This window comes from Triturus cristatus, chromosome 1_1 (assembly GCF_964204655.1).
Source record: "Triturus cristatus chromosome 1_1, aTriCri1.1, whole genome shotgun sequence".
In the NCBI taxonomy this organism is placed as follows: Eukaryota; Metazoa; Chordata; class Amphibia; order Caudata; family Salamandridae; genus Triturus; species Triturus cristatus.
In genome coordinates this window covers 1,302,098,480-1,303,251,912 of record NC_140579.1, presented here as the reverse complement: position 1 = coordinate 1,303,251,912, position 1,153,433 = coordinate 1,302,098,480, and the positions used below count along the sequence as shown (strand labels likewise).

The 1,153,433-nt window shown below is 46.7% G+C and overlaps 2 protein-coding genes and 2 pseudogenes across 2 annotated transcripts; 2 read left to right on the top strand and 2 right to left on the bottom strand.

The window, feature by feature from the left end:
- Positions 1-257,351: 257,351 nt before the first annotated feature.
- LOC146871999 (tyrosine-protein phosphatase non-receptor type 22-like) lies at positions 257,352-796,870 on the bottom strand (the record flags this gene model as incomplete). Its single annotated transcript, XM_085650221.1, has 13 exons — positions 257,352-257,585; positions 415,894-416,033; positions 417,530-417,556; positions 427,344-427,650; positions 427,788-428,037; positions 441,487-441,563; positions 496,600-496,692; positions 558,883-558,960; positions 581,089-581,155; positions 697,422-697,564; positions 794,505-794,564; positions 794,680-794,751; positions 796,829-796,870. Coding segments are annotated over 13 exons (1,590 nt in total), but the record flags the coding sequence as incomplete, so codon positions are not given.
- On the bottom strand, positions 587,916-592,355 carry LOC146872001 (uncharacterized). Its single transcript, XM_085599807.1, has 4 exons — positions 590,723-592,355; positions 590,539-590,618; positions 588,507-588,810; positions 587,916-588,190 (listed from the first exon to the last, which is right to left on the bottom strand). Exons 1-4 carry the CDS (start codon positions 592,329-592,331, stop codon positions 588,072-588,074), a joined length of 2,112 nt encoding a protein of 703 aa, XP_085455933.1. The 5' UTR covers positions 592,332-592,355; the 3' UTR covers positions 587,916-588,071.
- On the top strand, positions 601,956-604,410 carry LOC146872000 (uncharacterized; annotated as a pseudogene).
- Positions 796,871-952,486: 155,616 nt separating the features above from the next.
- LOC146871998 (endogenous retrovirus group V member 2 Env polyprotein-like) lies at positions 952,487-986,076 on the top strand (annotated as a pseudogene).
- Positions 986,077-1,153,433: the final 167,357 nt, after the last annotated feature.

The window sequence follows — 1,153,433 nt, the reverse complement described above, 5'->3', positions numbered from 1 at the left end:
TGGACCAAGAACTCTCACTCGCTTTTAAACGAGCTGCTATTCCCGGTAATAAGTTTGCCACATATTTATCCACAAAAAGATGGCGACCCGTATCATCCGTAAGTGACTGACCACTGAAATCATGAAATGTCTCCTCAAAGCGCGTAAAGAAATCTGAGACTGATTCATCAATCTTCTGCTTACACGATGCTAACATATTCCAGTCAATCTTTTTAGGGGGAATAATCGTTTTCAGCTTAGTCAAAATAGCAGCAGGAAGATCTAAAATAATCCGCGGTGGTTTTTGCGCGGGTTTTCTCTCCTTAACCTCATCCTCAATCTCGGACCACCTAGCCTTAAAAGCGGGAACATCATCCACCTTCCGCACAGATCTCCACATATCCGGTGGTAATATGAGCCCAAAAAACAAGTCTATATCTGCTAAAGTCATAGTACAAGAATTCAAGGCCCCCTCGACCTCTTCATAAAAGGCCGCTGGATTCTTGCGGGGGTCAGGCAATGCATTCTTCAATGCCATAACATCAGCCCTATGCCAGGGAGTATAGACCCAGTTATACACAAAATATCCCTTAGCATCGGCGGAAGTAATATCTGAACTAGTTCCCGCTCCTTTAGGAGGAACATACAAAGGTGCCGCCTCTCGCATCGGTTTAGCATGCACTAGTTCGCTCTTATCTGAGTGGGAGGTAGATGGTTGATCATCGCCGATACGTGGATCCGACTGCTCCTCCTCCCCTGCCTTTAGGCGCGCTCTCTCTTTAAGGTCACTCGCCGCGTCCCGCAATGTAAACAGTCGCCGGACCGCATCAGGTGCCTTAGAGGGAGAAAAAACACCGTTACGCAATGCTTTAGCATCTAATACTACATCATCAGGCTCAAAAACTTCCGAATATTTCCGAAAGGCAGTAATCACTTCATCAGAAAAGGTTTCAAGAAAATACAACTTCTCTCTATCCCGCCACTTTTCCAAAGAGTCCAACAATTCAGCAAGGGATAACTTGCCCTTAAGTGCACAAAGAGAAATTTTCCGAAGCTCACTCATACGCTCGACTGACAACATAGACCACGTGTCTACCTTATCCGAAACCAATCCAGACTCCTGTGATCTCGGGGCGGACGCGCCAACATAAGGGGGCGGAGAACGATCTAATAAATAAAAATCATCTTCAAGATTAGTAAGGACAGGATAAAGTAGCTGGCGGACAGCATATTGACCCGAGACTTGCAACCTACGCTCTTTCTCTTGTCTCTCCGCCAGTTCTCTTTCCTCCCGACGCTTTGCTTCCTGTGCTCGCACATGATCATTTTTCCGTTGCTCTTTATCAAACAGCGCTTTCTCATGTTTCTCTCGCTCACGCACTTCCTTCACCCATAACCGTACACATTCAAACATGTCTTGCCGAGCACGCCGTTTACACATACACTGTTCCACATCCTCAATCTTACGCATATCAAACGATCCATACAAAGGCCATCGTAACTCAGGATCCTTTTTGGTGTATCTCCTCCACACTGTGCTGTACATTATAGAGGAAAGACCATGCTTCACATACATATCCCTATTAGGAGTCCCCTATGGGGGGGCTGGAGCAGATTCCTCAAGATTTAACCGGTTTCCAAAGCAGCAGCACCACTTACGGAGTGCGCTAAAAGCAGGCATGCTAAAAAATAATGCAAAATATGCAGTATTATCAAAAAATGGCACTTAAACTTTGCGCCGTTCAGATTTAAACAACTCCGGAGAAATATCTCCACATTACCTGCCTATATGTGTTGCAACGCATATATTCTCACAGTAATCAATACAAAATATGACCGGATATCACAAATCAAACTCAAATAGCCAACCCAGGCATCAAAACTCGGAGCAAGTACCGTACAACGGTTCTTACCAATCAAGAGTGTCCAGGTTCCAACTGCCAAGTTCCAAAATTCGCCCAAACGGCTGTCACGGCTAACCGACAGAAGAGGTCTCAGTCGAGGACCGGCGCCACCCAGAAGGTCAGCTCGGAAGGGAAGGAAGAAAACCTCGGGATGCCAGGACTAAAACGCCACTGGCAGTGATCACATCCCCGGCAAAATTCCTCACCTTCGTCACGACCAGTCCTTCGAGCATCCGAGTCGCCGATGAGCCCCACGTGACGGGCGCCAATTGATGAATACAGGCCCCAGCTAGGCCCGCAGAGTACAAGGGTTCGCTCTCCTGTAACAAAAACTAGAAGGAAGTTGGCACGGAAACTGCAAAGTACAAAGACAGAGTTTATTAACCCTTAAGGGTGGTCCTACAACCTATACAACACTCTTCAGTATTGCATACAGTAGCACACAGAACTTGCATACACAGTCCCCTTTTATACACAACAGAGGGGCTCATAAGTGGGTGGATACAGCATGAAGCAGAATTCATTACCTTTTATGGTTATTTTCGATACAGAACCAATATGTGGGCGGAGTTAACACTGTCCTTAAGCCCGTGAAAACATGGTCAAGCAAGGACTAACTGATAACAGATGTGGTCAAGTCTGGGCATGCGCCAGACGGACAAAGGAGCTATTTATAGACTGTTACTAGGCAGATTACAAGAACAACTAGCGAAAAGGTAGGACTCTTCTCGTGTTGAGCACGTGGAGACACGACAATACAAGATGGAGTCCGGACATTAGTCAACATAAGACAAGAAACATGTTTTAACTGGAGAGAATTCATGTCTTTAGTGAATGCTTAATCATATCGCTGTTTTAGTTTTCAACACCTGGATATTGGAGAAAAGGTATTTGCGAAACTTGTCTTAAATAGACTAAATACCTGGGTCAACGAGTGTGCAATAATACCTGTAGAACAGGGAGGGTTCAGAAAAGGACACTCTACAATTGACCATTGCTTCTCCCTATGGGCATTGGCAAGGAAGTCAACGGAACAGAACGGAAAGCTCTGTTGCTGCTTCGTTGACTTCCGCGCCGCCTTTGATTCAGTGGACCGGGAATGTCTCTGGGAACTATTAATTAATAAAAACATCCCAAAAGATCTGCTGATCATATTAAAAGAACTACATAGAGGCACCTGGGCCCAAGTAATTAGGGATACGGAGGGGTCACTAACACCAAAAATACCTATTGAAAATGGCCTAAGACAGGGCTGTGTACTGGCCCCCCAGCTATTCTCCATATTTCTATCTGACCTACCTGAGGGCTTAGAAGTGGAGGGCAGTGCCAGCCCCAGGATGAATGGTAAAAAGGTACCGTGTCTTTTATATGCGGATGACCTGGTAATAGTAGACCAGACGGAAATAGGCCTTCAAAGGAAGTTGAAATTTTTTAAGGAATACTGTGAAAAGAAATTTTTAACGGTAAATCTAGATAAGACGAAAATTTTATGCTTCGGGAAAAAAGCGAACAAGTTTAATTGGTTTTTAGGTGATCTTAAATTAGAATCTGTAAATGAATACCGCTACCTAGGTGTGTGGTTCGATAAAACATTAAACTGGCACACACACCTAGAAGCCCAAAAAGCAAAGGCACTAACAACAATTGCCGGGCTAAAAATGTTTAACCGTGACTATGGGGATATGTCCCATCGTCCTTTATTAAAGGCTTTCAATGCAATGATATCATCACAAGTACTCTACGGTGCAGAAATCATTTTTTTGAGTGGTAAAGATGTCTGGGACCTGAAGGAAGGAAAATGCTTGAAAAACCTTTTATCACTGCCCCCATCAGCAATGATACAAGCACTAAGATTAGAAATAGGAACAATGGCGTGGGGAGTACAAGTACAAGTAGCAGCGATTAGATTTTGGAAACTCCTGGAGAATGATAATGGACAAAAAATTGCATATTGGTGCCGTAACGAGATTCAACAAAGTAATTTAAGTTGGGCAAAAAGGTGTAGTAAGAAAGTGGTACAGGCCGCAGAGAATACAAAAGTGGTCCTATGCCGAGCGTTACTCAAGATAGAATGCACAAAAAAAGAGCTAAAGTATAATGGTCAAGAAGCATCTAAAAGGGCAGACAAGGAATACCTTAGTAAGAAAAAATCAGTAAAGTTTATGATGAACTCCTGGGTAAAGGAAAATTGGTTCCCTTATTTGGATATATTACCAAACCCATGGTATAGACAGGAGATCCTAAGGTTCCGTATTGGGATTAACCCATGGATAATAAATAAAGGAATTAAAAATAAAATGCTCGATCCCAAAGGGTGCTGTAAATGTAATCTGGGAACAAAAGTAGACTCAGTGCATATTCTATTGGATTGTTTAACTATCCTAGAGCAACGCAAACTTTGGCTACGTCTAATATTTGTAAAATATGGCATAAGAAACCGGGCACAAGCGATCGATGTTATTACAGAAATGCCCAACATAGAAATTGCAATCGCCTTGGGGAAGTTCATAAAGGCAGTACAGAGTTTTATACTAAATTAGAACTGATATTTTAGAATTTTAAAATGAAAATCTTTATATCTTTATATCTTGTCTAGAACCGGTTTTATAATTCCGTAGGAAATAGACCCAACAATATAGAAGTGAATCTTATTTATTAACTGACATGTATATAGGTCGAGAGGAGTTTAATCTGGTTTTAACTTGGTCTGAATATCTAATTGGAAAAACTGATTATGAGATTGATGTGAATTATTTTTAAATTATACTAACTGTTTTGTATTGTTTAAAGATTATGATCTAATAAACATATCTTTGATTGATTGATTGATTGACTATTTGTTTTGAATCTATAGTCATTCTACATGCAACACAATTTTGGCATCTATAATGTCCTGACACAGGTGGTAAACTCAAAAGTCCCCTAAGGTCTTTTCTTTGGGGGTCAATAGTTCTTGCTGCTCGTACCAAGTGTTGTCTGATATTTCTACCTTTCCTGAATGCAAACAATGGCTTCGAAATATGGAAATTGTCCACACTGGCGCTTGTGACAGTCTGCCACAAGGTGGCGGTGTCTGGCTAATTTACAGATAATCACAGCAACAATTAATTATTAATACAATATACATTAAAAATTACGTTTACCTGCCGCCTAAGCCATTCCTATAGATGAGTCCTGAAATAGTCCGAATTGTCACACTTGTAGGAGTGTGATGGTTAGGTTGTGTTGTTACTATCACTGGCAGCGGCAATGTGTGGCGCAAGGTGTAGTGGCCTGCTGACGAGAGCGCTGGTACTTATTTTGTTTACATATTAAGCACTGGCTAACACCTCATAAGTAATGACTGGGAAAATGTACCTTTGCATGTTCTTATTTCATACATTTTCAAGGCAATCAATGAAAGAACATTTTCCCACTAGAAGTAAAATTATGTTTTCTTACTGTTTGTGTGCGCAAACACTCTCTTATGGTGTTGCATGATTTCTACGCCATCCTTACTGCCTTGAAAATATACGCACATAATAGTCTGCAAGTTAATACAAACACAAATCTGCAAAATAACATAACAGGAGTGATGGGCGGGATGAAGGAGCTTGAACTGAAACCAATTTAACCTATATATTCCTTTCACCAACGCGAGACTTCATTCTTGCAGATTTTGAAGATAGTTTTGTGCGTGTTGTATGGTACATTCGCAAATGCAGTTTGCAGGCTCACTTTTTTCATACTAGGAAGAATGTTTGGTATAGACTGGTGGTCCATTAGTTGAGAGACTCATTTATCCTACAAGGATGCCAAAGCACACAAACGCTTTCTTCATTTTTTTTTTAATAATAATCAAAAATCTGTTTTTTCTTAGCCTTGGTTGCTTCCAACTTATTCTTGAAACCAGGAGAACACATATTTCGTAGTGTACACCTAACCACAGTTCTTTCAGAAGACTTGCTCTTCTCACATCCATTACTGACATCGGTGTAGTTTCACCAAACCACTAGGTTGGCGACCTAACATCATCCGCCCTTTCATCCGTATGAGGTAATATCAGGGAACATTCGACCCTGCTGACGGGCCAGCGTACGTTTTCATAAACAATTTCTGCTGGAAAATTGTATTTGCAACGTGCTTAAACATTGATCGATCCCAGACAGCTGTTAAATATAGGAAAGCCATTGACTCACATAATTTGAACAGCTCATTAGTTATGTTGATTAATTCACGTGTTGTTAAGCAGGTTAAAGCGACTGCAAATAATTACGCAGCAGTGGAAATTACTGTCGCTGTTTGCCCGTAATAGTGTTTCTGTCCACTTACTGTAAATTCTATATAATAACGTTTGCAACTGGGACTTGCAATTGACAAGGGCGCCATTTTACAGAATATGGCCGTATTAAGTGCCTTAGTTAGGCAGCAAGCTATGTTCCCGAGAATACCAAACATTTCTAGAAGTGGCCATCAGAGTGGAACATCAACAGCACTTTAGAAAGTATGACAGAACAATTCATTCTGAAGCAGCGGTTTCAAAAATATGAGCTAAAAGTCGTAGAATCCTGAAATAGTTCCTAGGGGTAGGTGATAAAGTAATATTCAGCCTTAATTCTCAGAATGGAGTGCATCTGTAAGACCTACGCGCACAGCAGTTACTGTGTATCCTGCAGATGAAATAGTGGTTTTCTGATGCATCAGCTGAATGCTAATGGAGACCATGCGCAAAAACCTCCACGTGTCTGTGCCAGGTGGGACCAGAGACTTGAGGGATGTCTTATTTGGTTACCGAGAGTCTAGAATCTAATTGCAAAGGCGTCCAAATGGGTTGCTCGAAAAGCAAATAGGGATTACATTTGCAATCTTTGGTGCCCTTTATATGCCATTTCTTGTGGCTGGCATTTACGTGTACATGTTAAGGTGCCTTGAAGCTTTGGTGATATCTTCCGATTAACAAATACCCCAAAATAAATAAAATATAGTAAATAGCAGACTCAGCAGCAAATGGGGTGATTTACACTGGGATTTGCCCTTGGCAATTTACGTTGCCTTTTTAAATTAGACCGCGTCGCACCTTGGTGCACAATAGCCAAAATAGTCATCTGAGGTTCAACAATCCCATTTATTCCCGTTTGCCCTGCTCTATATTCACCATGGATGGAACAAGAGGTATTTATAAGCACTAGTAGGTCCTCCCAAAGGCAACTTGTCACATGGAAAATACCATCCCTTCTTATTTGGCTACATGTTGGACTCCAATTGTAGCACTTCAGAGTCACTATTATGTTCAGTGCCATTTGTGGACAGATTTGTCACGTCAACTTTGCAGAAGTGTGAAACTATTTCTAAAAAGTTCCCTGCTGGGGAGAATTTGTACGGGACTCTAAGTTAAAAATGTGTTGGGGATAGTGACTAATCATTCATTTATTATTCCTGCCTTCCTTACACATGCTTTAAAAGTTGTCAGTGCCAGGAGTTGGAATGCAGCAATATCACTCTAGATGCCCCATACCCAGGTACATGGCAATTAGGAGTTATATTTCCAGTGAAAGTAGATTGAGGGGATAGGGTAAATCCTTCAGTTGTGCACCAGTAAATCAAAATAGGGTGTATTTATTTATAGGGGCACTTTCATACCCCACAGATGTGCTCCAGTTGGAGTTCACCATGTATCAAAAAAACTATCTCATGGTGGAGAGGAGTGTTGGTGCCTGCCACTTTTAACGGGTGAGGCTTTCCCTCCTTTTCAATGCAATGCCACCTCACCTAAATGAGGCAGACAATTCATAATTGATGCATATGTCTTAGATGAAACCTCGCCATCTAGAGTCAACTCCTTGGATATGTTTAAACTTCAGAAGCATCAGCATGCTGAGTTTCTCACCAGGACTGGACCATCCTATCTTGCTGTGTCCTGTCACTCCCCAAGGATGCAACCAAGTCTGCGTCAATGGAGAAGTCCTGCTTCTGTGATCGTCTTAGAAGATTGGACCTGCACTGCAATGGAGAGGAGCAGTCTACATTGGAAGACTCAACTTCAGGACCTTAACTGAGGATGATTTGTAAAAATGAGTCTGTTTTGGAGTCAGTCAGGTCACCAAAGACATGCGAAAGACATCTGTTTCATATGAGAGTCAAGGGCGTGCTTGGACCATCGACAGACTGCCCCTTGTCATGAAGCTGTCTCATTCTTCCCTCTCTCACTTCGTGGGAGCCCAGCTCTCTCTGTTTCTAGCCTAAGAAGGACACAAGGTCCACTTACCCCTGAAGTTTGGAGTCTGACGTGTTTTCTGAGGATGGTCCTCTTAATTCTGAAATTATTTGAATTATCTGCCTATAATGTCTGATTCCTGAGATATTGGGGTTTAAACGTTCTGCAGGACCCTTGGCCTATACGCCAGTTTATATTTGCTGCTGGAACCATTGACTATTACTGATACCTGAACATTTTGGAAAAAAACGGCCAAGTATGAGATTTGAGCTTCAAGTGTTTTGTATTCTGGCAGCTTAACTAGGGTACTAAGACCATTCCTAACGCCAGTAGTTGGGTTTGTAGACCAGAGGGAAATGTTGAAGGCCTCCCTCCCAAATTGCTTCTTTTGTTATCTTGCCGTGACAGAGTGATCCTTGATGCCTCTGTTAACTAAGCAGTGAAACTTAGACACAGTGTCCCATTTCTTTTTTCAGTTCTTTTCATGAGTTGGGAATCTCATTTCACTTTTGGGTGGGTTAATGTGTGTTGTGACAGAATCACTAGGTATGAATCACTAGGTATGGTGCAAAACTGACGCATAAAGGTTTCTGAAGATTGTTGCAGCCTAGTAATTTCTGTCCGATTGACTTCCATGGCCCGTAGACTACTGTGTTATATATATTCACTGAAAAAATACAAAGTTTAAAGTAAGGTTATAGTTAGGAATTGAAATAACACCTTACTTTACATTAAGAAAAGCTTATAAACTCATTGAAAAAATCAAAGGTTAAAGGGACGTTATATTGAGGTGAAAGTGTCAGTTAAACATACCATTTGAAACTAACAAAACCCCTGAAATTCACCAGTTATAGTTATATTGAGTAACTATATAACCTGTGCCCTGAAGTAACAATATCACACCACTGCTATAGACAGTCTTGTCATCAATGATGTCATTTCACATGTTGCAGTGATGTTATCAATGATTTCATAGAAAATGTCATGAGTGATGTAATAATGGGAGGTTACTAGCTGTGTATTGCGAGAGTGCAAGTTATAGTTACTTTAGGGCATGAGTTATAGTTCAGTGCTTTTTTCTGTGAAATTTTCAAGTTCTTTTTAATGTAAAGTACCATGTTATTACAATTCCTCTTTTCAGTGACTATATATATATGTACATATATATATATTCACTGAAAAAACCATAGGTTTCAGGGGCGTTATAGTTAGCTGGACATTTCCCTCGTACAAAACCCTAGAAATTCCCCTGTTATAGTTGGTTCAGCTAACTATAACTCGCGCCCCCGCAATGCACTGCTGATGACGTCACATATTACATCACTCATGACATGGTCAGTGACATCACTGATAACATCACTGATGACATCTCAAATGACATCACTGATGACATCACTGATGACATCATCCATTGAGTATGTGTTTCTGAACAGTTTTATTATGTTTAATATATATAGGGACAGGCCTGTTGAAAAATAAGTGGGTGTACAAGTGTGTGAATGGATGATTTTCTAGGTGCGTAACTGACTCTATAAGTGAGTTATTAAATGTATCTTACTGCAGACTAGTGACTAAACTGTGTGAATGTCTGTATGTGTCTGTGTGTTGGTGTATAAGTGGCTGCATGGTTTTTTGAATAGCTATATGAGTGTCTATATGGGTTATTGATTGGTTGTCTGAGTATCTGTATGGGTGCCTGAGTGTTTGTGTGGGTAGGGTGTGTGTGACTCTGTGACTAGATGTGTGAGTGGGTGATTCAGTGGGTGCATGTTTTTAAGAGTGTATCCTTGATGGACTGTATGGTTGGGTGAGTGTATGTATAGGTGTGTTAGTGATTGAATGTATATCTCAGTGGTACATGTGTGAGTAACTACATATGTGAAAGGCAGTATATATGTGTGTAAGAGTACATAAGTGGGTATATGTGAGAGTGTGTGATTGTGAGAGTGGCTGTATGGATGAGTGTGTGCTTGTATCAGTGATTGTATAAGAGCGTAAGAATGTGGTACTATTTTTATGAGTAAGTGAACTTATGTTTGTATAACTGCATAGGTGAGTAAATGGGAGTGTGATTAATTATTTGCATGACTGACTAGGTGTGTGAGTATGTCCATGGATGATTGGCGGTGTCTGAGTGTCTATATAGGTATATAAATGCATATGATAGACCTGTATTGAGTGACTGTAAGTATGAGTGACTCTACAGGTGAGTGAGTGGAGGTGTGTGTGGACCTAAGAGTCAATGAGTGTGTATGTAGTTATTGGTATTGGAGTATCTATGGTTTTGAGAATGGAAGTCTGAAATTTTGAGTCGGTGTATCAAAGGTTATATTAGGGTGTGAGAAGATGCATTATTTTATCACATGGATGACATCATCAGTGATGTCATCAGTGATGTCATTTGAGATGTCATCAGTGATGTCATCAGTGATGTCACTGACCATGTCATGAGTGATGTAATATGTGACATCATCAGCAGTGCATTGCGGGGGCGTGAGTTATAGTTAGCTGAACTGACTATAACAGGGGAATTTCTAGGGTTTTGTATGAGGGAAATGTCCAGCTAACTATAACGCCCCTGAAACCTATGGTTTTTTCAGTGAATTTCTAAGGTTTTTTAAATGCCAATTCCTAACTATAACGCCCCTGAAACATTTGGTTTTTTCAGTGAATTTCAAAGGTTTTTTAAATGCCAATTCCTAACTATAACGTGCATGAAACCTATGGTTTTTTCAGTGAATTTCAAAGGTTTTTAAATGCTAATTCCTAGCTATAACAGGCCTGAAACCTATGTTTTTTTCAGTGAATATCAAAGGTTTTTGAAATGCTAATTCCTATCTATAACTTATCTCTGAAGATATCATGTTTAATGATTTTGATTGGATTTCTATATTTTTCAAATTCAGTGTGTCATTTCATTAATTACATTTTTGTTAAAATACTTTTTTATCACCATTTTTAAATGTATTTTTTCAATTAATTCTTTTAAAAATTAAAAAATATTATTTGAACTTAATGGGTTTTTCAAACATATTTTGTTATATTTTTCAAAATATTTTTTTAACTATATGTGCAAAACTTTATTTTATATATTTTTTTCAATATTTTTGGATCCGCGCACCCTAAGCGCACCGTTCTCGATCCCTACGCGATAGCATCCGCGCATGGTATGCGTTGGGTACGTGGTTACTGCGCGATTTCAAGGTGACCGGTACGCGACTCCTAGCCTATACGCGACACGTTTGATGCACGTAACGCGACGTTTATGCGCTTCCGCGATGCGTCATCTGCGTCTATGACGCGGTAGGTCCGCGGATCCCGCGAAAAATGTAACATTTAAAAAAACATATTTATATATTGCATGTGAATATTAATTGAAGACAAACTCTAAACTAGTCTTAAAACTAATATATTTTGACATCTAATCCTATATTTCTTTTTAATTCAATTTTGCGGATGCGCGCTGGGTGCGTGCTGCGTAAGCGCACGGTGCGCGGATCCCATGTGACCTGCAAAAAAAGAGATTTGATTGGTTCATTACACTTCCTGTTCTAACTACTGAAAGACCCCACCCATTTCAATCATTCTTCTTTGAGCTTCTTTGGAGAACCACCTCTTTGGAGAGAAGAACATTTTTTAGAGTAAGTTTACACTTAGCTCTAATTTTTTTCAACCATAAATGGCTACAGGGAAGCAGGCATCACCTGCATCACCTCAAACCTCAAACCTCTGAGGATGAATTTTTGCCGGAGTTACCACACAAAGAACGTTTCTCTTCAGTGGTATGGACATTTTTTACTTTTCCCGAGGGGCAGAATAAAACCAATGCCACCTTGGTCACATGCAAGATTTGCAAAAGAGTCCTATCCAGAGGGGATCCTAACAAGAAATACTCTTGCGGCACGGCAAGTATGATGAAGCACATGAGGACCCTTCATCCAAACAATCTTGCAAAAGAAGAGTGCCGACGGATGAGAAACACTCCTGCTCCTGCGCCATCCACCTCATCGCAGCTGAGCACATTAAGAGTGCATCCATCAGACCAAACCTTGGACATCCGTCCTCAATTTCAATTTTTAAAAGTGCTCTGCACTAAGCGCAATAAGACTTTGTGCTATGGCGAGCAGTCGATCGATCTGATCTGCCGCCGCCAAGAAAGTCATATTTGCTAGTTTAAAAAAAAATGTTTTATTGCACCCTGAAGGTCATTCTTTGGTTTCTCCTGTTTTTTTTTGTTGTTTTTGTTTCAGAAAAACCAAAAAAATCACAAAATTGTTCAGAAACCCCCCCAAAAAATATAAAAAGAGCTACATTTCTTTGTTAGTGTGTGAAAGTTTACATGAATGTATGTTTAGTACGTAATTGACTGAATGAATGCATTAGTAGCGTATGGTGAATGTATAAGTGCAGAACTATAAGGAAGTGCTGCAGCATCACACAGTAACCTCTTTAGCTGCAGTGTGCTGTAGTACTTCCGAAGCACAGGAATGCAATATATGTACATAAATATGTTGCAAATCTATGCTTCTGTCTGCACGGCTGCTTAAACTGCAGCCATGTGGTGACACAGGCACCCTTGCACAATAGTGCAAGGATATCTGTGTCATGTGCTGTTTGTTTTTCTACAGGAAGACACACCTTCCTGTACAAAAACAATGAGAAAATGCATTTTTCTCCTTCAATGTATGCTGAACATTTCAGCATGCATTGAAGATATAAAAATGTGGAGAAATTAAAACAATTCTCTTTGTTGTGCTTTCCTACACTTGTAGAATGGTGCACCATTCACACACATATCGAGATTTATGATTTCTGATAAATCTAGACATGTGTCTTGTTCTATGAGTATTAAGTGCAATCATGCACAACAACACTTATAGAACACCCTTTCAACACAAAGTGGTCTAAATGATGAGGTTGTATTTACATGGAGTATAAAAAGTGCACAGAGTGCCTTTTCCTCTCTTTGTAAATATAAAAGAGTGTCTTGCACAATAACTATGTTCCAAAAAGTGACATATTTCCGTTTTTAAATTTCCTTGCGAATGATAAAAGTAAGCACAGAGTTTTGTCTGCAAAGATGTTCAAAGAAGAATGATTGAAATGATTGCGGTCCTTCAACAGCTAAAAACGTGAACTATTATGAACCCCTCAAATCTCTTTTTTTGCAGGTCACATGATATCAGATTATGGTCAGATTTCAAAACTACATAAACAGAGTGTTTTTAGAAACGTGTTTCAACTTTGTAGCTTCTTGCAGGCCTCTTCATTCTGCATATTGAGACTTAGTTAAACTTACCTTCACAGTAATAGGAATAAAAAATGGTATTCATTTTTTGCTGTTTTTCATTCAAATACAAATTGTTAAAAATTGCTTATTTTAAAATTTGGATCTGTGAAAGAAAAAAAAAATTATACCATATAATAATACATTTTTTACAACACAACATAATTTCCACAAAGTAATTTGTTTGCCTTTTTTGCAGTTCTCAGAATATATTGAATTTCACTAGAAATAGTGATTTCAATGGTACTCATCACTTAACAGCGGGCAAAAAAAAAACAATCAGAAAGATTGTTAAAAATAAACCCAACATAGTATTCTCAGTAAAATACCAGAAAATACAAATCATACATATATGAAATGCTTACAGATTACAACATTTTATAACTTTAACTTATAAAAACTGTAAATGTTGCCGCATTAAAATAATCACCGAATAAATGACCACCAAAAAGACCATAATTCAAAAATATACCTTTCCTTGAGGCCAAATGGTATTTTTGCACTTCTTCTTTATGTAAATTGTCCAATGGTAGCCCTATTAAATTATAATAATAAATTCCTCAGAGTGAATTATCTTCCTAAAACTTCGGCTTTAAAAATATTAGGTAGCAATTTTGTAATTCCCTAGGCAAACGTTGTTTGAAAACCAGCTGGGCATCATTATAAAGTGTCCAGCCTTTGTCACATTTTAGATAGGTAGTGTAATGTCCAGATGTGGTGGAAGGACCATCATGGAAAATTATTGCAATTGCTACAAAAGTCCTTCCTGATATTGATACTTGTGTTGCTACAAACTGCTTTATTAAAGTATCCAATTTTCTTCCATCAGCTGTACAACGTTGCATCATTAAAATTATGTATTTTCCATATTTTGTTAAGAATAATGTGGATAACATTTCTGATTTTAATTGGCTACACTCCATGTTTTGAATTGTACCTTTCACTAATTTATTGAAAGACACTGATTTACAGTCTGGTAATGTTAAATACAGAAATCTCTCAGTGTCTACATTGGTGCTACATGTATACATGCAATTTTCACAATAATGTTCCCATTTGTAAGAAAGGCCAAAAATATTTTCTATTTCTACACCTTCATTTTCAAAAATTGTAAGCATAAACATTAAAAATTCCTGAGCATCTTGTTGGATATTTTGTGTAAATTGTGTAGAACCAGAACACACATCCAAAAGATTACGAACATCTGAAACAGATTGTATTTTACTTCTATCTGTTGTCAATTTTTCATAAACAGAATGCAACAGAGAACAAAATCTTTTTCCTGATTCTGCATAATTTGTGCTTGCAAACCTTCCAGATATAAAACAACATTGACCACTACATTAGCATAGCAGTTGACACCAGAACTATTTTCAAACTGATAACCAACAATCTCTTCAACAGTGTCCAATTTCTTTTTACCTGCAATCGCTACATTATCTTGCTCTTTTCCCTTCTTGACATCTTCAGTACAGATATTCTCTAACCTTCTTTTTCGACAAACCACGCGCTTTTCAAATACAGGATATTGACCTAAATTTGGAGCATACACCCTTCTTAACCTATTATACTCTTTTACACAGTTTGCATCTGCAGTAACCTTTGTCTCATCAAAATCAATCAAAAACAAACCAGATAATGTTCTAACTCGCGACACAGCAACATATGTCATACCCTCTTTAACCCCTTCGGTGCTCATGACGGAACGGTTCCGTCATGAGCCACGGTTGAGCTGTGCTCATGACGGAACCGTTCCGTCATGACCCCGCCCGCGCAAGATTCCGTCAGCACAGCGGCGGAATCTGCGCAGCATGGAAGGGGTTAAATACAGTAGATCCAATGTTCACCAATGCACTGTCTACACTTAACCCTTGAGATTTATGAATAGTCACTTCATATGTCAGAGAAAATGGAAATTGTTTCCTATGGACATATAAATCTTTAACAAGAAAAACGAACTGAACAACGACCAATTTCTTTAACTTCATCAATCTGATCAAATGTAATTTTTAAAAATTCAATTCCTTCTTTTTTCTGATAATTCACAAAATCCACCACTTTACCCATTGCACCATTAACTAAACCTCTCTCTACATCCAAATTACGCCTTAAAATTACCCGACAGTTTACACACATATACAGTGTCTTTTCCAAACCATCAGTTTTAGATATTTTTTTTTCTAAACAATCTAGTTTTGATCTCAACTTACCCGTCAAAATAATAGTGATTCCTTCATGTAATATTTTATCAATGGCTTCCATTTTAACAATTTCTTCATTTTCCAATTTTAATAATTCTTCGTTAAATATTGAACACTCACGCAGTGTCGGCATTAAGCAAATCACTGACTTATTTTTAGCAATTTCCACGTACACTTTTGCAGCAACTGCATTTTCATTTGGAAAGACATTGCAAAGTAATCGACTCTCCAAAGCTTCTTTCCCTTTTTTTGAAAGAATTCCAATTCTTATATCTTGAAGAATACTTCCATATTCAGCATCATTTGCCTGTCGCATATTTGTTGTCAGTTCTTTGTATTCAAAATTACTCCAAATGTTCACATTACCAACACTGCCAAGAGACTTTCTGGTATCTTCATGGGCAAGTTTTTTAAATACCGGTTGTCCTTTTACCGGTGTCAGTTGCAGTAGATCTCCAAAAACTATGACGTGCTTCCCTCCAAATAACACGTCATACTCTGTTTTAAGAATTTGCTGCATTCTTAAATGCACAAAGGCAAGCATCAAGTTTGAAACCATGCTCACCTCATCAATAATGAGAAGTTTCATTTTCTTCAGCACTCTTGAAACTTCACAACAAGCTTCTCCAGATAGCTTGTGGTATTCCAATTTGTTCTCATGCTCTACTGGCAGCATTGGTAAACGATGTAAAGTAATTCCTTTAATGTTATGTGCTGCCAACCCAGTTGGAGTAGTGACAACACAAGACAAATGCGACTCAGTTGTTTTTTGCAGATAACTTGTAATTACTTTAATTAAGAAACTCTTTCCTGTTCCAGCTTGACCACTCACATACATTCGGATAGGTTGAAATGATGTACATGAGCACACTCTCTTTTCATGAAGTAATCCATGGTCAATCTGCTCTTTCACTTGCTGATATATTTGTTTCTGTTCAACATTTAGTTGCTCTTCCAAGTTTCCTAACTGTATTGCATCTTCTTGTGCTTGATACATTGCTGTTTCCACCTCATTCATTGCAATCGCTGCTTCATTTTCAACAATTGGTTGTCCTAGTGGATCTTGACTCAGTGCAGCAGAACTTTGACTGTCTTGAGAACTGTCTCTAGCAAACTCAGCTGCAATTGTAGCTTCTTGATCAATTTCATCATTCAACATTTTCACATAATTTGCGATAGCACTGCATTGTATGTTATCTTTACAAGCATTAAATGAATCTTCATAGCTGGGAAAATCTCCAAGTAATTCCAGTTCAGAACGCCATGGTTTGAACATTTGCAAAAGGGCTAAATAGTAAAATGCCCTTTTGTCAACAGTGTCCCAACTCAGTTTTCTGTGATTAATTAAATTTCCTTTCCTTTGTTTCACCAGACATCCTTCAGAACCAATCACTCCATATTTTCCATCGTTGATGTTCTCTGTAATATTCCGTTTAAAAGTGTAGTTTTGCAGCACTTCATAGAGACACATGTTCTCAAGATGATGACTTCTCTTTGGATAGTATGTGTCCAAAATATTGGTTTTCAAAATATCTGTACTTTCAGGGTCATTTTCTGCTAAATATTCAATTTCTTGAACAGATTTCAGTACCCGATTTTGCATTCCTGCAAGACCTAGACTCACCCAAATGATTCTTCTACTTTTGGAATATAGACTTGCAGATGATAACCGATCTGAACATTCATTTGCTCCAATTTCACAATGCGATAACATCTTCAAACTGAAACTGTATAATTTCTTACTTAGAGTCTTCTCGTGAGAAATCTCTTCCCACATTTCTTTCAATTCAGTCTTTTCTGATTTAGTAATGTAAGACGTTACATATCGAGCAACAGCAATGGAATTGTCCGCAACATACTGAATATCCATGTTAGCGTTCCACATGGATAAAATAACTGGATAGTAGTCATTTATGTATTTCGATTCTTCGCTTCCTCTTAAGTTGTAGGTGTTTTTCGGAGACTTTCTTGTGATGGTATGTCGTACAGCTGACATAAAACTGTTCACTCTTCCTTTGGCTAATACAGGACGTGGAAATCCAAAACGACATTTGGTATAGAACTTATCCTTTGACTTGTACTTTCGTTGACAGTATTTTCCACACCTGTGGCTTTGAAATCGTAAGACTTGTTGTTTTAAGTTTTTCTCTTCTCTGCTATTTGGAAGAGCACATGTAGCATAATCTTCAATGAAAGACAAAACAGTTTCATCTGAATCTGTTCCAAATTTGGGGGCGTCCTTGACCCATAACAACATATGTATGTGAGGAGCAACTCTTGCTTGATACTCCTTTCTCCAAAAGAAATCCACAACTTCTCCAAGAGGAGGATTCTTTTTATTGCAGATGAAAGACATCATAGCTTCAAATCTATGATTGAAATATCTGCATACATTGACAGGATCCAAAGAGCTCAATTCTCCAGGTGTCTTGTATTCAATATTTTTTATATTGCAATATGCCTCTCGAAGAAATTCAAGTAAATCATCCCAAGCGTACTCAGCTATAGCTTAGGGTAAGAAACCACGTAGGAGTTCCCAAGTTTCGTAGCATACATTTCAGTTCTCCATGTCGACGGTACCAATATTCATTAGTCCCACGCTGACATGCCATCAAATTAATCAACTGAGATTCTAAATGATCATCTCTCTGATGCACTTTATCCATAAAATCCTTTGCAGTTACATTTTGCAGATGCATTCCAGTTTTTAAAATGTGATTTACTGCATATGAAAGTCCAGACAAGTCACTTTCAAACAGAAGATGAAACATATAAGGGATACATTGTCGAAATCTTGGATCTTCTGCATATAATCTTGTTGTCCGATATTCAGATGCAGGAATCTGCACAGGATGTTCATCATATCGTCCACCTTTTCCTGTTGGAAACAACTGCGGGCAACAACGAGCTTCCAAGCTCTCTTCCCATACACTCATGGGACTTCCTGTTGCTTTTTTCATTTGAAACAACTCAATTGTATTCCCCATCACCTCTTTGGAATGAAGTGGATGTACACTGCAATGTTCATAGATCTCTTCACATCTGGACATGTCCACTTTTTCAATTTGTCCACTTAATGTTTCACTATCTTCTGCTAAATCTATTTCTTCTTCTCCAACAAACACATTTCTATAGTACTCATTATTTTTTAACAGATACAATGATGCCTTTTGCACTTTTCTAACATCCACTAACTCTTGCCAGATTTTCTTATTCTTAGTAGGAACACCATTAAGTAGAATGACTAGTGGCTCATTTTCTGCATGATCTACACCAATAGTTTCAAAATTTTTCCTTAAATCTAATGGTAAATACACAACTCTTCCTTTCAATCCTCTTTGCAACTCTGATGGAGGTAATTTACTTGTTTTGGGCTCCATACGAACAATAGCCTGAAACGGGTGAACACATTGTATCAGAATAGACTCATACGTATTTAAATCAATCAGCTCTGGAGGAATAGCAACCAACTCTAGATTATTATGAACAGCTCTAGCAGGCATTTTATTCTCATCTAATTTATTATAACAATATTTGCAAATATGCTGCTCACATCCCAAATCAAAACAATCCTCTACCAACAAATAAATTGCAAATTCCATCCACTTATCATTATCTTCTATTTCACTTTTTAAATACAGATTGACACCCCTAGTCTGATTTTTATAGTGATTTCGCCGACAACAAATACAAGAAACATTTGGTCTTTCACCTGAAATTACCTTAAACTTTGTGATTTCATCCTAAAATTTTTCTGTAATTACAGGTTCTACATTGTCTTCAACATTTTGTTCTACTAATGTGTCAGTTTCTTCACTCTCTTGCTGAGGCCCAAAGTAACAAAACTCAATATCCTCACAAACCTGCTTCACAACTGAAACTGACCCACGTAAAAGAGCACTGTTCAACTCACTTAACTTTAGTGCTGGACTTTTTGCATAATACAACCTTCTCACTAACTTCCGCATTTGAGTATGATGTACTGCCAGCATTCTGAAATGGTGAAAAACACTTTCACAAACTTTCCTAGAAAGACAAGCCAGAGAATGACCTTGCAAACCAGTATGTTTTCTCACTCTGCAAGGGTCTAGTCCTTGCAACAGCATAATCTTTTGTTTTACACTTTTTTTAGTATAGACTCGTAAAAAACGACATAATTTTTCAATAGATTCCTGTCGTACACTACAACCACTACTGCAATCCCAAGTGTACACAGGGTTTTTAGCACGTCTCCCTAAAACTTCATCAGCTATCACTTCTTCTGCATTTCTTTCAACCATTTTCTCTTTCTCCATTGGACAACCATCACTAACCTCATAACCTCTACCACTGGTGTCAACTGCATACAATAATTTTTCACTTAGTGAATAACTCTCTTCATTAAAAAAAGGCTCTGAACTAGAACTGTGTTTCCATTCTCCCAAAAAAACATCACAACATTTTTTTTTATTAATAACTCTTTTCCTCCTACTTTTGGCCTTCATTACAAATATTGGTTTATCTAGTGATCGAATTCTGTTTAACAGTAAAATAAACAGTTTCCTTTTTACTTCAAAAGCCTTTTCCACAATGCTTTCAATATGCTTCTTCTTTTTATAAAATAAAGCTCTCTTTTTATTTTTCTTCACATCTTTCAGCAAATTATGCACTACTCTCTTGTAAAATATTTTTTTGCGTAATTCCTTATACTGATTTTGTCTTCTTTTGCTATACTTTATCTCCTTTGACTGAACATTTGCTTTTCTACTTTTCCTCTTATTTTGATTTTTTTTCTGAAGTTGCAGCATTCTCTACATTCTGTTTGCTCCTACAAACATTTTTAATAAATTGCTTCGTGATCTTACCAGAATTTGTTTTCCTTTTAGCCACATTATCTTGTTCATTCAATACTTGTGGTTGATGTTTCTTCAAATAATCCTCCTGTCTCTGTTCTTTTCTTTTTCTTTTTTTCTGGCATAATTTCTCGATTTTAATGTTGAAAAACAGTATCTGCAAAAAAAAATCACAAATAAATTTATATTAATAACTTTCAAATTTACAGTATTCCATTACTGTACAAACACATTTTATATAAAAACTGACTAAGAAACTATAGCCCTGAACCACAAGTGTGACGATGATTAAAACACTACATACATAGTGCATTCTACTTTGAAGCAGTTCATGCCCTAAAGCCTACATCACTAAAAGACTACATGCTAAGTGACTGAATGATTACACTACTAAAAGAAGACACACTGGGTGAGTACCAGGGTGTTTGCTAGAAGTATATGAATACTAACTGGGGAATTGAAGGTGCGAAAGACAACTGTGTAGCTGATTAGAGAACTGAATGCATACTGGATACGCATTTAAAGTAGTCCATGTGCTAAGGCCCGGCTCACTGCATGAGTACTTCGGTACTGACTGAATGATTAGACTACAGCAAGGAGACTGCCTGGATGAATTTATAAGTGGTTGGGTTTTCACACAGGGAATGGATTAGTACTTGGTACTGAATGGGTCACTAGAAGAGTGCAAAAGGAGTGACAGGATGTTTGCTGGACTATATGGATACTGACTAGGGAATTGAAAGTGTAAAAGACAAGTCTGTAGGTGGTTAAAAAACTGCATGCGTAGTGCATAGGGGTTTGAAGCAGTACATGTGCTAAGGCCTGGCTCAGTGCATGAAAACTTAGACAGTGACTGAATCATTACAGTACTGTAAACAGAGTGTCTTAGTGAATTTATAAATGTTTGCGTTTTGGCACAGTGAATGGATTACTACATAGTGCTGAATGGGTCACTAGAAGACTGCAAAGAGACTGACAGGGTGTTTCCTAGAAGTGTATGGATACTGACTAGGGAACTGAAGGTGTGAAAACAACTGTGTGGGTGGTTAGAGAACTACATGCATACTGCATAGACATTTGAAGCAGTCTATTTGGTAATGAATGGTTCACAACATAAGTACTTAGAAACTGACTAAATCATCAGACTACTTCTAGGACAGTGCCTGGGTAAAATTTTTAAATTTTCAGCTCTGGTGCAGTGAAGACAATACTACATGGTACTGCACTTTAGTGTCAAATCATGACTCATTTTATCAACACATAAGCAAAGACTGGCTTCTAATGCTACTAAAAGTTGACAACATGACAGGTTTTATAACAGTTATCTGTCAGCAAATACACGATGTTACCAAACGCTTCTCTCACAGTGGTTCCCAAATGCACACAGACTCACAGTGTGATTCTAGACACGCACCACTATCCCTAGGAGTTTACCAAAACTCAGTCATACACTGGAAGTGTTAAGGGAACTGCACACAATCTACATATTTCACGACTACACTTTACTGTCAATACCTGACTCAGTTAATGAAAGCATAAGCCATAACTGTCTTCTAATGCTACTAAAACTTGAGAACATGACATGTTTTAAAACAGTTATCTGTCAGCAAATACACTATGTTACCAAACGCTTCTCTCACAGTGGTTCCCAAATGTACACAGACTCACAGTGTGATTCTAGACAAGCACCACTATCCCTAGGAGTTTACCAAAACTCATTCACTACAGTGGAAGAGATAAGGGAACTGCACACAATCTACATATTTCACGACTGCACTTTAGTGTCAATGCCAGACTCATTTAATCAACACATAAGCAAAGACTGGCTTCTAATGCTACTAAAGCTTGAGAACATGACATGTTTTAAAACAGTTATCTGTCAGCAAAAACACAATGTTACCGAACGCTTCTCTCACAGTGGTTCCCAAATGTACCCAGACTCACAGTGTGATTCTAGACAAGCACCACTATCCCTAGGAGTTTACCAAAACTCATTCACTACACTGGAAGTGGTAAGGGAACTGCGCACAATCTACATATTTCACGACTACACTTTACTGTCAATACCTAAATCATTTAATGGAAGCATAAGCCATAACTGTCTTCTAATGCTACTAAAACTTGAGAACATGACATGTTTTAAAACAGTTATCTGTCAGCAAATACACGATGTTACCAAACGCTTCTCTCACAGTGGTTCCCAAATGTACACAGACTCACAGTGTGATTCTAGACAAGCACCACTATCCCTAGGAGTTTACCAAAACTCATTCACTACAGTGCAAGTGGTAAGGGAACTGCACACAATCTACATATTTCACGACTGCACTTTAGTGTCAATGCCTGACTCATTTAATCAACGCATGACTGGCTTCTAATACTACTAAAACTTGACAACATGACAGGATTTAAAATAGTTATCTGTCAGCAAATAAACAATGTAACCATATGCTTCTCTCACATTGGTTCCCAAATGCACACAGACTCACAGTATGATTCTAGACAACAACCACTATCCCTACGAGTTTACCAAACCTTATTTACTACAGTGCAAGTGGTAAGGGAACTGCACACAATCTACATATTTCACGACTGCACTTTAGTGTCAATGCCTGACTCATTTAATCAACACATAAGTAAAGACTGGCTTCTAATGCTACTAAAACTTGACAACATGACAGGTTTTAAAACAGTTATCTGTCAGCAAATACACGATGTTACCAAACGCTTCTCTCACAGTGGTTCCCAAATGCAAACAGACTCACACTGTGATTCTAGACAAGCACCACTATCCCTAGGACTTTACCAAAACTCATTCACTACAGTGCAAGTGGTAAGGGAACTGCACAAAATCTACATATTTCACGACTGCACTTTACTGTCAATACCTAACTCATTTAATGAAAGCATAAGCAATGACTGGCTTCTAATGCTACTAAAACTTCACAGCATGACATGTTTTAAAACAGTTATCTATCAGCAAATACACGATGTTACCAAACGCTTCTCTCACAGTGGTTCCCAAATGTACACAGACTCACAGTGTGATTCTAGACAAGCACCACTATCCCTAAGAGTTGACCAAAACTCATTCACTACAGTGGAAGAGATAAGGGAACTGCACACAATCTACATATTTCATGACTGTACTTTAGTGTCAATGCCGGACTCATTCAATCAACGCATAAGCAAAGACTGGCTTCTAATGCTACTAAAACTTGAGAACATGACATGTTTTAAAACAGTTATCTGTCAGCAAATACACGATGTTACCAAACGCTTCTCTCACAGTGGTTCCCAAATGTACACAGACTCACAGTGTGATTCTAGACAAGCACCACTATCCCTAGGAGTTTACCAAAACTCATTCACTACAGTGCAAGTGGTAAGGGAACTGCACACAATCTACATATTTCACCACTGCACTTTAGTGTCAATGCCTGACTCATTTAATCAACGCATGACTGGCTTCTAATACTACTAAAACTTGACAACATGACAGGATTTAAAATAGTTATCTGTCAGCAAATAAACAATGTAACCATATGCTTCTCTCACATTGGTTCCCAAATGCACACAGACTCACAGTATGATTCTAGACAACAACCACTATCCCTACGAGTTTACCAAACCTTATTTACTACTATGGAAGTGGTAAGAGAACTGCACACAATGTGCATATTTCAAAAGTGCACTTTTGTATCATTGCCTGACTCATTTAATCAACGCATAAGCAAACACTGGCTTCTCATGCTACTAAAACTTGACAACATGACAGGTTTTAAAAGAGTTATCTGTCCGCAAATACAACATATTACTAAATGCTTCTCTTACAGTGGTTCCCAAAGGCACACAGGCTCTCTGTGTGATTCTAGACAAACAACACTATCCCTTGCACTATACCAAAACACATTTCTTCATCTACAAGGAGTACTACATTTTACTGCAGAAACATAACTCATTTCACAAATTCATAAACAATGACTGGTTTCTAATTCTACCAAAATTTAAAAACTGCATAGTTATCTGTCTACAAACACATGAAAAAACCACATCCTTATCACAAAATGGTTTCTACATGCACACACACTGTCAATAAGATTGTAGAGAAAAAAAGTACTCCCTACACTTTAGCAGAAGAAATACATTAGTCTGATTAAAATAAAATTAGTCTACATACATCCCATCACAATGAAATAACTCACCTTTCAAGATGTTTTGTAGATTAAGAAGTATATCAGTCACACACCAGATATCAGTCACACACCAGATTTTCTTATACAGAATCTCTGCACTGTGCACCTGTCAGCAGAACCAAAGAATGGCAAAGTTTCCCTCTCATTTTCCACACAACTACATGTAAACATCAAATCACATTCCTTCCCACATAAATTCAAAAGCAAACACACATTTCTATTGGTTAAACATTTCAACCCTTTCCGAATGACATAAACTTCAACCCTTCCCCCAATCTGCCTTCTGCCCGTTACCATAGAAACAGGTCATGGAACACTGTACTGAGGACACAGGTCACAAGTTCAGCACACACAATGTTGCTAATAAAAACAGCAAGTGTGCTTGACTTCTCAACATATCAGTTTATCATATATAATGTTCCTTCCAATCAGTTTTTGTTAACCAATAAGAATCATGCGTTTGAAAAACAGAAATATACACCCTACCTTTCAGTGTAGAAGGTTGACAAACAACCAATGATTTCTTGTCTTTTTTCAAAATTGCATCTTAGCCACCATTTTAGAAACATCTTACTTTCCAAACTGCCATTTCATTTACAGAGAACATCTGAGTGCATCCAGACCTCCTTACAAGATGCTTACAGTGTGGATTGTGGGACACAGCTACATTTTCTGGCGCCAAAGGTATGCAGAAAACAAAGGCATTCACAAAGACCTAGGTTTGCCAAATGTAGGCATTAAATGGATTGGACAGAGAGGGTTAAAGTGGCACCAATTGATGCCATTGGTGAAATCCTTCATGCAAATCCAACACCCTGACCTCATAATAGTGCACTATGGTGGCAATGACCTAGGCACTTTGACTGGGGTAGGTCTGGAAATGCTTATGAGGGACACCTTTGCAGAACTGATTTCACTTTTCCCTAAAACTGCCTTTGTGTACTCTAACATATGCCAAAGGCAGAAATGGAACTGGTCCGATCATTTTTGACCACAGATTGAGAAAGCTAGGAAACATGTGAATAAATCTGTTTCTGCTTTTCTCCGAGACTACAGAATGGGGTCCATTTACAATAACAATCTGCGCTTTCATATGCAAGAGATGTATAGGAGAGATGGAGTACACTTTACTGATGAAGGAAACAGAGTCTTCCTCAACAACTTTAGACTCTGTATAGGTACTTACTTATACGTACCAAAAACTCTCAATGAACACAACGGCTCTTTTTAGAGCCACTCAAGAACAAAACACTTAAGCTTAATCTTTATCTCCCAACAATTTCATTTTTTTTCCCTTGGATCCGCGAACCCACCGCGTGAGGATCCGTGCATCCAACGCGATAGGATGCGCGCACCGTACGCGCATTTCGCCGTTTTTATTTTTTTTTAAAAAGGGGGGCCCCAGTGGTCCTTCTGGGACCCCCTAAGCACCTCTAGAGGGTCAGAGTATTTCCACTCTGCCCCCTTTATATGTTTTACACACTTATTCCCCTTGCTTCTTCAGCCTCGCTTCTACCGTGGCAGAAAATGGCCGCCAACAGTTCCTGGTTTCGAATGTAGAGAGACACTCGACAGCCAATTAGCATTCAGCGCGCGATGGGGAGGGTGCGCGCTCGGTTCGGGGAGGGTGCGCTTACGGTGCCGGTACGGTCCGCGGATCCTCCCCGGCCATAGATATCACTAACTTTTTTACCTTAATTTTCTCAGGAACTACTGAACAGATTCACACCATATATGCAAAAGGCACGAGTCCAACCTCTTTGCCAAATTTGGTGTCATTCCGTTCAGCGGTTCGGGCTGTAGCTGCGACAACAGATCCTATGGGAAATTGCATGGGGAAAACGCGTTTTGGGACCCCCCTTTTTTCTCGGCCCCCACTTGACGGATCACCACGAAACTTTCAGGGTAGGAGCGCAGCGGAGCTGGCCAAAAGTTTGGAAAATTTCGCGAGGATTCGTCAACCGGTGCCAAAGATATTCCCAATAGAATGTTGCGGATTTCCTATGGAAAATAGGTCCTAACTATAACTCTCTACTGGCGACCGCCAGTAGATAATATATGTATATATATATATATATATATATATATATATATATATATATATATATATATATATATATATATATATATATATATATATATATACACACATAAAAAACCAAAGGTTAAAGTAACGTTACAGTAAGGTGTGATAGAAAGAGCTATTTTTGTTTTTTTTAAAACCTTAGAAATTCACTGAAATAAACAAAGATTAAAGTGATGTTATAGTTAGGTGAATATCTCAGTGACAACATTAATGTTTTGAGCTAAATAAACACAGACATTTACCAGTTCTATATATTGCAGAGCTAACTATAACTTGCACCCGCCATGGATTGCTTATGACCTCACATATTACATCAATCATGACACGTTCAATTACATCATTTATGACATTACTGATCACTTCTCAAATTACATCTTTTATGACATCATAGATGACATCATCCAATTAGTTTGTTAGTTTGTTTTATAGTTTACATAACAGCGGGTAACTACCATATTACTTCTCTACATAGTTTTGTACAGCCTGTGTCCAGCTAATGGGTGCATGTGTTTATACAAAATTAATGCATCATAGGTGTGTAGAGGTGTTATACATATTCGGGGACATCGTAACCGGCAGCAGAGGTTACTGAACTTCACCTCCCAGATGCCCCTGCCTGTCGACCGCTGTGACGCGGTATAGCTCGCCGGGAGGCGCTAAATCAATCAGCAGCCACCCTCAGTGCGGGACATCGTAACCGGCAGCAGAGGGGGTTTCATTTAGACATCGCCGCCGTGAGGGCAACGGCCAGCGCTGAACTTCACCTCCCAGACCCTCCTGCCTGTCGACCGCTATGATGCGGTAGAGCGCGCCTGTAGGCGCTAAATCAATCAGCAGCCTCCCGCAGCGCGGGACATCGTAACTGGCAGCAGAGGGGGTTTCATTTCAACATCACTGCCGTGAGGGCAACATCCAGCGCTGAACTTCACCTCCCAGATGCCCCTGCCTGTCGACCGCTGTGGTGCGGTAGAGCGTGCCTGGAGGCGGTAAATCAATCAGCAGCCTCCCGCATCGCGGAACATCGTAACCAACAGCAGATGGGGTTTCATTTCGACATCGCCGCTGTGAGGGCAACTGTCAGCGCTGAACTTCACCTCCCAGACGCCCCTGCCTGTCGACCACTGTGATGCGGTAGAGCGCGCCTGGAGGCACTAAATCAATCAGCAGCTTCCCGCAGCCCGTCATTGCCAGGAGGAGGCAGGGTAGGGCCCCCCTCTTTCGTTTTCTGTCTAGTATATGCCAATCCGGAGGATTACAAGTCTAACATGGTACTGACTAGTGTCAATTGACATTTAGTTCCCGCATTCCCCGTATTGTGGTAATAATTGATATTCTGGCCTAAAAGCTGTCATAGACTTATTGTGCAGATTTTTCTCTTTTTCTTTCTTCTATTAACAAGTGATGGGGAAAAGAAAGATGATGGAAGGGGAGGCAGGGGGGGTGAGGGCGGTAAAATTCGAAAGGGGAAAAAGGCTAGGAAGACACTCAAAAATGCAGCAAGTAATTGTGTTTTAGATCGCATTGATACACTCATAGAGGAATGTGAGGACTTATTGGTGAGTGAGCGAAAAAAGCTTATGAGGGACAATCCCCTGACATGTATGGACCACCCTGCTTGAAAGAGCCCAGATAGCTGCCCCGTGATCCCTAACATGTTTCTTAAGTCTAAAAAGGGTCCTAAGGATAGCAAGGGTAAGAGTCAAACAAGCCCAATTAGGGCATTAACTTCAGCTGATATTATTACAAATTCATTGGAAACTGATAGTATCCAGCCGATAATAATTGACCCTATCATTAATTGCACTAATAGATTTGATATTTTGTCTGATTCTCAGGAGGTGGGCAGTGCCCAGAGTATTGAAGGGCTAGTGTCTGCAAATATAGATCAGGTTGAAAACCAGGTAGTGACACATATCTCAGATACTCATGAGGTTATTCGGGCAGTCCATTAGTTACAGACTGAATTGGGGTCCCTGAAAACCATGATGACGAACCTAATTTCTATGGTTAAACTTTTGATGCAGGGAAAGACAGCCAGCAATGACTGCCCAAACTATAGATCAAACACTACCTGTACCTTGCCACCAGCCCAGGTAAAGCCATCTATCACTCGAGCTATCGAAATATTGAGTAAAGTAGTCCCCCCACATAGTGCAGTGGCCAAGCAGAGTATCTCTTCTACAACGATCCCTGCTGGAAATACTGTAGCAACTTCTACTAGAACCATAAGTAGTTCCATGCTTAATAGCGCAACAAGTAAGCAGGGGCAGCTACAGCTGAGTAGGACCCTGAATACCAGCACGCCATCAACTAGGCTGAGTCCAAATCATGAAGTGAGGGTGGCTGGTACATTTACTAAGTCTGTTAATAGTCGAAACATTTTCATGGTAAATGTCCCGAAATTGGGACAAAATAAAACAGAAAGTCCAGACTCATTGACTAACAAGGTGATACACTGGATGCGGCATGTAAGGGGCTGTCGCTCAGTAATAAGGGAGGATATTCTGAAAGTGAGTAGCCTTATTTCTCCTACTAATCCACTGGATTGCATTGAGCTAACTATGCAGAGTGAAGCTTTAGTTGAAAATCTTTTGACACTCGAATTTAGAACCTGCTCCCCTGACCATTCGACTATTCAGTTTAGGCAGTCTCCCCCTGCTGATAATTTTAATAATCTTCACGCATGGCAGGTAACTAGAATAGGTTATTCTACTTTTGAACGTAATGACACATGACAGGTAAACATAATAGGCAGTTCTACTCTTGAATGTAATGATTGACTGCCTGGGGTGCTCATAACATGTGCTGACAGTGGAGTAGACCAATCCTCATCTGGGGAGAGTGATCTTAAATTGTTGTGGTCCTGTAGTACCCAAGGCGGGTTGATTGAGGTTGTCCAAAATATAATTCCAAATGCATTAGCAAGTGTGGCTGGAAAAAGGGGCAGCAACCCTCGTATAGAGTTTTGCCTGGACCCTATACCCAACAATAATGATACTAAAAGGGACACTCTGTTATCATGGAACATTGCAGGAATTGGCTCTAAAATACTTTCTCCAGACTGGGTTGCCTTTATTGACCTCTTTGATATCTGCTGCTTCCACGAAACGTGGTTGTTAACTGCGCAACATCGGGAAGGCTTTTTAACTTATCATGTACCGGCAGTCAAAGGGGCAAAAGGGCGCCCCTCGGGGGCCCTAACCATATGGGTCCGGCAATCTTTAGGCATTAGTAGTAACAAACTTCCTACTAATAACAATGATATCCAGGCATTAGGATTAAATTTGGGTTCTTTAGGTAAAGTTGATATTTTTAATATCTATGCAAGGGGAACAAGAGGGGGTAGATCTCAAGTTATAGTGGCTTTAGATGAACTCCTCGATTTCCATTCCTCAGAAAGTAAAATAGTCATAGTAGGTGATTTTAATACAACATTTGAACCACTTGTCGGGGAGGACTGGCCCCTCACTGAAGAGGAAGATGCCGAGTGGGGAGTCTCAAAGCTAGAGATTGCTCTCTTGTAGGAGAGTAGGATCTGCACTTATGTTGCCCCCCCTTTTTTTCTGATGTTAACACTGGTTTCTGGCTATAGTCTGGCTGGGTCCCTGCTAATCAGTGCCCCAGTCTCTCTGTTCTCTCTAAACAACTTGGAGTGCATATTAGATGTACTAGTGATTGGATACTGTGGTACCTTATGATCCCCTAGTATATGGTACCTTAGGTACCAAGGGCGTAGGTACTTTTCAGGCCTACCAGGGGCATGTATTATGCCACCCCTGGGAAACAGATTAAATCTGACACCACAGGCCTGCTACTGCAGCCTGGGTGAGGTAGTGTTAGCACTCCTCACAGAGGTATAGGTTCCTATATCTCACCATACACACACATATCAGTCACCCCTAAGGCAGGCCCTATCAATCCTGAGGGCAGGGTGCTTGGTTTACAATATGAGGGGGTGCCTCTGCCTGAGCAGGGCCCCTCTGCAGCTGGCAGAGTCTATTCTCTGTCGCTGTTTGTGGATGCGGTTAAACTATATACTCTTAAGTGCATTATACCCTCCTGGTAAATGCTAACTTTGGAACGACTGCATCAAAACATGTCGTGTTTGGTGTCAAACAACCTGGAATCATACCCCCACACCAGTAACTGGTGTGGGAGTATGATCCCACCCTTCTAGAGGGGACGACATGTACCTACTGTGGAAACACGGTAGAAATCTGAAAGAGCCCTGGCATCCCAAAATGGATGCCACCAGCACAGACACTGGGCTGCACCTCCGGCTGCTGACTGAAACTCGCTGTGGAAGAGGCCCAACAATAGGCATCCTGTCACAGGGTGGTGTCACCACCTTCCAGACAGGATTTAGTGTATTGGGGCTGGGTGGGTGCACTATTAGAGTGCTTTGAAGTCCTGCACTGGGGGAGCAGTAGGCTCCTCTGTGCATATGCCAGCTCAATCCGGTTCAGGGTCTACCTGCCCCTGCTCTGGCGCAAAACTGGACAAAGGGAAGTGGGTGTAACCACCCACTCCCCTGACCCTCCCAGAGGAGTGGTCATAGAGCTAGTCCCTCCCTTTCCTTTAGTATAAGATAGGGAAACCTTGCCATTGCAAATCAGATATCCCCGGACGACGCTCTACAAGAAGAATCCTGGCCCTTCGATGTTCCACTACCTTTGGAAGATGGAAGAATCTCCCTTGGAGTCAAGGAGTGACTCCCCTGCTTGGCAGGCACGAAAAACTTGAATCAATGGTTGCAAACTTTCCCGCTCCCGCCAGAGTCCGAAGTCCCTGCAGCCCCGGAAGTGGATTTTCTGACTTCTTGACGGCCATTGGGAGTCCCCAGAGCTGAGGGGAGTGGACCCCACGAATGACGAGGAACCGCAATACCCAGGTACCGTGCACAATTGTCGAGTGCAACCCCTTCACGACGTTCTACGAACTTGTGCATTGGACCCTATGTGGTCCAAGCCTCCAGCAGGATTTCCCACGAAAATCAGAGGCCTACCTCGTCCCGAGTGACCGTGGGCTCCTGTGAAGTGAATCCTCACGAGGCGTCTTTGCGATCCCTTGCTGGCTGGCTTGAGGGTCTTCTAAAGACTTCTTCATCAAACCAAAGAGCTCCCCTGGTTGCTCCATGCCTGCCCTGACTTACCTTTGCTGGGTGAGTCCCTCAGACCTTGCTGGTCTGCACCGCTGACTTTCTTCAATTTCCACGAGACTTGCTGTTGCCAAGGTTTGTTGGCTCCAATGCGGTTGCCGACACCTCAGTAAGCTGCAGACTTCGTGGGACACTCTGAATCCAGCTCCTGGCCATCGTCGACGCCTCCTGGAACTCGTGGCTGAAGAGTCAAAACACCCTTGATCACCTGAAATCACCTGACTTCCGTGGGCATCCATCTTCCTGGCCCCGGGTCACTGGCAAGTGACTGTGAACACTGTCCCTTCTGCTTTCAGGTCTTCTTCATCTTGAATCCAGCCTTGGATTCCACTGGACACTTCTTCAGTCTTCACAAGCAGCAAAACGTCTTCGGCTTCCATAGGAAACGACGACGCGACCCGACACCAAAAGACACCTATGCACCCGGCTTCCCTGGGTGAGGTAACTCGTGCACTACGGTGCTTCTGTGGGTGTTGGCCCTCGAACTGCTTACCTTGTAAGGGACTTGCTTGTAGACTTCCTAGAAGTACCCTAAAACTTTCAAAATCCAACCGCGACTTGCTCCATTGAAACCAATAGGGAACCTGCGGCTGTGTCCCCACACTGCACGCGTCTCTCGTGGGTCTTTTACTTACCTGCCTTGGGTGGATTAGTGAAGCCCCAGCGATTCTACAGGCCCTAGGCCTAGTCCCCTTGCAAGTCGACTTTCCTAAACCTCTGTTTTAGTATATGGTCTGGTACGCCCCTAGGGCCCCAGCCATATTTGTGCTTAACTTATTGTGAAACGTTGATATTTGCATATGTTCCTGCCTTCTAATCTCATAAAGAGATTAGTAGAGTGGGTCTAGAAATAAATACATATATATTTGATATATATACCTGTGTGGTGTCCTTTCATTTGGTAATTCAAGAGATTATAAGGTAAAACAAGCTGCTTTACATTCCTCTGAGACTTAGCCTGAAGGCTGCTCTCCACAGCTACCACTAGGATAGCTTTCTTTAAAAGGGTGTCTTAAACCTATCTACCATAAGAGTCAAATTGGACTGGTGCAAGGTGGCCACTATAACTAGTGACCAACATATGCCAGGCCATCTTCTCACATTGGTGGGCAGCGTGTGGGATTCCAGCTTGCCATTGTTTTACCAGAAAATCTCTATTTGAATTACTAACTGAAAACCACTAAAGGTACTCAAGGTACATATAAAGTAAAGCTTAGTATCAATAAGTTCTACTGAACTTAGAGCTGTTTGTGAAGGGATAGCACACCCCTGCTACAGCTCGAGCTAGGATCAGTAGGCCACAAACTAGTGTAGGTAGTACAACACTGCACAACACTAGAATTTCCTCAGGGGATGGAGCCAGTGGGTCCACCCAGCCTCAGTATAAGGACATGACTTTCTTTCACCTGAAAGCCATGTGTGTTGCAAGACACCTGAAGCAAGTACAGAGTCCCTCCACACTACACCTGATAGATCTGCAGACAGCAGATGATCTTAGACTAGCTCTAGGAGCTAGCAGATCTGGATCAGGGGGTGGGTCAGCCATAGTCTCTGGGTCAGATGATGAAAATCAAGATGACCTGGAGTCTGTGATTGAAGGGCCAGACCCAAAAGGATCTGAAAAGGACAGTGGAAGAGAGGCCTTGGTCCCTTTCAAGGGAATCTGACCAATCATATCACTCTGGCAGAGAATCTGTCCAGCAGAGGAACTCATACTTTAATAGAAGAGAGACCTCCTTTGACAGGATGTACAAACTGCTGCAGTATGAGGAAGCCAGAGTAGCCCTCAAGGCCAAGCAGTTGGCATTAGACAAAGAAGCCTTTGAGCTACAGAGAGCTGCTTATATAAGAGAGGAGTTGGAACCCCCTGGTGGCAGCAACAGTGTCCCTAGAGGTAGAGAATATATTCCAGACCATAGGAATCTGTCCAAGGTTGTTCCTCCCTACCAGAGTGGGGATGATATCCACAAATGGATAACTGCTATGGAGAGGGCCTGTAGAGTACAACAGGTCCCCCAGAAGCAGTGGGCAGCAATCTTGTGGCTCTCCTTTTCTGATAAAGGTAGAGACAAGCTCCTCCCTGTTAGAGAAGAGGATGCTGATGATTATGAAGTCCTGAAGAGTGCATTAATAGATGGGGTTGGCTTAACCACTGAACAGTACAGGTTGAAGTTCAGAGACACCCAGAAAGCACAGACTCAGGACTGGACTGACTTTGTTGATTGTGCAACCAAGGCTCTGGAGGGTTGGCCGGTTGGTAGTAGAGTAACTGATTTTAAGGGATTGTATGATCTTATGATGAGAGAACAGATCCTTAATAATTGCCAAAACCAGTTGTTGCATCAGTACCTGGTGGACTCTGATCTGACCTCTCTCCAAGAATTGGGAAAGAAGGTAGACAAATGGGTCAGAACCAGGGTGAGGCAGAAAACCCAGAACCAAGGGGATGACACCAAGAAGCAAGATCCCAAAGGTTCAGAGAAAGGTGGGGATAAGTCAAAAGACCAGAAGTCTTCACAAGGGCCCCAAAAATCTGCATCTGGTGGGGATTCACAGTCTACAAAGGGAAAAGGCCAAAAGAAGCCCTGGTGCAAATTCTGTAAACAGAAAGGGCATTGGACTTCTGATTGTACCAAGTCCAAAGACCAAACCACCACCACTCCTGCCCCTAAGGCAACTGTTCCCCCTAGTGCAGCTACTGGTGGAGGTGGTAATTAGAATAAGGATGTAGTAGGGTTGACCCTGGGTTCTGAAGTGGACTCTGGCCTAGTCAGAGTGCCCACTCAGGCATTGCTGGTTAGTGAGGGAGACATTGATATGTCCTTCCTAGTGAGCCCCAGTAATCTGGGCAAATACAAACAGCAGCCTGTAATAAATAAATGGCAAACAGGCTTTGGCATTCAGGGACACAGGTGCTAGTGTCACCATGGTGGCAGAGGATCTGGTGGACTCTGAGCAGATCATCCTGGGTGAAATGTACCAGGTTACCAATGCAAGCAATGTCAGGACCAACCATAGTCTGGCAGTTGTGAATTTCTCCTGGGGAGGGGTAACTGGCCTCAAGAAGGTAGTAGTCAGTGCAGACCTCCCTGTCGAATGTCTATTGGGCAATGATCTGGAGACTTCAGCCTGGTCTGAAGTAGAGTTATGGACTCATGCTGAGATGTTGGGCATACCTGCAGAGGTATTTGCTGTGACCAGGTCACAGGCCAAAATGCATAAAGCTGAACCAGCTCTGGATCCTGAAAATATGGACCAGATACTACCCAAGAGGAGGAGCAGTAGGGTTAAGGCAGTGCCTTCCCCTCTGTCTCAGATCTCAGATTCCCCTCCTGAGGGAAGAGAAGCAGATCCTGAAGAAGGAACTGACCCAGAGGGACTTGAGCCTGATCAGGTTGAGTTCTTGGGGGCAGGGGGACCTTCCAGGGAAGATCTGAGTAAGGAGCAACAGTGCTGCCCCTCTCTTGAACCCCTCAGACAGCAGGCTGCAGCTGAGGCTGTTGGGAGTGCTAGTGGGTCCCATAAAGTTTATTTGGATGAGGGACTCCTATATTCTGAGGCTAGAGATCCTACCCCTGGAGCCACCAGGAGGTTGGTAATACCTCAGAAGTTTAGGGGGTTCCTCTTGACCCTAGCACATGATATCCCTTTGGCAGGACAATTGGGCCAAAACAAGACCTGGGACAGGCTGTTCCACATTGTCATTGGCCACACATGTCAGAGGACACAAAGGAGGTTTGTCACTCCTGTGTCACTTGCCAAGCCAGTGGCAAGTCAGGGGGCACAACAAAAGCCCCCCTGATACCACTACCTGTGGTGGGGGTACCCTTTGAAAGGGTAGGGATTGACATTGTTGGTCCCCTTGACCCACCAACAGCATCTGGGCACAGGTTTATCCTGGTGGCAGTGGATCATGCCACTAGGTACCCAGAAGCAATTCCCCTCAGGACCACCACAGCCCCTGTGGTGGCAAGAGCCCTCATTGGAGTTTTTTCCAGAGTGGATTTCCCTAAGGAGGTTATATCTGACAGAGGGACCAACTTCATGTCAGGGTGTCTAAAAGCAATGTGGAAGGAGTGTGGTGTAAACTACAAGTTCACTACTCCCTATCACCCACAATTGCAATGGGTTAGTTGAAAGGTTCAACAAAACGCTAAAGGGAATGATTTAAGGCCTCCCAGAAAAGCTTAGGCGAAAATGGGACCTTTTACTTCCCTGCCTTCTGTTTGCATACAGGGAGGTCCCATAGAAGGGGGTTGGCTACAGCCCTTTTGAACTTCTGTTTGGGCACCCTGTAAGGGGTCTATTATGTTTGGTGAAGGAGGGCTGGAAGTTACCTCTCAAATCTCCCAAACAGGATGTGATGGACTATGTCCTTGGTCTCCGCTCCAGGATGGCTGAATACATGAAGAAGGCATCCAAAAACCTGGAGGCAAGCCAAGAACTACAAAAAGCTTGGCATGACCAAAAGGCTGTGCTGACTGTATACCAGCCAGGACAGAAAGTGTGGGTGTTGGAGCCTGTGGCCCCAGCAGCTCTCCAAGAAAAGTGGAGTGGCCCCCATACAATTGTTGAGCAAAAGGGAGAAGTCACCTACTTGATGAATCTTGGAACTCCCAGGAGACCCCTTAGGGTGCTCCATGACAACAGATTGAAACCATATGTTGACAGGGCTGACATGGGCTTGCTCATGGCAACTGATGGGGAACAGGAGGAGGAGAGTGACCCTCTCCCTGACCTGCTCTCACAGAACCCTGATGATGGGTCAGTAGATGGTGTTGCTTTGGCAAGCAGCCTCACTGACCATCAGCAAACTGAATGCAGACAAGTTCTGCAGCAGTTTAGACATATGTTTAGCCTGATCCCTAGTCAGACTTCCTGGTGCACCCATGAGGTGGACACTGGAGACAGTCTGCCTGTCAAGAGTAAAATCTACAGGCAACCTGACCATGTCAGGGACTGTATCAGGACTGAAGTCTAGAAAATGTTGGAAGTAGGAGTGATTGAGCCTTCAGATAGCCCTTGGGCTAGTCCAGTAGTCCTTGTGCCTAAACCTCATACCCAGGGTGGTAAGAAAGAAATGAGGTTTTGTGTAGACTACGGAGGCCTCAATGCAGTCACCAGGACTGACGCCTATCCAATTCCCAGGGCAGATGAGCTCATTGATAGTTTGGCCTCAGCCAAATATCTGAGTACATTTGACCTAACAGCTGGCTACTGGCAAATCAAGTTAGCTGATGATGCCAAGGCCAAAACAGCATTTTCAACCCCTGGTGGGCACTATCACTTTGTGGTAATGCCCTTTGGTTTGAAGAATGCACCTGCCACTTTTCAGAGGTTGGTGAACAAAGTTCTGACAGGTATGGAAACTTATTGCTCAGCTTATCTAGATGATATTGCTGTCTTTAGTTCCACCTGGCAGGATCACCTAGTCCACCTCAGAAATGTTTTGGAGGCCCTGCAAAAAGCAGGCCTCACTATCAAGGCCACTAAGAGCCAGATAGGGCAGAGTCAAGTTGTGTACCTGGGCCACCTTGTAGGTGGAGGCCAGGTTCAAACTTTGCAGAGCAAAAATCCAAACCATCATGGAATGGGTAGCTCCAACCACCCAGACACAGGTGAGAGCCTTTTTAGGCCTGACTGGGTATTATAGGAGGTTTGTTAAGGGATATGGATCTATAGTGACCCCCTTAAATGATCTTACCTCTAAGAAAATGCAAAAAAAGGTTCAGTGGACAGCTAGCTGTCAAAAGGCATTTGATGACCTGAAGCAGGCCATGTGCACTGCCCTCATCTTACAGAGTCCAGACTACACAAAAAAGTTCATTGTCCAAACAGATGCTTCTGAGCTGGGTGTGGGAGCTGTACTGTCTCAACTGAATGATGAAGGTCAAGACCAGCCAGTAGTTTTTATATGCAGAAGACTGACTACTGTGGAAACGCGGTAGAAATCTGAAAGAGCCCTGGCATCACAAAATGGATGCCACCAGCACAGACACTGGGCTGCCCTTCTGCTGCTGACTGAAACTCGCAGTGGAGGAGGCCCAACAATAGGCATCCTGTCACAGGGAGGTGTCACCACCTTCCAGACAGGATTTAGTGTATTGGGTCTGGGTGGGTGCACTCTTAGAGTGCTTTGAAGTCCTGCACTGGGGGAGCAGTAGGCTCCTCTGTGCATATGCCAGCTCAAACCGGTTAAGGGGCTACCTGCCCCTGCTCTGGCACGAAACTGGACAAAGGGAAGTGGGTGTAACTACCCACTCCCCTGACCCTCCCAGAGGAGTGGTCATAGTGCTAGTCCCTCCCTTTCCTTTAGTATAAGATAGGGAAACCTTGCCATTGCAAATCAGATCTCCCTGGACGATGCTCTACAAGAAGAATCCTGGCCCTTCGATGTTCCACTACCTTTGGAAGACAGAAGAATCTCCCTTGGAGTCAAGGAGTGACTCCCCTGCTTGGCAGGCACCAAAAACTTGAATCAACGGTCGCAAACTTTCCCGCTCCCTCCGGAGTCCGAAGTCCCTGCAGCCCCGGAAGTGGATTTCCTGACTTCTCGACGGCCATTGGGAGTCTCCAGCAGAGCTGAGGCGAGTGGACCCCACGAGTGATGAGGAACCGCAATACCCGGGTACCATGCACTATTGTCGAATGCAACCCCTTGACAATGTTCTATGAACTTGTGCATTGGACACCGTATGTTCCAAGCCTCCAGCAGGATTTCCCACGAAAATCAGAGGCCTACCTCATCCCGAGTGACCGTGGGCTCCTGTGAAGCGAATCCTCACATGGCGTCTTTGCGATCCCTTGCCAGCTGGCTTGAGGGTCCTCTGAAGTCTTCTTCATCAAACCAAAGGGCTCCTCTGGTTGCTCCTGGCCTGCCCTGACTTACCCTTGCTTGGTGAGTCCCTCAGACCTTGCTGGTCTGCACCGCTGACTTTCCTTGATTTCCACGAGAATTGCTGTTGCCAAGGCTTGTTGGCTCCAATCCGGTTGCTGACACCTCAGTAAGCTGCAGACTTTATGGGATACTCCGCATCCAGCTCCTGGCTGTCGTCGATGCCTCCTGGACTTTGTGGCTGAAGAGTCAAAACACCCTTGATCACCTGAAATCACCCGACTTCCGTGGGCATCCATCTTCCTGGCCCCGGGTCACTGGCAAGTGACTGTGAACACTGTCCCTTCTGCTTTCAGGTCTTCTTTATCTTGAATCCAGCCTTGGATTCCACCGGACACTTCTTCAGTCTTCACAAGCAGCAAAACTTCTTCGGCTTCCATAGGAAACGACGACGCGACCCGACACCAAAAGACACCTATGCACCCGGCTTCGCTGGGTGAGGTAACTCGTGCACTCCAGTGCTCCTGTGGGTGTTGGCCCTCGAACTGCTTACCTTGTAAGTGACTTGCTTGTAGACTTCCTAGAAGTACCCTAAAACTTTAAAAATCCAACCGCGACTTGCTCCATTGAAACCAATAGGGAACCCGCGGCTATGTTGCCACACTGCACGCGTCTCTCGTGGGTCTTTTACTTACCTGCCTCAGGTGGATTAGTGAAGCCCCAGCGATTCTACAGGCCCTAGGCCTTGTCCCCTTGCAAGTCGACTTTCCTAAACCTCTTTTTTAGTATATGGTCTGGTACACCCCTAGGGCCCCAGCCATATTTGTGCTTAACTTATTGTGAAACGTTGATATTTGCATATGTTCCTGACTTCTAATCTCATAAAGAGATTAGTAGAGTGTGTCTAGAAATAAATACATATATATTTGGTATATATACCTGTGTGGTGTCGTTTCATTTGGTAATTCAAGAGATTATAAGGTAAAACAAGCTGCTTTACATTCCTCTGAGACTTAGCCTGAAGGCTGCTCTCCACACCTATCACTAGGATAGCTTTCTTTAAAAGGTTGTCTTAAACCTATCTACCATAAGAGTCAAATTGGACTGGTGCAAGGTGGCCACTATAACTAGTGACCAGCATATGCCAGGTCAACTTCTCACAGAAATGGACTGAGCTGGTAGTTCAGATAAACTCTGCCTGTTTAGAGAATGGGCTTAGGGCATTAAACGGTGGGACACCTCTAGATAAGTCAGGGCTTAATACATTCAACAACGGGTTTAGTAAAAGTAGGATTGACTATATACTTGTCAACCTGAATCTCTGGCACATAACTGAACAAGCGATTGCCAGAGAGGCTGAATTACACTCCTACGATGTGTTCCCTACAAATAATATGAGAAGACTTAAGTGGTCGAGTGTAGTTGAAGACCCTCAGGCCTTGGACAAAATAGCTAAGGAGGTTGACCACGCTCTAGTAATGCTGAATAGCACAAATCTCAATAATATCAGTCTGGAGAATGTCACCCAGTACCATGATAGCCTTTTTCTACTCTTGAGATCTTATTTTTTTAAAGCACACAAGATAAAGTTGACAACTCGTCAGAATACAAGTCGGTGGTACAATAGTGACTGCCGGCAGACAAGAGCCCTCCTAGGGAAGGCCATTAAAGGGGGGGATCTAGCCACAGTACGTGCTGCTAGACAGACATACAAAAACTCTATGGCCAAAGCTAAACGTTCCTGGGATGAAAAGAGATGGCAGGATTTGAAAGAGGCCAGTAATAAGAAGGATACCAAGCACTTCTGGGCCATTATTAAGTGGGAAAGAGATTGCATTCCTTATTCCCCAATTAATCACGTTTCCCAGGAAGAGTGGGTAACACACTTTGGACCACAATACGCATGTAGCTCTTGGAGTCTACAGAGGGTGAGACAAACTGTGTATTTTTTGTAGATGAGGCTTTCACTATTAATGATGTTGAGGTAGCCCTTTGTGCAGTCGTTGGAGGGAGAGACCCCGGTCAAGATGGTATCCCCGCTGACGTGTTTTTACACAACAAAGTCAGATGGGGAAAATACATCTTACTACTGGTTAACGCAATTGCGCGAGGAGCTCCCATACCGGACTCCTGGAAAGGGGCTGAAATAATCCCTGTGTATAAGAAAGGTGATAAATCCTTGCCGGGGAATTATCGTCCCATTAGTCTGATTGACAGGGGAGATTAATTCTTAATAAGATCGATGACTGGGTTGACGAGCACAGTATATTATCACCTCTGCAAGCTGGTTTTCGTGCCTATACAAGCACTATTGACCAGGTGGTTTGTTTTGTTTTATTATACTGGAAGGTGGTTGTTCTGAGCAAAGGCAGCATGTATGCTGCCTTTGTGGACCTAAAATCGGCCTTTGATCTTGTTCCCTTCTCTAGGCTATGGACGACCCTTCAAGATTTAGGTCTATCCGCTGAACTCTTAACACTCCTGAAGAGATTGCGTGAGGGCAACTATGCAACAATACGCTGGGGCTCACAGGGCCAGGTGACTGATTCTTTCCCGGTTGAGCGTGGGGTGCGTCAGGGATGTGTCATGACCCGGCATTATTTACTGTTCTCATAAATGGGATAGTTGATTGTATGGCAAGAGTCAATACAGATGCTCCGGTTTTGGCAGGGATTAACAAATTTTAATTTCGGCAAATTTTAATCTTTGCCGATGACACTCTGATAATTTCGAAGACCCCGAGTGGGTTCCAAAGAGCTCTGAAAGTATTTGAGGAGTTTTGCTCCGCTTGGGGACTCAAAGTCAACGTGTCAAAAATGAAACTCATGACATTTAATCAACATAAAGTTTTTAAAGGTGGCATTTTAATGAACAAGTTAGGGATTTTACATACCTAGGGGTGAATATTCAGAATGATTTAAAGTGGAACCACCAGATTGACATGGCCATCCTGAAACATCGGCAGTTGTCAGGGGCTCTACGCCTTGAGCACAATAGGTCTTTGACGACACCTATTAGACCAGTGCTCCAAGTTTACGACGCTAAAGTGGTAAGCTCTGCATTGTATGGCGTAGAACTTAGGGGGTTAGAGAACTTGTCGAAACTAAGTTTATCTAAAAATAAGTTCCTGAGAGGCATTACCAATCTCCCACAAAGTATACCGCTTTGTCCGCTGTTCCATGATCTTGGGAGTAAACCTCTCCAGGATATTGCAAAGCTACGCACTGTGTTATACTGGCGTAGATTGTGGACAACACCGGAATTTAAACAATATGCTGAAGGTTTCATGGATATTATAAAAGATGATACCTTTCATAAAATTAGTTGGTTGTGTGGTGTGAAAGAAATCTTAGTTAAAATTGGAATGTCGACACTTTGGGACGAACCCACTACAGCGTGCTTTCCAACTAAGAAGGTTTTAAAAGAGAAATATTGGGAGATGGTTATTTTAAGTGTCTTTAGTGCCAGTGAAGCATCCTCCTTAACAAGTAAATTCTTGGAATTTAAACCCATCTCGACCTATGAACCATATTGGGATACTGTCACTAAACCTTTAGATAGGAAGCTTTATTTTCAGCTGAGAGAGGGTTCGTTGCCACTAAGGTCTTTTACTTCAAAGTGGACTAAACTTGATGAGAGTAAGTGTCTTTGCTGCTCGGCCCCCAACGAATCTGTTGCGCACATGTTATTTGCCGGCCCAGCCTACGAAAATCCTCGTAGAGTTTGGCTAAGGCCCGTATGTAAGCATTTGGGGACAAGATGTAGTCTGGCAGCTGAAAGAATATTGCGTACGAATATTTCATCCCTCATATCCGTAGCAGTTGCCAAATACCTAGGATGGTTGTGGATAATTAGGGCAAAGTCCATCATTATTTAAAAATGTGCCTTGCTAAACTGTATTAAACTGTGTTAATATATTTTTATCCTCATGAGTTTTAAAAATATGTCCTGTCAAACAGTGTTTTTTATATTCATTGGGTTTTAGCCAATTTGTTTATGAGCTTTGTTTATAAATTATTTTACGCTATGAAATGATTGTGTTAAGTCAGACAAACTGTGAATACAGAGTTTTGTTTCGGAAAGTATGAATCATGGGGACATATAAAGTGTAACTATTGTCCAAATAGGCTTTTATATATAATTGAATTACACTTTCATTATAAATATTATAATTTTTATGTGCTTTTTATGACGATGTGTCGAATAAAGCTGGTTTGGATTGGATTGGTTATACATATTTGTATTGAAGAATAATTCTGTGTGCAGGTGATAGTTGACAATGTGTGTCCAGTATGTTCCAAACAAGATTTTTGGTTCAGCAGAAAACCTTTCCAACAGGGCAAATATTCTCTGTACTACATACTAAGTATTGTAAGCAGCCTTGAGTTATTAGATAAAATTATCTCAGCATGACCATTTCTACATAAAATGGGAGAATGTGTACATCAGGTACTAACCTATATACATGTGCTTGATTTACTTCAGAAGATGGGCTATCTGTAAAGTTTTCTCAACTATATGAAGGCTGAAGGTAGTATGATCTTTAGCACCTTCAGATTTTGGTTATTTTAAGTGGATAGTCTTTCTTTGAACATGTTTTGCATTGAGTGTACACTGTTCTTAGTAGATACTTATTATTAATGTGTATTTTTCATGAGAGTTTCACTGTCTGCTAACAGTGTGGTACAGAGTAAACTCTCTCCATAGAGAAGCACTGTTTACAGTACCCACTTTTCTAGTCATATCAACTTAATTTGTCAATTAAGGTTCGGTGACTGTTAAGGGTTTGATACAGATAAAGGCTGTCCACAGTAGGGCATTAGTTATTTAAGAGAAGTTGAGTATCTGGAAGAACATGGTTTTCTCTGAACAGTTGTATACAGATTGAACACAGTGTGCAGTAGGAATTTCCCTTCTATCTGTGATTGATAGTCAACATGAACTTGGCTATCCACACAGTGTATAGTTTACGGTCAATGCTACAGGTAACACAAGCTTGGGCCATATAATCGGGTAGTATATATGATGGCATTAATGATGCTTCATAATATTATGATCTATTTTGTTCTTACTTTCAGACCTCTAACGCCTTCCTGGGCCCCAGGAACCCCATTGCCCAGGACCAAAATCTACCGGCAGGTGGGTGTGCAGTCCCCGAGAGTGGTTAGGACTCCAGGACCCCATCACCTGGGGTCAGACTTTTTTAAAAGGGGAGGGGAGCCACACAACTAGCTTCCTGCCAATTTTGTGTCATTCCATTCATCATTTATATCGAAAATGACTCTGAAAAAAGTCTATGGGAAACACATGTGGATTTTGTTTTTTGGGACCCACTTTTTTCTCCGCCACCACTTGACAGATCGCCCCAAAAGGTTCCATGCCCAAACGTGTCAAAAAGTAGTGCTGTTTTGGAAAGTTTCAAGAAGATTCATCTAGCGGTGCCAAAGTTGCTAGCAAAACAAAAAAGGCATTTCCTATGGTAATGCTGACCTAACTATAACTACCCACTGGCGATCACCACTGGTATATATATATATATATATATATATATATATATATATGTTCACTGAAAAAACCATAGGTTTCAGGGGCGTTATAGTTAGCTGAACATTTCCCTCGTACAAAACCCTAGAAATTCCCCCGTTATAGTTAGTTCAGCTAACTATAACTCGCGCCCCCGCAATGCACTGCTGATGACGTCACATATTAAATCACTCATGACATGGTCAGTGACATCACTGATGACATCTCAAATGACATCACTGATGACATCACTGATGACGTCATCCAGTGAGTCTGTGTTTCTGTAAAGTTTAAATATGTTTAATATATATAGGGAAAGGCCTATGGAAGAATGAGTGGGTGTATAAGTGTGTGAATGGATGATTTAGTAGGTGCGTGACTGACTCTATAAGTGAGTCATTAAACGTATCTTACTGCAGACTTGTGACTAAACTGTGTGAATGTCTGTATCTGTCTGTCTGTTGGTGTATAAGTGGCTGCATGGTTTTGTGAATAGCTATATGAGTGTCTATATGGGTTATTGATTGGTTGTCTGAGTATCTGTATGGGTGCCTGGGTGTTTGTGTGTGTGGGGTGTGTGTGACTCTGCGCATAGATGTGTGAGTGGGTGATTCTCTGGGTGCATGGTTTTAAGAGTGCATCTGTGATGGACTGTATGGTTGGGTGAGTGTATGTATGGATGTGTTAGTGATTGAATGTATATCTCAGTGGTACATGTGTGAGTAACTACATATGTGTAAGGCAGTATATATGTGTGTAAGAGTATATAACTGGCTATATGTGAGAGTGTGTGATTGTGAGAGTGGCTGTATGGATGAGTGTGTGCTTGCATCAGTAATTGTATAAGAGCGTAAGAATGTGGTAGTATTTTTATGAGTAAGTGAACTTGTGTGAGCATAACTGGATAGATGAGTAAATGGGAGTGTGATTAATTATTTGCATGACTGACTAGGTGTGTGAGTACCTCTATGGATGATTGGTGGTCTGTGAGTGTCTATATAGGTATATAAATTCATATGATAGTCCTGTACTGAGTGACTGTAAGTATGAGTGACTGTACAGGTGAATGTGTGGATGTGTGTATAGATCTAAGAGTCAATGAGTGGGTATGTAGTTATTGGTATTATAGTATCTATGGTTTTGAGAATGTACGTCTGAAATTTTCATTGGGTATATCAAAGGGTGTGAGAAGATGCACTAATTTATCACATGGATGACGTCATCAGTGATGTCATCAGTGATGTCATTTGAGATGTCATCAGTGATGTCATCAGTGATGTCACTGACCATGTCATGAGTGATGTAATATGTGACGTCATCAGCAGTGCATTGCGGGGGCGCGAGTTATAGTTAGCTGACCTAACTATAATGGGGGAATTTCTAGGGTTTTGTATGCGGGAAATGTCCAGCTAACTATAAAGCCCCTGAAACCTATGGTTTTTTCAGTGAATTTCTAAGGTTTTTTAAATGCCAATTCCTAACTATAACGCTCCTGAAACCTATGGTTTTTTCAGTGAATTTCAAAGGTTTTTTAAATGCCAATTCCTAACTATAACGTGCATGAAACCTATGGTTTTTTCAGTGAATTTTAAAGGTTTTTTAAATGCTAATTCCTATCTATAACTTATCTCTAAAGATATCACGTTTAATGATTTTCATTGGATTTCTATATTTTTCAATTTCAGTGTGTCAATTTCATTAATTATCTTTTTAAAAAATACTTTTTTATCACCATTTTTTTAACTTATTTTTTTCAATTAATTCTTTTTAAAATTAAAAAATATTATTTGTTTTTATTGGGTTTTTTAAAAATATTTTTTTATATTTTTAAAAATATTTTTTAAACTATATTTTCAAAACTTCTTTTTTTCTTTCTCCATTTTTTTGGGATCCGCGCACCCTATGCGCACCGTTCTCGATCCCTACGTGAAAGCATCTGCGCACGGTATGCGTTGGGTACGTGTTTGATGCGCGATTGCAATGCGACCGGTACGCGACTCCAAGCCTATACGCGACACGTACGATGTACGTTACGCAACGCTCACGCGCTTCCGCGATGTGTCATATGCGTGTATGACGCGGTGGGTGCGCGGATCCCGCGAAATATTTAACATTTAAAAAAACATATATATATGTATTTCATGTGAATATTAATTGAAGACAAACTCTAAACTACTCTTAAAAGTAATATATTTTTACATCTAATCCTATATTCCTTTTAAATTGAATTTCGCGGATGCGCGCTGGGTGCGTGCTGTGTAAGCGCAGGGTGCGGGGATCCCATGTGACCTGCAAAAAAAGAGATTTGATTGGTTCATTACAGTTCCTGTTCTAACTATTGAAAGACCCCAACCATTTCAATCATTCTTCTTTGACCTTCTTTGGAAGAGCATCTCTTTGCAGAGAAGAAGCTTTTTTGACTAACTTTTTACTTAGCTCAAACTTTTTTCACAACAAATAATGGCTTCAGGGCAGCAGGCATCTCCTGCATCTCCTCATACATCATGGAAGAGCCACCACGCCAACCACGTTTTTCATCTGTGGTGTGGACATATTTTACCTATCCTGAGGGGCGAACGAAGACCAATGCCACCTTGGTGACGTGCAAGATCTGCCAGAGAGTGCTGCCTCGAGGGGATCCTAACAAAAAATACTCATGCAGAACAGCTAGCATGATGAAACACCTAAGGACCATTCATACGCTAAATCTTGCTCGGGAGGAATGCCGAAGGATGAGAGTCGCTCCTGCTCCTTCCGACTCATCGCAGCCGAGCACTTCAAGAGTGCATCCTTCAGCACAAAATGTGGACATCCATCCACAATTTCAATTTTTGAAAGTGGTCTGCGTTAAATGCAATGCGACTTTACACTACGGGGAGCAGTCTATCGATCTGATCTGCCGTAGGCAAGAAAGTCACCATTGCTAGTTTTTTTTTTTTCCTGAAGTTCATTGTTTTGTTCCTCCTGTTCTGTTTTTTCCATTTTTTTTCCAGAAAAAACAAAAAAAAATAAGAATTGTTCAGAAAACTAAAAAAAAAATATAAAAGAAGAAAGAAGAAAAAAAAAGTTCTTCTAAGAACTAACTTTCCTGATTTAAAAAAAAGAGCTATATTTCTTTGTCATGTGTGAAAGTTTAGATGAATGTATGTGTAGTACGTAATTGACTGAATGAATGCATTAGTAGCGTATGGGGAATGTATACGTGCAGAACTATGAGGAAGTGCTGCCGCATCACACAGTAACCTATTTAACTGCAGTGTGCTGTAGTACTTCCGTAGCACAGGGATGCAACATATGTACATAAATATGTTGCAAATCTATGCTTCTCTCTGCACGGCTGCTTTAAAATGCAGCCATGTGGTGACACAGGCACCCTTGCACCATAGTGCAAGGACATCTGTGTCATGTGCTGTTTGTTTTTGTGCAGGAAGACACACCTTCCTGCACAAAAACAATCAGTAAAGGCATTTTTCTCCTTCAATGTATGCTGAACATTTTAGCATGCATTGAAGATATAAAAATGTGGAGAAATGAAAACAATTCTCCTTGTTGTGCTTTCCTACACCAATTTTAGAATGGTGCAGCATTCACACACATATCGAGATTTATGATTTCTGATAAATCTAGAGATGTGTCTTGTTCTATGAGTATTCAGTGCAATCATGCACAACAACACTTATAGAACACCCTTTCAACTCAAAGTGGTGTGTATGATGAGGTTGTATTTACATGGAGTAGAAAAAGTGCACAGTGTGCCTTTTCCTCTTTTTGTAAATATGAAATAGTGTCTTGTGCAATAACTATGTTACAAAAAGTGACATATTTCTGTTTTTAAAATTGCTTGCGAATGATAGAAGTAAGCACAGAGTTTTGTCAAAGATGTTCAAAGAAGAATGATTGAAATGATTGCGGTCCTTCAATGGGTACAATGGGAAATATTATGAACTCCTCAAATCTCTTTTTTTGCAGGTCACATGATATCCGATTATGGTCAGATTTCAAAACTACATAGGTATAAACAGAGTGTTTTTAAAAACGTGTTTAAACTTTGTAGCTTCTTGCAGATCTCTCCAGTCTGCATATTGATACTTAGTTAAATTTACCTTCACAGTAATAGAAATAAAAAATGGTATACATTTTTTTCAGATTTTCTTTGCAATTTAAATTGATGTAAATTGCTTATTTTAAAATTAGGATCTGTGAAAGAAAACATAGTTATCACATGTAATAATACATTTTTTACAACAGAGCATAATTTCCACAAAGTAATTTGTTTGCATTTTTTGCTGTTCTCAGAATATATTGAATTTCACTAGAAATAGTGATTTCAGTCGTACTCATCACTTAACAGCGGGCAAAAAAAAAACAATCAGAAAGATTGTTAAAAAAACCCAACATGCTATTCTCAGTAAAATACCAGAAAATACAAATCACACATATATGAAATGCTTACGGCTAACAACATTTTATAACTTTAACTTATAAAAACTGTAAATGTTGCCGCTTTAAAATATTCACTGAATCAATGACCACCAAAAAGTCCATAATTAAAACATATACCTTTCCTTGAGGCCAAATGGTATTTTTGCACTCCTTTTTTAATGTAAATTGTCCAATGGTAGTCCTATTAAATTCTAATAATAATAATAACAAAAGTCCTTCCTGATATTGATAGTTGTGCTGCTACAAATTGCTTTATAAAGTATCCAATTTTCTTCCGTTAGCTGTACAACGTTGCATCATTAAAATGATGTATTTGCCATATTTTGTTAAAAATAATGTGGATAACATTTCTGATTTACATTGGCTACACTCCATGTTTTGATTTGCACCTTTAACTGATTTATTAAAAGACACTGATTTACAGTCTGGTAATGTTAAATACAGAAATCTCTCAGTGTCTACATTGGTGCTACATGTATACATGCAATTTTCACAATAATGTTCCCATTTGTAAGAAAGGCCAAAAATATTTTCTATTTCTACACCTTCATTTTCAAAAATGGTAAGCATATACATTAAAAATTCCTGAGCATCTTGATGGATATTTTGTGAAAATTGTGTAGAACCAGAACACACATCCAAAAGATTATGAACATCTGACACAGATTGTATTTTACTTGTATCTGTTGTCAACTTTTCATAAACAGAATGCAACAGAGAACAAAATCTTTTTTGCAGACTCTGCACAATTTGTTCTTGCAAACCTTCAAGATAAAAAACAACATTGACCACTACATTGGCATAGCAGTTGACACCTGAACTGTTTTCAAACTGGTAACCAACAATCTCTTCAACAGTGTCCAATTTCTTTTTACTTGCAATCACAACATTATTTTGTTCTTTTTCCTTCTCGACACCTTCAGAGCAGATATTCTCAAACCTTCTTTTTCGACCAACCACACGCTTTTCAAATACAGGATATTGACCTTAATTTGGAGCATACACCCTTCTTAACCTATTATACTCTTTTACACAGTTTGCATCCGCAGTAACCTTTGTCTCATCAAAATCAATCAAAATCAAACCAGATAATGTTCTGACTCGCGACAAAGCAACATATGCCATACCCTCTTTAAATACGGTAGATCCAATGTTCTCCAAAGCACTGTCTAGACTTAATCCTTGAGATTTATGAATAGTCACTGCATATGCCAGAGAAAATGGAAATTGTTTCCTACGGACATATAAATCTTTAACAAGCAAAAACGAACTGAAGAAGAACCAATTTCTTTAACTTCTTCAAAATTCAATTCCTTCTTTTTTCTGATAATTAACAAAATCCACCACGTTACCCATTGCGCCATTAACTAAACCTTTCTCTACATCCAAATTATGCCTTAAAATTACCCAACAGTTTACACACGCATATAGTGTCTTTTCTAAACCAGCTGTTTTAGATATTTTTTTTTCAAAACAATCCAGTTTTTTTTTCAACTTTTCCATCAAAATAATAGTGATTCCTTCATGCTGTATTTTATCGATGGCTTCCATTTTTACAATTTCTTCATTTTCCAGTTTCAATAGTTCTTCGTTGAATATGGTACACTCACGCAGTGTTGGCATTAAGCAAATCACTGATTTATTTTGAGGAATTTTCATGTACACTTTTGCAGGAACTGCATTTTCATTTGGAAACACATTGCAAAATAATCGACTCTCCAAAGCTTGTTTGCCTTGTTTTGAAAGTATTCCAATTCTTATATCTTGAAGAATACTTCCATATTCAGCATCATTTGCCTGTCGCATATTTGTTGTCAGTTCTTTGTATTCAAAATTACTCCAAATGTTCACATTACCAACACTGCCAAGAGACTTTCTGGTATCTTCATGGGCCAGTTTTTTAAATATCGGTTGTCCTTTTACCGGTGTCAGTTGCAGTAGATCTCCAAAAACTATGACGTGTTTTCCTCCAAATAACACGTCATACTCTGTTTTAAGAATTTGCTGCATTCTTAAATGCACAAAGGCAAGCATCAAGTTTGAAACCATGCTCACCTCATCAATAATGAGAAGTTTCATTTTGAAACTTCACAACAAGCTTCTCCAGATAGCTTGTGGTATTCCAATTTGTTCTCATGCTCTACTGGCAGCATTAGTAAACGATGTAAAGTAATTCCTTTAATGTTATGTGCTGCCAACCCAGTTGGAGCAGTGACAACACAAGCCAAATGCTACTCAGTTGTTTACTGCAGATAACTTGTAATTACTTTAATTAAGAAACTTTTTCCTGTTCCAGCTTGACCACTCACATACATTCGGATAGGTTGAAATGATGTACATGAGCGCCCTCTCTTTTCATGAAGTAATCCATGGTCAATCTGCTCTTTCACTTGCTGATATATTTGTTTCTGTTCAACATTTAGTTGTTCTTCCAAGTTTTCTAACTGTATTACATCTTCTTGAGCTTGATACATTGCTGTTTCCACCTCATTCATTGTAATTGCTGCTTCATTTTCAACAATTGGTTGTCCTAGTGTATCTTGACTCAGTAAAGCAGAACTTTGACTATCTTGAGAACTGTCTCTAGCAATCTCAGCTGCAATTATAGCTTCTTGATCAATTTCATCATTCAACATTTTCACATAATTTGCAAAAGCACTGCATTGTATGCTATCTTTAGAAGCATTAAATGAATCTTCATAGCTGTGAAAATCTCCAAGTAATTCCAGTTCTGAACGCCATGGTTTGAACATTTGCAAAAGGGCTAAATAGTAAAATTCCCTTTTGTCAGCAGTGTCGCAACTCAGTTTCCTGTGATTAATTAAATTTCCTTTCCTTTGTTTCACCAGACATCCTTCGGAACCAATCACTGCATATTTTCCATCGTTGATGTTCTCTGTAGTATTCCGTTTAAAAGTGTAGTTTTGCAGCACATCACAGAGACACATGTTCTCAAGATGATGACTTCTATTTGGGTAGTATGTGTCTAACATATTCGTTTTCAAAATATCTGTACTTTCTGGTTCTTTTTCTGCTCAATATTCAATTTCTTGAACAGATTTCAGTACCCGATTTCGCATTCCTGCAAGACCTTGACTCACTCAAATGATTCTTCTACCTTTGGAATATAGACTTGCAGATGATAACCGATCTGAACATTCATATGCTCCAATTTCACAATGTGATAACATCTTCAAATTGAAACTGTATAATTTCTTACTTAGAGTCTTCTCGTGAGAAATCTCTTCCCACATTTCTTTCAATTCAGTCTTTTCTGATTTAGTAATGTAGGACGTTACATATCGAGCAGCAGACTGGAATTGTCCGCAACATACTGAATATCCATGTTAGCGTTCCACATGGATAAAATAACTGGATTGTATTCATTTATGTATTTTGATTCTTCGGTTCTTCTTAAGTTGTAGGTATTTTTCGGAGACTTTCTTGTGATGGTATGTCGCATAGCTGACATAAAACTGTTCACTCTTCCTTTGGATAATACTGGACGTGGAAATCCAAAACAACATTTAGTATAGAACTTATCCTTTGACTTGTACTTTCGTCAACAGTATTTTCCACACCTGTGGCTTTGGAATCGTAAGACTTGTTGTTTTAAGTTTTTATCTTCTCTGCTATTGGGTACAGCACATGTAGCATAATCTTCAATGAAAGACAATACAGTTTCATCTGAATCTGTTCCAAATTTGGGGGCATCCTTGATCCATAACAACATATGTATATGAGGAGCACCTCTTGCTTGATACTCCTTTCTCCAAAAGAAATCCACAACTTCGACAAGAGGAGGATTCTTTTTATTGCAGATGAAAGACATCATAGCTTCAAATCTATGATTGAAATATATGCATACATTGACAGGATCCAAAGAGCACAATTCTCCAGGTGTCTTGTATTCAATATTTTTTATATTGGAATTTGCCTCTCGAAGAAATTCAAGTAAATCATCCCAAGCATACTCAGCACAGCTTAGTGTAACAAACCCTGTAGGAGTTCCCAAGTTTCGTAGCATGCATTTCAGTTCTCCATGTCGACGGTACCAATATTCATTAGTCCCACGCTGAAATGCCATCAGATTAATCAACTGAGATTCTAAATGATCATCTCTCTGATGCACTTTATCCGTAAAATCCTTTTGCACTTTTCTAACATCCACTAACTCTTGCCAGATTTTCTTATTCTTAGTAGGAACACCATTAACTAGAATGACTAGTGGCTCATTTTCTGCATGGTCTACACCAATAGTTTCAATATTTTTTATATTGGAATTTGCCTCTCGAAGAAATTCCAGTAAATCATCCCAAGCATACTCAGCACAGCTTAGTGTAACAAACCCTGTAGGAGTTCCCAAGTTTCGTAGCATGCATTTCAGTTCTCCATGTCGACGGTACCAATATTCATTAGTCCCACGCTGAAATGCCATCAGATTAATCAACTGAGATTCTAAATGATCATCTCTCTGATGCACTTTATCCATAAAATCCTTTGCAGTTACATTTTGATGATGCATTCCAGTTTTTAAATTGTGATTTACTGCATATGAAAGTCCAGACAAGTCATTTTCAAACAGAAGAAGAAACATATAAGGGATACATTGTCGAAATCTTGGATCTTCTGCATATAATCTTGTTGTCCGATATTCAGATGCAGGAATCTGCACAGGACGTTCATCATATCGTTCACCTTTTCCTGTTGGAAACAACTGCGGGAAACAACGAGCTTCCAAGCTCTCTTCCCATACACTCATGGGACTTCCTGTTGCTTTTTTCATTTGAAACAACTCAATCGTATTCCCCATCACCTCTTTGGAATGAAGTGGATGTACACTGTAATGTTCATAGATTTCTTCACATCTGGACATGTGCACTTTTTCTATTTGTCCACTTAATGTTTCAGTATCTTCTGCTAAATCTATTTCTTCTTCTCCAACAAACACATTTCTTTAGTACTCATTATTTTTTAACAGATACAATGACGCCTTTTGCACTTTTCTAACATCCACTAACTCTTGCCAGATTTTCTTATTCTTAGTAGGAACACCATTAACTAGAATGACTAGTGGCTCATTTTCTGCATGGTCTACACCAATAGTTTCAATATTTTTCCTTAAATCTAACGGTAAATACACCTCTCTTCCTTTTAATCCTCGTTGCAACTCTGATGGAGGTAATTTACCTGTTTTAGTCCATACGAACAATAGCCTGAAACGGGTGAACACATTGAATGAGAATAGACTCATACGTATTTAAATCTATCAGCTCTGGAGGAATAGCAACCAACTCTAGATTATTATGAACAGCTCTAGCAGGCATTTTATTCTCATCTAATTTGTTATAACAATATTTGCAAATACGCTGCTCAGATCCCAAATTAAAACAATCCTCTACCAACAAATAAGTTGCAAATTCCATCCACTTATCATTATCTTCTATTTCACTTTTTAAATACAGATTGACACCCCTAGTCTGAGTTTTTATATTGACTTCGCCGACAACAAATACAAGAAACATTTGGTCTTTCACCTGAAATGACCTTAAACTTTGTGATTTCATCCTCAAATTTTTTTGTAATTACGGGTTCTACATTGTCTTCAACATTTTGTTCTACTAATGTGTCAGTTTCTGCACTCTCTTGCTGAGGACCAAAGTAACAAAACTCAATATCATCACAAACCTTCTTCACATCTGATACTGACCCACTCAAAAGAGCACTGTTCAACTCATTTAACTTTAGTGCTGGATTTTTTGCATAATACAATCTTCTCACTAACTTCCGCATTTGAGTATGATGTACTGCCAGCATCCTGAAATGGTGAAAAACAGTTTGACAAACTTTCCTAGAAAGACAAGCCAGAGTGTGACCTTGCAAAAAGGTATTTTTTCTCACTCTGCAAGGGTCTAGTCCTTGCAACACCTTAATCTTTTGTTTAACACTTTTTTTAGTATATGCTCGTAAAAAACGACATAATTTTTTAATAGATTCCTGTCGTACACTGCAAATACTACTGCAATCCCAAGTGTACACAGGGTGTTTAGGACGTCTCCCTAAAACTTCATCAGCTATCACTTCTTCTACATTTCTTTCAACCATTTTCTCTTTCTCAATTGGACAACCATCTCTAACCTCATAACCTCTACCACTGGTGTCAACCGCATACAATAACTTTTCACTCTGTAAATAACTCTCTTCATTAAAAAAAGGCTCTGAACTGGAACTGTGTTTCCATTCTCCCAAAAAAACATCACCAATTTTTTTTTTATTAATTACTCTTTTCCTCCTACTTTTGGCCTTCATTACATGGTTTGGTTTATCTAGTGATCGAATTCTGTTTAATACTAAAATGAATAGTTTCCTTTTTACTTCAAAAGCCTTTTCAACAATGTTTTCAATATGCTTCTTCTTTTTATAAAATAGAGCTCTCTTTTTATATTTCTTCACATCTTTCAGCAAATTATGCACTACTCTCTTGTAAAATATTTTTTAGCGTAATTCCTTATACTGATTTTGCGTTCTTTTACCATACTTTGTCTCCTTTGACTGACCATTTGCTTTTTTGCTTTTCCTCTTATTTTGAATTTTTTTCTTAGTTGAAGCATTCTCAGTAGTTCCAGCATTCTGTACATTCTGTTTGGTCCTACAAATTTTTTTAATAAATTGCTTTGTGATCTTACCAGAAGATTTTTTCCTTTTAGCCACATTATCTTGTACATTCAATACTTGTGGTTGATGTCTCTTCAAGTAATCCTGTCTCTGTTCTTTTCTTTTTCTTTTTTTTTCTGGCATGATTTCTCTATTTTAACGTTGAAAAACAGTATCTGTAAACAAAAATGACAAAAAATGTATATTAATAACTTACAAATTTATACTACTCTATTACTGTAGAAACACATTTTATATAAATACTGACTAAAAAACTATAGTCCTGAAGCACAAGTGTAACAATGGTTAAAACACTACATGCATAGTGCATACTACTTTGGAGCAGTTCATGCCCTAAAGCCTGCCTCACTAAAAGACTACATGCTAACTGACTGAATGATTACAGTACTATAAGGAGAGACACTGGGTGAGTGACAGGGTATTTGCTAGAAGTGTATGGATACTGACTTGGATATTGATGGTGTAAAAGACAAGTGTGTAGGTGGTTAGAGGACAGCATGCATAGTGGATAGGGGTTTGAAGCACTCCTTGTGCTATGGCCTGACTCACTGCATGAGTACTTGGGTACTGACTGAATGATTAGAGTACTGCAAGGAGAGTGCCTGGGTGAATTTATAAGTGTTTGGGTTTTGGCACAGTGAATAGATTAGTACATGGTGCTGAATGGGTCTGTGGAGGAGTGCAACGGGAGTGATAAGGTGTTTGCTAGAATGTATCTATACTGACTGGGGAATTGAAGGTGTGAAAGACAAGTGTGAAGGTGGTTAGAGAACTGCATGCATAGTGCATAGGCATTTGAAACAGTCCATGTGCTAAGGCCTGCCTCACTCCATTACTACATAGGTACTGACTGAATGATTAGACTATTGCAAGAAGCGTACCTGGGTAAATTTATAGGTGTTTCAGTTTTGGCACAGTGAATGCATTACTACATGGTGCTGAATAAGTCACTGGAACAGTGCAAGGGGAGTGACAGAATGTTTGCTGGAAGTACATAGATACTGACTGGGGAATTGAAGCTGTTAAAGAAAAGTGTATAGTATGTTAGAAGACTGCATGCATACTGCACAGACATTTGAAGCAGTCTAAGTGGTAATGCATGGTTCACAACATGAGTACCTGGAAACTGACTAAATCATTAGACTACTGCTAGGAGAGTGCCTGGGTAAAACTTTAAAATTTTCAGTTTTGGCGCAGTGAAGAGAATAGTACATGGTACTGAATCAGTCACTGGATGAGTGAAAGATGAGTGACAGGATGTTTATTCAAATATATAGATACTGACTAGTTAATTAAAAAACTGAAAGACAAGTGTGTAGGTGACTAGAAGCCTGCATGCATACTGTGAAGGGTTTTAAAGCAGTCCATGTTGTAAGGCCTGGCTCGCACCATGAGTACTTGGATACTGACTGAATGATTAAAGTACTGCAAAGAGAGTGCCTGGGTGAATTTATAAGTGTTTGGGTTTTGGCGCAGCGAATGGATTAGTACATGGTGCTGAATGAGTCACTAGAGGAGTGCAAGGGGAGACACAGAGGTGCCAATTACGATCCGGTAAAAAAACATTCCCGTACGACTCGTATCCGGTCCTTTTACCGTACGAATCGTACAAGTGCCGTACAAACTGGCAATCACGATTCGCATGGTAAAAAGTCCATACGAACCGCCTTGGGAATTATTCCCCACACGTCCTCGGGTCGGAAAATGTATCCGACACGTCCTCGGACGATTTACCGTACAAACGTGAAAAGCGAAGTCCGACCGGGGAATCACGATCCGTCCCGGGCGTCCGAATGTACAACCGTATGGTTAAAAGACCGTCCGCACCGAACTCCAATAGCAACCATGGAGACGTCCAAACAGGTGCCCGGTACGCGCCGTACCCCCCCCAGCCCCCGCATGTACGCGCCGTACCCCCCCCAGCCCCCGCATGTACGCGCCATACCCCCCCAGCCCCCGCATGTACGCGCCGTACCCCCCCAGCCCCCGCATGTACGCGCCGTACCCCCCCAGCCCCCGCATGTACGCGCCGTACCCCCCGTGTATGTACACCCGAGTACGTGTCGAACCCCCCGTGTATGTACACCCGAGTACGTGTCGAACCCCCCCATGTATGTACACCCGAGTATGCGTCGAACCCCCCCGTGTATGTACACCCGTGTACGTTCGAGTGTACATACACGGGGGGGTTCGACACGTACACGAGTGTACATACACGGGGGGGTTCGACACGTACTCGGGTGTACATACACGGGTGGGGGTACGACTCGAACGTACATGGGTGTACATACACGGGGGGGGGTTCGACACGTACATGGGTGTACATACACGGGGGGGTTCGACACGTACTCGGGTGTACATACACGGGTGGGGGTACGACTCGAACGTACACGGGTGTACATACACGGGGGGGTTCGACACGTACACGAGTGTACATACACGGGGGGGTTCGACACGTACTTGGGTGTACATACACGGGTGGGGGTACGACTCGAACGTACACAGGTGTACATACATGGGGGGGTTCGACACGTACTCGGGTGTACATACACGGGGGGGTACGGCGCGTACATGCGGGGGCTGGGGGGGTACGGCACGTACATGCGGGGGCTGGGGGGGTACGGCGCGTACATGCAGGGGCTGGGGGGGTACGGCGTGTACATGCGGGGGCTGGGGGTGGTACGGCGCGTACATGCGGGGGCTGGGGGGGGTACGGCGCTTACCGGGCCACCTACTCTGGTCGTTTCGCGCCGTACTTCGCTTTTCCGGCACTTTTTGGGTGCCGTAAAAATATTGACGTCCGGACTGCTGTCGGTTCGAATCGTAATTCCTGGGTCGTGAAACGCGGCCTGAGAGCGTCCCGACGTCACGTCGGCGCATTCCCCGGATCCCATTTGTATGTATCTTTTCGTCGGTCGGTGTTTTGTACGACTCGTACGGAAATGGTGTTTCCGTGCGAATCGTACTTGCATGTTTGTAAAGTTTTACGACCGGGTACGAGTCGGACGGAAAAAAGCCTCCGTCTGACGGTTCGTACCCGGTTTTTGCCGGATCGTAATCGGCACCAGAGTGTTTGCTGGAAGTTTATGTATACTGACTGGGGTATTGAAGTTGTGAAAGACAAGTGTGTAGGTGGTTAGAGGACTGCATGCATAGTGTATAGGCGTTTGAAGCAGTCCATGTGCTAAGGCCTGGCACAGTGCATGAGTACTTGGGTACTGACTGAATGATTAGAGTACTGCAAGGAGAGTGCCTGGTTCAAATGCTTCTCTCACAATGGTTGCCCAAATGCACACAGACTCACAGTGTGCTTCTAGACAAGCAACACTATCCCTAGGAGTTTACCAAAACTCATTCACTACTGTGGAAGGGGTAAGGGGACTGCACACAATCTATACATTTCAGTACTGCACTTTAGTGTCAAAGCCTGACTCATTTAATCAAAGCATAAGCAAAAACTGCCTTCTAATGCTACTGAAACTTGACAACAAGACAGGTTTTAAAACAGTTATCTGTCAGCAAATACACGATGTTACCGAATGCTTCTCTCACAATCCTTACCCGAATGCACACAGACTCACAGTGTGATTCTAGACAAGCAACACTATCCCTAGCAGGTTATCAAAACTCATTCGCTACTGTGGAAGGGGTAAGGGGACTGCACACAATCTACACATTTCAGTACTGCACTTTAGTGTCAAAGCCTGACTCATTTAATCAAAGCATAAGCAAAACTTGCCTTCTAATGCTACTAAAACTTGACAACATGACAGGTTTTAAAACAGTTATCTGTCAGCAAATACATGATGTTACCAAATGCTTCTCTCACAGTGGTTCCCAAATGCACACAGACTCACTGTGTGATTCTAGACAAACAACACTATCCCTTTCACTATACCAAAACACATTTCTTCATCTAGAAGGAGTACTACATTTTAGTGTAGAAACATGACTCATTTTGCAAATTCATAAAGAATCACTGATTTCTAATTGTACCAAAATATAAAAACAGCACAGTTATCTCCCTGCAAACACATGAAAAACACAAATGCTTATCACAAAATGTTTTCTACATGCACACACACACTGTCAATAAGATTGTAGACAAAAGAATACTCCCTGCACTTTAGCAGCTGAAATACATTAGTATGATTAAAATCATAATATGCCACATACACCTCCTCTCAATTAAATAACTCACCTTTCAAGTTGTTTTGTAGATTAAGAAGTATATCAGTCACACACCAGATTTTCTTATACAGAATCTCTGCACTGTGCACCTGTCAGCAAAACCAAAGAATGGCAAAGTTTCCCTCTCATTTTCCACACATATACATGTAAACATCAAATCACATTCCTTACCACATGAATTCAAAAGCAAACACACATTTCTATTGGTAAAACATTTCAACCCTTTCCAAATGACATAACTTTGAACCCTCCCCCCAATCTGCCTTCTGCCTGTTACCATAGAAACAGGTCATGGAACACTGTACTGAGCACACAGGTCACAAGTTCAGCACTCAATGTTGCTAATCAAAACAGCAAGTGTGCTTGACTTTTCAACATATCAGCTTATCATATATAATGTTCCTTTCAATCAGTTTTTGTTAACCAATAAGAATCATGCGTTTAAAAAACAGAAACATGCACCCTACCTTTCAGTGTAAAAGGTTGTCAAACAACCAATGATTTCTTGTCTTTTTTCAAAACTGCATCTTAGCCACCATTTTAGAAAAATCTTACTTTGCAAACTGCCATTTCATTTACAGAGACCATCTGAGTGCATCCAGACCTCCCTTCAAGATGCTTTCAGTGTGGATTGTGGGACACAGCTATATTTTCTGGAGCCAAAGGTATGCAGAAAACAAAGGCATTCACAAAGACCTAGGTTTGCCAAATGTAGACATTAAATGGATTGGACAGAGAGGGTTAAAGTGGCACCAATTGATGCCATTGGTCAAATCCTTCATGCATATCCAACACCCTGACCTCATATTAGTGCACTGTGGTGGCAATGACCTAGGCACTTTGACTGGGGTAGGTATGGAAATGCTTATGAAGGACACCTTTGCAGATCTGATTTCACTTTTCCCCAAAACTGCCTTTGTGTATTCTAACATATGCCAAAGGCAGAAATGGAACTGGTCCAATCATTTTTGTCCACAAATTGAGAAAGCTAGGAAACATGTGAATAAATCTGTTTCTGCTTTTCTCCGAGACTATAGAATGGGGTCCATTTTCAATAACAATCTGCGCTTTCATATGCAAGAGATGTATAGGAGAGATGGAGTACACTTTACTGATGAAGGAAACAGAGTCTTCCTCAACAACTTTAGACTCTGTATAGGTACTTACTTATAAGTACTAAAAACTCTCAATGAACAAAACGGCTCTTTTTAGAGCCACTCAACAACAAAACACTTAAGCTTGATGTTTAAAAATCAATTTCAATTTTTTTTCCCTTGGATCCGCACACCCAACGTGTTAGGAACCGTGCACCCAACGCGATACAATGCGCGCACTCTGCGCGCATTTTGCCGTTTAAAAAAACAAAAAAAGGGGGCCCCAGGGGATCCATCTGGGACCCCCTAAGCAGCTCTAGAGGGTCAGAGTATTTCCACTCTGCCCCCTTTATATGTTGTACACACTTATTCCCCTTCAGCCTCGCTTCTACTGAGGCACAAAATGGCTGCCAACAGTTTCTGGTTTTGAATGTAGAGAGACACTCGACAGCCAATTAGCATTCATTATGCAAAAGGCACGAGTCTGAACTGAGGACTACCTCTTTGCCAAATTTGGTGCAATTACGTTCAGCAGTTCGGGCTGTAGCTGCGTCAACAGGTCCTATGGGAAATTGCTTGGGGAAAATGTGTTTTGGGACCCTCCTTTTTTCTCAGCACCCGCTTGACGAATCACCACGAAACTTTCAGGATAGGAGCGGACCGGAGCTGGCCAAAAGTTTGGAAAATTTCGCGAAGATTCGTCAACCGGCGCCTGACTTATTGGGAATAGAAAGTAATACACATACATAGTAGGTAATACACATACATATATATATAAATGCATAGGCATATATATGCATATATATATATGTGCATATGTGTGCGTGTAGAGAGAGGTAGAGAGAGGTGTAGAGGTAGAGGTGTAGAGGTAGAGGTGTAGAGGTAGAGGTGTAGAGGTAGAGCGGTAGAGGTAGAGAGGTAGAGAGTAGTAGAGAGAGAGGTAGAGAGAGGTAGAGAGGTAGAGAGTAGAGAGTGAGTAATAGAGAGTAGAGAGTGAGTAGTAGAGAGTAGTAGAGAGTAGTTAAGAGAGAGTAGCAGAGAGTGATTAGTAGAAAGTAGTAAAGTGAGTAGTAGAGAGTGAGTAGTAGAGAGTAGTAGAGAGTGAGTATTAGAGCGTGAGTAGTAGAGAGTGAGTAGTAGAGTGAGTAGTAGAGAGTAGTAGAGAGTGAGTAGTAGAGGGTGAGTAGTAGAGAGTGAGTAGTAGAGAGTAGTAGAGAGTGAGTAGCAGAGAGAGTATTGGAGAGTAGTAGAGAGTGAGTAGTAGAGTGAGTAGTAGAGAGTAGTAGAGAGAGAGAGTAGTAGAGAGCGAGTAGTAGAGAGTAGTAGAGAGTGAGTAGTAGAGAGTGAGTAGTAGAGTGAGTAGTAGAGAGTGAGTAGTGGAGAGTAGTAGAGAGTAGTAGAGAGAGTGAGTAGTAGAGAGTACTAGAGAGTAGTAGAGAGTGAGTAGTAGAGAGTGAGTAGTAGAGAGTAGTAGAGTGAGTAGTAGAGAGAGTATTGGAGAGTAGTAGAGAGTGAGTAGTAGAGTGAGTAGTAGAGAGTAGTAGAGAGAGAGAGTAGTAGAGAGTGAGTAGTAGAGGGTGAGTAGTAGAGGGTGAGTAGTAGAGAGTGAGTAGTAGAGAGTGAGTAGTAGAGAGTAGTAGAGAGTGAGTAGCAGAGAGAGTATTGGAGAGTAGTAGAGAGTGAGTAGTAGAGTGAGTAGTAGAGAGTAGTAGAGAGAGAGTAGTAGAGAGTGAGTAGTAGAGAGTGAGTAGTAGAGAGTGAGTAGTAGAGTGAGTAGTAGAGAGTGAGTAGTAGAGAGTAGTAGAGAGTAGTAGAGAGAGTGAGTAGTAGAGAGTACAAGAGAGTAGTAGAGAGTGAGTAGTAGAGAGTGAGTAGTAGAGAGTAGTAGAGTGAGTAGTAGAGAGTGAGTAGTAGAGAGTGAGTAGTAGAGAGTAGTAGAGAGTGAGTATTAGAGAGTGAGTAGTAGAGAGTGAGTAGTAGAGTGAGTAGTAGAGAGTAGTAGAGTGTGAGTAGTAGAGAGTAGTAGAGAGTGAGTAGCAGAGAGAGTATTAGAGAGTAGTAGAGAGTGAGTAGTAGAGAGTAGTAGAGAGAGAGAGTGTAGTAGAGAGTGAGTAGTAGAGAGTAGTAGAGAGTAGTAGAGAGAGTGAGTAGTAGATAGTAGTAGAGAGTAGTAGAGAGTGAGTAGTAGAGAGTAGTAAAGAGAGAGTAGTAGAGAGTGAGTAGTAGAGAGTAGTAGAGAGTGAGTAGTAGAGAGTAGTAGAGTAGTAGAGAGTGAGTAGTAGAGAGTAGTAGAGAGTGAGTAGTAGAGTGAGTACTAGAGAGTAGTAGAGAGCGAATAGTAGAGAGCAAGTAGTAGAGATTGTATAGTAGAGAGTGAGTAGTAGAGAGTAGTAGAGAGTGAATAGTAGAGAGAGTAGTAGAGAGTGAGAAGTAGAGAGAGTAAGAGAGAGTGGTAGAGTAGTAGAGAGTGAGTAGTAGAGTGAGTAGTAGAGAGTAGTTGAGAGCGAGTAGTAGAGAGTGAGTAGTGGAGCGTGAGCAGTAGAGAGTAGTAGAGAGTGAGTAGTAGAGAGTGAGTAATAGAGAGTAGTAGAGAGTAGTAGAAAGTGAGTAGTAGAGAGAGAGTAGTAGAGAGAGAGAGTAGTAGAGAGTGAGTAGTAGAGTAGTAGAGAGTGAGTGGTAGAGAGTAGTAGAGAGTAGTAGAGTGAGTAGTAGAGAATAGTAGAGAGTGAGTAGTAGAGAGAGTAGTAGAGAGTAGTAGAGTAGTAGAGAGTGAGTAGTAGAGAGTGAGTAGTAGAGAGTGAGTAGTAGAGAGAGTAGTAGAGAGTAGTAGAGTAGTAGAGAGTAAGTAGTAGAGAGTGAGTAGTAGAGAGTAGTAGAGAGCAAGTAGTAGAGAGTGAGTAGTGGAGAGTGAGTAGTAGAGAGTAGTAGAGAGCGAGTAGTAGAGAGTGAGAAGTAGAGTGAATAGTAGAGATTGAGTAGTAGAGATTGAGTAGTAGAGTGAGAGTAGAAGAGAGTGAGTGGTAGAGAGTAGTAGAGAGTAGTAGAGTGAATAGTAGAGAGTAGTAGAGAGTGAGAAGTAGAGAGTGAATAGTAGAGTGTAGTAGAGAGAGAGTAGTAGACAGTAGTAGCGAGTGAGTAGTAGAGAGTGCGTAGTAGAGAGTGAGTAGTAGAGAGTAATAGAGAGTGAGTAGTAGAGAGAGTTTAGTAGAGAGTAGTAGAGAGTGAGTAGTAGAGTATTAGAGAGTAAGTGGTAGAGAGTAGTAGATAGTAGAGTGAGTAGTAGAGAGTAGTAGAGAGTGAATAGTAGAGAGTGAATAGTAGAGAGTAGTAGAGAGAGAGTAGTAGAGAGAGTAGTAGAGAGTGAGTAGTAGAGAGTAGTAGAGAGTGAGTAGTAGAGAGTGAGTAGTAGAGAGTAGTAGAGAGTGAGTAGTAGAGAGTGAGTAGTAGAGAGAGAGTAGTAGAGAGTAGTAGATAGTAGTCAGTCAGTGTCAGTCAGTGTCAGTCAGTCAGTGTCAGTCAGTCAGTGTCAGTCAATCAGTGTCCGTCAGTCAGTCAGTGTCAGTCAATCAGTGTCAGTCAGTCAGTGTCAGTCAGTCAGTGTCAGTGTCAGTGACAGTGAGTCAGTGTCAGTCACTCAGTCAGTGTCAGTCAGTCAGTGTCAGTCAATCAGTGTCCGTCAGTCAGTCAGTGTCAGTCAATCAGTGTCAGTCAGTGTCAGTCAGTCAATGTCAGTCAATCAGTGTCAGTCATTGTCAGTCAGTCAGTTTCAGTCAATCAGTGTCAGTGTCAGTCAGAGTCAGTGTCAGTCAGTCAGTGTCAGTCAGTCAGTGTCAGCTAGAGCAGCTCTGCTGACCTGGTTCTCTGGCTCTAAAGCAGCTTTGCTGACCTGGTTCTCTCCTTCTAAAGCAGCTCTCCTGACCTGGTTTCTCTGGCTCTACAGCAGGTCTGCTGACCTGGTTCTCAGGCTCTAGAGCAGCTCTGCTGACCTAATTCTTAGGCTACAGAGCAGCACTGCTGATCTGGTTCTCTGGCTCTACAACAGCTCTGCTGACCTTGTTCTCTGGCTCCAAAGCAGCTCTGCTGACCTGGTTCTTTGGCTCTAAAGCAGTTCTGCTGACATGGTTCTCTGGCTCTAGAGCAGCTCTACTGACCTGGTTCTCTCTCTCTAGAGCTGCTCTGCTGACCTGGTTCTCTCCCTATTAAGCAGCTCTGCTGACCTTGTTTCTCTGGCTCTACTGCAGCTCTGCTGACCTTGTTCTCTGGCTCTAGAGCAGCTCTGCTGACCTAATTCTTAGGCTCTAGAGCAGATCTGCTGACCTGGTTCTCTGGCTCTACAACAGCTCTGTTGACCTGGTTCTCTGGCTCTAAAGCAGCTCTGCTGACCCAGTTCTATGGCTCTAAAGCAGTTCTGCTGACCTGGTTCTCTGGCTCTAGAGCAGCTCTGCTGACCTGGTCCCTTGGCTCTAAAGCAGCTCTGCTGACCTGGTTCTCTCCCTCTAAAGCAGCTCTGCTGACCTGGTTCTCTCGCTCTAAAGCAGCTCTGCTGGGCTGATTTCTCTGGCTCTACAGCAGCTCTGCTGACCTGGTTCTCTGGCTCTAGAGCAGCTCTGCTGACCCGGTTCTTAGGCTCTAGAGCAGCTCTGCTGACCTGGTTCTATGGCTCAAAGCAGCTCTGCTGACCTGGTTCTCTGGTTCTAGAGCAGCTCTGCTGACCTGGTTCTCTGGCTCTAAAGCAGCTCTGCTGACCTGGTTCTCTCCCTCTAAATCAGCTCTACTGACCTGGTTCTCTGCCTCTAGAGCAGCTCTGCTGACCTGGTTTCTCTGGCTCTAGAGCAGCTCTGCTGACCTGGTTCTCTGGCTCTAAAGCATCTCTGCTGACCTGGTTCTCTGCCTCTAGAGCTGCTCTGCTGACCTGGTTCTCTGGCTCTAAAGCAGCTCTGCTGACCTGGTTCTCTGGCTCTAGAGCAGCTCTGCTGACCTGGTTCTCTGGCTCTAAAGCAGCTCTGCTGACCTGGTTCTCTCCCTCTAAAGCAGCTCTGCTGACCTGGTTTCTCTGGCTCTACAGCAGCTCTGCTGACCTGGTTCTCGGCCTCTAGAGCAGCTCTGCTGACCTGGGTCTCTGGCTCTAGAGCAGCTCTGCTGACCTGGGTCTCTGGTTCTAGAGCAGCTCTGCTGACCTGCTTCTTAGGCTCTAGAGAAGCTCTGCTGACCTGGTTCTCTGGCTCTACAATGGCTCTGCTGACCTGGTTTCTCTGGCTCTACAGCAGCTCTGCTGACCTGGGTCTCTGCACTCATGATGCACACACCCAACTTCGCGAAAATATATTTAAAAATAATATAAGTCTATTATAAGTAAAAATATATTATTTTTATGAATATCTTAGATAATCTCTTGCCCTAATATGTATATTAAAGACACATACATATCATTTTGGAACATAAATCTTTTTTGCGGGAGTCGCGCACACTGCGCACCCCAGCACGTATAGGACGTCACGCGGGACCCGCACAAGCATCTCGTACCGTAATGCGCATGTGTCGCGAATGCGCGGGAGCAGGAGTCGCAGACTGGTCACATACCAATTGCGCACATCACGTAATATTAAATGTATATGATGTAACTAAAAAACATGCAGCCATCGCACACCGTACGCGAATCCATCACGACTTTCCTAAAATGGCGGCTAGAATGCGCGCACTCACCGTGATGTGTACGCTTTGAGTGCGCGACTCCGAAAACAAAATTGAATTTTTTTTTTAAAGAAAATAATATAAATATATTTAAAAAAAAGGAAAACAAGAAAATTTATCAATATTTCAGTTTGAATTAAAAAAAAAAATTTTGTTGCACTTTTCAGAAAAATATATAATGTTATTTAATGAATAAAATATTTATAAATAAACAGTTAAAAAACTGTCGAAAATCAGTACCAAAAAATAGGTATAACTACTATCACACTTAAAAATTAGCATTTAAAAAACCTTTGAAATTCACTGAAAAAAAACATAGGTTTCAGAGACGTTATAGTTAGAAATTAGCATTTAAAAAAGCTTTGAAATTCACTGAAAAAACCATAGGTTTCAGAGACGTTATAGTTAGAAATTAGCATTAAAAAAACATTAGAAATTCACAGAAAAAAACATAGGTTTCAGGGGTATTATAGTTAGCTGGCCATTTCACTCGAACAAAACCATAGAAGTTCCTCCGTTATAATTAGTTCTGCTAACTATAACTCGCGCGCCCGCAATGCACTGCTGATGATGTCACTGTGAGAAAGTGCCATCTTTCTTGCATGGTATCCCCCCACTTTTTGCTGAAATGCTGAATGTACTTTGACTGAGTGTGCCCTGGACTCCTGCCAATCAGGTGCCCAGGGCCTATGTTCCTTCCTTAAACAAAAACCTCAAAACCAAATTGGCAAACCCTGGCCACATGTCAGCCCCTGGTAAATGGTACCCTAGCTACCCAGGGCCTTGTGACCAGGGAAGGCCTCTATTGTGCCACCCTTAGAGGCCCTGTACCCTAACACCCACACACTGCCCTGGCAGGCTGAGTGTCTGGGTACAAGACAAAACAGAGAGTCGACATGGCACACATCCCTGTGTGCCATGCCCACAAACTACACTGCCCTGGCATACATCAGCCACCCCTCTAGCTGGGTGCCCTATGCCAGTGGTGTGGGCACAGAGGCAGGAGCCCTGTGCCCCTACAGTACCCAGGTCAATTCCTGGGCCCTGTAAGTGCAATGCTGCCATTTAAGAGTACATGGTGCTGGGAGCTTGTCAAACACGAACTCCACAGCACCATAATGGCAGCACTGAAGCCTGAGAAGTTTGGTATCAAACTGCTCAGCACATTAAATCCACACTGATGCCAGTGTGGGATTTAATGTACCAAGCACCACAGAGGGCATCTTAGAGAGGCCCCCTGAATCCTAACCCACAATCCACGTCTGTTCTGAGGCTGCCTAGGCTGCCACACAGCAGACATGTTGCTGGACCCCTGGGTAGGAGAGCCCCTGCTCTCCTGGGCCTGCAACAATGCACATCCTGGGCGAGGTGCTAAATCTCCTCCCCCAGGATGGGCAGGGGGAAGCTTCAAAGGCATGCCGCCTCTGTGAGCTTCCCCAGGCCACTACAACCCCCCACTCTGGCAGGAAGCTTGGCCGGAAACCCCAAATAAGGACAGGGGATGTGCCAGCCTGCCAACCCCACCCCTCAGGTGGGGGAGGCGAGGTGAAGCACATCCCCGGGCTCTCGCCATCTTGAAGATGGGAAGCCCTACCCAATCAGGACTAGGCTACTGCACCCCTCCCACAGGAGAGAGACAGGATAGGGGGTGTACTCACCCCAGGACAGGGACCCATTGGTCCCTGCCCTTCACCTACCTATAACGCCCCTAAATCTAGTATTTAGGGGCACCCTGAACCTTCCTTCCCCAGATTCCAGTTTCCAAAATCCGAAGAAGAGCTAGAAGAAAGAAGACCTGCCCTGCAGCTGCTAAGAAGAGGAAGACACCAACTGCTTTGGCCCCAGCCCGACCGGCCTGACGACCCTCGAAGCTGCTCCTGCTCCAACCCGGCATCTCTTGTGGCCAGCAACCTCACAAACCCCAGAGGACCTGGATACCTTTTGACTCTAAGCCCCTGGGACTCCCATGAGTAGAGGCTCTACTCAAAATCTACTTCTAATCCCTGGCAGCAGCCCGGAACCGCGAACCCAGCACACTCTGCACCAGCCAAGCCTGGCCTGTGCCGGAGTGAACAAAGACCACGAGGACGACCCCACGGCGACTGTGGCCCTGAGTCCGGCACCATAGGACCTCCCTCGACACTCCTGAAGAAGCCTGCAGCCTCAGAACAAGGTGCCCCCCCAACCGCGATCAACAGAGAGTAAGATTTCCCGACACCAAAAGGCACCCCTGCACCCGGCGCCCAGCGGCCCCCTGTGCCCAATCCCGGGTTACCTACCTATCCTCCAACTACCCAACTTACCTCTCGAAGTGGTGGTGGCACCTGAAGAATCCTCGTCCCCGAGCTTGCAGTCTTTTTCTAAACCGGAGATTTCCTATTGAAATCAATTGAGCGCCCGAAGGCTCAAAAGCACCCTGCACCCAGCCGCCCGAGTGGCCCTGGCAGTGCAACCTCTACACCTATCTACTTCCCCACTTGCCCTGAGTAAGTGACCAGGAGCCCAGCTCCCACAGCCGCGTGGCCTGCTAGTCAGCAGCCACCAACCAAGCCCCCCCTATCCCTCATAGGATAACATTGGGCCTAACTCTCTCTGCACCCGGCTGCCCTAGTGCCGCTTGGGGTGAACCAACTGTACCTACCTGACCCTGGGGGACCCCTGAGTCTATGCCCAGAACCTCAACTCTGCCAGTCGAGTACTTACCTTTAAACCGATAACTCAATTTTCTTCCTAGGGTAACATTGACTGGCTTTTTCCTGAAATTTCTTCTAAGTGTGGACTTTTCAAATCTTAAAATATTCACCAAAAATCAGCCGAGTAACGAAAATGAAAATACTCACCTGCTCTTAGGTGAGCTCCCAGTGCTGGATCTTGGTGCCCAGCACTGACTCTGAAAAATACTTACAACTGTACTTACCAGTACAATTTTCTCCCATAGGAAATCATTGACTGTTTTTCTGTGAAATTTCTTCTAAGTGTCAATTTCTGCAAAGTTTAAATATTCTTTAAAAATCGTATAACTTCTGAAAACGTAATTGCTTACCTGTTTTGGATAAAGGTCCCAGTACTGAGTCTAGGTACCCAGTATTGGATTACAAAAGTAACGAGAACATACTATACCTGCAACTTGAATTTTCTTCCATAGGGAATCATTGACTGTTTTCTATGAAATATTTTATGTGTCACCTTTTAAAATAGCAAAATATTGTCTAAAAATCATCACAGTAATTAAGTCGACTTTCATCACTTGATTCTAAGTACTGACCCAGGACTGAATCTAGGATCCTGTCCTGGAATTCCAAAAGTAATCCTAAAAGTAATCTGTGGCAAATAACTTGAAACTTCCATTGAACTCAATGCATTATTGTGTTTAAAATAGTGTTGCCTATTGCAACCACTTGTAACTGTTTACAAAAGTCAATTGCATATTGCAAAAGTATTTATATAAAGCATCTCATTCTGAGAAAGTATAGTTTAATTTCAATTGTTGGTTCTAAAATAAAACAAGCATATATTTTTTATATATAAACCATTGGCCTAGAGTTCAGTTATTGAGTGTGTGAGACCATTTGCTGACTGAGTGTGTACAACAAATGCTTTACACTGTCCTCTGATACTGCCTTACTGCTCGACCAAGCTACCACTTTAGAGAGTAAGGTTATATCTAACTTTAGCCTCTGCCAAACCTCTGGGGACTGTGGACTCTGTACACCCTGTACCTATTTGGGAACAGTATATACAGAGCCACTTTCTCACAGTCACATATTGCATCATTCATGACATGGTCAGTGACATCACTGATGACATCTCAAATGACATCACTGATGACATCACTGATGACATCATCCAGTGAATGTGGTTTAGTTGGAAATTTAAATATGTTTTATATATATACCAAACTCTTTGTTTGGTGTACTATATATTCACCAAAAAAAAACAAAGGTTACAGTGACATTATGGTTAGGAATATGGAAGACAAAAACTCTTAGAAATTCACTGAAAAACGAATGGTTACAGAAACATTTTAGTTGGGCTCAGGGTTCACTTGTACAAGACCATAGAAATTTCAGCAGTCATAGTTAGCCTAGTTAACTATAACTCGTGCCCCCACAATGCGCTGTTTGTGACCTCACATATTACATCACTCATGACATGGTCAGTGACATCACTGATGACATATTAAATGACAGACAGGGGCATGAGCTACAGTTTAAAAATGGGGAGGGGGGCCTGCGCAGCCCACCTTCCTGGGCCAAAATTGCTGCCGGGGACCCCATCCCCGTGCCCTGGGCATTTCATTAGGGACTGTGGTGGAATCCTGAAGGCCCCCGCGGACCCTGCTGGCTCCCCACCTCCTGCCCCATTTGGGCTCAGGGAGGGTCCATGTGCCCCCCTCTCCCAATATAAATATGTTTGGTCCCTGGAGATGGGGTCCCGAGGGCCTCCTAAGGCTCAGGGAGGGGTGCACGCACCCTCTCCCCAATAATTTCTGTGTGGTCCCAGGGTATGCGGTTCCTGGAACCCATTTAGGCTCCTCAAAAAGGGGGGCCACCTGCCCCCCTCCCCGAATATTAATATGTTTGGCCCGGAGGCAAGGATTCGCACATGACTCACAGTACACAGGCCGGGTCCTTTTATTACTAGTACTGAAATTGCATTTCTTAAGCGACCATGAAATGACTACGGCATCCCATGACTCATGCCTAAGACACCACCACCTTTTACTAAGAGTCTAATATCGCGTTAACCTAAATCCATACACTTTTTTGTGTTGCTCTTCATCTCCCAATCTTGAGCAATAAAGACAGTTATCTTTGTTTCCTCAACGTAAATCGAACATCTGAGCCATGCATTGCTTAAGCATTGCATTTTCTAACTAACATCTAACTCCTTCCTCCCAAACCCACACACCTGAATATTGATGAATGTACCCTATAATCAAAACGTGCAAATAACGTTTTCAAGTATTTTGCCTCTAAAAATTGAACCGCTAAATACTATATCAAAACTGTACCAGCACCCACAGCCTTTTTCTCCCGAATGTGTATTATAAGAAGTTGTGAAAATGTACACTCTTTTCTTACAGGTACAGATACCTCGGATTTGACCTCCAATTTATCAAGGTGGTAAACACCCACCTAACTGATAAGAGTCACAAAGCACTCTATGAAACCCCGGTCCTGACGAAAGCCTCTAGAGGATCCAAGAGGCTGAAACATGTTGACCAACACCAGTGCGTCAGACCAGTAACTTGGTCTACAAGCGCACGACTGCGTTTTTAATTTCTCAGGTCACTCCTTTTCAATAAAATCCATGTGAGTTGTGACACTAGGAATTTTAGTTCACCTTACTAGAATCCAAAATACACCCTTTTTTCATTTCTGACCACTACTGACAAACCAGTTGGTCTCCCTCCGGGCGGAGGACAGCATATTGACTAAGAAAAGACCCAATGATCATGCTGTTACAGTACACCTTGGCGGAGAACCAAGATATACCGCCCTTCCACCTGTGTACATATATGAGGGTTTTTTAAGACGGTCCCCACGCAATTAAAGACCCTGGTTACACAGGACAAGTGGTCCATTTTCCCCCCATTTTTGATGTTTCGCTCTAACCATTGGAAGCCGAATGGATCACAGCTTCTCTTTCCCTCCCCCTTGATATTTTGAATGGCTCAGAGGTATGCAATCCCTGGAGCCTCTTAAGGCTCAGGGAGGGTGGTTACTTGCTCCCTCCCCTATAATTAGTGTTTGGCCCTGGTGGATGGCGTCCCTGGGACCCATTTGGCCTCTGGGTGGGAAAGTGTGCCCCCTTCTCCTAATATAAATATGTTTGATCCCTAGGGATGGGGTCCCCGGGGCCAATAGTGACTTGGGGAGGGGGGCGCGGAACCTGCCTCCCCTAGCGGGAGCTGGCTGGCCACAAGGCCTGGCTGTGCTGTTGTGGCAGTAACCATTGACTGGGAGAAGCTCAGATAACCTGTAGGTATATTGACACCGGCCAGTGGTTGCAAGTGGGGATCACAGCACTCATTTATGGACCGGTACTTATATTCGGACATTCACCGAGTGCAAGAGGAAGAAAAAGCACAAAGCGGAAAGGAGGAAGAGAAAGACAGTTAAACCGTCACAAAGCGACAAAGCAGGAATCTGCAGGAGTCAGATGAAGGAGCAGGGAGTGGATGGTAGTGGATTAAAGAGGCATGAGGTGCATTAAGTATTTCCGCAGCTTGACTTTTCAGCGTTCCAGCAGTTAATTGCACTTTGTGTCCTGGCTCTCATTCTTTTACAAATAGGCAGCAGCGGCTCCTCTGCTAAGGCGGAGTAGCGTCGCCACACTGCTTTTCAGCAGTGCAAAAAAGGAAAACTAAAATAATAACCTGATGTTATTATCATTTTATTTTTCAGCTTGAGCCAGGTTAGGGCGGCACAGGGTTGGGCTGTCAGAGCAGGAGGTGGAGGAAACATGTGCACTTAAGTGCGCATGTTGGTTTGGTCGGACGTCTTGGGCCGGCCAAACAGTCATGGGAACTTAGCATGTTCTCCACCTGGCAGTATTGCATAGCCTAGCTGGAGAACATGCAAAAGCTCCCACTCCCTGTTAGACCACTGCACCAGGCCTCTCAAACCAATCACGATGCTGTATGTCATGCCGGTGTGCTTCCTGCTTCCCGGAGTCAGGAAGAGAAACAGAGGTAAGTGTTATCTAATTTTTTTCGCCCCACCTTGTCACCCCTGTTCTTTACCCACTGCTACTGCAAATTAGGAGCTGGCACCAGTTCATCAAGTCATACTTTTCACTCAAAAACTCGCAATTCTGAAATGAATAATTTGCACCAGCACTAGACATGAACAACGTATTAAATGTTTATTTTAATCTTGCAAGACTCATACCTTGACTTCATTTTGAAAATACCACCTCAGCTGGTTGTTTGAAGTCTTCTCGTGGCCCTATCATGGCAGTACTCAATTCTAATAATTAGGAGGGAGAGAATTTTATGACTACAAATACAAATTGGCAGGTATTATAGTGCAAAGCACATTATATACTATTGCTAGAAATTCATGACAGTGCAGTGTTTAATTTACACAATCTTTTTATTGCACATTTTTTTGACATAGCCTTTTTGCTGACTGAACGGTGCGGCATGACAATCATTATAAGTCTGCCCTTGTTGCAGCAAGTGAGCAACACTCAAGAGAGATGATTAATGATCCGAATTAACGTGGAAGACGAATATTTCAGTACTCTGTAATTTCATATTTTATAATTATAAATCTTTCACTGTGGCTCGACATGAAAAACAAAGTATTCATTATGAGAAATTAAACCACACACAATATGCGGAGTACATAACTGTGTGTGCTTTGTGCGTAGGCATGAGTGCATGCTTGCATTGTTCTCTGCACATTCTGCTCTAAAAGGGTTCAGGGATCAGGACTATGGAGCATTTTTGCACCAATTGCAAAGTGCATTCTTGCGCCCGGCACCTTCTACTGCAGATCACATGAGACCTTTGAAACACTCAGAAAAGATGACGGTTCAAGTGTTTCTTAAATTCTTAGAGTTTCCATGTGTGAAAGTTGTTCTGGTGTCTAGTTCAATCCTGTAGCGAACCATGCTGTGGGGATTTGATCCTTAATTTGGGTAGAGTGAAGAAAGGAACACATTCTGGAATGACCACACGAAACATGTAGGATCTTCTCCTCCCAGGCTGCTGTTTCCGATGTTGAAGCGGGCTCTTATACTACAGTGCGGGGCTCAGCATATCCTCTCTTAGATCTTCATTTACGTTTGTTTACTATATGCTCTTCAAGTAACTTCGAAGACGGTTTCTTTCTTCTGACGCGGCTGTGTACTGTGGCCTCGTTCATGTCAGCATAGTCAGATGTAGATATATGGACAATGTTCCTCTGACAAGCTGCTCAGCAAAAGGGATACATTTCTGAGAGAAGCTTGATTTAAACTTCCCATGATGCAGGTGGACTTCTGGGTCCTTTCGGTTTTGAAAAACGGGTTCCAAACCCTAAAGATTGAAAACAAAAGAAGAGATACAGTGTTTGGTATGGTGATGTGCAATTAAGAGAAAAGAGGCGCAGTAGGAAAGCCAGGACTTAAATTCTGGGCTAGTCTCAATATCAGCAATTTAGGGGGGTCATTATTATCTTGGCAGGTGGCCTGCCACTTCTGGTGTGGATCTCTTGTCTTCTGTGTGCTCACCAGTGCAGCGGTTACACAGAGGGCAGAGGAGTTTGCAGTGTGGGTGCCAGGTTGTTCGGGCTCACTTTGCAAGCTTTTTTGTTTTTCAGAAACAAACACCTGAAGCAGGGGTCTGTTTCTGCAAAACAACATTCAAATGGCTATGACATGCTGAAATTATTCGCTCAGCACGTCAGGGTCATTTGTATTGTTTCCTTTTCCTGATTGCTAGGCTTCATGTGGTGATCCTGAACAGGAAAAATATACGTTGGAAGGCCCATCCTAAACAGAGTGGATCTTGTGATTGACCAATGGCCAGGTGGTGGATTGTATGTAAGTCAAAGGTTTCCGAGGGAAGAGACAGATGAGGCTCCACAGCTGGAAATTTGATGCACCACCCACCTATAAGTAGCATCAGTGAACCACAGGGATGTCAGTGCCAAACTCTAAATGAGGCAGTTAGGGCTAGATGTATGAATCATTTTTGTGTTCGCAAATGGCCGGATTCGCAGAATCAGGCTTGTTGCGACTTTTTCTGATGTACAAAGCCAAATTGCGATTCGGTAACTTGTCCCTTCCTAATACCAAATCACATTGGTATGCACAAATGTTTTGCAACCAAAATGTGGTCACGAAACATTCGCAATTTAACCCCGACTCAAAGTTGGAAGTAACCCATTCGCAACTGGGAAAGGCCCCCTAAGGGACCGCTTCCCCTTTGAGAATGGTTGGAAAAATAATTTATGAGAGCAGGCAGTTGTCCATGAGACCACTGCCTATTCTTAAAAAATAAAACTTCAAAGTTGTATTTTCTTCTTTTTGAACGCAGCCCATTTTCCTTTATGGAAAATGATTTTTTTTTAAAGTTGCTTTATTCAAAAGCAATCACAAACATGGTAAACTGCCAATCCCAGCAGGCCACTATCCCTGTGATGGCAGCAAATGACAGTGGGGCGTAAATTGTGACCCAACCTCATTAATATACATAAGGAGGGTCTATTTTCGACCCACTCCAAATCACTACATGAAACTCTATGAGTTTCATACATAAGGAATAGCTATTTCCTAATTGCGATTCACAAACAAATCACAATTAGGTAATCACTATTCCTATTTTCGTACCACGAGCCCTTAGTGACTACACCACCCCCCCCCTGGGATGGTAATTGGCTAACATAGTATCAATATGTTACTCCCACTAGGCTCAAATGATACAAAAAATGAATAGTCAAAAAAAGAATGGAGCTATTATTTGGGTGTCAGATTTAGGTCAAAAAAGTAATTATGATTTATTGAATGTCAGCAATAGGCTAAAATCACTAGTTTGACAATCATTTTTGTAGTAATTTATTGTTCGATTTTGTCTGTGTAAATTAATACTTCTCTTCATGAAGGGAAAGTGACTAAGATCTGCATCTGCATGGACTGCAGAAATATTACTTTGCTCCCTGCTTTTTCCAAAACCATGGAACAAAAACCTTGCTAATTGGCTGTCATTTTGGGATCCTATTTGTTAAATATGCGTCTAAAATTTCTATGTCCCTTGCGTTCTTAGATTGAACACATACACAATTGAATATACTTTATCTATGCACTGCAGGACGTCGATAGCCAAATAATTTGTTGATTTGTGAAATATATGGATTCGGCAACAATTTCTTGCACTATGCAATCTGTACTGAAGGGTAATGCCACTAAACTGGCTATTGACTGACTGGCAGCCAAAGATCTGGTCCAATTTTTAAATAAATCCAGTCCTTTTTTCTAGATCGATTTGGATCGGGTATTCTGGTTCGGAAGAGTAGGGAAATTTTGTTTAAAAAAGTATGATTACCTGGCTATTACAAAGTTTTAAAACATATTTTAAGAATTAACATAGAGGTGCGAGGTCTATGGTGTGACCCTCATGCAAAGGGACACTATCTTTTAGATTAAAACAAGTTGTCGTATTTAGTGGTTTTATCATTTTAAATAAATGTAACATTGTTTTTATTGGAGGAGAACATGGCGGCCGTGAGCTAAGCGGTCGCTTGCCGTGCCGGAAGCCTCTCCTGCCTCGATGTGCCTTGATGTAGTCGCGGAATAACGCTGTGCATACTTAGGGGATTATGGCCGTGCTTGTGTATTACTGCGCTACTTATGTTTAAAAATTGAACACTTACATGCCGGTTGTTGGTTATGTGTGTCGGTGCCTCGGCGGACTTGCCGCGCTGCCTCTTCGCTGCATCGGAGCTGAGGAGGAGCTGGAGGTCTGATGCGCGCTGGCTGGTTCGCGTTGGAAGGCATCGGGCTGCTTCCTGGTGCGCGACTGGTAGAGACAGCACCTGTCGGGCGGCGGGAGCCGCCGTTTTCACGCTGGACGAGGAGGCAGTGCTGCAACATGCCGCTGCTGAGGAAAGTTTTGCAGCAGAGCTTGGAGAGGCGGCGGTGACGGTTTCGGGGAGGGCAGCAGTGCCGGGCACAAGGTAACTTAGTGCACCCCTCAGTGGGAGAGCCCCCAGGCCATCGTACTTTACCATACTGCCTCAGAAGGAAGGGCAGGGGCAAGGGTAAGGAGGTCGGGCAGTTAGAGACTGTGGTTGGGGGGAAAATCGAAATAAATAATTCTGGTAACCCGGGCAAAACAGGTAGACCAAATAAAATAACATCAATTAAAATAAAATCACAGGCCAAACAAGAAATTAAGGAGGGTAGTGCCTTAAAAAATATCACAAAAGGGTCTTCTGGTAATGTACAGCTATTTGAGGGGGGGTCAGCGAAAAAATTTGATGAGAAAACCGATGAAAGCCTCCCCCCGTCAAACATATAAGGGTAAAGGCCCAAACGACACCAAAAGAAAAGGCCTCTTTTTGGGCGCTAAAGTTAAGGTGACCCCCTCATTGAGGTCATACTTTAAGGTTTTACCTCTAGTTCTGGACGTGGTAGGACAGGGTGAAGCACTCAGAATAAATAGTGTACGGCTCGATCCTCCCTTTAACATGGCAGCTGAAAGCCCTCAGTCGGAGCCTTGTCCTCAATTAAGAATCAGTGCGGACATTCCACAAATCTCTGCCCTGCCCCAGACTTCTTCCATTGCTTTAGAGCCACAACCGCAGCCACAGCTACAGTTACAGCCGCGGAGTAACTTGCAGGATGGGCAAGAACTAGAGACATTAGCATCCTCTAAACGTAATGAGATTTCAAATTTGAAAATTCTTCCTGTAGGCGGAAGAGAGGAAGCTGTTGTGGCCCATGGAAGGTTGGAATATAGATGTGGGGGCAGGGGCAGGGGGAAGCAATGATCTCTCTTCAGGCACTGGGCTGGAGTTCTTATTCCTCATCATGGCATCTGATATTAAAAAGGGCTTCGCAACGTCGGAGGCAAATCAGGGGGACATTAGGCTTTTTTGCGAAACCTTAGAAAAAAAGCTAGATATTTTGAACTCCAGGACGGGAGCTCTAGAAAACTCGGTAGAAGAGCTTAAGACAGAACTGGGAGCAACTAAAGATGACATTACCCTACTTAGAAAAGAGGAAACTGCACTCGGAGACCGAGTGGAGTAGCTGGAAAACTACTCCAGGCACAACAATTTGCGCCTCTTGAAGGTGCCAGAGGGGAAAGAAGGCGAGGACTTAAAATCCTTTATTGTAGCCCTCATCAAAGAAGTGGTGCAGATTGACACATCAGAAGAGGAACTGAGGCAAGATATCCAGAGGGTACATAGGGACCCCTATAGGAAAAATCCAAATCGCACCAAGCCAAGGAAGATTCTTATTAACTTTCTCACTTTTGAAATAAAAGGAAAAAATCCTAATGGCGGCTCTTAAATTAAAATCTTTGAAATCAAGAGACTTCATCTTTGAGATTAGGTCTGATCTCTCGCGTGCCACTCTGGATCGTCAGTGGGAGTTGGGGAGGAGAATGGAAGACTTCAGGAAATTGGGGGCAGTGGTCCAACTCAAGTTTCCAGCTCAACTGAGGATCATGCTGAATAATAAGATGCACAATGTAAGAACAGTGCAGGAGGCAGACGACCTGCTAGATAGCTTTAAATAAGTTCCCCTCATACTATGGTGAATTACGCATAGTAGGTAGTCACCCACCATAAGTTAAGTAGTGTCTCTTTATGGTCAAGTATTTGCTGAAATGTTATGAACTAAATCCTATATTTGATAAGTATATATATACAAGCACCGTCACAAAACAATTTTAAATAAATAAATAAAAAAAATAATACATATAATAAATAAATATTAAACTGAAAGGCAGAGAAGAGGCTACTGGCCGGCAAAACCTGGAGACTCCAGGTAAATATTGGTTGGGTTCTCTAAGGGGGGTGGGGTAGGCGTAAGGGGTGAGGTGGAGGTGGCACTGGGGAGGGAGCAGAGGGGTAAAATAAAAATAAAAGAAATCCTCATTAGAATTTTAGCCCCACTATGTTCTTCTTTGTTAGCTTTTTATAGCTGTAGGTTAATAGTAGGCCCTGTACAGGATGGGGTAGGTTTAAAACTGCGGTCCTTTTAGGTTGCCATGAAAACTATGCAATGCCTATCATGGAACATAAATGGCTTCAGAGTTAGATGCAGAAGAGAAAGAATATTGCAATATTTGAGAGATTCACCAGCACAAATAATTATTCTGCAGGAAACCCACTTATTGAAATATGCTGTAAGCTTAGGTGGGCGGAACACTGTCTCTGTTCTGGTCAGCTATCTAATGTTAGGGGGGTTGCTATATTAATCAAGAAACAAGCAAATGTTATAGTTCAAGACACGAAGACAGACTCCAGTGGCAGATGGCTCATAGCAAGGATCTTAGTAGATAACACCCCTTTCACGATAGTCGGATATTACGGTCCTAATCAGGACGACCCCTCAACATTAAAAACTATTTTTTCACATCTATCAGAATTCCCTGATAAAATGATTTTTGCTGGGGATTTTAATATAGTTTTAAATCCGCAATGGGACATATCACCAAATAGTAGAGCTAATATTCCGTCTAAATCTAGAGCCTTTCTAAAATCTATGATGAAGCAAAATGCTTTAATTGATATCTGGAGTGAGAGGTCTGGTACCCAATTGGGAGTGCCTTTCTATAATAAAAAATATAGACACAAATCCAGGATAGACTATATCTTAATCAGTAATGATTTGAGAAGTAATATCAAAGATATAGACTACCTGACTCCTCACCTTTCGGATCATGCAGCTGTTTGGATGGAATGGGATCTAATAAGGAAACCCCAACAAAGAGTTTGGTCTTTTGATCGAACTATTCTTTTAGATATAGAGAGTATTACTTTTCTATCCCAAGAAATTAAATCTTTCACAGATATTAATATTGGCTCTGCCGATATCATAGTTGTGTGGGACACTCTAAAAGCCTTTTTGAGGGGACTGGCTACAAACAGAACCTCATATAAAAATAGAAAGTATAGGGAAGAAATTTCACAATTAGAGGATCAAATGAAAGAGGTAGAAAAGGATATAATCCAAGAAGTAGATCAGGAGCTAATTCAAAATTCTATTGATAAGCTAGAATCTCTCAAAGTATGTCTAGAAAGTATAGTTCAGGCGAGGATTTCCAGCAGATGGGTGGTCAGTAAACTAGCACATTTTGAATATGGTGAAGGGGCTGGCAGATTATTAGCCTGGAAGGCTAAATCTGATAGGGTGCGAAATCTGATCAAGGAGATACAAGATGTAGACTCTAATACAATAACAACTAATGAGGATAAAATAGGAGATGCTTTCCACACGTATTTTAAGGGACTATATGATGAAGATAACTGTATAGACAAAACTGCAGCTACAGACTGGTTAAGTTCAATTCATCTTCCAGTTTTGGAATTTGCAAAGAGGCAAAATCTAGAGGCAGAAATTTCGCAGCAGGAAGTTAGGAAGGCTCTCTCAGCTTGTAAAACTGGCAAAGCAGCAGGGCCGGATGGTCTTTCTGTGGAAGTCTATAAATCAGAGGGAATAGTCATAATTCCATATATGACCACACTTTTGGCCCAAAGTTTTGTCGAACTATAAAAATTCTATATAGTGATCCGTCTGCAAGGCTGGTAGTTAATGGTAACCTGACAAAGCCTTTTAGTATTAAGAGAGGAACATGACAGGGCTGCCCTCTCTCTCCCCTTCTTCTCGATCTGTGTATAGAGCCATTTGCTCAGAGTATTAGGGAGGAACAAACTATAGTACCATTCAAGAGCGGCTCATGGGAGAGAAAGGTAGCCCTGTATGCAGATGACATTTTAATCTTGTCATCCGATTTCATCATTTCCTCAAGTCATTAGGCTGGCAGAGGACTTCGGCAGAGTGTCGGGCTATGAAGTTAATGCTGGAAAAACAGAAATTATAATGTGGAACCTGCCAAGGGGTCCCCACCAAACTAAGGACGATATGAGGTACTTGGGGGTCAAAATTGTCTCCAATATCGAGGAGATAGCAAAGGTGAATCTTTCAAATATTCTTAAAGAGAGCCAAAATCAAATGAAATCTTGGGCTCATCTCCCCTTAACCATCTTGGGTAGAGTAAATTTGATAAAAATGGTTATTTTACCAAAAGTAACTTTTCTCTTCAACACTATGCCATTACATTTCGACAAGCAACTTATTGACAAATTTCAGCAGACTATAAACTCATTCGTATGGGCCTACAAGGCAACCAGGATCTCTTGGAAAAAACTTAGACGAAGAAGAGAAAAGCGTGGTCTCACATTCCCGGATATCCAGTATTATGCGTGGGCATTTCAATTAACCTATTCAAGAATGCTGTTAAAACACCCAGATGATTCGGATAGGGGGAAAATGTTTATAGCAATGCTTGACCAATCGGGGCACCCGCAAGAAGGCTTCCTCTTCAAATACGGAGATAAAAAATTCTTCAAGAAAGTCAGGTTGAAGATTCTAAGGGGAGCAGCCCAATTCTGGGCCAGAATAAAAGCATTAACGGGACTGGAGTATTATTCAAGATTAGCCCCGTGGTGGGACAGCCCAGGGTCTCCTAGTTGCCTTAAAGATGTGCTGGTCATACCATTAAAAACAGCAGGCTTAACAACATGGGGAGACTTAACTGAAGATGGCTCTTTACTGCCTTGGGCAACTCTAAATGATAAAATCGAAGGTGGTATGTTAAGATTTAAATACATACAGCTAAAAAGTTGGTCCCAGAATCACAAAAAGCCTATCGGTTTGGGTAATGATCTTGAAGAACTCCTGGTCAAAAAGCCAGCTGGCAAGAAGGAGGGAGCCTTTTTTTATTGGGCAATTGAGGGTGCAATACATGGAGATTTCAGATTAGCCGGTGAATTATGGGATGAGCTGATTGTGGATGGGGATAATATTGATTTATGGCAGATTTCATACAATATCCTGATTTCCGTTGTGAAGCCAGCTTGGCTGAGGAGAAATCATTACTTCACAACGCATAGAGCTTATTTGTCCCCGGCCAGACTCTCCAAGATGTCTAATGATCCACCAGCAAGATGTAAAAAATGCAATAAGGAAAGTGTACCAGGCACACATATGTTCTGGTCTTGTCCGGACATTTTTGAATTGTGGCAAAAGGTGTCTTCCACTCTGTCTTCTATTTTAGAACAGCCAGTTCACATCACCCTTAGCCTAATAATCTTTGATATTCAAATGGAAATCACTGGACACTCTAGGAGCTTTCTTTTCTTTGCAATTCTGCTGGCTAGATGAGAAATATGCAAAAAATGGGCAGAGGCTTCGCCTCCCATATATTTAGAATGGCTTTCATCAGTATATAAAACATCGATAATGGATTTAGCTAGACTAAAAAATAGTAAAAAGAAAGCAACTTGGGACTGTTTATTAAAATGGCATCCAGCACATACAGCAGAATAAATAACCTATCATTCCTTTTCATATACTTTGTCCTATGATTAGGCCTCGCGGAAATCTCCTTGACCGAGATGGCCGGATCCCCCTCCGTATCATTGGGTCAACAGGTAATAGTGTTCGGAGGTGGATTCCGTCCACAACTCTGGTCTCTGGTTTTATTAAAATCGGAAGGGAGCATGACCACCCTCTTACAAACAGCAAGAGGTTAGCAACAGGTCGGACGCAGATGAACCACTGGTAGGTTGGCGAAAGGGCAATACTCCTAATTTAAGAAACCTAGCTCTCCATAGTGAGTAACAGTGGAGTCCTGCAGATTACCAGTTTGCTGGGGTCAGAGGCTAATGAGGAAAAAAAAACAACAAAAAAAAACACATTGTTTTAATTAAGTGAACAAATAAAAATAATTAAGCATTGTATGTAATTCACACACCATAAGGTTCTCCGCTTTAAAAAAAGTATGCTGCAGAGAGAAGGCATTCTGTTTTTTAGGCCCAGAGCTTTGGAATGCATCCCGCTTCACTGATTGATTGACGAATACTTTGTACTGAGCAAACAACTGAAATGCTTTCTTTTCTGTTAACCTTTTATTTGACTTGCCTGTTGGTTATGTCAAGAGGAGTTCTAGCACCAGAATGCCTTTGGGGACAGTGCGCTTCAGAAATATATACATAAGTACATTTTCAACCTTGAATGTTAAGAAATCAAATGTATAATATAATACAACAAGGGGTGTAGTAAAGGGGTAGTCATGTTGTAGCGTTATCACTACAGTATTGTTTTGAAATTACTGATACAAGGTTATACAGTGCATCATAAACATAGGCAGCCTTGCCAAATTGTTAAGAGAACTAGAAAAGTAACAGATCCCCACTGTCCATACTATTTTTTGGCTGAAACACAAAGGGGCCGATTCCGATGGCCGGTCGGACAGCTGTCCGTAGCCTTACCCTGCGACCGACACGTACCCGGAGCCGGTCCGTCCTGTAGAGTAAGTACGATGAGCATAACTGCCAAAAATACGACCGACATGTAGGCTGTGAATCAAGACCCATTCTCCGTCTGAGCTGTAACTCCTAAAGAGGAACCGTGTCGCCCGGAAGCAGTATCCATAGCAGTTTCCGGCATGACAAGTACGATGCGTACTTCCTACGCGTCGGACTGGTCGGCACGTACGGCACGTCATAGCATCCGGAAAACAAGCATATCAGCTACGATTCGCACCACAAATCAATACACGGCTACGAGACGGACCAGGTTGCAGCGGGTACGAGACAGAGCAACAAGCAGCGTGTACGACACTAACACATCATGAATCCCATTGCGCAGGTCATACCAGTACTCTACATCTATGACCGGCTCAGGAACCGACGCCGACGGTGCAGGCGGTAAGTCAGACACCTACCACATAAACAAATGACACGTACCCACAAAATGGCACACACACACAGGGGATCCACATCCTGGCCACTAACAACAGCCCACCATAGGGGTTGCATGGCCAGCACCACTAACACCCCCACCCATAGAGGGCCTGTTGCCCATCACTACTGCCACCCCCACCCATAGGGACTATGTTGCCCATCACCCCTGCCACCCCCACTCACAGGGGACCTGTTGCTCATCACTACTGCCACCCCCACCCATAGGGACTATGTTGCCCATCACCCCTGCCACCCCCACTCACAGGGGACCTGTTGCTCATCACTACTGCCACCCCCACCCATAGGGACTATGTTGCCCATCACCACTGCCACCCCCACTCACAGTGGACCTGTTGTCCATCACCCCTGCCACCCCCACTCACAGGGGACCTGTTGCCCATCACTACTGCCACTCCCACCCATAGGGTCTATGTTGCCCATCACCCCTGCCACCCCCACACACAGGGCTTATGTTGCCCATCACCCCTGACACCCCCACTCACAGGAGACCTGTTGCCCATCATCCCTGCCACCCCCAGCCATAGGGCTTATGTTGACCATCACCCCTGCCACCCCCACTCACAGGGGACCTGTTGCCCATCACTACTCTCACCACCCCCATAGGGACTATGTTGCCCATCACCCCTGCCACCCACACCCATAGTACTTATGTTGCCCATCACCCCTGCCGCCCCCACTCACAGGGCTTATGTTGCCCATCACCCCTGACACCCCCACTCACAGGGGACCTGTTGCCCATCACCCCTCCACCCCCACTCACAGGGGACCTGTTGCCCATCACTACTCTCACCCCCACCCATAGGGCTTATGTTGCCCATTACCCCTGCCACCCTCACTCACAGGGCTTATGTTACCCATCACCCCTTCCACCCCCACTCAAAGGGGACCTGTTGCCCATCACCCCTGCCACCCCCAGCCATAGGGCTTATGTTGCCCATCACCCCTGCCACCCACACTCACAGGGGACCTGTTTCCCATCACTACTGCCACCCCCACCCATAGGGACTATGTTGCCCATCACCCCTGCCACCCACACTCACAGGGCTTATGTTGCCCATCACCCCTGCCTGACACCCCCACTCACAGGGGACCTGTTGCCCATCACCCCTGCCACCCCCAGCCATAGGGCTTATGTTGCCCATCACCCCTGCCACCCCCAATCACAGGGGACCTGTTGCCATCACTACTCTCACCCCCGCCCATAGGGACTATGTTGCCCATCACCCCTGCCACCCACACCCATAGTGCTTATGTTGCCCATCACCCCTGCCACCCCCACTCACAGGGCTTATGTTGCCCATCACCCCTGACACCCCCACTCACAGGGGACCTGTTGCCCATCACCCCTGACACCCCCACTCACAGGGGACCTGTTGCCCATCACTACTCTCACCCCCACCCATAGGGACTATGTTGCCCATCACCCCTGCCACCTACACGCATAGTGCCTATGTTGCCCATCACCCCTGCCACCCCCACTCACAGGGCTTATGTTGCCCATCACCTCTGACACCCCCACTCACAGGGGACCTGTTGCCCATCACCCCTGCCACCCCCACACACAGGGGACCTGTTGCCCATCACTACTGCCACCCCCAGCCATAGGGCTTATGTTGCCCATCACACCTGCCACCCCCACTCACAGGGGACATGTTGCCGATCACTACTCTCACCCCCACCTATAGGGCTTATGTTGCCCATCACCCCTGCCACCCCCACTCACAGGGCTTATGTTACCTATCACCCCTGACACCCCCACTCAAAGGGGACCTGTTGCCCATCACCCCTGCCACCCCCAGCCATAGGGCTTATGTTGCTCATCACCCCTGTCACCCCCACTCACCGGGGACCTGTTTCCTATCACTACTGCCACCCCCACCCATAGGGACTATGTTGCCCATCACCCCTGCCACCCCCACTCACAGGGCTTATGTTGCCCATCACCCCTGCCTGACACCCCCACTCACAGGGGACCTGTTGCCCATCACCCCTGCCACCCCCACTCACAGGGCTTATGTTGCCCATCACCCCTGCCTGCCACCCCAATCACAGGGGACCTGTTGCCATCACTACTCTCACCCCCACCCATAGGGACTATGTTGCCCATCACCCCTGCCACCCACACCCATAGTGCTTATGTTGCCCATCACCCCTGCCACCCCCACTCACAGGGCTTATGTTGCCCATCACCCCTGACACCCCCACTCACAGGGGACCTGTTGCCCATCACTACTCTCACCCCCACCCATAGGGACTATGTTGCCCATCACCCCTGCCACCCCCACTCACAGGGCTTATGTTGCCCATCACCCCTGACACCCCCACTCACAGGGGACCTGTTGCCCATCACTACTGCCACCCCCAGCCATAGGGCTTATGTTGCCCATCACTCCTGCCACCCCCACTCACAGGGGACCTGTTGCCCATCACTACTCTCACCCCCACCCATAGGGACTATGTTGCCCATCACCCCTGCCACCCAAACCCATAGTGCTTATGTTGCCCATCACCCCTGCCACCCCCACTCACAGGGTTTATGTTGCCCATCACCCCTGACACCCCTACTCACAGGGGACCTGTTGCCCATCACCCCTGCCACCCCCAGCCATAGGGCTTATGTTTCCCATCACCCCTGCGACCCACACCCATAGGGGACCTGTTGCCCATCACCCCTGCCACCCACACCCATAGGGGACCTGTTGCCCATCACCCCTGCCACCCCCACTCACAGGGCTTATGTTGCCCATCACCCCTGCCTGACACCCCCACTCACAGGGGACCTGTTGCCCATCACCCCTGCCACCCCCAGCCATAGGGCTTATGTTGCCCATCACCCCTGCCACCAACAATCACAGGGGACCTGTTGCCATCACTACTCTCACCCCCACCCATAGGGACTATGTTGCCCATCACCCCTGCCACCCACACCCATAGTGCTTATGTTGCCCATCACCCCTGCCACCCCCACTCACAGGGCTTATGTTGCCCATCACCCCTGACACCCCCACTCACAGGGGACCTGTTGCCCATCACTACTCTCACCCCCACCCATAGGGACTATGTTGCCCATCACCCCTGCCACCCCCACTCACAGGGCTTATGTTGCCCATCACCCCTGACACCCCCACTCACAGGGGACCTGTTGCCCATCACTACTGCCACCCCCAGCCATAGGGCTTATGTTGCCCATCACCCCTGCCACCCCCACTCACAGGGGACCTGTTGCCCATCACTACTCTCACCCCCACCCATAGGGACTATGTTGCCCATCACCCCTGCCACCCAAACCCATAGTGCTTATGTTGCCCATCACCCCTGCCACCCCCACTCACAGGGTTTATGTTGCCCATCACCCCTGACACCCCTACTCACAGGGGACCTGTTGCCCATCACCCCTGCCACCCCCAGCCATAGGGCTTATGTTGCCCATCACCCCTGCGACCCACACCCATAGGGGACCTGTTGCCCATCACCCCTGCCACCCACACCCATAGGGGACCTGTTGCCCATCACCCCTGCCACCCCCACTCACATGGGACCTGTTGCCCATCACCCCTGCCACCCACAGCCATAGGATGGGTGATGCGCAACACATCCAGCATACGCAAACATCAGGTATGTCCGCAAAATACATCCCCCATGACATCATGACAACAGTGTGTAGTCTGTGACAAATGCCCACAACAGTGATTATGGCTACGAACATACAATGTAAGTAACAGCACATGTGTGACCAACACATGAGTGTGACATACGCAAGGCAAGCATCACCATAGCACTGTGGCAATGTAAAAAGAACACCCCCTCACTGTGTAGAGCAGAAGTTAAGTGGGGGCTCACAAAATGCAGCAGATGTGGAGCATTGTGGTGATGGGGACCAAACCCCCCTCATCACAGTGACCAAAAGGTAAGTGTCATCATGGTCAAAGCTGCAAATAACAAACAGCATGTATGATCCCTGCTCCCAACACATCAAACACTTCTGGAGAAAACTAGTGGTTGTGTCCCATACACACAGAGATGTGGTGAGGCTAACAGTGCTGTGAAAACATAACACTCTCAGCCATGTGCAGACAAGCACCACACATGGGGGCTGACAATGCATACAGTGTACAATGACACAACAGCAGAAGTGACCATCACCAAGCATGCACACATCTCGAAAATAGACACACCAATCAAAACAACATGTGTAGAGTGTAGGTGTCAGCTCACAAACTCACATTCCATGCCAGCAATGGCACCCAACAACCAGGATGAATGTGCACAATGATGTGAAATGACTCACAGGGACAGCAGGCAAAATCACAGAAACAGCATCCAGACAAAGGCCCACAACAGCAATATCAATGCACTGCTGGTGCAGATGCACAAACAGGCAAACTCACACTGCACATCAGACACAACATGTGTGTGTGTGTCACAGTATCCCCAGGGAACTACACAACACATGAGGGGGGCTGAACCACAGTGACACAGATGTGAACACAGTGCCATACAAAAGTAAACCATCATTGGGACACCCTCAGTGGGCAATCAGGCATTGGGAGATGAGAGGGAGCACAACAGACACATGTGACACAAGCTGGAATCAACACCAACTAACACAGTAAGAGACTGACACACAACACCACTACCCCCAGGGACCAGACAGTAGGGTGACACAAGCATGCATGACACCTCCACTGTGATGACAAAGGCAGATGTCGTACAAACTGGGAAACCCAGACATGTGTCCTGTGCCACAAACGTACATCACACATACAGAAACACAAATCACTCAGCATGGCCCCTCATCCATGGACAAACGTGAGCTAGGGGACAACCCATGCAAACATTCACATCAGTCCACCATCAACACCACACACCTGAACTGCAACAATGTGTATCTGTGAAGTCCACATGGACAGGTGACATTGCACATGCACCCATGACAAACACAGGAATGTTGCCAGGAACTAAGGTGCATACACACATCACACAAGGACCGTTTACAACCCAGGGGAATGACAGACACACTGCACAGTATGGCCATGACCTCAAAGCTCATGTAACCTTCAGAATCCCTGCCACAGTCCCAAGACTATGCAGATGCCAAGGAGGAACACAAGGCACCCATGCTGACACCTGCCAGCATCGCTGCCGTGAACCCGACAAGTGGGAGCAGTCACACACACATACAAATGTCTCAATCACTGAAAACTACCACCTAGGGACAACTACATGATATTGTGAACAAACAAGTGCCTTGAGGAACCCTGACTGTGTCCCATCTGTGTCTGACAACATCATCACCACTCAGAACCGACAAATCCCAATGATGATACACCAATTAACAGTAGTGTGTCATGCACCCACACATCTGGTAGCCCATTGGAAAAGTAGTGGGATGAACCCAGTACCACTCAGCAAGCATCAACAACAGGAACATATCAAGGGAACCCTGTCTGTGTATGAACAGGGATGTGGAAACACACACATGGACATACAACACACACCATGGGCCCAGGCCATGTCACTGGACAACACACTAACTTGAGGGGACACAACTCCTGTGGGAGCCCAGCTGTGCCAAACATATTCACCGCAAGTCCCACCCATGTCTGCAGAACACTTGGTCAGTCAGCCATCAGTTACCACACAATGAAGGCTCCGGTCATAACAGCCTGGGTACGGGAGTCTCCCCTAAGTCAGCTGCACATACCCAAAACATATGTCTAGCAAGTTGCACAGAGGACCCAGTTGCTCCTATTACAATGATGCACACACCTGTAGGGCCAGTAGTGATGAGAACGAAGTATGTGGAAGTGACAATTTGGACAATGGGAAGCACATCACATGTGCAGGGGTGCAAGCCAGAGATGTGACCATGCCAATGAAATGCTCACAGAGAGATGTACACAAATAGTTGATCCAGACACACCCAGGTAGCTGCAAAGGATGACATGGATACCCACCAGAATAGGATACATATCTCATGGACCACAGGGAGTACCTCACATCAACACATCAGTATGCAACATTGTAAACCAAGCATTACAGGTGCAAGGGCATGTAAAACAGCATCAACATGATGTACAGCTAAATCAAGTTCACAGGGACAAAGAAAAAAGCTTTATTCAGCATATGAAAAGCGAAACGTCTATTCCAACAAATGTCCAAATGGCAAGGAGTGAACTAGACTGACAAATTCAGTATATGAAATGCTAAACGTCTGTGCAACCAAAAGCCCAATGGCCAGTCCATGTCAAAATGCCAAGGAGTGAACTAGAGCGACAACTGTCACACCTTGCTTGCCTGCACTGCTAAGGACCGGGGTCATCCCCTCGGAGGGGCATACATGAGGGCAGGCCAGGCACCGCTGGGACAGGATCAGGGCGCAGCAGAAGGAGGCAGTGAAGAGGTGGGGGATGCAGGCGAGACACTTGCAACTGCAGTGGAGCTGACTGAAGTGGTGGGTGCTCTCACAACTGTGGGGCACATGTCAGATGGGGTGGGTGCCGGCGCACAACTCCAGTGGGCAGGTCAGATGGAGTGGATTGGTTCACCACTGCAGTGCCCAAATCAGACGGGGTGGTCGTGGACTCCAAAGCAGTGCCTACATCCATGGGAGCGGAATGGGGGACAGGTGAGGTCAGCAGGGCAGGGGGGGGGCACGGTCCCAACATCAGTGGCACCAACTGTCTGACCAGGTGTGGAGGAGCAAGTGCTAGGGGGGGTGGCCTTAGCATTTTGGGGATGGTGTATCTGTGAGTGGGGGAACCCGGGGCAGGGAGTGGCGGGGGAACCTCTGGAGTGGTGGCCTGGTGGATGGAGGACGGAGACTTTGCCTTGGAGCTGCGTGGTGGCGGGGGGGGGGGTCTTGCTCTTCTTGCGCTGGGGGGACATGCGGGTGGGCGTCTCGGTCTGACTGTGCCTGGGGGAGGGTGTTCGGGTGTGAGGGGCACTCCCTTCTGTGTGTGGGGACTTCCTCTTCCCCTTGTAATCAGGATCTGCTGGGTCGGTGGGGAAGAGGCCAAGGTCACAGAGGAAGAGCTTCTGGGGGGATGGAGTTGCAGGTGAGGCAAGGGAAGGGGGCTGGGAGGGAGAGGTCTCGGAGGACTGTGGAGTGGCTGTGGATGACTGTGTGTGTGTCAGCAAACCAGCCCCTGTGAGTGTGGAATCAGTCCCCTGCGCTGGCTTGTGTGCACGTCTAGCCCTTGGTTTGGGGGTTTCTGTGCTTGGGACAGGTAGGCTGCTAGGAATCGTGGGTGGTGCAGGGATAGGAGGGGTGTGGGACTGTTGGAGGAGGGACACTGCTGCCGTCAGGGAGGAGGCCACGGACTGGTTGGTCCTCTGTAGGGCAGACATGCCCGAGGAAATGCCCTCCATGAATGACACCAGTTGTGTCAACAGACCTGTGTGTGCATGGAGGACCTTCAGCATCGACGTCTGCCCTACATGGATCTGTCGAAGTAAGTCCACAGACTCCTCACTCAGGGCAGCAGGGGACACAGGGGCAGGGGATGCGGTGCCTGGCACAAAGGAGACATGCTCACGAACACGGGAGCCCACAGGGACCTCTGGGATGGGAGCCGATGGGAGGGTGGTGGTGGTGGTGGCGGTGGCGGAGACAGCCTCACTAGCTGGTGTTTGGTGGCTGCTGACACCTGCCTCCACAGGGGAATCATCCTCAGAGCTGCTGTGGCCTTCAGCTGGGGGGATGGTGCTGACGACTCCTCTGTGTGGCTCAACTTGCCTTCCATGCCACTGGGTCCACCTGACTCCTCTCCTTCTGTCCCTGTAAGGCTCTGTGGCTCCTCCTGGTCCGTGGAGCTGTCCCCTCCTGTGGCCGTGGATGTATCTGGATAGGAATAGGAAGTAACAGAACAACATCAGTCACCTGCACCAACTACACACACCACAGTGAGTACATCACATCACAGGGCAAGCCCTGGCATCATCAGCTGAACACAGCTCAAAGTGCAAACACTGTTTAGGATGAGACAAATGTCATTCTCAACATCAACCATGCACACATATCCCTCCTTGACTTTCACACATATGTCCGTTGCATGTTGGATGCTAACACACCAACGTGCCAACATGCACCACCCACACATTAGTTGCACATGCAAGTGAACATGTAGGAGTATGCCATTAGACACACAGCACATCTCTTGCGACTGACTCAGTTCAGGCGTCCGGATGAAGGGATGGGCAGAGACTCATTTGACATGCTTGGGATGCATGCCAGCAACACACACTATGATGTACTCATGTCCTGATGGGCAAGGCCACAATGGGGTGCATGGTGCACACTTGAACACAACGCACGTTCACTCATAGCAAGTTCAATGCCATGGCACTGGGATGCCCTGAAAGTCAGTCAACACTGTCTCCTGTCACAGGGGCAGGGCATCCAGACAACAACAATATGCACTGACTCACAATCCTAGCTCAGGGGTAAATCTGACTCTGCAGATGACTGGCGCACTTGCCCATCCCATGCAAACAACATATCCAGGGCCCAGAAGACCCCACATCATGCAAATCATTCATATGAGTCTCAGCAAACACAAATCCATGTACGTTAACACATCACAGTCTGCCATGCATATAACCCAGCTGCATGAGGGACACAGTTGCATACACCATTGTGCGCTGTCAGATGATCACACACCTATATGTAACACAGGTTTTGTCTCCCACAGTCACATTGCAGATGTCATGCTGACCCTCTGAATCATGGACACCCCAGTTGTACGTAGCAACAAGCCACACCCTAATGACACAGAGGCACACACCTGAGGGCACATGTCACTAAGCACAACCTGCAATTTCATACACAGGAGTGGGATTACAGAGTGTTTCTGAATGCCTTTGAGGGGTCATGACTGGGCAGGACTAAGTGAAACAGTGTATTGCCCCGGACAGTAGTCAGGTGGCTAAGCAATTGTGACATACTTGATATACATACTCCTGATGTCCAAAAATTGGAGTCCCCTGGTGCATGGTTTTGTTTTGAATACCCCAGAAACATGTTGCGAGTCAGACCAGCAATTGGTACACATCTCAAGGGCACACACAGTTCACATGTCAGATCTCAGGCATTGTGTAAACAATTGACCCACCCATGAAACACACATCAGAGTCACGGGAACTGATGCTGACTGGTACCTGAAACATAGCTGACTGCAGGGACACAGTGCCCTAGTGACACAAGCAACAGACTGTAGGGGCCACACCTGTAGAACAGATGAGGAGGGTGCATCACACAAATGAGGGACCTGATTTTGGGACTACAAAACCTATGTAATGTGGAAGTGAGACCAGGACAAAAGACTGCTATTTGCATGTCAGACATAGTACACAGATCAGGCATGGACTTACGCCCGCCGGCTGCTGTCTGGCCTTCAGCTGCCTATCCAGGTCCGGGAAGACCACCACCAGTATCCGGAGCATGTGGGGAGTCAGGGTCCGGTATCTGCCCCTCCTGCATGGAGGTGACAGCTTCAGCTGGACTCTAGCTATCCTCCGGGTCCAGCCACGAAGGTCCTGCCACCTCTTCTGGCAGTTGCGGATCCGGCGCTTGTAGACCCCCACAGAACGAACAGCCCGGGCGATGGTCAGCCAGATCTTCTGCTTCTGGTGGGCATCAACCTGTGAGGATGACAAAGTGAAAAGTACATTAACACACATGCCCCAGATTTGTGCAGCACACTATTGGATATACATGTCATCATCACAAAGGGAAATAAATTACACAGGTAGTGCAACCATGGGGAATGAAAACTCGCATGCATGTCTGACATGTTAACAATGCCTGGATAGTTTAAGCTTGCAATAATGCACTTTAGCAGCATGAAAACTATTTGTTACATGTACCTACACACTTTGGTGGATGAAAGTAGTCAGTGAGAATGCTTGCCACTTGTGTACACACTGCTAGTACTGCTAGTCAGACAACATGCATAATTAGGAAGGCAGTGGACAGCACACTCACCTGCTCCCCTGGTGTCCCATAGAGCTTTCTGAACTCTGGAAGAAGCCCGTCCAGCAGGGCCTGGTTCTCCTCCTCGGTGAAGGCCGGGGTCCTCTCCAGTGTACGTGCCATAGCAGGAGCCAGAGGATGCATAGACAGCAGCAGTGGTAGCAGGGATGTGGTCCAGTAGCATGTAGTGCAGGCAAGTGAGCTCCCTGGGGGCCAGCCAGCCTTATATCTGTGCTGCAGAGGCAGACTCTGTGCCATGTGTCCCAAGTGATAGGCCCAACACGGTTGCATCCTATGAATCTGGCCAATCCATTAAAAAGTACAACTCGTACATGCCTTCCGCATCGTTCAAATCTTCACCTTCATGGAACACTTGAAATTGCAACATTGTTGCAGGCATCCAACTGAATTTCCAGTGCACAACTCGTACAAGTTTTGAATCCGCATCCGTCTCCATTACAGTCCTGAGCCAATGGGTGCGCCCGGCTCGTTCAACTGACTGTACAACGTGTATTTTGAATATACACATGCACCCATCTGCATACGATTCAATGGCCAAGGCATACGCCTGTCTCGGACCATGCCTGTCCGACGCGTATGCATGATAGTCACCCGCGTCGGACCTCATTGTATGCAGTGACAATGCGTACGCACGGCTCGGTCATGACCCGTGCAATGCGTACGCATTGTCACCCGCGTCGGACCTCATTGTATGCAATGACAAGGCGTACGCATGGCTCGGTCATGACCCGTGCAATGCGTACACATTGTCACCCGCGTCGGACCTCATTGTATGCAATGACAATGCGTACGCACGGCTCGGTCATGAACCGTGCAATGCGTACGCATTGTCACCCGCGTCGGACCTCGTTGGATTCAATGACAAGGCGTACGCACGGCTCGGTCATGACCCGTGCAATGCGTACGCATTGTCACCCGCGTTAGACCTCATTGTATGCAATGACAATGCGTACGCATGGCTCGGTCATGACCCGTGCAATGCGTACTCATTGTCACCCGCGTTGGACCTCATTAGTGTGACTATTAGACGGATGCAACACACATATACTGGCCATGGACACCTGCACACACCTGCCACACTATAGCATTGGTCACACAGTGTCCCATGGCATGTGAGGCTGCATTCCCTGGGTGTTTGAGGGGGCCACAGCTGTTTTTTTGTCTGGCACTTTGTGCAGCCACTCCCAGGCTGTGCACGTGTACATGGGGGCAGAGTCCTTTGTGTGTTGTGCACATTAGCACTATGATGTGCAATTGGACAGTAATGGGCATGAGTGAAGGCCACAGTGTCAGGTTGGATATGTTTAAGACATGTCACATACACCCTGAGTCCTGGGGGCGATGGCATGTATGTCACAGTGAGACCAGTAGCCCCAATACTGATGTGCACCCACAGTCTGTGTGCATGTTGTGTCTCAGATGTGTCTGATCACGTTACCAATGGGTGACAGTCTCCACATCCATGTGGTATATGCATCAACCTTGATGAGGTGTGTGTCTAAGAGACGTACATGTAGGGGCGGCAGGAACAACAGAGGCCACTACCTGTGGGACTTACGCTTGTCTTGAGGTGTGTACGTGCTATGCCATGTCCATTGCTGTGTTGATGTGGCAATACAGGGAGCCTGGATTTCTGCATGGCAAAGATCTGTGATGCCTTGGAGACATGAGTCCTCATTTGTCACTGGGGTGGGTATTTTGAACGTTGCAGCAGCACATAGGTTGGGTGACACAGCCAGATGATTAGCCCATTGCACTACATGGCACTCATGTGGACATGTGGAATTGAGATGTGAGGTGGTGGTCTTGTAGGTGACATATGTGTCCATGACCAACAGCACACACCTCAGTACATTGTGTAATGTCATGAACTAGCATGTGATAGTGATCGTGGTCATAGCCACATGGGTGGATGTACTGACAATCTTCCTTTGTGCATCTCTGTACTGCAGGGCACCAGCTGTCCATCGGCCGTTCCCAGACCTTGCAATCATGCAGGAACGCGACAGCATCAGACGGTACTGCTTCACCAGGCCACTGATTGAGGAGGTGGTGGAGCAGTTGGTGCCACATCTGCTACCTGGCCGGACATACCCTACAGCACTGACCCCAGAGGTGAAGGTGATGGCAGCCCTGCACTTCTTTGCTACCGGTACCTTCCAGTACACTGTGGCTACTGCTGGTGGTATATCGTAAACAATGTTTAGTCGGGTGCTACGCGATGTCTTGGAGGGGATGTTGCAATTCCTCGACCTGTATATCAAGTTCCCAAGCCAAGATGAACTCCCTGAAATTAAGGATGCCTTTGATACACTGGGGAGGATGCCAAACGTCATTGGATCCATTGACGGGACACATGTTGCCCTGATACCACCACAGGCACATGAGCAGGCATACCGGAACAGGAAGCACTACCATTCGATCAATGCTCTGGTGGTCTGTCTTGCTGACATGTTGATCACACATGTGTGTGCACGGTTCCCTGGTTCGGCGCACGATGCCTACATTATGAGGAGTAGTCACATTGCAACGCTGATGTCACAGATTCCAGCTCAGCGTGCCTGGCTTGTCGGTGTGTACTGATTGTTTCTCATTGTGTGTGTTTGTCAGTGTTGTATTCCGCACTCCCACAAAACTCAGCTACTTGTTCATTTTTGTGTGTGTAGGTGACTCTGGATACCCCAAAATGCTATGGTTGCTGACACCCCTCAGGAACCCTGTGACACCAGCCGAGCTGCGCTACAATGAGGCACATGGTCGGAGCAGGAGGGTGACTGAGCGGACATTCGGCCTCCTGACAAGCCGCTTTCGCTGCCTGGACAAGACCGGAGGGGCCCTCCCATATGAGCCTGCAAAGGTGTGCAAAATAATACTGGTCTGCTGCATGCTACACAACATGGCGGTGCGGAAGGAGGTGCCTCTCATCCAGAATGACGATGACGACGACCAACGTCCGGCACCTATGGAGGATCCCGGCCTGGGCCAAGATGCCAGTGATGATGAAGATGATGGTGACGTCCGCTCCCAGCTCATCAACAACTTCTTCACCTGAATGTGAGTTTCCAGGGTTGTTATGTCAATCTATGGAGGTAGCCTGGAATGTGTTGAGCCAGCTCTGTTGCTGTCTGAGTGTGTCTGTGTGCCACTTGACTGAATGTGTGCTGTGATGTGTCCATTCAGGTGGTGTGTACTCCACAATAGGGTAGTACTGCTAACTGGTGTTTGTGTAGGTGTTTTGCAACATGTTTTGTGCATGTGTATTGCATTTCTCTCCTGTTCGTCTGTGCTTTTGACTGTATCTTGTCTGTCCTTCCCAGGGTCCTTTGCCTGTTGTGTGGTCAACACTGACCCCCAATGCCCAGAAGCCAACACCAGTGTGGAAGTTGACAATTCCCATCAACTGATGTACCACACATCCCTGGACTTCCATTCTCCAACACATTGTGAGTGTGTGTCCACTGTTACGTAGAATTACCATGCAACTATTGTGGAATAAACGTGTTGCTGATGTGTAATGAACCTGTGCTATGCTTTGTTATGTGCGTTGTCTGTCTTCCCACATCTGAGTGACATCTGCTTACCTCACCTGAGGACTTGTTGTCACTGACTGTGCTTGGTGTTGTGTCTGTGAATGCCAATGTGTTTCAGGTCAACATCATTGTGTGGGATGAGTAACATGGCCATGGTGAGTATGTTTTGTGTTGCCATAGTGGTGTGTCTCCCTCACATGTGTCACATCCCCATGACTCACCTTACGTTGATCACATTGTTGCAATATTTGGCATGCACTGTGTTGTGTAGCAGATCGACTTTGCCATGAACATGACAAGTTGGAATCACAACAGAGGCAAGTATGGTGTACTGGTGAGTTTATTTACAAACATGTGTGAGTGAAGTGCACAGGATGGTGGGTGCTGTACAGTGGTTTGGGAATACAAAGTTCACATTGGAGTTGGAAGTGCTGGTAGATGAAATGTCCAGAGTAAAGTCCACAGTCGTCTGCTACATTGGCCCAACATGAACCCTCCATGTAATGTGGGTGAGTTGTGTGCGATTGGACAAGGTGAATGGGTTGCGCACAAAGAACATTGCCCAGAACAGTTTGGGGGCCCTGGGGGATGTGCTGGGACATCTGCCTCACACATTTCCTTCTTCAGACGACCCCCCTTCTTCCGGGGGGGGATCCTCATGTGCATGCCTCTGCGGTGCAGGGGACTCTCCGCCAGAGTCCTCCTCCCTCCCTGTGGCACTGGCAAATGGTGTTGCGACAGATGTTATGGGCACACAGGTGGGTGTGGACAGGTGAGGCATTGTAGTATGTCCCGATGCACCGCAGTAAGGGCATCCCACTTTGCCTCCATGCGGGTATGGTGGGCGACCTGCTCGTGTTGCATGTCCTTGAGGATCCCCACTACCTGGCCAAAACCTCCGGTGCTATCCTGGTACGCATCAAAGATGCGTGCCAGTTGAGGGTCATCATGCAGTCCAGACCCCTCGGCAAGGCGTGCCCTGTGCCTCCCACCCCTCCCAGCACCCCTCTCCACACGGGCAGGACCAGCGGCGGTACGCACAGGTGACACTGAGACCCCTTGGATGGTGTTGCTGGTGGTGTTGGCTGTAGCTTCCGGGGGGTCCTGTGTCCCTGTGCTGTGGGTGTTGATTGTCCTTGGTCTGTCCGTGTTGGCGGGGGTGACCTGTCGGTGTCCAGATGCTGGAGGCGTGGGTACAGGGGGGGCAGATGTTGCTGCTGCTGGTGCTGCATGATGGCTCACACCGGAGGGGCCAGGTTGGTCGTCGTCATCCGAAGAGGACAGTGAGAGAGTCAGACCAGAGAGCTCAGTGTCCACCAGAGTCTAGGTATCCTCGTCATTTGGCACTGGGTGCCCAGCACGACCTGTGTTTGGAAGAGACACACAATGTGATTTATGTTTCTACATGCATCATTGGTTCACAAACATGACATTTTCTACTTTTCAAACAGATGCCTGTCTGTACACTGCTTTTTCCCAGCTTGTCACAGACAGAGTTTGATCTTGTTTTTGGCCATTTGCCAGCATGGCCTTCTGCTCCCCACAACAGAGCCCAGTGTCAGATATCTTGTCAGTCCCTTCCCACTCCCTGTGGGGCGAGTATGGTTCAGGTTGATCTTGCAGGGCCATGTGGGTGGGTATAGGATGTCTGAGACTGCGAGTCCCATCATACTCTTGGCTACACCCCCCTTCCCAGCATGCCCATGCTTCCTCCCTATTGACTCTGCTTCCCTGTGAGGGGGTGTGACATCAATGGCTAGATGGCTGACTGTGAAATCCTGGTATTTGTTTGGCTACCAGTCCCAGCATGGCCTTGTGCTCCCCACAACAGAGCCCAGTGTCAGACATCTTGTCAGTCCCTTCCCACTCCCTGTGGGGCGAGTATGGTTCAGGATGATCTTGCAGGGCCATGTGGGTGGGTGTAGGTTATCTGTGACTGTGAGTCCCATCATACTCTTGGCTACACCCCCCTTTCCAGCATGCCCATGCTTCCTCCCTATTGACTCTGCTTCCCTGTGAGGGGGTGTGACATCAATGGCAAGATGGCTGACTGTGAAATTCTGGTGTTTGTTTGGCTACAAGTCCCAAGTGAGCCCCTGTGCTTCACACAGCAGCACCCAGTACGGGGTATCTTTTGCTGATATTTCAATGAGGTGTGTGTCAATGCATTGTACCCGGTGAGTTGTGTGGAGTTTGTGTTGGGGGGGTGTCTCCCCATGCTGAGTAGTATGGTCAGGGCTGTCAGTCCTCCTTCCCATCATGAAACGTGCTTCCATTGTAGGGCGTGCAAGTTGTCTTTCAGGATGTCAGTCAGTGGTGTCCTGCTTCTGATTTGCACACAAGCCCTAGCAGGGCCTTGTGCTCCCCACAGCAGGAGCCAGTGTCAGCCATCTTGTCAGTCATTTTCCACTCCCTGTGATGTGGGCATGTTTCAGAGGGGTCTTGATGGGCCAATCAGGAGGGGGGGCATTATCTGTGACTACAGGCCCCATCATGCTTTTGTCTACACTCACTTCACCTGCATCCCCACTATTCCTTCCTGACAGTCAGCTGCACTGTGAGGTGGTGTGTTTGTGATGACAAACTGTCTGACTGGGTGTATTTGGCTTAGTGCCACTGGCTTGCTCTATTTGTTTGTAGGTTGGCGCATGTCATGACACAGTCCCCAGTCACTATGAGATGGCAGTTATTGTGTTTGTGTGACTGGCATACACATCTTGGGTTGATTATCTATTGGTTAGTGTAGCTTTGCTTGCGGTGCATGGTTTCACTGTCCCCTTGCCACACAATCTTGGTTATGTTGTTTGTGTACTCACCAGGCTCTGGGATGTCTGTTAGGCCATGGACGCTCTCTGGTGGTAGGATGTCCCACACCTTCTCCTCCCAGGTCCTGAAGTAGACTGGTTTGGCAGGAGGGCCACCGCCGGTGCGCTGACTCAGGGCGTGATCTTTCTCGATGAGTTTCTTGACCCTCCTGCGCACGTCATAACACCGGTTCTGGATACCGTCCTTTGTGCGCAACGTTGGTGCTTGTGCGTTCACCTTGTCCACAATCCTCGCCCACATCTTGGTTTTCTGTGAGATGGGGGTCCTTTGAACCAATGTACCAAACAAATGTGGCTCTACTCTGATGATCTCGTCTACCAGCACTTCTAACTCACTATCTGTGAACTTTGGATTCTTCTTTGGAGGCATGGTGATGGGTGGTGGTGGTGGGGGATGTGTGTGTGAGGGTGCAAGTGATGTTGGTTTGGTGTTGGTTTTGCTGTGTGTATGTGTGTGTGCTTTTGTATGAGGTGCTGATGGTGTGTGAGTTGTGTTATGGGTGAGTTGTGAGTGTGTCTGTGGTTGCTGTGTACTGGTGTTTGCTGCTGGCTGTGTCTCCTGTTTGCAAGGGATGATGGTAGTGATTGTAGTCCATTATATAGTTGGAGTTGTGGGTGTGTCTTTGTCCCATGTTTTTTTGGGGGGGTATTTATTGGCTTAGTCATTGCTTGTTTGGTCCTTTTTTTGTGTTTTTTCCTTTGTGTTTTGTAGGCATGAAGGAGACGTTCATGTGACGGAAACGGATGCTGCTGTTGTCTCGTGCGGGCTTCTCCGCCTCGTTCATGCTGCCTGTCTTCTGTGTTTGGTACGCGTCGTTCGCGGCGGTCTTTATTGCTTGTGTGCCGGGTTGTCTGTGCGTGTCAGTCGTGCGGCTTGATCTCCGTGCGAGTTGGTCTGGTTTTACACGCATTGCATCGTACTGCGCTAATCGTACATCACGGGTACGGGTCGGTCAGGTTCATTCCGGGTTCGTGTCGTTCAGTGAAAATCGAGTCGGTTTTCCGGCCGGATCACTATTTTCCCTCCGGCTCGGTCGTACGGCTTGTATTCCGTACGTGTCTGTTGTAATTCGCTCGCGTTGCATCATACTGCACGGGTCGTACGGCGTTGGTCCGTGTCGGTCGGTATTCGGTCCGGGTCCGTGTCGGTCAGTTAGTTTTGCGGCCGGAATCGGAATTGGCCCCAAAGTGTAGAACTATTGCCTTGAAAGCCATGCACTGTCCTCTGGTGCAAACAAGAACACAGTTTTGAGGAACTCTGTACCACCCACTAGTCACTGTATGGCCATACCAATAGCTACATGTCATTGATCATCAAATCCAAATTCTAGTATCCCACCAGATACCCAAGATTGGCAGCCAACAATCTCTTTGCAATTTGCCCAGAATTAAGCACAACATATTTGGGGGTGGAACCGCTTACATACAAATCTCTCATTTGGACCCATCTCTACCTACATCTACCACTACAAGACAATTTACTATGATTCTACAAAGTCAGAAAATCTCTGTTTTATTCTGTCTGCAACCCCGCTTTCTAATAAGAGAAAATGACTGAACCACAGGCTCTATTGACCTCCTGTAATGAAAATCCTTCCTTATATCTCTTGAAACACTCAGACGCAGCTAATAAATAGCATGAATAAATACAAAACCTGAATTGCATTTAGGATTCTGTACATAACAGCGGTAGTGCACGTGACACCACATGCACATTGACTCCTAATGACAACACAAGAGTGATAGCGCATTACCTTAGACCACATAAACACCACAGTTCCTACCCTACTAATCTATTTGTTAGATTTGGCAAGCAGCTTTAGCATTTTTTTTTGCCATATCCATAACACAAAAACATGACACAGACCAATATACAGAAAGGGGTTGTGGGTCAGCCGCCTTCAGCGATTGCCTTATTTGGATGAGCCCCTTTCAATCATTGACTTATTTGTAGGGCCATCCCTTCCTGGATCAGCCCCTGGCATTTCGCAGATGTATACATTTTTTCCGCTTAAATTTTTGCATTGGTGATTGCTTAGTAGTCATTGAAAGAGAATCAGATATTTCACTCCAACCCAGATGAAGTTCACTTTGAGAGTGGAGAAGGTGCTATCGCCTCATGCATTCCGGGCCCCACCCTTGTGTTTCTAAGAGATTCACTACTCTTAAGGAACAGGAGTCCTGTCTGCTGGCAGGCCGCTCCCCACAAGCAACCAACCAAAATTAAGGAAAAATGCTTAATTCTTTTTAAATACCATATTTTCATTCCGTTTGTTAATTATTTTTTTTAATTTTTTTATTTTTTTTGAAACCGTTTATTGCAATCTCAAATAGTTACAGGTATGGGCCTACAACCGTCTGGCCGGCCGCTAGAGTGGCAGAAGCATATGACGTATATACAGAAAAATCTCTTGGCGGTGCAAAAAGGTAAATCAGGAGATATCAGTAGTGCAGGCCACATAACTCCAAACCCACAATACGGTTTCCTTTTGTCGAAACACAACAACACAAAAAAACCACACCCGCAAGGCAACCCGCAATCCCAAGTGACAGCACGCGCTCCTTAAGTGGGGGACCCCAACCAATCGCCAAACTCTGAAGAGGGGAATGAGAACAGATCAGGGACTGGGGAACCACGTGCCCGTGGCTGGGGGAGGGGGTCGGCTAGGGGGACGGAGCTGGTGAGGCAGCCGGCAGCAGTGGCGGCTCGCAAATACCCCCGCGATAGGCGTTCCAGGGGCCCCAGATTTTCACCCACGCCCCAGGCTTACCCCTCGCAACATACACCACCTTTTCACGAAACATACACCAATCCATGTGTTCTTTCCAGGCCGACACCGCCGGGGGCCTCTGGGATCCCCACAATTGAGCAATGTCACGCTTGGCTATCATGTATCCCAGAGTCACCCACCGCGTCTGCGGAACCGAGTAGTCAGTTGGCTCCCACACATTCAGCAAGCATCTCCTCGCTTCAGGCAACAGCGCGACACGCGTAACCACTCGCAGGACCTCGTGCACACCACGCCAGAATCGCTCCACCTTTGGGCATTCCCACAGAATATGCAAGAAAGTTGCCAAAGCACCACAGCCACGCTTACACAGTCCATCCTCAGCAAAGCCCATACGTAGAAGCCTTGGCCCCGTCACGTAAACCCGGTGGAGGATCTTAAGCTGGACGAAGCGAAGGCGAGCCGGGATGGCCACCTCCTTCGGAGAGGCCACCGCGGAAGTCCAGTCCTCGTCGTCCAATTCCAGCCCATCGGCAACCCAGGCCTCGCGGAGGCCAGTCAGCAGGCCCGATCGGTCGTTGATCAGTTTTTTATATATAAGGGAGATCGTGCTGTCTGGGACATGGCCATCCAGCACTCTGTCCTCCAGGGGGGAAGACTCCGGAATGGACGCGACATCCGGGAAGACGGAGCCCAGCGCGTGGCGGACTTGTAAGTACCGAAAGTACTCACTGCCTTGCAACTGAAACTCCGTCTGCAGCGTCTCGAAAGTTTTGAATCCCCCCCTCGTCCAGAGATCTCCCACTGTGCTGATGCCGATCGTGTCCCACTTCTCGAAGCCCTTCGAGGTCCACAGGGAGCCCAACCTCGCAGACGCATATAGCGGTGATGCCCTGGTCAAACGGTCCTTCCACCCCATAGCTGCGTTAGCCGCGTGCCATACACGCACTATGACACGCGTCGGTCCCGTCAGGCGAGGGTCCGGCGCGCCAGAGTAGAGCGCTCGATTGTAGTCGCCACCGGGCAGGAGCATCTTGTCCATTTCAAATGCCGGGTTCAGGGCGGGCCCGTAAAGGCCATGATTAATCGCAGCTAGCTGGGAGGCCCAGTAATACCGTTTAATATCCGGGAGGGCAACCCCCCCGTCGTACCACGGGAGCGTCAATTTAGCCAAGGCAATACGTGGCCTCCCGTCCCAGAACAGGCGACGCTGCAAACTCTCCACCTCACGGAAGTAGCGCGCCGGGACCAAGTCCATAGTGTTCTGGAGAGCGTACAGAAAGCGCGGCAACGACATCATCTTAAACAAGGCCGCTCGGCCGAGCGGCGAAAGCGGCAGACGCCGCCAACGCACCACGTCCTCCTTCAAGCGCTGGAGGGGGGGGCAGCAAATTCCGCTCGTAGCGGGCCTCCGGGTCCAGAGTAATATATATACCCAGGTACCGAAACCCCTGGGAGGCAATCTGGATCGGACAGTCCCGTGGTAGGACCGGAGCCTCCCCGGCAAGCACATATACACAGGATTTCGCCCAGTTGATGACGAGGCCTGAGTTGCGACCGAATGAGCGCAAAACATCAACTAGGACGATCAGTGATTTACGCGGGGAGGCAAGATATAGAAGGATATCATCAGCGTAGAGGGACACACGGTCCTCATGCTCGGGGGTCCAGCGGAGACCACGGATGGAAGGGTGCCACCGCAGCCACTCCGCCAGGGGCTCCAGGGCCAATGCAAACAGGAGAGGCGACAGGGGGCAACCCTGTCGCGTGCCCCGTCCCAGTGCGAATGGGGCCGAGACTCGTCCATTCACCACCACCTGCGCCAATGGGCCGGAATACAACAACTTGACCCAGCTGATGAAGCCCGGTCCGAAGCCAAACTTCGCCAGCATCGCCCAAATGTATGGCCACTCGAGCGTATCAAACGCCATGGTGGCGTCCAAGGACGCCAAGATGGCCGGTTCCCGCACGAACGGGACACGCGCGAGCACCCCGTGCAAGCGTCGCAGATTAAGGGCCGTGTTGCGATGGGGTATGAAGCCGGACTGGTCTTGGTGGACCAAATCGCCCACCACGCCGACCAGCCGGTTGGCCAGCACCTTGGCGAGGATTTTGGGCTCCGCGTTCAAGAGCGAGATAGGCCTATAGGATGTGACCCGCTCACGGGGTCTCCCCTCCTTGTGGATCACCACGATCGTGGCCAGACGCTGGTCCGGCGGAAGGGAACCCCGCGAGCGGGCCGCCAGGAACATCGCGCGCAGGTGGGGCGCCAGTACATCCGGTCGCAGCTTATACAGCTCGATAGGGATGCCATTGGGGCCCATGGCCTTGCCAGATGCGACCGAGCGGATAGCAAGGGCAATTTCGTCCGAGGTGGGAGGAGCGTCCAGCGAATCCCTGTCCTCTACCGAAAGGGAGGGCAGCGCGATGTCCCGAAGCAGGGCATGGGAATCCTCCTCCGAGCAGGGAGAAACCGGGGAATACACCTCGCGGAAATAATCCGCGAAGCAGGAGACAATGGCGTCCGGCTCGGTGACACACACACCATCCATCCTCTCGATCAACGGAACCACACGACTCGCTCTCTCCTTTTTGTCCAACCACGCAATCAATTTACCAGCCTTATCACCCACATCATACAGTCGCCCCTGTTGCTCTCTACTGAGGCCCCTGGCCGCCTCCGTGACGAGGGCCCTATAGGCCGCCTGCTTGAGGTGTAGAACATGCAATGTGGCATCCGTCACCCCGCTCCCCAGGTCACCCTCTAGTTCAGTAATTTCGGCCTCCACCCGGGTTACCTCCTCCCGCTCGCGCCTCCGGGCATGGGAGATAAAGGAGAGGGCCTCCCCTCTGAGAACTACCTTAAAAGCCTCCCACAGGGAGATAGCCGAAGGGACAGACCCCACATTCTCCTCAAAGTACCGCTGCAAGGATTTGATCAATTCGGCTCGAATAGTGGGGTCGCGCAGGTACCAGGCATTGATTGGGGCTACCCTGCCCTCCCCCCTCGGGAAGACATCAAAGTGCAACAGTAGTGGGGAGTGATCTGAAATACCCCGCGCCAAATGGCGCACCTCTCCCACTCTCCCAGCATAGGCCGCAGGGACAAGGACATAATCAAGCCGCGAGAGGCTACCATGGGCACCCGAGTGGAAGGTGTATTGCAGCTGCGCGGGATGCTTTAGTCGCCAGCAATCCACCAATCCTAGTGTATCTAAAAGGCCGGACAGCCACGCCTGTGCCCGGGGGAGGTCCCTGGGGGGATGACGATCCATAGACCCAGAAGCCACCGCATTGAAGTCCCCCCCAACTACCAGAAGCCCACCCGGGAGGTCAAGGAGGAGGCGCCCCAGGTCCGCAAACGTGGTAGATTGCAACCCCGGCGGAACGTACACTGATACAAAAACGACCACTCTGCCCTCCATTCTACCCACCAAGACAGTGTAACGTCCCCTCTCATCATGGCGCACCTCATCAATCTCCAATGGGAGCGAGTTCTTAATCATGATGCCCACCCCCCGCGAGCCCGAAGTGAAGCCCGAATGGGCCACCAAGCGATAGCCTCCCCGATTCATGGCATGAAAGGAATTGCCTATAAGGTGTGTCTCCTGCAGGAAGACCACATCTGGTGAAATTCGTTTCAGATACTGCAGGACCACACCACGCTTAATCCTATCCCCCAGTCCGTTAACGTTCCATGATAACACAGTCAAATCCCTACCCCCCATCATACATGGAAGCCATCAGTCGTCCCCCAAAGAGCATCTCGAAAACAACAATACAGTAAAGGGTTCGCCTTGCGGTGCAAACAAACAACACTCCACCCCCGCCCACCCATCCCAACAGAACTCCCCCCTCCCTGCACCCCTGCATGAGCCCAGACAGCCCCCCCAAAGTGCAGTGTGCCTGTCGCCCCATAGACGAAAAACTAACTAGTCCCCCAGAGGAGGAGGGAAAGCCCCCAATGGACCCCGTACGACCTCCATAGGAGGGGAACATAAACGATCAGTGAATGGTAACCGGAATGTTGTCCAGAGCAAGGCCTACTATTCACCCCTCAGTTCTGATCCGGCGAGCCCTCCCCGCCAACCGCACCCCCCCCCACCCCCCCGGCCCGATCCCCAGGCAGAGTATCCAACCAGTCCCCAGCCGCCTCGGGACGGTCAAAAAAATGCGTGCGACCATCCACCTCCACCCTCAGCTTAGCTGGAAAAAGCATTGAGTACTTAAGGTTCAGGTCCCGTAGGCGACGTTTAACTCCGAGAAAACTCAGTCTCTGCTTTTGGACCGTCGGAGTAAAGTCAGGGTAGAAATTCACGTCCATATTATCGAGCTTGACCGGTCCCTGTAGCCTGGAAGTCTGCAGGATAGCGTCTCTGTCCCGAAAGTTAAAAATCCGGGCAATGAGAGGCCGCGGCGGGGCTCCGGCCTTAGGTCTTCCGCCGGGGACCCTGTGAGCACGTTCCACCGCAAAAAGCTTACTCAGCCCCCGGGGCTGGAGACGGGTGAGGATCAGGTCTTCCACAAACAAATCTGCCGCCTCCTCCTCCCGTCCCTCCGGCACCCCGACAATGCGAACGTTGTTCCTCCGGGCCCGACCCTCGGAGTCCTCCAATCGACGGTCCATCAGGGCGCTCGCCTGGCCAAGCCGGTGCACCTCCTTTTGAAGGGCCGCCACGTCTGTAGTGAGACTCGAGGTAGTGTGGGCCAGGGAATCGACCCGGTCATTTGTTTTAGACAAGTCGGCTCTCACCAGGCCCACATCCACCAGGGCCGAGTCTATCTTCTGCGCCAGAGTATCAAAGCGCTGGTCCACCGAGGCCTTCATCTCGGCAATGGCGCCCATGACGTCCCGGAGGGTCAGATCCGCGGGCTGAGCAGACGCCTCAGTCGGGCCCGCGGGGGATGTACGCGGTGCCTCTGGAGATCCCTTCTGGAGGGTGTAGCGGTCCATGCTGTTAGACTGATGTGCCGGGCCACGGCGGGTCGATTTCACCTTTGCCCGGTCGCCATCTTGCTTTGTGGACATGTCGCACTCCCAAAGTCGTGCCAATCTCCTCGAAAGGGCCGATAAACCAGTTCACGGGTTCCGGGGGGGGTGACCACTGGACCGCAGGACAACTCACAGCCGGCGGGTCAGCCGGCGTTTGTTAATTTTTAACCGATTTTTTATTCCTAAGATATTTACAACTATCAGCAAATTAAAATAAGATTTTTAAACAATGCCTTAAATTTTATATGAATCCTTGGGAACCCACATAGAGAAGCCAAGTGCAACTGCAGAGCAATAAACAAGTTACCCTTACTCAGACTGCCCCAACCATCGCCAAAGCCAATCTGAAGTGTATGCTTCTCAATTGCAGATCAGCTGCAAGACACGCAGTAGACCTCGCAAACCTTATCCTTGCACAGGACAACAGGATCCTGACCTCCTAATCCTGGCCGAAACATGACTAAATGCTTACTCTGTACCTTTCCTTGACATACTTGTCCCTCAAGCTATGACATCACTAGATTAGATAGATCTAGCCGACCAGGTGGAGGCATTGCATGTATTCACAGTAATTGCTCCTCAGCCAGTCTCATTCCCCTATTCTGTCTTCATGCGAATATCTTTGCATCGATATAGATTGCAATAACAGATCATTATGCAAACTACACACGATTTACCATCTACCTGGAGATAACCTTTCCTCCTTAGAACAAATTATGGATATCATCACAACTAACGCTGATCAACACAGTACTCAAATCTTCTTCGGAGACTTCAACTTCCATTGGAATGATTTGAATGTCCCGGCAGTTAACAGTCTTAAAATCTTTCTTTTTGACCTCAACCTGGCACAAATATGTGACAGCCCCTCACATAACTAAGGAACGACACAAGAACTTGTCATTGCGAAGTATAACACTATTCACCTGGAATCTATCCCAGTTGTGACTAGTCTGACCACTTCCACATTACTTTCCTCATCGCTGAACCCCTGAAAATAAACATGCCTCAAATAATAAAGCACAAGATATAGAAAAAAGCACAAAAAATATCAACATTATGGAATTGACATCCCTCAGTAATAACATCCTATCGACTCCTGGAGACATGTCAAATGTGCAAGTTCTCACAAACCACTACACTAGCTCATGAAAACTATTCTAGATTCATTGGCACCCCTAGTGCTAAAAAGATTATCCTCCAAAGACTCTAAACCATGGTACAATGATAGCCTTAATGCAGAAAGATGTTACTTGAGACTAGCTGAATGAAAATGGAGATCTGCACCCTCCTTCAAACACCTCAAACATTTGAGATCACTCAGGAATACATGTTACAAAAGTATCAGAAACTCAAAATATAATTTCTTCAATAACCAGCTTGACCAAGGCAGAAATCAGCCCAAAAAACTATTTGAGCTTGCCAAACTGCAATAGTATGGCCCACCCATCTCTTCCCCAGCTGATCTAATCCACTACCTAATTGTGAATTTGTTGCCTCCTTCTTCCTTGAGAAGACTGAACACATTAGTTCTGACCTGCAGAAGGCTGTTGGGCATGGTCCTCTTTTACACCACCCCAGCCTGCCCACCTCCATGACGGGGGTGGGCAGGCTGGGGTGGGGGTGATCAGGCTTTCTGGGGCACATCCTCAAAAACAATGCAACATGGAACTCTTTAAATATCTTTGAGTGATCAGTTATTCTCAAAATCCTATCAAATTTGAAACCCTCAAACCACTTCAATGACCCTCTTCTCCCCAGCATCTTCAAAGAGCTCAAAGTGTTGTTACTTCCACTCTGGATCAAGATCATAAAGGCCTCTCTATGTCAAGGCACAATCCCTGATTGCCCAAAGTCTGGCAGGTCACCCCAATCCTAAAACAAAACAACGGCAAACCAAACTAACTAAAATAACTTTTGCCCCTTCTCCAATATTCCAACTCTAGCAAAGCTACTTGAAAATTGTGCACGTCCAACTATGTAATCACATTGAAAAATTCCATCTTCTTGACCGATTCCAATCATGTTTCCGTCCGATGCATAGCACTGAATTGGCCCTTACAAACATAATGGATGATATGCTGTAAATGTTGGATCATAATGAATCATACGTTTTAATCCTTCTTGACCTATCTTTCGTGTTCGATTTGGTTAAGCATGACTCCCTACTAGATCTATCGGAACATAGGATGGGAATCTCAGTTTCCGTCCTAAACTTGTTCACCTCTTTTCTCTATAACAGAATGGAAAAAGTCAAGGTAAATAAGTCCCTGTCTAAGACAGATCCTGTCACATTAGGGGAACCTCAGGACTGCTCCCTCTCACCCACTATCTTTAACTTACTCACGGAACCACTAATAGAGGTGCTAAGTCCATCCTACATCAACTATCACATGTACATCGATGCTATCCGACTTTACCTGAAAGTTTCATGCCCCGATGACATCAGATCCCTCAACACCACTTGACAAAACACCCACAACTGGCAAACAAGCAACTATCTCAAACTTAACACACTCAAAACTGAATTCCTCCTAAAAGCCCCACCTACTTTATAAAACACCCAAAACTGGCTAACAAGCAACTATCTCAAACCTAACACACTCAAAACTGAATAGCCTCCTAATAACCTCACCACTCTCCCATCATTAAAGAATGGATGACGCATAACAGCCTTCAAATGCTCAACACAAGTTATTGATTCAGCAAGATCACTGGAATAACTCTTGATAAGAACCTTGATATGCAGAAATACATTTGTGCTGCCACTGAAGGAACAAACCACCAAATGAACACCTTAAGAAAATTAAAATCCTTCCTCCCCTGCAATGACTTCAAGTCTGTTGTCCAAGCCCTAATGATTCCCAAGTTGGACTAAGGAAGTGCTACCCACTGCGGTTTGCCTAGATCCAAAACAGCCCAATTAAGGGCTTTCCTTAGATCTGCAGCAACGCTCATCACAGGATCAAAAAAATGAATCACATCACCTCTGATTTGAAATCCCTCAACTGGCTCCCCTATGAAGCAAGAATTCAACTGAAAATTGTTTGCATGACCCACAAAGCTCTACACCTCAATACCCCAAGTTACATTGCTCAGAAACTTGAACTCTCGGGAGGCGCTAGGTCTTCTAAAAGCTCCAGCACTCTTTTACTGAAACCTCAGAGATTCCTTAAAAAAATAACTATAACAGAGCCTTCTCTGACATTGCCTGAGAATCTGGAACTCTCTCCCAGCGTAATTTAGGATAAACCCATCAATTATATGCTTCAAGAAAGGAGTTAAACTATTACTCATGGACAAATTTATGCCTTAGACCCTAGTAACTCCCTTTATGAGCAGGCTATGACTCATCACCCACAACTCATGATGACTGCTAGCTTGCCTCACTATTGATCTCTGTGTGGTAACACTGATTTGGCACCACCCTTATTTGGGATGCTGACGGATTGATCCTGTACTGTTCGTGATTATGATATTATGCTTGTTGTGTGCTGTTATGGCTTTTGCCATTTCTGACCTAGCTAGCCTAACACCTAGATGTTACCTCCCACAGCTGGGGTGTTGCCTTAGCCTGTAATGCTCCAGATTGTCACACTAATTTTGCTACTTGCCAGCTTGCTATTATCTTGTCTGATTTATTGCACATAACATTGAAAGGTCACCACCCTCATCTGGAGGTTGTTGTATCTTGTATTGCTGTAATTATTGCCATTTTTGACATGGTTCATTGCATAACTATATCCTTTCTAACATTTATAAAGCACTCTGATACCCGAGAGGGTCTTGTTCACGCTACATAAAACAAATAAATAAAAATAAATAGATTAAGAAGAAAAGACTGCAAATTATATGGTTTCATGCAGATATTATGCAAAATGAATTTCTTAGATCCACTACATCCACATAATTATATTTGCAAGATGACCATGCTGTACAACCTTAGGAATTTTTTAAGTATCTGTTCCTTTTCTGTCTGTCTATGATGGAGCAAAGATAGCACAGATAGCACATCTTGGTGTCACCTAACAGCTTCGTCCCTTTAAGAATTTCGGCTTCAGCTTCTGTTTGAGTGTAGGCTTGTTCAATTTCTACGACACTGTCTGATCCGATTTGGACTGGACGTTAACAACAGAGTGGCGTGTATCCCGACTCGTTCTACTACGGCATGCAAGGAGTGACTCACACCTCCTGAGAATACCGCCACCCTCCTGAGGCTCAGCCGGGAGATAGATTTAGATTTTGTTTTGCTCATTTGCACATTGAATTTTAAAACTGTTGAAATTGTTTTAACAATACTTGCACCTACCTGACTAACCCCTGCCTGAAAGCGTCCCCAGCAGCTGTTCAGCGCTGAGAGGGAGAGAGAGCAGGAGGCTTGTCAGGCGCCATTAACCTCGCGGAGGCGAAGGCCACGCCCCCTTACCTCCCCATAACAATGTGCATTTACCGGAAGCGCAGCGGACGAGCGCAGCGGGCGCGACGATTGCGCGCCGAAGGCGCGCATAAGGCAAGCTCGTCTGCGCTCGTCCGCGCCGAGTCCGTGCCCAGGGCCAGCACCCCTGCTTCACGGCTCTCGGCCCCCATTCCCCTTAGCGTAGACACCCTCCATAGCCTCAGGGGCACCACCAACAGATTGTGTCAGCATAGCTACCAAGCAGACAATTTACCATCTGTCTGCCCCAAATGCCACTCACGCCTTAAACCGAAAGTGTCATCTGAACTGCTATATGACTTCCGCATGTTCCTACTGAACTGCCGCTCCCTCCCAAAACACAAAGAGGAGATTGCGCTTCTTCTCGAAGAACATACGCCAGATATATTATTTTTAACAGAAACCTGGCTTTCCCCTGGCGCGGAGCCAGCGGTTATAGACGCCCTCCCACCAGGTTTCCTAATTTCACGGCTAGACCGCCCAGAAGGTAGAGGAGGAGGCCTAGCGATAATCCACAAACAGCAACTCCACTGTCGAATGGTTCCTGAAACCATTCTGGACTGTGAAAGTCTCTCTTTTAATATTGAACTAACACCTAACAAATGCCTTTCTGGCTCCCTTATTTACCGCCCCCCAGGCCCCCCTAAGCAGTTTCACGTCAGCCTCCCTTCAAGCGTGGCCGAGCGCTTATATGCCACGTCCAACTTCATCCTGCTAGGAGACTTTAATTTTCATTTCGAGTCAACAGCAGATCTCACGGCGGCAATCTTAACAGATGACCTTGCGGCCCTACGACTCACTCAACGAGTCATATCCCCCACTCATGAAAAAGGCCATTTGCTGGACCCGGTCTTCAGCAACTGTCATGACCTTCTAACCAGCTCTCCTATTCCCTTGCCCTGGACGGATCACTTCCTTATTCCCATTAGTTGGTCCGCGCCCAAACCCCCTGAACCCCTACCCACTACGAGAATCATGAGAGCTTGGTCTCGCTTAGCAGTCGACAACTGGACTAGTAAACTCACAGAGAATCCACCCCTGATTGGAGATAAACCTGGCATAGCAAACCAAGCATATACCAACTGGATTACTAACTCGCTTGACGTCGTTCTCCCTAAAAAGGAAATTACGTTCAAACGCTCGCATAAAACAGCTCCATGGTATACAGATGTTCTCAGAGAGAAGAAGCGTCTCTGCAGGAAATCAGAAAGGCACTGGCGCTCTGACTACTCCGCAGTCAAAAGAACCCTATATCGCGAAAGCATCAGTGAATACAAATCACTGATAAAAGCAGCCCAGGCCACATATTTCTCAGAGAAAATCCGGCATGCCAAATCTAGACCTAAAGAAATCTTCCAGATCATTAAACAACTATCCAAACAATCGCCATGTCTGCAGGCGGATAAGCCATCCTCCCATTGTAACAATGTTGCCGAATTCTTTCATCAGAAAATCAGCTCCATCTATTCTGCTTTCTCCCCGGAAAATTCCACCCTCTCAGTCACTCCCCCTCTTCCCACAGTCTCCCCGCCCAGCCCACACCTACCTATGTTAAACCACTTCCCCCTTCTGGACTTAGCATCTCTCGAGCCCTTAGCACGGAAAGTAAAATCCGGGTCTCCGAATGACCCAGCCCCTCCAGATATAATAATGGCTGCCGCACACACGACTCTTCCCATCATAAGGGAGGTCTTAAATACCTCCATCTCCTCCGGTATGGTCCCAATAGCGTGGAAGCGGGCTACGGTCAGAGCCCTGCTGAAAAAGCCTAACCTGGACTCCGCCGACCTGAGCAATTATCGCCCCATATCACTGCTCCCATGGCTAAGCAAGATCCTGGGGAAACATATAAACCAACAACTAATAAACTTCCTAGAAGCTCATCATCTACTGGACCCAACTCAAACAGGCTTTAGACCGAAACACGGGACCGAGACCGCTCTCCTCATGGTCACCGAAGAAGCTAGACATATTCTGGATCAGGGAGGATCAGTGGCAGTGATCCTCCTTGACCTCAGCGCGGCCTTTGATACGGTCAGCCACAACACCCTGCTGTATCGTATGTCCCAGGTCGGCATTAAGGACAAAGCCTGGTCCTGGTTCCAGTCATTCTTAGAGGATAGGTCCTTCCGCGTGTTTGACGGTGAGTCTGTCTCCACTAGCAGGCCCCTGAAATGTGGAGTCCCCCAGGGTTCCTCTCTAAGCCCTGCACTCTTTAACCTGTACATGAGGCCACTGGCGGATGTCGTCCGTCCTTTTGGGATTAAGATCATCTCCTACGCGGACGACACACAGCTAGTGGTCTCCCTGACGCAGGTTGCCAATTCTTCAACACAGGGCTGGCTTAGAGAGTGCCTGGAGGAAGTGAAAACCTGGATGTCCCGCTCATCTTTAAAATTAAATGGAGACAAAACCGAGCTGATGCTCCTCGGGCCCCCAGACCTCAGTCTCCCCACCTCCATGTGGCCACCTAGTCTGGGCCCTCCACCTACCCCTAAAAATAGCATCAAGAGCCTCGGAGTCTGGCTTGACAGATCTCTGTCCTTTAGTACGCAGGCCAAAAAACTCTCAGCAACTTGCTTCGGCATCATGAGGATGCTGAGGAGAATCCTCCCTCTCCTTCCTATGGAGGCCAGACAAACAGCTGTCCAAGGTCTAATCCAGTCGCGCCTCGATTTTAATAATGTACTTTACCTCGGGGCCCCGGAATACACTCTGAGCAGGCTTCAGATGGCCCAGAACTGCGCAGCCCGCATCCTACTCAACATTCCTCGCAGACAGTCAGCTAGGGCCGGACTGATAACCCTTCACTGGCTTCCAGTGCGCCAGAGAGTTATGTTCAAGGCCATGTGCATAGCTCATCAGTCCTTCTGGAACACTGGCCCCAGTATCACTCAAGATCTAATAACCCACTACATACCCAACAGAAGTCTACGCTCGAGTCAGACCTTCCGGGCAATAGTTCCCAGGATAAAGAGATCCAGATCCGGAGGCAGGTCTTTCTCACATAACGCCGCGAGGGCCTGGAACGCCCTTCCGCTGCATCTTAGAGCCAACCCTAACCTTCTAGCCTTCCGTAAACAGCTGAAAACCTTTTTATTTCACCTAATCTAACCTACCCCCCCTTCTCCCCACGGGTGCCTCAGTCTGGTCTTACGGTATTCTTAGCGCTTGGACGCCTCCGGGCAGCAATTCGCGCTCTACAAATGCACATCCAATCCAATCCAATCCAACCTGCCAATGGAGGGAACTGAAAGGAGTTGTTTAAACCATTCGCCCGTTTCACCTGCATGTATTGGATGAATGGTATTAAAAGGAGGAAGAGGAACTCATCCTCACATATAGGACAAAACGGTGGCAGCCACTACATACTTAGAGTTTGATATTGTGGAGAGAATTTCACTATTTATGCTGGTGAGTAGGGGGACAGTTGCTCAAATTTTCATACACAGTTGGAATTTTTTTAATGTTAGAAATCTGTTTTGTTAATTACATTTCAATAGTATAGGAATTTACAACGATCCCGATATCATGTGTTTTTCTTTCAATTAATTTGAACTTTTAATCTAACAATACTTTGTAATCTCCAACTATTATTTTTGTTTTTTACATTTTAAGTATGGACTATCAAATTGAGATTTTCAAAATGCTGAACACTTGAGTTAGGGCTGCTGGCAACTATCGAATGGATACAGACAATTTAGCTCCCCAAGAATTATATTCCGTTTCGTTACAGTGTCCCTCATAGCACTACTTAAAAGAAGTGCTGGGCATACCAAAAAATTAAAAAGGCTGTTCTCACACACCACCTGGTGTCATGCTTCATCATAGGAGATCCCTCGCTCTCCAAAAACCCTGTTTGATGGAGAGCGGGCCTACACCTGAAGACAGGGAGGCACTTCTAATTTTTTTAGGGGGGGCCAAATCAAGAGTGAGTTTAAAAACCAATGCAGCATCCTAGATTACATTTATTCATCAGACACATTACTTGGTATTAAAAATTGAGAATGTGGGGATTAGGCCACTCCTTCCCCCCACATGTAGGTGTACGGCGAGGGACGCACCTTGAGGCAAATGTGACGACAGGTGTCCCTAAACCCTTCTTCCATGGGGCATTTAAGACCATACTTTGGGGTATCTATGAACCAAGTTTTAGTGTAGAGGTAGACACAGGTCACCCTAACAACAAGACAACGTTTGTTCATCCTGAAGAATGTCGCAGACTCAGTAGAGCCATAGGCAGAAACATGTCGACGACAGTAACTGTGGTGATGGGGTAATAGTTCCCCTAATCCGCACATTCTGTGCATTCCCCATGTTCTGGCTAACCCAATTTCTTACATTACCCTGTTACCTACTTTCTGATGTTCTGTATATGTTTGCTCGTTGTTAGGAGAGGTTTTAGCCCTCATTGGCCCAGTAAACTTTATAGACTGTTTACAGTATGGCGTTATGTGTTTAGTACTCACACATACTATACAGCTGAATAAAAGACAGCGGTGCATTAGAACCCTTCTGCTCCTTTTTCTTGTGGATAGGAGGAGTCATGTCATGCATCACCCATTCAGCCAATTCTGACTATTTCGCCATTACTCTGACTGCTATGTTTATTGAGCTCTTAATTACCATAGTAAAAATTAAAATATAAGTGTTCATGCAACATGCTCTTGACAAAATAATCTAGGACTGGCTGAACATATTACAAATGTCATGGGACCAGGCTAGGAGTCAGACCGATCAATTGTTACACAGTGTTAGGTGTTAACACTCTGCGTGTCTGTGGGTACGTAGCAACGACTGAAACACTAACTTTCAAAAAATGCACACATACACACAGCAGGGTTTATAGAAGCAGAAAATCAGGCTTTATAGTTAGCCCTTCCGCCTCACTGGGGATATCCTGCATCAGAAATTGGACCTTGATAGTAATTCTGGTGGTGCACTTGGCAGATCTGACGGGAATGGGCGGGTCTTCCACTGCCCTGTGTGGAAGTAGGGATGCACAGAGAAATCAAAGAAGGAACTTTATTTGTGAAGACAAAGGGAACCCACGTCCAGACCTGGCAACTACTAGAAAGCTTTCACCACTTACCACTCTCGTCAAACTGAGCCCTATGGAACCATTGGTAGGCAACTTAAAGATCAACATTCTCAATGCAAGTAGTGCTCTATTGGCACATCACATTCTACCTTACGAAACCAAACAAAAATCACACACAAAAAATAATATCTGAAACAAAAACAGATAAGTTGTTAATGCATATAAAAGTCCTTAAATCTCTTAGGTAGGTTAACCTTTTGCACTGTGAGTTAAGTAATTACTGTCAGACTTTGTAGTTGATGAATCTGTATGTGCAGCATCAGTAACATTCAATGCTGAACCTAACTCTGAAGTGAAAGAAGATTCCACCAATGGAGCATCATTTCACAAGTGTGGATCCACAAAGAAGCAGCAAGCTGTTTTGAAAAATCCTTACTTCCAGCAACACCAAGTTTAGAGTTCAGTAAAATGCTCGCCTGTTGAGAAGACAATTTCACCAATTGTAGCCTGCTCCACCACCCTTTTCCATCAGTCATGACAGCTCCTATAGAAACCTTGACAAATCTTGATGGGGAGATAACGTGGAATTCCCCCTTTTTACTTTTTAAGGTTTCTTCACAAGCAACAAATCTACTATGTTTAAAATCACCTCTTTGACATTATACTTCTTGTTAAAACACTCTTTAGAATAACATTGCCTAGGTTGAACTCTGTCCAAACCCTTGTTGCACAACTCAACCTCATTCAAAGTAGCAGACACATTACACTTCAACCAATCTGTGCAAAGGGAAGATCTTAGATTTCTTCTCTTTAATAGCTTACAAGGAGAAACTCCTGTGGTACTATGTGGTGTTATCAAGTAAACCCCATACCTTTTGCTGCAAGAAATCCTCCACATCGACACCAATTGTCAAGGCAATCTGAATTTCTTCTTTCAAAAACCTATTCATTCTTTCCACCAGACCATTAGAGGTAGGACAATACAAAGCTAAGATGATGATACCAATTCTAAGACATGGCGCAAACCAATTAACTGTTTCACCGATAGAGAGGCAAAATGTGTCCCATTATCAGTGAGAAGTGATGGAGCAGCCTTTTTTCTGGAGAATTCTCTTAAAAAATGTATCCGCCAAAACTAACAAGTTTTTTTTGTTCCTAAGGCGACATGTCGAGTGTCCCACAAAATCCAGAGCAACCTAATCCCCGGGCTTTTCAGGTAAAGGAACAACATGCAGAGGTGATTCAAAAGTCTTCCAATGCGTATCAAAATGAAGACACATGTTAAAAGAGTTAACCCATTTAACCACCCGAGCATCCACCGAATGCCACCAGTAGTACTGTTTTAGATTCTTACATGTGCCACGGATGCCTAAAAGTCCCTTGTGTGCTAAACTAATTAGCATTGCATGAATAGCGGTTGGGGGAATGCACAAATCCTGACACTTAAGACAATCCTTCACAATTGACAATTCTTTATAAACCTTGGCAAAAGGTTTAACCCCAGCATCCAAATTCCTCTTATGAGGTCAACCATTTCTGATAAACCCCATCACTTTCTTCAAGTCCTGATCTGATTCTAGAGCTTGTCACCACTCCGTTTTGAATATCACTCCTTTGTCCTCCATCATGTCATTCACTAAAGCCACAACATGGTCTACATCCTCCTCTTGATTAGCTGTAACTTAAGTCTCTGAAGGCATCGTAGATAAACAATCAGCCCTACTGTTTCTACCTCCTGGAATATATTTGATGGTAAACAAAAACTCCTGGAGACGTACTAATAAGCTAACTAACTTGAATGATGCTTTGCCAGTGCCATTACCATTCAAGTAAATCAAAGGCTGCTGATCCTTATAAATGTCAAATTCTGCACCCTCAAAAAGGGTCTGAATTTCTCCACAGCACACTAGCACACAAGACCCTCACACTCTATCATAGTTGGTTTCAGGCTGTTGTAAGCAATGAGAAGCAAAAGCCGCAGTCTGTTTCATTGCATCCACAGAACTGCCACCAAACTAATTTGACTTGCAACCAACATCACAAAACATTTTTTTCTAAATCAAATGAAGCCAGAGCAGAAGTTATCAATGCTTTGATTTTTGAAAAAGCATTACTAGCTGCTTCATTCCAGATGAACTTGACACCTTTTAAAACCACAAAGCAGTTGAACAATAAAAGCATATTCTTCTATAAATCTAGAATAGTACTCGCTTAATCCCAAAAAGAAAAGCAGCCTCAATAGTCTGTGTAGCGTTCTACCCAGCCTGAGTACATGCATAGAATCATGTCACGCACAGAGCTTGGCATTACACGTCTTTGTTCCTCAGTGTGTAACCGTTATCTGAACATTCTACATCCAGAATTCTATCACCCACACTCACGCACTTACCTCACTGTTCTCTGGAGTCCATCAGGAACCAAAAGAATCCTGACATCTCTAACTCACAAGACAATACACCTCCCCTTTGTTAAATAAAAAGTACAAATAATGCATATACATCACACCTCTTCAATAAGTTGTTATGGTGCTCAAATCAGTCACCCAGATCTGGTCATGTGAGGTTGCGGAGACACTAGGGAAGTGTCCATGACTAGCACTGGTGATAGAGACATTGGTGCAGTGGTTGGGCTCCCTGTATTCCAAGGTGGATAAATCTCACTTCTGACATCTGAAGTTGGTTAATGTCGAGGCAGCTGCTTGAAATGCAAAGAATCTCACGTAATGGACTTTCTAGGACGGTGAGCAGTCACCATTTAGTAGTCACTGCCCTCAGTGGGTCAGCATCAGACTTGCATTTTAATTTCTACTTGACAATAACTTGGTCTCCTCTTTTGAACACAGTGCTCCGAGCACAGCGGCGTCTGTCTGCATAGGTCTTAAATTTTGTGTTTGTGAGACAAATCAGTGGTGCGAAGTTTATCAATGTCAATAGATCTCACAGTGGATCATTATGGCAATTTGGTTCCAATGGCTCTCCTAAACATTAAGGTGACATGGCTTTTTCCCATGGTAGAATGGGGAGTTGACCTGTATGCATGAAGCATAGACTGAAGAACTCATTTGAGTTCAAGCTTTTCCAGCGCAGAACGCTGAACGGTCTTCTTGAGGGTGCTTATAAATCTCTCAACACCACAATTTGCGTGTGGCCAAAGAAGTGTGCTTTTCTGATGCTTGACATTTAGATGAGTGAGAAAATCTTTCAATTCTAGACTATTGAAAGGCGGACCATTGTCAAATTTCAAAATCGAAGCAACAACCCATGTTGGAAAAATATTTTCTAATCTCTTGATGACTTTCATGAGTAGTTGACAACAGGTCTTCCACAAGGGGAAAACAGGAATATTCATCAACAATCGTTAGTCGATGATGCCCATTGTCAAGGGATCTAAAGAAATCATTCACAATCTTCTCACCTACATGTCTTGTAAGATCAGACATGTTTAGCGGATGCGGGGACGTTTTTGGAATACAAGCACTTACACAAATGACATGCCCCCAACTCTTTTTCAACATTTCCATCAAGACAAGGGAATCACACTCGGTCCCATAGATCTTGTTTAGTAGCAACAACTCCATGATGTCCCTCCTGGGCCAATTCAATAACTCAGACTCTCTGGTATGACAATTATCGCCCCTTGTAAGATGATGCCATGAGGGGTAATGGAAAGTTCTTCTTTCAAATTTTTTATTTTCTGGTATTCTAGGTCATCATGAAGAAGTCGAGTATGTTTTCTCCACGATTGATGTGTAATATGGCATTGAGTATTAGAAAATCTCTGTCAGTGCTCGTGGCAGTAATGATTTGTTCCACCGATATGGCAGCCATGGGCACTGGATTTTACGGTGAAGTTAACGTAAGCATCAGTCTCGTTATTGCCATGACACTGTATTGGCACACATGAGAAGTAGGTTTTGATCTTTTCCTGAATGATGCACCATCATGTAATCATATATCTACAATTGCAACCCCCACCTCACAATGGGAAGGGGCATTTAGGCTTCAGGAAATAGTGAGCAATGCTTGGTGGTCAGTGACAACTGTGAAATGCTTTCCATACAGGAACACATGAATGTGCACACCACAGAGTTCCTTTCTTTTTCAGGTTGTGAATAGGCATGTTCTGTTGATGATAAACTCCAGCTAGCATAAGCCATAATGTGTCTTCGGGCATTTGGATGTCCAGTGTGCTGGGGAAGAATGGTACCCATCCCCACTGGGCTTGCATCAACAACAATTTCGGATCAAAGTATACAGTTTCAGTGGTTTTCTCAATTGCATGTATGATTTTCTTGAAACTTTGTTCATATTCACATGACCATCGAAATGGAACATTTCGTATCGTCTAGTCTCTCAATGGGGCACTTACAGTGCCAAAGTCACATATATACTTTGAACAGCAACTGGACATACCAAGGAAGGATCACAGCATAGTTTTATCTTGTGGGGGAGAAGCGGATGGCAAGGCTTATACATTATTTGGATCCAAAATCATTCCCCCATCAGAAAAGTATGACCGAAGAACTTGAGTTTGGTTTTATGAAACTCACACTTTGCCGCAATTTTACGACACACTTGTGTAAGAGCTTTATCGTGTTCCTTTCATGTGGCCCTAAAAACTAGTATGTCATTACTGTCATTGAAAGCATTTTTGACTGGCTGTATTATGCTCAATAACAAAGGGGGGATTAAGGGCTTTTGGAGAGGTCCAGCATACAGTGCCCAAGCTTCAATTCACAAAAAGGAGTATGCTGTTCCTCAAGGGTTAGAATGGTAAGAAAAAGAGAGATATATAAGAGAATGCATACCGAAAGGATAGTTTTACCCGTCACCTCCAACCAGTGAGGTGGGTCCTAAGGGGAATTCCCTATTTCGGAACTAGGGCCCTCACACACCCAGCCAGCTAGGTGTCATGCTTCATCATTGGGCCTGCTCCTCGTTGGGTTGGCGCTGCAATCCCCAACGGGCTCCCAATGAGGGGCTCTTTGGCGGAGATCTTTTGTTCCTTGCCAATTGGTGAGGTGTGAGTGAGGGGCCTAGAAAGTGTAGGTGTGTGTGAAGGGTGAAAGTTAAAACAGGTTAGGTAACCTTTATAATTTTATTTAACTCTGGTTCCTACCTGATTAAAAGAAAAAGGAGAGGCGGTTTTGTCTGACATAATGAATCAGAACAAAGTGACACTCTACTCCAATGGGTCAACATGTTTCTTGCCTTGACAGCCCTACCGGGTCTATGGCAATTCATCAGGACCAATCGTATAATGTGAGACTACCTACACACCGTGGTATATGTGAAAAAACTACCTACCACTTAATGTATTGCTGCCGGTTGAATACCCTTAAGTGTGTTCAACTTAATCTAAAAGCCGCGCCTCAACAGTATCCGGCGGGCTAGGTCACCAGCGGGTTCAGCATCCACTTAATGTATTGCTGCCGGTTGAATACCCTTAAGTGTGTTCAACTTAATCTAAAAGCCGCGCCTCAACAGTATCCGGCGGGCTAGGACACCAGCGGGTTCAGCATCCTTAGGAGTCACTACCAAGCATCTGTGGGTGAAGCTTGATGTGGAGGCCTCGTACGATCCTGCAAGACTCTTGTGAGAGTCGCATGGGACTTTACAGTGACCCTGCCATGCGAACTTTGTTCGATTTCGCAAATGTCCTACCGATTTTCCAGTGATCCAAAATTACGCACGCAGCAGCGCTTTTAGGGCCAGACGTCAGACGACACAAATCACATCCTGAAATAGCTCTGCAGATGATGACACTCCGGATCTCAGCCTTTTAATATCTAAATAAACCAACATGAGTCGAAAAGGTAGTAATGTACCTGCAATTTTCTTCCTGTTCAAGTTGGTGCTACTCTTTCTTCAAATCAGGGTGGAAAAAGGCTTTAGCTTCAATCAGCTGCATAATCATGTCAGCATTGTGTGGACTTGGATGTCGCTCTCTTCCAATCAGCTTGTTCGCTTGGAGCATATCAACGCAGATGCGCACGGCTCTTCCACTATCCTTCCTTAGCACTACAACTATGGGGTGATACCCATGGCGTAGGACCAGTGGATTGCTCAATGATGTCATGCTTTATTAGAGTCTCCAGTTCTTTCTCAACAGCCTCTTGTAAAGGAAATGCAATGCGATGATGTCGTTGAGTAACAGGATGGATGTCCTCATTTAGGTGAAGTTGCCCTCTCATGGTCATAAGCCTGCCTAGTCCATGGAACAAGGATGGAAATTGATTTAATATCTCATGTAATTGTAGTTTACAGAAATCATAAACATGCACTCGATGACCTACTTGCAGGACATGAATTGGTGCTTGTTCGTTTGTCTTTTTATGCTTCACAGTTTCTATGAATGAACCTTGACTTTGAAGTGGCGTCGAAGTTGCCCACCTATACACTTTGGTTTTCGACGTGGTTAAACAGGGCACTGGAGACAGTTCATTGTATTTTTCTGCTGACAATGTTTATCGACGTGCCACTGTCTATAAAAAAAGGTATGGCGCACCCATTCACTTTCAGTGGACTTTTGGGACAGTGTCCAAATGAATTTCACACTTCCACTTGCCGACCTAACTTTCACCGGCATTCTTCCTTGCAAGAAATTATTCCTACATGCGCACATTGTCCAGCGGTCAACATTGACATTGCACTGTCATCTTCCTCATTGTCACTTGTCAAAGATGAATCTTTAGATGAGGAATTTGATCACAATCTATGTCGTTCAGTTTCTACCTGCCTCAACTGATGTTGCCACTTGGCCTTGTTGGCGTGGTTGGAACATCTCTAGAATTTTCTGGCATCCATTTTGTTTTCTTGACATGACACACTTGTTCTTGCCTCAATTTTGTTTTCTTAAAGTGACACACTTGATCTTTCCCTTGCTTTGCAAACCGTTTCAAAATGGTTCTCTTTCCCGCAGCCTTTGCTTATTTGTCCAATGGCGGGACATTTACCTTCATGTGGAATGGAAAATCCACATTGGAAACACAACTTCTTTGTCTTTAAAATTATCCCTTTGTGTCCCTCAGCTTTATGTCTCTGCTTGCTTGTCACATTCATGACTGACTCAATTTGGGCTCCTGAAGGAATCAGAAAGGCAACCATCTAAGACTAACCATTAGTCGAATAGCTTCTTCTTCACTAAACTTATTGAATCATCAATATTTGATAAGCATATCAATACTTTCTACAAATTTGATTGTTTCAGCAACTTCTGTCTTTCTTGACTGAAAATATATCTTTCGTAGTAGACATTTGGCATTGGATAGAATTCGGTGTTTAGGACCTCTTTGATTTGATGGTACGTCACTTCACCACCTTATGGTATTTTCTTTATCACTTCCTTTACTCCTTCAACTGCCAAATTCTTTAGATATTTAATGATGTTTTTGTCATTTGTTTCTTCCAGTACATCCATTAAATCATCAAACGTTTCAATCCAGACAGTCCATCTTGCGCCAATAGTTTGTTTCTTGGCTGTATCCAGCTGTACTTGCACCGTTCATACAATATCTAAGTCCTTGCAACATGCTTGCTTCAGGGTCGTTATGCCCAACCTGAACTTGTATGGCTTCTTTTCGTGCTGCCATTGGAGCCTTTCAACTTCCTCAAGACTTTCGAGTCGTGCTGAACGCACCCAGCCCCTTCTGTGGTGTCTGCTTCAGGGTTCAATTGCTCCGTATTCACAACCCTTTGGCTTCTGCTTGGTTTGCTTTGCCTAAACACTGTGGTATAATGTAGTATAATGACATTCTTTAATTTCAGTAAGCACCACAATACTCTCTATACCTGATTTCCACTGCCTTTAATTTTTTTCTGTGTCTGACTATTTTCTCTGCTAGCGCTTCCTTGCACTTGACTGTCATCGCTTTTAGTGCTTCTCTGTACCTGGTTGTCACTGCCTTTAGAATGAATGTTCTGTATAACTTCTGGCTCTGGGCCACGTTATGGCACAGTATCTCTTGTCGCGACTTTACCAGCAAATTTCTAGCCGACCACAAACAAACCTTCTATATGGCCTTCACTTTCTTCACAGGCCTTGCACTGGCTGGAGTAGCTCTTTGACTCCACGTATGCCAACGGCCGAGTTTCACTTTAACTGAGACACACACAACATGCACGAGCAGCATTCTGGCCCACGGCAAACTGTGCGAGAGAGCACTCTTGGTTCTTCAGGTTGTGAGGTTTATGTAATCCCATTTCTGGTTGCCAGTTGTAGTATCCTCCCCAGCAGAGGTACATGCAAAGGATCACAAAGGATCACACCACACATGGAGCTTGGTATTACACGTCTTTATTTCTCAGCATGTAACCATTATCTGAATGTTCTACATCCAGAATTCTATCACCAATGCACTCACATCACTGTTTTACGGAACCAAAATGGTCCTGTCATCTTTAACTCACGAGACACTACAGCCTGCACAAGAGAAAACTTTCATTCGATTCCCACAATAGTGACGTGATGACCCAAATAATCCAACTCTTGTACCAAGAATTTACATTTATCACTCCTCAGCATCCTTAAACATTTGTAGGACTCTTTCCAAAATTTAATAGTGTTAATGAACATTTTCAGCAAAAATCTAAACATCATCCTGGAAGGCCTGCATGCCAGACACTCCCTCCAGGATAATGTCCATGAATCTCTGAAACACGCTGGTAGCAGAAGCTAGGCTAAAAGGGGGATGCAGAAATTTGGACGCACAAAAGGTGTCACAAAGGTGGTCAGACCCTGGAACTCCTCCACAAGGGAATCTCGTGATAGGCCAACCTTAAATCAATGATCAGAAGAATTTGGCTTGTTTAAGTTAGCCAACAATTCATGCATCTTGTTCAATGTTTGAAGATACGCACACAAACGCATTTCTCCAAAAAATGTTTGCACAAGAGCAATCAGGCTCACTCATTCTGCTGACTCTATTGCCTTAATGACTCCTTCCGACACCAATTTCTGTAACAATGTTTTTAGATCATCTCTATCACTTAACGGGACTGGTCTGACTTTGTGAACAACTGGCACTGCATTGGATTTCAACTTAAATTTATGCTCAAACTTTTTGATGGAGCCAGTGCTGTTACTGAAAACATCTGCACATTTTTGGATAATATCAGTGATAACTGCCACTGAACCAGAGTCAGTTGCAGACAAATTCCATCAGTCCCTTCAAGTGGAGTGTCAACAAGAGAAAGAGGCGCATTAGCTAGCATTTTACTCAATTAAAACTTGGCCAAAAATGTGTCAACTGCCTCCACAGGTGTTTCAGAACCAAGAATCAACATCAGACCCAACTTTGCCAAAACTTGTTACCCAACCAAGGGGCTCATTATGATCCGCCATAATAACGGTGATGGAACCGCCCACCAGACGTGCGGCGGTCCCACCAGTGCAATTAGGCCTGCTGGCTGCAGCACTGTCTGCAATGGTAACAGAGCATGCACAGCATTTCCCTGCACCACGTGGCAGGCACCATGTGGTGCATGGAACTGCAGGGGGGTACCATGGGTATCCCCCCAGTGCACACCCCCCGCCCCCTCCACAAAGGGGGCCCGCAATTGGTCCCCAAAGCCAATCCCCGCCAGCCTTTCCATGGAGGCATGGCCGCCAAGGAAAGGCCTGTCCAATTTCCTGATCCTAATATGGCGGACGGTGCCCTGCTCCACCCGGCAGGCAATCGTAACGATTGCCACCGGCGGAAAAGCGGTGGACGGACTTTGCGTCCGCCGCGATACCCACCGCCTAATTTGGCAGTGGGTCAATCTCATTATGATGACGGGGCAGTTCGCCACCGCCGGGCTAGCCTTGGCGATCCTCCTGCCATCATAATGAGCCACCAAGTTCCTACCCTTCAATTCAACATACACCTTGGTAACTATAATTCTCCCCAGACATATGATAGAGTCAAGAAAGCACCTCAACACATCAATATCTTTTCCCCCAAAAGCCTTGGGGTGCACAACAGGTTTCTGAAGAAGAAAATCCTTATTCCAATGTTGATAAATGCAAACATCTGATAAAATTGTGATGGGGCAATTCAGCCATCAGGTTGAGGGAGATTTTACCAACGGGACCTCACACCATGTTCCTTTAACATGACTGCTCACACTGTTAATGACACAATCAGTTGAACAAGAGCTAGTGTGAACAGAAAGATGTATTTTGGATAAATCATTGGTACAATCATCGACTTCAACATCCACACTATTAATTTTAAAAGATGGCTTACCACCCTTACAAAGAGCCTGAATGTGGCCAACCTTTTTACATCTGCTACAACTTTTGTCCATAGACGGACAATTAACATAGTTCCCAAAATGGGATTTTGGACCACATGTATAAACAATAGGTTGACTTTTTTTTAGGCACATTCTTAATGGACTTGTCTTTCAAAGATAAGGCATTGACAGGTTTTTCTTTAGCGCACAAATAGACATTAACATATGAGCTATTTGAATATTCTAAAGCCATGCGTTTGCTGGAGACCATAGAACGTTTGATGGCCTTTGTGACATCAATCACTTCCAGAAGTGTGGGATCTCTACAACTCAGCAATTGCTCCTGTATCTTCTTGGAATAGCAAGCAAAACCAAACTGGCCTCCAATGTAAGTGTCTAGCCAATCACCAAAGTCATACATTTAAGCCAAGAACCTGAAAGCAGAAATAAATTCCTCAATGCTTTCTTCAGCCGATTACTTCCTTCTGAAGAATTTAAATCTTTCAAGAAGTACCCTAGTATCACCTTCAACTCCAGGTGCTGCCAAGACGTGTAAAATATTAAATACCTGTTTCCCTTCTTGGCCCAAATGATTTCATTATAAAGCTGCTTTTCTTGCTGGTTCAGATTTTGTGGTGTCAATGGGCAATAAATAATTTTTGAAGATGCAGAATCACTGTTTCAAGGAAATAGGCAGTTTACCTGGATTCTGTAATAAATGAAGCAATTTGAACAGGATACTGATGAGTAGCCATGATGATGGAGAGAAATGTAGTGCCCCAGCAGTGTAAAGAAAAGTTATGAAAGGTAAATGAATATAGTAACAATATCAAATAGTATCTGAAGTTTCCAGTAATTGAGAAGAAAGTAGCCAATCCAGAAGAAAGATTACTGAAGGACAAGTAAGTAAGTAGTAGATGATTTATTTGTTGATTAATTAAAATCATTACAAAGGGAAAAATAGAATAAAAAAAAATTGTAAATATCCACAGCAACATTAAACAAAACATATACATATACAAATACAATGAGATTTACTTACAGCACCAAAACTAAAGTGCCTTATAATAGCAGCAAAAGTAAACAATTTTAACAATATGCCAATAAGAATTAGCCACAGAGACAACGTGCATTACAATTTCAACTCCAGAACTAAAGTGCCATTATGCTAGCAGCAAAAAGTTGCAGCATTTCAAGGGGTAAACTACAACATTAAAATAACAAATACAAACAACAACAATTACACATAATCAAAATAAGTCTAAAATACATTAATAGCCCAATACTCCCAAAAGACACTTAAAAACATTGTATCGTTACCCTTTTTCTATTAACTTTCATAACTAGTATTTCTTTTACTTAGAATGTCTGCTTTACAAAGTTTCTTTTCAGCCATAAAAACAAACTTACCAAATTGGTAATTAATATGAATGTCAACACCACTTAGACATAAAATAATTGCAGTCCTACATGATCTAACCCCCAATTCCTTAAAAATAGGCTTCAAAATGGTCTTCCTATCTTCTAACAAATTTGGGCATAGAGTTACTATATGCAATAAGGTTTCGTCACACAGCCCACATAGCCTACAAATACTCGATGGCCATTTATTCTCCCATTTTGGGGTTCCATCTTTAGTTGGATATATCCCAAATCTTAATAACATGAATTTATTTTTTATCAAAGGTTTTTAATGAAAGAGCAAATACGGTTGTGGCAACAATTTGCCAAAATAATAAACTATTGACCATAAATGATTTTTTCGCCTTAATTCATCTTTGTCTGTTATAGAAGACAGTAAGGCTGCTGTTTGGTTAATTGATTTTTTATAGACCATTTTGCTCCTCACTTCATCTACTAAGTTTGGGCATTCAAAATTGCATAAAAACACTCATTTAAATAAACTTGCCAGCTACTCGAATATTCACCTTTCGAAATCTCAAGCCAGCACAAATTAGCTAGCGAGCCCTCTTTAGATCGAGATAGTGACAGTAAAGACTTTAAATATGTAGATTGTCTGGCCAATAACTGTTTTTGTATACCGAATTCGAGTCTTATATTAGCACGACTAATATATCTGGTAACCCTAAAACAGATTTATACGTCCTTACTTCTATATCATCGAGCAGTTTCGCATCCTTGCCCCGAAAGATAGTAGAACCGTAGTCCAAAGATGGAATTAACTTTGCTCTCATGACCTTCAGCAAGTGATCGTAATTAGGACATACTAACTTATCCCTCAGGACAAGTAGATCCATGTTTGAATATAGATGCTGGCAAAATTAGCAGTATCTCATGTGGTTAGAGGCAAAGCAATAGAGAAGCCCAAATTAAGATGGCCACCACTGAGAGAGCGACGAAGAAAGCATGTTCCTGGCAATAACCTGATCCAAATGGCTGCTCTGTTGCATATCACGTGATGCGTAGGCCTGAACCAATAGATTTGAAATGTGAGGCATAGCAGGCAAATAGGCAGCTCACCTCAGTTACAGTTTGCTGGGCTGTCACTGCTCTCCAAAATTGTGCGGGGAGGCCCCACAACCATACAGCACCCTCTCACATCAGGCAAGGTGAGGAGGAAAGCAGCCAGGCCAAATGGAGCATAAGGAAAGCAGCTGGTATGGCAAAAAACCTCCCTGTACTGCGAAAATGCAGAGGGTGAGAAAGAAGCAGGCTGCACCAGCGTGGACTACCATGGCGAATCCTCCCCATCGCCAAATGTGGAAGTAGGGACACACACAGGAATTGAGGAAGGAACTTGAGTTTATTTGTGAAGAAAATGGGAGCCCATGTCCAGAGCTGTCAACTCCAAGGAAGCTCTCATCAACTGCCGCTCTCAGTTGACTGAGCCCCAGGGAATGTCAGCCATGCACATGGAACCACCGTTAAGCAACTTAACAACATTCTCAGTGTGAGACAATTAATTCTCTATTGTTACACAATGCTGTAGAGGGCACCAATGGCATGCCCTGAAAATAAGCTGAGCAACAGATGGCCTGCTGGTTCAGTTGGTTGACTACTTATTGGTGCACTAGTTCTAGGATTAACAACAATGAGGTCTTTAGACTCACCTGATAGTCTAAGCTTCGTCATAAGATTCCTTTATTCTGTGAGTTTTCTTACAGTTAGCAGTGTCTCTAACTACTTGTTATATTTGGGGGTTGATTCCGATCCTGTATTTTTTTTTTCCGTACGACTCGTATCTGTAGTTTTTTCCCATACGAATCGTACAAGTCACGTCCGACCCGTGAAGTACGATTCGTACGGGAAAAAGTACATACGGATCGGCCCGATCCATACGAATCGTAGCGGGAAAAGTTGTACGAGACAGACCCGGACACTTTTCCGTACAAATCGTAAAAATACAGTCCGAGCGTACAAGTACGATCCGGACCGGCTTTCCGATTTACGATTCGTACGGAAAACGTCCCGTGCACGGGGAATGACTTGTACATATGCAATGTCGGTGTACGCACCGTACATACGCAATGTTGTTGTACGCACCAATGTTGTATTACGCACCGTACATACGCAATGGCGGTGTACGCACTGTACATACGCAATGTTGTTGTACGCACCAATGTCGGTGTACGCACCGTACATAGCAATGTCGGTGTACGCACCGTACATACGCAATGGCGGTGTACGCACCGTACATAGGAATGTCGGTGTACGCACTGTACATAGCAATGTCGGTGTACGCACCGTACATACGCAATGGCGGTGTATGCACCGTACATACGCAATGGCGGTGTACGCACCGTACATAGCAATCGCGGTGTACGCACCGTACATAGCGATGATGGTGTATGCACCGTACATACGCAATGGCGGTGTACCCACCGTACATACACAACGCATGGGGGTGTGTGCCTGAACGACTCGTACCCCTGTACCGTACTGAACCACGGACACTGTAAAAAAGCACAAGGAGGGTCTATTCGACTCGCACAACACCACAAAAGACGTCTACAGTGCACACAAAATGGAAATGACTGACCTGGACACATCCAAACAGGCAAACAGAGGGGCAAACTCACAACCACCCCTTATAACACACCCACCAAAAATTCAAAATGAGGCACACCCACAAATGGACCAATAAAAAGGGCCCACACACACAAACCATGAGCCTTTGCAACAGACTCGCTGCAGCTAGAGAGCACACACCAACAAGTGCACACATCCACCTTAACATATACACCTTCACACAACCTCCTTCACGCATACCCCCTCTTCACATTCAGACCCACACCGTCACATTCACACCCACACACCGACAACCATCCACACCCTCACCCCACGCCATGCCCACAGACAAGAATCCAAAGTTCACAAGGGAGGAGCTGGAGATCTTTGTCAATGAAGTCATCAGAGTCGAGCCACAGCTGTTTGGAACATTGGTCAGACAGACCAGCATAGCTGAAAAATCACGCCTGTGGCAGAGGATCGTCAATAGGGTGAATGATGTTGCACCCATCAGAAGGACCAGGAATGAATGCCAAGCCAGGTGGTACGATCTGCGGAGGGCGGTAAAGCGCAAAATGAATGATGACTACGCCCAGAGCAACATCACTGGAGGTGGTGGGCCCCGTAGACCAGTGCATTTCCATCCCTGGGAGGAGAAGGTGATGGCCCTGCTTCCGCCGGTGGGAGTACATGGACTGCAAGGAGTTCCAGAGCCTGGTGAGTACACAAACAACTTAGGTAACATGGGGGTAATGGCTTCCACACCCCAACTACACCAAATGCACGCAACTACCCCCAAGCCCTCACCGGCCAGAACCACAGTCAAAAATAACGCTAATGCCACTAACATGTGTATGCCCCATTGAGAAAGCAAGGCCATGCTATGTCCCATGCTACACGAAGCAGCAACCCAAGAATGGATGTCCGGTATGCTGGGAGGGTGGGTGGCACAAAACACATTGTTGAACTCCAAATCAGACACAATTGCCCTCATCCCATATGGCCCAGGTACATACCCATGCACCATGCGCAATGCACAGGGATTGGGAAAGTACTGACAAGATAGCTCACACTCGGCCCGGGTGTAGGCAGCACAAGGCCCTCCTGTGACCAGTGCAAACACAAACACCAAGACAACAAGGTCAGATATCTAGGACAGGAACTCACACTCACTGTCATGGCAGCATGCTCCATGGGGGGACAGATACATCACCTGGGAGCCCCAGTGCCAAATCACACTACACCCACCAGCATGCCCTGTCACACACACCCCTTACACAAGCAGACACCCCGGGACAGGCAATGGATTTACCCACTGTCACAATGGACATGTAACACAACAACACCAATTCATAGCCGAAGAAGCATCCAAGCCAAAAATCTACATGTCAAAGACTCAGGAGAACATATCAATCTGTCCCCCGCAACATACCCATCCACAAGTGAACATTGAGGAGAATGCTAGGCACATACAACTACCTGGAGGAACAATGCCAACTTGAATGTGGATTAAACAAGCATGATGAATGACACAGCATTACAATTGTCTGTCTCTCACACACAGGGCAACGTGATGAATCTACCACCAACAATGGGGGTGAAGATTCACAGTCCCTGACCCGGGAGGAACCTGATCCCACCGGCAGCGACGCCTCTCAACACTCCGCGGATGACCCATACCGACCTGGACCCTCTGGTGTCCAAGCCCCTGCAGAACCTGGTTCATGACCATCTCTGCCAACCACCACCCCCATTCCTGCCACATCCCAGGAGACACCGTGGAGCCCTGCCCGCAGTGAACAACTGAGCCAGTCTGACCAGGAGGGACAAGGAGCGCCGGGCACCCAGGAGGAGGCAGACAACACCGCCACTGCCATCCCTCAGGGGTCCCGTAGACCCGATGTGCCCACTACGGCAGGCCAGGCTCATGTGGGCAGGGGTGGTGGGAGTGGAGGCAGGCGGAGGCGAGAACCTGACCAGCCAGCTGAAGGGACCGGTATGTCACACATACACAACATCATGGATGCATACCGGCGTGACACCAGGGAGTTCAGCCAGGTAGTGGTGACCCTCACAGAGATCAAGAACCAGCAGGCCGAGCAACACGCCAGTCAACAAGAACACCAAGGACGGATGGAGGCAAGACTAGTTGAGCTCCTGGCGGTGCAAAGGGACATAAGCCATTCACTCCGTCGGATCGCCAACAACATAGGCAACCCTCCCTGTGCCACCAGGCGAAGACCACCACCAGCCACAGGGAGGGAGGAGGAGGAGGATTCGTCCGACGGAGCGTCCCAAGCATCATCAAGGCCTGCATCTGAGAGTCCCCCTAGGAAGGTGGGTCGTCCACGGAAAAGACCGTGAGAGGCAGCGGCACATCCACATCTCCCAGGTCACCTGGCCTGGCACCTGGTCTTCATGTGCGACAGCATCACCTCATTGACTGACATCATCTGCCACATGGACCTGCTGGTCACAGTCTGACTAATGATGCCAAGCACTGTGGTCTGGACTCTGATGACTTCAAATGGCAAGGATCCCATCTCCCCCTGTGAACTTTGGATTCTATGGTCCCTGCATTGCACCTTTTTCAGTGCACAAATCACGCCACAGAGCTATAATTAAATAATTAACACGTGAAACTTCATGTTGCAGTCATTTAGCATGAGTCCACAACATACGTGTGGGGATATGTCAAAGTATGCCTGAGTGTGGAACTAACTCCAGCCATCCATACACTTGGATCTGAGTCCGATCGAGGACACACATGTGTCAATGTATCACCAAATACAGACATGGAGCCCAATCCTCACCCGTGATGGCCTCAAGCTGCTGAGGGGGGCTTGCAATACTGCTCAGACAGACCAATTTGGAAGAGTATCATGAAGGTGTAGAGGTCATGGGTCATGTGGAGGTGCCCGGGGAGGGAGTCCCAGGTCTGTTTTGCGAGGTGGGAGAACTATCTACTGCATGCAATTTTTATGTGGATGTGATGAATGGTGGCCAGGGCAAGGTGGGCTGCATGGAATTGGGGCAACGGGGTGTTGGATGACAGACGTACAAGGTTTGTTTTGGGTCTGGGGTTGTGGACTGCCTCCTGAGTGTGGTTGAGGAGTCTGAAGGTGATCTTGCAGCCGACAGTGAGCAATTGTAGCTATCTCAGGTGGACGGTGATGTGGCTGGGGCTGGGGATGTTGAAGATGAGGTGTGCGGATGCACCCTGGATGTGGAAAAGTTCTCCTGCAGTTTTGCTGTTGTTTTATATGTAGAGGCCGGTGCTGTAGTTGAGCCGGCTGGTGTCATGGACCTGGGGGACGGTCTGTCTTGCCTTGTAGGGGATCTATCTGTGGATCATTTGCAGCTTGCGGAGGGTGTTGCAGCATGAGGTACAGATGGTGGTGAGTTGCATGGTAATTGTGAGCGATGCGTCCATGATGAACACCAGCTTGCGTGCGTGGCCACTGGGTGCTGGTGCGGTGCCCAGACCAGTGGGACACAAGGAGTTGACCCAGCCGTAAGGGGACAATCCTCACATGATGACCTCAGTCCTGTCCAAGTCCAGCCTCAGGTGGCTGATGTTCAGCCATTCGTCAACGGATCTCAGTTAATCCTGAAATTGATCACTCCTGCGCTAGCGCTCTCGGTGATAGCACCATTTGTGTTCTGCTGTATGTGTTTTAAAAAAAGAAGGAAAATCGTTTTTATACCTGCAAATTTGCTGTTGCTAGTGAGACCTGATTTGTGCACTGACTCCCCGGTCCACCGCAGCTATTCGGGCTGATTGATGTGGAGGGAGAACAGGGCGATCCTACTTCCTGGTATTGCCATTATTCGGTGGCCATCTTAGTGGGGTGACGCTCTAGTGTTCCTTGAGCCCTGACTATTTAGGCTCCCAGCGCCGACACGCTCGAGTTAATCCTGAAATTGATCACTCCTGCGCTAGCGCTCTCGGTGATAGCACCATTTGTGTTCTGCTGTATGTGTTTTAAAAAAAGAAGGAAGATCATTTTTATACTTGCAAATTTGCTGTTGCTAGTGAGACCTGATTTGTGCACTGACTCCCCGGTCCACCGCAGCTATTCGGGCTCATTGATGTGGAGGGAGAACAGGGCGATCCTACTTCCTGGTATTGCCATTATTCGGCGGCCATCTTAGTGGGGTGACGCTCTAGTGTTCCTTGAGCCTAATCTATATCAACTCCCATTGTACCGCGCAGCGGCACGCGCAGCGGTAGCGCCCTAGACGCCCCGAAGAGGCGCCAAAGAGAAGCCAGTCTGCACCAGTCCGCGTCCAGACGCTTCCAGCTTCCGGTCCTAGCCGTTAACATGGTGGGAAACTTCCTTTCATATAGTACCTCCTCACTGTACGCACTGCGTCCTACCTGCAACCCATTATGCACACACTCAGTCCTTCCTACAAATTCGAAGGCCCACTGTAAAACATGTGATTGGGGCATTCTTACCCCAAATACAGGGAAACATTCCTTCAAGCAGAAATGGAGGATGTTCCTCCTCAATTGCCGATCCCTGCCGAAACACTATGCTGAGCTGGCCATGTTGATAGAGGAGCTCAATCCTGATGTCCTCTTCTTAACAGAGACATGGCTTCAGCTAGAAACTGATCCTGCAACAGTTTGGGCCATCCCCCAAGGTTATACTCTTAAACGATTGGATCGCAAGACTGGCAGAGGTGGAGGGTTGGCCATTATCTATAGGGACAACTTTAGATGCCGGGTCACTCCCTCCTCCACGCCAGCGTGCGAGAACTTACATTTCACTCTTGAGTTCTCCCCTTCCACCACTTTCTCTGGTATTTTAGTCTATCGACCACCTGGCACCCTTAACAACTTCATCACCTAACATGATGGATATAGTTGCCAGCCTAGTGCTCACCTCGGCAAATTTCACCCTGCTGGGTGATCTGAACTTACACCTAGACGATCCGCTTGACTCAATAGCCAACAGTTTTCGAACTAACCTTCAGTCCATTGACCTGTCCCAGAAAGGTTTTCAATCAACGCACATCAAGGGGCATCTTCTAGATCACATTTATAGTAATCTAGATAGCCTAACCGTCGAGGCTCCTTGGACCGATCACTTTTTAGTACCCTTTACATGGTCCACATGCACTCCCCCCACTTTACGAATTCACAATAAGCATTGGGGAAGAAAATGGGCCTCTCTCCCACTTCCCAAGTGGAAACTAGCTCTCACAGAACATCTTCCCCCGAAGGTGGCCAATCCCAATACAGCCACTGTCAATTTTGATAACTGGATTTCCAGTTCCCTTGACCTAGTCCTGCCAAAGGAACCCCTGCACTTAATAAGCAGAGCTAAAGTTGCTCCCTGGTACTCCCCGGTTCTTAGGACTATGAAACAATCCTGTCGCAAATTAGAGAGAGCCTGGAGACAAGAATACTCACAATCAAAGAAAGCTGAGTACAGAGCCGCAATAAAGCTCTACAAAAAACAAATAAAATCTGCACAAGCCCATTTCTATGAAGCCAAAATCAATCTAGCTGCAAACTCCCCTAAAGAAATCTTTAAAATAGCCAAATCTTTAATCTCCCCCCTCCTCCTGAGCGTCTGTCATCTGACGGCGCGCAAACCCGTTGTAATAATTTAGCCACCTTCTTCTCTCAGAAGATCCAGGCCATTTATTCTTCATTTTCTACTGGCAATGGTGACACGATGTGCACCACCACTACAGATTCTGACCTCTTGGTTCCCAGCTCACTGAACAAATTCCCCCTCCTAGATCCCGTCACTTTAGATAGAATGCTTCTTAATGTCACCTCGGGATCTCCTAATGACCCAGCACCTCCGCAGACTCTCAATAAGGTGATGGATGTCATCCGCCCAGTCATCTTGGATGTCCTTAATGCCTCCATCTCCTCTAAATCTGTCCCAGTACCCTGGAAGTGTGCGATGGTTAGGGCCCTTTTGAAAAAGCCCACCTTGGACCAGAACAACTTGGCCAACTTTCGCCCTATCTCCTTACTGCCCTGGATGAGCAAACTGCTTGAAAGGCACATCAATAATATCTTAGTAGACTACTTAGAATCAAGTAATCTGCTATGTGCCTCTCAGACAGGTTTCCGCCCTCAGCATGGAACTGAAACTGCTCTCCTAGCGGTGACGGAAGAAACTAGATCGGTGCTAGATCGGGGAGGAAAAGCAGCCATCATATTACTCGACCTCAGTGCCGCGTTCGACACTGTTAACCATGCCACACTATTACATCGTTTGAAAGGCGTGGGCGTGTCGGGCGCGGCCCTGGAATGGCTGACCTCCTTCCTGGACGAGCATTTCTTCCAGGTGTTTGAGGGTGAGGTAGTCTCCCCTAAGCAACCACTTAGCTGTGGGGTTCCCCAGGGCTCGTGCCTGAGCCCCACGCTTTTTAATGTCTATATGCGACCTCTAGCGGAGATAGTCCAGTCTTTTGGTGTGCGTATTGTCACCTACGCGGACGACACCCAACTGGTGGTCTCTCTGGACCACACCGAGGAGTCGTCCAAAACTGGGCCTCTGTCTAGAGGCCGTTGCTAAGTGGATGCAGTCCTCCTGTCTCAACCTTAATGGGGAGAAGACGGAGATTATGTTATTGGGCAACTCTCCCCCGTCCACGCTGGCTTCCATTTGGCCCACTTGCCTCGGTGCTCCTCCTCCTCCTAAACCTCAGATAAAGAGCCTTGGAATCTGGCTCGATAAAGCGCTGGACTTTTCGATCCAGGCTACCAAAACCGCCTCTACGTGCGTCGGTCTAATGAAAATGCTCCGTAAAGTCCTCCCTCTGCTTCCTTTGCAGGCGAGGAGAATCATGGTTCAGGCCCTGATACTCTCCCGCCTGGACTATGGAAATGCTCTATACCTAGGTGCTCGGGCATCAGTGACCAATAGGCTTCAAATCACACAAAACTGTGCCGCTCGATTACTATTTAACATCCCCCGTTGGCAGTCAGCTAAGAAAGCTCTAAAAGAACTGCACTGGCTCCCAATGGCCGCCAGAGCTCAGTTTAAGGCTATGTGCATTGTGCACAAATCCTTCCATCGTACAGGCCCTGCCATTCTGTTCCCCTTAGTTATGCCTTACGCTCCATCTAGAGCCCTTCGCTCTGGTTCACTGCACGTCGCAATTACAACAAAAATCAACAAAGCCCGATGGGGTGGCCGTTCCTTCTCCCATACCGCCGCGAGACTCTGGAATTCCCTCCCCTTAGCTCTCAGAGAAAATAATAACCGGTTGGCATTTAGGAAGGCTTTGAAAACCCACCTTATCGCAAAAGTGTGTTAGTCTCACCCTGCGGCCCGCCACAGTGATCAATTAAAGCGCTGCGAGGCCTCCGGGTAGTTACGCGCTATATAAATATAATTTTTCATTTCATTTCATGCCTTCTTGAAGTTTGGATCTGGCAATGGCTGGCTCTTTGGTGAGTTTTAGGAGCAGCTGAGTGTCAATGGCATACGAGATGATGATGAGGTTGTGTGCGGATGTGATGGTGGAGAGGGGGGTCATGGAGACATTGAAGATTGTCACGCTGAGAGAAGAGCCCTGAGGCATGTGCCACATGACCCCAGTGTACTACATGCTGCAGGATGGAGGCAGACTCCCTGTGCCTTGCTGGTGAGCTACTTTCTGATTTAATCCTGGGCCCTCCTCTGGATACCAGTGTTGGAGATGTGTGAGCTGACAGTGTGTTAGCACATGGTGTACAATGCCGTTGAGAGGTCAAGGGCGGTGGGCTCACCATTGTTGAGCAGGGCAAAGTTGCAGTTGGTGGTGGCAATGATGACGGTTGCAGTGGTGTGATTACTGTGGAAGATGGTCTGGTGCCGGTTGCCTGGAGCTGGTTGCGTGGAGGAAATTTGTCAGTTGCTTGTTGAGTGTCTTCCTGATGACATTTGCTGGGTAGGGAAGCAGGGTGATGTACCAGGAGATCCTGCGGTACTGCCGTCCGTTGTTTAAGAAGGGCCTGGGTCTCTGCATGCCTCCAGCACCCATGGAATGTGGCTAACTCAAAGGAGACATTCATGACGCGCTGGACGTGGGCCTTAAGGATGGGAAATGATGTGGTTGAGATGTGTGGGAAGGGGCCTGATGGAGAGCCAGAGTGGATGGTGCACATGAGCCAGGTGGTGTACTGGCTGCTGACAGGAGTCCAGAACCTGAGGGGGTTTGTCCTGCGGATAATAGTGCTGTCTGCCTCTGTGTGCCAAGGCTGTTGTGTATGGCCATGAGCTAGCAGTGGTACAAAGTTGCAAGGGATGTGATCTGCCTTGCAAGGGTGGGGTGTCTTGGATGGAGATCTGCTGTCAGTTCACTCACAATGCTGATGAGCTCCTTGTTGTCGTGTGTTTTGGTGTCTCGGCACTATCTGAAGGATCTCCACTTGTCCTTGCTGATGATATGGTGATGTCTGTGTGTGGTCTTTTCCAGGCCTGTAAGGTAAATGATGGCTATTTGTGTTGCAAGGTTTGCACAAGAGTCCGGCTAGGTCTGTAGGAGTCCAGTAGGTCTGCCTTGTCCCAGGTGCCTTAACTGTTGTTGTGCTTCACAGGAAAGTCTGTCAATGTGGCAAGATTGTTGGATCAGTTGCTGATCCAGTGCGTGAGGTTTCAGGGTGTCGCGGTGGTGTTGTTTTGAGTGTCCCACACAGCTTGTCTGTGGTGACTTACATCAAGCATCTTTGGGGGATCGTTAGCGGGGTGTGGGGCAGTGTGTTGCTTGTCGGAGACGTCGAATACAATGTTGATGGACCAATGATGGATGGTGGTGTGGTTCTCCTCCAGCCAGAAGTTACTGGCCCCCAGCCACATGTAGCCTGTGGAGGTGAGGGCGTGCGTGCAGATATACGTGTTGATGGCTTAGCGCAATTGTGGATGTAGGCCTGGAGATCTGTAGATGAGTGTTACTCTGAGGGTTGCCAGGGAGTTGCTGCAAACCCGGATTTGTGACTCTGAGGGGGTACTTGTGAATAAATTGCAATTCATCCTCTGGGATTGTTGGTGCCGTCCCTGCGGGTGATCTTGTATCCGTCTGAGATGGCAATGAAGAAGTCGTGTGCTGAGGATGCTTATGTCCAGGTTACTGTCATGAAGGTGATGTGTGGGGCTGTTGTGTTGAGGAGGTAACAGAGTCCAATGGCGTGCTGGTGGACGGAGCGGGTGTGGAGTAGGAGGCACATGACCTGGTTGTTCTGACAGGGTCTGTTAGGCTGGGCAGCGCTGTGTAGGCAGTTGGAGTTGCACACTCAGCATGCGAAGGTGTCGTGTGTGCGCTTAGGGGTTGCCTGATAGCAGGCGGATGATTGTCTGGAGGACATTGCTTGGAGGTTGGCTGCAGCATGAGCCTGTTATGTGACGTGGGTCATGCAAAGACCAGAGGCTCGTGCACTGTGCACGTTGCAGGCGCAGACGGTCCTGCCTTTGGCACGGTGTTGGGGCAACAGTGGCACAGACAAGCTGCTGGCTGCATTAAGAATGGGTGGAGGGGGAAAGGGAGGAGCATTTTGGGGGCGTGTGGGTTGCAGAATCAGAACACTCGGTGGGGCGGTGCCGCAGGTGAGGCAGCAGCAGGCGGTGAGAAACTAGGCAAAAAGTAGCACACAAAGACAAGGAGGTCAGAAAGGCACAGTGCAGCAGGTGTATGTAAAGGAAGGAATGTCAGGTTACTCATGGGTCACTACGAGAAAATGTATGAACAATCACCAAAAATGACGGCCACAGGGTCAGGCAACAAAATGCGGAGCTGCGCACAGGAGACACACCATCAGCATGTGTTCACGTCCCGTTGTGGGGAGCAACCTGCACAAATACATACACAACCAGGGACTACATGCACAATAGATATTATTAGCCATGAAGAACTGCATGCATGTTGCTGAAGTACACATACACATATGCTCAATATTTGACAAGTATGCCATAGATGACGCATGCAAACTGGCAAGAGATCTGCAGTGACAGAGATGAGGCACTTAGGATTGTGCTGAACACCTTTATTCCACATACACACACAAAGGGAAATGCATCCATGTGAACAGACTCACAGTTCAGTTGACAGAACATGTGGGACATACGCTGGACCCCCCCTTCACGGCACGGATGAAGTCAATCCCAATGAACTTGATATACACAAATGGGGCCGCTCCTATCCGAATGACCTAAAGAAAAGCTAGGTAGTGTTATGTGACTGTGGACATCTCACTAAAAATTACGGACTGGCCTCACACACCACCTGGTGTCATGCTTCATCATCGGCCAGTCCTCGCCCTCTAAAAACTTGGTTTGATAGAGGGCGGGCATACACCTGACGACAGGGATTCACTTCTAACTAAGTGGGGCCCAAAGTGAATAAGTGAGATTAAAAGCCATTATAGTAACCTCATTCTCTATTTAATGGTTACGGAAACTATATGGTCTATAAAAACAGGTGTACGGCGCAATTGGGAGAAATTATTATCCCCTCGCCGTGTAGTCATTGGTCTGGAAGTGGGTCGACATGTTTCTGCCTAATGTCAACAGAGGTACTCGGCATTCATCAGGACCTAAGTATATTACCAAGAAACGGGCTCCACTCTTACCAATATATTGGTTAAATGGAATCATCGGTGGAGAGACCAAAGTCACTCTCCACTGTGTATCTATGGGTCAGAAAAGTACCCTGTAGAAAAAAAGAAGAAGAAGGAAATATAAAATAACACAAACTCAGCAACCTATAGGTTATGGGGTCATTCTTGAAAAATCAGAACAGGCGCAACTGTACCTTATCTAATGTGCGCATAGTGCAAGTGTAAAACACGTGACTGGCATACGTGAATACACAAGTGAGAACACACACGGGGAACACAAGTACTCCCCAATTCTTACCTACAGCCTAAACTCCATGTACTCCATGGGAGGGGGAGTAAAGGAGAACCCCTATAGTCAAACTCTGAAATGGCAAAAAAGAAAAACTAATTTAGGCAGTATATTAAAGCCAAACAATGTTAAAATTGGGGAGGGGGGCATGATGTAATACACCATACCCTACTCAACACGCATCCCACTCTCATTCAACCAGAAAGCTGCATCTTACTTCATCAAGGTGCGTTTTCCTCGGGATCACCTAGCTGTGTACCACACTCCTCCCCGGTGACAAGTAAGTGGGGGAAGAGCTCTCTGTTAAATAGCCGTCTCAATTGATAAATTAATGGGAGGTGCCCGATAGTAGCGTGATTACGAGACCCAGTGATGTGATCCGGTGTCCCATTCACTCTCAGTGTTGGAACTGCCTGGCTCGGCCTGTCTTCCGGAAGAAAGAACGTCATAACGTGTGGCGTTACGGAGCAATATGCAAAGATACCCTGAGGAAACATTGCCCAAAGCATCCAAATAGTTTCAAAGGCGGTGTCTAATTACTGGGATCAGAAATAGCTCGATGCGCGTTTAAAGTAGGGAGCGGCAACACCGTATCGTGTGTGCTAAAAGACACTAACGTCACCACCGGGGGAAGGGCAAAAACCGGAAGACTACGTCCCGAGCGCTGGAGGGAGCGGAAGTCAGGCACAGTGCCGAGAGTAAGCCTCATAAAACATTGTTTACTCAGCTGACAGGGGCATCTCGAGTTAAAATTACATACGGGGATGCCATGTATTTCATATATTAAAATGCACATGGAGTAATGTAAGACAGTTGTTTCAATGTCAACATATAAATAACTTGCAATAGCTGGGGAGATACTCTATATCCAAAAGAGGCTACTACTATCTTAATGTGAAGGAGCCACCCTGACATTTGAGTTCATGATGTATTTCTCAGGTAAACATTACATACGAAAAAGACCATGTGTACCATAAATAAAAGTACACATAGAGTGATATGAAAGAGTAATTTCAATGTCTACGTATGAACTGCTTGTAAAGGCTGGGGAGACACTATGTTAAAAAGAGGCCACTACGATCTCAGTGTACAGGGGCCACCCTGACATATGTGATCTTGAAATAGAGGCGCCACCCCAAACAAACAGGGGGTATGTTAATCATACACCCACACAAGGGAGAAAACCACTGTGGAGTATCTGGTATATGTTGTGTGGGGAATATGGAACAAATGTTCTAGTTGTTATTAATTCCCATCCTGATATGTCAGGTAATTACCTTCCCACCTGAAGCCAAGGAATCGCGTCGTTCAAGCCAACGTCCCATGTACGTAAGCGGAACACCCAACGTTGTTCCCTTGGAAAGAGTGCTTGGGTTATGTCAGTCTTTCTTTTTTGCATAACCTCTAAAACCACCCATTTGATGTCAGTGTCTTTGTGGTTTGCCTCATGGAAGTGTTTAGTTAATTTAGTATTGGATCTGCCGCATCGGATATTACTGCGGTGTTCGTTGACTCTAGTTTTTATTTTTCTAGTAGTCATACCCACGTATCTAAGGTTGCATGGGCATGTCAGCAAATAGACCACCCCCTCGGTGTTACAGTTGCTAAAACTCTTTAGCCTCCAAGGGTTCCCAGTCCCAATGTCCACTTCTTTTGTTGTGTATGTCTGTGAACACGCTACACAATTCCCGCACGGGAAATGACCATAAGGTTTCGGTTGGCTCCAAAGTGTCCCTTGATCAGTAGTTTCATTCTGATGTACCTGTGCCTGGACCAGATCATCCCGTAGGCTCTTGCTACCTTTAAATGCAAAAAGTGGGGTTTCCCACTTTTGATCAGAACTGTTCAGAATAGACCATTTTTTCTTGATGATATTTTGAATCCGATTTGATACAGGAGTGTAGGTGGTTACACAAACAATCCTGTTACTTTTCTCTTTATTAGTAGTTTCCAGGAGACTCTCTCGATGATTATTCCTAGCCCTCTTTTTTGCTCTCCTAACCATAGTTGTAGGGTAATTCCGGTCCACCAGTTTCCTCTCTAGTTGATTGGCTTGTTCATTGTAAGTACTCATATCAGAACAGTTCCTACGTATCCGGAGGAATTGTCCGACAGGTAGATTCTGTCGCAGTGCTTTAGGGTGGAAACTTTCGTAGAGCAGTAAGCTGTTTTTGTCAGTTGGTTTATTATGTACTTTGGTGTGAATCCCATCTGAACTCATAGAAATCACCAGATCAAGAAAGATAACTTGCTTACTGTCAATGGAGTATGTGAATTTCAGATGTTCAACTTTGGAATTTACCCAGTGTGTGAAAAGGATAGCTTCTTCCATTGTGCCACGCCAGATGATAAGAATGTCATCTATGTAGCGTTTCCAGGTTTTGAGTTGTGTTGAATAGGGGTTGTTCTGATTAAAGATGCAATCCTCTTCGAATTGGTGTACATATAAACATGCCATGCTTGGCGCGAAAGTGCTCCCCATGGAGGTACCGGAGATCTGGTGGTAGACTGTACCTTCAAAATCAAAGAAATTCTCAGTAAGGGCAATTTCTGCACATTCTAAGATAAAAGGTATCGGAGTAATGTACGACCATTCCATATTCAACAGAATATGTTCGATTACATCCAGGGTACGTCTCTGCGGAATGCTGGTATACAGCGCCTCAATATCCATGGTAATGAATATATCTTCAGTGTCGTTTATCTCAAGATCCTGTAGGTGGCACAGGACATCTTTTGTATCACGTAGATATGATTGTGATTTCTGGACAATAGGTTTCAAGAACCAATCACAAAATTGTGATAGGGGTTCAAGCAGAGAACCTATCCCGGACACGATGGGTCTACCAGGAGGTGGAGTTTTGCCCTTGTGAATTTTGGGCAAGATATAAAATCTGGGAGTTCGAGGAGTATCATTAATCAAAAATTCTGCTTCCTGTTTCGTTATCCAATTGTTAGTGACTGCCTCATGTACCATGATCCCAATCTGATTCTTGAGGCGGTTGGTAGGGTCACTAACATAGATCTCGTAACTATTGGAGTCACTCAATAGTCTGTTGCATTCATTCCGGTACATTTCCAGGTTCATGAGTACAATAGCACCACCTTTGTCAGCTGGTTTAATTACCAGTTCTTTGTTGTTTTTCAAGGATAGAAGTGCATTCCTTTCATCTTTTATCAAGTTTTGATAACCTTTGGTTTTCTGGAAGTCAATCTTGTCCACCTCATTCAGTACTGCCTGTTCAAATGCCTGGATGTTACATGATACTTCTTGTGAAGGTGGCGAGAAACTGGATTTTTTCCTCAATCCTGTATTAGTTTTAGAATCGTAGTCATCTTGATGATCACCAAAGAAATCCCTAAGTTTTATTTTTCTAAAGAACTGGGCCAGTTCTGTGTGGAGGCGGAAGGGGTCATTATTGGGCGTTGGTACAAATCCTAAACCCTTTGATAGAACAGATTCCTCATCCTGTGTAATTATATGATCACTCAGATTTACAATATTACTCAGTCTTTGCTCGTTGAGGGGCCGTTGCCCTTGCCCATACTCCGGGTCACCGCCCCTGTCATAATCGGTGTTTGGTCGTCCCATTGGATTCTCGTGTTTCTTCTTTGTTTTTGTCTTCCTCTGCCCCTGCCACGGCCTCGGGATAAAAAAGGCTGTGGTCCTGGAGGAAATCCAAATCCTTGGGGGTAGAAGGGTTGTTGCCAGAAACCGAAAGGGGGCATCGGTGGTGCATACATAGGGTGATGTGGATTCTGATATTGTCTCCCAAATTGTCTACCCGTATTCTCATCTCCGCTACTTTCCGAACTGCTCCTATCTTTGCCTGAGCTGAATGTCCAGTTCTGTGGAGTGGGTCTGGGTCGTTGTTTTCGTGTTATTTTTGATTGTTGTATTTGTTGTGGCTGATCATATTATTCATCTGTCGTGTAAGGATAAACTGTGTCTCTATTGAATTTTTGTACATCCTTTTGCAATTTAGTAATTTTACATTGGGTTAAATATTCTCGGTATTCTGATTGATCATTATTAATTTCCTCCAGTTTTTTCTTGTAGACAGTAATCTGAACAAGTGTTTTTAGTCGGCTTTCACTTTGTTGTATCTCTACTAGTAGGGCATCTGCCAGTTGTCTAGCTGTGTTAATTATAAGGACCAGCCAGTCCTTCGTGCATTTCCATGCAATACCGGACCAGTTGATGCGAAACTCTTTATTATCTAAAAAGAGTCTTGGTTCATTGGTCACCACTAAACCTCTAGGAGCTGTATTCTTCCTTAGATATTCGGTCATAAAAGCTCCATGAAGGGCTGTCCTAACCTGATGTTTCTTCTTAGCTGTAAGAGCTTCCCAGTCGTCTGAATTCTTCAGTGTTTGGGTTACTACAGTCTCCGCCAGAAGGGATGGAGTTCTCAAAATCTCAGCATAATTTTCTTCTCCAAACGCCAGTTCAGATTCCATGTTTGATATAGGGTGTCAGTAGGTAAAAGGAACACTTGTATGAGGAACACTCAATGTAGTGAGTCCTAGGTTATCAACTAGACTTGCTTAGTGTAACCTTTATGTAATATTATTAATGTGAATACAAACAAACAAAAAAATGCCCTGAACTATGTTCCCACAGCCGTTGGCTGTACCACTGTCAATGCACACTTACCCCAGGTTCGCTGGGGGAGGGAACTAGAGGCTGATTGGGGCAATAGGAGACGGCCTGCCTCCAACACAACTTGATATACACAAATGGGGCCGCTCCTATCCGAATGACCTAAAGAAAAGCTGGGTAGTGTTATGTGACTGTGGACATCTCACTAAAAATTACGGACTGGCCTCACACACCACCTGGTGTCATGCTTCATCATCGGCCAGTCCTCGCCCTCTAAAAACTTGGTTTGATAGAGGGCGGGCATACACCTGACGACAGGGATTCACTTCTAACTAAGTGGGGCCCAAAGTGAATAAGTGAGATTAAAAGCCATTATAGTAACCTCATTCTCTATTTAATGGTTACGGAAACTATATGGTCTATAAAAACAGGTGTACGGCGCAATTGGGAGAAATTATTATCCCCTCGCCGTGTAGTCATTGGTCTGGAAGTGGGTCGACATGTTTCTGCCTAATGTCAACAGAGGTACTCGGCATTCATCAGGACCTAAGTATATTACCAAGAAACGGGCTCCACTCTTACCAATATAATGGTTAAATGGAATCATCGGTGGAGAGACCAAAGTCACTCTCCACTGTGTATCTATGGGTCAGAAAAGTACCCTGTAGAAAAAAAGAAGAAGAAGGAAATATAAAATAACACAAACTCAGCAACCTATAGGTTATGGGGTCATTCTTGAAAAATCAGAACAGGCGCAACTGTACCTTATCTAATGTGCGCATAGTGCAAGTGTAAAACACGTGACTGGCATACGTGAATACACAAGTGAGAACACACACGGGGAACACAAGTACTCCCCAATTCTTACCTACAGCCTAAACTCCATGTACTCCATGGGAGGGGGAGTAAAGGAGAACCCCTATAGTCAAACTCTGAAATGGCAAAAAAGAAAAACTAATTTAGGCAGTATATTAAAGCCAAACAATGTTAAAATTGGGGAGGGGGGCATGATGTAATACACCATACCCTACGCAACACGAATCCCAATGAACTGGCACACAAGTTAAGGGGATGAGCCAAACACATCCTGCTGCACACGGAGAGGCTGCAATTCCCCATAGAACCTGTTGTTGTGATGTTCCACACTATGTCCACCCGTAGCATCCGCAATGTTTCAGAGGCAAGGTTTACACACATTGATGCCTTCATCAGACGCCACACTCCACTACAGATGACTGTCAAGAAGGGTGACTATGATGTCATGGGAGTGATGCTACATGTTATATGCTCCATGGTGAGAAGACATGTATGCATGGTACCACGAATGCACAGAAGCAGGCCCACACATTCCCAACCCGTACCACCACCAAAAAGCCTTGCTGCAATCCTTACCCAAACTGACATTTGCACATGTCCATGCATGTTACGCTGATTCAGGACACGTTGCAATCCTCATGAGAATAGCAGGAGAACAATGATGACACAAGCAGACAACAGGCGCAAAAACCTGGGAATGACAGACACACAAGAAGTCACCTAAAACAATTCTCGCCGCACATGGACATTTACAAAACATGAACAATGTTGGACACATGTAAATTTCAAAGAAAGTCTCCCTGCAAAACTGTGTGGCATGACATCATCACTAGAGTGACACATCAGAACACACATCAAAGTCACTTTGCATTCAGTCAGCTGGACACACACATTGCAACACATGCCACTCAATGCAACAAGATTGCACACTCATACCCAGTGACTTACCATTATGAGAAGAAGTTGCGTATGAGCTGACTCCGGATATCATCCTCCTCCTCCTCATCACTAGCCTCATGAGCAAGCCCTTGATCCTCCACGGTTGGATGTTCCTGCTCATCCGGATCCAGGATGAGTGGCACTGCCTTCTCAACTGCCATATTGTGCAGCATGCAGCACACAAGGAAGATTCGGCAGACCTTCTCCGGGGCATAAGGGAGGGACCCGCCTGTCTTGTCCAGGCACCGGAATCGGCTCTTCAGGAGTCCAAACGTCCTCTTAATCACTCACCTGGTCTGCCCGTGTGCATTGTTGTACCGGTGATCTGCAGCTGCTCTTCGGTTGCAGAGAGGTGTCAGCAGCCATGGCATGTTGGGATAGCCAGAGTCCCCTACATGTAAACATCATGTAAAAAAGTGTGTCAGGAGATGCCGTAAGAGCCAAACATACCGCAACACACAAGACAAACAGAGTACACCCACCAACAAGACATGCTCGTTCGTTGTGCAGCCGCAGCATCATTTGTGGCACCCTCATACGCCTCATGATGTAGGCATCGTGTGCTGATCCTGGAAAACGTGCACAGACATGGCAAATCAGCATGTTAGCAAGACACACCACAAGGGCATTTATTGAGTGGTAATGTTTTCTATTGCGATAGGCTTGTTCCTGTGCCTGTGGTGGTACCAAAGCCGCATGTGTACCATCAATGGACCCAATTACATGGGGCATCTCTCCCAGGGCATAGAAATCACCCTTGACATCTGTCAACTCCTCAGGAGTAGGAAATTGGATGAACTCATCAAGGTGCTCCAATATGGCTGCTAAAACATCACGCAGGACACGGCTGAACATTGTCTGTGACATGCCACCAACATCAGCTATGGTGAATTGAAACGTACCTGTGGCAAAAAAATGTAGGGCTGCCATCACCTTCATCTTGGGGGTCAGTGCAGTAGGATACCTGTGTCGCGGTTGAAGGTGTGGTGCCAGCTTGTCTGTCAAGTCCTCAATCAACTTGTGAGTGAATCTGTAACGGCGGATGCAGGCACGTTCCCTCATGGCACCCAAGTCTGGCATTGTTCTTGGGACAGGCTGTGCCCTGCAAGACATTGTTTGGAAGAATGAAGATTGAGAGTCTGCCAATAATAATGTCAATGAACATAGCACATGCTACACTGCTAATACACATCAGGTAACTATGGAGTCGGGTGTGTGCAATACATACAGGACACATATGCCAGCTTGCTAGCACTCCTACAAAAAGCCAGAAACACCTGTTGATTGTCAAGTCTACATGACATGCCCTGAAATGAGCTGGTGGCCAGTCTGAGTGAAGAGACACACACCGGAGTGAGACACAACCACATAGCTGCATTGGAAGGATGTCATCTCATCCACACAGCTGACTGCAAGGCACACGCACAGGTCACATGGAATGTCAAATGTACATATCAAACACATTGCGATGAAGGGGTACACGTGACAAGAGAAAGACACAGCTATTGAGACAATGCAGACATGTATGACTGGGAAAATATGATGTCCGATGCACACAGACCCTACAGCGGTGGAAATCCAGATGTGGCATGGTGTGCGTAGATGTGTTCCATGCCCATCTCCACACAGACCCATGTTGGATGCACCAACAGCAGATGCAGTTGACGGAACGCTGACATCAAGCTCATGGGAACACATGACCCACACCTGACATAGTCACAAAGGGGCACACTGATCGTGACATGTCAGTTGATAGAGTGTCCCTGTCCCTGGCATCAGGAGACAGGTGCGGGTGTTGATGACTGCCATCCCACTGCTGCTGTGCATGACACAGTTGGACTACAGACACACATGTGGCAAGTGTCAAGGTGATGTGTGCCACATAGTGCCCCATCACACATGACATGTGTAAACAGGTCATCACACATCAATTGTGCAACTAGATGAGATGACCTGTGCAATATCACTGGCTGCCACACCTAGGGCCTGCACATGACAGTATGCAATGACAAGTACTTGATGGACATCCTTGTGCGACTCGTAGGCCTCCATTCTTGGCATGTGTGTGCCTGTATTACCATTGTAAGCGTGTGAAATGCGTACCTCTACATGAGAACTAGTGCGTACTCGTACGTGTCAAACGCAATATACTACTAGTGCGTACCCGTACGTGTGAACTAGTGCGTACCCGTACGTGTCAAATGCACTATACTACTAGTGCGTACCCATACGTGTGAACTAGTGCATACACGTACGTGTCAAAAGCACTTTACTACTAGTGCGTACCCGTACGTGTGAACTAGTGCGTACCCGTACGTGTCAAACACACTATACTACTAGTGCGTACCCGTACGTGTGAACTAGTGTGTACACGTACGTGTCAAACGCACTTTACTACTAGTGCGTTCCCGTACGTGTGAACTAGTGCATACCCGTACGTGTCAAACACACTATACTACTAGTGCGTACCCGTACGTGTGAACTAGTGCGTACACGTACGTGTCAAACGCACTTTACTACTAGTGCATACCCGTACGTGTGTACTAGTGCGTACCCGTACGTGTGAACCAGTGCGTACCCGTACGTGTGAACTAGTGCGTACACGTACGTGTCAAACGCACTTTAGTACTAGTGCGTACCCGTACGTGTCAAATGCACTATACTACTAGTGCGTAACCGTACGTGTGAACTAGTGCTTACCCATACGTGTCAAACGCACTATACAACTAGTGCGTACCCATACGTGTGAACTAGTGCGTACACGTACGTGTCAAACGCACTTTACTACTAGTGAGTACCTGTACGTGTGAGCTAGTGCGTACCCGTATGTGTCAAACGCACTATACTACTAGTACGTACCCGTATGTGTGAACTAGTGCGTACACGTACGTGTCAAACGCACTTTACTACTAGTGCGTACCTGTACGTGTGTACTAGTGCGTACCCGTATGTGTGAACTATTGCGTACCCGTACGTGTGAACTAGTGCATACATGTACGTGCCAAACACACTTTAGTACTAGTGCATACCCGTACGTGTCAAACGCACTATACTACTAGTGTGTACCCGTACGTGTGAACTAGTGCGTACACGTACGTGTCAAATGCACTTTACTACTAGTGCGTACCCGTACGTGTGAACTAGTGCGTACACGTACATGTCAAATGCACTTTACTACTAGTGCGTACCCGTACGTGTGTACTAGTGCGTACCCGTATGTGTGAACTAGTGCGTACCCGTACGTGTGAACTAGTGCATACATGTACGTGTCAAACACACTTTAGTACTAGTGCGTACCCGTACGTGTCAAACGCACTATACTACTAGTGTGTACCCGTACGTGTGAACTAGTGCGTACACGTACGTGTCAAACGCACTTTACTACTAGTGCGTACCCGTACGTGTGAACTAGTGCGTACGCGTATGTGTCAAACGCACTTTACTACTAGTGTGTACCCTTACGTGTGAACTAGTGCGTACACGTATGTGTCAAACGCACTTTACTACTAGTGCGTACCGTACGTGTGAACTAGTGCGTACACGTACGTGTCAAACGCACTTTACTACTAGTGCATACCCGTACGTGTGAACTAGTGCATACTCGTATGTGTCAAATGCACTATACTACTAGTGCATACCGTATGTGTGTACTAGTGCATACACGTACGTGTCAAACGCACTTTACTACTAGTGCGTACCCGTACGTGTGTACTAGTGCATACCCGTACATGTGAACTAGTGCGTACACGTACGTGTCAAACGCACTTTACTACTAGTGTGTACCCGTACGTGTGAACCAATGCGTACACGTACATGTCAAACGCACTTTAGTACTAGTGCGTACCCGTACGTGTCAAACGCACTATACTACTAGTGCGTACCCGTATGTGTGAACTAGTGCGTACCCATACGTGTCAAACGCACTATACTACTAGTGCGTACCCATACGTGTGAACTAGTGCGTACACGTACGTGTCAAAAGCACTTTACTACTAGTGCGTACCTGTACGTGTGAACTAGTGCGTACGCGTATGTGTCAAACGCACTTTACTACTAGTGTGTACCCTTACGTGTGAACTAGTGCGTACACGTATGTGTGTACTAGTGCATACCCGTACATGTGAACTAGTGCATACATGTACGTGTCAAACGCACTTTACTACTAGCGCGTACATGTACGTGTGAACTAGTGCGTACACGTACATGTCAAACGCACTTTAGTACTAGTGCGTACCCGTACGTGTCAAACGCACTATACTACTAGTGCGTACCCGTACATGTGAACTAGTGCGTACCCATACGTGTCAAACGTACTATACTACTAGTGTGTACCCGTACGTGTGAACTAGTGCGTACACGTACGTGTGAAACGCACTTTACTACTAGTGCGTACCCGTACGTGTGAACTAGTGCGTACGCGTATGTGTCAAACGCACTTTACTACTAGTGTGTACCCTTACGTGTGAACTGGTGCGTACACGTACGTGTCAAACGCACTTTACTACTAGTGCGTACCGTACGTGTGAACTAGTGCGTACACGTACGTGTCAAACGCACTTTACTACTAGTGCGTACCCGTGCGTGTGAACTAGTGCGTACCCGTACGTGTCAAATGCACTATACTACTAGTGCATACCGTACGTGTGAACTAGTGCATACACGTACGTGTCAAATGCACTTTACTACTAGTGCGTACCCGTACGTGTGTACTAGTGCATACCTGTACATGTGAACTAGTGCATACACGTACGTGTCAAACGCACTTTACTACTAGTGCGTACCCGTACGTGTGAACAAGTGCGTACACGTACATGTCAAATGCACTTTAGTACTAGTGCGTACCCGTACGTGTCAAACACACTATACAACTAGTGCGCACCCGTAAGTGTGAACTAGTGCGTACCCATACGTGTCAAACGCACTATACTACTAGTGCGTACCCATACGTGTGAACTAGTGCGTACACGTACGTGTCAAATGCACTTAACTACTAGTGAGTACCCTTACGTGTGAGCTAGTGCGTACCCATACGTGTCAAACGCACTATACTACTAGTACGTACCCGTATATGTGAACTAGTGCATACACGTACGTGTCAAACGCACTTTACTACTAGTGCGTACCCGTACGTGTGTACTAGTGCGTACCCGTATGTGTGAACTAGTGCGTACCCGTACGTGTGAACTAGTGCATACATGTACGTGTCAAACACACTTTAGTACTAGTGTGTACCCGTACGTGTCAAACGCACTATACTACTAGTGTGTGCCCATACATGTGAACTAGTGCGTACACGTACGTGTCAAACGCACTTTACTACTAGTGCGTACCCATACGTGTGAACTAGTGCGTACGCGTATGTGTGAAACGCACTTTACTACTAGTGTGTATCCTTACGTGTGAACTAGTGCGTACAGGTACGTGTCAAACGCACTTTACTACTAGTGCGTACCCATACGTGTGAACTAGTGCATACCCGTACGTGTCAAATGCACTATACTACTAGTGCATACCGTACGTGTGAACTAGTGCATACACGTACGTGTCAAATGCACTTTACTACTAGTGCGTACCCGTACGTGTGTACTAGTGCATACCTGTACATGTGAACTAGTGCGTACACGTACGTGTCAAACGCACTTTACTACTAGTGCGTACCCGTACGTGTGAACAAGTGCGTACACGTACATGCCAAACGCACTTTAGTACTAGTGCGTACCCGTACGTGTCAAACGCACTATACTACTAGTGCGTACCCGTACATGTGAACTAGTGCGTACCCATACATGTCAAACGCACTATACTACTAGTGCGTACCCATATGTGTGAACTAGTGCGTACACGTACGTGTCAAACGCACTTAACTACTAGTGAGTACCCTTACGTGTGAGCTAGTGCGTACCTGTACGTGTCAAACGCACTATACTACTAGTACGTACCCGTATATGTGAACTAGTGCGTACACGTACGTGTCAAACGCACTTTACTACTAGTGCGTACCCGTACGTGTGTACTAGTGCGTACCCGTATGTGTGAACTAGTGCGTACCCGTACGTGTGAACTAGTGCATACATGTACATGTCAAACACACTTTAGTACTAGTGTGTACCCGTACGTGTCAAACGCACTATACTACTAGTGTGTACCCATACATGTGAACTAGTGCGTACATGTACGTGTCAAACGCACTTTACTACTAGTGCGTACCCGTACGTGTGAACTAGTGCGTACGCGTATGTGTGAAACGCACTTTACTACTAGTGTGTATCCTTACGTGTGAACTAGTGCGTACACGTACGTGTCAAACGCACTTTACTACTAGTGCGTACCCGTACGTGTCAAACGCACTATACTACTGGTGCGTACCCGTAGGTGTCAAACGCACGGTACAACTGGTGCCGTAGGGGTACATGTGAAACGCACCGTACCTGTGTGTGGATTTCAAATTTGCATAGGGGACACATAAGGGACAAGTATTTGGCCCTAAATGCATGCTGGTTGTCATGGAGACAGAGTTTTCAGTTGAAAAGTGTCGATCATGTGTCCTGGAACAGTCAGTTGGCCACAAAATACAATGTTGCAAAGTGGTTGTTGACTTGACATGATGCTCAAAATTTGAACGATGCAAATGCTGTCATTGGTATATGTTTAAAGTCATTGGTGTATGTTTAAAGGGATTGGAGTAAACGTAGGATGCGAATGAGTCTGACCAATCACTATGTACTCCTCTAAATGAATGCCCCTCAGCAAGACAGATATAAGGCAGCCAGAACCCATGAGAGGGCACTTGCCTGCACAACTTTCCAGTCGACCACACTGCTGCTGTCTCTGCTTCCTCTGGACCATGTCACGTACTGTGGAGAGGGCCCAGCCATTCACCCAGGAGGAGAATGACGCCTTGCTGGACGTCCTCCTCCCACAGTACACCAAGCTGTTTGGGAGACCAGGGGAGCAGGTGAGTGCTGAGTCCACTAACTTTGCCTATGCACCTGTTGTGTGACTGTCAATATTGTGTCCAGGTGGGACAGACATGCAATCTTGTTTAGAGTGGGGGGGGGACATGCTGATGTCTCTCATGCAGAGCATGATGTAGTTCCTGTGTGCACTCCTCACTTGCATTGTGCTTACTGTGTCTTTCACTGCATAGTGCATGACACTTTCAGCCTGGCAAATCCTTGGTGGCATTTTTTCCTATTGTCCTGAGGTGATTCAGTGGTCCCCCCGGTGTGACAGGTGACTGTACCCACAGATGTGTATGAGTTGAGTGGACCTGTGGTGAGAGTGTCCAAATGATGTGTAATACCTCATGGACATTGATGTGTGTGAATGTTCCTTGTCATGTGGGTGAGTGTCTATGTGAAGTGTTGCACCACAGCTGCATGGAGGAGGCAACAGATCAACCCATCTGATGTGACAAGTAAGCCGTGCTGTGTGTCTGACTTGCAGAGCTAGCATGACACCTGTGACACCCCACTGGCAAGTGGCACATGTGCAGAGTGAGGGTTGTATCCGCTGTTGTCAATGACAGGCGAGTGATCTGTGCTTGGGTGTGTCTGTCTAGTATGCTGATGGTGCCTCAGTGGAGTGGGACATGTGACTGCTTGGCACGTGCTGGCCATCAGCCTGCTGTTGCATGTGCTGCACAGTGTGTGGCATGATCAGTGAGTGTGTCGCACCCCTCATGCCAACCTGTTGTCTTTCAATGCCATGTAGTGCATTGGGGCTTGCACACAGGCCAATTTCTTATTGTGTATGATGTAATTCCTATCTGCATCCTATGCCCTGTTCAACATTTCAATGATGTTCAAATGTGTGTCTCTGGGACATGGAGCAGGTGTATTGATGTTGTGTCACTTTGTCATCCTGACAGGTAACTGCCTACGAGAAGGGGGTGATCTGGAAAAACATCGTCAGGGCCGTGAGATCTGAGGGGGAGCGTAGTCGGCAGCTGCCACAGGTCCGCAAGAGGTGGCAGGACATCTGGTGCTGGACCCGACGGATCGCCCGGGTCCAGCTGGGGCTTGACAGTCCTCGCCCCCATGGCGGCCGCCGGCACCTGACCCCCCACATGAGACGTGTCCTGGCGGTGGTATTCCCTGAGCTCGATAGGCAGTTACAGGAGAGACTGCAGCAAGGAGGGGGTAGGTACATGGCTGTTTGTCGTGTTATGTGTCGGCAGCTTTTGGAAGTGCTCTGTAGCCTGGATACACTACCAGAGTTTATATGTGCAGTGCATTTTCTGTTCCCCAATGTCACCTGGTGCTCTTTTTCATCCCTTCCCCTCCTTGACATGTGTCCCCTGGTCTGTGAGTAATCACATTTGCACATGGTCATCTAGGGTGCCAGTAAATCTAAGTGCACATTGCTTTCTGCATCATGTGGGAGGGTGGTCTGTGACTTGTGTTGGTACCTTGCCATGACCTGTTCACTATGTTGGGGGTCCATATTTGTTGTCACTGATGATGATTCTCAACATAGGAGTGTGAGCTTTCAACTGAACACCCTTGCAGCATGCATGACCAATGTTGTGGCCTCAGACATGATGTGCATGAGTGGGAGATATGCATATTGCCATGACGGTTGAACATGGTACAGTCAGCTCATTCCAGGACCACGGAGCAGTGTGCCCACTACAGTCCCCTGAGACACCCTGGCCTCCTAATCATGTGTGTCATCCAACACTGTGCACATTCTCTGTGTGTTCAGCATAGGTCTGCCTCTGTGGCATTGTTCCCTGGCCTAGTTAGTATTTTGCAAATGTGTGCTACATGTGTCCACTGGAAAGGGATACACCATTTTGCTTGTGCATACTCACACTGGGCAGTGCCTGTGTGGCTATTCACAACAATCTGTTGATGGTTGTTTGTCACAAATATGTGTTGCCAGCCCCACGAGCTGATTTTGTGTAAATGAAGCTATTTTTCCAGCACAGTTATTGTAACCCTGAAAAAGAGGTGTCACTTCTTGATCTGTATCAATCACATTGACTCAGATATGGGGTGGGGTGTGCGGGAGAGGCATACATGTGCAACCCTGATTTTTCATTGCCAGGTCTGACTTGTGTGTGAGACTTGGCTGAACAAAGAATCACTGTGCAGTGCCCCTGTGATGCTGGCCAGTGCTTAATGTTCGTGCTTTGCAGCCTGTGTCAGTTTTTTTAAAACATGATTCCTGCTCATACATTTTTTGCACCTGTGTGTGGTTCAGATGCAACGCAGTTTGGACTTTGTGTGCTGACCTCTGTGTATACATTCTGGCTTGCCATGAGGGTGTCCCCACAGTGCAGCTAGGCTTTTTTTCAACCCAATTGCAGGCCCATTAGCTTATGCATTGTCCTGGGTGTGGACATGTGTGCCACTCAAGATGACAGGCAGTAGGTCATCTGTGTAGCCAACTGTGCAATCAGGTGACGGATGGCCATGTGACAACTGACATAATTCAAGTTGTTACTCTAAAGAAGCCACTGTTAGAATTAAATGGTGTTGCAGATTCTCCATATACATGTTCCCACAGTGCTCTTGATTTTGTGAGACTCCTTTGTTGAGGGTGATACAAACTGACGAGTCTCAAGACATCAAGACCTCCGTGGGCCCATGTATATGTACTTTCTGCAACACCATTTATTTCTAACAGTGGCTTCTTAGAAAAGGTGCCAGCTTCTTCAATGACAGTGTAAATGTACTTTTGTGTGCACTGCCTTGTGCAACATATTTCATGCAGGCACATGAGTGTTCTTTTCACAAAATGGCGAATTGGCACATTCAAAACATGTAGATTGTGTAAAGTATTGTGAGTCCCAAGGTAGCAAAATTTTTTCGTTTTGTGTTCCAAAGTACTTACAGGTCTCTGAGTGTGGTGACACCTTGAGTATTGAGGTGTGTCAGTTTACGTTGGGTGCACCACTACTGTTTCTTTCAGGGTAAACAAGAGGTGGCATGACTTCATTGTATTGCTGTGCTCACCGGATCACAGACACTAGCTTCTCATTGTATTTCTCATTCAAGTTGTGGCCTTTTGTGTTCTTTTTTTCCTGGTGTCCAAGTGGCATAGTGGGTCTACCAACTGGGCAGTACAGGGCTTACATATGTGCGGAGTTATCTAGCTGTTACTCATGATGCATTGCCTGATATGCACTGTGACCAATTGTCTTGTGCTCATGTGTCAGATGTATACAGGTGACTGATGCTTTTCGGTTTGTTCCCCTTGCCCACAGCATCATCATCCGCAACCGAGGGAGACACCTGCATGGACCTGGAGGAGGGACCCAGCGACAGTGCCACCAGTGCTGTGGATTCAGAAGGACCCAGTGGCACGGAGGGCGAGGGGAGTCAGTCGGAGGTCCTGTCTGGAGGCGAGAGCAGGTACGACACCGACGGGTCCGAGGCTGACCTCCTTGAGGAGGCGGAGGCTGCAACACCAACTAGCAGCATCCCCACATCTGTCCCCGCCTCCTCCATTACCATCTCCGCCCTCCCAGTTGCACCCGTCCCTTCTGTCCGTGCAGAGTCCCACCATGTCTCTTTCGGCCCAGGCACCGCACCCCCTGCCCCTGTCACCCCTGCTGCCTTCAGTGAAGAGTCTGTGGACATACTGCGGCAGTTGCAAGTTGGGCAGGCATCGGTGCTGAATGTCCTCCATGGACACACTCAACTGCTCACACAGATGGTGTCGTTCATGGAGGGCATGTCAGCAACGATGTCTGACCAACGCAGGTTTCTGCGGTCCATGGACGCAGCAGTATCTCTCCTGCAGCGCTCCGTCCCCCCTCTACCCCGGACCCATCCACACTGCCCTCTCCCATGCCTGCCCAACGCACACCCAGACAGTCACGGGCACACACCCTACCAGACACATCCAGCACACCCCCAAGTAAGGCACAGCGCACACCTCCTGGCACGCACACTCAGGGGGATGTAGGCACACCCACAGGGTCTGGGGGCAGACGACATACACGCAGCCACAGTCGCAGTCTGCAGTCCTCACAACCCTGTTCCTCCAAGACCACTCCCCTTAGCTCCCCTGCCAAACTCTCACCCAAGGAGATCTATATGGGTGGCCTGGACCTCGCCCCCACTGAGCCACCACCCCACAAGCGGGCGAGGAAGTCCCCGGGCATGGGAGTTGAGTCCCCCACCATGTCCACCCCTCCCCCAAGAGCGCTGCACCCCATCCCTCACCCACCACACCCTCTGTTGACCCTGGGGAATCCTCAGGTGCAGGGGTTCGGATGGAGGCACTGGCAGCGCTGTGCAGCGCTGAGCTCGCCTCCACCTTCGGCGCTGCCCCACCCCCTGTGGTGGAGACTTTCCCCCTGCACCCGCAACACCTACCCTTCCCCCTACTGTCCCTGTGGTGCCTGGTACTGCCACAGATGATGCCCCCCCCAGTCGACAAACCTTGAGGTTCCTTTGTGCAGGCAAGGTAGGGGTGGACGCGGCCCCCTACGTCCACCCTTGGACTTGAGAAATGGACTGGCCATTGGCCTTTGTACATAGTCTCTTTTTTGTTTTTTTGTTTTTTGGTGCTGAATAAAGCCTTTTCTTTTACTTTCAACACTATTGCATTTCAGGTACTTGATGTTGGTGATGAGGCTCCTGGAGTTGGTGTTCTGGTAATGTGTTAGGGTTCTGAGAAATGTTTTTGTATGATGGTCATGAGGTGGACCATGGTATCTGTGTGCCATCACAATGTCTCTGCAAAGAATCATTGGTAGTGTGTGTTCATTTTGTTTTGCGACATTGTCCCAAGGAGTGTTCCTTCCTCTGTGGCACCTGACATCTTCCCTGCAAACAGTTGCACAATTGTTGTGCTGACCTGTGTCAACATTTCCTTTGTTGGTTAAGGATACCTTCAACAATGGCCATGCCTGCTCACCGATGTCTCCTGCTGAATCGTCTGTGCCATCCTTGCTAGTCACTGTACTTATGTTTTGGTTATGTAGGAATTCCTTCAGGGACAAATTGGCCCTTTTCAGCACTATGCATGTGTGTAATCACGGCCTACCACACCAATGGTACTTGTTATGCAGGGTATTTGGGGACCAGACTCACAATTGTGGGCATTGTATCTAGTGGAATAGAACCCTATTGCTTTCATGAGAGACAACATCTTGGTGGCTGGACCAGCACCTGAACATTCCTGTCACTCCTGGGATGTGCGTGACAGTGTGTGTTCCCTTTGGCTATCTTAGTTTTGTATGCAGTTACATGACTATACAGTCTGTTGGCATGAAATCAGGGTGTGTATTGTGTTGCATCCGCCATGGGTGGGTATGCATGTGTTATATGTCCTCACACCCACATGTGGTGTGTCATGCAGTGTGTGAAAGACATCCATCCTCTTGGGAGTGGGACACTGCTGTCAGTGATGTGTTGTAATAGCACTAAAATCATAGTCCAAAGTTAGGGATGCGTCCATACCACCATGTAGGTGTGGTCATCTGATAATTATGTACATCCCCCCATATCTCTGTCCACTGCTGGGAGTCCTCTGCACCCACCCCTCATATCTCTGTCCACTGCTAGGAGTCCTCTGCACCCACCCCCATATCTCTGTCCACTGCTGGGAGTCATATGCACCCACCCCTCATATGTCTGGACACTGCTGGGAGTCCTCTGCACCCACCCCTCATATTGCAGGCCACTGCTGGGAGTCATATGCACCCACCCCTCATATGTCTGGACACTGCTGGGAGTCATCTGCACCCACCCCTCATATTGCAGGCCACTGCTGGGAGTCATATGCACCCACCCCTCATATGTCTGGACAGCGCTGGGAGTCCTCTGCACCCACCCCCATATCTCTGTCCACTGCTGGGAGTCATATGCACCCACCCCTCATATGTCTGGACACTGCTGGGAGTCCTCTGCACCCACCCCTCATATTGCAGGCCACTGCTGGGAGTCCTCTGCACCCACCCCCATATATCTGTCCACTGCTGGGAGTCATATGCACCCACCCCTCATATGTCTGGACATATCTGGGAGTCCTCTGCACCCACCCCTCATATTGCAGGCCACTGCTGGGAGTCATATGCACCCACCCCTAATATGTCTGGACACTGCTTGGAGTCCTCTGCACCCACCCCCATATCTCTGTCCACTGCTGGTAGTCCTCTGCACCCACCCCTCATATGTCTGGACACTGCTGGGAGTCATATGCACCCACCCCTCATATGTCTGGACACTGCTGGTAGTCCTCTGCACCCACCCCCATATCTCTGTCCACTGCTGGTAGTCATATGCAGCCACCCCTCATATGTCTGGACACTGCTGGTAGTCATATGCAGCCACCCCTCATATGTCTGGACACTGCTGGGAGTCCTCTGCACCCACCCCTCATATTGCAGGCCACTGCTGGGAGTCATATGCACCCACCCCTCATATGTCTGGACACTGCTGGTAGTCATATGTACCCACCCCTCATATTGCAGGCCACTGCTGGTAGTCATATGCACCCACCCCTCATATGTCTGGACACTGCTGGGAGTCCTCTGCACCCACCCCCATATCTCTGTCCACTGCTGGGAGTCATATGCACCCACCCCTCCTATGTCTGGACACTGCTGGGAGTCCTCTGCACCCACCCCTCATATTGCAGGCCACTTCTGGGAGTCATATGCACCCACCCCTCATATGTCTGGACACTGCTGGGAGTCCTCTGCACCCACCCCTCATATTGCAGGCCACTGCTGGGAGTCCTCTGCACCCACCCCCATATCTCTGTCCACTGCTGGGAGTCATATGCACCCACCCCTCATATTGCAGGTCACTGCTGGGAGTCATATGCACCCACCCCTCATATGTCTGGACACTGCTGGGAGTCCTCTGCACCCACCCCTCATATTGCAGGCCACTGCTGGGAGTCCTCTGCACCCACCCCCATATCTCTGTCCACTGCTGGGAGTCATATGCACCCACCCCTCATATGCCTGGACATATCTGGGAGTCCTCTGCACCCACCCCTCATATTGCAGGCCACTGCTGGGAGTCATATGCACCCACCCCTAATATGTCTGGACACTGCTTGGAGTCCTCTGCACCCACCCCCATATCTCTGTCCACTGCTGGTAGTCCTCTGCACCCACCCCTCATATGTCTGGACACTGCTGGGAGTCATATGCACCCACCCCTCATATGTCTGGACACTGCTGGTAGTCCTCTGCACCCACCCCCATATCTCTGTCCATTGCTGGTAGTCATATGCAGCCACCCCTCATATGTCTGGACACTGCTGGTAGTCATATGCACACACCCCTCATATGTCTGGACTCTGCTGGGAGTCCTCTGCACCCACCCACGCACCCCATTGGAGCAGTACACTGCTGGCCTGGACCTACACACACACCAATATGAAGGTAACATGCTGGGCCAGTCCTCTAAGCCCACATTCCTGGCGTGTGTATGCCTCATATCCCAAATGTACTGGTGCCGTAACGGGGTACGTGTGACATGCACCGTACCCACGCCTTAATTGCGTGTGTACGGTCCGTATCACAGTTCTACTGTGCCGTAGGGGTACTTGTGGTACGCACCGTACCCATGCATTCATTGCGTGTGTACGGTCCGTATCACTGTTCTACTGTGCCGTAGGGGTACGTGTGGTACGCACCGTACCCACGCATTCATTGCGTGTGTACGGTCCGTATCACTGTTCTACTGTGCTGTAGGGGTACGTGTGGTACGCACCGTACCCACGCATTCATTGCGTGTGTACGGTCCGTATCACTGTTCTACTTTGCCGTTGGGGTACGTGTGGTATGCACCGTACCCACGCATTCATTGCGTGTGTACGGTCCGTATCTCTGTTCTACTGTGCCGTAGGGGTACGTGCGGTACGCACTGTACCCACGCATTCATTGCGTGTGTACGGTCCCTATTACTGTTCTTATGTTGCCGTAGGGGTACGTGTGCAACGCACCGTACACATCCACTTCCGTTGTTGCGGTACGCAGGGCTTGCTGGACACGCCCCACCAAGTGACCAGACCCTGGTGGTAATGTATGGCCTCCATATTATAGGTTTGGATTTGGTATGGGGTTTGTTTCCTGCCCCTCACCCCCACCCTGGCCCCTGGGTGTTGTTCCCACCTTCTGCGGTGTGTGCGTCGGGTGCGGTGCACCAGGTCATAGGCCAAGAGGACCGGGATTACACGTACGACGGGGTTCTTGGCGTGTACGTCGCGTACCGGGGCTCCGTTGCGTAGCGGTTCGCGTCAAACTCTGCTTTTCCGGCTGTGTTTGACTCCCGTAAAAAAAGAGCCGTGCCGAGTGATGTAGGGACGAATCGTACTTGCTGGGCCGGAAACCGCTGCCTGAATCAGTCCGGACATTGCGTACAGGCTGTTTCGGATCAGAATCGTAGTTTTTTTTTACCAGTACGGTCTCTTGTACGATTCATACGGAAATAGGCTTTCTGTACGAATCGTACTTCCTAGGTTGTAGGGACAGTTTACCGGGTACGAGTCGCATGGAGAAAACGCTCCGTATGACGATTCGTACGGCGTTTTTCCAGGATTGAAATCGGCCCCTTGGTGGCTGTTTTCATTATCCTTTTGTGACTGTCACTTCAGGGATCCAACTTTAGACTTGGCTTTCCATTATGGTGTAGGTACTTTATCAAACAGCATTTTCTGCCAGCATCCCTAATAGATGGGATTTTCTTCTTTGTTTGCTTTACTGTTACTAATCTGTAAGATCCAAAGAGGCAGCTGTAAGGATCACGCAGAGGCAGGTTGTAGAGGAGAACTTCAAGTTTTATTCCTAGTAAGAAGAAACCCATCCAGGTCCCAGCCAGCACAGCTCCCTTGCACATTTGAAACAACACATTCTATAACCTGGGATACCAACACCCAGTATAGGTTCTTAGGTTACCATGACACTATGACATCAGAAGCAGGACAGGCTTCAGATGCCACATAAGCATTATTACGTCTTTTAATCGTCTGGCATCTCTGGGGCTAAGGCATTCAGAAAGGGTGTTCTGGGACACCAGTACCTATTATTTGAGAAAAATTGCAACCACTATCTAATATATGGCAGCCAAGTGGGGTGTGATCCAATATCCACAGGAAAAATGTGTTGCTTCTCTGCTATGGTTCAAGGTGATTTTTATGAGGGACCCTCACTGTTTCACCTTCTCCACTCAGGCGGTTCTTGTATTAAAATCTCATTAAGCATTTTAAAAAATGTGGTGAAAAGGATGGCACACCTGCTCTGGCCCCTGGATTTTTAGGTCCAGCTATGATCAGTTTTAGCTGTTGGCCAGAGCTTATCTTAGCACAATTCAAAAACTTGGATACAGAGAGGGGCTTTGAATCAGCACCTTCAATTATTGGCTTGTTTGGGTCAGCCTGCTTCTGCCAGCATTAGCTTTGAAGTTTCTGTGGGAGTGGTTTGGAAGAAGTTCTGCACTAGCACAGTTGCTGAAAGCTAGAAAGCTACCCGTGATGGGACCCAGGGATGCACAGACAGAATATCGAGTTCTGAATATCGAAGTGGCAGAATATCGAATTGTGAATATCGAAGTGGCATAATATCGACTGCAAGAATATCGTTGACCAGAATATGAACTTGAAGGTAAGAAATATAGTTTTCTGTAATATCGAAGTCAGTGTTAAAAGTATGTGATCTAATTTTTTCATATAAGTATAGCTTTTTTTAATGTATGTGTGAAATTTTTAGAAGTGATTAATTTTATGTTAATTAAATTTTGCATATTTTAGTTCTGTAGCGAGTTATGGGTTTATAGGGGAATAGGATGGGAAGAAATGTAATTATAATATAGTACTTATTTTTATTTGTTAGTACTTATAGTAATTGTTTTATTAATTAATTATTAATTGGTGATTATTTTTTATTAATTAAATAATTAATAATAATGTTAATTTAGTTTTTCTTTTAGGAGCGGGTTGTGGGTTTATATGTAAATAGGGTGAGAAGTAATTTAAATAAAATAAAGTAATTAATAATATATATATTTTTTTTTAAATTAGTTATTAATTGGTTATCAAATTGTATTAATTATTCAATTGATCATTATGTTAATTGTGGGGGTTTTTTAGGAGCAGGTTGTGGATTTATAGAGGAATAGGGTGGGAAGTAATTTAATTATAACAAAGTGATTATTTATTTATTTATTTATTTATTTATTAGTATTTATAATGTTTTTTATAAATTAATAATTTGGTGATCAATTTATTATGAATTAATTAATTAATTGATAATTATGTTAATTGTGTTATTTTTTACAGAAGCGGGTTGTAGGTTTATAGGGAAATAGGGTGGGAAGTAATTTAATTTGAATAAAGTAATTAATAATTTGTATTTATTAGTATTTATTTTATATTTTGATTTTATAGTGTTGTTTGTGGTAATTCATTTATTTAATTATTAATTGTTTTTTAATAATTGATTAATTAATTGGTAAATATGTTAATTGTGTCAATTATGTAGGAGTTGTTTGTGCATTATAGTGGAATATGGTATGAAGTAATTTATTTAGAAAACATAAAAAACTAATTAAATATAGTTATCTGGAGTGAGTATAGTAATTTTTACACCTCCGCTATCCAACACTTTCCCTACTGTTGCTCTCACTGGAGTGGGAATAGTCATTTTTACCATTTGCTACCCAACAATTTCCCTACTGTTGCACTCACTGGAATGGGAATAGTAATTTATTTTCCTTCGCTATCCAACACTTTCCCTACTATTGCACTCACTGGAGAGGCCATAGTAATTGTTACCCCTATGCTAGCCAACACTTTCTCTACTGTTGCACTCTCTGGAGCGGGAATAGTAATTTTTACACATACGCTATCCAACACTTTCCCTACTGTTGCACTCTCTGGAGTGGAAATGGTAATTTTTAACCCAACTCTATCCAACACTTTCCCTACTGTTGCAGTAATTGCAGTGGGAATAGTACATTTTTTGTATGCATATATATATATATTCACAGAAAAAACCATAGGTTTCAGGGGTGTTAAAGTTAGCTGGACTTTTCACTTGTACAAAACCATTGAAATTCCCCCGTTATAGTTAGTTCATCTAACTATAACTCGCGCGCCCGCAATGCACTGCTGATGACGTCACATATTACATCACTCATGACATGGTCAGTGACATCACTCATGACATCAATGATGACATCTCAAATGACATCACTGATGACATCATCCAGTGAATGTGTGTTTTTCTGAAAATTAAATATGTTTTATATATGTATATCTCTAGGTCGATGGAAGAATAAATGGGTATATAAGTATCTAAATGGATGATTTGTTTTTGAAAAATTGATTGTGTAACTGACTGATTAAGTGTATCATAGTGAATACATGGCTTAGTGAGTAATGTTTAAATATGTAAATATCTGTATCAGTCTCTCACTTTGTGTATAAGTGGCTGCATGGGTTGGTGAGTAGCTACATGGGTGTCTATATAGGTTATTAGTTGGTTTTTTGAGTATCAGTCTGAGTGTCTGCATGGTTCGGTGGGGGTATTATGTAGTGCATAGTTGCATGAATGAGTGACTCACGGTTTGTATGTGTTGAAGACAGCATGTGTGCAGGACTGTATGGGTGGATGAGTGTGTGTATGGGTGTGTTAGTGAGTGAATGACTGTCTCAATAGTGTCTTTATGAGTAACTACATATGTTTTAAACTAGTATATGTGACTATTGGTGTATATAAGTGAGTATATGTGAGAGTGAGAGATTGAAAGAGTTCCTGCATGAATACGTATGTGTTTCTATAAGTGATTGTTTAAAAGACTAAGTATGTGTAAGTTTCCGTAGAAGTAAGTGTGGTGCTGTGTGTATAACTGTATATGCAAGTAAATGTATGTTTGATTCTTTATTAGCATGAGTGACTATGTGTTTGAGTAACTCTATGGATGAGTGGCATTGTGTAACAGGATGTATAGGTGTATGAGTAGATATGATGAGTGAGTACATGTATGAGTGACTGTATAGGACTGTTGGTGAATGAGTGGATGTGTCTGTGGATCTTAGAATTACTGAAGAGGTTGTTGTAACTGGTATTGGTATGTCCATTGTTTTGAAAATTGTAGTCTCTATTTTTGAATGTGTGTATCAAAGGTTATATTAGGGTGAGAGGAGGTCTGCCACTCTATCACAAGGATGATGTCATCAGTGATGTCATCAGTGATGTCATTTGAGATGTCATCAGTGATGTCATGAGTGATGTCACTGACCATGTCATGAGTGATGTAATATGTGACGTCATTAGCAGTGCATTGCGGGCGCGCGAGTTATAGTTAGCTGAACTAACTATAACGGTGGAATTTCAATGGTTTTGTACAAGTGAAAAGTCCAGCTAACTATAACACCCCTGAAACCTATGGTTTTTTTCAGTGAATTTCTGAGGTTTTTTAAATGCTAATTCCTAACTATAACGTGCCTGAAACCTATGGTTTTTTCTGTGAATTTCAAAGGTTTTTTAAATGCTAATTTCTAACTATGCCGACAGAGATAGGACATGTGAAGAAAGAAGAAAAAATGCACAGAAAGAAAAAAAAGAAGTGCAGAAAGAAGCAACAGAAGTCCTCAAAGACAAAGAAAAGTGCAGGGAGAAGGATAACGTGCAGAAAGAACAAAAAGAAGAGCAGAAAGAAGCCTTGTTGCAAAATCATCCTGTACCCTCAACTTTTTCAGACGGATACTGGTGGTAACTGAGTCTGACTAACCAGTCCTAGAGCCAGTGCTATGTTAAAAGACACTTAGAATACAGTGAAAACACCTACATACCCTAGGGAACATTATGCGTTGGGGTCCCCCTGTGATTAGCATGACCTCCTCTGTAAGCCCCTAGTATACAATAGGGCAGGGGGATTAAAACTACCTCTTAAACAGGCCACAGGGCGTTTTTGCACACGTTAACTCAGGCCCCGTCCCCTCCCTTCACCACTGTGTAAACACGCCCTGTGTCCGTTTTTAGTTGGGAGATTAAGTTCATTTGAATCCTGAGGGTCCCTAGGGTCCAACTAGCCCACTAGGTACCTCCAGTAAGTGCCACAGAGCTGCGTTGCAGAGAGGTGTAAAAAGTGGCACGGCCTGGACCACCTCTCTGCAATGCAGCTCAGTGGCGCTTACTGGAAGCACTTGGTGGGCTACTTAGCCCCCAGGGGCCCTCAGTATTGAAGGGAAATTATATCCCCAATTTAAAACGTGCCATAGTGCGTGTTTGCACACGTCACATCAGGCCCTGTCCCCTCCCTTCACCACTGTGTAAATACGCCCTGTGGCTGGTCTAAGTTGAGAGATTAAGTCCCCTTGAATCCTAAGGGTCCCTAAGGTCAAACTAGACCACTAGGTACCTCTAGTAAGCGCCACAGAGCTGCGTTGCAGAGAGGTGTAAAAAGGGGCTTGGCCTCAGAACACCTGTCTGCAGCGCAGCTCCCTGGCGCATACTGGAGATGCCTGTTGGGCTAGTTGGCCCTCAGGGACCCTCAGTATTGAAGAGGAATTAATTCCCCAACTTACAACTCGCCAGGGGGCGCGTTTGCAGAGTGCTGCAAGGAGGGGGGCGTCGCCTCCGGCACGATGCCAGTCTTTTATTTATTTTAATTTTTTAAGAAGGGGGGCTGTGTGGTTCCCCTTCTTATTCTAATTTATTGGCCCTGATGACCCCATCCCCCAGGGCCTGTCTCCTAATTATACTTTTTTGACCCCAATCCCCAGGGCCGGCCACTGTTTTTTATTATTTTAAAAATATATATATTTATAGACACACCTAGGACATGCTGGACAAACCGTACATACCTATCACCATGACGATTTGCGTGATATTCATTAAAAGGCGACTATGCATACAATGAATCCACGTGGAATGTATTTACACCACTAGTGAAGCTCTGACATGTCTGATGCCCTACTGTGCCTAATCCCGGTAGACACCCTTGTCGTTTATTTATACAAACATGGGTAGCTATTGACGGGCACATTTAATACACATGCACACCAAGCCATTCAAAGGGGATTCGACAAAAATTCGACCAAAACTATGCAAGAAACCCCCCTCACGGTTAATAAAACACACATCCACTGACGGATGGTAATACTTTTTATTTTACTCTCTGGAAAGGGGACAAACATCACTTGAGAGTCACAGCGCGCTCCTAGCAGAGCCCAATGCTGTGTTACACCCACCATTGCCTGCTGAGTGCCACACACCTCTGTGTTGTATTCCACTTGCTAGTGCATATGCTATGACACTCTCTAGCCCATGTGCACTGTAACACCACCCCGTGAATATGTCATGCCACACTTGTCTTCGCACGGGTTATATTGCCCCATCTAACGTGCCTTCCTCGATGCCTATGTTATAATGCACAGTGCTATGCCATACATATTACAATCTGGGATCCATATCTTTGTCACAGTGCATATGCAACGTTACACTCCCCAGCACATATTTTATATTACAACTTTAGAGACTAGTTAGGTTACACAACACTGCCCTGTGCATATTACACTCCAAGGTGCATATCGCATAGCACGCGCTAGTGCCTGTGCTATCTCGCGCTCTCCAATGAATCTGTCATTGCGCACAATGTATTGCATATTATATTTCACGCCCGGTTCATCTTATATCACACTTTTTGGTGCATAGTTTATACCATACACTATATCTAGTTTTCATTTTCAATAGTGCTCTCAGGACTATGTTCTATATAACACTGTGTTCACCTACCCTTTTCACGGGCATTACATTTTGCGATAGGGGGTGGAGGGTCAGGGGGTGTTTCTACCAAGTGAGCCCGGAGTCACAGTCACAAACGTCCTCTTCTTCCTGAATAAAAGTGAGATTATGCTACATACTTGTTCATATTTTAAGTAGTTCGCACAGACACACGTTTTAAAAACAATAAAGTTCCTAATATCCGCCTTCTCTGAACAGTTAGCTTGCTGCCCCATCCCCCTCCTCCCTATCCTCTGTTGTGTGAATCCATGGACTAGCCTCCTCCCTCCTGCCATGCATGGTCTGATGTGCTGCCACTGCCCTCAATTTAGTATGATGTACCAGTCCACTCCTCCTGCCCTCCATTGCCCAATTCTATGTCCCATCATTGACCTCCTGCTTAAACTCTGTGCTTAGCTTGCTGCCCCTATTCTCCTTCCCCCTGCCCTCCGATGTCTTTGTGCATGCCCCTACTCCATCCTTTTTGCCCACCATGTTCAATGGACCTGCCACTCCTATCTACTCTGAGTGTTCTGTTGAGCTGCCACTCCCCTCCCACCTGCCTAGCATTGTCAGATGACTGTAACCTGTCCCTGCCACCTCCACCCCGCCTGTCCACATGCCATGCCCCTATCCTCTTCCTCCTGTCCACATGGTCCATTGTACTGCCACACCCTTCTGCCCTCCCTGGTCTGTTGTTCTGCAACTGCTCCTCCTGCCTGCCCCGTGCAGTCTGTTGTGAGGCCTCTTCCCCTGAACTTTCTTGTCTGTGCACAGGTCCTGACCCTCCCTTCTATCCTCCATCGTCCTTTGTGCATGCCCCTGCACCCTCCTTCTTGCCCATCATAGCCATTGTGCTGCCACTAACCCTCCCACTTGCCATGCATGGTCTTGTGTGCTGCCATGGCCCCTCCCACCTTCCATGTGTGGTCAGTTAGCTGCCTCTGACCCCCTCCCACCTTCCCTCCATGGTCTGTGTGTATGCCATCACAGTCTCACTGTTGCTCTTCATGGTGTGTCTTGCTTCTAGTGCCCATCCTGCCTGACCTCCATGGCTATCTTGCTGCTCCTGTCCTGCCCCCTTGCCCCCAGCCCTCTGTTTACATGTGCAGACCCCTACTCCCTCCCTCCTGGCTTGTCTGTTCCATTGTAATGCCCCTGATCCGTCCCTCCTGCCCTTTATGGTCTGTTATGCTGCAGCTTTCTCTCCTGTCTGTCCATTATGGTCAGCTAGCTACCATTGCCTCTTGCCCCTCTGTTCTCTGTTGTCCATGTGCATGGTCCTGTCCCCTCCTTCTTGCTTTCTATGGATTGTTGTGCTGCACTCCCGTCCCGCATGCCCTGTGTGGTGTATTGTGCTGCTGCAAACCCTGATGCCTGCCCTGCAGGGTCAGTTTGGTGCACCTCTCCATGTCCCTCCTGTCCTCTGTTATCCAAGTCCATGTCCCTACCCCATTTCCTTCCATGATCCAATGTATCATACTTGCGAACAGTTTGAACTTGGTAAGAGGGAGATTTTGAAAAAAATCTGGGGTATTGATTTTCCCCTTTGAGTTACATTGAAAAAGAGGAGATTGTAGACAGGAGTCAGATCAAATAAAGCCCATTTGAGCTTAAAAACATTGGACATTTCCTGGCTGAATCGGGTCTGTTGGCATGTATGGTTGTACTACCATTGCCTCTTCCTTCTGCCCACAATGGTCTATTACATTGCCACAGCCTCTCTTGCAAGTCCTGTATTGTTGGTTTGTTGCCCCTGCCCTCCATAGTCTGTTGTGCTGCCACGGCCCTTCCTGCCTGCTCAGTGTGGTTAAATTGTTGCCTTTGCACCCTCCTACCTGCCTTCAATTTTCAGAGTCCGTTCCCCTGGCCTCTGCCTCTCAACAGTATCCTAATGAACAACTAGATTGCTAACATTCTATATTTATTACAAAAGTGTGGAACGCCTGACTGCATCTTGATGTAATCAAAACTGTAATACCTAGAGCATTTCCTTTAGAAATTACATATATGAGAGGGTCTTATTGGCATCAAAATTATGGTTAGTGCTCTAAAAGACTAAAATAAGGACATATTTTCTGAGTTTTCAAATAGCGACAAAGCACTTTTAAATTATTTGTTATCTTTATGTTTTTTTATCCAGTTGACCACTTGATTAAATGTTGCACTTAGGGGAGAGGATGTGGTGTTACTTCCAGAACTGCAGACTTTGCAACTGGGGACCAGGTTGGAGTTTCTGCTTCAGCTCGACATTCTGTGATTCTGGTCAAATCACTTAGTCTCCCCATGTCTACAACCAAAATGAATTTGTTCTTGTGTGATGTAACCAATGCTCATGTAAAGCACTCCAATATCTGACAAGTCTGCACTATATAACACTGCAAAAACACAAAATAATAAGTGTTTTGCACACTTCTGTCATTGGGCTATATTTGGGCTACATCTGGGTGATTTTGGGCTACATTTGGGCTCTTTTGTCTCCGGTGGCCATTTTGGGAGATTTATTTGTTATGAAGTTTCCTAATTTCCTCATGTACTGCAGTCTCCTCAGTAGGAAATGCTTTCAGTTTTTTACTTTGATTCCATCATGAAGGTATTCAGATATGTCACACATTTGCCATAAATTCTGAATGTTAGCACTCTAGTTGCTCATTAGATCACTGTAGTAAAACTACTGTTCACCATGGAAGTCTGCTCCTGGTATTAAAAGTGCATGTTTCAGTCTGCATGTCAGAATTTTTTAATGAAATAGAAGAGGATTTGAGAAGTCACTCAAAATGTGCCCTCATTTTCTTTCTTCAGCATTAATCATAATTTCTATGGCAAAATGAACCCCCTCATTGTGTTCCTTTTTAAATTAAATGTTTTAAGTGTTACCAGTTTATTCCAATCAAGATGGCTTCAGGTGTGCCATACTTTTGTCATAATGAAGACAGTAAGCGCTCTAGTTGTTTTTAAGAACACTCTGGGACATTCTGTCATTGGGCTATACTTGGGCTACATCTGGGTGATATTTGGGCTATATTTGGGCTCTTTTGTCTCTGGTGGCCATCTTGGGAGACTTATTTGTTATGAAGTTTCCTGATTTCCTCATTTACTGCAGTCTCCTCAGTAGGAAATACTTTCAGTTTTTTACTTTGATTCCATCAAGAAGGCATTCAGATGTGTCACACATTTGCCATAAATTCAGAATGTTAGCACTCTTTTTGCTCATTAGATCACTGTAGTAAAGCTACTGCTCACCAGGGAAAACTGCTGCTGGTATTGAAAGTGCATGTTTCAGTCTGCATGTCAGAATTGTTTAATGAAATAGAAGAGGATTTGAGAAGTCACTCAAAATGTGCCCTAATTTTTCTTTCTGCAGCACTAATCATACTTTTTATGGAAAAATGACCCCCTCATTTTGTTCCTTTTTAATTAAATGTTTTAAGATTTACCACTTTAATCCAAGCAAGATGGCTTCAGATGTGCCATACGTTTATCATAAGTAGGACTGTTAGCGCTCTAGTTGTTCTTTGGAACACTCTAGGAAGCTGCAGTAGAACACAAAGGAATCAACTGACAGTCTCTGCCTTTGTTGGATGTACATGTTTTACTGAGAATGTCAGACTTCATTCTCACATGACTGAGAAAGATAATGTGAATTTACAGAAAATATGCTCTCAGTTTAGCTTATAGATCACCTTCCAAACCTCTGTGGGAAAAGCATGAGAAAATATTTTTCTCTCAATCATGATATCCCAGCAGAAGGCTTTTTCACATGGTGAAATCACCTTAGAACATACCACAATTCCTAAAATGAGTATGGTACCATCAACAAATGATTTATAATGTAACTAAATTCTTAAAACCTTCTATTAACTGCAATGATTTTTAATGAGGTGCTATCATGTATATTGGTCCCAAGATGGCTGCCAACACTTCTTGGATGAAGTGCTGACAGCCAATCAGATCTCAGGATGAGATGTGTGGTCAGGCTCCGTCCACATATATATATGATTTTACTTTTGATTTTCTCAGGAACTACTGAACAGATTGACACCAGACCTGCAAAAGGCACTTCCCTGACCTGAGGACTACCTCTCTGCCAAATTTCAAGTAATTCTGTTCAGCCGTTCGGGCTGTACCTTGGACTAAAGGTCCCTATGTAAAAATGCATGGGGAAAACGTGTTTTGGGACCCCCCTTTTTTCTCGGCCCCCGCTTGACGAATCACCCCGAGACTTTCAGGGTAGGAGCGGAGCGGAGCGCCCCACCTATTTTGAAAATTTTGCGAGGATTCGTCAACCGGCGCCAAAGTTATTCCAAATAGAATGTTGCGGATTTCCTATGGAAACACGGTCCTAACTATAAAATATCTACTGGCGACCGCCAGTAGATAATATATATATATATATTCAGTGAAAAAACCAAAGGTTTCACACATGTTATAGTTAGCTGGACATTTCACTCGTAAAAAACCAATGAAATTCCCCCGTTATAGTTAGTTCAGCTAACTATAACTCGCGCACCCGCAATGCACTGCTGATGACGTCACATATTACATCACTCATGACATGGTCACTGACATCACTCATGACATCACTGATGACATCTCAAATGACATCACTGATGACATCATCCAGTGAATGTGTGTTTTTCTGAAAATTAAATATGTTTTATATATGTATATCTCAAGGTCAATGGAAGAATAAATGGGTATATAAGTGTCTAAATGGATGCTTTGTTTTTGAAAAATGTATTGTGTTACTGACTGATTAAGTGTATCATAGTGAATACATGGCTTACTGAGTAATGTTTAAATATGAAAATATCTGTATCAGTCTCTCACTTTGTGTAGAAGTGGCTGCATGGGTTGGTGAGTAGCTTCATGGGTGTCTATATAGGTTATTAGTTGTTTTTTTGAGTATCAGTCTGAGTGTCTGTATGGTTCGGTGGGGGGTATTATGTAGTGCATAGGTGCATGAATGAGTGATTCACTCTTTGTATGTGTTGAAGACAGCATGTGTGCAGGACTGTATGGGTGGATGAGTGTGTGATTGGTTGTGTTAGTGAGTGAATGACTGTCTCAATAGTGTCTTTATGAGTAACTACATATGTTTTAAACTAGTATATGTGACTATTGCTGTATATAAGTGAGTATATGTGAGAGTGAGAGATTGAAAGAGTTCCTGTATGAATAAGTATGTGTTTCTATAAGTGATTGTTTATAAGACTAAGTATGTGTAAGTTTCCGTAGAAGTAAGTGTGGTGGTGTGTGTATAACTGTATAAGCTAATAAATGTATGTTTGTTTCTTTATTAGCATGAGTGAGTATGTGTGAGTAACTCTATGGATGAGTGGCATTGTGTAACAGGATGTATAGGTGTATGAGTACATATGATGAGTGAGTGCATGTATGAGTGACTGTATAGGACTGTTGGTGAATGAGTGGATGTGTATGTGGTTCTTAGAATTACTTAAGAGGTTCTTGTAACTGGTATTGGTATGTCCATTGTTTTGAAAATTTCAGTCTCTATTTTTGAATGTGTGTATCAAAGGTTATATTAGGGGAAGAGGAGGTCTGCCACTCTATCACAAGGATGATGTCATCAGTGATGTCATCAGTGATGTCATTTGAGATGTCATCAGTGATGTCATGAGTGATGTCAGTGACCATGTCATGAGTGATGTAATATGTGACGTCATCAGCAGTGCATTGCGGGCGCGCGAGTTATAGTTAGCTGAACTAACTATAACGGGGGAATTTCATTGGTTTTTTACGAGTGAAATGTCCAGCTAACTATAACATGTGTGAAACCTTTGGTTTTTTCACTGAATTTGCAAGGTTTTTTAAATGCTAATTCCTAACTATAACATGTGTGAAACCTATGGTTTTTTCAGTGAATTTGCAAGGTTTTTTAAATGCTAATTTCTAACTATAACGTGTGTGAAACCCATGGTTTTTTCAGTGAATTTGTATGGTTTTTTAAATGCTAATTCTTAGCTATAACATATGTGATTCCCATATTTTTTTTTATTGATTTTTTTTTTTTTTTTATAAATTCTTATATTAAATGTGTTTTTTTAAAAAAAAAACATTTTTTTTTTAAACTTTTTATTCTCTTAAAACACTATGTTTTTTTTCTTTAAAATCTGCAATATTTCAAGATTTTTTTTTTTTTATTTAACAAACAGGTAAGATATATTAGTATAACTTTGAAAATATTATTATTATTTTTTTTTTTAGTGCGCGTACGGTAAGCGTACGGTTTACGCAATGTCCGTAATTTATCTACGCTGTTTGCGTATAGTTACGCAATTTGCTTAGCCGCGCGTACTGCGCGTGGGGCGCGTACGCGTGTACGCTACACGCGCACGTTACGTGGAAGTGTTGGGGAGTGACTGTTATGCGCATGCGCGCGAGCGCGTGTCTTTTTTACGCGCATGCGTACTTTTGCCGTAAGCGCACCGTAAGCGCACCGTAAGCGTACGGTTGGTCATGTGATCATGAAACACAACTTTTGATTGGTTGAAACTACTTTCAGTTCTAGAACTCTCCTACACCACACCCATTCCCCTCATTTCTGCTTGTGATCCCTTAGGAGAAGGAGCTGGGTTGTCTTTGTGATACGATGGCAGAACAGCAGAGCCCTTCTGAGAGTGAGGCTAGCAGCACTACCTTGAGGCAGAGAGCGAGGAAACAAAAGACCTCTTTCATATGGGAGTATTTTTCTTTTCCAGAGGGCCAGCAAAAGGTAAATGCACCCTTAGTGACTTGTAAGCTGTGTGGCCGTGTACTTTCAAGAGGGAATCCCGACAGGAAGTATTCCTTCGGGAATCACACCATGATGAGACACCTTAAGGATGTACACAGAAGGACACATGCTCGACTTACTGAAGGTAACCCTTCAGTAAATCAACCAAGCACATCCACAGCAGCTCAGCCTGGACCATCATCTGCAGTGCCGAGTCCTTCTTCTGCAGGTCAGGTGAGCCCTTCATCTGTGGGGGGAGCATCTCCTTTTTCTTCTCCTCAGGAAATTAACCCTCGGTTTCTGAGGGTTGAAATACGGTGCGCCACTTGTCATGATCTAATTTGTTATAGGGAGACCAGTATTTCCCTAGTGAACAATAAAATAGATCAGCACACTTGTCGTACCGTCTAATATTCCCATTCTTTCTTTCCTCTGTCCCTGCATGAACACAACGGCTCTTTTAAGAGCCAACCTTACCTTTCATCTATTTTTTATATATGTTTTTAAAACATTTTTTTTTTTTTTTTACCGTACGCGTACGGTACGCGTAATTATTATTTTTTTTTAAAAAAAACACTAAAAATCAATTATCACATTACAAGGTCCTTGAGAGACTACAATGAAAAACTGAAAATGTGATTGTGGAGAAGTGGAAAAAAGGGACCATGATATTTTTGACTTACCATACCCACTCAATAAAAATATTTCTTCATTTAAATTTTTTTATAATTGCTTTAAAAATGGTTCTAGTTTTCGAAAATTATCTATCTCAATCTGAAAAAAAAGAAAAAAGTATTAATATTTAATAAAACATTTTATAATATAGTACACATATTTACATATTTTCTAAAAAAAAAATTGCCTTTTTTTTGCTGTTTTCAGAATATATTGCATTTCACTATAAATTGAGAAAGCAATTGCATTCATCATTTAACAGCGGGCAAAAAAAAAATAACAATCTCAAAGATTGTATAAAAAAAGCCCAGAATCTCTTTTAAATTAAACATAACATTATAGAAATGCATAATATTCTAAAAAAATAACAACTAATGTCAATACTTATTTCTTTAAAATACCGTCTGATATTTTTGTTTCAGAAGTATAATCCCAAAAATATATCTCAAATAACTCCACTTTTACAGACTGACACATTATGAATCCACTTTTCAGATTCTTAAAAAAGCACATGTCCAAACTGCTTTTTCAGACCAGCACCATGTGTAACCTGGTTGACTGCCTACACTCCAGCAAGGGCAACCAGCCTTAGTGATGCTGAATGTATTTGCATTACTGACTGAAACCTCAAACCCCACTCGCTTGTGAATACTGTGCATGATTCCACAGGGTAAGCAGCTGGGTGTGTGCTAAGAGTCTGCTTCTGCACCAAAAAATGGCTCCCCCTTTCCATCTAATGCAACTGTGAAATCACCAGAGCAATACGCAATAAATCTCTGCCTGTAATTCCTATATGCACACAGAGTCACGTTTTCACATTAGTCACAAAACGAAATTTCTTTGCCAATTTGAAAGCACACTTACTACTCTTTTTTTTGGAAGTGTTGGGGAGTGACTGTTATGCGCATGCGCGCGAGCGCGTGTCTTTTTTACGCGCATGCGTACTTTTGCCGTAAGCGCACCGTAAGCGCACCGTAAGCGTACGGTTGGTCATGTGATCATGAAACACAACTTTTGATTGGTTGAAACTACTTTCAGTTCTAGAACTCTCCTACACCACACCCATTCCCCTCATTTCTGCTTGTGATCCCTTAGGAGAAGGAGCTGGGTTGTCTTTGTGATACGATGGCAGAACAGCAGAGCCCTTCTGAGAGTGAGGCTAGCAGCACTACCTTGAGGCAGAGAGCGAGGAAACAAAAGACCTCTTTCATATGGGAGTATTTTTCTTTTCCAGAGGGCCAGCAAAAGGTAAATGCACCCTTAGTGACTTATAAGCTGTGTGGCCGTGTACTTTCAAGAGGGAATCCCGACAGGAAGTATTCCTTCGGGAATCACACCATGATGAGACACCTTAAGGATGTACACAGAAGGACACATGCTCGACTTACTGAAGGTAACCCTTCAGTAAATCAACCAAGCACATCCACAGCAGCTCAGCCTGGACCATCATCTGCAGTGCCGAGTCCTTCTTCTGCAGGTCAGGTGAGCCCTTCATCTGTGGGGGGAGCATCTCCTTTTTCTTCTCCTCAGGAAATTAACCCTCGGTTTCTGAGGGTTGAAATACGGTGCGCCACTTGTCATGATCTAATTTGTGATAGGGAGACCAGTATTTCCCTAGTGAACAATAAAATAGATCAGCACACTTGTCGTACCGTCTAATATTCCCATTCTTTCTTTCCTCTGTCCCTGCATGAACACAACGGCTCTTTTAAGAGCCAACCTTACCTTTCATCTATTTTTTATATATGTTTTTAAAACTTTTTTTTGTTTTTTTTTTACCGTACGCGTACGGTACGCGTAATTATTATTTTTTTTTAAAAAAACACTAAAAATCAATTATCACATTACAAGGTCCTTGAGAGACTACAATGAAAAACTGAAAATGTGATTGTGGAGAAGTGGAAAAAAGGGACCATGATATTTTTGACTTACCATACCCACTCAAAAAAATATTTATTAATTTAAATTTTTTTATAATTGCTTTAAAAATGGTTCTAGTTTTCGAAAATTATCTATCTCAATCTGAAAAAAAAGAAAGAAGTATTAATATTTAATAAAACATTTTATAATACAGTACACATATTTACATATTTTTCTAAAAAAAAAATTGGCTTTTTTTTGCTGTTTTCAGAATATATTGCATTTCACTATAAATTGAGAAAGCAATTGCATTCATCATTTAACAGCGGGCAAAAAAAAAATAACAATCTCAAAGATTGTATAAAAAAAGCCCAGAATCTCTTTTAAATTAAACATAACATTATAGAAATGCATAATATTCTAAAAAAATAACAACTAATATCAATACTTATTTCTTTAAAATACCGTCTGATATTTTTGTTTCAGAAGTATAATCCCAAAAATATATCTCAAATAACTCCACTTTTACAGACTGACACATTATGAATCCACTTTTCAGATTCTTAAAAAAGCACATGTCCAAACTGCTTTTTCAGACCAGCACCATGTGTAACCTGGTTGACTGCCTACACTCCAGCAAGGGCAACCAGCCTTAGTGATGCTGAATGTATTTGCATTACTGACTGAAACCTCAAACCCCTCTCGCTTGTGAATACTGTGCATGATTCCACAGGGTAAGCAGCTGGGTGTGTGCTAAGAGTCTGCTTCTGCACCAAAAAATGGCTCCCCCTTTCCATCTAATGCAACTGTGAAATCACCAGAGCAATACGCAATAAATCTCTGCCTGTAATTCCTATATGCACACAGAGTCATGTTTTCACATTAGTCACAAAACGAAATTTCTTTGCCAATTTGAAAGCACACTTACTACTCTTTTTTTTGGCAAGTGATAAACACTTTTACAGACTGACACATTATGAATCCACTTTTCAGATTCTTAAAAAAGCACATGTCCAAACTGCTTTTTCAGACCAGCACCATGTGTAACCTGGTTGACTGCCTACACTCCAGCAAGGGCAACCAGCCTTAGTGATGCTGAATGTATTTGCATTACTGACTGAAAGCTCAAACCCCACTCGCTTGTGAATACTGTGCATGATTCCACAGGGTAAGCAGCTAGGTGTGTGCTAAGAGTCTGCTTCTCCACCAAAAAATGGCTCCCCCTTTCCATCTAATGCAACTGTGAAATCACCAGAGCAATACACAATAAATCTCTGCCTGTAATTCCTATATGCACACAGAGTCATGTTTTCACATTAGTCACAAAACGAAATTTCTTTGCCATTTTGAAAGCACACTTACTACTCTTTTTTTTTGCAAGTGATAAACACTTTTACAGACTGACACATTATGAATCCACTTTTCAGATTCTTAAAAAAGCACATGTCCAAACTGCTTTTTCAGACCAGCACCATGTGTAACCTGGTTGACTGCCTACACTCCAGCAAGGGCAACCAGCCTTAGTGATGCTGAATGTATTTGCATTACTGACTGAAACCTCAAACCCCACTCGCTTGTGAATACTGTGCATGATTCCACAGGGTAAGCAGCTGGGTGTGTGCTAAGAGTCTGCTTCTGCACCAAAAAATGGCTCCCCCTTTCCATCTAATGCAACTGTGAAATCACCAGAGCAATACGCAATAAATCTCTGCCTGTAATTCCTATATGCACACAGAGTCATGTTTTCACATTAGTCACAAAACGAAATTTCTTTGCCAATTTGAAAGCACACTTACTACTCTTTTTTTTGGCAAGTGATAAACACTTTTACAGACTGACACATTATGAATCCACTTTTCAGATTCTTAAAAAAGCACATGTCCAAACTGCTTTTTCAGACCAGCACCATGTGTAACCTGGTTGACTGCCTACACTCCAGCAAGGGCAACCAGCCTTAGTGATGCTGAATGTATTTGCATTACTGACTGAAACCTCAAACCCCACTCGCTTGTGAATACTGTGCATGATTCCACAGGGTAAGCAGCTGGGTGTGTGCTAAGAGTCTGCTTCTGCACCAAAAAATGGCTCCCCCTTTCCATTTAATGCAACTGTGAAATCACCAGAGCAATACGCAATAAATCTCTGCCTGTAATTCCTATATGCACACAGAGTCATGTTTTCACATTAGTCACAAAACGAAATTTCTTTGCCAATTTGAAAGCGCACTTACTACTCTTTTTTTTGGCAAGTGATAAACACTTTTACAGACTGACACATTATGAATCCACTTTTCAGATTCTTAAAAAAACACATGTCCAAACTGCTTTTTCAGACCAGCACCATGTGTAACCTGGTTGTCTGCCTACACTCCAACAAGGGCAACCAGCCTTAGTGATGCTGAATGTATTTGCATTTCTGACTGAAACCTCAAACCCTTAAAGTATTCTTTATTTTTACCAGTACACCTTAATTTATGGTGAAAACATAGTCCATATTATTTTACATGTTCTTCACATTTAAATTTCTCCCAAAACAGAAAATAATAAACACAACTTCAACAAAAGGAATCCCATTTCTATTATTCATTTCTTAATTTACCATATACATCCCCTCTCAAACTCTAAACTCACCTTTAAAATTAGTTATTTGTGAAAGAAATGTGGCACTCAAACAGCAGATTATCAGAGCCAGGATCTCTGTTCTTTACACCTCTCTCCTCTCAGCAGAACCAGATAATGGCAAACGTTCCCTCTCTTTTTCCACACATATACATGTTAGTTTCAAATCTCAGTGCTTCCCCCTTTTTTTCAAATGTAATCACACATTTCTATTGGTTGAAAACCAACCCTTTTCCAAAAGTACCCTTCCCCCAACTTGACTTCTGCCTAGTACCCTTCCCCCAACTTGACTTCTGCCTGCTACCATAGCAACAGCTCATGGAACACTGCTGTGTGGCGTTAGGTCAGAAGTTCACCAAACAATGTTTCAATTCCACAGAGCAAGAGTGCTTGACTTTTCAAACCTAACAGCCAATCCATAGTACTGTTCTTTGGTAATACATTTTTCTGTACCAATACAAAACATGCTTCTATTAATTTACACATACAGCCTAGTTTTTATTCTAGAATGGTATGAAACAGCCAATCAGTTCTTTTTTTTATGAAAAAAATATGTATGCCTCCATTTCCAAACTGTCTTTCTTTTCATATTGCCATTCTACTGAAAGACACCTCCTGAGTGCATCCAGTTCTCCTTTGAAGATGTTCACAGTGTGGATTGTAGTGCACAGCTATGTCTTCTGGAGTGAAAAGTATGCAGAGAAAACAGATATGGTGAGAGACCTTGCTTTGCCAAATGTAGACATTAAATGTATTGGTCAGAGAGGGTTAAAGTGGCACCAATTGATGCCATTGGTGAAATCCTTCATGCACATCCAACACCCTGACCTCATAATAGTGCACTGTGGTGGCAATGACCTAGGCACTTTGACTGGGGTAGGTCTGGAAATGCTTATGAAGGACACCTTTGCACAACTGTTTTCACTTTTCCCTAAAACTGCCTTTGTGTTTTCTAACATATGCCAAAGGCAAAAATGGAACTGGTCCAATCATTTCTGTCCGCAGATTGACAAAGCAAGAAAGCACGTCAACAAATCTGTTTCTGCTTTCCTCCGTGACTATGGTATGGGTTCCATTTACCACAACAACTTGCGTTACGACATGCAAGACATTTATAGAGGAGATGGTGTGCACTTCAATGATGAAGGGAACAGAGTCTTCCTCTTGAACCTTAGACTCTGCATCGGTACTTACTTGTAGGTACCACTAAAAAATCATTTCATAAACACAACGGCTCTTTTTAGAGACCCCTAATATCTAAACACTTAAATCTGAATTTCATTTCTTTTTTTATTTTTTTTTTCTACCGTACGCTTACGGTAAGCTTACCGTACGCGTACCCCGCGATTTTTTTTAAAATCAATAAATGTTGTCTTTGTACTTTTCTGTCCTTCTTTGACCCCCTTACAAATGTTAGGGGGTCTGTAACTCTCCTCCTTGCCCCCTTTTCAAGATATCACTCTTTTTTTTTCTGAGTGAAACACACGAAATGGCGGCCGCCGCTTCCTGGTTTCGACCGATTCGAATGTTTACTAAGATCTAAGAGCCAATCAGAATCGCGCTCGCGCACGCCACCGTACGCGTACGGCAAGCGTACCGTAAGCGCACCGTAAGCTGGCTCAGATATATATATTTATTTAAAGGATATTTTCTCAGAATCTACTGAACAGATTTACACCAAACCTACAAAAGGCACTTCCTTGAACTGAGGACTACCTCTCTGCCAAATTTCAAGTAATTCTGTTCAGCCGTTCGGGCTGTAGCTGTGTCTAAAGGTCCTATGGAAAAATGCATGGGAAAAATGCGTTTTGGGACCCCCCTTTTATCTCAGCCCCCGCTTGACGAATCCCCCCGAGACTTTCAGGGTAGGAGCGGAGCGTAGCGCGCCATCTATTTTGAAAATTTCGCGAGGATTCGTCGACCGGCGCCAAAGTTATTCAAAATAGAATGTTGCAGATTTCCTATGGAAACGTGGTCCTAACTATAACTACCTACTGGCGACCGCCAGTAGGTAATATATATATATATATATATATCAAGCTCCTTACTTTCCAGTAAATTAGGGCCAGCACTCACGTTGGGTATAAACTTTTACGGTTTATTCACGAGACTCAAAGTAACAACAAACGCGTTTCGGCGTCAGCCTTCGTCAGTGTCGACGAGCGCCGTTCCCGTGGTAACTTAAATTCAAACCAAATACATGTAATGGACAAAGGACTACTGCTCAATTTCGAGCGCCATCTTGTAACATGTTATTCTTCACACGTATTGCTTCAAAATAATAGTAATTCAGCCCGATGTAATGGTCTGGTCAAAATATATCATAATTCATTCAAAACCACGATTAATAAGTAAGTCGCTTCACAAGCCGTGAGTCATAGCGCGTAAATTCAATAACATAATTACATCCTAGATGGAATCGCGCTATTTTCCTCCACCACCAGTACATGATTAATGGCAAAAACATTTCCATTGGGATAGATCTAACACATGGCATGGAATCTATCTCAGACTTTAGTTAGTGGTACATTAAAATTATATGTTACAATCATTTTCTATAGAGAACTGATTAACGCCCTGAATGGGCTTGCATTCAGAGTTCAAGCTTCCTCTTTAAATAAGTTTATGTACATATAATGCCCGTGATCAGTCTATCGCATGTAGTGTCAATCTTAATTCTTAATCATCTGATGTCAACATATCGCCCTGTATAGGCATTCTGTAGTGGTTTTGATTAACATCATTACTTTGTAATATGACCAGATCTATTACCGTCCAATAGTCGCATGCAAAATTACACAGAGTGTGGGCCACCAATTTCTATTCACCTTACAAATGAACTGCAAGTTCTTCCCCGCCATTAAGACCACCCGGATACTTTGTTTGTAGGTCTATAATATAGCGGGATTCCAATCTCCTTAGACTCCTCTCTCTATCACCTCCCCTGATGCTCTTCGGGACATGATCTAGACAGAAAAATTGCAACAAAGATCTATTGCTATTGGGCTTCTTCGCAAAATGTCGTGCAACCGGATAGTTAGTGTCTACACTAGTTATTGCCCTTTGGTGTTCTAAAATCCTCATTTTCACAGGATTGATTGTGCTCCCGACATATCTTAAACTGCACGGACATACCAGGCAGTAAACCACATATGGGGTGCTACATGTCATGAATTTATTTATCTTTCGCTGTTTTAATTCATTCGAAATTTTGTATGTTGTGACTCGTTTGCTCGTGGCACAAGCTCTACATTTGCCACAGGGAAAGGAGCCATGTAACCTCTGTAAACCTGTGTCGGGTTTCTTCATTTCCAAGTGGCTTTCTACTAGCTCATCTTTCAGAGATCTAGCTCTACTGAAGCTGATACTTGGTTTTATAGGTAGATCCCTGCCAATGACCGTGTCAGATCTCAGAATTTTCCAGTTACTCTGTAAAATGCGTCTGATATCAGATGCCGCATTCGAGTAGCCGGTGATCATGCGAAATCTGTTCTCAACATCTGTGTTATTCGTTCGTACTTTCTCCTGAAACAAGAGCTCGGACCTTGCTTTTTGGGCTACCTTACTTTCAGCCCTTCTTAGAATATCCGTAGGATACCCCCTTGCTCTGAAACGTTTTAGGCTCTCTGACGCTGCCATCTTATAGTCCTCATCTCGTGAGCTGTTCCGTTTGATTCGAAGTAATTCCCCATAGGGGATACTTCGAATCAAACTAGCGGGGTGACTGCTCTTTCTATGTAGTATAGAGTTCCCTGCGGTTCTCTTTCTATAGAGTGCAGTGTGCAATGTACTGTCCTCCACAAATACTCGCAGGTCTAAGAATGACACTTCCGTGGTACTCATTTCCCCAGTGAATCTAAGATTTAGTTCATTGGTGTTCAGTGAGGAGACATACTTCTCAGCTGACTCTCTCGACCCTCTCCATATGATGAAGAGGTCGTCAATGTACCTTCTCCAACAGATTACATTGTCAACGCCCCCTTCACTGGTTTCTGCCCAGGCCACCTGCTTCTCCCACCAGCCCACGAATAAATTCGCGTAACTGGGGGCGAAGCAGGTGCCCATCGCAGTCCCCTGTATCTGCCTGTATCTCTGTTCCTGAAATAAAAAGATATTATTGTTCAGACAGAATAGTATAAACTCAATGATCATTTCATTGTGATCCAAAAACTTAATTGACCGCCCTTTCAAAAAATATTCCACCGCTGTTACTCCATCCATATGTCTTATGCTTGTGTATAAGCTGGATATGTCCAAGGTTATCATCATAAAATCCGATTCCCAAGTGATTCCTTGAATTTGGCTTAAAAAATCTTTCGTATCACGAGTATATGATGTTAACTGTGATACTAATGGGGCCAAAAAATAGTCCACATATCTCGATAGGTTCTCTGTCAGGGCCCCTAACGATGAGACTATTGGTCTGCCCGGGGGATTCGTGTTGTCCTTGTGTATCTTTGGGAGGTGGTAAAAGGTCGGGATCCGTGGATGTTTATTCGATAGGAAGTTGACTTCATCTGTTGACAAGATGCCTTTATTGTGCCATTTGTTAATCATTTTTTCAAATGCCTCTATGCTGTTCAGGTAGTCTCTTTCGCTGACCGGTATGTAACTCTCACGATCATTCAACTGTTTTAAGGCCTCCCTACAGTAGTTGTCCTTCGTTTGTAAGACAATATTGCCCCCTTTATCCGAAGGTTTCACGATAATTTCCGTGTCATTTTTCAAATCCCGAATTGCCATTTTCTGATTGTATGTCAGATTCCATCTCTTCATTTTGGGCTTTTGTGTTCTCAGTAGAACGAGGTGTTTTTGCCATTAATCATGTACTGGTGGTGGAGGAAAATAGCGCGATTCCATCTAGGATGTAATTATGTTATTGAATTTACGCGCTATGACTCACGGCTTGTGAAGCGACTTACTTATTAATCGTGGTTTTGAATGAATTATGATATATTTTGACCAGACCATTACATCGGGCTGAATTACTATTATTTTGAAGCAATACGTGTGAAGAATAACATGTTACAAGATGGCGCTCGAAATTGAGCAGTAGTCCTTTGTCCATTACATGTATTTGGTTTGAATTTAAGTTACCACGGGAACGGCGCTCGTCGACACTGACGAAGGCTGACGCCGAAACGCGTTTGTTGTTACTTTGAGTCTCGTGAATAAACCGTAAAAGTTTATACCCAACGTGAGTGCTGGCCCTAATTTACTGGAAAGTAAGGAGCTTGATATTTAGCGGTCTGCCACCGCTGGACCGGGCACCCGCTCACGAGTGCGGCAGCAGGCAAAACCTACGGAGCAGTGATATATATATATATATATATTTATTTTATAGTTCATTTTCATATATTTATAATATTTTAAAATAAATTAGTTATTAGTTTATTAATTATTTTAAAGAAAATATACATTTATATATTACATTTTATATATGAACGTTTAAATTAAATATATATTCAAATGTATATTATATCTAAGTTTTTTCTTAGTTAATTTTATAATATAGTTGTTTTAACAGTCTTTTTTTATATTAAAAAAATCCGATATTTTTTACATCTACATATATTTTTCGATATTTTTGTTATTTACATTTTAAAGATAGGATGTCGATATTTTGACGATCGATAATTTTACATCGATATTTTTGTCTTCTATATTTTTGCCTTCGATATTATGTCAGTGATTCAACACAGGAGCACCATTGTCGGAACAGGGGTTTGATTACTCTCAAAATGGCTGTTGGATTGGGTGCTGCTAAAATGTTATTACGTTCCACACTCTGGGAGGCACTCAAGTTTTCCCAAAAAACATGTACGATGGGCGCCATGTTCCCTGAAAACGATGCTCATCTGCTGGCAGTCTAGTCCTTGCAAACATCCGACTGGTATTGTGTCCAGCAAATAAGCGCATAGATTAACAATTAGAATGCGCACGTCTAAGGCAGGCTGTTAGAAATGGCATCTCTGGTTGGCTAAGGTTTGCGCCAAAGCCAGGCAGAGACCACCACTCTAGTCAGAGCAAGGGAGTTACACGCCAAAGATAACCCCTGCTCACCCCCTTGGTAGCTTGGCACGAGCAGTCAGGCTTATCCCGGAGGCAATGTGTAAAGCATTTGCGCAACCCACACAGCAGCAACATAATAGGCACACCACAAAAGGAACTCCACACAAGGTTCTATCAAAAATAGCCTTTGTATTATCATAAAACGCATTAGAATAGTAATCACACAATATACACTGTGCCGCCTGGCACTGGGCAATATTTACAGGGGATTATATGCACATGACAGGGCCAATTGGGCCATTGTCAGAACCATCACTTAGTAAAGATAGTAAATGTAGAACATGTAATAAGCATAGAACACAACCAGTAATTACTGGCAAATACTGTAATCAGCATCATCCTGTAACACAAATCATATTATGCACAGTATCACATTAGGCATGAAATATATTCTGCGCCAACCTCATAAGCCTAAACATATTAGACCATAACCTCCTAAGCATAACTCACGTTAGGAAATAATCTCACTAGCATAAACCATAGTAGGCAAATAACCTCATACCTAAACCACAGTAGAGAATAATTCAAACAAAAACACAGTATGCAAAACCTCCTAAGCATAAAACCACATTAGAGGCATAAATTAGGGTGTGTAAATCATAGCATCAATCACATTTCCTAGAACCACATAAATCACATTAGCGCCTGGCGCCCTACAAACCTAATAGTCCCCCTGACCAACTGGCCTTTTCAAAGGAGCTCAAATGCCCAGTGTCCAAAATGTCAGGGCACGCTGCCATTGCAGCAGAATCCAAGGTGCGCCATCGCGCTGGGGCTAAGGAGTGCACCTCACTCCTATCTCTGAAAACCTGCCCTCAAAGAACTGTGGCCTAAACGTGGCAGGTGGCACTAAGTGCTGCACAGCTGTGGGTCCAATAAAGACCTGGGCTCTCACTGTGCCCTCTGAACAGTATGCAACACGTTGCAGCTGCCCTCTATCTGGCGGGGCAGCTGTGAATAATCAAATAGGCCCAGGCACTACTGTGCCCTCGGGGCCTCACTGGGGCTCTCCAAATAACATGCCCCCATCGTTGCAGTTGCCCACTGTCAAGTGGGGCAACTGTGACCATCTCTGTGAGGAGGCCCGGCACCACGGTGCCCTCTGGCCCCCACGGGGCTTTAAACACATGCTCCCATCGTTGGGGTGGCCTGCTCCCTAGCGGAACCACCCAGGCACCGACAGTGTGCCTCGAAATGCCCCCAATCAAGAAATGCCTCGTGGGAGTGGCCCGCAGCCAGGCGGGGCCGCTCAGGTACTACTCATGTGCACCTGGAGCCCCCACTGGGGTTCCTAATTCAACAAATGCTGCCTCTTGATCGGCCCCACTCACCGGGCTATGCAGGGGAGGCTCTCCTTCCGCTGGACTTTCACCCGTGCTGCGGGTGCAGGCACCGACATGGTGCCTCGGGCCCCCTCCGCCTCCCTCCTCACGGGCTGCAGGCTCCTCTGGGCAGCGCGGCAACACGGGGGCTCTCCCTTCGCCACGGGAGCCCCGCTGAACCGCCGCAACACTCCATCTACGTTCCAGTGACCTCGTGGGCGCGGGGCTTCCCTCCGGGAGGCGGAAGTCCCGCCCCACGCCAGGCATTGCGCTGCCTGACTTCCTGCCCGGGCCAGCGGCAGTGATTTTCTTGGAAGTAGAACGCGAGGTGGGCACCCGCTTCAGTTAAACAAAAAGCAGAAGCGGGGTGGGCACCTACCATTAGTATAAAGATAATTTGCGCCATAAAGTGGTGTGGGCACCTACGAAGCAGCAGGTGAATGCGGGTTGGGCACCCGCTCAATCCCAGCAATCTCGGGGGAATCCCTACGCTGAGGATTCCCCCGAGATGGCATATTGCCTCAGGGCAATATGCAGCTCGGCGCTGCAAAGCTCCAGGGCTCCTCCAGGAGCCAAATTTCAGCGCTCTCAGGGCGCAAAAGGCAGCAAAAGTCCTGGAGGTCCTGGATGATGAAAGAAAAGTGCTCATGGGCAGTAGAAGCAGCCCAAAAAGTCCTTTGATATGAAGGGGCAATGCAGGGCCCAGGGAGGCAAGCCCCCATGGCAGCCCCCCCTGGGCCCCAGCAGCAGCTCGCCCCGGCAGGAATCAGGAACCAAGACTGAACATTTTCATGGGGTCACAGCCCTATATTTATACTACATAATCCTTTGTCTGCAGTGCAGGGCATGGGGGAACCAGATGCAGCTGGTTCAGGGGGGAATTGGAGCACTTTGTTTTGCAAGCTCCTCTTCCCCTTTGTCAGGTGGGGGCTAGGTGATCTGCCACAATAAATCTGCGCACACCATTGCACAGCATTTATTCACACAATTTCGTACATTCCAGACTTGACCACACTGCTCCTCTCATAACAGGAATTACCACTGACACACACTGATCAGGGAATCCCCAATGCATTCCTATGGGAGGGCAGGCCAACCTTACAAATGTAACACAGAGAGGGCACACACTTTACACTGGACCACAGTGCTAAGGTGCCCAGAGGCCTAAAACCACCAATACCATGTCAGAGAAAAGGCAAAAAGTTTAGGGGTGAACCTGCCAAAAAGGGCCAAGTCCAACACAGGCACATATTCAGTTGAGTACACAACAAACTCCAGGTTACATCACACTGGAGTCAATTGGCATTAAATGCAAATAACAAGGACCCCCTGCAGGTACATCAGATTCTTAGGGCAGGGTAACAATGCATATAAGGGTAAATCCCTAGGCAGTCAAAAGGTCAAGGAACAATCAGTGACTCATATCAAGAACACACATGATATATTGAATTCAGTGTGAACTACATTATTTTAAAATTTCCATATTTTTATTATTGTCATATTAAAAACATTTGTAAACATGTGTAAGCCAAACAATTGGTGTTAAACGTAATAAACACAATATTTAAAATGACAACACTAAAGCAATACCAAATGACAGACTACATTGAATTCATAAATAGATATAGTGAAAAAATATATATAATTTGATATAACAAAAACAAAGACAAAAGTAACAAGACAGTGGCTGTGAAATGGATCTTCTACGCGCGTTTTAGCGCACGTTGCGCCTTCATCAGTTTCTGTTGAATGATCAAGATTTAGACTTTGTAAAAACAACCGTCATAAAGGGCTAAAAACCAAGATTAACCCTGCACCTGAGAAGTACTTTATGTGTGAATATGATAGTGCATCATGTTTAAACAACAGAACAACATATAGGTAGATAGCTTCCCAAGTGGCTCCCACACTAGCCAGAGACCTGGAACACAAGATTTCTATCCATTCCAGCAACTGCAGTTGACAGTCCTACTGGCTCAGCATCAGCATTGTTGGAGGGATGGGTGGAAACAGAAGCGAGAAGGCCATATGGAGTTAATAGTGGAGCTTTATTAGTCAAGAGAACGTCCGTGGTATACAGGTTGTTGAGTCCCAGAAGTGTTTCTACAGAGTGCTTTGTCTGCGCTTAAACAAGAAAAAGGGCGTTTCTTCACGTTTTCCTCTCCTCTGTTTCTTCTCAGGTGTGCCGTTCTGGAAGACGGGATCCCGGGAGGCGCCTTATGCCGCAGCTCTCCTGAGTTGCGGCGGCTCCCTCACTTACTCCGGGGACCCCCACATGTCAGGGGCTTCTCTGGCCTCGTCGTCTTTGGCAGCGGTATCGTCCTGGTTGTCAGTCTCCTCGGGTTACCACTGGCCTAACAATTTCTGTTCTGAAGTAGGCATCATGATAAGAACCATGTCACCCACCTCTAGGGTACGGGCCTTTGCTTTTTTATCATATTGCTGTTTTTGGGTGGATTGGGCTTTTTCCAGGTTGTTTCTAACGATCTCCCTTACTTGATTAAGGTGGGTTCGAAAACTGGAGACTTACTCTAGAAGTGATTATGAGACGTCTTTCTCTTCTTCCCATTCCTCTCTGGCCATATCCAGGAGGGTCCTGGGCTATCTCCCATACAGTAATTCGAAAAGGGAGTAACCTAAGCTTTTCTGTTGCCCACAGCGAATGGCAAACAAAGCCTGGGGGAGCATATCCTCCCATTTCCTTGCTTCTAGGTTCAGTAACTTCTTTAAAGTGATCTTAAGCGTGGAATTGTTCTGTTCCACCAAACCATCTGTTTGGGGGTGGTATGCCGCTGTGCGGATTTGTTTGATCTTAAGCTGTCGGCATACTTGTCGCATTAACCACGAGGTAAAGGACGTTCCTTGGTCTGTGATAATCTTTTTCGGAAAACCCACCCGTGAAAAGATGTTGATCATAGCTTTAGCTACTTGTGTTGTGTTGGGGTGTCGGAGGGCTACAGCTTCGGGAAATCTCGTAGCGTAATCTACTAGGACTAACACATAGCGATATCCACTACGGGAGCGAAGGAGGGGACCGAGTATGTCCATACCCACCCTAGAAAAAGGCTCATCTATGACAGGCATGGGTCTTCGGGGACACTCCCTACAATATCTGCAGATTTGTTGGAAGATTCCTGGCCAGTAGAATCTGTCTAGGATGGCTTTCTCAGTTTTCTCGGCCCCAAAGTGCCCCCCTAAGAGATGACTATGTGCTAAAAATAGGACTTTTTCCCAAAAGGGCTGGGGTGCTAAAAACTGGTTGGGCATGGTTTTCCCTCCCTTTCGGTACAACAAGCCTTTTTGTATAAAAAACTGGGGACCTACGAGGTGGGGGTCTACCTGACTTACGGCTTGCCGCCATGCTTCTTGAAGAGTAGGATCTTCTCGCTGGGCAGAATGGAAACCTTGATCATGATTCAATAGTTCATGGCTCGTGTTGGTTAAGACCAGTGAGGTCCAGTTTTTCTTTTCTTTCCTTCTCTGTTTTCGACTTTTCCGATCTTTGCCTATGTTCAGATCAGGGTCTGGGTCTTGGGAAAAAGGGGCAGTTTTCCTCCATTCAGCACCTTCCTTCCATGTCTCTTGGAGGAGCTCGTCAATTTGAGGGTAATCGTTTCCTAGGACCAGTGGCTCAGGTAACTTTGGGATCAGCCCTACCCTCAGGGGGACCGGAGGGTCAGAGGTTTGGTGTTGGACAGTCATGTCGGTTACGGGTACGGTTTGCTGTCTCCATGAACACACTGTATGTGCACAACCCCTGTTGTCTGAGGAACACCCCCTGGGACCTCTTGGGGTCGCATAACGCTTTGTAAGCATCCCGTGTCAACCAAGGCGTTCCTTGGTTCTCCATTGACCAGTACTCTTCGATGGAAGGGGGGGGTTTCTCCCACCGGATAACAGTAAAGGGCTCGGGCATATCCCACCTGCATGGGCTCTTCTTTTTGTGGGCAGGAGCGGGCAATGTGACCGAAAGCACCACAGTGAAAGCATTGGGGATCCAATGCGAGGGATGGTCGCTGTGGTGTATGTACAGGTCCAGGAACCAAAGTCACTGTTTCCGGTTTTCGGGGATTAGGGTGAGTCTTGGTGGGTCTCGTTGGCGCTCCCCAGAAGATTTCCATGAAGATTCATCTCTTCCCCTGTGTAGTTCCTGGGCCCGGCTAAAAGCCGTTGCAATGTCTACTGCTCTGTCCAGAGTAAGGCCTGCATGTTGTCTAACCCATCTTTGTATGGGCGGGTGTAACGATTGCAGAAACTGTTCCAGACAGATTTTCTCTACTATTTCCTCTTTGGAGGAAGTCAATGGCTTGAGCCATCTCTCTACCATATCTTTTACCCTGAAATAATAAAGGGATCTTGGGGTTTCCTGTGGCCCTTCCTTGATCTGGCGTAGCTTGATCCTATATGTCTCCTCGTCTATGCCCATACGTTCTAGGATGCTTCGTTTCACGTCAGGATAGGGGGTGGTACCAAGAGGATTGGCCGCCTCATAAGCTGTTTGCAATTCTCCTGTCAGAAGAGGGCCTAGATATTGTCCCCATTTATCAATCAATCAGTGAATTTGCAAAGCGCGCTACTTACCCGTGAGGGTCTCAAGGCGCTGAGGTGCTGCTACTGCTCGAAGAGCCAGGTTTTGAGGAGCCTTCTGAAGGTGAGCAGGTCCTGTGTCTGCCGTAGATGGGTGGGGAGGGTGTTCCAGGTTTTTGCAGCGAGGAAGGAGAACGATCTGCCGCCGGAGGTTGTTCGTTGGATGTGCGGGATGGCGGCAAGGGCGAGGCTGGCAGAGCGGAGCTGGCAGGCGGGGGTGTAGAAGTTGAGTCTGTCGTTCAGGTATGCTGGTCCGGTGTTGTGGAGTGCTTTGTGTGCGTGGGTGAGGAGTTTGAAGGTGATCCTCTTGTTGATGGGGAGCCAGTGCAGGTCTCTGAGGTGGGGGGAGATGTGGCTGCGGCTGGGGACGTTGGGGATCAGTCGGGCTGAGGCATTCAGAATGCGTTGTAGTCGTCGCAGGTGTTTGGCCGGGATTCCTGCGTAGAGTGCATTGCCGTAGTCTTGCCTGCTGCTGACGAGGGCTTGGGTCACTGTTCTTCTTGTTTTGGTCGGGATCCACTTGTAGATCCTGCGAAGCATGCGGAAGGTGTTGTAGCAGAAGGAGGAGATGGCGTTGACCTGCTTTGACATGGAGAGGGAGGAGTCGAGGATGAATCCTAGGTTGTGTGCGTGGTTCGTGGGTGTTGGAGCTGCTCCCAGTGCGGTCGGCCACCAGGAGTCGTCCCAAGCAGAGGGGGTGGAACCTAGGATGAGGACCTCCGTCTTGTCCGAGTTCAGTTTCAGGCGGCTGTTCCTCATCCACTCGGCGACGGCCTTCATTCCCTCATGGAGGTTGGTCCTGGTGGTGTGCGGGTCCTTGGTGAGGGAGAGGATGAGCTGGGTGTCGTCGACATAGGAGATGATGTTCAGGTTGTGCTGGCGGGCCACTTGTGTGAGGGGGGCTATGTAGACATTGAACAGGGTCGGGCTGAGGGATGAGCCCTGGGGTACGCCGCAGATGATGTCGGGGGCTTCGGTTCGGAAGGGCGGGAGGCGGACTCTCTGGGTTCTGCCGGAGAGGAAGGACGTGGTCCAGTCCAGGGCCTTCTTCTGGATTCCGGCTTCTTGGAGGCGTGTTCTTAGTGTGCGGTGGCAGACCGTGTCGAAAGCGGCAGACAGGTCCAGGAGGATGAGGGCTGAGGTTTCGCCGTTGTCTAGCTGGCGCCTGATGTCGTCAGTGGCGGCGATAAGGGCGGTCTCGGTGCTGTGGTTGCGTCTGAATCCGGACTGGGATGGGTCTAGGATGCTGTTGTCCTCGAGGTGGCGGGTCATCTGCATGTTGGCGATTTTCTCTATTACCTTCGCCGGGAAGGGGAGCAGGGAGATGGGCGGAAGTTCTTGAGGTCTTTGGTGTCTGCCTTGGGTTTCTTGAGGAGGGTGTTTATTTCGGCGTGCTTCCAGCTTTCAGGGAAGGGCGCTGTGTCGAAGGAGATGTTGATGATCTTTCGCAAATGGGGTGCGATGGTTGCGTCAGCTTTGTTGAAAACGTGGTGTGGGCAGGGGTCTGATGAAGCTCCTGAGTGGATGGAGTTCATGACCTTGCATGTCTCTTCGTCGTTGACGTGGGACCAGGAGGTCAGCTGGTTGGTGCAGGTGGTGTTTGGGGTGTGGTCTGTTGCGGTCGGGCAGATGAGGAGTTGAAGCTGTCGTGGATGTCAGCGATCTTGCGATGGAAGAAGGTGGCCAGTGAGTCGCACAGATCCTGTGATGGCGGGATGTCGTTGGTGTTTGCGCTGGGGTTGGAGAGTTCCTTCACTATGTTGAAAAGTTCTTTGCTGTTGTGTGCGTTGTTATCCAGTCGGGCTTTGAAGGACGATCTCTTGGCTGTTCTGATGAGGTTGTGATGTCTGCGGGTGGCGGCCTTGTGGGCTGCATGGCTGTCTGGTGCGCGGTCGTGGAGCTATTTCTTCTCCAGCTTCCGGCATGTTCGTTTGGAGATCTGGAGTTCTTCGGTGAACCAGGCGGCTTTCTTGCCGCGGTGGTTGATGGAGGGTTTCTTGATCGGGGCGAGGGTGTTGGCTCAGTCGTTGATCCACTGTCTGAAGTTTCGGGTGGCGGCGTCTGTGTCGGTGGGGTCGGTGGGTGGATTCTGGGTGAGGGTGGAGGTCAGCTGGTCTTCAGTAACTTTGCTCCAGCAGCGGCGAGGCAGCTGTTGGGTGCGGTGGTGCGTGGTTGGTTTCTTGAAGGTGAAGTGGATGCATCGGTGGTCAGTCCAGTGGAGTTCGGTGGTGTGGTTGAAGGTGACGTGGGTGCTTGTGGAGAAGACGGGGTCGAGCGTGGGGCCGGCGGCGTGGCTGGGTTCAGTGACGAGTTGTCGGAGGCCGAGGTTGGTGAGGTTGTCGATCAGGGCGGTGGAGTTGGTGTCGTTGTTGCTCTCGAGGTGGAAGTTCAGGTCCCCGAGGAGGATGTAGTCTGTGGAGGTGAGTGCGTGGGTGCTGGCGAGGTCGGCGGTGGACTCGCTGAACTGAGCCCGGGGTCCAGGGGGTCTGTAGATGAGTGTTCCTCTGAGGGTGGTGTTGGGGTCAGTGTGGATCCGGAAGTGAAGGTGTTCGGTGGAGTTGAGGGAGTCATCTGCGAGGGTGTGGACCTGGAGGGTGGATTTGTGGACGATGGCTAATCCTCCTCCCATCCCATTGGTGCGGTCTCTGCGGGAGATCTTGTAGCCGTCCGGGATGGCTATGGCGATGTCAGGTGCTGAGGAGTCATTCCACCAGGTCTCAGTCAGGAAGGCAACGTCTGGGGCGGTGGTGTTGAGCAGGTCCCAGAGCTCGACGGCGTGCTTTCGCACGGAGCGGGTGTTGAGGAGTATGCAAATAAGGTGGTTGGGTCCATTCCTTGGGGTTTTGGTGGTTCTGTCACCAGTGAAGTTGCAGGTGTGGCAGGAGAAGGGTCCGTGGGTGCGTTTCAGGGTGGCCTGGAAGCAGCGGTGGTCTCGGCCGGTGTTGAGAGCGTGGAGAGTGTTGGCGTCGTATCGGGTTCTGGTGTTGTGGCGTGTGCGGGGTCCAGGGGTTCTAGCGCTGGGAGCGGTCCCTGCGCGTCCGGGCAGCAGCCGCCATATAAGGCGTGGAGGGAGGGAGCAGCTGGGAGGCGGGAGCGGGACGGCGAGGGGGCGTGGCCGCGGGGGACAGCGGCGGGAAACAACAGGTCACAGAGAGCAAAAAAGGGGGGGAGGGGGTGGGCAGGTGGACTACAATTGGTAAAATACAGGAGCAGACTGAAAACAAAATACAAACAGGCAGGAGGGAGAAAAACAGAAAATCAAACCACAGTCAGAATGGTGATCCTGGGCACAGGAGGATCGAACCCAAACTAAGAGCGGCAGCAGCGGGGTGGCCGCGCACAGGTGGTGCTGTTCGGCGGCAGGGGAGAGACCCGTCCCTTAAGCAGGGCCAGAGTTCACCTCTACCGTCGGGCAGCGGCCGCCTTATGAGGCATGGAAGGAGGGGGAGCAGCTGGGAAGTGGGAGCGGGGCGTTGAGGGGGCGTGGCCGCGGGGGACAGCGGGCTTCTCTGGTCTTGTTGTCTTTGGCAGCGGTGTTGTCCGGGGCAGGGTCCTGGTTGTCAGTCTCCTCGGGTACTGCTCCGACTCCCCCAAACTCCTTCTCGTCACCGGTTTTCTTCCCCTTGGCATTTTCCTCACTATCCACTGCAGCCTTTCTCGCATCTTCCTTCTTTCCCGAAGCCTCTTCCGGGTTGTCGACCGTCTTTGCTGTCTCTGTCTCCTTTCTCCTCCTCTCCTTGTTGGGGATTGGCTCTTGCGGCTCACGTGTTTGGCCAGGGGTTGGTCCACCCACAGGCTTGATGATTCAACAGTCAACAGTCCTTCATTAGTGTTGGTTTTTCTTTCCAGGGCTCGTCGTCGGCCTCGGAATCCAGGGCGTACGGACCCCATGGCAGAGGAGCAGGAGGTAAGTTGGGGATTCTGGGAGGCATCTGCGGTGGGTCCTCAGAAGCATGATGCTTGGAACACATTTTCCCCAAAGCAATCCAGTGGTCGTCAAACAAGATCCACGATGTAGCTGCCGCTACGCAACATTAATACTCACTCTCTTCCAGGATAGAGTGAGTTGGCTTTAGTGCACATAAGACTTCCATGGTGTACAGGATAACCAAAGGCAAGGCAACAGCTAGCAGTGGAAAGTAGTAAGTGGTTGTTAGGGCACTTATTTAGAACGCACTGGAGGACCGATTAACTGTCTGAAAAATGTGAAGAAGATATTCGTTGAGACATGATCTCTTTGTAGAAGGACCTTTCTTGTGTTTCTCTGCTTTAAAATAATGAGGCCTTGATGTGCCTTTACCTGTAACTATTGTAAAATAATGTTGCCTTGATGTGCCTTTACCTGCAACTATTGCTTTGGGAGAGTATATAGGAGCTGTCTTGCTGCTCAGTTTATTTATGCAATGCAAGTCGTTTACTTTTCAGTATGTGATACCAGAGTTTTAAAAAAAGTTTTTCTGTGATTCTGTTATATTATATAAAGGTTTGTAAGGCGTGACATATCAGAACAACTGGACAATGTTGACCTTGTGTCACAAGCAGTATTGAGTATCTTTCAACTACTTAAACCTACCTTGACTGAAACATACATCTCACTTCACTAAAGTTACGTACTGGTTTCTCTCTCTGCTCTTACGCCCACAAAAAACATGTCCAACTCTGCCAATCTAAAGAAAACAAGCATTTCCAATGCTAATATGTCTAGCTTATAACTGAAAATGCAAGCCAAAGCTATTAGCTTTGCAAATGCTAGTTACCCATAGAATGGAAAGAGCACACTGAAGAAATGTCAACAAATATGAATCATTCCAACCAAGAGAATTATTAGATTGAGTGATCAATGCTAGTAGGCCTTTGCTACATGGCATTAACCACATTTGAAACATAATTCCCAGGACACTTTGCAGCACAGGGCTGCTGCAAATAGAGAGTTCTTGTTTTAGTACCAGTGTGTAATAAAGAGGAACAATTTCTGCAACTCAACCTGCCGGGACTGTGCCTGCAAAAATGGGACAGTTGGCAACTATGCGTTAACCAACATACCAACTCCATCTTATACTTATAGGTGTCAGTTAAATCAGATGAGTTTAAAGTGTTTTCTTATAAAAAGAATAATAAACTTAATAAATAAGTAAATTGAACTTACAGAAGTTTAGAAAAGAACTTGACTGATTTGATTGTGAAAAGTCATTTTGTTTGACCGCTGAAGGTGCATTACAGAGTCCTAAAACAAGAACCCATGTAAGAATATAGGGAGCATTAGTTCAATCAAATATTACCTTTGTTTGTATGTGGCTTCATTGTTTCAAATTAAATGGACCTACGATTTAATCTAACCCTTCTTTCTTTTCCTGCATAGAAAATTTAACCCAATGCATACAAACTGGTGTAAGGTTATTTGCTGCCTTAGCCAAGGAGAGATTTTGTTCCCCCTCCTTAAGCATGGTGGCCCACACTTGCTGCCATACACTAGTGCCTCCCAAGGCAGCTGCCTGGTGTAGCCTTGCTATATAATCAACCACAACAGCCTATTTTAAAAAAGGCAATATGTTACATGGGTGTGTATACTACTAACCATTCGTCTATTAATATTTCTTAACACAAAAGAGATACAGTTTTCCCTTCCCTGGGTAAGTTACCTTAAGACTAATCCAATACTTTTAGAATCCTACATTTCACATTGACGGTATACAAATCAACGTATTAACTAGCCCTGTATATTCCTAGGTGATTAACTATGGTACCTGTGAAAATACCTGTAGATCTCTCTACTCTGTTTAGAAAAATACATAATAAAAATAGCATCATTCTGAAATAGTGTTCTCTCATTACCATGAAACATGAGTTGTGGAGAATTCAACAAATCCTTTTGCATTTTATATCAGAGGTTGAAAGTTTTAAATATAGCAGAGATATTCACTGTGTCTTTTCAATTGTTCAGGTGTCTGGTTTATTTCATAATGTAATATAACATATTTTATTGACTCAGTATTATGGTTGGATCTTTTCTTAATACAAAACTTCTTAATCATGTAATAAATTTAACAGTCAAATAACTACTGTGCTATTAGCAATATTTAACATTTGAAATGTGTTTCTTCAGATCTAATAGACCATCGGACGCGGATATTGAGAAAGTGGAATGTAGTCAGGTAGAATATCTTCTGTAAAAGAGAACAAATTCCAGCTGACTTTGGAAGAACAGGTTCCTGCCATTCAGGGATTTGTTCCTTCTAATATTCCCATGCATGTATTTCATGTTTATGGTCTTCACTCCATCTGAAATGTGCAGCTGGGTCTCTACTGAACAACACAAGAACCATTCTTGCCAGCATTCATTGTAGATTCTGTCTTGTACCTCATTTGTTTGAGCTTCTTTTTCACAGTGCATTGCTTCTCTCTAGGATCCGTGTGGAATGGGTGTAGGAAGTTCACACAAACTGAGTTCATTTGATGAGAACTGGGTTTTGTTTTATTCAGTGTTTGCTCCACGTAGCTTGTTCTCTTTTGGTGGTTTTGGCTTAGAAGATCCCACCCAAACAACTTTTCAAATACATTATGGATGAAACTTTTAGTAACTGTGAGGGAAGATCTGACAATTACAGCTTGTTTTGCGGACTGAAAACCGAAACCTCTATATATTATTTGAAGCCTTTTCACCTCATCCACCTTTTCCATGAAAGATAATTTGCAACAGGTAGTCAGCTAATAGTTTGGTAATAATTCAGGGCCTCTTGTGAAAACAACATTATTTATTATGGTGAGATACTGACATTCCCAGAGATATAATTCTATGCAGATTCGATTTGGTCAGTTACACGTGTTTGAGTTTGGTGATATGAGGTATGGGTTACCAGTTGAGACACACTTCCACCTTTCAAGCAACACCGTCAAGACTATAATTCATATTATATTTAATTGCAGGATTCCATTTTCAAGCCAAATATATAGATATTTATTACTCTGATTATATAAATTATATCTGTTTGGTTATATTCACCCATTATGATGACATTCACACATAGACCACAGGCTTCCTCCTCGTCGCTGCCACTGCTAAGTTTGGTGTTAGGGGTGAGGCTAGGAACAAATCGTTAAAGGAACTCTAAGTGCATAGTTTGCTTTATTAATTGTAGCTACTTCCCCTCCCATTAGCAAATCAGCAGCAAGTAGAAGGCTGTTGAGGGGCTAGGTAAGGGACAAGGAGATACCCGTGTGTGTAATATCACTTCTGCTACTTCTGCCATTGTTAACGGACTTTGATAGCAACAATGCAGTAGGGTCAGTTGCACTGGTGCCAGGGATCTCAGGCACCTACCAAATGATGGGGTTAAGGGGCAGTTTTTCTTGCTCACGTTTGGCAACGGAAAAAAGTGAAAACACATTTAGTTAGTGGAATATGCTAAGAGACCAACATGCAAGTTTAGAATTAGAACAACTGATGGGGGGAGAGAGATGACTTTTTAATAATTTCTTGAAAGAGAAAAGGTTACGTTGGGTTATTAGTTGTGACAGAAGCTGTGTTAAAGGTTGGTAGCATCTCCTCTGAATGATTGATTGATTTAGGGCTGGAGAATGTTTGTATTTCAGGGTTTTGAGATTCAATCATTCTTTACTCCTGACGAGAGGCAGCAGCTTGGCAAGGTAAAGTGAACTTTGCAGATGGGAAATCTTATACGTCAGATGACAATTTGATACTGGCCTCCATTGGAAGCCAGGTAACTCTTAAATCTGGTGTGATGTGGTAGATGTCTCTTTCCCTGAGATGAGTCAGACCATGTATTAATTATTGTCAGAGTAAGAGATGACATGAGGATGTTAGCCAGAACGGCATCGCCAAATTCCAGGAGGGTTATAATTAGGGCGGGAACATTGGTTTTAGTTGGTTTCAGTCAACAAGTCTTCATTATCTGGTGGGGATCCACGAAAAAATCGGCATATTCAGCAAGATTTTTGATGGGAAATGAGAGCATGTTGGGCACGGTGTTGTCAGTGAGAAAAATCTCAGCACAGTCTTCATTGTATTCTATGAGAAGGTAGGGGCATCCTGGTTGGGTCTCTAATGAATCACTGAACTATGAACTAAGCTCTTTAAATCAGCGACTTCCACACCTAAGCACATAAACTTGTGAGGAACTCAGTTCCTTACACTGTGTTTCCAACACAGGGATTCAGATTCTCTCACCTTAACTCCATCATATCTAAGCATGAGCCTGCGGCCTTGTGTTTATTTCCATACGCAGAACTTCTGCTTGGAATAGAGAAACAGGACATGAAATGGCTATGGAATAGAGGCATCTCGTCCATTGGAGTTTAAGGGAACAAATGCTTTTGTTCGTTTACTTGCTTAACACCTATTGGTAACATATTTTTATTTCCCTGATATTTTAGTTTTAAGTGAGCAACACAAGTGACAAGGTAGATCTTCTAGCGGCACTCATGTGCTAGCCTTCTCATGCAGGTAATCACTTATTATTTATACTGTTAATGTTGCTGACATCTCAGGCAGACATTAATAGAATTGACATAGCATACGTGTGTGTGTGCGTGTGTGTACACATGCACATGTATGTGCATATATTTCCATAATATTTGACAACATTTAGCAAGGCTTTTAATAAATAGAATTTACTAACCCTTGCTAGGGTTGCAATTTCAACCTTTTGTTTCCAGGGCTTAGTTAGTGCCGGTGGCTGCCAACGGTGGGCACTGCCACCCAATATAGGGTACTGGGATTTATTTTTCATCATCAGACTTTCAACGGAGCTGAGGAAATTCGATTTTCGATCTCGCTTATATTCAGCCACCATTTTGTGTTCCACCGCCATTTTGTGTTGCCCTCACTCAGGCAGCACAATGAACTAAGTTTTTTGTGCTGATCTCACTGCGACGTGTCAAAATAACCTCCTGCCTCTGTTTACAAGACTGATGTCAGGGACTGGCTGAGTCCACTAATCCCCGTCTGGTCCGACTGATCCCTGTTTCAACTATCTGTTGGTTTGCACCATTCTTTCCTGACTTTATCTTATCTTCTGGCCTTCGCTATTCTCTACTTGTATTCTCTCGTTTCACAACTGTCCTCCAAAGCATATAAATGTGTCCTGCCACCTGCAAGATGAGTTGTAGACACAACCACTGATTAACTTGTGGGGAGGGGTGACAAAAACAGTTGTAAGAGAGGTTTATTTGGGTTACTTGATATCTTGTTTTCAAACTGTTCTCATTGGTTATATCTTGTTTTCAAACTTTTCCCATTGGCTAAACATGTATGCATTGGGTGTGTTCTTGGTGAATCTATGTGCTATAAAAGATTGTGCGCCATGGAGTAAAGTGGCAGTCTCCTAAGAACATACCGGGTGTACTTCTGGGACAACTGTACTTAGCTGCAGCTAATAAACCTGATCTTCTACGCTCAACAGATGGTCCAGTGTCTCTGTTCAACAAAGCAGGTGAACTCAGGAGATTAAGGCGTACCCTGCGCCACCAGGCCTAATTCAGCCTGGTTCTTCAAATGGTGCCCTCTGTGAGGCGGCTTCAGAGGTAGCGGTTTTGCCTGAAGGTCGTGAGGAACCCCGCAAGAAAATTCTGGAGGAATCGCGAACCACGTCAAGCGACCCCTGCATGTCAAAGTGGCCCGAAGGTCTTTTTCAGCACGGTTTCTCCTTCCTGACGGCTGCTGACGACTGCTGCCCTGACTGCCGCCTTGCTTTGGCCCCCTTTTTGGTGATGTATGGTATCGTGAGACGTTAGACGGGCCTCTGTTGGCGTAAGAAGACTCTTAGTTAAGTATTGGTGGGTAGCTCCCACTATTTTGTTTGATTTGGGTCTGTGATTCGGCTATTGAAAAAGCCGAAGCTGAGGGGTAAGTACAGTTTGTGCTATATTATTTGATTTAACCCCTTGATGTTTGTGAACAGTCCAGTGAAATAACGATGCCTGGTCTGAGTAAGTTTAGAAAGTTTTGTTGTTTTGGTTGTGAAAGGGATTCCCGGCTGGAGGACTCTTGTCCAATTCCTCCGGTTGGAACTCCCACTTATGAGCTTTATTCTAAACATGGTGTTGGCCCCATTGCCTTTAATGAGGCATGGATCCGATACACGAAGAACGATGGTGTTCTGCAGTGGCCACATAATGGTAGCTTTGAGCCTGACATATTAGATAATTTGGAAGCAATTTTGTTTATAAGAAAAGCCCGGCCAGCAATGTTTGACTCTTTCCGTCTCTGGCGCAAGGAAGCCAAACAGAGAGAAATTAAACAGGCAAAAAGAGATAAGAAAACACAAAGTATGACGATTATACAGGCTGCCCAGCAGTTTAAAGATAATGAGATTAATCAAGAAATGGAAATTTCAGAGAGACAGCATCGTATGGCGATAGATAAATGCTATCCAGTGTTGCCTATTTCCCCTTCTGATAAAAGTAAGGATCCGGAGCAAGATCCTTTGATGTATCACTTATTGAGATTGCCTCCTCCCTATGTACAAGGTGCTAATGCACCCCCATTGTTGCAACCAGTTCAGCCATTAGTTGCGCCTCTGCCTGCTCCGGCTCTTCCGTATTTGCCCCTTCCGGTAGTGCCACCCCACCTCTTCCGCCACCGACTTCTTTGCCTTCGTCTCCTGAACATCAATCTCCTTTGCCTTCGGCTCCCTTTATAACTGTTAATTCTTCTGTTAGTTCACCTAATACCTTGTCCCCTGTCCTTATGTCTAATTCTCCCACTGTGCGCAAACGAATCACAGATACTGTCTCTGATTTTCTGTCTCCTTTCTTTGAGACTCTTAATATGTCTCCGGTTTTTCCCCGAAGACAGTCTCGTAGTCAGCTTCCAGCTTCCGACGAACGGGTAATATTGGACTCTCTCGCTCGCAAATGGATCGAGAAGGGTCCCCAGTATAGTGTGAATGATATCATGGCCACCTTTCACCAGTGGGAAGCGCCCACGCAGAGATATGTTTTTAATGTTATGTGTGACACTCTTGTTAAAGGATGGGAGGATATGGATTTGGGTTCGGTTCCTCAGGGTTTGTTAGATGTTCAGGGTAATTTCGATAAGGGACTCATTGTGGGTTCTAAGATTAAGGACGCCGTAAATACACTTGTCACTTTTAGGTCCCTATTTTCCTCGCAGACTTTTTTTGATTCCGACCCTGCTGTTAGGCTGACATCCAAACATTATCCCATGAGAGAGGTTCCTCCAGTGTGGAGAGAAGCGGTTGCAGCAGCAGGTGCTAATCCAGCTGTTCCCACACACTTCCAGCGTATATGGGTACATGCCCCCTGGAAAAGATCTGAAGTTTTAGCTCTTAAACAGTCTCTACCAGATCCCCGTAAAAACCCTGCTGGTTATTATAAAGAGTTGTCCCAGACTGTTGATGCCTGTATTATGAATTTAGCCGATATTGATATGTTGATGGGAAATGTAGTCCCACAAGCATTATGGGCTCGGATTCGTAGACAGGATCACGCCCAAGCATTAGGTGGTGATTGGGCTGCTATAATTGCCGTGGATAGAGCTCAAGTGGGTGGCGCTAAGCCTGATGTTTTGATTTCAGAACTCCCTGGTAGGATTATTACTTTAATGAAAACGATGATGCCCGCCTTGCGAGTTAATTGGGATAAACCAACTGCGTGTAAGCAGAAGAAAGAGGAGAGTGTCTCTGATTTCTTCACTCGTTTTGAGGAGACGCTTATTGATCACAGTGGTCAGGATATGACTACGGAGGGTGGACAGCGATTATTTGTAGATAAATTCGTATTTAATTTGCTTCCCGAGCTGTCACATAAGTTGAAAGACTCTGAAAGTTCATGGGCTGTTTCCTCTTCTGCTCAGATATTGGCTACTGCTCAATATTATGAGAACAGGGATAAAGAGGAAAAAGACAAGCAAGAGAAAAAGACTAAAGAATTAAAAACGAAGGTTCTTCTGCAACAGGCTTATCCTCCTCGTCCTGCTCAGCGCCAGTTTCAACAGCCTCCACAGTTTCAGAGGGTGTATCAAAAGCCTGAGCCTTTTATTTCGCGACCTTAATTAGGTCCTAACCAATGTGCCTATTGTAGAGAGGAGGGTCATTTCAAGAATAGTTGCCCGGTTTTATTACAGCGTAATGGAGGACTATCTGCTCCATGAGGTCGTGGTATTTATCAATTAGCGCCCAGGGGTAGAGGTCGAGGTGCGTTGACCTTAGAACAGCGTTCCCTTCCCCCTCCAAATTCTACGATCTACTTTGATCAACAAAATACTCAGTCTATCCAGCATTACAATGATGATTATCATGTTGAAGGTGAAAATGAAAGCCTTCACACTAACTAGGACAGCCATAGACAAAGTGAGGGAGTTGTATCGATTCCAGTAGAGCAGAGTGGACCTTATGTTAATGTCACCACAATGGGTGCTTCAGAGCCATTTCTTTTAGATACTGGTGCGATGAGAAGTTCTATCATTCACTCTAAACTCCCTGGGGCACCTTTGTCTGGCTCAACGAATGTATCAGTAGGATTTTCTGGCGCCCCAGTTCGTAACCCGGTCTCTAGCCCTCTGCCTATTTCAATTGGCCCTTATGATTTGGAAGCTCCTCTTCTTTTAACAACTGGTTGCGGCGAGAATCTGTTGGGTTTGGATTTATTGAAAAGATTGCATGCAACGATATATTGTTCTCCTTCTGGTGTGCATCTTACTTTGGGGCAGAAATTGACTTCTTCAATGTATTTGTCTAAAGATCAATTCCCACCTGAATTGCTCTCTCTTCCTGCAACGCTCTGGGCTACGGGTCCAAATGATGTTGGTTGTCTTGAGATCCCGCCTTATGTTGTTACTCTCAAGCCCAATGCTAAATTGCCACGCATTCCTCAATACAGAATTTCCAATGAAGGTGAAAGAGCGCTTTTGGATATCATTTATGATTTGATTCAGAAGGGTGTAATTGAGGAAACAAGAGGAAATGTATGCAATAGTCCTATTCTTCCTGTTCTTAAACGCACTGATCCTTCTCAGCCTCCTGTTTATCGTTTTGTGATTGATCTTCGGGAGGTCAATAAACAGTTTCCTGTTGTTCCAGATATCACTGCCCTGTTAACTATGATACCTGCCTCAGCGGCTTGGTTTTCTGTTATTGATCTGAAAAATGCTTTCTTCAGCATTCCCATTGCCAAAGAGAGTAGGGATATTTTTAGTTTCTCTCTAGGAGGCCGAAGTTTCCGGTTCAAGCGCGCACCCCAAGGCTATTGTGAAAGCCCCTCCATTTATAGTCAAGCTCTGAAATGTCAGCTTGATGCTTTTCCTTTGCCCCCAGGTGCTACTCTTATTCAATATATGGATGAGTTGTTGATTGCTGCTGATTCAGAGGATGTCTGCAAAAATGTGACTGTTGCACTGTTACGTCACTTGTCTGATCTTAACCATAAGGTTTCGCCTTCTAAACTACAATATGTCAGTTGAGAGGTTACCTATTTGGGTCATCTCTTATCAAAGGAGGTAAGGTGATTCCCCAGAACGAATTCAAGCCATTGCGCAAATGTCTGTGCCATCCACACAAAGAGAGGTGCGTGCCTTTCTGGGCATTACCTCTTATTGTAGGCAATGGATTCCAAATTTTTCTTTGTTGGCCAAGCCTTTGTTAGCACTCACTTTGAAAGACACACCCCAACACCTTCCTTGGACTGACGAATGTCAAAAGAGTTTTACTGATTTACGTGCTGCTCAGTGTTCTGCTCCTGTGTTGGGTACTCCAGATTACAGTAAGCCCTTCACGCTCTATGTCCATGAAAGAGAGGGTTGTGCGTTGTCAGTCTTAACACAACGATTTGGAGACAAACAGCGGCCATGTGCCTATTTTTCAGCTACATTAGACCCAGTAGCCAAGGCATTGCCTAGTTGTCTTAAAGCTACAGCAGCAGCAGCGATTTCTATTCGTCAGTCTGCTGGAGTGGTGCTAGATAATACTCTCATTGTTATGGTACCACATGCAGTGGATACCTTGCTAAATAGGACAAAAACACAACATCTTACAAGTGCTCGATTGTCTGGATATGAGCTGACGCTCTTGGCTAGTCATGTGTACATCAAACGATGTAATATTTTAAATCCAGCCACACTGTTACCTCTTCCAGAAGAGAAAGATATTCAGGAACAACATGATTGTTTTCTCCGTACTGAGGAGGAGACAAAATGCAGGATTGATTTGAAAGATACGCCGTTAGTGGATCCAGATGGGATCCTATGGGTGGATGGGTATTGTTTCAAACTCCCAAATGGCGAGACAACTTCAGCTTATGCTGTTACCACCTTGTATACAATTGTGGAGACAGCACGCATCAGATATAATTCAGCTCAGGCGGCTGAACTGATAGCTTTGACCAGAGCATGTGTGTTATCTAAAGGAAAGAGAGTGAATGTATATACCAACAGCCAGTATGCGTTCGGTGTGGCGCATAGCTTCGGTCGTTTGTGGAAGGAAAGAGGATTCCTTACCTCCCACGGTACTAAAATACAGCATGGTCAATTGGTAACTGATCTTCTTGAGTCACTTGCTTTGCCTACCCAGATAGCAATTGTGAAATGTAGTGCGCATAAGAAGATTACTGATGATGTTGGTCGCGGAAATGCTTTTGCGGACGAGGTAGCAAAAAGGACAGCCAGAGATGCTACAAGTCGCATGTATGTTGCGGGCCCTGCGAATTGGGTCAGGGAAAGAGGGATGTGTGAGGACACAATAGAAAGTGTGAGATCGATTCAGGGAGATGCTATAGAGAAAGAGTTGAGAAAGTGGAAAGAGAGTACAGGAATGTTAGACGCAACAGGATGTTGGATAGAATTGTCAGAACACCAGCGTTGGTTGTTACCAGATGCCTATGTACTGCCTGTAGTTACTCTGGCGCATGGTCCAGCCCACATCAGTGCGAAAGGAATATGTAAACTTCTGGCTCCAGTGTGGCTGAACGAAGGGATTCCAAAATGTGCAGATAATGTGGTGAAGCATTGTATCATTTGCTTGATGTACAATCCGGGAAAGGGAACCCCAACTCCGGCAGGTCATTTTGCTCCCCCAGCATATCCTTTTGAGGTGTTGCAAATCGACCATATTCACATGGATCAATGTAACAATCTTAAATATGTTCTGGTGGTGGTATGTGCCTTTTCCAGATGGATAGAGGCTTACCCCCTGAAAAACAACACTGCTTTGTCCACTGCCAAGGTTCTTCTAAAAGAGTTCTTCCCTAGGTTTGGTTTGCCGCGCATTGTCTGGAGTGACAATGGAAGTGAATTTGTAGGCCAAATTATGCAAAAGGTGTGTACCGGTCTTGGCATAAGGCAAAAGTTCCATGCGGCAAATCATCCTCAGTCAGCAGGTTTGGTAGAGTGCTATAACGGCACTCTCAAACTTAAGCTTGCAAAAGTACAAGCCAGCACAGGTCTTAGTTGGCCCGATGCTTTACCTTTGGCTCCCCTGTCCACTAGAACAGCTGTACATTCTCGTTTGGGACTCAGCCCATACAAGGTTGTTTTCGGGCGCCCAGCTAATGTATGGGGAGTCCCTCGCCCTAAAACGTACTCTGACATACAGTATCCAATGCTGATTGACTATTTACATGACCTCACCACTAAATTACGTGTTCTTCACCAACAGGTTCAAAACGCTTTACCAGAAGCCGAAGCCTCCACAGACCCAGGTCATTCTATCCAACCTGGAGACTGGGTCTGAGTGAAAAAATTTCAGAGGACAAAGAATTTGGAATCTCGCTGGAGGCCACCTTGACAAGTCCTCCTGACAACTCGCACAGCAGTAAAAGTCAAAGGGAAAAAGAACTGGATCCACGGCGTGCACTGCAAGAAAGTGCCCTTGCCCTTGCCTTTTGATCAGTGGGTTCGTAAAGGTATAGGTGATTCTGAAGGAGAAAAAGTCCCCCGATTCATACCTTTCAGTAGTGCACACCTGGATGGAACTCGATCGGAGAAAGAAGATGACGACATTCTACAGGAAGCCATACCTTCCCATCTCCGATTAAACACTACAGAGCCATAGACCCTATTTCAAGACCAAACTGTACCAACAAGGACTAGATACAATTTAAAACCTAGATTGGTCAAGGACACCTGAGATTTTCATCTCTTCTGCTACATTTTATCATCTGTCCAAGTTGCAGGGTCACGGTAGGAGTCTTGGTTTGTGACCTGTATAGTGGCTAGGCCCCCAGGACTTGCAGTGTCATAGGACGGCTAATAATCACAGCCAAGTGAGTAAGGAAGATTGCCGTGAGCAACAATTTTAGAGGATGGATGTTAAATTAGGAAAGAAGGATAATAAGGAAGAGATGAGAAAGAAATATTGTAAAATATTGTACAGTCGATGTGGCGTAACATTGTGTGTTTTTATGTTTTTGTGTATCTTATTGGCTTGTGTAGGTTGGGTTATTCATGCTACGCAGCAAAAAGTTGTCCCTAATTCTATCTCTTTGCCTCTTCATTCTACTATCTCCTCACATCAATTATATACACTTCCCCAACATGAACTAATCAGGAGAACAGAATATTTGAATAATTCATTAATCCAATTGTTGCACCATCACCAATTGGTAGTCAACACAACCGACTGTTGGGTGTGTGGACCTATGCCTCATACCACAGATAAAGGGATGCCATGTTTAGTCCTTCCATTTTCTTATGAAGGTTCCGCTTGGGCTTATTTTGTAATATTTTCAAATGCATATCAGAGCCGATTTAGACGTCCAGTTGGTTCCTATGATAGTAAGCCAGATTTTAGTCATAATTCTCTGATAAAGGGAATGGTAGGTATGACTAAAATTGTGGAGAATAATAAGGTTCCTGTTGATGAGAGACAATCATATATTAATTGGAACGTGACTCATTACATTACTAGCTTTACAGATAAAACTAAACAGGAAAAATCTCCAGGAATTTGGACTGTCCCTCATCAAGGTAATTTCTGTTTACAAATGAATGGCCAAACTACTGACACTGGACAAAGAAAAAGCTTTTGTTCCCATACATACATCTACACGTCTCAAAATTCACCGCCATTAGTGCCATCCCAGGGCACATATTTTGTCTGCCACGATAGAGCTTACACGTGGCTACCAACGGATTTTTCAGGAAAATGCTATATAGCTTTTCTTCTCCCTTCTACATACACTGCTCCTTCAGGCCATCATAGAAACAGATATGGCAGAGGGATTATTGATTCTAAAGACACGGCAGGACAAGAGGGAAGTGATTTCCTCAAAGGATTTCTTCCTTTTTGGGGCACAATGGCCAACAGCAGAAACATGAGACAGCTGGTTCGTGTTGTTGAGACTACCATAGATGTCACTGTAGGAGCCTTGAGTAATCTCACAGCTGAACTTCAGGCGGACCGTCTCATGACTTTGCAGAACCGGATTGCACTAGATGTTATTCTTGCAGATCGTGGTGGAGTCTGTAAATTGATCGGATCTAGCTGTTGTATTTATATACCTGACGACGCCCCTACGGTATACCAAGCAATTTCCAAATTACATATGATCTCCGAATCGATCCATCAAGACGAAGGAGATTGGTCTTTATTGGGATGTTTTTGGGGATTACTGTCTAAATAGGGATGGAAGGCACTAACCTTCCTTGGAGTGGTTTTGGCCATAATTTTTTTCCTGTTGTCTCTGTATGCAGTGTGGCCCCGCCATCTGCGGTCTTTGTGCCACTCTGTGTGTCCCAAGACCTAAGTCACAGAAAACAGAGAACATTAAAATGATGTTGCAGCAACAGCTTGACGACCTCATGGCTATTGACATTGATTCAGATTAACGGGAATCTGTGATGTTTTGCCTGAGTTATGGCAAAAGGAGGGTCTGTGGAAATTCGATTTTCAATCTCGCTTATATTCAGCCACCATTTTGTGTTCCACCGCTATTTTGTGCTGCCCTCACTCAGGCAGCACAATGAACGAAGTTTTTTCTGCTGATCTCACTGCGACGTGTCAAAATAACCTCCTGCCTCTGTTTACAAGACTGATGTCAGGGACTGGCTGAGTCCATTAATTCCCGTCTAGTCCGACTGATCCCTGTTTCAACTATCTGTTGGTTTGCACCATTCTTTCCTGACTTTATCCTATCTTCTGGCCTTCGCTATTCTCTACTTGTATTCTCTCGTTTCACAACTGTCCTCCAAAGCATACAAATGTGTCCTGCCACCTGCAAGATGAGTTGTAGACACAACCACTGATTAACTTGTGGGGAGGGGTGACAAAAACAGTTGTAAGAGAGGTTTATTTGGGTTACTTGATATCTTGTTTTCAAACTTTTCTCATTGGTTATATCTTGTTTTCAAACTTTTCCCATTGGCTAAACATGTATGCATTGGGTGTGTTCTTGGTGAATCTATGTGCTATAAAAGATTGTGCGCCATGGAGTAAAGTGGCAGTCTCCTAAGAACATACCGGGTGTACTTCTGGGACAACTGTACTTAGCTGCAACTAATAAACCTGATCTTCTACGCCCAACAGAGTGCCCTGTGTCTCTGTTCAACAAAGCAGGTGATCTCAGGAGATTAAGGCGTACCCTGCGCCGCCAGGCCTAATTCAGCCTGGTTCTTCAGAGCAAGAGATAGAAACATATAAATGAATTAAGAAAATGAAACGGAAGGAAAACAGGTATGAAACAGAGATGAAAAAAACCTGCATGAGTGATATTAAGGGACAAGAGGTTTAGGGTGGTGGAACAAAGAAGCATAAAGTGGATTTAAGATTAGTCGACATTAGGCAATCTAGGCATTCACCTCTTGCACCTATTTTTGTTGTTGTTGAAATTAAGGACTGTTTTGTTTCCCTTTCTGCATTAACTCCCACAAATTCATAGTACATATTCTTAGTAGCAGAAGCCAAGTGATACATCATGAGCGGGTGTAGTAGTTTTCAGAGTACTGGTCAAGTAAATGTCATGGTTATAGTTAAAGATATTTTTTCTCCATATAGATACAAAAGCACTCTATACATATTTTTTATTTTTTAATTGTGTATTTAAACACAAATTTAATTTTTTTACCTTTTTTCAAAGTTCGTAACACTTTCAAGCTCTAGAAAATAAAAGACATGTTTAGTTCGTCAATAATTGTATCTAACACATTTCATGCCCACCCCACTCCTCATTTGAGGGAATTCTCTCAGCTGCATTCTTTCTTTCAGTCTGTTCCCCTCAACATTCCTACTGGCCTCCTAAAGTAAGTCTTTACTCGGCCTAACACTTGTTGATCCCATCGAATATATCACTTAGTATCTCTTTTGTTTTCAGGCCACATTCTGAAATTAGAATAATTAATAATTAATGTGTGTTTCTTTTAATATTTTTGTTGAATTAAATAAAGGGGCAAATTTCTTTGACGTAAAACACTGAAAATAGAATCCTGTAACATCTCCGATATCGGAGAGCATTGTAACATAACAGGTCCTCTCAGCTATTGGCATATGTTTGTTTCCCTCCTCACTGTAATTTCCCCTGGACACCACCAGGAACATGAAGAACAAGTGGGGACAGGGAAAATGGGCAAAAGAAAATGGTAATATGATGGCAGCATTTCCTGTTGCAAAATTAAGCTCCATAATATTTCTATCATAGCACTTGAAACGCTCAATTTGCCTCATTCATGGGATTCTAATTATGATTTCAGATATATTCATTTAATTGTCAGTTTTAACGAGCTATTAATTTTACAGGAATCGGTCATGTAACCCTATTCTGAGTGGACTTTTGTTCAGCCCTCTCCTCTCCATAAATTAATTTCAGCTTCTGGATGCTTGCTGCACAGCCAATGTTCCTAAAATTATCTAAATTATTGTTTTACCAAAAGCACCCCATTTTGCTTAGCTTCCACACATTCTTCAACACTCTGTCCCTGCAGCAAAAACATATGAGCAGATCAGACCATGTGAAAAAACAGAGACCTTTTCTATTTCAGGAAATCATAACCTGGGGCATTGCTAGGACGCCGCACAAGACGGGCGCCTAGGCGTGAGGCTCCGCTCCTCACCATGACTGTAGATGATATATTTGCGGTCTTCAGCTACATTCGATGAGTAAACCTGATGTTCCTGAAAGAGGAAGTGGCCGGTATCCTGGAGACACTTCACCCTGCATGAATGCCTTCTTTCTTCTTCTCAAATGAGTGGATTGCGCCACTTGGACCGTGACAACTGCCATTTTGATTTTTATCACGTCGGTAGAGTTTCGCTCAGAGAGTCCCTGGCAGCAATGTTTAAACTGCGCAACATTGAGTCTTAGCTTCTAATTTCTTGGATGCCCTCACAATTTACTTTGGTTACTGTTTCTTCCATTAATTGTTTAGCTTATCTCTTTGGCTTCTCACAATAATATGGCTATTTATGAATTATATGAGAAACAAGGTCTTTGCCTCAGCATATCCAGGATGAGATGTCATAGCTCAGCGTATCATTAACAGGGCTTTTGTCCCTTTTATCCCATTCTTAGTTGGATGTTAGATTTTTATTCTATGGGCAGAATTAAGAAATTAATATTTTCCAGGAAGAATAACTCTGTTAAGATATTAGACTCAGGACTGTCAGCTGGAGAGTCTTTGATAGAGGGGCCCAATTCTTCTTTAGAAATGGAACATTCTGCTTCCTCTCGCTCTGTGATTGCTGCTATTAATTCATTGAAGTCAGACTCATCCTCTACTACTTATAAATTGATCAAACAAGACCCCCCTTCTCCAGATAAGAACTCCACTCCTGTTTCTTTAGAAACTGTGTTAGAAGAAATTAGAGCCCTAAGACCCTTCATTGAGGATACTAATACATAGATTCAAACCCTTGATGATAAATGGTCATCTATTGTATCTAGACTAACATTGGTGGATCAACGTTTCAGTGATGTTTAAGATGAAATAACTAAAATTGCAGCCTTCGAGAAAGATATCCTCATGTTGCAAAAACACTCAGAGGATCTTGAGAACAGAAACAGGTGTAATAATTTACGAATCTATGGTCTTCCTGAGGGCATTGAAGGCAAGAATCCTGTGACCTTCTTTACCTAATTTCTGGCAAAACATCTCGAATCACCTTCCACACCATACTGAACATCCAACGATCATGCCGACTAGGTCCTAGTTTATCTTTTTCAAACAGCTCCTGTTAAATCTTATGGAACAATTATTTTGCTTTTGGAGTTTATGGATCTCTTGAAAATCCTAAATGCAGCAAAGTCTAAGAAACAACTTATGTGGTCCAGTTTTAAGTTATTTATTTCACCGGATGTCTCCTCAGTCACAGCTAACCGGAGAAAAGACTTTCTTAATCTCCATTCGGCGCTACGTGCCGTGGGAACTCAAAATGGCTTGTTTCACCCCTGTATCTTCAAAGTTACATACAAGAATAAGAGTATTTCATATGATGATCCAGCCAAGCTTAGAAACTTTATTCACTCTCATTCAACTCACTCAATAGACACAGTAGGCCCGTTCTCATGTTGAGACCTTCAGTAATGTTTTAATACAGTCCTAACTAATATAATTCTTTCCACAGGTTGTTACTTATTGGCCGTTGTCTTCTTTTTGCTCACTCTCTTTCCTCTTTATATTCTTTTTCAGTTGATTAAGAATTTGTTTGTTTCCCTTTTTCCTATGTCCATAGCCATTTTGTAGATGTGTGGAGATTGTGCAATCCTTCCTTAAAATAGTTCTCATTTTACTCCCCTCTGTCTGGCACTTTCATACGATTACATCACAGCAAGTCCCTTTCACAAAACCTTATCAATTCTACTATTGAGCTCATTGTTATTTCTGATCATGCCCCAGTTGTGGCTTTTATGGTGTTAACCCCAGCACATCCCAAATCCAGTAGATAAAAGTTTAATTTATTACATATAGCCTCATCTCTTTCTTACCCGTTTGCTGATGTAGCTATTGATGCAGAAAAAGCATTTAATAGAGTCGACTGGTCTTTGTTACTTAAATCTCTTGCTTCGCATGGATTTGGACCTAATATTATCTCTCTTATTTCTCTCTTGTATAAGGTACCCACAGCTTATGTATTGGTTAATGGACAAATCTCCCAGTATTTTCCTTTACAAAGAGGTGTTCAGCAGGGTTGCCCTCTATCTCCACTCTTGTTTTCAACCTCAAACCTTTTTTGTCTAGAATTTACAATAACAATTTAATAACAGGATTTCAGTATGAAGATAAACACTTGAAACTCTCAGCATATGCAGATGACATTCTTCTTTTCTTATCCGATCCTGATAGGTCAATTCCTGCCTTACTTCTTGAAATTTCTCAATTTTCCATAGTAGTAGGCTATAAAATAAATTCAGACAAAACAGAGTTATTGTCTCTTGTCAAATTCTGCCTTAGACACTTGGGGGCAGATGTACGACCCACCAATTTGCGACTTGCAAATTGCGTTGCATTTGCGACTCGCAATTTGTGACTCGCAAATTGGGATGTATAACAGTGTCTCAGACACTGTTTGCGGTTCCTAATGGGATCGCAAATTGCATGTCTCAAGAATATTAATGAGGCAGGCGCAATTTACCACCATATTAGGAATGGCTAGCACTCCAAGGGATGGTTGCAGACCACCACGTCTGGGACTGCTTTTAAAAAAAGCAATCTTTTTTTTTTTTTTTTAAAGCATCCCATTTTCCTTAGAGGAAAACATGATGCAATTAAAAAAGAAAAATACACTTTTCAGTTACATTTTTTTAAGGGCAGGCAGTGGGGCCTGGGACCACTGCCTGCTCTTAAAAATAGTTTCGCACATACTCACAAAGGGGAAGGGGTCCCCACTGGCGAGTGGTAAACTGCTAGTGTTTTGCGGCCGCAACACAATTGTACATGGCATGGTGACACCCCTTCCTAATAGTGGAAGTCGCAAATGCTATTTTGCAAGTCAGTGATTTTCAAAATAGCATTTGTACATGCCATCACCCTTTTTTGCAGTCGCAAACGGGAGGATCTCCCAGTTGCGGCCACAAAAAGTGTCGTACATCTGGCCCTTATTTATTTAACTGGTTTTCATTGGAATATTTCAAAATTGAATACTTTGGTATTTGACTCACCAACTCGATTAAAGAATTGGTCTATTTAAATATGAAAGACGGAATAAATAGAATTGATAAATGAATCTCTTCCTAGAACCCATTATTCCTTTCCTGGTGGGTTTGTCTTGACTCTACTAAGATGATGATCTCACCTTTTTAATTGTACATCTTATCCATGATCCCAGTTTACAATCCATGTACGTAAACATTTTTTTTTGATTCTTTGCTTTCTTCTTTTCTTAGGCATAAGAAAAAGTCTAGAATTTCCCTTCCACATCTTAAAAAGGTTTATGAAGAACATGGGGCGCATTTTCAAGATTTTTAGGCCTATCATAAAGCTTTTCCTTTGTGACAAGCCTCGAAAGCGCTTTTTGCGTTTCCACGTCTTCCACTCCTTTGTGGTTTGATATTGAGCAAGCCTTACTTGCACTCTTAGAGAAATTCTCTCTTTTTTCTTCTAAAAATGTCACTACATCTTTACCTTTATTCAATCACACTTATAATATACTAAAACCCCATTTCCCAAACCAGCCAATCTTCTTGTGATTCTTTCTTTCAATCTCCCTTATCACCGTAAAACATAGGTCCCTATATTGGAAATCTTGGAGGCAATATGGATTCACCACTTATTTAATGGTTCTAATCCTTACTCCTTTCCTCAATTTTGAGCAACTTTCCAGTGTCCTCAATCGTTGTGGCATAAAGTCACAATTTTTATTGATATAATTTTGGAAACTCTTCTTTCACTCCCTTCCAATCCTACACCTTGTCTTCCCCTCTAATCAGAGTACTAGGTTCCACTCCTAGAGCTTCTCCTATTTATACATTTTTTCTCTCCCCAGATATGTCCAGGGTTAAAACTAAAATAGAATCTAATCCGGAGATGATTTGGGATGTGATTGCCCAGTCTCCTTCTGGAATAACATTTGGTCCAGAGTCTTTGAAATTTCAAGAATGGCTACAACTACCTAATTATTGTTCTTGCTATATCACAGAATATATTATACCCAGGCTTCTATCACAAAATTCTCTAGCACTACTAATAGCACTTGTTGGTCTTGCTGTAATTTGAATGGGAACCTAATGCACCTTCTTTTGTATGCCCCCCACTGCCTCTTTTTGGAAAAAGACGTTTGGTCACAAATTACAACAATTTTTTAAATGCTATGTACTATGCCTCCGATATAGCTTTTTCTATGTAGCCTACATGATTTTGCCATGTTAAATGTTATTAAGAATGGACTGTTTGACCTCATGTTAGTTTTAGCTATTCAGCAAGTTATACTCAATTGGAAATGCTCCTCTAATATTGCATTTAAAGCTCGGTGATATCATGTTTGTCACTATCATAGGTTAGATACAGCTTTTGCTTCACTTTGTATGCCACATTTATACAGAATTGTATTGAATACCTTTAACAAACTTTTTAGACAAAATAGCTGTGCAAAATACTAATTCTATGCTTTCTGAGAATGTTAAACCTCCATGAACTTTTATTTTCTCTGTTTAGTCTTAATCCATTTTTCTTATCATTTGTACTCTTCTTAAAATGCATTCTTCTTACTAATTTTGATATCGATCTTCATTCTTCTCTCTTGTACTCTCTCTCTTTTTCTCTCTCTTTCCTTCTTCCCTGATGATAATTGTAAAATGTAGACAACTTTAGTATTGTTTCAAGTTTACTACTCTTGTTGGCTTAGTTTATATTCTGTTGCACTTATTTTTTCTTCTATATGCCTTTATTCTAAATAAAACTAAACTATTCTAAAATTAAACGTAAACATAAACAAGGAATCATAACCTCCAGAGTGTGGCTGTCTAGTAGTATGCGTTTTCTTATCTGGACTGGATGGAGTTTCAAATCTGATTACAGTGCTTAGAGGTAACTGAGTTTATGAGTGAGTAAGACATTGAGAAATGTCCATCGAAATTACTTTATGAAGAAGGGCGTGGAAACAAACAGAATGGGCGCACCCAGGTGGAGTGGAGTTCCTATGACATTTCTCTCAAGCTTATTCAGGTGGGTGGTGCAGCTGTAATTTAACCCGAATAAGAATGCAAATGAGTTTTAAGAAAAGGTTTCTGTGGGGTAATCAAGGCTCACGGGAGAGAAGGTTTGACAGAGAATTTGAAATCTATTAAGTATATGTCATAACTTGTCCAGGAATTGTTGTTTAAAGAGGTTTCTGACAAAAGGATAGCTGGCCCATTTTACAAGTGCTCTTTAGAGTATTTAGTGATTTCCCCTTTAAGTATACTGTCTAATAAAATGGTTGGAGAGTTTAATATGATTCATCATTGGTCATGGCCTGAGGGGTAGTCTGTGAATTACTTAATTGGTAGAGAGGAACGACAGTAGAATTTACATCTGTGGATGAACCAATAAGACTGATGAGGCTATATGGTGCTGGGGCAGAGCTAGGGAAGTGTTACTTTAAATCTGCTTTTAGGTTACTATCAATTCATCCTACAGATTTGTCATTGTTGGGCATTCAGCTTGAAGGTCAAATGTTTCTGGACAAGGTAATTCCGATTAGTTGTACCATTTCATGTAAACTCTGAAACTTACAGTACATCTGTGCAGTGGTGTTTTGTGGCATGTTCAGGTTATTAGTTAGTTACTATTTGGATAACTTTTTCTTTTTCAGTAGTCAGGGGATCAAATTCTGTGAGAAAGCTTTGGCATATTGTTAGATTCCATTCAAATGAGTTGGGGGTTCTTTTGGCTCCAGAGAAAATAGAAGGTTCAGCCACAACTTCCACGTTCGTAGGCATTGAGTTCGACACACTGGCCATGGAGGCAAGGTTTCCTGAGGCAAACGTAAAGAAATTGATTCTATTGTTGGAAGAAGCGATGTTGGCAAGAAAAATTGAGTTATGTAAAATTAAACGGCTGCTGGGATATTTGAATTTTTACTTGGAGAGTTGTCAGAGCAGGGAGGACTTTTTGAAAAAAGCTTGGTTTCGTAACTGCAGAGCAGCAGCTTACACATCACAGGGTGAGGTTTTCAGTGACAGTAAGGGCTAATTTAAGACTGTGGGTGTGCTTTGAGAGGCAGTGTAATGGTGTCACCATGTGGCCCTTGGACGGTGACCTACTTTGACAGGTAAAAATGTTTTTGCATTAACAGGTATTGATGGCTTTGGCCTCTTTTAGGATGGCAGGCGGTTATCTGAGAGATAGCAGAGGTAATGATTTCAAGAAGAGCAAAGGATCACATTTCTGGAATCTTTCCCTTTGCAAGTGGACTGATGTTATGAGAACAAACAAACAGTAGTCACACTGGTGACTGGTCAGAAGGTGAAGGGCACATGGTTTACATTTCATGCTTGATTGCTTGTAGTACAACATTGTTTTTATGGCTAGGCATATGCCAAGAGTGAACAGTAACATAGCTGATGCTTTGTCTCATTCACAGGTGCGGCGATTCTTTGGACTGCAACGTATATATAGAAGACCACAGTTCCTTCAGAGGTTTGGTCTCAAGGAGAATGATAGTGTTGCCATTGGTTGAGAGTTCAGCATACTGTCAGACTTGGGATTAGTTGTGTCAAGGCCGTGGTAAGGCATGGGTGTAACATACCACGGATTATGTCAGGGATGGACAATGTGGTTAGGTTTATTATGTCCATGATTGGCAAGAATATGGCTGTAATTACTCTAGAAGGTATGCTACTTTAAATTGCATTTTATGAGAATTATCTCTGGGATTATGAGCCTTCACTGGATGAATTGGGGAGAATGATTTTGATGGATGGGCTAAAGAGACTGGTTCAGTGAGGCAACCAAGGAGACTGATAACTGCAGATTAGTTGGTTGGCATGCTGGATGATTGGGAGAAATGTGTGTTTCTGGGTATGATGCGACGCTGTTTCACGTATGTATGATGTTCTTTTGGGAGTCTTTAGGATGTCTGGGTTGTTAAGTGGAAGAAGGAAAAAGAGTATTTGTTTATCAGAGGTGTTTCTACTGGGAGGGATTTTGAAATTGTGTCTATGGCAGTCCAGAACTGATAGAAAAGTGAAAGGCTAGTGGATTAAACCACGTGAGGTGAAAGGGAAATTGTTCCCAGTGGATGCTTGCGTAAGATTCATGGAGCAAAGAGCTACTCAAGGACAGTTGGTTGGCTTTGATGGGGTAGGTAAAACAACATTTTGTATACCTCCTCTAATGTGCATGTCACTAATTACGTAATCATTCTAAAAATGTATTTAAGTAACATGTTTGCAGTGAAAATGTATTAATCAACTTTTGCGCCTTGATAAACACGAGATACACGTGGGACTAAATTGCTAATTGCATGGCAGAATAATTAATTAATTAACTATGGTACGCAAACTAATCTTAGATTGTGGTGAAATAGTAGAATTGCATGATTTATGTTGCTTTGTGATTGTCTGTGCTTTAAATTCATTAAATGGTAAGTATTATTGCTTTAAATGTTGCCACAGCTAGGAAACTACTAATATATAATGGGATTAGTGTGGGTTTAAACATTAGCATCTTCATTTCTATATTTTAATTACTGCTATGTCTATTTTTGCTTAAGTTGCCATTCAGGCCTACTAGGCCGCAGTACCCAAGATGGCGTTCTCTGAAGCAGATGCCACCATGTGAGCGCGATGATTTCTGCGCATGCCCGGATGGCTCTGGAGATCACCAAGTAACCTGAACTTCTGACACCGCGTTCCCTACCAAGGACAGGAATTGGAATTGACTGCCAGCCAAATACATGACTATGTGGGAACAGCGGAAAGGACAATACAGAACCTGTGAAATGATGACTTCTTTTCCTTGAAGTGCTACATTCGCTGCTCTCACCTGGGAGCCTGCAAGAAACGTAACAATTTGCGTCTTCCCATGCCAAGTCATCATGAAGAACCGGGTTTTCGCTGAGAAAACTTTCAATAATCTACAGATAACCCCGAATTGTCCAATCAGAACATTTTCTCTGCCCCTAAATGTTGCCGTGTTAGTATGAAGTAAGGGGGAAAAAGGGTATAAGAAGCCATCATCCACCATTGGGTGTCGTCTATTGGGTTGATCATTCGTGGCGTTGGGTTGCACGGAGCTGGTATTGATCCGTTGGTTTGCTTTGGGTTTATTTGCCATTTGGGAGAAGAGTTTGCTGTGCATCCTATATTTCGGCCTGAAGGTTTGATCCTTTGCTGTGGGTCAGACAGCCTGTCCAGGGAGTTTAACCTGAGAATGCGGGGAACTCTCTATTTGATCTGAGACCCTCATCGCTTGCTAATCGGTAACTGACTAATTGCATTTTTCCCAATTAATGATTATTTTTCTAAATGTTTGATTGCTCTTTAATAAAACTAAAAATGTAAATTATGAGCTGTAGTTAATAAATGCAAATGTAAGAAGTTTTATTGATTAGATAAATAACAATTGAAATAATAAGAAAATGAGTTTGTGGTTCTTTAATTAATTACAGAAAATACCTAATGTTTCCTTGGCTTTAATTGTGAGTTAGCGGGTTCTAAGTCACCATCAACCAGTCCAACTAATTGGTCCATCGACCAAGTGGTGGAGTGCCTTGATGTTAAGGTCAGGATTCTGAAGATGTATATGTAGAAGGTGTATATAATGTAAATACAAAATAATCCTGATGGGTAATAAGGTACCCACATGTTTAACACCTTATTCTCCTGAATACAGATTCGAGTGAGTTTGGTTGAATGACGAGTGTGTTAGTGTTATGGGCCCCACCAATGAATGAGTGTATGAATGAGCTGTTGGGAATAAGAATCTGTGACATAAGGAGAATATGCAAATCTTGTGTTTGGCGCTGAATCATATTTCTTGGTAGCAGATTGATGGTTATTATTGTATTGGTTTGGTAATTATCGATTTATGTTTAACACGTTATGTTGAGTATTGGGAAATTTCTGTATGAATGTGTGTAAATGGTATAGTAATAGGTTCTCTTGTGAAACTCTGGTCTTAATTCTCAGGAGCATTGTAGTCTCCACATGTGTTTTATCCCCAGAGAAACAGATTTACCTTTTGCTTGATAGAAGGGTAAGGTAGAGGGAAGTTCTACTTTATCGGCGTAATGGAAAATTCTGTGGTAGGGTAGAGGTAAGCGCTGCCTATTGGAAAGACAGAATTCTTGCATAAATGATTAAAAGCTATCTCTTTGGTTTAGTGAAATGGGCAATGGAGATGTTTTATGTTGTTACTAACAGGTTTTGATTCAAGAAAACGTAAGAAAAGTTTGCCGAAAAAGTTTGTAAAGGAGGGATCAGCAAGAGCAGAAGTAGTGAGGGAGGCTGATGTCAGAAAGACCGCCCTGGGATTGGTCAGCTACAGACAGACGAAGCGTTCACTGATTAGTGCGTTAGTGTGAAACGCGCTGGGAGTGGAGAATTACCAGAGTGACGTAGACGTACAGGATTGGCGCGTTAGTGTGAGTCGCGCTGGGAGTGGAGAATTACCAGAGTGACGTAGATGTACAGGATTGGTGCGTGAGTGTGAGTCGCGCTGGGATTGCTCAGAATACGGAGAAGCCGTAGAGAGGGAATTTGCGAAGCTTAAGTTGATTAAGAACTTTTGAAAATAAAAATGATGTACTACGATCCACCTGAGAAGGAGAAAAAATCATGGTTTGGAAAAATCAAAGGCCTATTTAAAAAGGATAAGCCAATTGTAACTAGGGAAGGACAGATACTTCCTCCACTGAAAACGCCTGCACCTTTTATGGTAGTGAAATATGGTTATCATACATGTATTTGGTTGGAGAATTGGGCAAAGTATATCAAAGATGATGGAGTGTTAGCATTTCCGGAAAATGGTTCATTTAGTTTGGCAGTGCTACGCAAATTAAGAGATAGAATGATGAGATTAGAACCGAAACCCAGACCTACCCAATCCGAGGCTTTGACTGAATGGGAAGAAGAGATGTATGAAAGGGAAAGGCATCGGAGTGGGAGAAGATATAATTATATATTTGGTAGACATTGTATTCAAGAAAGTCATGATGACAGAATGAGAAGATGGCGAAATGCAAGCATGACGGATGGTATGTTTCCTTTGAGAAATAACACAGGGTCAGAAGGCTACAGATATGGAGTGAGTGAATCAGAGGATGAAGTGCTGGAGGACATGTTCTATAAAAAAAAAACTCCATATTAACAGGATTCTGCGTTGATGACGCCAAGTGCACCACCACAAGAGACTGTAACGAATAAAAAATTTTAACAAATGCCGAATACATTTGGGAAAAATAATCCATTTAAACATGTGGAAATGTCACAGACAGTAAGAATTGAAAACGAAAAATCTGCAAGAATTAGCTAGAACTACACTGGAATTAACTGAAAAGATTAGAGAGTTAACAAAGAATATGGAAGCAGTGACTGTGCCTGTAACTAGAGGACCGCTGATACCTGTTTTTGATAAACAAAAGGATAGTGAGCATTGTTTAACGGTCCCATATAATGGCAGTATGCAAAAGAAGAAAGAAAGGAGTAGTTCAGGAGAAAATTAGTGGAAGGTTACTACAGGAATATCAGGATTAAGTACCCCTATAAAATGTAACTGTAAATCAAAGTCCAGCAAGTAAAACACCTATGGCAACAGAATCAGCGACTGAGACCCCAGAGGGAATGTCAGATAAAATGAGAATAGCGACAACCCCTGTAGGACCAACATCTGAAGAATTAAGTGATTGGTTAAGGAGTTTACAGAAAAAGGATACAGAACCGCAACCTTTAGATGTGGCAAAGTTAAAAGTGACTTTAGAAGAATTAATTGTAGGAACAATTCCAACTGAAAAATTTAAAGCATATCAAGATGAGGAACTAATGTTTTTATGTAGAGCAAGGACTTTAATGAAAAGCTAGAAGAGACAGCGAGTGAAATGGGAATAGATTTTGAGAAAATCAGGTCATTGCAGAAGCCATACAGGGTAGATTTTTCTGAAAAGGTTATTGAAAATTTGAATACTGCGGGGAGATTGACCCAAATTAAAGAATTAATTGCGTTATTAAGAAAATGGGGTGATGTGGATCGATAGAAAAGTAGATGGTTTAGAAGGAGAGAGGAAACCACAGATAAGGCCTCTCTAGCTTTCCCAATGAGAGAAAAAGAGAAAGTAGTAAAAGAATGTCCCATGAGAGAAATTCCTGGAGGAGGATATGTACATGTTCCATGGACTAGACAGGATATTTTGTCATTTACAAATGATTTCCCGAGGTTGAGAGAAAAAACATTTGAATGGTACAGACAGGTAGATAGATTTGTCAAACTTTCAAAAGTAGTGTGGATAGATCTGAATGGTCTTTTTTAATATAACTGTGCCTGCAGATTATGGGCAGAATGTAAGATTACAATAGATTGGCCAACACAAGAGTATTCTATGGATAGGAGCCCCAGATCCAGAAGTAATGAAAAAATATGATCAGGTTATTACTTTTCTGAAAAGTAAAGTACCTCCGAAAGAAACTGATTGGGTAAAGATTGACAGAACTCACCAGGAGGCTAAAGAATCAGTGCATGCATATTACGAAAGATTACTGTTGGCTTTTAAACAATACAGTGGAGATGAAAAATTGAGTGAAAAGGATTTGAGTCATTTTGTTTACAGATTTGTTTATGGTTTAAGACCTGAAGTTAGTGAAATGATTAAACAGCATACAGTAGATTGGCAAAACAAAAAGATAGACGAGATGTTGCGACATGCAAAATATTTTAGTGATGAAATTGAAGTCAAACAGCGTAAGTTGAAAGAAAAGGCAAGGTGGGCCCAGGTCAAGGTAGCGGAACGACAAGAAGCCCAGTTAATTGAACAAGCGAATGGAATAGGGCAAGCAAGACCAAAATCTAATATTGGGAAAGAAAAAGGACAGATCAGCATAGATGAAGCTAAAAAGAAATGGCCATGTCATAAGTGCGGAAAATTAGGGCATTGGAAATCCGAGTGTAAATTACCACCAAAAGCTAATGGTGATAATTCATCATTAAATCCACAGGTGCAGAATGAGGTGAGTTGCCAACCGCCGTGACAGCAGCAGGTTGTTTCCCAACAGTATCAGGTGCCAAAGCCACCTTTTCTGCAGAACGTAAATCCTCAAAGATACAGTAATGAGACAGGATTCTACAACGAAGAACAGGTAACAAAGCTACCACGCGCTGGTGCCATTTCGCAGTATTGGCTGCAACGCGATGAGAGTGAGTTAGAAGAGAGTTATTGACGGTGCCTAGGAGAGGAAGAGGAGTGCGTACTTGGCGCAACTCTAGAGGTAGACCAGACAGGGCCCTTTGTAGATGGAAAGGTGAATGAAGTAAACATTACTTTCCTAGTGGATACTGGTGCTACTCGTTCAACTGTTGGATCAGCTGAAGTGAAAAATCTTCCTCTCTCGGGTGAAACAATCCAAGTAGTAGGAGATTCAAATAAACAGATAAAAGCTTATCTTACTGATCCGGTGAAGGTTAGAATAGGGAAATTCACTGATATGCATCGTGTTGTAGTTTGCGACACTGTAAATCTGTTAGGGAGGGATTTACTGTGCAAAATGAATTGCACCATTTTTTGTACACCTGATGGTATAGCCTTTGAAACTCCAAACGAAGATGTACTGTATAGAATGACAATGGCAAACTTAGAACCTGAAATTACCGAAGAATTTGTTGTATTTGATCCGGAAGGATTGCCTCAAGAGTTAAAAGAAACAGTGAAAACAGAAGTGTGGGATTTCACAGGAGAAGATGTTGGATTAATGAAAAGAGTAGATCCTGTGAAGAAAACTGTAAAAGAAGGAGTAAATTACCCGAATATTCCTCAGTATAAATTGACACCTGAAATAATTGCAGGAGTAACCCCTGTAAGAGGCAGAATGATTGATCAAGGAATTCTGAGAGATAATGAGCAGTCCATGTAACTCTCTGATCATGGGTTTGAAAAAGCCAAATGGGACCTTTAGGATAGTACAGGATTTGACAAAGGTGAATAAAATTGTTGTTCCTTGCTCTCCCATTGTGCCAAACCCCTCAGTAATTCTATATCAGATTCCACATGATGCAGAATGGTACACAGTCATTGACTTGTGTCATGCCTTCTTTTCTATTCCATTGCACCCTGATAGCCAACAAATTTTTGCGTTCCGGTTCGGTGAGCGTATTTTGGCATGGTGCTGTATCCCTCAAGGGTATACAGAGAGTCCTTCTATATTTAATCAGATTCTAAGGAAGTCACTGGAAGATTTAAAAATGCCAGAAAGTACAGTGCTTGTTCAATACATGGCTGACCTATTAGTGGCATCGAAGACGCGAGAAGCACGCGTGGTTGACACAGTTGCATTGTTAAATCATTTGGCAGATGGAGGACTTAAAGTATCACCATCAAAATTGCAGTTTTGTCAGAAAGAAGTACAATACTTAGGTCATAAGATTGAAAAAGGCCTGAGAAAAGTAACAATGGACAGAATTAAAATAATCAAAGGAATGAGAGCCCCAATGACACAGAGAGAAGTTAGAATGTTTATTGGAATGGTGGGATATTGTCGACAGGGGATCAGCAATTTCTCGCTGATCGCAAAACCATTAGTACGCCTGACAAAGAGTGACGTGAAAGATCCCCTTGAGCTGAATAAAGAAGAGATAAAATCTTTTAAACAATTGAGAGACAGCTTGTGTGAAGCACCGGCTCTTGAATTGCCTGGTTATGAAAAAGAATTTGAGCTCTTTTGCAGTGAGAGAGATGGATGTGCTCTTTCCGTATGAGTACAGAGACATGGAAGATTGAGACGTCCGATTGCTTATTTTTCAGCTGTATTAGATCCAGTAGCTGTAGCATTGCCTGGATGTTTGAAAGCAGTGGCTGCCACCTGTAAGAGTTTGGAACAAAGTGAAGGAATTGTAATGGGATACCCTGTGAGAGTGTTTGTTCCCACGATGTGGCGATACTTTTGACAAGGAGTAAAACCCAGTTCATGACGCATAGTCGTCTAAAGAAATATGAAAAGGTGAGTTTGGGTGCTACAAATGTGTCTTGTAAGATGCACTAATGTGAACCCATCAACATTACTACCTGATGCTGTGAATGCAGAGGTGAAAGATGAAGTTGATCATGATTGGTTGGAAGTGATTGATTTTTGCACCAAACCGCTTCCGGACATAAAAGATGTGCCTCTGAAAGAGAGTGACTATGTGATGTTTGTGGATGGATCGTGCCTAAGAACTGGAGAAGGGATTTTGAGTGCTGTATATGCTGTGTACACTGTAGCGACTGTGTTGGAAGCATCTTGTTTGAAAGGAGTACGATCTGCTCAAGTTACCGAGTTGTTTGAACTAATTAGAGCATGCAAGTTGTGAAAGAATTTGCGAGTCACTGTGGTTACTGACAGCCAGTATGGGTTTGGAGTGGTGCATGATTTGGGGCAAATTTGGTTCCAAAGAGGTTTCTTGACGTCAAGTGGAACTCCAATTAGAAATGCAGAGATAGTTGGAAAATTACTTGAGGTGATACAGCTGCCTAAACAGATCGCTGTTATAAAATGTAGCAAACACAGAAAAGGAACTTATTATGTGTCAGCAGGCAATTAATTTGCCAATGATCTAGCGCAATATTGTGCATGAAATCAAACTTCCTTAAACCGTAACAAGGAAAAGGAAATGGATTTATGTCCCTTGCTTTTTACTAACACTGAAAGTACATGGGATGAAGTTAGACAGTTACAGGAAGAGGCAGTGGAAGAGGAGAAGAAACAGTGGATAAAATCAGGATGTACACAAAGAGAGTAGACAGAGTTTGGGTTTACAGAGATGGAAGACCAGTAATGCCTGATAGCATGATCTCTGCCATGGCACGGATGTACCATGGGCAGGCCCACATAGGCAGAGATGCTATGTTTAGACTTTTTAAGCAAACTTGGTATAATGCAAAGTTTTGGCTTATAGCTGAGAGCCTTTGCCAAAGATGTCTCATATGCCAGCAATTCAATCCAGGAAGGAAAACTGTAGTGAGCCTGGGAACCATAGGATGGGAGGGAGGCCCTTTCACTCGTATGCAGCTTGATTTAATTGGAACGCCTTCATGCAACAGGCTAAGATATGTACTGGTGATTGTCTGTCTGTTTTCTCGTTGGGTTGAGGCTTACCCGACCAGAAGGAATGATGGAGTTACTGTAGCGAAACTCTTACTGAGAGAGTTCATTCCTAGATTTGGTTTTCAAGTAATGATTGAAACAGATAGAGGGACACATTTTCAGAATGAAATTATACAATTGGTTTGTGAATAATTGAATGTACAACAAAAATTGCATTGTGCCTACCGACCAGAGGCTTCTGGAGTGGTAGAACAGGTGAATGGCACCATAAAGAACCGATTGGGAAAAATGTGTTTGGCCACAGGTCTAAAATGGCCAGATGTCTTGCCTCTGGTCCTGATAAGCCTTAGATCAATTCCTGATAGGAAAACGGGTCTGAGCCAACCATGAAATTATTATGGGTAGAGCAATGAGACATGTTTTCATTCCTGTCAACAAATTGCTGCCTATATATGATGACTTCGTCTTGGATTATTGCAAAGGATTGGCTGATATGGTACATTCTGTGTTTCATCAGATTGGACCACATGCGACCACTCATGAAAAGAAGCCAGCTCATGACTTGAGTACTGGAGATTGGGTCCGCACAAAGGTACACTGAAGAAGAAATTGTCTGGTTTCTCGCTGGGGATGACCACAACAAGTGATTCTGACAACAACTGCTGTGAAGTGTGCAGGGGTGAAGATCGGGATTCATGCCAGTCACACTCTTCGAGTCCCAAATCCAGAAGATCAATCTGAAGATGAACAACGAGAAGTATCAGATACTAGTTTCGAATCAGAATCGGAAGAAACGAGAACAAGACGGAACCCAGAAACAGGGGAAGAGGGTCCAAGTAAAATTGTTGGACAAGAAAATATACCACTGAGAAGACGACTTGAAATTCCTGATACAAGCTCTGAATCTGAGACAGAACCAGTGGGAATACAAGAAAGAACAGATCAGGATACTAGAAGAACTGAACAAGTAATCTTTGAAAAAGAAATCCAGAGTACAAGCACAAGAGAAATTCCCCCCGAAATCATAGAGATAGAAGGTGAGGAATTAGATACAGAGAGTGAGGGTGAAGTAATTGCGGAAGAACCCCGAGGAGGTGTAGGGACACAACACACAAAGGTAGAAAAAGGGACAGATAGTCAGCAGGAAGATTGTGTGGAAGAAACATGAGGAGGGATAGATACAGACAGTGAACCTGAAATATTGAGGATAAAATCCAAAGAAGGTGAAATCCAGACGGAGACAGAATCAGAAGAAAGTGAAACAGAGAGTAAAGGTGGAAGAATTTTGAGGAAAAGAGCTTGGAAAACAGAGCGAGAAAGGAAAGGAACTAAATTGAAAAGGCCTTTGAAAGAAGATATTTGGCCCAACAAAATCAAAAGGTTGAGATACCGACTTACCAGAATAAAGCCTGATAATGCTGAACAAGTGAATGAAGTGTCTAGTCAAGAGAAACAAAAGGACACAGATCAGAAGCACTTGCAAAGCACAAAGAGGATAAAGAAACCAAACCCAAAGTACAAGTCACCGGAATGGACATGTGTGGCACTTCCTGATATACAAGAGGAAGCTGATAGCCAAGAAAGTCTTACAGTGACTATGCAAGAGGTGGACAAAGAAGAAGAAGATTCGGAAATCCTGAGAGTTATCTTGTCTGACACTAGAGAAGAAACGGATGATCAGGAAATTCTGAACAAGGACTGTGAACCTATAAGATAAGGACGATTCACACATGGATTGAGTGACAAAAAGAAATCAAAAGGAATTAAAACCCGGACAAGACACATGACCTGAAAAGAACCCAGTAGGCAACTAAAGCCTTAGGTTTAGACAAAGGTAAATCGTTGAACAAAGAGGCTAAGTCAAAATACACTGATCATTACCAAGATGGCAAACAATGAGAATAGAAATCCAACATGTGGATTTCTCCGAAGATGCTGTAAAATGTGTTTTTGTTGTACAGGATTATTAATGCTTGTGTGGATTATATTGGCAATAACAATTTCATTTAGAGTAACATTTAAAGATATAGGTGGACACACAGCAAATTGAACTAATGATGTAAAGGCAGATGACAGTCATGTCACAAAATTGGTAGATAGAACAGAATTTCACAAAGATAAGTCTATAAATATTTTTTCTAACAATGTCTTTTCAAAATTGTTGTGCGAATATGTAAAGACAATGGATGTTAGAGACGGCTACATATGTATGCAGTTACCTGCATCTGTATCAGAAGGTGTCACTTATCATCACCTTCCTTTGACATATGGGATAACTTGTAGTGTTTTAGCCAGTGTGTTTTATAAAACAGGAAAATTAGAATACTATTACACTGATATAGATAATATTTTCTGACAAATTCTTCTAGTTCCAGAATTAAACAGGGTGGAGCCTGGTAAAACTCTTGGTGAATTCTTCCTAGAGAAAAGAGAATTAACTTTAGAAGAAGTGTTTAAGAATAACCTTACTATAGTTTAAGAAAAGAAGAGAAAACTTTCCTGAATATGGTAGAGGAGAGGAGAATTAAAATGCAAAAGAAGGTGACTGGTGAAAAGATGGAAACAACATTTTGGGATGTTGGAAAGAAAAATCATTTGAAGAGAGAAACAAACCCATCAATGGCTTTAGATTGGCCCCAGAAAGAGAAGTTATGCATAAGTAGATAATACTGTATATGATAATTATTTTGTAGGAGCAAGTGAGTGCCATGATTTATACAGAATCATAGGAGGATGGGGATTTAAAGGAGGAAAAGATCCAGTATTCCCTGGAATATGTTACATTTGTGGGAATAGAGCTTATTATAGGTTGCCAGACCATTGGTACGGGACTTGTTATGTAGGCCTGGTCTTTCCAAAAATATTTCATGTGGAAAGGGGAAATGACAGATTGCATGATATTGGTAGAACACTAACACGTAGAAGAAGGGAGAGTTGGTCAGAAATTATTGGGGATATCTTTGGAGCACTGATACCAGTAATTGGAATATCTCTGAATGCACATAAAATTTGAAAATTGTCTACAGTTGTGGATCGTTTATCAACAAGCACAGCTGGAGGGTTCTTAAAGGTAAATACCTAAATGTTTGCCATGAGAGCTATGGTAATGCAAAATCGACTTGCCCTTGACATTTTATTGCCAAAAGAGGGAGGAGTCTGTGGAATGTTGAAAGTACAACATTGCTGTACTTATAATCCTGACGAAAGTCAGAACCTAAAGAAATATATTTAAACCATAACTGATTTGCATGAAGAAATTGTTCCAATGGAGGTTGAAGGTGTATGGGAGAAACTTTGTAAGGGTTTTTCCACTATTAAGAGTCTATTAACAAAACTAGGTAGCTCCTTTGTGGGAAAAATAGTGATACCTGTGACCTTTGTGATTATTTTAGTGTTAATATTGAGATTAGGGTGTTTGTGCATAAAAAGAAGAAAAATACAAAAGAAGATCAAAAGAGAAAACAAGAAAAAGAAAGATAAATAAATAAGAGAAGGAGAGATAGAAGAAATAGAATTAGAAGAGTTGCAATATAATGTGTACAAGAAAACAAAAGAAAACAGTATGGAGAACACTATGATTTAAACTAACAAATGCAAGTGGAACTGAATAAAACCCTTTCCGTAGCTAAATTTAGTGACATTAGTGAGTAGTGGTGATGTTTAAAATCACCAAAGGGGGGATTGATGGAGCAGGTAAAACAAAATTTTGTATACCTCCTCTAATTTGCATGTAACTAATTACGTAATCATTCTAAAAATGTATTTAAGTAACATGTTTGCAGTGAAAATGTATTAATCAACTTTTGCGCTTTGATAAACACGAGATACAAGTGGGACTAAATTGCTAATTGCATGGCAGAATAATTAATTAACTATGGTACGCAAACTAATCTTAGATTGTGGTGAAATAGTAGAATTGCATGATTTATGTTGCTTTGTGATTGTTTGTGCTTTAAATTCATTAAATGGTAAGTATTATTGCTTTAAATGTTGCCACAGCTAGGAAAATACTAATATATAATGGGATTGGTGTGGGTTTAAACATTAGCATCTTCATTTCTATATTTTAATTACTGTTATGTCTATTTTTGCTTAAGTTGGCATTCGGGGCTACTAGGCCGCAGTACACAAGATGGCGTTTTCTGAAGCAGATGCCACCATGTGAGCTCGATGATTTCTGCCCATGCCCGGATGGCTCTGGAGATCACGAAGTAACCTGAACATCTGACACCGCGCTCCCTACCAAGGACAGAAATTGGAATTGACTGCCAGCCAAATACATGACTATATGGGAACAGCGGAAAGGGCAATACAGAACCTGTGAAATGATGATTTATTTTCCTTGAAGTGCTACATTCGCTTCTCTCGCCTGGGAGCCTGAAAGAAACGTAACAATTTGCGCCTTCCCATGCCAAGTCATCATGAAGAACCAGGTTTTCACTGAGAAAACTTTCAATAACCTCCAGATATTCAAGAATTGTCCAATCAGAACATTTTGTCTGCCCCTAAATGTTGCCGTGTTAGTATGAAGTAAAGGGGAAAAAGGGTATAAGAAGCCATCATCCGCCATTGGGTGTCGTCTATTGGGTTGATCATTCGTGGCGTTGGGTTGCACGGAGCTGGTATTGATCCCTTGGTTTGCTTTGGGTTTATTTGCCATTTGGGAGAAGAGTTTGCTGTGCATTCTATATTTCGGCTTGATGGTTTGATCCTTTGCTGTGGGTCAGACAGCCTGTCTAGAGAGTTTTACCTGAGAATGCGGGGAACTCTCTCTTTGATCTGAGACCATCATCGCTTGCTAATTGGTAACTGACTAATTGCATTTTTCCTAATTAATGATTATTTTTCTAAATGTTTGATTACTCTTTAATAAAACTAAAAATGTATATTGAGAGCTGTAGTTAATAAATGCAAACATAAGAAGTTTTATTGATTAGATAAATAACAATTGAAATAATAAGAAAATGAGTTTGTGGTTCTTTAATTGATTACAGAAAATACCAAATGTTTCCTAGGCTTTAATTGTGATTTAGCGTGTTCTAAGTCACCATCAACCAGTTCAACTAATTGGTCCATCGACCAAGTGGTGGAGTGCCTTGATGTTAAGGTCAGGATTCTGAAGATGTACATGTAGAAGGTGTATGTATGTATGTCATGTTATTTTTACGTGATTTCTCTATTAAGTGCCTTTTCCCAAGTTGTCATGGTTTGCTCCCAACAGGAGAGCAAAAAAACATGAAATCTCCCCTTTTATTGCCTTTTACTTTAGGTAACATCGTTTCAAATTGGCTCGTTCTCTAGTTACCGTCTTTTTATTTTCAAGTTGTAAGACCCAATACTGTATTTGGGCATAACATAGTCTTTCTTTTTTGGTAAGCCAAATTCCACTATACACTGAATAAAAAATGTAATTGCCCCATATTCAAATGTTTGATATCATCTTCCCTCCTCCTACCCTGCTCTTGCGAAAACTCACCATCGTTCCTTGCTGGAGTGAATGCAGGATTGTAATAAATTAGAGACTATGGGGAGTGGAATGTCGTCAGCTCTCTCTCTTTCACTATTTGTCCCATATATTCAGGGTTGTAGCTGCTGGTGTGCTCAAATATACATTAAGTGGTCTCTGCTCTTGCCATAGTCAAAATATATCCCATATTGAGATGGCTGTACTTGCGTGCGGTGCTCCCTGATTCTGCTCTAGACCGTGGCATAATCGCCTTAAGCTGAGATGCTTCATAATACTGCCTTAGGCCAAGAAACACGTAGCAAACATCTGTTTAGCTTTATTCCAGATAAAGTTTGCTCTCTGCTTTTGCATTTGTTCTAAGGTGTTATTCACAGGCATGTGCAGTGCTTGGAAAAGATAAAGAAGCCTGGGAAAGATATTCATTTTTACAACATTTTTTCTTCCCGGCAGGGGAATATAAAGTGGTGACCATCTTGTCAAGTCTTCGTTTATTTACTCTGCCATTGGAGGGTAATTGGCATTGAAGATTTTTGTATGTAAGGAGTTATTTTAATTCCCATCTATTTGATGTATCCTGTCTTCCATTTAAATATAGGTTAAGCCCTATAGTTCACCATCATTATCTGTTGACTGGTTGAGAATTTCAGGTTTTTTCAAGTTCATCTTTTATCCCTCTACTGTTTTGAGCTCTGCCAGCTGGTGGACCACTGCAGGTAGGGAGCTTTCTAGAAAACATAATGTAAGAAGGACATAATTTCATTATTAAGATGATTTTATACTCATTCGGCCCAAGTGAAGGGTGTGCCCTGTATTCCACCTTAACTTCCCACAGTTCATTTTCCAAATTTTTAAATATCTCCAGTCCCCTTAATCTCCGCTGATGAGCCACAGAAGATATACATTTACCGCCATCATCGGCTTGGCTTTGAAGGTGTACCATAGCAATGCACTCAAGATGGTGTTCTCTGAAGCAGATGCAACCATGTGAGCGAGATGATTTCTGCGCATGCCCGGATGGCTCTGGAGATCACCAAGTAACCTGAACTTCTGACACCGCGTTCCCTACCAAGGACAGGAATTGGAATTGACTGTCAGCCAAATACATGACTATGTGGGAACAGCGGAAAGGACAATACAGAACCTGTGAAATAATGACTTCTTTTCCTTGAAGTGCTACATTCACTGCTCTCGCCTGGGAGCCTGAAAGAAACTTAACAATTTGCGTCTTCCCATGCCAAGTCATCATGAAGAACCGGGTTTTCGCTGAGAAAACTTTCAATAAGCTACAGATAACCCCGAATTGTCCAATCAGAACATTTTTTCTGCCCCTAAAAGTTGCCGTGTTAGTATGAAGTAAGGGGGAAAAAGGTTAACAGAAGCATCATCCGCAATTGGGTGTCATCTATTAGGTTGATCATTCGTGGCGTTGGGTTGCACAGAGCTGGTATTGATCCGTTGGTTTGCTTTGGGTTTATTTGCCATTTGGGAGAAGAGTTTGCTGTGCATCCTATATTTCGGCCTGATGGTTTGATCCTTTGCTGTGGGTCAGACAGCCTGTCCAGGGAGTTTTAACTGAGAATGCGGGGAACTCTCTATTTGATCTGAGACCATCATCGCTTGCTAATTGGTAACTGACTAATTGCATTTTTCCTAATTAATGATTATTTTTCTAAATGTTTGATTACTTTTTAATAAAACTAAAAATGTATATTATGAGCTGTAGTTAATAAATGCAAATGTAAGAAGTTTTATTGATTAGATAAATAACAATGGATATAATAAGAAAATGAGTTTGTGGTTCTTTAATTAATTACAGAAAATACCAAGCGTTTCCTAGGCTTTAATTGTGATTTAACGGGTTCTAAGTCACCATCAACCAGTCCAACTAATTGGTCCATCGACCAAGTGGTGGAGTGCCTTGATGTTAAGGTCAGGATTCTGAAGATGTATATGTAGAAGGTGTATATAATGTAAATGCAAAATAATCCTGATAGGTAATAAGGTACCCACATGTCCATCGCCTTATTCTCCTGAGTACAGATTCGAGTGACTTTGGTTGAATGATGAATGTGTTGGTGTTATGGGCCCCACCAATGAATGACTGTATGAATGAGCTGTTGGGAATAAGAATCTGTGACATAAGGAGAATATACAAATCTTGTTGTCCGCGCTGCATCAGCTTCCATGTGGCCAGGAGCATGCTGATGGCTTTCCCGTTATTAGCAGTTATGAGAACAGTGATGACTTCCTTGGGCCTGGCAGCAAATAAACAGAGCAGTTTGGAACTCATTCCCATAGGATAGGAGCAGCTATGGAAGAAAGTAGGCTATGCAAGCATAAACAGGTTGGGGAGGTGGTTCTCAAACTGCTATAAGAGCTACATAAGACTAATTGATTTATGTTTGTAATGATCTAATTGGTGTTTGTTTGTTTTTTCTTTTAGGTTCTGTTGCTGGGTCATGGTCTGCTGTTGTGACAGGTTGGATTTTTGTTCACTTGCTTGTAATGTGAGCAGTCAAATAAGCAGAAGGGCACCCATTTAGAAAATCTTTGGGTCTGAGAATTGATACTTTTACAGTTATGGTAGATAAAAAGTGATATAAGATGGAGGCAGTTGTTGCCCTGGTTGACTGAGCTAGCACAGTGCACAACCTTTCCTGATTGATTGTTTCTACACAAAGAAGAGAATGTCTTGGTTCAACTCTCTGATTTATCACTGCTGAAGGTGACTAAGAAAGGTTGAGAGTACATTCATTGAGACTTGGATCAAGTTAGTGAACATGAAAGGTATGTGTGGTGGGGTGCATTGAAACTCAGTGTTAAAGAGAAGGCAAGACAGAACATAATTAGGGAAAGGTGGGCTTTCTGAAAGACACACAAAATAGGTGTGGTACGGTACATTAGTATCATGCATGAGGAGGTTCAGTTGTTTAGTTTCGATTTCTTGCATCTCTCCTTCTTGGGCATTGAGCAGTATCTAGTGGAGCTACGATAATTTTATCTAGAAGTTTGGCAGTTAAACATTGGTGTTGAATCGGACTACAGACAAGGCTGTTTGAGTCACAGCCCTATGCTGAAACTAATGGGGGAAGGGCAGGAAAACACCCATTATGGGTTTTCCAGGCTGCTGGGAAAAAAATGTTGATGCAATATTAAGGAAGGTTAGGAGTGTTGATGGGCATACGTTTGCAGCTCACGGGCAAGGAGGCTATGAAGGGGACACGCAAACAGTAACATCAAGAAAGGGGCCTAAAAGATGTGGAAAGGCAAGTGTGGGACACTCGGAATGCAATAGGTGGACATGTTTGGAAAGGAGGGCAGCCTGAGGGATGTTGCTTCTGCGTGGTTGATGGTGTTGAAAAACATTGGGTAGGTTTAAGGGTGGTTGGCCTAGGGCACATTTGATGTATTAGTGAGACCAGGGTGTTGTTAATTTTATTGTAGTTGCAAACTAGCTGATGAACCTGTCCTATTAAAGCTGCCTTTAACTCTCACAATGGTTAGCCTGTGTATTTTCTGTGCTGTCTCACCTGAACATATTTAAATACTCACCCACAGGATGATGCACATGGTTCCACAGAACCAGTCACACAAAAACAAATACACAAACAGTGCTGAAATATAGACCTAGCACGGTTACACATGTGAAACCAAGCGGTATGGCAAGGATGGTATAGGCCCTAATGCAAGAAATGGTTTCAGTAGTAAAAGACAGTCCTATTATAGGGTACGGTGGGCTCCTCGCAGTGATTGGCTAAGTGGCCACAGCACCTGCTACACTAATGATATTAACGCACCTGGTAGCCGCAGAACATTTTTTACATATACATTTCATTTGGTGTACGCAGCATGTATGATTGTGTAATGGAACTCTAATGAAACCACGTACTTTGGCAAAATATCCAAAGAGAACCATACAAAGCCCCAACTTTGCACACATTCAGACACAGCCAGAAAGAAATGCATATACACAGAAACTGTCGCAGCTTGAGTAGATGTGGTACAGAAACATAAAATATGTGGTCCGTTATTATGCGGCAAACGATATCACATACAAAGACAGAAAACCAGAAAGGACAAAAGGCCTGTAATTCAATACTGTTTCATCTGCATATTCCAGAGTTGTCTACCATAGATCAGATGAATGACATATTCTTTGGGTAGTCAGTGATTGTATAAATGAGTTCCTTTTAGATTCGATGTATGTTAAATTATATTATGGGGATATCGTGAAAATCCCAATAACCTTTCTAACCCTTCTGATGTATTTCAAGAATTGTTCGCTAAAAGTTCACTTTTCGTAAATACATTTTTAAAAATCCATTCTCATTTTTAATTGTTTTCTCCCCATATATTTCACTTTTTCTCTTTATTTGTTTACCTTTTTTAGCGTCATTTTGTTTTAACAGCAGTTTCCGTTTTTCTTGCTCATTGTGGTAATACATTTTGCACCCACTATGAACTAATACTTTACGTAAAGCTCTTTTTTAGGTCGAGCTTTAGTGGCAGCGTGCATGAGCTGCTCGCTCTGCGAGGCATGCAGTAGTAGAGTATGGGGAGACAAGCTGCCCTCACTCTCCGCCCATATTTTTCATTGGCTTCTGTCTTTGTCCTTTGTAAATTCTGTCATCTGATTGATTATGAGGCTTGTTAGTCCCACCTTACTATGCCATGTCGTCATTTGAACGCTCCTATTGGCCCCTTTACTTCGAGTGTTACACTGTACGGACCTGTTATTTAGAGCACTATTTTCCCCCTCCCCCGTGCCTTCTCGCACCCCCGCCCAAACTCTGCCCTCCCACCCCCACTCACGCTGTCCATGCCTCCTCGCCCCCTAGCCTCCCCTCCCCTCCCCCAGCCCGCCCGCACAATGCTATAGGTCTCGCGTAAATGCGAGTCCTATTGCATTGCAAATGCTTGTTTTAATTTACACCTGTATCGCACATGTGTTTTCTTTTAGGTTCTCGGATTTGAATATTAACTCTCAGTTAAATTTTTAGGGCCCTTTAGGGTCGTCCTGATTCCCTGTTGTTTCATAGTTTTCTTGGCTCCTAGTGCTGTGTTCAACGGGCTAAAAACGACACTGGCTGATCACACTCTCACTGGCAGATGTGTGACCATCTTAACTATACAGCTGCAGGTTCAGTGGCACTGGGGTTCAATGCATGCCAAGTAAGGCTTTCTTTTACTGCCAAGTTATTAGTGCTTCCCATCTCAAACACAGAATTGTTTTGTCAAGATTCTTTTTATTGAGTTATTAATATTCATCAGTCAACAGGCACAGACTTTTAACTAAATATCCCCTTACCCATACCTGAGTAGGTTCCCATATAGTAGTAGTCTCACAATAAGTAACTTTATCACCTTCAAAATGCATCGTTCATACATTCCCATCACTTTCCAGTGTGGTGGACACAAATGTTTGATATTCCACTGTTAAGCACATCTTGCAGTGGTCTCAATTTGCTCTCAAAGTAAACTCCGGAATCCTTCAGCGTGTGCCTCAAATGTTCCGGGGTCAGCAGAAATTACCACAGTTTGTGGTACCATTGTCCAAATTGGGGGAGTCTCTTTAGCTTTCCAGTTAAAAGCAAAGGCTAATTTTGCAACTTCAAAACATTATAAAACCGAATTGAATTTCTGTCTACTCATGCCTTTGTATCCAGGAGGACTTAGGCCTAGAATCAAAACTGCTGGGTCATCAGACATGGGGTAACCCTGGAAATGATGAACATTTCTCCCAAACTCTTTCCAAAATAGCTTTGCTGCTGGACAGACCTACCATATGTGGAGAGTTGTGCCTTGTGCATATGGGTAAATGCAGCTCAAAAGGTGTAGTAACATCCACACTTCCCTTAGTAATGAATTTCATTTCTTTGTTCTTGATACTTACTGAACATTTATGTATGTCATTTCTCTATTAAGTACCTTTTCCCAAGTTGTCATGGGAGACCATCTAAATTCCTGGCTTGCTCCTAACAGGAGAGCAAAAAACCATGAAATCTCCCCTTTTAATGCCTTTTACTTTAGGTAACATTGTTTCAAATTGGCCCGTTCTCTAGTTACCGTCTTTTTATTTTCAAGTTGTAGGACCCAATACTGTATTTGGGCATAACATAGTCTTTCTTTTTTGGTAAGCCAAATTCCACTATACACTGAATAGAAAATGTAATTGCCCCATATTCAAACGTTTGATATCATCTTCCCTCCTCCTACCCTGCTCTTGCGAAACTCACCATCGTTCCTTGCTGGAGTGAATGCAGGATTGTAATAAATTAGAGACTATGGGGAGTGGAATGTCGTCAGCTCTCTCTCTTTCACTATTTGTCCCATATATTCAGGGTTGTAGCTGCTGGTGTGCTCAAATATACATTAAGTGGTCTCTGCTCTTGCCATAGTCAAAATATATCCCATATTGAGATGGCTGTACTTGCGTGCGGTGCTCCCTGATTCTGCTCTAGACCGTGGCATAATCGCCTTAAGCTGAGATGCTTCATAATACTGCCTTAGGCCAAGAAACACGTAGCAAACATCTGTTTAGCTTTATTCCAGATAAAGTTTGCTCTCTGCTTTTGCATTTGTTCTAAGGTGTTATTCACAGGCATGTGCAGTGCTTGGAAAAGATAAAGAAGCCTGGGAAAGATATTCATTTTTACAACATTTTTCTTCCCGGCAGGGGAATATAAAGTGGTGACCATCTTGTCAAGTCTTGATTTATTTACTCTGCCATTGGAGGGTAATTGACATTGAAGATTTTTGTATGTTAGGAATTATTTTAATTCCTATCTATTTGATGTATCCTGTCTTCCATTTAAATATAGGTTAAGCCCTATAGTCCACCATCATTATCTGTTGACTGGTTGAGAATTTCAGGTTTTTTCAAGTTCATCTTTTATCCGTCTACTGTTTTGAACTCTGCCAGCTGGTGGACCACTGCAGGTAGGGAGCTTTCTAGAAAACATAATGTAAGAAGGACATAATTTAATTATTAAGATGATCTTACACTCATTCGGCCCAAGTGAAGGGTGAGCCCTGTATTCCACCTTAACTTCCCACAGTTCATTTTCCAATTTTTTAAATATTTCCAGTCCCCTTAATCTCCGCTGATGAGCCACAGTAGATATATATTTACCGCCATCACCGGCTTGGCTTTGAAGGTGTACCATACCAATGTGCTCAAGACAACTCTATTGTCATTTATAAGCAAAAACGTTCCTCTCTGAAGAGTCTACCTCTCAAAAGTGATGGGTGCATTTTCTGCAGTATGGGTTTCTTGTCCCTCTCTGTATGTATATGCCGGAAATGTCCATTTTTACAGGGTGCATGTAGCAGGGATCAGTTGGTCAGACCTCTACACCCATTAGCTAACTTGACTGAGTGATAGCATTCTGCCCTTTCACAAGGAGCACAGCCACACACACAGAGTAGTTTGCGTATGTGTCCAGAACTACTATGGCAATGAGTGCTTTTTAAAACCAAAACATAGTTTTGTATTAGGTTGATAAGTGCTCGGCAGCTTCCGCAACAATAACATTTTGCAATAACCATGACAAAACAAGCATTGAGAAAACCAAAAGGCCGATAACCAACAGAAGACCAATTGGCTTTGCCAATGCGGACTTGAGGTAACTGAGAGCTCTGATCTAGAGTTGTAAGAAAATCAGTGTTAATATGAATGAATAATAATGTTGCACCATCCTCAAATACAGGGTAGCAGACACCTAGCCGAGATTTAACTTAGGCTTTTTCAGGAAACATGTAGGGGGTGGAAGTTGTGATGATTCCATTCCTATATGACCCCTAGAGGTTTGGCTGCTGGGTGTTCTGGGAGTCGGTAGTCTGCAAAATCATTATAAGGATAAGGTGGTGGTTGAGATATAAGCGAATGCAACAGGGCCCATAGGGAGAAACTTAAATTGCTCTTTGAAGATGCTACAAGATTAGCGCATTTGCATGGGGCTTGAAATGAACTTTCTCATTGTCCTTTCCCCCTTTGGTTTTTGGGAATAGGGCATTTTTGTATCCCTTAAGTTAGCTAGTTCTGTGCTACCAATTACTCAATGTGTGGTAGGCTTGATTATGGTCTCAGAGAGGCTCTCATATTAGCAGGAGAGGTTAATATGCCTGCGTGGTTGGTATTAGTTTAATGCAGGTGAGTGGTTAGGGGTTAATAGTAGTGTAATGATAGTAAGTGAGCTCCTCTGTTCAGGAGCCGTGAAGCCACAGGCGGTCTAGCTTTGTTGACCAACCAAACATTCAGTACACTGATTAGTGCATCAGCTGTGGCGTTACCCTCTTTCACCAAATGGCACTGTTGCATACCTAGGGGGTGGGGTGAAAATAACTGGAGCGCTGATACAGGTTTTGAGGCAAGACTATTAGTGCCAGATGTACGACAGTTTTTTGCGGTCGGAGAGGGGCATTTTGCCCTTTTGCGACCGCAAAAAACGGTAGCACAATGTACCAACCCTATTTTGCGAGTCGCTAATGTAATAGCGACTCGCAAAATAGGGTTAGCGACTCGCTATTAGGAAGGGGCGTTCCAAGGGCGTCGCTTCCTATAAGCGACTCTTAACCCTATGTAAGCATGTTTTGCGTTCGCAAAACACTCGCAGTTTACCACCCTCTTCAAGAGGGTGGTAAACCATTCGCAAACGGGAATACATGCACACACAAATTTTCTAAGAGCAGGCAGTGGTCCCAGGGACCACTATCTGCCCTTAAAAAAATGAAACAAAAAGTTTCATTTCTTTTTTTTCGAAAATGCATCCCGTTTTCCTTTAAGTAAAACGGGCTGCATTAAAAAAAACTGCTTTAATAAAAAAGCAGTCCCAGACATGGTGGTCTGCTGACCCCAGCAGGCCACCATCCCTGGGAGTGCCAGCCATTCCCAATGGGGTCGCAAATTGCGACAGCCTCATGAATAATAATGAGGCAGGCAATTTGCGACGCCATTGGGAATCTCTAACAGTGTCTGAGACAGTTTTTAACAGTGCTGTTAAGAGGGGCATCCCCTCACTATTCCAGTTTCTATTTGCCACCCATTTTATAAAAAAATATTCAAAACTGTTTTAGGGCCACACTCCTCCTGGTGTGAGCTATTTGTATATTATGCGTGTACTATTTAGTGTTTTTTTTTTTAATAAACTCTCATCGTATGAATTATGTGAAATAATAAAAAGGTTGTGGCCCATGCTTCCAAAGGGTACGTTTCTAAACATGCTGTGGTGGATCTCAGGAATGTTGGGAGGTTGGGGGGGGCTTGGCTAGCCCCCGACGAAGATGGCGGCTGGTCCGTAGTTCTCTGGCGCTGACGGGAGCGGAGACGGCGCGGACGCAACATTTTCTGCAGGCATGGGCTCAGAAATTGGAGGACTAACCTTCTGACCTCTTGAGGCGCTGAGGGAACTGCCTATAATACCGTTTGGTGACCTGCCGGCGATTCTACTCGTCATTTGAGTTGCGGCGCGGCTGTTATACGCTCGCGTCCGCCATTTTAAGTGCTCCCGCAGACGGAGGCTTTCTTCTCCTCAGCGCGCTAAACGCAGCATTCTGGCAGCCGCTTGCAGCATTGGAAATGATTTCTCTGCCCCTTTTAACGTGACACTTGAATTCACAACCCCTCTTCTATACAGGTTTTAATTCGACTTGAGGAATCCAAGGTCGTCATTTTATCAGTCTCTGTGGACAACTTCACCGCATGTGTTTTGCTCCACCCTTTTATGAAATGGCCCTTATCTATTTCTCTCAGTTGTACTAAATGTGACTGCCTCTTTATGCTGACATTGTATTTTTTACAAGCACTTATGTCATTCTACAAGAAATGAGAAGCATATTCATGGCATGTCTTTGCTGACAACTCTTTGCGGCATATAACAGATTCTATATAATTCATATCTATCCCCTTTGACCACCTCAAATCCTTGGTGTCTATTTATAACATTGTGGCTGTTTTTTGAATCTGCACCTGATCTTATGCATCTTTATGCATATGTGTGTTTTTATATTACATTAATGGACTAGGTTTTGAGCTGTTACAAGGTGCGTTACTATTGTTATTGTTTTTAATAAAACTTTATTCTAATTTATGGGTAGAGTAACTAAAGGTTTCTCTCAGGCTAAATCTTCCACTCGAAGATTTTTAGTACGCACTAGCTCACGTTATAGCTGCTTATCCATGGATGACTCAACCAACACCTCACCTAAAGGTGCATCAACTTCTACTACTTCTTCAGCTCCTGGTGCTACTAAAGCGCCGAGTAAACGACTGAAGAAAGATCCTCCGTCGCCTCCTAAACAACCTACTTCAGTCACAATGGACCCTTGCTAGGAGAAATCAGGGCCTTGCGTCCATTTGTTGAAGAGACTAATTCTAAACTACAGCTTCTCTCTGATAGATGGTCAAATGTGGAAGAACGTGTTATTGCATTGGAATACAATGTCGATTCCTTAAATTCTTCTACTTCCAAAGTTGATTCCTTATGTTCTCAGATGTCAACGTTACACAAACAAATTGAAAATTTGGAAAACAGAAGCAGGAGAAATAATCTTCGCATTTATGGTTTGCCTGAAGGAACTTTACAACATTCATCCCAAAGCTTCTCAAGTTACCGGAAGGCACTCTTCTTAACATCCAGAGAGCTCATCGGTTGGGCCCGGCATCATCATCTTCGACGACCTCTTCTTCGGGAAGAAAGCCAAGAGGAGTGATCTTATATTTTCTAGAATACACTGACTTGCTCAAAATTTTATCTGCGGTCAGGGCAATGAATCGTATTACCTGGTCAGGGACCTCTTTATTTTTCTCTCAAGACTACGCCAAGTCAACTGCAGATCGCCGCAAAGAGTTTCTAGCATTAAGGCCGCAACTCCGTTCCATAGGTGCACGATATGGCCTCTTTCATCCTTGCTTATTTAAAGTGACCATCAATAACAAAACTAACACTTATGAGGATCCACTAAAGCTCAAAAGTTTCCTCTACTCCTACCACGCTGACTCTATGGATACTTCTTCATCAAACGTCAAATAAGCATTTTCTGTTTCTGACATGTATTTATCCTAACTACAAGCTTTATTTCTGATGTTGATTTGCTTGCAGGTTGATAATCAGTAAACATAGCAAACTTATATTAACCTCTCTTTTCCACTTATCTGATTGATCTCCTTTTTCTCCTCACAGATATTTTCGTGTTATTCCTCTCCATATGTTCCAGCGTCCGTTGGTTCTGTTATCCTCTCCGTCTTCCCGTGTGGGCTTTGGACACGTCATTGTTCCGTGTGGCCTCACATCCCTTCACCCTTCGTATGTTCTGGATTGTATGTAAGTCCTTGCTCTTATACAGTCTTCTTTTCTCTCCTATCATGTTCTTTTTCTTTTATCTTTATATCATTCTGAACGTTTTGCCTTACTCCATTTTCACTTTAACATTTTTGCCTGTTTCACATTACTCTTCAACATTTAAAACTCTATCTATTTATTGTACCTCTCTTTTTCTTTTTTCTTTTCTATCTCAGTTGAATTATTTCTTATACGGTTGGTTCGTTATTTGGCACAGTATAACTCGTTCAAGGTTTTGTTTTAATCGGTGTTTAGTACTTGTATACAGTCTTAGTTTATGCCCTTAACCCCTTCGCTGCCAGGCCTTTTCCCCTCCTGTGCCACGCCCTTTTTTGGCTATTTGGGGTAGTGCGCGCTGAGGCCCCTGTAACTTTTTGACCACATAAGGTATCCACGCCAAATTTGCGTCCTTTTCTTCCAACATCATGGGGATTCTGAAGGTACTCAGGGTTTGTGGATTCCCCTGGAGGGGTCACAGAAATGAGCCAAAATACAGCAAAATTTAGTTTTTGGGGGGGAAAATGGGAAAAACGGGTTGCAAATGAAATCTTCTGAGTTTTTCCCTGCAAATGTTATCAAAAAGGGTTTGTGGGGCTGAAATCACCATTTTCCCAGCTTTTAGGGGATACCAGACTTTTGTCAGAAACCCAAAATTTTTTACACAGTTTTGCCATTTTTCTGGGACATAGCCTATTTTTGCTATTTTTTGTGCTTTCGACCTCCTTCCAGTTAATGGTAGAAATGGGTACAAAAGCAATAATGGATCCTGGAAAGCTATACATTTTAGAGAAGTAGACAAAATTCTGAATTCAGCAAGGGGTCATTTGTGTAGATCCATCAAGGTTTTTTTATAGAAACTAACAGTTAAATATAGGATAAATTGAAAATTTATCCCATATCCAAAACGTAGTGCGCCTCAACAGCCAAGGGTCCTAAACGTAGTGCGCCTCACTACGTTGTGGTCCCTTGCCTGTCGTGGGTACTTGGGCCTCCCACACGAGTGAGGCACCGTTTTTATCGGGAGACCCGGGGGAACGCTGGGTGGTAGGAAATTTGTGTCAGCCCAGTGATGCCACAACTTTCCCACACAAAAATGTGTGAAAAAGGTGATTCTTTCAGCTAAATTTGAGGTTTGCAGGGCATTCTGGGTAAGGAAACGTTGAGGGATCCACGCAAGCCATACCTCCCTGGAATCCCCCGGGTGTCTAGTTTTCAGAAATGTATGGGTTTGGTAGGTTTCCCTAGGTGGCCGCAGAGCACCGGGCCAAAAACCCAAGTGACTCCCCTTGCAAAACCAGGTCATTTTGAGATAGGCAATTTTCATGTCGCCTCACTACGTTGTGGGCCCTTGCCTGTCGCGGGTACTTGGGCCTCCACACGAGTGAGGCACCGTTTTTATCGGGAGACCCGGGGGAATGCTGGGTGGTAGGAAATTTATGTCAGCCCGGTGATGCCACAACTTTCCCACACAAAAATGTGTGAAAAAGTGATTTATTCAGCTAAATTTGAGGTTTGCAGGGCATTCTGGGTAAGGAAACATTGAGGGATCCACGCAAGCCATACCTCCCTGGAATCCCCCGGGTGTCTAGTTTTCAGAAATGTATGGGTTTGGTAGGTTTCCATAGGTGGCCGCCGAGCACCGGGCCAAAAACCCAAGTGACTCCCCTTGCAAAACCAGGTCATTTTGAGATAGGCAATTTTCATGTCGCCTCACTACGTTGTGGGCCCTTGCCTGTCGCGGGTACTTGGGCCTCCACACGAGTGAGGCACCGTTTTTATCGGGAGACCCGGGGGAACGCTGGGTGGTAGGAAATTTGTGTCAGCCCGGTGATGCCACAACTTTCCCACACAAAAATGTGTGAAAAAAGTGATTTTTTCAGCTAAATTTGAGGTTTGCAGGGCATTCTGGGTAATGAAACGTTGGGGGATCCACGCAAGCCATTCCTCCCTGGAATTCCCCAGGTGTCTAGTTTTCAGAAATGTGTGGGTTTGGTAGGTTTCCCTAGATGGCCGCCGAGCACCGGGCCAAAAACCCAAGTGATCCCCCTTGCAAAACCAGGTCGTTTTGAGATAGGCAATTTTCATGTCGCCTCACTACGTTGTGGGCCCTTGCCTGTCGCGGGTACTTGGGCCTCCCACACGAGTGAGGCACCGTTTTTATCGGGAGACCCGGGGGAACACTGGGTGGTAGGAAATTTGTGTCAGCCCGGTGATGCCACAACTTTCCCACACAAAAATTTGTGAAAAAGGTGATTTTTACAGCTAAATTTGAGGTTTGCAGGGCATTCTGGGTAAGGAAACATTGAGGGATCCACGCAAGCCATACCTCCCTGGAATCCCCCGGGTGTCTAGTTTTCAGAAATGTATGGGTTTGGTAGGTTTCCCTAGGTGGCCGCCGAGCACCGGGCCAAAAACCCAAGTGACTCCCCTTGCAAAACCAGGTCATTTTGAGATAGGCAATTTTCATGTCGCCTCACTACGTTGTGGGCCCTTGCCTGTCGCGGGTACTTGGGCCTCCACACGAGTGAGGCACCGTTTTTATCGGGAGACCCGGGGGAACGCTGGGTGGTAGGAAATTTGTGTCAGCCCGGTGATGCCACAACTTTCCCACACAAAAATGTGTGAAAAAAGTGATTTTTTCAGCTAAATTTGAGGTTTGCAGGGCATTCTGGGTAATGAAACGTTGGGGGATCCACGCAAGCCATTCCTCCCTGGAATTCCCCAGGTGTCTAGTTTTCAGAAATGTGTGGGTTTGGTAGGTTTCCCTAGATGGCCGCCGAGCACCGGGCCAAAAACCCAAGTGATCCCCCTTGCAAAACCAGGTCGTTTTGAGATAGGCAATTTTCATGTCGCCTCACTACGTTGTGGGCCCTTGCCTGTCGCGGGTACTTGGGCCTCCCACACGAGTGAGGCACCGTTTTTATCGGGAGACCCGGGGGAACACTGGGTGGTAGGAAATTTGTGTCAGCCCGGTGATGCCACAACTTTCCCACCCAAAAATTTGTGAAAAAGGTGATTTTTACAGCTAAATTTGAGGTTTGTAGGGCATTCTGGGTAAGGAAACGTTGGAGGATCCACGGAAGCCATACCTCCCTGGAATCCCCCGGGTGTCTAGTTTTCAGAAATGTGTGGGTTTGGTAGGTTTCCCTAGATAGCCGTCAAGCCCGGTGCCAAAAACTCATGGGACACCCTTTGCAAAACCACGCAAGTGAGGTACCATTTTTCTCGGAAGACTTTGGGGAACGCGGGGTGGGTGGAATTTTGTGGACCCACGCAGATTCCAGAACTTTCCACCACAGAAATGTGAGGATTTTTTTTTATTTTGGACACATTTTTAGGTTTGCAGTGGATTCTGGGTAACAGAACCTGGTGAGAGCCAGTCAAGTCACCCCATCCTGGATTCCCCTCGGTGTCTAGTTTTAAAAAATGTACAGGTTTGCTAGGTTTGCCTACGTGCCAACTGCGCTAGGGCCCAAAATCCACAGGTATGCACATTGCTAAAAAAAAGCCGGAGCCCAGCAGTGGGCTTTCTGCCGCCCTGGGGGGGAATCGGGGAAGGGGGTTTCATCCCGATATGCCCCTAAAGGGGCAGAAAGACTGTGGCTATTTTTTGTGGGAGTGGGGGCATTGGTATGACCATTTTGGGCAGCCCCCACCCCCACGCATAAAGAAAGCCTGCGTACTCGCTGGCGCCTTGTGGGCTTTCTGTCCCCCCAAGGGGCAGATCAGGGGCCGCTGCCACCAACTACCCTCCCAGGGGGGCGGAAAGACTGGAGTTTTTCTGGGGGTGGGGTGGGGGTATTGTCATGCCCATTTTGGGGAGCCCCTACCCCTACACTAATAAACCAAAAAAATCCATGGTTTCTAGTGGGCTTTCTGCGCCCCCCAGGGGGAGCCAGATTGGGGGCTACAGCTCCCATCTGCCTCCTGGGGGGCAGAAAGACTGTCATTTTTGTGGGGAGGGAGGGTGGGGGCATTGGCATGCCCGTTTCGGGCAGCCCACACCCTAAAAACAATTGCGCAAAAGAAATACCTGGTGGATAGTGGGCTTTCTGCCCCTCTGGGGGGGGCAGATTCGGGGCTGCTGCCCCATCTGCCCCCCAGGGGGGGGCAGAAAGGCTGTAATGGTGGCAGAGGGTGGGGGCATTGGCGTGCCCATTTCGGGCAGCCTCCACCCTAAAAACAATTGCGCAAAAGAAATACCAGGCTGTAATGGTGGCGGGCGGTGGGGGCATTGGCGTGCCCGTTTCGGGCAGCCTCCACCCTAAATAAAATCCATCACCCTAAAGAAAATTGCGCAAAAAAATCCCTAGCGTCAAGTGAGCTTTCCGCCCCCCCCTAAGGAGCAGATTAGGGGCCAATGCCCCATCTGCCCCCCAGGGGGGGTAGAAAGGCTGTAATGATGGCGGGTGGGTGGGGGCATTGGCGTGCCCATTGCGGGCAGCCCCCACCCTAAAAAAAACCTAAAAACTAATCCCTGGTATTTAGTGGGCTTCCTGCCCCCCCAATGGGGCAGATTAGGGGCCAATTTCCCATCTGCCCCCCGGGGGGGCAGAAAGGCTGTAGTAATTGGGGGGTGGGGGCATGGGCCTGCCCGTTTTGGGCAGCCCCCACCTCTATTTATTTTTATTTTTTTATTCCCTGGTGTCTAGTGGGCTTTTTGCCCCCCCGGGGGGCAGATTGGGGGCCGATGCCCCATCTGCCACCCAGGGGGGGCAGAAAGGCTGTAATGGTGGCGGGTGGGTGGGGGCATTGGCGTGCCCGTTGCGGGCAGCCCCCACCCTAAAAAAAACCTAAAAACTAATCCCTGGTATTTAGTTGGCTTTCTGCCCCCCGAAGGGGCAGATTTGGGGCCTATGCCCCATCTGCCCCCCGCAGAAAGACTGTAGTAATTGGGGGGGGCATGGGCCTGCCCATTTTGGGCAGCCCCCACCCCTATTTTTTTTTTTGTTTTAATTCCCTGGTGTCTAGTGGGCTTTTTACCCCCTGGGGGTGCAGATTGGGGCTAATGCCCCCATCTGCCCCCCAGGGGGGGGCAAAAAGACTAAATGGTGCCAACGTCAGTTGGGGGGAGCAAAGGCCCTTGCCCAAGGGGCCACTCCCCCCTCCCTGGTGTCTAGTGGGTGGATCCCTGCTTGGGGATCGCCCTCCTGTGGTGCTCACCAAGTAGGGATCCACTGGGGAGGGGTACCATTGGAAAGGGGAGATTCTCCCCTTTCCAACGATACCTCTCCCGTCTTTCTACGTGCTCAGGGGGCCTCTTGGCTCATTTCAGTTTCACTTTCACTGTAATGAGGGATTCCCCAGGGAATGCCTCATGACGAGCTGGACTCGTCATGGGCACAGCGTGACTGTGCTCCATGACGAGTCCAGCTCATCATGGGCACACAAGGGGTTAAAATGTGTCTTGTGGAATGTCAGAGGTTTGCATTCACCTATTAAGCGACAGAATTTTGACCCATTTAGCTAAATTGGGAACTGATATTGCATGTTTACAAGAATCTCATTTGACGGCTGAAGAATCTGCAAAACTTAAAAGAGGATGGGTGGGGGAGGTCCTTTTTTCCCCAGGTGATGGTAAACGCAATGGAGTCATCATTCTCTTTCGTAAGTCCCTTTCTTTTAAAATATTGTCGGAATGTGCAGATGCAGTTGGTAGGTGGATATTTGTTAAATTCGTAGTAGATGATGCTCCAATCTCTTTGTTGAATATTTATGCGCCCACGATGGGCGATTCTTCTTTTTGGACTTCCCTAGCCCAACAAATCACACAACATTTCGATGATAATTTTATCCTTGCAGGAGATTGCAGTGAAATAATTGATCCTTTTCTTGATTGAAGTTCGTCAATCCCCTTTGTCCCTCACAAATCTCATAAACTTTTTACACAAACAATTAAGCAACACAAACTTATAGATGCTTGGAGACTTTGTAATCCTACATTGAGGGAATACTCTTATTACTCCCCGACACATCATACTCAGTCACGACTAGATTATTTTTTTATATCCCATAATATATCTCAATCATTAGTGGCAGCAGACATTGGCTCTATCTTAATCTCTGACCAATGCCCCTGTCATTATTCATCTTGATGTTTTGTTGAAACCTAACCTGTCTCGAAAGTGGCGTTTTAACAACGCCCTACTTTTAGATTCGGTATTTACGTCCTCCTTTGTTTCTTTTTTTAATGAATATTTCCTTCTCAACCAATCAGATACTATACCTTTTCATGTGGTGTGGGATGCCTTTAAAGCATCAGCCAGAGATTTTGTTATTAGATTTGTCTCAAGAAAACGAAAAAAGGCGCAACAAGTCACCAATGCCCTATTATCCCAAATAAAGAGATTGGAGCACTCTTATTATTCTTCTAAATCAAAAGTATGTTTGTCTGAGCTTATGAAGGCCAAATTCCAATTTAACCAAGATACAACTAATAATGCCTCTAATTATTTATTGAAGTCTAGTGCAAAATTTTATGGTGGCCAAAACAAAGCTGGTAAACTACTTGCTAACTATTTAAAGGTCAAACACAACAAACTTAATATAGAATCTATTTTTGATAGAAATCACACATTGAAGTTCAAAGATGATGATATCCTTAATGAATTTCTCCAGTTTTATAAAACATTATATACATCTGAAACTCTCTCTTCGGATCATTCCATTTCTCAATTTCTGTCTAAAATTCAACGCACACCCACCACACGTCCAGATCTTTCACTTTTAGAAACTGACCTTACGCAGAAAGAGCTTTTCACTGCCTTAAAAACACTACCTTTTTCATACACTTGAGTGGTTTGGTTTTGGTCCAAAAATCATTGCTCTGATATCTATTTTGTATTCTAACCCGAGAGCGGCTGTATGCGCAAACGGCGGTGTCTCTTCTTATTTTCAACCTGGCAGGGGTGTTCGACAAGGCTGTCCACTTTCTCTGTTTCTTTTTAATCTTGCTTTAGAACCTTTTCTATTGAGAATTCGTCAAAATGACAACATTCATGGTTTCACCTTCAAAGAGACTAACGTCAAAATGGCAGCTTATGCTGATGATGTCCTTCTGTTTCTTTCGCAACCTCAGCTCTCCCTTCCCGCCTTTTTAGAAGAAGTTGATTCCTTTGCACATGTTTCTGGGTATAAATTAAACAAGGATAAATGCGAAATGTTGCCTCTCATCAAATATACTTTTAAAGCTGACTTTGTTACTTCGGGTTTCACATGGAGTCCCCAATACATTAAGTATTTAGGTTTACACTTTACTTCTTCCATATCAGGAACCATATCACGATGTATGGATAATTGCACACAAAGATTGCTCTCCTTAACAGCGAAATGGCATCCGCTGTACTTGTCTTGGTGGGGCCGCCTAGATAGCATAAAGATGATGCTTTCACCTATAGTTTTATAAACAGTTTCTAATATTCCACTCTCTATTCCCTTAAAATATTTTTAAAAATGTAACTCTATTTTATCCTCCTTTTTATGGAGTAACAAGAAATCGCGCATGTCTTTATCAAAATTGATTCGCCCAAAATCAGAGGGTGGTGTGAACTTCCCTGATTTCCCTACTTATCATAAATCCTTCTTATTACATCAGGCTTCGAGATGGCTCTCTAAATCCTATATCAATTGTCCTCTTTGGGTCACGCTTGAGCAGTCCTTCATTTCCCCATTTTCATTCCAAGAATATCTGTCTTTCACGCATAAACCCCAGTCTGTGTCCACTCCTATAATTAAACATACATCTAAGATTATACCATCTCTCACCTCTTTGACCCCTCCCGATTGGACTTCCTTTCTCAATCTTACTATATGGCATAATGTCTATATTTTAATAAATAATAAACCTATATTTTCGAAATCTTGGAGACAACGAGGTCTGATTTGGGTGCATCAATTATATGTTCAAGATGAGATTATGTCCTTTGCACTCGCCAGTAGCTCTTTTGACCTGCCTGCATCTTTTAGCTTTAAATACTCCCTCCTGATACAAGCTATTCAAATTGCCCGCACACAATGCACAGCTTCCCACCACTTTACTCCGCCTGCGTCTGTTCATGCAGATAAAATCCGGTTTCTCCTCCTTCATGGCTTTAGGGCTTCTGCTATATATAAACGTTTACATAGCTCACCTATTCCAAGAGCGAAAACCAAGGTAGAACTATCCTGGGAAAAAGATCTCGAACTCTCTTGGTCCGTTGCGTTTTGGGACAGAATCTGGTTTAAATTTAGGAAGTCCTCTAGGGCTGCAAGTACCGTACAGACACTCTTTTTTATATATAATAGGCTCCTGCTCTCTCCACTCACTCTCAATACAAGACATGTTGACCTTTCAGATGAACGTTGGACTTGCTCTTCACCACATGCTGATTTACATCACCTACTCTTCACATGCAAATCTGTTCATAGTTTTTGGGAAAAAGTATGGTCTCAAATTAATTAGATTTTTGAGTCTTCTCATCATTTCTCTGTATCACATATCTTCTTGGGAAGTCTATCCCCTATTTGGGAGAACTGTAAATCTAATGTAAAGATAATAGACTTATTGTTAGCAGTTGCTTTTCAAAAAATAACTAAGAATTGGAAGGATTTTACTAAACTATCGTATCAAGCATGGTGGTATGCTGTTTGCCACAATCATAGATTAGATACAACATATGTGTACCGATGCACATGGCATCAAAACGCTTAGATTTATGGACGCCTGTCACACTCTTTATTGATGCTAGTGCCCGACAATCTCTGTCTCTTACTCCTTTCCAACAAGAAGTGACTAAACCTCCATGACTTCCTCCATGTTGATATTATATGGTTTAATTATATTCAATCTGTAATTGATATATTAGCATTGAGTATAATTATCTCTTTTTGCACCAATTTTCATTTCATGTGATGTTGTTATCTGACTACACTATGTTTATTGGACTTACATCCATATCATTTGTACTTTATCAAAATTGAATTGCTTCATTGTATGTAATATCTTCATTTTTATTAACATTGTACTTACTGCTTTAATGTATTCATTTATCTCAATAAACTTATTTTGAACTGTAGGAATGTTGGGAGGCACAGAGGACGTCACTTCACACAACCTCTTCACAATAAACTATCCTACAGTTAAGATCTTCACCAATGATATTCCCTTTTTCCTATTTGTACTATAAAGCAGGTTACCTTGCACCTCGTGAAGCACTTCTTTGCTTGGTTTGCGGCACTTGTTCCAGGAGATCCATGTCCGGGTGAAGTTGCAGCTGCATTATTACTTTCTCCTTGAGGTATCTGCAGGTCTGGTAATGAAAAGTGACATATTTTAGAATAGAGGGTAACGCAGGAGCTGCGGAACGCACACCATGGCCTTGATACTCCAGCCTTAGGCTACCAGAACTTAGAGCCCTGGGGCGAGCACAGACCAGGCTTCTGACAGTTTCAAGTTCCACCAAAATAGCTTTTCATCTGCTCAAAGGCACAGTATTAGCATTTAGTTTTGATCAAAAGAAGTAGAAACGTGTTGTAAGTGTATGTCCACTCACTGGCACTACCACCTGCCTATGAGAAACAAAATGAACTCATGCCATTGTTTGTATGCAAATCAGAATTTCATTGTTCATCACAGATGTCTCTAATTGAAAATGGCCTCTGCAATTTTTGGAATAAAGGGCAATAAAAGATCTCTCAATTATCAAGATTCAGGTTCCTTGTTAAAGCTGGGGAAGTTTCATGAACAGAGAAATGGAAATGAAACCTACTTAACTCAAAGAAGGTCTATGCCATTTCTATTTTCAGAATTCTAATTTATCAGTCATTTAATCTTCAATCTTCACTTATCTTTAGCTTTGACGACTCCAGCGGTAAAAGGAACCACCAACCTCCCTCCGACTTTTTAACCCACAACAATTTGTGACTTTTCAAACCTTACTGAAGGTCGTTCTCTAGATTTAGCCACCACAACGCAAAGATTGATCATCTGTGGGAACTGTGGGCCAGAGGTGCTATCATACTGCTTGCAAAAGGTGGGCGCAAACTGTGCACTGACTGTTTGCGATCAAAATTGTATTTTGCGAAGCAGCCTATGTACTATTTGGTTGCTTTGAACAATTACCAGTTGCGGGGATCGCAGAATGACTTGCATAACGAATAGTAATGTGGCGATTTCTGACCCCTGTGGTTGTCTAGAAACACGGATGGAGGCCTGCAGAGGGGCAGCAAATCACCATCTCTGTGTTTGCATTTTCAAAGGAAAAACATATATTTTTTTTAAATTGCCATTTGGGAAAACATCAGGGGAAGCAGGCAGTGGTCCCCTGAACATTTTATTTGGTGACGCTGTTCAGAATGAGCCAGTTCACAAGACTACGGCATGATCGGTGAAACCCCTGCTCCTAACTTTCCCTTAATAGGTAAGATAATCACAAAAGCTACGCACAGCCAACTGCAGCAATTCACGTCCCTTCTCACCCACTAGAACTAAGTTAATGATGCTCCTGATCCAGGCACAGGACAGACACTGGCATGGTCAAAGTCCTGTGCCAGTTATTTTGTTCTGAGAGCCAGGTGAGCTCTTGGTGAATGCTGGTGGGACTGCTAGAAGATGTCAGCATCCTGAGCTACAGGATAGTCCTTGACATCCTACCTAACCGATGGAGATTGTTAACACTGTCCTGTATTAGTGCCCCTTGACCTTCTACGGACATGACTCACATGCACTAGGCCAAGTCTGGCTCTGTAGTGTTCCACTAAAGACGTGCCCTCTTTGCGGCATCCCACGGTTCAACCAATGGTGCCATCCATCTGATAAGGATGCATGAATCACTGGTAGAGCTAATACTGAGACTTGTTGATCCTATCTCTATCCTAGGTCAAAAACAACCGGCTGCCTAAGTAAACATAAAGGCTGTGTAAACAGCAAGGCGAGACAGAGCGACAATGCATTTCATCATACTCACCCCTACCAGGACATAATTTATGATCATCTGTATAACCATTCATTAAACCAACCAACACCTCTGCTAAAATACACTACCCATATTCAACAAAGAGAGGCCAAAATTGCAGTTTTCTATTTCTACAAGGAGGAAGTGCATAGACTAGTGATACATGCACTTTACATCTCCAGCCTGGGCTACAAATTCCCATTGTTCTTCATGTGATCCAATAGGAAATAGCACAACTGTTTAAGCACAACAAAAAAGATAACCACTCACGGTCCTCTGGATCGGGGATCAAGAATGAGTCTGGGGTCCTTTCAGGAACTTCCTCCGCCACTGACTCTAAGCGGGGTCTTTCAGGAACTTCCTCAGCCAGCAGGAAGGACTCCAATGTCCTTTCAGGAAGAGGAGGGGGGGGGAGGAGAAGAGTCTCTCTGTTATTGTAGCACTGCAAAGGAAGGAAAGATAAGAAACATCAAACTCCCATCTGAAGTGGAAAAAAGCTTTGCTGCATTTCGGTTTGCACAAGTATCTGCTTCTTGCTTCAGTTTTTTTCTCCCCTAGTCTGCATACATTACATTCATACAAATTTTTTCCTGAGATGTTTATTGTAGGCAAAATATGTTCGTTGGTAGAGACAAGGAAGCCTGCTTTTCTCAAGCAGAAATACAGTCCTGATTCGCTCTGTTAGGTGAGATGGACAGTGTGTGAGTCCTCCAGTAGGTTCTTGGGCTTGATTTTCCAAACAGGCCTAACATTCCCTGGCTCCTTTTCAACCACTGAGCCGTTAGGAAGAGAAGGCCCATGCAGTAGGTTTTGGCAGCCCTTCCATCGATGCATTGCAGTTCAATGAGGAAGAACGTGTCACCGTCAATGAAGCCCAGCCCTGTGCAGCTCCCCATGACCTGTAATGGCCTGGTCCTCCTCCCTGTGGCAGGACTTGAGACAGTTGAGCATGTTTGCCCTCATGTGATGCCCACAGGTATCTTGAAAGATGCATGCAGGAGAGCTTCATGGCATGTCGTGCACAAAACCTGGGTACCACCCATGGACATTTCCAGTACAAAGCAAATGGAAATCCACGGAAGGATGCAATGTTCAGCACTATCCTGCATGCCTAGCACAGGGGTACCTACACCCCTCTTGAAAGATATTGAAACTGACCAAACAATTCAAAATTGTGAGTACATGTTCCAAAGTATACCTAAGTGAAGATCTCCCCATTAAGCTCTAACGGACTGACTAATTAAGGAGGGAGTATTCGATTGTTTGGGGGGCGTGTGCGACAGTTAATGTGCCCCAAAGACACGTCCTCTTTCAAACCCTCAATTAAATAAAATAGGCAGCCATTAGTCACAGTTTGCCCAAGTCCAAGTTAAAAACATTACCAGTTTCTATAACTTGTAATCGATTTTACTAATTGTCCTCTACAGAGCCTTAAGAATACAGTGTCATTGTGTTGTTTTTAATAGATGTAATGCATTAGAACAATGCACTGAATGAAGTTTAAAATTTCTAGAAGTAACATTTAGTGGATGTTCACTGTATGCTTATATCAGAATTGAGGATGAAGGGCCCTCCCTCGCATTTACTCAGATTTTCGACAATATGCGTCACTGTATGAAAAGTACTACATTTTAGAGTATTCCTTCGAAAAGGTAAGGCTGGGGGTTGCCTAATTAAAAAAGCATTAGTAAAGTCAGTAGGACGGGTTTTAATGTAATAATGCCTGAAAACGCAGGCGTGCACCAACTATTTATGCCACGTCTTTGTGGAGCCTACTTCATTCTGTGCCATGCATGTCTCAGTGTAGAGCCACAGTGTTATTGGGTTTTTAGGGACCCTGTGTAATTGCTGAATATTTCTTCTCAATATATGGATCTCTCTTAATATCTGGATCTCTGAGTCAAAACATTTCTAATTCATATGGAGCATACGTGTAGCACTTTTTGGGCCTTTTTTGGAAGGTGATCTGATATCGAGAAACAGTTGTGACTATTGTTAAGATAATAAATGACATATTGTGGGTTTAGAAAAGAGGTCAAGAACTTAGAAGGGTCATGTTAAATGATCCCACATTTGACTATACATTTATTCTGCACGCAGAACGAATTCTGACTTTCAATTTATTCACTTAAAAATGTCAACACTTGCTGATGATGGTCGCTTTTGTGGGGTACTTCTATACACAAATGCCACAACCAAGTTCAAGTGGCAAAAAATAGCTATTTTTGAGCGTCCATTGAGATGGTTCAGAAGATAATTATAGTAACTCAAATATTACACTGTCTCATTCATCATGTTGGCACTCTGTGAATCTGGATTCTGGCATAAACCATCTTCAAGCTACCTCTTGTGCGGTAGAACCAGAATTTGACAACCTAATCCTAAAGCCTCAAGACCAAAAACATGGATTCTCCATAATAGACTTCAAATAGAGAATTTATCTTGTTTGTTGTTCTTGGCAAATGACAGCAATTCTGTCTTGTTTGGGTTGAACTTCAGGGAGGCCCTGGGCTTCCAGGTCTGGAGGCAGAGTTTGAGGTCTTGGATCTCTGAAGCAGAGGAGACTTTCACTTAGAGTGGTGCATCATCTGCTTTGTGGTCCGCCTTCTGACTGTTGATAGCTGGGTTACTAGTGACAATCATTTGGGCTGGATCCAGTTAACTGGGCTGTCAAACCTCTGCACCCTGGTCATTACAGGTATGCCTCCTTCTAGAAGACATACAGTTCTTCAATTGTAAAAATATTAATATTATTGCCCAAATATTTTGGCGGCACAACTTTTCATTTTACTGCTGATAAAGACGCACTTAGAGTGACAGATACATGCTCCATCAGTTGACAAGGACATTCTCCATTCTCCAAGCGTTTGTTCCTGGATGTTTCATGCGTCCATGCAGCTGTTAACTTTGAGGTTTATCTCCAATTAAAAAGATGTTGCTTAGCATACCACCACTATAGAGAGAGGGAAGATGAGTGTAGCAGCCTACATGAACACCCTTCTAGATAGCCCACCAACAAGTTACCTCACTAGTGTAATGGGACGCTGGGAACGTAGTCTACTGTTTCGCTTTGGAGATGGTACAATAAAATATTTATTGTGCTTCCCGCAGGGCTTTCAAATGAATCTTAATTCAATGCGGTGTCCCTGTGATGGGAGATCAGGCCAATCCATGCTGCATCTCACATTTTTCAGTGAGTTTTACACTATGTACACAAAGCATGTTTTGATCTCGCTTATTAAACGGCACAACATTAGTGATTTTAGGGTAGCCTTTCATCTCTTGTTCCAACTTGCTGATGATGAGGTAATTACCCATGTAGGCGCTCTCTTGAGAAAGGCTGTGTGGGCTCGCACCTCCATGCCCACTGAATAAGGTTGCACAACTGATTATGATGTACTATATTGATCATTGCTGCTAAGGTTCTGGATTTTAATTGTCTGTTTTTATTAACTGTATTTATACCTCTCTGTGTGCATATTTGTGCTTTTATGGATACTTTGTGCACCCAAATACAGAGATAATTTATTCACACCAGCACTTGGGATCTCTTGCATCAGCTGCTGCGCCTATGCAAGTGACTATGTGCCATGAGAGCAAGCACCAACACCTGCCGTCTTTCATAACAATACCATTAAAGAGTCACTATAATCACTTTGGAAGTCCATTTTTATTATTTCATTAAAAGGACAGCTGCACTGTTGAGAAAAGCCACTAAGCGGTCCATCCACTGGCACCACCTGCATGTTCCCATGGCCCTACTATTTGTGTCTGTATCGTTAATGAGGGCAACAAAAGACCAAACCGGCCTGCGAAATGCATAGCTGTGCTAGTGTCCATATCCCACCATGCCCGCCTGGCTGCGACTGTTAGTCTGCTCTTGCTGTCACTGCTATGGCGCCCCCAGATGCTCTGATTCATTGGGGACTAAAGGCTTGGCCACAAGCGGCACCACGTTTGACACAAACTAGGTGAGGGCTACCAGGGAAAGACAGGCATGAGCGTATTTGGCTTATTCCAGCTAAGCCCATCTTTGAAGATATACGCTAGTGGAAGGTGACCATGGGACGGACAGTGCTGAGGCCGATTCTGAAGGAAGTCTCTCTCCATTATGAATCACATGGAATACAATGCGATGAACGGTGTCACCGTGTGTGTCACCGTGTAGCATCATTTCAGTGCTAATAAAATTAACAAAAGGATGATTAAGAATTCCGTTTGTGTCCCTTTTACGACCACTGTTGCTGTCCCCAAAAGTGAGTACACTAGCACACATTTGACCTGATGAGAAGAGGATATTTTGTATAGTTGGCACACTCAAGAGAGTATGCCAACAGTTTATCACCTCAACTGAGAGAAGATGATGGGTTATTGCTTGGGGTAGCCTCCTACACTATGGACTGTGATGAAGAAGAGATCGAGGCGGCGATGTTCCAGTCGTCCTATTGCTTACTTATACATTTCTTTGCTCCGAGTGCAAGACTTTGCACCTTTTTTGGTTCCCGGTCTCCTCAAGTTAGAGCCTCTTATCAGGGGATTGCTTGCTTGATAGTCTAAACAGAATCTGCGAATGCAACTTCTGTGAAGAACCTTTTCTTTCCTTAGAGGCAAGTGAGAGTTGCCTTTCTCTCGATAGAGGACCCACCTTACAGAATGTGGTTTTTGAGCAGTGGGGCAGAATGCCCTACGCTCCTGGAATTTTAAGGTGGGTGGTAGGGTTTAGGAGCGGGGGTTTTTATGGAATTGCTTGGGGGTGCGGAGGTGGGGTTTTCATGAAGTCATGTGAGTTAGGGTTATGGTGCCATTTTAGATTTGATGGTGGACAAAGCACGTCAGTTTTATAGGTTCTGTACAGTGCCAGTCGATTGGACCTGCTTGCTGGCAAGGCCCTGCTGCAGGCAGAAGAGCACAGGGCAGAGTAGAGTGGGAGTAACTGTCATGGTATACTCCTTGCCGATCCGCAAATATCAGAGAGACGGGTTGAGTGCCATGCGCGCATTGGGCACTGTGGCGAGCCGGCCGGCGTGGGCCGCGATGCCTGCTGCGCTGGGCAGGAGGTCACAGTGGGCAACCTGTGGAGCTCGACGGGCAAGGGTGCCTCTGGGGCTGCAGCTACTGTTGCGTGGTCAGGGGATGTGGGGAGAGGTGTGAGCCGCAGTGCAGGCGGCTGTTACCACTGATGTGACATGGGGGCAGAGGGGTTGCATCGCGTAGAGGTTTGCACCCAATTAAGCAGCCCTTAACTTTTCGGAGGATGTCTGTTGGGGAGGGCAGCATGGAGAGCCCACAATATGGGTGCTGATGAGCGCTTCAGGAGCCACTGAATAGGTGCAGCCGAAGAGTGTAGTGATGCTTCCTGCCCGCACGGGGATCCTGAGTCATGTGGTTGGGGTGGCTGGGGCCAGTGAGTTCCAGGGTCTGATTCTTAATTTATCTAGCCGGCGGAGGCAGGTCCTGTCTGTGGCTCAGGGAAGGGACAGAGAACTGGCTCCCAGGCGAGTTTTTGAAGGGGAAGGGGAGCATTTGGTGCCTGGCAGGCAAGATGTGAGGCAGGAAGGAGGAGAGAGGGGGCAGGTGCCCATGACACTTTTAATGTTGTGCACCTAGTTAATTTGCAAACAGCAGTGACTCCTGGGGTCCATGTTAGTTTTGAGGACATGGTGAATGGGAGCAGGGACAGCCAGCTTGTGGTTATGGAGACAGGGGTATCTCAGCGGTTTCTTACTCAGAAGAGGATAGGGGGGTTGTCTCATGGGGAAACAGGGTCTTGGATTCCACCTGGTTTGATGGCAAGGTTAATGACATGGTTGGGGTGCGGGGCTTCCCATGATGGAGGTCCTGGCAGGTGGGTGTGGTGTTATGATGGGCAGCGGAGAGTCAGGGCAAGCAGCTCGGAGCTAGTGTAGCATCAGCCAGCGGTTTGTGGTAGGGCTCTCAGCGGAAGAGGCGTCGGAGCAACTGGGAAGGCTTACTGTGGTTCTGCCAGCCCGAAGGCAGAGTGCGTGACAGTGTGGATGGCTTTGGGACTTCAGTGGACCGATCGATGGAGCGTCAAGGATTGGGCAGTGCGCCCATCTTCCCCCACTTTTATTTCTCCCAAAATTTGTTTGATGTGCAGATTGTGATGGTGGCTTGGAGATGCAGGAGTGATGGGGTCCAGTGCTGATTATTGGTGTGTGTGTGAGGATACTGAATGGGAGCTCGATTTTGGAGAGGATGAGTTGGAGGAAGGGAAAATTGATGAAAGTGAGAATCCATGGTGGGAAGCACCTTAAGAGGTGTATCGGGGCCAGGATGAAGCTAACTGGAAGAGTAGTTTTGTTTGGTGTCTTGCAGCCTGATGTGGATAAGGTGGTCAGTCAGAAGAAGACAAGATTGGTGTCAGATTGGAAACTTTTAGGACAAACGGAGCGAGTTGCACTACAGAGTGCAGCGCGCTCACAGGAGCTCACACAAGGAATTTTTAAAATCGCTGATTATTAGTGTATTTGTTGTGTATTGTTGCCGCTTTTAGGCTTTTAACTAAGAATCCACTTACTTGCACCACATTTGTAAATTCACCGTGTTTGGAGCGGGTCCTTCTCCCGACAGACAGCACTGCGGCGGACATCTTGGCTTGGGGGGGCGGCCTAGAGAAGCTGCGCACGGTCTAGTCGTCGCAAGGACGCTAGACCGGTATTTAAACGGGGCAAACTAGGTGGCCTGTGATTGGAAACTTTTAGGACAAACGGAGCGAGTTGCACTACAGAGTGCAGCGCGCTCACAGGAGCTCACACAAGGAATTTTTAAAATCGCTGATTATTAGTGTATTTGTTGTGTATTGTTGCCGCTTTTAGGCTTTTAACTAAGAATCCACTTACTTGCACCACATTTGTAAATTCACCGTGTTTGGAGCGGGTCCTTCTCCCGACAGACAGCACTGCGGCGGACATCTTGGCTTGGGGGGGCGGCCTAGAGAAGCTGCGCACGGTCTAGTCGTCGCAAGGACGCTAGACCGGTATTTAAAACGGGCCATGCTGACGCGCAGCGGGCACGCGCTGCGGGCACGCCGGAGCATCGCCGGAGTCACGCCAGAGTCCAGCCCGTCTGCGCCCGTCTGCGCCCGTCTGCGCCCGTCTGCGCCCGTCTGCGCCCGTCCGCGCACAGGCGGGCGCAGGGGCTGGGACGGCTGGCCATCGTCGCACTTACTCCTCAGAAATGCTTAAATCTTTGAATAGAGGCGAGCCCATGTTGGACAAAGCAGTCCTGCTGTTGCTTAAAAAGTACAGTATCTCTCGGAATGTTGGGGTTACACCTGCCTTGAATAAATGTTCCACGTTAAAAATAGCGAGCCTTAATACCCGCTCGTTGCACTGCCATCATCTGGAGGTATATAATATGCTTCAGGATAGTGACATCGATGTCCTGACTCTTTCAGAGACCTGGACAGATGAGAACTCGTTACCGGATATCATCGCCGCTGTACCAAGCGGATATGATATAATGTGGCATAACCGCCCAGGGGGCTCACGGGGGGGTGGAGTAGCTATTTTGTATAGGAAGACCATGACGGTTGAAAAAATACTAACTGAGACGATTGACTTAGCCGATCTTCTTGGGGTAAAGGTCACAGTAAACAATGTGTGTTGGGTGATCTTGTCTGTTTATCGTCCGCCGAAGGCAACCCCTACCTTCTTTGACTTATTCTGTCCTATTATATCTGACCTTAGGTCAAGATATATAAAAATCTTGGTTACAGGGGATTTTAATCTACATTGGGATAAGCCCACCTGGGATTCACCTATGCGCCAGTTAGACACATTAATGTCCGCATTGGACTTCACACAGATTGTGGATACCCCAACCCATGAAAAAGGGCACATTCTTGACCTTATGTGGACCACCGATGCCACTCTAACATTTAGTGAGGCAGCGCCCTGTGTCTGGTCGGATCACTGTTTGGTCTCGTGTGAGGTCCCCCTCAGCAATGGGGCGGTTCATAACTCACATAGCTTCAGGAAAACCCGGAAATGGATTGAAGTCAATCTGAGAGCCCTGACTGAGGCACATCTGGAACCCCCCCAGGTTTTAGAGCCAGATTGTAATTTGGACCGAGACCACTCTGATCTAACAAGATGTTTGATTCGGGCCATCGATCAGATAGCGCCAGTGAAAACACAGCAAATCAAGGGCTCTGGGAAAGCTCCCTGGTTTACTCCGCTCTTAAGGGAAACCAAAACCAAGCTAAGGAGATTAGAAAGGCTGTGGAGGAAATCCAAGCAGGATACTGATAGGGATACCTATAAGGCCTTTCTCCACCAATATAAAAAACTTATGATTCAAGCTAAAGCGGACTATCTTGAGTCGCGCCTAAGCAAGGCCACTAATATCCAGAAAGAAACCTTTAAAATCTTGGCTGAGCTGAGTAAGAAGCCGGATAATGTTAAGCCCCCTTTTGATTGTAATACCTTCCAGACCTATTTCCTGGAGAAGGTGAAGATCATTGTCCAGGAGATAGAGAATATGGCGGCAACAGGGACTGCAATTGCCTTAACATCTAATAAGGCGAGCGACTGTTCTCTTACAATGTTCCCACAGATGGATACATTAATCTTGGAACAACTGATGTGTAAAATTAAATCTGGCTCTCCAGCTGATCCTTGTCCACCTGAGATCTTTCGCATTGCGCGTCCCTTATTGGAGGAATACATCATCTCTCTCCTTAATAGATCGCTAGACATGGGATACCTGCCGAGTGAACTTAAGGAGGCGCGGGTAAGACCCTTATTGAAAAAGCTGGGGTCAGATCCCGCTGTGTTGAAGAACTACAGACCCATCTCCCAGCTGCCCTTTCTCTCAAAAATCCTTGAGCAACATGTTCTTCAGTCCCTGTCCTGCTATCTGGAATCTCACCATCTACTCCACGATAGACAGGCAGGTTTTCGAGCACATCACAGCACCGAGTTGGTGATGCTCTCGGTGCTGGACGAACTAAGAGGTAGGGCTGACTGTAAGAAAGCGAGCGCCCTGATTTTATTAGATCTATCAGCGGCGTTCGATACTGTCAGCCACACCCTGCTCTTGGACAGATTGAAGAGCTTTGGGATTAAGGGCTCGGCGCTGCAGTGGTTGGAATCCTTCCTTACAGGCAGGACTCAAAGGATACAACTGGGGGATGAAACATCTGAGGTCGGGGTTTTAGAGTGTGGAGTACCGCAGGGGTCGGCCCTGTCCCCTCTTCTATTCAACCTATACCTGCAACCCCTGATCGCTGCGCTGGCTGCGATGGACTGTAAAGTCTTCAACTATGCGGACGATACGCAGTTGCTGCTAAGTATAAATGACACCTCGGCCGCACAACTCCAATCCCAGAACATCCTGAGGTTCACGGTACGATGGATGACAGATAACCTTTTAAAAGTCAATCCTGACAAAACTGAGATCTTGGTTATACCATCCACCCTCTCACCTTGGAGTGACCTCTACTGGCCCATGGAGTTGGGCTCGGCCCCAAAACCAAGCCTGGCTGTAAAAAGCTTGGGGATTCGGTTGGACGCTGACCTATCGATGGCGCCTCAGATCGCGTCGGTGGTAGGCAGCTGTACTAATATCATCCGGCAACTGCGGAAGTTATCCCCTATCCTTTCAGAGCCCATGATGCGCTCAATAGTAACTGCCACTATCATTTCCAGAATTGACTATGGGAATGCCCTCTATCTTGGCCTACCGAAAACCCTTACTAATAGGCTTCAGATTCTAATGAATGATGCTGCCCGACTGATTTTTAGACTCCCTAGGAGGTCTAGAGCCACTCCTCTACTACAAAACCTACATTGGCTTCCAATAAAAGAGAGAGTGGAATTCAAGAGTCTGTGTATAGCCCATAAGGTCATCTACGGTAAGGCTCCGGCCTATATCAAGGAGCGCCTACAACTGTACTGCCCGACGAGATCACTTCGGTCCTCGGACCTGCAGTTGTTGACTTGCTCTCGGTACAGGCTAGTGACGAAGGGAGGCAGAGCCTTCTCGGTATTGGTTCCCCAGCTGTGGAACAACTTGCCTGGAGGGCTACGTGAGGAAGGAAACCTCTTAAAATTTCGAAAGAGCCTGAAAACGCTACTGTTCAGGAGAAGCCTGAGCATGGCTTAATCCAATGCGATCTTTTGTTCTGACCTGTTGTGTTATTGTCCTATTCCATCTTTCCGGGCGCTTAGAGGCCTGCAGGTGATTAGGCGCGGTATAAAATTAAAATAACAATAACAATAACAATAACAGTCAGAAGAAGACAAGATTGGTGTCAGGACAGACAGATTCGGTGCGGGCCACGACCCTGAAGCCAGGTAGGCATTTGTCATGGCAGGCGCTGCAACAAAAAAGGAATGGAAGTGGGAGTGCAGGCGGTGGGGACTGTGACTCAGGCGCCAGGGGAAAGTGGCCCTTGTTTAGTAAAAGGTAGGTATATACAGGAACAATGGACAGGTATTGAAGTGAGTGAGAAAACACAGGATTCTCAGGTTTCCATGGTTGGGGGCGGCATGGGGTCAGAAGACAAGAAGCAAAGTAAGCAAGTGAAGTCCAAGAAATTGCCTTAAATGGGTATTACAAAGTTATGGGGGCGCATTTAATAATGGCAACTAAGGAGCGTATTTGGAAGAGAGAATACTGTTCAAGCTTTTACACAGGGAGGTTTGGGCCAAAGAAGGCTCCAAAGAGGAAGATTAGTAGCTGTCTCCCAGACACAGGGTCCCAGTTAACATAGAAAACTGAACAGCAGCTTTTCTGATCCATGCCAATGTTTACTGCGAGAAGTTCGCAGAAAGGTGTGTGACACCGTTTAAGTACTTGGATGTGGTTAGGAAGGCACAGGCCACTTTCGAGGGTTGGGCCTGGGTGAGGTACGATGAGGAGTTCAGGGCTTGTCTCGCGGATGAGGAGGATGGTGTTTGGGGCCAGTTGGACAGTGATTTGTTTTTACAGACCATGATTCCGGAGCGGCCAGCCCCATTGACTTATATGGCGAGCGGCGCGCCAGTCATTTACAAGCCATTTCGAGAGCATCCTACCCCAGAGGGGTGGGTGCTGCAGGCCAGGGGAAGGTGGGGAGTGGAGGCGCTTGCTGGTCCTTTAACAGGGAACAATGTGTGCTAGAGCACTGCAAATATCAGCACAAATGCTCCTAGTGTGGTGGTAAGCATATGCGTTTTCAATTAGGACCTCAAGGGGTGGCAACCAGCAAGCAGGGGGTGAATACCAGTCAGTGGTCCGGGCGGGGATGGTAGGAGGGGCAGGAGTGGGCAGAATCCCATGGGAAAAGGCACATATGTCAGTTAACCCCTTCGGTGCTCATGACGGAATGGTTCCGTCATGACCCACGGTTGAGCTGTGCTCATGACGGAACCATTCCGTCATGACCACACCCGCGCAAGATTCCGTCAGCACAGCGGCGGAATCTGCGCAGCATCGAAGGGGTTAAAGTGGATTGGTTGAGCTATTGACTCGGTTTGCTGGGCTCCGATCAGGAGAAGGATTTGTTGTTACCTGGTTTTCTGTTTGGTTTCCGTTTGTGCTACGGGGTCTCAGGGTGAGGCAATAGGCGGATAACTTATGGTCTGTAAAGGGGCATGAGGAGCTGGTGTAGAGCAAGTTGATGAAGGAGGTGCAGGATGGAAGGCCCTTTAACACATTGGCCTCTGGAAAGTTTGAGAGTGTCACTGATTGACAAAGTCCCCAAGAAGGGCGAGTTTCATTTGATTCACCATTTTTCCTGGCTGGAGGGTTTATCTGTAATGATTTTATTTCAGAGGAGTGTAGCACGGTACATTATGCATTAGTAGATACAGCAGTTCAACTGGTTAATGCAGCGGAACAGGGGGCATTGATGGCCAAATGCAACGTGAAGTCACCTTTTCAGTTGTTTCCTGTTTACCCTGAGGATTATGAATAGTTGGGGAAACAGTTTGGCGGGCAATTTTTTGTTGCAAGGTTTTGCCTATGGGTTGTTCTGTGTCCTGCTTGTTGTTTCAGTACTTTCTTGCAGAAGATTTTTACATACAGTGCAGGGAAGGAGGTCATGACCTACTATCTTGATGGTGGGAGTTCTGCAGTACAGGGATTGCCAGGACAATTTGAGCTCGTTTCAGGAGTTGATGGTGGATGTTGGTGTACCTTTGGCACCGGGGAAGACAGTAGGACCGGTACGGGTGCTTCCAGTTTTGGGCATTGAATTTGATTCTCTAAAAAAGGAAATTAGATTACCCAAGGATAAGAAGCACCGTTTTAATGAACTGCTGGACATGATGTTGGGATAATCAAAGGTACAGGTGAAGGACATACAGGTCCTGTTTGGGCACTTGAATTTTGCTTGTAGGACAGTGAGAGCAGGGAGGACCTTCTGCAGGAGACTGAGATGGGCTCTAGTGGGTACATCCCTCCCACACCAAAGGGTGTGCCTCAAAGTAGGGGTAAAGGAGGATTTGCATTTCTGGAGAACCTTTCTTTGTGAATTCAACAGGCGGCCATGGGTTTGGCATTTTTTGGCAAGGCCGGTGGTGTGTGGACGAATGGCCAGAAGTGTGGAAAAAAGGGGTCAGAGTATCGCATTTTTTGAATTTTTCCCATTAGTGGTTGTAGTGTGCCTGCTGTGACAAGAATTTGGCAATAAGACGGTTGCTGCATGTTTTTTTTAGGGGTGTTTGAAAACAGATGTCATATACAAAGAATGACATTCACCTGGAATCAGCAGTGAGATTGCTGATGCTCTTTCTCGTTTTTAGTGGACGAGGTTCCGTGGACTTGTACCATGGGCCGACAAGAAGACGGCGATGCCACATCACTTGTGGGCTGTGTGAGAGAGCGCGTGATGCAGCGTATCCTCGGGTCTTTGTCGGACTGTACTTGTAAGACGTATGTGCTGGCTTAGGAGGAGTTTATGCAGTCAGGGGCTCTATGACGTGGTGGCACAGACGGAGGCCGAGCTTGTTGCAATGACATGGTGCATTTCATTTTGTCTTTGATTGGAAAACATTTGTCAGCAGTTACCATAGCTGGTAAGTTGGGAGAGGTGGCTTTCTCAGAGAAACTGTTTTGTGGTTATGAATCGTCGGCGGGGAGATGGGTAAGTGTATTCTGGAGGGTTGGGCGAGGGAGAGGGGCACAAGGGTGCGAGTGCAGAGTACTATTACTCTGGACATTTTGAAGCAAGTGATTGACCTGTTGCGGTTTGCAGGGATGTTTGGAAGGCTGTACGTATTTCTGTGATTAAGGTGAGGTTGTTCTTTGGTTCATTCAGGGTTACGGAAATGGTCGGCACTAAAGTACAGGAGGGGATCTGGCTGGAGCCGTAGAGGTGTGGATTACAGAGTCAAAAACTGACCAATCGGTCAGGGGCAACTGCATCACCATGAGAAAGTATATAAATGCGCAGGTTTATCCTCGGGATTGGTGGATCACATTGACAAGGCAGGGAGAGGGCCATGGTGCGGTTTTTCGTCATAAGGATGGGGTGCGCTTCTCTGCACTGCAGGTATTTGGGGTATTACAAAAAGCACTGATGATTCTGGGTTATGGTGCCTGCGCAGCGGCTCAACTGCAGGAGATCAAGCTTTGGACCGGTTAGGTCTAAATGTTATGCTATTTGTGATTGGGTTGAAATTTCACGAAGTGCTTTAATCGTGATTCTTTTCTGCTAGGTTGTGTTGCGGGCCCTGGCAGAGGCATGTAGAGGTGTGGATCTGTGGCCACTCCTTCGTGAAGTGGGCAGTGAGGCACGCTGATATCAGAAAAGGAGGTATTGCAGATAAATGGGATGTGGGCTGGCACAACCGAAGTTTTCATGGAATTGATACTAAAACAGGTTTGAAGGGGTGATACAAAACCTTGGCCGACTGACGGAGTTCAGCAGAAAGGCAACGGAGAGTTCAGGAAATGTTGCAAATTGGAAGGCATGTTTTTGGGGGAACATTCTGATATCCGGAATGAGATGGTGGAATTCTTTCATCCTGATGGGTGCATCTGTCCATCTTTGGCCTTAAATGTAGCTGATGCAGGTCAGGAATGTTTTAGCTGAAATGTTACATCTGCCGGTGGGGATGTAAATCCAACAGGGGGAGTGGGTGAAAAACGTAGGGTTTTACTGGCGCCGGTTTGGTACGCAACTTTAGACATTAATGCATAGAAACGTAGGCCATGTTGATACCCAGTTGAAGCTTGGGAAGCAGGAGTTTATGAATGGAAAGGGATGGCAACAGTGTTGTATGCACGAGGTTTGGATGCAGAGCGTTTTAGCGAGGAGAGTGGTAATTGAACCTTGCTTGGGTTTGTGGGAAGTGTTGGCTTAGGGGAGCCCGAGCGGATTTTTGGATAGTTATTAAACTGTGTACTGGGGTAAAACTGTTTTAGTATGAAAGGCACAGAGCCAAGGTTGTTTTTTTGAGGTTTGTGCACCTGTTTCATTAAAGCGACCTTTTCTGTACTATCAAGTAGTCAGTCATTCTTAGATATCCCATCCCGCCAGATAAGTACTGTGACAATGAAGATTTACCATAAGTAATTTAAGCATTTCTTTTTAAGTTGACTGCAGAAATTATAAACATTCAAACAATTGCTCCGTTTTTTAAAAAAAGGGTTTTGGGTTCGGATCTCTTTAATCAATATGTAACGTAAAATTATTTGCAAGCAAAATATAAGTGACATTTGTTTGCAATGGATATCGGAGAGATGTATTTATATTATGGAGCAAAGATCTTTTTGTGACAAAAAAATCCGTTTGCCAGAAGCATAGAAACCATAGTCATGCCGATTGTCAATGTCAGTTTCCATCATCACGTCACGTCGTCCCTTCAAGTATTTACATTTGACAATGATTTCATCCTGAAGCTCCAGGAAATTTTGGTCGAATGCAAACCTTTGCCTGATACTGCTGGTGTAACTGAGATGCTCCTGGACATTTCCGAATTTGCTCACCAAGAAAACTTTTTATGAATCAGGCGCACTGCCTGCCTAATGAAAAGAAATATGGGGCTTATTTACAAGCCTCTTGCGCCATCAGTACTTCACTTTTTCCCACATTAAAAGTGACTCACGGTGGCGCAAGGGGCTTGTAAATAAGCTCCTTTTTATCTTTACCTGAGGCTCATATTCAGAAGTTCTTAACTTTAAATGTGAAGCGGAAAAATAATGTATCCTTACTTACATAGCCCTAAGCATATGTAATATATTTTCATAAATTGAGATAGTTAAGCAAGAGTCTACATTTTAAGAACATTAATTAGTATGATCCACTTTCACGAACAATTCGTCAGTATTCTTGGTGCTGTTTAGAGGCATTATCGAACTGAGTAAAAACATCTTCATTTACAACGCTCAGAAATGGCAATATTACCGAATTAAACGCTTTGTAGTAATACCGTTATCATTGTTTTCGAAAGCATTGCCCTTTTGTTTACAATTCTTTTACAATTTTACTATCTTGTGGTTAAATAAAGTATTTTTATAAATAGTCCTGTTTAGGTCTAGCGTAACATTATATGTAGACTGTACGTACTAGTAGGGGCTTTTAGCAAGTGCTCTTATCCACTGGTCCATTACTAGATCATTCACATGAGTCTTCTGCTCACCACAGCATGGAGCAGTGGGTCAACCCACTTCAACCATTGGCTATCTTCACTGTGAGCACAAGGAAAACATCCACTTGCAAAATAGTGCCAAAGACTATTAAGGCAATGAGTGTTTTTGAGGCCAAAAATATATATTTGTTTCTAGGCAATGCTTTATTTGACTGACAAGGGCCCGACAGCTTCCCCAACAGTAAGGTTTTGCCGGAACCAAGACAAACAGAACACGCACTGCCAAAGGTAAACGGTTGGAGGCCAATGACAGACATATTGGCTTTGCCAATGCTTTGCTTTCCTGTGCTGTCCCTAATTTGGTATATTCAGTATATTCAGTCCGGGTGACAAGCAATAGGAGGCCTGATTTTGCATCTTAAAAAACAATTTGATACGGAACAAAGGTTACAGTAGATTATCCCACCACGGCTGGATATGCTTCAGCAATTCCATTCTTCTTTAATCTGGTGTATTTCAAGCCTCAATCTTACAATGGCCATTGGTGCCAGCTGTTCTGTGGTGTGCATTCACCGAGTATAAAGTCAGTGCCCATGCAGTAGCAGCTGGCCCTGCCTTCACTTGTATGGAGTGACCACAAGGGAGGGATCCTGAACTTCCACCAACCCTCCAGACACCTGAATTCTGCCTCCCTCGCTCACGCTTCCTGCATCCACCAAAGCTACAGTGGAGGATGATCCTTCTCTTACCTCGTCGCCAAGTGCTGGAACGACCTCACCATGCTCCTTCGAACGTCATCCTCTCTCCCGGAATTCAGAAGGGCACTCAAGACCTGGCTCTTTGACTGATCCAAGCCAGAACATGCTGTTCTCTGTCCTCCCCCGCTGCCTGTACTTGCTCTGTGCCCGTTTTTTCCCTCTGTTCCCCTCGCTGTCCCCGTGTCTCTCTGCCCGGTTTTCCCTCTGTTCCCCTTGCCGCCCCCGTGTCTCTCTGACCGTTTTGCTTTCTGTTGCCCCGGTAACCCTGTGCCCGTTGTGCCCATTTTGCCTTCTGTTCCTTTCACTGCCCCCGTATTTCTGTAACCTTCTTTGACTTCTGTAAACACTCGTTGTCCCCTAATTTTGTGCCTTTTTGCCTTCTGAGCCCTTTGTCGTCCCCTGTGGCCCCGCCCCCCTGACTGCCCATTCGCTGCTCCCACCACCCAGCTGCTCCTCCCTCCCACCTCCCCATATATGCCGGACCTGCGCAGGTGCACAGCGGGCGCGCTGCTGGCGCGCCGAAGGCGCACCTAAGGCAAGCCCGTCTGCGCCCATCCGCGCCTGGACTGCGCCCAGTGCCAGAGCGCCAGGTCGCCACACGCGCCACAAGGAACGCAGCCACTACGATGCCAGCACTCTGCATGCTCTCAACTGCAGATGGACCCACACCTGCTTCAAGGCCACCCCGAAACGCACACATGGTCCCTTTACCTGCCGGAACTGCATCTACACCAGCCTCAGAGCCGAAGAACCACCCGCCAAAAAAGACCTCAACCATCTCTGATGCATACTTCTGAACACCCGCTCCGCACACAAACACGCCGTCAAGCTCTGGGACCTGCTCGACACAACATCCCCGGACGTCGCCTTCCTGACAGAGACGTGGATGAACGACTCCTCTGCACCCGACATCGCCATAGCCATCCCAGACGGCTACAAGATCACCCGCAGAGACCGCACCAACGGAGTCGGAGGAGAAATCGCCATCGTCCACAAGAACAGCATCAGGGTCTCGACTAGCACCGACGACACTCTCAGCACCGCCGAACACATGCACTTCCAGATCCACACAGACCCCAACTCCACCCTCAGAGGCACCCTCGTCTACCGACCCACCGGACCTCGCCCCCAGTTCAGCGACTCCATCGCCGACTTCATCAGCACGCACGCTCTGATCTCCACCGACTACATCCTCCTCGGAGACCTGAACTTTCACTTTGAGAACAACGACGACAGCAACACAACAACCCTGATCGATAACCTCGCCAACCTCGGACTGAAGTAACTCGTCACTACGCCCACCCACTCCGCCGGCCACACACTCGACCCCGTCTTCTCCTCAAGCCCGCACGTCTCCTTTAACCACACCACCGAACTCCTCTGGACAGACCACTGCTGCATCCACTTCACCTTCCAGAAACCCACCACACACCACCGCACCCAACAGATCCCCCGCCGCTGCTGGAGCAAAATCACCGAAGATCAACTTCATGCAAACCTCGCTCTCAGCCCACCCACCGTACCCTCCAACACCGACGACGCTGCCCACAGCCTCAGACGCTGGATCAAGGACTGCGCCAACACCCTTGCCCCGCTGAAGAAACCCCCCTACAGAGATACCAGCAAGAGGGCCAGCTGGTTCACCCTAGAACTCCTAGCCTCCAAGCAAGCTTGCGGAAGCTAGAGAAGAAACGGCACAGTGAACAGACCCCGGACCGCCACGCAGCACACAAGGACGCCATCCGCAACCACCCCCACCTCATCAAGGCTGCCAAGAGGACCTCCTTCAAAGACCGCCTCGACAACAACGCACATGACAGCAAGGAGCTCTTCAACATCGTGAAGGAACTCCCCAACCCCAGCTCCAACACCAACGACATCCCGCCGTCGCAAGCCCTGTGCGACTCCCTCTCCACTTTCTTCCACTGCAAGATAGCAGACATCCACGACAGCTTCAACACCCAGACAGCCCCAACAGACAGCAACACAACAGACTCTCCTCACATCATCGACTATGACCCCCTGCTAGCCTGGGCCAGCGTGAGCATCGATGACACCATCAAGACCATGAGAACAATCCACTCCGGCTCTCCGTCAGACCCATTCCCGCACCACGTCTTCAACAAAGCAAGCAGCTCCATCGCACCCCACCTGCGCAATGTCATCAACCTCTCTCTCGAGACCGCGACCTTCCCAGAGAGCTGGAAACACGCCGAGATAAACGCTCTACTCAAAAAACCCAAGGCAGACCCAAGAGACCTCAAGAACTTCCGGCCCATCTCTCTGCTCCTGTTCCCGGCCAAGGTCATCGAGAAGATCGTCAACAGACAGCTAACCCGATACCTCGAGGAAAACAGAATCCTGGACCCCTCCCAGTCAGGGTTCCGCAGCAACCACAGCACCGAGACCGCCCTCATCGCCGCCACCGACGACATCAGGACCCTGCTGGACAATAGTGAGACCGCAGCACTCATCCTCCTAGACCTCTGCCACCTTCGACACCGTCAGCCACCGCACACTACGCACACGCCTCCACGCCACAGGGATCCGAGACAAGGCTCTGGAATGGACCACATCCTTCCTCTCAGGCGTAACCCAGAGCGTCCGCCTCCCCCCATTCCGATCCAAAGCCTCCGAGATCATCTGCGGCGTACCCCAGGGATCCTCCCTCAGCCCCACACTGTTCAACATCTACATGACCCCGCTTGCACATGTCGCCCGACAGCACGACCTCAACATAATCTCTTACGCCGATGACACTCAACTGATCCTCTCCCTCACCAAGGACCCCATCACCGCCAAAGCCAACCTCCACGAAGGAATGAAGGCCGTCGCTGACTGGATGTAGATCAGCCGCCTGAAGCAGAACTCGGACAAGATGGAGGTCCTCATCCTCGGCCCCAACCCTTCAGCCTGGGATGACTCCTGGTGGCCGATGGCACTGGAGACAGCCCCGACACCCACAGACCACGCACGCAACCTGGAAATCATCCTAGACTCAACGCTCTCAATGACCAAGCAAGTCAACGCCGTCTATTCCTCCTGCTTCAACACCCTCCGCATGCTCCGCAAGATCTACAAATGGATCCCAACAGATACAAGAAAGACAGTCACCCAGGCCCTCGTCAGCAGCAGACTCGACTACGGAAACGACCTCTACGCAGGAGCCCCGAACAAGTTCATCAAATGACTGCAACGCATCCAAAACGCCTCGGCACGACTGATCCTCGACGTACCACGCCACAGCCACATCACCCCCCACCTCAGAAACCTGCACTGGCTCCCCGTCAACAAGAGGATATCCTTCAAGCTCCTCATCCATGCACACAAGGCACTCCACAAGACCGTCCCTGCCTACCTCAACAGACGTCTCTCCTTCAACATCCCCAACCGCCAGCTACGCTCCGCCGACCTCTCACTAGCCACCCTCCCGCGCATCCGAAGAACTACCACCGGTGGGAGATCCTACTCCCACCTCGCCGCCAAAACATGGAACACCCTCCCACTGAGCCTACAACAGACCCAAGACCTGCTGACCTTCAGGACAACACTCAAGACCTGGCTGTTCGATCAGTAGCAGCCCCCCCCCCCAGCGCCTTGAGACCCTCGCGGGTATGTAGTGCGCTTTACAAATGACTGATTGATTGATGGATTGATTGATTGAGAACCTAGTGCCTCAAAACTCTTGTGTAGGAGAGTAGGATCTGCACTTATGTTGCCCCCACTTTTTTTCTGATGTATACACTGGTTTCTGGCTATAGTCAGGCTGGGTCCCTGCTAATCAGGGCCCCAGTCTCTCTGCTCTCTCTAAACGACTTGGAGTGCATATTAGATGCACTAGTGATTGGTTACTGTGGTGCCTTATGAGCCCCTAGTATATGGTACCTTAGGTACCAAGGGCATAGGTACTTTACAGGCCTACCAGGGGCTGAAGCATGTATTATGCCACCCCTGGGAAGCAGACTAAATCAGACACCTCAGGTCTGCTACTGCAGCCTGGGTGAGGTAGTGTTAGCACTCCTCACTGAGGTATAGGTTCCTATATCTCACCATACACACACATATAAACCTATCAGTTACCCCTATGGCAGGCCCTATCAATCCTGAGGGCAGGTTGCTTGGTTTACAATGTGAGGGGGTGCCTCTGCCTGAGCAGGGCCCCTCTGCAGCTGGCAGGGTCAATTCCCTGTGGCTGTTTGTGGATGCGGTTAAACCATATACTCTTAAGTGCATTATAACATCCCGGTTAATGCTAACTTTGGAATGAGTGCATCAAAACATGTCGTGTTTGGTGTCAAACATCTTGGAATCATACCCCACATCAGTCCATGATGTGGGAGTATGATCCCACCCTTCTAGAGGGGATGACATGTACTCACTGTAGTAAAACGACAGAAATCTGAAAGAGCCCTGGCATCACAAAATGGATGCCACCAGCACAGACACTGGGCTTCCCTCCTGCTGCTGACTGAAACTCACAGTGGAGGAGGCCCAACAAAAGGCATCCTGTCACCACCTTCCAGACAGGATTTAGTGTATTGGAGCTGGGTGGGTGCACTCTTAGAGTGCTTTAAAGTCCTGTACTGGGGGAGCAGTAGGCTCCTCTGTGCATATGCCAGCTCAAACCGGTTCAGGGGCTACCAGCCCCTGCTCTGGTGCGAAACTGGACAAAGGGGAGTGGGTGTAACCATCCACCTCCCTGACCCTCCTAGAGGAGTGGTCATAGAGCTAGTCCCTCCCTTTCTTTCACTATAAGATAGGTACACCTTGCCATTGCAAGTTAGATAACCCTGGACGACGCTTTACAAGAACAATCCTGGCCCTTCGACGTTCCACTACCTTTGGAAGACAGAAGAATCTCCCTTGGAGTCAAGGAGTGACTCCCCTGCTTGGCAGGCACCAAAACTTGAAACAATGGTTGCAAACTTTCCCACTCCCGCCGGAGTCCGAAGTCCCTGAGACCCCAGAAGCAGATTTCCTGACATCTCGTTGGCCATTTTGAGTCCACAGCGAAGCTGTGGCGTGTGGACTCCACGAGTGACGAGGAACTGCAATACCTGGGAACCGTGCATTATTGTCAAGTGCAACCCTTTCACGACGTTCAACGAACTTGTGCTTTGGACCAATTGTGGCCCAAGCCTTCAGCAGATTTTGCAGCAAAAATCAGAGGCCTACCATATCCTGAGTGACCGTGGGCTCCTGTGAAGCATTTCCTCAAGAGGCATCCTTGCGATCCCTTGCCCATTGACTAGCGGGTACCCCGAAGACTTTCTTCTCAACTCAAAGGGCTCCTCTGGTTGCTCCAGACCTGCCCTCATTTACCATTGCAAGGTGAGTCCCTCAGACCTTGCTGGTTTGCACCATCGACTTTCTTCACTCTACACAAGACTTGCTTTTGCCAAGGCTTGTTGGCTCCAATCCGGTTGTCGACACTGCCATCACCTGCAGACATCATGGGACACTCTGAATCCAGCTGCTGGTCTTCTTGGATCCCTCCTGGACCTCGTGAGCAAAGAGTCAAACCACCATCGACGACCTGGAATCACCCGACAACTGTGGGCATCCATCTTCCTGGCCCGGGTCACTGGCAAGTGACTGTGAACACTGTCCCTTCAATTTTCAGGTCTTCTACATCCAGAATCCAGCCTTGGATTCGACCGGACACTTCTTCAGTCGACGCAAGCAGCAAGTCTTCTTTGGTCTCCATAGAAAACAGCGACGCGACCCGACACCAAAAGACACCTATGCACCCGGCTTCCCTGGGTCAGGTAACTCGAGCACTCAGGTACCCTAGTGTGTGTTGGCCCTCGAATTACTTACCTTGTAAGTGGCTTGCTTGTAGACTTCCTCGAAGTACCCTAAAACTTTAAAATCAAACCGCGACTTGCTCCATTGTAATCAATAGGGGAACCTGCGTCTGTGTTCACACACTGCACGCATCTCCCGTGGGCCTGTTACTTACCTGCTCACACAGCAGTCTTGAAGCCCAAGCGATTCTACAGGCCCTAGGCCTTGTCATTTTGCAAGTCGACTTTCCTAACCCATTTTTTTAGTATATGGTCTGGTACGCCCCTAGGGCCCCAGTCATATTTGTGCTTAACTTATTGTGAAACGTTGATATTTGAATGTGTTCCTGGCTTCTAATATCATAAAGAGATTAGTAGAGTGTGTTTAGAAATAAATACATATATATTTGATATATCTACCTGTGTAGTGCCCTTTCATTTGGTAATTCAAGAGATTATAAGGTAAAACAAGCTGCTTTACATTCCTCTGAGACTTAGCCTGAAGGCTGCTCTCCACAGCTGCCACTAGGATAGCTTTCTTAAAAGGTTGTCTTAAACCTATCTACCATAAGAGTTGAATTGGACTGGTGCAAGGTGGCCACTATAACTAGTGACCAGCATATGCCAGGCCAGAAAATCTCTATTTGAATTACTAACTGAAAACCACTTAAGGTACTCAAGGTACGTATAAAGTCAAGCTTAGTATCAATAAGTTCTACTGAACTTAGAGCTGTTTGTGAAGGGATAGCACACCCTTGCTACAGCTCAAGCTAGGATCAGTAGGCCACAAACTAGTGTAGGTAGTACAACACTGCACAACACTAGAATTTCCTCAAGGGATGGAGCCAGTGGGTCCACCCAGCCTCAGTACAAGGACATGACCTACTTTGACTTGAAGGCCATGTGTGTTGCAAGACACCTGAAGCAAGGACAGAGTCCCTCCACACAACACCTGATAAATTTGCTTACTGCAGATGATCTCAGACTGGCTCTAGGAGCTGGTGGATCTGGATCAGGGGGAGGGTCAGCCATAGTCTCTGGGTCTGATGATGAAAATCAAGATGACCTGGAGTCTGTGATTGAAGGGCCAGACCCACAAGGGTCTGCAATGGACAGGGGAATTCTCCTTAAGAAGCTTGGAGAAGTGAAGAGAGGCCTAGGTCCCCTTCAAGGGAATCTAACCACTCATATCACTCTGGCAGAGAATCTGTCCAGCAGAGGAACTCATACTTCCATAGAGAGACCTCCTCTGAAAGAATGTACAAGATGCTCCAGTATGAGGAAGCTAGGCTTGCCCTCAGAACCAAGCAATTGGCCTTAGATAGAGAAGCCTTTGAGCTCCAGAGAGCTTCTAGAAAAGAGGGGTTAGATACCCCTGGCGGCAGCAACAGTGTCCCTAGAGGTAGAGATTACATTCCAGACCATAGGAACCTGTCCAAGGCTGTTCCTCCCTAGCAGAGTGGGGATGATATCCACAAATGGATAACTGCTATGGAGAGGGCCTGTAAAGTTCAACAGGTCCCCCAGAAACAGTGGGCAGCAATCTTGTGGGTCTCATTTTTTGATAAAGGGAGAGACAAGCTCCTCACTGTTAGAGAAGAGGATGCTGATGATTATGAATCCCTGAAGAGTGCATTAATAGATGGGTTTGGCTTAACCACTGAACAGTACAGGTTGAAGTTCAGAGACACCCAGAAAGCACAGACTCAGGACTGGACTGACTTTGTTGATTGTGCAACCAAGGCTCTAGAAGGTTGGCTGGTTGGTAGTAGAGTTACTGATTTTAAGGGATTGTATAATCTTATCATGAGAGAACAGATCCTTAATAATTGCCAAAACCAGTTGTTGCATCAGTACCTGGTGGACTCTGATTTGACGTCTCCCCAAGAATTGGGAAAGAAGGCAGACAAATGGGTCAGAACCAGGGTGAGGCAGAAAACCCAGAACCAAGGGGGTGACACCAAGAAGCATGATCCTAAAGGCTCTGAGAAAGGTGGGGATAAGGCAAAACACCAGAAGTCTTCACAAGGGCCCCAAAAATCTGCATCTGGTGGGGATTCACAGTCTACAAAGGGAAAAGGCCAAAAGAAGCCCTGGTGAAAATTCTGTAAACAGAAAGGGCACTAGACTTCTGATTGTACCAAGTCCAAAGACCAAACCACCACCACTCAAGCCCCTAAGGCAACTGTTCCCCCTAGTACAAGTACTGGTGGAGGTGGTAATCAGAATAAGGGTGTAGTAGGGTTGACCCTGGGTTCTGATGTGGACTCTGGCCTAGTCAGAGTACCAACACAGGCAATGCTAGTTTGTGAGGGAGACCTTGATATGTCCTTCCTAGTGAGCCCCAGTAATCTGGGCAAGTACAAACAGCAGCCTATCATAAATGGCAAACAGGCTTTGGCATTCAGAGACACAGGTGCTAGTGTCACCATGGTGGCAGAGGATCTAGTGGACCCTGCACAGATCATTCTGGGTGAAATGTACCAGGTAACCAATGCAAGCAATGTCAGGACCAACCATAGCCTGGCAGTTGTGAATTTCTCCTGGGGAGGGGTAACTGGCCTCAAAAAGGTAGTAGTCAGTGCAGACCTCCCTGTCGAATGTTTGTTGGGCAATGATCTGGAGACTTCAGCCTGGTCTGAAGTAGAGTTATGGACTCATGCTGAGATGTTGGGCATACCTGCAGAGGTATTTGCTGTGACCAGGTCACAGGCCAAGATGCATACAACTGAACCAGCTCTGGATCCTGAAACTATGGACCAGATGCTACCCAAGAGGAGGAGCAGTAGGGTTAAGGCTGTGCTTTCCCCTCTGTCTCAGACCTCAGAATCACCTCCTGAGGGAGGAGAAGCAGATCCTGAAGAAGAAACTGCCCCAGAGGGACTTGAGCCTGATCAGGTTGAGTTCTTGGGGGCAGGGGGACCTTCCAGGGAAGATCTGAGTAAGGAGCAACAGTGCTGCCCCTCTCTTGAACCCCTCAGACAGCAGGCTGCTGCAGAGGCTGCTGGGAGTGCTTGTGGGTCCCATAAGGTTTATTGGGATGAAGGACTCCTATATTCTGAGGCTAGAGATCCTACCCCTGGAGCCACCAGGAGGTTGGTAATACCTCAGAAGTTTAGGGGTACCGCTTGACCCTAGCACATGACATCCCATTGGCAGGACACTTGGGCCAAAACAAGACCTGGGACAGGCTTGTCCCTCATTTTCACTGGCCACACATGTCAGAGGACACCAAGGAGTTTTGTCGCTCCTGTGTCACTTGCCAAGCCAGTGGCAAGTCAGGTGGCACAACAAATGCCCCCCTGATACTACTACCTGTGGTGGGGGTTCCCTTTGAAAGGGTAGGGATTGACATTGTTGGTCCCCTTGACCCTCCAACAGCATCTGGGCACAGGTTTATCCTGGTGGTAGTGGATCATGCCACCAGGTACCCAGAAGCTATTCCCCTCAGGACCACAACAGCCCCTTTGGTGGCAAGAGCCCTCATTGGAGTTTTCTCCAGAGTGGGTTTCCCTAAGGAGGTTATATCTGACAGAGGTACAAACTTTATGTCAGGATATCTGAAAGCAATGTGGAAGGAGTGTGGTGGCAACTACAAACTCACTACTCCCTATCACCCACAATGCAATGGGCTTGTTGAGAGATTCAACAAAACCCTAAAGGGAATGATTAAAGGCCTCCCAGAAAAGCGTAGGCGAAAATGGGACCTTTTACTCCCCTGCCTTCTGTTTGCATACAGGGAGGTCCCACAGAAGGGGGTTGGCTACAGCCCTTTTGAACTTCTGTTTGGGCACCCTGTCAGAGGCCCATTATGTTTGGTGAAGGAGGGCTGGGAGTTACCTCTCAAACCTCCCAAACAGGATGTGATGGACTAGGTACTTGGTCTCCGCTCCAGGATGGCAGAGTACATGAAGAAGGCAACAAAAAACCCTGAGGCTAGCCAAGAATTACAAAACTCTTGGCATGACCAAAAGGCTGTCCTGACTGTTTACCAGCCAGGCCAGAAAGTGTGGGTGTTGGAGCTTGCGGCCCCAGCAGCCCTCCAGGACAAATGGAGTGGCCCCCATACAATTGTTGAGAAAAAGGGAGAAGTCACCTACTTGGTGGATCTTCGAACTCCCCGGAGCCCCCTTAGGGTGCTCCATGTCAACAGATTAAAGCCATATGTGGACAGGGCTGACATGGGCTTGCTCATGGCAACTGATGAGGACCAGGAGGAGGAGTGACCCTCTCCCTGACCGACTCTCACAGAACCCTGATGATGGGTCAGTTGATGGTGTTGCTTTGGCAAGCAGCCTCACTGAGCATCAACAAACTGAATGAAGACAAGTTCTGCAACAGTTCAGACATATGTTTAGCCTGACCCCAAGTCAGACTTCCTGGTGCACCCATGAGGTTGACACTGGAGACAGTCTGCCTGTAAAGAGTAAAATCTACAGGCAACCTGACCATGTCAGGGACTGTATCAGGACTGAAGTCCAGAAAATGTTGGAATTAGGAGTTATTGAGCCTTCAGATAGCCCTTGGGCTAGTCCAGTAGTCCTAGTGCCAAAACCTCACACCCAGGGTGGTAAGAAAGAGATGAGGTTTTGTGTAGACTACAGAGGCCTCAATGCAGTCACCAGGACTGACGCCTACCCAATTCCAAGGGCAGATGAGCTCATTGATACTTTGGCCTCAGCCAAATATCTGAGCACATTTGACCTAACAGCTGGCTACTGGCAAATCAAGTTAGCTGATGATGCCAAGGCCAAAACTGCATTTTCAACCCCTGGTGTGCACTATCACTTTGTGGTCATGCCCTTTGGTTTGAAAAATGCACCTGCCACTTTTCAGAGGTTGGTGAATAAAGTTCTGACTGGTATGGAAACTTATTGCGCAGCTTATCTAGATGATATTGCTGTCTTTAGTTCCACCTGGCAGGATCACCTGGTCCACCTCAGAAATGTTTTGGAGGCCCTGCAGAAAGCAGGCCTCACTATCAAGGCCACTAAGTGCCAGATAGGGCAGAGTCAGGTTGTGTGCCTGGGCCACCTTGTGGGGGGAGGTCAGGTTCAACCCTTGCAGAGCAAGATCCAGACCATAATGGACTGGGTAGCTCCAACAACCCAGACACAGGTTAGAGCCTTTTTAGGCCTGACTGGGTACTATAGGAGGTTTGTTAAGGGATATGGATCTATAGTGACCCCCTTAAATGATCTTACCTCTAAGAAAATGCCAAAGAAGGTTCAGTGGACAGCTAGCTGTCAAAAGGCATTTGATGACCTCAAGCAGGCAATGTGTACTGCCCCCATCTTGCAGAGTCCAGACTACCAAAAGAAGTTCATTGTCCAAAGAGATGCTTCAGAGCTGGTTGTTGGAGCTGTACTGTCTCAACTAAATGATGAAGGTCAAGACCAGCCAGTAGCTTTCATAAGCAGAAGGCTGACCCCTAGAGAGTAACGTTGGTCAGCTATAGTGAGGGAGGCCTTTGCTGTGGTGTGGGCCCTGAAGAAGCTGAGCCCATACTTGTTTGGCACTCACTTCATAGTTCAGACTGACCACAGGCCCCTCCTATGGCTCAAACAGATGAAAGGTGAAAATCCTAAACTGCTCAGGTGGTCCATTTCCCTACAGGGGATGGACTATACAGTGGAACATAGGCCTGGGACCCAACATGCCAATGCAGATGGACTCTCAAGGTATTTCCACTTAGAACATGAAGACTCAACTGGTCAAGGTTAGTTTAATGTCCCTGCGTGTGGGGGGGTTGTGTAGGAGAGTAGAATCTGCACTTATGTTGCCCCCACTTTTTTCTGATGTATACACTGGTTTCTGGCTATAGTCAGGCTGGGTCCCTGCTAATCAGGGCCCCAGTCTCTCTGTTCTCTCTAAACGACTTGGAGTGCATATTAGATGGACTAGTGATTGGTTACTGTGGTGCCTTATGAGCCCCTAGTATATGGTACCTTAGGTACCAAGGGCATGGGTACTTTACAGGCCTACCAGGGGCTGAAGCATGTATTATGCCACCCCTGGGAAGCAGACTAAATCTGACACCTCAGGCCTGCTGCTGCAGCCTGGGTGAGCTAGTGTTAGCACTCCTTACTGAGGTATAGGTTCCTATATCTCACCATACACACACATATAAACCTATCAGTCACCCCTATGGCAGGCCCTATCAATCCTGAGGGCAGGGTGCTTGGTTTACAATGTGAGGGGGTTCCTCAGCCTGAGCAGGGCCCCTCTGCAGCTGGCAGGGTCTATTCCCTGTGGCTGTTTGTGGATCCGGTTAAACCATATACTCTTAAGTGCATTAAACCTCCCGGTTAATGCTAACTTTGGAATGACTGCATCAAAACATGTCATGTTTGGTGTCAAACATCTTGGAATCATACCCCCACATCAGTCCATGATGTGGGAGTATGATCCCACCCTTCTAGAGGGGATGTCATGTACCCACTGTAGTAAAACAACAGAAATCTGAATGAGCCCTGGCATCACAAAATGGATGCCACCAGCACTGGGCTGCCCTCCTGCTGCTGACTGAAACTCAAAGTGGAGGAGGCCCAACAAAAGGCATCCTGTCACCACCTTCCAGACAGGATTTAGTGTATTGGAGCTGGGTGGATGCACTCTTAGAGTGCTTTGAAGTCCTGCACTGGGGGAGCAGTAGGCTCCTCTGTGCATATGCCAGCTCAAACCGGTTCAGGGGCTACCAGCCCCTGCTCTGGCGGGAAACTGGACAAAGGGGAGTGGGTGTAACCATCCACCCCCCTGACCCTCCTAGAGGAGTGGTCATAGAGCTAGTCCCTCCCTTTCTTTCACTATAAGATAGGTACACCTTGCCATTGCAAGTTAGATAACCCTGGACGATGCTTTACAAGAAGAATCCTGGCCCTTCGACGTTCCACTACCTTTGGAACACAGAAGGATCTCCCTTGGAGTCAAGGAGTGACTTCCCTGCTTGGCAGGCACCAAAACATGAAACAATGGTTGAAAACTTTCCCGCTCCCGCCGGAGTCCAAAGTCCCTGTGACCCCAGAAGCAGATTTTCTGACCTCTCATTGGCCATTTTGAGTCTCCAGTGAAGCTGTGGTGTCTAGACCCCACGAGTGATGAGAAACTGCAATACCTGGGAACTGTGCACTATTGTCAAGTGCAACCCCTTCACGACGTTCAATGAACTTGTGCTTTAGTCCATTTGTTGCCCAAGCCTCCAGCAAGTTTTGCAGCAAAAATCAGAGGCCTACCGTGTCCCGAGTGACCGTGGGCTCCTGTGAAGCATTTCCTCAAGAGGCGTCTTTGCGATCCCTTGCCTGTTGGCTAGCTGGTCCTCCGAAGACTTTCTTCTCAACTCAAAGGGCTCCTCTAGTTGCTCCAGGCCTGCCCTCACTTACCTTCACTGGGTGAGTCCCTCAGACCTTGCTGATTTGCACCATCGACGTTCTTCACTCTACACAAGACTTGCTTTTGCCAAGGCTTGTTGGCTCCAATCCAGTTGCCGACACCGCCATCAGCTGCAGATTTTGAGAGACACTCTGAAACCAGCTGCTGGTCATCTTCGATCCCTCCTGGACCTCATGAGCGAAGAGTCAAACCACCATCGACGACCTGGAATCACCCGACATCCGTGGGCATCCATCTTCCTGGCCCCGGGTCACTGGCAAGTGACTGTGAACACTGTCCCTTCAATTTTCAGGTCTTCTACATCCAGAATCCAGCCTTGAATTAGACCGGACACTTCTTCAGTCGACGCAAGCAGCAAGTCTTCTTTGGTCTCCATAGAAAACAGCGACGCGACGCGACCCGACACCAAAAGACACCTATGCACCCGGCTTCCCTGGGTGAGGTAACTCGTGCACGCCGGTGCCCTAGTGTGTGTTGGCCCTCAAATTACTTACCTTGTAAGTGGCTTGCTTGTAGACTTCCTGGAAGTACCCTAAAACTTAAAATATCAAACCGCGACTTGCTCCATTGTAATCAATAGGGAACCCGCGTCTGTGTTCACACACTGCACGCGTCTCCCATGGGCCTGTTACTTACCTGCTAACACTGCAGTCTTGAAGCCCAAGCGATTCTACAGGCCCTAGGCCTTGTCATTTTGCAAGTCGACTTTCCTAACCCATTTTTTTAGTATATGGTCTGGTACGCCCCTAGGGCCCCAGCTATATTTGTGCTTAACTTATTGTGAAACGTTGATATTTGAATGTGTACCTGGCTTCTAATCTCATAAAGAGATTAGTGGAGTGTGTCTAGAAATAAATACATATATATTTGATATATCTACCTGTGTGGTGCCCTTTCATTTGGTAATTCAAGAGATTAGAAGGTAAAAAAAGCTGCTTTACATTCCTCTGAGACTTAGCCTGAAGGCTGCTCTCCACAGCTACCACTAGGATAGCTTTCTTTAAAAGGTTGTCTTAAACCTATCTACCATAAGAGTCGAATTGGACTGGTGCAAGGTGGCCACTATAACTAGTGACCAGCATACGCCAGGCCACCTTCTCACACCTTGCGGGTGATTAGAAGCACTCTACAAATCAGAGTTCATTGATTGATTGAGGGTTTGCCCATTACCATAGTCACATCCCTGAGTGGCCTCAGGGAACTGTTTTGCCATGTTGATTTCTGCTAAAGAATGGCACCATGGGATAGTTTGTAATAAAACACCCAGGGAGTGCTGCAAAAGTGCTTGGGGTCACCCCTGGGAACTCTTATCCCATTGCTTAGGCAGTGGCCAGATGTTTCCCCCACCCACAGGCTGGCACTGGGCATATATGAGGCACCCCCAGAACCTTCCTCAGATCACTACTGGACCTGTGGAAGAACAGATGTTGACTCAGCCTGTTTTCTGTGACCTTGAAGACTGGACCTGCTTTCCCTCATGTACCTAGGACAAAGACGTGGACTCAAGGGTCATAAGGCTGACCTCCTGTTTGGGCTAAAAGAACACAGTAAGCTCCAAGAGGCTTTTTCCTACAATCCCAGCTGGCCCTGCTCGAGTGTGTCTTGACCCCCCAAATTCCATCCCCAATGTCCTGGACCCTTGGCTGCAGTCAAAGTGTTCTCCTCCTGAGGTTTCCTGACGCCTAGGATGTAGAAACATTTCCCGAACATTTTGTTCTGTGAACCGACATGGGGCTTGGACCTGCCAAGCTAATCTGGCGAATGTGCATTGCTGCTGGGCCAAAAATTCAGGTTGCCGCTACGCTCTTCTTTGCAGCAGCAAATCCGATTCACCGGGACCTCCCGGAGAAGGTGTTCTGCCTCTTGGAGCCCTCTTTGTCTACAGCCTGCAGCCTTGCCCCACTGGAAGAATCCAAGCTGCATAAAAATTACTAACTCCTACGTGGACATCTTCACTGGACGAAGGTGCAAAAAGTATCTGGCCAGCGAGGAACATACTCTGGATGTTCTCCCACTCGTTGCATTTCCGACAAAAGACAAAGGCTTCATTGACACCTTGCCCTTCGGCCACAACCTGCTGTTTTGCCCCTCTGAGAATTTCTGACTTTCATTTCAGAGACTAATTTCGAAGGTAAAACTTTTCACAGGGATGAACCTGGTCTCTGTATCTCACCTGCACTCCATCGTGTTTGGCCTTAAAACTTACCCTTGTCCAATCGGCCTTAAACCTTACCCGTGTCCCAGTTAATCTCAAACGTCGGAATAGAGCTCTGGTACTTGGACCGCAATCTTCGATATTCTTAAGGATTAGGACTTGGGTCTTATACTTAATACAAATTTACTGACCGTGGAATACTGAAGAATTGATTATTGATCCTAAAGTTCCAGAACCCTGGCCTTTTACAATAAGTTTTTGTCCTATTCAAGCGACTACTTTATTCTCGGACACATAAAGACATATTCGCCCTGATGAAGTTCCATTAGGAACGAAACGCGTTGGCTGATGTCCAAGATTTTAAATTGAAAAAACATTAAAGAGTATATTTTGGAATACATACGAAGTAACCTGACTTTATCCTGGTGCACCGTCCCTTTCTTCCATATGAACCTGGTCTCTGTATCTCACCTGCACTCCATCGTGTTTGGCCTTAAAACTTACCCTTGTCAAGTCGGCCTTAAACCTTACCCGTGTCCCAGTTAATCTCAACCAGATGACTGCAGTTAGCAGTTAATGCTTTTTGGCTCCATTTTGAACCTTACATTTTTAAAATTCATTAACCCTGTTCTTCCTATTGGATTTTTGTCAATTTGATGTCCTTTAATGTATTCAATTATTCTCTATTTTTTCAATTGCTTTGGGATTTTTCTTGTGTTGTGTTTTTATTTCATTACTGTTTGGGTTCTGCATAAATATTTTACACATTGCACTTAAGCTTGCCTACAAGAGGGTTAAGCACAGGTTTAATAATGGACTTTTGTGGTTCACTGTGACAAGGATTTTTATTATTACCTGAAGTAGGTTTTCTCCCCACTTAGATCATACACCTGTCCTAAAGGTTTCTTCTATTTCATAGATTCACTTGATTCTCTGCTACTTTTTATTTGACAACTGCTTTTTCGTACAGGAGGTGTCTGCTAATGTTGTAGAGGCATAACTCAGGGCCCGCATCTCCTGCTATGCTGTGGTTTACTGGGGTGCCGGTCTTGAGGGGCCTCCCTCAACAACCTATCACCTTTGCAAGAAATGTGTCTAAGGATGTGAAAAAGGGGTCTTTCCATGTTCTTCGCAAGGGGCCCACACACGTTTGATTACCTCTCCAATCTTGGTAATCATTTAAAAAAAAAAAAAAGCCTAAATGACCTTTTGACAATTAATCCCTACCATGAACTCATTAAAATATGATGTTATGTAAATTATTAACCTCTTAAGAAGTACCTTTTAATTATATTCATCAGAGACCCTCCAGCATTGAGTAATTCACTAAAACATTGCAAATTCGTCACTTTTATGAAAAACCCAAACAACCCTGCAATATTTACAATATGCTGCCTATTTCAATATTTTAAACAAATAAGGGTGAACCCAAGGATACATAAGGAGCAAGGGTAGTAAAAGCTATAAGGAACCAGGGTCCCTATGAGCTGAAAATTAGTAATTAATAGTCTGGGAATATAACAATAATGCCCAGGAATCATACAATGAATTCTTATAAAAATTACTTTATTTGCATGGGAAAGTAAAAAACACAGGGCACACCTAAACAGGTAACAAACAAACAAACAGGCAAAAAGGTTTTGTGATCACAGAAAATACATCACATCAAAAAGTCACTTCTCTTGTCAAAACACTCTTGTACACAAGAAACAATTTTACATAGTCAGGTCAGAGTGATATAGTTGATGATGTTTCAATCCCAGGTTGACTCCGGCAGACCACACCACACTTGGAGACTGTTTCTACCCCACCGTTGTACCGCCATGGTTGCTACTAAAGCAATTTACCGGGCACACCCCAGTCCTCCAACTCACCCTGCTGCCACGATTAAAGTTAATCCCAGTAGAACTGGCTCTGCTTTACTGCTGCTCGACTCGGGTTCTGGATACATTATTTGAGATTCCTCACGGTTCCTGCCACCCCTAATTACCTCGCTGTATTTACCCCTTAGGAGACTCAGCTTCTTGAAACAGACGGTTGGGCATCAGGCATTGTCCCCCTTCATGTAGATATGCTTGTTTTCATGGTCCATATTAATGCTAGGTTCTATTTTGCATTGACTCATTCTTATTCCGAATTATGCTTCCAGGCAAACATTGTATTGTCCTGATGATGGTCTCATATGTATGGTGGATCGAAATGTTATTGACTATATCACTCTGACCCGCTATGTAAGATTATTTCTTGGGTACAAGAGTGTTGGTTTTGAAAAGAAAAGTGACTTTTTGATGTGACGTATTTACTGTGGACAAATAACCTTTTTGCATGTTTGTTTGTTTATTACCTTTTCAGGTGCACACTGTAGGGGTGCACACTCCTAGAAATAATTTTTACTTTCCAATACGAATAAACTAATTTTAATAAGAATTCATTGTATGATTTTTGGGTATTATTATTATGTTCCCAAATTATTAGTTACTGATATTCAGTTCTTGGGGACCCTTGTTTCTTATAGCATTATTTTATTAACCCTCGCAGTTGCCATAGGGCCTCATAAAAGGACTGTGCATGCAGCAGGCAGGAGAGGTGTTGACTTTGCGTCGGAGGTGATGCTTTCTTCGTCTCCTGCCTGCTAAGAATTAAGACATGACACCACGATGATCAAAGGTTGTTCCAGGGGTGCCTGCTTTCCTCACACAAGCTTAGAGCTTGCTTCTGGAAGAGCACTACAACTGTACTGCGGACTTGGTCTCACCACTACAAACATTTCACATTGTCCAGCCAGAAAGGTGCACTGTTTTTCAGTCATGTCCCTCAAGTGTAATGCTCTACAATCTGCGTTGCTCTTAAGTAGCTTGATGTGTTTGTTTATATTATGGAGATATTCTAGTGCTCTCCCCCTCACTTCCTAATTAATTGCAGTTTATGACTCATAGAGACTTGGAGCCTGTGCCTGCCTTTCACACACACAGACTAGTCTTTCAGTCCTCACACAGCATTGGGCTCATGCACATTTCACAATGTGCAGAAAACTATTGCCAATTAATGCTGATGTATAAGTGAATGGTTGTATTGAGATGAAGGATACTGCCTATACGGTTTGGTGATATGGGAGTGCGAGTGAAGGGAAACTGCCCAAAAATATGGAGGACACCTGTAACATCCACTGTGTGTGTATTTTTTACTAAAGTGTGTCATAGCTGTGCATTGGAAACACCAGTCACTGGAAAGTGACGTTGCTATTCCCCTGGAGCAAAAGTGGAATTGGCCTTTAATTTCCAAAATAAAACACACTTTTCCAGATGTTCTTGACTAAACAGCAAACAATAATATCTCCAGAGGTGTGCTATAGAAAACCACCATGAGGTTGGTTACTGACTTGAGAAAGGAATTGAATGTCAGAGCCAGATTTTTTGTCAATCTTCAATGAGGCCTGCCTCTACCACATATCATGGGCATCTAGCCAGTAGCCTCATGTGTCAGGCAGGAGCCATACTGGTAGCTACATAGGAGAGTGCAAGCTCCACTTTTTAATGCTTGCACGGTTCGGCAAAAGGTACCCCTAAGAACCACTCAGGGAAGAGGGTGAACTAATTCCTCCTGTGGGTCTTCACTGGGGCCTTGCTGGGACTTGCGGGATTAAGTGTAAATATGATAATTTTTCCAAACATCAGATACAAATTCAGACCTAGAAATCCTTTTAATTTAAATATGAAAGAAATGCATATAACAGACTTTGGGCTTCATCTAGGGCCAGGTGTGTACCTATCTGGTCGCAAAGTATTGATCCCAAACTGTGAACAGTATTTTTTCGACTAGTAAAGATTTTTAAGAACTATCTATGTAATTTAAAAAACCGAATTGTTGTGGCTCGGAATCCAAACTACCTCATGAATATCAATGAAGTAGGTCACAAATTTTGAATCACTATGATTGGATGACATCACAGGGATGGTGGCCTAATGGGGCCAGCAGACCACCATGCCTGCAATGGTATTTCAAGAAGGTAAACTTCTTTTATAAATACTTCCCTTTTGTGAATGAATTAACACAACATCTTTGGGGTTCCTATGGTTTATGACTACTATTTCAGTCCTAATCCATTGATACATATGGATAGGTATTGCTATATGGAAGAGAGTTGGTAAAAAGGTATTAACTCCTAAAAATGGTTTAGTACATTGCCATTGGTGCTTTTTTCAAAATCTTCCTTTATATAGTTATTACGAGGTAAGGGCGTTCAATATGGGGAGTATATACATGGGAAAGTATTTAATATGCCAAAGAAAAACACATTTTGCAAATAATGGACACATGCCTCACTACATAAAAAGAAGAAATGGCTAAAAAATGGTGTGCCAATATACGCAGACCACATCAACACTTGCCGTACACAGCTCACTCACAATTATACATTCTTATGCTGTTGCATCAAACACACAAAAGTTGATGGGGGAATGCTTGCAATTTATTTAACGACTGATTCGGGGTAGCATTCCAAACCATCGCTCTTATGCCTCCCATGCCACCTCCGAATAGACTCAGAAATATGCAAATCAGCCTTGCTCCTGCTCCAATAGGAACAGTCCAGCCCAAACTGCCAAGCCAGGTTCTCTCTGAATCGGAATACAAGCAGGCCTAGGTAAGTTTCGCCCTAGATGGGGGCTCTTCAGTTGGGTGCAGCAGTCAGTGCTTAATTTGAGCCACTGGCACTTTATTGTCAATCGCAGCTCTTAAAGCAGCCTGCCACATGGTGGCGCTGTTTGTATAATTTTGTGAAGAACACAACAACAGTTGTGTAATAATTAAATATACATTAAAATCACTAATAACTGTGAACCAGAGGTAAGAGAATAGCATGGGTGGCATGTGTTAGAAATGGCATTTCTGGTTGGCTAGGGCTTGCGCCAAAGCCAGGCAGAAACCACCGCTCTAGTCAGGGCTGGGGAGTTACACGCCAAAGATAACCCCTGCTCACCCCCTTGGTAGCTTGGCACGAGCAGTCAGGCTTATCCCGGAGGCAATGTGTAAAGCGTTTGCGCGCGCACCCAGCAACAACACCCAAGGCCCACCACAAAGGAAACTCCACACAAGGTATTATATAAAAATAGCCTTTGTATTATACCAAAACACATTAGATAAAAACACACACTTTACAATGTGCCAACAGGCACGGGCAGAATTTACAGGGGATATGTACAAGACAGGGCCACCTGGACCACTGTCAGGAATCAGCACTTTTAGAACTAGCACGTTGTAGAAATATCACTTTTAGAACATAGCACATATAATCACTGTAGCACTAATTAGAAAATGTAGCGCACAACCAGTAACCACTGGTAACAGGTAAGTACCACCTACGCAACCCTAACCACCTTAGGAGAATATTGCGCAGGAAACCAGGACCTCACTAGCACCACCTGTACTAGGAGAAAAACAACCACCTAAGTTTCACAATACCTGTAGGGGTATAAGCACATTACACATGATGCATCACAACACATTCAGAGGTGTAAACACAAGGCACATGACGCATAAAAACACATTCAGAGGTGCAGGAAAACACAATTGCGCCCAACTCATATAAGTCACCACTTGTGACTGTCCATAGGCCAACTGGCCTTGTTGGGGCTAGGACGCCCTGTCCAGCAGAGTCAGGGCAAGGTAGGAACCACTGAGCACATCAGCATAACCTATACCAGGAAAAACCCTCTCCTACGCATAGGCACAGCTAGAAAGAAACATAGCATAAAGGCATTGCGCGGGCGCAAAAGTACATATATAAAAATCACCAGGTACCCTAGGGGAGGGCACAACCCAGGAAAACGGTCCCCAGGCCAACTGGCCTCTCACGGGCGCAGAAATGCCCAATATCCAGCAAAGTCAGGGCTAGACTGCGCAGGCGGCGCAAGCCAGAGCGTAAAGGGCACAGCCTAAACGTTGCAGCTGCCCACTAAGTGCTGGGCAGCTGGGAAAATGAGCGTGGGCACCACTGTGCCTGTAAATCGAATATGGCATACGTTGGAGCCTCTCTGGGCTCTGAAACTAATATGCCCCCTTGGAGCCTCGTGGGCTCGAGAAGAATGATGTCCCCCAAAACGTTGGAGTCCTGCTCAGGGACTCGAGAGAATAATGTCCCCCAAAACGTTTGAGTCCTGCTCAGGGACTCGAGAGAATAATGCCCCCGTAGTTGGAGTCCCTCTGGACTCAGCACAGTGAAATGCTGCCTCTTTGTTGGAGCGCACTAGCGCTCTTAAGCAACCAATGCCCCCGCACGATGGAGCCCTCTAGGCTCGAAAGTAATGTGCCCCAAACCGTTGGAGCGCCACTAGCGCTCTAAGATACTCAGGCCCCTCCGGGGGTGAAGGGGCGCTCTCTTCAATGTTGCCCCCGTCGGAGCGACCCGCAACGGCGGCGCTGCTGTGGAGGACAGGGGGGCAGAGACCACAACCACGTGGAGTCCCGCTTACCTGGGGCTCCCGGTTGTCTCCGCGCGGTCTCCTCAGCATACAGGGCTCTCGGACCACCCGGAGCCCTGCGTGCGTCGCGCTGTTTTCCTCCTGCGTGTCCGGGCCACAGGCAGGCGGGGTAGGCTCCTGGCCTCTGCTGCAGCACGTCCCCGTGTGGGGTGAGCTCCCGCCGGGGTCTTCGGATGCGGCGCTTCTTCTCCGTCGATGATCCCAGGAGCGCGGGGTAGGCTCCCGTCCGCTTCCTGGTTAAGCCCTGCCCACGTCCCAACAAAGGCTGCCTGACTTCCTGGGTTTCTCCGGCCGTAAGAGGGTTAGGCTCCCTCGTTATGAGAAATATACGGCGGGGTGGACACCCGCCGTGAGATGCAAACCAATAAGCGGGGTGGGCACCCGCCAACGAGCACAACAATGCGGGGTGGGCACCCGCTATGAATCCAGGGCAAAGCGGGGGAATCCCTACGTCGGGGTTCCCTCCTAGGTTATCGTAGCGCCGCGCTGCTGGCCACAGATGCAGGCGCTTCTCAGCAAATTAGTATAGCGCTCCCCAGGCGCTTTGAGCAAGGTCCAGCAACAGAGTCCTGGCAAAGTTTAGGAAGGTAGGCAGGGGGCAAGGCTGGGCCAGGGGCCAGCTCACTGGGCCCTCCAGGCAGGAAGGCAGTCCCAAGTGGCGGTTCCTCCTGGCCTCCAGCAGCAGCAGCCCCCCTCAGATAGGATCCTGGAAGAGAACATTTTACTTGGGGTCACAGCCCCATTTTATACACAGGTTCACCTTTGTCTCAAGGTGCAGGGAAGGGGTGAACCAGTTACAACTGGTTCCTGAGCACTTTGTTTTGCTCAGCCCCTCTCCCTATTCAGAGAGCAGGCCAGGGTCATCAGTCGCACCACAGGAGGCAGAGCCAGCATTGTGTGGGGAAAGCCCAGCCCTATTCAGGCCCTTGGTGTACTCCTCCCACCCATCTGGCTGCTGATCTCCCTATTCACCACTGGGTGACTCATCCTGACTCTGGGGATTCCCTAGCCCATCACATGACCTCAGCCAGCCAATCACGCGACAGGAAGTCACTGCACATTTATGCCAGCGTCTAGAAGTGGCACTTCCATACTAGCTACATGGACACCGCACACATCATCGCGCAGCATTTCATCACACGAGTCCGCACATACCAAACTCGTACCTGCACTCCCCACGCATCAGGAACTACCAGGACACATACATTCCCCCATGCATTCCTATGGGAGGGCAGGCCAACCTCACTACACGCATGCACTTTACCCTGGGACACAGCGGTAAAGTGCGCAGAAACCAAAAATCACTACCACCAGGTCACCAGTAAAAGCAAAAAGTTTAGGGGTGAACCTGCCAGAAGGGCCAAGTCCAACAGCATGCATTAGTTGTTTTAACGTATATTTAAAGTCTGAATTGCCACACTTGTGTGAGTGTGAAGGTTAGATGTAATGGTACTGACATTGGCAGCGCTGCCTTCGGGCAATTGATGGTGCACGCTGCAGTGGCCTCCTGACAAGGACCCTGGCACTTATTTATTTACAAAGTAAGTACTGGTGCCGCTTGGTTCCAGTGACACAGTGAGCAAGGGAACTACGTCTAGACACACCCTTGGCCACGTAGGCCGGTACATCAGACACACAAAAGGTGATCAGAGAAATACTTATATAATGAATACCCACCAGCAATCGCTCAGGGTAGCATTCCAGACCATTGTTCTTTTGCCCACCATGCAACCTCAAATTAGAATCAGCCATATGCAAATTAGTCTTGGTCCTGCTCTGGTAGGAACAGTCAAGCCCAGACGGCCAGGCCAGGTCCTCTCTGAACCGGAGCACAAGCAACCCAGGATCGGTTTTGCCCTAATTGGGGTTCATCAGTCTGGTGCAGCTTGGTTCTAGTGGTATGGTGAACATGGGAACCACATCGGGCATAGCCATGTCCACATAGGGCAGTACATCAAACACACAAAAGGTGATAGAAGAAATGCTTGCAGTATGTCTAACCACTGGCAATCACTCGAGATACCATTTCAACCCATTGTTCAAATTAATGCAGTAACTTCAGGTGGCTTTTTCATGTTGTGGGTTCTCCAAAAAATCCTCCTGTACATTCAGTTTGACATACAGAAGACGGTAATGATGGCCCTCATCGCATCCAAAATGGATTACTGTAATGCTCTTTACCTTGGCACCTCCAAATACCTGATGAACAAATCGCAGTCTCTACAGAATTCTCTAGCAAGAAGACTTCAGAAAATTCCCAATTTTACACCAGTTTCTCATCTATTGCATGGTTTTCACTGGTTGCCAGTGGAAAAGAGGATCTTTTTTAAGGCGTTGTGCCTTAAGCACAAGGCTCTTCACAACACAGGCCCGTCTTATTTCCAAGTTCGGTTCTCATGGTACATGCCTAGCAGAAATTTTAGATCTAGTTCTGCGTTTATGGTCATGGTCCCAAAAATTAAAAGAGTAAACTGGGGTGGCAGAAAGCTGGCTTATTAGGGGGAAAAGCTATGGAACTCCCTTCCCCTTGCTCTCCGTTCACAACCGACACTGCAGCTATTCAGAAAGCAGCTAAAGACCTGGCTCTTTCCACTTTAATTAACTGAATCACCCAGGTTTTTCCCCCCATCCCGCAGCACCTTTTTCGGCCTTGATCTGCTCAGCGCTAAGCCCCCTTCGGGTAATGCGCGCTCTATAAAATTATTTCATTTATTCATTCATTTTGCCAACCATGCCACCTCAGATTAGACTCAGCCATATGCAATTCAGTCTTGGTCCCACTGGAATAGGAACAGTGCAGCCCCAAATGGCCATGCAAGGTCTCTTCTCTAAACCCAAAAACATTCAACCCAAGACCGGTTTCACTTTAGTTGGAGCTCTTCAGTTGGGTGCAGCTTGATTCCAGTGGCACAGTGAGCAAGGGACCCACGTCTGTGCATACCCTTGTCCAATTAGGGCTGTACATCAAATACACAAAAGGTGATGGAAGGAATGCTTGAAATATGTTTAACCATGGGCAATCGCTCAGGGTAGCAATCCAATCCATCGTTGTTTTGAATCCATGCTACCTCAGATTAGACTCAGCCATATGCAAATCAATGTTGGTCCTGTTCCTATGGGAGACAGTCCAGTCGGAACTTACCATCAGATGTTGGGGTACACAGCTGAATCAGGACCGAATGGCACACACCTCCTTTTGTAGGACTTTCTCCATCGTAATGATGGCTGCTACATGCGTTGAATCTACATATAATTTGTTCTAATGGTGAAACCTTTACAAAACAAATTTATAAACTTTCAGCATCAACACTAACTCATTAATATTTATGAGAGGAAAGTGGTCAACCACAATGTTCTGATTTGTACTGCAAAGATCGGCATGGAATCTAAGTCTTCCATCTGCCTTTTGAGGGATGACCACTGGAGGCAATCAACTATTCATTTATTTAGTGTATTTGTTAGGAGCTAATGTTTATGAAATGGGTCTTGGTGCTATTTACTTCATGGCTAAAAAAGGGACAAATTAGATACGCTTCATTCATTTACATGACAGGGTACAGCTATGTTTTCAGAGCGTTTCTGTCATTTGAAAGAGAGGCAATACACCTTACTGTGACTGGAAATGCATCCCAGTTCCTTGCAGCAGCTACTGAGGTTCCTCTGCCACCGCTGGTTGTACCTTTAAATTTCGGCATAGTGTGTCAGACAGCAAGCCGTGAACGCAGTTGATATTTATGTCAGTATAATAGAAATCATTGCGCTGAGGGGAGGGATCAAGCAGGGCACTTATGAATATGATAGAGAGAATAAAAGGAATCTGTGGAGCACCCAATGAAGGAGAAGTTAGAGCATATGATAAAGAGTGTGATTTTTATTTTTTATTTAAGAACAGTTCTAGCTGCTTAGTTTGGTGTGAGCTGCAGTTTTCTTTTTGCTAACTTAGGTATGTCAATATAAACTGCATTGAAGTAAGCCAGTCTTGAGCCTATAGCATCCCCCACTGATTTTATTCATTCTCTCCTTGCCTATCTCATTAGCATTCCTTTCACCTTATATATGACAATTATGGGTACTCATTTCAACCTCAACCTGTGCTTGACCGGAGCTACACTTTCTTTTAATACTATTTTGTGTACACAACCACTCAAAAGGCCTAGTTATTTTATGAACACATCATTTGCATCCCTTTTATTCTCCTGCAAGATGGAGTATTCTATTATTATGACTTGATCTGGAACCCAGGATTGATTATGAAGGGAGAAAATATTGGTGCACCCATCTCACAATTGTGGTTCCAATCTCAGCCACATACACTATTCCCTTGATTTCTGTTTTACTAAAGACTACACTGGACCATAAATACAATATCTATGTCGTCTTCTTGGTATTCTCCAGACCAAATGTTTAGGGTCCAACATCCCCTTGTCTACGTTCTTTGAAACACTTCCCTGTGAATGATGATGTACATCGAGCCCGAGTCTATCTTACCAAAACATGGCTTTCAGCCTCCTTTTCCTACCTACTGTTTCACCAGAAATACTGACACTCAACACTCTTTTCACCTTCTCCTGCTGAGAGCACATCCACTCTCCCTTTATTATCCTCTTTCCCACAAACCAGTGTGAAGTGCCTTCTACCAACACACCCTGTGCACTCCTCATTAATCACAAAGCAACTATTTTACTCTGGGCCATGACAATTACTTCGATGTCTGTTATATTGATTACCAATGCTCCTCATCACCCTGCTCAACTTTTGGTCACTACCCTCTCTTCTCCCACTTGTACTGATTGTGCACTGGAAGCAAGTGCCACTTCCTTAACTACATTCACATCACTCAATTTTCTCTGAAACTGAGACCTCTCACCCTTATCTGTTAATCTTTTCCACCTTCGTCCGCCCATAATCAGACCCGCTCAACAAATTTGACTATGGCTATATTTCATCTTTGAGGTCTGCATTTCTCGATGCCCATGTCATTTCTTGCATCTTTTTGCTGAGACAGTAGACTATAAATTGGTTGACAATAAGTTCTCCAATCTTTCCTCCAACTTGAGATTTCACTAGCAATTCTTCATGTTGTCTACAGATCTCCAATTTTTAGTACAAGGTGAGTTTTCATTATAATTGTTTTTTTCCTTTATGTGTTAAGTCCTCTTTGCTTAGCTTTAATTACCACTGGTCTTTTTTACCCTCTTTCTACTGAAGGATGTAGTTTGTTGTTCCAGTACAAGCTTTGCGGTTTCTGCTTTCACTGTTTATTGTTTGTAAATGTTTAGTTCTCTAATCTTGTTCCTATGAGGTTTCCTCTCCCGGGTTACACGTTCTCCTCACTGGGTGTGGCGCAGCTAGAATGTTTCAGCTTTCCTGTCATTCTTCAGTGGTAAGTGTTCTGCCGCACTTTCTCTTGACATAGGGTCAGAGTCTTTTTAGTGCTAAAGCGTCCATTGTGCAGTCACGTGCTGCCTCGCACCTACTTGTGGCTGCAATTGGGGATGTCTCAAGCTAGACCACTGTTTGTATAATCACCTGAAGCTTAACCCCATACACTAGCTCTTGATCATATGCGTGGGATCTGAAACCATATATTTGCTCACTAATTTAATTCATTTTGCTAATTAATCTGCTCATGACAGAATACATTGTTCTGTCCTTGAAATGATGGGATCACTTTGAAATGTTCAGGACACAGGGGCACATGTATCAAAATCTCCATTTGCGATTCTCAAATAGCGATTTTTTGAGAATCGCTATTTGAGAATTGCAAAACGGGATGTATCTAAAAATTCGCACAAATTTTGCGAATTCTTAAAATTCCTTAATTGCGATTAGCAAATTGCGAAATCGCAATTAAGGAATACCTTCCCATTCATTCCTACGGGCCAGGAGGCCCATTGCAATGAATGGGAAGTCTTTCTCAAATTGCGAATCGCAATTTGCTAATCGCAAATTGAGAATAATTTCAAAGGTGCAAGGGTGTCATGATGACACCCTGATGCACCCCTGAAATTAGCACTTGAAGTTGGTGGTAATTTGCGATTTCTTAAGGAGAAATCGCACAACTTGGGTGCGTGTTACATAGAATTTAAGGAATCGCAATTTGCGATTTCTTAAATGCTTACGCAATATTAAGAAATCGCAAAATTAGCGATTCCTTAAGAATGCGATGCTGAAATGCCTCATACATCTCATTTTGCGATTTTGTATCCGCAAACGCTGTTTTTTGCGATCCGCAGCGTTTGCGAATACAAAATCGTTTGATACATATGCCCCACAGTTCGGTACCATTCACCACCGGTGTGTGAACCGAGTCTTCTCAATGCTGCTAGTTATGTGTCATGTAATTGTCATTAAAATGTAGCAAGTTCGTCACAGACCACAGAGATGGTGGAAAAAGTGACGCTGGACAACCCAAGCATCGTTCTTCAGTCCAACTAATTCTCCAACTAAACTGTGTGAAATCCCACATCTAGAGAATTTTTTTTATGAGGCAATATTCCAGGATGCCTTAATGGCATAACATTAGCCCTCATTCCAGGCCCAGAATCCTGGAACTGTGTGGTGCAGGGGAAGAATTACTAGCCAGAATCAGTGATTTTGGCCACGTAATTTCAGCCCTAAGTCCTAAACTATTCATAATCACCCACTGTGGCATTTTAGCAGTATAATTAGCTGTATAATTGCTATTTGATTTGAATAAAAAAATTCTAAAGTGCACAATTGCCAAAGGGCGTCTTGGTGCTGGCATAATCTGAGACCACCTGGTAGCAAATAAAAAACATTGAGAATTATAACCGAAGTGAAACAGCCAAGTTTTCAACTGCTTACGAAAATAAAGAAAACTGGCTTGACTTTTAAGATGCAAGAGCAATCTATTCCAAAGATTGCAGGTTGTGTAAACAAACCTCCACCCCAAAACCAAGTGGCTGAGGCCACCATGACTGGTTCCAGAACGAAACACCTTCACCAAAATGGAGGACCTCAGTTTTTTGAGAATTCAGCTTTAAGCAGTTCCCACTAATTCAGCCGACAATGGGTGTCATGCACCTATTAAACCGCATCTGCAACCTCCGCCACATTACTGGAGATTGACACAACGATCTAAGTGCTGTCAGCGTAGGCTGCTGTGGCAAATCTGAATGAGTGGAAACTTTGCTAACGGAGCCACATAAATATTAAACAGCATATGGCTGGGAGATGACCCTGGGGGACCCCACAAGGCAGGGAAAAAGATTTCTGATCAAACTTCCAATGGCCACCTTTTGTTCTCGACCTTCTAAAAATGATGAGAGAAGATCAAAAGCTGATATGGAAATCCCAATATTGGCCAACCGCTTTAAAAGGCTGAGCATATCGAAGGCCACAGAGAGGTCCAAAATGACCACTGCGGCCTTCCCACCATTATCCATGGTAGCCCTACTCTCTTCTGAGACTGCGACCAGAGCAGTGTCAGTACTGTGTCCTGAACTGAAGCCTCATTCAATATTTTATTTGTCTCTAAGTGTCCTGTCAGAATTTTATTGAGATGTGTCTCAATAACGTTTGCTGGCAATGGTAATCATGATATAGGTCAATATATATTCTCTATCATAAGAACCAGCGCCGGCTCTTTCAATAGTGGGAGGACTGAAGCCTTCTTCTAGTCTTCCAGTCATCTACCTCCTTTTTTCAAAACTGTAACAACCTTGCTTTTTCCATCTTCCCCTTATAGTACCAGGTAGCACAGAAGCTCTCATAGTGATTCGTGTTTTCATTCAGTTGCACACATGGCTGGACTGAGACTCAAAAAAAGCCCAGGAAAATGTTGTCAGACCAGGCCCCAAACTCTGTGTAGTGAGCGAGCCTGACTAATGGGGGGGGGGGGGGGAGGGGGAGGGGGGGGGGGCATTTGGATGGTTCTCCCACAAGGAAATGTTTGAAAAAATAGCAAAAATGGTGAGTTTTACAAAACAGTTTTTATTATAGAATCTTGTCCAATGAATGGAGATTGGAGACATGGTTGCATAGCTCAATGAATGAATCAATAGTTGGATGAATAAAGAGTAGGTGAGTGAATTAATTCAAGAATGGATGACAATGACTAAAGATATTTAGCTACGTAGAGAAAATGGTCTTAGTACTGTGACCAAGAATGGGGGATCAGGTTTTCATTTTAGCTTCTGCATTAAAACATCACCGTCCCTAAACTCTACAACCACCAATCATTAATAAAAATGCATAGCTGATATAATTTACTGAAAACCCTCTGAGGCTGCAGGCGTACTCCATCTAGGCACTCCAGACAACCCTGAAGTTAGAACCAGTGCACCGAGACTGCCCACAAAGAGACCGCACCATTGACATGCACTCATTATGTAAATGCCCAACAGATAACACTGCATTGGTAGCTTACCTTGAGCAGAACTTCTCCTTATCTCCTACTGTATCTTTCTCCTCTTCTGCACCCACCAGCCCTGCAGGCTTCTGAAGGAAAATTCCTGTACTTAGAAGGCATGATAGAAATGAAGGTAAATCGCCCTAGTTAGGATCCTTCTTGGTGCAAGCAATTAAGAAGGCCCCGCACCCTTGCTTTCAGTAGCCAACAAGCCTGCCTAGAGGGTGTGGGGTGGGATGTGTGCGTGTGATTTGTCACACCCTTCCAAGATAGGCTGCTTTATGACCAGCCAGTAGAGGTGGGCGGCCTACCAAAGGCTTGAATCTGGCTGGTTCCATATGCCTTGCTCTGCCACAGCTCATGATGCTCCGGGAACCTCAAGCCAAAATCAAGCAGAACCTTCATGAAGACTCATTATGCAAATCTCCCCCCACTAGGCCTACAGAAGAAGTGCTGCCCAGTGCTGGGTTGTGATCTTTTAACCGATTGGAAATATGCTGAGTACCCCTGGAGGGCTGTAAAAGTGTTCTTATGCCAATTATTTTTTTCAGTTGTTGTGAATTCAGGACATTTATATCCCTGAAGCACGTTCAAGGGACTATGGAGGTCTTGAGGATCTAAACTAACTGCCCCACCCCTGAGGCATCGGCGGCTCCTCTGCTGTGCCAGTGGATTATCGACCCCCCCCCCCCCAAGCAGCCTCAAAACTTTCAAAAAGCTGAAATTAAGTGGGTTTATTATCATTTTATTTTTCCTTCCCAGGCTGAGGGCCTAATCGGTGACAGGCTGCAGGAGGAGTGGTGCGTACTGTTGTCAGTTTGCATGTCGTTTTGGCCAGCCATCTTAGGATGGCCAAACCGACATGTGCACTGAGATGTCTTGAACCCGAGCTATTTTGGGTTAGAGACTGCAGACACAGGCTCCCAGTCTCTCTGGGAGCACAAATCCAGGGCACAGTTACTACTTTTCCTTCATCATCACAGGAGAGCACCTTGAAGTACATCAGTTCAGGTTGCCTGCAGTATAAAACATCAAACAGAAAGAAACTATTATGAATTTTGCAGCCTCTTTATAATATATGTACGGGAACTGTGTTACGCTGGTTAAATTCCAATAAATGTTAGTGGCGCAGCTCGTGGTTAGGCTCTTAGAGCCCACCAGCAGCCCCCTCATTCTCCGTCCCCACTCTCCCTGTGGCAGGTGAGAGCCCTGAGGGCAGAGGGCAGTGCTGCCCCTGGCTCTGCTGCAACGCTGGAGGCAAGTAAATGCAAAAGCAAATGGTTTTAAAACGAGCATGGTCTTACTCGGAAAGCTTTAAAACCACTGGCTTTACATTTTTGGAGTGAGGGGCCTGGGGAAATGCCTGGTGCCCGATAGGACTAGTCCAGACCTAGTTTTAATCACTTCTGAGACAAATGTGCCCAGAAACACCAGATTGGGCACTCCAAGCAAAATCAATTGAGGAAAAATGTAGGCAGAAGTTTCACAACATGTTTTCTCTTTCACAACGATTACAATATTTACTCCTAAGAACCCAGTAGCATAATTTTTCGACAATTATTAAGTTGTTGAAAATGAAGTTGGATATTTGGATATTGGCTGTCTCAGATACCTTTCTGACACCAAAGTATGTCTTTCAGAATTATCTATAGTGTGCATTTTTTCATTTTATAACACGTTTTTCATTGGTATAACATTTGGGACATTGGTCTATACTTATTATTGCGATCACCTACTAAATTTGTATTATGGAATAATTATGCAATTTTTTGATTCAATGCTGGTCCTTTCATAGGTTAGCTCCCCACTTTGACGTTTGTAAAACGATGGGGTTGATGTCATTTTAAAACCCTTGTTTTATTTTACTAAATTCATTACGATGTAGGGCCATTTACTTCACTGGCTGTCTAGATGAGGTAAAGTAAGGAAAGTTATGCAAAAGGTGTCAATAGGAGTATAAATTGCTCAAGAACACGCCTTCATGCCAGAAGATATTTTTTCTTAAGTGAAACATAATGAAAACATGTTTAAAATCCTTTATTGCAAGTGTAATGCAAACATTCATGATATATAATCCCAGTTGCTAGGTTTTCAATGCACATATATATTGCTGAACAGATCCTACACAATGCACACTTTGCACACATTTTCGTTGTGATTCAAAAAAACAATGTGCATTTGTGCATATCCGCAATATGGGCATATCAAGCAGTTCGGAGTAGAAACATTGATCTTGCTGTATCACTCGAATAGAGAAATGAGTTACCACTTGGAGAAATTTCGTACGAAAGAGCTGCTTGTCTAAACGGTTTATGGAAATTGAGAAAGATTCATGTAAATTTACACGTACCTAGTAACGACAGTTTTCAATATTTAACATGTAAAATATTCTGTAGGATATACATGTTTTTAGCTATGTAATTGTAACAGAGAAAATAAGTTGATAAAAGAGAACGCTTAATTTCCATCCAAGGATGTGGAGATCCCTACGGATCTCCTGGATTCCAATGGCATCTGTGATGTGTCTGGTTACATAGACAGAGATGGTATCCAACATCCCGCTGTGAGCATGCATAATCCACGTGACCTGATAAATCTGAATATAAATTCTGTGCAGGTCAAAACACACACGATGATGGACGGAATGTTGCGCATTGGCAAAACATTCACCCCCAGTCACAGATCTGGGTTTAATCCAAGTTATTTTGCTCACCACGCCACCCCAGTTCAGACATGGCCATATGCAAATCAGTCTTGACCCTGTGCCTCATGGGAACAGTCCAGCCCGAACTGCCAAGCCATGTCTTCCCTGGACCGGAATCAAGCATCCTAGGACCGGTTTCGGGGTTTCACCCCTCTTCAGCCAGGATAGCTTGACTCCAGTGGCGTAGTGAGCACGGGACCCATGTCTGGGCATACCCTTCCCACATAGGGCAAACAGCAAAACACACAAGATGATGGACGTAATGTTGCACATCGGCAAAACATTCACCGCCAGTAGGTAATATATATATATATATATACATATATTACCTACTGGCGGTCGCCAGTAGGTAGTTATAGTTAGGACCACGTTTCCATAGGAAAACCTCAACATTCTATTTTGAATAACTTTGGCGCCGGTCGACGAATCCTCGCGAATTTCTCAAAATAGGTGGGGCGCTACGCTCCGCTCCTACCCTGAAAGTCTCGGGGGGATTCGTCAAGCGGGGGCTGAGATAAAAGGGGGGTCCCAAAACGCGTTTTTCCCATGCATTTTTCCATAGGACCTTTAGAACGAGCTACAGCCCGAACGGCTGAACAGAATTACTAGAAATTTGGCAGAGAGGTAGTCCCTAGGTCAAGGAAGTGCCTTTTGTAGGTTTGGGGTAAATCTGTTCAGTAGATTCTGAGAAAATAGCCTTTAAATCAATATATATATCTGAGCCCGCTTACGGTACGCTTACGGTACGCTTACCGTACGCTTACCGTAAGCTTACGGTGGCGTGCGCGAGCGCGATTCTGATTGGCTCTTAGATCTTAGTAAACATTCGAATCGGCCGAAACCAGGAAGCGGCGTCCGCCATTTTGTCTCTCGCACTGAGTGTTGTTTATCAAACATGATGGCCAAAAACATGTTACGGGGCTGTTTTGACAACTCCCTCCCACATAGTCATGTTGAGGGAGTCCCCAAACATCCCCCAAGAGCAAAAACGGTTTTATTTTTTTTTCGGCAATTTCGCGGGGTACGCTTACCGTACGCTTACCGTACGCTTACCGTAAGCTTACCGTACGCTTACGGTAAAAAAATAAAAATAAAAAAAACACTATCCACACTTACCCCACCCCCTGTGCTTTTGGTGGCCGCAGGCCACCAAATGTGCAGGGCTTATTAATAGAGAAAAAAAACGTAATTTTGGCAACATGAAATTATAAAATCGAAATAAAAAAAACACTATCCACATTGACCTCACCCCCTGTGCTTTTGGTGGCCGAAGGCCACCAAATGTACAGGGCTTATTAAAGTTGATAAAAACCGTGCACGGAACGAACTGCGTTAAGTGGGCACGCACGCCACAAATGGCGTAAAGTAACTTAGCATTTAAAAAACCGTACAAATTCACTGAAAAAACCATAGGTTTCACACACGTTATAGTTAGGAAATAGCATTTAAAAAACCTTGCTAATTCACTGAAAAAACCATAGGTTTCACACATGTTATAGTTAGCTGGACATTTTACTGATAAAAAACCAATGAAATTCCCCCGTTATAGTTACTGTAGGCAACTATAACTCACGCGACCGTAATCCTCTGCTGATGACATATGTGTCTTTATGAAAAAAAAATATTTGTAATATATGTATAGCTAAAATTTAATGGAAGAAGATATGGGCAAATAAGTGTCTAAATACAGTATTAGCATCAGCAGAGGATTGCGGTCGCGTGAGTTATAGTTGCCTACAGTAACTATAACGGGGGAATTTCATTAGTTTTTTATCAGTAAAATGTCCAGCTAACTATAACATGTGTGAAACCTATGGTTTTTTCAGTGAATATATATATATATATATATATATATATATATATATATATATATATATGTATGTATATATATATATATATATATATATATATATATATATTACCTACTGGCGGTCGCCAGTAGGTAGATATAGTTAGGACCCTGTTTCCATAGGAAATCCGCAACATTCTATTTGGAATAACTTTGGCGCCGGTCGACGAATCCTCGCGAAATTTTCAAAATAGATGGGGCGCTACGCTCCGCTCCTACCCTGAAAGTCTCGGGGGGATTCGTCAAGCAGGGGTCGAGAAAAAAGGGGGGTCCCAAAACGCGTTTTCCCCATGCATTTTTCCATAGGACCTTTAGACACAGCTACAGCCCGAACGGCTGAACAGAATTACTTGAAATTTGGCAGAGAGGTAGCCATAAGGTCAAGGAAGTGCCTTTTGCAGGTCTGGTGTAAATCTGTTCAGTATTTCCTGAGAAAATAGCATTTAAAAGCATATATATATGTGGGCGGAGCCTAACCACACATCTCATCCTGAGATCTGATTGGCTGTCAGCACTTCATCCAAGAAGTGTTGGCAGCCATCTTGGGACCAATATACATGATAGCACCTCATTAAAAAGCATTGCAGTTAATAGAAGGTTTTAAGACTTTAGTTACATTATAAATCATTTGTTGATGGTACCATACTCATTTTAGGAATTGTGGTATGTTCTAAGGTGATTTCACCATGTGAAAAAGCCTTCTGCTGGGATATCATGATTGAGAGAAAAATATTTTCTCATGCTTTTACCACAGAGGTTTGGAAGGTGATCTATAGGCTAAACTGAGAGCTTATTTTCTGTAAATTCACATTATCTTTCTCAGTCATGTGAGAATGAAGTCTGACATTCTCAGTAAAACATGTACATCCAACAAGGGCAGAGACTGTCAGTTGATTCCTTTGTGTTCTACTGCAGCTTCCCAGAGTGTTCCAAAGAACTACTAGAGCGCTAACAGTCCTACTTATGATAAACGTATGGCACAACTTAAGCCATCTTGCTTGGATTAAAGTGGTAACTCTTAAAACATTTAATTTAAAAAGGAACAAAATGAGGGGGTTCATTTTTCCATAAAAAGTATGATTAGTGCTGCAGAAAGAAAAATTAGGGCACATTTTGAGTGACTTCTCAAATCCTCTTCTATTTCATTAAAAAATTCTGACATGCAGACTGAAACATGCACTTTCAATACCAGCAGCAGTTTTCCCTGGTGAGCAGTAGCTTTACTACAGTGATCTAATGAGCAAAAAGAGTGCTAACATTCTGAATTTATGGCAAATGTGTGACACATCTGAATGCCTTCTTGATGGAATCAAAGTAAAAAACTGAAAGTATTTCCTACTGAGGAGACTGCAGTAAATGAGGAAATTAGGAAACTTCATAACAAATAAGTCTCCCAAGATGGCCACCAGAGACAAAAGAGCCCAAATGTAGCCCAAATATCACCCAGATGTAGCCCAAGTATAGCCCAATGACAGAATGTCCCAGAATGTTCTTAAAAACAACTAGAGCGCTTACTGTCTTCATTATGACAAAAGTAAGGCACACCTGAAGCCATCTTGATTGGAATAAACTGGTAACACTTAAAACATTTAATTTAAAAAGGAACACAATGAGGAGGTTCATTTTGCCATAGAAATTAGGATTAATGCTGAAGAAAGAAAATGAGGGCACATTTTGAGTGACTTCTCAAATCCTCTTCTATTTCATTAAAAAATTCTGACATGCAGACTGAAACATGCACTTTTAATACCAGGAGCAGACTTCCATGGTGCAGTAGTTTTACTACAGTGATCTAATGAGCAACTAGAGTGCTAACATTCAGAATTTATGGCAAATGTGTGACATATCTGAATACCTTCATGATGGAATCAAAGTAAAAAACTGAAAGCATTTCCTACTGAGGAGACTGCAGTACATGAGGAAATTAGGAAACTTCATAACAAATAAATCTCCCAAGATGGCCACCGGAGACAAAAGAGCCCAAATGTAGCCCAAAATCACCCAGATGTAGCCCAAATATAGCCCAATGACAGAAGTGTGCAAAACACTTATTATTTTGTGTTTTTGCAGTGTTATATAGTGCAGACTTGTCAGGTATTGGAGTGCTTTACATGAGCATTGGTTACATCACACAAGAACAAATTCATTTTGGTTGTAGACATGGGGAGACTAAGTGATTTGACCAGAATCACAGATTGTCGAGCTGAAGCAGAAACTTCAACCTGGTTCCCCAGTTGCAAAGTCTGCAGTTCTGGAAGTAACACCACATCCTCTCCCCTAAGTGCAACATTTAATCAAGTGGTCAACTGGATAAAAAAACATAAAGATAACAAATAATTTAAAAGTGCTTTGTCGCTATTTGAAAACTCAGAAAATATGTCCTTATTTTAGTCTTTTAGAGCACTAACCATAATTTTGATGCCAATAAGACCCTCTCATATATGTAATTTCTAAAGGAAATGCTCTAGGTATTACAGTTTTGATTACATCAAGATGATGTCAGGCGTTCCACACTTTTGTAATAAATATAGAATGTTAGCAATCTAGTTGTTCATTAGGATACTGTTGAGAGGCAGAGGCCAGGGGCACGGACTCTGAAAATTGAAGGCAGGTAGGAGGGTGCAAAGGCAACAATTTAACCACACTGAGCAGGCAGGAAGTGCCGTGGAAGCACAACAGACTATTGAGGGCAGTGGAAAGGGGGGCAGGGGCAACAAACCAACAATACAGGACTTGCAAGAGAGGCTGTTGGAGGGAAGATCTATTACGGGTCAAGGAAGCTAGGGGCGGTCCCCAGATCCCCGGGAGCCACCACAGAACTGAGCAGGAGAGTGAGTCAGGGACAAAAGGGGCACCTTAATTTGAGCCGGGGTGCCTAGGAACGCTTGCTCCAAAAATGAAGAAAGCAGACATATGAGACATGGAATTGGAGGCAGAATACAATGGCAGTTTAATGAGAAGATGCAACTTCAAAGAAACCGCAGAATAGAGACATAAAGTACAAAATACAGAATCCAGATAATCATACAGCTGTCATAATATTCTCTGTATCTCAATTAATGCACTGACAGAGAGAGAGAGAAAACACATCTATAAATGCATCATGAGAAACAAGTTACACCAAGGAAAATGTTACCTAGGAACACTCACGTTTACTCTTAGAGCAAGCATTCCTGCAATTACAATACAAAATCTTTTAAATGCAAAAGTAAAGAGAACAATGGTTAAACATAACATGACATTTCATATAGGTAAAATAGAATAAGATACTTCAAGCAAAGCAGAGCAAGACATTTTAAGCAAAGGAAGACAAGAGCTCCCAGCTCTTGGGGAAAACCTGCACTGCCTGTTAACCTACATACAGACGGCGAGGTAGTCCGTCGATATCTGTGGGTGCTCCCTTTTTATATCATTTTGTGGGCTCCTTTGCACGCTACATCTACCTACGTATGCTACCCAAAAGCTTCGTCTGCAGATTTTACCAGACATTTCGTTATTTTCTTACTTAATGCTGACAATGGACTGGGTGAAAAGGTCAGTCTCTCAGGCCAATCGCTTATCGTAAGTTCCATAGAGCAAGCAGAAAATAATGGGTATTGTACGGGAATTCAATATATTCATGTATAAAATCTCCTCAGTTCTCCTAACTTGACGCTCTGCGGTTGCCACTTCCTTAAAAGCGGGAAACCTGCCCAGGAAGCAAGTACCAGTCCAGGATGCAGCCTACTGTATGTCGACAGCTTCAGGGGGATGTTGAACTTTGATACCGAGCACGGAGCACTCGGGTAGGGTGGGGGCTACTAGTTTGGATCAGAAGGCCTCGCAGACCTGCCTTCAGACTGCTATACACTAAAATTGCAGAGCTATGGTCAATTTAACAAAGAGGCCTACATATTGAACAGAAGGGCCTACACAGGGGTTTTATGCTGGCTGAGTGGTAAGGATGTCTCAGGATAATTATATAGCAACACAGGACCCGCTGGTCAATTTAATACGGCCTACAAATGCAGCTGGCAGGGCAAGGACAAGGGTCTCATACTTCAGGTGTGGACAGAACGGGCCAGGGGCCCCCTGTGATACAAAATCTACCCTCCTTCAAGGCTGTGGCAATGTAATAGACCATTGTGGGCAGAAGGAAGAGGCAATGGTAGTACAACCATACATGCCAACAGACCCGATTCAGCCAGGAAACGTCCAATGTTTTTAAGCTCAAATGGGCTTTATTTGATCTGTCTCCTGTCTACAATATCCTCTTTTTCAATGTAACTCAAAGGGGAAAATCAATACCCCAGTTTTTTTTCAAAATCTCCCTCTTACCAAGTTCAAAATGTTCGCAAGTATGGTACATTGGATCATGGAAGGAAATGGGATAGGGACATGGACTTGGATAACAGAGGACAGGAGGGACATGGAGAGGTGCACCAAACTGACCCTGAAGGGCAGGCATCAGGGTTTGCAGCAGCACAATACACCACACAGGGCATGCAGGACGGGAGTGCAGCACAACAATCCATAGAAAGCAAGAGGGAGGGGACAGGACCATGCACATGGACAACAGAGAACAGAGGGGCAAGAGGCAATGGTAGCTAGCTGACCATAATGGACAGACAGGAGAGAAAGCTGCAGTATAACAGACCATAAAGGGCAGGAGGGACGGATCAGGGGCATTACAATGGAACAGACAAGCCAGGAGGGAGGGAGTAGGGCTGGGGGCAAGGGGGCAGGGCAGGAGCAGCAAGATAGCCATGGAGGTCAGGCAGGATGGGCACTAGAAGCAAGACACACCATGAAGAGCAACAGTGAGACTGTGATGGCATACACACAGACCATGGAGGGAAGGTGGGAGGGGGTCAGGGGCAGCTAACTGACCACACAGGGAAGGTGGGAGGGGCCATGGCAGCACAGAAGACCATGCATGGCAAGTGGGAGGGTTAGTGGCAGCACAATGGCTATGATGGGCAAGAAGGAGGGTGGAGGGGCATGCACAAAGGACGATGGAGGATAGAAGGAAGGGTCAGGACCTGTGCACAGACAAGAAAGTTCAGGGGAAGGGACCTCACAACAGACCACACGGGGCAGGCAGGAGGAGCAGTTGCAGCACAACAGACCAGGGAGGGCAGAAGGGTGTGGCAGTACAATGGACCATGTAGGACAGGAGGAAGAGGATAGGGGCATGGCATGTGGACAGGCAGGGTGGAGGTGGCAGGGACAGGTTACAGTCATCTGACAATGCTAGGCAGGTGGGAGGGGAGTGGCAGCTCAACAGAACACTCAGAGTAGATAGGAGTGGCAGGTCCATGGGACATGGTGGGCAAAAAGGATGGAGCAGGGGCATGCACAAAGACATCGGAGGGCAGGGGGAAGGAGAATAGGGGCAGCAAGCTAAGCACAGAGTTTAAGCAGGAGGTCAATGATGGGGCATAGAATTGGGCAATGGAGGGCAGGAGGAGTGGACTGGTACATCATACTAAATTGAGGGCAGTGGCAGCACATCAGACCATGCATGGCAGGAGGGAGGAGGCTAGTCCATGGATTCACACAACAGAGGATAGGGAGGAAGGGGATGGGGCAGCAAGCTAACTGTTCAGAGAAGGCGGGTATTAGGAACTTTATTGTTTTTAAAACATTGTGTCTGTGCGAACTACTTAAAATATGAACAAGTATGCAGCATAATCTCACTTTTATTCAGGAAGAAGAGGACGTTTGTGACTGTGACTCCGGGCTCACTTGGCAGAAACACCCCCTGACCCTCCACCCCCTATCGCAAAATGTAATGCCCGTGAAAAGGGTAGGTGAACACAGTGTTATATAGAACATAGTCCTGAGAGCACGATTGAAAATGAAAACTAGATATAGTGTATGGTATAAACTATGCACCAAAAAGTGTGATATAAGATGAACCGGGCGTGAAATATAATATGCAATACATTGTGCGCAATGACAGATTCATGGGAGAGCGCGAGATAGCACAGGCACTAGCGCGTGCTATGCGATATGCGCCTTGGAGTGTAATATGCACAGGGCAGTGTTGTGTAACCTAACTAGTCTCTAAAGTTGTAATATAAAATATGTGCTGGGGAGTGTAACGTTGCATATGCACTGTGACAAAGATATGGATCCCAGATTGTAATATGTATGGCATAGCACTGTGCGTTATAACATAGGCATCGAGAAAGGCACGTTAGATGGGGCAATATAACCCGTGCGAAGACAAGTGTGGCATGACATATTCACGGGGTGGTGTTACAGTGCACATGGGCTAGAGAGTGTCATAGCATATGCACTAGCTAGTGGAATACAACACAGAGGTGTGTGGCACTCGGCAGGCAATGGTGGGTGTAACACAGCATTGGGGTCTGTCAGGAGCACGCTGTGACTCTCAAGTGATGTTCGTCCCCTTTCCAGAGAGTAAAATAAAAAGTATTACACATCCGGCAGTGGATGTGTGTTTTATTAACCGTGAGGGGGGTTTCTTGCATAGTTTTGGTCGAATTTTTGTCGAATCCCCTTTGAATGGCTTGGTGTGCATGTGTATTAAATGTGCCCGTCAATAGCTACCCATGTTTGTATAAATAAACGACAAGGGTGTCTACCAGGATTAGGCACGGTAGGGCATCAGACATGTCAGAGCTTCACTAGTGGTGTAAATACATTCCACGTGGATTCATTGCATGCATAGTCGCCTTTTAATGAATATCACGCAAATCGTCATGGTGATAGGTACGTACGGTTTGTCCAGCATGTCCTAGGTGTGTCTATAAATATATATTTTTTTAAAATAATAAAAAACAGTGGCCGGCCCTGGGGATTGGGGTCAAAAAAATATAATTAGGAGACTGGCCCTGGGGGATGGGGTCATCAGGGCCAATAAATTAGAATAAGAAGGGGAACCAAACAGCCCCCCTTCTTAAAAAACTAAAATAAATAAAAGACTGGCATCGTGCCGGAGGCCATGCCCCCTCCGTGCAGCACTCTGCAAACGCGCCCCCAACAGGCATCTCCAGTATGCGCCAGGGAGCTGCGCTGCAGCCAGGTGTTCTGAGGCCAAGCCCCTTTTTACACCTCTCTGCAACGCAGCTCTGTGGCGCTTACTGGAGGTACCTAGTGGTCTAGTTTGACCCTAGGGACCCTTAGGATTCAGGGGGACTTAATCTCTCAACTTAGAACAGCCACAGGGCGCGTTTACACAGTGGTGAAGGGAGGGGACGGGGCCTGAGGTGACGTGTGCAAACACGCACTATGGCACGTTTTAAATTGGGGATATAATTTCCCTTCAATACTGAGGGCCCCTGGGGGCTAACTAGCCCACCAAGTGCTTCCAGTAAGCGCCACTGAGCTGCATTGCAGAGAGGTGGTCCAGGCCGTGCCACTTTTTACACCTCTCTGCAACGCAGCTCTGTGGCACTTACTGGAGGTACCTAGTGGGCTAGTTGGACCCTAGGGACCCTCAGGATTCAAATGAACTTAATCTCCCAACTAAAAATGGACACAGGGCGTGTTTACACAGTGGTGAAGGGAGGGGACGAGGCCTGAGTTAACGTGTGCAAAAACGCCCTGTGGCCTGTTTTAAGAGGTAGTTTTAATCCCCATGCCCTATTATACACTAGGGGCTTACAGAGGAGGTCATGCTAATCACAGGGGGACCCCAACGCATAATGTTCCCTAGTGTATGTAGGTGTTTTCACTGTATTCTAAGTGTCTTTTAACATAGCACTGGCTCTAGGACTGGTTAGTCAGACTCAGTTACCACCAGTATCCGTCTGAAAAAGTTGAGGGTACAGGATGATTTTGCAACAAGGCTTCTTTCTGCTCTTCTTTTTGTTCTTTCTGCACGTTATCCTTCTTCCTGCACTTATCTTCGTATTTGAGGACTTCTGTTGCTTCTTTCTGCACTTCTTTTGTTTCTTTCTGTGCATTTTTTCTTCTTTCTTCACATGTCCTATCTCTGTAGGCATAGTTAGAAATTAGCATTTAAAAAACCTTTGAAATTCACAGAAAAAAACCATAGGTTTCAGGCACGTTATAGTTAGGAATTAGCATTTAAAAAACCTCAGAAATTCACTGAAAAAACCACAGGTTTCAGGGGTGTTATAGTTAGCTGGACTTTTCACTTGTACAAAACCAATGAAATTCCCCCGTTATAGTTAGTTCAGCTAACTATAACTCGCGCGCCCGCAATGCACTGCTGATGACGTCACATATTACATCACTCATGACATGGTCAGTGACATCACTCATGACATCACTGATGACATCTCAAATGACATCACTGATGACATCACTGATGACATCATCCTTGTGATAGAGTGGCAGACCTCCTCTTCCCCTAATATAACCTTTGATACACACATTCAAAAATAGAAATTAAAATTTTAAAAACAATGGACATACCAATACCAGTTACAACAACCTATACAGTAATTCTAAGATCCACATACACATCCACTCATTCACCAACAGTCCTATACAGTCACTCATACATGTACTCACTCATCATATGTACTCATACACCTATACATCCTGTTACACAATGCCACTCATCCATAGAGGTACTCACACACATAGTCACTCATGCTAATAAAGAATCAAACATACATTTACTTGCATATACAGTTATACACACACCACCACACTTACTTCTACGGAAACTTACACATACTTAGTCTTTTAAACAATCACTTATAGAAACACATACTTATTCATATAGGAACTCTTTCAATCTCTCACTGTCACATATACTCGCTTATATACACCAATAGTCACATATACTAGTTGAAAACATATGTAGTTACTCATAAAGACACTATTGAGACAGTCATTCACTCACTAACACACCCATACACTCACTCATCCACCCATAGAGTCCTGCACACATGCTGTCTTCAACACATACAAAGAGTGAGTCATTCATTCATGCACCTATGCACTACGTAATACCCCCACCGAACCATGCAGACACTCAGACTGATACTCATAAAACCAACTAATAACCTATATAAACACCCACGTAGCTACTCACCAACCCATGCAGCCACTTATACACAAAGTGAGAGACTGATACAGATATTTACATATTTAAACATTACTCACTAAGCCATGTATTCACTATGAAACACTTAATCAGTCAGTTACACAATCAATTTTTCAAAAACAAATCATCCATTTAGACACTTATATACCCATTTATTCTTCCATCGACCTTGAGATATACATATATAAAACATATTTAATTTTCAGAAACACACACATTCACTGGATGATGTCATCAGTGATGTCATCAGTGATGTCATTTGAGATGTCATCAGTGATGTCATGAGTGATGTCACTGACCATGTCATGAGTGATGTAATATGTGACGTCATCAGCAGTGCATTGCGGGCGCGCGAGTTATAGTTAGCTGAACTAACTATAACGGGGGAATTTCATTGGTTTTGTACAAGTGAAAAGTCCAGCTAACTATAACACCCCTGAAACCTATGGTTTTTTCAGTGAATTTCTGAGGTTTTTTAAATGCTAATTCCTAACTATAACGTGCCTGAAACCTATGGTTTTTTCTGTGAATATATATATATTCACTGAAAAAACCAAAGGTTTAGGGGCGTTATAGTTAGGAATTGGCATTTAAAAAACCTTAGAAATTCACTGAAAAAACCATAGGTTTCAGGGGCGTTATAGTTAGCTGGACATTTCTCTCGTACAAAACGCTAGAAATTCCCCTGTTATAGTTAGTTCAGCTAACTATAACTCGCGCCCCCGCAATGCACTGCTGATGACATCACATATTACATCACTCATGACATGGTCAGTGACATCACTGATGACATCACTGATGACATCTCAAATGACATCACTGATGACATCACTGATGACATCATCCAGTGAGTATGTGTTTCTGTACAGTTTTAATATGTTTAATATATATAGGGAAAGGTCTGTTGAAGAATGAGTGGGTGTACAAGTGTGTGAATGGATGATTTTCTAGGTTCTATAAGTGAGTCATTAAATGTATCTTACTGCAGACTAGTGACTAAACTGTGTGAATGTCTGTATGTGTCTGTGTGTTGGTGTATAAGTGTCTGCATGGTTTTGTGAATAGCTATATGAGTGTCTATATGGGTTATTGATTGGTTGTCTGAGTATCTGTATGGGTGCCTGAGTGTTTGTGTGGGTAGGGTGTGTGTGACTCTATGCATAGATGTGTGAGTGGGTGATTCAATGGGTGCATGGTTTTAAGAGTGCATCTGTGATGGACTGTATGGTTGGGTGAGTGTATGTATGGGTGTGTTAGGGATTGAATGTATATCTCAGTGGTACATGTGTGACTAAATACATATGTGAAAGGCAGTATATATGTGTAAGAGTATATAAGTGGGTATATGTGAGAGTGTGTGATTGTGAGAGTGGCTGTATGGATGAGTGTGTGTTTGTATCAATGATTGTATAAGAGCGTAAGAATGTGGTACTATTTTTATGAGTTAGTGATCTTGAGTGTGTTTAACTGTATAGATGAGTAAATTGGACTGTGTTTAATTATTGGCACGACTGACTAGGTGTGTCAGTACCAAAATGGATGATTGGCAGTGTGTGAGTGTCTATATAGGTGTATAAATGCATATTATAGTCTTGTACGGAGTGACTGTAAGTATGAGTGAATGTACAGGTAAGTGAGTGGAGGTATATGTAGACCTAAGAGTCAATGAGTGGGTATGCAGTTATTGGTATTGAAGTATCTATGGTTTTGAGAATGGCCGTCTGAAATTTTGATTCGGTGTATCAAAGGTTATATTAGGGTGTGAGAAGATGCACTAATTTATCACATGGATGATGTCATCAGTGATGTCATCAGTGATGTCATTTGAGATGTCATCAGTGATGTCATCAGTGATGTCACTGACCATATCATGAGTGATGTAATATGTGACGTCATCAGCAGTGCATTGTGGGGGCGCGAGTTATAGTTAGCTGAACTAACTATAACAGGAGAATTTCTAGGGTTTTGTACGAGGGAAATGTCCAGCTAACAATAACGCCCCTGAAACCTGTGGTTTTTTCAGTGAATTTCTAAGGTTTTTTAAATGCCAATTCCTAATTATAACGCCCCTGAAACCTTTGGTTTTTTCAGTGAATTTCAAAGGTTTTTTAAATGCCAATTCCTAACTATAATGTGCATGAAACCTATGGTTTTTTCAGCGAATTTCAAAGGTTTTTTAAATGCTAATTCCTATCTATAACTTATCTCTAAAGATATCATGTTTAATGATTTTGATTGGATTTCTATATTTTTCAAATTCAGTGTGTCAATTTCAATAATTATGTTTTTTTTAAAATACTTTTTATCACCATTTTTTAAATTAATTTTTTTAATTAATTCTTTTAAAAATTAAAAAATATTTATTTTTTTATATTTTTAAAAATATTTTTTTAAATATATGTTCAAAACTTTATTTTATATATATTTTTTGCAATGTTTTTGGATCCGCGCACCCTATGCGCACCGTTCTCGATCCCTACGCGTTAGCATCCGTGCATGGTATGCGTTGGGTACGTGTTTAGTGCGCGATCGCAATGTGACCGGTACGCGACTCCCAGCCTATACGTGACACGTTTGATGTACGTAACGCGACGTTTACTCGCTTCCGCGATGCGTCATCTGCGTCTATGACGCGGTAGGTGCGCAGATCCCGCAAAATATTTAACATTTAAAAAAACATATATATATGTATTTCATGTGAATATTAATTGAAGACAAACTCTAAACTAGTCTTAAAACTAATATATTTTTACATCTCATCCTATAATTTTTTTTAATTCAATTTCGCGGATGCCCGCTGGGTGAGTGCTGCCTATGCGCAGGGTGCGCGGATCCCATGTGACCTGCAAAAAAAGAGATTTGATTGGTTCATTACACTTCCTCTTCTAACTATTGAAAGATCCCATCCAATTCAATCATTATTCTTTGACCTTCTTTGGAGGAGCATCTCTTTGCAGAGAAGAAGATTTTTTTAGACTAAGTTTACACTTAGCTCTAACTTTTTTCAACTAAAAAGGCTTCAGGGCAGCAGGCACCACTTGCTACTCCTCATAAATCTGAGGATGAATTTTTGGAGGAGGCACCACGCAAAGAACATTTTTCTTCAGTGGTGTGGAAATTTTTTACTTTTCCCGAGGTGCAGAATAAGACCAATGCCACCTTGGTCACATGCAAGATTTGCAAAAGAGTGCTGTCGCGAGGGGATCCTAACAAGAAATACTCGTGCGGCACGGCTAGTACGATGAAGCACATAAGGACCCTTCATCCAAACAATCTTGCACGAGAAGAGTGCAAACGGATGAGAAACACTCCTGCTCCTGCGCCTTCCATCTCATCGCAGCTGAGCACTTCAAGAGTGCATCCATCAGCCCAAAATGTGGACATCCGTCCTCAATTTCAATATTTAAAAGTGCTCTGCACTAAGTGCAATGCGACTTTGTGCTACAGTGAGCAGTCGATCGATCTGATCTGCCGCCGGCAAGAAAGTCACATTTGCTAGTTTTTATTTTTTTATTTTTTTTATTGTTCCCTGAAGTTCATTGTTTGGTTCCTCCTGTTTTGTTTTTAGGTTTTTGTTTTGCAGAAAAACCCCAAAAATTTAAAGATTGTTCAGAAAACCCCCAATAAAATATAAAAGAAGAAAGAAGAAAAAAAAAGTTCTTGTAAGAACTAACTTTCCTGGTTTAAAAAAAGAGCTACATTTCTTTGTTAGTGTGTGAAAGCTTAGATGAATGTATGTGTAGTACGTAATTGACTGAATGAATGCATTAGTAGCGTATGGTGAATGTATACGTGCAGAACTATGAGGAAGTGCTGCCGCATTACACAGTAACATATTTAACTGCAGTGTGCTGTAGTACTTCCGTAGCACAGGGATGCAACATATGTACATAAATATGTTGCAAATCTATGCTTCTCTCTGCACGGCTGCTTTAAAATGCAGCCATGTGGTGACACAGGCACCCTTGCACCATAGTGCAAGGACATCTGTGTCATGTGCTGTTTGTTTTTGTGCAGGAAGACACACCTTCCTGCACAAAAACAATCAGTAAAGGCATTTTTCTCCTTCTATGTATGCTGAGCATGCATTGAAGATATAAAAATGTGGAGAAATGAAAACAATTCTCCTTGTTGTGGTTTCCTACACCAATTTTAGAATGGTGCAGCATTCACACACATATCGAGATTTATGATTTCTGACAAATCTAGACATGTGTCTTGTTCTATGAGTATTCAGTGCAATCATGCACAACAACACTTATAGAACACCCTTTCAACGCAAACTGGTGTGCATAATGAGGTTGTATTTACATGGAGTATAACAAGTGCACAGAGTGCCTTTTCCTCTCTTTGTAAATATGAAAGAGTGTCTTGCGCAATAACTATGTCACAAAAAGTGACATATTTCCAGTTTAAAAATTCCTTGCAAAGGATAGAAGGTAAGCACAGAGTTTTGTCTGCAAAGATGTTCAAAGAAGAATGATTGAAATGATTGCGGTCCTTCAATAGCTACAATGGGAAATATTATGAACCCCTCAAATCTCTTTTTTTGCAGGCCACATGATATCCGATTATAGTCAGATTTCAAAACTACATAGGTATAAACAGAGTGTTTTTAGAAACGTGTTTCAACTTTGTAGCTTCTTGCAGACCTCCTCATTCTGCATATTGAGACTTAGTTAAACTTACCTTCACAGTGATAGCAATAAAAAATGGTATACATTTTTTTCAGATTTTCATTGCAATCTAAATTCTTATAAATTGCTTATTTTTAAATTTGGATCTGTGAAAGAAAAGGAAAAAAAAATTATAACATGTAATTATACATTTTTTACAACACAGCATAATTTCCACAAAGTAATTTGTTTGTCTTTTTTGCTGTTCTCAGAATATATTGAATTTCACTAAAAATAAGAATTTCAATCGTACTCATCACTTAACAGCGGGCAAAAAAAAAACAATCAGAAAGATTGTTAACTCCTTCGCTGCTAGGCCTTTTCCCCTCCTGTGCTAAGCCTTTTTTTGGGCTATTTGGGGTAGTGCGCGCTTAGGCCCCTGTAACTTTTTGACCACATTAGGTATCCACGCCAAATTTGCGTCCTTTTCTTCCAACATCATGGGGATTCTAAAGGTACCCAGGGAATGTGGATTCTCCTAGAGGGTTCCCAGAAATTAGTCAAAATACAGCAACATTTTGTTTTCTTTGTGAAAAATTGGAAAAACGGGCTGCAAATGAAAGCGTCTGGGTTTTTCTCTGCAAATGGTATCAAAAAAGGGTTTGTGGGGCTGAAATCACCATTTCTCCAGCTTTTAGGGAATGACAGAATTTTGTCAGAAAACCAACATTTTTTACACAGTTTTGGCATTTTTCTGGGACATACCCTATTTTTGCTATTTTTTGTGCTTTCAACCTCCTTCCAGTTAATGGTAGAAATGGGTACAAATGCAATAATGGATCCTGGAAAGCTATACATTTTTGAAAAGTAGACAAAATACTGAATTCAGCAAGGGGTCATTTGTGTAGATCCATCAAGGTTTCTTTATAGAAACTACCAGTTAAATATAGGAAAAATTAATTTTGTTTTTTGAAAAAAGCAGCCTTTTGTGTCAACGTTTTCACCTGTAACTTCTTCTAATTATGACATCTCTTTGAAAGCAATGTACCATTACATCCGCTGGACCTTCCTGGTTGTGGGGATATATAGGACTTGTAGGTTCACCAAGAGCCCAACGAACCCAGAGTAAAAAACTGAGCAGCATTTTGTAATGGTTTTTTATTATGTTCCGGGGATATATCAATTATTGTGGGAAAATGTATAAATGGAAAAATCGGTATGAAAGACACCTATGTATTTCTGAAATGGGAACAAATTACAGAGTTTAGAAACAGTGCATATTTTCGAAATTGGTAATACTCATACTAGCATGAGAATTATTTGTCATTTTTCAAAATGACTTTTTTTTTACACAATGTCTTTCATTTGGAAGGGAGAAATGCATCAAAAATCAATAGGTAATAACAGTTGCTTTACAAATCTGAACTACCCTAAGTCTCCCGATAAAAATGGTACCTCACTTGTGTGGGTAGGCATAGTGCCCAGGACAGGAAGTGGCTCAAAACCTAACGTGAACACACCACATTTTCACAATGAAAATTTACACATTTTTTGCGAAGAGTCTAGCTGTAGTTTTTTAACCCTAGCTCTGCCGGCACCTTGTGAAACCTAGCAAACCTATACATTTTTAAAAACAAGACACCCAGGGGAATCCAGGATGGGGTGACTTGACTGCCTCCCACCATGATCTGTTACCCAGAATCCCTTGCAAACCTAAACAATTTACCAAAAAAAATCAAATTTTCCCCACATTTCTGTGGTGGAAAGTTCTGGAATCTGCGTGGATACACAAATTTCCACCCACCCCGCGTTCCCCAAAGTCCTACGAGAAAAATGGTACCTCACTTGTGCGGGTCGGCCTAGTGCCCGCGACAGGAAACGGCGCAAAACGCAACGTGGTCACACCTCAATTTTGCAGTGAAAAATGACCCTTTTTTTGCAAAGTGCCTAGCTGTAGTTTTTGAACCCTAGCTCTGCCGGCACCTAGGGAAACCTAGCATACCTATTTATTTTTGAAAACTAGACACCCAGGGACATCCAGTATGGGGTGGCTTGAGTGCCTCCCACCAGGGTCTGTTACCCAGAATCCCTTTCAAACCTAAAAAATTGACAAAAAAAACACATTTTCCCCACATTTCTGTGATGGAAAGTTCTGGAATCTGCAAGGATCCACAAATTTCCACCCACCCCGCGTTCTCCAAAGTCCTACGAGAAAAATGGTACCTCACTTGTGCAGGTCGGCCTAGTGCCCGCGACAGGAAACGGCGCAAAACGCAACGTGGTCACACCTCAATTTTGCAGTGAAAAATGACCCTTTTTTGGCAAAGTGACTAGCTGTAGTTTTGAACCCTAGCTCTGCCGGCACCTAGGGAAACCTAGCAAACCTATATATTTTTTAAAACTAGACACCCAGGGGAATCCAGGATGGGGTGACTTGACTGCCTCCCACCAGGTTCTGTTACCCAGAATCCCTTGAAAACCTAAAAAACTGTAAAAAAAAACACATTTTCCCCACATTTCTATGATGGAAAGTTCTGGAATCTGCGTGGATACACAAATTTCCACCCACCCCGCGTTCCCCAAAGTCCTACGAGAAAAATGGTAACTCACTTGTGCGGGTCGGACTAGTACCCACGACAGGAAACGGCGCAAAACGCAACGTGGTCACACCTTAATTTTGCAGTGAAAAATGACCCTTTTTTTTGGCAAAGTGACTAGCTGTAGTTGTTGAACCCTAGCTCTGCCGGCACCTAGGGAAACCTAGCAAACCTATATATTTTTGAAAACTAGACACCCAGGGGAATCCAGGATGGGGTGACTTGACTGCCTCCCACCAGGTTCTGTTACCCAGAATCCCTTGCAAACCTAAAAAATTGTCCCAAAAAACACATTTTCCCCACATTTCTATGATGGAAAGTTCTGGAATCTGCGTAGATCCACAAATTTCCACCCACCCCGCGTTCCCCAAAGTCCTACGAGGAAAATGGTACCTCACCTGTGCGGGTCGGCCTAGTGCCCGCGACAGGAAACGGCGCAAAACGCAACGTGGTCACACCTCAATTTTGCAGTGACAAATTACCCATTTTTGGCAAAGTGACTAGCTGTAGTTTTTTAACCCTAGCTCTGCCGGCACCTAGGGAAACCTAGAAAACCTATATATTTTTGAAAACTAGACATCCAGGGGAATCCAGGATGGGGTGACTTGACTGCCTCCCACCAGGGTCTGTTACCCAGAATCCCTTGCAAACCTAAACAATTGTCAAAAAAACCACATTTTCCCCACATTTCTATGATGGAAAGTTCTGGAATCTGCGTGGATCCACAAATTTCCACCCACCCCGCATTCCCCAAAGTCCTACAAGAAAAATGGTACCTCACTTGTGCGGGTCGGCATAGTGCCCGCGACAGGAAACGGTGCAAAACGCAACGTGGTCACACCTCAATTTTGCAGTGAAAAATGAACTTTTCTGTGCAAAGTGCCTAGCTGTAGTTGTTGAACCCTAGTTCTGCCATCACATAGGGAAACCTACCAAACCCATACATTTCTGAAAACTAGACACCCGGCGCCTTCCAGGGAGGTATGGCTTGCGTGGATCCCCCAACGTTTCCTTACCCAGAATCTCCTGCAAACCTCAATTGTATCTGAAAAAATCACTTTTTTCACACATTTTGGTGTGGGAAAGTTGTGGTATCACCGGGCTCACACAAATTTACCACCACCCAGCGTTCCCCCAGGTCTCCCGGTAAAAATGGTGCTTCACTTGTGTGGGAGGCCCAAGTACCCGCGACAGGCAAGGGCCCAAAACAAAGTGAGGCGGCATCAAAATGGCCTATCGCAAAACCACCTGGTTTTGCAAGGGGGGTCACTTGGGTTTTTGGCCTGGTGCTCGGCGGCCATCTAGGGAAACCTACCAAACCCATACATTTCTGAAAACTAGACACCCGGCGGCATCCGGGGAGGTATGGCTTGTGTGGATCCCCCAACGTTTCCTTACCCAGAATCTCCTGCAAACCTCAATTTTAGCTGAAACAATCACTTTTTTTACACATTTTGGTGTGGGAAAGTTGTGGCATCACCGGGCTCACACAAATTTACCACCACCCAGCATTCCCCCAGGTCTCCCGGTACAAATGATGCCTCACTTGTGCGGGAGGCCCAAGTACCCGCGGCAGGCAAGGGCCCAAAACGTAGTGAGGCGACATCAAAATGGCCTATCGCAAAAGCACCTGGTTTTGCAAGGGGGGTCACTTGGGTTTTTGGCCCGGTGCTCGACGGCCATCTAGGCAAACCTACCAAACCCATACATTTCTGAAAGCTAGACACCCGGCTGCTTCCAGGAAGGTATGGCTTGCGTGGATCCCCCAAGGTTTCCTTACCCAGAATCCCCTGCAAACCTCAATTTTAGCTCAAAAATCACTTTTTTCACACATTTTGGTGTGGGAAAGTTGTGGCATCACTGGGCTCACACAAATTTACCACCACCCAGCGTTCCCCCAGGTCTCCCAGTAAAAATGGTGCCACACTTGTGTGGGAGGCCCAAGTACCCGCGGCAGGCAAGGGCTCAAAACGTTGTGAGGCCAAATCAACATTGCCTATCAAAAAAATGTTTGGCCCTTGCCTGTCGCGGGTACTTGGGCCTCCCACACAAGTGAGGCACCATTTTTACCGGGAGACCTGGGGGAAGGCTGGGTGGTGGTAAATTTGTGTGAGCCCAGTGATGCCACAACTTTCCCACACCAAAATGTGTGAAAAAAGTGAATTTTTTCAGCTAAAATTGAGGTTTGCAGGGGATTCTGGATAAGGAAACGTTGGGGGATCCACGCAGGCCATACCTCCCCGGAAGCCACCAGGTGTCTAGTTTTCAGAAATGTATGGGTTTGGTAGGTTTCCCTAGATGGCCGCCGAGCACCGGGCCAAAAACCCAAGTGACCCACCTTGCAAAACCAGGTGGTTTTGCGATAGGCCATTTTGATGTCGCCTCACTACGTTTTGGGCCCTTGCCTGCCGCGGGTACTTGGGCCTCCCAAACAAGTGAGGCACCATTTTTACCGGGAGACCTGGGGGAACGCTGGGTGGTGGTAAATTTGTGTGAGCCCGGTGATGCCACAACTTTCCCACACCAAAATGTGTGAAAAAAGTGATTTTTTCAGCTAAAATTGAGGTTTGCAGGGTAAGGAAACTTTGGGGGATCCACTCAAGCCATACCTCCCTGGAAGCCGCCGGATGTCTAGTTTTCAGAAATGTATGGGTTTGGTAGGTTTCCCAAGATGGCCGCCAGGAACCGGGCCAAAAACGCAGGTGACACCCCTTGCAAAACCAGATTGTTTAGACATAATAAATTGTTTGTTTCTACAGCGTGAGAATTTTGGAACAATATTGCAATGGAAATGTGACAGGCATTTTGAGGTTTGCAGGACATTGGGGATAAAATAACTTTTTGAATTCACAAGAGAGACATCACCATGAACTCCCATGGGTTTACGACAATATCTACAGTTGGTGGGTTATTATTACATGGAAAGTACACCTTGGCAGAGAAACTAAAGACAAAGATTCCTGCACAACCATCTATTCCTCAAACACACACACATACTGGTTGGATTTGGCACAAGGGTGAGTCATGGATCAGTGTATTAAATTTTATTAACAAGAGATTTCACAAAAATGAAATGCACTGTCAATAATTAAATGCACAAAAAAACCAAACCAATGACTCGCAGCTCGTGAGTTGTAAAGCCACGTCAAGGCACCAACCACTTTACAGGCCATTCACACACCTTTCATACGTGATACACACAAGACCATTCGCACCACCAGGCTCAAAAACAACACATTACAAAATTCACAAAAAGGGACAAGGTACACCCTGCTTCAGAAAGTCAAATATTACTGCACAGCCATCAAATCCTCAAGCACACACACATACTGGTTGGATTTGGCACGAGGGTGAGTGATGGTTCAGTATATACAATTGTATTAGCAAGTGATCTCACAAAAATGAAATGCACTGTTAATGATTGAAAGGGCCAGAAACTGAACCATTGACTCACAGCTCGTGAGCTGTAAAGCCACGACAAGGCACCAACCTCTTTACAGGCCATTCATACACCTTTCATACGTGTGAGACATACAAAACCATTCACACCGCCAGCCGCGGGCCCATCACATAACAAAGCTCACACCAGCACACAGCGCCATTCAAGGGCCCATCACTTTCACACGCCCATATTCCAGACACAGCAACTACACAAGCTGATGGATTGCGTGGAGTGGCACCCAGCTAGCAGTGTGTGTAGTGACCAGCAGCAAGTCACTACTCACACACAGCCAGCCGAGCGCCAGTCCACGCACACCGCTAGCCGAGCGCCAGTCCACGCACACCGCTAGCCAAACACCAGTCCACTCACAACGCTAGCCAAGCGCCAGTCCAGGCACACCGCCAGCTTATCGCCAGTCCAGGCACACCGGCAGCCAATCGCCAATCCACGCAAACCGCCAGCCAAGCTCCAGTCCACGCACACCACCAGCCAAGCGCCAGTCCACGCACACCGCCAGTCCACGCACACTGCCAGCCAAGTACCAGTCCACGCACACCGCCAGCCAGGCACCATTCCACGCACACCGCCAACCAAGTGCCAGTCCACACACACCAACAGCCAAGCGCCAGCCTACACACACCGCCATCACATTTAGGATTTTTTTAGACAAAAATAAAAACACAAACAAATCGCAAATAGATACAAATCTACAAACACAAAATCAGAAACTAAATAATACATTGCACTAACGCCAACCTTGAAACAGAATCAAAATTTCCAAAGAATACAGACCAGGCAGTTCACTTTACCACTCATGAATGCTCCCAAAAATTATTTTGTGTGTGGTACGCTCTAAAACAAGCAGGGACACACAGCCCAGGTTTAGAAGGACAGTCAGGGCAGTACATACGAATCTCCTTCCGCGTACCTCTTCGCCAACAGACTCTACATCTCCTACTGGGAAAATCTTTTGAGGGTGTGGGAGGAATGTGATCAGGAAAGTGGCAATCTCTCAATCTAGCAACATCCTCCACCACTCCAACTCTAGGAACACTTGCCTGTTCCACTACAACAAGGCTGCCTATTACAGACTCCTGAAACTTAGCAAAAGTCATCTTTGACTCAGGGCAAGAATCCTGGAACACAACAAAAGCATTAAAGGTTGCCAAGTGGAAAAGATGGATAGCCAACTTCTTGTACCAAATGTAAGCCTTACGAAGAGCAGCGTAAGGTTCCAACCTCTGATCTACTCTGTCAACACCACCCATGTGCCTATTATAGTCTAAAATGCACACAAGTTTGCGCGCTTCGGCGACCTGACCCCAAACAGTCACAGGTGCAGTGCTTTCATCATGGATGGTAGTCAGCATGTAGACATCTCTCCTGTCTGAAAACTTCACAGCAAGAAGCTCCTCGCAACGCAACGCACTGCACTGTCCCCGCACAAGCTTTTGACAAACAAGTTATTTTGGGAAACCTTTACGGTTAGAGCGGATTGTGCCACAAGCAACAGTGTCCACTTTGGCCAATTCCCTGAACAACCGTACACCAGTGTAGAAGTTATCTACATATAAATGGTGGCCTTTGTTAAAAAAACCTCTACCAAGTTCCCAAACAATTTTCTCAGTCACTCCAAAAATGGACGGACAACCAGGGGGGTTAATCCTGGATTCATTACCGGTGTATACCCTGAAATTAGAGACATATCCAGTCCTACTGTCACACAGCATATACAGCTTAATTCCATAGCGTGCCCTCTTACTAGGAATGTATTGCCTAAAAACCAAGCGGCCCTTGAACAACACCAAAGACTCATCCACTGCAATTTCTTTCCCAGGAGCATAGATCTCAGAAAATCGATCAACAAAGTGATCAAGGACAGGCCTAATCTTAAAAAGATGGTCACACTCAGGGTGATCTCGTGGCAACGCTTAACCCATTATCAACAAAATGCATCATCCGAAGCAGAAGCAAATATCTGTCACGACTCATGACTGCCGGAAAAATAGCAGTTGCCATCAAGGGACTAGTAGACCAATATGAAGACATTGATGGCTTCCTTAGCAAGCCCATCAAAAAAGTTAAACCCAAGAACTTCTTCATCTCTTCAAGATTTGTGGGAGTCCACCGGGTAGCTCTAGAGTGTGGCTTAAGACTGGCACTGTTGTCCCTCAAAAACTGTTTGGCATACAAATTAGTCTGCTCAACAATCTCTGCCAAAAACACATCGTCCATAAACAACTGAAAAAAATGTATCGGCAAAAAGTTTTCAGTATTCACTCTACACCCTGGAACACCAGTAAAGTCTGGCAATGCCGGCTGCACCATGCCAGGGACAACCCAGAGGTCATCACTTTCAAAGGGAAGCCTTTCAGCCCCAGCCTGCAGCCCAGATGCCTCTTGCCGCACTACACCAACGGGAAGCCTTGCAGCTGCAGGCTGCAGCCCAGAAGCCTCTTGCCGCACTACACCAACGGGAAGCCTTGCAGCCCCAGGCTGCAGCCCAGATGCCGCTTGCCGCACTATCGGCACATCAGTCTCCTCCTCTAACACAGGCACTTCATCCGCACTAAGAGTATCTTCATCATCCTGAGGAAATATGAATTTTGTGATCAGTTATGTCCCCTATCGTAGACCCCAACGGCTCCATGTACATGCTATAAGTACATGTATGTTCCCTCCTGCTCCAGTTTTGAAGACGCAAATATATGTGCGTCCACCGTCAACATGTCCTCTTTCAGATCCGCCATGAATGGGTCAGATATTCCATTCCTAAGTATGAAAGGCCACCGACTTTATGTGGTTCACTTTCCACATTTTACAGATTCAGGCGAGTAGGCCCTGAATTCTGTCATCAAGCCTTTTCCTGCCTTCTGCCTCTGAAAGCTCCAGTCTGAGCCTGCATCTGTATCCATGAACTTTGTCCTACTCCCTGCGCGGCTAACGGTGCCTGATCCAGCCTATCGCCTGCCAAAAACTGTATTTCACCTTCAAGATTATCTCCTCCGCTACTCATCCGATGCATTCCTGTCTAGCAGTTTAGGTAAACATTCCTCCAGCTACCGTGCAAAGGGCCAGGCCTCGCTGTCCTCATGCAAGTAATTCATAGCCCCGTTACCATGGAATATTCCTACCCCCTCGCATCTAGTGTAGACACTTAGACGCTTGTACACGCACTAACAGTCAGTATAGAATAGATTCTATCCTAGAGACCTTTCCTTTTGGATAACACAGTTCTTTAAACATAGGATATTAGATATGATTTGGGATTAGGTTGACATGACCCCCAGACTTCTGTCTCCACATGTAGAGCTAAATGTCAAGTCCCCTTCACCCTCTAGTCGCACGTCAATCACACGTCATGCGGCTGCGCGCGCATCTCTGCCAAATATTTCTGCTGACATTGCAGGATTCTTCTGTGGATCCACCCACTTGTGACATCATGTTTAATGACGTATTTTAGTTACACCCATGTATACGCCTCTATTAGTTACGTATGCACAGTTTATCTGTATTATCAGCTGTTACGCCTCTTGCATCTGTTTCACTGTAATGCATTTTCTATAAAACTGCTTATCTGTCAATAATATATGCCCTTCCTTCCTGAACTTTCGTGGTGATGGAATAGAATGCCTACAATTCGAATTGTATTCCTTTGTATAGGAATAAAGCCTTTTAAAACCTCTAATACCACGGATTCTGCCTCTTATTTTTACTGAGTTATTCTCACTAAGACTTTACCGCATAAAAAATAGTACCGGTAACGAAATATTTACCACATAAATTGGCGCCCGAATAGGGACACTTTCTCATCTCACGCGCCGGCGGTGCGTTGCAGGCCCGGTCTCCTGCCACAGCTGAACGGACAAAAACGCGTACCTGCAGGATTTCCTGTATCTCCCTCCGGCCAAGCGGGAGCGACTGAGGCTGCGATCAACACCCAGACGAGGCGGTGAGAAGTGCGAAGTATCCCGACCAGAGCCTAGCTGAGAGAGCAAGATCCGAGGTATACAGAGGCCCACCAGGTTCCGAAGTTCCGAGTCCAGTCGAGTCGAGTCCAGTCCGGTCCAGTTTCAGTTCCGTTCCGAGGCCTTCCGTTCCGAGCTACCCGGTGAGTACCATTACCGGGGAGGCATTTAACGTGCACATAGTCTGTGCACGTTAAATGCAAGACGGGTTTGGGTACACAAGTCCGGTCTGCACTGTTTCAGCAGTGTATCTGTACTGTTTAGCAGTATATATAGTATGTCTTGCATATGAATAAATATTATCTAGTGTCAGTATTATGTCAGTAACTAGTTTTCTATTAGTTATCATTGTTCGTTAAAACTGTTAAATGTTAAATGTTTTAATACGTTCTATACATTGTGGTGTGAATGACTGTTCATTATTGTGTTCATCGTATAAAGTGTGTTCTAAGAAACAAGATCTAAAAATGCCGCTCTTTTCGAAACTAAGACAGATCAAAACTAGAAAAGGTGTACTCGAAGAAGCTGTTCCCATTCCACCTAGGGATACTCCAGGATACTTTATGTATCATAAGCATGGTCTAGATGCCGTATTATTTCTTGATTTATGGGTGGACTACACCAAAGAATTACCAGAGAGTCAGAGATGGCCCGCAACGGGGACCTGGGATGCAGATTGCATCATGAGAGTAGAAGAAGAATTATGGAAAAAGAAAGCCAGACAGTCACAGAAAGATGCCATTGAATTATGGCGTAAAGAATCATACCGACGTACAGAAAAAGCACTCAGACAGGACGAGAAAGGTAGAGAGAATTCAAACAAAACTCGAGAAAATCTATTACTTGAGGAAGGTACCCGAGTAAACTCAGAACAAATAGATAGACAAAGAAACACTCTTATGAATGGTATGTATCCTCTTCTGGCCGAAGGGTTACCTAAGGCTACCCCGGAAATACCAAAAGATTTAACTCCTCCATTACTCCCGATAAAAGCACATCCCAAAACACATCCCAAAACAGCAAAGGACGTTTTCCTTTCCTCCTATTTAGATGACGTAGCTCCCGAGTATGCTAATGCCATACCGCACATACCGCTTGCCGATGGTGTTCAACACCAAGAGCATCCGTCTGTACCCCCGCAATTACAAACTCCTACACAAGTTCCCACAGGTCCGTCCGTTTCTACAGTTTTTCCCGCATCTACAATCTCTATCCTACGTCCAACGAATCCTTTCGTGCCTAGCACCTCAGATGGTGCTACAGGAGGTACGACAGACATGTTTGCCACCCCGCCGCGAAATAAACAGACCCTTAGAGATTTAGCACTCCAACGTACACCCCAATTAGCGACATCCGACATGTTTAAAGAACAGCTTGTGGATTGTAGATACGACCCAGTACCAGGTAGACAGGATAAATTGCTCATATCATCACTACGTATAAGACGAGCTACATTATATTTAATGACAATACCAGGAATGGGTGAACACCTAGACGAAATATATCGCTTTGTCCAAACAGGGCGAGGTCCAGAAAGTATTAACGAAGCTATGGAATATCAGAAAGTGGATGTCCAAAGACAACTACTACGTTTTTTCATAAATTGTGTAATTAGGAATCAAGACAGGCCCGGGGCAGATCACGATACCATGCAAAGACTTGTCAAATGGGGTCAGAACATATCAGAAGAGAAACACGATAGACAGGCGTGTATAATCGCCATGAGTCGAAAGATCCGCAAGGAAGTAGAACGAATACATAAAGAAAGACGAGAAACAGACAGAGTAGAATCAGAAGAGGAGGAGGAGCAAGAATCAGAACAAGTCGAAACAATAGCTTATGTAGGTAGAGGAAGACCCCATAATAATACTAGAGACTTTAACGACCCGATACGTCCAATACGTCCAGAATATAATAGACATTTTCCAAACCCTATGTTAAATACAAAATCCCCCGAACACCTATTCCAAGCCGTTGATAAATTACTCCGAGATCGAAGAGGGTACCATATGCTCGATTCCATGGACGGACAAGAATTAGCTAGGTCAGCAGTACAATGGGCTGACAGTCCCAGCGACTACAATGATGATGTACTTGCACACACGTTTCTGAATCTTGACCCATACGAACAGCGTTTAGCTAGTATATACATGATTCAACACCTCCTTATATTATATAAAAGCCAACACTCCGATCCAGGGCCCTTACCTGACATATTGACAGAACTGCTCACGAATATATGGAGAGGGTCAAGTACTGATTTGATTAAAGAAATTCTAGAATTCCGAAACCAATATTTAAATTTCGTATGCCCAGAACACGTTCCAGTTCCCATCATGGGAAGAAAAATGTATCACATAGATAGACAGAACCCGTTACGCGAAGTACACCCAATCAGAGGTGACGGTAATAACTTTACACGCGTGTTTGTGTACACGCCTATAACTAAACTAGAATTATTGGAAATGAAGAAAGTAGTACCCAGCCATGACAAGGACCCAGCAGGTTTCCACCGCGAGATAAAAGACATGTTACTCATGGGAGAGTATACCTACCCCGATATTATGAAAATATTAAAAGTCCTATTACCCGCCGGTGTTTATGAGAAACTCAAAGAAAAGGAATGGGAGGTGGGAGACCAAAAGATAGATTGGACAGCATTAGAGAACGAAGAGAAGGCCCGAGCTGCAGGATCAGGACTTGGGGAAAAGACTACAGCACTAGCAGGACTACTAGTGCAGGTACTGCCACGTTTATTAACTACGAAAAAGGAAGACTGGGGTGCAATCTCAGCCTGTAAACAAAAACAAGATGAAGACACTAGTGATTTCTATTCCCGATTTGAAAAATGTTTTGGTATAAATAGTGGCATAAAAGCGAGTAGTGAATCATATCCACATCTGTTCGTGACAAAATTAGTTGAAAATTCTCTGTTACAAGTTAAGAATAGAGTATTGAAATTCGAAAGTACCTGGCAAGGTAACACCCCATCACAGATGTTACAGATGTTACAATATCATCACAATAGAATTAGAGAAGAACAAGAACACGAACAAAGACGTATGAAAGATACAAAAATGAAAATGCTTGTTGCTCAATCAGTTCCAGCCGATGGTCATCATAAAGGTGATTCCGCAGGTCCTACGAAAGGGACATGCAACTATTGTAAACAACCAGGTCATTATATACACGATTGTCCAGTCCTGAAACATAATATTGCTACAGGTAGAACTCAGGAGAGACCACGGCCACCTAGACAGGATCAGAATCAACAACAAATCCCTCAGCATACACAACCTAGGTTAGCTCCGCAACAACTAACTCCGCAACAGGCAGCTCCACAACAGATTGTAGCACCACCACAAGTGCAGCCTATTGCTGCAACACAAGCGACAACACAACAGATGTATCAGTATGCACAAGCAGATTATCCCGATTATCAGCGATATACATGACATAGTCTAGAGAGGGAAGTTGGCTTACCCCTTTTTGAGGTTCCTGTAGACCAAGAGGGACCTTATGTACATAGTGAACTATTAGGGGAAGACAGAAAGTTTTTACTTGATACAGGGGCAAGCAGAACAACTATAAGACGCAGTGAAGTTCCAGGGGCACCCCTCTCAGGCTCACAGAATATTTCCCTTGGATTCTCAGGAAAACCTATAATAAATGACACAGATAGTCTCAGATCCCTCGAAGCTCAGTAAGTCTGAATAAGTGTAGGTACAGACGGTGTAGTAGGAGATTTTAATATGCTTCTGGACTAAATCCACATCTAGACCAGCAGTGATTTCACCAAAAATGAGAGAGAGTACGCATCAGTTAATAAAGAACTTGGGTCTGGTGGACATCTGGAAGTTAAAGGTGGGTGGGAAAAAAGAGTATACTTTTCATAACGAAAAATATTCTCACTCCTCTAGAACTGACTTCTTCTTAACGGATGTAAAATTAAATAGGAATATTAGAACAGTAACACATCAACCAATACATCTATCAGTCCATGCTGCAGTAAAATTAGAGATTTTCTTGGATAATTTCTCCCTCCCAGACTTGATGGACCCTAGATAGAACTCTCCTAGGGGAGCCGGATGTTGTGAATTCCTTGAAAGCCAATACTGTAAAACATTTTAAGCTAAATGAGCCGTCGGCCCCAATACATATTGTATGGGATGCATATAAAGCCTACATTTGTGGAAGATTAATTTGTTTTGCAGAGTACAAAAGAAAAGAGGGCAAGAACAGACTTATACAATATGAATTGAGAATTAAGGAAATCCAGGATGAGCTAACAAAGTGTGTGCAGGCCACTACAATTGTGGTACTTCACAGTAAACTAAGGGAGGCTAAGGAAACTCTATTAGAATATTTGGAGGGGAGCGTGCAGAAGAGGTGGAATGCTAGCAAGTTGGCACATTATGAATATGGAGAAGGGTGTGGAAGTTGTTAGCCTGGAAGGCAAGGCAAGACAATATTAGGAACGAAATTAAGGAGGTAGTAAATAGTGTGACTAAAGGGCGATGTACGGAAGATCTGATGATTGGGGAGGCCCTTCCTGGGCTTCTTATAAGATTTATACACTGATGATACAATAGCTACACTAACAGAAATCAGGGAGTGGATACAACAGGATAATCTAGTCTGGGTATAGATCAGCAAGTATCTCTTAATCAGGAAATCACCATATTGGATATAGATAAGATCATTGAAACCATACAAAACGGGAAAGCACCAGGCTCGGATGGTCTTCTAAACGAGTTGTACAAGTTTTTAAGAGAGGAACTCACATCTTGCCATAAATAGTTATTGAATAAGATTTATATGGAACACCTTCCCTATCTCCCTTCATGGAAGAAGACAATTATAACGCTAATACTCAAACCTGATAAAGATCCAAAAAATTGTGAGGCATTTAGACCAATATCGTTGCTTAACTCGGATTATAAAATGTATACCCAAATACTCGCCAAAAGGCTGGGCAATATTTTAGGTGATATCATACACGAGAACCAAAAATGCTTCATGAAGGGAAGACCGCTCTCAGAGCTAACCCATGATTTGGTTTGTGCGATTGATGTGGCTCTGGTCTCAGGAACCCCCTTAACTATAATAATGGTGGACGCTGCCAAGGCTTTCAACAGAATTAGCTGGCCCTATTCATATGAAGTAATGGACCAAAATGGATTAGGTGGGAATTTTCTTAGGGCAATTAAAAGTATTTACCACGCACCTATGGCAAGGATATTGGTCAATGGCTTACTAACTGCATGCTTTCACATAAATAGATGTACAAGGCAAGGTTTCCCTGTTTTGCCGCTGTTATTTAATTGATCCATAGAGCCACTGGCTAGATGAATAAGAGCAGAACAAATCATTTTACTCTTTCACTATTTAGAATGGACTAAAAAAGAAGCCCTGTATGCGAACTATTTGATAATCTACACAAACGATTCCAAAATATCTCTGCCTTTAATAATGGAGGTAGCAGACAACTTTGGGAAAACTTTGGGATACTTAGTTGATGAGGATAAGACTGTGATTATATCCTGGAATGGTCCATCGGATAATCTTTTGAGAAAAGCAGAAATTAGATATTTGGGAATCAGTGTGGTTAAGGATCTGGATGAAATGGCACACATCAACTTTAATAGACTTATGATATAAACCAAAAAACTTCTGCACTGGTGGGTACCTCTCCAGATTTCCATTCTAGGAAGAACCAACATAGTAAAAATTATGATTCTTCCAAAATTCAATTTCATTTTTAACACCCTTCCTTTACACTTTAAACCAGGATAAATAAAAATAATTACAGGGAGAACCTAGTAGCTTTTTTTGGAGGAATAAGAGTAAAAGATTTGCATGGAAAAAACTTCAGAAAAAAAAGGTAGATGGTGGAATAGTGCTCCCGGATTTCCAACTCTACTACTGGGCTTTCTCCTTGAAAAATGTAAGGAGATTGTTGATGGACATCCAGGACACTCCAGCACACCTTAAGGTTCTAACAAAAAATCTCAGAGGAAGGCAATTATTTTCTATTTAAATTTGGTCACCCGAAATACTTTAAAAAGATCAAATTTAAAGTCTTAATTGCAGCATGTAAAGTATGGTTTCAAATTAAAAGAATTCTGGGAATCCCATCCTATAGTGGCAGGGCCCCAATTTGGATATCTCCAGGGACTCCTCTGTGTCTGCAAGATAGTTTAGAAGTCCCACTGCTCACTGCGGGTATAGTAAGGTGGGGCCAGCTAGCTGAGCAAGGTTCTTTGATATCATGGGACTCTCTATGGGGAAGCACAGAGCATAAGCTGTCCAGATTCAAACACTATCAATTAGCAAGCAGGTCTTGAACTCGGTCGAACTTGGGGATGGAAACTGAAATCGAGGATGAACTACAGAGTAATCAGACATATAAGAAGGAGATATCTAAGTGGTACTGGGCCGTGGTATAGAGAAAGGATAGCCCCACGACTCTACCAGAGGAGAACTGGAAGCTGGAAATGCCGGCCTGTGACATCTTACACCTATGGTAAGTATCCATGTCTACAATTTGGTCATCAGTGAAGTTTGCACCACTCAGAAGGAATCATTTATTCACACTATACATGGCGTACTGGTCACCTAAGACGCTTTTAATGCTGGGTGGAGTTAAAAGGAGGTACTGTCCGAAGTGTGCACTAGAGAATGCGGACGATGTCCATCTCTTCTGGCAGTGTCCAGCTATCCAGTCTTTTTGGCAAGAAGTGGGGGAAGTATTGACCAGAATCTCGGGGGTGAACATGAGGTAAGCCTTGCATTGATAATCTTTTGAATACTGGATGGAGGTGGTGTTCGTCTGGGGAAGCTCAGAGCTCAGTTGATTTTTACATTAGTGATTATTGCACGAAGAGAAATTTGCATAAACTGGGTTTCAGAATTACATCCTACTTGTGAAGGTTAGAAATCCTCCGCTAGACATATTTCTAGGCTTGATTGTCATCTGGGTCGGCAGAGAGGGAAGAAATATGGGTGGCCTTTTTTCTTAAATGACACTTAAAGTTACGTATAGCAGAGGGGAGGGGCTGTAGGCTAGGCAATCACACATTGAAGAAGTCCAAGGATTAAGACACATTTTAACAGTTGTTGAGGCTAGCGGTGGGAACTACTGAATTTCCTTTCCAACCACTGGTTAAAGAAGGCTGACTAAAAAGAGTACATAACTATGTGGCCGCGTCTTCCGCCGCTTCCAAACCATTCCTATATTGTGGCTCCTGCCTTTGTCGCATATGAGGACTAAAAAAAAAGAAAGAAAACAAAGGATGGTTAGAAAAGTTTTTTGAAGATAAGAGGGTGAGTTGATCCTTGGGGGAGGAACTGCGCTTTGAGGACTGAGGTCAGCAATCAAAATCTTATACCTGCTTTCGGTGATCGTGGTAACTTTCGTACATAGCTCTGCTGTAACAACTGCATTCTCCGAGGCAGTGTTTGCATCGATTAAGACCTCTGGAGTCCACACAGACCACACATAAATGTTATGGTGACTATAAACTGCACATGTGATTGTGTGTCCTGAATTAACATTAGCTGGACATATTCTAATGTATTATGTTGATATAATAATGTAAGAAGGCCTTAATTTGGTGGAAAGGCATGGATAAGTCTGAAACTTAACAAGGGTGATTAGAATTACAAGAATTGCTGTATTGCTGTTGGTCCCGGGACTGCAAAGCATACACTGCTGTTTGTCGGTAGAGATTGGTGTATGAAAAAACATAACATGTGGGAGTGAATAACAGATGCTTAATGCTCCCCAACTCAATGGTACTCATCGGTCTCAGAAGGCTGAGAAGTTCCATTGGGATTAGAACCTGAGACCATTAGGGTCGACCAGAGATTGCAGGTGTGAATGCATTATCCACTGAGCCACCAGACACACACAAGTTGGTTTAAACTCTACTGGCAACTCTGCCTAATCAGGTGGTGTTACACAACATTACACCCTAACAATAGCACTCAGCTCAGACAAAACTACAAACCGGAAATTATCAGACAGCTTGCAGGTGAGCTTTATAAGATACATTGGGCAATCCCTAGGATCCATCAATTTGTACTTAAGGATGGGTTTGTCTCTCAGGGATAATTCTCAAGCTCCTCATTGGCAGGCAGTGGTCGGGCTATATGAACCCGAGGGACGCAATCCTGCAGGACTGCTGCTCATAGAAGGTCATAAATACCCACCACCGAAGGTGGATCTCTTATTAAGATGACTTATGCCTGAAGGAAGAATACAATAGACCTGCCAACTAAAACAACAATTACACCATGTGTGAATAGGCGTGGCCACGTGCCAACAAGTACCTAAGAGGCACTTTTGTCCCGGTCCACCCCAAACCCCCTCCTCAAAAACAAAGAGTGTGCTGAGTCTGGTGCCAATGTCCTGGGGTGTTGTACAGCCTTAATGGATGTTGGTAATCCAAAGCATCCAAAAGAGGTGGAACCCCTATATAAAGTGGTTTTCAACGCGTTTTTCCTGCCACCCGGAGATATCGGCTTCTCACCGGGTGACGTGCGAAGGAAGCCGATATCATGTGTCACACAGTGGCACCATGTGAGTTGGCAGGTCTAATACAGTTACAAAATGAAGCTGGCACCTAAAATGGATGCTGGGCTAGCTAGAGCACAAACTGGAACCTGCAGAAGAAAGGCAGTAGAACATCTGCGATCAAAGACGGGCAGATGTCCCTACAATGACCTACACCATTGAAAAGATTACTTCTGCTGGGCTCTCATAGGAGCTTCAAATTAGCAGGCCACTCATCCACAAACTCCAATGACAGGCCACTTCCATTCAGCAAGGGAACTCCTAAGAGTGAGTGGAACAACAGCACTGTATGCCGCTAGCGGGTGGAATACTCAAATATACTCTGCGTCACTGTGTCAGTTACGGGATGTCAGTGGGTCTCTGCTGATACCTGTCACAAGTGAGCACACGCACAAGAAATAGAAATGTTTGTAAAAAAACACACACACAGCCAAAACAACACATACAAGGCCCTTCACGTTTTGGGAAAAAGAAAAGCGGTCAGCAGGGTCTCTCCACCCATGTTTCTCTGAAAACAATATGTGCGCGTGGTGTATAACTGGTATGAAAACTCCTTATTCATGAGTTCTACAAGGACTAGACAGGGGCGTTTGGTGTTTGTAGTGTAGAGTAGTTGTATACTCTGCTTGACTATTATTGCACAATATGCACCCTACTGCTGGAAGCGCCTCGTACAGATAGCGAAGCTACAGTACACATAGTGTTGGGGTATACTTTATTTAATACGTTATTCATTCTACACTTTGAAGTGCTTCACATAGAGAGCAAAGCTACAGTACAATTAGTGTTGGGGTATACTTTATTCAGCTATTGTCGCACATATGCACCCTACAGCTAGAAGCGCCTCGTACAGAGAGCAAAGCCACAGTACTTTGTGTTGCGGTATCCTTTTTTTCGGCTATTGTGGCACATTATGCACCCTACAGCTAGAAGCGCCTCGTACAGAGAGCAAAGCTACAGTACTTTGTGTTGCATTATCCTATATACGGCTATTGTGGCACATTATGCACCCTACTGCTAGAAGTACCTCGCACAGAGAGCAAAGCCACAATACTTTGTGTTGCATTATCCTATATACGGCTATTGTTGCACATTATGCACCCTACAGCTAGAAGCGCCTCGCACAGAGAGCAAAGCCACAGTACTTTGTGTTGTGGTATCCTTTTTTTCGGCTATTGTGGCACATTATGCACCCTACAGCTAGAAGCGCTTTGCAGAGAGCAAAGCTACAGTACTTTGTGTTGCTTTATCCTTTATTCGGCTATTGTGGCACATTATGCACCCTACAGCTAGAAGCGCTTCGCACAGAGAGCAAAGCTACAGTAGTTAGTGGTGCGGTATCCTTTATTTGGCTATTGTTGCACATTATGCACCAGACAGCTAGAAGCGCTTCGCACAGAGAGCAAAGCTATAGTACTTTGTGTTGCATTATCCTTTATACGGCTATTGTGGCACATTATTCACCCTACTGCTAGAAGTGCCTCGCAGAGAGAGCAAAGCCACAGTACTTAGTGTTGCAGTATCCTTTATTCGGCTATTGTTGCACATTATGCACCCTACAGCTAGAAGCGCTTTACACAGAGAGCAAAGCTACAGTAGTTAGTGTTGCGGTATCCTTTATTTGGCTAATGTTACACATTATGCACCCTACAGCTAGAAGCGCTTCGCACAAAGAGCAAAGCTACAGTACCCTGCCTCCCCCCGGTTTATGCTGTTTGAAGGAACAACACTTCACAGAGTGCCATTCAGCATACACAGAGGCTGCAGTAGTGGGCCTTACTCCAGCATCAAGGACCCTCCAGCACGATGAGTCATTCCCGCTCCTTTTAGCTGTGCGTAACTACCTGGTTGCCAAGCACAGCTGCAGGAAGGCTGATGTATGAAGACTCAGTCTGAATTAGACGTAAGCACCTGCCTTGGCAACAGGAGACTGCACCACACAGAAGAGTGAGGAGAAACATGGAGGTGACCTGCATAGCTGACACCATTGGTTTCCTCAGATTGGGCGTGCGCTACCTGTGACTTGATTCTGGGGTGGAATCAGTCGAAATGGGTGTTCAGTGGTGTGTGGATTATGCAGGAAGTATATATTATGTATTTCACATAAGAGGGAGACTGACACCAGGACATAGATCTCTCAATTGTCCATATCTCATTGGGACCAGATATATGGCTTATTTCTCTAAAGTTTAGTGCCTAGAGGTAATTCAGCACATTCAGGGCACTATATAAAAAAAAGAATAGTGCTCGGATGTACACAACAAAGAGGAGATATTACAAAGTTCGAATCGCATTTCTTGCGGCTGGACTTTGTTCAGTTTGCTGTTGCACCTTTGAGCTTCTAAAATAAAATTAGACGTTAATTTGTAGCTTAATTTCTTTTCCATTTAGGAGGAATGTCAGGCTTTAATTACTCGTGAGGTTCTCCGACTCACTGGATATGGATTATAAAAACACCCACATGTAATGCCGGTGCGTGTCAGCAGGGTTCACCGTGTGTGTTGAATGCTTGTGCTATCAAGTTCTCTTTCGGTTTTAGTGACCGGCGCTGCTGTACCCAGAGAATATTTGATTGAACCAGCAATGAAGGAAACGATCCATGTTTCCTGGATTTGTACCTGTCCTCTGCAGGTTCTGTGAGCACAGATCTCTGAGTCTGGTGCATCAACCTACCAAGCTGCCTCACAATCATGTGTTCTCTGGTTTGCCCTGGCTTATCTGGCAGCGAATCCATAACCAGGTCTCCACTGAACTTTGAAACATTGTTTTTCAGTAACCTTGTTTACCACTAAACCCCTTTTTAAACGTTGGCGCTTTGGTTGAAATATTAAAGGCAGCATTGTATGCGAAACGTGCCAACCTCCGTTGTGCTCTGGAAACCCTGCTCAGCATCGGCTCTACAACACCCACGCCCCCTCCCCCCGATTTCTCTCTCCCATTTTGCCAGAGAGATGTTTCCAGCAAAATGTGAGCTCATTTCCAGAACCGGGGTTAATTTTGAGTGCTGGGCCAGCTTGAGTACATAGGTGGCTGCACCGTTAGTAGGAGGGACTTTGTCACATTGATCAAGACAAAAGGAATGACTCCTGAAAACAGAGCTGCAAAGCCCTTGAAGATTTTTGAGGCTTTTTATTAAAAGACTGATGAGGAGCAGATGTGAAGTGAGATTTGCACAATTTAAGAAAGACTGAGAATGATCACTCCCTCAAACTGAAAAAACCGGGTGGCATTATGGACTCATTCATTCATCCAGTTTATTCATTCCATGTTTGCACTCACTCATCTGCTCACTCACCCATTCATGTTATGTTATGTTATATTACGAGGACTGTAAAGCGCATCGCTGCCCCAGCAACAGGCCTCCCAGCGCTAATCCCAAGACTGACAGAGAACAGAAAAGCAGTGGGGGAGGGAAGAGACTAATTTGGAAAGAAAAGTGTCTTTATAGCTTTCCGGAAAGATCCATGATCCTGGATGCTTCTAATGTTGACCGGAAGGGCGTTCCAGATTCTGGGTGCAAGGGCACGGAAGGAGCAACCTTCGGCCCGTGCACTTCTGACACGGGGGACACATGCTAGGTGTTGGTCAGAGGAGCGCAGCTGACAGCTCGGAATGACGGGAGTGAGGAGATCGGCTAGTATGTCGGGGGCATGAACATTTAAGATTCTGTGAGAAATACACAGGACTTTGAAATTGATTCTCTTCTCCGCTGGGAGCCAATGGTGCCTACATAGGAGATTAGCGGCTTAGTAGGATTTAGGTAGGCCAAAGAACATCTGAGCAGCGGTGTTTTGTGCCCTTTGCAGGCAGTGAATCCCTGCTTTGTTGCCACCTAGATACAGAGAGTTTGAATAGTCAAGTCTCGAAAGTATGGTGTACTGGATGATGACCTTGCGGGTGTTGGCATCGAAGAATCCAAGCAGTGGCTTAAGTCCACGTAAGAAACCAAAACAAACACCGGCTACTGACTTTGTCTGCGCCTGATAAGTTAGGGCGGAATCAACCCAAACCGCCAGATTTTTTACGGTCTGTTTGGGCATGGGAGGGGTTCCTAGAGCGGCAGACCACCAGCGATCACTCCATAGGTGGGTGTTTCTACCCAAGAGAAGAGTCTCTGATTTATTAGTATTCAGCTGTAAGCAGGTCGTTTAGAAACGTGGCCACATCTTGATCGGAGTTATTGGATACTGCGATCACAAGCTGCATGTCATCAGCATAGGAGACCACAGTTAGTCCCCTACCTTTTACTACAGCTGCTAACGGTTGAATGTTCATATTAAATAAGATAGGGCTAAAGGCAGAGCTCTGTGGCACCCCATAGTGCACCGGATGAGACTGAGAACTGAAGGGGGAAGGGCTAATCACTTGGAAGGATCTCTCATCTAGGAAGGGTGAGAGCAAATTCAAGGCCGCCCCTCTGATACCAATATTTTGTAAGCGCTGCAGAAGAAACAGATGAGACATAGTGTCAAATGCAGCGCCCAGATCGAGAAGGATCAGAGCTGAAGTGTGTCCCTCATCCAGGGAGCTCCTGAGACGTTCGGTGACTGCTCAAAGGGCATATTCAGTGCTATGGTGTGGTCGAAACCCATTCTATGAGGGGTCCAAATATTCATTAGCTTCTATATATGTGGTAAGGATGGAGTTAATATAGGATTCAGTGATTTTAGATATCAGAGGGAGAAGAAAAATGGGTTGGAAATTTTCAGGCTTGGAGTCACCCGAGGCAGATTTTTTGAGTAGGGGGATCACCTTGGCATGTTTCCATGCGATAGGAATTACTGCAGAGGACATAGACAGGCTGATTAAGTCGCAGAAGTGGGGTAGGAGCTGGGGTAGGATTTTTTTTTAGCTGATCTGGTTTGAGAGGGTCAGCTAGGGATCCTGATTTTATTTTATTACAAATGGTTGACATAGCTTCCTGGGAGAGTGTGGGGAAGACAGAAAGAGAAGAAATGGCGAGGTTAGTAGGAACTGTGAGGCCAGTGCTGTTCATGATGGGGGGGGTGGGGTGGGGTTTGTAGATGTCCTCGACCTTCTTAACAAAGAAAGAGGCGAGTACCCCACATTGATGGTTGGAGGTAATGGTAGATTTATTGGATTGATCTGAGGTTTTAAGATCTTTTAGCATGGTAAAAATGCATTTTGCTGGATTGATGCTATTTTAAATTTTATCTGCAAAGTAATTAACTCTAGATTTCCGAATGAATTTGTGGTATTCCTTGATGGCTGCACGATATTGCATTTTGAGGACCGGGTCATAGTGCCGCCTCCAAGCCCGTTCAAGAGCCTTACAGTTTTTCCTAGCCTGGGTCCGAGTCTCATTAAACCACGGGCAGGATTGCGTGCTCTGGCTAAAGGGCGGTTTGGCCAGAATGCATTCATCAAAGCTATGCATAAGCCAATCAGACAAAGCGTTGTTAGCCGTTTCAATGTTCTGAGAGAGATGTGGTTTCTGATTTAGGAGAAGGTCTTGAAACTGGCCATCATCTAGCTTGTGCCAAGGACGTTTTAAGATGGGCTTCCGAGGGGCACCCTGAGGGGGGCCTACACCATGTAACGTCATTGAAATAAGGTGGTGGTCAGCCCAGCTCATGGTTGACTGGTTTTTAGGGTGCATAAGTTGGTGAAGACTGGATCTAAGAGATGCCCTGCAGAGTGTGTGCTACCGGGGACGATCCCCTTGTCTTGACTGTGTTCAAGGTGTATGTTGTGGTCACCCACAATATTGAAATAAGCAGTCCTGGTTGCCAATGTGCCAACCAGATTGGTTAGAGCTTCCCTGAAATTTTTTCATGGACCTGGAGGGCGATAAATCAGTAACACCGAAAGAGTGAAGTTGCAATTGGGGTGATTTTAAACAATGCGCTTTCGCAGTCCACAATTATTTCTTTGGTAAGGAAGCAGGTGTAGCAAGTTTTAAAAGTTTTTGCAATGCCTTCTCCCGACCCATTTTATTCTGTTTTTTAACAGGATAATCCTGGGGCAGAGCCAATGTTGGCTAAGCTTCTGTGCTTGCTGTAAGCCAAGTCTCAGTTAGGAAGAGTATGTCAGGTACCTCATCCTGTATTAGGTCGAACACGTTAGTGTAGTGTTTTACAAGTGAGCGACAGTTTAAACCGAGAATCTCAAGGGTGGGAAAGGATGGTGGTGTAATGATCGCATCTGCCTTAGTTCTGAAACCGCAGTGCTTGCAGCATAGGGGGCATTCCGCTGGAACCCACTTCTGGTTGGTGCATTGATTGGTCAGTATTCTAATGAGGAGTAGCTCTTTGAGCGAGTAAGACCCCCTGTGGGAACCTAAACAGGCAGCGTGCCTGGCGTCTGGCGTCGTCCAGGCATGGACAGGCACAGATGGGCTTGCCTTTGGCGCGCCAGCAGTGCGACCGCGCTTTTGCCGGCATAAAGTAGCTGCGGGGACACAATAGGCTCCTCCCGGTCTTGCTCCTGATTGGCTGAGAGATAGCCAATCAGCACACTGCCAGGCCGTAATGGAAAGCGGACTAGCAGTCAGACAAAGCAATAACATTTGTACAAAGTAAGTAAAAGTAGTTAAAAATGATTGCGGTGAACAGCGCGGTAGCGGCAGGTCAAATTCAGGCTGAACAACAATGCACAAAGTAAGTAAAAGTAGTTAAAAAGTTGGTGGTGAACAGTGCAGTAGCGCCAGGTCAGATTCAAACAGAACAAAATCATACATACACTCAATTATCAATTTATCAACTCATTCATCCATCCACGCTTTCACTCATTCATAAAGCCATCCAGCCTTACATTTACTTATTCACTCATCCACGCAGTCACCCCTTCGTTCATCCATCCATCAAGTGACCATTCCATCCAATCATCCACCTATTGACACGTTCTTGCAGTCACCACTCCACAAAACCATGTACACAAGCATACCAATGAATAAGAAAGCACAGTCACATACAAAGCCAAACACGTGAGCTTTGTCAATGTGTGTTCTATCATGGAAGCAGAGGTCCAGATGTTCTGCACTGAAAGTGAAATTTACCTGAATAGAAATGCTTAAAGTGTCGATAATTTGTCTACATTCTTTTTTGTCTAAAAGCAAATTTTTTTTTTATTTATTCAAACCACAGCACAAATAAATATTGATTGCGACATAATTAGTCTATATTCATACTTTTCCTTCCTGAGATGAGTCCTTAAGAGCTTCGAGTTGGTCGCCTCGAAGGAATAACTGTGGCAAAGAATAACGCGCTGGTGAGCATGGGGTTGTGTTGTGTGGCCAGCGGGGTGGATGAGCGGTCCAAACAGCGGCCTTCTCTGTGACGTGGATGGACAAATATAAAGCAACAAGTGCAACTAAGGTGGCAACTACGAGGGCCTGTCCCCACTTCAATACATGACCGGTGGGAGTGAAAAATACAGATTCCAAGAAAAGTGACACTGAATGAGTTAATAAAACGTAGTGAGCAGCGAACAGAGGAAGAGAGGTTGTGTCCTAGGTACCAGCCTACAAATCCTATGACTGGACACAAAAGTGTAGGAATGAATAGAAGCGGCAAAGAAGCCGGTGGGGAAGTAAGTTACTTTCTTGATAAATCTCACCTGTGTAGCACCTGATCCTCCGGGGACTCGCAAGACAAGGGATGGTCGACAGCATGAAAAACAGAAGGGTACGTTTCCTTGTGGGGACAAACTCTTGATTGCTTCTTATGTGCTTCACATGGGCCTGGTGTTATTGCTTTGGTGCAATCCAAAACAAGGGTTCTTCGCTAAGAACCGTCATCATAACATCAATGAATGCTCTACAGGACATTATCGTGAGATACTTTCTCACCACCCAAGTAATGCACCCTACGGCAAGTGCACCTAGTGAAGTCAAGGGCTTTTGTCTCGAACGTGGTACCACCACATTACTAATTCCTTGCATCAGTGGGTTGGAAAACTCCTTTTAAGGGATTAGTTTTGAAATTCTTGTGTGGATCAGGGGTCTTTGCCTCATGCACTTGCTAAGCATTGTCGGTCGATAGTAAAGGTAAGCGAGCCAAGCAAGGCTACGATCGGGTTTGGGCTGAAAGACTGACCCTTAGTCATCCCTTGACCCACGGGGACTTGGGAGAAAGACTGACTCCTGCTCATCCCTTGTCCCATGGGGACCTGTGACAAAGACTGACTCCTTCTCATCCCTTGTCCCATGGGGACCTGCGACAAAGACTGACCCTTACTCGCCTCTTGTCCCATGGGGACCTGCGGCAAAGACTGACCCTTAGTCATCCCTTGACCCACGGGGAATTGCGAGGAAGACTGACTCCTGCTCATCCCTTGTCCCATGGGGACCTGCCAGAAAGACTGACTCCTGCTCATCCCTTGACCCATGGGGACCTACGAGAAAGACTGACTCCTGCTCATCCCTTGTCCCATGGGGACCTGCGACAAAGACTGACCCTTACTCGCCTCTTGTCCCATGGGGACCTGCTAGAAAGACTGACTCCTGCTCATCCCTTGACCTATGGGGACCTACGAAAAGACTAACTCCTACTCATCCGTGACCCATGGGGACCTGCGATAAAGACTGACCCTTACTCGCCTCTTGTCCCATGGGGACCTGCGGCAAAGACTGACCCTTAGTCATCCCTTGACCAATGGGGAATTGTGAGAAAGACTGACTCCTGCTCATCCCTTGTCCCATGGGGACCTGCTAGAAAGACTGACTCCTATTCATCCCTTGACCCATGGGGACCTATGAAAAAGACTGACTCCTACTCATCCGTGACCCATGGGGACCTGCGATAAAGACTGACCCTTACTCGCCTCTTGTCCCATGGGGACCTGCGGCAAAGACTGACCCTTAGTCATCCCTTGACCCACGGGGAGTTGCGAGGAAGACTGACTCCTGCTCATCCCTTGTCCCATGGGGACCTACGAGAAAGACTGACTCCTGCTCATCCCTTGTCCCATGGGGACCTGCGACAAAGACTGACCCTTACTCGCCTCTTGTCCCATGGGGACCTGCTAGAAAGACTGACTCCTACTCATCCCTTGACATATGGGGACCTACAAAAAGACTGACTCCTACTCATCCGTGACCCATGGGGACCTGCGATAAAGACTGACCCTTACTCGCCTCTTGTCCCATGGGGACCTGCGGCAAAGACTGACCCTTAGTCATCCGTTGACCCATGGGGAATTGTGAGAAAGACTGACTCCTGCTCATCCCTTGTCCCATGGGGACCTGCTAGAAAGGCTGACTCCTATTCATCCCTTGACCCATGGGGACCTATGAAAAAGACTGACTTCTACTCATCCTTGACCCATGGGGACCTGTGACAAAGACTGACCCTTAGTCATCCCTTGTCAATTGGAACGTGTAAGCCAAAACAGTACAGAGGAAAGCATGCTATACAATACCTTTTCCCCTCACTATTGCATGCTGAACACTACGCATCGTTCTCTGTGAAATAATATTGTAAATTGGACCTGAAGCGGCATCTTAATAAGCTATTAATTTGCTTTCTTCATTAAATGCTTCTGTTGAGCAATGAGGACCCTGCTGAAACATATATGTGGATTGCTATCAAATAACAGTTTATGAGCAATGTGTCATATTTTACATGTTGTATATTGTTATATCTTCATTTTTGCAAGCTCAACGAGCCTTATGGTTTTCATCAGCCTATCCAAACCGTCATGCGTACTGAACTGTCTCCAACCCGAGCTGCGTTGCCGGGTTGTAGACAGCAGGCACAGGCTCCCAGTCTACCCGTGAGTGCAAAATCAGAACGTTCTGGCCAATCCTGATGATGCTCTCAGCATGAGAGCAGCGTCAGAGTGTTGGGGTTGGCTGTAGGGGATTCTGGGAGCCTGTGCCTGCAGTCCACGGAGCCAGAGAGGAATGTCGGAGGAGCAGGTAAGTTATTACTTTTTTATTTGTTTTGTTTGGTTGTCTGTCATCTCCGGACCCCTGCTCCCTCCTCCAGCTACTTTGCAAAGACACCGTCCGCTACTGAATTGATGTGGTATGAGATTTAATCCCCCTACTCTCATGACTTTATAAAGGCCTCCCTAGGCAAATTGCACATTAGATATGAGAATGGCATAATGGTTAAAACCCCACCGATGAGCATCCCCTGTGACTACGTTCACTTTGAAGGGAAAAGCCACTTGAGATATGATAGTGTAGGCAGCCAGGAATCTATTCTGGTAACTTTTTTCTTTGTCACCAGCACGGACAGTATTGTAACCAGTGTGTCATAGGCCCTAGTGCAAGGAAGAAATGGACACCCTGGCTGCTGTTTGAGTTATAAAATGCAACAGTAATCAGGATTCAGTGAACCCTTCAGGCCTCTGGTCCTCAGTGCTACTGCACCTGCTGCCCGAATGGAAGTGACATCTCTAAGCACAATCCTGAACACCAGATGAAATCAATCTGTGGAATCAAAAAGCCATTTAGTGGCGTAGGGGTGGGCGGAATTTGCGTAGTCGTGTTACGCAAAGTTCTGCGAAACGGTAAAATATCTCCACGAGCTACGCAGAATTCCGCGAGCACGCGGAATTGCTTGTTCTGCCCGTTCGCAATGCGTTTTTTCTGTTTGCGAACGCAGTTTGCGTGCTCGGGGGGAAATATCTCGTGAACTTGCCCATGCGGTCGCCAATGGGCGTGGCCATCTTTTTTCACTTGTCCCACCCGCTCGCGATGCGTGTTTCCTGTTCGCGAACCCGGATGTCCGATGGCGCGTCCGAATGACATGTTCGTGATCGCACACTCTTGTGAGATCGCGCGGCCGGCTAGCAAAATCTCGTGGGGCATGCAAACGGATAGGAAAACTTGTTGGCAAATGCAGGGATCCCAGTAAGTCGCTCCAGTGCGTGCGAACCCGCATTTTGAAAGCGCGACCAAGGAAAGAATTGCACTATGCCGCGGATCGCGCAATTTTCGTCAATTCCGCATTTTCTCCGCGGAACGCGGAATTGCCGGAATTCCGCGAGCGGTGCAGAATTTACCGCACAGGCCTAGCATTACAGAGGACAAATTTAAGATCCAACCGGTTGGGATCAGTAATTATGTTTTTCGCTCCTCACTGATAGGTGTTTCCTGGCTGCATCGGACATGAAAAAAGACTTAACATCCTTTACCCTAGCTGGGTAATGCAGGAGCAGCCCGTACAGGTAAGAGCGGTGGGGCCAGGTGGGGGGGGGGATTCGACAGACGATGAGGAGGGAAAATTACATAATTAATTTTCCCTCGCCGTCACCTGTCGAATCCCCCTCCCCCCCATCCGGCCACACCAGGCCCCACCGCTCGTACCTGCACGGGGGCCGCTCCTCGGGTAATGTCCTTCCTCTGATGGTCCCTACTTCCTTGGGCCAACGGAGGACGTTTTCCAATGACAGAGCCAACAGGGCTTAAAGGAAATGGTGTAAGAAAATAAACTTCAATGTAGTTGTGCGTCACACGTTCTCCTTCACTAGTCTTTAAAGCTCTATAGGAACAAGCTCTATTTCTGTTAAAGACTGGCCCTACTGAGACCTGGGAGCTACAGCCTATGACGTGAACTGTGGTTTGCCTGTTTATATCTAGATCTGTGCCCAACATACTGGGCTGACACATATTTGTTCTCAAGTATGGAGGGTGGCATGTGCCTCACTGCTTCCGTAATTCAGATGAGTCTCTTATCATTTCACTGCTTTTCATCTACTCTTTCCACATAGCTTCCCCTTTTTGATACTTTTTTATTGTGTAACATTTGACAGTGTTTGTCATTTCCGTTTGTTTTTACATCGAGGAAGGGGTTCTTTTGCTTTCTGTCGTGGTGGATTCGCTTCTACAAAAACTAAGGTAGGATGAAGATGCTCTTCTCTTTGTCTGGGAAGAAGTACAAGTGCACCATCTCACCACCGAGGATACACAGGCTTCTTGAGATCACCTGGGGCACCTACAGTGCCTTGTGCTGGTTGTACCTGGGTACCCAGGGACTGCCACCCCCATGACAGCCTTGGAATGCCTTCAGAAGGCCTGTGTCCCATATTCAGGTAGAGCCCCAGCTCAGGTATCAGGCACACCTGCCACCTTCCCTTGCATGTGTTGTGGTCCAACCAGACAAGCACATGGTGGCTGGAGAGCACCCTGCAGCCAAAGGCGGGTTTTACCACACCGGGCACTAGGCCTGTGCCCGTGGAAGAGCTGGTGATGATAGCTACGAGTTAAGGCATGAGAGACTGCTCATTCTGGCCTGACACTGGAGCAGGGAGTGAACAAAATGTTCCTACTCCAAAGTAGGACTGAGAGCAGTACTGTGTATCCCTGTATCATCCAGAGGCGAGTGGGGCTTTCCAACCATCTCTCCAGACCTGAGACCCGCTGAACGAGAGCCCATGCCGGTGACAAGGGCTTTGGGACTCCAGGGACAGGCGAGCGGGGGCCTCTTAGAAGCATTGACTCTGTGGATGGAGGCTCCGTGGGTGAACAGGTGTTCGGAGGTATGCTGAAAACTCCATTAACAGCCCTGCACTCACTAAAGCAAGACAAAAAGTAAACAAACCCACGCCCAGCACACAAAAGCTGAGGAGCCCTACATTATTGATTCTTGAAGAAAGGGAGCTGCTGGGTTGGCTTGTACCGGCTTGTGTTCTCTGCAGTATGGGTGGAAGGGCTCTCTCTGTTACCGGCAAAGGGGTGGAGGTAAGGCTGGACTGGCCATACTGGGCACCGGGCATTTCATCAGCAGGCAGGAAGGGTGGGTGCTAGTTTTGTTCTTGGGGGCTGCTTTTTTTGCTGAACTTGGGGGCACTGTATTTTGCAAATTGTTATGGGTTTAAAACAGCCGCGGCCAATCGGGCAGTGGGGCGGGGTGGGGTGGATTTTGAGAGACAACAACAAGGGAAAATTAATTTTCCCTTGTGTCCGACTCTCGAAATCCCACTCAGCCGGCCCCACTGCTCTTACCTGCAGCGGCCGTGGCTGGTTTAAAAGCACCTGCTGCAGAGTTCCTTTTATATCCAGCAGATTTCAGGCAACAACAAAAATGTCAAGATAACTGTTGAATAATGTTCCTGCTAGAGAGGGATCAGAGTTTTGTCTAGTGACAGTTTTGACTCATCTAAAGTAGCACAGAGGCTTCCCATGCCTGCTGCAAAGAACGTGTGCCATACCGATCACAGAGCTGGATTTTATTTGGACAGCTCAGTGGGTACTGCTTTTGTCATAAAGAGCCCTTTGTTACTTGCAGTTGATAAATTACAATCGTAATATAGCACAGTGAGCTATGAACTGCCATCAAAGAGCTGCAAGCAAACTGCATGATACAGGTTAGAAAGTTATGTTTTTACCAGCTTTTCATTATTCTGAAGTTGCTAAAAGCTAGAAATTGATTATTATTAGTAAAGCCAACCCTAACCATGGTGTTATCTTTTGAATCATGAGTTTGTGCTTCTCCAGACTAAGCACTCTTAATAAATGCCTACCAGTATGGATGGCATTTGAATCCTACACCGTGTAGTCACCTTTGTCTTTTGTAATTTTCTATATACTGATTTACACATTTATTCATTATCTCTTTATGTGTGTATGATGTAAAAGTACTCCCACACTCTACACTGGTATGAGAGGCTCTATAAAACAAATGAAATTCATGTGAGAGAGGGGCTATGGAGAGATGAATGGCACTGTTGGAAAGTGATAGTGAGGAAGTTTGTGGATGAGGTGGCCATGGTGGGGGGCATACTGCTGCACTGAGTGCCAGCAGCGCTAAAGCCGGACCTGCTGTGCCACTTGTTGGGGTGGAGAATGCTAACATACCTTAAAATGGTCTTTCGTTATGTTATCTTCTTGGCTGTGCTTAACAGTGAATGTGTGCACGTGTTAGATTTAAATTCATGGTTCATGTTTCACATCTTATTTTTGGGGTTCTCCATAAGAACGTCTGCGCGTATAACTGGGTAACGTGGTGCACTGTAAAGTCATAATTTACTATGCTTTAAAGCTAATACAATTGAATTTATAATGACAAATGTGTTGTAGAATGCTCCATTTTTGCCATTTTCCCCAAATTTCTTGGAAGGAAATCCCCTCGATACCCTCCTTGTATAGGCCAGGCTCTATCGCTTGCTATGCACCATATGGGAGCTGCTCTGACAAAATTTGCCAGGGTTGCTTTGGGTTCTGAGTCTGGCCCTAGGCCAGAGGACGCTGGTGAGTGCCCTCTTGCAGGTTCTAGTGGAGCTCTTTGGGAATCTGTAGTGGACATTGTTCATTGCTGGCCTCCATTGTGTGTCCACTTCTGCAGGAAGTTTGCACTCACAACACCGTAGTTTTTGACCTTCACCATGCAATGCAAAAGTACTTCAGTATCTCTGCAATGACCTTGATCACTTATTTGGCTCACTAGGAACCACTGCAGAGACAACTCCTTAGCAATTGTCACTACCGGTGCTGTATGCCACTGATGTCAAATCTGAAAAGGTGCTTTAGCTGGTCAGTCACTCAAAAAGTCTTTCAAAATGTGGAAGAATTACAAAGAATAAAACATTGTACTGGTCCACTGACTCAAACAAATGGGCTTGTTACCTTCAAGTGACACAACCAAAACTCATTTTAACTGGCAATAAAATCAAGCTGAAGAGCAGGTACTGGGCACCAAATGTTATAAAGGAGTTTGTATCTAAGTAATGGATACAACAGAAGAGCTTGTAACTGGTCAATGGCCACCAACTCAAACAAAAGTCGTTCGAAGCATCCTCCAACTCAAAATAAGTGATCTCGTATCTCTACACCAGTCCTTTCCAAACTTTTTAGAACCATGACCCACTTGTTGGAACTACAAACTTTTGCGACCCACTTAACTTTAATGGACATGAGGTGGGCTATTTTTTTAAAGTAACTAAAGCATTGTGTGGTAGCACTGTCATGTATAGACAGTTCATTTTCTATTGAGATGGCCACTTAATTTGCACAGATTCAGGATTACATTTTAAAATATGTGCTTTTTTTGCTTTCCTAACTGCTGAATGTGTATAGTTAATTTCCATTTTCTTGCGCGTTATAAAAAAATTACATCCTACAGCCTTACCTTCCACACTCCCTGTACCCCAGCAAGATTCACGTAATTGATTTTACTTTTCTTTCTCTGACTGCAAAGTGGGAGGCATTTGTAAACACCAATCCCCATGCTAAATATTAAGCAGCAATTTGTCAGAACCTGACATTGGGCCTCTGTGTTTGAAGCACAGTAAATGTGACAAGATAAATTCTTAATTTAAAGGCATCTTTATTTATTGCTTGGACTTATGTGACCGTCAAAAAAACAGTTCGCTACCCGCAATTTGGAAAACACTGCTGTACACCAAACACAAAAACCTTGTGTACTGAAAAAATCAAAAGGCCTCAAACCAGACCCCACCTGAAGCAAACAGCAAAGCAATCATCCACCAGCTCCAACAAACAACTATAAAGCTCGGCATCTGCTCAAACAACCGGACAGATTATTGACCACCAGCTCAGGCCTTAACACCAGTCACCACCCTCTGGAAGATGTCTATCAGATCCCGCACTGCATCAGTAATCCTGTAAGTTACACATGAAGTCTACACAAGAGCCAAGTGCCTCGCCTGTGTTAAGGTTATGGTTCTGTTTAGTTGGATTCATGCTTATGTTGCATTACACTGCGTGTCTTTTATTGAGTGATAATGTACCCGATGGCTTCCTGGTGCTTTGGTAATGGATTGGTTCGTAGTTACTTTGCACTTCTTCCATCATTCCGAAAGAGTCAGATCTTCAAGGACTTTTGTAAAATCAGATGATTAATGATCAGCCTCAACCCAGGGGCGTAGCTTTGGGGCGGGGGTGGTTGGGATATTATACTCCCCCCCCCCCACATTAATGGATTTTCAGATTAAACATTGGGTACACGTGCTTCCAGTCGGATATGGTAAGGTGTCTGTTGGATTTTACCTGGGATTTTAGCAGAAACACACAAACACGCTCACAATCTCATGTCTGTTTTAAAAGCCCTGAAAAAAGTTTATTTTTACTACATATTGTGTTTCTCTGATTTAGTACCAGGGCCGAACTGGCCGTAGCGGGCACCGGGCAATCCTCCGGTGGGCCGCATGGATGTGGGCCGGTTTTGGGCTCCTGGGGGCCGTTTTTGTTACAGGGCCGTTTTTGCAGCATGGCTGCAAAATCAGCCCTGTAACAAAATCGGCCGAAAACCGGCCCTGGCAACCTGGCAAAGAGCTCGATGGCACCCCTAACCCCCGGGGAGGGGGGGGGGGGGAGGGCGATGACTTTGCCAGGGCCGGTTGTGGTTCCCAGTCCGGCCCTGTTTAGTACTTCTATTAATCAGCATTCCTTTCCCTTTCCACTGCCTCTTAAGCCCCTCTCATGCGCCCAGCTTGTCATATAATGTATCTTGACATCATATCCCAGCATGATGGTCAGGAAATCTGATGTCCACCCCCTTTCCCATTCTTACTGACCAAGCTACGCCCCTGCCTCAACCAGACAGTAAATCAAGTCCCACAAGGCAGAGGCATGAACTGAAAAAGCCCCTCTTTCAACACAGTACCACTTGCTGGTAGGAACACTTAGAAAACGAGGGCCTCATTGCAGGTTGACTGTAGGCATAACACTCCGAGCAAACAAAAGTCGTCTACTTGCTACTGAAATGATGAGACCCTTGAATGCAGAAGGTTATCCCGTTCCTTGGGTGCTTGCAGGACTACACAACAGCTGGTGTATGTGGTGTTGAGAAAACCTAACATCCCTGCACAGTGGTAGAAGCATATACATTTCTAACATAATTAGGGTTCCATTCCAAGTTGCCCTGACTGACTGGCTATGTGTTCAGGTCCAGAAAATCTGGTCCACCAAGCCAGGAGCTTGATGATTTCAGCCATGGAGACATTCACAAAACTGCGTGGAGGGGTGTAGTGGCTGTGCCTAGCCTCGTCCACCCACATGCTTCAACATGGGGGGAGTAGAGGTGAGCGAGCCAACAAACAGGAGGAGCCGAGCTGAGGGCCTGGCCGGGCTCCAAGAGCCCGTGCACGAGTCGAGCCCTGAAAATGATTGGCACGTAAACTGTGCAACAAACATCATATGCAAATATGATAAAGGCTCTTAGAAATTCACAAAAGTCCCTTCTTTAACATGCAGAAGTGTTTAAACGTAATACATCAGATTATATCACTGCATTGAGGCATTTGTTAAAAGCGACAGTTTTTAACCATGTCTCCTCTTCCCCCACCATGACAACAACGCCATTAGTGAATTAAAAGGCAGGTCAGTTGTCACACGCCCCCTTGTGGCCTACATTCTTACATGGAGCAGCATTATAGTCTATTTAAATCAGATACAGGACATGTGCTTTTATAGCACACACCATAAATGCGTGTTTTAAAGTGCTCTCAAATGCAATAAGAGAACAAAGGAAGCAGGGTGAAATAAAAGGTTTGTCTAGGATCAATCACACAGTTTGGTCAAGAGAGGAAGCTGGGAAACTTCCTAGTTTTTTAGTTTTTTATTAATTTCATATTGGGCCATTGAACCACTGGGTCGGAAGTTATCCTTCTTCAGTGTTGCATCACATGCTAATGTTTTTCCTTTAACTGTTGGCTGATTAGATTAGAGTGTGGGCGGCAGGCAGAAGCCATGCTTAAAGCTCGGCACATTTTGGGCTTGAGGGTCCAATATGACTGTGAGCTGAGCACGTACCAGGCTTTTAGTGGCTCGCCCACCTCTGGGGGGAGCAGAGGATGATCACCCTGCTGAAGGAAAGGGAAAAGGAACCTGTCCCACCGCCCCTTCCTAACTTCCCCTCACCCATAATTAATGACGTAACACAACCTCTTCCACTTACGATCGGTCCATTGACACGTACTACAGATCTATTGCTTACTAAATCATGTCCAGAAAACTTGTTAGGTATAAAAACATTGAAAGCTCTAGGAGCTATAATATGTTGTTCTCCGGAAGGAGTACGACTATTTTTACGTGACTTTAAAGGTCACTATGTGTCCAGAGACATGGATCACCGACTGCAGAATTTACCTACACATTTATGGGCACAAGGCCCCACTGATGTTGGTTGCATGAATATTACACCATATCGTGTCACACTAAAAACAGGAGTAATACTACCACGAATGCGACAATACAAGTTACCACCCGATGCTGTTGTGGCTTTGCTGCAAATCATTGACGAGCTCATTGCACAAGGAGTGGTTGTCGAAAACGACTCCAATGTATGTAATTCCCCGATAATTCCGATTCTTAAAAGAACGGATCCAAAGGCACCACCAGTATATCGATTAGTTATTGATCTGCGCGAATTAAATAAATGTATTGTACCACAATACCCCGTGGTCCCAGATATCTCTTCATTACTAACAGCTATTGACTCAGAAGCAACGTTCTTCACTGTAATTGATCTCAAGAATGCTTTCTTTAGTGTCCCAATCGATCCGGAAAGTCAATATTTGTTCGGATTCAGTTTAAATGGACGAAGTTTTAAATTCACACGCGCACCTCAAGGATTTACAGAAAGCCCCAGCATCTATAGCCAAGCACTGAAACGAGAACTTGACAGTATCCACATGCCAGTTAACACTGCCTTGCTTCAATATGTCGATGATCTGCTGATCACCGCCCGAAGCGAACCTGAATGTGAAACAGCGTCACTGACGGTTTTGAAATTTCTGGCCGACAAGGGGCACAAGGTGTCCCCTTCTAAGCTGCAATTCTGTGTCCAGCGAGTTGTTTACCTTGGGCACTCGCTGTCCAAGGAGGGAAGGCAGCTTACACCCGACCGTATCCAGTTAATCGCTAACATGCCACCACCCAAGACACAAAAGGAGGTACGGGCATTCATAGGCCTCACTTCGTACTGTAGGCAGTGGATCCCTCAATATGCATTTCTAGCAAAACCACTCATCCAGTTGACAACACAGGAGGCAGCCACATCGACTGTCCTCCCTTGGACTCAAGAACATACACACGCCTTTGAAAGTTTAAAGAAAGCTTTATGCCAAGCACCTGTTTTAGCAACACCATGTTACAGTAAACAGTTTACACTCTTTGTTACAGAACGCGAAGGTACTGCCTTGTCAGTACTCACTCAGGAACAAGCAGGATCACACAAACCATGTGCTTATTTCTCTAGTACATTAGATCCAGTAGCTCAGGCTCTTCCTGCGTGCCTGAAATCGGTGGCAGCAACAGCTTTAGCAATCAGACAAAGCGATGCCATAGTGTTAGGACATCAATTGACAGTACAAGTACCACATGCAGTAGAGGTTCTCTTGAACCGCACACAAACACAACACTTGACTATAGCGAGACTCACCGGTTACGAACTGACATTGTTTCAGCCACACATAGAAATCAGACGTTGCAATACGTTAAATCCTGCCACACTGTTACCAGTGGGCGGAACAGATCCATTGGCACATGATTGTGTCGAAGTCATTACTATCACGACGAAACCCAGACAAGACTTGACAGATATCCCTTTGTCAGATCCAGACTTGACATTGTATGTAGATGGGTCATGTATGAGAACAAGTACAGGAGAGTTAGTGGCTGCTTACGCAGTCACAACAGACACTGAAGTCATTGAAACAAATCGTATTAACACTTTGTCAGCTCAAGCAGCAGAGCTCATCGCTCTGACACAAGCCTGTATTCAAGCCAAAAATAAGAAAGTCAACATATACACAGATTCACGTTATGCATTCGGAGTCGTCCATGACTTCGGCGTACTGTGGCGAGAGAGAGGTTATTTAACTTCTCACGGTGCCCACATCCAACACGGACCCCTCATTCAAGCCCTATTAGACGCAATTCATCTACCTACTGCAATATCGATTATGAAATGCAAAGCCCATACAAAAGTTACCGATATCATTTCTCAGGGTAATGACCTAGCTGACAGAACAGCTAAACAGACTGCTCAGAATCAGACTCTCACAACTGACATGACAAAGACAATAGTTCCGACGCCAACACATTGCATGACAGTTAAGGATCCCGCCCTTGATGTAATTGACATACAGACACATGCTACACCAGAAGAAATAAAGAAATGGACTGAATTAGGAGGGATCCAAACGGATCAAGGATGGATGACGAAGGAAAAATCTATATGGTTTCTTCCCGACTCTATGGTTCAAGTCATCATTAACACAATACATAGTCCAGCGCACCTAGGAGAAAAAGCTATGCTAGACAGCATTCAACACATTTGGTTCAACAAGCACTTGCGAGCAGCAGTTAAACAAAAAGTTCGTACCTGTATGATATGTTGTCAGTTTAATCCAGGTAAAAGCATCCCCGTAGAGCAGGGTGGATTTCAACCTCCCGATCATGCTTTTGAAGTCCTCCAGATGGATTATATCCAGATGGAACGATGTCGAGGATTCAAATATGTTCTCGTAGTTGTCTGTGCTCTTTCCCGTTGGACAGAAGCATACCCGGTTTCAGATTACACTGCTCCGACTACTGCCAAACAGTTAGTTCGAGAATTCTTCCCACGGTACGGTTTACCACGTGTTGTCTACTCAGATAACGGCCAGCCGTTCTCATCCGAACTAATGAAACACGTTTCCCTTTTGTTAGGCTACCAATGGAAATTCCACTGTGTCCGGCATCCCAAGGCCGCAGGTCTCGTGGAACGCCATAATCAAACTCTGAAAATTAGATTGTCCAAAATATGTAGGGAAAAAGGTGTCGACTGGATAGTAGCCTTACCAGTTGCGCTCCTTTACATGAGAATGGTAGCACATTCTCGAACTGGGCTATCCCCGTACGAGGTGATCTTCGGTAGACCACCAAATATGTGGGGGACGCCTATACCTCGCAAAATAACTGATGTTGACTGTAATATGCTGACAGATTACCTGGCTTCCTTGATGTCTGCACTACAATCTTGTCGTTCACAGGTAACCGCAGCTTTTCCCGATAATACTGAGGTGAAGCCCCATGACGTGGTTCCTGGTGACCTGGTTTTGGTCAGGAATTTCGACCGGAAGACCCAACTGGATCCTAGGTGGAAGTCGCCTAAGTTGGTTCTACTGACTACAAGGACTGCCGTGAAGATTGAGGGTCGCAAAGGGTGGTTGCACTCGAGTCATATCAAGAAATTTTATGGACTACCATCCAGTGTGAATACTCAACACTGTATTCCCTCACAGACAGACTCAAAGCTCCCCTTGGTTGAGAAATCAAAACCAGAACTTTATAAACTAAAATTGAGGTCTAGCAAGTCAGACAATTTGATTGTTTAAGTCCTCTCCAAGGTGAATCGGTTGAATTTGTTTCTGACATGTATCCTCTAGACCGGAATAGAGAAAGAAATCAGCGAATGCAGCTGAAAAAGCATGCGTATTGTAAATCACTTCGTAGTCACTGCACAGTAACATTATTAATTTTGTTTTTTCTAAGTCTTCTGATCATTATTTTTAGCATACTATTGCATATGTATTACCCTATTCTTAAGCGTGCTTACAATGTAACTGCAGAACATTCTTTTAGCGAATTACCTCCGCATGAGTTGTCATATAGATTTGCGCTGCGCAACAACACATTCATTAGTATGTTACATCATTCCCATCAGACCAGCAATGCCACAAATTGTTGGATATGTGGCCGACTCCCTCCCTATCAAAACTATAAGGGAGTTTTGCCCCTCTTTCCATATCCGTTCACACACAATGGCTCCTGTGGAGCATGGTTTAGTTTGATTAATTTCCTAGATTCAAATTCCGCAGTTTATCAAGACAACTGGGTATGGGGAAACCTGAACCTAGTTTTGCTTAAAGTCTGCTACCCTAACAAGGAGGGACTTCCCAAAAGAACAGGAACTGATCTAGAAAATGAAGTATATGGATTAGGTAATTTTACACTTAACCTCATGATCCTGAACGTTGAATCTGAAGCTACACCAATCTTGTCCGCCATGTCAGTATTCCCAGTAAAAGGGGAATTATGTATAAGCAAGAATGGTTCCATACACATGGGCCATAGTAAATGCACCACTGTAATAAAATTCAGTGATCAAGGCAAGTCTACATTTAGAGCTTCCCATCATTCCTACTTCATATGTGGCCAGACCGCATATATATGTCTACCTCTAGATTGGGATGGTACTTGTTACATAGCATTCCTTCTGCCACCTGTTTTCCTAGCTCCTCCTGATTATCATAGAAATACCCATTTAGTACACAATAGACAACAGAGAGATCTCCCAATTGTCGATTACACTGAAACAGCATGGGAAAAATACACAGATTTCAATAAAGGATTCTTCCCCTATATAGGTACAGTCACTAATAGTAAGCTGATACGTAGATTAACCAGAACCCTTGAAGCAGTAGTGAACGAGACTATTTCCGCCTTAGGCAATTTAACAGAAGAGCAGTCTGCTATGCGGATTGTTGTGCTTCAAAATCGTCTTGTCCTTGACGTCATCCTGGCCGATAGGGGCGGAGCTTGTAGGGTCATCGGATCAAGTTGTTGCATTTTCATACCAGAAAATTCGCCGTCAGTATATAAAGCCATAACCCGCCTTCATAAGATTATAAGCCAGATACACCAGAGTCCAGGCACCTGGACATGGTCCGGTTGGTTCTGGGGCGTGTTGTCAGCCTGGGGATGGAGAATCCTATCCTTCCTAGGTATTGGCTTTCTCATACTATTCAGTTGCTGTTTATGTCTACAATGTGGGCCAGCGATTTGTGGTCTGTGTGCCACATGGTGTATCCCACATCCAAGTTTTCGTTCAAGATCCCGGAAGAAGAAAGAAGAACAAATGATGCTATATGAACAGATCGATGGATTGATGAAGATCGATATCTCCTGAGGGTCCGTAGGGGACAAGGAGGGAATGAGGAAATATGAATTTTGTGATCAGTTATGTCCCCTATCGTAGACCCCAACGGCTCCATGTACATGCTATAAGTACATGTATGTTCCCTCCTGCTCCAGTTTTGAAGACGCAAATATATGTGCGTCCACCGTCAACATGTCCTCTTTCAGATCCGCCATGAATGGGTCAGATATTCCATTCCTAAGTATGAAAGGCCACCGACTTTATGTGGTTCACTTTCCACATTTTACAGATTCAGGCGAGTAGGCCCTGAATTCTGTCATCAAGCCTTTTCCTGCCTTCTGCCTCTGAAAGCTCCAGTCTGAGCCTGCATCTGTATCCATGAACTTTGTCCTACTCCCTGCGCGGCTAACGGTGCCTGATCCAGCCTATCGCCTGCCAAAAACTGTATTTCACCTTCAAGATTATCTCCTCCGCTACTCATCCGATGCATTCCTGTCTAGCAGTTTAGGTAAACATTCCTCCAGCTACCGTGCAAAGGGCCAGGCCTCGCTGTCCTCATGCAAGTAATTCATAGCCCCGTTACCATGGAATATTCCTACCCCCTCGCATCTAGTGTAGACACTTAGACGCTTGTACACGCACTAACAGTCAGTATAGAATAGATTCTATCCTAGAGACCTTTCCTTTTGGATAACACAGTTCTTTAAACATAGGATATTAGATATGATTTGGGATTAGGTTGACATGACCCCCAGACTTCTGTCTCCACATGTAGAGCTAAATGTCAAGTCCCCTTCACCCTCTAGTCGCACGTCAATCACACGTCATGCGGCTGCGCGCGCATCTCTGCCAAATATTTCTGCTGACATTGCAGGATTCTTCTGTGGATCCACCCACTTGTGACATCATGTTTAATGACGTATTTTAGTTACACCCATGTATACGCCTCTATTAGTTACGTATGCACAGTTTATCTGTATTATCAGCTGTTACGCCTCTTGCATCTGTTTCACTGTAATGCATTTTCTATAAAACTGCTTATCTGTCAATAATATATGCCCTTCCTTCCTGAACTTTCGTGGTGATGGAATAGAATGCCTACAATTCGAATTGTATTCCTTTGTATAGGAATAAAGCCTTTTAAAACCTCTAATACCACGGATTCTGCCTCTTATTTTTACTGAGTTATTCTCACTAAGACTTTACCGCATAAAAAATAGTACCGGTAACGAAATATTTACCACAATCCGATGACTCCATATGGAGAGAAAACTCACTGCCAGAATCGTCCCCTGCCTCATCTGCCTCAGATGCAGAGTCAGTCTCTGAACCATGGTCAGAGGAAGACTCAAAAAGCAAACCAACAACCTGCTGAGCAGTAATCCTGCGGCTAGCCATTATACTTAGTAAGATAGAAGACTGCACAAACAAGTCAACAACAACCAACAATGTGCAAACCAAGTAAGTAAAGAAATGTGTACCTTTATCACAAAGATCAATATACTCAAAAACTATAGAATTCACTTACAAGAGACAGCTAAAACCAACGATATCCAACTAGAAAGAAGAAAAAAAAAAAAAAGTTACTCACAAGACAACAAAATACACATCAAGCACAAATGCAAACAATTTTTGACACTCAAAAACCAAACATACTGCTATTACTACACCATTTGCAAAAAACAATTCATGCAGAGAAATCAAACTCATTTACATTGTACAAAAAAAAGTCTCTTACCAAACTACACAAACAGCAGAACCACCAGTAACGAAACCGCAAACAAAAAAGTTAAAAAAAAACCCATTACAATTGGAATTCATAAAAAAATATAACAATAAACATAATAACATGCTATGTTACTTCCCAAATGGTCAATCGGGTTGTGTGCCAGGTGGGTCAGAAAACAGCAGGAAAAATAAAAACAGGCTAATCTGTCCCGGGGTGGGGGGGAAGGGGGGGTGGATGAATACATATTATAAAAAAAATTGCCCCCTGGAAGCGACCCTTGCCCAAGGGGTCACTTCCATTTTTATTTAAACTAATTCCCTGGTGTCTAGTGGGGGTTTCTGCCTCCCCTGGGGGCAGAAAGGGCAAAAAAGGGGCCGATCTGCCCCCGGGTGGGGGGGGGGGGGGCAGAATTCCCAATACAAAAAGAAATGGCCCCCGGAAGTGACCCTTGGCCAAGGGGTCACTTCCATCATATTTTTCAAATGTTCCCTGGTGTCTAGTGGGGTTTTCTGCCTCCCCTGGGGGCAGAAAGGGCAAAAAAAGGGGCTGATCTGTCCCCGGGGGAGGGCAGAATTCCCAATTAAAAAAAAAATGGCCCCCGGAAGTGACCCTTGCCCAAGGGGTCACTTCCATCATATTTTTAACATTTTCCCTGTTGTCTAGTGGGGGTTTCTGCAGAAAAGCCCACAAAACAAGGCGATCTGCCCCCAGGGAAGGCAGAGTATCACTAAAATAATACTGTCCCCCCCGGGAAGCGACCCTTGCCCAAGGGGTCGCTTCCCATTCGAAGCACAAATAAATCCCTGGGTCTAGTGGGCTTTTCTGCCCCCCCTAGGACCAGAAACGGCTAAATAAAAGCCCGATCTGCCCCCATGGGGGGCAGAAAAGTCTTAATTTCCATTTGGCCCCCAAGGCAGCGACCCTTGCCCAAGGGGTCGCTTCCCATTCAAAGCACTAATACATCCCTGGGTCTAGTGGGCTTTTCTGCCCCCCACAGGACAAGAAACGGCTAACAAAAAGCCCGATCTGCCCCCATGGGGGGCATAAAAGTCTGAATTGTAAATTGCCCCCCCAGGAAGTGACCCTTGCCCAAAGGGTCGCTTCCTTTGCGCACAAAAAAACATCCCTGGTGTCTAGTGGGGCATTCCTGCTCCACCATCGCGACGCTGTGCGCGATCGTGTAGCAGGAATGCCCAGCATTGAGACATCAAGGGAGAGGAAATACTCTTTCCTCTCCCCCGATGCCTCAAGGCATCCTAAAATGGCCCTCCCGCCCCACCGGAGGCAACACACCTACCCCCTTCGCTGGACGCGCTGGAAAGAAATGAATTCTAGCGCGTCCAACGCTTCCTGATGACGTCGGCGCGCGCTGTGCGTGCTGATGTCATGGGGAAGCGTGGGGGGACTCAGGGGTGGCAGCGGAAACTCTTCCACTGCCATCCCCCTCTGTGGGGGCAAGATCGATGCCCCAGGGGGAGAGCGCCAACGCTTCCCCCAGGGGCTGTGCTCATGACAGAGCGGTTCCGTCATAAGCACAGCCCAACCGATGCTCATGACGGAACCGCTCCGTCATGAGCATCGAAGGGGTTAAAAAAAAACCAACATGCTATTCTCAGCAAAATACCACAAGATACAAATCACAGATATATAAAATGCTTACAGCTAACAAAATTTTATAAGTTTAACTTAAAAAAACTGTAAATGTTGTCGCTTTAAAATATTCACCGAATCTAAGGATTAATTTTTGGAGGAGGCACCATGCCCACAACGTTTTTCTTCAGTGCTGTGGAAATTTTTTACTTTTCCCGAGGAGCAATCAATGCCACCTTGGTCACGTGCAAGATTTGCAAAAAAAATTCTGTTGCGAGGGGATCCTAACAAGAAATACTTGTACGGCACGGCAAGTATGATGAAACACCGAAGGACCCTTCATCCAAACAATCTTGCACGAGAAGAGTGCAAACGGATGAGAAACACTCCTGTTCTGTATCTGTAAAAAAGAATCACAAATAAATGTATATTAATAACTTTCAAATTTATATACTATTCCATTACTGTACAAACACATTTTATATAAAAACTGACTAAGAAACTATAGCCCTGAACCACAAGTGTGACAATGGTTAAAACACTACATGCATAGTGCATACTACTTTGAAGCATTTCATGCCCTAAAGCCTACCTCACTAAAAGACTACATGCTAACTGACTGAATGATTACAGTACTATAAGGAGACACACTGGGTGAGTAACAGGGTGTTTGCTAGAAGTGTATGAATACTGACTGGGGAATTGAAGGTGTGAAAGACAACTGTGTAGGTGGTTAGAGGCCTGCATGCATAGTGAATAGGCATTTGAAGCAGTCTATGTGCTAAGGCCTGGCTCACTGCATGAGTACTTGGGAACTGACAAATGATTAGAGTACAGCAAAGAGAGTGCCTGGGTGAACTTATAAGTGGTTGGCTTTTGGCACAGTGAATGGATTAGTACTTGGTACTGAATGGGTCACTAGAGGAGTGCAAAGGGAGTGACAGGATGTTTGCTGGACTGAATGGATACTGACTAGGGAATTGAAGATGTGAAAGACAAGTGTATAGTATGTTAGAAGACTGCATGCATACTGCATAGACATTTGAAGCAGTCTATGTGGTAATGTATGGTTCACAACATGAGTACTTGGAAACTGACTAAATCATCAGACTACTGCTAGGACAGTGCCTGGGTAAAACTTTCAAATTTTCAGTTCTGGCACAGTGAAGAGAATAGTACATGGTACTGCACTTTAGTGTCAAACCCTGACTAATTTTATTGATGCATAAGCAAAGAATAGCTTCTAAAGCTACTAAAACTTGACAACATGACCGGTTTTAAAACAGTACACGATGTTACCAAATGCTTCTATTACAATCCTTACCCAAATGTACACAGACTCACAGTGTGATTTTAGACAAGCAACACTATCCTAGGAGTTTACCAAAACTCATTCACTAGTCTAGAAGAGGTCTGCATGCATAGTGAATAGGCATTTGAAGCAGTCTATGTGCTAAGGCCTGGCTCACTGCATGAGTACTTGGGAACTGACAAATGATTAGAGTACAGCAAAGAGAGTGCCTGGGTGAACTTATAAGTGGTTGGCTTTTGGCACAGTGAATGGATTAGTACTTGGTACTGAATGGGTCACTAGAGGAGTGCAAAGGGAGTGACAGGATGTTTGCTGGACTGAATGGATACTGACTAGGGAATTGAAGATGTGAAAGACAAGTGTATAGTATGTTAGAAGACTGCATGCATACTGCATAGACATTTGAAGCAGTCTATGTGGTAATGTATGGTTCACAACATGAGTACTTGGAAACTGACTAAATCATCAGACTACTGCTAGGACAGTGCCTGGGTAAAACTTTCTACATATTTAAGTACAGCACATTAGTGTCAAAGCATGACTTATTTTATTAATGCATAAGCAAAGACTGGCTTCTAAAGCTACTAAAACTTGACAACATGACCGGTTTTAAAACAGTTATCTGTCAGCAAATACACAATGTTACCAAATGCTTTTATCACAATCCTTACCCAAATGCACACAGACTCACAGTGGGATTTTAGACAAGCAACACTATCCTAGGAGTTTACCAAAACTCATTCACTAGTCTAGAAGAGGTAAGGGTACTGCACACAATCTACATATTTAAGTACAGCACATTAGTGTCAAAGCATGACTCATTTAATCAACGCATAAGCAAAGACTGGCTTCTAATACTACTAAAACTTGACAACATGACAGGTTGTAAAAGAGTTATCTGCCAGAAAATACACGATGTTACCAAATGCTTCTCTCACAGTGGTTCCCAAATGCACACAGACTCACAGTGTGATTCTACACAACAACCACTATACCTAGGAGTTTACCAAAAATCATTCACTACTGTGGAAGTGATAAGGGAACTGCACACAATCTACATATTTCAGGACTGCACTTTTGTGTCAAAGCCTGACTCATTTAATCAAAGCATAAGCAAAAACTAGCTCCTAATGCTACTAAAACTTGACAACAAGACAGGTTTTAAAACAATTATCTGTCAGCACATACACGATGTTACCAAATGCTTCTCTCACAGTGGTTCCAAAATGCACACAGACTCACAGTGTGATTCTAGACAAGCAACACTATCCCTAGCAGCTTACCAAAACTCATTCACTACTGTGTAAGGGGTAAGGAGACTACACACAATCTACATATTAAAGTACAGCACATTAGTGCCAAAGCATGAATCATTTTATCAATGCATAAGCAAAGACTGGCTTCTAATGCTACTAAAACTTGACAACATGACAGGTTTTAAAACAGTTATCTGTCACCAAATACACAATGTTACCAAATGCTTCTCTCACAGTGGTTCCCAAATGCACACAGACTCACAGTGTGATTCTAGACAACAACCACTATACCTTGGAGTTTACCAAAAATCATTCACTACTGTGGAAGTGGTAAGGGAACTGCACACAATCTACATATTTCAGGACTGCACTTTTGTGTCAAAGCCTAACTCATTTAATCAACGCATAAGCAAAGACTGGCTTCCAATGATACTAAAACTTGACAACATGACAGGTTTTAAAAGTTATCTGTCAGCAAATACACGATGTTACCAAATGCTTCTCGCACAGTGGTTCCCAAATGCACACATACTCACTGTGTGATTCTAGACAAACAACACTATCCCTTGCACTATACCAAAACACATTTCTTCATCTAGAAGGAGTACTACATTTTAGTGTAGAAACATAACTCATTTCACAAATTCATAAACACTGACTGGTTTCTAATTCTACCAAAATATAAAAACAGCGCAGTTATCTGTCTGCAAACACATGAAAAACACAAATGCTTATCACAGAATGGTTTCTACATGCACACACACTGTCAATAAGATTGTAGAGAAAAAAGTACTCCCTACACTTTAGCAGGAGAAATACATTAGTCTGATTAAATAGACTACATACATCCCCTCACAATCAAATAACTCACCTTTCAAATTGTTTTGTAGATTAAGAAGTATATCAGTCACACACCAGATTTTCTTTTACAGAATCTCTGCACTGTGCACCTCTCAGCAAAAACAAAGAATGGAAAAGTTTCCCTTTCCTTTTCCACACATATACATGTAAACATCAAATCCCAATCCTTCACACATAAATTCAAAAGCAAACACACATTTCTATTGGTTAAATATTTCAACCCTTTCCAAATGAAATACATTTCAACCCTTCCCCCAATCTGCCTTCTGCCTGTTACCATAGAAACAGGTCATGGAACACTGCACTGAGCACACAGGTCACAAGTTCAGCACACAATGTTGCTAAACAAGACAGCAAGTGTGCTTGACTTTTTAACATATCAGCTTATCATATATAATGTTCCTTACAATCAGTTTTTGTTAACCAATAAGAATCATGCCTTTAAAAAACAGAAATATACACCCTACCTTTCAGTGTAGTAAGTTGTCCTACAACCAATGATTTCTTGTCTTTCTTCAAAAAAAAATTTCTTGGATCCGCGCACCCAACGCGAGAGGATCCTTGCACCAAACGCGGTAGGATGCGCGCACCGTGCGCGCACCGTGCGCGCATTTCGACGTTTTTTTTTTTAAATGGGGCCCCAGGGGGTCCTTCTGGGACCCCCTAAGCACCTCTAGAGGGTCAGAGTATTTCCACTCTGCCCCCTTTATATGTTTCACACACTTATTCCCCTTGCTTCTTCAGCCTCGCTTCTACCGAGGCAGAAAATGGCCGCCAACAGTTCCTGGTTTTGAATGTAGACAGACATTCGACAGCCAATTAGCATTCAGCGCGCGATCGGGAGGGTGCGCGCTCGGTTCGGGGAGGGTGCGTTTACGGTGCGGGTAGGGTCCGCGGAGCCTCCCCGGCCATAGATATATATGTACTTTTAACTCTAATTTTCTCAGGAACTACTAAACGGATTCACACCATTTATGCAAAAGGCACGAGTCTGAACTGAGGACAACCTCTTTGCCAAACTTGGTGTCATTCCGTTCAGCGGTTCGGGCTGTAGCTGCGACAACAGATCCTATGGGAAATTGCATGGGAAAAACGCGTTTTGGGACCCCCCTTTTTTCTCGGCCCGCGCTTGACGAATCACCACAAAACTTTCAGGGTAGGAGCGGAGCGGAGCTGGCCAAAAGTTTGGAAAATTTCGCGAGGATTCATCGACCGGCACCAGACTTATTGGGAATAGAATGTTGCGGATTTCCTATGGAAAATAGGTCCTAACTATAACTATCTACTGGCGACCGCCAGTAGATAATATATATAATATATATATATATATATATTACCTACTGGCGGTCACCAATAGGTAGTTATAATTAGGACCTAGTTTCCAAAGGAAAAGCATTTTTTGTTTTCCCAATAACTTTGGCGTCGGTTGGCGAATCTTCGCTAAATTTTCAAAACTAGTGACCCGCTCCGGTCAGCTCCTGTCTTGAAAGTTTTGGGGTGGTTCACCAAGCAGGGGCTGAGAAAAAAGGGGAGTACCAAAACGCTTTTTCCCGATGTTATTTTCCATAGAAATCTTTAGACACGGCTACAGCCTGAACTGCTGAACGGAATTACACCAAATTTGGCAAAAAGGTAGCCCTTGGTTTAGAGAGAAATGATGTAAATTCGTTCAGTAGTTCCAGAGAAATTCAAAAAATAAAAGGTGGATAATCAATTTTCCATAGGAAACTTTAGCCAAGGATACAGCCCGAACTGCTGAATGGAATTACACCAAATTTGGCAAAAAGGTGGGGCTTGGTTTAGAAATCAAACTTTTTTTTAAATGGTGTAAATCTGTTCAGTAGTTGCTAAGAAATTCACCAATAAAAGTTTCGATATCTAGGGCAGGGGTGGATTCGCGAACCCTCCCATCCACGAGCTTTACTGTGATTGGCTGCCAACGCTCCAAACCTGGAAGTGTTGGCAGCCATTTTGTGACTCGGATACTGAGTCACAAGAAAAAGGAGGAATAAGGATGAAAAACAAGAAAAGGGGCAGGGTACAGACACCCTGACCCCCTAGGCCTGCTGAGGGGGTTTCCCAGGGACACCCTGGGCCAAAGAAAGCATTATTATTTTTTTTTTTTGATGAAAAAAAATAAAAAGACAAAGTGCGGGCTTCTGTGCTTCGTTATTTTTAAGCCCACGGGTGGGCCAGGTCCCGGGGGCATGCTGAAAATGTGTAGCAGGGGCCTCCTGGGGCTTGTTTTATAATGTGTGGGGGGCCTCTAAGGTCCCGCCAAGCCCCAGGACTTTTCTAAAATATTCACGGGGGGACACACGGCCCCCCCGCTGCCCCGGGACTCTTTTAAAAAGGGCTGGCTCCTGCAGTGTCCCGGGGTGCCCACCCCGGGACACTGCTGTGGATTTTGGAAGCGAGAGCAGGTTTCCTGCTCTCACTTCCAAAATCCAGAACAGATTGCTTTTCCACACGGGGAACTGCATGTTAGCAGTTCCCCGTGTGGAAAAGCAATGCCAGCTCTCGCAGGAGACGGGGAGCCGGCGGGACTGTGGGGGCATTGGGGCTCCCCCCCGGGCCCTAAGCATGAGGTCAGGTACCGGGGGATGGGATCCCCGGGGCCCAAAATGGCCCGGGAGGGGGGTGGCAGTCCGCCCTCCTCCGTTTTTTTTCTTTTTTTAAAAAAAAAGTATATTTGGGCAATCCCCGGGGCTGGGGTACCCGGTGTGAATGTAAATTAATGTAAGTAGACGTTTTAAAAAAAAAAATTACATTGGAGTCAGCGTGGCCCCTAGTGTGAACGTGATGGGTGCGCGGCACTCAGCGCGGCCCCCTGGTTGTGAACGCGATGGGTGCGCAGCGCCCAACTCGGCCCCCCTGGTGTGAACGCGATGGGTGCGCAGCGCTCAGCGCGGCCCCCTGGTGTGAACACTATGGGTGCGCAGCTCCACTTTTTCTTACAAAAATAAAAATGTCTCAAATGTCATTTGAGATGTCATCAGTGATGTCACTGACCAAGTCATGAATGATGTAGTATGTGACGTCAGTAGTGCATTACGGGGGCGTGAGTTAGAGATAGCTGAACTAACCATAATGCCGGAATTTCTATGGTTTTGAAATGTCCAACTAACTATAATGTTCCTGAAACCTATGTTTTTTTCAGTGAATTTCTATGGTTTTTTAAATGCTAATTTCTAACTATAATGTGCCTGAAACCTATGGTTTTTTCAGTGAATTTCAAAGGTTTTTTAAATGCTAATTTCTAATTTTAGCATCCCTGAAACCTATGTTTTTTTCAGTGAATTTCAAAAGCTTTTTAAATGCTAATTTCTAACTATAACGTCCCTGAAACCTTGGTTTATTCAGTGAATATATATATATATTATCTACTGGCAGTCGCCAGTAGGTAGTTATAGTTAGGACCTATTTTCCATAGGAAATCTGCAACATTCTATTTAGAATAACGTTGGCGCAGATTGACGAATCTTCGCGAAATTTTCCAAACTTTTGGCCAGCTGCGGTCCGCTCCTATCCTAAAAATTTCACGGTGATTCATCAAGCGGGGGCCGAGAAAAAAGGGGGTTCCCAAAACACGTTTTCCCCATGCATTTTTCCATAGGACCTGTTGACGCAGCTACAGCCCGAACTGCTGAACGGAATAACACCAAATTTGGCAAAGAGGTAGTCCTCAGTTCAGACTTGTGCCTTTTGCTTAAATGGTGTAAATCCGTTTAGTAGTTCCTGAGAAAATTAGAGTTAAAAAGATAGATATATCTGGGCGGAGCCTAACCACACATCTCATCGTGAGATCTGATTGGCTGTCAGTACTTCATCCAAGAAGTGTTGGCAGCCATCTTGGGACCAATATACATGATAGCACCTCAATAAAAAGAATTGCAGTTAATAGAAGGTTTTAAGACTTTAGTTACATTTTAAATCATTTGTTGATGGTACCATACTCATTTTAGGAATTGTGGTGTGTTCTAAGGTGATTTTACCATGTGAAAAAGCCTTCTGCTGTGATATCATGAATCATGTTTGAGAGAAAACTATTTTCTCATGCTTTTCCCACAGAGGTTTGGAAGGTGATCTATAAGCTAAACTGAGAGCATATTGTTGTGATCTATGAAGATAGACACATGGAGCCAAGAGGTATTATTAAGTCTTCTTTATTCAGTCTCCAGTACAGGTCACATCTGTCTTTACTCCAGCCAGCCTAGTGTGGTACCAGCCCTACCAGGAGCAGCCTGCCTATCTGCTCAGCCCATCTCTATCTCCCAACACTCACCCACTCAGACACCCAGGCATTCCATGCATCACAGGCACACCAACATTCCATGACCATCTCACGCTCTGGCTGAGCAGCTAGAGGCAGCAGGGCTGGAGTACATGTTATACAATTAAGGGGTCGATTCTGATCCTGGATAAACCGGGTACGACCCGTTGGACGGAGCGTTTTCTCCGTCCGCCTCGTACCCGGTTGAAATACCTTACAAATATGCAAGTACAATTCGTACGCAGACACCATCTGCGTACGAATCGTAAAAAACACCGACCGAACAAAAAATACCCACAATTCCGATCCGGGACACCACGGACGTGACGTCCAGACGGAGTCAGGCAGCGTTTTACGAACCAGCAAGTACGATTCGTACCGACGTCACTCCGCACGGACAATATTTTACGGGAGCCAAAAACTGTCGGGAAATCAGGACGACGTGCACAAGGAGCACCTGTACGTGACGGACAGCCATGGACCCAAACCTACGTGTCATCCCGGCCCTCATTGCAGTCCACCTGGTGTACAGGAACCGACGCAGACACCGCAGAAGGTCAGAACAACACCCAGGGGCAAATGGGGGGGGCAGGGGCAGGAAACATAACCCCCACCAAAGTCATAAATCAAACATGCCCTGTACATACCTGACCCCCAGGGCCTGGTCACTTCGGGGGTGGGGGCGTCTCCACCAAGGCCTGCGTCTGCCACAACGGAAGTCAACATGGACGCGAACCGGCAACACAACAATTGTGGTACGCACCGTACCCACGTCGTAAGAGCGTGGGTACGGGTCGTACCATGCCCACCCCAACGTCACCCCAACAATGGCAGTACGGCCCATACCCACGTCCCAAAGGCATGGGTACGAGCCGTACCGCCATTCTTGGGGTGACGTAGGGGTGGGCGTGGTACGACCCTTACCCATGCTATTAAGGCGTGGGTACGGTGCGTACCCCTATGACACCACAACAATGGTGGTACGGCCCGTACCCAGGCCCCCAGAGCGTGGGTACGGCCCGTACCACACGTACCCCTACGTCACCGCCACAATGGTGGTACGGGCCGTACCCACGTCCCACAGGCATGGGTACGGCCCGTACCACCATTGCAGTGGCGATGTAGGGGTACGCTTGGTACGGGCCAGCAGTGCCCAGACACAGGAGGGGTGGGTGCCTATCACTCCCAGCAGTACCCAGACACAGGAGGGGTGTGTGCAGAGTCCTCCCAGCAGTGCCCAGACACAGGAGGGGTTAGTGCAGAGTCCTCCCAGCAGTGCCCAGACATAGGAGGGGTGTGTGCAGAGTCCTCCCAGCAGTGCCCAGACATAGGAGGGGTGTGTGCAGAGTCCTCCCTTCAGTGCCCAGACACAGGAGGGGTGGGTGCAGAGTCCTCCCAGCAGTGCCCAGACATAGGAGGGGTGTGTGCAGAGTCCTCCCAGCAGTGCCCAGACACAGGAGGGGTGGGTGCCTATCACTCCAAGCAGTGCCCAGACACAGGAGGGGTGTGTGCAGAGTCCTCCCAGCAGTGCCCAGACACAGGAGGGGTGGGTGCAGAGTCCTCCCAGCAGTGCCCAGACATAGGAGGGGTGTGTGCAGAGTCCTCCCAGCAGTGCCCAGACATAGGAGGGGTGTGTGCAGAGTCCTCCCAGCAGTGCCCAGACATAGGAGGGGTGGGTGCAGAGTCCTCCCAGCAGTGCCCAGACATAGGAGGGGTGGGTGCAGAGTCCTCCCAGCAGTGCCCAGACATAGGAGGGGTGTGCAGAGTCCTCCCAGCAGTGCCCAGACATAGGAGGGGTGTGTGCAGAGTCCTCCCAGCAGTGCCCAGAAATAGGAGGGGTGTGTGCAGAGTCCTCCCAGCAGTGCCCAGACACAGGAGGGGTGGGTGCCTCTCACTCCCAGCAGTGCCCAGACACAGGAGGGGTGTGTGCAGAGTCCTCCCAGCAGTGCCCAGACAGAGGAGGGGTGGGTGCAGAGTCCTCCCAGCAGTGCCCAGACATAGGAGGGGTGTGTGCAGGGTCCTCCCAGCAGTGCCCAGACATAGGAGGGGTGTGTGCAGAATCCTCTCAGCAGTGCCCAGACACAGGAGGGGTGGGTGCAGAGTCCTCCCAGCAGTGCCCAGACATAGGAGGGGTGTGTGCAGAGTCCTCCCAGCAGTGCCCAGACACAGGAGGGGTGGGTGCCTATCACTCCCAGCAGTGCCCAGACACAGGAGGGGTGTGTGCAGAGTCCTCCCAGCAGTGCCCAGACACAGGAGGGGTGGGTCCAGAGTCCTCCCAGCAGTGCCCAGACATAGGACGGGTGTGTGCAGAGTCCTCCCAGCAGTGCCCAGACATAGGAGGGGTGTGTGCAGAGTCCTCCCAGCAGTGCCCAGACACAGGAGGGGTGGGTGCAGAGTCCTCCCAGCATTGCTCAGACATAGGAGGGGTGTGTGCGTGCAGAGTCCTCCCAGCAGTGCCCAGAGATAGGAGGGGTGGGTGCAGAGTCCTCCCAGCAGTGCCCAGACATAGGAGGGGTGGGTGCAGAGTCCTTCCAGCAGTGCCCAGACATAGGAGGGGTGGGTGCAGAGTCCTCCCAGCAGTGCCCAGACATAGGAGGGGTGGGTGCCTATCACTCCCAGCAGTGCCCAGACACAGGAGGGGTGTGTGCAGAGTCCTCCCAGCAGTGCCCAGACACAGGAGGGGTGGGTGCAGAGTACTCCCAGCAGTGCCCAGACATAGGAGGGGTGGGTGCCTATCACTCCCAGCAGTGCCCAGACACAAGAGGTGTGGGTGCAGAGTCCTCCCAGCAGTGCCTAGACACAGGAGGGGTGGGTGCCTATCACTCCCAGCAGTGCACAGACACAGGAGGGGTGTGTGCAGAGTCCTCACAGCAGTGCCCAGACACAGGAGGGGTGGGTGCAGAGTCCTCCCAGCAGTGCCCAGACATAGGAGGAGTGTGTGCAGAGTCCTCCCAGCAGTGCCCAGACATAGGAGGGGTGGGTGCAGAGTCCTCCCTGCAGTGCCCAGACATAGGAGGGGTGGGTGCAGAGTCCTTCCAGCAGTGCCCAGACATAGGAGGGGTGGGTGCCGATCACTCCCAGCAGTGCCCAGACACAAGAGGGGTGGGTGCAGAGTCCCCCCAGCAGTGCCCAGACATAGGAGGGGTGGGTGCCTATCACTCCCAGCAGTGCCCAGACATATGACACATGCATACCCACCCCTGGTGCTGGCAGCACAATACACACAATGAGAGCATGCAACAAGACTGTATACTCATGTGCCACCCTACTAAATTAAGAGACCCAAAGGGAACACACACTGGCACGCACATTCCAGGACTGATAGGAATGTACAGGTGCTGGGGCAGCCATAAGTTGGTGCCTCCCATGGAAGGAAAAGGGTGGAGTACCCACAGATACAATGCCCACAATTGTCAGTCAGGTGACCAAAGACCCTGCAGAACACGTAACACATGTGTGCGAGGCTGGGAGTACACACATGCATAGGGCGTAGAAGGGGACATGTCCACATGAAGTCATGTCAATATACTCCATACACTAGTACAGTGACCACCAAGGATGCCACAAATGATGCAGGTGGAGACATTGCTGAGCAGGCATGGCCAAAGTTGAAGGGATCCGTCACACATCCAGGATATATAGACACAGCTCAGCACAACAATTGGGAAACAGCCTGCAGGGAAGATGTCAGGGTCCACAAATGAAGGAACACACCTTGGGACAATATCACCATACAGTAAGAGCACACGTGATCAAAGATTATTTGCAGAGCCCATGTGATGGCACACAGATACCAGGGTCCACCCCATGAGCAGCACACTACAACATTTCCCATACACCTAACACATTATCACCACCCCAAATCATGGAGCAGCACCACCAACAGCAAGTCCAGGAAAGCATAAGTGTGCTAAAGAAAAACAAAATGCTTTATTCAGCATTCAAAATAAATTGTTTTAAATGTCCACTATTTACAAGGCCCATGGGCCAGGCCATCAGCAAAGTCCTGGGGGGGGTACACATTGGGACGTGTTCACATGTCCATTTCATCCACAGAAGGGGGGGCATCATGTGGGGGGGAAGGAGCAGGCACCGCAGGGACAGGAGGGGCAAGGGTAGGTGTTGTGGGTGCAGGGACGGACGACTCCACCACAGGGGGTGGGGCAGCGCCAAAGGTGGATTCTAGCACGGCGCTACACACTACTGCCAGGTCGCCCAGCGTCTCCCCTGCACCCGAAAGAACCACAGGCCCCAAGGAGGGGGGGGGGTTGGAGGGATGGGTTGCAGCACTCCCGGGGGGGGGTGTGGACAGGGAGGGACTCCACTCCCGTGGCCGGGCACTGCCTCCACCGCTTGCGGGGTGGTGTCACACTGGGGCTGAGGGACACAGTGGGCACCAAGGACTCATTCGGTGACAGTTGGCCAGGAGAGCTAAGGGGAGTGGTTTTGGAGGAAGTGGGTCTTGAGGAATGTGGACTCCCACTCTGGCTGCGTGGCTGCCCCCAGACCCAGTGGGTGTGCCTACTTCCCCCTGTGTGTGCATGACTGGAGGAGTGCGCTTTGCCTTCCCTGCTGGTGTGCTGCCTGTGTCTGGTGGGGTGCGTGCATGGGGACGTCTGGGTGTGCATGGGACAGGCATGGGAGTAGGAAGTGTGGATGGTGCTGGGGTAGGGGGGAGACGGAGCGCTGCTGGAGATCCACTGCTGCAGTCAGTGAGGAGTCTATGGACTTCAGCAACATCCATTGATCAGACATCGCTGCTGACATGCCCTCCAAGTACGACACCATCTGTGTCAGCAGTCTGGTGTGTTCATGGAGGACAGTAAGCATCGATGCCTGACCAACCTGCAACTGCCGCTGAATGTCCACAGACTCGGCATTGACGGCAGCAGGGGAGACAGGGGCAGGGGCAGGGGGTGCGGTGCCTGGCACGAAGGAGACCTGTTGGCGCATAGCACGGTGGGAAGGGACTCGAGCAGGTGGGAGGCGGGTGATGGGAATGGAGGGGGCAGCGACATATGGAGTGCTGCTCTCAGCTCTGGGAGCAGCGCCCGCCCTCTCAGCGAGCTCAGCCTCAGACCCGTCAGCGTCATAGTCGGTGGTGGGACTGGACAGGTCCTCCGCTGCACTCCCCTCTGCCTCCGTGCCACTCGCTGAGACAGACTCGCCAGCAATGATGGCACCGCTGCTGGATCCCTCCTCAATTTCCGTGCCAGTGTCTCCCTCGGTTTCCCCCGACGATGCTGTGGGCAAGGTGAAGAGACAGGAAATAATCAGACACCTCTATACATATGACACATGATTCAAAACTACATAGGTCACAGTGCATAGCATGAAAAGCAACATGAGTAACATCTACAATACTACGCGCATATGTAGGCCCTGCACCACACAGTTGGTTGACCCACCATGCCACTGAGACACAATGGAGAGCATGACACAACAGCAAAGAACTTGATATCAAATTAGACAGAGGAGCAAGTCTCTGGGGACAGTTGAGTACAGCATCTGGACGCCACACCGTAGCCAAAAAAGGGATGAGCAGGAAAGATGTCTTGTAACTTTTGGCACATGATGCTGAGCAAATACATAAAACCCTGTCCAACATGACTGGCTCACTGCATGTTGAGTGTGTGTCCAGACAATCATCACACACAGGCCAGACCTGGCAAGGACACATACGGTTTGGACATGTAGGCCTTTCGCGCACAAACCCCCCCCTACCTGAGTCCATGTGAGTGACACAGAGGAAGTAGTTACACCTCTTACTCAGGGATTTCCAAAATGCCCTTCAATAAATCCTGAATGTACACGAACTAACCCTTGTGCGCCTGTCCACACATAAAATTGACAAACAACCATCATCAGATAGTTGTACCAAAGCACACTGGCACCGGCCACTGTGAGTATGCACAAGCCAACTTGGGTCACCCTGTACAGTGGACACATGTAGCACACTTTACGTATATACACATTAGGCCAGGGTACAATGCCACAGAGCCCAACCTATGCTGAAGACACAGTGAATGTCCACATTGTTGGATGACACACATGATACCTTGGAAAAGGTGCCCCAGGGGACTGTAGTGGCCACACTCCTCCATGGTCCGGGATGGATATGACTGCAACAGAGGCAAACGTCCCTGCACTATGCATATCTCACACTCATGCACATCATGTCTGAGGCCACAACATTGGTCATGCATGCTGTAAGGCAGTACACTTTTCAGACACACTCCTATGTCGGGACTCAGCATCAGTGCCAACTAACATGGACCCCACATTGACTGAACTGGCCAGGGCACAGGCAAGGTCCCAACACATGTTACACACCACCCCCACACATGATGCTGCAAGCATTGCGCACTTGGATTAACTGGCAGCCTAGATGACCTTGTGCAAGAGTGACTACACACAGACCAGGGAACACGTGTCAAGGAGGGGAAGGGAGGAAGAACAGCACCGGTTTACTTTGGGGAACAGGATATGTACTGCACATATGAACCCTGGCAGTGTATCCATGCAACTGCGCACTTCCAAAAGCTGGTGACACACAACAAACACACATGTACCTACCCCCTTCCTGCTGCTGCTTGTCCGCTAGGCGCCTATCCAAGTCAGGGAAGACCACCGCCAGCACACGCTTCACCTGGTAGGTCAGGCGCCGGCGCCCACGGTTCTTGTGGCTCTCAGGTGAGTCCCCCATTAGGACCCGGGCGATCCTCCTGGTCCAGCACCGGATAGCCTGCCTGGGGCAGGCGCCACCTCCGACCCTCCACCGACCTCACGGCCCTGACGGCTCTCCTCCAGATCTCCCCCTTGGCATCGACGCCTACCTGTGAGGATGACAAAGTGAGACAACATCAATACACCTGCTACATGTCACAGAGACACACATGTGAACAATTTGGCTGGTTTGAACAGGGCATAGTATGCAGCAAAATCATTGCACCTTCATCATAGGGACATTATCCTCTGGGGAAGGCCAAATGCACGACGTGGCATTGAAAGTACACAGGTGGAATGAGGAGTGCAACACAATCACTGATCCCGGCTCACACTGTGCATCACAAGCTACACCACAATTATGTACAGCACATCAAAGCAGTCACATGCCCCAGGCCACTGGCGCAACCTCAGCAGGGTACACAGACACACACAGGCACAGGACGATCACCTGCCATTGGCAAATGCGGGTACAAACATCTCTCTGCACATGTGGTACTAGACCGGGGGGTGTCACAGGTGTGGGGCAGGCTCAGCACGTCAGACACACAGCAGTGCTCCCTGCTCACATCAGATGGGTAGGGTATATGCATCCCTCATGCAGCTGGGGTGCAACACTCCACATAGACACTCACCCACATGACAGGGGACTTACACACACACCAATGTCCAGGGGACGAACACATAATTTGGACACTCTCACCACAGGTACACTCAACTCACACACATCTGTGGGTACAGTCACCTGTCTCCCTGGGTGGAACACCGAATCACATCAGGACTGTAGAAACAACATTCCCAAGAGGATTAGCAAGGCTGAATGTGGCATGCACCATGCAGTGCTTGTCACAGTGAGCACTATGCAAGTGAGGAGTGCAGACATGCACTACAGCATGCTCTGCATGAGAGACATGAGGCATTCCCCCCCCTGGGACCCACTCTAAAGAACATTGCATGTCTGTCACACCTGGACACAATGCCAGAAGTGACAGTCACTAAAAAGGGGCACAGTCTAAGCTAATGGAGTCAGCACTCACCTGCTCCCCTGGTCTCCCATACAGGCAAGGGTACTGTGGGAGGATCACATCCAGCAGGGCCTGGTTCTCCTCCTGTGTGAATGGCTGGGCCCTCTCCACAGACCTGGACATGGTGCCAGAGGAATCACGAGCAGCAGCAGTGGTGTGGAATGAAAGGTTGTGCAGGCAAGTGCTCTCTCATGGGGCCTGGCTGCCTTATATTTGCCTTGCTGGCCTGTACCATTTACAGGAGTACAGAGTGATTGGTCAATCTCATTTGCATCCTACGTTTCCACCAATCCTTTTAAACCTACCCCAGTGGGTGCCTTTGCATGTTATAAAAAATGAGCATGATGTCAAGTCAAAAACCACTTTGCAACTTTGTATATTGTCTCCAACCGACTTCTGCTGGCCACCTGAATAAAAAATTTGAACTTGAAACTGGGTCTCCATGACAACCAGCATGCATTTAGGCCCTTATAATTGTCCCTCATGTGTCCCCTATGTAATTTCACTATACACACACAGGTACGGAGCATTCCACGCCCCTAGGGCACCACTACTCCAGTGATACGGTCCGTACACGCGTGTGTAGGGTCCGTATCACTATGGTAGTGCAGCCGTAGGCGTACGCCATAGTGATACGGTCTGTACACGCGTGTGTAGGGTCCGTACCACTATGGTAGTGTTGCTGTACGCGTACGCCATGGTGATACGGTCTGTACACGCGTGTGTAGGGTCCGTACCACTATGGTAGTGTTGCCGTACGCGTACGCCATGGTGATACGGTCCGTACATGCGTGTGTAGGGTCCGTACCACTATGGTAGTGTTGCCGTACGCGTACGCCATGGTGATACGGTCCGTACACGCGTGCGTAGGGTCCGTACCACTATGGTAGTGTTGCCGTACGCGTACGCCATGATACGGACCTTACACACGCGTGTACGGACCGTATCACTATGGCGTACGCCTACGGCGACACAACCATAGTGGTACGGACCCTACACACGCGTGTACGGACCGTATCAGCATGGCGTACGCCTACGGCGACACAACCATAGTGGTACGGACCCTACACACGTGTGTACGGACCGTATCAGCATGGCGTATGCCTACGGCGACACAACCATGGTGATAAGGACCCTACACACGCGTGTACGGACCGTATCAGCATGGCGTACGCCTACGGCGACACAACCATGGTGATAAGGACCCTACACACACGTGTACGGACCGTATCAGCATGGCGTACGCGTACGGCAACACTACCATAGTGGTACGGACCCTACACACGCGTGTATGGACCGTATCACCATGGCGTACGCGTACGGCAACACTACCATAGTGGTACAGACCCTACACACGCGTGTACGGACCGTATCAGCATGGCGTACGCCTACACAACCATGGTGATAAGGACCCTACACACGCGTGTACGGACCGTATCAGCATGGCGTACGCCTACGGCGACACAACCATGGTGATAAGGACCCTACACACGCCCTCAGAGCGTGTGTACGGTGCGTTTCACACCTTACACTGGTGACAGGCGGCACACAGAAAGGAATTAAGCTGTCATACTTGGCCGAGGCTGGACATCAAGTCATTGTCAGTGCAGTCCTACATGTCTCGGGCCTAGGTGTGTCAGGCTGTGATGTGGCACAAATCTCCTCATGTTTGAACCCAGTAGATGTGTGATGAGCTGTGTACACATGTCATGTGTCAAGCTGCACTATGTGCCACACATCCCCTTCACACCTTTGTCATGTGTGCATGTAGTACAGACTTGTGGAGCACTGCGTCACTGGCATGGCACAGTCGCCAACACCCGCAACTGTCCCCTGATGCCAGGTACATGGATAATGACACCTGACATGTGACTACCGGCTTTGCACAATGTGAGTATGTCATGTGTGTGTCATGTGTTCCCATAAGCTTGCTGTTGGTGTACCGTCTAATGCATCAGCAGTTGCAGCATCCAGCATGTGCATGTGTGTGGATGGGCATGGCACACTATTATGCACACCAGGACACATGAGGAATCAGACGTAACGTGTGTATGTATGCATCGAACATGGACTTGCGAGACAAGGACATCTCTGCGTAGTTTCAATATCTGTGTGATCAGTTTTGACATGTACCCCTTAATGGCAAGGTGTGTGGTCTGTCCTTTTTTCAGGGACATGTGACCTGTGCCTCTAGTGTACCGCAATCTGTCTGTATGATAAACATCCTTCTCCTGCACACATGTGGATGTCTGTCACTCCTGTAATGCGTCTGCCTGTTCACTTACACTGGCCCACAGCTAGTCTCATGCCATGTCATGTTGAGCTTGTGAATCCACGTTTGTAGATGGCTCTTGGTAGGAGTGTCACCTGCCTGGCATACGTGTCCAGGATATATTGCACAGACCTGACTCTGCATGTAGCATATGTGTATTGGCTGTTCAACATGTGCTCAGTAAATTGACAGTGTTGTTGTACTGTACTCACTCTTCGTTGTCCCTTCCGAATTACTGCAGGGCTCCGCCTCTCCCCCGACCAATCCCAGACTTGGCTGCCCTGAGGGAATGTGACTGTATATGCCGCTACCGCTTCACCCAACGGTTGATTCTGAACTTGACAGCAAGGCTGGCACCACACCTCCAACCGCTACACAGGTATCCTACTGCACTGACACCCAAGATGAAGGTGATGGCAGCCCTACATTTCTTTGCCACGGGTACGTTCCAACATACCATTGCTCATGTGGGTGCATGTCCCAGACCATGTTCAGCCGTGTCCTGCATGATTTTTTAGAGGCCATGTTGCTTCACCTGGATGAGTTTATACATTTCCCAACTCCTGAGCAGTTGACAGGTGTCAAGGGTGACTTCTATGCCCTGGGAGGGATGCCCCATGTCATTGGGTCTATTGATGGGACACATGTGGCTTTGGTACCACCACAGGCACAGGAGGTAGCCTATAGGAACAGGAAACATTACCACTCCATTAATGCCCTTGTGGTGTGTCTTGCTAACATGGTGATTTCCCATGTCTGTGCTCGTTTTCCAGGATCTGCACACGATGCCTACATCATGAGGCGTAGCAGGGTGCCTGAAATGATGCTGCAGCTGCGCAACGAACGAGCATGTCTTGTTGGTGGGTATACTCTGTTACTCCTGTATTTAGCGTCATCTTTCTGTCTTACTGCTTCTCCTGACCCACTTCTGTCCATGATGTTTCCATGTAGGAGACTCTGGCTATCCCAACATGCCATGGCTGATCACACCTCTCCGCAACCCCAGAACGGCTGCCGATCACCGGTACAACAACGCCCATGGGCAGACCAGGCGAGTGATAGAGATGACCTTTGGCCTCCTGAAGAGCCGCTTCCAGTGCCTCGACAAGACCGGCGGCGCACTCCCATATGCACCGGTGAAGGTCTGCAAAATCTTCCTCGTGTGCTGCATGCTGCACATCATGGCAGTGAAGAAAGCTGTGCCACTCATCCTGGGTCCAGATGAGCAGGAACATCCACCCGTGGAGGACGAGGGGCTTGGTGACAAGGCAAGTGATGTTGAGGAGGAGGAAGAGGACATCCAGAGTCGGCTCATACGCAACTTCTTTGCTTAGTGGTGAGTTGCAGTGTCTGAGTGTGCACGCATTGAGCCTTGTGTGGCATGTGTTGCAATGTGTGGGTCCATCTGCATGTCTGGCAAGTGAGTCAGAGGTGTGTTTGGATGTGTCACTCGAGTGATGGTGTAATAACAGTATGTCTTACCTGAGACACTATTTTCACCTAGCATGTTGCCAACCTTATACGTGTCGAGTACATGCCCATGCATGCGGATGTGCTTCTTTTGGCTCACTTCTTGTGTGTCTTTCATCCCCAGGTATTTGCGCATGCTGTCTGCTGGTGGCATTGTTGTGCTCCTGCTATTCCTCATGAATACAGCAACGTGTGCTGAATCAGCGTAACATGCACGGACATGTCGAGAAATCACCTTAGGGTAAGGGATGCACCACGGGTTTTTGGGTGTGCTATGTGTTTGGAATGTGTGTGCACTGCTCCTGTTCATGTTTGGTTACTTCGCATACATGTAGAATCACCATGGGTCACATGAAATGGAGCTGGATTCACCTGAATTGATAGTCACACTTGGTGACAGTCATCTGTAATGTGATTGTGGATTGTGATGAAGGCATCAATGTGTGTAACACTGCCCTCGGAAACATACGGGATGCACCGGGTTGACATAGTGTGGGACATCCCCATTAGTGGTTCAATGGTGAATTGCAGCCTCTCCGTGAGCAGCACGGGGTGTTTTCCTCAAACCTGTCACTTGTGGGCCAGTTCTATGGGTTTCCTGCATCTGTGGTGCAAGGGGGGTGCCAGTGTAGGTTTGACATGTTCATCCACATGACCTGTGCATCTGTTAATATAGATGCATTTGCCTTCCGGCGAACATGACTAATAAAGGTGTCCCTCAGCCTCCAAGGTGCCTCATCTCTGTCAATGCAGGTCTCTTGCCACTGTGCATGCGGCATGTCTGGCATAGTTGTCACAGATTGTGCATATGAGTCTATGTGTAGAGTAGCAAGATGCAAGCTGTTTGTCAGGGATTATGATATGTATTGTGCACGATGTACATGGCTGTGTAGGTATTTTGCCATCTCTGTCCCCACAACGGCCACTTTGCTGCATGTGCATCCATTGTCTGTGTGTGTGCCATGTTGAACCAGACACTCCTCCCTTCTCATACACCTTTTGCAGTAGTCCTTTCTGACATGCTTGTGTTAGTGTGCAACTTGTGGCATGGTTTCCAGGACATGGCGACTGCTGCTGCAGGCCCTGCAGCATAGGCACACAGAGTTTCTAGATTTGCCCTCACACACACGCCTCTAAGACGCACCCCCCTTCCTCCCTCCACCCATTCATTTTAGTGTAATCTGCTTCTGTGTGACACAGTTGCGGTGGCAAAGGCTGGACCGTCTGCACATGCTACGTGCACATTGCACGTGCCTCATGTCCTTGCATGTGCCACATCACGCTACACCATGGTGTTGAGGCCACCCACCAAGCAATGTCCATCCAATACATCTGTTGCATGCACTGAGGCATGCACTCATCGCCCACACGACACCTTTGCATAATGAGTGTGCAACTCCAACTGCCTACAGAGCGCTGGCACGCCTTCCAGGCCCTGTCACACCAACCAGATCATGTCCCTCCTACTCCCCACCGGCTCTGTACCCCAACATGGCCATGTGAGTGGTACTCCAGGCCTCTGCATGTAGTATGGTGTCGTTGTGGGACACATGGCACAGGTATCGTGTCAGTCTACAATGTGTCCAGGATACCCCTCTACACCATGACATGCGCACTGCATCTCATCATCATCTGGTGTCCCATTGACAGGCAGGTGCTCCTCACCCTCCCCAAAGACGCAGTCCTTGCCAGTTCCCATATTGAAGGATGCATGGTATCCATTGGCAGATGGCAGCACGTTGGCCACCTGATGCTGGACTTGTACACGACTGAGGTGTTCATCTGCGGATTGTCCCCTTACAGCTGGGTCAACTGCTTGTGTCCCACCCGCAAGGGCCCTGCACAGGCACACAGTGTCCACGCACATGAGCTGGTGTGCATCATGGAATGCTTGCTCACATGTGCTATGCTGATCACCAGCATCTGTACCTCAGGCCTCAGAACACTCTGCATTATGCACAAGGTCCACTGTTCGATCCACCTCAAGGCAAGACAGGCCATCCCCAGGTCAACTTCGACATCCATGTCCAATCCTACCCTGCACTCTAGGGAGAAGTACCTTACAACTCCCATGACACTTGTCCACATCCAGGGTGCATCTGCACAGCTCTGCTTCAACATCCGGCAACCCAGCCACATCACCGTCCAACAGGGATAGCGGCAAGGGATCACTGTCATCTGCGAGATGACCTTCACAATCCACGTCCACACTCAGGATGCAGCCCACGACCACGCCCCCAACACAACCATGTGGCACTGTCATCCAAGACCCCATTGTGCCATTTCCATGCATCCAACCTTGGCCTGGCCACCATTCTCCACATCCACCTGACTCCTGCTTGCAGGACATAGTTCTCCCACCTGGCTACACATACCTGGGACTCCCACCCCAGGACACTCCACATGATCCCTGACCTCTGCACATGACTGTTGCTCTTCGAAATAGGTCTGTCCGCACAGTTGTGCAGGCACCCCCTCAGCTGGTTGGGCCCATCACGGGTGAGTATGGTGCTCCATGTCTGTATTGGATGATACATTGTGACCCATGTGTGTCCTGTGCCAGACTCAGACCCCAGGGTATGCATGGTTGGAGTTACTTCAGAACTCAGGCATGGTTTGACTTGCCAACACACACATGTAATGTAATAATGCTAAATGACGGCATCATCTCGTGATTTCTAAGATTTTTATTGGTGGTGGGGTACGTGTTTGGGGGGATGCAATTAGGTGCTGTACCGGGGGTATAGAATCCAAAGTTCACAGGGGGAGATGGTATCCTTGCCATTGAAAGTCATCAGAGTCCATGCCACAGTCTTTGTCAACATTGGTCAGACAGTGACCAGCAAGTCCATGTGGCAGAGAATGTCATTGGATGAGGTGCTGCTGTTGCGCCAGGGGGCCAGGTGCCAGGCCAGGTGACCTGGGAGATGGTGATGGTCCGCTGACTCTCACGGTCTTTTGCGTGGACGACCCACCTTCCTCCGGGGACTCTCAGATGCAGGCCTTGACGATGCTGGGGACGCTCCGTCAGATGAATCCTCCTCCTCCTCCCTCCCTGTGTCTGGTGCTGGTCTACGCCTGATGGCACAGGGAGGGTTTGCCAGGCTTTGGCCGATCTGATGGAGTGATTGGCTCACGTCCCTGTGCACCGCCAGGAGCTCAGCCAGTCTTGCCTCCATCCGTCCTTGGTGTTGTTGATGACTGGCATGATGCTCGACCTGCAGGTTCTTGATCTCATCGAGGGTCCCCTGCATCCCGGAAAGTCTGGCCACGACCTGGTCCATGCCTCTGGTGTCACGCCGGTATGAGTCCAGGATGTTGCGGATGTGTGACATAACCGGTTCCTCAGCTGCCTGGTCAAGCTCGCGCCTCCGCCGTCCTCCACTCCCACCACCCCTGCCCACTTGTGCCTGGCCTGCCCTTGTGGGCACGTCGGGTCTCCGGGACCCCTGAGGGATGGCATTTGCGGGGTCGCCTGCCTCCTCCTGGGTGCCCGGGGTCCCTCGTCCCTCCTGGTCAGACTGGCTGCGTTGTGTGCGAGCAGGGCTCCTGTGTGTCTCCTGGGATGTGGCAGGAATGGGGGTGGTGGTTGGCACAGTTGTACCTGACGCAGGTGCTGCAGGGGCTTGGGCACCAGAGGGGCCTGGTTGGTCGGGGTCATCCACGGTGTGGTGAGAGTCGTCGCTGCCGGTGGGATCATCGCCACATGGTGCCTGGTCCTGTGTGTCTTCCCCCCCAGTGTTGGGGGGAGATCGACGACGTTGCCCTGTGTGTGAGAGACAGACAATGTTAATGGTGTTACAAGCGTCATCCATGTTTCATACATATGCAAGTTGGCACGTTTGCTCTGGGTAGTTGGATATGTCTAGCATTCCTCTCACAGTGCACTTGTGGATGGGTATGTTGCGGGGGTCAGATTGATATGTACTCCTGGTTATTTGGCCTGTCTAATGAGTGTTAGGATGCTTATTTGGCTATGGATTGGTCTTGTTGTGTCACATATCCATTGTGGGAGTGGCAATTTGCGTTGGCTGCCCCGGGGGTGTGTGCTTGTGTAAGGGGGTTGTGTGTGTGACCGGGCATGCTGTTGGGTGTGGTGTGATTTGTCATTGGGTCTACCAGGTGATGTGTCTATCCCCTCATGGTGCCTGCTGGCATGACAGTGGTCGCAGGTTTGCCTTGTGCTGTCTACAGCAGGGCCAAGTGTCATCTACCTTGTCTCTACTTGGCAAGTCCATGTGCATTGTGCATGGTGCATGGGTATGTCCCTTGGCCACGGCTGTCAACACTTTTCCTATGTGTGACACACTCTTTGTTGTTGCATCAGTTTTGAACGCAGTGAGCAGTGTAGCAAGCGTGCGTAGCGAGCGCTGCAGAACCGACTTACCTGTTGCACTGTACACGGCCAAATGTAGCTTTGTCATGTCTATTGGAGAATGCAGGTAGGAAACTTATGCATTTGTGACTGGGTTCTAACAAACACAGTGAGTGGGTATACTGGGTGTGAGGTTAGGTTTGTGCCTGCAGCGAGGATCGACTCGTGCACAGTTTGACACATCGGCCAGTGCTTTCCAAACGAATGAGGGGTGTTTCACGCACTGCCAGACCTTGTCAACATGCACACAGTCCACCTGCTGATGAGCGGACATGCCCACACCACTCAAGGGTGATTTTGTCTCCCTCTGTCTCTCTCTCTCCCTCCCTCTGTCACCCTCCTCCCTCCCTCTGTCTGTCACCCTCTGTCGCCCTCTGTCTCCCTCCCTCTCTCTCGCTCTCCCTCCCTCTGTCTGTCTCCCTCTGTCGCCCTCTGTGTCCCTCCCTCTCTCTCCCTCTCCCTCCGTCTGTCTGTCGCCCTCTGTCGCCCTCTGTCACCCTCCCTCTCTCTCCCTCTCCCTCCCTCTGTCTGTCTCCCTCTGTCACCGTCTGTCTCCCTCCCTCTCTCTCCCTCTCCCTCCGTCTGTCTGCCACCCTCTGTCGCCCTCTGTCTCCCTCTGTCGCCCTCTGTCTCCCTCCCTCTCTCTCCCTCTCCCTCCCTCTGTCTGTCTCCCTCTATCGCCCTCTGTCTGCCTCCCTCTCTCTCCCTCTCCCTCCCTCTGTCTGTCTCCCTCTGTCGCCCTCTGTCTCCCTCCCTCCCTCCCTCTCCCTCTCCCTCTGTCTGTCTGTCTCCCTCTGTCGCCCTCTGTCTCCCTCCCTCCCTCTCCCTCTCCCTCCGTCTGTCTGTCTCCCTCTGTCGCCCTCTGTCTGCCTCCCTCTCTCTCCCTCTCCCTCCCTCTGTCTGTCTCCCTCTGTCGCCCTCTGTCTCCCTCCCTCTCTCTCCCTCTCCATCCGTCTGTCTGTCGCCCTCTATCGCCCTCTGTCTGCCTCCCTCTCTCTCCCTCTCCCTCTCCCTCCCTCTGTCTGTCTCCCTCTGTCTCCCTCCCTCCCTCTCCCTCTCCCTCTGTCTGTCTGTCTCCCTCTGTCGCCCTCTGTCTCCCTCCCTCCCTCTCCCTCTCCCTCTGTCTGTCTGTCTCCCTCTGTCGCCCTCTGTCTGCCTCCCTCTCTCTCCCTCTCCCTCCCTCTGTCTGTCTCCCTCTGTCGCCCTCTGTCACCCTCCCTCTCTCTCCCTCTCCATCCGTCTGTCTGTCGCCCTCTGTCGCCCTCTGTTGCCCTCCCTCCCTCTCCCTCCCTCTGTCTGTCACCCTCTGTCACCTCAGCCCAGCTTCCTGGGCACACACACTTAGCAGGTCTTTCAAAGGCCATTGGCTTGCTGATGTGGCTTTGTATAGAATCTACCGGACCCCATTGGGCAGAGTGTCTCAGAGTCTGTGCTGCAGCGGTGGTGTGTGCTGACACTCTTTCACAGTGTTGCCTCTTCATTCGCTGCTGTTATGTGCGAATTGGGCCTTCATACCCATGTCATTCAGCGACACGGACGCCATTTGCAGGCGACACAGTACAGTGTCGGGACACACTGTTTGTATAGCTGTGCCCTAGGCCATATGGGCTGAGGGCATTGGTGTCTGCTTCTGAGATGCACAATGTGATTTTGGAGGCCCCCCCGCCAGTCATCACGGACATCCTGTCTTGTGTTGGTGTTTTGTGTGGCCTGTGACTTGGCATGGCCTTGCTTGGTGCATGGGGCATGGAGCCGATAGTGGCATGTGCATGTTGTTGGAATGTGGTTGCGTCCGGTGATGGCTTTGGGGTAGTTGCGTGCATTATTGGGAGTTGGGTTGTGGATGCGGTTCCCCCATGTGGGGTGATTTGTTTGTGTACTCACCAGGTTCGGCGAGTCCTTCTAGTCCGTGTACTCCCACCGGCGGCAGCGTGCGCATCACCTTCTCCTCCCAGGGATGGTAGTGTACCGGTCTGCGGGGCGGCCCACCTCCAGTGATGTTGGCCTGGTTGTGTTCGTCGGTCATTTTGCGGCGGACCGTCCTCCGCAGATCATACCACCTGGCTTGGCATTCATGCCTGGTCCTTCGGATGGGCGCAACAGCATTCACCCTCTCGATGATCCTCTGCCACATGGCTGATTTTTCTGATACGCTGGTCTGTCTGACCAATGTTCCAAAGAGCTGTGGCTCGACTCTGATGATTTCGTTGACAAGGATCTCCAGCTCCGCTGTTGTGAACTTTGGATTCTTGTCTGTGGGCATGGTGTGGGGTGTGGGTGTGGATGGTTGTGGGTGTGTGTGTGTGGTTGTGAAGGTGTGTGTGTGAATGTGATGAGGGGGTGTTTGTGACGGTGGTTGTGTGAAGGTGTGCAAGTGTAAGGTGTAGTAATGGCTCAAGTCTGGTGCTGTGGGTTGTCTGTGGGGTCTGGCAGCAGTGGGTCTGTTGCAAAGGCTCATGGTTTGTGTGTGTGGGCCCTTTTTATTGGTCCATTTGTGGGTGTGGCTGTGTTTGAACTTTGGGTGGGTGTGTTATAAGGGGTGGTTGTGTTTTGGGCCTCTGTTTACCTGTTTGGCTGTTGCAGGTCAGTGTATTGGGTGTCTTTGGGCTTGTTGGACGTGTTTTGTGGTGTTGTGCCATTCGAATTGACTCTCCTTGTGGTGTTTTGCAGTGTCCTGGTTCAGTACGTGTGCTTTTCGCGTCTGTGCGGTGCGTATATCGGCCATGTGGTTGTACAGTGCTCACATTTGCTATGGCTTGGTACGACTCGTACATGCGCACGGCTGGGTGAGGGTGCTGGTGTAGGGGCCTCGGGTAGGGTGTGTACAGGCACGGGCAGGGTGTGGGGGCCTGGGAGTACATGCCGTACATACGTGAACCCAGGGTACGATGCGTACATGGGGGGCTGGGGGTACGGCGCATACATACTGGGTGCTGGAGGTACGGTGTGTGCCCCCACCCCCGTATGGACGGTGCATACCCCCACCTGTGTATGGACGGTGCATACCCCCAGCCCCCGTATGTAAGCACCGTCCCCCACCACATGCCCCCAGCCCCCGTATGTACGCGAGTACCCCCAGCCTCTGTATGTACGCACCGTACACCCAGCCCCCCCTTGTATGTACGCGCCGTACCCCCAGCCCCCCTATGGACGGTGCGTACCCCCACCCCCCCTAGGTACGGAGCATACCTCCCCTAGGTACAGAGCGTACCACCACCCCGTAGGTACGCTGTGGACCCCCAGCGCTAAGCGCTGGGGGTCTGCACCGTACATAGGGGGGGTACGCTCCGTACCTAGGGGGGGGTACGCTCCGTACCTACGGGGTGGGGTGGGGGTATGGCGTGGACATGGGGGGGAGCTGGGGTACGGCGTGTATGTTGGGGGGGTGCTGGGGGGGTGTTCGGCACGTATGCGGGCAACTATTTGGATGTCTCCATAGTTGCTATGGGAGCTCGCACCGTACGGTGTTTTTTCCATACGGTTGTGCATTCGGACGGACGGGACGGATCGTACTTGCGCGCTCGGACATCAGTTTCCCGATTTGTAGGTAAAAATGTCCGGGGACGTGTCGGACACTTTTTCCGACCTGAGGACGTGTCGGAGTATTTTCCCAATGCGATTCGTATGGATTTTTTAACATACGAATCGTACTTGCCAGTTTGTACGGGACTTGTACGATTCGTACGGTAAAAAAAACGGATACGATTCGTACGGGGGAAATTTTTAACGGATCGGATTCGGCCCCTAAGTAGGGTATTACATTATCCCTTTTTCTTCAAAGAAAACGACAAATGAAAGTAATATAACACCCAGCAAGAACTATAAACAAGAAAAATTAATAATGGTACAAGTCTCTTGGATGTAGAAATAAAGTCAAAACATCGCAGGAGAAAGAACCAATAAAGCAAGAAAGGATGGATAAGATACATACATTTGAACAGCAATATCCCCCATCCCCCCTAAAAAGAGATAATATAACATTTTGCAGCGTAAGCAAAAGCGTAACATTACAAGCAATACATTTCGTAGCATTTTTTATCATACACTGTGATCTAATGTTCTATAACGCAAAGGGTAAAAGAGCCCACAACACCAATGCCCAAAAGCATAACATAGAGAAGCGCTAAAGGTAGAATACCCTGCAACTACAATCCCAAGAATAAAGAAAACAAAAAGTAAATGGGTCGTCACCCATAAAAACACCCGTAAAGGGATGTACTATTGTACTGCGCGCAACTGTAAAAGGGATACAAACCCACATCCAACCCTGCGTAAGGGTTAACCTAGGTACATATGTATGGGAACTAACCCACGTACAAGCCCCTTGGAGGGGTTAACTACCTCGTGTAGGAGTAACAAACAATGAAACATAAGTGGCAAACTAGCCCACAACCATCCCTCGTGTATGGGAACAATGTGATGACCACCCACAAGAAATAAATGAAGAACCATCCTCAAAAATAAATGTAAACCTGTGGCATCACGACATCAACTATACTGTTGAAGAAAATTACAAAAACTAACCTCTAAGAGATAAGAACTCTATAGGTTTATACACAGCACACTAGGCGAAGTTGCGAAGATAATGACATAAATCAACACTGTGAACATTTAGATAGGTAAGCAGTACCATAAGTCATAGGTTATAAACCACACTGTAGTCAAAATTAATGGAGTACGTTCTTGTGTGTGGAAAACGAAAAACCCCCAAAAATTTGTTGATGCAGACTAATACACAGACAGATGACATAACTTGCCAGAAATACGGCACAGAATACTTATAGTCAGCCAGTCTATGACAGCACATATTAAGCACACTTTTGAAAAAGAAATTGAGTTCAAATACAATGGTAGCTGAGACGTGAAGTTACCGCTGAAAATGTCACAAAGTAGATTAGAAATACAACTTGTTATTTAAAAGGAAGAATCCATTCAGCTTTGAAATTGTAAAAACAGAACCTTCCAAAGAAATGCTGCACAGATGAGATGATAATCTATTTCCTTCTCAGAGCGCCACAAACTTGTGTCCAAATGCTTCTCAGCTGATCAGTGTAATTATTTCCCTCTTGAAGAAAGCTTTCTGTGCAAACAATCTTTTAATGCACTCACACGCAGCGTTGTGAAGCGTTAAATAGCATTCCAGAAAGAACTCAGAGGACTGATGATTGAATGAAACACGAACACCGTGGTTGGCAGATGGAAGCTGTGTGGACGGCAAATCTGCAGCATACAGGAACCACCAAATTGAAAAGGCAATAGCGCCGCCAACAACAAGATGGCGGCACGTTTTCAGACGGAGAGCCGGATGGCTAACAGGACGTCTGAGCATACTCGGCATGGAAGCAAGCAGCATAACACGGGTAACTTGTCCCCAGCGTCACAAAGATCCACGGAGGCATTATGGGTGGAAGTAAGACTGCGCGCGGGATGGAGACAGCACGCGCCTTCATTTTCAAATCACAAGAAGGCAGTTGAACTGCCAAACATCCAGGGGGCTGCGAGTCAAAATTAATGAAAATTGACTTACTTGAACAAGAAAAAAAAAATTGCTATTGAACGTCACCTCACAATTGGCCTCCAAACAAGCTCGTAAACAATAAAAGCTTCATACTCAAAAATGTACACAGCTGCCCCTGTGCTAGCGAAAACAAGTGCAATACCCCGTGTGGGAATATCTATTCCAATGTAGACAGGACCTAATGTGTACACAGAGTGCCCAAAGGCATTGAGCTGGCACCTTGCCTCTCTAGCAGACATCCAGAGGTTGACAGAATTGAAGCAGGTCCATTGCCTCTCCAAACAATCTGCTGCACAGTAGTACATTTAACAAAAAATGTAGTCACTTTCATTGAAAATCCATGACTCTCACAATGGTCATAAGTCCTTAATGGAGCATTCCATGAATGATCTATGCCCAATTCAAGCAGTGTAGCGCTAGTAGGTACTAACAGTGCTTCAGATTCCAACATGCTGAAAATGTCCCAAAGCACCAAAGATTCTCCATCTGTGCACCAATGCTGTTTTTTCTGACCTCTTATTGACGAGGAATCACAAATTGTGCCATTATCTTAAAAACACTGTAGACTCTGTAGAGCGCTGTGGCTGGAACACCAACAACTGGCTGTAGAGAAGCTACCCATCCAACTCACCAAACCTTTTTGAAGGTAACACCGTGGCTGGAACACCAGATGTGGCTGTAGTGCAACTACTCCACCAACTCACTGTAATCCTTTATGTGGCAAATGTTGTGGCTGGAACACCAAATGCGGTTGTAGTTGAACTACTCCTCCAACTCACTGTAGCTTTATAAATCCATTTGAGTATTTCCAGGCTGAAGAGTCAGTGGGTGATGACATTGTCCGGTGGGACTGTCCGTTGGTAAGGACACTGGTGGGGCTGGCACTGGCTTGCCTGAAATTACTTTGTTTCTGTGCTTTACCAAGAGTCTCAAGGGTCCAAGTCTGCTCGTCGCCAAAATTATGTTGTGATCTATGAAGATAGACACCTGGAGCCAAGAGGTATTATTAAGTCTTCTTTAGTCAGTCTCCAGTACAGGTCACATCTGTCTTTACTCCAGCCAGCCTAGTGTGGTACCAGCCCCACCAGGAGCAGCCTGCCTAGCTGCTCAGCCCATCTCTAACTCCCAACACTCATCCACTCAGACACCCAGGCTTTCCATGCATCACAGGCACACCAACATTCCATGACCAACTCACACTCTGGCTGAGCAGCTAGAGGCAGCAGGGCTGGAGTACATGTTATACAATTAAGTAGGGTATAACACATATTTTCTGTAAATTCACATTATCTTTCTCAGTCATGTGAGAATGAAGTCTGACATTCTCAGTAAAACATGTACATCCAACAAGGGCAGAGACTGTCAGTTGATTCCTTTGTGTTCTACTGCAGCTTCCCAGAGTGTCCTAAAGAACAACTAGAGTGCTAACAGTCCTCCTTATGACAAACGTATTGCACACCTGAAGCCATCTTGATTGGAATAAAGTGGTAACTCTGAAAACATTTAATTTAAAAAGGAACAAAATGAGGGGGTTCATTTTGCCATAGAAAGTATGATTAGTGCTGCAGAAAGAAAAATTAGGGCACATTTATTTTGAGTGACTTTTCAAATCCTCTTCTATTTCATAAAAAAATTCTGACATGCAGACTGAAACATGCACTTTCAATAGCAGCAGCAGACTTCCCTGGTGAACAGCAGCTTCACTACAGTGATCTAATAAGCAACTAGAGTGCTAACATTCTGAATTTATGGCTAATGTGTGACACATCTGAATGCCTTCTTGATGGAATCAAAGTAAAAAACTGAAAGTATTTCCTACTGAGGAGACTGTAGTAAATGAGGAAATTAGGAAACTTCATAACAAATAAGTCTCCCAAAATGGCCACCAGAGACAAAAGAGCCCAAATGTAGCACAAATATCACCCAGATGTAGCCCAAGTATAGCCCAATGACAGAATGTCCCAGAGTGTTCTAACAAACAACCAGAGCGCTAACAGTCTTACTTATGACAAAAGTATGGCACACCTGAAGCCATCTTGATTGGAATAAAGTGGTAACACTTAAAACATTTAATTTACAAAAGAACAAAATGAGGGGGTTCATTTTACCATAGAAATTATGATTAGTGCTGCAGAAAGAAAAATTAGGGCACATTTTGACTTCTCAAATCCTCTTCTATTTCATAAAAAAATTCTGACATGCAGACTGAAACATGCACGTTGAATACCAGCAGCAGATTCCCTGGTGAGCAGTAGCTTTACTACAGTGATCTAATGAGCAACTAGAGTGCTAACATTCAGAATTGATGGCAAATGTGTGACACAGCTGAATGTCTTCTTGATGGAACCAAAGTAAAAAAACTGAAAGTATTTCCTACTGAGGATACTGCAGTAAATGGGGAAATTAGGAAACTTCATAATAAATAAATCTCCCAAGATGGCCACCAGAGACAAAAGAGCCCAAATGTAGCCCAAATATCACCCAGATGTAGCCCAAGTATAGCCCAATGACAGAATGTCCCAGAGTGTTCTAAAGAAACATCTAGAGCGCTAACAGTCTTACTTATGACAAAAGTATGGCACACCTGAAGCCATCTTGATTGGAATAAAGTGGTAACACTTAAAACATTTAATTTACAAAGCAACAAAATGAGGGGCTTCATTTTGCCATAGAAATTATGATTAGTGCTGCAGAAAGAAAAATTAGGGCACATTTTGAATTCTCAAATCCTCTTCTATTTCATAAAAAAATTCTGATATGCAGACTGAAACATGCACTTTGAATACCAGCAGCAGACTTCCCTGGTGAGCAGTAGCTTTACTACAGTGATCTAATGAACAACTAGAGTGCTAACATTCAGAATTCATGGCAAATGTGTGACACATCTGAATGCCTTCTTGATGGAACCACAGAAAAAAACTGTAAGTATTTCCTACTGAGGAGACTGCAGTAAACGAGGAAATTAGGAAACTTCATAACAAATAAATCTTCCAAGATGGCCACCAGAGACAAAAGAGCCCAAATGTAGCCCAAATATCACCCAGATGTAGCCCAAGTATAGCCCAATGACAGAATGTCCCAGAGTGTTCTTAAGAACAACTAGAGCGCTTACTTTCTTACTTATGGCAAAAGTATGGCACACCTGAAGCCATCTTGATTGGAATAAACTGGTAACACTTAAAACATTTAATTTAAAAAAGAACACAATGAGGGGGCTCATTTTGCCATAGAAATTATGATTAGTGCTGAAGAAAGAAAAATTAGGGCACATTTTGAGTGACTTCTCAAATCCTCTTCTATTTCATTAAAAAATTATGATATGCAGACTGAAACATGCACTTTTAATACCAGCAGAAGACTTCCGTGGTGAGCAGTAGCTTTACTACAGTGATCTAATGAGCAACTAGAGTGCTAACATTCAGAATTTATGGCAAATGTGTGACATATCTGAATACCTTCTTGATGGAATCAAAGTAAAAAACTGAAAGCATTTCCTACTGAGGAGACTGCAGTAAATGAGGAAATTAGGAAACTTCATAACAAATAAATCTCCCAAGATGGCCACCAGAGACAAAAGAGCCCAAATGCAGCACAAATATCACCCAGATGTAGCCCACATGTAGCCCAATGACAGAAGTGTGCAAAACACTTATTTTTTGTGTATTTGCAGTTTTATATAGCGCAGACTTGTCAGGTACTGGAGTGCTTTACATGAGCATTGGTCACATCACACAAGATCAAATTCATTTTGGTTGTAGACATGGGGAGATTAAGTGATTTGACCAGAATCACAGAATGTTGAGCTGAAGCAGAAACTCCAACCTGGTTCCCCAGTTGCAAAGTCTGCAGCTCTGGAAGTAACACCACATCCTCTCCCCTAAGTGCAACATTTAATCAAGTCGTCAACTGGATAAAAAAACATAAAGATTACAAATAATTTAAAAGTTCTTTGTCGCTATTTGAAAACTCAGAAAATATGTCCTCATTTTAATTTTTTTAGAGCACTAACCATAATTTTGATGCAAATTAGACCCTCTCATATATGTAATTTCTAAAGGAAATGCTCTAGGTATTACAGTTTTGATTACATCAAGATGACGTCAGGCGTTCCACACTTTTGTAATAAATATAGAATGTTAGCAATCTAGTTGTTCATTGGGATACTGTTGAGAGGCAGAGGCCAGGGGCACGGACTCTGAAAATTGAAGGCAGGTTGGAGAGTGCAGAGGCAACAATTTGACCACACTGGGCAGGCAGGAAGGGCAGTGGCAGCACAACAGACTATGGAGGGCAGTGGAAAGGGGGGCAAGGGCAACAAACCAACAATACAGGACTGGCAAGAGAGGCTGTGGCAATATAATGGACCATTGTGGGCAGAAGGAAGAGGCAGTGGTAGTACAACCATACATGCCAACAGACCCGTTTCAGCCAGGAAACGTCCAATGTTTTTAAGCTCAAATGGGCTATATTTGATCTGTCTCCTGTCTACAATCTCCTCTTTTTCAATGTAACTCAAAGGGGAAAATCAATACCCCAGTTTTTTTTCAAAATCTCCCTCTTACCAAGTTCAAAATGTTCGCAAGTATGGTACATTGGATCATGGTAGGCAGGAGATATTGGGGTAGGGACATGGACTCGGATAACAGAGGACAGGAGGGACATGGAGAGGTGCACCAAACTGACCCTACAGGGCAGGCATCGGGGTTTGCAGCAGCACAATACATCACACAGGGCATGCGGGACAGGAGTGCAGCACAACAATCCATAGAAAGCAATAGGGAGGGGACAGGACCATGCACATGGACAACAGAGAACAGAGGGGAAAGAGGCAATGGTAGCTAGCTGACCATAATGGACAGACAGGAGAGAAAGCTGCAGCATAAAGGGCAGGAGGGACAGATCAGGGGCATTACAATGGAACAGACAAGCCAGGAGGGAGGGAATATGGGTCTGCACATGGAAACAGAGGGCTGGGGGCAAGGGGGCAGGGCAGGAGCAGCAAGATGACCATGGAGGTCAGGCAGGATGGGCACTAGAAACAAGACACACCATGGAGAGCAACAATGAGACTATGATGGCATACACAGAAACCATGGAGGGAAGGTGGGAGGGGGTCAGGGGCAGCTAGCTGACGACACAGGGAAGGTGGGAGGGGCCATGGCAGCACAGAAGACCATGCATGGCATGCGGGAGGGTTAGTGGCAGCACAATGGCTATGATGGGCAAGAAGGAGGGTGCAGGGGCATGCACAAAGGACCATGGAGGATAGAAGGGAGGGTCAGGACCTGGGCACAGACAAGAGAGTTCAGGGGAAGGGGCCTCACAACAGACCGCGCGGGGCGGGCAGGAGGAGCAGTTGCAGCACAACAGACCAGGGAGGGCAGAAGGGTGTGGCAGTAAAATGGACCATGGAGGACAGGAGGAAGGGCATACGTGCACGGCATGTGGACAGGCAGGGTGGAGGTGGCAGGGACAGGTTACAGTCATCTGACAATGCTAGGCAGGTGGGAGGGGAGTGGCAGCTCAACAGAACACTCAGAGTAGATAGGAGTGGCAGGTCCATGGAACATGATGGGCAAAAAGGATGGAGCAGGGGCATGCACAAAGACATCGGAGAGCAGGAGGAAGGAGAAAAGGGGCAGCAAGCTAAGCACAGAGGCTAAGCAGGAGGTCAATGATGGGCCATAGAATTGGGCAATGGAGGGCAGGAGGAGTGGACTGGTACATCATGCTAAATGGAGGGCAGTGGCAGCACATCAGACCATGCATGGCAGGAGGGAGGAGGCTAGTCCATGGATTCAGACAACAGAGGATAGGGAGGAGGTGGATGGGGCAGCAAGCTAACTGTTCAGAGAAGGCGGGTATTAGGAACTTTATTGTTTTTAAAATGTGTGTCTGTGCGAACTACTTAAAATATGAACAAGTATGCAGCATAATCTCACTTTTATTCAGGAAGAAGAGGATGTTTGTGACTGTGACTCCGGGCTCACTTGGCAGAAACACCCCCTGACCCTCCACACCCCATCGCAAAATGTAATGCCCGTGAAAAGGGTAGGTGGACGCAGTGTTATATAGAACATAGTCCTGAGAGCACGATTGAAAATGAAAACTAGATATAGTATATGGTATAAACTATGCACCAAAAAGTGTGATATAAGATGAACCGGGGCGTGAAATATAATATGCAATACATTGTGCGCAATGACAGATTCATTGGAGAGCGCGAGATAGCACAGGCACTAGCGCGTGCTATGCGATATGCGCCTTGGATTGTAATATGCACAGGGCAGTGTTGTGTAACCTAACTACTCTCTAAAGTTGTAATATAAAATATGTGCTGGGGAATGTAACGTTGCATATGCACAGTGACATAGATATGGATCCCAGATTATTATATGTATGGCATAGCGCTGTGCGTTATAACATATGCATCGAAGAAGGCACGTTAGATGGGGCAATATAACCCGTGCGAAGGCAAGTGTGGCATGACACATTCACGGGTTGGTGTTACAGTGCACATGGGCTAGAGAGTGTCATAGCATACGCACTAGCTGGTGCAATACAACACAGAGGTGTGTGGCACTCGGCGGGCACTGGTGGGTGTAACACAGCATTGGGCTCAGCCAGGAGCACGCTGTGACTCTCAAGTGAGGTTTGTCTCCTTTCCAGAGAGTAACATAAAAAGTATTACACATCCGGCGGTGGATGTGTGTTTTATTAACCGTGAGGGGGGTTTCTTGCATAGTTTGGTTGAATTTTTGTCGAATCCCCTTTGAATGGCTTGGTGTGCGTGTGTATTGAATGTGCTCGTCAATAGCTACCCAAGTTTGTATAAATAAATGACAAGGGTGTCTACTTGGAGAGTACCCACCAGCGGGGGTGCCGGGATTAGGCACGGTAGGGCGTCAGACACGTCTGAGCTTCACTAGCGGTGTAAATACATTCCACGTGGATTCATTGTATGCATAGTCGCCTTTTAATGAATATCACGCAAATCGTCATGGTGAAATGTACATACGGTTTGTCCAGCATGTCCTAGGTGTTTCTATAAATATATATATTTTAAAAATAATAAAAAACAAAGGCCGGCCCGGGTGATGGGGTCCCCGGGGCCATAAGTGGCCTGAGGAGGGGGGCAACGCAGCCCCCTCCTAAAGAATAAAAAAAAAAAAAGGCCATGACTCGGGGGTTGGGGTCCCCGGGGCCGATTGAGGCCTTGGGAGGGGGGCCACGCGGCCCCCTTCCAAATTAATTTTTTTCAACAAAAAAATTAGGGTGCAGACCCTGGGGGATGGGGTCCCCAGGGCCAATAAATTAGAAAAAGAAGGGGGGCCACACAGCCCTCCTTCTTAAAAAAATAAAATAAATAAAAGACCGGCATCGCGTTTGCGTTTGCAGAGTGCTGCAAGGAGGGGGGAGGCCACACCCCCTCCTTGCAGCACTCTGCAAACGCGCCCCCTGGCCAGTTGTAAGTTGGGGAATTAATTCCCCTTCAATACTGAGGGTCCCTGATGGCCAACTAGCACAACAGGTATCTCCAGTATGCGTCAGGGAGCTGCGTTGCAGACAGGTGATCTGAGGCCACGCCCCTTTTTACACCTCTATGCAACGCACCTCTGTGGCGCTTACTGGAGGTACCTAGTTGGCTAGTTTGACCCTAGGGACCCTTAGGATTCAAGGGGACTTAATCTCTCAACTTAGAACGGCCACAGGGCGCGTTTACACAGTGGTGAAGGGAGGGGACGGGGCCTGAGGTGACGTGTGCAAACACGTTCTGTGGTGCGTTTCAAGTTGGGGAAATAATTCCCTTTCAATCCTGAGGGACCCTGGGGGCCAACTAGCCCACCAGGTGCTTCCAGTAAGCGCCACTGCTCTGCGTTGCAGAGAGGTGGTGCAGGCCGTGTCCCTCTTTACACCTCTCTGCAATGGCGCTTACTGGACGTACCTAGTGGGCTATTTTGCCCCTAGGGACCCTCAGGTTTCAAAGGGACTTAATCTCCCAATTTAAAACGGCCACAGGGCGTGTTTACACAGTGGGGAAGGGAGGGGACGGGGCTTTGATGTGACGTGTGCAAACACGGCCTATGGCGCGTTTTAAGTTCGGGAAATAATTCCCCTTCAATCCTGAGGACCCCTGGGGGCTAACTGGACCACCAGATGCTTCCAGTAAGCGCCACTGAGCTGCGTTGCAGAGAGGTGGTCCAGGCCGTGCCACTTTTTAAACCTCTCTGCAACGCAGCTCTGTGGCGCTTACTGGAGGTACCTAGTGGGCTAGTTGGACCCTAGGGACCCTAGGGACCCTCAGGATTCAAATGAACTTAATCTCCCAACTAAAAAAGGCCACAGGGCGTGTTTACACAGTGGTGAAGGGAGGGGACGGGGCCTGAGTTAACGTGTGCAAACACGCCCTGTGGCGCATTTTAAGTTGGGGAAATAATTCCCCTTCAATCCTGAGGGACCCTGGGGGCCAACTAGTCCAACAGGTATCTCCAGTGTGCGCCAGGGAGCTGCGTTGCAGACAGGTGTTCTGAGGCCACGCCCCTTTTTACACCTCTTTGCAACGCACCTCTGTGGCGCTTACTGGAGGTACCTAGTGGGCTAGTTTGACCCTAGGGACCCTTAGGATTCAAGGGGACTTAATCTCTCAACTTAGAACGGCCACAGGGCGCGTTTACACAGTGGTGAAGGGAGGGGACGGGGCCTGAGGTGACGTGTGCAAACACGCCCTGTGGCGCGTTTTAAGTTGGGGAAATAATTCCCTTTCAATCCTGAGGGACCCTGGGGGCCAACTAGCCCACCAGGTGCTTCCAGTAAGCGCCACTACTCAGCGTTGCAGAGAGGTGGTGCAGGCCGTGCCCCTTTTTACAATTCCCTGCAATGGCACTTACTGGACGTACCTAGTGGGCTATTTTGCCCCTAGGGACCCTCAGGATTCAAATGAACTTAATCTCCCAACTAAAAACGGCCACAGGGCGTGTTTACACAGTGGTGAAGGGAGGGGACGGGGCCTGAGTTAACGTGTGCAAACACGCCCTGTGGCGCATTTTAAGTTGTGGAAATAATTCCCCTTCAATCCTGAGGGACCCTGGGGGCCAACTAGCCCACCAAGTGCTTCCAGTAAGCGCCACTGCGCTGCGTTGCAGAGAGGTGGTCTAGGCCGTGCCCCTTTTTACATCTCTCTGCAACGCAGCTCTGTGCCGCTTACTGGAGGTACCTAGTGGTCTAGTTGGACCCTAGGGACCCTCAGGATTCAAGGGGCCTTAATCTCCGAACTTAAAACGGCCACAGAGTGTGTTTACACAGTGGGGAAGGGAGGGGACGGGGCCTGAGGTGACGTGTGCAAACACGCCCTGTGACGCGTTTTAAGAGGTAGTTTTAATCCACTGCCCTATTATATACTAGGGGCTTACAGAGGAGGTCATGCTAATCACAGGGGGACCCCAACGCATAGTGTTCTGAGTGTCTTTTAACATAGCACTGGCTCTAGGACTGGTTAGTCAGACTCAGTTACCACCAGTATCCGTCTGAAAAAGTTGAGGGTACAGGATGATTTTGCAACAAGGCTTCTTTCTGCTCTTCTGTTTGTTCTTTCTGCACGTTATCCTTCTTCCTGCACTTTTCTTCGTCTTTGAGGACTTCTGTTGCTTCTTTCTGCATTTCTTTTTTTTCTTTCTGTGCGTTTTTTCTTCTTTCTTCACATGTCCTATCCCTGTAGGCATAGTTAGAAATTAGCATTTAAAAAACCTTTGAAATTCACTGAAAAAACCATAGGTTTCAGGCACGTTATAGTTAGGAATTAGCATTTAAAAAACCTTAAAAATTCACGGAAAAAACATAGGTTTCAGGGGCGGTATAGTTAGCTGGACTCGTAAAAAACCAATGAAATTCCCCCGTTATAGTTAGTTCAGCGCGCGCGCCCGCAATCCACTGCTGATGACGTCACATATTACATCACTCATGACATGGTCAGTGACATCACTCATGACATCACTGATGACATCTCAAATGACATCACTGATGACATCACTGATGACATCATCCAGTGAATATGTGTCTTTCTGAAAAATAAATATTTTTTATATATGTATATCTAAAGGTTAATGGAAGAAAAAATGGGTAAATAAGTGTCTCAATGGATGTTTTTTTGTGTAAAATTAATTGTATAACTGACTTATTAACAGTATCTTAGTGAATACAAGTATTAGTGAGTAATGTTTAAATATTTAAATATCTGTATCAGTGTCTCACTTTGTGGATAAGTGGCTGCATGGGTTGGTGAGTAGCTACATGAGTGTGTATATGGGTTATTAATTCGTTTTTAGAGTATCAGTATGAGTGTCTGTATGGTTCAGTGGGGGATGTTACTTAGCGTATGGACGCATGAATGAGTGACTCACTGTTTGTATGTATTTTGAAGACAGTATGTGAGCAGGACAGAATGGGTGGATGAGTGTGTGTATGGGTGAGTAAGAGAGTGAATGACTGTCTCAATAGTGTCTTTATGAGTAAGTCCATATGTTTTGAACTAGTATATGTGAGTATTGATGTATATAAGTGAGGATATATGAGAGTGAGAGATTGGAAGAGATCCTGTATAAATAAGTATGTGTTTCTATAAGTGATTGTTTTAGAAAGTATGTGTACGTTTCTGTAGAAGTAATAGCTGTACATGCAAGTAAATGGATGTTTATTTGCATGTGCCAGTATGTGTGTGAGTAACTCTATGTATGAGTGTAGGTGTGTAACAGGATGTATAGGTGTATGAGTACATATGATGACTGAGTACATTTATGAGTGACTATATAGAAGTGTTGATGAATGAGTGGATGCGTATGTAGATTTTTGAATTACTGAATAGGTTGTTCTAACTGGTATTGGTATCTCTATAGTTTTCAAAACTTTAGTTTGTATTTTTCAATGTGTGTATCAAAGTTTATATTAGGATAAGAGGAGGTCTGCCACTCTTACACAAGGATGATGTCAAGTGATGTCATCAGTGATGTCATTTGAGATGTCATCAGTGATGTCATGAGTGATGTCACTGACCATGTCATGAGTGATGTAATATGTGACGTCATCAGCAGTGGATTGCGGGCGCGCGAGTTATAGTTAGCTGAACTAACTATAACGGGGGAATTTCATTGGTTTTTTACAAGTGAAATGTCCAGGTAACTATAACATGTGTGAAACCTATGGTTTTTTCAGTGAATTTGCAAGGTTTTTTAAATGCTAATTCCTAACTATAACGTGTGTGAAACCTATGGTTTTTTTAGTGAATTTGCAAGGTTTTTTAAATGCTAATTCCTAACTATAACGTGTGTGAAACCTATGGTTTTTTAAGTGAATTTGCAAGGTTTTTAAAATGCTAATTTATGAATGTATTATTATATTTTTTAAATATTTATTTTACAATAAGCTACCTATATATATAGTTATAGATTAACTTTATCCTGTAATATGGAATGGCTCAGTTTTTTTTTTTTTTATAATTTGGATAGAGTTGAACAGCATAGTTAATATCTTCTATAAACGTATAAACACTTTTAATTTTTTATTTTTTTTTAAAAGTGTTTTTGACCGTGTTTTGCGCACGGTGCGCGCACGGTGCACGCATGCGTACGTGCTCCGTGTGCGCATGCATACGTGCTCCACGTGCGCATACGTACGTCGTGCGTGCTCCGTACGCGCATGCATGTGTGCTCCGTACGCGCATGCGTGCGTGCTCCGTGCACGCATGCGCGCCTGCTCCGTACGCGCATGCGCGCGTACGCGCATGCGCGTGTGCTCCGTGTGCGTAAGCGCATGCACGCGTGCTCCGTACGCGCATGTGTGTGTTCTCCGTGCGCGCACGGTGCGCGCACGGCAAGTCATGTGATTTAGAAACAACACTTTTCATTGGTTTATAGTAGTTTCAGGTCATGTGATTAAGAAACAACACTTTTCATTGGTTTATAGTAGTTTCAGTTCCAGAAACTTCCAACACCACACCCACTCCCCTCATTATTACTTCTGATTCCCTGGGAGAAGGAGCTGAGCAGCTTTTCCAGTACTCCAGTATTTGAGAATGGCAGAGCAGCAGTCATCTTCTGGGAGTGAGCAGGAGACCCTTGTGCCACAGAGACAGAGGAAACAGAAAAACTCTTTCATATGGCAATTTTTCACTTTTCCAGAGGGGCAGAAGAAAGTGAATGCTCCAAAAGTCACCTGCACTCTTTGTGATCGTGTCTTATCAAGAGGAGATCCTAAAAAGAAATACTCTTTTAGTATCTTCACTATGATCAGGCACGTTAGAGATGTACATCCTGTGGCTTATGCTCGAGCTGCTAGAGAAAACCCTCCAGCCGCTCAGCCGAGCACATCCGCAGCAGCTCAGCCGAGCACATCATCAGCAGCACAGCCGAGCACTTCATCTGCGGCGGCAGCTTCACCTGCTTCTGTTCCTCTGGATATACACCCTCTGTTTAAGAGGGTGCATATACGGTGCAATGCGTGCAATGCTCTTCTCTCTTATGGGGACACCAGCATTCCCCTAATAGAGAGCAAGATACAGCAGCACACGTGCGGCACCCTATAATTTTTGCCATTTTTTTGTTCCTCTGTCCCTCAATTATCACACCGGCTCTTTTTAGTGCCACCTAACATCTAACCACTTAAATTTGATTTTTAATTCTATTTTTTTAATGATTTTTTTTCCGCCGTACGCGCACCGTGCGCACACCTCGCGACGGTGCGCGCACCGTGCGCACACCCCGCAATTTTTTTAAAAATAAATAAATGTTTTTTTCACCCTTCATGGTCCTTCAGGGACCCCCTGACAAAAGCTAGGGGGTCAGGAACTCTGTACCCTGACCCCTTTTCACGTTCTCCACCTTTCTTTTTTACTGTCACACACAAAATGGCGGCCAACACTTCCTGATTTCTACCGATTTGAATGTTGACTGACATGAATCCACCAATCAGAATTACGCTCGCGCACGTCACCGTGCGCGGCTATAGATATTTATGTGCTTTTAACTGCAATTTTCTCAGGAACTACTGAACAGATTGACACCATATATGCAAAAGGCACATCCCTGACCTGAGGACTACCTCTTTGCCAAATTTCAAGTAATTCTGTTCAGCCGTTCGGGCTGTACCTTCGACTAAAGGTCCTATGGAAAAATGCATGGGGAAAACGAGTTTTGGGACCCCCCTTTTTTCTCAGCCCACGCTTGACGAATCACCCCGAGACTTCCAGGGTAGGAGCTGAGTGGAGCGCCCCATTAGTTTCGAAAATTTCACAAGGATCTGTCAACCAGCGCCAAAGTTGTTCAAAATAGAATTTTCAGATTTCCTATGGAAACACGGTCCTAACTATAGCTATCTACTGGCAACCGCCAGTAGATAATATATATATATATATATATATATATTCACTGAAAAAACCATAGGTTTCACACACGTTATAGTTAGGAATTAGCATTTAAAAAACCTTGCAAATTCACTTAAAAAACCATAGGTTTCACACATGTTATAGTTAGCTGGGCATTTCCCTCATAAAAAACCAATGAAATTGCTCCGTTATAGTTAGTGCAGGCAACTATAACTCACGCGACCGCAATCCGCTGCTGATGACGTCAGATATTACATCACTGTATTTAGACACTTATTTACCCATGTCTTCTTCCATTCATCTTTAGCTATACATATATTCATTTTTTTTTTTTTCAGAAAGACACATATGTCATCAGTGATGTAATATCTGACGTCATCAGCAGCGGATTGCGGTCGCGTGAGTTATAGTTGCCTGCACTAACTATAACGGGGCAATTTCATTGGTTTTTTATGAGGGAAATGCCCAGCTAACTATAACATGTGTGAAACCTATGGTTTTTTAAGTGAATTTGCAAGGTTTTTTAAATGCTAATTCCTAACTATAACGTGTGTGAAACCTATGGTTTTTTCAGTGAATTTGTACGGTTTTTTAAATGCTAAGTTATGTATTTATTAATATATTTTTTTAAACAAAACTTTTTCACGGCGCGCGCACGGTGCGCTTCGCGCACGGTGCGCTTCGCGCACCGTGCGCGCACGGTGGGCACGCGGTGCGCTTTGCGCACCGCGCGCCCACTTTGCGCAGTTTGTGCCGTGCGCGCACGGAGCGCTTCGTGCACCGTGTGCGCGAAGTGGGCACTCGGTGCTCTTCGCGCACCGTGCGCCCACTTTACGCAGTTCGTGCCGTGCGCGCTCGGAGCGCTTCGCCCCAAGGGCCAAATACATTTTTTTTTTTTTCAAAAAATCGTGGAGTGCGCGCACGCTGCGCGAACTTCGCAGATTTTTTTCCGTTTGGGTGGTGCGCGAAAAAAAAATAAAAAAAAATTTGGCCCTTGGGGGTCCTTCAGGGACCCCCTGACCACGGCTAGGGGGTGAGGAACTGTCCACCCTGCCCCCTTTTCACGTTCTCCACATTTGTTTTTCACCCCCTCAGAGTGCGAGAGACAAAATGGCGGCCGACACTTCCTGGTTTCGACCGATTCGAATGTTTACTAAGATCTAACAACCAATCAGAATTGCGCTCGCGCACGGCAAGGTGCGCGCACCCAGCGCGCACGCTGCGCGCGTACAGATATATATATTGATTTAAATGCTATTTTCTCTGGAAATACTGAACAGATTTACACCAAACCTGCAAAAGGCACTTCATGGACCTTATGGCTACCTCTCTGCCAAATTTCACGTAATTCTGTTCAGCCATTCGGGCTGTAGCTGCGACTAAAGTCCCTATGGAAAAATCCATGGGGAAAACGCGTTTTGGGACCCCCCCTTTTTCTCGTCCCCTGCTTGACGAATCACCCCGAGACTTTCAGGGTAGGAGCGGAGCGGAGCGCCCCATTAGTTTTGAAAATTTCGCGAGGATTCGTCAATCAGCGCCAAAGTTATTCAAAATAGAATTTTGAGATTTCCTGTGGAAACTCGGTCCTAACTATAACTATCTACTGGCGACCGCCAGTAGATAATATATATATATATATATATATATATATATATATATATATATATATATATATATATATATATATATTACCTTCTGGCGGTCGCCAGTAGGTAGTTATAGTTAGGACCCTGTTTCCATAGGAAAACCGCAACATTCTATTTGGAATAACTTTGGCGCCGGTCGACGAATCCTCGCGAAATTTTCAAAACTAATGGGGCGCTACGCTCCGCTCCTACCCTGAAAGTCTCGGGGGGATTCGTCAAGCGGGGGCTGAGAAAAAAGGGGGGTCCCAAAACGCGTTTTTCCCATGCATTTTTCCATAGGACCTTTAGACACAGCTACAGCCCGAACGGCTGAACAGAGTTACTTGAAATTTGGCAGAGAGGTAGTCTACAGGTCAAGGAAGTGCCTTTTGTAGGTCTGGTGTAAATCTGTTCAGTAGTTCCTGAGAAAATAGCATTTAAATCAATATATATATCTGTGGCAGCTTACGGTGCGCTTACCGTGCGCTCACGGTAAGCTTACCGTACGCGTACGGTGCCGTGCGCGAGCGCGATTCTGATTGGCTGTTAGATCTTAGTAAACATTCAAATCGGTCGAACCCAGGAAGCGGTGGCCGCCATTTTCTCTCTCGCACTCTGAGGGGGGGAGGAAAAACAAAGGTGGAAAACATTTAAAGGGGCTGGTTAGACAGCTCCTAACCACCTAGCCTTGATTAAGGTGTCCCTAAAGAACCCCCAAGGCAAAAAATTAAAAAAAAATTATCCACATTTTCCCTCACCTCGTGTGCAAATGTTGCCCGCAGGTCACCATTTGTGCATGGCATATCAATGCGAAAGAACATTTAATATTTAACATTTCACAACGATGCGCATAATATGTCCTCCGTGTGCGGACAGTGCGCGAAGCGTATCGTGCGTACATGGCCCATCCAGCGTAACGTGGGCACGCGGTGCGCGTAGCGCACCGCGTGCCCACCGTGCGTGCACGGCACTAACTGCGTAAAGTGGGCGCGCGGTGCGCGAAGCGCACCGTGTGCTCACTGTGCGCGCACGGTGCGCGAAGCGCACCGTGCGCGCACGGAACGAACTGCGTTAAGTGGGCGCGCATGCCACGAACGGCGTAAAGTAACTTAGCATTTAAAAAACCGTACAAATTCACTGAAAAAACCATAGGTTTCACACACGTTATAGTTAGGAATTAGCATTTAAAAAACCTTGCAAATTCAATGAAAAAACCATAGGTTTCACACATGTTATAGTTAGCTGGACATTTTACTCATAAAAAACCAATGAAATTCCCCCATTATAGTTAGTGCAGGCAACTATAACTCACGCGACCGCAATCCTCTGCTGATGACATATGTGTCTTTATGAAAAAAAAATATTTGTAATATATGTATAGCTAAAATTTAATGGAAGAAGACATGGGCAAATAAGTGTCTAAATACAGTATTAGCATCAGCAGAGGATTGCGGTCGCGTGAGTTATAGTTGCCTGCACTAACTATAACGGGGGAATTTCATTGGTTTTTTATGAGTAAAATGTCCAGCTAACTATAACACGTGTGAAACCTATGGTTTTTTCATTGAATATATATATACATATATATACATAAATATATATATCAACACAGTTCTCCCCACACAGAAGGAAGGTGAGCCGCACTCGTAACTTGCTGAATTTCAATTTAATGCAATACTTGTAAAAACAGCATGGCAGTCCTGACGCGTTTCAGCCTAACATAGACCTTTATCAAAGGTAAGCCTGCACCTCACATGCCGCTTGTACCCACAGCCAAATGTCCGCATTTGAAATTACAACCTCCGGTGGCTTATTTTTATATTGCATTCTGGGGCATGTGGTTCCAACCGGCAGTATCTTTCTGATTCCCTCCAGTGGGCGGTGCTTTTTGTGCTGTTTCAATGGATCACTCTGCTTAATTAATTATTCGTAGATATCAGCATTCGTTACCCCGCATCCGATCCCATTTTCAAGGCTGGAACGGGTCCAATACCGAAGCCGGTCTTCGGCGGCACCTCATTGCCCTGATACGTTTTCACGAGCAACAAATCCGGTGCAGGGTGGGCAATATTGGCGCTCTTGTTGGTGGTGCGTCGCTCCTCGGCAGGACCAAGCCGACAACATGTCAACACAGTTCTCCCCACACAGAAGGAAGGTGAGCCGCACTCGTAACTTGCTGAATTTCAATTTAATTCAATACTTGTAAAAACAGCATGGCAGTCCTGACGCGTTTCAGTCTAACATAGACCTTTCTCAAAGGTAAGCCTGCACCTCACATGCCACTTGTACCCACAGCCAAATGTCCGCATTTGAAATTACAACCTCCGGTGGCTTATTCTTATATTGCATTCTGGGGCATGTGGTTCCAACCGGCAGTATCTTTCTGATTCCCTCCAGTGGGCGGTGCTTTTTGTGCTGATTCAATGGATCACTCTGCTTAATTAATTATTCGCAGATATCAGCATTCGTTACCCCGCATCCGAGCCCATTTTCAAGGCTGGAACGGGTCCAATACCGAAGCCGGTCTTCGGTGGCACCTCATTGCCCTGATACGTTTTCACGCGCAACAAATCCGGTCCAGGGTGGGCAATATTGGCGCTCTTGTTGGTGGTGCGTCGCTCCTCGGCAGGACCAAGCCGACAACATGTCAACACAGTTCTCCCCACACAGAAGGAAGGTGAGCCGCACTCGTAACTTGCTGAATTTCAATTTAATTCAATACTTGTAAAAACAGCATGGCAGTCCTGACGTGTTTCAGTCTAACATTGACCTCTATCAAAGGTAAGCCTGCACCTCACATGCCGCTTGTACCCACAGCCAAATGTCCGCATTTGAAATTACAACCTCCGGTGGCTTATTTTTATATTGCATTCTGGGGCATGTGGTTCCAACCGGCAGTATCTTTCTGATTCCCTCCAGTGGGCGGTGCTTTTTGTGCTGTTTCAATGGATCACTCTGCTTAATTAATTATTCGTAGATATCAGCATTCGTTACCCCGCATCCAAGCCCATTTTCAAGGCTGGAACGGGTCCAATACCGAAGCCGGTCTTCGGCGGCACCTCATCGCCCTGATACGTTTTCACGAGCAACAAATCCGGTCCAGGGTGGGCAATATTGGTGCTCTTGTTGGTGGTGCGTCGCTCCTCGGCAGGACCAAGCCGACAACATGTCAACACAGTTCTCCCCACACAGAAGGAAGGTGAGCCGCATTCGTAACTTGCTGAATTTCAATTTAATTCAATACTTGTAAAAACAGCATGGCAGTCCTGACGTGTTTCAGTCTAACATAGACCTTTATCAAAGGTAAGCCTGCACCTCACATGCCGCTTGTACCCACAGCCAAATGTCCGCATTTGAAATTACAACCTACGGTGGCTTATTTTTATATTGCATTCTGGGGCATGTGGTTCCAACCGGCAGTATCTTTCTGATTCCCTCCAGTGGGCGGTGCTTTTTGTGCTGTTTCAATGGATCACTCTGCTTAATTAATTATTCGTAGATATCAGCATTCATTACCCCGCATCCAAGCCCATTTTCAAGGCTGGAACGGGTCCAATACCGAAGCCGGTCTTCGGCGGCACCTCATTGCCCTGATGCGTTTTCACGAGCAACAAATCCGGTCCAGGGTGGGCAATATTGGCGCTCTTGTTGGTGGTGCGTCGCTCCTCGGCAGGACCAAGCCGACAACATGTCAACACAGTTCTCCCCACACAGAAGGAAGGTGAACCGCACTCGTAACTTGCTGAATTTCAATTTAATTCAATACTTGTAAAAACAGCATGGCAAAGAAAATCCTTTATTGCTCGCTACGCGTTTCGACAACTCAAAGTCTTTATCACACGAACGGAATGGCAACTTAGGCGTCCATAAGTAAACAAAGAAAGGGACAGAGGACTACATTGAATTCATTTCAAAATCTGTCCCAAAATATCGGCCATCTTGTAACATTCGAATAAAGCTTGTAAATATAAGCACATTATAGTCCTTTTGCATTTAACCAATAAAATTATAACAAATGCAGACTTATTCACATAACATAAAGATGTAACATAAATAATTAATATTTATATGACACTAGTGGCTGAAACATCGACATTTTAAAGTGCAATTGGGCAATTAATAAATGTCATATTATGCAATTTTTTTACGAAATTTTCAATCATATTTGCACGAGAGCATGTAAGTACTCAATTATGTTATCCATTATAAATAGTAATATAACTGTACATGAAGTCACCATCAGCAGGACAGTCGGATAGACTAGGGTGAAGGTGATTAATTGTGACATTGTATTGCCAGCACATTACAAACAATAGAACAATGCACATGTTCCGTATTTGCATTTTGCCCAGACCACATTTCCCCCAATTGTAAAGTTGTTTACATCTCCTTCCATTTTTCATTGACAGGGACCTCTTTTTCACAGTCCTGTAAATTGTCCCCTTGTTGCTGCACTTTATTGAACAAATAACGGGTGTCAATTGGGTACATGTGTAGCTCCAAGAAATGCATGCATTACTCTTGCGAATGCATTTCGCAACCTTTGTGAATACTTAAAAAGCTACTGTTGTGGGGCTGTGAACCAAATGTGCATTTTGTGTCATTTGTATGACTATGGCAATACTCATTGGTATGCGCACTTTTGAACACACATATGGAAATAACATGGGCCGTTCCTATGAATGTGGAGTCTGCATTACACCTTCACGGGGGACATACGTACATGGACTACATGTCAACATTGTGACTTTTGCTGAATAGAATTCTACATTACACTCTGAAGAATCTTTTTCAATCGGCCTCAGTAACTATATGAGAGATGTCACAAAACACCAACTTTTAAATGTCAATATAGGTATCGAAATGAATCTGTCATGATATTGTCTTTCAACTTCAAAGGCACTGTGTGAAATTCTCGCACACTGATTGCATCAACATGGTAAGCGTATGTTAATGTATCAAACATAGGTACAGAGCAGCACAGGAGGATTAAGATATGTAAGATTATTAAAAATGACAAGACCAACAAAGTGCCAGCAGATGAGAGTCATTTCACAGACCTCCTGGTTTTGTAAAATAACTGCGCTTCTGTCTGATAATTGCTCAAACGCTCCAGAGGACATTTTTCTGTAAAATTCCCTTAAACAACCAAAACGAGAATAATCCTATCTGAAAATTGACTTGAAAATTCACAAACTGTCACTGACCACTTAGATCACAATAGAATGTGTTAATAAAAAAGTATTAAAATCGTCACGATGTTAATTAAGTATTGCATTTACCTTACTCCTTGACTTGAATTTTGTGGAGTCAGCAAATGTATTTGGCTGGGAAGCCCCACTCCATTCCATCGATGTTCCAAATTTTAACCTCACAGAGGCTGGTGCTGGGCTTATAAGAGGCGCTGTTTTGGGTGGCTGCTCTACAGAAAGAGTAAATTCCACTTTATCATTTTGTTTTTCAGATTGAAATCTACAGGATTACCTGGTCGAAGGATGTGCCCTGGGTTTATTCAGCCGCAAATGCTAGAAACCTGAAGACCATTTTCAGTCCCAAGCAAACATTTAGCTTGTGTGGTCCTGAACAAACCATCATATCTCTCTGTGCCTAAGTATTTTCTAAAATTATATAATTTGTGAAATCTTTTGAGTATCATCAATGTTTAATTATCGTCACATCCAGCAGTACAGCTTGGTAAAATGACTATCTTTAATGGAAGATGTAATTGTTGTAAATTTTTAGTGCTGACAGCATGTGATGTAGTTCTGTTTATTCAAGAGTCCACTGTACTTTCTGTTCTGGATTTTAATGGTGGTCTCTTGAGACATGTCTGTTCCAGAGTTCACAGTGGTGTCAACGGTCTTGATAGAATGTGGAAATGTGGGCGCTTAGAAGGAATGCTGGAGAACGCCTTGCCATTTGAGTGTGAGATAGGCCGGACATTATTTGTGTCTGTGATTGTGTATAAAATTGGCATGACAATGCCCCTGACTAGGCAGAGGGTTATCTTCGGAGTTGATTAGTTGGTGGTAGGGTGGGTACTAGTTATAGCCAAGTGCAAAAAAGGCTGAGTTAGAATTTGGATGCGATACTAGAATCCCTGACAAACAATCCTCATTGCATGGGACTCTGGTACAGACGAGAAGCCCACATCTTGAGCCTTGATTGCACTGCACAGTGTAGTGGGCGGCTCCTCCTTCTAATTACTGTTTATTTTCATGAATAAGTGTGCCGAGGGCTACTCTGCTTGTTAATGACATGCTCTCCTTTTCATAGAGCGGCAGGCAAGTCTCTTTTAGCAAAAATGAGGGAGAGGAATTTTGATGATGGGTATCACCCAAGGCGTCTAGATGTTTTAAAAACTGCTTTTTAGAAAAACCAATCAACTAAGGGCAAAATGCTCGAAATTTAACTGGTGGACAAACGTTTAAATGCTGCAGCTGTACTCCCCATTATAGGCCCTCTACACTGCCCTTGTGTTCACTGGAGGTGTCAACATTCCAGTGTTTTAATATAGCCTTAGAGCCGATGTAGCGGTCTCTACCGGCCATTAAAGGCCTGATCCAGCATTAAAGGCCTGAGCCAAAGGCAAGGGCCTTAAACAAGGGAGCATGCCTTTACTAGCGGTAGGGCGTGCTACAGAAGGCTCTAAGGCTATTAGAACATTCCGTCACTAGAGGGCAGAATGTTCTCAATTTGCAAAACAAAGGCCTCATGGAGTCCGAGAGGGTAGAAATCCCCTTGGGCTCCGTGAGGCCTTTGTTCACAGCAACAGCTGTGAACAAACATTGGAGTGTTGATGCTCCAGGCTTCCCTCAGTCATCAGAAGCCCGGAGCACTTCATTGTCTTCAATGGAGTGCTCAACATTCCAGTGTTCTAATCAAGTATTATTACTCATTGTTCATTGCAGCCTGTACTGATGATCCTAACTGAAGACCAGAACCCTTAACGAGTGAGAGGAAAATTAACTGAGATTGACATATAACAGCTTGTAATCGAACAAACACACAGGGAAGCTTTTTCTCCATGTTTCACGTTCTCACAGAAAGTACAACACAAACAAGTGTAGTTAATGCCAGTACCCTAAGCATTCTGGCCGAGGCAAATCTCAGCGTTCTATTCAGCATGCGATCATTGACATCCCGCTTTTTTTCTCACATAGCCTGATGCTTAACTGAGTCACCAAGAAGCACCACAATGTGTGATACTCTGATGATGAACGAGAGGCTACTATTAGGATGCGTGTGGTCAGCAGTGTTTTTTTGCCGTGGAGGTCCACTACTCTGCTTGTGTGGTATCTTGTAAAAGTACATTCAGAGAGAAGGGCTGCTGGTGTTGAGGTGTCATTTGGACTGGTACCCGGTCTCAATGATGTTAACAAGGTGCAGGTTAGGGGAGTAATGAGAGTCAAAAGGGTCAGTCATTCAGGAAGATAGATTGTAGATCTAAAGGACTTTCCTTAAGCAGAAAGATATGTGAAACCGTTCAGAGTCGTGATGCCTGCTAGAAGCAGGTGTTTGACTTTTGTTTAGATGAGGTGTTAGTTGAGATTGGTGCTAAATGGATTGTTTAGGTTGATAGAAATATGGAGAGGGGGCAGAAGGATGTGAGAATGAAAAATGAGGTGCAGGTACGAGTAGAACAGGGAGTATTGTGAGTGGTCATGGAAGCCTGCATCTTTATGGAGAAGCAGGCAGAGAAAGATGAAGGTAGTACTTATTGGCAGTAACATGATGTGAGATGGTGTCCACACATTTGTTCTGCGAGCGCCTAGTGTGGCGCGCAAAGGACGTGGATAATGCTAGCGGAACACAACTTTGAACATATATGAGGAAATGGGGAAGCCTTGTTAGAGCAGCTATGGCTGGAGGTGTGAATGCCTTGTGTTAAAACAGTGAGACAAAGTTATGTATAATTGTGTACACCCTACTGATAATAGCAGTATGCATATACACATAGCCGTAATATTTGCTATAGACTTTAGGTGTGCTTACATACTATGGCAATCTGACTGGAACATGGTAGGAAAGTATTGAAATTAGCAGCACAGATGGACAATGATGAGCAATATGACAGCTGTTTGGTTCTCCCACACACTGCGTGCAGGCGCGGTTCGTCCATCGGGGCGTAGCCCCCCCACCCGCAGCTCCCTCAGCGTCTTTGAACTTAAGTAATCAGTTTACTTAAGTTCAAAGACATCGAGGGAGAACTGACAATCATGTCAGTCAGCATGACGTCGGACCGCCCACCCCCTTCAGAGTCTGAATGGGGTGGGCGGTCCGGCGTCATGTTGACTGACATGATTGTCAGACCAGGGGCAACAGGCAGCAGCACAAGACCGCATGAGTGGGGAATATGGGCAAATGTTTCCGCCGTGCCCAGTCATGCGCACTAATGTCTGCTCTGGCTGGCGCATGCCCATTAAACCTCGGTCTCCTAATGGGCAGGCGGGCGAGTAGTAACCCCTAAGCAAATCCTGGCGCTGCTGGCAACACCAGGATTGGCTGAGAGGGGTTGCCAGTCCACTCCAGTCAGTGCCGTTCGTGAAGGCGCCAAGGGGAGCAGAGGTGGCACGGACCGGCTGTGAGGTAAGTTTTCCGGTTTTTTATATTTAATTCCCCGGCCCCCACCCCCGCGTGACCCCCCCGCGCGAGCCACGAATGAGCACTATACTAACTAAGCCAGTACAAGCTGCCATTGGTTAGATAGCTCTGGTGGCTCGGCGCATGCTGCAGACCTCTATGTTTCACAGCTTTGAATCCGGCTAGACCGTCCTTGTTTTGAATTATTTCAAGATTAGTAACTTAGCTGCTCTTGCTGAGGTGGGGGAGGGGAGGGGGGCAGGTTCACGAGCATCCTTTACATTTTTGTAAATCCAGTGGGTTTTCTTTAGACATTGGGTAAAGGTTCCTGGTGCCGTGAAAGAACACGGGTAAATGATGAGGTGAAGGTGGTACACTCTAGATGTATTTTCCCTTCTAAATGTGGCCAGGCCCTGCTTTCAGGAGCCCAAGCTGCTGTGTAAACTTGAGACCTGCATCCTTTGTAGCTGCATGAGAGAGGCGAGAGTGTTCTGTCGGTCCGGATGCCTTCGCGCCATCACGCACGCAGCCCTCGTGCACGGCCACATATAACAAAGGCTGGCGTTCCTTGCCATGTGTCGTGTGACTGCAGCACGTGGCAGGTCTGACAAACTTTGCAAGTGAGTGAGACTGGGCTAAATGTATGTTAATGTTACAGTGGAGTTGTAGAGCACATGTATCTATCACCACGAGAGAGGCCTCTAGGTGCTGCAGGACAGTTAACTATCCGCAGGAACAAAGCCTCGTAAACAAGCAAATGGTCTTTTAAAGACCTGTGAAGTACTCAAGTGCGGCTGAGTGCCCGGGCTGCCACACATGGGAGAGACTGAAGTCCTTTGAGCCCAATGGGCGTTGCACACCTGACTGGTAGACAGAAAGCTCTTAGGCGCTGTCCTTGTTCTGATGCTGTGAGTTGGATTGAACAACAGAGTCTGTGCTCACTGGTAGCTGACAGAGCCTGCTGGGACTCACAGGGGCCTCATCAAGCCTGCCATTTATTTACAAGCAAAAATCTGCAGGGCTGCCCTGGGCCCACGCAGGGGGCCCTCCTAAGAGGGTGGCCCCCTTAGTGCCACAGGATGGCACACGATGAGTCAGCCTCCCAGTGTTTGGGACCCTCGTGGGTCCCCCATGCCCACGTCACTTCCGGGCAAGAGGGGTGGGGGGAGAGGTACATATACCTCTCCCGCCCACTGGTCGCCCTCTTTTTTATTCTGCCTGGACGTCGTTCGGTCGTTGGTTTGGCGTCGGTCCCCTTCCCCGGTGTTTTGACCGCTTGGTCCCGGTGAGTGCAGGGGTATTGCCTGCCCCCTCCCTCAAGTCTTTCTTCGGTGTGTTACTGTGTGTGGGGGGGCAGTCGTGCGCCATGGTGGGTGACCCGGGGCCCCGTGTGCTGTGGTGTTCGGTTTTTTGTCGGCGGGTGGTGCCTTGTCGGACTGGGTGTGTTCCTTGTCTCTTTGGGGCAGTGGGGGCATTCCCTGCTGCCCGACTGCGTTTGTGCCTGTGGGGGAGACTAATTGTGGGGTTCATCACGGGGAGCGTTGGCTGTTGCTAGGTGACTTGCTGTGGCGATGGCTCCTCCAGGGTTGGGGAGTTGCACGAAGCCCGGAGTTGGTGGCAACTGAGGTTTTGGCTGCATGGGCAGGGAGACTGAACTGACCCGGAGCTATGGGGCACAGTTTGGAGTCTGGGAGGCCCCAGTTCACCCATGCACGGCTCGCCTGTCTGCCCGCGGAGTTCATGTGGGGGCCGAGGTGCGGCTTGGGTTGCCAACCGGGGGGGGGGGTAGGTGAGCCAGGTACTGAGCGGGGTGTCTGCCACCCCCCTCCCCCCTTGTGGCGATTGGTGTTCCAGCGGCGCAGCTTGTGGCACGCGGTGGTGTGGCGTTGTGTGCCTTGGGAATACTTCAGTAAATGCTGGCTTGTGACTGGCACGCCGTTTGGTTCGGCATGGCCGCGCCGTCCTGTGCTGGTCTGGCGTCGGTTTTGTTGGTGAGTGTGTGGGCATTGTCGCCCCCCCACCACTTTCCGGGTCTTTCAACGTCTGTTAGTGGCTCTGACCGCGTGTGGGAGCCTGGTCGTACTGGGAGTGCTTGTTATGGTCCGGAATTTGACGAGGCGGATATTGTGATGTATTTGTGCTTTGAGGTATGTACCGAACTACAGGCCTGTCCTAATGGTGTGCCCCTTTTATGCTATGGACGAGTTTGAGGATAGTGGTTACTGAACGAAGTCTTTGGCAGTAGCGGGGCTCTGTCTGTCCTCTCGGCCTGGTCGGGCACGGCCTTCTGGCGTGGCTCGGGTAGTGAGTGGCGGTCGCGGAGCAAGAGTTTGGGTGATGTCTGAGTGCTCCATAGATCGGTCGGTCGGCAAGTGGCGGGCCAGGAAGGACCTTTGCCCTGGCAGACTGTCAAGCTTCCTTGTGGTTGGAGGACTGGGGGTGGAGGGTGTCCAGGTTTCAGATTGGAGCCAACAAGCATTGGCAAAAGCAAGTCTTGTGTAGAGTGAAGAAAGTCGATGGTGCAGACCAGCAAGGTCTGAGGGACTCACCCAGCGAGGGTGAGTGAGGGCAGGCCTGGAGCAACCAGGGGAGCACTTTTAGTTGATAAGAAAGTCTTCGGGGGACCCACTAGCCAATGGACAAGTGATCGTGAAGACGCCTCTTGAGAAAATGCTTCACATGGGCCCACGGTCACTCGGGACGTGGTAGGCATCTGATTTTTGCTGCTAAACCTGCTGGAGGCTTGGGCCACAAATGGTCCAAAGCACAAGTTCGTAGAATGTCGTGAAGGGGTTGCACTCGACAATAGTGCCCGGTTCCCAGGTATTGCAGTTCCTCATCACTCGTGGGGTTCAGACACCACAGCTTCACTGGGGACTCAAAATGGCCAACGAGAGGTCAGGAAATCCACTTCTGGGGTTGCAGGGGCTTCGGACTCCGGCGGGAGCGGGAAAGTTTGCAACCGTTGTTTCAAGTTTTGGTGCCTGCCTAGCAGGGGAGTCACTCCTTGACTCCAAGGAATATTCTTCTGTCTTCCAAAGGTAGTGGAACATCGAAGTGCCAGGATTCTTCTTGTAAAGTGTCATCCAGGGGTTATCTAACTTGCAATGGCAAGGTGTACCTATCTTATAGTGAAAGAAAGGGAGGGACTAGCTCTATGACCACTCCTCTAGGAGGGTCAGGGGGGTGGATGGTTACACCCACTCCCCTTTGTCCAGTTTCGCGTCAGAGCAGGGGCTGGTAGCCCCTGAACCGGTTTGAGCTGGCATATGCACAGAGGAGCCTACTGCTCCCCCAGTGCAGGACTTTAAAGCACTCTAAGAGTGCACCCACCCAGCTCCAATACACTAAATCCTGTCTGGAATGTTGTGACACCTCCCAGTGACAGGATGCCTATTGTTGGGCTTCCTCCACTGCGAGTTTCGGTCAGCAGCAGGAGGGCAGCCCAGTGTCTGTGCTGGTGGCATTCATTTTGTGATGCCAGGGCTCTTTCAGATTTCTACCGTGTTACCACAGTAGGCACATGTCGTCCCCTCTAGAAGGGTGGGATCATGTTCTCACATCATGGACTGATTTGGGGAATGATTCCAAGTTGTTTGACACCAAACATGACATGTTTTGATGCAGTCATTCCAAAGTTAGCATTAACCGGGAGGTTATAATGCACTTAAGAGTATATGGTTTACCGCATCCACAAACAGCCACAGGGAATAGACCCTGCCAGCTGCAGAGGGGCCCTGCTCAGGCAGAGGCACCCCCTCACATTGTAAACCAAGCACCCTGCCCTCAGGATTGATAGGGCCTGCCATAGGGGTGGCTGATAGGTTTATATGTGTGTGTATGGTGAGATATAGGAACCTATATCTCTGTGAGGAGTGCTAACACTACCTCACCCAGGCTGCAGTAGCAGGCCTGATGTGTCAGATTTAGTCTGCTTCCCAGGGGTGGCATAATACATGCTTCAGCCCCTGGTAGGCCTGTAAAGTACCTATGCCCTTGGTACCTAAGGTACCATATACTAGGGGCTCATAAGGCACCACAGTAACCAATCACTAGTGCATCTAAAATGCACTCCAAGTCGTTTAGAGAGCACAGAGAGACTGGGGCCCTGATTAGCAGGGACCCAGCCTGACTATAGCCAGAAACCAGTGTATACATCAGAAAAAAAGTGGGGGCAACATAAGTGCAGATCCTACTCTCATACACACAACTTCTAGTTCGAATCTCAGGCATGATTATTATGGCAGGCAAGGCGGGTCCTGACAGTCGCTTTTGCAGTCATTCCTTTAGCAGTTTGCTTCCAGTACACAGTCGGGAGGCTCCAGTACACACAACTTCTAGTTCGAATCTCAGAACTGCCTTGGGATGTACCACAGTGGTCTTAGGCGGCCATGGGGATGATTCTAAAAAGTAAAAGATTACATAGTAGTGTGTTGTGTCCAGCCTCTTCCTAGCCTCTTCCTTGCTAATAGACTGTTGTGCACTGAGGCGAAAAGTCAGACGTCTCGAGGGCATCTCTGGCTTGGAATGTCATACTGCCTTGCGGGGACCGTCTCTTAGCACGCTTCCTTTCTGAATCTAGGCCTGTACCCCGAACTCGTGTTGGAGGGGCTTTATTACACAGTGTGCTCTGTTTCCAGTGGGGATACGTCAGGCCTGTTTTGGGTCCATACACTTTTAAGAGAAATGATTTTGAGGCGCTTGGTGACGGGAGCAGAGGGGGTGTGCATCAAGTGCCTGGTTTGGGCCGGTGGTTTCCAGTGCTCGGCACCAGTACTTAATTCTTGGCCCCGGGGCCTGTGACGATCTGCCACGTTGTGGCCCTGTCTGCCAGGTTTGGACATGAGCACAACAACAGCTGTTCATTGGTTTAATATACATTGACGACCACTAGTGCATTCCACCCAAGCCAATTTTGTGGCTTTGGTGTCTGGTATGGTATGAATTGTCACGCTTGTAGGAGTGCGATTGTTAGTAGTTATGTTGTTGCTGTCATTGGCGGCGCTCGCGGGGGGGCAATGGATGGTGCACTCTGCCTTGTCCGCTTGACGAGAGCCCTGGCACTTGTAGTTTTACAAATTGACCACTGTGTGCTGCGCTTCCCCTCGGCTGGTGCTGCCCTCAGGTTTGCGAGCAGCTTGATTCCGTGCCATCCGGTGGCCAGGCACAGGTGTTTTTCTTGGATCGCTTTTGACAGCGGGGGGGGGGGGGGCTCCAGGATTGCCTCGCCTTGGTCGTGTTTCACAGATCAAGGGAGGAGATCGAACAGTGACATGTGAGACGTCTATGTGTTGGGATTGCCGATCCGGTTGGCGCGTGTCTCATGTGTGGTGTAGTGCTGGCGAATGCTGATTCTGATTTTGCGCAACATTGGACGTTTTTGGGTTGGGGTTGCTGTGAACTTGTGTATTGCACTGCCTTCAGTTTGCGTGGCGGTGCGTCCGCCTTGGCTGGAACAGGACTGGGTGCCCATCAGTTTGTGGGAATAAGGGTGCAAAACTATTTTGTACTGCTAGGGTGCCATAAGTGTGAAGGCCACCTGGGGGCAGTGTTTCTCGCTTTGGCTGAACATAAACGAATATTGTTTTCAGTCACTAAGACCGATCAGGGGTAGTGTACTACATAACCTCGTAAGCAAGTTGGGAATGGTTTCTCATACCCCCCTACATGGCTGTGCGACGGGGCATATTTAACTGAAGCGGTGGAATACACAGTCAATTCAATGAAATCATTATTACTTGGGGCCCAACTCTAACAGTCAGTAATGTGCACAAGGCATACAGCACGGTGGGACGGGGTACCATCTTGATTGCAAGGGACCTGCTTTTCTGCGTTGTGCTTTCTAACGCTGATTGTTGCGAATAGGGAAGTATGCCTGTTACCCTTCTTCACTATTGGTTTGCGTTGCATTTCCCAGTTTATGTACGACTTAGGCCACATCCCACGAGTGAAGGGTATATGCACAGATAAGTCGAGCATAACTGATCCTGTAGAGGGATCCTGGTAGCAGGTTCAGAACCTGGTAGGTACACTCAGCAACTCATCCTTCAGAAGTCGACAATTCAAGTGCCATTCTGTTGAGTGGCTACGTTACCCTGCGCCAAGTTATCAATTTACTAATACCGATAATGGGCATGGATCCATCCTTCTCAGCGAGGTAGACCTAAGAAGTTTGATATGTCCTCTGACTTTGATGAGCGATTCATTCATTGCTGTTTGTTAAGAATTTACACAACTGCTAAACAGGAGGAAATAACATTTAGAGACAATCTTGGGTAACACAGTGCATCAAATCAGCAACCCAGCGTTGCAATTGTTCACAGGAAGGGCCTGTTGTTCTGTGTCAGTCAATTTTAATTGAGAGGCGGTCACACCTGGCACTGCATATGTCACGTCAGTTTGGAGCCAGTTGCTCAGAGCCAGGTGTAAGTCTTGGGATAACGTGACAGGTGCTCAGGTAAGGTTCCTTGATACCTTCAGCTTGGGTATGTGCTAGATAGAACAGTGAGGGGGCTCCAATGGCACTTTGCATTTATTTGATCAAGGTGAGCGTTAAGCAAGCAGTTTGAGCATCAGTAGGTTGGGTGGGCACGTCCGCTTCTGGCGTAGTGGCTTTTGACTCCTGATGTGACTCCTTGAGTCCATAGTCCTGCTTGCGGTAGACAAGGGCATGATTATTATGGCAGGCAAGGCAGGTCCTGACAGGTGCTTTTGCAGTCATTCCTTTAGCAGTTTGCTTCCAGTACACAGTCGGGAGGCTCCAGTACACACAACTTCTAGTTCGAATCTCAGAACTGCCTTGATATGTTTGTCTTATGGTGACCACAGTGGTCTTAGGCGGTCATGGGGATGATTCTAAAAAGGAAAAAAGTACATAGTAGTGTGTTGTGTCCAGCCTCTTCCTAGCCTCTTCCTTGCTAATGGACTGTTGTGCACTGAGGCGAAAAGTCAGACATCTCGAGGGCATCTCTGGCTTGGAATGTCATACTGCCTTGCGGAGACTGTCTCTTAACACGTTTCCTTTCTGAATCTAGGCCTGTACCCCGAACTCGTGTCGGAGGGGCTTTATTACACAGTGTGCTCTGTTTCCAGTGGGGATACGTCAGGCCTGTTTTGGGTCCATACACTTTTAAGAGAAATGATTGTGAGGCGCTTGGTGACGGGAGCAGAGGGGGTGTGCATCCAGTGCCTGGTTTGGTTTCGTAGGCAGAGGCTGAGGCGCTCCTATGATAGTCGGCTTGCTCGCTATCGACATAACACTTATCCTCAACATTTACGCCCTACCAATTTCAAATGTCACAAGCCGCCCCTGCATAAGCACTGATATCCAGTTAGAAGCAGTGCGCGTGCGGACAGAGGGGGTTTATTAAACAGAAAAGACTAAGGCTACAGGCCTCTTGTACTAAGGTCGTGTTGCACAGTAGCATTTTTTGCGCACCAAGTGCTCTGCGGCCTGCCTTGAGTTTTGCTCTGCAACTGATGAACAAATCAGTGCTAGCGCAAGACTGTCATTAATTGCAAGGAGTTGTTACACAACCCCCTGCCTAATGTGTATTAACGAGGCAGGAGTTTCTGTGGTCCCTTGCCAATGGCTGCTAATTAAGGTATTGAGTCCTTCCTGGGCATCGGGCCGCCATTCGCGGCCCAACCGATATTGACATGTTTTTAAAGCGGCCCTTGCCTGTTCCGGAAACAGGGGCTGTCTGTGAATGACACTGGAGGAGAATGGAGCAGTCCCCTGGACTGCTGTTTGTCCCCCAGCCCAAAGGCCAACCTGCAGAATGTGGGAGCTGTCCGGGGCACAGCTTCCACTTTGGGAATGGACACCACTGGTCAGTGGCTTGTGACTGCAGCTGCAGTTACACACTAAAAACAAATCCCATCGTGATTCAGAAGGAGGAAGGGCAAGTCTCTTTCCTGTCCAAATGCAAGGGGTTTCCAAGTGTACTTAAGGAGTCTAGAAGGCCTTTCTGACTAGCAAACATTGCATTTATTTTGTCAATTCGGGACATTTTGAGTAAAATGTACTAAGGTTGTTGCTGTGAAGACCTTACATGATCATTAATTCAGACCGTTAGTGTATTAGATTGAACAAACTGAGGTAAAATATGTCAATTACAGCAACAAGGTGAATGAATAAATAACTTACACTGTGATGAACTCTCCATTCTGTCCAACTGCACTACACAGGCAAACTGGGGTGAGGCATCCAGTATTGCCATCTCTGTTTCTTCTGCTGCCCGGATAGGTAAAGCAACACAAGGGATGGGGTCAAGAGTCCTCTGGAGTGGGCCCCTAGGTGCAATTTCAGAAAATGTTGCTTCAACACAAAAATGAGCAAACCTCGGTGACCCTGGATCTGAAGAGGACGTTGGTGAGAGGTATGGGTCTTCCGTTAGGCGAACGTACTGGGGGCTGGGATCAACGTTCTGATAACAGAATAGGCCGTCGCCTGGCTTGTTAGAAGAATTCCATTGGGCGGACATCAAGATGGAGTGCAGCTTCCGACTTACAACTTCTTGATTCAAAGGGAGTGGATTTGGCCCGGACTAGTGGTGCCTTCATGTCACGGCTTTTGCCACCGGCACTCTACATAGCCTAGATTGTCCAGTTCCATACTTTGATGTCTCTGTAGGTGCCCGTCAGTCAATGGATTTGTGTACTTCCTTTGCCATGTAGTACTGCACTCTCTGTCACTATTCAACTCAGATTTTGGCTTCTGAGCCAGGTCAAAGTCCAGGAAAGGGTTTGTTTTCACCGCCACGGCACCAGAATCAGATGGCAGAATGCTTTCTTGCACACTGGCTGTAATATGTTCGTAGATTACTTTGTCTTGTGGTAAACTACAGAAGTAAGATATAATAATAATTAGCAAAACCTAACACAAATTAGGAATACAAAGGGTGCTGATATAGTTTGCGTTCACGCTGAATAAACAAGGGAAAGCATTTGTAGAGTCCTTCCTCTACCAGCAACTTCCCCCTAGCATGTCGGTCTTATGAATGTAAAATTATGAAGTTTCAAAAACCACCAAAAAAGGAAAAACACGTGAAAGTGAACACTACTGCTTCTAACTGGTGTATTTACCAATTTAAATCAACATACCCATGTGTTACATTTAAAAAATAACAGTGTAAGATTTCTACGGTGAGTGCCGGATCAAAACAAGATCCTCTTTTCAAACATCAACTTGCAATGTTGATCAAAGAAATACTCTTGGGCCTCCTCCTATTGATTTAGAAAATCATGTCTGGAAGGGAAAAGAGTGTATTTTGGATCTTAGTGGAATTGCTAATTTTGCCTCACTGGTTCTGTGAGGCAAGGTACGTTTGTTGGTACTAATCTGAGCATGTGCCTCCTCATATGCAGTAAGGGCCTGATCACAAACCTTTTTTAGAGCTAAAGATCACCTAAAACAATAAAAAGGTGCCTCTCGGGCTGTACATCTGGAGACCTACTTTGTCAAGTGGAAATATCTGCCTTCCTAACCAATTTTTCGGCTTCAGGATGTCTAGGAAAGGAGTGGAAAAGAGGCTAGGGACAGAAGTCCCTGCATGGCTGGTGAACCTATGTCAACCTACACATGCTCAACATTTTCAGTCCTGCCCTGTGTTTCTCCAGAGTGAAATCAGCGATCTGTGTGTCCATGAAACATGCCATATGTCTTTTTGGCCTTCTTATCTCCACGTGTCTCTGCTGGCCATATATTACACTCAATGTGTGTCACCACTAATCGTTGACGTTGTCTACTGTCCTCTCATATCATGCTGTGACAGCTAATTATAGTTCCAAGACACAGGCAACGTACCTATACTGCTGGGGAGAAGGCAGCCAGGAAGCCCATCACTGTAAAATCCATTCAGTACCCCAAAATCCTCCTCTTCGCCAATAATGCGTGGATAGTGTTCTCTGTGCTCTGTGCGTGGCTTGTAAGGCACCAGGTGATTGTGCGCAATGTTGAATGGTACCCTACGAGTGGTGTATGCCTGCACAACAAGGCACTTCCTCTTAAGGTCGTCTTTGACCTTCACTGTAGACATAGTACTCTTCATGCTTTTGCTAACCATGGGAACAGCGCTAGTCAACCTGTAGATGTCGGACTGGCAGGGGAATAAACATCGATTTCTTTGCTATCCTGATAGTATGGCTCACTATCCAAGTTCTTTATTTGAAGTACTGCTCTTCTCTAAAAAGCACAACTAACTGTTCAATTCATTTTGCTAAGTTGAGCAAGTCTGCATGTTCTAACTTGCCACAAGCTGCACACCACTGGCCCTGATGTGGATCTAAACTATCCAAATAACAATACCCAACATTTCAGTGCCCTAAGGCTGGGTGCCACACTGAAGGCCAAATGTGGCGTGCATCCTTTGGAAAAAAAAGTTGAAAATAAATTATTCAGCTGGTATTTTTCTGATAAATGTTAATATTTTATTTAGCTTATTCATCTGTTCTCCTTATCTAGTTTCTCCAAAATAGATATACTATAATTATTCGTAAATCCAAGTGCATTAATTCGTACTCCAGTGCATCTGAGTGAACACGTACATATACCTTTCCTTCGAAATAGGAAACATTACTTTTAAATAAAGCTGCAACATTTTCGGATGAACAACAAGCCCAGAATAGTTACGTACTAATCACAGACACTTCTGTGGCCGTGACCATAGACGGAACACTAGGAAGAAATATGAACCATATGGAATACTTACACTCGAAGAAATCCAACCAATGCCTACATGCTTCAAAGCTCATACAATATCACAAATTCCAACAGATACTAAGAGGTGTAAGGATCTCTCAAAAATCTGCATAATCTAAGCGAAATGATATGTTGATAACAAGTGGAATGGAATTTTGAATAGTACTGGACCTCATTCTATTAACAATTGAGGAATTATAAAAAAACTTCTTATAAAACTGGAAACTTAAATTGAAGAAAAAGTATTGGAGGACATTAATATGAAGAATGATAAATATATAAAGGACATCAAAGAATGGAAAATGAATACATTCAGAAGAGACAATTCTGACCACTGAGGAGTATATCTGGCAGGTACATATGCAGGCAGAGAATCTTAACTAAAGGGGAATTGCAATTCACTGAGGAGTCAAGTAATTTCGATGGTAGTAGATAGACTATATACAAAGGCAGACAACAAGATCAAAATACAGGGAACTCACAATCAAAAAGATTACATTCAGAACCAGGGCCACTCCGGTCAGAGAATATAACCAGGGACCTCAAGAGAGGATGATTAAGATAAACCATATACAGTGGGAACAAACATGGTAACACTGAGCACCAAAAGCTTTTTTAAGGGGAGTAAATAAACTAAAGGTAACAAACATACCAGGAGAAGGTATAGAAAAAATAAAGCTGTGGAGCTAGACAAGAGCCTTGTGATTAATATTTATCAACTTAAACTATCCAGATTGAATATTCAGCAAAGAAAAATGGAACATATAAAAATACAACTACAGTTTCAAATCAGTTTTTTTCTAATTCATGAGACAGTTGAGATTAAAACACTTTTGGCCACATTGGATGCAGCTCTTGCCAAAACATCATCAGAAATAGTTGAATTTCAATAAAGAAATTAAGATTTAATGCACCAGTCAGTCTTAAAATCGTATATGCATTTAAGGAACTGGCACTCAAGGAAATTAACACGATTGACTATCAAGCTGACAAAAGAAGGGGAAATGTCAAGCCCCAACCACAACATTGAGATAAAGGTAGCGGAGAAAGGTGGCATGATGGTTCCGATGGATGCCAACCTTTACCAAGAGAAATTGGAACAGTACCTTTGTGACGTATCTACATATTTAAGAAACTGGATTATGATCCAACCAAAGAATGAGAATGAATACCAAAAAGCATTCTAGGTAAACCGATAGATATGGACAGCATGTCGTAAAATACTAAACACTTTCTACAGGTGGAACATCCGGCAATTCTGTACATTTACTGCTTCCAAAGAGACATAAAGGTCTGTTTAACACATCCATGCTGCATCCAATTGTCTCAGTTTTTAACCCACTATACCAACCAATTGGGAAATTCCTTGATTGTTTTCTACAACCTATTTTAAAGGCTATATCATTTTAAGTAAAAAAATACTATAGATTTCCTTAGAAAATTTTAGACAGTACCGATGTACATTCTCCTTATATGTTGATCCTGCTCTCAGACACGTTGGCAGCAGAAGCTTGGGCCTTATTAAACCAGCCACTAGAAGGTACCTCAACAATTTTCTAATAGGAACTTTTACACTTCCCATTGTACCAGACATGTTTTCATAATAACGAAAACCTTTTCTTGCAGTTCACTGGAACATTTATGGGTTTTGGGCCAACACGGACATATGATAATATTTTTATATTTGAAATATGCCAAGAAAGTATACTTTCAAAGGAAGGCTGGACAACCGGGATTACACCGTACGTCGAGTACATTGACAATGTTTTTCTACTGTTGTTAAAATTGAAGAAGAAATTGTTTATGAGAATTGAGGGAGTGAACCATCTACACACTAATATAATGTTCACATTCGAAATAAATGAAACAACTATTGGATTTCCTTGAAGTAAAAGTGACTAGGAGTAAATAAAATAGGTACCAAAGTTGTTTACGAAAAGCACCAATCATGATAAAATGTTAAACATTTAGTTGTTTCAGCCATGGCAGTTTAAACAGAATTTGCCTTCCCAACTCATCTAAAAGGAATGGATCACCACAAATCAGGAAGATTTTGAGGAGGAGAAAACAAAATTTAAGATAACATTCATGAACCATAGATATACACGAGAAACTGGAGAAAAAGCATAATTGAGAACAGACTCTGTGAATGAAACACGCTCTTTTGTGCAATACCCCCAAAACACATAAAGCACACAGCACAGCAAAAAGGTCCAAAGAATTAAGTTACAACTTTGAAAAATCATTGAAGCAGATAAGGATTTTAAAAAAGCTCTTTGAAGGTCTCATGTGTTATCTTAGCCAATAAATAGAAACATGAAAGAAATAATTGTGAAAAAATAAAATTACTAACCACTACACACCAACTAAAGGAACAATGCCTTGTTCAAACTGTTATAACTGTAATATTATCAACAAAGAAGAAATAATATCTCACCCCTCTACCAGGGCGAAACTAAAAAATACAATGAACCTGGGATTCTTCATCTACAAGTCATATTGCATGTACTTGCTGAAATGCCCTTCTGATATGGGTTATGTTGGCAAAACGGAGAGAAAGTTTAAAACAATAGTACTTGAACATAAAAGTACAATAAGGGCTAAGAGTGTCAAGTCAGATCTTACAGTATGTTTCAATGTTTTAAGTCATTGAGGTGGTTCCATAAATGAAATATGGAGATGTTAGATAAAGGGGATTGGCACAAAGGGAGATATTTTAAATCAACAACTTGACCACCATCTTCCTGGTATGTCCAAATGACAACATGGAAGTGAATTACTATTTATAAAGATCTATAACTTTTTGAAGCTCTCTTGAACAGGAATCCGAGAACTTGGATATGGTATAGAACCTAATTTTGATTAATTTACTTGAACATATTATATGCACACACGGCTTGGAGTTCACTAAAGATGGTGTTTAAAACTATAAACAATACAGGTGAATGTACATGGTGGAGACTTTGCCTCTGAGAAAGAGGTGTGATGAAATAATAACATATATTGTGAAAGGAGAAAAAGCAAATGTATGTTGTATCTACGCCTCAAGAAACCCACCAATTACTATACAAGTGCTAGCACAATGAAATTATCACGTGGAAGATGCCCTCTGATGTTTAGAGGTTAATTGTGGTAGCGCACTAGTACTTTTCCATGCTAGCAAAGAGTTCCAGTGACTTAACATCACAGATGATTGACAGAGGAAGCAGGATCAAACGCTGTGTAAGGAGGATTGGCTATGACCAGGGAGAGAACCTGGACAGCTGTTAGTTCTAAATATAGGGAAAGGAGGGAACACATGCACTCTTCAGTTGAAATGTCTGTTTTTGGTACAACAAATTATGACTATGCATGGGTGTACCACATGTTCACAGGTAATAAGAGCTATGAATGAGCAGTGATAAGGATGGCGAGATGAAATTAAAGGGCTGTCTTTAATTTGTGGAGCTCGGCAGCAGATGCAGATTTCATAAATGAATTTGATTCAGTTGGAAATCCATGAAATAGCAGTTGTTGATTCCAGAAATTAATTTAATTCAGTTGGAAATACATGATGTATATAGGGGAGTTGAAAAAGTTGATTGCAGTAGTGATGCAAACTACGTACTGGACAGAGATGAAATGAGATTGTGCCTTTTACACCTAAGACTCATGATTTCAACTTGAAACATGCTGTGAAGAGGTGAAGTTTTGTTACTAGAACTGTACGTATGCAATTTATCAGATGAATAGAAGTATGATAGCATCAGTGACAGGATCAATACAAACAATAACGTTTGTGACACATTCTAACGTTATGTTTTGTAAGCATTTTACCACAATGTGATTGTTTTTCTGATCGTTATTAAGCTTATTCCCCTGAAAAACAGTATGTTTGATCAAAATGCATTGAGACATGAACTAATGCACTTGGATTTGAAAATAACATGTTCGCTTCTACCACAGAAGTAACAATGTATGAATTATTTATTTTCAATGTTTTCTAAAGGACACAAGCCTTGCTTTGTCCTTCTCTGTGTTGCCAGTCATATGACACTCAAATGTTGTCTATGGTTATTTAGATTATTACATATGTCTCCCACACTTTGGGTTTTGCCTTTGATGGAGTCTGAGTGCAAACTACAGTCAATTACTTGTTCTTACCAGACATCTTCTGCCTGTGATCAAGGTAAGTATAGATTTAGTAGTCTTAGCTCCACATCTAAGTACCTTGAAGGTATATTATCACTATATTATCAAGATATATATATGTGAAGTTAGGAATAGAACGGCGAAGGTAAAATTACCTATTTATGCTCAACTTGATAAGTAGTAGTTGATATCCTCAAGTTGATATTTTTGGCAGGACAATATTGAAAATGTAACATTGTAGTAAAGCACCCCATGTATCGTTGAAGATTGTATGGCAGTGTGTATGTGCCCCCCCCAGGCTCAAGTGTGTACAGAGGTGTTCTCTCCTGCAGCTAGGTTTACGGTAGTGACCCATGACCTGTAGCCAGTAGCCATGATTCCGGTACCCTCTGAATTATGTCTCTAGCCCTTATATTTCAAGAGATGTACTGATTTGGATTTATGGTTGTATCCTAACCTTATATTCAAGGTTCTCAGTTCTAACTTGTGAACCTACAGGCTCGAGGCTGCCCTTCCTCTTATGGATTCCTTCCTAACCTGATATCGTTACTGTGACCTGCTATTTTCGAAAAAGAAGTCCTTTGTATCATTTACCTAACGGAATACAATTTGGGTGTTTATCCGGATCCAGCTACAAACATTTTAGTGTGATGAATTGTGATTTCCAAGACCAGTTTTGATCTTAGGTGGTGTTCCCTGAACATTGCCCCACTATAAATTCTGACTACTGGATCCATTGTAGGTTTGTTGATTGGACACTAAAACTGTTGTCAATTGCCACAATGGTATTGTAACGTTTCCATTTACATTGGTAGACTTGTGATCATTTTGAATGGTGGGTTTTGGAGTTTTATGCCATTTTGCTTAATACTCAGCCACATTTCTAAAACACAGTGAAATGTACAACCTTGCTCCCAAGCCACTGAAACACTAAAGAGGGAGCAGAAGGATCATAATCTTGATACATTATAGTAGTCTGTCTGCTATCATTTCTCCACTGACTGGCTTACATAAAAACAAGTTCATGACATCCGCTGAAGACAGCATATACTTTTCCCATAGGGCAGCTTTAGCCATAGGAACCTCTGCTATTTTAGCATAGCACGTTTCTACACACCAACCTAAATTTTGGATTTGTAGCTTGGCTGCAATGGTTTGTGATGTTAGTAATGTTAACTACCCTACTGCCTCATATTATGTAGCTGGGTCTGGACACTGAATTTGGTTAGAGAGATATAAAGTAGTTGAGTTCTAAACTCAGTGAACCTTTTTGATTATGCCTTGACTGCTTGAGCCACTAGTCTTAGAGGGCCATGTGAAAGAGGGAGTAACCTGGTTGTCTACCTGGGACAATAATAGTGACCTACAGTACCCACCACACAAACTGCCCATTAATTACTGGCTACGCAAAGTGCCTAACCGGTGGCCTTTCAAACATTTTGGAAATTCCAACAATGATATATTTGCAAGACTTTTGTTTCCAAGGTGGAACGATGATAGGGGTCTCCCTCTGTTTCACCTGTTCCACCAAGCTTTAAACTGATGAATTAAATGACATATTCAATTGATAAGTGAAAAACCTTCGGGTGTATGGTTAGGACTTTAAGGTGCATTCCTGAAAATCATGAGGTGTACATTTCTAGTGCTTAAACCTTTAAGAAAGGTTTCTGTGAAGAACACTGAAAGTATAAGACAAGGGGTACACTTTTATTTGTGACTCATGCATGATGGGAGCAATTCACAAAGAAAGTAGTAAACCTGCACCTGTGAGATTACTTGTATGAACAGGTGCACATTTACAGATTTTTTTGAATTGATAAACTGTCCCAGTGGCACGCCTGGAAAGCTGTACAAGGGGAAGGTTTCCAGACATACTGCTGGGAATTTCTTATGACATATTGATAGGGCTCTCAAGTCCCCAATGCATAAATCTATATAGTGTACATTTACGGACTAGGGAAATGGAGCCCAACGTGCAAATACATATTATTTTCTTTTTTCTACTTCCTAATAGAAAAAGAATCCTTATGGAGAAACCTCTTCTCCAACTTCCCCTCAATGTTTGGAGGCAAACTGGTCCCCTTCCCTTCTGGAAAGTGGAACTAAACCAGCCCTTTACTGGAGTAAATCTCTGACCATTCGTATGGTAGGAAACAGTCAGATTGGAGATTGTGAATGCTCACGAATGCTCACAAATGCTCAAATTAGTGAGTGTTCCCAAATCTATAAGTCTATACCTGCCTTGTTCCCACCACTTCTCACCCCTTGCGTGCGAGTTATTATTGCATATTTCCCTGCAGTCGTGGAGGAAAAATACATTATATACGTTGAAATATATTGTGAGAAATCAATATTTATAGCTATAACGATTTCCAATGGGAATTCACAGACATTTTGATGGTATACAGGTTTACTGCTATATATTTACTACATAAAAACATTTTTGAATTGCCCCATGTGTGCTTCCAGATACAAAAACGAGGTAATGCTTAACGCTTTAGTACTCTGTGCTCTTTACCACTGCTAACCAGTGCTAAAGTGCTTGTCCTCTCCCCTTTAAACATGGTAAAATTGGCGTACACCCAACTAGCACATTTAGTTTACTTAAATGTCTCTCATAACGCAATATATATGTACCCTGGGCCTGTGAATTAAGTGATACTAGTGGGGCTGCAGCACTTATTGTTCCCCCACCTAAGCAGCTCTCTAAAACCTGTCTTAGGCTGCCATTGCAGCCTGTTTGTGCAATTTTACACTGCTATTTTGAGCTGGCAAAATACCCTTTTTGCCAGGCTTAAACATTCCTTTTTAATAAATATAAGTCACCCCTAAATCAGGCTCTAAACAGCCCATAGGGCAGGGTGAGGTGTATTTAAAAAGTTGTACATGTACTTTTACGTTTGACATATTCTGGTAGTGAAAAACTCTCAAATTCATTTTTTACTATTGCAAGCCCTACCTCGCCCTTAGGATAACATTGGGTTACCCTATTTAATGTAAGGTGGATTTGTTGAGTACTGCTTGTCACCTGTAAGGGTATCCAGGCTCTGAGTAGTTGAGAGTAGACATGTGGTGAGGCAGGGCCTCCGTACAGGCATTCTCGGTGGTCCCACAAGAAGTCTAATTGAAAAGCCAGGTCTTTAGCTTCCTGGGGACTTCAAGAAGTGAGGTGGAGGCCCTGATGTGTTGGGGAGGTCATTCCAAGATTTGGTGGCTTGATAGGAGAATGATCGACCTCCTAGTCTGCTTCTGCGGATACGGGGTGTGTATGTGCGAGTGATGCTGAGCGAAGTAGTCTGGTTGGGTTGAAGGAAGTGAAGCCGGAGATTGATGTATTTCGTATTGTGTAGTGACTTGAATGTGTGTGTGCGAAGTTTGAACTGGCAGCCCTTTTGGATAGGGAGCCAGTAGAGTAGAGCTCTCTGAGGAGTGTTGTGGTATCGTCAAGGGTGGTTGAGGAGGAGTTGCCCGGCAGCACTTTGGATGCTTTGAAGTCTGTGAAGAGCTCGTGTTGGAATGCCGGTGTAGAGTGAGTTACCATAGTCCAATCTACTTGTGATTATGGCCTATGAGATGATACATCTGATGTCCAGTGGGAGCCACTTGAAGATTTTACGTAATATGCGGAGGATATGAAAGCATGAGGAAGTGAAGGCGTTGACCTGGGACTTCAGGACTTATTATGTTTAATAAGTGATAACTTTTATTTGGGAGCAAGAAGGAATATCATGTTTGGTGTCTAAAGAATTGTAATTTAAAAACCCTCTTTAATGGTTAAGTCACAAAAAGCGCTCAAATTAGGAGAACGCAAATGGAGTTTTACACTGAGAAAATTGAATCTGCTAAAAATACCCCAAAAAACATCTTTAGTATGGTCAAACAACTTACTTCCTTAGAGGGCATCACAGCAGTATTGCCTGCATCTGTAGACTACTGTAATAAAGTAGCTGTGTTTTTCTTGGGAAAGATAGAGAAAATATATGCTGCCTTCCCTGAAACCAGCAGAAATTATATCTCTGCTCCACCAAAAATTGAAACATCGGGTGAGGGAAGCTTTACTTTTCATCCTCCAGAGGAAAGTGATGTACTACAACTCAGTAGTCAAATCAGGTTCTCCCTTGGACACTATTACTCCAAATATGCTACTGCTAGGGAAGGAAGCTATCGCACCAGTGCTCACTAATCTGCTGAAGGTGTCTTTCAGCTCAGGGCAGGTTCCAAGTAACTGGAAACACGCAATGGTGGTGCCATTACTAAAGAAACCATCTTTAGATCCGGCGCTCCCAGAAAATCTTAGACCAGTATCTCTGCTTCCTTTCTTTGCAAAAATTGCAGAGAAATTTCTAAATATCCAATTGACTAAGTTCATGGAAGAAAAACAGGTTCTCCACGAAACTCAGTCTTCCTTCAGGGCGCTTCACAGCACTGAATCGCCCTTACTACTGGCTTCTGAGCCACTAAAAATAGCAGTGGATGAGGGAAGGATGGCAGCACTGATTTTGCTGGATTTGAGTGCGGCGTTCGATGCGGTCTCCCACAGCCTTCTCTTGGAGCGTCTGTGGGAGGCTGGTGTCAGAGGTAACACATGGGAATGGATCGAGCGTTTCCTACAGAATAGATCCTTCCAGGTCTTACAACGTACTTTTAAGTCCGAGCTATGTCCTCTGTCTCAAGGGGTACCACAGTGCTCTGCCCTCAGTCCAACTTTATTTATGGTGTATATGCGCCGACTGGCAAATACTGTATTGAAACATTTGGTGAAACTGGTGTCATATGCGGATGACACTCAGTTGATTGTCACAATGGAGCAAAAGAATGCAGAGGCTGCGCCTAAATTCAAAGCCTGCCTGAGTGATCTTGTAAACTCGGTGAAGTTCAGCTGCCTGCAATTAAATGCAGGCAAGATGGAGGTGATGGTGGTTAGAAAACAGCCCTCCATCTGGTCACACCTGTGGTGGCCGGAGGAACTAGGACCAACCCCGACTCCCAAGTCTAAGATATAAATATTGGGAGTCTGGTTTGACAACATCTTATCGTTTGTAGAGCAGATATCAGCTGTGGCAGGAGCATACTTTGGCATTCTAAGAATGCTTTGCAAAATCTTTGACATTCTACTATTAGGTGCTAAAAAGACCATTGTGCAAGCCCTGCTTAGTAGCTCGTCTGAACTACTGCAACGTCCTCTATTTAGGGGTCACAAAAAGTAACTTTTATATTCTACATTGGTGGGAGCAGCCTTGAGGGAGCTACACCTGCTACCAGTACAGGCCAGAATTACTTTCAAAGCTCTGTGTTTCTGCCACAGGATTTTCAATGACAAAGGGCCAAGATACCTGCGCCCGCTTTTTCTTGCTTACAGACCTACCCGGAATCTAGGGACCATGAGCACTGCTAAGTTGGTAGTGCCAAAAGTTCAAAAGGCAGGGTTGGGAGGTAGATCCTTAAGCTTTCTCGCAGCAAAAGCCTGGAATAACCTATCTATGGAAGTGAGGATGCATCCATCTGAAGCAATGTTTTGTAAAAAACTTCAAACTTTTTCAGTCATCCCCTAGGGATTGGTGTTCAGCTCTCCTGTTGCGAATTGACCGCTTATGCTAGGACCAGTGGTTCCTTGGGGGGTAGGGCTCTGTTGTCATGGACTGAGATGTCTCTAGCGCAGGGACACTCCGTTAGAGTAACCATGCACTCTATAAACTTTAATCTAATCTAATCTAATTCGGAAAATTACACTCTTAGCAAGTTCTAACCATTTTGTTCCTGCAGCCTGTGTACTGGGTCACATGACTAGGTGTTGTTTGCTATTGGCCTTTGTGTATCCCTCCCAGAGATTATCACAGTAGAGGGTCTGAGTGTTGGCAGAATGGGCCATCCTGATTTGATGGGGCTGGAGGTGTCACTTACCACACTTGCACTTCAAAGACACCGCTCGGCTTACACACAAAGGACTTCACACAAGCCTATTGTTCCTTCAGACAAAGTAGGACTAGGGCATTGTGGTGGGAAATTCCAGGCACTTATGTGGGGGCTAGTGGGAACTCCATAAGCTTCTCCGACTTCAGAAGGGGCAGCAGGAGTAAATATGGGACCCTCAGACCCACTCTTAATTGCACTGCTGGACCTGTGTATACTACAGAAGAAGGACTACCCTGACGCCAGACCTCAACCCTGATGCTTGAGGCCTGGCCTACTGTCTGAGAAGGAAGACTGGACTTGTGTCCTTCAAGTGACTCCAAAGGTCAGCTGACTGACCTCCTGTTCTGAGCTAAAGGTACACAACAAGCTCCAAAGGACTCTCTGCAACTGCCCCGCTGACCTGCTGCACGGGACCTGCCTGGACCTGGCTGGACCTGCAACTGGACCTGCCTGAACTCTGCTAGCCTCTGCTGCAGTGAGCGCCTGATCCCCAAGAGATGCCTCTCAGGTTTTGAACACTTGATGAGGCTTTGATTGAGCTACTCCTAGAAGAAAAGGACAGGTCCTGAAGTTCTGGGCTCTTCTTGATGGTGAACAGGCCTGTTCCCGCCAAGATCTTGCTGCCTGTGCTGAATGGCAACGTGAAGCTCCGGTGGATCCAACTCTTTGCACTACAACAGGCAACACAAGATCTTCACTCTGAGATACAGCATTGACAGCCCATGGTGATCGCCAACGTGAAGCTCCGCAATGACCATCCGCAATGCCCTACAGGACCTTCATGCTGCAGGGTCAAGCATCTTGGCCTGCTCTTTGAGCAACAGCGATGACCATCCACGCCCTCTCCTTGCTCCTTGTGGCTTCTTCCACCGCAAACTGGACTTTATGCGCAGGACTTTAGAAAGTAACTTTTTCAGCAGGACTAACTTGGTCCTTTTATCTGGCCCACGCTTTATTGTGGTCAGCCTGAACTTGTAACTTTCACCCTGTCTCGCACGGCCAGAAAACCGTGAGCTCCGTTTTGTGCTTTTTAGACACTACACGTACTTTAAATCTTTAAAACTGCTTATCTCCGGTTCTACTGACTGGATTTTTGTCAAATAATTTATTCATTTTTGCTTTTTCATTCTAAATTTATATGGGACTTTTCTGGTGTTGCATTTTCACTATATTGCTGTTTGTGTGCTTCTGAAATACTTTACACATTGACTTTGAGTTAAACGTCACTGCTTTTTGTGCCAAACTACCAGAAGGTTAAGTTAGTGACTGTAGGAGTTTGGCTGTTGCTTGAAAAGGGCTCACACCCCACTTAATCAACAATCCAATTTCTCACAGACACATATTCTGTCCTGCTCGTTTTTTGTTTTTTTTTGTGTGTAAATACTTGTGAATAGTGTTAAAATGAAGTGCGCCAAATGCCATGCCAACTCAACACGTTGCTAGAGACGATGTACAGGAACCAATACCATGAATGTGACTCAACAAGTTAAAACCTTACATTTTACAGTGCATGTTATGTTTAAGCCCCATCCACTAAGATCCTTACCTAAGGGGAGTCATCGGGACTTCAATATCAGTTGCTGATGAGAACGAATGTGGAGCTCTTGTATGAGTTATATCCATCTGTGGAAACACAATGCAATTTTGATAAAAATGTAAATTGTTGGGGTCTGGTAAATTAAATTACAAAATCATTACGTAGGACAAAGTGACAAAATTAGTTTTTTATTTCAGTACTTTAGGTTCATTTGATCGGTACCAGCTGTGCAGTTCGATTTTGAGCTCAATGGAACACTGGCTGTCAAACGAATAGGATGCATGGATCCTTCAAGATGACTGAATGAGTACATATTCACTGCTGGCATCTTGTGTGATCTGCAGCCCATATGTCTGAGTCCAGGCAAGACCCTCTTAGCCTTCCATTCTTCTACAGGTGGTATCTTGACTACCATGAAACTTTGTAATAGTAACACCATGTATTTACAGCTCTTAGAAATGCATAAGTGCAGTATAAAGAGCTGATTAAAAAAGATAAACTTGACTCGGTAGACTTAGTAGTATTACACGTATTCAGGCATCCACTTACCATGAGTCTAAAAGGGCCAGAAATGGGGGAGGGATTTACAGCACCCTGTAAATACTGACACTCCGGTGTGCGGTATTAACTGGGTGTGCACTGTAATCCACAGATGGAGGCACGTGGCTGACACCAATTTTCTGGGAAAATTCACAAAATGTAGGTGGGATAATGTTTTGAGGGGTGGGTGCATGGCCTGGGTTCCCCTCAAAGAAACCATGGTTGGGCAAAGACCCCCGCTATAAAACAGTTAACAATATTTTAGACACAAGTGCATCCTAAATTCTGTTCCCTTTATTCAGAACATATAGTCTGAAGAATGATCTGAGCTTCACACGTATGTTTGGGGCGACTTTAGAACGGCTCAAAACACACTGGCTGGAATATGATTACCAACGCTTCATTTAAAAAAGCCTTGCAAAGCCAATATGGCAAGATTTATGTTGGCAAACATATGCAATAGGTTTTGAAAGTGGATAGTTCATACAAAGGCCAGTTATTCTTGTGACTATATTGGTGCCTGGGCCTACTGTGAAACCTTTAACCTACTGCAGTGCTGGGATATACAGCAAAGCTAAAAAAAAAACTGAAACAGGAGAAGGCCACAGCTAAATGCAACAATTGCCAGTTACTCGGCCATAACCCTAAATGCTATAATTCAACACTTCATAAACAAGCATTGGTGATGCATCGGTTTTGCCTAGTGATGTAAATCTGCTAATTTAATTTAAAGTATCATGCAGGCAAAAAGCGGTAAAACTTTACGAAAAAATACGTTGGGGCGAAGGAAAGAGCTCCCTGACAAGTTTCATTGAAAAGGAAAGATTAATTGCGCTATATAAATCTGTTAATTTAATTTAAAGTATCAGGCAAGACAAAAAAGCAGAAAGAGGCAAAACTTTGTGAAAAAAGAGTTCCACTAATAGTTCCACAATAGCGGATGTTAACAGTATTTTGGCTGTGGGAAGCACATGAATCACTGAAAAGCAGGAAAGCAAGGGGCCCCTTTCAGATGTATATTAAAAAAAAATGATTTCACAAGGATAAACTAAAAATGGCATAAGGATAATTGTGTTAAATAAGCAATTACAAAGGTATGTTCCTTTGGGAAAAAAATGTTTAAAAAAGCGAGATATACCACAACCTGGGGAAATAGGTGGGAGTGCCATAACCCATATCTTGGAAAAAGGACTTACAGTGCAGAGCAAGGCACAGGAGGAAAAGGAAGAGTGAGTCCAAGTCAGCAGAAAGGAAGACGGAAAAGAAAGACATTTGTGCACCTTGAAAACACTCTGGCCTCTGAAAAAGGCATGGGTGCAGTATTGTAACATACTGCATCAACACAGAGCACTTTAATACCACTGATGTATGCAGTGGCGTAACTTACAGTGATGAGATCCCCTGAGAAATGTAAAGAGGGGCCACTGAGTCTCGCATTTATCATAGATATTCATTGGCCATACGCGGAATGGGGTCTCTATGAAGGGTTGGGGGGCCCCTGAAGTGTTTGAGGGCCCCCTTCTCCACAAGGGCAGCAGGGACCTCTGTTGTGCCCTTGGATGAGTATGAAGCTGGAAATGGGTCAAATGTAGTATTAATTTACCCACTGTAGTAAATAAAATAAAAAATATTATAAACATGAGTGTATCGTAATAGTTGCACTGCTTCATAAGCAAAGAGTGCCACACCAACAAATCAGCGAGGCTACATGGATAGAAAACAGAGTTGTACAGGATAAAAGCACAATGGAACACAAAGGTGCCGATTACGATCCGGCAAAAACCGGGTACGAACCGTCGGTCGGAGCGTTTTCTCCGTCCGACTCGTACCCGGTCGTAAAACTTCACAAACATGGAATTACGATTCGCACGGAAACACCATTTCCGTACGAATCGTAAAAAACACCGACCGACGAAAATATACATACGAATGTGCTCCGGGAATGCTGCGACGTGACGTCGGGACGCTGTCAGGCAGCGTTTCACGACCCAGGAACCACGATTCGAACCGACAGCAGTCCGGACGGCAATATTTTCACGGCACCCAAAAAGTGCCGGAAAAGCGAAGTACGTCGCGAAACGACCAGAGTAGGTGGCCCGGTATGCGCCATACCCCCCCACAGCCCCCGTACGTACGTGCTGACCCCCCCCAGCCCCCGTATGTATGCGCCGACCCCCCCCAGCCCCCCCCAGCCCCCGTATGTACGCGCCGATCCCCCCCAGCCCCGTACGTTCGAGTCGTACCCCCCCGTGTTTGTACACCCGTGTACGTGTCGGACCCCCCGTGTATGTACACCCGTGTACGTGTCGAACCCCCCGTGTATGTACACCCGTGTACGTGTCGAACCCCCGTGTATGTACACCCGTGTACATGTTGAACCCCCCTGTGTATATACACCCGTGTACGTGTCGAACCCCCACGTGTATGTACACCCGTGTACGTGTCGAACCCCCCCGTGTATGTACACCCGTGTACGTGTCGAACCCCCCCGTGGGGGTACGACTCGAACGTACACGGGTGTACATACACGGGTGGGGGTATGACTCGAACGTACACGGGTGTACATACACGGGGGGGTTCGACACGTACACGGGTGTACATACACGGGGGGTACGACTCGAACGTACGGGGGCTGGGGGGGTCGGTGTGTACGTACGGGGGCTGGGGGGTCGGCGCGTACGTACGGGGGCTGGGGGGGTCGGCGCGTACGTACGGGGGCTGGGGGGGTCGGCGCGTACGTACAGATGCTGGGGGGGGCGGCGCGTATGCGGGCACATGTCTCCATGGTTGCTATGGGAGTTCGGTGCGGACGGTGTTTTTTCCATACGGTTGTAACATCGGACGCACGGGATGGATCGTAATTCCTCGGTCGGACTTCACTTTTCACATTTGTACGGTAAATCGTCCGTGGATGTGTCGGACACATTTTCCGACCCGAGGACGTGTGGGGAATACTTCCCAATGCGATTCGTATGGACTTTTTACCATGCGAATCGTAATTGGCAGTTTGTACGGCACTTGTGCGATTCGTACGGTAAAAAGACCGGATACGAGTCGTACGGGGAATTTTTTTACCGGATCGTGATCGGCACCAAAATGTAAAAAGGGAAGAAAATAGAGCATATGCTAAGAGTCATAAAAGAGAAAACAACAGAAAAACAAATGGGAAAAAAGGAAAAGTAATAAAACATGTGAGTTATAAACACTCTCTACCTTGAGAAGGCATGGTAAAGTCATGTAAGAGGCCAAGGGCCATATGTAGGTAGGCCAGAAATACCGATTCCTAAATACCGAATTTTACCGATTCGGTATTTAGAAATCGGTATTTGCTATGTACCAAATAGTTCGGTAAAATTACCGAATCGGTAAAATTCGGTAAATGAATACCGAATCCACAATACCGACCGGAGTTTCGAATCGGTATTTACCGAATCGGTAAATACCGAATTGGTATTTACCGATTCGGTAAATACCGAATCGGTATTTACCGAATCGGAAATTCAAATACACATCATTTGAGGAATCAGCCAATCCTGTGCAAACCCAACCCCACCCAACCAGGAAGTGGCCACACCCAGGCAGGTGCACACAATCAGCAGACTCTGGAGAGGCTGGGAGTGCAGAGGAGAGGAACAGAGCCAGTGCCTGATTCAGCACAAGAAACTGACACAATGGCCAGCCCGGACACAGAGGAAGAGAAAACTTAAAGAGAAAACTTAAATTCAGCCAAAAGGAACTGCAGGTACTTGTGGAGGAGGTGGTAAAGCAGGACCATAAGCTGTTCGGAAAACAGTCACTGCAAGTGGCTGAATCGGAGACAAGGAAGATCTGGCTGGGAATCCAGGCGCAGGTGAATTCCATGGGAGTGACCCCCCGGGACATTGATGTCCTCAAGAAGCGATGGTACGACATCCGTATCATCACAAAGAGGAAGATGGTGGAACTGAAGAAAGAGGCCAGCCGGACAGGAGGAGGAAGGAACAGGGCACCTGCCCTGACAGAACTTGAGGAGCTCGTGGAGTCTACAATTGAGCCTGAAAGTGTCGTGGGGATTGGGGATGCAGACAGCTCTGCCAGAGCCGCCACAAAACAAGGTAAGACGCATGCACAGCATTGTGCCTCCCCTACCCCTATCCCAAATCCCCAATTGGGCAATGAGAATCCCACTCCGGTACAGGTGTTAGTGCATACCAGCAATGCATTATGGGAGATGTAGTCTGTGAAACCCCAAACATGACAAAAATTGCGCAGAACAACTAGGCATGTTACACACATTAGCGATAAGCAGGCATAGGACAATGAGAGAGTGTTACAGAAATTTATTATGATGATAGCAATGCAGGGCTGCAGGTACACTGAGCTGATGTTGAATTTCTGTCCACAGCGATACTTCGCGCAGGACTGCACAGGAGAAGGGAGAGAGGGCACCCCGGAAGGACAGCTCAGAGAAGACCACCACGAGTTCTGGCCAGACAACAGCACCACAGCCAGCCGCACCACCACAGCCAGCCACGCCACCACATCCAGCATCGCCACTCCAGCTGGCCTCACCCGCATCGACACCACCTGCATTGTTCAGGTCCAGGAGGTGTGCTGTTGCAAGATTACATGTCTCAGAGTCCTCAGCAGAAGACTCGAGGGCTGCGGAAACATCCACTGTGCCACTGGATGGTTGCCATGCCGGTGTGCACTCCGCCTCTGAGGGAGCACACGCAGGTGCCAGATGTCACCGCAGGGCTCGGGTGCGCAGTCCACCTCCACAGGGTGAGAGCCATGGGGTGTTCTTAGGGCTGGAGGCCACCATGGTCAAGGTCCAGCACCTACAAGGAAAGGCAATCTTGTCAGTCCAGCGCCAAATGAAGGGCCTCAATGACACAATGGGAAATATTGACAGGGGCATAAGCGCAATGGCTGAGGGCATGAGGGAGATGGCTGCGGGCATGCGGGACATGTCCCAGTCCGTCATGCTGCTGTGCACGAAGATGGATGAGGACAGAGCTGCACGGCACAGGGAGAGGCAAAAGAAAGATCACCACACAAGGGCAGTGAACCGCCTGGCAACTGCCACTTCGCTGCTCTGCAGGCGCTCCGTGGCAATGCAGGAGGGGCTTGCGAACTTCAGCAATGACGTGTCAAGGGGGATGGTGAGGGTCACCAGTGCACTTGAGGTGCTGATAACAAGCCAGTCGGCGACAACTGGTGCTGTGGATGCTGGGGACAGCGAACACACCACCAGTGGGAGCAGCATTACCCCCCCTGTCACATACACACGGAGGAGCAACAGACGGCATGGGGCTGCCACTGGTACCACAGCCAGTGAGGAGACTCAATCCCTGGCATCCCGCACTATAGTGTGTGGTCGCAGATACTGATGCTGCACACAATTGCAGGACACAGTTGGGTGAAGTAACCCTTGACTTCAAACTCTTGTTTTCACATGATTGATAGGGCCATTTTTGGCGTTGTGTTGTGGCGTAGTGCCGCATGATTAAAACTACGTCATGGCATACAACTACTGGCTGTGTCCCCTTACTTACTTAGAAATAGTTGCATGTGATTTCTGCCCGTCTCTCTCTCCCATCTGTTGCCACTCCTGCTGCGTTGGGCTCTGGCTGTGCAGACTCATCGTCATTGTCCTCAAAATCTGTTATTTCCACCTCTGTACCTGTCTTCGTGGCAAGGTTGTGCAGCATTGCACAAGTGGCAATGATCTTGCAGCAGATGATGGGTGTGTACTGGCGTGCGCCTCCGCTTTTGTGGAGGCAGCGGAACCTGCTTTTCAATAGTCCAACCGTGCGCTCCACCACGTTGCGTGTTGATTTGTGTGCCACATTATATCGTCTTTCACTCAGGGTTGATGGGTGTAGGTAGGGAGTGAGGATGAATGACCGCACGGCATATGCACTATCGCCTAGGTGAGTAAGAGAGTAGCATTAGTCACATGCCTCAATACACATTCATTTGCGATAAGTATTAGGGAGTGTCACAGTGATTTACCTAGCAGGTATCCTTCTCCAAATTCTCTGGCAACCAGTCATGTGTAGATCCTACTGTTCTGGAAGATGAAGGAGTCGTGGGTGCTCCCAGGGAACTTAGCTACGATATCAGTGATTATGTTGCCTGCATCGCAGATTACCTGCACATTTATGGAGTGGGTGGACTTTCTGTTCCTGTAGATGTGCTCAGTGGCTGCTGGTGGGCAGATTGGAATATGTGTGCCATCAATACAGCCTATAACATGCGGGAAGTGTGCCATCTGGTAAAAGTCTGTCTTTGTTTTCTGCAGTTCAGCCTGTGTGTTTGGGAAGCTGATGTAGTGTTGCATTCTCTGCATCACGGCATCCAGGAACTTCCTGAAGAAACGGGACAGGCAACTCTGGGATACCCCGCCTACCACAGCTATCACCCCCTGGTAACTGCCAGATGCCAGTAGATGTAGGCTACAGAGCACCTGCACATGTGGTGGTATGGCATGCGCCCTTGTTGTTGGCTGGTCCAGGAGTGGGTGCAGGTCCCTTATCAGGTCCATGAGGGTTTGGGGGTGTAGCCTGTACCTTTCATGTATCTCAGCCTCAGTCTGTTGGAAGAGTGTGATGCGCTGTCTGTAAATGCGTTCCTCCCGTCTCCAAATCCTCAGACCTGCTGCCTGTAGACGTAGGCGCCTTGCAATCACATACAGAGCGGCCATGGTGTTCACGCTGTTGCATTTTGGGATTGCTTATATGCACTGTGGCTGTTTACCACCTGATTTCATTCTATGTTAATTACCGACTCTTAAATACCGAATTTCATGGAATTTGTAAATACCGAATTTACCTACATCTCTTGTATCGTTTTACCATTTCATATTTACCGAATCGGTAAATATGAATTCGGTAATTATGAATCGGTATATTTGGATTCGGTAAAGATGAATGGGTATTTACCGATTCATATTTACCGACTCCTTCTTTTTGGACTCCTACATTTCAATTGCCTAAATACCGGTCGGTAACTGGATATTTACCGAATTTCGTCCGTTACCGACCGGTATTTAGCTACCTACATATGGCCCCTAGTGCATTATACTACTCCACTCCGAATTGTAAAGAAATATTTTGTGTTGTTTCAATCAAGATTAGATGGATTAATGCAATCCAATGGAGCAGATTTGTCCAAAGTCTTTTATCTGTTAGCAAATCAGCATTTCTTTCAGGTTAAAACTTACTTAAATTGCTGTTTCTCTTTTTTGTTTCCGTGCCCTGACTGACCTATCTTCTCCCACGGGATATTTTTATCTAATGTTTCTATTATGTGCATTCGGCCGGGCAATTCACTTAACCTCCTCGCGCCAAATAAAAAATAAAAAAATAAAAAGAATGTGACCTTGTGTAATGTAACGCATAGCAATAGAGCTTTGCAAAGCAGCATGGGCATATATCAAAGAGAAAAGGGGGCAATAATTCTCTGTTCTTTTTCAAACTGATATCTATATTTCGTTAAAAGATATCGGTATTTTCAGGCGAACGGTGGAGGGTGCACTTGTTGAGGGCCCACGCAGCCTCCAACGCCCATCAGCACAACCACACATCCACCGGCTACGCCGTGCAGGTGGTATGGAGAAGCCACATTCCCCTATTCTAACCCAAGGCCCTAGAGCACCATGTGGCCCTGGAGAGGCGTCTGGAGCCTGCTTCCATCATTCAGGCCAGAGACCTAGCACAACGTGTGGTCCAAGAGAGGTCCTGCATTTTGAACCTACCCACCTTTACAATGCCAGGAGGCATGGGGCCAGAGGGCAGCCCTCATCCTCGACTCTGATGCCTCTGAAGAAAACTTACCAGCATGAGTACCACAACCATCTACAATGGGCTTCAGCACAAGGAAACGTCTGTTAGTCCTCCTCACTCACTTCTGTGGTAGGGGCCCAATGAGAAACCCCAGCAACACCCACGAATGCACACCAAAAACGGGCCCCAACTGTGAGGAAAGTTCTTACACCCCACTCTAGCCGGCCCTTTAAGGCGCCACCAATATCCATGAATGGAAGTTTAGGCCACCACAGGCCAGGGGGAGCACACGCCTGTTACGCAGCCAGCGAGAGCAGCACACCCGCACAAACCAGTCAGTGCACTAACACCCTTCAGTGAGCTGGTGTACCCACCAACCCATTCACAGCCACTCCATGGAAATTCGAGCACAACTCAACTAAGTCTGCAGATCAGTGACATTAAGAAGCCTCATTCTTCACCAGCCAGGTATCAGCCTTGGGAAAATTCTCATTTTGTCCAATTCCATAACCGATCATTTGCACGTGCAGCGGAAATGGAAATGGCCCTCACATCCGGCCTGGCCGACACCCAGTGAAGTAAAAAACCCTATGATCAAGACAGAAGCAGTGGGCACATTAGAACGCAGTCTGCCATAAGACATGCATGTCCAATTGACCGTAATAGTGGATCACAATGCAGAAACTTCAGGCTGGAATTTCACCTACCAGGCAGCTGCCCCATGCAGGAAAAGACATGCTGCAACTAAGGAAAACCTATCCATTTCACAACAGTCTGCTAGAGCAGACCGAAAACCTGTGGGCCAGACAAGACTACACCCACAAGGGTGGGCATACACCTTACACTTGAAGTTATTGAACAAGGGGTCTGACCTCCCGCTCTGCCTGGGCGCAAGACCACCAGGAGATGAGCATCTCGGAAGACAAAGACATATTCCTCATATCCTACACGGCTCACATGAAGCATAGCCTGAGACTACAACTGATGAGCGAAGTACTCATATCAGGAACAACAGTCAAGGCCTTCATCGACACAGGGGCGTCAGTGAATGTGATAAGTGACATGCAGTATGCCGACCTGAAGCCAATGCCAGTCCTTTTACCCATAAAAATGAAATTTCATGTATGGGGGCCAGGAACTGCTCCTGCTGTTATCGGTGGTGCATTTCATGATATGGAATGGAGAAAAAGAAACACCTGCCAAGTTCCACATTGTCAGGGGAGGATCCAAGAATTTCCTAGGTTGCCACATGGCCTAGGATCTAGGTTTACTATTTTTCACATGGCCTGTCCAAGCCATCCAAGTGGACCACATCATAGCCCAATTTCTGAACCTTTACCGAGGACAAGGGTGTCTAAAGGGGCAACCAGTGGAGCTACACATCGATAAGTCAGTGAAGCCCTTGGCCCTCCAGCACCGCAAGGTGCCTTTTCATCTACACACATTGGTGGAACAAGAACTGGAGATACTTGAGAAACTCGAAGTCATTGCAAAGGTAGCGGGCCCTACCCCACAGATGTCTCTGATGCTTATAGTGGAAAAAACACATCAGCCAGGCAAGTTCCTGCTATGCATTGACATGCACCTGCCAAACAAGGCAATACAATGGGAGAGGCACATCACTCCCATTTTGGATGATATCATTGCTGACTTAAATGGGGCCATATGGTTTTCGAAGCTTGACTGTAATAATGCAGGATATCATTGGCTGCAACTGGAAAGTGTGCCCTTACAACGACCTAGGCACAGTGGACCTGGGGCCACAAAGAAGCTGACGCATGCAAGAGTATCAAAAGGCTCTGCTCAACAACCAGAACCAGGCAACAGAACTGATTGTGGATGCAAGCCCTGGGTCCCTTGGAGCAGTTCTTACTCAAAAAGGGAACCAGGTTGATAGGCTCTGAATTGCAATTGCCAGCTGACCACGGAGACCCTCCATGCCCAAATTAAGAGAGTGGCCCTGGCGATCAAATAAGGTTGTGGCCATTTCCACCTATACCTGTGCAGACGCTTATTCTGAGTAGTCACCGACCATCAGCCACTGGTCTCCCTGTTCTGAGAGACAGCACCACACTCCCCCTCGGATCAAATGATGGGCTGTGCAGGTACAACAATACCAGTTCACTGTTGTCTACAAACCAGGAGCAAGGAACCCGGTGGAATTCCTGTCACACCATCCCATGACTCACGGGAAAGAGACATAATTCGACAGCTCCCAGACTGAAAAATACATAAGACTAGCGAGCCAAGGCGCATGCCCAAAGGCCAGCTAGGCAACGGCTGAAGATGAGGTGCTCCAATAAGTCATTTCCACCCTCTGTGAATGGACGTGGAGAACAACCCTGAAGGACACCAACCAGTGGATGAGCACTGACAAAAACATACTATCACAGTTATGGCGGGTTATAAATTAACTGAACCCTGCCCCTGACAGGTTGCTACAACATTGCACTGCATCATCGAGCATCCTCACTATTCTAATGAGTGGTAGAGCAGGGACATCAAAAACAAAAGCCCCCCTGAGAGGGAAAGTATGTTTCACTAAATTTGAAGAAGCTGTTGACAACCTAGTAAAGCAGTGCCTCGCATTCCAACTAATGAGCCTCCCAGTCACCACCGAAGAAAACTGATTTTACCGCGGTCAAAGGTCAGCCTCAACTTTGGCAGCTTTCCGGATGGGCGCCTCACAATGGTGATGCTGGATGGCTACTCGAAATATTCAGTGGTGGAAAAGACAGAGTTGATGGCATTCACCAAGGTCGGCCCCTTACTTGAAAATGACTTCCCCTTTTCGGCATCCTAGTAGAGATAAGGACGGATAATGGACCCCGGTTTCAGAAGTCCGACCTTTAAGTATTCCTACGGCAACTTGGCATCAGAAACCGGAAACTAACAACACAATGTCATGAAGCCAGCAGGGATGTTGATCGCTTTATTCGCGCTCCAAGCAATACGCTGCATGTTGCAATAGATGAGAGGTCGGACCCAGCCACCAGCCACCATTGGTTCCTCAGGGCACTCCTGAGTACCCCACATTGCATGACACAATGCTCCCTGTGGCCCATGATGTTGAGAGGTGAAAGACGTGACACAATTCCCACCGGCATTGGCTGGGAGGCATCAACCTATGACTGGAGGGTACGCAAGAATAGAGGCAGCAAAATAATGACAAAGCAAGCCAAAAGAGGAGAGCCAGCATCTCACAGCTAGCCCTTGACGACCAAGTGCTAATCCGACATCAACGCCCAGGGTGAAAGTTTCAGACACCATATGAGAGAGGGCAATGGACAGTCACCCCGATAAAAAGCATCATGGTTAAAGCCTGTTGCAGAGATGAAACAGCCACCAGGGATGTGTCATAGTTCAAAAAGGTTTATAATAAAAAAAAAATGGATCACTTGTACCTGTTATCCAGGGTGGTTTTTCAACTGTTCCTTAAAAAACCCTCATTCACGTTTTAGGTGGTTCGAGTGGCGGTATATCTTGATTCTCCGCCTAAATAACGTGACAGCATCATCATTGGGTTTAGTTTATGCTTCCTCCACCCGGAGGGAACCACTGGATATTTGCAGTAGTGATCAGAGATAGAAATTGGATTAAGTGCTCGTGTGCAGTGAATCAGTGTGGTTTAAAAAAGGATATTTCTCATGCTACCTGGACTAGAAATTTTTATTGTTGTCTGGTGCATGGGAAAAGAATAAAAATGGGAGGAAGTTGTGCAGAACGGGCATTTAATGTGTCCGTTGTACAATCAATCCAAAGAGTGGGTCGACATGTTTCAGCTCCTCATATGCCCCGCAGGGTCGGGTGAGCTTTCATCAGGACCTAAGGGTGTATAGTGATGATCAGAGAGGGGTATTACCCACTATCTGAGTGAGGAGTTCAGATGTGAATTTGTTGAGCTCCTGAATGAAGGTTATTACCTGTAGGGTGGAAAAAAGGGGCAAAAGTAGAGTATACCAAAGTCCTTACTAAGTAAGTTAGAGTTAAAAACCAATGATGAGATGTGCTAGATTGAAGCATCAAATGGCAAATCTTTATATACAGTAAAAAATGCAAGTGGTGTTCGAACACACAGCTAATCAACACATAGGGACAAAAAAGCAAGTATAAATGGCAGATCTTTTCTTTGATATCTGTATACATATTTGCAGAAGTATGTAACTGGTCTTACTTCGAACGTCTTCAGGAAGGTATATATGTTCCCTTATGGTATCATTACACAATTGGTTAGTAATGAAGTGGCTTATTGTAAGGTTGTTCTAAAGGGAAGATACAAGGGATGCCTCTAGGGTGGGCTGACTATGTTGTCGATGCGCGCTGTTTTCAGGCCAAAACCTAATTCACATTGATCAATGTCAAGCGTATTTCAACAATATTCAATCTAGTTGTAAGCGCAGTTTAAACAATGTGGCATGGAAACCTCTGCTCGCAAGGAAGCGAAAATAAATATAAAAAGTATATATATACTGGGTTGTACATGGTGATATTATAACATGGGTTAACTGTGCTATTAGTAGTACTCGCTTTTATCATGCCGGTCGTCACTACTGCTCGGTTAGGCAATGCGGTACACTCTGGAGGAAGCGAGTCATAATTAAGTTTGAGAGAAGCTCTTTGTTAGTGCCGTTTGTGTATACTAAAAGCATCATGTTGTATGCTAGTGATTATAAATACAAACCAACAGAGTATAATATGTTATATTATTCGTATACCTTAAAGCGCTCCACTTTGGGGCTTCAACGGTAGAGTTTGAGCGCAGTTGAGCTAGGTTAGGAAAAGAAGGGGGGAGGTGGGTGGAACAAGGAGGGAACAATAGAGACAAAGTTCAAAATTGAGGCATTCAATGTTAGAGTAACGTTACGTGTCTTCTGTTTGCGGCTTCTTCATACCGAATTTTCGCTAAACACGACTTGTGCTGACGCTGTCTTCCTGTTTGGAGACAGCCCGGTTCAGCTAGTCTTTAAAAAAATTCATGTGGAGTGAAGAAAGACTGCCGATTTTAGAAATGCCTCCAAAGGTTTATTTTGCACGAGATCACAATTATGAGTTTTTTTAAAAATGTTGTAATTTTTTAAAAGGTTATTTTTATTCATAAGTTTGACTGGGTACAAATAGTAGTCTCTTTGCTCTAAAGATTTAGTATATATGCTACAGAGGTTGGTAATGTCTCTAAATTATCCTTTTAAGGAGTATTCGTAAGGACATGTCCAAAGGCAGCTAGGGTTATATATCTTCATGAACTGCATTGGTTATAAATTAGTTATGCCCTCAAGAGAAACGACTATTTGAGAAGGAACAAAGATGGGTGCATCGTCTGAAAACGAACCTAACAGGCCTGAATGATGATATCACTTGGCTAAGCGTACTTTGAACTTTCAACCAGTGGAGCTTATGAAGACAAACAACACTTGCTGCCCTCTGAAAGGATTCAACATCCATAGCTGGCTTAGGGCATAACTAATTTATAACCAATGCAGTTCATGAAGATATATAACCCTAGCTGCCTTTGGACATGTCCTAACAAATACTCCTTAAAAGGATAATTTAGAGACATTACCAACCTCTGTAGCATATATACTAAATCTTTAGCGCAAAGAGACTACTATTTGTACCCAGTCAAACTTACGAATAAAAATAACCTTTTAAAAAATTACAACATTTTTAAAAAAAACTCATAATTGTGATCTCGTGCAAAATACACCTTTGGAGGCATTTCTAAAATCGGCAGTCTTTCTTCACTCCACATGAATTTTTTTAAAGACTAGCTGAACCATCTCCAAACAGGAAGACAGCGTCAGCACAAGTCGTGTTTAGCGAAAATTTGGTATGAAGAAACCGCATACAGAAGACACGTAACGTTACTCTAACATTGAATGCCTCAATTTTTAACTTTGTCTCTATTGTTCCCTCCTTGTTCCACCCACCTCCCCCCCTTCTTTTCCTAACCTAGCTCAACTGCGCCCAAACTCTCCCTTTGAAGCCCCAAAGTGGAGCGCTTTAAGCTATACGAATAATATAACGTATTATACCTTGTTGGTTTGTATTTATAATCACTAACATACAACATGATGCTTTTAGTATACACAAACGGCACTAAGAAAGAGCTTCTCTCAAACTTAATTATGACTCGCTTCCTCCAGAGTGTACCGCATTGCCTAACCAAGCAGTAGTGACGACCGGCATGATAAAAGCGAGTACTACTAATAGCACAGTTAACCCATGTTGGAATATCACCATGTACAACCCAGTATATATGTACTTTTTATATTTAATTTCACTTCCTTGCGTGCAGAGGTTTCCATGCCACATTGTTTAAACTGCGCTTACAACTAGATTGAATATTCTTGAAATACGCTTGACATTGATCAATGTGAATTAGGTTTTGGCCTGAAAACAGTGCGCATCGACAACATAGTCAGCCCACCCTAGAGGCTTCCCTTGTATCTTCCCTTTAGAACAACCTTACAATAAGCCACTTCATTACTAACCAATTGTGTAATGATACCATAAGGGAACATATATACCTTCCTGAAGACGTTCGAAGTAAGACCAGTTACATACTTCTGCAAATATGTATACAGATATCAAAGAAAAGATCTGCCATTTATACTTGCTTTTTTGTCCCTATGTGTTGATTAGCTGTGTGTTCGAACACCACTTGCATTTTTTACTGTATATAAAGATTTGCCATTTGATGCTTCAATCTAGCACATCTCATCATTGGTTTTTAACTCTAACTTACTTAGTAAGGACTTTGGTATACTCTACTTTTGTCCCTTTTTTCCACCCTACAGGTAATAACCTTCATTCAGGAGCTCAACGAATTCACATCTGAACTCCTCACTCAGATAGTGGGTAATACCCCTCTCTGATCATCACTATACACCCTTAGGTCCTGATGAAAGCTCACCCGACCCTGCGGGGCATATGAGGAGCTGAAACATGTCGACCCACTCTTTGGATTGATTGTACAACGGACACATTAAATGCCCGTTCTGCACAACTTCCTCCCATTTTTATTCTTTTCCCACGCACCAGACAACAATAACAATTTCTAGTCCAGGTAGCATGAGGAATATCCTTTTTTAAACCACACTGATTCACTGCACACGAGCACTTAATCCAATTTCTATCTCTGATCACTACTGCAAATATCCAGTGGTTCCCTCCGGGTGGAGGAAGCATAAACTAAACCCAATGATGATGCTGTCACGTTATTTAGGCGGAGAATCAAGATATACCGCCACTCGAACCACCTAAAATGTGAATGAGGGTTTTTTAAGGAACAGTTGAAAAACCACCCTGGATAACAGGTACAAGTGATCCATTCTTTTTTGATTATAAACTATAAGACTGGAAGGTGAATGGATCACGCCTCCTTCTATCTCCCTCACAATTGATTGATTATATAGTTCAGAAAGGGTCATGACACCACCAGTAGGAGAACACTAGGCAGCAGAAAATTATGCAGACACAAATCTTTGCGAATATAGAGTGGCCACCCCATGCAGCCCTGTAATGATGCCAAACAATACTGACTTCTGTACCAGCAACCAGGATGAAGTTCCCACTAATGGGCCGATCCCCCAGGAGACTCAGGAGGCATCGAGGGCTACCCGAAGCCACCGATACGCCCTCGGTCCTTCTCAAACCTAGCCGGAAGCTTGGAGTTTGTGTGCCTCACTTAAACAAATCATAAGACGCCTTAAGGACGGGCTAATGTTAAAGGAGATGATGTGAGCCAACCGGCCCACATCGTTAACCCCGAGCCTCATGACCACCTACACAACCCCACTGCTGGGCGCTCCCACGGGTTATAAATAAACAGGATTGAGACCGCTTGTGGCTAATCCTACGAATAAAGTATGTGGTAGATGCACACCTTGTAGTAGAACATATAGTGCATACACCAACTAGTAACAAAGTTCTGCGTGCAGCCGGGGTATCGTTGGCTGATCCCCAAAGTAGGACAAAGACGTATTTGAAGGCGTTATCCAGACAGGTAACGTCCCCCAGTTGCACAGCGTACCTCCAGATGAGGTAATTGATCCAATAAATCAAAGTAAGATCGCTTAGGTCTGAGTAATTTTAATTTTCAATGTGACTTCATAATCAAGGTTTCCGATTAATAACAAAGGAAACGTGATTCACAACATAGTAGATGAGTAAATTCCATATATGCACATCAGTGGGAACAGACACAATGCATTTCGGGCAAAGCCCTTCATCAGGAGGATTTAATCTAAAAAATGAAACCGTAAACAGTGAGTACCATCAGATGAAGATGAGTCTATAACAAGATGAGCTTGTTGTGAAACATGCTAAATGTGCACACTAGAGGTAAAAGCCGTGTTCTAAGTGGGGTAACAAGCTCATAAAGAAAAGAGGAGAATAAAAAATTTGAACAACACTGTATCAGGTAAAAAGTGTGAAGATTTAAGATCAGCTGAACCCATGTGTAATGATTCAAAAAGAAGTGAAATATGCCCATACTCTCGGGTAACCGTGTTAAAAAACAATGATGAATTTAGCAGTGTGTCAAGGAGGGCTTCATGCAGTTATCTGAACTGTGTCTGGTTGTAAACTAAAAAAAACATGAGGTTCGGCAAAAGGGACGGTGAAATCAACATGGTGTCAGGTGAGGCTTTTTGCGGTGGTGTAAGCAATGAGTGTAACAAGACTAAAAAACGGGTTGTTCAACAATGTTGTTGCTGTAACAATACGGAAAACGGATTGATTGACAAGGTAAGGCAACCACATTGAAAATTAAAATTACTCAGACCTAAGCGATCTTACTTTGATTTATTGGATCAATTACCTCATCTGGAGGTACGCTGTGCAACTGGGGGACGTTACGTGTCTGGATAACGCCTTCAAATAAGTCTTAATCCTAGAATACAACATAGAGCATCTGGTTTCCTGCTGAGCAGTGACTTAGGCCTTTAGCGACCACTATCAGATGAGATCAGCAGCCCACTTCCCACCCGCCTCCGTGTTGTTTATTCTCTTCCCACCCCGTGTTACAAATTCCCCTTCCCAACTCACCTTGTGTTGCTTATTGCTCTCCTGCCATCCGTGTTGCTTATTCCCTTCTCACCTCCTCATTGTTCCTGTTGCTTTTTGCCCTTCCCCCAAACACCATGAGGAAAGAAAAGTGCTATGACATGGCCACGTCATAATGTTTTTTTACCCTCCTGATGACTACCACCCACCTTCTCGTTGTCCACCTCTACCTGATTGGAAAGCCAATAGCTCGCCCATAGGCAAGACCTATTGGCTTTGCCAATGCTTGTTAAAAACTACCCAATTGTAGCATACCCATCAAAAAGAAAGAATCATTGGTATATAGCATAATGCCTTACACTTAACAACCATTGCCAAATCTCATCAGTCTCAATGGCAGCATTGTGTGAGCAACGGTATTGGTCTTGCCAGTGCCGTAGGCTTTTAAAATGTGACACCATTGGCAAAACCAATGGAGATAACTGGACACTCTAAAAGTTTCAAAAACATTGTTTTCTATACTTTCAAAATGGCCGCTGCATGGTGTAACTCCACATACATCATATTGTCATGCTGCATTACTCAACGTGGTGACCATTTTGAAATTATTGAAAACAGAGGAGTAGATTTATTAATATATCATGGAATGCAGTGCAGCAAACGAGGTTGCTGTGCTGCATTACATGTACATGAGAGGGAGAAAGTAGGACAGCACCACATCTATTAAGATATGGTGCTTCTGCTTTATTCCCTGGTGCTACCGCATAATCAGTCTGTCTAGCACCACGCACATACCTTTGCGCCATAGTGCAATGGATTCTGCATGATGTCTAGCACCGGATTTGTATTAGTGTCGTTCCAGGTCAAAATACCATGCTTAGACAGCCTTTAAAACGTATCACACTTTGGATATGAGCTGTGCAATGCAGCACACATTCAAAGTCAGAAATGTTTGGACCAATAAAAACATTTCTGTTTTTTAACACCTGTCTCAAAGAGGTGCCACTTTTTGGCGCAAAGGCCTGTCTACTATTGTTGGTAGATAGGGCTCAGCTTAAAAAACCATGGGTGGTTGCATGGGACCGCCCCCTTGATGCCAAATAAATGAAAGCAGCACATACCACTGCTTCGCATAACTTTCAAGTAACTTTTGGCCAGGAAAGTAAATTCAAAATATACATTTGTGACACAAATTCAGGGCAAATCTGACCCAAAGTTTTCTATACTTGGAAGAAGGCCACAGGATTGTGTTAGGAATTTGTATTATGTCATTGTATCACACAATTCAGCAGCCATTTCGAAATTATAGAAATCAATACTTTCTGTACTTTTATGATGGCTGCCACATATATGCCAACATACCTGATTCAGAGAGGCTCCCGATTTGTTAAGCAAAAAATGACTTTATTTCACCTGTCTCCTGCATGAAAAGGCCTCTGATTCGATGTACTTACATCAGGAAAATGCATTCCCCTGATTTTTTGTCCAAATACACCACTTGTAAAATGTTGGCATGTATGCTGCTGCGTTAGGTATTGCAGTGTGATGATGCAATGCATTAGTCGTCTTAAAAGTATGGTAAACATCATTTACTATTAAAATAGCCCTTGTGTTGCGTGATGCCAGGGGATAAAATCCTGTAATGAAGCAGCCATCTTAAAAGTATATACAACAATATGTTATGTTATGTTATTAAAGTTTATAAAGCGCACGATTACCTTACGGTGTCCTGGCGCTGAGCACTGATAACCTTACACTGAGAGAACTAAAACTGAGAGAAAAACCATGTTTTAAGATTTTTCCTGAAAAAACCGAGATCAGAGGCATTTCTCAGCTTAAAGGGAAGTTCGTTCCAGATTTTTGAAGCTCCATAAACAAAACTCCTTCCTCCCCAGTTAACCTTTTTAATGCAGGAAGTTTTCACTAGCTTAGCCCCGGCAGATCTAAGCATTCGGCCGGGGGTGTACCAGGAAAACTTATCTGTGAAAAACTTGGGTCCATTCCCGTTCAAGGCTCTGAACACTATGCACGCTGCTTTAAAACGAACTCTCAGATGGATGGGAAGCCAGTGTAGTTTCTTCAAATCTCCTTTGACGGACACATTCCTGGGCGTCTGGGTCAGGAGCCCGACCGCGGCATTTTGAATGACCTGTAACCTATTTTGATGTTGAAGTTGCAGATTGACATAAAGGCCATTGCAATAGTCAAGACGCGATAATATGAGAGCAGTCAGATCCCAAGATAGGGGTGGAGGGAGAAGTAAAGAGGAGTTACTTGCAAAGGCAAACACAATAGGTCTCACCTTTTGGATGCCAAAGCAGACCTATTTTCTTTGCTAATGTTTTTGCAGGTAGTTTTCGACATTGGCGAAAAGACGAAAAAAACGCTCGAAGAAAAAAGAGAGATGAACAGCACGCGTTTTCACGCAAGACCGTGTATAAATCAAGATGCTGCGATTGCATAATGTAATGATCAGTGCTTAATTTCAGCCAGTGGTTGCAAGTGGGGCCCACTAGCACTCATTTACGGGGACAGGCATTATTATTCCTTTGAATCAGAGCAAGAAAGAGAAAAACACAATAAGGAGAAAGGAGGAGGAAGAGAGCGATGGAAAATAATTGAAAAATGGAGAAAGCAGGTATCAAAAAGAACATGCAAGCATGAGGTAACGAGGCAGGGAGTGTCTGGCGGTGGATTGAAGAGGCATGAGGTGGAATCATAACTACGCAGCGTTGGTATTCATTCGGGACCATGATCTTTAGTGGACTACTGAGCAAGGCCTTAGGCCCCGGCACCATCAATTTGCAAACTAAGCGATGGCGTGCGGGTGCGCATGTGTCACCACATTTGTGCACGCATTTGGCAGACGCCGTGCCATCAAGTTTTTTTCATTTGCTGATTTGGCATGGTGGATGCCAATCTTGAAGTGGAAAATACAAAAAATAAGTTTCATTTGTGTGAAAGCGCATTTTGAGCAAATGGCCCTGCAAAAAAAATAGCAGCTCCAGGGACATTAAAAAAGTTTTCAAAAGTATGTTTTCAAACAAAAAAACAGCTAAGGGGAGTGGAATCGTGAGGGGAGAGCAACAGGAAGTGTAGAATATCAGGAGCAACAGAGGAGATCAAAGCTGTGGGAAGGAGGAGCTGAAATTGAAAATTCAAAAGCAAAGTAAAAGACTGGCATTTAGGAGCAGGAGAGGCACCAGACTTGATGGAGAGGGGAAGGAAGGAGGAACACAGAGGGGCCGATTCCGATACCCGGTCGGACAGTTGTCCATAGCCTTACCGTGCGACCGACACGTCCCCGGAGCCGGTCTGTCCTGTAGAGTAAGTACGATGTGCATAACTGCCAAAAACACGACCGACACGTAGGCTGTGATTCAAGCTCCATTCTCCGTCTGAGCTGTAACTCCTAACGCTGAACCGAGTCGGCCGGAAGCAGTATCCATAGCAGTTTCTGGCATGACAAGTACGATGCGTACTTCCTACGCGCCGGATGGGTCGCCACGTACGGGACGTCACAGCATCCGGACAACAAGCATATCAGCTACAATTCGCGCCTCAACTCAATCCACGGCTACGAGACGGACCAGCTTGCAGCGGGTACGAGACGGAGCAACAAGCAGCGTGTACGACACAAACACATCATGAATCCCATCGCGCAGGTCATACCAGTACTCTACATCTATGACCGGCTCAGGAACCGACGCCGACGGCGCAGGCGGTAAGTCAGACACCTACCACATAAACAAACGACACGTACCCGCAAAATGGCACACACACAGGGGATCCACATCCTGGCCACTAACAACAGCCCACCATAGGGGTTGCATGGCCAGCACCACCAACACCCCCAGCCATAGGGCTTATGTTGCCCATCACCCCTGCCACCCACACCCATAGGGGACCTGTTGCCCATCACTACTGCCACCCCTACCCATAGGGGACCTGTTGCCCATCACTACTGCCACCCCCAGCCATAGGACTTATGTTGCCCATCACTACTGCCATCCCCAGCCATAGGGCTTATGTTGCACATCACTACTGCCACCACCAACCATAGGGCTTATGTTGCCCATCACTACTGCCACCCCCAACCATAGGAACTATGTTGCCCATCACTACTGCCACCCCCACCCATAGGGACTATGTTGCCCATCACTACTGCCACACCCAGCCATAGGGCTTATGTTGCCCATCACTACTGCCACCCACACCCATAGGGGACCTGTTGCCCATCACTACTGCCACACACACCCATAGGGGACCTGTTGCCCATCACTACTGCCACCCCCACCCTTAGGGACTATGTTGCCCATCACCCCTGCCACCCACACCCATAGGGGACCTGTTGCCCATCACTACTGCCACCCCCAGCCATAGGGCTTATGTTGCCCATCACCCCTGCCGCCCACACCCATAGGGGACCTGTTGCCCATCACTACTGCCACCCCTACCCATAGGGGACCTGTTGCCCATCACTACTGCCACCCCCAGCCGCAGGGCTTATGTTGCCCATCACTACTGCCACCCCCAGCCATAGGGACTATGTTGCCCATCACTACTGCCACCCCCACCCATAGGGACTATGTTGCCCATCACTCCTGCCACCCCCACCCATAGGGGACCTGTTGCCCATCACTACTGCCACCCCCAGCCATAGGGCTTATGTTGCCCATCACTACTGCCACCCACACCCATAGGGGACCTGTTTCCCATCACTACTGCCACACAAACCCATAGGGGACTTGTTGCCCATCACTACTGCCACCCCCACCCATAGGGACTATGTTGCCCATCACCCCTGCCACCCCCAGCCATAGGGCTTATGTTGCCCATCACTACTGCCACCCACAGCCATAGGGGACCTGTTGCCCATCACTACTGCCACCCCTACCCATAGGGGACATGTTGCCCATCACTACTGCCACCCCCAGCCATAGAGCTTATGTTGCCCATCACCGCTGCCACTCCCACCCATAGGGGACCTGTTGCCCATCACTACTGCCACCCCCAGCCATAGGGCTTATGTTGCCCATCACCCCTGCCACCCACACCCATAGGGGACCTGTTGCCCATCACTACTGCCACCCCTACCCATAGGGGACCTGTTGCCCATCACTACTGCCACCCCCAGCCATAGGGCTTATGTTGCCCATCACCCCTGCCACCCCCACCCATAGGGCTTATGTTGCCCATCACTACTGCCACCCCCAGCCATAGGGCTTATGTTGCCCATCTCTACTGCCACCCACACCCATATGGGACCTGTTGCCCATCACTACTGCCACCCCCAGCCATAGGATGGGTGATGCGCAACACATGCAGCATACACCAACATCAGGTATGTCAGCAAAATACATCCCCCCTAACATTATGACAACAGTGTGTAGTCTGTGACAAATGCCCACAACAGTGATTATGACTTCCAACATACAATGTAACTAACAACACATGTGTGATCAACACATGAGTGTGACATACACAAGGTAAGCATCACTATAACACTGGGGCAATGTAAAAAGAACACCCTCTTTCTGTGTAGAACAGAAGTTAAGTGTGGGCTTCCAAAATGTAGCAGATGTTGAGCATTGTGGTGATGGGGACTAAACCCCCCCTCATCACAGTGACCAAAAGGTAAGCGTCATCATGGTCAAAGCTGCAAATAACAAACAGCATGTATGATCCCTGCTCCCAACACATTAAACACTTCTGGGGCAAACTAGTGGTTGTGTCCCATTCGCACAGAGATGTGGTGAGGCTAACAGTGCTGTGAAAACATAACACACTCTTGGTCATGTGCAGACAAGCACCACACATGGGGGCTGACAATGCATACAGTGTACAATGACACAAGAGCAGAAGTGACCATCACCAAGCATGCACACATCTTGAAAATAGACACACTAATCAAAACAACATGTATAGACTGTAGGTGTCAGCTCACACACACACATTCCATGCCAGCAATGGCACCTAACAACCCGGATGAATGTGCACAATGATGTGATATGACTCACAGGGACAGCAGGCAAAATCACAGAAACAGCATCCAGACAAAGGCCCACAACAGCAATACCAATGCACTGGTGCAGATGCACAAACACAAACAGGCAACCTCACACTGCACATCTGACACAGCATGTGTGTGTGTGTCACAGTATCCCCAGGCAACTGCACAACACATGAGGGGGGCTGAACCACAGTGACACAGATGTGGACACAGTGCCACACAAAAGTAAATCATTGGGACACCCTCAGTGGTCAATCAGGCATTGGGAGATGAGAGGGAGCACAAAAGACACATGTGACACAAGCTGAAATTAACACAAACTTACACAGCAAGAGACTGACACACAACACCACTACCCCCAGGGACCAGACATTGGGGTGACACAAGCATGCAGGACAACTCCACTGTGATGACAAAGGCAGATGGCGTACAAACTGGGAAACCCAGACATGTGTCCTGTGCCACAAACGTACATCACACATACACAAACACAAATCGCTCAGCATGACCCCTCATCCATGGACAAACGGGAGCTAGGGGACCATCCATGCAAACATTTACATCAGTCCACCCTCAACACCACACACCCTGAACTGCAACAATGTGTATCTGTGAAGCCCACATGGACAGGTGACATTGCACATGCACCCATGACAAACACAGGAATGTTGGGAGGAGGAACACATCACACAAGGACCGTTTACAACCCTGGGGAATGACAGACATACTGCACAGTATGCGGTACATGGCCATGACCTCAAAGCTCACGTAACCTTCAGAATCCCTGCCACAGTCCCAGGACAATGCAGAAGCCAAGGAGAACCACAAGGCACACATGCTGACACCTGCCAGCATCGCAGCCATGAACCCGACAAGTGGGAGCAGTCACACACACATACAAATGTCTCAATCACTGCAAGGTACCACCTAGGGACAACTACATGATTTAGCAAATAAACAGGTGCCTTGGGGAACCCTGGCTGTGTCTGACAACATCATCACCACTCAGAACTGACAAATCCCACTGATGATACACCAATTAACAGTAGTGTGTCATGCACCCACACATCTGGTAGCACATTGGAAAAGTAGTGGGATGAACCCAGTACCACTCAGCAAGCATCAACAACAGGAACATATCAAGGGAACACTGTCTGTGTATGAACAGGGATGTGGACACACACACATGCTCATACAACACACACCATGGGCCCAGGCCATGTCACTGGACAACACACTTTCTTGAGGGGACCCATCTCCTGTGGAACCCCAGCTGTGCCAAATATATTCCCCGCACGTCTCACTCATGTCTGCAGAACACTTGGTCAGTCAGCCATCAGTTACCACACAATGAAGGCTCTGGTCACAACAGCCTGCACATACCCAAAACATATGTCTAGCAAGTTGCACAGAGGACTCAGTTGCTCCCATACCAATGATGCCCACACCTGTAGGTCCAGTGTTGAGGAGCACAAAGTCTGTTGAAGTGACAAACTGGACAATGGGAAGCACATCATATGTGCAGGGGTGCAAGCCAGAGATGTGACCATGCAAATGAAATGCTCACAGAGATTTCCACAAATAGTTGATCCTGACACACCCATGTAGCTGCAAAGGATGACATGGATACCCACCAGAATAGGATACATATCTCATGGACCACAGGGAAAACCTCACAGCAACACATCAGTATTCAACATTGGAAACCAAGCATCACAGGTGCAAGGGCATGTTAAACATAATCAACATAATGTACAGCTAAATCAAATTCACAGGGATAAAGAAAAAAGCTTTATTCAGCATATTAAAAGTTAAACGTCTGTTCAAACAAAAGGCCAATGGCCAGTCCATGTCCAAATGCCAAGGAGTGAAGTAGAGTGACAACTGTCACACCTTGCTTGCCTGCACTGCTAAGGACCGGGGTCATCCCCTCGGAGAGGCATACATGGGGGCAGGCCAGGCACCGCAGGGACAGGATCAGGGCGCAACAGAAGGAGGCAGTGAAGGGGTGGTGGATGTGGGCGAGACACTTGCAACTGCAGTGGAGCTGACTGAAGTGGTGGGTGCTGTCACAACTGTGGTGCACAAGTCAGATGGGGTGGGTGCTGGCACAACTGCAGTGGGCAGGTCAGATGGAGTGGATTGGGTCACCAGTGCAGTGCCCAAGTCAGACGGGGTGGTCGTGGACTCCAATGCAGTGCCTACATCCATGGGAGCGGAATGAGGGGCAGGTGAGGTCGGCAGGGCAGGGGGGACACGGTCCCCACATCAGTGGCACTAACAGTCTGACCAGGTGTGGAGGAGCAAGTGCCAGGGGGGGAGGGCCTTAGCATTTTGGGAATGGTGTATCTGTGTGTGGGGGAACCCGGGGCAGGGAGTGGCGGGGGAACCTCGGGAGTGGTGGCCTGGGAGATGGAGGACGGAGACTTTGCCTTGGGGCTGCATGTTGACGGGGGGTCTTGCTCGTCTTGCGCCAGGGGAACTTGCGGGTGTGGGTCTCTGTCTGAGTGCGCCTGGGGGAGGGTGTCCAGGTGTGAGGGGCACTCCCCTCGGTGTGTGGGGACTTCTTCTTCCCCTTGTAATCAGGATCTGCTGGGTCGGTGGGGAAGAGGCCAAGGTCACAGAGAAAGAGCTTCTGGGGAGATGGGGTTGCAGGTGATGCAAGGGAAGGGGGCTGGGAGGGAGAGATCTCGGAGGACTGCAGAGTGGTTGTGGATGACTGTGAGTGTGTCTTCAGTCCCCTGCGCTTGCTTGTGTGCACGTCTAGACCTTGGTTTGGGTGTTTGTGTGCTTGGGACAGGTAGGCTGCTAGGAATTGTGGGTGGTGTAGGGGTAGGAGGGGTGTGGGACTGTTGGAGGAGGGACACTGCTGCCATCAGGTAGGAGGCCACGGACTGGTTGGTCCTCTGTAGGGCAGATATGCCCGAGGAAATGCCCTCCATGAATGACACCAGTTGTGTCAACAGACCATGGAAGACCTTCAGCATCGACGCCTGCCCTACATGGATCTGTCGAAGTAAGTCCACAGACTCCTCACTCAGGGCAGCAGGGGACACAGGGGCAGGGGGTGCGGTGCCGGGTACGAAGGAGACATACTCACGAACACGGGAGCCCACAGGGACCTCTGGGATGGGAGCGGATGGGAGGGTGGTGGTGGGGTGGCGGTGGCGGGGACAGCCTCACTAGCTGGGGTATGGTGGCTGCTGACACCCGCCTCCACAAGGGAGTCATCCTCAGAGCTGCTGTGGCCCTCAGCTGGGGGGGATGGTGTTGACGACTCCTCTGTGTGGCTCCACTCGCCATCCATGCCACTGGGTCCACCCGACTCCTCTCCTTCTGTTCCTGTAAGGCTTTGTGGCTCCTCCTGGTCCATGGAGCTGTCCCCTCCTGTGGCCGTGGATGTATCTGGATAGGAATAGGAAGTAAGAGAACAACATCAGTCACCTGCACCGACTGCACACACCACAGTGAGTACATCACATCACAGGGCAAGCCCTGGCATCATCAGCTGAACACAGCTCAAACTGCCAACACTGTTTAGGATAAGACAATTGTCATTCTCAACATCAGCCATGGCACACATATCCCTCCTTGACTTGCACACATATGTCGGTTGCATGTTGGAGATAACACCCCAATGTGCCAACATGCACCACCCACACATTGGTTGTACATGCAAGTGAACATGGAGGAGTATGTCACTATACACACAGCACATCTCTGGCTACTGAATCAGTACAGGTGTCCGGATGAAGGGTTGGGCAGAGACTCATTTCACATGTTTGTTATGCATGCCAGCAACACACACTATGATGTCCTCATGTCCTGATGGGCAATGCCACAATGGTGTTCATGGTGCACACTTGAACACAATGCAGGATCACCCATAGCAAGTTAAATGCCATGGCACTGGGATGCCCTGAAAGTCAGTCAACACTGTCTCCTGTCACAACAACAATATGCACTGACTCACAATCCTAGCTCAGGGGTAAAGCTAACTCTGCAGATGACCGGCGCACTTGCCCATCCCATGCAAACAACATGTCCAGGAGCCAGAAGACCCCACATCATGCCAATCAGACAACTGAGTCTCTACAAACACATATCCCTGTACATTAACACGTCACAGTCTGCCATGCATGTAACCCAGCTGCCTGAAGGACACAGTTGCATACACCATTGTGCGCTGTCTGATGATCACACACCTATATGTCACACTGGTCTTGTCTCTCAAAGTCACATCTCAGATGTCATGCTGACCCTCTGAATCATGGACACCCCAGTTGTACGTAACAACAAGCCACACCCTAATGACACAGAGGCACACACCTGAGGGCACATGTCACTAAGCACAACCTGCAATTTCATACACAGGAGTGAGATTACAGAGTGTTTCTAAATGCCCTTGAGGAGGCATGACTGGCAAGGTCTATGTGAAACAGTGCTTGGCCCTAGACAGTAGTCAGGTGGCTAAGCAAGCGTGATATACTCGATATACATGCTCCTGAAGCCCAAAAATTGGAGTCCCCTGCTGCATGGGTTTGTTTGGAATACCCCAGCCACATGTTGCGAGTCAGACCAGCAATTGGAACACATCTCAAGGGCACACACATATCACATGTCAGATCTCAGGCATTGTGTAAACAATTGACCCACCCATGAAACACACAACAGAGTCACGGGAACAGATGCTGACCGGTAGATGAAGCATAGCTTACTTCAGGGACACAGTGCCCTAGTGACACAAGCAACAAATTGTAGGGGCCACACCTGTGGAACAGATGAGGAGGGTGCATCACACAATTGGGGGACATGAGTATTGGACAACAAGACCTACGTAATGTGGAAGTGTGACCCGGCCAAAAGACTGCTATTAGCATGTCAGACATAGTACACAGATCAGGCATGGACTTACCTCCTTCCTGCTGCTGTCTGGCCTTCAGCTGCCTATCCAGGTCCGGGAAGACCACCGCCAGTATCTGGAGCATGTGGGGAGTCAGGGTCCGGTGTCCGCCCCTCCTGCGTGGAGGTGACAGCTTCAGCTGGTCTCTAGCTATCCTCCGGGTCCAGCCACGAAGGTCCTGCCACCTCTTCTGGCAGTTGCGGATCCGGCGCTTGTAGACCCCCACCGAACGAACAGCCCGGGCGATGGTCAGCCAGATCTGCTTCTGGTGGGCATCAACCTGTGAGGATGACAAAGTAAAAAGTACATTAACACACATGCCCTAGATTTGTGCAGCACACATTTGGATATACATGTCATCATCACAAAGGGAAATGAATTACACAGGTAGTGCAACCATGGGGAAGGACAAATCACCTGCATGTCTGACATGTTAACAATGCCTGGATAGTGTAAGCTTGCACTAATGCACTTTAGCAGCAGGAAATCTATTCAGTACATGCACCTACACACTTTGGGGGATGAAAGTAGTCAGTGAGACTGCTTGCCACTGGTGTACACACTGCTAGTCCTGCTAGTCAGACAACATGCATAATTAGGAAGGCAGTAAACTGCACACTCACCTGCTCCCTTGGTTTCCCATAGAGCGTGCTGTACTGTGGAAGGAGCCCGTCCAGCAGGGCCTGGTTCTCCTCCTCAGTGAAGGCTGGGGCCCTCTCCAGAGTACGTGCCATAGCAAGAGCCAGAGGATGCAGAGACAGCAGCAGTGGTAGAAGGGATGTGGTCCAGTAGCCTGTAGTGCAGGCAAGTGAGCTCCCTGGGGGCCAGCCAGCCTTATATCTGTGCTGCAGAGGCAGACTCTGTGCCATGTGTCCCAAGTGATAGATCCAACACGGTTGCATTCTATGAATCTGGCCAGTCCATTTAAATGTACCACTCGTACACGCCTTCCGCACCGTTCAAATCTTCACCTTCATGGAACACTTGAAATTGCAACATTGTTGTAGGCATCCAACTGAATTTCCAGTGCACAACTCGTACAAGTTTGGAATCCGCATCTGTCTCCATGACAGTCCAGAGCCAATGGGTGCGCCCGGTTCGTTCAACTTACTGTACAACGCGTATTTTGAATATACACATGCACCTGTCTCCATACCTTTCAATGGCCAAGGCGTACGCCTGTCTCGGACCATGCCTGTCCGACGCGTATGCATGATAGTCACCCGCGTCGGACCTCATTGTATTCAATGACAAAGCGTACGCACAGCTCGGACATGACCCGTGCAATGCGTACGCATTGTCACCCGTGTCGGAACTCATTGCATTCAATGACAAAGCGTACGCACGGCTCGGACATGACCCGTGCAATGCGTATGCATTGTCACCCGCGTCGGACCTCATTCCATTCAATGACAAAGCGTACGCACGGCTCGGACATGACCCGTGCAATGAGTACGCATTGTCACCCACGTCGGACCTCATTGCATTCAAAGACAAAGCGTACGCACGGCTCGGACATGACCCGTGCAATGCGTACGCATTGGCACCCGCGTCGGACCTCATTGCATTCAATGACAAAGTGTACGCACGGCTCGGTCATGACCCGTGCAATGCGTACGCATTGTCACCCACGTCAGACCTCATTGCATTCAATGACAAAGCGTACGCACGGCTCGGACATGACCCGTGCAATGCGTACGCATTGTCACCCGCGTCGGACATCATTGGTGTGACTATTATACAGATGCAGCACACATTTACTGGCCAGGGACACCTGTGCACACTTACCACACTACAGCATTGGCCACACAGTGTCCCATGGCATGTAAGGCTGCATTCCCTGGGTGTTTGTGGGGGGCCACATCTAGTTTTTGGCTGGCACTTTGTGCAGCCACTCCCAGGCTGTGCACGTGTACATGGGGGCAGAATCCTTTGTGTGTTGTGCACATTACCACTGTGATGTGCAATTGTACAGTAATGGGCATGAGTCACGGACACAGTGTCAGGTTGGATATGTATAGGACAAGTCACTTACACCCTGAGTCCTGGGGGTGATGGCATGTATGTCACAGTGAGACTGTAGCCACAGTACTGATGTGCACCCACAGTCTGTGTGCATGTTGTGTCTCAGATGTGTCTGATCAAATGTGCCCAATGGGTGACAGTCTCCACATCCATGTGGTATATGCATCACCCTTGATGGGGTGTGTGTCTAAGAGACGTACATGTAGGGCTGGCAGGAACAACAGTGGCCACTACCTGTGGGACTTACGCTTGCCTTGTGGTGTGTACGTGATATGCCATGTCCATTGCTGTGTCGATGTGGCAATACAGGGACCCTGGGTTTCTGCATGGCAAAGATCTGTGATGCCTGGGAGACATGAGGCCTCACTTGTCACTGTGGTGTGTGTTTGGAACGTTGCAGCAGCACATAGGTTGGGTGACTTAGCCAGATGATTGGCCATTGCACTACATGGGACTCATGTGGACATGTGGAATTGAGATGTGAGATGGTGGTCATGTAGGTGACATATGTGTCCATGCCCAACAGCACACACCTCAGTACATTGTGTAATGTCATGATCTAGCATGTGATATTAATCATGGTCATGGCCACATGGGTGGATGAACTGACAATCTTCCTTTGTGCATCTCTGTACTGCAGGACACCAGCTGTCCATCGGCCGTTCCCAGACCTTGCAACCATGCAGGAACGCGACTGCATCAGACGGTACCGCTTCACCAGGCCACTGATTGCGGAGTTGGCTGAGCAGTTGGCGCCACATCTGCTACCTGGCCTGACATACCCTACAGCACTGACCCCAGAGGTGAAGGTGATGGCAGCCCTGCACTTCTTTGCTACTGGTACCTTCCAGTACACTGTGGCTACTGCTGGTGGGATGTCGCAAACGATGTTTAGTCGGGTGCTACGCGATGTCTTGGAGGGGATGTTGCATTTCCTAGACCTGTATATCAAGTTCCCGAGCCCAGCTGAACTCCCTGAAATAAAGGATGCCTTTTATACACTGGGGAGGATGCCGAACGTCATTGGATCTATTGTTGGGACACATGTTGCCCTGATAGCACCACAGGCACATGAGCAGGCATACCGTAACAGGAAGCACTACCATTCTATCAATGCTCTGGTGGTCTGTCTTGCTGACATGTCGATCACACATGTGTGTGCACGGCTTCCTGGCTCTGCACACGATGCCTACATTATGAGGAGTAGTCGCATTGCAACGCTGATGTCACAGATGCCACAGATGCCAGCTCAGCGTGCCTGGATTGTCGGTGTGTACTGACTGTTTATAATTGTGTGTGTTTGTCAATGTTGTATTCCGCACTCCTACAAAACTCAACTACTTTTGTGTGTGTAGGTGACTCTGGATACCCCAACATTCAGTGGTTGCTGACACCCCTCAGGAACTCTGTGACACCAGCCGAGCACATGGTCGGAGCAGGAGGGTGATTGAGCGGACATTCGGCCTCCTGAAAAGCCGCTTTCGCTGCCTGGACAAGACCGGAGGGGCCCTCCCATATGAGCCTGCAAAGGTGTGCAAAATAATCCTTGTCTGCTGCATGCTACACAACATGGCAGTGCGGAAGGAGGTGCCACTCATCCAGGATGACGATGATGATGGCCAAGCTCCGGCACCTGTGGAGGATCCCGGCCTGGGCCAAGATGCCAGGGATGATGAGGATGAGGGTGACGTCCGCTCACAGCTCATCAACAACTTCTTCACCTGAATCTGAGTTTCCAGGGTTGTTATGTGAATGTATGGAGGTAGCCTGGAATGTGTTGTGCCAGCTCTGTTGCTGTCTGAGAGTGTCTGTGTGCCGCTTGATTGGATGCGTGCTGTGATGTGTTCATTCAGGTTGTGTGTACTCCACAATAGGGTGGCACTGCTAACTAGTGTTTGTGTAGGTGTCTTGCAACATGTTTTGTGCATGTGTATTGCATGGTAAACAGACATAATATCGAATAAAAAATATCGCCAGGACAGAATATCGAGTTTTTAATATAGAATGGACAGAATATCGAATTGCCAAAATATAGTGGTGAAGAATATCGAAAATCAGGTAAGAAATATCGATTTAAATAATATAGAAGTAAGTAATATCGACAGTCATAATATAGTTGTTATAAATATCGAATTTTTTTATAGTGTTTTAAGTGTTAGTATATGTGTTAAAAGTATGTATTAATTTTGGAATGTATGTTTGAATATTTTTAAAGTAATGAATTTTATATTATTTAATTTTTGTGTAATTTAATTCCGTAGCGGGTTGTGGGTTTATAGGGGATTAGGGTGGGAAGTAATTTAATTATAGTACATTATGGTGCCCATTCCGATCCGGGTAAAAAAATTTCACGTACGATTCGTACAAGTACCGTACAAACTGCGAAGTACGATTTGTACGTGAAAAATACATACGAATTGTGTCGGGAAAATGGTCGGAGTGGGAGCCGGAAATTTTTACGTCCGAATAGCGTCGGGAAAAGTGTCCGATAGGGAGCCGGACATTTTTACGTGCAAATCGTAAAACAGAAGTCCGAGCGCGCAAGTACGATCCGTACCGCCCGTCCGAATACACAACCGCATGTAAAAGGCACCGTACGGAGCGAACGCTGTAGCACACATGTACACGGCTAAACTTGTGCCCGGATACGAGTCGTACAGCCCCCCTCACCCCGCACATGTCAGCACCGTACCCCCGTATGTCAGCACCGTACCCCCCTCCGCACCATACCCCAACACCATAGCACAGCCCCGCACCTGTATGCGCCGCACCCCAGGCCCGTCTCTCAGCCCCGCACCTGTACGCCCCGTACCCCAGCCCCCCACCTGTACATGCCGCACCCCAGGCCCGTCTCCCAGCCCCGTCCGTACCTGTACGCACCGTACCCCAACACCATAGCCCAGCCCCGTACCTGTACGCACCGTACCTAAACACCATAGCCCAGCCCCGTACCTGTACGCACTTGACCCCAACACCATAGCACATCCCCGCACCAGTACGCACCATACCCCAACACCGTAGCACAGCCCCGCACCTGTACTCACCGTACCCCAACACCGTAGCACAGCCCCACACCTGTACGCACCGTACCCCAACACCCTAGATGATCCCCGCACCTGTACGCACCGTACTCCAACACCGTAGCACATCCCCGCACCAGTACGCACCATACCCCAACACCCTAGCACATCCCCGCACCGGTACGCACCGTACCCCAACACCGTAGCACAGCCACGCACATGTACGCACCGTACCCCAACACCGTACCCCAGCACCCTCACCCAGTATCGCGTATGTACGGACCTTACCTACGCGAAAAATACTCGTACAGAACCAGGACACTGTAAAACAGCACAAGGAGGGTCAATTTGACTCGCACAACACCACAAAACACGTCTACATGACAAAATACATCTCCATGATGGACCTGGCACATCCAAACAGGCAAACAGAGGCCCTAAATCACAACCACCTCTTATAACACACCCACCACAAATTCAAACCCAGCCACACCCACAAATGGACCAATAAAAAGGGCCCACACACACAACCCATGAGCCTTTGCAACAGACCCACTGCTGACAGACTGCACAGACAAACAACTGCACCTTACTTACACCTTAACTACACCTTCACTTACACACCTTCACACAACCTCATTCACAAACACCCCCTCTTCACATTCACACACACACCGTCACATTCACACCCACACACCCACAACCATCCACACCCCACACCATGCCCACAGACAAGAATCCAAAGTTCACAAGGGCGGAGCTGGACCCCCTCGTCAACGAAGTCATCAGAGTTGAGCCACAGCTGTTTGGAACATTGGTCAGACAGACCAGCATAGCCTAAATAAAAAGCCTGTGGCAGAGGATTGTCGATAAGGTGAATGCTGTTGCGCCCATCCCAAGGACCAGGCATGAATGCCAAGCCAGGTGGTACGATCTGTGCAGGGCAGTCAAGAGGAAAATGAACGAGGAATATGCCCAGAGTAACATCACTGGAGGCGGGCTGCCCCGCAGACCCGTACATTGCCATCCCTGGGAGGAGAAGGTGATGGCCATGCTTCCACCGGTGGGAGTACACGGAGTCGAAGGAGTCGCAGAGCCTGGTGAGTACACAAACAACTCACGTAACATGGGGGAAATGCCATCCACACCACAAATACACAAAATGCACGCAACTTCCCACAAGCCCTCACCGCACACAACCACACTCAAAAACCATGCTCATGCCACTAACGTCTCCATGCCCCATTCACAAATAAAGGCAATGCCATGTCCCAGGCCACACCAACCACAAACCCAAGACTGGATGTCCGGGATGCTGGGAGGTTGGGGCTCACACAACACACTGTGCGACTCAGAAGCAGACACCAATGCCCTCAGCCCATATGGCCTAGGTACATACCCATGCACCATGCCCAATGCACAGGGACTGGCAAAGTACTGACAAGGTAGCTGACACTTGGCCCTGCTGTATGCAGCACAAGGCCCTCCTGTGACCACTGTACACTCAAACACCAACTACACAAGCTCAGATATCTAGCACAGGCACTCAAACTCACTGTCATGCCAGCATGCACCATGAGGGGACAGACACATCACCTGGGAGACCCAATGACAAATCACACTACACCCAACAGCAGGCCCGGTCACACACCCCCCTCACACAAGCACACACCCCCGGGGCAGGCAACGGATTAACCCACTCTCACAATGGACATGTGACACAACAAGACCAATCCATCGCCAGATAAGCATCCGAGCCAAAAATCGACTCGTCAAACACTCAGGAGAACATACCAATCTGTCCCCCGCAACATACCCATCCCCAAGTGTACATTGAGAGGAATGCTAGGCACATCCAACTACCTGTGACAACTTGAATATGTATGAAACATGGATGTGGCATGAAACAGCATTAACATTGTCTCTCTCTCACACACAGGGCAACGTCATCGACCTCCCCCCAACAATGGGGGGGAACAATCACAGCCCCAGGCTCAGCGTGAAGATGATCCCACCGGCAGCAACGACTCTCAACACTCCGTGGATGACCCCGACCAACCTGGCCCCTCTGGTGCCCAAGCCCCTGCAGCACCTGCGTCAGGTACATCTGTGCCAACCCCCACTCCCATTCCTGCCACATCCCAGGAGACACCCAGGAGCCCTGCTCGCACTGAACAACAGAGCCAGTCTGACCAGGAGGGACAAGGTTCTCCGGTCACCCAGGAGGAGGCAGACAACCCTGCAAATGCCATCCCTCAGGGGTCCCGTAGACTCGATGTGCCCACAACGGCAGGCTTGGCTCGTGTGGGCAGGGGTATCAGCCAGGTAGTGTTGAGCCTCACAGAAATGAAGGGGACCCTCGACGAGAGGAAGAACCTGCAGGCCGAGCAACATGCCAGTCAACAACAACACCAAGGACGGATGGAGGCAAGACTGGCTGAGCTCCTGGCGGTGCAAACGGACATGAGCCGTTCACTCCGTCGGATCGCCGACAACATGGGCAACCCTCCCTGTGCCACCAGGTGAAGACCACCACCAGCCACAGGGAGGGAGGAGGAGGAGGATTCGTCTGACGGAGCATCACAAGCATCGTCAAGGCCTGCATCTGAGGGTCCCCCCAGGAAGGTGGGTCGTCCACGGAAGAGACCGTGAGAGTCAGCGGACCATCCACATCTCCCAGGTCACCTGGCCTGGCACCTGGCCCTCTGGCGCAACAGCAGCACCTCATCCAATGACATTCTCTGCCACATGGACTTGCTGGTCACAGTCTGACCAATGATGACCAACACTGTGGTCTGGACTCTGATGACTCCAACTGACAAGGATGCCATCTCCACCTGTGAACTCTGGATTCTATGCACCCGGTAGAGCACCTTAGTACATCTACCAAAAGACTTACCCCACCAAAAATAAAAAAAATTTTTTTTCATGAGATGTTGCTGTTATTTGGCATTAGTCCACAACATATGTGTGTGTAAATGTCAAACTATGCCTGAGTGTTGAACTAACTCCAGCCATCCATACCCTGGGATCTGAGTCTGGTACAGGACACACATGGGTCACAATTTATCAGTCAATGCAGACATGAAGCACAATACTCACCTGTGATGGCCTCAAGCTGCTGAGGGGTTGCTTGCAATACTGTGCGGACAGATCTATTTGGAAGAGTATCATTAAGGCGTAGAGGTCATACCTCATTTGGAGGTTCCCAGGGAGGGAGTCCCAGGTATGTGTTCCCAGGTGGGAGAACTATGTCCTGCATGCTGGAGTACGGTGGATCTGAAGAATGGTGGCCAGGTCAAGGTTGGATGCACGGAGATGGCACTACGGGGTCACGGAGGACAGTGGTACAAGGTTGGTGTTGGGTTGGGGTTGTGGCCTGCCTCCTGAGTGTGGGTGGGGAGTCTGAAGGTCATCCTGCAGCACACAGTGATCCATTGCAGCTATCTCTGCTGGACGGTGATGTGGCTGGGGCGCGGGATGTTGCAGCTGAGGTGTGCAGATGCAGCCTGGATGTGGACAAGTGTCCTGGGAGTTTGGATGTGGCTGCCCCGTAGAGGGCAGGGCAGTATTTGACACGGATGTTGTCGTGGACCTGGGGGATGGTCCGTCTTTCCTTGGAGTGGATCTATCTGGAGATCATGTGCATAATGCAGAGGGTGTTGCAGTCTGAGGCACAGATGCTGGTGATTACCATGGCAAATGTGAGCAAGCAATCCATGATGCACACCATCTTGTGTGCATGGACACTGGGTGCTTGTGCGGGGCTTCTGCGGGCGGGACACAAGCAGTTGACCCAGCTGTAAGGGGACAATCCTCAGATGTTGACCTCAGTCCTGTACAAGTCCAGCCTCAGGTGGCTGCTGTTCTGCCATTCATCAATGGATCTCACGCAATCTAGAATATTGGAACTGGCAATGTCTGCGTCCTTGGTGAGGGTGAGGAGCACCTGGCTGTCAATGGCATACGAGTTGATGATGAGGTTGTGTGCGCATGTGATTGTAGAGAGGGGGGTCCTGGACACATTGTAGATTGACACGCTGAGAGATGATACCTGTGCCATGTGCCTCACAACGACAGCATACTACATGCAGAAGCCTAGAGTCCCACTCCCATGGCCTTGCCGGGGTACAGAGCCGGTGGGGAGTAGGAGGGACATGACCTGGTGGGTGTGACAGGGCCTGGAAGGCATGGCAGCGCTGTGTAGGCAGTCGGAGTTGCACACTCATCATGCAAAGGTGTTGTGTGTGCGCTGAGTGTATGCCTGAGAGCTGGCGGCAGATGTGTGGATGGACATTGCTTGGAGGGTGGCTGCAACATCAGACTGTAGTGTGATGTGGGTCATGCAAGGACATGAGGCTCGTGCAATGTGCACGTTGTATGTGCAGACGGTCCAGCCTTTGGCACCGCGTGGCCGCAACTGTGGCACAGACAAGCTGATGACAGCCAAATGAATGGGTTGATGGAGGAAGGGAGGAGCATCTTTGATGTGTGTGTGTTGCCAAATCAGGAAACTTCATGTGCCCTTGCTGCAGTGGCTGCAACACAACAGCAGGCGGCATGTCCTGGGAACTATGCCACAATTTCCACACAGAGACTAGGATGTCAGAAAGGACTACTGCAACAGGTGTATGTCAAGGAAGGAGTGACCGGTTTTCAATGGCACACCCAGAGACAAAGGATGCACAATCCCCAAAGATGACTGACACCGGATCATGAAACTGAAGGCCAAGCTGCGCACAGGAAACACACCCCAGAAGGTGTTGAAGGCCCGTTGTGGGGACCAACATACCAAAACACATACACAGCCATGGACTTCATGCACAATAGAGAATCAAATACATGTAGAACAGCATGCAGGTTGCTAATCTACACATAGACTCATATGCACAATCCTTGACAACCATGCCAGAGATGGCGCATGCACAGTGGCAAGAGACCTGCATTGACAGAGATGAAGCACCTTGGAGGCTGAGGAACACCTTTATTACTCAGGCTCACACCTATGGAAATGCATCAATATTAACAGACTCACAGGTCTTTTGGATTAACATGTGGGACCTACACTGGACACCCCCTTCGCACCACAGATGCTGTAAATCAATGGGAGTGGCACACAAGTGAAGGGGGTGAGCCAAACATCCCCTGCTGCACATGGAGAGGCTGCAATTCCCCATTGAGCCTCTTATGGGGATGTCCCGCAATATGTCCACCCGTAGCCTCCCGTATGTTTCCGAGGGAAGTTGTACACACATTGATGCCTTCATCAAAAACCACAATCCCATAACAGATGACTGTCACGAAGTGTGACTATCAATTCATGTGAGTCATGCTACATGTCATGTGCCCCATGGTGAGTCAACATGTATGCATAGTAACAAAACCTGCACAGGAGCAGTGCCCACACATTACAAACAACTACCACACCCAAAATGCCTTGCTGCAATCCTTACCCAAAGGAGAATTTTCACCATGTCCGTGCATGTAACGCTGATTCAGCACACGTTGCATTACTCATGAGGAATAGCAGGAGCACAACGATGCCACGAGCAGACAGCATGCGCAACTACCTGGCGATGAGAGACACACAAAAAAGTCAGGAAAAACATAGTCATCCGCATGCATGGTCATGTACTCTACATGAATAAGGCTGACACCATGCTAGTTGTCAATTGAGTGTGTCAGCTAAAATGTGTGGAATGACATCAGCACTCCTTGTGCGAGTCAGACACCTCCATTCCTTTCCTGTGCGCCTCCTATCACCAGTGTAAGATGTGAAACACACTGTACACACGCTCTGAGGGCGTATCACTATATGGGGTTTGGGTAGGAGTACGCGTGTGTGTACGGACCGTACACACGTACGTGTACACACTGGTCCTATCCCTATGGGAGTGTCGCCGTAGGCGTACGCCATGGAGATATGGCCCGTACACGCGTGTGTAGGGCCTGTAGCACTATGGTAGTGTTGGCGTAGGCATACGCCATAGTGCTACGGGCCGTACCCGCGTGTGTACGGCCCGTAGCACTATGGTAGTGTTGGCGTAGGCGTACGCCATAGTGCTACGGGCCGTACACACGCGGGTATGGCCCATAGCACTATGGCGTACGCCTACGCCAACACTACCATAGTGCTACGGGCCGTATACACGCGGGTATGGCCCGTAGCACTATGGCGTACGCCTACGCCAACACTACCATAGTGCTACGGGCCGTATACACGCGGGTATGGCCCGTAGCACTATGGTAGTGTTGGCGTAGGTGTACGCCATAGTGCTACGGGCCGTACCCGTGTGTGTACGGCCCGTAGCACTATGGCGTACGCCTACACAAACACTACCATAGTGCTACGGGCCGTACACACGCGGGTACGGGCCATATCACTGGAGTAGTGGTGCCCTAGGGGTACGTGTGAAACTCACCGTACCTGTGTGGGGATTTGAAAATTACAATGGGGACACATAAGGGACAAGTATTAGGGCCTACATGCATGCTGGTTGTCATGGATACCCAGTTTAAAGATCACATTTTTCCATCATGTGGCCTGGAAAAAGCAGTTGGCCACATTATACATTGTTGCAAAGTGGTTGTTGACTTGACATGATGCTGCAAATTTGAAAAAATGCTAATGCTGTCACTGGTGTATGTTTAAAGGGATTGGAGGAAACGTAGGATGCAAATGAGTCTGACCAATCACTCTGTACTCCTGTTACTGGAATAGGCCAGCAAGGCAGATATAAGTCAGCCAGAACCCATGAGAGGGCACTTGCCTGCACAACCTTTGATTCAACACCACTGCTGCTGCTTGTGATTCCTCTGGCACCATGTCACGGACTGTGGAGAGGGCCCAGCCATTCACACAGGAAGAGAATGAGGCGTTGCTGGACGTCATCCTCCCACAGTTCCCCAGCCTGTATGGGAGACCAGGGGAGCAGGTGAGTGCTGACTCCGCTACCTTTGACTGTGCCCCTTCTTTTTGTGACTGGCACTTCTGGCATTGTGTCCAGGTGTGACAGACATGATATGTGGTTTAGAGTGGGTCCCAGGGGGGGGAATGGCTCATGTCTGTCATGCAGAGCATGATGTGGTTCATGTGTGCACTCCTCACTTGCATTGTGCTTACTGTGACATTCACTGCATGCTGCATGGCACATTCAGCATAGCTAATCCTCTTGGCCCTTCTTGTTCTATAGTCCTGAGGTGATTCAGTGTTCCCCCCGTGTGACAGGTGACTGTACCCACAGATGTGTGTGAGTTGAGTTGAGCTGTGGTGAGAGTGTCCAAATGATCTGGACATTGATGTGTGTGAATGTTCCTTGTCATGTGGGTGAGTGTCTATGTGGAGTGTTGCACCACAGCTGCATGGAGGAGGCAAAGGTGCTATTATTTTGCAGCATACTATGCCCTGTTCAACAAATCAAATATGTTCTAATGTGTGTCTCTGTGACATGGAGCAGGTGTAGTGATCTATTCTCACTTTGGCATCCTCACAGGTAACCGCCTACGAGAAGGGGAAGATATGGAAGCGTCCGTCAGGGCCGTGATCTCCGTGGAGGGTCGCAGTCGGCGCCTGGCACAGGTGAGGAAACGCTGGCAGGACATCCGGTGCTGGACCAGGAGGATCGCCCGGGTCCTGCTGGGGGACTCACCAGAAGGCAAGAACCGCGGGCGCCGGCACCTGACCCACCAAATAAAGCGTGTCCTGGCGGTGGTCTTCCCTGACATGGATAGGCGGTTACAGGCGAAGCAGCAGCAGCAAGGGGGTAGGTACATGTGTGTTTGTTGTGTGTCACCAGCTTTGGGAAGTGCTCAGTCGCATGAATACACTGCCAGGGTTAATATGTGCATTGCATTTTCTGTTCCCCAAAGTCATCCGCTGCTGTTCTTCCTCCTTTCCCCTCCTTGACATGTGTTCCCTGGTCTGTGTGTAATCACTATTGCACATGGTCATCTAGGCTGGCAGTTAATCCAAGTGCACATTGCTGTCTGCATCATGTGGGGGTGGGGTCGGAGACATGTGTTGTTACCTTGCCTGTGCCCTGTCCTGTTCAGTCATTTGGGGGTCCATATCAGTTGGCACTGATGCTGAGTCTCAACATAGGAGTGTGAGTGTTCAAATGAACAGACTTGCAGCATGCATGACCGATGTTGTGGCCTCAGACATGATGTGCATGAGTGGGAGATATGCATAGTGCCGGGACGGCAGCTCATGTTACAGTCAGATAATTCCAGGACCATGGAGCAGTGTGCCCACTACAGTACCCTAAGACACCCTTGCCTCGGTATAATGTGTGTCATACCAACACTGTGCCCATTCTCAATGTGTTCAGCATAGTTTTGCCTCTGTGGCATTGTTCCCTGGCCTCATTTGTATTTATCTAAAGTGTGCTACATCTGCCCATTGTACAGGCTGACCCCATTTTGCTTCTGCATCCTCACACTGGCCAGTGCCTGTGTGTCTATGTACAACAACCTGTTGAGGTTTTTTGTCACAAATATGTGTTGGCAGCCTCACGAGGTGATGTGGAGTACATTTAGGATTTCCCGATGCACTTTTTATTAAACCCAGATTGAGAGGTGTCACTTCTTGAACTGTCTCAATCACATTGTCTCAGGTATGGGGTGTTTTTGCGGGCAAGGACTGCATGTCCAAACCTTATGTCTCCTTGCCAGGTCTGACCAGTGTGTGATGATTGTCTGGACAGGCACTCAACGTGCAGTGACCCAGGCATGTTGTGCAGAGTGTCATGTTTGTGCTTTTCAGCATGTGTCACAAGTTAAAAAACATGTTTCCTGCTCATCCATTATTGGCACGGGTGTGTGCTCCAGATGCTATGTGGTTTGGTCTGTGTGTGCTGACATCTGTGTGGACATTCTTCGTTCACATCAGGGTGTCTCCTCAGTGCAGGTGCTCCTTATTCCAACACAATTTCAGGGCCATTTGCTAATGCATTGTCCTGTGTCTGGACATGTGTGCCACTCCACATGACAGGTAGTGTGTCAGATGTGTTGCCAACTGTGTCATCATGGTACGGATGGCCATGTGACAGGTGGCATGTTTTAAGTTGTTATTCAAGAAGTCATGTGCCCTGGCACTCACTACACTTGTCAACATGTCCCAATAGTTTATATGCTTCACTTTGATTTTTGTGAAGGACAATGATGTGCCTGCATGGCAGATGTCTCCCAAGGGAGTGCACAAGTACCACTTTTGCACTTTTGTGGAAGACGCTGGCACAATTAGAACATGGGTACATTTCTGTCCAAAATGTTTTTTGGAATTATACATATCCATGTTCTCACAGTGTGTTAGCATTTGGGTTAGTCCTTGGTTGTTGCTGATGCCAACTTACCGGTGTCAAGTCATCACGACCACCGGGGTGCCATGTATATGTACTTCCTGATACCACATTTCTTCTTAACATTGGCTTCTTGGCATTAGGCGGCCAGCTCATACAATGACTGTGTAAATGTAGTTTTGTGTGCACCTCCTTGTGTGACTTCTGATATTCATGCACATGTGTGTTCTGTTCCACAGGTGGGACATTCACACATTCCAAATATGTCAATTGTGTAAAGTTTTGTGCTTCCCAATGGATCAGATAGTATTACTTGTGCTTTTCTCCAATACTCACAGGTCTATGAGTGTGGGGACCCCTTCAGCATTGGCGTCTGTTATTTGCAATTGGGTGCACCAATACTATTTCGTTCACAGTGACCAGGAGGTGGCATGCCGTCATGGTCTGCCTGTGCTCCACTGTTCACAGACACTAGCTTCTCTGTATAATTGTATATCCAGTTATTTGCTGTGGTGTCCTGATTTTCATTATTTCAGGGGGCATGTTGGGTGAACCAACTGGGGAGTGCAGGGCTTACATATGTGCTAGGTATTCTAGATGTTCCTCATGATGCTTTTCATGATATGCACTGTGACCTATTTAGTTTGGACTCATGTGTCAGATGTACACAGGTGACTGATTATTTCCTGTCTCTTCACCTTGCCCACAGCATCATCGGGGGACATCGAGGGAGACACCTGCATGGATGTGGAGGAGGGATCCAGCACCAGTGCCACCACTCCTGGCGAGTTGGCAGCATCAAGTGGCACGGAGGGCGAGGGGAGTGCGGCAGAGGACCTGGGTAGTACCACCACCAACTACGACGCAGACGGGTCCGAGGCTGAACTCCCTGAGGGGGCGGAGGTTGCTCCAACAGCTGGCAGCAGCACTACAACTGTCACCGCCCCCTCCATTACCATCACCGCCCTCCCAGTTGCTCGGGTCCCTTCTGTCCGTGTAGGGCAACAACGTGTCTCCTTCGTGCCAGGCACCGCACCCCCTGCCCCTGTCTCCCCTGCTGCCCTCACTGCCGAGTCCGTGGACATTCAGCGGCAGTTGCAGGTTGGGCAGACATCGATCCTGACTGTCCTCCATGGCCACACCAGACTGCTGACACAGATGGTGTCGTACATGGAGGACATGTCATCAGCGATGTCTGACCAACGGATGTTTGCTGAGGTCCATGGACTCGTCACTGACGGCAGCAGTGAGTCTCCTGCAGCGCTTCGTCCCCCCACCTACCCCTGCGCCATCCACACTACCCACTCCCATTCCTGTCCCAAGCACACACACACCTTCCCAGGCAGGCACCACACCAGACACAGGCAGCACACCAACAGGGAAGGGCAAGCGCACACCTCCTGTCACGCACACTCGGGGTGAAGAAGGCACACCCACTGGGTCTAGGGCACACAGGCAGACACGCAGCCACAGTGGGAGTCCGCATGCCTCACTCCCCAGTCCCTCCAATGTCACTCCCCTCGGCTCCCCTGCCCCACAGTCTGAGAAGGAGACCTACTTGGCTGTGCTGGGCCTCAGCCCCACTGTTTCACCTGTGCGCAAATGGGCAAGGCACTCCACGGGTAGGGGAGTTGAGTCCCCCCCTGTCCACCACATCCCCCAGTAGCACTGCAACCCATCCCTCCGACCCCCCCCCTCCTTGGGGCCTGTGGTTCCTTCGGGTGCAGGGGAGACACTGGACGAGCTTGCGGACGAGTGCAGCGCAATACTGACCTCCACCTTTGGCGCTGCACCACCCCCTGTGGTGGAGTCGTCCGTCCCTGCACCCCCAACACCTGCCCTACCCCCTCCTGTCCCTGCGGTGCCTGGTCCTTCTCCACATGATGCCCCACCCCAGTCGATCAACCAGAGGTATCTAATGTGCAGGCAAGCTAGGGGAGACGCGTGGCCATGTGTCCCCCCCCCCCAGGACTTCGTGTCTGGACTGGCCTATGGCCTTTGTAAATAGTGTCCTTTTCTACTTTTTGTTTTCATGCTGAATAAAGCATTTTGTTTTTACTTAGCACACGATTGCTTTTCAGGTATTGATGTTGGTGCTGATGCTCCATGAGTTGGGGTGGTGATCATGTGTTGGTTATCTGGGAAATGTAGTAGTCTGCTGCTCATGGGGTGGACCCTGCAATGCAAGGTCTCTGCAATGATTCTTTGGTCGTGTATGCTCTTTGTGTTTTGAGACATTGTCCCAAGGAATGTTCCTTCCTCTGTAGCACCTGACATCTTCCCTGCAGGGAGTTGCACCATTGTTGTGCTGACCTGTGTCTACATTCCCTTGGTGGCTGATGGATCCCTTCAACTATGTCCATGCCTGCTCAGCAATGTGTCCGGCTGCATCGTCTGTGCCATCCTCGGTAGTCACTGTACTTGTGTATAGAGTATGTTGCCATGCCTCCATGGGGAAATGGTCCCTTTTCCACACTATGCATGTGTGTACTCCGAGCCTAGCACACATATGGTACTTGTTCTGCAGGGTATTTGGTCACCTGACTGACAATTGTGGGCATTGTATCTGTGGGAAGTCCACCCTATTCCTTCCATGGGAGACAACAACTTGGTGGCTGTGCCAGCACCTGTACATTCCTATCAGTCCTGGAATGTGTGTGACAGTGTGTGTTCCCTTTGGCTCTCTTAGTTTAGTGGGTTTCACATAACTATACAGTCTTGTGACATGATCTCAGTGTGTGTATTGTGCTGCAACCGCCAGGGGTGGGTATGCATGTGTAATTTGTCATCGCACCCACATGTGGTGTGTCATGCAGTGGGGGAATGACATCCATCCTCATGGGAGTGGGACACTGCTGTCTGTGATGTGTTGATATGGCACTCTCAACATAGTCGCACATTGGGGATGCGTTCATGGACCCATGGAGTTGTGGTCATCTGAGGATGATGCACCCACCCCTCATATGTCTGGCCACTGCTGGGAGTCCTCTGCACCCACCCCTCATATGTCTGGGCACTGCTGGGAGGCCTCTGCACCCACCCCTCATATGTCTGGGCACTGCTGGGAGTGATTGGCACCCACCCCTCATATGTCTAGGCACTGCTGGGAGTGATATGCACCCACCCCTCATATGTCTGGGCACTGCTGGGAGGCCTCTGCACCCACCCCTCATATGTCTGGGCACTGCTGGGAGGCCTCTGCACCCACTCCTCATATGTCTGGGCACTGCTGGGAGTGAAATGCACCCACCCCTCCTCATATGTCTGAGCACTACTGGGAGGCCTCTGCACCCACCCCTCATATGTCTGGGCACTGCTGGGAGTGATATGCACCCACCCCTCATATGTCTGGGCACTGCTGGGAGGCCTCTGCACCCACCCCTCATATGTCTGGGCACTACTGGGAGGCCTCTGCACCCACCCCTCAAATGTCTGGGCACTGCTGGGAGTGATTGGCACCCACCCCTCATATGTCTGGGCACTGCTGGGAGTGATATTCACCCACCCCTCATATGTCTGGGCACTGCTGGGAGGCCTCTGCACCCACCCCTCATATGTCTGGGCACTGCTGGGAGGCCTCTGCACCCACCCCTCACCCACCCCTCATATGTCTGGGCACTACTGGGAGGCCTCTGCACCCACCCTCATATGTCTGGGCACTACTGGGAGGCCTCTGCACCCAACCCGCATATGTCTGGGCACTGCTGGGAGTAATTGGCACCCACCCCTCATATGTCTGGGCACTGCTGGGAGTGATTGGCACCCACCCCTCATATGTCTGGGCACTGCTGGGAGTGATATGCACCCACCCCTCATATGTCTGGGCACTGCTGGGAGGCCTCTGCACCCACCCCTCATATGTCTGGGCACTGCTGGGAGGCCTCTGCACCCACTCCTCATATGTCTGGGCACTGCTGGGAGTGATATGCACCCACCCCTCCTCATATGTCTGGGCACTACTGGGAGGCCTCTGCACCCACCCCTCATATGTCTGGGCACTGCTGGGAGGCCTCTGCACCCACCCCTCATATGTCTGGGCACTGCTGGGAGTGATTGGCACCCACCCCCATGTCTCTGTCCACTGCTGGGAGTCCTCTGCAGCCACTCACCCACCATCCCACCCGCCCCCTTGGTGCAGTACACTGCTGTCCTGTGCATACACACACACCAATATACTGCTTATATGCTGCACCAGGCCCTATGCCAACATTCGTGGCGTGTGTACGCCGTGTATCCATTCTGTACTGGTGCCGTAGGGGTACGGGTGGGACGGACCCTAACCCCGCATTCATAGGGTGTACGGGCCGTACCCACGCTCTGAGGGCGTGGGTACGGCGCATACCACCATTGGAGTGGTGATGGAGGTGTACGTGCCGTACCCACGCCCTCAGAGCGTGGGTACGGCCTGTAACACCATTGGAGTGGTGATGGAGGGGTACGCGCCGTACCCACGCCCTCAGAGCGTGGGTACAGCCCGTACCACCATTGGAGTGGTGATGGAGGGGTACGCGCCGTACCCACGCCGTCAGAGCGTGGGTACTGCCCGTACCACCATTGTTGTGGTGATGGAGGTGTACGTGCCGTACCCACACTGTGGGGGCGTGGGTACGGCCCGTACCACCATTGGAGTGGTGATGGAGGTGTACGCGCCGTACCCACGCTCTGAGGGCATGGGTACGGCGCGTACCCCTCCATCACCACTCCAATGGTGGTACGGGGCGTACCCACACTCTGAGGGCGTGGGTACGGCGCCTACCCCTCCATCACCATTTAATTAAATTTTATTTATCCATTTTTGGTATTGAAAATTAATTGGTTGTGAATTAATTATTAATAGGTAATTAATAAAAAAATATTGGTATTTATAATTAATTATTTATTAAATATTGTGTGATTGGTAATTAATTTTAATATTTTTTTTGGTATTAATATATATTTTTATTAAATAAAATATTAAATTATTTTCCCTACTATTGCACTCACTGGAGTGGGAATAGTAATTTTTACCCCTACACTATCCAACGCTTTCCCTACTATTGCACTCACTGGAGTGGGAATAATCATTTTTACCCCTACGGTATCCAACGCTTACCCTACAGTTGCACTCAATGGAGTGGGAATAGTAAATTTTACCGTCCCGCTATCCAACGCTTTCCCCACTGTTGCAATCTCTGGAGTGGGAATAGTAATTTTTACCCCTACGCTATCCAACGCTTTCCCTACTGTTGCACTCTTTGGAGTGGGAATAGTAATTTTTACCCCTACGCTATCTGACGTTTTCCCTACTGTTGCACTCACTCGAGTGGGAATAGTAAATTTTGCCCTCCCACTATCCAACGCTTTCCCTACTGTTGCACTCTCTGGAGTGGGAATAGTAGTTTTTACCACTACGCTATCCAACGCTTTCCCTACTGTTGCACTCTCCGGAGTGGGAATAGTAATTTTTACCCCTACGCTATCCAACGCTTTCCCTACTGTTGCACTCTCTGGAGTGGGAATAGTAATTTTTAGCCCTACTCTATCCAATGCTTTCCTTACTGTTGCACTCTTTGGAGTGGGAATAGTAATTTTTACCCCTAGGCTATCCAACGCTTTCCCTACTGTTGCACTCACTGGAGTGGGAATAGTACATTTTACCCTCTCGCTATCCAACGCTTTCCCTACTGTTGCACTCTCTGGAGTGTGAATATTAATTTTTACCCCTACGCTATCCAATGCTTTCCCTATTATTGCACTGTCTGGAGTGGGAATACTAATTTTTACCCTCCCGCTATCCAACGCTTTCCCTACTATTGCACTTACTGGAGTGGTAATAGTAAATTTTACCCGCCCGCTATCCTACGCAAAAAATATTGCATATTTTTAATTAATATTACATTAATATATATGTATATATTTTTTTTTTTACTTACAATAATTATTTATTACTTTTAAAGTAATTTAAGTATTTTTAAGTATGTTTCAGTTAATTATATGTATTATTTCATTAATTTTACATTCATTTTAAGACATTTAAAAAATTCGATATTTTGACTAACTATATTTTTTACAACGATATTTTGGATTCTATATTTTTGTACTCACCTGTTTGGAGATAGGGCTTCGATATTTTGGCATTCTATATTTTTACTTTGATATTTTGGCAATTCGATATTCTCCTTTCTCGATATTTCGTCAGTGATCCGTATTGCATTTCTCTCCTGTTCTTCTGTGCTTTTGACTGTGTCTTGTGTCTGTCCTTCCCAGGGCACTTTGCCTGTTGTTTGGTCAATACTGGCCCCCAACACACAGAAGCCAACACCAGTGTGGAAGTTGACAATTCCTATCAACTGTTGTACCACACATTCCTGGACTTCCATTCTCCAACACATTGGGAGCGTGTGTCCACTGTTACGTAGAATTACTGTGCAACTATTGTGGAATAAACGTGTTGCTGATGTGTAATGAACCTGTCCTACGTTTTCTCATGTGCGTTGTCTGTCTTCCCACATCTGAGTGACATTTGCTTACCTCACCTGTGGACTTGTTACCACTGACTGGGGTTGGTGTTGTGTCTGTGCATGCCAATGCGTTTCAGGTCAACATCATTGTGTATGATGAGTAACATGGCCATGGTGAGTATGTTTTGTGTTGCCATAGTGGTGTGTCTCCCTCACATGTGTCACATCACCATGACTCACCTTACGTTGGTTACATTGTTGCAGTATTTGGCATGCACTGTGTTGTGTAGCAGATCGACATCTCCCTGAGCATGACAAGTTGGAATCACAACAGAGACAAGTATGGTGTACTGGTGAGTTTATTTACAAACATGTGTGAGGGAATTGCACACGATGGTGGGTGCTGTACATTGGTTTGGGAATCCAAAGTTCACATTGGAGTTGGAAGTGCTGGTAGATGAAATGTCCAGAGTAAAGTCCACAATCATCTGCTACATTGGCCCAACATGAACCCTCCATGTCATGTGGGCGAGTTGTGTGCGATTGGACAAGGTGAACGGGTTGCGCACAAAGGACATTGTCCAGAACAGGTTTAGAGGCCCTGGGGTATGTGCTGGTTCATCTGCCTCTCACATGTCCTTCCTCAGACGACCCCTCTTCTTCCGGGGAGAGATCCTCATGTGCAGGCCTCTGCGGTGCAGGGGACTCTCCGCCAGAGTCCTCCTCCCTCCCTGTGGCGCTGGCAGATGGTGTTGCGACAGCTGTTGTGGCCACACAGGGGGGTGTGGACAGGTTGGTGTTGATCTGGCAGAGGCATTGGAGTATGTCCCGATGCACCGCAGTAATGTCATCCCACTTGGCCTCCATGCGGGCATGGTGGGCGACCTGCTTGTGTTGCATGTCCTTGAGGATCCCCACTACCTGGCCAAATCCTCCGGTGCTATCCTGGTACACATCTAAGATGCGTGCCAGGTGGGGGTCATCATGTAGTCCAGACCCCTCTGCAAGGCGCGCCCTGTGCCTCCCACCCCTCCCAGCACCCCTCTCCACACGGGCAGGACCAGCAGCGGAACGCACAGGTGAGACTGGGACCCCTTGGGTGGTGTTGCTGGTAGTGTTTGCTGTAGCTTCCGGGGGGTCCTCTGTCCCTGTGCTGTGGGTGTTGATTGGCCATGGTCTGTCTGTGTTGGCGGGGGTGCCCTGTCGGTGTCCAGATGCTGGAGGCGTGGGTACAGGGGGTGCAGATGTTGATGCTGCTGGTGCTGTATGATGGCTCACACCGAAGGGGCCAGGTTGGTCGTCGTCATCCGAAGAGGACAGAGAGAGAGTCAGACCAGAGAGCTCAGTGTCCGCCAGAGTCTGGGACTGGGTATCCTCATCATTTGGTGCTGGGTGCCCAGCACCACCTGTGTTTGGAAGAGACACACAATGTGAGTTATGTTTCTACATGCATCGATGGTTCACAAACATGACATTTTCTACTTTTTGAACAGATGCCTGAATGTACACTGCTTTTTCCCTTCTTGTCACAGACAGAGTTTGATATGTTTTTGGCCAATTGCCAGCATGGCCTTGTGCTCCCCACGACAGAGCCCAGTGTCAGACATCTTGTCAGTCCCTTCCCACTCCCTGTGAGGCGAGTATGGTTTAGTGTGAGCTTGCTGGGCTCTGTGGGTGGGTGTAGATTGTCTGTGACTGCGACTCCCATCAAACTCTTGGCTACACCCCTTCCCAGCATGCCCATACTTCCTCCCTCTTGACTCTGCTTCCCTGTGAGGGGGTGTGACAGCAATGGCAAGATGGCTGACTGTGTAGTCCTGGTGTTTGTTGTTGGCCATTTGCCAGCATGGCCTTGTGCTCCCCATAACAGAGCCCAGTGTCAGACATCTTGTCAGTCCCTTCGCACTCCCTGTGACGCGAGTATGGTTCAGTGTGAGCTTGCTGGGCTATGTGGGTGGGTGTAGATTGTCTGTGACTGCGACTCCCATCAAACTCTTGGCTACACCCCTTCCCAGCATGCCCATACTTCCTCCCTCTTGACTCTGCTTCCCTGTGAGGGGGTGCGACATCAATGGCAAGATGGCTGACTGTGAAATCCTGGTGTTTGTTTGGCTACCAGTCCCAGCATGGCCTTGTGCTTCACACAGCAGCACCCAGTACAGGGTATCTTTTGCTGATATTGCAATGAGGTGTGTGCCAATGCATTGTACCCGGTGAGTTGTGTGGAGTTTGTGTTGAGGGGTGTGTGTCTCCACATGCTGGTAAGTATGGTCAGGGCTGTCAGTCCTCCTTCCCATCATGAAACGTGCTTCCATTGTAGGGCGTGCAAGTTGTCTTTCAGGATGTCAGTCAGTGGTGTCCTGCTTCTGATTGGCACACAAGCCCTAGCAGGGCCTTGTGCTCCCCACAGCAGGACCCAGTGTCAGCCATCTTGTCAGTCATTTTCCACTCCCTGTGATGTGGGCATGTTTCAGGGAGGTCTTGATGGGCCAATCAGGACGGGGAGCATTATCTGTGACTACAGGCCCCATCATGCTTTTGGTTACACTCACTTCACCTGCATCCCCACTATTCCTTCCTGACAGTCAGCTGCACTGTGAGGTGGTGTGTTTGTGGTGGCAAACTGTCTGGCAGGGTCTATTTGGCTTTGTGCCACTGGCTTGCTCTATTTGGTTGTGGGTTGGTGCATGTCATGACACAGTTCCCAGTCACTATGAGATGGCAGGTATTGTGTTTGTCTGACTGGCATACACATCGTGGTATGATTATCTATTGGTTAGTGTAGCTTTGCTTGTGGTGCATGGTTTTACTGTCCCATTGCCACACAATCTTGGGTATGTTGTTTGTGTACTCACCAGGCTCTCGGATGTCTGTTAGGCCATGGACGCTCTCTGGTGGTAGGATGTCCCGCACCTTCTCCTCCCAGGTCCTGAAGTAGACTGGTTTGGCAGGAGGGCCACCGCCGGTGCACTGATTCAGGGCGATGAGTTTCTTGACCCTCCTGCGCACATCATACCACCTGTTCTGGATATCGTCCTTTGTGTGCCTTGCTGGTGCTTGAGCGTTCACCTTGTCGACAATCCTCGCCCACATCTTGGTTTTCTGTGAGATGGGGGTCCTTTGGACCAATGTACCAAAGAAATGTGGCTCTACTTTGATGATCTCGTCTACCAGCACTTCTAACTCACTATCTGTGAACTTTGGATTCTTCTTTGGGGGCATGGTGATGGGTGGTGGTGGTGAGGGATGTGTGTATGAGGGTGCAAGTGAGGGTGGTTTTGTGTTGGTTTTGCTGGGTGTATGTGTGTGTGCTTTTGTATGAGGTGCTGATGGTGTGTAAGTTGTGTGATGGGTGAGTTATGAGTGTGTCTGTGGTTGCTGTGTACTGGTGTTTGCTGCTGGCTGTGTCACCTGTTTGCAAGGGATGATGGTAGTGATTGTAGTCCTTTATATAGTTGGAGTTGTGGGTGTGTCTTTGTCCCACGTTTTTTCCTTTGGTATTTATTGGCTTTGTCATTGCTTGTTTGGTCCTTTTTTGTCTTTTTTCCTTTGGGTTTTGTAGGCATGAAGGAGACGTTCATGTGACGGAAACGGACGCTGCTGTTGTCTCGTGCGGGCTTCTCCGCCTCATTCACGCTGCCTATCTTCTGTGTTTGGTACGCATCGGTTGTGGCGGTCTCTATTGCTTGTGTGCCGGGTTGCCTGTGCGTGTCGGTCATGCGGCTTGGTCTCCGTGCGAGTCGGTCTGGTTTTACACGCATTGCATCGTACTGCGCTAATCGTACATCACGGGTACGGGTCGGTCGGGTTCATTCCGGGTTCGTGTCTGTCGGTGAAAATCGCGTCGGTTTTCCGGCCGGATCACTATTTTCCCTACGGCTCGGTCGTACGGCTTGTATTCCGTACGTGTCGGTTGTAATTCACTCACGTTGCATCGTACGGCGCTGGTCTGTGTCGGTCGGTATTCGGCCCGGGTCCGTGTTGGTTGGTTCGTTTTGCAGCCGGAATCGGAATCGGCCCCAGAGTGTGCAGGAGATTTGAGTGGCGAAACACAAGGGAGAGAGCATGGCAGGGAGTGTTGAAAGAAAAAGGAAAGTGTTTCTCTGAATGTGAGCATCAAATTGACACAGGTCATGCAGTCAAAAGGTTGGTAAAGACATTATGCTCCAAGGAAGGGACAAACAGAAGAGGAAGAAGGAAAAATAGAAATAAAAAGCAATCAAATGAGATTGATAAGAAAGGCAACCAATAATAAGCAATGACATAGCCCAAAGCCTACTATCTGTATTGCCATTGTCCACAATAGGTCTTTGACAGCAGACTGCTAAAAGCAGCCTGTAGTTGACAGCTGAAAAGGGGAAACAGAGAGGTACAGGAAAGTGCAGCGACTCAACAAGGGTGGCATCTAGAGAAACGCAAAGCAACAGCAGCAGGGATTGTGGGAGAGGAGTGTATGTCTGGTTGAGGGGTGGGGCAAGGTCAAGCATGCAAGTACACTCTAAAGAAAAAGGACACGCATTCCCACTGAGTGGTAAACAACAACTGCAGTGGCAGGATGCAATTTATCAAAAGCAAGGATAAAGAAGCTATGCCCATGGGTGGAACAAACACAGTATGGGAAGAAAAGCCATTCAGTAAACAGCAAGCAACCGAGATTGACTTAAAAAGCCATTTAATTATGAGCAAAGGCTGATAAAAACCCAACTCCGTGTAGTATTGTATACATTGTTGGAGCTGCCTGTAGGGAGCACGAAGCAGGCCCCCTGCAGTCCCTTCGACATGGGGGCCCCAACCCCTCAGGGGGCACCTTAACCTTTAGAGTGCCCCATTAATCCCAAGACCAATGGATATCTGTGAGATGTGGGAGATTCAGTGCCCCTCATCACATTCTGCAGGGGAGGCCCATCATTCTGCCTTACTCCACTGGTAGAGAGGTGTCGAAAAGCATTTTTTAATGTACATAGTTCTAGTACTGGAGCATTACAGACAAAATAGCAGTAGAACAATGTCACATGCAACGTCTCCATAATTCTGTATGTAAGTAACTCAGGGAGAGAAAAAACATGTATAAATATGACTATCAGAAAATCCTACCAGACCATGTTTGTTTCAACGTGTTTTAGCTTCATGAAATGAAAATAGGTTTTTGTAGGGCACATGTTTGCCGTGGCGTCTTAGCGCTTGCTGCCATTAAATTAAATTAAAACGGAGAGAAACTTAAGACATCGAGGGGATACATGTGAATAACCAAGTCTTTAATCCCTTTCTAAACTGTAGCAAATCATTATGCATTCTAAGATGCAAAGGCATAGTATTCCAAAACTTAGGGGCCAGATACCGGAAACTTCTGCCACCCCACTTCAGCATCCTTACTCTTGGAACCACAAGCAGGTGAGCCGACGCAGAGCGTAAACTTCTCAGTGGAGTGTTAGGCTTGCAGTATTGGCCTATCTGCAAAGGTCCCATCCCATGCAGACTCTTATGTAGCACACACATTGATTTAAATTGGATCCTAGCGGATATGGGTAACCAATGTAGTTGTTCTCGAGTAATTTGGCTAATGGAACTAAATTTAGGTAGATCCAGTAGTAGCCGGGCCGCCACATTCTGCAGGGTCTGGAGTTTTTGGATCACACTTTTTTTTGCTCCAATATAGAGTGAATTACAATAATCAGTTTTTGACAGAATCAATGCCGTAACAACCATTTTCCTCAAGGACATGGGAATTAAAGGAAGAATTTTCCTAAGAATTTTAAGAGTATAAAAACAGGAAGTGGTAATACTATTTACCTGGTCAGGTAAGGAAAGATGGTCGTCAATCAGGACTCCAAGATTGTTTACCTTCTTTACAGGCTGGGGGCATGGTCTTGCTGTCGCGGGCCACCAATTTAAGTTCCAAAGTGACGTATCCCCTCCAAACGTAACTACTGCCGTCTTCCCGGTATTCAATTTTAAACAATTATTCTGCATCCATACGTTCAAAGCCTTCACAAGTCATTGGTTATTACAATATTGTGCAATGATTCCCCCCCCACACCCCCACCCCGGCTCCTGAACATTGGAACATGAACAATGTACTGATACTGAGGATAAACTCACACGCTCACCTCTTCACCTGCAGGTCCTGATGATGAAGCAATCTTGTCGAGATGAGTTTTGAAAAGCTGGATTACTGCATTGTGGACTAGGTCGTATTGTTCCTGCAACATTAGAATGACAGGTCATGAAAATAGTAAAATCATCGATGAGCGGCACTATGGGCGTGTCCACGCAGCAATCACGAACCCCTTATTGTCAATGTGAGGGCGCTGATGTCACACAAATGGCAATTTCTGTCTACAATGACAGACTGCTCGACTGGACTGCACTCGTGCATGCGTGCGCTCTGATTTAATATACTTTGAAAAGATCCCGCGGATACTTGCACCCTCCCAGCCAAAGGTAGGGACAGATATTTACTGCCTCCTATATCATCTCTACCATGGTTCGCCCACCTTATCCTTCTTAAAGCAGCGATGCGTCTGTCTCTAATACCATGCGCAGGAGTGCCTACGTCTTTGATAAGAAGGCCCACTCCTGCCACAAACATTTCCTAAAAATTCACCAATCTACATTTCAATCTGTTGTCCGCCTAATAATCTGATAATAATTACTTTAATAATAATGTTGAAACTATTTAAACAATATTTTTCCATAATCAAAAATGTTTGCAGAGCCTTAACTTTATTGCCCAAATCCTATTTTAGTTTTCCCCGTTTCAACATGAATTCTATCACAGTCATCTCAGTGCTCTAATAGATACATTTGTGTGTTAAAGCATAATTCCCCTAAAATATGATCAAAAAGGCATATGTTTACCAGCAATTCAAGTAATTTGTAATTTAGCATAGCTCTTTATTTTCAAAATATATCTAGCATTCTCGTCCACATTAATCCTTATCGTCCTTTCATTTTCCCATATGCCCCTTCCAGGTAAATGTTCAGCCATTCTACCCGACTCTCACAGGCTCAGGCCTCAGGCAGAGTAGTCAACCCCAGGTCGAGTAGATTTTCCAGGCTCGCTCCTCTCAGGGTGCTATCCTCAGAGAGCTTGTGTAGCACTACATCAAGAGTATTAATATCGACCTAGAAAAATATCTCATCCACTTCAGTGCCTAATAATACATTGTCAAGGTAAGCATATATTTACTATTCTGGATTCCAAATCTTTGCATTCTACTCACCTCTCAATATAGAGGTTAAAGCGTTGGGTGCACAGACATAATATCGAGTTTTTTACTTCAACCTACATAAATATCGAGTTTTAAATATCGAAGGGACAGAATATCGGCATCAAGAATATCGGTGACAAGAATATCGACCTGAAGGTAAGAAATATCGTTTTTGTTAATATCGAAGTAAGTAATATCGATAGCAAAAATATCGATATTAATAATATCGATGTTTATGTTAGTGTTATGTATTTTAGTATGCATTTTATATGTATGTCTTCCACAAGTTTTGTTATGTTTTGTATTTTTTTTAAATATATGTATTAAATGTTTAGAAGTTTGTAATTTTTTTTAAAGTAAATTTTGCGTTTTAGTGCTGTAACGGGTTGTGAGTTTATAGAGGAATAGGGTGGGAAATAATTTAATTATAGTAAATGAAATCATAATTTTTAGAAATTATGAATTATTTTTAATTACATTTTGCATTTTAGCTCCGTAGCGGGTTGTGGGTTTATAGGGGCGTAGGGTGGGAAGTAATTTAATTGTAATTAAGTAATGATTAATTTTTATTTATGGGGATCGATAATTAATTCATTGTTAAGTAATTATTAATTGGTAATTAATTTTAATTAATTGATTAATTGATAATTATATTAATTGTGTTAATTTTTTATTGGAGCGGGTTGTGGGTTTATAGTGGAATAGGGTGGGAAGTAAATTAATTATAATAAATTAATTAATCATTTTTATTTTTGGTATTGATAATTAATTTATTGTTTATTAATTATTAATTGGCAATTAATTTTTATTAATTGATAAATATATTAATTGTGTTAATTTAGTTTAGGAGAGGGTTGTGTGTTTACAGGGGAATAGGGTGGGAAGTAATTTTTTATAATTAAGTAATTATTAATTAATATTTATTGGTATTATAATTAATTTATTGTTAATTAATTATTAATTGCTAATTATTTTGTATTAACTATTATTTATTGGTATTGATAAATAATGTATTGTTAATTAATCATTAATTGGTAATTAATTTTTATTAATTGATTAATTGATAATTATATTAGTTGTGTTAATTTTTATGCGGAGCGGGTTGAGGGTTTATTGAGGAATAGGGTGGGAAGTAATTTAACATTATTAAAATAATTATTAATTTTATTTTATTGGCAATTATAATTCATTGATTGTTAATGTATTATTAATTCATTATTTAATAAAAAAAAAATATTTAATTGATAAGTATGTTATTTTTAACCCCTACGCTAGCCAACACTTTCCCTATTGTTGCACTCTCTGGAGTGGGAATAGTCATTTTTACACCTCCGCTATCCAACACTTTCCCGACTGTTGCACTCTCTGGAGTTGGAATAGCTATTATAACCCCTACGCTATCCAACACTTTCTCTACTGTTGCACTCACTGGAGTTGGAATATTAATTTTTACCCCTACGCTATCCAACACTTTCCCTACTGTTGCACTCACTGGAGTGAGAACAGTAATTTTTACCCCTACTCTATCCAACACTTTCCCTACTGTTGCAATGATTGGAGTGGGAATAGTAATGCTAACCTCTTCGCTATCCAACACTTTCCCTACTGTTGTACTCACTGGAGTGGGAATAGTCATTTTAAACCCCTACGCTATCCAACACTTTCTCTACTGTTGCACTCTCTGGAGGGGGAATAGTTATTTTTACCCCTACGCTAGCCAACACTTTCCCTACTGTTGCACTCACTGGAGTGGGAATAGTACTTTTTACCCCTACGCTATCCAACACTTTCCCTACTGTTGCACTCACTGGAGTGGGAATTTTAATTTTAACCCTTTTGCTATCCAACACTTTCCCTACTATTGCACTCTCTGGAGTTGGAATAGTTATTTTTACCCCTGCGCTATCCAACACTTTCCCTACTGTTGCACTCTCTGGCGTTGGAATATTAATTTTATTCCTTCTGCTATCCAATATTTTGCTGTATTGTTTTAGTTAATGTTGTGTATAATTTATTTTAAAAAGATTAAAAATATTGTAGTTTTTTAATTTGTTATATATATTTTTTATATTTTTATTTATATTATTTTTGTATGTGTATATATGTATTTATAATTTATAAAATGTTTTTAACAATTTCTAAGTTATAAAAAATTATTATTATATGATTATTATTAAGTATACATATTATATTTTATATGTATATGTTTAATTTATTTTAACATTATGGGGTCGATTCCAATCCTGTATTTTTTTTTTCCGTACGACTCGTATCCGTAATTTTTTCCGTACGAATCGTACAAGTCCCGTCCGACCCGTGAAGTACGATTCGTACGGGAAAAATACATACGGATCGGCCCGATCCGTACGAATCGGATCGGGAAAAGTTGTACAAGACGGACCCGGACACTTTGCGGTACGAATCGTAAAAATACAGTCCGACCGTACAAGTACAATCCGGACCGGCTTTCCGATTTACGAATCATACAGAAAATGTCCCGTACACGAGGAATGACTTTACCCGCTACGAAGCAAACTTTGTACGACTCGTATCCCGGGAAAAGTTGTTCCCGGGGTACGAGTCGTACAGGGGTACGAGTCGTACATACAAGTCGTACAGGGGTATGAGTCGTACATACTAGTCGTACAGGGGTACGAGTCGTACAGGTCCCCCCATGCATATGTACGCACCTTACAACAACATGTATGTACGCACCGTCTGTACATACACAACGCATGGGGTGTATGCCTGAATGACTCGTACCCCTGTATTGTACCCCTGTACGGCTCATACCCCTGTATGCTTGTACCCCTGTACGACTCGTATGTACGACTCCTACCCCTGTATGACTCCTACCCCTGTACGGCTCGTACCCCTGTACACTCGTACCCCTGTACGACTCGTATGTACGACACGTACCCCTGTATGACTCGTACCCCTGTACGGCTTGTACCCCTGTACGACTCGTACCCCTGTACGACTCGTACCCCTGTACGACTCATATGTACGTGTACCCCTGTACGGCTCGTACCCCTGTATGACTCGTACCCCTGTATGAATCGTATGTACGACTCATACCCCTGTACGGCTTGTACCCCTGTGAGACACGTACCCCTGTACGACTCGTACCCCTGTACGATTCATATGTACGGCTCGTACCCCTGTACGACTCGTACCCCTGGGAACGTGTCGAAGTACGACTCGTACCGCGGAGAACATCACGTATGACCTTTTACGGCTGTTTTTGGCTCCCGTAAGAAAAGAGCCATACAGAGTGCTGTAGGGACGAATCGTACTTGCTGGGCTGGAAACCGCTGCTTAAATACGTCCGGACGTCACGTACAGGCTGTTCCGGATCCGAATCGTTGTTTTTTTTTACCCGTACGGTCTTTTGTACGATTCGTACGGAAAGAGGCTTTCTGTACGAATCGTACTTCCTAGGTTGTAAGGAAAGTTTACCGGGTACGAGTCGTACAGAGAAAACGCTCCGTACAAGGATTCGTACAGCCTTTTTCCAGGATTGGAATCGGCCCCTATATCTATTAGTTATGATTTTTTAAATTTTTTAAATATTTGTAACGATATTTTAGACATCGATATTTTTTTCTCTCGATATTTTTGTACTTACCATGATGTAGATAGGATGTCAATATTCTTGACTTCGATATTTTTGTCACGATATTTTTGTACCTTGATATTGTGGTAGTCGATATTTTGTCAGTGATTCAAAGCGTTGTAGTGTGTGCAATATTTGTATATACAATATAGTGCATCTGATACAGTAAGGGACTACCCTCAGAGTGGTGCAGATCTTACACTGGTTCAGCTTCAGATAGCAGAGCTATTTCTAAGGTTACAATGGCCGTACAAGGTTTGACATCAGACAGCAGAATATCCATCATGTTATGGAGGATGTACAGTCTTGGGTACCCTGTCTTCGTCCCACAGCCTTTTATTTTTCACTCCCACTTAAGCAGTTTGTTATGGATATGCTTATGTACATATAGGGGCCGATTCCGATCCTGTATTTTTTTTATCCCGTACGACTCGTATCCGTATTTTTTTCCGTACGAATCGTACAAGTCACGTCCGACCCGTGAAGTACGATTCGTACGGCAAAAAGTACATATGGATCAGCCCTATCCGTACGAATCAGATTGGGAAAAGTTGTACGACACGTACCCGGACACTTTTCCGTACGAATCGTAAAAATGCAGTCCGACCGTACTAGTACGATCCGGACCGGCTTTCCGATTTACGATTTGTACGGAAAACGTCCGTCCCGTACACGGGGAATGACTTGTACATATGCAATGTCTGTGTGCGCACCGTACATAAGCGATGGCGGTGTACGCACCGTACATAGCAATGGGGTTGTACGCACCGTACATAGCGATGGGGGTGTTCGCACCGTACATAAGCGATGGCGGAGTACGCACTGTACATAGCAATGGGGTTGTACGCACCGTACATAGCAATGGGGGTGTACGCACCGTACATAGCAATGGGGTTGTACGCACCGTACATAGCAATGGGGGTGTACGCACCGTACATAGCAATGGGGGTGTACGCACCGTACATAAGCGATGGCGGCGTACGCACAGTACATAGCAATGGGGGTGTACACACCGTACATAGTGATGGGGGTGTTCGCACCGTACATAAGCGATGGCAGGGTATGCACCGTACATAGCAATGGCGGTGTACGCACCGTACATAAGCGATGGCGGTGTATGCACCGTACATAGCGATGGGGGTGTTTGCACCGTACATAAGCGATGGCGGGTTACGCACCGTACATAGCAATGGCGATGTACGCACCGTACATAAGCGATGGCGGTGTACGCACCATACATAGCAATGGAGGTGTACGCACCGTACATAGCGATAGGGGTGTTCGCACCGTACATAAGCGATGGCGGGGTACGCACCGTACATAGCAATGGCGGTGTACGCACCGTACATAAGCGATGGCGGTGTACGTACCGTACATAGCAATGGCGGTGTACGCACTGTACAGAAGCGATGGCGGTGTACGCACCGTACAGTAGCAATGTCGGTGTACGCACCGTACATAAGCGATGGCAGTGTACGCACTGTATATAGCAATGGGGTTGTACGCACCGTACATAGCAATGGGCGTGTACGCACCGTACATAGCGATGGGGGTGTTCGCACCGTACATAAGTGATGGCGGTGTACGCACCGTACATAGCAATGGGGTTGTATGCACCGTACATAGCAATGGGGGTGTACGCACCGTACATAGCAATGGGGTTGTACGCACAGTACATAGCAATGGGGGTGTACGCACCGTACATAGCAATGGGGGTGTACGCACCGTACATAAGCGATGGCGGTGTACACACCGTACATAGCAATGGGGGTGTACGCACCATACATAGCGATAGGGGTGTTCGCACCATACATAAGCGAGGGCGGGGTACGCACCGTACATAGCAATGGCGGTGTACGCACCGTACATAAGCGATGGCGGTGTACGCACCGTACATAGCGATGGGGGTGTTCGCACCGTACATAAGGGATGGCGGGGTACGCACCGTACATAGCAATGGCGGTGTACGCACCGTACATAAGCGATGGCGGTGTACGCACCGTACATAGCAATGGGGGTGTACGCACCGTACATAGCGATGGGGGTGTTCGCACCGTACATAAGCAATGGCGGGGTATGCACTGTACATAGTAATGGTGGTGTACGCACCGTACATAAGCGATGGCGGTGTACGCACCGTACATAGCAATGGCGGTGTACGCACCGTACATAAGCGATGGCGGTGTACGCACCGTACATAGCAATGGGGATGCACGCACCGTACATAGCAATGGGGGTGTTCGCACCGTACATAGCAATGGCGGTGTACGCAGCGTACATAGCAATGGCGGTGTACGCACTGTACATACACAACGCATGGGGGTGCGTGTCTGTACGACTCGTACCCCTGTACCGTACTGAACCACGGACACTGTAAAACAGCACAAGGAGGGTCTATTCGACTCGCACAACACCACAAAACACGTCTACACTGCACAAAAAATGTAAAGGACTGACCTGGACACATCCAAACAGGCAAACAGAGGGGTAAACTCACAACCACCCCTTATAACACACCCACCAAAAATTCAAACTGAGCCACACTCACAAATGGACCAATAAAAAGGGCCCACACACAAACCATGAGCCTTTGCAACAGACTCACTGCAGCTACAGAGCACAACAACAACAGCACTTATCCACCTTAACATACACCTTCACACAAACTCCTTCACACATACCCCTCTACACATTCACACCCACACCGTCACATTCAGACCCACACACCCACAACCATCCACACCCTCACCCTACACCATGCCCACAGACAAGAATCCAAAGTTCACAAGGGAGGAGCTGGAGATCCTTGTCAATGAAGTCATCAGAGTCGAGCCACAGCTGTTTGGAACATTGGTCAGACAGACCAGCATAGCTGAAAAATCACGCCTGTGGCAGAGGATTGTCGATAGGGTGAATGCTGTTGCACCCATCAGAAGGACCAGGAATGAATGCCAAGCCAGGTGGTATGATCTGCGGAGGGCGGTCAAGCGCAAAATGAATGAGGACTACACCCAGAGCAACATCACTGGAGGTGGTGCGCCCCGGAGACCAGTACATTACCATCCCTGGGAGGAGAAGGTGATGGCCATGCTTCCGCCGGTGGGAGTACATGGACTCCAAGGAGTTGCAGAGCCTGGTGAGTACACAAACAACTTACGTAACATGGGGGTAATGGCATCCACACCCCAACTACACCAAATGCACGCAACTACCCCCAAGCCATCACTGGCCAGAACCACAGTCAAAAACTACGCTAATGCCAATAACATGTGTATGCCCCATTGAGAAAGCAAGGCCATGCTATGTCCCATGCTACAGGAAGCACCAACCCAAGAATGGATGTCCGGTATGCTGGGAGGGTGGGTGGCACAAAACGCATGTTTGAATCATAAATCAGACACAATTGCCCTCATCCCACATGACCTAGCTACATACCCATGCACCATGCACAATGCCCAGGGATTGGGAAAGTACTGACAAGATAGCTCACACTTGGCCCTGGTGTAGGCAGCAGAAGGCCATCCTGTGACCAGTGCAAACACAAACACCAAGACAACAAGGTCAGATATCTAGGACAGGAACTCACACTCACTGTCATGGCAGCATGCTCCATGGGGGGACAGCTACATCACCTGGGAGCCCAGGGCCAAATCACACTACACCCACCAGCAGGCCCTGTCACACACACACCTTACACAAGCAGACACCACCAGGACAGGCAATGGATTTATCCACTGTCACAATGGACATGCAACACAACAACACCAATACATAGCCGAAGAAGCATCCAAGCCACAAATCGACATGTCAAAGACTCAGGAGAACATATCAAACTGTCCCCCGCAACATACCCATCCACAAGTGAACATTGAGGAGAATGCTGGGCACATACAACTACCTGGAGGAACAGTGCCAACTTGAATGTGTATGAAAGATGCATGTTGCATGAAACAGCATTAACATTGTCTGTCTCTCACACACAGGGCAACGTGATGAATATCCCCCCAATAATGGGGGGGAAGAATCACAGTCACAGGCACTGGAGGAACCTGATCCCACCGGCAGCGACGCCTCTCAACACTCCGCGGATGACCCCTACCGACATGGACCCTCTGGTGTCCAAGCCCCTGCAGAACCTGGTTCAGGAACATCTGTGCCAACCACCACCCCCATTCCTGCTACATCACAGGAGACACAGAGGAGCCCTGCCCACAGTGAACAACTGAGCCAGTCTGGCCAGGAAGGACAAGGTGCCGCGGGCACCCAGGAGGAGGCAGACAACACTGACACTGCCATCCCTCAGGGATCCCGTAGACCTGATGTGCCCACAACGGCAGGCCAGGCTTGTGTGGGCAGGGGTGGTGGGAGTGGAGGACGGCAGAGGCGAGAACCTGACCAGCCAGCTGAAGGGACCGGTATGTCACACATCCACAACATCATGGAGGCATACCGGCGTGACACCAGGGAGTTCAGCCAGGTAGTGGTGACCCTCACAGAGATCAAGAACCAGCAGGCCGAGCAACACGCCAGTCAACAAGAACACCGAGGACGGATGGAGGCAAGACTGGCTGAGTTCCTGGTGGTGCAAAGGGACATAAGCCATTCACTCCGTAGGATCGCCGACAACATGGCCAACCCTCCCTGTGCCACCAGGCGCAGACCACCACCAGCCACAGGGAGGGAGGAGGAGGAGGATTCGTCCGACAGAGCGTCCCAAGCATCGTCAAAGCCTGCCTCTGAGGGTCCCCGAGGAAAGTGGGTCGTCCACGGAAAAGACCATGAGAGGCAGAGGCCCATCCACATCTCCCAGGTCACCTGGCCTGGCACCTGGCCTTCATGTGCGACAGCATCACCTCATTGACTGACATAATCTGCCACATGGACTTGCTGGTCACAGTCTGACCAATGATGCCAAACACTGTGGTCTGGACTCTGATGACTTCAAATGCCAAGGATCCCATCTCCCCCTGTGAACTTTGGATTCTATGGTCCCTGCATAGCACCTTTTTCTGTGCACAAATCACGCCCTAGAGATATAAATAAAAAATTAAGACATGAAATTTTATGTTGCAGTCATTTAGCATGAGTCCACAACATACGTGTGGGGATGTGTCGAAGTATGCCTGAGTGTGGAACAAACACCAGCCATCCATACACTTGGATCTGAGTCCGGTCGAGGACACACATGGGTCCCAATGTTTCACAAAATACAGACATGGAGCCCAATACTCACCCGTGATGGCCTCAAGCTGCTGAGGGGGTGCTTGCAATACTGCTCAGACAGACCAATTTGGAAGAGTATCATGAAGGTGTAGAGGTCATGGGTCATCTTGATGTGCCCGGGGAGGGTGTCCCAGGTCTGTTTGGCGAGGTGGGAGAACTATCTCCTGCATTCAGTTTTTATGTGGATGTGATGAATGGTGGCCAGGGCAAGGTGGGCTGCATGGAGTTGGGTCAACAGGGTGTTGGATGACAGACATCCAAGGTTGGTGTTGGGTCTGGGGTTGTGGACTGCCTCCTGAGTGTGGTTGAGGAGTCTGAAGGTGATACTGCAGCACACAGTGAGCCATTGTACCTATCTCAGGTGGACGGTGATGTGGCTGGGGCGGGGGATGTTGCAGATGAGGTGTGCGGATGCACCCTGGATGTAGACAACTTCTCCTGCAGTTTTGCTGTTGTGCTCTGTAGAGGCCGGTGCTGTAGTTGAGCCGGCTGGTGTCATGGACCAGGGGGACGGTCTGTCTTGCCTTGGAGTGGATCCATCTGTGGGTCATTTGCAGCATGTGGAGGGTGTTGCAGTATGAGGTACAGATGGTGGTGAGTTGCATGGTAATTGTGATCGATGGGTCCATGATGAACACCAGCTTGCGTGCGTGGCCACTGGGTGCTGGTGCGGTGCACAGACCAGTGGGACACAAGGAGTTGACCCAGCTGTAAGCGGACAATCCTCAGATGATGACCTCTGTCCTGTCCAAGTCCAGCCTCAGGTGGCTGATGTTCAGTCATTCCTCAACAGATCTCATGCCTTCTTGAAGTTTGGATCTGGCAATGGCTGGGTCTTTGGTGAGTTTGAGGAGCAGCTGGGTGTCAATGGCATACGAGATGATGATGAGGTCGTGTGCGCATGTGATGGTGGAGAGGGGGGTCATGTAGACATTGAAGATCGTCACGCTGAGATAAGAGCCCTGTGGCATGGGCCAGATGACCCCAGTGTACTACATTTTGCAGGGTGGAGGCAGACTCCCTGGGCCTTGCTGGTGAGCGACTTTCTGATTTAACCCTGGGCCCTCCTCTGGATACCAGTGTTGGAGATGTGTGAGCTGACAGTGTGGTAGCACATGGTGTAGAATGCCTTTGAGAGGTCAAGGGTGGTGGCCTCACCATTGTCGAGCATGGCAAAGTTGTCATTGGTGGTGGCAATGCTGAAGGTTGCAGTGGTGTGATTACTGTGGAAGATGGTCTGGTGCCGGTTGCCTGGAGATGGTTGCATGGAGGTAAATTGTCTTTGGCTTGTTGAGTGTCTTCCTGATGACATTTGCTGGGTAGGGAAGCAGGGTGATGTACCAGGAGATCCTGCGGTACTGCCGTCCGTTGTTTAAGAAGGGCCTGGGTCTCTGCATGCCTCCTGCACCCATGGAATGTGGCAAACTCAAAGGAGACATTCAGGACGCGCTGGACGTGGGCTTCAAGGATGTGGAATGATGTGGTTTCGATGTTGTGTGGGAAGGTACCTGATGGAGAGCCAGAGTGTATGTTGCACATGAGCCAGGTTGTGTCATTGCTGCTGATGGGAGTCCATAACCTGATGGGGGTTTGTCCTGCAGATAATAGTGCTGTCTGCCTCTGGGTGCCAAGGGTGTCATTTATGCCCATGAGCTTGCAGTGGTACAAAGTTGCAAGGGATGTGATCTGCCTTGCAAGGGTGGGGTGTCTTGGATGGAGATCTGCTGTCAGTTCACTCACAATGCTGATGAGCTCCTTGATGTCGTGTGTTTGGGTGTCTCGGCACTATCTGAAGGATCTCCACTTGTCCTTGCTGATGATATGGTGATGGCTGTGTGTGGTGTTTACCAGGGCTGTAAGGCAAATGATGACTCTTTGTGTTGCAAGGTTTGCACAAGAGTCCGGCTAAGTCTGTAGGAGTCCAGTAGGTCTGCCTTGTCCCAGGTGCCTTAACTGTTGTTCTGCTTCACAGGAAAGTCCGTCAATGTGGCAAGATTGTTGGATCAGTTGCTGATCCAGTGCGTGAGGTTGCAGGGTGTGGCGGGGTTGTTGTTTTGAGTGTCCAATACAGCTTGTCTGTGGTGACTTACATCAAGCATCTTTGGGGGATCGGTAGCGGGGTGTGGGGCAGTGTGTTTCTTGTCGGAGACGTGGATTCAAATGTTGATGGACCAATGATGGATGGTGGTGTGGCTCCCCTCCAGCAAGAAGTTACTGGCCCCCAGCCACATGTAGCCCGTGGAGGTGAGGGCGTGCGTACAGATGTACGTGTTGATGGCTTAGCGGAATAGTGGATGTAGGCCTGCAGATATGTAGAGTGTAACACTGAGGGTTGCCATGGAGTTGCAGCAAACCTGGATTTGTGACTCTGAGGGTGTACTTGTGAATAAATAGCAATTCATCCCCCGGGATTGGTGTTGCCGTCCCTGCGGGTGATTGTATTTGTCTGAGATGGCAATGAAGACGTCATGTGCTGAGGATGCTTTTGTCCAGGTTACTGTCATGAAGGTGATGTGTGGGGCTGTTGTGTTGAGGAGGTAACAGAGTCCAATGGCATGCTGGTGGACGGAGCGGGTGTGGGGCAGGAGGCACATTACCTGGTTGTTCAGACAGGGTCTTGTAGGCTGGGCAGCACTGTGTAGGCAGTTGGAGTAGCACACTCAGCATGTGAAGGTGTCATGTGTGTGCTTAGGGGTTGCCTGATAGCAGGAGGATGATTGTCATGGTGACATTGCTTGGAGAGTGGCTGCAGCATGAGCCTGTTGTGTGACGTGGGTCATGCAAAGACTAGAGGGTCGTGCACTGTGCATGTTGCAGGCTCAGACGTTCCTGCCTTTGGCACAGCGCTGGGGCTACAGTGGCACAGAAAAGCTGCCGCCTGCATTTCAAATGGGAGGAGGGGGAAGGGCAGAGCATTTTTGAGGCATGGGGGTTGCAGAATCAGGGCACTCGGTGGGGCGGTGCCGCAGGTGAGGCAGCAGCAGGCGGAAGGGGTTAGAAATTAGGCAAAAAGTAGCACACAAAGACAAGGTCTGAAAGGCACAGTGCAACAGGTGTATGTAAAGGAAGGAGCGTCAGGTTACTCATGGGTCACTACGAGAAAATGTATGAACAATCACCATAAATTACAGCCACTGGATCAGGCAACAAAATGCGGAGATGCGCAAAGGAGACACACCATCAGCAGGCGTTCACGTCCCGTTGTGGGGAGCAACCTGCCCAAATACATACCCAACCAGGTATTTCATGCACAACAGAGATCATTAGCCATAAAGCACTGCATGCATGTTGACAAAGTACACATACACACAGATGCTCAATCTTTGACTATTATGCCATAGATGACGCATGCAAACTGTCAAGAGAGCTGCAGTGACAGAGATGAGGCACTTTGGATTGTGCTGAACACCTTTATTCCACATACACACACAAAGGGATATGCATCCATATTAACAGACTCACAGGTCAGTTGACAGAACATGTGGGACATACGCTGGACACCCCCTTCACAACAAGGATGATGTAAATCCCAATGAACTGGCACACAAGTTAAGGGGATGAGCCAAACACATCCTGCTGCACACAGAGAGGCTGCAATTCCCCATGGAGCCTGTTGTTGTGATGTCCCCCACTATGTCCACCCATAGCATCTGCAATGTTTCAGAGGCAAGGTTTACACACATTGATGCCTTCATCAGACGCCACACTCCACTACAGATGACTGTCAAGAAGGGTGACTATCATGTCATGGGAGTGATGCTACATGTTATATGCTCCATGGTGAGAAGACATGTATGCATGGTACCACAACATGCACAGAATCAGTCCCCACACATTCCAAACCCGTACCACTACAAAAAATCCTTGCTGCAAACCTTACCAAGACTGACCTTTCCACACGTCCGTGCATGGAACGCTGATTCAGCACACGTTGCAATCCTCATGAGGAATAGCAGGAGGACAACAATGACACGAGCAGACAACAGGCGCAAAATACCTGGGGATGACAGACACACAAGAAGTCACCTAAAACAATTATCACCGCACACATGGACACTTACCAAACATGAACTATGTTTGACACATGTAAATTGCAAAGAAAGTCTCTCCGCAAAACTGTGTGGCATGACATCCTCACTCGAGTGACACATCAGAACACACATCCAAGTCACTTTGCATTCAGTCAGCTGGACACACACATTGCAACACATGCCACTCAATGCTACAAGCTTGCACACTCATATCCAGTGACTCACCATTATGAGAAGAAGTTGCGTATGAGCTGACTCCGGATATCATCCTCCTCCTCCTCCTCATCACTAGCCTCGTGAGCCAGCCCTTGATCCTCCACAGGTGGATGTTCCTGCTCATCCGGATCCAGGATGAGTGGCCCTACCTTCTCAACTGCCATGTTGTGCAGCATGCAGCACACAAGGAAGGTTCGGCAGACCTTCTCCGGGGCATAAGGGAGGGACCCGCCTGTCTTGTCCAGGCACCGGAATCGGCTCTTCAGGAGGCCAAACGTCCTCTCAATCACTCGCCTGGTCTGTCCGTGTGCATTGTTGTACCTGTGATCTGCAGCTGTTCTTGGGTTGCGGAGAGGTGTCTTTAGCCATGGCATGTTGAGATAGCCAGAGTCCCCTACATGGAAACATCATGTAAAAAAGTGGGTCAGGAGATGCCGTAAGAGCCAAAGATACCGCAACACACAGGACAAACAGAGTATACCCACCAACAAGACATGCTCGTTTGTTGTGCAGCCGCAGCATCGATTGTGGCACCCTGCTACGCCTCATGATATAGGCATCGTGTGCTGATCCTGGAAAACGTGCACAGACATGGCAAATCAGTATGTTAGCAAGACACACCACAAGGGCATTTATCGAGTGGTAATGTTTTCTATTGCGATAGGCTTGTTCCTGTGCCTGTGGTGGTTCCAAAGCCACATGTGTACCATCAATGGACCCAATGACATGGGGCATCCCTCCCAGGGCATAGAAATCACCCTTGACATCTGTCAACTCCTCAGGAGTAGGAAATGTGATGAATTCATCAAGGTGCTCCAACATGGCTGCTAAAACATCACGCAGGACACGGCTGAACATTGTCTGTGACATGCCACCAACATCAGCTATGGTGAATTGAAACGTACCTGTGGCAAAAAAATGTAGGGCTGCCATCACCTTCATCTTTGGTGTCAGCGCAGTAGGATACCTGTGTCGCGGTTGGAGGTGTGGTGCCAGCCTGTCGGTCAAGTCCTCAATCAGTTTTTGAGTGAATCTGTAACTTCAGATGCAGGCACGTTCCCTCTTGGCACCCAAGTCTGGCATTGGTCTTGGTCTTGGGACAGGCGGTTCCCTGCAAGACATTGTTTGTAAGAATGAAGATTGAGAGTCTGCCAATATCAATGTCAATGAACATATGAACATAGCACATGCTACACTGCTAATATCACAGGTAACTATGGAGTCGGTGTGTGCAATACATACAGGACACATATGCCAGCTTGCTGGCACTCCTACAAAAAGCCAGATACACCTGTTGATTGTCAAGTCAACATGACATGCCCTGAAATTATTTGGGGGCCAGTCTGAGTGAAGAGCCACAGATATCACCGGAGTGACACACAACCACATAGCTGCATTGGAAGGATGTCATCTCATCCAGACAGCTGACTGAAAGGCCCACGCACAGGTCACATGGAATGTCAAATGTACATATCAAACACAGTGCGATGAAGGGGTACACGTGACAACACAAAGACACAGCCATTGAGACAACGCAGACATGTATGACTGGGAAAATATGATGTCCGATGCACACAGACCCTACAGCCGTGTGAATCCACATGTGGCATGGTGTGCGTTGATGTGTTCCATGCCCATCTCCACACAGACCCCTGTTGGATGCACCAACAGCAGATGCAGTTGACGGGACACTGACATCAAGCTCATGGGAACACATGACACATACCTGACATAGTCCCAAAGGGGCACGCTGATCGTGACAGGTCAGTTGATAGAGTGTCTCTGTCCCTGGCATCAGGAGACAGGTGCGGGTGTTGATGACTGTGTCATCCCACTGCTGCTGTGCATGACACAGTTGGACTACAGACACACATGTGGCAAGTGTCAAGGTGATGTGTGCCACATAGTGCCCCATCACACATGACATGTGTCCACAGGTCATCACACATCAATTGTGCAACTAGATGAGATGACCTGGGCAATATCACTGGCTAACACACCTAGGGCCTGCACATGAAAGTATGCAATGACAAGTACTTGATGGACATCCTTGTGCGACTGGTAGCCCTCCATTCCTGGCATGTGTACGCCTGTATTACCATTGTAAGCGTGTGAAATGCATACCCGTACGGGTACGCACTAGTAGTACACGTACGTGTACTACAAGTGCGTACCCGTAAGGGGATCGCAATAGTGGTACACGTACGTGTACTACTAGTGCGTACCCGTAAGGGGATCGCACTAGTAGTACACGTACCTGTACGCACTAGTAGTACACGTACGTGTACTACTAGTGCGTTCCCGTAAGGGGATCGCACTAGTAGTACACTACTAGTGCGATCCCCTTACGGGTACGCACTAGTAGAACACGTACGTGTACTACTAGTGCGTACAGGTACGTGTACTAGTAGTACACGTACGTGTACCACTATTGCGATCCCCTTACGGGTACGCACTTGTAGTACACGTACGTGTACTACTAGTGCGTACCCGTAAGGGGATCGCAATAGTAGTACACATATGTGTACTACTATTGCGATCCCCTTACAGGTACGCACTAGTAGTACACGTACGTGTACTACTAGTGTGTACAGGTACGTGTACTACTAATGCGATCCCCTTACAGGTACACACTAGTAGTACACATACATGTACTACTAGTGCGATCCCCTTAAGGGGATCGCACTAGTAGTACACGTACGTGTACTACTAGTGCGTACCCGTAAGGGGATCGCACTAGTAGTACACGTACGTGTACTAGTAGTGCGTACACGTACGGGTCAAACGCACTGTACAACAGGTGCCGTAGGGGTACGTGTGAAACGCACAGTACCTGTGTGTGGATTTCAAAATTACATAGGGGACACATAAGGGACAAGTGTTAGGCCATAAATGCATGCTGGTTGTCATGGATACCGAGTTTTCAGTTGGAATTTGTCCATCAGGTGTCCTGGAAAAGTCAGTTGGCCACAAAATACAATGTTGCAAAGTGGTTGTTGACTTGACATGATGCTCAAATTTTGAACGATGCAAATGCTGTCACTGGTGTATGTTTAAAGAGATTGGAGTAAACGTACGATGCAAATGATTCAGACCAATCACTATGTACTCCTCAAAATGAATGCCCCTCATCAAGACAGATATAAGGCAGCCAGAACCCATGAGAGGGCACTTGCCTGCACAACTCAAGAGTCGACAACACTGCTGCTGTCTCTGCTTCCTCTGGCCATGTCACTTGCTGTGGAGAGGGCCCAGCCATTCACCTTGGAGGAGAATGAGGCCTTGCTGGACGTCTTCCTCCCACAGTACACCAGCCTGTATGGGAGACCAGGGGAGCAGGTGAGTGCTGACTCCACTACCTTTACCTATGCACCTGTTGTGTGACAGTCAATATAGTGTCCAGGTGGGACACACATGCAATGTTGTTTAGAGTGTGTCCCGGGGGGGGGTCATGCTTATGGCTCTCATGCAGAGCATGATGTAGTTCCTGTGTGCATTCCTCACTTGCATAGTGCTTACAGTGACTTTCACTGCATAGTGCATGATACATTCAGCCTGGCAAATCCTTGGTGGCTTTTCTTCCTGTTGTCCTGAGGTGATTCAGTGGTCCCCCCGGTGTAACAGGTGACTGTACCCACAGATGTGTATGAGTTGAGTGGACCTGTGGTGAGAATATCCAAATGATGTATACGGCCTTGTGGACATTGATGTGTGTGAATGTTCCTTGTCATGTGTCATTGTGAGTGTCTTTGTGAAGTGTTGCACCACAGCTGCATGGTGGAGGCAACAGATCTACCCATCTGATGTGACAAGTAAGCCGTGCTCTGTGTCTGACTTGCAGAGCTAGCACGACACCTGTGACTCCCCACTGGCAAATGGCACATGTGCAGAGTGAGGGTTGTATCCGCTGTTGTCAATGACAGGCGAGTGATCTGTGCCTGGGTGTGTCTGTCTAGTCTGCTGAGGGTGCCTCAGTGGAGTGGGACATGTGACTGCTTGGCACGTGGTGGCTATCAGCCTGCTGTTGCATGTGCTGCACAGTGTGTGGCATGATCAGTGAGTGTGTTGCACCCCTCATGCAACCTGTTGACTTTCAATGCCATGTATTGCATTGGCGCTTGCACACAGGGCTATTTCTTGTTGTGAATGAGGCAATTGATGTCAGCATGCTATGCCATGTTCAACATTTCAAAGATGTTCTAATGTGTGTCTCTGGGACATGGAGCAGGTGTATTGATAATGTGTCACTTTGTCATCCTGAAAGGTAACTGCCTACGAGAAGGGGGTGATCTGGAACAACGTCGCCAGGGCCGTGAGAACTGCGGGGGAGCGTAGTCGGCAGCTGCCACAGGTCCGCAAGAGGTGGCAGGACATCCGGTGCTGGACCCGGCGGACCGCCCGGGTCCAGCTGGGGCTCGACCCTCCTCGCCCCCATGGCGGCTGCCGACGCCTGACCCCCCACATGAGACGTGTCCTGGCGGTGGTCTTCCCTGACCACGATAGGCAGTTACAGGAGAGACTGCAGCAAGGAGGGGGTAGGTAAATGGCTTTTGGTCGTGTTATGTGTTGCCTGCTTTTGAAAGTGCTCATTCGCATGAATACACTCCCAGAGTTGATATGTGCAGTGCATTTTCTGTTCCCCATTGTCACCTGGGGCTCTTTTTCATCCCTTCCCCTCCTTGACATGTGTCCCCTGGTCTGTGTGTAATCACATTTGCACATGGTCATCTAGGGTGCCCGTGAATCTAAGTGCACATAGCTTTCTGCATCATGTTGGAGGGTGGTCTGTGACTTGTGTTGGTACCTTGCCTGTGCCATGACCTGTTCACTATGTTGGGGGTCCATATTTGTTGTCACTGATGATGATTTTCAACATAGGAGTGTGAGCTTTCAACTGAACCCCCTTGCAGCATGCATGACCAATGTTGTGGCCTCAGGCATGATGTGCATGAGTGGGAGATATGCATAGTGCCATGACGGTTGAACATGGTTCAGTCAGCTCATTCCAGGACCACGGAGCAGTGTGCCCACTACAGTCCCCTGAGACACCCTGGCCTCCTAATCATGTGTGTCATCCAACACTGTGCACATTCACTGTGGGTTCAGCATAGGTCTGCCTCTGTGGCATTGTTACCTGGCCTAGTTTGTATTTTTCAAATGTGTGCTACATGTGTCCACTGGACAGGGATACACCATTTTGCTTGTTCATACTCACACTGGGCAGTGCCTGTGTGGCTATTCACAACAATCTGTTGATGGTTGTTTGTCACAAATATGTGTTGCCAGCCCCATGAGGTGATGTTGTGTCAATGAAGCAAGTTTTCAAGCACAGTTATTGTAACCCTGAATAAGAGGTGTCACTTCTTGATCTGTATCAGTCACATTGACTCAGGTATGAGGGGGGGGTGCGGGAGGGGCATACATGTGCAACCCTGATTTTTCATTGCCAGGTCTGACTTGTGTGTGAGAATTGGCTGTACAGAAAATCAACGTGGAGTGCCCCTGTGACGGTGGCCAGTACTTAATGTTCGTGCTTTGCAGCCTGTGACAGTTTTTTACAAACATATATCGTGCTCATACCTTTTTGGCACCTGTGTGTGTTTCAGATGCAACGCAGTTTTGACTTTGTGTGCTGACATCTGTGTGTACATTCTGGCTTGCCATGAGGGTGTCCCCACAGTACAGCTAGGCTTTTTTTCAAACCAATTGTAGGCCCATTAGCTTATGCATTGTCCTGGGTGTGGACATGTGTGCCACTCCAGATGACAAGCAGTAGGTCATATGTGTAGCCAACTGTGTAATCAGGTGACGGATAGCCATGTGACAAATTACATAATTCAAGTCGTTACTGTAAATAAATTGTACCTTGGCAGTCACAGCACTTGTCAACAGTTCTTCATGTTTTAAATGTGGTAATTTGATGATTTGTGTTCAGAACAATGATGTGCCTGCATGAAAGATATCTCCTGAGGAAGTGCACACCAAGCGGCATTTCCACTTTCATTGAACACACTGGCACCTTTTCAAAGAAGCCACTGTTAGAATTAATTGGTTTTGCAGATTCTCCATATACATGTTCCCACTGAGGTCTGGATTTTGTGAGACTCCTTTGTTGTTGGTGATACGAACTAACGAGTGTCAAGACATCAAGACCTCCGTGGGCACATGTATATGTACTTTCTGCAACACCATTTATTTCTAACTGTGGCTTCTTAGAAAAGGTGTCAGCTTTTTCAATGACAGGGTAAATGTAATTTTGTGTGCACTGCCTTGTGCGACATATTTCATCCAGGCACGTGAGTGTTCTTTTCACGAGATGGCGAATTTCCACATTCAAAACATGTCGATTGTGTAAAGTATTGTGAGTCCCAAGGTAACCACATTTTTTTGTTTTGTGTTCCAAAGTACTTACAGGTCTCTGAGTGTGGTGACACCTTGAGTATTGAGGTGTGTTAGTTTACCTTGGGTGCACCACTACTTTTTCTTTCAGGGTAAACAAGAGGTGGCATGACTTCATTGTATTGCTGTGCTCACCGGTTCACAGACACTAGCTTCTCAGTGTATTTCTCATTCAAGTTGTGGCCTGGTGTGTTCTTTTTTTCATGGTGTCCAAGTGGCATAGTGGGTCTACCAACTGGGCAGTACAGGGCATACATATGTGCAGAGTAATGTAGCTGTTACTCATGATGCATTGCCGGATATGCACTGTGACCAATTGTTTTGTGCTCATGTGTCAGATGTATACAGGTGACTGATGCATTTTGGTTTCTTATCCTTGCCCACAGCATCATCAACCGAAAACGAGGGAGACACCTGCATGGACCTGGAAGAGGGACCCAGTGACAGTGCCGCGAGTGCTGTGGAGTCAGCAGGAGCCAGTGGCACGGAGGGCGAGGGGAGTCAGTTGGATGACCTGTCTGGAGGCGAGAGCAGCTACGACGCCGACGGGTCTGAGGCTGAACTCCCTGAGGAGGCGGAGGCGGAGGCTGCAACACCAACTGGCAGCATACCCACATCTGTCCCCGCCTCCTCCATTCCCATCTCCGCCCTCCCAGTTGCTCCCGTCCCTCCTGTCCGTGCAGCGTCCCACCATGTCTCCTTCGTGCCAGGCACCGCACCCCCTGCCCCTGTCACCCCTGCTGCCCTCAGTGAAGAGTCTGTGGACATACTGCGGGAGTTGCAGGTGGGCAGGCATCGATGCTGAATGTCCTCCATGACCACACTAGATTGCTCACACAGGTGGTGTCGTTCATGGAGGGCATGTCAGCAATGATGTCTGACCAACGCAGGATTCTGCGGTCCATGGACTCTTCACTGACGGCAGCAGTTACTGCCCTGCAGCGCTCCTTCCCCCCCTACCCCGGACTCACCCACACTGCCCTCTCCCATGCCTGCCCAACGCACACCCAGACAGTCACGGGCACGCACCCCAACAGACACATCCAGCACACCCACAAGTAAGGCACAGCGCACACATCCTGGCACGCACACTCAGGGGGATGTAGGCACACCCACAGGGCCTGGGGGAAGACGACAGACGTGCAGCCACAGTCATAGTCCGCAGTCCTCACAACCCAGTTCCTCCAAAACCATTCCCCTTAGCTCCCCTGCCAAACTGTCACCCAAGGACAGCTACATGGCTGGTCTGGCCCTCAGCCCCACTGTGACACCACCCCACAAGCGTGCGAGGTAGTCCCCGGGCAGGGGAGTTGAGTCCCTCCCCCATGTCCACCCCCTCCCCAAAGAGCGCTGCACCCCATCCCTCGGCCACCACAACCTCCGTTGGCCCGGGGGTATCTTCAGGTGCAGGGGTTAGGATGGAGGCCCTAGCAGAAGTGTGCAGCGCTGTGTTCACCTCCACCTTTGGTGCTGCCCCACCCCCTGTGGTGGAGACGTCCACCCCTGCACCCACCACACCTACCCAACCCCCTCCTGTCCCTGCGGTTCCTGGTCCTGCCACAGATGATGCCCCCCCCCCCCCGGTCGACAAACCTTGAGGTTCGTTTGTGCAGGCAAGGTAGGGGTGGACGCGGTCCCCTACGTCCACCCTTGGACTTGAGAAATGGACTGGCTATTGGCCTTTGAACATAGTCTTATTAATTTATTATTTTTCTGTGCTGAATAAAGCCTTTTCTTTTACTTTCAACACTATTGCATTTCAGGTACTTGATGTTGGTGATGAGGCTCATGAAGTTGGTGTTCTGGTAATGTGTTAAGGTTCTGAGCTATGTTTTTGTATGATGGTCATGAGGTGGACCATGGTATCTGTGTGCCATCACAATGTCTGTGCAAATAATCATTGGTAGTGTGTGTTCACTTCCTTTGGAGACATTGTCCCAAGGAGTGTTCCTTCCTCTGTGGCACCTGACATCGCCCCTGCAAACAGTTGCACAATTGTTTTGCTGACATGTGTCCACATTTCCTTTGTTGGTGACGGATCCCTTCAACAATGGCCATCCTTGCTAGTCACTGTACTTGTGTTTTGGGTATGTAGGAATGGCATCAGGGACAAATTGTCCCTTTTCAGCACTATGCATGTGTGTAATCACGGCCTAACACACAAATGGTACGTGTTATGCAGGGTATTTGGGCACCTGACTCACAATTGTGGGCATTGTATCTACTGGCTTTGAACCCTATTCCTTCCATGAGAGACAACATCTTGGTGTCTGGACCAGCACCTGGACATTCCTATCAGTCCTGGGATGTGGGTGACAGTGTGTGTTCCTTTTGGCTATCTTAGTTTTGTATACAGTTACATGACTATACAGTCTGTTGGCATGAAATCAGGGTGTGTATTGTGCTGCATCCGCCATGGGTGGGTATGCATGTGGTATATGTCCTCACACCCACATGTGGTGTGTCATGCAGTGTGTGAAAGACATCCATCCTCCTGGGAGTGTGACATTGCTGGGAGTCCTCTGCACCCACCCCTCATATGTCTGTCCACTGCTGGTAGTGATATGCACCCACCCCTCATATCTCTGTCCACTGCTGGGAGTCAAATGCACCCACCCCCATATGTCTGGACACTGCTGGTAGTGATATGCACCCACCCCCATATGTCTGGACACTGCTGGGAGTCATATGCACCCACCCCTCATATCTCTGTCCACTGCTGGGAGTCAAATGCACCCACCCCCATATGTCTGGACACTGCTGGTAGTGATATGCACCCACCCCTCATATCTCTGTCCACTGCTGGGAGTCATATGCACCCAACCCCATATGTCTGGACACTGCTGGTAGTGATATGCATCCACCCCCACATGTCTGGACATTGCTGGGAGTCCTCTGCACCCACCCCTCATATGTCTGTCCACTGCTGGTAGTGATATGCACCCACCCCCATATGTCTGGACACTGCTGGTAGTGATATGCACCCACCCCTCATATCTCTGTCCACTGCTGGGAGTCATATGCACCCACCCCCATATGTCTGGACACTGCTGGGAGTGATATGCACCCACCCCTCATATCTCTGTCCACTGCTGGGAGTCATATGCACCCACCCCCATATGTCTGGACACTGCTGGTAGTGATATGCACCCACCCCTCATATCTCTGTCCACTGCTGGGAGTCATATGCACCCACCCCCATATGTCTGGACACTGCTGGTAGTGATATGCACCCACAACCATATGTCTGGACACTGCTGGTAGTGATATGCACCCACCCCTCATATCTCTGTCCACTGCTGGGAGTCATATGCACCCACCCCCATATGTCTGGACACTGCTGATAGTGATATGCACCCACCCCTCATATCTCTGTCCACTGTTGGTAGTCATATGCACCCACCCCCATATGTCTGGACACTGCTGGGAGTCATATGCACCCACCCCATATGTCTGGACACTGCTGGTAGTGATATGCACCCACCCCCATATGTCTGGACACTGCTGGTAGTGATATGCACCCACCCCTCATATTTCTGTCCACTGCTGGTAGTGATATGCACCCACCCCCATATGTCTGGACACTGCTGGTAGTGATATGCACCCACCCCTCATATCTCTGTTCACTGCTGGGAGTCATATGCACCCACCCCCATATGTCTGGACACTGCTGGTAGTGATATGCACCCACCCCATATATCTCTGTCCACTGCTGGGAGTCATATGCACCCACCCCTCATATCTCTGTCCACTGCTGGGAGTCATATGCACCCACCCCTCATATCTCTGTCCACTGCTGGTAGTGATATGCACCCACCCCCATATGTCTAGACACTGCTGGTAGTGATATGCACCCACCCCCATATGTCTGGACACTGCTGGTAGTGAGATGCACCTACCCCTCATATCTCTGTCCACTGCTGGGACTCATATGCACCCACCCCCATATGTCGGGACACTGCTGGTAGTGATATGCACCCACCCCCATATGTCTGGACACTGCTGGTAGTGATATGCACCCACCCCCATATGTCTAGACACTGCTGGTAGTGATATGCACCCACCCCTCATATCTCTGTCCACTGCTGGGAGTCATATGCACCCACTCCTCATATCTCTGTCCACTGCTGGGAGTCATATGCACCCACCCCTCATATCTTTGTCCACTGCTGGTAGTGATATGCACCCACCCCCATATGTCTGGACACTGCTGGTAGTTATATGCACCCACCCCCATATGTCTGGAAACTGCTGGTAGTGATATGCACCCACCCATCATATCTCTGTCCACTGCTGGGAGTCATATGCACCCACCCCCATATGTCTGGATACTGCTGGTAGTGATATGCACCCACCCCTCATATCTCTGTCCACTGCTGGGAGTCATATGCACCCACCCCTCATATCTCTGTCCACTTCTGGGAGTCATATGCACCCACCCCTCATATCTCTATCCACTGCTGGTAGTGATATGCACCCACCCCCATATGTCTGGACACTGCTGGGAGTCATATGCACCCACCCCCATATGTCTGGACACTGCTGGTAGTGATATGCACCCACCCCCATATGTCTGGACACTGCTGGTAGTGATATGCACCCACCCCCATATGTCTGGACACTGCTGGTAGTGATATGCACCCACCCCTCATATCTCTGTCCACTGCTGGGAGTCATGTGCACCCACCCCCATATGTCTGGACACTGCTGGTAGTGATATGCACCCACCCCCATATGTCTTGAGGTTCTTTTAATTTCGACTCCATTTTACATTCACCGCCATTTTGTGTTGCCTTTACACAGGCTGCTCGATTCACAAAGTGTCTCTGCCCCTTGGACTGCAACGTGTCAAAAACCCCCTCCGTCCTTGTCTTGAAACCCATCTCAGACACCAGCCGGCCTAAACTAATCCTTGTCTGGACTACCTAATCTCTATATCAACTATCTGTTAGCCTTTAGTATTTTTCTCATGCCGTATCTTATCTTCTGGCCTTCGCTATTCTCTACTTGTATTCTCTCATTTCACAACTGTCCTCCAAAGCATACAAATGTCCTGCCACCTGCAAGTTGAGTTGTAGGCCCAACCCCTGATTAACTTTGTGGGGAGGGGTGACAAAAACAGTTGCAAGAGAGGTTTATTTGGGTTACTTGATATCTTGTTTTCAAACTTTTCTCATTGGTTATATCTTGTTTTCAAACTCTTCCCATTGGCTAAACATGTATGCATTGGGTGTGTTTTTGGTGAATCTATGTGCTATAAAAGATTGTGCGCCATGGAGTAAGTCTCCTAAGAACATACCAGGTGTACTTCTGGGACAACTGTACTTAGCTGCAGCTAATAAACCTGATCTTCTACGCTCAACAGAGTGTCCTGTGTCTCTGTTCAACAAAGCAGGTGAACTCAGGAGATTAAGGCGTACCCTGCGCTGCCAGGCCTAATTCAGCCTGGTTCTTCAAATGGTGCCCTCTGTGAGGCGGCTTCAGAGGTAGCGGTTTTGCCTGAAGGTCGTGAGGAACCCCGCAAGAAAATTCTGGAGGAATCGCAAACCACGTCAAGCGACCCCTGCATGTCAAAGTGGTCCGAAGGTCTTTTTCAGCGTGGTTTCTCCTTCCTGACGGCTGCTGGCTGCTGCCCTGACTGCCGCCTTGCTTTGGCCCTTTTTGGTGATGTATGGTAATGCGAGACGTTAGACGGGCCTCTGTTGGCGTAAGAAGACTCTTAGTTAAGTATTGGTGGGTAGCTCCCACTATTTTGTTTGATTTGGGTCTTTGATTCGGCTATTGCCGAAGCCGAGGGGTGAGTACAGTTTGTGCTATATTATTTGATTTAACGCCTTGATGTTTGTGAACAGTCCAGTGAAATAACGATGCCTGGTCTGACTAAGTTTAGAAAGTTTTGTTGTTTTGGTTGTGAAAGGGATTCCCGGCTGGAGGACTCTTGTCCAATTCCTCCGGTTCGAATTCCCACTTATGAGCTTTATTCTAAACATGGTGTTGGCCCCATTGCCTTTAATGAGGCATGGATCCAATACACGAAGCTTTGAGCCTGACATATTAGATAATTTGGAAGCAATTTTGTTTAAGAAAAGCCCGGCCGGCAATGTTTGACTCTTTCCGCCTTTGGCGCAAGGAAGCCAAACAGAAAGAAATAAGACAAGCAAAAAGAGATAGGAAGGAAAAGGGCATGACTGTTATACAGGCTGCCCAGCAGTTTAAAGATAATGAGAATGATTATACAATTGAGGTTTTAAATAGACAACATCGTATGGCAGGACATATAGCAGTCCATTGGGCTGGTTTTTTTTGCAGTCTTTTGGAACACTATTAAGAAGCGTTTCTTGTAAATATGACTTGCAACTAGTATTTACAAATGGTTTGGTTTAAGTACAGTCTGTGGGCTGTCCTTTGTTTCTGTCTTAAGTGTTGATCTGTGGGTTAAAATGTGTGTTTCTGTGGGTTAAATGTATGTGTCCTGAGTGTTTGACCCCTTTCTGTTTATGTCTGAAATGAGCTCAATGTGTGTTTGTGGTTTTTCTTGATGTTTTCAGTCTGTTAAGCAAAATGTCAGTTAACTAATATAAAGTAGAAATTAAATAAAAATCCGGAAATGAACCATGTGAAATGCTAAATAGCTATATGTTGCTATATAATTTATAGAGTAAGCAATTATGCACATGTACAAACTGTTAAATGCCTAAAAAATAAAATTAAAATTCACATTCACTAGGAATACAATGGCCTCAAAAACGAAATTGTGTGTTTTGTAGAAAAATGAACTTATAGTATTTTTTACTTACATACATTGTATTAGATATTAACAGGCAAACACTTCAGCTGAAGTACATTTTTGCTGAACTCAAACGCAACACGCATTGCGTGCTCATGTTACAACACTGAGAGACAAGCTTTTGTCGCTAAGCAAGCAGCTCTAATAGACAGGAATGTTTACTCAGCCAGGACTTCGCCCTCAGTTAAACACGGGTGAAACTTTGCATTTCAAAATGTTGTTTTAAAAAGGTTCCAAAACTAAGGTTCATTATTTTGTATTACAGGAAGACATTTCAATGAAGGGTTTCATCTCTTTAAGCATTTTTATACAAATATTCTTGGTTCTAATGTTAAAATAATTGTTCTGTTAAAAAAAAAAAAAAGAAGTGGCGCAAAAATGTGTCATGTTTTAAATTAGGTTTCTGTGCTTAATGAATGCATCTAAAATGAAAGGCAAAGGATGCAGCTTGCTTTTATATGTGAAATTATCAAAAATGATTGGGTTTATCAAAAATAATTATTAATTATGAAAAATAATGATTAAAAATAAGTGCTTCTAAATTCGTTTTTTACTATTTATAAAGCTTAATGCTCATACTGTGACCTCCTAGCATTATAATTTAATTTAAGTTGTGTTGTACTGCATAGTGAGGACATTTGTATATGGAATTTCACTTGGCGCAGGCTTAAAAAACTCATATTTCTAAAGGATTTGCAAGAGATATGTCTAATATCCAATATCTGCAATCTGTAAAGAACATTCTGAGGATGATTAATATGTAGCACAATTATAGGATATTTATTTTTAAGTGCCCCAAATATCAAAGTCGAAATTGGGTAAAATAAACTATTTTAACAGCATTCTTGCCCTTTACAATAGCTTTAAAGTGCCTTAGGCTTCAGTAAATGCATATATTTAGGTATAATACAAATTTGCAGGTTGTTCCCATTTGGGGTTGCTTTTAATGTCTCAGTGAGCCAATGTGCCCAGTGCAGAGGTTTGTGTTTAATATCAAGATTGAAGGTTCTAACTCTAGCTGGACCTACTGAGACGTTCATTCATTTAAGGTTGATGAACTGAGTACCGTTGCATAGGGTAGTAACAAACATTTGTTCTAAAACTAGTATGTTATGTTATTATGTTCTGTGAGTTATTCACAGTAAATGTTTTAATAATTTAAGAATAGAAATAAATTGTAGCCCCTAAAAGAAGTAATATATATAACATTTGTTTTTAAAAAGGGTTCAATTATTGCAGGTTAGGAAGAGTTAGGAAGGTTTTTTTGTCTGTGACAAGCTTCAGGGCTGAGGAGCGCAGAGCGCGAGGCAGATTTTGACCTCGAGGTCAGTAAGGTGGGAGTTAGAAGTGAGTGTAAACAGATGGAGAAACCATTGCTTGGAAAAGCTTCTCTGACAAGAAGACATTAATGCTTGCACACTATAGGAACCTTGAAAAGTGGTGGGGGCCAGAAGTGCTCGCAGTGGCTGGTTCGCGCTGAGGTGCTATTTTTAGCTTTTCTGATAAGATAGGGCAGCCGAGAATCGTTACAGAGCCTTGTCTGTTCCCATATTGTTCACAAAAAAAAAAAGGGTGCTGAGAAGAAAATGATACATTGGTATTTCTGCTTTTGAAAAATAAGGTCCACGTAGTTGCCTTCATTTAACAAATGTGGCATTAGCCTCAGACAAAAAAGAAGATGAAGCTCTTTCTTAGAATTTTGTGGGCTACATGCCTAGGTAAAAACGATCAGCCAATTAAGATTCATTTTTCACAGGAGGAATTGTGGCGCAAGGGAACACAGAGGTGCCGATCACGATCCGGCAAAAAAATTCCCCGTACGACTCGTATCCGGTCTTTTTACCGTACGAATCGTACAAGTGCCGTACAAACTGCCAATTACGATTCGCATGGGAAAAAGTCCATACGAATCGCATTGGGAATTATTCCCCACACGTCCTCGGGTCGGAAAATGTGTCCGACACGTCCACGGACGATTTACCGTACAAATGTGAAAAGTGAAGTCCGACCGCGGAATTACGATCCATCCCGTGCGTCCGATGTGGCAACCGTATGGAAAAACCACCGTCCGCACCGAACTCCCATAGCAACCATAGAGACATGTGCCCGCATACGCGCCGAACACCCCCCCCAGCCCTCGTATGTATGCGCCGACCCCCCCCCAGCCCCCGTATGTTCGAGTCGAACCCCCCCCAGCCCCCGTATGTTCGAGTCGAACTCCCCCAGCCCCCGTATGTTCGAGTCGAACCCCCCACCCAGCCCCCGTACGTTCGAGTCGAACCCCCCCAGCCCCCGTACGTTCGAGTCGAACCCCCCCAGCCCCCGTACGTTCGAGTCGAACCCCCACCCAGCCCCCGTACGTATGTGTCGAACCCCCCGTGTATGTACACCCGTGTACGTGTCGAACCCCCGTGTATGTACACCCGTGTACGTGTCGAACCCCCCGTGTATGTACACCTGTGTATGTGTCGAACCCCCCATGTATGTACACCCATGTACGTGTCGAACCCCCCGTGTACGTACACCCGTGTACGTGTTGAACCCCCGTGTATGTACACCCGTGTACGTTCGAGTCGTACCCCACCCGTGTATGTACGGTGCGTACCCCCAGCGCATAGGGGGTACGCACCGTACATACACGGGTGGGGGTACGACTCGAACGTACACAGGTGTACATACACGGGGGGTTCGACACGTACACAGGTGTACATATACGGGGGTTCGACACGTACACGGGTGTACATACACGGGGGGGTTCGACACGTACACGGGTGTACATACACGGGGGGTTCGACACGTACGTACGGGAGCTGGGTGGGGGGTTCGACTTGAATGTATGGGGGCTGGGGGGGTTCGACTCGAACATACGGGGGCTGGGTGGGGGGTTCGACTCGAACGTACGGGGGCTGGGTGGGGGGTTCGACTCGAACGTACGGGGGCTGGGGGGGTTCGACTCGAATGTACGGGGGCTAGGGGGGGTTTGACTCGAACGTACGGGGGCTGGGGGGGGTCGGCGCGTACCGGGCCACCTACTCTGGTCGTTTCGCGCCGTACTTCGCTTTTCCGGCACTTTTTGGGTGCCGTGAAAATATTGCCGTCCGGACTGCTGTCGGTTCGAATCGTACTTCCTGGGTCGTGAAACGCTGCCTGACAGCGTCCCGACATCACGTCGCAGCATTCCCGGATCACATTCGTACGTATATTTTCGTCGGTCGGTGTTTTTTACGATTCGTACGGAAATGGTGTTTCCGTGCGAATCGTAATTCCATGTTTGTAAAGTTTTACAACCGGGTACGAGTCGGACGGAGAAAACGCTCCGACCGACGGTTCGTACCCGGTTTTTATTGGATCGTAATCGGCACCAGAGTGTCTGTGAAAATGTTTTCCTTTTAGACAGTTAAAATTAAGGTGGCTTAACATGCTTACATGTTTTAGTCTTTGCAAAGTTGACAAGATGGTTACAGTTAAGTACCACTAGGTTTGTATTTTTTTATTTTTTTGTGTTTTGTTAATGTGTGTTATGTTTTGTCTCCTGATTAAAAGTTATAGTTGATATTTTTGTGTGGTATGTGAAGTGTTTTTCTTTTGTGTGTTGTGTATTTTTTTGCTTCTGTCCACAGATCATTCATGAATTGTTCTGGGTGGTTCGAGGGCTGACAAGACTACAGTTGGACATGTGAGTTGGTTTGACGAAGATGTCAATGAGCGCCCTGAATGGCTATAGGCAGGAAATCAGGGTGATAGAAGACTTGAAAGGACTGAGAATGTTACAGTAGGTGAAGAGGAGTAGTGAAAAAGCAGGGGTTAACAGCCAACGAAACAGCGATGGTCCATATCATGAGGTGGTGGAACGAGTGTTCCATATGTCCCTGTGGGACCTAATCAATGAGCAAATTGCAAAAAGGAGGGTGCTGCCAGCTGTGTATTGAAACAGATGTGTTTTTGCATAACTTCTTTGGAAAGAAATGTTTGTGTTTATTTTTGTGCATTTTGTCTTTCTATGGATTGTTCCTGCTGGTCCTGTGTGTCAGAAGCGACACAGTCAGTTGTTTTGACAGCTGGTCACCAGCTGTCAAAAGAGGGAAGTAAGGAAATTGATTATTATTTTCGAGCCTGACAAATTAAGCAGGCCAGAATATTAGTTGCTGGGTTGCAGGTTCATTGTGCATAAAGTGCATGACATAGTGTTGTGCGTCACCGTTCATTTACATATTATATTGAAATTTGTCTATGCTTTCTGTGCTTGGTATACAGCAAGTATACCTGATGGCTTGGCATGTGTGTTTTTATTTTATGCAAGTTTTTGTTTGTTTTTGCGTTGTGTTTACGCTTTTGCTTTTAATACTGTTACAAGCTCCCCTGTGTTGTGAGGGGATGGTCATGACGATGCCCATCGCTACGCAACAGTTGGTTTGACTTGTTCTGGTTACTAAATTTCACAGATATGATATTTCATGCTGTGAATATGACCAACAACACTTCACCAGTGCATGTCTATTTGGCTATAATGGTATTGAAGGAAAATAAAAAGAGATATACAGGATCAAAGTGTGTCACCTGCAGTTAGTCACGTTACTGCCCCCTTCCCTTAAGGAACAGGCAGCCCTAGATTTATGTATCCTGATTGGACGTAAGGATAAATTATAGATCTGTGACTCTTGAACATGGTGACCTAATTTCTATATTACATTAGTCAGTTTTGTTCTGCTTCCTAAGTAGTGTATGGCTTTGTTCCTTAAAGGAAACCAGGTTTCATTTTTCCCTGAAGAAGGAACTGGAACATTAGCTGAGATTACCGTATATGGTGTAGCGGCCAGCGGTAGAGTTAAAATTTGTGTACTATTTTGACTTTTGTGTATCACCCATACTCTTGGTATTGTGTCACAAACTTTACTATCACCCGAGTAATTTCTTGTTCTTCCTATAGATTTTTCTTTTGCCACTTCTCCCCTGATTGATGTTGCATGTGCCTAGTTATTGGGGATTTTAGCTGTGTCCTAGTCCCATTTCCCTTTTCCGTGTTCCTTTCACCAGTCAGCCCTTTTATTATTGTTGGAGTATTGGTCAGGTTTACACTTCCAGACTGCAGTAATGTACCAGGGACCCCCATATTATGTATAATTCCCTTTTTGTATGACCAGACTGGTTTTCAAGAATTTTCTTTAGGCCTACTTCAATGTTTTCCAGTCTGACTGTCAGGGTAGTGATGGACTGGTTAACTGATTCAATACTATAGTAAGACAAGTTTTCCACCTCAATAGGAGATACCTTACATTAATTTTTTTGAACATGATAGAATTCCCATGTAAATATCTACCCTTAGATGGCAGAGGATAATGAAGGGTACCCAATTGAAATGAAAGGCGGAAGTCTTGGCCCTACAGTCCCAGCACCCAGAAAGTAGCAAGGCTGGACATCAATGGTATCTCCAAAGCATCGTACTTGCTCCATCAGACGGCGTTGGACATCACAAAACCAGAGTTTCAGTGTAAAAGAGCGAAAGAGAAGGATCCCTGTTGTTGATGGCAGGGATGGTTTGAGGCTTCAGTTTTCTACCTGTCATGTGCTGTTAACCTCTGACTGTGTGCAGTCCCTTGAGCCCCTTGGCCTGAGTTTTGGCCACACACCCTCTTTTCTTTGCTCCAACGGAAGGGCAGTACACCGGAGGATCCAAGATTGGCAAAAGGCACTACATTGTGGTACCCATGATGAAAGGAAAAATTAAATGAAAGAGCAGCCCGAGCATCCTCTGACACTGAATAGCAAGTGTTGGAGCCTGAAAGTGTTGCTGAGCGTGAAAGTCTGTTGCTCTTTCCAATTAATAGTACTTGGGTCTGCACGAGATGATCTGTGCCCATGACCAATGAAGAGCACAATATCTGTAGTGCCTGCCACAGAGGAAATATATTGGTGCACTGCCTTGAGACAGTGAGACTTTCGAGTGAGCTGTGAGTGTTTGCCAGGAGGGCACTCCAACGGATACTGAGAAGCACTATTTTCATGGAAGGCCTGAATGAAGAGGCCCAATGCGAAAGAAAACAACAGAAGCAGATTTGATGGACGATAGAAGCCTACCAGAGAGGCTTAGAACGGACTTTGGGCATAGTTATGGTTGCACAAGCGGTTCCCATGCAATTGTTAGGAGACTGATTCTTATTGTTTTGCTGGCATTGTTTTAGAGTAGTATTCTGTTTAGTAAAAGCAGAATGAAGTCTATCCTCTGTTGAAGAGTATCCCCATTTCACCTGAGAGCATTGATAAGGATCGCCACTGTTTCACCTGAGTATACAATAGTCACTGAAATGCATAAGAGCCCTGAAAAGGTTCGCTAAATAAATTTAGGATTTGCTTTTACCTAGGGTTGTGAAAAAATGATAATCCTGTTTGTAATAATGGTCATTACTTTCTACTGCTATCTGAATGTTAATTATGACCCGATGCTTTGTTCTCTTTGTATCCCTGTTGATAGCTTACATATACCTGCTTAAATGAAATTTGTAGAATGGAAAATGCTCACCTAGCAATGAATTAGGATTTGCCTGTGTAATGGCAAAAGGAGGGTCTGAGGTTCTTTAATTTCGACTCGATTTTACATTCACCGCCATTTTGTGTTGCCTTTACACAGGCTGCTCGATTCACAAAGTGTCTCTGCCCCTTGGACTGCAACGTGTCAAAAAACCCCTCCGTCCTTGTCTTGAAACCCATCTCAGACACCGGCCGGCCTAAACTAATCCTTGCCTGGACTAGCTAATCTCTATATCAACTATCTGTTAGCCTTTAGTATTTTTCTCATGCCGTATCTTATCTTCTGGCCTTCGCTATTCTCTACTTGTATTCTCTCATTTCACAACTGTCCTCCAAAGCATACAAATGTCCTGCCACCTGCAAGTTGAGTTGTAGGCCCAACCCCTGATTAACTTTGTTGTAAGAGAGGTTTATTTAGGTTACTTGATATCTTGTTTTCAAACTTTTCTCATTGGTTATATCTTGTTTTCAAACTCTTCCCATTGGCTAAACATGTATGCATTGGGTGTGTTCTTGGTGAATCTATGTGCTATAAAAGATTGTGCGCCATGGAGTAAAGTGGCAGTCTCCTAAGAACATACCAGGTGTACTTCTGGGACAACTGTACTTAGCTGCAGCTAATAAACCTGATCTTCTACGCTCAACAGAGTGTCCTGTGTCTCTGTTCAACAAAGCAGGTGAACTCAGGAGATTAAGGCATACCCTGCACCGCCATGCCTAATTCAGCCTGGTTCTTCAGTCTGGACACTGCTGGCAGTGATATGCACCCACCCCCATATGTCTGGACACTGCTGGTAGTGATATGCACCCACCCCCATATGTCTGGACACTGCTGGGAGTCATATGCACCCACCCACGCACCCCCTTGGAGCTGTACACTGCTGGCCTGGACCTATACACACACCAATATAATGTTGACATGCTGGGCCAGTCCTCTAAGCCCACATTCATGGCATGTGTATGCCTCGTATCCAAAAAGTACTGATGCCGTAGGAGTACGTGTGGTACGTACCGTACCCACGCATGAATGCGTGGGTACGGTCCGTACCACTGTTGTAATGGTGCCGTAGGGGTACGTGTGGTATTCACCATACCCACGCATTCATGCGTGGGTACAGTCCGTACCACTGTTGTAATGGTGCCGTAGGGGTACATGTGATATGCACCGTACCCACGCATGAATGCGTGGGTACGGTCCATACCACTGTTGTGATGGTGCCGTAGGGGTACGTGTGGTACGCACCGTACCCACGCATGAATGCGTGGGTACGGTCCGTACCTGAGTTGTAATGGTGCCGTAGGGGTACGTGTGGTATGCACCGTACCCACGCATTCATGCATGGGTACGGTCCGTACCACTGTTGTGAGGGTGCCGTAGGGGTACATGTGGTATACACCGTACCCACGCATGAATGCGTGGGTACCGTCCGTACCACTGTTGTAATGGTGCCGTAGGGGTACATGTGGTACGCACCGTACCCACGCATTCATGCATGGGTACGGTCCGTACCTGAGTTGTAATGGTGCCGTAGGGGTATGTGTGGTACGTACCGTACCCACGCATTCATGCGTGGGTACGGTCCGTACCACTGTTGTAATGGTGCCGTAGGGGTACGTGTGGTACGCACCGTACCCACGCTTTCATGCGTGGGTACGGTCCGTACCACTGTTGTAATGGTGCCGTAGGGGTACGTGTGGTATGCACCGTACATGTCCACTTCCATTGTTGCGGTATGCAGGGGTTGCTGGACAAGCCCCCCCAAATGACTAGAGCCTGGTGGTAATGTATGGCCGACATATTATAAGTTTTGGTTTGTGTATGGGGTATGTTTCCTGCCCCTCACCCCCCCTGGCCCCTGGGTGTTGTTCTCACCTTCTGCGGCGTGTGCGTCGGGTGCGGTGCACCAGGTCGTAGGCCAAGAGGACCGGGATGACACGTACGATGGGGTTCATGGCGTGTATGTCGCGTACCGGGGCTCCGTTGCGTAGCGGTTCACGTCGTACTCTGCTTTTCCAGCTGTGTTTGACTACCGAAAAAAAAGGGCCGTACGGAGTGACGTAGGGACGATTCGTACTTGCTGGGCCGGAAACCGCTGCCTGAATACGTCCGGACGTCGCGTACAAGCTGTTCCGGATCAGAATCGTAGGTATTTTTTCCACGTACGGTCTTTTGTATGATTCGTACGGAAATCGGCTTTCTGCACGAATCGTATTTCCTAGATTGTAGGGACAGTTTACCGGGTGCGAGTCGTTTGGAGAAAACGCTCCATACGACGATTCGTAGGTCCTTTTTACAGGATCGGAATCGACCCCATAATATGGCTTACAGACCTATCAACCTTCAAATAAAACTCACTGTGTGAGAGGAGTCAACCAGGCAAACAGGCAACCAGGCTGGGCCTGGGGAGGGGACGAGCCTTGAACCCACTGCCTCCCTAGCTATGGAAGCGCTTATGTGGGAGTGTGGCAATTAGGTAGGAGGGGGGCTTTGGGCAGGTCACTGCCCGCGAGCCAGTGAACCCCACATAAAAAAACAAACTGAGCTTTCCAAGGGTGCAGCTGATGTCCTGGAGAGGTATTAAAGCCCCAATGGATTTAGCTGAGCTTAGCCTTACACATAGGGGTCGATTCCGATCCTTTATATTTTTTTCCCGTACGACTAGTATCTGTATTTTTTTGCGTACGAATCGTACAAGTCACGTCCGACCCGTGAAGTACGATTCGTACGGGAAAAAGTACATACGGATCGTCCTGATCCGTACGAATCATAGCAGGAAAAGTTGTACGAGACGGACCCGGACACTTTTCCGTACAAATCGTAAAAATACAGTCCGACCGTACTAGTACGATCCGGACCGGCTTTCCGATTTACGATTTGTACGGAAAACATCCCGTACACGGGGAATGACTTGTACATATACAATGCCGGTGTTCGCACCGTACATACGCAATGTTGTTGTACGCACCAATGTTGTATTACGCACCGTACATACGCAATGGCGGCGTACGCACCGTACATACGCAATGTTGGTGTACGCACCGTACATAGCAATGTCAGTGTATGCACCGTACATACGCAATGGCAGTGTACGCACTGTACATAGCAATGGCGGTGTACGCACCATAAATTGCAATGGCGGTGTACGCACCGTACATACGCAATGGCGGTGTACTCACCGTACATAGTAATGGTGGTGTACGCACCGTACATATGCAATGGCGGTGTACACACCATACATAGCAATGTCCGTGTACCCACCGTACATACACAATGCATGGGGGTGTGTGCCTGTACGACTCGTACCCCTGTACCGTACTGAACCACGGACACTGTAAAACAGCACAAGAAGGGTCTATTCGACTTGCACAACACCACAAAACACGTCTACAGTGCACAAGAAATGGAAATGACTGACCTGGACACATCCAAACAGGCAAACAGAGGGGCAAACTCACAACCACCCCTTATAACAAACCCACCAAAAATTCAAACTGAGGCCCACCCACAAATGGACCAATAAAAAGGGCCCACACACAGAAACCATGAGCCTTTGCAACAGACTCACTGCAGCTAGAGAGCACACACCAACAACTGCACCCATCCACCTTAACATATACACCTTCACACAACCTCCTTCACACATACCCCCTCTTCACATTCACACCCACACCGTCACATTCAGACCCACACACCCACAACCATCCACACCCTCACCTCACACCATGCCCACAGACAAGTATCCAAAGTTCACAAGGGAGGAGCTGGAGATCCTTGTCAATGAAGTCATCAGAGTCGAGCCACAGCTGTTTGGAACATTGGTCAGACAGACCAGCATAGCCGAAAAATCACGCCTGTGGCAGAGGATCGTCGATAGGGTGAATGCTGTTGCACCCATCAGAAGGACCAGGAATGAATGCCAAGCCAGGTGGTACGATCTGTGGAGGGCGGTCAAGCGCAAAATGAATGATGACTACGCCCAGAGCAACATCACTGGAGGTGGTGCGCCCCGCAGACCAGTACATTTCCATCCCTGGGAGCAGAAGGTGATGGCCCTGCTTCCGCCGGTGGGAGTACATGGACTGCAAGGAATTCCAGAGCCTGGTGAGTACACAAACAACTTAGGTAACATGGGGGTAATGACATCCACACCCCAACTACACCAAATGCACACAACTACCCCCAAGCCCTCACCGGCCAGAACCACAGTCAAAAATAACCCTAATGCCACTAACAAGTGTATGCTCCATTGAGAAAGCAAGGCCATGCTATGTCCCATGCTACACGAAGCAGCAACCCAAGAATGGATGTCCGGTATGCTGGGAAGGTGGGTGGCACAAAACACATAGTTGAACTCCAAATCAGACACAATTGCCCTCATCCATATGGCCCAGGTACATACCCATGCACCATGCGCAATGCACAGGGATTGGGAAAGTACTGACAAGATAGCTCACACTCGGCCCGGGTGTAGGCATCACAAGGCCCTCCTGTGACCAGTGCAAGCACAAACACCAAGACAACAAGGTCAGATATATAGGACAGGAACTCACACTCACAGTCATGGCAGCATGATCCATGGGGGGACAGCTACAGCACCTGGGAGCCCATCTGCCAAATCACACTACACCCACCAGCAGGCCCTGTCACACACACCCCTTACACAAGCAGACACCCCCGGGACAGGCAATGGATTTACCCAGTGTCACAATGGACATGTAACACAACAAGACCAATACATAGCCGAAGAAGCATCCAAGCCAAAAATCTACATGTCAAAGACTCAGGAGAACATATCAATCTGTCCCCTGCAACATACCCATCCACAAGTGAACATTGAGGAGAATGCTAGGTACATACAACTACCTGGAGGAACAGTGCCAACATGAATGTGTATGATACATGCATGTTGCATGAAACAGCATTAACAATGTCTGTCTCTCACACACAGGGCAACGTGATGAATCTACCCCCAACAATGGGGGTGAAGATTCACAGTACCTGGCCCGGGAGGAACCTGACCCCACCGGCAGCGAAGCCTCTCAACACTCCACGGATGACGCGACCGACCTGTACCCTCTGGTGTCTAAGCCCCTGCAGAACCTGGTTCAGGACCATCTGTGCCAACCACCACCCCCATTCCTGTCACATCCCAGGAGACACCGAGGAGCCCTGCCCGCAGTGAACAACTGAGCCAGTCTGACCAGGAGGGACACGGAGCGCCGGGCACCCAGGAGGAGGCAGACAAAACCGCACTGCCATCCCTCAGGGGTTCCGTAGACCCAATGTGCCCACTACGGCAGGCCAGGCTCATGTGGGTAGGGGTGGTGGGAGTGGAGGCAGGCGGAGGCGAGAACCTGACCAGCCAGCTGAAGGGACCGGTATGTCACACATACACAACATCATGGAGGCATACCGGCGTGACACCAGGGAGTTCAGCCTGGGAAGTGGTGACCCTCACAGAGATCAAGAACCAGCAGGCCGAGCAATGCGCCAGTCAACAAGAACACCAAGGACGGATGGAGGTAAGACTGGCTGAGCTCCTGGTGAGGCAAAGGGACATAAGCAATTCACTCCGTCGGATCGCTGACAACATGGGCAACCCTCCTTTTGCCACCAGGCGAAGACCACCACCAGCCACAGGGAGGGAGGAGGAGGAGGATTTGTCCGACGGAGTGTCCCAAGCATCATCAAGGCCTGCATCTGAGGGTCCCCCGAGGAAGTTGGGTCATCCACGGAAAAGACCGTGAGAGGCAGCGGCACATCCACATCTCCCAGGTCACCTGGCCTGGCACCTGGCCTTCATGTGCGACAGCATCACCTCATTGACTAACATCATCTGCCACATGGACCTGCTGGTCACAGTCTGACTAATGATGCCAAACACTGTGGTCTGGACTTTGATGACTTCAAATGGCAAGGATCCCATCTCCCTCTGTAAACTTTGGATTCTATGGTCCCTGCATTGCACCTTTTTCAGTGCACAAATCACGCCACAGAGCTATAATTAAATAATTAATACGTGAAATGTTATGTTGCAGTCATTTAGCATGAGTCCACAACATACGTGTGGGGATATGTCAAAGTATGCCTGAGTGTGGAACTAACTCCAGCCATCCATACACTTGGATCTGAGTCCGGTCGAGGACACACATGTGTCTCAATGTATCACCAAATACAGACATGGAGCCCAATACTCACCCGTGATGGCCTCAAGCTGCTGAGGGGGGGGCTTGCAATACTGCTCAGACAGACCAATTTGGAAGAGTATCATGAAGGTGTAGAGGTCATGGGTCATGTTGATGTGCCCGGGGAGGGAGTCCCAGGTCTGTGTGGCGAGGTGGGAGAACTATCTTCTGCATGCATGCAGTGTTTATGTGGATGTGATCAATGGTGGCCAGGGCAAGGTGGGCTGCACGGAGTTGGGCTAACGGGGTGTTGGATGACAAACGTCCAAGGTTTATTTTGGGTCTGGGGTTGTGGACTGCCTCCTGAGTGTGGTTGAGGAGTCTGAAGGTGATCCTGCAGCAGAGAGTGAGCCATTCTAGCTATTTCAGGTGGACGGTGATGTGGCTGGGGCTGGGGATGTTGAAGATGAGGTGTGCGGATGCACCCTGGATGTGGACAAGTTCTCCTGCAGTTTTGCTGTTGTTCTACGAAGAGGCATGTGCCGTGGACCTGGGGGACGGTCTGTCTTGCCTTGTAGTGGATCTATCTGTGGATCATTTGCAGCATGCGGAGGGTGTTGCAGCATGATGTACAGATGGTGGTGAGTTGCATGGTAATTATGAGCGATGGGTCCATGAGGAACACCAGCTTGCTTGCGTGGCCACTGGGTGCTGGTGCCCAGACCAGTGGGACACAAGGAGTTGACCCAGCCGTAAGGGGACAATCCTCAGATGATGACCTCAGTCCTGTCCAAGTCCAGCCTCAGGTGGCTGATGTTCAGCCATTCGTCAACGGATCTCATGCCTTCTTGAAGTTTGGATCTGGCAGTGGCTGGCTCTTTGGTGAGTTTGAGAAGCAGCTGGGTGTCAATGGCATAGGAGATGATGATGAGGTTGTGTGCGCATGTGATGGTGGAGAGGGGGGTCATGGAGACATTGAAGATCGTCATGCTGAGAGAAGAGCCCTGGGGCATGTGCCACATGACCCCAGTGTACTACATGCTGCAGGGTGGAGGCCGACACCCTGGCCCTTGCTGGTGAGCTACTTTCTGATTTAATCCTGGGCCCTCCTCTGGATACCAGTGTTGGAGATGTGTGAGCTGACAGTGTGGTAGCACATGGTGTACAATGCCGTTGAGAGGTCAAGGGGGGTGGGCTCACCATTGTTGAGCAGGGCAAAGTTGTCGTTGGCGGTGGCAATGATGACGGTTGCAGTGCTGTGATTACTGTGGAATATGGTCTGGTGCTGGTTGCCTGGAGCAGGTTGCGTGGAGGAAATTTGTCAGTTGCTCGTTGAGTGTCTTCCGGATGACATTTGCTGGGTAGGGAAACAGGGTGATGTACCAGGAGATCCTGCGGTACTGCCGTCCGTTGTTTAAGAAGGGTCTGGGTCTCTGCATGCCTCCAGCACCCATGGAATGTGGCTAACTCAAAGGAGACATTCATGACGCGCTGGACGTGGGCTTCAAGGATGGGGAATGATGTGTTTGAGATGTTGTGTGGGAAGGGGCCTGATGGAGAGCCAGAGTGGATGGTGCACATGACCCAGGTGGTGTACTTGCTGCTGACGGGAGTCCAGAACCTGAGGGGGGTTTGTCCTGCGGATAATAGTGCTGTCTGCCTCTGTGTGCCAAGGCTGTTGTGTATGGCCATGAGCTAGCAGTGGTACAAAGTTGCAAGGGATGTGATCTGCCTTGCAAGGGTGGGGTGTCTTGGATGGAGATCTGCTGTTACTTCACTCACAATGCTGATGAGCTCCTTGATGTCGTGTGTTTTGGTGTCTCAGCACTATCTGAAGGATCTCCACTTGTCCTTGCTGATGATATGGTGATGTCTGTGTGTGGTCTTTTCCAGGCCTGTAAGGTAAATGATGGCTCTTTGTGTTGCAAGGTTTGCACAAGAGTCCAGCTAGGTCTGTAGGAGTCCAGTAGGTCTGCCTTGTCCCAGGTGCCTTAATTGTTGTTGTGCTTCACAGGAAAGTCCGTCAATGTGGCAAGATTGTTGGATCAGTTGCTGACCCAGTGCGTGAGGTTTCAGGGTGTTGCGTTGGTGTTGTTTTGAGTGTCCCACACAGCTTGTCTGTGGTGACTTACATCAAGCATCTTTAGGGGATCGTTAGCAGGGTGTGGGGCAGTGTGTTGCTTGTCGGAGACGTCGATTACAATGTTGATGGACCAATGATGGATGGTGGTGGGGTTCTCCTCCAGCCAGAAGTTACTGGCCCCCAGCCACATGTAGCCTGTGGAGGTGAGGGCGTACGTGCAGATGTACGTGTTGATGGCTTAGCGCAATTGTGGATGTAGGCCTCGAGATCTGTAGATGAGTGTTACTCTGAGGGTTGCCAGGGAGTTGCTGCAAACCCGGATTTGTGACTCTGAGGGTGTACTTGTGAATAAATTGCAATTCATCCTCCGGGATTGTTGGTGCCGTTCCTGCGGGTGATCTTGTATCCGTCTGAGATGGCAATGAAGAAGTCGTGTGCTGAGGATGCTTATGTCCAGGTTACTGTCATGAAGGTGATGTGTGGGGCTGTTGTGTTGAGGAGGTAACAGAATCCAATGGCGTGCTGGTGGACGGAGCGGGTGTGGAGTAGGAGGCACATGACCTGGTTGTTCTGACAGGGTCTGGTAGGCTGGGCTGCACTGTGTAGGCAGTTGGAGTTGCACACTCAGCATGCGAAGGTGTCGTGTGTGCGCTTAGGGGTTGCCTGATAGCAGGCGGATGATTGTCTGGAGGACATTGCTTGGAGGTTGGCTGCAGCATGAGCCTGTTGTGTGACGTGGGTCATGCAAAGACCAGAGGATCGTGCACTGTGCACGTTGCAGCCGCAGACGGTCCTGCCTTTGGCACGGCGTTGGCGCAACAGTGGCACAGACAAGCTGCTGGCTGCATTAAGAATGGGTGGAGGGGGGAAGGGAGGAGCCTTTTGGTGGTGTGTGGGTTGCAGAATCAGGGCACTCGGCGGGGCGGTGCCGCAGGTGAGGCAGCAGCAGGCGGAAGGGGTGAGAAGCTAGGCAAAAAGTAGCACACAAAGACAAGGAGGTCAGAAAGGCACAGTGCTACAGGTGTATGTAAAGGAAGGAGTGTCAGGTAACTCATGGGTCACTACGAGAAAATGTATGACCAATCACCAAAAATGACGGTCACAGGGTCATGCAACAAAATGCGGAGCTGCGCACAGGAGACACACCATCAGCATGTGTTCACGTCCCGTTGTGGGGAGCAACCTGCAAAAATACATACACAACCAGGGACTTCATGCACAATAGATATTATTAGCCATGAAGAACTGCATGCATGTTGCCGAAGTACACATACACATATGCTCAATATTTGACAAGTATGCCATAGATGACACATGCAAACTGGCAAGAGAGCTGCAGTGACAGAGATGAGGCACTTAGGATTGTGCTGAACACCTTTATTCCACATACACACACAAAGGGAAATGCATCCATGTGAACAGACTCACAGGTCAGTTGACAGAACATGTGGGACATACTCTGGACCCCCCCTTCACGACACGGTACACGTGTACAGATGTAACCACACGCGGGGAGAATCAGGCTGTGACTCATAGATGTACTCGTCATGAGATTCACATCGGCTTAACTTGGATCTACGTACTTTTCTGGATAAAACTTCCTCCTACACTCTCTTCATTGATTACTTCCGGACCGATCGATTGTTAGGACCCACTGGGTCGGAATTACAACCAGGCTTGAGGTCTGATGTATTCAACGTAGAAGGAGAAGCCCTGAAGAAGTCAGGGGTTTTTGTGCCCCATGACGAAACACGTGTTGGCTGGCTGGAATATCTGAACTCGTCCTAAACAGAAGGACTGAATATACATCTTTACCTTGTGGTCCCTCCTTTTCTTCAGATGCTTATTTGTATGGATCTGTCTTGAAACAAATGCTATTACGCATCTTACACAGAATTTAACGTGTGCACAGATTGTGATTTGTTTGTACAGTGGGCCGTGGCCCACCACCAGAGGGTTTAGGGGTTTTATCCCTCTCCTGTGGCACCGTTTCAGATATATTTCTAGTTAACACTATACGTATCAACGTAAATAAAGAGAGCGCCCTGAAACAACCTGACAGAACAAATAACACCCCCCTTTTTGTAAATTACGACACGGATGATGTCAATCCCAATGAACTGGCACACAAGTTAAGGGGATGAGCCAAACACATCCTGCTGCACACAAAGAGGCTGCAATTCCCCATAGAGCCTGTTGTTGTGATGTCCCACACTATGTCCACCCGTAGCATCCGCAATGTTTCAGAGGCAAGGTTTACACACATTGATGCCTTCATCAGACGCCACATCCACTACAGATGACTGTCAAGAAGGGTGACTATCATGTCATGGGAGTGATGCTACATGTTATATGCTCCATGGTGAGAAGACATGTATGCATGGTACCACAACATGCACAGAAGCAGTCCCACACATTCCCAACCCGTACCACCACCAAAAAGCCTTGCTGCAATCCTTACCCAAGCTGAAATTTCCACATGTCCATGCATGTAACGCTGATTCAGCACACGTTGCACTCCTCATGAGGAATGGCAGGAGGACAACGATGACACGAGCAGACAACATGCGCAAAAACCTGGGAATGACAGACACACAAGAAGTCACCTAAGACAATTGTTGCCGCACACATGGACATTTACAAAACATGAACAATGTTGGACACATGTAAATTTCAAAGAAAGTCTCTCCGCAAAACTGTGTGGCATGACATCATCACTCGAGTGACACATCAGAACACACATCAAAGTCACTTTGCATTCAGTCAGCTGGACACACACATTGCAACACATGCCACTCAATGCTACAAGCTTGCACACTCATACCCAGTGACTCACCATTATGAGAAGAAGTTGCGTATGAGCTGACTCCGGATATCATCCTCCTCCTCTTCCTCATCACTAGCCTCGTGAGCAAGCCCTTGATCCTCCACGGGTGGATGTTTCTGCTCATCTGGATCCAGGATGAGTGGCACTGCCTTCTCAACTGCCATGTTGTGCAGCATGCAGCACACAAGGATGATTCGGCAGACCTTCTCCGGGGCATAAGGGAGGGACCCGCCTGTTTTGTCCAGGCACCGTAATAGGCTCTTCAGGAGTCCAAACGTCCTCTCAATCAATCGCCTGGTCTGCCCGTGTGCATTGTTGTACCGGTGATCTGCAGCTGTTCTTGGGTTGCGGAGAGGTGTCAGCAGCCATGGCATGTTGGGATAGCCAGAGTCCCCTACATGGAAACATCATGTAAAAAAGTGGGTCAGGAGATGCCGTAAGAGCCAAAGATACCGCAACACACGGGACAAACAGAGTATACCCACCAACAAGACATGTTCGTTCGTTGTTTCAGCTGCAGCATCATTTGTGGCACCATGCTACGCCTCATGATGTAGGCATCGTGTGCTGATCCTGGAAAACGTGCACAGACATGGCAAATCAGCATGTTAGCAAGACACACCAGAAGGGCATTTATCAAGTGGTAATGTTTTCTATTGCGATAGGCTTGTTCCTGTGCCTGTGGTGGTACATAAGCCACATGTGTACCTTCAATGTACCCAATTACAGGGGGCATCCATCCCAGGGCATAGAAATCACCCTTGACATCTGTCAACTCCTCAGGAGTAGGAAATGTGATGAATTCATCAAGGTGCTCCAACATGGCTGCTAAAACATCACGTAGGACACGGCTGAACATTGTCTGTGACATGCCACCAACATCAGCTATGGTGAATTGAAACGTACCTGTGGCAAACAAAATTTAGGGCTGCCATCACCTTCATCTTGGGGGTCAGTGCAGTAGGATACCTGTGTTGCAGGTGTGGTGCCAGCTTGTCTGTCAAGTCCTCAATCAACTTGCGAGTGAATCTGTAACGGCGGATGCAGGCATGTTCCCTCATGGCACCCAAGTCTGGCATTGTTCTTGGGACAGGCTGTGCCCTGCAAGACATTGTTTGTAAGAATGAAGATTGAGAGTCTGCCAATATCAATGTCAATGAACATAGCACATGCTACACTGCTAATGCACATCAGGTAACTATGGAGTCAGGTGTGTGCAATACATACAGGACACATATGCCAGCTTGCTGGCACTCCTACAAAAAGCCAGATGCACCTGTTGATTGTCAAGTCTACATGACATGCCCTGAAATGAGTTGGTGGCCAGTCTGAGTGAAGCGCCACAGATATCACCGGAGTGACACACAACCACATAACTGCATTGGAAGGATGTCATCTCATCCACACAGCTGACTGCAAGGCACACACACAGGTCACATGGAATGTCAAATGTACATATCAAACACATTGCGATGAAGGGGTACACGTGACAAGAGAAATACACAGCCATTGAGACAACGCAGACATGTATGACTGGGAAAATATGATGTCCGATGCACACAGACCCTACAGCGGTGGGAATCCACATGTGGCATGGTGTGCGTAGATGTGTTCCATGCCCATCTCCACACAGACCCATGTTGGATGCACCAACAGCAGATGCAGTTGACGGAACACTGACATCAAGCTCATGGGAACACATGACACACACCTGACAAAGTCAGAAAGGGGCACGCTGATCATGACATGTCAGTTGATAGAGTGTCCCTGTCCCTGGCATCATTAGACAGGTGCAGGTGTTGATGACTGTGCCATCCCAATGCTGCTGTGCATGACACAGTTGGACTACAGACATACATGTGGCAAGTGTCAAGGTGATGTGTGCCACTTAGTGCTCCATCACACATGACATGTGTCCACAGGTCATCACATATCAATTGTGCAACTAGATGAGATGACTTGTGCAATATCACTGGCTGCCACACCTTGGGGCTGCACATGACCGTATGCAATGACAACTACTTGATGGACATCCTTTTGCGACTCGTAGCCCTCCATTCCTGGCATGTGTGCGCCTGTATTACCATTGTAAGCGTGTGAAATGCATACCCGTACGTGTGAACTAGTGCGTACCCGTACGTGTCAAATGCACTGTACTACTAGTGCGTACCTGTATGTGTGAACTAGTGCGTACCCGTACGTGTCAAATGCACTGTACTACTAGTGTGTACCCGTATGTGTCAAAAGCACTTTACTACTAGTGCGTACCCATACGTGTGAACTAGTGCATACCCGTACGTGTCAAACGCACTTTACTACTAGTGCGTACCCGTACGTGTGAACTAGTGCGTACCCGTATGTGTCAAACACAATGTACTACTAGTGCATACCCGTACGTGTCAAACGCACTTTACCACTAGTGCGTACCCGTACGTGACAAACGCACTGTACTACTAGTGCATACATGTACGTGTCAAACGCACTTTACTACTAGTGCGTACCCGTACGTGTGAACTAGTGCATACCCGAACGTGTCAAACGCACTGTACTACTAGTGCGTACCCGGACGTGTCAAACTCACTTTACTACTAGTGCGTACCCGTACGTGTGAACTAGTGCGTACCCGTACGTGTCCAACGCACCGTACACCCGCTATCATCGCGTGTGTACGCTTCGTTTCACCATTGTACTTGTGCCGTAGGGGTACGTGTGAAACGCACCGTACACCCGCTATCATCGCGTGTGTACGCTTCGTTTCACCATTGTACTTGTGCCGTAGGGGTACGTGTGAAACGCACCGTACACCCGCTATCATCGCGTGTGTACGCTTCGTTTCACCGTTGTACTTGTGCCGTAGGGGTACGTGTGAAACGCACCGTACACCCGCTATCATCGCGTGTGTACGCTTCGTTTCACCGTTGTACTTGTGCTGTAGGGATACGTGTGAAACGCACCGTACACCCTCTATCATCGCGTGTGTAAGCTTCGTTTCACCATTGTACTTGTGCCATAGGGGTACGTGTGAAACGCACCGTACACCCGCTATCATTGCGTGTGTACGCTTTGTTTCACCTTTGTACTTGTGCCGTAGGGATACATGTGAAACGCACCGTACACCCGCTATCATCGCGTGTGTACGCTTCGTTTCACCATTGTACTTGTGCCGTACAGGTACGTGTGGTACGCACCGTACCCACGCATTCATTGCGTGTGTACGGTCCGTATCACAATTCTACTGTGACATAGGGGTACGTGTGGTACGCACCGTACCCACGCATTCATTGCGTGAGTACGGTCCGTATCACTGTTCTACTTTGCCGTAGGGGTACGTGTGGTATGCACCGTACCCACGCATTCATTGCGTGTGTACTGTCCGTATGACTGTTCTACTGATGCCGTAGGGGTACGTGTGCAACCCACAGTACACGTTCACTTCCGTTGCTGCGGTACGCAGGGTATGCTGGCTACGCCCCCCCAAGTGACCAGACCCTGGCGGTAATGTATGGCCTCCATATTATAGATTTGACTTTGAGTATGGGGTTTGTTTCCTGCCCCTCACCCCCCCTGGCCCCTGGGTGTTGTTCTCACCTTCTGCGGCATGTGCGTCGGGTGCGGTGCACCAGGTCGTAGGCCAAGAGGACCGGGATGACACGTACGACGGGGTTCATGGCGTGTACGTCGCGTACCGGGGCTCTGTTGCGTAGCGGTTCGCGTCGTACTCTGCTTTTCCGGCTGTGTTTGACTCCCGTAAAAAAAGAGCCGTACGGAGTGACGTAGGGACGAATCGTACTTGCTGGGCCGGAAACCGCTGCCTGAATACGTCCGGACGTCGCGTACAGGCTGTTCCGGATCAGAATCGTAGTTTTTTTTTACCCGTACGGTCTTTTGCACGATTCGTACGGAAATAGGCTTTCTGTAAGAGTCGTACGGAGGAAACGCTCCGTTCGACGATTCGTACGGCCTTTTTCCAGGATTGGAATCGGCCCCATAATGTGAGTTGGAAACGCTCTCTACAGGGATTTTCAACTCACATTGACGGACACCTTGTAATATTGGCTCCTCATCAGGTGACCATGTGACAGGAGCCTATATTGTAGCGCCATGTGAGTTGGAAAATCTAGGTTTATTTATTCATTTTTATTTATTTATTCATTTCTATACAGCGCGGGCATTACCCAGAGGTGTCAGAGCACTTTACAATAGAGCGAAATAATGTTGCATGGGAAATTTAGATTAACAAGGTAGTAGGTGACAAGGTGTTTACCTACTACGGTTACTCATGGTGCATGTTATACATTTGCATATTACATATGAAATACAAATGACATATTTTGGAAAGTTAAGGCTCTTAGAGTTACATAAATGCATATGACATATTTACAGAGCTGAAGTGGAAAAATTATAGCTCTCGAGGGTGTCATGTAACAGTCAGGGTCAGGCCATTAAATGTGAGGGCGTATGTCTGGTAGGGAGCTTGGCGAGGAGGGTTATTGAGAAAAAAGTCTTTGGAAGAGAAGTGTTTTAAGGTTAATTTTGAAGGTTTGGAGGTAGCGAATTCCAAATTCTAGTCACATTACCTGGTTTAATAAACAACAAAAGCGTGCTTTGTTTTTGGGCTCCTAGGGCCCGTGTATGTCTTTTCGCTGCCACAGGCACTCGTAAACTGCACAGCCATTTCTGGCGCAATGCATTACTTTGTACCTATCTTGCAGGATGCTTTTTCCTCAGTGGTCACTTGCCTTCTGTTGATGGCTTGCGGGGCGTGGCTAGATACTTTGTATCTTGCTCCCATAACACACCTGTTGCTTCATTTTCTGAATTTTCTTTGCAGTGACGGCTGTTAGAGCTTTGTACAGAAGGAAACAGTGTTTCCATTTGGTTTCCCCTCACTCTAGTTTCAGTTTTAGACAGGATAATGCTCTCTTAAAACAGAAATATATATTAGCAAGGCTGCTTTGCAGCCAAAACGCGTTCGATAGTGGCTGAATAAATACATTTTCCAACTGCACACGGCGTCATGATCCTTGCTTGGAGAGGAACAGTCGAAAATTGCACGGACCCGCTCTTGTTGGGGTCCCCAGAGGCGACGCGGCTGCCGATTAGGTGGTAGCGGTATACACACAAGAAGAGTTTGGAGAATATATATATATATATATATATAAATGTAGATATATGTTAGACGATCCCAGATGAACTCCTTACATCGAAAAGGGCATGTGCTCCAAGTTTATGTGCTGAAAAGATTGATTCAAACAAGCATGTCGATACGACACATTTCGGCCACCACATGTGGCCATGATCACATATAGTGATTTGCATTCTAATACTTAAACTAACAAAAACACCATGTAATAGACGTTAAGCATGGCCATTAAAGACAGACTGCCCCACTGTGCTCATCTGATGCATATAATTATCGGTTGATAATATAAATCAGTGGTCTCCAACTTTTCTGTAACAAGAGCTACTTCTGATCAGTGAAAATCACTATGAGCTACTGAGGGCCATGTAACTCACACATTGTTACCAGACACCCCCTCGCCCAGCTTCATTTACTTTAAACCTAATGTCCATGGCACCCGTTACTGGGGTTTGAATAAAATACAGTGACTAGGGGTACTATGATAGGGCTGCCTTGTGCGTCAGTGAGTGCATGAGATGTGGGGCTGTATGAACAAGTGTATGAATGAATGGGATGAATGTGTATGGATGACTGAGAGCCTGTGTCGTATGTATTTGTGGCACAGGACATACCTTTCGCTATATGTGACACTGTTAAATGTACAACACAAACATACTACCCTTTTTTTTATATGGGAGAAAAAGTGCAGAAAAAATTCAGCAGAAATGTTCATAATAAGGAACATTTTTCTGCACTTGATGGAACATTTATCTGCACTTTGAAAAATACAGCCATTTAAAAAAAACAGTGGAATTTAGTTATAAATATGGCTGCGTGTCTACCAGCCACTGGGCGCATGATGGGTGCTGTGTGTAAACACAACACTTTGATATGGGAGAAAATTCAACTGAAGGGTTAACTTTATATTTATATGCATTACATAAAACTCATTTTAATTTTCTCCCATGTCATAGTGTCTTTACAAACAGCAGGCATATTACTCCCAGTGACCTCTTAACATGATGCCATATTTAGAACATGAAGTACAGTCATGTGTTTAAATGTGAAGAATGACAAGTGAAGAAACATGCTTCATAAAACATTTGGATTTAATTTGGCTTAGTTTAAAATAGAGAAAAACATTAGGACAATGTTTCATAGAAACATTTTCTAAACTTTACATTTCTCCCATTTAAAAGAAAATGACTGCATTTTTTAGTTACAAATATTGCACTGTGTCTACCAGCAACTGTGAGCAAGATGCCTGCTGTTTGCAAATGTGTAACTTTGAAGAGGAAGAAAATTAAAATGAATGGTCATTTTAACTTTCTCTCATTTACAAGCATTCAGAAGTATAATTATGTTCTCCTTTTATTTAAGAGTTAACTATCTCAGTGCTTCAGTTCTGAACCTTTGTACCCACATGGGCTATAAATAGGAGTGAGCACTGCTCATTATCATCCTCTGCTATCTTCGGCCCGATAATGTAAAATAAACATAGCCTTTCCTTAAGTTAAAAAGGAAAATGCAACACTTAAATGAACTCAAGGCTGGGAGCCTCTCTGAAGGTTTCTGTGAGTTACTGGTAGCTCACGATCGACTAGTTGGAGACACCTGATATAAATAAACTAGTCAAATAAAAAATATATAAAAAATATGGAATTTGCTCCAATTACCTACAGAGGCTATGTAACCATGTAGCACCATAATAAAAGCATAAATGCATTAAGTCAACTGTGTACTACTGTGGACATATAATTTGATTTGGAGTAAAGTAGCATCAAGATAATTACAGGATGATGCTATTGATATAAATATTACTATATATTCCATTTGACATTGGTGACCAGTAAAAAGCACAAAGCTGGATAGATCATTTTCTAAACGTTGCATATAACAGATGATTAAGAGCAGTTGTATAAATAGCAGTATAAATACATAAATAAAATCTTCAAACATCAAATATCAAATATTAGAGAACAGTGATTAAAGTGCTGATTGGAATAAAGTGCCAGGAATTGACACAAAGTGCTGAGTGCATAGTAGTGTAAATTCATATAAAAGCATACAAGGGAAACGTTCTTCTTGATTGTTGTCAATACAGGAGATATACAGGTTTCTATATTGACTAATAGAAACCTATGTCATGTAGCAGAATTACATCTAGATGTCTAATAGACATAATAGCTTTGATAACGATTCTAAAATAGATTAATGGTGACTGATGTAAGATGACAATAGTGAAAATTCACAAACAATAATAATAATAATAAAGACATTTATAAAGCGCACAGCTACCCCAAATGGGGTGTCCCGGTGCTTATACAGACAGTACCCAAGGTAGAGGAGTGCGCATATCTAGTCATTACGACTAAAGATCCAGGTCTTCAAGGCCTTTCTGAATTCCTGTTCAGACTGCATCATGCGCAGGTGGGAGGAAAGGTTATTCCAGCACTTGGTGGTCCCCACCTCGAATGTCCTACCCCCCAATCATGCCTTCGCAAAACGGGGGGTGGAGAGGTAACGTTTGTGGTTAGACCTTAGGGATCTGTCCTGTTGATATGGGCGAAGTCTCTTTCTCAGGTAGTTAGGCCCTTTCCTTGATACGCTCGGAAGGCAAACGTAAGGGCATTAAATTCGATACGTTTGGCTATCGGCAGCCAATGAAGTTGCCTGAGGTGGGGCGAGATGTGTTGGCGGAGCGGGACCTTACAGACCAGTCTAGCTGCCGCATTCTGAATAATCTGGAGTCTATGGATCAATCCAATTGGCATGCACATGTACAGACCATTAGCGTAGTCGAGGTGGTAGGTGACTAAAGCATGGACCACGGTTTTGCGAGCTGACTCTGGCAAGAAATCAATGCATTTTCTGATGGTTTTAATTTTGCCAAAGCAGTCCGCAGATACCAGTTGAATGTGGGTGGCGAGGGACAGGTCTTTGTCCCATCTGACTCCCAAGTTCTTGCAGAACCTTCGGAGTGGGAGCATCTCCCAATTCAGCTGGCAACCACAAGTTTGTCGGAGGTATAGCTTGGTTAAAAAATAAGACCTCCGTCTTGTCAGCATTTAGCTTTAAGAAGTTGCGGTTCATCCAAGCTGAGATGTTTTTAAGGCACTCTTTTAGTGGGTCAAAGGTGGGAGCTGAAACTCCGCCGAAGGTGAACAGCAGCTGAGTGTCATCCGCGTAGGATGTCACCTTGATCCCCATTTTGGCGATGAGCTCTGCCAGGGGTGTCAGGTAGACATTAAAAAGGAGCAGGCTCAGGGCCGAACCCTGGGGTACCCCCATTTTAATGGTTTAGCGGGAGAGGTGAAAGGGTGGGTCGAGACCTGTTGTTCTTGGTCATGCCGGTAAGATGTAATCCCATTCAGCGCCGTCCCCTGGATGCCTATACAATTAAGGCGATCTAATAACATGGGATGGGACACCGTGTCAAATTATGTGAATCCTCACCATTGTTAAGACCATTCGGCGATTTGGAATCCAAATCCAAAATTAACTTGGACTCCAAACGGCGAAGCATCTTTTCCCTATCACCGCCTCTTCTCATGGGTGACACAACTCCTATGACAAAATATTTCAGACAACTAAGATCATTGTTGTGTTCTAATTTGAAGAGCCTAACCACTGGGTAGGTAGGATCTGAGTTGACTATTGCCCTCAGGTGCTGCAAAATTCTTAAATGCTCCTATAACTTGGTGCTGCCAATGTAACGGAGTCCACAAGTGCATACCAGGACGTATATCTCAAACTCCATTCTGCAGTGCAACACGCCATTCATTGTATGGATCTGGGACTGAAAGCAGAAACATATTCAAATGTATTGACCCCAAACCGACAAGCTCTGCAAGAGCTGCATTTATAGGAGCCATTCTTAACCCCTTCGGTGCTCATGACGGAATGGTTCCGTCATGACCCACGGTTGAGCTGTGCTCATGACGGAACCATTCCGTCATGAGCACACCCGCGCAAGATTCCGTCAGCACAGCGGCGGAATCTGCGCAGCATCGAAGGGGTTAAGGGAGAGCCAATTAGTTTTAGAGTTCCTGGGTACTACCTCTGGACTACTCTTGACTAATTCACTTTTCATCGAAGGAGCCTGTCTGAAAATTAATGTGGGTTTGGATAATGTGGGTTTAGATGGTAGGCACTAGCCCAAAATTGCATCAGTCATAACAATTGGCCATTGTTTGTAAATGATAGATCTTATTTGCCTCTCTTGTCGACTACACGTAGTTATAAGTCTGGTCTCTATCTCCTCATCATCATGTGCCGTAATCAAATCTCCTGTATCGTCATTAGTGTAGAATTTATTTGACAGCATGCTATCTCTAGTGATATTATTGGCTTTGACTAAAGCTTGTTCAATGGTTTGAATAACATAGCCCCTTTCATAAAATCTCTTTTTGGTTTCTTTTAGGCATCGCAATAATTCATGATCTGTACTGCAAATCTTCCACAATCTTAAGAATTCTCCATAAGGAATGCTATTTATGAGATGTTTAGGGTGGAAACTAGAGGCATACAGTGTCGAGTTTGCTGCAGTGCTCTTACGATCCAGGGTTGATTTCAATTTCTTATCAACAACATGAATGTGCACATCTAAAAAATCAACAGCATACTGAGCCATCTGTGCATTAAATTCCAAATTCACCATTGACATTAATGCAGTTAACAAATGTAGCTGCGCTGTCACTAGAACCTTTCCAAACTACAAATACACCATCGATGTATCGCATCCAACTAATAACATGAGCCTCCCATTCGATTTTGTGGGTCACCTGGAGAAGCTACTCCTCCCACCACCCCACGTGCAAGCAAGCGTAGCTGGGGGAGAAGCAGGCTCCCATAGCCACACCCCTTAGTTGTTGAAACACTTCCTTGTAAAAAAAAAAATAGTTTTTATATAGGCACCAACTAATCATCTCCAATAACATAGCATTGTTATTATACTTGTTAATAGGTCTTTTTCGCAAACAATATTCTACTACTTTCAAACCATCAGTGTGGTTAATGCTAGTGTATAGAGACATGATGTCTAAAGTGTCAAGATATAATCCTTAGACAGGGTACTTTGTTTAGTTTGTTGAGGAAGTCATCAGTATATCTGATGTAAGATGGCAACGCCACAACAAAATCTTGGAGGTAAAAATGGGCATACTGAGATATTTTTTCCAGGAGACCATTATTGGCTGAAATGATAGGTCTACCCGGAATGGGGGAGACTTTTTGTGGATCTTTGGAATAAAGTATATGACAGGTGTAACAGGAAATTCATTGTACAACAATAAGTATTCGCCTTTAGGGATGAGACCATCTCTTTTCCATTTCATCAGGTTTTGTTTGGGTGCTTCTTTAACCAGCTTAAATATGTATATACTTATATATATATATATATATTTTCACCAAAGGTGTCCAGATCTTCGGAAATGCACTCGACAGCTTGGCTTCCATTCGGATCTTTAATTTCAGCTTTCCCCAGCATGCCAGCATATTTAGTGCCTGACGCGTTTCGAGGTTTTGAATCCTCTTTCTCAAAGGCTGTTTGCAAATGTACATGGCGCATGAAGTGCTCCTTTTCTTTTAATCAGGTGAGCAGCACGTTTTTCATTGGCTAAGTGCAATTTAATTTGATTGGCTAAGTACCTTTACGTTACTGCTGCACTGCGGGATATGTAGTCCCAAGGGCACTGATATTGCATTCTCCTAAGTGGATTACATGCGTCCCTGTATTTTTAAAACAAAGTTAATATTCTTCGTAGAATCCGGCAATGATGGGGAAAGAATTCTTCGTCATGCCTCACTGTGCTTAGCAGCGTGTATCCTGTTACATGCCACGGCCTCTCTTCAATCTCGAGATGGTGCTATTTCCACACGGCAGGACTACCGCGTCACATATTTTCACCAAAGGTGTCCAGATCTTCGGAAATGCACTCGACAGCTTGGCTTCCATTCGGATCTTTAATTTCAGCTTTCCCCAGCATGCCAGCATATTTAGTGCCTGACGCGTTTCGAGGTTTTGAATCCTCTTTCTCAAAGGCTGTTTGCAAATGTACATGGCGCATGAAGTGCTCCTTTTCTTTTAATCAGGTGAGCAGCACGTTTTTCATTGGCTAAGTGCAATTTAATTTGATTGGCTAAGTACCTTTACGTTACTGCTGCACTGCGGGATATGTAGTCCCAAGGGCACTGATATTGCATTCTCCTAAGTGGGTTACATGCGTCCCTGTATTTTTAAAACAAAGTTAATATTCTTCGTAGAATCCGGCAATGATGGGGAAAGAATTCTTCGTCATGCCTCACTGTGCTTAGCAGCGTGTATCCTGTTACATGCCACGGCCTCTCTTCAATCTCGAGATGGTGCTATTTCCACACGGCAGGACTACCGCGTCACATATTTTCACCAAAGGTGTCCAGATCTTCGGAAATGCACTCGACAGCTTGGCTTCCATTCGGATCTTTAATTTCAGCAGTAACGTAAAGGTACTTAGCCAATCAAATTAAATTGCACTTAGCCAATGAAAAACGTGCTGCTCACCTGATTAAAAGAAAAGGAGCACTTCATGCGCCATGTACATTTGCAAACAGCCTTTGAGAAAGAGGATTCAAAACCTCGAAACGCGTCAGGCACTAAATATGCTGGCATGCTGGGGAAAGCTGAAATTAAAGATCCGAATGGAAGCCAAGCTGTCGAGTGCATTTCCGAAGATCTGGACACCTTTGGTGAAAATATATATATATATATATATATATATATATATATATATATATATAAGGTATCACTATCCCGTCTGATCTTGGAGTCCCAGGAACAAAACAGGTACGGACCACAGCGTGTTCGAAGTTTCAGTGCAGTTTATTTGCTCAGGATGTCAGCAGTTTCTGGCATAGCAGCATTACGCGTTTCGACAGTATACAACTGTCTTGATCACATGACATGCATGCGGCCAATCAGAGCTTATATATCGGTGAGAAAACAGTGAAGACAGACACAATTTGCCGCTATTCGCTTGAATCTCGAAATGTAAACATTATAACACAATATTGATTGACATATTGTATATGATGTACAAAAAGATAATAGTACTCGGCAACTGTGCAAAGATCGCAATTTACAATAATTATATAAATATGTAAACAAAGTGAAAGTGCAAGTGCTAGAACATATTATGGATTAAATTCCATCACCGATAATGAGTTAAAAAACCTATTGATAAAATATCCATATTAAAATCATATGAAAATCAATCAATGTAGAGAAGCTAAGCTCAAAAATTGTGCATGTTGGTTTTGCTAAATAATTCTCCTGATGGCAACATGGGAAGTGAAATAAACAAAGGGACTGATAATGCCCATGAAGAGTCAACCTCTAGTGAGGATGTGGAGTGTACTTCACAATGATGGATTTGCCACGAACTAAGTGCTAGAGTTCAAGTGGCATATTCGAGGATTATAATTTGAGTTGCCAAGGTTTGGATTAGATTGCAAAACAGTCAATGCACATAAATGTGGACGAATCATAATATGTATTAAACAAGTACTCCATGTTTCCATCGGCGATCATTTCATTAATAGATTGTTAAAATCTTGAGTAAAACCGGTAAAACCAGTAAAAACTCTCGATAAAAACACATCTAAAATTCAATAAAAACACGATAAATAACAAATAGTAATGGTATACACGATAGTAATAAAGACAAAAAGGCAGATATAAAACAAAGGAATAATAAAACATGATGTGTGTTCCATATAGATAAAGTACAGCCACATGCATTACAAAAAATGGTGCATCTCTTCCCCATTGTTCAGACCATTGGGCATTTTGGAATCTAGGGACAAGATGTAGTAGGATTCTAACTGCCGCAATTTTCTCTCCCTGTTTCCCCCTCTGATGGATTTGGGTATCATGTCTATGACAAAGTAGCTAAAGTCGTTTAGGTTGTTGTTATGGACATGTTTGAAATGTCGTGCTACCGGGTAACTGGGATCCGAGTTAACTATTGCTCTTAGGTGTTGTAGGATCCGATTAAAAACTTGGACTTTGGTGCTTCCTACATATCTGAGTTTGCAAGTACATTGAAGGACATAAACTGCAAACTCAGTGCGGCATGTAAGCATTTTGGAGATTTTTATAGGTTTAGATTCCACCATTCCTATAACCTCGTTGGTATTGACCCCAAATTTACAAGCCCTGCATGAGCTACATTTGTAAAAACCCCTTTTGGAGATGGTTAGCCAGTTACTACTGTTTGTAGTAAGTTCTGGACTGGATCTTACTAATGCGTCTCTCATTGAGGGTGCCCGTCTGAAGGTAATATTAGGCAGTTCGGGCACCAATAGGGACATGGTGAGATCTGTTTTTACAATGGGCCAATTTTTGTAAATAATCTTTTTAATTTGTTTGTTTTGTTGGCTATATGATGTAATTAATCTAATGGTGTTTTCAGAATCAGTTTTATTAGTTGTGAGACACATTACTTCATTTTTTTCTACACTGTCGCTACGAGTGTTGGCTTTATCCATGGCTTTAAGGAGTTCCTTTTCTTTGTATCCTCGAGTGATAAACCTCTCAAATGCCCCTGATTGACAAATCTTGAGGTCCTCATCTGTGTTACATATTCGATTGATCCTCAAGAATTCCCCATATGGGATGCTTTTAATTAGATGATAGGGGTGAGAGCTCGTAGCATGCAGTATGGCATTGCCCGCTGTGCTTTTTCTGTGTAGTTTAGTGTGAATGGAGTTGTTCCTGATGTAAATTTCTACATCTAAAAATTGTGTTGATTTCTCATTTATATCTGCCGTGAAATTCAAGTTTAGATTGTTGACGTTTATTTTGTTGACAAATTCTAGAGCTGTTTCTTTACTGCCCCTCCAGATAACAACACATCGTCTATAAAACGCCACCATCTAATGACATGAGTGTCAAACATCTCCTTGTGGGTGGTTCTGAGGACATGTTCCTCCCACCAGCCAACGTGGAGACACGCGTAGCTGGGGGAAAAACATGCCCCCATTGCCACCCCGCGTAGTTGTTGGAACACCTCTTTGTTGAAGATAAAGAAGTTGTTAGTTAGGCATATGTTGATCATGTCAAGTAGCATAATATTGTGTTGGTAAAACATACTGGAGCGCTTGGACAGAAAGTATTCATTGGCCCCTATACCATCAGAGTGTCCGATGCTGGTATATAAGGAACTGATGTCCATGACCAAAAAAACATATTCTTGCTGCCATTCAAAGGTTTGAAGTTTGGATAAAAAATGGTTAGTATCACGAATATATGAGTCTAATTTTTCCACATGTTCGTGTAGAAAAAAATCCACATATTTAGACATATTCTCCAGGAGTCCCTTTTGAGCTGATATTATAGGTCTCCCTGGGACTGGATTTGTCTTTTGGGATAAAATAAAGTACTGGAGTAATAGGGTGGTCGTTCTTTAGAAATTCAAATTCGTGTTTTGTCAACAGTACCCATTCTTTTCCATTTAGATAGTTCTTTAAATACTCGTTTTTTAGTCTTCTTCAAGTCATTAAATGTTGCTTTGGCATAGCAGTCACTGTTTCCCAAATGTTTGTGTGCTTCCTCCATATACATATGCCGTGGCCATAAGACAATGTTACCACCTTTGTCGGAGCTATTGATAATCAGATCTCCACGTGATTGTAGTTTACGCATTAGTTGAGAATATTGTAATTCTTTGAATTTTCTATGTTTGTATGTGCGTAAAGTTTTATGATTTAATTTTTTCAGATCTTCTGTGACGCAGTCATTGAAGATATCAATAGCATCCCTGGGCATCATGGGGATAAATGATGACGGTGGTCGAAATGGTGTTGGAACAATTGCATTACCCTGCATGCCCATTGCTGACAAATCTTCTTGTGTTGGTTGGATGGTATTAGGTTCGTCTTGTGCTAGGGCATGCATAGAACGGAGTAGAGGAATATCGCAAACTTGGAACAGTTCATCAGTAATATTAGTAGCTTCGGTAGTGGCCGATTTTTCCGCCAGTTTATTCAACTTAAAATGTTTTTTCAGCTTCAATTTCCTTATGAATTTGAAGACATCAACTCTAGTTTGTGGGTATTTGAATTGGTTGCCTGGACAAAATGATAAACCAAGTGAAAGTAGTTGTAGTTCTGCTATAGTTAACTCAATGTTAGATAGGTTGATGACAGTGTTGTCTGGGGCTGTTTGATTTGGTTCTGCCGTTACCATTTTCTCCCCCTGCTCCCTCTGCCTCTTCCTCTGCCTCTGGGCTTTTCTCCTTTGTTTTCTCCTGATGTTGTTTTCCCGGCGTTTGTCTTCTCGGGATCGTGTGAGTGAAGAGTGTGGCGACGATCGTCTATAAGAAACCCCAATTCTTCCGAGGGGGTGTAATCAGTTGGGAGCCTTGTTAAGTGGTTATTTGACGCACTGTCATCAGAATCACAATTACTGCTTATAGAGCTTGTATCAGTACTTGGTGTGTTGTTTCTCCCTTCAATTGAGTTGTTGCCACTGGTAGTTTTGGTGGTCAAAGCTTGTCTTTTAGCATTATCAAATTTTCTTGAAAATGTGAATACCCTTCCTGTTTCATAATCGGTTTTATCCCTTGTGAATTTCCAAACTTTTCTCGCTTTGATTATTTCTTCGTGTTTGGTTAATCTTGACTTTATTTCTTCACGACTTTTTTTGATAAAGTCTTTCTGATCATGTGCATCCAATATCTCATTAAGTGATTCAATTTTTTTGAGGATCTCAATTCTGTCGATCTCTGCATACTTTGTCAAAATTGATACCATATTCATGGATGCTTCCAGATTATTATTTGCCCATTCTTTTAACATTAAGGGATTAGGGTTTTCAAAGATGATGCAGTAAGTATTCTAAGACCACGTGGGACGCGGCCCACTTCTTTATATTTCTCCAGGCTTTTTTTCTCCCACCATTTGGTAAGTTCTGTTTTCAATAGTTTCTCCAAGTTTTTCAACATTGTTTTCACGTCATGATCGACACCTGAAACATCTTTGTTGTCATTATGGGTTATATCGGTTACTGGAAGATTTGAAAATAAGGCGTCCGCTATAGCTTCTCTGGCTCGTGGCTCGCAGTGATGTAGCTATATATATATATATATATATATATATATATATATATATATATATATATATATATATATATATATATATCAGAACCAAAAGTTGCCTGCTGAAAGAGGGCCTCACACAGGTACGTATCTTGTGCTAAATCTTTAATGAAGGAAAGCAATGACCAAAGGCAGACGTGCCTTGCCAGAATGCTGCAGTCCTTTTCCAACGCGTTTCATGCTTTGCCGTACTTCTTCAGGGTCTCAGGACAACGTGCAAAGTGAAGATTTGGCAGTTTCTGCTCACGGCATTTCAAAGGTTTTCACCCCGCCCAGGTGGGCGTGGCCTGTTGGTTTTTGAAGTGCCTCAGTTTTCCTTCTGTGAGTCGCCATACAGTCAATAAAATAAAAAATGTGTAATTCCCAAGTGGGTTGCAATGGCACGGGCAGCCCTTAATCACGCTGTTCACATCCTCCATCTGCGATACCTGTCCTTCATGCTCCAACGCCTCATGATGCCAAAGCAGGACTGCAAGAATGCAGCTGTATAATATTTAAAAAAAGGAAAGTCCCTCAGCAGAAAGCAATTCTGGTATTCTACTGACCTCTGCAGGTCGTTTTTCATCAAGACAGTTAAACAGAGGCAGTTGAACAGAAAAAAGTCCCTAAGCGGAAGCAGACAAGTCCTAAGGATGATCTCCAGAGCCCACAAAGTACATACACATACAAGTATATACTAAAGTATATACAAGAGGCCTCGAATGCTCGACCTATGACTAATCATCTTCCCCTCCTTGAGGAGCCTCATACCTCTCAGTGTCACAGCACGAGAAGAAGCAGAGCAGATCTGGAGCACTGCAGCCGTACAGCATAAACCATGCAGAGCATTCAAAACAATTAGAGAGCGCAAAATTGGGGAATTAGTGTGGGATATTCACCATCTCACATACATCACCATAATCTCTCTGTGCAGAATGAATCCAGTTGTTTAGTTTCCTACTGAGCAAGTATCAGTAACCAGAAAAGCCACACAGATCAGAAAGGCTTTAAGACATTAAAGATATTTGATATTTTCCAATTCTAAACTGAAAATATATCCACTGAAATGCGATTAATACAATTACTGATTTTCACTACACATTACCATACCTTTGTTTGCACCAATGATGGCTTCTGGGTCCTCATTTCGAGTATTAAGTTATAAACACTGAAGTTTTCCGGGACGATCTAAAGACGAAACAGCAAATACATCCTCATTTATTTATTTACAAAAAGCAAGAGATGAAAGTCTGTCCCTGTTAGATGGGCTTATGTTAAAATATGTATTTAATTTTCCTCATGACTTTTTCAAATAGCCATTATTGCATCCGCACTTTAAGATCCCATTCTTGCCAATAATTTAACATATGCTTAGAGTGGGTTTTGTGTCTGCCCCTTCCTTATGATTAGATACATTTCTTGTTTATATCAATTCTCTGCTGTACCTAATTCCCTGACTTTCGGCTCCATTCTTGTGTTTTCCCAGCCTCTATAGCACTAATGTTTCCTCCTCAGTTTTCATTGTTATCCTGTCATTGTTTGTACCGGGGAAATATTTTTGTAATTGCATTTTACTATGCTGTTTGAGCTTTAGGACTCGATAGCAGTGCATGTCCTGCTCTTCCCTCTCCCTCCACCGTCTACACCTAGTACTGTTGCACCTCTCTCGCTCGCTCTCTCTCTCTCTCTCTTTCTATCTTTGTCTCTTCCACCATCTTCCTCTTCATACCCTCCATTGCTGCTATCTTTGCTAATGCTTGTACAATTGCATATATGGCCAACTTGTAAAATAGATGTCATCTTGAAAGTGTATGAAATAAATTTACAAGATTGCTGAACATTTAATTTAGATACTTCCAAGATGACAGGCACAGAGCATCTAAAGAAAGGCTATCCACCATCTTGGAACTATAGATAACAATGCTCCAATTTTACAAACATCGGCTTTGCCGATGTTTGTAAAATTGTATCAGAAACATTGGCACCCTAAACGGTGGGCTGCCAGCTTGGAACATTATTTTCTATACCTCCAAGATAGCATTCATGCTTGATTTACACTTAAAGGTCAGCCATCTTCGAGGTATACAAAATACTAACCGAAGAAGACTGCACGCTGCTATTGGTTTTTCCAATGGCAGTGCCAATTCTTGTGTCACATATCTACAAGCATTGGCAAAGTGAGGTCGGTTAGCTTTGCAAATGCGTGTGTTTGTTTGCTCTGAGAAACATTCTTTGAATCTATTTCCATAAATTACCCTTTTTTATTTTTTATTTCTTCAGCACAATTCACTGTCCAACCTCTAGTTGGATCTCTGCCAAACTCAAGCAGGCTTTGCTCTATACTTGAAATTCAGTCAAACAATCAATACTACTTTTTTGGGGTTTCTACTTTCAATGTCATAGTTTTCAATATTGTAAGATAAACTCCTCTTTGATAACTGTGTTTGCTGGGTGATAAAATACATTTCAATCGCCTTTCCTGTGACTAGGCTTAACGATATACATAACATCTGTCATGCTGAAACTGCAGAAGTTGATTTGCCCATGTTTAGATGCAGGCTATCAGCCTGTGGACCACTTTTTGTTATTTGTTCATTTGTGACTATATGTGCTGCCTGGGATCGTATATTCTCTCTGAACACCTCTGCCGGTCTATGCATGGACTATAGGAACACCTAAACTGTTGGGTTTGACACTGCTTGGTTATGTTCAGGCTGGGTACACCAGTCTTTGTATCCAAATAGTTTTCCCACAGTAAGCTACCCTATAATGTTACAAAAAGGGCCACATTCTAAGGGCTCCCCTCTTCTCTACCACCCCCTCACTGCATCTCACTGCTCTGTTTCTATCTCACCTCTTTATCTCTCCTCCATCTACTTCAAATCTACCCTAACCTCTATCGTCACCTCACGTCTCTCGCCATTTTCTAAGCACATCTCTCTCTACCTCTCTGTCCCTTATCATTCTCTACTAAAAATCTCTCAGACTCATTTATACCTATCTCAGATCTCACTCACATCTCATCTCTGTATATCCCACTTCCCTCTTTCTTACAAACTTTTCAGTTTGTCTCATTATTCAATCACTACCTCACCATACCTCTCACTGCCTTATTCTTTTCTTCTACCTCCCTTTTTCAACATCTACCTGCTTTTCTCTATCATTTCAAATCTATCTTCATACTCCCTGTCCTCCTCTGTTCCAACTCAACCTTACTTTCTCACCTTTATCTGTACTTCACCTGTCTCTACCTCACCACTCTCTCAATACTTCATCTTCTCTCACTCTGTCTGCAACAACCCCACCTCTTTCTCTACCTCACCTTCCCCGCTCTACTTTACCTTCTCTACCTCTATGTCTGCATCAACCTCACCTCTTTCTCTACTTCACCTTCCCCTGAACACTTCACCTCTATTCTCTCTACACCTCATCTCTCTTTCTTTCCTGCAGCACTTTTATAGAAGTGTACACGAAGAATCAGGAGAGGACAGACAAGAGAGGGAAGAACACTTAGAAAAAAGTAAATTTGTATCCAGGAAATGTTGCAAATCCTTTGACTAGTGCTTTACTTTTCACTGTTGAAGTGAAAATGTTAGTTATGAAAGTGGGGGAGGGTTATTTAAGATAATGAATTTCCAGCAATTAAACCTGTGATTGCAAGTGGTAAATGTATGTCTTATTTTAATATTATGTACTTTTTTGGGAGGGGAGCTATTCCAACCCACCTCTTTTTTGGGTAACCCACCCAAACCCTCTTTTTAAAACCCATTACTTCCATCTACTACTACCCCTCCTGGACCCTAAAAACCCTTTGCTAACTTTTACCCCTACCCATCCTTGCTCCCTAAACCACCTTTATCCCTTACCCCTACCGGTCCTGAAACCTAATAACCCTCACTGCCCTTTACTTCTACCCACCCTGACCCCCAAAAATCCATCACTACTCCTTACCATTACCCATGGCTGAATCATAAAAATATCGTACTACCCCTTACCCTTACACATCCCTGAAATCTAAAAAAACCCTTACTAACCTTCACCCTTACCCAATCCTGAAATCTTAAAAAAACTTACACCCCTTACACATACCCATCTCTGAACCCTAAATACCCCTTACTACTTCTTACCCTACCCATCCCTGAACCTTAAATGTGTCTTACTACTCCTTACCCTTACCCATTCCTCAACTCTAAAAAAAACCCTGACTACCACTTACCTGTACCTACCCCATAATCATAAAAAATATATCACCCCTTCATCCTTTACCATTAATTATTCCCTGAATCCTTAAAAACCTTTACTATTTCTTACCACCACTCACCCCTGAAACTTAAAAGCCATTTACTTTATCCTATCCAGTCCTAAAAGCCCACCCACATAAGTAATATATATATATATGGTGGTCGCAAGTAGTTAGTTATAATTAGAACCATGTTTCCATAGGAACAGCGCTTTTTTACTTTCCTATATCTTTGGTGCAGATTGACAAATCTTCATGAAATTTTCCAAAACAAGTTCCTCAGTGATTCTAGTTGTGGATGGAAAGATTCGGGGTGATCCGTCACGTGGGAGCTGAGTAAAAGGAAAGGGTTGAAAAAAAGTGTGTTTCCCATAATAATTCCTATAGGGGTTCGGAATATCACCACAGCCCGAACCGCTGAACTGAATTACACCAAAGTTGGCAGAAAGGTAGGTCTTGGTCCATAAAGCACCCTTTTTGTTATTTGGTGTAAATCTGTTAATTAGGTTTTGAGATATTAAAGAAAATCCAAATCTGCATATATAAGGACGAGGCCCCTCCACGATTCCTCCCAATCTTGTGCAGAGTTCTGATTGGCTGCCAACACTTCAAGCTTCAATGAGTCTCCCCTCCTGCACTAAATATAACCGCAGGAGACTCGAGGTACCTTGCAGGAGGCTCTTCTCCTGCTGTAAACAAAAAACACAGGAGACTCCTCTGCATTCATAGAGGTGCCTTGAATGAGACTACCCTCCTGCACTAAAGATAACTGCAGGAGGCTCCTCTGTGTGCACCGAGCTGCCTTGAATAAGTCAACTCTCTGCACTAATGATAACCGCAGGAGGGTCCTAGACATGCACCTTGCAGGATTTTCCTCTCCTGCACTTAAGAAAACTGCAGGAAACTTGATGAACCTTGCTATAATCTCCTCTCCTGCATTAAAGATAACAACAGGAGGCTTCTCTGCATGCATCAAGACACTGTGCAGGAGTCTCCTCTCTATACAGAAGATAACCTCAGGAGGCCGAGGTGCCTTGAATTAGTCTCCTCCTGCACTAAAGAAACCCGCAGGAGGCTCCTCTGGATGTACCAAGGTGCCTTGAATGAGCCTACTCTCCTGCACTAAATACGCTGGTGCAATATGCCCCTCGACCATAGAAAGTTACCTTCCTGCAGGAGGTTCCTCGGTATGAGGAATGTGCCACCTGAACCTAGTTTCTCGGCCATGGTAGGTGCCCATGGTTCGTCATCTGCCTGAAAGGGTCTTGCACTGGAGCAGAGGCTGTACTGTGTGCACATCTCTTGTACATGCTGCTGCCAAGGTTCCTTCTTCAGCCCCGTTCATAAACTCTTTTAAAATAAGACACAGCAACACCAGGCACTTAGGAGCCAGCACTGTCAGGGTTGGCATTCTGTGCCCATCCATTCCCATGGCGACGGGACTATGGCAGGCTTCCCTCTAGTGACCAGCCACCATCTAAATTGACCAGGCGGACCACCAAGCTGGTGGGCAAGAAGACCGCAGAAAAAGTGATAGCTGGACCAGTCCCGCCAGAATCTAAATCAGGCCCACATAGATAGATAGATATCTAGATAGATAGGTACTCTGAATATGTTACAGATAACAATTTATTTATAATATTACTGAAGGCCGATGGTGGCATAGTAGTTGAGGCCGGGTGATTTATAAACGCAACTACAACCTCAAGAGCAAGTTTTATATTGCATGCTATGTTTTAAGGCTTCTCGCTGGATTAAACGTCCGTAATTCGCCAGAATGACATCACTTCCATGAATTACAAGGTTTGAAAAGATGCTGCTTGTAAACTGAAACCAAGGTGTGTATATACGTGCATAAGCCAAACACAATATTTGGATTTGACTTCTCTTATATTGTTTGTTGCTTCCAATACATTCCTTGTGCTCCAGAAACAAAACCCTCTCATTATACTGGTGCTCGTGGCCCAGGTCGTACTGCAGGAGCGCTCTGACTTCACAATACACTTGTGTATATTTTTTGGAGACAATTTGTGTACAAACTTTAGAGCACCCCTTCCCAGATAAAGAGGGGTGACCACCACACCCCTGGTGGCACAGATCTCCGACACACAGGTGTGCAAAGCGCCCACTCACTGAGAGAGCACTGCACACTTTGGCTATACACCCCCACAAAACCATTAACGCTTAATTACACATTATTTTGAGCACTGGCAATTATTTTTGACGTCATCCATGTGATAAATTACCACATCTTCTCACACCCTAATATAACCTTTAATACACCGACACAAAATTTCAGAGTTCCATTCTCAAAACCATACATACTCCAATACCAATAACTACATACCCACTTATTAACTGTTAGGTCTACATACACCTCCACTCATTCACCTGTACAGTCACTCATACTTACAGTCACTCCATACAAGACTATCATATGCATTTATACACCTATATAGACACTCACACACCACCAATCATCCATAGAGGTACTCTCACACCTAGTCAGTCATGCAAATAATTACACTCCCATTTACTCACCTATGCGGTTATCCATACTCAAGTTCACTTAATCATAAAAATAGTACCACATTCTTACGCTCTTATAGAATCATTGATACAAGCACACACTCATCCTTACAGTCACTCTCACAATCACACACTCTCACATCTACCCACTTATATACTCTTACATGCATATATACTGCCTTTCACATATGTAGTTAGTCACAAATGTACCACTGAGATATACATTCAATCCCTAACACACCCATACATACACTCACTCAACCATACAGTCCATCACAGATGCACTCATAAAACCATGCACCCATAGAATCACCCCCTCATACATCTATGCATAGAGTCACACACACCCTACCCACACAAACACTCAGAAACCCATACAGATGCTGAGAGAAGCAATCAATAACTCATATAGACACTCATATAGGTATTCACAAAACCATGCAGCCACTTATACACCAACATACAGAAACATACAGACATTTACACAGTTTAGTCACTAGTCTGCAGTAAGATACATTTAATGACTCACTTATAGAGTTAGTTACGCACCACAGAAAATCATCCATTTACACACTTGTACACCCACTCATTCTTCAACAGGCCTTTCCCTATATATATTAAACATATTAAAATTGTTCAGAAACACATACTCAATGGATGATGTCATCAGTGATGTCATCAGTGATGTCATTTGAGATGTCATGAGTGATGTCATGAGTGATGTCACTGACCATGTCATGAGTGATGTAATATGTGACGTCATCAGCAGTGGATTGCGGGCGCGCGAGTTATAGTTAGCTGAACTAACTATAACGGGGGAATTTCATTGGTTTTTTACGAGTGAAATGTCCAGCTAACTATAACATGTGTGAAACCTATGTTTTTTTCAGTGATTATATATATATATCACCTCGAACTCATGACACCTCCCTCTGCTTCGCGCAGAAAGAACGAGTGCAGACCAGCAATAGTGCAATTGTTTATTCCAGCATTTTGTCTTGACGCGTTTTGGCCGTACAGGCGGCCTTGATCACATGACTGCGCTTGACTTCATCCTCAGTTTTTAAAGTGACAGTGCATCCAACCAACCATGAACATAGAAAAATATTTGTAAAATACTTGTGGTAGGTCATTGAATAAAAGTTTTTTCATCCAAATATAAATATTATCAATTTCATATAAGCTTAAATGCTTTTGATGACATAATGATCACAGGTCTAAATAGATCACACTTTACCTAGACAAATATGTGCTTTTTATATATATAGAGGCATAAATGCATTCCTGACCAAATTTCTACCGTACACAGGTGGTACAATTAATAATTAAAAAAAGTGACAAAAACTTAACGTGCTCCCTGAAGGTGAATTAAAGGACTTATCCCCACATATAGTCCAAATAAATCGGAAAAACACAGGGCAATAGTTCCTGAAAACATAATAAATAGGCCAATTACCCATTTCCAAATATGTCCATTTTCACAAGTCAATAGTTTGTTGATGAGATGTTGACCTAAAGGGTATGGAATCTGTCTTGACCATTACCCTAAGGTAATCCATCTACTATTATACGGAGTTCTGCTTAATAGCCCATGCTATTTCTATACTTCCGAAAACTCAAGTAGTTGCCATTTATTACAATCCCTACCTTAAGTTGATCAAACTATTAAAGTGACATCATGCTACAGTACTTGGAAATAAGGTGACTTGTGCCAATAAAGTGCCAATGCAGAGGACTCGGATTCTATTATATATATATATACATATACACACATAGAATTACATATGTATATATATATACATACATGTATACACACATATAAATCCCTTGTGTTTCAAGTATACCAACCATAGGACAACTTTTAGTTTGTAGTTCTTATTCAGACGTGCGGACAAAAATGATGTTAACGACCTATAAAAGAACAATATAAATATTGAGTACACAGGGACCCCACTAAAAAATGACTAGTTAAAAACACATAAAGATAAGAAAACTACCCTCCTGTCTAAAAACCAATCATCAAGACCTGGATCATAAATAGATTTAGTGCAAAGATATAGTTCCTAAAAATGGTCTTGGTTGGGGTAAGACACTTTAAAAAACATTTTATCCCCATCATAGCATCTATATTTTGCATAATAAAACCATCATGTATAACATCTTAGTTCAAATCGACTAGATAGGTGGTCGAGCCTCATAAATATTGTGGATAGATATGTGAGTCCTCAAAGAAATGTGTGGAGATCTTCTGTTGCATTGAGCCCACCCGGAGACTTGGAATCAAATTCCAAAATGTAGCTTGTTTCCAGGCGTCGCAATTTAGCCTCTCTGTCGCCCCCTCTTTTTGCCACAGGTATAGCTTCAATGGCAAAATAACGAAGATGTTGTGGGTTGCTATCGTGTACTGCCTGGAAATGTCTCGCAACTGGGTAGCTCTGATCCTTGTTAGATATTGCCCTTAAGTGCTGCAGAATAAGCTTGTGGACTGCCAACTTTGTGCTACCAACATACTTTAAATGGCAGTCACATTCCAAAACATAGACGCAGTATTCCATCTTACAGGTTAGATGTTGTTTAATTTCCCTGACAGTTCTGGAGAAGGCTGTAGTATACGTTTTTGTGTTGCTCCCAAATTGACATGCTCTACACGATAGACACTTAAAGAATCCCTTTCTAGTGGTTAACCATATGTCTTTCCGAAAATTTTCCTGGCTATTCTTGGCCAACATATTTCCCATACTCATAGATCTTCTGAAGGAGATTGACGGATTAGAGGGCACAAAGTCACCTATCACTGGATCATCCTGAATAAAGTGCCAATTATGTCTGATAATGCTCCTCAATTCGTTTTCCTGTTTGGAATATGTTAAAATGAGCCTAACTGGTTGCCTCTTATCTTGTATAGTCAGCTGTGGTTTTTTAGAACTATACACAAGAAGATCTTCCCTGGACTTTTCTTGGGATTTTTTCATGGCAGCCTGCACTATTCCGGGGCTATACCCTCTAGCTAAAAACCTGGCGCCGCTCTCCATTTGTTTGATTTTTGCATCCTCCGGATCACTACAGATTCGGCGGATGCAAAGCATCTCCCCATAGGGGATGCTTTTAATTAAATGTGGAGGATGTGCACTTGACGCATGTAAAAGTGTATTACCTGCCGTTGGTTTTCTAAAGAGGGTAGTTGTTAAAACATTATTTTTTATTAAGACTTGAACATCTAAAAAGGTCACTGAGTACTTACTGACGTTAAAAGTGAACTTAAGATTAAGATCGTTTTGATTGATTTCATTTATAAATTCTACCACTCACTTCCTCGCCACACAATAAAAAGATCATCTCTAAAGCGCATCCAAGAGACAATTTTAGTGGTATAAACATGCTCATACTGACACATGAGGACCAGTTCCTCCCACCAGCCCATAAACAAACAGGCATAGCTGGGGGAGAAACTGGCCCCCATCGCGACACCCTGTACCTGTTGGTAAAACTGGCCGTTAAAAAGGAATTGATTGTTTTCCAAGCTAAAAGATAACATGTCTAATAGCATCCGAGTGTGTTGCGCATAGATCATCGGTCTTGTGTTAAGAAAGTGCTCAGCTGTTCTCAATCCATCTTGATGTCTTATACATGTATAGAGAGAGCATACATCTAGTGTTACAAGCAAATATATATATATCATTTTTTTCTGTTTCCTGACTGGCCTTTCCATAACATTGTCAGTTTTGGGTTGTGCTTCTGTATACCGTACTCACGGTGGCAGTCCGACCACCACCAAACTGCAGGCCTTCCTGCAGTATTACTAGTGTGGCAGTCGGACTGCTACAGGACCGCTGCTTAACCAGGTAGCCAGGATCCCGCAGAGGTCGCTCACTGGTCAGGAGCAGGAATATGCTGGCGGTGCCGCTGCGGCACCTCCGAGAATGTTCTGAGTTGGTTGTCCACTGCTCTTTTCTTGGTGGTGAGCCTGTCATGGAATGGATGGCAGAGAGGCAACTCCCATGCCACTCCTGGGCCTGGGGGTGCATGCAGGCGGTCACATTGTGTGCTCCTCTGCACAGTCTTGCGTGCGTGCCACGCCGTGCAGGAATGTGCTGCAGGCACTGTCATGGCAATGGGCTGCATTTTAGGCCGTTCTATGCGCCTAACATCTCACAGCTGTGAGACCACTGCAGCACCACCCGCCTACGGATGGCACAGTGGCAGCACCACAGGAGGACCATTAAACTCTTAATAAGGCCCTTTGTCCCTTTCTAGCTTGGCGTGGATGCTGTGTGCTAATCCTATGCTTAGATCAATCAGATAGGTGAAGACATTTGAGAATGCAGTGAATTGTGAGGGGTAAGTTATAGTTAGTTCAGATAACTATAACTGCTGAATTTCACTGGAGTGAAATCTGAGCCTAACTATAACTTCCCTGTAACCTTTGGTCTTTTTTCAGTGAATATATATATATATATATATATATCTACAATACTTCACGCCACGCCAACCATCCAAAGGACGAGAAAGCAGACCCAGATTCTGTGCAAAGCAGGTTTATTCCAGAACCGCCCACACCTCCGCCATTACGCGTTTCAGCCTCCAACGAGGCCTTGATCACATGATATATATACTTACATATATATATATCTTATATGTAAAGATTTATATATACAGATATAGATAGATTTTGTTAACATAAATTCCACTTGCTACTGCAAACCCTATCGGGTTCCTTTACGTGAGAGTGGATTCTCATGTCTAATGTTCCAAAAGCAGAAAAAACTTCTAAAGCACATTGCTGGGATTCTCTCCAAAGACTGGTTTATTCACCTTCAGGAATGTGCAAACAAACTGATGCATTTTGGCTACAAATCTTGGTCACTGTGTTTATGAAATGCATTCTTCCACCCTACTTAGGGGTCTATTAGGATGGCGGACGGATGGCGAACATCCGCCCGCGATCGCAACCCTGAAAACCACCGGTCCCATTAGCATGGGGTTACAACCACCAGCCTTTCCACAGCAGTGGAACTGCCATGGAAAGGCATGCGGAGAATGTCTCTGGGGCCCAATGTGTTGGGGGGTGTGTGGGTGCACGGGGGGTACCCATAGTACCCCCCTACATGTCCTTGTACCAAGTGGCAGGCACTGCAGTGACATGCATGACATGCTCCTTTTCACACCGCGGCGGTGCTGCTGGCAGCAGCAACCGCTGCAATGTTAATCGACGGAATCCAACCACCGCGGTCGGATTTCGACTGCGGAGCATCCTAATTGGACCGGCGGTTATGCCGCGGCCCTTGCAGGCGGTCTTTTCCCGCAACCATGGCGGTCGGGAGAATTTCCGACCGCCATCCAATAGGCCCCTTAATGTGCAAAACATTGGTGATGTAGAAACAGAAGGCTAGTGGGCTAATCCTTGCAACTGCATTCATACAGAGAAGCAAAATGAAGAAAGGAGTAGAAAAAATATATTTCAGGCATCTTGACCTAGTTAAAGTGATACGTGCTTGTTGTCTCGTAAAAAGTATTTAATTGATATACATCAATTAAACTGCAAAATACCCTCGCTGGAATATATATGCATGACATACACATACCAATGTCTTAATATTCCATGACAATCACGCCCTCAATGAGCAAATTATAAAAACTACCTTCATACAATTCCTCCCTCTGTCTGACACAGATTAATAACAAACATTAAAATATACCAAAGAACAATAAACTCTGAAGCAGCTTATTAGGGTAGGAGAATATCAAACATTATAGTCTATTACAAGGTGCTGTGTGTTATAGCTTCCCAATCGTTTGGAACTGAGGTACAAATCCAAAATTCATTACATTGTATTTAATCCATTAATACAATGGGATATACATCTTAAGACAATCAATTACATTATCTTTAGTAAAATAATGCTCAGATATGTATTGAATAACCAAAATAGCATACTCATCAATCAGGTCCATAATATACAAGTGAATATGTGTTATCAATTCGTTCCCTAATCTTAATTACAGTCTAGCAGTAAATGGTACCCATTAGCCAAATGAACAGCCAGTTCCTCATCTTTATTGAGTGCATTTAGAGTCTTGGTCCGTAAATGAATGATGACTCTAGATTACAATCTGCGTAACATTAAAGTCCTGCTCCCTCTTCTCTCATTGGGTACTATCTTATCTAGGCAATAGAATTTCAGGGGAGGACAGTTACTGTCATGAGCCGCCTGAAAATGCCTTGTCACTGGGTATGATGAATCTCCCTTTGTTGTTGTCCACATGGGTTCTAAAATGCTCTTCTTGGTGTGGCGTACAATCCTACGAATGTATTTATTTATTAGACTGACATGTAAGGCAATTCACTGTACAATCAGTGTTGCAACTGAGTAATTTTGTGATTTTGACTGGTTTATTTCTGCCTGATACTTTATACAAGGCCAGTTCCCACGGTTTCCACATGCTTTGCAGTTCATGCATGGGTACAATCCTGCCTCGGACTTATCCAATTGGACACCATTTCTAGTTGTAAAGTGGTTCTGTAGTAGAGAAGCCCTTAAAGAGCTACTTCTCCGGTACATAATTTGTGGCTGTATATTAAGTGTATGTCTGATTATATTGTCTGATCTTATTATGTGCCAGATTCTTCTAAATATCTTCAAATCACAGGTGAGTCTGCAGAAAAGTCAGTTTAAAACCTAACCACTGGTTCTTCTGTAGTTTGGCCATATCCATGAATAGGTCCTGATGTGAACATTGCTTGACTCTCTCTTTGCCTTACTCCAATACTGAGACAGGATACCCTCTGACTTTAAATCATTCATTAATCACATCTCCTACTGGACCCTGTCAAAATCCTTACTGTCACTGCATTCGTGTTTGGTGCCAAGCAACTCCCCCTAGGGGATGCTCTACTTCAGACTCCTGGAATGGTTGCTGGTACCAAGTAAGACACTATTTCTCGCAGCGGGTTTCCTATATAGGGTAATTTTGATTCTGTTATCACAAATGGTTAAAGTCAAATGAATGAGGTGGACCTCAGGTATACACAAATTCTAGTTGTTCTGATACAAAATTGAAATATACTTTTCAGCTTTGTCTCAGTCTCCCTTTCAGATAACAAATAAGTCATTGATATAACATACCCATAATATGAGATGTTCCATCCATTCCCTGAGGTGATCCAGTTAGGCCACCTGCTCCTCCCACCAGCCTACAAACAAATTTGCATTGCTGTGGGATCAGAAGGTGCCCATTGTGTTTTCATGTTTTTCCTTATAGTACTGTCCCCACCAAATAGGAAAATGCACTCATACAGGCAGAATTCAAAGAGTTCTAGAATCATCCGATTAGATTGGTAGTATTTCAATGGTTTAATTTAGAGGGACTTTTTCGCAGCTTCCATCCAATCTGTGCGTGTGATGCTAGTATATAAACTTGTAATGTCAAGAGTTATCATCATGAAATCATCCTCCCACTTAATTCCATCAATCTGTTCCAAAAAGTACTTCGTAACTCTTGTACGAGCTCAAGTCTTTCACAAAAGGGAACAAATAATAATCAATGCAAATAGATGCATTCTTCAATAAACCTGCTTTGGAGGAGACAATTTGACGACCTGGGGACGGGTGGAATGCTTGTGGATGTGAGGGATATGATAGAATGCAGGTACCTGAGGACGCTGACAATTCAAAAACAATTATTCCTCATTCTCTAAAATCCCCTTGTCTCACCAGTTAGTATCATTTGAAATTTTCCAATAGTTGCCACATAATCAGATTTCTGGATAAGTTCGTAACATTCCTATCTGACATTTGATTCAAGGTCTCATGTTCATAATATTCTATTATACAATACTTGTATCTTTCTTTAAATCACTCAAAGCTTTTTCTTGCTCTTTAGTTAGAGTACACTTGCCAGTCGGTTTAAGCTTGTTGTACCTTAATTGACTCAACTCTTTATTGACTATGTCTTGAAAGGTATCTATTGCGTTACTGGAGTGCTTTAGAAGTTTTTTCTGGTTTTAGAACACACACGCACACACACACACATATATATATCTATATATTCCCCTTTATAGTTAGTTCAGCTAACTATAACTCGCTCGCCCGCAATGCACTACTGATGACGTCACATAATACATCACTCATGATATTGTCAGTGACATCACTCATGACATCACTGATGACATCTCCAATGACATCACTGATGACATCACTGATGACATCATCCTTGTGATAGAGTGGCAGACCTCCTCTCACCCTAATATAACCTTTGATACACACAATCAAAAATACAAACTAACATTTTTAAAACAATGGACATACCAATACCAGTTACAACACACCTATTCAGTAATTCCAAGATCTATACACACATCCACTCATTCACCAACAGTCCCTATACAGTCACTCATACATGTACTCACTCATCATATGTACTCATGCACCTATACATCCTGTTACACACCGCCACTCATTCATAGAGTTACTCACACACATAGTCACACATGCAAACAAAGTATCAAACATTCATTTACTTGCATATACAGTTATACACACACTAACACTTACTTCTACAGAAACTTACACATACTTACTCTCTTAAACAATCACTTATAGAAACACCTACTTATTTGTACAGGAACTCTTCCAATCTCTCACTCTCACATATACTCACTTATATACACCAATACTCACATATACTAGTTTAAAACATATGTAGTTACTCATAAAGACACTATTGAGACAGTCATCCGCTCACTAACACACTCATACACACACTCATTCACCGATACAGTCCTGCACACATGCTGTCTTCAACACATACAAACAGTGAGTCACTCATTCATGCATCTATGCACTAAGTAATACCCCCACCGAACCATACAGACACTCATACTGATACTCAAAAAACCAACTAATAACCCATATAGACACTCATGTAGCTACTCACCAACCAATGCAGCCACTTATACACAATGTGAGAGACTGATACAGATATTTACATATTTAAACATTACTCACTAACCCATGTATTCACTAAGATACACCTAATCAGTCAGTTATACAATAAATAAAATAAAAAAAATCATCCATTTAGACACTTATATTCCCATTTATTCTTCCATCGACCTTGAGATATATATATATAAAACATATTTAATTTTCAGAAAAACACACATTCACTGGATGATGTCATCAGTGAAGTCATTTGAGATGTCATCAGTGACGTCATGAGTGATGTCACTGACCATGTCATGAGTGATGTAATATGTGACGTCATCAGTAGTGCATTGCGGACGTGCGAGTTATAGTTAGCTGAACTAACTATAACGGGGGAATTTCTATGGTTTTGTACGAGTGACATGCCCAACTAACTATAACGCCCCTGAAACCTATGTTTTTTTCAGTGAATTTCTAAGGTTTTTTAAATGCTAATTTCTAACTATAACGTGCCTGAGACCTATGTTTTTTTCAGTGAATATATATATATTTATTATACTATGTATACATGTGAAAATGTCTTGGTCCACCTGTTTGCCTCAGTGGCACAGGAAAAATGGGTGGAACTGACGTCAGCACGCCGACGAGGTCCTCTTATTGCTCCGATGACGTCATACGGTGTCGCGAGCGGAGCCGTGCTATTATGACGTCCTCGTCGACGTGGGAGAGCTAGGAAAGAATTTCCATGGAATGCTGGTGCAGGGGATATTCACCTAGATGTTCAAGCTAGTCCTTTGGGAGCAACTGTTTATGTTGCCACTCCAGAAACCGAAACCAGTGATCCGAGGGCAGAGGCCCTGCAGATGGCACACGAGGTGGGGTGCCCAGTCGTGTGCACCGGCGGGGCAGCGAAGTGACAAGCACCACAACCCACAAAAAAAGGTAACAAGGGCACTGAATAACACAGAATCTTCTCTTTGTATCTGGCAGAACTCCTTCAGATCCAAACAGACTCTTCCACTTTCTCACCGGAAGTGAAACCAGGCCACGCGGACACTTTCACAATACAACAGCTGGGAATGCACTTTTCGGTAAAAAAAACACATTCCTTCCTCCTAATTAATCAAATAAACGTCTCACTGAAGAACAGGGACCAGCTTCGATCGATAAACAGCCGTTACAATGACTTTTTTACTTTGCGATACCATTACAACGCATGCATTACCACGCATGCGTTGTACATCGCAAAGTCATTACTACATATTTTTTTAGAACGCATGGTCATTTACCACGCATGCCTTTACAACAAATTTTGTTGTAAAGGTATGTATGGTAAATGACTATGCGTTCTAAAAAACATGTAGACGATCGATGTTGTTGTAAGGAATCAGAGGCTGTTCCGTTTCCTCACAATGACGTGCACCGCCCCTCAGAGACGACGAGAAGCAGGAACCACGAGGAGAGAGGAACCACGAGGAGTGAGAGGTAAGGGGGATTGGGCATGGGGTGTTTTTTTTCCCTAGGGTTTAGGGTAGTGCAGTGGTGTTTGGGTAGTGTAGGGAGTCATGCTTGGGGTAGTGTTTTAGGGTTTAGGGTAGTGCAGTGGTGTTTGTGTAGTGTAGGGGGTTGCGCTGGGGGTAGTGTTTTAGGGTTTATGGTAGTGCAGTGGTGTTTGGGTAGTGTAGGGTGTTGTGCTGGGGTAGTGTTTTAGGGTTTAGGGTAGTGCAGTGGTGTTTGTGTAGTGTAGGGGTAGTGCTGGGGGTAGTGTTTTAGGGTTTAGGGCAGTTCAGTGGTGTTTGTGTAGTGTAGGGGATTGTGTTTTAGGATTTTAGGGTTGTGCAGTGGTGTTTGTGTAGTGAAGGGGGTCGTGCTGGTGGTAGTGTTTTAGGGTATAGGGTAGTGCAGTTGTGTTTAGGTAGTGAAGGGGGTCGTGCTGGGGGTAGTGTTTTAGGCTTTAGGGTAGTGCAGTGGTGCTTGTGTAGTGTAGGGGGTCGTGCTGGGGGTAGATTTAGTGTTTAGGTTAGTGCAGTGGTGTTTGTGTAGTACAGGGGGTCGTGCTGGGGTAGTGCTTTAGGGTTTAAGGCAGTGCAGTGGTGTTTGTGTAGTGAAGGGGGTCGTGCTAGGGGTAGTGTATTAGGGTTTAGGGTAGTGCAGTGGTGTTTTTGTAGTGTAGGGGGTTGTGCTGGGGGTAGATTTAGGGTTTAGGGTAGTGCAGTGGTGTTTGGGTAGTGTAGGGAGTCATGCTGGTGGTAGTGTTTTAGGGTTTAGGGTAGTGCAGTTATTTTTGGGTAGTGTAGGGTGTCATTCTGGGGTAGTGTTTTGGGGTTTAGGGTAGTGCAGTGGTGTTTGGGTAGTGGAGGGGGTAGTGTTTTAGGGTTTAGGGTAGTGCGCCCAACCAGCCAAAATATCCGTGGACAAAGGGGATCCTGACTCTTTTGAACGCTCCGCCAATTGAATAATTTGGGTCAAGGGCCCTACCACGTCCAAGACCTATCAATTCCTTTCTTGGGATCCCTCATATACTTGGAGAAAAAGGTACATAGTTTCTCATCAATTTCAGGCGTGTGTGCCACTTTCCCCTTCAGTGAGGGCCTGGGGCATTCTCCCCTCATCCTATTCCTGACCTCCCTTTCAAGGGGTTGATGGATTTTCCCCACCACATACTCTGCCACTTTGGTGTCAGGCGTCCACTCCGCCCACCTAGGATGGTAAATTTGGGTAGGCTCGAACATGTCCGAGTGGACCCCGTCCCCAACCCGGGACAGAGAGGAGTGGGACTCTGGATGCCAGGGATGCCCTGAGAAATCGTCCTCCAATACACCCTCTTCCTCTAAGGGAAACCCGCCGTCAGGGTCTACAATAGTGGTGACAGCTTCGCAATTTCTCCGGACGCCTCCTCCTCCTGGCAGGGTGCATGTTTTAGCGTTCGCTCTTTCTTGAGGAAGGTTCTCTGTAAGTTTATCAAATCCTTCCAAGTGCCCCACGTTATGCTTAACGGACCTTTTATTCCCCATCTGGGAGCTACTGGGACCCGCCACCATCAGATCTGAGTCACTGAACACCCCAGGGATGCGTTTCGCCAGCTTATCAACCTGATCCCTAAGAGTGCCCTAGAAATAGCCAGAGAGAGGGCTTGGTCCACTGCTGGAGGGAGAATATGGGGGCCCATTCCTCCTCCACTTCCTGGTAGGAGGAGTAAAAATGGTCTTCTGGAGAAGAAATGATAGCAGAGGGTGTGAGCACAGAACAAATGACCTTAAAATCCTCGAGGTAGCCCCCTTGCAGGTGCTCCAACAGCTGGGTTTCCCCCGAAGCTGTTCTAAGAATAGACTGAGACTTAATAACAATTACCACCACCAGGTGGTGCTGGTCACTAACATGGTCATGTGGGGAAATCACTGCGTAGCGGTGTCAAAATTATGCGAGATTTGGTCGCAAGCGGAATCAAGCGGACACTAAAGGAGTGACCGGATTCCCAAACGCGCGTAAAGACCAGCGCGAGCGCTCGACGGAGCTGCCTCGCTCGGACCAGACGCGCCTAACAGGATCTCATCGCGCACAGAGCGCACAGCGGGAGAAACTGCGAGGGGGAGAACGCTCTCGGGCAAGAGCCTGCTGCGCAGGGAATATGAAACAATACCAAGGCAATAATGCTAATAACGTGCACAAGAAACCGCTATACAAACAGCAACAACGTCAGATTAAGCCAAGAATGTAAGGAATGCACTTAACTGACGAGCAGTGAAAAAAGAGGAAGCGGAAGGCACGTCACGATATTATATACGATGGACTGTGATATGATTGGACTATGGTTGCCTTGGAGACTACCCCCCTAATAGTTCATGGGTTGTGTCCTCGCCTCCGTCCTGCCATAGAATTCATTAAACTTTATTCGATCTGATTTAGAACCATAGATCATAAAAGTGTACATAAAAACAGTAAATCCTCTTTCCTAATACAATACAGTGAGAATTAATTAAAACCAGTAGGTAAAAACGGGTGTTACAAAGCCTGGTTCAGAGCAACTTCAGGTTAACAGAATTGTAAAGTTCAATGTTTCGCAAGATCAATCTCATGTACTTCGTGCAAAATACGCAATAAGGGGTCCAAGTAAGATGTAACGCTCCAATACCTGACCAGTCTGCACTATATAAAACTGCAGAAAAACTAAAAAAAAAGGTGTTTTGCACACTTCTGTCATTGGGCTATATGTGGGCTACATCTGGGTGATATTTGTGCTACATTTGGGCTCTTTTTTCTCTGGTGGCCATCTTGGGAGACTTATTTGTAATGAAGTTTCCTAATTTCCTCATTTACTGCTGTCTCCTCAGTAGGAAATGCTTTCAGTGTTTTACTTTGATTCCATCAAGAAGGCATTCAGATGTGTCACACATTTGCCATAAATTCTGAATTTTAGCACTCTAGTTGTTCATTAGATCACTGTAGTAAAGCTACTGCTCACCAGGGAGTTAACTGGAAGTCTGCTGCTGGTATTGAAAGTGATTGTTTCAGTCTGCATGTCAGAATTTTCTAATGAAATAGAAGAGGATTTGAGATCTCACTTAAAACACGCCCTAAATTTTCTTTCTGCAGCACTAACCATGATTTCTATGGCAAAATGAACCCCCTCATTTTGTTCCTTTTTAAATTAAATGTTTTAAGTGTTACCAGTCTATTCCAATCAAGATGGCTTCAGGTGTGCCATAATTTTGTCATAAGTAAGACTGTTAGCTCTCTAGTTGTTCTTTAGAAAACTCTGGGAAGCTGCAGTAGAACAAAAAGGCATCAACTGATAGGCTGCTCCTGTCGAAATATAACAGGAAGATATTTGAGATCTCACTTAAAACTTGTCCTAATTTTTCTTTCTACAGCACTAACCATAATTTATATGGCAAAATGAACCCCCTCATTTTGTTCCTTTTTAAATTAAATATTTTAAGTGTTACCAGTTTATTCCAATCAAGATGGCTTCAGGTGTGCCAAAATGTTGTCATACATAAGACTGTTAGCTCTCTAGTTGTTCTTTAGAACATTCTGGGAAGCTGCAGTAGAACACAAAGGCATCAACTGACAGGCTGCTCCTGTTGAAATATAACAGGAAGATATTTGAGATCTCACTTAAAACATGTTCTAATTTTTCTTTCTACAGCACTAACCATAATTTCTATGACAAAGTGAACCCCCTCATTCTGTTCCTTTTTAAATTAAATGTTTTAAGAGTTAGCAGTTTATTCCAATCGGGATGGCTTCAGGTGTGCCATGATGTTGTCATAAGTGAAACTGTTAGCGCTCTAGTTGTTCTTTACAACACTCTGGGATGCTGCAGTAGAACACAAATGCAAAAACAACAATTGATGGACAGAATGCAGAACAACGTCATACATTCACCCCAGTACAGAGATATGGGCCTAAATTCATCGTTTTTTTGCTCACCATGCCTTTCCAGTTTGAACCCAGCCATATGCAAATCAGTCTTGACCCTGTGCCTCATGGGAACAGTCCAGCCCGAACTGCCAAGCCAGGTCCTCCCTGGACTGGAAACAAGCATCCTAGGACCGGTTTCGGGGTTTCACCCCTCTTCAGCCAGGATAGCTTGATTCCAGTGGCATGGAGAGCACGGGACTCACGTCTGAGCATACCCGTCCCACTCGGGGTGACAAATGCAAAAACAACAATTGATGGACAGAATGCAGAACAATGTCATACATTCACCCCAGTACAGAGATCTGGGCCTAAATCCATCGTTTTTTTGATCACCATGCCTTTCCAGTTTGAACCCAGCCATATGCAAATCAGTCTTGACCCTGTGCCTCATGGGAACAGTCCAGCCCGAACTGCCAAGCCAGGTCCTCCCTGGACTGGAAACAAGCATCCTAGGACCGTTTTCGGGGTTTCACCCCTCTTCAGCCAGGATAGCTTGATTCCAGTGGCATGGAGAGCACGGGACTCACGTCTGAGCATACCCGTCCCACTCGGGGTGACAAATGCAAAAACAACAATTGATGGACAGAATGCAGAACAATGTCATACATTCACCCCAGTACAGAGATCTGGGTCTTTAGAACATTCTGGGAAGCTGCAGTAGAACACAAAGGCATCAACTGACAGGCTGCTCCTGTTGAAATATAACAGGAAGATATTTGAGCTCACACTTGAAACATGTCCTAATTTTTCTTTCTACAGCACTAACCATAATTTGTACGACAAAATGAACCCCATCTTTTTGTTCCTTTTTAAATTAAATGTTTTAAGTGTTACCAGTTTATTCCAATCAAGATGGCTTCAGGTGTGCCATACGTTTGTCATAAGTAAGGCTGTTAGCGCTCTAGTTGTTCTTTAGATCACTCTGTGAAGCTGTAGTAGAACACAAAGGCATCAACTGACAGGCTGCTCCTGTTGAGATATAACAGGAAGATATTTGAGATCTCACTTAAAACATGTCCTAATTTTTTTTCTACAGCACTAACCATAATTTCTATGACAAAATGAACCCCATCATTTTGTTCCTTTTTAAATTAAGTGTTTTAAGTGTTACCAGTTTATTCCAATCAAGATGGCTTCAGGTGTGCCATACTTTTGTCATAAGTAAGGCTGTTAGCGCTCTAGTTGTTCTTTAGAACACTCTGGGAAGCTGCAATAGAACACAAAGGCATCAACTGACAGTCTCTGCCCTTGTTGGATGTACATGATTTACTGAGAATGACAGACTTCATTCTCACATGACTGAGAAAGATAATGTGAATTTACAGAAAATATGCTCTCATTTTAGCTTCAGTTTTCTCTCAAACATGATTCATGATATCATGATATCTCAGCAGAAGGTTTTTTATCAGGGTAAAATCACCTTAAAACACACCACAATTCCTGAAATTAGTATGGTACCATCAAAAAATGAATTCTAATGTAACTAAAGTCTGTTATCACCCTTTATAGTTCTCCTTTTGGTAACCCTCAAAATCTTCGATTCACTACAATGCATTTCAATGGGGTACTATCATGTATATTGGTCCCAAGATGGCTGCCAGCAATTCCAGGATGAAGTGCTGACAGCCAATCAGATCTCACGATGAGATGTGTTGTTAGGCTCCGCCCAGATATTGAAACATTTTCTTTTTCGAATTTCTCATGAACTACTGAACGGATTTACACCATTTAAAAAAAGGGATCTTTCTGATCCAAGTCTACCTTTTCGCCAAATGTGGTGTAATTCCGTTCAGCAGTTCGGGCTGTAGCCGTGTCTAAAGTTTCCTATGGGAATTAACATGGAGAAAACACGTTTTGGGACCCCCCTTTTTTCTCGGCCCCCGCTTGCTGAATCACCCTGAAACTTTTAAGATAGGAGCTGACCGGAGCGCCCAACGAGTTTTGAAAATGTCGCGAAGATTCGTCAACTGACGCCAAAGTTATTGGGAAAAGAATGTTACGATTTTCCTATGGATAATAGGTCCTAACTATAACTACCTACTGGCGACTGCCAGTAGGTAATATAGATAGAGAGAGAGAGAGAGAGAGAGAGAGAGAGAGAGAGCGCACAGGAGAGAGGAATACACCCGTGAATCAAAGTTCATGAACCATGGAAAAACATACATATAATTGAATTCGTAAACATATCCTGTATCTTACCTTATCTTTGAGTAGCTTCCACGTGTAACCTATTGCACAGATCACTCCGGTTCTTCCACATCCAGCGCTAAAATTAATAACAAAAGTGGTTGGAAAACAACATTGATGGGTGCTCAAATTCCATGGGATTTGACTTTAATGAAGTAAGTGTTTGCAGCTTAAAGATGAATTGGGTGGAAAGGCGTGTCTATATACTACTGTTAGAATTTTTTTTTTCAAGGCTACCCAGAATTGTGGCTACGCTGTTTCCTGTTCTACAAAAATATGTGAACGCGCATTTCAACCAGTCTGCTGCTGTATCTTAAAATGCCTGATTTGAGTGGATATACGTTGTTAATGTCTTGAAATGCACGATTTTCGTTAAAATGCCTAATATTAGTAGATGCACATTGATAATGTCTTAACCCCTTCAGTGCCCATGACGAGATAGTCTCGTCATGGAGCGCGGTTGCGCTGTGCCCATGACGAGACTATCTCGTCATGAACCCCGCCCGCTAATTCAACGCCCGGCACAGGGCGGGGAAAGGGCGGGGCACAGAAGGGGTTAAAATGCATAATCTTATGGGTTACACGTTGAAAATGACATTTCTTTTATTCAAGAAATATCCATAGCCTTTACGAAATCACATTTTATTTTGGAAGATACATGTTCCTTTCAGATTCTAGGAAATGACATAGTTATTTGTGAGTACATCGGAAGAGGTGTTTCTTGACACATATATTTGAAAAACCCATTACCAGGAAATATACATTTAGATGTCTTTCTTACATTTGTCTTTTTATATATGAAAATGAGAAATACATTTTATAAAGTGGTTATTTCCATTGATGCCTCTCATACCGCCTCTCCTAATGTGCTGTGCCAAGCATGGTTAACAGCACAGTAGCCTTTTCCATAGTATATACTGCATATTTGAAAGCCAAATATGCTGTTAACAGTAGTTGCAATGCCACATTGTGTATTCATTGCTGTGCAAGTATATTACTATTGCTTAGTGTGGGGGAGGGGGGGCAATGACAGTCTGTATTACATCAAAAACCTGGAATTTGGCCTTTGAACCATATTAACAAATGTTTAAAAGTACATTGAAAAGAAACACGTATTACAAATACGTTTTATTATGGCACAATTATTCAGAGTGAAAATCCTGCACGGAACCGACAAGGGGGCAGATAGGAATGTAGGACTCCCGCCCTCGCCTTCCTATTATTCCTGCCCAGGACTCCACTTCACTGATATTGAGATGGGAGAAAGATAAGCAGCATGTGTCCTGTATAAAAAGAACACAGGGCCAGTTATCAGATGCCCTTGTTCTCTTTCACCCATATACATCAGAGGGGATAATAGACTGGGGTAGCTGACACATGGCCTGGTGTGCCATTCTTAATTGTGAACAGGACACAGGAGCAGCTAACATCTGCATTTGTCCTCCATGAAAGACTGGAGGCACTGAGTGATGCCCATGTTAATGGCATGGGGGTGGCTTTGCACTCTTTGAAAAGCAAAAAAAGGATTTATTGGGTCTTGGTATCTTCATAGCCCCACCAAAATAAAGGCTCAAAAATAAAAGAAAATTTCAACCACGGTGTGGCTCTGTTGGGCTCGCTCAGCCCCACAGTGCTAAATGAGAAAATAATTTAAATAAGACGAAAGTATTTCAAGATTTTTAAAAGCAAAAAATGCTGTGGCGTCCATGATCTCCAAAGGCGTTTCATAAAACAAAATTACAACAATAGCACCATGCTAAGGCAATAATGGGTGGGTTTGAGTTTAAGATGATCACTCTAGCAGTGAATCATAAACAAGAATCACCACAATTTTAAAGTGATTGATATTATTTTCAAATGACAGTAGTTCTTAAACTCTTTTGAAGTTCGAGAACCAGACTTCGTTAGTGGGTAATGCAAACAGCCAAATCACAGTGGTACCTGGCCTACAACGTTTTGGTGAAATGTATAGCCGATAAATGCACAGTGGCTGCTTTGTATGAATGCATGATATATTCAGCACAGTTGGGTGATGCAGGTATATTTGTATGACAATTGGGCTTGTGAACAGGTTCACAATTCCAAATTCAAATCTCATATCTGGATGCGTCAAAAGTGTAACGTGATCCGAGAACCAGTGCCATAGCCAACCATTGCTGGTAAATTTCAGTGGGTTTCTTGTTTTGGATCATAAACATAAACTTTTCAGGAAATATCATATGATTTCGAATTAAGAACTCTAGACCCCAATGTAAAGTGCCTTTGTAGTTGCAGGTCATGCAATTCACAAACTCACAGGCTTCGCAACTGCAAAACTACAGATCGCAATTTGAAAAAAAACATTTTTGTGGGTCGCAAACTCTTTCTCTCTTACAAAATGACTTAATTTTTTTCTGACTCGGAAACTTAAGAGGGCATGAAAAGGGTGTTCCCCTCGCAGGCCGCCATCTTTGAATTTGCAGGTATTCACAGGAAGTAACAAAATGCCTCCTGTCTTATACATATTAATGAAGCAGGAGGCTTGTGACCTCTTGTAAATGCACATTTGGTGATGTGGCTCAGTAGTACATCAGTGGCATCGCAAAATGCAGTTGAGTTCGCAAACCTGTAAGTGTACAAAATCATCAACGGGTTTGTTTCTGGGGCTCAGCAAATACTTTTTTTCCAATTTGAAGATAAATTATTCCCACTGATAGGTGGGAATGAACTACAATAAACTATTACTCCAATCCTTTTAGTAACAACATCAAAGAATGGCGATAATAAATTGATCACATTCTTATTATTAGGTGGGGACGTGAGAGTAGTGTATAATTCTTCCTGAATTGGTTGAATACTAAAGATCCCAACCTTGAATATGAGTCAGCTTACCTTTTTTGATCTCACAATTATAGCTAAGGAGGGTAAATTGCATACTATGGTCTTTACCAAGGCAATACGTCAGAATTCCCTCCTCAGTTTTCCAAGGCATCATACGAGCATCTTACACCTAATGCGACATCAGTCTGATATCAAGGTCAAATAAGAACAATTACAAACATATAGACAAAATAGTTTAGCCTGTATTGACGACCTCTCACCTCACTGTGAATAACAAAATAGGTTTGTTTCTGTTACCACAGAGCACTGACTGCCTTTTTGTGGGTCAATTCTTAGGAATACCTCAAATTTCTCTAATCTGTTTGGTTCTAATGATAACATAGAAAGTATGAGTACAAAATTAGGAGAACAAGGTTATACCAGGAATATTGTGAAAAAATCTCTTAGGAGAGCATGGAATAAATAACAGCGATTTCTTCCAGATACTTATGAGAAACCAAGCCACAATTTCTTGACCACTTTGTCTACTGCATAGTTATGGGAGATGCTTTCAGAGCCAAGCAAATACTAGTGAGTCAGTATCCACAGGAGGACCAGTCATAGGGGGTACACCTCGGGGTCAGTGGAGGCAGAGGGAGTATTAAAAAGTACAGCATGCAATATAATTCATCGACGACTTCACTTTTACTATAATTCACATCCGGCTATTCCAGTCCCTTATGTTTGTTATTTTATTCCTTTTTGGTTCCCTTGTTCCCCTTATTCTGATATCCCTGGAATTTCTGTGATTTACCAAATTCATCTGTATCTTAGCTTTATAGCTGTATACTCAGGCTCCCTTCTTCTTGGTACTGCAGTGGAGTTACCTTCTCTTCAGTTCTCGAGGGGGAAGCCATGTACTCTTATGGAATACTTACAGCCTGCCCACACACCGTAGCAGGTAAATCCAGATTATATTGTTGCATCTTGTTTGTTTCCTGCTCAGTATCGATCCTTGTATTGTTTTGTGTGCTCTTTTGCCACCAGGTAGTGCACGACTGTCGCCTGAGCGATTGACCGCAGACGGTTTGCTTAAGACAATATTGTTCGGGTTTCTCTACAATCAACCTGTAGGAGTGTATCTCTCTCTCCTTACCCAATTTTCTTCTTGTACACAGGATCTTATGGCAGACCTTGCAATACTGCAATATTGCAATACGTGTAATATTGAGGGGCTGAGAGGACCTTTTAGAGAAGAAAAAGTTATTTGCTTAGACATCCAGAATGTTCTCATAGGCGTGATCGTGATGCGACTTTCCTAGGTGGTTGCGTCTTAATTTGCACGTACGAGGTAGATTACAAGTTATCCAGAAGATTATAGCCCAGAGGACTAACAGTGTCTTTAGGATGCTTTCCTTGTAGGTCCCCACCCTTTAAAACATAAACACTGATATTAAATTGTTCCTTTGGGGGAGGGAAACTGGATTGTATTTGTACGCAGTAAGATGCAGGCGAACTCTGAATCGTGTGGTTTGCAATTCTGCATATGGATACATTCTACCTTGCTCACCAGCTATAGCAACTGATCTATTTCCTACCTGACTGCACTTGACCGCCGACATGGGTCAAGTATGAAAGGAGATGACTAGCTAGTGTATCAGGCTTCTCCCTGTCTATGGCCACATATCTCTTCCCACAACTGTATTCTACACTATGCTCCAGATTTAGAAATGTGTGCATCAGATGCTTAAGGTAGACCACTTCCTACAGTTCTCTGCTCCTATTTCCCACAATGCTCACATATTAATTTGAAACTCCACCATCCACTTGGGTGGCTGGGCTGCTGTGAGGATTTGGTTTCTTGACCACATGCTGTGTGATGTTACGTTTAAATCCTTGCATGCCATGTGAACAGAATTTTCTATCTAAGATGCAGACACCCGGAAGTAGCAACAACTCACACACTGCCTGTCCTGTACAGTGGATCCCCCTCTTACCTCATTGATGGAGTTTCCTATCTTTAAATACCTCATAACAAAGGGAACTTCAGGTTACACAGGGCAGGTGAAGTAATCACAGCAACAAACTGTAAGTGGAATCTTCTTTATTCATGGGTTACAATAGCTGCATCTCCAGCTTGCCACAAGTGCTTCGACTCAGTCAGGCCTCTGCTGTCAACATTCGAGGAGAGCCTTCACTCCAACATTCTAAGGATGAACCATTGGGTCAAAGGGAGGAGGGGTGCGGGGATATACCAAGAGGGAAGGATGCAACAGCAGGCTTTCTCCCACACTCAGACTTCTAGTGATGAGCATTGTAATCTCCTTTACATAATTTAGACATGCTCACATATCTTGGACTATTAGAGCACCATATGGGTCAAACTGTCAGGAGGCAGAGGAATGACATAGAATTTGATGGACAGAGGCTGGGTAGGGAACAGGCAGACTGTTGCGTAAACTACAACTTTGGTGTAGTTCTACAAGGTTTGTTTTCCCACCCATGGGTGGCACAGTGAACCTGGTTCAATGCACAAGCACTGAATGCGAAAGACAGGTTATAGTAACCCTGCAGAACCCCACCCAATACATTGTGGAAGTAGAGTTATTGCTTTTAGGTTACTAACAATCCCTATAAAGGGATAAGGGGCACTGTGGGAACATAAACAAACCTATTTCATTATTCGCAGTGAGGTGAGAGGACGTTAATACAGACTACACTAATTTGGCTGTATGTCTGCACTTGTTCTTACTTGACCTTGATGTGGTGATAAGTAGACACTTGCCCAAACAGATGTTGCATTAGGTGTTATATCTGTGTCATTAGCTGAATGACATGTCACTTTCACATTTATTAGAAAGATAAGGTCAGGTGACATCTCTATCAAATGGCACACATAACAATGATTCTGCATACATTGAAAAAGATGCCAACCTCCATTGTCTAAACATGGCACTCTCCATTGTCCAAAGATGGTGCCGGGGCCTACTAAAAATGGAGTCGAATAAGTTGGACCTTAGGGGCTTGATGTGAAGACCCTCACCAAAATGGAAGCTCTTCATTTAGTGTGATTTCAGTATTTACAGTGGTATTCATTTACTATTAAAATGTAGTATTCTTTTAGTATGCATGAAGACTAAGTAGTATGCCCACAAGCCGAAATATGCAAATGAGGGAATACTAGTTCTACTCAACTACCCTTCAAATACATGATGAACACTTCAATTGATTGCTAAAAGAAGACTAGTAGTATTCTAGAAGAATAGTATTTGAAGCTTAGTAGTATTCCGTTAGGGTTTATTTGCAGCTCTTCTGCTATTCCAAGAGCAAAATGAAGACTAGTCGCATTGATAGTGACCACTGTTTGAAGACTAGTGGTATTCTTTGTGAGCAATATCTGAAGACTAATGGTATTCTTTGTGAGCAGTATCTGAATACTAACGGCAATGATTGTGAAGACTCAAGTAAGACTAGCAGAATTTAAAGTGAATGTTAATTGAAGACTAGTTACATTCACTCCGATTAATTTATAGTAATGTGATTGATTTGATAGCTTGCACAGGGCTCTTAACGATGCCTTATGTGCCTTTCAAACTAAATTTTATTTGTTACATGTTTTGAGTCAATGATTATAAGCGGACTAAAAACTCATCAGTTATACAATCAGCAAACATTTTATGATGTGTATGGAACATTTGTTTGTTTTCATATTATCCAAAAGAACAATTGTACAAAATTGAATTAGTCGCCAGATAAAAGCTTAACTGTTCTAACGCCTGTGTTTATTTTCCCCCATACTCTATTAATGGTATAATTTAGAAAAACAATTTGCTAAACACATTGTACAAGGCTTTTATGCCATTAACTTATGCTCTGAAGGAGATGCAGGTGACCTGTGAGATGACTTTTTATTGACAGAAGAAACTTGCAGATTGTAAACCACATTATTAGTAAAAATGTCTACATCAGATGTTTGAATGGAGTTATAGTCTACCAAATTATCAGAACAGGTTTTTAAAAAGTGACAAATATAACCGGTCCGTCTCTTGGCATTTTCACTTTTAGATATATTGCTATATGAATTAAAGTTTATAAGCACATCAGTGGTAAAAGTGTCTCCATCACATTTGAATAAAGTTATTGTCTATCAAATTATCAGTCTAGATTTAGAGAAACGTGACAAATATTACCAAAGCTTATAAAGTTTGATGTGGTGAAAATTTCCGTCTTGCATTAGTGCACTTGTTGTTAAAGATACGCTGGTCACTATTTGGGACTTTCCAGTGGTGCTCCTTGCAAAGCGCCCAAACAAATTCTGTAGAATAAATATAAAAGTGGATACATTAAAAATATACATTAATAGGTGGGAACAGTCAGGTCAATTGATTTCTGTCATGAGCATATCCTTCAGTCAGTGTCCTCACAGTTCCATTTACCACCTGCAACCCACTGACTCAAAATACTACCTTTGATTTCCCCTCAATCCCCCTCAGTGGTGGTGGTTCTTGTAGAGTACACACAGGACTTTGCTATTGGCAAGTATCCTTTAAACACTTTCAATGGATAAAAAAGAAGGAATACACTAAGGTTAACTAGTTCAATATATATATACACAATACATCCAAACATACCTCTGCAAGCAGAAACTTTCTCTTCATTCAAGCCTCTATCCTTCGAATGCTTTCTTTGACCAGTTCCTTTGCTGTTAGCCAATTCCTGATCGTTGAATACCATAGATATGACGCGATTTAGCACAAATGCTCCAGGATCACTTGAAGTTGGTGCTCTTGCAATTAAACTATAAAGTTGGCCAGCATCTACCAAGATATCGTTGTATCGAAGAGGATTTTTGGGGTCCTTAATGAGTTGTATAAGTCGCCCTTGCCTGTATTCTAAAAATGCACTCCCCATCTCTGAAGCGGAGGTCGTTTCTTCCTGCATTGAAAGAATGGAGATGGATATTAGAGATACAAACACATGAAATTAGCCTTCATATGAAATTAACATTAACATGAGTCTTCTCAGTAGAGTGCAACAACTCTTGTTTAATGCCCCAAGTAACATTTCAAAAAACTCTCGTAAGAGCGAAAGAGAGAGCGCGCGAAAGAGAGAGAGAGAACGCGAGAGAGAGAGCGCGCGCGCGAAAGAGAGAGAGAGCGTGAAAGAGAGCGCGAAAGAGAGAGAGAGCGCGCGAAAGAGAGAGAGAGCGCGAAAGAGAGTGAGCGCGCGAAAGAGAGTGAGTGCGAAAGAGAGTGAGCGAGCGCGAAAGAGAGTGAGCGCGAAAGAGAGTGAGCGCGAAAGAGAGTGAGCGCGAAAGAGAGAGAGCGAAAGAGAGAGAGAGAGCGCGAAAGAGAGAGAGAGAGCGCGAAAGAGAGAGAGCGCGAGAGAGAGAGAGCACGAAAGAGAGAGAGCGCGAAAGAGAGAGCGCGAGAGGGAGAGCGCGAAAGAGGGAGAGCGCGAGAGAGAGCGCGAGAGAGAGCGCGAAAGAGAGAGAGCGCGAAAGAGAGAGAGCGCGAAAGAGAGCGAGCGCGAAAGAGGGCCAGAGTACGACCCTATTTTGCATGCGCAAACTGGTTTGTGACCCGTTTGCACATGCAAAATGTAATAGGACAGTGTAACAATCCCGATTTAGCGAGTCGCATTTGTTTTGTGACTCGCTAAATAGGAATTGCGAGTTGCTATTAGAAAGACACGTTCCAAGGGTGTCCCTTCCTAATAGCGAGTCAAAGGCCTATGTAAGAATGTTTTGCAACCACAATATGCGTTGATAACAGTTTGAGCATCATCCGAGCGCTGGTGCCACACCCATAGGAATCTCAACACTACCTCCCATTAAAAAAAATGTTAAAAAAAAGTTTCATTTTTTTATAATGCATCCGCGGCTGCATTTTTTTTTTTTTTTAAACTACTTCATTTAAAAGCAGTCTCAGAAATGGAGGTTTGCGGAGCCCAGCAGGCCACCATAGCTGGGAGATCCAGCCATTCCCAATGGTGTCGCAAATTGCGAGTGCCTCTTGAATATTGATGAGGCATGCAATTTGCAAACCCATTGGGAATCACAAACAGTGTCTCCGACACTGTTATATATAGTATTTAGTGACTCGCAAAGTGCGACTCGCAATTGTGCGCAACTTGCGAGTCGCTAAATGCTATGGTCGTACATCTGTCCCTTAGAGAGGTAAAGATAGAGAGATATGCAACACCACCATGTACATATTAATGTTATGAAACTGATATCAAGTTTTTTGTATGGGTGAATATGAACTTATACATATATCAGGGGTGATAGAATGGCAATATAGGAACAATTTACACTGAGTTTCAGGTGACATCATACACCATGGGCTAGCTATAGTGTTTTTAGTCTGTTGCTGCTCCATGGTATTCTGATCTTCAATGGAGTGAACATGCCAATATAAAATAAAAATACTACACAGTTTGCTTCTGCATATAAATCTGCATAAGCTATCCAGGAGGATAAAAAATGTGGTAATGGGTGGTGGAATGAAATGGGGGTAAAATGTTATAAGTGCGCAGGGACAACAAAGTGGAGAATTCACTGCACGTGACTTTAAAAATTTGGCGTATATAATTTTAAATTCACAACAGCAACTGGAAGCATACAATACAAATAACTGAACAATTATCAAAGAACAAACTTACATTAGTTTCTGAAAGGATATTCAGGAGACCTCTTATAGCCTTTGTCACCACTGGGAGATCTTTTAGGTCAATCCCAAGTGCTGCAAAAAAGCAAATATATGTACATTTAAATGTATATTGGTTTTATTTCATGAATCATTTGATAGTTTAAGTTGGCATATACAAAAGAAGACTTTAAACTTACCAGCTATCACATTAGCACGATTTATATGTGTTTGCACATTTGTTCTATTGGTTTCTCTGTGATCTTTTTTATTGTACACGTTAGGTCTTGCCTCACTGTGGTCAGACAGTTCATTATCGTTGTCAAAATCATCTTCATTAGATTGACAATTGCCGAGATTCTCCCATATCTGATCTTCTTCACCATTGGCTATGTTAATGGATTTATTGATGGTTGCAATTAGCGATTCTTGCATTTGCTGTGGCCTGTATTCAGAATGTATTTGTTGTGCCAGCACAGAGGATTGAAGTTGGTTCTCTGGATGCACAGATGATTGATAGGATGTATTACTTTGTGATGGTTGGAGTGGATGTGAATTAACTTGGGGCCAATCTTTTTGGCTATGAATCGTGGGTTCTGATCCACTATATTGTGTTGTTTCGTCATGGACTCTTGGCACATATCTTGAAGGGGAGACAGATGTCATAGCTTCCGAGGCATTCAATAAATAATTGTTGTGCGACAGTATTGTAGGCGACGACATGGTGCAATGTAATTCTGTCTGATTTAATTCTGCACATTGATTATCAATATTGAGTGAGTCCCTCGCAGAACCATGTATACTTCCTGACTGATGGACGGTTTGTTGAATGAAAGAAAGACTGTTAGACGCTAGAGCAGAAGTAGTTGTATCTTTGTGTTTCCCAACTCCCTGTCTACTGTAATCCGGTCTTTCTATAGTTGACTTTTGTAGGCCTGGGTTGCTCAAAACTTGATGTTGTTTGGGTTTTCCATTAGCGGTCAAATGGTTGAATGAAAGCGTATGGCCTGCTCGTGGAACAGAAGTAAAGCTATTGCACTCTGCTAGTTGCCTATGATTCAGATTTGTTGTTACAGGGCTACAGTGTAGTGTTCCTGAAGGTGCAGTGCTGGTTGATGGGGCAATAGTTTGACCAGTGTTAATGCTTTCTGAGATAGAATTTCTAGTCTGGTTTGGAGTTTTTGGTGGCGGATCAGTGTAGTTCGTTGTCACAGAAGTATGTAAAACATCACTCTGTTGTAATTGAAAGTTATATCCAGAAAATTGCTCACACATTCTTTGCATTGTTGGATCTACACATTTTGAATTCGTTTTTTTGGTTGTATTTTTCTTTAATAATGTCACAACAACATTTTTCTTTTTAATGCCATCCTTCTGTTGCTGCTTAATGCTTCTGGCGAATTGCTGCTTTTTCATTTTGGTTGCAGGTTTTGAATTTTCGATTTCGCATTTATCCATCTTTGATTTATTCATTTGTAAAGCATTGAAATCATTTTTGCGTTTCTGACTTCCTACAACTGGCATATTTTCTTTAAGCTCTTTTAATGGACTGGCAGCTCGATCTTTTTTCTTAGAAGACAGTTTTTTTGTCTCAATGTTACCCATCTCTTTTAATGGACTGGCAGCTCGATCTTTTTTCTTAGAAGACAGTTTTTTTGTCTCAATGTTACCCATCTCTTTTAATGGACTGGCAGCTCGATCTTTTTTCTTTGAAGACAGTTTTTTTGTCTCAATGTTACCCATATGTACCAATTCCTTGTCCAAATCCTGTGCTAAAGTCATACTGTTTTTTTTAATAAACACATCCATAGTCTTTTTTACAGCTGCACATTGTTTTTTGACTGTAACATAAAAAAAGAATTCATTTTCAAAATGTTCCTATTTGCAAACGACTTGCGATACAGTACTTATTTGTATGACCTATTGTGTAAATTTACTTGTCACTGAAACTGGTGAGATTAGAGTACCCAGTGTAAAATGAACAATTACTATGGACCCTCAATTAGTCTGTTGCTGCTCCATGGTATTCTGATCTTCAATGGAGTGTACATGACAGATCCTCTCTACCTTATTGCAAGTGCATCACATCCCAATGCATTTGTAATAAGGTGGATGGGTAATTCATAATGTTTGGGATGGAGTACTCATCCACCAATGTGTAAATCAGGTCACACATTTGTAAGGTATTGCATTACATTATGTATTTAATTTGTAGTCATTTTCTATGGAGCTGTGGGCAGGCATGTAACACCTCAGAAAGAGGTTTTTGGACATAGGTGTAGGGTTGTGAGAACTGGCTACAGTAGTAGCCGCCAATGGGCTTACGAGAGATTGTGATCAGAGTAGAATATATGCCACTAGTATTTTGGGAGTCGGTGGAATAAGCCAAGGGAATAGAAATATAGAGATCGAAAGTGCAGCATGGAGGCCTGCATGATGGGACATGAGGAGAAAAGACTTCATTTGATGTACCTTTAATAGCAGATCTTCAATGCCAAGGAAAAGGTGATTTACCATAAGATGAGATGACTGTTTTAAACAACGTAGAGCCAAAGTGGAAAAGGGAGCATTGCATATGTGAAATTTATTCTCACTTGATACCGAAAAGAAAGGTACTGGATATCATCAGGGGCAGACTGGTGTTTCAATGTACAGATTGTGTAAAGGCCGAACCAGATAGCATTCTATGGCCATAACTGGTTCAGCAGTAACTGAGCCTAGGTATTAGTATTGATATGCATTTCAGCAATATTCAAAAGCAAACTTAACTGACAAGGGGACCGTGAAACATACATATTGAAGACACTTACAATCACTGTAGAAGACTAGGATCCCTTTATAAATCATTTTCTTCTTGGTAGGTGTTCCTTCATCATCTAGGTCAAATGTTTCAAAGGCACTGTGACAGCGGGCTCCTAATAAAAGTTCTGAAGTCTTCTCCGTTGCATTAAATGTGACTTCCGCATGACTTTGCAGCACAACTGATCGGTCTACATAGTAAAATATACAGCAATAGCAGTCCTTACTCGATTTCCTCGTCATGTGCACCATGGCTTCCAAATGTTCTGAATTAAAATAAAAAATCTAAGCTGCCTTATTCTTTTTATATCCCTGTAAATGAAAGAGTAAATATTTAACTGTGATGTAACCTGCAGTGAATGGGACAGTTTGTGCATGGTGCTTTCAACTCACTGTACCATCAAAATAATCCTCAGCTACTGACAAATGGAACCGGACACTTAAGCAGAATGGAGCTTCAGTGTACACCAGGAAATTCTTGCACACATTGACAAGCCCATTCCACACTCAACAATGTAGTCCCCATTGCACAACAGACACCCACACTGACAGACACTCAAGCATATCACCAGACATACATAATCATACATCCACAAACACTATGATACTCCCAAATGCCATCACACACCTAAAACACCCAAACACATGCCATCAGGCATCAAATCACATTCACATACTCTAAACTATCTAGCCCCTTATCAAAACAGCTTCTCTTGCCTTCAGAAAGATATGATATCTCACCCAGTTTGATACTCCTATGTCATCTCAGAAACTCATGCTCCATATTAGACAGCAATATACACACCCTCACGCTGAAAATCTAAAAACATGCAGCAACTTATCAGGAATGCATCTACCCTGTTATTAACCCTCGAAAATTATCCATGCAGACATAGCTCAAACACCACACTCACAAAGCGGACACTGATAGACTAGGGTGGCGAAGTGAGCTAAAGAATGATGACGGATTCAACACAGATCTGTGACTGGCGGTGAGTGTCTGAAAAGTTGCAGCACTCAGTCCATCATCTCCTCGTGGTTGCTTTGTTCACCCTAAGTTGGCAGGGTATGCCCAGACAAGTTCCCTTGCCACTGGATTCGAGCTAGCCTGGTTGATGAGGGGTGTTACCCCCAAAACCAGAGGGCGGGAATAACCCAAGGATTGGATCAGTGGGCAGAGCCAGAGGTGTGGGCAGAATGTGCATACATCCAAATTTTTAGTATTAGTTTGGCATTTCACTGCCCAGTTTCATCAAACAATGGATACACATGATTATTTAAGGTTATAATGAGTTATTGACATTAAAACACATTCACAAAGTGGGATATGCTTCTAATCACAGAATGTCCTAAATACGATAAAATGTGGAAGCACAAGCCATTTGTCACCGAGCCATGGAGTTTGTCATCAGCAGTTCTCCCGTTTTCCACAACGGCAGTTCAAACATGAATGGCAAAATATCCTAGTTTGCAAAATGTTTTCTATATAATTATGCCTCTGCCATATTTGCCTCCTAATGGAAGATCTGCTGCATGATCTGACCATTTCAACTACTAAATGGTTTATAGCTCAAACGCATCAAAAGTTAAATAAAAATGTGACTTGTTTTGCTGCGGAGTGGATGGCTTAGTGCAAAGGTTGACTGATCACCTTTCTCACTGTTGCATTTGTATGTTACACTGATACTAATGAGGCAAAATCTTTCCAAAGACTGTTAGCATGTGTACACATGTCAAAATAATAAAATATCAGAAAACATACAGCATTACGCTGCAGCCTTTTTTTTAATGCATAATTTAGTCAACACAGCGGCATAATTTTGTCCTCCTTTGCTGCATATATAATTTCAGTGGCCCCACAGCAAGCAGCACATGTTAAAGGTGCTTGTGAATGAAGCAGAGAGATTGTGAAGTTTGCGAACTTAGTTTGGTGTGCGTGCAAATTCTGCATTGCCAATCCCTTGTGAGTTGCAGCTACTACTTCTGAAACAAGGCCAATGGAGGTACCTATGGGTGAGGCAGACTGGCCTCAAGGGCAGGGCCAGCCTTAGCACTGGCGGTACCCTGTGCATTAATGTTTGTTATTGCCCCCCAATGACCACCTCTGCCATGGATTCCCTCACTACCACCGTTTAACAGCGCCCCTCAAGTCTGCATAACCACACTCTCTCAGACGCATTTAATTTGATTTACAGCGCCACTCATACCAGTGTAGGGTGTCAGAGCACTTAACATCACACACATTACTAAGAGACAATCAATATGTGTGTAAATCACCGTATAGAAAATGTTACATAAGACTAAGGACTACAAGGTGTAGGAGTCACATGACAACCATACTAGTAGGCCGTATAGTATAATAGTGATTGGTCTGGAGAAACATAAAAACAGATTTTAAAACGTAATACCAAGGTTTAGGGTTCTCTTTAATAATCAGAATTGATTTCTGACCAAAAGAACACTTTTTGCAACATTAGGATAATCAAAGACTGGAGGAAAAACATAACGCTCTAATTTATACCTTGCTGTTTGTATGCAGCTCGTAGATGAGAGTTAATAGCGCACTGTTCTATGTTAGGATTTTAACTTATAAACTGCAAGCAACAAAAGGATTTCTCTGACAAAAGCATTAGCCCACTGACCTATTTACATTATGTGCACTTTGTGATCTGCATTGTACATGTTCTTTGCAGTAGGGTCATTAACCCTTTGAGCTACCTTTCCATGAATCAAAACTCACACTGCCTTCAACTACAACCCAATTGCTGCCGGCTATAGGATGAGGCTCAATGTAAATGACGCAATAGCCTAGAGCAATATGCAGCCTACCAAAAAAAAGTAACATCATCATGGAAAAAGCAAACGCTCATAGGGAATGCAAAATTTAGCAAACCATGTGAAATGTAAGCAGGAACAACATGGTTACCTTAACGCTTCACACTCACCATTCAGAAATCATTGAGTGCTGTCACCTGCAATCCGATCAGTGATCTCCATTCCCACCAGTGATCCCTGCTTGGGCGTGCAGCCTGAACGCACGTGCACTGCCTTTAGTGACCATTAAGACCACGGTTAGCGTGAGTCGTAGCAGGAATACTAATGAGACTTTTACTCCTGGTAGTACCTAAATGACCACCATGAAGGTAGGGGTTTTACAGCAGTTTGTGACTCAAGAAAACAAGACGTGCAGAGCAGAACACTCCATTGTGTTGGATGGAATATACAAGCTCTTTCTCTGGGTTTCTCTTCTCATTTTGTTGACACAGCCTTGCACCTGTGACTCTGCTTCTGTTGATTTAGAGCACCCGACTCTTGAAATGTGTGGGAATGATCTAATTTACATGCCTTGAGATGAGATTTCTTGAAATTGTTTAGTATATTATTTTTTGTTCAGCTACATATGCCTATTTCTTTCAGTGGTCGTTAATGGTGTTCCGCTGCTACTTGATTGGCCTCGATTGCAATCGATAACAATTTTAATTAGTTATGCAATACATTCAAGAAGGATACAGTGACTTTTGCCTTTTAACGCTACCACGTCTGTCCAGTTCATGTTTGTTTAAATTGGCGCAGGAATAATTTGCCGATCACATTATAAAATCGTTAGAAAGCGATACACCTCTCCAGTTGCGTAGCTGATTGTAAGTCAGTCTGAGAGACACTGGGGGAAGCTCTGCTTGCCTTGGACGTAAGGCATAAATAATACATCCTTGCAGATATTTAAATGAAAATACTCTGTGTGTTGGGAAATCATTGGTGCATCTTAACGCTGATCCGAAAATCTGCTGTGCAAATGTGTATTAACTTCAAGCATTTTGCTTTAGCTCTTGAGGGAGAGATACTGTTTACTAGCATGATGTTTTCGAGGATATAGTACAGTGAGCCTATGTGTGTTGTTAACCCACAACTGTGTGTTAATAAAGTGCTCCATTACGCCTCAGCGGAGATTTCTCACAGATCACATCCCCCTGCTCAATCTACTCAAAAAAGTGACCTAGGCTGCTTCTTCTCGAAATCTGATGACAGCTGTGAGCAGAAACCAAAGAAAATGAGGTTTAAAGTGGGAGTGGGGCGCGTGCAACAGCTGAGTAATGGGAGAAGGGAGGCCCAAATATTAAAGTCATAGCGCCCAATCAGAACACGCACGTGCGCGATGCAGCCTTTTTCGCCCGCCCTGCTGCTTTTAGCCCGGAGTGACAGGCCCAGCTGAGGGGGCTGCTCCTGCTCTGGCCTCGTAAGTGGTTTCTGGCAGATGTTTTAATCTGCCTTTTGAACAAGCATTTGCAATGCAATAGGTCTCGCATTTATAGGAGTTTGAGCTATTGGCATTGTAAATGACAATGCTTTTTATTTAAGTTTGTTTTTTTTAAAACATAAATAAAAGGCACTGTCATTTATAATGCCAATAGCTCAAACTCGTATAACTGCCAGACCTATTGCATTGCAAATGCTTGTTTAACTAGGTTATTGTAACACCCGCTTTTTACAGGGCCAAAAAGCCGCGGAACCGTATAACATGGCTGTGTTATCACTCTATTGTTATATATGTCTAATTTAAGGCGATAGATGCTTTATTTAGGTAAATGTTAGTATAATCTAAACATTGCATGTATCCACTTATGAAAGCTAATCACGTGTAGTAAAGACCATGTGTCACTGTGCAGCACTTTACAAAAATAAAAAATACAATATTCCATCTGCAAGTGAAAAGCCGACACATTTTCCTTTAGATGTACTTTTCGATAGCAGGCAAACGGTGTTTTCTTTTTGAAGTCTTTTACCACAGACTAAGAAAAGCATCTTACGTTCCCTAATATAAATAGTGTCTGGTAATTCCCTCATAAACAGGGCTGTAAAATATTTCAGAAAGGAAAGAATAAAAAAATGTATTGTTTGTTCTTCGAGAACTCAAACCAGAGACCTGCCTTATCAGAGCGGAGAGAGTTATATGGTACTAGCTCTAAGCCAGAGATAACAGACAAGTGGGGGAGGGTGGGGGGGGAGCGGGGCTTCGGTTTAAGCAAAGGGACACGGAGGTGCAGAGACGGCTGCACGGGAAGGCCTGCCCCTGGAGCGTGCTGGTGCCGGTGAGGCCTTCAAGCCTCAGTATGGGCCCCTGGGGCCCACACCTGAGCACACCATTCATGCCTTCTGCACAAGTTGGGCCCCGAAGAAGGTTTGGTTGCGTTATAAGGGGCTTCTGCGGAAATATTGTACTGTAACTGGATTTATATAGCGCTTATTGCCTCTGACGAGGCGCTGAAGCGCTTTGAGGCGTGTAACTCCGATTACTACTGCAATATAGAATTTATAAAGCGCTTCGTGCCACTAATGCGACTACGAAGAGCGCCACTGGCCTGGTAGGCATGAAGAGCCACCCTCCCCCGTGTAATGCCAGCTGCTGCAACAGGGGGAGGGACGGACTCTGAGGAGAGAGAGCAGAGGAGGAAAGAGCAAGAGAGAACCAGTCTGCCAAGTAGGTGCGAACTTTAAAGTGAAAGTAATCATTTCGCGGGCGCTTTGATGTGCGCAGTCGCCGCGCGGCTCACTGAGAACATCAAAGCGCCCGCGAAATGTACACGCAGGCTGCCAACTGGTGCGCGCGCCCGGCGCACATGCACTGTAGTTGGGGGCCTGAAAAGCACTCGTTTGCACTTCCAAATCCCCGTTTTCTATAGCTCTTGCCAGAGCAGCGCTAAAGCGCTGGCTCAGGCGAGACCTAAAAATGACTTCTGGGCAGCTGTGCTGCTGCATACATCTGTTTCTGTTTGGACAGATGGAGGCATGCACTTCCAACTGCAGGACTCTGCCTCACACTGGGGATTGTTTAACCAGCAGCTCAAGTGCTTACATTAGTGTACCGCAGCAGAAAGAGGTGGCAGAGCACATGGTAGGTTTTAAGCTCGATATAACTGGACGGATAATTCACAACGTGATTTGCTGAACTTTTTTTTGCAGTTTTATGTAGCACGGATTCGACCCGAAAATATTGGAGCGCTAAACATGGACACCAGTTACATTACACAAGGTCATAACTCCTTTGTTTTTTAGGCATGGAAGATTAAATAATTTTCCTAGAAGCGGAGGATATGCCTGAAAAGTTAAGGACATGAGGGCCCTGACCCATTTCAATATCCATTGCTTATATCCTTACAAAACGTAAGCAGCAGGTAAAAAGACCACATCCCTGCACACAGAGCGCAGTACACATTTTGTTCAATAATCCACACTTTGCAGTACCTCCAGGATTGATGCACTATTGTTGCAAGCCCAGGGAAAACAAAGCAAACAAAAAAAGCGCTTCTCTGGCAAACTCTGAAAAAGTGGTGCTATTGTGTTTGTGTGTGAATAAAATCAATCTGGCCAGTTTGCTGCCACCCTGTTACTTTATTTAGTTATTTGGCATATTTTTAACCTTTTAATCCAGATGCTGCACTTTGGAATTTAAATACGACATTTCCAGCAAAAATGTTTCTCTTATTTGGATCCATTTCACAGGGGAGCAAATAATCTCGAAGTCAGGGTTTTCAGTATTGAGAAGAGAAAGGTTTCTATTCTCGTCTAGTGGCAGGATAGTAAATGGCCATAATTGTCTTTTTACCCCAAAGGGTGGTGTATATCGAGGGTCTGCATCCAGAGACCTATGTGATGGGAGATAGACACATCATTTTGTACTTTGGTAGACAGTACAAGCAAGGGTCAAGGGCTAAGCACTGTCTGTGCGCTTGCGCCATATCATGCAAACAGTCCTATCATAAATGGAACCACCGAGTCCTTCAATTGAAATGGCAGCATGCTGCTGTGTGTGGTTTTCTCCTGGGTGCAAAGAAGGAGATTCTTTCGTTGAGGTGTTGGGGTCCGGTGTTGTGGAGGGCGCTTTGTAGGCGTGTGTGAGCAGCTTGAAGGTCACTCTCCTTTTGACGGGGAGCCAGTAGAGGTGCTGGGTAATGTGGTCGTGTTGTGGGATGCTGAGGACGAGTCTGGCTGCAGCGTTCTGGACAGTCTTGTGAAGTAGAGATTTGTTGATTCCGGCATAGAGAGCGTTCCTGTAGTCCAGCCTGTTGGTGATGAGTGCATGTGTGACGGTCTTCCTGGATTCAGGGTGGATCCATTTGTCTTGCAGAGTATGCAGAGGGTGTATGTAAATAAGTACACATATACATAGAGGTTTTTATTTTAGCACAAAATTGTTCATGGCTCAAGATTCTTTTTATATCGTAGGAGTAATGGCAGAAGCAGGAGCAAAAAAAAGACTTTCTAAAAAACGAGGTCCATAGCACAAACATTTAATATTGGTAAGTGCTTTAGAATGTTTGAGTGGGTGTAGGTGTGCCTTTGAATAGTAGAATGACATTGCAGGAATTGTATGAGTGATCATAATATTGGATTTTTCTGGCTACATTTCGGGTTCTGGGAGGGGCTACATCAATTCTACTATTTGGATTACTGTTTAGCACTCTAACGAATTTTAACACTACCTTTTTAACTGTGTATATTTTATGAAGTCATTGAATTTTATTGCTTGTTTTATTGATGTTTTTATGGCATTTGATTGCCGAAATAAAGTTTTTAGGAATGAATTAATAGTAAAACTCAGTCCAGCATTGGTGAAACATGCAGAGGACATAGAGTAATCCCACAGACAGATTTGTGTATTGTTGCATTCCTAGAAGCTGGGTGAGACGCAAACTGGAGAGGGAAGAGTTAGGCTTCACCTGTACACTTCCAAGGGTGTTCTTTGATTTAGTGCCAGGTCACCATAACGGGACCTGGGCACATCTTAGGAAGGAGATGAGACTGATAAGAGAATCATAAAAAAACAGGGCTCTCTAGCCCAACCTTTTGAAGCACATATATCATAGTGCCTGACACCCAGTTATGAACGCTAGTCACTCCCTTTGGCCTGTGAGAGACTCAGCGCCTGCTGAGTGTGGCTGCTTGGTGTGCACCAGATTCACTTGGACTTGGCTGCAGCAGTCGGGATCCCCTGCAGATGGGGCACACTCAGGAACTTCAGATGCTTCACCCTTCACCCTACCTGGATGGGAGCTCTAAACATTCAATAAAAATTAGAACATTGGAATGTTGGGCGCTCCACAATAAATTCTCTGGTTCTATTTTTTTAAAATAAATCTTTGAATTGTAACAGCGCAGAATTACGTCTTTACATCATCAATATTACAAACACGCTTAAGCAGTACCACCCCTCCCCCCCCCAGAGTGTTGCCAAAGGGCCTTGCAGGGCCGCTGTCCTCCTTATCTCCTGGTATGCTGTTCCCGTCAGATAATTTCTGCTTGATTCATGGCAAGGGTTGTGTCAACCACCGGAGGCAGGGACTCCCCGATATATATTCCATTTATCCCAAAAATTTCCCCCACTGTTTTGGGCAACATGTTTTGGCCACTTCATATTTGTTCTCTAGCCGTTCAAATGACATCATCTCTCTACCCGTGTGGAGGTCTCACAACCTGGAAATCCCGATTAGGTCCCACTGAGTGAAGTCTTTTCTGATGCCTGAGGCCCCCAATTGCTTTGAACCCCAAAGTGGTTGTGTCTTTGGTGAGCTTGTTTAATAAAAATATCATACGTTCCAATGCAATTGGTGATAAACTGAAGTAGTCTCATCCTTTACTATGGAATATAATTTACGTACTCCAACATATGATTTTGATGAAGAGGCTTATGAGGAATTACACACATCTGGGCATCAGAATGAATATGCAGATGAAAGAGAAAATAATTTTGATCCAGAAGACAATGAAATCGGTTTTGAAGCACAAGACTTTACAGAGAATGTTGTAAACAATATAACTATTGTAAATGAGGGCGAAATTAATAATTCTAAAAGTCATGAAATCCAAGAAGACAATTTTTTATTTAAAGGTTCACGACACACTGTGCAAGCTGTCCTACTGCTTATCATTTGCTTTGCGGTTAGATTTAGAATTTCTGATGAGGCATTAGGGGCACTACTGGACTTAATCTGCTGCATTTTACCAGTGCCTAATAAAATGATTAACTCGTTATTCAAACTTAAGATGTTTATAAAAAAATACATCACTATTCCTAAGATAAGAAACTACTGTTCCTCTTGCTATGAAAGCATCAGCGATAATGAAAAGATATGCACTAACACCCATTGTCTAAAGGATCTTACAGAGCCTGGTGCTGTTGCATTTTTTGTCCAACATTCCATAATTGAACAGCTAAATACTATGTTTAAGAGGAGAGATTTTACGGAGGAAGTGAGAACCCACAGATATGAACACTACAAACAGAATGGAAACTCTGTAATAGGTGATGTTTATGATGGAATTGGATATAAAAACCTGTTTGATGAGGGGATATTAAGTAATGAAAACAATATCTCTTTTGTTCTGAACACAGATGGAGTGAACATTTTTAAAAGTAGTAAACTAAGTATGTGGCCTGTGTATTTGATGATTAATGAGCTCTCCATAACAAAACGCAAAGCAAAAGAAAACATGCTTGTCTATGGAATTTGGATTGGGCAAAGAAAGCCATATATACCTACATCCTTTAACTGAGGAATTGAGTCAGTTGGAAAATGGAGTTATGTTTACAGATCATACAGGCTCTGTTTTTGTATGTCGTGCTGCACTACTTTCATGTACTTGTGATCTACCAGCTCGTTGTTTGGTTACCAACAGTAAGGAGTTCAATGGGAAATTTAGCTGTTGGTCCTGTTTACAGCCAGGCATGACTTCAAGATCTGGAATGGGGCATTGTCATGTTTTTCCTTACAATGATGATGATCCTAAAGGACCACCACGAACAACAGAAAATCTGAAGAATGATATAAATGAAACATTAGCTAAAATACAACAGGGTGAACATGAATATTCAGTTCGTGGTGTGAAAGGCCCTTTCCGGTTTCTGTTCCTTTCCCTTTTCCCATGTATTAAGGGATTTCGTTTAGATTATATGCATGGGGTCTGCGCTGGTGTAATGAAACTAATGCTCACATTATGGTTCGGGAAGCAATATGAGAAGTCATGCTTTTCAGCACACTCTTACAGAGAACTTGTTAGCAAGAGATTACAGGCGATCAAGCCTCCACTTATCATATCAAGACCTCCTCGTAGCCTTGAAGATGTCCATTTATGGAAATCCTCTGAATACAGAAACTTCTTGCTCTTCTGGGGAATTCCAGTACTAGCTGATGTATTACCCAATCAGTTATTTATACATTTTTGCCTCTTCTCAAAAGGAATATATTTACTAGATAAAGAAAGTCTAACATTTTCAGAAATCGACCGAGCAGAGACTTGCTTGCTCACCTTTGTCAAATTTTTTGGAGACCTGTATGATCAGAGGTTCATGACTATGAATATTCATCAGTTAGTGCATATTTCAGACTGTGTACGTCACAATGGCCCACTCTTTTCAAATAACTGTTTTCATTTTGAAGACCTAAATGGCTACATAGTGTCCCACATCTCTGGAACACAAAATGTAGAAATGCAAATCCTAAATACTGTGACATTAATTCAGATGATACCATTACTAAAAGCAACCTATAATATTGATAGCGAGATAGAAAATGCAGTCAATAGACTTATGGATCCATCGATACGTGTGGAGAGAATGGAGATAATTGATGGGTGCTTTCAAATGGGGAAAGTGACTATAAAAGATTTAACAAATGATGAGTTCCTGGCAGCGCAAAAAAGAGTATCTGTATACTTCGAAAGGAAAGTAGCATCATATGATAAAATTAGTTTAAGGAAGGGTTATTGCTATGTGTATGCAGCAAACTACAACAAACTAGTCAGACGGGACCAAAGTACAATAAAATATTTAGATAATTCACAAATGCAGTTTGGAAAAGTGTTGAAATTTATCCAGGTCACAGAAATAAATAGAAAAACTCACAACTTGGCACTATTAAATCCGATGCCTTGTATAAACACATATTCCAGTGACTGCAATGTCCATCAAGTTAATCCAAGTTGGAACCAGATAATTGCAGTGTATATTTCGGAAATACTAGGAAGTTGCTGCTTTGTTTGTACCACAAAATTATCATTTGTATGCGAATTTCCAAATCACTATGAGAGAGATTAGTGGATGCTGTTGTATTAGCAGTACCACAACATGATATAGGAGCCACTTTCTCTAAGTAGTGGATAGAACTACATTGTCTGTTATGTAACACAGTATGTGGTCACCTGGATTCTCTCTATTGTTTAATGGAAAGTTATGTACTTGATTCTAAGATTGACCTTGTGATACGTATCCCTACCAAAATCTACTTGCCTAGATGTTTAAAAGGTCTATACCATACATTTCGGCAGGTTTGAAAACTGATCTGGGGGTACTCCACCCTGTAATTACTAGGAAATGTTATATTCACATCACTTTTAACTGCAACCCGGCCTCTCCCCCACTGTAAACAAGTAATTACCAGGGCACCCGTAAGGCTATGTGTTTACTTTTACAAAATGTTTTTATAAGTACATTTTAAGTACATTTTAAATACATTTTAAATGTTGTGTAAAAGCTAGATTTTGCCACATCTATCCATAGGAAATTCACACTGTTGTGTACTATTATCAATAAGAAAATTAAATTTCTGCTAACCATTTAGTTTAAAGAGTTTTCATTGACAAATTAAGGTGGGCTATGCGTCTCAGTCATATGTGGAGATTGTTCATTGTGTTACTGATAAAAACCCATATACTTTTACTTTATTGTAATCTTTGGACTGTTGAAAATAAACCATAGTCATATGAACAAATGGTCATAAGTGCTGGGATACTTTGACCATTAATTCATACTAATATATTAATGGAGGAAGTTGTAAGATCCTCCGACCTATACATGTGTAACTAAGCATCTGCTAGTGCACCTGTTTATTTGTTAATAATGTGATATATTATTAACCTAGCCATACCGCTCGGTTTCGCTTTAACAGTTTGGACACAAAATGCTTTGGACATCTTTTTAATATTTAATGGTTCACAATTCTGCTACGATTCAGAAGCTTGAGTAGAATGTTAATAGTGGTCCAGTAGTATTCAAATTGTTTGTATTCACTAAATGTTCTGCATTGTAAATGAAGACTATATGATTAGCAAATAAGTATTTGCTTAGTATTCTGTTAGTGTTCAAGAAATATCACTTACATATCAGTAGTCTTCATGCACTAGCCTTCCCAAAAAAAATACTACTGAATACTAAAATAAGCATAAAATAGCCTTCGAATGCTATAAAAAGACAGGTTAACCACTAAATGTAGTATTCGACTTCGGTAAGGGGACTTTCTTAGAAGAGATTCTGGCAAAAAAAGATGACAGCTAGAGGTCTGTAGTTAGTATTCCCACTTGAAAGTTCCACCAACAATATAGAAGGATTTAGGGCTCCAACCATTAATTTGCAAGGCAGAGGCAGCCTTTGATGCAGCAGGACCCCACGTTTCATCCCTTTCAAATTAAAGAAGGTAAAGAGGTAAACAGCTGTCCTCTTCAAAGGCTTCCACTGTCCCAACCACACTAAATTTACTCTGATGCCTCCATGGTTTCTGTGGGATGGGTTTTGCAATTCCTCCCCAGATGGAGAGAGATAATATTATAGTGGACCAGAAAAGAATGGATCCCTTTGTCTGTTTTGTACGAAGTTACCACCCATCTCTTAACCCTCCTGCCTCAATCCCCACAGAAACATCCTGGTTGCTCTTTCGAGAAAGGAGAGATATAATTGGGTCTCCTATTAGAGAGGGACAGGGGTTGAGATGCAGGATATTTCCTGACCCCAAGAAAGAACAGGAGGTTGTCTACATCCAAGTTTGGATTTAAGGTTTCTGAATCTTTTTCTCAAGACCATGAAAATGTAGATGTTGACAGTTTAGAAACTCTACAGGCTCTGCAAGACTAGAATTGATTAGCGTTAGGAGGTGTATACTCACATAACTATTTCTAATCCAGACAAGTAGCAAATGAGTAGTTTTAGAAAAATACAATGCTTCTGCCCAACTTCTGAATTTCAGTGAATATGAAAAGGTAATGTTTAATTCAGACACCTTGCCTTCAATTCATTGGTGTGATCTTAAACCTGTTTCAATTGAAAGTCTTTCCTCCTTGAGAGAGATTGGTGAATATTCAGAGCAAGATAGAGATGTCTGCCTCTTCTCCTCATCTGCGGCTGAGATAAATTATGCTGTTGTGAGCAATTACTTTTTTTTACATATACATGGTGCTTTTTAGAAGGTTGTAGATGGATCCTTTATTAGTGGTGTTAGAGGGATCAGTGGGACGAATATTATTGTCATGTCAAGGATTCCTCTGAATCAGTTAGCAGTTGTGTCAGATGCATTGCTTCTAAGTTGGTGACTTTTCTTGAGGACAAAGTGTTCAATGTCTTGTCGATGTTGCAAGATTTGTTTTTGCTTATAAAAATGCTGGAGCTAAAGACTATCAAGTAAGCATTGAGAGCAATTTTTCATCAATTGAAGGATTCTGAGAATTAGATTTTAATGTGCAACATTTCAGCAATATTCTAACATAATTAAACAAACAGAGCAGTGTAGGTTCACATCTGTTATCTGAAAAATCATTCAGCTTTTGGGGGTGGACTATGGGCAATCTTATTGGTCTGTAAGCAGTTCTCTTGATTTGGAAGGAGAAAGTGAAGGCAGACATGCTCCGCATCTATTATCATCCAATCACAAATGTGAATTTCTGCACGATGTAGTACAGACTGTAGCTTGAAAACAGGAAGTGTGTTCTTCTTTGCTCCATGAAGTTTTCCAGGAGGCGGTCACTTGGGGGCAGGAGGAGGGCTGTCCATTCTGTGGACTTTTTATTCTGTTTCTTTTCTTCCTTTTCCAGTAATTCAGAAGGTCATACAAAAAATTCACGTGGCTCATCTAATTCTAATTGACCTGGATAGGGCCAGAAAGAAGTGTACTCCAAGCTGCTTCATGAGAGTTGTTCCCCTTCTCTTCTTCTACTGTATTTGGCTTATCTGCTGTTGCAAAAGGGAGACACATTCTGCATCTAATTTTATCAAATGCTATGCTTATTTGCTTGGAAATTGAAGGGTTAGTTTTGACAGATTACAGTGTGTCAAAGTTGGTTATGTATGTATATCTTGTGAAATGTTGGGCATCTATAAGATATGTGTATGTTACAAGATGGTTAACTTTTGCAGAGTGGTGTCAAGAATTTGCTGTGGATCCCCATATGGCAGACCCTTCAGTTTGCTTTGAGTTTAGTCACGAAGGCTCTGTTTGAAGGGATGGTAAAAGGCTATTAAGCTGATTTTTCATCTTTTGTTTTGAGTCAAAGTTCGCTGTTTGAGAGTCCTGTGATTTAAATGTTTTTGGAATGATTTGATAACTTGCTTTCCTCCTTGGGCCTTTCCTGTTTCTTCGTGGGACATAAATTGGTTCATGTTGGGCTGGCCTTTTGAGCTTTTGCATTCTAGTAAGCTTGGATATCTGTCTTGGAAAGTGATTTTCCTTTGTTCTATAAACTCAGGTAGAGCCGTTATTGAGTTGTAGGCATTTTCATAGTCTTCAGTGATAAGGTGGTGTTCGGTGCATGGCAAAGCCAGATTTACTTTAAAAGATAATTTGTGACTTCCATATTAAACATATTTTAATCTTCTTTCTTCCTGTCCCATTATCCTTCAAAGGTGAGGAGAGTCTTCATAGGCTAAATTGTAGAAAGGCTCAGACTTATTACATTATGTGGACTCAAGACTTTTTGGAATTATTACAACCTATTTGTAGGCCTTGATGATCATAGCTTGGACTGTTAGGAAAGAGACTATCCTGAAATGGATCTCTTTGGCTGTCAAGCATTGTTAGAAATGTGCAAGGAAATCTCCTCCAATCTCGCTCAGGGAGCAGTGTGGCAGCTGTGCCAGGTTAGTTAAGGGTTGTTCCTCTCACTTGGTCCTCTGTGCATTCCATGTCTAGACATTACTGTCTGGATTTACAAAACAGAGATTGTGCTCTGTTTGCTGCAATGGTTATTCAGTACGTTATGGTTAAGACTTTGGTGTATCCTCTTCATTTTCAATCAACATTTAAACCTTTTCCATTCCAACCTGTATTTCTCTCCTTTGTTCATATCTATATCTTTCTAGTTTCCTACATGCTGTTCTCAAATTTCCTCTCTGCAATCTCCATTTCTTTCTCTTTCTGTCACTCATGCCTCCTCTCCCATTCCCCCCGTCTCCTAAACCATCTCTAATATTTTGTTTCCCACAATCACTTATTTTTTTATGCTTACCATCCTTTCTTGCCTTCGCCCATAGACTGGTCTTACTCTCTTGTTCACCCTTCCAGTTTCCTACATTGTACCTCCCTCCGCCTTTATTTGCCAGCTTTCCACCCTTCCACTCTCTCCTCCAAAATCATATTGTTATGTACCTATGAGTAGTACAACTGTTCTATTGATGGAGCAAAAAGAATATCTCCTGTTAATCAGTCATACTCAGTGGCACTCAGAAACCTTTATTCTCAGTGGCATAATGCAGAATCTTGACACCTCATAGAAAAATATACTAACGTCCCCTATAATTTCCCTTCGGCATGCTGCATCACAAAAGGAGTTGGGCTGCACCAGAATGGAATGACTGCCTTCCATTACATTATGACCTGGTTTCATAGAGATGTGCAAACACAACTATTTATAAGATTTGAATCAGGCCCATGATTCACTAAAGATGAATACACATTTGGAAATCAAATTACTACCACTTTTCAATGTCTTTTACCTTGAGTGCTAGTGTTGCTCATCCCAGTCCTTATGTCTTCAGGTGCCCTGCCTGTTGGCAGCCAAGTCCTTTAAGCTTTAGTAATCAGAACAGAAATTCATCCAGCACTCATTCTATTATATACATTACATTAGTATATACTCTCCCTCCCTTCGCCCTCCCAGCGTCCTGCCTTTACAAAGCTAAGTTGTATTGGAGTTATGCTTTAGCATATTGGAGGAAAGAGTGGGATGAAGATCTGGAACGAGGAGCACTAGGTTAATGAAGATTACTGGCAAGTAATGGAATCATTATCCCATGCGTGATCCTTAACCCAGGTCTTAAGTCTTGAGAATATACCCAAGATGTACCAGAACACAACCAATACAAATTAGAAAAAGAAAAACCTAAACAATTAGTTCATTGCAGTTTCCAAAACTCCTGAAGCAAAATTATTAGCTTCTTCTTGTAAAAAATGAATTTTTAATGTGAAATAAAAGTGTTTGACGTGGACCAGGTTGGGGCCCTGCACACCACTGCTTACTCTGCCCAGGAGATGGATACTGCTCAGGTAAAACACCCTTGGGCCTTTTCTTGGACTGGACAATCAGCTGAAATATAAGCTTGTGAAATTGCTTGCCGAAAAAATTTGAGTGAGAGTTTACACATTTTTACCGTTATTGTCTATGAATATAAAACACAAAAAGAGCACTTGTATCCCGTCATTCTGTGGTACAATTTAAGTAGATTGTTAGTGCTGGCATCGATCACCCATGCTTGAAAAGAGTACATCTGAGAAGAAAACTGTGCAAGGAGGAAACTAGAAGGAGAGGAAACAAGGTACAACCAGGGACCCCTGAAAATTGCTACTATCTCCCAAAACATTTTTCTCCCTTGGGTGGTACTCCAGGGAGGATGGAAGATTTTAACTGCCCCTGTTGGCCAGAACTTCCGAGTTCCCAACTTTCACACTCAGAACATTCTGTTCCACCCAGGAACAGATCTGATGGGCAATCTGTGCTAAGATTTTACCTTCTTACCTCACTGCATTTTGATGTAACACTTGGCAACTTGATTGTCGGTCCTGACCATCACTGATTCGCCCACCAAGTGAAAGGACAAGGACTTATTTGCTTGAAAAATCGCCAATAAATTTGTCCAATTGGATGTTTGCATTTCCTCTATTTATGGCCAACTCTGTTTCACCTGAAATTCTTCAAGAATTGCTTAACACCCAAGGCACTTATAACAGAAGTTAGAATAGTGTGGTTGGGTAATTCAATGGAGTTCCCTTTAGTAAATTATGGGGTTCCAACCACCATTGTAAATCTTTTTTTATTTTTTCCCTATTGGAATTGGATGTTTGTAAATCTCCGATTCCGGACACCAGCAGCAAAGGAGCTATGCCACGAAGGGCTTCAAATTATGACAAGACCAGGGAATCACTTTTGTTGTGGATGCCATCAACCCCTACACTCTTAGTGAAAATCAAACAACTTCCCCAAATGAAGTTGCAATTTAAGAGTCGTCTTCTCTGTTAGAAACACCTGACCCTTCTGGGTGTCAAGTTTGCCTAGCTAAAATTATTTTGCTGTTCCTGGAGTTGACTAGATTTCATCATATTAACGATAAACTTCATTGAAATCAAGAAAGAGGCAACATTTGTTGAGACTCAATTATTCATTTAAAAACCCAAAAAACTATCAGAGATGATCCAAGGGAAGATTGTAATTCCTTATAAATGCAAGAATGCTACTAACAGAGACAATACTTTGGTGAATACCTGATGGCATATAGATTGATGTAATGTTAGGTCTTTGAACTGGTAGTGTTGATTCTCCAGAGCAAACTCAGGTATTGAGGGCTGTTCTGGTGTATTAATGTATACAAAAAAACTGATGGATGGAATGCTTGAATTAAACGTAGCCACTGGTATTTACTCAGGTCACATCACAGCCCAATGCTATTTTGCACACCATGCCACCTAATGTTGGACCCAACCATATGCAAATCAGTCTTGACCTTGCTCCAATGGGAACGGTCCAGCTCAACTGCCAGGCCAGGTAAAACAAGCAGACTGCTGATCCTAGCTATCATACATTATTTTCTGTTTTGCACCCGTGGAAGTGGAGTTGACACAAACTGGAACTGGAGGAGGGATCACTGACATACTATCGATGCAATCAATATTGATTCCTCAAAATATCAGAAAATATATTTTGTTTACCTAAATAAAGTATTCCTATAATTAACTAACAAACAATTAAATATTGGAAACAAAAATATAGCTGACACAAATATCTACACACACATATCGTAACCATTAAATAAAGATATAAAAAACATAAATATTGGAACTCCAAATATTGACCACATAATTATCATTAAAATCAACAATTTTAAAGCAAAGACATACAAACAACATTATACTTAAAAAAATAGGAATAGCCAAAAAAATTCCAGCATTATTCTAACAACATTCTAACAATTATACAGCATACAACTAAACATACATTACCCTACACATTAAAAATAAATCAGTTCATAAGCAATAGAGTTAGAACAATTATTAACATTTAAACAATAAGCTACTTTTTTAATATAAAAACAAATCATATAGCCACATTAAAACAAATATAGTACTAAATATATAAATAACATTATAAAATAAACACTAAGGTGCTGATTCCGATCCGTTAAAAAATGTTACCGTACGACTCGTATCCGTATTTTTTTACGTACGAATCGTACAAGTGCCGTCCCACCGGTGAAGTGCGATTCATATGTGTAAAATACATATGACTCATATCGGGAAAATGTCTACGAGACGTCGTTGTAATGTTTTACGTACAACTCGTAAAAATTAAGTTCGAGCGCACAAGTACGATCCGTACCGCCCTTCCCAATACACAAGCGTATGTAAAAAGTCCCGTGCGGAGCGAACTCCGTACCACTCGTATCCTGGGTAAACCTGTGCCCGGGATACGAGTCGTACAGCCCCCCCTCCCCCCGTGTATGGCCGCACGTACCCCGTATGTCTGCACCGTACCCCCCGTATGTCAGCACCGTACCCCCCCATTACCGCACTGGACCCCAGCCCCGTACATGGACGCGCTGTACCCCAGCCCCGTACACCAGCCCCCTACTTGTACGCGCCGTACCCCAGCCCCGTACTTGGACGTGCCGTACCCCAGCCCCGTACCCCAGCCCCGTACTTGGACGTGCCGTACCCCAGCCCCGTACCCCAGCCCCGTACACCAGCCCCCTACTTGTACGCGCCGTACCCCAGCCCCGTACTTGGACGCACCATACCCCAGCCCCGTACCCCAGCCCTGTTCTTGTACGTGCCATACCCCAGCCCCGTACCCCAGCCCCGTACACCAGCCCCCTACTTGTACGCGCCATACCCCAGCCCCGTACTTGGACGCACCGTACCCCAGCCCCCTACTTGTACACGCCGTACCTCAGCCCCGTACCCCAGCCCCGTACTTGGACGCACCGTACCCCAGCCCCATACTTGGACGCTGTACCCCAGGCCCTGTACCCCAGCCCCGTACTTGTACACGCCGTACCCCAGCCCTGTACTTGGACGCGCCGTACCCCAGCCCCGTACCCCAGACCCGTACTTGGACGCGCCGTACCCCAGCCCCGTACTTGGACGCGCCGTACCCCAGCCCCGTACCCCAGCCCCGTACTTGGACGCGCCGTACCCCAGCCCCGTACTTGGAAGCGCCGTACCCCAGCCGTACCCCAGCCCCATACTTGGATGCACCGTACCCCAGCCCCGTACACCAGCCCCGTAATTGGACGCGCCGTAGCCCAGCCCCGTACTTGGACGCACTGTACCCCAGCCCCGTACTTGGATGCGCCGTACCCCAGCCCCGTACCCCAGCCCTGTACTTGGACGCGCCGTACCCCAGCCCCGTACCCCAGCCCCGTACTTGGACGCGCCGTACTCCAGCCCCGTACTTGGATGCACCGTACCCCAGCATCGCGTCTGTATGCACCGTACATACGCTAAAACGACTCGTACTGAACCGGGACATTGTAAAACAGCACAAGGAGGGTCAATTCGACTCGCACAACACCACAAAACACATCTACAGGAGAAAATACATCAAAATGACTGACCTGGCCCATCCAAACAGGCAAACAGAGGCCCAAACTCACAACCACCTCTTATAACACACCCACCCAAATTTCAAACTCAGGCACACCCACAAATGGACCAATAAAAAGGGCCCTCACACACAAACCATGAGCCTTACCAACAGACTCACTGCAGATACAGACCACAACAACTGCACCCATACACCTTTACATATTCACATTCAAACACACTCCTTCACACATACCCCCTCTCCACATTCCCACACACACCTTCACATTCACACCCACACACCCACAACCATCCACACCCTCACCCCACACCATGCCCAAAGACAAGAATCCAAAGTTCACAAGGGAGGAGCTGGACATCCTTGTCAACGAAGTCATCAGAGTCGAGCCACAGCTCTTTGGAACATTGGTCAGACAGACCAGCATACCCGAAAAAACACACATGTGGCAGAGGATCGTCGATCGGGTGAATGCTGTTGCGCCCATCAGAAGGACCAGGAATGAATGCCAAGCCAGGTGGTACGATCTGCGGAGGGCAGTCAAGCGCAAAATGAACGAGGACTACGCCCAGAGCAACATCACTGGAGGTGGGCTGCCCCGCAGACTGGTACATTACCATCCCTGGGAGGAGAAGGTGATGGCCCTGCTTCCGCCGGTGGGAGTACACGGAGTCGAAGGAGTTGCCGAGCCTGGTGAGTACACAAACAACTTACGTAACATGGGGGTAATGGCATCCACACCCCAACTACAACAAATGCACTCACCTACCCCCAAGCCCTCACCGGACACAACCACACTCAAAAACAACGCTCATGCCACTAACATGTGTATGCCCCATTCACAAAGCAAGGCCATGCCATGTCCCAGGCTACACAAACCACAAACCCAAGACTGGATGTCCGGGATGATGGGAGGGTGGGGATCACAAAACACAATGTACAACTCAGAAACAGACACCATTGCCCTCAGCCCATATGGCCCAGGTACATAACCATGCACCATGCTCAATGCACAGGGACTGGCAAAGTACTGACAAGGTAGCTGACACTTGGCCCTGCTGTAGGCAGAACAAGGCCCTCCTGTGACCACTGCAAACTCAAACACAAACACAACAAGCTCAGATATCTATGACAGGAACTCACACTCACTGACATGGCAGCATGCTTCATTGGGGGACAGATACATCACCTGGGAGACCCACTTCCAAATCACACTACACCCACCAGCAGGCACCGTCAATCAATCAATCAATCGATCAGGGTACTTGTAAGGCTCGCTACTTACCCGTGAGGGTCTCAAGGCGCTGAGGGGGGGGGGGGGGGTTCCACTACTGCTCGAAGAGCCAGGTATTGAGGAGTCTTCTGAAGGCAAGTAGGTCTTGGGTCAGTCGTAGGTGGGTTGGGAAGGTGTTCCAGGTCTTGGCGGCGAGGTAGGAAAAGGATCTGCCGCAGGCGGTCGTACGTTGGATGCGGGGGGCAGCTGCGAGGGTGAGGCTGCCGGAGCGGAGCTGGCGGGTGGGGGTGTAGAAGCTAAGTCTGATGTTCAGGTAGGCTGGTCCGGCGTTGTGGAGTGCCTTGTGTGCGTGGGTGAGGAGCTTGAAGGTGATCCTCTTGTCGATGGGGAGCCAGTGCAGGTCTCTCAGATGGGGGGTGAGGTGGCTGTGGCGGGGGGCATTGATGATCAGTCGTGCGGAAGCGTTTTGGAAGCGTTGTAGCCGCCTTTGGTGTTTGGATGGGAGTCCTGCGTAGAGTGCGTTGCCGTAGTCCAGTCTGCTGCTGACGAGGGCCTGTGTCACTGTTCTACTTGTTTCGGTCGGGATCCACCTGTAGATCCAGCAGAGCGTGCGTAGGGTGTTGTAGCAGGAGGAGGAGATGGCGTTGACCTGCTTGGACATGGAGAGGGAGGATGCGAGGATCAATCCTAGGTTGCGTGCCTGGTCGGTGGGCGTCGGTGCTGTCCCGAGAGCGGTCGGCCACCAGGAGTCATCCCAGGCTGAGGGTGTGGGTCTGAGGATGAGGATCTCCGTCTTGTTCGAGTTCAGTTTCAGACGGCTGCTCCTCATCCAGTCGGCGATGACCTTCATACCCTCGTGGATTTTTGTTTTGGTGGTGTGAGGGTCCATGGTGAGGGAGAGGATGAACTGGGTGTCGTCGGCGTAGGAGATGATGTTGAGGTTGTGGTGGCGGGCCAATTGTGTGAGGGGGGCCATGCGGATGTTGAACAGCGTTGGGCTGAGGGATGATCACACACCCCTTACACAAGCACACACACCTGGGGCAGCCAATGGAGTTACCCACTCTCACAATGGACATGTGACACAACAAGATCAAGCCACAGCCAAAGAAGCATCCAAGCCCAAATTCGACATGTCAAACACTCTGGAGAACATTTCAATCAGTCCCCTCTAACATACCCATCCACAAGTGAACTTTGATGTGAATGCTAGGCACATACAACTTCCTGGAGGAACTGTGGCAACTAGAATATGTATGAAACATGGATTTCGCATTAAACAGCATTAACATTGACTCTCTCTCACACACAGGGCAATGTCATGGATCTCCCCCCAACAATGGGGGGGAAGTACCACAGTCCCAGGCTCGGGAGGAACCTGATCCCACCGGCAGCGACACCTCACAACACTCCGTGGATGACCCCAACCCACCTGGCCCCTCTGGTGTCCAAGCCCCTGCAGCACCTGCTTCAGGTACATCTGTGCCAACCACCACCCCCATTACTGCCACATCCCAGGAGACACCCAGGAGCCCTGCCCACACTGAACAACTGAGCCAGTCTGACCTGGAGGGACAAGGTGCGCCGGGCACCCAGGAGGAGGCAGACAACCCCCGCAACTACCATCCCTCAGGGGTCCCGTAGGCCCGATGTGCCCACAACGGCAGGCCAGGCTCGTGTGGGCAGGGGTGGTGGGAGTGGAGGCAGGCGGACGAGAGAACCTGACCAGCCAGCTGAAGGGACCGGTATGTCACACGTACGCAACATCATGGAGGCATACCGGCGTGACACCAGGGCCATCAGTCAGGTAGTGGCGACCCTCACAGACATTAAGAATCAGCAGGCCGAACAACACGCCAGTCAACAACAACACCAAGGACGGATGGAGGCAAGACTGGCTGAGCTCCTGGCGGTGCAAACGGACATAAGCCGTTCACTCCGTCGGATCGCTGACAACATGGGCAACCCTCCCTGTGCCACCAGGCGAAGACCACCACCAGCCACAGGGAGGGAGGAGGAGGAGGATTCGTCCGACGGAGCATCCCAAGCATCGTAAAGGACTGCGTCTGAGGGTCCCCGTAGGAAGGTGGTTCATCCACGGAAAAGACCGTGAGAGGCAGCGGACCATCCACATCTCCCAGGTCACTTGGCCTGGCACCTGGCCTTAATGCGCAACTGCATCACCTCATTCACTGACATTCTCTGCCACATGGACTTGCTGGTCACAGTCTGACCAATGATGACCAACACGGTGGTCTGGACTCTGATGACTTCAAATGCCAAGGATCCCATCTCCCCCTGTGAACACAACATGCACCCCACCGAGAATAAAACAAATTTGTTATAATTAGATGTTGCAGTCATTTTGCATTAGTCCACAACATACGTGTGGGTAAATGTCAAACTATGCCTGAGTGTTGAACTAACTCCAGCCATCCATACCCTGGGATCTGAGTCCGGTACAGGACACACATGGGTCACAATGTATCATCCGATACAGACTGGGAGCCCAATACTCACCCGTGATGGCCTCAAGCTGCTGAGTTGGGGCTTGCAATACTGTGAGGACAGACCAATCAGGAAGAGGATGATGAAGGCCTAGAGGTCATGGCTCATGTGGAGGTTCCCGGGGAGGGAGTCCCAGGTATGTTTGGCCAGGTGGGAGAACCATCTCCTTCATGCTGGAGTTTTGTGGATGTGAAGAATGGTGGCCAGGGCAAGTTTGGATGCATAGAGTTGGCCCAACGGGGTCTTGGATGACAGACGTACAAGGTTGATTTTGGGGTCTGGGGTTGTTCACTGCCTCCTGAGTGTGTGTGAGGAGTGTGAAGGTCATCCTGCAGCACACAGTGATCCCTTGCAGCTAACTTAGGTGGACGTTGATGTGGCTGGTGCACGGGATGTTGAAGCTGAGGTGTGCATATGCACCCTGGATGTGGACAAGTTTGCCGGGAGTTTGGCTGTACTTGCTCTGTAGGGTGCTGGGCTGTAGTTGACACAGCTGGTGTCGTGGACCTTGGGGATGGTCTGTCTTGCCTTGGAGTGGATCTATCTGTGGATCATGTGCATCATGCGGAGGGTGTTGCAGCATGAGGTACAGATGCTGGTGAATAGCATGGCAATTGTGAGCGTCGAGTACAGGATGCACACCATCTTGTGTGTGTGGTCACTGGGTGCTGGTGCAGTGCCCTAGCGGGTGGGACACAAGGAGTTGACCCAGCTGTAAGGGGACAATCCTCAGATTATAACCTCAGTCCTGGCCAAGTCCAGCCTCATGTGGCTGATGCTCACACATTCATCAACGGACCTCATGCCTACTTGAAGGTTGGAACCTGCAATGGCTGTGTCTTTGGTGAGGGTGAGGAGCAGCTGGCTGTCAATGGCATACGAGATGATGATGAGGTTGTGTGCGCATGTGATGGTGGAGAGGGGGGTCATGGACACATTGAAGATTGACACGCTGAGAGATGAGCCCTTGGCCATGTTCCAGATGAGGCCACTGTACTACATGCTTAAGGCTTGAGTCCCACTCCCATGGCCTTGCTGGTGAGCTACTAGGTGATTTCATCAGGGTCCATACCCGGGATACCAGTGTTGGAGATATGTGAGCTGACAGTGTGTGAGCACATCATGTCTAATGCTGTGGAGTGGTCAAGGGGGGTGGCCTCACCATTGTGGAGCAGGGCAAAGTTGTTGTTGTTGTTGGTAATGATGACGTTTGTAGTGGGGTGATTACAGTGGAAGATGGCCTTGTGCAGGTTGCCTGGAGCTCTTTGCGTGGAGGAAGTTTGTCAGTTGCTCGTTGCCTGTTTTCCTGATGACATTTGCAGGCTAGGGAAGCACGGTGATGTTCCTTGAGAGTCTGCGTTCCTGCCGTCCGTTGTCTAAGAAGGGCATGGGTCACTACATGCATCTATCTACCATGGAATGTGGCTAACTACAATGATACATACATGACATGCTGGACGGGGGCTACAAGGATGGGTAATGATATGGTTGAGATGTTGTGTGGGAAGGGGCCTGATGGAGATCCCCAGTGGATGTTGCACATGAGCCGGGTGTTGTATCTCCTGATGATGGAAGTGCTAAACCTGAGGGGGGTTGGTCCCGCGTATAATAGTGCGTTCTGCCTCTGTGTGCCAAGGCTTGCGTGTATGTCCATTTGCTTGCAGTGGTAGAAAGTAGAAAGGGATTGGCTCAGCCTTGCAAGGGTGGGCTGTCTTGTGGATGGAGAGCTGATGTCAGTGCACTCACAATGCAGAAGAGCTCCTTGATGTTGTTTGCTGTGTTTGCCTCTGCACCTTCTGAAGGATCTCCAATTGTCCTTGATGATGACATGGGGATGGCTGTGTGTGCCGTTTGCCCTGCTTGTAAGGCCACTGATGGTTATTTGTGTTGCAAGCTGTGCACAATAGTCCTGCTAGACGTGTATGAGTCCACTAGCTGTGCCTGGTCACAGGTGGCGTAATTCTTTATGTGCGTCACAGGAAAGTCCGTCAACGTGGCTAGATTGTTGGATCAGTTGCTGATCCAGTGTGTGAGGTTGCAGGGTGTGGCGGTGGTGTTGGTTCCAGTGTCCCACACAGCATGTCTGTGTTGACTTACATCAAGCATCCGTGGGGGTTTGGTAGCGGGGCGTGTGGCAGTGTGTTGCTTGTCAGAAACGTGGATGACAATGTGGATGGACCAATGATGGTTGCTGGTGTGGTTCTCATCCAGCCAGAAGTTCTGGGCCCACAGCCACATGTATCCTGTGGATGTGAGTGCGTGCGTGAAGATGGACGTGTTGATGGCTTTGTTGAATTGTGGATGTAGGCTTGGAGATCTGTAGATGAGTGTTACTCTGAGGGTTTGAAGGGGGTTTGTGCCAAACCCGATTAGTGACCCTAAGTGCGTACTTGGGAATAGATATCAATTCATCCCCCGGGATTGTTAATGTTGTCCCTGCGGCTGCTCTTGTAGCCGTCTGAGATGGCAATTAAGAAGTTGTGTGCTGCGGATGCTTTTATCCATGTCACTGTCGTGAAGGTGATGTGTGGTCCTGTTGTGTTGAGGAGGTAACAGAGTCCAATGGCGTGCTGTTGGACGGAGCCGGTGTGGAGTAGGAGGGACATGACCTGGTTGGTGTGCCCGGGCCTGGAAGGCGGGGCAGCGCTGTGTAGGCAGTTGGAGTTGCACACTCAGCATGCGAAGGGGTCGTGTGCGCGCATAGGGCATGGCTGAGAGCATGTGGTTGAATTTTGGTTGCACATTGCTTGGGGGGTGGCTGCAAAATGAGACTGTTGTGTGATGTGGGTCATGCAAGGACATGAGTGTCATGCAATGTGCACGTTGCATGCGCTGACGGTCCTGTCTTTGGCACCGCGTGGCGCAAACAGTAGCACAGACAAGCTGATGACAGTCCAATGAATGGGTGGAGGGAGGAAGGGAGGAGCATCTTGGAGGCGTGTGGGTTGCAGAATCCGGGAACTTGGTGGGCCCTTGCCGCAGGGCCCGCAGCAGCAGGCGGCATGTACTGGAAACTAGGCCGAAAGTAGCACACAAAGACAAGAAAGTTAGCAAGGACAACAATTGCAACAGGCGTACGTAAAGGAAGGAGTGTCAGGTTAGTCATGGGTCACCCAGAGAAAATGGCTGAACAATCACCAAAGATGACTGACACAGGATCAGGGAACAGAATGCCGATCTGCGCACAGGAGACACACCCTCAGCAGGCGTGTCCGGCCCGTTGGGGTGAGCAACCTGGACAAAAACATACACACCCATGGACCTCATGCACAATAGAGATCATTATCCATGAAGAAATGCATGCATGTTGACGAAATGCACATACACTCCTAGGCACAATCTTTGACAACTATGCCAGAGATGATGCATGCAAAGTGGCAAGAGACCTGCATTGACAGAGATGAGGCACTTATGAGTGTGAGGAACACCTTTATTACTCACACTCACACTAAGGGTAATGCATCTATGTGCACAGACTCACAGGTCAATTGACTGAACATGTGGGACCTATGCTGGACACCCCCTTCACAACACGGATGTTGTAAATCCAAATGAACTGGCACACAAGTTAAGGGGATGAGCCAAACACCTCCTGCGGCACACGGAGAGGCTGCAATTCCCCATTGAGCCTGTCATGGGGATGTTCCACACTATGTCCACCCGTAGCATCCCATAGGTTTCAGAGGGAATTTTTACACACATTGATGCCTTCACCTGAATCCTACACCCATTACAGATGACTGTCAGGAAGGGTGACTATCAATTCATGGGAGTCATGCTACATGTTATGTGCCCCATGGTGAGTCGACATGTATGCATGGGAACACAACATGCACAGGAGCAGTACACACACATTCCAAACACGTACCAACCCAAACATTGCCTTGCTTCAATCATTACCCAAAAGGACCTTTCCCCGTGTCCGTGCATGGAACGCTAATTCACCACACGTTGCAATACTCATGAGGAATAGCAGGAGGACAACGATGACACGAGCAGACAACATGCGCAAGTACCTGGAAATGACAGGCACACAAGAAGTCAGCACAATGAGTATTCTACGCATACATGGTCATTTACTAAACCTGAACAATGTTGTCCCCATGCTAATTTAAAAGACAGTGTTTCTGGGAAAATGTGTGGAATGACATCCTCACTCGAGTGACACATCAGAACACACATCTAAGTCACTTAGCATACAGTCAGCTGGACACACACATTGCAACACATGCCACCCAAGGATACAAGCGTGCACCCTCAGACCCAGTGACTCACCATTATGAGAAGAAGTTGCGTATGAGCTGACTCCGGATATCCTCCTCCTCCTCCTCGTCACTTGCCTTGTGACGAAGCCCTTCATCCTCCACGGGTGGATGTTCCTGCTCATCAGGATCCAGGATGAGTGGCACTGCCTTCTCCACTGCCATGTTGTGCAGCATGCAGCACACGAGGAAGATATTGCAGCCCTTCACCGGTGCATATGGGAGGGACCCACCAGTCTTGTGAAGGCACCGGAATCGGCTCTTCAGGAGGCCAAAAGTTCTCTCAATCACTCGCCTTGTCTGCCCGTGTGCATTGTTGTAGCGATGATCTGCAGCTGATCTTGGGTTGCGGAGAGGTGTCATCAGCCATGGCATGTTGGGATATCCTGAGTCACCTACATGGAAACATCATGTAAAAAAGTGGGTCAGGAGATGCCGTAAGCGCAAAAGATACCGCAACACACAGGCCAAACAGAGTATACCCACCAACAAGACATGCTCGTTCGTTGTGCAGCCGCAGCATCATTTATGGCACCCTGCTACGCCTCATGATGTAGGCATCGTGTGCTGACCCTGGAAACCGTGCACAGACATGGGAAATCAGCATGTTAGCAAGACACACAACAAGGGCATTAATAGAGTGGTAATGTTTACGGTTGCGATAGGCTACCTCCTGTGCCTGTGGTGGTACCAAAGCTACATGTGTCCCATCAATGGACCCAATGACATGGGGTATCCCTCCCAGGGCATAGAAATCACCCTTGACACCTGTCAACTCCTCAGGAGTAGGGAAATGGATGAATTCATCAAGGTGCACCAACATGGCTGCCAAAACATCACGCAGGACACGGCTGAACATTGTCTGGGACATGCCACCAACATCAGCTATGGTGAATTGAAACGTACCGGTGGCAAAAAAATGTAGGGCTGCCATCACCGTCATCTTGGGGGTCAGCGCAGTGGGATACCTGTGTCGCGGTTGGAGGTGTGGTTCCAGCTTGGTGGTCAAGTCCTCAACTGTGGTGTGAATCTGTACCGTCGGATGCAGTCACGTTCCCTCATGGCACCCAAGTCTGGCATTGGTCGGGGGACAGGCGGTGCCCTGCAGAAAATTGAATTGAATACCAAAGATTTTGAGCATGACATCATCAATGTCAATGAACAGAGCACATGCTAAACTGCTACTACACATCAGATGAAAACAGAGTCTGGTCTGTGCAATACATTCAGGACATGTATGCCAGCTTGGTGAGACTCCTACAAAAACCAAGATACATCCCTTGATTGGCAAGTCGACATGACATGCCCTGAAACGAGCTGGGGGTCAGTCTGAGTGAACAGCCAGAGACATCACAGGAGTGACATACATCCACATAGCTGCATTTAAAGGATGTCATCTCATACAGACAGCTGACGGCAAGCTCAACGCACAGGTCACATGGAATGTCAAATGTACAGATCCAACACATTGCAATGAAGGGGTACACGTGAAAACAGAAACCACAGACATTGATACGACGCAGATATGTCCTCATGTGAAAATGTCATGTCCAATGCATACAGACCATGCTTACGTGGGAATCCACATGTGGCATGGTGTGCGCAGATGTGTGCCATGCCCATCTCCACACAGACACATGTTAGATGCAGCAACAGCAGATGTAGTTGACGGACACTAACAGCAAGCTCATGGGAACACATGACACACACATGACATAGTCACATCGGGGCACGCTGATCGTGAAATGTCAGTTGGTAGTGTCCCTGTCCATGGCATCAGGGGACAGTTGCGGGTGGTGGTGACTGTGCCATGCCAGTGATGCTGTGCGTGACAGGTGTGGAGTACAGGCACACATGTGCAAAGTGTGAAGGGGAAGTGTGCCACATAGTGCCCCATCACACAAGAGATATGTGTACACAGGTCATCACACATCAATTGTGCAACTACATGAGGAGACAAGTGCAATTTCACTGCTTGACACACCTAGGCCATGCACACGAACGTCTGCAATGACAATGACTTGATGTACAGCCTTGTGCGACTCTGATACCTCCATTACTTTCGTGTGCGCATCCTATCACCAGTGTAAGCATGTGAAACGCACCATACACATGCTCTGAGAGCTTGTGTACGGTCCGTATCACTATAGGAGTAGTGCCGTAGGAGTACGCGTGTGTGTACGCTCCGTACACACACGCGTACTCCTACGGCACCACTCCTATAGTGATACGGACCGTACACACGCTCTGAGAGCGTGTGTACGGTCCGTATCACTATAGGAGTGGTGCCATAGGAGTATGCGTGGTACGGACCGTACTCACGTCGTGGGTACGGTCCGTATCACTATAGGAGTAGTGCCGTAGGAGTGCGCGTGTGTGTACACTCCGTACACACACGCGTACTCCTACGGCACCACTCCTATAGTGATACGGACCATACACATGCTCTCAGAGCGTGTGTACGGTCCGTATCACTATAGGAGAAGTGCCGTAGGAGTACGCGTGTGTGTACGCTCTGTACACACACGCGTACTCCTACGGCACCACTCCTATAGTGATACGGACCGTACACACGCTCTAAGAGCGTGTGTATGGTCCGTATCACTATAGGAGTGCCGATTTTCTTCGTTGAGCAGGAATAATTTCCCTCTTCGTTCTTCTTTTTCCCAATTTCTTTGTTTTTATGAATTATTCAATTATGTATTGACATTGATTATTACTGTTGGTGCTTTGTTACATTGTGTGCCACTTTTTCATATGTAAAATTCCCATTGATTTTAATTTGTTTACATGTTTGAGAAATTGTTTTCCAACTGTTTTTTAACTGATGTGTACAACTGCTCGCTGTGTGGGATATCATTGTGACTTATTTTAATAAATGAACTATTTTGTAGCTTGTTTGTTTCATTGATGCCGATTCTTACGCTGCCATTTGTTTAAAGTTTTGTGTGTTTGAATGATTGTTGGCATATATAGATCCAAGGGAGATCTTCCTTTTTCTGATTAACGGTCTTGCTTGGCACCCCTCTCCCTTGGTACAGGGGTCCCTCTCTCTCTGTTTGAAACTTTGAGTACAGCCCTTGTGGCTGGAGAGTTTACTTAATAATCCTATATAGTCTGAACAAGATCTTTTGGCCTGTTCATGGATCAATTTAGAACCTTTGGCTTCAGTGAAGACCAACTAAATAGGATAATTAACGAAAAAAATGGAAATAAGATTACGGTATTATCAAATAAAGGTGAAAATTGGGGTAAATTACTCAACGTCAAAAAGAAGCTAATACGTACAGAAGCTCATGCCGAATTTCTGATAGAATATGTCAAATCGGGTACAATTCCTATCGGACTTCAAGTCCGGAATGAACCAGGCCTATTTATAGAAAATAAGAAATTTCTTGAAACATGGGCCTTGATTTCAAATAGATGTAGCCGTGATTGGATGCTCCTCATCATCGAGACTGCCCAAGAGCTTATTATCATAGAAAAAGAGGCAATTGACAAACTAGAAATAGAACTAAAAAACTGTCCTGCATTAGAGGAAGCAAAGAAGAAATTAGATGATATCAACAGAGATGTAGATGGTTACAGGGACTACTTGCTGAATAAAAAAACCAACAAATTAAGAAAAGATATGGATCGTTTTTCCCAAGAAAAAATCTACCCTTTTTTGAGGGAGAATTATTTTCAACAAAGAAATGAGAGTAACTGGGAAAGACCTCCACAGAGACAAATATACAATAGAGGGGGAAGGAAACAAGTCACCTTCTCTGAGACCTCTGGATCTAGTAGTGAAATGAGAGATGATCCTACAAATAGAGGTAATACTAGAGATTATATTCCTTTTTTAGACTCGCGCCCGAGGAGAGGACAGCGCTACAATGGGAACTCGGGGAGGGGTCAGATGAACAGGGGCCCTCCACAACAGCAGGAATATATGCGGACAAGGAGTCAACGTTACTGGCGACAGACCGAGCACCAGTAATCAACTTGTCAGATAAACTACTTAGCAATATGGAAATCAACATCCTCAGTAAGGGTTTTAGTTTTGTTCCATCCACTACCATTGACAAATTTCAGTTAGAAAAAGATCTGCGTTCTTTCTTTCGTAAAGTACGACTGAGGAGATTTTTTGAAAATCGGGAAAGTCAGGAACGGGTAAATTTATCGGGCCTTAAACCTAAGTCATCATTTACTCCAACTCTAGCCATGGTAGGGAAAAATATTGAAGCATTTGAAAAAGCAGTTGAGAGTGGCATTAGTAACATCCTTGGCAGACAGAACAAAATGGGTCCGGAACAAAATTTGAATAGGTATGAGAGACAGGCCCTTAATTCCTTAAAAGCAGATGGATGCCTTACCATCAAACCTGCAGATAAGGGTGGGGGGGTTGTTGCTTTTAATACCATTGATTATGAACATCGTATGCTCAAGTTGCTTAATGTTGAGGAACATTACAAGCGCACAAATGCACAGAACCTAGATGTGGTGGCGAGAGAATGTCTGGAGCTTCTGAGAGAGGCTAGAGAGAAATCTTGGATTTGTGAAGATGAATTTAAGTTTTTAAACAATATGGAACCTAAAACCCCTGCCATATATGGCCTACCCAAAATACATAAAAATGCCACTGACCCACCAATGAGACCTATTGTGAGTAGCATTAACTCTCTTTTAGAACCCATAAGTAAGTATGTTGATCATTTTTTACGCCCCATTGTTTGTAACCTAAGATCATATGTAAGAGATTCGGCCCACATCATCTCGCTTGTTGAGGGACTTCCTTTCTGTGGAGAGACTCAGTGTCTGGTTACTCTGGACATTGAGTCTCTCTACACAAATATTCCACAAAATGACACGGTTGAAGTCATTCGTGATATCCTGAGAGATCAAGATTTAGGCGGAGCCAATGCTGACTTTATTGTTAGCTGTGTCAATATGATTTTGAAAAATAATGTTTTTCTATTCAAGGATAACTACTACAAACAGCTTAAAGGGACCAGCATGGGGGCTACCTGTGCTCCCAGCTTGGCTTGTCTGTATGTTGGCCATTTCGAGGCCAAACACATCTATAACGAGGTGGCCCCCTTTTTCGAAAATGTAGCGGGCTGGTACCGCTACATTGACGACATCTTCTTTATTTGGGAGGGTGATATCGAGAAACGAAATGAATTTCTCGATTGGCTGAATCAGGGGGATCCCAACTTGAGGTTTACATCACACCATAGCAATAGCAAGGTAGACTTTCTAGATATCACCATAAAAGAATCAAAAGGGAGTCTTGATGTTGATTTGTTCACTAAACCCATGGCTAAGAATACTCTCCTCCACTTTTCCAGCTTCCATCCAAAGTCCCAAAGAGAAAGTATTCCATTCAGCCAATTCCTTCGTCTTCGAAGGAATTGTTCTGATCTACAGGACTTCTATAGACATGCAGGAGACTTGAAGCGTAAGTTCAAAGATAGAGGTTATCCGAATAAACTCTTGTCCCACTCCCTCAAACGTGCTAGGTTTTATGATCGCGAAGCATTGGTTAATAAACCTGCAGCCATAAAAGAACCTCCTAACAAAGTTGTCTTTGTCAGTAAATTTTCCCATCTCAGTAATCAGATCAAAAATGTAGTCAATAAACATTGGCTCATTATCAATCACGATGAAGAAACTAAATTGGAAAAAACGCTATTTGCATTTAAAAGAAATAACAATCTAAGAGATATGCTGGTGCATACATATCGTGAGGAGTATGACTTGATACAAAGGACGATTACCAACACTCCAGCAGTTGGGAATGTGAGATGTGGCACATGTAATGTGTGTCCATTGTGCATACAAGCAAAAGAAATCTCCTACAATGGTTTTACTATTCGATCCACAACGCTTAATAATTGTAGGAGTAAAAACGTGATCTATTTCTTACGCTGCCCTTGTGATCTCGGATACATAGGGGAAACTGGTAGGGAAATCCGAGTGAGAATGCAAGAGCATAGGTCAGCTATAAAAATGAAAAGAGTGACAGCACCCCTTGTACCTCATTTCCTTGAAGCAGGACATGGAGAGAATGATTTCTCTTGGTTTATCCTAGAGAAAGTTAAGCTTGACAGGAGAGGTGGCAATATTACCTGCAAACGTAAGGCCCGTGAACAATGGTATATTTCTCATTTTAATACCACAAGGAAAGGCCTGAATTCACGAGAAGAGTGGGAATCTCTGTTAGTAAGGTGATTTCGTATATCTCAGCCTGGCAATTAATGGTATACCCTGTTGCCTTCCTGTGCTTGGCACTGCTCATTCTCTTTGTTCCTGTGCTTGAGGTCTTCTTACTAATTATTAAAATCTTCATGTTATAAAATATATTGCCATAATGACTTGAGTGATGCTAATAATTTAAGATGAGCGCTCTTTACTGACAGCCGACCCTTTTGAATTAGTGTAAATCCTAGTATTGGCACATAAAAATTAAGTAGGTGAGGATAATAAGAATTTGTGTTGTGATGACTTTCTGTCTTACCTTATTTCCCTTATGTGACTTTGTCAATCTGTACATTCTATCGGGACATTGAGATATTTATTAACTAATTAGTGTATTCGCTTACAGAAGTTATGGTGACCTCTCGGCCAAGCCATCCCTTCTTTGCTTTCGGGTCTTAACGCATAATCATTCGCGCTCTAGTTGCTGTGATTTTTGATCCATTCTATCAAGCACAGTGTAGAAGATTGATGTCTTTCTAAGTTATAGAACTGAGTGAGACATCATCATCTTCAGTATATAAGAAAGAACGGGCTTCAATACATGATTTTACTAGTATCGAGACAGTACTAAGATGGCGTCTTCGGTCATTTGACATATGAGCTGGCATTTTCTATTTCTACTTTTTGTGACCCGGAAGTAGATTTTTTCAGTTCGGTGGTTGGTATTTCCCAGGTGACATTTAAGCCGGAGAAAGGACGGGTTCCGTGTTCAATATACTTGAAGGAATCCATCTTGCGGACAGCATTGAGCCCTGCTAAGGTATGTGAATAGAGAGCACTAGAAAACATTTCGTATTCACGTTGAATACGGGGTCGGTATTGTCATTCATGCTCTGTATCTTTCCTCTGTAGGGACGTACTGGATCTGAGTTTCTATCTCTACCACGCCGGAAGGGCTTTTGAATAATTAAAGGTACCTATTAACATGGAGGGTATCTACTAGTGTAGATGAAATTTCTGGGAGTTATAGGAGTAATCGATGCACTCTGTGTTCTTTCCTCTGTAGGGACGCTCTGTATCTGAGGTTCCATCCCCTCCACGTCGGAAGGGTGTTCGTAGTGTCAAAGGTACCTATAAATACGGAGGCTATTTACTAATGCAGAGAGGAAGGCAGTCTGTAATTTAGGGGTCTCTGAGGGCTAGAGTAGTAATCTATATGCCCGTAATGCTTCATTATAGTCTCTAATAGTTGATTATTAAGGTAGGATTCGCTCTTTATGAACATTTACGTAAATCAAGGTCTTCGTGCAGCCTCATGGTCGCTGCCTATGGTAGTGATATTTATGATATTTATGAAAACATAGCTCTGTCTAGCAAACGGATCTTATACTACTAAAAAAAAAATAAAAAAAAAAAAATTTTTTTAGCCTTTCATGACAGTGGCTGAGCAACAAAAACCTGAAAGTTTTGTGATACTATGATGAGTAACAGACCTATGTGTCTTTGTCTGTTTTAGATACTTGATAGGACAACGACCTACGATTCCTTCAAACTTAGAATACTTTGGTCAAGGAAGTGTATATATACAACCTGGCTGCTCTAAGGATATATCGGTAAATATAGAACCTTATGACTGCAAAAATTGTGATCGGACTAACTAGAGATGGAGCCTAGCCTATGGGTGGGTGTTAATTTAAAACATACATCTGTCTGTTATTGGTATTTTTAATAGGTAACAGACTTCTATGAGAATATTGTCCATGAGTCAACCGATGGAACACTAGCCCCATGGTACTACGACTTATGCAAGCCTAAAAGAACTTAAAAAGAAAGGAACCTTTAAGGTAATACCCAGGAATATTGATAAATTCCTAGAAACAATATATGAAGAACACTCGAATTTATTATCTGTATATAGTAAAATAAAGCACTTTTGTGCTGAGTAGTACTATATATATATTGATGAAAAGAAGTGTGCTACAGTGATCACGGAATGGAAATTTAAACATTGAAAGCTAATCTGTCTTACATGAGAGACGTATTCAGAAGAAAGGGTATATTCTCCTACTAGCTACCTAACTTACACTATCCTGAACGAGTAGCTGAATGAATATATATTTTTTTAAATAATTTGTTTTTGGGGATAAAAGAATTTTCTTAAACCCTAAGGTTTTTATATTTAAAGAAAACACAGTAGATGTGTAGATTGTTGTATGAATGAGTATACGTGTGTTTTTCCTAAAACGTCTAGAGCATGGGCAGAGTCGGGGTCATTGAAGCATGTCGAATTATGTCACAATAAGGGGAGACACTTATGCTAGTTTGTTGTACATGTTTTTCAGAATGAAATTGGGATCAGCAAAATATCCTGAGGAAGGTGTTGGCTTTAACCTGTGGCCTACCGAAACGCGTCGATGCTTTAACAAAAGAGGAAAATCGGATAAAATCTATGACAATATGGGTTGTGTCATATATGTAATGTAATCATATTTCTATTGGGATCACAACCGATGAATCTTTGATTAAGCGATTTTCTTCGTTGAGCAGGAATCATTTCCCTCTTCGTTCTTCTTTTTCCCAATTTCTTTGTTTTCTATGAATTATTCAATTATGTATTGACATTGATTATTACTGTTGGTGCTTTGTTACAATGTGTGCCACTTTTTCATATGTAAAATTCCCATTGATTTTAATTTGTTTACATGTTTGAGAAATTGTTTTCCAACTGTTTTTTAACTGATGTGTACAACTGCTCGCTGTGTGGGATATCATTGTGACTTATTTTAATAAATGAACTATTTTGTAGCTTGTTTGTTTCATTGATGCCGATTCTTACCCTGCCATTTGTTTAAAGTTTTGTGTGTTTGAATGATTGTTGGCATATATAGATCCAAGGGAGATCTTCCTTTTTCTGACTAACTGTAATCACTATTGCACATGGTCATCTGGGCTGCCAGTTAATCCAAGTGCACATTGCTTTATGCATCATGTGTGAGGGTGGTCTGTGACATGTGTTGGTATCTTGCCTGTGCCATGTCCTCTTCACTCAGTTACGGGTCCATATTGGTTTGCACTGATGATGAGTCTCACCACAGGAGTGTGAGGTTTCCAGTGAACCCACTTGCAGCATGCATGACCGATGTAGTGGCCTCAGACATGATGTGCATGAGTGGGAGATATGCATGGTGCCAGGACGGTTGCTCATGTTACAGTCAGCTCATTCCAGGAACAAGGAGCAGTGTGCACACTACAGTCCCCTGAGACACCCTTGCCTCGTAATCAGGTGTGTCATCCAACACTGTGCCCATTCTCTGTGTGTTCAGCATTGGTCTGCCTCTGTGGCATTGTTCCCTGGCCTTATCATTATTTATCCGAAGTGTGCTACATGTGTTCACTGGACAGGGAGACCCCATTTGGCTTGTGCATACTCACACTGGGCAGTGCCTGTGTGGCTATTCACAACTATCTGTTAATGGTTGTTTGTCACATATATGTGTTGGCAGCCTCACGAGGTGATGTTGAGTACATTTTGGAGAAATTTGAGCAAAGTTTAGAAAACACTGATTAAGAGGTGTCAGTTCTTGATCTGTCTCAATCACATTGTCTCAGGTATGGGGGGTTTGTGCGGGCGAGGCATACATGGCCAAACCTTATGTCTCTGACCTTTGTGCAATAATTGTCTTGACAGAGACTCAATGTGCAGTGACCCAGTCATGTTGTGCGGTGTTTAATGTTTGTGCATTGCAGAATGTGTCAATAGTTTAAATACATGATTCCTGGTCATACATTTTTGGCACCAGTGTGTGGTCCAGATGCTACGTAGTTTTGTCTTTGTGTGCTGACATCTGTGTGGACATTCTGGCTTGCCATTCTCAGTGCAGGTGTGCCTTTTTACGACCCAATTGCAGGCCCCGCAGCTTTTGCATTGTCCTGTGTTTGAACATGTGTGCCACTCCACATGACAGGCAGTGGGTCAGATGTGTTGCCAACTGTGTCATGAGGGAACGGATGGCCATGTGACAACTGGCATAATTAAAGTTGTTAGTCAAAAGAGTCTTGTACCTTGGCACTCACTACACTTGTCAACATGTCTTCCAGTTTTCAAATACTTTAGTTTGATGTTTTTGTGTGAAGAACAATAATCTGCATGCATGACAGATGTCTCCCAAGGAAGTGCACAACAAACCACGTTTACACTTTCATGGAAGCCGCTGGCACTTTTTAAAATAAGCCACTGTTCTCATCAGACTGTTTAGCTGATTATACATATACTTGTTCCCAGAGTGTTGTGGAATTTGGGTAAGTGCTTGGTTGTTGGTGATACCAGCTTATGAGTGTCAAGTCATCAGGACCTCTGTGGACCCATGTATATGTACATTCTGCAACACCATTTCTTTTGGACAGTGGGTCCTATGGATAAGGCTGCCAGCTTCTTCAATGACTGGGTAAATGTAGTTTGGTGTGCACCTCCTTTGTAGACATCTTTTATACAGGCACATGTGTGTTCTGTTCACAAAATGGAACATTCCAACATTATTGACATGTCGATTGTGTGAAGTATTGTTATTCCCAAGGGACTAAAGTTTTTGGGGTTGCTGTTTGAAATTACTTACAAGGCTCTGAGTGTGGGGACACCTTTAGTATTGAGGTGTGTTAGTTTGCCTTGGGTGCACCACTTGTGTTTCTTTCAGGGTAAACAAGAGGTGGCATGACTTCATTTTATTGCTGTGCTCATCTGTTCCCAATCACTAGCTTCTCAGTATATTTCTCAGTCTAGGTTTGGGATGGTGTGTCCTATTTTTCCTTGCGTCCAAGTGTCATGGTGGGTCTACCAACTGGGGAGTACAGGGCTTACATATGTGCGGAGTAATCTAGCTGTTACTCATTAAGCATTGCCTTATATGCACTGTGACTTATTGTTTTGGTACTCATGTGTCAGATGTATACAGGTGACTGATGTTTTTCTGTATCTTCACCTTGCCCACAGCATCATCAACGGTAACCGAGGGAGACACCAGCACGGACCTTGAGGAGGGGCCCAGCACCAGTGGCACCAGTGCTGGCGACTCATCGGGAGCCAGTGGCACGGAGGGCGAGGGAAGTCAGTCAGAGGACCTGTCTGGTGGCGGCACCAACTACGACGCAGACGGGTCCGAGGCTGACCTCATTGAGGGGGCGGAGGCTGCCACTACACCTTGCAGCAGCCCAACATCTGGTCCCGCCTCCTCCATTCCCATCACCGCCCTCCCAGTTGCTCCGGTCCCTTCTGTCCGTGCTGACCACCACCATGTCTCCTTTGGTCCAGGCACAGCACCCCCTGCCCCTGTCACCCCTGCTGCCCTCAGTGCTGAGTCTGTGGACATACAGCGGCAGTTGCAGGTTGGCCAGGCATCGATGCTGAATGTCCTCCAATGGCCACACCAGACTGCTGACACAGATGGTGTAGTACATGGAGGGCATGTCATCAGCGATGTCTGAGCAATGCCGGTTTCTGCAGTCCATGGACTCTTCACTGACGGTAGCAGTGTCTCTTCTGCAGCGCTTCGCCCCCCCCCTACCCCAGCCCCATCCACAATTCCCTCTCCCATACCTGTCCCATGCACACACAGACCTTTCCACGCACGCACCACACCAGACACATCCAGCACACCACCAAGAAAGGGCAAGCGCACACATCCTGACACGCACACTCAGGGGGAGATAGGCACACCCACTGGGTCTGGGGCACAAAGCCATACATGCAGCCACAGTCTGAGTGCACATGCCTCACAACCCGGTCCCTCCACCAGCACTCTCCTTGGCTTCCCTGCCCCCACTGTGTCACCACCCCACAAGCGGTCAAGGAAGTCCCCGGGCAGGGGAGTTGAGTCCACCCCCATGTCCACACCCTCCCCCATGAGCGCTGAAACCCATCCCTGTGCCCCCCCCCCCTCCGTTGTCCCTGGGGTTTCTTCCGGGGCAGGGCTTACTCTGTCCGCCCTTGCAGAAGTGTGCAGCGCCGAGCTAAACACCACCTTTGGTGCTGCCCCACCCCTGTGGTGGACACGTCCACCCCTGCACCCACCCCACCTACCCTTCCCCCTCCTGTCCCTGCGGTGCCTGGTCCTTCCCCACATGCTGCCCCCCCCCCCGGTCGACGAACCTGAGGGTTCCAGTGTGCAGGCAAGCTAGGGGAGACATGTGCCCCAGTGTCCCCCCAAGGACTTATATGATGGACTGGCCATTGGCCTTTGTATATGGTCTTATTACTTCCTTTTGTTTAATGCTGAATAAAGCATTTTATTTTTAATTCGAACACTATTGCATTTCAGGTATTGATGTTGGTGCTGAGGCTCCAGGAGTTGGGGTTGTGGTAATGTCTATGTCCACTGCTGGGAGTCCTCTGCACCCACCCCCATGTCTCTGTCCACTGCTGGTAGTGATGTGCACCCACCCACATATGTCTGTCCACTGCTGGGAATCCTCTGCACCCACCCCTCATATTGCAGGCCACTGCTGGGAGTCATATACACCCACCCATATATGTCTGTCCACTGCTGGGAGTCCTCTGCACCAACCCATATATGTTTGTCCACTGCTGGGAGTCATATACCCCCACCCATATATGTCTGTCCACTGCTGGTAGTGATATGCACCCACCCCCATGTCTCTGTCCACTGCTGGTAGTGATGTGCACCCACCCACATATGTCTGTCCACTGCTGGGAGTCCTCTGCACCCACCCCTCAAATTGCAGGCCACTGCTGAAGTCATATACACCCATCCACATATGTCGGTCCACTGCTGGGAGTCCTCTGCACCCACCCCTCATATTGCAGGCCACTGCTGGGAGTCATATACACCCACCCATATATGTCTGTCCACTGCTGGGAGTCGTCTGCACCCACCCATATATGTCTGTCCACTGCTGGTAGTGATATGCACCCACCCCCATGTCTCTGTCCACTGCTGGTAGTGATGTGCACCCACCCACATGTCTGTCCACTGCTGGGAGTCCTCTGCACCCACCCCTCATATTGCAGGCCACTGCTGGAGTCATATACACCCATCCACATATGTCGGTCCACTGCTGGGAGTCCTCTGCACCCACCCCTCATATTGCAGGCCACTGCTGGGAGTCATATACACCCACCCATATATGTCTGTCCACTGCTGGTAGTGATATGCACCCACCCCCATGTCTCTGTCCACTGCTGGTAGTGATGTGCACCCACCCACATGTCTGTCCACTGCTGGGAGTCCTCTTCACCCATCCCTCATATTGCAGGCCACTGCTGGGAGTCATATACACCCACCCACATATGTCTGTCCACTGCTGGGAGTCCTCTGCACCCACCCATATATGTCTGTTGTTAGAATCCGGGTTCTCTGGTTGGCACAGGTAGGTACTTGTGACAAGCAGGGAACCTTTCCTCTAGTCAGGGTAAGGGGTTACACTCCTAAAATAACCCCTGCTCACCCTCTAGGTAGCTTGGCCCGAGCAGACAAGGCTTATCTCAGTGCGTTATAGGTTAAGCATTTGTGAACACATACAGTAACCAAGTGACAACACTACAAATGGACACCACACAGGCTTTATATTAAAAATAAGGATTCTTTATATAGAGTTACCACAAGACCATTAAATGACAAAAATACACAATACTGTTACTTTAGATGGTAGAATTTTGCTTAGTTCTCTTAAGTTCTTAAATGCGACACTTTAAGTCAATGTACCTTTTAGATGCGACACGCAGGGCAACGAAAGTGTTGCAACGATGTTGATGCGATGAAGTTTTTGGTGCAAAGAAATAAAGACGTGAAGATCTTCCAGATGCGTTACGCTTCTCCGATGTTGCGAGAAGACTCGACTCGATGCGTCAGCTACAGCGGCGACACCCTTTATGCGATGCGACGACAGCGGCCTTGCAGCGGCACTCTTCTCCGACGTTTGCGAGACGCTTCCGCTCGATGCGATGTTGCAGTGGCGACACCTCTTTACGCGATGCGACGACAGCAGCTCCGATGGTGGCACGCTTCTCCATGGATGCGAGGTGCTTTTCTTGATGCATTGCGATGCGACAGCTACGATGGCTGCGATGGTGACACGCTTCTTCCTAGTTGCGAGACTCTTCTCTTGATGCAGTGCGATGCGTCAGCTGCGATGGCTACGATGGCGACACGCTTCTTCGGCATTGCGAGACACTTCCTGGATGATGTGAGAAGCTTCCACTTGATGAGATGCTGCAGCGGCGACACCCTTTACGTGATGCAACGACAGCAGTTCCGACGGCGGCACGCTTCTCCTTCTTGAGTCGCGCTTCCAGCTCCTTGCTACACGCAGTCCCTCAGAAGGACCAACAACAGCAGCAGGCACTTCCAAAGAACTTTGGGGAGCTGGGGGGTGAAGTCTGTTGTTCCTAAGACTTCGGTACAAAAGGGGGTGGTGATGGACGGAGCATCAGAACCAATCAAACACTCACATCCAGTCAAGAGATCTGGGTTTAATCCATCACCGTTCTTTAGCCCACTCTGCCACCCCAGTTCAGACATGGCCATATGCAAATCAGTCTGACCCTGTGCCTCATGGGAACAGTCCAGCCCGAACTGCCAAGCCATGCCTTCCCTGGACCGGAAACAAGCTTCCTAGGACCGGTTTCTGGCATTTCAGCCGTCTTCAGCCAGGCTTGCTTGAATCCAGTGGTAAAATGAGCAAGGGACTCAACGTCTGAGCATACCCTGCCAACTTATAGTGAACAAAGCGGTACAAAAGGGGGTGGTGATGGACGGAGCATCAGAACCAATCAAACACTCACACCCAGTCAAGAGATCTGGGTTTAATCCATCACCGTTCTTTAGCCCACTCTGCCACCCCAGTTCAGACATGGCCATATGCAAATCAGTCTGACCCTGTGCCTCATGGGAACAGTCCAGCCCGAACTGCCAAGCCATGCCTTCCCTGGACCGGAAACAAGCTTCCTAGGACCGGTTTCTGGCATTTCTGCCGTCTTCAGCCAGGCTTGCTTGAATCCAGTGGCAAAATGAGCAAGGGACTCAACGTCTGAGCATACCCTGCCAACTTATGGCGAACAAAGCGGTACAAAAGGGGGTCCATCATCCCCTTTGGTATCGCTTTGTTCACCCTAAGTTGGCAGGGTATGCCCAGACGTGGGTCCCTTGCTCACTTTGCCACTGGATTCAAGATAGCCTGGCTGACGAGGGTTATGAACCCGAAACCGGTCCCAGGATGCTTGTTTCCGGTCCAGGGAAGACATGGTTTGGCAGTTCAGGCTGGACTGTTCCCTTGAGGCACAGGGTCAGACTGATTTGCATATGGCCATGTCTGAACTGGGGTGGTGGAGTGAGCTAAAGAATGATGATGGATTAAACCCAGATCAGTTGACTGGGGGTGAGTGTTTGATTTGCTCAAACGCTCCGTCCATCATCCCCTTTGGTATCGCTTTGTTCGCCCTAAGTTGGCAGGGTATGCCCAGACGTGGGTCCCTTGCTCACTTTGCCACTGGATTCAAGATAGCCTGGCTGACGAGGGTTATGAACCCGAAACCGGTCCCAGGATGCTTGTTTCCGGTCCAGGGAACACATGGTTTGACAGTTCGGGCTGGACTGCTCCCTTGAGGCACAGGGTCAGACTGATTTGCATATGGCCATGTCTGAACTGGGGTGGTGGAGTGAGCTAAAGAATGATGATGGATTAAACCCAGATCAGTTGACTGGGGGTGAGTGCTTTATTTGCTCAAACGCTCCGTCCATCATCCCCTTTGGTATCGCTTTGTTCGCCCTAAGTTGGCAGGGTATGCCCAGACGTGGGTCCCTTGCTCACTTTGCCACTGGATTCAAGATAGCCTGGCTGACGAGGGTTATGAACCTGAAACCGGTCCCAGGATGCTTGTTTCCGGTCCAGGGAAGACATGGTTTGGCAGTTCGGGCTGGACTGTTCCCTTGAGGCACAGGGTCAGACTGATTTGCATATGGCCATGTCTGAACTGGGGTGGTGGAGTGAGCTAAAGAATGATGATGGGTTAAACCCAGATCAGTTGACTGGGGGTGAGTGTTTGATTTGCTCAAACGCTCCATCCATCATCCCCTTTGGTATCGCTTTGTTCGTTCCTAAGACTTCAGCAGGAGGCAAGCTCTATTCCAAGCCCTTGGAGATCTTTTTAAGCACAAGTTGAAATAAAGTCTTTGTAGTCTTTCTCCTCTCCTTCAGCAGCAAGGCAACCACTGCAGGCCAATCCCCCAGGTCAGGGACAGTACTCCTCCTTACAGCTTTCCCGGTTCCTTCTCCTCAGGCAGAGGTTCTTCTTGTCAAGCAGGATCTAATTTCTTGGGAGCAGGGTCCCAATACTTATACCCCTAATTCCTTTGTTCCTCTGGGGTAGAGGGGCCTTTGCCCAGTCCAAACCAGTTCCTGAGCACTTTGTTGACATGACTCTGACTTTCTATTCAGGGTGCAGGGCAGAGACATCAGCCGCTCCACAGGAGGTGGAGCCAGCATTGTGGTGGCAGAGCACAGCCCTATTCAGAGTCCAGGTGCACTCCTCCCACCCATCTGGATGTCAATCTCTCTATTCACCACCAGGCTACCTAGCCCTGCCCCTCTAGGTTTCCCCAGCCTTGTCACTCACACAAACCAGACAGGCAGACACACATCATAGCATAGGCGGGCTGAAATGGTTAGGCAAGCAAATACCAACTTTATAAAAGTGGTATTTGCAAACACAGAATATTAAAATAAACTTTACCAAAAGATGTCTTTTATTATTCTGAGTTCAGGCATACTAAACTCGAATTTCTACCATGTTCCCTGGGTCTGTTAGGATCATAGGATGTAACAATTCTAACAGCCCATTCTGGCCTATGGGAACAGGTAGCCTTGCAATAGTGAAAAACGAAAATGGCTGTAATTCACTATTAGGACATGCCACACACATCAGGGCTTGTCCTACCTTATGCTTACTATGCACCCTGCCCTTGGGCCTACCATAGGGGTGACTAATATGAAGTTAAGGGAAGGTTTAGGGACTGGGAAGTGGGTGCACTTGCCCAGTCAGCATGACAGTACCAGACTGCACGCAGGTTCTTCAATGGCATACCTTAGACACATTTTACTAGGCCGCTTCTGTGGGTGGCACAACCAGTGCTGCAAGCCCACCAGCAGCATTTGTATTTACAATCCCTGGTGCCCTTTACTGGGGTCTGACAGTAAACCAAATAATCCAATCATGGAATCCAACCAACATATACATTTTACATAGGGAGCACTTGCACTGTGGCACTGGTTGGCAGTGGCACACTGCTCTGAGCAGCTAACACCAGCAAAACACATGAGGCACAGCGACAAAAAGTGGAAGGGAGACTCACGCCAAGGTGCCAGGTCTAACACGTGTCCCCTCCAGCTGAAAAGTGAGGAGAACTACCCTACCCCATGGAGTTCCTCATCACTGAGGTGGAAAAATCTGGACAGACTGTCACCATTGGCGTGATCTGTACCAGGGCGATGTTCCACCGTGAAATCCATACCCTGTAGGGAAATGGACCACCTCAACAGCTTCGGGTTCTCACCCCTCATATGCATCAACCATCTGAGAGGCCTGTGGTCTGTCTGAACCCGGAAGTGAGACCCAAACAGGTAGGGTCTTAGCTTCTTCAGCGCCCAGACCACAGCAAATGCCTCACGCTCAATAGCACACCATCTCTGTTCCCGTGGAAGTAACCTCCTGCTAAGGAAGGCTACAGGTTGATCTAGGCCCTCTTCATTAATCTGTGAAAGAACAGCCCCCACACCATGCTCTGAAGCGTCTGTCTGAACGATAAACTCTTTGGAGAAGTTGGGAGCCAAGAGCACGGGCGCCGTGCACATAGCAGCTTTCAGGGCCTCAAAAGCTTTCTGACAGGTGTCAGTCCAAATCACTTTCCTGGGCTGATTCCTAGAAGTCAGCGCTGTCAAGGGAGCAACAATGTTGCCATACCCCTTGACAAACCTCCTGTAGTACCCAGTGAGACCTAGGAAGGCTCTCACCTCTGTCTGGGTTTTGGGCGACTCCCAATTCAGGATGGTTTCTATCTTGGGTTGAAGGGGCGCCACCTGGCCGCTCCCAACCTGGTGCCCCAAGTACACCACGGAACCCTGCCCGATCTGGCACTTACTCGCCTTGATCGTGAGGCCTGCCCTCCGCAGCGCCATCAACACTTCCCAGAGGTGGCGCAGGTGTTCTTCCCAAGTGGAGATGAACACTGCGATGTCATCCAGGTAGGCTGCACTGAACGAGTCCAGTCCAACCAACACCTGGTTGACCAACCTCTGGAAGGTGGCAGGGGCATTCTTCATCCCAAAGGGCATAACCCGGAACTGGTAGTGCCCATCTAGGGTGGAAAATGCTGACCTCTCTTTGGTCCCCTCGGTCAAGGCGATCTGCCAGTACCCTTGCTGAGGTAGTTGGCAGCCCCTAGCCGATCTATGAGCTCATCAGCTCTGGGGATGGGGTGTGGGTCAGTCCTGGTGACTGAATTGAGTCCTATGTAGTCCACACAGAACCGGAGTTCGGGTGTGGCTCCCGGCGCTGCAGCCTTTGGGACCAAGACCACTGGGCTGGCCCAAGGACTGCTGGAGGACTCAATTACCCCGAGTGAAAACATCTTGGAGACCTCCACCTTGATGCAGGCCCTCACCCTGTCAGTCACCTTGTAGGCCTTGTGCCTCACAGGTGTACTATCCCCAGTGTCCACATCATGGACGCACCAATCAGTGACACCGGGAACCAGGGAAAACAGATCAGAAAATTGTCCCAGCAGCTGGCGACAATCATTCTGTTGCTCAGGGGTCAGGACGGAAGAGAGAATGACACCATCCACTGACCCATCTTGCTCCTGGGCTGACAGGAGGTCAGGAAGAGGCTCGGTGTCCTCCTCCATCCCAGCATCTGTTGCCAAGAGCATGCCCACTTGGGACCTCTCCAAGTGGGGCTTGAGGCGGTTGACATGAAGGACCCTTAAGGGGTTCCTTGGAGACCGCAATTCCACCAAATAGGTAACTGGACTCTTGCGCTCCACAACCTCAAAGGGACCGGTCCACTTATCCTGGAGCGCACAAGGCTCCACGGGGGCCAAGACCCACACCTTTTGTCCAGGCTGAAGCTCCACCAGAGTTGCATTCTGGTCGTGCCACCGCTTCATCTCCTCCTGGCTGGATTCCAGATTTGCCTCAGCAAGTTGCCTGAATCGCCTAGTCTGATTCCTGAAGGCCAGCATGTATCTATATACATTCTGGGGAGGTTTCCTGGGAGATTGCTCCCAGCCTTCCTTGACCAGACTTAGAGGTCCTCTCACTGGGTGGCCATACAGGAGCTCAAAGGGGCTGAACCCTAGAGACTTCTGTGGCACCTCACGGTACGCAAAGAGAAGGCATGGCAAGAGGATGTCCCACTTACGCCTCATGGGTTCTTCCAGACCCATTATCATGCCCTTGAGGGTACGGTTGAATCTCTCAACCAACCCGTTTCCTTGGGGGTGGTAAGGTGTGGTGAACTTGTAGGTTACACCACACTCTTGCCAAAGGGATTTCATATACTTGGATATGAAATTGGTACCCCGGTCAGACACCACCTCTAGAGGGAATCCCACTCTGGAGAAAATTCCCATCAGTGCTCGTCCCACCAGGGGGGCCGTCACTATCCTCAGAGGGATGGCTTCCGGGTACCGGGTGGCATGGTCCACCAGGACCAGGATAAACCTGTTGCCCATGGCTGTCCTGGGGTCCAGTGGCCCCACAATGTCAATCCCCACTCTCTGGAATGGGGTACCGACCACAGGGAATGGCTGGAGTGGAGCCTTCTGCTTCCTTCCACTCTTTCCACTTGCCTGGCAAGTCTGACAGGTCCTGCAGTGAGTGTCTGAACTCCTGCGCATTTGAGGCCAATAAAAGTGGGTGACAAGCCTTTCAAAGGTCTTGTCCTGCCCCAAATGTCCTGCCAATGGCACATCGTGAGCCAGCCCCAGAAGGAAGGCTCTGAAGTCCTGGGGTACCACCAGCGCACGGGCTGACCCAGGCTCAGCAACGTTAGGCTCTGTATATAGGAGGTCGTTCTCCCAGTAAATGAAATGTGACCCAGACTGATCACCTGCGGCCTGGTCTGCAGCCTGCTGCCGCATACCCACGAGAGAAGCGCATTCTTTCTGTGCCTTACAAAAGTCCTCCCTGGAGGGGCCTCCTTCCTGCTGCCAATGGGTCAGCTCAGGCAGGTCCCCCAGTTCAGCTATCTGTTCCCCGGTAGGCTCCAGGGCATCCCCCTCAAGATCTGCTTCCTCCTGGGCCGTGGGAACTTCAGGGGCCGGTTTCCCGCGCCCCCAGCCTCTTCTCTCTAAGGCCGGTCCCTGGGCCTCCCTCTCAGGCTCCAGGACCTCTTGAGCACCTCTACTTGCTGCCATGGACCGTGTGGTGACACACGCCCAATCCGGCATACCCAACATCTCCAGGTGAGCACTCCGCTCCATCTTAGCCCAAGGTGAACTCTCCAAGTCGTTCCTTAACAGACAGTCTACAGGCATGGCGGGCCTTACAACTACCTGAAGAGTACCAGAGACCCCCCCCCCCACTCAAAGGGAACCTGAGCCACCTTGCAGTGACTCTCTGTGTTGTCAGTGGCAACAACTGGATAGAATGCTCCTGGGACAACCTGCTCTTGAGACACCAGGTGACACTTGACAGCTGTCACACTGGCTCCTGTATCTCTGAGAGCTTCCACCCTACGGCCATTGATGGTCACCCACTGCCTGTATTTCTTAGTGTTATCAGGCAGCTGGGTTTGGGGGACCATCTCACAGTCTCCTAATGAGACAAGGGACATCTCTGCGGGCCCCACCCACCTTGGACAGCCATCTCCTCCCCCAAGGCTACACTAGCCACCTGCCGGGGTGGAGCATCAGTGGGTGCTGGTTTTCCATACAAAGGACACTTTAAATCAGAGGCAAAATGCCCCATGTTACCACACTTGTAACATTTTATGGGTCCCTTTTGAACAGGTGGACCTGTTGGGGCCCCGGTCGGTTTCTGTGGTGGGTGAGGCTGAGAACCTTTCCCTTGGTTCCCTTGGGGATTACTTTGGGGCCTTCTTGGGAACTCCCTCTGTTTACCCTTGTCCCCCCCACTCTTCTGCTGGGGACCCTGCCCACCTTTAGCGGAGTCTCCCACTGGACCCTTGTGGACCCTGGTACTGACCCAGCGGTCCGCCTCCTCAGCAAGCTTCCTAGGGTTAGTCAGCCTACTATCAATCAGGTGCTGGCGTAGCTCAGGAAAACAATTACTGGACAAGTGCTCCCATGCCATTAAATCAAGAAGCCCTTGAAAATCATTAACCTTACTACCCTTCACCCAACCATCCAGTGCTCTGCAAAAAAAGTCACATACTCAACATACGTACTGTTTGGAATCTTGGTGCAACCCCTGAACCTTTGCCTATACAACTCAGGGGTCAGCCCATACCTAGCCATCAAATCTGCCTTCATATGGGGATAAGAATTATAATCATCTGAAGGCAAGTCTAGCAGTGTGTCCCGCCCCTCACTAAGGAACCGTCCCCACAACCCCGCTCCCCAATCCTTCTCAGGGACCCGGTGGGAAGACATGGCTACTTCATAGGCTTTGAACCACTGCCCTATGTCATAATTTAAAAAAATATATTTTACCACATCTTTGGGTATGTACACCCTTGATTCTACTTGCACTGACGGTGTGCTGCCACCAGAGGGAGCATTTTCTAAACTCTGGGCTTTCAGCTCCAACTCCCTCAAAACCTTTTCATGTTCATACTGTAGCTTTTTTTCTTCTAGGGCTAACTTTCTACTTTGCATTTCACATTCTAACTGCAAACTTAACTTGAGCTTGGTCAGCTCCAATTCATGCATCCTACACTCTTTTCTATCTGCCAGCTCCTCTAGAGATAGACTTTTATTGGAAACACTGCTACCGGCAGGGGAAGGGGTTCTTTTTCCTCTTGGACCCACTGGCCCATCCAGCTGCTCCTCTGCATTATTATTATCAGTGGTATTCCTTGCTTCTACCCAGGCCCTCAGCGCCTTGTAGAACTCTGCCTTGTTTTTACATCCAGTAGTAGAAACATTACATTTCCTGCTGAAGAACTTCAGCTGTGATATTTTGTAGCTTTCCAGTTTCTCTTCTTCCCATTCCCATTCATTATCAACAGAGACTATGGATGCTGCTTTCTCCACCATGGTTAAGCTTGGCAGTACTCAAAAATAGAAAGTCCCAAAAAGAAATCTACCAACAAGTATTGGTTGCGTTAAGGTCTGCACTCACTAAGTAGTGTTCACCAATCACTGTACATGAGTCACAAATGCAAGTCCAGAATCCTCACCGCTGCCCACCAATGTTAGAATCCGGGTTCTCTGGTTGGCACAGGTAGGTACTTGTGACAAGCAGGGAACCTTTCCTCTAGTCAGGGTAAGGGGTTACACTCCTAAATTAACCCCTGCTCACCCTCTAGGTAGCTTGGCGCGAGCAGACAAGGCTTATCTCAGTGCGTTATAGGTTAAGCATTTGTGAACACATACAGTAACCCAGTGACAACACTACAAATGGACACCACACAGGCTTTATATTAAAAATAAGGATTCTTTATATAGAGTTACCACAAGACCATTAAACGACAAAAATACACAATACTGTTACTTTAGATGGTAGAATTTTGCTTATTTCTCCTAAGCTCTTAAATGCGACACTTTAAGTCAATGTGCCTTTTAGATGTGACACGCAGGGCAACGAAAGTGTTGCAACGATGTTGATGCGATGAAGTTTTTGGTGCAAAGAAATAAAGACGTGAAGATCTTCCAGATGCGTTACGCTTCTCCGATGATGCGAGAAGACTCGACTCGATGCGTCAGCTACAGCGGCGTCACCCTTTACGCGATGTGACGACAGCAGCTCCGACGGCGGCACGCTTCTCCGTGGATGCGAGGTGCTTTTCTTGATGCGGTGCTATGCGACAGCTACGATGGCTGCGATGGCGACACGCTTCTTCCCCGATGCGAGACTCTTCTCTTGATGCGGTGCGATGCGTCAGCTACGATGGCTGCGATGGCGACACGCTTCTTCGGCGTTGCGAGACACTTCCTGGATGATGCGAGACGCTTCCGCTCGATGCGATGCTGCAGCGGCGACACCCTTTACTGATGCGACGACAGCAGTTCCGACGGCGGCACGCTTCTCCTTCTTGAGTCGCGCTTCCAGCTCCTTGCGACACGCAGTCCCTCAGAAGGCCCAACAACAGCAGCAGGCACTTCCAAAGAACTTTGGGGAGCTGGGGGGTGAAGTCTGTTGTTCCTGAGACTTCAGCAGGAGGCAAGCTCTATTCCAAGCCCTTGGAGATATTTTTAAGCACAAGTTGAAATAAAGTCTTTGTAGTCTTTCTCCTCTCCTTCAGCAGCAAGGCAACCACTGCAGGCCAATCCCCCAGGTCAGGGACAGTACTCCTCCTTACAGCTTTCCCGGTTCCTTCTCCTCAGGCAGAGGTTCTTCTTGTCAAGCAGGATCTAATTTCTTGGGAGCAGGGTCCCAATACTTATACCCCTAATTCCTTTGTTCCTCTGGGGTAGAGGGGCCTTTGCCCAGTCCAAACCAGTTCCTGAACACTTTGTTGACATGACTCTGACTTTCTATTCAGGGTGCAGGGCAGAGACATCAGCCGCTCCACAGGAGGTGGAGCCAGCATTGTGGTGGCAGAGCACAGCCCTATTCAGAGTCCAGGTGCACTCCTCCCACCTATCTGGATGTCAATCTCTCTATTCACCACCAGGCTACCTAGCCCTGCCCCTCTGGGTTTTCCCAGCCCTGTCACTCACACAAACCAGACAGGCAGATACACATCATAACAGAGGCGGGCTGAAATGGTTAGGCAAGCAAATACCAACTTTCTAAAAGTGGTATTTGCAAACACAGAATATTAAAATAAACTTTACCAAAAGATGTATTTTATTATTCTGAGTTCAGGCAAACTAAACTCAAATGTCTACCTTGTTCCCTGGGTCTGTTAGGATCATAGGATGTAACAATTCTAACAGTCCATTCTGGCCTATGGGAACAGGTAGCCTTGCAACAGTGAAAAATGAAAATGGCTGTAATTCACTATTAGGACATGCCACACAGATCAGGGCTTGTCCTACCTTATGCTTACAATGCACCCTGCCCTTGGGCCTACCATAGGGGTGACTAATATGAAGTTAAGGGAAGGTTTAGAGACTGGGAAGTGGGTGCACTTGCCCAGTCAGCATGACAGTACCAGACTGCACGCAGGTTCTGCAATGGCGGACCTTAGACACATTTTACTAGGCCGCTTCTGTGGGTGGCACAACCAGTGCTGCAAGCCCACCAGCAGCATTTGTATTTACAATCCCTGGGCACTCCTGGTGCACTTTACTGGGGTCTGACAGTAAACCAAATAAGCCAATCATGGAATCCAACCAACATATACATTTTACATAGGGGGCACTTGCACTGTGGCACTGGTTGGCAGTGGCACAGTGCTCTGAGCAGCGAACACATGAGGCACAGCGACAAAAAGTGGAAGGGAGACTCACGCCAAGGTGCCAGGTCTAACATTTGTCCACTGCTGGGAGTCATATACACCCACCCATATATGTCTGTCCACTGCTGGTAGTGATATGCACCCACCCACATATGTCTGTCCACTGCTGGGAGTCCTCTACACCCACCCCTCATATTGCAGGCCACTGCTGGGAGTCATATACACCCACCCATATATATGTCTGTCCACTGCTGGGAGTCCTCTGCACCCACCCATATATGTCTGTCCACTGCTGGGAGTCATATACACCCACCCATATATGTCTGTCCACTGCTGGTAGTGATGTGCACCCACCCCCATGTCTCTGTCCACTGGTGGGAATCCTATGCAGCCACACAATCCTTGGTGCTGTACACTGCTCTCCTTGACCTCCACACACACCAATATAATGGTGATATGCTGCACCAGGCCATACAACACCATTCGTGGCGTGTGTACGCCTTGTATCCCAAGTGTACTGGTGCCGTAGGGGTACGTGTGATACGGACCATACTCCCGCATTCAGAGGGTGTGTACAGACCGTTCCACGCGTACCCCTGAGGCCCCAATCCAATAGTGGTACGGGCCGTACACCCACTCTGAGAGCGTGTGTACGGCCTGTACCACGCTATGGATGTGTGGGTACGGTGCGTATCACTATTGTAGTGGTGACTAGGATTACGCGTGGTATGGGCCGTACACACGCTCGGAGAGCGTGTGTACGGCCCGTACCACGCGTACTCCTACGTCACCACTACAATAGTGATACGGACCGTACCCACGCTATGGATGTGTGGGTACGGTGCGTATCAATAATCTAGTGGTGATGTAGGGGTACGCGTCCACGTCCACATTGTTGCGGGACGCAGGGATTGTTGGACACGCCCCCCGAAGTGACCAGACCCTGGAGGTAATGTATGTACAGAATATAGTAGTTTTTCAATTGGGTAGGGGTTATGTTTCCTGCCCCTCGCCCCCCCTTTGCCCCTGGGTGTTGTTCTGACCTTCTGTGGCGTGCGCGGCGGTTTCGGTGCACCAGGTCGTAGGCTAGGAGGGACGGGATGACACGTAGGATGGGGTCCATGGCTGTCCGTCACGTACCAGGGCTCCTTATTCGCGTCGTACTCAATTTCCCGGGAGTGTTTGGCTGCCGTAAAAAATAAGCCGTGCGGAGTGACGTAGGCACGAATCGTACTTGCTGGTCCGTAAAACGCTGCCTGACTCCGTACGGATGTCACGTACGCGCTGTCCCGGATCAGAATTGTTGGTATTTTTTAGCCGTACATAGTTTTGTGCGATTCGTACGGAAATGGTATTTCTGTACGAATCGTACTTGCTGGTTTGTAAGGTGGATTTCCCGGGTACGAGTCGTATGGAGAATATGCTCCGTACGACCATTCGTACCCGGGTTTTACAGGATTGGAATCGGCACCTAATTAGTGTTCACCATAAAAGGCAATAACTGAAAAATCAATTCAAACTAAAAGAACACTAGCCAATAAAACAACAACACAAACCAAATTAGCCAATAAAATGATGCAATCAATGTAACTAACAATACAACAGGCACACAAAATATAACTAATCATTACTCCAAAACCTACAAAAGCTGAAAGAAGATGAGACGCTGCTGAATTTTCGTAAAGAAAATCGACAAACAGAGGAGGAAGAATATACACAAGTGCCTTTAAAAGTAAGTTAAATATAAATTTACTAAAACTTAGACTTATTACGGTCTTTGTGATACTAAAATGACCATATTTAAATAAACACTTTACTACTTTTATTGACCTAAATATAGGTAATAAAAAGCAATTACTGCAATGTCAAGAAAATTCCAAACTTCAAACAAACAGTAAAACGTATACACCTGAATAAAGGTTCACGAAAAGCAAGTTATTTAAAAACTTTTATAAAGGAAAATCTACCCTAAGATTGTTAAATACTAACTAAACTCCTTGTGCCCCCACTAACTACCAATAGATAAACATGTAAAATAAAACTAAACATTTTGTTTCCCACCCCAACAGGAAAGGACACACCTGAATAACATTACAAAAAAACAATTTCCTGGAAAAAAGACATCTAGGTATAAATAAACATATGAAAGAAATAGCGGTACATGTTAATGTTTAACATATTTATAATTTGTAAACCTGTAATACTTTATATTATTACACTATTTCAGACAAAATGACAGAAGAGCAAGGTACATCACGTCACAAAAAGGGAGACAATTACTCTCTCACATGAGCTACACTTACAGCAAAGAAAGTACAAGAACAGAAACAGTGAACTGGAAATTTAATAAATAACACTCTAATGCATGCCGTGGGAGGGCCACAACAAAAGATGATGTTTTTACTAATGTAAAGGAACAAAACCAACCCCCAAATGTCACAGAAATTAAAGTAAGATGTACTCCAAGATATAAGAGGGGCAAGAAGTTCCTGAACCAAATCAGAGCCAGCTACCACCTTTACCCACATTAAAATGCTTAGTAGCACTAACTAAAAAAGCCACCACTGACACCCCTCATGCACCTAGAAAATATTAAGCTATCCAAATTCTCAAACACTTAATCATCACAGATAATGAGGAACCCTTCCTTTTATACAATAACCTAAACAACTAAAAATGTATCATAATATTTTCTACTACAGATAATTACCTTAAGCTAACCCAATGTCAAGCATGAATGATGGATGGCACATTCAAAATATGCCCCAAACCGTTTAATCTGATATACACCATGGAGTACCAAAATACTATTATCACTTGCATATGCTCTACTACCTAATAAAACAAAGTATTACCCATTCCAAACATTACAAATAAAATAAACAACTACAACCCACATAAAATAATTATAGACTTTAAACAAACCATGATTCAAGCCATCCTAAAAATTTACATAGACACAACCATACATGGCTGCTACTATCACTTTAATCAAAGTATATTGGAGACACATCCAACATTCTACATTACGGGGCTCAAATTGATGTTGGACAGAAGTTATTCCGCCCCAAACTGACTTGGTGCTGGCACCGACTGACACCCAGTCGGCGGTCCAGTGTGCCTCATTAGGATGCGACCAAACACTGTTCGGTCTCTGTTAGAACTGGAGGTCTTTTGTTGGCATAGGTAGGTACCTTTGACCAAATAGGGACCCTTGCTTCTAGTGAGGGTAAGGGAGATACACACTTTAGATAACCCCTGCTCACCCCCTTGGTAGCTTGGCACGAGCAGACAGGCTTATCCCAAAGGCAATGTGCAAAGTATTTGTACCAACACTCACAGTAACACAGTGGAAACACCACAAAGGGACGGCACACCAGTTTAGAAAAATAAAATATCTTTATCTAAACTACACAAGACCAAAACGACAAAAATCCAACACACAGATACTTAGGGGTCGATTCCGGTTGGAAATCGAACTGACTGACACGGACCGGGAACGGAGTCAGACCGACACGTACAGGCGGCGTACGACCCGTGTAGTACAATGCAACGCCTGTGACGTACAACCGTCTCGTACGGAATACAAGCCGTACGACCGAGCCGTAGGAAAACCAGTGATTCGCCTGGAAACGGGACACGATTCGCACCAACTGACACGCACCTGGAATGAACCCACCCGACACGTATTCGCGATGTCCGACCCATGCAGTACAATGCAATGCGTGTAAAACCAGACATACTCGCACGGAGCTCAAGCCGCATGACCGACACGCACAGAAAACAGGGACCTGAAGCAATAGAAATCTCCGCGACAGACGCATATGAAACACAGTCAGCGTGAAAGACTCGGAGAAGTCCGCACGAGCCAACATCAGCGTCCGTCTTGGTCAGAAGAACGTCTCCTTCATGCCTGAAAAACCCAAAGGAAAAAATACAAAAAAAAGGACCAAACAAGCAATGACAAAGTCAATAAATATATTTTTTTTAAACTTGGAACAAAGACAAACCCGCAACTCCACCTATATAAAGGCCACAAATCGCTACCATGATCCTTTGCAAATTCAAGAGATCAGGCAGCAGAAAACACCATCAGACAGCAACCACAGACACACTCACAACTCACCCATCACACAACCTTCACACCATTAGCACCTGTACAAAAGCACTCACATATACACCTAGCAAAACTGACACTCACCCACCCTCACTTGCACCCTCACACACACATCACTCACCACCACCACCCATCACCATGCCCCCAAAGAAGAATCCAAAGTTCAAAGATAGTGAGTTAGAAATCCTCAGAGTAGAGCCTCATTTGTTTGGTACATTGGTCCAAATGACCCCCATGTCACAGAAAACAAAGATGTGGGCGAGGATTGTGGACAAGGTCAACGCACAAGCACCAATATTGCGCACAAAGGATGACATTCCAGAACAGGTGGTATGATGTGCGCAGGAGGGTCAAGAAGCTCATCGAGAAGGATCACGCCTTGAGTCAGCGCACTGGTGGTGGCCCTCCTGCCAAACCAGTATACTTCAGGTCCTGGGAGGAGAAGGTGCGGGTCATCCTACCACCAGAGAGCGTCCATGGTCTATCAGACATACCAGAGCCTGGTGAGTACAGAACCAATATACTCAATATTGTGTGGCAATACACACACATCACTGTCAAGGGGACAGTGAAACCATGCACCGTTAGCATTGCCACAGTAACCTATAGATAATCATCCCAAAATGTGTATGCTAGTCAGACAAATACAATACCTGCCATCTCATAGTGACTTGTAACTGTGTCATGACATGTACAAACCCACCAACAAATAGAGCAAGGCAGTGGCACAAATCTAAATAAACACTGTCAGAAATTTTGCCACCACAAACACACTACCTCACAGTGAAGCTGACTGACAGGAAGGAATAGTGGGTATGCTAGTGAAGTGAGTGTATCCAAAAGCATGATGGGGTTTGTAGTCACAGATAATCCTCCCCCTCCAAATTGGCCCATCAAGACATCTCTGAACCATGCTCACATCACAGGGAGTGGAAAATAACTGACAAGATGGCTGACACTGAGTTCTGCTGTGGGGAGCACAAGGCCCTGGTAGGGGTTGTGCTCAAATCAGAAGCAGGACACCACTGCCTGTCATCCTGAAAGCCAACTTGCACGCCCTGCAACGGAAGCACGTTTCATGGTGGGTTGTCTGGCCGGGTGGGAAGAAGGACTGACAGCTCTGACCACACTTAGCAGCATGTTTCGTCACACACACCCCTCAACACAAACTCCACACAACTCACCTGGGATAATGCATTGCCTCACACTCTATTGAAATATCACCCAAAGATACACCACACTGGGTTCTGCTGTGTGAAGCACAGGGGCTCTTTTTGGACTTGAAGCCAAACAAACACCAGAACTGCACTGTCAGCCATCTTTCCATTACTGTCACACTCCCTCACAGGGAAGCAGAGTCAAAAGGAAGGAAGTATGGGAATACTGGGAAGGGGTTTGTATCCAAGAGCATGATGGGAGTTGCAGTCACAGACAATCCTCACCCACCTACATGACCCAGCAAGCTCACACTGAACCATGCTCACCTCACAGGGAGTGGAAATGGACTGACAAGATGTCTGACACTGGGCTCTGTTGTGGGGAGCACAAGGCCCTGCTGGGAACTGTGCACCAACAAACACCAGGACTGCACTGTCAGCCATCTTGCCATTGCTGTCACACTCCCTCACAGGGAAGCAGAGTCAAAAGGAAGGAAGTATGGGCATCCTGGGAAGGGGGGTGTATCCAAGAGCTTGATGGGAGTTGCAGTCACAGACAATCCTCACCCACCTACATGACCCAGCAAGCTCACACTGAACCATGCTCACCTCACAGGGAGTGGAAATGGACTGACAAGATGGCTGACACTGGGTTCTGTTGTGGGGAGCACAAGGCCCTGCTGGGAACTGTGTACCATCAAACAACAGGACTGCACTGTCAGCCATCTTGCCATTGCGGTCACACTCTCTCACAGGGAAGCAGAGTCAAAAGGAAGGAAGTATGGGCATGCAGGGAAGGGGGTGTATCCAAGAGCATGATGGGAGTTGTAGTCACAGACAATCCTAACCCACCTACATGGCCCAGCAAGCTCACACTGAACCATGCTCACCTCACAGGGAGTGGAAATGGACTGACAAGATGTCTGACACTGGGCTCTGGAGTGGGGAGCACAAGGCCCTGCTGGGAACTGTGCACCAACAAACACCAGGACTGCACTGTCAGCCATCTTGCCATTGCTGTCGCACTCCCTCACAGGGAAGCAGAGTCGAAAGGAAGGAAGTATGGGCATGCTGGGAAGGGGGGTGTATCCAAGAGCATGATGGGAGTTGCAGTCACAAACAATCCTCATCCACCTACATGGCCCAGCAAGTTCACACTGAACCATGCTCACCTCACAGGGAGTGGAAATAGACTGACAAGATGGCTGACACTGGGCTCTGTTGTGGGGAACACAAGGCCCTGCTGGAAACTGTGTACCAACAAACACCAGGACTGCACTGTCAGCCATCTTGCCATTGCTTTCACACTACCTCACAGGGAAGCAGAGTCAAAAGGAAGGAAGTATGGGCATGCTGGGAAGGGGTGTGTATCCAAGAGCATGATGGGAGTTGCAGTCACAGACAATCCTCACCCACCTACATGGCCCAGCAAGCTCACACTGAACCATGCTCACCTCACAGGGAGTGGAAATGGACTCACAAGATGTCTGACACTGGGCTCAGTTGTGGGGAGCAGAAGGCCCTGCTGGGAACTGTGCGCCAACAAACAACAGGACTGCACTGTCAGCCATCTTGCCATTGCTGTCACACTCCCTCACAGGGAAGCAGAGTCAAAGGGAAGGAAGTATGGGTATTCTCGGAAGGGGGGTGTATCCAAGAGCATGATGGGAGTTGCAGTCACAGACAATCCTCAACCACCTACATGGCGCAGCAGGCTCACACTGAACCATGCTCACCTCACAGGGAGTGGAAATGGACTGACAAGATGTCTGACACTGGGCTCTGTTGTGGGGAGCACAAGGCCCTGCTGGGAACTGTGCACCAACAAACACCAGGACTGCACTGTCAGCCATCTTGCCATTGCTGTCACACTCCCTCACAGGGAAGCAGAGTCAAAAGGAAGGAAGTATGGGCATGCTGGGAAGGGGGGTGTATCCAAGAGCATGATGGGAGTTGCAGTCACAGACAATCCTCACCCACCTACATGGCCCAGCAAGCTCACACTGAACCATGCTCACCTTACAGGGAGTGGAAATGGACTGACAAGTTGTGTGACATTGGGCTCTGTTGTGGGGAGCCCCATGCCCTGCTGGGAACTGTGCACCAACAAACACCAGGACTGCACTGTCAGCCATCTTGCCATTGCTGTCACACTCCCTCACAGGGAAGCAGGACAACACTGACTGACATCCTGAAAGTTAACCTGCACCCACTGCAATGGCGGCACGCTTCATGATGGGATAACTGGCCTGGGGGAGAAGGAGGTCCTCTTATAAACAAATACCACTGATGCTGGCCATACACACACCTTCTCTGTTAAAACACATTAGCACACGTGGTACCAGTCACTCACAAAGTAAATGTGTTAGAACTGGGGTCACCAATTCCGACGGGGTAGCTTGGCGCAAGGTAGTAAGGCGCCCGAAGGCAATGCGCACACAATGAAGGACACCACACCAAGTTGATTTGTAAAATAAGATTCTTTATCTATTTCAAGTCATGGCAAATCAATTCATTTCATTAATAATGCAGATAATTTCAAGGCAACAGTCAATTCATTTGAGTAGCTAAAATAGATAATCGCAGGGCAACAATCAATTCATTCAAATACATGAAGCAGTGAATTTCAGGGCAACAATTAATTCATTCAAATAAATGAAGCAGTGAATTTCAGGGCAACAATTAATTAATTCAAACCCAAAACAGGCGCAAATTCATTTAGGGGCGTCAGGGCATGAAAATCATATCAAAACATCCCCTAGGTAGAGAGGAAATAAATGCAACCTTCTTGAAATGTCATCAATCCAGGCAACATTCCTTTTGGGGCATCTTCAATGAGGCAACACTTATTGTACACAGACTCAGGGCCAGTGACCATTTCGGTGCGCGTGCACCCTACAAGCAACAGTCCCTATGCGAGGGTGACTACGGGGCACCTTTCTTAAGCACATTGACTGAGTCACTGACACATTCAGGCGATGCAATGCTTTATCGGCCTGAGGGGCTTGCACAGGTTCTTTTCGGCCCCAGAATCCCCTATGGCTCCCTCCGTGGAGAAAGGGGAAGGCCTCCTTACTGTTCAAGGCTGCGCCCCTCACAGGTAGCAGTCGAGGCAGCCCACGTCAGTTCTGGCCAACAGGGGGGTTAACAGGCCACTGCTGCCTGTCTCTCTTGAGGTGAGGGGCGGTCATGGGGCTGCCATCCCGTCCTAATCTAACTCCTCAGCAGCCCCGCTATCAGTATACAAATTGCCTCATTCCCGGGGTGTTACCTGGCCTGACGGCCCTGGTTAGGCCCACGCTGCTCCTGTGCTCCTCCCCGGGCCTCCACGCTACTCCGGTCCCGGCCTGGGGGAGGCCAGGGGCTCTCTCTTCCTTCAGAACCCCCCTCGCTGGCGCTCAGGATCGGCTCCAGGCCTTCCGATGCCTGTACCGGCCCGGGAACCAATGAGAGCGCGGCTCACCGGGGGCGCGGCGTATGACGCTGCCGGCGCCCCGTTTGCCCCGCAATGCTCCGTAGACGCCCCTGAGGCCTAGCGCGGCCTGCGCAGCGCCCGCAGCGGCTCTCTCCTCACTTCAGGGGACGCGTCGGGGTTTCGACCGCACAACCTTCTCCTGGGGTCGCCGGGGCCTTAGCGGTGTTGGACGCCTCCGACCTCGTGATGCCTAGGCTGCAGTGGTGATATCAGACGCAGCGCCTCTCCTTCACCACGCAGGGGCCCATGGCGGTGATTTCGGCCTCACAGCGGATCGGTTATCGAGGCGCCTGGGCCGCGGCGTTGAACTCCAGCAGATAGCGCTCTCACAAGCACAGCGCTAGATCGCAGGTACCTGGGCTGCGGCAGTGATTTGGAGCTTGCAGCGCTTAGAGGTCACAGCACTTGGGAGGCACAACATGCAGGGGGCATAGCAGTTCTAACCATATAGCGCTAGGGGGTCGCAGTTCTGGAAGTGTAGCGCTAGGTGGGCACATCGCTTTACTGGCAGTTCCTGATCAGCAGCGCCCACAGCAGACAGTCCCCTTCTTCTTTACAGCACCTGGGTGGCACAGCGCTTCTCTTGGGGGGAGTAGATGGCTGGTCTCAGTTGCAGGTTCTTGGGGGGAAGAGTAGGGGTTGAGTTGGCAGGCATAGGAGGGCAGGATGGTTCCTTGCAGCACACTGGAGTTGGTCTCCTGGGCTCCCCCTCACTGGGCAAGATCTGTAGGCTGGCAGAGTCCCTCATCTAGCTTGGGTACAGCAGGAGCTAAGCTCAGTCAGTCCCAGTAGTGTAGGTTTCTCCCCTAGGCCCAACCACCTACGTTCCGGCAGAGGTTCCCCCAGGTCCAGTGGTGCCCCAACTAACTAGTTCAGTTTCCCTCCTTTCCTCTTATACCCCTAGGTCAGGTGACCCTCCTATAAAGGCGGCAAAGCATAACCCCTCCCAGGGCTGGAAGGTTCCAGGAGCTTCCACATATCTGTCTATGGGACAAAAATGCGGGATGGCGAAGATACAGTATCAAGATGTCCCAGCCTGCTCCTAACCACTAGTGCGTGTATGCAATGGCCACTCCGCAGTAGCAGGAGCCTGTGGCAGCCATGTTATTAGGAGAGAGCACCTGCACCTCAGCACTGATTGGCAGTGGTAAGGCGCCCAGAGACCTAGGGTCAACAGAAAGATAGTGGCAAAAATGAGGCGACAAGGGCAAAAAAACGGAGTAAGACCACCCTAGTGCTGACAGGTCTAACATGCGTCCCCCCAGCCGAAAGTGGGGAGAGCTACCCAACCTCTAGGGAGTTCTCATCACTAAGGCGGAAGAACCGAGAGAGACCGTCAGCGTTGGCGTGGTCTACTTCGGGTCGATGTTCCACCCAAAAGTCCATCCCCTGGAGGGAAATGGACCACCTCAGCAATTTGTGGTTTTCGCCTCTCATTTGCATGAGCCAGCGAAGGGGTCGGTGGTCGGTCTGAATGAGGAAGTGAGAGTCAAAAAGGTATGGCCTCAGCTTCTTCAGGGCCCAAACCACGGCGAAGGCTTCGCGTTCTATCGTACTCCACCGCTGTTCCCTGGGGAGTAGCCTTCGGGAGATAAAGGCCACTGGCTGGTCTTGGCCTTCCTCATTCAGTTGAGAGAGCACAGCTCCTATGCCATGCTCAGAGGCGTCTGTCTGCACGATGAATTCCTTGTTGAAACCTGGAGTTCTAAGCACCGGAGTGGTGCACAACGCGTGCTTAAGGGTGTCAAATGTTTCTTGACAGGCAGCCATCCAGATGACTTTATGTGGTTGTTTCTTAGATGTCAATTCAGTCAGGGGGGCCACGATGGTTCCATACCTCTTGACAAACCGGCGGTAGTAACCCGTGAGGCCGAGGAAAGCCCGGACCTCCGTATGGGTTTTGGGGGCTCCCAGGCGAAGATGGTCTCGATTTTGGCCTGGAGGGGTTGCACCTTACCCCCGCCCACCAGGTGTCCCAGGTAGACGACAGATCCCTGTCCAATCTGGCACTTGCTAGCCTTGATGGTCAGGCCAGCCCGTTGTAGAGCCTGTAGCACCTCCTGGCAGGCGCGTAGCTAGGGGGGGGTGGTGGGGGCGGACTACCCCAGGTGGCACTATATTTAGGGCGGCTGCTCGGCACTGGTGGCCCGTTGAGGCTGCAGCGGCCTTTATCATTTATTTAGGGACACAATGTCACTAAATAAATTATAAAGTCCGCCGCGGCCGCAAAGGCGCGCGCGGCCGGGCGGCCCAGTTTAAAAGAGTGCACTGTGCAAGCAGCGCGCTGCACACTGCGCGCACCTGACCTACCTGGTTGTAGTGCTGAGTGCGCCCGTGGGTCAGCGCCTGCTGCTGCAATCAATGCCACCATGACGTTGATCATCCCAGCCTGCTCCAGGGCCGTCAATGTTGGAGAGCGCGCGCCAGCACTACCAATGACGGCCCTGGGCTACATTTGTGCCTGGCCCTCGCGATGAAAGCGTAGCGGTGACGCGTCACGCGCTTCACCACTACGCACTCTCGCGAGGACCCAATTGTGGCCTGGGGCAGTCTGCTGCGTGGATATAATTCGTTTTCTATGCAGCGCAGGAGAAAAGAAGTTTGTTTCCTAATCACCTTTCCTGACCCCTGCAGCTGCTTATCACATCAGGCTGTGACACAAAGTTTGACTAATGGAGTAGTAGGTAAGACAATGTATGACTATTTATTTTTCTTTTAAAAATATGCGCAGGCCCAGCAGGACACGTACTTCATGTGCGCTTCATTTAAACAGTTTTTATCATTATTATGGCTGATGCAGAACAACAATAAGACAATAACAAATGTCCCAATAACGCTGGTGATTAATGATCCGCTGGAGAGCAATAATTTGTCTGTTAGTAGTTTTTAAATGCAGATGAACTGTATTTTGTGTGGAAGCTCAGTGGGTTACTGCCTTTGTCACAGAGATCCTTGTGTTACTTGCAGTTCAGAAGTTACAATCCTAACATAGGACAGTGACCATTGAACTGTCACCAAAGAGCTGCATACAAATATGAATGGTATAGTTTTTTTGTTTTGTGATATAGTTAGAACTTCCTCAGTCTTTCATCATTCTAATGTTGCTAAAATGAGTATGTTTGGGCAGAGATACATTTTTATCAGTAAAGCTGACCCCCATGGAATACTCTTTTAAATCCTAAGGTTGTGTTTCCCCAGACCAAACCCTCTCAAAATATACTGCCCACCAGTATGGATGACATGTGATTCCTACACCTTGTAATCCTCATTGGCTTATGTGACATTCCCTGTAGACTGATTTACATACTTGTATGATTCATTGTCTCTGTATAATGTGTTTGTGGTGTAAAGTGCTGACACACTACACTGATATGAGTAGCGCTAAACAACAAATGCATATGAGAGAGGGGCTACGGAGCGATGAGGGGCACTGGTGGAGGGTGGCAGTGAGAGAATCTGAGGAGGAGGTAGTTGGAGAGGCTGTGGAGCGATGAGGGGCACTGGTGGAGAGTGACTGCAGGGCTCGAGTCGAGGTACCAGGCGGGTGGACGGCGTCTCCTCACTTATTTTAATGGGAGCTCGATTACTGGAGCAAATTGAGCCACACATTTACTCTTTGGCCTCTCTGGGGTGAGATCGGAGCTCATTCAGAACGCTGCTCACGCGCTGGCTTCTCTGATGCAATGGCATCTAAGGGGTGAGCAAGGGGAGGCAATGAGTCTGATGGTGCAAGCCACCTTTCGTGACATCACTTGCTGTTGTGACGTCAGCGTCCCCCCACTTCTTTTTTTAGGACTTGTGCCCTGGGTGACAGTGAGGGAATCAGAGGAAGAGGTCATGGTGTGGAGGGGGAGCTAGGGCGAGATGAGGAGCACTGGTGGAGGGTGGTAGTGAGGGAGTCTGAGGAGGAGGTCATGAGGGGGAGTGGCTACAGAGAGATAAGGGGCACTGGTGGATGGTGGCAGTGAGGGAGTCCAAGGAGGAGGTCATGAGGGGGAGGGGCTATGGGGAGATGAGGGGCACTTGTGGTGTGAGGCAGTGAGGGAATCTGAGGAGGAGGTAGTTGGAGGGGCTGTGGAGCGATGAGGGGCACTGGTGGAGGGTGACTGCAGGGCTCGAGTCGGGGTACCAGGCGGGTGGACTGCGTCCCCTCACTTATTTTAATGGGGGCTCGATTACTGGAGCAAATGGAGCCACACATTTACTCTTTGGCCTCTCTGGGGTGAGATCGGAGCTCATTCAGAACGCTGCTCACGCGCTGGCTTCTCTGATGCAATGGCATCTAAGGGGTGAGCGAGGGGAGGCAATGAGTCTGATGGTGCAAGCCACCTTTCGTGACATCACTTGCTGTTGTGACGTCAGCGTCCCCCCACTTCTTTTTTTAGGACTTGTGCCCTGGGTGACAGTGAGGGAATCCGAGGAAGAGGTCATGGTGTGGAGGGGGAGCTAGGGTGAGATGAGGAGCACTGGTGGAGGGTGGTAGTGAGGGAGTCTGAGGAGGAGGTCATGAGGGGGAGAGGCTACAGAGAGATAAGGGGCACTGGTGGATGGTGGCAGTGAGGGAGTCCAAGGAGGAGGTCATGAGGGGCAGGGGCTATGGGGAGATGAGGGGCCCTTGTGGCGTGAGGCAGTGAGGGAATCTGAGGAGGAGGGCACTAGGGGGGCCATGGAGCGATGAGGGGCACTGTTGGAAGGTGGTAGTAAAGGTATTTACGGAGAAAGAGGTTATTAGTGTGGCGCCAAAAAAGACTTTCGCATCAGCGCTAAAGCCGGCCTTGTCATGGCCTTTCTGTTTTTGTTTATTTAATTAGCAGTCGGGTCATAAGGGCTACTGTGGAACATACTTTAAAGTGCATGCTAATTATATTTACTGCTATATTCAATGTTTTAAGTTTGAAGGTGATTTTACTAATGTTTTTACCGGGAAAAAGCAAAGTGGAGCCCGATGGTGCCTGATATGGGGCTGGGGCCCAAGGTCAGCTGTGAGATAAGGTGCACTAGAGAGAGGAGTAGTGGATAATCAAGCCCGTAAGGGAGAGCGTTGCCGAGTCCGGGGTCAGGTGAAGGTAGTAATGAAGAGGGATTCTCCCTGAAGGCTCGCACAGAGGGAGCCTGTAAGGGAGTGCGTTGCAGAGTCCGGGGTCAGGTGGAGGTAGTAATGAAGAGGGATCCTCCATGAAGGCTCGAACAGATGGAGCCTGAGTAGTATCACTTGCCTGATACTCCCACCTCAGAAACCTCCTCTTCCCATCAAAGGAACATTACATGGAAAGTGATGATATTTAGAAAGAGATTTGGAAAAGAGTGAGTTTTACTGGTCCTTATAAGACTAAGAAGAGATAAAGGAGGGCCCTGAAGCAGGCCTGCCCAGACATATATATGCGACAAATCGAGCCCGCAGTGGCCCACCCAAATGCACCCTTGGCCCACCCAAATAAAAATTCCTGGGCCTGATGTGTGGCAAGAATATTTGTGCATGTTTGTTGTGTGGCATTGCTCTGTGGTGGTGACTGTTTTTAAGGTGCCTCATCTGGAGGCATCAGACTGGGCCTCAGTGGGTTTATCCTGCTGGCTACGATGCATGCTAGTATTTTACAATGAACATTTATGTGTGATGGGGATAGTGATATGTATGGTAAGGGTTGAATGATCACACAGTGTTAAAGATCCTCAACCCTTTACGTTCAAAGAATGGGTGAGCACAGCTCTAAACGGTTTGAAGCTGAAAGCATGGCTCTCCACAGAGAAGAGGCATGGGGCTTCAGAAAGCATTCCATAAGCGATCAATGACTGGGTGTATAATAATGTTAACAGACAAATCTTGTAGTTCCAGCATCTGAGCAGTACTTCCAAACTAAAGACCCATTACACACATTAAAATCCCACTCCACATTGAGGAAGAATGTAACAGCTTGGACCCAGGGGCTTAGTTGATCCTCGACCATTTACATTCAAACAATGGATGTCTGAAGCTGACAGCATGGCACTCCACAGAGCAGCCCTGCCCTGGCACTGCCTCCCAGCCCGTGTCTCTCTCGGCAGTGGCTCTTTTCCCGTGCCCTGGGTAGACTTGGGGGTAGGTTACAGGCTCAGCCCACAGGACAGGCGGCTCTCAGCTTCCCACCATTGGCTGCACTTCCAGCCCATTAGGAAAATGAAGCCCTCTCTCCAGTTGCCCGAGCGGCTAATGCCGTTTTCTGGAAACCCTCCTCATTCTCTTTATCACTCCCTGGCCTTTCTCCCTCACACACTCCCCATTCTCTTCATCACTCCCTGGCCTCTCTCCCTCACACTGGCCCTCCTCATTCTCTTCCTGTCTCGCCTGTTGGTCGCCCCCCTAAGTATGTGCATCTACAGTCCCTCTACCAATTTGCCTGCCTCTACTCCTTCATTACCTACCGCTGCTCTCTGACACAAGCCTGACCATGTTATTGCACGTTCTTTTTTTTCCTGCATCGCGTCCTCTTCCATGAGGTCCCCTCCCTGTCCGGAGTGTGTCTTGCTGTGCATTGCCCTCCCAGGTTCTTTTGTGCCCTCCGTCCCCAGACGTGAACCAACCCCTGCCATAGAGACCCTGGCTCTGGCTGCCACCACTGTGGAGTGCTGCTGGAGGCTGAGTGAGGTAAGAGCTAAACGTTTTCAGAGGGGATATTTAGTGAGTGGCAAAGTGGCAGCATAGCTGCCAAGGTTTCAGATGTGTGACATTTTCTCATAACTTCAGTGTAATTATGATTGACATTTCAACGATTATGAGCATAGCTGCCAAGGTTTCAAATTGCTATGTGTGACATTTTCATAATTAAATTGTAATTATGAGTGACATTTCAATGACTATGAGTGACACTTTTTTGTGAGCAAAACTCAAGCAATGAAGACGAGGGAAACATATATATATATATATATATATATATATATATATATATATATATATATATATATATATCAGTAATTACACCCATTTGAGCAATGAGAAACTCTAAGAAGACTAAAACTGGTGCAAATGTCTGCGGCGGCGGACTCATAATTGCAATAAAATTAGGAAAATATCACACCTAGCAATCTGAAAGCTTGGCAGCTATGCACTTTGAGGCTGCTCTTTACCAACTGACGTTGGAACTACTCAAAACAACAATGTACAGTAGAACTCTTCTTACTGTGTATCATCTGTGACTTGTCCATGCACATCAAGGGTTGAATCTATTTGGCAGTACCCCCATATAAGTCATGTAGATTGCACAATTTTCTTCTCTAATGTATAATTCAGATGTAGCTTACTCAAATTATTTTAACTTATGTTGGTAATAGATTTTAATGGGCACAACTAACAGGGGGTCACAGTGGTATAGCACAATACAGCCCATCCCATAATCTCCATGATTATCTCATGTACATCCAGGGTTCGATTCCCTGGCTTTACATCCCTTAATTTTCAGTTTGATTGTTATTGTCTTCTTTAATTTAGCCATAATGTGTGGTATTAGTTTGGCAATATATTTAAATAGACACACCTAACAGCATCTCATGTAAGTTTAGCATAATGCAGCCTACCTGGTATGCTCAAGACTCACCTATGTACATCTACTTCCTTTAATCTAGATGTATTTCACTTAAATTTTAACAGCTGACAATCACACTTAACATGCTTGATGTCGTCTTTGTCTTGTATCTATTTATTTGCCCTGCACATTTCTTTATTTCGAAACATTGACCATTCTTGGCCGACATCACTGTGGTAGAACATGCTTCACCGCCTACGAACCAATAATGCCCAGGGCTTGATTCTCAGGTAGCATCTTTCAACATTCCATTGCATTGTTTGCTTTCTTTTATTGTAATTAATTTTCGAATTACATTTGTGACGGTTAACACTTAACGTTGCGCCGAATCTCTGTATTTCCACCAGATGGTTTTACATTACATACACATTATGCAGCAACAGTGTTTTGTGCAAGTGTGTTAATGCGTCTCACATGAGTGTTGCAAACAATCATCTAACTGGCCTCCTCCAGGCGTCTATCTTATCTTATGCTGCGTGTAGTCTATTTTATACTGTGTGTAATACAATATTTAAATTAATTGCATACATACTCTGCTTTCTGTCACAGGCCATGCCCTCATAGCAGCATGAATACAAGTCACTATTCTGTGCGCCAACAAGGATTCAAATCAGTGACCCTCCGGCTACAGACTTAGACATCTGAAGTGATCAAATCAACCAACGGAGTTTTCTGGCAGCGCAAAACATTCCCCGATGAGCTAAGGTTAGGGAGCCTTTAAGCCATTTGAAGGTCCTTATTTTCATTTCTTTACAGTCTCCTGCTGAACTTCCATCTATCGTACCCTAACCCAACCCTCTTTCACTTCTATACAGTTTCTCCTCTCAACAATTCATTGTCTTTCTTTGACCTGCACCTCTTACCTACTGTTCAATTTTCCTTTTCACATAATCCCAAGCCTCTGTTTTTATCTTACATTCACCACTCTTTCCCTCACATCTATCTTTTTGAGTTTCCTTTCACCTTAAAATCTTCCCCTTTGCACCAGTTTCCCATTCCGGTGTGTCCTATCCCTCACTCTTTCATTCTCTCAGAGAATTTCACTCCGTTACAGCTCAGATGCTCGCCTACCTATATTCTACCGTCACCTTCATGCTTCACACTGCTCTACTCCATTCAACATCAAGTCAAACTCTTAATCTCTTCTTGCCTATATCTCAAATGCATCTTTATGAGTCTAATTTTCTCACTTCCATCATGGGGGGACCATGATATATGGTCATTTAATGTCCGCTGTAGATGAAGGTTACATGAACAGTGTCATGAATGTGCATGTTTGCATTGTTTTGAGGGGATTACCAGGTAATTGTTCACGCAGCTCTCTGATGGATGTCACATGCGGTTTTTCTGAGTCCCCAGATAGATCATGCAGTCTGTGTGTTCTCTTTTGTACTGCCAGTCACCGGTGTATTCAACTGTGTAGCCTTGGACCGTGTCATGTATGTGCATGTAACTTGCATGGTCAAGGTAACTACGTGTCTCTCGGACCTCTTTGAAGTGCATGGCCCCCCCCCGGGGGGGGGGGGGGGGGGCGGAAATCTGAGGAATAGCCCCGGGCGCCACAAGCTCTAGCTACGCCACTGCCTCCTGGAGGTGCTACAGATGGTCCTCCTAGCTGCTGCTGAAGACAGCTATGTCGTCCAGGTAGGCAGCTGAGAAGGCCTCTAGGCCAGAAAGCACCTGGTTAACCAACCGCTGGAAAGTGGCCGGAGAATTCTTTAGCCCGAAGGGCATCACACGAAATTGAAAGTGGCCCTCAGGGGTGGAGAATGCAGTCTTCTCCTTCGCTCCATCTGCCAATATCCTGACGTCAGGTCGATGGTACTCAGATACTGAGCTGCTCCCAGTCGGTCAATCAGCTCATCCGCCCTAGGGATCGGGTGAGCATCCGTCTTGGTCACGGAGCTCAAGCCACGGTAATCCACACAGGACCGAAGTTCTGGTGTGGTGCCCAGTGGGGCCGCTTTTGGCACCAACACCACCGGACTAGCCCAAGGGCTGCTGGAAGGCTCAATCACCCCCAGCTCCAACATCTTGGCCACCTCACTCTGGATGCTGGTCTTGATCTTGTTGGACAGCCGGTAAGACTTGGTTTTCACGGGTGGGCTGTCCCCTGTGTCCACGTCATGGGTACACAGATGCTTGATCCCAGGAGTGAGGGAGAACAACGAGGCGTACTGCTCCAATACCTGGCGGCAGTCCCTCTGTTGCTCAGGGGTCAAGGATGGGGAGACGACCACTCCCTCCACCGATCCATCCTTCTCTTGGGCCGCCAGAAGGTCCGGAAGAGGCTAGCTCTCTTCCTCCTCGCTCCCATCTGTCACCATAAGGAGAGCAAGCTCTGATCGCTCATGGTGCGGCTTCAGGCGGTTGATGTGGAACACCCTATGGGGTTGTCGGGGGGTCTTGAGGGCTACAACGTAAGTGGTCTGGCCTCTCTTCTCCAAAATCTCATATGGCCCAGTCCACTGGTCCTGGAGGGCACTAAGCTCTCCGGGCTCCATGACCCACACCTTCTGTCCAGCATCCAACTCCACCGTCCGAGCGTTGCGGTCGTACCACTCCTTCATGACGGCTTGACTAGCCTCCAGGTTGTCTGGGGTTCCCTTCCACAGCTTGGCCATCTGGCTGCGGAAGGCCAGCATGTAGCTGACAACGTCACGGGGAAGCTTCTTGGAAGACTGCTTCCACCCCTCCTTCACAAGGCTGAGGGGCCCCCTAAGGGGGTGGCCATAGAGCAGCTCAAAGGGGCTGAACCCTACTCCCTTCTGCGGCACCTCACGGTAGGAGAATAGCAGACAGGGTAAGAGGACCTCCCACTTCCGCCTCAAGTCCTCTGGCAGGCTCCAATTCATCCCCTTCAGGGTCTTATTGAATCGCTCTACGAGCCCGTTAGTCTGGGGGTGGTAAGGATGGAGAACCGGTAGGTCACTCTGTACTCCTTCCACATGGCCTGCATGTAGGCCAACATGAAATTCATGCCCCTATCTGACACCACGACCTTGGGGAATCCCACACGGGTAAAAATCCCCATCAAGGCCCGGGCCACCGCCGGTGCAGTGATGGTCCTCAGAGGGAATGCCTCCGGGTACCGGGTGGCGTGGTCCACCAACACCAAGATGAACCGGTGTCCCGAAGAAGTCGGCGGGTCCATCGGCCCGACAATATCAATGCCTACCCGTTCAAAAGGGGTACCGACAACCGGAAGCGGTTCCAAAGGGACCTTCAACTTAGTCCCAGCCTTCCCACTCGCCTGGCAAGTATTACAGGTCTTGCAAAAGGTGTCAAGGCAACTTGCATTCTGGGCCAGTAAAAATGTGGGACCAAACGAGCAAAAGTTTTGTCCTGGCCCAGGTGTCCTGCTAGTAGTATCTCATGTGCTAATTCCAGCAGAAAGGCCCGGTAGCATTGGGGGACCACTAAGGCCCTGGATGGCCCATGCACAGGAGCCTTAGGCTCACTGTAGAGGAGGCCATCCTCCAAGTAAATATGGTAATTACCGGTCTCTTGGTTCGTCGCTTGGGCTTCGGCCTGCTGCCGCATACCTTCAAGCGTGGGGCACTCTCTCTGCGCTCGACAAAATTCCTCCCGGGTAGGCCCTCCTTCCATCTGCCACTCTGCAGAGGTCGGCAAGTCCTCCACGGGAACAACATCCACCTCCGCGGACTCCGGGGTCACCTCCGCGGGCTCCCCATCCATTTCGCAGGGAGCATCCTCCACAACATCTCCTTGTCCAGCAGTGGACTGGGCCATTGTTCCAGGCTCCAACCCGGGTTGAGTTCCTTGCCGGGCAGCCATGGACCTCGTGACCAAGCAGGTCCACCCTGGTAACCCCAGCATCTCAGCGTGGGCGTTGAACTTCACTTCCTTCCAGGCGGTATGCTCCAAGTCGTTTCCGAGCAGACAATCCACCGGCATGGCAGGGCTTACGGCAACTGTCAACTGGCCTGAGACTCCTCCCCACTCAAAGGGAACTTGGGCCACTGGGTAATGTCCCTGGCTGCTATCAGCCATTACCACTGGGTGGAATACTTCAGGAATCACCTGCTCTTGGGACACCAGCTGACGTCTTACCATCGTCATGCTGGCACCCGTGTCCCTCAGAGCCTCCACCTCCTCCCCGTTAACCCGTACCCTCTGCCGGTACTTGGCTGTGTTCAAGGGCAACTGTGTCACTGGGACCATCTCTCTATCCCCCAGTGAAACCAGGGTCAAGCCTGTCCACTCACCCCCCCTCATCTAGGGACAACTCCTCCCCCAGCGCTACACAAGCCACCCCAGGGCTCTTACCTCCTGTGGGGGCTGGGGTCCTTTTGCGACACTGGGGATCCCCCTTGTAGTGTCCAACCTCCCCACACTAATAACACCGGACAATTCTGGGCTGCTGACTCTTCTCAGGGTAAGTGGGTTTCTGGGATCCAGATTGGGGTGAGGAACCTACCCCTTTCCCTTGCGGTCTATTTTGGGGGCCTTCAAAGAACTCCTTCTTTTTATCTCCCCCTCTCTCTTCTGGGGAAAGCCCTGTCCACCTTTCGGGGTGTCTCCCCCGGGTCCTTTGTGGGACACCCGAGTGCTGACCCAGGTATCTGCCTCCTCCGCAAGCTTCCGAGGGTCGGTCAGCTTGCGGTCCACCAGGTGTTGATGCAGCTCTGGAAAACATTTATCGAGAAGGTGCTCCCTTAAAAACAAATTGTACAGCCCTTCATAGTCGTTCACTTCGCTGCCACGCACCCAACCCTCTAAGGCCTTACGTGCATAATCACAAACATCCACCCAGTTCTGTGTGGGAAGCTTATGGCTGTTGCGGAACCTCTGGCGATGCTTCTCTCGAGTGAGACCAAACTTTCTAAGCAGGGCCTCCTTCATGACAGGGTAATTTGTTCGATCTTCCTTTTCTAAAGTCAGGAGGGTATCCCTTACAACCGGAGGTACGTACCGATACAGGCCACCCCCCCCAGTAACTCTCGGGCACCCCATGAGCTACCAGAGACACCTCATACGCCGCAAACCACTTATCTATGTCATCCCCTACACTAAAACTGGCCACCACCTCCTTAGGTAGGTAAAACTTAGGCTCCCGTGGAGCCTCAGCGGGTATGCTGCCACCATTCCTGTTGCCTTGCGCCCCTATTTGCAATGCTCGCAACTCCAATTCCTTTAGGCTAAGCTCATGCGCAAGCTTCCTCTCCTCCATGGCTAGCCTCTTCTCTTTTCTCTCCTTCTCCATTCTAGCAAGCTCTAATCTCAATTGCCTCTCCTCCCTCCTATCCTCGTACTCCTCCACCGACACACTCCCTGCTGACACACTACTACCTGCCCTGGAATGTCTCCCTGGCAACACATTGTCACTAATGTCTACCTGCAGTAGGTCCAACTCTCCTGGAGTGCCCAGTTCCCCTCGAGCGCCCGCTCCCCCGAAGCGCCCGGCTCCCCCTGTCCCTCGTCCCCTCTCCCCCCGGGTGGGCCACTACCCATGCCCTCAAGGCTTTCTGAAGCTCCTCCCTCTTGGCGCCTCGCTTGACGGACAGCCCCATCCCCTGACAGAGCTCCCTCAGCTGCGCCACCGTATACATCTCTAGTTTGGCCAGCTCGAACTCCATCCTGATAGGTGAAGCCCCAGACAATTCAAGGGAAAAATACTAGGACGCAGGCAACAGGTTCAAAACAGGAGCCTATACAATCAATCAGACAATGAAGGGCAAATTGTTAGGCTTGCGATACAACAGGTGTCCAATTGCGGCGCACACTGAATCACCGGAGGGTGCTGCACAAGCACAAGTCCTAATACCACCGCTGAAAACCAATGTTAGAACTGGGGTCACCAATTCCGACGTGGTAGCTTGGCGCGAGGTAGGAATGCGCCCGAAGGCAATGTGTAAAGCGGTTGTGCAACACTCACTCACCCGGACTCAGCAATGCGCACACAATGAAGGAGACCACATCAAGTTGATTTGTAAAACAAGATTCTTTATCTATTTCAAGTCATGGCGAATCAATTCATTTCAGGAATAATGCAGATAATTTCAAGGCAACCGTCAAATGAATAATCGCAGGACAACAATCAATTCCTTCAAGTAAATGAAGCAGTGAATTTCAGGGCAACAATTAATTAATTCAAAGAAATGAAGCAGTGAATTTCAAGGCAACAATTAATTCATTCAAATAAATAAAGCAGTGACTTTCAGGGCAACAATTAATTCATTCAAGCCCAAAACAGGCGCAAATTCATTTAGGTGCATCAGGGCATGGAAATCACATCAAAACATCCCCTAGGTAGAGAGGAAATACATGCAACCTTCTTGAAATGTCATCAATCCAGGCGACATCACTTTTGGGGCACCTTCAATGAGGCAACACTTATTATACACAGACTCAGGGCCAGTGACCATTCCGGTGCGCGTTCACCCTGCAAGCAACAGTCCCTATGCGAGGCACCTTTCTTAAGCACATTGACTGAGTCACTGACACATTCAGGCGATGGTTTATCGGCCTGGGGGGCTTGCACAGGTTCTTTCAGGCCCCAGAATCCCCTATGGCTCCCTCCGTGGAGAAAGGGGAAGGCCTCCTTACTGTTCAAGGCTGCGCCCCTCACAGGTAGCAGTCGAGGCAGCCCACGTCAGTTCTGGCCAACGGGGGGGTTAACAGGCCACTGCTGCCTGTTCGAGGTCACTTTTGAGGTGAGGGGCGGTCACGGGGCTGCCATCCCATCCTAATCTAACTCCTCGGCAGCCCCGCTATCAGTATGCAAATTGCCTCCCTCCCGGGGTGTTACCTGGGGTGACGGCCCTGGTTAGGCCAGCGCTGCTCCTGTGTTCCTCCCCGGGCCTCCACGCTACTCCAGTCCCGGCCTGGGGGAGGCCAGGGGCTCTCGCTTCCTTCAGAGCCCCCCTCGCTGGCGCTCAGGATCGGCTCCGGGCCTTCCGATGCCTGTACTGGCCCGGGAACCAATGGGAGCGCAGCTCACCGGGGGCGCGCCGTATGACGCTGCAGGCGCCCCGGTTGCCCCGCAATGCTCCGTAGATGCCCCTGAGGCCTAGCACGGCCTGCACAACGCCAGCAGCGGCCCTCTCCTCACTTCGGGGGCCGCGGGGGGGTTCCGACCGCACAACCTTCTCCTGGGGGTCGCCGGGGCCTTAGCGGTGTTGGATGCCCCCGACCTAGTGATGCCTAGGCCGCGGCGGTGATATCAGATGCAGCGCCTCTCCTTCACCAGCGCAGGGGCCCGCAGCGGTGATTTCGGCCTCACAGCGGTTCGGTTATCGCGGCGCCTGTGCCGCGGCAGTGAACTCCAGTAGATAGCGCTCTCACAAGCACAGCGCTAGATCGCAGGTACCTGGGCTGCGGCGGTGATTTGGAGCTTGCAGCGCTTAGAGGTCACAACGCTTGGGAGGCACAACATGCAGGGGGCATAGCAGTTCCAACCATATAGCGCTAGGGGGGCGCAGTTCTGGTAGTTTAGCGCTAGTTTGGCACAGAGCTTTACCGGCAGTTCCTGATCAGCAGCGCCCACAGCAGGCAGTCCCCTTCTTCTTTACAGCGCCTGGGTGGCACAGCCCTTATCTTGGGGGGAGTAGATGGCTGGTCTCAGTAGCAGGTTCTTGGGGGAAGAGTAGGGGTTGAGTTGATATGCATAGGAGGGCAGGATGGTTCCCTGCAGCACACTGGAGTTGGTCCCCTGGGCTCCCCCTCACTGGGCAAGATCAGTAGGCTGACAGAGTCCCTCATCTAACTTGGGTACAGCAGGGCCTAAACTCAGTCAGTCCCAGTAGTGTAGGTTTCTCCCCTAGGCCCAACTGCCTACGCTCCGGCAGAGGTTCCCCCAGGTCCAGTGGTGCCCCAACTAACTAGTTCAGTTTCCCTCCTTTCCTCTTATACCCCTAGGTCAGGTGACCCTCCTGTAAAGGCGGCAAAACATAACCCCTCCCAGGGCTGGAAGGATCCAGGAGCTTCCACATATGTGTCTATGGGACAAAAAGGCGGGATGGCAAAGATACAGAATCAAGATGTCCCAGCCTGTTCCTAACCACTAGTGCGTGTATGCAATGGCCACTCCGCAGTAGCAGGGCCCTGTGGCAGCCATGTGATTAGGAGAGAGCACCTGCACCTCAGCACTGTTTGGCAGTGATAAGGAGCCCAGAGACCTAGGGCCAACAAAAAGATGGTGGCAAATATGAGGAGACAAGGGCAAAAAAACTGGGGTAAGACCACCCTAGGGCTGACAGGTCTAACATGCGTCCCCCCCAGCGGAAAGTGGGGAGAGCTACCCAACCTCTAGGGAGTTCTCATTACTAAGGCGGAAGAACTGAGAGAGACCGTCAGCGTTGGCGTGGTCTACTCCGGTAAATTTCCACCCAAAAGTCCATCCCCTGGAGGGAAATGGACCACCTCAGCAATGGGGGATTTTCGCCTCTCATTTGCATGAGGCAGCGAAGGGGTCGGTGGTCGGTCTGAATGAGGAAGTGAGAGCCAAAAAGATATGGCCTCAGCTTCTTCAGGACCCAAACCATGGCGAAGGCTTTGCGTTCTATTGTACTCCACCGCTGTTCCCTGAGGAGTAGCCTTTGGGAGATAAAGGCCACTGGCTGGTCTTGGCCTTCCTCATTCAGTTGAGAGAGCACAGCTCCTATGCCATGCTCAGAGGCGTCTGTCTGCACAATGAATTCCTTGTTGAAATCTGGAGTTCTAATCACAGGAGCGGTGCACAACGCGTGCTTAAGGGTGTCATATGTTTCTTGACAGGCAGCCGTCCAGATGACTTTACGTGGTTGTTTCTTAGATGTCAATTCAGTCAGGGGGGCCACGATGGTTCCATACCCCTTGACAAACTGGCGGTAGTAACCCGTGAGGCCAAGGAAAGCCCAGACCTCGTTTGGATTTTGTGGGGCTCCCAGGCCAAGATGGTCTCGATTTTGGCCTGGAGGGGTTGCACCTTAACCCGCCCACCAGGTGTCCCAGGTAGACGACAGATCCCTGTCCAATCTGGCACTTGCTAGCCTGGATGGTCAGGCCAGCCTATTGTAGAGCTGCTCCAGATGGTCCTCCCAGCTGCTGCTGAAGACAGCTATATCGTCCAGGTAGGCAGCTGAGAAGGCCTCTAGGCCAGAAAGCACTTGGTTAACCAACCGCTGGAAAGTGGCCGGAGCATTCTTTAGCCCGAAGGGCATCACACGAAATTGAAAGTGGCCCTCAGGGGTGGAGAATGCAGTCTTCTCCTTCGCTCCGTCTGCCATGGCAATCTGCCAATATCCTGATGTGAGGTCGATGGTACTCAGATACCGAGCTGCTCCCAGTCAGTCAATCAGCTCATCCGCCCTAGGGATCGGGTGACCATTCGTCTTGGTCACGGAGTTCAAGCCACGGTAATCCACACAGAACCGAAGTTCCGGTGTGGTGCCCGGTGGGGACGCTTTCGGCACCAACACCACTGGACTAGCCCAAGGGCTGCTCAAAGGCTAAATCACCCCCAGCTTCAACATCTTGGCGACCTCACTCTGGATGCTGGTCTTGATCTTGTCGGACAGCCGGTAAGACTAGGTTTTCACGGGTGGGCTGTCCCCTGTGTCCACGTCATGGGTACACAGATGCGTGATCCCAGGAGCAAGGGAGAACAACGAGGCATACTGCTCCAATACCTGGCGGCAGTCCCTCTGTTGCTCAGCGGTCAAGGATGGGGAGAGGATCCCTCCGTCCACTGATCCATCCTTCTCTTGGGCCGCCAGAAGGTCTGGAAGAGGCTAGCTCTCTTCCTCCTTGCTCCCATCCGTCACCATATGGAGAGCAAGCTCTGATCGCTCATGGTGCGGCTTCAGGCGGTTGATGTGGAACACCCTATGGGGTTGTCGGGAGGGCTTGAGGTCGACAACGTAAGTGGTTTGGCCTCTCTTCTCCAAAATCTCATATGGCCCAGTTGTTACGATCCCGTGAGCGTGTCAGGAAACACAACGTAACCACAGCACTGCGTGCGGCGGCGCGCGACGACGTAAACATCAGGAACGCGGGGAAGAACTACCATCCCCATGACCCTTAGCGCGCTGAGCGGCGTGCGCACGCAGGACGTAGAAAAGGAAGTACGGACTTCCCGTTCCTGTAGGAAATTCTGGTTTGGCGACTTTCGGAGCAAGAGGAAGGACGTCAGGTTGCTCCTGGGACAGGTGTAAAGTGCGAAAGATGTCTCTGCCCTCCGCATGACCCGGCGCCGGTTTGACCCGCTAGGAAGCGCTTTCGAGTCCTGCATCAGGTCCGGTGAGGTAGGGGTGCCTCGCACCGGCTGCAGGTTGTGTACTGGGCTAACAATGCCCAGTAGTCCAGAATAGTGAGGCGGAAAGTACTGAGCTTTAGTGAACACTTGAACTGGATAATACCCTAATACATGCTCACAGCTGTGTGTGACCCCCTCCCCTACGGCGCTACCACTTAAGTACCCAGTGAATACTAAAGGATATTTGGAAAAGGGAACTTTATTATTAAGTGCTGCTTCAGCAGCAAGGACTTTCCCAACCTGCTCTGAAGGCTCTTCTAGTGAAGCAACTAGAAGGACGATGTGAACAGTCCTTAAAGGAGATGTATATAAATATATGCCTGATGTTTACTTACATTATGGGTGTCCTGTGTTTTTTAACACCACTTAACAGGGGATTCTGGTGATAGGTACAGACGGTCTACCTTCGGTCCCCTGTGAGGCTGGTTAGGAGTCCTAGAAGGGTACGTAGATCGTGGTAACTAGACACCTTTAGGAAGCACGGTATTAATCCTCCAGATGTTAATCGTAACTGTATAATGTTAAAATCCTGTATCTTGTTACAGCATACCCGCACTTCGCAATGACCTAAGATTGAATGAAGTCCGTAGGAACCTTGCTATGTTTGCGTTCTATTTTCTTTACAGGTATAAGAGTTGTGTATTGCGCATATACGTTCTCTGACAGACTAGGGTAAAACAGTTTATCGTGTGTAAACGGAAAGGAAGAGTGTTGATTACTTTCCTTGTCTCCACAGGTCTCCCTCCTAGCTGTCCCCTTCCTTTCCTTCCCCCGCTTGATATCCTCGCTGACCAGTGCCATTCGACTTTCCTGGTTCGGGGCTATCTAGAGGTGGACCATTCTAAGCAACAAGCCGATCCTGAGGATACAAAACCGTGACACCAGTCCACCGGTCCTGGAGGGCGCTAAGCTCTCCGGGCTCCATGACTCACACCTTTTGTCCAGCATCCAACTCCGTCGTCCGAGCGTTGCGGTCGTACCACTCCTTCATGACAGCTTGACTAGACTCCAGGTTGTCTGGGGCTTCCTTCCGCAGCTTGGCCATCTGGCTGCGGAAGGCCAACATGTAGCTGACAACGTCACGGGAAAACTTCTTGGAAGACTTCTCCTACCCCTCCTTCACAAGGCTGAGGGGCCCCCTAACGGTGTGGCCATAGAGCTGCTCAAAGGGGCTGAACCCGACTCCCTTCTGCGGCACCTCACGGTAGGAGAATAGCAGACAGGGTAAGAGGACGTCCCACTTCCACCTCAAGTCCTCTGGCAGGCTCCGAATCATCCCCTTCAGGGTCTTATTGAATCGCTCTATGAGCCCGTTAGTCTGGGGGTGGTAAGGAGTGGAGAACCGGTAGGTCACTCTGCAATTCTTCCAAATGGCCTGCATGTAGGCCGACATGAAATTCGTGCCTCTATCTGAGACCATGACCTTGGGGAATCCCACACGGGTAAAAAATCCCCATCAAGGCCCGCGCCACCGCCGGTGCAGTGATGGTCCTCAGAGGGATTGCCTCCGGGTACCGGGTGGCGTGGTCTACCAACACCAAGATGAACCGGTGTCCCGAAGAAGTCGGCGGGTCCATCGACCCGACAATATCAATGCCTACCCGCTCAAAAGGGGTACCGGCAACCGGAAGCGGTTCCAAAGGGACCTTTAACTTAGTCCCAGTCTTGCCACTCACCTGGCAAGTCTTACAGGTCTTGCAACAGGTGTCAGAGGCAACTTGCATTCTGGGCCAGTAAAAATGTGGGACCAAACGAGCAAAGGTTTTGTCCTGGCCCAGGTGTCCTGCTAGTGGTATCTCGTGTGCCAATTCCAGCAGAAAGGCCGGTAGCATTGGGGGACCACTAAGGCCTGGGATGACCCATGCACCGGAGCCTTAGGCTCACTGTAGAGGAGGCCATCCTCCCAGTAAATATGGTAATTACCGGTCTCTTGGTTTGTCGCTTGGGCTTCGGCCTGCCGCCGCATACCTTCAAGCGTGGGGCACACTCTCTGCGCCCGACAAAATTCCTCCCGGGTAAGCCCTCCTTCCATCTGCCACTCTGCAGGGGTCGGCAAGTCCCCCACGGGAACAACATCCACCTCCGAGGACTCCGAGGTCACCTCCCCGGGCTCCCCATCCATCTCGCAGGGTGCGTCCTCCACAACATCTCCTAGTCCAGCAGCGGGCTGGGCCATTGTTCCAGGCTCCAACCCGGGTTGAATTCCTTGCTGGGCAGCCATGGACCTTGTGACCATGCAGGTCCACCCTGGTAACCCCAGCATCTCAGTGTGGGCGTTGAACTCCACTTCCTTCCAGGCGGTATGCTCCAAGTCGTTTCCGAGCAGACAATCCACCGGCAGGGCTTACGGCAACTCTCAACTGGCCTGAGACTCCTCCCCACTCAAAGGGAACTTGGGCCACGGGGTAATGACCCTGGCTGCTATCAGCAATTACCACTGGGTGGAATACTTCAGGAATCACCTGCTCTGGGGACACCAGCTGACGTCTTACCATTGTCATGCTGGCACCCGTGTCCCTCAGAGCCTCCACCTCCTCCCCGTTAACCCGTACCTTCTGCCGGTACTTGGCAGTGTTCGAGGGCAACTGTGTCACTGGGACCATCTCTCTATCCCCCAGTGAAACCAGGGTCAAGCCTGTTCACTCACCCTCCTCATCTGGGGACAACTCCTCCCCCAGCGCTACACTAGCCACCCCGGGGCTCTTACCTTCTGTGGGGGCTGGGGTCCTTTTACGACACTTGGGATCCCCCTTGTAGTGTCCAACCTCCCCGCACTCGTAACACCGGAAAATTCTGGGCTGCTGACTCTTGTCAGGGTAAGTGGGTTTCTGGGATCCAGATTGGGGTGAGGAACCTACCCCTTTCACTTGAGGTCTACTTTGGGGGCCTTTAAAGAAATCCTTCTTTTTATCTCCCCCCTCTCTCTTCTGGGAAAAGCCCTGTCCACCTTTCGGGGTGTCTCCCCCGGGTCCCTTGTGGGACACCCGAGTGCTGACCCAGGTATCTGCCTCCTCCCCAAGCTTCCGAGGGTCGGTCAGCTTGCGGTTCACCAGGTGTTGACGCAGCTCTGGAAAACATTTATCGAGAAGGTGCTCCCTTAAAAACAAATGGTACAGCCCTTCATAGTCGTTCACTTCACTGCCACGCACCCAGCCCTCTAAGGCCTTACATGCATAATCACAAAAATCCACCCAGTTCTGTGTGGGAAGCTTATGGCTGTTGCGGATCCTCTGGCGATACTTCTCTGGAGTGAGACCAAACTTTCTAAGCAGGGCCTCCTTCATGATAGGGTAATTTGTTCGATCTTCCTTTTCTAAAGTCAAGAGGGTATCCCTTACCACCGGAGTCCTGTATCGGTGCATGGGTCACCGATACAGGCCACCCCCCCCAGTAACTCTCGGGCACCCCATGAGCTACCAGAGACACCTCGTACGCCGCAAACCACTTATCTATGTCATCCCCTATACTAAAACTGGCCACCACCTCCTTAGGTAGGTAAAACTTAGGCTCCCGTGGAGCCTCAGCGGGTACGCTGCCACCATTCCTGTTGCCCTGCGCCCCTATTTGCAATGCTCGCAACTCCAATTCCTTTAGACTAAGCTCATGCGCAAGCTTCCTCTCCTCCATGGCTAGCCTCTTGTCTTCTCTCTCCTTCTCCATTCTAGCAAGCTCTAATCTCAATACCCTCTCCTCCCTCCTGTCCTCGTACTCCTCCACCGACACACTCCCTGCTGACACACTACTACCTGCCCTGGAACGTCTCCCTGGCAACACATTGTCACTAATGTCTACCTGCAGTAGGTCCAACTCTCCTGGAGTGCCCAGTTCCCCTCGAGCGCCCCGCTCCCCCGAAGCACCCTGCTCCCCCTGTCCCTCGTCCCCTCTCTCCCCCGGGTGGGCTACGCCCTCAAGGCTTTCTGAAGCTCCTCTCTCTTGGCGCCTCGCTTGACGGACACCCCCATCCCCTGACAGAACTCCCTCAGCTGCGCCACCGTATACATCTCTAGTTTGGCCAGCTTGAACTCCATCCTGACAGGTGGGGCCCCAGACAATTCAAGGGAAAAATACTAGAACGTAGGCAACAGGTTCAAAACAGGAGCCTATACAATTAATCAGACAATGAAGGGCAAATTGTTATGCTTGCGATACAACAGGTGTCCAATTGCGGCGCACACTGAATCCCCAGAGGGTGCTGCACAAGCACAAGTCCCAATCCCACCGGTGAACACCAATGTTAGAACTGGGGTCTCCAGTTCCGACGTGGTAGGTTGGCGCGAGGTAGGAAGGCGCCCGAAGGCAATGTGTAATGTGGTTGTGCAGCACTCGCTCACCCGGACTCAGCAATGCGCACACAATGAAGGACACCACACCAAGTTGATTTGTAAAACAAGATTCTTTATCTATTTCAAGTCATGGCGAATCAATTCATTTCAGGAATAATGCAGATAATTTCAAGGCACCAGTCAATTCATTCGAGTAGCTAAAATAGATATTCTCAGGGCAACAATCAATTCCTTCAAGTAAATGAAGCAGTGAATTTCAGGGCAACAATTAATTCATTCAAATAAGTGAAGCAGTGAATTTCAGGGCAACAATTAATTCATTCAAACCCAAAACAGGCGCAAATTCATTAAGGGGCATCAGGGCGTGAAAATCACATCAAAACATCCCCTAGGTAGAGAGGAAATAAACGTCATCAATCCAGGCGACATTCCTTTTGGGGCATCTTCAATGAGGCAACACTTATTGTACACAGACTCATGGCCAGTGACCATTCCGGTGCGCGTGCACCCTACAAGCAACTGTCCCTATGCGAGGGTGACTACGGGGCACCTTTCTTAAGCACATTGACTGAGTCACTGACACATTCAGGCGATGCGATGCTTTATCGGCCTGGGGGCTTGCACAGGTTCTTTCAGGCCCCAGAATCCCCAATGGCTCCCTCCGTGGTGAAAGGGGGAGGCCTCCTTACTGTTCAAGGCTGCGTCCCTCACAGGTAGCAGTCGAGGCAGCCCACGTCAGTTCTGGCCAACAGGGGGGTTAACAGGCCACTGCTGCCTGTTCGAGGTCTCTCTTGAGGTGAGGGGCGGTCACGGGGCTGCCATCCCATCCTAATCTAACTCCTTGGCAGCCCCGCTATCAGTATGCAAATTGCCTCACTCCCGGGGTGTTACCTGGGGTGACGGCCCTGGTTAGGCCTGCGCTGCTCCTGCGCTCCTCCCCGGGCCTCCAGGCTACTTCGGTCCCGGCCTGGGGGAGGCCAGGGGCTCTCGCTTCCTTCAGAGCCCCCCTCGCTGGTGCTCAGTATCGGCTCCGGGCCTTCCGATGCCTGTACCGGCCCGGGAACCAATGAGAGCGCGGCTCCACGGGGGCAGGGCGTATGACGCTGCCGGCACTCCGGTTGCCCCGCAATGCTCCGTAGACGCCCCTGAGGCCTAGCGCGGCCTGCACAGCGCCCGCAGCGGCCCTCTCCTCAATTCGGGGGCTGCGGCGGGGTTCCGACCGCACAACCTTCTCCTGGGGGTAGCCGGGGCCTTAGCGGTGTTGGACCCCTCTGACCTCGTGATGCCTAGGCCGCGGCGGTGATATCTGACGCAGCGCCTCTCCTTCACCAGCGCAGGGGCCCGCGGCGGTGATTTCGGCCTCACAGCGGTTCGGTTATCGTGGCGCCTGGGCCGCGGTGGTGAACTCCAGCAGATAGCGCTCTCACAAGCACAGCGCTAGATCGCAGGTACCTGGGCTGCGGCGGTGATTTGGAGCTTGCAGCGCTTAGAGGTCACAGCGCTTGGGAGGCTCAACATGCAGGGGGCATAGCTGTTCCAACCATATAGCGCTAGGGGGGCGCAGTTCTGGCAGTTTAGCGCTAGGTGGGCACATCGCTTTACCGGCAGTTCCTCATCAGCAGCGCCCACAGTAGGCAGTCCCCTTCTTCTTTACAGTGCCTGGGTGGCACAGCGCTTATCTTGGGGGAATTAGATGGCTGGTCTCAGTTGCAGGTTCTTGGGGGAAGAGTAGGGGTTGAGTTGGCAGGCATAGGAGGGCAGGATGGTTCCCTGCAGCACACTGGAGTTGGTCCCCTGGGCTCCCCCTCACTGGGCAAGATCAGTAGGCTGGCAGAGTCCCTCATCTAACTTGGGTACAGCAGGGCCTAAGCTCAGTCAGACCCAGTAGTGTAGGTTTCTCCCCTAGGCCCAACCGCCTACGCTCCGGCAGAGGTTCCCCCAGGTCCAGTGGTGCCCCAACTAACTAGTTCAGTTTCCCTCCTTTCCTCTTATACCCCTAGGTCAGGTGACCCTCCTGTAAAGGCGGCAAAGCATAACCCCTCCCAGGGCTGGAAGGTTCCAGGAGCTTCCACATATCTGTCTATGGGACAAAAAGGCGGGCTGGCGAAGATACAGTATCAAGATGTCCCAGTCTGCTCCTAACCACTAGTGCGTGTATGCAATGGCCACCCCGCAGTAGCAGGGGCCTGTGGCAGCCATGTTATTAGGCGAGAGCACCTGCACCTCAGCACTTTCTGGCATTGGTAAGGCGCCCAAAGACCTAGGGCCTACAAAAAGATGGTGGCAAAAATGGGCAAAAAAAACGGGGTAAGACCACCCTAGGGCTGACAGGTCTAACAAAATGCTTGGGCAAGATGGCTGACACATGGGCCTGATAAATGAAGCGGCTGCAAATCACACATATGCACTGGCCAACCCAAACACAATCGCACTCACAGCCATTGCAACCGTATGTTCAAACTCACTGTCTGGGGATGCAGTGTCCAGGGGTGCCCCCTGGCTTGGCTGTGAAGGTGTGTCTTGCAGATGACAAGTGTGGAAATCCATATATAGTACATTGCACAAAACACACAGGAACTCACATATACATCATTGACAGGGGACATCTGACAGTGAATGGAATGAACACACCAATATAGCTGACACTGTAGCATGGTCTCATTCACACTTGGTGCTGTTGTGAGCTGCATTCCACTCCTACATCGTTCTGCAACATATGCATCCTTCACACAACACACCACTCACTGTCACAGACACTGTAGACACAAGGTCTCACCTGGACTGCATTGGAGGAAACAAGCTACTCACAGCAGCAAATCCGCAACACACACAACACTGGCTATCACTGCCATGAGCATGGAAAAGCCAGAGAGCTGCTTTGCTCAATCCATATCACCATGGAGAACATTGACAAGTTAAATCACTTCTGCATGTACAAAACTCAGCCCCAGCCTCATTAGCTGCGGTGACATCATCACTTGTATGAAATGAGATAGGAACTAGGAACACAGAAAAAAAACACATTCTCCCAAGTGATCACAGGCATACCGGACTGTGACCATGTTGTACCAACACACCAATGTGACGCACAAAGACTAGCAAAAACTGCTACCACACATGCCCCAATCTTGCAATATATCCTAAGTGGAATTGTACGTACGTCCTCATTAAAGGTCAAATGTGTACAGGGATGACACACCTGTGTCAACCACGTGATGGCCCTTGAGTAGCAATGGCCATGTACAATCAAATCTATACATGAGCTGGTCATGCACACACTTCGACATGCACATTGAAATGCTTCATGTTGGCTGGACAATGTGCTACAACAATATCAATCTCTGTCCGTGACAACTTTGCACAATGCAGTGTACAGGCACGCACCCTGTCGTACAGTTGCAAATGTCATGTATGTGAACCATTGATGCCTGTAGAAACATAACTTACATTGTGTGTCTCTTCCAAACACAGGTGGTGCTGGGGACACAGCAGCAAACGAAGAGGAGTCCCTGTCCCAGACTCCGGTGGACCCTGAGCTCTCTGGTGTGGATCAGTCTCTGTCCTCTTCGGATGACGAAGAATAACCTGGCACCTCCGGTGTGAGTCATCATGCAGCACCAGCAGTACAAACATCTGCACCCCCTGCACCCACGCCTCCAACATCTGGCAACAGACAGAGCACCCTCACCAACACGGACAGACCAAGGACACAGAATTCCAACAGCACAAGGACAAAGGCCACCCAGGAAGCTACGGACAACACCACCAGTAACAACACCCAAGGAGGCCCAGGGTCACCTGTGCGTGCCACCACAGGTCCTGCCCGTGTGGCTAGGGGTGGTGGGAGGGGTGGTAGGCAGAGGTCACGGCTTGCAGAGCAGTCTGGACTGCATGATGACCCCCAACTGGCACGCATCATAGATAGCAAGGGTCCAGCTGAAGCTGTCACCTCCTCGCAGGAGGGGCGGACACCGGACCCTGACCCCCCACATGCTCAGGATTCTGGCGGTGGTCTTTCCAGACCTGGATGGGTAGCTGAAGGCCAGACAGCAGCAAGGAGGGGGTAAATCCATGCCTAATCTGTGAACTATGTCTGACATGCTATTTGCAGTCTTTTGGCCTGGTTACACTTCCACATTGCGTCGGTCTTGTAGTCCAGGACTCATGTCCCTCAATTGTTTAATGCACCCTCCTCATCTGATCCACAGGTGTGGCCCCTACAGTCTGTGACTTGTTTCACTTGGGCACTGTGTCCCTGCAGTCAGCTATGCTTAAGGTTCCGGACAGCATCTGTTACCGGCACTCTGTTGTGTGCTTCGTGGGTGGGTCAATTGTTTACACAATGCCTGAGATCTGACATGTGATCTGTGTGTGCCTTTGATATATGTTCCAATTGCTGGTCTGACTCGCCAAATGTGCCTGGGGTATTTCAAACACACCCATGCAGCAGGTGACTTCAACTTTGGGGCCTCAGGAGTATGTATATCAAGTGTGTCACACTTGCTTAGCCACCTGCCTACTGTCTAGGGCTATACACTGTTTCACGTAGACCTGGGCAGTCATGCCTACTCCAGGGCATTAAAACACTCTGTACTCCCACTCCCGTTTATCAACTTACAGATTGTGCCCTCAGGTGTCTGCCTCTGTGTCATTGTGGTGTGGCTTCCTTTTTAGGACCAAGGGGGTGTTCATGAGTTTGAGGGACAGCAGGACATGTGACTATAGGAGATGAGACCTGTGTGACATACAGGTGTGTGATCACTTGACAGTGCGCAATGGTGTATGCAACTGTGAAGTTCAGGCAGCTGTGTTTCATTCACAGCAGACTGTGAGGTGCTCATGTTCAGGGAGTTGTGTTCGCAGTCACTCATATGTCTGATTTGTATGATGTGGGGTCATCAGAGTCCGGAATATGTTGTTTGCAGGGGATGGACAAGTGCACTTGTCAGCTGCAGAGTTTGCTTTACCCATGACCTATGATTGTGACACAGTGCAGACTGTTGTTGTCTCAATGCCCTGCCCCTGTGACAGAAGACAGTGATGACTGACTTTCCAGGCATGCCTGTGCCATGGCATTGAACTTGCTATGAGGGATCCTGCAGTGGAGTCAAATGTGCTCCATGCACCCCATTGTGGCATTGACTATCAGGACATGAGAAAATCATTGTGTGTGGTGCTGGTATGCATCACAAGCATGTGAAATGAGACTCTGGCCATCCCTTCTTCCTGACACCTGTACTGAGTCAGTGGCAATAGATGTGATGTGTGCATAGTGACAGACTTCTACATGTTCACTTGCATATCGAACAACTGTATAGGTGGTGCAGGTCTGCACATTGGGGTATTAGCATCCAACATGCAACAGACATATGGGTGCAAGACCAGGAGGGATATGAGTGCCATGGTTGATGGTCAGACTGACAATTGGCTTATTCAAAACAGTGTGAGCACTTTGAGCAGTGTTCAGCTGATGATGAGAGGGCTTGCCCTGTGATGTGCTGTACTCACTGTGGTGTGTGCGGTCACTGCAGGTGACTAATGTTGGTCTGGTTTTCCTAATTCTATCCAGATACATCCACGGCCACAGGAGGGGACAGCGCCATGGACCAGGAGGAGCCGCAGAGCCAGACCGGGACAGCAAGCGAGGAGTTGGAGGGACCCAGTGGCACGGAGGGCGAGTGGATCCATACCGAGGAGTCCTCAGCACCATCCACCCCAGCTGACGACCACAGCAGCTCAGAGGATGACTCCCTTGTGGAGGCAGGTGTCAGCAGCCACCAAACCCCAGCTAGTGAGGCTGTCCCCGCCACAACCAACACCACCACCATCACCACCCTCCCATCGGCTCCCATCCCAGAGGTCCGTGGAGGCTTCCGTGTTCAGGAGCATGTCTCCTTTGTGCCAGGCACTGCACCCCCTGCGTCCCCTGCTGCCCTGAGAATGGAGTATGTGGACTAGCTTCAACAGATCCATGTAGGGCAGACATAAATGCTGAGTGTCCTCCATGCACACACCAGTCTATTGACACAACTGGTGTCATTCATGGAGGGCATTTCATCGGGCATGTCTGCCCTACAGAGGACCAATCAGTCCATGGCCTCTTCCCTGAGGGCAGCAGTGTCCCTCCTCCAACAGTCCCTCACCCTTCCTACCTCTACCCCATCCACAATTCCTAGCACCCTACCTGTCCAAAGCACACACACACCAGCACATTCACCCAAACCCATAGACACGAGCGGCACACAAACACCCAAACCAATGTCTAAACGTGCATGCAAGCAACCTCAGGGGACTGATACCACACTCACAGGGGATGGTTTTCAAACACACACACAGGCATCCACAACCACTCTGCAGTCCTCCGATACCTCTCCCTCCAAGACCCCTTCCCTTGCCACACCTGCAACCCCATCTCCCAAGAAGCTCTTCCTCTGTGACCTTAGCCTCTTCCCCACCGATCCAGCAGATCCAGCGTACAAGGGGAAGAGGAAGTCCCCACACACAGAGGGGAGTGCCCCTCACACCCAAACTCCCTCCCCCAGGCGCAGGCAGACTGAGGCCCCCACCCGCAAGTCCCCCCAGACCCGGAAGAGCAAGACCCCACCCCGCAGCTCCACGACAGTCTCCATCCTCCATCCTTCATGCCACCACTCCACAGGTTCCCCCGCCACACCCTGCCCCAGATTCCCCCACCCACCGATACACCATCCCCAAAATGCTCAGGCCCTCCCCCTAACACTTGCTCTTCCATCCCCACCCCCCGGTCAGCCTGTTTGTGCCACTCTTATGGGGACCATGCCCCCCCTCTGTCCTGCCGACCTCACCTGAACCCCATTCCGCTCCCATGGAGTTAGGCACTGCAGTGGAGTCCACGACCACCCCGTCTGACTTGGGCCCTGCAGTGGGGACCCAGTCCACTCCATCTGACCTGCCCACTGCAGTTGTGCCGGCACCCACCCCATCTGACTTGTGCCCCACAGTTGTTACTGCACCCACTATGTCAGACACCTCCACTGCAGTTGCCAGTGACTCTCCTACACCTACCACCCCTTCACTGCCTCCTTCTGCTGAGCCCTGATCCTGTCCCTGCGGTGCCTGGCCTGTCCCCATGTATGCCCCTCTGAGTGGATGTCCCCTGTCCTTAGCAGTGCAGGCAAGCAACGTGTGACAGTTGTCACTCACACCCTATTTGGACTTTAGCTATGGACTGGCCATTGGCCTTTGTTTTTTATGGAATTTGCATTTGATTTTCAAATTTCCTGAATAAAGCATTTGTCGTTATCCTTGTGAATTTGATTTAGCTGTACATTATGTTGATGATGTTTACCATGACCTTGCTGTTATAATGCTGGATTTTCAATGTACTGAGGTGTTGATGTGATGTACTCCATGTGGTCCTTGAGATATGCTATTCTGGTCGGTATCCATGTCATCCTTTGCAGCAAACTGGGTGTGTCATGATTAACAATTTTTGCACATGGATGTAAACATTTCATTTGCATGGTCACATCTGTGGCTTGCACCCATGCACATACGATGTGCTTCCCATTTTCCAATTTGTCTATTTCCCTGACTGTGGGCCCATCTCCACTGGACATGCAGGTGTGGGCATCATTGGTGTAGGAGCAACTGTGTCCTCTGTGCAACTTGCTAGACATATGTATTGAGTATGTGCAGATGACTTAAGGGACACTCCCGTACCCAGGCTGATGTGACCAGAGCCTTCATTGGGTGGTAACTGATGGCTGACTGACCAAGTGTTGTGCTGACATGACTGAGACCTGCTGGAACTATGTTTGGCACAGCTGAGCTTCCACAGAAGTTGAGTCCCCTCAAGTAAGTGTGTTGTTCCGTGAAATTGCCTGGGCCCATGGTGTGCGTTGTGTGAGCATGTGTGTGTGTGTGTTCCCATCCCTTTTTCTACACAGGCTGTGTTCCCTTAATATGTTCCTGTTGGTGATGCTTGCTGAGTTGTCCTGTGTTCATCCCACATCTTTGTCCTGGGATACCAGAAATGTGGGTGCATGACACTACTGTTCATTGGTGTGTCATCATTGGGATTTGTCAGTTCTGAGTGGTGATGATGTGGTCAGACACAGATGGGACACAGTCAGGGGTCCCCATGGCACTTGTTTGTTCACAATATCATGTAGTTGTCCCTAGTTGGTACCTTTCAGTGATTGAGAGGTGTGTATGTGTGTGTGACAGCTCCCACTCGTCAGGTTCAGAGGTGCAATGTTGGCAGGTGTCAGCATGTGTGCCTTGTGGTTCTCCTTTGCTTCTGCGTTGTCCTGGGACTGTGGCAGGGATTCCAAAGGTTATGGGAGCTTTGACGTCATGGCCATGTACTGCATACTGTGCAGTATGTCTGTCATTCACCAGGGTTGTAGACTGTCCTTGTGTGATGTGTCTGTGCATCTTAGATCCTCCCAAACATTACTGTGTTTGTCATGGGTGCATGTGCAATGTCACCAGTTCATGTGGGCTTCACTGATGCACATTGGTGCAGTTCAGGGTGTGTGGTGTTGAGGGTGTACAGATGTGAATGTTTGCATGGCTCTGCCCCTACCTCCCTTTTGTCCCTGGATGACGGGCCATGCTGAGTGATTTGTGTTTGTGTAGGTGTGATGTACGTTTGTGGCACAGGACACATGTCTGAGTTTCACAGTTTGAACGACATCTACCTTTGTCATGACAGTGGACGTATCATTCAGGCTTGTGTCACTCCAATGTATGGTCCCTGGGGGTAGTGCTATTGTGGGTCTGTCTCTTGCTGTTTTAGTTGCTGTTCATTCCAGCTTGTGTCACATGTGTCTGTTGGGATCCCTCTCATCTTACACTGCCTGATTGCCCACTAAGGGGTGCCCAATTAATGGGTTACTTTTGTATGGCACTGTGTCCACATCTGTGTCATTGTGGTTCAGCCCCCCTCATGTGTTGTGTAGTTGCCTGGGGATACTGAAACACACACACACATGTTGTGTCAGATGTGCAGTGTGAGGCTGCCTGTTTGTGTTTGTGTTTGTGCATCTGCACCAGTGCATTGGTATTGCTGTTGTGGGCCATTGGCTGGATGTTGTTTGGGTGATTTTCCCTGCTGTCCCTGTGAGCCATATCTCATCATTCTGCACATTCATCCTGGTTGTTAGGTCCCATTGCTGCCATGGAATGGGAGTTTGTGACCTGACACCTACAGTCTACACAGGATGTATTGGTTTGTGTGTCTATTTTTGAGATGTGTGTATGTATTATGACGGTCACTTCTGCTTTTGTGTCATTGTACACTGTATGCAATGTCAGCCCCCATGGGTGGTGCTTGTCTGCACATGGCCGAGAGTATGTTTCATTTTCACAGCACTGTTAGCCTCACCACATCTCTGTGGGTATGGGACACAACCACTACTTTGCCACAAAAGTGTTTCATGTGTTGGGACCAGGAATCATACATGCGGTTTGGCATTTGCAGCTTTTACCATGATGACACTTACCTTTTGGTCACTGTGATGATGGGGGGATTAGACCCCATTACCACAATGCTCAACATTTGCTGCAGTTTGGAACCCCACACTTTACTTTTGTTCTACACAGTGATGGGGGTTTAGACCCCTTTACCACAAAGCTCAACATTTGCTGCAGTTTGGAACCCCACACTTGACTTTTTTTCTACACAGTGAGGGGGGTTAGTGCACATTGACACAGTGCTATTGTGATGCTTGACTTGTGTAGCCCACACTCAGTTTTTGGTCACACATGTGATGGGAGCTACATTGTATGTTTGAAGTCATATTCACTGTTGTGGGCTTTTGTCACAGACTACACACTCTTGTCATGATGTTAGGGGGGATGTATTTTGCTGACATACCTAATGTTGGTGTATGATGAATGTGTGGCACATCACCCATCCTATGGGTGTGAGTGTTGATATTGATAGTCACACAGCACCCTATGAGTGGGGGTGGCAGTAGTGATAGGCAACAAGTCCCCTATGAGTGGGGGTGGCAGTAGTGATGGGCAACAAGTCCCCTATGAGTGGGGGTGGCAGTAGTGATAGGCAACATGTCCCCTATGAGTGGGGGTGGCAGTAGTGATAGGCAACATACCCCCTATGAGTGGGGGTGGCAGTGGTGATAGGCAACAAGTCCCCATGAGTGGGGTGGCAGTAGTGATAGGCAACAAGTCCCCTATGAGTGGGGGTGACAGTAGTGATAGGCAACATACCCCCTATGAGTGGGGGTGGCAGTAGTGATGAGCAACAAGTCCCCTATAAGTGGGGCTGGTAGTGGTGATAGCCATGCAACCCCTATGGTGGCCTGTTGCTAGTGGACAGGATATGGACCCTCTGGGTGTGTGTGACATTTGGCGGGTACGTGTCGTTTGTTTGTGTGGTGGGTGTCTGACTTACCGTCTTTGCTGTCTGCGTCTGTTCCTGATCCGGTCATAGATGTACAGTACTGGTATGACCTGCGCGATGGGATTCATGATGTGTTCGTCTCGTACACGCTGCTTGTTGCTCCGTCTCGTACCCGTTGCTAGCTGGTCCGTCTCGTAGCCGTGGATTGTGTTCTGGTGTGAATCGTACCTGATATGCTGCTTTCCCGGATGCTGTGATGTGTTGTACGTGGCGACCCGTCCGGCGCGTATGATTTGCGCATCGTACTTGTCCAGACAGAAACTGCTGTGGGAACTGCTTCAGGGCGTCTCGAATCGGCGATCGGAGGTACGGCTCGTACTGGAAATGCTGCTGGAATCGCAGCCTACGTGTCGTACGGAATTGTGTCAGTTATGCGCATCGTACTTCATTGCTTGGACGGACCGGCTCCCGGAACTTGTCGGTCGCAAGGTAAGGCTACAAACAGCTCTCGGAGGGCTGTCCGACCCGGATCGGAATACACCCCTTAGTAGAATGTCTTTAAATACCCCGTGCACTGACATACTTCTACCCAAGATCATTGGTGTTCCCTACAACCCATGCAAGTGGCCAAGGACCTATTTATCAGAATTATTTAGCTTCTCTTGACATGGGATGCCCCGCACAGATACAACATCTAGCATCCGTTGCTGATCCCTTTGGGTGGAATATTGTTCCCCCTAGATACAACTTAAACATTAAAAGGGGTATGGAGCATCTAAGACCATTTACACCTTTGGAGACTGTAAATAGGTTCGATGTGTTAACAGACATGGAAGGGTGAGACTGAAGATTACAGCAGTCGAGGGGTTCAAGGTCTTTCCAGGATGGGGGTGTGATCAGTGTGAAGCCACAATGTATCGACTCTTCTAGCAAACAAGTAGCTGGGCTTGCTCCCCCTATTGAACGAGATACCTTCATTGCTCATGATAATGTTGACGTTAAGAGAGATCATGGTGAATTGCTGGTGATGCCTATCGAGGGCCTAGCTTCCTTGGAAGCAGAAGCCAATCACGTCAATTTTAATGGTTCCATACGGGATGCTTGCACTGAACCCTTAGCTTTGAGGGGTGCTTTTGAGACACAATCAATTCTTATAGCCCCCCCACCCGTCTATCTTAATCATGTAGAGACTGTTCCAAATATCGATAATCAGTTTAAAGTTCTTAGCTGGAACATTGCGGGTCTTGCTACTAACATTGGCAATCCAGAATGGTGCTCCTTTATTGACCCCTTTGGAATTTGTCTCTTCCAGGAAACTTGGTCAACTGAACCCATCCATCGATTAGGTTATACTACATATATGCTTCCTGCTGTAAAGGGACATCGAGGGAGGCCTTCAGGGGGCCTATGTGTCTGGGTAGGCACCCACCTGGGCTTTAATATTAAGAGGGTGGATACGACAAGCACCGATATACTGTGCATTCTTTTGCTACATAAAAAGACCCCTAAGATTGCACTTATTAATATCTATTCGCGATGTACTCAAGGAGGTGGTCGTTCCACTACCATAGATTCCTTGTCATTACTTCTGGAATCACTCCGAGACGAGGTAGTGTTGATGATAGGTGGGGATTTTAATTGTCACTTTGAGCCTTTGTCTGGAGTGACATCACTCACTCATGCAGAAGAAGAGGCTAGCTTTATACCTCCTATTAATATGTATCCAGTTAAAAACTGGACTCCGAAGGCTCTTCAGCTAACCTACCTTACCTACGCTTTCTCTATGAGAGCATGTAATGGTCGATTTAGCGGTGATACTCCAGGACAACCAACCTATAGGGGAATGGGACATGAATCTGTGATTGATTTGGTGAGCTTAGATTTGTGGCCCAATATCCTGGATTTTAAAGTAACTAGACGCACTGAGAGTGATCATGACCCCCTGACAGTCGTTTTAAACTTTTATTTACTGAACACAGGGCTAGATACAGCTATTCCTCCAGTGGGTAATTTAAGAATTATACAAGGGGGGAAGAGGATTCGCTGGCAAACTATAAAACAGTCCAAAACAGCAATAGCCAGCTTGTACTCTGATATTCTCCCCCTACTTGATAAGGTGTTTAAGGGAGAGACTAATAGCAGTGCAGTTGATGAAATCTTAGATATGGACAAAATTCATAAAGATCTAGTAGCTATATTGGGCGGTTCCTTTTACATCTCAGGTCCGCCCAATATAAAGATGTCAGGCAAGTCTAACCCCTGGTTTACCAAGAAATGTAGGTTAGCCAAACAGGAACTACTTCAGGCCATTAGAGGAGGTAACCCCCTACTTATCAGGGAAGCCAGGCGAGCTTACAAAAAGCTAATTTTTGCAGCTAAATCTGAGTGGGAAGAGCAAAGATGGGTCGCTATGAGACAAGCCCTCGTGGCAAAAGATCCAAGAACATTCTGGAATCTTGTCCACTCTGGAAGCTCCGAGGGCAATACCACGATCGACCCAAATGTTTCCAAAGACGCTTGGGCTTCTCATTTTGAAAAACTATATATGATTAACACTAGTAGGTGCACCGATCCCCAGCCACCATAATGTCAAAGGATCCTTCCTGGCTGGCACCCCCCTGGACCCTATCAGAAGTGGACTTGGCCTTGGACCAGCTTCAAGCCAATAAAGCTCCGGGGTTGGATCGCATTCCAGGGGACCTTTACAAAGATGAACCAAAGGTTTGGGCCCCTTATTTCCAAATTCTCTTCAACTCCATCCTACAAGGCTCACCGGTTCCATCTACCTGGATGGGTGCGGAAATTATCCCTATTTATAAAAAGGGATCCCCCCTTGATCCAGGTAATTACAGGCCTATAAGCCTTATAGATGTGAGCCAAAAAATCTATTCTAGGCTTCTTCTCCAACGCCTACAGAGTTGGATAGAAGAGAATAATATACTAACCCCACTTCAAGCTGGATTCAGGGCCAAAACGTCCACTATGGACCAACTATTTAGGCTCCAGTTGCTCCACTGGAAACATGTTATACTGGACGGGGGTAGCCTATATATGACCGTCGTGGATTTGAAATCCGCCTTTGATATGGTGGATCGTAACCAGTTATGGCACCTACTGCTGGATATGGGTGTCCCGCCTTATTTATGTAATCAATTGAAGATTCTCCACGACGGGACCTATGCTAGAGTCCGCTACGGAAAAGATGGCAATTTGACCGGCCCTTTCCCTGTTGCTAAGGGAGTTCGACAGGGCTGTGTACTTGCCCCAACCTTGTTTTCCCTCTTCCTTAATGGCCTTATTGCCGATCTTTTAGATGCCATTGACATTGATGCACCGAAATTGGCCTCCAGAAAATTCCCTGCCCTTATGTTTGCTGACGACACCCTGCTGCTGTCCAAATCCCCAATGGGCATGCAGCGGGTGTTGGACCAGTTCACAAGCTTTTGTAAAAAAAGGAACTTGGTGGTCAACATTGGCAAAACAAAGTATATGGCCTTCAATGTAAAATCCTCTAATTATCCACATCCTAAAATGGAAGGAGTCGCTTTGGATCGGGTTTCTATCTTTGAGTATTTAGGCTTGACCCTAAATGACAAGATGGGTTGGTCCTCACAAATTTCTAAAGCCAATTTAAAACTCAACCAGGCGGTGGGGGGCATCCTTAAAGTCCATAAGAACTGTTGCTCAAAAATTATAAGTGCCCCTCTAGAAATTTACTGTGTTCAATCTAGATCCTCTACACTGTATGGGGCTGAGCTATGGGGTTTTAGTAGCACAAATGATCTGACCATTACTGAAAATAACTTCTTGCGGAAACTTTTATCACTTCCAATTAATACTCCGCTTATGCCATTGAGGATGGATCTTAATATCCGTCCTATTTCTGAGGTCATTGCCATACGTCCGGTGATGTATTGGAAAAGGCTTTGGAGCACTCCAGAGTTGGCATGTTACAGAGACGAATTGAAGGTAATCTTGGGTTTACTTGGGGCTGACAAGATTCCTTGGCTCCAGAATGTTAGGCAGACACTATCCAACATTGGCCTTGCCCATCTCTGGACTAATCCAGAGAATTCCATCTTAGGCATCTCCAAAAAAAGTCTTGCCCTTACACTCAAAGACTACTTTCTCACTAAAGCTTACCGTTTAGTCAGGCCTTCTAGCCTGACCGATCTGTTTTTGGACGTTAAGTGTTATTACGCCTTTGTACCTGACCTCGATGTTATTCAGCCCACTCTAGCAAAGAAGCTGTTTCTACAGTTCAGATATGGGACACTCCCTTTATATTCTTTTACTGATAAATGGGTGGGTGCCCCTGAGCACAACTGTCCGGGGTGCTCATCTGAACAGGAAACTATGATACATGTTGTGCTTTTTTGCCCAGCATACGCCAGTATTCGGAAGAAATGGATTATTCAGCTTTGCTTGAATCTGGGTATTAGGAGCTACCTTGACTTTTTCAGGGTTCTGCGAAGTGATTTAAATCCACTTGTCGTGGTAACAGTTTCCAGGTTTTTACTTGCAATGTGGTTAATCCGTAGGAAATTGATATGTAACAACACAGATTGATTGATTGTTATAAATAAAATGGGGGGCCTTATTTGTTGATAAAACAGTATGTCACTTTCATTTTTATTACGGTTATTGTATTGACTGAATACATCATATGAATTGTTTTATTTATGTACTTTTATGATTTTAAACAATCGAAATAAAGGTTTTTTGAATTGAATTGAATTGAATGTCTTTAAAAAAGGTTGTTGCAAAAATAAGCTTGTAGATGAAAAATGCGACACTTTAGTCTCACAGTACCTGGGATGCTTAATGCAAAACAAACAAAACGGGCGCAGAGAAGGCGATGCGTCGATTCTTCCTGCGCTCCGGTTCCGATGTGACAAGATGGCGCCTCGATGCGTTGCGATGCTACAAAATGGCGTCTTTACTGGGATGTGACAAAGCGGAGGAAATGCGTGCATGCCTGACGACCGTGCGGCAAACTCAGTGGTTTTCTGAGCCGCGAGAGACCCTACGACACGCTTCCCCGGTGATGCGACGACACCCTCGGTGACTGCGACACGCTTCTACGGTGTTGCGGCGGCGATCAGTGGTGGCGTGCTTCATCAACGATGCGTCAGCGGTTGCTGCGGCGGCGTCACAGTTCTCTCTCGTTGCATCGCGCTTCCAGCTCCCAACAGCAAAAAGGCCTCACACACAGTTACAGACCCTCCTGGCAGACTGGAACTCCCAGCAAGGAAGTTCAGGGAAGCTGGGGGTGAAGTCCTTTTGTGCCTGGTACTTCAGAAACAGGTGGCCAGCTCTTCTCAGGCCCTTGGAGACTTTCCTTCAGATGGACACAGCACACAGTAAAGTCCTTCTTGAAGCAGGGGACACAGCACACAACAAAGTCCCTTGGTCCTCTCCTCAGTAGAAGCAGCAAACTGCAGGCCAACCCCAGACACACAGCAAGGGCAGTACTTCTCCTCAATCTCTGCAGCTGATCTTCTTTGGCAGGGATTCCTCTTGATCACGAAGTAGTCTAACTTTCAGGGGTTTCAGCTCTAGTATTTATACGCCAACCGTCTTTGTTCTCTATGTGTGAGGGGTCCTGGACCCAGTCCAAACCAGTTCTGGGGGCACTCTGCCAGTACACATATTCTTCCTTTGTGAGTGTGGGCCAGGGCCATCAGACACACCGCAGGAGGTAGAACCAGTATTGTTGAAGGCAGGCACAGCCCTATTCAGGCCCTGGTGCTACTCCTCCCACCACTCCAAATGCAGATAGGTCTATTCAGCCTAGTGCTGACTCACCCAGACTCCTGGAGCCACCCCAGTCCCTGTCACTCTCAAACCAGACAGTCAATCCACAAACAGGCAGAGGCACACAGAAAGACTGAACAAGAAAATAGCCACTTTCTAAAAGTGCTATTTTCAAACACAGAATTTAAAAACCATCCTTCCTTCAGGGATACCAGACTCCAATTTTCTATCTCACTCCTATGGGAATAAATGCAGGTAAACATGTTACACAGCATTCCCCATTCTCTCCTATGGACAAGATGGTGTTTCAATAGTGAAACACAAAATTGGCAGTATTTCACTATCAGGACATGTTGCCCACACTAGTACATGTCCTACCTTTCCCATACACTGCACCCCGCCCAGGGGGGTACCTTGGGCTTACCATAGGGGTTTCCAATGTGTAAGAAAAGGGAAGGGTCAGGCCTGGCAAGTGGGTACACTTGGCCAGGTCAACAGGGCAGTTAAACTGTGCACAGGCACTGTGGTGGCAGGCCTGAGACCTCTTTTCAGCGCTTCTCAGATGGGTGGCACAATCATTGCTGCAAGCCCACTGGTAGGTTTTGAATTGCCAGCCCTGGCACACTCAATGCACTTTACTGGGGACCTACTGGTAAAACAAATAAGCCAATCATGGATAACCAATCACAATAACAATTTACACAGAGAGCATATGCACTTTAGCACTGATCAGCAGTGGTAAAGTGCCCAGAGTCTTATAGCCAACAACCACAGGTCAGGAAATACAAAGGAGGAAGAAGCAAAAAGTTTAGGGATAACCCTGCAAAAAGAGCCATTTCCAACAGTCGCATTCCTATATTTCACAATGGGAGCATGCATTATGGCCATAAACCGGCTGTAAGGCATGCTCCAATAGTTAAATGGGAGGTGCGGTACATCCCTGCACCGCGTGGCAGGCACATCAAGGTGCAGGGATCAACAGGGGGCACCATAGGTGCCTCCATGCACCAAAGGGGTGCCTTGCTGGGGGCCCCCAAACATGCTTTCCGACATGGTTTCCATGTCAGACAGAACAGCATGGAAACCATGCCTGAAACCGTGATCGTAATCTCAAGACCTGAATTACCACTGCAGTCTAAACCAATTTGGGGAAGGTGTAGGACACTACAGGCCTTATATTTACTATTCCCACTGTAATGTACAACATTTTGAAGAAGGTGTTGGACACTAAAGGGGCTACATTTTCCGTTCCCACTCCAGTCTAAACCAATTTGGGGAAGGTGTTTGAAACTAAAAGGGTTACATTTACTATTTAACTAGTGTAAGCCAATTTGGGAAAGGTGCTGCACAATAAAAGGGTTACAGTTACTATTCCCACTCCAATGTACGACATTTTGAGGAAGATGTTGGTCACTAAGGAGGTTACATTCCAATCCAATCTAAACTAAATGGGGAAGGTGCCTGTCAGTAAAATTATTCTGCGTATTACAGTTAATTATAAAATGTATATAGTAACTATTTAACAATCCATAAAATTAACATTTTGTGCTTACAAATATGTTTATTAATAAATTAAACATTTAAAATAAATGTTATATATATACCCAAATGTAATTAGTATTAATAAAGAAAATGAGAGCAGAAAATTATAATTTAAAATAATAAACGTTACGACTTTCGGTATTCACAAAAAGTATTTAGTAGTAGTAAAGTTAGGATTCCTAACTTTACTACTACTAAATGCCTTTTGTGAATACCGAAAGTCGTAAAGTTAGGATTTTTCTCAGTTTAATAGTAGTAAAGTTTGGAATCCTAACTTTACTACTACACTTTTGTGAATACTGAAAGTTGTAAAGTTAGGATTTTGTCTCAGTTTAGTGGTAGTAAAGTTACAAATACTGAGCTTTACTACTACTAAATGCCTTTTGTGAATACCGAAAGTCATAAAGGTAGGATTTTGTCTCAGATTACTTTTGGGAATCGGGCCCAATATTCTTGACATGATATTTATGTTACACAATATTTTTAATTTGATATTTTGTTCCAACACCTTGGAGAAACAGACAGGAAGTATGTGTCATAGCCATTCTTTAGAATTGGAAAATCCCACATGTCCACAATGCGAGCTCTCTGTTTAGGGAAACATCTTGCAGTCCTTCCTCCCACCTGCTCAATCATACAATCATTGGTTTGGATTTTGCTGGGGTTGTTGAATTGAGGTCAGATTTAACTGACAAGGCGGCTCATTGACCCTATGCCCGGCCTGAAAAGGGACATTGAATTTCCTGCAGGGCTTGGGAAGTTCTTTTCTAGATAAAAGATTTTTTGCACCTGAAGCTTTGAATGGTTCAAGATTTCTGCACCAAGCCTTTAAGCTCTGCCCCAAATTATTCAGGATCATGAAAGGGCAAATTAGTTATAAACCCTCATTGTGCGGATTCCAGTTTCCAAAGCTTTAGTCTAAGTAACCTCTACTACTTGTCAAGGCTCTGGCTGCTGTTGCTGAAAACTAGAAAGAGTCGAAGGATGTGTCAGATAGAAGTGAATACCTTCATTTTAGAAAGGATTTCTGTAGCATCTGAATTTTGCTGTAGACAGATAAACAGTGTTTGAAAATCTTTAAGTAGAGGCATAGTCTGGGTATGTGTCCACTCAAGCAGCAAAATGCACAGCAGAATACAATCTTTTAAAGATTTTTTTAAAAATGTACTTTGGAATCTGCAGAAACGAGTCTTTAAAATGTTCCAAAAGATATTTGTTTCCCAGAATTCTTAGAAAAGACACTTTGTCGATATCTTTTAGCAACATATTCTTGATGACATCATGAAACAGTAAGTCATTCAACATTGATGAGTTGTACTGTGCGAAAAAGATGCTTCCTGTTGCATAGGCTTGTCTCCAAAATTCAGAACTTCTCTTATATAATGAAAAAAGTTCAAGACGTTTCTACCCTTGAACGTATTTTCCTTTTGGTCCATCCTTCTGGTCCTCGTCTACTACAGCACACAGAATTTGCCTTTTATCCTAAGGCTCTGACAGGACAGCATTCACAGCTTCTTTAATGAGAGACTCTAATTCTCCTCTAGATAAGGAATCCTGGATAGAGACCCATACTCTTGCAAGAGTACAGTGAGATTTATCTAACCAGTGCTTGTCCATATGAATTTCTGCTTTCAATGAAATGTGAGAAACACAATATCTGCTGAATCAGTATCCACATGGTGCGCTCCAGAGGACTTTCTTTGCTTCCCAACCCAGTTCAGCCCATGAGCGCGTAGCTGCCCCACAAGCGCTGTACAAGATCACAAAGGTAATTAAGAGTAAGGAGATATATGAACTTGATATTATTCTGTAGAATGCTGCTCTCGCTTGCCCGTAGATTAAGAAGAGTTTGGAGTGGAAGAAGCAGGGCACTGGGGGGGAAGGGGAGGCTTTATATAAGGGTGGGCATAAATGGCATAATTCTCTCTAGCGTAATGTTTCATAACTACCGCACAATTACTCTCAATTATGCATACTGCACTATTTTCTTAGTTCAAGATACACCTTTGCATCCAAACTGGGCCAGGGAATGCATTTTGCACTAAGACTGCCCTAAATGCTACAGGACATGAACAGTAGTAGCCAGCAGCTGCTCGCTTTCTCCTAATTCATTATTTCTGTGCTCTGGAGTTTGCTCCCAAATTACTCTTGCTCACTCAAGCTGGGGTTATCTTGTAATTTGTGTAATTTTGCATCACAAAAGTAATGCGTAATTACTGAAATTACTCCGGCGTAACGAAAATTTCGCCTAGGCCTTGCTTTATATTAATGTAATTTGCATATTAGACAGAATGATGGGTGCCCTTCTGTTCTGATTAATAAACTTAAAGGTAGTGGTGGTCAAGGGGAGGGGCAACTCAAGACTATAGGCCTGGGACGAGGAGCACAGACGATAGGGGAATGGGTAGTCACAAACATTTGGTAGTCACATTGCCAACTTGGATATACGGATAAATCTTCTCTTGAAGAGAGCAGTTGTAAATCTACTTCTTGGGAGAAAGTGGGGATGACATACATACGTGGGCATGTAGACTACGTGGAGAGTCCATGGGGAAACGATTTTTCTATTGACAAGCAAAAATTAGCAACTGCAGACATTTGTAGGTAAACTTTATACATGGAGCCATGCGGACATGCTTACATTTCCACAAACCTGAAGTCTGGTAAGTATTGGGCAGTTTCCCAGGAGACTGGGACATCGAAAGAATCGTAGGCATGATTCTACGGATGCAAATTTTTGGCTCAGAGTTTGAATGAGAGTGCATTTGTTAATGTTGTACATTCAAATGCTGAAAAAAAGACAAACACTGAACAGAACATTGGCGTTGTCAAATTCCTAATGTTTTCTCTGGTATCATTGATTATATTTAATATAATGCTGTGCATTATTGCCCTAGTGAAGGCAAGTGCACAGATGTGTTTTCAATGTTCTGGAGCTTGCTATATATATGTATTTTTTGTATTTCATAGAATAAAGGTTTCACTGTGATGCCCGCCTTTTAGTGAGAATCAGCTTTTATATTGTCTTTGCACTCACCTGCAGTGTATGCAGATTGGTATGTTGTCTTCTTCTTGATGAAGTCGAATTTCATTAATCATATCTAGAATGGGATCAATTGTAGTTGGCACATCATGGTCTGGCCAGTTGTTATAGTGAAACTGGTAAACAATGCGAGATTCCTGCATTTGGATTAAAAGAAAATGAAATTTAATTTTGAATCTATTTCAAGAGGATTTTGGTGAGAGTCTGATCAGGTAGGTACACTAGTCACATTATTGTTCAGTCTTTTACTTTTAAGTAAACGTCTATTTTACTGTTTGCATCCTCGGTGAATACTATTGTAGATTATATATAGAGTTCGCTTGTATGTGACTTCTAGAAGAATGGGAGAATATGACGTCGCCTCATACCACAAAGCTACCCCATGGCAGTTTCAGACTATGTACCTAAAGTTGAAAAGGGCGACTGAACAGTGCCAAAGAGTTCAGATATTGTTAGCAGACTGAAAACAAAGTTTACTCTGCAGAAGAATTACATCAACTAAGTCAAGTGAGGCAGACAAATAAAATGATAGAAAACCAGGCATATACATTCAAAAATGTGTAAAGGCCTGAAAGGAAATCCCTGAACAGGCAAAATCTTACTATCTAACATTAAAGATGATACAACAAAGATAAAGGGGAATTAAAATGCTACTTTGGAAACAAGCAAGGATATGAAGATGTATATAAATATCTAATGGGCATAATGTACTATTTTCAAAGGTTTGACCAGCAGTAGCGTGAGTATGCCCAAAACCAGCCATTTAAGGATTAACAATCCCATTCGAGACAAGGTGCACATTTTCCTTTCCTGGGTGTTTTTATATTGCAAAACCAAAGGGGATGATGAACGGAGTGTTAAACATTGCATGCACTCACCCCCAGTCAACTGATCTGGGTTTAATCCATCATCATTCTTTAGCTCACCCCGCCACCCCAGTTCAGATATGGCCATATGCAAATCAGTCTGACCCTGTGCCTCATGGGAACAGTCCAGCCCGAACTGCCAAGCCATGTCTTCCCTGGACCGGAAACAAGCATCCTGGGACCGGTTTCTGGCCAATCAGCCGTCATCAGCCAGGCTAGCTTGAATCCAGTGGCAAAGTGAGCAAGGAACCCACGTCTGGGTATACCCTGCCAACTTAGGGCGAACAAAGCAACAACAAAGGAGATGATGGACGGAGTGTTGAACATTGCAAGAACTCACCCCCAGTCAACTGATCAGGGTTTTATCCATCCTCATTCTTTAGCTCACTCCGCCACCCCAGTTCAGACATGGCCATATGCAACTCAGTCTGACCCTGTGCCTCATGGGAACAGTCCAGCCCAATCTGCCAAGCCATGTCTTCCCTGGACCGGAATCAAGCATCCTGGGACAGGTTTTTGGCTAATCAGCCGTCATCAGCCAGGCTAGCTTGAATCCAGGGGCAAAGTGAGCAAGGGAAAACCAAAGGGGATGATGGACGGAGTATTGAACATTGCAAGCACTCGCCCCCAGTCAGCTGATCTGGGTTTAATCCATCATCATTCTTTAGCTCACTCTGCCACCCCAGTTCAGACGTGGCCAAATACAAATCAGTCTGACCCTGTGCCTCATGGGAACAGTCCAGCCCGAACTGCTAAGCCATGTCTTCCCTGGACTGGAAACAAGCATCCTGGAAGTGGTTTCGGGTTCATAACCCTCATCAGCCAGGCTATCTTGAATCCAGTGGCAAAGTGAGCAAGGGACCCACGTCTGGGCATACCCTGCCAATTTAGGGCGAGCAAAGCAAAACCAAAGGGGATGATGGAGGAGTGTTGAACATTGCAAGCACTCACCCCCAGTCAACTGATCTGGGTTTAATCCATCATCATTCTTCAGCTCACTCCGCCACCCCAGTTCAGACATGGCCATATGTGAATCAGTCTGACCCTGTGCCTCATGGGAACAGTCCAGCCTGAACTGCCAAGGCATGTCTTCCCTGGACCGGAAAGAAGCATCCTGGGACCGGTTTCTGGCTAATCAGCCATTATCATCCAGGCTAGCTTGAATCCAGTGGCAAAAAGAGCAAGGGAGCCACATCTGGGCATACCCTGTCAACTTAGGGCGAACAAAGCAAAAGCAAAGGGGATGATGGACGGAGTGTTGAACATTGCAAGCACTCACCCCCAGTCAACTGATCTGGGTTTAATCCATCATCATTCTTTAGCTCACTCCGCCACCCCAGTTCAGACATGGCCATATGCAAATCAGTCTGACCCTGTGCCTCATGGGAACAGTCCAGCACGAACTGCCAAGCCATGTCTTACCTGGACCGGAAACAAGCATTTTGGGACCGGTTTCTGGCTAATCAGCCGTCATCAGCCAGGCTAGCTTGAATCCAGGGGCAAAATGAGCAAGGGAAAACCAAAGGGGATGATGGACGGAGTATTGAACATTGCAAGCACTCACCCCCAGTCAGCTGATCTGGGTTTAATCCATCATCATTCTTTAGCTCACTCTGCCACCCCAGTTCAGACGTGGCCATATACAAATCAGTCTGACCGTGTGCCTCATGGGAACAGTCCAGCCCGAACTGCTAAGCCATGTCTTCCCTGGACTGGAAACAAGCATCCTGGAAGTGGTTTCGGGTTCATAACCCTCATCAGCCAGGCTATCTTGAATCCAGTGGCAAAGTGAGCAAGGGACCCACGTCTGGGCATACCCTGCCAATTTAGGGCGAGCAAAGCAAAACCAAAGGGGATGATGGAGGAGTGTTGAACATTGCAAGCACTCACCCCCAGTCAACTGATCTGGGTTTAATCCATCATCATTCTTCAGCTCACTCCGCCACCCCAGTTCAGACATGGGCATATGTGAATTAGTCTGACCCAGTGCCTCATGGGAACAGTCCAGCCTGAATTGCCAAGGCATGTCTTCCCTGGACCGGAAAGAAGCATCCTGGGACCGGTTTCTGGCTAATCAGCCATTATCATCCAGGCTAGCTTGAATCCAGTGGCAAAAAGAGCAAGGGAGCCACGTCTGGGCATACCCTGTCAACTTAGGGCGAACAAAGCAAAACCAAAGGGGATGATGGACGGAGTGTTGAACATTGCAGGCACTCACCCCCAGTCAACTGATCTGGGTTTAATCCATCATCATTCTTTAGCTCACTCCGCCACCCCAGTTCAGACATGGCCATATGCAAATCAGTCTGACCCTGTGCCTCATGGGAACAGTCCAGCCCGAACTGCCAAGCCATGTCTTACCTGGACCGGAAACAAGCATTTTGGGACCGGTTTCTGGCTAATCAGCCATCATCAGCCAAGCTAGCTTGAATCCAGGGGCAAAGTGAGCAAGGGAAAACCAAAGTGGATGATGGACGGAGTATTGAACATTGCAAGCACTCGCCCCCAGTCAGCTGATCTGGGTTTAATCCATCATCATTCTTTAGCTCACTCTGCCACCCCAGTTCAGACGTGGCCAAATACAAATCAGTCTGACCCTGTGCCTCATGGGAACAGTCCAGCCCGAACTGCTAAGCCATGTCTTCCCTGGACTGGAAACGAGCATCCTGGAAGTGGTTTCGGGTTCATAACCCTCATCAGCCAGGCTATCTTGAATCCAGTGGCAAAGTGAGCAAGGGACCCACGTCTGGGCATACCCTGCCAATTTAGGGCGAGCAAAGCAAAACCAAAGGGGATGATGGAGGAGTGTTGAACATTGCAAGCACTCACCCCCAGTCAACTGATCTGGGTTTAATCCATCATCATTCTTCAGCTCACTCCGCCACCCCAGTTCAGACATGGCCATATGTGAATCAGTCTGACCCTGTGCCTCATGGGAACAGTCCAGCCTGAACTGCCAAGGCATGTCTTCCCTGGACCGGAAAGAAGCATCCTGGGACCGGTTTCTGGCTAATCAGCCATTATCATCCAGGCTAGCTTGAATCCAGTGGCAAAAAGAGCAAGGGAGCCACGTCTGGGCATACCCTGTCAACTTAGGGTGAACAAAGCAAAAGCAAAGGGGATGATGGACGGAGTGTTGAACATTGCAAGCACTCACCCCCAGTCAACTGATCTGGGTTTAATCCATCATCATTCTTTAGCTCACTCCGCCACCCCAGTTCAGACATGGCCATATGCAAATCAGTCTGACCCTGTGCCTCATGGGAACAGTCCAGCACGAACTGCCAAGCCATGTCTTACCTGGACCGGAAACAAGCATTTTGGGACCGGTTTCTGGCTAATCAGCCGTCATCAGCCAGGCTAGCTTGAATCCAGGGGCAAAGTGAGCAAGGGAAAACCAAAGGGGATGATGGACGGAGTATTGAACATTGCAAGCACTCGCCCCCAGTCAGCTGATCTGGGTTTAATCCATCATCATTCTTTAGCTCACTCTGCCACCCCAGTTCAGACGTGGCCAAATACAAATCAGTCTGACCCTGTGCCTCATGGGAACAGTCCAGCCCGAACTGCTAAGCCATGTCTTCCCTGGACTGGAAACAAGCATCCTGGAAGTGGTTTCGGGTTCATAACCCTCATCAGCCAGGCTATCTTGAATCCAGTGGCAAAGTGAGCAAGGGACCCACGTCTGGGCATACCCTGCCAATTTAGGGCGAGCAAAGCAAAACCAAAGGGGATGATGGAGGAGTGTTGAACATTGCAAGCACTCACCCCCAGTCAACTGATCTGGGTTTAATCCATCATCATTCTTCAGCTCACTCCGCCACCCCAGTTCAGACATGGCCATATGTGAATCAGTCTGACCCTGTGCCTCATGGGAACAGTCCAGCCTGAACTGCCAAGGCATGTCTTCCCTGGACCGGAAAGAAGCATCCTGGGACCGGTTTCTGGCTAATCAGCCATTATCATCCAGGCTAGCTTGAATCCAGTGGCAAAAAGAGCAAGGGAGCCACATCTGGGCATACCCTGTCAACTTAGGGCGAACAAAGCAAAAGCAAAGGGGATGATGGACGGAGTGTTGAACATTGCAAGCACTCACCCCCAGTCAACTGATCTGGGTTTAATCCATCATCATTCTTTATCTCACTCCGCCACCCCAGTTCAGACATGGCCATATGCAAATCAGTCTGACCCTGTGCCTCATGGGAACAGTCCAGCCCGAACTGCCAAGCCATGTCTTACCTGGACCGTAAACAAGCATTTTGGGACCGGTTTCTGGCTAATCAGCCATCATCAGCCAGGCTAGCTTGAATCCAGGGGCAAAGTGAGCAAGGGAAAACCAAAGGGGATGATGGACGGAGTATTGAACATTGCAAGCACTCACCCCCAGTCAGCTGATCTGGGTTTAATCCATCATCATTCTTTAGCTCACTCTGCCACCCCAGTTCAGACGTGGCCATATACAAATCAGTCTGACCGTGTGCCTCATGGGAACAGTCCAGCCCGAACTGCTAAGCCATGTCTTCCCTGGACTGGAAACAAGCATCCTGGAAGTGGTTTTGGGTTCATAACCCTCATCAGCCAGGCTATCTTGAATCCAGTGGCAAAGTGAGCAAGGGACCCACGTCTGGGCATACCCTGCCAATTTAGGGCGAGCAAAGCAAATCCAAAGGGGATGATGGAGGAGTGTTGAACATTGCAAGCACTCACCCCCAGTCAACTGATCTGGGTTTAATCCATCATCATTCTTCAGCTCACTCCGCCACCCCAGTTCAGACATGGGCATATGTGAATCAGTCTGACCCAGTGCCTCATGGGAACAGTCCAGCCTGAATTGCCAAGGCATGTCTTCCCTGGACCGGAAAGAAGCATCCTGGGACCGGTTTCTGGCTAATCAGCCATTATCATCCAGGCTAGCTTGAATCCAGTGGCAAAAAGAGCAAGGGAGCCACGTCTGGGCATACCCTGTCAACTTAGGGCGAACAAAGCAAAACCAAAGGGGATGATGGACGGAGTGTTGAACATTGCAGGCACTCACCCCCAGTCAACTGATCTGGGTTTAATCCATCATCATTCTTTAGCTCACTCCGCCACCCCAGTTCAGACATGGCCATATGCAAATCAGTCTGACCCTGTGCCTCATGGGAACAGTCCAGCCCGAACTGCCAAGCCATGTCTTACCTGGACCGGAAACAAGCATTTTGGGACCGGTTTCTGGCTAATCAGCCGTCATCAGCCAGGCTAGCTTGAATCCAGGGGCAAAGTGAGCAAGGGAAAACCAAAGGGGATGATGGATGGAGTATTGAACATTGCAAGCACTCGCCCCCAGTCAGCTGATCTGGGTTTAATCCATCATCATTCTTTAGCTCACTCTGCCACCCCAGTTCAGACGTGGCCAAGTACAAATCAGTCTGACCCTGTGCCTCATGGGAACAGTCCAGCCCGAACTGCTAAGCCATGTCTTCCCTGGACTGGAGACAAGCATCCTGGAAGTGGTTTCGGGTTCATAACCCTCATCAGCCAGGCTATCTTGAATCCAGTGGCAAAGTGAGCAAGGGACCCACGTCTGGGCATACCCTGCCAATTTAGGGCGAGCAAAGCAAAACCAAAGGGGATGATGGAGGAGTGTTGAACATTGCAAGCACTCACCCCCAGTCAACTGATCTGGGTTTAATCCATCATCATTCTTCAGCTCACTCCGCCACCCCAGTTCAGACATGGCCATATGTGAATCAGTCTGACCCTGTGCCTCATGGGAACAGTCCAGCCTGAACTGCCAAGGCATGTCTTCCCTGGACCGGAAAGAAGCATCCTGGGACCGGTTTCTGGCTAATCAGCCATTATCATCCAGGCTAGCTTGAATCCAGTGGCAAAAAGAGCAAGGGAGCCACGTCTGGGCATACCCTGTCAACTTAGGGCGAACAAAGCAAAAGCAAAGGGGATGATGGACGGAGTGTTGAACATTGCAAGCACTCACCCCCAGTCAACTGATCTGGGTTTAATCCATCATCATTCTTTAGCTCACTCTGCCACCCCAGTTCAGACATGGCCATATGCAAATCAGTCTGACCCTGTGCCTCATGGGAACAGTCCAGCACGAACTGCCAAGCCATGTCTTACCTGGACCGGAAACAAGCATTTTGGGACCGGTTTCTGGCTAATCAGCCGTCATCAGCCAGGCTAGCTTGAATCCAGGGGCAAAGTGAGCAAGGGAAAACCAAAGGGGATGATGGACGGAGTATTGAACATTGCAAGCACTCGCCCCCAGTCAGCTGATCTGGGTTTAATCCATCATCATTCTTTAGCTCACTCTGCCACCCCAGTTCAGACGTGGCCAAATACAAATCAGTCTGACCCTGTGCCTCATGGGAACAGTCCAGCCCGAACTGCTAAGCCATGTCTTCCCTGGACTGGAAACAAGCATCCTGGAAGTGGTTTCGGGTTCATAACCCTCATCAGCCAGGCTATCTTGAATCCAGTGGCAAAGTGAGCAAGGGACCCACGTCTGGGCATACCCTGCCAATTTAGGGCGAGCAAAGCAAAACCAAAGGGGATGATGGAGGAGTGTTGAACATTGCAAGCACTCACCCCCAGTCAACTGATCTGGGTTTAATCCATCATCATTCTTCAGCTCACTCCGCCACCCCAAATCAGACATGGCCATATGTGAATCAGTCTGACCCTGTGCCTCATGGGAACAGTCCAGCCTGAACTGCCAAGGCATGTCTTCCCTGGACCGGAAAGAAGCATCCTGGGACCGGTTTCTGGCTAATCAGCCATTATCATCCAGGCTAGCTTGAATCCAGTGGCAAAAAGAGCAAGGGAGCCACATCTGGGCATACCCTGTCAACTTAGGGCGAACAAAGCAAAAGCAAAGGGGATGATGGACGGAGTGTTGAACATTGCAAGCACTCACCCCCAGTCAACTGATCTGGGTTTAATCCATCATCATTCTTTAGCTCACTCCGCCACCCCAGTTCAGACATGGCCATATGCAAATCAGTCTGACCCTGTGCCTCATGGGAACAGTCCAGCCCGAACTGCCAAGCCATGTCTTACCTGGACCGTAAACAAGCATTTTGGGACCGGTTTCTGGCTAATCAGCCATCATCAGCCAGGCTAGCTTGAATCCAGGGGCAAAGTGAGCAAGGGAAAACCAAAGGGGATGATGGACGGAGTATTGAACATTGCAAGCACTCGCCCCCAGTCAGCTGATCTGGGTTTAATCCATCATCATTCTTTAGCTCACTCTGCCACCCCAGTTCAGACGTGGCCAAATACAAATCAGTCTGACCCTGTGCCTCATGGGAACAGTCCAGCCCGAACTGCTAAGCCATGTCTTCCCTGGACTGGAAACAAGCATCCTGGAAGTGGTTTCGGGTTCATAACCCTCATCAGCCAGGCTATCTTGAATCCAGTGGCAAAGTGAGCAAGGGACCCACGTCTGGGCATACCCTGCCAATTTAGGGCGAGCAAAGCAAAACCAAAGGGGATGATGGAGGAGTGTTGAACATTGCAAGCACTCACCCCCAGTCAACTGATCTGGGTTCAATCCATCATCATTCTTCAGCTCACTCCGCCACCCCAGTTCAGACATGGCCATATGTGAATCAGTCTGACCCTGTGCCTCATGGGAACAGTCCAGCCTGAACTGCCAAGGCATGTCTTCCCTGGACCGGAAAGAAGCATCCTGGGACCGGTTTCTGGCTAATCAGCCATTATCATCCAGGCTAGCTTGAATCCAGTGGCAAAAAGAGCAAGGGAGCCACATCTGGGCATACCCTGTCAATTTAGGGCGAACAAAGCAAAAGCAAAGGGGATGATGGACGGAGTGTTGAACATTGCAAGCACTCACCCCCAGTCAACTGATCTGGGTTTAATCCATCATCATTCTTTAGCTCACTCCGCCACCCCAGTTCAGACATGGCCATATGCAAATCAGTCTGACCCTGTGCCTCATGGGAACAGTCCAGCCCGAACTGCCAAGCCATGTCTTACCTGGACCGTAAACAAGCATTTTGGGACCGGTTTCTGGCTAATCAGCCATCATCAGCCAGGCTAGCTTGAATCCAGGGGCAAAGTGAGCAAGGGAAAACCAAAGGGGATGATGGACGGAGTATTGAACATTGCAAGCACTCACCCCCAGTCAGCTGATCTGGGTTTAATCCATCATCATTCTTTAGCTCACTCTGCCACCCCAGTTCAGACGTGGCCATATACAAATCAGTCTGACCGTGTGCCTCATGGGAACAGTCCAGCCCGAACTGCTAAGCCATGTCTTCCCTGGACTGGAAACAAGCATCCTGGAAGTGGTTTTGGGTTCATAACCCTCATCAGCCAGGCTATCTTGAATCCAGTGGCAAAGTGAGCAAGGGACCCACGTCTGGGCATACCCTGCCAATTTAGGGCGAGCAAAGCAAAACCAAAGGGGATGATGGAGGAGTGTTGAACATTGCAAGCACTCACCCCCAGTCAACTGATCTGGGTTTAATCCATCATCATTCTTCAGCTCACTCCGCCACCCCAGTTCAGACATGGGCATATGTGAATCAGTCTGACCCAGTGCCTCATGGGAACAGTCCAGCCTGAATTGCCAAGGCATGTCTTCCCTGGACCGGAAAGAAGCATCCTGGGACCGGTTTCTGGCTAATCAGCCATTATCATCCAGGCTAGCTTGAATCCAGTGGCAAAAAGAGCAAGGGAGCCACGTCTGGGCATACCCTGTCAACTTAGGGCGAACAAAGCAAAACCAAAGGGGATGATGGACGGAGTGTTGAACATTGCAGGCACTCACCCCCAGTCAACTGATCTGGGTTTAATCCATCATCATTCTTTAGCTCACTCCGCCACCCCAGTTCAGACATGGCCATATGCAAATCAGTCTGACCCTGTGCCTCATGGGAACAGTCCAGCCCGAACTGCCAAGCCATGTCTTACCTGGACCAGAAACAAGCATTTTGGGACCGGTTTCTGGCTAATCAGCCATCATCAGCCAGGCTAGCTTGAATCCAGGGGCAAAGTGAGCAAGGGAAAACCAAAGGGGATGATGGACGGAGTATTGAACATTGCAAGCACTCGCCCCCAGTCAGCTGATCTGGGTTTAATCCATCATCATTCTTTAGCTCACTCTGCCACCCCAGTTCAGACGTGGCCAAATACAAATCAGTCTGACCCTGTGCCTCATGGGAACAGTCCAGCCCGAACTGCTAAGCCATGTCTTCCCTGGACTGGAAACAAGCATCCTGGAAGTGGTTTCGGGTTCATAACCCTCATCAGCCAGGCTATCTTGAATCCAGTGGCAAAGTGAGCAAGGGACCCACGTCTGGGCATACCCTGCCAATTTAGGGCGAGCAAAGCAAAACCAAAGGGGATGATGGAGGAGTGTTGAACATTGCAAGCACTCACCCCCAGTCAACTGATCTGGGTTTAATCCATCATCATATTTCAGCTCACTCCGCCACCCCAGTTCAGACATGGCCATATGTGAATCAGTCTGACCCTGTGCCTCATGGGAACAGTCCAGCCTGAACTGCCAAGGCATGTCTTCCCTGGACCGGAAAGAAGCATCCTGGGACCGGTTTCTGGCTAATCAGCCATTATCATCCAGGCTAGCTTGAATCCAGTGGCAAAAAGAGCAAGGGAGCCACGTCTGGGCATACCCTGTCAACTTAGGGCGAACAAAGCAAAAGCAAAGGGGATGATGGACGGAGTGTTGAACATTGCAAGCACTCACCCCCAGTCAACTGATCTGGGTTTAATCCATCATCATTCTTTAGCTCACTCCGCCACCCCAGTTCAGACATGGCCATATGCAAATCAGTCTGACCCTGTGCCTCATGGGAACAGTCCAGCACGAACTGCCAAGCCATGTCTTACCTGGACCGGAAACAAGCATTTTGGGACCGGTTTCTGGCTAATCAGCCGTCATCAGCCAGGCTAGCTTGAATCCAGGGGCAAAGTGAGCAAGGGAAAACCAAAGGGGATGATGGACGGAGTATTGAACATTGCAAGCACTCGCCCCCAGTCAGCTGATCTGGGTTTAATCCATCATCATTCTTTAGCTCACTCTGCCACCCCAGTTCAGACGTGGCCAAATACAAATCAGTCTGACCCTGTGCCTCATGGGAACAGTCCAGCCCGAACTGCTAAGCCATGTCTTCCCTGGACTGGAAACAAGCATCCTGGAAGTGGTTTCGGGTTCATAACCCTCATCAGCCAGGCTATCTTGAATCCAGTGGCAAAGTGAGCAAGGGACCCACGTCTGGGCATACCCTGCCAATTTAGGGCGAGCAAAGCAAAACCAAAGGGGATGATGGAGGAGTGTTGAACATTGCAAGCACTCACCCCCAGTCAACTGATCTGGGTTTAATCCATCATCATTCTTCAGCTCACTCCGCCACCCCAGTTCAGACATGGCCATATGTGAATCAGTCTGACCCTGTGCCTCATGGGAACAGTCCAGCCTGAACTGCCAAGGCATGTCTTCCCTGGACCGGAAAGAAGCATCCTGGGACCGGTTTCTGGCTAATCAGCCATTATCATCCAGGCTAGCTTGAATCCAGTGGCAAAAAGAGCAAGGGAGCCACATCTGGGCATACCCTGTCAACTTAGGGCGAACAAAGCAAAAGCAAAGGGGATGATGGACGGAGTGTTGAACATTGCAAGCACTCACCCCCAGTCAACTGATCTGGGTTTAATCCATCATCATTCTTTAGCTCACTCCGCCACCCCAGTTCAGACATGGCCATATGCAAATCAGTCTGACCCTGTGCCTCATGGGAACAGTCCAGCCCGAACTGCCAAGCCATGTCTTACCTGGACCGTAAACAAGCATTTTGGGACCGGTTTCTGGCTAATCAGCCATCATCAGCCAGGCTAGCTTGAATCCAGGGGCAAAGTGAGCAAGGGAAAACCAAAGGGGATGATGGACGGAGTATTGAACATTGCAAGCACTCGCCCCCAGTCAGCTGATCTGGGTTTAATCCATCATCATTCTTTAGCTCACTCTGCCACCCCAGTTCAGACGTGGCCAAATACAAATCAGTCTGACCGTGTGCCTCATGGGAACAGTCCAGCCCGAACTGCTAAGCCATGTCTTCCCTGGACTGGAAACAAGCATCCTGGAAGTGGTTTCGGGTTCATAACCCTCATCAGCCAGGCTATCTTGAATCCAGTGGCAAAGTGAGCAAGGGACCCACGTCTGGGCATACCCTGCCAATTTAGGGCGAGCAAAGCAAAACCAAAGGGGATGATGGAGGAGTGTTGAACATTGCAAGCACTCACCCCCAGTCAACTGATCTGGGTTTAATCCATCATCATTCTTCAGCTCACTCTGCCACCCCAGTTCAGACATGGCCATATGTGAATCAGTCTGACCCTGTGCCTCATGGGAACAGTCCAGCCTGAACTGCCAAGGCATGTCTTCCCTGGACCGGAAAGAAGCATCCTGGGACCGGTTTCTGGCTAATCAGCCATTATCATCCAGGCTAGCTTGAATCCAGTGGCAAAAAGAGCAAGGGAGCCACGTCTGGGCATACCCTGTCAACTAAGGGCGAACAAAGCAAAAGCAAAGGGGATGATGGACGGAGTGTTGAACATTGCAAGCACTCACCCCCAGTCAACTGATCTGGGTTTAATCCATCATCATTCTTTAGCTCACTCCGCCACCCCAGTTCAGACATGGCCATATGCAAATCAGTCTGACCCTGTGCCTCATGGGAACAGTCCAGCACGAACTGCCAAGCCATGTCTTACCTGGACCGGAAACAAGCATTTTGGGACCGGTTTCTGGCTAATCAGCCGTCATCAGCCAGGCTAGCTTGAATCCAGGGGCAAAATGAGCAAGGGAAAACCAAAGGGGATGATGGACGGAGTATTGAACATTGCAAGCACTCACCCCCAGTCAGCTGATCTGGGTTTAATCCATCATCATTCTTTAGCTCACTCTGCCACCCCAGTTCAGACGTGGCCATATACAAATCAGTCTGACCGTGTGCCTCATGGGAACAGTCCAGCCCGAACTGCTAAGCCATGTCTTCCCTGGACTGGAAACAAGCATCCTGGAAGTGGTTTTGGGTTCATAACCCTCATCAGCCAGGCTATCTTGAATCCAGTGGCAAAGTGAGCAAGGGACCCACGTCTGGGCATACCCTGCCAATTTAGGGCGAGCAAAGCAAAACCAAAGGGGATGATGGAGGAGTGTTGAACATTGCAAGCACTCACCCCCAGTCAACTGATCCGGGTTTAATCCATCATCATTCTTCAGCTCACTCCGCCACCCCAGTTCAGACATGGGCATATGTGAATCAGTCTGACCCAGTGCCTCATGGGAACAGTCCAGCCTGAATTGCCAAGGCATGTCTTCCCTGGACCGGAAAGAAGCATCCTGGGACCGGTTTCTGGCTAATCAGCCATTATCATCCAGGCTAGCTTGAATCCAGTGGCAAAAAGAGCAAGGGAGCCACGTCTGGGCATACCCTGTCAACTTAGGGCGAACAAAGCAAAACCAAAGGGGATGATGGACGGAGTGTTGAACATTGCAGGCACTCACCCCCAGTCAACTGATCTTGGTTTAATCCATCATCATTCTTTAGCTCACTCCGCCACCCCAGTTCAGACATGGCCATATGCAAATCAGTCTGACCCTGTGCCTCATGGGAACAGTCCAGCCCGAACTGCCAAGCCATGTCTTCCCTGGACCGGAAACAAGCATCCCGGGACCAGTTTCTGGCTAATCAGCTGTCATCAGCCAGGCTAGCTTGAATCCAGGGGCAAAGTGAGCAAGGGAAAACCGAAGGGGATGATGGCCGGAGTGTTGAACATTGCAAGCACTCACCCCCAGTCAGCTGATCTGGGTTTAATCCATCATCATTCTATAGCTCACTCTGCCTCCCCAGTTCAGACATGGCCATATGCAAATCCGTCTGACCCTGTGCCTCATGGGAACAGTCCAGCCCGAACTGCCGAAGCCATGTCTTCCCTGGACCGGAAACAAGCATCCCGGGACCAGTTTCTGGCTAATCAGCTGTCATCAGCCAGGCTAGCTTGAATCCAGGGGCAAAGTGAGCAAGGGAAAACCAAAGGGGATGATGGATGGAGTGTTGAACATTCCAAGCACTCCCCCAGTCAGCTAATCTGGGTTTAATCCATCATCATTCTTTAGCTCACTCTGCCACCCCAGTTCAGACGTGGCCAAATACAAATCAGTCTGACCCTGTGCCTCATGGGAACAGTCCAGCCCGAACTGCTAAGCCATGTCTTCCCTGGACTGGAAACAAGCATCCTGGAAGTGGTTTCGGGTTCATAACCCTCATCAGCCAGGCTATCTTGAATCCAGTGGCAAAGTGAGCAAGGGACCCACGTCTGGGCATACCCTGCCAATTTAGGGCGAGCAAAGCAAAACCAAAGGGGATGATGGAAGAGTGTTGAACATTGCAAGCACTCACCCCCAGTCAACTGATCTGGGTTTAATCCATCATCATATTTCAGCTCACTCCGCCACCCCAGTTCAGACATGGCCATATGTGAATCAGTCTGACCCTGTGCCTCATGGGAACAGTCCAGCCTGAACTGCCAAGGCATGTCTTCCCTGGACCGGAAAGAAGCATCCTGGGACCGGTTTCTGGCTAATCAGCCATTATCATCCAGGCTAGCTTGAATCCAGTGGCAAAAAGAGCAAGGGAGCCACGTCTGGGCATACCCTGTCAACTTAGGGCGAACAAAGCAAAAGCAAAGGGGATGATGGACGGAGTGTTGAACATTGCAAGCACTCACCCCCAGTCAACTGATCTGGGTTTAATCCATCATCATTCTTTAGCTCACTCCGCCACCCCAGTTCAGACATGGCCATATGCAAATCAGTCTGACCCTGTGCCTCATGGGAACAGTCCAGCACGAACTGCCAAGCCATGTCTTACCTGGACCGGAAACAAGCATTTTGGGACCGGTTTCTGGCTAATCAGCCGTCATCAGCCAGGCTAGCTTGAATCCAGGGGCAAAGTGAGCAAGGGAAAACCAAAGGGGATGATGGACGGAGTATTGAACATTGCAAGCACTCGCCCCCAGTCAGCTGATCTGGGTTTAATCCATCATCATTCTTTAGCTCACTCTGCCACCCCAGTTCAGACGTGGCCAAATACAAATCAGTCTGACCCTGTGCCTCATGGGAACAGTCCAGCCCGAACTGCTAAGCCATGTCTTCCCTGGACTGGAAACAAGCATCCTGGAAGTGGTTTCGGGTTCATAACCCTCATCAGCCAGGCTATCTTGAATCCAGTGGCAAAGTGAGCAAGGGACCCACGTCTGGGCATACCCTGCCAATTTAGGGCGAGCAAAGCAAAACCAAAGGGGATGATGGAGGAGTGTTGAACATTGCAAGCACTCACCCCCAGTCAACTGATCTGGGTTTAATCCATCATCATTCTTCAGCTCACTCCGCCACCCCAGTTCAGACATGGCCATATGTGAATCAGTCTGACCCTGTGCCTCATGGGAACAGTCCAGCCTGAACTGCCAAGGCATGTCTTCCCTGGACCGGAAAGAAGCATCCTGGGACCGGTTTCTGGCTAATCAGCCATTATCATCCAGGCTAGCTTGAATCCAGTGGCAAAAAGAGCAAGGGAGCCACATCTGGGCATACCCTGTCAACTTAGGGCGAACAAAGCAAAAGCAAAGGGGATGATGGACGGAGTGTTGAACATTGCAAGCACTCACCCCCAGTCAACTGATCTGGGTTTAATCCATCATCATTCTTTAGCTCACTCCGCCACCCCAGTTCAGACATGGCCATATGCAAATCAGTCTGACCCTGTGCCTCATGGGAACAGTCCAGCCCGAACTGCCAAGCCATGTCTTACCTGGACCGTAAACAAGCATTTTGGGACCGGTTTCTGGCTAATCAGCCATCATCAGCCAGGCTAGCTTGAATCCAGGGGCAAAGTGAGCAAGGGAAAACCAAAGGGGATGATGGACGGAGTATTGAACATTGCAAGCACTCGCCCCCAGTCAGCTGATCTGGGTTTAATCCATCATCATTCTTTAGCTCACTCTGCCACCCCAGTTCAGACGTGGCCAAATACAAATCAGTCTGACCGTGTGCCTCATGGGAACAGTCCAGCCCGAACTGCTAAGCCATGTCTTCCCTGGACTGGAAACAAGCATCCTGGAAGTGGTTTCGGGTTCATAACCCTCATCAGCCAGGCTATCTTGAATCCAGTGGCAAAGTGAGCAAGGGACCCACGTCTGGGCATACCCTGCCAATTTAGGGCGAGCAAAGCAAAACCAAAGGGGATGATGGAGGAGTGTTGAACATTGCAAGCACTCACCCCCAGTCAACTGATCTGGGTTTAATCCATCATCATTCTTCAGCTCACTCTGCCACCCCAGTTCAGACATGGCCATATGTGAATCAGTCTGACCCTGTGCCTCATGGGAACAGTCCAGCCTGAACTGCCAAGGCATGTCTTCCCTGGACCGGAAAGAAGCATCCTGGGACCGGTTTCTGGCTAATCAGCCATTATCATCCAGGCTAGCTTGAATCCAGTGGCAAAAAGAGCAAGGGAGCCACGTCTGGGCATACCCTGTCAACTAAGGGCGAACAAAGCAAAAGCAAAGGGGATGATGGACGGAGTGTTGAACATTGCAAGCACTCACCCCCAGTCAACTGATCTGGGTTTAATCCATCATCATTCTTTAGCTCACTCCGCCACCCCAGTTCAGACATGGCCATATGCAAATCAGTCTGACCCTGTGCCTCATGGGAACAGTCCAGCACGAACTGCCAAGCCATGTCTTACCTGGACCGGAAACAAGCATTTTGGGACCGGTTTCTGGCTAATCAGCCGTCATCAGCCAGGCTAGCTTGAATCCAGGGGCAAAATGAGCAAGGGAAAACCAAAGGGGATGATGGACGGAGTATTGAACATTGCAAGCACTCACCCCCAGTCAGCTGATCTGGGTTTAATCCATCATCATTCTTTAGCTCACTCTGCCACCCCAGTTCAGACGTGGCCATATACAAATCAGTCTGACCGTGTGCCTCATGGGAACAGTCCAGCCCGAACTGCTAAGCCATGTCTTCCCTGGACTGGAAACAAGCATCCTGGAAGTGGTTTCGGGTTCATAACCCTCATCAGCCAGGCTATCTTGAATCCAGTGGCAAAGTGAGCAAGGGACCCACGTCTGGGCATACCCTGCCAATTTAGGGCGAGCAAAGCAAAACCAAAGGGGATGATGGAGGAGTGTTGAACATTGCAAGCACTCACCCCCAGTCAACTGATCCGGGTTTAATCCATCATCATTCTTCAGCTCACTCCGCCACCCCAGTTCAGACATGGGCATATGTGAATCAGTCTGACCCAGTGCCTCATGGGAACAGTCCAGCCTGAATTGCCAAGGCATGTCTTCCCTGGACCGGAAAGAAGCATCCTGGGACCGGTTTCTGGCTAATCAGCCATTATCATCCAGGCTAGCTTGAATCCAGTGGCAAAAAGAGCAAGGGAGCCACGTCTGGGCATACCCTGTCAACTTAGGGCGAACAAAGCAAAACCAAAGGGGATGATGGACGGAGTGTTGAACATTGCAGGCACTCACCCCCAGTCAACTGATCTTGGTTTAATCCATCATCATTCTTTAGCTCACTCCGCCACCCCAGTTCAGACATGGCCATATGCAAATCAGTCTGACCCTGTGCCTCATGGGAACAGTCCAGCCCGAACTGCCAAGCCATGTCTTCCCTGGACCGGAAACAAGCATCCCGGGACCAGTTTCTGGCTAATCAGCTGTCATCAGCCAGGCTAGCTTGAATCCAGGGGCAAAGTGAGCAAGGGAAAACCGAAGGGGATGATGGCCGGAGTGTTGAACATTGCAAGCACTCACCCCCAGTCAGCTGATCTGGGTTTAATCCATCATCATTCTATAGCTCACTCTGCCTCCCCAGTTCAGACATGGCCATATGCAAATCCGTCTGACCCTGTGCCTCATGGGAACAGTCCAGCCCGAACTGCCGAAGCCATGTCTTCCCTGGACCGGAAACAAGCATCCCGGGACCAGTTTCTGGCTAATCAGCTGTCATCAGCCAGGCTAGCTTGAATCCAGGGGCAAAGTGAGCAAGGGAAAACCAAAGGGGATGATGGATGGAGTGTTGAACATTCCAAGCACTCCCCGAGTCAGCTAATCTGGGTTTAATCCATCATCATTCTTTAGCTCACTCTGCCACCCCCGTTCAGACATGGCCATAGGCAGATCAGTCTGACCCTGTGCCTCATGGCAACTGTCCAGCCCGAACTGCTAAGCCGTGTCTTCCCTGGACCGGAAACAAGCATCCTGGGACTGGTTTCGGGCTCATAACCCTCATCAGCCAGGCTATCTTGAAACCAGTGGCAAAGTGAGCAAGGGACCCATGTCTGGGCATACCCCGCCAACTTAGGGCAAACAAAGCAAAACCAAAGGGGATGATGGATGGAGTGTTGAACATTGCAAGCATTCACCCCCGTCAACTGATCTGGGTTTAATCCATCATCATTCTTTAGCTCACTCCGCCACCCAAGTTCAGACGTGGCCATATGCAAATCAGTCTGACCCTGTGCCTCATGGGAACAGTCCAGCCCAATCTGCCAAGCCATGATTTTCCTGGACCGGAAACAAGCATCCTGGGACTGGTTTCCAGCTAATCAGCCGTCAACAGCCAGGCTAGCTTGAATCCAGTGGCAAGGTGAGCAAGGGACCCACGTCTGGGCATACCCTGCCAAATTAGGGCAAGCAAAGCAAAACCAAAGGGGATGATGGAGGAGTGTTGAACATTGCAAGCACTCACCCCCAGTCAACTGATCTGGGTTTAATCCATCATCATTCTTTAACTCACTCCGCCACCCCAGTTCAGACATGGCCATATGCGAATCAGTCTGACCCTGTGCCTCATGGGAACAGTCCAGCCTGAACTGTCAAGGCATGTCTTCCCTAGACCGGAAAGAAGCATCCTGGGACCGGTTTCTGGCTAATCAGCCATTATCATCCAGGCTAGCTTGAATCCAGTGGCAAAAAGAGCAAGTGAGCCACGTCTGGGCATACCTTGCCAATTTAGGGCGAACAAAGCAAAACCAAAGGGATTATGGGCGGAGTGTTGAACATTGCAAGCAGTAACCCCTAGTCAACTGATCTGGGTTTAATCCATCATCATTCTTTAGCTCACTCTGCCACCCCAGTTCAGACATGGCCATATGCAAATTAGTCTGACCCTGTGCCTCATGTGAACAGTCCAGCCCGACCTGCCGAAGCCATGTCTTCCCTGGACCGGAAAGAAGCATCCTGGGACCAGTTTCTGGCTAATCAGCCGTCATCAGCCAGGCTAGCTTGAATCCAGGGGCAAAGTGAGCAAGGGAAAACCAAAGGGGATGATGGATGGAGTGTTGAACATTCCAAGCACTCCCCCCCAGACAGCTAATCTGGGATTAATCCATCATCATTCTTTAGCTCACTCTGCCACCCCCGTTCAGACATGGCCATAGGCAGATCAGTCTGACCCTGTGCCTCATGGCAACTGTCCAGCCCGAACTGCTAAGCCGTGTCTTCCCTGGACCACAAACAAGCATCCTGGGACCGGTTTCGGGTTCATAACCCTCATCAGCCAGGCTATCTTGAATCCAGTGGCAAAGTGAGCAAGGGACCCATGTCTGGTCATACCCTGCCAACTTAGGGCAAACAAAGCAAACCAAAGGGGATGATGGATGGAGTGTTCAACATTGCAAGCATTCACCCCCGTCAACTGATCTGGGTTTAATCCATCATCATTCTTTAGCTCACTCCGCCACCCCAGTTCAGACGTGGCCATATGCAAATCAGTCTGACCCTGCGCCTCATGGGAACAGTCCAGCCCAATCTGCCAAGCCATGTCTTCCCTGGACCGGAAACAAGCATCCTGGGACTGGTTTACGGCTAATCAGCCGTCAACAGCCTGGCTAGTTTGAATCCAGTGGCAAAGTGAGCAAGGGACCCACGTCTGGGCATACCCTGCCAACTTAGGACGAAAAAAGCAAAACCAAAGGGGATGATGGATGGAGTGATTAACATTGCAAGCACTCACCCCCAGTCAACTGATCTGGGTTTAATCCATCATCATTCTTTAGCTCACTCCGCCACTTCAGTTCAGACATGGCCATATGCAAATCAGTTAGACACTGTGCCTCATGGGAACAGTCGAGTCCGAACTGCCAAGCAATGTCTTCCCTGGATCGTAAACAAGCATCCTAGGACCGGTTTCTGGCTAATCAGCCGTCATTAGCCAGGCTAGCTTGAATAAAGTGGCAAAATGAGCAAGGGACCCACGTCTGGGCATACCCTGTCAACTTAGGGTGAAGAAAGCAAAAGCAAAGGGGATGATAGATGGAGTGTTGAACATTGCAAGCACTAACCCCCAGTCAACTGATCTGGGTTTAATCCATCATCATTCTTTAGCTCACTCCGCCACCCCAGTTCGGACATGGCCATATGCAAATCAGTCTGACCCTGTGCCTCGTGGGAACAGTTCAGCCCGAACTGCCAAGCCATGTCTTCCCTGGACCGGAAACAAGCATCCTGGGACCGGTTTCTGGCTAATCAGCCATCATCAGCCAGGCTAGCTTGAATCCAGGGGCAAAGTGAGCAAGGGAAAACCAAAGGGGGTGATGGACGGAGTGTTGAACATTGCATGCACTCACTCCCAGTCAGCTGATCTGGGTTTAATCCATCATCATTCTATAGCTCACTCCGCCACCCCAGTTCAGACATGGCCATATACAAATCAGTCTGACCCTGTGCCTCATGGGAACAGTCCAGCCTGTTCTGCCAAGGCATGTCTTCCCTGGACTGGAAAGAAGCATCTTGGGGCCAGTTTCTGGCTAATCAGCCATCATCATCCAGGCTAGCTTGAATCCAGTGGCAAAATGAGCGAGGGACCCATGTCTGGGCATACCCTACCAACTTAGGGCGAACAAACCAAAACCAAAGGGGATGATGGACAGAGTGTTGAACATTACAAGCACTCCCCCCCAGTCAGCTGACCTGTGCCTCATGGGTACAATCCAGCCCGAACTGCTAAGCCATGTCTTCCCTGGACCAGAAACAAGCAATCTGGGAGTGGTTTTGGGTTCATAACCCTCATCAGCCTGGCCATCTTGAATCCAGTGGCAAAGTGAGAAAGGGACCCACGTCTGGGCGTACTCTGCCAACTTAGGGCGAAAAAAGCAAAACCAAAGGGTATGATGGACGGAGTGTTGAACATTTGAAGCACTCACCCCCAGTCAACTGATCTGGGTTTAATCAATCATCATTCTTTAACTCACTCCGCCACCCCAGTTCAGACATGGCCATATGCAAATCAGTCTGACCCTGTGCCTCATGGGAACAGTCCAGCCCGAACTGCCAAGCCATGTCTTCCCTGGACCGGAAACAAGCATCCCGGGACCAGTTTCTGGCTAATCAGCTGTCATCAGCCAGGCTAGCTTGAATCCAGGGGCAAAGTGAGCGAGGGACCCATGTCTGGGCATACCCTACCAACTTAGGGCGAACAAACCAAAACCAAAGGGGTTGATGGACAGAGTGTTGAACATTACAAGCACTCCCCCCCAGTCAGCTGATCTGGGTTTAATCCATCATCATTCTTTAGCTCACTCTGCCACCCCCGTTCAGACATGGCCAAAGGCAAATCAGTATGACCCTGTGCCTCATGGCAACAGTCCAGCCCGAACTGCTCAGCCATGTCTTCCCTGGACCGGAAACAAGCATCCTGGGACCGGTTTCCGGCTAATCAGCCGTCATTAGCCAGGCTATCTTGAATCCAGTGGCAATGTGAGCAAGGGACCCACGTCTGGGCATACCCTGTCAACTTAGGGCGAACAAAGCAAAAACAAAGGGGATGATGGACGGAGTGTTCAACATTGCAAGCACTCATACCCAGTCAACTGATCTGGGTTTAATCCATCATCATTCTTTAGCTCACTCCGCCACCCCAGTTCAGACATGGCCATATACAAATCAGTCTGACCCTGTGCCTCATGGGAACAGTCCAGCCCAATCTGCCAAGCCATGTCTTCCCTGGACCGGAAACAAGCATCCTGGGACTGGTTTACGGCTAATCAGCCGTCAACAGCCTGGCTAGTTTGAATCCAGTGGCAAAGTGAGCAAGGGACCCACGTCTGGGCATACCCTGCCAACTTAGGACGAAAAAAGCAAAACCAAAGGGGATGATGGATGGAGTGATTAACATTGCAAGCACTCACCCCCAGTCAACTGATCTGGGTTTAATCCATCATCATTCTTTAGCTCACTCCGCCACTTCAGTTCAGACATGGCCATATGCAAATCAGTTAGACACTGTGCCTCATGGGAACAGTCGAGTCCGAACTGCCAAGCAATGTCTTCCCTGGATCGTAAACAAGCATCCTAGGACCGGTTTCTGGCTAATCAGCCGTCATTAGCCAGGCTAGCTTGAATAAAGTGGCAAAATGAGCAAGGGACCCACGTCTGGGCATACCCTGTCAACTTAGGGTGAAGAAAGCAAAAGCAAAGGGGATGATAGATGGAGTGTTGAACATTGCAAGCACTAACCCCCAGTCAACTGATCTGGGTTTAATCCATCATCATTCTTTAGCTCACTCCGCCACCCCAGTTCGGACATGGCCATATGCAAATCAGTCTGACCCTGTGCCTCGTGGGAACAGTTCAGCCCGAACTGCCAAGCCATGTCTTCCCTGGACCGGAAACAAGCATCCTGGGACCGGTTTCTGGCTAATCAGCCATCATCAGCCAGGCTAGCTTGAATCCAGGGGCAAAGTGAGCAAGGGAAAACCAAAGGGGGTGATGGACGGAGTGTTGAACATTGCATGCACTCACTCCCAGTCAGCTGATCTGGGTTTAATCCATCATCATTCTATAGCTCACTCCGCCACCCCAGTTCAGACATGGCCATATACAAATCAGTCTGACCCTGTGCCTCATGGGAACAGTCCAGCCTGTTCTGCCAAGGCATGTCTTCCCTGGACTGGAAAGAAGCATCTTGGGGCCAGTTTCTGGCTAATCAGCCATCATCATCCAGGCTAGCTTGAATCCAGTGGCAAAATGAGCGAGGGACCCATGTCTGGGCATACCCTACCAACTTAGGGCGAACAAACCAAAACCAAAGGGGATGATGGACAGAGTGTTGAACATTACAAGCACTCCCCCCCAGTCAGCTGACCTGTGCCTCATGGGTACAATCCAGCCCGAACTGCTAAGCCATGTCTTCCCTGGACCAGAAACAAGCAATCTGGGAGTGGTTTTGGGTTCATAACCCTCATCAGCCTGGCCATCTTGAATCCAGTGGCAAAGTGAGAAAGGGACCCACGTCTGGGCGTACTCTGCCAACTTAGGGCGAAAAAAGCAAAACCAAAGGGTATGATGGACGGAGTGTTGAACATTTGAAGCACTCACCCCCAGTCAACTGATCTGGGTTTAATCAATCATCATTCTTTAACTCACTCCGCCACCCCAGTTCAGACATGGCCATATGCAAATCAGTCTGACCCTGTGCCTCATGGGAACAGTCCAGCCCGAACTGCCAAGCCATGTCTTCCCTGGACCGGAAACAAGCATCCCGGGACCAGTTTCTGGCTAATCAGCTGTCATCAGCCAGGCTAGCTTGAATCCAGGGGCAAAGTGAGCGAGGGACCCATGTCTGGGCATACCCTACCAACTTAGGGCGAACAAACCAAAACCAAAGGGGTTGATGGACAGAGTGTTGAACATTACAAGCACTCCCCCCCAGTCAGCTGATCTGGGTTTAATCCATCATCATTCTTTAGCTCACTCTGCCACCCCCGTTCAGACATGGCCAAAGGCAAATCAGTATGACCCTGTGCCTCATGGCAACAGTCCAGCCCGAACTGCTCAGCCATGTCTTCCCTGGACCGGAAACAAGCATCCTGGGACCGGTTTCCGGCTAATCAGCCGTCATTAGCCAGGCTATCTTGAATCCAGTGGCAATGTGAGCAAGGGACCCACGTCTGGGCATACCCTGTCAACTTAGGGCGAACAAAGCAAAAACAAAGGGGATGATGGACGGAGTGTTCAACATTGCAAGCACTCATACCCAGTCAACTGATCTGGGTTTAATCCATCATCATTCTTTAGCTCACTCCGCCACCCCAGTTCAGACATGGCCATATACAAATCAGTCTGACCCTGTGCCTCATGGGAACAGTCCAGCCTGAACTGCTAAGCCATGTCTTCCCTGGACTGGAAACAATCATCCTGGGAGTGGTTTCGGGTTCATAACCCTCATCAGCCAGGCTATCTTGAACCCAGTGGCAAAGTGAGCAAGGAACCCACAACTGGGCATACCGTGTCAATTTAGGGCGAACAAAGTAAAACCAAAGGGGATGATGGATGGAGTGTTAAACATTGCAAGAATTCACCCTCAGCCAACTGATCTGGGTTTAATCCATCATCATTCTTTAGCTCACCCCGCCACCCCAGTTCAGATATGGCCATATGCAAATCAGTCTGACCCTGTGCCTCATGGGAACAGGCCAGCCCGAACTGCCAAGCCATGTCTTCCCTGAACCGGAAACAAGCATCCTGGGACAGGTTTTTTGCTAATAAGCCATCATTAGCCAGGCTAGCTTGAATCCAGTGGCAAAGTGAGCAAGGGACTCACGTCTGGGCATACCATGCCAACTTAGGGCGAACAAAGCAAAACCAAAGGGGATGATGGAGGAGTGTTAAACATTGCAAGCACTCACCCCCAGTCAATTGATCTGGGTTTAATCCATCATCATTCTTTAGCTCACTCCGCCACCCCAGTTCAGACATGACCATATGCGAATCAGTCTGACCCTGTGCCTCATGGGAACAGTCCACCCAGAACTGCCAAGGCATGTCTTCCCTGGACCGGAAACAAGCATCCTGGGACTGGTTTCTGGCTAATCAGCCGTCATCAGCCAGGCTAGCTTGAATCCAGGGGCAAAGTGAGCAAGGGAAAACCAAAGAGGATGATGGCCGGAGTGTTGAACATTGCAAGCACTCACCCCCAGTCAGCTGATCTGGGTATAATCCATCATCATTCTTTAGCTCACTCCGCCTCCCCAGTTCAGACATGGCCATATGCAAATCAGTCTGACCCTGTGCCTCATGGGAACAGTCCAGCCTGAGCTGCTAAGACATGTCTTCCCTGGACCGGAAACAAACATCCTGGGAGTGGTTTGGGGTACATAACCCTCATCAGCCAGGCTATCTTGAATCTAGTGGCAAAGTGAGCAAGGGACCCATGTCTGGGTATACCCTGCCAACCTAGGGTGAACAAAGCAAAACCAAAGGGGATGATGGATGGAGTGTTGAACATTGCAAACACTCACCCCGTCAAATGATCTGGGTTTAATCCATCATCATTTTTTAGCTCACCCCGCCACTCCAGTTCAGACATGGACATATGCAAATCAGTCTGACACTGTGCCTCATGGGAACAGTCCAGCCTGAACTGCCAAGCCATGTCTTCCCTGGACCGGAAACAAGCATCCTGGGAGTGGTTTTGGGTTCATAACCCTCATCAGCCAGGCTATCTTGAATCCAGTGGCAAAGTGATCAAGAGACCCACGTCTGGGCATACCCTGCCAACTTTTTTAATTTATTTTTTTTATTTTATTTTTGCTTTTCAAGATACAGTAAGGAACAGTTTACAATTTTACAGTTCATGGCATTGGTACAGTATGTATGATATATATAACCACAGTTCATAAATCATAGTGTTGCAGAGCACATCATCAAGAGGACAGATAGTTACAGACATGATATTAACAGGATTCACCTTGCAGGGTGGGGATTAGCAGGGCAGTGGCACGAGTACAGTACAGTCATCAAATATCTGTAATTGACAGCAGGTAGGATGTAAGCGGCCCCCAAATGTTGCGTGGTTTGGACGCAGAAGGTAGTTCTTCTGCATAACATGTGAGCTGATCACGGCAATAGGTCAAATCCTGTAACCACAGCTTAGTGGTGGGTATCATCCTACTCTCCCAGCAGATAGAGATCCTGCGTTTAGCCATCAACAATGCTATAGACACAATTTTCTTATTGGATGCCTTTACTTTGGACCCGATCCCCAGCAGACACATCCCCGGGTTACACTCGACAGTTTCCCCAATCATCAAGCAGAGAATTCGTGCAACGGAACCCCAATATTCAAGTACTTTAGGACATTCCCAAGCTAGATGATAAAAACTAGCCCCGGGTGCACCACAGCGTTTACAGGCGTCAGTTTGTCGTAGCCCAAATCTATAAAGCTGTGCAGAAGTATAGTATAACTGATGCACACATATTTCAAATGCACCAGCCGTAAATTGCCATTTGCCGTCAGTTGGCCTGTCAGGCAGCAGCTACTTAACCAATCCTCCTCAGAGAGCGGCTCTGGCAGCACAGCATTCCATTTACCCAGTGCAGTCGCGCCCCCAGGTGTCATATCATTCTGTGATGCCCTGTAAAGTCTGTTGACTAGTTTGGCCTTGGATGTAGCAGTGTATAGGAGTTGTAGTGCCTCAAGGGTTGGCGGTTCTGAAGGGAAGTGTGGGTAAAGCGCACGGATAGCTGAGCGCAATCTAGTATATAGAAATAATTGCATGGCAGAAGTCTTGCCTCGGGTGTCTATGCTCTCCGAGGCCACAAATTGGCCTCCAGGGAACACATCTGCCATGGTGGACAGGCCCATCTCCCTAAATGTTTTCAGTGCGCCAGCTTCTTGGGTGACTGAAATCTTCGAGTGATGGAGCAGCGGAATGTTAGGTGCATACAGCGGTAATTTATGCGCTCGCTGACCTAGGTCATGCCAGGCCCTAGATGTAATTTGTACCGTATCAAATTCCCCTTTTTCGAATATCGTGTGTGTGTTCACTATCATGGCCTTGAGTGGTATGGGGTGCACAGCGCCCGCCCCCACCGCCACGTGCGGGATATATGCTGGATCATGCTGCCAGTAGTAGGCGTAGTGTGCCTGTGCACAAAGATAGTAAAGATGGAAGTCAGGCGCTGCAAAACCGCCTTGATCATATGGAAGGGTGAGTGTTTCCCATTTAAGTCGGGGCTTCTTTCCCCTCCAGGCTAGCGTGACCAGAAGGGAGCAAAGATTATCAAAAAAATGTCGCGTTAGGTGTACCGGAACATTTAAAAAGAGATATAAAAACCGTTGAGGAACCACCATTTTCATCAATGCTATGCGGTCTGCAAAGGACAGGGGTAATTTAATCCAACGATTCACCTGTCCCTCAAGCCGCGTGATGGCAGTGCCAAAGTTAGCTTGTATAACAGTCTGCTGGTCCCTGTGTAGCCATATTCCTAAATATTTTACAGTGTCCGTACACCATGTTAGGGGATATTCCATGTCGAACTGTTGGGTGCTGTCTGTGAGGGGTAGTGTAGCTGATTTGGACCAGTCGATTCCCAGGCCTGAGAAACGCTCAAACCGGACATACTCTCGTATGAGTTGTGCAAGAAATCGTGCTGTCTCCCGGACATACAGCACCATGTCATCCGCATACTTGGAGACTGCAAGCGGACGCTGCAAAAACTGCAAAGCCGATAAAGCATGACGTTGTCTTAGGATACAGGCTAAGGGCTCAAGTACAAGAGCAAATAGCAGTGGCGACAGTGGGCAGCCCTGCCGCGTGCCACGTTGGATAGGAATCTTCTCCGACAGCTGCCCATTAATTCTAACCTGCGCCACAGGGCTGGTATATAACAGCTTAATCCAGTTAGTAAAGGCAAACTGAACAACTATACGATGGAGAACTGTGATCATGTAGGACCAGGAGATCGAGTCGAACGCTTTTGCAGCGCCAAGCAACACCGCCATCACTGGCAGCGTGGGCTCCAATACATGCATTGCCGCAAAAATGGTGCGCAAATTATGGGATGTAGACCAAGTGGGGACAAATTCCGACTGATCCGGAAGCACCATAACAGGAAGGAGTAGTTGTATCCTCGTGGCTAATACCTTCGCTAAAATTTTGACATCAGTATTTATGAGAGATAGCGGGCGATACGAGTCACACTGATCAGGCGGCTTATCAGGTTTTAAAAGTGCAACCACTAGTGCCTCCCGTAGGGTCGGCAACAAACACTGGGTATCGTATGCCTCCTCATATAGCTGAAGTAGACATGGGGCTAATTGGTCAACATATTCTTTATAAAATTCGGCCGGCAGCCCATCGGTGCCCGCAGCCTTCCCGTTAGGTAAGGCGGCTATAGCATCCTGCACTTCACCCAATGTGAGGTGGTGCATCAAAAAATCTTGTTGCCTCCGTGACAACCACACCAAAGCAATATCATCAAGGTACTGTTCAAGCTCAGCAGCGGCAGCTGTGGGCCTGTGAGCATATATCCCGGCATAATACTCCGTAAACGCATTCAGAATAGCTGGCGTGTCGTAGTGTGTGCCGTCATCGACAGTGATCGCTTGGATTGTGTGTGCCCTGGTCTGGGGTTCCAGTATACGAGCCGCAAGTGTCCCACCCGGCCGGCCACCCTCTCCATAATAACGTGCTTTGTACCGGCGGGATACGTTTTTTGCCTCCTGGTCAGCTGTTTCATTGTATTCCACAATTTTCTCCTTAATGCGTGCCAGTGTGCTGGGGTCTGATCGGACATTACATGTGCACTCCAGGTCACCCAACTCTTGCTCCTGCGTCGCCATGGTGCGGCGCAGAGATTTTAAAACCCCGGCTTGTAGGCCTATACATTTCCCCCGAATGGTCACTTTAAAGGCTTCCCAAAGTGTTTCCATAGTCCGGACCGACCCAGTAGTCAGTGAAAAATAGTCTGCTATAGCTTCCCGTATACCCTCATTAAAGACTGGATCTAGTAACGAAGATGATTGTAGCCGCCATTGAAAGGGAGGAGGAGTGTGGGAAGGGAGTATCATGTCCAAAACCACTGGGGAATGATCAGACAATGTTCTAGGCAGGTGTCTTATTTGCGCAACCCATTCACAGATGTCCTGTGTTCCCAGCCAATAATCAACACCCGACCAGGACTGTCGCGCATATGAGTGACATGTACCTTCTTTAGCGCGCGGGTGTCTTAATCTGCAGATATCAGTGAGGCCCAGTGATCTTATCCCATCTTGCACAGCACCATTAGCCCTTCGGGGGGGATCTGCTGCAGTCATTCTGTCCATCGTGGGATCTAATACCACATTAAAATCTTCGCCACAAATAAGTGTCACAGGGGATAATTTATAAAGTTTACACCACATGGCATCAAAAAAGCGGGATCATCAGGGCGTGGTTTCGCAGCGGATCAAGATGGCCGCGAGCTAGAGCGGCTCCGGGACCCTCCCCGACCTACCTCATAGATCCGTACAAATTATCCGTGACACGTTAGCGGCACCCGAAACCGGAGGGCAGGCGGTCCTCGGTGGTGCTATCCGGAGCGGCATTGGAGCTCGCGTCCCGGAGTTATCGACATCGGAGAATGGCGGCCTGCATCCACTGAAGCCGGGGAGTGCAGTACAGAGGCCTGCCGCCGAGGACGTCGTGGTGACGGCGAGGCCTCCGACGTCCGAACCCCGGGGATCGCAGAACCCGCCGGAAGACTCGGGAGGCTGCCGGGAGACTACCGGGAACCTTCCCCCCCCTCTGGCCCCCACCCGACCCCGGCCCGGAGTGCTGGTGAAGGGGAGGAGACTTACAACGGGAGGAATGGTGTCCCCGGTGAGCTGAGTGGCTGTGGACGTGACAACGCCATCATTCGGCCGGTCTGGGATATCCTCCGATGACCCGGAAAAAACCCGACATGGCCACGACTAAGGGCGCCCGAGGGTCTCAACAGGCCAAACTAGACCGATATACCTGCCCTAAGCCGGACCTGACCGAGCGCAAAGGGACCAGTGAGAAACTGCAGAGTGGCCCAGAGCACGACTCTCCTGAACCAACGATGAAAGACTTAATGGCAGCTATTAATGGGATCCGCACTTCAATTAACTCTCTCTCCTCAGAGGTTACGCTAATAAGAGCAGATCTAACGAAGCATAGAGAAAAAGTCAAACAGCTGGAAATTACTACCACCAGTCTAGGGGAGGATGCTGCGAAACTCCGGGAGGATATCGGGGAACTTCATTAATTCCGCCAATATGCAGAAGCCAAGCTAGACGATTACGAAGGACGCTTACGCCGCAATAATGTGCGCATTCTTGGTGTGCCGGAAAACTCAGAGGGTCCCTCTGCTGACCTGTTCGTTGAGGAACTGATCACTAAGAACCTGCGACCAAAGGGCCTTTCTAACCTGTTTGTTATTGAGATGGCCCATAGAGTGCCAGGGGGTCGTCCAAGGCCGGGGCCCCCCCACGTCCGATATTGGCCCGGCTACTCAACTATCGAGATAGAGACGCCATTCTACAGGCGGCGAGAGTGGCGCCTCGGCTCCGCTATGAAAATTCGGACATCACTTGAGGGGAAAACGCGGTTTTTCGATCTCCCGGAGATGGCCTCTGACTGGCTGGATGGCCTCGGATCCTTGCCGGGAAAGAAATATGCTGAGGGCTGATCTGATGGATGACATAGTTTGGATTGTCCCAGGATTGTTGCGACTACACGACTCCTGCTGAGATCGGCTCCGGGGCCGCCGGAGTTTGTCGTTCTGAGATGTCGACACCACAGGCCGAATGTCTGAGACTCTCCTGATTGTAGACTTGAACATTGGGTGCTGCATGCGGACACAAAAGTGCTATGGTAGGCGGGGAGGGCAACAGATCCCTGTGGCCCCCCCCCGGATTGTTTTTCGTATAGTAGAATAGTTGGGCGACAGGCACTCTGCATTTAAGTAACATGGGCAGTTCCGGGCCCAGAGTGCAGGGGAGCAGGGTGGGGGGTGTTGGGTGGGATTGTTTTGTGTTAGTTTAGTTGTGATTAGGTTTTATCTCGACGGTACTATATACAGGTGTGAACCCAATAGTAGGGACTGGAGTTGCCACCAATGGAGATGCAGTGCAAGAAATAAATAAAAATTTTGAGTTGGAATGTTAACGGACTGGGGGATAAGATCAAACGAAGTGTAGTATTGCAATATATTAGGAGGATGTCACCTGACATTGTGTTGCTGCAATAAACGCACCTCATCGGCAACACTTGCAAAGCGATGCATAGAGGGGGATACACGATGGTGGCCCATGCAGGCTTTACAACTAGCTCAAGGGGAGTTGGTATCATGCAAAAAAAAATCATTTCCTTTCTCACTCAGCTCCTCCCTCGTAGATGACCGGGGCAGATACGTTGGAGTCTCTGGCTCCTGGGAGGGACGGCCACTTACTTTTCTTTCCATATATGTCCCGCCGGGGATGCAGGCTACAATATTTATGGACCTCAGTACCGAACTCCTTAAACTCCCTGATGGACAACTACTGCTAGGGGGAGACTTTAACTCAATAGTGTCAAGTGCTCTAGACCGACACCCCCCACGCATGACTCACCACGTGGCGCAAGCCTTCCCCTGCTTCCTAGAAGCAATGGGACTAATGGATGGCTGGCGGACATACCACCCAGATAAGATTCAGCATACATTTCATTCTGGAGCACACAATAGCCTCTCCCGTCTAGACTACATACTAGTCCCAGCATCACAAATCACTGACCTTCGAGAGGTTCGACACCAGGCCAGAGGCATCTCTGATCACTCCCCACTCTGGGCTCACGTAGTGACTGACCAAACTCAGGTGGGACGGATAGCCCCGGTGAATCCCTGGTATTTTAAAAATCCTAAAATTCGTAAAGGCCTCATTAAAGGCATTGACAATTATTTCCTAGAGAACGACCACACAGTCGCCCCAAATACTATGGGAAGCCTTTAAAACTGTTATCAAAGGTCAGGCCCTTTCGCAGGTGGCAGGTTCTAGGAAGGATAAGATGAAAGAAATCTCTGACATAGAACAGGAAATAAAACGACTAGAGCAGGAAGCTACCTCAGACCCCGCACCTGAAACACTTCACTCTCTCCGTCTGCGCCAAGATGAGTACAGAGCCTTGGTCACCGACCAGGCAAAAGAGGTAGCACGAGATAAGCTGGGACGTATATATGACTGGGGAGATAAGGCAGGTAAGCTGCTCGCCTGGTTGGACAAAAAGGAACAAGCAAGTAAGCTGGTGCCGGAGCTTAAGGGACCCGAGGGATCCTTGGTAACGGACCCGCAGAAGATAGCCAACCAATTCGCAACCCACTACCAACAAATATACAGTACAGTGGCACCCTACCCTAAGACAGACTTCATTGATCTTATAAAGGACGTCTCTCTCCCGACACTGTCAGATTCAGATCGGACATTCCTCGATAGTGCACTCACGGCTGACGAAATAGCCACGTCCATACGGACGCTGCGCTCCGGGAAAGCAATGGGCCCGAATGGCATTCCAATTGAGCTTTACAAACTCCGGAAACTGGCCCCCTACCTTAAAGCAATGTACGACGATAGCCTCGAGCAGGGCATGCTGCCATCCGACCAGAGAATAGCCACCATAGTCACTATACATAAGGCAGGAAAGCCCAGAGCTGAGTGCGCCTCCTACCGACCTATTTCACTATTAAATGCGGAACCCAAAATTCTTGCTAAAGTATTAGCCACTAGGCTGACAAAAGTAATAAGTGACCTTGTGCATCCAGACCAAACGAAACACTGCCCTCAACCTGCGACGCCTACACGGAGTTCTGGGAAGAGTGCCGACTATTCGCGAGGATGCCATTGTGGTTTCCTTGGACGCCACCATGGCCTTTGATACCCTAGAATGGCCCTATCTCTTTGCGGTCCTTGCCAAGCTAGGATTGGGCCGAACTTTTGCCGCTGGGTGCGACTGCTATACAGCGCGCCGATGGCGCAGATAGTGGTAAATAACAAGATGTCGGAGCCATTTACACTGAGCAGAGGTACCCGTCAAGGGTGCCCCCTCTCCCCCCTTCTCTTCGCCCTGGCCCTTGAACCACTCGCGCAATGGATCCGCAAAGACGTTATGATCTCTGGCATCCGTTGGTCGGCTGAGTGGGAGGACCGCATATCCTTATATGCGGACGATATTCTCCTCTATCTCACATCCCCAAGGACATCCTTAATAGCAGCTTTTGATATCCTAGACGTGTTTGGGAGATATTCTGGGTTTCGCATCAACTGGCAGAAATTGCTCCTATACGTCCTTTGGGGGGCTATCCCCCTCTACCCAGTAACTGCCCAATTCCCTTAGTCTCCGAGGGCTTCAGATACTTGGGTATATTTATTTCTCTTGATCCACATGCCCGATATTCACATAATTTGCTCCCCCCACTGCAACGGCTCAGGAGTGACATTAAACACTGGAAGTCACTCCCAATATCGCTCTTGGGCAAGGTGGCATTATTCAAAATGATGTCACTGCCCCGGTTCCTATACGCACTACAGAATTCGGCCGACCTAGTCCCAAACTCCTACTTTAAAGAGGTAGAAGGACTCCTCAGGGCCTTCCTCTGGGGAGGTAGACCTTGTATCGCACTAAAAAAGCTGACACGTGGCTGGTATGATGGAGGAATAGGCTTGCCGGACATAAAAAGATACTACTGGGCCGCCCATCTTATTGCCATTAATCATTGCACATATGGTCGCTTCGATAACCCAGGGTACCTAATGGATCACTGGCTTCTGCCCACCGGAACCTTCTCGAGGACACTGTATTCAGAGCCCACTAAGTATCTACTTACCGGCCCCACTGACCAGACGATCCACATTTGGCACTCGGCTAATAAATCACTAGGCTGGCAAAATAAGATTACGCTGGCCACACCACTGTGGGACTCGCAATGGTTGGGTTATATGGGAAACACAAAAGGATTCGACAAATGGGACTTAATAGGAATCTCTCAGGTTAAAGACCTCTGAGTGGAGGGAGTGTTAAAACGTTTGACACTCTACGAACGCAATATGCCCTAGCAGATACTAAACACTATCGATATCTTCAAATCAGAAATTCACTGCTAGCATCAATCCCAGAAGGTACGACCCCACCAGATACCTCCCCGCTAGAGGATAGGTTGCTAGACGGCCATCTCCTTGACAGTGCCATCTCTCTGACGTATCGTAAACTTATTAATAATGTCGAGGACCCATTATTAAAACTGAGAGACACGTGGTCTGCGGATGGGATAGAACTTGACGATGAAACCTGGCAAGAAGGGATCTCCTCTCCTAAAACAGTAGCTATCTCAGCCGACTCCGGTTAGTACAACTGAAGATCCTCCACAGAATCTATGTAACGGGCCCTCAGATGGTCCGCATGGGTAGCCTGACAGATGGCACATGTAGGAGGGAATACACGCAAGTAGGCACATTCATACAATACTATGGCACTGTGAACAGATACAGGACTACTGGCGCAATATCCACAAGATTATGAGTGAAGTGCTAGGGGTGGAGATCATGCCGGGGGCGCACAGGTGCCTCCTAAATATCTGTGAGCCCACTGACCACACCACCTATACTAAAAACTGGGTAACGCTCGGATGTATGATAGCCAAGAGAAATTTGGGGTGCCTCTCATCCACCCACGGTCACAGCATGGGAGAGGGATTTGGACTGGTGCATGCTACGGGAAAAGACAGTATACATCGCCCATGGTTGTCCGCGGAAATGGTTGAACACCTGGTCCCCTTGGAACTTATACCGGGGCGAGATATGTACCCCCCCCAATGGCCGAGGAGGATGACTCCCCATCCTTGTAACTTCCGACGTAATTGAATGACTGTACTGTAATTACTTTGAGTTCACTGTAACCCTTAAATTGATTTAGTAATTTTGTACCTGTAATGTCGAGAACGTTGAATAAAATAAAAAAAGATTTAAAAAAAAAAAAAGCGGGATCATCGATGTTTGGACCACATACGTTCACAATGGTCAAACGTGTGTTATAGAGCGTACCTTGCACCATTATATACTGCCCATTTAAATCTTCATCTACATGTGTGGGGACAAATGGAACATTTTTCCTCACCAAAACCATAACTCCCCGGGCATACGATGAATATGAGGCGGCTATCCTTACCCTGCCCATCTTGTGGCAATGTGGTTCGTAAGGTGTGTGTCCTGCAACAGGGCAATTTGAACATGGTGCTTGTCAAGATAAGCTAGCACCTGTCGCACCTTCTTGGCATTATTAAGCCCTTTCACATTCCAACTCACCCAAGAGATGTTAGATCGTTTTGAATCAGCCATGTCTGTAAAATCTAAGTATCAAGATTGCAACACAGTTGAGCTGACATGTGACATATAGCTCAGTACCTACTGGTGTATCACGTGCAATGCCATTATGATATAACAGTGTCCCCAACCACCCCTCCCACCCACAGCGGTTTTGAAACCATACCGCGAATAGACCCCCCATAAAACATAACAGAAATAAAACAATAGTGATCTCGCAGTGCATAACATGAGAAGAGCAAACAAATACAGTGACCCATTAAAGGCATCCAAAGGGCCCCAACTCAGAAACAGAACTTTGTGGGGAGTTCCCATACTGTGGGTCGCTAGTATCCCACGGCCCCCCACGTAAGCGGGGTGGGTCGAGCCAGGTAGAGATCAGCTAACCAACTCATGGCTATTTGTAATCTTCAAAGTACTGCAATTATTACCTAATACTAATACATCATCAGGTGTGGAGTACTCCTCTGAACTGGTGGCTGTGTCAACATACATTGAGATAGCGAACAAAGCTTGTCAAATTAGAAACTCACCGAACTGTCCATTACATTTCAAGTATTAATCACGGGTCAGAAGCAAAACAGATAAATCGCATGCAAGAGCCCAAGGGGAATGCGGCCAAAAGTATAATCAGAAACAGATTCAGCCATGTCTCACGTGCTCATCCTTCAGAGTCGGAGTGTCCACCTTTCTCATGTAGTGTCTCCTGCCGCTCGAGCCGCCGAGTGTATTGTAGCGCTTCCTTCGGTGTCGTGAATATTTTCGCCTTCCCATCATGCTGTATCCGCAGGCGGGCAGGGTAAAGCATTGCATAAAGAATTTGGAGATTTTGCAGCTTCTTCTTAAGAGTATTGAATTCTCAACAAGCTTGTTGCACTGAGACGGTGAAGTCAGGGAAGAGTTCGATTTTCATCCCTTGATAGTCAAGATTCCCTTTTTCTCTAGCCAGACAGAGCGCATTGTCCCTGTCTCTATAGTTCATGAGTCTGGCAATTATAGGGCGCGGAGGGGCCCCCGGGACTGGTCTTGCAGCCAAAGAACGATGAGCCCGCTCAACTATTAGCACCTTCGAGAAGTGGTCTGCCCCCAGCAGCGTTGTGAGCAGTGTTTCAACGTGCGGCTCCATGGGCCCGGTGTTTGTGGTTTCCGAGATTCCAAGTATACGGAGGTTATTTCTGCAGGAACGGGCTTCTATGTTCTCGTTCTTTGCCTTAATGACCTCTAGTATTTTCTCCATGGTAGCGCATGAGGTCCCAACCGCCTCCACGCGATCCTCCATGGTCGAGATGCCCCTCTCCGCCTCCGCAATTTGTGTGTCGTGCTTGTCAATCTTCGAGGCCATGGTGTCCATGCGCAGATTTAGATGATCAATTTTGGCATCAATAGTTTGTAGGCTTTGTTGCATGCTGAGCATCATACGTTCCAGTTTTGTACTCGTACCCGGTTCGGGGTCCGGTTCTGTGTCGGAGGCAGTTGGTGTGGGGGACTTAGCATGATTTTTAGCTTCAAAGTGTAGCTTACTCTGTTGTTTGTCTGTACGACCCATACTGAGAGAATACTGGTCGCCGTGGGTAGACGTGTCACTTTGGGGGTGTCGAGATCAGCCCCAACGCACGGTCTATGTCCTAGACGTGATTTCCAGGAGCGGGCACCACGTCCAGCACGGCCGTTCAGCCACAGACAGGACGTAATGTGGTTAAGCTATGGTATTGCTGCTTATGCTGGATCAGGAAATACTGGGAGGAGAGGGCAGCAAGTGGCGGTGCAGTTGGGCAAAACCGGTTACATCTAGGACGGTATGGAGAGTCGAATAGCGCACAGCAGAGAGCGCTAATTTTGTCTTTAAATGAGTGCGCAGTAGGGGTGCATTTTCACAATGTAATTACAATTGTGCACTTAAGGCAGGCAAAGGTAATAGTGAACTACTCTCCTGATGTCACTGAAGTCCAAATAGCAACAGGATTAGATTGGTAATATGTGCCGCATGCAAGTCCCCCAAGTAGTGCAGGGTTGCGATAATCCCCATACTATGCGCCGTGAATTACACTGAAGTTGTTGGGAGTATTTGATCGCACCACTCACCGAGTTTTTCTGCGACTGGGCACTCTGTTCCTGTGGGTGCACCCCGTTCAGCCGTCCCCCGTTCAATCGCTCCCCGCGGAAGGGCAGTTCCACCGCCATAAGCCACAAAATGTCTGAGCCACAGTTATAGAGGCGGCCAGAGCCAGGGTTCCAAGCCAGCACCGTCAGGAAAGGGACGCCAGGTGGGGGCAATGTAATCCGAGTAGCGCCACGCACCCCCGCACCACAGCAGCACCCGAGTCGCGGCAGGGGTCTCAGTTCCAGCACAGCCTCCGCAGGTCACCGGAGCGGGGCCCAGCGGCGGAGCCACCACTGCAGGCGGGACCACACCAGCAATCACTTCACCTCAAGGTCGGATCCGCGAAATGGTTGCCCACTCCGGTACAGGCCGGGCAGGTCGCAACACAGAGTCGCCTACTCGCACGCAGAGGGTCAGGAAGAAAGCTGATCAGTCAGCAGCACCCTGCGTACCGCTAGTGAAGGAGGCAGTCTGCAGGTCAGGGAGATTATTAGTTCTCACTCACGGGCCGCCATCTTACAGTAAGCAAGGTCCGGCAGATCGCAGCAGATCATGAGGTGTTAGAGCCCGCCAATCCCCGAAATTGAGCAAGCAGAGCACTCCTCAGCACTTTAAAAGCAGGAATTAGTCTGTTTCAGCCATGGATGGTGCCGAACATGACGAATAATAGGCGGATAGTTAACTCGACCAGCAGAGCAGCACTAAGGCGCAGCCATCTTGCTCCGGGCTCACTAGCGTCCCCTATCCTGCCAACTTAGGGCGAACAAAGCAAAACCAAAGGGGATGATGGACGGTGTGTTGAACATTGCAAGCACTCACACCCAGTCAACTGATCTGGGTTTAATCGATCATCATTCTTTAGGTCACTCCTCCACCCCAGTTCAGACATGGCCATATGCAAATCAGTCTGACCCTGTGCCTCATGGGAACAGTCCAGACCAATCTACCAAGCCATGTCTTCCCTGGACCGGAAACAAGCATCCTGGGACTGGTTTCTGGCTAATCAACCGTCATCAGCAAGGCTAGCTTGAATCCAGTGGCACAGTGAGCAAGGGACCCACGTCTGGGCATACCCTGCCAACTTAGGGCGATCAAAGCAAAACCAAAGGGGATGATGGACGGAGTGTTGAGCATTGCAAGCACTCACCCCCAGTCAACTGATCTGGGTTTAATCCATCATCATTCTTTAGCTCACCCTGCCATCCCAGTTAAGACATGGCCATATGCAAATCAGTCTGACACTGTGCCTCATGGGAACAGTCTAACCCAATCTGCCCAGCCATGTCTTCCCAGGACTGGAAAGAAGCATCCTGGGACCAGTTTCTGACTAATCAGCCGTCATCAGCCAGGCTAGCTTGAATCCAGTGGCAAAGTGAGCAAGGGACCCAATTCTGGGCATACCCTGCCAACTTAGGGTGAATAAATCAAAACCAAAGGGGATGATGGACGGAGTGTTGAACTTTGCAAGCACTCACCCCCAGTCAACTGATCTGGGTTTAATAAATCATCATTCTTTAGCTCACTCCGCCAACCCAGTTCAGACATGGCCATATGCGAATCAGTCTGACCCTGTGCCTCATGGGAACAGTCCAGCCTGAACTCCCAAGCCATGTCTTCCCTGGACCGGAAACAAGCAAACTGGGACCGGTTTCTGACTAATCAGCCAACATCAGCCAGGCTAGCTTGAATCAAGTGGCAAAGTGAGCAAGGTACCCGGGTCTGGGCATCCCCTGCCAACTTATGGTGAACAAAGCAAAACCAAAGGGGATGATGGACGGAGTGTTGAACATTGCAAGCACTCACCCCCAGTCAAGTGATCTGGGTTTTATCCATCATCATTCTTTAGCTCATTCCGCCACCCCAGTTCAGACATGGCCATATGCAAATCAGTCTGACCCTGTGCCTCATGAGAACAGTCCAACCCGAACTGCTAAGACATGTCTTCCCTGGACCATAAACAAGCATCCTGGGAGTGGTTTGGGGTTCATAACCCTCATCAGCCAGGCTATCTTGAATCCAGTGGCAAAGTGAGCAAGGAATCCACGTCCGGGCATACCCTGCCAACTTAGGGCGAGCAAAGCAAAACCAAAGGGGATGATGAAGGAGTGTTGAACATTGCAAGCACTCACCCCCAGTCAACTGATCTGGGTTTAATCCATCATCATTCTTTAGCTCACTCCGCCACCCCAGTTCAGACATGGCCATATACAAATCAATCTGACCCTGTGCCTCATGGGAACAGTCTAGCCCGAACTCCAAAGCCATGTCTTCCCTGGACCGGAAACAAGCATCCTGGGACTGGTTTCTGGCTAATCAGCCATCATCAGCCAGGCTAGCTTGAATCCAGTGGCAAAGTGAGCAAGGGACCCACATCTGTGCATACCCTGCCAACTTAGGGCGAATAAAGCAAAACTAAAGGGGATGATGGACGGAGTGTTGAACTTTGCAAGCACTCACCCCTAGTCAACTGATCTGGGTTTAATCCATCATCATGCTTTAGCTCACTCTGCCATCCCATTTCAGACATGGCCATATGCAAAACAGTCTGAACCTGTGCCTCATGGGAACAGTCCAGCCCGAACTACCAAGCTATGTCTTCCCTGGACTGGAAACAAGCATCCTGGGACCGGATGCGGGTTCATAACCCTCATCAGCCAGGCTAAATTGAATCCAGTGGCAAAGTGAGCAAGGGACCCACGTCTGGGCATACCCTGCCAATTTAGGGCGAATAAAGCAAAACTAAAGGGGATGATGGACGGAGTGTTGAACATTGCAAGCACTCACCCCCAGTCAAGTGATATGGGATTAATCCATCATAATTTTTGAGCTCACTCCGCCACCCCAGTTCGGACATGGCCATATGCAAAGCAGTCTGACTCTGTGCCTCATGGGAACAGTCCAGCCGAAATGCCAAGCCATGTCTTCCCTGGACCGGAGACAAGCATCCTGGGACCGGTTTCAGGTTCATAACCCTCATCAGCCAGGCTATCTTGAATCCAGGGGCAAAGTGAGCAAGGGACCCACGTCTGGGCATACCCTCCAACTTAGGGCAAATAAAGCAAAACCAAAGGGGATGATGGACGCAGTGTTGAACATTGCAAGCACTCACCCCCAATCAACTGATCTGGATTTAATCCATCATCATTCTTTAGCTCACTCCTCCACCCCTGTTCAGACATGGCCAATGCAAATCAGCCTGACCCTGTGCCTCATATGACCAGTCCAACCCAAACTGCCAAGTCATGTCTTCCCTGGACTGGAAACAAGCATCCTGGGACTGGTTTCTGGCTAATCAGCCGTCATCAGCCAGGCTAGCTTAAATCCAGGGGCAAAGTGAGCAAAGCAAAACCAAAGGGGATGATGGACGGAGTGTTGAACATTGCAAGCATTCACCCCCAGTCAACTGATCTGGTTTTAATCCATCATAATTCTTTAGCTCACTCTGCCACCCCAATTGAGACATGGCCACATGCAAATCAGTCTGACCCTGTGCCTCGTGGGAACAGTCCAACCCGAACTGCCAAGCCATGTCTTTCCTGGACTGGAAACAAGCATCCTGGGACCGGTTGTGGATTCATAACCCTCATCAGCCAGGCTAAATTGAATCCAGTGGCAAAGTGAGCAAGGGACCCAAGTCTGTGCATACCCTGCCAACTTAGGGCGAACAAAGCAAAACCAAAGGGATGATGGACGGAGTGTTGAACTTTGCAAGCACTCACCCCCAGTCAACTGATGTGGGTTTAATCCATCATCATTCTTTAGCTTACTCCGCCACCCCAGTTCAGACATGGCCATAGGCGAATCAGTCTGACCCTGTGCCTCATGGGAACAGTCCAGCCTGAACTCCCAAGCCATGTCTTCGCTGGACCGTAAACAGGCATCCTGGGACCGGTTTCTGGCTAATCAGCCATCATCAGCCAGGCTAGCTTGAGTCCAGTGGCAAAGTGAGCAAGGGACCCACGTCTGGGCATACCCTGCCAACTTAGGGCGAATGAAGCAAAACCAAATGGGATGATGGACGGAGTGTTGAACTTTGCAAGCACTCACCCCTAGTCAACTGATCTGGGTTTAATCCATCATCATTCTTTAGCTCACTCTGCCATCCCATTTCAGACATGGCCATATGCAAAACAGTCTGACCCTGTGCCTCATGGGAACAGTCCAGCCCGAACTACCAAGCCATGTCTTCCCTGGACTGGAAACAAGCATCCTGGGACCGGATGCGGGTTCATAACCCTCATCAGCCAGGCTAAATTGAATCCAGTGGCAAAGTGAGCAAGGGACCCACGTCTGTGCATACCCTGCCAACTTAGGGCGAAGAAAGCAAAACCAAATGGGATGATGGACGGAGTGTTGAACTTTGCAAGCACTCACCCCTAGTCAACTGATCTGGGTTTAATCCATCATCATTCTTTAGCTCACTTCGCCACCCCAGTTCAGACATGGCCATAGGCGAATCAGTCTGACCCTCTGCCTCATGGGAACAGTCCAGTCCGAACTCCCAAGCCATGTCTTCCCTGGACCGGAAACAAGCATCCTGGGACCGGTTTCTGGCTAATCAGCTGTCATCAGCCAGGCTAGCTTGAATCTAGTGCAAAGTGAGCAAGGGACCCACGTCTGTGCATACCCTGCCAACTTAGGGCGAAGAAAGCAAAACCAAAGGGATGATGGACGAAGTGTTGAACTTTGCAAGCACTCACCCCCAGTCAACTGATCTGGGTTTAATCCATCATAATTCTTTAGCTCACTTCGCCACCCCAGTTCAGACATGGCCATAGGCGAATCAGTCTGACCCTCTGCCTCATGGGAATAGTCCAGTCCGAATTCCCAAGCCATGTCTTCCCTGGACCGGAAACAAGCATCCTGGGACCGGTTTCTGTCTAATCAGCCGTCATCAGCCAGGCTAGCTTGAATCCAGTGCAAAGTGAGCAAGGGACCCACGTCTGGGCATACCCTGTCAACTTAGGGCGAATAAAGCAAAACCAAAGGGGATGATGGACGGAGTGTTGAACATTGCAAGCACTCACCCCCAGTCAAGTGATCTGGGTTTAATCCATCATAATATTGTAGCTCACTACGCCACCCCAGTTCAGACATGGCCATATGCAAAGCAGTCTGACCCTGTGCCTCATGGGAACAGTCCAGCCGAAATGCCAAGCCATGTCTTCCCTGGACCGGAAACAAGCATCCTGGGACCGGTTTCATGTTCATAACCCTCATCAGCCAGGCCATCTTGAATCCAGTGGCAAAGTGAGCAAGGGAACCAAGTCTGGGCATACCCTCCAACTTAGTGCAAACAAAGCAAAACCAAAGGGTATGATGGACGGAGTGTTGAACAATGCAAGCACTCAACCTCAGTCAACTAATCTGGGTTTAATCCATCGACATTCTTTAGCTCTCCCCGCCATCCCAGTTCAGACATGGCCATCTGCGAATCAGTCTGACCCTGTGCCTCATGGGAACAGTCCAGCCGAAATGCCAAGCCATGCCTTCCCTGGACCGGAAACAAGCATCCTGGGACCGGTTTCAGATTCATAACCCTCATCAGCCAGGCTATCTTGAATCCAGTGGCAAACTGAGCAAGGGACCCACGTCTGGGCATACCCTGCCAACTTAGGGCGAACAAAGCAAAACCAAAGGGGATGATGGACGGAGTGTTGAACATTGCAAGCACTCACCCCCAGTCAACTGATCTGGGTTTAATCTATCATCATTCTTTAGCTCACTCCGCCACCCCAGTTCAGACATGGCCATATGCAATTATTTCTGACCCTGTGCCTCATGGGAACAGTCCAGCCGAAATGCCAAGCCATGTCTTCCCTGGACCGGAAACAAGCATCTTGGGACCCGTTTTGGGTTCATAACCCTCATCAGCCAGGCTATCTTGAATCCAGTGGCAAAGTGAGTAAGGGACCCACGCCTGGGCATACCCTGCCAACTTAGGGCAAACAAAGCAAAACCAAAGGGGATGATGGGCTGAGTGTTGAACATTGCAAGCACTCACCCCCAGTCAACTGATCAGGGTTTATTCCATCATCATTCTTTAGCTCACTCTGCCATCCCAGTTCAGACATGGCCATATGCAAATCAGTCTGACCCTGTGCCTCATTGGAATAGTCCAGCCCGAACTACCAAGCCTTGTCTTCCCTGGACTGGAAACAAGCATCCTGGGACCGGTTGCGGGTTCATAACCCTCATCAGCCAGGCTAAATTGAATCCAGTGGCAAAGTGAGCAAGGGACCCACGTCTGTGCATACCCTGCCAACTTAGGGCGAAGAAAGCAAAACCAAAGGGATGATGGACGAAGTGTTGAACTTTGCAAGCACTCACCCCCAGTCAACTGATCTGGGTTTAATAAGTCATAATTCTTTAGCTCACTTCGCCACCCCAGTTCAGACATGGCTATAGGCGAATCAGTCTGACACTCTGCCTCATGGGAACAGTCCAGTCCGAACTCCCAAGCCATGTCTTCCCTGGACCGGAAACAAGCATCCTGGGACCGGTTTCTGGCTAATCAGCTGTCAACAGCCAGGCTAGCTTGAATCCAGTGCAAAGTGAGCAAGGGACCCACGTCTGGGCATATCCTGCCAACTTAGGGCGAATAAAGCAAAACCAAAGGGGATGATGGACGGAGTGTTGAACATTGCAAGCACTCAGCCCCAGTCAAGTGATCTGAGTTTAATCCATCATAATATTGTAGCTCACTCCGCCACCCCAGTTCAGACATGGCCATATGCAAAGCAGTCTGACCCTGTGCCTCATGGGAACAGTCCAGCCGAAATGCCAAGCCATGTCTTCCCTGGACCGGAAACAAGCATCCTGGGACCGGTTTCAGGTTCATAACCCTCATCAGCCAGGCCATCTTGAATCCAGTGGCAAAGTGAGCAAGGGAACCAAGTCTGGGCATACCCTCCAGCTTAGGGGGAACAAACCAAAACCAAAGGGGATGATGGACGGAGTGTTGAACATTGCAAGCACTCACCCCCAGTCAAGTGATCTGGGATTAATCCATCATAATTTTTTAGCTCACTCCGCCACCCCAGTTCGGACATGGCCATATGCAAAGCAGTCTGACTCTGTGCCTCATGGGAACAGTCCAGCCGAAATGCCAAGCCATGTCTTCCCTGGACCGGAGACAAGCATCCTGGGACCGGTTTCAGGTTCATAACCCTCATCAGCCAGGCTATCTTGAATCCAGTGGCAAAGTGAGCAAGGGACCCATGTCTGGGCATACCCTCCAACTTAGGGCAAATAAAGCAAAACCAAAGGGGATGATGGACGCAGTGTTGAACATTGCAAGCACTCACCCCCAATCAACTGATCTGGATTTAATCCATCATCATTCTTTAGCTCACTCCTCCACCCCTGTTCAGACATGGCCAATGCAAATCAGCCTGACCCTGTGCCTCATATGAACAGTCCAACCCAAACTGCCAAGTCATGTCTTCCCTGGACCGGAAACAAGCATCCTGGGACTGGTTTCTGGCTAATCAGCCGTCATCAGCCAGGCTAGCTTAAATCCAGGGGCAAAGTGGGCAAAGCAAAACCAAAGGGGATGATGGACGGAGTGTTGAACATTGCAAGCATTCACCCCCAGTCAACTGATCTGGTTTTAATCCATCATCATTCTTTAGCTCACTCCACCACCCCAGTTTAGACATGGCCACATGCAAATCAGTCTGACCCTGTGCCTCGTGGGAACAGTCCAACCCGAACTGCCAAGCCATGTCTTTCCTGGACTGGAAACAAGCATCCTGGGACCGGTTGTGGATTCATAACCCTCATCAGCCAGGCTAAATTGAATCCAGTGGCAAAGTGAGCAAGGGACCCAAGTCTGTGCATACCCTGCCAACTTAGGGCGAACAAAGCAAAACCAAAGGGATGATGGACGGAGTGTTGAACTTTGCAAGCACTCACCCCCAGTCAACTGATGTGGGTTTAATCCATCATCATTCTTTAGCTTACTCCGCCACCCCAGTTCAGACATGGCCATAGGCGAATCAGTCTGACCCTGTGCCTCATGGGAACAGTCCAGCCTGAACTCCCAAGCCATGTCTTCGCTGGACCGTAAACAGGCATCCTGGGACCGGTTTCTGGCTAATCAGCCATCATCAGCCAGGCTAGCTTGAGTCCAGTGGCAAAGTGAGCAAGGGACCCACGTCTGGGCATACCCTGCCAACTTAGGGCGAATGAAGCAAAACCAAATGGGATGATGGACGGAGTGTTGAACTTTGCAAGCACTCACCCCTAGTCAACTGATCTGGGTTTAATCCATCATCATTCTTTAGCTCACTCTGCCATCCCATTTCAGACATGGCCATATGCAAAACAGTCTGACCCTGTGCCTCATGGGAACAGTCCAGCCCGAACTACCAAGCCATGTCTTCCCTGGACTGGAAACAAGCATCCTGGGACCGGATGCGGGTTCATAACCCTCATCAGCCAGGCTAAATTGAATCCAGTGGCAAAGTGAGCAAGGGACCCACGTCTGTGCATACCCTGCCAACTTAGGGCGAAGAAAGCAAAACCAAATGGGATGATGGACGGAGTGTTGAACTTTGCAAGCACTCACCCCTAGTCAACTGATCTGGGTTTAATCCATCATCATTCTTTAGCTCACTTCGCCACCCCAGTTCAGACATGGCCATAGGCGAATCAGTCTGACCCTCTGCCTCATGGGAATAGTCCAGTCCGAATTCCCAAGCCATGTCTTCCCTGGACCGGAAACAAGCATCCTGGGACCGGTTTCTGGCTAATCAGCCGTCATCAGCCAGGCTAGCTTGAATCCAGTGCAAAGTGAGCAAGGGACCCATGTCTGGGCATACCCTGTCAACTTAGGGCGAATAAAGCAAAACCAAAGGGGATGATGGACGGAGTGTTGAACATTGCAAGCACTCACCCCCAGTCAAGTGATCTGGGTTTAATCCATCATAATATTGTAGCTCACTCCGCCACCCCAGTTCAGACATGGCCATATGCAAAGCAGTCTGACCCTGTGCCTCATGGGAACAGTCCAGCCGAAATGCCAAGCCATGTCTTCCCTGGACCGGAAACAAGCATCCTGGGACCGGTTTCATGTTCATAACCCTCATCAGCCAGGCCATCTTGAATCCAGTGGCAAAGTGAGCAAGGGAACCAAGTCTGGGCATACCCTCCAACTTAGTGCAAACAAAGCAAAACCAAAGGGTATGATGGACGGAGTGTTGAACAATGCAAGCACTCAACCTCAGTCAACTAATCTGGGTTTAATCCATCGACATTCTTTAGCTCTCCCCGCCATCCCAGTTCAGACATGGCCATCTGCGAATCAGTCTGACCCTGTGCCTCATGGGAACAGTCCAGCCGAAATGCCAAGCCATGCCTTCCCTGGACCGGAAACAAGCATCCTGGGACCGGTTTCAGATTCATAACCCTCATCAGCCAGGCTATCTTGAATACAGTGGCAAACTGAGCAAGGGACCCACGTCTGGGCATACCCTGCCAACTTAGGGCGAACAAAGCAAAACCAAAGGGGATGATGGACGGAGTGTTGAACATTGCAAGCACTCACCCCCAGTCAACTGATCTGGGTTTAATCTATCAACATTCTTTAGCTCACTCCGCCACCCCAGTTCAGACATGGCCATATGCAATTATTTCTGACCCTGTGCCTCATGGGAACAGTCCAGCCGAAATGCCAAGCCATGTCTTCCCTGGACCGGAAACAAGCATCTTGGGACCCGTTTTGGGTTCATAACCCTCATCAGCCAGGCTATCTTGAATCCAGTGGCAAAGTGAGTAAGGGACCCACGCCTGGGCATACCCTGCCAACTTAGGGCAAACAAAGCAAAACCAAAGGGGATGATGGGCTGAGTGTTGAACATTGCAAGCACTCACCCCCAGTCAACTGATCAGGGTTTATTCCATCATCATTCTTTAGCTCACTCTGCCATCCCAGTTCAGACATGGCCATATGCAAATCAGTCTGACCCTGTGCCTCATTGGAATAGTCCAGCCCGAACTACCAAGCCTTGTCTTCCCTGGACTGGAAACAAGCATCCTGGGACCGGTTGCGGGTTCATAACCCTCATCAGCCAGGCTAAATTGAATCCAGTGGCAAAGTGAGCAAGGGACCCACGTCTGTGCATACCCTGCCAACTTAGGGCGAAGAAAGCAAAACCAAAGGGATGATGGACGAAGTGTTGAACTTTGCAAGCACTCACCCCCAGTCAACTGATCTGGGTTTAATAAGTCATAATTCTTTAGCTCACTTCGCCACCCCAGTTCAGACATGGCTATAGGCGAATCAGTCTGACACTCTGCCTCATGGGAACAGTCCAGTCCGAACTCCCAAGCCATGTCTTCCCTGGACCGGAAACAAGCATCCTGGGACCGGTTTCTGGCTAATCAGCTGTCAACAGCCAGGCTAGCTTGAATCCAGTGCAAAGTGAGCAAGGGACCCACGTCTGGGCATATCCTGCCAACTTAGGGCGAATAAAGCAAAACCAAAGGGGATGATGGACGGAGTGTTGAACATTGCAAGCACTCAGCCCCAGTCAAGTGATCTGAGTTTAATCCATCATAATATTGTAGCTCACTCCGCCACCCCAGTTCAGACATGGCCATATGCAAAGCAGTCTGACCCTGTGCCTCATGGGAACAGTCCAGCCGAAATGCCAAGCCATGTCTTCCCTGGACCGGAAACAAGCATCCTGGGACCGGTTTCAGGTTCATAACCCTCATCAGCCAGGCCATCTTGAATCCAGTGGCAAAGTGAGCAAGGGAACCAAGTCTGGGCATACCCTCCAGCTTAGGGCGAACAAACCAAAACCAAAGGGGATGATGGACGGAGTGTTGAACATTGCAAGCACTCACCCCCAGTCAAGTGATCTGGGATTAATCCATCATAATATTTTAGCTCACTCCGCCACCCCAGTTCGGACATGGCCATATGCAAAGCAGTCTGACTCTGTGCCTCATGGGAACAGTCCATCCGAAATGCCAAGCCATGTCTTCCCTGGACCGGAGACAAGCATCCTGGGACCGGTTTCAGGTTCATAACCCTCATCAGCCAGGCTATCTTGAATCCAGTGGCAAAGTGAGCAAGGGACCCACGTCTGGGCATACCCTCCAACTTAGGGCAAATAAAGCAAAACCAAAGGGGATGATGGACGCAGTGTTGAACATTGCAAGCACTCACCCCCAATCAACTGATCTGGATTTAATCCATCATCATTCTTTAGCTCACTCCTCCACCCCTGTTCAGACATGGCCAATGCAAATCAGCCTGACCCTGTGCCTCATATGAACAGTCCAACCCAAACTGCCAAGTCATGTCTTCCCTGGACCGGAAACAAGCATCCTGGGACTGGTTTCTGGCTAATCAGCCGTCATCAGCCAGGCTAGCTTAAATCCAGGGGCAAAGTGAGCAAAGCAAAACCAAAGGGGATGATGGACGGAGTGTTGAACATTGCAAGCATTCACCCCCAGTCAACTGATCTGGTTTTAATCCATCATAATTCTTTAGCTCACTCTGCCACCCCAATTGAGACATTGCCACATGCAAATCAGTCTGACCCTGTGCCTCGTGGGAACAGTCCAACCCGAACTGCCAAGCCATGTCTTTCCTGGACTGGAAACAAGCATCCTGGGACCGGTTGTGGATTCATAACCCTCATCAGCCAGGCTAAATTGAATCCAGTGGCAAAGTGAGCAAGGGACCCAAGTCTGTGCATACCCTGCCAACTTAGGGCGAACAAAGCAAAACCAAAGGGATGATGGACGGAGTGTTGAACTTTGCAAGCACTCACCCCCAGTCAACTGATGTGGGTTTAATCCATCATCATTCTTTAGCTTACTCCGCCACCCCAGTTCAGACATGGCCATAGGCGAATCAGTCTGACCCTGTGCCTCATGGGAACAGTCCAGCCTGAACTCCCAAGCCATGTCTTCGCTGGACCGTAAACAGGCATCCTGGGACCGGTTTCTGGCTAATCAGCCATCATCAGCCAGGCTAGCTTGAGTCCAGTGGCAAAGTGAGCAAGGGACCCACGTCTGGGCATACCCTGCCAACTTAGGGCGAATGAAGCAAAACCAAATGGGATGATGGACGGAGTGTTGAACTTTGCAAGCACTCACCCCTAGTCAACTGATCTGGGTTTAATCCATCATCATTCTTTAGCTCACTCTGCCATCCCATTTCAGACATGGCCATATGCAAAACAGTCTGACCCTGTGCCTCATGGGAACAGTCCAGCCCGAACTACCAAGCCGTGTCTTCCCTGGACTGGAAACAAGCATCCTGGGACCGGATGCGGGTTCATAACCCTCATCAGCCAGGCTAAATTGAATCCAGTGGCAAAGTGAGCAAGGGACCCACGTCTGTGCATACCCTGCCAACTTAGGGCGAAGAAAGCAAAACCAACTGGGATGATGGACGGAGTGTTGAACTTTGCAAGCACTCACCCCTAGTCAACTGATCTGGGTTTAATCCATCATCATTCTTTAGCTCACTTCGCCACCCCAGTTCAGACATGGCCATAGGCGAATCAGTCTGACCCTCTGCCTCATGGGAACAGTCCAGTCCGAACTCCCAAGCCATGTCTTCCCTGGACCGGAAACAAGCATCCTGGGACCGGTTTCTGGCTAATCAGCCGTCATCAGCCAGGCTAGCTTGAATCTAGTGCAAAGTGAGCAAGGGACCCACGTCTGTGCATACCCTGCCAACTTAGGACGAAGAAAGCAAAACCAAAGGGATGATGGACGAAGTGTTGAACTTTGCAAGCACTCACCCCCAGTCAACTGATCTGGGTTTAATCCATCATAATTCTTTAGCTCACTTCGCCACCCCAGTTCAGACATGGCCATAGGCGAATCAGTCTGACCCTCTGCCTCATGGGAATAGTCCAGTCCGAATTCCCAAGCCATGTCTTCCCTGGACCGGAAACAAGCATCCTGGGACCGGTTTCTGGCTAATCAGCCGTCATCAGCCAGGCTAGCTTGAATCCAGTGCAAAGTGAGCAAGGGACCCACGTCTGGGCATACCCTGTCAACTTAGGGCGAATAAAGCAAAACCAAAGGGGATGATGGACGGAGTGTTGAACATTGCAAGCACTCACCCCCAGTCAAGTGATCTGGGTTTAACCCATCATAATATTGTAGCTCACTCCGCCACCCCAGTTCAGACATGGCCATATGCAAAGCAGTCTGACCCTGTGCCTCATGGGAACAGTCCAGCCGAAATGCCAAGCCATGTCTTCCCTGGACCGGAAACAAGCATCCTGGGACCGGTTTCATGTTCATAACCCTCATCAGCCAGGCCATCTTGAATCCAGTGGCAAAGTGAGCAAGGGAACCAAGTCTGGGCATACCCTCCAACTTAGTGCGAACAAAGCAAAACCAAAGGGTATGATGGACGGAGTGTTGAACAATGCAAGCACTCAACCTCAGTCAACTAATCTGGGTTTAATCCATCGACATTCTTTAGCTCACCCCGCCATCCCAGTTCAGACATGGCCATCTGCGAATCAGTCTGACCCTGTGCCTCATGGGAACAGTCCAGCCGAAATGCCAAGCCATGCCTTCCCTGGACCGGAAACAAGCATCCTGGGACCGGTTTCAGATTCATAACCCTCATCAGCCAGGCTATCTTGAATCCAGTGGCAAACTGAGCAAGGGACCCACGTCTGGGCATACCCTGCCAACTTAGGGCGAACAAAGCAAAACCAAAGGGGATGATGGACGGAGTGTTGAACATTGCAAGCACTCACCCCCAGTCAACTGATCTGGGTCTAATCTATCATCATTCTTTAGCTCACTCCGCCACCCCAGTTCAGACATGGCCATATGCAATTATTTCTGACCCTGTGCCTCATGGGAACAGTCCAGCCGAAATGCCAAGCCATGTCTTCCCTGGACCGGAAACAAGCATCTTGGGACCCGTTTTGGGTTCATAACCCTCATCAGCCAGGCTATCTTGAATCCAGTGGCAAAGTGAGTAAGGGACCCACGCCTGGGCATACCCTGCCAACTTAGGGCAAACAAAGCAAAACCAAAGGGGTTGATGGGCTGAGTGTTGAACATTGCAAGCACTCACCCCCAGTCAACTGATCAGGGTTTATTCCATCATCATTCTTTAGCTCACTCTGCCATCCCAGTTCAGACATGGCCATATGCAAATCAGTCTGACCCTGTGCCTCATTGGAATAGTCCAGCCCGAACTACCAAGCCTTGTCTTCCCTGGACTGGAAACAAGCATCCTGGGACCGGTTGCGGGTTCATAACCCTCATCAGCCAGGCTAAATTGAATCCAGTGGCAAAGTGAGCAAGGGACCCACGTCTGTGCATACCCTGCCAACTTAGGGCGAAGAAAGCAAAACCAAAGGGATGATGGACGAAGTGTTGAACTTTGCAAGCACTCACCCCCAGTCAACTGATCTGGGTTTAATAAGTCATAATTCTTTAGCTCACTTCGCCACCCCAGTTCAGACATGGCTATAGGCGAATCAGTCTGACACTCTGCCTCATGGGAACAGTCCAGTCCGAACTCCCAAGCCATGTCTTCCCTGGACCGGAAACAAGCATCCTGGGACCGGTTTCTGGCTAATCAGCTGTCAACAGCCAGGCTAGCTTGAATCCAGTGCAAAGTGAGCAAGGGACCCACGTCTGGGCATATCCTGCCAACTTAGGGCGAATAAAGCAAAACCAAAGGGGATGATGGACGGAGTGTTGAACATTGCAAGCACTCAGCCCCAGTCAAGTGATCTGAGTTTAATCCATCATAATATTGTAGCTCACTCCGCCACCCCAGTTCAGACATGGCCATATGCAAAGCAGTCTGACCCTGTGCCTCATGGGAACAGTCCAGCCGAAATGCCAAGCCATGTCTTCCCTGGACCGGAAACAAGCATCCTGGGACCGGTTTCAGGTTCATAACCCTCATCAGCCAGGCCATCTTGAATCCAGTGGCAAAGTGAGCAAGGGAACCAAGTCTGGGCATACCCTCCAGCTTAGGGCGAACAAACCAAAACCAAAGGGGATGATGGACGGAGTGTTGAACATTGCAAGCACTCACCCCCAGTCAAGTGATCTGGGATTAATCCATCATAATTTTTTAGCTCACTCCGCCACCCCAGTTCGGACATGGCCATATGCAAAGCAGTCTGACTCTGTGCCTCATGGGAACAGTCCAGCCGAAATGCCAAGCCATGTCTTCCCTGGACCGGAGACAAGCATCCTGGGACCGGTTTCAGGTTCATAACCCTCATCAGCCAGGCTATCTTGAATCCAGTGGCAAAGTGAGCAAGGGACCCACGTCTGGGCATACCCTCCAACTTAGGGCAAATAAAGCAAAACCAAAGGGGATGATGGACGCAGTGTTGAACATTGCAAGCACTCACCCCCAATCAACTGATCTGGATTTAATCCATCATCATTCTTTAGCTCACTCCTCCACCCCTGTTCAGACATGGCCAATGCAAATCAGCCTGACCCTGTGCCTCATATGAACAGTCCAACCCAAACTGCCAAGTCATGTCTTCCCTGGACCGGAAACAAGCATCCTGGGACTGGTTTCTGGCTAATCAGCCGTCATCAGCCAGGCTAGCTTAAATCCAGGGGCAAAGTGAGCAAAGCAAAACCAAAGGGGATGATGGACGGAGTGTTGAACATTGCAAGCATTCACCCCCAGTCAACTGATCTGGTTTTAATCCATCATAATTCTTTAGCTCACTCTGCCACCCCAATTGAGACATGGCCACATGCAAATCAGTCTGACCCTGTGCCTCGTGGGAACAGTCCAACCCGAACTGCCAAGCCATGTCTTTCCTGGACTGGAAACAAGCATCCTGGGACCGGTTGTGGATTCATAACCCTCATCAGCCAGGCTAAATTGAATCCAGTGGCAAAGTGAGCAAGGGACCCAAGTCTGTGCATACCCTGCCAACTTAGGGCGAACAAAGCAAAACCAAAGGGATGATGGACGGAGTGTTGAACTTTGCAAGCACTCACCCCCAGTCAACTGATGTGGGTTTAATCCATCATCATTCTTTAGCTTACTCCGCCACCCCAGTTCAGACATGGCCATAGGCGAATCAGTCTGACCCTGTGCCTCATGGGAACAGTCCAGCCTGAACTCCCAAGCCATGTCTTCGCTGGACCGTAAACAGGCATCCTGGGACCGGTTTCTGGCTAATCAGCCATCATCAGCCAGGCTAGCTTGAGTCCAGTGGCAAAGTGAGCAAGGGACCCACGTCTGGGCATACCCTGCCAACTTAGGGCGAATGAAGCAAAACCAAATGGGATGATGGACGGAGTGTTGAACTTTGCAAGCACTCACCCCTAGTCAACTGATCTGGGTTTAATCCATCATCATTCTTTAGCTCACTCTGCCATCCCATTTCAGACATGGCCATATGCAAAACAGTCTGACCCTGTGCCTCATGGGAACAGTCCAGCCCGAACTACCAAGCCGTGTCTTCCCTGGACTGGAAACAAGCATCCTGGGACCGGATGCGGGTTCATAACCCTCATCAGCCAGGCTAAATTGAATCCAGTGGCAAAGTGAGCAAGGGACCCACGTCTGTGCATACCCTGCCAACTTAGGGCGAAGAAAGCAAAACCAACTGGGATGATGGACGGAGTGTTGAACTTTGCAAGCACTCACCCCTAGTCAACTGATCTGGGTTTAATCCATCATCATTCTTTAGCTCACTTCGCCACCCCAGTTCAGACATGGCCATAGGCGAATCAGTCTGACCCTCTGCCTCATGGGAACAGTCCAGTCCGAACTCCCAAGCCATGTCTTCCCTGGACCGGAAACAAGCATCCTGGGACCGGTTTCTGGCTAATCAGCCGTCATCAGCCAGGCTAGCTTGAATCTAGTGCAAAGTGAGCAAGGGACCCACGTCTGTGCATACCCTGCCAACTTAGGGCGAAGAAAGCAAAACCAAAGGGATGATGGACGAAGTGTTGAACTTTGCAAGCACTCACCCCCAGTCAACTGATCTGGGTTTAATCCATCATAATTCTTTAGCTCACTTCGCCACCCCAGTTCAGACATGGCCATAGGCGAATCAGTCTGACCCTCTGCCTCATGGGAATAGTCCAGTCCGAATTCCCAAGCCATGTCTTCCCTGGACCGGAAACAAGCATCCTGGGACCGGTTTCTGGCTAATCAGCCGTCATCAGCCAGGCTAGCTTGAATCCAGTGCAAAGTGAGCAAGGGACCCACGTCTGGGCATACCCTGTCAACTTAGGGCGAATAAAGCAAAACCAAAGGGGATGATGGACGGAGTGTTGAACATTGCAAGCACTCACCCCCAGTCAAGTGATCTGGGTTTAACCCATCATAATATTGTAGCTCACTCCGCCACCCCAGTTCAGACATGGCCATATGCAAAGCAGTCTGACCCTGTGCCTCATGGGAACAGTCCAGCCGAAATGCCAAGCCATGTCTTCCCTGGACCGGAAACAAGCATCCTGGGACCGGTTTCATGTTCATAACCCTCATCAGCCAGGCCATCTTGAATCCAGTGGCAAAGTGAGCAAGGGAACCAAGTCTGGGCATACCCTCCAACTTAGTGCGAACAAAGCAAAACCAAAGGGTATGATGGACGGAGTGTTGAACAATGCAAGCACTCAACCTCAGTCAACTAATCTGGGTTTAATCCATCGACATTCTTTAGCTCTCCCCGCCATCCCAGTTCAGACATGGCCATCTGCGAATCAGTCTGACCCTGTGCCTCATTTTTTTTTTTTTTTTTTGAAAACCTTTATTGTGCACATTTATGTCATCTTACAACGCACATTCACCGTCCAGGTGGTAAAGCAGTTAAATCAAGTGTACATCACCAGAGATAAGAACACGGCCATTTAGCTGACAACCCGGAGGTCCGGCGGCATTATTCAGGATGACATGCACGCAGAAGGGGGGGTGTGTGCGTTGTAAAGGGAGTAGGCGCGGAATGTTACGTATGTGCTTTTTTTTTTAGTTGTAGAGGTGTCTCAGGTGCGTGCTATCAACGGTAGAGGATGGCGCTGTGATCTAGCCCACTCCACAGCTATGCCGGCTGCCACCCAAGCCCCAAGTCAGTGACCCAGCGGACGTCACCATGTCCCCAGAATGTAGAGGCCTCCGGGTGGTCGAACGCCAGTAGCGCGCTCAGAGTGCAGGCCGCAGCGCGGCAAGGATAACCCAGTATAGCTCACAGCTATACATATGGCAGCGCATAGAGCTGGCGAGCCTGGTGTGCAGCATCATAGTCCTTATCTATCCCGTGTATGCATAGCAAAAAGATGTGCTAGGGTTAAGGTCATAAACTCAAACAGGGCTGAGGGGGAGAGGGGGAGTGAAGAAGGGGGGGGGGGGAGATCGGTCTGCAGCAAAGCAGGAGGGTCATTGGCTGTCAGGCTGGGCTCGGCAGGACTGCGCGATGTGCGCGGGGGGTCGCAAGTCAGGGGAGGGGAACAAAAGAGACAGAGGGCTTTCAGGGAGGTCAAGACTCCCTAGTGTCCGCGTCCGCCCACCAGTATCCCCAGAGCGTCAGGGGCAAGCAGGGGCAAAAAGGGGGGGGGGGGAGACAAGCATCGTCCTCCCAGCAGCCCCAAGGCCGGCGCTGTCCCGTCAGCGGGGGTGCAACATATCTCAGGGATTCAGGTTATCCCCCTATCCCGGCAAGCCCCCTGGAATGTCCCAAGGAGAGTGTCCCAGAGGTGTGCGATGGGGAACTTCCGGAGCCCTGCCGTTTCCTCGCGAAGGAGCACCGCGCTCTCTGCTTGCGCCCAATTAACAAAGGAGGCTCTCCAGTGGCGTACGTGTGGGGAAGCCACTGCCTTCCAGTGCTTGGTAATCATGCGTTTGGCCGTGATAAGACCCATGTCCCAAAAGCGTGCCTGCACCTTATTGTCTTTTGTGCGCCTGTAGAGCCCTAGAATGCATGTTTCCCACGTGTGCGGGAGCCGCCCATCTGCGCCGCACGCGAGCAGTGACAGCACCGTGCCCCAGTATGCCTGTATCTCCGGGCAGTGCCATAGCATGTGTAAAAGGTCCGCTCCCGGCAAGGAGCAGCGCGGGCAGGTTGCGTCTGCCCTCGCGAAATATCTGTTAATTTTATCAGGGGTGAGGTATGCGCGCTGCAGGATGTAGTACTGTATAAGTTTAAAGCGGGGGTTGCGTGGGATGTTCGTTGGGCCGGCCAGTATCATCGCCCATTCCTTGTCCGTCCAGTCTCTTCCCCTGTCCGTCGCCCAGCGCTCCCTCGATGCTATTGTGGAGGGCTGCGAGTGCGTCTGCAGCGCCTGCGCCAGCCAGTGTACGACGTGCGCGCCATGGCCCATAACGTGTAGGTACTGCATAAAGGTATGTGTCGGGGGCTCATCTGTCATGTCACCCCAGGAAGCCGTGAGTGTGCGCAGAATGGAAGCATGTAGGAGGAACTGCCCCGCCGGGAGGGTCGAGTCTTCAGACAGGTTGGCGAACGTGAGCAATGCGCCATCAGCATATAGGTCACTCAGCGTGTCCACCCCCGCCTGGTCCCAGCCAGCTAAGCGAGTCGCCGTGAGCGGCCCCGTCGGGCTGGGCATACCCAAAAGTGGCACGCTAGGGGCATAAGGTTTCGTAGCGCGCGTGAGACGAAGGCTCCTCAGAAAGCATCTGCGCGCCACTGCCAGGTAGATCTGGGAGGGGCAGGGTGCGCGGGTTATCGGATGGAACAGCGCATTAATGTGCGTTTGCGTCCTTGTAGCCATATGTGTGGCCGTGTCTTCGAGGTGTTTGCCGCTCAGCCATCACGCCACCCATTGCATCTGCGCTGCGAGGTAATACAGCTCCAGATTAGGAACCGCCAGACCCCCCGAGTCTGTGGGCATATATAATTTAGTCAGCGCCACTCGTGGCCTTCCCTTGTTCCAGATGAGCGAACGGAGCAGTGCCTCTAGGTCTCGAAAGAGCCTGACGGGCACATACAGAGGCATGTTCGCGAAGTAGTAGAGAAGGCGAGGTAGCACAATCATTTTGGCTAGCGCCACACGGCTGGGCACGTTCAGGGGGAGGGTGTTCCAAAAGCTAATTTGCGCTCGGATAGAAGCGATCGCACGGCAAATGTTCCCTTCCAAGACATCCGCCGGTGTGCGGTAGATTTGTATCCCGAGGTATCGGAAAGTGGTGGGATGCCATTGTAGCCTGTCTCCCCCCAGCCGGATGTCACATTCCTGTACATCAGGATTGAAGGGGTACGCCCCCGACTTGGCCCAGTTAACCCTGAGGCCCGATATTCCTTCAAAAGTGCGGAAAACGCCAGCGAGGGAGGCAGGGATGGCGGTTATGTCCCTGACGTACAGTAGCAAATCGTCTGCATACAGTGACACGGCGTGTATTCCATCCGCCAGCGGGATTCCCCATTCCAGCCCGTGTGCTCTAAGGGTCGTGGCCAATGGCTCCATGGCCAGTGAGAACAGCAGTGGCGACAACGGGCAGCCCTGGCGGGTGCCCCTGCAGACCCGGATGGTGTCCGAGATGAGGCGGCCTGTGCGAACCCGGACTGTCGGTCTGCCGTAGAGCAGGCCAATCATAGTCTGGTATCCCCCCCCCAGTCGATATTTCTCTGTAACCGCCCGCAGGTACGGCCACTCCACAGAATCGAAAGCCTTCTCTAGATCCAATATGAGGCATCCCGCTCGCGGCCACTGCCGTGTAGCGTACTCCTGCACCCGGAAGAGGCGGCGTATGTTAAAGGAAGTGTGGCGTGTGGGGACGAACCCGTTCTGGTCACTGTGTACTAAGGTGGGCACATGGGGGGCCCGTCTTCTAGCCAAAGTAGAGGCCAAGATTTTATAATCTGTGTTCAGGAGTGCCAATGGGCGATAAGAGCCCACCTGTGCACCATCCTTGCCGGGTTTAAGAATGGAGACCAGCGTGGCTTCATTTAATGTGGGGGGCAGAGCGGCAGTCTCTGCTGCCGCGGTGTACATCTTCAGCAGCTCCGGAATGAGAATATCCGAGCCGGCCTTGTACATCTCGGCCGGCAGTCCATCCGGGCCCGGCGTTTTACCATTTGACAGGTTAAAGATGGCTTCTCGGAGCTCATCAGGTTCCAGGGGGGCACCTAGTTCGTCCTGCTGCGCAATAGTTAGGTGCGGCATTGGCAGGGGGGAGAGGTAGTCAGCAATAGCCATAGGAGGAGCCGTCAAACGAGAGCGATACAGCCCTGCATAGTGAGCCGTGAAGGCTTCGTGAATACCGGTTTGCGTGTACACTAAGTCCCCCCCTTCCGTCTGTACAGCCGCCACTGGTGTCGAGCGGGTCTCCTGAGAGATGAGCCACGCTAAGAGTCTGCCAGGTCTGTCGCCCAGGTGATGCGTCCTCGCCGAGTGCGCGGCATAGTTTATGTTCCGGAGCCGCTCTAAAAGGCGCACGTGCTCTGCGCGGGCCTCTTGTAGCGGACCCCCGTCGCCAGCCACAGCCCCCTCCTCCCGTGGCAGTAAGTCCGACTCCAAGCTGGTCAGGTCCCTCTCCAATTGGAGCCTTATGTGCCCCTGTGCGCGTAGGCAATGTCCCCTGAGTACCACCTTAAAGGCGTCCCATTCCGTCTGTGGAGTTGACGCCGTGCCAGCGTTGTCCTCGAAGTATTGCGCAATGCATGTGAGCAAGTTGTCTCGGAAAGCCGCGTCCAGCAGCAGCGCAGGCTGCAAACGCCAAGTGGGGACAGGAGGGTGCGGACGCGCCCAGGCCAGTGTCATGAAGTGTGGGTTGTGGTCCGAGTGCGTGCGGCCCATGTATTGTGTGTCCGTCACGTGGGGTAGGAGGGCAGCGGAAGCCATGAACCTGTCCAGGCGGACGTGCAAGTCGTGAGCGCCGGAGTAGTAAGAGTATGTCCGCGCCCCCGGGTTGCGTTGCCACCAGACATCATGTAGGTCCCACTGTGCAGCCCACTCCAGCAACGCTTTTGTGGCTCCCCGTGTAGAGGCATTAGCGGGGGGTGGGAAGGAGCGGTCCAGCGCTGTATCTAGTGTGCAATTGTAATCGCCCCCTATTATCCACGAGGTTGCGTGCCATGGTGCCATGGCCTGTGAGATTCGCGCCAGAAAGCCGCCCTGATCTACATTGGGGGCATAGAGGGACATTAGCGTGAGAGGCTGGCCATCTAATCTGCCCTGCGCAGCCGCATATCTGCCCTCCCCATCCACCGCCACCTCCGTAGTTACCCAGGGGGTCCCAGGGCGTATCCATATCAGCGTGCCACGCGCATAGGAGGAGTACTCCGTAGCGTAAAGCTGCCCCCGCCATCGACGGCGCAGCGCTTGCACCTCAGCACCGTTTAAATGGGTCTCTTGGAGCAGTGCTATGTTGATGCGGTGGCGCTTTAGGTAAGAGTAGATTTGGTAGCGTCTGGTTGGTGTGTGCATTCCCCTGACGTTCCAGGTGCATATTTGTATATCAGTCATGTCAGCTACTCATGCCTGTGCGCCATCCCTCCCCCCAAGGTGCGGTCCCCCGGTCGGAGACCCCCCAGCTCCAGTAGCCCGTCCCAGCCGTGCAACTGTCATAGGTGTCATATTCGCAGTACCATGATCTCCAACAGGGTAGTGGGGTAGGGAATAGGGGGAATACAAAAAGCCTTAACATGGCAACAAGTCCAAATACCAAAAGGTCGGCCACACAACAGGTCGCCGTCCAAACACTCAAGTGAGCTCGCAAACTATACAGTCTAAGGGGGTGCTCGTGGTTGCGTTCAAACAGGAAACAAAACAATGCAGTTACTGGTGCGCCCAGTGTCCCTCCCGGGTGCTGCATGCAAGCCTCCACTGGCCAGCGGACGCCCAGCGTCTCCTATTCCATGCTGCGGCAGCTGTACGTTCAGGTATTAGTCTGGGGTGTGAAAGAGTGTCAGGGGGAGGTGTAAGCCCCCTCCTCCCAGGCTGGTCAAGTTGCTGCGGGCCGGCGCTCCCCCGCGTCCGCAGCGGAGGTGCGTGAGCTGCAAACGAACAAGTAGGTAAAGTACTTACAGTGGCCAGCGCCGCATTTCGGTTCCCCAGGGTAGCGGCAGTGTGATCGGTGGCAGGTCCAGGACAGCCCCAGGGCCAAGCGGGGCAGTCAGGCAGGAGCCCTGGCGGGTTCTCATTATGTAGGGAGCAGCAGTCAGGGCCAGCCGCCGTCAACCAAAGAGATCCACAGTCTGGGGTGTGACCTCCGGGGGTCCCCCAGAGCTCTGCGTGTCCGGTAACCCATATATCGCCTCGTCATCTGTAGAAGACGCTACTGGGCTGGCGCCCGGGTGGAGCGACGGCGCCGGGGAGTTGCTGATTTCCGCCACTCTGCGTAAAGCATCTTGTTGTTCTTGTTGGACCAGAGCCGCCGGCGGGGAGTGGCGTGCTGCCTCCCCGTGTAGCGGTGGCGTGGATGATCGTCGGCGGCGTCGCCTCCCCGGGCCCCTGGACTGTTCCATCGCGTTGGCCCCCGGCGCCCTTCGCGGCGCGTCAGGCATACCTCCATCCAGCCAGGCCGCAACCTCCTCAGGGTTCATAAAGAAGTGGGTCTTGTCACGTAGCACGACTCGTAGTTTAGCCGGGAAAAGTAGCGAGTATTTTAGGTTTGCCTCTTGCAGCCTCCGCTTGACAGCCAGGAAGGAGCGTCTCTGTCCCTGAACTTTCGCAGTGTAGTCCGGGAAGAACATCACTGCAGCGTTCTCGATGGTGACCTCCCCGAGGTTCCTGGCTTCGCGTAGGATCGCGTCCCGATCTCGGTAGTTGAGTACTCGAAGGAGGAATGACCTGGGGTTAGAGCCCGGAGGGAGCGGCCGCATGGGCACTCGGTGGGCTCTCTCCACCACGAAGTGGGGGGAAAGTGTGCCAGCTGGAAGAAGGTCTCGCAGCCAGTCCTCGACCTTACGTGCGGGATCCGCTCCCTCCCATTTCTCCGGGATGCCCACGAGGCGAATGTTGTTTCTTCGTGCCCGTCCTTCTGCATCCTCAGCCCTGCCCTCCAAGAGGTCCATTCTGGTTTGGAGGTCACGCACCTTTTTGTCTGTTTGTGCCACCAATGGTTCAACCGCCGCCACTCCATCTTCCAGTGTCTTAGTGCGGGCCTGCAGCTTCTTGTGGTCGGCGCGGAGGTGGGTTAGGTCAATCGCCACGCCATCTATTCTGGCCTCCAGGGAGGCGCGCGTCTGTTGCAGCGACTCTTCCATCCGCTCCATGGCCGCCAAGACGCTGTCCAGCTTCGCCGCCACGTGGTCGGTGTCCATCTTGTGCGCCGTTTTCGTTTGTCTCCCCTTTGCCCCCGCAGACCCCGATCCAGTGCGTGTCCGCGCTCCTCCCGGCATGGGGCTGGTGGCGAGCGCAAGGCAATGACCCCCGGCGTTGTGTGTCAGGGGCCCGTCGGCCGCAGCAGGTCACCCCGGCGTCTCCGGGATCGCCGGTGGAGGTCGCGCCTCACCCGCCGCAGAGCCAGCAGCTCCAAGCAGCGCAGGGCGAAGGTCTCTTCCCAGGGGAGCAGGGCACCCGCGTAGCTCCGATCAGGTCCAATCTCTTGGAGGTTCGTCAGCGCGAGTGCGGCCGCAGGCGGCACAGCATGGTGGTCTATGGAGAGCCTGTGCGAAGGAGGCCAGACTACGGTGCAGCAGCCCCCAGGTCAAAGCGGGGGGGAGGGGGGGAGGCGAGTTCCCCGCGTCGCGTCTCGGGTCCAAGGGTCGCCGTCGCCCAGGGGGTCACAACAGCAGTCGCAGGGCGTATCCTAAGCCGCAGCGTGGGGCCTGCGAGGGCAGCTCAAGCCGCGGACTCGCGTAGGCGCCGTCCCCAGGTGTGGGTTCGTCAATGCGGCGCCAGGCCCGTCGTTGGTGGCAGCGTCGTGCAACGTCGCCAAGGAGCCCCAGGTTTGGTCAGGGCATGTAGCTGGGAGCAGATTAGGGCCAGCTATGGTGTTGGATCGCGAGAGGCTGCCGGGTCCCTCGAGGCCTGGTGCGGCGCCTCAAGCCGCGGACTCGCGCCGGCGTTCTCCCCAGGCGCGGGCTCCCCAGGGCGGCCCCAGTCTCGCCGTCGGCGTCGGTGGCGCGCGGTGCCTCCGATGAGCCCCAAATTTGGCCAGGGCATGCAGGAGACGCCGAAGTAGGTCCGCCGGCAGTTTCGGGCCAGAAAAGGAGGTTTTTAGCGGATAAAAGGCCCGGTGCAGGCGAGCTCAGGCAGGAGCTCTACCCGGGCATGTCCGCTCTCGCCGCGTGGTAAGCCACGCCCCCCCTGACCCTGTGCCTCATGGGAACAGTCCAGCCGAAATGCCAAGCCATGCCTTCCCTGGACCGGAAACAAGCATCCTGGGACCGGTTTCAGATTCATAACCCTCATCAGCCAGGCTATCTTGAATCCAGTGGCAAACTGAGCAAGGGACCCACGTCTGGGCATACCCTGCCAACTTAGGGCGAACAAAGCAAAACCAAAGGGGATGATGGACGGAGTGTTGAACATTGCAAGCACTCACCCCCAGTCAACTGATCTGGGTTTAATCTATCATCATTCTTTAGCTCACTCCGCCACCCCAGTTCAGACATGGCCATATGCAATTATTTCTGACCCTGTGCCTCATGGGAACAGTCCAGCCGAAATGCCAAGCCATGTCTTCCCTGGACCGGAAACAAGCATCTTGGGACCCGTTTTGGGTTCATAACCCTCATCAGCCAGGCTATCTTGAATCCAGTGGCAAAGTGAGTAAGGGACCCACGTCTGGGCATACCCTGCCAACTTAGGGCAAACAAAGCAAAACCAAAGGGGTTGATGGGCTGAGTGTTGAACATTGCAAGCACTCACCCCCAGTCAACTGATCAGGGTTTATTCCATCATCATTCTTTAGCTCACTCTGCCATCCCAGTTCAGACATGGCCATATGCAAATCAGTCTGACCCTGTGCCTCATTGGAATAGTCCAGCCCGAACTACCAAGCCTTGTCTTCCCTGGACTGGAAACAAGCATCCTGGGACCGGTTGCGGGTTCATAACCCTCATCAGCCAGGCTAAATTGAATCCAGTGGCAAAGTGAGCAAGGGACCCACGTCTGTGCATACCCTGCCAACTTAGGGCGAAGAAAGCAAAACCAAAGGGATGATGGACGAAGTGTTGAACTTTGCAAGCACTCACCCCCAGTCAACTGATCTGGGTTTAATAAGTCATAATTCTTTAGCTCACTTCGCCACCCCAGTTCAGACATGGCTATAGGCGAATCAGTCTGACACTCTGCCTCATGGGAACAGTCCAGTCCGAACTCCCAAGCCATGTCTTTCCTGGACCGGAAACAAGCATCCTGGGACCGGTTTCTGGCTAATCAGCTGTCAACAGCCAGGCTAGCTTGAATCCAGTGCAAAGTGAGCAGGGGACCCACGTCTGGGCATACCCTGCCAACTTAGGGCGAATAAAGCAAAACCAAAGGGGATGATGGACGGAGTGTTGAACATTGCAAGCACTCAGCCCCAGTCAAGTGATCTGAGTTTAATCCATCATAATATTGTAGCTCACTCCGCCACCCCAGTTCAGACATGGCCATATGCAAAGCAGTCTGACCCTGTGCCTCATGGGAACAGTCCAGCCGAAATGCCAAGCCATGTCTTCCCTGGACCGGAAACAAGCATCCTGGGACCGGTTTCAGGTTCATAACCCTCATCAGCCAGGCCATCTTGAATCCAGTGGCAAAGTGAGCAAGGGAACCAAGTCTGGGCATACCCTCCAGCTTAGGGCGAACAAAGCAAAACCAAAGGGGATGATGGACGGAGTGTTGAACATTGCAAGCACTCACCCCCAGTCAAGTGATCTGGGATTAATCCATCATAATTTTTTAGCTCACTCCGCCACCCCAGTTCGGACATGGCCATATGCAAAGCAGTCTGACTCTGTGCCTCATGGGAACAGTCCAGCCGAAATGCCAAGCCATGTCTTCCCTGGACCGGAGACAAGCATCCTGGGACCGGTTTCAGGTTCATAACCCTCATCAGCCAGGCTATCTTGAATCCAGGGGCAAAGTGAGCAAGGGACCCACGTCTGGGCATACCCTCCAACTTAGGGCAAATAAAGCAAAACCAAAGGGGATGATGGACGCAGTGTTGAACATTGCAAGCACTCACCCCCAATCAACTGATCTGGATTTAATCCATCATCATTCTTTAGCTCACTCCTCCACCCCTGTTCAGACATGGCCAATGCAAATCAGCCTGACCCTGTGCCTCATATGAACAGTCCAACCCAAACTGCCAAGTCATGTCTTCCCTGGACTGGAAACAAGCATCCTGGGACTGGTTTCTGGCTAATCAGCCGTCATCAGCCAGGCTAGCTTAAATCCAGGGGCAAAGTGAGCAAAGCAAAACCAAAGGGGATGATGGACGGAGTGTTGAACATTGCAAGCATTCACCCCCAGTCAACTGATCTGGTTTTAATCCATCATAATGCTTTAGCTCACTCTGCCACCCCAATTGAGACATGGCCACATGCAAATCAGTCTGACCCTGTGCCTCGTGGGAACAGTCCAACCCGAACTGCCAAGCCATGTCTTTCCTGGACTGGAAACAAGCATCCTGGGACCGGTTGTGGATTCATAACCCTCATCAGCCAGGCTAAATTGAATCCAGTGGCAAAGTGAGCAAGGGACCCAAGTCTGTGCATACCCTGCCAACTTAGGGCGAACAAAGCAAAACCAAAGGGATGATGGACGGAGTGTTGAACTTTGCAAGCACTCACCCCCAGTCAACTGATGTGGGTTTAATCCATCATCATTCTTTAGCTTACTCCTCCACCCCAGTTCAGACATGGCCATAGGCGAATCAGTCTGACCCTGTGCCTCATGGGAACAGTCCAGCCTGAACTCCCAAGCAATGTCTTTGCTGGACCGTAAACAGGCATCCTGGGACCGGTTTCTGGCTAATCAGCCATCATCAGCCAGGCTAGCTTGAGTCCAGTGGCAAAGTGAGCAAGGGACCCACGTCTGGGCATACCCTGCCAACTTAGGGCGAATGAAGCAAAACCAAATGGGATGATGGACGGAGTGTTGAACTTTGCAAGCACTCACCCCTAGTCAACTGATCTGGGTTTAATCCATCATCATTCTTTAGCTCACTCTGCCATCCCATTTCAGACATGGCCATATGCAAAACAGTCTGACCCTGTGCCTCATGGGAACAGTCCAGCCCGAACTACCAAGCCATGTCTTCCCTGGACTGGAAACAAGCATCCTGGGACCGGATGCGGGTTCATAACCCTCATCAGCCAGGCTAAATTGAATCCAGTGGCAAAGTGAGCAAGGGACCCACGTCTGTGCATACCCTGCCAACTTAGGGCGAAGAAAGCAAAACCAAATGGGATGATGGACGGAGTGTTGAACTTTGCAAGCACTCACCCCTAGTCAACTGATCTGGGTTTAATCCATCATCATTCTTTAGCTCACTTCGCCACCCCAGTTCAGACATGGCCATAGGCGAATCAGTCTGACCCTCTGCCTCATGGGAACAGTCCAGTCCGAACTCCCAAGCCATGTCTTCCCTGGACCGGAAACAAGCATCCTGGGACCGGTTTCTGGCTAATCAGCCGTCATCAGCCAGGCTAGCTTGAATCTAGTGCAAAGTGAGCAAGGGACCCACGTCTGTGCATACCCTGCCAACTTAGGGCGAAGAAAGCAAAACCAAAGGGATGATGGACGAAGTGTTGAACTTTGCAAGCACTCACCCCCAGTCAACTGATCTGGGTTTAATCCATCATAATTCTTTAGCTCACTTCGCCACCCCAGTTCAGACATGGCCATAGGCGAATCAGTCTGACCCTCTGCCTCATGGGAATAGTCCAGTTCGAATTCCCAAGCCATGTCTTCCCTGGACCGGAAACAAGCATCCTGGGACCGGTTTCTGGCTAATCAGCCGTCATCAGCCAGGCTAGCTTGAATCCAGTGCAAAGTGAGCAAGGGACCCACGTCTGGGCATACCCTGTCAACTTAGGGCGAATAAAGCAAAACCAAAGGGGATGATGGACGGAGTGTTGAACATTGCAAGCACTCACCCCCAGTCAAGTGATCTGGTTTTAATCCATCATAATGCTTTAGCTCACTCTGCCACCCCAATTGAGACATGGCCACATGCAAATCAGTCTGACCCTGTGCCTCGTGGGAACAGTCCAACCCGAACTGCCAAGCCATGTCTTTCCTGGACTGGAAACAAGCATCCTGGGACCGGTTGTGGATTCATAACCCTCATCAGCCAGGCTAAATTGAATCCAGTGGCAAAGTGAGCAAGGGACCCAAGTCTGTGCATACCCTGCCAACTTAGGGCGAACAAAGCAAAACCAAAGGGATGATGGACGGAGTGTTGAACTTTGCAAGCACTCACCCCCAGTCAACTGATGTGGGTTTAATCCATCATCATTCTTTAGCTTACTCCTCCACCCCAGTTCAGACATGGCCATAGGCGAATCAGTCTGACCCTGTGCCTCATGGGAACAGTCCAGCCTGAACTCCCAAGCAATGTCTTTGCTGGACCGTAAACAGGCATCCTGGGACCGGTTTCTGGCTAATCAGCCATCATCAGCCAGGCTAGCTTGAGTCCAGTGGCAAAGTGAGCAAGGGACCCACGTCTGGGCATACCCTGCCAACTTAGGGCGAATGAAGCAAAACCAAATGGGATGATGGACGGAGTGTTGAACTTTGCAAGCACTCACCCCTAGTCAACTGATCTGGGTTTAATCCATCATCATTCTTTAGCTCACTCTGCCATCCCATTTCAGACATGGCCATATGCAAAACAGTCTGACCCTGTGCCTCATGGGAACAGTCCAGCCCGAACTACCAAGCCATGTCTTCCCTGGACTGGAAACAAGCATCCTGGGACCGGATGCGGGTTCATAACCCTCATCAGCCAGGCTAAATTGAATCCAGTGGCAAAGTGAGCAAGGGACCCACGTCTGTGCATACCCTGCCAACTTAGGGCGAAGAAAGCAAAACCAAATGGGATGATGGACGGAGTGTTGAACTTTGCAAGCACTCACCCCTAGTCAACTGATCTGGGTTTAATCCATCATCATTCTTTAGCTCACTTCGCCACCCCAGTTCAGACATGGCCATAGGCGAATCAGTCTGACCCTCTGCCTCATGGGAACAGTCCAGTCCGAACTCCCAAGCCATGTCTTCCCTGGACCGGAAACAAGCATCCTGGGACCGGTTTCTGGCTAATCAGCCGTCATCAGCCAGGCTAGCTTGAATCTAGTGCAAAGTGAGCAAGGGACCCACGTCTGTGCATACCCTGCCAACTTAGGGCGAAGAAAGCAAAACCAAAGGGATGATGGACGAAGTGTTGAACTTTGCAAGCACTCACCCCCAGTCAACTGATCTGGGTTTAATCCATCATAATTCTTTAGCTCACTTCGCCACCCCAGTTCAGACATGGCCATAGGCGAATCAGTCTGACCCTCTGCCTCATGGGAATAGTCCAGTTCGAATTCCCAAGCCATGTCTTCCCTGGACCGGAAACAAGCATCCTGGGACCGGTTTCTGGCTAATCAGCCGTCATCAGCCAGGCTAGCTTGAATCCAGTGCAAAGTGAGCAAGGGACCCACGTCTGGGCATACCCTGTCAACTTAGGGCGAATAAAGCAAAACCAAAGGGGATGATGGACGGAGTGTTGAACATTGCAAGCACTCACCCCCAGTCAAGTGATCTGGGTTTAATCCATCATAATATTGTAGCTCACTCCGCCACCCCAGTTCAGACATGGCCATATGCAAAGCAGTCTGACCCTGTGCCTCATGGGAACAGTCCAGCCGAAATGCCAAGCCATGTCTTCCCTGGACCGTAAACAAGCATCCTGGGACCGGTTTCATGTTCATAACCCTCATCAGCCAGGCCATCTTGAATCCAGTGGCAAAGTGAGCAAGGGAACCAAGTCTGGGCATACCCTCCAACTTAGTGCAAACAAAGCAAAACCAAAGGGTATGATGGACGGAGTGTTGAACAATGCAAGCACTCAACCTCAGTCAACTAATCTGGGTTTAATCCATCGACATTCTTTAGCTCTCCCCGCCATCCCAGTTCAGACATGGCCATCTGCGAATCAGTCTGACCCTGTGCCTCATGGGAACAGTCCAGCCGAAATGCCAAGCCATGCCTTCCCTGGACCGGAAACAAGCATCCTGGGACCGGTTTCAGATTCATAACCCTCATCAGCCAGGCTATCTTGAATACAGTGGCAAACTGAGCAAGGGACCCACGTCTGGGCATACCCTGCCAACTTAGGGCGAACAAAGCAAAACCAAAGGGGATGATGGACGGAGTGTTGAACATTGCAAGCACTCACCCCCAGTCAACTGATCTGGGTTTAATCTATCATCATTCTTTAGCTCACTCCGCCACCCCAGTTCAGACATGGCCATATGCAATTATTTCTGACCCTGTGCCTCATGGGAACAGTCCAGCCGAAATGCCAAGCCATGTCTTCCCTGGACCGGAAACAAGCATCTTGGGACCCGTTTTGGGTTCATAACCCTCATCAGCCAGGCTATCTTGAATCCAGTGGCAAAGTGAGTAAGGGACCCACGCCTGGGCATACCCTGCCAACTTAGGGCAAACTAAGCAAAACCAAAGGGGATGATGGGCTGAGTGTTGAACATTGCAAGCACTCACCCCAGTCAACTGATCAGGGTTTATTCCATCATCATTCTTTAGCTCACTCTGCCATCCCAGTTCAGACATGGCCATATGCAAATCAGTCTGACCCTGTGCCTCATTGGAATAGTCCAGCCTGAACTACCAAGCCTTGTCTTCCCTGGACTGGAAACAAGCATCCTGGGACCGGTTGCGGGTTCCTAACCCTCATCAGCCAGGCTAAATTGAATCCAGTGGCAATGTGATCAAAGGGACCCACGTCTGTGCATACCCTGCCAACTTAGGGGGAAGAAAGCAAAACCAAAGGGATGATGGACGAAGTGTTGAACTTTGCAAGCACTCACCCCCAGTCAACTGATCTGGGTTTAATAAGTCATAATTCTTTAGCTCACTTCGCCACCCCAGTTCAGACATGGCTATAGGCGAATCAGTCTGACACTCTGCCTCATGGGAACAGTCCAGTCCGAACTCCCAAGCCATGTCTTCCCTGGACCGGAAACAAGCATCCTGGGACCGGTTTCTGGCTAATCAGCTGTCAACAGCCAGGCTAGCTTGAATCCAGTGCAAAGTGAGCAAGGGACCCACGTCTGGGCATATCCTGCCAACTTAGGGCGAATAAAGCAAAACCAAAGGGGATGATGGACGGAGTGTTGAACATTGCAAGCACTCAGCCCCAGTCAAGTGATCTGAGTTTAATCCATCATAATATTGTAGCTCACTCCGCCACCCCAGTTCAGACATGGCCATATGCAAAGCAGTCTGACCCTGTGCCTCATGGGAACAGTCCAGCCGAAATGCCAAGCCATGTCTTCCCTGGACCGGAAACAAGCATCCTGGGACCGGTTTCAGGTTCATAACCCTCATCAGCCAGGCCATCTTGAATCCAGTGGCAAAGTGAGCAAGGGAACCAAGTCTGGGCATACCCTCCAGCTTAGGGCGAACAAAGCAAAACCAAAGGGGATGATGGACGGAGTGTTGAACATTGCAAGCACTCACCCCCAGTCAAGTGATCTGGGATTAATCCATCATAATTTTTTAGCTCACTCAGCCACCCCAGTTCGGACATGGCCATATGCAAAGCAGTCTGACTCTGTGCCTCATGGGAACAGTCCAGCCGAAATGCCAAGCCATGTCTTCCCTGGACCGGAGACAAGCATCCTGGGACCGGTTTCAGGTTCATAACCCTCATCAGCCAGGCTATCTTGAATCCAGTGGCAAAGTGAGCAAGGGACCCACGTCTGGGCATACCCTCCAACTTAGGGCAAATAAAGCAAAACCAAAGGGGATGATGGACGCAGTGTTGAACATTGCAAGCACTCACCCCCAATCAACTGATCTGGATTTAATCCATCATCATTCTTTAGCTCACTCCTCCACCCCTGTTCAGACATGGCCAATGCAAATCAGCCTGACCCTGTGCCTCATATGAACAGTCCAACCCAAACTGCCAAGTCATGTTTTCCCTGGACCGGAAACAAGCATCCTGGGACTGGTTTCTGGCTAATCAGCCGTCATCAGCCAGGCTAGCTTAAATCCAGGGGCAAAGTGAGCAAAGCAAAACCAAAGGGGATGATGGACGGAGTGTTGAACATTGCAAGCATTCACCCCCAGTCAACTGATCTGGTTTTAATCCATCATAATTCTTTAGCTCACTCTGCCACCCCAATTGACACATGGCCACATGCAAATCAGTCTGACCCTGTGCCTCGTGGGAACAGTCCAACCCGAACTGCCAAGCCATGTCTTTCCTGGACTGGAAACAAGCATCCTGGGACCGGTTGTGGATTCATAACCCTCATCAGCCAGGCTAAATTGAATCCAGTGGCAAAGTGAGCAAGGGACCCAAGTCTGTGCATACCCTGCCAACTTAGGGCGAACAAAGCAAAACCAAAGGGATGATGGACGGAGTGTTGAACTTTGCAAGCACTCACCCCCAGTCAACTGATGTGGGTTTAATCCATCATCATTCTTTAGCTTACTCCGCCACCCCAGTTCAGACATGGCCATAGGCGAATCAGTCTGACCCTGTGCCTCATGGGAACAGTCCAGCCTGAACTCCCAAGCCATGTCTTCGCTGGACCGTAAACAGGCATCCTGGGACCGGTTTCTGGCTAATCAGCCATCATCAGCCAGGCTAGCTTGAGTCCAGTGGCAAAGTGAGCAAGGGACCCACGTCTGGGCATACCCTGCCAACTTAGGGCGAATGAAGCAAAACCAAATGGGATGATGGACGGAGTGTTGAACTTTGCAAGCACTCACCCCTAGTCAACTGATCTGGGTTTAATCCATCATCATTCTTTAGCTCACTCTGCCATCCCATTTCAGACATGGCCATATGCAAAACAGTCTGACCCTGTGCCTCATGGGAACAGTCCAGCCCGAACTACCAAGCCATGTCTTCCCTGGACTGGAAACAAGCATCCTGGGACCGGATGCGGGTTCATAGCCCTCATCAGCCAGGCTAAATTGAATCCAGTGGCAAAGTGAGCAAGGGACCCACGTCTGTGCATACCCTGCCAACTTAGGGCGAAGAAAGCAAAACCAAATGGGATGATGGACGGAGTGTTGAACTTTGCAAGCACTCACCCCTAGTCAACTGATCTGGGTTTAATCCATCATCATTCTTTAGCTCACTTCGCCACCCCAGTTCAGACATGGCCATAGGCGAATCAGTCTGACCCTCTACCTCATGGGAACAGTCCAGTCCGAACTCCCAAGCCATGTCTTCCCTGGACCGGAAACAAGCATCCTGGGACCGGTTTCTGGCTAATCAGCCGTCATCAGCCAGGCTAGCTTGAATCTAGTGCAAAGTGAGCAAGGGACCCACGTCTGTGCATACCCTGCCAACTTAGGGCGAAGAAAGCAAAACCAAAGGGATGATGGACGAAGTGTTGAACTTTGCAAGCACTCACCCCCAGTCAACTGATCTGGGTTTAATCCATCATAATTCTTTAGCTCACTTCGCCACCCCAGTTCAGACATGGCCATAGGCGAATCAGTCTGACCCTCTGCCTCATGGGAATAGTCCAGTCCGAATTCCCAAGCCATGTCTTCCCTGGACCGGAAACAAGCATCCTGGGACCGGTTTCTGGCTAATCAGCCGTCATCAGCCAGGCTAGCTTGAATCCAGTGCAAAGTGAGCAAGGGACCCACGTCTGGGCATACCCTGTCAACTTAGGGCGAATAAAGCAAAACCAAAGGGGATGATGGACGGAGTGTTGAACATTGCAAGCACTCACCCCCAGTCAAGTGATCTGGGTTTAACCCATCATAATATTGTAGCTCACTCCGCCACCCCAGTTCAGACATGGCCATATGCAAAGCAGTCTGACCCTGTGCCTCATGGGAACAGTCCAGCCGAAATGCCAAGCCATGTCTTCCCTGGACCGGAAACAAGCATCCTGGGACCGGTTTCATGTTCATAACCCTCATCAGCCAGGCCATCTTGAATCCAGTGGCAAAGTGAGCAAGGGAACCAAGTCTGGGCATACCCTCCAACTTAGTGCGAACAAAGCAAAACCAAAGGGTATGATGGACGGAGTGTTGAACAATGCAAGCACTCAACCTCAGTCAACTAATCTGGGTTTAATCCATCGACATTCTTTAGCTCTCCCCGCCATCCCAGTTCAGACATGGCCATCTGCGAATCAGTCTGACCCTGTGCCTCATGGGAACAGTCCAGCCGAAATGCCAAGCCATGCCTTCCCTGGACCGGAAACAAGCATCCTGGGACCGGTTTCAGATTCATAACCCTCATCAGCCAGGCTATCTTGAATCCAGTGGCAAACTGAGCAAGGGACCCACGTCTGGGCATACCCTGCCAACTTAGGGCGAACAAAGCAAAACCAAAGGGGATGATGGACGGAGTGTTGAACATTGCAAGCACTCACCCCCAGTCAACTGATCTGGGTTTAATCTATCATCATTCTTTAGCTCACTCCGCCACCCCAGTTCAGACATGGCCATATGCAATTATTTCTGACCCTGTGCCTCATGGGAACAGTCCAGCCGAAATGCCAAGCCATGTCTTCCCTGGACCGGAAACAAGCATCTTGGGACCCGTTTTGGGTTCATAACCCTCATCAGCCAGGCTATCTTGAATCCAGTGGCAAAGTGAGTAAGGGACCCACGCCTGGGCATACCCTGCCAACTTAGGGCAAACAAAGCAAAACCAAAGGGGATGATGGGCTGAGTGTTGAACATTGCAAGCACTCACCCCCAGTCAACTGATCAGGGTTTATTCCATCATCATTCTTTAGCTCACTCTGCCATCCCAGTTCAGACATGGCCATATGCAAATCAGTCTGACCCTGTGCCTCATTGGAATAGTCCAGCCCGAACTACCAAGCCTTGTCTTCCCTGGACTGGAAACAAGCATCCTGGGACCGGTTGCGGGTTCATAACCCTCATCAGCCAGGCTAAATTGAATCCAGTGGCAAAGTGAGCAAGGGACCCACGTCTGTGCATACCCTGCCAACTTAGGGCGAAGAAAGCAAAACCAAAGGGATGATGGAAGAAGTGTTGAACTTTGCAAGCACTCACCCCCAGTCAACTGATCTGGGTTTAATAAGTCATACTTCTTTAGCTCACTTCGCCACCCCAGTTCAGACATGGCTATAGGCGAATCAGTCTGACACTCTGCCTCATGGGAACAGTCCAGTCCGAACTCCCAAGCCATGTCTTCCCTGGACCGGAAACAAGCATCCTGGGACCGGTTTCTGGCTAATCAGCTGTCAACAGCCAGGCTAGCTTGAATCCAGTGCAAATGAGCAAGGGACCCACGTCTGGGCATACCCTGCCAACTTAGGGCGAATAAAGCAAAACCAAAGGGGATGATGGACGGAGTGTTGAACATTGCAAGCACTCAGCCCCAGTCAAGTGATCTGAGTTTAATCCATCATAATATTGTAGCTCACTCCGCCACCCCAGTTCAGACATGGCCATATGCAAAGCAGTCTGACCCTGTGCCTCATGAGAACAGTCCAGCCGAAATGCCAAGCCATGTCTTCCCTGGACCGGAAACAAGCATCCTGGGACCGGTTTCTGGCTAATCAGCCGTCATCAGCCAGGCTATCTTGAATCCAGTGGCAAACTGAGCAAGGGACCCACGTCTGTGCATACCCTGCCAACTTAGGGCGAAGAAAGCAAAACCAAAGGGATGATGGACGAAGTGTTGAACTTTGCAAGCACTCACCCCCAGTCAACTGATCTGGGTTTAATCCATCATAATTCTTTAGCTCACTTCGCCACCCCAGTTCAGACATGGCCATAGGCGAATCAGTCTGACCCTCTGCCTCATGGGAATAGTCCAGTCCGAATTCCCAAGCCATGTCTTCCCTGGACCGGAAACAAGCATCCTGGGACCGGTTTCTGGCTAATCAGCCGTCATCAGCCAGGCTAGCTTGAATCCAGTGCAAAGTGAGCAAGGGACCCACGTCTGGGCATACCCTGTCAACTTAGGGTGAATAAAGCAAAACCAAAGGGGATGATGGACGGAGTGTTGAACATTGCAAGCACTCACCCCCAGTCAACTGATCAGGGTTTATTCCATCATCATTCTTTAGCTCACTCTGCCATCCCAGTTCAGACATGGCCATATGCAAATCAGTCTGACCCTGTGCCTCATTGGAATAGTCCAGCCCGAAAGACCAAGCCTTGTCTTCCCTGGACTGGAAACAAGCATCCTGGGACCGGTTGCGGGTTCATAACCCTCATCAGCCAGGCTAAATTGAATCCAGTGGCAAAGTGAGCAAGGGACCCACGTCTGTGCATACCCTGCCAACTTAGGGCGAAGAAAGCAAAACCAAAGGGATGATGGACGAAGTGTTGAACTTTGCAAGCACTCACCCCCAGTCAACTGATCTGGGTTTAATAAGTCATACTTCTTTAGCTCACTTCGCCACCCCAGTTCAGACATGGCTATAGGCGAATCAGTCTGACACTCTGCCTCATGGGAACAGTCCAGTCCGAACTCCCAAGCCATGTCTTCCCTGGACCGGAAACAAGCATCCTGGGACCGGTTTCTGGCTAATCAGCTGTCAACAGCCAGGCTAGCTTGAATCCAGTGCAAATGAGCAAGGGACCCACGTCTGGGCATACCCTGCCAACTTAGGGCGAATAAAGCAAAACCAAAGGGGATGATGGGCGGAGTGTTGAACATTGCAAGCACTCAGCCCCAGTCAAGTGATCTGAGTTTAATCCATAATAATATTGTAGCTCACTCCGCCACCCCAGTTCAGACATGGCCATATGCAAAGCAGTCTGACCCTGTGCCTCATGGGAACAGTCCAGCCGAAATGCCAAGCCATGTCTTCCCTGGACCGGAAACAAGCATCCTGGGACCGGTTTCTGGCTAATCAGCCGTCATCAGCCAGGCTATCTTGAATCCAGTGGCAAACTGAGCAAGGGACCCACGTCTGTGCATACCCTGCCAACTTAGGGCGAAGAAAGCAAAACCAAAGGGATGATGGACGAAGTGTTGAACTTTGCAAGCACTCACCCCCAGTCAACTGATCTGGGTTTAATCCATCATAATTCTTTAGCTCACTTCGCCACCCCAGTTCAGACATGGCCATAGGCGAATCAGTCTGACCCTCTGCCTCATGGGAATAGTCCAGTCCGAATTCCCAAGCCATGTCTTCCCTGGACCGGAAACAAGCATCCTGGGACCGGTTTCTGGCTAATCAGCCGTCATCAGCCAGGCTAGCTTGAATCCAGTGCAAAGTGAGCAAGGGACCCACGTCTGGGCATACCCTGTCAACTTAGGGCGAATAAAGCAAAACCAAAGGGGATGATGGACGGAGTGTTGAACATTGCAAGCACTCACCCCCAGTCAAGTGATCTGGGATTAATCCATCATAATTTTTTAGCTCACTCCGCCACCCCAGTTCGGACATGGCCATATGCAAAGCAGTCTGACTCTGTGCCTCATGGGAACAGTCCAGCCGAAATGCCAAGCCATGTCTTCCCTGGACCGGAGACAAGCATCCTGGGACCGGTTTCAGGTTCATAACCCTCATCAGCCAGGCTATCTTGAATCCAGTGGCAAAGTGAGCAAGGGACCCACGTCTGGGCATACCCTCCAACTTAGGGCAAATAAAGCAAAACCAAAGGGGATGATGGACGCAGTGTTGAACATTGCAAGCACTCACCCCCAATCAACTGATCTGGATTTAATCCATCATCATTCTTTAGCTCACTCCTCCACCCCTGTTCAGACATGGCCAATGCAAATCAGCCTGACCCTGTGCCTCATATGAACAGTCCAACCCAAACTGCCAAGTCATGTCTTCCCTGGACCGGAAACAAGCATCCTGGGACTGGTTTCTGGCTAATCAGCCGTCATCAGCCAGGCTAGCTTAAATCCAGGGGCAAAGTGAGCAAAGCAAAACCAAAGGGGATGATGGACGGAGTGTTGAACATTGCAAGCATTCACCCCCAGTCAACTGATCTGGTTTTAATCCATCATAATTCTTTAGCTCACTCTGCCACCCCAATTGACACATGGCCACATGCAAATCAGTCTGACCCTGTGCCTCGTGGGAACAGTCCAACCCGAACTGCCAAGCCATGTCTTTCCTGGACTGGAAACAAGCATCCTGGGACCGGTTGTGGATTCATAACCCTCATCAGCCAGGCTAAATTGAATCCAGTGGCAAAGTGAGCAAGGGACCCAAGTCTGTGCATACCCTGCCAACTTAGGGCGAACAAAGCAAAACCAAAGGGATGATGGACGGAGTGTTGAACTTTGCAAGCACTCACCCCCAGTCAACTGATGTGGGTTTAATCCATCATCATTCTTTAGCTTACTCCGCCACCCCAGTTCAGACATGGCCATAGGCGAATCAGTCTGACCCTGTGCCTCATGGGAACAGTCCAGCCTGAACTCCCAAGCCATGTCTTCGCTGGACCGTAAACAGGCATCCTGGGACCGGTTTCTGGCTAATCAGCCATCATCAGCCAGGCTAGCTTGAGTCCAGTGGCAAAGTGAGCAAGGGACCCACGTCTGGGCATACCCTGCCAACTTAGGGCGAATGAAGCAAAACCAAATGGGATGATGGACGGAGTGTTGAACTTTGCAAGCACTCACCCCTAGTCAACTGATCTGGGTTTAATCCATCATCATTCTTTAGCTCACTCTGCCATCCCATTTCAGACATGGCCATATGCAAAACAGTCTGACCCTGTGCCTCATGGGAACAGTCCAGCCCGAACTACCAAGCCATGTCTTCCCTGGACTGGAAACAAGCATCCTGGGACCGGATGCGGGTTCATAGCCCTCATCAGCCAGGCTAAATTGAATCCAGTGGCAAAGTGAGCAAGGGACCCACGTCTGTGCATACCCTGCCAACTTAGGGCGAAGAAAGCAAAACCAAATGGGATGATGGACGGAGTGTTGAACTTTGCAAGCACTCACCCCTAGTCAACTGATCTGGGTTTAATCCATCATCATTCTTTAGCTCACTTCGCCACCCCAGTTCAGACATGGCCATAGGCGAATCAGTCTGACCCTCTACCTCATGGGAACAGTCCAGTCCGAACTCCCAAGCCATGTCTTCCCTGGACCGGAAACAAGCATCCTGGGACCGGTTTCTGGCTAATCAGCCGTCATCAGCCAGGCTAGCTTGAATCTAGTGCAAAGTGAGCAAGGGACCCACGTCTGTGCATACCCTGCCAACTTAGGGCGAAGAAAGCAAAACCAAAGGGATGATGGACGAAGTGTTGAACTTTGCAAGCACTCACCCCCAGTCAACTGATCTGGGTTTAATCCATCATAATTCTTTAGCTCACTTCGCCACCCCAGTTCAGACATGGCCATAGGCGAATCAGTCTGACCCTCTGCCTCATGGGAATAGTCCAGTCCGAATTCCCAAGCCATGTCTTCCCTGGACCGGAAACAAGCATCCTGGGACCGGTTTCTGGCTAATCAGCCGTCATCAGCCAGGCTAGCTTGAATCCAGTGCAAAGTGAGCAAGGGACCCACGTCTGGGCATACCCTGTCAACTTAGGGCGAATAAAGCAAAACCAAAGGGGATGATGGACGGAGTGTTGAACATTGCAAGCACTCACCCCCAGTCAAGTGATCTGGGTTTAACCCATCATAATATTGTAGCTCACTCCGCCACCCCAGTTCAGACATGGCCATATGCAAAGCAGTCTGACCCTGTGCCTCATGGGAACAGTCCAGCCGAAATGCCAAGCCATGTCTTCCCTGGACCGGAAACAAGCATCCTGGGACCGGTTTCATGTTCATAACCCTCATCAGCCAGGCCATCTTGAATCCAGTGGCAAAGTGAGCAAGGGAACCAAGTCTGGGCATACCCTCCAACTTAGTGCGAACAAAGCAAAACCAAAGGGTATGATGGACGGAGTGTTGAACAATGCAAGCACTCAACCTCAGTCAACTAATCTGGGTTTAATCCATCGACATTCTTTAGCTCTCCCCGCCATCCCAGTTCAGACATGGCCATCTGCGAATCAGTCTGACCCTGTGCCTCATGGGAACAGTCCAGCCGAAATGCCAAGCCATGCCTTCCCTGGACCGGAAACAAGCATCCTGGGACCGGTTTCAGATTCATAACCCTCATCAGCCAGGCTATCTTGAATCCAGTGGCAAACTGAGCAAGGGACCCACGTCTGGGCATACCCTGCCAACTTAGGGCGAACAAAGCAAAACCAAAGGGGATGATGGACGGAGTGTTGAACATTGCAAGCACTCACCCCCAGTCAACTGATCTGGGTTTAATCTATCATCATTCTTTAGCTCACTCCGCCACCCCAGTTCAGACATGGCCATATGCAATTATTTCTGACCCTGTGCCTCATGGGAACAGTCCAGCCGAAATGCCAAGCCATGTCTTCCCTGGACCGGAAACAAGCATCTTGGGACCCGTTTTGGGTTTATAACCCTCATCAGCCAGGCTATCTTGAATCCAGTGGCAAAGTGAGTAAGGGACCCACGCCTGGGCATACCCTGCCAACTTAGGGCAAACAAAGCAAAACCAAAGGGGATGATGGGCTGAGTGTTGAACATTGCAAGCACTCACCCCCAGTCAACTGATCAGGGTTTATTCCATCATCATTCTTTAGCTCACTCTGCCATCCCAGTTCAGACATGGCCATATGCAAATCAGTCTGACCCTGTGCCTCATTGGAATAGTCCAGCCCGAACTACCAAGCCATGTCTTCCCTGGACCGGAAACAAGCATCTTGGGACCGGTTGCGGGTTCATAACCCTCATCAGCCAGGCTAAATTGAATCCAGTGGCAAAGTGAGCAAGGGACCCACGTCTGTGCATACCCTGCCAACTTAGGGCGAAGAAAGCAAAACCAAAGGGATGATGGAAGAAGTGTTGAACTTTGCAAGCACTCACCCCCAGTCAACTGATCTGGGTTTAATAAGTCATACTTCTTTAGCTCACTTCGCCACCCCAGTTCAGACATGGCTATAGGCGAATCAGTCTGACACTCTGCCTCATGGGAACAGTCCAGTCCGAACTCCCAAGCCATGTCTTCCCTGGACCGGAAACAAGCATCCTGGGACCGGTTTCTGGCTAATCAGCTGTCAACAGCCAGGCTAGCTTGAATCCAGTGCAAATGAGCAAGGGACCCACGTCTGGGCATACCCTGCCAACTTAGGGCGAATAAAGCAAAACCAAAGGGGATGATGGACGGAGTGTTGAACATTGCAAGCACTCAGCCCCAGTCAAGTGATCTGAGTTTAATCCATCATAATATTGTAGCTCACTCCGCCACCCCAGTTCAGACATGGCCATATGCAAAGCAGTCTGACCCTGTGCCTCATGAGAACAGTCCAGCCGAAATGCCAAGCCATGTCTTCCCTGGACCGGAAACAAGCATCCTGGGACCGGTTTCTGGCTAATCAGCCGTCATCAGCCAGGCTATCTTGAATCCAGTGGCAAACTGAGCAAGGGACCCACGTCTGTGCATACCCTGCCAACTTAGGGCGAAGAAAGCAAAACCAAAGGGATGATGGACGAAGTGTTGAACTTTGCAAGCACTCACCCCCAGTCAACTGATCTGGGTTTAATCCATCATAATTCTTTAGCTCACTTCGCCACCCCAGTTCAGACATGGCCATAGGCGAATCAGTCTGACCCTCTGCCTCATGGGAATAGTCCAGTCCGAATTCCCAAGCCATGTCTTCCCTGGACCGGAAACAAGCATCCTGGGACCGGTTTCTGGCTAATCAGCCGTCATCAGCCAGGCTAGCTTGAATCCAGTGCAAAGTGAGCAAGGGACCCACGTCTGGGCATACCCTGTCAACTTAGGGTGAATAAAGCAAAACCAAAGGGGATGATGGACGGAGTGTTGAACATTGCAAGCACTCACCCCCAGTCAACTGATCAGGGTTTATTCCATCATCATTCTTTAGCTCACTCTGCCATCCCAGTTCAGACATGGCCATATGCAAATCAGTCTGACCCTGTGCCTCATTGGAATAGTCCAGCCCGAAAGACCAAGCCTTGTCTTCCCTGGACTGGAAACAAGCATCCTGGGACCGGTTGCGGGTTCATAACCCTCATCAGCCAGGCTAAATTGAATCCAGTGGCAAAGTGAGCAAGGGACCCACGTCTGTGCATACCCTGCCAACTTAGGGCGAAGAAAGCAAAACCAAAGGGATGATGGACGAAGTGTTGAACTTTGCAAGCACTCACCCCCAGTCAACTGATCTGGGTTTAATAAGTCATACTTCTTTAGCTCACTTCGCCACCCCAGTTCAGACATGGCTATAGGCGAATCAGTCTGACACTCTGCCTCATGGGAACAGTCCAGTCCGAACTCCCAAGCCATGTCTTCCCTGGACCGGAAACAAGCATCCTGGGACCGGTTTCTGGCTAATCAGCTGTCAACAGCCAGGCTAGCTTGAATCCAGTGCAAATGAGCAAGGGACCCACGTCTGGGCATACCCTGCCAACTTAGGGCGAATAAAGCAAAACCAAAGGGGATGATGGACGGAGTGTTGAACATTGCAAGCACTCAGCCCCAGTCAAGTGATCTGAGTTTTATCCATAATAATATTGTAGCTCACTCCGCCACCCCAGTTCAGACATGGCCATATGCAAAGCAGTCTGACCCTGTGCCTCATGGGAACAGTCCAGCCGAAATGCCAAGCCATGTCTTCCCTGGACCGGAAACAAGCATCCTGGGACCGGTTTCTGGCTAATCAGCCGTCATCAGCCAGGCTATCTTGAATCCAGTGGCAAACTGAGCAAGGGACCCACGTCTGTGCATACCCTGCCAACTTAGGGCGAAGAAAGCAAAACCAAAGGGATGATGGACGAAGTGTTGAACTTTGCAAGCACTCACCCCCAGTCAACTGATCTGGGTTTAATCCATCATAATTCTTTAGCTCACTTCGCCACCCCAGTTCAGACATGGCCATAGGCGAATCAGTCTGACCCTCTGCCTCATGGGAATAGTCCAGTCCGAATTCCCAAGCCATGTCTTCCCTGGACCGGAAACAAGCATCCTGGGACCGGTTTCTGGCTAATCAGCCGTCATCAGCCAGGCTAGCTTGAATCCAGTGCAAAGTGAGCAAGGGACCCACGTCTGGGCATACCCTGTCAACTTAGGGTGAATAAAGCAAAACCAAAGGGGATGATGGACGGAGTGTTGAACATTGCAAGCACTCACCCCCAGTCAACTGATCAGGGTTTATTCCATCATCATTCTTTAGCTCACTCTGCCATCCCAGTTCAGACATGGCCATATGCAAATCAGTCTGACCCTGTGCCTCATTGGAATAGTCCAGCCCGAAAGACCAAGCCTTGTCTTCCCTGGACTGGAAACAAGCATCCTGGGACCGGTTGCGGGTTCATAACCCTCATCAGCCAGGCTAAATTGAATCCAGTGGCAAAGTGAGCAAGGGACCCACGTCTGTGCATACCCTGCCAACTTAGGGCGAAGAAAGCAAAACCAAAGGGATGATGGACGAAGTGTTGAACTTTGCAAGCACTCACCCCCAGTCAACTGATCTGGGTTTAATAAGTCATACTTCTTTAGCTCACTTCGCCACCCCAGTTCAGACATGGCTATAGGCGAATCAGTCTGACACTCTGCCTCATGGGAACAGTCCAGTCCGAACTCCCAAGCCATGTCTTCCCTGGACCGGAAACAAGCATCCTGGGACCGGTTTCTGGCTAATCAGCTGTCAACAGCCAGGCTAGCTTGAATCCAGTGCAAATGAGCAAGGGACCCACGTCTGGGCATACCCTGCCAACTTAGGGCGAATAAAGCAAAACCAAAGGGGATGATGGACGGAGTGTTGAACATTGCAAGCACTCAGCCCCAGTCAAGTGATCTGAGTTTTATCCATAATAATATTGTAGCTCACTCCGCCACCCCAGTTCAGACATGGCCATATGCAAAGCAGTCTGACCCTGTGCCTCATGGGAACAGTCCAGCCGAAATGCCAAGCCATGTCTTCCCTGGACCGGAAACAAGCATCCTGGGACCGGTTTCTGGCTAATCAGCCGTCATCAGCCAGGCTATCTTGAATCCAGTGGCAAACTGAGCAAGGGACCCACGTCTGTGCATACCCTGCCAACTTAGGGCGAAGAAAGCAAAACCAAAGGGATGATGGACGAAGTGTTGAACTTTGCAAGCACTCACCCCCAGTCAACTGATCTGGGTTTAATCCATCATAATTCTTTAGCTCACTTCGCCACCCCAGTTCAGACATGGCCATAGGCGAATCAGTCTGACCCTCTGCCTCATGGGAATAGTCCAGTCCGAATTCCCAAGCCATGTCTTCCCTGGACCGGAAACAAGCATCCTGGGACCGGTTTCTGGCTAATCAGCCGTCATCAGCCAGGCTAGCTTGAATCCAGTGCAAAGTGAGCAAGGGACCCACGTCTGGGCATACCCTGTCAACTTAGGGCGAATAAAGCAAAACCAAAGGGGATGATGGACGGAGTGTTGAACATTGCAAGCACTCACCCCCAGTCAAGTGATCTGGGTTTAACCCATCATAATATTGTAGCTCACTCCGCCACCCCAGTTCAGACATGGCCATATGCAAAGCAGTCTGACCCTGTGCCTCATGGGAACAGTCCAGCCGAAATGCCAAGCCATGTCTTCCCTGGACCGGAAACAAGCATCCTGGGACCGGTTTCATGTTCATAACCCTCATCAGCCAGGCCATCTTGAATCCAGTGGCAAAGTGAGCAAGGGAACCAAGTCTGGGCATACCCTCCAACTTAGTGCGAACAAAGCAAAACCAAAGGGTATGATGGACGGAGTGTTGAACAATGCAAGCACTCAACCTCAGTCAACTAATCTGGGTTTAATCCATCGACATTCTTTAGCTCTCCCCGCCATCCCAGTTCAGACATGGCCATCTGCGAATCAGTCTGACCCTGTGCCTCATGGGAACAGTCCAGCCGAAATGCCAAGCCATGCCTTCCCTGGACCGGAAACAAGCATCCTGGGACCGGTTTCAGATTCATAACCCTCATCAGCCAGGCTATCTTGAATCCAGTGGCAAACTGAGCAAGGGACCCACGTCTGGGCATACCCTGCCAACTTAGGGCGAACAAAGCAAAACCAAAGGGGATGATGGACGGAGTGTTGAACATTGCAAGCACTCACCCCCAGTCAACTGATCTGGGTTTAATCTATCATCATTCTTTAGCTCACTCCGCCACCCCAGTTCAGACATGGCCATATGCAATTATTTCTGACCCTGTGCCTCATGGGAACAGTCCAGCCGAAATGCCAAGCCATGTCTTCCCTGGACCGGAAACAAGCATCTTGGGACCCGTTTTGGGTTCATAACCCTCATCAGCCAGGCTATCTTGAATCCAGTGGCAAAGTGAGTAAGGGACCCACGCCTGGGCATACCCTGCCAACTTAGGGCAAACAAAGCAAAACCAAAGGGGATGATGGGCTGAGTGTTGAACATTGCAAGCACTCACCCCCAGTCAACTGATCAGGGTTTATTCCATCATCATTCTTTAGCTCACTCTGCCATCCCAGTTCAGACATGGCCATATGCAAATCAGTCTGACCCTGTGCCTCATTGGAATAGTCCAGCCCGAACTACCAAGCCTTGTCTTCCCTGGACTGGAAACAAGCATCCTGGGACCGGTTGCGGGTTCATAACCCTCATCAGCCAGGCTAAATTGAATCCAGTGGCAAAGTGAGCAAGGGACCCACGTCTGTGCATACCCTGCCAACTTAGGGCGAAGAAAGCAAAACCAAAGGGATGATGGACGAAGTGTTGAACTTTGCAAGCACTCACCCCCAGTCAACTGATCTGGGTTTAATAAGTCATACTTCTTTAGCTCACTTCGCCACCCCAGTTCAGACATGGCTATAGGCGAATCAGTCTGACACTCTGCCTCATGGGAACAGTCCAGTCCGAACTCCCAAGCCATGTCTTCCCTGGACCGGAAACAAGCATCCTGGGACCGGTTTCTGGCTAATCAGCTGTCAACAGCCAGGCTAGCTTGAATCCAGTGCAAATGAGCAAGGGACCCACGTCTGGGCATACCCTGCCAACTTAGGGCGAATAAAGCAAAACCAAAGGGGATGATGGACGGAGTGTTGAACATTGCAAGCACTCAGCCCCAGTCAAGTGATCTGAGTTTAATCCATCATAATATTGTAGCTCACTCCGCCACCCCAGTTCAGACATGGCCATATGCAAAGCAGTCTGACCCTGTGCCTCATGGGAACAGTCCAGCCGAAATGCCAAGCCATGTCTTCCCTGGACCGGAAACAAGCATCCTGGGACCGGTTTCAGGTTCATAACCCTCATCAGCCAGGCCATCTTGAATCCAGTGGCAAAGTGAGCAAGGGAACCAAGTCTGGGCATACCCTCCAGCTTAGGGCGAACAAAGCAAAACCAAAGGGGATGATGGACGGAGTGTTGAACATTGCAAGCACTCACCCCCAGTCAAGTGATCTGGGATTAATCCATCATAATTTTTTAGCTCACTCCGCCACCCCAGTTCGGACATGGCCATATGCAAAGCAGTCTGACTCTGTGCCTCATGGGAACAGTCCAGCCGAAATGCCAAGCCATGTCTTCTCTGGACCGGAGACAAGCATCCTGGGACCGGTTTCAGGTTCATAACCCTCATCAGCCAGGCTATCTTGAATCCAGTGGCAAAGTGAGCAAGGGACCCACGTCTGGGCATACCCTCCAACTTAGGGCAAATAAAGCAAAACCAAAGGGGATGATGGACGCAGTGTTGAACATTGCAAGCACTCACCCCCAATCAACTGATCTGGATTTAATCCATCATCATTCTTTAGCTCACTCCTCCACCCCTGTTCAGACATGGCCAATGCAAATCAGCCTGACCCTGTGCCTCATATGAACAGTCCAACCCAAACTGCCAAGTCATGTCTTCCCTGGACCAGAAACAAGCATCCTGGGACTGGTTTCTGGCTAATCAGCCGTCATCAGCCAGGCTAGCTTAAATCCAGGGGCAAAGTGAGCAAAGCAAAACCAAAGGGGATGATGGACGGAGTGTTGAACATTGCAAGCATTCACCCCCAGTCAACTGATCTGGTTTTAATCCATCATAATTCTTTAGCTCACTCTGCCACCCCAATTGAGACATGGCCACATGCAAATCAGTCTGACCCTGTGCCTCATGGGAACAGTCCAACCCGAACTGCCAAGCCATGTCTTTCCTGGACTGGAAACAAGCATCCTGGGACCGGTTGTGGATTCATAACCCTCATCAGCCAGGCTAAATTGAATCCAGTGGCAAAGTGAGCAAGGGACCCAAGTCTGTGCATACCCTGCCAACTTAGGGCGAACAAAGCAAAACCAAAGGGATGATGGACGGAGTGTTGAACTTTGCAAGCACTCACCCCCAGTCAACTGATGTGGGTTTAATCCATCATCATTCTTTAGCTTACTCCGCCACCCCAGTTCAGACATGGCCATAGGCGAATCAGTCTGACCCTGTGCCTCATGGGAACAGTCCAGCCTGAACTCCCAAGCCATGTCTTCGCTGGACCGTAAACAGGCATCCTGGGACCGGTTTCTGGCTAATCAGCCATCATCAGCCAGGCTAGCTTGAGTCCAGTGGCAAAGTGAGCAAGGGACCCACGTCTGGGCATACCCTGCCAACTTAGGGCGAATGAAGCAAAACCAAATGGGATGATGGACGGAGTGTTGAACTTTGCAAGCACTCACCCCTAGTCAACTGATCCGGGTTTAATCCATCATCATTCTTTAGCTCACTCTGCCATCCCATTTCAGACATGGCCATATGCAAAACAGTCTGACCCTGTGCCTCATGGGAACAGTCCAGCCCGAACTACCAAGCCATGTCTTCCCTGGACTGGAAACAAGCATCCTGGGACCGGATGCGGGTTCATAACCCTCATCAGCCAGGCTAAATTGAATCCAGTGGCAAAGTGAGCAAGGGACCCACGTCTGTGCATACCCTGCCAACTTAGGGCGAAGAAAGCAAAACCAAATGGGATGATGGACGGAGTGTTGAACTTTGCAAGCACTCACCCCTAGTCAACTGATCTGGGTTTAATCCATCATCATTCTTTAGCTCACTTCGCCACCCCAGTTCAGACATGGCCATAGGCGAATCAGTCTGACCCTCTGCCTCATGGGAACAGTCCAGTCCGAACTCCCAAGCCATGTCTTCCCTGGACCGGAAACAAGCATCCTGGGACCGGATGCGGGTTCATAACCCTCATCAGCCAGGCTAAATTGAATCCAGTGGCAAAGTGAGCAAGGGACCCACGTCTGTGCATACCCTGCCAACTTAGGGCGAAGAAAGCAAAACCAAATGGGATGATGGACGGAGTGTTGAACTTTGCAAGCACTCACCCCCAGTCAAGTGATCTGGGATTAATCCATCATAATTTTTTAGCTCACTCCGCCACCCCAGTTCGGACATGGCCATATGCAAAGCAGTCTGACTCTGTGCCTCATGGGAACAGTCCAGCCGAAATGCCAAGCCATGTCTTCTCTGGACCGGAGACAAGCATCCTGGGACCGGTTTCAGGTTCATAACCCTCATCAGCCAGGCTATCTTGAATCCAGTGGCAAAGTGAGCAAGGGACCCACGTCTGGGCATACCCTCCAACTTAGGGCAAATAAAGCAAAACCAAAGGGGATGATGGACGCAGTGTTGAACATTGCAAGCACTCACCCCCAATCAACTGATCTGGATTTAATCCATCATCATTCTTTAGCTCACTCCTCCACCCCTGTTCAGACATGGCCAATGCAAATCAGCCTGACCCTGTGCCTCATATGAACAGTCCAACCCAAACTGCCAAGTCATGTCTTCCCTGGACCAGAAACAAGCATCCTGGGACTGGTTTCTGGCTAATCAGCCGTCATCAGCCAGGCTAGCTTAAATCCAGGGGCAAAGTGAGCAAAGCAAAACCAAAGGGGATGATGGACGGAGTGTTGAACATTGCAAGCATTCACCCCCAGTCAACTGATCTGGTTTTAATCCATCATAATTCTTTAGCTCACTCTGCCACCCCAATTGAGACATGGCCACATGCAAATCAGTCTGACCCTGTGCCTCATGGGAACAGTCCAACCCGAACTGCCAAGCCATGTCTTTCCTGGACTGGAAACAAGCATCCTGGGACCGGTTGTGGATTCATAACCCTCATCAGCCAGGCTAAATTGAATCCAGTGGCAAAGTGAGCAAGGGACCCAAGTCTGTGCATACCCTGCCAACTTAGGGCGAACAAAGCAAAACCAAAGGGATGATGGACGGAGTGTTGAACTTTGCAAGCACTCACCCCCAGTCAACTGATGTGGGTTTAATCCATCATCATTCTTTAGCTTACTCCGCCACCCCAGTTCAGACATGGCCATAGGCGAATCAGTCTGACCCTGTGCCTCATGGGAACAGTCCAGCCTGAACTCCCAAGCCATGTCTTCGCTGGACCGTAAACAGGCATCCTGGGACCGGTTTCTGGCTAATCAGCCATCATCAGCCAGGCTAGCTTGAGTCCAGTGGCAAAGTGAGCAAGGGACCCACGTCTGGGCATACCCTGCCAACTTAGGGCGAATGAAGCAAAACCAAATGGGATGATGGACGGAGTGTTGAACTTTGCAAGCACTCACCCCTAGTCAACTGATCCGGGTTTAATCCATCATCATTCTTTAGCTCACTCTGCCATCCCATTTCAGACATGGCCATATGCAAAACAGTCTGACCCTGTGCCTCATGGGAACAGTCCAGCCCGAACTACCAAGCCATGTCTTCCCTGGACTGGAAACAAGCATCCTGGGACCGGATGCGGGTTCATAACCCTCATCAGCCAGGCTAAATTGAATCCAGTGGCAAAGTGAGCAAGGGACCCACGTCTGTGCATACCCTGCCAACTTAGGGCGAAGAAAGCAAAACCAAATGGGATGATGGACGGAGTGTTGAACTTTGCAAGCACTCACCCCTAGTCAACTGATCTGGGTTTAATCCATCATCATTCTTTAGCTCACTTCGCCACCCCAGTTCAGACATGGCCATAGGCGAATCAGTCTGACCCTCTGCCTCATGGGAACAGTCCAGTCCGAACTCCCAAGCCATGTCTTCCCTGGACCGGAAACAAGCATCCTGGGACCGGTTTCTGGCTAATCAGCCGTCATCAGCCAGGCTAGCTTGAATCTAGTGCAAAGTGAGCAAGGGACCCACGTCTGTGCATACCCTGCCAACTTAGGGCGAAGAAAGCAAAACCAAAGGGATGATGGACGAGGTGTTGAACTTTGCAAGCACTCACCCCCAGTCAACTGATCTGGGCTTAATCCATCATAATTCTTTAGCTCACTTCGCCACCCCAGTTCAGACATGGCCATAGGCGAATCAGTCTGACCCTCTGCCTCATGGGAATAGTCCAGTCCGAATTCCCAAGCCATGTCTTCCCTGGACCGGAAACAAGCATCCTGGGACCGGTTTCTGGCTAATCAGCCGTCATCAGCCAGGCTAGCTTGAATCCAGTGCAAAGTGAGCAAGGGACCCACGTCTGGGCATACCCTGTCAACTTAGGGCGAATAAAGCAAAACCAAAGGGGATGATGGACGGAGTGTTGAACATTGCAAGCACTCACCCCCAGTCAAGTGATCTGGGTTTAATCCATCATAATATTGTAGCTCACTCCGCCACCCCAGTTCAGACATGGCCATATGCAAAGCAGTCTGACCCTGTGCCTCATGGGAACAGTCCAGCCGAAATGCCAAGCCATGTCTTCCCTGGACCGGAAACAAGCATCCTGGGACCGGTTTCATGTTCATAACCCTCATCAGCCAGGCCATCTTGAATCCAGTGGCAAAGTGAGCAAGGGAACCAAGTCTGGGCATACCCTCCAACTTAGTGCGAACAAAGCAAAACCAAAGGGTATGATGGACGGAATGTTGAACAATGCAAGCACTCAACCTCAGTCAACTAATCTGGGTTTAATCCATCGACATTCTTTAGCTCTCCCCGCCATCCCAGTTCAGACATGGCCATCTGCGAATCAGTCTGACCCTGTGCCTCATGGGAACAGTCCAGCCGAAATGCCAAGCCATGCCTTCCCTGGACCGGAAACAAGCATCCTGGGACCGGTTTCAGATTCATAACCCTCATCAGCCAGGCTATCTTGAATCCAGTGGCAAACTGAGCAAGGGACCCACGTCTGGGCATACCCTGCCAACTTAGGGCAAACAAAGCAAAACCAAAGGGGATGATGGACGGAGTGTTGAACATTGCAAGCACTCACCCCCAGTCAACTGATCTGGGTTTAATCTATCATCATTCTTTAGCTCACTCCGCCACCCCAGTTCAGACATGGCCATATGCAATTATTTCTGACCCTGTGCCTCATGGGAACAGTCCAGCCGAAATGCCAAGCCATGTCTTCCCTGGACCGGAAACAAGCATCTTGGGACCCGTTTTGGGTTCATCACCCTCATCAGCCAGGCTATCTTGAATCCAGTGGCAAAGTGAGTAAGGGACCCACGCCTGGGCATACCCTGCCAACTTAGGGCAAACAAAGCAAAACCAAAGGGGATGATGGGCTGAGTGTTGAACATTGCAAGCACTCACCCCCAGTCAACTGATCAGGGTTTATTCCATCATCATTCTTTAGCTCACTCTGCCATCCCAGTTCAGACATGGCCATATGCAAATCAGTCTGACCCTGTGCCTCATTGGAATAGTCCAGCCCGAACTACCAAGCCATGTCTTCCCTGGACTGGAAACAAGCATCCTGGGACCGGTTGCGGGTTCATAACCCTCATCAGCCAGGCTAAATTGAATCCAGTGGCAAAGTGAGCAAGGGACCCACGTCTGTGCATACCCTGCCAACTTAGGGCGAAGAAAGCAAAACCAAAGGGATGATGGACGAAGTGTTGAACTTTGCAAGCACTCACCCCCAGTCAACTGATCTGGGTTTAATAAGTCATAATTCTTTAGCTCACTTCGCCACCCCAGTTCAGACATGGCTATAGGCGAATCAGTCTGACACTCTGCCTCATGGGAACAGTCCAGTCCGAACTCCCAAGCCATGTCTTCCCTGGACCGGAAACAAGCATCCTGGGACCGGTTTCTGGCTAATCAGCTGTCAACAGCCAGGCTAGCTTGAATCCAGTGCAAAGTGAGCAAGGGACCCACGTCTGGGCATACCCTGCCAATTTAGGGCGAATAAAGCAAAACCAAAGGGGATGATGGACGGAGTGTTGAACATTGCAAGCACTCAGCCCCAGTCAAGTGATCTGAGTTTAATCCATCATAATATTGTAGCTCACTCCGCCACCCCAGTTCAGACATGGCCATATGCAAAGCAGTCTGACCCTGTGCCTCATGGGAACAGTCCAGCCGAAATGCCAAGCCATGTCTTCCCTGGACCGGAAACAAGCATCCTGGGACCGGTTTCAGGTTCATAACCCTCATCAGCCAGGCCATCTTGAATCCAGTGGCAAAGTGAGCAAGGGAACCAAGTCTGGGCATACCCTCCAGCTTAGGGCGAACAAAGCAAAACCAAAGGGGATGATGGACGGAGTGTTGAACATTGCAAGCACTCAACCCCAGTCAACTAATCTGGGTTTAATCCATCACCATTCTTTAGCTCTCTCCGCCACCCCAGTTCAGACATGGCCATCTGCGAATCAGTCTGACCCTGTGCCTCATGGGAACAGTCCAGCCAAAATGCCAAGCCATGTCTTCCCTGGACCGGAAACAAGTATCCTGGGACCAGTTTCAGATTCATAACCCTCATCAGCCAGGCTATCTTGAATCCAGTGGCAAACTGAGCAAGGGACCCACGTCTGGGCATACCCTGCCAACTTAGAGGGAACAAAGCAAAACCAAAGGGGATGATGGACGGAGTGTTGAACATTGCAAGCACTCACCCCCAGTCAACTGATCTGGGTTTAATCCATCATCATTCTTTAGCTCACTCCGCCACCCCAGTTCAGACATGGCCATATATAAATCTTTCTGACCCTGTGCCTCATGGGAACAGTCCAGCCGAAATGCCAAGCCATGTCTTCCCTGGACCGGAAACAAGCATCTTGGGACCTGTTTTGGGTTCATAACCCTCATCAGCCAGGTTATCTTGAATCCAGTGGCAAAGTGAGCAAGGGACCCACGCCTGGGCATACCCTGCCAACTTAGGGCAAACAAAGCAAAACCAAAGGGGATGATGGGCTGAGTGTTGAACATTGCAAGCACTCACCCCCAGTCAACGGATCTGGGTTTATTCCATCATCATTCTTTAGCTCACTTTGCCATCCCAGTTCAGACATGGCCATATGCAAATCAGTCTGACCCTGTGCCTCATGGGAATAGTCCAGCCCAAACTGCCAAGCCTTGTCTTCCCTGGACTGGAAACTAGCATCCTGGGACCGGTTGCGGGTTCATAACCTTCATCAGCCAGGCTAAATTGAATCCAGTGGCAAAGTGAGCAAGGGACCCACATCTGTGCATTCCGTGCCAACTTAGGGCGAACAAAGCAAAACCAAATGGGATGATGGACGGAGTGTTGAACTTTGCAAGCACTCACCCACAGTCAACTGATCTGGGTTTAATCCATCATCATTCTTTAGCTCACTCCGCCACCCCAGGTCAGACATAGCCATATGCAAATCAGTCTGACCCTGAACCTCATGGGAACAGTCCAGCCCGAACTGCCAAATCTTGTCTTTTCGTGGACCGGAAACATGCATCCCGGGACAGGTTTCAGGGTTCATAACCCTCATCAGTCAGGCTATCTTGAATCCAGTGGCAAAGTGAGCAAGGGACCCACGTCTGGGCAGATCCTGCCAACTTAGGGCAAAAAAAGCAAAACCAAAGGGGGTGATGGACAGAGTGTTGAACATTGCAAGCACTCACCACCAGTCAACTGATCTCGGTTTAATCCATCATCATTCTTTAGCTCACTCCACCACCCCAGTTCAGACATGGCCATATGCAAATCAGTCTGACCCTGTGCCTCTTGGGAACAGTCCAGCTCGAACTGTCACGCCATGTCTTTCCTGGACTGGAAACAAGCATTCTGGGACCAGTTTCGTGCTCATAACCCTCATCAGCCAGGCTATCCTGAATCCAGTGGCAAAGTGAGCAAGGAACCCACGTCTGGGCATACCCTGCCAACTTAGGGCGAACAAAGCAAAACCAAAGGGGATGATGGACGGAGTGTTGAACATTGCAAGCACTCACCCCCAGTCAACTGATCTGGGTTTAATCCATCATCATTCTTTAGCTCACTCCACCACCCCAGTTTAGACATGGCCATATGCAAATCAGTCTGACCCTGTTCCTCATGGGAACAGTCCAACCCGAACTGCCAAGCCATGTCTTTCTTGGACCAGAAACAAGCATCCTGGGATGGGTTTCTGACTGAAGAGCCGTCATCAGCCTGGCTAGCTTGAATCCAGTGGCAAAGTGAGCAAGGGACCCACGTCTGGGCATACCCTGTTAACTTAGGGCGAACAAAGCAAAACCAAAGGGGATGATGGACGGAGTGAAGAACATTGCAAGCACTCACCCCCAGTCAACTGATCTGGGTTTAATCCATCATCATTCTTTAGCTCACTCCGCCACCCCAGTTCAGAGATGGCCATATGCAAATCATTATGACCCTGTGCCTCATGGGAACAGTCCAGCCCGAACTGCTAAGCCATGTCTTCCCTGGACCGGAAACAAGCATCCTGGGATCTGTTTCTGGCTAATCAGCCGTCATCAGCCAGGCTAGCTTGAATCCAGTTGCAAAGTGAGCAAGGGACCCACGTCTGGGAAGGGTATGCCCAGAAGTGGGTTCCTTGCTCACTGGGGTTGCAGAGTGAGCTAAAGAATTATGAGTATTTTTCCTCAAGCTGTGCATTTCTATGCATGCTTTTCCTCATGTTCCATTTGGCCCAATTTTATCAACAGACCTGCCCAAACATATGCTCTGCTTAGCTAACTGTTCCCCCTGCTTGGTTCACAGAGTAACAGTCTGTAACTAGTAAGCACGTGCTAAAAGAGGTAATTGGTTCCCAGCTTGAGGGCCTGTAGGACATGGCTTTAGGACACCCAGTGGGCACAAGTGGAACCAGTAACTTCTGACTGACTCTCAATGTAGCGAGATGGAGCAGTCCAAAGCTCAGCCGAGTCAGTCTTGGACCGCTCTACTTCGCTACATTGAGAAGGTGCTGTAGGCTAAAATCAGAACTTAGCAATGCATCAAATAATACTCAATAAATAATAGTTCAGTATACGTGTCTTTACTTTTCAAAAGAAAAAAAAACTTTAATACGCTCAATTAAAAAATACGCACACTATTATAAATATTTATAAAATGGCAGGTGAAAGCTCCCCTCTAGAGATCGCACAAACTGCCTCGTTGCAAAACAAGTACCTTTTAAAATGGTCACAGTGGTAAACTAACCCCCTTAAATCTATACCAGACCCTGCGGTTCAAAGACATCGTATCTTTTTGTGCACGAGCAAGCCCTAAGCCCTAAAACCACAATATCCATTATATGTGCCGCTGAAAGACCATATAAAAATGCAATTACAAAATGTCAGGAATACTGGCTTTGTCAGGAGTATTCATGAAAGTAAAACGCGGCCTACAGACTTTCACAATATACCCAACATAGCACACTAACAGCCTATTGGCTATAACACAAACATCCTGACATTTACTTTCGAACAGCAATTCAACAAGAATAAATGTTTCAATGAAAATGCATATCTCTTCTCTTACCCTGGGCTGTCAAGCAACCCATCACAATCTACACCTCAAAATCCATATGGGCCAGGACTCCCAGAACTGGACACACGCTCGATTCAAAGGACACCTTAAAGCTGAGCCTTAGTTCTTCCAGGCACACTAGGCCTTCTCCGTGGGAAACTTGCAGTCCCATTTTGCCCCTGCATGGGTAAACTGGTGGGGCGATCATCTTGACTCCAGGTGGCCCGAGAATGCAAAGAACTCATTACAGATAATCACTGTTTATTAGGGAACACCATGGTAAATAGGCACATTTGATCACCCTCCATGGTATTATGTAGAGCCTTTTCATCCCCAGAGATCCTTTTTGATGTAGCAGCAATGGGCGGGTAAATGTTGCCTTCACTTAAATTATTTTATTTGATGTCCCCGCTGCGGCGTTCCTTCTTCATGTTGGTGCCCCTGCTATCCTCTGCAGTCCATTGCACACCTACGCCGACTCACCTGACGCCTATGCTCTTTCTTTTCAGGATATCTCTGGCCCTGTTTGGTGAGTTTCTGTTTACTGCTCTGTACTCCTAATGACTTGCCCCAGCCAGGGACAATCGTCTGGAGATTTCTGAACTCCAAATAGTTTGATGTGCAGTTGGAGTGCCTTTCTACAACCTAGAGTACTGCTACTTTCTTTTCCTTAGCCACAGCTTGCTTGTAGGGTCCCGCACCTACTTCCCTGTCCAGCCCTGGGAAATTGAAGACCTTGGACTTCCTGGTAGCAGCAACCCACGAATTCCCATTCAAACTTCAAAGAAACCCCCTCTGATCAGTGGAAACAATCCTTCCTCTGTGCCTTGATGAATAATCCTGCAAGCTTTGAGACAAGTAGATGCTGCTAACAGCTATGGTGATTCCATCTGCGCCCCCTTCCATTGTGTCCAGGAGACTTTGCTCTGCATAGAGCGTCTAAGCTCATCTGCACAGTAAAATACCTTGTTTTGAAAGGTGGTCATTGGAGGTTAGAACTGAAGAATCTTTTAAACATAGAGCTTATAGTGGGTGAGGCTGCATTATGGTGTCCTACACCACAGCAGAGCTAAAAACACAGTGAGATCCATAGGCAAAAGAACAGGGGGGTTTCATGGTGTAGAACCCAATTTCCTACATGCTTGCTCTATGGTAAGTAGGGAAGCAATTAACTGTTGCTAGTATAAAACGTTTGCAGTGCAAGACACACATGAAACTGGTCAACATGAGCAAAACGTGCAGAGGGAAAAATACATCAGCCAGAGAATGTGGTGCATGTCATTGCAGAGCCTATACCAACTATCCCCCAAGAAATATCCCTGCATGTCGAAGAGAGATAATGGCTATATTATAAAAGATGCTACGGCTGGTCTATTTCAGAGAATTTGCACAGCAATCCAGTCATCTAAAAGGTTTGTGAATACTAGAGTCCGCTTTCAAAATTTGACTTCTATTAGTGCATTACACTGTGAGCTATACCATTGGTTTTACTTTTCTTCTCATGAAACCGTTTGGGCAGATGATCTACCATTATTTGACTTTGCATCTATAAAGCAATTCTTCAGCAGCAAGTTGGTCCTGGAGGCTCTCTCAATGGATCTTGCCCAACAGGGTGCCTCGGTGCCAACCGTGCCAATGACATCCTTCCAAATCAGCATCTACGCAAGCACCTGAATCATCTGCTTTACAATTGTATCAATGCCAAGGTGGTAATGAAGAAATTTGCATATAAACATAGGGCACCAGTGTCTCAGAATTGCTCTGACGATTTGCGGTATGTATTCATGAAGAGCATCTCACCACATTAAGTGCCTCTCAAATGAAAACCATGATCATGTATGCAATATCATTAATTATTTTTATTATGGCATTAGAATATTCGTCCTGTGTTGTCTTCATCATTGATGCAAACGTTCTAGCCTTCTCTGAACATGCCTGCCCTGTTTGCTGAGCCTGGCCCAGTGCCAGGTGAAGATGACTTGGATGCATGACAGAGTTTGCCTTGAGGGACCGACAGTGCTCCTATGTAGTCGTCTGGCAAGTGTAGGAGTCCGATGATGGTGCTTCTGTAACAGCTTTAATGTTCATACTTCACAGCGAGTAAATGCCTTTCAATGGGGGGATCCCCAGAAGTAAATGCCTCCAGGATGACATGGCAGTATCCAGTGCTAGACGGATTGCAAAGAGCATCAGTGGTACTGTGCTTGCATAAGGAGGTGGGCACAGGCCAGGAGGTCATACATTTGCCTAGACTGGCAGGCTTGCAATGGCCTGTGCTTTGATGCCGTGACATCAACCCAAAGGCAGCCTAGACCTTGGCGGTGCTCACTGAGAGAGAGAGAGAGAGAGAGAGAGAGAGAGAGAGGTTTATGGAGCTGCTTGGATGGATTTTAAGCAACATGAGCTGTATTTATTCTGCGAACAACCAGTATATGCAGCAGTTAGGAATCTGCGTGGTCCAGTCCTGCAGTGCAGGTTACCTGGGAATGCTTGGTTGGGGCAGTGAAGCCCAAGGCTGGGACACCCAAGCAATACCAAGCTGGTGACCCTGGGCATGGAGGAGCTTACACGTCACATGCAGACCCAAGGCCGTCATGCAGCATCTTACTAATCTCTTTTCCAGACTCTTCCTCATTCCCACCAACCAACATCCCATTTACACACACTCGGGAAATTAAACTGGCGTTGATGGGAGTTCAAGAAGCTATGCAAATTCCAGAATAGTCATGACATGTGAATACATGTAGGGTGGAGGTTGGATCATATGGCACTAACACCTAAAGCTTCTACCGACTAGGTGCCTATGCTGTCCTAAGCACTGGTTGTTTCTTGTCGGGACAAATGACTATCTAGGCCTGGCAGCTGTATGCATGCGATTCGAGGAGTATGTAAGATGGAAATCTTTTATAGGTACATGCCCAGCGGGTGCCCCCCATTCTGTTTGGTTTCTAGGAACTTACCCTGCACTTGGTGGCCATAAACCCAGCCCCTTCATGCAAAGCACTGATGGTCAGCCGTAAAAGCACCCGAAAGACAACTCGAAAGACACCCGAAAGGCAAGCTACCAGCATCATCAATATACATTTTGTGATCAGTCTATAAACACGTATGTATAAATATGTAGCTATATATATCTCCCATAATTACCTTATCAAACTTTACAGTTAGAGTTCTAATCACATAATCCTGTTTGCTATTTTCGGCTACCTAAAAATGACAAAGGTAAAAAAACAGCTTCAGATAGTGGAAACGGTTGCCTAAGTATGTATGAGCAATACACTTTTTAGGCTGACAATGCATTTCCTGCAGAAGGTATACTCACACAAACGATGGTAAATGGCCCAAACTGAACGGGTTGTTTCCCCAGGTCCGCCCAATACCGCTCACATTTTTTCTGTTGAGGTAAAAGATGTTTAGCGTGTTATATATGTGACAAGGTTGAAAATATATTTGTGATGCCTTATAGGAGTAGCAAATATGAGTTCCTCTCCATGCCCAGAGAGTTGAGTGAATGAACCATAGGTTTAGATTATGCTTCTTTTTAATGAGCAGTCATTCTCCCCACTACTAACGTTGCTGAACTTTTCATTGATGAAATGTTATGACCTATGTTCCTGGCATGGGTTTGTAGCTTCCTATCTGATAAAGTCTTTCAGGTGACTTGGTATTTTCTTGTTGAGATCGAAGCCCCTAGGTTGTGGTTGTGGAGTACCGCAAGGGTAGGTGTTATTGCCTTTATTATTCAACATCTACATGACAAACGTGGCCCTGCTGTTGCAATTTTAGAAGATTCCGAGTGCTCATGTACGCAATGACACCAAGATCCATGGTGAGCCAGAAAAAAAAGCCGCTGATCTACAAGACTGCTTTGCCACGGTCCAACAATGGATAGGACAATATTTAAAGCGGAATAGCAGAAGAATTGAGATGCTTGCTCCCTTTCAACATTCTGCTGTTTGGTACTAATACTTCATCTTTGTCCAAAAGCCAATCCCTGTTGACAGTGTAAAAATCTAGGGATATAATTGAATGCTGCATTAACACTGACTGAACAGATAGACCGAGTTACTATTATGGCTTTTTCCAACTGTGGCTTTTGAAGAGAATCATTCCTATATTTACAGTACAACATAGTGTTAAAATTGTCAATGTAGTTATTTCTTCTAGATTGGACTATTCTAAATTGGTGCATTTAGGATTTACAACTGAATCCATTGAAAAAGTGACAAATGTTTTAAAGCGCATCAGACAGACTGATATTAATCATTGGGAAATTAATTTCCAACTTGGAAGCACTAGCTATACTGAATTGCCTTCCAGTGCAGCAAAGAATCATTTTCAAAGCATAGTTCGTAAAGCCCTGTACAGTGAAAAATTTAGCCCTCTAACAAAGGGGTTTTCATCTTATTCTCTAAAACACAATCTGAAATCTAGACCGGCGTTACTGATAATTGTACCTTTCACAATCAGACAGTTGTGCTCTCTGGTAGGCTCGACCTAACCATAAATGAAATAAATAAATGAAGAATTGCAGTGTAGTAACGAAGTATTCCCATTTCAATGGTTGTCTAGATTCTTGGGTAATCCAAGACACAACAGGGTCCAGATAGGGAGCCTGGGGTGTATCTAGTATCTTGGATAGTAGGTAAAAGCACCTACTAAAATTGTGTTGATGGTGGAGTGTGGGTCTGCATGCGCTCCACTGGATAAATAATAACCGCAGTAGTGTATGGGCAGCAAAGACTTCATTCACAATATGCAATATGGTTACTCTGGATAGAGCATAGAGCAGAAAGAAAGTCGTGGCTTTGTGATATTTTGGAAACAGCATGGAGAAGCAGAGAACACAATGTAAGTGTCTTATCAAGGAACTAACGCAAAGCAGAAGGAAGACAGTGACATGTGATATACTGGATACAGTGGTGCAGCAGATATTGCATAGGCTGCATGGCATCACGACATACCGAGGGGTAAAGGAGCATGGTGCATTTGTGATATCTAGAATGTACCATTGAACAGCACAGCGTGGCAATGTCGTGTCTTAGATATATTATGCTGGGCAACACAGAGAGAGCTCTGTGGCTGTGTGATATTCTGAGTACAAAAGGTGGGATTCAGTCAATGTTTTTTTAATAATTTCAGTAGCAGAAGTGTCTCTTTTCTCCAGTGAACCAAGCCCGCAGACATTCAATAGGATCAAACACTATGTACTTTCATCAGGAAGCAGGAATTGTGTTTTTGCATGCAAATTTAGACTGTCTTGAGTTCATCTGAAAATGTGTTTTCAATGCACTCCAAAAACCGGCAACTTGCTTGTAAGAGAGCAAGGAAGTGAAATCAGATGGAAATCAAGGCGTACCTTTGGCTGAATTGACGCGCAGCAAAAATAATTACAAAAATAATGCAATTACTTATATTATTAATCAACACTAAGGTGCAGTGAAGTACAGATTAGGTAGGAAGTAATTTACCTTTCCCATTTCAAATTCCATGCAAGCCATCACGATGATGTGGGGGGATTAAACGTTAAGAGATCAGATAACTTAACATGATCATAACTCGGTACTTATATTCTATCCCATCATTCTCTCTTTTCCTCGAAGGACAAAACCTCAGCTTTTTGACGATCTATTGGTATCTTTCTTCGCCCTTCCCTTTAGTAAATATGGTAATCAATAGTTGCATCACATAGTAACATGTTTGCCATATGTTTCATCTAAACTTGACATCTCATCAAAAAAATGATATTGTTTTATTGCTTCCATTTAAAATTCTAATCAGCTTCACCACTTGGGCAGCTGGTGTACAGATTATGTATCAGTGCCCAGTTCTCCTATTTTTTCGAGACATACTCTAAATGCAGGCCAGATGTTCCTAGGTATATAGTTTGTGCCAAACATTTCACAGGATCCATCTTCTGTATTATCAATATAAGGCCATCTTCAAACCACGCTTCAAAGGGAGAGTGCTCTTGTCAGCATGGACTCAAGTACTTAAGAGACACTCTACTTTTCTCGCAGACTTTTCTGTTTCCCCCTGGTACTAGCATGATGTGCTGGGAGAATTTTAAGAAATTGGGTTACTGGTTTAAGGGGTTGAAACCCTTCTCAAGCAGCAACCACAATTCATCTCAGGGTGAAGTCACAAGCGAACCCTAAATTAACCTGTGCTCAACCCTCGGGTAGCTTTGCACAGAACAGTCAGGCTTAACTCACAGGCAATGTGTATAGTATTTATGCAATACTTTAAACAGTAAAAATGCACCACAAAAGGAACCAACAGCAGAGTTTGAACAATAGAGTATTTGTTAATAACTAAACAAGGCTAAAACATAAACAATCCAATCAGTAGAACCTGAGATATTCAATTTAAAAGATTTTAGTGAAAACAGCACCAAAATCTGTAAAGTGCCAACTGTGGATATCGGGTCACGCTAGACCGGAACAAAGTAACAAGTTCAGGCCGACCGCGATGCAGCATGGGCTGAGTACAGGGACCCAGTCAGGCCTGATGAACAGTGTACCTTATATTGAGGGGAAATGTGAGGATCCACGTTGAAGATGCATCGTGCAACCAAAGCGATGCAATGGCCATGAAGGGCTGCGATACGATGCAGATCATTCAGTGATACAGATCCATGCAGCAGAGTCGATGTGTCGGTTTTGCTCGGGGTTGCAACAGAGAAGATGCGGCTGTTCTGCTGGATCCACAGAGGCTGGCAGAGCACCTTAGACCCACTTCCAAGGGTCCGGTACTGGAGAGGCCCCCCCACTTAGCAGGACTCATGGATGGCAGAGTTCAGGTGCAGGAGCAAGGTTGTTGGAGCCTTCTGTCCCTGAAACTTAAGTCAGGAGGCCAGCCAACAAGCACTTGGAATCACTCCGGGGTTCTGGGTTCAAGAGATGCAGGTCCAGTGCTTCTCATTTAGACAAGAGGGCAGCAGGCAGCAGGTCAGCACAGCAAGGAAGCAGGTCAGCACAGCAAGACAGCAGTCCACCAAGGCAGTTGGCCAGCAGGGCGTCAGTCTAGCAGAGTGCAGTCCTTCGGCAGCACAGAAGTTCTGGCAGAGTATTCACAGCGCCAGAAGCGACCTGAAGAGTTTGTGTCTAAGGTCCGATATTTATAAAGTTGTGCATTTGAAGTGGGGGAGAAGCTTCTAGAGTTTTCCCTGCCTTCCCTGTCCTGCCTCCAGACTAACTACAGGGGGTATGCAGCCCTTTCTGTGGAGGCATGACACAGCCTATTGAAGTGTTAGTGGGACTGTGCCCAGCTCCTCCCTCCCATCCTGCCAGTGACGGCTCATCCAGGCACACCTAAGGTTCGTATTGTGTGTCGCTGTCTAGGAAGAATACACAAACCTCAACAGTCAGCTATACCCAGTTATGTGGCCCAGGTACAGGCTAGAGGCCCTAAATGGCTAAGGGAGGAAAATGTCAACTTTCTAAAAGTCTTGTGAAGCGGGGTTCCGTCCAATTTTGATGGCCAGATAGGACGTGAGAAATGTATTTTTGTAAAAATGAGATCTGACCACCTTATTTTAGTTCCTGCTATTTATTTTAGCAGATTGAGGACCAATGGAAGTACTTTATCTTGGTCCTGGCTATTTCTTTGCCATTACTTAAACACCTTTTGCACATGTTTCATAACATTCAAATGCATACCAAAAACATAAATCGATACACCTACTAAACATAACAAATCAATACATGCGGTGAAAACAATTGTTTCTGTGAGCAAGTGCCAAAAATCACATTAATCAAAAGTGCAAAAATCGCATTACACCAAAAATTTGTCAAGATCCATATCGTATAGGAACTCTATTTTTAACAACTATTTGACTAGCTTTCTTAGAGTTCCTTAAACCATGGGGCTAAGCTCAAGGTCTTTGTGGGATATATTTTTAGTTCATGATCCCTATCTTGCCTTAGTGCTGCATTTTGCATAAAGCCCTCATGGCGCCCTTGGAAAGTGCCGATGCGTTTCAAATCCCTGTATTATCAAGAGATTATCTTCAGGGCAAATTGACTCGGTATAATCTGAACCATTACGCTTCGGACCCGGGAGAATTTTAAATACTCCAATCAGAAGAAACTTTGAATCACAATTACAAGTAACGGTTCAGATTACACCGAGTCTTTCTTCTCCCACACAGATGGGAGCAATTATGCTTGTGGTGGCCCCCGGGGATGGCGTTCACTTGGCCAATACCTAGTTCTGGGATAAGGGGGTCACATGCAGGACCCCCTCCCCAATGAATTAATTACAACAAATGTTTGTCAAGCCCCGTGGGATGGGTTCTCAGAGACAGTAACTGGCTCTGGGAGGGGTGCTCACCCATGCCCCTTCCTCGCTCCACATTAAAATAAAAAAGTTAATGTGCCACCCTCCTTTGCCCTGGCCTACCCCGGGGGAATTTTAGTGGCCTAGGTGGTCAGGGTATTCCTACCCTGCCTCACTATATGTAATTTCTTTTGTTTTCAGGACACGGGTCCTTGATTCCTAAAATGGCTGTTAAACATCTTTGTTGATGTTGTCAGCAGCCAATCTATTCTTTCGATCTGCCGATCCCTCGACACAAGATATCTATATATTTTGAACATTAACTACTGAACAGATTTACACCAAATCCCAAAACGCATGCTTTCTGGGTAAAGATCCAGCTTTCTGCTGAGTTTGGTGTAATTCTGTTCAGCTGTTTCTTTCTATTTCATTGTCTTATTTTCCATATGGAAATTGCATGGGGATAAAGTGTTTTGGGACACGCCATTTATCTCGGCCCCTGCTTGACTGATCAACCCCAAAACTTTCCAGAAAGGAGCTGAGGTGGGTAGATTTTTGGGGAAAGTCTGTGAAGATTCATCAAATTGCCCCAAAATTATTAGCGAAACATAAAATGCTCTTCCTATGGAAAGTCTGATCTAACTAAACAGTGGCAACTTTGTGAAATATATAAAAAATCGTTATAAATTAAAACAGAAAAAAACACTGAAATATGTGAGTTGTGGCTAGCTCCTCAAACTGCAACTAGCACCTCAAATATAATGCTCCTGACCTGGCCCTTGATGTGGCTGATGCTATTATTTATTGGTTTGGGTATCAGTTGTTATTTAATGATTTTTGGTTTTAGATATTGTTACCTATTGGTATAAATATGGGAAGGGCACTGGCATTGCATTTGGCGTGCAAATGATGATTTGCATAGCTGTTATTCCAGTTATGGATTTCAGAGCTAACAATAACTAGTGATCTTTAGTGGCTAACCTCTAACAATAACTGTACTGTAATTTCAGAAGTGTTCGAGGAGTTGGCCTAACGGCTAGGGCGCTCAACCTCGGACCTGGGGAACTGGGTTTGAGTCTCGGTAATGACGCTGAACATCCTGTGATTCTGGGCAAATCACTTAATCTCCCCGTACCTAACAAAAAAAATGAATGTGTGTCCTCATGTAACGTAACTGGTGCTATGTAAAGCGCTCTGATACCTGATTGGATTCGGGTCAAGTTCGCGCTATATAAAACTCTGCAAAAAAAAAAAAAATATATAAACAAACTAAATAGATAAGCAAAATAAATCTTTTGGTCCCTAACATCTCTAAAACTAAAATTCTACCTTTTAGAGGAAGAAGGAAATATCTGCCTTTCACCTAGTCACTGGGAGGTAAATTGTTTGAGATAGTGAAAGAATACTTTTATTTGGGCCGAATCTTTTCGCATAACCTCCAAAATGTTATTTACAGTTTCAGTTAAAACAGAGAGTAAGGCGCTGTATTCTTCTTCTGCGATTAGGAACCCTCCCTTTAAAAGTTCACTTCAGTAGATGGAACTCCCCTGAATATTCTTCAGGTATCTGTGCCTTGTGTAACAGTGGAGTACAAGACCTTTTCCATGTACTTTTAATTTGCCCAAACTGACTTTGGTAGACGCTCGACAACGTTTCATAACACCCATCCGTATTAGATAAAACACTATTTTAACTCAAGATTTAATCACGCTGTGTAAGTCCCCCCAAATGAATTTGTCTGCCATAACTTGTTTAAGTTTTTGAAGAGTTTTTTCAAATTGATTTAAAAGTGTATATATCTAACAATTACAAACTCATGTATTTTCCGTCAATTTTAATCTACTATGCTTTTAATGTGTCTTAAAGCAGAGCTAAAAGTTTAAATATATTTACTCTGTAGTAGGTTTTTGTATTAGTTGACCCCAGTTGAGGTCTGAATCAAATTTAAAAAAATGAATTTGATGTGAATTTGAATCAGATTTAAATTTATTTACTAAATGTGCTTTTGTAACAATTTGAGTTCACCTACAATGCCCCCCTATACTGACCCAAACCAAGCCCAATCCCAAATATCAAATTTAATGAACACATAGGTGCCGATTCCGATCCTGGAGAAACCAGGTACGAACCGTCGGTCGGAGCGTTTTCTCCGTCCGACTCGTACCCGGGAAATAAACATTACAAAAATGCAAGTACGATTCCCACGGAAACACCATTTCCGTACGAATTGTAAAAAACACCGACCGACGATAAAATACATACCAATGTGATCCGAGACAGCGCCGACGTGACGTCGGGACGCATTCAGGCTGCGGTTCACGAACCAGGAAGTACGATCCGCACCGACGTCACCCCGCACAGATAAAATTCTCCGCCTGCCAAAAACTGCCGGGAAATCAGAACGACGCGCACAAGGAGCACCTGTACGTGACGGACAGCCATGGACCCCAACCTACGTGTCATCCCAGCCCTCATAGCAGTCCACCTGCTCTACACGAACCGACGCAGACGCCGCAGAAGGTCAGAACAACACCCAGGGGCAAAGGGGGGGCAGGGGCAGGACACATAACCCCCACCCAAGTCACAAATTACACATGCCCTGGACATACCTGACCTGCAGGACCTGGTCACCTCGAGGGGGTGGGGGCGTGTCCAGCAACGCAAGCGTCCGCCACAACGGAAGTGGATGTTGACGCGAACCGGCAACACAACAATATCGGTACGTACCGTACCCACGCCTTAAGAGCGTGGGTACGGGTCGTACCACGCCCACCCCTACGTCACCCCAACAATGGCGGTACGGCCCATACCCACATTCCAAAGGCCTGGGTACGGGCCGTACCAGCATTGTTGGGGTGATGTAGGGGTACGCGTGGTATGACCCGTACCCACGCTCTGAAGGGCTGGGTACGGTGCGTACCCCGACGGCACCCCATTGGGGGTCTGCACCGTACCCAGGCCTTCAGAGCGTTGGTACAGGTCGTACCACGCGTACCCCCACATCACCCCAACAATGCTGGTACGGCCCGTACCCAGGCCTTAAGAACGTGGGTACGGGTCGTACCGCCATTGTTAGGGTGACGTAGGGGTGGGCGTGGTACGACCCGTACCCACGCTCTTAAGGCCTGGGTATGATACGTACCCAGGCCTGCAAATCGTGGGTACGGGAATGTACGGAGCGTACCCCCACCCGTGTATGAATGGAGCGTACCCCCACCCGTGTATGAATGTAGCGTACCCACACCCCACCAGTGCATGTACGGAGCGTACCCACACCCGTGTATGAATGGAGTGTACCCCTACCCGTGTCTGAATGGAGCGTACCCACACCCCACCAGTGTATGTACGGAGCGTACCCACACCCGTGTATGAATGGAGCGCACCCACACCCGTGTATGAATGGAGCGTACCCACACCCCACCAGTGTATGTACGGAGCGTACCCCCACCCGTGTATGAATGGAGCGTACCCACACCCATGTATGTCCCACCGTACATGCCCAGACATAGGAGGGGTGGGTGCAGAGTCCTCCCAGCAGTGCCCAGACACAGGAGGGGTGGGTGCAGAGTCCTCCCAGCAGTGCCCAGACACAGGAGGGGTGGGTGCAGAGTCCTCCCAGCAGTGCCCAGACACAGGAGGGGTGTGTGCCTATCACTTCCAGCAGTGCCCAGACACAGGAGGGGTGTGTGCAGAGTCCTCCCAGCAGTGCCCAGACACAGGAGGGGTGTGTGCAGAGTCCTCCCTGCAGTGCCCAGACATAGGAGGGGTGGGTGCCTATCACTCCCAGCAATGCCCAGACACAGGAGGGGTGTGTGCAGAGTCCTCCCAGCAGTGCCCAGACATAGGAGGGGTGGGTGCCTATCACTCCCAGCAGTGCCCAGACACAGGAGGGGTGTGTGCAGAGTCCTCCCAGCAGTGCCCAGCCATAGGAGGGGTGGGTGCCTTTCACTCCCAGCAGTGCCCAGACACAGGAGGGGTGGGTGCAGAGTCCTCCCAGCAGTGCCCAGACACAGGAGGGGTGGGTGCAGAGTCCTCCCAGCAGTGCCCAGACACAGGAGGGGTGGGTGCAGAGTCCTCCCAGCAGTGCCCAGACACAGGAGGGGTGTGTGCCTATCACTCCCAGCAGTGCCCAGACACAGGAGGGGTGTGTGCAGAGTCCTCCCAGCAGTGCCCAGACACAGGAGGGGTGGGTGCAGAGTCCTCCCAGCAGTGCCCAGACACAGGAGGGGTGTGTGCCTATCACTCCCAGCAGTGCCCAGACACAGGAGGGATGTGTGCAGAGTCCTCCCAGCAGTGCCCAGACATAGGAGGGGTGGGTGCCTATCACTCCCAGCAGTGCCCAGACACAGGAGGGGTGTGTGCAGAGTCCTCCCAGCAGTGCCCAGACATAGGAGGGGTGGGTGCCTATCACTCCCAGCAGTGCACAGACACAGGAGGGGTGTGTGCAGAGTCCTCCCAGCAGTGCCCAGACATAGGAGGGGTGGGTGCCTATCACTCCCAGCAGTGCCCAGACACAGGAGGGGTGGGTGCAGAGTCCTCCCAGCAGTTACCAGACACAGGAGGGGTGTGTGCAGACACCTCCCAGCAGTGCCCAGACATAGGAGGGGTGGGTGCCTATCACTCCCAGCAGTGCCCAGACACAGGAGGGGTGGGTGCAGAGTCCTCCCAGCAGTGCCCAGACATAGGACGGATGGGTGCCTATCACTCCCAGCAGTGGCCAGACACAGGAGGGGTGTGTGCAGAGTCCTCCCAGCAGTGCCCAGACATAGGAGGGGTGGGTGCCTATCACTCTCAGCAGTGCCCAGACACAGGAGGGGTGTGTGCAGAGTCCTCCCAGCAGTGCCCAGACATAGGAGGGGTGGGTGCCTATCACTCCCAGCACTGCCCAGACACAGGAGGGGTGTGTGTAGAGTCCTCCCAGCAGTGCCCAGACATAGGAGGGGTGGGTGTCTATCACTCCCAGCAGTGCCCAGACACAGGAGGGGTGTGTGCAGAGTCCTCCCAGCAGTGCCCAGACATAGGAGGGGTGGGTGCCTATCACTCCCAGCAGTGCCCAGACACAGGAGGGGTGGGTGCAGAGTCCTCCCAGCAGTGACCAGACACAGGAGGGGTGGGTGCAGAGTCCTCCCAGCAGTGCCCAGACACAGGAGGTGTGGGTGCAGAGTCCTCCCAGCAGTGCCCAGACACAGGAGGGGTGTGTGCCTATCACTCCCAGCAGTGCCCAGACACAGGAGGGGTGTGTGCAGAGTCCTCCCAGCAGTGCCCAGACACAGGAGGGGTGTGTGCAGAGTCCTCCCAGCAGTGCCCAGACACAGGAGGGGTGGGTGCAGAGTCCTCCCAGCAGTGCCCAGACACAGGAGGGGTGTGTGCCTATCACTCCCAGCAGTGCCCAGACACAGGAGGGATGTGTGCAGAGTCCTCCCAGCAGTGCCCAGACATAGGAGGGGTGGGTGTCTATCACTCCCAGCAGTGCCCAGACACAGGAGGGGTGTGTGCAGAGTCCTCCCAGCAGTGCCCAGACATAGGAGGGATGGGTGCCTATCACTCCCAGCAGTGCCCAGACACAGGAGGGGTGTGTGCAGAGTCCTCCCAGCAGTGCCCAGACATAGGAGGGGTGGGTGCCTATCACTCCCAGCAGTGCCCAGACACAGGAGGGGTGGGTGCAGAGTCCTCCCAGCAGTGCCCACACACAGGAGGGGTGTGTGCAGAGACCTCCCAGCAGTGCCCAGATATAGGAGGGGTGGGTGCCTATCACTCCCAGCAGTGCCCAGACACAGGAGGGGTGGGTGCAGAGTCCTCCCAGCAGTGCCCAGACATAGGAGGGGTGGTGCCTATCACTCCCAGCAGTGCCCAGACACAGGAGGGGTGTGTGCAGAGTCCTCCCAGCAGTGCCCAGACACAGGAGGGGTGGGTGCAGAGTCCTCCCAGCAGTGCCCAGACACAGGAGGGGTGGGTGCCTATCACTCCCAGCAGTGCCCAGACACAGGAGGGGTGTGTGCAGAGTCCTCCCAGCAGTGCCCAGACATAGGAGGGGTGGGTGCCTATCACTCCCAGCAGTGCCCAGACACAGGAGGGGTGTGTGCAGAGTCCTCCCAGCAGTGCCCAGACACAGGAGGGGTGGGTGCAGAGTCCTCCCAGCAGTGCCCAGACACAGGAGGGGTGTGTGCCTATCACTCCCAGCAGTGCCCAGACACAGGAGGGGTGTGTGCAGAGTCCTCCCAGCAGTGCCCAGACATAGGAGGGGTGGGTGCCTATCACTCCCAGCAGTGCCCAGACACAGGAGGGGTGTGTGCAGAGTCCTCCAAGCAGTGCCCAGACATAGGAGGGGTGGGTGCCTATCACTCCCAGCAGTGCCCAGACACAGGAGGGGTGTGTGCAGAGTCCTCCCAGCAGTGCCCAGACATAGGTGGGGTGGGTGCCTATCACTCACAGCAGTGCCCAGACACAGGAGGGGTGGGTGCAGAGTCCTCCCAGCAGTGCCCAGACACAGGAGGGGTGGGCGCAGAGTCCTCCCAGCAGTGCCCAGACACAGGAGGGGTGTGTGCAGAGTCCTCCCAGCAGTGCCCAGACATAGGAGGGGTGGGTGCCTATCACTCCCAGCAGTGCCCAGACACAGGAGGGGTGTGTGCAGAGTCCTCCCAGCAGTGCCCAGACACAGGAGGTGTGTGTGCAGAGTCCTCCCAGCAGTGCCCAGACACAGGAGGGGTGGGTAGAGAGTCCTCCCAGCTGTGCCCATGGAAAGAAAAGGGTGCAGTACCCACAGATACAGTGCCCACAATAGTCAGTTAGGTGCTCAAAGACCCTGCAGAACACGTAACATGTGTGCGAGGCTGGGAGTACACACATGCATAGTGTGTAAAAGGGAACATGTCCACATGAAGTAACTTCAATATACTCCACACACAAGTACAGTGACCACCAAGGATGCCACAAATGATGCAGGTGGAGACATTGCCCAGCATGCTTGGCCAAAGTAGAACAGATCCGTCACACACCAAGGATATGTAGACACAGCTCAGCACAACATTTAGGAAACACCCTGCAGGGAAGATGTCAGGGTCCACAGAGGAAGGAACACACCTTGGGACAATGTCACCATGCAGTAAGAGCATACAAGAACAAAGTTATTTCGCAAATACCTTGTGATGGCACACAGATACCAGGGTCCATCCCATGAGCAGCACACCACTACATTTGCCAGACACCTAACACATTATCCCCACCCCAAACATGGAGCAGCACCACCAACAGCAATACCAGAAAAGCAGTAGTGTGCAAAGGGAAAAAAACATAGCTTTATTCAGCATAAAAAAACGATTTGTAATTAAAAGTTGAATATGTACAAGGCCCATAGGGCAGTCCATAGTCCAATCCCTGGTGGGGGACACATAGGGATGCGTGTCCCTTAGCTTGCCTGCACAGTTCATACCTCCTTTGCTTCCACAGGGGGGGGGCATCATGTGGGGGGGGAGGACCAGGCACCGCAGGGACAGGAGGGGCAAGGGTAGGTGTTGTGGGTGCAGGGACGGAGGACTCCACTACAGGGGGTGGGGCAGCGCCAAAGGTGGAGGTCAGAATGGCGCTGCACACGGTTGCAAGGTCCCCCAGCGTCTCCCCTGCACCCGAAGGAACCACAGGCCCCAAGGAGGGGGGGGTCGGAGAGATGGGTCGCAGCGCTACTGGGGGAGGGTGTGGACAGGGGGGGGGAATCAACCACCCTGACCGGGGACTCCTTTGACCGCTTGCGGGGTGGTGTCACTTTGGGGCTCAGGGACAGAGTGGCCATGAAGGATTCTTTGGTGGAATCCTGGCCAGGAGAGCTGAGGGGAGTGGATTTGGAGGTAGTAGGTTGGGATGAATGTGGACTCCCACTGTGGCTGCGTGTCTTCCGTTTGCCCCCCGACCCAGTGGGTGTGCCTACTTCACCCTGTGTATGCGTGACAGGAGGTGTGCGCTTGGCCTTCCCTGGTGGTGTGGTGCCTGTGTCTGGTGGGGTGCGTGCATGGGTACGTCTGGGTGTGCTTTGGACAGGCATGGGAGTGGGAAGTGTGGATGGTGCAGGGGTAGGGGGGGACATAGCGCTGCAGGAGACCCACTGCTGCAGTCAGTGTCGAGTCAATGGACCTCAGTAACTGGCATTGGTTAGACTGCGCAGCTGAGATGCCCTCCATGTATGCCTCCATCTGGGTGAGCACTCGTGTGTGGCCATGGAGGACATTAAGCATCGCAGTCTGACCAACCTGCAACTGGCGCAGGATGTCCACAGACTCGGCATTGGTGGCAGCAGTGGAGACAGGGGCAGGGGGTGCGGTGCCTGGCAAGAAGGAGACACGTGGTGACCTAGCACGGCGGGAAGGGACCAGAGCAAGTGGGAGGCCGGTGATGGGAATCGAGGGGGCGGGTAGAGATCGAGTGCTGCTGTCAGCTGTGGGAGCAGCCTCCGCCCCCTCTGGGACATCAGCCTCAGACCCGTCAGCGTCATAGTCGGTGGTGTTACTGGACAGGTCCTCCGCCTCACTCCCCTCGGCCTCCGTGCCACTTGATGCGCCAGACAAGACAGCACTGCTGCCACTGGTGCCTGCTCCCTCCTCACGGTCCGTGCCAGTGTCTCCCTCGGAGTCCCCTGACAATGCTGTGGGCAAGGTGAAGAGACAGGAAATGATCAGACACCTGTATACATATGTCACATGAGTCAAATCTACATAGGTCACAGTGCATAGCCTGAAAAGCAACATGAGTAACATCTACAACACAAGGTACATATGTAGGCCCTGCAACACCCAGCTGGTTGACCCACCATGCCACTGAGAAACAATGGAGAGCATGACCCAACAGCAAATTACTTGATATCAAATAGGACAGAGGAGCCAGGCTCTGGGGACAATCGTGCACAGCATCTGTACCACACAGCGTTGACTAAAAAGGGATGAGCAGGAACCATGTCTATTAAATGTTTGCACATGCTGCAAAGCTAATACATTAAAACATGCACAACATGACTGGGTCACTGCACCTTGAGTGTATGTCCAGACAAACATCACACACAGGCCAGACCAAGCAGGGAGAATTCAGATTCGGACATGTAGGCCTTGCCCGCACAAAGCACCCCCTACCTAAGTCAATGTGATTGAGACAGAGGAAGTACTTACACCTCTTACTCTGGGATAAAAACACATGGCCTGCACTAAATCCTGATTGTACACAAACTACCCCTGGTGCGCCTGTCCACATATATCATTGACAATCAACCATCATCAGATTGTCGTTCCAAGACACACAGGCACTGCCCACTGTGAGTATGCACAAGCAAAATTGGGTCACACTGTACAGTGGACACATGTAGCACAGTTTACATCAATACAGATGAGGCCAGGGTACAATGCCACAGAGCCCAACCTATGCCGAAGACACAGAAAATATCCACATAGTTGGATGACACACATGATACCTAGGAAAAGGTGCCCCAGGGCACGGTAGTGGCCACACACCTCCATGGTCCTGGATGGATATGACTGCAACTGAAGCAACCGTCCCTGCACTATGCATTAATCCCACTCATGGACATCATGTCAGAGGGCACAACATTGGACATGCATGCTGGAAGGCAGTACACTTTAAAGACACACTCCTATGTTGGGACTCAGCATCAGTGCCAACTGACATGGACCCCACAATGACTGAACTGGCCAGGGCACAGCCAAGGTCCCAAAACCTGTTACACTCCACCCCCACACATGATGCTGCAAGCATTGGGCACTTGGATTGACTGCCAGCCTAGATTACCTTGTGCAAGAGTGATTACACACAGACCAGGGAACACATGGCAAGGAGGGGAAGGGAGGAAGAACAGCACCGGTTTACTTTGGGGAACTGGTTATGCACTGCACATGTAAACCCTGGCAGTGTATCCATGCAACTGCGCACTTCCAAAAGCTGGTGACACACAACAAACACACATGTACCTACCCCCTTCCTGCTGCTGCTACTCCTGTAAGCGCCTTTCCAAGTCGGGGAAGACCACCGCCAGCACACGCTTCTGGATGTGGGTCAGACGCCGGCGCCCACGGTTCTTCCGGCTCTCAGGTGAGTCCCCCAGCAGGACCCGTGCAATCCTCCTCGTCCAGCACCGGATATCCTGCCAGCGTTTCCTCACCTGGGATAGGCACCGCTTCCGACCCTCCGTATTCCTCACGGCACTGACGGCTTGCTTCCATATCTCCCCCTTGGCATGGACGCCTACCTGTGAGGATGCAAAAGTGAGAATACTTTAATTCACCTGAGCAATGACACAGAGACACACATATTAACAAATTGTCTTCGTTGAACAGGCCATGGTATGCAGGCAACTCATTGCACATTTGTCATAGGGACATAATCCACTGTGGAAGGCAAAATGCACTACGTGGCATTGAAAGGACACAGGTGGCATGAGGGGTGCCACACAATCAATGATCCTGGATCACACTGTGCATCACAAGCTACACAAGGATTATGTACAGCACCTCAAAGCAGTCACATGCCCCAGCCCACTGACGCTACCTCAGCAGAGTACACAGACACACACAGGCACAGGACAATCACCTGCCATTGCCAACTGCGGGTACAAACCTCACTCTGCCCATGTGCCACTAGACTGGGGGGTGTCACAGGTGTGGGGCTGGCTCAGCATGGCAGTCACACAGCACTGCTCCCTGCTCACATCACATGGGCAGGGTATATCCATCCCTCATGCAGCTGGTGTGCAACACTCCCCATATGCACTCACCCACATGACAGGGGACTTACACACACACCAATGTCCAGGGGACGAACACATCATTTGGACACTCACAGCACAGGTACACTAAACAAACACACATCTATGGGTACTGTCACCTGTCACACTGGGGGGACCACAGAATCACATCAGGACTGTAGCAACAACATTCCCAGGAGGAGTAGCCAGGCAGAATGTGGCATGCACCATGCATTGATTGTCACAGTAAGCACAATGCAAGTGAGGAGTGCACACAGGAACCACAGCATGCTCTGCATGGGAGACATGAGGCCTTCCCCACCCTGGGACCCACTCGTAACAACATTGCATGTCTGTCACACAGGGACACAATGCCAGAAGTCACAGTCACAAAAAAGGGTCACAGTCTAAGCTAGTGGAGTCTGCACTCACCTGCTCCCCTGGTCGACCATACAGCATGGTGTACTGTGGGAGGATCACATCCACCAACGCCATATTCTCCTCCATGGTGAATGGCTGGGCCCTCTCAACAGACCTGGACATGGTGCCAGAGGAATCACGAGCAGCAGCAGTGTTGTGGAATGAAAGGATGTGCAGGCAAGTGCTCTCTCATGGGACCTGGCTGCCTTATATCTGCCTTGCTGGCCTGTTTCATTTACAGGAGTACAGAGTGATTGGTCAGTCACATTAGCATCCTACGTTTCCTCCAATCCCTGTAAACCTACCCCAGTGAGTGGCTTTGCATGGTTTAAAAATTGAGCATGATGTCAAGTCAACAACCACTTTGCAACAGAGTATATTGTTTCCAACCGACTTCTGCTGGCCACCTGATGCAATAATTCAAACTTTAAACTGGGTCTCCATGACAACCAGCATGCATTTAGGCCCTTATACTTGTCCCTCATGTGTCCCCTATGTTATTTCAATATTTACACACAGGTACGGTCCATTCCATGGCCCTAGGGCACCCCAAATGCAGTGATACGGACCATACACGCATGTGTAGGGTCCCTATCACTATGGGAGTGCTGGCGTATGCGTACGCCACAGTGATACGGACCGTACACGCGTGTGTAGGGTCCCTATCAGTATGGGAGTGCTGGCGTATGCGTACGCCACAGTGATACGGACCGTACACGCGTGTGTAGGGTCCCTATCAGTATGGGAGTGCTGGCGTATGCGTACGCCACAGTGATACGGACCGTACATGCGTGTGTAGGGTCGGTCCGTATCACTATGGCGTACGCATACGCCAGCACTCCCATACTGATAGGGACCCTACACACGTGTGTACGGTCCGTATCACTGTGGCGTACGCATACGCCAGCACTCCCATACTGATAGGGACCCTACACACGCGTGTACGGTCCGTATCACTGTGGCGTACGCATACGCCAGCACTCCCATAGTGATAGGGACCCTACACACGCATGTACGGTCCATATCACTATGGCGTACGCATACGCCAGCACTCCCATACTGATAGGGACCCTACACACGCGTGTACGGTCCGTATCACTCCTTCCATCATTTCCTTTGGTTTTGCTTTGTTTGCCATAAGTTGGCAGGGTATGCTCAGACGTGAGTCCCATGCTCACTTTGCCACTGGATTCAAGCAAGCCTGGCTGAAGACGGCTGAAATGCCAGAAACCGGTCCTAGGAAGCTTGTTTCCGGTCCAGGGAAGACATGGCTTGGCAGTTCGGGCTGGACTGTTCCCATGAGGCTCAGGGTCAGACTGATTTGCATATGGCCATGTCTGAACTGGGGTGGCAGAGTGGGCTAAAGAACGGTGATGGATTAAACCCAGATCAGTTGACTGGGGGTGAGTGCTTGCAATGTTCAACACTCCGTCCATCATTTCCTTTGGTTTTGCTTTGACATGTAATCCTTCATGGGAAGGTGTGTGGTCTGTCCTTTTTCTATGACATGTGACCTGTGCCTCTAGTGTTACGCAACCGGTCTGTACAATAAACATCCTTCTTCTGCACATATTTGGATGTCTGTAACTCCTGTAATGCGGCTGCCTGCTCACTTACACTGGCCCACAGCTAGTTTCATGGCATGGCATATTGAGGTTGAGAATCAACGTTTGTAGCTGGCTCTTGGTAGGAGTGTCACCTGCTTGGCATACGTGTCCTGGGCATATTGCACAGACCTGACTCTGTATGTAGCATATGTGAATTGCCTGTTGAACATGTGCTCAGTACATTGACATTGGTGGTGTACTGTATTCACTCTTCGTTGTCACTTCTAATTTACTGCAGGGCTCCGCCTCTCCCTCGACCAATTCCGGACTTGACTGACCTGAGGGAACATGACTGTATATGCCGCTACCGCTTCCCCCAACATTTGATTGAGGACTTGACGACACGGCTGGCATCACACCTCCAACCGCTACACAGGTATCCTACTGCACTGACACCCAAGATGAAGGTGATGGCAGCCCTACATTTCTTTGCCACGGGTACCTTTCAACATACCATTGCCCATGTTGGTGGCATGTCCCAAACCATGTTCAGCCGTGTTCTGCATGATTTTTTAGAGGCCATGTTGGATCACCTGGATGAGTTCATAAAATTCCCAACTCCTGAGCAGTTGACAGGTGTCAAGCGTGAGTTCTATGCCCTGGGAGGGATGCCCCATGTCATTGGGTCCATAGATGGAACACATGTGGCTTTGGTACCACCACAGGCACAGGAGGTAGCGTATAGGAACCGCAAGCATTACCACTCCATTAATGCCCTTGTGGTGTGTCTTGCCAACATGGTGATTTCACATGTCTGTGCTCGTTTTCCAGGATCAGCACACGATGCCTACATCATGAGGCATAGCAGGGTGCCTGAAATGATGCTGCAGCTGCGCAACGAACGAGCATGTATTGTTGGTGGGTATACTCTGGCAGTCCTGTATTTAACGTCATCTCCCTGTCTTACTGCTTCTCCTGACCCACTGTTGTCCATGATGTTTCCATGTGGGGGACGTTGGCTATCCCAACATGCCATGGCTGATCACGCCTCTCCGCAACCCCAGCACGGCTGCCGATCACCTCTACAACAACGCCCATGGGCGGACCAGGCGAGTGATAGAGAGGACGTTTGGCCTCCTGAAGAGCCGATTCTGTTGCCTCCACAAGACCGGTGGCGCACTCCCATATGCACCGGTGAAGGTCTGCAAGATCTTCCTCGTGTGCTGCATGCTGCACAACATGGCAGTGGAGAAAGCTGTGCCACTCATCCTGGATCCAGATGAGCAGGACCATCCACCCGTGGAGGATGAAGGGCTTGGTCACGAGGCAAGTGATGTGGAGGAGGAGGCGGTAGAGGACATCCGGAGTCGGCTCATACGCAACTTCTTTGCTTAGTGGTGAGTTCCAGTGTCTGAGTGTGCACGCATTGGGCCGTGTGTGGCATGTGTTGCAATGTGTGTGTCCATCTGCATGTCTGCCAAGTGAGTCAGAGGTGTGTTTGGATGTGTCACTCGAGTGATGGTGCAATGGAAGAATGTTTTTCCAGAGTCATCATTGTCACCTAGCATGTTGACAACCTTATACGTGCCGAGTACATGCACATGCATGCGGATGTTCTTCTTTTGGCTGACTTCTGGTGTGTCTCTCATCCACAGGTACTTGCGCATGCTGTCTGCTGGTGGCATTGTTGTGCTCCTGCTATTCCTCATGAACACAGCAACATGTGCTGAATCAGCGTTACATGCACAGACACATTTGAAAATCTCCTTAGGGTAAGGGATGCAGCACGTCTTTTTGGGAGTGGTATTTGTTTTGAATGTGTGTGCACTGCTCCTGTTCATGTTTGGATACTTTACATACATGTAGGATCACCATGGGGCACATGACATGGAGCTGAATTTACCTGAATTGATGGTCAGACTTGGTGACAGTCATCTGTAATGGGATTGTGGATTGTGATGAAGCCATCAATGTGTGTAACACTGCCCTCAGAAACATACGGGTTGCACCGGGTTGACATGGTGTGTGAATTCCCCATTAGGGGCTCAATGGTGTATAGCAGCCTCTCTGTGAGCAGCAGGGGGTGTTTAGCTGTAACCCGTCACTTGTGTGCCAGTGCCATGGATTTCCAGCATCTGTGGTGCAAAGGGGGGTGCCAGTGTTGGTCCCACGTGTTCATCCACATGACCTGTGTATGTGTTGACAGAGTTGCATTAGCATTCCGACACACATGAGTAATAAAGGTGTCCCTCTGCCTCCAAAGTGCCTCATCTCTGTCAGTGGTGGCCTGTTGCCACTGTGCATGCAGCATGTCTGGCATTGTTCTCAGAGATGGTGCATATGAGTCTATGTGTAGAGTAGAAAGATGCAAGCTGTTTGTCAGGGATTAGAATCTGTATTGTGCATGATGTCCATGGCTGTGTAGGTATTGTGGCATGTCAGTATCCACGACGGCCACTGTGCTGCATGTGAATCCATTGTGTGTGTGTGTGCCATGTTGAACCAGACATTCCTTCCTTGACATACACCTTTTGCATAGTTCCTTCCTGAGATCCTTGTCTTTGTGTGCTACTTGTGGCATTGTTTTCTTGACATGGCGCATGCTGCTGCAGGCCCTGCAGCAAGGGCACCCAGTGTCCACGCAAACGAGCTGGTGTTCATCATGGATTGCTTGCTGACATGTGCTATGCTGATCAGCAGCATCTGTGCCTCATGCAGCAGCACACTCTGCATTATGCACAAGATCCCCAGTTCCATCAACCTCAAGGCAAGAGGGAGACCATCCCCCAGGTCAACTACGACATCCGTGTCTAATCCTACCCTGCACTCTACGGACATGTGCGTTACAAATCCCATGATACTTGTCCACATCCAGGGTGCATCTGCACAGCTCTGCTTCTACATCCGGCGACCAGGCCACATCAACGTCCAACAGAGATGGGGGGAGTGGATCACTGCCAGCTGCAGGATGACTTTCTCAATCCACGCACACACTCAGGATGCAGCCCACAACCACAACACAACCTTGTGGCACTGTGATCCAACACCCCATTGTGCCATCTCCATACATCCAACCTTGCCCGGCCCACCATTCTCCACATCCACCTGACTCAAGCATGCAGGACATGGTTCTGCCACGTGTCTACACATACCTGGGACTCCCACCCCAGGACACTCCACATGATCCCTGACCTCTGCGCATGACTGTTGCTCTTCTAAATAGGTCTGTAGGCACAGTTGTGCGGGCACCCCCTCAGCTGGTTGGGCCCATCACGGGTGAGTATGGTGCTCCATGTCTGTCTTGGATGATACATTGTGACCCATGTGTGTCCTGTGCCAGACTCAGACCCCAGGGTATGGATGGTTGGAGTTACTACTGAAATCAGGCATGGTTTGACTTTACAACACACACATGTAGTGGAATAATGCAAAATGACGGCATCATCTGGTGATTGTGATGATTTTTATTTGTGGTGGGGCACGTGTTTGGGGGGATGACAAGAGGTGCTTGGCGGGAGTGTAGAATCCAAAGTTCACAGGGGGAGTTGGTATCCTTGCCATTGACAGTCATCAGAGTCTATGCCACAGTCTTTGTCTACATTGGTCAGACAGTGACCAGCAAGGCCATGTGGAAGAGAATGTCATTTGCTGATGTGCTGCTGTTGGGCCAGAGGGCCAGGTGCCAGGCCAGGTGACCTGGGAGATGGTGATGTTCCGCTGACTCTCACGGTCTTTTCCGTGGACGACCCACCCTCCTGCGGGGACCCTCAGAAGCAGGCCGTGATGATGCGTGGGATGCTCCGTCGGATGAATCCTCCTCCTCCTGATCCCTCCCTGTGGGTGGTGATGTTCTACGCCTGGTGGCACAGGGAGGGTTGCCCATGTTTTTGGCAATCCGACGGAGTACACGGGTCATGTCTGTTTGCACCGCCACAAGCTCAGCCAGTCTTGCCTCCATCCGTCCTTGGTGTAGCTGCTGACTGGCATGTTGCTCGGCCTGCAGGGTCTTCATCTCCTTGAGGGTGGACACAACCTGGCTGATGCCCCTGGTGTCACGCCGGTATGAGTCGAGGATGGTGCTGACGTGTGACATTACCGGTTCCTGAGCCAACTGGTCAGGTTCCCGCCTCCGCCGTCCTCCACTCCCACCACCCCTGCCCACTTGCGCCTGGCCTGCCGTTGTGGGCACATCGGGTCTCCGGGACCCCTGAGGGATGGCATTTGCGGTATCGCCTGCCTCCTCCTGGGTGCCCGGAGCACCTTGTCCCTCGTGGACAGACTGGCTGTTTTGTTGTGTGCGGGCAGGGCTCCTGGGTGTCTCCTGGGATGTGGCAGGAATGGGGGTGGTGGTTGGCACAGTTGTACCTGATGCAGGTGCTGCAGGTGGTTGGACACCAGAGGGGCCAGGTTGGTCTGGGTCATGCACGGAGTGGTGAGAGTCGTCGCTGCCGGTGGTGTCCTCTTCACGCAGAGCCTGGTCCTGTGAGTCTTCCCCCCCAGTGTTGGGGGGAGATCGACGACGTTGACCTGTGTGTGAGAGAGACAGTGTTAATTGTGTTACATGCGACATCCATGTTTCATTCATTTTTGATTAGGCACAGTTCCTCTGGGTGGTTGGATTTGGCTAGCATTCCTCTCACAGTGCACTTGTGCATGGGTATGTCCCTTGGCCACAGCTTTCGACACTTTACCTATGTGTGACACAATCTTAGTAGATGCATCTTTTGGGAACGCAGTCAGCAGTGTAGTGAGTGGGCGTAGCAAGCCATGCAGAGCCGCCTTACGTGTTGCACTGTACGTGGCCAAATGGTGTTTTTTCCATGCTGTTTGAGAATGCAGGTAGGTAAATTAACAATTTGTGACAGGGTTCTGACAAACACAGTGGGTGGGTATACTGGGTGTAAGGTTCTGTTTGTGCCTGCAGCACGGATGTACTCGTGCACAGATTTGCACATGGCCCAGTGTTTATCAAAGGTTGAAGGGGGGGTTCACGCACTGCCAAACCTTGTCTACATGCACACAGTCCACCTGCTGACGAGCGGACATGGCCACATCACCCAAGGGTGATTTGGTCTCCCTCTGTCTCCCTTTCTCCCTCCCTCTGTCAGCCTCCTCCCTCTGTCCATCTCTCTTTCTCCCTCCCTCAGTCAGCCTCCTCCCACTGTCCGTCTCCCTCTGTCTCCCTTTCTCCCTCCCTCTGTCAGCCTCCTCCCTCTGTCCGTCTCCCTTTCTCCCTCCCTCTGTCAGCCTCCTCCCACTGTCCATCTCCCTCTGTCTCCCTTTCTCCCTCCCTCTGTCAGCCTCCTCCCTCTGTCCGTCTCCCTTTCTCCCTCCCTCTGTCAGCCTCCTCCCACTGTCCGTCTCCCTCTGTCTCCCTTTCTCCCTCCCTCTGTCAGCCTCCTCCCTCTGTCCGTCTCCCTTTCTCCCTCCCTCTGTCAGCCTCCTCCCACTGTCCGTCTCCCTCTGTCCCCTTTCTCCCTCCCTCTGTCAGCCTCCTCCCACTGTCCATCTCCCTCTGTCTCCCTTTCTCCCTCCCTCTGTCAGCCTCCTCCCTCTGTCCGTCTCCCTTTCTCCCTCCCGCTGTCACCCTCCTCCCACTGTCCGTCTCCCTCTGTCTCCCTTTCTCCCTCCCTCTGTCAGCCTCCTCCCTCTGTCCGTCTCCCTTTCTCCCTCCCTCTGTCAGCCTCCTCCCACTGTCCGTCCCTCTCTGTCTCCCTTTCTCCCTCCCTCTGTCAGCCTCCTCCCACTGTCCATCTCCCTCTGTCTCCCTTTCTCCCTCCCTCTGTCAGCCTCCTCCCTCTGTCTGTCTCCCTTTCTCCCTCCCTCTGTCAGCCTCCTCCCACTGTCCATCTCCCTCTGTCTCCCTTTCTCCCTCCCTCTGTCAGCCTCCTCCCTCTGTCCGTCTCCCTTTCTCCCTCCCTCTGTCAGCCTCCTCCCACTGTCCATCTCCCTCTGTCTCCCTTTCTCCCTCCCTCTGTCAGCCTCCTCCCTCTGTCCGTCTCCCTTTCTCCCTCCCTCTGTCAGCCTCCTCCCACTGTCCGTCTCCCTCTGTCTCCCTTTCTCCCTCCCTCTGTCAGCCTCCTCCCTCTGTCCGTCTCCCTTTCTCCCTCCCTCTGTCAGCCTCCTCCCACTGTCCATCTCCCTCTGTCTCCCTTTCTCCCTCCCTCTGTCAGCCTCCTCCCACTGTCCATCTCCCTCTGTCTCTCTTTCTCCCTCCCTCTGTCAGCCTCCTCCCTCTGTCCGTCTCCCTCTGTCTCTTATCTCCCTCCCTCTGTCAGCCTCCTCCCTCCCTCTGTCTGTCTCCCTGTGTCCACCTCTGTCTCTCTCCCTCTCTCTGCCCCTCTCCCTCCCTCTGTGTGTCACCCTCTGTCACCTCAGCCCAGCTTCCTGGGGGCACCGATTGGGCGGAGTGTCTGAGTCTGCGCTGCTGCTGTGGCGGTGTGTGCTGACACTTTTTCAGAGTGATGAGTCTTCATTAGCTGCTGTTATGTGCAAATTGTGCCTTCATACCCATGTCGTCCTGCAACGCGGCCACCATTAGCAGGCAAAACAGTACTGTGTGGGGACACACTGTTTGTATGGCTGTGCCCTAAGCTATATGGGCTGAGGGCATTGTTGTGTGCTTCAGAGTTGCTCTATTTTAGTTTTGAGGCCCACCCTCCCGGCATCAGGGACATCCTGTCTTGTGTTGGTGTTTTGTGTGGCCTGTGACTTGGCATGGCCTTGCTTGGGGCATGGGGCATGGAGGCGCTAGTGGCATGTGTGTGTTTTTGGAGTGTGGTTGTGTACGGTGCAGGCTTTGGGGGGGTTGCGTGCCTGATTGGTATTTTGGTTGTGTATGGCATTCCCCCCATGTGAGGTGAGTTGTTTGTGTACTCACCAGGCTCTCGGACTCCTTCTACTCCGTCTACTCCCACCGGCGGCAGCGTGGCCATCACCTTCTCCTCCCAGGGATGGTAGTGTACCGGTCTGCGGGCCGGCCCTCCTCCAGTGATGTTGGCCTGGTTGTGCTCGTCCGTCATTTTGCGGCGGACCGTCCTCCGCAGATCGTACCACCTGGCTTGGCACACATGCCTGGTCCTTCTGGTGGACCCAACAGCATTCACAGAATTGACAATCCTCTCCCACATGGCAGATTTTTCAGATATGCTGGTCAGTCTGACCAATGTTCCAAAGAGCTGTGGCTCGACTCTGACGATTTTGTCGACAAGGACCTCCAGCTCCTCCTTTGTGAACTTTGGATTCTTGTTAGTGGGCATGGTGTGGGGTGTGGGTGTGGATGGTTGTGGGGGTGTGGGTGTGGATGGTTGTGGGTGTGTGAGTGTGGTTGTGCAGGTGTGTGTGTGTGAATGTGATGAGGGGGTGTTTGTGATGGTGGTTGTGTGAAGGAGTGCAAGTGTAAGGTGTATTGATGTATGTAGTATGGTGCAGTGCGTTGTCTCTGTGGTCTGGCAGTAGGGGATCTGTTGCAAAGGATCATGGTTTGTGTGTGCTGGGCCTTTTTATTGGTCCATTTGTGGGTGTGGCTGTGTTTGAACTTTGGGTGGGTGTGTTATAAGGAGTGGTAGTGGTTTGGGCCTCTGTTTAGCTGTTTGTCAGTTGCAGGTCAGTGTATAGGATGTATTTGGGCTTGTTGGATATGTTTTGTGGTGTTGTGTGCATCGAATTGACTCTCCTTGTGTTTTTTTGGTTTGTCCTGGTTCAGTACGAGTGTTTTTTGCGTCTGTACGGTGCGTACATGGGCCATGTTGTTGTACAGTGCTGTCCTTTGCTATGGCTTAGTACGACTCGTACATGCGCGATGTTGGGTGAGGGTGCTGGTGTGTGGGCCTGGGGTAGGGTGCGTACAGACACGGGCAGGGTGTTGGTCCATACAGGGGGGGCTGGGTGTACGCTCTGTACATACACTGGTGGGGTGTTGGTACGCTCCATTCATACACTGGTGGGGGTACGGTCCGTACATACACGGCTGGGGAGTTGGTACGCTCCATGCATACACGGGTGGGGGTACGGTCCGTACATACACGGGTGGGGGTACGGTCCGTACATACACTGGTGGGGTGTGGGTACGGTCCGTACATACACGGGTGGGGGTACGCTCCATACATACACTGGTGGGGTGTTGGTACGCTCCATTCATACACGGTCCGTACATACACGGGTGGGGAGTTGGTACGCTCCATGCATACACAGGTGGGGGTACGGTCCATACATACACGGGTGGGGGTACGGTCCGTGCCTACACTGGTGGGGTGTGGGTACGGTCCGTACATACACGGGTGGGGTACGCTCCATACATACACTGGTGGGGTGTTAGTATGCTCCATTCATACACGGGTGGGGGTACGGTCCGTACATACACGGGTGGGGAGTTGGTACGCTCCATGCATACACGGGTGGGGGTACGGTCCGTACATACACGGGTGGGGGTACGGTCCGTACATACACTGGTGGGGTGTGGGTACGGTCCATACATACACGGGTGGGGGTACGCTCCATACATACACTGGTGGGGTGTTGGTACGCTCCATTCATACACGGGTGGGGGTACGGTCCATACATACATGGGTGGGGAGTTGGTACGCTCCATGCATACACGGGTGGGGGTACGGTCCGTACATACACGGGTGGGGGTACGGTCCATACATACACTGGTGGGGTGTTGGTACGCTCCATTCATACACAGGTGGGGGTACGGTCCGTACATACAATGGTGGGGTGTTGGTACGCTCCATTCATACACGGGTGGGGGTAATGTCCGTACATACACTGGTGGGGTGTTGGTACGCTCCATTCATACACGGGTGGGGGTACGGTCCATACATACACGGGTGGGGAGTTGGTACGCTCCATGCATACACGGGTGGGGGTACGTCCGTACATACACGGGTGGGGTGTGGGTATGCTACATACATACACGGGTGGGGTGTGGGTACGCTCCATGCATACACGGGTGGAGGTACGGTCCGTACATACACGGGTGGGGGTACACTCCATACATACACTGGTGGGGGTTCGGCGCGTACATCCGCGGCCGGGGGGCGTTTGGCGCTTACATGCGGGGGATGGGGGGCTCTGCGCGTACATACGGGGTCTGGGGTGGGGTGTTCGGCGCGTTTGCGGGCACATGTCTCCATGGTTTCTATAGGAGTTCGGTCCGTACGGTGTTTTCTCCATACCGTTGTAAAATCGAAAGGACGGGAGTGATCGTACTTGCGCGGTCGGACTTCATTTTTCTGAATCGTACGGTAAATCGTACGGGGATGTGTCGGACACATTTTCCGACCCGAGGACGTGTCGGGAAATGTACCGGATGTGATTCGTATGGAGTTTTTCCCATGCGAATCGTACTTGGCAGTTTGTACGCTACTTGTACGATTCGTACGGAAAAAAGTCCGGACACAATTCGTACGGGGGAAATTTTTCCAGGATCCGAATCGGCCCCATAATGCATTCTTTACATTTTAAATTACTTGTTCAATCAGATTCGCATATTGTATAAATGTGGGTTTCGTGAACTGTTCTGGTACGTAAGTTCAAGGACTGCTGAAGGGCTAATGTTTAGATATCTATAACTGTTAATCCTTCAAAGCTCACCTGACACATTCTTCTAATTTGAATTCTTATTTATTATTGAAAACTATTAAATGGACTTACACCAAACCAAACAAAGGTATGCCTCTGAGTAAAGTTTTAGTGTTATGCCAAGTTTGGTGCAACTACGTTCAGTGTCCTTTTCTGCAGCCGAAAGCAAAGATTTCTATGGGGGTAAAAATGGGAAGCACTGCTTTTTTACCCCTATGCATCATCCCCAGAGGGGACATGAAACTTGCATGTCTAAATAATTGTTGCAAAAGAAAATTGCAATGCCAAAACTTGAATATGATAAAGCTGAAAAACGTCTGTTGAAAAAGGTTGTGTACAGATTAGTCAAATGGCATCACATTTATCAGTAAAACAATTCTGGCTTAAACCATAACTTCTTAGACTCAGACTCAGTATATACCTACATTATTTTCCTGCACACTGATTCATCAGAGAAGTAACAGTCCACAAATGGCTCTGTACAGCTATATCACTGTCAGGGATTTTAGGATTATGTGGCATGAAGGTACTTATTATGCTGCAAGGTTATCTAAATAATGAAGCAAACAATTTCAAATGGGTCTAAACACAGAGAGAGAACTGGTTGTCCACTCATTATCAATTGACTGTCCACCAATAACCATGATTTTCTACCTGTTTTTCCTCCAGTTGTATTTATACATGATATATTTTTAATGGACTTTTTCTACAGGCATGAGGACTGTTAACTAATATGACAATGGGGGGTTGGTCACCCTGCATGACTGGTTAATGTATATGCTGATTGGTATAATAACAAAAAATGAATACTTGATATGAAAATACACATTATATCTTGGCTATTGTTCACTAAATAGCCCGGTGGGGCATTATGAGATTGATGCATTAATGTCTGAACTGAATGAAAGGTAAAACAACTTATGAATTGTATACAATACATAATTCAATTATATTAAGACTACTCAAAGATGGTGGAACTGTTTCAGAGTGCGAAATAATGGCCCACTTGAGTATGACAAAATAATTTATCATGCTGTTTCATATGGTGGTACTACAATATCCTTATCAATTTTGATGTATCGTGTGATGAGAAGAATTAAAGATGCAATAATATATGTATCGCAAAGCTTTAACACAAAAAAGTTCAAGATGGTGGAACCTTTCCGACTGTCTCTTAGAAAACTTGCCTTTGATGATTACACATGTTTCTTTGTTATTTATACACAAGGAAATGGTGAAATGATGTCCGTGAACAAAGGTGTTTAGGCAAAAATGAATTGAGCACACTATTATGTTTTGATTCACTGACCTTAAAGTATCTTTGACACTTGCAGCCAGTGAATGCACGGACTGAACAAGTTGAGGCGTGTCTGGATGTAAAAGGTTTAGAAGGTAAAGGTGCCAACAAGGGATTTTGTTTCAAACTATCTAGTTGTTTAGTTCCAAGGGACTTATTTAGCAGGTGAATTTCAAAATAAACACCAATCAAAAAATGTCAATTAACTGAATCAATCGTTGAATATAAAGAGCACACACATGGGAAATCTTTTTGTGAAATAAACACAAATAGTTTTATATATAAATCAAATTGAAAAGGAGTACAAGTAAACAAATGATTCAGCAATAAATCATAAAAAAAAGGGTAAATCTTATCCACATTTCATGAACAAACATCTATTCCAACAAAGTCAACAGAGATATATCTCATTCTGAGAAAATAATAATCAACTGTATATAATGGATATTGTAGAAGTAGATGATAGAGTCGACGTTTCGGTCTTGGATGGCATCAATCCGTCAGACCATCTTCAGGACAGTAGATATTGCATACAAAAACCCCTAAGTAAACATAATACAATTAGTTACATCAATGTAAACATAATTGTACTCTCTTTATTTAATACAGAAATATTCCAGATAGCCGGTGTGTGAAGAGCAATCTTATTAGCTATTTTTCTTCTTTTTCGTGACCCCGTACCACCAATGTTATCTACAGAGTACTGTTATATATATATTCGAGGTGAAAAAAATGCTTCAGAGTGAATCAAACGTATATTGTAATGCCAAAAAAAGCTTACTTCATAGATTACAGATATCACACGACATTTCTTTATCGTGGTGTAACCGTTCTTGCTGCTTCTGTAACTGACAAAATATGCAGCATGTAATAAACTAGATATCATCAGTGTCAGTTATGGTTATGACTCTTAACAAGTAAAATAAAAAATAAATAATAACAGACAAGCCCTACCAGATGCTTATCAAATTACTGGCAGTAAATTCATATAGAGGGGAGAATCCTTTCTCGTTTATTTTCCGGCTGCGTGACGACACTGAAATACAACATCGTAGATATGTCACTTATGTGTGAGAAATCTCACACTTAGCAAAAATCAGACTGGATTTAGCGTTCTAATTGGACATAGATGTAATATTAACGGTCCCAGACAAAGAAAGACCATTGTGAATATTTACAGGAAACGAGGATAATTGATGTCCAACTTTATTGTGATAATTATTTGAACAATGAACCATTGCTTCAACAGAGCCCAATGATAGCCAGAATACTTAACGATCTATTTTAAAGCACACACCCAATATTCATAAAGAGTAATGAGAACCTGGTGTGTCAAAGGAGCAATAAATAGATGGAGAAAATTTACATAGACCATGGAGGTATTATTAGCGGTCCCATAAAGAAGGAAACCATTTTAGGTAATCACAAAGAATGGGGACAAGTGATATCTAACTTTATTGTATTATTTATTTGAACAGCGAGACATAGTTTTCAACGAAAACTAGTCATAACCAGAATACTCGAAGATCTATTTTGAAACACATCCAATATGCGTAAAAAATAATTTATGAAAAACTGGTGTGTCCAAGCAACAATCTAGATCACTGCTCATGGTAGATAGAATAAATGTACGTAACGAAGGTAGGGTAAAGTAGTGTTAACTATAAACAAAGCCCTATCCTTACTTACATTTCTTGCCACAAACTGAAAACGCCCTATCCTTACTTACATGTCTTGCCACAAACTGGAAACGCTAAGATATATCAGCACACTGGTAGCCTAACATGAACTCAAACGGTTTAGCATTTAAAAAAACCGAATGAGGCGGGACCCCATATGATTGGGATCCGGAAATACAATGTGCTCAAAAACCTTAATGAAACGTGGCGACCATCTTGAACTCCCTGTGTTCAATTGGAAAATATCATTGGAGATGTACTATGACATGGATTTAAGCAATGGAATTATTTAAACAGCAGGATATTGCTTTCAACAAAGCCCATTAATAGCCAGAATACTTAAAGGTCTATTTTAAAGCACACCCGATATTTGTGAAAACCGATGTGTCAAAAGAACAGACAAAATCACTGCTCTTGGTGAATAGAGAGAGCTTACATAGCGAAGGTAGGGTAAAGTGATGTTAACTATGAAGAAACCTTAACCCTACTTACGATTCTTGTCACAGACTGGAAGCGCTGAGGTCTGTCCACACATTAGGAGCCTAACGTGAACTAAAAAAAATAGCGTTTAAAAAGCCAAAAAAGGCGGGAACCCATGTGATTGGGATCCGGAAGCGTAGCAGGCTAAAAAAACGTAATGCAACGTGGCAGCCATCTTAGACTGCCTCTGTTCATTTGAACAGCATCGTTTTGAATCATGATTTAAGATGCAACATGGCATGGATATGAAGCAGAAGACTCCAGACTTCATTGTTTTCACCTCGAAAATATCTGTGGCTGAACAGTACAGTCCTAAATTGAACATTTTTTTAAATAGACAATGAACATGATAATTGTACAATATATTATCAACAAAAATTGTTATCAAAAAATGATTTCTTATGAACATAACACAGCTATTTCATTGTGAACACAACAATGTTCATTGTAATGACACAAATGTATTTTCAAACAGCAAAACCTTTGTGTACAGAAACCAAGTATATTTAGACTTACAGCTCACAATAAAGTTTTAAATACAATAACAATCGAACACTGATAATTTCAAGAGGCTTATCCACTCATAATGACATAAGATGTCAAAACAAGAACAAAGAATGAATATATTAAAATCCATGTATTTCAATTATGTTAAATCTTGGTAATCAGTATATTAGACAGTCTGATCATATACAACATTTAATTCTTACGCCAAACACGCTAAAGTATGCCACTCTGTGGCAGAGTTCAGGCCCTGTCTAATGTTATCAGCACGACAAATCCAGCGATTTTCTTTTATTGTGAGTATCCGATCGACAGTGGGCTGTCTGATAGTGGATCTAACTACTTCAATCACCCACCATAGCATATCTTTCTCAGTATGTTTCATTTGGATATAGTGGTCAACAAGCGGTGCATTTTCAACCTTGCATCTAATTCTTGACTGATGATGTAAGATGTGTTTTTTAACCATTTGTGTTGTTTTGCCTATGTATTTCAGGCCACAAGGGCATTGAATACAATAGACAACATTACTGGTATTGCAATTAGAGAAGGATTTCAACAAGAACTTCTCTCCATTTAGTTCAAAAGATTTTGTATTTTTTTTTGTCCTCATTTGCCTCCCACAATCTCCAAGAGAAACGCCACTCCCCTTAGATGTCGTCTGGAACTAAGAACTGTTCCAAGCCATACCAAGACATCAGTGGAGTGTAGATTGGCGAGAGACGTTCTCGAGAATAAAGTTGTTGGGGAGAGGGGAGAAGAGTGTGCTAGGGCTCACAACCCCTTGAAGCTCCATCTTGAGCTTGGAAGGCCATTTGAAGGAGACCGCCAAGGCGCCTGGAGTATGATGGCATAATCATTGGACTCGGGAAAAAAAAAAAAAAAAAGAACCCCGGAAGCTCAACAGAGCTAGTTAACCCCTTCGCTGCTAGGCCTTTTCCCCTCCTGTGCTAAGCCCTTTTTGGGCTATTTGAGGTAGTGCGCGCTTAGGCCCCTGTAACTTTTTGACCACATTAGGTATCCACGCCAAATTTGCGTCCTTTTCTTCCAACATCTTGGGGATTCTAAAGGTACCCAGGGTTTGTGGATTCTCCTAGAGGGTTCCCAGAAATTAGTCAAAATACAGCAATTTTTTTTTTTTTTTGTGAAAAATGTGAAAAATGGGCTGCAAATGAAAGCTTCTGGGTTTTTCTCTGCAAATGGTATCAAAAAAGGGTTTGTGGGGCTGAAATCACAATTTCTCCAGCTTTTAGGGAATGACAGACTTTTGTTAGAAAACCAACATTTTTTACACAGTTTTGGCATTTTTCTGGGACATACCCTATTTTTGCTATTTTTTGTGCTTTCAACCTCCTTCCAGTTAACGGTAGAAAAGGGTAACAAAACAATAATGGATCCTGGAAAGCTATACATTTTTGAAAAGTAGACAAAATTCTGAATTCAGCAAGGGGTCATTTGCGTAGATCCATCAAGGTTTCTTTATAGAAATTTACAGGCAAATATATGAGAAATTAAAAATTTGTTGAAAAAAGCAGCCTCTTGAGTCAACGTTTTTACCTGTAACTTCTTCGAATTATGACATCTCTTTGAAAGCAATGTACCGTTACATCCGGTAGACCTTCCTGGTTGTGTGGACATATAGGACTTGTAGGTTCATCAAGAGCCCAACGAACCCAGAGTAGAAAAATGAGCAGCATTTTGTAATGTTTTTTTTTTTTGGTCCGGGTATATAGCAATTATTGTGGGAAAATGTATACTTGGAAAAATCGGTATGAAAGTCACCTATGTATTTCTGAAATGGGAACAAATTACAGAGTTCAGAAACAGTGCATATTTGCACATTTTCGAAATTGGGAATACTCATATTTGCATGACAATTATTGGTCATTTTTCAAAATGACTTTTTTTTTACACAATGTCTTTCATTTGGAAGGGAGAAATGCATCAAAAATCAACAGGTAATAACAGTAGCTTTACAAATTTGAACTACCCTAAGTCTCCCGAGAAAAATGGTACCTCACTTGTGTGGGTAGGCATAGTGCCCACGACAGGAAGTGGCTCAAAACCTAAGGTGAACACACCACATTTTCACACTGAAAATTTACACTTTTTTTGCAAAGAGTCTAGCTGTAGTTTTTGAACCCTAGCCCTGCCGGCACCTAGGGAAACCTAGCAAACCTATACATTTTTGAAAACTAGACACCCAGGGGAATCCAGGATGGGGTGACTTGACTGCCTCCCACCATGGTCTGTTACCCAGAATCCCTTGCAAACGTAAAAAATTGAAAAAAAAACCACATTTTCCCCACATTTCTGTGATGCAAAGTTCTGGAATCTGCGTGGATCCACAAATTTCCACCCACCCCGCGTTCCCCAAAGTCCTACGAGAAAAATGGTACCTCACTTGTGCGGGTCGGCCTAGTGCCCGCGACAGGAAACGGCGCAAAACGCAACGTGGTTTTGGAGTGAAAAATGACCCTTTTTTTGGCAAAGTGACTAGCTGTAGATTTTGTACCCTAGCCCTGCCGGCACCTAGGGAAACCTAGCAAACCTATACATTTCTGAAAACTAGACACCCAGGGGAATCCAGGATGGGGTGACTTGACTGCCTCCCACCATGGTCTGTTACCCAGAATCCCTTGCAAACGTAAAAAATTGAAAAAAAAACCACATTTTCCCCACATTTCTGTGATGCAAAGTTCTGGAATCTGCGTGGATCCACAAATTTCCACCCACCCCGCGTTCCCCAAAGTCCTACGAGAAAAATGGTACCTCACTTGTGCGGGTCGGCCTAGTGCCCGCGACAGGAAACGGCGCAAAACGCAACGTGGTTTTGGAGTGAAAAATGACCCTTTTTTTGGCAAAGTGACTAGCTGTAGATTTTGTACCCTAGCCCTGCCGGCACCTAGGGAAACCTAGCAAACCTATACATTTCTGAAAACTAGACACCCAGGGGAATCCAGGATGGGGTGACTTGACTGCCTCCCACCATGGTCTGTTACCCAGAATCCCTTGCAAACGTAAAAAATTGAAAAAAAAACCACATTTTCCCCACATTTCTGTGATGCAAAGTTCTGGAATCTGCGTGGATCCACAAATTTCCACCCACCCCGCGTTCCCCAAAGTCCTACGAGAAAAATGGTACCTCACTTGTGCGGGTCGGCCTAGTGCCCGCGACAGGAAACGGCGCAAAACGCAACGTGGTTTTGGAGTGAAAAATGACCCTTTTTTTGGCAAAGTGACTAGCTGTAGATTTTGTACCCTAGCCCTGCCGGCACCTAGGGAAACCTAGCAAACCTATACATTTCTGAAAACTAGACACCCAGGGGAATCCAGGATGGGGTGACTTGACTGCCTCCCACCATGGTCTGTTACCCAGAATCCCTTGCAAACGTAAAAAATTGACAAAAAAAACACATTTTCCCCACATTTCTGTGATGGAAAGTTCTGGAATCTGCGTGGATCCACAAATTTCCACCCACCCCGCGTTCCCCAAAGTCCTACGAGAAAAATGGTACCTCACTTGTGCGGGTCGGCCTAGTGCCCGCGACAGGAAACGGCGCAAAACGCAACATGGTTTTGGAGTGAAAAATGACCCTTTTTTTGGCAAAGTGACTAGCTGTAGATTTTGTACCCTAGCCCTGCCGGCACCTAGGGAAACCTAGCAAACCTATACATTTCTGAAAACTAGACACCCAGGGGAATCCAGGATGGGGTGACTTGACTGCCTCCCACCATGGTCTGTTACCCAGAATCCCTTGCAAACGTAAAAAATTGACAAAAAAAACACATTTTCCCCACATTTCTGTGATGGAAAGTTCTGGAATCTGTGTGGATCCACAAATTTCCACCCACCCCGCGTTCCCCAAAGTCCTACGAGAAAAATGGTACCTCACTTGTGCGGGTCGGCCTAGTGCCCGCGACAGGAAACGGCGCAAAACGCAACATGGTTTTGGAGTGAAAAATGACCCTTTTTTTGGCAAAGTGACTAGCTGTAGATTTTGTACCCTAGCCCTGCCGGCACCTAGGGAAACCTAGCAAACCTATACATTTCTGAAAACTAGACACCCAGGGGAATCCAGGATGGGGTGACTTGACTGCCTCCCACCATGGTCTGTTACCCAGAATCCCTTGCAAACGTAAAAAATTGACAAAAAAAACACATTTTCCCCACATTTCTGTGATGGAAAGTTCTGGAATCTGCGTGGATCCACAAATTTCCACCCACCCCGCGTTCCCCAAAGTCCTACGAGAAAAATGGTACCTCACTTGTGCGGGTCGGCCTAGTGCCCGCGACAGGAAACGGCGCAAAACGCAACGTGGTTTTGGAGTGAAAAATGACCCTTTTTTTGGCAAAGTGACTAGCTGTAGATTTTGTACCCTAGCCCTGCCGGCACCTAGGGAAACCTAGCAAACCTATACATTTCTGAAAACTAGACACCCAGGGGAATCCAGGATGGGGTGACTTGACTGCCTCCCACCATGGTCTGTTACCCAGAATCCCTTGCAAACGTAAAAAATTGACAAAAAAAACACATTTTCCCCACATTTCTGTGATGGAAAGTTCTGGAATCTGCGTGGATCCACAAATTTCCACCCACCCCGCGTTCCCCAAAGTCCTACGAGAAAAATGGTACCTCACTTGTGCGGGTCGGCCTAGTGCCCGCGACAGGAAACGGCGCAAAACGCAACATGGTTTTGGAGTGAAAAATGACCCTTTTTTTGGCAAAGTGACTAGCTGTAGATTTTGTACCCTAGCCCTGCCGGCACCTAGGGAAACCTAGCAAACCTATACATTTCTGAAAACTAGACACCCAGGGGAATCCAGGATGGGGTGACTTGACTGCCTCCCACCATGGTCTGTTACCCAGAATCCCTTGCAAACATAAAAAATTGACAAAAAAAACACATTTTCCCCACATTTCTGTGATGGAAAGTTCTGGAATCTGCGTGGATCCACAAATTTCCACCCACCCCGCGTTCCCCAAAGTCCTACGAGAAAAATGGTACCTCACTTGTGCGGGTCGGCCTAGTGCCCGCGACAGGAAACGGCGCAAAACGCAACATGGTTTTGGAGTGAAAAATGACCCTTTTTTTGGCAAAGTGACTAGCTGTAGATTTTGTACCCTAGCCCTGCCGGCACCTAGGGAAACCTAGCAAACCTATACATTTCTGAAAACTAGACACCCAGGGGAATCCAGGATGGGGTGACTTGACTGCCTCCCACCATGGTCTGTTACCCAGAATCCCTTGCAAACGTAAAAAATTGACAAAAAAAACACATTTTCCCCACATTTCTGTGATGGAAAGTTCTGGAATCTGCGTGGATCCACAAATTTCCACCCACCCCGCGTTCCCCAAAGTCCTACGAGAAAAATGGTACCTCACTTGTGCGGGTCGGCCTAGTGCCCGCGACAGGAAACGGCGCAAAACGCAACGTGGTTTTGGAGTGAAAAATGACCCTTTTTTTGGCAAAGTGACTAGCTGTAGATTTTGTACCCTAGCCCTGCCGGCACCTAGGGAAACCTAGCAAACCTATACATTTCTGAAAACTAGACACCCAGGGGAATCCAGGATGGGGTGACTTGACTGCCTCCCACCATGGTCTGTTACCCAGAATCCCTTGCAAACGTAAAAAATTGACAAAAAAAACACATTTTCCCCACATTTCTGTGATGGAAAGTTCTGGAATCTGCGTGGATCCACAAATTTCCACCCACCCCGCGTTCCCCAAAGTCCTACGAGAAAAATGGTACCTCACTTGTGCGGGTCGGCCTAGTGCCCGCGACAGGAAACGGCGCAAAACGCAACGTGGTTTTGGAGTGAAAAATGACCCTTTTTTTGGCAAAGTGACTAGCTGTAGATTTTGTACCCTAGCCCTGCCGGCACCTAGGGAAACCTAGCAAACCTATACATTTCTGAAAACTAGACACCCAGGGGAATCCAGGATGGGGTGACTTGACTGCCTCCCACCATGGTCTGTTACCCAGAATCCCTTGCAAACGTAAAAAATTGACAAAAAAAACACATTTTCCCCACATTTCTGTGATGGAAAGTTCTGGAATCTGCGTGGATCCACAAATTTCCACCCACCCCGCGTTCCCCAAAGTCCTACGAGAAAAATGGTACCTCACTTGTGCGGGTCGGCCTAGTGCCCGCGACAGGAAACGGCGCAAAACGCAACGTGGTTTTGGAGTGAAAAATGACCCTTTTTTTGGCAAAGTGACTAGCTGTAGATTTTGTACCCTAGCCCTGCCGGCACCTAGGGAAACCTAGCAAACCTATACATTTCTGAAAACTAGACACCCAGGGGAATCCAGGATGGGGTGACTTGACTGCCTCCCACCATGGTCTGTTACCCAGAATCCCTTGCAAACGTAAAAAATTGACAAAAAAAACACATTTTCCCCACATTTCTGTGATGGAAAGTTCTGGAATCTGCGTGGATCCACAAATTTCCACCCACCCCGCGTTCCCCAAAGTCCTACGAGAAAAATGGTACCTCACTTGTGCGGGTCGGCCTAGTGCCCGCGACAGGAAACGGCGCAAAACGCAACGTGGTTTTGGAGTGAAAAATGACCCTTTTTTTTGGCAAAGTGACTAGCTGTAGATTTTGTACCCTAGCCCTGCCGGCACCTAGGGAAACCTAGCAAACCTATACATTTCTGAAAACTAGACACCCAGGGGAATCCAGGATGGGGTGACTTGACTGCCTCCCACCATGGTCTGTTACCCAGAATCCCTTGCAAACGTAAAAAATTGACAAAAAAAACACATTTTCCCCACATTTCTGTGATGGAAAGTTCTGGAATCTGCGTGGATCCACAAATTTCCACCCACCCCGCGTTCCCCAAAGTCCTACGAGAAAAATGGTACCTCACTTGTGCGGGTCGGCCTAGTGCCCGCGACAGGAAACGGCGCAAAACGCAACGTGGTTTTGGAGTGAAAAATGACCCTTTTTTTGGCAAAGTGACTAGCTGTAGATTTTGTACCCTAGCCCTGCCGGCACCTAGGGAAACCTACCAAACCTATACATTTCTGAAAACTAGACACCCGGCGGTTTCCAGGGAGGTATGGCTTGCGTGGATCCCCCAACGTTTCCTTACCCAGAATCCCCTGCAAACCTCAATTTTTGCTCAAAAAATCACTTTTTTAACACATTTTGGGGTGGGAAAGTAGTGGCATCACCGGGCTCACACAAATTTACCACCACCCAGCATTCCCCCAGGTCTCCCGGTAAAAATGGTGCCTCACTTGTGTGGGAGGCCCAAGTACCCGCGGCAGGCAAGGGCCCCAAAGGTAGTGAGGCCACCTCAAGATGGCCTATCGCCAAACCACCTGGTTTTGCAAGGGGGGTCACTTTGGTTTTTGGCCCGGTGCGCGGCGGCCATCTAGGGAAACCTACCAAACCCAGGCATTTTTGAAAACTAGACACCCGGCGGCTTCCAGGGAGGTATGGCTTGCGTGGATCCCCCAACGTTTCCTTACCCAGAATCCCCTGCAAACCTCAATTTTTGCTCAAAAAATCACTTTTTTCACACATTTTGGGGTGGGAAAGTAGTGGCATCACCGGGCTCACACAAATTTACCACCACCCAGCGTTCCCCCAGGTCTCCCGGTAAAAATGGTGCCTCACTTGTGTGGGAGGCCCAAGTACCCGCGGCAGGCAAGGGCCCCAAACGTAGTGAGGCCACCTCAAGATGGCCTATCGCCAAACCACCTGGTTTTGCAAGGGGGGTCACTTTGGTTTTTGGCCCGGTGCGCGGCGGCCATCTAGGGAAACCTACCAAACCCAGGCATTTTTGAAAACTAGACACCCGGCGGCTTCCAGGGAGGTATGGCTTGCGTGGATCCCCCAACGTTTCCTTACCCAGAATCCCCTGCAAACCTCAATTTTTGCTCAAAAAATCACTTTTTTCACACATTTTGGGGTGGGAAAGTAGTGGCATCACCGGGCTCACACAAATTTACCACCACCCAGCGTTCCCCCAGGTCTCCCGGTAAAAATGGTGCCTCACTTGTGTGGGAGGCCCAAGTACCCGCGGCAGGCAAGGGCCCCAAACGTAGTGAGGCGACCTCAAGATGGCCTATCGCCAAACCACCTGGTTTTGCAAGGGGGGTCACTTTGGTTTTTGGCCCGGTGCGCGGCGGCCATCTAGGGAAACCTACCAAACCCAGGCATTTTTGAAAACTAGACACCCGGCGGCTTCCAGGGAGGTATGGCTTGCGTGGATCCCCCAACGTTTCCTTACCCAGAATCCCCTGCAAACCTCAATTTTTGCTCAAAAAATCACTTTTTTCACACATTTTGGGGTGGGAAAGTAGTGGCATCACCGGGCTCACACAAATTTACCACCACCCAGCGTTCCCCCAGGTCTCCCGGTAAAAATGGTGCCTCACTTGTGTGGGAGGCCCAAGTACCCGCGGCAGGCAAGGGCCCCAAACGTAGTGAGGCCACCTCAAGATGGCCTATCGCCAAACCACCTGGTTTTGCAAGGGGGGTCACTTTGGTTTTTGGCCCGGTGCGCGGCGGCCATCTAGGGAAACCTACCAAACCCAGGCATTTTTGAAAACTAGACACCCGGCGGCTTCCAGGGAGGTATGGCTTGCGTGGATCCCCCAACGTTTCCTTACCCAGAATCCCCTGCAAACCTCAATTTTTGCTCAAAAAATCACTTTTTTCACACATTTTGGGGTGGGAAAGTAGTGGCATCACCGGGCTCACACAAATTTACCACCACCCAGCGTTCCCCCAGGTCTCCCGGTAAAAATGGTGCCTCACTTGTGTGGGAGGCCCAAGTACCCGCGGCAGGCAAGGGCCCCAAACGTAGTGAGGCCACCTCAAGATGGCCTATCGCCAAACCACCTGGTTTTGCAAGGGGGGTCACTTTGGTTTTTGGCCCGGTGCGCGGCGGCCATCTAGGGAAACCTACCAAACCCAGGCATTTTTGAAAACTAGACACCCGGCGGCTTCCAGGGAGGTATGGCTTGCGTGGATCCCCCAACGTTTCCTTACCCAGAATCCCCTGCAAACCTCAATTTTTGCTCAAAAAATCACTTTTTTCACACATTTTGGGGTGGGAAAGTAGTGGCATCACCGGGCTCACACAAATTTACCACCACCCAGCGTTCCCCCAGGTCTCCCGGTAAAAATGGTGCCTCACTTGTGTGGGAGGCCCAAGTACCCGCGGCAGGCAAGGGCCCCAAACGTAGTGAGGCCACCTCAAGATGGCCTATCGCCAAACCACCTGGTTTTGCAAGGGGGGTCACTTTGGTTTTTGGCCCGGTGCGCGGCGGCCATCTAGGGAAACCTACCAAACCCAGGCATTTTTGAAAACTAGACACCCGGCGGCTTCCAGGGAGGTATGGCTTGCGTGGATCCCCCAACGTTTCCTTACCCAGAATCCCCTGCAAACCTCAATTTTTGCTCAAAAAATCACTTTTTTCACACATTTTGGGGTGGGAAAGTAGTGGCATCACCGGGCTCACACAAATTTACCACCACCCAGCGTTCCCCCAGGTCTCCCGGTAAAAATGGTGCCTCACTTGTGTGGGAGGCCCAAGTACCCGCGGCAGGCAAGGGCCCCAAACGTAGTGAGGCGACCTTTGGGATAGGCAATGTTGATGTTGCCTCACTACGTTTGGGGCCCTTGCCTGCCGCGGGTACTTGGGCCTCCCACACAAGTGAGGCACCATTTTTACCGGGAGACCTGGGGGAACGCTGGGTGGTGGTAAATTTGTGTGAGCCCGGTGATGCCACTACTTTCCCACCCCAAAATGTGTGAAAAAAGTGATTTTTTGAGCAAAAATTGAGGTTTGCAGGGGATTCTGGGTAAGGAAATGTTGGGGGATCCACACAAGCCATACCTCCCTGGAAGCCGCCGGGTGTCTAGTTTTCAAAAATGCCTGGGTTTGGTAGGTTTCCCTAGATGGCCGCCGCGCACCGGGCCAAAAACCAAAGTGACCCCCCTTGCAAAACCAGGTGGTTTGGCGATAGGCCATCTTGAGGTGGCCTCACTACCTTTGGGGCCCTTGCCTGCCGCGGGTACTTGGGCCTCCCACACAAGTGAGGCACCATTTTTACCGGGAGACCTGGGGGAACGCTGGGTGGTGGTAAATTTGTGTGAGCCCGGTGATGCCACTACTTTCCCACCCCAAAATGTGTGAAAAAAGTGATTTTTTGAGCAAAAATTGAGGTTTGCAGGGGATTCTGGGTAAGGAAACGTTGGGGGATCCACGCAAGCCATACCTCCCTGGAAGCCGCCGGGTGTCTAGTTTTCAAAAATGCCTGGGTTTGGTAGGTTTCCCTAGATGGCCGCCGCGCACCGGGCCAAAAACCAAAGTGACCCCCCTTGCAAAACCAGGTGGTTTGGCGATAGGCCATCTTGAGGTGGCCTCACTACGTTTGGGGCCCTTGCCTGCCGCGGGTACTTGGGCCTCCCACACAAGTGAGGCACCATTTTTACCGGGAGACCTGGGGGAACGCTGGGTGGTGGTAAATTTGTGTGAGCCCGGTGATGCCACTACTTTCCCACCCCAAAATGTGTGAAAAAAGTGATTTTTTGAGCAAAAATTGAGGTTTGCAGGGGATTCTGGGTAAGGAAACGTTGGGGGATCCACGCAAGCCATACCTCCCTGGAAGCCGCCGGGTGTCTAGTTTTCAAAAATGCCTGGGTTTGGTAGGTTTCCCTAGATGGCCGCCGCGCACCGGGCCAAAAACCAAAGTGACCCCCCTTGCAAAACCAGGTGGTTTGGCGATAGGCCATCTTGAGGTGGCCTCACTACGTTTGGGGCCCTTGCCTGCCGCGGGTACTTGGGCCTCCCACACAAGTGAGGCACCATTTTTACCGGGAGACCTGGGGGAACGCTGGGTGGTGGTAAATTTGTGTGAGCCCGGTGATGCCACTACTTTCCCACCCCAAAATGTGTGAAAAAAGTGATTTTTTGAGCAAAAATTGAGGTTTGCAGGGGATTCTGGGTAAGGAAACGTTGGGGGATCCACGCAAGCCATACCTCCCTGGAAGCCGCCGGGTGTCTAGTTTTCAAAAATGCCTGGGTTTGGTAGGTTTCCCTAGATGGCCGCCGCGCACCGGGCCAAAAACCAAAGTGACCCCCCTTGCAAAACCAGGTGGTTTGGCGATAGGCCATCTTGAGGTGGCCTCACTACGTTTGGGGCCCTTGCCTGCCGCGGGTACTTGGGCCTCCCACACAAGTGAGGCACCATTTTTACCGGGAGACCTGGGGGAACGCTGGGTGGTGGTAAATTTGTGTGAGCCCGGTGATGCCACTACTTTCCCACCCCAAAATGTGTGAAAAAAGTGATTTTTTGAGCAAAAATTGAGGTTTGCAGGGGATTCTGGGTAAGGAAACGTTGGGGGATCCACGCAAGCCATACCTCCCTGGAAGCCGCCGGGTGTCTAGTTTTCAAAAATGCCTGGGTTTGGTAGGTTTCCCTAGATGGCCGCCGCGCACCGGGCCAAAAACCAAAGTGACCCCCCTTGCAAAACCAGGTGGTTTGGCGATAGGCCATCTTGAGGTGGCCTCACTACCTTTGGGGCCCTTGCCTGCCGCGGGTACTTGGGCCTCCCACACAAGTGAGGCACCATTTTTACCGGGAGACCTGGGGGAACGCTGGGTGGTGGTAAATTTGTGTGAGCCCGGTGATGCCACTACTTTCCCACCCCAAAATGTGTGAAAAAAGTGATTTTTTGGGCAAAAATTGAGGTTTGCAGGGGATTCTGGGTAAGGAAACGTTGGGGGATCCACGCAAGCCATACCTCCCTGGAAGCCGCCGGGTGTCTAGTTTTCAAAAATGCCTGGGTTTGGTAGGTTTCCCTAGATGGCCGCCGAGCCCTGGGCAAAAAACAAAAGTAACCCCCCTTGCATAACCAGATTACCTATTGTTACTACAGCGTGAGAATTTAGGAATAATACTGCAAAGAAAATGTGGCAGACAATTTGAGGTTTACAGGACAATGGGGATAAAAAATATTTTTCAAATCACTAGAGAGACATCACCATGAACTCCCAAAGGTTTTCGACAATATCTACAGTTGGTGGGTTATTCTTACATGGAAAGTGTACCTTGGCAGAGAAACAAAAAAAAAAGATTCCTGCACAACCATCTATTCCTCAAACACACACACATACTGGTTGGATTTGGCACGAGGGCAAGTCATGGTTCAGTGTATTAAATTTTATTAACAAGAGATTTCACAAATATGAAATGCACTGTCAATAATTAAATTCACAAAAATCCAAACCAATGACTTGCAGCTCGTGAGCTGTAAAGCCACGTCAAGGCACCAACCGCTTTACAGGCCATTCACACACCTTTCATACGTGATACAAACAAGACCATTCGCACCACCAGGTACAAAAGCAACACAGTACAAAAATCACCAAAAAGGGACAAGGTACACCCTGCTTCAAAAAAACAAATATTACTGCACAGTCATCTAACCCGCAAGCACACGCACATACTGGTTGGATTTGGCACGAGGGTGAGTGATGGTTCAGTAGATAAAATTGTATTACCAAGTGATTTCACAAAAAATGAAATGCACTGGTAATAATTGAAAGGGCAAGAAACTGAACCATTGACTCACAGCTCGTGAGCTGTAAAGCCACGACAAGGCACCAACCTCTTTACAGGCCATTCATACACCTTTCATACGTGTGAGACATACAAAACCATTCACACCGCCAGCCGCGGGCCCATCACATAACAAAACTCACACCGGCACACAGCGCCATTCAAGGGCCCATCACTTTCACACGCCCACAATCCAGACACAGCAACTACACAGGCAGAAGGATTGCGTGGAGTGGCACTCAGCTAGCAGTGTGTGTAGTGACCAGCAGAAAGTCACTACTCACACACAGCCAGCCAAGCACCGGTCGACACACACCGCTAGCCAAACGCCAGTCCACGCACACCGCTAGCCAAGCGCCAGTCCAGGCACACCACCATCCAATCGCCAGTCCAGGCACACCGGCAGCCAATCGCCAATCCACCTACACCGCCAGCCAAGCTCCAGTCCACGGACACCACCAGACAAGCACCATTCCACACACACCGCCAGCCAAGCTCCAGTCCACACACACCACCAGACAAGCTCCAGTCCACGGACACCACCAGCCAAGCTCCAGTCCACGGACACCACCAGCCAAACACCAGTCCGCACACACCACCAGTCCACACACACTGCCAGCCAAGAACCAGTCCACGCACAGCGCCAGCCAAGCACCATTCCACGCACACCACCAGCCAAGCACCATTCCACGCACACCGCCAGCCAAGCACCATTCCACGCACACCACCAGCCACGCACACCACCAGCCACGCACCAGTCCACGCACACCGCCAGTCCATGCACACCGCCAGTCCACGCACACCGTCAGCCAAGCACCATTCCACGCACACCACCAACCAAGTGCCAGTCCACACACACCAACAGCCAAGCGCAAGCCTACACACACCGCCATCACATTTTGGATTTTTTTAGAAAAAAATAAAAACACAAACAAATCGCAAATAGATACAAATTTTCTAACAGAAAATCAGCAACTAAATACATTGCACTAACACCAACCTTGAAACAGAATCAAATTATCCAAAGAATACAGACCAGCCAGTTCACTTTACCACTCAAGAATCCTCCCAAAAATTTTTTCGCGTGTGGTACGCTCTAAAACAAGCAGAGAGACACAGTGCAGGATGAGAGGGACAATCGGGGCAGTACATACGACACTCCTTCCGCGTACCTCTTCGCCAACAGACTCTACATCTCCTACTGGGAAAATCTTTTGCGGGTGTGGGAGGAATGTGATCTGGAAAGTGGCGTTCTTTCAATCTAGCAACATCCTCCACCAGTCCAACTCTAGGAACACTTGCCTGTTCCACTACAACAAGGCTGCCTATTACAGACTCCTGAAACTTAACAAAAGTCATCGTTGACTCAGGGCAAGAATCCTGGAACACAACAAAAGCATTAAACATTGCCAAGTGGAAAAGATGGATAGCCAACTTCTTGTACCAAATGTAAGCCTTACGAAGAGCAGTGTAAGGTTCCAACCTCTGATCTACTCTGTCAACACCACCCATGTACCTATTATAGTCTAAAACACATACAGGTTTGCGCGCTTCAGCGACCTGACCCCAAACAGTCACAGGTGCAGTGCTTTCATCATGGATGGAAGTCAGCATGTAGACATCTCTCCTGTCTGTAAACTTCACAGCAAGAAGCTCCTGGCAACGCAACGCACTGCACTGTCCCCGCACAAGCTTTTGACAAACAAGTTCTTTCGGAAAACCTTTACGGTTACAGCGGACTGTGCCACAAGCAAAAGTGTCCACTTTGGCCAATTCCCTGAACAACCGTACACCAGTGTAGAAGTTATCTACATATAAATGGTGGCCTTTGTTAAAAAATCCTCTTCCAAGTTCCCAAACAATTTTCTCAGTCACTCCAAAAGTGGACGGACAACCAGGGAGGTTAAACCTAGATTCCTTACCGGTGTACACCCTGAAATTGGAGACATATCCAGTCCTACTGTCACACAGCATATACAGCTTTATTCCATAGCGTGCCCTCTTACTAGGAATGTATTGCCTAAAAACCAAGCGGCCCTTGAACAACACCAAAGACTCATCCACTGCAATTTCTCTACCAGGGGCATAAATCTCAGAAAATCGATCAACAAAGTGATCAAGGACAGGCCTAATCTTAAAAAGACGGTCACAATCAGGGTGATCTCGTGGCAACGCTAAACCATTATCTACAAAGTGCATCATCCGAAGCAGAAGCAAATACCTGTCACGACTCATGACTGCCGGAAAAATAGACGTTGCCATCAAGGGACTGCTAGACCAATATGAAGCCAATGATGGCTTCCTTAGCAAGCCCATCAAAAAAGTTAAACCCAAGAACTTCTTCATCTCTTCAACATTTGTGGGAGTCCACCGGGTAGCTCTAGAGTGTGGCTTAAGACTGGCACTGTTGTCCCTCAAAAACTGTTCGGCATACAAATTAGTCTGCTCAACAATCTCTGCCAAAAACACATCGTCCATAAACAACTGAAAAAAATTTACAGGCAAAAAGTTCTCGGTATTCACTCTAGACCCTGGAACACCAGTAAACTCAGGAAATTCCGGCTGCACCATGCCAGGGGCAACCCAGAGGTCATCACTTTCAACGGGAAGACTTGCAGCCCCAGCCTGCAGCCCAGATGTCTCTTGCCGCACTACACCAACGGAAAGGCTTGCAGCCCCAGCCTGCAGCCCAGATGTCTCTTGCCGCACTACACCAACGGGAAGCCTTGCAGTCCCAGCCTGCAGCCCAGATGTCTCTTGCCGCACTACACCAACGGGAAGCCTTGCAGCCGCAGGCTGCAGCCCAGATGCCTCTTGCCGCACTATCGGCACATCAGTCTCCTCCTCTAACACAGGCACTTCATCCGCACTAAGAGTATCTTCATCATCCGATGACCCCATACGGAGAGAAAACTCACTGCCAGAATCTTCCCCTGCCCCCTCTCCCTCAGAAGCAGAGTCAGTCTCTGACCCAATATCAGAGGAAGACTCAAACAGCAAACCAACAACCTGCTGAGCAGTCATCCTGCGGCTAGCCATTATACCTACTAAGATGGAAGACTGCACAAACAAGTCAACAACAACCAACAATGTGCACACCAAGTAAGTAAAGAATTGTGTACCTTTATCACAAAGATCAATGTACTCAAAAACTATACAATCCAATTACAAGAGACAGCTGCACTCACCAGAAATAAACTCTGCAGTGACACAGCAAAGACCAACGATATCAAACTAGAAAGAAGAAAAAAAAACAAATTACTCACAAGACAACAAAATACACATCGAGCACCAATGCAAAAAGTTTTTGACACTCAAAAACCAAACATACTGCTATTATTACACCATTTGCAAAAAAAAAACAGGCAGAGAAATCAAACACATTTACATTGTACAAAAATAAGTCTCTTACCAAACTACACAAACAGCAGAACCACCAGCCACAAAACGGCAACGTGAAAAGAAGAAAAGCCTTCACCTAGAACAAAAAAGTAAACAAAAAAAAAACATTACAATTGGAAATCACAAAAAATATAACAATAAACATTCTAACATGCTATGTCACTACCCAAATGGTCAATCGGGTTGTGTGCCAGGTGGGGCAGAAAACAAATTGCACCCTGGAAGCGAGGGGTCACTTCTATTTTTATTTGAACTAATTCCCTGGGGTCTAGTGGGCTTTTCTGCCCCCCGTGGGAGCAGAAACGGCGAAAAAATAAAACCGATCCCCCGGGCAGAAAAGTCTTCAAAAAATTTAGGGGCCCAAGGAAGCGACCCTTGCCCAAGGGGTCGCTTCCTACAATAATATTTATATCCCTGGTGTCTAGTGGGCTTTTCTGCCCCCCCCCCCAGGAGCAGAAATGGCAAAAAAATAACACCGATCTGCCCCCAGAGGGGGCAGAAAAGTCTTCCAAATATTTAGGGGCCCTAGGAAGCGACCCTTGCCCAAGGGGTCGCTTCCTTCATAAATACTGATATCCCTAGTGTCTAGTGGGCTTTTCTGCCCCCCCCTGGGAGCAGAAACGGCGAAAAAAAAACACCGATCTGCCCCCAGAGGGGGCAGAAAAGTCTTCAAATAATAAATGGCCCCAAGGAAGCGACCCTTACCCAAGGGGTCGCTTCCTACATAAATACTAATATCCCTGGTGTCTAGTGGGCTTTTCTGCCCCCCCCTGGGAGCAGAAACGGCGAAAAAAAAACACCGATCTGCCCCCAGAGGGGGCAGAAAAGTCTTCAGATATAAATTGGCCCCAAGGAAGCGACCCTTACCCAAGGGGTCGCTTCCAACATAAATACTAATATCCCTGGTGTCTAGTGGGCTTTTCTGCCCCCCCTGGGAGCAGAAACGGCGAAAAAAAAACACCGATCTGCCCCCAGAGGGGGCAGAAAAGTCTACAGAATAATAATTGGCCCCAGGAAGCGACCCTTACCCAAGGGGTCGCTTCCAACATAAATACTAATATCCCTGGTGTCTAGTGGGCTTTTCTGCCCCCCCTGGGAGCAGAAACGGTGAAAAAAAAACACCGATCTGCCCCCAGAGGGGGCAGAAAAGTCTACAGATAATAATTGGCCCCAGGAAGCGACCCTTACCCAAGGGGTCGCTTCCAAAATAAAAAAAAACACATCCCTGGTGTCTAGTGGGGCATCCCTGCTCCACGATCGCGACGCTGTGCGCGATCGTGGAGCAGGAATGCCCTGTATTGAGACATCAGGGGAGAGGAAATACTCTTTCCTCTCCCCCGACGCCTCAATACACTCTACAAGGCCCCCGCCACCCCACCGGAGCAAACACCACTCACCTTCCTCTATGGACGCCTGGAAGCAAATGGCTTCCAGGCGTCCGAGCACTTCCTGATGACGCCAGCGCGCGCTGTGCGCGCTGACGTCACCAGGAAGCGTGGGGGGGCTCGGGGGTGGCAGCGGAAACTCTTCCGCTGCCATCCCCGTCTGTGGGGGCACGATCGGTGCCCCAGGGGGGGAGCGCCAGCGCTTCCCCCAGGGGCTGTCCTCATGACGGAGCGGTTCCGTCATGAGCACAGCCCAACTGATGCTCATGACGGAACCGCTCCGTCATGAGCATCCAAGGGGTTAAATCCACTGGACCAACACGTTCCAAAAGGAGAGGTTGCGTTGCTGACAAGCTCTGGCCATATCCATCTTTGATGTGTCATATAGGGACTCTAGCCAGCCAGCGTGTGATGGTGCCTTCTGGTCTACCTAGAATTTACAAATCTGCCGTCTAGCCAGCAGAATTGCATAAAACAAAAAGCTCGTTGCCTGGCCAGAGGTGTTATCGTCTACCCCAAAAATGATTAACGGCAGAGTAATAGGAATATTCTTCTTAAGGATAGAGTCCAAAGTGATCTTAACTTCCTCCCAAAAGGTGCTGATAAATGGACATTCCATGAACATGTGAAGATCGGAGGCAGCAGGAAGATTACACTTATTACATGCTTTTCCAGGCTGGTATTTAGATAGTCTTTGAGGGGAAAGATAAGCTCGGTGGAGGGTAAACAGGTGGGTCCGCCTTAACCAGGCCGGCTTAACCAGTTTATACAGGAGAGTGGAAGATCTTATCCATATATCCTCGCACTGCATCCCTGTGGGCCCTCCCCACTGTGTGTCGGGTAAAGTGAAGTCCCCATCCACTTCTTCCAAAATGACCCAGTACCAAAAAGCTACCTCTTTCCCCCCCACTTGTCTCTCTAACAACTGTTCTTCCAGGAGGCTACTCTTCCCCGAGTATGCCTTTTTCCTGATCAAATCCCGGGACCAACTGGCTAACTGGATGTATTTAAATCTGGAAAGTGTTGGGCCAACTTTCTCATGTAGCTCCTCCCATCCAACCAAGGCCCCGTCTACCAACAGCTGACCCCACCTTTCTATCCCTGCCTCTCTGATAGGTGTTGCGAGACTATCCCTCAGACACAAGGGAAGCCCCGGCGAGTCCCAGATTGGGGCAAACCGAGAGTAGTAAGGCAACCCCACCCTTTCTCTGATCGCTTTCCACATCATGACCAGGGATAATAAGATCTTTAACCTCACCTTCTTGAAACATTTCCGGTCTCCAAATTTAAATAGAAAACCATCAGGTGGCAAATCCGCCCCGTTCAACATGGCCTTAAACATTTTTCCAATCGATGCACTTGATGGATCCTTCAGCAACATCCTGGAGTACGATAACTGAAAAGCCCAAGCATAGTATTGTAAGTCTGGGAGTGTGAGCCCCCCCTTCTCCCTCCTCCTCCTCAACTTTTTCCAGGCTAGTCTGGTGGCTTTATAGTTCCAAATGAAAGAATTTATGTCTTGTTGACACTTATGAATTTGTTTTTGATCAAACATTAGAGGGATGGTATTGAAAATGAACGTGTATTTGGGGAGGATGGACATTTTTACTAAGCTGACTTTCCCCAGAATAGTCAAAGGAAGAAAGGCCCAAGCTTTTAGCAGTGCCCGGCATTCTCGTGAAACCCGATCCAAGTTGGTATAAGCGATTTTACCTAACTCCTGAGTAATCCTGATCCCCAGGTAGCGCATAGATTGAGTAACGACCAGGTCTGGGTTTTGGATGTTCCAGGTCATTACCTCAGTCTTCCCTTCATTGATTTCATATACTGAAATCTGCCCGAATTCCTTAGCTCTCTTAATAATAGCGGGGAAAGCTTGCACAGGGTCCGATGTATAGACTATAATGTCGTCCGCATATAATCCTACCCGCCTAGCCCATCCTCCGAATTCGAAAGAGGGAATGTTGTTGTCGTCTCTCAATATTTGAGCCAAGGGCTCTATATACATATTAAACAGCAGGGGGGAGAGCGGACAACCCTGTCTGGTACCCCTCGTGATTATGATTTGTTCAGTGTGAACTCCATTGACCAAAAGTCTGGCCTTTGGGTCATTGTAAAGGAGCGAGATGGCACGACGGAAGTTATCGCCTAAATTAAATCTCCTCAGCACCGCGGCCAAGTAGGGCCAATTGACCCTGTCAAAGGCTTTGGTAGCATCCAGGGTAAAGGTGGCCAAAGGGAGACCATATGAGGTGGCAATATCTATTGCTCCGACCAGGTCGTGTGTAAGATCTGCTAGCTGTCGCCCTCTTATAAAACCCTTCTGGTCCTGAAGGATAATTGAAGCAATCTCACTCCCCAGCCTTCCCGCAAGAATAGCCGCAAAGATCTTATAATCGTTGTTTAGGAGTGAGATTGGTCTATAGGACCCACAGTCGGCCGGGTCCTTTCCAGGTTTAGGGATCAGCACGATCGTGGCCTCATTCCATGATTCTGGCAGGGCCATGCCGTCTAGGAATATAGCATTAAAGAGGTCAGTCAAAGATGGAACTATAACTGAACCCAAGGCACTATACACCTCCCCAGGGATGCCGTCCGGGCCTGCGGCTTTAGCTCGCTTCAGTAGTTTGATGGTGTTACTAACTTCGGCCTCTGTTATTTTGGTCTCCATATGTTCCCGCTGGGCTGGCGAAAAAGTGGGGAGGTGGGCCTGGTCTAACCAAGCCTCCCTGGCCTCCCTGGCCAAGTGGTCATTAACGATATCTTCCTTATATATATTTTGAAAAAACTCCTGAAAGGCACTCCCTATTTCTGTGGTGCTGGATCTGGCCCTGACTTCCCCGGCCCCTTTTATCTCCTTGATGTATTTCTTGGCCTGATCAGCTTTTATTTTCCAGGCCAAAATTTTCCCTGCCGCCTCTCCATACTCGAAATGTGATAGCTTAGATGCCTCCCATCTCTTGGCCACCCTGCCTTGGAGTAGGTTTTCAAGCTTTACCTTCAGCACTACCCGCTTCTCCTGTTCCTCTATTGAAAGTGATCCGGGTTTCAATTCTATCTGCCTGAGATCCTGCTCTATATTGGTAACTGCTGCTCTATAGGTTTTACAACTATATGAAGCTCTATTTGTTATACAGCCTCTAAGAAAAGCTTTCAATGCTACCCAAACAGTGACTATTGAGGCTGAATTTATATTGATGTCTAAGAACATACATGCCTCAGCAACAAAAAAGCAAATTTCCTCTTCTTCGAGCAGAATCGTGCGATCAAATGACCAGGATTTCTGCCTACTCTGCTGATGGTATGACAGAGTAAAAACAATGGCAGAATGGTCAGAGAGATGGGAGGGAATGTATGTTATGTCTTCCAAGTCATCCTTCAGGTTATAGCTGAAGAAAGCATAATCAATTCTTGACTTGTGTTTATACTTGTAATTTTGGAAAGAGACCCCTGGAGTGTTACCCTCTCTCTGCCTCCATTCATCCACCAACCCCAGATTAGACAGAATAGACCTAAGAGTTTGCCTAGATTTAGGTGTAGTTGTTGCTCTTGAGTTAACAGATTTGTCCAGCTTAGGATTTAAAACGATGTTAAAATCTCCCACCCAAACAATAGGATCTTGACATGCAATCAGGTGATTCTGGATTTTATCTAGAAATGAAGGGTCATCATGGTTCGGGCCGTAATACCCCACGAGGGTATAAACTAGCCCTATCAGCTGCACTCTTACCAAAAGCCATCTACCACTAAGGTCCTCTTTCTGATCCATAATTTGGGCACAGATCTGCTTTTTGAATATTATAAGTATCCCCCGTATATTGGCATTGTGGTCCGTACAAATAAACTTATCCTCCCATTTTAAATTTTTCAACATGTCCTTAACCTCCTGTTTTAATAGGTGGGTCTCCTGTAAGACTATTATCTGCGCGGGAGAATCTTTTAAGTATTGTAAAATCCTATGTCTTCTAGCTCTCACCCGCAGGCCGTTGATATTCCAGGATATAAACTGCAGTCCAGTCATAGTGGATTAACCTTTGCTGTCCATCCTATCCTTCCACCTTTTAAACCCAGTTCTCTAGAACCATCCCTCCTTCGCCTCCCGATCTGCAAACCTACAAACCTATAAAGACTAAAGTATATGTTGTAAAAGATGCTGAGACAAACTTATGAGGACTTTTTAAAATTTCTCCCCCCCCTACCCCCCCTACCCCCCCCCACCCCCTGGAAAACCCTCCCATGTTGATACTGGCGTGGTGTTTAGCCAGTTGCGTCTGAAAAAGGACCATCCCTAAGCCCCCGACAAACTAAGTGAGGAGCGTTCCTCCAACTCATGAGCTGTAGTGTGGTAGGAAGAAAGTAGGAAAGTAGGAGGTGCGATGAAGTAAAGTCGATAATGAAGAGAGGGGACCGCACCCTATACTACCCATCTTAACTTAGCTATCATGCTTATCGCCCCTTGTGAAATAAGTCCAAACCTTTTATTTATTTATTTATTTATGTATTTTTTATTTATTTTTTATCCCAGTTTTCCTTCCTTTTTTTCTTTTTTTCCTCCTTTTCCCTCCTACCTTGTGTATTGTATTTTATTTTATTATGTTTTAATATGCTCTACTCATCCCTCCTTCTAGTGATGCAGGTCCTGTAAACTGGGGCAATTATCAGATTCTTCTTCTTGTATATAGCCCTAAATCAGGGGTGCTGCGGACTGATGGAAGCTATTAAATCTTCTGCTTCCTGAGGGGATCGTATATTATGCATTTTATTGTTGTACATCACCCTCAGGGATGCAGGAAATCTCATCTGAACGGTTGCCCCTAATGCTCTGAACTTGTCCATTTTTTGGCCTAGTTCCCACTGTCTATCCAGGGTAGTTTTAGACAGATCTGACGGAATCTCAAAAGAGAAGCCAGTGGCCGTCACTGATTTCGCTTTTAACGCTAGATTAAGGATTTTCTCCTTAAGGGAATAAGTCAGAAAGTTGACCAGGATCTTTCTTGGTTTCACTCTCCAGGGGTTAAGGCGGAAAGGGTCTCTATGGATCCTCTGAATATCCCCCTCGAGACTTTCAGCCGATTCCTCAAGATTGAGTGAGCTTTTTAATAGGGGCACCACGAATGCTTTGATATCGCTACCCTCCTTTCCTTATGGTATTTTTAGTAAGCGAAGGTTATTTCTTCTGGAGTAATTTTCCAGGGATTCCACTTTCTCCTTCATCACGTCACCTTCCTTTAACAAGGATTGGATCTTGGTCTCCGCAGACTCCAGAGTAGATTCCAAGCGTCCTACCGAAATTTCCAGATGGAAATATTCGTATCACCCCCTCACTGCTCTCATACTTCAGGGTGCGGCCCCAAATTCTGGACATACAACTCGGCTCTGAGGTCATCAGTGATATAGCCGGAACTTTGGAAGGACCTATGAGTGACATTAGTAAGGCCGACACCCCCCATGAGGACACACTTGGGGTGGTCAAGTCGCCGGGGGTTAGACCCACTATGGTCGTCCCAGAGGAGACTTTGACACCCCCGCTGGTCCCTGGGGGGACTGGATCACTCACGGCACACAATGGGGGAGTTGGGGAGTCCACTAACATAATTAACAGCGATCCCTCCGGAGAAGGGGGTGAGATCAGTGGTACTTTGGAGTCACTCCTGAGCACTATGAGGGAGGAGATTAGGTGCGGCTTTGCACAGTCTAAAAGCAACCAGAATGAGATCAGGGCGGTCTGCGAGGTCCTCGAAAAGAAGGTGGACGGCCTCCGCGAAAGAACAGACCATCTGCAAAAGATTTTGTATTGATAGTACTTGAGCATGCTACGCAGTTGCTACATTTATAGTGACCAATTACAGGTACAAGCTGTCTCATATTATCGACTATATTATGCTCTGGCATTTTATAAGCATTTTATAGGCTTTTGGTCATATACTTGTCGATATGTGTTATCCGATGCCTGATCACTGTCAGTATCAGAGTTGGTATCAGAAAAAGTCACCTTTTTACGTTGTTCTTGTCTTTGACCTTGATTGGGGCCTTGTGGTTGATAACAATCTTTATTGAGATAAGGATAGGTTCTTTCTTTACTGTATTTCCTAAAATCTTTGTGTAATTTGTCTGTTTTCTTGTGGGAATTAAATTCTTCGAAATCTTTAATGGTCAATGCAATTTTATCTAACAATGCTTTTGCATTAGTAATACTCGAATCAGTATTGATTTTGTTCTCTAAATTCTCAATTTCTTTAGAGAGCAGCTTGATGTGTTTAATAGCTGTCTCAATACTGAGCACCATCCATGTGCGCGAGCATTTATTTGATGCGAAACTGAAGCCAACTTTAAAATCCTCATCTTCAATGAAGATGATAGCAGTCATCAATGTGGTGGAAAACCATTTCTTTGATCCTTCGTGTGAACTCTTGGTATCCATGGATATAGAGAGCTTATACACGAATATTCCACAACAAGAAGTACTTGAGATCATTGAAAATCCACTTAACAACAGACCCAGACTACATGCAGTTCCAACGGAATTCATTATTGAATGCATAAGGATCTCCCTTTGTGAGAGCTTTTTTCTGTGTGAAAAAACATTCTTTCAACAATTGAAGGGCGTCGCAATGGGGGCAGTTTATGCCCCAGATATTGCGAATATCGATGTATCTGACTTTGAAAAGAAATACATCTACAATACATTGAATCCATTTACAGCTAACATTACATGCTGGCTCAGATACATAGACGACGTTTTCCTAATTTGGAAAGGGAACAAGGAACTTTTAACTGAGTTCCACAATTGGATTAATTCCAGAAATCCAAATCTGAAATTCACATTAGATTGTGATAATCAACAAATGAATTTCCTTGATATTTCAATAAAAGTAGGTATAGATAATACACTATATACCACTTTATTCACCAAACCAACAGCACGAAATACCCTTTTAAAATATGACAGCCATCATCCGCAGTCACACAAGGATGGACTCCCATTTGGACAGTTTCTCCGCCTCCGGAGGAATTGTTCTAAAAGGGAAGATTACTTCTTTGAAGCCAAAAAACGTAGATAAAAATTTCACTCACGCGGTTATCCCAACAAACTACTCAAATAATCACTTAAGAGGGCTTGGTATAAAGATCGGAATGCTTTACTAGAAGTCAAACAGAAAACGAGTGAACCCCTGTTGGTCTGTGTCACCACTTTTGGGACAGCTACGAACAGGATCAAAAAAATCATAAAAAAACATTGGACTCTGTTGGCCTCACTTCCAGAATTGGTCAAAGAACCATTGTTTTCTTTCAAGAGAGGTACAAATTTAAAAGATCGACTAGTTCATGCTTATAAAATGCCAGAGCATAATATAGTCGATAATATGAGACAGCTTGTACCTGTAATTGGTCACTATAAATGTAGCAACTGCGTAGCATGCTCAAGTACTATCAATACAAAATCTTTTGAACTAAATGGAGAGAAGTTCTTGTTGAAATCCTTCTCTAATTGCAATACCAGTAATGTTGTCTATTGTTTTCAATGCCCTTGTGGCCTGAAAAACATAGGCAAAACAACACAAATGGTTAAAAAACGCATCTTACAACATCAGTCAAGAATTAGATGCAAGGTTGAAAATGCACCGCTTGTTGACCACTATATCAATGAAACATACTGAGAAAGATATGCTATGGTGGGTGATTGAAGTAGTTAGATCCACTATCAGACAGCCCAATGTCGATCGAATACTCACAATAAAAGAAAATCGCTGGATTTGTCGTGCTGATAACATTAGACAGGGCCTGGACTCTGCCACAGAGTGGAATACGTTAGCGTGTTTGGCGTAAGAATGAAATGCTGTATATGATCAGACTGTCTAATATACTGATGACCAAGATTTAACATAATTGAAATACATGGATTTTAATATATTCATTCTTTGTTCTTGTTTTGACATCTTATGTCATTATGAGTGGATAAGCCTCTTGAAATTATCAGTGTTCGATTGTTATTGTATTTAAAACTTTATTGTGAGCTGTAAGTCTAAATATACTTGGTTTCTGTACACAAAGGTTTTGCTGTCTGAAAATACATTTGTCATTACAATGAACATTGTTGTGTTCACAATAAAATAGCTGTGTTATGTTCATAAGAAATCATTTTTTGATAACAATTTTTGTTGATAATATGTTCAGCCACAGATATTTTCGAGGTGAAAACAATGAAGTCTGGAGTCTTCTGCTTCATATCCATGCCATGTTGCATCTTAAATCATGATTCAAAACGATGCTGTTCAAACGAACAGAGGCAGTCTAAGATGGCTGCCACGTTGCATTAAGTTTTTTTAGCCTGCTACGCTTCCGGATCCCAATCACATGGGTTCCCGCCTTTCTTGGCTTTTTAAACGCAATTTTTTTGAGTTCACGTTAGGCTCCTAATGTGTGGACAGACCTCAGCGCTTCCAGTCTGTGACAAGAATCGTAAGTAGGGTTAAGGTTTCTTCATAGTTAACATCACTTTACCCTACCTTCGCTATGTAAGCTCTCTCTATTCACCAAGAGCAGTGATTTTGTCTGTTCTTTTGACACATCGGTTTTCACAAATATCGGGTGTGCTTTAAAATAGACATTTAAGTATTTTGGCTATTAATGGGCTTTGTTGAAAGCAATATCCTGCTGTTTAAATAATTCCATTGCTTCAAATCCATGTCATATTACATTTCCAATGATATTTTCCAATTGAACACAGAGAGTTCAAGATGGTCGCCACGTTTCATTAAGTTTTTTTAGTACGCTGTATTTCCGGATCCCAATCATATGGGGTCCCGCCTCATTCGGTTTTTTTAAATGCTAAACCATTTGAGTTCATGTTAGGCTACCAGTGTGCTGATATATCTTAGCGTTTCGAGTTTGTGGCAAGATATGTAAGTAAGGATAGGGCGTTTTCAGTTTGTGGCAAGAAATGTAAGTAAGGATAGGGCTTTGTTTATAGTTAACACTACTTTACCCTACCTTCGTTACATACATTTATTCTATCTACCATGAGCAGTGATCTAGATTGTTGCTTGGACACACCAGTTTTTCATAAATTATTTTTTATGCATATTGGATGTGTTTCAAAATAGATCTTCGAGTATTCTGGTTATGACTAGTTTTCTTTGAAAACTATGTCTCGCTGTTCAAATAAATAATACAATAAAGTTAGATATCACTTGTCCCCATTCTTTGTGATTACCTAAAATGGTTTCCTTCTTTATGGGACTGCTAATAATACCTCCATGGTCTACGTAAATTTTCTCCATCTATTTATTGCTCCTTTGACACACCAGGTTTTTATTACTCTTTATGAATATTGGGTGTGTGCTTTAAAATAGATCGTTAAGTATTTTGGCTATCATTGGGCTCTGTTGAAGCAATGGTTCATTGTTCAAATAATTATCACAATAAAGTTGGACATCAATTATCCTCACTTCCTGTAAATATTCACAATGGTCTTTCTTTGTTTGGGACCGTTAATATTACATCTATGTCCAATAAGAACGCTAAATCCAGTCTTATTTTTGCTAAGTGTTATATTTCCCACACATAAGTGACATATCTACGATGTTGTATTTCAGTGTCGTCGCGCAGCCGGAAAATAAACGAAGAAGGATTCTCCCCACTATTTGAGTTTACTGCCAGTAATTTGATAAGCATCTGGTAGGGCTTGTCTGTTATTATATATTTTTTATTTTACTTGTTAAGAGTCATAACCATAACTGACACTGATGATATCTAGTTTATTACATGCTGCATATTTTGTCAGATACAGAAGCAGCAAGAACGGTTACACCATGATAAAGAATTGTCATGTGATATCTGTAATCTATGAAGTAAGCTTTTTTTGGCGTTACAATATACGTTTGATTCACTCTGAAGCATTTTTTTCACCTCGAATATATATATAACAGTACTCTGTAGATAACATTGGTGGTACGGGGTCACAAAAAAGAAGAAAAAAAAGCTAATAAGATTGCTCTTCACACACGGGCTATCTGGATTATTTCTGTATTAAATAAAGAGAGTACAATTATGTTTACATTGATGTAACTAATTGTATTATGTTTACTTAGGGGTTTTTGTATGCAATATCTTCTGTCCTGAAGATGGTCTGACGGATTGATGCCATCCAAGACCGAAACATCGACTCTATCATCTACTTCTACAATATCCATTATATACAGTTGATTATTATTTTCTCAGAATGAGATATATCTCTGTTGACTTTGTTGGAATAGATGTTTGTTCATGAAAAGTGGATAAGATTTACCCTTTTTTTCATGATTTATTGCTGAATCATTTGTTTACTTGTACTCCTTTTCAATTTGATTTATATATAAAACTATTTGTGTTTATTTCACAAAAAGATTTCCCGTGCGTGTGCTCTTTATATTCAACGATTGATTCAGTTAATTGACATTTTTTGATTGGTGTTTATTTTGAAATTCACCTGCTAAATAAGTGCCTTGGAACTAAACAACTAGATAGTTTGAATCAAAGTCCCTTGTTGGCACCTTTACCTTCTAAATTGTCTGCCCAAGCCCTCAAGGGTATATTGGGTTTTCCCTACAGTTATATTGGATGTAAAAGGGTCTCACTTATGACACGTGTATATGTGCGTGTCAGCTGTTATGATTTTTCGACAGAAATTGTCAATGGCAGATGCTTGCTTATGAAATATGTTAAACAAATGAAAAACAAAAATACAATCTCAAAAATTGTTGGATATCTATGTTTGCATAAAATTGAAAAAAAATATTTCTGGTATGTTACATGTTTAGTGACAATCAGTGTGCCTTTCTCATTTACTTCAGATGTGTATGATTGTGGCTGTGTTTACCTATATGTGGCACACACCACAGCTACATATTTGACCCTGTTTGATGTCAGGTTTGAGCTTAGCACTCTGTTGAGAACAAATCATGAATGATTTTTAACAGGGAGAATCTGGATTTGCTATCATATTTACCACTGCTAACTTATACAGTAAAATCATTTTTAGGCCTGTCTTTTATTGTGATAGAGAGGCAGCAATATGCATGAGGGTTAGGAGTGAGGAGTGAGGCTACACTTCCACTAGAGATAGAGAGTTTGTGAGTCAGGTATTCTTTGATGGTAAAGCTCAGTGACTTATAGGTTATGTAAATGCAAATTTTAAGTGCTGCATGCTGCCAATGGCAGCCAGGCAAAGTGATGTATTTCTTTTTAAGGGCCGTAAGTCAGGTCTTGCGGAAACCAGTGTCTAACGCAGTGCTATATTCTAGTCTAGAGATGGCTGCTCCTTGACTGTGTTCTTTAGATCTACTGTGGGGAGGAAATGTCTGATGTTTCTTATAATTCTCAGTTGATAGTTAGCACTTTTGGCTATGGACTTAAAATGTCCATCTATGATACAACCTAGGGATTATTTTTATGTTTTTGGGTAAATATCATATCAGGTTCACAAGTCTAATACCGTCAATAGGAAGCTGGCAATTTTGTTGGAGAAAGAGGATGTGCAATTCAGATTTTTTAGAGCTGAATATCTATGTATATTCTTAATTTTGGTGCAGTGATATTCCAGGTTGATTCACAGGCTCACCAAGCAGCTTAACCAAAAGGTTAAAGTGTATGAGTGCTAAGAACATTATTTGTGTAACACCATAATGTGAGGGTGTGAGATCAGAGATAGATTTATCAATCTTAATACATTCCAATCTGAAGAAGTTAAATGTGATGTCTTCAAAGTCCATTGGCTCATGCAGGACTGTGAAAAGAATGCCATGATTGATTGTATCAAATACTGATGACAGATCTAGTAGCATTAGTAGGCTTAAACAAAAAACTGGAGGGTGGTGTTAACTTCCATTCGGAGACTTGCTTGTGTGCTCCTAATGGACCTAAACCATGACAGGAAAGAGGTTAAGAGTTTATGGTTGGTGACATGCTCATTAAAGTGGCTGGCAACACATTTCTCAAGTAGTTTTGTTGGAATAGGAAAACTCTGATGGGCGTATAATCTTCAGTTAGGCTTGGGTTAGTGGGGTTGTCATTTGTATTGGCTCATATATCCAATTTTAAGAGTTCCTGGGACAATATTTTGTTGGAGAGAGTTATTAATGAAATTTCTCTAGCGGTGGATGAGAGTGGCAATGTGCGCCTTGGCCAGATTTGCAGGCATATTATCATCTGAGTATTAAAAGGGTTAGTCCTAGTAACAGCTGTCTTGATTATTTTAAGAGACTCAGATGGTGGTTGTTGGTTGTTGGTTGGTTGTTGGTGAGAGTTATTAATCTAATTTAGCTAGTGGTGGATAAGAGTGTCTATGTGCCCCTTGGTCATATTTGCAAGCACAGGATCATCTGAGTATTGAAAGGGTTAGTCTCGGTAACAGCTGTCTTGATCATCTTCAGTATTCTGGCTGTGAAGGTTCTCCACTTGGCTGAGGGGTTTTGAGACAAACTAGTTTATTACTAAGGTTGGAAAGGTGTCCACCACAAGTAAAAGTCACTGTCTTGTTAGGTCCAGTCAAAGGTTTCAGTAATTTAAACCTGAGCTCAGCCACTGGTAGCTGCGGCACAAAGCAGAGAGGCTTAACTTAAAAATGAGTAAAGCATTTAGAAGTATCAAAATAGTTTAAAAGTCAAAAACACAACACAATAAAAATCTTATTCCAGTTTTTAAAAATAAAGACAAATTGAATAAGCAAAATGACACCAAACAATAAAAATCCACTAAGTGGAACTGAAGATCTGATTTTTTTTTACAGATTTAAGGAAAATAGCACCAAGAAGTGTACAGTGCCAGTGGTAGTCACTAGTCGTAGTAGACTGGGACCTAGGTGCTATTTGAGGCCGAATGCTATGGATTGTGGTCGGAGGATATTCCAAGTAGATTGCTTTCACTAGGGCCTGGAAGTAGGAAAGTTTTTAAAAGTTTGTAATCCCCAATATGAAATGGACTCTGTTGTTGTTCTGAAGAAAAAAGTCTTCTTTGGGCAGGACAATCCTGAAATTCAATCAGATGGTGTGGAACTGCAGGTTGGATACTTTTTGTGGGCAGTGCCCCTGAAGCTCTGGAGTAAAAGATTAAAAAAGTTCTAACATTTCTTTTGGTGCTCAAACACCCGCATGAGTACACTTCAAATGGCCCAGTCCCTCAGAGGGAGTCCTTAAATACTTTCAGGATGTCAAGCAGAAGGCATCAGCAAAGTCCAGTTGCCTCAGATCAGCTGGGATTCTTTACAGGAATTGCCTCTTTACCTCTTTTATGTTCCTGGAGCCACCAAGAGGATCAGCTTTTAATAAGCCTAAGTGGAGTTCTCGGAGCAAAATTAAAAAAAAACTCTGCTGTGATACGCAGAGCTCCGCAAGCGGCGGAGTGCAATAGAAAAATGCTGTTCGCGGTGATTTGCGGAGCCGGATGCTTGTCCACACTGTGCAATCATTGCAAACGGCACAATGCACAGCGCAAGTGGGTGCTGCTTTCCTTTCTGCCACTCAAGTAGATTTTTACTCGAGCTGCAGCTTTCTCAACGTGAACGAACAGTTTCTAAACGTGAGCAGTCGCAAGCATACGCGACCACTCGCAATGAGAAATCTGAACCCCCGCATTGAGAAATCTCGCCAAGAGGTTGATTTTCCACGCTCGCACTCGCCAACTTGATGTTGACGATCAGGAATGAGGAAAAATCTCGCAGGGAGGTGGATTTTCCTCACTTGTGCTCGCCAACTTGATGTTGACAGGGGTGTGGACATTTTTCAAAAATCTACTTGGCCAGGGGACAAAATGTTACACAAATCTACTTGTCCTGGGAACGTAACTGCTTGCCCCACCTACTCCATAAATCACTATGGTAGGTCTGCACGGAGAGACCCAGCACTGCAATCAGTGCAACATACTGTGCAATATATATTTCAAGTGCCAGTCCAATTAAGCAGTGCATGGTCATGCACGCCTAAATGCAACTGTTGTTCTGGTTGGCTGTACATCATGTGTGCAGATGTGTCAGTGTGCACTGCACTCAATTATCAACTATTTTGAATGTAACACATTTTCATATGTAGAGAAATAGTACCTAAAGGCAGAGGGCAGACTGCATTTCTTGAAGTGTTTTGGCACAGTCCAGACTGTGTCGAAATATGAACCTGTTGGACAGAAGGGTGTTCTCCATCATAGTGCCAACTCATAGCTATCCAGCTTCAAAAATCCTCAGATGTGATGCGCTGATAAATGTGTGGATGGGAATAACTGCACTTCTTGGCAGAGCATATGAACGGTTCATGGGGCAGCAAAATCACGTAGCAGATACGCTGTGGTTCACTGAGGCAGTATCCACAAGTACAAATACACAAGAGGCAGGTGTGATGTGATTATATTATGGTGCACTCACTGCTACATCTCCACATTCTTCTCCCACACAAAGAGCATATGCAGCACTGACAGTAGCTGTACAGGGTTCTCTCTTGCAATTAGTAATGGCTGCAGCAGAGTAAGCTTCCTTAACATGAAGAGGTGCAGATCAGCAATGGATGTTCAAGTTTGTCTCCTTCAGATATGTAGGACATGTAGCAGTCACGCAGCTGAAAAGCAAGTGTTAGTCTCACAGCGAAGGTAAGGAGTGTTAAGTAGAAAAGACAGTAAATCTAGAAGTGGAGAGCTGAGCATCATTGAGACGGGGACTAGTGAGTAACTGCAACCACTCAACATTTCATGTCACACCCATGGCAGCAAGTCCTGAATACTGTATTTAGAAGGCTCTGTGAGTGCAGCGGTGGTAGTAGGCACAGTGTACAAGGCTGGAAAATGTGCTGTCTGCTCAGTGGTTGAAGTGCATTAAAAAAAGTATGGGAATTATGATGCGGAACGAAATGGGGGAGGCAGGGTGAATGAATCTGGGGGCAGGGTCAAAGCAGTGGCTAAAAAACCCAAAATACTTTCTAACTTGTTGTAGTCTTTCACCTTCAGGTAACTACATGTATAATAATGGACAGCTTTAATTGAAATTAAAGTTATGTTGATCAGTGGGAAATGTGATGTCAGACATTATGAAACCTCTATTAGTTCATGCACTGACCAAACCATGAACATTTAGCACAACAGGCAGGAATCTCTGACAGATCATCCTAAACACAGGCACCCACATGTACAGACTGCACATGCATCCCTATGCACGGGTGGCTGTGCAAGTTTCGCTGCAAACTTCTGATGCTAGCCACAGGCAGCCGTCTTGCAGGTCACTGAACTCCGCCAGAGACAACATCAAACTGTCAAAGAGCTGGGTCAGCCCTTGACTACCTGGGGTAGAGGTGGAGGCTGTGAGATGCCTTGCCACTGGGTCTCTGCTGAAAAAGGTTGTGGTCACCGGAGGTGGAAGTGGTGGGTTCTGCTCACATGCAATGAAACAGCTCTGTATCCGAGTGGCCCTGTCTTGGAGGCTTTGAAGCACCTAGTAGTGACACTGAACCAGTGACAATGTGGGGTTAGGGCCCTGAAACCCCCCAAAAATCATTTCTGTAGTCAGAATAAAAAATAATGTGGAGGGGCAAGTGCAGGCATCGAGAGGGATTTTGGGCTGGGCATGAGGTTCAGGGGCGACAATAGGGGGTAGAACAGGCTAAACATTCTTCGTGTACCTCTAACGTAACCAAGCATTGAGGGCTCTTTGCCTAAATAGAGCTTGAGAAAATCTGATCACATCACAGGCAAACTGTGCCACTTTCTGATTACAGCCTCCATTACCGATAGAAGGACAGTTAAGGAGGTCGAAAGTCTGCTACAGTGATATGTTTGTAACCTACGTGCCATAGATAGATACAAGTATGGTAGTTTGGTGGGCTTTTGAGCCTGCTACCACATACAAGGTAAAGAGACACCTGCAGCACGCTAGCTCCGATTCCACTGGGTTAGGTCAGCAGTGATCTGTTTGCAATGTGCCCGTCTCAGGCTCCAAAGCCAGTATGCTAGTTTGAAGGTTTGATGTGAGAGAGAGACAGAGTGAGAGACAGAGAGAGAGGGAGAGGGAGAGAGAGACAGAGAGACAGAGAGGGAGAGACAGAGAGAGAGAGAGACAGAAAGAGACAGAGACACACAAAAGAGAGAGAGACAGAGAGAGAGAGAGAGAGAGAGGGAGAGGGAGAGAGAGACAGAGAGAGAGAGAGACAGACAGAGAGACAGAGAGAGAGAGAGAGAGAGAGACAGAGAGACAGAGAGAGAGACAGACACAAAGAGACACTAGTGAGCGTGTATTAGTGCAAGGAAGTGTGGGGTTGTTGGTATCTTTATTGCATGTTTAGTAGTTGATATAGTCTAACTTAACTCCCTGGAGCAGCAGGAAGGATTACAGAGAACATTTTTATAACAGCAGGAACACCCTAACTTGAGGTACTTTAGCAAAAACCGAATTGTGTGCGTGGAGTCTGTGAAGAGGTTGCGAGGACTAGTAGTTAGTTGTGCACTCATGTGCAGTTCGTGTTGATATTTTTTAGTTAGTTTATGACACACACAGGCTGAGCAGCAGGGAGCAAGAGAGAGGGTCGTTTTAGAGCTGAATATAACTAAGGTGTGCAGGTTACAAGACTGTAAGGAGTAAATTTCACTATGATAAAGTACCGGAGTTCGGCTGCTGCGAGGTGATTATTGACTGAGAGCTCATGGACATGCTACTACAGAATGCCTGGGTGTCTCTTGCAAATGCTGCATGGCTCCTGTGCAGCCAACATGCAGGACATTCTGTGCCAGGGGAGTGTTAGGGGTAATTGGCCAATTTTCAATTCTATAAATTCCAGAAGTTCTGTCGTAGCTTGTAAATACACACAATAGTTAGAACTGACGTTAGAGCACTAGTGGGAAATGCTTTTCTTTGTTGTCTCCTGGAAGAAAGCAGACAATGTGTGCCCCCGAACGTGCAACATGTAATGTGCCAAAGGGGGAGGGTGCCAGGCGTCCTCTGATTGAACTGACGTGGTTTGACCCATACAGTTAAACTGCAAGTAATGAGCTGCATGAAACATCTTAGGAGGGGCTTTGGGGAGAAAGAGACAGGGCCGAGGAGCTTGCAGCATGTGGCTGCACGAAGCAGTCTCGATCCAAGCAGTTATTTAATAATGTTGTTACACAGGCACATGTTCAGAAAAATAGCAGAAAAATAAGGCGAAGGAGAGAGAATGAGACTAATGCTGTTAACTCGTGTCACATTGTGTGCAATGTGAGGCGCATACTATATTAGCCCACCAATGAATGAGTGTCTGCGGTAGGTGACTGATTCTGGACACCGGAATTTCAACATCTCTTCGTCTTTACATATATTATGTAACAGCACACAGCAGCTCACTGTTCACCACCTCAATTCTCATCCGGGCAAAAAGTAGCCGACTTCGATCAGGCACTTTGCAAGTAACGGATAGCAGCTTCTGTCGCATTCTAATAAAGGAAATTAATACAAATCACATTCCTGCCCACCATTTTTAAAATCCACCAGCTTTCACAGGCAATACGCGGTAAAACAAACATATTGCTCGTTTGCTCTAATGCTATTGCGTGGTGATACTGAGCGCGGGAATTGTAAATGTTTACGCTCCAGTACAATTCTTTAACGCCACATTTCGTATAATATGCGTCGCTGCATAGCTGAGCTCCACTTAAAAAGCAGTCCGCTCCAAATCCCAAGTTAGCGCGCTCTGTTTTCTCTTGTGGAATCTGAACTGGGCACTCGGTAATGCCGTTATTTTTACTGCAATCCACTGAGCTCTCAGCAGGATGTTTGCATTGCCTCTTCCCTTCGTGAGCAGCGAGGATAAAGTGAACTGTATTCCTACGCCCCTGATGCCGCAAGCTCACTTGGCATCAGCCTGGAAACATTAATGCCCCCCTGCCTCCTCACCCCAGTTTCAGGTCGCGCCACCAACAGCAAGATATTTGTGCTATCCCCTCGTGTTAAAATGGAGACAGCTTCCGCACGGTTCTGCACGTCCACCCCGTTGATCTTGAGGAAGCAAGACGCGATTTAATGTCTAGTTGTCCGTCGAACAAAATAGACATTACATCTTCTTGCCCGTGGTAAAAATCAACATGGTTCGGGTGTCAGGTGATATGATTTCCTCACCGCTGCGTTGACGAGCGTGAGCGCAGATACTCGGCAAACTCTGCGAGCAGAGCGGAGTTCACCACCCAGGGTTACTTTTTAATCCTAGGACTTTTTCTAATCTTGGATTTCAAGTGGGAGAGGGTCCAACTTCCTCGGGTGTTTCACACAGATCACAGATGCCAAATACATCATGGTATCTTTCTGCAAGTCCAGCAGTGTTCTGAGAAAAGTTGGGGGTCCAGATTTCTAGGGGTACACCAGCCTGTGGGTGGGAGACACACTATGACACTCCTTGCCCTTCCCTGGCCAATGGAGTAAAAGATTCCAGGCCTATCTACTTTTTAAGGAGTTCCTGTTTGCTTTACTGCAAACAGGAACAAAATGCAATGTGCCAGGGCAAATACAATATGGTGAAGGTCTTCGGCCGTACTATACTTACACAGAGCACCCACGTCCCATATTCTATTGTTCTCAGAGGAGTCATCTCAATCCATTTAGGTCAGACTATTGTGTGCTCCTGGGGGTAATTTCACACCTCTTTCACACATCAGCCCAGGCTGAACACAGGCTGAGGGAAGCTGGAGAGTTAATACGAATTAGCATCCAGGAACATCACACAGGGAAAAGGTAGCTTTTTAAAAGTTACTTTTTTCTTAATAGTTATTAAAATAGTTGCTTAATTATTTTTCTAGCTGATCTCCTTGCCAAGTATTAGTAGTTTAACCTGTTCTTTAATATTCTACATAGGACATCTAAGCCTGCCACTATGAATGTAGCTTTCAGGGCCTTATCACTGTAGGAACATGTAAAAATTGATTTTTTACAAGTCACACTTTTAAATACCATTCACCCGACCTCGTGGGCTGCAGGGCCTACGTAGAGGTGACTTACTAATATTTAAACATGAGGTTTTTACCTATCAAAAATGATTATTTTAACAAACTGCACTACAAGTTTTACATTTACACTTCATTAGTCAGGCGACAATGGTAGGCGTGAAGCCATATTTACCTTCGCCACACTAATGGATGGCACAATAAGTGCTGCAATCTACAGGTGATATTTATCTTTTCATGCCATGTGCATATTTCCACACCATATATGATGGCATTATAGAAGAGTTAAATACGTTAATCAGGCAGTTGCGGCTAGCATGGCTCGCGGGTGGTGGGGGGCATATGGAAAGTTGGGGAGTGGGTGTCGGCATGAGGGGAGGCAGGAGCGTAAATTTAAAAAACTTACCTCGAGGCTGGCTCCCGCATGTTTTCTGCTCCTGCTCTCCTGCCTCCGACAGGAAGCAGGTAGCCAGACTCCCTCCCCTGAGTCAATCACAATGCTGCAATGCAGCGTTTGGATTGGTCTGAGCTCCCTGACACGGCACTCAGCCAGGGGCTGGAGGGGTGGGCATGTTCTCCATGCAGGCTATAATGCACCCTGCATGGAGAATAAGGAAGTGTGCATGACTGTTTTGGGCGGTCCGAGAAGGCCGACCAAACCGTCAATGTGCACTTAGGAGTGGGCAAACCACTCCTCCCCTGTCCTGCTCGGAGAGTAGAGCAGCCCTGCCCACCCACCCACCGCAAAGCAGCTGTACATGAAACATAAAAGACAATAACGCTAAGTTATTGTCATTTTATGTCTCTCACTCCTTAAAAGCAGTGGGCCGACGCTCTACAGCGATAGCGAAGGAGCCGCCCCTGTAATCAGGGATTTGCCAGTTTCTACATGTTTCAGGGGTCTGAGCACAGCATACACTGGGCGCTAGACAGTTATGCCTCACAGGGTCAGACTGATTTGCATATGCCCATGTCTGAACTGGGGTGGCAGAGTGGGCTAAAGAACGGTGATGGGTTAAACCCAGATCAGTTGACTGGGGTGAGTGCTTGCAATGTTCAACACTCCGTCCATCATTTCCTTTGGTTTTGCTTTGTTCGCCATAAGTTGGCAGGGTATGCTCAGACGTGAGTCCCTTGCTCACTTTGCCACTGGATTCAAGCAAGCCTGGCTAAAGACGGCTGAAATGCCAGAAACCGGTCCTAGGAAGCTTGTTTCCGGTCCAGGGAAGACATGGCTTGGCAGTTCGGGCTGGACTGTTCCCATGAGGCACAGGGTCAGACTGATTTGCATATGGCCATGTCTGAACTGGGGTGGCAGAGTGGGCTAAAGAACGGTGATGGGTTAAACCCAGATCAGTTGACTGGGGGTGAGTGCTTGCAATGTTCAACACTCCGTCCATCATTTCCTTTGGTTTTGCTTTGTTCGCCATAAGTTGGCAGGGTATGCTCAGACGTGAGTCCCTTGCTCACTTTGCCACTGGATTCAAGCAAGCCTGGCTGAAGACGGCTGAAATGCCAGAAACCGGTCCTAGGAAGCTTGTTTCCGGTCCAGGGAAGACATGGCTTGGCTGTTCGGGCTGGACTGTTCCCATGAGGCACCGGGTCAGACTGATTTGCATATGGCCATGTCTGAACTGGGGTGGCAGAGTGGGCTAAAGAACGGTGATGGATTAAACCCAGATCAGTTGACTGGGGGTGAGTGCTTGCAATGTTCAACACTCTGTCCATCATTTCCTTTGGTTTTGCTTTGTTCGCCATAAGTTGGCAGGGTATGCTCAGACGTGAGTCCCTTGCTCACTTTGCCACTGGATTCAAGCAAGCCTGGCTGAAGACGGCTGAAATGCCAGAAACCAGTCCAAGGAAGCTTGTTTCTCGTCCAGGGAAGACATGGCTTGGCAGTTCGGGCTGGATTGTTCCCATGAGGCACAGGGTCAGACTTATTTGCATATGGCCATGTCTGAACTGGGGTGGCAGAGTGGGCTAAAGAACGGTGATGGATTAAACCCAGATCAGTTGACTGGGGGTGAGTACTTGCAATGTTCAACACTCCGTCCATCATTTCCTTTGGTTTTGCTTTGTTCGCCATAAGTTGGCAGGGTATGCTCAGACGTGAGTACCTTGCTCACTTTGCCACTGGATTCAAGCAAGCTTGGCTGAAGACGGATGAAATGCCAGAAACCGGTCCTAGGAAGCTTGTTTCCGGTCCAGGGAAGACATGGCTTGGCAGTTTGGGCTGGACTGTTCCCATGAGGCACAGGGTCAGACTGATTTGCATATGGCCATGTCTGAACTGGGGTGGCAGAGTGGGCTAAAGAACGGTGATGGATTAAACCCAGATCAGTTGACTGGGGGTGAGTGCTTGCAATGTTCAACACTCCGTCCATCATTTCCTTTGGTTTTGCTAAATTAGTGAAACGACATGAAGGTGGACACATAGGGACCGATTACGATCTTCGGTTCCGATCGTTGGTTTCACTTCTGTCAGAAGTGTGACCGGCCGGACATTCCGGCTGGATTCCAACGGGCTCAAGGAGCCAGTCGGCCAGGCGGAACGGCACGTAATCCATATGGATGGCATTTTACGCCATCCGGATTACGATGCTCAGCCTCCTGGCAGGCTTTCCATGCCAGGCTTTCCGAAATGGAAAGCCTGTCGGAAAGCGAGTTTGGGGACCCCTAGCAGGGCCCCCTTCTGTTTGCGGTCCCGGGTTGGGGGCAGAGGGAGCTCCTATGGTGCCCCCTTGTTGATCCCTGCACCGCGAAGCAGGCACCCTGAGGTGCCTGCCACACTGTGCAGGGATGAACACATCTTCTCATTTCCCTATGGGAGCTTGTGCTACGGCCGGTTTATGGCCGTAGCACATGCTCCCATAGGGAAATGTGAGTATGTGACTGCACCATGTGTGTTGCATCGTAATTAGGCGGCCGCGACCACCAGCTAGAGGTTGGTCGGACCTGTTTCTGCAACGGTGTCGGAAGGACGCAAATTGTGTATTTGGAATATGAATTTCACACCACTTCTTCCTCAAACCGTGAACAAATAACCACAGTAGAAAAAGTGTATGACTAGATAAACAAAGGTTTCGACAGAATAATCCCCTAAAAAACCTCTACTCAACAAAAAAGGAGATGTAGGACACAATGGATAAATGAGGATACATAAAAATATAAAAACACAAATGTGGTACACATCAAAAAGCACTGAAGACAAAACAGACTTCAAAAAACATACCTGGTTTTGTATAAATCACCCAGCAAAAAAGCATAGAGAGCTCATTATTCCAACAGGATCTGTGACACCAAGTGCGCTACCAAAGAATTTCACATTCCAGAATGCACCTCTTGGGTAATTCCTCAGTCACATGTTTTCCGTGATCTAGTGTTAGATCACTTTGTTGCCAAAGCAAAGCATTTGATTTTTATATACAGAACAAAACAACCATCTTCCTTTGTGAAAACATTAATATAAAAGAGTCGCTCTAAAGAGAAACACCCCTACTCTAACGTACATACCCTTCCCTTCAGAAACTTCATAACCAGGCGAAAGCTACTGAGTCTGCCAACTCACCATCTGACACTTGCCCCACAAATTTGAAAGAAAATGCCACCTTCATCATCTCTTGTAATCGCAAAAAGTAATATAAACAACAATTCTTAGCCTCAGGCACACATCCAGTGCTCAAGACATTTTCTATAAGACTACTTGTTCAGAAAAATAACCTGAATCCAGCAACTACAAACCAATCACAGACAGTTAATTCCTTGGAAAACGAATTGAAAGGACAACTCTATTCCAAATGTCAATAATCATGGAAGAGAGACCATTATTATCTGACCAAAAAACAAGCTTCCATGCAAGGAAGGGTAGTGAATCTGCCCTGATATCCACAAAGGATGAACTACATCACTACTAATCCTCAAACGATTAGCAAACCTTGATTCAGTATATCATGAAAGACTACAAAGCTAAAAGAAACTGACATTGAAGGAAACATCCTCTACTGAATCTCCTCCTACCTTATAAAAGATCAAGCATCACCTCCATTCACCTTTACACCATTAAGCTTTTAGATAAGAGAACCTCAAAGATCAATTATATAGCCACTTTGCTTCAACAGTCATACTCTCATAACTAATCAAATCATTTCACCTCACATGCTATAACTATGCGGGGATATCGGAGGGATCCACGTAGAGCTCCCGCCATGCTCCATAGATAAGCTCACTTCTGGAGGAGAAGTAACAGCCGACGTGTGAACAGCAAACTCGGGTGGCAGCGCCCTGGGAGAAATGTGGAGGTGAACGCGAACGCTGTATTTTAATCGTTTTAGCAGGGGGTAAATTCATTGCTTGCCAAGGTTGGTGGTCAGCGAGTACTACTACGGAGATGCGCAGAGGGAGTGCATGGCGAACGGTGGATGCAGCTTGCACTGGCTGTCTTTCCCTGCCCTGTCACCAGGGTTGGAGGCGGAGCAGCAGATTTAGCCTTTAGCTTCCAGCTCTCTGATGCATGGCTGAGGAAGATCCCGGAGGCATTCGTCGGTGCGACGTGCAAACTCCGAGAGGGATTCACAGAGAATCGTTAGAGGTTTCTCCAGGAGGAAAAAGTTTTTACTGCAAGTGTCATGAAACTCTGACCATCAGCAGGTATTTGGTGAGATCCAAGGTCACACGCGTTCCCCAGGCAGGAGCGGAAGAGTGCAAGAACAAAGGTGAGCACAGAGAAATCGGCCAGAGAGTTTCCAGTGAGCTTTTTTTTTTTTTTTTTTGTTGGCTACCTCTCTGTCTTCCTCCTTCTTGCTGTGTTAGGGCGTTTTATTTCAGCTAACTCCCTTCAGTGCAGCCTAGGTATAGAAGGCTACTTCGGAGGGGGGGGGGGGGGGGGGGAGCAGGAGAACTCTAGAAGGCTGAGGGAGTCTGATAACTCCCCACATATCCAGCTATAAACAAAAAACTTAAGAAGTTCTAGAGTGGAGAAAGAGAGAGAAAGAAGAAGGAGGGGGAATAAAAATGGAAAGAGACGCTCTAACTGGGTATATACGGGCAAGACCGATCGGACCAACTATAATTACCAGGAGAGCAAGAAGAGGGGTGGAAGCAGCTCAGGGAAGAGCTTTAGGTGCCCCTGGAGAGGAGGAACACCAAGTCGGTCGCGGAAGCGGTTCGCCTACTGTGGATGCGGCTTGCAGCCGACCTGTGTTAACTCTGGCATTACCCTGACTTAACACTGTCAGCAAGCAATAAGTAACGACAAACCCTCAATGAAACATATCTCAAGAGAACCTTCAGCAGCAAATAATGCGCTACAAGGAAGAAGCTCCAGCCAAAACAAAATATCGAAGGAATCAAACCTCGCTCTACTAATCACTCCATGCCTTCTTCATCTCCAGATAAGGAGGAGTATAAACCTTAACGGGCTGGAAGAAACAAAATGGATCAAGTAATAAGCACAGACAACGGCAGTACCCCCTCCATAGTCAAGACAGCCAAGTCTGAAGCGTATTGCTCTAAATCACGTACAGATCTGCTAACTGTAGGTCAAGAAAATATGCTTCAGAAATCAGGAAAATCAACATATCTTCTCTTCACATTGGGAGGGCTCAACGAGGTGGAGAAAAGCAATCTTTTTGAGCCAGCCAATATGCAATCGACGATCAATGGCAAAGTGATAGAAATTGATCCAGCTTACAACAAAGTACTTACAATATTAGTGGAACTAGAGGAAGAAGCAACAGAGGTACAGGCTCACAGTATATCATCCACTACTATTGAGACAACACTAAGTCAGATATGCGAGCTCCATGAAATGAAGATTTCCCAAGAAGCAGCACATCACAAAACTAATGAGCACTTGGGCCAGCTCAACAAGAACTTTCACCAGCTTTCGACTTCCTGACACAGACTGTACAGAAGATGTCTGCCCTAGAAACAGACAGTAACGATCAGGGAAGCAATCTAACTAGATTACAATCAGAGCTTATAGATCTCCAGGTAAAACTGGACGATGTTGAAAATCGTGCTCAACTCACTAACTTTAGATTTATTGGCATACTCGAGCCAATTAATAAATGATCTGGTGCGTAAAATAGTTCTCCCGAAAAAAACAAAAGACAAAAGTGATCTGACTATTAACAGAGCACATTGAGTGCCAGCAACCCGTGCCACAAATCCCAAGTTTCCTAGAACGATTCTGGTTAATTTTTGGTGATTGCAGAATTAAAGACCAAATTCTGTCTCAACCTATACAAAAAATTCATTTACTTCTCCAGACAACTTCTCATTTGGAATTTATTCGGACATGTCGATCTTAGCAGCACGAAGACACAAAGATTTTGTTGGAATGATTGGTGAGTTTAAACACCATAATGCCCTGGCTAGGATAATACAGCAATCCAAGCTAAAAATCTTGTATAAAGGCAGATCCCTCATATTTCAGCAAGTAGAGCGGGCTAAAGACATCCTCCCTCTCTCCAGTAAGAAAGAGGGGGCGACTAGAAAATAGTATTCATATTTATAAGGGATTTGTGATAATAATTGGCATGTTGAAGATAAGGAATAATGCGGATACTTTCTTTTGTCTGTCCACTTTAGTCTAGGTTAAGGATAATAGGCTGTTTCCTACCTTCTCCTCCGGGAGGAAGCTCCTTGTACCATTGTCAAGGTACAATTATAGGGGTGAGGGGGGAAGGGATGGGCCCATGACGGGTATGGGTTGGATCAAGGGGAAGGGGGAGGAGATGGGATCACTTCAAGGTGGGGGAAGAAAAAATGAAAAGGTGATCAAAGACCTAGTCAGGAGCATCTTCCAAAATGTAAGGATTAGATGCAAAAGAATAAATCACAAGGGTAGAAGAAGACACTTAAAGAGCGCTAACAGAGGTCTGAAAAAGATAGCCTTTTTAAATGGCGAATAGTCTCATGTAATATAAACGGGGGGTAATAATCAAACTCAACTGAGAGTCACACTTCAATGGCTAATGGGAATTCAGCCCCACAAGATTTTATTGCAGGAGATTCGTTTAAAAAAAATATGCCTCCACCTAAGTGGCCATAATTCATAAAGTAGGCTTTCTTGGCCTTAGCTTATGCAGCTGTAAGGGGAGTTGCAATATTACTTACATGCTATTTTCAAGGGAAAACCCTTCAGGTTATGAGCGAAGCTTTAGCAAGATGGGTGATGGGCAATCTGATCTTCCACTTAGGGGCCGATTCCAATCCTGGGAAAAGGCTGTACGAATCATTGTACGGAGCGTTTTCTCTGTACAACTCGTACCCGGTAAACTGTCCCTACAACCTAGGAAGTACGATTCGTACAAAAAGCCTATTTCTGTACGAATCGTACAAAAGACCGTACGTGGAAAAAATACCTACGATTCTGATCCGGAACAGCTTGTACGCGACGTCCGGCTGTATTCAGGCAGCGGTTTCCGGCCCAGCAAGTACGATTCGTCCCTACGTCACTCTGTACGGCTCTTTTTTTACGGCAGTCAAACACAGCCGGAAAAGCAGAGTTCGACGCGAACCGCTACGCAACGGAGCCCCGGTACGCGACGTACACGCCATGAACCCCATCGTACGTGTCATCCCGGTCCTCCTAGCCTACGACCTGGTGCACCGGACCCGACGCACACGCCGCAGAAGGTGAGAACAACAGCCAGGGGCCAGGGTGGGGGTGAGGGGCACAGGAAACAAACCCCATACCTAAAGGAAAACCTATAATATGGAGGTCATACATTACCACCAGGGTCTGGTCACTAGGGGGAGCGTGGCCAGCAACCCCTGCGAACCGCAACAACTGAAGTGGACGTGTACGGTGCGTTGCACACATACCCCTACGGCACCATTAGAACAGTGATACGAACCATACACACGCAATGAATGCGTGGGTACGGTGCATGCCACACGCACCCCTACGGCACCATTAGAACAGAGATACGGACTGTACACACGCAATGAATGCATGGGTACGGTGCGTGCCACACGTACCCCTACGGCACCATTAGAACAGTGATACGAACCGTACACACGAAATGAATGCGTCGGTACGGTGCGTGCCACATGTACCCCTACGGCACCATTAGAACAGAGATACGGACCGTACACGCGCAATGAATACGTGGGTACGGTGCGTACCACACGTACCCCTACGGCACCATTAGAACTGAGATACGGACCGTAGACATGCAATGAATGCGTGGGTACAGTGCATACCACACGTACCCCTACGGCACCATTAGAACAGTGATACGGACCGTACACATGCAATGAATGCGTGGGTACGGTGCATACCACACGTACCCCTATGGCACAGTAGAACTGTGATACGGACCGTACACATGCAATGAATGCGTGGGTACGGTGCATGTCACACGTACCCCTACAGCACAGTAGAACAGTGATACGGACCGTACACATGCAATGAATGCGTGGGTACGGTGCGTGTCACGCGTACCCCGTTAATACGAGGCGTACACACGCCAGGAATGTGGGCTTAGAGGACTGGCCCAGCATTTTACCTTCATATTGGTGTGTGTAGGTCCAGGCCAGCAGTGTCCTGCTCCAAGGGGGTGCATGGGTGGGTGCATATGACTCCCAGCAGTGTCCACACAATGAGGGGTGGGTGCATATGACTCCTAGCAGTGGTCAGACATATGAGTGGTGGGTGCATATGACTCCTAGCAGTGTCCAGACATATGAGGGGTGGGTGCATATGACTACCAGCAGTGTCCACACATATGAGGGGTGGTTGCATATGATTACCAGCAGTGGACAGAGATCTGAGGGGTGGGTGCATATGACTACCAGCAGTGTCCACACATATGAGGGGTGGCTGCATATGACTACCAGCAGTGGACAGAGATATGAGGGGTGGGTGCATATGACTAACAGCAGTGGTCAGAGATATGAGGGGTGGGTGCATTTGACTCCTAGCAGTGGCCTGCAATATGAGGGGTGGGTGTGTATGACTCCTAGCAGTGGCCTGCAATATGAGGGGTGAGTGCATATGACTCCTAGCAGTGTCCAGACATATGAGGGGTGGCTGCATATGACTACCAGCAGTGGACAGAGATATGAGGGGTGGGTGCATATGACTACCAGCAGTGGACAGAGATATGAGGGGTGGGTGCATATGACTACCAGCAGTGGTCAGAGATATGAGGGGTGGGTGCATATGACTCCTAGCAGTGGCCTGCAATATGAGGGGTGGGTGCATATGACTCCTAGCAGTGTCCAGACATATGAGGGGTGGCTACATATGACTCCTAGCAGTGGCCTGCATTATGAGGAGTGGGTGCGTATGACTCCTAGCAGTGTCCAGACATATGAGGGGTGGCTGCATATGACTACCAGCAGTGGACAGAGATATGAGGGGTGGGTGCATATGACTCCCAGCAGTGGTCAGAGATATGAGGGGTGGGTGCATATGACTCCTAGCAGTGGCCTGCAATATGAGGGGTGGCTGCATATGACTCCTAGCAGTGTCCAGACATATGAGGGGTGGCTGCATATGACTACCAGCAGTGGATAGAGATATGAGGGGTGGGTGCATATGACTCCTAGCAGTGTCCAGACATATGAGGGGTGGGTGCATATGACACCTAGCAGTGGCCTGCAATATGAGGGGTGGCTGCATCTGACTACCAGCAATGTCCACACATATGAGAGGTGGCTGCATATGACTACCAGCAGTGGACAGAGATATGAGGGGTGGGTGCATATGACTACCAGCAGTGGTCAGAGATATGAGGGGGGGGTGCATATGACTCCTAGCAGTGGCCTGCAATATGAGGGGTGGGTGCATATGACTCCTAGCAGTGTCCAAACATATGAGGGGTGGGTGCATATGACTCCTAGCAGTGTCCAGACATATGAGGGGTGGCTGCATATGACTACCAGCAGTGGACAGAGATATGAGGGGTGGGTGCATATGACTACCAGCAGTGGACAGAGATATGAGGGGGTGTACATCATCATCAGATGACCACACCTACATGGTGGTATGGACGCCTCCCTAACTTTGGACTATGATTTAAGTGCTATTACAACACATCACTGACAGCAGGGTCCCACTCCCAGGACAATGGATGTCTGTCACATACTGCATGACATACCACATGTGGGTGTGAGGACATGTAGCACATGCATACCCACCCATAGCGGATGCAGCACAATACACACCCTGATTTCATGCCAACAGACTGTATAGTCATGTAACTGCATACAAAACTAAGATAGCCAAAGGGAACACACACTGTCACGCACATCCCAGGACTGATAGGAATGTACAGGTGCTGGTACAGCCACCAGGATGTTGTCTTTCATGGAAGGAATAGGGTTCAATTCCACAACATACAATGCCCACAATTGTGAGTCAGGTGCCCAAATACCCTGCATAACAAGTACCATTTGTGTGGTAGGCCGTGATTACACACATGCATAGGGCTGTAAAGGGCCAATTTGTCCCTGAAGGCATTCCTACATACCCAAAACACAAGTACAGTGACTAGCAAGGATGGCACAGACGATTCAGCAGGAGACATCGGTGAGCAGGCATGGCCATTGTTGAAGGGATCCGTCACCAACAAAGGAAATGTGGACACAGGTCAGCACAACAATTGTGCAACTGTTTGCAGGGACGATGTCAGGTGCCACAGAGGAAGGAACACTCCTTGGGACAATGTCTCCAAACTAAATGAACACACACTACCAATGATTCTTTGCAGAGACATTGTGATGGCACACAGATACCATGGTCCACCTCATGACCATCATACAAAAACATTTCTCAGAACCCTAACACATTACCAGAACACCAACTCCCGGAGCCTCATCACCAACATCAAGTACCTGAAATGCAATAGTGTTGAAAGTAAAAGAAAAGGCTTTATTCAGCACCAAACATAAATTAATGTAAAAGATACTATGTACAAAGGCCAATGGCCAGTCCATTTCTCAAGTCCAAGGGTGGACGTAGGGGACCGCGTCCACCCCTACCTTGCCTGCACTAAGGAACCTCAAGGTTGTCGACCGGGGGGGGGGCATCATCTGTGGCAGGACCAGGCACTGCAGGGCCATGAGGGGGAGGGGTAGGTGTGGTAGGTGCAGGGGCGGACGTCTCCACAACAGGGGGTGGGGCAGCGCCAAAGGTGGAGGTGAACTCGGCACTGCACACTGCTGCTAGGGCCTCCATCCTAACCCCTGCACCTGAAGATACCCCAGGGCCAACGGAGGGTGTGGTGGCCGAGGGATGGGGTGCAGTGCTCTTGGGGGAGGGGGTGGACAACTCCCGTGCCCGGGGACTTCCTCACCCGCTTGTGGGGTGGTGGCTCAGTGGGGGGAGAGGCCCAGCTCAAACATACAGGTCTCCTTAGGTGACAGTTTGGCAGGGGAGCTAAGGGGAGTGGTGTTGGAGGAACAGGGTTGTGAGGACTGCGGACTGCGAATGTGGCTGCGTGTATGTCGTCTGCCCCCAGCCCCTGTGGGTGTGCCTACATCCCCCTGAGTGTGCGTGCCAGGAGGTGTGCGCTGTGCCTTACTTGGGGGTGTGCTGGATGTGTCCGTGTCTGTCTGGGTGTGCGTTGGGCAGGCATGGGAGAGGGCAGTGTGGATGGGTCCGGGGTAGGGGGGGGACGGAGCGCTGCAGGAGAGAAACTGCTGCCGTCAGGGAAGAGTCCATGGACCGCAGAAACCAGCGTTGGTCAGACATCGTTGCTGACATGCCCTCCATGAACGACACCATCTGTGTGAGCAGTTTAGTGTGTCCATGGAGGACAGTCAGCACCGATGCCTGCCCAACCTGCAACTGCCGCAGTTTGTCCACAAACTCTTCACTGAGGGCAGCAGGGGTGACAGGGCAGGGGGTGCGGTGCCTGGGACGAAGGAGAGATGGTGGGACTCTGCACGGACAGAAGGGACGGGTGCAACTGGGAGGGCGGAGATGGTAATGGAGGAGGCGGGGACAGATGTGGGGATGCTGCCAGTTGGTGTTGCAGCCTCCGCCTCCTCAGGGAGGTCAGCCTCGGACCCGTCGGCGTCATAGCTGGTATCGTGTCCAGACAGGTCCTCCAACTGACTCCCCTCGCCCTCCGTGCCACTGGGTCCTTCTGATTCCACAGCACTGGTGGCACTGCCGCTGGGTCCCTCCTCCAGGTCCATGCAGGTGTCTCCCCCGGTTGCGGATGATGATGCTGTGGGCAAGGAGAAGAAACCGAAATGCATCAGTCACCTGTATACATCTGACACATGAGCACAAGAACAATTGGTCACAGTGCATATCAGGCAATGCATCATGAGTAACAGCTAGATAACTCCGCACATATGTAAGCCCTGTACTTCCCAGTTGGTAGACCCACTATGCCACTTGGACACCAGGAAAAAAAGAACACAAAATGCCACAACTTGACTGAGAAATACACTGAGAAGCTAGTGTCTGTGAACCGGTGAGCACAACAATACAATGAAGTCATGCCACCTCTTGTTTAACCTGAAAGAAACAGTACATTTACACTGTCATTGAAGAAGCTGGCACCTTTTCTAAGAAGACACTGTTAGAAATTAATGGTGTTGCAGAAAGTACATATACATGGGCCCACGGAGGTCTTGATGTCTTGACACTCGTCAGTTTGTATCACCAACAACAAAGGAGTCTCACAAAATCAAGAGCACTGTGGGAACATGTATATGGAGAATCTGCAACACCATTTCATTATAACAGTGGCTTCTTAGAAAATGTGCCAGTGTGTTCCATGAAAGTGGAAATGTATTTTGGTGTGCACTTCCTTGGGTGACTTTTTTCATGCAGGCACATCAGTGTTCTCAACACAAATCATCAAATTTCCACATTTAAAACATGAAGAACCGTTGACAAGTGCTGTGAGTGCCAAGGTACAATTTCTTTAGAGTAACAACTTGAATTATGTCAGTTGTCACATGGCCATCCATCACCTGAATACACAGTTGGCTACACATATGACCTACTGCCTGTCATCTGGAGTGGCACACATGTCCACACCCAGGACAATGCATTAGCTAATGGGCCTGCAATTGGGTAGAAAAAAAGCCTAGCTGTACTGTGGGGACACCCTCATGGCAAGCCAGAATGTACACACAGATGTCATCACACAAAGTCCAAACAGCGTTGCATCTGAAACACACACAGGTGCTAAAAATGTATGAGCAGGAATCATGTTTTAAAAAAACTGACACAGGCTGCAAAGCAGGTAAATTAAGCACTGGCCAGCATCACAGGGGCACTGCACGGTGATTCTTTGTACAGCCAAGTATCACACACAAGTCAGACCTGGCAATGAAAAATCAGGGTGGCACATGTATGCCTTTCCTGCACACCCCACCCCATGACTGAGTCAATGTGATTGATACAGATCAAGAAGTGACACCTCTTATTCAGGGTTACAATAACTGTGCTGGAAAAATAGCTTCATTTACACAACATCACCTCGTGGGGCTGGCAACACATATTTGTGACAAACAACCATCAACAGATTGTTGTGAATAGCCACACAGGCACTGCCCAGTGTGAGTATGCACAAGTAAAATGGTGTATCCCTTTCCAGTGGACACATGTAGCACACATTTGCTAAATACTAACTAGGCCAGGCAACAATGCCACAGAGGCAGACCTATGCTGTACACACAGAGAATGTGCACAGTGTTGGATGACACACATGATTATGAGGCCAGGGTGTCTCAGGGGACTGTAGTGGGCACACTGCTCCGTGGTCCTGGAATGAGCTGACTGTACCATGTTCAACCGTCATGGCAATATGCATATCTCCCACTCATGCACATCATGTCTGAGGCCACAACATTGGTCATGCATGCTGCAAGGGTGTTCATTTGTAAGCTCACACTCCTATGTTGAGAATCATCATCAGTGCCAATAAATATGGACCCCCAACATGGTGAACAGGTCATGGCACAGGCAAGGTACCAACACAACTCACAGACCACCCTCCAACATGATGCCGAAAGCAATGTGCACTTAGATTTACTGGCACCCTAGATGACCATGTGCAAATGTGATTACACACACACCAGGGGACACATGTCAAGGAGGGGAAGGGATGAAAAAGAGCACCAGGTGACATTTGGGAACAGAAAATGCACTGCATATATTAACTCTGGGAGTGTATCCAGGCTACAGAGCACTTCCAAAATCTGGCGACACATAACACGACAAACAGCCATGTACCTACCCCCTCCTTGCTGCAGTCTCTCCTGTAACTGCCTATCGAGCTCAGGGAATACCACCGCCAGGACACGTCTCATGTGGGGGGTCAGGTGTCGGCGGCCGCCGTGGGGGCGAGGACTGTCGAGCCCCAGCTGGACCCGGGCGATCCGCTTGGTCCAGCACCGATTGTCCTGCCACCTCTTGCGCACCTGGGGCAGCTGGCAACGACGATCCCCCTCAGGTCTCACGGCCCTGACGATGTCTTTCCAGATCAAGCCCTTCTCGTAGGCAGTTACCTGTCAGGATGACAAAGTGACACAACATCAATACACCTGCTCCATGTCCCAGAGACACACATTTGAACATCATTAAAATGTTGCACAGGGCATAGGATGCAGACAGGAATTACATCATACACAATAAGAAATTGGCCTGTGTGCAAGCCCCAATGCACTACATGGCATTGAAAGTCTACATGTTGGCATGAGGGATGCGACACACTCACTGATCATGCCACACACTGTGCATCACAAGCAACAGCAGGCTGAAGGGCAGCACATGCCAAGCAGTCACATGTCCCACTCCACTGACGCACCATCAGCATACTAGACAGACACACCCAAGCACAGATCACTCGCCTGTCATTGACAACAGCGGATACAACCCTCACTCTGCACATGTGCCACTTGCCAGTGGGGTGTCACAGGTGTCATGCTAGCTCTGCAAGTCAGACACACAGCACGGTTTACTTGTCACATCCGATGGGTTGATCTGTTGCCTCCTCCATGCAGCTGTGGTGCAACACTTCACATAGACACTCACCCACATGACAAGGAACATTCACACACATCACTGTCCATGAGGTCGTACACATCATTTGGACACTCTCACCACAGGGCCACTGAACTCATACACATCTGTGGGTACAGTCACGTTTCACACTGGGGACCACTGAATCACCTCAGGACAATAGGAAAAAAAGCCACCAAGGATTTGCCAGGCTGAAAGTGTCATGCACTATGCAGTGTAAGTCACAGTAAGCACAATGCAAGTGTGGAGTGCACACAGGAACTACATCATGCTCTGCATGAGAGACATCAGCATGTCCCCCCCTGGGTCCCACTCTAAACAACATTGCATGTCTGTCCCACCTGGACACAATATTGACACTCACACAACAGGTGCATAGGCAAAGTTAGTGGACTCAGCACTTACCTGCTCCCCTGGTCTCCCAAACAGCTTGGTGTACTGTGGGAGGAGGACGTCCAGCAAGGCCTGATTCTCCTCCAGGGTGAATGGCTGGGCCCTCTCCACAGTACGTGACATGGTCCAGAGGAAGCAGAGACAGCAGCAGTGTGATCGACAGGAAAGTTGTGCAGGCAAATGCCCTCTCATGGGTTCTGGCTGCCTTATATCTGTCTTGCTGAGGGGCATTCATTTAGAGGAGTACATAGTGATTGGTCAGACACATTCGCATCCTACGTTTACTCCAATCCCTTTAAACATACACCAATGACTTTAAACATACACCAATGACAGCATTCGCATCGTTCAAATTTTGAGCATCATGTCAAGTCAACAACCACTTTGCAACATTGTATTTTGTGGCCAACTGACTGTTCCAGGACACATGATCGACACTTTTCAACTGAAAACTCTGTCTCCATGACAACCAGCATGCATTTAGGGCCTAATACTTGTCCCTTATGTGTCCCCTATGTAATTTTGAAATCCACACACAGGTACGGTGCGTTTCACACGTACCCCTACGGCACAAGTACAATGGTGAAACAAAGTGTACACACGCGATGATAGCGGGTATACGGTGCGTTTCACACGTACCCCTACGGCACAAGTACAATGGTGAAACGAAGCATACACACGCGATGATAGCGGGTGTACGGTGCGTTTCACACGTACCCCTACGGCATAAATACAATGGTGAAACGAAGTGTACACACGCGATGATAGCGGGTGTACAGTGCGTTTCACATGTACCCCTACGGCACAACTACAATGGTGAAACGAAGCGTACACACGCGATGATAGCGGATGTACGGTGCGTTTCACATGTACAGGTATGCACTAGTAGTACAGTGTGTTAGACACATACGGGTACGCACTAGTTCACACGTACGGGTACGCACTAGTAGTACAGTGCATAAGACATGTACGGGTGCACACTAGTTCACACGTACGGGTACGCACTAGTTCACATGTACGGGTACGCACTAGCAGTACAGTGTGTTAGACACCTACGGGTACGCACTAGTAGTACAGTGCGTTAGACATGTACGGGTATGCACTAGTTCACACATACAGGTACGCACTAGTTCACACGTATGGGTCGGCACTAGTAGTACAGTGCGTTAGACACCTACGGGTACGCACTAGTAGTACAGTGCGTTAGACATGTACGGGTACGCACTAGTTCACACGTACAGGTACAAACTAGTTCACACATACGGGTACGCACTAGTAGTACAGTGCGTTAGACACCTACGGGTACGCACTAGTAGTACAGTGCATTAGACACGTACGGGTACGCACTAGTTCACACGTACAGGTGCGCACTAGTTCACACGTACAGGTACAAACTAGTTCACACATACGGGTACGCACTAGTAGTACAGTGCGTTAGACACCTACGGGTACGCACTAGTAGTACAGTGCGTTAGACACCTACGGGTACGCACTAGCAGTACAGTGCGTTAGACATGTACGGGTACGCAGTAGTTCACACGTACGGGTACGCACTAGTAGTACAGTGCGTTAGACACCTACGGGTACGCAGTAGTTCACACGTACGGGTGCGCACTAGTTCACACATACGGGTACGCACTAGTAGTACAGTGTGTTAGACACCTACGGGTACGCACTAGTAGTACAGTGCGTTAGACACGTACGGATACGCACTAGTAGTACAGTGCGTTAGACACCTACGGATACGTATTTCACACGCTTACAATGGCAATACAGGCGCACACATGCCAGGAATGGAGGGCTACAAGTCGCACAAGGATGTCCATCAAGTACTTGTCATTGCATACTGTTATGTGCAGGTCCTAGGTGTGGCAGCCAGTGATATTGCAGAGGTCATCTCATCTAGTTGCACAATTGATGTGTGATGACCCGTGGACCCATGTCATGTGTGATGGGGCACTATGTGGCACACATCACCTTGACACTTGCCACATGTGTGTCTGTAGTCCAACTGTGTCATGCACAGCAGCAGTGGGATGGCACAGTCATCACCACCCGCACCTGTCTCCTGATGCCAGGGACAGGGACACTCAATCAACTAACATGTCACGATCTGTGTGCCCCTTTGTGACTATGTCAGGTGTGTGTCATGTGTTCCCATGAGCTTGATGTCAGTGGTCCGTCAACTGCCTCTGCTGTTGGTGCATCCAACATGTGTCTGTGTGGAGATGGGCATGGGACACATCTACGCACACCATGCCACATGTGGATTCCCACCGCTGTAGGGTCTGTGTGCATCAGACATCATATTTTCCCAGTCATACATGTCTGCGTTGTCTCAATGGCTGTGTCTTTCTCTTGTCACGTGTACCCCTTCATCGCAATGTGTTTGATATGTACATTTGACATTCCTTGTGACCTGTGCATGTGCCTTGCAGTCAGCTGTGTGGATGAGATGACATCCTTCCTATGCAGCTATGTGGTTGTATGTCACTCCGGTGATATCTGTGGCTCTTCACTCAGACTAGCCACCAACTCATTTCAGGGCATGTCATGTAGACTTGACAATCAACAGGTGTATCTGGCTTATTGTAGGAGTGCCAGCAAGCTGGCATATGTGTCCTGTATGTATTGCACACACCTGACTCCATAGTTACCTGATGTGTATTAGCAGTGTAGCATGTGCTATGTTCATTGACATTGATATTGGCAGACTCTCAATCTTCATTCTTACAAACAATGTCTTGCAGGGCACCGCCTGTCCCAAGACCAATGCCAGACTTGGGTGCCATGAGGGAACGTGCCTGCATCCGACGTTACAGATTCACTCAACAGTTGATTGAGGACTTGACCGACAGGCTGGCACCAAACCTCCAACCGCGACACAGGTATCCTACTGCGCTGACCCCAAAGATGAAGCTGATGGCAGCCCTAGCAGGGTGCCACAAATGATGCTGCGGCTGCACAACGAACGAGCATGTCTTGTTGGTGGGTATACTCTGTTTGTCCTGTGTGTTGCGGTATCTTTGGCTCTTATGGCATCTCCTGACCCACTTTTTTACATGATGTTTCCATGTAGGGGACTCTGGACAATACAGGCGGGTCCCTCCCTTATGCCCCAGAGAAGGTCAGCCGAATCTTCCTCGTGTGCTGCATGCTGCACAACATGGCAGCTGAGAAGGCAGTGCCACTCATCCTGGATCCGGATGAGCAGGAACATCCACCCGTGGAGGATCAAGGGCTTGCTCACGAGGCTAGTGATGATGATGACGAGGAGGATGATATCCGGAGTCAGCTCATACGCAACTTCTTCACATAATGGTGAGTCACTGGGTATGAGTGTGCAAGCTTGTAGCATTGAGTGGCATTTGTTGCAATGTGTGTGTCCAGCTGACTGAATGCAAAGTGACTTTGATGTGTGTTCTGATGTGTCACTCGAGTGACGATGTCATGCCACACAGTTTTGTGGAGAGACTTTCTTTGAAATTTACATGTGTCCAACATTGTTCATGTTTTGTAAATGTCCCTGTGTGCGGCGAGAATTCTTTTAGGTGACTTCTTGTGTGTCTGTCATTCCCAGGTTTTTGAGCCTGTTGTCTGCTCGTGTCATCTTTGTCCTCCTGCTATTCCTCATGAGGATTGCAACGTGTGCTGAATCAGCGTTACATGCACGGACATGTGGAAATGTCAGTTTGGGTAAGGATAGCAGCAAGGCTTTTTGGTGGTGGTATGGGTTGGTAATGTGTGGGCCTGCTTCTGTGCATGTTGTGGTACCATGCATACATGTCTTCTCACCATGGAGCATATAACATGTAGCATCACTCCCATGACATGACAGTCACCCTTCTTGACTGTAATCTGTAGAGGAGTGTGGCGTCTGATGAAGGCATCAATGTGTGTAAACCTTGCCTCTGAAACATTGCGGATGCTACGGGTGGACATAGTGTGGGACATCACAACAACAGGCTCTATGGGGAATTGCAGCCTCTCCGTGTGCAGCAGGATTTGTTTGGCTCATCCCCTTGACTTGTGTGCCAGTTCATTGGGATTGACATCATCCGTGTCGTGAAGGGGGGGTCCAGCGTATGTCCCACATGTTCTGTCAACTGACCTGTGAGTCTGTTCACATGGATGCATTTCCCTTGGTGTGTGTATGTGGAATAAAGGTGTTCAGCACAATCCAAAGTGCCTCATCTCTGTCACTGCAGCTCTCTTGCCAGTTTGCATACGCCATCTATGGCATACTAGTCAGATATTGAGCATATGTGTATGTCTACTTCGGCAACATGCATGCAGTTCTTCATGGCTAATAATATCTATTGTGCATGAAGTCCCTGGTTGTGTATGTATTTGTGCAGGTTGCTCCACACAACGGGACGTGAACACATGCTGATGGTGTGTCTCCTGTGCGCAGCTCCGCATTTTGTTGCCTGACCCTGTGGCCGTCATTTTTATTGATTGGTCATACATTTTCTCGTAGTGACCCATGAGTTACCTGACACTCCTTCCTTTACATACACCGGTTGCACTGTGCCTTTCTGACCTCCTTGTCTTTGTGTGCTACTTTTTGCCTAGTTTCTCACCCCTAGTTGCTGCCGCCTCACCTGCCGCACTGCCCCGCCGAGTGCCATGATTCTGCAACCCACACGCCTCCGAAATGCTCCTCCCTTCCCCCCTCCACCCATTCTTAATGCAGCCAGCAGCTTGTCTGTGCCACTGTTGCGCCAACGCCGTGCCAAAGGCAGGACCGTGTGCGCCTGCAACGTGCACAGTGCCCGAGTCTCTGGTCTTTGCATGACCCATGTCACACAACAGGCTCATGCTGCAGCCAACCTCCAAGCAATGTCCTTCAGACAATCATCCGCCTGCTATCAGGCAACCCCTAAGCGCACACACGACACCTTCGCATGCTGAGTGTGCAACTCCAACTGCCTACACAGTGCTGCCCAGCCTACCAGACCCTGTCAGAACAACCAGGTCATGTGCCTCCTACTCCACACCCGCTCCGTCCACCAGCACGCCATTGGACTCTGTTAACTCCTCAACACAACAGGGCCACACATCACCTTCATGACAGTAACCTGGACATAAGCATCCTTAGCACACGACTTCTTCAATGCCATCTCAGACGGAAACAAGATCACCCGCAGGGACGGCACCAACAATCCCGGAGGATGAATTGCAATTGATTCACAAGTACACCCTCAGAGTCACAAATTCGGGTTTGCAGCAACTCCCTGGCAACCCTCAGAGTAACACTCATCTACAGATATCCAGGCCTACATCCACAATTGCACTAAGCCATCAACACGTACATCTGCACGCACGCCCTCACCTCCACAGGCTACATGTGGCTAGGGCCAGTAACTTCTAGCTGGAGGAGAACCACACCACCATCCATCATTGGTCCATCAACATTTTAATCGACGTCTCCGACAAGCAACACACTTCCCCACACCCTGCTAACGATCCCCCAAAGATGCTTGATGTAAGTCACCACAGACAAGCTGTGTGGGACACTCAAAACAACACCAACGCAACACGCTGAAACCTCACGCACTGGATCAGCAACTGATCCAACAATCTTTCCACATTGACAGACTTTCCTGTGAAGCACAACAATAGTTAAGGCACCTGGGACAAGGCAGACCTACTGGACTCCTACAGACGTAGCCGGACTCTTGTGCACACCTTGCAACACAAAGAGCCATCATTTACCTTACAGGCCTGGAAAAGACCACACACAGCCATCACCATATCATCAGCAAGGACAAGTGGAGATCCTTCAGATAGTGCTGAGACACCAAAAGACACGACATCAAGGAGCTCATCAGCATTGTGAGTGAACTGACAGCAGATCTCCATCCAAGACACCCCATCCTTACAAGGCAGATCACATCCCTTGCAACTTTGTACCACTGATAGCTCATGGCCATACACAACAGCCTTGGCACACAGAGGCAGACAGCACTATTATCCGCAGGACAAACCCCCCTCAGGTTCTGGACTCCCGTCAGCAGCAAGTAAACCACCTGGCTCATGTGCACCATCCACTCTGGCTCTCCATCAGGCCCCTTCCCACACAACATCTCAACCACATCATTCCCCATCCTTGAAGCCCACGCCCAGCACGTCCTGAATGTCTCCTTTGAGTTAGCCACATTCCATGGGTGCAGGAGGCATGCAGAGACCCAGGCCCTTCTTAAACAACGGACGGAGGTACCGCAGGATCTCCTGGTACATCACCCTGCTTCCCTACCCAGCAAATGTCATCCGGAAGACACTCAACAAGCAACTGACATATTTCCTCTACGCAACCAGCTCCAGGCAACCGGCACCAGAACATCTTCCACAGTAATCACACCACTGCAACCAACGTCATTGCCACCACCAACAACAACTTTGCCCTGCTCAACAATGATGGTGAGCCCATCCCCCTTGACCTCTCAACTGCATTGTACACCATGTGCTACCACACTGTCAGCTCACACATCTCCAACACTGCTATCCAGAGGAGGGCCCAGGATTAAATCAGAAAGTAGCTCACCAGCAAGGCCCAGGAAGTCTGCCGCCACCCTGCAGCATGTAGTACACTGGGGTCATGTGGCACATGCCCCGGGGCTCTTCTCTCAGCGTGACGATCTTCAATGTCTCCATGACCCCCCTCTCCACCATCACATGCGCACACAACCTCATCATCATCTTGTATGCCATTGACACCCAGCTGCTCCTCAAACTCACCAAAGAGCCAGCCATTGCCAGATCCAAACTTCAAGAAGGCATGAGATCCGTTGACGAATGGCTGAACATCAGCCACCTGAGGCTGGACTTGGACAGGACTGAGGTCATCATCTGAGGATTGTCCCCTTACGGCTGTGTCAACTCCTTGTGTCCCACTGGTCTGGGCACCGCACCTGCACCCAGTGGCCACGCACGCAAGCTGGTGTTCATCATGGACCCATCGCTGACAATTACCATGCAACTCACCACCATCTGTACCTCATGCTGCAACACCCTCCGCATGCTGCAAAGGATCCACAGATAGATCCACTCCAAGGCAAGACAGACCGTCCCCCAGGTCAACGACACCAGCCGGCTCAACTACAGCACCGGCCTCTACGTAGGACAACAGCAAAACTGCAGGAGAAGTTGTCCACATCCAGGGTGCATCCACACACCTCATCTTCAACATCCCCAGCCCCAGCCACATGAACGTCCACCTGAGATAGCTAGAATGGCTCACTATCTTCTGCAGGATCACCTTCAGACTCCTCAACCACACTCAGGAGGCAGTCCACAACCCCAGACCCAAAACAAACCTTGGACGTTTGTCATCCAACACCCCGTTGGCCCAACTCCGTGCAGCCCACCTTGCCCTGGCCACCATTCATCACATCCACATAAACACTGCATGCAGAAGATAGTTCTCCCACCTCGCCACACAGACCTGGGACTCCCTCCCCGGGCACATCAACATGACCCATGACCTCTACACCTTCATGATACTCTTCCAAATTGGTCTGTCTGAGCAGTATTGCAAGCCCCCCCTCAGCAGCTTGAGGCCATCACTGGTGAGTACTGGGCTCCATGTCTGCATTTGGTGATACATTGAGACACATGTGTGTCCTCGACCAGACTCAGATCCAAGTATATGGATGGCTGGAGTTAGTTCCACACTCAGACATACTTTGACATATCCCCACATGTATGTTGTGGACTCATGCTAAATGACTGCAACATCAAATTTCACGTATTAATTATTTAATTATAGGTCTGGGGCGTGATTTGTGCACTGAAAAAGGTACAATGCAGGGACCATAGAATCCAAAGTTCACAGGGGGAGATGGGATCCTTGCCATTTGAAGTCATCAGAGTCCAGACCACAGTGTTTGGCATCATTAGTCAGACTGTGACCAGCAGGTCCATGTGGTAGATGATGTCAGTCAATGAGGTGATGCTGTCGCACATGAAGACCAGGTGCCAGGCCAGGTGACCTGGGACATGTGGATGGTCCGCTGCCTCTCACGGTCTTTTCCGTGGACGACCCACCTTCCTCCGGGGACCCTCAGATGCAGGCCTTGACGATGCTTGGGACGCTCCGTCGGACGAATCCTCCTCCTCCTCCCTCCCTGTGGCTGGTGGTGGTCTTCGCCTGGTGGCACAGGGAGGGTTGCCCATGTTGTCGGCGATCCGACGGAGTGAATGGCTTATGTCCCTTTGCACTAGTTCACACGTACAGGTACAAACTAGTTCACACATACGGGTACGCACTAGTAGTACAGTGCGTTAGACACCTACGGGTACGCACTAGTAGTACAGTGCGTTAGACACGTACGGGTACGCACTAGTTCACACGTACAGGTGCGCACCAGTTCACACGTAGGGGTACGCACTAGTAGTACAGTGCGTTAGACACCTACGGGTACGCACTAGCAGTACAGTGCGTTAGACATGTACGGGTACGCAGTAGTTCACACGTAGGGTACGCACTAGTAGTACAGTGCGTTAGACACCTACGGGTACGCAGTAGTTCACACGTACGGGTGCGCACTAGTTCACACATACGGGTACGCACTAGTAGTACAGTGTGTTAGACACCTACGGGTACGCACTAGTAGTACAGTGCGTTAGACACGTACGGATACGCACTAGTAGTACAGTGCGTTAGACACCTGCGGATACGTATTTCACACGCTTACAATGGCAATACAGGCGCACACATGCCAGGAATGGAGGGCTACAAGTCGCACAAGGATGTCCATCAAGTACTTGTCATTGCATACTGTTATGTGCAGGTCCTAGGTGTGGCAGCCAGTGATATTGCAGAGGTCATCTCATCTAGTTGCACAATTGATGTGTGATGACCCGTGGACCCATGTCATGTGTGATGGGGCACTATGTGGCACAGATCACCTTGACAGTTGCCACATGTGTGTCTGTAGTCCAACTGTGTCATGCACAGCAGCAGTGGGATGGCACAGTCATCACCACCCGCACCTGTCTCCTGATGCCAGGGACAGGGACACTCAATCAACTAACATGTCACGATCTGTGTGCCCCTTTGTGACTATGTCAGGTGTGTGTCATGTGTTCCCATGAGCTTGATGTCAGTGTTCCGTCAACTGCCTCTGCTGTTGGTGCATCCAACATGTGTCTGTGTGGAGATGGGCATGGGACACATCTACGCACACCATGCCACATGTGGATTCCCACCGCTGTAGGGTCTGTGTGCATCAGACATCATATTTTCCCAGTCATACATGTCTGCGTTGTCTCAATGGCTGTGTCTTTCTCTTGTCACGTGTACCCCTTCATCGCAATGTGTTTGATATGTACATTTGACATTCCTTGTGACCTGTGCATGTGCCTTGCAGTCAGCTGTGTGGATGAGATGACATCCTTCCTATGCAGCTATGTGGTTGTATGTCACTCCGGTGATATCTGTGGCTCTTCACTCAGACTAGCCACCAACTCATTTCAGGGCATGTCATGTAGACTTGACAATCAACAGGTGTATCTGGCTTATTGTAGGAGTGCCAGCAAGCTGGCATATGTGTCCTGTATGTATTGCACACACCTGACTCCATAGTTACCTGATGTGTATTAGCAGTGTAGCATGTGCTATGTTCATTGACATTGATATTGGCAGACTCTCAATCTTCATTCTTACAAACAATGTCTTGCAGGGCACCGCCTGTCCCAAGACCAATGCCAGACTTGGGTGCCATGAGGGAACGTGCCTGCATCCGACGTTACAGATTCACTCAACAGTTGATTGAGGACTTGACCGACAGGCTGGCACCAAACCTCCAACCGCGACACAGGTATCCTACTGCGCTGACCCCAAAGATGAAGCTGATGGCAGCCCTAGCAGGGTGCCACAAATGATGCTGCGGCTGCACAACGAACGAGCATGTCTTGTTGGTGGGTATACTCTGTTTGTCCTGTGTGTTGCGGTATCTTTGGCTCTTATGGCATCTCCTGACCCACTTTTTTACATGATGTTTCCATGTAGGGGACTCTGGACAATACAGGCGGGTCCCTCCCTTATGCCCCAGAGAAGGTCAGCCGAATCTTCCTCGTGTGCTGCATGCTGCACAACATGGCAGCTGAGAAGGCAGTGCCACTCATCCTGGATCCGGATGAGCAGGAACATCCACCCGTGGAGGATCAAGGGCTTGCTCACGAGGCTAGTGATGATGATGACGAGGAGGATGATATCCGGAGTCAGCTCATACGCAACTTCTTCTCATAATGGTGAGTCACTGGGTATGAGTGTGCAAGCTTGTAGCATTGAGTGGCATGTGTTGCAATGTGTGTGTCCAGCTGACTGAATGCAAAGTGACTTTGATGTGTGTTCTGATGTGTCACTCGAGTGACGATGTCATGCCACACAGTTTTGTGGAGAGACTTTCTTTGAAATTTACATGTGTCCAACATTGTTCATGTTTTGTAAATGTCCCTGTGTGCGGCGAGAATTCTTTTAGGTGACTTCTTGTGTGTCTGTCATTCCCAGGTTTTTGAGCCTGTTGTCTGCTCGTGTCATCTTTGTCCTCCTGCTATTCCTCATGAGGATTGCAACGTGTGCTGAATCAGCGTTACATGCACGGACATGTGGAAATGTCAGTTTGGGTAAGGATAGCAGCAAGGCTTTTTGGTGGTGGTATGGGTTGGTAATGTGTGGGCCTGCTTCTGTGCATGTTGTGGTACCATGCATACATGTCTTCTCACCATGGAGCATATAACATGTAGCATCACTCCCATGACATGACAGTCACCCTTCTTGACTGTAATCTGTAGAGGAGTGTGGCGTCTGATGAAGGCATCAATGTGTGTAAACCTTGCCTCTGAAACATTGCGGATGCTACGGGTGGACATAGTGTGGGACATCACAACAACAGGCTCTATGGGGAATTGCAGCCTCTCCGTGTGCAGCAGGATTTGTTTGGCTCATCCCCTTGACTTGTGTGCCAGTTCATTGGGATTGACATCATCCGTGTCGTGAAGGGGGGGTCCAGCGTATGTCCCACATGTTCTGTCAACTGACCTGTGAGTCTGTTCACATGGATGCATTTCCCTTGGTGTGTGTATGTGGAATAAAGGTGTTCAGCACAATCCAAAGTGCCTCATCTCTGTCACTGCAGCTCTCTTGCCAGTTTGCATACGCCATCTATGGCATACTAGTCAGATATTGAGCATATGTGTATGTCTACTTCGGCAACATGCATGCAGTTCTTCATGGCTAATAATATCTATTGTGCATGAAGTCCCTGGTTGTGTATGTATTTGTGCAGGTTGATCCACACAACGGGACGTGAACACATGCTGATGGTGTGTCTCCTGTGCGCAGCTCCGCATTTTGTTGCCTGACCCTGTGGCCGTCATTTTTATTGATTGGTCATACATTTTCTCGTAGTGACCCATGAGTTACCTGACACTCCTTCCTTTACATACACCGGTTGTACTGTGCCTTTCTGACCTCCTTGTCTTTGTGTGCTACTCTTTGCCTAGTTTCTCACCCCTAGTTGCTGCCGCCTCACCTGCCGCACTGCCCCGCCGAGTGCCATGATTCTGCAACCCACACGCCTCCAAAATGCTCCTCCCTTCCCCCCTCCACCCATTCTTAATGCAGCCAGCAGCTTGTCTGTGCCACTGTTGCGCCAACGCCGTGCCAAAGGCAGGACCGTGTGCGCCTGCAACGTGCACAGTGCCCGAGTCTCTGGTCTTTGCATGACCCATGTCACACAACAGGCTCATGCTGCAGCCAACCTCCAAGCAATGTCCTTCAGACAATCATCCGCCTGCTATCAGGCAACCCCTAAGCGCACACACGACACCTTCGCATGCTGAGTGTGCAACTCCAACTGCCTACACAGTGCTGCCCAGCCTACCAGACCCTGTCAGAACAACCAGGTCATGTGCCTCCTACTCCACACCCGCTCCGTCCACCAGCACGCCATTGGACTCTGTTAACTCCTCAACACAACAGGGCCACACATCACCTTCATGACAGTAACCTGGACATAAGCATCCTCAGCACACGACTTCTTCATTGCCATCTCAGACGGAAACAAGGTCACCCGCAGGGACGGCACCAACAATCCCGGAGGATGAATTGCAATTGATTCACAAGTACACCCTCAGAGTCACAAATTCGGGTTTGCAGCAACTCCCTGGCAACCCTCAGAGTAACACTCCTCTACAGATATCCAGGCCTACATCCACAATTGCACTAAGCCATCAACACGTACATCTGCACGCACGCCCTCACCTCCACAGGCTACATGTGGCTAGGGCCAGTAACTTCTAGCTGGAGGAGAACCACACCACCATCCATCATTGGTCCATCAACATTTTAATCGACGTCTCCGACAAGCAACACACTTCCCCACACCCTGCTAACGATCCCCCAAAGATGCTTGATGTAAGTCACCACAGACAAGCTGTGTGGGACACTCAAAACAACACCAACGCAACACGCTGAAACCTCACGCACTGGATCAGCAACTGATCCAACAATCTTTCCACATTGACGGACTTTCCTGTGAAGCACAACAATAGTTAAGGCACCTGGGACAAGGCAGACCTACTGGACTCCTACAGACGTAGCCGGACTCTTGTGCACACCTTGCAACACAAAGAGCCATCATTTACCTTACAGGCCTGGAAAAGACCACACACAGCCATCACCATATCATCAGCAAGGACAAGTGGAGATCCTTCAGATAGTGCTGAGACACCAAAAGACACGACATCAAGGAGCTCATCAGCATTGTGAGTGAACTGACAGCAGATCTCCATCCAAGACACCCCATCCTTACAAGGCAGATCACATCCCTTGCAACTTTGTACCACTGATAGCTCATGGCCATACACAACAGCCTTGGCACACAGAGGCAGACAGCACTATTATCCGCAGGACAAACCCCCCTCAGGTTCTGGACTCCCGTCAGCAGCAAGTAAACCACCTGGCTCATGTGCACCATCCACTCTGGCTCTCCATCAGGCCCCTTCCCACACAACATCTCAACCACATCATTCCCCATCCTTGAAGCCCACGCCCAGCACGTCCTGAATGTCTCCTTTGAGTTAGCCACATTCCATGGGTGCAGGAGGCATGCAGAGACCCAGGCCCTTCTTAAACAACGGACGGCAGTACCGCAGGATCTCCTGGTACATCACCCTGCTTCCCTACCCAGCAAATGTCATCCGGAAGACACTCAACAAGCAACTGACATATTTCCTCTACGCAACCAGCTCCAGGCAACCGGCACCAGAACATCTTCCACAGTAATCACACCACTGCAACCAACGTCATTGCCACCACCAACAACAACTTTGCCCTGCTCAACAATGATGGTGAGCCCATCCCCCTTGACCTCTCAACTGCATTGTACACCATGTGCTACCACACTGTCAGCTCACACATCTCCAACACTGGTATCCAGAGGAGGGCCCAGGATTAAATCAGAAAGTAGCTCACCAGCAAGGCCCAGGAAGTCTGCCGCCACCCTGCAGCATGTAGTACACTGGGGTCATGTGGCACATGCCCCGGGGCTCTTCTCTCAGCGTGACGATCTTCAATGTCTCCATGACCCCCCTCTCCACCATCACATGCGCACACAACCTCATCATCATCTTGTATGCCATTGACACCCAGCTGCTCCTCAAACTCACCAAAGAGCCAGCCATTGCCAGATCCAAACTTCAAGAAGGCATGAGATCCGTTGACGAATGGCTGAACATCAGCCACCTGAGGCTGGACTTGGACAGGACTGAGGTCATCATCTGAGGATTGTCCCCTTACGGCTGTGTCAACTCCTTGTGTCCCACTGGTCTGGGCACCGCACCTGCACCCAGTGGCCACGCACGCAAGCTGGTGTTCATCATGGACCCATCGCTGACAATTACCATGCAACTCACCACCATCTGTACCTCATGCTGCAACACCCTCCGCATGCTGCAAAGGATCCACAGATAGATCCACTCCAAGGCAAGACAGACCGTCCCCCAGGTCAACGACACCAGCCGGCTCAACTACAGCACCGGCCTCTACGTAGGACAACAGCAAAACTGCAGGAGAAGTTGTCCACATCCAGGGTGCATCCACACACCTCATCTTCAACATCCCCAGCCCCAGCCACATGAACGTCCACCTGAGATAGCTAGAATGGCTCACTATCTTCTGCAGGATCACCTTCAGACTCCTCAACCACACTCAGGAGGCAGTCCACAACCCCAGACCCAAAACAAACCTTGGACGTTTGTCATCCAACACCCCGTTGGCCCAACTCCGTGCAGCCCACCTTGCCCTGGCCACCATTCATCACATCCACATAAACACTGCATGCAGAAGATAGTTCTCCCACCTCGCCACACAGACCTGGGACTCCCTCCCCGGGCACATCAACATGACCCATGACCTCTACACCTTCATGATACTCTTCCAAATTGGTCTGTCTGAGCAGTATTGCAAGCCCCCCCTCAGCAGCTTGAGGCCATCACTGGTGAGTACTGGGCTCCATGTCTGCATTTGGTGATACATTGAGACACATGTGTGTCCTCGACCAGACTCAGATCCAAGTATATGGATGGCTGGAGTTAGTTCCACACTCAGGCATACTTTGACATATCCCCACATGTATGTTGTGGACTCATGCTAAATGACTGCAACATCAAATTTCACGTATTAATTATTTAATTATAGGTCTGGGGCGTGATTTGTGCACTGAAAAAGGTACAATGCAGGGACCATAGAATCCAAAGTTCACAGGGGGAGATGGGATCCTTGCCATTTGAAGTCATCAGAGTCCAGACCACAGTGTTTGGCATCATTAGTCAGACTGTGACCAGCAGGTCCATGTGGTAGATGATGTCAGTCAATGAGGTGATGCTGTCGCACATGAAGACCAGGTGCCAGGCCAGGTGACCTGGGACATGTGGATGGTCCGCTGCATCTCACGGTCTTTTCCGTGGACGACCCACCTTCCTCCGGGGACCCTCAGATGCAGGCCTGGACGATGCTTGGGACGCTCCGTCGGACGAATCCTCCTCCTCCTCCCTCCCTGTGGCTGGTGGTGGTCTTCGCCTGGTGGCACAGGGAGGGTTGCCCATGTTGTCGGCGATCCGACGGAGTGAATGGCTTATGTCCCTTTGCACCGCCAGGAGCTCAGCCAGTCTTGCCTCCATCCGTCCTTGGTGTTCTTGTTGACTGGCGTGTTGCTCGGCCTGCTGGTTCTTGATCTCTGTGAGGGTCAGCACTACCTGGCTGAACTCCCTGGTGTCACGCCGGTATGCCTCCATGATATTGTGTATGTGTGACATACCGGTCCCTTCAGCTGGCTGGTAAGGTTCTCGCCTCTGCCTGCCTCCGCTCCCACCACCACTGCCCACACGAGCCTGGCCTGCCGTTGTGGGCACATCGGGTCTACGGGACCCCTGAGGGATGGCAGTGGCAGTGTTGTCTGCCTCCTCCTGGGTGCCCGGTGCTCCTTGTCCCTCCTGGTCAGACTGGCTCAGTTGTTCACTGCGGGCAGGGCTCCTCGGTGTCTCCTGTGATGTGGCAGGAATGGGGGTGGTGGTTGGCACAGATGGTCCTGAACCAGGTTCTGCAGGGGCTTGGACACCAGAGGGTCCAGGTCAGTCTGGGTCATCCGCGGAATGTTGAGAGGCGTCGCTGTCGGTGGGATCAGGTTCCTCCTGGGCCAGGGACTGTGAATCTTGTTGGGGGTAGATTCATCACGTTGCCCTGTGTGTGAGAGACAGACAATGTTAATGCTGTTTCATGCAAAATGCATGTATCATACACATTCTAGTTGGCACTGTTCCTCCAGGTAGTTGTATGTGCCTAGCATTCTCCTCAATGTTCACTTGTGGATGGGTATGTTGCGGGGGACAGTTTGATATGTTCTCCTGAGTCTTTGACATGTAGATTTTTGGCTTGGACGCTTCTTTGGCTATGTATTGGTGTTGCTGTGTTACATGTCCATTGGGACAGTGTGTAAATCCATTGCCTGTCCCAGGGGTGTCTGCTTGTGTAAGGGGTGTGTGTGACAAGGCCTGCTGGTGAGTGTAGTGTGATTTGGCAGTGGGGCTCCCAGGTGATGTAGCTTTCCCCCCATGGAGCATGCTGCCATGACAGTGAGTGTGAGTTCCTGTCCTAGATATCTGACCTTGTTGTCTTGGTGTTTGTGTTTGTACTGGTCACAGGAGGGCCTTGTGCTGCCTACACCCAGGCCGAGTGTGAGCTATATTGTCAGTACTTTCCCAATCCCTGTGCATTGCGCATGGGTATGTACTTGGGCCATATGGGATGAGGGAAATTGTGTCTGATTTGGAGTTCAACAATGTGTTTTGTACAGCAACCCACCCTCCCAGCATACCGGACATCCATTCTTGGGTTGCTGCTTCGTGTAGCATGGGACATAGCATGGCCTTGCTTTCTCAATGGAGCATACACATGTTAGTGGCATTAGCGTTATTTTTTAGTGTGGTTCTGGCCGCTGAGGGCTTGTGGGTAGTTACGTGCATTTTGGGTAGTTGGGGTGTGGATGCCATTACCCCCATGTTACGTAAGTTGTTTGTGTTCTCACCAGGCTCTGGAAGTCCTTGCAGTCCATGTACTCCCACCGGCGGAAGCAGGGCCATCACCTTCTCCTCCCAGAGATGGTAGTGTACTGGTCTGCGGGGCGCACCACCTCCAGTGATGTTGCTCTGGGCGTAGTCCTCATTCATTTTGCACTTGACCGCCCTCCGCAGATCGTACCACCTGGCTTGGCATTCATTCCTGGTTCTTCTGATGGGTGCAACAGCATTCACCCTATCGACAATCCTCTGCCACAGGCGTGATTTTTCAGCTATGCTTGTCTGTCTGACCAATGTTCCAAACAGCTGTGGCTCGACTCTGATGACTTCATTGACAAGGATCTCCAGCTCCTCCCTTGTGAACTTTGGATTCTTGTCTGTGGGCATGGTGTGGGGTGAGGGTGTGGATGGTTGTGGGTGTGTTGGTCTGAATGTGACGGTGTGGGTGTGAATGTGTAGCGGGGGTATGTGTGAAGGAGGTTGTGTGATGATGTATATGTTAAGGTGGATGGGTGCAGTTGTTGGTGTGTGCTCTCTAGCTGCAGTGAGTCTGTTGCAAAGGCTCATGGTTTGTGTGTGTGGGCCCTTTTTATTGGTCCATTTGTGGGTGGGTCTCAGTTTGAATTTTTGGTGGGTGTGTTATAAGGGGTGGTTGAGAGTTTTCCTCTCTGTTTGCCTGTTTGGATGTGTCCAGGTGAGTCATTTTCTTTTTTAGTGCACTGTCGATGTGTTATGTGGTGTTGTGCGAGTCGAATAGACCCTCCTTGTGCTGTTTTACAGTGTCCGTGGTTCAGTACGGTACAGGGGTACGAGTCGTACAGGCACACACCCCTCATACGTTGTGTATGTACGGTGCGTACACGGCCATTGCTATGTACGGTGCGTACACAGCCATTGCTATGTACGGTGCGTACACCGCCATTGCATATGTATGGTGCGTACACTGCCATTGCTATGTACGGTGCGTACACCACCATTGCATATGTACAGTGCGTACACCGCCATTGCTATATACGGTGTGTACACGGCCATTGCTTATGTACGGTGCGTACACGACCATTGCTTATGTACGGTGCGTACACCGCCATTGCTATGTACGGTGCGTACACCGCCATTGCTATGTACGGTGCGTACACTGCCATTGCTATGTACCGTGCGTACACCGACATTGCGTATGTACGGTGCGTACACTGCCATTGCTATGTACGGTGCGTACACCGCCATTGCTATGTACGGTGCGTACTCCGACATTGCATATGTACGGTGCGTACACCGACATTGCATTTGTACAAGTCATTCCCCGTGTACGGGACGTTTTCCGTACGAATCGTAAATTGGAAAGCCGGTCCGGATCGTACTTGTACGGTCGGACTGTCTTTTTACGGTTCGTACGGAAAAGTGTCCGGGTCCGTCTCGTACAAGTTTTTCCGCTACGATTCGTATGGATCGGGCCGATCCGTATGTACTTTTTCCCGTACGAATCGTACTTCACGGGTCGGACGTGACTTGTACGATTCGTACGGGAAAAAATACGGATACGAGTCGTACGGAAAAAAAAAAATACAGGATCGGAATCGGCCCCTTAGTGAGCTATTACGGCCCAATAGATGACGAGATTTTAGCCTTGAAAAAATTGGTTGACTTATTAATTCCACTACATGGAAATATAATTATTGGAGGGGATTTTAATTTCATTCAAAATTTGGGGTTGGATTCTTCTTGTAGAAACAAGTCACAAAATAAACTGCTAACCTCCAGATATTTGAACAGCATGATCAGAGATTTTGCATTAATGGATCGGTGGAGGACCCAGCATCCTGCAAGAAAATAAATCACTTGTTTTTCAAAAAGGCATAGTTCTGCATCTAGAATCGATTTCTTTTTTTAATTTCCCAACAGTGTTAAATGGAGAAGTCCTGGATTATCCCCAATCCTTTTTCGGGCCATTCGGTCCCGGTAATAGAGATCAAAATAAATGCCAGTTTTAGGGATCGTCTGAGTTGGATGCTAGATAAAGCTTTGTTAACCGAAGAGGGGTGGATTAAAAAAATCCAATTGCTACTTATGGAATTTGCCCATAGAAATATGTGATCTGCTCCACCTTTTCCGGTATGGGACTCCTGCAAGGCTTTTATCAGAGAGGAAGCGATTTCACGCAAGGCATTCATCATCAAGGAAAAAAAAGAATGCGCTAGGCAGCTACAGCGACATCTTGATCAGGCAAGTCAATCTCATACTATACTCCATTCGGATATAACAGCCTTTAATTTAAAGAAAGCCAGGCAGAATATTAGGAACTGTTATGAGCACCAGGCAATAATAAACAGAAATACATGTCTACAAGAGTGGTACGAGGAAAGTGAGCAAGCAGGCAAATTTTGGGCATGATCTGTCAAAAAACAAATTATAATGCCACTAATAAATCCATCTTTGATGAAGGCAAAAGATCTATCAGATAGATAAAATGAACAAGGACTCTCTATCACATTATGAAAAGTTATATTTGCCCCCCCCACCCATACCACTTGAAGAAATTGACAAATTCCTCAATATAATGGTGTTACCCACCCCTGCTTTCTCTCAGAAAGCTCAGCTCGTTGAGCCAATCTCTGAGATCGAGATAAAAGGGCCATCAAACATACAGCAGGTGGCAAAGCCTGTGGCAGCAATGGAATACCTATTGAATTTTACATAATTGTCATGCCACAGCTAACCAGCTTATTGTTGCATTTATTTAATGCGATTTTGGATGGGTGCCAGATTCCGAAAACATTTTCTGAAGCAGTTATCGTTAGCTTTTAAAACAAGCATTTACAATGCAACGGTCTCGGCATTGTTAAAGTTAGAGTTATTGGCATTGCTCATGACATTATTTTTGTTTATGTTTTTGTTTTTAAAACATTTAAAGAAACGGCATTGTTATTTACAATGTCAACAGCTTAATCACTCTCAAATTAGTATGGACACTCCCTTGAACTAAAAATGTGCATAAAGAGCCCATTTTGGAACTGCCCAAGACCCGAATGTGTATTTTTCCGAAGACATATGGTTTGGATTTGGTAGCAAACATCTGATGCCAATATGCAGTCTGAGTTCAAAATGTACAACTGGCAGGCAGTGGCGGGCATTTGTGAAATCACTCGGCTTTTATGCGTCGGATTGAGCAGCCATGAATCCGATGACTACATCCGAATGCTTGATAATATGCCCCCTCTTTTTTTGGTAAAACGCGCGATAATTCTCTCTTTGCAGATTTTTCGTGTATACACAAACCTGCATATGCACAGACACGCACCCCAACGGTACGCACACGTATGCATCACGCACACACTGCTCAAGCTCTACGAAACGTTGTGCCCCTCAGATCCCCCTATAAATTACCCCTTCGACCAGTTAGTTACAAATTCCGCTTTTGAACTTTTCCAGGTGAAGGAGAAGAGTGGGATATGGGGAGGTATCTGACTCCGGGTCTCCGTATGTCTCGGAATTAAAACAGGAAAGCGTTATTTGAAATAGAATGACAGGTTCCAGCTATCTATTGAGGAAGAAAATGGTGAATATGTATCCAAGTGGTTAATTTGCTACTTTGCATTAATGAGGATCGGCAAACGCAGTGCTTCCACAATCAAGTGATGTGGGTTACACTGTTTGCCTTCTTCTCGGTATTTCGGATCCCTGACCTTTACCTTTCCAAATCTGCCTCCAACTCCGATACTTGTGCCGCGGCTCTAACAGGCGCTCTGCCGGTGGCAGGCGAGGGCTTCTTCCTGGCTGCAGACATTGGCCTTCCTGGTGCTTCGTGCCTTGGACAGATTACTGGATGACGCGTTGAACGCCGAAATCTCCTGGCAGTTTCCGGGAACCGGCGATATGCGACTGGAAAGAGCACTAACTTGAGTCCTCCGATAAAGCGGCGACCATCTTAAAAAGAGGGCAGCTGATTTAATATGGGGCTGAACTGTGTACGGAATGTTACATATTGAATAAAATCCAGAAGAGAAGATGCAATTTGCAATATGGGTATGCAGTAATTCAGCGCATGTACTCTACGGTATTTCAAAAATCATATATAATGTTTCAATATTTGCTACACGGATAACATATTTCAACGACCCTGAGTTTAAACTGTGAAAATGAGTTACTTATTGTAATACTAAAATCTGATTTCAAGTGCTTTATCTTTTTTGTTTATTTTACTTTTCCGGTCTAAAATGGCCGCGGACATAGCGTAGCTTTGAGAATGAGCTGTCACGGGGGTTCACTCCAGCAATCCAGTTAGTGGTGTAGCAAGAATATACGGAGACACCACCGCCTTTCTCCGAGGTCAAGCAGAAATGCCTCGGAGAAACGCAGTGGCGTTTTCGGATTCGGGGGCGTGTTTTTCTTTCTCTCCTCTTGCCATTGGCTGGAATGTTTACATTCCAGAGGAAAGAGAGAATCGAAAAAACACGCCCCCGAATCCGAAAAAGACGGGGCTTGTTTGGAGAGACAATGCTCTTCTCCAATGGCTGACCAGTATTTCAGAGGCCAGCCAATGGAGAAGAGGTAAAAAAAAGAAGCGGGTTAAAGCCCCACTCCGAAACATTAAATCTCGGAGCGAGACTGCGCAAGCTCAGCCTTCGAGCTGAGACCTAAAAAGGGTACACCACCCAATAATCCTGGATCACACCGACCCATTAGTCTATTAAATAATGATTACAAACGTTTTACTAAAATAATGGCGAGGAGAATTGCTTTAATAGTGCCAAGTTTGGTCCAGGAGTACCCATGTTTTTTTTTTTTGCCAGAGATATTTCTCACTAATAACACACATTTTTTAGTTCAGGCAAATTACTTTTTGCAAACAGTGATACTAAAGCGGCAATCATTATGATTGATGCAGAAAAAGCCTTCGACTAATTAATGCACAATCAGTCAAAATCCAGAGAGGGACTCGACAACCTCTTAATCAAACCACCAGTAACGGGGGCGCCCAAACTGAAGATATTTGCTGATGATCTAATTCTTTATTTAGAAGCTGACTCTGCAAATATTAAACAAACTTTCGATACAATTAGATCTTTCTCTGATCTGGGGGTGTATAAAATTAACGATAATAAATCAGAACTTATATTATTGAATTGTCATGAGCAGATTCTGCCCCCGAGTCTTCGGATTCAGGCGGCAGAGGATAATCCTATTCGATATCTAAGTATTTTGATATTCCACGATTTCTCACAACTCTTTTCACTTAACTATATTACCACCCTTAATAAAGTTAGAAAAATTCTAAATAACTGGCAAACTCTACCTCTCTATAATTGGAAGAATTGCTTTGATAAAAATTAGGGTAGCCCCTTTATTCATCTTTATCTTTTCAAACGTTATCATCAAAATTCTCACAAAACTATTTTTTAGAAATAGATCAAATGTTATGAAAGTTCATCTGGTTAGGGAAGAAACCACGTACTAAATTAAAAACGACACAGCTGAGTCGGAATGAAGGCGGACTAGGGCTCACCTCATATCCAGAAATATTTTCAAGCCCCTTTCTTTCATTGGTATGGACGAGCAGCTGCGTCGCATGATTATGGGTTTAATTTCTACCTTCAGCAAATGTTACTAGAAAAAAATATACATCTAAATACCTTTATTAAAATCCCCAGGCTACCCAAATGCTGCTGATATAAAACTCTGCATATAATTCTATACAGATTCACTCAATTGAAGAATGAATTCCGATTTACATCAATTCACTGAGAAACTAAACTAAGACACTGTAGAGACCTAGGTTGGTTGGTGGATTTGCAGACATTAAAAATTTGGGTAAGGCTAGGAGTTTATCAAATAAAGGATCTTGCGATACAGGGAGAGGTGAAGTCTTAGGAACAAGTTAGAGGAGCTAGATCAGAAGAAGTCTTGGGCCTAGTTTTCTCATAGCTACGGGTTTCTAGTCTAGTTAACAATTTACGACTTCCCAATGGTCCACTTCCTGAGGCTATTACCCATGCATTATATATTAAGGAAATGTCGGGAATAGGGAATTGGAATCGCATTCTGCAGAACCAATTCTACAAACAAATAGTTCCAAGTGCCCTTGTAAAATCTACGGGATGTTGTATAGATGTTGTATAGATGCAGCATGATGGAGGGACTACATTAGATGGTTTAATAAGGCCATTCGCGGAGCTGATTTTAAAAGCATGTTGTTCTTCTCTAAATGGCAGCTATATTATACCCCTGAGAAACTTAAAAAAATGTTCCAAGAAATGCCACCAGGCTGTTTTCGATGCAACCATCCAAGAGGGGACTGGTTTCATATTTGCTTTTCCTGTCCTAAATTATTAGACTACTGGTGAAGGATCTTCCAGTGGATTAGCAGGCAACTTAATCAAAACCTAGATCCCCATCCCTTGGTCATTTTATTTTGGATTTCCAACCTAAACTTATCTGTGCACAAAAACAATTTATCTTTATTGCCTCTCTGGTAGCCAAATCCCTTATCTTACAAAATTGGAGATTACCGGATCCGCCTTGTTTTCCACAATGGGTAGCCAAAATGAGACATACTAAAGAAAGGAAAGGATTCAATTCCCCTAGAATAGGGGCAACCCAAAATGTGTACAAATTTGGGGAAAAGACTAAAGGTTTCAAGGGACTGAGCAAAAAGGGGGATAAATAGATCCATATAAGTCAATATTAGCAATAAAGACATGGATCATGGGCTACTACATTTGTGTTGCTTTTTGTATTTGGAGATGATAAAGATGTTTTTTTAGAGTATCCTTGAGTTATTGCTGTATATTACTATTTGTTTATAGATTATTAAGATCTCACTTATATTTGTATGTTAGGTCTGTGATTATTGGAATAAATAAAAAAAAAAATGCTATAACTACGTTGATGATACCCAGAAAACTTTAAATTTGAAAAAGTCTAATAAGAGTCACTGATTAATGGATGAAGGAGAACCACCTTAAAGTCAACAGATAAAGACTGAGATTCTAATATATGAAGTTTGGAAAAGCTATGATCCACTGCAAATCTGGTGTAATGAACTAGAAGCACCAATGATGCACGAAAACTAGGAATGATCATGGATTAAGCCCTTTCTATTACAAAATCTATATTCTATCCTATGCGGATCCTCCAGTGTATTTTGCTGTATTTAAAACTCTCACAGTAGTTCCACGCAACTACTTCAAGACTGGAGTATGCCAATGACTAGTAGCATATGACCCAAAATGCAGCAGCAAGACAACTGCTACACTTGAACCTATAAAACACATCTTTCTTCTACTGAAGCCCTTCCCTGCCTCCTGATTGAAAGAGCAACTTTGATAATATTCTACATCACACACAAGGCAATTTGCAGAAAAGGGCACGTGTTCCTACAGATGAAGCTGAAGAAATACTCAGAAAAAGACATTATGGTCCAGATTAGAACCCAATTTATCATACCACTATAAAGGAAAAAAATAATAATCTGTAGCACATCCTTTTCTGTCCAACACACTTAATTATGGTACTCACTTGTGGCAAAGATATTAGCCATAGAAATGGCTCAGGATTGACAAGGATGGTAAATACCTGGCTTTTTCCTGCATTAATCTACTTGAAATAACAGACCTCAATTACTCTACAACCTCATCAGCAATATAACCTCTTCACTGCGGCGCAAATTCCGCCGCAGTGCTGGACATTCCAATCGCGGGCGTGGTCATGACGTCTCCCGGCCGTCGTCCGCACACGCCCATCGTGACTCATGACGGCCGGGAGACGTCATGAGCATGGAAGAGGTTAAGAACCAAAGAATCAGTGGTCGCTGGTAATTTGGATGAGTGGTGGGGCAGGCACCCACACTCACTTCCACCTTATCCACACGCACACACACTCACACCCATCCATTCACACGCACGCACACACACATGCAGATAGTCGCACCCATCCATTCACAAGCACACACGGATGCACATGCACCCATCCATTCATAAGCAGACAAGCACGCACTGACTGGAAAGGAGCACTAATTCAACCAATGTTTAAAAAGGGAAATATTTATGCCCAAAAAAACAGATAGCCTCATAAACCTACCTGATGTTGGGTCGAAGGTATTACTTAAAATCATTTTCGCTGAGATGCAGAGATAAATTGATGCTAAATATTTAATTCCAGTACAAAAAGAAGGGTTCAAAAAAAGGACACTCCACTGTGGATCAGTGTTTCAGTCTATGGGCTAAAGCTCAGAAGTATATTGAAACCTCTACTGCTGTTTTGAGGATTTTCAGGTGGTGTTGACATGGTTAATTAGGAATTACTGTGGGATTCATTTATAGAGGCAGAAATACCAGGAGGAATATTGGCAATTCTGAAAGAGGAAATTGGGCTCAGACGGAAGTAATTCTAGAAGCCCTTTCTACAAGACAAATTCTCATTAGAAATGGCTTACGCCAGGGATGTGTATTGGCCTGACCTTATTTGCCCTGTATCTTATGGATTTACCTTCGACATTATGGCATTCCTACTCTTTTTTGCCTAAGATTTGTGGAAAGCATGTGCCTTGTCTTCTTTATGCTTACAATTTGGTCTTTTTAGATGTAACTGAAGTAGGCTTACAAAGGAAACTGGACGTCTTTGTTAAATATTGTGAAAAAAAACTTTGATACATCCGGAAAAGACAAAAAACATGAAATTCGGCTATAGGAAGAAACTGTTTCACTGGTTTCATGGGTTGAATAAGTAACTTTCCATAAATATATAGGAATGATATTTATTTCAAATTTGAACTAGAAGATGCATGTAGATTTAGTGGAACCGAAGGCTCTCTCAACTATAGCGGGGTTATGTAAGTTTAGTATGGAGGCCCTTCCCTGGTTTCAGTGTTGGATGCTTTGAAAGCCATGGTGCAATCTGAATATTTATATGGTACAGAGTTACTGCTTATGAGTGAGCATCATAGATAAATATTTCTATAGAACAGAGTTACTGCTTATGAGTGAGCATCATAGTTGGACTAATGTTAAAAGTTGTTCTATAAAAATACTATTTATCATGCCTAAATCTTCCATGATCCAAACAATTTGAATGGAAACAAGTTTCTTGGTATTTTGATTCAATAAAGTTGATGGTGACATTTTGGAATCATTTACTATTAGCTGATCAGGACAAACTCAGTAATCTGAGGTGGGCTGCAAGACCAAGAGAGCAGATAAACATGATAATGGGTCTGCTTCACATGGACTTTCCCACCTTGGAAGTTCCAGTGAAGTTTTTGTGAGTGGACTTAAACCTGTCCATTTAAATGCTGTCACTGAACAAGGATTTGCAATATTTACGTTTAAAGAGTACAGTGTGGTATTTAATAGAGTCCTGGAACAATGGAATGACATTTCCGTACATTTCTATCCTCCAGGGCCAAATTATGTCATAGAATTTAAAAATGTTGAATTTGTGTCAATCCTATGATTGCATAGCCTTAGTTATCAAATGGGATAGGGAATTTCTAGGGGTAGGCGGTACTCGCTGAGTTTCACTCCATGCAATTCCTTGGAGTAACAGAAAAACTCTGTAAGATTCAGCGGAATTCCTTCAAAGGGCAGAAAACATGGAGCTCACCCTGCTCCCGCTACAGTTTAACGCCGATAGCGTGAGCAGCGCTAAACATCAGCGTGAACTACGCCATGCATTATGCAAGAGCGCACGGCCATTCGAGCTGATTTTGCTGTTAGTCGAATAGAAAATCTGCTCAAGCAGCAGCAAATCTACTCGAATGGCAGCCTCTGACCACAACCGCTCGCGATTGCCAGCAACTGCCCGTGTTAGAAAATCACACTGGGAGATGCCAAATCTCGCTCATGCTTGCCAGCTCGCAATATTCTGGAGCCTTGCTTGAGAAAATTCTGCCACATGGCGATTGGAGGAATTTAGCTAGAACTCCAACTTAAAGAGTAACATGGAGTGGCAAAAAGTCCACCAATTTTGCAGCCAGAACAGAACATTCCACCCACCCCTAATTCAGGGTGTCTGTGGATGTGCTATAAATATGAAGTGTCCTAGTGTACACATTTTTCATTGTCAACTTTATTCAGGAGGGAGACCCAAGATTTTGAAACCTATTTTAATCAAGCATGGTATAACCTCTCACCAACTATGATTTTTTTTATTCGCTAGTTATTCTCTTAATGTGATAAGTGCTATTGGAAAGATTTTAAAGGTTGTAGCAAGAGTGGATTTTGAACACTCTATGTAATTCTTCTTGTAATTTACCTTGATTGTATTTGATGTATTATTAAGTATGTGCTTGGTTTTATGGACAACAGTCCCAGAAAATTGAATTTTTGACTGACTGACACCCATCTATATACAAACACACACATGGGCACGCCTACTCACACCCACCCATTCAAAAGCACAGCACGCATACACTTGCACGCATCCAGTCGCAGCACACATGCAAATACACATACATTCATACTTATACACGCACCCAAGCATTCAATAAGGCACTAACTGGGATACAGAGGTGAAGGCAGGACCAGCAGATAGTGAGAAGCACATTGGCTCAGGAAGGACATGGAGACTTTGGGGAAAGGAAAAAAGATCCTGCCACCTCGTCTAAATGGTTGACAACTTTATGGGTCAACTAAAGAAAGGAGGAACTTCCCTAATTCGTCACAGAGTGGGATGGGGTCAGTGAGATTTGCTGTTCCGGAAAGGGAGGTGTGAGGCGTCATTGAAAGACAGTCAAATCTGGGCACTTCAGACCTAAAACATGAAGCACACTGGGCTGACTCTATCAGTGAGGCTCTCCCTCATCTGCTATTACGGCTGTGAGACCTTCAGACTGGTAAACCTTGTCTCAGACAGCCAGATGCATGCTTATTAGCACATGTAAAGCACCTGGCTGCCTCACCTTGATATGGTAAGTGTCTGTCAGGCTAACCTTTGCTCAACCTAACAGCCATAATGCTTTGGAAAGGGGACAGAGCACCAGTGCCCCTAATGACAGACTACCACTCCATAGAATCCTATTAGTACAATCAAAAATACCTAACACCCACAACTGATTCTAAATGACATCCCACATCCTTCCAACAGACAAGGGGAATGGGCTTTAATGAACTTCATTCTCAATGTGAACACCAATCATAGCAGAGACAATTGAAAAAAGCTCCTCTCATACAATAGTCACATGAAATTTAAATCATTCTTGCATATGTTTACACCTTTCATGAAAAACATGCAGAAGATATAAAATGTGCATGGATGTTTCTTACTAAATCAAGATTTGCTTTCCAATTAAGCACATTTTTATACTACTTATTTAAACATTCATACTCATCAAAGTAAATGCGACCTTACATTGTCTTCCATGACAAATTCTGTGTTTATAAAGCTTTATAGAGCAACAGAAAAAGTGGTGAACCATACATGTTGTTATAAAAACAAAACAGTACAATATCATCAATTTTAGATGAAACTAGACAGAAATGTTTACAAATCAAGTATATTAAGAACAAACTACATTTAGACTTTAACTAATATAAATAAAGCCTTTTACATTTTCCATTTTTCTAAGGGGCAGAAACAACCTCGAGAGAAAGTCACCTGTTGCCCCCCGAACCCTTGACAAACTCCTATTACTAGAAGGGGGAATAGAAAATCATAATGAAAAGGACTCCCACACCTGGACTCTTTTTTGGAACAAGCTATCTGCTGTTATGAGTAAAATAATAAACCCACTCTTCGAAAGGCTGGGCTGGGTGGAGGCAGAAGTGAAAAGAATTAAAGAAGGGTCCCGAGTTGAACAGGCTTATATTCCCAGACAAACAATAAATGATAAGCATAAAAAGGTTTCCGAAACAGTCATGTTTGCTCTAATGGCTAAAATGAAATGCTGCCTGGCCAGAACAACCTGTTCATAAAAGTGAAACTGTAACATATCAAACTTACAAGGGAAAATGTCTTTGTATCGGTTCTGTTTCCCAATGCTTTTGAGAAGAACGAGCTACAAAAATCAATACTATCAGATAAAGTATTGCTGAGGAATTTCTCCTCCTCTCAACCAGTCCTCCTCCTAGATAAGTGTCTACTGTTATACAGAACGACTTTGATTTAATCAGTCAGCCACTTTATATCAGTACTAGTCTGGTTCTCATCTGGATCCAATTCCTGTGAGATTTCTTCACTTATGAAATATATAGATCCTCTCTTAGATATTGTGAACTCCTCCTTATTCTCCTATAATGTTTTAGCTTTTTGTAAGACTAGTATGATCCTCGCCCTCTTGAGGAAACCCATCCTGAATCTTTCCAATACTATCAATTATCAACCAATCTCTTTTCTTCCTGCTATGGGTAAGATTCCTGAAACCTAGTGGCCAGTCCTCTATGATAAGCAGCTGGTGTCAACAGTTTCAATGCCTTGACCCTAGAAATTTCTGTGGCTTTTGACACAGTCAAGCGTACTCTTCCTTTGAACAAATTTCAGTGAGCTTGCATTAGAGGCACTGTCTCTAACAGATCTCATAGAAAAGCACTTGGACCTTTTGTTTCTTCATTGAGTAGGATAACTTGTGGAGTTTCAAATGGTTCCGCCCTAACTCCTTATATGTTTACTCTCTATCTCAGACCACTTACGACTCTCATTTGCTCACATGATTTTCAGATATCTACCTTTGAGGATAACACTGAACTAATATTCAATAATCAATCCCTTAGGCGATCTCTCCCTTCAACGCTGTCTCTCATAAGTGACATTGTATATGGGCCACCACTGGCTGATATTGAATACTGATGAAACAGAGACCTTGATTACTTTTGGGAATCCTAATCTTTGACATCCATATACTGGCCTCTTGATTTTGGACCCTGTCCGAAGTTTTCCAAATCAGTGAAATGTCAAGGAGTAAAATTCAACTCCCTCCCAATGGATTGTCAAGTTGCTCCTGTTTTGTCCTATTGATCTTTCTACATTAGGAAAATTCATCCAATAATTCTGTATCTTTCTGAATGTGATTGTCGTGCTATAGTCATGGCATTGATTGGATCAAGATGAAACTACTGTAATGGTGCCTATCTTGGCATAAAACCTGTCCTGATTAGCTGCCTTTAGTCTAAACAAAATCAAGCTCCTCAGCATCTCGGTTTTGTTGATTGACTAATTTCAAAATCTTTACTCTGCTATTTATTGTGCATTGTTACTTTTATTGAGTAACACCTCAAATTCTATTCAACTGCTTCATTACATATAGGACTAGTTGTTCACTCCGCTCTTCTAACACACTATTACTAAATATACCTAGAATTTGGTAATCCTGTTTGGGTAGCAACGTCTTCTCAGTATTGGCCTCTTTGATGCAGAATTATTTGCCACTTAGTCTTGGGACCACTTTTGCACATTTTCACTTGAGGAAAGATTTAAAAATGTTCCTAATCAACGATTATCTTTTTAAGTGCTTTCCGTTAATGCCGTCTGTTCAGCAGACAAAATTGATTTAGCCCCAAGGGAGCTCAAGATAGGGTGCTCTACAAATAATAGAGCATAAAATACCAACATAACAAAACTTGGAGATTTTCAAAAAACATTTAAAATAGTATTGAAGCCAGTGTCACATAGTAAAGTCCTTCCCCCACCATATCATTCCTGACATCCACCTTTTCTGCTACTGGGGTATTCTTCATAACCCTAATATTTCAAAAACATCCCAATGATTCTTGTCTTGATAACACCATTTTTGGAGTACTCCAATGGCATATCCACAAGGTTCTGAAGTCGCACTCTCTTCAAGCCTCAAAGCACCAAGAAGTATGCCTTCTGACTTACTGTTGGCTTACCATGCATGGTCACAACACACCCACACTAAGGGCCAGATGTATGACCCTTTTTTGTGGTTGCAAACAGGAAATCGGCCCGTTTGCGACTGCAAAATAGGTCTGCCCTATGTACAAACCCTATTTTTGTGAGTGGGTAACTTATAACTGACTCACAAAATAGGGTTTGCGAGTCGCTATTGGGAAGGGGCATGCCAAGGGCATCCCTTCCTAATAGCAAGTCGCACTTCAATGTACGATGGTTGTGGTCACAATCCACTCGCAGTTTACTACCCATTTCAAAAGGGTGGTAAGCCACTCGCAGACGGGAAGGGGTCCTCAAGGGAAAAACGTTTCATTTTTCATTTTTAAATGCATCCCATTTTTCTTTAAAGAAATCAGGCTGCATTTTAAAAAAAAACTGGTTTATTTATAAAGCATCCAGAGACATGGTGGTCTGCTGACCCCAGCAGGCCACCATCCCTGGGAGTGCTAGCCATTACCAATGGGGTTGCAAATTGCACCTACCTCATGAATATTAATGAGGCAGGCAATTTGCGACCCCATTAGCAATCACAAAGTGTCTGAAACACTGTTGTAAATTCCATTTTGCGAGTCACAAATTGCGAGTTGCAAAACGACGCAATTTGCGACTCTCATATTGGAAGGGTCGTACATCTGGCCTTAAATGCCTACAATATGCTACAGAGGAGACACAAACAAAGACATAGTTTAAGGGATGACTCAAGGAGGAAGCCTGCCTAGGGACCATGATGATCTGATACCCAGCTGACCTGGACTGATAAATGAACCAATGCACAATCAGAAAAATAAGGAGGAGAACTGCAGTGGAGAATTGCATATTGCCTTAATAGACTGCTGCCATGCATTGTTTCTCTCAGTCAGCCCCTGTACACTTTCCCTAAAGTGAAGTAGTGTGCACCTTAGCACCTGCACCTCTGTGAGAGAGACAGGAATGTGGCATGAAAGGTCCTTTGAATCCCACTGCACTTTGTGTTGTGCCTATTTCATTTTAATATATTTTTCCATGTTCAGTTTGAGTATCCTGTGGTGCGTGCTTTCTTGTGTGCCTGCCTGCCTTATAATGTTTTTGACCTAAAGGTTACAGTACATTAGACTTCAGTCATGAAGTTGCCCCTATTAGTACAACTCCTTTTCTTTATCTAATCAGCCTTGCTCCTTTAATGTAACTCACCCCCTTTTTTGTTTGGAACTAATGGTGAGGCATGCAAATACCTGGAGCGCAATTGGAGAATAAGTCAGGACAATACACCCAGGGGCATGTTCAAATCCTCCCTGAGATGATCCCACCAAATGATTTAGACCAACAAATGTGCCACTCTGGCGGAGCATCTTGGTGCCAACACCAACAGAAGCAAAGAAATCTTCAGCATTGTAAAATATTTCACCTCAGACCTTACCACCTGCCTCCCGATCTTATCCAAAGAACCAAATACTAACCACATGGCCCGTCATTACCTCAGAAAAAACTGCAGCCAGCATGAAGTCCATCCACTCAGGGGCCGCATTGGACCCCTGCCCCCCACAACCTCTACTCCAGAAGACTGCAACCAATCAGCACCATACTCGCACCCATTCCGAATGCTTCCACGTCTTTTGCGACCTGCAAGATGCGTGGAAACACACAACTGTCCTCCCATTGCTGAAGAAACCCTCAGTGGACCCTTCAAACTATGGACCTATCTTCTGGCTACCATGCCCAGCCAAGGTCTTAGAGAAAATCATCAACAGATGCCTCATCGAATACCTCAATGACCACCAACTCCTTGACACCACTCAGTCTGGTTTCAGAACCAACCACAGCATGCATCACTGCCATGGATGACATCTGCATGACTCTGGGCAGAGGAGACACAGCGGACCTCAACCTCCTAGGCCTTTTCTTAGCATTTGACATGATCTCCCACCCCATCCTCATTGAATGGCACGCACTCTGATTGACCTGCTTCTTCTTTACTGGAAGGACCCAGTCAGTTAGCCTGGCACTGTATACCTCGGATTGGTTCATGGACTGGGGATCCCCTGTGCAGGATTCTAAGAACTTGAATATTAGGAAGAAGAGAACAGGAGTTCACTAACAAAATGTGCTCCTTTCGATTGTACTCTACATTCTGCTGCCCCACTTTTCAGGCCAGAAGAAGACTTGTTCTTGAAGGGAGAGCTGTAGTCAGCGTACACCCATTGTGCCAGCCACTGCATTGACAGTGCAAACCTACCTACAAGCCTTCCATTTGTAGCTTGGCTGTTCAGTTTCAGAACTGCAAATTTGACCTGTCAAAATAACCAATTTTGATAGGCCTAAACCTTTATTTTAAATATTAATAAGTCATCCCTAAGCCGGCCGTACAAGCTAGGGTGCATGGTATTTAAAAGGAGAACATGTAAACGTTTAATGTTAAATATGTCCTTACAGTGAAAAGGGCCAAAAAGCCATTTTCACTGTAGCTGGGTTGGCTGTTCCATAAGAAAGTATTGGGATACAATATTACATTTAATAATGCTATTTCCAGCTAGGAAATGACTACAACATTCATTTTTCGAGTTTTTGAAACACTTATTCCAAACCCAAATCATTAGTGCATTAGTGAAGTCTGATTTGTAATAAATATTTTGGAAAAGATACTTTTACAAAGTTAGTTTTCCTTGCTTCATGCTTCTGGAGTCCCATTTGCATGAGCTCCAACTGTCACCCAGGAACATAATAGTCCCCTGATGAGGTGTAAACCTGCACCTAAAGCTAAGACAAAGACCTTGGGTTTGAGGAGGTGTTCTATCATTCAGTCAGGATGACCATCTGGGCTGTGCCCAACAATTTGACTAACTTCAATGAGGCGTACACTATCACAGGCAAATGTTAGCTGACACCTGGGCAAGGTCATTCTTTGTTTCCCCAGTCAGTCAGGCACCAATGGGAGATAAGCTGCCCCAAGAAGTGGATTAGAGTGATCACGGAGGAGGGGCAGCTCATTTCCCTGGTTGCACACCTAGGGTGGGCACACAGGCTCTGCACAAGGGGAAAAGGGTTTCATCATCTTGGATTTAGGCAGAGAAGGGAATTGTCAGACTGCTTGCAGTAGAGAACACAAGAAATACTGCAAACGTGGGTAAGGTTGACCCTGGGAACTTTCACCCTATTGGTTAGGAAGGGGTCAACAGTCACCCCACTCACAAGCTGGTTCCAGCCATAAATGTGGCACCGACAGCATCCTTCTCAAAACACATTTTGGACCTGAAGAAGACTGGGCCTGCTATCCGTGACCTGCTCTCCCTCTTGTACCTAGGGCAAAGAACCATCCTCTTATGGTCATAAGGCTCACCACCTGTTCTGCCTACAGGGACACATCAAGCTGTAAGAGGCCTTTTCTGCAATTGTCCAGCTGACCAGTTTCAACTGAACCTATTATGGACGCTGCTGTTGGCCTCTGCTATAGTGATTTTTGACCCCTAAGTGCTATGCCAAAAGTTCTGGACCCCACATTGGTGTCAAAGTGTACTCCTAACTTTTCCTGAACCTGAAACGTATACATTTTTTGGCTTCAATGACCTCCACAGGACTGGGACCAACCTGCCAAGCTGATCTGATGAAGGTGCGTTGCCACTGGCTAAAAGATTCAGGTTGCTTCCACTAACCCCTGTGTACAAATGTTTTTTTTCTAGTGATTGGAAAACTCTGGCCTACTCATACTCAGGGCCATAGAATGTATGTGCACCATTTGCTCATAATGGCTAAGAAGTGGTGTAGAACTCATGATAAAGTGGAGATTCACACATGTTTGACAGTTTAGTGCTAAAATTAAAAAACTGAACACATTTACGCAACGAGGATTATAAAGCTCCAGTTGAATAGACAATAATGAAAAAACATAGAAAGTATTTAGAAAATGTCGACAGCTCAAATAATGTGGAAATATATGATTCAATAATTCCTATTACACTTTTCCAATTTACCTTCGATTTAATAGTATTTCTATTCTGTTCTTTTGTGTGCTGAACGAATGAGTCACACATTAGGGTTAATTTTGAGCCACTACCCACCTTGCATGCCTTGATATCAACTGTTGGATAAGGAGAGGGTGGGCGAATTAGACTAGTCAATTTGTTGCGGAACCTAGAACTAATTGCAATACAATTTCTGTGAGTGGATTGTTATTGAAATCTTTCCGTAGAAAACGATGGTGAAAAGTCTACCACTCTATTATGACGCGTTACTCCAATATGGTGGATTTTTCAAAATGGCTGCCCATTATTTGAGCTATAGGGTATAACTGTTTATATGCCCATGTGTGGTATCATTTAATATGTTTTTAGGGACGGGAAAGTAAAAAATAACATCAAAAATTGTTTCTGATGACCATAATATCAAATTATCGCGGAATATGTCAGATAGACAAAGTTTGTATATTTTTTCTTTGACTTATATGACAAAGTGTGAAGGAACGTAAATATTACAATTAACTTTTGAAATAAAAAGTTTGCTATTGTTTGTGTTTTGTTTTGTAACTTTGTTGTTATTTTTTGTTTTTTTGTTAATCAAAAATGTTTCATTTATGTGTTACAGGTTCTTGCGAGTTGCAGTGAGATACAGTGAATATGGACGTAGAAAAGTGTTTCATTTGTGATGTGGTGTTTCAAGAAGATGACGATTTATCTGTACTCACTGAAAGAGGAGTGACTGGAATTCAAAAAACATGCAAGGAGAGAAAAATATCTAAGTTTCACGTTTGTGTTGGGCAGAAAGTTCACAAGAAATGTAGAGCGCGTTTTTTTAACTTGAAAACTCCGTTCCAGAAGAAAGAGTCAGATCCCACAACTTCTCGTGTTCTGCGGTCGTGTGAAACCCCGTTTGATTTTAGAAAAAAATGTTTTTCTGTGGTACTGAGTTAAGTTTATACTTCAGGGAGAGGATAAAAAATGCGTGGTTTAATGCACAAACAGTTGAATTCAAATCATCAGTTTTACAAAAATGCAACAAACGCAATGATGAATGGGCAGACAAAGTTAAGAGACGTATCCAAAATGTGTCTGATTTACATGCTGTAGATGCATGCTACCACAAACAGTGTTACGTCAATTTTTATACTGGAAAATTCATTCCCGGGCAGTTCACTGATAACCCTCCAATATCTCCAGGTCGACCAGAAGACTCAGTTCGCCAGGAAACTTTTCTTCAAGTAGTTAAATAAACGGAGGCAAATGATGAAGAACAAACTACTGTTAAAGAACTTGTTAATAAAATGCGAGAATTACTGCCAGAAGATAGCGAACCATACAGTTCGAAGTATATGAAACAAAAACTCAAAGAGCATTTATGAAGATGAAATCTTCATAGGAACAGTTGCAGGGACTGCTGATGTCGTTACTTTTAAAAGTACAGCTGCTCATGTATTGCAAGAGTACCACAGTCATAGCCATGAAGATGTTGAAGAGGATCGAAACAATCTCCTTATGGCAGCTGCTGAAATAATAAGAAATTATATTAAAGACATCCCTGTAGAACCAGAAACATACCCACCCATTGAAAACATGAGTAGTGTTGACTATAATGTGAGCTATATTCCTGATTCGTTAAGGCTCTTATTATTAACCCTGGGCCTAGTTTGCGAAGTAGCGCTACGCGTAGCTACGCAAAGTGCACTTCGCACTACGCGAGCTACGCGTAGCACTTCGCGAACTGCGTAGTACCCTGTTCACACTGTGCAAGATGCCATTTTCAATGATTGCACAGTGCAGACAAGCATCTGGAACTGTGCAATCATTGAAAATGGCATCTTGCACAGTGCAAGCTGTAGTTTTCTGCCGCTCTAGTAGATTTTTACTCGAGCGGCAGCTTTCTCAACGCGTACTGGTAGTTTCTCATCGCGAACGGTTGCGAGCATATGCGACCACTTGCAATGAGAATCCTGACCTCCCTGCGTTGAGAATCTCGCCGGGAGGTTTATTTTCCACGCTCGCGATCGCCAACTTGATGTTGCTGATCGCGAACGAGGTAAAAGTCTCGCCGGGATGTCATTTTGCTTGCTCGCGGTCTCCAACTTGAAGTTGAGGATCGAGCAAGCAAAGAATGACCGCTGCACTACGCAACGCTACGCTACGCATGTTTTCACTGTGCTACGTGCAATTCGCGAAGTAGCGCAAACTTCGCAAACTACGCGAGCGTAGCGTAGTGCTTTGCCCAGGCTTACTTATTATCAATTTTTGTTACTGATAAAACCAACGGAGAGAGAAAAGTAGCTTCTATAGGACAGGCTATTATGCAAGCTGTGCGCCCACGAGTCTTAGTTGCATCGTTGCAGTTAGGGCTGGCAGTTCAATTACATGACAACACAAGCTCGAGATTCTGCAGCTCCTATTCAGAAGTTCTTCGTTTTGAACGTTCAGCTGCAGCAGAAAGAGGAAATACTATACCTGTCCTTGTGGAACCTTCTGAAAGTCCTCCGAAATTCATTCAATATGCAGCTGATAATATTGATCACAATATTATTACAATAGATGGCCATGGTACTTTTCATAGGATGGGCCACTGTGACTCCAGAAACAATTATTTCTGAGTAATAATGAAAATAAACAAGCCTTCGTTGATCAATTATCACAAAAGTTACAAGAAGCTGGTTGTAAAACAAAGCAAGCTCATAGTGATGCAGACTTCATGGTCGTTTTGGAGGCTAGTGAGTCAGCCAAAACTCATCCTACAGTCATACAGAGGATGCCTACAAATTTTATTCACTCAGAGTATATCATCAGGTGCAGCAGTGGATGGGTATTCATATGGATCCATTACAGTGTGGATTTGAAGTGAAAGATGGAAGATTGGCTCCCATTAGAATGAGTCAAGCACCAGCACCAGATCATTTATTAAAATTTGTGAAATGTGGCTGTAGCAAGAGTCAATGTGCGACTCTGCAATGTATATGCAAAAGACAGGGAATAGTGTGCACAGTTGCGTGCATGGATTGTCGAGGAATAAGCTGTTGCAATTCCATGGAAGTGGACATGGACGATGATTGAAATCATACAATTCTTATACTGAGGAGTGCTGTTTGAATTTATCTCTTTAACAATTTTCATTTGTCAGTGTCATATTGAGAAATGCTATATTATCTAGTTGAAATTTGTTTATCCTTTTCAAATGATGTTAAAAAATGTAAATAAAAAAAATGTCAAAACTATGTTTGGCATATTAACATATAATTATCGTTGTTTATTGTATTAATCCCAATTTGATATTATGGTCATCAGAAACAATTTTTTATGTTATTTTTGACTTTCCCGTCCCTAAAAACATATTAAATGATACCACACATGGGCATATAAACAGTTATAACCTATATCTCAAATAATGGGCAGCCATTTTGAAAAATCCGCCATATTAGATTAACGCGTCATGATAGAGTGGTAGACTTTTCACCATCGTTTTCTACGGAAAAATTTCAAAACCAATCCACTCACAGAAATTGTATTGCATTTAGTTCTAGGTTAGCCCATTTTTGAACTAATTTGACTAGACTAAATATGGAAAGTATGGAGGCACTGACAGCTCCTGAGGTGTTTGACCACGAACTTTGGAAGCTGCACGGCGGAGCCTTTTGCCGGTAAATGCGGGTTGCTGACTGTTTTGGGAGCATCTGTGAACGGAGCCGGGACTGCGAGTACCAGCGGCCCCTCTGCTGACACACATTGGCCGCAGCTGTTGACTCTTCCCGGCCCCTCCCTCCATCTCCACAGCCCTACATAGCGCCTCACGGCCCCCGCTTCGCGGGAGCCATTCGGAGGCAGGTGTTTGACCACGAACTTTGGAAGCTGCACGGCGGAGCCTTTTGCCGGTAAATGCGGGTTGCTGACTGTTTTGGGAGCATCTGTGAACGGAGCCGGGACTGCGAGTACCAGCGGCCCCTCTGCTGACACACATTGGCCGCAGCTGTTGACTCTTCCCGGCCCCTCCCTCCATCTCCACAGCCCTACATAGCGCCTCACGGCGTTCGGAGGCAGGTGTTTGACCACGAACTTTGGAAGCTGCACGGCGGAGCCTTTTGCCGGTAAATGCGGGTTGCTGACTGTTTTGGGAGCATCTGTGAACGGAGCCGGGACTGCGAGTACCAGCGGCCCCTCTGCTGACACACATTGGCCGCAGCTGTTGACTCTTCCCGGCCCCTCCCTCCATCTCCACAGCCCTACATAGCGCCTCACGGCCCCCGCTTCGCGGGAGCCGTTCGGAGGCAGGTGTTTGACCACGAACTTTGGAAGCTGCACGGCAGAGCCTTTTGCCGGTAAATGCGGGATGCTGACTGTTTTAGGAGCATCTGTGAACGGAGCCGGGACTGCGAGTACCAGCGGCCCCTCTGCTGACACACATTGGCCGCAGCTGTTGACTCTTCCCGGCCCCTCCCTCCATCTTCACAGCCCTACATAGCGCCTCACGGCCCCCGCTTCGCGGGGGCCGTTCGGAGGCAGGTGTTTGACCACGAACTTTGGAAGCTGCACGGCGGAGCCTTTTGCCGGTAAATGCGGGTTGCTGACTGTTTTGGGAGCATCTGTGAACGGAGCCGGGACTGCGAGTACCAGCGACCCCTCTGCTGACACACATTGGCCACAGCTGTTGACTCTTCCCGGCCCCTCCCTCCATCTCCACAGCCCTACATAGCGCCTCACGGCCCCCGCTTCGCAGGTGCCGTTCGGAGGCTGGTGTTTGACCACGAACTTTGGAAGCTGCACGGCGGAGCCTTTTGCCGGTAAATGCGGGTTGCTGACTGTTTTGGGAGCATCTGTGAACGGAGCCGGGACTGCGAGTACCAGCGGCCCCTCTGCTGACACACATTGGCCGCAGCTGTTGACTCTTCCCGGCCCCTCCCTCCATCTCCACAGCCCTACATAGCGCCTCACGGCCCCCGCTTCGCGGGAGCCGTTCGGAGGCAGGTGTTTGACCACGAACTTTGGAAGCTGCACGGCAGAGCCTTTTGCCGGTAAATGCGGGTTGCTGACTGTTTTAGGAGCATATGTGAACGGAGCCGGGACTGCGAGTACCAGCGGCCCCTCTGCTGACACACATTGGCCGCAGCTGTTGACTCTTCCCGGCCCCTCCCTCCATCTTCACAGCCCTACATAGCGCCTCACGGCCCCCGCTTCGCGGGGGCCGTTCGGAGGCAGGTGTTTGACCACGAACTTTGGAAGCTGCACGGCGGAGCCTTTTGCCGGTAAATGCGGGTTGCTGACTGTTTTGGGAGCATCTGTGAACGGAGCCGGGACTGCGAGTACCAGCGGCCCCTCTGCTGACACACATTGGCCGCAGCTGTTGACTCTTCCCGGCCCCTCCCTCCATCTCCACAGCCCTACATCGCGCCTCACGGCCCCCGCTTCGCGGGAGCCGTTCGGAGGCAGGTGTTTGACCACGAACTTTGGAAGCTGCACGGCGGAGCCTTTTGCCGGTAAATGCGGGTTGCTGACTGTTTTGGGAGCATCTGTGAACGGAGCCGGGACTGCGAGTACCAGCGACCCCTCTGCTGACACACATTGGCCGCAGCTGTTGACTCTTCCCGGCCCCTCCCTCCATCTCCACAGCCCTACATAGCGCCTCATGGCCCCCGCTTCGCGGGAGCCGTTCGGAGGCAGGTGTTTGACCACGAACTTTGGAAGCTGCACGGCGGAGCCTTTTGCCGGTAAATGCGGGTTGCTGACTGTTTTGGGAGCATCTGTGAACGGAGCCGGGACTGCGAGTACCAGCGGCCCCTCTGCTGACACACATTGGCCGCAGCTGTTGACTCTTCCCGGCCCCTCCCTCCATCTCCACAGCCCTACATAGCGCCTCACGGCCCCCGCTTCGCGGGAGCCGTTCGGAGGCAGGTGTTTGACCACGAACTTTGGAAGCTGCACGGCAGAGCCTTTTGCCGGTAAATGCGGGTTGCTGACTGTTTTAGGAGCATCTGTGAACGGAGCCGGGACTGCGAGTACCAGCGGCCCCTCTGCTGACACACATTGGCCGCAGCTGTTGACTCTTCCCGGCCCCTCCCTCCATCTCCACAGCCCTACATAGCGCCTCACGGCCCCCGCTTCGCGGGAGCCGTTCGGAGGCAGGTGTTTGACCACGAACTTTGGAAGCTGCACGGCAGAGCCTTTTGCCGGTAAATGCGGGTTGCTGACTGTTTTGGGAGCATCTGTGAACGGAGCCGGGACTGCGAGTACCAGCGACCCCTCTGCTGACACACATTGGCCGCAGCTGTTGACTCTTCCCGGCCCCTCCCTCCATCTCCACAGCCCTACATAGCGCCTCACGGCCCCCGCTTCGCGGGAGTCGTTCGGAGGCAGGTGTTTGACCACGAACTTTGGAAGCTGCACGGCGGAGCCTTTTGCCGGTAAATGCGGGTTGCTGACTGTTTTGGGAGCATCTGTGAACGGAGCCGGGACTGCGAGTACCAGCGGCCCCTCTGCTGACACACATTGGCCGCAGCTGTTGACTCTTCCCGGCCCCTCCCCCCTTTTTTCCACTATAACTAACATCACAGTCACGCGTACGCGGGACGCGTCCGGGGCGTGTCCCGGGCGAAGCCCGGGCCAAGGGCGGGCCCGTTTAAGCCCGTTCAAGCACGGTCAAGACCGGACCGGGCCACCCCTCTGTCATCCCAAATACCCCTTGCCGTACTGAGTATCGAGGAGGATTGTAAGTATTGTCATTTTTGCTGCTTGACTAACGTAGTATGGCTGCATCATCAACCAGAAGCAGGACTGCACTAACAGGAACTTTGGACAACTTCATCACAAGAGCAAATTCCGTAATTGATCAGGGGATAATACTAATGGAAAGAAGAGTCTCCCAAGATTTAGCTTTTGCAAAAAGATCCTCTATGGGTCATATCGCCAATGCTCGCACTCCGGATGCTCTTAGGAGAGAAATGTTAGACAATGGCGCCTCATGTAGTGATAATGTACCTTGTAGCATAGATCCACCGCAGTCTCTTTCACCTGAGCAAGCTCTAGATTCTACTCTAGCTTTAACAATGCTAAGCTCACCTGAGAGATTAAGTCTCCCCCAGCTGCGAGGAAGACGTGAGGGAGCGATGCCAAAAAGAAAAATGAATATGGCCCCTAGGGCGGGGGGCAAAAAAGCTAAACTTGCCAAAGGTCATACGGGTAGCCAGATGACAAGTAATTCAACTACAACAGCTCCACCTGTTGCTGCTCTAGTTCATGCCCCACCTACACCCTCAGAAATTGGGCTAGCAACTTCTATCAGCAGTGACACTCCACTGGAGACACATGACACCCCAGTAGAGACACATGCCACTGTAAGTGCTTTTTTGAGTGCTATTATCAAGCCCCTGGAATTGAGATTGTCTCGTATCGAGCAACAGCTTTTGCGGATGGAACAGGTGGCGCTGGATATACAGAGCAAGCTAAAGGTAGACACATCTAATCCATGTCCTGCTCCAGCCGAAAATGGGCGCTCCCAGCCTGACCTAGCTTTAACTAATAACACCACGCCTGTTCCTCCAACAATACCAATAGCAACAAGTCCAACTACTACCCTAACCACACCATTGCGGAGGGGGGATGCCAATGTAGATAAAGGGAAAGGTGGTCAGATGGAGAGCAAGGGTTATCCTCCCAAGGAACGTATTATAGATTTGCCACCTGAATGTAGCCCTTATGTGGCAATTTTGGTTGGAGTCCCTGAGCTTCCAAATTCAACCATAGAACCATACCCTTCTCTTAAAAACAAAGTAATAGATTGGCTCAATAAAAATCGACCACTTCCCCCCCGTATGACTAGTGAAATCCTCATGGCACGTAGAGTATCGTGGGTGGGTCATGGTCCTAAAACTAGCAAGGGCGATTGTATCTTAGTAAATTTTAAAGATCCCCGAACTGCTGAATATATCTGCAATTGGAGGTATCAGGACCAGGGAGCATTGATCCAAACTTACCCGCTGTCTCACTTTTACCCACCGACTCGCTGGAACGCTATGGAGAATGGGTGGACATTAGTACAACACAGAGGAGGAGTTAGGTCATTAAGGGCTCCATATGATCATCCGCCAGCACCTCCCAAAATATCGATTCAAAACAGATATAGCTGTTTGGACCAAGTGGATTGACTTGGTCGGGTAATGGGTGATGCCCAAATTCAGAACAATAGCAAAAGTTGGGCTGTTGGCGAGGCTGAGTGCCCGTCAAGAATAGATGGGACATTAACCACTGTTATAGAGAACCATTCCCCCACCGCTGAACTCCCCCTTGAACTCCAAGAGGTTATATCTGATGCCAGGCGCCTAGAAGCCCAAGAGGTCATAGAGCAGCACCTGTGTGAAAGCACCGTTACAAACAGGAGTGATTGTAACTCCAGGGCAACCCCGAATATTGAATCCCTGGTAATCGCGTCCTGGAATGTTGCGGGGCTACATAGTAAAATAGCGAGTGATGACTGGGGCACGTTTATTGATGGAATGGACATATGTCTATTCCAGGAGACATGGGCGAGAACAGAGGAAAGGAGAATGGGATTTGCGGGTTTTCATATACCTGCACGATGGGGGGGGCAAGGGACGACCATCTGGGGGCCTTACCACATGGGTGGCAACTCATCTGGAATTTGGAAAGGGTAAAAACCTTTGATTATCTCGGAGTAACTCTAAGTGAAAATCTTTCATGGGCTCCACAAATAGCCAAAGCGCAGCTGAAACTAGCTCAGTATGCAGGGGGTATTCTTAGGTTTTCTAATACGTCTACATATAAACCTATTAAACCCCCGCTTGAAGTATATAAGAGCCAGGCCAGGGCAGCAATCTTATATGGAGCAGAACTTTGGGGGCATTCAACAGGGTTGGAATTCCTTAAAATTGAAAATAAGTTCATCAGACAGCTATTATCACTTCCACAAAGTACCCGGCTGCATCCTTTAAGGATGGATCTGGATCTGAGGCCGATGGATGATGAACTAGCTCTGAAGCCCCTTAGGTACTGGCACAGGTTGTGGACTACGCCGGAACTATTGCATTATAGACTAGAGCTGAAGGAAATTTTGGCTAGCAATAGTGTACTAAAAATCTCTTGGTTTATGTTTATAAAATCCCAGTGTATCAAACTTGGGCTAGGTGACATGTGGTATGAACCGGAAACAAGCTGCAAGGTGATCTCACGGAAGATGCTTACTAGGATCTACGTGGCTGAGCAACTAAACAGAGTGCAGACTGCCCCTAAGAATGGAGTTTTAACTAAATCTTTTTTAAGTGTCAAGGATTTTTATCAATTTGAGAATTTTATGGATATTATCTATCCTATTGCATCAAGAAAATTATATCTTCAAAGGAGATACGGCACTTTACCCCTGAGAGCTTTCACCAGCAGTTGGGCACCAACCTCTACTGAGGCCTGCCCTGGCTGTAGCTGTGATAAAGAGGATGAGCTCCATGTATTACTTTTTTGCCCTGCATACTCAAAAGCTAGGAAGCATTGGATAGTGCCTATCTGCAAAAACATGGGTTTTCGGCAATGTAGCCATGCTTTTAGAATTCTTAAAACAGACACATCTGAATGTATAGTTTTTGCAGTTTCTAAATTTCTTTTAGCAATGTGGAATAGAAGAAGGGGACTGATCATTACTTAATGTATTGTTATGACTTATTTTATTATGTGTCAGGTCTGTCTGTGTATATATTTATTTTTTGTACTTTTTAAGGCAAACCGCCGAAATAAAGATATCTTGATGATGATGAAAGTACAAATTTAACTTCATCCAAAGCCTACATTTCAGTGAAATCAACAGGTTGATTCACAATAACAAACTGACACAGCAGTGATAAGTAGGAGAATGAATCTGGCTCATAGGGTTGTAGTGGCTAAGCTCAGTTGGTTTTGTGTTCTTGCAAAGACAACAGGTCATGAGAACTTTGGATGTCCTAGTGGATTGGTGGTTCTGGCTGGGGTGCTGGTGCGGATAAGGAAACATTTCATTTGCACTTTCTCTCTTTGTCACATCAAAACTAGGAATGATGTGCTGTTCTGTGTCACCCATTGTTGAACACTGGATCCTTACTTACTATTACTTTACAATGGAGCACTGTGCTGCCGGAGCCAGTGCTTAGTTGGTGAAAAAGTGGATGGCCCAAGATATTTCTCAGAAGGCCACTGCAGCTAGCACTACCCACTGCCCCTGCCACCGCTACCAAATGCAAGTGTCAGTGCTATCTACATCACCCTCTTATAAACATGACTGTTTTGACTATTCCAGGTCACCCAAAGCTGTAGAAATTGTCTGTATGTGTTGGCATTATTTTCTAAATGTATTAAGGTGTTAAGAACTCTGTTGATGTGCTCGTCTAAAATAAATAATCAGAAAGCTCCACCATGTGGCAGGCTATCAAAGTTCTGGTGTTAAGAATTACGAGCTGGTTGATTGTATGCTAAATGTTAAAATCATTGACATTATGTTAGCAGTTGCATTACAACAAATTACCAAAAACTGGAAGAACTCAAAAAACATTCTGATTCAAGCTTGGTGGTATGGAATATGTTATAACCATAGATTTGAGAGACCTACATTGTGCCTCTCTTACTTGCTATGAAAAGGGAAGATCTATGGTCTCCTGATGGAACTAATCTAAATGTAACTGCTATTTAGTATCCTTTTCATCAGCCTGTGATTGAAGAGGTGCCTAAACCTCCTTGAAAATCTTTATTAATTCTGTGATTACGTAAAATGTATAATTCACTACCACATTTATCTATAACCTATATATATAAAAAATAGAATATTGTGTAATAGGAAGGTGTAGTTCGATTTTGTTGTCCATGGATAAACCCTCCAATTGAAGAGCGTATTGAATACCTTTAAAGTGATTGTGTAATCAGGGCGTTTTCACTAGCATTAGCATTGACAAAGATAACAGCCGAAACACGATTGCTCAAATTGAAATAAATTTATTTAACCTAATGAACTATGGACCCTGCAAGTGACCGTAGTTTTCCTTTCGGAGTAAAAGTGTATGTGGTGAGTCCACTCTCATGTATGAAGGCACCCGCCCTTAGGGTGTTTGGCAAGCTCCACAGTTACATGGAAGCACAGAGGTTCCCGTTGACAAAAACGTTGAAGATTATTTAATCCCAGGGCCCGTCCATTGGATTAACCCCTACTGGCATCACTATGCTTGTGAAATATGACTTGTGCTTGGGGCACATCAACATTATGAGGTAGACGGTATGTGAAACCGCAGATTCAAAAAGTATTTCCGTAAAGACTGCTCCTGAGGGACCCAAGGGCAGCCCAAGAAGGGCGTGATCGCTAAAGGAGGACTGACTAGCCACTTGCATAGTGGTTGGTGTACTACGAATGTACTGGGGCATTTTTTACAGCATGCCTTTTTTGGGCTTTATTGCTACATTCGGCTATTATCATCTTGCATTTAGGAATATGCTGCATCTATGGCGTGATTGTGTAATTTTATGCGACATGGCGGCCGGAAAAAAAATAGAATATTGTGTACTAGGAAGGGGTAGTCCACTCTTGTGGTCCATTAATAAACCCTCCGCTGGAAGGGTGTATTGAATACCTCTAAAATGATTGTGAAATCTGGCCATTTTCACTTGCACGAGCATTTATATAGGAAGCTAATACACTTTTTATTATTACATATGCTTCCCTTTCTAATTACTTCTTAAAATGTTTAACCTTAAATTAATTCCCCACTAATCAGTCCTTTTCTCTTTCTCTTTCTTTTTCTTTTTCTTCTCTCTTCTTTCCTTTTTATTTTCTCTTTCTAAATTCCTTATTATTCATACATGGATATTTGTATACATTCGTTTTGTTACTGTCATTCATAGGTCTAAATGTATTATTATAGATATGATGTATTTTACACTATCTTCTATGTTAAAGCATAATTCTGTTGTTCATTAAATAATGTTTAACAACTTATATTTCATATAACCATGATCAATAAAGGCTTTCTAAAACTTTAAGAAATAGGTGCTGGCACCAAGCACCGAAAAACAACTGCACAAATTAGACACTGGCCAGAAACTATAAAAAGTTGTGCAGTGCCGTATTCACAAAGGGTCAATTACGCTTGTTCAAATAAATCCTGTTTCACATCTTCTCAGCCTTGTGCTATGGTGTGAATGTGAGCCAGAGGAGTATAGCATGAGAGTTCTACTTGAGGGATACCCCCAGTTATGATTTTGACACATACATGGGTTAGGCATATAGGACATGTCATTCCGCGTAAATCACATCACTCATAGGTTTATCACATAATACACCTTTTGGAATCTTGTTTGTAATTTCTTTTCCTTGGTGTAAAAACTGATGCAAACCAGATCGGGCAACTTTAGATGATGTGTCTTTGTGTCAAATTGAGGGCGTGTTTGCACTGGTTTAAGCAAGACATGCTTTTTTGCATAAATAATGGAGGGTTTGGCACTTTGGGGGGTACAGACCCATTTTGAGGCTACACAAGGGTAAATATTCAGTACCAAAAACCTTCAACACAAGATACATGATTGCCACTACAGCGTACAAATCAAAGCCAGGGCCGAACTGGGAACCAAAACCGGCCCTGGCAAAGTGCTCGACCGCCCCCCCCCCCTGGGGGTTAGGGGTGCGGCGGAGCTGTTTGCCACGGCCGGTTTCTGCCGATTTCGTTACAGGGGCCGATATTGCAGCTATGCTGCAAAAATTGGCCTGTAACAAAATTGGCCCTCAGGGGCCCAAATCCAGCTCCCAACCCTGGCGGCCCACCACGGAAATGCCCGGTTCCCGCTACGGCCAGTCCAGCCCTGATCAAAGCGCCCCTTATTATTGCACAAGCTCATGAGAAAACCTATAGTGAATGTGGGTCTGTGTCTCTAATTTTACAAGCTAAGTAAGCAGGGTGTGTGGACGGAAGACTTCTTGTAAAATGGCTCATTTAGTTAATCGTTTGTTACTCATGTCTCGGTTGATTTGCAGGTAACAAGTTTAAATCCCATTTAATGCTGATTTAGCTTTGTATCCTTATAATGTTGATAACTTGAGTACCATTAAATAGAATATTAGTAACATCATTTATTTAATTTGGTTAGACAAGGAAAACTAGAGGGTGAAGCGCTATATGAAAGCATTCTTACTAGTCTAGTTCAGACTGGCTGTGCCAATACTCCTTGTGTCTTTACATGTTTCTTTGTTTCTGAAACATACCTTGGAACTATCATATCTATCTAGCTGAACAAGCCAGCTCCATGTTTGCAAGTCTGTCAGTCTTGGACCACTTTCAATGACGAGCTATACTCTTTCTGAAGATTACACTGGTCTGGCTGTCAACAGACAAGATCCCAAAGGAGCAATTTCCTCAAACTATCTTGAATTTCCACTTGTGGTAGAGGCCTTTTGTGATCTTACCAATTTGAAGGCCTCCTCGCCTTGGGCATTTGATGAACAGCACATTTTATTTGTTCATTACTGTTCCCTCTCTTCACTGTTTGTTGTTGGACACTTTATGTATAAATCAAGCGACAACGCATAAATCAGGCGTCATGCACACCTCAATTCAACTTTGAGAAGAAAGGGCCCATTAAATAATCCCCTGAAACTAATGGTTCCATCCACAGAACATTCCTAGTCATGCTGTCTCATGATTGCCTAAACCATTTGAGGTCTGAAGGATATGAAAGAGATGCTTCAGTAATGTGAGAGTGATAAATTAGCCTTGTAATCACAGTATAGGTTCAAGGGAGCCATGCAGACCGCAGGTGCAATGGCCACAGACCTAGACCTTGTAGTTCCAAGGCATGCCAGATGAGAGGTTCTGAAGCCCACCTGTCAGAGTTTGGTTTCACACCCAGGTGGTGTGAAGCATAAAAGAGGAGAAGCTAAGATGCTCCTGGAATAATTAAATATAATGTGGAAATAATCATAAAGACAATAAACAGGGGAAAAAATACAGAAATTGTGTTAGACTCTGCAACACAGACAACGTCAATAGGAGGCCAAGATGCCAAATAAATATCAATCCACAATTCAAGATATTCTCAAATCAGATCTGCTCTGAGTCCAGGCCTGGAAATTCTAGGAAAATGGAGTGAGCATCTTCTATAACCAAATAGTTTCAATGTGGTAAACTGTGGAATCCGCGGAATGCATCTTTGACCTGCCTTTTCACCACAGAGGAGCTTTCCACCAGTGACGCACTGTCAATCAAAGTGAGGATGGATGATAGTGATCCAGCGCAAAAGCCGGGGAAAGAGTGAGAGCACAACTGTCCTCCCTGCGTCGCAGACCCGCCGTCACACTAACTCATTCACACACGCATTTATTGGTGGGGCCCATAACACCAACACTCATACGTCTCTCTCTCAAGAGTCTGCACACAGGAGGGATGAAAGGATTCTTGCGCTGGACATGTGGGGGAACAACTTATAACCTATAGGAGAGAAAAGTTATGTTACAAAATATACATTAGCATTCGTCGCCTATAGATCCCTAACCCTAAACATCAAGGCACTCCATCCACTTGGTCGACGGACCAATTAGTTGGATTGGTTGATGGTGATTTAGAACCAGCTAAAACACTTTTTAAGACTCAGAATCCTTATTCCTGAAAAACCACAAACTCATATTTCTTGTTAATCAATATTTGTTTATCTATAATTTCATAATAATTTAAATATCATTTGTCTCGTCAAAAGTTTAGAATTTCTAGATCAATTTAAATAAATCGCAGAACATCATATTTACCTAATCTGGCTATCTGGAGTCCTCTAATTCATTTGCTCTGCATAACCAAATTTGTCTGAAATTGTCCGAATATAGCAGGCCAAGACTCAAAGTTCAAAATCCTCTGCTCAGCACGGTACAGTCCCAAATTTTATCAAAGGACCAGAATCGTGCAAGCATCAATCATAGCCCATGGATTTGGAAAAAGTTTGCAGTCATCAAGTGGTCAGGCAGCATCTGGACCATCAGGAAAAAGGTGTCGCACCCCTCCCTATTCTACCACCCTTTTTATAATAAATCTCAGATTAACAAGATACATTTTTAGGCCCAGAACAGTGGTGATTGGCTGGTTGGGATCGTCCGATTCTTATTCCCAGATTCTCAGTTCAGTCCGAGTTGTGAGGTCACTAGTCCACATTAGTATCGGCTTGTTCCGGTCTGTTGTATTCTTGATTGTTCCCTTATCTTGGCAGACCACCAAATACTTATCCTTGACCGGGAACATGATGTGTAAAGGTTGCTAAGAAGTTCACGATACCGTCCGAACATGCGCAGTTGACTCCGCGCTTCACAAGAAGGTGGCCACTTCTGTGTACAGTGTCAGGGACCATTTTGGATTAGGCCCAGATCTCAACCTAAGCGAAACAAACACAAAAGAATAATTAATATATAGAAATGATGATTCTAATGTTAACCCCTTACTAATCCCTTTATGTGTTAGTAGTTATCTAGCATATAGCGACACTTAAAGCAATCATATTCACCTTTTCGATCCTCCACAAAGATGCAAACATCACAAAGCAATATATCATGCAATATACTATTACCACATATACTATTGTTAATATGCGTACAGATTTTAGTTATATGAGTTATTTAGCAATGCAAATAGCAGTATACCACATGTAATTTGTGTTTTTATAATGTTGATTAATATACATGCAGCACTCGTTTAATAATATTATAATTAATAGATTATTTAATTAGTATTTTCATGCAAAATAGAGGAGGTATACAAAATTTTGCACTACCTGCTCCATCAATCCCCCCTTTGGTGATTATATCACCACACTACCTGAAATTTTGTAACTCTATAAAAAGAAATTAATTCAATAGTTTTTAAGTTTTGTTAGTTCACATTTCTGCTTCACCTATCTCTTCTTCTCTTGCTTTTCTATACATACTATCTTTCATTTCTTCTAATTCTACCTCTTCAAATTCTCTTTCTCGTCTTTTATTTTCTTTCTTCTTCAAAGTTTCTCTTTTTATGTTTTTCCGTATTTTCTTTTTTTTGCAACATAAACATCCTAGTCTTAAGATTAATATTAAGAATATCACACATGTTAATGGAAATAAGATCTTACCTATAAATGTACTGCCTAATTTTAATAGGAAATCTTTAATAGAGGAACATTTCTTTCCAATCTTTTCCCAAACACCTTCAAACTCCAGTGGTGCAATTTCTTCATGCAAATCAGTTATATTTTTAATGTATTTTCTTTAAATCTTGACTTTCGTCAGGAATGTAAGTACAACAATGTTGAACTTTCAGCATTCCACAGACTCCACCCTCTTTTGCCAAAATTATATCAAGGGCAAGTCGATTTTGCATTATCATGGCACGCATGGCAACCATTTCTGTATTTCCTAATAAGAATCCTCCTGCGGTGCTTGTTGACAAGCGATCCACTACTGTGGATAATTTCCTAATTTTGTGTGCATTCAGAGATATTCCCACTGCTGGTATTAATGCTCCAAAAATGTCTCCTACAATTTCTGACTAACATTCTCTTTTTCTACGTGTTAGTTGACTACCTAACTTATGTACACCATCTCTTCCTCTTCCCACATGGAATATCTTTGGGAAAACCAGGCCTATATAACATATGCCATACCAATGATCTGGCAATCGATAATATGCTTTGTTCCCGCAGATAAAATATAATCCAGGAAAGACTGGATCATTTCCTCCTTTAAATCTCCATCCACCCATGATTCAATATGTATCATGGCAATCACTTGTACCTACAAAATAATTATCATATGCAGTTTGATTCCTTCTAATACACAACTTTCCTTTCTGTTGCCAATCTAAAGCCATTGTTGGACTAGCCTCTCCCTTCAAATGTTTTTCTCTTTCAACATCCCAAACTGTCTTTTCTTCTTTTCCTTCAGGTATTTTCCTTTCCTCCTTCTTTAAGCTGCAAGTTAGATAATTTCTAAATATGGGCTCTAATGTTAGGTTTTTAGTTTCTAAGAAAAATACACCTAACACCTTTGCAGGTTTCACTTTATTCAATTTGTTAACTACAGGTACTTGTGAAAATATGTTATCTACATCTGAAAAATAATATTCTAATTTCCCTATTTGGTAAAAAAAACTTGCTATTACACTACATGTTATTCCATATGTTACTGGGAGGTGATGACAGGTCACTCCCTCTGAAACAGATGCAGGTAACTGCATACAGACGTAGCAGTCCCTCAGGTCCATCATCTTTACATATTCGCATAGTAATTTTGAAAATACATTGTTAGAGAAATCATTTTTAGACCTGTCTTTATGTAAATAATTTCCATCTATTTTAGTCGGGTATACTTTCTGAATCTTTTCTACATTAGTTTTATTCTCACTATATCCTTCTATTGTTCCTAGTGTAACCTTGAATGAAACCATTAAAGCCAATGCACTCCACAGAAGCATTAGTAATCCTGTACAACAACAACACATTTTAAACCATCTTCTAAGAAATACACATTTAGTTTTCCTACTTTCTGTGTTTGCCATTTCGAAAAATAATAAGTGTCTTTTGACTTAGCCTCTTCTACTTCACAACTAATTTTGTCTAACCCAAGGCTCTAAGCACCTACTTGGTTCTATCAGTTATATCTTTTTCAGTAAATTATTGTCTTCCCACTTGGGTCACTTTGGGTCTTTTCAGTTTGGCATTTGATCGTCTTTTACTTTTCTTTCATAATCTTGGTACAAAACTTCCTGAACATCCGTCTCTTCTCCAATATCAGACAAGATAACTCCAGGATTTCCGATTCTTCGTCTTCCTCAACCACTTCGGGTACAGTCCCCTCTGGATCCCCTTGGCTGTCCACCTCTTCTTTTATTTCAGGCAGTGCCACATATGACCATTCCGGCGACTTATACTTCTGGTTAGGTTTTCTCGTTCTCTTATTTTCTTCTGCTGTCGTTTTTTCCCCGTCTTTCAATTTCTCTTGACTAGATACTTCATTTACTTGTTCAGCTCTAGATGAATTCACTTGTGTCAATCTGTATCTCAATCTCTTTATTTTATTTGGCCAAATTTCATCTCTTGCTGATCTTTTCAATTTATTTCCCTTTTCATTTTTCTCAGTTCTCCATGCTCTCTTTCTTAGGACTCGACCTTCTTGTACTTCTTCATCACTGTCCTCTGATTCATTTTCAACTTGACATTTACCTTCAGCTGTTCTTTTTTCCACCACTTCTTTTATTTTACCTACTTCTGTCTCTCCTCGTGGTTCTTCCACACAATTTTCCTGCTGACTAACTGTCCCTTCTTCTAACTGGATATGTGAATTCCCTACAACTCCTCGGGGGTCTTCCGCAAAAATCTTTCCCTCACTCTCTGTATCTGGCACCTCACCATCTAATGTTATTACCTCAGGTGGAATTTCTCTTGAACTTTCACTTGGAATCTCTTTATCAAGGATTTCTTTGACAATTTCTTCACCGTTTATCTTCCTTTTTTCGTGTACTCGTTCGGGTTCAGTATCCGATTCTGAGCTGGTGTCAGAAATCTGCAATTTCCTTCTTAATGGAAGATTTTCTGGGGCAACAACTGAATTTGGTTCTGATTCCCCCCTTTTAGGAGTTTGTCTTGTTCTTGTGTCTTCAGTATCAGATTCAGAACTAGTATCTGATTCTTCGAAGTACTCTCCTTCCTTGTTATCCACTGGGTTTGGGATTCGCAAGGTGTGACTAGCATGAATCCAGTTTTTTACTCCTGCACACTTTACTGCTGTTGTTGTGGTCAAGATCACCTGACGTGGTTTTCCCCAACGTGAGAGCAAACAGTTTCGTCTTCTGTGCACCTTAATTCTCACCCAGTCCCCTGGGCTCAAATCATGAGCTGGCTTCTTTTCAAGGGTGGTGGCATCCGATCTAACCTGATGGAACACAGAATGTACGGAATCAGCCAACCCCTTGCAATAATCCAACACCAAGTCATCAGATATAGGCAAAAGTTTGTTGACTGGTATGAAAACATGTCGCATGGCTCTTCCCATGACAATTTCATGAGGACTCAGACCTGTATTTCTATCTGGAATAGATCTAATAGTCATGAGTACCAGAGGCAAGACATTAGGCCATTTCAAACCTGTGGCTAAACACATTTTACCCAATCTGTTTTTAATGGTGCCATTTAGTTGTTTCACAACTCCAGAAGCCTCTGGATGATAGGCACAATGTAGTTTCTGTTGTACATTCAATGCTTCACAAATTAGCTTCATGATTTCATTATGAAAATGCTCTCCTCTATCTGACTCAATTGTGTCTGGGAACCAAAATCTAGGGATAAACTCTCTCAATAGTAGTTTGGCTACTGTAATTCCATCACTTCTTCTTGTGGGGTATGCTTCTACCCATCTAGAAAATAGACAGACCATCACTAAAACATACCTCAACCTGTTACAGGGGGGCATTTCAATGAAGTCAATCTGCATTCTGATGAGAGGCCCTCCTTCTCGACCTATCGTTCCTAGACTAACCACTGTTTTTCTTCCAGGATTGAACTGCTGACATATAAGGCATCTTTGACAAAGGCTCTCAGCTACAAGTCTGAATTTTGCATTATACCATGTTTGCTTGAACAATCTGATCATTGCGTCTCTCCCTACATGTGCTTGTCCATGATACATCCGTGCCATAGCAGACACCATGCTGTCAGGCATAACTGGTCTTCCATCCCGATAAACCCACACATGATCTGTTTCCCTTGGTACACATCCTGCTTTTACCCACAGTCTCATTTCCTCATCTCCTGCTTCTTCTTGTAACTGTCTCACTTCTTCCCATGTATTCACAATGTTAGAAAACAACAAGGGACATGAATTCATTTCCTTTTCTCTTGCCCGATTCACAGAATTCTGATTGCGTGCGCAATGTTGAGCCATATCGTTGGCAAACTGGTTGCCAGCTGGGATATAACCTCCAGCCTTTGAATGTGCAGCACATTTCACCACAGCTAATTGCTTAGGCAGCTGTATCGCCTCGAGCAATTTTCCAACCACTTCAGCATTCCTTATCGGGGTTCCACTTGAAGTCAAAAACCCTCTGTAAAGTTCCAATTAAAAGATGAAGTCCACGCAGGGTGAAATGCTGAAGTGATGTTTAATACACAGAGACACAGTACTTCCACATCCAGATCTCCAGGTAGAATGCTCTGGTAACAGTCACTATTCACAGTTCTAAAAGAATGTACAAGCAGTGTGGCATGTGCAACAATCAAACATATACAAGAAATTAAAAGGTCCAGATACAAGAAAATAAATATACAAAGATGGCAATGTAACACATCTCCTCCCTAAGGAAAGCTATGAACTGCCTTGAACGCATTTTGTTACACGTCTGACATTCCATACCTTACCATCCTGTGTTACAACACTATTGTAATTAACTTTAACAATTTTAATAGGTTTTCCAAATTTCGATTCACCTTTATGCACTACACCGGGTTTCCGCACTCTAACCCATTCTCCAACAGTAAAAGAAGGCTCTTTAACCTTCATACGGAGATCATAATAACATTTACTCTTCTGTTGTTTTGCTTCCACGTTTTTAGCTACATCATCCAAATGAATCTCAGAGTCACAATGTTTCATGTTCTTTTTAAACCACCAAGGGCATAACTTAGAGACAGGATCCCTACCCTTCAACAAACGGAAAGGTGAAACTTCAGTTGTGGCATGAGGAGTTATGCGATACAACCAGAGTTTCTCTCTTAACTGGTCCTTCCACATTGCACCAAAACTACGGGACCACAAGATATCTTGCTTAAGGACTTAATTGTACCTCTCCACCAATCCATTACCTTGAGGTTCATACAACGCTGTGGTCATGTGCTTGATATTATAAAACTTAAGAAACTCTAACATCTCGTGAGATTTGAATTGTACTCCATTGTCAGAAATGAGAACTTCTGAATAGCCTTCTCGAGCAAAAATGTTTTTGAGAAACAAAATTACACTAGCAGTAGTGGGATGTGATACTAGCTTGATTTCTGGCCATTTTGAATGATAATCAACCAATACCAAGGCAAACCTACAGTCCTGAGGTAAGAAGTTAAAAGGGCCTGAAACATCCCATCCCAGTTTTTGCCAAGGGTGATCAGGCCATCGTATTGGAATCAAAGGAGCAGGATCACATTTACACATCTTAGCACTATTGACACACTCCGGGCATTCTCTTACAACTTTATCTAAAAACCTATCCAGACCAGGCCACCAGAACACAGATCTGATCAACCTTTTCATGGAAGACATCCCCAAATGGCTTTCATGGCTCACAGATAAAATGTTATCACGAAGTGACGAAGGGGGAATGCACTTTCCTTGTCTGAAGATCATGCCACCCTCCACAACAAGCTCTCCAGAAACTTTCCAAAAGGGAACCATTTCTGCTGGAATTTCATTCTTTGAGGGCCATCCAATCCTAGTGTAGTCGATAATCTTACCCAAAAGAGCATCCTCATCCATACTCTTTTTCCACACTTCTTCAGGAATAAAACCAAACTTACTTGAAGTTATTTCGGTGATATCAGCAACCACTTCATCATCCTCTCACTCATCCTCAGCGACACATGGAAGTCTTGACAGGCAATCCGCAGTCACGTTAATCTTTCCTGGGACATATTCAACATTAAAACTGTACTCCTGTAAACGTGACATGAGTCTGGCAATGCGAGCAGTAGCTCTTAAACCACCACCAGGAGATAAAATAGAGACCAAAGGTTTGTGATCTGTTCTCAAAACAAACCTAGCACCCCAAATATAATTACAAAAAATGCTCTATTCCCCAGACACACGCCAACAATTCCCTTTCAATGACTGCATACCTCCTCTCAGTAGTACTAAGAGTGCGGGAGGCGAAAGCAACATTCCACTCCTCTTTTCGAGAACATTGTGAAAAAACACACCCCAACGCATAAAGACTAGCATCAACTGTGAGTACACACAATTTGTTCATGCAGAATGGTCTAAGCGTTGGAGCAGCAATCATCTCTGCTTTTATGTTGTCAAAAGCATCTTGTTGTCTTTTACTCCAAATGAATTCCACATTCTTCCTAGACAGTTCTCTTATTGGTTCCATTTTTGTAGCGAAGTCCTTGATGAACTTGCTGTAGTATTCACATAGTCCGGAAAATGAAAGCAGTTTGTCTTTACAATCTGGGGCAGGTGCTTTTAAAATGGCGTCAGCCAGAGATTTCTTAGGAAAAACACCATCCTTAGATACTGTATGTCCCAAACACTCAACAGAATCTTGGTATAATTTACATTTTTTGCTTTTTAAAGTAAGACCATAATCACTAAGGTTCTTAAGGTGCTGTGTATGGACTTCTTTGCTTGGGGAGAAAATCAAAATGTAATCTTGGAAGCATTTAACATAATGCTCCAAGTTTTTAAACAAATGGCACATAGACCTCTGAAAAACGGAAGCCGCTGAGGCTAGCCCAAAAGTCATCCTCTTAAATTAGAAAAGACCCTGAGGTGTAATGAATGCAGTCAAATGCCTTGATTCCTTTGCTAACTCTATTTGATGATACGCTGACCTTAGATCCAGAGTAGAGAACACAGTGGCTCCTCCTAACATACTCACTACTTCATTAATGTTAGGCAACGGGTGACAATCAATAATGATATTGGCATTAGGAGCTCTAAGGTCAATGCACATCCTCAAAGATTTATCCGGTTTCCGTGCTAAAACTACCGGAGAAACCCATTCTGAGGATTCTATTTCTTCAATTACACCACCATCCAACATTTCCTTCAAAGTATCTCCCAATTCTTGTCTGACATTGATAGGTACATTTGTCAACTTTTGCTTAACTGGAGACGCACCTTGTTTGAGCTTTATGACATGAGTGAAACCCTTGAGTTTCCCTAACTTTTCTGAAAAAACATCTGGAAATTCTTTTTCCATATCATACATCACTGTGTTATCTTCAATTACCATTACCGGTTCCTTACTACGAGGATTCAAAATGATACCCAATTTCCACTGGTCCCTCCACCCTAGGACATTAACTCCTTTTTTTGCAACATACAATTTGATCAGTGCTGATCTTCCTTTAAACTCAAACTGCGAAGATGGGGTCGAGGGTATGACCTGCCTTGTGGGTAGGCGTGGTGATGAGTTGTTTCAGTCCGATGTTGGCGAGGTTGTCCAGGAGAGTGGTGGAGTTGGGGTCGCTAGGGTTGTCGAGGTGGAAGGTCAGGTCTCTAATGGGTATGTGGTCCATGGAGGCAATGGTGTGGGGCGCGATGAAGTTGGCAATGGTAGTGCCGAAAAGGGCACGAGGTCCGGGGGGTCTGTAGGGGAGGGTGCACGAAGCGTGGCTCTAGGGATGGTCTGGATCTGGAAGTGAAGGTGTTTGATGGTGGAGAAGGTGTCACTTATGGTGGAGGTGGAGAGTTGGAGGGAGATCTTGTGTGCGATGGCGAGTCCTTCTCCTGGGCGGTTGGGGCAGTTCTTCCTCTGGATCTTGTATCCATCTGGGATGGCAGTGGAGATGTTGGGGGCGGAGGAGGCATTGGCCCAGGTTTCTGTAAGGAAGGTGACGTCTGGTGAGAGGGTGTCGAGGAGGTCCCAGATCTCTACGACGTGTGCAGGGAGCGCACGTTGAGGAGGGTGCACTTTAGGACATTGGAAGTGTTGGCGCTCTGTGTGGGGCTAGTGACTGTGGGGGTGCGGATGGTGGTGAAAGTTTGGCGGCAGTGACGGCAGAAGAACTGTCCATGGGTGGTGGTTGGCATGGACAGCTGTTGTTCCTTCCAGGGTTAAGTGCGAGGAGGGTGGTTGAGTCATAGCGGTGGATGGTCGGAGATCCAGGGTTCCTGGCGCTGGTCGCAGTAGTGGACGGGTGCAGATAGGCTTGCCTTAGGCGCACCATCAGTGCGCCCCCTGTGCATGTCCGCAGCGTGGCTGCACAGCGGCAGCCATTAAGTATGGGAGGGGGGAGGGACTTGCAGCTGGGAGGTGGAAGCGGGAAATCTGCAGGGGTGAGGGGTCGCGGGGGTAGCAGTGGCGGGAAGGGAACAGGTGAGAAAAGACAACAGAAGATGAAAGACAAAACCAAAAATACGAGGGGAAACCGAAAACAAAAGTAAACAGGCACAGGCAAATACAATAATACAGGAGCACAGTTAAATTAAACAATACAGGAACAGCACAGTAAATTAGGACAAGACCGAGCAGAAATGCGGGCACAGTCCAGGGCCTCGAACCCCTGACAGAACAGAACGTGGCACAGTGGGGGCAGCGGCACTTACTAACAGGGCTGCAGGGGGAGAGAACAGTTCCCTGACCAAGAGGTCAGAGGTCTTGCTTGTGCTCCCTCGCAGCGGCCACCATTAAGTAGGGGAGGGGAGGGGACTTGCAGCTGGGAGGCGGGAGTGGGGAATCGGCAGGGGCCGCAGGGGCAGCAGTGGCAGGAAAGAAACATGTGGGAAAAGAAAACAGAAGAGGAAAGGCAAGACCAAAAATACAGGGGAAAACCGAAAACAAAATTAAACAGGCACAGTCAAATACAATAATACAGGAGCACAGCCAAATACAACAATACAGGAACAGCACAGTAAATTCACTATAGAATAAAAGTCAGAGGTAAAGTGATGTATAACACAAAAACTAAAATTTATAAACCCCAAAACACTGAAATTCATCAGTTATCGTTTACTGAATCAACCACAACTCGTGCCCTTGCCATGTGCTGGTTATCACATCATATAGAACATCATTCAGAAAATGGTAAATGGCATCACTGATGACATCAGAAATTATATCATTGATGACATTTCTTATAACACTATAGTGATACACAGCATAGAATTTGTGTGAACATGTCTGGGCACGTAGCATGGAACTAGTGTAAGTCCTTACGTCAAGTGTGGCTGTGCATGTTCAAAGTTATATGGTATACCATTTGCAAATCACTAATGTTTGGGGTGAAATTAATACCCTATGTTAAACAAAGTAAAGGCTGAATGCGCTTAATGTGGGTTGCAAAGTAGTTTTCTAAAGCAGAATATTCCTGAATGCCAACACCATTTGCAAAGTATTTTAGAGTAAACCGAAAGCTTATGTTGACAAGAGATTATCAACCAGTGTGTATCTGGGCACATGCCTGTGTTAAACAGCTGTAATACAGTGCTATAGATAAAATCTACATAACAATAATGTTTATCAAGTGTGGATATTTATCTTGAGAATTTCCAAGAAAACATTGATGCACTGCAGATGATTGAATAAAGCAGAAATAGGGAGCCGTGTTTATAACATACGTGTGAGATAAACCACCTCTAAGGTGACACTCCACTGTGCCTGCCTCTGAAAGCCACCTGGTTCACCACCAACCTCCAAGAAGCCAGACGCTCCTGCAGACGTCTCGAAAAACAATGGAGAAACAGCAAAACCATGGAAGACCAGACCACCTACAAGAACACCATGACAGGCTACCACCAACGCATTAGATCCACAAAGAAGACCTTCATTCAGAACAAAATCCTCACGAACTTCAGCAACTCAAAGGAACTCTTCAACATCATCCAGAAATTCACCAAGCCCCACAGCGAAGCCACAGACGTCACTCCCTCCCATGACCTCTGCAACAAGCTGGGCTCCTACTTCCACCTGAAAATCAAAGCCCTCCACGACAACTTCAGCGATCAGACTCTAGAAACCACCCTGTCCTCCAGCAATGACAGCCGGCTCACCATCACCACCTGGACCCCTGTCACCACTGAAGATACCACTACTACCATGAAGAGCACCAACGCAGGAGCCCCCATGGACCCCTGCCCTCCGCACATCTTCCACAGAGCCGCAGTCATCATTGCGCCCCAGTTACAATGCACCATTAACACCACTTTTGAATCTGGCACTTTTCCAGATGGCCAAAAATGCGCAGAAGTCAAGCCCCTCCTCAAGAAACCATCCACAGACCCAACAGACCTGAAGAACTACCGACCCTTCTCCCTCCTTCCCTTCCCAGCCAAAGTCACCGAGAAGATCGTCAATGCCCAGCTGACCAGGAGTAACCTTCAAGCTACTCACCCACGCCTACAGATCCCTCCACAACAGTGGACCCAAACTCCTCAACGAAGGAACCTCTGCTCCACCGACCTCTGCTCTAGCTGAAACCCCGTGCATCTGCAGAACCAGAGCGGGTGGAAAAGCCTTCTCCTACATCGCAGCCAAAGCCTGGAACGAGCTCCCAGTCAACATCAGACGCTCCCCCACTCTGCACACCCTTAAGAGGAGCCTCAAGACCTAGCTCTTCGGCTAATCCGGAACTGCACCCCCCCCCCCCAGCGCCTTGAGACCCTCACAGGTGAGTAGGGCGCTCTAAACCCTCTGATTGATTGATTGAAATAGACTAAATATGTTTGGTATGTATATACCACACACCACTAATTATAATAGTGTAATTTTACAGGCACTAAATATGTATGACATGTATATAGGACAGACCACAAACAAAATTGCCTTCTGTGGTTTCATCAATTACAGTATTATTATTAAGCTTGTGCAAAAAAAAACTCTGATGCACTACGCAGATCTCCACAAGTGCGTTAGATAAATGCCGTTTGCCGTGATTTTGGGTGTAAGTTGGCCCTCTTTCTTTCTGCTGCTCAAGTACATATTTTACTCGATCGGCAGCTTTCTCAACGTGAACGGACGGTTTCTCAACGCGAGCATACGTGACTACTTGCAATGAGAAATCCAACCGCCCACGTTGAGAAAACTCGCCGGGAGGTTGATTTTCCACACTTGTGCTCACCAACTTGACGCTGACAATCGTGAATGAGGAAAGGTTTGCAGAGAGGTGGATTTTCCTCACTCGCGCCCGCCAACTTGATGTTGACAAGCGTGAGTTTCGGAACTGCAAGCTCTGTGTAATGCAGAATGCGGGAAACTCCACAAACTCTGGGAGCAGAGCGGAGTTCACCGCCCAGGCTTAACTATGATGATGGCGATGCTAAGGATTTGCAACTGTTACTATATTCGGTTTACACTGGTTTCTTGCCTCAGCTACTGTACCACCAACAAAGTTCCAGAAAGTTTGCCATAATTTTACATAGAGAGGGTCAGGCTTAAATCGGAGAGCTCACAGTAAGTTCCTGAAGGTCTGCACAGTGATGATCTTCATGCCACTGGCCGCTTTAGAGCCACGAAGAACAGGGCAATGTGTGATTGCAGCACGCTGCATTACATGAAAAGCAGCCCACATGTAAACAAATTTAGATTATTTTTTTACGGCGCATTACTCACTGATAGAAAAGTGATACATCAAAGACTTTTGAACATCTCATAATGTTAGTTATTGTACCTGTTTATATTTAGCAAGTATGTGCAGCAGACAGGTGCGGAGTGGAGAGCATTCTTGCAAAAAAACTTGGTTAAAACATCAGGAGTAGTGGTTATTTAATGTTTTCAAAACTTTACTAGAGAATCTAAATGATGTATAAGGAAGTAAACAAAAATGACAAGCCAGACTTCGTACACAGCAACAAAAATATAAAAAATCACCATATGCCGATGCTGGTCGAATAAACATTTGTTACTGGCCAAATGGAATTTCCACCATGATTCTGATTTTAAGAGAAATGTTAATACTCTCACCCCCGAAGTAGATTTTCAATTTACTAGCTTCGTTTTCATATACATGTTAAGGCAGTTTCTTTCAACGCTAACTACTTAATAAATTAGAGGCAGATACATCCAAACCGTTGCAAGCTAAGGGACATAGAATGCAATTTAATGCTTGTAAAAATGAAGGAACTTAAAAGTGTGCCAATCTGTATTGCTTTTAATACTGCATATTGTGGGTGGTGTGGAAAAGGGAGGAGCAGGAACTGGCAGTGGCGGCTGTTGTCAATGAAAGTGGCAGGGCAGCGCAGAGGGGAGATAACACAAAACTAAGGGCCTTATTTACAAGAAAGTAAAGCAGCGCGGCACCACAAGCCATTTGGCTGTGCCATGCCGCGTCACTTTCAAACCACAGGGAGGCATCATATTTACAATAATATGACATATCCCTGAGCTCTCCCCTGTACTCGCCAACAATTGGCTTCCATGCGCCAACGCATGCACCCTTGCGCCATGGTGCAAGGGTGTCTGCGTTTTAGGGAAGATTGATTTTGTGCAGGAAGGGGCACCTTCCTGCACAAAAACAATCACAAGAGGTGTTTTCCTCTTTCTATGTGTGCTGCATAATGCAGCACGGATAGAAAGAGGAAAAAACAAGAAATGAAAGAATTTCTCCTTATTGCGCCTCCTTTCACCTTTCCTAGGGAGGCGTAGGATTCTGATGCGTTCCCAGGTGTACGAAACATTGTAAATCTGGGAATGCGGCAGAATCCATGGGTGTTGCATGGGAACACCCACAACCACACCCATCGCAAGCCCCTTTCACACAAAGCGCTGTGTGAAAAAGGGGCCATATTTACAAGGCCAAGAAAAGCCACGCAGGGTGTCTTTACATGGCCTTGTAAATATGGAGGACCAAATTGTGCCGCCGGTGCATCAAAAAAAGTGATGCAGCGCATGGGGCTTGTAAATATGCCTCATAAAATATAACACACCTGCCACCCATGGCCTCAGTGCTCTTTTGCTCCTCTGCTGGTGTACAGGCTCCTAGACTCCCCCGAACCAATCCAAATGCTGTTACCATGCTGGTAATATTGTTACCCAACATGAGAGAAGTGCAGAGATTGGGCTGAGCGGGCTGGTTTTAAGCTCCCACAGGGACTGGCAGCCTGCTGTTCTCACTAAGCTATGCAACACAGCTTAGGTTGAAGTCTGGAGAAATCTAAGTGCGCATAGCGATTTGGCCGTCCTACGGCAGTCGGCCAAACCAACATGCACACTTGCAGGACCCACCATCCACCTCCATGCTTCCTGCTGGCATAAGGATGGCCTCGCCCGCAAGACACGGCTCCGGCTCCGTGATGAAAAATAAAATGATGATGAAATTGTTATATTATCATTTTATTTTTCATGTTTTCATCTGCTGGCTCCAACAGTGGGGCGACACTTCTCCGCCATAACAGAGGTGCCGCCATTGGCAAATGGCCAGTTATGTCTACATCCAGTACTTTATAAGTTGCAGCACTGACTCAGACTTGCAGGTGAGAACCGCTGGCAGTGTGGTAGATACGGCTCTTTGAATTGCAGCCACTGATAATGGCCTAGAGAAATTCATGGCCCATGTCAACACAGTCACCTGAACGCCATTCGGCTCCTCTCATAGCACAAACCTCCTTCATCCAAGAGAGCAAATGTAGCACTCTCTGCAAACAGGTAGGTTAGATTTCTTTCATTGGGTACCCCAACAGAGTAGGGACGCCAAAGCCCTGGCTTCTAGTACATCAGAGAACCACATATGAGGCACCAATTGCTTCCTGCCTAGATGTGTGACTCGTGCCATTTCCCTGTTATTGCAGAACTGGCCTAATGAGGGTAAAGGACAATCATAAACGTATCTCCTCAAACAACGGGGAGGCAGATAAAACAAAATCATAACTCTTTATTAAGCAATTTAAAGACAAACTGTTACGCATGTTTTCTTTTTAGAAAACGAATATTAATTATCTAACTCTTTCTGGATGCTTAACTGAAGTCAGCTGTGGCAGGGGGATGCCAGGGATCACAAGGAGCAAGTCAGGGGTCACAGCTGACCCAAAGGAAATATTTTTAAATTAAGTTAGCGTATTTAAAATAGTTAAAGATATAAATGACCTTTTTATTCAAATAATGTATCAATGTTATTAAAATATGATTAGATTACTTGTAGTGAAGTCTAAACATTGCTTTTAATAATTAATAATTAAGTAATTAAAATATATTTTTTTACTTAAAGTGGGAATTTATTTTTTACTAAAACTTCAGAAAAATAATTTCTATTTAATTTAATGTATTTTAATTTGATTATAGAAGTCATTCAAGATTAAATTATTAGTGCTGTAGCATTTTTTCAGTTTGTTCTACATATAAAATAAATATGTACAATTAATGTGCATTAATATTTAACATAAAATAATGTTACTGCTCTATTATAAAGTTTAATAAACTTTTTACATTTTTCCTAAAATGGTAACATAGGGATATCTCCATTCTGACTTTGGAATCTCCCTATGTAAAGTGTTTAGGAAAAATAAAAATATCTATTCAACTCAAAATAATTGGAGCAACTTTTCTATGTTAAACATTAATGTAAAATAATGTTAATAATGTTATGTATTTGTTTTAAATGTAGAACAAACAGAAACAATGATCAATACCCACTGGGACCAAGAGAACTACTTAGTGACAGAAATGTATATCTATTGTGTTATATCAATTATCATTTTATAATTCACCACTGGATGGTTTAAATACAACCACAAAAATGGGTAAGTATCTATAATAACACTACATATGGGGAGCAGATAAATCTCTGCATTTAGGTGCATTTTGTGGAAACGAAGGGTTTCCAAAAGTCATTGGAGGAGCACAGGTCCTTGATCAGCATGTCATTATGTACAGTGGCTGCTCAGAAAGTGAGGGACCAACCCATAAATGCAGCTGTTAGAGAGTTTTAAAATCCACCCTTACTTGGACTGGGAATTGGTAGAAGTGTTGTGTGGCAGAACCTGCAAGCTCCCGCTACCATCTGCCACAGTGAAATGGAATGCAATAAATAGATGTAGGAGTCAAGGGCATGCGGCAAACATACTAGCCTTCAGAATCTGAGGTTCTCTCAGGGGTCCCCATCACTTTACCTGCAACCTCATGTCAGGGCCAGGTCACCCTCTCCAAAAGCAGACCACCCAATACAGGCACCCAAACAATCCACATGAAATGGAAAACTGACATGCTTCCTCCCAGGTTATTCAAGTATTTAACAAGTGAACACATAGCCCCCTCTCTCTCCCACAACCAAATCGCCAGGCTGCTCCGTCACCCTGAGACAGATCAAGTACTGCTCCTGCAATGGAAGGCCAGTCCAGGTATCAGATGTCTCCGTTGCAACATCGGAATATTTCATGGCGAGATTGCCCTTTTGGCTTAAACCTCCTTCTCCCTCAAATACACCACAAATTCCTGCATTGCTGGGCCAATCACTAGAGTAGTCTCAACTAAGCAGTCTCCTGCTCCTAAATCCTTGACCCTGTCAATTTACAATCCGCTATGGCCCCCTTTACCCTTCATGGAACCCAGGCTCCAAAGCATTCCCTTGATCAAGCTGACTCATTTATCTTATGGCTGGGACTCCCTTCCGAGGAAAGGTCTAATCCTCTCATACATTTTTGGGGCAACTCGAACCTAATCACGGATCTGCTCCCTGTTTGTTTGCCATACTATCCTAATCGACATCGGCCTCAGGCCTTTTAGTTTATTCTTAATCACAGGACCGTCCATCCTTCCTGAGAACACCTAGTGGTCCATTAGGATGTAGGGCGGAAAAACACCCCGACCGCCATGGAAGCGGAAAACAGCCGCCTGCCGGCCCCGTGGGAAAACCGGCGGCCAAATTAGCATTACCCACCCAAAAAATCCGACCGCGGCGGCATGATGCCCAGAATAACCGCCCGTAGCGGCAGAGATGGCCAAAATCCGTCCACGGCGATCGGAATCGCGGCGGAAAAACAACAACCCACCGCAAGTATAGCGGAGACACCACCCCGGAAATTAGTATATCCCCGACGGTCCCGCGGTACGTACCGCCATCTCCGACCGCCACGGTCGCACAATGGGATGAATGGGAGAGCCAGTGAAAGAGCTGAAGCACAGCCACCGCGGCGGACGAACCATCAAAAATATGGCGGACAAGGCCAAAACCCCACAAGAAGGCCAAAAAGTTCACACAGAAAACTAGACATGCCTCCCAAATACACAAAACACACCCCAATGACACAACCACATGGCATAACGAAAAAACAAATCCCAGGACAACACACCTGTCAGCAACACCCCAATTGGACACACCCACATAGCTGAGTATAAAACCAGCCCCTTACCTGACCAAAATCCCTTGCAAAACTCCAGGCGAGAAGGGACACATACCCCAGCTGACAGGAGAGGCAAAGGACACAACATCACCAGCCACACACAGCACCACCACCACCTCCAAACCAGCACAACTAACCCCACTGCACAACACACACCATACACAGCACAACCACCACTCACACTCCTGCACCCACAATCACTTTGCACACCACACACCATGGCCACACAGAAAATGCCCAAATTCACTGAGAGTGAGTTGAAGGTCATGGTAGATGAGATAGTCAGAGTGGAACCACAGCTTTTTGGTACCCTGGTCCAACAGACACCATTAGCCACAAGGACATAATTGTGGGCTAGGATAGTCCAAAGAGTCAATGCAGTAGGGACCACCCCAAGATCAAAAAAGGAGATCATGAAGCGTTGGCATGATCTGAAGAGGGTGGTCAAGGAGAGGAGGAGCAAGAACCGTGAGCTGACTCAGAGGACTGGCGGTGGCCCTCTCATTCCACCAAAACCATTCACACAATGGGAGGAGAAGGTGCTTGCCATACTGCATCCAGAGAGTCTCACAGGAGTAGCCGGGGGAGTGGAGGCTGGTAAGTACAAACAAATGAGCCACTCTGCAATGTACTGCCTTGCACAACTACAAAGCTACACCACCTAGGACACATAGCATCCATCTGCACCACACACTCACAAAAACATGGCTCACAGATCCAACATTCACCCACTCCCATTCACCCCAAACATAGCTAACAACATAACCATGGGGGCATGTGTACAGGTAGACAGCACTACAACAACCACCAGGCCCCCTGGCCCACACCTGAGAAGGATGGATCCCTCCCCCACCCCACCCAGGAGCAGTTGGAAGCCATTGCAGTACACCAAACAAACTTACAGGTAGGTAGCCTGTGGAAATTAAATTGACAATTGTGCCCCATCATTTCCCTGTTTCTGCCTGGTAGCCATTTTCCTCAGACAAACACCCATTTTGTGTGTGACATGCTCTCAGCAACTTGTCTGAAAACTGTCCTTCACATCCCCATTGAATCTTGCACAACCCCCTGCTCCTTGTGGTCGAGCCAATTCCAAGAAGCCTGCCTGTGTGCCTTCCCCCAGTTGTGCCAGAGACTCAGCCACATCCTGTCCATTGTTGGTGACTCAGCCTGTCACACCAGCTGCCCTGTGACCACCCCCAACTGAAAGAGGAAGCACGAGGTTAGGCCCTGAAACCACACCAACTAATAGAGGAAGCACAAGGCTGTACACTGTGAACACACATTTCTGTGGTTCTGCCAATTCCCAGAACCAGCAAGATAGTTCCTGTTTTAGACAAGATGGTTCCTGTTCTTGACTCTAAGCCAGAGATAAACCCCCGAATGAGTAAGGGCCTTCAACTGAAAGAGAACACATTTCCACACATCACATGCCCTCTCACGAGACACAAGACACGCCCCTACCTTGACACATCTGTTGGAAATTACTGCTTGTCACTTCCCTTTTTCTTGTCACTTCTCCTTTCTTCTTTTTCCTATTGATTGAAAACTGTATAAATATTCTGATGTGTGAATAAAACTGCAGAACACTCCTGTACCCGATTGGTGCTGGAGCTCTCCCCTTAACTCGAGTTACTGGACCCTTTTTTTACTCGAACACCACGGACTCCTCTCTTTGCTTTGACTGAAATTATGATTATTAAGTATAGAAATTCTGAGATGAGGTAATATTGAATTAATTTACCACATTAATTTGGCGCCCGAATAGGGACATTCCCTTTTCCCCACGCGCCGGAGATATTGGACCCGGTACTGTCCCCTCCTGACCTTTGACGGACTTCAAAGTGCACAACGCGGGGAATTCCCGCTAACTCCCTCGAGGCAAAGAGGGGGACCAACTGCGGCCCGGCATCCACACGAGGCGGTGAGGAAAATTGCGGAACGTCCTGAACCAGAGCCCAACCTGTGAAGAGACGACTCCGAGGTTCTGCGAGTCCCACCTTAGAAGCTACGCACATTTTTAAGATCTTCAAGAGGCCTTCCAGTTATTTTTTTTCGGTGAGTACTGCTGAAAAGTATAAAGACGGACTCACCACTTTGTGGGTGCGGTAAAGATACAGGTTTTTGTTGGCTTCTCACTTATTTTGTGAGGACTGCTAAACTAGTATAAAAGACGGACTCACCACTTTCGTGGGTATGGTAAAGATATATGTTCTGTTTGTTTTTCTTTTTCTCTCAATTCTAAATCTTTGAAAAATCTTGCCATCATGCCTATTTTCTTGAAAATACGTAAGATAGCAACCAAAAAGAGTATTCTTGAGAAGGAAATTCTCCTTCCTCCTCGGGATACTCCAGGACACTTCATGTATGCAAAACATGGTGTCGGTGCAATTATTTATTGTGATTTATGGGTGGATTATACTAAAGACCTAGAACACAGATATAGATGGCCTGAAAATTGGTACTTTTGACATGGAATGTATTATAAAATTAGAGGAACAGTTGTGGAAGAAAGAGGGAGTCCGCCAGTCACAAAGTGACTCGGTGGAATTATGGAGAAAAGAAGCCCATAGGAGGCAACAGAAGGAATTGCATAAAGTTGAAAAGGGTAAGAGAATGTCAGAGCAGGCCAAGAAAGAACAGTTACAAGAAATAGGGAAAGAAGTAGTTAGTGAAAGGAATAAAAGGGAACAAACAGCCATTTCTACTGGTTTTTATCCTGTATTGCCATCTGCACCTGAAAACCTTAACATTGCACCACCTAAGACACAACCTACTGCCCCATCACCAGAGGATACTTTCACCAATTTCCTCTTAGATACTCCACCTCCATATGAGGTTCCAGTAATTCAACACCCTCTGCCTCCCCCACCCTTTTTACAACATAACACACTACCTCTCACCCCAGAAGGGGGTGCCGTAGGTCCAGACCCAGGTAAAACAATTCCCGACTGCCCCTATGACCCGACTCCGAGCAACACAGGGGAGGCGGGACGAATAAGTAAAATACTTCATGACTCCTGGGAAGAAATAAGACATCTACCAGCAATTGACACGTTTCTTCATGCGGCCTCTGAGTTTCTTCGTACTGGAGAGAACTCATGAGCCATTAACGCTATGACTACAAGAAGATCACACCCTGTAAAAATGCACATGTATAGGTTCCTCCTTTGCTGTTTCATAAAACACATACAAGCAGAGGAAAGAAATGTACCAGTTTCACTTTTTGACTTATTAGATTCCGCATCCGACCACACTAGTCTAGAACTTATAAATGCACTAGACAGGTTCACCCGTAATGTGACCCGTATTCTGCAAAACTTGCAAACAAATGAAGAGAATAAGAAACTTGAGGAGGAAATTACTGAACCTACTGAAAAAGTCCTACCCGTTCGTTCTTCCGCCCCTAATTCACGAACACCCCCGCCTACATTCCTCCAAGGTCACTCTGAACGGTCATCTCCAGATGAGTTATGTGAAAAAACATCCAATGCATTAGACTACTGGTTAGACCAGGAACCTCCGCTTACACCGGAGGAGGAGGAAATAGCCAGAACTGCGGCCCTATGGGTCTCTCAATATAAGATATATGACAATGATCTCATAGCCCAACTTTTTCTAGCATTACCACGCTCACATCAAAGATTAGCAAGTCTCTACATGGTACAACATCTCATCACACTCAATGACACTCATTTTAAACATGATCCAAGACTCGAAGATTTTCTGTCTGACTGCGCTGATAACATGTTCCTCCACAATAGTTCAGTTTTTCTCAACACACTTAGAGATTTTAGACAGAAATACCAGAAAACGACTGAATATAAATCTTTCAATAATACTTGTGGACCAATTAATAGACTTCCTCAAACACGCCAGTTCCCCATGAGAGAGGTCCACCCCAGAGCTGACACGAATGGCGCGCTACAACGCGTTTTTATTTATGTACCCTTGACAAAACTTGAGTTACTAAGGATAAAAGAGATGGTTCCCTCCCACTCAAAGGATCCTGCTGGATTCTTTAAAGAATTAGGAGATGTATTAATGATGGGAACATATACTCTTTCTGATATCACAGCAATTCTGAAATTATTGTTGCCATCGGGTATATATGACAAACTAAGAGAGAAAGATTGGGAAGTAGCAGGTGAACACATTAGATGGACCGAACTTCAGAATGACAAAAATACAAGAGTAGCAGGTCAAGGTATAGGAGACAGACTAAAAGCACTTCCTGGCACTATTTTAAAGGTGCTACCACAGTTACTGACAGTGAAAAAGGAGGACTGGGATACCATTTCCTCCTGCAAACAGAAACATGGTGAAGACCTAGGAGATTATTACACCAGACTTGAAAAATGTTTTGCGGTAAATAGCGGCCTTACGCCGAGAAGCGAAGCTTACCCGCATCTGTTTGTTTCCAAATTAGTAGACATCGCCTTGCCAGCTATTAAGGAAAGAGTACTAAAAGTAGAAAGTACCTGGCAAGCACATACACCACCACAGGTGTTACAAATGCTACAATACCACCAAAATCGCATTAGGGATGAAGAAGAAAATGATAAGAAACGCATGAAAGACACCAAGATGAAAGCGTTAGTAGCCCAAACTGCACCCCAGCGCCAACAGACACCAGGTAGCCAGACAAACGTGAAGAGCACTTGTAATTATTGCAAAAAGACGGGACACTTCGTTAAAGACTGCCCTGTCTTAAAGCACAATTTGGCTACTGGTAAGACACAGCCTCGTCCATATCAGCCAAAACAGAATGTTTCCCAAGACAGTTCAACACCTTCAGTTCCACCGACACAAATGGCCCAAATGAACATTATAGACAGCGACTACACTGAATACTACCCATATTTTTCATGATGTTGCCCAGGGAGAGAAGATGACAAACTGCCCCTAATCCCCATCCCAGTAGATCAGAAAGGCCCATTTATAGAGGTCCGACTTCTTGGGGAGGATAGAAAGTTTCTACTAGACACTGGGGCCAGTAAAACAACAATAAGCCATCAAGAGGTCCCAGAGGCTCCCCTCTCGGGTTCAAAAAGTATTTCTCTGGGTTTCTCCGGACAACCTGTGACAAACGCCACGTCAAAACCACTGCCCTTGCAGGTTGGTCCCCTCACGACAACTATAGATCTTATATTGACAAAATCATGTCCAGAAAATGTGCTGGGTATAAAAACATTGAAAGAATTAGGAGCTGTTATTGTTTGCTCACCTAAAGATGTCAGATTATTTCTACGAGATTTTAAGGGCCACTACCCAAGTAGAGAATTAGACGAGCGTTTGAAAGATTTGCCACACACCCTTTGGGCCACTGATTCCACCACAGTAGGATGTATGGAAATAACACCTCACAAGGTTACACTGAAAGAGGGAGCCCAACTACCATGTATAAGACAATACAAAATTCCACCTCAAGCTGAACAAGCATTAATGTTAATTATTCAAGACCTAATACAGTCAGGTGTGATTAAAGAAACAACTTTGAACATTTGCAATTCCCCTGTTTTACCAGTTCATAAAAAAGTGGAACCAGGAACACCACCTGTCTACAGACTAGTGGTGGATTTGAGAGAGCTCAATAAATGTGTCATTCCACAACACCCTGTGGTCCCAGACATCTCCACTTTACTCACAGCCATAGATGCAGAAGCAACGCATTTTTCTGTCATTGACTTAAAAAACGCATTCTTCAGTATACCCATTCACCCAGACAGTCAATACCTTTTCGGCTTCTCCTTACAAGGACGAAGTTTCCAATTCACAAGAGCTCCTCAAGGTTTCACCGAAAGTCCAAGTGTATATAGCCAAGCGCTGAAAAGACAATTGGACACTATTCAAATGCCCACGGAGACAGCCATACTACAATATGTTGATGATATCCTAATTACGGCCAGATCTGACGCAGCATGTGCTGAAGCATCACTACTAGTACTAGAATTCCTAGCTGCAAATGGCCATAAAGTTTCCCCTGGTAAGCTCCAATTTTGTTTACAGCAAGTGGCATACTTAGGGCACTTGCTGTCGAAGGAGGGTAGGCAGCTTACACAGGAACGCATCCAGCTCATACAACAAATACCACAACCAACAACACAGAAACAAGTTCGAGCTTTTGTTGGTCTCACCTCATATTGTAGACAGTGGATCCCGCAATTTGCACTCATTTCTAAACCATTAGTGCAGCTGACAGCACTCGAAGCTGGCGCTACTCCACAATTACCCTGGACAGATGAACACACGCAAGCTTTTCAGTCTCTTAAAAAGGCTATGTGTCAAGCCCCAGTGTTAGCAACACCTGATTACACCAAAGATTTTACCTTGTTTGTAACAGAATTCTCAGGTACAGCACTATCAGTCCTGACCCAACTTCAAGCAGACAGACATAGACCATATGGTTATTTTTCAAGTACATTAGATCCAGTAGCACAAGCATTACCTACATGTCTAAAATCAGTAGCAGCTACTGCACAAGCTATTAGACAAAGCGATGCTATTGTATTGGGACATCATCTGATAGTCCAAGTCCCACACGCTGTAGAACTTCTGCTAAACAGAACACAAACACAGCATCTGACAATAGCCAGACTCACCGGATATGAGATGACGCTTTTTCAGCCACATATTGAGATTAGACGATGCAACATTTTAAAACCAGCAACACTGTTGCCACAGACCTCTCCTACTGAACAACTTCACGATTGTATTGACATAATTGATTTAGTGACCAAACCCAGACCAGATTTACAAGATACTCCCCTTTCTAAGGCAGAAATGACATTTTTTGTTGATGGTTCTTGCATGAGACTCCCCACTGGAGAACTAGCAGCAGCCTATGCCGTCACAAATGGTACAAACACCTTGGAAGCACACAAGATATAGATAATGTCGGCACAAGCAGCCGAACTCATAGCGCTAACACGAGCATGTCACTTAGCAAAAGGAAAATCAGTTAACATTTACACTGATTCACAGTACGCTTTCGGGGTTGCACACAACTTCGGCACATTGTGGAAAGAGAGAGGATTCCTCACATCACACGGGTCTAAAATACAGCATGCTACACTCATCACTGCCCTCTTAGAGGCCAGTCAGTTACCAGCGAAAGTTGCAGTATTAAAGTGTAAAGCGCACACAAAAGGAACCGATGAAATATCAAAAGGAAATGATTCCGCAGACAGTGCAGCCAAATTAGCAGCAAACACAGAATTGAATATACTACACCAACCAATACGCAATACGAGACCCCTTTTCTGACATCCAGGATGTCCAAAGTCACACCACACCACAGGAACTGCTAGAATGGAAGGAAAAAGGAGGGGTCCTTACAGATCAGGGTTGGATGACACCTGAAAGAGCAGTATGGTTTCTGCCGGATGCTATGGTACAGGTTATAATAAACACCATACATGGACCAGCGCATCTGGGAGAAAAAGCAATGTTAGACAGCATACAGAACATATGGCACAACAAACATTTGAGAGCTGCAGCCAAACAAAAAGCTAAAACGTGCATGATTTGTAATCAGTTCAACCCAGGTAAAGGCACAAAGGTGGAGCAGGGTGGATTCCAACCCCCTGACCATCCATTTGAAGTTCTCCAAATGGACTATATCCAGATGGAGAGATGGAGAGGTCACAAGTATGTGCTAGTTGTAGTATGTGCTCTGACCAGATGGACAGAAGCCTATCCCGTCTCAGATTACACTGCAACGACAACTGCTAAGCAACTAGTAAGAGAATATTTCCCGAGATATGGGTTGCCCCGCGTCATCTACTCAGACAACGGCCAGCCCTTCTCCTCTGAACTCATGAAGCAAGTGTCTCTTCTGTTAGGGTACACTTGGAAATTTCACTGCGTAAGACATCCTCAAGCAGCAGGTCTAGTAGAGAGACACAACCAGACTTTGTAGACAAAATTGGCCAAGATATGTACAGACAAAGGCGTGGACTGGATGGTAGCCTTACCGGTTGCCCTCTTCTACATGCGTATGGTAGCAAATTCCAGAACTGGTCTATCTCCGTATGAGGTGGTCTTTGGCAGACCACCAAATATGTGGGGTACGCCAATGCCTAAAAGAATTACTGATGTAGACAGCAGAATATTGACTGATTACCTGGCTTCCTTGATGTCTGCACTCCAATCTTGTCGTTCACAGGTCGCTGCAGCCTTCCCTGACAAAACCGCCCCTGGAGAACACACCATCCGACCCGGCGACTGGGTGATGATAAGAAACTTCGACAGGACCAGTCCTCTTCAGCCCAGGTGGAAGACTCCGAAGCTCGCGCTCCTAACCACGCGGACGGCGGTGAAGGTCGAAGGCAGGAAGGGCTGGCTACACGCGAGCCACTGCCGGAAATATTTTGGACAAAGAGACACTGTTGCCGGCGACGCTGCCAACCCTAGTGACATTGTAACAGAACAATCTTTTGTGCCTTTGGAACTGACCCCACAACAAGAATATAAATCAAAGTTGAGGTCTGCCATCCAGACTCTGGCTAATTAAGTCCACTGGGCGCAGGTCCAGTGGTGAAGCGGTTGGAGCATGGGGATGGATTTAAACACCTTGACTATGTGGGAAAAAGATAGAATGAAATGCAGAAACAAGAACTTTAAGAAATTGCGTAGTGGTTCTATCATATGTTAAATGATATTGTTTTTCTTCATAACCATTATGACGTGTCTTGGTTGGATCCTCCACACTGTTTTTCCTCCAACACCACACACCTCTCATGCACCCAACAGCACTCAGGAACACACATATCATGACCTACCCCCTCATGAACAAGCCCATAGACTAGCCCTGCAAAACAATACCTTTATACAGATGTTACACTACACTCATCAGGCCAGCAATAGCACAAATTGCTGGATATGTGGCCGCCTCCCACCTCATCAGAAAAAGGGAGGGATGCCTCTTTTCCCCTTTCCATTTTCCTATAATGGGACTTGTGAAGCCTGGTTCGCCCTAATAACAGCTGACGATACCACCCCCACCTCCTGCCCTGACGGTGATAATTCATGTACGAATGGGTGGCCTTGGGGGAACTTAAACAAAGTACTTAATGCTGCTGTTACCCAAATAAGGATGGAAGTCCTCAGGCGACAGGAACAGTCCTAGAAAGTGAAGAATACAAGCAAGGGAACATGACTATGTCCTACAAGATGTTAAATACCAAACCTAAAAAGAATGCTGGTCCCCCTTCCATCTCGGTCTCACCAGTAAAAGGACACCTGTGCATCCAGAAAAATGGCTCTGTTCCATTAGGACACAGTGACTGTCATACCACTATAAGTTTTGAAGACAGAGGAAAGTCCTCATTTCAAGCATCTCGCCATACTTATTTCGTCTGTGGCCAAACGGCCTATGTGCAGCTGCCCTTGAACTGGGGGGGAACTTGTTATATAGCATTCCTGTTACCCCCTGTCTTTGTGGCCCCATCCACTTACCACCGAGACCTCCTAGTGCCCCATGTCAGACATAAAAGAACGATCGATACCTCCTTGGTTGACCAAACAGAAACCTCATGGGAACAGTATACAGATTTTAACAAAGGGTTCTTCTTCTTTGTTGGCCCTGTACAGAACAGCAAGCTTATACGCAGGTTGACAAGGACCTTAGAGGCTATTGTAAACCAGACGGCGTCTGCCCTGGGGAGCTTAACCCAGGAGCAGTCCGCCATACGATTGGTTACTCTCCAAAATCGCCTTGTCCTTGACATCATCCTGGCTGACAGAGGTGGAGCCTGTAAAATTATAGGCTCTAGCTGCTGTATATTTATTCCTGATAATTCCCCATCTGTATACACGGCCATAACAAAATTACACAAGATAGCTGTAAGTTTACATCAAGAACCTGGCACCTGGACGTGGTCTGATTGGTTCTGGAAGATAATATCACCCTGGGGATGGCAACTGCTGTCAGCAGCAGATATAATATTCCTGATAATAACTGGATGCTGCCTTTGCATCCAATGTGGTCCTGCCCTGTGCGGTCTATGCGCTGCAAACTGCATTCCTAAACCACTTGTCCAACAGAGAGAAAGGGAAAGCATTATGCTACAAGAATGTATAGATGATCTCATGCAAATTGAGATATAATATAGGTACACTCTGGGGCAAGGAGGGAATGTGGAAATAAAATTGACAATTGTGCCCCATCATTTCCCTGTTTCTGCCTGGTAGCCATTTTCCTCAGACAAACAACCATTTTGTGTGTGACATGCTCTCAGCAACTTGTCTGAAAACTGTCCTTCACATCCCCATTGAATCTTGCACAACCCCCTGCTCCTTGTGGTCGAGCCAATTCCAAGAAGCCTGCCTGTGTGCCTTCCCCCAGTTGTGCCAGTGACTCAGCCACATCCTGTCCATTGTTGGTGACTCAGACTGTCACACCAGCTGCCATGTGACCACCCCCAACTGAAAGAGGAAGCACGAGGTTAGGCCCTGAAACCACACCAACTAATAGAGGAAGCACAAGGCTGTACACTGTGAACACACATTTCTGTGGTTCTGCCAATTCCCAGAACCAGCAAGATAGTTCCTGTTTTACACAAGATGGTTCCTGTTCTTGACTCTAAGCCAGAGATAAACCCCCAAATGAGTAAGGGCCTTCAACTGAAAGAGAACACATTTCCACACATCACATGCCCTCTCACGAGACACAAGACACGCCCCTACCTTGACACATCTGTTGGAAATTACTGCTTGTCACTTCCCTTTTTCTTGTCACTTCTCCTTTCTTCTTTTTCCTATTGACTGAAAACTGTATAAATATTCTGATGTGTGAATAAAACTGCAGACCACTCCTGTACCCGCTTGGTGCTGGAGCTCTCCCCTTAACTCGAGTTACTGCACCCTTTTTTTACTCGAACACCACGGACTCCTCTCTTTGCTTTGACTGAAATTATGATTATTAAGTATAGAAATTCTGAGATGAGGTAATATTGAATTAATTTACCACAAGCCATCTTCACAATGAGGATGTCTGGGGGTGGGGGGCCTGCACCACTACTCCCACCATGCCCCCTGTCCCACACCTGAGCAGGATGGAGCCCTCCCACCACCCCACCCAGAAGCATGTGTCAGCCATTACACAACCAGCAGCAAACTTACAGATAGGTAGCCATCTTCCCTGGGAGGGTGTTTGTGTCTGGGAGGGCTGCCCTACTACTCCCAACATTCCCTTTGTCCCACACCTCAGCAGGATGGATCCCTCCCCCACCCCACCCAGGAGCAGTTGGAAGCCATTGCAGTACACCAAACAAACTTACAGGTAGGTACCCATCTTCACAATGAGGGTGTCTGGGGGTGGGGGCCTGCACCACTACTCCCCCTGTCCCACACCTGAGCAGGTTGGAGCCCTCCCACCACCCCACCCAGAAGCATGTGTCAGCCATTACACAACCCGCAGCAAACTTACAGGTAGGTAGCCATCTTCCCTGGTAGGGTGTTTGTATCTGGGAGGGCTGCACTACTACTCCCAACATTCCCTCTGTCCCACACCTCAGCAGGATGGATCCCTCCCCCACCCCACCCAGGAACAGTTGGAAGCCATTGCAGTACACCAAACAAACTCACAGGTAGGTAGCCAGTATGTGCACCCACCATTTTTCACAAATTAAATGGTGCCATATGACAACACCAGCCCTCACATTGGACAAAGAGGCATACCTACCCCATTGCCAAGAACAGTGTGCACACAGGTAAGCTAAGGAAACTGTCAGAACCACCAAAGTGCGACACGCCAATGCACAAGTAGAAGAAAGCCTGGGCACATTCATGCACAGCAACTAGTTACATGTGCATCACCATGGGGCAAGTGCAACAAGGACCATTCTAAAAATATGAAAGCATGTGTGGTGGCACAAATCAAGATATGCACATGACAGGACAAAGGGATGCAGGAGATGACAATGGCCAGTCCATGGCCAGATGTGACGTCTGCTAGGTCAGACAAATAAAGCATGAGTCCACAATTAAACACATGTTGTGCCAGGCCCTAGATGGCAACAAGTCCCTGTAAACCTCAATTCTACACATTTCGCATGGTATACCTTGACACCTCGCACCATGGACAAGTAATGCTTGTACCACTACATCATGTCAGGAAGCACAGTACTGCACACAGTCAACTATGTGATGATATGTCAATTCTGCAGTGTACAAAAAGTGAATGACACACAGCTAACACAAAGCTTGCCGGGTGCACTGCAATGACCATTTCACATCTGACCCACAGGTGACCAAGACCTCACTGCCGAGGACAACACCAGCAACCTGCAGACTCAGTCTCCACCCCCGGTACAAGGACTCTCGGATGTTGACTCCCAGGATTCCGTGGACGATGAGCTCGAAGCCGGCCCATCTGGTGTGCCAGGGAGCAACAGGTCCCAGGACCCCAGTGTCCCCCCCACATCTGTGTCAACAACAACTCCACAGCAGACCCCTGCTGTCACAGCCTGTGCGGCCACTGCCACCACCTCCACCACCAATGCTGCCTGCCACACCCTCCCTGTCCCAGAGGATGCCCAGCACACACCACCCATGGAGGAGGGCAGGGAGAGGATGCGGGTGCCCACACTGGTGAGGCAACAGGTCCGTGGCAGCAGGGTAGGTGGGAGCGGCAGGGTCACCCAGGGACACCAGGAGGCTGGCACCCCCTCCCTGGAACACATCACCAGAGTCCTGGGCGCATACGAACAGGCCCAGGGACGAACTGGCCGGTCGGACGATCTGTTGCACAAGCTCATCCTGCTGATGAGATCCATCGACAGACGCATGGGATAAATCGTGGACCTCTTGGGTCAGCAAGTGGCGGTACTGAGGGACAGGCATGCGCCACAGACAACACCTCTGCCTCCCTCTGGTGGGCTGCACAATGACAGTTCACCATCCTCCCCTGCGCCCACAGAGAGGGGTGAGTCCTCAGACCCCACAGGCCCTGCAGCAGGGACCCCCCTGCCAAATGACGAAGGGGCCATCCCAAGAAGACCCTGGAAGTATCTGGAGGCCAAGCACCTGCCAGACGCCAGTCATGGAGCCAGCCATGATGGCAACCCTCTCCACCACTGCATTGACTCTTTGGACTGTTCTTCCCCACACTGCCTTGTGAATGGCATCTGTCTGTTGGACTGGGTCACCACAGCAATGTGGTGACTACTCGACCATCTCATCTACCATGACTGTCAACTCACTGCTCCCCACCAATGGAAATGTACACCCCCCTCGCATCTCACCATAGTAAATAAAATATCCTCAAACACATGTTGTTGTGTCTGCTCAGTCTTTATTGTAGGGTGTACAGTCTTCAACATGATCACAATGTACCAGGACCATGGGCTGTATGTAGGCAAGGGGAAGTCGAAGGCACCAACAGAACAACTGTCACTGGTCTGGGTGTGGCATCACAGATATCACACAAGCCCTAACACCAGGATAACCCAACATGCACATGTCACAATGGCCCCCAAGTGTCAACATACACATCCCGTTGATGATCACAAATGACATGTCCTAGAAACATTTCCAACCACCACTGAGTCTACAACTGGCTGATGCTACAATTCTCACATGCTCCTTCACGACAACAGCGATATCATCAGACAATGGGTATGTTGCACATTGACACCCACAGTCAAGTGAAGTAGCGGGCGATGAGCTGTTCACGCAGGTCAACACCTTCCTCCTCTCCACTGTCCTCATCACTGGACACGGCTTGGTTTGCAGGCTGGGGCCTTGGATCCTCACCATCATGCAGGGGGGAATCTCCTTGCGAATGGCTAGGTTGTGGAGCATGCAGCATGCCACAACAATCTGACACACCTTCCCGGGCGAGTATGCCAGTGCACCTCCGGTCTTGTCCAGGCACCGGAAACGTGATTTGAGCAGGCCAAAAGTACGCTATACCACACGACTTGTCCTCCCATGGGCCTCATTGTAGCGGACTTCAGCCGGGGACCTGGGATTCCGCAGTGGGCTCAGCAACCAGGGACGGTTGGGATATGCAGAGTCACCTAGGTATGACAAACACAAATAGACATTGCACCGTCGCAGAGTCTCAGGGGAGCAGGTCACACACACAGCACACCACACGACTAGGCATGCTTACCCACAATCCATGCACGCTCTGGAAGAAGATTAGCCATCAGCTGGGGCACTATGCTGTTCTACAGGATGCAGGATGTAGGAGTCGTGGGCCAAGCCTGGGAATTTGGCACACATGCGAGATGGTCATATCTGCCAGGCACACCACCTGCACATTGATGGAGTGGTAATGCTTGCGATTGCGGTAAATGTGCTCAGTTGCCTGTGGTGGCACAAGAGTGACAAGGGTGCAATCAATGGCCCCAACAACATTGGGGATGTGTCCAAGGGGATAGAAGACTCCCTTCACAGCTGGCAATTTAGCACCCCTGGGGAAATGGATGTATCTGTCCTTGTATAGCATCATGCGGACAGTACATCACGCAGCACCATGCTTGACATCGGTTGTGACATCCCACCAGCGCTGGCCACAGTCTCCTGGAACAATCCTGTGGCAAAAAAATGCAGGGCTGCCATCACCTTATAAGTAGGAGTGAAAGCTGTTGGATATGTCCTGCGTGGCTGCAGGTGGGGCTCTAACAGATCACAATGGGTTTTCAGGGTGGCTCTGTCCAGGCGGCATTTGCGTATGATCGCAACATCCTCCATGTCCTCCAGCACCGTCAAGTCATGAGTCAAATTTGGCCTCCTCCTATTGGAGATGATAGTGGACACATGTCAATACTATACATCTTGAGATGTGCACAGCATATCACATTCTGTATGACACAACGACAACAATGACTGACATCTATAGTGACTGTTAGAATCCGGGTTCTCTGGTTGGCACAGGTAGGTACTTGTGACATAGCAGGGAACCTTTCCTCTAGTCAGGGTAAGGGGTTACACTACTAAAACAACCCCTGCTCACCCTCTAGATAGCTTGGCGCGAGCAGACAAGTCTTATCTCAGAACGTTATAGGTTAAGCATTTGTGAACACATACAGTAACCAAGTGACAACACTACAAATGGACACCACACAGGTATTTATATTAAAAATAAGGATTCTCTATATAGGATTATCACAAGACCATTAAACGATTAAAAATACACAATACGGTTGCTTAGTTGGTAGAAGATTGCTTCGTTTCTCTTAAGTTCTTAAATGCGACACTCTAAGTCAATGTACCTTAGATGCGACACGCAGGGCAACGAAAGTGTTGCAGCGATGCAGATGCGTTGAAGTTCTTGGTGCAAAAGAAATAAAGACGGGATCTTCCAGATGCGTTACTCTTCTCCGATGTTGCGAGAAGGCTCGACTCGATGCGTCAGCTACAGCGGCGTCACCTTTGGCGAGATGCGACTACAGCAGCCATGGCAGCGGCACTCTTCTCCAACGTTGCGAGACGCTTCCGCTCGATGCGATGCTGCAGCGGTGACACCCCTTCTGCGAGATGCGACAACAGCGGCTCTGACGGCGGCACGCTTCTCCGTGGATGCGAGGCGCTTTTCTGGATGCAGTGTAATGCGACAACTACGATGGCTGCGATGGCGACACGCTTCCTCCTCGATGCGAGACTCTTCTCTCGATGCGGTGCAATGCGACAGCTACGATGGCTGCGATGGCGACACGCTTCTTCGGCGTTGCGAGACACTTCCGGAATGATGCGAGACGCTTCCGCTCGATGCGATGCTGCAGCAGCGACACTCTCTGCGAGATGCGATGGCAACAGCTTCGACGGCGGCACGCTTCTCTTCCTTGCGTCGCACTTCCAGCTCCTTGCGACACGCAGTCCCTCAGAAGGGCCAACAACAGCAGCAGGCACTTCCAAAAGACTCTGGGGAGCTGGGGGTGAAGTCCACTCGTCCTGGGACTTCGTTCAGGGGGCAAGCTCAGCTCAAGCCCTTGGAGATCTTTTTAAAGCACAAGTTGAAGCAAAGTCTTTAGTAGTCTTTATCCTCGCCTTCAGCAGCAAGGCAACCACTGCAGGCCAATCCCCCAGGTCAGGGACAGTACTCCTCCTACAGCTTTCCCAGTTTCTTCTCCTCTGGCAGAGGTTCTTCTTGTTTCAGCAGGATCTAATTTCTTGGGAGCAGGGCCCAATACTTATACCCCTAATTCCTTTGTTCCTCGGGGGTAAAGGGGCCTGTGCCCAGTCCAAACCAGTTCTTGAGAACTCTGTTGACATGACTCTGCCTTTCTATTCAGGGTGCAGGGCAGAGACATCAGCCGCTCCACAGGGGATGGAGCCAGCATTGTGGTAGCAGAGGACAACCCTATTCAGAGCCCAGGTGCACTCCTCCCACCCATCTGGCTGCCAATCTTCCTATTCACCACCAGGCTACCTAGCCCTGCCCCTCTGGGTTTCCCCAGCCCTGTCACTCACACAACCAGACAGGCAGATACACATCACAGCAGAGGCGGGCTGAAATGGTCGGGCAAGCAAATACCAACTTTCTAAAAGTGGTATTTGCAAACACAGAATATTAAAATAAACTTTACTAAAAGATGTATTTTATTATTCTGAGTTCAGGCATACTAAACTCGAATCTCTACCATGTTCCCTGGGTCTGTTAGGATCATAGGATGTAACAATTGTAACAGCCCATTCTGGCCTATGGAGAACAGGTAGCCTTACAATAGTGAAAAACGAAAATGGCTGTAATTCACTATTAGGACATGCCACACACATCAGGGCTTGTCCTACCTTATGCTTACAATGCACCCTGCCCTTGGGACTCCCATAGGGGTGACTAATATGAAGTTAAGGGAAGGTTTAGGGACTGGCAAGTGTGTGAACTTGCCCAGTCAGCATGACAGTACCAGACTGTACGCAGGTTCTGCAATGGCAGACCTTAGATACATTTTACCAGGCCGCTTCTTTGGGTGGCACAACCAGTGCTGCAAGCCCACCAGCAGCATTTGTATTTACAAGCCCTGGCACCCCTGGTGCACTTTACTGGGGTCTGACAGTAAACCAAATAAGCCAATCATGGAATCCAACCAACATATACATTTTAAATAGGGAGCACTTGCGCTGTGGCACTGGCTACCGCCTGGCACCGGAGGTGTGTCACCAGCACCCCCATTCACACAAGTGCGATAGTCATAGGCATGGAGACATGTGGAAATGAGGGTTGGCATGCTCCGCCGCCAAAGGGTGGTGCCTCGTGTCAATGCATGGCACCCATATCACGGTAGCTACCGCCTGGCACAGGCGGTGTGTCACCAGCACCCCCATTCACAGAAGTGCGGAAATCATAGGCATGGAGACATGTGGAAATGGCGGTTGGCATGCTCCGCCGCCAGAATGACGGTGCCTTGTGTCAATGCATGGCACCCACATCGCGATAGCTACCGCCTGGCACCGGCGGTGTGTCACCAGCACCCCCATTCACACAAGTGCGGTAGTCATAGGCATGGAGACATGTGGAAATGGCGGTTGGCATGCTCCGCCACTAAAATCGCGGTAGCGCACACCGGGCCACTGCGGAGTTACACCGCCATGGAGCTCGCACAAGAGCCAATGCGGAGCTCGATAGCGGTGGCATGATGCAATTTTGAAGAGCGCTGTAGGCGTGCTCCGGCACCGTGGAGGTGGTCATTGGCTGCATTGGAAAGATGCACCATCGCGGTAGTGCACCGCGGGCCCCAGCGTTGTATCACCACCATGGACCATGCCCTTACAGCCAATGGGAGCCATGATTGTGGTGACATAATGCCATTATGAAGATCGCGGTAGGCGTGCTCCGCCACCACGGAGGCGGTCATTGGATGCATTTGAAAGAGGCAGACCAGGACCACCAATTGCTGCAGCTTGGCACCTTTGAAACGACCCCAGGGGGCTATATATGTGGGAGTGAGCCTCACATTGCCTTTGCTCACAGAGCCTGCTGCCTGAGACCCCTCACCTGCTGCTGCCTCCAGGGACTGCTGCCTGAGACCCCTCACCTGCTGCTGCCTCCAGGGACTGCTGCCTGTGAACCCTCGCCAGAAAAATCCCCTGCTGTTGTCTCACGTCCACAGTGATGGCAAGGACAGAGAAGATCCGTGCCAGTCCCTTCACGAGCGAGGAGCTGGAGGTCCTGGTGGACGAGGTGCTCACACAGTACCCAAAGCTGTATGGGGCCCCAAATGTCATGGTAAGTCTTCAACAATGGTGTGGTAGGGCAGGGGGGCCACACATGTAGTGGACTGATGCAGTATGTGCCTGGGAGTGTGGGGTAGTGTCATGCTCTGCCTGACATGCTGTGGGATGGTGTGTGTATCCAATGCCACACCTTTCCCTCCCTGCACATGTATGTATGAGTGACCTGTGTTGTGTTGTCAGCTATACAGTGACACAAAAGGTTGTTCATGCTGTAGTCAGGACAGTGATTGCTTGGCTGGATGTCTGTGTGTGCCCCTGTAGTCCATCTCAGTGTGAGCCCAGCTGGCCTGCACAGTCCCCGCCTACAAAGACAAGGGCAACTCACTCAACTTACAGAGTATGACATCAGTCTTGTCACATATCACTCCAGCTATGGTCCATCTCAGCACTGTGGTTAGCACACAACTGCCCTTGTGAATGAGATATTGGATTTGACATGTGATGTATGTGTTGTTCAAGCCAACAATGGACTGGAGATGTGGGCAGGCTACATGGGTGTTTCAGTGCTGGCATCCTGCATGTGTGTGAGATGTGCAGGGACTATGTTCCCCCTCACACCTGCATTCTTTAACATCAGCTTTTCCCATGTAGGTGTCCCATGTGAGCTGTACTATAGTCTCTGATTGACCTATCGTTGGATATGTGATGATTTTGTATTTTGCTGCTATACTGATAGATGTTGGTACATGACATTGTGTCACTGATCATTTCCCCCTCTTGTCTCCCATGCCTGCAGCTCAAGGTACACCAGCGTAAGGCCGTGTGGAGGGCCATTGCAGCGAAGGTGCGAGCCCTGGGGGTCTCAAACTGACAGTGCACCCACTGCCACAAGAGATGGGATGACATCAGCCGGCTGGCAAAGAATGTGGCGGAGATGACCCTGGGGCTGCTTTCTCACACTGGGTGTCTGGCACGGCGCAGCATGACACCACTAATGGAGCGCTTCTTGGTAGTGACACAGCCTGAGCTGGATGCACGTTTGAAGGGGCATCAGCAGCAAGCCAGGGGTGAGCATTTGGGGAGTCTGACTTTGGATGGGAGTGGCTACATGTGTACAGAGCCTGTGCCAGCGCTGGCCTCTGTGATGTTGGTAGTGTGATACTGTGGCATGTAAGTGGCTGCTGGCCTGGGTGCCTGTGGCATGCATGTGCCCTACTTGTACTTGCAAAGCAGATTTGGATGCTGTGCCTTCACATTACATTCTGAGTTGTGCTCTTCAGGTTTCTTCTGCATTGGTGTAGTCTTGGGAATCCCATGGGAGGGAACGGCAGTGTGCCCAATCTGAATGTGCGTACATCAATGCATCCATTGCATGCACCCGTGTTGGGGAGGGCTAGACATCTTACAGCAATGTGCAGCATTTTATTGTCCCCAAGGTACGACATGGTGGGTGGCATGGGCTAATGTCCATTGTGGACTGTCATGTTGTAGTCTGGGTCTGTGTTGTCCCCTCCTGTTCCATCCAGTGCTGTCATTGGCAACAAATACTGTATCCCCATCATGTCCCTAGATATGCTCAGAACTAGTTGTGTGTCTGTTTGAACAGAGCCACAAGCAGGGTGTTGTGCTCTGTGGTCATCACATGGCTCACTCATGCCTGAGTTTCCAGTTTCCACGCACTGCATGAGTCTGTGTAGTGAGTTGGCACGATGTGATTGCACAGGGTGGTGTGCAACATGTAGATTTGCTCTACTTTTGTCATGCATTGCTTGCATATGTTTGTTCTGTTTTTGCGACTGACCTGACCCTACATCTCTCTCCCATGCAGCATCACCTGTGGTTATGGAGGGACAGGAGACGGACACCAGTGGGGGTGAAACTAGCACCACAGCTGCCCAGGAGCCCAGTGACACAGATGTCACCAGCGCATCAGAGGGGGACAGGAGTCTGCTGGAGGAGTCCCAGACTGAGACGCAAAGCACCACATCATCTGATGCCAGCGGGGATGCGTCCATGTTGGAGTGCACAGGGAACGGGGACTCTGCATCGACTTCCACCCCACAGTGGCCATTGCCCACCCTCCCAGCAACTACCTCTGGTGCTGCCCGTGTCCACCTCAGTAAGAGGGGAAGAGTGTCCTTCACCCCTGGCACCGCTGCCCGTGCCCCTGTACCCCTTGCTGCCATCAGTGCTGAGTTTGTGGACCTTTTGTGCCAGCTGTGTGAAGGCCAGACAGCTCTTCTCAATGCCTTCATTGACCATGACAAGAAATTGGCCAAGGTGGTTGCTTTCATGGATGGCATACATTCCGGCGTGGGTGGGCTGCCCTGGACAATCCAGGCTTTGTCATCAACAGTAACGTCTGCCCTGCAACAGGCAAATTCTCACAGTCCAGGTTAAGTCCCTTTGTCCCCCCCGGGCAGTGGCCACGTCAGACGATAGTGACCACGGTCCACATACATCAAAGTCACAATACAGTACACGGGGCACATAGCAGCAGCAACCCAAGCGGTCCCGTGTGCAGACACCATCCCCACAGAAGACCAAAGGCACCCCAGAGTGCAGGGAGAAAAGCCCGTCAGGCGACACCAGTGGACAATTAGCAAAGCAGCAGACCTCAGGCACACATGTCTCAGTGGCATCCCCATCCAAGGACTCTCCTGCCCCTAAGGCTTCGCGCAAAAATAATCGCACAGTGTCTGTGCCACCAAGGAGGTGGTGCATGCCAAGGGTACACCTAGGAAGGGCTCAAAGGCAGTATCACCAACCACCTCGACTCCCATTCCAAGCCCAGTGAAGCAGGGGCCGGAGGGCACTGTAGGGGTAACACCTAGTAAACAGGGGAAGGGGGGCAGAGGCGAAGCAAGGCATAGCGTTCCGCTGGGACCAGCACATCACCAGAGGGGCTGCCAGCGCCTGCTGCAGCAGTGGTGGTGTGTGTGCCTGTTGTGCCCACACCACTTCACATTGATCCCAAGTCAGGCAAGCCATTTAGTATCCCCAAGAAGTGGAAGGGCACCCCTCCACAATCTCCCAGCCACACCGTGACTCCCGTCTGCATGACTCCACCTCCACGTGCCACTACACCACCTGGTCCAAACAGCCCTCCGCTTGCCAAGCCACTGATAGCTCTACCTTAGCTGTTCCGCTCTCTCCCCCTTTAAGTGCCCCGACAGTCCCCGAGACACAGCTAGCTCCCAGTCTGCCTGACAGCCAAATCTGAGTGTTAGTCACCCTCACACACCCGTGTCTCACACAGGTGGGCCTGTACTGCACATTGTTGCCCCCTGACTGTGTTGCTGGCCATGGAAAGGTACAGTCGCACACATTCCCTGTGCAGCTTCTCATGGACATGCTCTGCACTCTGCCCTTCCCACTGGCCTTGTTGTTAACTGCTTTTTGCCCCCTTGCCTGTGCAGCTTCTCATGGACATGCTCTGTACTCTGTCCTGTCCACTGGCCTTGTTATTCACAGCTGTTTTGTCCCCTTGCCTGTGCAGCTTCTCATGGACATACTCTGAACTCTGCCCTGAAAACTGGCCTTGTTGTTTACTATTGTTTTGCCCTTGCCTGTGCAGCTTCTCATGGACATGCTATGCACTCTGCCCTGGCCACTGGCCTTGTTGTTCACTGTTGTTTTGCCCTTGCCTGTGCAGCTTCTCATGGACATACTCTGCACTCAGCCCTGGCCACTTTCCTTGTTGTTCACTGCTGTTTTTCCCCCTTGCCTGTCCAGCTTCTCATGGACATGCTCTGCACTCTGCCCTGGCCACTGGCCTTGTTCACTGCTGTTTTGCCCTTGCTTGTGCAGCTTCTCATGGACATGCTCTGCACTCTGCCCTGGCCACTGGCCTAGTTGTTCCCTGCTGTTTTGCCCTTGCCTGTGCAGCTTCTCATGGACATGCTCTGCATTTTGTGCCTTACTCTTCTCTTCTCATGGTGACTATCTGTGCAATTTGTGAATAAAGACAGTTGCTCCAGTTGTCTATTTTGTCAGTGTCCTTACTGAAAAAAGTTATTTTGCTGTGTGTAAATGGTTTACTGTGCCACATGGTCTGTGTGGCACTTCAACATGGTCAATGTTTGGGCTCACTTACTCTCTTTTTTTCAGGGGTGACAGGGTCTTCAGTTCTTCTTGGCACAGATGCTTGTGGTGGCAATGGTGTCAATTTTGAATGGTTTGCAGTTGTCATTTACATGATTGGTTCATGTTGGCTGTATTGGACACATGTCAGGTTGGGGGGCACTGTCAGCACAGGGTGGGTTTCTGCACACAGTATTGCAGACAGGCTGTCCAGGGTCATCATGTGTGTGTTATTCCTATATGTGTGCCCAGTGGTGTATGTGTGTGGTCATCTTGTGATGGCCAGTCACCCTAGTCCCATGGCTTACTTTCCATATGTGCTCTTGGATGGCCAGGTAGTGTGCAATGTGAAGGGGGTGAGTTTGTGGGGATATGTGCATGCCTATGCAATGTCAACTACATACGTCACCCAGGAGTTGTGTGCCTGTTGTTTTGATTGTTCATCCCTGTGGATGTGGTTGTATGCCCATGTGTGAGTTGTATGTTGTGCACTGTGCAGTGTGTTGGCGTGTCCTTGCAGTTCTGTCTTACTCCTACTTGTTGTTTTTGTCACTTGTGAGTATGCAGAGGGTGTTACTGGTAATTCAGTGTTGTGTTTTGTTGCACATCCATGTGTCTGGTGGCTGTTTGTGGGGTCTGTGCAGACCTGCTGCTCCACACTGCCATTGTGGTTGTGTTTGCTCATGCCTTGCTGTCCCATGGTGCCTTCTTGCCTCCAGTGTGGCAAGTTGTGTTTGTTTTCATGAAGTTCCCTATCTGTGCTTCAGCTGCCTACCCATGGTGGGTCTGCACTCCCTCTCTTTGTGTATGTTACACTCCTGCCATGTCCCCTACTGACATGCAGTACACTTCACTTTGGTGTGAGCTGTCCCCTTGGTTTGTATGTGTGTGTGCCTCACTGTTGAAAACTAAAACGGCGATATGATTAAGCATTCACTAAAGACATGAATTTCCCTTTCTTAAAATAAGTCTCTCTCCTATGTTGACTAATGTCTGGACTCCATTTTGTATTGTCGTGTCTCCACGTGCTCAGCACGAGAGGAGTCCTATCTTCGTGTTAGTTGCTCTTGTAATCTGCCTAGTAACAGTCTATAAATAGCTCCTTTGTCCGTCTGGCGCATGCCCAGACTTGACCACATCTGTTATCAGTTAGTCCTTGCTTGACCATGTTTTCGCGGGCTCAGGAAATTGTTTACTCCGCCCACATATTGGTTCTGTATTGAAAATGTCCATAAAAGGTAATACTCTTTGCCTCATGTTGTATCCACCCACTTATGAGCCCCTCTGTTGTGTATAAAAAGGGACTGTGTACGCAAGTTCTTTGTGCTACTCTATGCAATACTGAAGAGTGTTGTATAGGTTGTAGGACCACCCTTAAGGGTTAATAAACTCTGTCTTTGTATTTTCAGTTTCCGTGCCAACTTCCTTCTAGTTTACGTTACAGGAGAGCGAACCCTTGTATTCTGCGGGCCTAGCTGGGGCCTGTATTCTTCAATTGGCGCCCGTCACGTGGGGCTCATCGGCGACTCGGATGCTCGAAGGACTGGTCGTGACGAAGGTGAGGAATTTGGCCGGGGATGTGATCACTGCCAGTGGCGTTTTTAGTCCTGGCATCCCGAGGTTTTCTTCCTTCCTTTCCGAACTGACCTTCTGGGTGGCGCCGGTCCTCGACTGAGACCTCTTCTGTCGGTTTGCCGCGACAGCCGTTTGGGCGAATTTTGGAACTTGGCAGTTGGAACCTGGACACTCTTGATTGGTAAGAACCGTTGTACGGTACTTGCTCCGAGTTTTGAAGCCTGGGTTGGCTATTTGAGTTTGATTTGTGATGACCGGTCATATTTTGTATTGATTACTGTGAGAATATATGCGTTGCAACACATATAGGCAGGTAATGTGGAGATATTTCTCCGGAGCTGTGTAAATCTGAACGGCGCAAAGTTTAAGTGCCATTTTTGATAATACTGCATATTTTGCATTATTTTTGAGCATGCCTGCTTTTAGCGCACTCCGTAAGTGGTGCTGCTGTTTTGGAAACCGGTTAAACCTCGAGGAATCTGCTCCAGCCCCCCCAGAGGGGACTCCTAATAGGGATATGTATGTGAAGCATGGTCTTTCCTCTATAATGTACAGCACAGTGTGGAGGAAATATACCAAAAAGGATCCTGAGTTACGATGACCTTTGTATGGATCGTTTGATATGCGCAAGATGAGTATGTGGAACAGTGTATGTGTAAACAGCGTGCTCGGCAAGACATGTTTGAATGTGTACGGTTATGGGTGAAGGAAGTGCGTGAGCGAGAGAAACGTGAGAAAGCGCTGTTGGATAAAGAGCAACGGAAAAATGATCATGTGAGAGCGCAGGAAGCGAAGCGTCAGGAGGAAAGAGAACTGGCGGAGAAACAAGAGAAAGAACGTAGGTTGCAAGTCTCGGGTCAATATGCTGTCCGCCAGCCACTTTATCCTGTCCTTACTAATCTTGAAGATGATTTTTATTTATTAGATCGCTCTCCGCCCCCTTATGTTGGTGCGTCCGCCCCGAGATCGCAGGATTCTGGATCGGTTTCGGATAAGGTAGACACGCGGTCCATGTTATCAACTGAGCGTATGGGTGAGCTTCGGAAAATTTCTCTTCGTGCGCTTAAGGACAAGCTACCTCTTTCTGAATTATTGGAATCTTTGGAACATTGGCGGGATAAAGAGCGGCTGTATTTTCTTGAAACCTTTTCTCATGACGTGATTGCTGCCTTTCGGAAATATTCTGATGTTTTCGAGCCTGATGATGTAGTATCAGATTCTAAAGCATTACGTAACGGTGTTTTTTCTCCCTCTAAGGCACCTGATGCGGTCCGGCGGCTGTTTGCATTGCGGGATGCGGCGTTTGAACTTAAAGAGAGAGCGCGCCTAAAGACAGGGGAGGAGGAGCAATCGGATTCACGTATCGGCGGCGACCAATCATCTACCTCCCACTCAGATAAGAGCAAACTAGTGCATGCTAAACCAATGCGAGAGGCAGCACCTTTGTATGTTCCTCCTAAAGTAGCAGGAACTAGCTCAGATATGTCTTCCCCCGATGCTAGGGGTTATTTTGTGTATAATTGGGTTTATACTCCCTGGCATAGAGCTGATGTTATGGCATTGAAGAATGCATTGCCTGACCCCCGCAAGAATCCGGCGGCCTTTTACGAAGAGGTCGAAGGGGCCTTGAATTCTTGTACTATGACTTTAGCAGATATAGATTTGTTTTTTGGGCTTATTTTACCACCGGATATGTGGCGCTCTGTGCGGAAGGTGGATGATCAAGCCGTTTTTAGGGCCAAATGGTCTGAGATTGAGGATGAGGATAGGGAGAGAAAACCCGCGCAAAAACCGCCCCAGATTATTTTAGATCTCCCCGCTGCTATCTTGACTAAGTTGAAAACGATTATTCCCCCTAAAAAGATTGACTGGAATATGTTAGCCTCGTGTAAACAGAAGGTTGATGAATCAGTTTCAGATTTCTTTACACGCTTTGAGGAGACCTTTCATGATTTCAGTGGTCAGTCGCTTACGGACGATACGGGCCGACATCTTTTTGTGGATAAATATGTGGCGAATTTATTACCGGGAATAGCAGCTTGTTTAAAAGCGAGTGAAAGTTCTTGGTCCACCTCGTCTCCGGCATCCCTCCTGACTATGGCTCAGTATTATGAGCGTCAGGAACAAGAAGCGAAGGGGAATGAGGAGAAGAAATCGAAAGATTTGAAAACTAAGGTGATGTTAGCACAAGTATATGGTCCGCCTCGTCGGAGTGTAGAAAGAGGTAGGGGAGACTTCTATGGTCCCCCTTCGGGTCGGTCAGATGTAAATAGAAATCAATGTGCGTATTGTAAACAGTCGGGTCATTGGGCCAGAGATTGTCCGGTATTATATGCATCTCGTCAGGGACGTGGTCAGGGACCACCGAGAGGTAGAGGGGGCTTTTCGAATTATAGAGGGAACTCTAATGATCGTACTCGATTTGAGCCTAACGTACAGCAACGGGATAGGCCTAATGTGTTTGATAGGCAACACCAGTATCAAATGTCTGGGAACGACCGTTCTGGGTACCATGACTCTCAGCATGCGTAGGATTGCGTTGGATGGGGGTTTGAATCAGTTGAAGTGCCGGTTGATCAGAAGGGTCCTTATGTTTCAGCAAATGTTTTGGGTTCTACTGATCGGTTCCTAGTTGATACAGGAGCTACTCGCAGTGCACTGTCCAAACAATTGGTTCCGAGGGCTCCCCCATCTGGCTTAATGGTTACATCAGTAGGGTTTGATGGTACACTCTCTCGAAGCCCTCTTTCCCGACCCCTTGCATTCCATGTTGACAACCTTTCTGCGCCATGTCCGTTCCTGCTTACCCCGAACACGCCCGACAACATTATGGGTCTTGATATGCTCAAGCACTTTAGAGCTACGATCCGCTGCTCCCCTACTGGAGTGCGTGTGATATTAAACGATAATCACCCAATGACAGACCGGATGTGTGTGGTTGCGGAGGATACTGTATTAGCTTCCCTCCCTCATTCTTTGTGGGCTACTTCGGATACTGATGTGGGACAGATGGTGATTCCGCCGGTCCACATCAGTGTCCAGGAGGGTGCGGTGTTGCCGCGCCTCCCTCAGTATCGCATTTCCCAGGAGGGGGAGGAGGCACTCATACAGATTGTGCAGGATTTGATTAAGGTGGGAGTAGTGGAGGAAGTTCCCTATAATGTCTGCAACAGTCCTATTTTACCCATTTTGAAGAAAGATACTGATACTAGGGTTTATCGTTTTATCATTGACCTAAGGGAAGTGAATAAGATAGTGATACCTCAATATCCAGTGGTTTCTGATATCACGACGTTACTTACTCTGGTCCCGCCAACGGCGACCACGTTTTCAGTTATTGATTTGAAAAATGCCTTCTTTTCGATTCCTATTCACCCTGATAGCCGATACCTTTTTGGTTTTACTTTAAATAATAGGTCTTATAGATTTTGTAGAGTCCCTCAGGGTTATACAGAAAGTCCTAGTATTTACAGTCAAGCATTGAAGAGGCAATTGGATTCCTTTGTTCTGCCTGAGGGTGTCGCCCTTATACAATATGTCGATGACATCTTGTTGGCAGCTGACACTCCTGAGCTGTGTGAGAAGTGTACGTTATCTTTGCTTTCCTTTTTGGCATCGCACAATCACAAAGTGTCGAGGAAGAAATTGCAATTCTGTAGACCAAAGGTGACTTACTTGGGTCACCTTTTGTCGAAGGAGGGGCGTGCACTCACACCAGATCGTATTCAAGCAATTTTGGACACGCCAGTACCTTCCACACAGAAGGACGTGCGTGCATTTTTGGGTCTTGCTTCTTTCTGTAGGCAATGGATATTGGGATTTTCACACATAGCTAAACCATTGTTAGCCCTTTTGACAAAAGACACACCGATCCCTCTTCCCTGGTCAAATGAGTGTGAAATTGCCTTTCAGCAATTACGACAAGCCCTTTGTTCAGCACCAGTGTTAGGTACCCCTGATTATACGAAGCCCTTTTCACTGTATGTGCATGAGAAAGATGGATGTGCATTATCAGTTTTAGTGCAGATGCACGGCGACAAGCAACGCCCTTGTGCATATTTTTCGGCTGTACTTGATCCTGTTGCCCGAGCATTACCAGGTTGTTTTCGCTCGGTTGCGGCGACAGCTGTGTCAATACGCCAAAGCGAGGGGATTGTGTTATCTCACAAACTGTTGGTATTAGTCCCCCATGCTGTTGATGCCCTGCTTAATCAGACAAAGACGCAGCATTTGACCAGTGCTCGTTTAACGGGATATGAGTTGACGCTTTTGGCTCCTCATATTACGTTAAAGAGGTGTGCAACGTTAAATCCAGCCACATTGTTGCCGTTCCCGGAACCTCAGTCTGAAGCACGGAAAGCACATGATTGTATTCTTGTGACTGAGGAACAGACAAAGGGTCGTATTGATCTCCAGGATACGCCCTTTACAGATGTAGATGGAGAACTGTGGGTGGACGGATCATGCCTGAAGCTACCAGATGGTACGACTTCAGCAGCGTATGCAATTACCACATTACAAACAATAGTGGAGACAGCACGCATACCGCAGAAATCAGCTCAAGCAGCGGAACTGATAGCATTAACACGAGCATGTGAGCTCAGTACAGGATTGTGTGTGAATGTTTATACAGATAGCCGCTATGCCTTCGGAGTAGCGCACGATTTCGGCCTACTCTGGAAGGAGAGAGGGTTTCTAATGTCACATGGAGCACAGATAATGTACGGGGAGTTAGTTCACAACCTTTTGACTGCATTAACATATCCAAAGAAGATTGCTATAGTTAAATGTAGTGCTCATAAGAAAGTGGTTGATAAAGTTGGAGAAGGGAATGCTTTAGCAGACCGGGTGGCACGAGAGACTGCGATGCAGCCTGGTGCTACTGCAATGTATGTTGTGAAGTCGCAGGCAGAAAGATGGCACGATGCTAGTAGGGAAGTACTGGAGATACAGAGGTCCGCTTCCGATAAGGAACGGGAGAAATGGTCCAATGATGGAGAATTAGATGATGAAGGGTGTTGGAGAAGTAAGCAGATGGATAAATGGAAGTTACCCACAGCCGTCATACAACCTATGGTTCAGATGGCACATGGACTAGCGCATGTCGGAGCTTCCGCAATTGTTAAATTACTCACACGAGTTTGGGAGCATCCGGAGATCGCTAGTACGGCAAAGAGGGTAGTGCAGATCTGCATGATTTGCCTGAGGTATAACCCGGGAAAGGGTACACGAACTCCAGCAGGAGGATTTGCGACACCTACTGCACCCTTTGAGGTTTTGCAGATGGATTACATTCAGCTTGAGCGCTGTAACAATCTGAAGTATGTCCTAGTAGTGGTTTGTGCCTTCAGCAAATGGGTTGAGGCATACCCTACGAAAGACAATACTGCAATGACTACAGCCAAGATGCTATTGAAGGAGTTCTTCCCTCGATATGGTGTTTGCAGATTGTTGTGGAGTGATAACGGACCTCATTTCATAGCAGACGTTATCAAGTATGTCCTGAAAGGGCTAGGCATTACCCAGAAATTTCATGCAGTGTTTCACCCTCAGTCTGCGGGATTGGTCGAGAAATATAATGGTACTCTGAAGCTTAAGATCGCGAAGATCCAAGCTTCGACTTCTTTGACTTGGCCAGATGCTTTACCGCTGGCATTATTGTCAATTAGATCGATACCGCATTCTCGGACCGGTCTCACACCCTACGAGATTGTATTCGGACGCCCAATGAATATTTGGGGTCCACCAAAACCAAAGTCAGTGCATGATGTACCTTGTGTAATGATGAATGATTATCTGGCACAGTTAACGGATAATTTGGTTTCTATTCATCAACAGGTTCGAGAAGCGCTCCCTGATCGGTCCACAGGTGAAGGCCATAATCTCCGACCTGGCGATCAGGTTATGATCAAAGTATTCGAAAGGACGAACAGTCTGGAGCCGAGATGGGTTGGTCCTGAGCAGGTCCTGCTTGCAACGAGGACAGCTGTGCGAGTTTCCAATCGGAAGAACTGGATCCACTCCTTTCACTGTCGTAAAGTGCCGCCTGGATTGGTGGAGCCTGCTGTGTTGACCGACCATCGAGAAATCCTGACTGCGGAGAAAGGCCGTGCTGTGGAACCGAACGACACTGAGGAGCTCTTCCCGGACCAATCGATTCCTGGAGGAGGAAGATATCATCTCAGACCAAGGAAGTGATTTTCTTTTTTTTGTATCCAAAGACGTTGTCAGAACGGCCCTTAGGTTAGTGAAACGGAGAGCCAATGTGGCAAGGGGGGGGATCAGCCCTGCATTAGTGTAGTGACACCCGTCTTGGCCCGCTGGTGAAGAAATCAACGGCTGCCTAAGGGGAAGAGTTCTGACAACCTTTTAGTTTCAGGAAGATATTGACTTCTTATTACAGGATGGAGAAGAAGAAGATTCTCTGTGCGACAAGCTTTATTATCATTGTGGCTATTGTGGGTATAACCACATGGTTTGTGGAGGACGTGACTCCTGCCCGTGAGTTGCTTGTTTTGACCACTCCAGTGCCTGAGGAGCACTACTTTTATACCCTTCCGTATCAAGAATTGAAGCATCGTCAGTCTTATTTGAATAACACTTTCATCCAGATGTTGCATCATACCCATGTTGCTACGAATGCTACGAACTGTTGGATATGTGGTATGATGCCAGCTCATCAGAAGAAAGGAGGAACGCCGTTCATACCTCTTCCTTTCTCTCATAATGGCTCTTGTAGAGCATGGTACACTTTGCTTTTTGCCACACGGAAACCTACAGTGGGAGGACTACTTTTCAGACTTAATAAGGAATGTCATCAGGATAAAGATGGCTATCCACAAGCGAATGGGACAATATGGGAATGGGAAGAATATCGACCAGACAATGAATCGATCCCCTACATTTTCACGAACACTAGAGACACAGTAGGCAAAGAGAAATTTGTGATTCAAGTGGCACAAGCTCAAGCGGACCTGTGTGTCCAGAGTGTGGGTTATATTCCAGTTGGTGTTAGTGACTGTATTATTGTTTTGAATATAGATGGTCTAAATAATAGTACTTTCTTAGCCTCCCATAATACATACTTTGTATGTGGGAATAAGGGTTATTATCGTTTGCCAGCCGGCTGGTCCGGATTATGTTATGTAGCGTTCTTATTACCCCCTGTATTTTTAGCACCTGCATCCTATCATAAAGATTTGAAGTTGTTGAATAATGTGACTGTAAATAGGTATAAACGTACTCTATCCATTGATGATGTTGATCAAACCGATACTAGCTTACAGCAGTATGTTGATTTTAACTTAGGATTGTTTTTCTTTGTTGGAGCTGCCCTAAATAGTAGGAAGGTTCGAAGGTTAACGAGAGTTGTAGAGGCTGTGACGAATCAAACCGCTGCTGCTCTTGGGAATCTTACGGAAGAATTACAAATTACTAGAATTGTTGCATTACAGAATCGTATGGTATTAGATGTTATGTTAGCTGACCAAGGTGGAGCATGTAAAATTATCGGGAGTAGTTGTTGTGTGTTTATTCCTGACCATACGCCATCAGTCTATAATGCTATTAATAAATTGCATAAAATCGCAGCTGAGATTCATACAGAAAATGGCACTTGGACCTTTTCTGGATGGTTTTGGGCATTGATCACTACATGGGGATGGAAGGTTTTAACTGGTCTCTGCATTATTGTGGCAATTCTGTTTTCCTGCTGCATCTGTGTCCAGTGTGGTCCTTTACTCTGTTCTTTATGTGTGTCATTCTGTATTCCTGATAAGAAAGCTATTGCCAATGTCACCTATCAGAAACATTTAACCAAAGAGGTGGAAGAGATGATGAAAATTGATATATATGATGATTATCCTAATAAGCCGAATGTCTTCAGTAAATGCTGAAAGGGTCGTCTGTTGAAAACTAAAACGGCGATATGATTAAGCATTCACTAAAGACATGAATTTCCCTTTCTTAAAATAAGTCTCTCTCCTATGTTGACTAATGTCTGGACTCCATTTTGTATTGTCGTGTCTCCACGTGCTCAGCACAAGAAGAGTCCTATCTTCGTGTTAGTTGCTCTTGTAATCTGCCTAGTAACAGTCTATAAATAGCTCCTTTGTCCGTCTGGCGCATGCCCAGACTTGACCACATCTGTTATCAGTTGGTCCTTGCTTGACCATGTTTTCGCGGGCTCAGGAAATTGTTTACTCCGCCGACATATTGGTTCTGTATCGAAAATGTCCATAAAAGGTAATACTCTTTGCCTCATGTTGTATCCACCCACTTATGAGCCCCTCTGTTGTGTATAAAAGGGGACTGTGTACGCAAGTTCTTTGTGCTACTCTATGCAATACTGAAGAGTGTTGTATAGGTTGTAGGACCACCCTTAAGGGTTAATAAACTCTGTCTTTGTATTTTCAGTTTCCGTGCCAACTTCCTTCTAGTTTACGTTACAGGAGAGCGAACCCTTGTATTCTGCGGGCCTAGCTGGGGCCTGTATTCTTCATCCCCATGACTTCATTTGTGCCACTGTGCTTTGTGGTGCAGTTCTTTGGCCAGGGTCAATGTGTCACTTAGTGCATTTCCCCAATGAGTCATGTGTGATGTTCTGGTGCTGTTTGTCAGTCATGGTTGCTGCTATGCAGTTCAACTGTGTGTGCTGCCCGGGCCTGTGGTCAAGTTGTTTCCACCTTGGTGTCCCAGACTTGTGCATCTATTGGGTGTTGTGTTGGATGTATGTGTGTTATTTGTGTTATTGCTTCACTTCCTGGGTGTGCTGTTGTCTTTGTGCTGTGCTGTATGGTGTTGTGTGGGTTGCTATTCTGTCACTGATGTCTTTGTGTGTTTGGTATGCTTGGTGTGCACACACAGCTTGTTGTGCATGCAGTGCTGTGTGTGTATGTTGCCTTGTGATTGCCTGCTGAGCATCCCCTGATGCCGTGCTATGTTTGCTATGTGATTGTTCTGCCTGTGCATCTGTTGTTTGTTTGCTGTGGCTGTGTTGTTCTGTGATGGTGCACTTCTTGTGTGTGTTGTGGTATGTTGTCTGTGCATTGTTCCTGAGTGATGAGGTTGTGCACTCCTGTTGTGTCTGTGCTCCCATTGCCTTTCCACAGTTTAGCTGCACAGGGCATGTCTGTTGTTGTTGTGGCTCTGTGTGTGTTTCTGTTGGGTTATGTGTTTGTCTGTTGTATTTGTTTCCACATTTGTGGTGGACTCCCTGTGTGTGTGATGTTTGTGGCTGACCCAGGATGTGTGGTTGTTTGTGGGTGTACTGCCTGTCAAGTATTGGCAGCCTTCAGTGTGTTTGGCACTGGTGTTGTGTGCTGCTGGTGTGAGGTGGGTATGTGTGTAGATTCTTACTGGTGTTTGTCAGTCCTGAGGTGTGTAGATGGTCCCTCTGTGTAGTGCTGCTGGGGTACTCTTGTGAAGTAGTTGTACGGATGGATGTGTGGCTGTTCCCAATTTGACTTCAGGGCCTTCCTTTCATCCTTGTTCCTCTACATGGTTTGCCTTGCTGTCTCCCTGTGTTGTTGCACTGAGCTGTCTGTGGTTTGATTTCACTGACTGTGCCAGCCATGTGTGCTTTGATGTTGTGAGAGTGTTGTGCTCTGTTCCTTGTGTTGATGTGATGTACACATGCTTGTTGTGTGTCTCCATGGCCTTCCATTTGTGTGCAGCCCACTTTGGTTTCCCTATTTGTTGTGCTCCATTGCTGTTGGCATGTGGGGTGTGTATATGTGTGTGTGTGTGTCAGTCTGTGATATGTATGTGTGACTGTGCAGGCTGTGTATCCATTTGGATGCTGATTCCTTGTGTGTGTTCATTTGTTGCTTGTCCTCATTGCTTTTTCCCTGAGTGTGGTGTAGTGTGTATTTCCCTGGCCCTGTGCTACTGTGCTGCGTGTTGTGTGTTCCTGTGCAGCCACTCCTGCATTGTGTGTCTCCATGGTTGTTTGGTGTGTGGTGCAGGGTATGTATTGCCCTGGCTTGCTGATGTGCATGGGGTGCACAGGGGGGGCACATGTCATGTGCCTTCATGGGATGTGCTCGTGTGTGGTGGGAGTGGGTGTGTCCCTGTGGTCTTTGTGCCCCACCCATGCCTGGCCCTGCCTTCTGCATTGTGCGAATGTATTTGCTTGTGTTCGCCGCTGCTGTGACGTGACCGGGACATTTCTGCATGGTGGCGGTAGCTGTGTGTCCAGGATGCAGCGGGGTGACTTTGTGGCAGGTGGGTGATGTGTGGGTGCCCTTGTGGATGTGTCCCTGTCCCCCCTAGGGTGTCTGATGTGGATTTGGACCCTGTGTCAGGCTGTGGGTTGTGTGTTGTGTTATTGCGTACCTGTGGCTTCGTCCGCGGCGCTCCATGAGTTCCTGGTGATGTAGGAGGTACAGCACCGGAAAGACGTGTAGAGCTTGGTCAATTGCGGTCGTGTCTGGGTGGTGTGGACCGGGACTCTGGTTTCGCGCTCTGCTGTCGAGTTTCCGCCGTCTGGTTGGGCGGTGTCTCCGTTGCGGTGCGTCTGCTTGCTTGAGTCATCCTAATTTGTGGAGCGGGGCGGACGTCATTCCGCACTGCGGAGGGTCTCCATTGGCTCCCACCGCCGCGGTGGTGGGTGCACTTTGATGGCGGTGCGCATCGCACCGCGGCGGTTGGAAATTGGCCTACGTTTGACCATACTAATATGGCGGGCGTGATGTCCGCTGCTAGCGGGCGGAAAAAGGCATTTTTCCACACCGCCGGCGCAGCGGTGGTCCCAGCGCCCTACATCCTAATGGGCCCCCTAGTTCCTTCTATGTAGGCCTAGGGTGTATTGCGCTGATACAAAATGATCTTTCTTTCAACCATTACTACAAGTAATGGAATGAGGACAATTAAAAAGATCACCTCTGGAATCTTCACTGCAGACCAGTCATTTGCCCAAATGGGTACGCTCATAAACAATCTAGTGCTTTGTATGATAAACACATATGCTATGCTTGTTCTATGAATTTCTGCTCCTTCCTGCGGTTAAAATTAGTTGCCAAATCTACAAGAAAGACAAAGCATGCCCTTAGACTCAGGTACAACCTATAGGAACATTTGGAAAGTTCATTGAAAAGAGGCTAGTGATATTGAAGCCTCCTTCAATCTTCTCAAGTCCCACAAGAGACCTAAGACCCTTGCTTCCTATATATTGAAACGTTCTTGTTCATCTGGCCCCTCCCATCCCATTCACTATTCTTGAAACACATGCATGGAGGTCAGCATTCAGAGGCCCTATATATTCCACCTATATAGAGGCACAGAATGTTTATACATGTCCCTCCTCCTGTGCCTATTGCTAAAACAACCATCACGGAATTTCGTATTTCCCGTTTTGGCCAAAAGCAGGACTTTATATCCAGAAGAAAAATCCAACCAACTCATAATGAGACCTTCAGGAGTTTATTGTAATAAAGCGTAAAAAAACTCTACAATAACAAGTTCTGAATCATAACTAATAAAGATGCAATGCTGATTACAAGATATCCTTAGCTAGTTGCAGGTTAAGATGTATTTTGAACTGGATGTATGTACGAGTAGCCCTGCCTGCCTAAACTTCAGGTACGAAACCCAATTCTAGTGGTATAAAAAAAGACTCCTCACCTTATCTTTCCAGATTTTATGAGTGGGTATCCTCAGTGACTACCTTATTGGTGATGAAACAAGATAATGCAGCTCGGTAGAAGAAGCAGATGGTTGTCTTTGAGTGATAGAGTTAACCAGTTACTTGTCAAAGAGCATTAATGATGAACACAAAAGCATGCTTAACTTGGGATAGTAGCTCAACTCTGTGGAAGAGCCAGGCAGTATTGGAATGGTGTGCATTCTGAAGTCAAGGTGACCATCAATGTAGATGGCCAGGTATTTGCTGCTGTCAAAGAGTTGTAATCTGAAGGAGCCCAGGTTCATCTCATTGAGCCATTCTAGGACCTGGTGTTGTTTGCTGATGTTACCAATGAGAACAACTGGGGATATAAACCATAGACACCCATACTTGGTCCCAGGGGACGTAGTCTTCAGGTAGATGGGTTCTTAATGCATAAAAGTGAGACACGCTGAAAGATCCTATCATCTTTGTCTGGGGGGGGGGGGGGTGTCTATGTATAAGGGACACCATTAAATGGAGAAATTAGAACTGTCCCTGCACTCAGCAATTCATTATAAAATATCACAACTAACTCAGCAACCCAGCAAATTATACCAAGCATTGGCAAAGCCAAGGTGGTGTATGTGCAAGAGCTATTTGCTCTACGTGTTTTAGCAATATTGTACAGCTGTGCATCTGTTGGACAGCTTAGCTAAAAGTTGAAAAATAAGCACTATGGCGTGGTCAGTGTTGATCACGAGGGGCAGTGATCCGTTTTCATAGTATGGCATTTTTATTTGCCTTCACAAAGGAAACGTTTTTAGGAACGAATGACAAACACCTTGTCAGCAAATGTAAATCAACATGAACAGTCAAATACACGTTTATGCATTAACCTTTTTTTATTAGTTGGGGGAGGAAATGTGACCCAAAGACTGAGGGTGCTGGGAAAAGCACAAATTAAGCAATAATAACAAAAAAGTTATAATCACTATTTATAAATAGATAGATAGACAGATAGATAGATTTATTTGTTTGTATCCATATTGCCAGTACATCTGCGGAAAATCGACTAAATATATTGATTGCAGACGCACCCACCGTGTTCAAACTTTGTGTGTATTCACAAACATTTGCAATGCTTTTTCCACAACCACTGCACATTGAAATGTAAACTTATTTTATGAGGTCATAGGTGGTGCAATAAGTGCTGAAAAGTGTTCCAAACAGCCCCCATTTTAGGAGCTAAAGGGGAAGGCATGTATTCACCTGAAAAATGTTTTCTAGGTGCATAAAATAAAAAGCAAACATAATTAAAAGTATTTACTTACCATAATCACAGACCTATCGCTTTATTTTCACTCAGTGGGCAATCTGAAGATGTAGGGTTGACAGGAATGCGCCGGAGAAACTGTCACAGTCATAGTTTTAACCTAGAATATACCCTAAGGATTTTGTGAATCACAAAAAGTGCAGACAGTTTTACAAATGACTGAATTATACGTATGCATGCACTTAGTGAATCCTGCTCTACCTTCAAAGGCGGGTGTTTGATGAGATCTCCCGGGGATATAGTATTCATATTAGTAAGGTATCATACTATCTTCCATGAGCACAAAAGCTGGCGAAAACGTGACTCGGAAAGTTGAAAGTCATCTCTGTAGGTCAAATAGAAACGTTACCACTGGAGCACCCCCCATATACTTTTGACCTCTTGCAGTAATTTCGAGCCACCACTCAGTGGCACCCACACGTGTCTACCTTACTTCATGTTATGGAAGCGCCAACACTGAAAACGGTGCACAGTAAGCATTTAAAAGAAGTAAATAAGTGAACAGCTCAAGAAAGTGGAAGAAGAGTCAGAAATGGAGTTGGGCCTGTCAGAGTGGTTGTATATTAGTATATAAGTATGGAAGTGATCTGAGCTTACACTTGCATAGTTCATATTGCAGAATGACTGCGTTATGCGAGAGGTTTACTTGTGAAAAGGAATGTAGGGAGCTCAGTTGCAGCTACATGCTTGCTCTGTCATACATGCTCTGTCTTTAAGTTTTCCGACAGGTGTCTTTCCTCGTAGTTCATCAGTCGGTTCTTCCCCCCCTTCGTCACTCATGACCACACACAGGGCCCACTTTGCAAGCCACATTCTGCGCAGTTATGCAAATTGTCTCTCCAGAGACAAGTTTCTCAGAAAGTGTGTGAAATATTTCGGTAAGGACACCAATTCAAAGAAAGATACAAATGTGCTGTTGTACTACGCCACTGAGTGCGTGATTCCTGTTTCCTCTTCTACCCTTCTTCTCCCCGGACCACGATTTAAAACTTTTGCATCTTGGCTTGCCTTTCCTGCTTTCCCTTCCTGCTTCAATCTGTTTCGTTTTTAAGTCTCGCACATAGACAGCTTAGCTGTTTTGTTGTCGTGACCTATTGTGGACAATGACGCATGTAGAATGGGCTTTGTGTCAGCCCTTGGCTTATGATTGGATGGCTTTCTTCTCTATCTCACTCCCCTGCTCCTGGTGTTCAGATTCAGAAGCATTTCGGTCTGACTTTGCCTTGTATCGTAAAACTAAAGAGTGAGCGACAAAAGGGACTATTTCCCCCCCCCCCCCCCGCTCTCTTGGGCTTCCATCGTGAGTTAGGTGTGCTGGTCAGGTGATGGTCTTTGCCCATGGTGTGATCACCTCACTTCATGTCAACACTAATGCTATTTCCAGTCTCGGGCCTTAGTATGACAATATAGTACATTCCTGATGTTGTATTCTTGGTTTTTTTCTATTGACCTGTTTAGACTAACCCAGCTGACAGCTGTTCATGGCTACAGAGGCAGGAACTGGAAATAGTGTAAGTGATGGCATGTGGTGAGATGGCTGCCCTTGCCACCTACCAACCTCTAAATGACCAAACTGACTGATAGGCTTTGACAAGGCTTGTCATGCTAGAGAAAAAGTGAGAGTCACACTTCTAGCAAAAGAAGGACTAAAAGGGTTTTAAAGCTCGTGTAAAAAATGAAATTGTGGTAAAATCTCAATATTTCATCAACAACAGCAAATATGTATATTCTGGTAGAACCAGGAGAAAGGGGGAAAGAGGATATCAAAGTTGCAAATATCATTTTGAATGTCTACCTTTAAGGGATGTGATGGTTTTCCTGATATAAACCTCTTACTTATTGCCACGCCTGGTTCCCCGACAACCGCTCCATTTTACAATAGATTGTGGGCCAGATGTACGACCTTTTTTTGCGGTCACAAAGGGGCATTTGGCCCATTTGCAAACACAAAAAACAGATGCACAATGTACTAACCCTATTTTGCGAGTCGCTATCCTATCACAAAATAGAGTTAGCGACTCGCTTTTAGGAAGGGGTGTGCCAAGGACGCCCCTTCCTAATAGTCCAAACCCAATGCATGACCTCAATTGCGGCCGCAAAACACTTGCAGTTTACCACCCTTCCTAGAAGGTGGGTCATCCCTTTGTGAATGGATGTACAAATATTTTTTTAGGGCAGGCAGTGGTGCCAGGGATCACTGCCTGCCCTTAAAAAATGAAACTGAAAACTTAAATTTTTCTTTTTAAAATAGATCCCGTTTTCCTTTAAGGAAAACAGGCTGCATTTTAGAAAAAAAACTCCTTTATTGACAAAGCAGTCCCAGACATGGTGGTCTGCTGAGCCCAGCAGGCCACCATCCCTGGGAGTGCCAGCCATTCCCAATGGGGTCGCAAATTGCGACAGCCTCAATAATATTCATGAGGCCTTCAATTTGCGAACCCATTGGTAATCGCAAACAGTGTCTGAGACACTGTTGTACATTGAATTTTGCGACTCGCAAATTGTGACTCGCAATTTGTCACAATTTTCAAGTCGCAAAATTCAATGGTCAGACATCTGGCCCTGTGTTCGGTGGCGTCATTTTCAACATAGAATAGAAAACGTGCCAGTGGAAGCGTGCTCTTGTCGTCTTCATTGACATCATATTAAACATTCTGTGCAGACCAATGTTTATTTCACTTCCTAAAATGGGAACGGCTGTCCCGTCCCACCCCCATTGTCTGCCCTTAAAGCTATGCTGGAGGACAGCATTCAAGTGTCAACGTTGTGTCTCATAGGCTCTGCTAAACCCGTTTTCCTTTGTTGTTGGGTATAAAATACATTTTGCAATTCTATATTTATTTCTACAAAAGCTTGGCAAGCAACGCTTTTGCCAAAAATAAAACAACTGTATGCCTTTAGAGTGATGACAACTACTGTAGCTTTTTTTCAAAGCTTATTTATTGCTCAACATTATTGCTGAGACAACAATGCCAACTACTATTTTGTTAAACAGATGTTTCAGTTGAGAGGTCTGCCATCACTCAGATTGTCACCAATCCCTTAACTTGCCTCCTTCAGAAAAGTCCCAAACCCTACTTCATTCAACAGTTCCTTACTTGGGAGTAGCAAGAAAGTGGCTCCTCCACCCCACCACACCTCTGGCTCAGATTCTGCTGTATATTTTAGCTAGTAATGTAAATCACCACCAACACAAAGTACAAAAAAGCATTGTCAATTCCACTAGGTCTGAACTTGGGGACCTCGTGCAATATTTTATTTGTTTATATTTCTTGCAAGCACAGGCCAAACAAACAAAATGAAGAATAACCGCTCACTGACTAAATGTGGACGCCATATGTTTTCAATCAAATAGAAAAAAAAATACCTATAGCTTATAATTTTAATAGAACAGTTCTGATGCTTCCTAGCAGTCATGCGCACTTAGAAGAGGTATAAAAGTGGCTAGCACCCAGAGAAGATGGCGGCGGGTCCCTGGCTCTGCGGGGACAGCGGTGTCTATCGGCGGACCTAACGCGGCATCCAGCTCCCATGTGGACTTCAAATTGAAGGTCTAATTGCATGAAGAGAGGCGGCATGCATTGAGGCAATTTACTTTCTTCTGAACTTCCTGTAAGCTGCATTTTCTTCATTACGCGATGCGGAGCGGCTCCGTCATTTATTCGGCTGCCATTTTGTTTTTCGTGCTGAAGAGATTCTCTGCATGACGCCTCAGGAAACGCGCGTCTGCAGTTCTTTATTGCCATTTTTTGCTCTGCTTTGGTTTTGTGCAGTTTTAAAGGCTTCAATTTCTAACCATATTCTGCTTGTTGATAAAGATATCATGGTTGGTGTCTGTTTCGCACTGACTTTATTCTCTTTTTACTCCTTCAAATAAGAGGGTCATTTTGCCTGTAATATTTAAGCTTATCCTCTTATGAATGATTTGAGCTTTCCTCTTCTAAATATAACATTGTTTCCTCTTTCTGTACTTTATCACAGAGCAGCCATCATTTGCACTTCTGCCTATTTTTCTCTATGAGATGATATTCACTATTTCCATGGTGGTTTTTCCTGGCTTGTTGTCTCATACTGCGTACCACTGAAGGAGTCTTTCTGGATTTTACAACCCGCAACTAGTGTTATCTATCTTGCTGATAATTAATTACAGTTTTAATCTAATGCTCTCAGGTTTTTAAGGCCATTCACTGAGTTTCATCACACCTTTTATGGGGAGGTTGAAGAATCTTAAACTTGCTGCGTCCTCTAAAGTTTCTAAAGTATCTGCGTGTTCAGATTCCAACTCAAATCCTGCCGGCGCTGAAATGGAGGTCCCCCCCTATCAAAAACCTGATATTTCTTCAGGCACCATTTAAAAAATACAGTTCTCTAGCAAACTACCTGCAATCTCTACCAAAAGACCCAAAAAAGATCCTCCTTCTCCTGAAAAATCCTCCACGGCAGCCATGGAGGTTATTCTTGAAGAGATCCGAGCTCTAAAACCCTTCATAGAGGAAACCAATAAAACATTACAATTTTTAAATGATAAATGGTCTTCTTTGGAGTCACAAGTCCTCATTGTGGAACAACGTACAGAGTCTCTCGAATCTTCATGCTCACGCATCTCATCTCTGGAGTCTGAAGTGTCTCTTTTTAAAAAGCAGTCAGAAGATTTGGAAAACGGAATCGTAGAAACAACCTCAGACTTTATGGACTTCCTGAAAACATCGAAGGCTCCAATCCCACCACCTTTTATCAAAACTTCTTGCCCAAGCTCCTGGATTTACCTGCTACCACTTCGCTCAATATTCAAAGGGCTCACAGACTTGGTCCGAAAATCTCAGCGAAACCTTGTGGTGTCATTATGTTTTTTCTGCAATACACTGATCTTCTTCAAGTCCTTTCAGCGGTCAAGACTAAGAAACAGGTTTTTTGGGAAAGTCACGTCTCTTCTTTTCTCAAGATGTAGCTAAAATCACAGCAGACCGACGGGAAAAAAATTCTTGATCTGCGTCCTCAATTACGTTCACTCAATGCCAAATATGGCCTCCTCCATCCTTGTCTCTTCAAGGTTACGTGTAAAGACAAGACTACAACATTTGGTGACCCCACAGCGCTACAAACGTTTCTTACTCTTCATGGAGCCGATACTATGAACACTTCGAGACCTGTTTGAATATTATATATGCTTCGTGTTACGCAGTTGTTGTCTTTTTACTTGTTCTAAGTTGGTTCAGTGATTGTTGTTCTGTTTATATCTTTGTAATGCCTCTATAATGTTTTACTGTTGTTTCTCTCTCTTTACTTCTGTTTCCTTATAATTTTCTTCCATTTCTTGCCTTATGGATATTTCTTTCTAATGATTCTTTTTCTCTCACTCACAGGTGTTTTTTCTTCAACAATTCTGTTATCTCCTGATCCTCCTGTAACATTGAAGTCTTAGATTGTGGTCCTTTCTGGATTCAATGAATCTTCGAAGCTGTTGTTTCTTCTCCTGGTATATTCACCCCCATTCATGTTGTCTTGTAGGTATGGTGTTCAGTCGTGTTTGTAAGACTCTTTGTACTGTCTCTTTGTTCTTTATTCTCTCCTTTTTCCCTTTATGTCTCTCCCTTCTCACCTTCTCCGACTTTCCTTCTTTCTTTTCCTCTTTAGCTTCTTTACTTACCTCTTCAATTTTCTCTGCTTTTTTCTTCAAAATAAGTCCCCTATCCACTATTTACACCTTACATGTTTCTAAGTTTTCTTTCATCTTGTAAATACTTTTTTCCCTTTAATTTATTTTCTTCTACACTTATAAAGTCAATCTAACTGTATTTTTTGTAAGCATATTGTTTGTTCATACTTTTCTTAGTAAATCGCACTTCGTGTTACCACCTGGAATATTAAAGGATTGAATAATCCTATTAAAAGGCAATAGGTGCTATATCACCTGGCAAAGTTGAAAACTGACATTGCTTTACTTCAAGAGTCTCACATTTCTGATAATGAAGTCTCCAAGTTAAGAAGATGCTGGGTGGGTCATGTGTTTAATTTCCCAGCCCTAGGTAAGAAAAATGGTGTTTTGATTTTATGTCACAAAAAATTGAATGTCTCTGTAGTTCATCAAGAAGCTGATGTTGAAGGTCGTTGGATTATTGTTAAGTTGCTTATAGATAAGATTCCTATTGTTATCTTCAATGTATATGGTCCTACTTCGATTGATACATTTTTTTCGGTCGAATTTATCAGATAAATAACTTACATCTGAGGATGATTATGCTATACTTGGTGGTGATTGCAACCAAATTTTAGATCCCTTCCTTGATAGACACTCTACTGTTAAGTTCACACCTTCTAAAATGCACGCTCAATTTGTTTCCTAGTAGGGCATTAGTGGATATTTGGAGATAATGCCATCCTGACCTTAGAGAGTACAGTGTCTATTCAGCTGCTCACCATTCTCAATCCTGTATTGATTACCTTTTCTTAAGTAAATCCCTGTCCCAAAATGCCATTCACTCAAAGATTGGTTCAATCCTAATATCTGACCATGCCCCTGTTTTTGTTGACATTGATCTGGTCCCCTTTTCCCCTCACCCTGGTAGATGGAGTTTTAACAATACCCTATTACTCAACCCTAATTTTTGTCAGAAGTTTAATTCTTTTGCCTTGGAATTTTTCGCCATCAACAACATTTCGCAGTCTCCTTTTGCGATGGTATGGGATTCCTCTAAAGCAGCCACCAGAGGTTTTATTATGAGTTTTGTATCACAAAAGAAGAAGTCTTTTCAAGCTCAGTCCCCCCATTTGCTTAGTAAAATTAAACAATTGGAATACACATATTATCATTCTAATAATGAATCTGCTCTGAAAAACCTTCTTGACGCCAATATTACTTTTAATAAATTGTCTACTGATGCAGCGTCCAATTACCTCCTGAAAAGCAGTTCTCATTATTATGGTGGCCAAAACAAGATGGGTAAACTATTGGCTAATTATCTAAAAGTGAGGAAGGATAGAACTAAAATAGAATCCTTACAAGGCCCTACTGGCACCCCTATTTATAAAGGTAAGGATATCTTAAATGAATTTGTTTCCTTTTATAAAAATCTCTATACTCCTGAATCTTTACCAGCTAACTCTGATCTTCTTTCCTATTTTCGATCCATTCCTTCTCCCTCATCTAATCACATTGATTTTGATTCTTTAGGAGCTGATATTTCCCTAGAAGATATAACTCAAGCTGTATCAGTTCTGCGTCGTGGGAAAGCACTGGGACCCGATGGATTTACCATTGAATTCTATTCCCATTTTGCAACTATTCTTCTACCTAAGCTTCTATGTCTCTTTCAATTCTTTGGGGTTACTGGAGCCTCCAGTGGTACGTTTCAGGAAGCATTGATTTGCTTATTTCCCAAAAATGATAAAGATCACTCTCTTTGCAAAACTTACCGACCTATTTTATTGGTTAATACAGATTACAAAATCTTTGCGAAGATTCTGGCATTACGTATTGATCCTATTTTGCCTGATCTCATTGGTCCTGAACAAGCAGGTTTTGTTAAAGGACGACTTGCTTCTGACAATTGTCGAATTTTTTAAAAATATCCTAAGCAAAGCTTCCTCTCTGGATTATCCGATTGCAGCAATTACCCTAGATGCTGAGAAAGCATTTGACAGGATTGGTTGAGACTTTATGTTTCAAGCTTTAAAATGGGCTGGTTTCCCTTCTAAACTGATAATTTTAATTTCTTTACTATACTCAGACCCCCGAGCTTCCATATTCGCTAACGGCAAGACTTCTGATTTCTTCTCACTATGTAGGGGGGTGAGACAAGGTTGCCCCCTAACTCCTTTATTATTTGTCATAGCCCTGGAACCTTTCCTAACTAAAATTAGACAGGATGATTGTATCACAGGCTTCCAATCTGGTTCTCATCAAATCAAGTTGTCAGTTTATGCCGATGATATTCTTTTATATTGCTCCAAACCCGAAACTTCCCTTAACCCTTTTCTTCAACAAGTATCCTCATTTTCTAAACTCTCGGGTTATCGTTTAAACGCTGATAAATGCGAAATTTTTCCTTTACATTTTCTGTGTCAAAAACATCTCTTTGATTCCTCCGGTTTTTCCTGGCAGCCCCAAAAAATCTTGGTTTATGGTTTACGCCTTCATTATCCAGCATGCTTAAAAAAACATTTGATTACATTAGTAAAAAATTAACTGATAATATTAATCGTTGTCATCCTCTTTTTTCTCTCCTGGTGGGGTTGGTTAGACTCTATTAAGATGATGCTTTCCCCTCTGGTGCTATATATTATTTCTATGATTCCTATTCATATCCCTCAATATTATATTAAAAGAATTGATTCCATTTTGATACAGTTTTTACGGAAAGGTAAATCTTCGCGTATAGCTTTATCTTCTCTCAAGAAAGATAGACCTAGCGGTGGCCTCAAGTTCCCTGACCTTAAAACTTATCATTCTGCTTTCTCACTAAAACAAGCTGCTAAATGGATCTCTACGGATCCTCCCTTACATCCACCCCTCTTGCTACAATTAGAAAAAGATCTTATTGCTCCTTTTGACTTTCAAGAAATGTTATCTTTTACTGCCAAAATTGCCTCTTTGCGCTCCCCGATTAATTCTCATTCCCGTAAACTCTTATCTTCCTTATTATCTTCGTCGTATCCCTGCACTAAATTCCTTCAAAATCAGCCTATTTGGCATAATAAATGTTTACGGATTCGTAATCGCTCGTTATACTAGAAAACGTGGTATTGTAGAGGTTTATGCTCGCTTTCACAACTTATTTCTGATGACAAACCCCTATCTTTTTCTTATCTCTAATAAACATTTTCTGTACCGCTATCTTGTAGATCACAGTATAATTTTCTTCATCTCTCTCTCACGCATTTTCTTCAAAGATTGCCTGCTTCTGCTGACTCTCCTTTATCTTCTAAATCCCTACTCTCAATTCTAGAAGGCTTTCCTTCAGCATCTAATATTTACAAATGTTTACTATTCTCCGCATATAGGCATAAATCAAAAACTGAGAGGATGTGGGAAGAGGACTTTTCTCAATAGTGGTCAATTGCTACTTGGGATAAAATTTGGTCTAAACTCCATAAAACCTCATGAGCTGCAAATACCACACAAACCCTTTTTTTCATTTATCCTAGATTATTATTCTCCCCTGTGCCCTTGGCTTCTTGTTCATCAGACTCATCCTCTACATGCTGACCATGCCCCTGTCCCACTGCAGATTTAAAACATATGTTATTTGAGTGTCCCTCAATTCCTCAGTTTTGGCAATTAGTCTGGTCCCAAATTGCGGTAATTTTTAAGGTCCAAATTCCTTTTTCTCTAACCAACATATTTGTAGGTACCCTATCTCCCCAACGGCCTCAAACGTCACTAAGTTTTGAACTTTTGGACTTATTACTATCTATTGCTTTTCATTTAATAACTTCAAATTGGTAACAGGCCGATAAGGTCACCTTTAGAGCATGGTTTGTTTTCACCACAGACTAGATACTAATTATGTTTCTCCCATATCCCTAGCAATCAAAAGAAATATTTTATGGTTCCCCTTAACAACTTATTTATCTCATTCTGCCTCTTCTTTTGTCGCCCTTAAAAATGTATCTGATGAAGTTTGGAAACCACCTTAATTTTGCTCCCTTTGCCTTTTTCTGCTTGATTGTTTAACTGATTTTTCTTAATTATTGAATGTTTTATTACAGTTTTCTTTTCACTTTTTCATTCATTGATATGCTTACAATGTTATATTATCTACAATTTGTATGATGCTTTATCTGTTCTATATTGATTGCTTTTGTTCCCTCCCCCCCTTTTGTTTCCCTCCCCCCTTTCTTCTTTATTTTGCTCTCTCAATAATATTTTCCTTTTTTTATTTACAGGTACAAAATTAATTCCTGTATCTTCTTCTTATTTTTAATGTTAAATAGGATGGTTTTTACCCTTTTTTTATTGATGTTTTACTTCTTTTGTTATCTCTCAATAAATCAAACTTTTAAAAAAGAATCACCCTTAGAAGAGGTATACAAAACCTTTTAGATTTTAATGCACGTCACAAGAAAATACAATTTGTTTGGTCAAACAGAAGGTGAAGCTGCACCCTTTGCTGCAATTAATAAATGTGTATACATCTCTGAAAAGCAGTCGTCATTTTAGTTAGCACAGAGATATTCTTCATTTTACTAATCATGGCTTCATATTCCGAGAAAAGAAAAATAAATATGTATTACGGTTACAGGTGTGCAGATGAATTAATGTTGGGAGCATGCTACTGAAGGTGTCATTAGAGACTGGGCCAGACCTTGGATGCACCCAGCATTGCTGTACTAAAACATATTGAATTGTTGACAGTAAACAGCTACGTACAGATCATAGAAGCTTCTTCTGTGTAAAAATGCAGTATACATTTTCATCGAAAGGGTGTCATTTTCGATAGTAAATTTACAAGGTAGTGTTCATACTACTCTGATGTTACTGTAAGAACAAGGTCAAAGTTTACCTGGAAGCAGGACATACAGTCTACAGGAAATAAACAAGCATTTTTTGCTCTGCACAAATTGCACACACAACCTCCCCAAATAGCTGTGCTGCTTTTATTCACTTACTGGCTACAGCTGTGCTGTTTAAGAATTTATTCTCCAAATATTGAGGCAGAACAGGAAAACAACACTCAAATCTGCAGGGCGTGCAGTCCCTCTAAATCTGTATCTGTTGCAAACATGACAAACGCCTCTGTGTCAGCTAAACATGAATTACTGAGTGTTTTACTTTGGTATGCCCTGCTAATGAAGCATCCACTTTCAATGTTTCTGAAATTCTTCATTATTTTGTACTGTTCCATGATGTCCAACGCTTTGAAAAAGCTTTCAACACCTTAAAATGGTAAACAATCATTGAACATTTCTGAAACACCAATAGATAGCAGTGCTTGTGCATGCATGCCCAGGGCTAGCTTTAGCTCTAGTGGCGCAAGGGGCGACATTGTTTGTTGGCACCCTCCCCAACGACTTCCTTCTCCACGGATTCCCACACTGCCACCTTTTAACAGTGCCCCATAAGTCTCCATAACCCCTCTCTCTCACATGCATTTCTTTTGTTTTCTAGTGCCACTCATACCAATGTAGGGTGTCACAGCACCTTACATCACACACACAGTACAAAGAGACAATGAACTGTGTGTGAATCTGTGTATAGGAAATGTTACATAAGGTGGATGACTATAAGGTTTAGGAGTCAATTGTCATCCATACTGGTAGACAGTATTGTTTAAGTGTTTGGTTTGGAAAAGCACAAACTCAGAATTTAAAACATAACCCCATGGTTGGGGGTTGACTTTACAAATAAGAATTGATGTCTACCCAAGTGAACCTTTTTTGCAACATTAGGATAATGAAAGACTGGGGGCAGACTGGGGGAAAGAGCATGCAGCTCTTTGATGACAGTTAATAGCTCAGTGTTCTATATTAGGATTGAAATTTATAAACTGCAAGTCAGTAACAAAAGACTCTCTGTGACAGAAGCAGTAATGCACTGACCTATTTACATTGTATGCACTTTGTGATCTGCATGGTACACGTGCTTTACAGCAGGCATTTTAACCTCCTGTGCTGCTTTATGATGAGTCAAAACTTCCACTAGACAAATCTCCATCTCCCAGCAGCAGGTCCATTAATCACCAGACTTATCTTGACATTGTTATGGGTACCTGGAAATCACTGGAGGCAAGGAATGCTGCAGAAGATGCTTTTAAGACCATATTGAACTTGAAAACATGGCACCCCTCCCCCCGCCCCCAAGTCAACGCCCGTGGCGGTGGCACTGATTGCACTGCCCTAGAGCCGGCCCTGGGCAGCCACCTTGAAATAGGTTTTGTTATACTTATAGCAAAAGGCATTCCAAGATGGCCTCCACACACATGGGTGACCATCTTTGAACGGTTTCTGAGAACATTTTACATAATAGTGGAAAAAGGCAATTTCTCCATGACTGCCACTGCCACTACACATGGACTGAAGGTAATGCAAGGGATGTGGTACACTGTAAGTGGCGGTGCAGACACTTTAGAAGTGCCCTCTGAAAAGTAAAAAGAATGCTTAAGGGTCAAATTATGTGTATTGAAAAATAAAGCACACTGTGTCCCACCAACCCAAAATTATTAGCCTGGCAAAACGGCTAAAACATTTTAAAAGACCGGGCCTGAAAACAAAAAAATTAAAGAGCACAAACAGGAAAGAGAAAAAGAAGGATGTTTCCAAAGTTACAGGCACATTGCGAAAATGCTGTCAACATATTCATGTAATGCATAAGTCGTGTACTCGGCTATAAATTTGCATGATATGAATATTGATGCTACTCGAATTGTCTATAATGTCATTCAGAAATTCGAGGAGAAACACATCCCATTTATTTATAGATGCCCATGTACAATTTATGTTCCACAGCTACTCTTCTGATCAGGCTTTATGAACTATGGTATTTTAAACTTAGAAATACACATGGACTGAAGGTAACAAGTTTCAGTCACAGCAGAGAAAAGGTAGCTTTGTTTTTCACTGCTGTTACATAAGTGCAGGAAAAAACAACCGTTTGAGAAAACTGTGCAGGAACAACCCAGGTGCCCAGTTCTCTTTGTACTATGGGAAAGCTTGCTGTTAGTCACTTTGCACTTTATTTTAGACGGTTGATGTGTTGGTGGGGATGAAGGCAGGGGCCACCTTTACTTGAGGACTGGGATTCTGTTGAGGCAACTAGAGCCACCATTTTAGGTTAGCGCTCTAGTTGTCAAGTTCGACCCAGATACATAGTGCACACTGGGGTGCAGACAAGCTAACAACACAGGTGCTCACTTCTCTTTGCACTACGGGATAACCTGCTGCTAGTCACTTTGCACTTTATTTTAGAGTCTTTTAGAGCCTTTTAATAAGTTTTAACTGTTGATGTGTTGGTGGGGCTGAGGGCAGGGGCCATTTTTACTTAAGGATGGGGATTCTGTCTGTGTTCAGGGCCACATTCCTGCTGAGACAACTAGAGCCACCATTTTAGGTTAGTGCTCTAGTTGTCAAGTCTGAACTGAATATTTGAAGGACACCGGGGAGCGTACGCGCTGAAGGCAAGCCCGTCTGCACCTCTCCGCGTCAGCCCAGGGGCCAGAACCCCTGCCCATGCATCCACAAAGCAGTTAATTTTCTCCACAGAGGAACTTTGTCAACTTGACCAGCTGATGGTTACTGCAACCACACTATTGCCCAAGTAATGCCCCTCTCGTTTTTAAAGGGTGCAAACTTGATGTGAGAAATTTGAAGGGGAGAGGAGTTGGCCTAACGGCTAGGGCGGTCGACCTCGAATCTGAGGAACAGGGTTAGAGTCTCGGCAAAGACGCTGAACATACTGTGATTCTGGGCAAATCACTTAATTTCCCTGTGCCTAACAAAAATGAATGTGTGTCCTCATGTAAAGTGACTGGTGCTATGTAAAGCGCTCTGATACCTGATACCAGGTCAAGTTCGCGCTATATAAAACTCTGTAAAAAGAAAACTACTATAGAGTGGCCCCAGGCCAGTTAAGAGATCTGAAAATCGAAACAAACGTTTTTTTCCCATAAAGTTTCCTGCTACCCATATCTCCTCAGGCATACTGATGTATCGTCCCCCAGGTATGATAAGTTTAAGGGTTGGCTACGGAACTCCCTGGATGTCCTTGTCCCTCTAAGGCTTCAAATGGCTAGCCGCCCGGGTGGGCGCACCTCGTGGTTTTCATCAGAGCTTGTGGAATTAAAAAAGGAAGCAAAGAAGTTGGAAATGGTGTGGTGGAAAAATACGATGAGCCCAGTAAGTTAACTTATAAGAAAACTATGAAAAAATATCAATCTGAAATAAGAGAGGTGAGAGTTGCTTATTTTAGACAAAAATCTGACAAATTGCCTAACTCGTCCAAGTTGGTGAACTGTCTCATGAAGCCGACCAGAAGTCAATCCACCTCCACTCCTTCTGCAATTTGTTTGCCTATTTTCTTGAGAAAGAAAATAATATCCTTGACTCCCTGCCAAGGATCTCGGGTCTCAGCAAGACCCCTTAGGTAAAAAATTCAACATAGGGTAAATTGATGGCCTTTCAAGCAATCAGTAAAGAAGTTATTGGAGATCTTAAAGTCAATCAAATCAGGGTCACCGCAGGACCCAGCCCCTCTAGACATACCTAGGAAAGGGGAGAATGCAATTCCGTCCATCACTCTCTGGAAAGCGAAAGCGTTCCTTTAGCATGGAAACATGAAATTGTGAGACTCCTGCTGAAAAAGCCTTGCTGATCCTTTACACGCTGAGACTTACAGGCCAATTTCCCCTTCTTCCAGGCGCTAGCAAAACCCTGGATAAGTGTGTGAACAAATGCCTGTCCTCATCTGGAGACGCACGTATTGTAATGTGCACATTAGCACATTTCATTTTGTTTTCCCTTCTCCACAGGGAAAATAATTGTCTCCACAAGAAAACCCTCCCTTTACTTACACCCCCATCAGTTTGTCCTGAGTACATCTGCATGTTTTCCCTGGAAGGAAAACTACTTGCAAATCTTTATTGAACACCCAAAAAACATACTGTTGTGGAAGTTCCAACATACTGGAAACATTTACTTATTGGCAGATTCCGCTTAGAAAGGTAACTGCCAGTTCTGGTCTGCAAATCAGGAATTTCATACTTTCAACTTCCTGTTCTTTTTTGACTCCTAATTTGAATCTGTGAGAATCAGTGCAACATAAGAACCAAGACACATAAGTGGGAAAGAGAACATGAATGTGCAAACGTGAGTGACTGAATAAATGAGTAATAAATATATAAATAGGTATACAAATGTCACTGCAAATAAGAGAGCAGGTGAGTAAATCAGTGTTAGGTACAATAATTAAGTATAACTTAACCCTGGGTGAGCGAAAGAATGAGGTAATGGGTCTTTGAAAGGGAGTGTAATTCAGTTAATCACAAAGAAGGTGGTTAAAACAGGGGGAAAGAAGGTGATCTAATGACTGAGATGACTGACTGACTAGGGAACTGGAGGAGAGAACGAGACAATAAGTAAATCAATGAAAGGAGGTGAAGTAGATAGATATAATGAATCCATTAGAGTGACGAACTCCAGAAAATAAAATAAATCAAGCTTTGGCTACAGAGTTATCGGATTTGGATTAGTCACTGCTTCTTTAAATTGCAGAAGTCTATTATAAATGTATAATACTGAAAAAGCAACACATCGGACATTTTTAAACTATTGATGATGCATAGCAAAGAGCATTCTAAGGTGTCTGCCTATATGTCGTGCTCACACAGGCAGTCATCTTGGAATGAATTTTGCAAAGTATAAGAAAACCCATTCAGATTTGACTACCCGTGCATCTGCCTGCATGCACAAGTATACACGTGCATGAGCAGACATATACGAATAGCTCTTGCATCTACTATTACTAGAAAAGAATGGGAAAGCCCATTTTAAGATGGTAGCCAGTAGCTATGACAGAGTGGGATGTGACACACTGAAAGCTGAAACACCCAATAACAGTTTGAGAGAGCTGCTGGCTGCTGTAAATGTAAAAAATATATACATTTAGGTGCCGATCACGATCCGGTAAAAAAATTCCCCGTACGACTCGTATCCGGTCTTTTTACCGTACGAATCGTACAAGTGCCGTACAAACTGCCAATTACGATTCGCATGGTAAAAAGTCCATACGAATCGCATTGGGAATTATTCCCACACGTCCTCGGGTCGGAAAATGTGTCCGACACGTCCACGGATGATTTACCGTACAAATGTGAAAAGTGAAGTCCGACCGCGGAATTACGATCCATCCCGTGCGTCCGATGTTACAACCGGATGGAAAAAACACCGTCCGCACCGAACTCCCATAGCAACCATGGAGACATGTGCCCGCATACGTGCCGACCCCCCCCAGCCCCCGTATGTACGCGCCGACCCCCCCCAGCCCCCGTACGTATGCGCCGACCCCCCCCAGCCCCCGTACGTATGCGCCGACCCCCCCAGCCCCCGTTCGTTCGAGTCTCACCCCCGTGTATGTACACCCCTGTACGTGTCGAACCCCCCGTGTATGTACACCCGTGTCATACCCCCACCCGTGTATGTACACCCATGTACGTTCGAGTCGTCACCCCCGTGTATGTACACCCCTGTACGTGTCCAACCCCCCCGTGTATGTACACCCGTGTACGTGTCGTACCCCCACCCGTGAATGTACACCCGTGTACGTGTCAAACCCCCCGTGTATGTACACCCGTGTACGTTCGAGTCATCACCCCCGTGTATGTACACCCCTGTACGTGTCGAACCCCCCGTGTATGTACACCCATGTACGTGTCGTACCCCCACCCATGTACGTGTCGAACCCCCCATGTATGTACACCCGTGTACGTTCGAGTCGTCACCCCCGTGTATGTACACCCCTGTACGTGTCGAACCCCCCCGTGTATGTACACCTGTGTACGTGTCGTACCCCCACCCGTGTATGTACACCCGTGTACGTTCGAGTCGTCACCCCCCGTGTATGTACACCCCTGTACGTGTCGAACCCCTGTGTATGTACACCCGTGTACGTGTCGTACCCCCACCCGTGTATGTACACCCGTGTACGTGTCATACCCCCACCCGTGTATGTACACCCGTGTACGTGTCGTACCCCCACCCGTGTATGTACACCCGTGTACATTCGAGTCGTCACCCCCATGTATGTACACCCCTGTACGTGTCGAACCCCCCGTGTATGTACACCCGTGTACGTGTCGTACCCCCACCCGTGTATGTACACCCGTGTACGTTTGAGTCGTCACCCCCGTGTATGTACACCCCTGTACATGTCGAACACCCCCGTGTATGTACACCCGTGTACGTGTCGTACCACCACCCATGTATGTACACCCGTGTACGTGTCGTACCCCCGTGTATGTACACCCGTGTACGTGTCGCACCCCCACCCGTGTATGTACACCCGTGTACGTTCGAGTCGTACCCCCACCCGTGTACGTGTCATACCCCCGTGTATGTACGAACCGTACCCTCACCCGCTGACGTATGGAGCGTACCCCAGGCCCCAACACCAGCACCTTCACACAACATCGCGCATTTACGAGTCGTACCAAGCCAGACACAAGGACAGCACTGTACAACCAAATGGCCGAAGTACACACCGTACACACGTTAAAAACGCACGTACACAACCAGGACAAAGCAAAACAACACAAGAATACACCATTCGAATGGCACAAAGCCACTAAACATGTCCAACAAGCTCAAAAACAACACAATCCCTGACCTGCAACTGCCAAATTCCAAAACAGAGGCCCAAAACACAACCACTCCTTATAACACACCCACCCAAACTTCAAACACAGCCACACCCACCAATGGACCAATATAAAGGGCCCACACACACAAACCATGAGCCTTTGCAACAAACTCACTGCTGCCAGACCCCACAGACAACCTACAGCACCATACTAGAAGCTTGACCACACCTTACACTTGCACACCTTCACACACACACCTTCACAAACACCCCCACATCACATTCACACACACACCTGCACAACCACACCCACACACCCACAACCATCCACACCCCCCCCATCCACACCCACACCCCTCACCATGCCCACTAACAAGAATCCAAAGTTCACTAGCCGAGAGTTGGAGGTCCTTGTCGATGAAATCCTCAGAGTTGAGCCACACCTCTTTGGAACATTGGTCAGACAGACCAGCATTTCTGAAAAAACATCCATGTGGCAGACCATCGTCGATGCTGTGAATGCTGTTGCGGACACCAGAAGGACTAGGCATGAATGCCAAGCCAGGTGGTACGATCTGCGGAGGAGGGTCAGAGCCAAAATGACGGACGAACACAACCAGGCCAACGTCACTGGAGGAGGGCCGGCCCGCAGACCAGTACACTACCATCCCTGGGAGGAGAGGGTGATGGCCATACTGCCGGTGGTGGCAGTGGATGGATTAGAAGGACTCCGAGACCCGGGTGAGTACACAAACAACTCACCTCACATGGGGGGAACGTCATCCACAACCAAACTCACAAACAGGCACGCAACCACCCCAAGCTATCGCATGACTCAACCACACTCCATGAACACGCACATGCCACTAGCGCCACCATGCCCCATGCACCCAGCTGGACAATGTCAAGTCACAGGCCACAGAAAACACCAACACAAGACATGGTAACCCGGATGGCGGGAGTGTGGGCCCCAAAAATCACATAGTGCAACTCAGAAGCAGACAACAATGCCCTCTGCCCATATGGCCTAGGTCACAGCCAGACAAACAGTGTGTCCCCACACAGGAAAGACTTGCCAGCAAATGGCGGACGCCTTGCATTAAGACATGGGGGTGAAGGCACTTTTTGCACATGACAGCAGCTAATGAACAGCCAACACTGTGAAAGAGTGGCAGCACACACCACCACAGCAGCAGCGCAGACACAGACACTACACCCAATGGGTGCCTGGAGATCACAAACAAACTCACATCAACAATCCAAGGGCCATTCAAAGATCTGCTAACAGTGTGTGCCCAGGAAGCTGGGCTGAGGTGACAGAGGGTGACACACAGAGGGAGGGAGAGGGGGACAGAGAGGGAGGGAGACACAGGGAGACGGACAGAGGGAGGAGGCTGACAGAGGGAGGGAGAAAGGGAGACAGAGGGAGACAGACAGAGGGAGGAGGTTGACAGAGGGAGGGAGAAAGGGAGACAGAGGGAGACGGGCAGAGGGAGGAGGCTGACAGAGGGAGGGAGAAAGGGAGACAGAGGGAGACGGACAGAGGGAGGAGGCTGACAGAGGGAGGGAGAAAGGGCGACAGAGGGAGACGGACAGAGGGAGGAGGTTGACAGAGGGAGGGAGAAAGGGAGACAGAGGGAGACGGACAGAGGGAGGAGGCTGACAGAGGGAGGGAGAAAGGGAGACAGAGGGAGACGGACAGAGGGAGGAGGCTGACAGAGGGAGGGAGAAAGGGAGACAGAGGGAGACGGACAGAGGGAGGAGGTTGACAGAGGGAGGGAGAAAGGGAGACAGAGGGAGATGGACAGAGGGTGGAGGCTGACAGAGGGAGGGAGAAAGGGAGACAGAGGGAGATGGACAGAGGGAGGAGGTTGACAGAGGGAGGGAGAAAGGGAGACAGAGGGAGACGGACAGAGGGAGGAGGCTGACAGAGGGAGGGAGAAAGGGAGACAGAGGGAGACGGACAGAGGGAGGAGGCTGACAGAGGGAGGGAGAAAGGGAGACAGAGGGAGACGGACAGAGGGAGGAGGTTGACAGAGGGAGGGAGAAAGGGAGACAGACAGAGGGAGGAGGCTGACACACGGAGGGAGGGAGAGGGGGACAGAGAGGGAGGGAGACACAGGGAGACGGACAGAGGGAGGAGGCTGACACACAGAGGGAGGGAGAGGGGGACAGAGAGGGAGCGAGAAAGGGACACACAGGGAGAGCAAATCAGCCTTGTGGGGTGTGGGAATGTCTGCTTGTCAGCAGGTGGACTGCGTGCATGTAAACAAGGGTGGCCAGTGCCAGAACCCCCCCTCTTCTCCATGGCTAAACACAGGGCCATGTCACAACCTGTGCACGAGCACAACGACAGCTACCTGCATTATCTAAGTGTGTGGAACCACTCCATGTGCCCACGTACAGTGCAACACGGAAGGTGCCAATGCATGGCTCTCCACACCTGCCCACTCCACTGCTGACTGCAGTCACAATTGACGCAGCAAGTAAGACTGTGCCACACATAGGTAAAGTCGCTAAAGCTGTGGCCAAGGGACATACCCATGCACAAGTGCACTGTGAGTGGAATGCAAGACATATCCAAATTCCCAGAGGAAATGTGCCAACTTAGAAACCAATGAAACATGGATGTTGCATGGAACAAAATTAACATTGTCTCTCTCACACACAGGTCAACGTCGTGGATCACCCCCCAACACTGGGGGGGAAGACTCACAGGACCCGGCTCGGCGGGATGACGGAGCCACCGGCAGCGACGACTCTCACCACTCTGTGGACGAACCCGACCCCGACCAACCTGGCCCCTCCGGTGTCCAACCACCTGCAGCACCAGCGTCAGGTACAACTGGGCCAACCACCACCCCCACTCCTGCCACATCCCAGGAGACACCCAGGATCCCTGCCCCAACACCACAATGCAGCCAGGCTGGCCAGGAGGGACACGGTGTCCCGGGCACCCAGGAGGAGGCAGGCGACAACGCCAATGCCACCCCTCAGGGGTCCCGGAGACCCGATGTGCCCACAAGGGCATGCCAGGTGCAAGTGGGCAGGGGTGGTGGGAGTGGAGGACGGCGGAGGCGCGAGCCTGACCTGTTGGCGGGGGAACCGGTATATTCCCATGTCCGTAACATCCTGGACACATACCGGCAGGACACCACGGGCATGGGCCAGTGTTGGACAGGCCACGTGAAGGGCTTGCTCCCTCCCCGCATGACAGGGCCCGAGCCCCGGCCCTCCAGGTGTTACCCACAGAAACAACCCGCACCCCGTCCCCAGACGGGACTCCTGCCCCCGGACCTCTCTGTATCATGGGGCCGAACCACTACCGGCTCCCTCGCCCGGCCCGGCCGCCATCTTGGACACTGCACCACGAGGCCGCGTGGCCTCAGCTCGACCCTAACCCTGGGCCTGGCCAGGCCCCGACATCCCGGCACCACCATCCACCCAGGAGGTGAACGGACCACTTGGCAGGTCGATGGGAGAAAGAAGTGTCGATGGCTCTCCCCCGCCAGGTGCCGATCGCCCCCCAGCTCCCCCGGGCGCTGGCTCCACCCCCCTGCTGGGTGTCTGGACTCCCTCATCCCGGACCTCCCGACCTCCAAGTGCGAGGGTCCGGACATCAAAGGGCGCCAGACCTATAACTGGGGCAGCTCCAGAGCAGGAAGGCAGTTGTATCCTGGAGTCGAGAGACACCGTGAAGAACTCATCCCTGACGGACTACTGGCGCTGCCGTAGCCCTGCCTTGCGAACTATCGCCCTGCCTGCTGGCGCTGCCGCGGCCTTCTGCATCCTCCATCCTCGTGGGACCTGCTGGCGCTGCCGCGGACCGTTGTAACTACCACCTTCACTGGGACCTGCTGGCGCTGCCGCGGACCGTTGTAACTACCACCTTCACTGGGACCTGCTGGCGCTGCCGCGGACCATTGTAACTACCACCTTCACTGGGACCTGCTGGCGCTGCCGCGGACCGTTGTAACTACCACCTTCACCGGGACCTGCTGGCGCCGCCGCGGCCCGTCCATCTAGAACGCCGAGCTCGAGGATTGTGAGCTATCCATCATACCATCTCAGCTACCAGATTGGTAACAAGACTGTCCCGCTACCCCCTTTCCCAACCAAGAGACTAGAATCGAGGGGACCCCTGAGTCCTGACCTCCTTGTACCATTCTATCGTACCTAAAGATTGCTTATAAAGAACGTCAAAACCTTATCTTTGTGTGGTGTACATCTGTGGGGGGGAAGTTACTCGTCTGTACGATCGCTGGAGATGGCTCTCCCCGGAGACCTCTCCCCTTGTCCTCGGCCGACCCTCCCGGTCCGTCTAACATTGGTGGCCAGCGGCGCGATCCGAATCAACGCATAATCGTACAGAGAGTAGCTCACCCCACGACGAAACCACAATGTCAACCAAAGAGAGCGGATCCACCGAGAAATTCCAGATGGAGAAATTGAAAGAGTACAGCCATCGTGAATTGAAACAATTCTGCATTGAACTAGGCATTGCTACCACCGGCCTGAGTACCAAAGACGATTTCAAGCACGCCATTGAGTCGTGGGCAGAAACCGGGGCCGCCAGATCCCCGGACCAAAACATTGCAGCATCAGAGAGGAACACCACGGCTCCCGAGGAGCGAAGAACGGGTCTCTCGCAGGAAGAGATCCAAGAGAGAGAAAAAAGCAGACTACATGAGCTAGAAATGGCACGGCTCAAAATGGACGGTGAACTAAAATTACCCGAACAAAAACTGAACCTAGAACATCTGCGGCTCCGAGAAGAACGGGAAGAAAAACAGAGGCAGAGAGAGCTCGAAGAAAAGAGATTAGCGTACGAACACGAGCGCAAACTGGCAGAAATAGACCTACGGAAGCAGAACAAAGAACTGGAGGTGCCCGAGTGACCGCGCACCCCGGGAGCGACAGAAAAGAAAGTCCACATCCCCAAGGATGTCGTTCGAGAGTATGTCCGAGAGGACGACATACAACAGTGGTTCAAGGCCTATGAGATCGCCATGACCTCCCACCGGATCGATCGAAGTGACTGGGGAGCCGGTCTATGGGGGAGGTTCGTCAATGAAGGCCGCGATGCCCTGTTACAGCTCCCAGACCATCTGATGTCATCCTATGACCACATGAAGGCTGCCCTCCTCACCCGATATGGGCTCACACCCGAAATGTACCGCCAGAGGTTCCGAGACTGCACCCGGATCCCGGGTACAACTTGGGTGGAATATGTCAACTATTTCAGCCGAGCCTTCGAGGGTTGGATCAAGGGAAGCCACGTAACGACCTACGAGCAACTTTTTAATCTCATGGTGTGGGAGCACCTCTCTAACAACTGCTTTGTCGAGCTCAGGCAGCACCTCCTCGACAGTAAATTAACTGACCCACGGCAACTCGCCGCCGAAGCTGACCGGTGGGAAAGCACCCGAGTGGGCCGGAGAGGGCCGCACGAACAGAACCGGAACAACCAAGGTCAGCACCGTCCCCGAGGAGGAGGAGGAGGCCAGGGACGAGGAAGATACACCGTCCCGGCCGCTCCCGCTGCCAGCACCCCGCCCCCGGCCAGCCGGGGCAACCCCCCGATGCGCCCGGGGTTCCGAGCCAATGTCACGTGTCACCGATGCCAGCGAGTCGGCCACTACGCCAATGACCCGAACTGTCCACAGAACCAAACTCCGAGACCCCGCCAGGTAGCTGCCGCCGCCCTGGGGGGAGAACAAATCTCCGAAGAACAGGAAGAATACGAGCAGGAACAACAAGAGTGGGAACCGGCCGCCATGGTTCTAGCATGCCTAGGGGGAAGAGACATGGTCCCGCGGGCTCCCCTACCCGCCAACACCAGAAAATATAGTCAGTGGGTGAACATTAATGGACGCCGGGCCGAAGCACTACGTGACACGGGGGCCAGTGTGATGGCCGTCCGCTGTTACCTGGTAAAACCAGAGCAGATCCTGCCGAACATTCTCTGCCCCGTCCGTTCAGCCAACAATTCAGAGAGTCTATGTCGGATGGCCTGCGTCCCCTTCGAATGGGGAGGAGTCTCCGGCATGTTGAAGGTGACGGTCCGAGATGATGCCCCCGTGGACTGTCTCCTGGGGAATGATCTTGAGAGTTCCCCGTGGGCCGCCGTAGAAAGAAGAGAGCACCTGGGGATGTTGGGCCTCCCGGACTGGGCGTGCGTAACCACGCGGTCCATGGCCGCCCGTGCCATCCCCCGACCAGAAGAACCAGAATGGCCAGCACCTCCTCCCCCGATCGCTCCAGTAGAGGACACCGACCATACCGACCCCCCAGAGCAAACCCCCGAAGGGCTCGCTCAGCCCCAGGACCTTCCCAACCTGGCTCAGTGGCGTCAAGAAGGGGGGCCCACCCAGGAACAGTTCCGTCAAGAACAGAAGACCTGTCCCTCCCTCGAGGGACTACACCAGCAAGCCCTCGCCCAGAGCGCAGGGGACACCACCGGAGCCCATTGGATCTATTGGGACAACGACCTATTGTACAGTGAACAGAGAATCGCGGAGTTAGGGGCCAGTCGAGTGCTGGTGGTGCCCCTCCGTTTTAGAGACTTCCTGTTAAATTTGGCCCACGATGTCCCTCTGGCTGGACACCTGGGCCAGGACAAAACCTACAGTCGCCTGGTGACCCACTTTTTCTGGCCAAAGATGAGAAACGACGTCCTCAACCACTGCCGGTCCTGCCCCACGTGCCAGGCCAGCGGGAAGAGCGGCCGCAAACTCAAAGCACCTCTGCAACCCTTCCCAGTTGTCACCACCCCGTTCGAGAGGGTGGGAATAGACATTGTGGGGCCCCTGGACCCCCGTACAGCACAAGGACATCGGTTCATCCTGGTACTGGTGGACCACGCCACCCGCTACCCCGAGGCTGTGCCCCTGCGAACTGTAACAGCCCCGGTGGTCGGCCGGGCCTTAATGGGGATCTTCTCCCGGGTGGGCTTCCCCCAAGAAGTCGTCAGCGACAGAGGCACAAACTTTATTTCGAAGTATATGAAGTCCCTCTGGCAACAGTGCGGGGTCACCTACCGATTCACGACCCCCTATCACCCTCAAGGAAACGGACTAGTCGAGCGGTTCAACCGCACGCTCAAGGGAATGATTGGGGGATTGGAAGAGCCCCTCCGTCGCCAGTGGGATGTACTACTTCCGTGCCTCCTCTTCGCCTATCGAGAAGTTCCCCAGAAGTCCCTCGGCTTTAGCCCTTTCGAACTCTTGTACGGGCACCCTGTGCGAGGGCCCCTCAGCCTAGTCAAAGAAGGTTGGGAGATGGCCCCCCTAAAGACCCCTCCAGACGTCTTCAAGTACCTCCTGACCCTACGCAATCAGACCAGGCGATTCAGAGAAATGGCGAAAGCGAACCTTGAGGCCAGTCAGGAGGACATGAAAAAATGGTACGATCAAAATGCCTCCTCCATCGAATTCGAACCTGGCCAACAAGTGTGGGTGATGTCCCCCACCGAACCATGTGCCTTGCAGGACAAGTGGACGGGGCCCTTCAAAGTGGTCGAACGCAAGAGCCCCGTCACCTATCTCATCGATATGGAATCTCCACGGAACCCCCTCCGGGTCCTCCACACCAACAGACTCAAACCCCACTTTGTGCGCTCGGAGCTCAGCCTCCTGATGGCTACAGACAGTGGAGCGGAAGAAGACTCCGAGCCTCTCCCTGATCTCCTGAAGACTCGTGAGAAAGATGGTTCCGTGGACGGGGTCCGGCTCTCCGATGCCCTTACCCCGGAACAGCGCCAAGGCTGCCGGGACCTCCTGCTGCAGTTTGCTACCTTGTTTTCCCTCACCTCAGGGGTCACCCCCTGGTGCTTGCACGACGTGGACACTGGGGACAGTCCCCCTATCAGACACCGGGTGTACCCCGTACCAGATCGGGTACGGGCCTGCATCCAAGAGGAGGTATCAAAGATGCTCACGCTCGGGGTCATCGAGCCCTCGGACAGCCCCTGGGCCAGCCCGGTCGTGCTGGTCCCCAAAGCCGCTGCCCCCGGCACCACTCCTGAGCTCCGATTCTGCGTCGACTATCGGGGCTTAAATGCTGTCACCAGAACCGATGCTCATCCCATCCCCCGAGCGGATGAACTGATCGACCGCATGGGGGCTGCCCGCTACCTCAGCATCTTCGACCTGACAGCGGGCTACTGGCAGATCGGTCTCACACCCCGGGCCCAAGAACGATCCGCCTTTTCTACCCCCGATGGCCACTACCACTTCAAAGTCATGCCCTTCGGCATGAAGAATGACCCAGCTACCTTTCAGCGACTGGTGAACCAGGTCTTGGCGGGGCTCGAGGAGTTCAGCGCCGCCTACCTGGACGATATCGCTGTGTACAGCCGCCACTGGTCCGACCACCTCCACCACCTCCGAGAGGTCCTGCAGGCCCTCCAACGGGCCGGCCTCACAATCAAGGCCAGCAGGTGCCAAATTGGTCAGGGGTCCGTGACCTATCTCGGACACCAGGTGGGAAGCGGTCTGGTGGCCCCTCTGCAACTCAAAATCGCTGCCATCCAGTCCTGGCAGCCTCCAGTCACGCAGACCGAGGTCCGAGCCTTCTTGGGGCTCACCGGCTACTACCGGCGGTTCATGAGGGACTATGGCAGCATTGTGGGGCCCCTCACGGGACTCACATCCAAAAACCACCCGAAGAAGGTCAACTGGACCCCAGACTGTCAAGCGGCCTTCGAGAAGCTGAAAGCCGCCATGTGCACTGCCCCTGTGCTCCAGGCCCCCGACTACAGTCGGGAATTCATCGTACAAACAGATGCCTCCGACCATGGCATCCGGGCGGTCCTCTCCCAGCTGAACTCCGAGGGACTTGACAAACCGGTGGCCTTCATCAGCAGACGCCTCCTGGCCCGAGAACAGCGCTGGAGCACCATCGAGAGGGAGGCCTTCGCAGTGGTGTGGGCCCTCAAAAAGCTCCGGCCCTATCTCTTCGGTACCCACTTCCGGGTGCAAACAGATCATCGACCCCTGCAGTGGCTAATGCAGATGCGGGGGGAAAACCCCAAACTATTGCGTTGGTGATGGACTTCACTGTGGAACATCGACCGGGCCAAGACCACGCCAACGCAGATGGCCTGTCACGCTTTTTCCGCCTCGACGCGGAGAGTCCCCAAGAGGATGGGTGACTCTCCCCGCCTTCAGCTGGGGGGGACGCATGTTGGACAGGCCACGTGAAGGGCTTGCTCCCTCCCCGCATGACAGGGCCCGAGCCCCGGCCCTCCAGGTGTTACCCACAGAAACAACCCGCACCCCGTCCCAAGACGGGACTCCTGCCCCCGGACCTCTCTGTATCATGGGGCCGAACCACTACCGGCTCCCTCGCCCGGCCCGGCCGCCATCTTGGACACTACACCACGAGGCCGCGTGGCCTCAGCTCGACCCTAACCCTGGGCCTGGCCAGGCCCGACATCCCGGCACCACCATCCACCCAGGAGGTGAACGGACCACTTGGCAGGTCGATGGGAGAAAGAAGTGTCGATGGCTCTCCCCCGCCAGGTGCCGATCGCCCCCCAGCTCCCCCGGGCGCTGGCTCCACCCCCCTGCTGGGTGTCTGGACTCCCTCATCCCGGACCTCCCGGCCTCCAAGTGCGAGGGTCCGGACATCAAAGGGCGCCAGACCTATAACTGGGGCAGCTCCAGAGCAGGAAGGCAGTTGTATCCTGGAGTCGAGAGACACCGTGAAGAACTCATCCCTGACGGACTACTGGCGCTGCCGTAGCCCTGCCTTGCGAACTATCGCCCTGCCTGCTGGCGCTGCCGCGGCCTTCTGCATCCTCCATCCTCGTGGGACCTGCTGGCGCTGCCGCGGACCGTTGTAACTACCACCTTCACTGGGACCTGCTGGCGCTGCCGCGGACCGTTGTAACTACCACCTTCACTGGGACCTGCTGGCGCTGCCGCGGACCGTTATAACTACCACCTTCACTGGGACCTGCTGGCGCTGCCGCGGACCGTTGTAATTACCACCTTCACCAGGACCTGCTGGCGCCGCCGCGGCCCGTCCATCTAGAACGCCGAGCTCGAGGATTGTGAGCTATCCATCATACCATCTCAGCTACCAGATTGGTAACAAGACTGTCCCGCTACCCCCTTTCCCAACCAAGAGACCAGAATCGAGGGGACCCCTGAGTCCTGACCTCCTTGTACCATTCTATCGTACCTAAAGATTGCTTATAAAGAACGTCAAAACCTTATCTTTGTGTGGTGTACATCTGTGGGGGGGAAGTTACTCGTCTGTACGATCGCTGGAGACGGCTCTCCCCGGAGACCTCTCCCCTTGTCCTCGGCCGACCCTCCCGGTCCGTCTAACAGCCAGGTTGTGTCCACCCTCAATGAGATGAAGGGGACCCTCGATGAGATCAAGACCCAGCAGGCCCAGCAACATGCGGAGCAACATGCCTGTCTACTGCGACACCAACGGCGGATGGAGGACAGACAGGCTGAGCTCGTGACGGTGTTCACGGGAATTCACAGTACACTCCGTCGGATGGCCGACAACATGGGCAACCCTCCCTGTGCCATCAGGCGTAGAACATCACCACCCACAGGGAGGGATGAGGAGGAGGAGGAGACATCCGACGGAGCATCCCAAACATCGTCACGGCCTGCTTCTGAGGGTCCCCGCAGGAGGGCGGGTCGTCCACGGAAAAGATCGTGAGGGTCGGCGCAACAGCACCATCTCCCAGGACACCTGGCCTGACACCTGGCCCACTGGAGCAACAGCAGCACAGCATCAAAAGACATTCTCTGCCACATGGACTTGCTGGTCACTGTCTGACCAATGTTGACAAAGACTGTGGCATGGACTCTGAGGATTTCAAATGGCAAGGACACCAACTCCCCTAGTGAACTTTGGATTCCACAAACCCGGAAAGCCCCTCATGTCAACCCCCCCCCCCCTACCCCAACCAAAATAAAAAGTCACACCATAAAGAGAAGATGCCTACTGATTGCATTATTACCTTACATGTGTCTTGTAAAGTCTAACTATGCCTGAGTTCTCATTTGACTTCAACCATCCACACCCTGGGGCCTGAGTCTGGCACAGGACACACATGGGTCACATTGTAGTAGGCAAGACAGACATGGAGCACCATACACACTCGTGATGGGCCCAACCAGCTGAGGGGGTGGCCGCACAACCGTGCCGACAGACATATTGAGTACAGTTACAGCCATGCGCAGAGGTCAGGGATCATGTGGAGTGTCCTGGGGGGCACCCAGGTATGTGTGGACAGGTGGCAGAACCATGTCCTGCAAGCTTGAGTCAGGTGGATGCAGTGAATGGTGGCCTGGCCAACGTGGGATGCATGGGGATGGCACATGTCACAATACCCACACAGTCATTGACTACATGCACAATACACAGTCTAATCCCACACAAACAGCTTGCATCTTGCTACTCGACACATAGACACATAGCCACTATCACGGAAAACCATGCCAGACATGCCGGATGCACCGTGGCAACACACCAGCATTGACTGAGAAGAGGCACCTTGGAGGCATAGGGACACCTTTATTAGTCATGTATTCGGGATTGCAGAGGCAACTCGGAGTACACATGAACGGGTAATGTGGAGTAACATGTGGGTCCAACACTGGAACCCCCCTTCTGCAGCCCAAATGCGTGATAGCCATGGAACTGGCACACAAGTGTCGGCTAACAGCTAAACACCCCCTGCTGCTCACGGAGAGACTGCCATACACCATTGATCCGCTGATGTGGAAGTCCCACAGCATGTCAAGCCAAGGCAAACCGTATGTGTCCGAGGGCAGTGTAACACACATTGATGCCATCATCACATTCCACAATCCCATCACTGATGACTGTCAACAAGTCTGACCATCTATTCAGGTGTACCCAGCTGCATGTAATGTGTACCATGGTGATGCGACATATCTGCAGAGGAACCAAACATCGACAGGGGCAGTGTGCATACATTGTGAAAAACTGCCACACCCAATACACCCCTGATGCATCCCTTACCCTAAGGAGACTTCCAAACTTGTCCGTGCGTGTAACACTGAGTCAGCACACGATGACGTGTCCATGAGGAATAGCAGTGCCACAACAATGCAACCAGCAGTCGGGATGCGCAAGTACCTGGGGATATGAGAGACACAAGAAGTCAGCCACAAAAAGCACAGCCACTTGCATGTGCATGTACTCGACACATGTAAGGATGACAACATGCCAGGTCACAATTATGACTGGGGAAATACACATCACTGCCACCATCACTCCAGTGACACATCCACACACACCTCTGACTCACGTGCCATACATGCAGATGGACACACACATCGCAACACATGCCACACGGGGACCAATGCGTGCACACACAGACACTGGTACTCACCACTAAGCAAAGAAGTCGCGTATGAGCCGAGTCCGGATGTCCTCTTGCGGAACCACGTCCTCCACATCACTAGCCCCATTGCCAAGCCCTTCGTCCTCCATGGGTGGATGGTCCTGATCATCTTGATCCAGGATGAGTGGCACAGCTTTCTCAACTGCCATGTTGTGCAGCATGCAGCAGACCATGAAGATTTTGCAGACCTTCGCCGGGGCATATGGGAGGGCGCCGCCGGTCTTGTGGAGGCATCGGAATCGGCTCTTCAGGAGGCCAAACGTCCTCTCTATCACTCGCCTTGTCCGGCCATGGGCGGTGTGGTAGCGGAGCTGGGCCGGCGTGATGGGGTTGCGGAGAGGTGTGATCAGCCATGGCATGTTGGGATAGCCAGCGTCCCCTACATGGAAACCACATGGACATAAGTAGGACAGGAGAAGCGGTCGTGCTGGAAGTCTACGCAAGATACAGGACAGACAGACTGTACCCACCAACAACACATGCTCGTTCGTTGCGCAGCTGCGTCATCATTTCAGGCATCCTGCTACGTCTCATGATGTAGGCATCGTGTGCTGATCCTGGAAAACGAGCACAGACATGTGAAATCACTATGTTGGACAGACACACCACAAGGGCATTGATGGAGTGGTAGTGCTTGCGATTCCTGTACGCTACCTCCTGTGCCTGTGGTGGTACCAAACCCACATGTGTCCCATCTATGGACCCAATGACATGGGGCATCCCTCCCAGGGCATAGAATCCACGCTTGACCCCAGTCAACATTGCAGGGGTTGGGAAATGGATGAAGTCATCCAGGTGAATCAACATGGCCTCTAAGAAATCAAGCAGCACACGGCAGAACATGCTCTGGGACATGCCACCAACATGAGCTATGGTATTTTGAAAGGTACCCGTGGCAAGAAAATGTAGGGCTGCCATTACCTTCAGCTTGGGTGTCAGTGCCGTAGGATACCTGTGCAGCGGTTGCAGGTGTGGTGCCAGTCTCGCCGTCAACTCCAGAATCAACCGTTGGGGGAAGCGGTAGCACCGGATACAGTCATTCTCCCGCATGTCAGCCAAGTCCGGAATTGGTCGGTGAAGAGGCGGCGCTCTGCAGTAATTTGGAAGTGACAAGGAAGAGTGAGTGCACCACAACAACAATTTATTTGTACTGAGCACATGTTAATCTGTCAATACACATATGCTACATACGGAGTCAGGTATGTGCCACATGCCCTGGACACGTATGGCTGCCAGGTGACACCCCTACCAAGACCAAGCTACACACGGAGATTGTGAACCTCCACATGCCATGGTATGGGATTAGCTGTGTCCCAGTGTAAGTGAACAGCCAGACGCAAGACAGGAGTGACATACATCCACACATCAGCAGAAGTAGGATGTCGATTGCAGAGACTGGTAGCGGAACACTAGAGCCACAGGTCACATGACATTACACTAGGACAGCCCACACACCTTGCCATGAAGGTGTGCATGTGATGACTCACCACACATTCATAGAGAGGATGCAGACATGTCCTTGTTACGCTACTCCGTGTCCCATGCATACATACGCACCTCACAACCAATACCACATGTGCCATGGTGTGCGGAACAGTGTGCCATGTCAATCTACACACAGACACATGGGGGTTGCTGCAACAGCTGCTGCTTTTGAGGGAGCTCCAACATCAACCTAATGGGAACCCCCCACACATACATGACATAGTCACATCGTGCACCGTGGGTAGTGACATGTCAGGTGTGGTAACCCCTGTACCGGGCCTCAGGGGACACTTGCGTGTGTTGTTGTCCGTGCCATGCCAGTGACGCTCACCCCAAGTGTGCAGTACGACATGCACACATGTCAAAGGAGTCAAGGGTATGCCTGGCACACATTGCACCATCACACTTTACATGTGTACACATCTCATCATACATCTGGTGCCTTCTCCACTCAGGAGTAAGGTGCCACATCACAGCCTTTCACACCTGTGCCCCGCACATGTAGTACTGCCCAGACAATGCCTTGATGTCCATCCATGGACAAGTATGTCAGCCCTATTCCTTCCTGTGTGCTGCCTGTCACCACTGTGATGTGTGAAAACCACCGTACTTTCGGAAAAAGGGCCTGTGTACGTTCCTGTATCACTATGGGTGTTCTCGCGTATGCGTACTCATAGTGATAGTGAGCGTACAGGCGTGGGTACGGTCCGTACCACCATGAGTACGCATACGCGAGAACACCCATAGTGAGACGGAGCATACACACGCCTGTACGGGCCCTTGCTATGCATTTGGGGTGCCCTAGGGCCCCGGAACGCACCATACCTGTGTGTGAAGCTCCAAATTACATAGGGGACACATGAGGGACAAGTATAAAGGCCAACATGCATGCTGGTTGTCATGGAGACCAAGTTTAAAGTTTGAATTTTTTCCGGAAGGTGCACAGCAGAAGTCAGTTGGAATGAATCTACTTTGTTGCAATGTGTTTGTGGAGTTGACATCATGCTCAAGAAAAAAACACAATAAGAACCCACTGACTGCTAGGTTTGAAGGGATTGGAGGAAACATAGGATGCAAATGTGAGTGACCAATCACTCTGTACTCCTGTGCATGAAACAGGCCAGCAAGGCAGATATAAGGCAGCCAGGTCCCATGAGGGAGCACTTGCCTGCACATCTCTGTATTCCACGACCCAGCTGCTGCTACTGATTCCCTGGAACCATGTCAAGGGCTGTGGAGAGGTCACAGCCATTCACCCTGGAGGAGAACCTGGCTTTGCTGGATGTGATCCTCCCACAGTACCCCCTGCTGTATGGGCGACCAGGTTATCAGGTGAGTGCAGAGTCCACTAGCACAGACTGTGTCCCTTTTTTAAGACTGTGACTTCTGCCATTGTGTCCAGGTGTGACACACATGCCATGTCCTGTAGGGGGGGTCCCAGGGGGGGGAATGCCTGATGTCTCACAGCCAGAGCATGCTGTGGTGCATGTCTGCCTTCCTCACTAGCATGGTGTTTACTGTGACAATCACTGCATGGTGCATGCCACAATCTGCCTGTCTTGTCCTCCTGGGAATGTAGCCCCTACAGTCCTCATGTGATTCTGTGGTCAGCCCAGTGTGACAGGTGACTGTACCCACAGATGTGTGTTAGTTCTGTGTACCTGTGCTGAGAGTGTCCACATGATGTGTTCGTACCCTGGACATCGGTGTGTGTGTAAGTCCCCTGTCATGTGGGTGGGGGCATATGTGGAGTGTAGCACTCCAGCTGCATGAGGGATGGATTTACCCTGGCCATGTGATGTGAGCAGGGAGCAGTGCTGTGTGTCTGACGTGCAGAGCCAGCCCCGCACCTGTGGCCCCCCCCCGTCTAGTGGAACATGAGGTATGTTGCTGCATTTGGCAATGGCAGGTGAATGTCCTGTGCCTGTGTGTGTCTGTGTACTCTGCTGCTGTGGCGTCAGTGGCCTGTGGCATGTGACTGCTTAGAGGTGCTGCACATTATCCTGGTGTGGCTTGTGATGCACAGTGTGAGCAAGGATCATTGATTGTGTAGTTGCCCTCATTCCACCTGTGTACTTTCAATGGCACATACTGCTTTTGCCCTTCCCCAGAGGATCATGTCCCTATGCCAAAGGTGCAATGCGTTGGATGCATACTATGCCTTGTTGTAAACAGCAAATGTGTTCTAATATGTGTCTCTGTGACATGTGCCAGGTGTATTGATGTAGTGTCACTTGTTCATCCTCACAGGTAGGCGCCTCTGCCAAGGAGCAGATATGGCTGACCGCCGTCAGCGCCGTGAGGAGTGCGGATGGTCGGAAGCGGCGCCTGTCCCAGGTGAGGAAACGCTGGCAGGATATCCGGTGCTGGACGCGGAGGATCGCACGGGTCCTGCTGGGGGACTCACCTGAGAGCCATAAGAACCGCGGGCGCCGCCGACTGACCCACATCCACAAGCGTGTGCTGGCGGTGGTATTTCCAGACTTGGAGAGGCGCTTACAGGAGAAGCAGCAGCAGGAAGGGGGTAGGTACATGTGTGTTTGTTGTGTTTCACCAGCATTTGTAAGTGCACAGTTGCATGGATACACTGCCAGGGTTTAAAGGTGCTGTGCAGATCCTGTTAGCCACAGTATAGCTGTGCTCTCCTGCCTCCCTTCCCCTCCTTGGAATGTGTTCCCTGGTCTGTGTGTAGTCACTCCTTCACAAGGTAATGTAGGCTGGCGCTTTCTCCACGTGAACTATGCCTGTAGCATCATGTGTGGGGGTGGTGTGTAACAGGTTTGGGGACCTTGGCTGTGCCCTGTCCAGTTCAGTACATGTGGGTTCCATGTCAGTTGGCACTGATGCAGAGTCCAGACATGGGAGTTAGTCTCACAAGTGTCATGCCTTACAGCGCGCATGTCCTCTGTTGTGGCCTGTGACATGATGTGCATGAGTGTGCGATACGCATAGTGCAGGGATGTTGGGGTGTGTTGCAGTCATTCCCATTCAGGACCATGGAGTTGTGTTGCCACTACTGTCCCCTGAGGCATATTTTCCTAGGTGTCATGTGTGTCATCACAAAACGTGGACACTCTCAGTGTCTACAGCATAGGTTGTGCTCTGTGCCATTGTCCCCTGGCACCATGTATATTGACGTGAAATGTAGTACAAGTGTCCACTGTACAGCCTGACCTGATTTTCCTTGTTCATAGTCACAGTGGCCAGTGCCTGTGTGTCTAGTTACAATCCTCTGATGATGCCCATCTGTACATGATTATTTGGACAGGCGCACCTTGGGTATTTGGCGTCCAATCTTGCATTTCTGCAGCCCCTGTGTATTTCACCCAGACTAAGAGATGTAAGTGCCACCTGTGTCTCAACAAATTGTCTCATGTAGGGGGTGGTTGGTGCGGGCCAAGCCTACATGTCAAAACCAGAATTCTCCTTGCTAGGTCTGGCCAGTGTGTGATGTTTGTCTGGACATACACTGAAGGTGCAGTGAGCCAGTCATGGTGGGCATGTTTTCAGTATTACCTATGCAGCATGTGCCTCAAGTTCATGGATATGGTCCCTCCTCATCCCTATTGTCGGCAACGCTGTGTGGTGCAGATGCAGTGCTGGATTGTCCCCAGGGCCTGGCTCCTATGTCAAACTCCATTTCATGTCAGTTGCTATTGTGTCATGCTCTCCATGGGTTTTCATTGGCATGGTGGGTGAACCAACTGTGTGTTGCATGCCCTACATCTGTACCTTGTTTTGTAGATGTTACTGATCTTTCTTTGCAGGCTATGCACTGTAACCTATGTAGATTGGACTCATGTGACATATGTATACAGGTGTGTGATTAATTGCTGTCTCTTCACCTTGCCCACAGCATCGTCGGGGGACATGGAGGGAGACATGAGCACAGACGGTGCGGAGGGACCGGGCACCCGTGCCAGCGTTGACATCGTGGCTGGCACATTGAGTGGTACTGAGGCGGAGGAGAGTGAGGCCGAGGACCTGTCCACTGGCACCACCGAATATGAAGCGGACGGGTCCGAGGATGATCTCTCCGAGTGGGCGGAGGCTGCACCACCAGCTGACAGCGGCACAACATCGCACCCCGCCCCCTCCATTGCCATCAGCCACCTCCCACTTGCTCGTGTCCCTTCCCAACGTGCCCGGTCACCACATGTCTCCTTCCTGCCAGGCACCGCACCCCCTGCCCCTGTCTCCACTGCTGCCGCCAATGCCGAGTCTGTGGACATCCAGCGGCAGTTGCAGATTGGTCAGGCTGCGATCCTTAATGTCCTCCATGGCCACAGCCAGGTCCTCAACAACATGGAGGCATACTTGGAGGGCATTCACTCATCGCAGGCTGACCAACGCAGCTTGCTGAGGTCGATAGACTCGACACTGACTGCAGCAGTGGGTCTCCTGCAGCGCTTCATCCAACCCCCTCCCCCTGCCCCATTCACACTTCCCACTCCCATGCCTGTCCCACGTACACCCAGACGTCAGCATGCACCCACCACGACGGACACAGGCACCACACCAGCAGGGAAGGTCACCCGCACACCTCCTGGCACGCACACACAGGGTGAAGTAGGCACACCCACTGGGTCGGGGGGCAAACGTAAGACACGCAGCCAGAGTGGGAGTCCGCATTCCACCAAATCCACTCCCTCCAAATCCCCTCCCCTCAGCTCTCCTGGCCACATATCACACAAAGACTCCTTCATGGCCGCTCTGTCCCTGAGCCCCACAGTGACACCACCCCGCAAGCGGTCAAGGGAGTCCCCGGTCAGGGTGGTTGAGTCCCCCCCCTGTCTATGCCCTCCCCCAGTGGCGCTGCGACCCATCCCTCTGACCCCCCCCCTCCTTGGGGCCTGTGGTTCCTTCGGGTGCAGGGGTTTCCCTGGAGGACCTTGCTAAGGTGTGCAGCGAGATCCTGGCCTCCGCCTTTGGCCCTGCCCCACCCCCTGTGGTGGAGTCCTCCATCCCTGCACCCACGACGCCTACCCTTCGCCCTCCTGTCCCTGCGGTGCCTGGTTCTTCCCCCCCACATGATGCCCTCACCCCTGTGGAAGACGACGGAATCTAACTGTGCAGGCAAGCTAGGGGACACGCTTCCCACTGTGTCCCCCATCCAGCTGAGACTTCTGGACTGCCCTATGGTCTTTGTAAATATTGAACTTCCTACAAACAAGATTTATTGGATCATGCTGAATAAAGCAATTTATTTTTTTCCCTTGGAACACTACTGCTTTGCTGGTATTGCTGTTGGTGGGGCTGCTACATGGTTTTGGGTGGTGTTCATGTGTTGGGTGTGTGGGAAATGTAGTAGTGTGCTGGTCATAGGGGGGACCCTGGGATCTGTGTGCCATCACACGGTGTTAGCTAGATTTCTCTGTTCATGTAAGCAGTTGATGCATGGTGAAATTGTCCAAAGGTGTATTCCTTCCTCTGTGTACCCTGACATCTTCCCTGCAGGGTGTTCCCAATATTTAGCGCTGAGCTGTGTGTACATTAGCTGGGTGTGTGACGGACTCCTTCAACTTTGCACATGCATGCTGAGCGATGTCTCCACCTGCATCATTTGTGGCATCCTTGGTAGTCATTGTACTTGTGTATGTGGACGATTGACATGACTTCATGTGGACATGTTTTCTTTTTGGCGCTATGCATGCGTATACTCCCAGCCTCGCACACATGTGGTACATGTACTGCAGGGTCTTTGTGCACCTGACTGACATTTGTGGGCATGGTATCTGTGGCTACTCCACCCTTTGCGTTCCACGGGCACTGCTGGGAGTGTTAGGCACCCACCCCTCCTGTGTCTGGGCACTGCTGGGAGTGATAGGCACACACCCCTCCTGTGTCTGGGCACTGCTGGGAGGACTCTGCACACACCCCTCCTGTCTCTGGGCACTGCTGGAGTGTTAGGCACACACCCCTCCTGTCTCTGGGCACTGCTGGGAGCACTCTGCACACACCCCTCCTGTCTCTGGGCACTGCTGGGAGTGTTAGGCACACACCCCTCCTGTCTCTGGGCACTGCTGGGAGTGATAGGCACACACCCCTCCTGTGTCTGGGCACTGCTGGGAGGACTCTGCACACACCCCTCCTGTCTCTGGGCACTGCTGGGAGTGTTAAGCACACACCCCTCCTGTCTCTGGGCACTGCTGGGAGTGATAGGCACACACCCTCCTGTGTCTGGGCACTGCTGGGAGGACTCTGCACACACCCCTCCTGTGTCTGGGCACTGCTGGGAGTGATAGGCACACACCCCTCCTGTGTCTGGGCACTGCTGGGAGGACTCTGCACACACCCCTCCTGTCTCTGGGCACTGCTGGGAGTGTTAGGCACACACCCCTCCTGTCTCTGGGCACTGCTGGGAGCACTCTGCACACACCCCTCCTGTCTCTGGGCACTGCTGGGAGTGTTAGGCACACACCCCTCCTGTCTCTGGGCACTGCTGGGAGTGATAGGCACACACCCCTCCTGTGTCTGGGCACTGCTGGGAGGACTCTGCACACACCCCTCCTGTCTCTGGGCACTGCCGGGAGTGTTAAGCACACACCCTCCTGTCTCTGGGCACTGCTGGGAGTGATAGGCACACACCCCTCCTGTATCTGGGCACTGCTGGGAGGACTCTGCACACACCCCTCCTGTCTCTGGGCACTGCTGGGAGCACTCTGCACACACCCCTCCTGTCTCTGGGCACTGCTGGGAGTGTTAGGCACACACCCCTCCTGTCTCTGGGCACTGCTGGGAGTGATAGGCACACACCCCTCCTGTGTCTGGGCACTGCTGGGAGGACTCTGCACACACCCCTCCTGTCTCTGGGCACTGCTGGGAGTGTTAGGCACACACCCCTCCTGTCTCTGGGCACTGCTGGGAGTGTTTGGCACCCACCCCTCCTGTCTCTGGGCACTGCTGGGAGTGTTAGGCACACACCCCTCCTGTCTCTGGGCACTGCTGGGAGTGTTAGGCACCCACCCCTCCTGTCTCTGGGCACTGCTGGGAGCACTCTGCACACACCCCTCCTGTCTCTGGGCACTGCTGGGAGTGTTAGGCACACACCCCTCCTGCCTCTGGGCACTGCTGGGAGTGATAGGCACACACCCCTCCTGTGTCTGGGCACTGCTGGGAGGACTCTGCACACACCCCTCCTGTCTCTGGGCACTGCTGGGGGTGTTAGGCACACACCCCTCCTGTCTCTGGGCACTGCTGGGAGTGTTAGGCACCCACCCCTCCTGTCTCTGGGCACTGCTGGGAGCACTCTGCACACACCCCTCCTGCGTCTGGCCACTGCTGGGGGGACTCTGCACACACCCCTCCTGCGTCTGGGCACTGCTGGGAATGATAGGCACACACCCCTCCTGTGTCTGGGCACTGCTGGGAGGACTCTGCACACACCCCTCCTGTCTCTGGGGACTGCTGGGAGTGTTAGGCACACACCCCTCCTGTCTCTGGGCACTGCTGGGAGTGATAGGCACACACCCCTCCTGTGTCTGGGCACTGCTGGGGGGACTCTGCACACACCCCTCCTGCATCTGGGCACTGCTGGGAATGATAGGCACACACCCCTCCTGTGTCTGGGCACTGCTGGGAGGACTCTGCACACACCCCTCCTGTCTCTGGGCACTGCTGGGAGTGTTAGGCACATACCCCTCCTGTCTCTGGGCACTGCTGGGAGTGATAGGCACACACCCCTCCTGTGTCTGGGCACTGCTGGGAGGACTCTGCACACACCCCTCCTGTCTCTGGGCACTGCTGGGAGTGTTAGGCACACACCCCTCCTGTCTCTGGGCACTGCTGGGAGTAATAGGCACACACCCCTCCTGTGTCTGGGCACTGCTGGGAGGACTCTGCACACACCCCTCCTGTCTCTGGGCATTGCTGGGAGTGTTAGGCACACACCCCTCCTGTCTCTGGGCACTGCTGGGAGCACTCTGCACACACCCCTCCTGTCTCTGGGCACTGCTGGGAGTGTTAGGCACACACCCCTCCTGTCTCTGGGCACTGCTGGGAGTGTTAGGCACCCACCCCTCCTGTCTCTGGGCACTGCTGGGAGGACTCTGCACCCACCCCTCCTGTCTCTGGGCACTGCTGGGAGGACTCTGCACCCACCCCTCCTGTCTCTGGGCACTGCTGGGAGGACTCTGCACACACCCCTCCTATTTCACAATATGTACGCTTAGAACATACACGTGTGTGAGTTCGCTCCATGCATACGAGGTGGGGGTACGTGTCGTACATACACGGTTGGGGTGGGGGTACGCTCCATGCATACGGGGTGGGGTTACGGTCCAGACGTACACTATTGGCATGGGGGGTACGCTCCATACGTCCGCGGGTGAGGGTAGGGGTCATACTTACACTGTTGGGGTGGGGGGTACGCTCCATACGTACACGGGTGAGGGTAGGGGTCGTACTTACACTGTTGGGGTGGGTGGTACACTCCATACATACGCGGGTGAGGGTACGGGTCATACTTACACTGTTGGGGTGGGGGGTACGCTCCATACGTACGCGGGTGGGGTTACGGTTCGTACGTACACTGTTGGCATGGGGGGTACGCTCCATGCGTACGCGGGTGAGGGTACGGGTCGTACTTACACTGGTGGGGTGGGGGGTACGCTCCATGCATACGCGGGTGAGGGTACGGGTCGTACTTACACTGTTGGGGTGGGGGGTACGCTCCATACGTACGTGGGTGAGGGTACGGGTCGTACTTACACTGTTGGGGTGGGGGGTACGCTCCATGCGTACGCAGGTGAGGGTACGGGTCGTACTTACACTGTTGGGGTGGGGGGTACGCTCCATATGTACGCGGGTGAGGGTACGGGTCGTACTTACACTGTTGGGGTGGGGGTACGCTCCATGCATACGCGGGTGGGGTTACGGTCCGTACGTACACTGTTGGGGTGGGGGTACGCTCCATGCATACGCGGGTGGGGTTACGGTCCGTACGTACACTGTTGGCATGGGGGGACGCTCCATGCATACGCGGGTGGGGGTACGGTCCGTACATATCCGTACCCACGCTGTGGAATGCTTGTGCGGGCCGTACGCAGGCCTTTGCCACGTGGGTACGAGCCGTCCCGCCATTGTTGGGGTGACGTAGGTGTGGGCATGGTACGACTCGTACCCACGCTCTTAAGGCGTGGGTACGGGACGTACCTGTATTGTTGTGTTGCCGGTTCGCGTCGTCAAGAACTTCCGTTGTGGCGGTCGCTGGCTTAGCTGGACACGCCCCCACCCCCTCGTAGTGACCAGGGCCTGAGGGTCAGGTATGTCCAGGGCATGTGTGCTGTGTGACTTTGGTGGGGGTTTTGTGGCCTGCCCCTGGTCCTGCCACCCCCCCTCTTTCCCCCCTCCCTTTGTTGTTCTAACCTTCTGCGGCGTCTGTGTCCGAACCTGTAGAGGAGGTCGACTGCTATGAGGGCCGGGATGACACGTAGGTTCGGGTCCATGTCTGTCCGTCGCGTACAGGTACTCCTTGTTCGCGTCGTCCTGTCTGTCCGTCGCGTACAGGTGCTCCTTGTTCGCGTCATCCTGATTTCCCGGCAGTTTTTGGCAGCCGGAAAATATTCACCGTGCGGGATGACGTCGGTGCGAATCGTGATTCCTGGTTCGTGAATGGCAGGCTGCGTGCGTCCCGACGTCACGTCGGCGCTTTCCCGGATCGCATTTGTACGTTTATTTTCGGCGGTCGGTGTTTTGTACGATTCGTACGGAAATGGTGTTTCCGTGCGAATCGTAATTCCATGTTTGTAAAGTTTTACAACCGGGTACGAGTCGGACGGAGAAAACGCTCCGACCGATGGTTCTTAACCGGTTTTTACCGGATCTTAATCGGCACCTTAATATTTTGAAGAAAGAAATGATGGATACATTGGATGACCAGACCTGCCACTAAGGGGCTGATTCAAATCCTGTAAAAAGGCTGTACGAATCGTTGTACGGAGCGTATACCCCGTACGACTCGTACCCGGTAAACTTTCCGTACAACCTAGGAAGTACGATTCGTACAGAAAGCCTATTTCCGTACGTTTCCGTACGGGTCAAAAAAAACTACGATTCTGATCCGGAACAACTTGTACGCGACGTCCGGACGTATTCAGGCAGCTGTTTCCGGCCCAGCAAGTAAGATTCGTCCCTACGTCACTCCGTACGGCTCTTTTTTTACAGGAGTCAAACACAGCCGGAAAAGCAAAATCCGACGCGAACCGCTACGCAACGGAGCCCCGGTATGCGACGTGCACGCCATGAACACCGTCGTACGTGTCATCCCGGTCCACTTGGCCTACGACCTGGTGCACCGCACCCGACGCACACGCCGCAGAAGGTGAGAACAACACCCAGGGGCCAGGGTGGGGGTGAGAGGCAGGAAACAAACCCCATACTCAAAGCTAAACCTATAATATGGAGGCCATACATTACCACCAGGGTCTAGTCACTTGGGGGGGCGTGGCCAGCAACCCCTGCGTACCGCAATAACGGAAGTGGACGTGTACGGTGGGTGTCACACGTACCCCTATGGCACCATTAGAACAGTGATACGGACCGCACACATGCAATGAATGCGTGGGTACGGTTCGTACCACACGTACCCCTACGGCACAGTAGAACTGTGATACGGACCGTACACACGCAATGAATGCGTGGGTACGGTGCGTGTCACACGTACCCCTACGGCACCATTAGAACAAAGATACAGACCGTACACACGCAATGAATGCGTGGGTACGGTGCGTGTCACACGTACCCCTACGGCACCATTAGAACAGTGATACGGACCGTACACACACAATGAATGCGTGGGTATGGTGCGTACCACACGTACCCCTACGACACCATTAGAACAGTGATACGGGCCGTACACACGCATTGAATGCGTGGGTACGGTGCGTACCACACGTACCCCTACGGCACAGTAGAACAATGATACGGAACGTACACACGCAATATACGGTGCGTACCACACGTACCCCTACAGCACAGTAGATCTGTGATACGGACCGTACACACGCAATGAATGCATGGGTACGGTGCGTACCACACGTACCCCTACGGCACCATTAGAACAGTGATACGGACCGTACACACGCAATGAATACGTACCCCATTACGGCACCAGTACATTTGGGATACGAGGCGTACACACGCCAGGAATGTGGGCTTAGAGGACTGGCCCAGCATGTTACCTTCATATTGGTGTGTGTGTAGGTCCAGGCCAGCAGTGTACTGCTCCAAGGGGGTGCGTGGGTGGGTGCATATGACTCCCAGCAGTGGACAGATATATGAGGGGTGGGTGCATATGACTACCAGCAGTGGGCTGCAATATGAGGGGTGGGTGCATATGACTACCACCAGTGGCCTGCAATATGAGGGGTGGGTGCATATGACTCCCAGCAGTGGACAGAGATATGAGGGGTGGGTGCATATGACTACCAGCAGTGGCCTGCAATATGAGGGGTGGGTGCATATGACTACCAGCAGTGTCCTGCAATATGAGGGGTGGGTGCATATGACTACCAGCAGTGTCCTGCAATATGAGGGGTGGGTGCATATGACTCCCAGCAGTGTCCAGACGGTAAACAGTCATAATATTGAATTCAAAATATCGACAGGACAGAATATCGAGTTTTTAATATAGAATGGACAGAATATCTAATTGCCAAAATATAGTGGTGAAGAATATCGAAAATCAGGTAAGAAATAAAATATCGATTTAAATAATATAGAAGTAAGTAATATCGACAGTCATAATATAGTTGTTAAAAATATTGAATTTTTTTATAGTGTTTTAAGTGGTAGTATATGTGTTAAAAATAAGTATACATTTTGGAATGTATGTTTGAATATTTTTAAAGTAATGAATTTTATGTTATTTAATTTTTGTGTAATTTAATTCCGTAGCGGGTTGTGGGTTTATAGGGGATTAGGGTGGGAAGTAATTTAATTATAGTACATTAAATAATAATTTTTAGGAATTATTAATTATTTTTAATTTAAATTTGCGTTTTACTTCTGTAGCGGGTTGTGGGTTTATAGGGGAATAGGGTGGGAAGTAATTTAATTGTTATTAGGTAATTATTAATTGGTATTGAAAATTAATTGGTTGTTGATTAATTATTAATTGGTAAATAATTTGTATTAATTGGTAATTAATTAGTATTAATTGTTTAATTGATAATTATGTTAATTGTATTAATTTATTATTTGTAGCGGGTTGTGGATTTATAGGGGAATAAGGTGGGAATTAATTTAATTGTAAATAATTATTGAAATAATTTTTGTATATTGCTAATTAATTTATTCTTAATTAATTATTAATTGGTATTAATTTTATTTATTAATTTTTGGTATTGAAAATTAATTGGTTCTTAAATAATTATTAATAGGTTATTAATAAAAAAAATTGGCATTCATTATAACTTAATTATTAAATATTGTGTGATTGGTACTTAATTTTAATATTTTTATTTGGTATTAATATGTTATTTATTTTTAATAAAATATTAAATTATTATTTTCCCTACTATTGCACTCACTGGAGTGGGAATAGTAATTTTTACCCCTACGCTATCCAACGCTTTCCCTACTATTGCACTCACTGGAGTGGGAATAATAATTTTTACCCCTACGGTATCCAACGCTTACCCTAGAGTTGCACTCACTGGAGTGGGAATAGTAAATTTTACCCTCCCGCTATCCAACGCTTTCCCTACTGTTGCACTCTCTGGAGTGGGAATAGTAATTTTTACCCCTACGCTATCCAACGCTTTCCTTACTGTTGCACTCTTTGGAGTGGGAATAGTAATGTTTACCCCTACGCTATCCAACGTTTTCCCTACTGTTGCACTCTTTGGAGTGGGAATAGTAATTTTTACCTTCCCGCTATCCAACGCTTTCCCTACTGTTGCACTCTGTGGAGTGGGAATAGTAATTTTTACCCCTACGCTATCCAACGCTTACCCTACAGTTGCACTCACTGGAGTGGGAATAGTAATTTTTACCCCTACGCTATCCAACGCTTTCCCTACTGTTGCACTCTTTGGAGTGGGAATAGTAATTTTTACCCCGACGCTATCCAATGCTTTCCCTACTGTTGAACTCACTGGAGTGGGAATAGTAAATGTTGCCCTCCCGCTATCCAACGCTTTCCCTACTGTTGCACTCTCTGAAGTGGGAATAGTAATTTTTACCCCTACGCTATCCAACGCTTGCCCTACTGTTGCACTCTCTGGAGTGGGAATAGTAATTTTTAGCCCTACTCTATCCAACGCTTTCCCTACTGTTGCACTCTTCGGAGTGGGAATAGTAATTTTTACCCCTACGCTATCCAATGCTTTCCCTACTGTTGAACTCTCTGGAGTGGGAATAGTAAATTTTACCCTCCCGCTATCCAACGCTTTCCCTACTGTTGCACTGTCTGGAGTGTGAATATTAATTTTTACCCCTACGCTATCCAATGCTTTCCCTATTATTACACTGTCTGGAGTGGGAATACTAATTTTTACCCTCCTGCTATCCAACGCTTTCCCTACTGTTGCACTCTCTGGAGTGGGAATACTAATTTTTACCCTCCCGCTATCCAACGCTTTCCCTACTGTTGCACTCTCTGGAGTGGGAATAGTAAATTTTACCCGCCCGCTATCCTACACAAAAAATATTGCATTTTTTAAATAAATATTACGTTAATATATATGTACTTTTTTTTTTTTACTTACATTAATTATTTATTAATTTTAAAGTAATTTAAGTATTTTTAAGTATGTTTCAGTTAATTATATGTTTTATTTCATTAATTTTACATTCATTTTAAGACATTTAAAAAAATTCGATATTGTGACTAACTATATTTTTTACAACGATATTTAGGATTCTATATTTTTGTACTTACCTGTTTGGAGATAGGGCTTCGATATTTTGGCATTCTATATTTTTCCTTCGATATTTTGGCAATTCGATATTCTTCTTCTCGATATTTCGTCAGTGATCCGTCCAGACATATGAGGGGTGGGTGCATATGACTCCCAGCAGTGTCCAGACCTATGAGGGGTGGGTGCAGAGGACTCCCAGCAGTGGACAGAGATATGGGGGGGTGTACATCATCATCAGATGACCACACCTACATGGTGGTATGGACGCATCCATAACTTTGGACTATGATTTTAGTGCTATTACAACACATCACTGACAGCAGGGTCCCACTCCCAGGACGATGGATGTCTGTCACACACTGCATGACACACCACATGTGGGTGTGAGGACATATAACACATGCATACCCACCCATGGCGGATGCAGCACAATACACACCCTGATTTCATGTCAACAGACTGTATTGTCATGTAAATGCATACAAAACTAAGATAGCCAAAGTGAATACACACTGTCACGCAGATCCCAGGAGTGTTAGGAATGTACAGGTGCTGGTCCAGCCACCAAGGTGTTGTCTCTCATGGAAGGAATAGGGTTCAATTCCACCAGATACAATGCCCACAATTGTGAGTCAGGTGCCCAAATACCCTGCATAACAAGTACCATTTGTGTGGTAGGCCGTGATTACACACATGCATAGTGCTGAAAAGGGCCAATTTGTCCCTGAAGGCATTCCTACATACCCAAAGCACAAGTACAGTGACTAGCAAGGATGGGACAGACGATTCAGCAGGAGACATCAGTGAGCAGGCATGGCCATTGTTGAAGGGATCCGTCACCAACAAAGGAAATGTGGACACAGGTCAGCACAACAATTGTGCAACTGTTTGCAGGGAAGATGTCAGGTGCCACAGAGGAAGGAACACTCCTTGGGACAATCTCTTCAAACTAAATGAACACACACTACCAATGATTCTTTGCAGAGACATTGTGATGGCACACAGATACCATGGTCCACCTCATGACCATCATACAAAAACATTTCTCAGAACCCTAACACATTACCAGAACACCAACTCCCGGAGCCTCATCACCAACATCAAGTACCTGAAATGCAATAGTGTTGAAAGTAAAAGAAAAGGCTTTATTCCGCACCAAAAATAAATACATTTAAAAGATACTATGTACAAAGGCCAATGGCCAGTCCACTTCTCAAGTCCAAGGGTGGACGTAGGGGACCGCGTCCACCCCTACCTTGCCTGCACTAAGGAACCTCAAGGTTCATCGACCGGGGGGGGCATCATCTGTGGCAGGACCAGGCACCGCAGGGACATGAGGGGGAGGGGTAGGTGTGGTGGGTGCATGGGTGGCCGTCTCCACCACAGGGGGTGGGGCAGCGCTAAAGGTGGAGGTGAGCTCGGCGCTGCACACTGCTGCTAGGGCCTCCATCCTAACCCCTGCACCTGAAGATACCCCAGGGCCAACGGAGGGTGTGGTGGGCAAGGGATGGGGTGCAGCGCTCTTGGGGGAGGGGGTGGACATGGTGGGGGACTCAACTCCCATGCCCGGAGACTTCCTCACCCGCTTGTGGGGTGGTGGCTCAGTGGGGGCGAGGCCCAGCTCAACCATATAAGTCTCCTTAGGTGAGAGTTTGGCAGGGGAGCTAAGGGGAGTGGTTTTGGAGGAACAGGGTTGTGAGGACTGCGGACTGTGGCTGCGTGTATGTCGTCTGCCCCCAGCCCCTGTGGGTGTGCCTACATCCCTCTGAGTGTGCGTGCCAGGAGGTGTGCGCTGTGCCTTACTTGGGAGTGTGCTGGATGTGTCTGGTGGGGTGCGTGCCCGTGACTGTCTGGGTGTGCGTTGGGCAGGCATGGGAGAGGGCAGTGTGGATGGGTCCGGGGTAGGGGGGGACGGAGAGCTGCAGGAGAGAAACTGCTGCCATCAGGGAAGAGTCCATGGACCGCAGAAACCTGCGTTGGTCAGACATCGTTGCTGACATGCCCTCCATGAACGACACCATCTGTGTGAGCAGTTTAGTGTGTCCATGGAGGACAGTCAGCACTGATGCCTGCCCAACCAGCAACTGCCGCAGTATGTCCACAGACTCTTCACTGAGGGCAGCAGGGGTGACAGGGGCAGGGGGTGCGGTGCCTGGGCCGAAGGAGACATGGTGGGACTCTGCACGGACAGAAGGGACGGGAGCAACTGCGAGGGCGGAGATGGTAATGGAGGAGGCGGGGACAGATGTGGGGATGCTGCCAGTTGGTGTTGCAGCCTCCGCCTCCTCAGGGAGGTCAGCCTCGGACCCTTCGGCGTCGTAGCTGCTCTCGCCTCCACACAGGTCCTCCGACTGACTCCCCTCGCCCTCCGTGCCACTGGCTCCTTCTGACTCCACAGCACTGGTGGCACTGTCGCTGGGTCCCTCCTCCAGGTCCATGCAGGAGTCTCCCTCGGTTGCGGATGATGATGATGTGGGCAAGGAGAAGAAACCGAAATGCATCAGTCACCTGTATACATCTGACACATGAGCACAAGAACAATTGGTCACAGTGCATATCAGGCAATGCATCATGAGTAACAGCTAGATAACTCCGCACATATGTAAGCCCTGTACTGCCCAGTTGGTAGACCCACTATGCCACTTGGACACCAGGAAAAAAAGAACACAAAATGCCACAACTTGACTGAGAAATACACTGAGAAGCTAGTGTCTGTGAACCGGTGCGCACAACAATACAATGAAGTCATGCCACCTCTTGTTTAACCTGTAAGAAACAGTAGTGGTGCACCCAATGTAAACTGACACACCTCAATACTCAAGGTGTCACCACAATCAGAGACCTGTAAGTACTTTGGAACACAAAACAAAAAAAATGTTGCTACCTTGGGACTCACAATACTTTACACAATCTACATGTTTTGAATGTGCCAATTCGCCATTTAGTGAAAAGAACACTCATGTGCCTGCATGAAATATGTTGCACAAGGCAGTGCACACAAAAGTACATTTACACTGTCATTGAAGAAGCTGGCACCTTTTCTAAGAAGCGACTGTTAGAAATTAATGGTGTTGCAGAAAGTACATATACATGGGCCCACGGAGGTCTTGATGTCTTGAGACTCGTCAGTTTGTATCACCAACAACAAAGGAGTCTCACAAAATCAAGAGCATTGTGGGAACATGTATATGGAGAATCTGCAACACCATTTAATTCTAACAGTGGGTTCTTAGAAAGTGTGCCAGTGTGTTCCATGAAAGTGGAAATGTCGTTTGGTGTGCACTTCCTCTGGCGACTTTTTTCACGCAGGCACATCAGTGTTCTTAACACAAATCATTAAATTTCCACATTTAAAACATGAAGAACTGTTGACAAGTGCTGTGAGTGACAAGGTACAATTTTTTAAGAGTAACAACTTGAATTATGTCAGTTGTCACATGGCCATCCGTCTCCTGATTACACAGTTGGCTACACATATGACCTACTGCCTGTCATCTTGAGTGGCACACATGTCCACACCCAGGACAATGCATAAGCTAATGGGCCTGCAATTGGGTAGAAAAAAAAGCCTAGCTGTACTGTGGGGACACCCTCATGGCAAGCCAGAATGTACACACAGATGTCAACACACAAAGTCCAAACAGCGTTGCATCTGAACCACACACAAATGCTAAAAATGTATGAGCAGGAATCATGTTTTTAAAAAACGGACACAGGCTGCAAAGCAGGTAAATTAAGCACTGGCCAGCATCACAGGGGCACTGCACGGTGATTCTTTGTACAGCCAAGTCTCACACACAAGTCAGACCTGGCAATGAAAAATCAGGGTTGCACATGTATGCCTCTCCCGCACACCCCACCCCATGCCTGAGTCAATGTGATTGATACAGATCAAGAAGTGACACCTCTTATTCAGGGTTACAATAACTGTGCTGGAAAAATAGCTTCATTTACACAACATCACCTCGTGGGGCAGGCAACACATATGTGTGACAAACAACCATCAACAGATTGTTGTGAATAGCCACACAGGCACTGCCCAGTGTGAGTATGCACAAGCAAAATGGTGTATCCCTGTCCAGTGGACACATGTAGCACATATTTGCAAAATACTAACTAGGCCAGGGAACAATGCCACAGAGGCAGACCTATGCTGAACACACAGAGAATGTGCACAGTGTTGGATGACACACATGATTAGGAGGCCAGGGTGTCTCAGGGGACTGTATTGGGCACACTGCTCCGTGGTCCTGGAATGAGCTGACTGTACCATGTTCAACCGTCATGGCAATATGCATATCTCCCACTCATGCACTTCATCTCTGAGGCCACAACATTGGTCATGCATGCTGCAAGGGTGTTCAGTTGAAAGCTCACACTCCTATGTTGAGAATCATCATCAGTGCCAACAAATATGGACCCCAAACATAGTGAACAGGTCATGGCAGAGGCAAGGTACCAACACAAGTCACAGACCACCCTCCCACATGATGCCGAAAGCAATGTGCACTTAGATTTACTGGCACCCTAGATGACCATGTGCAAATGTGATTACACACAGACCAGGGGACACATGTCAAGGAGGGGAGGGGATGAAAAAGAGCACCTGGTGACATAGGGGAACAGAGAATGCACTGCACATATTAACTCTGGGAGTGTATCCAGGCTACAGAGTACTTCCAAAAGCTGGCGACACATAACACGACAAACAGCCATGTACCTACCCCCTCCTTGCTGCAGTCTCTCCTGTAACTGCCTATGGAGCTCAGGGAATACCATCGCCAGGACATGTTTCATGTGGGGGGTCATGTGTTGGCGGCTGCCGTGAGGGTGAGGACTGTCGAGCCCCAGCTGGGCCCGGGCGATCCACCGGGTCCAGCACCGGATGTCCTGCCTCCTCTTGTGGACCTGTGGCAGCTGCCGACTACGCTCCCCCTCAGATCTCACGGCCCTGACGATGTCTTTCCAGATCACGCCCTTCTCGTAGGTAGTTACCTGTCAGGATGACAAAGTGACACAACATCAATACACCTGCTCCATGTCCCAGAGACACACATTTGAACATCATTGAAATGTGGAACAGGGCATAGGATGCAGACAGGAATTACATCATACACAATAAGAAATTGGCCTGTGTGCAAGCCCCAATGCACTACATGGCATTGAAAGTCAACAGGTTGGCATGAGGGGTGCGACACACTCACTGATCATGCCACACACTGTGCAGCACATGCAACAGCAGGCTGAAGGCCAGCACATGCCAAGCAGTCACATGTCCCACTCCACTGACGCACCATCAGCATACTAGACAGACACACCCAAGCACAGATCACTCGCCTGTCATTGACAACAGCGGATACAACCCTCACTCTGCACATGTGCCACTTGCCAGTGGGGTGTCACAGGTGTCATGCTAGCGCTGCAAGTCAGACACACAGCACGGCTTACTTGTCACATCAGATGGGTTGATCTGTTGCCTCCTCCATGCAGCTATGGTGCAACACTTCACATAGACACTCACCCACATGACAAGGAACATTCACACACATCACTGTCCATGAGGTCGTACACATCATTTGGACACTCTCACCACAGGGCCACTCAACTCATACACATCTGTGGGTACAGTCACCTGTCACACTGGGGGGACCACTGAATCACCTCAGGACAATAGGAAAAACAAAAACAAGGATTTGCCAGGCTGAAAGTGTCATGCACTATGCAGTGAAAGTCACAGTAAGCACAATGCAAGTGAGGAGTGCACACAGGAGCTACATCATGCTCTGCATGAGAGACATCAGCATGTCCCCCCCCTGGGACCCACTCTAAAAAACATTGCATGTCTGTCCCACCTGGACACAATATTGACAGTCACACAACAGGTGCATATTCAAAGTTAGTGAACTCAGCACTCACCTGCTCCCCTGGTCTCCAATACAGCTTGGTGTACTGTGGGAGGAGGATGTCCAGCAAGGCTTCATTCTGATCCTGGGTGAAGGGCTGGGCCCTCTCCACAGTACGTGTCATGGTCCAGAGGAAGCAGAGACAGCAGCAGTGTGGTCGACTGGAAAGTTGTGCAGGCAAGTGCCCTCTCATGGGTTCTGGCTGCCTTATATCTGTCTTGCTGAGGGGCATTCATTTAGAGGAGTACATAGTGATTGGTCAGACTCATTGGCATCCTACGTTTACTCCAATCCCTTTAAACATACACCAATTACTTTAAACATACACCAATGACAGCATTCGCATCGTTCAAATTTTGAGCTTCATGTCAAGTCAACAACCACTTTGCAACATTGTATTTTGTGGCCAACTGACTGTTACAGGACACATGATCGAACTTTTCAACTGAAAACTCTGTCTCCATGACAACCAGCATGCATTTAGGGCCTAATACTTGTCCCTTATGTGTCCTCTATGTAATTTTGAAATCCACACACAGATACGGTGCGTTTCACACGTACCCCTACGGCACAAGTACAATGGTGAAACGAAGCGTACACACGCGATGATAGCGGGTGTACGGTGCGATTCACACGTACGGGTACGCACTAGTGTTACAGTGCGTTAGACACCTACAGGTACGCACTAGTTCACACGTACGGGTATGCACTAGTAGTACAGTGCGTTAGACACCTACGGGTACGCACTAGTTCCCACGTACGGGTACGCACTAGTAGTACAGTGCGTTAGACACCTACGGGTACGCACTAGTTCACACGTACGGGTACGCACTAGTAGTACAGTGCGTTTGACACGTATGGGTACGCACTAGTTCACACGTACGGGTACGCACTAGTAGTACAGTGCATTAGACACCTACGGGTATGCACTAGTTCACACGTACGGGTACGCACTAGTAGTACAGTGCGTTTGACACATACGGGTACACATTTCACACGCTTACAATGGTAATAGAGGCGCACACATGCCAGGAATGGAGGGCTTTGAGTCGCACAAGGATGTCCATCAAGCACTTGTCATTGCATACTGTTATGTGCAGACCCCAGGTGTGGCAGCCAGTGATATTGCACAGGTCATCTCATCTAGTTGCACAATTGATGTGTGATGACCTGTGGACACATGTCATGTGTGATGGGGCACTATGTGGCAAACATCACCTTGACACTTACCACATGTGTGTCTGTAGTCCAACTGTGTCATGCACAGCAGCAGTGGGATGGCACAGTCATCACCACCCGCACCTGTCTCCTGATGCCAGGGACAGGGACACTCAATCAACTGACATGTCACGATCTGCGTGCCCCTTTGTGACTATGTCAGGTGTGTGTCATGTGTTCCCATGAGCTTGATGTCAGTGTACCGTCAACTGCATCTGCTGTTGGTGCATCCAACATGGGTCTGTATGGAGATGGGCATGGGACACATCTACGCACACCATGCCACATGTGGATTCCCACCGCTGTAGGGTCTGTGTGCATCGGACATCATATTTTCCCAGTCATACATGTCTGCGTTGTCTTAATGGCTGTGTCTTTCTCTTGTCACGTGTACCCCTTCATCGCAATGTGTTTGATATGTACATTTGACATTCCTTGTGACCTGTGCGGGTGCCCTGCAGTCAGCTGTGTGGATGAGATGACATCCTTCCAATGCAGCTATGTGGTTGTGTGTCACTCCGGTGATATCTGTGGCTCTTCACTCAGACTAGCCACCAACTCATTTCAGGGCATGTCATGTAGACTTGACAATCAACAGGTATATCTGGCTTTTTGTAGGAGTGCCAGCAAGCTGGCATATGTGTCCTGTATGTATTGCACACACCCGACTCCATAGTTACCTGATGTGTATTAGCAATGTAGCATGTGCTCTGTTCATTGACATTGATATTGGCAGACTCTCAATCTTCATTCTTACAAACAATGTCTTGCAGGGCACCATCTGTCCCAAGAACAATGCCAGACTTGGGTGCCATGAGGGAACGTGCCTGCATCCGACGTTACAGATTCACTCAACAGTTGATTGAGGACTTGACCGACAGGCTGGCACCACACCTCCAACCGCGACACAGGTATCCTACTGCGCTGACCCCAAAGATGAAGGTGATGGCAGCCCTACATTTTTTTGCCACAGGTACGTTTCAATTCACCATAGCTGATGTTGGTGGCATGTCACAGACAATGTTCAGTCGTGTCCTGCGTGATGTTTTAGCAGCCATGTTGGAGCACCTTGATGATTTCATCACATTTCCTACTCCTGAGGAGTTGACAGATGTCAAGGGTGATTTCTATGCCCTGGGAGGGATGCCCCATGTCATTGGGTCCATTGATGGTACACATGTGGCTTTGGAACCACCACAGGCACAGGAACAAGCCTATCGCAATAGAAAACATTACCACTCGATAAATGCCCTTGTGGTGTGTCTTGCTAACATACTGATTTGCCATGTCTGTGCACGTTTTCCAGGATCAGCACACGATGCCTACATCATGAGGCGTAGCAGGGTGCCACAAATGATGCTGCTGCTGCACAACGAATGAGCATGTCTTGTTGGTGGGTATACTCTGTTTGTCCTGTGTGTTGCGGTATCTTTGGCTCTTACAGCATCTCCTGACCCACTTCTTTACATGATGTTTCAATGTAGGGGACTCTGGATATCCCAACATGCCATGGCTAATGACACCTCTCCGCAACCCAAGAACAGCTGCAGATCACAGGTACGACAATGCACACGGGCAGACCAGGCGAGTGATTGAGAGGACGTTTGGCCTCCTGAAGAGCCGATTCTGGTGCCTGGACAAGACAGGCGGGTCCCTCCCTTATGCCCCGGAGAAGGTCTGCCGAATCTTCCTCGTGTGCTGCATGCTGCACAACATGGCAGTTGAGAAGGCAGTGCCACTCATCCTGGATCCGGATGAGCAGGAACATCCACCCGTGGAGGATCAAGGGCTTGCTCACGAGGCTAGTGATGAGGAGGAGGATGATATCCAGACCGGAGTCAGCTCATACGCAACTTCTTCTCATATTGGTGAGTCACTGGGTATGAGTGTGCAAGCTTGTAGCATTGAGTGCCATGTGTTGCAATGTGTGTGTCCAGCTGACTGAATGCAAAGTAACTTTGATGTGTGTTGTGAGTGATGATGTCATGCCACACAGTTTTGCGGAGAGACTTTCTTTGAAATTTACATGTGTCCAACATTGTTCATGTTTTGTAAATGTCCCTGTGTGCGGCGAGAATTGTTTTAGGTGACTTCTTGTGTGTCTGTCATTCCCAGGTTTTTGCGCCTGTTGTCTGCTCGTGTCATCTTTGTCCTCCTGCTATTCCTCATGAGGATTGCAACGTGTGCTGAATCAGCGTTCCATGCACGGACATGTGGAAATGTCAGTTTGGGTAAGGATAGCAGCAAGGCTTTTTGATGGTAGTACGGGTTGGGAATGTGTGGGCCTGCTTCTGTGCATGTTGTGGTACCATGCATACATGTCTTCACACCATGGAGCATATAACATGTAGCATCACTCCCATGACATGATAGTCACCCTTCTTGACTGTCATCTGTAGTGGAGTGTGGCATCTGATGAAGGCATCAATGTGTGTAAACCTTGGCTCTGAAACATTGCGGATGCTACGGGTGGACATTGTGTGGGACATCACAACAACAGGCTCTATGGGGAATTGCAGCCTCTCCGTGTGCAGCAGGATGTGTTTGGCTCATCCCCTTGACTTGTGTGCCAGGTCATTGGGATTGACATCATCCGTGTCGTGAAGGGGGGGTCCAGCGTATGTCCCACATGTTCTGTCAACTTACCTGTGAGTCTGTTCATATGGATGCATTTCCCTTTGTGTGTGTATGTGGAATAAAGGTGTTCAGCACAATCCAAAGTGCCTCATCTCTGTCACTGCAGCTCTCTTGCCAGTTTGCATGCGTCATCTATGGCATACTTGTCAAATATTGAGCATAGGTGTATGTCTACTTCGGCAACATGCATGCAGTTCTTCATGGCTAATAATATCTATTGTGCATGAAGTCCCTGGCTGTGTAAGTATTTGTGCAGGTTGCTCCACACAACGGGACGTGAACACATCCTGATGGTGTGTCTCCTGTGCGCAGCTCTGCATTTTGTTGCCTGACCCTGTGACCGTCATTTTTGGTGATTGGTCATACATTTTCTCGTAGTGACCCATGAGTTACCTGACACTCCTTCCTTTACATACACCTGTTGCACTGTGCCTTTCTGACCTCCTTGTCTTTGTGTGCTACTTTTTGCCTAGTTTCTCACCCCTTCTGCCTGCTGCTGTGTCACCTGCGGCACCGCCCCGCCGAGTGCCATGATTCTGCAACCCACACGCCTCCAAAATGCTCCTACCTTCCCCCCTCTACCCATTCTTAATGCAGCCAGCAGCTTGTCTGTGCCACTGTTCGCCAACGCCGTGCCAAAGGCAGGACCGTCTGCACCTGCAACGTGCACAGTGCCCGAGCCTCTGGCCTTTGCATGACCCATGTCACACAACAGGCTCATGCTGCAGCCAACCTCCAAGCAATGTTCTCCAGACAATCATCCGCCTGCTATCAGGCAACCCCTAAGCGCACACACGACACCTTCGCATGCTGAGTGTGCAACTCCAACTGCCTACACAGCGCTGCCCAGCCTACCAGACCCTGTCAGAACAACAAGGTCATGTGCCTCCTACTCCACACCCGCTCCGTCCACCAGTACGCCATTGGACTCTGTTACTTCCTCAACACAACAGGCCCACACATCACCTTCATGACAGTAACCTGGACATAAGCATCCTCAGCACACAACTTCTTCATTGCCATCTCAGACGGATACAAGATCACCCGCAGGGACGGCACCAACAATCCCGGAGGATGAATTGCAATTGATTCACAAGTACACCCTCAGAGTCACAAATCCGGGTTTGCAGCACCTCCCTGGCAACCCTCAGAGTAACACTCATCTACAGATATCCAGGCCTACATCCACAGTTGCGCTAAGCCATCAACACGTACATCTGCACGCACGCCCTCACCTTCACAGGCTACATGTGGCTGGGTGCCAGTAACTTCTGGCTGGAGGAGAATCACACCACCATCCATCATTGGTCCATCAACATTTTAATCAACGTCTCCGACAAGCAACACACTGCCCCACGCCCTGCTAACGATCCCCCAAAGATGCTTGATGTAAGTCACCACAGACAAGCTGTGTGGGACACTAAAAACAAAACAAACGCAACACCCTGAAACCTCACGCACTGGATCAGCAACTGAAACAACAATCTTTCCACATTGACGGACTTTCCTGTGAAGCACAACAATAGTAAAGGCACCTGGGACAAGGCAGACCTACTGGACTCCTACAGACGTAGCCGGACTCTTGTACACACCTTGCAACACAAAGAGCCATCATTTACCTTACAGGCCTGGAAAAGACCGCACACAGCCATCACCATATCATCAGCAAGGACAAGTGGAGATCCTTCAGATAGTGCTGAGACACCAAAACACACGACATCAAGGAGCTCATCAGCATTGTGAGTGAACTGACAGCAGATCTCCATCCAAGACACCCCACCCTTGCAAGGCAGATCACATCCCTTGCAACTTTGTACCACTGCTAGCTCATGGCCATACACAACAGCCTTGGCACACAGAGGCAGATGGCACTATTATCCGCAGGACAAACACCCCTCAGGTTCTGGACTCCCGTCAGCAGCAAGTACACCACCTGGCTCATGTGCACCATCCACTCTGGCTCTCCATCAGGCCCATTCCCACACAACATCTCAACCACATCATTCCCCATCCTTGAAGCCCACGTCCAGCGCGTCCTGAATGTCTCCTTTGAGTTGGCCACATTCCATGGGTGCTGGAGGCATGCAGAGACCCAGGCCCTTCTTAAACAACGGATGACAGTACCGCAGGATCTCCTGGTACATACCCCTGCTTCCCTACCCAGCAAATGTCATCCAGAAGACACTCAACAAGCAACTGACATATTTCCTCCACGCAACCAGCTCCAGGCAACCGGCACCAGACCATATGCCACAGTAATCACACCACTGCAACCGTCATCATTGCCACCACCAACGACAACTTTGCCCTGCTGTCGTACTTTGGTATTTGGGACCACGTAGGAGACAGGGCCCTACCCCTGTTTATTCATGTATTAGCAAACCGCGATTGGTCAATGCGGTATTTACAAGCGCTTTGCATAACGTCCCATTGCCAAATGCACTATGTATACGTTATTCTACATTGACTCCGTGGGTTCCATCTTGGAGCGGTGGCCATCTTAATAAGTTGCCCTCACATAGACAAACACATAAGCAAGTACGGGCCTTTAGAATACATGTACTTTCTGCTTGACTTCTCCATGACCTGGGCAGCTGGTCTCCGCTGCCCCAGGTCAGTCCGGTCTCACGAGCTCCCCTTCCTCCGGCCACCTGTGATTAGCATCAGGGCTTGACACACCATAAAGTCCTTTCATCGCACACAAGCCTCCGGCTAATCACTTTCGCACCTGCTTGTTCCTGCTTTATGGCCTGTTTCTCAAAACAGGAGATGCTCATGTTTATTGGGGTCAGATGTGGGATCTGAGCCTTGCTCAGTAAATAATTGCGGGCTGGCTGAACTGAAATGTGAGATTGCAATCATGACTCTGCTTGTTCTTTGAAGTAAAATATGTGAATGACCAACTGCAAGAGAAGGGCGGTGTTGCCCAGAGCATAATATGCATTATAAAAGAGAACACTGGTTTTCGTTCTGCAGACTGCCTCATTCAGTTGCTAAGGCTTCTGTGCGACGTAGTCTCACTCATTTAATGTTTAATAAAGATGTCTTTTTCATATTTCAGCTTCTTCTGCCAGTTTCTTTGTTGCATTACCATGAGAGCGTCTTTTATAATACTACAGCAACAGGATAACCCGAAGTCATAGGGTGCTATCCCTGGCACCGCTGGGGTCCTAAAATCCCCGGTACTTCAGTTGGCGCCCAACGTGGGGCCTCAATACAAGTGACTATCTGGAGGAGCGATCTTGTCAGAGGACAGAAATCTACTGGGAAGAACAGGACAGAAATCCACTAAGCAGGTACTACTCTGAGCACCGAGGTTCTGGGGGATTCTTTGTCTCTGCAGCCCAGTATATCTCTGATCTTTCTGACTTTGACTCTCCAAAAGATGTCACTCCCGATTAGAACCCTTTTTGGCGTGAGTATTATAAAAGACGTTTTGTTATGAAGAACTTGACAGTTAGAATTTGGATAACCTTTTTGATTATTAAGAATAAGAATTAAGTATAAGTGGGTCGCTCCCAGTCCTTTGGTTCTTTGGGTCTTTAATTTGGTTATCGCAATTACCAAAGCCGAGGCGTTGGTTTCTTGGTTTCTGATTTGGTCATTGCAATTACCAAAACCGAGGGTCTCGCATATTTGCGAGTTTATTGGTAGAGATAAACCCTTGAAGTTTGGAGCTAGATTAGTGAGCTATAAGATGCCTGATCTTAGCAAATTTGGAAATGTAGCTTTTGGTTTGTATAAGTTTGGATATGCGAATTGCAATTTGTGTAGGCAGGTAATGAGGAGATATTTCTCCATTTGGTTTTGATTATAATACTTGCGTTTTCCGCAGTATTTTTGGCATGCCTGTTTGTAAGCTCACATGGAAAAATGTGTTGCTTTTTGTTTTGAAAGGTACCATAGTGTGGGAAATATCTAAATAGGTTAGATTTAGAAACATATTTCTTCCTTGGTGATTTTGTATCCCCAGGGAATTAAAATATGACATAATATAAAACAAGGATCCTTCGTTCTGCGCAGTTTCACGAATGAAAATATGCACAACGATTTTGTGTGGTGTTCTGCTAGGCAGAGCTAGTGAATTGAGCGCATTCACTACTTCTTGGACATGCATCTGTCTGTGGGGCTGTTCATGCAGCCTTTTGGAACACTATTGAAAAGCGTTGCTTGTAAATATGACCTACAACAGTATTTGCAAATGGTTTGTTTCAAGTATAGTCTGTGAGCTGTTCTTTCTTTCTGTCATGCGTACTGATTTATAAGTCAACTGTGTGTTTAAATGTCTGTGGGTTTTTTTATCATTAGCGCAACTTCTGTGAGTAAATTGCGACGGCGCTATTTATGAAAAATGGCTAAAGCGCGCTGTATTGTCTGTTTAACCCCTTTCTGTTTGTGTCTGAAATGAGCTCAATATGTGTTTGTGGGTCTTCTGATGTTTCCAGTCTGTTAAGTAAATTGTTGGTTAATTAATATCATGTACAAACTTAGAAAAGGAATCCAGAAATGAACCATTTGATGTGCTAAAATAGCTATATGGTGCTCTTTAATTTATAGAATGAGCAATTGTGCACATATACAAAACTGCCGTTAAATGCTTAAAGGATAAGATTAGAAACACATTCGATAGATATAAATCAGGCCCCAAAAACGAAATTATCTATTTTTGCAAAAGTAAATAAATGTATAGCATTTTCCTTAGATGCATTATATTAGATGTTCACAGGCAAACTTTTCAGCTGCAGTATATTTGATAGAAATGTTCATTCAGCCAGCACCTTCCCAGTTGAACACGGGTGAAATTTGGCAGAACAGTCTTTTTAAATGAAAGTGGCGCAAAGATGTGACGCGTTTCAAATTGGGCTTATGCGCTTAGGCTTGTGAGTTAAATGTGTCCAAAATGATAGGCAAGGGATGCAGCTTGTTTTTATACATGGAATTATCACAAAAACGAATAATTGGGATTTTTAAAAAAAGAAAATTATTAATCATGGGAAAAATTATTTAAAAAAATAAGTGCTTTTCAAAATCGTTTTTTGATATTTATAAAGCTTAATACTCATACTATGACCTCCTAGCATTAAAATTTGATTTAAGTTGTGTTGCATCACTAAAATGACAAGCATTGGCGCGTACAATTTTCCCTTGGCGCAGGCGCAAACAAGCTCATTTTTATACAGTATAAGTTATTATTTCCAATGCCTGACTCATGGGTTATGTAATAGACATTCTGGTAATGCATATTACGCAAGTAAATTGTAGGATATTCATTTTTTAATGCTTAAAATATCAAAGTCGAATTTGGGTAAAAAGGACTGTTTCAATTGCATTTTCTTTCATTCAGAGTACTGTTTAAAGTGTCTCAGGCTTCAGTAAATGCATACGTTTAGGTTTTGATATATATTTACAGGTTGTGCCTTCTTATGATTCAATGAGTCAATGTGCCAGTACAAAGGCTTGTTTTAATATCAGGGTTGAAGGTTCTAACTTTAGCTGTGTCTGTCACGATACTACTGAACACGCTATGCCAAACAAGACCTTTTTTTTAAAAAAAACTTGGGGAAATTAAATAAAATATGGTGTCGCAACCCGCAACTATTTGATGTTAATACAAAACGGCCTTAATGGAGTTAGCACCCACATAGAGAAAGAGAAATGGAGAATTGTTTTTTGATGAAGGAAAAAGAGGATGTTTGTGAGCAGGTACGTGATGAAGTCAGTAATGATAGAGGGGTGGAGAAATGTAGAACTACGGTTATAGGAACTGGGTAATGCGTAGGAAGGAGAGGAACGATTGGGAAAATAGAATGCCGTGGTGGGAAGAGAGATGATGAACGGGGAGTAATAAAGACATGAAGAGTAGCATGAGGAAGGTTGTATTGACGAAGGGAATAAAGAGGAATATGGTACTGGTTTGAGTAAGTAGGAGAGGAAAGATGAGATTGCAGGTTCTAGCAGTAGGGGTGAAAATATTGTGATTACCTGGCGGGAGGCACTGAGTTTCATATGCTAATATAAAAGGGACTAACAGAGCTCGAATAAAGGCAAATGACTAAATGATGAAGAAAATATCAAAACTCATTGTGAATACAATTCACTTAAGGTTGATGAAATGTATACCATTGCATAGGATTACAACAAGCATTTATTCTAAAAACTGGTATGTGTGTTATTAAGTTTTGTGAATTATTCACAGTACATGTAGTTTAACAATCTGGGAATAGGGATAATTTTTTTAGCGCCTAAAAAGGAGAAATTATTTTTCAACATAGAGCGAATTATTGCAAGTTAGGAGGGATTAGGGAGGCCTTCTGGCTTTGACGAATTCAGAGTGTCAGAAGCTGGGGGTTGGGAGCTGCAGAGCAACTCGGTCAGGCTGCTGAGATGCTATCTTTAGTGTAAACAATGAGTAGGCTGCCACGTTGACTTTTATAACCTTTTAAATTAGGGCCTTGCCTCTGTGGAATGCAGAATGACCTTGCTACACGGGCCTCTAAAGGTGGGGTTTCTGGTTTCTCCATATCATCACTAAAACTAAAGAACTTAATTCCACCGGGAAAAGGGGTTTTCTTTGAAAGTCCAAACATCATGTTAAATGCTTTGCTGATACATTGGTGCTCTATAAAAGAAAATAGAATGATGCCTGCTATAGTTGCTCTTATTTAACAGAAAACGAAGTGTTGCATTAAGTCTTAGACAGAAAACAAGATGCAGCCTTTTTCTAAAATTTCTTTAAGGCTACATGCCTACGTGAGAATGCATTGCCAATTAAAACTTCTTTTTCACAGTGGAAATTGTAGGTGCCAAATTACTATGGAGTGTCAGTGTAACGATTTTTTATTTCTAGAAATGTAAAACTTAAGTGGCTGGATGTTGAAAGGACTGACAAGAGGGTAACAGTTAAGTAATGCAATCTATTTTTGTGTATCTGGTTCTATCATGAATTGTTCTTGCTGGTCCTGTATATTAGAAGAGAAACAGTAGAGTTATGTTTGACAGCAGATTTCCATTGCCTGGTGATCTACTGTCAAAAAGGAGGGTAAGTATTTTAAACCTGACAAATTAAACAGGCCCAAATATTGGGTTTTGGGCTGCAGTTTTACAGTGCATAAAGTACATGACATGGTGTTGTGTGTCACCGCTTTTTACATATGCTATTGTTTTGTCTATGCTTTTTTGTGCTTGATATACAGCAAGTATATCTGATGGCTTGATGTTTTGTGCGTTTTTATTATTTTTTGCATGTTTTCGTTGTATGGGGATGGTCATGACGATGCCCATCGCTACGCAACAGTTGGTTGAACTTGTTCTGGTTACTAAATTTCACAGCTAATGATATTTTCATGCTGTGAACATGAGAGGCAGCACTTTACCAGTGCATGTCTAAATTGGCTATAATGATATTACAGAAAACTAAAAGAGATCTACAGGATCAAAGTGTGTCACCTGTCACCTGTGACCTGTCACGTTACTGCCCTTCCCTTAATGGAACAGGCAGCCCTACATTTATGTATCCTTGATTGGACCTAAGGATGAAATTATAGATCTGTGACTAAAGGTGGCCTAATTTCTATATTACATTAGGTAATGGTGTCCTTTCTTCTAAGTAGCATATGGCCTTTGCTTCTTGAAAGGAAACTAGGTTTTCATTTTTCCCTGCAGAAGGAACTGGAACATTACCTAAGATTACCGTATATGGTGTAGTCGCCAGCGGTAGAGTTAAAACGTATGTGACTTTGGCCTTTTGTGTATCACCCGTACTCTTGGTGATGTCACATGCCTGACTACCACCCAAGTAAATTCTTGTCCTTCCTATAGATTTTTATTTTTTATTGCTTTTGTTTCTTCCCTGCCCAATGTCGCATTATGCTTAGTGATTGGGGATTTTAGTTGTGTCCTAGTTCCAATTCCCTTTTCCGTATTCCTTTCATCAGTCAGCCCATTTATTATTGTAGGTGTATTGTTCAGGTACATACTTCCAGACTGCAGTGATGCACCAGGAACCCCCATATTATGTACAATTCCCTTTTGTATGACCAGACTGGTTTCCAAGAATTTTCCTTAGGCCTGCTTCAATGTTTTCCAGCCTAACTGTCAGGATAGCGATAGACTGGCTAACTGACTCAATATTATAGTAAGACAAGTTTTCCATACCAATAGGAGATATCTTACGTTTACCCTTTTGAACATGACGGATTTTCAATGTCTATTTTTAATGTAGCTTTTACCCTTTTGTTCCTGCTGCTTTAATTTTCGGTGGGATCAGAAGTTTCTAATCATGCAAATATCAGGACCCTCTAGTTCTTGTCTTTTGTTTTTATATCTGACTATTAGCCTGTGTATTGCCTAGTGCACCTGATGTGAAAGGTTTCTACATGCCTATGATAATCTGTACCATGTGATTTCTCTATTGAAATGTCCTAGATAAGGAATTTAGAAACACTTATATGTAATCATTCAGGAAAAAAAAAATGTGTTTGCCCTATTAGACAATGCCACCATATGTGAAGACATCCATTTTAGATAGAATTCTCATGTAGTTATCTACCCTTAGATGATGGAGGCTCTCACACGGAAACCCAATTGAAAAGCTTAGAGGCACTGTTTTGCCTACTGCCTTTATTTGTGTTGCTTCCTGAGAAAGACAGTGTATTCTGGACCAAAATTGTCCCATGGCGTGTGGCCACTCCCTTGAAGGACCGCAGGCCACCTGTTTACAGTCCCCTTGTTATACAACGAACTGTTTAAAGCATCGCACTTGCTTCATCAGAAGGCGTTCAACATCAGAAAGGAAGAAGGAGCTGGTTTTGCCAAAAAACAGAATTTCAGTACAAAAGAGCGCCTGTCATGTGCTGGTAACCTCTGACAGTGTGCAGTCCCTTGAGCCCCTTGGCCTGAGTTTTTGGCCACACACACCCCCTCTTTCCCTTTGCTCCAATGGAAGTGCAGTGCACCGGCGGATCCAAGATTGACAGAAGGCACTACATTCCAGTGCCCATGGAAGAGCAGCCTGAGCGTCCTCTGACACTGAATGACGAGTGTTGGAGTCTGAGAATGGTCCCGAATCTGCACGAGATGACCTGTGCCCTTGATCAATGGAGAGCACACTACCTGTAGTGCCTGCCGCAAAGGAAAGATACTGGCGCACTGCCTCGAAACATTGAGACTCTCAAGTGAGCTGTGAGGGCACTCCAACTAAGCAGTACTTTCTTTTCTCATGTAAGGCTTGAATGAAGAGGCCCATGCAAAAGAAAACAACAGAAGAAGATTTGATGGACAATAGAAGCCTGCCAGTGAGGCTTTTTGAACGGACTCTGGGCATAGGTGGTTTCACAAGAGGTTTCCGTGTGATTGTATAGACTAGGTGTTAGAAGATGTTTGTTTTGCTGGCATTGTCTAGAATAAGCAGAATAAAATCCATTTTCTGTGGAAAGGTGCCCCCTTTTCACCTCAGAGCATTGATGAGGGTCACCACTGTTTCACCTGAACATACAAAATGTATAGGAGCCCTAAAATGTTACTAAATATTTCATTTGTAATAGTGGTCGCTACTTTCTCCCGTTGTCTAAATATTCTTAATAACGTGTTTTCTAGTGGGTTTTAAACATGACGTTGTCATTTATGGGTGGGATTGTTTTTTTCTACCCAATTGACTTCTGCACCCGCTTCTCAACCTATGTCTTTTTTCCACTACTGTTTCTTTGCACTCTTTTCCTGAACATGAGCAGGTTAAAAGATTAGAATTCGTAAGCAACTCCTCTATACAGCTTCTGCATCGACACTAGTTAGTAGTGAACATCACTAGATAGAGGTATTCCTTATTTTGGCCTGCCATATGTGGCCTTTGTGCTTCTTCGTGTTCAAGGAGACCTGTCCAGAGAGAGAGTCCAAGTACTAGGATTTTGCTCCATCAGCAACATCTTGATGATCTGGTGAATATAGACCTGGACTAAGATCAGTATGAGTATAGTGATTGCCTATGTAAGGGCAAAAGGAGGGTCTGTCGTACTTTGGTATTTGGGACCACGTAGGAGACAGGGCCCTACCCCTGTTTATTCATGTATTAGCAAACCGCGATTGGTCAATGCGGTATTTACAAGCGCTTTGCATAACGTCCCATTGCCAAATGCACTATGTATACGTTATTCTACATTGACTCCGTGGGTTCCATCTTGGAGCGGTGGCCATCTTAATAAGTTGCCCTCACATAGACAAACACATAAGCAAGTACGGGCCTTTAGAATACATGTACTTTCTGCTTGACTTCTCCATGACCTGGGCAGCTGGTCTCCGCTGCCCCAGGTCAGTCCGGTCTCACGAGCTCCCCTTCCTCCGGCCACCTGTGATTAGCATCAGGGCTTGACACACCATAAAGTCCTTTCATCGCACACAAGCCTCCGGCTAATCACTTTCGCACCTGCTTGTTCCTGCTTTATGGCCTGTTTCTCAAAACAGGAGATGCTCATGTTTATTGGGGTCAGATGTGGGATCTGAGCCTTGCTCGGTAAATAATTGCGGGCTGGCTGATCTGAAATGTGAGATTGCAATCATGACTCTGCTTGTTCTTTGAAGTAAAATATGTGAATGACCAACTGCAAGAGAAGGGCGGTGTTGCCCAGAGCATAATATGCATTATAAAAGAGAACACTGGTTTTCGTTCTGCAGACTGCCTCATTCAGTTGCTAAGGCTTCTGTGCGACGTAGTCTCACTCATTTAATGTTTAATAAAGATGTCTTTTTCATATTTCAGCTTCTTCTGCCAGTTTCTTTGTTGCATTACCATGAGAGCGTCTTTTATAATACTACAGCAACAGGATAACCCGAAGTCATAGGGTGCTATCCCTGGCACCGCTGGGGTCCTAAAATCCCCGGTACTTCACTGCTCAACAATGGTGAGCCCACCCCCCTTGACCCCTCAACGGCATTGTACACCATGTGATACAACACTGTCAGCTCACACATCTCCAACACTGGTACCAGGGAGTCTGCCTCCACCCTGCAGCATGTAGCACACTGGGGTCATGTGGCACATGCCCCAGGACTCTTCTCTCAGTGTGACGATCTTCAATGTCTCCATGACCCCCCTCTCCACCATCACATGCGCACACGACCTCATCATCATCTCTTAAGCCATTGACACCCAGCTGCTCCTCAAACTCACCAAAGAGCCAGCCATTGCCAGATCCAAACTTCAAGAAGGCATGAGATCCATTGACGAATGGCTGAACATTAGCCACCTGAGGCTGGACTTGGACAGGACTGAGGTCATCATCTGAGGATTGTCCCCTTACGGCTGTGTCAACTCCTTGTGTCCCACTGGTCTGGGCACCGCACCAGCACCCAGTGGCCACACACGCAAGCTGGTGTCCATCATGGACCCATCGCTGACAATTACCATGCAACTCACCACTATCTGTACCTCATGCTGCAACACCCTCCGCATGCTGCAAATGATCCACAGATAGATCCACTACAAGGCAAGACAGACCGTACCCCAGGTCCACGACACCAGCTGGCTCAACTACAGCACCGGCCTCTATGTAGAACAACAGCAAAACTGCAGGAGAAGTTGTCCACATCCAGGGTACATCCGCACACCTCATCTTCAACATCCACAGCCCCAGCCACATCACCGTCCACCTGAGATAGCTAGAATGGCTCACTGTCTGCTGCAGGATCACCTTCAGACTCCTCAACCACACTCAGGAGGCAGTCCACAAAACCAGACCCAAAACAAACCTTGGACGTTTGTCATCCAACACCCCGTTGGCCCAACTCCGTGCAGCCCACCTTGCCCTGGCCACCATTCATCACATCCACATAAACACTGCATGCAGGAGATAGTTCTCCCAACTCGCCAAACAGACTTGGGACTCCCTCCCCGGGCACATCAACATGACCCATGACCTCTACACCTTCATGATACTCTTCCAAATTGGTCTGTCTGAGCAGTATTGCAAGCCCCCCCTCAGCAGCTTGAGGCCATCACGGGTGAGTATTGGGCTCCATGTCTGTATTTGGTGATACATTGAGACACATGTGTGTCCTCGACCGGACTCAGATCCAAGTGTATGGATGGCTGGAGTTAGTTCCACACTCAGGCATACTTTGACATATCCCCACACGTATGTTGTGGACTCATGCTAAATGACTGCAACATAAAATTTCACGTATTAATTATTTAATTATAGGTCTGGGGTGTGATTTGTGCACTGAAAAAGGTGCAATGCAGGGACCATAGAATCCAAAGTTCACAGGGGGAGATGGGATCCTTGCCATTTGAAGTCATCAGAGTCCAGACCACAGTGTTTGGCATCATTAGTCAGACTGTGACCAGCAGGTCCATGTGGAAGATGATGTCAGTCAATGAGGTGATGCTGTCGCACATGAAGGCCAGGTGCCAGGCCAGGTGACCTGGGAGATGTGGATGGTCCACTGCCTCTCACGGTCTTTTCCGTGGAAGACCCACCTTCCTCTGGGGACCCTCAGATGCAGGCCTTGACGATGCTTGGGACACTCCGTCTGACGAATCCTCCTCCTCCTCCTCCCTCCCTGTGGTTGGTGGTGGTCTTCGCCTGGTGGCACAGGGAGGGTTGCCCATGTTGTCTGCGATCCGACGGAGTGAATGGCTTATGTCCCTTTGCACCGCCAGGAGCTCAGCCAGTCTTTCCTCCATCCGTCCTTGGTGTTCTTGTTGACTGGCGTGTTGCTCAGCCTGCTGGTTCTTGATCTCTGTGAGGGTCACCACTACCTGGCTGAACTCCCTGGTGTAATGCTGGTATGCCTTCATGATGTTGTGTATGTGTGACTTACCGGTCCCTTCAGCTGGCTGGTCAGGTTCTTGCTTCTGCCTGCCTCCACTCCCACCACCCCTGCCCACACGAGCCTGGCCTGCCGTTGTGGGCACATCGGGTCTACGGGTCCCCTGAGGGATGGCAGTGGCAGTGTTGTTTGCCTCCTCCTGGGTGTCCGGCGCTCCTTGTCCCTCCTAGTCAGACTGGCTCAGTTGTTCACTGCGGGCAGGGCTCCTCGGTGTCTCCTGGGATGTGGCAGGAATGGGGGTGGTGGTTGGCACAGATGGTCCTGAACCAGGTTCTGCAGGGGCTTGGACACCAGAGGGCCCAGGTCGGTCGAGGTCATCCGCGGAATGTTGAGAGGCGTCGCTGCCGGTGAGATCAGGTTCCTCCCGGGCCAGGGACTGTGAATCTTCACCCCCATTGTTGGGGGTCGATTCATCACGTTGCCCTGTGTGTGAGAGACAGACAATGTTAATGCTGTTTCATGCAACATGCATGTATCATACACATTCAAGTTGGCACTGTTGCTCCAGGTAGTTGTATGTGCCTAGCATTCTCCTCAATGTTCACTTGTGGATGGGTATGTTGCAGGGGACAGATTGATATGTTCTCCTGAGTCTTTGACATGTAGCTTTTTGGCTTGGATGGTTCTTTGGCTATGTATTGGTGTTGTTGTGTTACATGTCCATTGTGACAGTGTGTAAATCCATTGCCTGTCCCGGGGGTGTCTGCTTGTGTAAGGGGTGTGTGTGACAGGGCCTGCTGGTGGGTGTAGTGTGATTTGACACTGGGGCTCCCAGGTGATGTAGCTGTTCCCCCCATGGAGCATGCTGCCATGACAGTGAGTGTGAGTTCCTGTCCTAGATATCTGACCTGGTTGTCTTGGTGTTTGTGTTTTCACTGGTCACAGGAGGGTCTTGTGCTGCCTACACCCGGGCCGAGTGAGAGCTATCTTGTCAGTACTTTCCCAATCCCTGTGCATTGTGCATGGTGCATGGGTATGTACCTGGGCCATATGGGATGAGGGCAATTGTGTCTGATTTGAAGTTCAACAATGTGTTTTGTGCCACCCACCCTCCCAGCATACCGGACATCCATTCTTGGGTTGCTGCTTCATGTAGCATGGGACATAGCATGGCCTTGCTTTATCAATGGAGCATACACATGATAGTGGCATTAGCGTTATTTTTTACTTTGGTTCTGGCCGGTGAGGGCTTGGGGGTAGTTGCGTGCATTTTGTGTAGTTGTGTTGTGGATGCCATTACCCCCATGTTACATAAGTTGTTTGTGTACTCACCAGGCTCTGGAAGTCCTTGCAGTCCATGTACTCCCACCGGCGGAAGCAGGGCCATCACCTTCTCCTCCCAGGGATGGTAATGTACTGGTCTGCAGGGCGCACCACCTCCAGTGATGTTGCTCTGGGCATAGTCATCATTCATTTTGCGCTTGACCGCCCTCCGCAGATCGTACCACCTAGCTTGGCATTCATTCCTGGTCCTTCTGATGGGTGCAACAGCATTCACCCTATCGACAATCCTCTGCCACAGGCGTGATTTTTCTGCTATGCTGGACTGTCTGACCAATGTTCCAAACAGCTGTGGCTCGACTCTGATGACTTCATTGACAAGGATCTCCAGCTCCTCCCTTGTGAACTTTGGATTCTTGTCTGTGGGCATGGTGTGGGGTGAGGGTGTGGATGGTTGTGGGTGTGTGGGTCTGAATGTGACAGTGTGGGTGTGAATGTGTAGAGGGGGTATGTGTGAAGGAGGTTGTGTGACGGTGTATATGTTAATGTGGATGGGTGCAGTTGTTGGTGTGTGCTCTCTAGCTGCAGTGAGTCTGTTGCAAAGGCTCATGGTTTGTGTGTGTGGGCCCTTTTTATTGGTCCATTTGTGCGTGGGCCTCAGATTGAATTTTTGGTGGGTGTGTTATAAGGGGTGGTTGTGAGTTTGCCCCTCTGTTTGACTGTCCAGGTCAGTCATTTCCATTTTGTGTGCACTGTAGACGTGTTTTGTGGTGTTGTGCGAGTCGAATAGACCCTCCTTGTGCTGTTTTACAGTGTCCGTGGTTCAGTATGGTACAGGGGTACGAGTCGTACAGGCACACCCCCCCATGCGTTGTGTATGTACGGTGCGTACACGGCCATTCCTATGTACGGTGCGTACACCACCATTGAATATGTACGGTGCGTACACCGCCATTGCTATATACGGTGCGTACACCGCCATTGCATATGTATGGTGCGTACACCGTCATTGCTTATGTACGGTGCATACACCGCCATTGCTATGTACGGTGCCTACACCGCCATTGCTATGTACGGTGCGTACACCGCCATTGGTATGTACGGTGCGTACACCGCCATTGCTATGTACGGTGCGTACACCTCCATTGCATATGTACGGTGCGTACACCGCCATTGCTATATACGGTGCGTACTACATTGGTGTGTACAACGACATTGCGTATGTACGGTGCGACACCGCCATTGCGTATGTATGGTGCGTAATACAAAATTGGTGCGTACAACAACATTGCGTATGTACGGTGCGTACACCGACATTGCATATGTACAAGTCATTCCCTTGGTACGGGACGTTTTCCGTACGAATCGTAATTCGGTAAGCCTGTCCGGATCGTACTTGTACGCTCGGACTGTCTTTTCACGAATCGTACGGAAAAGTGTCCGGGTCCGTCTCGTTCTACTTTTCCCGCTACGATTCGTACGGATCGGGCCGATCCGTATGTACTTATTCCCGTACGAATCGTACTTCACGGGTCGGACGTGACTTGTACAATTCGTACGGAAAAAAATACGGATACGAGTCGTACAGGAAAAAAAAATACAGGATCGGAATCGGCCCCCAAATGTCCACACTCCTGATGCTGCCGGGTCTAATAACAGAAAATACACAATTGTTCCCATCTTCTTTTTTTACAGCAGAATGATCATATGGGAAATCGAGACTGGAAGGGAACGGACATCTTGGAAACTAATGTGCAGCAAAAGACATTTGCAAAAAAGTGCAACTGAAACATTTGTAATGTTTCATTAGAATATTTTATTCCACAGTATTTTTGTCAAAAACAGGATTCGCTAAGAAGACAGCCTTAATTCATCATTATTAATAGAGGAGTTTACCACCCTGCTGCAAGTACTATGAAGCTGTTAGGGAAGACTCAAGTTCTCCTCCAAAGGAAAAGGCATGCATCATCAGCCTGCCCTTCTCTCTTTTCTTGTGTGGGTCAGTGAATGTTATTAGAGAAGGCAACTTTTATTATGAATGATGAAGTCACTGCTGACTCCTTGCTGTCTGTGACGTGTGAGGCTATGAAGGAGACAATCAATGGTAGATGTGGGGAGAGCTGGGCCACCTCTACACTGGGGCTTGGGCATTCAGTAGTGCCCACGAAGCCTATAATAATGAGAGGCGGGTGACAGAAGGGTAAGAAATACAGGGCCTCCTTCATGAGACTCTACCTGCACTGCTGCGCTGCTGTGACGTCACTTCTTTTACGTTCTGGTGGCAGAATGTGCCACTGCATATTTATAATGCCATGTAAAGCCCCTTCACCTGGCTTTTCATGGCCTTATAAATATGTGCCCCTTTCACTCAGAAAACTGCGTGAAAAGGGCATTCCATGGATGTTGCTGGGGGTGTTCCCAGCTACATCCATGGCTTTTTGACACTGCCCCAGATTTTCGAGAAATCGTAACTCTGAGGCAGCGTCCAAAAATGTGCGACTCCCCAGGGGAGGCATACGGGAGGCACAACAAGGAGAAATATCTTTATTTCTCCTTGTTTTTCCATTTTCTATGTGTGCTGCACATAGAAAGAGGAAAAAGCCTCATGTGATTGTTTTTGTGCAGGAAGGTTTCCCTTCCTCCTCAAAAATAATAATCCCTGCAACGCAGGCACTTATGCACCATAGTGCAAAGGTGCCTGACTTGGCGGCACTGCCCCACGGCAATACCTGATAAATGAGGCCCTCAAAGATTTCATGCATAAACAGCCTTTAAGAGCAGTTGAGAGATGAAAAATGTAAACCTGCACAAAATGCTATAGGTTGATTCAAAACGTGAACAACACCTCAAACAAGCAATCTCTGCACGGAGCTGACCTAAATAAGCCAATGAGTAAAGGGAACTTACTCAAAGCTCTCTCTGTGTGCATTTGTTATTATTATTTTATTATTTTTTATTAATTTCTCAAAATTACAGAGCACAAAGCTAAACACAAAGGCAATGCAGATATGTACATAGGGCCTTATTTATGAAGGCCTTGCATCTCTTTTGCTCTGTCATTATGTCACATTTCGTGACGCAGCGGCAGTGTAAACAATGCACCAAGTTGCGCCATATTTACAAGGTGACGCATCTAGGCAGATGCGTCACCTTGTAAAGCCCTTTGCGCCACATTATACCTGCGCCAGGTTTAATGTATACAGGGTGGGTTTTCCACATAAAAAAAGGGTTGTAGAAGTGTTGCAGTGAAATCTATGAGATTTCACTGCGAAACCTTTAGGATACCACTGCGTCGAAATCTTACGCCTGCCTCACGGCAGGCAGAATGGTGATGCAGTGCCACAGGCACAGGCCTACCCCATGCATTGCTGGAGTTGCATCATGCTTGCGACACAACTCCAGCAATGCTTTACTTTTGTGCCGACAGATACATCAGGATTCCTGACGTATCTGCCATTCGTTGAGACACGGAGCGCCGTACATTAAATACGGCGCATCCATGTTGTCGCAAGGAGGGCGCAGTGAAAACTGTTGCATCACTATTTTATCGCACCGATGCAACAGTTTTCATAAATGACCCCCATAGAACTTAACAAACAAACAATAGAATTAATGTGAGGACCAAGAGTCAGACAAGAGCAACCACAGTACAAAATATGACTAATACAATAACAGGAGTAACATGGGGGAAATGGAAGAGCCAGACATTTTAGCTGATAGGTGGAACTTCCATTAGTCTTCTGGTCCCGCACCCACTCCCTTCGCCCCTCACTCTGCTTCTCCTTCCATTATTCGAGTCTGTCTGTGCTCGGTAATGTGGAATTGTGAACCCCACTGGGGCAAGCGAAAGAACAGATGTATCGTTAGCCTTTGCTGTGTAATTACTTTTTTTATTGGCGCCTGTACCGCCGTTCCTCTGGGATCCATCCCCATTTCCCTACAGCTGCCTAGTTGTGTCCATTTGCGCAGGCCAGAATTTGGGATGAGGCAGGGTTACTGGTGGCCACCGGGTAAATCCTGGTTATAACTGCATTACGGGTCTAGAACCGTGATATTTCACCTTCACATTTCATCCTTTCTTCTCAGCTGCTTTGATCTGCCGTTGGTGTAGTTATCATTCCGCTTGAGTGACTTCACGCTATCTTTCTTCTGACAAAAAAGGAAGTTGGTCTCCACATATTCCATATGTTTAGACTTTGACACTGGAGAAACAAGCATTGGTATGGCCTATGCAAATTCTAGTGACTTTGTCAATGTTTTTTTACATGTTGCACAGCAATTGAGCTTCTTGCAACATGGCTTTAAGTTTTTTTTAAAAGCGCTATGACGTGGACAATGCTGGTTGCATCATGGCACTTTTGTTTTTAATTTTGCCCATGTTGCACAGCAGCTCAACTGCTGAACAACATGTAAAACAAGCATTGGCATAGCCAATAGGTCTCGCCTTTGGGAACTTATAAGTGTTTAGCCAGAGATATTGACTTTACCTATGTCTTTAAGCTGTGCTGTACAGAAGTTTGCAGCATGCTGAAAAGTTATAAAAAAGAAGTGTCAGAAGCATTTTTATTACCTTAGATATCACCAAAAAAGCATTATGTACAACTAAACGACCATATTAAAAAAATATTTTTAAAAAGTCTTGAGTTTTTTTTGTCCTTTCAATGCTGGCAACTTGTATCTGCCTGTCCCAATGGTTGCTTGTTGTGGGTTTTTTTGTTATAGGGGGCATAAATAGCAGGTGGGTGAAGGTCAGTCAGTCAGTCAGTCAGTGAGAGTGAGTGAGAGAGTCAGTCAGTCAGTGAGAGTGAGAGAGTTAGTCAGTGAGAGAGTGAGAGTCAGTGAGAGAGTGAGAAAGTCCGTCAGTGAGAGTGAATGAGAGTGAGTCAGTGAGATAGTCAGTCAGTGAGAGTGAGTCAGTCTTTAAGTGAGAGTGGGAGAGTGAGTCTGTGAGAGTGAGTCTGTGAGAGGGTGTCTGTGAGAGTGAGTCTGTGAGAGTGAGTCTTTGAGAGTGTGAGAGAGTGTCTGTGAGAGAGTGTCTGTGAGAGTCTGTGAGAGTGTCTGTGAGAGTGAGAGAGAGTGTCTGTGAGAGTCTGTGAGAGAATGTCTGTGAGAGTCTGAGAGAGTGTCTATGAGAGTCTGAGAGAGTGTCTGTGAGAGTCTGAGAGAGTGTCTGTGAGAGCCAGAGACAGTGTTTGTGAGAGTCTGAAAGACAGTCTGTGAGAGTGTCTGTGAGAGTCTGTGAGAGAGTATCTGTGAGAGTGTCTGTGAGAGTGTGTGAGAGTCTGTGAGAGAGTGTCTGTGAGAGAGTATCTGTGAGAGTCTGTGAGAGAGTATCTGTGAGAGTCTGTAAGAGTGTCTGTGAGAGAGTGTCTGTGAGCGTCTGAGAGAGTGTCTGTGAGAGTCTGAGAGAGTGTCTGTGAGAGAGTGTCTGTGATAGTGTCTGTGAGAGTGTCTGAGAGAGTGTCTGAGAGCGAGTCTGTGAGAGAGTGTCTGTGAGACAGTGTCTGTGAGATAGTGTCTATGAGAGTGTGAGCGTCTGTGAGAGAGTGTCTGTGAGAGAGTGTCTGTAAGAGAGTGTCTGAGAGTGAGTGGGAGAGTCTGTGAGAGAGTGTCTGTGAGAGAGTATCTGTGAGAGTCTGTGAGAGAGTATCTGTGAGAGTCTGCGAGAGTGTCTGTGAGAGTCTGTGAGAGAGTGTCTGTGAGGGTCTAAGAGAGTGTCTGTAAGAGTCTGAGAGAGTGTCTGTGAGAGTCTGAGAGAGAGTCTTTGAGAGAATCTGTGAGAGTCTGAGAGTGTCTGTGAGAGTCTGCGAGAGAGTGTCTGTGAGAGTGTATGTGAGAGTGTGTGAGAGTCTGTGAGAGAGTGTCTGTGAGAGTCTGTGAGAGAGTGTCTGTGAGAGTCTAAGAGAGTGTCTCTGAGAGTCTGAGAGAGTGTCTGTGAGAGTCTGTGAGAGAGTGTCTGTGAGAGTCTGCGAGAGTGTCTGTGAGAGTCTGTGAGAGAGTGTCTGTGAGAGTCTGAGAGAGTGTCTGTGAGAGTCAGAGAGTGTCTGTGATAGTCTGTGAGAGAGTGTCTGTGAGAGAGTGTCTGTGAGAGTGTGAGAGTGTCTGAGAGAGTCTGTGAGAGAGTGTCTGCGAGAGAGTGCCTGTGAGAGTGTGAGAGTCTGTGAGAGGGTGTCTGTGAGAGTGTCTGTAAGAGTGAGTCTGTGAGAGTGTCTGTGAGAGAGTGTCTGTGAGAGAGTGTGTGAGAGAGTGTCTGTGAGAGAGTGTCTGTGAGAGAGTGTGTGAGAGAGTGTCTGTGAGAGTGAGTCTGTGAGAGTGAGTCTGTGATAGTGAATCTGTGAGAGAGTCTGTGAGAGTCTTTGAGAGAGTGTCTGTGGGAGTGTCTGTGTGAGAGTGTCTGTGAGAGTCTGTCTGTGAGAGAGTCTGTGAGAGAGAGTCTATGAGAGTGTCTGTGAGAGAGTGTCTGTGAGAGTGTCTGTGTAGGAGTGCCTGTGAGAGTGTCTGTGAGAGTGAGTCTGTGAGAGTGAGTCTGTAAGAGTGAGTCTGTGAGAGAGTCTGTGAGAGTCTTTGAGAGAGTGTCTGAGAGTGTCTGTGATAGTGTCTGTGAAAGTCTGTCTGTGGGAGTGAGTCTGTGAGAGAGAGTCTGTGAGCGTATTTGTGAGAGAGTGTCTGTGAGAGTGACTGAGAGAGTTTGTGAGAGTGTGTGAGAGAGTGTCTGTGAGAGAGTGTCTTTGTGAGTCTGTGAGAGAGTGTCTGTGAGAGAGTGTCTCTGAGAGAGTGTCTCTGAGAGAGAGTCTAAGAGAGAGAGTCTGTGAGTGTCTGTGAGAGAGTGTCTGTGAGAAAGTGTCTGTGAAAAAGTGTCTGTGAGAGTCTGTCTGAGTGTCTGTGAGAGTGTCTGTGAGAGAGTCTGGAGGGAAAGTCTGTGAGAGAGAGTCTGTGAGAGAGTGTCTGTGAGAGAGTCTGTGAGAGAGAGTCTGTGAGACAGAGTCGGTGAGACAGAGTCTGTGAGAGTGTCTGTGAGAGAGTGCCTCTGAGAGTGTCTGTGAGAATCTGTGAGAGAGTGTCTGTGAGAGAGAGTCTGTGAGAGAGTGTCTGTGAGAGAGTGTCTGTGAGAGTGTGAGAGAGTGTCTGTGAAAGAGTGTCTGTGAGAGAATGCCTGTGAGAGTGCCTGTGAGAGTGTCTGTGAGAGAGTCTGTAAGAGAGAGTCTGTGAGAGAGTCTGCGAGACAGAGTAGGTGAGACAGAGTCTGTGAGAGTGTCTGTGAGAGTGCCTGTGAGAGAGTGCCTGTGAGAGAGTGCCTGTGAGAGTGTCTGTGAGAGAGAGTCTGTGAGAGTGTCTGTGAGTGTGTCTGTGAGAGTGTCTGTGAGAGAGTGTCTGTGAGAGTCTGTGAGAGACTGTCTGTGAGAGTGTGTCTGTGAGAGAGTGTCTGTGAGTCTATGAGAGTGTGTGTGAGAGTGTCTGTGAGAGTGTCTGTGAGAGAGTGTCTGTGAGAGAGTCTGTGAGAGAGAGTCTGTGAGACAGAGTCTGTGAGAGTGTCTGTGAGAGAGTGTCTGTGTGAGAGTGTTTTTTTATTGGCGCCTGTACTGCCGTTCCTCTGGGATCCATCCCCATTTCTCTACAGCTGCCTAGTTGTGTCCATTTGCGCAGGCCAGAATTTGGGATGAGGCAGGGTTACTGGTGGCCCCCGGGTAAATCCTGGTTATAACTGCATTACGGGTCTAGAACCGTGATATTTCACCTTCACATTTCATCCTTTCTTCTCAGCTGCTTTGATCTGCCGTTGGTGTAGTTATCATTCCGCTTGAGTGACTTCACGCTATCTTTCTTCTGACAAAAAAGGAAGTTGGTCTCCACATATTCCATATGTTTAGACTTTGACACTGGAGAAACAAGCATTGGTATGGCCTATGCAAATTCTAGTGACTTTGTCAATGTTTTTTTACATGTTGCACAGCAATTGAGCTTCTTGCAACATGGCTTTAAGTTTTTTTTAAAAGCGCTATGACGTGGACAATGCTGGTTGCATCATGGCACTTTTGTTTTTAATTTTGCCCATGTTGCACAGCAGCTCAACTGCTGAACAACATGTGAAACAAGCATTGGCATAGCCAATAGGTCTCGCCTTTGGGAACTTATAAGTGTTTAGCCAGAGATATTGACTTTACCTATGTCTTTAAGCTGTGCTGTACAGAAGTTTGCAGCATGCTGAAAAGTTATAAAAAAGAAGTGTCAGAAGCATTTTTATTACCTTAGATATCACCAAAAAAGCATTGTGTACAACTAAACGACCATATTAAAAAAATATTTTTAAAAAGTCTTGAGTTTTTTTTGTCCTTTCAATGCTGGCAACTTGTATCTGCCTGTCCCAATGGTTGCTTGTTGTGGTTTTTTTTGTTATAGGGGGCATAAATAGCAGGTGGGTGAAGGTCAGTCAGTCAGTCAGTCAGTGAGAGTGAGTGAGAGAGTCAGTCAGTCAGTGAGAGTGAGAGAGTTAGTCAGGGAGAGAGTGAGAGTCAGTGAGAGAGTGAGAAAGTCCGTCAGTGAGAGTGAATGAGAGTGAGAGAGTGAGTCAGTCAGTGAGTGAAAGAGAGTGAGTCAGTGAGATAGTCAGTCAGTGAGAGTGAGTCAGTCTTTAAGCGAGAGTGGGAGAGTGAGTCTGTGAGAGTGAGTCTGTGAGAGGGTGTCTGTGAGAGTGAGTCTGTGAGAGTGAGTCTTTGAGAGTGTAAGAGAGTGTCTGTGAGAGAGTGTCTGTGAGAGTCTGTGAGAGTGTCTGTGAGAGTGAGAGAGAGTGTCTGTGAGAGTCTGTGAGAGAATGTCTGTGAGAGTCTGAGAGAGTGTCTATGAGAGTCTGAGAGAGTGTCTGTGAGAGTCTGAGAGAGTGTCTGTGAGAGTCTGAGAGAGTGTCTGTAAGAGTCTGAAAGACAGTCTGTGAGAGTGTCTGTGAGAGTCTGTGAGAGAGTATCTGTGAGAGTGTCTGTGAGAGTGTGTGAGAGTCTGTGAGAGAGTGTCTGTGAGAGAGTATCTGTGAGAGTCTGTGAGAGAGTATCTGTGAGAGTCTGTAAGAGTGCCTGTGAGAGAGTGTCTGTGAGCGTCTGAGAGAGTGTCTGTGAGAGTCTGAGAGAGTGTCTGTGAGAGAGTGTCTGTGAGAGTGGAGAGTGTCTGAGAGAGAGTCTGTGAGAGAGTGTCTGTGAGACAGTGTCTGTGAGATAGTGTCTATGAGAGTGTGAGAGTCTGTGAGAGAGTGTCTGTGAGAGAGTGTCTGTGAGAGAGTGTCTGAGCGTGAGTGGGAGAGTCTGTGAGAGAGTGTCTGTGAGAGAGTATCTGTGAGAGTCTGTGAGAGAGTATCTGTGAGAGTCTGCGAGAGTGTCTGTGAGAGTCTGTGAGAGAGTGTCTGTGAGAGTCTAAGAGAGTGTCTGTAAGAGTCTGAGAGAGTGTCTGTGAGAGTCTGAGAGAGAGTCTTTGAGAGAATCTGTGAGAGTCTGAGAGTGTCTGTGAGAGTCTGCGAGAGAGTGTCTGTGAGAGTGTATGTGAGAGTGTGTGAGAGTCTGTGAGAGAGTGTCTGTGAGAGTCTGTGAGAGTGTCTGTGAGAGTCTGTGAGAGAGTGTCTGTGAGAGTCTGAGAGAGTGTCTGTGAGAGTCAGAGAGTGTCTGTGATAGTCTGTGAGAGAGTGTCTGTGAGAGAGTGTCTGTGAGAGTGTGAGAGTGTCTGAGAGAATGTCTGAGAGAGTCTGTGAGAGAGTGTCTGCGAGAGAGTGCCTGGGAGAGTGTGAGAGTCTGTGAGAGGGTGTCTGTGAGAGTGTCTGTGAGAGTGAGTCTGTGAGAGTGTCTGTGAGAGAGTGTCTGTGAGAGAGCGTTTGAGAGAGTGTCTGTGAGAGAGTGTCTGTGAGAGAGTGTGTGAGAGTGTGTCTGTGAGAGTGAGTCTGTGAGAGTGAGTCTGTGAGAGTGAATCTGTGAGAGAGTCTGTGAGAGTCTTTGAGAGAGTGTCTGTGGGAGTGTCTGTGTGAGAGTGTCTGTGAGAGTCTGTCTGTGAGAGAGTCTGTGAGAGAGAGTCTATGAGAGTGTCTGTGAGAGAGTGTCTGTGAGAGTGTCTGTGTAGGAGTGCCTGAGAGAGTGTCTGTGAGTGTTGGACCCGGCCTCGTGGCGTGGTCCTTAACCCCCTGGATTGTGCCCGTTCCCCGCCCCGGCCGTCACGGGCCACCCGTCTGAACTGCACCAAGGCCCTTCACCCGGAGCTGCACGTGGACGCACACTCCTCGTGGCTCCGCCATCTTGTGGGCATCCACGTCACACCGTGCACCAGCCGGCGCGACCCCGCTCAACCCGGCCTCGACCCCAGCGAAGCCCCGACATCGAGGCACCACGAACTAGCCAGGGGGTGCCACAGGAACCATTCATCGCCCCCGGCGGAGGACAGTATCGATGGGACCCCCAACTGTCCTCCCCTCTCGAGGTGTGATCGCCCTGCAACTCCCATGGGCCTGGCGCCTCTCCTGCTGGGCGTCTGGCCGCCTCCACCCGGCCACTCCGCCCCCTCGGGCGCATAGGTCCGGACATCAAAGGGCTCCAGACCTATATCTGGGGCGACCCCACCACAGCTCGGCAGTTGTATCCCGGAGTCGAGAGCCCTGCTGATTGAATCGCGGCCGACCCTACGGAGAAGAACTCTTGTCGGAACCATCACGAGCCCTGCTGACTGCGTCGCGGCTCCCTCCTGTGAACCCTTTTCTGAACCACCTGGAACATCGGAGCCCTGCAGACGCCGTCGCGGCCCAACCTCGCTGGAACCTTCCTCGGAGCCCTGCTGACGACGTCGCGGCTCGAGCTGAACAGAGACCATCTTGAGAGCCCTGCTGATTGAATCGCGGCTCTCCACGAACTGTACGCCAGAGCCCTGCTGACGCCGTCGCGGCTTGACCCCTCCGAGATCGGAGGTCCTCCAGCGTGAGGATAAGAACTGGGCCCCAGGTACCCTCGTACCGCATTCCTGCCAAAGACTGTCCCGCTACCCCTACCCTTCCAAAGAGACATTGGGACTTTTGGTGGATCCCTCGATCCCTTCGTGTAAATATTGAGCTCGTAACCTTTTATTGATGATAAAGAATTGCTTGTCTTGAGACAACCTCCTTGAGTCCGGTGTGGTGGTGTTACTGTGCTAGTACGGGATAGGAGAAGGATCTCTCAGGAGACTTCTCGGCAGCGCTCGGCTACTTCGTGCAGTGAGAGGGCCCCCCCCCCCTTGGTGGTCTCACCGACTCCTCGGGGTCCGCCTTCCAACATTTGGTGGCCAGCGACGGGATCCGAGCCGAACGCAGTACGTACCAGCCAGTACCCACTAGCTACCCATCCAAACGAATAGCATCATGAGCAGCCAGGAAAACAACGCGACAATGGAGTTCCAGCCCGAATGGCTGGAAGAATATACGCACAAAGAATTAAAACAGTTCTGCAGAGACAAAGGCATTGCAACCACCAGCCTCGGTACCAAGGAAGAGATGCAGAAAGCTCTGAGGGCATGGTTGGAGGCTGGGGCAGGCCCCTCCCAGGAAGAAGGGCCCTTGCCCCTGACGGAGACCACAGCAACCGCACTGACCCCGGCAACCGGAGGAAGAAAGAGCCTAGAAACCGGCCTCTCCGAGGAAGAAATACGAGAGCGGGAAAAGGTCCGGAGCCACGAACTAGAGCTCGCCCGACTGCGGCTGGACGGCGAACTCCAGCTGGCAGAAAAGAAACTGGCCCTCGAGCAGCTACGCCTTCAAGAAGAAATAGAAGAGAAGAGACGACACCGGGAGTTGGAGGAAAAGAAACTAACTCTTGAGCACGAGCGCAGTCTCAAGGAGCTCGAGATCAAGGCCAAGAACGGAGGGACCAACACCCCCAGTACTAGAGACACTCTACCGCCCCCCGAGGCCAAGGTGCATATCCCGAAGGAGGTCGTCAAGGAGTATTACAAGAATGACGATATCCAACAATGGTTCAAGGCATACGAGGTGGCCATGACCTCCCATCGGGTGCCCCGAAAAGACTGGGGCGCAGGCCTGTGGGGGCGATTCCTGAGTGAAGGGCGGGACACGCTGCTCCAGCTACCGGAGGAGGTGATGACCTCCTACGATCACATGAAGGAGGCCCTGCTCACCCGATACGGGCTAACAGCGGAGATGTACCGCCAGCGGTTCCGAGACTGCAAGAAAATCCCGGGTACCACATGGGTGGAATATGTGGACTTTTTCAGTCGGGCCCTAGAAGGGTGGATCAAAGGCAGCAAAGTGACCACCTACGGACAACTGGTCGACCTCATCGTCTGGGAACACCTTTCCAATAATTGCTTCGTGGAACTGAGACAGCACCTCCTCGACAGCAAAATGACCGACCCGCGAAAACTTGCCGTCGAGGCCGATCGATGGGTCAACTCCCGGGTCCCCCGGAGCTCAATGGGGGAGTACCAGAGGAACCCCAACGGACCCCCACGCCAGCGCGGTGGGGGGGGAGGGCCGAACAGGAACCGAGACCCTCCCGCTGGGGCCCCCAGGAGCCCCCCTCGAGGGCCACCGCAGCCACATCTCTCCCCGAGCCTAGCGCGAAGGGTGGGCCCGGCCCGACCCGGACCACGGCCACCCGTGACCTGCTATGGCTGCCAACAAACCGGACACTTTGCCAGCGACCCGGCCTGCCCCCTGAACCGAAGAAACGGGGCCGGCGGGCCCCCGCCCCGGCAGCTGACAGCCGCCGCCTTGGGGGGAGAGGAGGAAGAAGAGGCCCTCGACCGAGAAAACACTGAGTGGGAGCCGGCAGCCATGTCCCTGGTCTGCCTGGGTAGCCGAGAGATGGTACCCTGCACCCCCATCCCAACCAACACCCAGAAGTACCGGCAGCAGGTCACGGTCAACGGACAACGGGCCGAAGCCCTTCGCGACACCGGCGCCAGTATCACCGCTGTCCGCTGCCACCTGGTGACCCCTGAACAGATTCTACCGAATGTGCTGTGCCCGGTGCGGACGGCCGACAACAGTGAAAGCCTATGCCAGATGGCCCTGGTCCCCTTCGAGTGGGGAGGGGTGACGGGCCTGCTGAAGGTGACGGTGCGCGACGACGCCCCGGTCGACTGCCTCCTGGGGAACGACTTGGAGAGTTCCCCCTGGGCTCAAGTAGAACGACGAGAGCACCTCCGAATGTTGGGACTGGCTGATTGGGCCTGCGCCATCACCCGGTCCATGACCGCCCAGGCCCCCCGCTCCTCCTCGACCTCCGGGACGGCCCGACCCGAGGGGCTCACACCCCCTCCCGCCAGCAGCGAGGAGGAGGCGGACGCCGACCCCGGGCCCAGCGAATCCTCCCCCGAAGACATGGCTTCTCCGAGCGCCCTACCAGAACTGACGCAATGGCAACATGAAGGGGGCCCCACCCGAGAGCAGTTCCAGCAAGAGCAACAGTCCTGTCCCTCTCTCGAAGGGGTCCGACAGCAGGCGACCGCGCAAGCCAACGGTGACCAGACCGGCACCCACTGGATCTACTGGGCCGAGGGCCTGTTGTACAGTGAACAGAAAGTGGCAGAACTCGGGGCCGGCCGCGTGTTGGTGGTCCCCCTCCGCTTCCGGGAGTTCCTTCTCAACCTGGCCCATGATGTGCCCCTCGCCGGACACTTGGGGCAAGACAAAACGTACAGTCGTCTGGTGACCCACTTCTACTGGCCTCGGATGCGGAGAGATGTGGACAACCACTGCCGGTCCTGCCAGACCTGCCAAGCCAGCGGGAAGACGGGGGGTCGGGTCAAGGCCCCCCTCCAGCCCTTTCCCGCCGTCAGCACCCCGTTTGAACGAGTCGGAATCGACATTGTGGGACCCCTGGACCCCCAAACCGCCCTGGGCCACCGCTTCATCCTGGTCCTCGTGGACCACGCCACCAGGTACCCGGAGGCGGTCCCGCTCAGAACTATAACGGCCCCTGTGGTAGGCCGGGCCTTGATGGGGATCTTCTCCCGAGTGGGATTCCCCAGCGAAGTGGTGAGCGACCGTGGCACGAACTTTATCTCCAGGTACATGCGGTCCCTGTGGCAACAATGCGGGGTCACATACAAGTTCACGACCCCATATCACCCTCAGGGGAACGGGCTGGTTGAGCGGTTCAACCGAACATTGAAAGGGATGATCCAGGGCCTGGAAGAACCCCTCAGGCGGAAATGGGATGTCCTGCTGCCCTGCCTCCTGTTTGCCTATCGGGAGGTCCCGCAGAAGTCCCTGGGGTTCAGCCCGTTTGAACTATTGTATGGGCACCCGGTCCGCGGACCACTCAGCCTGGTCAAGGAGGGCTGGGAGATGAAGCCCCGAGGCGCCCCTCCTGACGTCTACCGATACCTCCTGACCCTCCGAAACCAGACCCGTAAGTTCCGAGCCATAGCCGAAGCCAACCTCGAGGCCAGCCAGGAGGACATGAAGCGGTGGTACGATCGCAACACTTCTACGGTAGAATTCGAGCCAGGTCAGAAAGTATGGGTCATGGCCCCGGTCGAACCCGGCGCCCTCCAGGACAAGTGGACCGGGCCCTTCAAGGTGGTGGAGAAGAAAAGTCCCGTCACCTACCTGGTCGATCTGGAGTCCCCCCGGAACCCCCTCCGGGTCCTACATGCGAACAGGCTAAAACCCCACTTCGCCCGGACCGAACTGAGCCTGCTGCTGGCGACCGACGAGGGGAGCGAGGACGACTCCGAGCCCTTGCCCGACCTCTTGCAATCCGACAGTCACGATGGATCGATCGAAGGGGTCCAACTCGCCTCGTCCCTGACCCCGGAGCAGCGCAACGACTGCCAGCGATTACTGCGGGACTACGCAGCCCTCTTCTCTCTCACCCCGGGGGTGACCCACTGGTGCGTCCACGACGTCGACACCGGGGAGAACCCCCCCATACGACACAGAGCCTACCGGGTGCCTGACCGAGTGCGGGCCTGCATCCAGGCCGAAGTAGCGAAGATGCTGGCCCTGGGGGTCATCGAGCCTTCCGACAGCCCGTGGGCCAGCCCTGTCGTCCTGGTGCCCAAGGCCGCAGCTCCCGGTCACCCCCCGGAGTTGCGATTCTGCGTGGACTACCGAGCCCTGAATGTAGTAACCAAGACAGACGCACACCCGATACCCCGGGCCGACGAACTGATCGACCGCCTAGGGGCCGCTCGCTACTTGAGCACGCTGGACCTCACCGCCGGGTACTGGCAAATCCAGCTCACCCCCGGCGCCCAAGAAAGATCCGCCTTTTCGACCCCGGATGGGCATTACCACTTTCGGGTGATGCCCTTCGGAATGAAGAACGCCCCGGCCACCTTCCAAAGACTGGTGAACAAGGTTTTGGCCGGGCTTGAGGCCTTCAGCGCGGCCTACTTAGATGACATTGCCGTGTACAGCAACCACTGGGCCGAGCACCTTCTCCACCTGAAGGCCGTCCTGGCCGCCCTTCAGCGGGCCGGGCTCACAATCAAGGCCAGCAAATGCCAAATCGGCCACGGATCCGTGACCTACCTGGGCCATCAAGTGGGGAGCGGGCAGGTGGCCCCCCTCCAAGCAAAGATAGATGCCATCCAGACCTGGGAACCCCCCACTACCCAGACCGCTGTCCGGGCCTTCCTGGGCCTCACCGGATACTACCGGCGGTTTATCCGAGACTATGGGAGCATTGTTGGCCCCCTCACAGAGTTAACGTCCAAAAAGCAGCCCAAGAAGGTACACTGGACACCCCGCTGCCAAACAGCCTTCGACACCCTAAAGACAGCCATGTGTACTGCTCCGGTGCTGCAGGCCCCGGACTACCAGAAGGAGTTCGTGGTACAGACGGACGCCTCCGAGTATGGGATCGGGGCCGTCCTATCCCAAGCCGACGAAAAGGGGCTCGACCGACCAGTGGCCTTCATCAGCCGACGACTACTGCCCCGAGAGCAACGCTGGAGCACTATTGAGCGTGAGGCCTTCGCTGTGGTGTGGGCCCTCAAGAAGCTCCGGCCCTACCTCTTTGGCACCCACTTCCGGGTCCAGACCGACCACCGGCCCTTGCAATGGCTAATGCAAATGCGGGGCGAGAACCCCAAGCTGCTGCGGTGGTCCATCTCGCTACAAGGGATGGACTTTGACGTCGAACACCGGCCCGGCAATGACCACGCCAACGCCGACGGCCTGTCCCGCTTCTTCCGCCTTGACGAGGAGAATCCCCAAGGAGATGGGTGACTCTCCATGCCTTCGGCTGGGGGGGACGCCTGTTGGACCCGGCCTCGTGGCGTGGTCCTTAACCCCCTGGATTGTGCCCGTTCCCCGCCCCGGCCGTCACGGGCCACCCGTCTGGACTGCACCAAGGCCCTTCACCCGGAGCTGCACGTGGACGCACACTCCTCGTGGCTCCGCCATCTTGTGGGCATCCACGTCACACCGTGCACCAGCCGGCGCGACCCCGCTCAACCCGGCCTCGACCCCAGCGAAGCCCCGACATCGAGGCACCACGAACTAGCCAGGGGGTGCCACAGGAACCATTCATCGCCCCCGGCGGAGGACAGTATCGATGGGACCCCCAACTGTCCTCCCCTCTCGAGGTGTGATCGCCCTGCAACTCCCATGGGCCTGGCGCCTCTCCTGCTGGGCATCTGGCCGCCTCCACCCGGCCACTCCGCCCCCTCGGGCGCATAGGTCCGGACATCAAAGGGCTCCAGACCTATATCTGGGGCGACCCCACCACAGCTCGGCAGTTGTATCCCGGAGTCGAGAGCCCTGCTGATTGAATCGCGGCCGACCCTACGGAGAAGAACTCTTGTCGGAACCATCACGAGCCCTGCTGACTGCGTCGCGGCTCCCTCCTGTGAACCCTTTTCTGAACCACCTGGAACATCGGAGCCCTGCAGACGCCGTCGCGGCCCAACCTCGCTGGAACCTTCCTCGGAGCCCTGCTGACGACGTCGCGGCTCGAGCTGAACAGAGACCATCTTGAGAGCCCTGCTGATTGAATCGCGGCTCTCCACGAACTGTACGCCAGAGCCCTGCTGACGCCGTCGCGGCTCGACCCCTCCGAGATCGGAGGTCCTCCAGCGTGAGGATAAGAACTGGGCCCCAGGTACCCTCGTACCACATTCCTGCCAAAGACTGTCCCGCTACCCCTACCCTTCCAAAGAGACATTGAGACTTTTGGTGGATCCCTCGATCCCTTCGTGTAAATATTGAGCTCGTAACCTTTTATTGATGATAAAGAATTGCTTGTCTTGAGACAACCTCCTTGAGTCCGGTGTGGTGGTGTTACTGTGCTAGTACGGGATAGGAGAAGGATCTCTCAGGAGACTTCTCGGCAGCGCTCGGCTACTTCGTGCAGTGAGAGGGCCCCCCCCCCCTTGGTGGTCTCACCGACTCCTCGGGGTCCGCCTTCCAACAGTGAGAGTGAGTCTGTGAGAGTGAGTCTGTAAGAGTGAGTCTGTGAGAGAGTCTGTGAGAGTCTTTGAGAGAGTGTCTGAGAGTGTCTGTGATAGTGTCTGTGAAAGTCTGTCTGTGGGAGTGAGTCTGTGAGAGAGAGTCTGTGAGCGTATCTGTGAGAGAGTGTCTGTGAGAGTGACTGAGAGAGTCTGTGAGAGTGTGTGAGAGAGTGTCTGTGAGAGAGTGTCTTTGAGAGTCTGTGAGAGAGTGTGTGTGAGAGAGTGTCTCTGAGAGAGTGTCTCTGAGAGAGAGTCTAAGAGAGAGAGTCTGTGAGTGTCTGTGAGAGAGTGTCTGTGAGAAAGTGTCTGTGAGAAAGTGTCTGTGAGAGTCTATCTGAGTGTCTGTGAGAGTGTCTGTGAGAGAGTCTGGAGGGAAAGTCTGTGAGAGAGAGTCTGTGAGAGAGTGTCTGTGAGGGAGTCTGTGAGAGAGAGTCTTTGAGACAGAGTCTGTGAGAGTGTCTGTGAGAGAGTGTCTGTGAGAGAATGCCTGTGAGAGTGCCTCTGAGAGTGTCTGTGAGAGTCTGTGAGAGAGTGTCTGTGAGAGAGAGTCTGTGAGAGAGTGTCTGTGAGAGAGTGTCTGTGAGAGTGTGAGAGAGTGTCTGTGAAAGAGTGTCTGTGAGAGAATGCCTGTGAGAGTGCCTGTGAGAGTGTCTGTGAGAGAGTCTGTGAGAGAGAGTCTGTAAGAGAGTCTGTGAGACAGAGTCGGTGAGACAGAGTCTGTGAGAGTGTCTGTGAGAGTGCCTGTGAGAGAGTGCCTGTGAGAGAATGCCTGTGAGAGTGTCTGTGAGAGAGAGTCTGTGAGAGTGTCTGTGAGTGTGTCTGTGAGAGTGTCTGTGAGAGAGTGTCTGTGAGAGTCTGTGAGAGACTGTCTGTGAGAGTGTGTCTGTGAGAGAGTGTCTGTGAGTCTATGAGAGTGTGTGTGAGAGTGTCTGTGAGAGTGTCTGTGAGAGAGTGTCTGTGAGAGAGTCTGTGAGATAGTCTGTGAGACAGAGTCTGTGAGAGTGTCTGTGAGAGAGTGTCTGTGTGAGAGTGCCTGTGAGAGAGTGTTGTGAGTGTCTGTGACAGAGTCTGTGAGAGAGTGTTTGTGAGAGAGAGTCTGTGAGAGAGTGTCTGTGAGAGAGAGTCTGTGAGAGAGTGTCTGTGAGAGAGAGTCTGTGAGAGAGTGTCTGTGAGAGAGTCTGTGAGAGAGAGTCTGTGAGACAGTCTGTGGGAGTGTCTGTGAGATTGTGAGAGAGTCTGTGAGAGAGTCTGTGAGAGAGAGTCTGTGAGAAAGTCTGTGAGACAAAGTCTGGGAGACAGACTCTGTGAGAGAGTGCCTGGGAGAGTGCCTGTGAGAGTGTCTGTGAGAGTGCCTGTGAGAGAGTGCCTGTGAGAGAGTGCCTGTGGGAGTCTGTGAGAGAGAGTCTGTGAGAGAGTGTCTGTGAGAGTGTCTGTGAGAGTGTTTGTGAGAGAGTGTCTGTGAGAATGTGAGAGTCTGTGAGAGAGTGTCTGTGAGAATGTGTCTGTGAGAGAGTGTCTGTGAGAGAGAGTCTGAGAGAGAGAGTCTGAGAGAGTCTGAGAGAGTGTCTGTGAGAGAGTGTCTGTGAGAGATTGTCTGTGAGAGTGTCTTTGAGAGAGTGTCTGTGAGAGTGTCTGTGAAAGTGCCTGTGAGAGAGTGCCTTTGAGAGTGTCTGTGAGAGAGAGTCTGTGAGAGAGTGTCTGTGAGAGTGTCTGTGAGTGTCTGTGAGAGTCTGTGAGAGACTGTCTGTGAGAGTGTGTCTGTGAGAGAGTGTCTGTGAGAGAGTCTATGAGAGTGTGTGAGAGTGTCTGTGAGAGAGTGTCTGTGAGAGAGTCTGTGAGAGAGAGTCTGTGAGACAGAGTCTGTGAGAGTGTCTGTGAGAGAGTGTCTGTGTGAGAGTGCCTGTGAGAGAGTGTTGTGAGAGTGTCTGTGAGAGAGCCTGTGAGAGAGTGTTTGTGAGAGAGAGTCTGTGAGAGAGTGTCTGTGAGAGAGTCTCTGTGCGAGTGTGAGAGAGTGTCTGTGAGAGAGTGTCTGTGAGAGTCTGTGAGAGTGCCTGTGAGAGAGTGCCTGTGAGAGAGTGCCTGTGAGAGAGTGCCTGTGAGAGAGTCTGTGAGAGAGAGTCTGTGAGAGAGTGTCTGTGAGAGTGTCTGTGAGAGTGTCTGTGAGAGAGTGTCTGTGAGAGAGTCTGTGAGAGAGAGTCTGTGAGAGAGTCTGTGAGAGAGAGTCTGTGAGAGAGAGTCTGTGAGACAGAGTCTGTGAGAGTGTCTGTGAGAGTGAGTCTGTGAGAGAGAGTCTGTGAGAGTATCTGTGAGAGACTGTCTGTGAGTCTGTGAGAGAGTGTCTGTGAGAGAGTGTCTGTGAGAGTCTGTGAGAGAGTGTCTGTGACAGAGTGCCTGTGAGAGAGTGTCTGTGAGAGAGTGTGTGAGAGAGTGTCTCTGAGAGAGAGTCTAAGAGAGAGTCTGTGAGTGTCTGTGAGAGAGTGGTTGTGAGAGAGTATCTGTGAGAGAGTGCCTGTGATAAAGTATCTGTGAGAGTCTGTCTGAGTGTCTGTGAGAGTGTCTGTGAGAGAGTCTGTGAGAGAGTCTGGAGAGAAAGTCTGTGACAGAGAGTCTGTGAGAGAGTGTCTGTGAGAGAGTGCCTGTGAGAGAGTGCCTGTGAGAGTGTCTGTGAGAGAGTCTGTGAGAGAGTGTCTGTGAGAGAGAGTCTGTGAGAGAGAGTCTGTGAGAGAGTGTCTGTGAGAGAGTGTCTGTGAGAATGGGAGAGAGTGTCTGTGAGAGAGTGTCTGTGAGAGAGTGCCTGTGAGAGTGCCTGTGAGAGTCTGTCTGAGTGTCTGTGAGAGTGTCTGTGAGAGAGAGTCTGTGAGAGAGTGTCTGTGAGAGAGAGTCTGTGAGAGAGAGTCTGTGAGAGAGAGTCTGTGAGAGAGTGTCTTTGAGAGAGAGTCTGAGAGAGAGTCTGTGAGACAGAGTCTGTGAGAGTGTCTGTGAGAGTGTCTGTGAGAGTGTCTGTGAGAGAGAGTCTGTGAGAGATTCTGTGAGACAAAGTCTGTGAGACAGACTCTGTGAGAGAGTGCCTGTGAGAGTGTCTGTGAGAGTGCCTGTGAGAGAGTGTCTGTGAGAGAGTGCCTGTGAGAGTCTGTGAGAGAGAGTCTGTGAGAGAGTGTCTGTGCGAGTGTCTGTGAGAGTGTTTGTGAGAGAGTGTCTGTGAGAATATGAGAGTCTGTGAGAGAGTGTCTCTGGGAGAGAGTCTGAGAGAGAGTCTGAGAGAGTGTCTGTGAGAGAGCGTCTGTGAGAGAGTGTCTGTGAGAGTGTCTTTGAGAGAGTGTGAAAGTGTGAGAGAGTGTCTGTGAGAGTGAGTCTGTGAGAGAGTGTCTGTGAGAGAGTGTCTGTGAGAGTGTCTGTGAGAGTGTCTGCGGGAGAGTGTCTGTGAGATAGTGTCTGTTAGAGTGTGTCTGTGAGAGAGTTTCTGTGAGAGTGTCTGTGAGAGTGTCTGTGAGAGAGTGTCTGTGAAAGAATGTCTGTGAGAGAGTGTCTGTGAGAGTCTGTGAGAGTGAGAGACTCTTTAGTGGCACGTAGGGTCAGGATTTAATTAACAGTAATAATTGGAAAGCCTGAGTGCAATATCAGAATGCCCAAAAGCAGGTAGCGCTCAAGTTTGCTATTGAGAACTCAATTAGCAAAAACCACCAAGTAATCACCTTAAAAACAATCACTGAAGTTGCATAAATAATTAAAGATTGTATGTCTTTCGGTAATATGTGCTAAGTGACATCATAAACCATGAAAGACCCATCAATTCATAACATCACAACAGAAAAACGTGTATTATAATTGAGGAGGTAGGACGGTGATGTGTACCTGCGGGAGCTTCATTGGGAATCATACACGGCTATGCTCGGTCAGCCAGGAAGCGCTGGAAGAGAGGCAGATGGCGGGTGCACGCTCGCGTGAACACAAGCGCTAGGCCACCAAAAGCCTGCTGTAGCAGCACTTTGGGGAAACCTCGATACTAAATGTCTCGGGGCAGCGCATGCGCTGGCTCAGCGAGACCCAAAAAATGACAAAACCAATAGATTTCGTATGGGCGAAACCTATTGGCTTTGCCAATGCTCGTTTAACTTAATCACTTTCCCCTCTCTACCTGTTCCAAAGGGAAGAATCTTCAGCCTGAAAGGTGTGGAGTGCTCACGGCCGATCGATCAGGACTAGTAGACAGGGTTCACCTTCATTGTGGTTTTGAGGATGCTGTCTAGGCTGTGAAGGGTGGTTGTCTTGGTCTCGTGTTTTGCACTGTAGCTGCAATGGGCTATGTTTGTTGTGGTCAGAAGGAATTTAGCAATGGCTGTTTCAATCATTTTTTCCCCGAAAGAGTAGTTTGACCTGAAGATTTGAAGGTCGTCTGTGTCGAGGTTTTGTATCGTGAGTAAAGGGGTGTGACTTGTTTACACTGAATAAGATAAGGTTCTTTGATGCAGAAACCGGGCTGCGAGAAACATTTGGAAGAGGATGGGGAGTCAAGAGGTGCCAGGGCGAGGGGTAGGAAGTTAAACGAGGTAAAGAAGGAAAAGATCTATAGCTTATCGTTCCTTTGCTGGCAGCTCAACAGAGGATTTTCTGGAGCCTGAAATGGAAAACCCTGGTAGGACAATGACCAGTCTGTTGACAACCAGCTCTCAAGAGGCACTTTTATCGCCGGCTAGTGGCTCGAATCATACTTCTCTCACCAAGGAGATGTTTCTTTCTCCACAGTCCCTTGGCATGTGCTGTACTTAGTAAGGTCTACAGTCAATTCTGCTACAAGCCTTGGTCTACATGCAAGTCAATAACCCTTAGGATCATGGTAGTTTCTATTAAATAGTTAGATGCTAATTATTTTTCCCAATTGCCACTTCCCAGGTGATATAAGAACAGCAGTCATCTTCTTCTGCCATTCTGCCTCCTGATTTGAGATGCTCTCAATATGCTTTTCAGCTGTGAGACCAAGGAAACTGAGCACTGCACAAGTTGCAAATTATTATAATTAGTAGAATTATTATTAGTTCTAAGAGAAGTGGCCCGAAGATGGTAGATATGTGAGCTAACTCGCAGGTGCAGATGGCTGGTTGAAGTTTGGCTGCAGTAGAGCTCAATTCAACATCTAGCCCATCGCAGACATGGCTGTCATTTACTGTGATAAAAACTACCTTGTCACACATATATGTGAGTGAAAACGTCATTGCAAAACACAGTGTCATGATAAAGAGGCATTTGGTATTCCTGTCAAGCCATGGCGGTTTCTAAATTTGTGAAAACGTCGGGCACAAAGTATACACTGTGCTTCCCAACCCCGTGCCCAATACCACCGACCTCACAGCCTTTCAAACTGAACACACACACGCGCACACACGCACACACACATATTTAAACACACGCTTAAGCATACAAAGAGTCACACAGACATACACTCCCTGGCACGCACACAAAGGGACACTCATACAAACACAAAACTTATCTGCGCCCAGTGGCGGCTGCTACGGGGTAGTAGTGGTGGTGGGGCAGGGCGTTTGAAAAAAAAATGTCACTTACCTGGCCGCTGCCTCTCCTCCGTCCATCTTCTGTCGACGACGTGTGGAAGCAGGGAGCACACAGGCTCCTAGACTAGCCAATAACGATGCTGCTGTCACCAGCCTGACAACTGCATCATGATTGGTCTGAGTGCCCTGGTTCGGCACTCTGACAGGCAGGTGGGTGGAGAACATGCTAAGTGTGCATGACTGGTCAGCCCAAGACACCCGGCCAAACCATCATACGCACTTACAAAGTGCCCACCAATCCTCCCCCCTGCTGGCTGACAGTCCAGTCCAGCCCAGCCCCACCTCACCTCACATCTAAAACAAAACAAAACAAAACTGGGTCAGAGTGAGAAAAATAAAATGATAAAAACATTGTGTTATTGTCATTTTATTTTTCCTGTGGGGCGATGATTATCTGCCTTAGCGGAGGAGCCGCCGATGCCTGCTCCTCTTTGCTGTGGGTGTCCGTGAGTTTTGATTCCAGGCTCCTCCACCTCCTTACCACAGCTAGGTAGCAGAGCACCAATGTCATGAGCACTGGCATGTATCCAATCAGAAGCCAGAATAGGGTTGAAGGTGCTGAGGAAGACCCTTTTCCCTCTATTCCGACTTCTGATTAGATAAAAGGGCATATAGTTTACAAGCCTTAAAGTTCCATTATCTGGCATGCTGCACTGTGTGACACCAATGCAGCATGTCAGATATGTATTCTGTGTGTGGGAGGCCGGGCAGTAACAGTCCCCGCCTCACACATGCACAATACAGCAGTGGAGCCCTCTTCTGCTGCTAAAGGTATTTTACAGATTTTGCATGCACACAAACAGTCTGTGAGACCGTTTGGTCTTATGCAAAAGCTGTGACATGCCAAGCACTTAGTGGGCAGAAAGTGAGGTAGTGGGTCGAAGACCTGACACCCTCTATTGGTGAGCCGCCATGGCTGTCAATAAGCAGTATGTTATGCCGTAACCACCCAATCACCGACCACAGATAGAGCTGGAGAAACGGGGCTTTGGGCACTGGATATCAGAGAGGCTGGGAATCATAAACTAGAAAAGTTTATCAATCCCAAATGAAAACTTTCACATTTGCACATGAACCTCCTTCACTTTAGAGTCCTGTATTTCGATGAATATTTATTGTTCTCATATTAGATCATGTTCCCAGGCTTAAGAGTGTGATGCAATTCTTAATGCATTTCCTGACACTTTAATAAGTGTTACAATATTTTAATGCATTTTTTTGGCTAAGTGAGCCAAGGGCTCGCTGCCCATATCTGTGTTATCTCTAGGTCAGGCATATAATTCCAGACAAAGCAACCAAAGATTTATATTTTTCTAATAATAATAAATTATATATCCATAAAAATGAGTAATAAAAAAACACCTATTACTTGCAAATACATGTAATAAACTGAGTAATAAAGCTCTATATAAAATATTATTATAATTCCGTGCATATTCCATTTTCCCATTCATTGTTTTTTCTCCTGCTTTAATAGTGCATGTGCCTTTACAGTAATGCATATTCCTTCACTTCATTGACTGCCACAATACATGGACTTTGCCACAGGCGTCTTGATGCTGCTGAAATATGTGCTCCTTACAAATCTCTATAAACAATCCACATCTACAACCTAGGGAGAGAAGAACTGGGCGCCCACCTTACTGAGGTCCTCAACACATCCATCACAACAGCCTCCATTCCAGCCGCTTGGAAACACGCAGAGGTCAAGCCTCTTCTGAAGAAGCCCTCCACTGACCCCAGTGAACTCGAGAACTATCATCACATCTCGCTATTCCCTTCCCCTACATAGTCTTGGAAAAAGCCATCAACAGCCAGTTCACAGAATACTTCAAACACAACAATCTTCTTGAGGACTCCCAATCAGGATTCCAGGCCAACCACAGCTCTGAGGCTGCCCTGATCACAGGTACGAACAACATCAGACACCGCCTCGACCAGAGAGGAACAGCAGCCCTCACTCATTCTCCTCGACCTCTCCGCAGCCTTCAATACTGTCTCCCATCACACCCTCATCACCAGACTCTACCAACTTGGCATCCAACACAATGCTCTCAACTGGATCGCCTCCTTCTTCCCCGGCCGAACTCAGAGGATCCAACTTCCCCCACTCTCTTCCGACTTCACAAAAATAATTTGCAGCATTCCCCAGGGATCCTCCCTCAGCCCCACCCTCTTCAAAATATACATGACACTGCTCGCAGACATCGCCCACACCCATGGACTCAACATTATCTCTTACGCTGACGGCACACAGCTCATCCTCTCCCTCACAGACAACAACTACAACACCAGAACCGACTTCCAGAACACAATATCCAACGTTGCCGGCTGGATGAGGGCCAACTGCCTCCAACTCGACTCGGACAATTCAGAGGTTTTCATCTTCAAAAGCAACCCCCCCCTGGAATGACTCCTGGTGGCCCACCGCACTTGGCCCAGCACCAGCGCCCTAAAACCATGCATGCAACCTCAGCATCCTCCTTGATGGCCAATTAACAATGAAGAACCAAGTCAATGCTGTCTCCTCCACCTGTTTCCACACACTCCACATGCTACGCAAGTTCTTCCATTGGATCCCTATCCTGAACAGGAAAACAATTACCCAGGCCTTCATCGCCAGCCGCCTCGACTACGGCAATGCACTCTACCCTGTTACCACCAAACATCTTCTCAACCACTTCCAGACTATTCAGAACTCCACTGCAAGACTCAACCTCCCCGGACGAACCTCACCTCAGAACCCTCCACTGGCTCCCCATAAACAAATGATGCCTGTTCAAGCTCCTCACCCATGCCTTCAAAGCCCTCCACAACATCTGTGCTGAATACATCAACCACTGCCTGACTTTCTATCATCTCACCAGAGAGCTCCATTCAACCTCCCTTGCCTTAGCCCACATCCCCCACATCTGTCGAAGCCGCTGCGGAGGTCATTCCTTCTCTTAAATAGCTGCCAAGTCCTGGAACGACCTCCCCCTCCACCTGCGCATCTGCCCTTTCCTCCTGGAATTCAGGAAAAGGATCAAGACATGGCTCTTCGACCACGGACGAGAGAACCTAGAGCCTGGTGACCCCCCTAGTAATTAGTTGCGCTTTACAAGAACCACATGATTGACTGATTGACTAGTCCAACAACAAGTAGAACAAATGTTGCTCAATGCTATGAACCTGTATACACACATACCACAGATTTCACCCAATGCCAAGAAACTCTGGACACCTATTTCTCCCTTAAGGAACAAATCACCAAGAAACCAAGGTCCTCTGGCACCAATCCATTCTAATGTGAACAGCGCAGGCTCTATGGCGGTGCAATCTGTGCCACCGCACTGGGAGCTGACTTGGGGTGGGGGTGTCGTTTTTGCAAGTATATTATCATTTTAAAAGCACCCGCTGCTGCGTTCCTGGCCTCCAGCAATTTTCAGGCATCAATTAAAATGTTAAGTTAACCCCGATGAGTAATAAGCTTCCTGGAAAGAGCCCGGGAGGTTTGTCTAGTGGAGGTGTTGACTTATCCTAATGTTGCGCAGAGGGTTAAAATGCCTGCTGCTAAGAACGTGTACCATGCAGATAACAAAGTGCATACAATGTAAATAGCTCAGTGGGTTACTGCTTCTGTAAGAGCTCTTTTTGTTACTTTTTGTTTTTAAGTCAAAATCCGAATTATAGAACATTGAGCTATTAACGGTCGTCAAAGAGCTGCATGCAAACTGCAAGGTATATGATAGAGCTATATCTTTTTTTGCCCAATCTTTCATTTTCCCAATCTTGCAAAAAGAGTTCCTTTGGGTACAAAACCATTTATATTATTAAAGAGAAACCCTAACAATGATGTTATGTTTTAAATTCTGAATTTTTGCTTTTCCAAAATAAGGACTCTTAAACTATATTGCTTAGCAGTATCGATGACATGTCACTCCTACACTACACCGTGTAGTCCTGTCTTATGTAACATTTCCCATAAACTGATTTACACACATATGATTGTCTCTGTGCAATCTGTGTGTGATGTAAAATGCTCTGACACCTCACACTGGTATGAGTGGTGCTATAAAACGAACTGGATCTGAGAGACAGTGGATATGGAGTCTTGAGGGGCACTGTTAAAGGGTGCTAGTGAGGGAATCTGTAGCAGAGGTGGTCATTAGAGACGCCAACAAACATTGTTGCAGAGGGAGCGGCCAGTGTTACTGTACCCTGTACTGAAGAAAGTGAAACTGTTCCTCTCAGAAAGCAACCTCATAACTGTCATTGAAGCCCATGCACTCTCGATTCAGCATGGCAGGAAGGCCCTGCTCTGTGGCCTATCAGACAATAAAATGATGCCCCTTAAATACATCCTACATGCCACAGCACACCTCACCCAGGGAATGAGAAATATGACCACATCAGCAGCACCCTCACAAAACTTCCCTAGCTGCCCTTGCCAGCTTGTACCAACTTCAAAACCAGCTGTATCATCTTCAAAACCCTCACAGCTGACACTTATACCTATCTGTCCAACAAGCTCAACATTTCTGGTGGCTCTTGGCACACCCGCAGCCAGGACAGCATCAAAGTAGAGATGCACAAGTCCAAAAAACCATAAACAAGACAAGGAGCATTCTCCATTTGCTGACAAGTATCTGGAACAACATTTCTGTATCTATCACTACTACCCTAAATTTGCAATTTAGGTGGGTTGAATCAGCCATTTAGGTTTCTGGTCTTTGACTCTGTACAGTGCTCTGCTGCCTTTCCACTAGGTTTTCTCTAAACAAATATCACATACATACATACATACATACATACTCACATACATACATACATACATACATACATACATACATGTATATAAACCCATGTTTTCATAAGGTGTACTCAATATCCCCATGCCTGAATACAGGTACTTCTACCTAAAGGCATTGTCACAATTCGAGTGCATAGGCCGGGTTCCTACACTTCATGCATATTTCATTGCCTACACCGAATCATAACATCATTTCCAATGCTTAGTGCGTGTCAAATATTGCACCTATTTATTTCACCGCACTTCAGTGAGAACTGCTTGTCCTTCCTGTTCGTCAAGGCTTGCATGACCTTCCTTATTAATGAAAAGTTCATGAACCGAAAGCAGGGCATCCTCTTTTTCTCTACAATATAGATGAGTTTCCAAAAAACACATTGCACCAAGCCTTATACAGGGCCAGCCTGGAAACCAAAAGCAGTTATGGCAAACATTTTCACATCAGCCCCACAGTGTGGGAGGCTGGGACTAAAAAGGGGTCCTAGGAGCATGATTTTGATGAAAGCAGCCATTTTTGCCCTGGAATCTCAATCCCACTACCCCCAGTTTGCAGGTTACGGGACAATGCTAGATCAATACCTTTTCCAGTGTGACAGTGGCCTTACAGCCCAGCGAGCGGTAGCATTTCCAATGAAAACATGACTTCGTTCTTGCTGTGCGTAAATACGAAGGGGGTGCGGTGCAAAGAGGCCTGTGGTTACACAGTTCCGGATGCTGCGCCGCTCATATTTTTAGATGGGCCTCAGAACTCACGGTTCGCTCTACTTGAAGCTACTTCCGGACATAAAACGGAAACCAGTGAGGATTCAAGACCTGGTCAGACGTTCATTTGAATCGTCGCATTTCTCTTGCTTAGCAACACCACAGTTACTGCACTATTGGAACAGTGGCTGAGCCAGCGCCTTGAAACTCCAAGGGGTGATTTGTGCGTTCTACAAATCCTTGATTGAAGGGTCCCACGACCCTAGGGAGAAAAATGACCCTCTCCTTCTAGCCGTCACATAGAGCAATAAATTGTCCGTTTAAATTGAACAGGCGCCCCCCCCCCCCCCTAGGGGAGGGGCGCCCTTTGTTGCGCCACGGGGCTAAGCTTCCTCCGGGCCCCACGACAAAAAGAAGGGGGTTGGTGGTGATGACTTTGTGACGTAAGGTATGGAGAAACGAAACCTACGGTAAACGAAACCTAACAAGTATTTAAGGCTGTGCCCAGGGGAGTTTCATTCACTTTATCCCCTTAGCTACAGCCTGAGCTTCAGGAGCGTCGTCGAGAGCTTCGACGATGACGATCTACGGCGATGGCCCTGACTTCACAGTGCCTCTCTACTGCCCAAAGTGGGGTCTCCAACTGTGTTTGCACAAGGGCAACAACCCTAGTTTCACAGTGGCCTCCCTCCTGGAACACAGGAATGACCTTCTTCGCTTCCACAAGGGTGATGTCTGAGTTTCACAGTAGCCCCAATGCTTACTTTGAGCTGGTAGTTAAAGGTGGGGCCCACACTCATATATTTTTGAGGACCAATACTTATTTTTCCTCAACAGACTTGGATACAGAGCAAGACAGAGAAAAACACAAAAGTGAGAAAGAAGGAGGAGCAGAAAGGCAAGAAAACACTGACAAAGGGAGAAAGCAGTGATGAAAAGAACCTGTAAGAGTGAGATAAAAAAATAGGGAGTATCTGGTGGTGGATTAAAGAGGCAGGAAGTGGGCTTCTGAACAAAAAATAGGGCCCTAGCCAGCAGCGGCCGGCATTGCTCGCTGGTGGCAGGGTGGGCGGGTGGTGGGTGGCGCGGCGGGATCACATGGGGGTGCGCACATATTTGTTTTAAAAAAAAATTAAAAAAAATTAAATAAACTTACAGTTGCGCCAGGTCCCGCTTCTCCGCTCCCGCTCTGTCTCTGAGGGAAGCCAGTCAGGCCCCACTGACCAATCACAACGCTGCAATGCAGCGTTGTGATTGGCTTGGTTGGACGCTCAACCAGGGAAAGGGGCTGTAATGCAGCCTGCATGGTAAACGGGGAATGTGCACATGACTGGTTTGGGTGGCCCAAGAAGGCTGACCAAACAGTCATGCGCACTTAGGAGTAGACAAACCACTTCTCCCTTGCCCTGCTCCGAGGGCAGAGCAGCCCTGTCCACCCACCCGCCGGTAAAGCAGCAGGAAGCATAAAATGATAATAACTTAAAGTTATCATTTTGTGCTTCTTCTTTTCACTGCTTAAAAGCAGTGGGGCGAGTCTCCTCCGCCATAGCGGAGGAGCCGCCACTGGCCCTGGCACTTTTTCATTTAAAAATTAGACATTGGGTTTCCCCCTCCTGGCATACAGTGATTAGTGACTTTGAAAGAACAGGTGGGCAATCCACACTCTGGCATGGTACTGATCAGACGGGCATCTCACACTTTGATCACTGGGATCCATTCGGCAGGATGCCTGTTGGGCCTCGCTTCCTGCATGCGCTCTCCTCCTCCTCACATTGTGCACTGCAATAACCAGGCAGGCAGAAGGCTGAAGCTCCAGGCTCAGGGCAAGTGGTCTTGACTTCCTGGGTGATGGCCCCTCATCCAGAATGGAGACTAGCGGACATTAGTCCTTTGCCCTGGTCCCAACAACTAGATGTGTTGGTGATCTTCCCTCTTGTTGAATCTAGGGGTGAACAGAGCTGCTGAGCAACTAGTGGCACTCATGCACTCACCTTTATAGTCCAAATCCAGACACTGATGTGATTTATTGTCTGGCCCTTTGATATTCCTGTTGTGGGTGTTGACTTCTTCGAAGTGCCCTGTTGGGACGGAAAAGTCCTCTGCATGTTAAAGATGTGTACTCCTGCCCTGAGTGCCTAACTGTACTGTTGTCTGGATCCATAATGTTGATTTTTTTGTCATAGACTAACATGGATCATGTGTGTAAGCCATGACATAGGCCTGTTTCAGATTGTGGTCTTGTTTGACCGGGAGGGGTGCCCATAGCTCTACCCTCATAGTGATGGAAAGGTACTGGATTTACCAGGAGTTAAGCAGCACAAGTGCTGTGGTGACAACATACTGTGAAGTGATCAGTAGTAGTGAACAGGACCTTTATACGCTGTGTCACTGGAGTGAGGTCTGCAGGCTCACTCACCTTTTTTAAAAGTTCAGCTGCTGTGTGCTTAACTCACCCTTGGTCTACATAGAGGTAGGTGTAGAGTGATGTACAGCGCAGGTGTAGTGACTACATATATTGTATGTTGTCTGGGAAGGGTACGGTGCACGGATGGAGTAGTACATGTGTGGTTGGTACATGTATATATGCCTGAGAGAAATACATTACATGAGAGATGTAGAGCTGTGCAGTACGTCCGCAGGGACCACATGTGCTGGGTGTATGTGTGCTTGTGTGAAGTACAATACATGAAGGGTGAAGAGTTGTGCAGCGTGCATATAGTGAGTGTGTGTGCTGGGAGCACATGTGGTTTGAACTAACACTCTGGCAAAGATAGGAAAGCTTCAGTGCTGAACAGTACACGCAGACTGAGTGTGTGTGTGTGCTGGATGCATGGGTACATGCAAGGGCACAATGAATAGAGATATTTAGCGCTGAACAGAGTGTGCTCTGAATCCACACTCAGTAAATGTGCCTGTAATGGTGCATTGTATGGAAGACCCTAGGTTCCATTTTGGGAAGCCCATTCCTGCCTCGTAAAGACATGAGAAGGACAGGAAGCCCCCAAGACAGATTTGTGCATTGCTGCATTCCTGTTAGCTGAGTGGAGACACACTGGAGGGAAGGCAGCAACTCCCTTTACATATGAAAGGACTGCTCTCTGATTCAGTGACAGATCACATGGGAAGGGAGATGGGTTGATAGGAGAATCATAAAGAGTATGGTTGGGGGGGTTGAGATTAACCCTTTGATGTACATATCACTGTGGCTGACATCCAGGTGTAAACTCTGGTCACTCCAATGAATTATGTTGTGCACAATCAGCTTGGAGTTGTGCTTGCTGTGACAGACCTCTTTCATAAAGGAAAATGAAAAAGAGAGTGTCCACTTCAAAAGAAGTGGAACACCAATATAAATCCTATAAGACCCAGATCCAGTATTACAATTGGTGTCTGGAAAAGGACTATAATAAGGGGAGGTTGAGTCCCAAAAAGGTTGTCATCTGCCAAGCAGCCAAATGGGCTGTGTGAGAAGGGGGAGCTCTGCAACCAGGACTGAGGGCTGCTCTGTGACCAGGACTGAGGGCAAAGGCCTGCTAGTCTCCCTGCTGAGTGAGGTGGCATCACCCTGAACATCAAGATCACTTTCCCTGAAGCCTAGAGCACTACTGCCTGCCTGCTTGCCAAAGCCAGTGTGCCCTGTGAGGGAGAGCGATGGAAGGAGTGCAGTCCAGTGGGGAGTCCCTGAGTGAGACTTGAGGCTGGGCCCATGTGCAGTATGGACTCTGCAACCCTTGTATTCCAGGAGAGGGCTGCGTTGTTCTGGGTCGTATCCGAAGCGCTGGGCAGAGAGCCGAAGCCATGCTGCGTTTCCCCAGGAGGCTGGAAGGGTGATAGGCCAGTTTTTTTAGTGGGGTCCAGTTTTGTAACAGTGCAGCAGTTTTAAAAGCACTACAAAGTTACTTGTATATTCAGCAGTTTTTTGGGCAACAAAAAAAGTGTCAAGTTATCTCTGGGGATTAATGTACCTGTTGGAGAGAGATGGTAGTTTTGTCTAGTGGCAGTTTTGACTCATCTAAGGTAGTGCAGAGGGTTAACATGCCTGCTGCAAAGAACGTGCACCATGCACATCAAAGAACAATATGTTGTGTGCATAGCTCAGTGAGTTACTTCTTTTTTCACAGAGATTATTTTTGTTACTGTGCATTTTATAAGTTAGAATCATAATCTAGCATAGTGAGCTATGAAGTGCTTTCAAAGAGCTGCATGCAAGCTGCATGATACCAGTTAGAAAAGTTTTTTTCCCAGTCTTTCATTATCCTGATGATGCTTAAAAAAGGTTTGTTTGAGAAGAAATTGATTCTTATTATCAAAGTCAACCCTAACCACTGTGTTATGTTCTGAATCCTGCGTTTGTGCTTCTGTAGACCAAGCACTCTTAAGTGCTTACCGGTACAGATGACATGTGAATCCTATACCTTGTAGTCTCTTTTGCCTTATGTAACATTCTCTATACACTGATTTACACACATATATGATTCATTGTCTCTGTATGTGTGAGTGATGTAAAGTGCTCCGACACCCTAGAAATGGTGTGGGAGGTGCTATAAAACATATAAAATACATGTAAGATAGGGGCTATGGAGAGATGAGAGGCACCGTTGGACGGTGATAGTGAGGGAATCATTGAAGAGCCCCAACAAAGATTGTCCTATCCGGGTGCACAGTAATGTCATCCTTTACTGTGCTTTAAAAGCTACTAAAATTGAATATATAATGACAAATGCGTTCTAGAATGCACCATTTTTTATCGAATTTCCTTGAGCATGAGTGGGCGCTCATGCTATTCGCGTTCTACCGTAATAAGCACTATTTCTTAGTGCAAAACTTACCTGTACCATAGTGTTCTGCAGTAAGCAAATAACGCTGAATGCTGAGTGTAAATTGGGGGGAAATCCTACCCCAGGAGCACATTTAGTGCTACTTCTTAGTGGACAAAGAATTCTTGTGCCCATTATGGATGCAAGGGAGCATGTTGCACAAACAAAATTGGGCTAAATGCCGGGAGTAAGTTGGGGGCAAACTCCTACCTCAGGAGCACATTTAACGAGTGTGAGCAGCCCCTCGAGACCACTATAAATGTTCTATTGCATGTAGTGCTATTTCCTCGTGCAAGATGCATTCTGCATCCATTTTGGACGCATGGAGGCATTTTTGAGCTATGAAATAGCGCTAAATGCAGATTTACTTTTCTTGCACTATGAAGCCTAATATTGCAGAATTCTCATGTAATTCTGCTTGATTACACTACACTTAATTATTTGAGTTATGCCCACCCCTAGTTTTTAGACTCTGCACACTGGGGCACTGCTGTCCAGTCCCTGATATGTGTATTCTTCCTCTAAAACATGTAGAAATTAGCTTACCCTGATTAACTTTCCTATAAAGCCACCTTATGGGTTAGAAACTTCACCTTTCACAAAGAAAGTTAAATGTCACCTCATAATCACTCAAGCAATCAATCAGAGAGTTGTAAAGAGCGACAAATCTTCCATGAGAGACTCAAAGGCACTGGGGCTGCTGCTAGCTTCGTGGTGATCCGTTCATTCAAACAGCCAGGTCTTGAGTCCATTCCTGAACTGCTAGAGCAATGGGGGAGTCCTGGTTGGTTGGTGGAAGGTCAAGAGTTTGTTGGTGTAAGCTGGTCCTTCGTTGTGCCGGGCTCTGTATGCATAGGTCAATATCTTGAACTGGCATCTCATATGGATCAGGAGCCAGTGTAGCTTCTTAATGTGAGGTGTGATGTGGGTTTGTCTGGTGAGGTCGAGGATGAGTCTAGCTGCTGAGTTTTGTATTATCTGTAATCTCTTCAGGAGATGTACGTTGATTCCTATGTCAAGGGTGTTTCCCTAGTCAAGCCTGCTGGTGACGAGGAACTTCTGGTGTTGACTGGGAGCCACCTGAAGATCTTGTGGAGCATGCATAGGGTGTGGAAGCATGAGGATGAGATTGCGCTAACCTGTTCTTCATGGAAAGCTTGCTGTCCAGGATGATTCTGACATTGACAGTGTTGAAGGCGGCTGATAGGTCCAGATGGATGAGGGCTGTCATTTCATCTTGGTCCAGGAGGGCCCTAATGTCATAGGTGGCTGCGATCAGGGCTGTCTCATCCTGTGGTTTTCTTGGAATCCGGATTGAGATGGGTCCTGGAGGTTGTATCATTCCAGATGTTAGGTAAGTTGCTAGTTAATTGCCTCCTCGAGAACCTTCGATGGAAAGGGGATCAGGGAGATCGGCCGGTATTTGTTTGGTTCTGCTGGGTCGGTGAATGGTTTCTTCGAGAGGGGTCTCACTTCAGCGTGTTTTCTGTCATCAGGGAAGGAGGCCAAGGTCACTGCAGAAACATAGTGACATACATTTTCTGCATATCCCACTTTTAAATACCATGCATCCTACTTTGTAAGTTACAAGGAGTACATAGGGGTGACTTCTAACATCTAAAAGCAAGGTTTTCACCTGTTAAAAAGTGTTACTTTAACAGGTTGCGCTGTAGGTTTTACAATGCAGCGGCCAGGCTACAATGGTAGGCCTGGAGCTATCTTTCCCTTGTCATACTAGTGCATGGCACAATACAGTCTGCAGTTCAAAGTGATATCTGTCAGACAAAAAAGTTAAGGATTCAGTTGACAGATATCACAAATTAATTAAAGATAACAAATTCCAATTCCACCAGCCCTCTTGAAGAAAGAATAAGTGAGCTAGGTTTGGTGAGCACAGACTAGGTCTTGGCCGCGGCTAATGCTAATTAGCCTTCTGAAAGTTCATGCAGGTTACGGTGTCTTTTTAAAAGTTACTTTTCCTTAATATTTATTCAAATCTAACTTTACCATTTAACTGGATTATTTTTTTATGAGTATTAACAATGCCTCTTTAATCCAATTTTCAAGGGCTTATAATATAATTGTTCCATAGACCTTGGTCCCTACACCGATTAAGCTAATTAACCAGTAATTTGTGGGATCCACAGCCTCACACAGATGAAAGTAAAAAAGCTGAACTCCCACCAAACTCTTTTAACCATCAATCAATATTAGATTTAATCAGAATTGCTGGTAAATCATGCCGCCCTGCTGCTTTTGTTAATTTTAGGGGAGCTATAGTATGTTTTACTGATACAACAGAGAACAGGGATACAACCTCACTATCTGCCGAAAAAATCTCTGGGGGAACGTCCTCACTGTTATTGTCATATATTAAGAAAATATGTTTAACCTAGGCTTCTTTTGGAACATTACATTCAGCGCTGTTTTCTTTGGAATGAAGATCTAGGCTTCCCAGTTCCCAAAATTTATGAACATAATTTGATGCTTTAATTATGATTTATCTTAGACCTTTGTAATTGTACTGCATGGTATTCATTAAAACAACAGGATGCATTATTAAGACGCTTCAACTTTCATATGTTTCTTTTTCGAAGCCCTAACATTCAGAGTCAAACCATATAACTTTCTTATTCCCGTGGATGCATATTACTTCGCCCTTTACATAGAACTTTCCATCTTTTATTTTCAGGCAACTAACTGCAGCCTTAATCACATACTAATAACTACTGAAAATACATCCATAATAACTTGTCAGAATATTTAAGTCTAAGTTACTCGGAAGCTCGCTCAATAATGTTTTATGAAGGTCGTTTATGTATGTAGTAAGGCATTTAGGGAATTGCACATCCATAAGCATTATAGATAGTCTATGTATCCATTTAGCTTAAAAGTGGCTTGTACAAACCGATGATCTCTACCCATAAAAGATAGAGGTTGAAAGCCAGAAATTATCTGAAAGTACCATGATTGGACAAAAATATAGTCAATGGGGCCTCTTTGATTGCCCAAAGTGAAAGTCTGGCTTGCAGGAATGTCTGAATTAAAATGACTGTTTAAGAAGAAAAAAGTCTACTTCTTCAAATAATTTAACATATATCTGTCTTGTGATCTGCGAAACGATGTTAGGTTTGAGGGTGGGAACTTATAGGTTCACATAATATCCCCAAATGTATTTTTAATGTTGTGGTTTCAGCAGTGGGTTAAATTCACCCAGTAATTGGATTACAATGTTTGAGAACGATGAACACATGCAATCGAAAACATTGCTAAACACCAGAAGTTGGTTATTATTATATGCATTCTCTTGTAAGCTAATATACACATTTGTTATTATAATGGATTGTTTCCACATTACTATAGAGTTTGATTATACTTGCCTGCAACCACTCACAATTAATTGCAACCTATATTACATTGCTTGAGATTTGTACATATATCAACGTTATTAAACCACCGGAATTGCACCTAAAACTATCCAGGGTTGCTTCAAAATATAGTTGGGTATAACTTAGGCACACAGATTTATCCCCAGATAGCCAAGTTTCTTGAAAACATATAATGATCTCTTCCAGGATTTTCTAAACTGATTCAGAGTTCAGCAAGTTTCTTAAACCATGAACATTCCAAGTGAGAAATGGTTGGCTATCAGGGGAAGTCCTATCCCAACGTATGTCCCTAAGGCTGGAATACTGCTGTCACACATGCCCTTGTTGATAAACCCATAACGATTATATTCAATCACAGCTAGGGTAGTTTTTAAGCTCCCTTTATTCAACTCAACTGATCTTTGTTGCTGGTTCTCCTGCCACTCCATCTTAGAGAAGTTGACTTTGTTGGCACCAAGACCTAAATGGCAGTTTCAAAAGGGCTGATTACAAGGGATGGTTTTTTCTTGATATACTACCATGGTTAAACCTTCCACAGTTAATTGTTTATCTGACACAAGGATAGTTTTCGTTATTGCCAAAGAGAACAGTGTTACCTTAGAAAGATCATTGGTGGAACCTCCCCCGCATTAAACCCAACTGTTTAAAGGCCCTTGAGGATATATCCTCCTGATGAATACAGGCCCCAGCTAGGCCCGCAGGACACAAGGGTTCGCTCTCCTGTAATGGAATCTATAAGGAAGTTGGCACGGAAACTGCAAAGTACAAAGACAGCATTTATTAACCCTTAAGGGTGGTCCTACAATCCACACAACACTCTTCAGTATTGCATAGAGTAGCACAAAGAACTTGCGCACACGGTCCCCTTTTATACACAATAGAGGGGCTCATAAGTGGGTGGATACAACATGAGGCCGAAGAACATTACCATTTATGGTCATTTTCGATACTGAATCAATATGTGGGCGGAGCTAACACACTCCTTGAGCCCGCGAAAACATGGTCAAGCAAGGCTAACCGATAACAGATGTGGTCAAGTCTGGGCATGTGCCAGATGGACAAAGGAGCTATTTATAGACTGTTACTAGGCAGATTACAAGAGCAACTAACACAGAGGTTGGACTCTTCTCGTGGGGAACACGTGGAAGCATGACAGTACAAAATGGAGTCCGAACTTCGGTCAACATAACAGAGAAAACATGCTCTATAAGAGGGGAATTAATGTCTTTAGTAAATGCTTAATCACATCGTTGTTTCAATTTACAACAGACGACCCTTTCAGCATTTACTGAAGACATCCGGTTTGTTAGGATAATCGTCATATATGTCAATCGTCATCATTTCTTCAACTTCTTTAGCTAAACGTTTCTGGTGAGCAACATCTGCAATAGCTTTCTTATCAGGGATACAGATTGATACACATAATGAGCAGAGTAAAGGACCACACTGAACGCAGATACAGCATGAAAACAGAACCGCTACAATAACGCAGAGACCAGTCAGAACCTTCCATCCCCAGGCAGTAATTAACGCCCAAAACCATCCAGAAAAGGACCAAGTGCCGTTTTCTGTATGGATCTCAGCTGCAATTTTATGCAGTTTATTGATGGCATTATAAACTGATGGCGTATGATCAGGGATGAACACACAACAGCTACTTCCAATAATTTTACATGCTCCTCCTCTGTCAGCTAGCATAACGTCTAATACCATACGATTCTGCAATGCAACAATTCTAGTAATTTGTAATTCCTCCGTAAGGTTCCCAAGTGCAGCAGCAGTCTGATTTGTTACTGCTTCTACCACTCTTGTTAATCTTCGGATCTTCCTACTGTTCAGGGCTGCTCCAACAAAGAAAAACAATCCTAGGTTAAAATCAATATACTGCTGCAGACTGGTATCAGTCTGATCTACATCGTCAAGTGATAAAGTACGTTTATACCTATTTACAGTCACATTATTCAATAATTTCAGATCCTTATGATAAGATGCGGGAGCTAGGAATACAGGAGGTAATAGAAATGATACATAGCATACCCCAGACCACCCAGCTGGCAGACGGTAATAACCTTTATTTCCACACACAAAATACGTATTATGGGAGGCCAAGAAGGTACTATTGTTCAACCCATCAATATTCAGAACAGTAATGCAATCACTAACACCAACAGGAATAAAACCCACACTCTGGACACACAGGTCCGCTTGAGCTTGTGCTACTTGAATTACAAACTTGTCCTTTCCCACAGTGTCTCTTGTGTTCGTAAAGATGTAGGGAATGGATTCATTGTCTGGTCGGTACTCTTCCCACTCCCAAATTGTCCCATTCGCTTGTGGATACCCATTTTTGTCTTGATGGCATTCTTTATTGAGTCTGAAGAGCAATCGTCCCACTGTTGGTTTCCGAGTAGCAAAAAGCAAGGTATACCATGCTCTACAAGAGCCATTATGAGAGAAAGGAAGTGGTATAAATGGCGTTCCTCCTTTCTTCTGATGAGCTGGCATCATCCCACATATCCAACAGTTCGTAGCATTCGTAGCAACGTGGGTATGATGCAGCATCTGGATGAAAGTGTTATTCAAGTAAGATTGTCGATGCTTCAACTCTTGATACGGTAATGTATAAAAGTAGTGCTCCTCAGGCACCGGAGTTGTCAACACAAGAATCTTCCGAGCAGGAGTTACATCCTCCACGAACCATGTGGTTATCCCAACAATGGCTACTGTCAACATGAACCCAAATGCACAAAGGATTTTCTTTTTCTCCATGTCAAGGTAAAAATAAAACCCAATATCTTCCTGAAACTAAAAGTCTGTCAGAACTCTTCCCCTTGGGCAGCGGTTGATTTCTTCACCAGCGGGCCAAGACGGGTGTCGCTACACTAATGCAGGGCTGATCCCCCCCCTTGCCTCATCGGCTCTCCGTTTCACTAACCCAAGGGCCGTTCTGACAGTATGTCCCGGTACTGGAAAACTCACTTCCTTGGTCGAAGATGATATCGCCTTCCTCCAGGAGTCGCGTGGTCCGGAAAGAGCTCCTCAGTGGCGTTTGGCTCCGCAGCACGGCCTGTCTCTGCAGCCAAGATTTCTCGTTGATCGGTCAGCACGGCAGGTTCCACCAATCCGGGCGGCACCTTCCTACAGTGCAGAGAGTGGATCCAATTCTTTCGGTTGGAGACTCGCACAGCCGTCCTCGTTGCGAGGAGGACCTGCTCAGGGCCCACCCATCTCGGTTCCAAGCTGTTCGTCCTGTCGAAAACTTTCACCATCACGTGGTCCCCAGGCCGGAGACCATGTCCTTCACCGGTAGACCGATCAGGGAGCGCCTCTCGGACCTGTTGATGGATAGAAACCAAGTTATCCGTTAACTGTGCCAGATAATCGCTCATCATTACACAAGGTACATCATACACAGCCTTAGGTCTTGGTGGACCCCAAATATTCATTGGGCGTCCGAAAACGATTTCATAAGGTGTAAGGCCAGTTCGAGAGTGTGGTACCGATCTAATTGACAATAACGCCAGTGGCAGAGCGTCTGGCCAAGTCAAAGACGTTGAAGCTTGAATTTTAGCGATCTTAAGCTTCAGTGTACCATTATACTTCTCAACTAGGCCTGCAGACTGAGGGTGAAACACGGCGTGGAACTTCTGAGTGATGCCTAGGCCCTTCAGGACATACTTTATAACATCCGCTACAAAGTGAGGGCCATTATCACTCCACAGAAGTCTACAGACGCCATATCGAGGGAAGAACTCTTTCAGCAGCAGCTTCGCAGTAGTCATTGCAGTATTGTCTTTCGTAGGGTACGCTTCAACCCATTTGCTGAAAGCGCAGACCACTACTAGAACATACTTCAGATTATTACAGCGCTCAAGCTGGATATAATCCATCTGCAAAACCTCGAAGGGCGCAGTAGGTGTCACAAACCCTCCTGCTGGAGTTCGAGTACCCTTTCCTGGGTTATACCTCAGGCAGATCATACACGTCTGCACCACCCTCTTTGCTGTGCTAGCAATCTCTGGATGCTCCCAGACTTGGGTAAGCAATTTCACAATTGCGGAAGCTCCAACATGTGCTAGCCCATGTGCCATCTGGACCATCGGCTGTACAAAAGCCGTGGGTAATTTCCATCTATCCATCTGCTTATTTCTCCAGCAACCCTCATCATCCAATTCTCCCTCACTAGCCCATTGTTCCCGCTCTTTGTCAGAAGCGGTCCTTTGCATTCCTCGCACTTCCTCCTTCGCATCATGCCATCTTTCCACCTGCGACTTTACTACATACACGGCAGTAGTACCGGGCTGCATCGCAGTCTCCCGTGCTACTCGATCTGCCAACGCATTCCCTTCTCCAACTTTATCAACTACTTTCCTGTGGGCGCTACACTTAACGATGGCAATTTTCTTTGGGTATGTCAATGCGGTTAAAAGATTATGAACTAACTCTCCATGCATTATCTGTACTCCATGTGACGTCAAAAACCCTCTCTCCTTCCAGAGTAGGCCGAAGTCATGCGCTACTCCGAAGGCATAGCGGCTATCTGTATAAACATTCACACATAGTCCTGTACTGAGCTCACATGCTCGTGTTAATGCTATCAGTTCCGCTGCTTGAGCTGATTTCTGTGGTATGCGTGCTGTCTCCACTATCGTTTGCAATGTGGTAATCGCATATGCTGCTGAAGTCGTACCATCTGGTAGCTTCAGACAGGATCCATCCACCCACAGTTCTCCATCTACATCTGGAAAGGGCGTATCCTGGAGATCAATACGACCCTTTGTTTGTTCCTCAGTCACGAGAATACAATCATGCGCTTTCCGCGCCTCAGGCTGGGTTTCGGGGTATGGCAACAATGTTGCCGGGTTTAACGTTACGCACCTTTTTAACGTAATATGAGGAGCCAAAAGTGTCAACTCATATCCCGTTAAACGGGCGCTGGTCAAATGCTGCGTCTTCGTTTGATTGAGCAGGGCATCGACAGCATGGGGGACTAATACCAACAACTTATGAGATAACACAATTCCCTCACTTTGGCGTATTGACACAGCTGTCGCCGCAACCGAGCGAAAACACCCCGGTAATGCTCGGGCGACAGGATCAAGTACAGCCGAAAAATATGCACAAGGGCGCTGCTTATCGCCGTGCATCTGCACTAAAATTGACAATGCACATCCATCTTTCTCATGCACATACAACGAAAAGGGTTTTGCATAATCAGGGGTCCCTAACACTGGTGCTGAACAAAGGGCCTGTCGTAGTTGCTGAAAAGCAGCATCACACTCATCTGACCAAGGGATTGGGATAGGCGTATCCTTTGTCAAGAGGGCTAATAATGGCTTAGCTATGTGCGAAAACCCCAATATCCACTGTCTACAAAAAGAAACAAGACCCAGAAATGCACGCACATCCTTCTGTGTGGACGGTCTCGGTGTATCCAGAATTACTTGGATACGATCCGGTGTGAGTGCACGTCCCTCCTTAGACAAAAGGTGACCCAAATAAGTCACCTTTGGTCTACAGAATTGCAATTTCTTCCTAGATACCTTATGATTGTGGGATGCTAAAAAGGAAAGTAAGGATAACGTACTTTTTTCACACAACTCCAGGGTGTCAGCCGCCAGCAAGATGTCATCGACATATTGAATGAGGGCGACACCCTCGAGCAGAGCAAAGGAATCCAATTGTCGTTTCAAAGCCTGACTGTAAATGCTAGGGCTTTCTGTGTAGCCCTGGGGGATCCTACAAAAACGATAAGATCTATTATTTAATGTAAACCCAAAAAGATATCGGCTATCAGGGTGAATGGGAATGGAAAAGAAGGCATTCTTCAAATCGATCACGGAGAACATAGTCGCCGTAGGTGGTACCAAAGTAAGCAACGTCGTGATATCGGAAACCACTGGGTACTGAGGTATCACGATCTTGTTCACTTCTCTCAAATCAATTATAAACCGATAAACTCTGGCATCCGTATCCTTTTTCAGTATGGGAAGAATCGGACTGTTACAAATGTTGTAGGGGACTTCCTCCACTACCCCTACCGCCATCAAATCCTGCACTATCTGTATGAGAGCCTCCTCACCTTCCTGGGAAATACGGTATTGAGGAAGGCGTGGTAACACCGCCCCCTCCTGGACGCTAATGTGGACCGGTGGAATCACCATTTGTCCCACATCAGTATCCGAAGTTGCCCACAAAGCACGAGGGAGGGTAGCTAACAGCGCATCCTCTGACATCGCACACATCCGTTCTGATCGAGGGTAATTGTCATTCAATATTACCCGTACACCAGCAGGGGAGCAACGGATCATAGCCCTAAAATGCTTTAACATATCAAGACCCATAATGTTGTCCGGTGTGTACGGGGCAAGCAGAAACGGACAGGGTGCAGAAAAAGAATCAACCTTAAACATGAGGGGCTGTGAAAGAGGGCTTCGGGAGAGTGTACCGTCAAACCCTACCGATGTGACCATTAAGCCGGATGGGGGAGCCCCCGGAACCAATTGCTTAGACAGTGCACTACGTGTCGCTCCTGTATCCACTAGGAACTGATCAGTAGAGCCCAAAACCTCAGCCGATACATAAGGACCCTTCTGATCAACCGGCACCTCAACTGATTCTAACCCCCATCCAACGCATCCCTATGCATGCTGAGAGTCATGGTACCCCGACCGGTCAATCCCCGACGCTTGGTACTGATGCTGGCGATCAAAAACGTTTGATCTATCGCGGTGCTGCCCAGTAGAGTCAAAACGAGCCTGTTCGTTAGAATTCCCTCGAAAGTTCGAGAAACCCCCTCTACCTCGCGGGCCACCATAGGTATGCCCCTGACGCGATGCATGCAACACCGGGCAGTCCCTAGCCCAATGACCCGATTGCTTACAATACGCACATTGGTTCCTATTTAAATCAGATCGGCCCGAGGGAGGACCATAAGATCCTCCCCTACCTCTATTACTACCCCGCCGGGGCGGGCCATAGACTTGTGCCAACATCACCTTTGTTTTCAAATCTTTCGATTTCTTTTCCTCCTGGCCCTTTGCTTCTTGCTCCTGACGCTCATAATACTGGGCGATAGTCAGGAGGGCCGTCGGTGTAGCGGAGGACCAAGAACTTTCACTCGCTTTTAACCGGGCCGCAACTGCCGGCAGCAGATTAGCCACATATTTATCCGCAAAAAGGTGGCGGCCCGTATCGTCAGTAAGCGACTGGCCACTAAAATCATGAAACGTCTCCTCAAAGCGCGTAAAGAAGTCCGCAACTGACTCATCAACTTTCTGTTTACATGCAGCTAACATATTCCAGTCAATCTTTTTAGGGGGGATAATTGTCTTCAACTTAGCCACAATAGCAGCAGGGAGATCTAAAATATTCTGGGGCGGTTTCTGCGCAGGCTTCCGCTCCCTATCCTCATCTTCAAGGTCAGACCACCGGGCCTTAAAGGCAACTGTATCATCTACCTTTCGGACAGATCGCCACATATCCGGTGGTAGAATAAGGCCAAAGAACAAATCGATATCTGCTAAAGTCATAACGCAAGAATTCAAGGCCCCCTCGACTTCTTCGTAGAAGGCCGCTGGATTCTTGCGGGGGTCAGGCAGCGCATTCTTTAATGCCATCACATCAGCTCTATGCCACGGAGTATAAACCCAATTATACACAAAATATCCCTTAGCATCGGCGGAGGTAATGTCCGAGCTAGTCCCCGCTCCTTTAGGAGGAACATACAAAGGCGCCGCCTCGCGCATTGGTTTAGCATGCACTAGATCGCTCTTATCTGATTGAGAGGTGGATGAGTGGCCTTCTGCAGTACACGAATCCGACTGCGTCTCCTCCCCTGCTCGTTGGCGCGCTTTTTCTCTATGGGCCAGCACCGCGTCCCGCAAGGCGAATAGCCGCCGAGCCGTATCAGGAGCCTTAGAGGGAGAAAAAACACCATCATGCAACGCTTTAGCATCCGATGTCACTTCTTCAGGCTCAAAGACACTAGAATATTTCCGAAAAGCAGCAATCACTTCCTCAGCGAAATGGTTCAAAAAATACAATCTCTCTCTATCCTGCCACGACCCCCAAGTATGGAACAATTCATCCACGGACACCTTACCCTTAAGTGCACGGAAGGAAATTTGCCGAAGCTCAGCCATATGCTCAGCCGATAACATGGACCGCGTATCTACCTTACCCGGACCCGGGACGGAATCTTGTGGCCTCGGAGCAGATGCGCCAACATAAGGGGGCGGAGAGCGATCTAGTAAATAAAAATCATCATCAAGATTATTAAGGACAGGATAGAGTGGCTGCCGAACAGCGTATTGTCCCGAAACTTGGAGCCTACGCTCCTTCTCTTGCCTGTCCGTCTGCTCTCTGTCCTCCCGACGCTTCGCTTCCTGTGCTCGCACATGATCATTCTTCCGTTGCTCCTTATCAAACAGCGCTTTCTCACGTTTCTCTCGCTCACGCACCTCCTTCACCCACAACCGCACACACTCAAACATATCCTGACGAGCACGCCGCTTACACATACACTGTTCCACATACTCAATCTTACGTATATCAAACGATCCATACAAAGGCCATCGTAACTCAGGATCTTTTTTTGTATATTTCCTCCATACTGTGCTGTACATTATGGAAGAAAGACCATGCTTCACATACATATCCCTATTAGGAGTCCCCTCTGGGGGAGCTGGAGCAGATTCCTCGAGGTTCAACCGGTTCCCAAAACAGCAACACCACTTACGGAGTGCGCTGAAAGCAGGCATGCTCAGAAATAATGCAAAATATGCAATATTATAGAAAAATGGCACTTAATCGTTGCACCGTTCAAAGTTACACAGCTCCGGAGAAATCTCTCCACATTACCTGCCTATATGTGTTGCAACGCATATATTTTCACAAAGACAAATACAAAATATGACTAGTCATCACAAATCAAACTCAAATAGCCGGACCAGGCTTCAAAAACTCGGAGCAAGTACCGTACACCGGTTCTTACCAATCAAGAGTCCAGATTCCAACTGCCAAGCTCCACAATCGCCCAAACGGCTTTCACGGCAGGACCGACAGAAGAGGTCTCAGTCGAGGACCGGCGCCACCCAGACGGTCAGCTCGGAAGGGAAGGAAGAAAAACCTCGGGATGCCAGGGCTAAGACGCCGCTGGCAGTGATCACGTCCCCGGCCAAATTCCTCACCTTCGTCGCGACCAGTCCTTCGAGCATCCGAGTCGCCGATGAGCCCCACGTGACGGGCGCCAATTGATGAATACAGGCCCCAGCTAGGCCCGCAGGACACAAGGGTTCGCTCTCCTGTAATGGAATCTATAAGGAAGTTGGCACGGAAACTGCAAAGTAAAAAGACAGCATTTATTAACCCTTAAGGGTGGTCCTACAATCCACACAACACTCTTCAGTATTGCATAGAGTAGCACAAAGAACTTGCGCACACGGTCCCCTTTTATACACAATAGAGGGGCTCATAAGTGGGTGGATACAACATGAGGCCGAAGAACATTACCATTTATGGTCATTTTCGATACTGAATCAATATGTGGGCGGAGCTAACACACTCCTTGAGCCCGCGAAAACATGGTCAAGCAAGGCTAACCGATAACAGATGTGGTCAAGTCTGGGCATGTGCCAGATGGACAAAGGAGCTATTTATAGACTGTTACTAGGCAGATTACAAGAGCAACTAACACAGAGGTTGGACTCTTCTCGTGGGGAACACGTGGAAGCATGACAGTACAAAATGGAGTCCGAACTTCGGTCAACATAACAGAGAAAACATGCTCTATAAGAGGGGAATTAATGTCTTTAGTAAATGCTTAATCACATCGTTGTTTCAATTTACAACACTCCAATGATGGCCAATTCTTAAACACCCTCAGCAGGTTGGATCTATTCAAGGGTCTCATCTTCTTCCTTTTTCCCCTTCCTTTTTAATATCGAAGTATAATACAAGAGGATCCACTTGCACAATAGGCTTGGGATCCTCTATTCTTATAGGGTTAATTTTATCCAATATTGGAATTACCTTTCTATGATCATGGTGGGTCTTATTCTTTATCCTTTGCCTTGGGTTTTGCCCTTGGCTTAATACTTAGCTAGCCCAACCTTAATAGTGAAATTATTATTGAGAGAGGAGAGATTATTCCCTTTTATGCATAATTCATAGTAGGAGCAGTTCCCTATTTTGGAACGTTCTTCCACAGAATTAATCTCATGAATCGTTTTTTTGGCTTTGGACTATTATGGTGCCGATTCTGATCCGTTAAAATTTTTTGCGTACGACTCGTATCCGTATATTTTTACGTACGATTCGTACAAGTGCCCTACAACCGGCGAAGTACGATTCGTACGTAAAAAATACATACGAATAGCGTCGGGAAAAGTGTACGAGAGGGAGCCGGACATTTTTACGTGCAAATCGTAAAACAGAAGTCCGAGCGCGCAAGTACGATCCGTACCGCCCGTCCGAATACACAACCGCATGTAAAAGGCCCCGTACGGAGCGAACGCAGTAGCACACATGTACACGGGTAAACTTGTGCCCGGATACGAGTCGTACAGCCCCCCCTCCGCCCGCATATGTCAGCACCGCACCCCCGTATGTCAGCACCGTACCCCCCCTGTCCGCACTGTACCCCAGCCCCGTACCTGTAAGCACCGTACCCCAGGCCCGTACCCCAGCCCTGCACCAGTACGCGCCGCACCCCAGGCGCGTACCCCAGCCCTGTACCTGTACGCACCGTACCCCAGGACCGTACCCCAGCCCCGCACCTGTACGCGCCGCACCCCAGGCCCGTATCCCAGCCCCGTACCTGTATGCACCGTACCCCAGGCCCGTACCCCAGCCCCGCACCTGTACGCGCCGCACCCCAGGCGCGTACCCCAGCCCCGTACCTGTATGCACCGTACCCCAGGACCATACCCCAGCCCCGCACCTGTACGCCCCACACCCCAGGCCGTATCCCAGCCCCGTACCTGTACGCATCGTACCCTGGGCCCATACCCCTGCCCCGCACCTGTACGCACCGCAACCCAGGCCCGTACCCCAGCCCTGCACCTGTACGCGCTGCACCCCAGGCCCGTATCCCAGCCCTGTACCTGTACGCACCGTACCCCAGGCCCATACCCCAGCCCCGCACCTGTACGCGCCGCACCCCAGGCGCTTACCCCAGCCCTGTACCTGTACGCACCGTACCCCAGGACCGTACCCCAGCCCCGCAACTGTACGCGCCGCACCCCAGGCCCGTATCCCAGCCCCGTACCTGTACGCACTGTACCCCAGGACCGTAGTGCCTGTACACGCCGTACCCCAGGCCCGTACCCCAGCCCCGCACCTGTACGCGCCACACCCCAGGCATGTACCCCAGCCCCGTACCTGTACGCACCGTACACCAGGCCTGTACCCCAGCCCCGCACCTGTACGCGCCACACCCCAGGCCCGTAGTGCCTGTACGTGCCGCACCCCAGGCCTGTACCCCAGCCCGTACCTGTATGCACCGTACCCCAGGCCCGTACCCCAGCACCGTACCTGTACGCACCGTACCCCAACACCGTATCCCAGCACCCTCACCCAGCATCGTGTATGTACGGACCTTACCTACGCGAAAAAGACTCGTACAGAACCAGGACACTGTAAAACAGCACAAGGAGGGTCAATTCGACTCGCACAACACCACAAAGCACGTCTACATGACAAAATACATCTCAATGACTGACATGGCACATCCAAACAGGCAAACAGAGGCCCAAAATCACAACCACCTCTTATAACACACCCACCAAAAATTCAAACCCAGCCACACCCACAAATGGACCAATAAAAAGGGCCCACACACACAACTCATGAGCCTTTGCAACAGACCCACTGCTGCCAGACCCCACAGACAAACAACTGCACCTTACTTACACCTTAACTACACCTTAACTTACACACCTTCACACAACCTCCTTCACAAACACCCCCTCTTCACATTCACACACACACCGTCAAATTCACACCCACACACCCACAACCATCCACACCCACACCCCACACCATGCCCACAGACAAGAATCCAAAGTTCACAAGGGTGGAGCTGGACCTCCTTGTCAGCGAAGTCATCAGAGTCGAGCCACAGCTGTTTGGAACATTGGTCAGACAGACCAGCATAGCCCAAAATACTAGCCTGTGGCAGAGGATCGTCGATAAGGTGAATGCTGTTGCGCCCATCCGAAGGACCAGGCATAAATGCCAAGCCAGGTGGTACGATCTGCGCAGGGCAGTCAAGCGGAAAATGAACGAGGAATACGCCCAGAGCAACATCACTGGAGGTGAGCTGCCCCGCAGACCCGTACATTACCATCCCTGGGAGGAGAAGGTGATGGCCCTGCTTCTGCAAGACTCTCACCACTCCGTGGATGACCCCGACCAACCTGGACCCTCTGGTGCCCAAGCCCCTGCAGCACCTGCTTCAGATACATCTGTGCCAACCACCACCCCCATTCCTGCCACATCCCAGGAGCCCTGCTCGCACTGAACAACAGAGCCAGTCTGACCAGGAGGGACAAGGTTCTCCAGGCACCCAGGAAGAGGCAGGCAACCCCGCAAATGCCATCCCTCAGGGGTCTCGTAGACCCGATGTGCCCACAACGGCAGGCCAGGCTTGTGTGGGCAGGGGTGGTGGGAGTGGAGGCAGGCGGAGGCGCGAACCTGACCAGCGAGCTGAGGGAACCGGTATGTCACACATACACCACATCCTGGACACATACCGGCGTGACACCAGGGGCATCAGCCAGGCAGTGGGGAGCCTCACAGAGATGAAGGGGACCCTCGACGAGATGAAGAACCTGCAGGCCGAGCAACATGCCAGTCAACAACAACACCAAGGACGGATGGAGGCAAGACTGGCTGAGCTCCTGGCGGTGCAAAGGGACATAAGCCATTCACTCCGTCGGATCGCCGACAACATGGGCAACCCTCCCTGTGACACCAGGCGCAGACCAGCACCAGCCACAGGGAGGGAGGAGGAGGAGGAGGATTTGTCCGACGGAGCGTCCCAAACATCGTTAAGGCCTGCATATGAGGGTCCCCGGAGGAAGGTGGGTCGTCCACGGAAAAGACCATGAGAGGCAGCGGACCATCCACATCTCCCAGGTCACCTGGCCTGGCACCTGGCCCTCTGGCGCAACAGCAGCACCACATCCAATGACATTCTCTGCCACAGGGACTTGCTGGTCACAGTCTGACCAATGATGACCAACACTGTTGTCTGGACTCTGATGACTTCAAATGCCAAGGATACCATCTCCCCCTGTGAACTTTGGATTCCATGCACCCGGTAGAGGACCTTATTTTATCTACCAAAACACGTACCCCACCGCAAATAGAAAGTTTTTTTTTTTTAATGAGATGTTGCAGTCATTTTGCTTTAGTCCACAACATATGTGTGTGTAAATGTGAAACTATGCCTGAGTGTTGAACTAACTCCACCCATCCATACCCTGGGATCTGAGTCTGGTACAGGACACACATGGGTCACAATGTATCATTCAATGCAGACATGGAGCACAATAATCACCTGTGATGGCCTCAAGCTGCTGAGGGGGGGCTTGCAATACTGTGCGGACAGACCTATTTGGAAGAGTATCATTAAGGCGTAGAGGTCATGGCTCATGTGGAGGTTCCCGGGGAGGGAGTCCCAGGTATGTTTTGCCAGGTGGGAGAACTATGTCCTGCATGCTGGAGTACGGTGGATGTGAAGAATGGTGGCCAGGGCAAGGTTGGATGCACGGAGATGGCCCAACAGGGTCTCGGATGACAGGGGTACAAGGTTGGTTTGGGGTCGGGGTTGTGGCCTGCCTCCTGAGTGTGGGTGGGGAGTCTGAAGGTCATCCTGCAGCAGGCAGTGATCCATTGCAGCTATCTCTGCTGGACGGTGATGTGGCTGGGGCACCGGATGTTGAAGCTGAGGTGTGCAGATGCACCCTGGATGTGTACAAGTTTCCCGGGAGTTTGTATGTGCTTGCTCCGTAGAGGGCAGGGCAGTATTTGACACGGATGTTGTCGTGGACCTGGGGGATGGTCTGTCTTTCCTTGGAGTGGATCTATCTGTGGATCATGTGCATAATGCAGAGGGTGTTGCAGCCTGAGGTACAGATGCTGGTGATTAGCATGGCAAATGTGAGCGAGCAATACATGATGCACACCATCTTGTGTGCGTGCCCACTGGGTGCTTGTGCAGGGCTCTTGCGGGTGGGACACAAGCAGTTGACCCAGCTGTAAGGGGACAATCCACAGATGATTACCTCAGTCCTGTACAAGTCCAGCCTCAGGTGGCTGATGCTCAGCCATTCATCAATGGATCTCATGCATTCTTGAATATTGGAACTGGCAATGTCGGCGTCTTTGGTGAGGGTGAGGAGCACCTGGCTGTCAATGGCATACAAGCTGATGATGAGGTGCTGTGCGCATGTGATGGTGGTGAGGGGGGTCCTGGACACATTGTAGATTGACACGCTGAGAGATGATACCTGTTCCATGTGCCAGACGACGACACCATACTACATGCAGAAGCCTTGAGTCCCACTCCCATGGCCTTGCTGGGGTACAGAGCCGGTGGGGAGTAGGAGGGACATGACCTGGTTGGTGTGACAGGGCCTGGAAGGCGTGGCAGCGCTGTGTAGGCAGTCGGAGTTGCACACTCATCATGCAAAGGTGTTGTGTGTGCGCTTAGTGTATGCCTGAGAGCAGGCGGTAGATATGCGGATGGACATCGCTTGGAGGGTGGCTGCAACATCAGACTGTAGTGTGATGTGGGTCATTCAAGGACATGAGGGTTGTGCAATGTGCACGTTGCATGTGCAGACGGTCCAGCCTTTGGCACCGCGTGGCCGCAACAGTGGCACAGACAAGCTGATGACAGCCAAATGAATGGGTGGAGGGAGGAAGGGAGGAGCATCTTTGAGGCGTGTGTGTTGCCAAATCTGGAAACTCTGTGTGCCCTTGCTGCAGGGGCTGCAGCAGCAGGCGGCATGTCCTGGAAAATATGTCACGAGTTGCACACAAAGACAAGGATGTCAGAAAGGACAACTGCAACAGGCGTATGTAAAGGAAGGAGTGTCCGGTTTTCCATGGCACACCCAGAGACGATGGATGCACAATCACCAAAGATGACTGACACCGGATCAGGAAACTGAAGGCCGAGCCGCGCACAGGAAACACACCCTCAGCAGGTGGTGAGGGCCCGTTGTGGGGACCAACATGCCCAAATACATACACAACTATGGACTTCATGCACAATAGAGATTCTAATCCAAGAAGAACAGCATGCATGTTGCTAATCTACACATAGACTCATATGCACAATCTTTGACAACTATGCCAGAGATGCCGCATGCACAGTGGCAAGAGACCTGCATTGACAGAGATGAGGCACCTTGGAGGGTGAGGAACACCTTTATTACTCAGGCTCACACCTAGGGAATTGCATCAATATGAACAGACTTACAGGTCATTTGGCTGAACATGTGGGACCTACACTGGACACCCCCTTCACAACTGGCACACAAGTGAAGGGGGTGAGCCAAACAACCCCTGCTGCACACGGAGAGGCTGCAATTCCCCATTGAGCCTCTTATGGGGATGTCCCACACTATGTCCACCCGTAGCCTCCTCCCGAATGTTCCAGAGGGAAGTTTTACACACATTGATGCCTTCATCACAATCCACAATCCCATTACAGATGACTGTCACGTAGGGAGACTATCAATTCATGGGAGTCATGCTACATGTCATGTGCCCCAGGGTGAGTCGACATGTATGCAGAGTAACAAAACCTGCACAGGATCAGTGCCCACACAGTCCAAACAACTACCACACCCAAAATGCCTTGCTGCAATCCTTACCCAAAGGAGACTTTTCACCATGTCCGTGCATGTAACGCTGATTCAGCACACGTTGCTATACTCATGAGAAATAGCAGGAGCCCAACGATGCCACGAGCAGACAGCATGCGCAACTACCTGGGGATGACAGACACACAAGAAGTCAGGGAAAAGATAGTCAACCGCATGCGTGGTCATTTACTCTACAGGAATAAGGTTGTCACCATGCTAGTTTTAAATTTACTGTCTCAGCTACAATGTGTGGAATGACATCATCACTCGAGTGACACATCAGAACACACCTCTAAGTCACTTAGCATACAGTCAGCTGGACACACACATTGCAACACATGCCACACAAGGCTCAAAGCGTGCACACTCAGACCCAGGGACTCACCATTATGAGAAGAAGTTGCGTATGAGCTGACTCCGGATGTCCTCCTCCTCCTCCTCCTACTCCTCACTTGCCTTGTGACCAAGCCCTTCATCCTCCACGGGTGGATGTTCCTGCTCATCCGGATCCAGGATGAGTGTCACAGCTTTCTCCACTGCCATGTTGTGCAGCATGCAGCACACGATGAAGATTTTGCAGACCTTCACCGGTGCATATGGGAGGGAGCCGCCGGTCTTGTGAAGGCACCGGAATCGGCTCTTCAGGAGGCCAAACGTCCTCTCAATCACTCGCCTGGTCTGCCCATGCATGTTGTTGTAACGGTGATCTGCAGCAGTTCTGGGGTTTCGGAGAGGCATCATCAGCCATGGCATGTTGGGATAGCCAGAGTCCCCTACATGGAAACATCATGTAAAGAAGTGGGTCAGGAGATGCTGTAAGATACAAAGATTCCGCTAAATACAGGACAAACAGAGTATACCCACCAACAAGACATGCTTGTTCGTTGTGCAGCCGCAGCATCATTTGTGGCACCCTGCTACGCCTCATGATGTAGGCATCGTGTGCTGACCCTGGAAAACGTGCACAGACATGGGTAATCAGCATGTTAGGTAAACACACCACAAGGGCATTAATGGAGTGATAATGTTTTCGGTTTCGATAGTCTACCTCCTGTGCCTGTGGTGGTACCAAAGCCACATGTGTCCCATCAATGGACCCAATTACATGGGGCATCCCTCCCAGGGCATAGAACTCACCCTTGACACCTGTCAACTGCTCACGAGTCGGAAAATGGATGAATTCATCCAGGTGCTCCAACATGGCTTCTAGAACATCATGCAGGACACGGCTGAACATGGTCTGGGACATGCCACCAACATCAGCTATGTTGAATTGTAACGTACCGGTGGCAAAAAAATGTAGGGCTGCCATCACCTTCATCTTGGGGGTCAGCGCAGTAGGATACCTGTGTAGCGGTTGGAGGTGTGGTTCCAGCCGGACGGTCAAGTGCTCAATGAACTCTTGCGAGAAGCGGTAGCGTCTTATGCAGTCACGTTCCCTCATGGTACCCAAGTCTGGCATTGGTCGGGGGAGAGGCGGTGCCCTGCAGAAATTTGGAAGGAATAACGAAGAGTGAGTACATTACAACACCAATGTCAATAAACTGAGCACATGTTCCACAGCTAATACACATCTGATAAATACAGAGTATGGTCTGTGCAATACATCCAGGACACGTATGCCAGCCAGGTGAGACTCCTACGAAGAGCCAGCTACAACAGTTGATTGTCAAGTTCTACATTACATGCCCTGAAACAAGCTGTGGGCCAGTGTAAGTGAACAGCCAGAGACATCACAGGAGTGACATACATCCACATATCTGCATTTGAAGGATGTCATCTCATAAAGACAGCTGGCGGCAAGCTAGACGCACAGGGCACATGTCATTAAAAATTAGCAGCTCACACACATTGCGATGAAGGGGTACACGTGAAAAAAGAAAACACAGACATGGAGACGACGCAGATATGTCCTCATGTTAAAAGAACATGTTCGAAGCATCCAGACACACGTAACGTGTGAATCCACATGTGGCATGGTGTGCGTATATGTGTGCCATGGCCATCTACGCACAGACACATGTTGGATGCAGCAACAGCAGATGAAGTTGACGGAACACCAACAGCAAGCTCATGGGAACACATGACACACACAACATAGTCACATCGGGGCACGCTGGTAGTGAGATGTCAGGTGTTAGTGTCCCTGTCCCTGGCATCAGGGGACAGTTGCGGGTGTTGGTGACTGTGCCATACCAGTGATGCAGTGCTTGACACGTTTGTACTACATGCACACATGTGCAAAATGTGTAGGGGAAGTGTGCCACATAGTGCCCCATCACACATGGCATGTGTACACAGGTCATCACACATCTATTGTGCAAAAACATGAGGAGACATTTGCCATATCACTGCCTGACACACATAGGCCCTGCACAAGAAGGAATGCACTGACAATGACTTGATGTACAGCCTTGTGCGAGTCTGAGACCTCCATTCCTTTCATGTGCACCTCCTATCACCAGTGGAAGATGTGAAACGCACCGTACACATGCTCTGAGGGTGTGTGTACGGTCCGTATCACTATATTTGTGTTGGCGTAGGAGTACGCGTGTGTGTACGGACCGTACACACGTACGTGTACGACCAGTGTGTACAAGTACGTGTACAACTGTAGTACACCGATGTGTACTACGGTAGTACACGTACGTGTACACACTGGTCGTACATATACGTGTACACACTGGTCGTACACGTACGTGTACACACATGTACGACCAGTGTGTACACGTACTACGGTAGTACACGTACGTGTACACACTGGCCGTACACGTATGTGTACGACCAGTGTAGTACGACCAGTGTGTACACGTACTACGGTTGTACATGTACGTGTACACACTGGTCGTACACGTACGTGTACACACTGGTTGTACACGTACGTGTACGACCCGTGTGTACATGTACGTGTACTACAGTAGTACACGTATGTGTACACACTGGTCGTACACGTACGTGTACACACTGGTGGTACACGTACGTGTACACACTGGTGGTACATGTACGTGTACCACCAGTGTGTACACGTACGTGTCAAACGCACTGTGCAACTGGTGCCGTAGGGGTACGTGTGAAACGCACCGTACCTGTGTGTGGATTGTAAAATTAAATAGGGGACACATGAGGGACAAGTATTATGGCCTAAATGCATGCTGGTTGTCATGGAGACCGAGTTTCCAGTTCAAATGTTTCCATCAGGTGGCCAGCAAAAGTCGGTTGGAGACAATATACAATGTTGCAAAGTGGTTGTTGACATGACATGATGCTCAAGTTTTGAACCATGCAAAGGCACTCACTGGTGTATGTTTAAAGGGATTGGAGGAAACGTAGGATGCAAATGAGTCTGACCAATCACTCTGTACTCCTGTAAATGAAACAGCCCAGCAAGGCAGATATAAGGCAGCCAGAACCCATGAGAGGGCACTTGCCTGCACTACATGTCATTGGACACCACTGCTGCTGTCATTGCTTCCTCTTTCACCATGTCCAGGTCTGTGGAGAGGGCCCAGCCTTTTACCCAGGAGGAGAATGAGGCGTTGCTGGACGTCATCCTCCCACAGTACCCCAGCCTGTATGGGAGACCAGGGGAGCAGGTGAGTGCTGACTTCACTAGCTTTGACTGTGCACCTTTATTGTGACTGTCACTTCTGGCATTGTGTCCAGGTGTGACAGACATGCAATGTTGTTTAGAGTGGGTCCCTGGGGGAGATGCCTTATGTCTCTCATGCAGAGCATGATGTAGTTCATGTCTGCACTCCTCACTTGCATTGTGCTTACTGTGACAATCACTGCATGGTGCATGGCACATTCAGCCTGGCTAATCCTCTTGGGCATTTTTGTTCTATAGTCCTGAGTTGATTCAGTGGTCCCCCTGGTGTGACAAGTGACTGTACCCACAGATGTGTGTGAGTTGAGTGGAGCTGTGGTGAGAGTGTCCAAATGATGTGTACGCCCCCTGGACATTGATGTGTGTGAATGTTCCTTGTCATGTGGGTGACTGTCTATGTGGAGTGTTGCACCACAGCTGCATGGAGGAGGCAACTGCTCTACCCATCTGATGTGAGAAGGAAGCTGTGCTGTGTGTATGACGTGCTGAGCTAGCCCAACACCTGTGACACCCCCCAGGCAAGTGGCACATGTGCAGAGGGAGGTTTGTATCCGCTGTTGCCAATGGCAGGTGATTGATCTGTGCCTGTGTGTGTCTGTGTACTCTGCTGAGGTTGCGTCAGTGGCCTTGGGCATGTGACTGCTCTGAGGTGCTGTCCATCAGCCTTGTGTTGCTTGTGATGCACAGTGTGAGCCATGATCAGGGAGTGTGTCGCACCCCTCATGCCACCTGTGTACTTTCAATGCCATGTAGTGCATTGGGGCTTCCCCAGAGGCTAATGTCCCTATGACAAAGGTGCTATTAGTTGGCAGCATACTATGCCCTGTTCAAAAAATCAAAGATGTTCAAATGTGTGTCTCTGTGACATGGAGCAGGTGTAGTGATGTTGTCTCACTTTGTCATCCTCACAGGTAACCGCCTATGAGAAGGGGAGAATTTGTAAGCGGGCTATCAGGGCCGTGATGTCGGTGGAGGGTCGCAGTCGGCGCCTAGCCCAAGTGAGGAAACGCTGGCAGGACATCCGGTGCTGGACCAGGAGGATCGCCCGGGTCCTGCTGGGGGACTCACCTCCACACCCCCACGGCGGGCGTCGATGACTGACCCACCAGATGAAGCGTGTCCTGGCGGTGGTCTTCCCTGACATGGATAAGCGGTTACAGGAGGGACAGCAGCAAGGAGGGGGTAGGTACATGTGTGTTTGTTGTGTGTCACCAGCTTTAGGAAGTGCTCAGTCGCATGGATACACTGCCAGGGTTTATATGTGCAGTGCATATCCTGTTGCCCCAAGTCAACCGGGGCTGTTCTTCCTCCCTTCCCCTCCTTGACATGTGTTCCCTGGTCTGTGTGTAATCACTCTTGCACATGGTCATCTAGGCTGCCAGTTAATCCAAGTGCACAATGCTTGCTGCATCATGTGTGGGGGTGGTCTGTGACATGTGTTGGTACCTTGCCTGTGCCCTGTCCTGTTCAGTAATTTGGGGGTCCATAATTGTTGGCACTGTTGCTGAGTCTCAACATAGGAGTGTGAGGTTTAAAATGAACAGACTTGCAGCATGCATGACCGATGTTGTGGCCTCAGACATGATGTGCATGAGTGGGAGATATGCATAGTGACGGGACGGTTGCTCCTGTTACAGTCAGATCATTCCAGGACCATGGAGCAGTGTGCCCACTACAGTCCCCTGAGACACCTTTTCCTAGGAATCATGTGTGTCATCCAACACTGTGCCCATTCTCGGTGTGTTCAGCATAGGTTGGCCTCTGTGGCATTGTTCCCTGGCCTCATTTGTATTTACGTAAAGTGTGCTACATGTGTCCACTGTACAGGGCGACCCCATTTGGCTTGTGCATACTCACACTGGCCAGTGCCTGTGTGTTTATGTACAACTATCTGATGATGGTTGTTTGACACTAATATGTGTGGTCAGCCTGTTGAGTACATTTAGGAGTTCTTGATGCACATTTTAGTAAACCCAGATTAAGAGGTGTAAGTACTTGCTCTGTCTCAATCACATTGTCTCAGGTAGGGGGGGGGGGTTGTGTGGGCAAGGCCTACATGTCCAAAACGTATGTTTCCTTGCCAGGTCTGACCTGTGTGTGATAATTGTCTGGACAGACACTCAACATGCAGTGACCCAGTCATGTTGTGCAGGGTTTAATGTTTGTGCTTTGCAGCATGTGTCAAAAGTTAAAAGACATGGTTCCTGCTCATCCATTTTTGGCACCGGTGTGTGGTCCAGATGCTACGTAGTTTGGTCTGTGTGTGCTGACATCTGTGTGGACAATCTTGGTTCCCATGAGGGTGTCTCCTCAGTGCAGGTGCTCCTTGTTCCGACACAATTGCAGGGCCATTAGCTAATGCATTGTCCTGTGTTTGGACATGTGTGCCACTCCACATGACAGGTAGTGGGTCAGATGTGTTGCCAAATGTGTCATCATGGTACGGATGGCCATGTGACAGGTGGCATGATTCAAGTTGTTAGTCAAGAAGTCTTGTACGTTGGCACTCACTACACTTGTCAACATGTCTCAATAGTTGATATGCATGACTTTGATGTTTTGTGGTGAATGACAATAATGTGCCTACATGACAGATGTCTCCCAAGGAAGTGCACAAGACACCACCTTTACACTTTTCTGGGACACGCTGGCATATTTAAAACAAAGGCACAGTTAGGAAAACATTTGTTTAGAGATTATACATATACATGTTCCCACAGTGTGGTTGCATTTGGGAAAGTCCTTGGTTGTTGCTGATACCAACTTACGAGTGTCAAGTCATCCAGACCACGGTGGTGCCATGTATATGTACTTACGGATACCCCATTTCTTCTTTACAGTGGCTTATTTGATTTAGGCTGCCAGCTCATACAATGACTGTGTAAATGTAGTTTTGTGTGCACCTCCTTGTGTGACTTCTGTTATACAGGCACATTTGTGTTCTGATCAAAAAGAGGCACATTTACACATTCCAAACACGTCGATTGTGTAAAGTGTTGTGATTCCCAAGGGTTCACAATGTATTTCTTTTGGCTTTCCAAATTACTCACAGGTCTCTGAGTGTGGGGACACCTTCAGCATTGGCGTCTGTTATTTGGCCTTTGGTGCCCCAATACTGTTTCTTTCACAGTGAACAAGAGGTGGCATGCCTTCATAGTCTGGCTGTGCTCAACAATTCCCAGACACCATATCCTCTGTATAATTGGATATCGAGTTATTTGCTGTTGTGTCCTAATTTTCATTGTTTCCAAGTGGCATGATGGGTCAACCAACTGGGGAGTGCAGGGCTTACATATGTGCGGAGTATTCTAGATGTTACTCATGATGCATTTCCTGATATGCACTGTGACCTATATTGTTTGGACTCATGTGTCATATGTATACAGGTGTCTGATTATTTCCTGTCTCTTCACCTTGCCCACAGCATCATCGGGGGACACCGAGGGAGACACCTGTATGGACGTGGAGGAGGGATCCAGCACCGGTGCCACCAGTGCTGGTGAGTCTGGCGCAGCAAGTGCCACGGAGAGCGAGGGGAGTCAGGCGGAGGACCTGTCTAGTACCAACACTGACTACGACACTGACGGGTCCGAGGCTGAACTCCCAGAGGGGGCGGAGGCTGCTCCAACAGCTGGCAGCAGCACTACATCTGTCACCGCCCCCTCCATTCCCATCACCGCCCTTCCAGTTGCTCCGGTCCCTTCTGTCCGTGTAGGGCAACAACATGCCTCCTTCGTGCCAGGCACCGCACCCCCTGCCCCTGTCTCCCCTGCTGCCCTCACTGCCGAGTCTGTGGACATTCAGCGGCAGTTGCAGGTTGGCCAGACATCGCTGCTGAGTGTCCTCCATGGCCACACCAGACTGCTGACACAGGTGGTGTCGTACATGGAGGGCATGTCATCAGCGATGTCTGAACAACGGATGTTGCTGAGGTCCATGGACTCGTCACTGACGGCAGCAGTGAGTCTCCTGCAGCGCTTCGTCCCCCCTTACCCCTGCACCATCCACACTTCCCACTCCCATGCCTGTCCCAAGCACACCCAGACATTCCCAGGCACGCACCCCACCAGACACAGGCAGCACACCAACACGGAAGGGCAAGCGCACACCTCCTGTCACGCACACTCAGGGGGAAGAAGGCACACCCACTGGGTCTGGGGCACACAGGCAGCCACGCAGCCACAGTCGGAGTCCGCATTCCTCACTCCCCAGTCCCTCCAATGTCACTCCCCTCGGCTCCCCTGCCCCACAATCTGAGAAGGAGACCTACTTGGCTGTGCTGGGCCTCAGCCCCACTGGTTCACCAGCCCGCAAACGGGCAAGGCACTCCACGGGTAGGGGAGTTGAGTCCCCCCCCTGTCCACCACCTCCCCCAGTAGCGCTGCAACCCATCCCTCCGACCCCCCCTCCTCCATGGGGCCTGTGGTTTCTTCGGGTGCAGGGGAGATGCTGGACGAGCTTGCGGAAGTGTGCAGCGCCGTGCTAACCACCACCTTTGGCGCTGCCCCACCCCCTGTGGTGGAGTCGTCCGTCCCTGCACCCACAACACCTACCCTTCCGCCTCTTGTCCCTGCGGTGCCTGGTCCTTCCCCACATGATGCCCCCCCCCCAGTCGATGAACATGAAGTGTCTAATGTGCAGGCAAGCTAGGGGAGACGCGTGGCCATGTGTCCCCCCCAGGACTTCGCATCTGGACTGGCCTATGGCCTTTGTAAATAGTGTCCTTTTATACGTTTTAATTTAATGCTGAATAAAGCATTTTGTTTTTCCTTTGAACACTATTGCTTTTCTGGTATTGATGTTGGTGCTGATGCTCCATGAGTTGGGGTCGTGATAATGTGTTAGGTGTCTGGGAAATGTTGTAGTCTGCTGCTCATGGGGTGGACCCTGGTATCTGCGTGCCATCACAAGGTCTCTGCAAAGATTCTTTGGTCGTGTATGCTCTTTGTGTTTGGAGACATTGTCCCAAGGAGTGTTCCTTCCTCTGTGGCACCTGACATCTTCCCTGCAGGGAGTTGCACAATTGTTGTGCTGACCTGTGTCTACATTTCCTTGGTGGGTGATGGATCCCTTCAACTATGGCCATGCCTGCTCAGCAATGTGTCCGCCTGCATCGTCTGTGCCATCCTTGGTAGTCACTGTACATGTGTATAGAGTATGTTGCCATGCCTTCATGTAGAAATTGTCCCTTTTACGCACTATGCATGTGTGTACTCCCAGCCTAGCACACATATGTTACTTGTTCTGCAGGGAATTTGGGCACCTGACTCACAATTGTGGGCATTGTATCTGTGGGAACTCCACCCTATTCCTTCCATGGGAGACAACAACTTGGTGGCTGTCCCAGCACCTGTACATTCCTATCAGTCCTGGAATGTGCGTGACAGTGTGTGTTCCCTTTGGCTCTCTTAGTTTAGTAGGCTTTAACATGACTATACAGTCTTGTGGCATGATCTCAGTGTGTGTATTGTGCTGCATCCGCCAGGGGTGGGTATGCATGTGTCATTTGTCATCACACACACATGTGGTGTGTCATGGAGTGGGGGAAGGACATCCATCCTCATGGGAGTGGGACACTGCTGTCAGTGATGTGTTGTTATGGCACTCTCAACATAGTCGCACATTGGGGATGCGTTCATACACCCATGGAGTTGTGGTCATCTGAGGATGATGTACACACCCCCATGTCTCTGTCCACTGCTGGTATTCCTCTGCACCCACCCCCATGTCTCTGTCCACTGCTGGGAGTGATAGGCACCCACCCCTCACATGTCTCTGTCCACTGCTGGAAGTGAGAGGCACCCACCCCCATGTCTCTGTCCACTGCTGGGAGTCCTCTGCACCCACCCCCATGTCTCTGTCCACTGCTGGGAGTGATGGGCACCCACCCCCGTGTCTCTGTCCACTGCTGGGAGTCCTCTGCACCCACCCCCATGTCTCTGTCCACTGCTGGGAGTGATAGGCACCCACCCCTCACATGTCTCTGTCCACTGCTGGGAGTGATGGGCACCCACCCCAATGTCTCTGTCCACTGCTGGGAGTTATAGGCACCCACCCCTCACATGTCTCTGTCCACTGCTGGCAGTGATAGGCACCCACCCATCACATGTCTTTGTCCACTGCTGGGAGTGATGGGCACCCACCCCCATGTCTCTGTCCACAGGTGGGAGTCCTCTGCACCCACCCCTATGTCTCTGTCCACTGCTGGGAGTGATAGGCACCCACCCCTCACATGTCTCTGTCCACTGCTGGGAGTGATAGGCACCTACCCCTCATATGTTTATGTCCACTTCTGGGAGTGATAGGCACCGACCCCTCACATGTCTCTGTCCACTGATGTGAATCCTAGGCAGACACCCACCCACCCGCCTGCACCCTTGGTGCAGTACACTGCTCTCCTGGGCATACACCCCCCCAATATACTGGTTAGATGCTGCACCAGGCCCTATGACGACATTCGTGGCGTGTGTACGCCTTGTATCACTAATGTACTGGTGCCCTAGGGGTACGCGTGATGCAGTCCGTACCCACGCTCTCAGAGCGTGGGTACGGTCCATACCCCTACATCACCACAACTATGGTGGTACGGACCGTACACACGCTCTGAGGGCGTGGGTACGGGCCATACCCCTACGTCACCACAACAATGGTGGTACGGCCCGTACCCATGCCCTCAGAGCGTGGGTACGGGCCGAACCCCTACGTCACCACAACAATGGTGGTACGGCCCGTACCCACGCCCTCAGAGCGTGGGTACGGGCCGTACGCCTACGTCACCCTAACAATGGTGGTTCGGCCAGTTGAGAGTTTAGCTGGCAGAGGGATGCGCGAGATAGGTCGAAAATTATTAGGATCCTTCGGGTCCAGAATAGGTTTCTTAAGTAAAGGCAAAATTGATGCGGATTTCCAGGTTATGGGGAAATGTCCTTCCTTGAACATGGCATTTATGATAGCGGTCAGTGTCATCATAATCGGCTCTGGGGCTAGCTTTAAAACTGCCACTGGACATGGATCGCGAGGAGAGCCTGATTTAGTAGACATCAATAACTTATGAGTCTCACTGATAAGTAAAGGTGCGAACTCATCAAAGCTAAAATGTAAGCCTGAGCGTAATTTGTATCTTTCTCCGACATCTAATTTCCCGTCTGTTGTAGGGCCATTGAAAGTGGTGAAAATGGCCTCCACCTTGCTATAGAAGAATCTAGCTATTTTGTCGCAGAGCTCCTGGTTTGAGGGGATACTGGGAGTGCCCGGGTATGCCAGGCTGATTACTATTTTAAAAAGTTCTTTAGCTGAATTTATAGCAGAGTTTATTCGATTGGCAAAAAAAGTTTTCTTAGCTGTTCGGAGAAGATGTTTATAGGCTACCAAGTTTAGTTTATATGCCTCTTTCTCTAAGGCTTTGTATCCCTTTCTCCACTTCCTCTCTAATAGCTTACACTTCAGTTTAAGATCATTTAATTCCTGTTCATACCAAGGAGCAGAGGGCCGTACTCTATTAGAGTATAGAACCTTTTCAGGCGCTAACTTATTACCGGCCGCCTCAAGCCAGTTAGAGTATTGGGTGGTCGCCTCTTCTATATCTATTGGTAGATGAGGAGGGGTAGCGTTCAATAGATTTTCTAGCTCTCTAGCTTAAATTTTATTCCATGCTCTACATGTCACTTGCTTCTTTGCTAATTTCCTCATCTCATGATGATTAGGAAATGCCAACTCAAAGCATACTGCCACATGGTCAGACCAGACCAGGGGAAGCAGGCCAGTAAACGAGAGTTGCGGGTTATTAGAAAAAATCCCATCTAGGGTATGCCCTGCTATGTGGGTGGGGCCAACAACCCGTTGATCAAGATCAACACTTTCCATAAATTTCAAAAGAGTCGCTGTATCCGGGTCAGCCGGAGCCTCTAAATAAAAATTAAAATCTCCCAACAGGGTAAAGGAACTGGCACAGATACCTCTTTCCAACAAATTTCCCACTGAAGTTAGAAAAGGCGTCCTAAGGCCAGGTGGTCTATAGAGGAGAATCCCTTTAAAAGTGGCCTGGTGGGAATAATATACACAGAATTCTAGTGCCTCACAATCTGCGATAGATACTTTTCCAAAGGTCGCATTAATAGTAGAATGGTGAATATCAGCGAGTCCTCCACCTCTCCTGGAAGGCCTCTTTAAGGGTGACAGGCGTAGCCTGGAGGCGTAGCCTTAACTAAGTCCAGACCGGATGCCTCGTCTGTCCATGATTCTGTAATAAAGGCAACCATTATGCCCTTTTCCTCAATTAATCTGGCGCACTATGCTTTACAAGGGATCTGGCATTCAGCAAAATGCACTTCAGTCCCTGTGATTGTAGCATGTCTACACAATTCTGACTTGATTGATCCCGCGGCTGAGTTGGCTGGTATAAAAATTCTGGAAGCACGACTTTACACCTAGGACATATTGTGGGGCAAGTAGGCGATCCCTTAGCCAGGTTATGGTTTGAACATCCGGCCAGTCCGCTGCCATTTGTAATTATATGGTCAGGGGCGCAACCATTAGCCCGCTGACCGTACTTCCCCCAAGATGGCGGCCCCGCTTATGCCCGTAGAGCTCCCCGGTTTAGAACCCAACTGGGAAGTGTACCTGTCTTCCCTTCTAATCGTAAGTAAGGATTGCCCCTGATAACAAAGATTATATGCTTAAAAATAAGGTAGGTGATAAAATAGCAGCAGATTCAAGAACGAGTAAATTAAAACAAACTGTGTTTAAAAGGTCAGCAAGACTCACTTATTTAAGCCAAATCACTGTGCAAATAGCAAAATAGATGTGCAAAATAGCATCAGCAGCTCTCCCGGCTCAAGCCTCAGGAGAGTGTAGAGTCTTGAGCTCGCGCCGGCCCTTCCAATTATACGGTCAGGGGCGCAACCACTAGCCCGCTGACCGTACTTCCCCCAAGATAGTGGCCCCGCTTATGCCGGTAGCGCCCCCCCCGGTTTAGATCCCAACCGGGAAGTGTACCTGTATCCCTTCTAATCGTAAGTAAGGATTGCCCCTGATAACAAAGATTACATGCTTAAAAATAAGGAACCTGACACTAGTCTTTTTTACCCCAGACTTCTTGTAGCTTTAGCAGGGCAACAGTGATGGATGGTGATAGCAAATTGTGGTGAGGCAGAAATAAAAATAAGAAGATTTTAATCCCTGGCCACGCAGTCAAACACAGATCCCTATAGTGGATATATTAGTCAACTGAGGTTTGAGATCTGGCTAGGAGGCAAATGGCTGTGATTGACCTAATTCCTTTCAAGAATTAATCATTATTATCATCTTTTGACCCCACCCACACACATTCATTCACTCACACTCTCAATCATCTCAGTTCACGTTACTCACCCCTTCGCTGTTGTCTTTTTATTTATTGGGAAGGTTTATTTAGGACTACATGCCACATTACAGTTTCTTCTTGGTACTCTGGCTCACTTTCATCCTGCCACCTTAGACTTCGGACATTCCCCTGCCCATTTACTTTTATTCACTGACTAATCCACCTGTATTCAACAATTCATTCACACTCATCCACTGTCTTCATTCACCTACCCACTTACATTCACTCATGCATATTAATCTATCTACTGTCAGTGACCTAACTCATATTTCCCAGCCACTCAGTCAAATCCTGCAATCACAGACTAATTAAGTCACACAAATGTACGCAGTCTCATCCATCATTAACCGGTATTTTTGTTAATTTTATTTCACTTGCAGATTGTATCTGTTTGATGTGAAGTGGGTCATGTAGTCAATAATGTAGCAGAAATATAACAAGTATCATTAGTCATAAAAATAAGGCAGCTAGCACTGAACCCACTGCTGCTGTACAGAGACACCAGTCCTTAGAGAAGAAAGACAGGGGGATAAAGGAATGTGACAGCTCAGAGTAGAATAGTTTTTCACTTAATTTCTATAAATAGACACTCCAACTATATAAAAGAGGCTTGAGGTCCTGTAAAATCAACCACTCGTCTTCGGGACAAGCATTATATTTTTCCATCTCAGGTCTTCTCCTACTTCCTGGGACAGGGTGAGGTGGATTTTGAGTAATGTCACATACTTTTTTACTAAAATGTGAATGTAAGGTCTGTGACTTCAGGTCACATGCTTCTTAACCCACCCTTTCCTATCTCGTCATAGAGTAGGGGTTGGTCAATAAAGCTTGCTGGTCTCATCCAACCCTTTGAGAATAGGAAAGGGTGGAGTAACAGAACCTGAGTGACGTGCAGTGTTTTTAAATCAGGGCTTGATATCAAAATGCCTATGACTGTTTTCAATCGCCGCTGAGGAGGATTCACCTGCACTTTTGAAAGACATAAGGTCTTTGTTTGGGTATGCCCTTTCAGCTCTGAAGCCCATTGTCAGCAATATGCTCATGTGCTCACACAAACGCAGTGGGGCTTGTGAAAGTGCCTGACTCTTAAACGGTGAAAGGGCAGACAGAAAGCTGTCAACAAAAGGTTTATTTCTAAAATGTTTTAGGTAAATGTTTAAATAGAGAAGCCACAAAAGAGGAGGGGCGTAACCCCAAAGCTCTTAGGCACCAGCCATGCATGCAGTGGTTTGAAAGAATTTTCAGCGACCAGATGCGAAGGTAGTAAAGGGAATACCCCCACTTCAAAGGCTGGCACCAGGTATTAATATTGGACCTCCAAAGCCACTCTTCAGTACACTCCTGGACCTGCGGACATTACAAGATGAAGGACGGCCTTGTTTCCCATAGGACTTCCCAGCTGCTTGAGGCCTCCCTTGTTCCCCAGAGGACTGTCCTGTTGCATGAAGCCTGTCTTGTTCTTTAGACAATCGCTTTGCTGCCTGGGTCCCCTACATGACTGTTCTGCTGTCTGAGGCCTGCCCTGATCTCTAAGGAGGAATACTGGCTCTGCTCTGTTCACCCCAGGCTACCCGAGGGACTCCAAGGGTCAGTTGGCTGGCCTCCTGTTCTGAACTACAGGATCACAACAAGCTCCAGAGGACTCCCTGCACCTTCTTAGCTGACCTCCTGCACTAGATTTTCCTGGAACTGCAGCTGGACCTGATTAAGCTCTGCTGATCTCTGCTAGAGTAAGACCCTGATCCCTAAGAGGTGCCTCCCCAGGTCCTGGACCCTTGGCTGGCATCAGAGTCCACTCCTCTGTACAGAAAGGTGAAATCTTGACGTTTTGGGCCGATTGCATACGTGAACAGACCCGATTGCACGAACACTCTGCCGCCTGCGACCACCACCACTGTGAAGCTCTGGTGAACTTGGCTCTTTGTGTACAGTGACCAACCCTAATGACATCAATGCAAGATCTGCCCTCCGCACTACAGCAATGACAGCCTGCAGTGACTGCCAATGCAAATTGCCAGCAACAACCGCCTGTGACGCCTAACTGGATCTTTGCACTAAAACGATGACCGCCCAAGAATCCAGGCCTCCTCTTCACGCTACGGCGATGGCTATCTGTGACATTCTCCCTGCTCCTTTTATTTCTTATAATTTACTCTATTTTCCTTCATTGGTTGTGTAGCCACTTTAATACTGTTCAAGTGCTGCATACATGCTTTACACTTTGCCTCTAAATTAAGCCTGCCAGCTTTTGTGACAAACTACCAAAGGGATAAGCTCAGGGTAATTTAGTGACTTTTGTGGCTCCCCAGGCAAGGATTGTGGTTATTGTCTGAGTGGGTCTTCAACCATTAACCTGAGTTGCGGCAAGACAAACCATGCTCGTCCTGTGTAGATGATTCTCCTAGTCTCAATTACTTGAATGACTGGGTATGTTATGATTCTCCTTTCCATCTTTATCTGACCTAAATCCAGTACTGTGTTCAGGCCTCTAACAACTTGAAAAACCTCCCTGGAGTGTCATGTTAGTGTTTTAGATGCCCAGCAGTGTCAATCAATCAATCAATCAATCAATCAAAGACATTTATAGAGCGCGCTACCTACCCGTAGGGTCTCGAGGCGCTATGGGGGGGGGGTGCCGCTACTGCTCGAACAGCCAGGTGTTGAGCTTCTTCCTGAAGGAGAGGTGGTCTTGGGTCAGGCGCAGGTCTGCCGGGAGGGAGTTCCAGGTCTTGGCGGCCAGGTAGGAGAAGGACCTTCCTCCTGTGGTGGCTCTGCGGATGCGTGGGACGGCGGCGAGGGCGTGGCTGGCGGATCGGAGGTGGCGTTTGGGAGCGTAGAAGTTGATTCGGTTGTTGAGGTAGCTCGGGCCTTGGTCGTGGAGAGCTCTGTGTGCGTGGGTAAGGAGGCGGAAGGTGATTCTCTTGTTGACCGGGAGCCAGTGCAGGTCTCTTAGGTGTCCGGAGATGTGGCTGTATCGTGGGATGTCGAGGATGAGTCTGGCTGAGGCGTTCTGGATGCGCTGGAGCCTCTTCTGGATCTTGGCGGTGGTTCCGGCATAGAGTGCGTTGCCGTAGTCCAGTCGGCTGGTGACGAGGGCCTGGGTGACGGTCTTCCTGGTCTCTGTGGGGATCCACCAGAAGATCTTCCGCAGCATGCGCAGGATGTTGAAGCATGACGAGGAGACGGCGTTGACTTGCTTGGTCATGGAGAGGGAGGAGTCCAAGATGAAACCCAGGTTGCGTGCGTGGTCCGTCGGTTTGGGTGCGGTGCCCAGGGCGGGGGGCCACCAGGAGTCGTCCCAGGCGGAGGGCGAGGAGCCCAGGATGAGGACCTCCGTCTTATCTGAGTTCAGTTTCAGGCGGCTCGTCGTCATCCACTCGGCTACCTCTCTCATCCCCTCGTGCAGGTTGGCTCTGGCGGTGGCGGGTTCGTTGGTCAGGGAGAGGATCAGCTGGGTGTCGTCGGCGTAGGAGATTATGTTGAGGTTGTGTTGGCGTGCGATGGCCGCGAGGGGGCTCATGTAGACGTTGAAGAGAGTCGGGCTCAGTGAGGATCCTTGTGGGACGCCGCAGATGACTTTGGTGGCCTCTGACTTGTACGGTGGTAGGCGGACTCTTTGTGTTCTTCCGTCGAGAAAGGAGACGATCCATTCCAGCGCCTTCTCCTGGATTCCGACGTTGCTGAGGCGCTGCACTAGGGTGCGGTGGCAGACCGTGTCGAAAGCCGCGGAGAGGTCTAGGAGGATGAGGGCCGCTGTTTCCCCGTTGTCCATCAGGGCTAGGATGTCGTCGGTGGCGGCGATGAGGGCGGTCTCGGTGCTGTGGTTGGCACGGAAACCGGACTGTGATGGGTCGAGGGATCCATTCGTCTCGAGGAAGGCGGCCAGCTGTTTGTTGACGGTCTTCTCGATGACTTTGGCTGGAAACGGGAGGAGCGAGATGGGGCGGTAATTCTTGAGTTCGGTGGGATCTGCTGTAGGTTTCTTCAGTAGAGCGCTGAGTTCGGCGTGCTTCCAGCTCTCGGGGAAGGTGGCGGTGTCGAATGAGGTGTTGATGATGTCCCGCAGGTGGGGTGCGATGACAACGTCGGCTTTGTTGAAGACGTGGTGAGGGCAGGGGTCGGTAGGAGATCCGGAGTGGACGGAGTTCATCGTGTGGACGGTGTCTTCGGTGTTGACCGGGGTCCAGGCGCGGAGGGTGGTGGTGGGTGGAGGTCCTGCGGTCGTGGCGTGCGTCGGTTGAGTGCTGAAGCTGTCGTGTATGTCCGCGATCTTGTTGTGGAAGTAGGAAGCGAGGGAGTTGCAGAGGTCTTGCGAGGGGGTGATGTCGTTGTTTCCGGCGTTGGGGTTGGAGAGCTCTTTCACGATGTTGAAGAGTTCCTTGCAGTTGTGTGCGTTGTTGTCTAGTCGGTTTTTGAAAGCTGTTTTCTTGGCGATGCGGATCAGTTGGTGGTGTTTCCGGGTGGCGAGCTTGAGGGTGGTCCTGTTGTCCGGCGTGGGTTCCCTTCTCCAGGCTTTCTCGAGGGCTCGGCAGTCCTTCTTGGAGCTCTTGAGTTCGTCGGTGAACCATGGAGCTCTCTTACTGCCGGGTCTGCTGGGCGGGGTCCTCAGTGGGGCGAGTTCGTCTGCGCAGTTGCTAATCCACTTCGTGAGGTTGTCGGCGGCCTGGCTGGGGTTCGCTGAGCTGGCCGGAGGGTGCTGGCTCAGGGAGGCGGCGAGCTGGTCGGCTGTGATCTTGTTCCAGCTTCTTCGGGCAACCTGTTGCTGGTGGTGGTGGGTCGTCGTTCTTCTGAAGGTGAAGTGGATGCATCTGTGGTCTGTCCAGTGGAGTTCTGTGGCGTGGCTGAAGGTGATGTCTCTGCTGGATGAGAAGATGGCGTCGAGTGTGTGTCCGGCGAGGTGGGTGGGGGTGGACACCAGCTGCTTGAGTCCAAGGTTGGCGAGGTTGTCGAGCAGGGTGCTGGTGTTGCAGTCGTTGTTGTTCTCCAGGTGGAAATTGAAGTCCCCCAGGAGGATGTAGTCAGCGGAGGGGAGGGCGTGCGGGCTGACGAAGTCGGCGATGTCCTCGCTGAATTGTATGCGTGGTCCCGGAGGTCGGTAGATCAGGGTGCCTCTGAGGGTGGTCTTCGGGTCGGTGTGGATCTGGAAGTGCAGGTGTTCGGCGGAGGGTGGGGTGTTGTCGGTGCTGGTCGTGATGCGGATGGTGTTCTTGTGGATGATGGCGATGCCTCCTCCCACCTGGTTGGTGTTGCGGTCCTTCCGGGTGATCTTGTAACCTTCAGGGATTGCGATGGCGATGTCGGGCGCTGAGGAGGCGTTCATCCAGGTCTCCGTGATGAAGGCGACGTCGGGGGCTGTGGTGTCGAGGAGGTTCCAGAGTTCGATGGCGTGTCTGTGGACGGAGCGGGTGTTGAGCAGGATGCACTTGAGGTGGTTGCTGCTGGTGCTCGGCTTGGCGGGTGCTGGTGTCGGGCAGGTCCCGATGCAGGTGAATTTGCAGGTGTTGCAGCTGAAGGGTCCGTGGGTGTGTCGTGGGGTGGCTCTGCAGCATCCCGGGACTCGGCCGGTGTTGAGTGCGATGAGGGTGGCGGCGGTGTACGTCAGGCGGGTCGGTCGGGGTCGTCGTGGGCCAGGGGTCCTGGCACTGGGCGCGGTCCAGGCGCGGACGGGCGTAGACGGGCTTACCTTTGGCGCACCTTCGGCGCGCCCGCTGCGCGTGACCGCTGCGCGTTCGCACGGTCGCCATTTAAGGCGAAGTGCGCGGGTGGGCGGAGCAGCTGGGAGGCGGGAGCGGGGAGGGAACAGAAAGAAAAAAGGGGCGGGGTCAGCGGTGGTGGCGGGAGCGGGGAGGGAAGGTGGAGGGCGGCGAGGTAGGCGGGCAAACAGGCAGGAAAACACTATCACGGCCAAGAAAAACAGATTAAAAACCAGGCACAGAAGGGAAAGTAAACAGCGTTAACACGGGCCGAAACTGACAGGAAAAACAGGCACAAGTGTCGAACAAAACAAGATAAACAAATCAAAAACAGACAACAGCCGGGAGAGCCGGCAGCGAGGCAGGCAGCGAGGCAGAGGGCAAGGCGATGGGGCACACGCAGCAGCTGGTGGCCGTGCGGCGCGGGGGTGTCCCACAAGTGGGTCACACTCACCTGCGTCGCACGGTCGCCATTTAAGGCCAAGTGCGCGGGTGGGCGGAGCAGCTGGGAGGCGGGAGCGGGGAGGGAGCAGAAAGAAAAAAGGGGCGGGGTCAGCGGTGGTGGCGGGAGCGGGGAGCGGGGAGGGAAGGTGGAGGGCGGCGAGGTAGGCGGGCAAACAGGAAGGAAAACACTATCACGGTCAAGAAAAACAGATTAAAAACCAGGCACAGAAGGGAAAGTAAACAGCGTTAACACGGGCCGAAACTGACAGGAAAAACAGGCACAAGTGTCGAACAAAACAAGATAAACAAATCAAAAACAGACAACAGCCGGGAGAGCCGGCAGCGAGGCAGGCAGCGAGGCAGAGGGCAAGGCGATGGGGCACACGCAGCAGCTGGTGGCCGTGCGGCGCGGGGGTGTCCCACAAGTGGGTCACACTCACCTGCGTCGCACGGTCGCCATTTAAGGCCAAGTGCGCGGGTGGGCGGAGCAGCTGGGAGGCGGGAGCGGGGAGGGAGCAGAAAGAAAAAAGGGGCGGGGTCAGCGGTGGTGGCGGGAGCGGGGAGCGGGGAGGGAAGGTGGAGGGCGGCGAGGTAGGCGGGCAAACAGGAAGGAAAACACTATCACGGTCAAGAAAAACAGATTAAAAACCAGGCACAGAAGGGAAAGTAAACAGCGTTAACACGGGCCGAAACTGACAGGAAAAACAGGCACAAGTGTCGAACAAAACAAGATAAACAAATCAAAAACAGACAACAGCCGGGAGAGCCGGCAGCGAGGCAGGCAGCGAGGCAGAGGGCAAGGCGATGGGGCACACGCAGCAGCTGGTGGCCGTGCGGCGCGGGGGTGTCCCACAAGTGGGTCACACTCACCTGCGTCGCACGGTCGCCATTTAAGGCCAAGTGCGCGGGTGGGCGGAGCAGCTGGGAGGCGGGAGCGGGGAGGGAACAGAAAGAAAAAAGGGGCGGGGTCAGCGGTGGTGGCGGGAGCGGGGAGCGCTGAGGGAAGGTGGAGGGCGGCGAGGTAGGCGGGCAAACAGGAAGGAAAACACTATCACGGTCAAGAAAAACAGATTAAAAACCAGGCACAGAAGGGAAAGTAAACAGCGTTAACACGGGCCGAAACTGACAGGAAAAACAGGCACAAGTGTCGAACAAAACAAGATAAACAAATCAAAAACAGACAACAGCCGGGAGAGCCGGCAGCGAGGCAGGCAGCGAGGCAGAGGGCAAGGCGATGGGGCACACGCAGCAGCTGGTGGCCGTGCGGCGCGGGGGTGTCCCACAAGTGGGTCACTCTCACCTGCGTCGCACGGTCACCATTTAAGGCCAAGTGCGCGGGTGGGCGGAGCAGCTGGGAGGCGGGAGCGGGGAGGGAACAGAAAGAAAAAAGGGGCGGGGTCAGCGGTGGTGGCGGGGAGGGAAGGTGGAGGGCGGCGAGGTAGGCGGGCAAACAGGAAGGAAAACACTATCACGGTCAAGAAAAACAGATTAAAAACCAGGCACAGAAGGGAAAGTAAACAGCGTTAACACGGGCCGAAACTGACAGGAAAAACAGGCACAAGTGTCGAACAAAACAAGATAAACAAATCAAAAACAGACAACAGCCGGGAGAGCCGGCAGCGAGGCAGGCAGCGAGGCAGAGGACAAGGCGATGGGGCACACGCAGCAGCTGGTGGCCGTGCGGCGCGGGGGTGTCCCACAAGTGTGAGCTTTCTTCAACAGTGCTTTTTGTAGGAGTCTGGGGCCCCACTAGGGCTGTGTGCTCAATAGGACTGTCGGTTCTTACACTAGTGTCCTGTCACTACAGATGGTTCCATGAATTTTACCCTCTCAGTGTGCAGATGTTCAATTTCAGGTAAATACAGACTGACTGCCCTGCATTAGTTGACAATTTTCTGGCACTGTTCTAGATTGGGTATTGCAGTATTGACGGATTTAGGTACACAGAAGAGCTGAACAACCTCTTTTATTCTCAGGGATGCAAGTAAGTCTTCACATCATGAGCCTCGTCCACAATAATTGTTAAAAACGCTTCCCCGCGCCCGATCCCTTCCCGAGGTCCCATTTCTGCCATTCCATTTCAACATTCCATGAGGACACCCAATGGCAAACAGAATGTGAGCTGGGGGTGGAGAGAAACAGGGGCATAGAGAACCTGACATGTATCTGAAGGGAATGCACGGGTCTGCTCTGTTCTATGCTCCCTTTGAGGCAATGCTTATTTACACACTGCCAGATCCATCACGCACAGAGGCCAAGAAGAGGAGGCAAATAATGAAAAACAATGAGATAAAAGCTTGCAGATCTCTCTTATCAAAAGTACTTCATCATATCCCACATGAACATGCACCTAAACGTACAGACGTTGCTAATCCGATGTTAAGTAGTTAGAAAATGTAAATGCGGTGGCGGGCCCTCCGCCATCAGACAGCAATTTTCCCCTCGCCATATTACGATGGCGGGGGAATCGTTCAGGTACTGTGGTGGTTGTAAAGACCGCCCGCTACCGTTCCGTCACAGGCAGTCATTCTGATTGCATGGCGGAGCCGTCAGCATGTGTAAAATGGTGGCGGTGCCCAGCAGGCACCGTCCACCATATTACGATGCTGGCCGCAGCCAGCCTTTTCATGGTGGGAAAACTGCCATTGAAAGGCTGGCGGAGAATGCATTCGGGGGCCCGTTGCGGGCCCCCCCTTGTGTTGGGGGGTAGTGGTGCACTGTGGGGATATTCATGGTACCCCCCTACATTTCATTGCACTAAGTGGCAGGCACTGCGTGGTGCAGTGAAAAGCACAACCTGCATGTTTAGCATTGTGGCAGGTGCTTCAGCCAGCAGCACCTGACACAATGTTAACCATGCATGATACGACCGCCACGGTGGAGGTCGCATCGTAATCTGACGTGTGGGACCGCTGCGTTGCAGGCGGGCGGTCACAGGCACTGCTACAGAGTCCTTCCGCCACCGTAATGACCCCCATAGTTGTTTAAAATATCGATGTTTTAATTAGTGTTATGTATTTTAGTATGAATTTTAAAAGTATGTGATCTATTGTTTTTTGTATAAGAATCTGTTTTGTTTTTTATTATATGTGTTCTGTAGTGGGTTGTGGGTTCATAGGGGAATAGGGTGGATAATACTTTAATTATAATAAACTAATGATTATTTTTTATGTATTAGTATTTATTTAATTTAGATGTTATACCGTTAATTGTGGGAATTAATTTATTATTAATTATTTATTAATTAGTTGTGAGTTATTTTTAATTATTTAATTGGCAATTATGTTAATTACGCAATTCTTTTAAGGAGCGGGTTGTGGGTTCAAAGGGGAATAAGGGTGGGAAGTAATTTAATTATTATAAATGTATTAATATTTCTAATTTATTAATGTTTCTTTTAATTATATTTTATTGTGTTAATTGTGGGAGTTATTTTATCATTAAATATTTACCAATTGGTTGCTAATTATTATTATTTAATAAATTTGTAATTATTATGTTCATCGTGTTATTTTTTTAGGAGTGGGTGGTGGGGTTTATAGGAGAATAGGGTGAGAAGTAATTTATTTATAATTAATTAATAATTGATAATTAATGCTAATTAATCATTAAAGTTAAAATATGGCAATTGTCTAATCAATTGTTGATGTAAGTTGTGGGGTTTATAGTGGAAAAGGCTGGGAAGTAAATTCTTTTAAATTAATGAATAAGTTGTTGTTAATTGAAATTAATTTATTAATGTAAAATTAGTTATCGAAATTGTGTAATGATTTTTAGGTGTGGTTTGTGGTGTTTATTGGGGAAGAGGGTGGAAAGTTATTTATGTTTAATTAATTAAGAATTAGTTGATTATTAATATTCATTTATCAATTGATAAATATTTATAGTAAGTGTTTATTGTTATTTTGTGCGTATATTGTATTTTCATAGGTGTAATGTTTGGGGAGTAAATGGATTTGTATCAGTTTTTTTTTTTTAAATGAATAATTTTTATTAATTGATAATTAATTATGTTAATTATGAAGGTACATTTAAAAAGAAATGTGCGTTCTGAATTGTGTGAGGTTATAGGGTAGGAAATAAAAAAGATTACATTTATGTAATAAATAATGTTTTGTTTATAAAAATGTTCTATTAAAAATAGTTTTTTGTTTTTAAATTATTTTTGAATTTTTTTTACATAATCATTCTAGGTATATGTTAGATCTTTTTAACATACTAATCTATTTCTATCTTTTGTAATATTTAAAACTTTTATATATATATATATGTATTTTTAAAAAAAATCTTTTGTGTTGTTAATTTGTTTTTTTTTAATTTTAAGTGACTCCAGTGGAAATATTAATTTGTACCCGTCCGCTATCCAACACTTTCCCTACTGTTGCATTCCCTGGAGTGGGAATAATAACGTTTACCCCTCCGCTATCCAACACTTTTCCTACTGTTGCACTCACTGGAGTGGGAAGAGTAATTTTTACCCCTCCGCTATCCAACACTTTCCATACTGTTGCATTCACTGGAGTGGGAATAGAAATTTGTATCTCTCCGCTATCCAACACTTTCCCTACAGTTGCAATTACTGGAGTGGGAATAGTCATTTTTACCCATCCGCTATCAAAAACTTTCACTACTGTTGCACTCACTGGAGTGGGGAATAGTAATGTTCATCTCTCCGCTATCCAACACTTTCCCTACTGTTGCACCTACTGGAGTGGAAATAGTAATTTTTACCCATCCGCTATTCAACCCTTTCCCTACTGTTGCACTCACTGGAGTGGGAATAGTCATTTTTACCCCTCCGCTATCCAACACTTTCCATACTGTTGCACTCACTGGAGTGGGAATAGTGATTTGTATCTCTGCTATCCAACACTTTCCCTACTGTTGCACCCACTGGAGAGGGAGTATTAAGTGTTACCCCTCTCCTATCCAACATTTTCCCTACTGTTGCACTCACTGCAGTGGGAATAGTAAATTTTACCCCTCCGCTATCCAACACTTTCCCTACTGTTGCACCCACTGGAATTGGAATAGTAATTTGTAACCATCGGTATCCAACACGTTCCCTACAGTTGCAATCACTGGAGTGGGAATAGTCATTTTTACCCGTCCGCTATTAAAAACTTTCACTACTGTTGCACTCACTGGAGTGGGGAATAGTAATTTTTATCTCTCCGCTATCCAACACTTTCCCTATTGTTGCACCTACTGGAGTGGAAATAGTAATTTTTACCCATCCGCTATCCAACCCTTTCCCTACTGTTGCACTCACTGGAGTGGGAAAAGTAATTTTTACCCCTCTGCTATCCAACACTTTCCCTACTGTTGCACCCACTGGAGTGGGAATAGTCATTTTTACCCCTCCGCTATCCAACACTTTCCATACTGTTGCACTCACTGGAGTGGGAATAGTAATTTGTATCTCTCCGCTATCCAACACTTTCCCTACTGTTGCACCCACTGGAGTGGGAGTATTAAGTTTTACCCCTCTGCTATCCAACACTTTCCCTACTGTTGCACTCACTGGAGTGGGAATAGTAAGTTTTACCCCTCCGCTATCCAACACTTTCCCTATTGTTGCACCCACTGGAATGGGAATAGCAATTTTTACCCCTCATCTATTCAACATTTTCCCTACTGTTGCACTCACTGGAGTGGGAATAGTCATTTTTACCTCTCCGCTATCCAACACTTTTCCTACTGTTGCACTCACTGGAGTGGGAATAGTAATTTTTACCCCTCTGCTATCCAACACTTTCCCTACTGTTGCACCCACTGGAGTGGGAATAGTAATTTTTACCACTGCGCTATCCAACACTTTCCCTACTGTTGCACCCACTGGAGAGGGAGTATTAAGTTTTACCCCTCTCCTATCCAACACTTTCCCTACTGCTGCACTCACTGCAGTGGGAATAGTAAATTTTACCCCTCCACTATCCAACACTTTCCCTACTGTTGCACCCACTGGAGTGGGAATAGTCATTTTTACCTCTCCGCTATCCAACACTTTTCCTACTGTTGCACTCACTGGAGTGGGAATAGTAATTTTTACCCCTCTGCTATCCAACACTTTCCCTACTGTTGCACCCACTGGAGTGGGAATAGTAATTTTTACCACTGCGCTATCCAACACTTTCCCTACTGTTGCACCCACTGGAGAGGGAGTATTAAGTTTTACCCCTCTCCTATCCAACACTTTCCCTACTGCTGCACTCACTGCAGTGGGAATAGTAAATTTTACCCCTCCACTATCCAACACTTTCCCTACTGTTGCACCCACTGGAATTGGAATAGTAATTTGTACCCATCGCTATCCAACACTTTCCCTACAGTTGCAATTACTGGAGTGGGAATAGTCATTTTTACCCCTCCGCTATCAAAAACTTTCACTACCGTTGCACTCACTGGAGTGGGGAATAGTAATGTTCATCTCTCCGCTATCCAACACTTTCCCTACTGTTGCACCTACTGGAGTGGAAATAGTAATTTTTACCCATCCGCTATTAAACCCTTTCCCGACTGTTGCACTCACTGGAGTGGGAATAGTAATTTGTATCTCTGCTATCCAACACTTTCCCTACTGTTCACCCACTGGAGTGGGAGTATTAAGTGTAACCCCTCTGCTATCCAACACTTTCCCTACTGTTGCACTCACTGGAGTGGGAATAGTAAGTTGTATCCCTCCGCTATCCAACACTTTCCCTATTGTTGCACCCACTGGAATGGGAATAGCAATTTTTACCCCTCATCTATTCAACATTTTCCCTACTGTTGCACTCACTGGAGTGGGAATAGTAATTTTTACTTCTTCGCTATCCAACACTTTTCCTACTGTTGCATTCACTGGAGTGGGAATAGTAATTTTTACCCCTCTGCTATCCAACACTTTCCCTACTGCTGCACCCTCTGGAGTGGGAATACTAGTTTTCACCCATGCGCTATCCAACACTTTCCCTACTGTTGCACCCACTGGAGAGGGAGTATTAAGTTTTACCCCTCTCCTATCCAACACTTTCCCTACTGCTGCACTCACTGCAGTGGGAATAGTAAAGTTTACCCCTCCACTATCCAACACTTTCCCTACTGTTGCACCCACTGGAATTGGAATAGTATTTTGTACCCATCGCTATCCAACACTTTCCCTACAGTTGCAATTACTGGAGTGGGAATAGTCATTTTTACCCATCCGCTATCAAAAACTTTCACTTCTGTTGCACTCACTGGAGTGGGGAATAGTAATGTTCATCTCTCCGCTATCCAACACTTTCCCTACTGTTGCACCTACTGGAGTGGAAATAGTAATTTTTACCCATCCGCTATTCAACCCTTTCCCTACTGTTGCACTCACTGGGGTGGGAATAGTCATTTTTACCCCTCCGCTATCCAACACTTTCCATACTGTTGCACTCACTGGAGTGGGAATAGTAATTTGTATCTCTGCTATCCAACACTTTCCCTACTGTTCACCCACTGGAGTGGGAGTATTAAGTTTTACCCCTCTGCTATCCAACACTTTCCCTACTGTTGCACTCACTGGAGTAGGAAGTTTTACCCCTCCGCTATCCATCACTTTCCCTATTGTTGCACCCACTGGAATGGGAATAGCAATTTTTACCCCTCCGCTATTCAACATTGTCCCTACTGTTGCACTCACTGGAGTGGGAATAGTAAGTTTTACCCCTTCGCTATCCAACACTTTCCCTACTGTTGCACCCACTGGAATAGGAACAGCAATTTTTACCCGCCCGCTATTCAACATTTTCCCTACTGTTGCACTCACTGGAGTGGGAATTCGTAAGTTTTACCCCTCCGCTATCCAACACTTTCCCTACTGTTGCACCCACTGGAATAGGAATAGCAATTTTTACCCGTCCGCTATTTAACATTTTCCCTACTGTTGCACTCACTGGAGTGGGAATAGTAATTTTTACCTCTCCGCTATCCAACACTTTCCCTATTGTTGCACCTACTGGAGTGGAAATAGTAATTTTTACCCATCCGCTATCCAACCCTTTCCCTACTGTTGCACTCACTGGAGTGGGAATAGTAATTTTTACCCCTCTGCTATCCAACACTTTCCCTACTGTTGCACCCACTGGAGTGGGAATAGTCATTTTTACCCCTCCGCTATCCAACACTTCCCATACTGTTGCATTCACTGGAGTGGGAATAGAAATTTGTATCTCTCCGCTATCCAACACTTTCCCTACAGTTGCAATTACTGGAGTGGGAATAGTCATTTTTACCCATCCGCTATCAAAAACTTTCACTACTGTTGCACTCACTGGAGTGGGGAATAGTAATGTTCATCTCTCCGCTATCCAACACTTTCCCTACTGTTGCACCTACTGGAGTGGAAATAGTAATTTTTACCCATCCGCTATTCAACCCTTTCCCTACTGTTGCACTCACTGGAGTGGGAATAGTCATTTTTACCCCTCCGCTATCCAACACTTTCCATACTGTTGCACTCACTGGAGTGGGAATAGTGATTTGTATCTCTGCTATCCAACACTTTCCCTACTGTTGCACCCACTGGAGAGGGAGTATTAAGTTTTACCCCTCTCCTATCCAACATTTTCCCTACTGTTGCACTCACTGCAGTGGGAATAGTAAATTTTACCCCTCCGCTATCCAACACTTTCCCTACTGTTGCACCCACTGGAATTGGAATAGTAATTTGTAACCATCGGTATCCAACACGTTCCCTACAGTTGCAATCACTGGAGTGGGAATAGTCATTTTTACCCGTCCGCTATTAAAAACTTTCACTACTGTTGCACTCACTGGAGTGGGGAATAGTAATTTTTATCTCTCCGCTATCCAACACTTTCCCTATTGTTGCACCTACTGGAGTGGAAATAGTAATTTTTACCCATCCGCTATCCAACCCTTTCCCTACTGTTGCACTCACTGGAGTGGGAAAAGTAATTTTTACCCCTCTGCTATCCAACACTTTCCCTACTGTTGCACCCACTGGAGTGGGAATAGTCATTTTTACCCCTCCGCTATCCAACACTTTCCATACTGTTGCACTCACTGGAGTGGGAATAGTAATTTGTATCTCTCCGCTATCCAACACTTTCCCTACTGTTGCACCCACTGGAGTGGGAGTATTAAGTTTTACCCCTCTGCTATCCAACACTTTCCCTACTGTTGCACTCACTGGAGTGGGAATAGTAAGTTTTACCCCTCCGCTATCCAACACTTTCCCTATTGTTGCACCCACTGGAATGGGAATAGCAATTTTTACCCCTCATCTATTCAACATTTTCCCTACTGTTGCACTCACTGGAGTGGGAATAGTCATTTTTACCTCTCCGCTATCCAACACTTTTCCTACTGTTGCACTCACTGGAGTGGGAATAGTAATTTTTACCCCTCTGCTATCCAACACTTTCCCTACTGTTGCACCCACTGGAGTGGGAATAGTAATTTTTACCACTGCGCTATCCAACACTTTCCCTACTGTTGCACCCACTGGAGAGGGAGTATTAAGTTTTACCCCTCTCCTATCCAACACTTTCCCTACTGCTGCACTCACTGCAGTGGGAATAGTAAATTTTACCCCTCCACTATCCAACACTTTCCCTACTGTTGCACCCACTGGAATTGGAATAGTAATTTGTACCCATCGCTATCCAACACTTTCCCTACAGTTGCAATTACTGGAGTGGGAATAGTCATTTTTACCCCTCCGCTATCAAAAACTTTCACTACCGTTGCACTCACTGGAGTGGGGAATAGTAATGTTCATCTCTCCGCTATCCAACACTTTCCCTACTGTTGCACCTACTGGAGTGGAAATAGTAATTTTTACCCATCCGCTATTAAACCCTTTCCCGACTGTTGCACTCACTGGAGTGGGAATAGTAATTTGTATCTCTGCTATCCAACACTTTCCCTACTGTTCACCCACTGGAGTGGGAGTATTAAGTGTAACCCCTCTGCTATGCAACACTTTCCCTACTGTTGCACTCACTGGAGTGGGAATAGTAAGTTGTATCCCTCCGCTATCCAACACTTTCCCTATTGTTGCACCCAGTGGAATGGGAATAGCAATTTTTACCCCTCATCTATTCAACATTTTCCCTACTGTTGCACTCACTGGAGTGGGAATAGTAATTTTTACCCCTCTGCTATCCAACACTTTCCCTACTGTTGCACCTACTGGAGTGGAAATAGTAATTTTTACCCCTCCGCTATCCAACACTTTCCATACTGTTGCACTCAATGGAGTGGGAATAGTAATTTGAATCTCTGCTATCCAACACTTTCCCTACTGTTCACCCACTGGAGTGGGAGTATTAAGTGTAACCCCTCTGCTATCCAACACTTTCCCTACTGTTGCACTCACTGGAGAGGGAATAGTAAGTTGTATCCCTCCGCTATCCAACACTTTCCCTATTGTTGCACCCACTGGAATGGGAATAGCAATTTTTACCCCTCATCTATTCAACATTTTCCCTACTGTTGCACTCACTGGAGTGGGAATAGTAATTTTTACTTCTTCGCTATCCAACACTTTTCCTACTGTTGCACTCACTGGAGTGGGAATAGTAATTTTTACCCCTCTGCTATCCAACACTTTCCCTACTGCTGCACCCTCTGGAGTGGGAATACTAGTTTTCACCCATGCGCTATCCAACACTTTCCCTACTGTTGCACCCACTGGAGAGGGAGTATTAAGTTTTACCCCTCTCCTATCCAACACTTTCCCTACTGCTGCACTCACTGCAGTGGGAATAGTAAAGTTTACCCCTCCACTATCCAACACTTTCCCTACTGTTGCACCCACTGGAATTGGAATAGTATTTTGTACCCATCGCTATCCAACACTTTCCCTACAGTTGCAATTACTGGAGTGGGAATAGTCATTTTTACCCATCCGCTATCAAAAACTTTCACTTCTGTTGCACTCACTGGAGTGGGGAATAGTAATGTTCATCTCTCCGCTATCCAACACTTTCCCTACTGTTGCACCTACTGGAGTGGAAATAGTAATTTTTACCCATCCGCTATTCAACCCTTTCCCTACTGTTGCACTCACTGGGGTGGGAATAGTCATTTTTACCCCTCCGCTATCCAACACTTTCCATACTGTTGCACTCACTGGAGTGGGAATAGTAATTTGTATCTCTACTATCCAACACTTTCCCTACTGTTCACCCACTGGAGTGGGAGTATTAAGTTTTACCCCTCTGCTATCCAACACTTTCCCTACTGTTGCACTCACTGGAGTGGGAAGTTTTACCCCTCCGCTATCCATCACTTTCCCTATTGTTGCACCCACTGGAATGGGAATAGCAATTTTTACCCCTCCGCTATTCAACATTGTCCCTACTGTTGCACTCACTGGAGTGGGAATAGTAAGTTTTACCCCTTCGCTATCCAACACTTTCCCTACTGTTGCACCCACTGGAATAGGAACAGCAATTTTTACCCGCCCGCTATTCAACATTTTCCCTACTGTTGCACTCACTGGAGTGGGAATTCGTAAGTTTTACCCCTCCGCTATCCAACACTTTCCCTACTGTTGCACCCACTGGAATAGGAATAGCAATTTTTACCCGTCCGCTATTTAACATTTTCCCTACTGTTGCACTCACTGGAGTGGGAATAGTAATTTTTACCTCTCCGCTATCCAACACTTTCCCTATTGTTGCACCTACTGGAGTGGAAATAGTAATTTTTACCCATCCGCTATCCAACCCTTTCCCTACTGTTGCACTCACTGGAGTGGGAATAGTAATTTTTACCCCTCTGCTATCCAACACTTTCCCTTCTGTTGCACCCACTGGAGTGGGAATAGTCATTTTTACCCCTCCGCTATCCAACACTTCCCATACTGTTGCACTCACTGGAGTGGGAATAGTAATTTGTATCTCTACGCTATCCAACACTTTCTCTACTGTTGCACCCACTGGAGTGGGAGTATTAAGTTTTACCCCTCTGCTATCCAACACTTTCCCTACTGTTGCACTCACTGGAGTGGGAATAGTAAGTTTTACCCCTCCGCTATCCAACACTTTCCCTATTGTTGCACCCACTGGAATGGGAATAGCAATTTTTACCTCTCATCTATTCAACATTTTCCCTACTTTTGCACTCACTGGAGTGGGAATAGTAATTTCTACCTCTCCGCTATCCAACACTTTTCCTACTGTTGCACTCAGTGGAGTGGGAATAGTAATTTTTACCCCTCTGCTATCCAACACTTTCCCTACTGTTGCACCCACTGGAGTGGGAATAGTAATTTTTACCCCTGCGCTATCCAACACTTTCCCTATTGTTGCACCCACTGGAGAGGGAGTAATAAGTTTTACCCCTCTCCTATCCAACACTTTCCCTACTGCTGCACTCACCGCAGTGGCAATAGTAAATTTTAGCCCTCCACTATCCAACACTTTCCCTACTGTTGCACCCACTGGAATTGGAATAGTAATTTGTACCCATCGCTATCCAACACTTTCCCTACAGTTGCAATTACTGGAGTGGGAATAGTCATTTTTTCCCCTCCACTATCAAAAACTTTCACTACTGTTACACTCACTGGAGTGGGGAATAGTAAAGTTCATCTCTCCGCTATCCAACACTTTCCCTACTGTTGCACCTACTGGAGTGGAAATAGTAATTTTTACCCATCCGCTATTCAACCCTTTCCCTACTGTTGCACTCACTGGAGTGGGAATAGTCATTTTTACCCCTCCGCTATCCAACACTTTCCATACTGTTGCACTCACTGGAGTGGGAATAGTAATTTGTATCTCTGCTATCCAACACTTTCCCTACTGTTCACCCACTGGATTGGGAGTATTAAGTTTTACCCCTCTGCTATCCAACACTTTCCCTACTGTTGCACTCACTGGAGTGGGAAGTTTTACCCCTCCTCTATCCATCAATTTCCCTATTGTTGAACCCACTGGAATGGGAATAGCAATTTTTACCCCTCCGCTATTCAACATTTTCCCGACTGTTGCACTCACTGGAGTGGGAATAGTAAGTTTTACCCCTCTGCTATCCAACACTTTCCCTACTGTTGCACCCACTGGAATAGGAATAGCAATTTTTACCCGTCCGCTATTCAACATTTTCCCTACTGTTGCACTCATTGGAGTGGGAATAGTAATTTTTACCTCTCCGCTATCCAACACTTTCCCAACTGTTGCACTCAATGGAGTGGGAATAGTAATTTTTACCCCTCTGCTATCCAACACTTTCCCTACTGTTGCACCCACTGGAGTGGTAATAGCAATTTTTACCCCTGCGCTATCCAACACTTTCCCTACTGTTGCACCCACTGGAGAGGGAGAAATAAGTTTTACCCCTCTCCTATCCAACACTTTCCCTACTGCTACACTCACTGCAGTGGGAATAGTAAATTGTACCCCTCCACTATCCAACACTTTCCCTACTGTTGCACCCAATGGAATTGGAACAGTAATTTTTACCCATCGCTATCCAACACTTTCCCTACAGTTGCAATTACTGGAGTGGGAATAGTCATTTTTACCCCTCCGTTATCAAAAACTTTCACTACTGTTGCACCACTGGAGTGGGAATAGTAATTTGTATCTCTGCTATCCAACACTTTCCCTACTGTTCACCCACTGGAGTGGGAGTATTAAGTTTTACCCCTCTGCTATCCAACACTTTCCCTACTGTTGCACTCACTGGAGTGGGAAGTTTTACCCCTCCGCTATCCATCAATTTCCCTATTGTTGAACCCACTGGAATGGGAATAGCAATTTTTACCCCTCCGCTATTCAACATTTTCCCGACTGTTGCACTCACTGGAGTGAGAATAGTAAGTTTTACCCCTCCGCTATCCAACACTTTCCCTACTGTTGCACCCACTGGAATAGGAATAGCAATTTTTACCCGTCCGCTATTCAACATTTTCCCTACTGTTGCACTCATTGGAGTGGGAATAGTAATTTTTACCTCTCCGCTATCCAACACTTTCCCAACTGTTGCACTCAATGGAGTGCAAAATTTAATTTTAAAGACTATTAAATATTTTAATGAATATGGGTCAGATGTATCAAAGGGTTTTGCCCATTCTGTGGCTATGGGGAAATGTGTTGATACATATGGCCCTTAATTTATAATATAATGTTTTTTTTATTAGATTTTATGTTATAAGTGTATGGAAATATATATATAGATATATTTGCACATTTTTATATATTTATAAAATTATATAAAAAATTTAAATTGATAGTTTATTAATAAGGAAATATATATATATATATATATATATTACATTTTATATATGTATGTTTAAATAAATACATGTTATTATATTTGTTAAAATATATATTAAATCTAAATAATGTAATAATGTTTTTAAATTAATTTTATTATTTAATATATTTAACATTAATTTTTGTCGATATTTTTGACATCGATATTTTTGCATCAATATTTGTGTATAGGGATATTTTGGGAATCGGTATTCTATCAGTGAACCAGTCAGAAGGTGTACACGTGGTCATTGTGGATGGGTCGGGTCCCAAATCCACTGCCCTGCAAACCCACTACTGAACTGAGTTGGCTATTAGGATGTAGCGGGTAGAGAGAGGCCCCTTACATTGTCAGGTGTACAGCAAAAGTCCGCAATTAATCTGAAGGTCTGCGCTCAGAACATCAGCTGAGATGCTAACTGACTTTAACATACGCATTAGATGACGCAGAAAGGCATACTTTACTATTGCCATTCTTGCCCATGTCACCAACATGACCTGCACGTTTTTCATTGTGGAGCTTTCTAAATGCAATTGTCATGAGCACTTGTAAAAGCTTACTTATAACCCTGCTCAGTTACGAAATAAGTTGTTAGGCTTGGGCAATAGAGAAATGAGGTAGTGACTTGGGTTAGGGGTAGTAGGCAGATGTTGGCACCCTTCCCTGCTTTGTGACACTCTTTCCAATATTGCATCTACAGCTCCTGGCACCTACACCTTTCTGGACCCAGGGAATCTATGTGTGTGCCTCCAAAGTGCTTGCATCATGCCAACTGTATTTTGTGATTGAAGACTTTTTCTCTTTAAGGGCAAAGAGCTGCAAGATGAAAGTCGACATTCTATGAATGTGAATGCATGGGCGGAGGTCTGCTGTCCCTCCCAGTTCTCCATCTCTGTATGCAAATCTCTTTCCCTGGGATTCATAAATAGAATCCTTCATCAATAACATTGATGAGGCAGGATCCTGCAAATCCGATTGATTTGCTATTTTTGCACTTTGAGAAATTAGAACATATGTTGCAGCCCCAAAATGTTCTTAGGTTGGAAACCAATTACTGAGCAACCTAGGAACCATACATTGGGTCTATGGAGCTGTAATGCTAGTCTCCTGGGGGCCCACAGGAAGGCTCGACACTGGGCACACAGAGGATTCCAGAGGAAATAGAGAATGCCACTCTCATGAGCCGGAGGAGTGTAGCTGAAAGCAAGATGCACCAAGAAGTCTCATGGATGTCTCAAGATGTTTTATGTCCGCTGCAATATTGACTACATGCTCCACTTCACATTAAACAGATATAATCTGCAAGATGTCTCATATAGACACTGATGAGGTAGGTAGATCTTGTGACAGGAATTTCAGGCAAACCCTGAAATGCCTTGAGAGAGGTTTACACACAGCGGGACACTAACAGACACATCATTACTGAAGCACAATGTTCAGTAGAAGGTGCAGTAGAAGGTTGTAAGGCTGGATCTCATTTTACGAGCTGTACTGAAGGAAAACCCCAGAACCAGTAGACAACCATCTACATAGTGATGCCTTCTACAGCGTAAAGAGTCCAAGTAATTAACGGGGTACTGTACCAAATCTGCGTGATACAGCATGATATGTTGTTTGATTATTTGACTGACTGACTACATTTGTAAAGCACACTCTGCCGTGATGGAGTCTCTTGGGGCTGGCGTTATGATCCTGTTGGAATAGTTGGGACATTAAAGGAAAACAACAAGAAGCTGTGAAGACGCTCCAGAGGAAGCATGTTCTAGAGGGAGGAGCCTGTAGAAAGAAGACTCTTTCTCCTCTGGACTTGAGTTTTAAGTGTAGGCTATTTTGTGAGATGCTACTTGTCAAATACACCCGACCCAACCGATTAAGGTAACAAAAGTTGATGCTAGCTATTTTGATATGGATGTTGTTGGATAGTTAAGCTAAAGTGATGCATAGCTGCAGTCTGGATGTGAGCTGTGGTTCAGCCCCCAGAAATTCAAAACTGTTTAGTCCAATTAAATAAATGGGTTCTTGTGAGAATCTTGAGCCTATTTATCAAAGATTAGCACAAGCAGCAATGCCTTCTTCAGAGAAAATTGCACTTGTCACAAACACGGCTCCAATCCATGATAGCTTGTTAGTTGCTAGTAGGTTAGTAATTTTTCTTTCCAATCTTTGGGGGCCATTATGATGTTGGGTAGATCGGCACCGCCCGACCGGCGGTGGTGATCCGCCCGACACCTTTCCCTGCCCGCCCTTCAATTACCCCCACCATATTACAATGGCGGGGGAGACAGCGGCAGATGGAAAGACTATCCGCCGCTTTTCCGTAGGCAGGCAATCGTTACGATTGCCTGCCGTGTGGTCCAAGCCCATAATATGGTGGCGGTGCTAGCAGGAAACGCCCGCCATATTATGATGTGGGCGGATTAGGGCCTCATCGCCGCCATGGAAAGGCATGCGGTCTTTTGTATTTGAGGCCCTTTGTGGGCCCCCGGGGTTTTGGGGGGGTGAGGGATGCACTTGGGTGGTACACATGGTAGCCCCCTACATTGCATAACCTTTGAGTGCCCACATACAACTGAGTTACAATGTGTTAAATCTGTCATTAGGAGTCCAAAACAGTTCTGTTACCACTTCTAACACTCACAGCTTGGGTTGTAGGTGTTACTTCAAATGACAGAGGTCAAAGCTTTTGCCCTAGGATCACATTTGGGACATTGACGTTTAAGCAGCTACTACAATCTGTGTGTTCCTGGCCCAGGAATATAGTCAAATATGCCTCTTTTAGTGTATAAATGGCTTCAATGCTTTATGGAAAAGCAGAGGGACTAGGCCAAAGACCTAAATAATTTCCAAGGAAATTATGCCAGAAAGATTGGTTTTCTTATAGATATGACCCACTAGCCAGTAAAGAGATTATGAAGCTGAGATATATGAACTCTTCTTTTAAGTAAAAGGATCAATCAAATGGCAGTTTTTAATGAGCTATACATAATTTTGTTTGATTGACAGGCTTTCAGATGATGATTTACGGTATTCTGCTTCTCGAGTCTTGAAATAATCAACTCCTGATGGTGAACAGAACGAAGATTTAATCAGTTTTTATTGTATTCAAAGCTTGGACTGTGATTTAATCACTGGGAACCTTAAGGCGTAAATCAGGTCCCAAGTTCTGAATTGTAAAAACAATATGAGACTATCCACAGTACTCCATAGTGTGTTTACATACGTTTTGCATGAGTGGAATGTCAGGAGCTTTCCTCCATGTCTGCTCATGAACAGTGGTAGGTGGAAGTGACCATACACCAGCAGTAGGTATAGTGGTGCGCTGGTTTCATCTGTACTTCTACATGTGAATACATTTTGGTGCAATCTCGTGTGAACATTCCTGGAGCTATGCTGAGCTTACCCAGAGTTTAGTTGACTGATGGTAGCTGGAACTAACTGGCATGAAAGAAGTGAGTGACTAGCATGCAGGAGAACCCTCGGTCACAGAGCAGAACCACTCGAATGCCTGTTTGAAGATGGAGCATAGCAGCTCCTGAGAGCAGAGAGCACAGCAGGAACAGTGAACTGGCATCAACTTGGAGCTGAGAGTGCAGAGACAATAGGTTGAGCAAAGGCAAGCAGATGAAAATATAGGTCTGTTGGGTTTTATAGGTGACATGACCTCAGGAGAAAACAATCACTGTTTGTCTCTATGACTAATCATGCTAATTGTATTGGACCATTCTGATTTTTGTCCGTTTACTAGATTTGTTTAGGAACACCGGAGTAACCGTCATGTCTCTGAATGGTCTAAATCGCAATTAAGATGCCCGGAAAATGGAAGATTACATGGGGGACACGACTAAAACATCTGCTGATGTTGGTGTAGCTTTCAAAAAGATACCAACATTTTTCAAACCCACCAAATCCACCTACATACTTTATGCTCCTGTATAAATTCAAGTCCTAAGAGGCCCCATATTTGTAATCAGATACCGCTACATAATCTGGAATTTCCAGTGCCCCCTCAAATTCTTCAAAAATCTCCTGAAAAAAGACCCAGAGAGAAAATGCTAACATGTATGCACTATTCACGGCTCCCAGCAATACTATGGAGCTGGGGAACGTCATAAAAGAACAGGCCTTCCACTAATCAATTCCTGCCCATACTGGAAGGAGGCAAAATTAAAATGTCAGGACAAAAGTCATGGCTATTGAAACCTTTGATTACCACTAAGACTCATCTCTGCTCCCGTTCTGTTAAAACACTGATGACTAGAATCTTTTACGAAATTCATAATTATCATGTATTAGAGAAAGGGGGAGCACTTGAGCATGCAGTCCAACCAAATGGCAACTTCTTTTAAAGCTGAATGACTCACTGAACCTTCTTTCACATATAAAAACACAAAGCAAATTGTCCGACTTCTAAAATACTGAATGAAAGAGGAGACGCTGTGCAATATCCTTTGATACTCGAACCACAAGGCTTGATCTTATCGCACGAGTTTGAAGTGCAGTTTTGCAGCGTCCTCTGGGTCGACCCACACACCGCAAGCTTGATACAGCACTTATAGGCCATGCGCACCTAGCTTTTTCGCGCAATTCTTAATGTACAGTTACTGTGCGCTCATCCATTTTGAAAGTTTCACATTAAAAATCAGCACAAATGATAAATCTCGTCATATTGTGCTTTCCCAGTTTATAACATATTTTCTTAATTAGAATGATTTATTGACATTTTCAATTTTATCAAATAATTATGATTGATTGAGATGAATTTGTAGACACATTAATCTCTGAATAATGTTGTTTCATAGTAATTTGATGACATTGTATACCTGCCGGCCCCTCATCAATATGCAAGTGATAGGGGCTGAGGTTGGTCATTACATTCTTCTCAATTCTCTGTGCAGTGCAGTTTCTTCGGGACTACATATGTAGTAGTTTTACGATATGCTATGGTAACTTATTCTTCACGTGATATTTGTTTGCAATCCTTTTTACAACACATAGATGTCTGGATGCAATCATAATTGATATCTCATAGACTACTTGAACAGCGAGTTTTCAAAAGAGATTGACTGACTTGGCTTCGGCAGGATTTCGTTGTGCATTCATTGATTACATACCACTATATTTATGTGACAGGTCACTTTTTTAATAGAAAGCGCTGAACACTTGTTTTTGGGCTAGACTGCATTGTTTGAACATGATGTTTTTTATCTTTGAGGAAATTCTTCCATTTTAGTTTATGGGCGCATGTAAGCAATTGCAAAAGTCCCATTATATACTCCATGCGCCTGATTGACCCTTTTGGTAATTTATACTTTTGAGTCAGTTTACTACTTTTGGCTATTCACAAAATCAGAGTGTGTGTTAGTACTAAACTACAGAAGTAAGTAAGTAAGGTGGGAATTAATTTTTTTAATTTGAAATTCAGAACAATAATTGCAATTTAATGTAATATATTTCCATTAATGAAACGTGTATGAATAGTGATGTAGCATTTGTTATGTTGATCTACATTTAAAATACATGTATAAAATTAATTTTGATGAATATTTTATAAAAACTATTTCTAATATTTATTTTCAAGTAGATGGAGATTTCCTCATGGTAAAGTATAGGATAGGATAAAAAAGTATATTTAATAAAAAATAAAAAATAGAAATAAGTTTATGATAAATATTATTTATATACTTATACTTATGTTAAACGTAGAACAAATTTAAAAAATGCTACAGCACTATTAATTTTATAATAAAACTGTAATAAATGAATATATATTAAATGTACTGCTTTCCAGGGCTCTCAACTGAACTTGTGCAACTTTACTTCGTACTCATGGATACATGATGTTATGCTATGAAGGTTGCTTCTATACAGCTGTCCCAGGCGCTAAGAAACAGAAAGGTGAAGCAAATGAGAGTGAAGGAAAGAGTCCTGAGTGGGGAGGGACTGGCCTATAGGGTGATCAGGCCTTGCACAACAGGTTGGTCTGACAGGTCAGTGCCAGACTTTTTGGACTGTTTGTGGGCCTGTTTTATAGTCTGCTGGGCCGGTTTTTACTGCGGATTTCCCTGATATTAAAACAAACATCGCCTGCAACAGGCTCAAATCCATGCAGTCTTCCATACCTTGCAAAACACCTATAAGTGTCTTTCTAAATCCAAAACTGTCACAATTTGCAAACAAGGGCCACTTTTTAAACTTTTGAATTCACTAATGGGGGCCACTTTTATTTCGCCGCCTGGACCTTTTTTCTGTCCCAGTACAACACTGCTCATGTTTTGGTTGCAATGTGCTTGGAACGACCGCATGGCTGCTTTTAAAGCACTGGGATTGTGGGACAGAGAAGGCCATGAGAGGGATTGAGGAAACAAGAAACATACTGCTTTATTGCAACTTTGTAAACTGATATGATATTAAAACTATAAATGTAAGTAACAAAAAAAGTGTCATTGAAATGAGCTGTAAACATGCCTACGCAGTCAGTTAGATAAAGCACTTCCTTTGCTGCTATGACTCAGTGTGAATGTTGTGAAATCTGGTTAAAGACATCATTTCTTCAGTTTTCCTCTAATAGGCAGATACTTCTGCAGATGGGAAATGCCAGAATTGCAGAGTGTTCACAAAGGTAGAAGCACAATTTACTTTGAATGTGAAAACTGTACATTCACAGGCACAACCTACTCAATATATTGATTGGGAGATCCCTACATCCCTTGAAAGGGTTATCCCAGCTGAGGCCAAATACTTGTATATACGCTTTCGAATTGGCACACTGCCACTGAGGTCCTTTACTATAAAGTGGAAACGTAGCAGAGAAGGGCACAAGAGCTTCCCTTTCTGCCCAAACACTGTCGAACCCGAGGTTCACTTTTTATTTCTCTGTCAAAAGCAGAAAGCCCCTAGGGCCAAGTGGATCCTCCCCCCTCTGTCAAAATTTGGGAGTTAATCGATGCGAGGTAGCCTTACACATTACAAAAACTGACACAACTGAAGTCATTGTGTTTGCCCCCACAAGATATTTAAAGTAGGACTGGTCCCTTGGTGCTGGTGCATTAAAGGCTGGGCCCTGAGGCGAAAGGTCAAATGCTAAGGTTCATGAGTCAATGTTCACAGCTGATTAGCAGTTATTGTCTGGTAACCTCAAATGTGTACTCTGTCTTATGGTTTATGTTAAAGTATTATGCACTTTTGTTGGCCTAGCTATATTCCAGCCTAAGGCTCATGAGCTACCGTTGACAATTGATTAGCAGTCATGTCCTGGTAACCTGAATGTGTACTCTGTCTTACGGATATGGTATGTTTTATGTCAAGCATTGCGCACTTTTACTTGTATAAATATATTCTAGCCCATTGTACTTTTAACCTGTCTCTTTTACACTGAGATTTTAGATGCTGACTTTGCACCTTGTATTTTATATCTGTTTTTACAAGAAGTATTGTTTTAACTGTGCTATCTGTTTGCATGCTTGATACTGCTGTACTGTTCTTTGATGAGCATTTGGTCGAAATAAAGTAATATGACCGACTATGTAATGTAACGTTCTAAACAAGCAAACACCTGTATGCACAAGTGCATCCCTACTTGTTGTGCAAGGCCAATGTACAGCCTATTCTCTGCCCTCTCCTTCATTCCCGATGTTTACAGTACAGCTGTGTTTATTTCCCTTTCTTGCTGTTCTGGTGACTTTCAGCATCACAAGCCTTAGGACTAAAAATAGATCACTGACTTCGAAGGCACAGAAAGTGGCAGGTTTCATAACGACTTGGCACAAATAGTTTGTGCACATTTGTGGATGCCTATGTTTGCATGTGCAGGCACATCAAAGCTGGACATTTTGGATTTACCTATGCTTGTTGCTATACCTTGGGACTCAGTCCCCAAACACTCAGAGTTGAAGAGGTTGTAGGCGTAAAAGGTATATTATCATTTTAATATCCTACAAATGGGACAAAGAAGCTATGGTTGTGAGCCATACAGAGGTCCAGGGAGTGAGACTGCTGTGTAATCAGAAAATGTGTGCGCAGTCCCCATCTAAAGTACTAGCTGACTGATAGGGGAGGGCATTCTCCTCTCCTGTTATATTAGTAATTAGGTGCTTGAGATTGACAAGAGAGAAAGAGATGTGAGTTGAAATATCCTCGCAATGTTCATTGGAGGCAAAGATACGAGAACCTGCCAGGCCATAGGGGCGGCTGGGACCCTCACTGCTGCTACTGAGCTGGGTGAAGTCCATTATCAGCGCTCCTCCTGATGGAAGGATGTGAGTGCGGGGAGGCTGACCGCAGTCCTCCCCCATTCATGCCCCTAGTAACGGGGACAGTAATGGTGTTGTCCCCCTCCAGTCGAAGGCCCAACTGGAGACAGGGCTACTGAAGTCCTGCAGTGAACACCAGGTGTGGCAGGAGCCCCCCTCGATTTCAACCTGTGACTGATCATCAGCGTGCAGGTGCGTCCTACTTTATGGGTGATCCCTTGGAAAGAACCGTGGAGGCTGGCTCCAGATTTCTGAAGCTTGCATGACATTAGCTTCCTCTGTAGGTTCAGTCGCAGTCTTCGTTGCTTCGATGCGAATCGAAGAAACGAAAGCAGTATTGTGGTAATGGAGGTGATATACACAAAAATACACGTCATGGCAGATTCATAACAGCCTGTTCATATGAGCACTAAACCGGGTGTCTGCTTCTAAGATTATCACATGATTATGTGGACTTTCGGGCATTTCAGGTCAGTTTCATTATTTATTTACCATTAAAAAAAGTGTCATGCTTGTAGGAGAGTAGGATCTGCACTTGTGTTGCCCCCACTTTTTTTCTGATGTATACACTGGTTTCTGGCTATAGTCTGGCTGGGTCCCTGCTAATCAGGGCCCCAGTCTAACTGATCTCTCTAAACAACTTGGTGTGCATATTAGATGCACTAGTGATTGGATACTGTGGTACCTTATGAGCCCCTAGTATATGGTACCTTAGGTACCTAGGGCATTGGTACTTCACAGGCCTACCAGGGGCTGCAGCATGTATTATGCCACCCCTGGGAAGCACTCACAATCTGACACCACAGGCCTGCTACTGCAGCCTGTGTGAGGTAGTGTTAGCACTCCTCACTGAGGTATAGGTTCCTATATCTCACCATACACACACATATAAACCTATCAGTCACCCCTATGGTAGGCCCTATCAATCCCAAGGGCAGGGTGCTTGGTTTACTATGTGAGGGGGTGCTTCTGCCTGAGCAGGACCCCTCTGCAGCGGGCAGAGTCTATTCTCTGCTGCTGTTTGTGGATGCGGTTAACCATATACTCTTAAGTGCATTATAACCTCGCGGTAAATGCTAACTTTGGAACGACTCCATCAAAACATGTCGTGTTTGGTGTCAAACAACTTGGAATCCTACCCCCACACCAGTAACTGGTGTGGGAGTAGGATCCCACCCTTCTAGAGGGGACGACATGTACCCACTGTACTACACGGTAGAACTAATCTAGAGCCCTGGCATCACAAAATGGATGCCACCAGCACAGACACCGGGCTGCCCTCCTGCTGCTGACCGAAACTCGCAGTGGAGGGAGCCCAACAAAGGGTTTCCTGTCACCACCTCCCAGACAGGATTTAGTGTATTGGAGCTGGGTGGGTGCACTCTTAGAGTGCTTTGAAGTCCTGCACTGGGGGAGCAGTAGGCTCCTCTGTGCATATGCCAGCTCAAACTGGTTCAGGGGCTACCTGCCCCTGCTCTGGCGTGAAACTGGACAAAGGGAGGTGGGTGTAACCACCCACTACCCTGACCCTCCTAGAGGAGTGGTCATAGAGCTAGTCCCTCCCATCTTTTTACTATAAGATACCAGAGCTTGCCAATGCAACTTAGATTACACCTGGACGACGCTCTACAAAGAAGAATCCTGGCCCTTCGACGTTCCACTATCTCTGGAAGACTGAAGAATCTCCCTTGGAGTCAAGTAGTTACTCCCCTGCTTGGCAGGCACCAAAACTCTTCTACAACAGTTGCAAACTTTACCGCTCCCGCCAGAGCCCGAAGTCCCTGCATCCCCTGAAGTGGATTTCCTGACCTCTCGACAGCCATTTTGAGTCCCCAGCGAAGCTGTGGCATCTGGACCCCACGAGTGACGAGGAACAGCAATACCAGGGAACCGTGCACTGATTTTGAGTGCAAGCCCTAATCTACGTCCAACGATGTTGTGCTTTAGACCACTTGTTGTCCAAGTCCCTAGCAGGTCTAGTACCGAAATTCAGCGGCCTACCCCGCCCGAGTGACTGTGGGCTGTTGGTAAACTTTTCCTGCAAAGGCATCTCCGCGGTTGCTTGCCCATTGGCTAGAAACTCACCTGAAGACTTCCACATCAACTTCAAGGGCTCGTCTGGTTGCTCTGGGCCTGCCCTCACTTACCCTTGCTGGGTAAGTCCATCAGACCTTGCTGGTCTGCACCATTGCCAATCTTCACTCCACACGAGACTTGCAGTTGCCAAGGCTTGTTGGCTCCAATCCGGGTGCCGATACCGTCATCAGCTGCAGACGTTATGGGAACCCCTGAAGCCAGCTGCTGGTCATCTTCGATCCCTCCTGGTCCTCGTGAGCGAAGAGACAAAACACCATCATTGACCTGAAGAGACGCGACAGCTGTGGTCATCCATCTTGCTGGCCACCGGTCACTGGCAAGTGACTCTGAACTCTGTCCCCTCAATTTCTAGGTCTTCTGCAACTCCAATCCATTATCGGATTCGAACGGACACCTCTCCAGTCGTCACAAGCAGCAAGTCTTCAAGGATCTCCATTGAAAACAGCATCGCGACCCGACACCAAAGGACACCTATGCACCCGGCTTCCCTGGGTGAGGTAACTCGTGCACTCCGCTGCCCAAGTGTGTGTTGGCTCTCGAAATACTTACCCTGTAAGTTGCTTGCCTGTTGACTTTTGCGAAGTGCCCTAGAACTGTAAAATACAAACCGCGACATTTGCCATTGAAACGCATTGAAAACCCGCGTGTGTGTTTAGACACTGCACGCTTCTCCTGTGGGCTGATTACTTACCTGCTAACACTGCAGAAGTGAAGCCCCAGCGATTCCCAAGGCCCTAGGCCTCTTCATTTTGCAAGTCGAGTTTGTTAACCCATTATTTTAGTATATGGTCTGGTACGCCCCTAGGGCTACAGCCATATTTGTGCTTAATTTATTGAGAACTGTTGATCTTTTGAATGTTTACCTGGCTCTAATCTCATAAAGAGATTAGTAGAGTATATTTAGAAATAAATACATATATATTTGATATATATACCTGTGTGGTGTCTTTTCATTTGGTAATTCAAGAGATTATAAGGTAAAACAAGCTGCTTTACATTCCTCAGAGACTTAGCCTGAAGGCTGCTCTCCACAGCTACCACTAGGATAGCTTTCTTTAAAAGGTTGTCTTTAAACCTATCTACCAAGAGTCGAATTGGACTGGTGCAAGGTGGCCACTATAACTAGTGACCAGCATATGCCAGGCCAACTTCTCACAATGCTGTGCGTTATGATTGACGCTAAACACAGGGGACCCATTGTGGCCTATAACATAGCCACTTTATCCCACTTTGGAGGCAGGCTAAGGGAGCGGAATGCTCTGAAAGACAAGGACTTGACAACTGGGATGTTTGTGACCAAATTTGAAGGTGGTTGATAAAAACGATTGGAAAGATGCGGACAAAGAATGTTAATGCCACGTACAGAATGTATATATATAGCAATGATAAAGAGCGACTCGTTTCACACTCACTGGAAACTTAGAGGTTTGCATTGCCAGATGTGCAACCACAGCTCAGTGGAAAATCATAGCCGGTAATTTAAAGCTTCATAAAAAATGGAAAACACATATCTGCTCGGGGTTGAAGTTCATGCATTTGCGGGGATGGTCTGGTGTCTTTGAAACAACACTATTAATGAATGCTTGAAGTGTTCGTAAGAAGTAAATGGAGTATTGTTGGGCCCAGAGAATACAATAAATTGTTTTTGATGTCCTGAATTTAAATATTTGAACGTTTAGGCGTGGATTAATCATTCATCAACAATTTAATCCTGTTCCTATGTGGACTTGCCCTTATTGTATTATCGAAGCACCTTACATTGTGAGTAAAAAACGGCATTCTCATAGGTAGGTGAGGGGGTAACATTTGTTCTAGGGTATAAATGAATAGAGTTGCCCATGTAATCCCGATTGCACACCAAATTTAGCACAGAACTACCACTTTTTAAATCTCCTGTATCTAAGTACACATAGCACGTGGAACGTGAGGTCTCTGGCTGTGCTGAAACACCTGAAAGATCTGGAACAGTAGTACACGTGTCCCATGTCCAGAGAGATCTGACGACCAAGACAAACCTGGTTGGTGTGTCCAACCTACATTCCATTGTGGTCAGTATCAAATTCTGTTTAAATTCTGGTCTACTGCGATCATTGACTGTCACTGGCACTTATGCTTCTTGGGGCTATTCCTACTTAAACCTTTAAAAATTCACATCTCTATTTCCCCTTATTGGATTTTTATAATTTTTATGTCATTTTGCTCCTTTTTTCTAATTTGTTTTTTGTTTTTTATTGTTTTGCATATCAGCGTTATTACTGTCTGCATAAAAACTTCACACATTGCCTTAACTTACTCCTGTATGCTCTGTGCCATATCTACCAATGGGGTTGACCTACCCACAGTTATCCTCGCAGAAGCTGGAACAAGGTCAACGAAGACCAGCTCACCATCTTCCTCAGCAAAACCCCTGCACCAACATCCATGGATGCCAACGCCTCAGTGCGCAACCTCTTCCGCTGGATCTCTGACTGCGCTAATGATGGAGCAGGGTTTTACTTTAAAATCGAATACCTGTTTCATTTTCGCATATTATAACTAAAAGTACTACTGATTAATTATTAATTATTAAAAGTTTTTCAAATGCTGTCTAACCAACCTTATTAATAAAAGAATTACACGTGGGAATGCTATTGCATGGCTAAAATAATAAGTGAACTAAGTTGGTGAGCAAACTGACAGAAATCGATGTTGGTTATGTGAAGTTATTGTGTTTGCGCTTATAATTAATATGCATTAATGGCTTTTGATGTCGCAAATGGCTAGATAAATACACACACATAAGGGTATTAGCAGGGGAATAACACTGTATAATCATTTCCGTGCAGTAATTCTGTTTTATGTTTATTTTCACTTATGTTGTCTAATGTGGCCTACCACAAGATGGCTGCCACCCGCAGCCTGCATTCGAGTAGATGGAAATTTACAAAAAGGCTTCGCTCTGCCTGTGACCTTGCACCTCCGATGAACTGAAAAGCCATGAGCATGATGACAAGTCCAGGAAAGCTGCCAAGTGCCCCTGGAAGATGGAGATTTTGCAATTTTAAAATATTGACTTCATGAACTTGTAATGATCCCACCATTTGAAACAAATTTACCCAGTAGAGACATCCGTAGATGTATCGAATTAGTCATGGACATTCAATTTTGCTATTCATTATTTGGGACAATCTATGTGTGAGAAAATCTCGCACAATATCGAAAATGTACCAAGATGACATTATTTCCGCCATTCATCCGTTCCGAACAAAGAATTGTAACTTTATAGAATGTAAATTTTAGTATAAATAATAGTAGGCTAGAGAGGTCTAGCGCCACTTCTTCCCGAGCAGATGATCCGAGGTCCCCATGCTGACGGAGAGGACGATGACTCTACATGACGGCAGGAAACTCTAATTCTTCTACAGAGGACCGGTTCTGACTTAGGATCTGACATTTAGACAGAATAGGTAAATATGAGAGAAATGAATTTGCATTTAATTGGCTTTTCTTGCAATTTTAGATAAACAAATAATTCTGTTTGAATTTCTGTGTCGGGTGATTATTTCTGGTCATGTTTATTGAATTTATTGTGTATTCTTTGAAATGTATTTTGCTAGATTCATAAGCAACTAAGCAGATGCCATTGACCTCAAAGTACAGGCAGATTGGATAGGTTTTGTGAAAGTGTTTCTCCTTTACAGGGCACGGATAGAGTGGTTAGGATGAATGTTGGTGTAATGGGCCCCACCAGCGTGTGATGTGTGTATGCATGTGTGACTGTGAGATCGCTCTGTCCGTGGAAGTAGAGGGGATTTGGAAGCTCCGATCTGCACCAGTTTCTTGGTAGCAGAATGATGGTTTGCTATTGTCTTGGTCTGGCGAAATTGCGTGTATATAGGCTTGTTGATTATTGATTGAGATTTGTACTAACACTATATGTTGAAGTCGTGTTGAGTTTTATGTATTGTGAACGGCTTCTGGGACGTAGGGAGTCGGTGACAGTTCCGTAGTAGAGCAGAGGGAGTGTTGCTCTTAGAAAAAGGCGGGATTGTTGGCCCTGTATGCAAACAGGGGAAAACGTGTGACAATTGAAGTTGCGCGTCGCATTGTCTGGGTTCGAAGAGGTAGCATCGCCGTGTGTTGCCATTAGAAACGTATTTTCTGTGTGAGAGAAGTGTGTATGATAGCGAAGGTTATCTGTGAAACTCTGGTCTTAGGTCTCAGGGATCCGTATGGTATTCCGTTAAAGCTTACCGCTGGAGAGGTAATAGGTATTCTCGGAGCTTGTTAGAAGGACAGGGCAGAGGTAAGCGCTGCTTTGTTAACGTGTGATATAATTCTGTAGTAGGACAGACTGTTCGCTGTTCTCTGGAAAGACAGAAATTCTGTGTGAATGAACTACATTTTCTGGTGTGAAAGTGCGTGAATGAGAAGGCATTTTGGTTAATTGTGAAACTCTTAGGAGCATTCCGGAGAAAAACAGTTAATTGATGCTTGTTAGAAGGGTAAAGTAGAGGGATGTGCTACTTTATCAACGGAAGTAACGATTCTGTAGTAGGGCAGAGGTAAGCGCTGCTCTCAGGAAAGGCAGAATTCTCGTGGGAAAGGTCTTTTGCTGTTCTGTGGTTAGCGAAGCAGACAATGGAGATGTTTGTATGTTGTAACTAACAGACTCGTAGAAGTTGAAACAAAGTCTACCAAGTAGTCTTGTAAAGGAGGGGTAGATGAGAGACAGGAGCAGAAGCGACTGCAGCGACTGCTGACGTCAGGGAGACCGCGCTGTGATTGGGCAGTGGGCTAGAACAGTGGAAGCACGGTGATTGGTGTGCTAGTGTACGCCGCGCTAGGATTGGGAGACATACAGGGTGACGTAGATGCTCCAGGATTGGAGCGTTAGTGTGAGTCGTGCTGGGATTCGCGGACTGAGTCAGTGACGTAGACGCTCCAGGATTGGTGCGTTGGTGTGAGTCGCGCTGCAATTGGACAAGAGATCGTACAGTTGTAGAAAGAGCAAACAGCTAGCGGAAAATCAGGAAAATGTACTATCAGGCTGAGGAAAAGAAGAAAAAATCCTTGCTTAGTAAAGTAAAGAACTGGTTCGACAAGGATAAAGACATAGTGACTAGGGAAGGACAGTTATTACCCCCAATAAGAACCCCGGCATCCGTCATGGTTGCGAAGTATGGGTATCATACCTGTATTTGGTTAGATAACTGGGTGAAGTATACAAAGGATGATGGGAGCAGATGATGAATCTAGAGCCTCGGCCTAGGCCAACGCAGTTTGAGGCACTGACTGAATGGGAAGATGAAATGCATGAACGAGAAAAGCAGAGGGGTGGGGGTAGCTACAGATACATGTTTGGGCGAAAGTATGATCGCGAAACCCATCATGACAGGATGAGAAGGTGGCGAGATGCCAGTATGACCGAGGGATTATATCCTGTGAGAACGGCAGAGGAATCAGGAGGGAGAAAGTGTACAGAGAAAGAACATAATGTAGAACCCAGGAGATATGGGGCAAATGAGTCTGATGATGATGTCTTAGAGGACATGCTCTATAAAAGACCACCCCCGTATAGACAAGAACCAGAGGTAGGGACAGCAGTGACCCCGATGAGAGACACCCTGCGGATTATTAAGACAGAGGGTACCACCCCTGGGTTGAAAAGCAGTTGTTCTCTGGCGGAAAGAGAAAGAGAGAGAGATAGAGAGAGAGAGAAAGATAGAGAGAGAGAAAGAGAGAGAGAAAGAGAGAGAGAAAGAGAGAGAGAGAGAGAGAAAGAGAGAGAGAGAGAGAAAGAGAAAGAGAGATAGAAAGAGAGAATGAACTTGAGGATGAAAAGACCAGAGAACTAGCAAGAACTACCTTTGAACTGACAGAGAAAATCAGAGAACTGACTAAAAATCTTGAGGCAGTTACAGTGCCTGTGACAATAGGCCCGGTTATGCCGATTTTTGATAAGCAGAGGACGGGTGAGAATGGTTTAACGGTACCATATGTGGGCAATAGATTGATTGTTCCTCCGGAGCAGGCAGAAATGAGAGCAGGAGAAACACAGTGGAGATCAGGAGAAAATCAGTGGAGACATACCATATGTGGAGGAGAATTGAGTGTGCAGACTAACTCAAGTTTGAATTCTGGATGTGTGGAAGGGAACAGAGGATCAATTTTAGAACCACAAAGAGTGACAGAACCAGGGGGTGCAGAAAAATCTGTGATAACTGCTGAAGATTTGAATGATTGGCTGAAAACTTTACAGAAAAAAGAGAAAGAGTCACAGGGAATTGATGTAGCTAGGCTACGTATGGAAATGGAAGAGATGATAGTAGGAACAATACCTACAGAAACACTGAAGAATTATCAGGAAGGGGAGATCCTCTTCCTTTGCAAGAGTATCACATGGAGAGCAAAGAACATACATGACAGGTTGAAAGGAATAGCCAGTGAATTGGGAATTGACATGGATAAGGTAAAAGCTTTACAAAAGCCTTACCGAGTGGATTTTTCAGACAAGGACATTGAGAATCTGAAAAATGCAGGCCAAACAGGACAGATTCAGGAAATGATTGCCTTGCTGAGGAAATGGGGAGATGTAGAAAGATGGAAAGACAGATGGTACAGAAAGCGAGAGGATGGGGCAGATAGAACTTACTCGGCATTCCCCCTGAAAGAAAAAGAGAAGGCAGTGACAGCTTATCCCATGAGAGAGATTCCAGGAGGTGGGTACGTACATGTCCCATGGACCAGACAGGATATTTTATCATTTACGAATGATTTCCCTCGACTAAGAGAAAAGCCCGTTGAGTGGTACAGACAGGTCGACAGATTTGTAAAGCTGTCAAAAGTACTGTGGATTGACCTGAATAGTCTGTTTGATATAATTGTACCAGCAGACCTGTGGGCAGAATGTAAAATAGTCATAGACTGGCCCACTAAGGAATACCCGAGAGATCCAAAAACAGGAGCTCCAGACCCGGAGGTAATGAAGAAGTATGAGCAGGTCATGACCTGCTTGAAAAATAAAGTACCCCCCAAGGAAACAGACTGGGTTAAAATAGATCGAACACACCAAGAATTGAAAGAATCAGTCCATGCTTACTATGAAAGACTGATACTAGCTTTTAAGCAGTTCAGTGGAGATGAACACCTGGGTGACAAGGATCTGAGTCATTTTGTGTGTAGATTTGTGTATGGTTTGCGACCTGAAATCAGTGAAATGATACGGCAGCACACCGTAGACTGGCAGAGTAAGAAGATTGATGAGATTCTGAGACATGCAAAATACTTCAGTGATGAGATTGAGGCAAAGCAGAGGAAGCTAAAAGAAAAGGCAATGTGGGCACAGGTGAAAGTTGCAGAAAGACAGGAAGCTCAGTTGGTTGAACAGGCAAATAACCCAGGAAATAAGCCCAGGTTTGGTCCAGGAAAAGGAAAGGGAAATATCGAGGAAGCCAAGAAAAAGTTTCCATGCCACAACTGCGGAAAATTAGGGCACTGGAAATCCGAGTGTAAGAATCCACCGTCTACTAATGATGATAATTCATCATTGAATTCACAGGTGCAGAGTGAGGGGTGTGGTCAGCATCGGCAACAGCAGAAGGCTGATAAGCAGCAGAATCAGGTGCCAAAACCACCCTTGCCACAGAGAAGAGGATCTCAGAAGTACAGCCAAGACTCGGGATTCTATGATGAAGAGCA

Coding starts and splice junctions, on each gene's coding strand:
- LOC146872001 (XM_085599807.1), bottom strand. CDS start 592,331: ATGGATGTGTTTATTAAAAAAAACAGTATGACTTTAGCACAGGATTTG. Junction 588,811..590,538: donor ATATCCTTTCAGAAACTAAT/GTAAGTTTGTTC, acceptor CTTTCAATGCAG/GAAGAAACGACCTCCGCTTC. Junction 588,191..588,506: donor GAAAGTTTCTGCTTGCAGAG/GTATGTTTGGAT, acceptor TTTATTCTACAG/AATTTGTTTGGGCGCTTTGC.